General features: G+C 42.5%; 1 pseudogene; it reads right to left on the bottom strand.

The window, feature by feature from the left end:
• Positions 1-139,978: 139,978 nt before the first annotated feature.
• LOC126208732 (5S ribosomal RNA) lies at positions 139,979-140,096 on the bottom strand (annotated as a pseudogene).
• Positions 140,097-1,153,433: the final 1,013,337 nt, after the last annotated feature.

The following is a 1,153,433-nucleotide window of genomic DNA, read 5'->3' as shown; positions in this document are numbered from 1 at the left end:
TCATTACCTCCCATTCCTGTACCAGTCGCGGGAAGAACGACTGTCTGAAAGCCTCCGTGCGCGCTCTAATCTCTCTAATTTTACATTCGTGATCTCCTCGGGAGGTATAAGTAGGGGGAAGCAATATATTCGATACCTCATCCAGAAACGCACCCTCTCAAAACCTGACGAGCAAGCTACACCGCGATGCAGAGCGCCTCTCTTGCAGAGTCTGCCACTTGAGTTTATTAAACATCTCCGTAACGCTATCACGGTTACCAAATAACCCTGTGACGAAACGCGCCGCTGTTATTTGGATCTTCTCTACCTCCTCCGTCAACCCGATCTGGTACGGATCCCACACTGATGAGCAATACTCAAGTATAGGTCGAACGAGTGTTTTGTAAGCCACCTCCTTTGTTGAAGGACTACATTTTCTAAGCACTCTCCCAATGAATCTCAACCTGGTACCAGCCTTACCAAAATTAATTTTATATGATCATTCCACTTCAAATCGTTCCGCACGCATACTCCCAGATGTTTTACAGAACTAACTGCTACCAGTGTTTGTTCCGCTATCATATAATCATACAATAAAGGATCCTTCTTTCTGTGTATTCCCAATACATTACATTTGTCTATGTTAAGGGACAGTTGCCACTCCCTGCACCAATTGCCTATCCGCTGCAGATCTTCCTGCATTTCGCTACAATTTTCTAATGCTGCAACTTCTCTGTATACTACAGCATCATCCGCGAAAAGCCACATGGAACTTCCGACACTATCTGCTAGGTCATTTATATATATTGTGAAAAGCAATGGTCCCATAACACTTCCCTGTGGCACGCCAGAGAATACTTTAACGTCTGTAGACGTCTCTCCATTGATAACAACATGCTGTGTTCTGTTTGCTAAAAACTCTTCAATCCAGCCACACAGCTGGTCTGATATTCCGTAGGCTCTTACTTTATCAGGCGACAGTGCGGAACTGTATCGAACGCCTTCCGGAATTCAAGAAAAATAGCATCTACCTGGGAGCCTGTATCTAATATTTTCTGGGTCTCATGAACAAATAACGCGAGTTGGGTCTCACACGATCGCTGTTTCCGGAATCCATGTTGATTCCTACATAGTAGATTCTGGGTTTCCAAAAACGACATGATACTCGAGCAAAAAACATGTTCTAAAATTCTACAACAGATGGACGTCAGAGATATAGGTCTATAGTTTTGCGCATCTGCTCGACGACCCTTCTTGAAGACTGGGACTACCTGTGCTCTTTTCCAATCATTTGGAACCCTCCGTTCCTCTAGAGACTTGCGGTACACGGCTGTTAGAAGGGGGGCAAGTTCTTTCGCGTACTCTGTGTAGAAACGAATTGGTATCCCGTCAGGTCCAGTGGACTTTCCTCTGTTGAGTGATTCCAGTTGCTTTTCTATTCCTTGGACACTTATTTCGATGTCAGCCATTTTTTCGTTTGTGCGAGGATTTAGAGAAGGAACTGCAGTGCGGTCTTCCTCTGTGAAACAGCTTTGGAAAAAGGTGTTTAGTATTTCAGCTTCACGCGTGTCATCCTCTGTTTCAATGCCATCATCATCCCGGAGTGTCTGGATATGCTGTTTCGAGCCACTTACTGATTTAACGTAAGACCAGAACTTCCTAGGATTTTCTGTCAAGTCGGTACATAGAATTTTACTTTCGAATTCACCGAACGCTTCACGCATAGCCCTCCTTACGCTAACTTTGACATCGTTTAGCTTCTGTTTGTCTGAGAGGTTTTGGCTGCGTTTAAACTTGGAGTGATGCTCTCTTTGCTTTCGCAGTAGTTTCCTAACTTCGTTGTTGTACCACGGTGGGTTTTTCCCGTCCCTCACAGTTTTACTCGGCACGTACCTGTCTAAAACGCATTTTACGATTGCCTTGAACTTTTTCCATAAACACTCAACATTGTCAGTGTCGGAACAGAAATTTTCGTTTTAATCTGTTAGGTAGTCTGAAATCTGCCTTCTATTACTCTTGCTAAACAGATAAACCTTCCTTCCTTTTTTTATATTTCTATTAACTTCCATATTCAGGGATGCTGCAACGGCCTTATGATCACTGATTCCCTGTTCTGCACATACAGAGTCGAAAAGTTCGGGTCTGTTTGTTATCAGTAAGTCCAAGATGTTATCTCCACGAGTCGGTTCTCTGTTTAATTGCTCGAGGTAATTTTCGGATAGTGCACTCAGTATAATGTCACTCGATGCTCTGTCCCTACCACCCGTCCTAAACATCTGAGTGTCCCAGTCTATATCTGGTAAATTGAAATCTCCACCTAAGACTATAACATGCTGAGAAAATTTATGTGAAATGTATTCCAAATTTTCTCTCAGTTGTTCTGCCACTAATGCTGCTGAGTCGGGAGGTCGGTAAAAGGAGCCAATTATTAACCTAGCTCGGTTGTTGAGTGTAACCTCCACCCATAATAATTCGATTTTTTACAGCCAGCGTACGTTACATATGTCTGTCCCTGTCCCTCAGTAAATATGGTTTAACTGCTATAACTGTAGTTGTTTCTCCACGTTTCCACATCATTTACAACATAGTGTATTTCATACACTGCACAATGTAACTAATTTAGTATATTCTCACTCAGAAAAAGTAGCCTTGACGACATAAAAGTACTTCTTACACAACACAGCTTCAACAGATCGTTCATTTTGTGCATTTTATTATCGACTTGGAGCCTTGTGAAGATACGCACATGTTATAAAAACTGTTTATAGATTGAATATCGGACGTGGTGTGTGATACCGCCTTTGGCGTTCTGATCGTGAGCTGTGGAGATGCTGAGAGCATTCTCCAAACATGGAAGACTTGAGCCGTGGCATATTCGAGTGTTTTAAAATATCTTGTTCAATATCTGCTTATTTGGTCAGTTGCGCCTGAAATTAATTGTCATATGTTCAAGGCCGCTACGTGTGTTAGTGGGCACTGAGGTCGAAATTGAATCTTATTTCTGTTGGAAGTTGTTGCTGACTGATGTAGCGACTGTACTATTGTCTACCGCTGTGGTGAGGACCATAGTAGCCCAGTGATATGGGCTAATTTGGGTAACTAAGTCCTATAGCTCGATTTGTTGCCCCTTTGAAGAAAATTAATACTCATACTTGAAAATATAATTACTATTGTATTCGTTTGAGTACTAGCTCTAAAGATTTGTCTGTTACATTTTAAGCCACTTAAGTTAATATGTCTGAGTACTGTATGGTTTTCTGGTTATTACATTAACTTGTTATGTTTTAGTGTAAGATTGACTGGTAAATCCTTTTAGGAATTCTATTGTAAAATTCTTGTTGTTATACGTAAGGTTTGTTTGGAGCATGGGACCACGCTCACATGGTCTTGGTCTGAGCATTTTCATATGTCTCATGATTATTATGCTTCAATTATATGTTTGCTTGTTTACTCTCGGCCTTCCGAGCTGTTCGTAGCATTTGGAGGCGCTGACCCGGGGTGTTATATGATACTTGCCAGTACATCGGGTGTTGCCTGTCCGCGTCGGTTGTGTATATGCAGGCGACAGCGTGCCGCTTCCCCTCTCACGGCACTTCGGTATGACAAGTACTCTTCAGTGATATGTGCGGTTTTGCGCTTGTATTTATGAGTCCGCACTGATGCCATGCAGTGATTGAAATCGGTTTGCAACAGATATAAAGATTTCTACTACAACGACATATGCTGACCCTCCTTTTGTTACTAATATTCTGTATTAAGTTTCCCTCTCATATTCTGATTATGGGCCTTAGCCATAAGGAAGTAAAAAAGTTTTGGCAATATTTGGAGCCTTGTTAATAAAAACCTATAGTATTGATAGGGATGCACTCAGTTCTTCATTTAACATCTACATCTACATCCATACTCCGCAAGCCACCTGACGGTGTGTGGCGGAGGGTACCCTGAGTACCTCTATCGATTCTCCCTTCTATTCCAGTCTCGTATTGTTCGTGGAAAGAAGGATTGTCGGTATGCTTCTGTGTGGGCTCTAATCTCTCTGATTTTATCCTCATGGTCTCTTCGCGAGATATACGTAGGAGGGAGCAATATACTGCTTGACTCTTTGGTGAAGGTATGTTCTCGAAACTTTAACAAAAGCCCGCACCGAGCTACTGAGCGTCTATCCTGCAGAGTCTTCCACTGGAGTTTATCTATCATATCCGTAACGCTTTTGCGATTACTAAATGATCCTGTAACGAAGCGCGCTGCTCTCCGTTGGATCCTCTGTATCTCTTCTATCAACCCTATCTGGTACGGATCCCAGACTGCTGAGCAGTATTCAAGCAGTGGGCGAACAAGCGTACTATAACCTACGTCCTTTGTTTCCGGATTGCATTTCCTTAGGATTCTTCCAATGAATCTGTCTGGCATCTGCTTTACCGACGATCAACTTTATATGATCATTCCATTTTAAATCACTCCTAATGCGTACTCCCAGATAATTTGTGGAATTAACTGCTTCCAGTTGCTGACCTGCTATTTTGTAGCTAAATGATAAGGGATCTATCTTTCTATGTATTCGCAGCACATTACACTTGTCTACATTGAGATTCAATTTCCATTCCCTGCACCTTGCGTCAATTCGCTGCAGATCCTCCTGCTTTTCAGTACAATTTTCCATTGTTACAACCTCTCGATACAGACAGCATCATCTGCAAAAAGCCTCAGTGAACTTCCCATGTCATCCACAAGATCATTTATGTATATTGTGAATAGCAACGGTCCTATGACACTCCACTGCGGCACACCTGAAATCACTCTTACTTCGGAAGACTTCTCTCCATTAGGAACGACATGCTGCGTTCTGTTATCTAGGAACTCTTCAATCCAATCTCACAATTGGTCTGATAGTCCATATGCTCTTACTTTGTTCATTAAACGACTGTGGGGAACTGTATCGAACGCCTTGCGGAAGTCAAGAAACACGGCATCTACCTGTGAACCCGTGTCTATGGCCCTCTGCGTCTCGTGGACGAATAGCACGAGCTGGGTTTCACACGACCGTCTTTTTAGAAACCCATGCTGATTCCTACAGAGTAGATTTCTAGTCAGACTAGAAATCTACTATGTAGGAATAAGCATGGGTTTCGAAAAAGACGGTGCATGTCATGCAAATCTTCAAGGGGAAGATGGAAAAAGCATTGCGGGAAGTTACCTGCCATTGGAGAGAAATTGTGGTGGTCCTATGTATCGTCGCATGCGAAGGTATTTGTCATTACGTGTAACAATCGAGGGTAAATTTATAGATGTGCTTCGTCGGAGTGTCTATGTTGCAATTACTTCTGGTTTTGCTAAGGTAGAATTCCAAAGCAACCGTTGCCCACGGACAGTAGTTTGAAGCAAGTCTGATTGTTGTTGCTGGAGCGATCAGTGGCGTGGCAGTATAGCGGAGTACAGACTGAGGGTCCGAGCCTAGCGGCTGGGTAGAGACATTACGTGGGCTCGAGCTATTCTGATGGAATTGCTAATTATTTTGGCACGTGATTACCCGCACGGTGTTTGTTCACTATAGAGTTTCAGAGCGAAAAGATTGATGTTATATGGCGATATGGCGAATATTGCTGAACTCTGCATATTTGATCAAATGTGTGTGAAATCTTATTGGACTTAACTGCTAAGGTCATCAGTCCCTAAGCTTACACACTACTTAACCTAAATCATCCTAAGGACAAACGCACACACCCATGCCCGAGGGAGGACTCGAACCTCCGCCGGGACCAGCCGCACAGTCCATGACTGCAACGCCCAGACCGCTCGGCTAATCCCGCGCGGCACTGCATATTTAAGAGTGTTTGTTACGAGTAGTGTTGTCACCAATAAACTACGAAGTTCGTGATCTGCTACCGGACATCGAAACTGTCGTTACGCACTTCCTCAGATTATGTCACTGGAATACGTGTCACTTAATTAATGGCTTGGGAAATGAAAGAACATTCGTAAAATAGCACGCCCAGCGGTCGTATTGCATATTGAGACCGGGGAAAGGACGTCGTGCATGTTGCAACTATTGTTGGTTCCTAGCCCTATTGCCCAGCGTCAACGTATGGTGAGTGAATTTGGAATTTTCAGTACTACCTCTACTTTCAAGCAACGCTGGACACGAAAAGGGATATAGACAGTGAAAAGTTACTATGATCATAAATTTCGTATCCAGTACACATATTTTAAATGGTTCAAATGGCTCTGAGCACTATGGGACTTAACATCTATGGTCATCAGTCCCCTAGAACTTAGAACTACTTAAACCTAACTAACCTAAGGACATCACACAACACCCAGTCATCATGAGGCAGAGAAAATCCCTGACCCCGCCGGGAATAGAACCCGGGAACCCGGGCGTGGAAAGCGAGAACGCTACCGCACGACCACATTTTAACAACAATGGCTATTCAGACTGGGGATAGTGACGTAATTATTGTATATGACAATGCCAATAAGAGTCAATCACAGTATGGATCTTATTAACGAATCGGAACTAACTAGTAGAATTCAGAATGTGGATGCAGCGAATATTTAAAATTCCAATTTGAACACGAACTTCGAATCGAAGTAGGTAGCTACAGATGGCAATCGTGGCAACGCTTTACGAAGGGGGGATGTGCAAATGCAGTTTCTACACAAAAAAAATGAATACAGAGTCATTAAAAAAGCTCGATGATACCAAACAAGAACTCAGAAGGGATTTGGTCAAACACTGAAGAGACTGGTAGCTAACCATTATCAAAAACTAAATACTATAGTAGATTATCATTGCCGCGCGGGATTATCAGAGCGATCTAAGGCGCTGCAGTCATGGACTGTGCGGCTGGTCCCGGCGGAGGTTCGAGTCCTCACTCGGGCATGGGTGTCTGTGTTTGTCCTTAGGATAATTTCGGTTAAGTAGTGTGTAAGCTTAGAGACTGATGACCTTAGCAGTTAAGTCCCATAAGATTTAACACAGATTTGAACATTTTTTAGATTATCATTATCAAGAGCTGCGAGCAGATTTGGAAAACCTGATGACACCCAGGCCAATAAGCAACACGACCAAGAAATGGGATCCTAGATTGTTGAATCTCAGTGTCGATCAATCTCACCGCAACAAGTAATTTATCTGTTGGCAAACCTTCTGGGGAGCGGCGCCATCGTCCAGCGGGCAACATGATGGCTGTTTATTTACCAACACATCCACATGAGTCGTAGCGACGACGCGACTCTACAAGGTTGTGAGGCGTGTTTCTAGTGTCGGTTAGGTAACTTAAAAAAAGAGCAGAATACCCATGAGCGCAGTGACAGAGTATCATAAAAAGGTGCACCATAGAAGGTGCATATTCGGTTGCGTCAAATTTTAAGATATTTCTGTATTCAGATGATAGATTGATCTGTACAATGCGTGCCACAAACCTAACATCGCCCCTTTCTCCTTTCTTTTTCCATTTCTGATTTGATTGGTTTTTAACTTTAGCGTATTTAACTTTTAAGACGTTTATCTATTTCGTGCACCCAGTTTATTGAGTATGTTATTACTTTATTTGATTTCCATGCAAGAACATAGTATTTATTTTCCATGATAATATTCTCATGGTGGACAAAAAGTGTGATCTGCTCATTTACATTCCTCTGTAGGACAACGTTAATTATTATTAGTTAAAATACATGTCACATTGATTTATTAACCACATTTATTCCTAATTAAATTAGGACATGGAGAAACAGATATTATGCACTCAATTTATCTTTTAATTACACCTGTTGTTTCTCACGATGCTTAAAGTTAAGAGTTTTAATCTTTCTCTTCCAACACGTTGATGGTTGTAATATAAGGAATTTGTTAGTAATGTCACCGACAGTTTAACTTTAAGGATATTTTTAATACTGTTACAGCTCTCTAGCGTCAATAGTTTAAAGTAATGTCAGTAATAGTATGTATTCTCGTTCTTTTCGTTTTTAGTGTCTACTGGGAATTGGATGAGGAAATAGGACCTGACGGAAGGTATCATTGGCATTGCGTTAGCAGAAAAAGGGAAGTTTGCAGAAGGAGGTATGTGAGTGACTCAGGAAGTGAAAAGTTTCACACTGAAACATTATGTCGCCATAAAGTTCCAAGAGGAACATATTTTTTTGAGATAAGGGATATATGAGGATCCTATATCGTCAGTCAAGATATCTATCTTTATGTGCAACATTCGAGAGTAAATTTATCGATCTGCTTCATGCAGTGTCTATGTTGCAGTTACCTCAAAGTAATCACTGTCCGCTAACAGTATTTTGAGTACTGTCTTATTGTTGTCGCTGGGCGCGAGCACTCAGCAGGGTCCGAGGCTAGCACCAGGATTGGGACGAACGTGGGACGGTACTGTTATGATGAAATTGCTAATCCGTTTGGAATACAAAGAACTGCGCCTGTTTGTTCACTTTAGAGATATACTGTAAACAGATCGATGTCGTATTGGGGGCATGCAGAATGTTGTTGAATTGTACATATTAGAAGTGTTTGATATGAGTAGTGTTGCCAGCAATATACCTTAAAGTCCTTAATCTGCTAACAATAGCTGTTCTCAATAGACCCCGTCGTCACCGGCGTCCTTAAACTATCAATCATTGGAATTTGCCTAATTTAATGAACTGAGTGGAGAGAGGCGGCAGCGTCATCGTAAAATAGCATGCACCCAGCGGTCGTGTTACAAAATATTTCATACAAGACTGATTAACAGAAAGAGTCGACAGAGATCCTACACAGATTTCAGCCCTGGAGAATGTCTTGATTGTCTGTCCAATTTGTTTAATGCGATGGGTATTTCGTCCACAGGACACAACTTTCGTCACAAGTAGATATTTGTCACCGTCTTCAAATTCCCTAAAGTGACAACAGTATTGAGGAGAAAGGCCTTGGTTGTAGTGCAGACCATCCTCTTCGAAGTGTGGCGCGTTCTATCTCCGTCAAAGAAGCGAGTGTCACACGTAACAATGAGGATCACACTATCATCGCACCATCTTCTATTTTACTCACGAAAGCTGTTAACACTTCCCCTCTTTGGAGCTTCTGGTCATGTATTGAGATGGAGAAGACAGATGTGCCAACCGCCCTGGTATTGATGCACTGAAAGAAAGCGGAAAACGGTCGCCCACTATCTTGCTTTCGAAGGAGTGCGAGACGCTGACGGCCTCATACTGTAGGTCGACCACATCGGGAGGTCCACATTTGTGCTAGGCACTTCCTTCTCAGAGAGTTCTTAGACTCAGCGCTTGGGCAGTTCACATAGAGAAGCTAGTGAAATATCTTCCATCAATCAACAAACGTTGCCATTTACTGTCCACACACTTGCTGCCCGTGTCAACGACATCACGGCTATGATTGAAAACTGTTTGGCTTCGCTTCCCTTTATGACGTTTTTTATTTATTTTTTTATTTTTCAGCGTACCTAACTGCCAGACCAAAAGCAATTACGCTTGCTGAGTCTTTTTATTGGACCTGTCTTTTCATTTTCAGCCTAGCTGTGCCGTGCGGGTACATCGCGACGTGATTCAAAATCGATAGGTTCCTCTGGTTGGCGTCACCACTGACGGTGATAGAGTTCAGCGATTTTCCGCCGCCAGACGGAAGCGCAGTGCCCAGTGGGTCGATTTTAGCGCGGCAGCGGGGACGACTGCTCTCTATCACTGATCGTGTGTGTAGCGGTTTGTGTGCCGACGTCGTGGCCGATGGGCTCGCTGCTGCGTTTGGAATGTTAGTCACAGTGGGTTACGTGAAGCCCTTTGTCGGATTAATCAGCCGGTTCCAAAGGATTCAATACAAGATCGTCTGGTGGATATGCTCAACTGATAGCAGCCACTTCTTGGGAATTGTGGTGAGCATTCAAATATATGAAGATAGTAACTGTTCTCGGAAGAACAGATACCACTTACGTTCCTAATAGATATTTGCCCATCCACTCATTACCCGCGCCCACTAAGGTGATGGTTCCCGCAAGAGTTCGGGGGGCTCAGGTGGATAGAGCGTCTGCCATGTAAGCAGCAGATCCCGGGTTCGAGCCCCGGTCGGGGCACACATTTTCAGCTGTTCCCATCGAGGTATATCAACAACACCTGTCAGCAGCTGAGGGTTTCAGTTAATTATGATTTAGTACGTAAAGTGATTCTGGCGCACTATTCGTTTTTCCTAAATGTCTCCAATGTCTTTTGGTGTTTTAATTTTCTCTAAAGTAGTTAACTAGTAATTTACATGTTACAGGACAGCTTGACTACACACGCGATTTATATTATGAGTACTGCTTAAATGGTCTTGAGTAAAAGATGATTAATCCTAAAGTGGTTGCTCTCTTTGTCGATCGTACTAAAACGAGAGCCTAAAAACTCAGCTGGCCGACCAGGTTGAGGGTTGTTCGTAAAGAAAAGGAAGAACTTGTTTTGGCCCTACACGGACCTCTTTTCTGCACGATCAACTAATTGCATTTTATGCTTGTTTTTGTCAATTACATGCAATCTGTTTTACTTGTCAGTGGATGTTGGAAGTTAATTGCCTGTTAATCATTTCTGTAGGTTTGTAAAACTCGAATCTGAGCTGCATTGTTAAACGCCACGTTGTTGATCTTATTAAAGATATATGTTAAGATTTAATGTCAAAATTTCAGAAAGTTTTTCTTGAGATTCTTTATTAAATTTTTTTAACTCTTATTTTAGAGGTTCTGTAAATTTTACCACCAGATGCCTTGCTGCCAAAAGAAATAGTCACTAGTAAATTAAAATCTAAGGGTAGTTGCTGAGATTTTTCGGGTGTTTTTCATGTGGCAGTGTAGTGGTTTATGTTTTATTACATGCGTTAATAAAATTGTGGCCAGGCATCCTACCACTCAACACCAGCTCCCTACCACATTTCACTAGCCTTCACTCCTCAACGATATAATGCGTCACCAGGAACGACATATGGCTCGAATTCGAAGCTAAACTGTGGGTCCCCTTCCCCCATTTGGTTAACTGGTGTAGATTCTAGACACCCAAGTCTCCGAAGTGGCACACAGTTGAAATGTGTCCACGCCGCCATTGAATCACACGCAGCTGTTATTCTTTAAACACCATGAAAAAATTCTTGACGTCTTCATTTTATCTGTTGTCCTAGGAAACAGCAACATATTTTAGATTTTTTATAAAATTGAAAAAAAAAGAATTATGATTAAAAAACTATGAAAGGCTACGTGAAAATATAAGCTCAGTCATCTACGTGGGTGGAGTAGAACGTCAATCCGTGAATGCCACACAACTTTACTGTCCTTGTGGCAAATGATGTGACTTCGAAGGTAGTGGATGTTGACGCGGTAGAAAGTCTACTTCAGTCCAAACTCTGCAACCTACTTTAGGTTCCTTCACTTTTTGCACCTCCCTTTCCCAGTCTGGCTGAATGAAGAAATTCGTTTATAACTAAACCAATATCCAGTGTCTGTTAATTTCACACAATCACTCCAGGATAAGTTACGGCATGTATATAATTTTAAGCAAGTTAAAAAGCTTTTCACCGGCTGTTCTCATTCAGTGGATCACCGACGACGAAACACACTACTGGCCATTAAAATTGCTACATCATAGAGATGACGTGCTACAGACGCGAAATTTAACCGAAGGAGAGACGATGCTGTGATATGCAAATGATTAGCTTTTCAGAGCCTTTACACAAGGTTGGCGCCGGTGAAGAAAGTTTCCAAACGATTTCTCATACAAACAGCAGTTGACCGGCGTTGCCTGGTGAAACGTTGCTGTGATGCCTCGTGTAAGGAGGAGAAATGCGTACTATCACGTTTCCGACTTTGATAAAGGTCGGATTGTAGCCTATCGCGATTGCGGTTTATCGTATCGCGACATTGCTGCTCGCATTGGTCGAGATCCAATGACTGTTAGCAGAATAAGGAATCGGTGGGTTCAGGAGGGTAATACGGAACGTCGTGCTGGATCCCAACGGCCTCGTATCACTAGCAGTCGAAATGACAGGCATCTTATCCGCATGGCTGTAACGGATCGTGCAGCCACGTCTCGATCCCTGAGTCAACAGATGGGGCGTTTGCAAGACAACAACCATCTGCACGAACAGTTCGATGACGTTTGCTGCAGCATAGACTATGAGCTCGGAGACCATAGCTGCGGTTACCCTTGACGCTGCATCACAGACAGGAGCGCCTGCAATGGTGTACTCAACGACGAACCTGCGTGCACGAATGGCAAAAGTCATTTTTCGGATGAATCTGTTTACACCATCATGATGGTCGCATCCGTGTTTGGCGACATCACGGTGAACGGACATTGGAAGCGTGTACTTGTCATCGCCATACTGGCGTATCACCCGGCGTGATGGTATAGGGTGCCATTGGTTACACGTCTCGGTCACCTCTTGTTCGCATTGACGGCACTTTGAACAGTGGACGTTACATTTCAGATGTGTTACGACCCGTGGTTCTACCCTTCATTAGATCCCTGAGAACCCCTAAATTTCAGCAGGATAATGCACGACGCATGTTGCTGGCCCTGTACGGGGCTTTATGGATACAGAAAATGTGCGACTGCTACCCTGGCTGGCACATTCTCCAGATCTCTCACCAATTGAAAAGTCTGGTCAATGGTGGCCGAGCAACTGGCTCGTCACAATACGCCAGTCACTACTCTCGATGAACTGTGGTATCGTGTTGAAGTTGCTATGGCAGCTGTACCTGTAGATGCCATCCAAGCTCTATTTGCATCAATGCCCAGGCGTATCAAGGCCGTTATTACGGCCAGAGGTGATTGTTCTGGGTACTGATTTCTCAGGATCTATGCACCCAAATTGCGTGAAAATGTCATTACATGTCAGTGCTAGTATAATATATTTGTCCAATGAATACCCTTTTATCATCTGCATTTGTTCTTGGTGTAGAAATTTTAATGGCCAGTAGTGTAATGGCCAGTTTGGTGTGCCGGCCGCGGTGGTCTCGCGCTTCTAGGCGCGCAATCCGGAACCGTGCAACTGTTACGGTCGCAGGTTCGAATCCTGCCTCGGGCATGGATGTGTGTGATGTCCTTAGGTTAGTTAGGTTTAAGTCGTTCTCAGTTCTAGGGGACTGATGACCACAGCAGTTGAGTCCCATAGTGCTCAGAGCCAGAGAGTCCAGTTTGGTGCAGTATACGGGTACTATGTACGGTGCTAATTTACAGGGAATGCTCTATTAGTGTGCCTCAACCTAACCTGTTTACGTTATTTTTCAAGGTAACGCTCATTATAAATTACTGAATGCAATCAATTGGTGAAACGTGAGTAATCTTACTCATGCAGAGTGATTTTTGTAAAATGAATTACATTTCGTAGTGTTATTTCGTTCGTTATTGCACAGCTCTGCTGGATCAGCCGAGGAAAAATGTGAGAGGGAAGAGTTTCGCTAGGCACAGGCGGTCTGGAAGCATTAAGGATGCTGTTTATGTTTACTAGATAACGGCCAGGGAGCGGGAGGTTGGCGGCAAATTAAATAAAAACAGCAGCAGAGGCGGCGGCCCAGCGGAGGCTCCCGCGAGGGCTGCAGTGGGACCTGTTGCTGCCTGGCGGGTTGCCCGCCGCCGTCTCCTGGGCTCAGTCCAGACACACAGGCTCCCCAGGGCCGGCTGTCGCTGCTGCCTCTGCTGGCGGCAGCCATAGTCACTTCTTTTAGTGGATTGATAACGACTATTCCACACACGTATAGTGCAATTCATTAGGAATCCTAAGCAATGTGCTAGTAGTGTGTGAGGTATCAAGGGACTATAACGTAAATCCTGGACGCGAGAACTACAAGGAGGTAAGGATTAGTGCGGCATTCGTGTCTTTCCAACGTGTACGGTAAATGCGGAAACGTGAACTACGGTGATGTTACTACCATTCTTTCCTTGAATGCTAAAGCACACCAGGGAATCAGGTATGTGAATGGGACAGCAACTCCGTTAAAACCACCGTTCTGGAACGATGCGCCAAGTTCTGTGCTGATAACGCACATCTCCATATCGCAAAATCGTAACGCAGTAGTTACGCTGGCTCAGGTGAGAGACTGTCAAGCACTCGCTCTGTAGTCCTATTTCTCCCCATGCCGTTATCATGCCTTGGTCTGTTAAAAAGGCCATGAAGGCTCGACTACTCCTGTCGGATGAGAATGTGCAGCAGGCAGTTACGGACTTCTTCACGCAGCAGGGCACAGTGCTTTACCAAATGGGTATCTTCAATCTGGTAGGTCTGTGGAATGATTGCCTCAATGCTCACTGCGATTTTTCCAGATTCACATACCGATTCTGGACTGTACTACTGAAACGGCCCCTTAGGAAAATTTATGAATGACTGTGCTGATAAACCTCTTACGTTATTTGATTTTCAAACAGCTGAGAAAAGCTGAACGTGCTCAGACATTTCCCTCTTTACCTGTTCTGATCAACAATAAACTGACACCAGTATTTCTAGCGCAACGCAATCTGACTTTCAACAAACCCTACAAAATAATGGCCCTGACTAACAATAACCTATACCTTTCATGAATCACTTACCTCACAAAAATCTTCGTTACTCGAACTACTGCAATACAGCGAGCGCCAATACTGCCAGCTAAATAAAATATTCTAACTACGGAAGGCATTAATTACTGATAGGCATAGTCGGCAAATGATAGATTTTGAAAGAGAACAAACAATGTATTTACCTTAATAGTGTTCAAAAGTCATGACATCCAGTCTTACAAATTTCGTTTTTCTGACGGACACATATCCAGATCGTCCGTTCTCAAAATTCTGCCATCTCTCTCCCCACATCCACCACTGCTGGCGGCTCATCTCCAACTGCGCAACGCTACGCGCTGTTCACATCCAACTGCCCAACACTAAAATAGCAAATATTCCATCAATGCCAACCAGCCACAGTCAGTGATTTTCATACAGAGCGCTACGTGGTGTTACCAACATCAAAAACCTAAACAGCCTATTATACTACCACTTCGATCGTCCATTATATTCGCTACGTTCCTATATGTGCAGTACTTGGGATATTAGCTGCTCAGTTCACAACTGTGGTTCGATATTGTTAGAGTCGAGCTGTACACGTCTGCGCCGGCCGGAGTGGCCGAGCGGTTCTAGGCGCTACAGTCTGGAACCGCGCGACCGCTACGGTCGCAGATTCGAATCCTTTTTCGGGCATGGATGTGTGTGATGTCCTTAGGTTAGTCAGGTTTAAGTAGTTCTAAGTCCTAGGGCGAGTTGTTGGATTTGGCCTGTAACTAAAGTTGTTACGCTCACCCTAAGGGTACGGACGTTTGGGTCAAGTGTGTGTGCGTGTTTGTATTTGCACACTCTCTTACTCCGTACTGAGGAGCCCTTCGAGTTATAGGTGTACACTTTAACCGGCCATCTGCCATTTGGTGCGTATCTAAATTAGTATCCATTAGTCTTTAAGAGGCGCCTGTAGAGGTATACCTTGATTTATTTAATCCTGTTTCAATCATTACGAAATTATTTTTTAAAATGCCTTTGAACACTGTTTCTTGCTATTGCTAGGAACGTTAACCTGTTAAGTTTATGAGCGAGGCGCTCCTATACTAAAGTTTTAATACCTGTTTTTTTTTTTAAATAAACTTTAATAGCCGTTTAAGTATTGCTGCATTTATTTATTTCTACCAAGACTATTTGCTGGTTGTTGTTTGGTATATGCTTTGTATTGGCAGCGGTTGACGCGTTGCTGTTCTGCTGGTCCATTGCTGGGACGTGATTTCCGACTGCTTCGGCAGCTTTACCGCAATCGCACGAGGCCTAGGTGTTGGCAGGTTACACGCGCTTGTGAGGATATTCCGTTCCAGCCAGAAGTTGAGTAATCAGTCATTCTTTTGGTATCGTGCCGTAGCGGGGGTGTCACCGGATTAGGAAGTAATTTACTCAGTTTGGATGTTATTGTAAGGTCCTTGTGTGCGTATGATGAAAGCCTTTGGACGAACTGAGCACTGAGTTTCTGGATTTCTTTAAAAAAAGGGTTTAATTGTCATTATCATTTTAATTGTATTTCAGGGGCCCTGTGGTTTAAGTACTTAACTTGATTTATGTGTAATAGTATTGAGGGCAGTCAGTGAAGTACTATTGTTTGCTTCGTTCTTACACATGGGTAGCGTCTGGCCGACTTGGCCGTATCTTGTCTATACGAGAGCAGAATAAGCAGTGGAGACGTATGTATTTTAATGTTCTTTATTTAACGTTTGTTGAACTGATATCGAATTCTGTTGCGGAATTAGCCCAAAGTTTCGACACTAGTCGTGCGGCAGAGTACTGGTTCTTTTAACCAATTTACTGTTTGTATTTGGACCACCATTGTATTGCACAGTTGACACATTCTTAGAGTGCCATTTGTAATTTTGTGTATTATGCAAATGTTCTTATGCACTGCAATTTTAATGAGAAAACCTTAACTATCTGTATGTATTTGACAAGATTCTTGGTTACTGTTGCTTGATTAACGATAGAATTGTTATCGAATAAAAATATATGTTTGGGAATCAAGTTGGGCCACGCTTCCACGTGTTTGCCTTAAATTAATCCTTATCTGGATCTCAACTAGGATTGCTGGTCCTACAATAAATCAATACAATATGAAATAAAATGTCTAGAGAAGCGGGTTATCCGGGTTCGAGTTCTGGTCCAGCACACATTGACTAATTGAAATGCCGCCGTAGGAAATTTTCCCTGAATATTGAATGATAACGTATTCCTGCGGCCACTTTTCACCCAGAAACCAACACTTCACCGTACTATCAGTCGACGAAGTGTTACCCGTAGACTCACTGCACTAAAGTTGACTTCCGAATCCTCTGTTGGCTGGACTCAGTGTCTCCCACCTCAACTTCCCCACGAATCCTGCCTTGCTTGCAACAGCCGCTCCACGGATCAGAATGCCCATGTGCCACTCTGCTCAAGCTAAGGGGCGGGCAACATTCGCTCTCCCACCAAATTACTTAATTGCACAACCACACACACAAAGACACATTCATACACACTCTCATATGCTTTTTCTCGCTGAATTGTCGATTGACATATTTTGACACAAGTTTCCTTTCCTATATGTATATTTTTAATATATATAATACATAAAGTAGTACATAACATAGAAGAGGAAACGTTAGAACCGAAAATCTCGAAAAGTTCTTGACCGATTTGCTTCACGTATTGTCGGATACTAACATGAACATTCGACCAGATACTCATATGAGCATTTGGCTGGATGCTCATATGAACATTTGACAGGATACTCATATGAAAATTCAACTGGATACTCATCTGATCATCCGGCTGGATACTTATATGAACATTCAAGCAGATACTCATATGAACATTCAGACAGACATAGGCTATATATAATACCGGGTGTCTCATCTAACTCTGCCACATCAAATATCTCTGGGACAACAATAGATATTCAAAAACGGTTTTCACCAGCATGGACGTACGACAGGGGCTTACGAAACAAATACTATGCGAAATTTTAAAACGAAAACAAATAGTATTTTCAACACAAAATTGTGCATTTTTAAATGGACACCCCCTTTATTTCGTATGCAATCCATAGCACGAAAATCACAAAAACAACGGCGTTGATGGTATCGCAATACGTCAATTACATCCCGAGAAATTGCGAAGCGAAGCTGTCGCTTGAAATAAATGAAGCCCACAGCTAGCGGCACGTCCTGAGACTCAAGCGTGCACCTCACGCTGCCGATAACCGTTACGTGATTGACGTATTACGTCAGTGGAGTGTTAATGTATGGTATGCTATTGTATGACAACACATCATTGGCCCATGTGTGATTGATGGAACTCCTAAAGAGGGATAGTATAGCCCCTCCTTAAGCTGTACCTTACTTGAGCCGGTCCACCTCGTATTCTGTGTCAAATAGCGCGGTATCAGAATAATGGATGTCCTGCACATAATGTTTATTGTTGCGAAACGACAACTAGAGGTACAATTAGTGGTAACACACTTGGTTTCACGTTTCTAAACCTCATAAGTTCTAAAATTTGTGGCTTGTAGAGGATAGCAATGGCTTCACAGTTTCTGACGTAATGCATCGCACGTAGTACTGCGCTCAGAGCGTGGGTTGCCTGCACTGGCGCCTGTCTCCTGCCGTAAACATACCAATAACACCACGGCACGCTCTACCTTCAGTGTAGAAGTGGCTCCTAATCTGGTGTGCTGAACTGCTCTCATGCTGTAACGCAATTCACATAGGTTGCCACATTAAGACCTGTTTTCTTGTGGATTGTTATATTTGCCGTCATCTAGTCGATATGCCGGCCTTAAGTAATGAACTAAGACAGCAAGACGCATACTCCTTCGCTAGGTGTGTGGTATCGTGCTGATCTGTGAAAAAGAGTCTGGTTTGGTTTACGCTTCCCGTCTCGCTGACTGTAACGTTTTTATCCCTTCTGTGAAAGTGCTGAAGGCAGTCAAATCAAACATCGATAAGGAAATCGCAAGAAAACACTTTCGGCTCATAGTGCACAACAGGTAACGCCTCTTTCCGCTGCTGACAATCAAATTTTGAGTTTCCAGGGATATATAACTTTATTTATGAATTGCCACATTTGCATACCTCTTGAGTATGACATAGCGTACCAATTAAACGCTGACCCAATCGAAATCTAAGTGAGTATGTTACTAATTCGTGTCGATAAAGGCACGCTTGTGTACAGGTACTCAGTTTTATTAAAACAGAGTTTTGTCGTAAAGTTATCGTGGGTAGTTTTATTTCATTTCTTATACTACAGTGCACAATTGTCGTAAGGTTTGTTAGTAGGCTGTTTAGGTTTTTGTACTTGTAACGCCACGTAGCGCTCTGTATGAAAATCACTGGCTGTGCTGTGTGCAGTCTGTGACTGGTTTGCATTGTTGTTGTCTGTTGTAGTGTTGGGCAGGTGGATGTTAGCAGTGCGTAGCGTTGCGCAGTTGGAGGTGAGCCGCCAGCAGTGGTGGACGTGGGGAAGTGAGATGTCGGATTTTTGAGAGCGGATGATCTGGACGCGTGACCATCAGAAACAGTATATTTGTAAGAATGGATGTCATGAACTGCTATATATATTATGACTTTTGAACGCTATTAAGGTAAATACATTGTTTGTTCTCTATCAAAATCTTTCATTTGCTAACTATGCCTGTCAGTAGTTAGTGCCTTCAGTAGTTTGAATCTTTTATTTAGCTGGCAGTAGTGGCGCTCGCTGTATTACAGTAGTTCGAGTAACGAAGATTTTTATGGGGTAGGTGATTTGTGAAAGGTATAGGTTAATGTTAGTCAGGGCCATTCTTTTGTAGGGATTATTAAAAGTCAGATTGCGTTGCGCTAAAAAAAATATTGTGTATCAGTTTAGTGTTGATCAGAATAAGTGAAGTCTGAGTACGTTCAGTACTGCTCAGCTGTTTGAAAAGCAAATAATGTAAGAGGTTTATCAGCAAAGTAATTCAATAATTTTTCTAAGGGGACGTTTCATATGGCGACCCTTAGCCGAGGATACCTCACTGGAATCTTCTGATATTTTTCCTTGTAGTTTGTGTAATTAGTGTAGCTATTGTTGATTGCTAGCACGTAATCATAGAGAGAATTTCCTTTGCACTTGTAGTTTTTCATTGTTGTACAGTAAAACAGTTGTGGCATGTATGTAGATTTGCACCAAGTATTTCGCAGCTGCGCTTGCAATTAACGAGATATTATTTTCAATCTTATGTTAATGTGTTTTCTTATTTTGCTCTTCAAATTGTGCTTTTTTGTGTTGTCGTCTGAAGTATTGTGACAATAATGGCGTGTGAAAAACGTATTACTAGGCTCCAAAGTAAACTGAGAAATGACAGTGAAGACGAAAGCAGTGTGTTAGCGCCGCCGAGTAATGAATGATCAAAGTAGTAATTTGGTAATTGTGCATAGGGAAATGGAGCGGGCTGCAAATAATGGTGTAGGCAGTGAAAAAATTAGTGAACAGGGAAGCATTATCGACAGTTTAGCGCTGCAGCACACGTATTTGAGTGATTAATTTTGTACTTAAAACATTTATTTTGAAAGATTTTTGAATTACAAAGAGAGTTTTCCGTGATACATTTCATTCCATTGCTGTAATCTGTAACACCTGAGGGTATAATTACATTAATCCTCAGGGGGTACACGCCTACGTTGTGTACCATGTGTTTGGCAAGCACAAGGAGCCCTAGCTAATATGGTATTTGCTTATACAACTTTACACATCGGTACCATATTTCTCCAACACAGAATTACACAGCTACTTGATTATTTAACAGAGAAACAAACATTTTTTTTACAACGTTAGTGACAGATGTTTACGCAATTACACAGTTGGATAACTTCACACTTATGAAACTGTATTTTGTATGTACTTTGTGAACTCTTCATATTTTTTCAGAACCATTGTGATACTATGAGAGCTTTGAATGATGTATTTGGTATGAGATCATGATTTTTAAAGTACGTTTGAGGTAGATGACACTATTGAAATGAGCAGAGCATTTTCTTTAGGTTTTGAAATTATTGCAGAAAGCTACGACGTTTTTGAGATTTGTCTGAGTTTTTATGATGTTATTATTACGATGAAAATGTGTATTATGCTGTTGAGGTATGTTTATAATCAATAAGCTGATGATATGAGGAATTTGATTATGCTACGTATTTATTATGATGAAATATTGAAGAAGTGTCGACGAATATGTATATGTGTAATAAGGTAAGGAATAATGAGTAGTGGTTAGGGACTCTGACTTGTGAAAAAGGATGTTGGAAACCAAGAATCGTACTTTAAGAGTTATGAAATGTATGTAAATGCGTGAATGTATTACAACGCCAACAAAAATTTTTTGGACACTGTTATATTAATAGGATTTTGTTTCTACACATTTGTAACGAAAATTCTTGACATGTGAAATTTCTTATATGAGACTGTCACTGTAGTGCAAACTGCTGTCGTAAATATTTCGGTAAGGAAGCCAAGTGACCTTGACGTGATGCGCTGTGGGCACAAAGCTATGCGACAGTGGCAAAAAAAAAAAAGCCGTGCCTTTCAGAGGCACAACAAAAAAAGGAGAGGCCATTAACCTCGCTATTGACATTCCTTTCTAGAAAGCATCGCAAATACGACATGCTCATTACTTGGAAAAATACTTACAATTGCACACCTGATTATGACAAGGGTCTTTCTACGAGAGTTGAGAGAATTTCTACTAACTTACGAAATGCCACATGACTATTGAATGATACGTTTATGCTTTACTTTGTACATAGTTGCTTATTTCATTTGATATCTGGTTTCCAACTGTCTTGCAGCATTGGTTTTATAAAATAAAATTAAATGCATTTGCTAATGTGAACACTTTCAGTCAACAGATCTATTAAATAATAATTTTATGATCCACATTCTTTGAAAAAGGAGCACTTGGAAAGGAAAGAACAATAAGAAGGGACTAGTAACAGTAACTGCATACATAATTTTCTTTTCAAGTACTTGGTAATTTTTTGTAGAATAAGTTTTTGTGGTGCACCACTTTAATTACATAGACATTAAGATGTGAACATACATTTTCCTTATCTGCATTGTTGTCTTTAGTGTACAATTTCTTCTGCTTGAGCTATGTCATATTTAGGTATAAGTTATTGCATTTGCTGCTGCTGTTTGCCACTAGTGCTACTAAATTTCACTTTGTATTACTCTGTTAAGCCAGTTTTACTACGGATTTATTTTTCTTGTTTGCTGCACATTGTAATATTGCAATTGCTCTACTAATTTATATATACTGCTGCCAATTTACATTTTTTTGTCATTGCTGTTTATGTTAATTTGTTATGTGCTGCTGCATTGCCTCGTCCCTTGGTATATATATCTGAGCTCAGTAGATTTAAGTTAGCTTAAGAAGGGGTAGACTATATAAGAAACTAACTATGATCAATTGGAAGAAATGCATTGAGAAGCTATAACAAAATGGTTTGGCGAAAAAAAGTAGTGTACAGTGGAGAAAAACTATTTTTGAAAGAGGATGTGGACAGAATACAGAAAGCATGCTTGGATAGGATTTTTTTTGGTGGAAACAAATGTTGAAATAAGACGAAAGATCTATGAAATGAAGTTTTGGGTTGGACTGCAGTACCAAATGTTACACTGAAAACAAACCCTGTCCTTTACTCCTGTGTTATCCTCCTATGTGTTTTTGTACTCTTGTGTTTTTGTGTTTTTCCTGTCTTTATGTGTTTAGCTGATGAGAGTTATGTTGTAGAATTTTTCTAATACTATGGTATTTACTTTGTAAAGATGTTTAGACATTATTTATCTGTTCTGTTTTGTTACTCATGTGTGAAGTTGATGTTTCAAAAGTTATTCTGATCTTTTATGTATTTACTTATGTCATAATTCCTGTAACACTGATGTATATGTCTATTTCTATTCTTTTGTAAAGCCTGTATTACTGCAAAGGTTATCTGTATTGTTATGTTCTTTAATGATGTATTTTGTACCTTTGTAATTGTATTCTTATGTTGTAAATTTATAATTGTATAGACACCAGTTCATCAAATTAAGTAACTTGTAAGCATTCATTTCACTGCACTTATTTCTGTTGGTCGTAGTATATGCACAATATGTGAAAAAAAGAGGACTGTTAGTGTTTGGACGTGTTAATAATTCAGCAAGGGACTGGTTAACAGCATTGCTGCTTCTAAGGACAATTCCAGAAACTTTGTGAGTGCACAAGTGGTGGTTTATGGCCTTGCGATATTGTCTGCAAGAATCTTCGATGGTGATTGTGCACCTGCACAGTCGCAAGAGATGGCTGCTGGCCGTCTCTACAAGGACTGCAGTGGGTCTGCACCTTTGATGGCCCACCAATACCATTATTTCTACAAGTACTACAGTGGGTCTGCATCTTTGATGGCCCACCAATACCATTATTTCTAGAAGGACTGCAGTGGGTCTGCACCTCTGGTGGCCCACCAATACCGTAATCTCTAACAAGACTACAGTGGTCTGCTCTGTGATGACCCACCTACCAATATTATTCAAAACTTCGACTGACTCTGCTGTGGGTTTGCTCTGTTGTGGCCCATTACCTGTCTGCATGCCAAGAGTCAGCACTGTCTTTCCGTTGGAAGGACAACACTACTTCTCCAAGACTGCATGGAAATCCACTACTTCCGTGTGCGTTTTCTTTTACTGCTCAGACTTTGAGAAAAACACTGCAATTTTACTATGATGAACGATCAGGACTGTCTTTATGGACAGTGAGAAAGTTTTAGCTTTTGACCAACATTGTATCATTAAGTGTGTGCATTTGATATCTTTCTTACTGTAATTATGAAAAAAATTTTCTAATCTGTATTGGCCAGTGCCCAAAGCAATTTGTAAAATTTTTTTTGGGGAGCATGGGGGCTATATAAGTAGGCTGTTTAGGTTTTTATACTGGTAACGCCACGTAGCGCTCTGTATGAAAATCACTGGCTGTGCTGTGTGCAGTCTGTGGCTGGTTTGCATTGTTGTTGGCTATTGTAGTGTTGGGCAGGTGGATGTTAACAGCACGTAGCGTTGCGCAGTTGGAGGTGAGCCGCCAGCAGTGGTGGATGTAGGGAAGTGAGATGTCGGATTTTTGAGAGCGGATGATCTGGACGTGTTTCCATCAGAAACAGAATATTTGTAAGAATGGATGTCATGAACTGCTATATATATTATGACTTTTGAACGCTATTAAGGTAAATACATTGTTTGTTCTCTATCAAAATCTTTCATTTGCTAACTATGCCTGTCAGTAGTTAGTGCCTTCAGTAGCTTGAATCTTTTATTTAGCTGGCAGTAGTGGCGCTCGCTGTATTACAGTAGTTCGAGTAACGAAGATTTTTATGGGGTAGGTGATTTGTGAAAGGTGTAGGTTAATGTTAGTCAGGGCCATTCTTTTGTAGGGATTATTAAAAGTCAGATTGCGTTGCGCTAAAAAAAATATTGTGTGTCAGTTTAGTGTTGATCAGAATAAGTAAAGAGAGAAATGTCTGAGTACGTTCAGTTCTGCTCAGCTGTTTGAAAAGCAAATAATGTAAGAGGTTTATCAGCACAATAATTCAATAATTTTTCTAAGGGGACGTTTCATGTTTCTTTTAGTGTTGTTGAAACAATAGCAGACATGAGAGAGGAATTAATCATAAACGATACATGGGAATTCTCTGATGTTATAGATAACAGTCTGACTTCACATGCAGTTTATTGATTACATGGCTGTAGAAAACTTGTTCTGAGTTGAAGCTGTCCAACAGGGTTTGATGAACAATAAAATTCCACTACCACACGACAGATAATGTAGAAAATACTTTTCTGACGTATTTTGGCATGACGCGCTCTCCCCATACATAATACAAATGTTTCGAGATACATCTGCTGCCTGGCCGTCTATTAAACCTTAAAAGAACAAATCATCACAGAAGTTAACTTTTTTTCCACATGCGACTATTTTGGGTTGAGAAGTGAAGGGAATTATGTTAAAAGTTCCATTAGACTGATAACTTCAGCAGACAGCGGAATTGCGTTTTAAAAAAAAGGAGCAGTGAATATCCTCGAACTCGCAACGTCTTATCTACAGTGCGGCGCGACGGTTACCGTTACTCTACTAGCTGACACGTAGCTACAGCAGCTCCAGACGTCGACAAAAATTCCTCGAGAACTTTAACATTCTACAATGCTGTGAGATAATGCATATGGCAGGATCCAGACTTCTGAGAGACAGACAGTTAAAACTTTTCTTTTGCACTGCACGACGTTTTCAACGAACAGATAGCAGAATAGAGTAGCTCAAGTGGAAAGGAACACTTCCTATTTAAATTTCTGCATCCTACACCGTTTGCAGTTCTGTGTAGGTGGCAGTTACGTGATTTTATTTCGGTGATAACAGGTTCGAATCCTGCCTCGGGCATGGATGTGTGTGATATCCTTAGGTTAGGTTTAAATAGTTCAAAGTTCTATGGGACTGATGACCTCATAAGTTAAGTCCCATAGTGCTCAGAGCCATTTGAACCATTTGAACACTGTATCTGTTCCTGGGTTTAGCAGTATACACAATGTGTTAACACAGAGATAGATCACAAATATGTCTTGATTAATAAATTGATTTCAGTACAGCAGATATATTAGGTGATTACTTAACAAAATAAATATAATTACTGAAATAATTAAAGTTGCTGCATAATGCTAACAGCAAAGGTAGTGTTGAGTAAATTTTTTCCTCACTGATAAATGCCAGTAGTTAAATTAGCCCAGCCAACGAAGATCTGGAGAAGGGGATCCATCCACTATATTGGAATTCGGCTCTTTTATTCTAAGACATATCGCCTTTTAGCGGTATTTTGTTCTGACGGACAACAAATGTTGGGTAAAAAGTTTCAGAGCTCTCCCGCTCTAATGTTTTAGTCACATTTTCACCTGAAGATGTGGCTTTTAGTGCTATGAAACCAGTAGTAATCGACTAATAAAGGACTAAATACAGCTGAAGCGGTTATTACACTACGGGCCATTATAATTGCTACACCAAGAAGAATGCAGATGATAAACGGGTATTCATTGGACAAATATATTATACTAGAACTGACATGTGATTACATTTTCACGCAATTTGGATGCATAGATCCTGAGAAATCAGCACCCAAAACAATCACCTCTGGCTGTAATAACGGCCTTGATACGCCAGGGCATTGAGTCAAACAGAGTTTGGATGGCGTGAACAGGTACAGCTGCCCATGCAGCTTCAACAGATACCACAGTTCATCAAGAGTAGTGACTGGCATATTGTGACGAGCCAGTTGCTCGGCCACCATTGACCAGACGTTTCCAATTGGTGAGAGATCTGTAGAATGTGCCAGCCAGGGCAGCAGTCGAACATTTTCTGTATCCAGAAAAGCCCGTACAGGACCTGCAACATGCGGTCGTGCATCATCCTGCTGAAATGTAGGGTTTCGCAGGGATCGAATGAAGTATAGAGCCACAGGTCGTAACACATCTGAAATGTAACGTCCACTGTTCAAAGTGCCGTCAATGCGAACAAGAGGTGACCGAGACGTGTAACCAATGGCACCCAATACTATCACGCCAGGTGATACGCCAGTATGGCGATGACGAATACACGCCTCCAATGTGCGTTCACCGTGATATCGACAAATACGGATGCGACCAACATGATGCTGTAAACAGAACGTGGATTCATCCAAAAAATGACTTTTTGCCATTCGTGCACCCAAGTTCGTCGTTGAGTACACCATCGCAAGCGCTCATGTCTGTGATGCAGCGTCAAGGGTAACCGCAGCCATGGTCTCCGAGCTGATAGTCCATGCTGCTGCAAACGTCGTCGAACTGTTCGTGCAGATGGTTGTTGTCTTGCAAACGTCCCCATCTGTTGACTCAGGGATCGAGACGCGGCTGCACGATGCGTTACAGCCATACGAATAAGATGCCTGTCATCTCGACTGCTAGTGATACGAGGCTGTTGGGATCCAGCACGGCGTTCCGTATTACCCTCCTGAACCCACCAATTCCATATTTTGCTAACAGTCATTGGATCTCGACCAACGCGAGCAGCAATGTCGCGATACGATAAACCGCAATCGCGATAGGCTACAATCCGACCTTTATCAAAGTCGGAAACATGATGGTACGTATTTCTCCTCCTTACACGAGGCATCACAACAACGTTTCACCAGGCAACGCCATTCAACTGTATTTGTATGAGAAATCGGTTGGAAACGTTCCTCATGTCAGCACGTTGTAGGTATCACCACCGGTGCCAACCTTGTGTGAATGTTCTGAAAACCTAATCATTTGCGTATCTCTTCTTCCTGTCGGTTAAATTTCGCGTCTGTAGCACGTCATCTCTATGGTGTAGCAATTTTAATGGCCAGTAGTGTAATACGCCAGATGAAATATTAAATGCTTGTACCACGTCAAAGGATAAATTGTGTTCCGTGGGTGTAACTGGTTGAAGAGTGGCTTGTATGGGGAAGCAGAACATGTCAGTAGGTATGCAAACTAAAAATAGAGCAGACGATTCCCCACTCTGTCTATCGCACTAAGTCACGAGGAGCAACTATAGGGTGTTTCACGAAGTTTCACTGACTCTCCAGAGCGCACCTTATGAGTCACTGGCGATGCACTGCGCAGACATGCTCGGGGGATGTTTATTTCCCAGAAAATGTGTAAACACTACATGGAATGCAGATATGAGCTACTATTAACACTAAAGCAAGAAGCGCTTATGGACAGAATCTATGCAAATCTGCACACAATTCTATATTGCCAGAGGAGCAATTACTTTCAAAATGTTAGGAGCAGTAATCAATCGTCTTTTCCATTCTTCTAGCTTTCTATCTTCATGAAGATAGAAGGAAAACGACGACTGATTGGTACTCTCTGTCATTCTGAAAGTCATATCAGTCATTGAACGCCTTCCACTTTCCTAATGAAAAGTAATTTGATGACAGAAGAAATTGATTCTTAACCATCCCTTAGAGCAGCTGTAACGTTATTCAGAAAATATAACTTCCCACACCATGAATGCTGCTCGCTTTTCAGTTTACAGACACACTATAACTCCAAAGCATTTCCTTTCAAATTCTATTAAGTGAGTAGACACATAACTTTACTAAACTCAAGTTTATGTAATGGTGTCATTTCTAATTTATTTCAGAAGTATTTACATGCAGTTGTTAAGAGGCTTATTGTGTAAGGAATCTCAACAACTGGGCCTTTAAACTGTCTACCACACTGAAGAATCTGTCCGAGATGCAACACATTGTCGATATGTATTCGACAACGTCTATTTCATTGTTTCCACTATCACTATCTGGGATACTTTCCACAGCAGAAGGGCATCAAATGCATCACCCTGAACCTCTGCCCTCCCATCATCTGAAGAAACGCAGAAGCTGTAACTGCATGCTACAGCAAAACAGCTGGATCACCTAAGTGGTAGAGAACTTCAGGTATTTCAACGCAAGTGAAACAATGCATTACATGAGATTAGTGCTCCAGACATGAACATGTTCAGTCCCATTCCATCAGTCATATTCACACCCAGCTTGGAAGATATGCTGGATGTGTGGTAAGTGGCTCCAGTCAATTCAGCCCACTTTACAAGTGCACCAGTTCCCGAATGGGAAAGATTTATGCATCCTGTCAGTAATATAACTAATAGCGAGAGAGGTTCAGTAGCTTTATAGTCATTCGTTAATTCACCAAGTCACTACAACACAATTACACTACAGTACACTGTCGACGATAGACAGTAGTACGGTGTCGCATTTACCAACCCAGTCCCTGTCCCAACAACACTACATAGGTCACTGACAGCGTCTCACAAATTAAAATCTTCTCACCTGTTTTTCACAGGGACCTGTTTGATATAATACACACATCAAAAAAAGGTTTCATCATGTCGGTTACGACAGTTCCGCAACCTGTGCAAAAAATTGGAATAGAGATACACACAAAAATCTTTCACGCCCTTTTTATTGCTCATGAAAACCACACATTGTATGTTGTACCACCATACTGCGGGACCCTCAAAGGTGGTGGTCCAGATTTCTGTACACACCGGTACCTCTAATACCCAGTAGCACGTCCTCTTCCATTGATGCATGCGTCAAGGTAATGTTGTTCCAGATTGTCCCATTCTACAACGGCAATTCAGGTTAGATCCCTCAGAGTGGTTGGTGGGTCACGTCATCCATAAACAGCCCTTTTCAATCTATCCCAGGCATGTGCGATAAGGATCATGTCTGAGAGCATGCTGACCAGTCTAGTTGAGCGATCTCGTTATCCTGAAGGAAGTCATTCACAAGACGTGCATGATGGGGACGCGAATTGCCGTCCATGAGGACGAATGCCTCGCCAATATGCTGCCGATATGGTTGCACTATCGGTCGGAGGATGGCATTCACAATCTTATAGCCGTTACGGCGCCTTCCGTGCCCACCAGCGGCTTACATCAACCCCACATAATGCCATTCCCAAAACATCAAGGAATCTCTACCTTGCTGCATCTGCTGGCCAGTGTGTCTAAGGCATTCAGCCTGCCTGGGTTGCCTCCAAACGTGTCTCCGACGGTTGTCGGTTGAAGGCATACGCGACACTCATCGGTGAAGAGAACGTGATGCCAGCCCTGAGAGGTCTATTCAGCATGTTGTTGGGCCCATGTGTATCGCGTTGCATGGTGTCGTGGTTGCAAAGATGGACATCGCCATGGACGTCGGGAGTGAAGTTGCGCATCATGCAGCCAACTGCTCACAGTTTGAGTCTTAGCACGATGTCCTGTGGCTGCACGAAAAGCATTATTCAACATGGTGGCGTTGCTGTCAGGGATCCTCCGAGCCATAATTCGTACGTAGCGGTCATCCACTGCAGTAGTAGCCCTTGGACGGCCTGAGCGAGGTAGTTCTGTCCGTCTGTGTCTCCTCCATATCCGAACATCGCTTTGGTTCACTCCGAGACGATTGAACACTTCCCTTGTTGAGACCCCTTCCCGCCACAAAGTTACAATGCAGACGCCATCGAACCGCGGTATTGACCGTCTAGGCATGGTTGAACTGCAGACGGCTCGAGCCGTGTACCTCCTTCCTGGTGGAATGACTGGAACTGATCAGCTGTCGGACCCGCTCCGTCTGGCTCTGGCTCTGAGCACAATGGGACTTAACTTCTAAGGTCATCAGTCCCCTAGAACTTAGAACTACTTAAACCTAACCAACCTAGAGACATCACACACATCCATGCCCGAGGCAGGATTCGAACCTGCGACCGTAGTGGTCGCGCGGTTCCAGACTGTAGCGCCTTGACCACCCCGGCCGGCCCCGCTCCGTCTAATAGGTGCTGCTCATGCATAGTTGTTTACATCTTTGGGCGGTTTTAGTGAAGTCTCTGAAGAGTCAAAGGGACTGCGTCTGTGATACAATATCCATAGTCAACGTCTATCTTCAGGAGTTTTGTGAACCGGAGTGATGCAAAACTTTTTTTTTGATGTGTGTAGCTCACTTAAGAACTGCATATAAGCACTCACATAATAAACGGAAAATAACACGCATCAGTGGGTTATTTCGTGTACTTACGTACAAGAACTGGACAGGACATTCCGGGGAGCCATGGCCTGTCCGTGAAAATGTAGCAGCGCTCCGAGTGAGTGAAGTTGCCTTTCCCGGAGAAACACTACAGCTACCATGCAGGGCGGCTAAGAATCTATTTCCCCTCTAGCAACGAAGAGCAGTATGCAAATATTTAGGCAGATTTTGACCGTATGAATTACTTGCCTTAGCATTATTAGTATACTTGTGCATTTCATGTAATGTTAACACATTTTGTGGGACATAAACAACACCGCCCCAAGTGATGTCTCCCAACTGTGATGGCAGCGCTTCATAAGACGTGCTGTGGCGGGTCACTATAACTTTGTTAAATATCCTGCGGTTGTATCTTGTGAAGTAGACAGAATGGGGAGTCACCAGGTCGGTATCTAGTTTGTGGATAGTGAAGGAGACAAGCACGTGAACACAATGTGGCGACCTATCTTCCCTCGCGCTTCTGCTCCACAAATCTCTTTCCTTTTTCATCCTGATCACTATTTTAACCATTAATATGATTCTGCTACACTTAGACGCTGTACACACATTTGTCTTGAGCTCACTTCATTTAAAGATAACATATAATTTTATACCCTTAAAACAATATTTTTAAATAATCTACGAGTTCTAGATTCCCTGCAGCGAAGAAACTATTGTTCCTAGAGAAAAAAATATTTGGGACATTTTTTGTAGGAAATTAACACAGTTTAATTTTGTACTGAGAAACATTTTCGCTGGAAGCCACGGTTTTGCATTTACTCGAGAAAGACATAAGAAAGTGACCTTGAAACACCCCTTACACTCCAACGCTCATGCCACAGTGGTCAGGATTTTTAGATGATGTTCCATGCACTTCCTCCTAGCACCGTGGACAAATTTGCAACTACATCATTTTTTCCCCTGAGTTTCCTTTGATAACGAGACTAAATAATTATAGAAGAGGGGTCGTTATAAGCGTGCTTTAACAATTTCCTGCCGCTATTTACTACGTGACGCTGCCGCGCAGCCTCCGTGCGTGCGCCGAAGTCGTTGGTTCTTCGTCTGGCAGGTGACATCACTGTCCTTCCAGCTATTGGTTGATATCGTCGCTATTGGCCATCGAATTTGGCGCCTCCACGCATGCGCACTTCCTGCCTAAGACTGGCATAAATAGCGGGCCCTAGTCATGCCTTAGCAGTGTGTCCGTCGCACCTGAAGATGTCGGCCAGTTGCGCTGATGAAATATTGTGGAGTTTTCACTATGACATCCGACGTCTCGCCCGAGAACCATATATATTCTCTTGTTTTCTGCTGGTGGTGGTATCTGTCTTTATTCTCGAATGGAAATGCTACATATGTAACAACTAGAACGAAACAATTATTTGACAGGCGTTGATACGGTACTGAATATTTCGCGAGAAACTTTATTACACTGTCCATAAATACTTCCACAAGTTTTCCCATCCGAATCCTGTTTATAATTAAGCTCCAACAACTGCCATGTGAATATGTACAAAATCAACTGGCATCCGTTCATACTGGTCTTTTCTACTATTCTTTTTTTCCGTTATTCTTTTTGTCCTTGCTCTTCTGCGTCTGAAGTCTGCTGTATTTTTATGTGCCTATTTTTGTAGCAGTTTTCAGTGCTCTAAACTCTGGCAACTAGTAAAACTCAGTTTTTATTAAACTAAATAAAAGTCTAAGCTCTCTTTCATCCTTGGTATGTAGACAGGTGCTAAGCGTCCTCCTATCAGTTTGCCATGTTACAGACAGCCGTTTTGAATAATTGTTTCGCGGCACGGTAGCATACGAGGCTCCAAGTGTCTACGTGACGACGTAGTTAAATTTTTGTGGCAGAGTACGCTTAATGCGCGAACAAATTTTGCTTCGTTATGACGGATTTAATGGTGGTAATAACGCATTGCTGCAATAAAACTTTACTGCAAAGTCCAGGACTATAACTCAACAACCAGACTGAGTTAAATGAAATGCATATCAGCGTATTTCAGCAAAGTTATATGTCGTTCCCGAGTTTTACGATGTCATACACGGAGATGGTTCTCTGTGCTCAGGCACAAATGATGGTAGTAGTGTCGAGTTTTTAACACCTCAAGAACAACTTGTTGGCTGCATTCCAGAAATAATGAGAGTTGCGTAGCTCTGACATTTGTAACTCCTCAGTGACCTAAAAAACTCCGCCACTCAATCCAGATAATCGTCCAAAATAAATATTAGTAGGAGGAAGTAACGACTGAACCCACATGTAAAAGTTAATACAAACCATCATCATCTGTATTTCAGGTACGTTTATTACGCCACAGCCTGTCTCGTTCTAAACGAATATCTACAGGTGACCTGCACATCGGCGTCCGCAGACATTTTTGCAAGGGTACTCGACGCTCTAAATGGCTATTTTTCCTATTTCTAAATCGATGAGCATGAAAACGTGTTGTATCTCAAGCACTAATCTTGAAATGATGTATCCAGAGCAAATCTATCTCAAACGATGGATGATTATAAGCTTCATACTTTCAGCGCAGATAACTTTGACACCTAAAAAGGTATACATTTTTCAATAATGTGCGCAATATTTCGATATTATTTGTATAAATATAGATGCTATCTTTTACTTCTCTAATCTGAAATTGTATCATAATGTCATTACATCCATAGTACCAAATGAGCTATAATATGTAACAAAAAAATAATAGCAAAAAATATTGTAGCTTGACACTGAAATTAAAAACCTGAAATAAAAAAATTGAGATGAGTGAGAAAATTCTTTTGGGTATCAACAAAAATAACTAACAAAAAACGACACTACGATATTCCACGAAATGGAGAAACAGGCAGTAAACTGCAACACTTATTCAACTATGACGATATCTATAACACTGTTTGTTAATAAAACTTCATATCTGATCATGCGAATGAATTTATTGCATTATTTCCATGCTTTCTATTTTTTTTATGTTGACTGGCATAACAAAAACTGAATAAAATTTTGAAACCTGTTTTTTTTGGGCTGACTGGAAAACGTATAACCTTGGGTTAGCATACGACTGGACGAGTGTGGGAAATCTCCAAAAACCACCCCAAAACTGGCCGGTAGAACCGATTTTTCGCAACCTAGCACTAAATAAAGGCACTCCTCTCGTCTCTTGAGGCTCTCACATTATTGTGTAGGGCCAAGCCAAGAGGACTGCAGAATTCGTAGCTCTTCGACTGCTTTTGGCGCAGTGGTGAACCCCACAAAGTTTGAGAAGGTCTCACTCCCTCGAGAGGAAATTTCGTATCATCGACTTCGAAATTTCACTCTTTCTTCTTCTCTTCTACAGCTGAATACAGTATTATCTTTATTAGACGTATTTAGCTCCTAAGATTAAGTATAAATGTATTCATCTACAGCATAACACGGAGGCGTTCATCAGAGAATAGTACCGTAGCTCTGCCGTGTAAAATTGCATAGATATTCAGCGGACCATCAAGGGGCTTCTTCGTCCTCGGACAACTGTAAAGCGTCACTGTGATTCCGCTGTAGACCAAAGGGAAATGGTGTCCTTCGGGGAATTGCGGAACGGTTGACGGGCGCGTACTGTGCTGGCATCTTAATGTTTCTCAGGTAACGGATACCGGAATCCGCGCGCTAGAGAATTTGCAGTTCGTTAAGGACTGTTTGACGAAGTGAGAGAGAAAAGAATGATGAAGAAACCCTTGAGCTCGAGGTTGCCAAAGGTAAGTGATATTTACGGCGTTTGACGCCCTAGGTATTGTCTACCATGAAACCACAATATTGGCTTCTAATAGCAACAGGGAGCGGTACTGGAGGTATCCAATGGTGAGCACAGCATGAGGCTACGGAGTGTAGTGGAACTGCTTAGTCAACGAGTAACTCACAACAGTGCTACAGTTCTAGTGGTCTTGATGCAAAACAGGGCAATGGCAACGATAAACGAAGTAAACACTGCATTCTATCTACAGCTGGCGAAGTTGACATTTCGTCAGAAAGGTACGCAAGGAATTTCACAGAGTGAGAAAGAAGTGGCAGATGAAATATTAGCGTTTCTGCGGGTGAGTTAGTGGAATGTGGGGGTCGTATATGCTCCACTGTGTAGACAATGTACATGAGGAGTACAATGATGACCATACGTGCTTAACAAGTGAAAGCGAAGCTGGTGTCGGACCATGTGGTTCATCATATTCACCGAACAGGGAGCCACAAATCATGTCTGCAATGAGATATGCTGAAGAACAATCGTTATCCAAGGAGCGGGTGCTAAACATAATTATGTTGTGGAAGACCATCCGCAGCATAATAAAACAGTTATGAAGAGATTTCTAGTAAGTCCGCAGCATTATGACCGTGCAGTGCACAAGGAAAAGGCGCAAGAGGGGGACTTGGCACACTTGTTAGAAAAACTAACGTTTGAATGCTTCAGGGATGTTCGATACAATTTATAGAATGTGCATGGTAGTGAACTACTACGTTAAACACATCAAACTGCGAGCGACAAAGATTACAGTGGTTGGAAGTGTGGCACTGGATGGTTGCACAACTGGATTTCAAGGCATCCAGTGGATGGTGGATGATTGCGTAACTTCAAACAGTGCTACAGAATTGAAAGATGTAAGATAACGAAATTTCAAACAAGGCGTCAACTTGAAGAAACACAGCGAACGGCGGAATCAGTACGAAAATTTGTATGTGAGATAAAAAAGCTTATACCATCGTTCAGTAAGGAGTCTGTGTTCAGCTCCTACCAATTGGCATCCGAAGAGGAAATGCATATGAAACAAAGCCTGGAACTTAGAGGTACCAATAGAGTTGTATCAAGCTGAACTAACATCAACGTTGCACGCATACGTATACAATTATGCCGACTGTTTATTGGATAGTAAATTGGCTGGAAAGTTATTTATTATGATGCGAATAGTTGGAGGTTCTCTGCCCCCTACGATTCTTTCTCGTGTGTTTGATCTTGCAACTTAAGTAGGGAATATTTACCTTTCAACAAGCAAGAATGGAAAGATGGGCATAAGAGGTATGAACAATGCTTTGGGCCAATGGCTGGTCAAAATAACTTGCTTTTGCTTGATTCCTGGTTTAGAGCGACTATCCATTCTGAAACGTATGTGATATTGCAATTCATACAACATGGAACCACTGGACACATTCAGCCTCTAGCTGTACGTTTTTTCTGTGCCTACAAAACTTATCGCACTATCTGCAGCTACGCTTTAAAGGACAGCCAGTTTCACGATAAGCTCCACGACAGACTGTTTCGTTTTCGGTAGCATGTCATTACACTCTATCATCCCGTTAGGTCAATGTGATTATATATGCGTTCTTTAAGAGTCGATACCTAGCTGAACGTCCTGCATGTTTTGTAACTCCCAAGGAGTTCACCTCCAATCTTGATGGTGCGAACGGTTGTGATCACAGTGGGCGTTATTTTTCATTCGATGTTTACGGTGCAATTTAGTGGTTTGTTTTAAACATATTTGGATACTGACAATGTCCGTTTTCTGAAGAGTAATACATACATCCCACGGAAAATAGATCTCTGCACTTCCCATTCATTTTCTGTCACCTTCCTGATGCACTTGGTGAGTCATTGGCAGCTAATATTTTTCCTGTCGTAATTGTCAACATAAAACTTTCAAATGAGCCAAACTAAAGATTGAACTTGCGGCTTTGAATTCAAGGGGTTCCTTGTGACATTATTTCGGCACGATTCTACTTCCACTGCAGACCATCAGTGAAATCGCCGCATATATGCGGCGAATCTGCATAATATGCTTTGAACAACGTGACAATCAAAAATATTTAAGATTGTGTAGGCATTGCTAAAGGTACAGTACTCAGTAGTGTTAAAACTGCTGTTTGGTAACGTTGCTGATAATCGTTAATTGAAATATGCAAGAATTCAGCCAGCCTCCAACTCCCCCTCCCCCCCCTCCCCTCCACCTTTGCCGAGGCCTGTACACCTGCCCTTCAACAAGAGAGGTGAAAAGCCACTGAAACGTGCGATTGTATAACATGCGCGTAATATATGGCATGTAACTTACATCGGTTATACACTAACAGTCTTCGTAAGTGATTCTCACAAAATGGCAGAAATGTAGCGTTGTCGTGACTCAAAACTGTCCAGCAGTCATAAAGAATGCTAAAAGGCACCTTCTAAAACGCGATAAGTACAGTGTAACTCTTCGCTGACCGCCTAACGCAAGAACAGCCGACAGCAGCGGCAGGGACCATAAGTGCTGTGCTCTACTAGACTGTTCAGGCAGGGTTGCTCGACGAAATAAGTGTAAATGTAAAATCGTGCTCAACATCTATCTACTGAGATTGTAGGCTATCATAATCGTGCCTTCAGCTTCATGATAGTTCAAAACAAATTGTTCATTCAGAACTGACTGACAGATTTCTGTTAATTCAAAATATTACAAATTCGTTAACAGAGCACAGTAATGATTCTGAAACTTGCAATACCTAGAAAAGTAAGCATTGTACCACAGAAAAAGACAATGATGTTATTTTATTATTTTCTGAACAAACCAGTCTATATAAAACTTTTATGTAACTGCTGTAAGTAGTTTCGACCGAATGTAGCCATCTTCAGACTTAAAAGTAAAATACAGGAGAAGTGTTCGTTCGAAACCAATGATAACAAAATAAAAACGTGCTATAGACTGTTTTCCTTCATAAAAATGAAATGACTTTTATACCACATATTAGTATGTGAATGACTAGAATTACAGAACTGCACTCTGTCTGTGACTTTGAGAATCCAGGACTGCGTTAAGTCTACATGCGATGCAGTCGGAATATTTAGGTGCCGTAAAATCAAATCAAACAGAGCCTGGATATTTTCCTGTTAAATCTACCTCAACGCGATTTATAGGGGCGTTCACAAAGCACCTACAGTTATCCTCCAAACCAATATGCTAGAGACCTCGTATAAGCAGCATTTCACGTAAATATCCAAACTGGTGAAACCGTGGTACCCGTAGTTTTTCTATGAATGCTCGCACTTCCCACACTACGTTTGGCCAGGCACTGTCCCGCTAAATATGGCATCTTACTGCTTTTGTGCGATCAATATTTTTTTCCTAAGCGATGAGTAAGCACAAAAAATCATTCCATAAAACGTTACTAAGTAGAAATATGCAAATTATTTCAGGAGGTCATTCAAATGTTTCTAAGTTTAGCAGTTATACAAAGAGGAAAACTGGATGAAATTAATTGTTTGAGAAACTCAGTAATATGTTTCTTCCAGTTCAAGTTCTAGTCAATACGTACACCCAAAAAATTTGAATCATTCTACCCTACTTACTGACTGTTGCTCATGTGCCACATCAGTTGTTAGTATAACTCTATATTTTTTTCACAAATAAATAAAGTTGTTTTTTCAAACTTTGAGGATTGTCTATTTTCCGAGAACCACTTTCGAAAATAACATTTACCACCTCATCTCTTTCCTCTCTCTGATGGGATTTATTATGACACTAGTGTCATCTGCAGAAAGTAACAATGCTACGTGTTGAATTTTAAGTGGAAGCTCGTTGATTTATATAAAGAATAGGTGTACACTTAAAATTGAACCTTGTGCGACTTTCTATGCGCTTTCTTCTCAGTCACTAAAATGTTGTACGCTTCCAATATTATTTGAATTATTCAGCACAACCTTTCGCGTTCTGTTTCTTGAGTATGGTTCAAACCAGCTCTGCATAAAGCCATCAGTTCCATGAAACTTAAAGATAGAATTCCCATAAGCAACCCTTCTGGAGTTCAAACTGTGATACAGTAAGTAAACTGTTTCCACTTAAGTGTTAGACTATTCTTAAGTGCATTACTTTTTCGAAGTTTTTTTTTTAAATATGTCAGTAAGGAAACTAGACGATAATTGTTTAAGTATGTCTTGTCACTTTCTTACGAAGATGTTTAACAATTGCGTATTTTAACCTTCCTGGAAAATTCCCTGTGCCAGATATGCATTGCATATACCACTAAGTACATTGCCAATTAAGTTGTAAAAAATTTTCAGAATTCTTTTTGAAAGACCATCAACGCCAAATGAGCTTTCCTTTTTTAGAATTTTTATTATTCGATAAATTTCAGTAGTGGATGTTGGTGTTACTTATAATTGCCTCACGTTTTGTGGAATGACATTTGTAATATATTTTCTAGCATCTTGAACTGAACCATTTAATCCTATTTTTACTGTTTCATTTAGACAATGATAGTTAAAAATATTGGTAACTTGTGAGTTACCAGTCACATGTTGTCATTTAGTTAAATTGCTGTGGTATCTTGTTCACTGACTGGCTGTCCTGTCTCCCATTTGACAATATTCAATATAGTTTTTATGTTAGTATCTGTATTATTTATTTCTGTCCGATTCGCATACTTCTGGACAATTTAATGACTTTCCTTAAAATACTACAGCATTTTTAGAGTAAGCAAGTAATGCTGGATCTTGGCTTGCTTCGGCTTCTATATGTAAATTTCTACCTTCCTCTTATATGAGATTCACAGATTTCCTGTTTTTTTTTTTTTTAAATGGATATTACGGACAACTTTTTAGGGAAGGAACTTTCAACTATTGAGATAAAATCACTGTCGAAAAATCGAATTTGAGATTAGCATCTTTTTCTGTATATAACTCGTCCCATACCACCCCGTTTAACTTTTAATACCCTGTATCTTGTTCTTATTAATAAAACTCACTGCTTTGCGTGAAACTGCGTCAGGGCTGTAAGGTGCCGTAATGTTTATTTCCATTAATTCTCATCATGATCATAGTTCATTAACAAATAGGTGCAGATTAATTGCTTCAGCCTAAGCACTGTCTATAAATACCTAATTTGGCGACTGAAATTACATTGAAACACCCGAATAATAATTCTACTTCATTTTACCTGTCTGTATCTTTTAAGAAGTAACAATTCACAAGTACATGCTTCTAGATTCTGGTACCGGAAAACAATTTTTTTCAATATATTTGACTTTGTCTCCAACTTTTGCATATTTTGTAGCTCCTCCTTTTCCCAAGTTAACTCTACACGAAAGAGATGGTAGTCTGTAGTCCCTGATATTTAACTTCTCCCTCTGTGTGATTACGTGATGTTCAGAGAGGCACAGGACACCTACTGCTTCAGAATTTTCCACACCTTCTAGCTTATTTCTCTTGATTTTCAGCCCTCTAATGTTCTGATGAAACAAACATGGAGGTAGAGGTCACATGTTGACGCTTCAAACAATGACAAATGAATTTTATTTTGTGTGCCGCTTAACAATGTATTCTACCAGATTCCAGCTGCCATAGCAGCATCACAGAAGTGCACGGTCGACGCTGTTAGAGAGGCTGAAACGAGCCTCTTCAGAAATATGAAGATATAGTGTGCATCTCGGTACACCAGCGCCGTAGTTAACCAGTTAAGTGTAGTATACACTGTTGCGGTGGTGAGGTGTCATACAAACGATGAGGGCGAAGCTGTACATCTCCTTAGAACTATGTCAGGCAAGAAAGAAGAAAGAATTGTGCTTACTATCCCGTCGATGCCCATGTGAATGCGATGCTCTTGATCATCCTGTGTTTTTTGCCAACTGTTGCCGGTTGGTTCAAAAATGGCTCTAAGCACTATGGGACTTAACATCTGAAGTCATCAGTCCCATAGACTTAGAACTACTTAAACCTAACTCGCCTAAGGACATCACACACAGCCATTCCCGAGGCAGGATTCCAACCTGCAACCGTAGCAGCAGCACGGTTACGGAATGAAACGCCTTGAACCGCTCGGCCCATGTTAGTACTACCGATGAATCTCTGTCGTAGTAGTAATACTTTGTAACACTACCGCAGAGCTGGCAGATAGTATAATATCGTGGAAGGAATTAAAATTTGATAAGTTGGAAAGATTTGTCTCAACTACTGGGGGACAGAATAACAATCTAACAATAATTTGATTCTATAATAAGCTTTAGCGTATTTAGTTAAAATATGTTCTGCTCGTATGTTGATGTGCAACTTAATGAAGAACTCGCGCAACAGACACTAGATGTCCATCCTAAGCTGCAGACGCTGGTGGTGAGTGTGGTGGCTGCAGCATGCAACAGTCGTTACAAGTGCATTGTTTACGCTTTTAGGTAGCAACGTATATTTCAGTAACTGTAGCTTTAACAACGTTACTCAAATCCAAATGGAAGACTGCTAAAACAAAATCGTGTGACGAGACCGGCCTCCGAAGAGACTGTAAAAGATTAAATATCTTATGCATACAGAACAGTACATTAGTCACTCCCAGGAGACACAAAGCTAATACCGTGTAACACTATCTCTGGCCTTGGTAAGTGGCTCAATTCGGCGGGGAACGGTCGACATGTTTCTTCGGGTATGTCAGATACAGATGAAGCCAATCACTGATTATTGTATCACGCAGACTAACAGACTGACAGCTACATTTCGCCCGTTGTTCCAAATAGGACCAGGCATATTTTCTGGGAATACGATGCAGCAGGACACGCCAAATTTGACACGGTACCCGAGTGTTCGTCATATCAGGAACACACCTGTGCAACCCAATAAACGCTGCTGCTGTCATCTTGGGAAGCTGGAGTGTTCACAGCATACTCAGCACGACTATGTAAAAGGAAGGGCAATACCTGGTCATCGGTAATGTTGAAGTAAGCGACCTGATGCACATTGACGTATCTTCAACAGGTGGGTGCCACTCTAAAAACACCTCTAAAAATCATAGAACTCCCTCCACACAATGCGGGTTATTAAACAGTGGACTGGGCTGTTACTACACTCGATGTTTTGCATCATTTGAAACTGGACAAAGTCGGGACTCGTCGAAGCAGACTACTGTATTGTCCAATTTCTGTATGCTTTGGCCAATTGAAGACGTGTAGTTTTATGTACGATATTGCATTGCCTGTATTATTTAGAAATACACTGGATCGTAATTCGGAATAACAAAGGCACAGCAATATCGCATTATCCGCCGACACAGGGTGAGCGATTCCAAGTAAGATGTCCCCTCCCCCCCCCCCCCTGTAGAAAAGGTAAATCGAACGCAATACTTAGTCACACAGTAGCATCATATAACGGATGTTCGAATACAGAATGTAAAACATGATAGACGACACATGGCAGTCTGGTTCTGGCCGTGAGTCATGCTCGCATGGCTAAATGGATAAGGCGACGCTCGTGGTAAGCCAGTCCCGGTCCGGCACAAATTTTCATTGCCGTCATTCCGATATATAGCCGATGGTTGTCCATATTGGCGACTGGGAATATATTTAATACGTTAGTGTAGAATTTTGTGTCGCTTTGACCAATGATCTTTTGTGGGGTACCCTGTTCCAAATATTCATTCCTTCAGTTCCCTTCTCAATGTTGGTGAGGTGATCCTGCACACACTGACGGATGCAAATCCTGTCGGGATTCAAACAGCCACTGACAAGGCGTGACGTTCGTCTACAGTAGCTGTCGATCAGGACATTTGACGATCATTATCTGTACGCCGTATTACATAGCTGCAAGTGTGTTACACCATTCCTTGTAGACAAGTTCGACAGACCGCTCTGATAAACGAGGCAATCTCGCAACGTAATTCACTGTTTAGGATTGGGCAGTTCCAAACTCGATAGCTCCTTCTTGTCATTTTATAGTGTGTGAACGTCGACCACTCTTATTGCGTTAATTCTATACAGCCAACTGGTGCAGTTACACCACTTCACTGCCATAAGATAGTGGAGGCACCAGTTCTACACCATCTACAGTGCTCCAAAGCGAACAGCGTGGTCTTTTGACGGAGTTGGGGGTTGGAGGACGAGGGAGAGGTGATTATATTTTGTCTGGTGAGTTTAATATAATCAAACAGTTTCCCCAGTCCCGACCATTCTACTCGCTTCAGTGCTCTCATATTACGATACGGCGTGTCTTCAAGTCGTTGAGGCACGCTGGTACTTGATTTTACGTTTCCACTTGCTTATGGTGCTACTGAGTGACTAAGTATAGCGTTCGATTTACCTTTGCTACACTAGAGCGATTTCGATGGGCCATTTTTATGTAACGCGCTGTTATGGACGTACTTAATGTCAAAAGTCATCCAGGTCGTTCTTTCTGGACGTTAAAATTTTCTTAAGCATTTTTGTACATTTATATTATGACTCAGTTCTGACTGGCGCACACACTTCCTGCGAACAAGCTTCTATCTTTACCACTTGTGACGTTTCCACGTGTAAAAGAGAGCGCCTGGTATCTATGAACGCCTTCAGAGTGATACTAGAGCTGGCTAACGGACGCAGTTAGTAGGCGAGTAGATCGGACTTAGCGAATAGTGTGCTCCCTCCAATGGGCTCCGGTTCTGCCGCAGGAGGGCGAGCTGGGGATCAGAGTTGAGCCAGAGCAAAGGGAGCAAGCGGTTATCTGACCAGCCAGCCAGCGGATCGGACATCGTCTACTAGAGTGCTCCATATAGATATACCCAGTGTTTTCATAGCAAGCCATGGGGAAACAAGACATGCTTTCATCAGGCGAAAGACTCTCACAGTGCAGTATGTTCCAGTACACTTTACGTGTCAGATAGATCTCCGTTTTCTCTGGATATACTGCAACGTGTGCAATAGAAAGATAAGTAAACTAATGTGAAAATGAAGACTGTATGTGGCAGTTCTTTTTATTGTCTGAACGGAAATGACATTTATTTACCACTTAATAAGATTTTTGTGGCAGTAATTTTAAGATGATGCTTCTGAGTCATGTACTTTTTTGTTAAGGGCAAAAACTTATATTTGGTTACCGTTAACTTATACACGCTGCCTATAATATACCTGTTAGACAGTCTGTTGTAAATGATCACCGCGAGCTGTTAAGAGGTTCTCTGCTTTTAACCTTGAGGTCTTCATATGGCGAACTTTGAAATTTTCCACAGTGAATACCACACGTCTGCAATTCCTGCCAGATGACGACTTTTAGGTCGAAAGAAGTTGCAGAGTAATAAAAATGAAAACTCATAGCATCATGTGGTAGTTGTTCATGAAATGACATCTTTTATGTAAACTGTGAAGTACTATTTTAAAGCCGGCCGCGGTGGTCTCGCGGTTCTAGGCGCGCAGTCCGGAACCGTGCGACTGCTACGGTCGCAGGTTCGAATCCTGCCTCGGGCATGGATGTGTGTGATGTCCTTAGGTTAGTTAGGTTTAAGTAGTTCTAAGTTCTAGGGGACTAATGACCACAGCAGTTGAGTCCCATAGTGCTCAGAGCCATTTGAACCATTTTGAACTATTTTAAGAAAACATCCTCGTTAGTTTAAAGTCACCAACAGTGGGCCTTTCCACACCCTTTTGTCAGTTACACCCTCTTAGACAACACTAAGCCAGCTTTTGTGCCTGTTTCAGTATTATGAACTTGGGCAGAGAGAAGCAGACTTTACTTTGTGTTCTGCGAACTTGTAATCCTTCTGAAGCGCTTAAAACCACAAAACATGCGAAGAGATTTAGCATAAGGTTTCAATGTATCACAGTCTACTAACAGAAACAGGAGACAAGCAACTGTATTCACCTGCTTTAAATGCCTGTGTTTGCTGTTTAACGGACGGCAGAGACACAGACACCTACTTAGCGTGAAACTTCATCCTCCGTAAATACCATACGCTAAGTGATAGCTTGTGCTAGTTATGGATCGCTGATTCTGACGTTCTGTTACACAAGTCACTGGCAAGAAATGGATGTTTGTTCCCTGTGCAGACAAAACGTACTTGGAGTGTGTTCTCACAGCTAGGCACCAGTAAACCGTGCCGGTAAAACAAACCCTAGAGTTCGCGCTGTTGTATTTCACCATGAAAGACCTGAGTCGAAACAACGCCCCAGGAGTAGACGATATCCCATTAGAACTACTGACAGCCTTGGGAGAGCCAGTCCTGACAAAACTCTACCATCTGGTAAGCAAAATGTATGAGACAGGCGAAATACCCTCAGACTTCAAGAAGAATATAATAATTCCAATCCCAAAGAAAGAAGGTGTTGACAGATGTGAAAATTACCGAACTATCAGTTTAATAAGTCACAGCTGCAAAATACTTAGAAGCTGACCTCGGGGAAGATCAGTTTGGATTCCGTAGAAATGTTGGAACACGTGAGGCAATACTAACCTTACGACTTATCTTAGAAGAAAGATTAAGAAAAGGCAAACCTACGTTTCTAGCATTTGTAGACTTAGAGAAAGCTTTTGACAATGTTAACTGGAATACTCTCTTTCAAATTCTGAAGGTGGCAGGGGTAAAATACAGGGAGCGAAAGACTATTTACAATTTGTACAGAAACCAGATGGCAGTTATAAGAGTCGAGGGGCATGAAAGGGAAGCAGTGGTTGGTAAGGGAGTGAGCCAGGGTTGTAGCCTCTCCCCGATGTTATAAAATCTGTATATTGAGCAAGCAGTAAAGGAAACAAAAGAAAAATTCGGAGTAGGTATTAAAATCCATGGAGAAGAAATAAAAACTTTAAGGTTCGCCGATGACATTGTAATTCTGTCAGAGACAGCAAAGGACTTGGAAGAGCAGTTGAACGGAATGGACAATGTCTTGAAAGGAGGACGTAAGATGAACATCAACAAAAGCAAAACGAGGATAATGGAATGTAGTCAAATTAATTCGGGTGATGCTGAGGGAATTAGATTAGGAAATGAGACACTTAAAGTAGTAAAGGAGTTTGGCTATTTTGGGAGCAAAATAACTGATGATGGTCGAAGTAAAGAGGATATAAAATGTAGACTGCCAATGGCAAGGAAAGCATTTCTGAAGAAGAGAAATTTGTTAACATCGAGTATAGTTTTAAGTGTCAGGAAGACGTTTCTGAAAGTATTTGTATGGAGTGTAGCCATGTATGGAAGAGAAACATGGACGATAAATTGTTTGGACAAGAAGAGAATAGAAGCTTTCGAAATGTGGTGCTACAGAAGAATGCTGAAGATTAGATGAGTAGATCACATAGCTAATGAGGAGATATTGAATAGAATTGAGGACGAGTTTGTGGTACAACTTGACTAGAAGAAGGGATCGGTTGGTAGGATATGTTCTGAGGCATCAAGGGATCACCAATTTAGTATTGGAGGGCAGCGTGGAGGGTAAAAATCGTAGAAAGAGACCAAGAGATGAATACACCAGCAGATTCAGAAGGATGTAGGCTGCAGTAGGTACTGGAAGATGAAGAAGCTTGCACAGGATAGAGTAGCATGGAGAGCTGCATCAAAACAGTCTCAGGACTGAAGACCAGAACAACAACAACAACATGGACCTGTACACTGTTCTTAACATGTTGCAAGTGGCAGTCTGAGAAGAGACTGCGTTTCGTCGGAGCTAAGTGAATTCGAACGTGGGTAAAATGTTGGTGCTTGTACGGTCGGAGATTCTGTAATCAAGGTAGCTGAATTATTGGTGTTTCAAGTGGCACCACACAGCCAAGATTTACGCCGCACACAAAGAAAGCAGGAAAACGTCATCCACTAAGTCACAACGACAGCTGGAAAATTCACTACAGAGCTGAATGTCACAATGACGAACCATGTCACCACCAAAACAACACGAAAGGGTCTTCAGAATTAGGGAATTACAAGGCGAGTTAGGATTCAAAAAGCATTCGTCAGTGATGCAAATGTCCGCAACAGGAAAACGTGGTGCCGAAGTCATGAAACCTGGGCTACAGGAAAATGGGAGAATGTCATCGAGTCGGGCGAGTCTTGTTTCACACTATTTCCAATTTATGGCCGATTTTACGTCCCAAGAATGAAACATGGCGGGCGTTTGGTGGTGATTTGGGCAGCCATATCATGGTACTCCACGGACCACGTGATAACTCGGCAAGGCCGCATTACTGCCAGGGATTATGTGACCTTTTTGACTGGTCAGATCCATCCCTTGGTACACTGTTCGTTCCCCAATGGCGATAGGGCCAATGTTCACACAGGTAGCGTTCTCCAGGACTAGTTATGCGAGCACGAGTATGAAGTGTCGAATCTCCTCTGGCCACCGTTGTCACCAGATCAAAATGTTATGAAGCCTACTTTCTCAACTTGAACCTACTTTGAAGAGAAGAGTGCGTGATCGTTATCAACCTCCATCATAGTTACCTGAACTCGCCACTATTTTGCGGGAAGAATGGTATAAGATTCCCTTGAAACTTATCTATTACAAGCCTATTGGAAGCTGTTTTGAATACCAGCGGTTTCTCTACACCGCATTAGGCATGGAAATGAGTTATGTTTTTGCTGTTTCCATATTTGTATCCACCCCTGTAAGTTACTTCCGTGGAAGACGTCGGGGGAGTTACTTTTCAATTGTTATGTGTTGCTATTAGAAGTAATAATATTCAATACCTTATGTCTAATATACGATAAAAAAAGCGTCTTTTAATGTTGTGTACAGTTCATTCCAGACATATATATCTTTCTTGGTCTAACAAGTTACGTAATCACTAGAGTAGTAACGTATAAAATTTGTAATATTTTTAGTTGAATAAAGATTTATCAACAAATTGTGTCTGAAACGGTTGCTTTGAATTTTCACGAAACTGAAGAACATGTCGTTTCTTCTATCTTACGGATTCTACAGAGGAGTTTTGTGAGCCACTGAAAAATAATAATGTCCTATTTAGATAAAGCTTTCATTCGTACAAACAAAAATTAAGTTTTCACTCTCAACTTAGAGTTTAAGACTTCTGCTGTATTATTTATTTCTATATTCGTCAGGTCTGACTGTAGGTGCGGACAAATAAGCTGACTCATAACATTAAGGCATTTCTACTGGAATGGGAACACTGCAGTATCCTCTTTACTACACCAACTTTTTAAAGACTCTCGTTCAGTAACAGAAGACTGTAAGACTGTTTAAAGACGCTATCCGGTGTAGTAAATGTTGAGCGGTATATTTTATTTTTACGTCTCAAGACTTGTCGTTCGTTAGGTAACTTACACTTTTTCCAGCTCCTTTTGACAGCAATCACAGGGGCAGCAATACTAATATTTTTCTTTGTCACCTTGCTTCACTTGCAGATTTTACCTTCAGCCCACTAGTATTAGTAGAACTTTTAACTGGAAAGTTACTGAAAAAGAATTTACAGTTTTAAACATGGCTGTTTCTCAGTAACCGCATACAATTTTCAAACATAGCAAGTACACAGACAACCGGTTTCAGATAACTGTTTGGTACAACTGACCCAGGTTTCGACACCTACTAAGGGTGTCTTCGTCAGAATGAAAATTTGATTAACCGTAAAATTACACTGCGAGAAAATAATGTTCAGAATTTAGAGCAGCTTCGCTTAAGACAAAAGTAAAACACCCTTGTCACGTATGCCTAGCTAGGAACGACGTCTGACGGTTAATTAAAATTTCATTCCGGTGAAGACACCTTTAGTAGGTGCCGAAACCTAGATCAATTATACCGAACAGTTATCTGCAACTAGTTCGCTGCCTAATTCCTATGTTTGAAAAAAAAGTTATATTTTTCTATGAGAGCACAGAGTATATGTCATTTGGGAGGGCCCGGAATTTATTAGCCTGCTTACATGCAGACGCTACTCACCTACTAGAACCGGTCCCCAGTAAGCCAAGGGTGAGAAATGGTAAGTAGCGAGTTCTTGAATTTCGTAATGTGCTTAGATGAAGGAGACAAGACGGGCAACCACCACTGGAGGGCTTCGAGCGTCATTGTGTGACTGAAGTGGACGGATACACTCTCACCGTGCGTGTTTGGCAACCTAAAGGGATGCAGATACTTGTAGAAAAATAATATGGCCAAACTGAGCTGTTCAATTTGAAACGACAGTAGAACGAAGTGAACATGTAATAGAAACTAAATGCGACAAAAGATAAGGCCGTATTGTTTTTATGGGGCAACTTTATTGGCGAATGTGCGATAAAAGAGGACGTTACGGAACAGCAACGTCCATTGTTACGAAATAATTCAGGTGACGAGAAGAACCTTAGCCGGCTCATTGGATGTGTGGACGCGCCCGTCAACAACTTTGCAGAACGTTGCGGCAGAGATGTCAGTCTTCATGATATCTTGGTGAACGAAGACAAAAAATAGGCAAGAAAGGGAAATAATTCGTGTAGCCGCAAATGTTTGTACATAGGTAGGACTGAGAGCTATGAAAAACATTACCGATGAGGGTAAGCATAGGAGTCGGGAAAATATATGAAAAGGTCACTTTTTCAAGTTTTTTGGGAATATCTCTTAAACTGCGACCTCTGACGAAAAACATGTCCCAGTACAAAATTATACTAGACTGAATTTCCTACAGAAAGTTCGTCTTCATTTTTCTCTGGAACTAATAGTTTGCTCGATTCAGGGGACTGAAATAACGCAGATTATTAAAAATTTCTTTTTAATGGTATAAAATTATGTATGTTCTAAGCAAAGTTGGTTGAAACTAAATTTGAAATGTATGTGCTACGAAGTACTTGTGAGAGCAGAAGAGCTGCTTTGAAAGATAAAATTTTGCTCTGGTTATGTGACGGTGGAGGAAAGGGAAGAGTAGGTTGATGAATGTGCGAAGGAAGGCAGGTCGCCGGAATTTGGTCAAGCACTTCCCTCATTCCCACACCTGCAACATGAAGAGCTAGGAAAGGCCACTCCCCCCACCACAAGCGTTTCTCACTCAGTTATTTGCATTGTAGCATTTCCCATCTAGTTCTGTTATGTGAGTAGACAAAACACGACTGCGTTCGCGTTTATATACTGGCGTTATTTTTATTTTATTGAGTACTTATTTACAGTTATGATAAGAGTTTTCATGTAAAAGAAAGTTTCTATCAACAATGTTTGAGAAGTGCCTACTTTGTGATTGTGATGACCTCGGTGACCTGTAAAGCGTTGGTGTCAAACGGACACGTGAATTGGCAGATGCAAATTATTTGAGAAAAGATATGAAAACTGAAGATTCCAATAGCAAAAACACGGTGTTGACCATACATTTTTCCGAAAAGTGTACACCAGAACTAACTCAATTAAAAAACTTCTAAGAGAAGCACTTTCAGAAGAACAGCCTGCAGGTCCTACGTTTTGCTTTCATCTGTAGCGATATTTTGCTTTAATCCTGTCTGTTTTGTGCGGATGCTGTTGACGATGAATTTCTTGTCAATCAAAAGAAAACCATAGCAGCTGCGGCGAAAGGTTATGTTCGATTCTTCAGTTACAACGAAGCAATTATAGTTCTTGCATGTGTGAGAATAATTAGAGAGACACCATCCGGAGACACACCTGCTCCGTTGGAAATCTGCATGCTCCATATGCAAAGAATATCGATGTTTGCTGTACAAAGTTCTTTGTAGGCTCAGCACCTACACAGAGAAAAGGCGAACGCTTTGTGGATGAAGGAATTTCTGCTTCAACGAAGGATAGGTTGAGTTACATAGAGGATAACGACGACTGATAGCCTATTTCACCATAGAGAAATTGTTAGAGCAGGTTCCCGGAAAAGTACCTCATATTAAGTCAGTGAAGGATAGAACTAGGGAGAAATTTGGAAACCACATCGTTTTAGCACAGTTTGCATCTTAAAAACTTTCGTTTTCTTTCGTAGCTGAGGTGCAAATTTTTGGAATTATTTGTGATGTTTTTCCAAGTACAAAGACGAACAAGCAAAACGGGAGAGAATAGTAAATGCAACACGTGAGAAATTCACGTGTGACAAAACCTGTAAGAGATCTGAAAAAAAAATGGTACCTCGTATACACTGTTTCTTGCTGTATTGCATTCCAGCGAAAAAAAAAAAGCACAACAGTAAACTGAAAATAAGTTGACATTTATATGTTACGCCATCATTCCTGCCATTCTCCCTCGATCTTCATGCCGTCGCCCTCTTTATTCACAGGAAGTTCGGACCAAAAATTTAATGGTCTAGTCGCTGGTGTGGGATTAAAAGCAACTTATCACCTAGCTTACCATCTGGAGCTATAAGCTGTCTGCTGCACTGAAGACGCTGCTCCAAGTGAAACACAGTGTCAATACGTATTCGAGAATGTCGACGTCAGTGTCTCAGCTATCGATGGCTGGAATACCTTTTACAGCGTGAGAGCCTCAAATACATTTTCCCAACCAAAGCTCTTACACCACATAAAGAGATCCAGAGGCTTAAATCAGTTTCTCTATCACAGAAGTATGTGAACTAAGTGGTGTGGAACTTCAAATATCTGAAGAACAGACAAGCAATGCATTATTCTCGACTTGAAAATGATTAGTCCCATTCCACGCCACAAATTGTCACCCACATTGCAAGTTATACTGTGGATGTACTCGTGCGGTAAGTGGCTTTGCTTGGTGAAGCCCACACTACGAGTGCCCGTGGTGTATGGCACACTCCTTGGTGTACGAATGGTGCTTCGACATTCGATCTACAATATGATGATGATGGCGATGTGGATTTAATTGTTGATTTTCAAATTCACACAACAAAGATAACATGCTCATTTATAATAATTATTGTAGATTTTCTGTTAGTTCTAATCTCAGCTGTCATTAAACATCAATTTTACATCATTAAAATAATATTTTTGATAAACTGAGATTTGTTGATTCCCTGCATCGTGCAAATTATCAATCCTAGAGAAAAAGTGAACGGGACCGTTTTTGTAGAGAATTTAATGCTGTGTAATATTATACGGACATAAGGTTTCGTCAGAGAGAACTGTTTTCGAGTCATTCCCTGAGAATGAGAAAAAGTGACCTGTAAACGCGGCCTCACCAGTCAGCGTTATGTTAGTATGTTTATGAGTCACTGACTGATCAAAAATGAAATGCTTTTAAGCTTTTATTTATAGAAACTTTATTTGCGTAACAACGACGCACGACGAAGGAATTATCCAAATGGGAAGGAAATCGGTAGATGTGATGTACATGTACAGACAAACGAACGACTACAATTTCAGAAGAACTGGATGATTTATTCAAGAGGAATAGCTTCACAAGTGGAGCAAGCCAGTAAACCTTTGGTCTATCTCTGGGACTTATTCAAATGGTTTTCTTTTTGGCTAGACCCATGTCTAGCCTTATATAGTATCCAGGAGACCATCATAAATCGCGATGACTTCAGTATAATTACCGTCTTTGAATAAAAACGTCATTTCTGTCCATCTCACTGCGTATTTCAATACCTTATTGTTATACTGTAGCAGTTCGTTGTAAGTATGGTCCTAGTTTCATTCAGCTACGTTCTTGGCAATGATAGACACATAATGCGAAAGTTAATTTTGTCCGTAAGTTTTGTCCAGCGCTTATAAAGGGCATATTATTGTTTTTCCACTTTCACTGTGGTGAGGGAAAGGTGGTAAGTGTTTTATAACAATTTTGAAAATGATGGCAGATATCAACTGGCTGTACTCAAAGCAGTACATTTTATGCAAATAAAACGACTGTGATATATATATTTTTTAAAAATCTTTCCATTCTTGTAAATTTTCTGAACTCCTGTACGTATTAAAAGAATTTCAGCTGCCGCAATCAAGTATTATTTTATCTTATGACAACTGAAATCATCATAATTAACTTCCAACATGGACCGAAACTAAATCTATCACTACAGTTCGGGAGCATTCCATTAAAATGGAAGTGCTTATACCTAAACGTGTTATCTTTTACATGTAACTTTCTATAGTTGTGATGCTTGAATTTGTTAATATTGTAAGAATAGTGAATAATCATCGTCCTACATATAGAGCTTTAGAGCGACTTGGGAATATTGTGATCGTATACGAGGGTTGTCCTGAAAGTAAGTTCCGATCGGTCGCGAAATGGACACCACAGTGAAAACCCGATTAAGCTTTGCACAGACGTGATGGGTAGTGTCTCTAGTATGACCGTCGATCGCATCAAGACGCTCTTTTCAGTTGTGAGCGCACTGTGAGCGAATAAAGGTGCCTGGAACAACGATGTCTCCCGGAAAGTAGGAGGGTTCTCTGAGAGGCTTCGCCTTAATGAATGCAGCCTACCTAAAACAGCTGCCACACAGTTTCTCCTTCATGGCAATTCTCAGCCGCATTTTGTAGGGGCAGTGAAGACGCTTCTGCAGCCTTTTCGATGGGAAGTGTTCGATCAACCACAACACAGCTCTAATTGGCTCGTCCTGAGTATCATCTCTGTTCACATGAAACACTGGATACGCAGTCGACACTTTGGCGCAGGCTACGCGCTATATACCAGCATAGAGAATTATCGGAAGGCACAGACAGCTGCCTTCTATGACGATGGTGATGGAAATTAGCTATAACGCTCCGATAAATGTCTAAGTCGGAGAAACGACTATGTAGAGAAGTATCTGGAAAGTGTAGCTAACTCTTGCAAATAAAGTGTTTCTGATTTTCACTGTGGTTTACATTTAGTGGCCGATCGGAACTTACTTTTATTGGACAACCCTCGTATTTAGCGTGATGAATCATGGAAAATCAGGCTGGTCCCCAGAGAAGACTCTATACGAGAGCATGACAGTGACGCCGCCATCGCGACCTTACGACCCGGGGGGCCCCTTTTTTTTTATCAGTTGCTGACCCTCATGAATCGAAAACATGACTGCGTCGTTTCATGATTCGAGGGTCAGCAACTGATAAAAAAAAAGGGGCCCCCCGGGTCCCAAGGTCGCGATGGCGGCGTCACTGTCCCGCCGAGATAATTTGTCCTTTTAGGACAATTATCTGAGCAAGCACCCACGCCAGCAAAAGGTTGCCCGACACGTGCTGTTCGATAACGTAATGTAAAACGGACTCGGAACAGAAAGAAAGGATGTGTCATGCTGATATGATCAACTGTATAATCTAGGGATAAGATTCCAAATTAGAATGTAAAATTTGAAAAATTTTATATGGCAAGGTATCAGAATATTAATTTTTCAGCAGCTTTTTTGTGATTATATATACAGCCTGTCCCATTTATCTTGACCACCCAAAATAACTGTTGGTCCGGATGCAAATTACAAAATGTTTCAAGCAAATGTTCTTTAGCCGTCAGGGGGACATCAATCATCAATCAGCGTGATTGCTTTCGTTGTAGCTTTTTTTCAAAGATATGAACAGCGGTATGACTTTTTTAAATGGCACCCAGCATTTTTTATTCGGTAATTCATTTCCTGTCCTAAATACCTATACAAAAATGTATCACAGTGTACCATTCACTGAAACACAACGTTATTAATTACATAACACAACATTGACTTTGAGCCCAGGATCACAAAGTCGTCCACTTGCTGGAGTTGTCAGAAAGTAAATGAAAGCCAAGTTAAAACATAACACAAAATTGAATTTTACTCTCCTGTACCATTGCCCAGGAGTAGAATATTCAAAGGTGCTCAAAGTGGTGACCCTAGACACCGATACACTGGTGCACTCGTTGAATGAAAGAATTATATACCGCTTCCAGTGTTGCCTGCTGAAAAGAATTACAAGCAAGCACGATACGTTTCTGCATGTCCTCTGGAGTTGTTGGAATATCGCGATAGACAACGTCTTTAATGCATCCCCAAAGAAAAAAGTCCAGAGATTTAAATCAGGATATCTAGCAAGCCAAGTTACTGTTCGTCCTCGACCAGTCCATCTGACAGGATACCTTCGGTTCAGAACACGACGTGCACGCAAGGCATTATGTGCTGGACATCCATCTTGTTGATAGCACGTAAGCATTCTGGTTCTTAGCGGCGCTTTATCCAGAAGAGGAGGAATTCGTTTGAGGAAGTTGGCATATGCTGTGCCGTTTGTACTACCATTGATGAAATAAGGGCCAGTAATTGTAGTACCAAGCATCCCACATCAGACCTTAACTCTCCATTGACACTGATGTTCCACCTGTCTAAGGCAACGCGGGTTGTCGCTGGACCAATAATGCATATTCCTTCTATTTACCGATCCTTTATTTGAGAAGGAACATTCATCGGTAAATAGAACATCGGAGAAGAAGTTTGGATTGGCGAGGATTTACTGCTGTGCCCACTGACAGAACTTTACACGATTCTGGAAATCATTCCCATGCAATTCTTGATGTAGGTGTGCATGGTAAGGATAGAACCGGTGATGTTTAAGAATACGATGTACACTTGTTTTAGGAATGCCAATCTCGTATTCAATCTGTCGTGTGCTCACATGTGCATTCACAGCAACGGAAGCGAGAACAATAACTTCGGCAGCTTTGTCTGTGCGAGTGTTATGACGATTGCGTTGTCGTGGGCTTAAACTTTCCTTTTCCTGAAGCGTCGCAACTAGACGAGAAAACACCCGTCGGGAAGGTGGTTTCTTGTCAGGATATCGCTCTCTGTACTGTTCCGCTGCCCTCTTAGCATTTCGCCTACCTTCAACAACAATAAAAGTAACATTATGTCGATGCAGTTTGTAAGAAGGACAGCCTTTATTGTATGTCTACTCTACACAACAGTATTTAAAAGGACTAAACTACTGTACTAAATGTACCATACGTAAGAAAACAGTATTGCAATTATTGTTCTGCCAACTTACATTCCCCATAGATGAGTAGCATTTTTACCTTCTCTTCATTGGTGTACATTCTGCTCATACAACTCTTCAATTGGCGATGGCTGACGGAATGACGGGTGTGCATTCTACTTATGTTTATGTTTGTCCTCTGCCAACGTCAGCACGTGGATGTGTTCCATTGCCCCGAGTACCTGCACTAACCGCTGGGAGCGTCAACGTCAGTGTTGTGTTACGTAATTAAAACGTTGTGTTCCAATGAATGGTACACTGTGATACATTTTTGAATAGGTCTTTAGGGGAGGAAATGAATTACCGAATAAAAAATACAGGGTTTCATTTAAAAAAGTCATACCGCTATTCTTATCTTTATAAAAAACAAAGCTACAACTAAAGCAATCATGCTGATTGATGTCCCCCCTGACGGCTAAAGAACATTTGCTTGAAACATTTTGTAATTTGCATCCGGACCAACAGTTATTTAGGGTGGTCAAGATAAATGGGACAGGCTGTATATATAATCACAAAAAAGCTGCTGAAAAATTAATATTCTGATACCTTGCCATATAAAATTTTTCAAATTTTACATTCTAATTTGGAATCTTATCCCTAGATTATACAGTTGATCATATCAGCATGACACATCCTTTCTTTCTGTTCCGAGTCCGTTTTACATTACGTTATCGAACAGCACGTGTCGGGCAACCTTTTGCTGGCGTGGGTGCTTGCTCAGATAATTGTCCTAAAAGGACAAATTATCTCGGCGGGACAGTGACGCCGCCATCGCGACCTTGGGACCCGGGGGGCCCCTTTTTTTTATCAGTTGCTGACCCTCGAATCATGAAACGACGCAGCATGATTCGAGTAGCAGCACCACCAGTGCCAACACACTCAAACCAAGTCGTGTAAATTTGTAAGTAAATCAGAAATGTATTAAGAAATGTAAGAATTTAACGAATAAAAATATAAGTTTGGATGCGTATGCCATATCTTACTTGGAGCTTTATTCACTGAAACCTCCGTCATGTAGGTTATCTAACAATCCACGGAATTTTTTTTTCGTTAGGTACGTAGTAATGCATTTACAACACTAAATATCATTATAAAGGCTCGTTTAAGTTTCAGATGAGAGTGTACTGTTAATCAACTGGGTATTGATATGCTGGTGAGCCACATCGCCGAGTTAAATCAGTATCGCTCTTCCATGTTAATGTGTGTTAAATATCGATACAGTGCAGCAAGAACACTGTTTTGACACATTGCTGTCTCCCCTGCTATTTCTTTACAGGGTCTCAGCAGATGTTGTTGCTTCCTCTTTGAGAAAACCAATTGACGTGTTGTTCCCGAAACTGCTTTCACTAGGACACAGTGTCTTAGTGTAGGATGTTTGACGATGCCTTTCTCCTGCCCGTTAGTAGTGGAGTCACGTGTATATCTCTGTTGTGTGACTGACTAGAATGAAGAAACTCGTAATATATTCAGCATTTGTGTTGTAATTGGTGTACATCTAATTACTGAAAGGCAGATGATGAAACCTGGTGCCAGCTCATACCTTAGTCCTCTAAACAGCATCAAGCGGGTGTGAAGTTTTGCGTTCCCCTACAAAGGATGGATTAACATCAAACATGTCAAGCATCCTCACCTCGTGAGAAAAAATGATGAAGTTTGGAATCTAACCTGTAGCATGCAATATTATATGATTTGAAATTGTCCGCCACTACATTTTCATTCATTTCCGGGAGAATAGTGATAAAAATTACTTTCAGAATAAGTATTAAAACTGGTTTTGTCAAAGTTGAAACCCAACGCACTAGCATGCACTACCGCAACTAGGGAGACGAACACAGGTAGATAATCAACTGAAAAAATGACATTGTAATTTTCTCTCTATCTCCACGGTAAATGATGACAGCTAAAACAGTTGCAGGATAAAGATTTATTAAAATTCTTGACCACGGTTTCGGTATATCTAAATGTACCTTCATCAGAAGTAAAATACACTAAAATTACATCCTGCAATGGAGATTCATAAAATAGTTGTGCCAAAGGCGTCGTCAGTAGTTAAAACATCATCTCCATTTATACAACATGATTATGGACAGAGGGTCGATGTGAACACAGCTTAGCATCAGTACTTCGCCTATGAATTCTCTATCTCCAAAATAACACAGTTTAATTCGACCTATTTTAAGTAAGGTAAATACAAGCTAGGAACTCTCAAATAAGGTGGAGAAGGAACATTAATTTTGCGATAGGTTCGTCTGCTAAAGTCTCCAAGTTGTTCGGCCCAATACTTGTATAAACGCTTAGAGATAGTTTTATCAGAACCAGAAGTGCCAATGACTTATACGCAGGTGAAAGAGTTATTTCTGATGAAGTTTCTCCCAATAACAAAGTTTCAACAAATTTTTTTTAGTACTTACCAGGTTCCTGTGAAGACCAAAGATAAAATAATATTAATAACTTCAAGCACACGGGAAAATAAGCAAACTTTCTTCACACGCTCTATCCGTTAATGGTAAAGAACATATGCTGAATATATTATGCAGGCACACACCTTTCTTTATACTAATATTAACATAGTAGAGATCCTTTTTTACATTAGGCCATTAGACTTCATACGATGTTGAAAATTGCAGTTTCCTCAAGACGTGATCCTTGTACTGAAAGGTGAGTCGCGTAAAACCTAACACCTTGTTAATATCGTAAATGCTTCAAGATATCAAAACGAGGTTTCCGGCAAATAATAATAATAATAATAATAATAATAATAATAATAATAATAATAATAATAATTTTTTACCATGATAAGTACGTTCAGCCCTGGTTTCAAACGAGATACTAAAGACATATTGCTCTCTGAAATTACTGATGTTCTTTTTTGAACTGCAATGGGAAACATTCGTTGAAATACCACACTATACTTCAGAAGAACTCACTATATTTACTGAAGGTAGACAGATGCTCATCAGGAGCTTAATTGACTGGAAGTAGTAGTACGCAGTAGCCATAAATTCTCAATACATTGGACTGACTGAAACACGAGCATTTTATGTATATTCCGTGTAAATAGCGTAAAGCAGTGATACAAAAGTATTGCTGTGTCCTGCTATAAACATATGAAGATGAAAGTGATATCGCCGTGGATGGAAAATAACGTTGTTCTGCACTGGTTTCGTATTAGCCACGCATAATCTTATCGCTCTGCATTCTGGTGTCCACGCTTTGTCAGAAAAGGTTGAAATTATTCTTTTTGTATCGTGATAGGACTGAAGAAGTGGCAGAGCGCTACGACTATGAATATAGTTTCGAAAATAAGGTGTAGAACTTATTCAACGTGCCCTCCGCGGTTAAAAGGTTCATGGCAATCTTACCAGAAGAAGCCGTTTCACCAGTGAAGCACTGTGACCAACTTACGTTCCACTTTGAGCCACCGTCCAAGATCTCATTTCGCTGGTGCGCTACCGTATTTAAACAGCCTGCAGCACACAGTCTTTGGACTTTCTGATAAAACCGAGTGTTGTAACTAGTTATTGTGTACGTAGGAGAGTACGAAATTAGCTCAACGTAGCGGGAAGAACAGCCAACATTTCATAATTTTATCAGAAATGAGATCCGGTTTATCTACCTCGAACGCAATATCCGCTGAATTAAACAGATGCCTTCATGTGGGACGCAGCACAATAGGCCTTCAACTGCATTGAATACCTCCAGTGAAATATACCCTCATTCATTGCTACTCTTCCAGGAAGCACAGCACTTGCGTTGTACTTGGGTTTCTTTTTGTAGCTCAGCACGTTTGTTGTGATAGCTAAGGAATGAGCGATGACAGAGAGTGATTGATTACATCTGTAACTTACGCCAGAATAGTACCACTTTACATTAGAATCGTGCTGTCTCACGCTGTTTCTAATGCCTTTTCGTTCTTGTTGCCCATTGTATGTAAAACAATATGCTCGAACATCAACTCAGCAGAATAACTGGCTGCTGCTGCTGTTAAACGAAAAGTAAGTGAAATATCATCAGCAGGAAGATTGGTCTGAACACCGCAGTGTTTCACTAGTCAGCCCGCATCTCGTGGTCGTGCGGTAGCGTTCTCGCTTCCCACGCCCGGGTTCCCGGGTTCGATTCCCGGCGGGGTCAGGGATTTTCTCTGCCTCGTGATGGCTGGGTGTTGTGTGCTGTCCTTCGGTTAGTTAGGTTTAAGTAGTTCTAAGTTCTAGGGGACTTATGACCACAGCAGTTGAGTCCCATAGTGCTCAGAGCCATTTGAACCATTTTTTCACTAGTCATGTCCGCAATGGAGATGTAGTCCGAATACCACTAGAGTTTTTCCAGTATATAAACAGGATAGGGGCAGAAATCCATTCCAGTACGATTATGCCATAGGTGGTAAATCATTGGAAGCGGTAACGACCGTAAAATACTTAGGAGTTACTATCCGGAGCGATCTGAAGTGGAATGATCACATAAAACAAATAGTGGGAAAAGCAGGCGCCAGGTTGAGATTCATAGGAAGAATTCTAAGAAAATGTGACTCATCGACGAAAGAAGTAGCTTACAAAACGCTTGTTCGTCCGATTCTTGAGTATTGCTCATCAGTATGGGACCCTTACCAGGTTGGATTAATAGAAGAGATAGACATGATCCAGCGAAAAGCAGCGCGATTCGTCATGGGGACATTTAGTCAGCGCGAGAGCGTTACGGAGATGCTGAACAAGCTCCAGTGGCGGACACTTCAAGAAAGGCGTTACGCAATACGGAGAGGTTTATTATCGAAATTACGAGAGAGCACATTCCGGGAAGAGATGGGCAACATATTACTACCGCCCACATATATCTCGCGTAATGATCACAACGAAAAGATCCGAGAAATTAGAGCAAATACGGAGACTTACAAGCAGTCGTTCTTCCCACGCACAATTCGTGAATGGAACAGGGAAGGGGGGATCAGATAGTGGTACAATAAGTACCCTCCGCCACACACCGTAAGGTGGCTCGCGGAGTATAGATGTAGATGTAGATGTAGATAGTAACACGTTCCAACTTGCAATTTAGGATTTTACATTGGCTGTTACGGATTGGGGGTGATTGGTGGACAGAGTTTGGGGGAAGGGAGGGGGGGGGGGGGCAGAAGCGCTGAGTAATGTCAGCGGTTGGCCACTTTGTAGGTGCATGCATGCAGTCTGGATAATATATTTCGTTGATATGTAAATGTTTAAATTTAATGATGTAGATTCTACCACTGTAATATTGATTCAACGGATCATGCATGGACAACGTTCTTGTTTTCTATTGGTGTGAAAGTACAATAAATAAGACGTAAAAGTTATAATTATAACCTATGATTCAGTAGTTTGACGATCCCCAATCTCTGTCGATGAAGGTACGAGCTTACATATTTTGTTCCCAGATGTGTGAGTGGCTTGACAACGTTTTAAGTGATAGAAACCAGTACATCGTCCAAGACGGCGAGTATTCATCAGGGGTGAGGGTATCGCCAGGGGAGCCACAGGGAAGTGTGATCGGTCCCATCTTACTCTCTAAGTACATAAATGGTCTGATGGACGGCGTGGACAGTACTTTACGGCTGTTTCCTGTGGTTCACGGGAAGATGTCACGGTTGGGCCACTCTAGGAGGTTACAAGATGACTCAGAATTTCGAGTCGGTGTGATGAATAGCAGCTTACTCTAAATGTGGAAATATGTGAGTTTGTGCGGATGAGTAGGAAAAACAATCCGGTAGCACAGTTTGATTTTCTAGGTGTAGCGCTGAAATGGATCGAGCACGTTAGCTTGATAGTAGGGAAGGTGAATGCTCGACTTCCATTTATTGGGAGAATTTTGGGAAAGTGTAGCTCATCTATAAGGGATATAGCATGTAGAAGGCTAGTGTAAACCATCCTTGAGTACTGCTGAGCCCCACCTTGTCGGATAAAAGGAAAACATCGAAGCAATTCAGAGGCGTGCTGCTAGAGTTAAAAACTTCATTCAGGTATTTCAGGAAGCGAAAATAATTGTTGTTTTCCTTTGGGACTATTAATTGATAGGTATCAGTATGTACCATCACGAGATACAGAAGGTATTATAGAACAGCAACACGTATTTCGCATATTTTACAACGTTTAGATAGTTATTGTAATTTCTATGTAGCTTTTCGTGTAAATACGTTGCATATCCTGTTAAAATATATTGTGAAATAACATTGTATATAAAAAATAATGTTAATTTTCTGTTACAGTGGCAAAAATAATGGGAATTATTAATAGAACATATTATTTGACAACTTAAATAACATTGTGTATTTATTTAACTAACTTCAAAACTAAGAAAAGCGAGTTGTGTATGAGACATGAAACAATAACCTAGAAAAAACTAAACAGAGGGGAAAATTGTTAAACAGTTCGCTCAGGAGAGAAGTTAACATAAACCTTCATGAACTGTACGTCAAGGTATGTACAAATGTCCAACAAGTCCTTCACTTTCTCTTCTGACGGAGGAAGAAGTTCTTTACACCACAAAGGGAATCTCACTACTGGCCTAGGGATGTTAATTGAAGTCGACTGTCTCTTTTGTTGTAAGCAGACAATGAAGCATCCAAGTTGAAAGACATTATGACTAAGAGGCACATACATTGCATTCGGATCATCTGCGTTGATTTCCAAGCATGCAACTAGTAATTTCCAGGTATGGATCTTACTCCATAATTTCTTCAAGAATATTGACAGCAAGGAATTTATTCTGGCTCTTTCCTTTATAATGAAAGGTGTACTTAAGATAGTTTCATTGTCTGCAAATTTTCATCCACACTTAATCACGAATCAATTGTGCTTCTTTTTTCTCGATTGACGCCAAACTTTTGTTCTGCTATTGTAAAATATCCTCTCAAAACAAGATAGCTCTACAAAACGTCATTGTCCAGTTGTTGTTTTGCCAAACCAACTGCCATACCAAACAAATTACTTCAGCGTACGACTTTACTATATTATGATATACGGCGTTCTTTTATATACCACTTCTGATGCAATTTTTTTCAGGCACATCTTTACCGACTGTAGAAACAGAAGATTTTCCACTGTTCCTCCTATTTTTCTTGATAGTATACTTCAAATCTGATGACTCTACTTTCCGTTATATGCTTTTATTTAGCGACACATTATCCTTCGGAGTAAAACTTACATTTACCATTTTCATTGACATACAACGCTCTTCCATGGTGGTCAGCTTCGCAATTACGAGTAGTTCAACTTTCAATCACAAGAAAGGACATTCGTTGCTATGGACGCATGTCTCATGTAATGTACCACTTTATTTCACTGAAATCTCAACATTACAAAAAATGTGATGAACAACTCTTTTGAGGAAGGTCTTCATTTGTTACCAGTGGTTCATGAGCTCCCAAGTATTACGGAGATGCTTCGTGAATTCAAATGGGAATGCCTGGAGAGAAGACGACGCTCACTCCCCGAAGCATTATTGCGGAAATTTAGAGAACCGGCATTTGAGGCCGACTGCAGTTCCTTTTTACAGGAGAGAGAAACTAAAGCTCGTACAGAGGCTTCGAGACTGTCGTTTTTCCCTCGCTATATTTGCGAGTGGAACAGAGAAGGACGTTACTACTAGTGGTACGCATACCATCTGCCATGTGGCTTGCGGAGCATATATGTAGATAAGGAAAAGGAAAATAATTTCGTTCCTCATCCATCGAGTGACTTTCGCTGATATCGATAAAACGATGGGAAGTTTGTATAACATGCTTCTAGTACTTCGAGATTCATTATTCATTCTAGTAGTTGAAGATTCATTATGAGAAAAAATATTGCGGAAATAATACTCGAACACTCGAACTTAGGACCTTTACTTTTCGCGGTCTACCAGCTGTAAATAATCCTACAGCCTGTGGTTAAGCCTTTCTTCCAGGAATACAAATCCAGCAAGGAGAGGTTTGTTGTAGTTTGGAATGTAGGAGATGAAGTCCTGCCGGAAGTAAAGCTGCGAGAATGGAGTGGGGCGGAGGGAGGGCAGGCTGAAAAGATTCTGGAAATAAGAGCCCCCTGTCACTTATAGTGCACTACAGGCACTGTCACTGACAAACAGCTACTAGAAGTGACACTTTGTCCATTGCACTGAAACTGACAGGGGGCTCTTGTTGTTCACTTATGAACGTTTGTAAATGTCCTAAGGGCGGAAAGCAGTCAAGTAGAAATTTATGTGCAACTGATTCAGTAAGAATCTTAGTTTAGTGTCTGTAACGTCAGCAACTGTAATAAACGGAACTACTACGGAAGACCGCATTGAAAAATCAGGAATGTAAGTGTGCAGCAAACACATGTTTTCTATGTCCGTAAAATGAAATTTGGAACTCATCTGTTTTCTTCTATCATTAAAAAAACAGAAATATAATGAAGAAAGACAAGAAAAAGCGTATGGCGTTAATGTTTTAAACATGGCTGCGTAGTGAGCGACCGTTTACAAATTCAAGTTAAAGATATTACAGCCTTCGGTCGCAAACATTTAATTGCTTTAACTTTAGCGTATGGCGTTGTTGTTGGGGAGATCTCGAGGAGTAGGCTGAGTCGCTTAATATTGAGTTGGTGCAAAAGTTCGTAGCGTTTTTCCATAAGTGTAATAACCACAACAGGTACACGTAACAGAGACTTTAGTCATCAATAATATATTCTCTTTCGCGGTTTACAACTGTCTGCCAACGCTGCGGCACTTTTTCTATTCCGAGACTATAGAAATCACTTGGTCCTGCGGCGAAGAAATCGTCGAGCTATGTTCAGAGCGCATGTTCAACCGGAAAGGAAGTTCCTTGAAGTCCGATTTAGAGCGAGAAAATGAAAATCTGATGGCGCAAGATCAGGAGAATAAGGTGCGTTTGGAATAACTTCCCATACCAACTCCTGTATAGTGTTTTTTGTCACTCTAGCACATTGCGGGCGAGAATTATCGAAGAGTAGCATCACTTCAGGCAGGCTTTCTGGTTGTTGTTCGTGGACTGCGTCTGCAAGACGTTTCAGGTATTGACAATAAATATCACGAACGATGGGTACACCTCGGGGACGCAATTAGTAGTACACCACACCGTTGCTGTTCCACCACGCGCATAACGTTATGTTTTGTGGATAAGCGCAGACTATTGCTCTGTGTTTGGGATCAACCATTTCTTTGTTGTCCACCCCGATAGCTGAGTGGTCAGCGCTACGGAATGCCGTGCAAAGGGCCTAGGTTCGATTCACGGCTGGGTCGGAGATTTTCTCCGCTCAGGGACAGTCGCCTTTCGGCACGCTAGCGGCACGGACGTCTTCTTTACGTCCTCGCTGCGCAGCTCGTTCGCGGAGTTGTTTACGTGATTCTGCCGTCTTAGCGCGCTATATTTCCTTCGACAGAGAAAGGCTTATGCCCCCATAAAATCGACACTGAGGATTAGCTTTGCACCTGAATATGCCCGACCAAAAGCACTGTAAATCTAATAGTTTATCATAGAAGAAGCCAAGATTGATTGGAACGATCTTGTTGGTATCCACTTGTCTAATGTGAGCAGTGTGGTATACGTGAAATTGGTTAAAATGTGACAAAATTCTAAGTGCAACTCGAAGTGGTCTTAAGTTTCCTCACCCTGATGGTCACATCGGTGACGTAACTGTGGAAAATGCGGGACTTGGACTGCGGACGATACGTGTATTTCAACTCCCTTTCAAGGTGCCTTCAGAGGTAGTGATATCTGCATTCCGCCCATATGGGAAGGTGATTAGTCATATAGCTGAAAAGGGGGTTCAATTCACTACATACCCGGTTCTCAATGGAGTACGACAGATCCACACAGAGCTAACCAAACATGTGCCGTCCTACTTATACAGGGTGTTACAAAAAGGTACGGCCAAACTTTCAGGAAACATTCCTCACACATAAATAAAGAAAAGATGTTACGTGGACATGTGTCCGGAAACGCTTAATTTCCATGTTGGAGCTGATTTTAGTTTCGTCAGTATGTACAGTACTTCCTCGATTCACCGCCAGTTGGCCCAATTGAAGGAATGTGTAAAAACAACAACGCTGTACTATTGTACAGATAATTTTTTTCTTCTGATTTTCGATAAATTAGTGTAATCGATATTCTGATTTCATTTCTTTTCTTTTCATGTCATTGTGTTAAGAAAACTGTAAAGAAATTTCGATGTGAATATTAATGTTTATGTCAAATGTCAAACAATATTGTAACAGAATTGAAATGTAAGAAACGTTGAATCTGTTGTAAGATGTTAAAGTTGTAATTGTGCGTCTGGTCCACACGTAGGCAATGTATTGGGATATGTAGAATGCAAAACCTCTGGTGAATACCCTGTCTGTAGGGGAGCGGTAAAAGGTGGATGGCAGACGAGCGCGGGAAAATGCACACGGGCGCTGCACGGCATAACGGGCTCAGCAGTAGTAGTCGGAGTCGGGCATTGGTCTGAGCAACACGTTCTGGATCGAGGAGGCTCTCCTGGAAGACGTGGTTTCATTGAGCCTCGGATGTGCCGTTCCGACGACTATGCAGCATGGCAAAATTCCATAGGCACTAAATGGAAAAGTATTGCGACGCTATGAAGAAGTAAAGTGCCGGTACATCAAGAGCCATTGCTGTGATCGTATGTGTGCTCTGCGCCTCGCCATCTCGCCGCCCGCCAACCGCCGCATCGATACGAACAGGTTGAAACTTTTAGTACTGTATTCGTGTGGACCAGTGTTACTTTGTTCCATACTGTTCAATAACAACTTAAATTTTACCAGAACTGTCCTATCATTTAATTATCCTCACAACTAACCTAGACAGGGTCCTTTCCACATGTTGTGCAATCCGAGTGTCCCGAGATGAAGATTTAAAGTTTATGTTAATAACAATTACTTGCAAACGTAGCTATGTTAGAATGATGTTTAAAGAACTGTTTTGTTAATGAATCTATAAGTAAATAACAAAGGTCTGACAAAGTTGGAAGATAATTTTGAAATTGAATTAGTAATGAAGTTTAATTATTTTGAGGCAGATATAATGGTATTTTAAATGAGCAGGAAATAAGATAAAAAGAGTAGTACTTCATATATTGGAAATCTTGAGTGCTTAATGCTTTCAATAGTTAATAGTTTCAATACGGTGATCATAACAGTTTCAGGCCCCCCCCCCTTTTTTTATTCATTTGAATTCTGAAGTGTTCTAAACTGATTAGACCAGTAAAGTTAAAGCCAATATAAAACCCAAAATTTATCAGTGTTTTACATTTATCAAAATTGACATTGTGTGTGTGTTTCGAAAGTGCTATTTCTAGGGTAACCTATGCCCGATTTTAATCAGATCAATAGACAGTACGAAGTTTCGTAGTAGACATTATAGTGTAATGCTGTGTATTTATGGTTTATCCATATTGGTACAGAAAGTGAAATTATCAGTTCAGTAGATTTTCTGGTTCTAAAATTTACCATATTATGCAGTGTTACTACGTGTTGTTATGCTCGAACGTACATCAACTTGTACAGGGAAGAAACTCAGTTAATGCCTAATTAGGCTGGCGACCGTATTATTAACAAATTGGTAACATCTTCTGTGTTGTTTCTTGTCCGTCCTGACGTGTAGTTGCATTTCGGACTTGCTTGACGTATCATTGTTATTACTGAGTGGGTGTAAGTCTGATTTGCCTCCATTCAGGTACACGCGGTCAATGTCTATACAAAAATCCTTTCTCTTAAGGTGAAGCCCGTCAACTTACTATAGTACAGGCTTTAAGGAGTATCGTGCGCCCGAGCGTAGTGTTACAAGTGGCTCCCGGTGACAGGACATCCAGTTGTTGTAGGTCACAAATTAATGTGAATACCGAACAGTGGATGTTCAGTGGCACGAATTGTAATAATATTCAGTAAATTAAATAGCAGTGAACGTCTAGTACGGTGGAGAGGTGTAATTTGCATTCAGTATGGACAGGAACGTAGACAGGGTAGATGTGCCGAGCGTAATGGAAAATGCGGCTGGGAATGACAGGAATGTACGAGGCCAGATAACAGATGGCGTTAGCGGAAGACAATTGGCGTACATACAATATCACGAACATGTTAACGAACAGATTGAAATGTCGAGATTGCCTCGAACACAGCAAGGGTTAAAACAGGAAGTAGAGGGTGACTGTGTAGATGATAGTGGGTATGTGAATGAAACCACTGACATGTTTGATTCACCACAGATAAAGAAAGAACCGAAAGAAACTTTTGAAGTAGGATCGGAACACACCGATTCCGTAGAACAAAACAGTGTGAAAATTTTAAGCATGAACGATTTATTTGAACGATTAACCAAACAAATTGCAGGTCAGAATGATCAGCTTGAAACACACGTTGATCAGCAGCTCAAAACACAGAGCCATCAGCTCAAAACACAGAATGATCAGCTTAAAACACACGTTGGTCAGCTTAAAGCACAGGTCGAAGAACAAGGAATTAAAATCAGTAAACAAATAGAACAGGTAGAACAAAAAGTGGGTAATTTAAGTTCTGTGGTAAATACTATGAAGTTTGAAATTGACACAATTAATAAAAATATGGATACTATGCAGGGGGAAATTGACAACATTAACAGTAGATTTGATGTTGAAATTCTCAACATCCAAGAGAACGTGGAGCCTCTGCTTGAAACAAAAGTAGACGAAAAAGTTTTCGGTCTTAAACTGAGATCGTAAACGAATGTCAAAAATGGTTCAAATGGCTCTGAGCACTATGGGACTCAACTGCTGTGGTTATCAGTCCCCTAGAACTTAGAACTACTTAAACCTAACTAACCTAAGGACATCACATACATCCATGCCCGAGGCAGGATTCGAACCTGCGACCGTAGCAGTCGCACGGTTCCGGACTGCGCGCCTAGAACCGCGAGACCACCGCGGCCGGCTAGATGAATGTCAACACGGAATCTCACAGTTGAAAAAGACAGTTTCAGACACTGAAAGAGAATTAGACGAAAAAGTAACAAAAGTGTACAAAAGTGTGAACAAAATACATCGAAAATTCAAGGCAAAATTTTCGATCTCGAGAATAAAATCAAAGATAAGCCTGGTGTTGTCTATAATGGCACACCACTTACGAAGCTATTGGAAGATGAGGAACGCTTCGATCCCGCCAAGAAACATAACGGATAGCATCCGTTAGATTTCATCAAAAATTGCGAGAGGATGTTTCCTGAACACTTGTCTGGTCAGGAAAAGATAAACGTAGTAATTAGCGCCTTAGCAGGTGACGCTAAGCGCTAGGGAATTAACTTGAATACCGAACAAATGACGTTCGAAGAATTTAAACAAAAGTTTACGGAAGAATATTGGTCTGAACAAAAACAGGATCATTTGTGGCCAAACTTCATGATAACAGGGGCAGGAATTCTTTGAAAGATTTCTGCGAATATTGGTACCGAAAATTGACACATTTAAGAGGGAGAAGATCCGATTCTGAAATCATATGGGAGCTATATAAAAATCTTCCAGAAGATTCAAAGAGAGACGTGGGAAGCAATCATCGCAGCTTCCAAGCATTTCTCGAAAGGGTCGAAGACGAAGACCATTGGCGCGAAAGTCGTGCCAATTATCAAAATTTTAGTAACAGGAATAATCGTAATAATGACGAGAGAAATGACGGCGATGGGTTTCGCGTCAACGTGATACAGAGAGGAAGAGGAAGAGGCAGAGGAAGAGGGAGTTATGTAGGTCGCGGTAGAGGGTACACCGCGCAAAATAATAACGAAGCGGGAAACTGATTTCCGCGAACGTTGCGGGCCAAACGGAAGCGGACAGTACATACCGGCCCCGATTTAAGAAAAGTTACCGGACTAACAGTAAAATTATGAGACAGGTTAGAGACAGGCGTGGAACAACGCAACGTGTCGTTGCGGAACAAGCGTCAGGTGCGCACACAGATGACTCATCTTCGCTGCGCAGAGTGCTACATGTTAACAGGCGAGTGGAGCATCAGAGGTCAACGGCCCAGGCTAGCAGAACAGCTGTTCAGAGAGAAGCCGCTAGCAATGCGGCAGCATTAGGTACGAACATTGCCGTGAGAGCTGGTGAATACATTACCAGTGGTAATTCCGTGGCGAAGGAAATAATAGATGAAACTGTGGATACACAGAGAGGTGCGGTTAGCAGTGTTAGCAATGAAGTAAATGGCGAGAATGAATTAGCGGAAGTAAGTAATTGGCGTGTGCAGATCGACGATCTGTACAAGGGCCTCAAGCAATGTGAGTGGGAGGATTTTAAGAAGGAGTATGAGGCAAGGAGGTTAATTAGTGGAAAAGGAAATAGTAGGGACGTCGATAAGGTGACGTGGCCCAAATTTGAAGAGGAGAGAGTAAATAGCGCCGCGCAAAGTACGCGTGCTGCCGATAGGACAATGATTAAAGATAGGAAGGAATTGGAGGATGAAATCCTAAGCACTGACGAGGAAGTAACTTCTGTTAACGATCCGCCAACAGTACATGCTGCTACCGAAAGGCACCGTGGGGAAGGGGCAGATAATTACTTAAAAGTAATTGAAGTCCACGAGGATTACACTAAATATGAAGTAACAGTGGATGTGAGTAAAGCCGATAATGAGACCGTTTTGCCAAAAGAAGATACTGAGTTAAAATCAAAGCCTGATGAAGATGCAGAGGAAGAACTTACTGCCTGTCTCAGAAAAGCTTTTATGTTAGAACCTGAAAGCGATCCAGAATGGTCGGATTCTGACGATAGTTCAGATGACGAATATTTCGGTACTAGTGAAAATAATGGGGATACAGCTAATTGCGATATTGTACCTAATGATGACGAAGTTTCAAAACAAAATCCAGATGTTGAGACTGAACAAAGAAAGAAAGAGCCACCTGACGACTCAGGGTCTATTTTACAAAGAGTTCAAGTAATTAATGACTTTGAACTCCCGGAACCAAAGAAACCGCCAGATATAGGTGAAGTGAATGTTAAAAGCATATCTTGGAACGATGTTATCAAATGGCTCTGAGCACTATGGGACCTAACTTCTGAGGTCATTAGCCCCCTAGAACTTAAAACTAGTTAAACCTAACCTAAGGACATCACACACATCCATGCCCGAGGCAGGATTCGAACCTGCGACCGTAGCGGTCTCGCTGTTCCAGACTGCAGCGCCTAGAACCGCACGGCCACTTCGGCCGGCGGACGATGTTATCGTCGACCCGGATTTGCTTAGGGAAGACCACAACAATGAAAAGCATTCGACGGTTAAACAAACTGTAATACCAGTTGAAATTTATAATGTGAAATTGCAGGTACTTCTTGATACTGGATCTCAGATAAGTGCAATCTCCCAGTCGTTTTTCGAACACATTTGTGATAAACCTGGACTAGTAATTATGTCAGTGACGGGTGCAAAAATTGTTGGTGCTACTGGCAAGACTAGAAAGCCGGTAAAGAACCAGATTTTGATTGAATTTAGTATAAAAGGACAAAAATTTGAACACGATTTTTTGGTTGTGCCAGACTTGAGTGCTGAAATGATTCTGCGAATAGATTGGTTAGATAAAGAAAAGGTTATTATTGATTGTAGCCAGGAAGTGATCAAAATTAAGAATGCATCTAGGAATTTGGAATTAAAATTTGAGGAAAATGGGAAGGTATTCGATTCAGAAATTGATTCTTTATTGTTGGAGATCGACCAAGGGAATGATGGTTTGACAAGCATGTATGAGGTGTACCATGTCCAGAGGTTAATAGATGAGAGTGACAAGCAGGGGCATAATTTTAAAGAAATTGTGGAAAATTTGAAGGAGATATCTCCTGATCAGAAAACAGAATTGCTTAAAATTTTAAAAAGTAATAGCACCGTATTTTCGGACAAACCTGGCCTAGTTAAGAACTTCGAATACCAGATTGAGACAATAGAGCATAAACCTTTCTTTGTAAGACCATTTTCGGTACCCATATCAAAGAGGGCAGATAAATAGTTAAAGGAGAATTGTAAGTGTGATGCAGGAGATGTGATAAAAGGGTGCGAAATGGACTGCCCAAATCTGAATAATAGGCAGCAAATATGTGTAGTAAATTTTCTGAATATTATTGTGGGTTCATTAGTAAGTAAGGAAATGGACTGCCATTCAATGCAAGCAGCAACAAATTCTCTTATAGTGTATATAGGTATTTGTATTTACTTTTGTAGCTAAGTGTTTGTGTTCCAGATTTTGATTTTTTTATTTCTCTGAGAAATTTAATAATGATAAGTAATTTGCTATTTAAATAATGTTGTGATAGGAGGTTGGACTGTGCCAAAGGCACTTAAGCAAACGATAGGTAAATGTTATTGATATGTTAAAAAGTATAGACCTAAATAATGTGAGTGAAAGGAAGTTCGTGGTATAAAATTTTTTGATGGGACATTCACACAAAGATTCAGAACCCCTGTATAAATATAAAATTTAGTGTTCCCATCAAATTTGCACTTAGTGAAATTTACTGGAAACAGGGGCATGTGTAACAACAACAACGCTGTACTATTGTACATATAATTTTTTTCTTCTGATTTTCGATAAATTAGTGTAATCGATATTCTGATTTCATTTCTTTTCTTTTCATGTCATTGTGTTAAGAAAACTGTAAAGAAATTTCGATGTGAATATTAATGTTTATGTCAAATGTCAAACAATATTGTAACAGAATTGAAATGTAAGAAACGTTGAATCTGTTGTAAGATGTTAAAGTTGTAATTGTGCGTCTGGTCCATACGTAGGCAATGTATTGGGATATGTAGAATGCAAAACCTCTGGTGAATACCCTGTCTGTAGGGGAGCGGTAAAAGGTGGATGGCAGGCGAGCGCGGGAAAATGCACACGGGCGCTGCACGGCATAACGGGCTCAGCAGTAGTAGTCGGAGTCGGGCATTGGTCTGAGCAACACGTTCTGGATCGAGGAGGCTCTCCTGGAAGACGTGGTTTCATTGAGCCTCGGATGTGCCGTTCCGACGACTATGCAGCATGGCAAAATTCCATAGGCACTAAATGGAAAAGTATTGCGACGCTATGAAGAAGTAAAGTGCCGGTACATCAAGAGCCATTGCTGTGATCGTATGTGTGCTCTGCGCCTCGCCATCTCGCCGCCCGCCAACCGCCGCATCGATACGAACAGGTTGAAACTTTTAGTACTGTATTCGTGTGGACCAGTGTTACTTTGTTCCATACTGTTCAATAACAACTTAAATTTTACCAGAACTGTCCTATCATTTAATTATCCTCACAACTAACCTAGACAGGGTCCTTTCCACATGTTGTGCAATCCGAGTGTCCCGAGATGAAGATTTAAAGTTTATGTTAATAACAATTACTTGCAAACGTAGCTATGTTAGAATGATGTTTAAAGAACTGTTTTGTTAATGAATCTATAAGTAAATAACAAAGGTCTGACAAAGTTGGAAGATAATTTTGAAATTGAATTAGTAATGAAGTTTAATTATTTTGAGGCAGATATAATGGTATTTTAAATGAGCAGGAAATAAGATAAAAAGAGTAGTACTTCATATATTGGAAATCTTGAGTGCTTAATGCTTTCAATAGTTAATAGTTTCAATACGGTGATCATAAAAGTTTCAGGCCCCCCCCCCTTTTTTTATTCATTTGAATTCTGAAGTGTTCTAAACTGATTAGACCAGTAAAGTTAAAGCCAATATAAAACCCAAAATTTATCAGTGTTTTACATTTATCAAAATTGACATTGTGTGTGTGTTTCGAAAGTGCTATTTCTAGGGTAACCTATGCCCGATTTTAATCAGATCAATAGACAGTACGAAGTTTCGTAGTAGACATTATAGTGTAATGCTGTGTATTTATGGTATATCCATATTGGTACAGAAAGTGAAATTATCAGTTCAGTAGATTTTCTGGTTCTAAAATTTACCATATTATGCAGTGTTACTACGTGTTGTTATGCTCGAACGTACATCAACTTGTACAGGGAAGAAACTCAGTTAATGCCTAATTAGGCTGGCGACCGTATTATTAACAAATTGGTAACATCTTCTGTGTTGTTTCTTGTCCGTCCTGACGTGTAGTTGCATTTCGGACTTGCTTGATGTATCATTGTTATTACTGAGTGGGTGTAAGTCTGATTTGCCTCCATTCAGGTACACGCGGTCAATGTCTATACAAAAATCCTTACTATAGTACAGGCTTTAAGGAGTATCGTGTGCACAAGCGCAGCGTTACAAGGGTAATGTTGACTTCGGTGCTTGTGTTGACATGCGACTCATTGCTCTACAGTACTAGCATCAAGCACATCAGTTCGTAGCATCAACAGGTTAGAGTTCATCACGAACGTGCTTTTGCAGTCAGTGCAATGTTTACAAATGCGGAGTTGGCAGATGCCCATTTGATGTATGGATTAGCACGGGGCAATAGCCGTGGCGCGGTACGTTTCCAGAACGAAGGTGTCCCGACAGGAAGACGATCGAAGCAATTGATCGGCGCCTTACGGATCATTCCAGCCTATGACTCGCGACTGGGGAAGACCTAGAACGACGAGGACACCTGCAATGGACGAGGCAATTCTTCGTGCAGTTGACGATAACCCTAATGTCAGCGTCGGAGAAGTTGCTGCTGTACAGGGTAACGTTGACCACGTCACTGTATGGATAGTGCTACGGGAGAACCAGTTGTTTCCGTACCATGCACAGCGTGTGCAGGCACTATCAACAGCTGATTGGCCTCCACGGGTACACTTCTGCGAATGGTTCATCCAACAATGTGTCAATCCTCATTTCAGTGCAAATGTTCTCTTTACGGATGAGGCTTCATTCCAACGTGATCAAACTGTAAATTTTCACAATCAGCATATCTGGGCTGACGAGAATCCGCACGAAATTGTGCAATCACGTAATCAACACAGATTGTCTGTGAACGTTTGGGCAGGCACTGTTGGTGATGTATTGATTGGGGCCCATGTTCTTCCACCTACGCTCAATGGAGCACGTTATCATGATTTCGTACGGGATACTCTACCTGTGCTGCTAGAACATGTGCCTTTACAAGTACGACACAACATGTGGTTCATGCACGATGGAGCTCCTGCACGTTACAGTCGAAGTGTTCGTACGCTTCTCAACAACAGATTCGGTGACCGATGGATTGGTAGAGGCGGACCAATTCCATGGCCTCCACGCTCTCCTGATCTCATCCCTCTTGACTTTCATTTATGGGGACATTTGAAAGCTCTTGTCTACGCAACCCCGATACCAAATGTAGAGACTCTTCGTGCTCGTATTGTGGACGGCTGTGATACAATACGCCATTCTCCAGGGCTGCATCAGAGCATCAGGCATTCCATGCGACGGAGGGTGGATGCATGTATCCTCGCTAACGGAGGACATTTCGAACATTTCCTGTAACAAAGTGTTTGAAGTCACGCTGGTACGTTCTGTTGCTGTGTGTTTCCATTCCATGATTAATGTGATTTGAAGAGAAGTAATAAAATGAGCTCTAACATGGAAAGTAAGCGTTTCCGGACACAGGTCCACATAACATATTTTCTTTCTTTGTGTGTGAGGAATGTTTCCTGAAAGTTTGGCCGTACCTTTCTGTAACACCCTGTATATTGGTGGCTGCCGTGGAATCATTATTTATGATGGCCAGCCGAAGACATGCTCGGGATGTGGCAAAAAAGGACACCCCCGTTCCAGCTGTCTGCAACGCAGAATCACACAGTTACCGCCTGGTGACCTGCCGACCACGATCGCTCCGACGACGCTACAGCTGACGTTTGTCGAAGTTCTCCATAACGACCCCCGACCGCGATCACCACTGTCTCATACTACTGCCACATCGTCGTCTCCGTTAATGCCTGAGGCTATTGCGGAAGGACCGGCGCCTTTGCCTCCTCCTCCCGCCATGTGCATTGGTGAGCAATCTCTAGGACAGTGGACGGCCCTTGACTCCATGGTTGTGCCTACCGATGCTTTTGTGCCCGAACATCCGGATCCCCAGACGTCTTCGGACACTGAATATCGCGTGCGCAAGCAACAGTCGCCGAAGAGACGTCGGAAACGGCGGATCACCCAGTCTGACACCTGCAGGACGCAGTCTCAAGACGACGAGGATCACACATATCAAGATGTTGCCCCTATGGACGATTCCATGATGGAAGCACCAGTCTGCACCCCATCGGAGGTACAACCATCATTGCACGCACCAGACGCTGTACCCATGGAGGTAGAACAGCAAGTGAGCCAGCACCACTCTTCCATTGCCGACGTGACGCCGCCTTCGGACTCCATAGGTACTCCACCGGACGCACACCATCCACGCACCTTTGCGTGGTCTGACGATGTAGACGACGAAACACCCACCGTTGAGACAGCAGCGAATGCTGCTGCTCCAACCCACGACTGCTAATCGACAAGCTTGCTGGATGGGGATGTGAAACCTACTAGGACAGCATTCCTGTTCGCTGCTGTTCTTCGTGCCTCCATGAGCGTCCCAGTAGTCCCAATTCCACGACAAGCTTACAGTATTGGCTCCATCAATGTCAACACCATTGGCACCCCTGCCAAAGTACAATTGTTCCGTGAAATGTTGAGGGCGTCTGTAACACCATAGCTCTAGTGCTCTACTGATTTATTTTGCCTTTTGTTTTATGTAACATTACATAGTTGAGCTTCTGTAAATGCGTTTGATTGAATCGATAACACAAAATTGTGTACTACTTTCTTTGTAAAAACTTTGATGTCTTTTAGAGTGTAGGAAGTGTAATCTCTGTAATATGTACAATATGAGTAAATTATATGTTTTGTCTTTGTCATGTAATCTCTTTGGTTATCTTTAAAATCAAATAATTTTATTTAAATAATTTTGTGTAGAACTACCAATATATGTGTATGTTCTGTTTTATTTAAAATGTTTGTTTGCTGTTATGTAAACTGCTGACCTTCACTTAGGGTTCTTAGTTATTTTGTATGTAAAAGATGGTGTGGTTCCCCTCGGATACGGAACTATGTAGCGCGCGCAAAATGTGCTTGACATGGATAGAAAGGTGGAACCAAGAGTCAGTCGCGGACGAGCTACCAAACTGTCAACTGCTCATATAAAAGTGTATATTGTGCTGGTGCCGAGAGAGCTTTCCGTGACGCTTTCCAATGCCTCGGATGGATGTATAAAGAGCTGGAACTATTCTGGAATTGATATCTATCTTGGCCACCAAGAAATGACAGAGCCCAGCAATTCTATCTGCAAATCCACCTACCAACATGCAATCGCCACCACAATGCGCAGTCACTGAAAAGGAACCAAGGAATAGTAGAAATGTATGGTGGAGGATCAGCTCGTTGGATGTTTTAGTGTGCGCAAATATAAGGTAACTTATATTCGAACTCTTATACCTACCTTGATTTTTTATCCCCAGTCACACAACCACTTAGGGTCCTTCCCATGTCAAAATTGCTTACCGAGTGTTCATATTGTGAAAATATGAAAGCCCAGTGTTTTAATAATTAATACCACACCGTAAAAAGAAAGTTAAAGCTTATGTAGCAGGACTGAGTAATATAGTAAATGATGCATGTTGAAAATAATTTTTCTGTTATAACTGCGTATTAATAGTTGTTGCCAACTTCTAAAGTGAATGTTCTCAAAACTGTGGCTTATAAAGTTTTGTTTAGTTATGATCATAGTGCTGCCTGTTGTAAATTGTACAAGGTGAGTCAGTTTCTTACAGATATGTCAAAATTGTGTCTCACTGCAGTAAAAGTCGTGAACTGCATTTGTGGGAAGTTATATACTCATGTTTGTTAAGTGCTTGTCTCTCTTGTCTATTGGAAGTGCATACTAATTGTGTAACAGGATCTACAGATTGTCTATTGTGCTTATGCTAGGTAAAGAGAAACAGAAAAACCACTATCTATGAAAACAGTAACTTCTTTATTAAAAAGACAGTGAGAAGTAATTTGTTAGTGAACTCCATTTAATTTCATTCTAAGTAGAAAGGTGTTTGGTAGTGAGAGAATTTATCTATGCGCAGTAACTAAATTTGCTGTGAACCATATCCATATTTCATGTCAGATAGGAATTTGTTTGAAAAGTAATACTAAACCTATGTCCAATTTACGATTCTACAGTGAATATTAATAGTAACGTTATTGAGACCATTCAGTTTGACTAAGTCCTCAAGGTAATAGTGTGTTTTGTTACCTGTTATATTTGTGCAAATAGTTTGTTCTGATTTGTTAGCTCCAACCTTAACGTGAACATACTGTATTCAGGTGCCAGAGTTCATTGCACTCGCATGTGGCAAAGTATAGGTTGTGTTTGTCAGTTAAAGTTACTCATACCTATTTTCTTGAACAAGAATGTCAATCATTCTCTTGCCTAATTAGGCTGGTTACCGTTTTGTTTATTCTTTTAACAGTGTAGATAGGTAAAATATTGTTTGTCACTGTTTAAATATTTACATAATTCTGACTTTCACTTCCGATAAGCCACCTCCGTTAGGTACAACACGGTCAACATAACAAAATTCCTCTCAGAGGGTAACACTGCTCTGTTGCTTTATACCATAATTGCTTTAACGAAATAATTTTTTTCACGACCTGCCTCCATCTTTAAGGTTATGTAAAGGTATAACAGACGTATACGTATAGAGGTATAACGTCGATGTTGCCCTTTTGCAGGAAGTTCGCCTGTCGACGTTTCCTAATATCTATTGCTAAGTATCCTACCTCACGCCGTGTGCGGACGTTGGCAGTGGGACACCTATGCTTTCAAAGGAAGGCATTGAGGTGATTTACCTACCATCGGATAGGGGTCTTGCTGTGACTTTCCGCGGTGTCCGAGTCATCAATGTTTACGCTCCCTCGAGCACGGCCAACCGACGGGAACGGTCGCGATTCTATTCAGAACAGGCCGCTCCTTTGTTTGTAGGCCGACATCCCAATCTCACCACATACCAGGAACTCAAGCTACTCGTGCATGAACTGAACCTCACCGATACTTGGGACAGTGTGCATGGTGATAGGCCTGGATATACGTACGTCACCAGCCTTTCAGCAAGTCGTCTTGACCGTGTCTACGTTTCCCAAGGACTCGCAACTGCCACGCTCGACGCTCAGTTATGGCCTTTTCAGACCATATCGCCTACATTTGCAATGTTTCGCTCCAGAGGCAGAAGGTGTGGCGCGGTCGAGGCCTGGAATCTGAATGTCGCCCATCTCAAGGATCCGGAATGCAGGCAGGTCGCAGCAACGACGTGGAACAACTGTGTGAGACGCCTTCCAGCGTATCCTTCAACACTCTGGCGGTGGCTCGACTGCACCAAGCCTGCTTTACGTCGTTCGATGATGAATTACGGTCGCGACAAAATGCTGTGGCAACGACATACCATGGAATACTATTTCATAATTCTCCGGGAACTCTCAAACCATGCCCCCTCTGTTGAATTACAGGTAGAAATTCAACGTATTAAGGCGAAGATAATTTCCCTTATGCGTCACTGCCTTGAAGATACAATAGTACGCGCAAGATGTCACGATTGTGTACTAGGAGAGCCCCCGTCCCTGCATCATATTACCTGAGAGAAACAGTGGTGTTGGAGAAAGCTGGCCAACGCCCTCGACATGCTAGATGGTCGTCGATTGACGTCGCAGAATGACATCGTAAAAGCCTTTGTGGATCACTATAACCAGTACTATGTAGCAGAGAATCAGAACATAGCGGTAACGACCGATGTCCTCCGTTCCTTGACGGGTACCCTGGATGAGGCTGCTGCGGAGATTCTCACAGCGACAATTACGTCTGATGACGTCGCCGATGGTCTTCATAAGGGTGCAGCGAATAAAGCCCCAGATCCAGATGGGTTCCCGCTGGAATTTTACCCCACATTCCACGACATCATGGGCTCACGCTGGACTGCGATGTATGAAGTACTGATGAATCCTGACCTTCCCCTCCCACCCCAATTCGTAGAAGGCTTGCTTATCCCGGTCTCCAAGCCATCAGGAGGTCTGGGAGTTGGGCATTATCGGCCGTTGACAGTGTTAAATTTTTTACCCGGATTCTTGCCGCTCTCCTACGGCGCGTCATTCCTCAAGTCATCTCTCTGGGTCAAACGTGCTTTGGTGGTGACAGTAACATTCAAACGGCACTCAGCGATTACCGTGACAACATAGCCCTGGCCACGACCTGCCGCCGTCGCAGTGTCTTAGTGACAGTGGACTTCGACCATGCCTTTGATAGAGTGAGTCATGACTTTCTAGGAAATGTACTCAGACGGATGGCCTTTCCCCACAGGTTTATACACGTCGTCTTGCGGCTCCTTCTAGGTTCTACGTCACGAGTGCTGGTCAATGGCCGTGTGGCGGGCCCTACTAATGTTACGCGGTCGGTCCATCAAGGCTGTCCTCTGTCGATGCTGCTTTTCGCCACCGCCCTTGAGTCACTGTTACACGGTTTGAGGAGCCGGATCACAGGGATAACAATGAGGGGAAATGCTTTCATATGCTGCGCCTATGCAGATGACGTGGTGTTCTTGGTGCTATCGGAGGATGAGGTGCAAGAGGCACTGGCATGGATCAACCAGTACAGGACTGCTGCGGGCAGCCGTGTGAACCTGACGAAATCTAGTGTTGTGTCTGTCGGTAGAGGTTTTGCGGCAGATAGTGTGGCTCCATTTCCATTATTGGACAAGCTCAAATCTTTGGGGATCACCTTCACGCGAGATATACAGCGCACGGTCTTATTTAACTATGAGTATAAACGCCTGCTTCAAGCTATCCACGCGACCGTTCGTGACAATCTCCTGAGAGCATTAGACATGTTACACAGGGTGGATTTTGTTAACACTCATCTCGTCTCGTGACTGCCCCATTTAGCACAGATTTTACAGATGCTAAAGGCAATGGCACACAGTCTTCAGGCGGCGTTCGGCTACTTTGTAAGCGCGGGTCTTATCCTCCTCGAGATGGCGGCTCGGCCTTGTTGACGTCCAAGCGAGAGCAGCTGCCCTTTATGTAAGTACGACGGTTAAGTCGTGGACCCGCCACCGAACCGGATTATCGGGAAGCCTGATTGACGAACTGGTCCCTCCCTCTGGAGTGGCATCTGTTGCAGTAGCCCATATTTCTTCCTCGCTCTCGCATGTCAGGAACTTTTCTATCGAATACAGTTATGTCCATGCCGACTTGCCTAGTACCAGAAACCCTACCGCTCGTGATGTTTACCGCCTAATAATGAGAAATCATACTAGGAACGTTGTGGAAAGCCGACATCCTACGATCGCATGGCCAGTGGTTTGGCGTTGTGTGCACCATATCCTCCTCGACAAGAGCGCTCGCGCGACCTGGTATCTGGTCGTTACTTCGTCTACATGCCATAAAAATGACAGATTCGCCGCTGTGTCCTCGTTGTCACACGCTTGATACGGACGAACATCAACTGATGTGTGGATCTTCTGCAGTGGTGTGACAGCTGATTCAGAAGATGCTTGCCTTTATTCTACGTACGGCTCCCCATGCCATTACACCGCAATTTCTTCTGTTCCCAGATGAGACATATTTCCCACGTACGAAGACCAACGCTGTGATTTGGATAAAAGGCCTCCCGATCTCTTATTTGTTCCATGAAGGTGATAAGAGTGTACTAGATTTTTGGACGTTCCTGCAAGATCGCTTTACTTTTCTCGTTCACCATCTGCGATACCGTCAGTTCTATGCCAACTTTTTGGGTAGTGCCTTCTTCGATTCCCCCTGCAGCTGAGGTGTCCCAAGTATTAGAAGGTGATTTTAGTGAGATTGTGTAATACCAGGACTCGATCCAATATATCGGCAAATGCAATATTCTTCGTGAAGACGTGCCTGGAACATGCCTGACTGCCTTGAGATTCAGTGTGCGTCTACCCACAAGTTGGTGGGACGCAGATGCCATTTTGTGTGTTCTGCCAGGAGGACGTTTTCTTTAAATTCTATAATTCCCTTTTTATTCTGTTTGTTATTGATGGTAATTACACATAATTGTTTTTCGCCTGGAGGGCGTTAAAAAAAGGGACTGGGTGTTCTGTAGTCCTCATCTCATTCCCGTCGACGTGCAAGTCGCCGAAGTAGCGTCAACTCAAAAGATTTGCACCAGGCGACCGGTCTACCCGACGGGAGGCCCTAGCACACGGCATTCTATTTCATTTCTTTGTTTATTATGTCAGCATAAAGATACCATTTCTCGTCACCAGTAGCGATACAGGATAGGAATGGCCGGTGTGTTCACGAGCCAATTAATTACGAGCATGCAGAAATGCTGATTTGTGTGACTTTGTCTTAGAGCACGCGGTATCCATACACCCTGTTTTTGAATTTTCCCTATTGCCTGATAGTGCCGCACTATGGAGGGGTGATAACAGTTCATCACATTTGCCACATGTAGAGCGCACTTACGTGGATCATTATGAATCAATGCGTTCAATCAAGACATTATCCATTCCGTTCAACTTCTCTTCCAAGTCCTTTGCTGCCTCCGACAGGATTAAAATCTCATCGGCAAACCTCAAACATTTTACTTGTTCTCCTTAAACCTTAATTCCAAACCCCAATTTTTCTTTCCTTTCCTTTATTGCTTACTCGGTGTACAGATTGAATACTGTTGGGGATAAGCTACAACATTGTCTCACTCCCTTCTCAATCAATGCTTGCCCTTCACGCACGTGGACTCTTATAACGGTCGTCGGGATCTTGCGCAAGTTGTAAACAGCCTTTAGTTCCCTGTATTTCACACCTACTACCTTCAGAATTTCATGGACAGTATTCCAGCGAACACTTTCCCTAAGTCTACAAATGCTATAAACGTCATTAACCTACCTTTTAAGATAAGTCGTAGGGTCGTATTGCCTCGCGCGTTTTCACATTACTCCGGAAGCCAAACTGATCTTCCCCGAGGTCGGCTTCTACCAGTCTTTCCACTATTCTGTAAATAATTCGTGTTTGTATTTTGCAACCATGACACATTAAACTGATAGTTCGGTAATTCTCAGACCTGTCAGCATCTGCTTTGTTTGTAATTGGACTCATTACATTCTCTTTAATGTCTGAGGGTATTTCAACTGTCTCCTATACCTTGCACATCAAATGAAAGAGTTTTGTCATGGCTGGCTCTCCCAAGGCTATCAGTAGTTCTGATGGAATGTCGTCTACTCCTGTGGCCTTGTTACGACTTAAATCTTTCAGTGCTCTGTCAAATTCTTCTCGAAGTATCATACCCCCCATCTCCTCTTCATCTACGTCCACATTCACTTCTATAATATTGAGTGCAAGTTTACCTTCCTTTATAGACTCCCTATATACTCCTACCCTTTTACTTTCCATTCTTTGCTTAGGACTGGTTTTCCATCTGAGCTTTTGATATTCACACAACTGCTTCTCTTTTCACCAAACACCTCTTTAATTTCCTTGTAGGCTGTATCTGTCTTTGCCTTAATGAAATGTACTTCCAAATCATTAATTTAGTCCTCTAGACACTCCTGCTTAGCCGTTTTCCACTTCCTGTCAGCCTCATTTTTAGACGTTTGTGTTCCCTATCGCCTGCTTCATTACTGCATTTTTAAAATTTTCTCGTTTTCTCAATTAAATTCTATAACTCCTGTTTTATCTAAGGATTTATGGCAGGCCTTGTCTCTCTACCTATTTGGTCATCTGCTGCCTTCACTAATTCATCTCTTAAAGCTATCGATTGAACTTCCGACTGTATTCCTTTGTCCTGTTCCAGTCAACCGTTCCCTAATGCTCTCTCTGAAACTCTCCACAACCTCTGGTTCTTTCAACTTTTCCAGATCTCATATCCTTAATTTTCCACCTTTCAGCAATTTATTCAATTTTAATTTATTGTTCATAACGAGTAAACTGTGCTCAGAGTTCACATTCGACCCCGGAATTGTCTTGAAATTTAGAATGGTTCCGAAATCTCTGTCTTACCAGTATATAATTAACCTGGAACCTTCCGGTGTCTATGACTCTTCCACGTATACAACTTTCTTTCACGATTCTTAAACCAAGTGTTAGGGAATAATTAAATTATTCCATAATTCAGTTTTTATCTGACGGACAGCATCGACGGCAGGATGTTTCGAACGTCTTCCACGTTTCAACAACGTGACTGACGACGTTGCCGTAAGGTTTAAAGGAGGCCGCCTCAACGTTCGACGGTAAGGAGCTCGAAAACCTGCAACGTTCGGAAACCAAAATCAGCGTGATCAACCACGACAGTCCCTATATGTCTGTCAGTGTATCGGAACTTGAGAGCATTTGCATGGCGAAGCACAACGTCGGCGCAGAGCTTGTCATTCCCCAGCTTTGTATACACACTAGTACTGAGGATCGAGAAACAGATTCCGAGAACATCTTGTGGCGGGCAACGCACTCCATCCCGTATAAAACGCTCTACTTCACACGCCTTCGGTCGGCTATGATCCAAAGGAAAAGTTAATTTAATTATGGCTTGGGGCTAAGAGAAAATCCCTGATGCCGGCCGGAGTGGCCGAGCGATTCTAGGCGCTGCAGTCCGGAACCGCGCGACCGCTACGGTCGCAGGTTCGAATCCGACCTTGGGCATGGATGTGTGTGATGCCCTTAGGTTAGTTAGGTTTGAAGTAGTTCTAAGCTGGGGGTAATCTGTGGTCTAGGGGTAGCGTCTTTGATTCATAATCAAAACGTCTTCGGTCCCGGGTTCGGTCCCCGCCACTGCCTAAATTTTGATAAATAATCAGCATTGGCGGCCGAAGACTTCCGGCATAAGAACTCATTCTGCCAACGGCCTTGTCAAAGAGGGCGGAGGAGCGGATAGAGGTTTAGGGCACTCTCTTGTCCTAGGGGTGGGAAATTGCCCCTAAAGGCGGAAGAATCAGCAATGATCAACGGCATGAGGATGCAGAAGGCAATGGAAACCACTGCATTAAAGACACGTAACGTGTATCCACAGGACATGTGGCCTGTAATTGAAGAAGTGTCATGATGATCTCTCCATTCGCAAAAGATTCCGGAATAGTCCCCCATTCGGATCTCCGGGAGGGGACTGCCAAGGGGGAGGTTACCATGAGAAAAAGATTGAATAATCAACGAAAGGATAGCGTTCTACGAGTCGGGGCGTGGGATGTCAGAAGCTTGAACGTGGTAAGGAAAAAAGAAAATCTGAAAAGGGAAATTCAAAGGCTCAATCTAGATATAGTAGGAGTCAGAGAAGTGAAGTGGAAGGAAGACAAGGATTTCTGGTCAGATGAGTATCGGGTAATATCAACAGCAGCAGAAAATGGTATAACAGGTGTAGTATTCGTTATGAATAGGAAGGTAGGGCAGAGGGTGTGTTACTGTGAACAGTTCAGTGACCGGGTTGTTCTAATCAGAATCGACAGCAGACCAACACCGACAACGATAGTTCAGGTATACATGCCGACGTCGCAAGCTGAATATGAACAGATAGAGAAAGTGTATGACGATATTGAAAGGGTAATGCAGTATGTAAAGGGGGACGAAAATCTAATAGTCATGGGCGACTGGAATGCAGTTGTAGGGGAAGGAGTAGAAGAAAAGGTTACAGGAGAAAATGGGCTTGGGACGAGGAATGAAAGAGGAGAAAGACTAACTGAGTTCTGTAACAAGTTTCAGCTAGTAATAGCGAATACCCTGTTCAAGAATCACAAGAGGAGGAGGTATACTTGGAAAAGGCCGGGAGATTCGGGAAGATTTCAATTAGATTACATCATGGTCAGACAGAGATTCCGAAATCAGATACTGGATTGTAAGGCGTACCCAGGAGCAGATATAAACTCAGATCACAATATAGTAGTGATGAAGAGTAGGCTGAAGTTCAAGACATTAGTGAGGAAGAATCAATACGCAAAGATGCTGATGCATCGAAGCTGCTTACAAGAATAATATACAGAAGAATGGAAAAGAAAATTGAGAATGCGCTAGGTGACGATCAGTTTGGCTTTAGGAAAAGTAAAGGGACGAGAGAGGCAATTCTGACGTTACGTCTAATAATGGAAGCAAGGCTAAAGAAAAATCAAGACACTTTTATAGGATTTGTCGACCTGGAAAAAGCTGTTCGAGATTCTGAAAAAAGTAGGGGTAAGCTATAGGGAGAGGCGGGTCATATACAATATGTACAACAACCAAGAGGGAATAATAAGAGTGGACGATCAAGAACGAAGTGTTCGTATTGAGAAGGGTGTAAGACAAGGCTGTAGCCTTTCGCCCCTACTCTTCAATCTGTATATCGAGGAAGCAATGATGGAAATAAAAGAAAGGTCCAGGAGTGGAATTAAAATACAAGGTGAAAGGATATCGATGATACGATTCGCTGATGACATTGCTATCCTGAGTGAAAGTGAAGAAGAATTAAATGATCTGCTGAACGGAATGAACACTCTAATGAGTACACAGTATGGTTTGAGAGTAAATCGGAGAAAGACGAAGGTAATGAGAAGTAGTAGAAATGAGAACAGCGAGAAACTTAACATGAGGATTGATGGTCACGAAGTCAATGAAGTTAAGGAATTCTGCTACCTAGGCAGTAAAATAACCAATGACGGACAGAGCAAGGAGGACATCAAAAGCAGACTCGCTGTGGCAAAAAAGGCATTTCTGGCCAAGAGAAGTCTACTAATATCAAATATCGGCCTTAATTTGAGGAAGAAATTTCTGAGGATGTACGTCTGGAGTACAGCATTGTATAGTAGTGAAACATGGACTGTGGGAAAACCGGAACAGAAGAGAATCGAAGCATTTGAGATGTGGTGCTATAGACGAATGTTGAAAATTAGATGGACTTACAAGGTAAGGAATGAGGAGGTGCTACGCAGAATCGGAGAGGAAAGGAATATGTGGAAAACACTGATAAGGAGAAGGGACAGGATGATAGGACATCTGCTAAGACATGAGGGAATGACTTCCATGGTACTAGAGGGAGCTGTAGAGGGCAACAACTGTAGAGGAAGACAGAGATTGGAATACGTCAAGCAAATAATTGAGGACGTAGGTTGCAAGTGCTACTCTGAGATGAAGAGGTTAGCACAGGAAAGGAACTCGTGGCGGGCCGCATCAAACCAGTCAGTAGACTGATGACGAAAAAAAAAAAAACTTCTAAGTTCTAGGGGACTGATGACCTCAGAAGTTAAGTCCCATAGTGCTTAGAGCCGGAGCCAAAATCCCTGATGGTCGATGAAGTCGGACTCTGAGACAAGCCGCTACGTGGAAATAAACAAACGCGCTATCGTTCAGAAGCAGCACAACAGGCGAGATGCAAACAAGACATGGATGCCTCACCACTGCCGGAGGCAGACGGACCCTAGATCACAGCGGCGACACTATTACTAGTACTTTTGGAAATAAATGCTGTGCATGTAAGACCCAGCAGTCTCCTACTAGGGTCGAGGTGATAACTTGAAGAGTGGTGTGGGACGGTGGGGGAGGGAGCGAGAGGAGATACAACGGCAGAAATCAGAAATGGAGAAGGACGAAATGAAGGGGAAGAGGAGACAAATAATGAGAGGGGGGGGGAGAAGATGGTGAGGGAAAGCAAATCGGTTGAGTTGGACAGAGACAGGGAGGAGGAGCAGATGGACAGAAGGGGGATGAGGAGGAGATAGTGGGCAGGGCTCTCTGTCCACCTCTACCACCTCTACTCTCTGTCCTTTTGCTCTTGCTCCTCTCTCTTTGCATCTATTTCTCCCCCTGCCTCTGCCCAATTGCTCCTTCATCTCCCTCTCTCCATCTGCTCCTTACCCTTTGTCCATCTCTTCCTCCCCAGGAAGACGATTTGGGCAACTATGCTGGCCCTGGGTCGAATCCACCCAACTGTTAACGAGACGGCATAGTGTACTGGTCAGTCCGGATGTGGTTTTTAGGCGGATTCTCACATTTGACTATGTGAATACTCTGTTGGTATCAAAGTCCCGCCTCAGTTAAACGATTAGCAAGGATTTAGGAAAACTTTCGTACATCTTCAAATAGACAACACTACACACAGACGGTTGAGATACACATGTCCCATTCCAGGTGGCTGGGGGGGGGGGGAGAACTAACAATGACAAATCCGAAATTAGATGCGCGACAAATGTGAAAGAAAGAAGAAGAAGTCCTGTCCAGCAAAGCAGGAGTCACAGTTTGGAAAAAGCGCTAATTTTATGTAATATTTTATTAATATTCATACAACTTGCTCATAGTTTGTACGTCATAACAACTTCTTTTCTCACGAGCAAGAGTAAGAGAAGAGTGGCGGGCAATCCGTTGTTGTTTCGCCGAATACCATTTGCCTCTGATATTACTGGCTACGTCCGCTGACTATTTTGCTTGGATGACGACTAAGCTATGATAGTGTCTGCATGACAATGCTGTTGCTGGAAGCGCCAGTGGAGTATTTGCAGACGTTGTTTTCATACCGAGAATGACGGAATGTGTCGCCGGAGTGCAGCGTTGGCCCGACGTGGCACAGCCAGCGCCGCAAGGCTCGGCTAGCTCTAACTAGGTGTTTACTGCGGCGGGGCGTCACTACGAGCGGAAGCTGCGCGCTTATCTGGCGGCGGGCATCGGCGCCGTGCCTCAGAAGCGCCGCTAGCAGTCGGTTGATGGGCGCGCCCGCATTCAGCGGCCCTGATAGCACGGCCCGTTAGGCGGCCAATGTCCGACACCCGAAATGAACGCGCCGCGCACTTGGCTCCGCGCGCTAATTCGCGGTCCCGCATCGAGAAGCCCGCGTCCCGCCAGCTGAATGTACAGCCGGGCGGGGCAGCCTGCACCGCGGCACAGCCGCTCTGAGCTGCAGCCGCGGCGCAATGGCGCGCGCTGTTTACGAGTCCCGCTCTGCTGGAGGGGGTGCGCGGCCAGTTGAGGTGTGTCTGATGGGCAGCGCGGAGCTGACGTCATGGAGCACCGCCCTGAAACAGTTTTTAACCTACTTCGTCAAAATCAATCGCAAAAGTAAAACAAATTCAGTAAACAACACTTGCGGCTCCTCCGTCGCATGCTGTTGTTGGTCACGGTTCAGATGATTGGTGTAAGAGGCATTGGGATTACCTTCACAACGCTCCACACGAGCTACAATGAACTTGTCTTTCTAGATTCTTACTCATGGTAAAAGTGTTTAGGCATCTGTGGCAAAAATACCTTCAACCAGATTTTTTTAAATACAATTCAGGTGAAAATACGATCAGTAATGTTTCAGATTTCGATGTACAAAACGGTTCAAATGGCTCTGAGCACTAGACGACTTAACTTCTGAGGTTATCAGTCGCCTAGAACTTAGAACTAATTAAACCTAACTAACCTAAGGACATGACACACATCCATGCCCGAGGCAGGATTCGAACCTGCGACCGTAGCGGTCGCTTGGTTCTAGACTGTAGCGCCTAGAACCGCACGGCCACACCGGGCGGCTTTCGATGTACAATGGGATAGGAATGATGATGGAAATAGGATCACATTTGAGGAAGTGGAGAAAATGGTCAATATATTGCAGTGCAATAAAGCGGCTGGGGTGGATGAAATTAAGTCGGAACTCATCGAATACAGTGGAATGTCAGGTCTTAAACGGCTACACAGGATAACTGAAATGGCGTGAGAGTCGTTACAGGTTCCATCAGACTGGACGAAAGCAGTAATCACACAAATATTTAAACATGGAAACAGAAAAGGTTGTAACAGGGGTATCTCTTCAGTCAGCGTTGTGGGTAAAATCTTCTCAGGTATTGTTGAAAGGAAAGTGCGAGTATTAGTTGAGGACAAATTGGATGAAAATCAGTGTGGGTTTAGGCCTCTTAGAGGTTGTCAGGACCAGATCTTTAGCTTACGGAAAATAATGGGGTAGTGTTACGAGTGGAACAGGGAGTTGTATCTATGCTTTATAGATCTAGAAAAGGCATATGACCGGGTTCCTAGGAGGAAGTTACTGTCTGTTCTACGAGATTATGGAATAGGAGGCAAACTTTTGCAAGCAATTAAAGGTCTTTACATAGATAGTCAGGCAGCAGTTAGAGTTGACGGTAAATTGAGTTCATGGTTCAGAGTAGTTTCAGGGGTAAGACAAGGCTGCAACCTGTTCTCCACTGTTGTTCATATTATTTATGGATCATATGTTGAAAACAATAGACTGGCTGGGTGAGATTAAGATATGTGAACACAAAATAAGCAGTCTCACATATGAGTTAGTTGTGATGGCAGATTCGATTAAAAGTTTGCAAAGTAATATTTCAGAGCTAGATCAGAAATGTAAGGACCATGGTATGAAGATTAGCATCTCCAAAACGAAAGTAATGTCAGTGGGAAAGAGATATAAACGGATTGAGCGCCAAATAGGAGGAACAAAGTTAGAACAGGTGGACGGTTTCAAGTACTTAGGATGCATATTCTCACAAGATGGCAACATAGTGAAAGAACTGGAAGCGAGGTGTAGCAAAGCTAATGCAGTGAACGTTCACCTACGATCTACTCTCTCCTGCAAGAAGGAAATCAGTACCAAGACTAAGTTATTTGTGCACCTTTCAATCTTTCGACCAACTTTGTTGTATGGGAGCGAAAGCGTGGTGGATTCAGGTTACCTTATCAATAAGGTTGAGGTTACGGATATGAAAGTAGCTAGGATGATTGCTGGTACTAGTAGATGGGAACAATGGCAGAAGGGTGTCCACAAGGAGAGAATCAAAGAAAAACTGGGAATGAACTCTATAGATGTAGCAGTCAGGGCGAACAGGCTTAGATGGTGGGGTCATGTTACACGCATGGGAGAAGCACGATTACCCAAGAGACTCATGGTTTCAGCAGTAGAGGGTAAGAGGAGTCGGGGTAGACCAAGGAGAAGGTACCTGGATTCGGTTAAGAATGATTTTGGAGTAATAGGCTTAATATCAGAAGAGGCACCAATGTTAGCACTGAATAGGGGATCATGGGCGAATTTTGTAAGTGGGATTATGCTCCAGACTGAACTCTGAAAGGCATAATCAGTCTTAAATGATGATGATGATGATAAATTTTAGTGGAAAGTAGATAGGACACGTATTTGATCCAGACTTAGTATTGCTCCTTGCACTTGGAGAATAGAGGTTGCGGGACGTTAAACACTAATCTCCCTTCCGTCGGGGAATAGCAACAAATCTACATGTTTGGGATACTGAGAGGCTAATTTTGAAAAGCAGAGTGTCTAATTTTGCTTTCAGCACAGTGTATTCTTCATCATCTTCTGGCAAGCTAGCATCATCTTCTGCCCCAGGCCACAAAAGTGAACTGAATAACATTGGTGCTTCCACTCGAATTTTTGTTTGTCCTGGAGTGCGAACGAAAATGCCATGCGTTTGAAGTTCTAATGCTCGCAGACATCAGATGTCTAGTATGTTCTCGGATAGTCTTGATATTAGGGTAATTTATATAGCGAGCCGGTAGTAACCATTCGAAGCTAAATTCATCTACCTCAGGAGTATTCAGGACATTAGCCCTCCCAAGCGAATTATGCACACCTTTTCAAAATATTGTAATCTAGTCATGTACATTATGCTTTAAAATTCTGAAAAAATATTTATCGTCTTTAATGATTTCTGCTGCCAGATTCCATAAATGTTTAAATTTTTCAGTAAAATGTAAACCAAAAACTCAAGTGGACGTGACTTTTCACAGCAAATGTCATATTCATATTTTCAGGTTCAGGACCCTTCTTACAAATCACCATATCTTTAAAAAGCATGTTGCTTACAAAAGTCAACGACAATAAACGAAGTATTGTAACAATCATGAAGTAGGTTCTAGGCCCTACTTACACATCAGGTTCTAGGCGCTACGGTCTGGAACCGAGCGACCGCTACGGTCGCAGGTTCGAATCCTGCCTCAGGCATGGATGTGTGTGATGTCCTTAGGTTGGTTAGGTTTAAGTAGTTCTAAGTTCTGGGGGACTGATGACTTCAGATGTTAAGTCCCATAGTGCTCAGAGCCATTTGAACCATCTGCTCAAAAAATGAGTGTATGATTTAATCTACTGGGACCTCATCACATCGTCATCATTATTTTCCATAATATCGCCTAATGTTTTATCCAATTCTGCCTGCAAGTCAATATTCATTATGCGCACTCACAGGAGAACGATACTTTATGCGAGCGGGCAGCTGACTAACACAATTGGGGGCTGCCATTTAATAGTGTGTCATGTACGGCACGATGATTTAAGTTGTCACTATCCGATCTGGGGTGGCTGGGCTACCCTGCCAATGTAGTGGATCTGCTCTGGGGAGGAAATCGGCTTATCTGTGGAACGGGCAGGCTTTTTAAGCGGAAGGTTGTTGGTTGTCGAGTGAGAGGACAGATGCATGGACATGGAAGGAAGAATGGCTGGTGTGGAAAGCACAGAATCGAGTGAGTGCACTGTATCAACTTGATGGAAGCTATGCTGGGAAGAGCGGTTAGTTTTGTGCACGGAGGAGGTAAGGGGCATGGTGACTAACGGCAGACTGTGGAATACAGGATGAGTCACCTAACGTTACCGCTGGATATATTTCGTAAACCACATCAAGTACTGACGAACCGATTCCACAGACCGAACGTGAGGAGAGGGGCTAGTGTAATTTTTTAATACAAACCATACAAAAATGCACGGAAGTATGTTTTTTTACACAAACCTACGTTTTTTAAAAATGGAACCACGTTAGTTTTGTTAGCACATCTGAACATATAAACAAATACGTAATCAGTGCCGTTTGTTGCATTGTAAAATGCTAATTACATCCGGAGATATTGTAACCGAAAGTTGACGCTTGAAACCTACGACGTTCAGTTGCGTGTTGTGACAAACACGGGCCACGGTCGGCGAGCAGCATCTGCAGGGACATGTTTACGATGACGACCGTGTTTACGAGTGTGGCTGTAGTGCACTGTTGTGGTTTGGTCTGGCCGTCGCAGTGTCCGCATGTAGCGCTTGCTGCTATTGTTATTCTGCATTCGTCTCCGCACGCAGACCAACTGTAGTACACCGTGTTACCAGACGTCTGTGATAGTGTAGTATTGTAGGAACTGTGACCATGGTGTATTCGAACTCTGAAAAGGCGGAGATGATACTCATCTATGGCGAATGTCGACGAAATGCAGCTGAAGCCTGCAGGGTGTATGCAGAACGGTACCCGCACAGAGAGCATCCAACGTGCCGCGCATTGCAAAACATCTACCGCCAACTGTATGCAACGGGTATGGTCGTAGCACGCAAACGGGTCCGTAACAGGCCCTTGACAGGATGTTCGACGGGCGTTTCATAGGACGTGGAGGACGCATAAATTGGCCAGCCCGTTCTCCTGATCTTACACCTCTGGACTTCTTTCTGTGTGGTACGTTAAAGGAGAATGTGTACCGTGATATGCCTACAACCCCAGAGGATATGAAACAACGTATTGTGGCAGCCTGCGGCGACATTACACCAGATGTACTGCGGCGTGTACGACATTCATTACGCCAGAGATTGCAATTGTGTGCAGCAAATGATGGCCACCACATTGAATATCTGTTGGCCTGACATGTCGGGACACACTCTATTCCACTCCGTAATTGAAAACGGAAACCACGTGTGTACGTCCACCTCACCCGTCATGGTAACGTACATGTGCGTCAGTGAAAAAGACCAATAAAAAGGTGTTAGCATGTGGACGTAATGTGCTGTTCCAGTCTCTTCTGTACCTAAGGTCCATCACCGTTCCCTTTGGATCCCTGCGTAATTCGCTGTTCTCCGATACACACGAACGAACGGCGGAGGAGTGGTACTCAAGCGTCAACTTTAGGTTACAATATCTCCGGATGTAATTAACATTTTACAATGCAACAAACGGCACTGATTACGTATTTGTTTATATGTTCAGATGTGCTAACAAAACTAACGGGGTTCCATTTAAAAAAACGTAGGTTTGTGTTAAAAAACATACTTCCGTGCATTTTTTAATGGTTTGTATTAACCAATTACACTAGCCCCTCTCCTCAGGTTCGGTCAGTGGAATCGATTCGTCAGTATTTGATGTGGTTCACGAAATATATCCAGCGGTAATGTTAGGTGACTCACCCTATATTTCACGTGTCCCACCAGACCTGATTTGTCGTGTTAATGCGGCTGCGAGGCTAATGGAAAGCTTGCGAAAGGTATAAGAGTTGACATTGTCTTGTATTTGTGTGGACTGAGGTAGATGGACATAGCATATGACTGGACGAGAGGTGTGCTGGAGCAGTGTCCGTGAGACATCCAAACGTTACTAAAAGGGAAGCAATGTTTGATTTTCTAATTGTATCAGAACTGATGTTGGTGTGAACATTGAAGTCGTTTGATTACCACTGAGTCTTCTATAAGTCGTAAACAATATTGGTATATTCACTTGTATATCTCCATAAGTTGAAAGATTTTCTAGTTGAGTTGGTTATACTTATTCTGCCTCGTGTGTAAGTGTGGAAGTGATGCAGCTGATTACTGGTTTATGCGAGATTAAGGTAATTAATATTTAGAAGGACGAACAATTACTTAAAGACTTGCATTTAGGATTGAATTTAAGATGTTAAATTGTAAATTTTATTATCAGTATTGGTATGGCTGCATAATGATTTCTTAAATATTGATTTCCTTAAGGAAATAATTTCATTTGTGGTGTTTACACTGTATTTGATAACTAAATTGAATGCTATTGTTGGATTATAGTGACCAAGTTTGGTATACTTTGTGATTTTAAAAATAGTGTTTAAAGTGTTAATGTTGTTGCGATCTCGTCATCGCTAGACAGCGGAAAGCAATGTATATTTGCTCTCTGGGCATTGCACAAGATGCCGCGGAAAAGGGACAGAATTACTCTCGCTGGCCATAGTGATATTATAGAACACACTACCACGAGAACTACAAGACTAAATTCAGTGTTCGTAATGCGGTTGTATCTTGACTAACATTTTTGTACTTATTGGAGAGTGATAATGGACAACGAAAGTGCGGTCCGAAGACACGATGGGCATTTGTCACACAGGTAATTGCAGGTTGGACCATGAGCTTAATTCATTCAACGTGCAGAGGCAACAAGCTGTAACTAACGTCGAATTTCTATTCGATCCAGAGTCTGATTTTCAAGCAGCCAGTGAACCTGTTGATATGATGGTGTAGCAATCACAATACTCATTTGAGCAAGTTCATCAAGGATTCGTACCATAAGCTAATAAAAGACAATTTCAAATACATCAGTTATAGAAATTCAGTAAACAGATGAAGTAGACTGTGCTACACAATATCACCTATAACTTGCTAATCCATTGAAGTTCTATGAACAGATGTTTCCAACGTAACTAAACTACTATTCTAGAAATTTTGTCTCTTCATATTATAACATGTTATGCTGCTAGTTCCGATAGATCCTACGGTTCTGAGCTGTGACCGCAACAGCCGAGCGTCAGTTTCTATTTAGACTTCTGCTACATTTACTCTGTGACGTGTTGGGCGGCCTAATCTCGCTATGATAATCGTGTTGGTTTTCTTGCTGACATCGATTGTTGCTCTTCCATTTCCTTCTTTGCTGCTGTGGTTCTCCAGTGCCCCGCTGGAACTTGTTTGGATTTTTTGTGTCCGGGTTCCATTTTACCGTTCGTTGTAATTATTGTTGTAATTGCCTCGTGTACCTCTATTCTCACACGGTGTCTGGTTACTCTCTCTGTTACTCGAATCATTGTTTTCGTGTGATCGATAATTTCCCCCACTGCGTCTGTTGCCGTTCCTTTGTAATGAGCCCTGCCAACTGCTGTCATTGTTTCTGTTCCTGTCTCTTGCGTTTTGTATTTCGTTGATATAGTCTAATTCACATAGTGCACCCTTGAATGATTCTGTGGAATTGTTGCACCTTCCGATGAGGAGTTGTCGGTGGTGCAGAGGTAATTTGCGTAACTGTGCCTCATAATTTCCTTAGGACTGTACGGGTGGTCCAAAAACCGATTCTTCTTAATTAGAACTTAGCCGGAATATTGAATCCTGACGCATCTAGATCTTGCAGCATAATCCCCTCCTTGATTCTTTCCTGTATGTCTTGCGACCAATATGAACAAATTAGAATTATATTAATACCTTCAGCTGCAAACGGGCGTTGATATATATCAACGGGGACAGGTGAAAACGTGTGCCCCGACCGGGATTCGAAACCGGGATCACCTGCTTACATGGCAGACGCTCTGTTCATCTGAGCCACCGAGGGCACAGAAGACAGGGCGACTGCAGGGAGTATCTCGCTCACTCCCTCCGCGAGATCCACATTCTCACCCTGTATATCCACACACTACATACGTAGTGTCCCACCCCAACACACTCATTACTCGTGGAAGACATTCTTAGTCTCATAAGAGTTCCGGGAATATGTGTGCATCCGCATAGAAGAAGAAGTTCATGGCCGGTGTTGCCAGAACTATACAGGGTGGTCCATTGATCGTGACCAGGCCAAATATGTCACGAATAAGCGTCAAACGAAAAAACTACAAAGAACGAAACTTGTCTAGCTTGAAGGGGGAAACCAGATGGTGCTATGGTTGGCCCTCTAGATGGCGCTGCCATAGGTCAAACGGATATTAACTGCGTTTTTTTAAATAGGAACTCCCATTTTTTATTACATATTCGTGTAATACGTAAAGAAATATGAATGTTTTAGTTGGACACCTTTTTTCGCTTTGTGATAGATGGCGCTATAATAGTCACAAACATATGGCTCACAATTTTAGACAAACAGTTGGTAACAGGTAGGTTTTTTAAATTAAAATACAGAACGTAGGACCGTTTGAACATTTTATTTCGGTTGTTCCAATGTGATATGTGTACCTCTGTGAACTTAACATTTCTGAGAACGCATGCTGTTACAACGTGATTGCCTGTAAATACCACATTAATGCTATAAATGCTCAAAATGATGACCGTCAACCTCATTGCATTTGACAGTACGTGTAACGACATTCCTCTCAACAGCGAGTAGTTCGCCTTCCGTAATGTTCGCACATGCATTGACAATGCGCTGACGCATGTTGTCAGGCGATGTCGGTGGATCACGATAGCAAATATCCTTCAACTTTCCCCACAGAAAGAAATCCGGGGACGTCAGAGCCGGTGAACGTGCGGGTGATGGTATGGTGCTTCGACGACCAATCCACCTGTCATGAAATATGCTATTCAATCCCGTTTCAACCGCACGCGTGTTGTGTGCCGGACATCCATCATGTTGGAAGTACATCGCCATTCTGTCATGCAGTGAAACATCTTGTAGTAACATCGGTAGAACATTACGTAGGAAATCAGCATACATTGCACTATTTAGATTGCCATCGCTAAAACGGGCGCCAATTATCCTTCTTCCCATAATGCCGCACCATACATTAACCCGCCAAGGTCGCTGATGTTGCACTTGTCGCAGCCATCGTGGATTTTCCGTTGCCCAATAGTGCATATTATGCCGGTTTCCATTACGGCTGTTGGTGCAGACGCGTCGTCGTTCAATAGAAAGCGTGCAAAAAATCTGTCATCGTCCCGTAATTTCTCTTGTGGCCAGTGGCAGAACTGTACCCGACGTTCAGAGTCGTCGCCATGCAATTCCTGGTGCATAGAAATATGGTACGGGTGCAACCGATGTTGATGTAGCATTCTCAATACCGACGTTTTTGAGATTCCCGATTCTCGCGCTGTTTTACTGCTACTGACGTACGGATAAGCCGCGACAGCAGCTAAAACACCTACTTGGGCATCATCATTTGCTGCAGGTCGTGGTTGACGTTTCACATGTGGCTTAACACTTCCTGTTTCCTTAAATAACCTATCTATCCGGCGAACAGTCCGGACACTTGGATGATGTCGTCCAGGATACCGAGCAGCATACATAGCACACGCCAGTTGGTCATTTTGTTCACAATAGCCGTACATCAACACGATATCGACCTTTCCCGCAGCTGGTAAACGGTCCATTTTAACGCGGGTAATGTATCACGAAGCAAATACCGTCCACACTGGCGGAATGTTACGTGATACCACGTACTTATACGTTTGTGACTATTACAGCGTCATCTGTCACAAAGCGAAAAAAGTGGTCCAACTAAAACGTTCATATTTCTTTACCTACTACAAGAATATGTAATAAAAATGGGGGTTCCTATTTAAAAAAACGCAGTTGATATCCCTTTGACCTATGGCAGCGCCATCTAGCGGGCCAACCATAGCGCCATCTGGTTTCCCCCTTCAAGCTAGACGAGTTTCGTCCTCTGTAGTTTTTTCGTTTGATGCTTATTTCGTGAGATATTTGGCCCGGTCACTATCAATGCACCACCCTGTATATTGTACCTCACCGACCTTAGTTTCTGTTCTTTCATACAAAAATTGTTGTGTTAGTAGTCTACAAAATCTAGGAGACGAAGGTCTAGGATCCTTCCATGTCACGACAGCTGCCTCTGATTGTGGATCCACAGAAATAAGTTGTAAGGGTACCACCGATGAAAAAAATACACTCGCATTTGATGCGCGTCCATCCTCAAATGTTTGTATTCACTTTGTCCAGAACTTCCGTCACAAGCCCATCTGCAAATGAATTGCATGTGGCTAACATTCGCTTGATCTACACTACGAATGATATCCTCTTGGCATAACAAAATACAGTCGGTTGTATTACCCAATAAAGTCATATTTTCTGTAGTGGTTTAGTAGTATTAGGTGGATAGAAACGTTTTTTTGTTCCCGCCAATTTCTTGTAGGAAAGATACAGCTTACTGTTATTCCGCTTATTTTTCGTTCTCAATCCATGTTAATGGCTCTCTGTGAACTTGTATTCAATGTATAGTGAAGATTCGACTTCGGCAGACAAAGTTTTCTCGCTTGTCGCTGTCGACTAAAAGGCCGGTCTTTGATTGGACGCTCTCGATAGACTTGGCATTGTTGTCTCATAAACAACCTTTGCAGCATCCAATTGAGGTGCAGAGCGCAAGCTGATTTGATTAGCATAACCTAACTGTTGTGGTGTCAAAGTTTCATGAACTGACTGTGTATTTCTGCGTTTCGACCTCTTACTCAACGACGCAAACTCCCGAGAAGGATGTCCACTGCTTTGACTAGTCGATGGCCGATCACAGTCAGTCTGATGATTGCCACTAACAACAGGTGCCGAAAACGAAACGGGTGCATTATGCCATTCATTGATTTGTTTGAAAAAGGGGCACTCTGTCCTGTTAGCGTTTTGCCACCTTGTTTTGAATTTATCAAGCAATGAGGACAGACTTTTATATACTCCTGTACCTGCAACGGTCGACCAATTTTCACGGGAAGTTGCTCCTCCACGTAAGGGATTATTGCAGGTAGGCTATCATTCAACCAGTGTTTAACGATATTGAATATTTCTTGCCGAATGAATTTCACGTAGTCTTCATCCGAACCTGAAGATTACATTAGCTGTAACAACAAATTAAGTGCAGACAAGTAGTCAAATATTGTAAGCGTGTTGCACAGGAAACATAGTACTGAAGCCTGCCGCGCCGCGCGCTACGTCGATAGCGGCTCGGCGACATGTTGTGATTCGATACGTGTGACGAACGGGCCCGAAGAAACATTCATTATACAAGAGAATAGGCAGATCTAGGCGGCTGATTCTTGTCAACTGCATCAGATAATTGGTCAGTTTATAGTCTGAGAGGTGTAATTCCGTAGTATATTGCGGTGTATGCCACTTCCGCTTCCGTTGAAATTGCAAGTTCGGCAAATCATGGACGTTTTATATAAGCATCGAAAAAGATATAATATAAATAGGATAACCACGAGATTTAGACTGTATTAGTGTATGAATATGTCCTACAAACTTGTAGTAATAGTTTCCATCTTGTAGAATTGAATTTCTTCACTTCCACTCACTAACCGAGCGTAAATTTGCCTAATTGTCACAGCGACGCGTGTGCTCTCGACGATGCTCTATGAACTGACGTAATTCGACAGGTATCCTTTTGGTGGCAGATGCAATCCTTCCCCTACCCAACCCATCCCTCCTAATTTCCAGAGTCGAAAATCCGTTTTTCGGAGTTTTGGGCACGTTTTGGGCACGTTTTGGAGATTCGACCCCACCGTACATTGCCGGCACAAAGACGAATGCCGCAGGAGAACACACCAGTCACCGTAGGGCGCACGACAGAGCGCCAAGTTCGGCAGAAAACGAAACTGAACACAGGTGTGTTCATTCCCCTCCTCTTGTTTGATTGCATCATGCTGTTTTACAATGTTTTATACCCACAGAAAACAGTTTTATGCTTGTAGAACCACAGAAGATCTTATATACGTTATTTCCAGTGTACCAATTTTAACCAATTCCCATCCAACCCTCTAGTAATCTCTGTATTTTTAATTTTTCGGTGGTCTTGCGTATAATCACAGCTTATGGATGTGATACAGTTTTACCTACATCTATAAGGGTTTTGTTTGTTTCATGGAGAGTAAAAAAACAAAATTGCGACATGAAGCATAAGTAAAAAGGGAACAAGTTATGCGAGGTATCACCATAAGCGCACCGTTAGCAGTAATAGTGTCCTGGTTTTCACATGATTGTTTTTTGGACGGTGCTTTGAACTGATGCTGAGGATTGAGGCATTTCAATTACGAAAGGCAATCTGGGATGGTTGTATATTTTTGATGGAAATTATATATGAGGTTCTTGTATGATTCCTTGTATAAACATGAATTTGCTCCCATTGGCGGAAATAGCAACGCATGGGCGCGACCTGTTCCTGATACGTGAACGCTACATGCCTCAGCTGGTATTTCTAGACCCTGTAAATTCTTATAAAAACGATATTTATAGACTTTTACTGATGCTAGTAATTTATATGCTGTAAGGTATCAAAGAAAATGTTTGTTAACGACCACTCAAGACCTTTTGTAAAACATTGTACAGTGAATTCCATGTTTACTGATGAAACTGTTTTATACGATGTAACAATGAAACTTATGGTTGCAGCGTGTACCACGTACCCAGCGCCCTCTAGCGGTTTAGTCAACTTGGTTTCCAAAGTTTTCCCTTGGCAACAGTTTCCACTTGTCTCGTGATTGAGAATGTCGACGCCATACAATGTTCCTAATGAACAATTTTAAATGGCTAATATAACACTGGTAAGCTGAAAGCCATATTGTAGTCGTTGTACTACGTCTCTTACCAAAGCTGAAACGTAACATATTTTCAAATCTTCTGATACCAGTTTTGTGTTGCGATTTGTAGCCTTTGAAAATGTCGGAAGGTCGAAGCGTGTAAGCGCCGCCTGCTGCCCGTCCGTCTGTCCGTCGCCGTTCGTCTGCAATGAGTACTCCCACCTCCACTGTCATCTACACCTCCCCTCCCCCTCTCCCACAGTCACTTCCTGGAGTGCTGCCCCTGGCCTCCCTCCTTACACCTCCCCTCCCCTTCCCCCACTTACCCATCCCCCTATCTCCTCCCCTGCTGTATACCCACACCTCTACACCCTTCCTCCAGCCTCCGCACCCTCAACAGCTCCCACTACTACCCCCGCCCTCACGTACGCCTCTGTTGCCGCCTCTGCTGCCGCCCCTCAGGTGGTCGGCTTCCCCTCTCTCACCCACCCCATCGCTTCGTCATCTGCATCTCCCGCACTCATCACGTCGCGCCGAGCCACCGTCGCCGCCACTGAACCGGCTGCTTCTCCCGGCGCCTCCACTACGCCACAGGGATCTGCCACCCGCCACCTCCCTCTCCCCCCTGTCCCTCTACCCTCCGCCCAGCCTCCAGTCTCCAAAAAACCCCAAAAGCGCGTCATTACCGACTCTGCTCCCACCACTTCCCACAAAAAGTCAACACCACCTCCCCCTCCCCCTGCCGTCTCCATGGACACCACCCCTCCTCCTGCCACCCATACATCGGCCCCCACCCTCCACACCTTTGTCGTGTCAACGCTTGATCCTAAGTTCCTCGACGCTTGTACCCTCACCATGGAGATACGAAAGTACGTACCTGGTGCTCCCATCTCCCAACTCATTCCCCGCAGGGACTCAGTCCTTATCAAGTCCCCGTCCCCATCCTTTCACACAGACCTCCTGCGAAAACTCCCACGAGTTATGTTTCGCCCCCACACTTCTCTGACACCCTTCCTTTCCGCTTCCACTCCTCGTCAGCCCCAGCCTCCCCGTCGCCCCCCCCCCCCCCCCCCACGTACACCGCTGTGATCACCAAGCTCAGCCCGGTGATCACAGAGGATGAAGTGTTGGCAGAACTGAACTCCCACCCGGACTTGGAAATCCGCTCTGCCTGCTGTATCCACAATGCCTCTGGTCCCACCTACCTCATGCGGGTATTCTCTGAGTCTGCCCCATCCATTGACCATCTCCTCACCCAGGGTGCCCTGATATACCACCGTCGCCACCCTGTTGAATCCTCCAAATCCCCTCCCGAATCCTACTGTTGCCAGCGGTGCCTGATGTACCATGACCACCTGACTCCCAACTGCAAAACCCCCCCACCTGTCCCCATTGCAAGGCCTCCCACTTTCTTAAGAACTGCCCCAACCTCGCTGCTCCTCCTTCCTGTAATACCTGCAATGGCCCCCATCCCACCTACTCTCACAAGTGTAAAGCTAAATCCCCTCCAGCTACCCCTGAGCTTACAGTCCCAGTTCGTCCCGTCGATCCCCCTGTCCATCCCAACAATTCCCTCCATCCACCCCCCACGGCCGAGGACATCATCCGGTTCCTTACCGTTGTACTCCTAAACGTTCACCCTTTTCAGCGCCCCCATACCTTCCAACAAATCTCTCTTGCCGCTCGCTCCATTTTACACCTGAACACCTTCGCCACTTACTCCCACAACCAAGCCCACTTCACCTTCACCCACCTCGACACCCTAGTTTAAGTCTCTTCCCCCCCTCCTTCCCGCCATGGCGCGGCACGAGTATCGCATCCTCTTCCAGAACATTCGCTCCTTCCGCTCCAACAAATACCTCCTCATGCACACCCTCTCCCACCACCAGGTCGACACCTTCCTCTTGAGTGAAACCTTTCTCCAGCCCCACAATTCCATCCGCACCTCTCCCTATCTCCTCCACTGCAGTGATGTTCCTGGTCCTCGTGCGCAGGGTGGAGTCGTGATTGGCCACCTTAAGCATATCCCCGTCCAGCCACAACCTCTCCTCAATGACCCCACTGAACACCTTATCCTTAGCGTCTTCTTCCCCTCCCTCACCATTACCTGTGCCACCATCTATGTCCGCTCCACTGCTCCTCTTCCTTATGACTTCATCTCGCACATTGACTGCACCTTCTCCACCTATGTGATTGCCGCTGACCTCAACATCCATAGCCGCACTCCTGCTGCCCTTCGGCGGTGGCATCAGTTCCTCTCCACAATCCAAGGTGACCTTGTTCCCCTTCCCCAGCACACCCGACCCGAAAGTGACACCACCCCCGATGTCATTGCCTCCGCCAACCTCCTTGGGCGTATCACTGTCGCCGTCCTTGACCCCACAGGTTGCAATCACCTCCCTGTTCCTCTCACCATAACATCTGCTCACCGCCCCCCTCCGGCTCCGCACCCTGCACCCCCTCCCAAGGTCGTCCATGACTATCACCGTGCCAACTGGGATGCCTACCGGGACTCCATCTCCACCCAGGTCGAAAGCCGCCCTCTTACCTATCGCCATCCTGACGACATCATCCATGCCTCGTCCTTCCTTCAGAAGGTAATTACTGACACCGTGGAGGCCCATGTTCCTACTAAAACCATCCACCCACACCGTCCCACTCTCCCTCCGTGGGCTGTCCTCCTCCTCCGTGAATCCCGCCGCCTCTATCGCTCCTTCCTGCGCACTCATGTCAGGGATACACTCCAACGCCACCGGAAAATACAGCGACACGTATGGAACCTTATTACAGCAACGAAACGCCGAGACTAGCGCCAGACCTGCACACGACTCAACGCCACTCTACTGGCTTCTACCCTGACCTGTGGAAGACCTCCTGTGTCCTCTTATTCCTCAAACCCAACAAACCCCCTTCTGCCGCCTCTTCCTATCATCTCATCTGCCTCACCTCCGTCTTCAGTAAGGTCTTTGAATCCATCCTCTCCCACTGTATCCATCAGCACCTTGCTCAACACCACCTCCTCCCCCTTACCCAGTGTGGCTTCCGACCCTCCTTCTCTGCTGAAGACCAACTCCTCAAACTTGTTCACCTTCTGTCCCTCCAGCTCTATCAACTCCTCCAAGAACTGGTCCGCCTTCCATCGCCTTACTGGTTCCCTTTCCGCTCCCCACTACCCCCTTCTCCATAACAATCGCCCCCTTCCTGACAACCTCAGTAAGGCCAACCACTTTGCTTCCCACCTTTCCAAGGTCTTCTCTATCCCCGATGATCCCCACTTTGATTATTCTCTTTTCTCCACCGTCATGGAACGTGCCGATACCGCGGTCGCTCCACTTGCTCCTAGTCTCCAGTACTTGGGGCAATTGCCCCCCTCCAACATAACCACTCCCATCACGGCACAAGACTTTAAACTTATCCTCCGGTCCAAACGCAACACGGCCCTTGATCACAACTGTGTTACCTCCCGTCACCTTCGAGAAAGCCCCTATTCCTTCCTGACTGTCCTTGCCCATCTCTATAATGTCATCCTCTCTACTGGCTTCTACCCTGACCTGTGGAAGACCTCCTGTGTCCTCTTATTCCTCAAACTGCCCGCATCTCGTGGTCGTGCGGTAGCGTTCTCGCTTCCCACGCCCGGGTTCCCGGGTTCGATTCCCGGCGGGGTCAGGGATTTTCTCTGCCTCGTGCTGGCTGGGTGTTGTGTGCTGTCCTTAGGTTAGTTAGGTTTAAGTAGTTCTAAGTTCTAGGGGACTGATGACCATAGATGTTAAGTCCCATAGTGCTCAGAGCCATTTGAACCATTTGAACCATTCCTCAAACCCAACAAACCCCCTCCTGCTGCCTCTTCCTATCGTCCCATCTTCCTCACCTCTGTCTTCAGTAAGGTCTTTGAATCCATCCTCTCCCACTGTATCCATCAGCACCTTGCTCAATACCACCTCCTCCCCCTTACCCAGTGTGGCTTCCGACCCTCCTTCTCTGCTGAAGACCAACTCCTCAAACTTGTTCACCTTCCGTCCCTCCAGCTCAACTCCCGTCGCTCCGCCATTTTTGTTTCCCTTGACCTCCAAAATGCCTATGACCATGTATGGCATCCCGGTCTCCTCTTTAAACTCCAAACCTACGCCCTGCCTATCAATTTTGTCCGTCTGGTCGCTTCCTTCCTCTCACACCGTCCTTCCTATGTCACCCTCCACAACACCAATTCCCGTATCTTTTATCCCACAGCTGGTGTTATCCAGGTTCTGTCCTCTCCCCTCTCCTTTATCTCTTGTATACAGCTGATGTGCCCAAGCCACCCGCACCAGTCCACCTTCTCCAGTATGCTGATGACACCGCCTTCCTGGCTCTCTATCCTACCCTTCAACGGTCTCAACGTACCCTCCAAACCCACCTTAACCAGTTCACCACTTGGTGTAACCAGTGGTTCCTCCGTCTCAACCCCAGGCAATCATCATAGGCCGCACCACTCGCTCCTTTCGCCTCCATGATTACTACCTCACCCTTTATGGTCGTCCCATCCAGCTCACCCCCACCCTGAAATATCTTGGCCTCACCCTCGACTGACACCTCACCTGGACCCCTCATCTCCAGACCGTCCAGCAGAAAGCCCATTCCCGCCTCCGCCTTCTGAAACTCCTGTCTGGCCAGACATGGGGATTGCATCCTTCTACCATCCTCCACACCTACAAATCCCTCATCCATCCTATCCTCTGTTATGCCAGCATTGCCTGGATCTCCGCCCCCACCTGCTTTTACAAGTCCCTCTAAATCCTTGAACGCCATGTGCTCCGCCTTGCCTTCGTATCCACCTTCCTTCCCCCCACACGGCTCCTGTATGAACTGATCCCCTTCCCCCACCTCCTCCTGTTCCTCCAACATCTCCGCATTCTTTACATTGTCCGCAGACTTGATGCCCCCCACCCTCTGGTTTCCTCCTTCCTCTCCACCCCCCCCCCCCCGCCCGTTGCCGCGCCTATATCGCTGTATCCCTTCCTCTCTCCACCTCCACACCCTCCATCTCCTTCATCAAGGCAATTTCCAACGCCTCCCCCTCCTGGATGACGAACTTCGCCGTGACATCTACCCTTCCTTCCAACTATAACCTGGCCTTGTTCCCCCCCACCCCCCCACCCCAGGGCCCCCTTTTTCCTCTTCCCTCCTTCTCCCAGAGCGGATTTTCCTCCTCCCCCCCTACCCCTGAGACCCTGCACCCCATACTTGCCTCTTTCCATCCCACATCCCTCCCTACCTGGCCCTCTTCAGCGCGCCCCCTGCTCATCTCCCCCATCTCTTCCCCTCCCTCCCTTCTTTCGGTCTCCATCTCCTTGCGCCTGGCAGATCCTCTGTTTTGTTCATCGTCAGTGTGCCACATCAGTGTTGTGTTTAGTGCTGTTTCTCCTGTGCGTCAAGAGGTGTGATTTTAATTCTGTATTGCTTTGAGGTTCGCCGTCAGTGTTTGTTATGTGCTACGCCATCCGTCGATACCTTTTATGCTCCAGTCATACTGTGCCTTGTGTTCTTTTAATTGTCACAGTGTGTGGCTTTTTGTGTGTGCTACTTTTAAACAGTTTTTATCTCCATTTTACAGTGACCCCGTTTTTTGTCCATTGCCTTCCATGATGTTCCCCCTTTTTTATATCTATGTTCACCATATTCTCTCCTTTGTTATTTTTAAATGTCTTCTATTGTATGTTCTACGTCTTTCGGCTGAAGAGCAGCGCATATGCTGCTGCCAGCCCGCCCCGATGGGGAATTGAAATACAATAAAGAAAAAAAAAACGCGTAAGCTGTTTCTGGAAATAATAAATGTGAGGCCAAGACATAAGAAAACTTGTTAAAGTGCATCCAAATGGCTGTTTCGTCTCACAGCAATTTCATGCAAATTGTACACAATTGTGTACTTCTTCGGCGGAGGGAAACATAACTCCGTGAATCTCACGACACATGAGGAGGCCTTATCTGTGCACAAGGATCGTTTGGACACCGATTTATGCTGCTGAAACGAGGGAAATCCGTTCGCAGGAAATGTCGATCTATTAGACTACAAACATAGCTTATCCATTCAAAATTTCCACGTGTACAAAGAGAACAACAATACATTACATCCAAAAAGTTTGATAACTCAGTACGATAAAGTGCTATCAGAATCGTGGCCACTGAAATAAATACTGGAACCTATCTGCGGACTTTTAGAGGGGTAGATTTTGGAACATTTGCGCAGTGTTGCTGAGAGCTGTCGCTCATATAAAGAATTCAGGGAAGCGTTCCTTTGTTCATATTATACTTATATGTATACGGTCTCTGTTCTTTCGAAATAACAGACACCATATACATATAAGTATACAGGGTGGTCCATTGATAGTGACCGGACCAAGTATCTCACGAAATAAGCATCATACGAAAAAACTACAAAGAACGAAACTCGTCTAGATTGAAGGGGAAAACCATATGGCGCTATGGTTAGCCCGCTAGATGGCGATGACATAGGTCAAACGGATATCAACTACGTTTTTTAAAAATAAGAACCCCCATTTTTTAATACATATTCGTGTACTACGTAAAGAAGTATGAATGTTTTAGTTGGACCACTTTCTTCGCTTTATGATAGATAGTGCTGTAATAAAAAATGGTTCAAATGGCTCTGAGCACTATGGAACTTAACATCTATGGTCATGAGTCCGCTAGAACTTAGAACTACTTAAACCTAACTAACCTATGGGCAGCACACAACACCCAGTCATCACGAGGCAGAGAAAATCCCTGAACCCGCCGGGAATCGAACCCGGGAACCCGAGCGCAGGAAGCGAGAACGCTACCGCACGACCACAAGCTGCGGACAGCGCTGTAATAGTCACAGACGTATAAGTACGTCGTATCACATAACATTCCGCCAGTGTGAACGGTATTTGCTTCGTGATACATTACCTGTGTTAAAATGAACCGTTTACCAATTGCGGGAAAGGTCGATATCCTGTTGATGTATGGCTATTGCGAACAAAATGCCCAAGTGGCGTGTGCTATGTATGCTGCTCGGTATCCTGGACGACATCATCCAAGTGTCCGGACCGTTCGTCGGATAGTTAGGTTATTTAAGGAAACAGGAAGTGTTAAGCCACATGTGAAACGTCAACCACGACCTGCAGCAAATGATGATGCCCAAGTAGGTGTTTTAGCTGCTGTCGCGGCTAATCCGCGCATCAGTAGCAGAGAAATTGCGCGAGAATCGGGAATCTCAGAAACGTCGGTATTGAGAATGCTACAACACCGATTGCACCCGTACCATATTTCTTTGGACCAGGAATTGAATGGCGATGACTTTGAACGTCGTGTACAGTTCTGCCACTGGCCACAAGAGAAATTACGGGACGATGACAGATTTTTTGCACGCGTTCTATTTAGCGACGAAGCGTCAATCATCAACAGCCGTTACGTAAACCTGCATAATATGCACTATTGGGCAACGGAAAATCCATGATGACTGCGACAAGTGGAACATCAGCGACCTTGGCGGTTTAATGTATGGTGCGACATTGTGGGAGGAAAGATAATTGGCCCCCATTTTATCGATGGCAATCTAAAAGGTGCAATGATGCTGATTTCCTACGTAATGTTCTACCGATGTTACTACAAGATGTTTCACTGCATGACAGAATGGCGATGTACTTCCAACTTGATGGATGTCCGGCACATAGCTCGCGTGCGGTTGAAACGGGATTGAATAGCATATTTCATGACAGGTGGATTGGTCGTCGAAGCACCATACCATGGCCGGCACGTTCACCGGATCTGACGTCCCAGGATTTCTTTCTGTTGGGAAAGTTGAAGGATATTTGCTAACGTGATCCACTGACAACGCCTGACAACATGCGTTATGCATGTGCGAACATTACGGAAGGAGAACTACTTGCTGTTGAGAGGAATGTCGTTACACGTATAGCCAAATGCATTGAGGTTGACAGTCATCATTTTGAGCATTTATTGCATTAATGTGGTATTTGCAGTTAATCTCGCTGTAACATCATTGGTGCTCAGAAATGATAAGTTCACAGAGGTACATGTATCACATTGGAACAACCGAAATAAAATGTTCAAACGTACCTACGTTCTGTATTTTAATTTAAAAAACCTACCTGTTACCAACTGTTCATCTGAAATTGAGAACCATATGTTTGTGACTATTACAGCGTCATCTATCACAAAGCGAAAAAAGGTGTCCAACTAAAACATTCATATTTCTTTACGTACTACACGAATATGTAATAATAAATGGGGGTTCCTATTTAAACAAACACATTTGATATGTGTTTGACCTATGGCAGCGCCATCGAGCGGGCCAGCCATAGCGCCATCTAGTTTCCCCCCTCAAGCTAGACAAGTTTCATTCTTTATTGTTTTTTCATTTGACGCTTATTTCGTGAGATATTTGGCCTGGTCACGATCAATGGACCAGCTTGTATACCCTCCGTGTCACTACGTCACCCCATTAATCTAAGAGTAAAATGTAGTGATCATGAAAATATTTTTATTCCTTGTTTTTTTATATTTACAATATGTTGCAATGTACTGATAACTTACGTTGATGGTAACATCGCTTTCTGCTGAAGCATTAGGAGATCACTTGAAAACCACAGACAGGTTAGTGGATAAATAATGCCATAGTCTTCAATCTGATATACGGTCTCTATGCGTGTCTGACCGAGCTCAGTCTTGCAAAGTAGCACTCTTTACATTTTCATGTTAAAAGTTTCTCACTCTCGTTTTATTTTCAGCTATTGATACTATTGCGAGTAAGCTGTGTTACTATATATAGCAAATGTCCATACACCAGACTCTCATTCTGATGCCACTTTTCAAGCAAGTTTCTTCTTTATGGTAACGGTGTCTCGAATTTTGACAACTCAAGTTAGAACAAAGTTCTTCATACAATGAACCCTTCTTCCAACGCCAACTTAAATCATGTTCCTTCTTCATGGTAACGGTGTCTCGGTCTCTACCAACTGGGGTTTAAATAAAGCTCTGCAATGTTAAGTATCAAGTGCTTCATGCTTGACTTTCTTACTATTCGTTTCTCACTGTCCATGCATCACTTAATTATGACGCTGTACTTCAGACGCACTATGCCAGTGACATACATCTAAATTCTATATCCCATGCTTGTTTCAAAGGAAGTTTTCCACGCTTGCGTCAGTCAACTTTTTATAACTGCGGAGAACTGCCCATCTGCATGATCATTACTTTCACTTACTGACATGCTCTTGCTGCTACTTTGCCAGATTACATGTTTGATTCGTCGTTCTACCAGTTCTAAATATTCCTTGTAAATTTTGCCCTGAGTTTTGATCTGTTGTTCAGTGCTTTGTCAAATGACCTATTTAATATTACTTGTAAATTTTCTTCAGTTGGTGGTTTCGGAGCTATACGAATTGGTCCCTGTGCAATTTACTCTTTTATCCGCTGTTGTAACGTATCTCTCACAGTTATTATCGCCGTCTCAGAACTTTATTTTTCTTCTATTGCTGCCTCTATTGCTGTAGGTAAGAATTTATTGACATATTAAACTCATTACATTTCTCACGTTTACCAGTTTTTGCATTCTCATAGCATGAGTTTTAGGCATGATTATTGCTCATGTTAGTGAACTATTTTCGCTGGCAGTGTCTAAATAAATTACTTAGTATCGCATTGTTAAATCGTTAACGTTAAATGGGTTCTATACATGCCACTTTTTTAGTTTAGCGCCAGCTACACAACTTATATTAATATTCCTTTTTATATGTACAAGCGAGCGCTGATAATATGGTTACTGTGAACATTCGAATAAATAGTCAAATCTCTACTGCTGTTGTACCAAGCGTTTGATAATTGCGGATGTCATTCTGGACTTTGACCTCAATAGCTCAAACAGATGTACACGTTCTGAAATTTCACAACTGAGCCCCGTCGCCAATTTTTGTGTGAGCACTTAATTTCCCAGTACAGTTATTTGTTAGCGCAGTAATTTATCTCCTGAACGATCTTCAAAGCAGGAATATATTGGAGCTCAAATAGTTTCTACAATCATTTTATGAACTACAAACATCGTTCCCATAAATAGCTGCAGGAACTTTTGTTAACGATGTAGTGACGACACTATGGTTCAGAAAACATTTACTAGTCTATCTCACGCAATTTCATCTTCTGTTCTGGTCTCAGTGAGGATTGAATTTATACGGAATTCATATTGCATTGCCGTCTGTTCACACCTTCCTCCTTAATACAGACGATACATGGTCGTTATAGCGGCGTTTGCCCATCTTTCTTTCTACGTGGGAGATGGCGAGAGCGATCCTAGCTGCAGCACTCTCGCACTAGTAATGCCCTCAGTGGAGCGCGAGTAGCTGTGAGCTCCATATCGCTGCCTGGTGGGGATATCAAAGCAGCCATAATCTCCAGAAACAGCATGAGGCAGATCAACCGAGCATCTCCGGAAACGATTGTCCCTACCGGCCATGCGATATGTGATGGTGGGGGGATAGGGTATCGATTCCCAGCGTTGCCTGTCCCTAATGTCCGATGCCTGTGCTTCTCTCAGGGAGTAGGAGGTGGAGAGTCTTCTAGTCGAAATTTCGATAACGCAGCATCTCATGCGGAATATGTGGAAAGTGCGATACAATGTCCGTTGGTAACTTCGTCATATATGCTTATTTCCACCACCTCTTTTATCACAAAGTCCGAATATCCATTAGCATTATTCGGAAACTTCTGTTGCAGAAATACGTACTTTAAACGGTTATTTTTTGAAAAATTTATATTTAGGTTACTAATTTCAACGCTTCAGCAGCGTATCCTTCAGGCCCTATTCTAATATCACGTCGGGCCTCCTTCTTCGCAGCATCGTGAAGCAACTCGACGTGGCATGGACGCCTTGGACACAACTCCTACAAGTCATTGGAAGTCCCCTGCAGAAATTCTGAGTAACGCTGCCTCTATAGCCAACCATAACTGCTAAAGTGTTACCGGTGCAGGGTTTTGTGCACAAACTTACCTCCTGATTATGTTCCATAAATTTTCGATGACATTCACGTCAGGCGATCTGCGTGGCCATATCATTCTTCGAACTGTCCAGAAAGGTCTGACATGGCATATTGTCATCGATGGAAATTCCACAGTTGACTGGGAACATGAAGTCTGTGAATGACTGCAAATGGTCTCCAGCATAACCATTCCCAGACAATGATCAGACGGACCATAGGACCCAGTCTGTTCCATGTAAACACAGGCCACACCATTAAGGAGCTACCAACAACTCGTACAATGCCTTGTTGACAACTTGGATTCATGACTTCATGGGGTCTCCGCCTTACACCAACCCCACCTCAGGTCTTACTACTGAAATAGGGACTCATCCGACCAGGCCACACCATTATGGAGCTACCAACAACTCGTAAAATGCCTTGTTGACAACTTGGATTCATGACTTCATGGGGTCTTCACATTACACCAACCCTACCTCAGGTCTTACTACTGAAATAGGGACTGATACGACCTGGCCGCTCAGTCCGGAACCGCGCGACTGCTACGGTTGCAGGTTCGAATCCTGCCTTGGGCATGGATGTGTGTGATGTCCTTAGGTTAGTTAGGTTTAAGTAGTTCTAAGTTCTAGGGGACTGATGACCACAGATGTTAAGTACCATAGTGCTCAGAGCCATTTGAACCATTTGACCTGGCCGCGGTTTTCCAGTCGTACAACGTCCAACCGTCCAGGAGAGGCGCTGGAGACGATATCATGCTGTTAAAAAAGGACTCGCGTCTGTCGTCTGCTGTCATGGTCTGTTAACGCCAAATTTTTTCGGCACACTGTCGTAACGGCTACGTTAGTCGCACGTCTCACAGTGATTTCTAGGGTTATTTCACACAGTGTTGCTTATCTGTTAGCACTGACAATTCTATGCAAACGTCACTGCTCTCGGTCGTTAAGTGAAGTCCGTCAGCCACTGCGCTTTCCGTGATAAGAGGTAATGCCTAAAATTTGGCATTTTCGGCACGCTCTTTACACTGAGGATAAAGGAATATTGAATCCTCTAACGATTTTCGAAATGGAATGTACCAGGTATCTAGCACCAACTACCATTCCGCATTCCAAGACTGTTAATTCCCACCAAGCGGCCATAACCACGTTGGAAACCTTTTTACATCAATCACCTGAGTACTAATAACAGCTCGGACAATACTGCCCTTTTATACCTTGTGTATGCGATAATAACACCATATTTATATTTTCACAGTGCAATCCTAAAGCAATGAAATAAGTTCAATAATACAATAAAACTCTTACATCAATATTATGTGAAGGAAAGTTGCCACTCTGCTGAGTCGGAGATAGGCACAACGAAAAGATGCTCACAATTATAGCTTTCAGCCATTAAGGTCTTCGTCAACAATAGACACACATACATGCACAGACAAACACACTCACGCAAATGCAACTCACACACATGACTGCAGTCTCAGGCAACTGAAACCACACTGCGAGCGGCAGCACCATCGTATGATGGGAGTGGCGACTGGGTGGGGGTAAGGAGGGGGCTTGGGTGGGGAGGGGGAGGGAGAGTAAGGTGTGGGTGGTGGACAGCGAAGTGCTGCAGGTTACACTGAGGGCAGGGGTGAGTTACGGAGGGGGGGGGGGGGAATGAGCGGAAAAGGATAGAAGTAAAAAGACTGAGTGTGGTGGTGGAATGATGGCTGTGTAGTGCTGGAAGGGGAATAGGGAAGGGGCTGGATGGGTGAGGATAGTGACTAACGAACGTTGAGGCCAGGAGGGTTACAGGAACATAGGATGTATTGCTGAGAAAGTTCCCACCTCCACAGTTCAGAAAAGCTGGTGCTGGTGGGAAGGATCCATATGGCACAGGCTGTGAAGCAGTAATTGAAATGAAGGATATCATGTTTGTCAGCGTGTTCAGCAACATGGTGGTTCACTTGTTTCTTGATCACAAATTGTCGGTGACCATTCGTACAGGCAGACAGCTTTTTGGTTGTCATACCTACATAGAATGCAGCACAGTAGTGGCAGCTTAGCTCTGCCGTGCCTCATCTTTCCAATGCCCCACTACTTCTCAAAATTCCATTGTCTGGATACAGAGGAGCATTCGCCTTGTAACTCAGGACCACCCAGGACTCGAGCAACCGAATTACATTCTCTGCCAGGGTTTTGATTACCTCTCATCATACTCTGAAATGAGAAATGTCCTGTCCACTATCCTTCCCACCCCTTCCACAGTGGTACTCCGCCATCCATCGAACCTACACAATAATCTCGTCCATCCTTATACAACCCCTGCTCGCAATCCCTTACCTCACGGCTCATACCCCTGTAATAGACCTAGATGCAAGACCATCCTCCCACACAGGCCTACACCAGTCTGGTCACTAACATCACCTATTCCATCAAAGGCAGGGTTACCTGTGAAACCAGTCATGTGGTGTACAAGCTAAGTTGCAACCACTGTGCTCCATTCTATGTAGGCATGACAACCAACAATCTGTCTGTCCATATGAATGGCCACTAACAAACTAGGGCCAAGAAACAAGCGGACCATCCTGTTGCTGAAGAAGCTTCCAAACATGATATCCTTCATTTCAATGACTGCTTCACAGCCTGTGGCATATGGATCCTTCCCACCAACACCAGCTTTTCTGAATTGTGCAGGTGGGAACTTTCCCTGCAATACATTCTACGTTCCTGTAACCCTCCTGGCATCAACCTTCGTTAGTCATTGTCCTCACCCATCCAGCCCCTTCCCTGTTCCCATTTCAGCACTACACAGCCGTCATTCCGTCACCACACCCAGTCTTTTTGTTTCTCTCCTCTTCCTCTCCTTCCCTCCCCCTCACCATCTCTCCCATGTCCTCAGTCTAACCTATAGCACTTCCGAATCCGCCACCCCATACTCTCCCTCCCGCTACCCACCCAAGCCTCCTCCTTAGTCTCAGCCAGTCGCGACTCCCATGATGCGCTGGTGCTGCTGCTCACAGTGTGGTTTCAGTTGCCTGAGACTCCAGTCATGTGTGTGAGCTGCGTGTGTGTGTGTGTGTGTGTGTGTGTGTGTGTGTGTGTGTGTGTGTGTGTGTGTGTGTGCGCCCTCAGTAGCAGAGTGGTCAGTGTGACAGAATGTTAATCCTAAGGGCCCAGGTTCGATTCCCAGCTGGGTCGGAGATTTTCTCCACTCAGGGACTGAGTGTTGTGTTGTCCTAATCATCATCATTTCATCCCCATCGACGCGCAAGTGGCAAAGTGGCGCCAAATCGAAAGGCTTTCACCCGGCGAATGGTCTACGCGATGGGAGGCCCAAGTCACACGACATTTACTTTTACATTTGACATAAGGTATGACATCAGGTCTATTAAGACAACTATGGAACACAATGGTGTCACTATAATGAGATGTAGCAAGTCTACATATTGAATATCCAAGATATGAACAACATTTGGTAAGAAATCAGGAATAAAAATTTCATAAAGAAGATTGATAGGGATGATGCAAAAATGTGTAGTCATATTGCGAGAAAAAATGTGTACAAAGTAGCAGTAAAATGACATTACTTATGTGCAATTTTAAATATTTTAAAGTGAAATTGTGTATAAAGTGGGTGTAACATAAAAATAAATTATTTCTTTGGTTGAAAAAAATTAGGGAAAGGTCATGTTATGTCCAAAACTATGTCAAGCTATGCCGTGAAAACCATACAAGATGGTGTACACAAGCAAAGTGAGGTGAAAACATGTGAACTTGCACCAAGAAACAGCGACCATTCAGTTGCAAGAACATCCTATTGGTAAGAAAGGTCGGGGTACTTGTCAGATTATATAAGGAAAGAAATACCGGATTAACGGTAGCGGGACAAGAATTCAAGAATTCATAAACCTGTTGAATATAGAATGTCGTACCTTATTATTGAAAATACTCACTATCCCCTTGAAGACAACACCTTAAGAAGAAATGATTATGAAAGTGAACTGGGACCTGGATTAAAATAAGGGTTCCACCATGAAATAGCAAGAACGAAGCAAAATGATGACATACGCAGCTGTAAGAAGATCCCATATCAACTCGATGACGAAAATGATGGTATGTTATGAGAGAGCTAATTTAGAATTAAGGATCTATGTACAGTTCAGGTGAAAACATGCCCTCTGTATATACAAAAGCTATTTAATATAATAGGAAAATTATAATCTTAAGTAAGAAGAAAGGTGGTCTGCCTTAAAATATTACAAGTTATAAAAACATTTCTTCCTCTCATGCGCCAATCTTTCCATCTCAGCCTGGCAATTGCAGCCTACCCTTTCAGTTATTTGCCGAATGAATTCCAATCTCTGTCTTCCTCTACAGTTCTTACCCTCTACAGCTCCCTCTAGCACCAAGGAAGCCATTCCCTGGTGTCTTATCAGATGTCCTATCATTCTGTCTCTTCTTCTTACAGTGCTTTCATATGTTCCTTTCTTCGCCGATTCTGGTGAGAACCACTACATTCCCTAGCTTATCAGTCCACCGCCACTCGAACGTGGCCTTCTGCGGGCAAGCGCCCTATGTGCTGAGATAACCAAGCACGACTCACGATCCTCATTCACGGCTTTACTTTCGGCAGTATGTCATCTCCTTCCTTCCAATCTCCACAGAAGTTCTGCTACATGTTTTGCGGGACAAGCACTCCTGTAAGAAAGGACACTGATGAGACTTGGCTTAACCACAGACTGGGACATTGTCACCAGAATTCATTTTCATTCCTCTGTGTGGGCGGCTCATGATAGTGCTTGGACAGCTCACTCTGTAGAGCAATTGTCTGTAAAAGGCGAAGGTCTCAGGTTCGAATCCCGGTCTGACACACAATTTTAATTTGCCTGGAAGTTTCTAGTATTTGTTTTGCCGCGCGGAGTGACTAGGCGGTCTCGGGCGCCATGTCACGCATTGCGCGGCCCCTCCCGCCGGAGGTTCGAGTCCTCCGTCGGGCATGGGTGCGTGTGTTGTTCTTAGCGTAAGTTAGTTTAAGTAGTGTGCAAGTCTAGGGACCGATGACCTCAGCAGTTTGGTCCCTTAGGAATTCACACACATTTGAACACTTCTGATATTTGTTTTCGTTCGATAATGTTTCTATGATAATTTACAGGACTTTAAAGAACATAACAGCTGGAAAGAGGATTATAAAATGATTTACGAATGATATTCTGCAATGATTGACTCATCTTCAAATGTTTGTAGCTTCAGAAATGGAAACTTGTGGTAAGGACTGCTGAGGTCATCGGTTCCTAGACATACACACTGCTTAAACTAACTTACGCTAAGAACAACACACACACCCATTTCCGAGGGAGGACTCGAACCTCCGAGGGGGGGAAACCGCACTAACCGTGACAAGTGGTCTAAGACCGCACGGCTACCCCGCGCGGCGTGGCTTCAGAATGAAGCCTTTTTATGCGCTGTTAGGAAGTCCGATTACTTACTTTTTCCTTGAGTGATTTACTTTACAGCCTAAGTTAGGCAGAGATTTATTTAACCAAGTGGAATATATTATAAATAGTACATCTTTGACACATTTAAAGTGACTTTTTCAGTTTCGGAATTTGTTCGATCCGTCTTCAATCATATAGGTGCTGTTATGTTACACAATTTTCCAAAATACACATCGTACACTACTATTTAGGTAGACACAATACAACGACATATAATTACTGATACAATATTCAGGACCGTCATCAACATTATAGTACACTACTGGCCATTAAAATTGCTACACCACGAAGATGATGTGCTACAGACGCGAAATTTAACCGACAGGAAGGAGATGCTGTGATATGATAATGATTTGCTTTTCAGAGCATTTACACGAGGTTGGTGCCGGTGGTGACACCTACGACGTGCTGACATGAGGAAAGTTTCCAACAGATTACTCATACACAAACAGCAGTTGACCGGCGTTGCCTGGTGAAACGTTATTGTAGATGCCTCGTTTAAGGAGGAGAAATGTGTACCATCTCGTTTCCGACTTTGATAAAGATCGGATTGTAGCATATCGAGATGGCGGTTTATCGTATCGTGACATTGCTACTCGCGTTGGTCGAGATCCAATGACTGTTAGCAGAATATGGAATCGGTGGGTTCCGGAGGGTAATTAGGAACGCCGTGCTGGATCCCAACGGCCTCGTATCACTAGCAGTCGAGATGACAGGCATCTTATCCGCATGGCTGTAATGGATCGTGCAGCCACGTCTCGATCCCTGAGTCAAGACTTGGGGACGTTTGCAAGACAACAACCATCTGCACGAACAGTTCGACGACGTTTGCAGCAGCATGGACTATCAGCTCGCAGACCATGGCTGCGGTTACCCTTGACGCTGCATCACAGACAGGAGCGGCTGCGATGGTGTACTCAACGACGAACCTGGGTGCACGAATGGGAAAACGTCATTTTTTCGGATGAATCCAGGTTCTGTTTACAGCATCATGATGGTCGCATCCGTGTTTGGCGACATCGTGGTGAATGCACATTGGAAGTGTGTATTCGTCATCGCCATACTGGCGTATCACCCGGCGTGATGGTATGGGGTGCCATTGGCTACACGTCTCGGTCAGCTCTTGTTCGCAATGACGGCACTTTGAACAGTGGAGATACATTTCAGATGTGTTAGGAGCCGTGGCTCTACCCTTCATTCGATCCCTGCGAAACCCTACATTTCAGCAGGATAATGCACGACCGCATGTTGCAGCTCTTGTATGGGCCTTTCTGGATACAGAAAATGCTCGACTGCTGCCCTGGCCAGCACATTCTCCAGATCTCTCACCAATTGAAAACGTCTGGTGAATGGTGGCCGAGCAACTGGCTCGTCACAATACGCCAGTCACTACTCTCGATCAACTGTGGTATCGTGTTGACGCTGCATGGGCAGCTGTACCTGTACACGCCATCCAAGCTCTTTTTGACTCAATGCCCAGGCGTATGAAGGCCGTTATTCCGGCCACAGGTGGTTGTTCTGGGTACTGATTTCTCAGGATCTATGCACCCAAACTGCGTGAAAATGTAATCACATGTCAGTTCTAGTATAATATATGAATACCCGTTTATCATCTGCATTTCTTTTTGGTGTAACAATTTTAACGGCCAGTAGTGTGATTTGCTTCAACTCATGCTGAGGAGGTAAGAGACGTAATCATTGTGTAAATCTACATTATTTTACATACAGGGTGTTTGAGATAACGTGTTTTTATCTCTAACTTATAAAGTAATATCTGAACGGATTATCTATTTAGATTGATAAATGTAGAAAAGTTAGTCTTTATGGGGATGCTTGTATATAGTTCATTTAATTAATTTCCACAGAGTTACAGGAACGAGTTATAATTTTTGTAAACAGTTTATTTTTTCTGTCTCCTAGCTAATGTATTTAAACTAATTGTGTACAAACAAATTTAAACCAAATGTCTATCAGTTTTACTTACAGAGCTAGAAAAGTTGAATTTTTAAGGGTGGATACAACGAGCTATGCATAATTGGCTGTATTCAGAAGGATATTCTAGTGGAAGAAGATTCATTTAATTGAAATCTTTAAACGGGAGGCCATTTCCTGAAAAAGGAAATCATTGCGCTTTCTAAACGAACTGCAGTGAGCTGCAATGTCACTGCTGTCACGGAACCATAAGTCATGGCTACTTCATTGCACGTGTCGGTATTCAGTGAGCATCATCAACACATCAACGTACACGTTGAATGTGTATTCCATGTTTATTGCACGTCAGTATCTGTGACAGACCGAGCCTCATATGTTTGTACAATCCGTCCTGCCTTTTAAATAGCAGTGTAAGGAAACATTCGGTAATCTAATCAAAAGTGACTTTAGAAAACGGATCGAAGAAATTTGTCACTCCGTGAGAACAGCAACTTAACATCTCATCCGCAGGTCGTTTAGACGAGGCACTGAGTTGTGTAGTATGTCAGGAAGGATCCGCCTGCGAAGACAGCAGCAACAGGAAAGGACAAATTTTGTGACATCTTACGAGTTGCTAACCACTAACGAATTATATAGTTTCATCTATGTGCATTGGTAGCTTAGTTTTTGAATCTCTGTGTGTTAATCTATTATATTAGACACAGTTCTAACGTTTTCGTCAGTGTCTTCAGTAGAGTCTCGTAGCGCGTGTCGATAGTCGTTTCGCCGGCCGAAGTGGCCGTGCGGTTAAAGGCGCTGCAGTCTGGAACCGTAAGACCGCTACGGTCGCAGGTTCGAATCCTGCCTCGGGCATGGATGTTTGTGATGTCATTAGGTTAGTTAGGTTTAACTAGTTCTAAGTTCTAGGGGACTAATAACCTCAGCAGTTGAGTCCCATAGTGCTCAGAGCCATTTTTTTGATAGTAGTTTCTTTGTATTTTCCATCGTTTTTAGTGTGGGTAGGGACTGTGATTGCCATGTGCAGATGCGAGCTAGTTGCTGACATTTTGCTCTCAACTCCAGGCTGTGTTGGCTTCGGTTACACGGTTTGAAGCTGCAGTAGATGGGCTTCACTATTATTGACCAACCGAGTGGATTCAACGGACGTCCAGCACGATTCACGATTCCACCGATCGGTCCACACCGATGGCCAGCCCAGTTACTGTTCACACTGAGGCTGGCCCCTCACCCATGGTCGAGTTGGAGGTCGTCTCGGGGCGTGGCAGGCTGCAAAAGAATTTTCAGGGAGGCCAAAGGTAAGGCCTCCCCTGTTAGTCTGACGAACAGGTTGCACATGCTATCTGTGGCTCATAATGTCCTTTAGCCAAATGCAGTCGCTTATCCTGTTTCAGAGGAGGAGGAGGAGGAGGAGATTAGTGTTTAACGTCCAGTCGACAACGTCATTAGAGACGGAGCGCAAACTCGGGGTGAGGGAAGGAAGGGGAAGGAAATCGGCCGTGCCCTGTCAAAGGAACCATCCCGGCATTTGCCTGAAGCGATTTAGGGAAATCACGGAAAACCTAAATCAGGATGGCCGGAGACAGGATTGAACCGTCGTCCTCCCGAATGTGAGTCCAGTGTGCTAACCACTGCGCCACCTCGCTCGGTCCTGTTTCAGAGGAAGCCTGCAAGATCCAGGCAGTCACAGAGAGTGTTAGGCGAGGTATGGGACCACTTAGAGACTTGGCAGCTAGGGAGGGGAGAAAAAGCCATTGAGCACACCATGTGCTTGCTGGGTGGAATCATTCTATATATGGAAGAGGTCCTTCCCGATGCCATGAAGAACACTGGGTGCAGCCAACTGCAGGGTAGCTCACGTCGGTGCCAGTGATTTTTGTCTCTTTGTTCGCAGCACATTCCCTCTGGTTTCGAGCAGCTGTCAGAAGTGGTAAAGGCTGCCAGCCTTGCTTGTGAGATGAAAGCTTTGGTACAGACGACACTACGACCGTGTAGGCTGCAGATTCCTTGACTGGCGCCATAGAGTGGTGAGGGTTCGGGTCCCACTAAATAGGCCAGGAGTCCATTACACGCAGGAGGTGGCTACACGAGTAGCGGAGCTTTGTGGCGTAGACTGGACTGCTTTTGGGTTAGAGCGCTTCAAAGGAACACGGAAAGGGCTTCAAAAGGCTCAGGTTGAACACAGGGCAACGTGGATACAGGAACCATCGGTATAACAGTTGTAAATTGTTGTAACTATATTGGGAAAGTCTCTGAGCTCCAAGCACTAATAGAAAGCACCGATGCTCAAATAGTTACAGACACGGAAAGCTGGCTAATGGCGGAGATAACTTCAGCCGAAATTTTTGCGAAGTACCTAATGCCGTTCAGCAAGGATTGGCCAAATACAGTTGGCGGTGACGTGTTTGTTGCCCTTAGAAGTAGCTTATCTTTTACCGGTTCCTGTGTGTTAGTGTGCGTAGAGGTCATTTTTGGCAACCGAAATAAAATAATGATTGGATCCTCTTACCAACCTCCAAATTCAGATGATACAGCCGCTGAAACATTGAAAGAAAACTTGAATCTAATTTGAAACACGTATCCGACTCATACAATTACAGTTGGTGGTGACTTCAGTTTACCGTCGATGTGTTGGCGAAAATCCGGAGCTGCGCGTAAAACTACATCCGAAATTGTGCTAAGCGCATTCTCTGAAAATTATTTCAAGCAATTAGTTCATGAGCCCATGCGAATAGTAAACGGTTATGAAAACACACCTGACCTCTTACAAGGGGAGGCCGCCAATTGTGAAATTCAGATTCGATTCATACTGCGGATAATAAAAGCTCATGGCCAGAGGTGTAATGTGGCAAAGCGCAATGATACACTTCTCAGCCGTTGTCGATAAAATCGACAGTTAAAAGAAACCGTTGCGGTGAAATACTCTCTACGATTAATAAGTTTCTACAGCGTCGTGGCGCAGCGGTAAGCGCTCGGGTTCGTAATACGAAGGTCGCCGGATCGAATCTCGCGCCATGCAATTTTTTTTAATATTAGTTTTTTGTAATTCAAATATATATATATATATATATATATATATATATATATATATATATATATATATATATATATATATAAACTATTAATGAATTGCTTATGCATGTTGGTGAAGGCGGATCGCTCTCCAATTGTACCGCCTCCATTTTTCCGTTTGTTTAAGAGGGTGTACCAAAGCTCTCCCGTCCGCACTGATTTTCGACGATGTTATAAGTTGCGCTAGGGACCGCATCTACCTTCTTTCGAAGTTAGCAGGCAACTACGCTGTTATAAGGCGGCTCGTTTCGGCCCAATCAACATCTGTCCTTCAAGTGTAACGAGCGATTAACGGAGTTTATATTTCATACCTGCCACAGCAAATTTGTGTTCGTGGGGTCTCTATTCTAATTCGAACGTTTGACTTACGCTATACGTATTCGTTTCGGAATATCGTTTCTACGTTTTCCGTTAACTATACGTGGTTAACATTATGAAGACAATTAATAACATTTGTGAAATACAACTTTGCGGAAAACATAATGATGTTCGAAGTCGCCAGTTTTTCCGCGACAAACGACTTTCAACAACTTATTAGATGCGTAATTGTTGCAACTGATTGCCGGGAATTATATATATATATATATATATATATATATATATATATATATATATCTTTGAATTACAAAAAATAAATAAAGAAAGGTTGCATTGCGCGAGATTCGATCCGATGACCTTCGGATTACGAACCCGAGTGCTTACCGCTGCGCCACGACGCTGTAGAAAGTCATTAATCGTAGAGAGTACTTCACCGCAACGGTTTCTTTTAACTGTCGATTTTATCGACAACGGCTGAGAAGTGCATCTTGGTGCCTTGCCACATTACACCTCTGGCCATGAGCTTTTATTATGCGCAGTATGAATCATATCTGAATTTCACAATTGGCGGCCTCCCCTTGTTAGCTATAAATAATCATGAGCTTATAATTTTAATTAATATTGTGTTTATACTGGTTGCTGGTGAGGAGGAAAGTTAGTTATTTGTATTTTATTAATGATCTCATTCATAAGCAGCCATATCACAGTCACCACAGTCGCTCAAGAAAGTTGTAATTAAGCTTTACTTGTTTAATCAGAATCGGACGATGACTCTCCTTGTCCGCAGTCTCGATGATTCGAAGCGATCTGTAATCCTGTGTAAACAAAATGTCTTGCTTTTCTTGCATTGCGTAGTCAGTCGGGAAACCTCAGATCAAGCGAAAAGTTTGCTTTGATAGAGTTTGATTATTCGATGAAATAATGGAGTTCTTGGATCTAATAATTGCAGGTTCGTTTCCATTCATCGGAAGTTCCCTTCTGATTACCAACGAAACGTCACCTCCGTGCAAATTTCCAATTAGAGAATACGTATATAATGAAATTCATTACACACCTTTGATGTAAATGCTCAGTATATATTCTCTTGATTATCATACAATATATTTTCAATCTCTCTCTTCCAGTAATCTCGATAGCAAAATTACAATTATTCAATGCGGCTATTCGGCACGGAGAAGATCCTAGAAGTCCTCTCAACACACCAGAGAGAATATTACAAAGAGTAATTATGCGCTCATGGAATAGCAATAAAACTGTACTACTTTGCGCATCGATTCTGCGAGTATACAGATGGTCAAGTAGGAAACGTAATTCACTCATAGAATTGTGCAGGGATAATTAGTAGAATATAAAGAGATATTACAAGCTAATATCGAGCATCAAAACGGATACAGGAATTAGTGAACAAAGGTTTGTCGAAGTGAGACTGAATATCGTAACTCCAAAATCCACCACAAATAAACGAATAATATATCCATTAGAAAAAAACAGATAAAAATTCGCTTGACGCCTTATTGAGAGATTTATGAAAAATAAATTAGCAAACGATGGAGCTGATCCCCATGGTACACAAAACAGGTCAGTATATTGTTGCAGAAACAACGAAAAAATATGCCAAAGTCAAACGAACGCGAAACCACTAAGATTGTGGATCTCTTACAGAAGCTCGAGATTTAGTTCGTACTTCGATGCTAGATGCTTATGATAATTTCCACAACGAAACTGTCTCGAAACCTGGCAAAAAATACAAAGAGATTCTGGTCGTTTGTAAAGTATGCGGGCGTAAGACACATTCAGTGCCTTCTCTGCGCTATAGCAATGGAAATACTGTCAATGACACTACTGCTAAACACAGCCTTCCAAAACTCCTTCGCCAAAGAAGACGAAGTAAATATTCTAGAATTCTGATCGAGAACAGCTGCCACCGTTAACTTGGAAATAGATATCCTCGGAGTAGTTAAGCAACTTAAAAAACTTAATAAAAGCAAGTCTTCCCTTCAAGATTGTATACCAATTGCGTTCCTTTCAGGGTATGCTGATGCAGTAGCTCCATACTTAACGATCACATACAAACGCTCGCTCGACGAAACATCTGTATCCAAAGACTGAAAAGTTGCACAGGTCATAAAAATCTTCAAGAAAGGCAATAGGAGTAACCACTAAATTAGAGGGCCATATCATTAACGTAGATATGCATCAGGATTTAGGAACATATATTGTGTTCAAACATTATGAATTACCTCGAAGAGAACGGTCTACTGACACACAGTCAGCAAAAATTTAGATAACATCGTTCTTGCGAAACACAACTAGCTCTTTACTCACAAGTAGCGTTGAGTGCTATTGACAAAAGATATCAAATTGATATCAAATAGATTTCGTGTTTCCGGGGGGCTTTTGACACTGTACCTCACAAGCGGCTTGTAATCAGATTGCGTGCTCATGGAATATCTCAGTTATGCGATTGTATTAGTTATTTCCTGTCAGAGGGGATGCAGCTAGTAGTAACTCACGGACAGTTATCGTGTAAAACAGATGTGATTTCTGCCGTTCCCAAGGTAGTGTTACAGTTCTCCTGTCGTTCCTTATCTATATGAACGATATAGGAGACAATCTGAGCAGTCGTCTTAGGTTGTTTGCAGATGATGCTTTCGTTTATCGTCTAGTAAAGTCATCAGAAGCTCAAAACAAATTGCAAAATGATTTAGAAAAGATACCCGTATAGTGCTAAAATTGGTAATTGACTCTAAACAGTGAAAAGTAAGAGGTTATCCACATGAGTGCTAAAAAGAATCCGTTAAATTTCGGTTACACGGTAAATCAATCTAATCTAAAGGCCGTAAATTTAACTAAATACCTAGAAGTTACAGTTACGAACAACTTAAGTTGGAAAGAACGCATAGAAAATGTTGCGTGGCAGGCGAACCAAAGACTGCGATTTATTGGCTGAACATTAGAAGATGCAACAGATCTACCAAAGAGACTACCTATACTAGGCTTTGTCTGTCCTCTTTTGGAGTACTGCTGCGCGATATGGAATCCTTATCAGACAGAATTAACGGAATTCATAAAGAAAGTTCAAAGAGGGGCAGCATGTTTTGTATTACCAAGATATAGAGAAGAGAGTGTGACGGGCATGACACAGGATTTGGGATGGACACCATTAAAACAAAGTCGTTTTTCGTTACGGCGGCATCTCATCGCGAAATTTCAATTACCAACGATATCCTCCGAATGCGAATTTTTTTGCTGACGCCGACCTACGTAGGAAGAAACAATCACCATAGTGAAATAAGGGAAATCAGACCTCCGCGCGCTGTTCGAGAGTGGAATTACTGAGAACTATGGCCGATCACTTAAGTGTGATTTGCAGGGTAGCCATGTGGATGTAGATGTAGTAAGCAAAATGGGCACTGTCAACAGCCAATGCGTAAGAAGAACTGTTCATCTTATGCACTGGCTGTTGACAATCAGTCTTGTGGCATCCTCGTATGCATGACGTGTGATTATAAAGATGCAATGTTGTAGCGATTTGTGTACATAGTAATTTTATCTTTCACTTTAGACGTTCCAGCACTTCATTCGTGTCATATGTTGTGCATCTCGAGATTTAATGGAAAGATTTTCTGTGCATGTTTTGTGTGATGTTTATAATAATCTTTACGAAGATCTGATGATGAAGTACAGTGTTTTATTGCGATCTTGGCTGAAAAGTTTTTCTTCTCCTAAGAAAGTTAATGCAGATCGCCCCTTCATACTCAGTATGAGTAAACTAAGTGAAAACTTTGCCGTCGGCAGCTGCTGCCATCTTGTTACCTGCTGCAGAGGGTTATCAATAATCAGATGCTGGCGATGATGATTAAGATACAAATGTCGGCGAAGAATGAGATGAAGGTGAAGAAAAAGAAGCACAAGAGAAAGAAGATTAAGAAGACTTATAAAACTTTCAACTTTCGTTACTAACATATAATTTCTGTAAAAAAAACAGTAACAGAGCTGCTTTGTAATAAAGTTTACTATTAAAATTATAAATGTTCACCGAAAACATTTTTTGTCCTCTTCATTAATTTTTGGCAGACTCTTTTCGTCATATTAGATCTACCATTTTGAATTGTTCAATTTTTAAATAAAGACCGTTATCAGAAGGGCCAGAAAACACCATTATACACACTTTGGCAGTATCAGAGCAGATTTTTAGAATTTAGAATTTTGGCTAGATTTTCAGGATTCCGGCCCACTGTACGGCGGGTTAACGACGAGTGTCGTTGTGTCAACCAACCTGGATGTTATTTGTAGGTGGTTTCCCACGTCTGACTACGTGAATATGGCGCTGGTACATATGCCCTTCGCAGTTACACGAAAAAAACGTTCTCACATTTCCACAAGGTATACAAGCCTTCCCAATGGGTAAGGTGTGGCGACTGGAGGGCGTCCGACCATTCTCTACCGCTAATATGGCTAAATCGAGGTTAACATGTTGACCGTGTGAAGATACGGGATAAAGGACACGAAAAAGAAGAAGACAGTAAATTCAAGTTACTATTCAGTTTTATCAGTTTGAGGGTATTGTAGCTAATATTTGCGTACATACGAATGAGTTTCACACATTTCTATGAGAGCTTATGTCCAGGCAACTGTTGCCAAATATCTTAATGTGGTCTGTTTGATGACAAATCGAATAGCTATGTCGCTTCGTTGCGCTAGAGCAGACACAGGGTTGGTTCCGACAGGTATATCCACGAGGAAGGAGAAAGCAAGCTCAGAGACAATAATTTTCTTAATCTTCTGTGCTGGGAAACTCTGGTTTGGAAGTTTCAAACACGATATGAAGGACACAGGCAAGAAATTAGTTCAATTTGTAAAAATTCGAAAGTAATGACTGCTGTTCGAGGAGATGAGAAATGGCATCCACAATAGGGCATCTACTGTAAACAGCCATGTTAAGTCTCAAAAGGAACCCCTTGGTTGCGATGTCGTAGTTCAACCTTTAGTAAGGCTCATTTGAAAATGTGTTAATAATTATGACAGAGATAATATTAGCTCACTTGGTGCTTCAGAGAGGCGACAGGAAACGAGTGTTCGGAAGGTGCAGAGATCAACCACATCACAAAATGGATATCATCGACATTCAAGAAGCGTTCAAAACAAACCATTAGCTTGCGCCATGAACAATGAAAGAAGAATGGCGCGCCACATTCATCACAAAGGTTACACCAAGGAGATCGCAAGCGATCTCCTTGTGACACGCAAATCGTGCAGGACGTTCAGCTAGGCATCCACTCCTAATGGACGCATATAGAATCATAATGGTATAACGGGGTGATGAGAACTGATGGAATGTGATGGCATGCAAGCGAATACGAAACAGTGTGTCGTGGAGGTTATCGTGAAACTGACTATCCTTTAAGGTTATCGTGGAACTGCCTATCCTTTAAGGCGTAGCTGCAGATAGTGCGATAATATGTTTTATGCCCACAAAAAAAAAAAAAAGAAAAAAACATCCAGAGGCTGAATTTGTCCACTGGTCCCATGTGGTATAAACTGCCATGTGAGACATTTTTCAGGAGGAATAGTTTATTATTATTTGCAAACCAGGAATTAGGCTAAAGTGAGTTATTTTGACCAGTAGTTAGCTAAAAACAGTCCTCATACCATACTTGTACGAGTAGTTCTTGTACGCCTATTTTTCAACTCTTGCTTGCTGTGACGTACTTTGTCCCTACTGCCCCTGCAAGATCACGCACACAAGAAAGGATAATAGGGCGCAGAACACCTCCAACTTCTCGTAGCACAATAAATAACTTTCCAGCCAATTTACCATCCAACAGTCGATATAACTGTGTAGGAATGCGGTAAAGCATTGATGATCTTGATATAACTCTCTCGGTACTTCTAATTCCCAGGGTTCATACACATTTTCCCTTCAAATCCCGATTGGTCGGAGTTGAAAACAAATTCCTTACTGAACGATGGAATAAGTTTGTTTATCTCATCTACAAATTTTCGAGCCGATTCCGCAGTTTGCTGTGCATCATCAAGTTGACGCTTTGTTTTGAATTTCATTACCTTACGTCTTCCAGTTCTGTAGCGCTGTTTGAAGTTATGCAAACTATTCACTCCTTCCCTTGAAATCACCGTAATTTGTGTCACGTGCAATTTGATGTGCATTACGTAGTACGTCACTATCTTGCACACTCTGTAAATTGTATCGAGCATCCTTGAAATGTGCAAACACTAGTTTTTGTAACAAGTGCGTCTTGTCCTCCCTTCTTCCTGAAATATCTGTAGATTCTCGTGGACACTACACGATCATATTGATGCGGACGTATTCGAAATCTGTTCATAATAATTTTTTTTACTGTGATACGAGTGATCTTCCATGTACGTACATTATATTTAGTACCCTCTCCTTGGACAACGATTGTCCTTTACTAAGTTCCACTGAAGACGGGATTTGTGGCTCCCTGTCCGACAAGGATGATTTCACTTGTTGAGCACATATCGTCATCACTGTATTTCTCAAGTACATTGCCCGCATAGTCAAGCGTACTCGTATATGACACCACACATTGCACTAACATCTTGCATAAACGCAAATATTTCATCTGCCACTTCTTACTCACTCTGTGAAATTCCTTGGGTTCCTTTCTGACGAAATGTCTATTTCAGCAACTTTTGTTGTAGATATAATACTATGTTTGCTTTGTTTATCGTTGCCATTCTCTGCTTTATTTCAACAGTACTAGCACTGTAGTACTTTTGTGAGTTATTCGTCGACTAAGCATTTGAGCATTTGAGCTCCGTAGCCCCGTTCTGTGCTCACCATTGGATATCTCCAGTCCCGACCCCTGTTGCCATTAGCAGCCAATATTGTGACTGCATGGCAGACGGTATGCGGGGCGTCCAATGCCGTAAACATCATTGGTCTCTTGCGACCTCGCACTCAAAGGGTTCCTTGTCAAGACCATACCAACTGAAAATCATGATCCCAGAGACAGCGGATGCATAACTGAAGAATTATGGAACTGAGCAACGGAAAACACTTATGTAGTTAACTGTAACGGTTTGTAACAGAAGCTTTCAAGACACGACAACGCTGAGAAATACCGTAGTGTCTGCCCTTGTTTGTTTCCTCTGTGCATTGAAGAAGCTCCAGTCAACCAACAGTTAATGTTTTGTATAACTATAGTGAGTTTTGCGATCGCAAATAGCATCCAACACTGCTTAATGATGCGTTCCAGTGAATGTATGAAGGTTGTATGCAAGGCATATCAGTCTGTTTACGTGCACTGCTTTTAATTCTCATAAGGTCGGCAGGCCGCTGTGGCCGAACGGTTCTAGGCGCTTCAGTCCGGAACCACACTGCGGTCGCTGGTTCGAATCTTGCCTCAGGCATGGATGTGTGTGATGCCCTTAGGTTAGTTAGGTTTAAATAGTTCTAAGTCTAGGGGACTCATGATCTCAGATGTTAAGTCCCATAGTGCTTAGAGCCATTTGAACCATTTTTCTCATCAGGTCGGATTCCAATGGAACACAGCGCCTGTGATGCAAATCAAACAGGAAGGAAGTCAGCAGGCAGTCGCGACTCAATACAGACCGAATCGTGACTGACTGCTGACTTCTATACTGTTTGAGTTCCTAATTCTGTGCGGTAGAACGGTTGAAGAATCCCTTCCCATACGTAGACAGCGGCGCTGGAGTTCTAGCGTAGATACTTGAAAGCAAGAAATATATGCAGTGAGTTGAAACATGCGTGAGACCTCTATGACTTGTTCAGTTATGAGAAGGCGGTCTCATTTTTTAACATGACATTGCTCAAGAAATATTAATCTGTATGTTGGATATGGATGTTGTAGCTGTTATAGTCAATTGAAATTTTATTTAGCTTATTCAATAAAATTATCAACGGAGTGTGTCCGTTTCATGATGTAGATGAAGTAACCAACGTTTCGGCTGCTGCTTTATTACTCCCGTTTACCGGGGCTACTGAAGAGACGGCAGTGTATACCTCCTCATGCCCTAAATTCGGTTTCCATTATGTGGACGATGCAGTCGTTAAGTCGCCACATGGACGACAAAATTATTGAACTTTCACCTAATATTTAAAACACTGGTACCTCAAAATCGATTTCATAGCGCATCTCGAAAAAATTATACGAAAAGCATTTCTGAAGAAGAGAAGTTTGTTAACATCGAATATAGATTTAAGTGTTAGGCCGAACCAACATAAGATGGCTAACTTCCGGTCAATGCTACAACGTATGCATAAAGTCCCCCTCACCCGCACTGAACAGCACAAAGAAATCAACATAGTCAAATCAATTGCCCAAAATAATGGGTACGATGCTTCAATCATAGACACACTCTCTCAAAAAACAAAAGTAAAAATTGCTAGCAATAAGTCTTTGCAACAAGCAACAGCCACAATAACTATGAAAGACAAAAAATCAGTAAAATATGTAGCCCTACTATATATAGGCCCACTTTCATATAAAATTTCCAACTTATTCAAGAAGAAGAATGTCAAAATCAGTTTCTCTACCAATAACAAACTCCAACAAAGAGTCATACACTCACTCCCACACAATAGCATACCCCATAAAAGATCTGGAATTTATAAACTCAAGTGTAACAACTGTCCTAAATTCTACATTGGCCAAACAGGTAGAGCTTTTGAAACAAGATTCAAGGAACACCTTGATGCCCTACGTCTGAAAAACCTAAACAAATCTGCATTTGCCACCCATCTTGCAGAAAACAATCATACAGTTGAGAATATAGAAAACAATCTGCAGATATTACACCTCAAAGACAAAGGTTTCACATTGAATCTCCTAGAGGAGATCGAGATTCATACACATAAAAACAGGTTCCCTGATCTCATTTTGAATGAACAGACAGAGTCAGTTAACACCCCCTTCCTAAATAACTTTGAAGAAGCTTTCACTTTTTTGAAAATAACTTAAGCCTAATATTCCATCAAAAACATTCAGTATACAGGCCCCAAAAACTGCTTATATGTCATTGAAAAATTGCATAATGAAAACATGTGCATTGCATATTATGTCATATATTGAATTTATCTCCTACTATTGTAACAACTAATTAGTAACACACAGTAATTCTGTACTACATATAATGTTGGTAATCTTATTTGTATGTAATTTTATTTATGCCATTTTAGATTAATTTCATACAACAGCAAAGAGATATTTTACTGTACCCATATCGACTATACAGCATCTGTAAGTTAACATTGTTATGACTGTAAGCTCTTTGCAAACATTGTTCTTGTTTGTAATGTGAAGCTGGGCCACGTTTTGTAAACGTTATTCGTGTGTGCTGCGTGTGTAATTAAAATGATGAGGTTAAAAGTGACGCCCATTGACTGGAATAGCACTCACATAGTGCATATTGAAAAGTGTATGAAGCTTGCGTTCGAAAACATAAACGCACGGATATTTCGTCAGGCAGAACTAAACAGCTCGTAAGTACACTAACCTGCAAGTTTACTAATGTTTATAAAAACCATCTCATGAGCAATTAGATCTTGTAAAAGAAGTAAATCTTTCGTAAAAATACCATTACCGATATGACAACAAAATATTTCTTTTCTTTCCCAGTGCAGCAAACGAATAACACAAACAAAACTAGGTCCAACTAAGAATGCTTGTAATCTGCCATCTGAAGATGGATTTGTAAAGGAAAATCCGAAACCGGTCATGGTCTGAAGATAATAAACCTTTTTAAACCGTACATGTGGCTGGTAGCTGTTTTTTTTATATAAATTATAAACCTTAAGAGAACAGAAGTTTTGAAGCGTAGTTCTACAGAAGTATGCTGAAGATTAGATGGTAGATCGCGTAAGTAATGTGGAGTTACTGAATAAAATTGGAGAGATAATAAATCAGTGGCACATCTTGATTAAAAGAAAGGGTCGATTGATAGGACACATTGTAAGACATCAAGGTATCACTAATTTAGTACTGGAGGAAAGTGTTGGAGGTAAGTCATAGGGGACGACTAAGACATGAATACAGTAACCAGATTCTGAAAGCTGTAAATTGCAGTAGTTGATCGAAGATGAAGAAACCGTCACAGGATAGAGTAGCATTGAGAGCTACATTGAACCAATCTTCGGACTGAAGACAACAACAGCAACAATAACAACAACAACAACATCGAAAATAAGGATATTTATCTACAGGACACGTAACAACACACTAAGTTACTGAGTAGTCAGAAAACCAACTGGCACGGACAGATGCACTGAATTCTTTCTCTCATCACTACCCAAACTTTAAGAATTCTATCACCCATACTGCCAGTCAGTGCTGCAGATAGTGTTGTGGTTTACATCAGAAGTCAGGTTTGATGCTGCTCTCCGCGCTATGCAAGACCTTTCAGCTCTGAGCACTTACTGCAGCCTACATTCGTTTGGAACTACTTACCATAGTCAAGCCTTGGTCTCGCTCTGTAGAGCGTAGCCACATGCTGTGCTCACCATTGGGTACCTCCAATCCCGCCGCCTGTAACCATTGGCAGCCAGTATTGTGACTGCACGGTGGACGATAAGCGGGGCGTCGAATGCTGTAAACACCGTCGGTTTCTTGTGACCTTGTCACGTCCATAGCAATTGAAAAATCTTAATCCCAGAGACAACGGATGTATTTGTAACTGCAGAATTATTGAACTGAGCAACGGATAACACCTATGCAGTTAACTGTAACGGCTTGTAACAGAAGCTTTCAAGTACTGAAAGACAACGACAACGCTGAAAGGGTCAATTTTTACCCCCCCCCCCCCACCACCACCTGCTGCTCCCCGCCCCTATTCCAACACGTCCCTCCATTACCATTATGATAAATACTTGATGCCTCAGGATGCTCCCTATCAATCGGTCCCTTCTTTGTGATATGTTTCTTTTTTCCCAGTTCGATTCAGTATCTACTCATTATTTATCTGATCTACCTGTCCAAGTTTCAGTATTCTCGTGTAGCCCCTCATTTCAGTAATATATATATCGACAATTTATTGTCGACGTTTCACTTCCGCGCAAGGCTACATAGAAGACAGATATCTTCAGTATGACCTTCCTAATACCTAAGTTTATATGCACTGTCAGAAAATTTCTCTTTTTCAGGCACACTTTTCTTTCTATTGCAAGTCCGAACCTCTTTTTTCTTTAGTTTTACTTTGTAATATAATCAGATTACTTATTTGTGCAGATAAATAAACAAAGTAGATAGTTGTGAAGGACAGACTGCACGGAATGGCTGAAAGCACTCAGGCGTTAACATTGGATGCATTCCTCCTCCATTAGGTTACCAAGGTGAAGGAAAGGAATAAAATGGTTAAATGCTTCTCGGAATTGTTGGCGGCATTATTTAGACAAATGGACAGGCGCTTCTCTGTTCCGTGGACTCAGAACTTCTTCTAGAAAAGATTTTTCATAAGACTGCGAGACAGACTTTCAAGAGGCTGTTGAACTTTCCGGCAACCATCACAGATTCTGCTTCGAGATCGACATCTGGTTAACTCGGTTACGGCTTCTGTGCAGCGTGTAACAGTGCCTTGCGTAGACTTTTGCCCGAAAAGTGTGTATATCCATATCGTAAACACTAGTCGTAACGTAAAACTCTTTAAAAATGTATTTCATGGTTGAAGGATAAAATTAATAACACGTAAAAAAATACAACTTATGTTTAGCCGTGACTTCATGTAGTGTATTAAAAGACTTTTTACTTACTTGAGTTCTTAACACTACAAGTACAGCTTTCGGAGAGAAATAGCTATGTCTTTTCGCTGTCACTTTTTTTGCTTAGACAAGTCGAAGTTTTAGAGCGTTTTGTCAGTTAAATACAACGCCAGCTGATTCCCACTAATTAGTAAATTAATTAACTAATTACGAGATGAATTCCACACAGCGTAAAAAATGCAATATGACGAAATAAAAAATGTGGAAATAATTAAAATTACTATGAGCAGAATGGTTTAGTCGTTTTTAGTTATGCATGCTGGAAGGTATAATTGTGGTGTGCGTACTGGAAGACCTTTGCTATACACACCATAAGATTATTTGACTTGTCGCTCTAACGAAGTAGGCGAGTGTCAGCAATATGTCTCGTGGTCTTATCGTGGCGTGTTTATCTTCTGCCGTTAGGTCAGACGATAGAAATGCCACTTGCACGCTTAAGAGTAGCAGATTGACGGTGACCAACTTTAAACAGAACTTGATTAATTTCCACACACATTTATTAAAATAATAAAAAATATAGACATTACGTAACTTGATTCTGGATGCTGTTTACAATTGACAATCTGAAGTTTACAATTGACAATCTGAAGTTCCTTTGGTCTTGGTACATTAATCTTATTCTCACATATCTCTGATACTTGACAAAGTGTCTATACATTTCTCTTCATGGCTATGTACAGGAATATGGTAATCTTATTAGGCGCAGACTGAAACTTGACTACAGACTAATGCATACTGATGCAGACTAATGCAGACTGGTGCAAACTGACTCATCGGAGGTCTGTACACTAGTTGTAATACCTCGAGCGTTCAGGTGTCACTGCGCGAGTGTGATCCGCGAGGAGAAAAGGTTCTACATTAGCATTACATATTAATACGCGGACCGGCGGAAGCAGAATTTGGTCCGTCTTTATGGCAGCGCCATCTCGTAGTGCGGAGACGGACGAGCGCTGCGCCTGCGCTGATGTGCTTAGCGGGGCGCGCTCTAGTGGGAAAGTTGTGTACGCGCTGACTACGCGGAACTATGTACATAACAATAATCAAAAGCGCTGTTATTACTATACTCATTGAACTGGATGCAGCTGCCATAGATACAAAAATAAACAATGAAGTATTCCATGAGCATTGCATGCTCGGACTATACAGCGTAACTGAGCTTTTTCTCAATAGCATTAAGAGAAAAAATATTAAGATTTTTGGGATAACCTTTTTTGATACTTAGTAGACTGTTCAAGGAACAAATGTCTGCCGGCCGGTGTGGCCGTGCGGTTCTAGGCGCTACAGTCTGGAAGCGCGTGACCGCTACATTCGCAGGTTCGAATCCTGTCTCGGGAATGGATGTGTGTGCTGTCCTTAGGTTAGTTAGGTTTAAGTAGTTCTGAGTGCTAGGGGACTGATGACCACAGATGTTAAGTCCCATAGTGCTCAGAGCCATTTGAACAAATGTCTGCTTGGTACGTTGTTTCGAAAGATTACTTGTTACGAGCCAAAACCAGCTGCAGAGCTTATAGGATTGATGCGTCACCGACTGGCAGAGTCACTGTGTAAGATTTCACTGGACAAACCTTACTTAGAAAGCAACCATGTTTTGCAGCAGCAGAGATGATGTGATTTTTAGTGACATTTGCAGAACATCCGTAAACTGTGATGTGTGACAAAGGTGGTAGTAGCTGAGATATTCTAGTTACTAACGATACTGTAACAGCAGTTGATGTTTCTATAGATTTTGATTACAGAAGGTCGTAGTCTGCACTGGGTTCCACAATCAGACAGTAAACTCTTGATAGCAATGAAGAAAACCGATACGTAATGCGTCACCAAGGATATAGTATGTAATTTGTTCTTAAAATACTTCTTCAGGTAAAAACAAGTAAGTGAACAGCCTATTTGAATCTACATTTATACTCCGCAAGCCACCGAACGGTGTGTGGCGGAGGGCACTTGACGTATCACTGTCATTTCCTCCCTTTCCTCTTCCAGTCGCGTATGGTTCGCGGGAAGAACGACTGCCGGAAAGCCTCCGTGCGCGCGCAGGTCAACCCGACCTGGTACGGATCCCACACTGATGAGTAATACTCAAGTATAGGTCGAACGAGTGTTTTGTAAGCCACCTCCTTTGTTGATGGACTACATTTTCTAAGGACTCTCCCAATGAATCTTAACCTGGCACCCGCCTTACCAACAATTAACTTTATATGATCATTCCACTTCAAATCGTTCCGCACGCATACTCTCATAGACCAAAGATAAAGAAAAAAAAAACATAATGGATAATGAATCCAGCGAGAAGGGAGTGCGCCTTAAATAGTGTAGGGAGTAGAGTACTGCATCTGCATGTGAATCCGCGTAACGTTTGCCTACGTCACTCACTATGCACGTGCACGCTGGAGCACGCGGCTGGCAGTTCACCCAGTCGACATCACGCGGCGCTCACTCACTGAGGGCGGGCCATGCGGCTAAGGAAACATAGACTCTACACAGCTTTGTCACAATAGTGATAATGGGCCTGGCAAGCTTTCGATGCGTTGAGAATTAGAATCACTTTTCAGCTATTTATTTTCCATGTTTTCTGTGAAGGAAGTGAAAGTGATAATCGAACGTTGAACGCTATTGAAAGTCATTGTTTTTGCTGCGGAACAGTAAAATGGTGCAAATGTCTCTAAGCACTATGGGACTTAACATCTGAGGTCATCAGTCCCCTAGATTTAGAACTACTTAAACCTAACTAACCTAAGGACATCACACACATTCATGCCCGAGGCAGGATTCGAATCTGCGACGGAAGGAGCAGTGCACTTCCCCGCGGAACAGTCAGCTACTAACACTGCACTGACTTCGAGAGATATTTTGGATGCAACTAAATAAAAAGATTTAAGATTTTTGTTGAGGAGTGTGACAACCGACTACAATTGTCAACTTTGTTTTCAGTTGATGAAGAACTTCAATCCAGTCACCACCATACGGTTTCGTGAGTAAATTGAGCAAATGAGTTAACTGGACTGATAATATCAACTGCAATGAACAGAAAGAGAAAGTAAGTATAAGGTGTAGTGGTAAGCAGAGACATGCGCTATTTCAATAAATTTATGTCTCGATAATTATCTGAACAAGTAGATCATTCTTACAAATTGATTCACCAATAAATTTTTGGAACTTAATTACTGAATAGCATACAATGCTACTCCACTTCCTTTGTTTACTTATTGAACAGAATTCTATAACTAGTATTTGTTCCCTTAGGTCAGTGCAGTTTCTGTTTGGTAAACGAGTTATGAACGACTTGTGCTGCAGAAGTATGGCTTTGTGGCTCAGTGGGTTAAGTTCCACACTATGAAAATAAAGTTTTTTCCTACAATTTTCTTTGTTACTTATAGTTTTTTCACCTATAACACTGCCAGTAATGCCAAATCGAAGTTGCACTGTATTTTTCAGTACATATTGAAATGTAGGTCCCTCACTAGCTAGCTGTATAGTACTGTTCACAGGTGGGATAAAGTCAAGGACACACCACTATGCACTGCAGTGTTCACATCAATCTTCGGGCTGAGCACATCTTTACTTAATTAACATTGCAACAAATGAAAAATAAAAATACTTATAGGCGAAAGGCCTTAGCCGTTACATCGCCAACATGGACCCATTCAACTGTCTCAGCACCTGCCAGTACTTGGGTTGAGTTGTTTGGGGGGAGGAGACCAGACAGCGAGGTCATCGGTCTCATCGGAGTAGGGAAGGAATTCGGACGTGCCCTTTCAAAGGTACCATCCCGGCATTTGCCTGGAGCGATTTAGGGAAATCACGGAAAACCTAAATCAGGATGGCCAGACGCGGGATTGAACCGTCGTCCTCCCGAACGCGAGTCCAGTGTGCTAACCACTGCGCCACCTCGCTCGGTCCAGTACTTCTCACTCTGGTAACATGCACAAGTACTCAAAGTAAGCAGCCAACGATTACAATGTAGCTGATAAAAACGCTTGATCTTCAACATCTTCGCCGGCCGCGGTGGCCGTGCGGTTCTGGCGCTGCAGTCCGGAACCGCGTGACTGCTACGGTCGCAGGTTCGAATCCTGCCTCGGGCATGGGTGTGTGTGATGTCCTTAGGTTAGTTAGGTTTAAGTAGTTCTAAGTTCTAGGGGACTTATGACCTAAGATGTTGAGTCCCATAGTGCTCAGAACCATTTGAACCATTTTTTTTCAACATCTTCCTCGGACTGACAACATTATTGGATACACATGTCTCCTTGATTTAATTATGCAATTAATTACAAAATGAGTAAACAAAGCAAGAGCTCAGTGGTTGCCAAAAATTAAGATCACCATACTTTTAATCGAAAGTTTCCTACAACTTTTATGGAATGTTGCTGCTCATACAAAGTCATCAAAAACTTTTGTAGGATTAACTCTGAGTTAGCTTGCCTCTAGATTATGGCACAGTTTTCCGATGCGACATGCACCTGTGCATTGAGCTTTGATGTTCAAAAATTACGGAAGAAAATGGTTCAAATGGCTCTGAGCACTATGGGACTCAACTTCTGAGGTCATTAGTTCCCTAGAACTTAGAAGTACTTAAACCTAACTAACCTAGGGACATCACACACATCCACGCCCGAGGCCGGATTCGAACCTGCGACCGTAGCGGTCTCGCGGCTCCAGACTGTAGCGCCTAGAACCGCACGGCCGCTCCGGCCGGCAATTACGGAAGAGTGCATAATATTACAGCGTACTGGCAACTTTTGTATCGTGAAAGTGTCAAGAGACGATTGGAAGACGTTTTTCTAGACCAACTGCAATTAATGCAGCAAAGTCTGACCACGATTTAAAAACAAATAGTTACCGGTATTGCAGCTCATGACTAAGGGAACCTTACAACAAACTACAGACTGTAGACCTTTCGCCTGATGCAAGTCTTTTGATTTGACGCCACTTCGGTGACTTGCATGTCGATGGGGATGAAATGATAGTGATAATGACAATACAACACCCAGTCCCTGAGCGGAGAAAATCTCCGACCCAGCCGGGAACCGAACGCGGGCCGTTAGGTATGACATTCCGTCGCGCTGACCACTCAGCTACCAGGGCCGCACACTCATGTAATAGATAAAGAATGATATTCTGAGGTAAAAAGATTTTATTTGGAATGTAATTTGGGAAATCAACCTAAGGTGGAATCACAACGAATTATTTGTCAAAAACTACAGCAGAATTGAGGAGTTTTCAAATTTTTGAAGAAGATTATGTGTTGAAAGTCATATACTATTATCTTGAAATAAAGACGAGTTCAGGAGGCATAACGCACTGGTATCTTCTTTGCATGTGTAAAACATACGCTCCGGTCGCAGGTTCGAATCCTGGATGCGTGATGTGTGTGATGTCTTTAGGTTAGTTAGGTTTAATTAGTTCTAAGTTCTAGGCGACTGATGACCTCAGAAGTTAAGTCGCATAGTGCTCAGAGCGATTTGAACCATTTTGTAAAACATATTTTCTGTATTGTCACAACAACAACAAATCTATATAGTTTCTGATGATATTTTTGAAAAATAAGAATTGTTCTGAAAACTAATTTAAAAGAAAGAAAACATACATTCATTTAATAAATGACCACGAATTGGAGCTTTAAATTGCATTGTATTTCTGTTATTCTTAAAATTTTTATTCACAGATGACGAGTGTGTGTGTGTGAAATATTATGGGACTTAACTGCTAAGGTCATCCGTCCCTAAGCTTACACACTACTTAACCTAAATTATCCTAAGGACAAACACACACACCCATGTCCGAGGGAGGACTCGAACCTCCGCCGGGACCAGCCGCACAGTCCATGACTGCAGCGCCATAGAACGCTCAGCTAATCCCGCGCGGCTATGACGAGTAAATTTTGTTATTTGTGCAAGTGAGTAACTTTCGAATAATATTTGTTATTCACAAATAATGTTTAATAACAGCTGCAAAATACGGATAAAGCTAAATGATATAGATCTGTATTCGTTATTTTTCATTTGCATAAGTTCCTCCCAAGTTTGTTGGTAAGTGAAACGCGTCGCCCATGCACACAGTGCAGATTAGCAGCCTATGTGCTAGTGAGTGCAGGCCCATGAATTCCGCATTGCTGGGAACAAGCGTGTATACGTTCGCTCACGCGACTGTCATTGGCATCGGTAATCTTCGGCAATTTCCGCCAACGTTCACGAAGCGTACGTGCACTCATACTCGCGCACCAAATGCGTGTGCGGCCACGCGGATAGGCCACACGCTTGCAGATCTGCGTTAGGGACTACTCTCGGCTTGTTAAATCAAAAATGTCCTCTCTCGCTCTCCCATCCGGTCTCGTTTACCTTGAAACGTGGGCCTCAACACACGAAAACAGAAATTTGGATTTAACATTCTGAGGACGACAGTGTCATTAGATACGGAGCAGAAACTAGGATTTAACATCAATGGGAAAGAAAAGTGGCTGTGGCTTGCTTGAAAGGATGGATCACAACATTTTCGTTTGCGACTTAGGGACAGTAAATAATTCCTAAACCTGAATTTATAAAAAAAAAAACTAAACGCCTCCGGAACAGGCCATGAAGGCCCAACGCTACCGACCGGCCGCCGTGTCATCTTCAGCCCAAAGAATGCGGATATGGAGGGGCATGTGGTCAGCATACCGCTCTACCGGCCGTATGCCAGTTTCCGAGACCGGAGCGCTACTTCTCAATCAAGAAGCTCCTCAGTTTGCCACACAAGGGCTGAGTGCAGCCCGCTTGCCAACAGCGCTCGGCAGACCGGATGGTCACCCATCCAAGTGCTAGCCCAGCCCGACGGCGCTTAACTTTGGTGATCTGACGGGGACCGGTGTTACCACTGCGGCAAGGCCGTTGGAAACCTGAATTCATGGAAGATCTGACGGTAGTGTTGAAGACATCCATAAACAGAAAATTCTCAGGGAAATAAAACCTCAATATAAGTAGAATTATTTAAAGATGCTTTAGAATAATTACTCTCATAAGTATCAAATTTTGTAAATACTTGTTTGAAATACAGCAGTGTACCAGAAGATTGGCAGACTGCAGTTGTTACATCATTATTTAAAAAAGTAGTCGCAGGATGTGCGACAGTTATTGATGCATCGATCTTTTTAACTCTTGATACAAGACATAAGCGAAACTAGTGTTGGGTCGTTCTATGTTTTTTACATCTTTGCCTACTGGCTCGATCCGTTTCTGCCTAGTCGCCGGGTGGCGCTTCGGTCGCCTGTTAGTCGAGTCTTTGGTTATAGTTCCATGGAGCAACTAGTTGACCACATCGGCGGGCAGTTGGTCGCAGTTAGGGCGAGAGAGAGAAAACAGGCACATGTGACGTACGGTGGGCTGTTCACGGTGCTTACGGGCGCACGATTATCTAGGTGGTCGGTCAACGGTGGAGTTGTGTTGGTCGGCAACACTTGTGCGTAATGTCTACGCAGCAGATTTACTCTGCATTAAGGAGGAATAGTTGCTGATACGGGTGTTGGAGTGTTGTTCATTTTCTCGTACAGTCTGTTCTGCCCTTTGGGCTTGAGATACTCGTTACTTCATTGACGCATGTTTTCTCGTGTTGGAGTTACTCCCGCTACGCTGGATATTCTGTGGTTTTACATCACTGTGTGTGAAGAGTTGAATTTACCCTTTGGTACCTCTGCTTGAAATTATTTGAGTGTCATATTTTTCTGTTTTAAAATTTATTTTATTACCACGTGTTCAATGTCTGCTCATTTGTCTGTTGCGCCTGAAATTAATTGTCATACGTTCTATGTCAGCATGTGTGTTAGTGACCACTGAGGTCGAAATTAAGTCTTATTTGCATTGGAAGTTTTTGCTTCCTTGACTGATCTAGAGACTATAAAATTTCCTTCGGCTGTGGTAAGCAAACGCCGGCAGGCACAGTGAATCTTGGCTCTTGAGGTCCATAACTCTGGTGAGATTTTGCACCTTTCATTAAAAGTAATATTTTTGTTTCAAATATAATTACTACTGTAGTTGTTTGAGTGTTACCCCTCAAGATTTGCTGTTACTTTTAAGCCATTTAAGTTAACGTGTTTGAGGACCGTGTGATTTTCTGCTTATTACATTAACTTATTGTATTTTACTTTAACATTAACCGGTTAATCTTTTCAGTAATTCTTAGTGTAAAATTCTTGTTGTTTCACGTAAGGTTTGGTTAGGTCTTGGGGCCACGCTCACATTCAGCTTCTTGTGTCTGAGCATTTTTATATGTTCTATCATTATTATGCATAAATTATATCTCTGCTTGTTTGCTCACGGCCTTCCGAACTGTTCGTAGCGTTTGGAGGTGCTGCTCCGGGGTGTTACTTGTATCCACCGGTCCATCGGGCGTAGCCTGTCCGGGTCGGCTGTGTACGTTCTCGCGGGCGGCGCACCGATTACCGTCTCACCATAGCCTCTGAGACGTCACGGCCTCACATCTACATCTACGTGATTGCTCTGCTATTCACAATAAAGTCCCTGACAGAGGGATTAATGAACCACTTTCAAGCTGTCCCTCTACCGTTCCACTCTCGAACGGCGCACGGGGAAAACGAACACTTAAATTTTTCTGTGCGAGCCCTGATTTTTCTTATTTTATCATGATGATCATTTCTCCCTACGTAGGTGGTTGCCAACAGAATGTTGTCGCAATCGGAGGAAAAACCTGGTTATTTAAATTTCATGGTAAGATTCCGTCGCAACGAAAAACGCGTATGTTTTGATGACTGCCACTCCTATTCACGTATCATATCTGTGGCACTATCTCCTTTCTTTGTACTTTTTCGATGTCATCTGTCAGCTCCACTTGATGCGGATCCCACGCCGCACAGCAATACTCCAGAACATGGCGGACAAGCGTGGTATAAGCAGTCCATTTAGTAGACCCGTTGCATCTTCTAAGTGTTCTACCATTGACTTACAGTCTTTGGTTTGCTCTACCCACAACATTATCAATGTGATCGTTCCAATTTAGGTTATTTGTAATTGTAATCCCTAAGTATTTAGTTGAATTTACAGCTTTCAGATTTGCGTGGCTTATCGAGTAATCGAAATTTAGTGGATTTCTTTTAGTACTCATGTGAATAACTTGGCACTTTTCTTTATTCAGAGTCAATTGCCACTTTTCACACTATACAGGTATTTTATCTAAATCATTTTGCAGTTCGTTTTGGTCATCTGATGACTTTACAAGACGGTAAATGACAGCATCATCTGCAAACAATCTAAAACGGCTACTCGGATTGTTTCTTATCCCGTTAATATAGATCAGGAACAATAAAGGGCCTATAACACTTCCTTAGGGAACGCCGGATATTACTTCTGTTTTATTTGATCACTTTCTGTCTATTACTACGAACTGTGACGGCTCTGACAGGAGATAACGAATACAGTCGCATGACTGAGGCGATATTTCATAGGCACGCAGTTTGGTAATAAGACGCTTGTGAGGAACGGTGTCGAAAGCCTTCTGGAAATCTAAAAATATTGAAACAATTTGATACCCCTGTCGATAGCACTCATTACTTAGTGAGGATAAAGAGCTTGTTGTATTTCACAAGAACGATGTGTTCAGAATCCGTGCTAACTGTGTCAATAAATCGTTTTCTTCGAGGTACTTCATAATATTCGAATACAGTACATGTTCCAAAATCCTACTGCAAATCGACGTTAGTGATATGGGCCTGTAATTCAGCGGATTACTCCTACTTCCCTTTTTGGGTATTGGTGTGACTTCAGCAAATTTCCAGTCTTTACGTACTGATCTTTCTGTGAGCTAGCGGTTATATATAATTGCTAAATGTGGAGCTATTGTATCCGCATACTCTGAGAGGAATCTGACTCGTATACAATCTGGATCTGAGGCCTTGGCTTTATTGAGCGATTTAAGCTCCTTTGTTACACCGAGGATATCTACTTTTATGTTTCTCATCTTGGTAGTTATTCTTCATTGAAGTTCAGGAATATGTACTTCGTCTTCCTTGATGAAGGAGTATCGGAAAACAGTGTTTAATAACTCTGCTTTAGTGGCACTGTCATCAGTGACTTCACCGTTGTTATCGCGAGGTGAAGGTATTGATTGCTTCTTGCCACTGGTGTGCTTTATGTATGACCAGAGTCTCTTTGGGTTTTCTGCCGGATTTCGAGACAGATTTTCGTTGTGGAAATTATTAAAAGCATCTCACATTGAAGTACGTTCTATATTTCTAACTTCTGCAAAACTTTGCTAGTCTTGGGGATTTTGCGTTCTTTTAAATTTGGCATGCTTTTTTCGCTGCTTCTGCAACAGCGGTCTGACCCGTTTTGTGTACCATGGGGGATCAGTGCCACCACTTATTAATTTATGTGGTATATCTCTCTCAATTGCTGTCGACAGTACCTCTTTGAAATCATTCCACAACGTTTGTGCCCTTACATGATCAGATCGTAAGGAGTGAAGACTGTCTCTTAAAAAGGCGTTAAGAGCATTTTTATCAGCTTTTTTAAAAATAGGTGTACTTTGCGTTTCTTTTTGATGATTGTAGGTGTTACAGTATTGAGCCTAGCAGCTACTGCCTTGTGGTGGTCGCTAATCACTGTCTTCTTCACGACAATCATTATTTGTCTAGGGTCAGGTGTTGCTAAGAGGTCAGGAATGCTTTCGCAACCATTTACGATTCGATTGGGCTCATGAATTAATTGTTCAAAATAATTTTCTGAGAAAGCATTCAGTACAATTTCGGATGACGTTTTATGCCTGCCGCCGGCTTTAAACGTATAATTTTTCCAGCATATCGAGGGTGGATTGAAGTCAGCACCGACTATAATTGTGTAGGTGGGATACCTATTTGAAATGAGACTGAAGTTTTCTTTGAACCGTTCAGCAACTATATCTTCTGAGTCGGTGGTCGGTAAAACGATCCAATTAATAGTTTAGTCCGATTGTCAGGTATAACCTCTACCCATGCTATTTCGCAGGAACTATCTACTTCAATTACACTACAAGGCAAACTACTTCTGACAGCAATAAATACACCACCACCACTGTTAGATCGTTAGAAAAAATTTCGTCTGAACATATTTTCGGCTTTAGCCAGCTTTCTTTACCTATAAATACTTGAGCTTCAGTGATTTCTATTAGGACTTGGAGCTCTGGTTCTTTCCCAACACAGCTATGACAATTTACAACTACAATACCGATCGTTTCTACAATTACCTTACTATGTTTTACCTGCACCCTTTTAGACGGACGCCCTTTCTGTGGTTCCCTGAAACCCTCTAACCTAAAAAACCACCCACTCCCTTCCACATAGCCACCGCTACCCGTGTAGCCACTTCCTGTGTGTAGTGCACTCCTGAGCTATTAGGCGGAACCCGGAAACCCAACAGCCGATGGCGGAAGTCAAGGAATCTGCAGCCTACACGCTCACAGGACCGCCTGAGCCTCTGATTCAGACCCTCCACTCGGCTCTGTACCAAAGGGTCTCAGTCGGTTCTATCGACGATGCTGCGGATGGTGAGCTCCACCTTAATATCGGAAGCAAGACAGTGTTTACCATTTCCAGTAGACACCCGAAACCAGAGAGAATCTGCTCCGATCCAATGCGATACACGTCATTGGTGCCGACATGAATCACCACCTGCAGTTGGCTGCACCCAGTACTCTTCATGGAATCTGGAAGCACCCTTTCCACATCCGATATGAGTCCCCCCAGTATGCACATGGAGTGCACACTGGCTTCCTTCCCCTCCTTGGCAGCCATGTTCCTAAGTGACCCTATCATGCATGGAACTTTGGATCTCCCAACTTCCAGCAAACCCATCCTCTGTAAATGCCCAGACCTTGCAGGTCGAGAAGCTTCCTCTGGAACAGGGTAGACGACTGTATCTGGCTTAGAGACATCGTCAGCCACAGACAAAGCCTGAAACCTGTTCGTCAAACGAACTGGGAAGGCCCTACGATCGGCCCATCGGCAAGTTTTTCGCTGCCTGTCAGACTCTGGAATAATATCCCACTCGACCACAGATGAGGGGTAAACCTCAGTCCACACAGTACCCAGAGTGGCCACAGCAGTGGACCATTCAGGGGACACGTAGGAAGAGCTCCCTTGCATCCCCGCGTCTGACCCTCCCCCCCTCCCCCCCACAGTGATGCCCCTTGGCAGCAGCCTCAAGCTGTATAACAGAAGCCAACGCAGCCTGGAGCTGTGAGCGAAGGGTCACCAACTCAGCTCGCATTTGTACACAGCAATCACAGTTCCTATCCATTACTGCAGTCGCTCCTGTTTGAAGCTTGTAAAAATATGTAACAAATGAACGGTGTACTCGGCTTATTAACAGCAGGAATTCTAAGTGCTCTCTCACTGATGGTGTAACCATCACTGAACTACACTAAGAAAAACAAACAAAAGACTATACAATACGAGGGTCGATAACAATGGCGGTACTGTAAGCTACGCTGTTATTAAAATAAAAATAAAAAGTTGTGCCTAGTAAGCACTTGAACATGCAAGAAATTACAAAAATAATCTAGTAACTACACAGGTAGCCAGCCAGTGTGGCCTAGCGGTTCTAGGCGCTACAGTCTGGAACCGCGTGACCGCTACGGTCGCAGGTTCGAATCCTGCCTCGGGCATGGATGTATGTGATGTCCTTAGGTTAGTTAGGTTTAAGTGGGTCTAAGTTCTAGGGGACTGATGACCTCAGAAGTTAAGTCCCATAGTGCTCAGAGCCAGCCAACTACACAAGTATCTATAAATAAGCTGCTCCTGTTCGAAGCTCGTAAAATATATATAACAAAGGAATGGTGTATTCGCCTTATTAGCAGCAGGAACACTAGGTGCTCTGTCTCCGATGGTCTCCCAACTGGGAATCGTACCCGGGACCCCCCACTGCAGTCAGCTGAGCTGAACACTTACCCATCAAACAATATTAGATTTCATTCCTCGTGTGGGTTTCAGTTGGACGAGCCCAGTCCCAGGATGACTAGCAAGGTTACAAGTTGGCAAGGTGACAAGTGGTGATGACTTAATAGATGTAGCTTCTTCATTTCGGACTTACGTCCTATAAGCTGGAGGTGAGTACAAGAGGTAACTTACGTTTTGGGTTGAGATCCTTGATAGCGGTCAGCATCAAAACGTGTCTCTTTCCACTCATCACGTGAATAGAAGGATGATTCCTTGTCAGCAGTTAAAGTTTCATGTTCTTACTTGGCACATAGGACAAAATGAATTATAATTAGACAGTAAAATATAATTTTTAAAGGAAAATTCGAGATACTAACAAAATTTGGCGTGCAATCATTTTAGTTCTCAAGGGATATGTTAAATAGGCTTGGAGATTTACTTCACAAGTTTCCACAGGGGAGTGTGAGCAGCAGAATACGTATTTTGAATGTGAAAAAATTTTTCCTCAGCTACTGGGCTACTTTTAGCTTCGCTGCCTACAGTGTAGTAAGAAATCCCGTTTTCATCTCAACCAAATGCGTGTAACAGCTTAAGATTGCGAGATATTTGAGTTTTGAAGCACCCATCGTGATACTGATATGACAACAGTGCTCCTCACACGAACTGCAAGGTGAATACAACGTAATTTCCACGTGAGTGCTCGGGGAGGAGAATCAAGACCGAGCATATGCCTTTCCGTGATTGGTGAAATACAATGACAAACATCAGCGATTGCATTTTGGTGGAGAGCCTAGTGACAAGTATGTGGATCCACGAACAGAAGCTCAACAACGAAAATATGGTACATATAATGGGAAACTTTAATGTAGGGGTCGGTATAGCCGTCAGACTTTTATTACGTGTGAGCAGAAATCCTTTCGCTGCTCTGATCTGCTCCGGTCGATCAACAACCCGAAGGGCAACTTGTGTTGAAGTTAGTGCGTCAGTGAAGCGACCAGCCTACAAGTCGAACAGAAAGCGTGCTGTAGAAGTAGCACTTAAAATTAGGACAGTGCAGTTCCACATGAAAACGACCACTTGCAGCTGCTCAAGTAGACGAGTAGGACATGGATGCATACAGAACTTTGCGGATAGAGGTTGGTTATAATTAAAGAGTAGCTACTCACAGAGGTCCAGTGTGGGCGTAATTATCAAGCGCCAGCGAAAATAATCTAATGCGTTAATGCAGAACCAATTAATACTGGAAAAAAATTGGTTCCAGTTTTGGCCACCACGTGTAAACCTGGCGGCGTGAATGCGAAAAGGACGTGTAGAAATGTTTTTGTGGTGTCTTACCCACACGTCGCTAATAGGGTGCCTACAGGATGCAGCGTTCTCGGAACGCTGTACAACAATTCAATCAAATAACATTAGTAGTTTTATTTCCAGGAGGCAAATTGACAATACTTGACGATAGCAAATGTCGCCAGCGGGAGGCTAATGAAAACATACAGTCTGATAGCGAAACACTAAACACGTTGCAGACTCGGGCCGATCTAAGCAGCCGAGGCTAGCAGGAGCTGCGTATACATTCACTTGCTGCAGGTGGCGCGCTCCTGGTGCGGCGCGGTCCTATTCCGCGCACCATTGGCCGCCCTTTCTTCACAGTCTTTTCCGCTCTTGCGAGCCGCCTCTTCGTTCCAGCGAACACTCCTCCCTCCTCCCCCCCCCCCTTAAAACGACGGACCGTCGTCGTGTATGGAGAGCGACAAAGGCGGGAGATGCAGGAGGGTGGACGCTCTGATGGGCAAGAAGCCGAAGCTGTAGGGGACGACAAGCTTCTGGCCGTACCCCGCCATCCGTCCTGCGCTCTGGAGGAAACGTCCCCTGGGAAACGACTAGAAAGGTACGCGTCCACCCCCTGCTGCCATGAACCAGATGAAAAAGGCAGCGACAGCTGTGGCGCGGGCGAGGCCATCTCCAATAGTAGGACAAGATGAGGAGGAAGAGGCGAAGGCTCCGTCTCCATCGGGTCGTCCTGCGGTGTTGTGCTGGCACCCTCCGGCGGCTGCTGCAGCCACGCTGTCCTCTGGACCCGTGAATCTGGGGGAAGAAAGACTGAAAGTTCTTCGTGAACGTGACAGAGCCGAAGTTGATTTTGATGGCGGCGCTTGCAAACCGTCTGGACCCGAAACAAGGTCATGCAAGCGCCTAGTCGACGGACGATTTTGACTCGCACCCTCCGTCTGGTGCCGCTAAAAACCCTGTAAAAGACAATAACATGCGGCGCGAACCGATAGTTGTGGCCTTCCTGAGGCGCCGGATGCTGAGGCGGGTGGAGCAGGTGGAGCAGGTGGAGCAGTGTGCGATGGCGGCAACCGTGAAGCAATTCCGCCGGCGATGGTCCACCTCGTGGGTACGAACGATACGAGGCGAGGAACAGTTGCAACGTGAATTGGGGTCCGTTGACTGACACTATTACTTCAGGTAAACCTTCCAGGCAAAAAACCGATGACAACACCTGAATTGTGCTACGGGATGTTGTCGAGCTCATGGGCACAGCAAAAGAAACTTGCTATGTGAGTGAACCGTAATTAACCAGCGAGTGTTCCAAAAGGGGCCCGCAAAGTCTATGTGCATACCTTGCCAAGGGGATTGCGACTTAGGCCAATAAGAGACCTCTTGTGGCGGAGCGGACTGATTTTCCGCACACGCGTGACACTGCAACGTCATATGTTCTATTTTGGCATCCATGCCCTGCTGAGTGCGGTGTCGACGCGCTAACTGTTTCGTACGAACAATTCCCTACTATCCTCGGTGAAGTAACTGCAACACTTCTTTTTGCAAAACTATAGGGATCAATACACGTGACTGTCCAATGTCAGTTTGAACAAAATCACACTTTTTTTGGACAGCGAGGCTATGCCGACGTGCAAAGTATCGACGCACAACAGAGTTCTAAATGTCATTCAATGAGTGAGGCCAAGATGTGCGAATATAATTGAGCAAAATGTTCAAATCGGTATCAGCTTCCTTGGACTTGTAATTTTCTCATAGATCAACGGGAAAGATTGAAGCAATTAAGAATCTTGAGCATCGATATGACAACAGGATTCAACAGAAGCGTCAAAGTCCGTGTCAGGGCCAATCGGAAGACGAGAAAGTGCCTCCGCATTACCATGTTGAGCTGTCGGACGATACACAATCTCGTACTGGTATTGAGACAACAACAAAGCCCATCATTGCAATTTTTGGGCAGTTCGTACAGGAACCGGTTTCGTCGGATGGAACAAGGACTGCAGAGGCTTGTGATCCATTACTAAGTAGAATTTTCTTCCATACAAATAGTGGTGGAATTTGGTGACACCATACAAAATAGCCAAAGTCCCTTTTTCGATTTGTGAATAGTTGCACTGAGCTTTGGATATCACTTTTGTTGCGAAAGCACTGCAACGATGCCGTAAGAGGAAGCGTCAACTTGCAGTCCAACCGGTTTTTCAGGATCTAAGTGAACTAAGCATCGATCGCTGAGCAATGCATCCTTTTTCAGTTTTCGAAAGTTTTTTGAAGTTTTTGGAAATTACTTTGCACTCATCTGTCCAAACAAAGGGTACAATTCTTGCGACGCAAACGATACAATGGAGCTGGGATTTGTGCAGCATTCGATATTGACCGAGTATAATAGTTCATTTTTTCTAAAACTGACTGCAATTCTGTGATATTACGAGAAACTGGGAAGTCTCGTATGGCTGGACCGAGCGAGGTGGCGCAGTGGTTAGACACTGGACTCGCATTCGGGAGGACGACGGTTCAATCCCGCGTCCGGCCATCCTGATTTAGGTTTTCCGTGATTTTCCTAAATCACTCCAGGCAAATGCCGGGATGGTTCCTCTGAAAGGGCACGGCCGACTTCCTTCCCCATCCTTCCCTAATCCGATGAGACCGATGACCACGCTGTCTGGTCTCCTTCCCCAAAACCAACCAACCAACCTCGTATGGCTAATAAATGCGACTGCAGAGGATGTTCACCTTGACTCTTTATGACATGACCAAGATACTGCAACTCAGGTTTAAAAAAATCACTTGTCCAGCCGATGCGTTAGTCCTGCATCAGATAACACACGAAACAAAGCATGTAAATTTGCAATATGTTCTTCAGGTATACGACCTGCTACTACAGTATCGTCCGAATAGTTTGAACAATTTAGCACTTGTGCAGTCAGCTGTTCCAAATACCGTTGGAAAATGGCGTGCGCGGAAGTGCTGCCAAAAGGCAAACGCAAAAACTGAAACAAGTCCAAGTGAGTATTCACTACATACACTCCTTGAGATTCTTCATCGAGCGGTATTTGAAGATATGCGTCGTGCAAATCAATTTTTGAAAAATAGCGTATAGCACCTAATTTATCCATGAGACCTTCTGGATGTGGAAATGAATAAGTATCAATGACTATTTGTGGGTTGACTGTAGACTTAAAGTCAAACAGAGGCGAATGCGACCTGAAAGTTTGGGGAGCAAAAGCATTGGGCGTGCCCATTGACTAGCTGAGATGGGCGCAATAATTCTGCTATATTGCAATTCTTGAAGTTCAGCAACGACTTTGTCTCTTAATGCTATGGGAACAGTTCTGGCCCGTCAAAATTTAGGATGAGCATTGTCTTTCAGCGTAATATGTGCAACAAAATTGTTAGCTTTGCCTAAACCTTCAGAAAAAGAGTTCCAGGAATTCTACAGTGTGTTTTGCATTGAATGCAGACACTGACAACACATTGTCCTGAATGTTAAAGCCAAACTAGTCAAAAGAATCAAGACCAAATATGTTCTCACACTCGCGTGATTGTAGCACTTAAAATGTTACTGTTCGCGCAGTAGGTATGGTAGGCAAAGTACATGTTCCGAGAACGGGAATGTCTTGCCCGTTATAAACCGTCAGTTGCATGCTAGATGCAGACAATCGTGGGGAGCCTAACAGTTCATATGTGTGACCATTGAGGAATGTGACGGAGGCACCGGTGTCCAATTGAAATTTCACACGTTTTCCACAAATAAGTAAATGAACCGAAAGTTTGCTTGACGTATCACTGACGAAACTGCACGTTGATAGTTTCAGACTTGGAATATACCGCATTAATGACATGGGCCTTGTGACAAGAGTTTCGTGAGTGGGCTGAATTCTTATGTTTGTTCCGTCGCAAACATACAGATGGCACGTGTCCTTTCCCACCACAAGCGTAACATTGAGCTTGTCGGGAGGGGCAGTCTTGGCGATTGTGCCGTGTATAACAGCGAGGGCAAGGCAATTTTGTTCGCCTGTGTAGCCGCGTGTTTTGCGAACTGCCGTCGTGGCGTGGACAGGTGTTGTTTACTTGGGGTGGCTAGCGTATGCCGCCGGTGCGGAATGGGGCAATCACAAATAAGGGACTCAACCCAAGAAATAGCTGGCTGCTCAAATGTATGAGCCGACAAGGCACCGAAATCCTATTGACCTAATATTTGCACTACCTGCTGAAATGATGGATCGGACTGTTTCAAAATTTGTTCTCTGATTTTGACATTAGGTACATTGTACATGATCGCATCACGCAACATAATGTCTGAACATAAAGCAACGCAAGAACATTTAAATTTGCATTTTCTTGTCATACCCCGCAAATCTCTTACCCACTCGCGATGTGTTTGTTCTGACCGTTTTTTTTTCAATTAAAGAATTGATATCTAGCTGCTACCACATTCACTTGTTGGTCATAACAGTTTGTTAGTATAGTAGTAGTAGTAATTAAGTTCACTCGGAGTGGCGTTCGGAATAAGTATGTTGATGAGGCGAACACTTCGCATCCTACCGTTGATAATAGATAATGAAGTTTCACAGTGCCTGGAACGTCGTGGACCAGTAAATGTGCCGGCAACCACTGGAGCCATTCTTCTTTTTGTTCACTAAACTTTCGGGAAGGTGGTATAGCAGCTATAGTCGGCGGTGCTGGTCCTGGGGGGCGCGCTGCGTTGACGAGTAGCTGCTGCACTGTGTTGAGAAGAGTCGACATCTGGTTTGTCTGAAACTGAAATAACTGCATTAGCTGTGTGGCATCTAACGCTTGCGGCATCGACGCCTGAGCAGGGCGTGGGACAGATTGGGGTGGGGGGATTTTCGCCGCTCAGGGGCTGGAGTTCATGTCATTTGCACTCAACGTACAAACTTTATTTATCAACACACAGTATTACAACAAGGATGCAAAACACTCAAAACTTTAATAGACTTCCTCTGATTAACTTTAGATCGGCTGAAGGCCACATTCAAAATCCAAGACGGCTTAAGCAAAATTGAAATACAAGGTTCTTCTGGAGGTTTCACCCAAGAATATTTTCTAAATCTTCAATCTAATAGGTTGAAGGCCTTAGCAATATAATTTTAATGGAACTAGGCTGGAGGTTGCATATTAAGCAATAAGAGGTGTTTCAATCAAAAGGCAGGAAGCCTTATCTTAAAACATTTCATGCGAATTGGGCTGAGGGCCCTATTCAAAGGCATAAAAATCTTATGCCTTAAGGGAAAGAGAAGAAGATTAATTTAAGAGATATTAAAACTCGGCTGAATGCCGCTCACCAACAAATAGTTTAACGGTTAAGCAATAGAAGAGATTCAGTTTAAAAGGGCAGAAGGCCCTATCTTAAAACATTTGATATAAAATAAAGAATAACAATCTCTTGCCTTAAAGGGCAAGACTAGGACATTAATTTAAGAGATATTAATACTCGGCTGAAGGCCACATATCAACCAAATATGTTTAACGGCTTAAGGCCTAGAAAGAGTTTCAATCTAAAGGCAGAAGGCCTTATCTTAAAACCTCTCCCGTGAAATTCGGATGAAGGTCCAATATAAAAATATAACAATCTCATGCCTTAAGGGCAAGATGGTTCAAATGGCTCTAAGCACTATGGGACTTAACATCTGAGGTCATCAGTCCCCTAGACTTAGAACTCCTTAAACCTAACTAACCTACGCACATCACACACATCCATTCCCGAGGCAGGATTCGAACCTGCGACCGTAGCAGCAGCGTGGTTCCAGACTGAAGCGCCTAGAACCACTCGGCCACAGCGGCCGGCTAAGGGCAAGACAAGAACATTAATTTAAGAGATACTGATGCTCAGCTGAACGCCACACATCAACCAAATCACTCCCGCTCCACGCAGCCAGCAAAACGACCACAAGATTTCAATACACGACACACAGAATATTGGCGCCCACAACTACCAACAACATCTCAGCTGTCGAACAACATGATGAGGAAAATACAATGCCTAAAATTACGACCACGGCAGGTAACCGGAAGGTCGACGGCCACAAGACAGAAGATACCGCTGGTGGACTTCCATAACAGGGAATAAATTAAATTAAAATTTACAGGAAGACGGCTGGAATGTTAGCTGACAAATACACACACGTTGTTGCTCGCGGGAATGTGCCAAAAGCGACAATCAGGATCAAACGAAGAAATGTAAACAGTTGAGGCTCGATGGTAACTTACGTGAGGACTCAACTTTCATGTCCAAGATCGGTGGGCGACGAACTTCATAGCGCTCGCAAGCAGCACCTCACACTCCAACCGCGCGTGCACGCCACCAGCGGCTCCAGCCCGACTCCCCACGAAGGGGCCTGCCTGCTGCTCCCCGCCAACCGAACGGCTGGACTGCTGGTCCGTCCGCGACTGCTGCTCCGTCGCGACTGCACTGCTGGTGTGTGACCCACTCACTGGCTACCCGACACACGACAACCCGGAAATACTATCGGTCGCTCCAGAGATGGTATGACAGTACGCTTATCGATACGCGCTGCTGCTGCCACTCATGGGGAAGTAAGGCAGGAAGTTAGTGACGCCAGTAAATGGAATTAGAAATCGAGGCGACTCTACCGTAATAGAAGATGACAAACAATTAATGGGATCAACAAGAGCCATGCTATATGACAAGTAAGGTAAAGAACGACAAAATCAAAGAAATTTTCTGCAACGCCCACCTGAAAACACTGATTAGCAAATACGACAAGAAACTGTTAGAGCAAAGCGAGTGCCTCTGCAAAGTAAAGACAGCACATTAAAAAAAAAAAAAACCATAAGTCTGTATCCGGCAGGCACGTAGTTCCGTGATAAAAATCATCACCATTTGTGGTGTGTTGCTAACACGTCGCTAGTAGGGTGCCTACGGGCTGGAGCGTTCTCGGAATGCTATACAACAATTCAATCAAATAACATTAGTAGTTTTATGGCAAACGTCGCTAGCGATAGGCGACATGAAAACAATACAGTCTGATAGTGAAACACTAAACACGTTGCAGACTTGGGTCGATCTAAGCGGCCGAGCCTAGCAGGAGCTGCGTATACATTCACTTGCTGGTGCGGTGTGGGCCGATTCCGCGCACCATTGGCCGCCCTGTCTACATCTTCATAGTCTTTTCTGCTCTTGTGTGCCTTCTCTTCGTTCCGGCGTTTGTGGTTACGCCGGAACAATTTCTATATGTAATGGATTGAGAACGGCACCTTGACAGAAAAGGTCAAAACAAATCAGAATCGTATAATGTCGTTTTTATTATTTACTGCAACTTACACAATTTGTTCAATATGAACACCAGAAATGCTGCATCCGAAAATCGACGTCATTAACAGTTACTTGCAGCAGTTCCAAAGAAATCGCATCAACGTGTTCCTGTTAAAGACGTCCTTTTAGGTGTCGGAGAGCCAAAAGTCACATGTATTCACATCAGGTGTTCTTGCAGGCCATGCATATAGAAAACTTCTGGGGATAACAGGATCGCGGTAAGTTGCATTAAGCCAATTTTTCACTGGGCGAGTGACATGAGGTATTTGCCCATCTTCCATGAAAACAGTGGTCTCCACACAGTTGCCCTCTTTCAAAGCATGAATCACATGCTGTATTTGAAAATGCCCGTAACGAGCCGATGTCACGGTTACCAGAAGGCCTCTAGGTCTATTCTCTTCAAAGAAGAACGGACAGAGAATAAAGATTCTTGTGAATTCGCACTACAGAGTCACATACGGTGAGTGCAATGGGACTTCGTGTACGACAGACGGTGGTTTAACAGTGCCCCAAATTGAGCAATTCTGTTTATTTATTGCACTCTATAGGGGAAATAAACATGTCATCAACTTCGATCCATGTCAGGAACCGAAGAGAAAATTTAGAGCCTTGCTGCGGATGATGAAGTTTCAGTTGCTGTCTGTCCGCCCCCGGTAGCTGAGTGGTCAGCGCGACAGAAGGTCAATCCTAAAGGCCCGGGTTCGATTCCCGGCTGGGTCGGAGATTTTCGCCGCTCAGGGGCTGGATGTTGTGTTGTCCTTATCATCATCATTTCATCCCCATCGACGCGCAAGTCGTCGAAGTGGCGTCAAATCGAACGACTTGCACCAGGTGAACGGTCTACCCGACGGGAGGCCCTCGTCACACGAGTTTTTTTTTTTAGTTGCTCTCTCTCGTCTGGATCTTTTACTGGAACAAGTGTAAAACAGACCGCAAAACTTTCCATACTGTAGTCAATGGGATAAACAATCCTCGTGACACTGCACAAGTGTCACGTGCTGCATCGTCAGTTACAGCAACAGCAAACTCGTCAATGACTTCTATTGGAATAGGACGCCTTCCTCTTCCAGGTGCCACACCAAGCTCACACATGTTTCTGTAATTCGTTATGATCTTCTTTGAACGATTTAACGTCGTCGGAGCCCTCTTCAGACCTTTCAGCCGGCGATACTCTCTCAACGCAGCAGTCATTGGCACCGTTCACATAAAACCGTTTCACAAACAAGGCACAGTCTCTTTTCTCGGTAGTGATACTGTTTACTCACGCTAATGCTTGTCAAATGATAGCGTGGATGTCATGTCGCCATAAAAACAGTGTACAGCGCCAGATTTTCACCTAGTGGCCACAACTGGAACTAGTTTGTTTTCCAGCGTAAGTCGGTTCCTCATTAACGCATTAGCATATCTACAATATTACGCTGCCGTACGATAATCAGGTTCCTCCAGGAGTAGGTTCACGAAATAATTGCATGGGTAAAGAGACTTTTTTTGGTCATATGTACAGGAATGCCCTTCTTCTACATTTATCCGCATTCTTCTCTTTATTCGTCACAGTAGAATATCTATTTTATTCGCTTAGCTCACCCCTGCCACACCCCCTGGCGTCTCCCTTCCTCTCCATCCCCAACCCGTTGCCGGGCCTTTACCATTCTGTCCCACCCTCTCTCCATCTCCACACCCTTCGCCTCTTTTCCCAACACAACTTTCACCATCTACCCGTCCCGGGTGATGAGCTTCACCCTGACATCTACCCTTCCTACCCACTCTAACCCCATCTTCCTTCCTCCTCCTCAGGGCTCCCTCTCCTCCCCCTCCATCTCTTGCGCTCCCTTTCAGTGTGTCTGCACTAGCTCCTGCCTTGTCTTCCCTCTTCATCTCCTGCTCCACCTGTCTCCTGCCTCTTATGTATCTACTCTCTTCATCCCGCCGCCTCCCCTGCTGCCCCTTGCTCTTCCCTCCTTTTCCATCCTCTCCGTTCTCTCCCTCGGCAGGTCCCTCCTGGCAGTTTTATTCTTCATCGTTTGTGCTCTAAGTGGGTTTTAAGTGTGTTGTTCTGGAATGTTTTTAATACTGTGGCCGACTTTTAACCTGTGCATGTGCATTCAGTGTTCTTTGTGTTTTAAGACTCGCCAACTGTGTTTTTTAACTTTCTGGTGACTTTTTTACTTGTCCCCCCATGAACGTCTCCATGTCAGTGTATTTTTACCTCCATTTTCTTCCCTTACTCTGTTTTATGTTCCCCTTTTTTTATCCCCTTATATATGTAACATTTTCTTCTTGTATTATCTGTCATGTCACTCGGCAGAAGAGCGGCGGGTTGTGCCGCTGACAGCCCTCCCCTGCCCATATGGGGCAGGGGAATGAAATCACAATAATGGAAAAAAAACCTGCCACACCCCTCTCCCCCCAACCCGCCTCAATCAACAGACCTTGGCCTTGTCCTAGGTTTTGCTGGTCCAGGTAATTGCAAAGTCTTTTGGGAAAGCTTCCCACATATTTTAGCAGTGAATTAACTGTCGGCTTAACTTCCAGTACCACGCAGTGCTTCGCTTTCAGAACGCCTCAGTTTCTTCCATAAAGCGCAGTGATGCAGGAGGCAACGCGCTGAAAACGCGTTATTGGGACACTCATCAGCATATGAAGCGGCCCACCGGCGCAGGGCAGACGCAGGCGCGTGAATCGGCCGCGCACGGTCTCGGCGCCAGCGCCCCGCATCGTGTTTACGCGGTCAGCTGGCGGCGCTAATCATAGTTCTTCATTAGCTGCCGGCTTTTGATCTCCGCTGGCGAGGCCGGCCCTCATACTGTACACACACAGGTGGCCGGCGAGCCTGCTGACCTTTCCGCGTCGTTATTGCCGCGGCACAAAGGGGTGCGCCTGGGCCCAACACATTGCACACAGTGCCCTGTGTTGTCCTGCTGCTCCCTTGTAGAGCGGCGGCAAACGGTGCCCCTGGAGCGTCACGCGCCTCATCAGCTCCCATACTGAGAGACTTTCACGAGCCCAGGTACATACACTTCCAGTTTTTACTCGCCACTGTTGTTTGTTCGTTCAGTGTAGCGCAACAATTATGTGCGTTCTACTCATGTCTGGTTTCATTAATTTAATGGGATTACATAGCTAAAGAAAAATAATGCTCCCACGTCCAGTAAAGCGCTATACTCTGCAAGATAGAAGGAGACTTATCACGAAGGAATTATCAGAGTAGGACAGTGATTTACATGTCCTGACAATAGGATAGAAATGGATACATGCGTTGCACATGAACTGCCAAACGAAGGACTACAATTTCAGGAAAGGAGATTTATTCTAGAGAGAGACCTTCACAAACTGAACAAGTCACTAACACGGTGGTCCATCTCGGCCTGGCATTTGATACAGATACGAATGCCCTCTTAAGAAATATCGTGCCAAATTCTATCCAACTGATGCATTAGATAGTCAAAATCCCGAGATGGGGATTCCATCGGGAAGCGTTCTCAGTTTGGAAGACATCGGGCGAGTTTGCTGGCCAAGGTAGGATTTGGCAAGCACAGAGACAAACACTAGTGTGGGCGGGCATTATTTTGCTTAACTGTAAACTCAGGAGGCTTACCATGCATGGCAACAAAACAGAGCGTAGAATGTGCTGTAAGGGTGCCGCTGATGACAACCAAAGGGGTCCTTGTACGAAATGGAATGGCATCCCAGGTTGTCGGGCCGTATGGCGGGTGACGATCAGGTTGGTATCCAAATGCTGTTCGGTACGTGTCTAAACACGTCTTTGCTATTAATCGTGAGTCAATTTGAGCGGGACTCATCATTAAAGACACTTCTACTCTAGTCAATAAGATTCCACCTCCCAGTAAGCACGACAAAAGAAAAATCAAGAACACGTTATAGGTTTTTTCGATTTGGAGAAAGCGCAAGATGTTCGAAATCCTGAGAAAAATAAGGGTAAACTATAGAGAAAGAAGAGTAATAAACAATATGTACAGGAACCAAGAGGGAACATTAAGAGTGGAAGACCAAGAACTAAATGCCCAGACCGAAAAGGGTGTGAGACAGGGATGGCTGTTTAGCCTATACAACGACGAAACAATGATGGAAATGAAAGAAAGGTTCAAGAGTGAGTTTAAAATTCAAAGTGAAAGAATGTCAACGTTAATATTCGCTGATTACATATCTCCTGTCCTCATGAAATTAAAGAAGACCTACAGGACATGTGGAATAGAATTAACAGTGTAATGAGTACAGAATATGAACTGAGAGTAAATGAAAGAAAGACGAAACTAATGAGAAGTAACAGAAAGGAGAATATCGGGGAACTTAACATTACAACTGGTGACCAACTGGTGATCTCGAAGTAGATGAAGTTAACGAATACTCCTACCAAGGCACCAGAACAACCCATGACGGCAGAGGAAGGACGTAAAAAGCAGCCTACAAATAGCGAAACGGGCATTACTGCCGTTTTTAAAGACTTGATTATGACATTCAGATGCGAATAAACTGTTATCCATGGAACTTACATAAATAAGTGATCGACAGTCGAAATAAATTTGGGCAAAACAGGACGCGACAGATATAGGTAACTGTACAGCTGCATAATATTTACCCAGATATGTGACAATTCGGGATACCACCACGACTCATTAAAATGTCAGATGCCACCGAATACATAAGACAGTGTAGGATGCTCCACTTTCGCGACTGAGTCAGGTTTCTAAGAAGAATACTGGCCAGAGCTTACTTGCACCAGACTGGCTTCCGCGAGTACAGCTGATAGTGTTACAACTCGCTGTAGTAGGTCATAGATAGATAGATATATATATATATAGATAGATAGATAGATAGATAGATAGATAGATAGATAGAGAGAGAGAGAGAGAGAGAGAGAGAGAGAGAGAGAGAGAGAGAGAGAGAGACTATCAAATGTATCCAGAATGAGATCTCATTCTGGAAACATCCCCCAGGCTGTGGCTAAGCGATGTCTCCGCAATATCCTTTCTTTCAGGAGTGCTAGTTCTGCAAGGTTCGCAGGAGAGCTTCTGTAAAGTTTGGAAGGTATGAGACGAGATACTGGTAGAAGTAAAGCTGTGAGGACCGGGCGTGAGTCGTGCTTCGGTAGCTCAGTTGGTAGAGCACTTGCCCGCGAAAGGCAAAGGTCCCGAGTTCGAGTCTCGGTCGGGCACACAGTTTTAATCTGCCAGGAAGTTTCATATCAAATGTATATTTGTGTGGATGACGAAAGGACTTTGTCAGATAAATAAGAAGTGAGACAGATTCCTCGCACGTGTTATGTTTACGTGAACAAGTACAGTATTTTACCAGACATGAGATAACGGTCTCACCGTTGTCCCCACCTTAGCGGCTATTGATAATAAAGTGTAGGTTACAATATCTCCATTCCTTTCTGCCTAAACGCTGTGAGGAATATTTTACACCATGAGAAGCAATCAGATGAGGTGCGCCCTGCTGCGCTATTTTAGCGTCTTCGACTAGGGAAGAATGTGGCCATCATATGTATTCGAACACATGAACAGTCATCTTAAATATTACTATTGTAATTTACGTCTGAAGAGTTTCCGAAGATCTATTTTTGTTTAGGATAACTTAGCTTTGCCTTCATCAGTTTTGACTATATATTTCAATTGACTTTCGCTTTAGCATTTAATATGCCGTCATCTTTCGTGACGATGGTGACTCACAGCTCGTAAATATATGAAAAATTTATATTTAAGAATTTTCAGGAGCTGCTGATGAAATAAATCTTGAGTGTGCAGAGCGTACGCTACACAGTAGTATGAGACCAGTATATTACAGTGTCTAAGGATTAATTAATTGTTGTTGTTGTGGTCTTCAGTTCAGAGACTGGTTTGATGCAGCTCTCCATGCTACACTGCCCTGTGCAAGCCTCCATCTCCGAATAACTTCTGCAACCTACATCCTTCTGAATTTTCTTAGTGTATCCATCTCTTGGTCTCCTTCTACGATTTCTACCCTCCACGCTTCCCTCCAGTACTAAATTCTTAATCACTTGATGCCTCAGAACGTGTCCTACCAACCGATCCCTTCTTCAAGTCAAGTTGTACCACAAATTTTTCTTCTCCCCAATTCTATTCAGAACTTCCTATTTAGTTACGCGATCTACCCATTTAATCTTCAGCATTCTTCTGTAGCACCACATTTCGAGAGCTTCTGTTCTTCTCTACATTGTTTATCGTCCATATTTTACTTCCGTACATGGCTACACTCCATACAAATACTTTTGGAAAAGACTTCCTGACACTTAAATCTATACTCGATGTTAACAAATTTCTCTTCTTCAGAAATACTTTCCATACCATAGCCAGTCAACATATTCTGTCCTCTCTACTTCAACCATCATTAGTTATTTTGCTCCTCAAATAGCAAAACTCATTTACTACTTTAAGTGTTCGTTTCTTAATCTAATTCCCTCAGCATCACCCTATTTAATTCGACTACCATCCATTACCCTCGTTTTGCTTTTGTTGATGCTCATCTTATATCCTCCTTGCAAGACACTGTCCATTCCGTTCACCTGCTCTTCCAGGTCCTTTGTTGTCTCTGACAGAATTGCATTGTTCTCCAATGATTTTAATTCCTACTCCTAATTTTTCTTTTGTTTCCTTTACTGCTTGCTCAACATCCAGATTGAATAACATTGAGGATAGGCTCGATCACTGCTTCCCTTTCAGGCGCCTCCACTCATAACTGCCGTCTGGTTTCTGCACAAATTGTAAATAGCCTTTCGCACCCCGTATTTTACATATGCACCTTCCGAATTTGAAAGAGTGTATTCCAGTCAACAATATCAGAAGCTTTTTGTAAGTCTACAAATGCTAGAAACGTAGTTCTACCTTTCCTTAGCCTATCTTCTAAGATAAGTCGTAGAGTCAGTATCGCCTCGCGTATTCCAGCATTTCGGCAGAATCCGAACCGATTTTCCCCGAGGTCTGCTTCTACCAGTTTTTCCATTATTAAACTGATGGTTAGGTAATTTTCACACCTGTCAGCTCCTGCGTTCTTTGGGATCGGGTGTCTGAAGTCTTGAAATCTGAAGGTATTTCGTCTGTCTCGTACATCTTGTTCACCAGATGGAAGAGTTTTGGCTGGCTCACCCAAGGATATCAGTAGTTCTAATGGAAGGTTGTCTACTCCCGGGTCCGTGTTTCGAATTTTTCGGTGCTATTTCAAGTTCCTCACGCAATATCATATCAACCATTTCGTCTTCATCTACGTCCTCTTCCATTTCCATAACATTGCCCTCAAGTACATTGCCCTTGTATAGACCCTCTATTTACTCCTTCCACTTTTCTGCTTTTCCTTCTTTGCTTAAGACTGGTTTTCCATCGGAGCTCTTGATATTCATACAGGTGGTTCTCTTTTATCGAAACGTCTCTTTAATTTTCCTATAGGCAGTCCATACCTTACCCCTAGTGATATATGCTTCTACATCCTTACATTTGTCCTGTATCCGTTCCTGCTTACCAATTTTGTATTTTCTGTCGATATCGTTTTTGAGACGTTTGTATTCGTTTTCGCTTGCTTCATTTACTTCATTTTTATATTTTCTTTTTTCCTAGTTAAAATTCAATATGTCTTCTGTTACCCAAGGATTTCTACCAACCCTCGTCTTCCTACCTACTTGATCCTCTGCTACCTTCATTATTTCATCTCTCAAAGCTACCCATTCTTCTTCTACTGTATGTCTTTCCACTGTTGTTGTCAAGCGTTCCTTAATGCTCTCTCTAAAACTTTCTACAACCTCTGGTTCTTTCAGTTTATCCATGTGAAATATCCCTGCCGTTTCTTCAGTTTTAATCCACATTTCATAATCAATAAATTGTGGTCAGAGTCCACATCTAGCCCTGTAAATGTCTTACAATTTAAAATCTGGTTCCCAAATCTCTGTATTACCATTATATATCTGAAACCTTCCAGTATCTTTAGGCCTCTTCCACGTATACGACCTTCTTCCATGATTCTTAAAACATGTGTAAGCTATGATTAAGTTATGCTCTGTGCAAAATTCTATCAGGCGGCTTCGTCTTTCATTCCTTACTCCCAGTCCATATTCGCCTACTACTTTTCCTTCTCTTCCTTTTCCTACAATTGAATTTCAGTCCCCCATGACTATTAAATTTTCGTCTCCTTTAACTACCTGAATTATTCCTGTTATCGTATCATAGATTTCTTCAATCTCTTCACTATCGGCGGAGCTAGTTGGCATGTAAACTTGTAATACTGTGGTCGGTGTGGGCTTCGTGTCTATCTTGGCTACAATAATGCGTTCACTATGCTGTTCATAGTAGCTTATCCGCGTTCCTATTTTTTTAAATTTTTTTATTAAACCTATTCCTGTATTACCCTTGTTTGGTTTTGTATTTATATCCCTGTATTCTCTTGACTAGAAGTCTTGTTCCTCCTGCCACCGAACTTCACTAATTCCCACTATATCTCACTTTAATCTACCCATGTCCCTTTTTAAATTTTCGAATCTACTTGCCCGACTAAGCGATCTGACATTTCAAGGTCCGATCCGTTGAATGCCAGTTTTCTTTTTCCTGATAACGACAACCTTCTGAATAGTACCCGCTTGGAGATCCGAATGGGGGACTATTTAAGTCCGGAATGTTTTACCCAAGAGGACGCCATCATCATTTAACCATACAGTAAAGCTGCATGCTATCGGGAAAAATTACGGTTGTAGTTTCCCCTTGCTTTCAGCCGTTCGCAGTAACAGCACAGCAAGGCCGTTTTGGTTGATGTTACAAAGCCAGGTCAGTCAATCATCCTGACAGTTGCTCCTGCAACTACCGGGAACGCTGCTGCCCCTCTTCAGGAACCACTAGTTTGTCTGACCTCTCAAGAAATACTCCTTCGTTGTGGTTACACATACGGTACGGCTATCTGTATAGTTGAGGCACTCAAGCCTCCCCACCAACGGCAAGGTCCATGATTCACGGGAGGGATTAATTAATGATGTCAATGGATTTTATATTTTGTATACTGCATTTTACAATTTAGGGGGTGATGTAGAACGGCTTTTATTTCATTTGACGCCACAGTAGGACTGGCTCTCGTAAATACTTGTATGATTGCAGAAGATGATAAGATGATCGAAATCGGTAGTTAATAAAGATGTATTTTAATTGTATTCTTGGTGAATCTTCTTTTTTTCCGTTACTCGCCATTGTTTTTCTCCAGAGATCAGAACATTTCGAGCGTTTTCCCAACAACTGTGGTTTTATTTAAATGCGTTCCCCGAGCCGAAGGCAGGTCAGAGTGAATTTCTGGGACTGGGCGAGTGGTAGCGGGTCTGTTGAAACCCGTCTCTGTTAATTGGCTCTGTCTGTGCCACTAATTGAATGCGTGAAGCGTTAACTCGTCAGCGCGATGACGCGATCAGTGGGCCGCGCGTTTGGCACAAAATCGGCTGGCCTGCGCTGGCCGGCGACGCGTGCATAAGCGCGTCAGAGGCCGGCCGCGTCTGACTGTCCGCCTGGGGACCGCCCGTCTGCCTCTGTGACGCGGGATGCCTACCTCTGCGGGACAGCTGACAGTGGCGGTCAGCACGACGCTCAGCGGTGCCGCACATCACTTGTTACCGAGGGACCCATGTCACATTGTTCACTGCCCGAGTGTACTTAAACATACTGTCATAGCATATGCGTTACCCTAAATGCGCTAATGGCAGTATATATCGACTAATGACAATATATATTGATCTTGTTTCCAAAAGGTACCAAACCCAGAAAATTCAGAAAGTGACTTAGAGATGGCAGCCTGTAACTAGTAGCTTGATGGATGTAACAAGTGAATATTTTCTTGCAAACAGTATCAAATCCATTATATAGATGTAATCAAATACAACATTTTACACCAAAACATACATATCCCTTTGAACTGATATGGCTGAATGTTATGTCACAAACTGTCATGCAACTTCAGTTTTTTGTTGTGTTATTTCATGTAATATTCTTGTGTTTTATATTGTGTTTGATTAGGGTGAACGTTTAAAATGGATTCTTATATGTCCGGTGAATATGCTGATGTGCCTGAATTTACACTGAAGGCAAGGAAACGTAAAAGATATTTAAATACGTGGAAGCGGAGTGGTTTGAAGCACGAAAAACATGACGCTCCTGCAAGTGCAAAGCCTACAATCTGGTGTCAACATAATGATAACTTTTGCAAAGCATTATGTATATCAGAAGACGATATGATACGTGAAAATAACAGATACTGGAAAAATACAGATGCTATGAGTCAGAGAAACGTTTTAGTGGGGCATCTTAATGTGAACTATCCTAAAAGAACAAGACCTGAACAAGGTAAAAACGAATGTTCAAGCAAAAAAAAAAAATAAATAAATAAATAAATAAATTATAAGCCACAGGATTCAAACCGTTCTTCTGGGATATGTCCAAATGTCCCTGTTTGTAGATCTAGTATTTTTAATGTTGGGAGAAGGAAGGTTTAGCACGCAGCTGATATGAAAATGATTACTGTGGCAGCAGTTTCTGGAATGAGAGGTGGTGGAAGGTTTGGTGATAACAAGAAGAAATTGCAAGCTGAAATTGTGGCACTCATAACATGTTTCAAATGCAGAGAACATTACTGCAGAAGAAAAAAAAGACACCATTAAGCAAATACTTGCTTCCAGTATTAACTAGACTTGAGATGTTGAATTTATTTTGTGAGGAAGGTATTACTCGTTCATGAAGAATCATTACATTATGACCGCGACGATGGATGGCTTTGTGGGCACGTGACACGATAACAAATGTATGTACGTGGAGCAGACATGAATGGGGGGTCTTGTTAGTGAAGACATTGTCTACAAATCAGGAAACCCATTGAGATAAGCGAATTTGACCAAGGGCAGAGTCTATGAACGAGTATCTCGAAAACGGAACATGGAGTTCGGAGGCTTCTCTATTCTGTAAAGTAGGATGGATAGTGTTTTGTAACATCTCTACCGTAAGAGCACAATGCTCGTACAAGCACAAGTGTTTCAGAGCATTCTGATAATCGTACATTGTTGAACATGGAGGTGTCCGCAGAGCCCACCCCTATGTGTCCACATGTTGACGGAACGACATCGCCAATTATGATTGCAGTGAGCACGGGGGCATCGATCAATGGAAACATGTTGACCCTTCGGTTGGATCACATTTTTGCTGTACTAGGTCGCTGGTCGTCTCCACAAACGCCGTTATCGAGATGAACGGTGGCTCGAAACGTACAGTGGCCACGGACGCACGCTAATGGGAGCGGTATTGAGCTTTGGGAGACAATAACTTGCGTTTGCATGGGACCTGTGGTAGTAATCGAACACGCGCCGACCGAGAGCTGGGAAACACCTGCATTTCTTGGTGCCTGATGTCATTCCCGACGACGATGTCAACTTTCAGCAGTAGAATTATCCGTATCTCGGAGCGAGAATCGTACTACTGTGGTTTGAGGAGCATTATAGTGAACTCAAGTTGATGTCTCGGCGACCAAATTAGCTTGTTGTAAATCCTATATAACCCATCTTGGTCGCTATCTGGCACCATCATCGCGTAAGCAAATCAGCGACCGTCATTTACATAGATTACAAGACCTCTGCTTAGACTTGTAATACCACATATCTCCATAAACCTATAAATCTACCAACATGCTGCCGGATCCCTGATATGTGGAATCAGAAAATTATTCGTTCCAAGGACGGACAGACAACAACAGGTGGTCATGATGTTTTGGATCATCAATATATATATATATATATATATATATATATATATATATATATATATATACACTCCTGGAAATGGAAAAAAGAACACATTGACACCGGTGTGTCAGACCCACCATACTTGCTCCGGACACTGCGAGAGGGCTGTACAAGCAATGATCACACGCACGGCACAGCGGACACACCAGGAACCGCGGTGTTGGCCGTCGAATGGCGCTAGCTGCGCAGCATTTGTGCACCGCCGCCGTCAGTGTCAGCCAGTTTGCCGTGGCATACGGAGCTCCATCGCAGTCTTTAACACTGGTAGCATGCCGCGACAGCGTGGACGTGAACCGTATGTGCAGTTGACGGACTTTGAGCGAGGGCGTATAGTGGGCATGCGGGAGGCCGGGTGGACGTACCGCCGAATTGCTCAACACGTGGGGCGTGAGGTCTCCACAGTACATCGATGTTGTCGCCAGTGGTCGGTGGAAGGTGCACGTGCCCGTCGACCTGGGACCGGACCGCAGCGACGCACGGATGCACGCCAAGACCGTAGGATCCTACGCAGTGCCGTAGGGAACCGCACCGCCACTTCCCAGCAAATTAGGGACACTGTTGCTCCTGGGGTATCGGCGAGGACCATTCGCAACCGTCTCTATGAAGCTAGGCTACGGTCCCGCACACCGTTAGGCCGTCTTCCGCTCACGCCCCAACATTGTGCAGCCCGCCTCCAGTGGTGTCGCGACAGGCGTGAATGGAGGGACGAATGGAGACGTGTCGTCTTCAGCGATGAGAGTCGCTTCTGCCTTGGTGCCAATGATGGTCGTATGCGTGTTTGGCGCCGTGCAGGTGAGCGCCACAATCAGGACTGCATACGACCGAGGCACACAGGGCCAACACCCGGCATCATGGTGTGGGGAGCGATCTCCTACACTGGCCGTACACCACTGGTGATCGTCGAGGGGACACTGAATAGTGCACGGTACATCCAAACCGTCATCGAACCCATCGTTCTACCATTCCTAGACCGGCAAGGGAACTTTCTGTTCCAACAGGACAATGCACGTCCGCATGTATCCCGTGCCACCCAACGTGCTCTAGAAGGTGTAAGTCAACTACCCTGGCCAGCAAGATCTCCGGATCTGTCCCCCATTGAGCATGTTTGGGACTGGATGAAGCGTCGTCTCACGCGGTCTGCACGTCCAGCACGAACGCTGGTCCAAGTGAGGCGCCAGGTGGAAATGGCATGGCAAGCCGTTCCACAGGACTACATCCAGCATCTCTACGATCGTCTCCATGGGAGAATAGCAGCCTGCATTGCTGCGAAAGGTGGATATACACTGTACTAGTGCCGACATTGTGCATGCTCTGTTGCCTGTGTCTATGTGCCTGTGGTTCTGTCAGTGTGATCATGTGATGTATCTGACCCCAGGAATGTGTCAATAAAGTTTCCCCTTCCTGGGACAATGAATTCACGGTGTTCTTATTTCAATTTCCAGGAGTGTATATATATATATATATATATATATATATATATATATATATATATATATGCACTAAACATAAGTACAATAAACAGAAATATGTAGACACGTGGTGTTATGTTTCCTTCATAAATAATTATTTATTGTGGCGGATCGCCTGGACCATCAGTACTTCATTTGCTGCAACATAAAGCTTTTGAAATGATGATTGTGATACCCAGTTATTTACTGTATGTACTTACGGACAGATGTAATTGATTTTGAGCAAGGCCAGATTGTTATTTAAGGTAATATTTAACTGGATTTAAGGGGAAAAGATAGCACCCATGCTCTAGGGGTGCCGGCACTGTAGCTCAGCGTCTTCGATCAGAGCACTGGCTGTCCTCTGTAGTAAAAGAACTGAGCACAGTATTCAAGCCTAATTTGAAGCGGTGTCATGTGACGTCCGCCCAGATCAAATGACGAAAAAAATGAGAGAAAGGGGGGTATCGAGCGTCTTTGACTAGTAATAAAAAGTCTTCAGTACCTTGTTTGAAACCCGCCAATCCTTACATTTTGAATAAAAAATCGTCAGCAACGGCCGCCGAAGGCATCGGACATAAGGTCATCCCCGTTCTGTAGACGACCTTATCAAGGAGATAGGAGGAGCGGTCAGAGGTTTAGGACATATTCTTGCCCTTGGGGTGGGAAACAGCCCCTAAAACTCGGCAGATCAGCAAAGATCAACGGCGCGAGGATGCGGAGGGGAGCGGAAACCACAGCATTAAAGACACATAATGGGTGTCCACGGAACATGTGGCCTGTAATTGAAAGAGTGTTATGATCACCTCTCCATTGGAAAAAGTTTTTTGACTGCTCCCCATTCGGATCTCCGGGACGGGATTGCCGAGAGGGAGGTGACCGTGAGAGAAAATTGAATAAAACGAAAGATTAACGTTCTAAGAGTCGGGGTATGGAACGCCTTAAGTCTGAACGTGATAGGGAAGCCATAAAATCTGGAGAGGGAAATGCAGAGGCTCAATCTAGTTATATTGGGGGTCGGTGAAGTGCAACGGAAACTTTTCTACTGTTCTAAAATTGTAAAATGTACTACTTCACAGATACCATGATCACATTGTAATAGTCAAATTTCGATTCCGCTGTATTCATTAGATGGACTCTGCTTTAATCAGTAGTTCTGAATTCAGGCTGAATGGGTTGCAAAGGTAAAAGGCAGTCATCAGGCAAGCAAAGGCTTGATTGCAAGACTGTGTCTGTAGTCGGCTTGTGTTTGTTCCTCATACAGACTGAAACGCCATATCTGGTTCGTTGGTTTTTGGGGGAAGAGACCAAACAGCGAGGTCATCGGTCTCATCGGATTAGGGAAGGAAGTCGGCCGTGCCCTTTCAGAGGAACCATCCCGGCATTTGCCTGGAGCGATTTAGGGAAATCACGGAAAACCTAAATCAGGATGGCCGGACGCGGGATTGAACCGTCGTCCTCCCGAATGCGAGTCCAGTGTGCTAACCACTGCGCCACCTCGCTCGGTGAAACGCCATATCTACGTGCAGCAATCGCTCCAGGGTTGGTGTAGTACAGTTAGTGTCTAGTGTTTACAATTTAGGTATTTCCGTTTCACGCACTTAGCGAAACCATACCGAAGGGCGCAGCTGTTCTTTGATATGTCTCCCCAGTTCATCAGTTATAATTACTAGTAACTCACAAGAAACATTCCAAATGAAATGGAACGAGGTTTTTGTATGCTACCTCATTCTTAAACCGATTAAATTTCTTGAAAAAATCGTAGGATGGCGTCTGACTTCTCTACAAGTATATGAGACGGTCAAATGGAAACGATAGGCGGAGAAAAGATAAGTAAATTGTTTATTATTTCAAAATTAATCGCCATAACGGTTAATGCATTTGGCTCTCTGTGAGATAAGGCGGTCAGTGCCTTCATAAAAAATGTTTGCGGTTGCATACGGAAACAGGTGGGTAGACCTACGTGATGCCAAGGCTGTTTCGACTACGCTGTAGAAGTTTCGCTGGAAGCCCTAGCATATCTTCCATATAATCCCTACCTCTCCCCATGCCATTTCCCAATTTTTGGAGCCACGAAGAAAGATATTCGTATCCGTCGATTTGCTGCGGCTAGAATCATGGTTCCATAAGCAATCACAAACATTTTTCCATGAAGGCATTGACCGTCTCGTGTCACAGTGAGATAAATGTATTGACAATTGGGGTGATTACTTTTGAATCAATAAAGAATTTACTTACTTCTTCCCATCTGTCTCGTTTTTATTTGACTGTAATTGTTCCACTTTCAAATGCTCCGGACAGATATTAATAGATACCGTATATCATGTATTGATTGTTTGCATTGATTCCTTACCAATAGTACAATTAAACAATAATAGCTATCTGTGCTTGTTTACACTCGATACGCTATACGTGTTCGTCTTGGGTCAACAACCAGCGTCGATCCCTTGCATGTCTTCCAGCATTGTGCTAGATATGTTCCGCATATATAAGAGCAATGTCCGCCAACGGATTTATGAATCTCTCTACGTCATGAACCAGTTGTTTTACAAATATTGTGAATAGTAACAGTTATTTAAAACTCTTGAAATATTAATGAACATCTGACGATTCCTAAACACTGACAAAATTCAAAGCTGATTTCCAAAAAGAAATGTTGTGCTAAAGTAAAGCCATTTTTGTGCATTTTAGTGGTTCTAATTTCCATATTTAATTTCAAATGTTCAAACACTTCCCCTTCGGAAACGCCGGAAGAGCATCTACATTACCGCTACAGAGCGCGGCCGAGAATTGTCACAAAGCAGGACTCGTATGACAGTAATGTTATGTGGTCTGCATGACATCAGGAGAAACCTCTCACCAGGCCCTCATACTTGGCGGGAGACACTATTTTCTTGGCATCTTTGCGTGCTCACCGTGCTCTCAGAACTGGAAAGAGCGACTCGTCGCGATCGACGGGCATACTAAGGATGCTACTCAAAACATGTGTGCAAAGTTTCATCTGATTTTCACAGTGGTTTCCATTTCGTGACCCGTTGGAACTTACTTTCCGAACAACCCTCGTATGCTAACTGATCTATAATAAAGGGCGAAGAAAACCGTCCTGATATTATCAAATAACCATACGTCAAAAATGTTTAGTTATGAAGCTGCGACTATAAAACGACAGCAAATCAGCGGCGTATGAGCAGATGTTTGCACAGTAAGTGAACATACACTCCTGGAAATGGAAAAAAGAACACATTGACACCGGTGTGTCAGACCCACCATACTTGCTCCGAACACTGCGAGAGGGCTGTACAAGCAATGATCACACGCACGGCACAGCGGACACACCAGGAACCGCGGTGTTGGCCGTCGAATGGCGCTAGCTGCGCAGCATTTGTGCACCGCCGCCGTCAGTGTCAGCCAGTTTGCCGTGGCATACGGAGCTCCATCGCAGTCTTTAACACTGGTAGCATGCCGCGACAGCGTGGACGTGAACCGTATGTGCAGTTGACGGACTTTGAGCGAGGGCGTATAGTGGGCATGCGGGAGGCCGGGTGGACGTACCGCCGAATTGCTCAACACGTGGGGCGTGAGGTCTCCACAGTACATCGATGTTGTCGCCAGTGGTCGGCGGAAGGTGCACGTGCCCGTCGACCTGGGACCGGACCGCAGCGACGCACGGATGCACGCCAAGACCGTAGGATCCTACGCAGTGCCGTAGGGGACCGCACCGCCACTTCCCAGCAAATTAGGGACACTGTTGCTCCTGGGGTATCGGCGAGGACCATTCGCAAACGTCTCCATGAAGCTGGGCTACGGTCCCGCACACCGTTAGGCCGTCTTCCGCTCACGCCCCAACATCGTGCAGCCCGCCTCCAGTGGTGTCGCGACAGGCGTGAATGGAGCGACGAATGGAGACGTGCCGTCTTCAGCGATGAGAGTCGCTTCTGCCTTGGTGCCAATGATGGTCGTATGCGTGTTTGGCGCCGTGCAGGTGAGCGCCACAATCAGGACTGCATACGACCGAGGCACACAGGGCCAACACTCGGCATCATGGTGTGGGGAGCGACCTCCTACACTGGCCGTACACCACTGGTGATCGTCGAGGGGACACTGAATAGTGCACGGTACATCCAAACCGTCATCGAACCCATCGTTCTACCATTCCTAGACCGGCAAGGGAACTTGCTGTTCCAACAGGACAATGCACGTCCGCATGTATCCCGTGCCACCCAACGTGCTCTAGAAGGTGTAAGTCAACTACCCTGGCCAGCAAGATCTCCGGATCTGTCCCCCATTGAGCATGTTTGGGACTGGATGAAGCGTCGTCTCACGCGGTCTGCACGTCCAGCACGAACGCTGGTCCAAGTGAGGCGCCAGGTGGAAATGGCATGGCAAGCCGTTCCACAGGACTACATCCAGCATCTCTACGATCGTCTCCATGGGAGAATAGCAGCCTGCATTGCTGCGAAAGGTGGATATACACTGTACTAGTGCCGACATTGTGCATGCTCTGTTGCCTGTGTCTATGTGCCTGTGGTTCTGTCAGTGTGATCATGTATCTGACCCCAGGAATGTGTCAATAAAGTTTCCCCTTCCTAGGACAATGAATTCACGATGTTCTTATTTCAATTTCCAGGAGTGTATTTGGGTGTATCTAGCCGTGAAGTTTTATGCCGCTAAAATAGTACTATGTTTTTCGAGAAGGTGCAACAGTCATTTCTTCGAAAGGATCAGCTGTGTAGCAACGATGGAGACGCAAATGATGAGCAATTGCTTTGAAAGGCGCCATATTCAATATGGCGTCTCTATACTACAGTATTTCAAAAAAAAAATTACTTAAACTTGAACTGCGTAAATTGATGCCATATTCAAAGAATCTGCCAACACTACAGAATTTCCCATCCGAAAAAAACCAAACCTCTTCACCTAAGTTGCATAAAATGGCACAAGGTTCAAAGATGTTTGCTTATATTGTAGTATTTCCAAAGAAATGACGCAGCCTTTACATGACCTGCGTAAAAATGGCACTATGTTCAATGATAACTGCCAATACTACAGTACTCACCTTTCAAAAAATATGCTACCTGCACTTGACTTGGTGCCACGTTGAAAAAAATTACTTAATATGGTCACTTGAACTGCATAAATTGGCGCAATTACGTACTTCATGTATGAAAGTGCTTGTATCAAATACTGTAATCTTTACACAGTCTCTCTGCCTTACAAACTAATCCAGGAATCATGTGTTCTTACAAAAGTTTTGTTTCCCTTTTCGTAACACTAGCCGGCCGGTGTGGCCGAGCGGTGCTAGGCGCTTCAGTCTGGAACCGCGTGACCGCTACGGTCGCAGGTTCGAATCCTGCCTAGGGCATGAATGTGTATGATGTCCTTAGCTTAGTTAGGTTTAAGTAGTTATAAGTTCTAGGGGGACTGATGACCTCAGAAGTTAAGTCCCATAGTGCTCAGATCAATTGGAACCATTTTGAACCATTTGGCCACCCAGACCGGCCGACATGAATCACATGGAACATTTATGGGACATAATCTAGAGATCTATTCACGCACAACATCCTACACCGGCAACACTTCTGCTATTATGGACTGCTCTACAGGAAGCGTGGTTCAATTTTTCTGTACGGGACTTCCAAAGAATTGTTGAGTCTACGCCACATCAAGCTGCTGCACTTCCCCGGGCAAAAGGAGATCAGAGACGATATTAGAAGGTATCTCATGACTTTTGTCACCTCTATGTACATTTTGTGCCGAAAACGAAGCCGGCCGGAGTGGCCGTGCGGTTGTATAAGTTGTATAAGTCCTGCCCGTCATACTACCTGTTACATATGCATCGTATTTCGCTTCCATATTTCAAAGAACAGGGAACATGAGATAAAAGATATGAGTGCCTCAAGATATATATGATCAGTCTGAAACGCACATGTGGTAACTTCAGCTGTGTGCTATCACTATGTTTCAATTCGACATTCCAAGGAGCAGGAAACAAAACATCGGAGGTATGCGGAATCAAGGAACTCGACTGCAGGTGTTGTCTCTCTTTACCACTATGCTGCATGGTCACAGTGCAATAAACACAATTTTCTAATAAAAATTAACTACAGCTTTGTACCTCAGAAGCACAGATGTGTGCTGAGCTGAGCCGTTGCTTCTCATACGTCACGACAGTTGCGAGCCGTCTGCCAGCCTCCCCAGGAGCCGAAAGTAGTTAAGTTTCGCACTCAGCAGAACGAACCTCACACATCCTCTCTGTTGGGCGTCAGCCTTCTCTCGAGGTGAAATCCCAATACTGGCGCACGTCGCCGTCTACTCCCTAGATCCAATGCTTGGTGATCAATATGTGAAATCTCACACAATAATCACGCCAACTGTTTACAAATCGGCGAAACACACTTTTTTCGGCTCTCTTTTAACTGATGGAATGTTCTCATACACAGCTTCCAATTCGTCAGTTTGTAACACTATGGTAAGATGGCAAATAATTTTCTTCTGATTAATTATATTTGATATGAAGTGTAATCTCTGTAATATATGATCTGTGATATTCTGTAATATGTTTTGTCTTTCTTACACAATCTCTTTGGTTGCATTTATAGATGAATAGTTTTGTTTAGATAATTTTATGTTGAACTGGCAATGTGAGCAAATGATATGTTTCTTTTAAAATGTTTGTTTGCTACACTGTAATTGCTGATCTTCAGTCAGGGTTCTTAATTCTTTATGTATAAAAAGGTGTTGTGGCTCCCCTCTGGAACGTAAATTTTTCGAAATTATGTAGCGCGCGCAAAAGGTGGTTGGTGCAGGTGAAAAGGTGGATAAGGGAGTCAGTCGGAGACTAGCTACCGAACCGCTTGCAGCTAATGATCAAATAGTGCATGGTGCAGGTGCCGAGAGAGGCCTTTTGTGCCAGTGTCCACTACGCGAAGGCCTCGAGAGGATGGATGGATTCATTATTATGCTCTGTTACTGTAAATTGTCTTAAAAATTGGAGGAACGTCACTACAAGAATGTGACAAAGCATACCACTTCCAACAGTAAATCCATCTATCCTAATGTACTCGCCACCACATTGTGCAATCACTATAATGAAGTGGAGGATTTATAGAAATGTAAAGTGAAGGATCAGCACTTTAATGTTTCTAAAATAGAAAGTAACTCAGAACAAAATTTATAAACTTACCTTGATTTGTTCCCAATCATAAAACCACTTAGGGTCCTCTCCGTGTGAACTACGATTTCCGAGAGCCCATGTTGTGGAAAATGAAAGTAAACAGAAATGGCTCTGAGCACTATGGGACTTAACATCTGAGGTCATCGGTCCCCTAGAACTCAGAACTACTTAAACCTAACTAACCTAAGGACATCACACACATCCGTGCCCGAGGCAGGATTCGAACCTGCGACCGTAGTGGTCTCGCGGTTCAAGACTGAAGCGCCTAGAACCGCATGGCCACACCGGCTGGCTAATGAAAGTCATCAAGTAGAACAGTTATTAAATTAATGTTATTTGAAATTTAGTGAAAAGGAGTATTTAAATTTTCTGTGAAATTTGGTAAAGTCGAGGGTGGTAGTAAGTGTAGCTTAATGATCGAGCCATTTTTTATTGTACCTCTTTGCTATATCTTTCCTTGGCTAATGTTCCTCTGTTTATCTTCTTTTTTATTTAACAATAGTGACTATATAAGGTAAATATAAGGATCAGTCAAATGAAAACGAGACACATGGGAAAAAGTAAGCAAACTGTATATTATTTTTAAAGCAATTGCCATAACTGTTAATAAATTTGTGGAGGATCTGTAAGGGCTTCCCAGTGAAACTTCTACTGAATAGTCGAAACAACCTCTAATAACGTCGAACAGATAACACCAGTTATCTGGACGCATATAACAGGTCTGACTGAAAGCAAGTCTACTGTCGAATAGTTTTACTGGCCACCCGATTTCGCTGTGTGTCATTCAAGGGTAGTGTACGGTTAGTATCGCGGAAATACCTCGATCACGCAACATTAGTAGAAGGTGACTTTAACCTACCGGATACAGAGTGGAACGTCTCTGATTCACTGCAGGTGGTATGGACAGACGGTCTTGCGAAGCACTTCTGAACACGTTTTCCGAAAATTACCTTGAAGAACTAGTTACAGAAGCCATACGCAATAGAAATATTTTTGACATTGCAGCTACAAACAAACTTGACCTAATCGACAGTGTCAAGGTACAAACAGGGATTAGTGATCATGATGTCATCATAGCGAGGATGTTTACTAATGTTAATAAAACCGTCAAGAAGGCTAGGAGAGTGTTTATGCTAGAAAAATCAGATAAACTGTTGGTAGCATCGTACTTACACAATGACTGGATATCATTTACCACCAGTATGACGGATGTCGAGGGATTATGAGAAAATTTAAACTAGCTCTAAATCGGGCTCTAAAGAAGATCAAGGATGGAAGGGACTCTTCGTGATTTAATAACAGAATCCGGAAAATGTCAAGTTACAAGGATTGTGGCACTCTCGGTTAAAAAAAATCAGCGCGCAGAAGTTGACATGCAAAAGTTAGTAGAAATTCGTGCGCCCGTAAGGACAGCAATGCGTGAAGAATGCAATAGCTTCCACCATCATACTTTACCGAAAGCTCTTGTCTAGAAACCGCAAAAATTCTGGTCATACATAAAATCACTGAGCTGGTTGCAGGTTTCTGTCTAGGGACTGACCGACCAGTCTGGGGTGGCAATGGAAGACGCTAAAGGAAAGCTGAAATTTTAAATTTCACGTTTAAGGAATCATTCACCCACGAGGATCGTACAAACATACCATCGTTTGACGGTCGTACAAACTTCCACATGGAGGACACGGAAGTTGGTACCTGTGGTGTAGAGAATCAACTGAAAGAGTTAAGTTATCGCGAATCTTTCTTCGAACGAAAACTCACAAGTGAATGGAAAGAAGCTCACTTGACTTCTGTGTATAAGAACTGACTCGCATAATAGCAGATCAATATCCTTAGCGTCAGTTTGCTGCAGAATTCCTGAACACGTTCTAAGGTCGAATATAATAAACTTCCTTAGAATGGCTTCTATCTATAAACATACACAGATTTAAAAAGCATCGCATATGTGACACTCAGCTTGCCCCTTTCGTACAAACCATGGAAGGAGAGCAGCAAACAAATTACATATTCCTGGATTTTCTGAAAGCGTTTGACACGATGCCCCACTGCAGATTGCTGACGAAGGTTCGAGCATACGGGTCCTCAGCGGCGAGTGTCGTCAGAGACATGGATCAGCATTCTGTATATCTGCCATGTGTCTGTACGTATCTAAGTAAAATGTGAGTTAACGAGCATTTCACTCTCATTTAAGTATATGGCCGAAAGAGTCAGGCTTCAGGAATTGTGAAACGAACCCTGTTGTCCAGGAACAGGGCTTCAGGAAAGGGAACTGCCCTAGTCAGTTGAGTGACGATGTTCGGCGCGCGGGGAAACCCGACCGGAGACGGGAAGAGAGGAACAGTTTGAAACGCGCGCGCGTGGGGCACACGATACTCCTTAAAGCCTGTACTATGGTAAGTTGACGGGCTTCACCTTATGAAAAAGGATTTTTGTATAGATATTGATCGCGTGTACCTGAATGGAGGCAAATCAGACTTACACACTCTTTGTAATAACAATGGTACGTCAAGCAAGTCCGAAATGCAACTACACGTCATGACGGACAAGAAACAACACAGAAGATGCTACCAATTTGTTAATAATACGGTCGCCAGCCTAATTAGGCATTAACTGAGTTTCTTCCCTGTACAAGTTGATGTACGTGCATGCAAAACAACACGTAATAACACTGCATAATATGGTAAATTTTAGAACCAGAAAATCTACTGAACTGATAATTTCACTTTCTGTACTAATATGGATAAACCACAAATACATAACATTACACTATAATGTTTACTACAAAACTTCGTACTGTCTATTGATCTGATTAAAATCGGGCATAGGTTACCCTAGAAATAGCACTTTCGAAACACACACACAATGTCAATTTTGATAAAGATAAAACACTGATAAATTTTGGCTTTTATATTGACTTTAACTTTGCTGGTCAAATCAGTTTAGAACACTTCAGAATTCAAATGAATAAAAAAGAGGGGGGGGGGGACCCTGAAACTGTTATGATCACTGTATTAAAACAATTAATTACTGAAATCATTATGCCCTCAAGATTTCCAATATAAGATTTACTACTCTTTTTGTCATATTTCCAACTCATTTAAATACCATTATATCTGTCTCGAAATAATTAAGCTTCATTACTAAATCAATATCAAAATTATCTTCCAACTTTGTCAGACCTTTGTTATTCGTCTATTAGTTCATTAACAAAAAAAGTTCTTTAAACATCATTCTAACATAGCTAGGTCTGCAGGTAATTATTACTAACATAAACTTTAATCCTTCATTTCGGGACACTCGGATTGCACAACAATTGGAAAGGACCCTGTCTAGGTTAGTTGTGAGGATAATTAAATGATAGGACAGTTCTGGTAAAATTTAAGTTGTTATTGAACAGTATGGAACAAAAGTAACACTGGTCCATACGAACACAGTACTAAAAAGTTCAACCTGTTCGTATCGATGCGGCAGTTGGCAGGCGGCGAGATGGCGAGGCACAGAGCACACATACAACCACAGCAATGGCTCTTGACGTATCGGCACTTTACTTCTTCTTAGCGTTGCAATACTTTTCCATTTAGTGCCTATGGAATATTGCCATGCTGTAAAGGCGTCGGAATGGCATATCCGAGGCTCAATGAAACTACGTCTTCCAGGAGAGCCTCCTCGATCCAGGACGTGTTGCTCAGACCAATGCCCAACTCCGACTACTACTGCTGAACCCGTTATGCCGTGCAGCGCCCGTGTGCATTTTCCCGCGCTCGCCTGCCATCCACCTTTTACCGCTCCCTTACAAGCCGGGTATTCACCCGAGGTTTTGCACTCTACATATCCTAACACATTGCCTACGTGTGGACCAGACGCACAGTTACAATTTTAAACATGTTACAATAATTTCAACGTTTCTTACATTTCAATTCTGTTATAATATTGCTTGAAATTTGACATAAACATTAATATTCACATCGAAATTTGTTTACAGTTTTCTTAACACAACGACATGAAAAAAAAAGAAATGAAATCAGAACATTGATTACACTAGTTTATAGAAAATCAGAAGAAAAAAATATTATATGTTCAACAGTACAGCGTTGTTGTTGTTACAAGTTCTAATGAAGACACCAAAGAGTACAGTTCGGATTGAGACGCGAAAGCGGGCAGTCGGTCTTTAGGCAGCTAGGAAGTGAAACGACTTAGAAAATGTTGTGTTAACTTTGTATTTCCCAAACTTGCCATCAGGCGGACAATTTAACCAAAGGGTCACAAGTGTCTAAAATAAGGGAATGTAATGCAACACGTGCAGTTCAACCCTTAGACGAATATGAGTCAAGACATGTTGACGAAGAGGAACCGCATCTGAGCCCGATCATCTCTAGGACGTTACCTCGCAGTTGGGGGCTCGTCCGGTATAAGAACTTGGAAAGTGTTAGTTGACGGATAAGAATCTTGCGAAGTGTTGGAACAGGATTGGATTTTGGAAAGTGTTAGTTGCGCAATATGAACTCTGGAAGGTTTGGAATTGGATTTGAATCCTGAAAAGTGTTTCCAAATGTATAATCTGAACTTCAATACGCAGAACCTTTCGCAAAATTTAAATGTGATATCGGTTCAGGAATGAATATTAGGTTTCTTTAATAGTTGTGAAATTACGCGTGTAATTCTCACAGTTAATGACATTCTGTGAACTAGGTCCCAAGTCTGTGGCAGTTTAGGCAGTGTGCGTGGGGGCTCTGAGCTACGAATTTTGCAACAGTTGTGTGCACTGAGTTTTAGAAGTGGTTTGAAGTGATAAAAAAGTAACGCGTAGAAGAGGCAACATCGAAGGCACGTGGTTCCAGCCTGCAGCGGCATCTTGAACGGCGATTCATCGCGCAGCGGCGGTTGCAGTACCACAGCAGAGGCTACGAGATCTTCAGCGTCGGCTTCAACTGCAACATCGGTAGCAATACCATGGCAGAAGGAGCCAGTACGACAAAGCTAAGTACCTGCGCTGATAGCGAGATAATGTATGGTTCTGTAATTCAATCGCCAATAATGGGCGTCGCTAATATTAAGCGGTCGGCCAGTTTGTGTGGGTCGGAAGATACTAGCGAGCCGCTTAGCCCGAAGTCGGAGCGGGAGAGCATGATCGGCCATGAATTTAGTAGAGCAAATAGTCCGAAATCAGGCAAGGGATATGAATTTTGGGGAGACATGATGTCGCAATTAATGCAAATGATAAGAGGATTCGGATCCAAAATTGATTCTGTTGAAACCGATATGGAATCCACAATTGATTCTGTTAGAACCGATGTGGGTGACGTAAATTTAAAAATTGGCCCCGTTAAAACCGATATGATTGACAAATTTATAAATTGATTCGGTTCAGTCCGACATAGCTTCGGTTGTGAAAGACGAAGTAGTTAAAATGGCTAGTGGAACCGAGGAATTGATAGACGGAAAATTAGAAACCATTCGGGATGAAATGGGCAAAATTTCTGATGAAGTTGGGATACTTGACTCTAAGGTAGATCAAACGGAGAAAAATTTCAGTGACAAGGTGGAGAAGTTGCAGGCAGATCTGGGAGGCAAAATAAGATATTGTCAGAGTAGGCGAGATGCTCTAATGGCTGAGACGACAGAGGCTATTAGCAACTTACCCGTTCGAATAGGGAAAGTGGAGAAAGAAGTAGATAAAATAAGGAACAAGTAGAATCTGGCATTAAAATCGAAAATAGTGAAGTTAAAAAGCACATCAATGAAATAAAAAGCGAACTGAATTCTTTAGCTGCACATGAAACCTCTGTAGTGTTCAGCATTCCGTGGATGAACTCGGGATCGGTCAAATGTTTTGAAGACGGCGGAAAATATCACCCAGTAAATTTTCTATCAGCATGCTGGGATGGTTTTATGAGGGTAATATCCGACGAGGCGAAGATAAAATTCGTGAAAAGACATTTGGAAGGTGAGCTGCAATCGTGGCCAAATATACACATTGATACGTTCACTACCTACGAAATATCTGAAAGCAGTTTCCTGAACAAGTTCTGGAGTGAAGCGAAGCAAACGCGACTTCGAAATGAGTTTCTGAACGGGCCAACATTTAAATACGGGAACGGGTTGATGCGAGAATTTTGTAAACGTGAACTTGCGAGATTAATGCATGTCAAACGTCCATTGGGAGGGTTCACTGAAATTACGACTTTGAAAAGGCGGTTCTGGAAAATTTGCAGAGGGATCTAGTGCATAGTCCTAGCAACTCAATAGATGAATTTTTGGACTTGGTAGAAAACTTAGAACGGGCGTTGAAATTTAAGCCGCAAAGTAAGCAGACAAATAGTTTTCAGAATGGAGATCATAAATACAGTCCGAGTGAGTACTATGAAAGACATAAACTAGAACGGGCGGTGAAATTTAAACCGCAAAGTAAGCGGACAATACGTTTTCAGAATGAAGAACATAACCACAGTCCGAGTGATTATTTTGAAAGACATCCAGGGAGTTATCAACGGAACGCAAACAGCAGTTCTGATAAAGGAAACGGTAACAGGAACACATGATAAATTTGAAAGGGGTAATTGGGAACGGATAACTTCGTGAGAAGGACCGACACCAAGAAAGTAGATTTGAGGGACCGGCACCTGGAGAAATGAACCAGCATAATGGGAGATCGGGAATCAAAGTTTCACCGCACCTCAGGTCCGGAGATGGAAAAATAAACCGGCGATGAATAGGACGCGAGTAAACGGAAATGTGACAGGTGTTAATAAATTGGCAGAAAGGCGTCAGAATATTAAAATGAAATTAGTAAGAGATGAGAATCAAATCGGTAATTTTTCAAATCATGTCGTACATAAAGGCCGTAAACCTAAGATAATGAAATATAACGATAAAGGCGATGACGTTGATTTAGGGCTAAATGATTTGTTTTATGAATGTGAGACTAAAATGTGTGTGAATGTTAATACAATGAAAGATTCTTTGTGCCAAAAGGAGGCTTAGGTGGAGCTGAATGTCGTGGAGTTAGATGGTATAGAAAATTCTAAAGAGGTACTAACCAGCGGTAACGCTTATAGTGATGAAGGTGTTAATGTTTCAGGTGATATTGTGCCGATGAAAGTTGGTAAGGAGGTTAATAAGGGTGGCGTGGCATTAGTCTCATCAGCTGTTGATGAATTTGTTTATGTATCGGCGGATACTGGTGAATTAATTTTGAAGGAAGGTAGTAATGATGTTTTACGTGTTGAAGTTACGAAAGTTGAAGTAGCTGGTATTGATACTTGAGAGGAAGGAATCTGTGCATATCTTTCTACTAATGGAGGTGAAACCGAAAGTGTGGATGGATCTGTGGATCTTGAATGCTTGTTTTAGAATGAATGTGGATCTGAATTTGATGTTCGATCTGAAATTAATGTGCGCAGGAGCGTGTAGGAGAAGAAAAGGTATTATGCTCAGGTTTAAATCAAAACGCAACAGAATTTAGTCGTACTGTTGATTCTGAAATTGCACGACACTGTAACTACAACCTACGTGATGTAACGGCAGAGGACGGTGAACCTATGAACGGTTCTTATATTGGTGATTTGTCGACGGAGGTAAATGAGGTTTTATGTAGCTATTTGTATGATGTATCATTGGCTGTTGAAAGTACTGTTTGTGAAGGTGTTTGTAATGATGTGGAAGTAAAAAGTAATGCTTTATTTCATGGTAATGATGTTGTAGCTACTAATCTCGGTAATTTTAAGGGAGAATACAGTGAGTTTGATTCGAATGTAGAAAGTGATATTTGGACTTAATGGTATCTTAAGAAGGACTGTGATTGGCGATGGTACGGTAGAACTTTACGATCGTTATTGCCTCATTTCTGGACTCTAGAGAAGTTTAAGATAGCCAGAGGTCTAGAAGGGAGAAAAAATGGAAGTGGGGCGAAAGAAGCATTTAATGAATTATTTTGGGACAAATACGAAACTGAGAGTTGGATCGAACAGGGTATGTGTACTCTAGAGATGGAAGAGAAGGGACGAGGCATGGAGAATGATTTATTGAGAGAAAAGTGTTTAGAAAGTAGACGCACTGCTCGATTCTGAAAGTAATGCGTCGGCACTGTCAGAAGGTTTTGTACATAGGATAAATAGTAAGAAATTAGTATTACTACCTGTAAATAGTGTAAAAATTAAAATGGCAGTCGGCGGTTTAAATAAGCCGATAAAAAAAGAAGTGCGAGGAGAATCATTTTAGTATAGGATGCTTTGTAGTGAATGGACTCGTAAAAGATTTGGTGCTGCGAACAGATATCTCATGAAAATAAAAAACTTTGCTTCAGTGTCTGGGAAGGTGCTTGGAGTTTGAAACTGAGGGTGAAAAAAGGAAATTAAAATTTAAGAATCTTTTGACGGGGAACAACCAGATTGTGCACACCAAAATAACACATAGTTGGATGAAGAGAAGAATGTGTGTGACAAGTTTGGAGGGGTAATTTACAAGGTTTTTTTTTCAGGATTTATTGTAGCTTGTTTATTGCCCGCTGCATAAGGTTTTTTTGGCACAAGGTCTGTGCAATTATAAAGAGCTAGTTTGGACGCACATTTGGGTGCGAGGAGGTTGAAGGACTCAGTTACTTGATGAATGGTAACAAGTCAAGAAGCAGTGGACAATTTGCACATAAATTAGGTCTTTGGGGGTATATAAGGGATTTATTTATGTGTATGTATGTGTTAAAGTTAAGTTTTTGGATGGTTTTATGTTAGTAGTAATTTTCAAATTATAAGTTATGTTTGCGCCTATTTGGATGCATGGAGTTCGGGTAAATTTGGAAAATGAAAATTAATAGTGCTTACTTTGGAAGAAAGATGTAGTTTATCTATTTATCTGGGAATATTTTGGGGGAATAATTTATTGTTGTATGGAGTATCGATTTGTGTACGCTGCTTCACTGCACGGAATTAAACGAGGGGTGAGATTTGTTCATATTTGTTGTTAGTTTTGAGTCTAATGGGTTATTGAAATTAAGAGAAAATACTAATTTGCCGATGAAGTCGATTGGGAATCTCTCACGAGATGCATGTCTCTAGTGGGAGATGAATAATGTGTCAGAATGATTGAAGAATTTACGAGCATCTTGCAAACGCTGTAAATCAGTTGTTTAGTGTGTCGTTTAGATCTGTTTGTATCGATTCCACTGGGGGAAGCGTTCATTGCAGATCCTGGGTGGTTTCAAAAAGTGTTTGTTTTCTGGTACCTACACCCGATTCGAATTTCAACAGATTTGTTCCCGCAAAACGATGGCGATGGAATGCACAGCCATACAGAATTTCGGCAAGGTACTCAGCTCCGAATCTGTGAAGCGCCGCTGGAGACTCCGTTGTGACAAATAGGTTCTGTGAAAGCGAGCACAGTGGTGCTGATATTACTGCGGCGTTTCAATACACAGTCGATTTTGATAAATGTATAGTTTTATTTGGCATTTAATTAATATGCCGCAATTCATAATTTATGTTAGATACAAGTTTCTTTAAATTTAAGGCATGATGCATTAATACCACTACAAATAATTACACTATTGATCTGCCACTTAGGATATTTATGTTATTGTATTATAAATTTGTGTCTTATAAATTTGGGTGCTACTTCACAACATATATGGCACGCCAACATATTATGAAGTGGAGGTGTGTGAGTTAACGAGTATTTCGCTCTCATTTAAGTATATGGCTGAAAGAGTCAGCCTTCAGGAATTATGAAACGAACCCTGTCGTCCAGGACCGGATGCCACAAAGGGCGCTGATTCTCCACGAGTTGGGTAAACTCAAAGGCGTATATTGTTTATTGAGGCCTAAGCGCTGTAGTGTGCGACTGAGACAGACAAGAACCTATGTCGTAGGCAAACCCAGCAGAAGGCTTTTGTGACCGAGGAGACATAGCAGTGTTAAATATGACGGACCTAAGACCGGCCATAAAGGGAAACATTTATGTAAAATATTCAATTCTGTAGTAATGCAAGGAATCAAGCCACAGTGATTTTAATCTGCCATCCTCCATAAATTTTCATGCTGATCCCAATAAAACTTGAATATTGATCATATCTATAATAGTGCAGGACTTACTGTTAAAGTGAAATTAACAAGTTTTGTACCAAAGACCTGAATGCTAAAATCTGAACGCTTTAGTCGATCTTAAGGATCGATATTTCATATAGAAGAGCACAATTAATATGACAAATGTTGTAAATATCAACTCTATAACTTTATTTGTTTTAAAGATATAGTAAATTTAAATTATCAGTATTTACAGTTAAGCATCAGATCATCAATTCCTCCAAACAAAACACACTGAACGATGACAGCGTGACATCTTACTGAATCATTTGGTAATATAATATTTGTTTTAAAGATTAGTGCTTAACAGTTACTTTGTTCTTAGTCTATTTATCAGAAAGCACATTGGTGCAAGGCTACTGGCCGTGGCATTCAAAGCTCAGAAGGAAATTGTATTGGTTTTGTTAAAAAAGAATTTAACTTTTATTATGTAATGGATATTATTGATACTTTATTTAGAACGTGAAAGTGGTCAAGATTTTATTATTGAAATATGTTAAAATGTAAAATAATGTAGAATAAGCTTTTGCCATTCAGATGGACGGCTTCAGGAAAGGGAACTGCCCTAGTTAGTTGCGTGACAGTGTTCAGCGCGCGGGAAAACGCGGCCTGAGACGGGCAGAGAGGGACAGTTCTGGTATAAACACCAAAGACTACAGTTTGGCTGGAGACACCAAAGGGTACAGTTCGGATTGAGACGCGAAAGCGGGCAATCGGTCTTTAGGCAGCTAGGAAGTGAAACGACTTGGAAAATTTCGCGTTGTGTGGTATTGCGGGACTTAGTCTCTTAGCGGTGAGCAGCTGCGCGCCTGGTGTGAACCTTTAACTTTTCGCGAAGGTAACGAGGTGGAATATTGGACCTGTATTTCGCGATTAAATTGTGAATGATAGAACTGTGTCAAATGGATATGCGCTCGGGCGCAACAGTAACTCTAAATACGACCTCTTTCGCTTTGCTTTCTGAATAAACATTATTCTAACTAAATCACAACTGTGTGGCCTACCTCATTTATGGGTTACTAATTTAGTTCCAGATATTATTATTACTGTTATTATATGTTATGTTAGCTTTGTATTTTGCAGACTTGCCATCAGCCAGTCAATTTAACCAAAGGGTACAAAGGGTCTAAACTAAGGGCGTGTAATGCGACACGTGCGGTTCAACCCCTTGAACCAAGACATTTCGATGAAGAGGAACAGCATGTGATTCCGAACATCTTTGCGATGTTACATCGCAAACACTTGGTGTAATTGTTATCCTTAATGAGTACAACACGGTATTAATTCAAGTGCTCAATAAGCTCTATGTATCTTGACAGCATGAGAGGTAGTTGCAATACAGCATCTGCTACACTATAATGTTTACCTGAAAAGAGAATGACCAAATAATTTTATTCTTGTAGAAACGAAGACGAGTGCACAAAGTGCGGATGAAACAATTTGCAAGACCATAAGAAATTCGACGCTTGATGATAACAGTACACCAACAGTCCTCAGTTGCCTGAGACTGCAGCCGTGCGTGTGAGTTGCGTTTGCGTGTGTATGTGTGTGTTTGTCGTTTAATTCTGACGAAGGCCTTCTGACCTAAAGCTATTACTTGTGACAGTGTTTTCTTGGCCGGCCGTTGTGGATGAGCGGTTCTAGGCGCTTCAGTCCGGAACCGCGCTACTGAAACGGTCTCAGGTTAGAATCCTGCCTCGGGCTATGATGTGTGTGATGTCCTTAGGTTAGTTAGGTTTAAGTAGTTCTAAGTCTAGGGGCTGATGGCCTCCGATGTTAAGTCCCATAATGCTTAGAGCCATTTGAAACATTTAATCCTTTTCTTGTGCCTACCTGCAACTCAGCATCTCCGCTATATAGTGAGTGTGGCAACTTAACTTTTCTTAATATTGGTCCTACGTTACTTCTTGTTTTATTTTTACTATATAGAGCAGTGATGATGGAAAGGTTAGGAAGTGCGAACTGACTATCCCGCACGTGCAACGGCGTTCCATATAATTTTCATTGTAGCCTTTAACAGAAACAGTGAAAAGGAAACCGTTACAGCCATGTTATACTTTACTCTCAATGGTATTCTTATTATGGTGGTGGGGGGGTTTCTTTCTGTTAAGTGTACTGTTGTGTTAGGGACAGGTCAGGTAGCTGTTCTACCTATATATTTTTGCTGAATGGAGTTGCCACTTGAATTCACGAAGCCAAGTGAGAGTCCAGAGGGTTCAAATTTGCCTTCAGGAAATCTTGTACTATTGTACCATTTAGTCCTAAAAAAGGCAAAAATATTGTACTTGTGTCCCGTCTCCACCACGATGTCTGTTGATGAAGAGACAGACAAAGCAGAAATGATAGTTTTGCTCAAGAAGATGAAAAGAGGTGTAGAAATGTGTGACAATTGTGTTCTGTCTACAGTTTCGCAAGACTCTCTTGCTGATTTCCTATGATCATATTTTATTCCCCACTGAATGTTGGAGGTATCACTTCTTCACTAATTCGTGCTGTTAACAATCCAGACAGGTGCGCTTGACGAATAGATTTTCTCCAGCTGTTGTTTCATTAACTCGTTTCAGAACATGTCGAAGCCTGAGCTGCAATTAAAATTGAAACCTAGTAAATTGTGTAATCACAATTACGTTGGTGATTTTTATTTACAAATCTTTATATATCACCATGTGGAGTGGAAGTCTGCAGCGACTACTAAAGGTATGAATCATGCCACGACTGCTGCAGGACTAATAGAACAATACTATTCAATAATTGTTATTGAATGAATCTTCGAAAAAATGAACATAAACTTATCAGTGCCTTAAGCTATGTTCTCATGCTGTGATAAGGGACATGATTTACTGCACTGATTTTGTCAGGGTCTGATGTTGGAAGTCCGAGAAGCTTACTTTTGTCCCTCACGAACTTCGATTCCTTTACATTTGCAGTTACACTTGCTTCAAGTTGTTAAGGCCCTCACACAGTATCTAGTGCAGTTAAGAAAACACCCACATTTAGACAAAATGGTAGTACAAAAAATTGGTAGCTGCTTCCCTGAAGATAAAGGCTATATATTTCCTAGATTTCTTAGTAAGACTCACCTGCCTGTAGGAATTTCTTAAATAGTTGTTAGTAAGATATTTATCTCAGCGAAATTTCTGCTGTTGTTCATCTACGTTATGTGGTCGGATTATTACAGGAAGAATGGGCTTGTTAATGGTCCTCACATCCAAAACTTGACGAACACTTCCGTCTGGTTTCGTCACAGCTAATAGTGGCCAGGAATAAGATGACATGGAAGGGTCATTATTCTCCATTCAATCATCTGTTTGCTTTCATTAGTGATCGCTGCCCTCTAGGTCCAAGGGATGGAAAATGTGTTACGACTATCCATCTCAGGGGGGTGGACTCCCATATTATAATGATACGTTTTTTAACACCAGGTTTACTTCCAAACACAATTATGCTAGCTGCAGTATATCAGTAGTAGTGGATGCAGCAATCTTTCACCAAATTCTCAACATCTTCAGCCTGACTACAGGGTGAGGGTGTGCTTCTGGTGCATTGTGTCTGTGTCTTAAGCAGTCTTACCGTTAGTGCCTGACAGTATTTACTATTTTGCAATTTTTTTATTAAATCTACAACAACCTACTGGTTATGTTCAAAACTCATTTCCTTGCAGAGAAGTCAATTATTGGATCCTTCTCTCATAGGCAATAAGTTCCTAAAATGCCAGTAATACTTTCATAACTAGGACTGGGAATTTTGTTATTCCATTTCCTATTCTCACATCCACTTAAACATGCATCTTGACATTACATGATTTCACACCAATGTCTCCTGTAATTCTACTGTACTGTACTGTATATGTGTGTCCCTTAGGTACTGATCTCACAGATTTCCTTGAACAAATTAGACGATAAAAATTTCACCATACCACCCATGTGTCTTACATGACTGTAAATTGTATGACTTCCACTACTGCATGTATTGTGACCTGCACAATATCCAAATTGTGAACATAGCATTTGGAATGGTCTGTGGTGCGTTTCTCTCAGATCTCTGTGTCACAGTTATATCATAGCAAGCTTACTTTATTGTCTTGATCACCCTGAACCCATCCCTCAGTTTGATCCTTCATGTAACATAATGTTCTGAGGTGTGGTTTCTGTGATGTACAGAAATTCCAAGTAACGTATGTGATTTACATTTTCGTCTGTGGTTGTGTCATAATCAGAACACAATCCCAAATCAAGACGACAGTAACGATCTGGGTTTCTGTCACGTTCTATCTTTTAAACACTAGGCGGACAATGTTTAGTATGCTGCATGTAACACACAGTTGGCATCACTGTTATTATCGTCTCATGATGTGCTGTGGCAACAAAACCTTAAGTCCAGCAGAGAGCAGTAATCCACGCCAAAATTATTGTTGTAGTTTTGGTTGCTATTGTTACCGTTTTTATCGCTTGTATTAGCTGCGAACACCTAGGAGTGTTTGTCGTCAGACAAGTATTCCTGTATTCCTGCTCCCATCCCATATAATACATGTTTGGGTGAGAACCTTATTTGTTTTCTTACTGCACACTTCACTATATGTAGTGTGCTAAATGTTTTCAATATTCGAAGCAGCAACAGATAACAATGTGCCTAGTGTAATTTGATTTGCATTAGACTGCTCTGCTGTTTCATTACTGATTTGTATCATTGTTATGGTTCTGGGATTCTCATATGGATTCACTTCGGGCGCAATAAATTTCTTTGAATGAACATTCTGAGGTAAAGGTTGAATAGTTGGAGACTGCACTACTTGTGTTGGTTCGGAATTTAATTGTTTATTACGATGAATTGACTTTTCATATGAAACTGTTCGCGGTTTAGATGATAGGATATCAGAGTCCATTAGTATCCGACAGGCATTTTTTAATGCAGCGGCTTTGGTTGTTAACATACTGCACTGTAAAGCCAAATTTACCACTCTCTTTTCATAGAACTCTGCTATAAAATTAAATTTGAGACAGTAGTGCCCAAATTAGTTATCTCAGGAAATCTTACTACGTAGCTCATCATGTTTAGCTGTTATTTCGCGAACAACTCGATTTGTAAAACTGATATTTAATTTTTCGTACACATTCCATTATGCAAACTTGAGATTTAACTTTTAGTAGACATTTATTGCGCATGGTAGACATTTGCATAGACATTTGCTTTAACACTTCAGCTAAAATACTTAGTTTTATGGTATTTAAACCTTTGGTAGTGGTGTTACTAACAATTTAGGATCAATTGTTTCAACTTCATGACGCGATTTAGTTTCACGAACTGAACTGCTCACAGCACGCAGAACTGCGTCAGTATTTTCACTCTCACTGTAAATTCTGTCTCCTGCAAATTTTTGGGGTCATTTTTAAGCAGCTTCCCAATCTTTAACGTAACACTCAAAAATTACTGAAGTAAATCAAATTAATATCAGCTCATAACCGAGCGAGTGTGCTGAATAAGAATGTTCTCGAGTATGACGTTAATAACACGCAATAATCGAGCGTCGCTGCGTCATTACAAGTATTCATGACATAATTTCAGCCATGTTTTACAACTAAGCTACTGATTATTATTAAAACTATCTACTATTATAAAAGTAAAGCAGAAGTCAACTTTTGTATGGGCACTCATGTAAAAGAAGAACCCTCTGTTCTCTAGCAAGGCACACCAAGACAAGGCCCTCCTTACCTGCTATTTTACAGCGTAGTGTGAACATAGAATGTTAGAGGAGGAGGAGATTAGTGGTTTAACGTCCCGTCGACAACGAGATCATTAGAGACGGAGCACAAATTCTACACTCCTGGAAATTGAAATAAGAACACCGTGAATTCATTGTCCCAGGAAGGGGAAACTTTATTGACACATTCCTGGGGTCAGATACATCACACGATCACACTGACAGAACCACAGGCACATAGACACAGGCAACAGAGCGTGCACAATGTCGGCACTAGTACAGTGTATTTCCACCTTTCGCAGCAATGCAGGCTGCTATTCTCCTATGGAGACGATCGTAGAGATGCTGGATGTAGTCCAGTGGAACGGCTTGCCATGCCATTTCCACCTGGCGCCTCAGTTGGACCAGCGTTCGTGCTGGACGTGCAGACCGCCTGAGACGACGCTTCATCCAGTCCCAAACATGCTCAATGGGGGACAGATCCGGAGATCTTGCTGGCCAGGGTAGTTGACTTACACCTTCTAGAGCACGTTGGGTGGCACAGGATACATGCGGACGTGCATTGTCCTGTTGGAACAGCAAGTTCCCTTGCCGGTCTAGGAATGGTAGAACGATGGGTTCGATGACGGTTTGGATGTACCGTGCACTATTCAGTGTCCCCTCGACGATCACCAGTGGTGTACGGCCAGTGTAGGAGATCGCTCCCCACACCATGATGCCGGGTGTTGGCCCTGTGTGCCTCGGTCGTATGCAGTCCTGATTGTGGCGCTCACCTGCACGGCGCCAAACACGCATACGACCATCATTGGCACCAAGGCAGAAGCGACTCTCATCGCTGAAGACGACACGTCTCCATTCGTCCCTCCATTCACGCCTGTCGCGACACCACTGGAGGCGGGCTGCACGATGTTGGGGCGTGAGCGGAAGACGGCCTAACGGTGTGCAGGACCGTAGCCCAGCTTCATGGAGACGGTTGCGAATGGTCCTCGCCGATACCCCAGGAGCAACAGTGTCCCTAATTTGCTGGGAAGTGGCGGTGCGGTCCCCTACGGCACTGCGTAGGATCCTACGGTCTTGGCGTGCATCCGTGCGTCGCTGCGGTCCGGTCCCAGGTCGACGGGCACGTGCACCTTCCGCCGACCACTGGCGACAACATCGATGTACTGTGGAGACCTCACGCCCCACGTGTTGAGCAATTCGGCGGTACGTCCACCCGGCCTCCCGCATGCCCACTATACGCCCTCGCTCAAAGTCCGTCAACTGCACATACGGTTCACGTCCACGCTGTCGCGGCATGCTACCAGTGTTAAAGACTGCGATGGAGCTCCGTATGCCACGGCAAACTGGCTGACACTGACGGCGGCGGTGCACAAATGCTGCGCAGCTAGCGCCATTCGACGGCCAACACCGCGGTTCCTGGTGTGTCCGCTGTGCCGTGCGTGTGATCATTGCTTGTACAGCCCTCTCGCAGTGTCCGGAGCAAGTATGGTGGGTCTGACACACCGGTTTCAATGTGTTCTTTTTTCCATTTCCAGGAGTGTATTAAGGAAGAATGAATAAGGAAAGTGGCCGTGCCCTTTCGAAGGAACCATCCCGGCATTTGACTTAAGTGATTTAGGGAAATCACGGAAAACCTAAATCAGTATTGCCGAACGCGAGTTTGAACCGTCAAGCTTCAGAATGCGAGTCCAGTATCCTCCCCCTTTTCTTACTGTGGTCATTTTTTATTTTCTTTGTATTTGGTTCCTTCTAGTATCTATAGTTGCGTTGTTCACATAAAAAATAACAAAAAATGATTATAATAACGTGACAAGACAAAGTTTTTGAAAGTAATATGCACAAAAATGGACCTGTCGCTGAAGAGCCAGTGCAATGTGTCTCGATCAGAAAAAAAGCTTTTGGAATTTAAACTGAAATGCTGATATTGCATTCTTCCGAAGCCTAATTGTTCGTAAGTCGGAACATGTCACAATGACTACCATAGGGATAGAATACGGGAAGCAAATTAAAAAGAAAGAACATAAATGTTGAATTATTTCTACAGTGGATGGTCAGTTTGATTCGGTCACCTGAGTTGATAATCGTTGTCAGTCTCAGAATTTTTGTTGGGGAGTATATAATTCCAGTGACGGCAGGCCGTGTTTGTATGAAAAGTAACACAATGAAATAATTTGCATCATACTTGAAAACATGAATCGGACTTCCTTAAAGATATTTAGACAGAAAGGTTCGACTTTTCCTATATTGTGCAAATCTGACATAACGGCGTGCTGATGGCGTCCGAATCAACACGTCACAAACCGATCTCCTACCGACATAATTAACACTGAAACAACATAAAAATCTGTGGGTCATTAGAGAAAGGCAGTAACATTGTTTTGATAAATAAATCGTAGAATAAATCTGAATATCCAGTTATTATTATTTTAAATATAATAAAAACATATACAAGAAATGTTTACACTCTGAACGGCAGTGAAGCACAGACAGCAGATAGGAGGCAATTCGTGCTCGCTTGTTTTGAAAACTGAAAATCGAAAATAGCAGCAACGATAGCTATACAATTATTGCACCTGTAACGTACAATTTCATCACTGCAGTGTATGCGCAAACTAATTAATTACACTTTATGTGCCCTCAGCTTCTTTTGTTAATACGATCGGCGGCAATATTACAAAACAGTGAAACCCGGCGAAGGTTGTCACGGATATGTTGTGTAGTGTCTATGGTACAATCGTCTGTCACGGCACGTGGCACTTTTCGCTTCTGAGCACAGAGTGGACACGTAAAGCTACCAAGTGTGAAGTCCTGCTGAAGGGTTTCGCCTGGTTTCATGCGTTTCCTTCTTCGTAACAGTTCTCAGTGGCTTACTGCAATGGCAACGAAGACGTCCCTGTAGCGTTTACGACGGGAAGTGTTTGATCACCCACCGTACTGCCCGTACTTGGCTCCTTCTGATATTTATCTCTTGGCTCACTTGAACCGCTAACTGTAAGGACAGCATTTTGGCACAGACAACAAGCTCCAGACTGGCGTAGAGAATAGGCGGGAATCACAGGAGACTGTCTTCAACGATGAGTGTACTGCAAAGCTTATATCGCGCTACGACAAATGTCTAAGTCGGAGCGACGTTTATGTAGAGAAGTAGCTGGAAGTTGTAGCTAAATATTACAATTTGATTTTCATTTTGCTTTCCATTTCGTGAGCGATATGAAGTTGAAATAAAAAATAAACCGCGTAACATTGCATCTTACAATTTCTATCGACTATTTTACTGCAATGTTGTGTTAAAAAAAAAGTTCTGAGCACTATGGGAACTAACATCTCAGGTCATCAGTTCCCTAGAACGTAGAACTACTCAAACCTAACTAACCTAATGACATCACACACATCCATGTCCGAGGCAGGATTTGAACCTGCGACCGTAGCAGTCGCGTGGTTCCGGACTGAAGCGCCTAGCACCACTCGGCCACTGCGGCCGTCTCAGTGCTGTGGCTGCAGTATAGCTTATTATCTTGACACATATATAAGCATGGTACTATTAGCGTAACTGATTTGAAAGTCTAGCTTTATCAAGAAGCCAGCACCGAATATTAGCTTCCCACGTAAGAGGTCATGCACAAGAATTTACAGCTTGCCTAACTTTGAGTTTGCCTGGATTTGACTCTTCAGATCACTATCTTTAGCTCTTTAGCATAACTGGTAATAGGAGGGGCAAGTTGGTTTAATTGCACACATTTTCCCGCCCTCGTCACTGACTGACTTGTTTTATTACTGTAGCCGCACAGCGGTGCATTTCCGACTTATCCGTATTCGGAAAGTTTTGCCTCATTCGGCATCTACATTTGTCTGAGGATATTAGCATGTTGTTTTTCTCCACCCTGCACAGCATGTAGGAGACCAGGGTATTAAAATGTAGGGGGCAATCCTAAATACGGGAATCACTGACACGCAGCTCATGATACAAGCGCGTGGGCCAAAATACTTAATGGCTATGTGCCTAGTTTACCTGTTTCCCTTCGGTGCTTATCTTCTCAGTGTTTTAACCACCAACTATAATTTAATCCTGTAATTCTTAATTCAACTGGCTGGAGGTTGTGGCAACATAAACATAATGAGGACCACAAAAAAGTTCAAATGTGTGTGAAATCTTATGGGACTTAACTGCTAAGGTCATCAGTCCCTAAGCTTACACACTACTTAACCTAAATTATCATAAGGACAGACACATACACCCAAGCCCGAGGGAGGACTCGAACCTTATCCGGGACCAGCCGCACAGTCCACGACTGCAGCGCTTTAGACCGCTCGGCTAATCCCGCTCGGCTGAGGACCACAAATACCTGCTAAAAGTCAACATATATTCTATCAGTAAAACATTTTAATGTGGCTGCCACAGTGCTGTACAAGCGATAACTTATATCCTATTGACGTGCTGTTCAGTCACAATGTTCGTTTACTAATACCTTGATTACTTGAAAGTCATTGCTGCTTTCGATAGTTTCCATGGTTTCTTGAAGTCAACATTAGTTTGTCCTAACGATGCTGTCGATCACTATTACCAGCATACGCACGATCGTTTCACGACAAGGCAGGATGTTGAAATCTCGACACGATGCACAAAGAATCTCCACTCGTGGATTGTAATTGCACAGTCTTTATAAGTGTCTCTCAATTCGATTGTTCACTGAATTATTATCTGATGCACGTTTGTTGATTTTATGACGTCGCGGCATCGCTGATTGTTACCCAACGACACTACACACAACTGTGGAAATCACACTTTTCATTATAATCAGCAAAACTTTAGCTGATGAACGCTAATGTGAAACACATAAGTTCTATGGCGAACGCAACAGTTGGCGTCATTGTAGGACACGCGTCCGGCAGTACGCGTAAGCCTAAAAGGAAAACTCACGCGCGCGCCGTGGCAATCACATCCCTGCTCTGGAGAGGCAACTATCGATTCTGAGAGGGACCGCGATACGACAGTACGCTTGCAAGACGGATATTAAATATTCTCTCATCTTTTACATGTTTCTTGTCCTGATACAAATGGTAGCTGAAGTTAGTTTTTATTCAATATACAAAAATGTAGATAGGAATATTGTGAATACTGCAACTATATGAGCGCTCTTTTCGTGTATGATATTGTCCAACTGCAAGGCGAACTCTGACATGTGGATATCAAGAGCCTGAAGTAGTCAGCTCGCTTTTTAGGCTTTCGTGCATGTATATGTAAAACCGGAGCCCTAATTTGATGTCATTGTTGTCCGTCTGTCTGTCCAGGGACGGATAGACATGTCAAGCTCAAATTTATGTCACATATTAAGGCCTATGGGCCGTTGGCGGTGTATGAAGTTTAAGCTTCTAAATCACTTCAATCAAAAAACATGGGCGTTTATGTCATAATTTTCATACTCGAAAACTCACTCGTCAAAACCTATACTGTGCTTCCCGTTGACCTAGAATCACGAAATTTGCCAAGAAGAAAGGTTTCACAGTACACGTAAAGGAGAAGGAAACGAAAAAATCCGAAAATTGTAAATCTGTAATTATGCAACATCAAAAAATATTTTTTTCTCGTTTTATCCGTTTGTCTGTCGGTCTGTTCTCTGGAACGGATTGGAGTTTCAAGTTAAAATTTATGTCAAATGTTAGTCTACGGGCCGCTGGCGGTATGAAAATTTTAAGCTTCTAAGTCTCTTCACTCAAAATATAGGGCTATTAATGTCACAATTTTGATATTCGAAAACTCACATGTCAAAACATATAAGATGCTCTCCATTGACCTACAATCACGAAATTAGACAGGAAGCAGGGTTTCATAGTACAAGTAAAGCAAAAAATCTGAAACTTGTTAAACTGTAATTATATCACATAAAATATATCTTTCGCCACTTGAACATACAGTACAGTCAACATCCGTCAAAAGCACAATAGACGAACATTATTACATGCAGACACAAAATGTAAGTTGTGATCATGTTTCAGTAAGTCTTCATATACACGGTGTATCATAATTCATGACGTAAACGCGTAGAGGTGAAAATACACGATACTAGAAGCAAAAAAGTCTCAGCAAACATAGGGTCGAAATTGCAAACATTAAGAGCTACGAGCAATTTTTCATCTTCTAATGCACGCTCTTTGTTTTCCTTATTTAGGGAAATGTTAATGTGGACCAAAACAAGAAAAAAATGTCCAGTACTATGTGCTCTAAAATGAATACCTTAAGAGCTATGAGCACGTGCTCATCTTCGCTACTTGGAAACACAACTCTTCTAATGAACAATTGCTCATAACTTTTAAAGTACGCATTTTAGAGCAAATGTTTACTGGACATTTTTTCTTGTTTTGGTCCACATTGCCATTTCCCAAAATATGGTAAGCAAAGAGTTTGCGATAGAAGAGATTTGCTTCACAGTATCGAAGATGAAAAATTGCTAATAGCTCTTAAGGTATGTATTTTACACCCTATGTTTACTGAGACTTTTTTGCTTCTAGTATCATGTACTTTCAACTGTATGCGCTTACGCCATTAATTATGATACACCCTGTATAAACTGAAACCCATTGCTTGCTTCTTTTTGCATGTCGTGGCTAGTATGAGAAACTGTTGTAGAGATTTTGATACAGTCTTGGAATTGCTGGGACCAATACCTTGCCAGAATCGATATCGGTGGAAGACAAAAATAGTTGAGGCTTGTGAACCGCAGGATGGTACATATAAAATTAAGTTTGTGCGGATTCCTCAGTGCAAAGATCCTACTCGGAAATGGCCAATTTTTTGACTTGAACTCAGTTGAGCCGCAGTACTCAGGATTGCAGACAATACACAGCTACAACTAGCCATTGCTAACATCAAAAGGTGTTGCCGCTGACTGGTCAACGCGCTGACCTGACATTGTGAAGAGCTGCTGTCAATAGTGTTTTGTTACGGATGGAATCGTATTCGTTTCGTAGCGACACGTGTTAAAATGAAACTTCATGGAGTGAGAAACTGGAAGCATCCCCCAGGCTGTGCCAAAGCCATGTCCCCGCAGTATCCTTTCTTCCAGGAGTGCTAGTTCTGCTAGGTTCGCAGAAGAGCTTCTGTGAAGTTTGGAAGATACGAGATGAGATATTGGCAGAATTGAAGCTGTGAGGACGGGTCGGTAGTCGTGCGTGGGTAGCTCGATTGGTAGAGCACTTGCCCGCGAGAGGCAAAGGTCCAGAGTTCGAGTATTGGTCAGGCACACAGTTTTAATCTGCCAGGAAGATTCATATCAGCGCACACTCCGCTGCAGAGTGAAAATCTCATTCTGGAAAAGTGTTAAAATGTTATCAGGGCGCCTTTTAGTGCCTACTGTATCACTGTACCTTATCGTCGTTTCACGGAGATTTCTCAACTTACCTGCACGAGTGGTTAAAGTAGGTCACTACAACAAGTATAGGAAGGAGAAAAAGAAATCTATTATTGAAATAGCCTAAGGAAAATTGAACAATCAATATAATTACAACGTTACTTGAAATACTTCCAGTTAACTGAAATAAAACCTTAATTTTCATGTTTTTTTATCAATGTTGTTAACACCAAATGTTAGAAGTAGTCGCTTCCAAAGTTCAAGCCATTTCTTTCAATTCTGCCCTTGTGTCATCTTTCACTATCAGAAATATAGTTTCTTAAATTTTCAACGTCATTCTTGGTCCGTATTCGAAACCAATATTATTCTTTCGCTCTCTTAATCTTGTAAGCATCTCATATATCACTGAGCTATACGCCCTCAATACAGTAGCTTATTAAGTAATGTAACTGTACTATTTTTTCTACCTTGTCTCTCATATTTCGGCTATTGTCTCGTTGTTTCACTATTATTCAATATTTTTTAACGCTGCGCTAAAGAGTCTTTTTGGCCAAATATTTTAGAGGAACGAAAACAAGCCTCCCTAGCTATTATACACAATTAAATAAAACTTAATTAATGAGTTGAGGGGAAACTGATCTATCTCATGAACATCTGCTGCTAGCTGTGCAAATTAAGTGTCGGAAAGTTCATCTCTTCAAGGCTTTGCTACTTTGCGCGTAAAAATTTACATTGGTGTGCTACGTAAGTGACATAAAAGACTTCCTTGCAATCACTTAATGAATTTAGTGCGTTTAGAGAATAGAAGACGCTGGGAAAGCAATTGTGACGCCAGTAAGATTATGATTTCTGAGCAAAACTTGAAAATAAAAAAAAAACTTAAATTAAAGATCGAACTTTTTTGTGAAATGATTTTTCCAAATTTTAAAAATGAAATAGGTTAACGAAGCATTTTACGTACATCATTTGCTGTGTGTAATCTCCAGCATTCATTCAAAGGTGTGCCAAATGTTTCTCTAATTTACTTTATTTCTTTCTTTTAGCGAAATCATTTCACAAAACATTTGGAAGACACTTTTTAAATTTTTAAAAAATAATTTACTGTCGTTTGCTCACTGACAAAAGCTCATTGACAATGTGCTTCCCTTAGCGATCTGAAGATGGATGGTGACGACGAAACTGGTAATTTCCTTTTGAATTGTTTTGTGGCTGAAGTGGGCAACAAACAATTTTAAAAAACCATGGATGTCTGCATCACTACCGAATGTCGTTCTTTCCTAAGCACATTGGCCATTTCATTTATATCATCCTTATACCGTTTGAGCTCAAAGGGAAGGGCATTGTCAACCACTCTTCCTGTTCTTACTCATCGTACGTGCACTAACCTTCTTTGAACTCCATCGCTGTCTCGTTTAACACATTACCTAAAGAAGAAACTGATAATTTTCTATGCCTCTGTCTCAGGATATTTTATTGTTCCTGTTTTTTATACAAGTTCAGAAAATTTTCACAAAATCTGCTTTGCTCTTGGTTAGTAATGATCAGTAATATCAGGAGGACACCAAAGTGTCTGACAATGAACCACTGTCTGTTGGCACTCTTATAGCCCAATTATTTCCAGACCTGCTCTCTCTAATTGCTGGTACTGACTGAACCTTTGCTACTGCTCTTCTCTCTCTCTCTAGTTCGAGCTCTTTCGCTACTCACTGAAAGAGCGGCATTACGTGTCCAACGTGCTTACCGTGAATCAAGATAACGTCGCGAAGGTTGCATTTCAGGGGACGTGAGCCAGATACGTTTCATAAAAAGCCCCGTAATTGCTACTAAGTATCCTATCTACACGCCTTTTGTGCAGGTGCGTGTCAACGAACACGAAGGGAGGGGATTTGTAAGCGAAGTGAAAGCACTTTTCTCTTCAGCCTTGCGTCCTCAACGACGCTGCGTTCAGTCTGTATGGCTGTATTCACGAATTGGGATGAGTGCACTCAAACATCCTACATTGAAATACTATTTTGCTGTCTGGTGCGTGTCATTATCTTTTATTCAAAAATTAAAAAATGCTTTTGATTCCGTGACCTGTATCTTAAATGACAGTTGGAACAATTAACATATAATAAAAATTTTTGTGGCGTCCAGTTAAGCTTAGATGTATTTACGTAAGCTCTATAACCATGTGTCAGAGCATAGAGAAAGTTGGCCAGGCAACTGCCCCGTGGCAGAAACTTGTGTAACTACATGAAACTAAATTTGGTAAGCAATAAATTTGCGGCAGTATATTGTTTTTGTGTATTGACGGTAAGGGTACCTATGCCATATGTTACGCACATGTCAAGAACCTGTGCGAGGGGAAAGGAATATCATGGTGCACATCGTAATTCTTAATATTAGACATTGTCCAGTCGACGAAGGAAAATCAAGGGAAAATTCGTGTAGTGACAAACTTACGTACAGTAAGTGGTAGGGGGACGTGTGATGAATAACATACTAAAAATCCAGGTCGGTAGGATGTGAGCGAGGGTTGAAGAGATTTTCTGATTTTTCTCGAACATCTCGAAAACCGCTGCTTCCAGCGAAAGAGTTTAACAGTACAAAATTAAAACATTACATTTTATACAAAACAGATACTATCAATTATTTCACTAGCACTGTGGCGTCGCAACTAATGCGCGATCGCCTATTTGTCTATTAAAAAAATGGTTCAGATGGCTCTGAGCATTATGGGACTTAACGTCTATGGTCATCAGTCCCCTAGAACTTAGAACTACTTAAACCTAACTAACCTAAGGACATCGCACAACACCCAGAGAAATCCCTGACCCCGCCGGGAATCGAACCCGGGAACCCGGGCGTGGGAAGCGAGAACGCTACCGCACGACCACGAGCTGCGGGCTGTCTATTAAAAGCTTTACTTCAGAATGCTTGTGGGCTGCAATGTAAGCCGGTATAGTATTATACGGTCAGTAACGGACGAGTTGTGTCCTGCAGACTGACGTCACGACCATCTGTTGCAGCTGTGCGTGTGAAAGCTATGGAGTAGCACTGGCAGGCCGCTTACATTATACGAAACTAAAAATATTAATAACTAATAAAAGAATAACCTGAGGAACGTCATATTTGATGTACATCCTTCTGTTGTGAAAACAAACAATATGTCAAAGTCTGACATAAAAAATAGTTGTATTTTGGAAGTTAGTAAAATTCCATGAAAAAAACAACGTAATTTTCCGACAGTCAAGAATGTAAATAAATACAGTGATGTAATAGTTCACCTTCAGTGACTACGTACGATGATCTGATAACACTTTCAGTGTTCATATATAAATTTGGAAAGTTTTTAGATTCAGGAAACCTCTGTGACTTTTCTATAATAATAATTTCAAGAATTCTAAATAAATATGTGTATTGTGTGTTAGGGTGCGTGTGAATGAGAATGCGTGCGTGAGAGTATGTGGGACGTTTGGCATTATTAAAAATCATCCAAGTAATTCTCTACAGGAACTGGCAAGTATTCCAACTCTGTAACGTGGGAACGAATCCACTAGTGGTTCCCCTACTAGTGAATGTCGGATGTCCAAGTATGTTTGCTTATGTATAAGACAGCCAGAACATTCGCGACTACATAATAAATTTCCAGATTTAGAGTAAAGCTTTTAGTTCATTTTGTTTTGTTTATTTAATTAGAGAGTTTTGTGTTACTTAATTTGATGACGTCAATGAGCCTAAGGAAGTGGTTGGTGCTTGCTAGATTTTGACGCGAGCCGTGCCCTAGAAGTGAGTTCTCATTGGTCGTAAGTGCTGACAGCCAATGAGAAGTGAGACGGTTGGCCGCCTAGCGAGGAGATATGGTTTTGAGTGTGGGAGAGTGGGAGGGGAGTCGTGAGCTAGCTTTGATTGGAGGCGGTTATGCTGGATGTGACTTTTCGCATTATGTGTAAGATGAAGTCTTGGGATGACTTCCGCGTTATGGTCCAGTGTTAATGGTATGTGGTTGGGACCAGAAACTGTTTATGAAAACTTTAGAGTGTTGTGATAATTCGTTCCGACGAAAATCGCGAGTGAACTTTGAATTATATAGCGTGGCGGAACTGAGTATATTCTTACTGAGTATTTTATGGCGAGCATAAACTTTAACTAAAGACAACCACTGAATATCGTGTGCAGAAGTAATTGGCCGATCATTGACTGTGTTACAAGTAATTGGTGTTGGAATTTTGGAAGGTAAAAGTTCTGGCTGTTTTAGGTATGGTGATAACTGTGAGCAGAAACTTTAGCAATTTTCGTAAATGTGGGCTGATGATCTTGCTCAACGGCAATAAAGATGTATTGAAGGTTTAAATTTGAACTTCATGTTTAAAGTACGAGTGACATCCCCTTTCCGAATCATTTCTTTAAAGTACATAGACAATTTTCAGCAAATTTTACTTATAGCGGCCTCCGGCGTGTAGCTATGAGGTTACAGTTTCCTCAACACTGGTTTTCTGTGATCTCGTAAGTGGCTGCAGTCAGGAGTTTACGTGCGAAGATCTACCGCTGTAAAGAGGTAGGTGAACAAAAACTATAAAAGAAATTGCTTTGCAGTAGCAGCAACGTATAATCTGTCGCAATTAGTGCATCGCACGCACGCACGTTGAGAATCCGTCTCAGCATAATAATGTCCGCATTACAGGGGACGGAAAAATCGCAGATTATTAACAATAGCTCTTTAATCATATAAAATGATGTATATTGTCAGATAATGTAGGTTAAAAAAGGATTTTTAATGTTTGTACCACACCTTTACTTAAGTGACAAGTGTCATGGATTAACGATGTGCACATGTGCAGGTGGAGGTAGTATCGCGTACACAAGGTGTAGAAGGACACTGCATTGGCGCAGCTGTCATTTGTACTCACAAGGGAACATCCCCATCGCACCCCCCTCAGATTTAGTTATAAGTTGGCACAGTGGATAGGCCTTGAAAAACTGAACACAGATCGATGGAGAAAACAGGAAGAAGTTGTGTGGAACTATGAAAAAACAAGCAAAGTATACAAACTGGGACCTTGCCGTTGGTGGGGAGGCTTGCGTGCCTCAGCGATACAGATAGCCGTACCGTAGGTACAACCACAACGGAGGGGTATCTGTTGAGAGGCCAGACAAACGTGTGGTTCCTGAAGAGGGGCAGCAGCCTTTTCAGTAGTTGCAAGGGCAACAGTCTGGATGATTGACTGGTCTGGCCTTGTAACAATAACCAAAACGGCCTTGCTGTGCTGGTACTGCGAACGGCTGAAAGCAAGGGGAAACTACGGCCGTAATTTTTCCCGAGGGCATGCAGCTTTACTGTATGATTAAATGATGATGGCGTCCTCTTGGGTAAAATATTCCGGAGGTAAAATAGTCCCCCATTCGGATCTCCGGGCGGGGACTACTCAAGAGGATGTCGTTATCAGGAGAAAGAAAACTGGCGTTCTACGGATCGGAGCGTGGAATGTCAGGTCCCTTAATCGGGCAGGTAGGTTAGAAAATTTGAAAAGGGAAATGGATAGGTTAAAGTTAGATATAGTGGGAATTAGTGAAGTTCGGTGGAAGGAGGAACAAGACTTCTGGTCAGGTGACTACAGGGTTATAAACACAAAGTCAAATAGGGGTAATGCAGGAGTAGGTTTAATAATGAATAGGAAAATAGGAACGCGGGTAAGCTACTACAAACAGCATAGTGAACGCATTATTGTGGCCAAGATAGATACGAAGCCCACACCTACTACAGTAGTACAAGTTTATATGCCAACTAGCTCTGCAGATGACGAAGAAATTGAAGAAATGTATGATGAAATAAAAGAAATTATTCAGATAGTGAAGGGAGACGAAAATTTAATAGTCATGGGTGACTGGAATTCGAGTGTAGGGAAAGGGAGAGAAGGAAACGTAGTAGGTGAATATGGATTGGGGCTAAGAAATGAAAGAGGAAGCCGCCTGGTAGAATTTTGCACAGAGCACAACTTAATCATAGCTAATACTTGGTTTAAGAATCATGATAGAAGGTTGTATACATGGAAGAACCCTGGAGATACTAAAAGGTATCAGATAGATTATATAATGGTAAGACAGAGATTTAGGAACCAGGTTTTAAATTGTAAGACATTTCCAGGGGCAGATGTGGACTCTGACCACAATCTATTGGTTATGACCTGTAGATTAAAACTGAAGAAACTGCAAAAAGGTGGGAATTTAAGGAGATGGGACCTGGATAAACTGAAAGAACCAGAGGTTGTACAGAGTTTCAGGGAGAGCATAAGGGAACAATTGACGGGAATGGGGGAAAGAAATACAGTAGAAGAAGAATGGGTAGCTTTGAGGGATGAAGTAGTGAAGGCAGCAGAGGATCAAGTAGGTAAAAAGACGAGGGCTAGTAGAAATCCTTGGGTAACAGAAGAAATATTGAATTTAATTGATGAAAGGAGAAAATATAAAAATGCAGTAAATGAAGCAGGCAAAAAGGAATACAGACGTCTCAAAAATGAGATCGACAGGAAGTGCAAAATGGCTAAGCAGGGATGGCTAGAGGACAAATGTAAGGATGTAGAGGCTTATCTCACTAGGGGTAAGATAGATACTGCCTACAGGAAAATTAAAGAGACCTTTGGAGATAAGAGAACCACTTGTATGAACATCAAGAGCTCAGATGGAAACCCAGTTCTAAGCAAAGAAGGGAAAGCAGAAAGGTGGAAGGAGTATATAGAGGGTCTATACAAGGGCGATGTACTTGAGGACAATATTATGGAAATGGAAGAGGATGTAGATGAAGAGGAAATGGGAGATACGATACTGCGTGAAGAGTTTGACAGAGCACTGAAAGACCTGAGTCGAAACAAGGCCCCCGGAGTAGACAACATTCCATTGGAACTACTGACGGCTTTGGGAGAGCCAGCCCTGACGAAACTCTACCATCTGGTAAGCAAGATGTATGAAACAGGCGAAATACCCTCAGACTTCAAGAAGAATATAATAATTCCAATTCCAAAGAAAGCAAGTGTTGACAGATGTGAGAATTACCGGACAATCAGTTTAATAAGCCACAGCTGCAAAATACTAACACGAATTCTTTACAGACGAATGGAAAAACTAGTAGAAGCCGACCTCGGGGAAGATCAGTTTGGATTCCGTAGAAATACTGGAACACGTGAGGCAATACTGACCTTAGAAGAAAGATTAAGGAAAGGCAAACCTACGTTTCTAGCATTTGTAGACTTAGAGAAAGCTTTTGACAATGTTGACTGGAATACTCTCTTTCAAATTATAAAGGTGGCAGGGGTAAAATACAGGGAGCGAAAGGCTATTTACAATTTGTACAGAAACCCGATGGCAGTTATAAGAGTCGAGGGGCATGAAAGGGAAGCAGTGGTTGGGAAGGGAGTAAGACAGGGTTGTAGCCTCTCCCCGATGTTATTCAATCTGTATATTGAGCAAGCAGTAAAGGAAACAAAAGAAAAATTCGGAGTAGGTATTAAAATCCATGGGGAAGAAATAAAAACTTTGAGGTTCGCCGATGACATTGTAATTCTGTCAGAGACAGCAAAGGACTTGGAAGAGCAGTTGAACGGAATGGACAGTGTCTTGAAAGGAGGGTATAAGATGAACATCAACAAAAGCAAAACGAGGATAATGGAATGTAGTCGAATTAAGTCGGGTGATGTTGAAGGTATTAGATTAGGAAATGAGACACTTAAAGTAGTAAAGGAGTTTTGCTATTTGGGGAGCAAAATAACTGATGATGGTCGAAGTAGAGAGGATATAAAATGTAGACTGGCAATGGCAAAGAAAGCGTTTCTGAAGAAGAGAAATTTGTTAACATCGAGTATAGATTTAAGTGTCAGGAAGTCTTTTCTGAAAGTATTTGTATGGAGTGTAGCCATGTATGGAAGTGAAACATGGACGATAAATAGTTTGGACAAGAAGAGAATAGAAGCTTTCGAAATGTGGTGCTACAGAAGAATGCTGAAGATTAGATGGGTAGATCACATAACTAATGAGGAGGTACTGAATAGGATTGGGGAGAAGAGGAGTTTGTGGCACAACTTGACCAGAAGAAGGGATCGGTTGGTAGGACATGTTCTGAGGCATCAAGGGATCACCAATTTAGTATTGGAGGGCAGCGTGGAGGGTAAAAATCGTAGGGGGAGACCAAGAGATGCATACACTAAGCAGATTCAGAAGGATGTAGGTTGCAGTAGGTACTGGGAGATGAAGCAGCTTGCACAGGATAGAGTAGCATGGAGAGCTGCATCAAACCAGTCTCAGGACTGAAGACCACAACAACAACAACAACAAACTGGGCCGTCCATGTGTAATATAGGCAATATTAAGGGCAGTCTGAGACGAGGAGCGCCGTGGTCCCGTGGTTAGTGTGAACAGCTGCAGAACGAGAGGTCTTCAGTTCAAATCTTCCCTCGACCGAAAATTTTAACTTTTATTTTCAGTTTATGTGAGAAACTCTTATGTTTTCATCACTTTTTTTGGAGTGATTATTACATCCACAAGAAAACCTAAATCGGGCAAGGTAGAAGAATCTTTTCACCAATTCGCCAAGTGTACTAGTTAGGTGGGTCGACAACATATTCCTGTCATGTGACGCACATGCTGTCACCAGTGTCGTATACAAAATATCAGACGTGTTTTCCTGTGGAGGAATCGGTTGACCTATGACCTTGCGATCAAATGTTTTCGGTTCCCGTTGCAGAGGCACGTCCTTTCGTCAACTAATCACACGGTTTTGCGGTGCAGTCGCAAAACACAGACACTGAACTTATTACAGTGAACAGAGACGTCAATGAACGAACGGACAGATCATAACTTTGCGAAAATAAAGAAAGCAAAATTTTCAGTCGAGGGCAGATTTGAACCAAAGACCTCTCGTTCCACAGCTGTTCACGCTAACCACGGGACCACGGCGCTCCTCGCCTCACATAGCCCTTAATGTTGCATATCTTATGCATGGACGACCCAGTTTGTATATTTTGCTTATTTTTTCATAGTTCCACACAACTTCTTCCTGTTTTCTCGATTGATCTGTGTTCAGTTTTTCAAGGCCTATCCACTGTGCCACCTTATAACTTAATCTGAGGGGGGTGCGATGGGGATGTTCCCTTGTCAGGTGATTCATACGTAGAGGTTTCCAACGTGACTGTGGCCGTACGACGGCAATTAACAGCCTTTGAACGCAGAATGGTAGCTGGAGCTCGACGCATGGGACAATCCATTTCGGAAGCCGTTAGGAAACTCAGAATTTGAGATCCATAGCGTCAAGAATGTGCCGAGAATACCAAATTTCAAGCAGTACCTCTCACCACGGACAACGCGGTGGCACACAGACTTCACTGAACGACCGGCGTTGGCGTAGTGTTATCAGTGCTTCCAGATAATCAACACTACTTGAATACTTGAAATAACCGCACAAGTCAATGTGACAAGCACGACGAACATTTTCGTTAGGATAGTGCAGTGAAATTTGGCGTTAATGGGCTATGGAATGGGCTGTGGCGTCAGACAATCGAAAGGGAGTGCTTTTGCTAACAATACATCCCCTGCAACATCTCACCTGTCCTCGCTATCACATCGGTTGGACGCTAGATGACTGGAAAACCGTGGAATGGTCCGATTAATTCCTGTTTCAGTTGGTAGCAACTGACGGCATGGTTTGAGTGTGACACAGATCCCACGAATCCCCGGTCACAGGTTGTCAACAAGGTGCTGAGCAAGCTGGGGTTGGCTCCATAAAGGTACGAGCCGTGTTTACGTGGAATGGAATGGGTCCTCTGGTCCAACCGAAACGATCATTGAGTGGAGACGGCTATTTTCAGCTGCTTGGACACCATTTGCAGCCCAAAAAAGACGGAATTTTTATGGATGACAATGCATCATGTAACCAGGCCACAGTTGGTCGCGACTGGTTTGAAGAACTTTCTAGACAGTTCGAGAGAATGATTTGGCCATCCAGATTGAACATTTAAGGAGGCATTATCTAGAGGCCAGTTTGGGCACAAAATCCTGGATGGGTAACACTTTTGCAGGTATGCACGGCTATAGAAGCAGGGCTCAATATTTCTGCAGGGGATTAAGACTTTTTAAAGCCAAGCCATTTCGAGTTGCTGTGCTACGCCGAGCAGGAGGAGGTCCGACACGCTATTAGGATGTATCCTCAGAGTGTGTGCAGAAGAACCGTATTAAGGGATAAAGTGGGGGGTGGAGTTTAGGTACACAAGGGAAGGTAGGTCACCGGATTGTAGTCATGTACGTCCGTCCTTCATATTTCTGCAAAATAAAGAGCGAGCGGTCAGTGCGCTATTCTATCTACTAGATACCTCATAAAAACGAATACAGGTTGTTTCACAAACTTATATCGACCCTCCTACAGCTCAGCTTATGAATCGCTAGGAATGCAGTGTGCAAACATACCCGCGGATATTTATTTTCCATGAAGTACGTAAACACTACGTGGAATACAGGTACGAATTACTAGCAACGTTAACATAAGAAACAAATCTACGTAAATATCTGCATGCTAGAGGGGAAATGGATTCTTGGCCATTCAGTGCGGCAGCTGCTGCTCCGGGGAACGCAATTTCCTCCACCACGAACGCAGCTCACTTTCCAGTACGGAGGCATACTACATCCCTCCAGCATTTCCTGTCCGGTTCTCTAATGTGAGTAGACAATATAACGTCACTGAACTTGTAGATATAGGTAAGTTATTTTCAGTTTATTAACTGAGTATTTATTTGACGTTGCTAAAAGAGCTATTGACGAAAGAAAATTCAACAGGTGGAGCTGTCAACGATCTACCACACTGAAGTGCCTGCCCCAAGTGTAAGATGCTGTCAGTATGTATTCGACAATGTTGATTTCCTTGTCAACGCTACCAATGGCTGGAATACTTTTTGCAGTCGGAGGGTGCCGAATATAACATTACAACCTCAGATTTCCTAGTGTCTGAAGAGGCCCAGACCCTCTCTCTGTAATGCAAGTGGGTCGCCTACATGTTTCGGACTTTCAGGTATTTTAACACAAGTCAAGCATTACAGCAGAATACTATTCTATATTTAAGCTTGATCAGTCCTATTCCATCGGACATATTGACACCAACTTTGCAAGGTATACAATGGATGTATGGTAAGTGCAGCCCACTTTACAAGCACCAACAATTTCTGAAATGAAAAGATACATGCAAGCTGCGAGTAGCACAATTAATGGTGAAAGAAGTGCGGTAACTTTCTGATCATTCATTAGTTCACCACCAAGTGACTAAAACAGAGTTCCAGGGCTGCACAATATACTGTCAACGACAGACAGCAGCAAGATGCCACAGTCACCAACCAATCCCTTACCAGCAATACTACTTACGTCTCTGACAACATCACACTCATTAAGCATTTCTTAGTCATTGTTTATAGGAACGCATGAACTGAAAAGCGAGCAGTGCTTGTTGTGGAGGAAATCACTTTTCCCGGAAGGACGCTACAACTGCTATAAAGGACAAGAATCAATGTCTCCTCTAGCAGTGTAGAACAGTGTGCAGAGATTTATATAGAATCCATCCACATGCTTTTCTTGTGTTTGTAATATTATCAACTGAATGGTATATTCAATAAAGAGTAAACACACTCTGTGGAAAATAAAAGTGTCTGCGCAATGCAGCGCCAGTAATTTCTTAAGTCAAATTGCGGAAGATTCGTTATAACTAGATGAAATACCCTGAGTTGCTTATTGTGGCGTAGTGCGGTAGAGAGAATAAGGCTCAAATGGTTCAAATGGCTCTGAGAACTATGGGGCGTAACATCTGAGGTCATCAGTCCCCTAGAACTTAGAACTACTTAAACCTAACTAACCTAAGGACATCTCACACATCCATGCCCGAGGCAGGATTCGAACCTGCGACCGTAGCAGTTGCGCGATTCCGGACTGAAGCGCCTAGAACCGCTCGGGCACATCGGCCGGCAAGAGAATAAGGAACTGCCTACTCGCTCTTCACCTTTGCAGATATATGAAGGAGTGAAGACCGTGGCCACAAATCAACGACTTACTTTTCCTCACATACATTTGCACCCAGTAACACCCCAGAAAACGATTTAGCCCTTTATAAATCTGCCATTTTTCGCTGTCTGCAACACTCAAGCTACACTCCTGGAAATGGAAAAAAGAACACATTGACACCGGTGTGTCAGACCCACCATACTTGCTCCGGACACTGCGAGAGGGCTGTACAAGCAATGATCACACGCACGGCACAGCGGACACACCAGGAACCGCGGTGTTGGCCGTCGAATGGCGCTAGCTGCGCAGCATTTGTGCACCGCCGCCGTCAGTGTCAGCCAGTTTGCCGTGGCATACGGAGCTCCATCGCAGTCTTTAACACTGGTAGCATGCCGCGACGGCGTGGACGTGAACCGTATGTGCAGTTGACGGACTTTGAGCGAGGGCGTATAGTGGGCATGCGGGAGGGCGGGTGGACGTACCGCCGAATTGCTCAACACGTGGGGCGTGAGGTCTCCACAGTACATCGATGTTGTCGCCAGTGGTCGGCGGAAGGTGCACGTGCCCGTCGACCTGGGACCGGACCGCAGCGACGCACGGATGCACGCCAAGACCGTAGGATCCTACGCAGTGCCGTAAGGGGACCGCACCGCCACTTCCCAGCAAATTAGGGACACTGTTGCTCCTGGGGTATCGGCGAGGACCATTCGCAACCGTCTCCATGAAGCTGGGCTACGGTCCTGCACACCGTTAGGCCGTCTTCCGCTCACGCCCCAACATCGTGCAGCCCGCCTCCAGTGGTGTCGCGACAGGCGTGAATGGAGGGACGAATGGAGACGTGTCGTCTTCAGCGATGAGAGTCGCTTCTGCCTTGGTGCCAATGATGGTCGTATGCGTGTTTGGCGCCGTGCAGGTGAGCGCCACAAGCAGGACTGCATACGACCGAGGCACACAGGGCCAACACCCGGCATCATGGTGTGGGGAGCGATCTCCTACACTGGCCGTACACCACTGGTGATCGTCGAGGGGACACTGAATAGTGCACGGTACATCTTAACCGTCATCGAACCCATCGTTCTACCATTCCTAGACCGGCAAGGGAACTTGCTGTTCCAACAGGACAATGTACGTCCGCATGTATCCCGTGCCACCCAACGTGCTCTAGAAGGTGTAAGTCAACTACCCTGGCCAGCAAGATCTCCGGATCTGTCCCTCATTGAGCATGTTTGGGACTGGATGAAGCGTCGTCTCACGCGGTCCGCACGTCCAGCACGAACGCTGGTCCAACTGAGGCGCCAGGTGGAAATGGCATGGCAAGCCGTTCCACAGGACTACATCCAGCATCTCTACGATCGTCTCCATGGGAGAATAGCAGCCTGCATTGCTGCGAAAGGTGGATATACACTGTACTAGTGCCGACATTGTGCATGCTCTGTTGCCTGTGTCTATGTGCCTGTGGTTCTGTCAGTGTGATCATGTGATGTATCTGACCCCAGGAATGTGTCAATAAAATTTTCCCCTTCCTGGGACAATGAATTCACGGTGTTCTTATTTCAATTTCCAGGAGTGTATTACTCCTATAAAAAAATGAATACGACTTTTTTTGTAGGAAATTTGACATAGTTTAGTTTTGTACAGGTAAACATTTTCGCTAGATACAGTGGTTTTCGAGATAACCAAGAAAAAACTAAATAAGTGACATTTATACTCCCACCCACCCTCGCCGATCACAATCCTTAGTACGTTGTTCATGACACTACTGCGACTACACGAATGTTTTCCACCAGGCGATATGTTTTGGTCTTCCTTGACCGAGCTAACACGTGCCGGCAGTTTACTGATGTAAAAGATGATGAAGCGACGTCGATGACAGAGGGTGCATGCGCACTGCTGCTAGACGCCATGCTGGTAATGTGGGAAGAGGACGTAGGTACAGATCGGGACTGGATGTCCGTTGTATGACCACTTGTGGTCACTGAGCTGCTGATGAGAGTCACGTCTCAGTCGAACCTAACCAATAAATCAAGCTGCAGTAGTTTATTTGCTCCGAAACTGAATTGTGCCACCGACCTCCGCAGCAGTGAGAAGTGATAATAATGTATTTCATTATGACCGCCACTAAAAGTTAACACCTTGAAATTGTTAATTGCTCTCAAATTTAGTTCTGTGAAAAATGAAACTAAGGATAGCAATTTTGTTTCTTGTGTTGTCATCTTGGTACTTATTCTGTTCCTGTACGGATTAATTACTCTGGATTATTGCATATAGTAACCATAGCCAAATCGTTTCTTTAATACTAAACAGCTACCATCACTGGCTAAGGTCTACGTTTAAATCATTTGACGTGTGATAATTGCCGCTTTCACCATTTGTTATTCATTTGTTATGGTCAAAACACTAAACTTTGCGAGAAATTTCGATTACTTTTAAAAATTCTTTCTCTGGTAATTACTGTAGTATTATTTAAATTTGTATGAGAATGTGTTCATACGAAACAGTGAATGATTATTTTGTTTATTGTTCTAATGTGTGTGAAATCTTATGGTACTTAACTGCTAAGGTCATCAGTCCCTAAGCTTACACACTACTTAATGTAAATTATCCTGAGGACAAACACACACACACCCATGCCCGAGGGAGGGCTCGAACCTCCGCCGGGACCAGCCGGACAGTCCATGACGGCAGCGCTTTACACCGCTCGGCTGATCCCGCGCGGCATTATTTTGTTTAATGTTCTACAGAGTTACATCTCAGTCTGAGTTGCCTTGAGTAGCATCGCTAAAGGAAGTGTTGCTTTCTGTCCGTAGTGATCATGTAATGTAATTTTAGCTTCGATGTCGTTTGAGACGTACAAAGGGAAGAAACAGCCGGATTTTTTTCGACTTTTGCAAACGAGTTCAGGTCGTCACGGTATCTTTCACTGGGTTCACCTTTTCTGTTCCAAGAAGTGCAAGAAATGGGGAAGTTCTACTGGTAACTCTTCTTAAAAAGTGATTGCCGACTTGAGAATTTGGGAGGAAACAATGAACCGCATGTCCGTAGTTCACAACGCAAAAGAAAAAAAACCTGATTATTTTATTCAACGTTTCATCAACGCGCGTTCCTATCCCACACTGCAACTAAATACTACTTGCCCTTTCAATGGTACTGACAGCAGTAACATGCTTTCATAAATACTGTTTTCAGAAATCTGAATTCGTCTACAATTTACATTTATTACTTTGCGCAGGCGTCCCTTCCGTAAGAGTATCTTTCTGAAGTTAAATATTAAAAGTACTCTCTAGGGGAGGACGACGGTTCAATCCCGCATCCGGCCATCCTGATTTAGGTTTTCCGTGATTTCCCTAAATCGCTCCAGGCAAATGCGGGGATGGTTGCTTTAAAAGGGCACGGCCGTCTTCCTTCCCGCCCTTCCCTAATCCGATGAGACCGATGAACACGCTGTCTGGTCTCCTCCCCCAAACAATCCAATCCAATCCTACTCTCTAGGACAATAAAGTACCCACAAAAGTATGGCTTCAAGAATGGACTCATACAAGCTCGAACTGTTTCTCTGAAACGAATAAGTTTATTACATTTGAATACATTACGGGAAAGGCAGTGATCAATGTCTTACAAATATTTACTATTAAAAACAGTCTTGATCACGATTTATTTATCAAGGTGAATTTTAGCTTGATAAATAAATCGTGATCGAGACTGTTTTTAATAGTAAATACGAATAAGTTTAGATGGTCTGACTGGTATGAGTAATTATTCATATAGTGTAACTTATTTAATGTAGGCTATGCGAGAGGGAGCAGCATTAAACTACATTTATTCACTAATAAGTTCCTATCTTAGTATCTATTAGTTCTGTATTGGTGCGACATTTCTACGGAAGTGTGGATTAGTTTCGAACTGTTGCTCGCTATTTATCCTTTACGTTATGGCTAAATACAGTTCCGAAACACAGTTGCACAACCTACCGCTTACTATATGTCTATAATACTTAGTATTTAATAAATAAAGATATATGTATAAGAACACCTATAAGTACACCTTTGTATCACAAAAAATCTCAGGTTAGAAACGGGAATTAAGCTTGAGACTTACGTTTTAATAATTGCCAAGAGTAACTACCGAACTACGGAGACGCAGGTGCATCGTAAATCCACGGCTGTTAATTACTACGAGAAGAGTAGTAGACGACAGAACATTGCACTTAATCTCTCACAGTCAGAGGACATGCATAGTGGCAGTGGCAGTGTCAGCAGCGACGGAGCTGCAGTTTGACAGGCCACCCACAGCTCGCCCCCTCCGTGCCTCCACCGTCCCCAACCCCCTAACCACACCCCAGCCCTCGCGCCCGGCAATTAGGCGACATTAGCGGACACGGCACCCACTTAGCGTCCCGCACTCTGCTAATCCCATCTTCGCCATCGGGAGTGCTCACTCAACTGCTTCTCACTCCCTGCTCTGCTCTTTGCTTTACTAGGGAAACAATTTGTTTTTCCATTGCTTCTTTATTTCCCCAGTCCTTCTCCATATCTACGTGTATATCTTTATTACTGATCAACTGCGAGGATAGTCATCGAAATGCATGGAATTTATTTACAAACAAACTGTATGTCACTTCCTGGCAGATTAAAACTGTGTGCCCGACCGAGACTCGAACTCGGGACCTTTGCCTTTCGCGGGCAAGTGCTCTACCATCTGAGCTACCGAAGCACGACTCACGCCCGGTACTCACAGCTTTACTTCTGCCAGTTCTGCAAGGTTCGCAGGAGAGCTTCTGTAAAGTTGGGAAGGTAGGAGACGAGATACTCGCTATATCCTTTCTTTCAGGAGTGCTAGTTCTGCAAGGTTCGCAGGAGAGCTTCTGTAAAGTTGGGAAGGTAGGAGACGAGATACTGGCAGAAGTAAAGCTGTGAGTACCGGGCGTGAGTCGTGCTTCGGTAGCTCAGATGGTAGAGCACTTGCCCGCGAAAGGCAAAGGTCCCGAGTTCGAGTCTCGGTCGGGCACACAGTTTTAATCTGCCAGGAAGTTTCATATCAGCGCACACTCCGCTGCAGAGTGAAAATCTCATTCTGGAAACTGTATGTCACTTGAAACTTCCTGCCAGATTAAAATTGTGTGCCGGACCGTGACTCGAATTCGGGACCTCTGTATTTCGCGGGCAACTGCTCTACTGACTGAGCTGCTAAAGGACGACTCACGACCCCTATTCCCAGCTTTACATCCTCCAGTACCTATCTTTTACAGTCCCAAGTTCGAGTGTCGTTCTGGCACACTGTTTTCGTCTGCCAGGAAGGTTCATATCAGCGCACACTCCGCTGCAGAGTGAAAATTTCATTCCCTATGTTACCTATCTTTCATACGTCGGATCTGGTGATAAAGCGAAAACGCTCGTGCATGGAAACCGAAAGCTCACGGAATCGAATCGCGGTCAGACTGTGGAATATTTCAGTCTGTCTTTTAACTAGCCTTGGCCTCTTAATGACGTCAAGATGCTCCAGGATTGGCGTGTGATTCGTATTTGACATTAAACTGTAGATCCTCTTCTCCTGGTGCTATTATCGGAATGCATATTATTATCTTTCAAATCAGGTCTTATCCACGTTTAAGTAATGAAATTCTTAGTGTACCCACAATTAAATTACTTACGACACAAAAATATCAGGGTTTTGCGTCTACAGGTACACGGTAACACTCCTTGACCCAACCTTACAAAAACACGGCAACATTCCTGGATCTGACCTCCAGTGCAGCCAGGAAACTTCTGATTATGGGATGTCTGGAATGGTATGCTCTCAGCTTATTGTCGTGTGAACAATTGAGGAGCTACTTGAAGAAGAAGATGTCGCTCCACTTTCGAAACCTGACACGAAACCACTCCTGTCCAACTCCCAAGATGTCAAGCAAAATCACCACGCGCAACAGCGGCCAGATTCCACTCATTTTTACCAGGTGACGAAGATATCCAATATGCACATTGGATTATTGCGAATTGTACCATGCTAACACAAGATACGTTCCTTCTGCCTCAGGGCACATGAGCAGCTGCGTTGTCTAAGTCTTTTACGACAGATAATCTGAGGCGCTATTTTTGATGATGTCGTTCAATTGTCGTTATATTTTCGAGAACACTTCCACTCTTAATTCTCTCCTGACGATGTTGGCTGCCTGTAACGATACTCTGCGGTAAACGGTATGCGGCGTGCGAAGGGAATTACGCAACATACTAGAGATCAGAAACGGAGTGAGTACGAGTCCCATGTTGCAGGTTGCATACTTCACAAATCAAGGCGCCGCTGTTGCATGAGCCCTAACGGGCTTCTTACGTTCCACCTGCAGTTCCACAGGTATGACGACTCTGAGAATTGTGGCGCTGCAGTCGCTTTAGACCAGTCGACTCTTTTCCTTTTACTGAAGCATGCAGAAGTGTATGGCTAGTCGGTGACATAATGTTAGTACGGAAGATGAGTACACGATCTTGCTGTTGTACGGCAGCGTTGACATGACAAAATGACCGATTTTTGGGACCGTATGGCCCTTAACGAAGCTGTGTTGTGTGAGATTGTGATGGGTGTAAGCCTAAAATCACACAACTGCAAATGTGTTCCATTAGAGGAGGAGGGATGTCTGGAATAAGTTAAATGCTACAGTCCACGCTTCTAACGAAAAACCTACAAATTTCGTCAAGTGCAAACAACCTGGTTCTCTTGTTGTTCATTGTACCTCCACCATAAGAAAACATGCGCTGCTTCAAACGAAAACTAGGCACAGAGCAACGTCACTTTCATATCCGTGTGGCAAAAAATGATATTTCTGTATTCATTTGGTCCCGAAAACTTGGTGTGTAGGGATAATAGCGAGATGTGTAGCTTATAATTCCTTTCTGTAATTTATTTTAGTAATTAATTACTACTTATAAATTGCACTTCACCCTCGTGTCATGTTTTCTGGTACTCCTGTTACAGACTCAGTTATGCCTTGGAAGTGTGTATACATCAACGTAATTCTTAGACATTCTCTGAATAGATATTAAATACTAGTATTACAAAAAATTTACAGCAGTCTTAGTAAAAGTTTTATCTATATGAATGTACCTGTAAACAGAGCTGTTAAGCGATCAGTCATTGTATTGGCGTATAATAATTTTCATGTGCTATGGTTGCTTCTGTCATTTCGGCAGGTCGGACATTTTCTGCACTTGAGAGTGGCAATAAAGTCGGACTCATGATTGCATGAAATAAATGAATAGTAACTTACAGTTTGACGGCGAAAATCTCTTTCAAGACTGCTGCCTACGCACCGCGAATGTCGCGAATCCAAAGTTATACTTCCTAACTCGTGTAATCGCTCTATCGCTCTCTTTTCTGTGTGGGTCGGGGGCACTTGAACCCGACAACTCACTACGGTGACGACTGAGCTGTGCCAGCGGCACACGATCAGAGACGGAGAATTCGCAGATGACCTCACAGGACTCACTGACGAATTTAAAGTATACCGAGCTTATGTCCAATCTCTACAATATGTTGCCTATAGATTTAGTTGGAAACGTCCATTGCCGGCCCCACTGCTAAAGTTACAAAATCAGTTTAAATAAGGGTCGCCACACTTTTTTCGACCCGCACTACCCCCATAATAATAATAATAATAATAATAATAATAATAATACCCGTGGAGGCCCGGGAAAGGAATAGGCCTCCGGTATGTTCTGCCAGTCGTAAAAGGCGACGAAAAGAACAAACCACTAATAGGGCTAACCCCCCTTTTAGTGTGATTAGTTGGTTCAGGACAGAACTAAAGAAGCCTCGGACAAGCGCCGTCATGGTCGGGGACGACGCTTGAACCCTATGCCCGCCCACAATGGTAACGACACTGCTAGCCAACTGGAAAATGATTTAAATCCAAATAGAGGTGTTTTGCAGGATATGCTTCCTGCAACCACCCTAGAAGGAAAACAAAGACAGAGGATGAGATGGTCAGATGAAGTTAATCGACACCTCATGTTCTGTTATTACCAAGCAACAAACCTAGGAACCAACACAACTGGATACAGATCACAAGTATACACAACATTTATTACCAGATACCCAGAATTAAAATTTTTAACAGAACAACGACTAGCTGATCAGATCCGTGTAATAATCAAAAATAACAGGATACCCCAGTCAGAATTAGAAAACATCAAACAAGAAGTACAACAAATACTGGAACAAAATAATGTGCAATCAGAAGAAGAAGAAAATACAGTAATGGACTCAAACATCCCAGAGCAAACAAACAAAGAACAACACGCACCAATTAAACAATCAGAGGAAAACGAAATCTTAAGACAGCCACCAGAACAAGCACAAATAGAACACGAAGTGACACAGATGCTAGATATAGAAGAAAAATTTCAGCTAACATATATAGAATACAAAGACACAAATACAGACATTAGACCATTCTTGCATAGACCACCAAATAACCCACAAGTCGAAACAACAATAAAAACTATCAACACAATCATACACAACAAAATAAATGAAAACACAACTATGGAAGAGTTACAACTACTGGTTTATATAGGAGCACTCACTACACTAAATATACACACTAGACAGAGATCAGAACCAACCAACACACAGAAGAAACCCACAAAACCAGCATGGCAACACAGGCTACAGATCAGAATAGAAAAACTGAGAAAAGACATCGGACAGCTAACACAATTTATAAGAAATGAAATCTCGGAAAAAAAAACGAAAAAGGTTAGGTAAAATCTCACAACAAGAAGCGACAGAGCAATTAGACGAAAAGAAGCAGAAATTACAAGCATTAGCCAAACGACTCAGAAGATACAAAAAAAGTGAAAGTAGAAGGAAACAAAACCAAACATTCAACACAAACCAAAAGAAATTTTACCAGACAATAGATAACACACACATTAAAATAAACAATCCACCAAACATAACAGACATGGAACACTTCTGGAGCAACATATGGTCAAACCCGGTACAACATAACAGGCATGCACGGTGGATACAAACAGAAACAGACACATACAAGATGATACCACAAATGCCTGAAGTGAAAATTTTGCAACATGAAGTCACCCAAGCAATTAATTCTACTCACAATTGGAAAGCCCCTGGAAATGATAAAATAGCAAATTTCTGGTTAAAGAAGTTCACCTCAACACATTCACATCTAACTAAATTATTTAACAGTTACATTGCAGACCCATACACATTCCCTGATACACTTACACATGGAATAACTTATCTGAAACCTAAAGATCAAGCAGACACAGCGAACCCAGCTAAATATCGCCCCATAACATGCCTACCAACAATATACAAAATATTAACTTCAATCATTAAACAGAAATTAATGACACATACAACACAGAACAAAATTATAAATGAAGAACAAAAAGGCTGTTGCAAAGGAGCACGAGGATGTAAAGAGCAACTGATAATAGATGCAGAGGTGACATATCAAGCTAAAACTAAACAAAGGTCGCTACACTACGCATACATTGATTACCAAAAAGCTTTTGATAGTGTACCCCACTCATGGTTACTACAAATATTGGAAATATACAAAATAGATCCTAAATTGATACAGTTCCTAAACATAGTAATGAAAAATTGGAAAACCACACTTAATATCCAAATAAATTCAAATAATATCACATCACAGCCAATACAGATTAAGCGTGGAATATACCAAGGAGACTCATTAAGTCCTTTCTGGTTCTGCCTTGCTCTGAACCCACTATCCAACAAGCTAAATAATACAAATTATGGATACAATATTACTGGAACATACCCACACAAAATCACACATTTGCTATACATGGATGATCTAAAACTACTGGCAGCAACAAATCAACAACTCAACCAATTACTAAAGATAACAGAAGTATTCAGCAATGATATAAGTATGGCTTTTGGAACAGACAAATGTAAGAAAAATAGCATAGTCAAGGGAAAACACACTAAACAAGAAGATTACATATTGGATAACAACAGCGACTGCATAGAAGCGATGGAAAAAACGGATGCCTATAAATATCTAGGATACAGACAAAAAATAGGAATAGATAATACAAATATTAAAGAAGAACTAAAAGAAAAATATAGACAAAGACTAACAAAAATACTGAAAACAGAATTGACAGCAAGAAACAAGACAAAAGCTATAGATACTTATGCCATACCAATATTGACCTACTCATTTGGAGTAGTGAAATGGAGTAACACAGACCTAGAAGCACTCAATACACTTACACGCTCACAATGCCACAAATATAGAATACATCACATACATTCAGCAACAGAAAGATTCACATTAAGCAGAAAGGAAGGAGGAAGGGGATTTATCGATATAAAAAACCTACATTATGGACAGGTAGACAATTTAAGAAAATTCTTTATAGAACGAGCAGAAACTAGCAAAATACACAAAGCAATCACTCATATAAATACATCGGCTACACCACTACAATTTCATAACCACCTCTACAACCCTTTAGACCACATAACATCAACAGATACGAAGAAAGTAAATTGGAAAAAGAAAACACTTCATGGCAAGCACCCGTATCATCTAACACAGCCACACATCGATCAAGACGCATCCAACACATGGCTAAGAAAAGGCAATATATACAGTGAGACAGAAGGATTCATGATTGCAATACAGGATCAAACAATAAACACCAGGTATTACAGCAAGCATATTATTAAAGATCCTAATACCACAACAGATAAATGCAGACTTTGTAAACAGCAAATAGAAACAGTAGATCACATCACAAGCGGATGTACAATACTAGCAAATACAGAATACCCCAGAAGACATGACAATGTCGCAAAAATAATACATCAACAGCTTGCCTTACAACATAAACTTTTAAAACAACAAGTTCCTACATACAAGTATGCACCACAAAATGTACTGGAGAATGATGAATACAAATTATACTGGAACAGAACCATTATAACAGATAAAACAACACCACATAACAAACCCGACATCATACTCACCAATAAAAAGAAGAAATTAACACAACTAATCGAAATATCCATACCCAATACAACAAATATACAAAAGAAAACAGGAGAAAAAATTGAAAAATACATCCAACTGGCTGAGGAAGTCAAAGACATGTGGCATCAGGATAAAGTTGACATCATACCAATTATACTATCAACTACAGGAGTCATACCACACAATATCCACCAATACATCAATGCAATACAGCTACATCCAAACATATATATACAATTACAGAAATCCGTAATTATTGATACATGTTCAATTACCCGAAAGTTCCTAAATGCAATATAACATGTACCGTACAGCAAAAAGGAAGTGACGCTTGATAAAGGTCCGCGTCACTCCATTCTTAACCAGACTTCTAAAAAGTCTGAGAAAGTAAAGAAATAACAATAACAATAATAATAATAATAACAATAATAGGCCGGCCGGTGTGTCCGAGCGGTTCTGGGCGCTTCAGTCTGGAACAGGTTCGAATCCTGCCTCGGGCATGGATGTGTGTGATGTCCTTAGGTTAGTTAGGTTTAAGTAGTTCTAAGTTCTAGGGGACTGATGACCTCAGATGTTAAGTCCCATAGTGCTCAGAGCCATCTGAACCAATAATAATAACAATACATACATACATACCCTGTAACATTCTAGTTACTAGACACATTCTGTGGTCTGCTCACTGGACTGGAATATCTACATCGCTAAACAGTTCACATATCGCCTGCGGCTGACTACTAGCAAAGTCTGCCGATAATCTCCATAAAGGCAAAACGGAAACGCAATTCACTGTCAGGTAGCCAGAAGATAGAAACACCAAGCTTCTAGTTTCCGACTTACCAAGTCCATGGATTTCGTCAAACATCGCTCCGACCTGGACAGTGGCTCCACGTTTTGATCTAAGGCTTCATCATTAAGTCGCAGCTCTCAGCCAGGAAGCGGAAATTAATCAGAATTCCATGGCCATATATGGAAATTAATTTTTCCGTGCTGAAAAAGCAACTTTGTGGGTCATGAAAAATCACTTACCATTGACTCCACAACAATCAACACTTTCAGGTACCATCTCCACCCCACAGGGCATACGAATTGCCTCCTGCACCTAAGGGGGAGTTGGCCAACTCCTTGATTTCGCGAGCTCCAAATTGCGGCACAAAATTTTTCTAATATTCTGCCTTTCCGTCAGGAAATTTTCGTTGGTTATTCGCTGCTCCTGCTAACTGGATTGCTCCGTAAAGTGCTGTTTCCTGCATCAAACTTTCACAACTTTATTTCCAACGCGTACTGGAAAACATCCGCTGTCATGGGAAAGTTAGTAGTAATTAAGCCAGCACAGAAGAACCCGAGCACAGTCCATCTGGAAGGCATGATAGCTGGAGAAATCTTCACAAGCCAAGGTCGCTAAAGTATTTTAGTGGATGTGCGGTTTCGACAGAGCTTTCGGAAATACATTTGTCTCGGTAGCATATTTAAGTGATTAACATTAGAAGATCACATGTTAATGTACGTTTGAGATAAGCCACTGAAAATATGAAATGCTGGTAAAATAGTAACCAGTGTAAGCCCCAGAATGTTGTATACAAGCATGCAAACGTGAATGCATTGTGTTGCACAGGTGCCGGATATCAGCTTGTATGATGGAGTCCCATGCCCGTGGCATTTGATCGGCCAATAAAGGGTTGGTGGACGACGCTGGAGTTATCGTCCGATGACATCCCATATGTGCTCGATTAGAGACGGATCTGGTGATCCAGCAGGCCAAGGAAACATGTCGACACTACGTAGAATATGTTGGGTTACAACATGGTAGTGTGCAACGTCGTCCTGTGGAATGCTGTTAGCGAATGACAACTCAACACGCCGAATCAGAAAACTTTCAAATTTGCAGTCACCGTGCGTTGGATAACCACGAGAGTGCTCTTGTGGACATACGAAATCTCACCCCAAACCATAACTCCAGGTGTAGGTCCAGTGTATCTAGCACACAGACAGGTTTGTTATAGGACCTTAAATAGCCTTTTTCTAACCAACACACGACCGTCAAATGTTCAAATTCCTGAGGGACCAAACTGCTGAGGTCATCGGTCCCTAGACTTACACACTACTTAAACTAACCTATGCTAAGAACAACACACACATCCATGCCCGAGAGAGGACTCGACCCCCCGGCGGGAGGGGCCCCGCAATCTGTGACATGGCGCCTCAAACAGCAAGGTCACTCAGTGCGGCACTGAGGCGGCCCCAGATTTCATCAGAAAACACAACAGACCTCCTCCATGCCTTCCAATGAGCTCTTGCTTGACACCACTGAAGTCGCAAATGGCGGTGGCTTGGCTTCAGTGGAATGCACGATACAGGGCATCCTGGGGCGGAGCAGTCCTCGAAGTAACCGATCTCTGACAGTTCGTTGTGTCACTGTGGTGCCAATCGCTGCTCAAATTGCTGCCGCAGTTGCAGTACGATGTGACAGAACCATACGCCAAACATGACGATCTTCCCTATCGGTAGCGCCAAGTGACCTTCCGGCGCCTTTTCTTCTTGCGACCGTATATTCACGTGACCACCATTGCCATCAGTCATGTACAGTGACTACATTCCTGCTACATCCTTCTGCAATGTCGCAGACGAACCTCGTCAAAACTCACTAAAGTACTGATAATGGTGTCTTTGTCGCCTTAGAGGCATTCTTGACAAACATGAACTCACGACGTCCAATCTCCAAACTAACTAACGCTCACGACCGTTACAGAGTGTATTTAAAGCAAACCTGATTTATATCTTCATAGTGGTGCTACTAGTGCCACTCTTACGCGACTGGCGCGAAACTGGACAAGACGCCATGTCTCAAATGTAGGAACACGTCTACCAACTTTAGTTTATGTCTCAAAACCCCTCGGTAGTGCGATTTTTTTATGTCAGTTAATATTGTGATGCTTACTGAGTTGCCCATTCTGTCTATCCATTTGATCGGCTATTATCGTTGGTGGCTTATCTGTTACCCTTGATGTTAAGCGATTTGCTAGCATTCTTCAATTATTTAAGTTATATGTGGTTTAATGTAAATGGTTCCTCTTAAACTCACACTGCCTACTGCTTTGCTTGGCCATTGTGCAGTGAAGTTCACGATGTAGCTATTAATGAATTTCTTGTAAATTAACGAATTTCAGGCTTAACGTTCACTAATTGTAGATCTTGTTTCATGGGTGCCAGTTGTTAATTCCATCAAACTTCCTTGTCTGCGAAATTTTAATACTTTAAAATTTGTTACAGTTTTGTGATTGTGTCTTAAGCCATTTGCAAAATTGCACTGTTGCACAAGTGCACAGTTGAATAGTCTGCACTTGTAACTCTTTGTCAACAATGTGTACTACAATTGCTTAATGCTTTAAATTATGTAGGCTTTTCCGTGGAACACGTTTGTCAGTGGGCCTTTCAGCTGTTTGTGGAGCTGCTAAGAATAATAGTTTGAACGATCTCACCTATATCTATTTGTTAGTCGCTTCCAGTACGGCTGTCTAATACTTTACATTATTTCGGGCATCTTCTTGGAAGAAATTTATCAATGGGCCTTAAGCTGTTTGTGCAACTGATAAATTTTTTAACTGATCTTCTTTTGATCATATTATTCTGAAGCAAGTGTTGGTTTTAACTGCGAATGTTAGCATTATAAAAGATTCAGTTAATTTCGTTAATAGTTGGATGTTCTGAGAAACTTTATTTGGTGGCCCCAGTACCCTTCCATTCTCCAAACAGCTTCCTACAGCTTGAAAGATGAGGAAAAGAGAATGATGTCAGGAATCGACATGAAAAATCTAGCTATTTGCAGAATCATACCACATACTTTACATAGTTAGTATCCATAAGGAACCAAAATCATAGTGAGATAAACTAATCGCTCAAGATCTTTTGTTCCGGATTCTTAGTACACATTTAATTTCATTCCTACCCAGTAAGCAACTGTACAAGTATATGTTGGACTATCTAAGACCTTTCGGTTAATGACTTGAGAGTACTCTAAAGAGGCAATCTAAAGACTGAAATTTAGTTATGAGTATGGGAGAAGGATATACAAGGTGACCCAGAAATATTGCGACAATCTTTGAGGGACTGTAGAGGGTGTATTGAGCAACGCTACAGAGTGTCGAAGTTACAGAACCAGCGCCTGCCACCAGGCCACCCTTCGGCAGCAAACGTGGCTTTGTTGACTTTGTAAGCTGACGGACCGTAGGCGGAAAGTCTCGCGATGTTGTTTGTTATTCAGGAATCGCTACTGATTGCCATGATCGCCGCTGGAGAAGATGGAGCCAGTTGCTTTATAGAAAGGCCTTGTTTCCTGTGAATGCTATGCTCTGTTGCTCCGGTGGATGACTGCTTCGGACACAGGTTTCCATCCGCAGGCGAAAGCAACTGTCAGTCGCGATCACTGAATAACAAACAACACTGCGAGAGGTTGCGCCTACGGTCCATAAGCGCACGAAATCTCGTTTGCTGCCGAAGAGGTGGCCTAGTGGCACCTGCCAATGCCTATAACTTTGAAGTCCTGTGGCGTTTCCGGACACGGATTCCTGTCCTCGATTTGTTCCTTGAGACACTTTCTACAGCCCTTCGAAGTTTATCCCAACATTTCTGGGACACACTGCATATAAACGAATCGCTCCTCGTAACATGTATATTTTCTGAACAGAATGTCAGAGAAGCTACAACTGGTGAAATCTGACCAGAGACTGTGGTGTTGACTGATAGGCTATAATTCGTCTTCCCAAAGCATTACAGAAATGAATAGGTTACCAGAACATCATTGACAGGTCACGTGGTGCATAGCATCAAGAGCGAGTCATACACCGTGAAGCTCGCTGCAAAGGCTAAGTCTGTTTGAAGTGCGTCTCACACACACACTTAAGCGCTTGTTAATAGACACGTTGTCTAAAGGAAACGGTGCGTGAAATATTTTCGAAGAGCGGTGCTCCATCGCTGTGAGATATTTTATGAAAGTCATGATGCAAAAACATTGACAGCTCCTAAGTGAATCACTTTATTGTACTTCTAGTTTCCACCTATGGGACCATCACCAGGTCAAAAAACATATAGACGTCAGCTTCGAGTGAAAGGCAGAAATGGTCAGTGTCCTTGAATGAAGCAGCACAATCTCAAATCGTTTTAGGTACCGGACGCTGGATGATGCTGAAGATAAGCTCAGCCAAATTTTTTACAAGGGACCTAACGGTGTTTAGAAATGATCTGTTAAATATCACTGATGTTGGAGTGATTCTTCGTGTTAGAAGCAGTTTATCTTGTAGTGAGATTGAAGTAGATAGTTCTTGCGTGTTAGTGTGTGTAGATAACACACTTGAAACACTTAACAACCTCACTAACTCCTTCCATTTACCGACCCCCCCCCCCCCCCCCGACTCGCATGATATAGTTTCTGAGGAATTCAAATAAAACTTGAGTCTCATTTCAAGTAAGTATCCCACTCATACAGTTACAGCTGGTGGTGACTTCAGTCTACCATCAATATGTTGGCAAAATTACATGTTTAAAGTCGTTTTTAGGCATAGTTCCCACAGTAAACAGTAAAACTCAGTCTCGAAATCTAGAAGAGAACCCGAAGAGATTCTGGTCGTATATAATTTACACCAGCGGCAAGACACAGTCAAATTGTTCAAATGGCTCTGAGCACTATGGGACTTAACATCTGAGGTCATCAGTCCTCTAGAACTTAGAACTACTTAAATCTAACCAACCTAAGGACATCACACACATCCATTCCCGAGGCAGGATTCGAACCTGCGACCCTAGCGTCTAAAGGTGCTCGGCCACAGCTGCTGGCTCAAGACTCAATTAATGCCTTCACTAATCAGTAGAAATGTTACCGATGACAGTGCCACTAAAGCGGGGTTAGTAAACAGAGTTTTCCAAAATTCCTTCACCAGAGAATACGAAATCACGGAATTCTAATCAACAAAGCTGCCAACATGAGGAACTTAGATGTAGATATCCTCGGTGTAACGAATCAGCTTAAATCTGTTAATAAAGTAAACAATCCCGTCGGAGGACCATCCGCGAATGAGTATTCTACCAGAGTAGAAAATACCGCTACAGTTGTGAGGTTCTTTGACTTAGGACACGACCGTTTTCAGGCTCTTATACGCCCATCTTCAGGTGTCGCAACTTGGTGCTGTGACTCCGAGTGCCACGACGGACGAGTACCAGACGCAGTGTGCTACTAGCGATCGTTTCCTTGCTTCCCTGTGAACGAAAGCACTGTCAGCAAAGAACACTGTTGCCTTGCTTACCTTATGTGATAAATCATTTGTGAACACTGAGAACTGCGCGCGCTTGGGGGACGCACTCCTGGACTGCCAGTTGGTCTCTCGGTCACACTCGATGTTACGTTCGTTTCGATGAACATTGTCGATCAAATATAAAGTTCTTGTTTCTATTTCTCAAAAATGTATCGAGTCAGTATCATATTTGTGAAGATATATGATTGTGGCTTGATGTATCTACTTACTGGAATCTAAATCTGCCTGTTGATATGGTCCACTGTTCGGAAGGTATCACATATGAATAAAGCAAACTATATTTTACTCAAAGGGTTCTCTGATGTCATATTGATCCTTCGAGGAAACTTCTGTCCTCCGTAGATACTGCCTTATAATGATATGGGCCCTTATTATTTTTTTTTTTTTAAATTTGAGTGACCTGTGCTGTTTTCCAGTCGTGTGGTCCTACACACTGCACTAGAGTAAGGCGATAAACATGAATTATTAAACGGCTAATGCTGTAGTGCATCTTGCAGAAATTCCATCAGCACATGATGCCTTGACCGCTTTGAGTAGATTTAACTGTTTTTCAGTGGTGCAGATGCTTATCTATCATAGATGAGAGTATACAACGGAAGGAATTATACTTCGGTGGTGTCCTCATGAATGAATACATTTTTTAAAGCGGGATTGATATTGTTGTCGTCTGGTGTTTTCAGTTTTACCACCGGATACATCCAGGAGAGATTGACTAGAAGGTTTGGATCGGTTAATTGATTATATATCTTACTAAATTTTCCATTATTTTGAGATCCACCTTTCCATCTTTCTTTGGTATCTGGCTGTGAAAATTACTGTAGGTTTCACGTAGAGCTTTCCTAATTGGTTCAAATGTCGTTAAATTTTCTGGATTTGTCTTGTTTCTCCATTGTAGCGAGAATGTAACATCTGTTTTAGCAACATTCTTCAAATGGCACCGTGTTTTGAGGGTGAGTCTTTGGAGTCTTTTACTACTTTATCTGGAACATATTTGCCTTTCTAGACCGCAGTTTTTGATGTCTCTAATCTTTAACTACTGTTGTTCTGCGTTTGTCACATTTGAACTAAATGTATTCAGTTCGTATTTTGTACCGTTTGTTAGAGCCTTCGTCAGTTCGACCAAACACATAATCCTGGTTTCTTGATGATGGTCACTATTTTGCCTCTGATTTGTGACACTTTTTGTGGCTAGATCATTTAAGGTATTTTCTGCACGTGTGGGCTGTCAGATAAGTTGTTCGAGACAGCTGCATGACAATCTGTGCAACATTACTTCGCAAAACTATTCCTCCTTACCGCCGATAACACGTCTCTAGTTTGTCTACTCCATAGTGGACAAGTTAAATACACACCCTATTAAATCTGTATGCTCAGATTATTTCCATGTAGTCTTTGAATAACTCTACGACTGACGTATTTGAATTTCACTAGAGTTAATGTTTCTGCTTCTACTTTCCTAGTCTCTGAGTCCACGTACGTTACACTAACGAGTCAGTGTTTTCATGCATTATGGCATGGGTAACACAATTCGCTGTCATCTTCACCTGCAATATAGATATTATAGTTAACAATATTATGAAGGTCCTCGGCGTTGCTTAGTATCGGCAGTGCTGAGTTGGTAAGACCCATTTAGCAGTTGTATCTCGTCTCCAGTTTTATACGTTAATTTTTTTGCCATATCGGGCAGATTAGAGGTACTATCTCAGGTCAGAAAAACATGCAATTCTATACTTTACATTCGATGGAAATAATTGAGAGAAATCATATTATCCTCACACGAAAAAACGTGTTGAAGTTTTCCGTCTCGGCTGTTTTTCACAGGTATTCAGTTTATTGAACCATGCACGATTCGCCAATTTCGGCCTTACAGGACATTTTCAAGTGCAGTAGGTGTCGATGCGTTGCACAGTTATCCTGTTAACAAACAGTGGTGAAGTCGGTCTGAATGCGTGCACATATGGTGCAAGCGCCAGACTTCGAAATGTCGTTTGACAAATATACAGCTGTGGTTCCGCACATGAAGAAAATTATCTTCATACTGTTTTCCTGCTAAGTGGCACTATTAGTCTAGTGCGATATTTCACTACGAGAACGAACACAAATGCTATTTGTCAGTTACTTATGAACAGTTGGCTCACTTAGACTTGGCTGTTCCCCATTTTTCTGCAGCGACATAAAACAACATGTTGCCTGACTGAAACAGTGGTAACATAGCACTCTGCAAGGTCCTAGACATCTGTGGGTATTGTAATGCAAAAACTCTTCAGATACGATTACCTGCGCTACTAACGCACGTCTCTGTTACATTGCAATATGTGTCTCCACTAGTTAACATTAAATATTTTCTTAATAGTAACTGAAGTGATGTTTTACATATTCCTGAAAATATCAATAGCTGTGCCAACACAGGATGGAACATACATAAAACTGTTGCAGCGCCATGCACTGAAAGAATCAACACTGTCAGTAACCTCCAATTCATGAAACATGACAGCCAGGTCCCACATTTAACTCAGGAAACCGATGCACGAATGAAGATAAGGTCTGGTAAGCCACCACCACACGAAGAGGTATATCCAACACTTAAGATGGAATCTAAAGCTCTTCGATGAAACTGTATCTGCGAAGGGGATGGTGAAATATCTAGGTGTAACCTTAGGTGAGAAACTAACGTGGACCCCTCACATAAAGAGTATCTGCTCCAAGGCAAAAAGTACTCTAGTGAGTACCAGAAGGTCTTGTGGTAAAAACTTGTGCCTAAGCCCCTGAACTATGCACTGGATATACACCACAGTGGTTACACCTAGGCTTTCCTATGGGGCCGTGTAGTGGAAGAAGGTAGAACAGCGGGTTGCTAAGGTGTAGAGTGTAGCCTGATTAGCCATAGCAGGCGGAATTAGTAGCACAGCAACCGCTGGGATGCAAGCCGTGCTGGACATGTCTACACTATACCTTTGGGTCAATATGGAGGCAGCAGCTGGGGCATACAGATTTAAAACTGGCAAAAACTGGATCTCATCGGGTTATCCAGAATCACACACTAACGTACTGACAATGAGTGAGGTAAACATAGGAATGGCTGGAGAAATGCCTGCCGACTATATAACAACTCCCTACTGCTTCAGCAAGCCTTATAATATAATAATTGGAAGCAGGGAGCAGTGGGATTAAACAGTTCGACACTGTATGAGGGACATTGTTTGGGTCACCGATGGGTCGAAATTAGGCCAAGGCCCTGGGGCAGGGGTGTACGGGATTTAGCCAAGACTGGAGGGTATCATCTCTCTAGAAAAACTGGCCGCTGTATCCCAAGCTGAAATTACTGCAATCAGGGCTTCTGAGGAGGAGAATATGCGTAAGTGCTGCAATTACCGTAGCATCTACATCTGTTCAGCCAGGCAGCCCTGAAAGCAGTGGCAGCTCCTGCAACAAGATCTAAGATTGTTGCAGAATGCCACACGGCACTGGTGGAGCTAGAGGGGACCAATAGGTTAAACCTACTGTGGGTCCCTGGCCATCAGGGGTCTGTGGCAATGAACAAGCCGACAGATGGGCCAGGATTGGGGCAACGACTCCATTTATTGGACCGCAACCTGTCCTGACAATCACCAAGGCTATGATAAAACTAGAGCTACGGATCTGGTTTAGGAAACAGCACACAGAATATAGGGCCAAGATCCATAAACAAAAACATCTTAAGGTAATGATTTTCAAGCCATGTTTCAAAAGAAGCTGTGTAATCCTGGGATTGAACAGGAAAGAGAACAGACTCATCACTGGACTGATGGCCGGACATGGGTATAACGGAAGAAGACCCTAAATGTAGGAACTGTGATGAGGGCGAAGAAACTGCATCACACATAATCTTCGAGTGCATGGCATTGGAGAGCAAAAGATACAGAATCTTCGGGACAACTAGACCTGAAGAAATTGTGTCTAACAAAAAACTGGTAAAGGGACTCCTAGCACTACTTAACGGCAATGGTTGGCTTTACTAGATATACAGGGAGCGATACCGCACAATGAACTCGGTTTCGGTGCGGGCAGTGGCGGGTCAGACCTAAGCTGTTTTAGCTTCCCTGTCAAAACGAAATCAGATCAAATCAAGCCACCACCACAAGTGCAGCCTGTGCTTACAAAATCGTAATTGAAACCATGGACCTAACAATAGATATTAATGATCTCAGCCTAGGAGTCGTGTAACTATCCTAGTTAACTGTTCACAATGCTGGGATATTCTACCGAAATGGTTAGACTGGAACGAGCACGTAAAACTTATCGTGGGGAAGGGAGATACCAGTTTGAGACTCTAATGAGGAAACATCACGAAGTGCAGTCCACGCGCAAAGGAGCTAGCTTAATAAACATCATTCGATCGATAACTGGGTGTTGTTGATAAGCGTGAAACTGTCATCAGACAGAACTGTTAAGTGAAACAAAGAAGCAACAATGAAGAAGAGCACGACTCATCACGCACCGTGGTGAGACATCACAGAGATGGTCATTGAGCTCCAGTGGCACACAACACAAGAAAGGCGTTGTGCATCACTTTGTGGCTAACAATTAAAATTTTGGGAGTCTATTTTCCAAGAAAATAAAACATATATATTGCTCCCACCTATGTGTTCCTTGTGAAAAGCCCATAAAGGCAAAATTAGAAGGATTCGAGCTCTTACTAAGACCTTCCGGGAGCAATTTGAGAATGAATTTTTCACTCTGCAGCGTAGTGTGCGCTTATATGAAATTATTGGTAGATGCAAACTGTGTGCCGGACAGGGACTCGAACACAGGAATTGAAGTGAGTTACTGGTGGAAATAAAGCTGTGAGGACGGGTCGTGAGTCGTGCCTGGGTAGCTCAGACTGCAGAACAATTGCCCAGAAAAGGCAAAGGTCAGGGTTTCGAGTTCCGATGAGGCACACGGGATTAATCTGCCAGGGAGTTTAACATCAGCGCACACTCTCCTGCGTAGTGAGCCTTTCATTCCGGAAACATCCCTAGGCTTTGGCTAACGCAAGTCTTAGCAGATCCTTTCTTCCGGGTGTGCTCAAAATTGTGGTTACGAAGGTCATGGGGTGCCTCCTATAGTCGTGTCGGACTTCCTATTGCCCAAAGTAGCGCAGCAACGCGAGGATTCAGCAAGTCGTTGGACGTCCCCTGCAGAAATATTGATGTATGCTGCCTCTATATCCGCACATAATTGCGAAAGTATTGAGGGTGCAGAATTTTGTGCACGAAGTGATGTTATTCATGTCGGGCCATCTGGTTGGCGAAATCATTCGCTCGAATTGTCCAGAATGTTTCTAAAACCAATCGTGAACAGTTTTGGTCTACTGACATGCCACATTGTCATCCACAAAAATTGCATCGTTTTTTGGAAACATGAAGCTCATGAATGGCTGCAAATGGTTTCAAAGCAGCCAAACACAACCACATCCAGTCGGTGATCGGTTGAGTTGCACCAGAGAATCCAGTCCATTCCATGTAACCACAGTCCAATCCATGACGGAGCCACCACCTGCTTGCACAGTGTCTTGTTAACTTGGGTCCATGGCTTCATGGGGCCTGCGCCACACTCGAACCCTAACAGTTCTTACTAACTGAAATCGGGACTCATGTGACCAGGCCACGGTTTTCCAGTCGTCTGGTCAAGGGCTCTGGAGGGGCGCTGCAGGCAATGTGATGCATTTACCAAAGGCACTGGCGTCGTCGGATGCCATAGCCGATTAACGCTAAATTTCGCCGCGTGTTGTAACGGATACGTCCGTCGTATGTCCCGCATTGAATTATACTGTTATTTCACGCATTGTTGCTGGTCCGTTAGTACTGATAACTCCGTGCAAACGCTGCTGCTGTCTGTCGTTAAGAGACGGCCGTTGGGAACTGCGATGTCCTTGGTCAGATGTAATGCTTTCGGCACACTCTTGGTGCTGTATTTCTGAATATTGAACTCCCTAACGATTCTCGAAATGGAATGGTCCATGTTTATAGCTCCAACTGCCATCCTGTTTGAATGGAATGTCGTGTTGCTAGGGCCTCCCGTCAGGTAGAACGGTCGCGTGGTGCAAGTCTTTTGAGTTGACACCACGGCGACTTGCTCGTCGATAAGGATTGAGATGATGATGACGAAGACAACACAACACCCAGTCCCTGAGTGGAGGAAATCTCCGACCCAGCCGGGAATCTAACCCAGGTCCCTTCGCATGTCATTTTGCCACGCTGATCACTCAGCTATCGAGGCGGACTCAACTCCTGTTAATTTCGGTGGTGAGGCCATAACCATGCCGAAAACCTCTTCACATGAGTCACCTGAGTACAAAAGACAACTCCCCCAATTTCCTGCCCTCGTGTACTTCGTATACGCTATCCCATGACTGTTGCCATCTCAGTGTAAGTTTCACATATGATCTGGTGTGAAGTTAGGGAGGTGGGAGATGAGGGACTGGCGGAAGTAAAGCTGTGAGGAGGGGTTGTGAGTTGTTCTTGGCTAGCTCAGTCGGTAGAAGAATTGCCCATGAAAGACAAAGGTTCCTGGTTCGAGTCCCGGTCTGACACAAGGCTTTATTCTACCAGGAAGTCTAAACAAAATTTGAATAGCGATTCTCCCCGCTCATCATTTGCGACTGGGATAGGAAAGGTGGGAATTTGCCAATGCTAAAGGAAGTAACCCGAGCCATACGCTAGATGGTGGCTTCCAGAGTGCACATGTAGATGTAAATGTAGAAACTATGGCAAAAGTGAGTCAGTTGGTGTGTTACACTATTCGACATAATGAGGTGACAAGGTGCCGATTAGTAACAGTGTCGTTCCTATTTTTAGTCGTAATCACGCTGCATGTAACTAACTGGTATGGGGACGTGACTTGTGAAGCTGACAGTCTGTAATAATTGTAACTCTAATATACTCGACTGCAACAGAGAAAGACGCGTTGGACGAGAACGTATTTTGCTGGAAGCAGCTAAAGCTTCTACGACGCAAACGGAATACCTTGCGCTGAAGAACTGCAGAGAGCTGTCGCAAGATATTAAGACTGCAACCGTCGACGTGTAGCATACGAAAGGCGAGGGATCAGCCGGAAAGTTTTCATTTCCAACCCCCCCCCCCCGCCCCCCCCCGCCCCCCCCCCCCCGCCCCCTCCGGCAAGGGAGACGTCGTGCCGAGCTAAGCGAAGCAGAAGGCACTTGGCGCGGGCGCGCGGCACGCCGGGAGATTTTCATTAGGAGCGCGCGCGTCGTCGCGGGCCGTGGCTGGCGGCGTGTCGCGGGTCTCAGCTGAGCTGGGGACGGCTCATTGTGGGCCGCGCTCACTGCCAGCCGCGCGGTAATTAAAAGCCGTGCTGCGCGCGCGCCCCGCTGTTGCCCGATCATAATAGCGGCTGCCGGCGCCGGCTCCGCCCCGTCATTGTGCCTGGCCGCTGGGTCGCGAACTTTTTCTGATTATCACACTGCTGCTAAAGGAGGCCACGGGGTGCAGCTGAGCGCGCCCTGTCGAACCACCGGGGAGCAAGGTTCGGAGAAGTACTCGACTCTGTGTACGGTGTTATTCCTGCGATCCGTCGTTCTAGTCCGCTTTCCGACTCCTAGCAGTCCTCGGATGCTTCAAAATGAAAACAAAGAGTCTTGAGAGCAAGAAACCTATATTCTCGTGCCTACTGGTTTCGATCAGTTACTGACCGTCTTTAGACGTCATACCATGTAGATAGGCGGTGGCGGTGAACGGGGTAGGCGTTACGATCTCAACGAACGTCAATTGCTCGTGGAGCTTGTAACACCTACTCCGTTCACCACGACCGCCTACCAACATGGTATGAGGTCTGAAGACGGTTAGTAACTGACCGAAACCGGTAACCACAAAAATAAAGGTTTCTTGCAGTCAAGATAGTTTATGTTCGTTTTAAAGTGCTAAGAAAAAAACGCTGTTTTCTACGCGAAATGTTCTAAAAGATTACTGAGTCCTTGGATACGTGTAAGACTAGTGGTGCGCTACTCAGTTGCTGCAAGAAATACAACACTAACTGTACTGCGTGTAGACTGTACTTACCAGGCACCGTCAGAAGATCGTAGCGATATTTGCGTCTAGTAATACCTCAAATTAGCTAGATTCGAAGTATGCGTAAATTATAGGTCCCCTCTCCCCTTCCTCGTGACTCCTTCTCCCTTAAATGCTTGAAGAAACTCGAGGGACCGTGTCTAGTAAATAGGTTTGTAAAAATACTGTATGGTATCATAAGTAAGCACAGAGTATAGTGCCGGCTGAGGTGTCAGAGCGGATCTACGCGCTTCAGTCTGGAACCGCGTGACCGCTACGGTCGCAAGTTCTAATCCTGCCTCGGGCATGGATGTGTGTGATGTCCTTAGGTTAGTTAGGTTTAAGTACAGTAGAGCGTCGATTATCCGAAGTAATTGGGGAACTTGGGTGTTCGGAAAACTGGTTTGTTCGGGTAATCGAACTGTACATGTTTACTTGCCAGCAGCACACAAGTGGTCGTAACAGAGAACAGAAGGTGACTGTTTGCACCTTGAGAAGCTCTTCTTGGGGGCGCACAATCCTTCAAACTGCGCGGAGCGGCACGCCTCAACTCTAAGCTGGCGCAGCTGTTGCTATGAACAGCTTTGATACTGCCACTACTTCTACTGCCAGTTCCAAGCCGACAGAAGTGTGCTGATTGTTGAAACACAGCGACTGGCAGCTTGGCCGGTTAGCAGCGCCTTGTGGAGGCCCCATTACAAGCAATGTTCCAACAGTGGTGGCCCAGTGCGGCGACTACTGTGCGAAACTTGGTTTGGGAGTGAGGGGGATGATGGACGGTAGGGTGAGAGAGTAACAGGTGCGAGCGAGCACACAGTTCGGTTAAGCGGTCGTTCGGTTGACCGACGTTCGGATAATCGACGCTCTTCTGTAGTTCTAAGTTCTAAGGGACTGATGTCCTCAGAAGTTAAGTCCCATAGTGCTCAGAGCCACAGAATATAGTAATTTTCCTCGTAGCCGCGGTCAGTTAAATCATAACCGAGTTATCTGTATGTGACCATATTGCGATCGCGTTCTTTCCATATGCGATCAGTGTCTTACTAGATTCCCCTAGAAACTGGAAGCGCAGAACTGTGAGTGAGAACGTACACTGAAGAGCCAAAGAAACTGGTACAGGCATGCATATTCAAATACAGAGATACGTACACAGACAGACTATGGCGCTGCGGTCGGCAACACTTATATAAGATAACAAGTGTCTGGCGCAGTAGTTATATCGGTGACTGCTGCTACAATGGGAGGTTGTCAAGATTTAAGTGAGTTTGAACGTGGTGTTATATTCGGTGCACGAGCGATGGGACGCAATATCTCCAAGTTAGCGATGAAGTGGGGATTTTCCTGTACGAGCATTTCACGAGTGTGCCGTGAATATCAGGAATCCGATAAACATCAAATCTCAGACATCGCTGCAGCTAGAAAAATATCCTGCAAGAACGGAAGCAACGACGACTGAAGAGAATCGTTCAATTTGATAGAAGTGCAATCATTCCGCAAATTGCTGCTGATTTCAGTGCTGGGCCATCAGCAAGCGTCGGCGTGCGAACCATTCAACGAAACGTCATCAATATGGACTTTCGGAGCCGAGGGCCCATTCGTGTACCCCTGATGACCGCAAGACACAAAGCTATACGCCTTACCTGGGCCCATCAACACCGACGTTGGACTGTTGATGACTGGCGCCGTGTTGCCTGATCGGACGTTTCAAATTGTATCGAGCGGATGGATGTGTACGGGTATGGAGACAACCACATGAATCCATGAACCCTGCTTGTCAGCAGGGGACTGTTGTAGCTGGTGGAGGCTCTGCAATGGTGTGTGTGTGTGAGGGGGGGGGGTGTAGTTGGATAGTTGGAGTGATATGTGACCCCTGTCACGTGTAGATACAACTCTGGCAAATGACACTTACGAAAGCAACCTGTCCATACATTCATGTCCATTGTGCATTCCGACGGACATAGGCAATTCCAGCAGGTCAATGCGACACCCCACAAGTCCAGAATTGCTACAGCATGGCTCCAGGAACATTCGTCCGAGTTTACACACTTCCGCTGGCCACCAAACTCCCCAGATATGAACATTATTGAGCATATCTGTGACGCCTTGCAACGTGCCGTTCCGTGTTGCTGCACTCCTGCGTGCTCGCGGGGGTCCAACACTACATTAGGGAGGTGTATCAGTTGGCTCTTCAGTGTACATAAGTCCGTTCAATGGTTGAAGGAACGCGAGGGACCATGCCTAATAAATAGAGTTGTAAAAATACCGTAGACTATCATAAGTAAGCATAAAGTACAGTAGGTTTCCTAGCAGCCGAGAAGACCTTAACCGTGTTACCTGTATGTTAGGTGTGTTGCATACCTGTCGGCCGTTACCTTATTGCGATCGTTTGTTTTCGTACGTGATCAGTGTCTTAATAGATTCCTCTAGAACCCAGAAACGCTGAATGCCTGGAAGGGGAGTTAGGACATACAAAGAGCCACGTAACATATGGAACAGTTTCGTTCTACATAGTCATCCTTCTGTCCATTTCTTAAAAATAAAAAGTATTTATAGTAGTATTAAAACTTTCTATGTTTAATTCAGGTTTTATTCGAAAATCGATGGTTTGTAACGTGAAACAGTTGGATTTTGTAGTAGAAATAAAAGGAAAATACAGTTTTATCATATAGCACTAGAAAACGCAATTTCGGCAAAAAATTTGTGTTATTCCTAAATAACTCTTGCATTTATCAATACCGAGCGAGGTGGCGCAGTGGTTAGCACACTGGACTCGCATTCGGGAGGACGACGGTTCAATCCCGTCTCCGGCCATCCTGATTTAGGTTTTCCGTGATTTCCCTAAATCATTTCAGGCAAATGCCGGGATGGTTCCTTTGAAAGGGCACGGCCGATTTCCTTCCCAATCCTTCCCTAACCCGAGCTTGCGCTCCGTCTCTAATGACCTCGTTGTCGACGGGACGTTAAACACTAACCACCACCACCACCATTTATCAATAATAAAAGAAAGAAACTCTTGCATTTGATCATGGTGAAGAACGTTCCACTGAATTCAAAATAACAAAAATAATTATATTGATTTCTTTGTGTAAACTGCACTTGCATCAATAGTAATTGTTTTGGTTTTATAAAATCACAGAAGCTATGCGATTTCCTAATTTTTATTACTTATAAAATGCAATCTATATTTTGTAAGGCTATAACCGTGTGCAAACAAACAAACAAGAATCAAAGAATTCATCGGCTCCCAGCTTCTCTCTCACACATCCATTAATAAAATAAGGAATATACTACAAGCAATATGTTATTGGTTTAAACAGTTTGTCCCTTCCTTTTTCGCTTCTTTCTAAAGTCTCCACATTCCTGAGCTTTTTTCTAAAATCTGAACTCAGATATTGTAACAAAGATTTTATTATACTTTGGTCAATAGTTGGAATGTAGTCTATATGTCTGTCAACCATCTCTTCGTGCACCATGTTTTCTATATTCTTTTTCCTGTAATGCTCATGGCTCATTTTTCAGACACGAAGCCTTTCGTGTTACAGTTTTATAAGCTTTTCGGTGTGGTCAGTGGTCCACTCCTTCTCCAAACTGGCTGAAACTATAACTTGCTGATACTGTAAACGACAGTAAAACTCATGGAATTCCCGAACGGAGTAATCTGGCGCAGTGGTTATATCGGTTAGTGCTGCTACAATGGGAGGTTGTCAAGAATTAAGTGAGTTTGAACGTGGTGTTATATTCGGCGCACGAGCGATGGGACACAGTATCTCCAAGTTAGCGATGAAGTGGGGATTTTCCTGTACGACCATTTCACGAGTGTGCCGTGAATATCAGGAATCCGATAAAACATCAAATCTCAGACATCGCTGCGGCTAGAAAAATATCCTGCAAGAACGGAAGCAACGACGACTGAAGAGAATCGTTCAACGTGACAGAAGTGCAATCCTTCCGCAAATTTCTGCTGATTTTTTAAGCTTTTCGGTGTGGTTAGTGGTCCACTCCTTCTCCTAAGTGGCTGCAGCTATAACTTGATGATACTGAAAAAGACAGTAAAACTCATGGAATTCCCGAACGGGGCAGTCTGTAAAAATTTGGAAGTGTGCGACAAATACCGTGTGGCTAGGGTCCCCAAGTTTTGCAGAATATGCAGAATCGTAAGAGCGCATGTAAAACTGATATGTGGACAGTCGCGCACACGAAAACGGATTATCTGACTAGGCATTCAATCTCGCAATCTGCAGTGGTCCTGTTTGCCGTTGAGTTGCCGCCCGATATAAAGTGCTCCAAATATACGGGAGAAAATTGAAACTAACATCAGCAACTTACGGATATTTACAGGCGCTCTGTCAAGGGTGAAGAGCGGGAACAAAATATGAAAAAGGCACTTGAGGACTATTGTCTCCTTCAGTGCAACAACAAATCCATTAGCAATGTGCTTCGCCACGTGCCTGAGAATAATTGGTAGCGAATATTGCTCTACTGTTTATGCATCTTTGGAAGCAACGAAAAATGCCTTAACTTATTTGAAAAGGAATGGCCATGCAAAAAACTCGCAGTGGCATTTTACCATGAGGCAGCACGATGAGAGTCGCGACAATACATCATGTGTCGAGCAAAATCCATGTCTGTGCAGTATGAACAAACTGCAGAAGTTTTACGTGAATTCGGGATAATAAGGTTGTTTGGGAATTGGGATTACCAGGTAGCAGACAAATTAATTCCGTTTCTCAAAGCATTTCAAGACGTATGGAAGCTGACAGCTGTCCGACGCTGCAGTTTCTTGTGACATGAATGTACCAGGTACAGTGACACGGTGCTGAGAATGTCGCGGAGAATGAGGTAAGCATACCACAATATAAGTAAAACTATGCATTTACACCGAGGAGCCAAAGAAACTGGTTCATCTGCCTAATATCGTGTAGGGCTTACGCGAGCACGCAGAAGTGCCGCAACACGACGTGGCGTGGACTCGACTAATGTCTGAAGTGGTGCTGGAGGGAATTGACACCATGAATAAAATTAAAGCAATAATAACCCTCGGTCACGAAAAAGAAGTCTTTTGACCTACGTGTTGGCACTACTATGAGTGCCTTCGTCAGAAGTAAAACACTCAAACTGGCATGTCATTTATAAAATAAATATCAAGCGATAAAGCTTTAGGCACAAGATTTTTGAATGGAATACATGGAAGGCAAGCCACTATGGGCTGCTCACAGATGGCGAGCTACAAGTAGTATTAGACTCATAGTAGTGTTGAAACCTAGGTCAACCGAGGGCTCTTATTGCTTTAATTTTACCATGAGAAAGAGACTGAATAATCAACGGAAGGATAACGTTCTACGAGTCGGGGCGTGGAATGTCAGAAACTTTAACGTGGTAGGGAAACCAGAAAATCTGAAAAGGGAATTGCAAAGCCTCAATCTAGACACAGTAGGGATCAGTGAAGTGAAGTGGAAAGAAGACAAGGATTTCTGGTCAGATGAGTATAGGATAATATCAACAGCAGCAGAAAATGATATAGCAGGAGTAGTATTCGTTATGAATAGGAAGGTAGGGCAGAGAATGTGTTACTGTGAATAATTCAATGACAGGGTTCTTATCAGAATCGACAGAAAACCAGCACCGACAACGATACTTCAGGTATACATGCCGACGTCGCAAGCTGAAGATGAAGAGACAGAGAAAGTGTATGAGGATATTGAAAGGGTAGTACAGTATGTAAAGGGGGATGAAAATCTAATAGTCATGGAGGAATGGAATGCACTTGTAGGGGGAGGAGGAGAAGAAAAGGTTACAGGAGAATATGAGCTTGGGACTAGGAATGAGAGAGGAGAAAGACTAATTGAGTTCTGTAACAAGTTTCAGCTAGGAATAGCGAATACCCTGCTCAAGAATCACAAGAGGAGGAGGTATAATTGGTAAAGGCCGGGAGATACGGGAAGATTTCAGTTAGACTACATCATGGTCAGACAGAGATTCCGAAATCAGATACTGGATTGTAAGGCGTACCCAGGAGCAGATATAGACTCAGATCACAATATGGTAGTGATGAGAGTATGCTGAAGTTTAAGACATTAGTCACGAAGAATCAATACGCAAAGAAGTGGGATACGGAAGTACTAAGGAATGACGAGATACGCTTTAAGTTCTCTAAGGCCATAGATACACCAATAAGGAATAGCGCAGTAGGCAGTACAATTGAAGAGGAATGGACATATCTAAAAATGGCCATCACAGATGTTGGGAAGGAAAACATAGGTACAAAGAAGGTAACTGCGAAGAAACCATGGGTAACAGAAGAATTACTTCAGTTGATTGATGAAAGGAGGAAGCACTAAAATGTTCCGGGAAACGCAGGAATACAAAAATACACGTCGCTGAGGAATGAAATAAACACGGAGTGCAAGGAAGATAATACGAAATGGCTGCAGGACAAATGTGAAGACATCGAAAAAGAAATGATTGTCGGAAGGGCAGTCCAGCATACAGGAAAGTCAAAACAACCTTCGATGAAATTAAAAGCAAGGGTGATCACATTAAGAGTGCAACGGGAATTCCACTGTTAAATGCAGAGGAGAGAGCGGATAGCTGTAAAGAATACATTGAAACCCTCTATTTGTCTGATGTGATAGAAGAAGAAACAGGAGTCGATTTAGAACAGATAGGATATCCAGTACCAGAATTTAAAAGAGGTTTATAGGAATTAAGGTCAAATAAGGCAGAAGGGATAGATAACATTCCATCAGAATTTCTAAAGTCACTGGGGGAAGTGGCAACAAAACGTCTATTCACGCTGGTGTGTAGAATATATGAGTCTGGCGACATACGATCTGACTTTCGGAAAAGCAACAACCACATAATCTCCAAGACGGTAAGAGCTGACAAGTGCGAGAATTATCGCACATTCAGCTTAACAGGTCGTGCATCCAAGTTGCTTACAAGAATAATATACAGAAGAATGGAAAAGAAAATTGAGGATGCGCTAGATGACGATCAGTTTGGCTTTAGGAAAAGTAATGGCGCGAGAGAGGCAATTCTGACGTTGCGGTTAATAATGGAAGCAAGACTAAAGAAAAATCAAGACACGTTCATAGGATTTGTTGACAATATAGAGTGGTACAAGATGTTCGAAATTCTGAAAAACGTAGGGGTAAGCTATAGAGAGAGGCGGATCATACACAATATGCACACAACCAAGAGGGAATGATAAGAGTGGACGACCAAGAGCGAAGTGCTCGTATGAGAAAGGGTGTAAGACAAGGATGTAACCTTTCGCCCCTACTGTTAAATCTGCACATCGAGGAAGCAACTATGGAAATAAAAGAAAGGTTCAAGAATGGAATTAACATAAAAGGTGAAAGGTTAGTAATGATACGATTCGCTAATGACATTGCTATCCTGAGCGAAAGTGAAGAAGAATTACATGATATGCTGAACGGAATGAACAGTCTAATCAGAATACAGTATGGATTGAGAGTAAATCGAAGAAAGACGAAGGTAATGAGAAGTAGTAGAAAGGAGAACAGTGAGAAACTTAACATCAGAATTTATGGTCACGAAGTCGATGAAGTTAAGGAGTTCTGCTACCCAAGCAGTGACATAACCAATGACGGAGCAAGGAGGACATCAAAAGCAGACTAGCTTTGGTAAAAAAGGCATTTCTGGCCAAGAGAAGTCTACTAATATCAAATATCGGCCTTAATTTGAGGAAGAAATTTCTGAGAATGTACGTCTGTAGTATAACACTGTATGCTAGTGAAACATGGACTGTGGGAAAGCCGGAACAGAAGATAATGGAAGCAGTTCAGACGTGGTGCTACAGACGGATGTTGAAAATTAGATGGGCTGATAAGGTAAGGAATGAGGAGGTTCTACGTAGAATCAGAGAGGAAAGGAATATGTGGAAAACACTGATAAGGAGTAGGGACAGGATGATAGGACATCTGTTAAGACACGATGGAATGACTTCCATGGTACTAGAGGGAGCTGTACAGGGCAAAAACTGTAGAGGGAGACAGAGATTAGAATACATCCATCAAATAACTGAGGACGTAGGTTGCAAGTGCTCTTCTGAGATTAAGAGTTTAGCACAGCAGAGGAATTCGTGGTAGGCCGCATCAAACCCGCCAGAAGACTGATAAAAAAAATTAAAAAAACTCAATCTGGCTGGAATTTAAACAGATTTCTTAAACTACAAGATTTTTGATGAGCGATTCGATACTATCTTACACGGTACAAGCGTTTGTGTTTGGTCCCTAAAGTAATAAATTTTAGCTATTGATTTTTAAGAAAATTTCTGCCAAATAAGCCACAGTCTTAAGTCTGCTTTTGGAAAGGTATAGCCGGTGAGCGAAGATAATCTTCATACAACATAAGAACAGTTCTCTCGCGAGATAACCGTACAGCATCCATGCATATCAAGAAAAGCTATCAAATACTTCACATTTTATCATACAGTATTACAAGAATTCGATAGTTAGTTAGATGTACTGTAATAAAATTAACTATTTCTATTGTGTCAAAACGTACAGAGCTTTTTGACATGCATGTAACAACACATTGGTTTAACAATTACTAAAAACGGAGGACGTTTGAGGAATCATCTTGTTCCCGATTCTACAGCCGTCATTTAATTTAACATCAGACCGAAGGTGAAATATTGTGTCAGTGTATACTGTACGAAGTAAAAAACTGCTTGCAGCAGGCGACGGGAATGTCTTCTCGCGCCCGTGCCGGCATGAGTGTAGTGACCGAGCACACAGGCGCCCGGCCGGACTCGGGCACCAGTGGGACACTGCGCTGCCCGGAGTCGTGTGAAGTTAGCACCCCTTTTTCGAGAAATATACATTTTTTCACAGTTCTTGTTAGATGTGCCATAGTTCTAGAGTTCTTTGCACAAAATTTCAATAGTTCTGCAAAATGTAACGAAGAAACCAACAATCCTCGAAAAAATTTTCGTATCGAAAACATTCTTTGGCATTTTCCGCAAAATGTAAATAAGTGCAACAGTTCTGAGCACAGTTCTGAACAGAGCTCCAAGAGTTCTTCCGAAAATCCAAGTAGCATTTTTTTGTGCAGCTAATAGTTTACGAGATAATTGCAAATTAAGGAGAAAATCTTTTCACTTACTGTGAAGTTGGCACCCTTTTTTCAGAAATGTATGTTATTTTCAGAGTTCTTGATAGATATGGCATAGTTCTAGAGTTCTTTGTACAAAATTTGAATAGTTCTGCAGAATTTAGCGACGAAAACAACAATATTCGAAAAAACTTTCGTATCGAAAACATTCTTTGGCAATTTTCGCAAACTGTAAATAAGTACAACAGTTCTGAGCACAGTTCTGAACGGAACTCCAAGAGTTCTATCGAAAATCCAAGTAACATTTTTTTGTGCAGCTAATAGCTTACGAGATAATTACAATTTAAGGAGAAAATCTTTTCACTTACTGTGAAGTTGGCACCCTTTTTTTCAGAAATATATACTTTTTTCAGAGTTCTTGATAGATATGCCATAGTTCTAGAGTTCTTTGTACAAAATTTCAATAGTTCTGCAGAGTTTGGGGAGGAAAACAATATTCGAAAGGATTTTCGTATCGAAAACATTTTTTGTCAATTTTCGCAAAAATTAAACTTGTACAACAGTTCTGAGGACAGTTCTGAACAGAACCCGAAGAGCTCTATCGAAAATCCTAATAACATTTTTCTATGGCGATAATAGTTTGTTATAAATTGATTTAATGTGGGACACACTTTCTCTACAGAAAATATAAATATATTCGTACAACAGTTCTGATGACAGTTCTGGACACCACATGAAGAGTTCTATCGAAATTCCTAGTAGAGTTTTTAGTGCAGGTAATAGTTTAAGAGGTAATTGCAACTTAATTAAGAACCCCATAAGAGCTCCTACTGTGAAGCTGGCGCCCTTTTTTTCAGAAATATATATTTTTTTCAGAGTTCTTGATAGATAAGTCATAGTTCTAGAGTTCTCTGTACAAAATTTCAATAATTCTGCAGAATTCAGCGAAGAAAACAACATTGTATAACATAGCTGATTCAGGAACCCTTTCCTTCTGATACAATTCTTACTGTTGCCACAATAAATCACTTGTGCATAGATTCCAACTGTACTGATCATTACAAAAATATAACCATTGACCAGCGGCGCACATTTCTTGCAGCGTTGTACAAAGCATTCGGCTTATCCGCTGTGAAAATACCACACTTAACGCTATTGTAAAATTTACGGTGGATGGCTTCCGTTTATCTACAATGTCAGCATCTATCGAATTATCTTCATGCAAACGTGATGCCTGGATCACTCACTTCCCCTTTTTAGGTACGGAGGAAACTAGAGTTCAATCTTGTGGAAGCCAAAAAAGGAAATGTGGGCAGCCCTTCTTTTACTGATAGCAAACTCTAGAGAAATCTCCATGCTTGTTTTTCTTCATCATGCCAACAAAAGAAAAATTCTCCCTTCATAGCTCTATTATCATTCCAGTACTAGTAAACCAGTTGTCCGCTTTCACATTTCGACCTGACTGATATATAGGTTTACACAGTCACAGAACAACATCAAAATGTTTATTGCTCAGTTGGTAAATCCTTCTGGTTGCAACACAGCGTATATTTCCAAATTGTACAGGTAAAATACTTAAGAATCCACACTTAAGAATCCATACTCGTTTGTTTTGATTGATACATATTGGCGAAAACTGTACCTTCCACAGAATCCTTCCAGCTTCTTGTCTACTCTAACATTTTCTCCAAGGGTGTAAGATTTGTGGTAGTTGCATACAAACACAGTAAATATTTCCCGAATAGCTGTTAGTTTGTCTAATTGTCTCCTTTCATCACGAATAGCGCGATTGTAAAATCTAAGGCTCTCCAGAACAAATTTGAAACGTTTTATGTTCATTTGCGAGGTGAAATTTTTCAATGCCATCACCATCAGTTCCACACAGATCTTCCAGGCTTTATCTGTTACTTTTGTTAACAGCGATTAAAAACAAGAGACTGATGAAGGCTTTCAATTCAATATCATCTATTGATTTTACCCCTCTCTCACGCTGAAATGAGGCTTTGATGCTCTCAGAATTCTGATTGAAATACAAAACTACAATAGACAAATATCGTTATCTATGAGGTAATTACAGCATCAGAAATGCTGCTTTGGCTGCACCTATTGGTACAGGTAAATTTCGAATAATATTATACTCTTCGAACAATATGCTTTGGATTTCTTCAACATTATCTAGTACTTCTCACTTAAAATAATAAAATTCCTATAAAATAACGCAACCAGGCGCAGTGTATTAATCTGATATTTGACGTTCGGACAGCGGACACTGACGATTAAACAGTTCAAACAGAATTTAAGTGCAGTTTACATTCTGGATTAGCTTTGTACTACTTACTACGTTGATAAACAAATAAATTAATCGCTGAAATGAAATACGAAAGGGCACAGTGGATAAAAACGAGCAATCGGCTCATATCTCATCAAGAGAGCATTAGCGTCGATACTGAATCATACAACAATGAAAGGCATACATGAAGTGTATATTTTTAGAATCAGGAAGAACCAGATGAATTTTGTTACGTAAAACAGTAATTGTTTTAAGCTCTCATGACATCCAGGACCCACTAACAGCTAAAAATATGCCCAGGAAAGTTACGTGGCAACATCACCAGACGCTAGGATACATAAAAACATGTGCTGTGTGTAACGAATAAATTTGAAATTGCTGTCGTTAATATTGTTGCAAACATTTGTTCTAGTTAGAAAGGAAGTGTGGAAGTTTGATGAGTTACACTACAGTGAGAGTTAAAAGTCTTTACAACGTATAGAAATGTGAAACGTTCCCTTTGTACAATTATACATAAGTCTGTGCTTAACCTGACACACAATATTTTTAGCGCAACGCAATCTGACTTTCAAAAATCCCTACAAAAGAATGGCCCTGACTAACATTAACCTCTACCTTTCACAAATCACTTACCTCACCAAAAATCTTCGTTACTCGAACTACTGCAAAACAGCGAGCGCCACTACTGCCAGCTAAATAAAAGATTCAAACTACGGAAGGCACTAACTACTGATAGGCATAGTTAGGAAATGAAAGATTTTAGTAGAGAAAAAACAATGTATTTACCTTAATAGTGTTGAAAAATCATTATATACATAACAGATCATGACATCCAGTCTTACAAATTTCCAAACTCCGCCATCTCTCTCCCCACATCCACCACTGCTGGCGGCTCACCTCCAACTGCACAACGCTACGCGCTGTTCACATCCAGCTGCCGCTGCCCAACACTACAATGGCAGACAACAATGCAAACTAGCCACAGACTGCACACAGCACAGCCAGTGATTTTCATACAGAGCGCTACGTAACGTTGCCAATAAGAAAACCTAAACAGCCAACTTACAAATGTAAGTATATTTACTGAATATATTGTACAAACGAACTAAGTAGTATGTTTAAATCCTAATTCAATACATGACTGATAGAGGTGTTATTATGTTGAGGGGATACAGTATTAAAGTTAATAAGAAGTTCGAAATTTGTAAATAAGAACCTCGTTTATTTGGTCCTCAGTAATCCGGATTTCCAGTTTATCCGGATTCATATTTTGTGTCCCTTGCTATTTTTCTCTTTTTTTCTTATAACACGAAGATGTGTAGTCGGTGAGGTACATAGGCTGCTTATCACGAGGCCGGTAATCTAGGCTAGTACTGAGTGATAAGGAACTCGGAGTGTGTGAATGACATTGTTTCTCAAATATTGTACATTAATATAACGGTGTATTGATGCCCATCAAGTAAGTTGCATAGTAACCACGCCAACAGCACTCCACCACAGCTCATTGTACCTCTGGTGCGATTCTCGACAGGTGTGACACCATCTGGTTAGTGGCGCGTGTGAATGTATCTGCTCTCTCAGCCATCTGTTTGTTTTGCACTGACGAGCCTTCTCCCCTTGAATCATCTAAGCGTGCACATCCCACGCTTCCACCTACAGTTACTACAGTCAGTCTTAAGAAGGTGTACTGGCATTTGTATAGTGCTGAACATTTAGACTTTTTGTATTTAGTAGAATATACATCCGGGTTTTCGATTTTCGGTTTTCCAAATTAAAAGTGAGAATTTACGATCGTCCTCATAGCTGTACTTCCAGCAGTACTTCATCTCCTGCGTTCCCGATTTCGTAGAAGTTACGAAAATTGCAGAAGAAGCACTCCTGGACGAAAGGATATTGTGACGATATTCCTTCGTCATAGCCTGGGGTTAGAGACCCGGTCCGGCACACAGTTTTTATCTGCCAGCAAGTTTCACATCGGCGCACACCCACTGCAGAGTGAACACACAATCTATTTCATAATCTACTGGCACCATAAAAATGTTATGAGGGTTTTTAAAAGAACTCTTTCGGTGCTATCCAGAACTGTCACCAAAAGGGTTGTGCCAATTTTTTATAATGTAGACCAAGTGGGTCTCTCTAAAATGCTATTATCTCATTAACTGTTATCCCCACAAAAAATGTTATTACAGTTGTCGGTAGAACTCTTAGGGTCGTATTAAGAAATGCCATCAGATCTTTTGTACGAATTCATTACTTTTACATGACAAAAGTGAGTCCCACATTAATTATCTCATATAATGTCATCGTCACAAATAATGTTATTATAGTTTTTGGTAGAACTCTGTGTGTGATATTCAGAACTGTCATCAGAACTATTCTACGAATTTTGCTATAGTAGAGAAATTGAGTATCAGATTAAAACCATTATTGTATAAACTATTATCGCCACAAAAATGTTCTTATCATTTTCAATGCAAATCTTCCGGTGCTATCCAGAACTGCCAACAGAACTGTTATACAAATTTATTTTTTCCAAACTGACAAATAATTTTTTACCATACGAAAATTTTGCCGAGTTATTGTTTTCTTCCCGAAATTCTGCAGAACTATTCGTGTTTTGAGCAGGGAAATCTAGAACTATTGCATATATATCAAGAACTATGAAAAAAAATGTATATTTATCGTAAAAGGGGTTCAAACTTCACGGGAAATGCTCATAAGCATTCCTTAATAAAGGCAGTTACTAAGTAAACAATTACCTGCACAGAATATGTTACTAGTATTTTCGATAGAACTCTTACAATGCTATCCAGAGCTGGCATCAGAACATACGAACAGACATTTTTTTTTTTTTTGAGTAAGTGTGCCCCACAATTAATCAATTACCATATAAACTATTATAACCACAAAAAATGTTATTATGATTATCGATAGGAGTCTTGAGGTGTTAACCAGAACTATTCATCAAAACTGTTGAACGAATTTACTTTTTCTGTGGAGAAAGTGGGTCTAACATCAAAGCAGTTACCGTATAAACTATCATCGCCACAAAAAGATATTATTAGGATTTTCGATAGAGCTCTTGTTGTTCAGTTCAGAACTGTTGTACGAATTTACTTTTTGCGAAAATTGACAAAGAATGTATTCGATACAAAAATTTTTTCGAGTATTGTTGTTTTTTTCGCTAAATTCTGCAGGACTATTCAAATTTTGTACAGATAACTCTAGAAATATGACATTTCTATCAAGAACTCTGAAAAAATATATATTTCTGAAGAAAAGGATTCCAACTTCATAGTAAGTGAAGAGGTTCCCTCCTTAAATTGCAATTATCTCGTAACGTGTTAGCTGCACAAAAAATTGTAATCAGGATATTCGATAGAACTATTGGGGTTCTGTTCAGAACTGCCGTCAGAACTGTTGTCCGAATTTAGTTTTTGCGAAAATTAATAACGAATGTTTTCTATACGAAATTTTTTTCGAGTATTGTTGTTTTCTTCGTTAAATTCTGCAGAACTATTCAAATTTTGTACAAAGAACTCTAGAACTATGCCATATCTATCAAGAACTCTGAAAAAATATATATTTCTGAAAAAAAGGGTGCCAACTTCACAGTAAGTGAAAAGGTTTTCTCGTTAAAATGCAATTATCTCGTAAAATATTAGCTGCAGTAAAAAAATGTTACTTGGATTTTCGAAAGAACTCTTGGAGCTCTGTTCAGAACTGTGCTCAGAACTCTTGCACTTATTTACATTTTGCGGAAATTGCCAAAGAATGTTTTCGATACGAAAATTTTTCGAGTATTGTTGTTTTCTTCGCTCAATTCTGCAGAACTATTGAAATTTTGTACAGAGAACTCTAGAACTATGAATTATCTATCAAGAAATCTGAAAAAAATATATATTTCTGAAAAAAAGGGTGCCAGCTTCACAGTAGGTGCTCTTGTGGAACTCTTAATTAAGTTGCAATTACCTCTTAATCTATTACCTGCACTAAAAAATTCCACTAGGATTTTCGATAGAATTCTTCACGTGGTGTCCAGAACTGTCATCAGAACTGTTGTACGAATATATTTATATTTTCCGTAGAGAAAGTGTGTCCCATATTAAATCAATTTATCTTAAACCATTATCGCCATAGAAAAATGTTGTTGGGATTTTCGATAGAGCTCTTCGGGTTCTGTTCAGAACTGTCCTCAGAACTGTTGTACAAGTTTAATTTTTGCGAAAATTGACAAAAAATGTTTTCGATACGAAAATTTTTTGGAATATTGTTGTTTTCTTCGCTAAATTCTGCAGAACTATTGAAATTTTGTACAAAGAACTCTAGAACTATGCCATATCTATCAAGAACTCTGAAAAAAGTATATATTTCTGAAAAAAAGGGTGGCATCTTCACAGTAAGTGAAACGATTTTCTCATTAAAATGTAATTATCTCGTAAACTATTAGCTGCACAAAAAAATGTTACTTGGATTTTCGAAAGAACTCTTGGAGCTCTGTTCAGAACTGTGCTCAGAACTCTTGTACTTATTTACATTTTGCGGAAATTGCCAAAGAATGTTCTCGATACGAAAATTTTTTCGAGTATTGTTGTTTTCGTCGCTAAATTCTGCAGAACTATTGAAATTTTGTACAAAGAACTCTAGAACTATGCTACATCTATCAAGAACTGTGAAAAAAATGTATATTTCTTGAAAAAGGGGTGCTAACTCCACACGACTGCTGCCCGGCGAGCCTCGGTGCGGCTACACCAGCTGACCGGGCGGTACGAGTCGATTCTCTCCCGACAGTCGTGGCTGCGGTACCAGACGGACCGCTCAAGCTCGGTGCAAGCGTCTGCCTACAACACGAACTCCTTTCGAACCTTGTGACTGGCAGGGGAGCACAATGCACACCACATACTGACGTCCGTGGCGAGACGTGCACCAAGGGAGTCGATGAGCATCTGGATGTGGAACAGAGATGGGGAGCCATGCCGACTTCAGAGAAGTGACCAGTGGTGCCAGTTTTCTCGGTTGGGACCTGTGGCGCGAACAGCCCGATCGAGGTGTTTCCAACAAATTCTCGGCTGGGTATAAATCAGGGGAGTTTGGTGGCTAGGGATGTACTGTAAATTCAGCCTCATGCTCTTCGAATCACGCACACACACTGTGAACTGCGTGACACGTAGCATTGTCCTGCTGGTGGATGCCATTGTGCCGAGGATAGACAAACTACACTTCGGAGTGGACTTTGTCCCCAAGGAAAGATGCATACTTGTGTTTGTTCAGTATTGCCTTCCAGAATCATGAGGTCACTCAGGGAATTTCCTCCTCCAGTCTACACCCTTTCGACAGTTGTTGCTTTGTTTACTTTCAGACGTACAATATCAACGGCCTTCTATCCCATGGAGCGTAAAACGTGATTCATCTGAGAAGGCTGCCTGGCGCCATTCAGTGGACGACCAGTTGCGACATTGGCCTGCAGATCCCAGCCTTCGTCGCCACTGAACAGTAGTCAGCATCGCATGCACCAGGCGCGTGCTGTCGAGGACCATACACAGCAACGTTCGCTGAACTCTCGTTGAGGAGACACTGTTGGTAGCCCCTTGGTTCTTCTGGGCGAACAGTTGCTCAACAGTTCCACGTCTCGCAGCCGTCGTCCACTCCAGTCATCTGTGAGCCCTGCTGCACAGCAGTTCCCTCTGCGTCGGTTTTGGATATCGGTGTTTCGCCGTGCATGGCATATTTTAACTAAGGCGGCACGCGAGAAATTTAGAAACTTTAGCCGTTTGAAAAATTCTTCCACCCTTAGCCCGAAAGCAAACGATAATGCCGTTTTGGATGTCAGATAAATCGCTCCATTTCCTCATAAGCACAGCGGCTACACTATTTTCCGCGTATACCTGACACACTACATGTATACTCTCCACTGCTAGTGCTCCCTCCCACGGTCTGTGAGTGTTTATAGCTAACATAAGCATAGACGTTGGTCAGATTAATGTGACTGGACTATTTAAATACTATACAGCCTGCATGACATAAGAATTTTATTCTGTCTCTGATGCTCGTGATCTTGGCCATCTTCTTAGTTGGCAACATCTTATCAATATGCTAACTTAAACTTTGTGTTCTGCCTTAGGGAAGGTCTTGGTATGGGGGAAGCCTCGTCAGAGAGGTCCACCGCATGGGCGTCTAGGGAAGTGATTCCAGTGGTGGTTTCCCGTAGCCTTCCACTGATGATGATGAAATGATAATGTGGACAACATTACATCCAGTCCCAGAGCAAAGAAAGTCTCCGACCCAGCCGGCAAACGAACTGGGGTCCCTTGGCGTGACAGACCGCCGCGCTAACCACTCAGCTATCGGTATCAATATGCAATATGTCCTAGAAAGGTTTGCCAGACAAAAACAATGTTGCTAAGTTTCCTGAGAATGTGTAGACTATTGCCAGCGCATGATATCAAGTACTTCAATTTTGTTTCAGCGAATGTATCTTTCACAGAAGAATTACGAATTTATTTAAACAGATACATCAGTTGTAAAAATAACACTATTGGCGAAAATCACTGGTTGCTTAGAGCGACCTGCTTGCGTTTTGCTATGCGGAATGGAAGCCGTTTTCTTTGAAACTGTCTTAACCTATTAAAGTTACTGTCGGAGAATTCATAGCATTACATAAAAGATGTGCATAATTGCGCTCTCCAACATGCTACTCGAATATAATTCGGCTGATTGCCCCTTGGGAATATCAATAGGCCTAGACTGCCATTCACTGGGAGTTAATTAAGGTAATATTTGTGGCAATATTTTATGAAATTAATGTACAAAACCTATCAACGCATCTACAGGAAGTTGAAAAAGAATGTGACCATTCAATTAACTGGTGATGTGGGGTGTTCACAGCACCCAAGGTGTAAAAGTTTACTGGTATTTAGTGAAGCATGTTGGTCACACTTTTGAGCGTTTTTTTACCTTTGTTCAAAAGGATGCACATTGTTGCGAAACCATTGTTCTTGTTTTTAGAAGTACGCAACACTGTACACAACAAGTTTTAAACGCTGGGTTGCTGATAACACCCCACCTAACTGGTAGTGCGACTTCTGTGTTGAGCAATGTACATCATGATGTCATATGAGGAGGAGCAAAAACGTCTTAGAAGGCTGTTGGAAGATGTTTTTAATGAAGATGAAGACTGTGAGATTCCAGAGTTCGAAGATTCAGATGACAATGAAGAATAACAGGAATGACGACACCTTAAATCATCGTGGTATTCACGGGAGAACTGTTTAACAGTGGTCAGTGTTGACTTAGTTTTTGAACGCTACAATAAAGATAAGAAATTAATCATTAACAACATATTCTCTAACATTGTCTAAAACACTTTGACAATGTTCAGGAAGTTTACTGGTTCGACGCCTGGAGAAACCTACTCGTTAGAAGTTAAAGATGTCGTCAGGTTAGGCATGAAGCGCATTTTCGTCTGGAAAGGGCAGGAGATGAGAATAATAAGTGAGTGAGGGATGGCGTCCGTCGAGCGCTTTGTTTGTGAAATCAGCAGAATATGTTGTCATGTAGCAACATTGCGACTGAAAGGTGTTTAGTTGTTCGGAACCGCGGCCAAGATGCTGCACGCCTCCATCATCTGGTCGGAAGACGGCGTTTTCCAATTCATGTTAACAAACATACCACGACTACTACAACTCAGAATAAGATTTGAATAACAGGGTGCAATTGAATACCTCGGAATGGTGTTTTATTGTAAAATGGTAGAATTATTAAGATTCCAATACATAAAAATAAGAGGATAGCACCTTCTAATTTATTTGGAATCGGTCATAAACCTGCGTAGGCATCTGGTTGGATATGAACTGTCTGATGGACGTCGTATAATGAGGGAACCATCTAAAATAATCTATTCTATCAGGTCGCAGCCACGAGCACTTTCATGGAAGATTTTGCTATCTCATCAAACATACCTTTAGCAGAGAGCTGAAGTAATGTTAAAAAAAATGAAGGAATGGATTGACTCGAACTCGCGGCTTTGCATCTACATTAAGCGACGCTTACTGCAAGATCACTAGCAAATGCACCAGTAGCAGAAGACAACACATCATCCGGACACTTTCGCAATCTTACACCGTTGCCAGACCGTACAGTTAACCGGCCTTAGAATTCTGAGTGTCAGCCAGTTTTTGTGGTCTGACATGCACATAACCGGTGTCCGGTACATTTTGGAAATTATATCCCTGGTTTCTGTGTGGCTACAAAAAATTATGCTACTATGACAAGGAGAACCTGAGGAAGAAAACGACATAGGTTGTCGAAAACTTCTTCTACAAAGATACAGGAAACAACTGAATCATGCATCATCGGTGCCGTTTAACCTTTAACTGGGGAGGTGATCATTAATAACGTAACTAGGAACGTGGAGTATTCACCGCACCTTACATAAATACGATACTGAGGTTTCGATTTTTTTCTTAAATTGTTTGTTATACAATAAACACTGCATTTAGTCTTTTATTCATTCATTTAAGTTCAGTTTTAATCACTAAGGTACTCGAATAATTATCCATTACTGATAAATCAGTAACATGTGTGAAATGGTTTCAAATGTTCGTATACATACTATGTTTCAAATGAATCAAATAAGAAAAGGTTTAACCATTTGGAAATTATAGAGAGATGTTAACATAAAAAGCAACAGGCATATTTATATAGCTTAAAACAATCATTCACGTCAAAAGTCTAGGAATGTTCAGTGAGCGAACTGATAAGGTTGAAACAAAAGTGCAGTGTTAGTGAATCCTTCCACTGTCATCGCTTTTGATTAGAGCATTCAATGCTCCTACACTCGATTTCTGAACCTTGCCTGTTGAATGCAAATGTCGAAGAAGGTTAATTGGTCGGAGTTCATCACAGTGTCAGTTACCGTGACTTCCTGCATGTGGAGATCATTGTGGCCAGAATTCCTTGTGTGGCATGATCTGACGAATAGCACTCGCCCTATACACGACACATATTTTTCAAGCCACCTTCGCTGCCATCAGCCACCTATGAAACTCAAAGCGAACAATATTTCGCAAGCGGCAGACCTTTTCCATTTTGACTCTATTTTATAACACTTAATATTCATAATGGAACATGTGTGGGGTCAGTTCGGACTTCAACCCCATACCATTGGCATTATGGAGTTATCAAGGACCAGTTACAACAGGTGTGGGCCAGCCTGCTTGAAGAGAGGATGCAATGGCCTTGACACCCTCCCCAATCGAATCAATGCGTGCATACAAGCTAGACGGCGCGGGGGGGGGGGGGGGGGGGGGCTGTTGGGGTGTTTGAAACGTCATATTGATACGAATGCTTAAACAGACAAGGTCTTTATTAATTCGACTCGATTTGTAATCACTGTAACGATGTCACAGACCCTCTTATCCCATGAAGCTCCTTTTGTCGGACAATATAAGTTGAACAATAAAATTCTTTGTACTTTCCCCTTTAAACAGGTTTTCTATGTATAACTCCATGTGCTGCTTCGATACAACCATATTTACGCCTGGAACTGAATTAGTATCCATTTGAAGCTTACAGGTATCATTCTCATCGCAGTGTATACCGAACCTCCCCTCTAGTTGCCTCATAAAATACCAGTTTTGCATCGTTGTAAGTTACATTTAACCCGGCTGCGTGCCTGAAGCCAACAACAGCACGGTAAGCCGTAGACATAATAGCGGCCAATAGCAGCGCTAATTGCTGCGTCTGCGTAGGGTCAACACGTGGGCACACAATAAACAGCCGGGTTTACTGACAGCAACAGATACAGTTGTCAATGGCGGAGAGCAGCGCTGCGCCCACCTCCCCATTTAACCGCGTTTAATTAACTTCACCCGTGCCACAGTCACGGTTTATGTTGAGTTACCCTGACCTGTCGCTTCCCCAGCGGTTTGAGATGTGTTGCGTTAGTGGGATGTAAGCAGTAACTCTCTTCTTTGAATGGACAAATTAAACGTGTTACCATTAAAATGCAAAAAAATATTTAGAGCCATTAAAATCATTCGTTAGACTACCTCAATGAGGGTAGAAAAATACAACGAAGGCTTGTTTACACACGTAGTGTGTTTGAGTCTGTGGGTTCCCTCATGAAACTAGTTGCTGTAGGTACATGTACATATATTCTGTTTCGATGTCACGATAAGAATAAAAATTATTTTTGTTGATTGTTTTATATTTACTAGTAAGATAGAAAACGCAAACGACTTTAGACAAATATGATCTACAATCCGAACGGTTACTTAATAAATCGGTTTGCCCCCAATTATTGTTATACTCAAGGCGTTTTCTCGACTGTGAGTACATTAAAATTAAACAGTAGCTCGAGCTGAAATTCGCTTTATACACAGATTCATTTACGACGATTCATTGTGAGATTGTCTAATAAGTTGTGCCAGCACTTAAAATAAAATAATCTCATAAAGCTCGTGCAAAATTACCAAAAAATTAAAGGGAATGCGTTTACAAGCAGACTTAATTACGTATAAAAGTCGGTTAAATTTTCTATAGCTCGAAATTGCCAAACCAGTGCAACACAGTTGTGAGGAAATGAAGTGTTTTATGGGACGAAAGATATATTGAAAATTGCCAACGTATTTCTCTTCAGTTGTTATGTGTATATGTATAAAGACGAATGTGCGTGTTAATTAGAAATGTCGAATTTTCAACAGACACTGGGAGTTCATGAAGCATGGAAGCGACTTTAATTTCCAAATAAATCAAAATATCCACGGGTGTGCTGCCGGTCTATAGTGTCCAACGGGCACAATATTTCGGCGAACATACACTCCTGGAAATGGAAAAAAGAACACATTGACACCGGTGTGTCAGACCAACCATACTTGCTCCGGACACTGCGAGAGGGCTGTACAAGCAATGATCACACGCACGGCACAGCGGACACACCAGGAACCGCGGTGTTGGCCGTCGAATGGCGCTAGCTGCGCAGCATTTGTGCACCGCCGCCGTCAGTGTCAGCCAGTTTGCCGTGGCATACGGAGCTCCATCGCAGTCTTTAACCCTCCAGCAGGCGCGTCAACTTTCATGACGTCACTAGTCGAGATGTATCTCGTAGATACATGCGATGATATTTGTGCTTTTTTGTTTGTTTACAGGTTCTTTTTCTTTTGTTTCTGTTTCAAATATCAGTTACCTTTATTGTTACAGATTTTACAAATACAGAAGTGAACATCTGGCTCATCCCACTTTCAAATTAACAGAAATATTTGACATTTTGTAATGGAGAAGTACATGAAATTCTTTTAAAAATTGATTTTATTATAGATACAAATAAATTATTGAACTAATCAAAGCATGTCTCTTTTTACTGATTGCCCTCTACAAAAAGACATTGTTCACAAATTATTTTTGCGTGCTTTTGCAAACAAAGATGTGTACCGCATTTTTCACATGTATACTTGCTGGGACAAGTCTTTTTTGTCTCCCTGTAGCATGACTGGCACCTTTTTCTTTTCTTGTTTTCTGATTCCAAGGATTGTTCAGCGTTTTCTTGCTCTTTTCCTTTAGGTTTGTACTTTACTAGCATTGACTTTATATCATCAGGTAGAGTCATAATAAGAGCTCTCCTTTTGAGATGATCTTGCAGTAGAGTCAGAGCCAAAGTTTTGAGGTACTCGCGCCGATTTGAGTATTCTTGTTGCCCAAGAAAATTACTCTTGAGTTGATGCCTGCAATGTTCAACAGGTGGAAAAAAATCACCATAGGCCATCTTGTTGACCTAGCTACATTGTAGGTTGCACAGAGTTTGTCAACTACATCAACTCCAGATTTGGTGTCATTATAGTGTAGAATAATTGATGGTTTTTTCTCTAAACCTTCCGAAACCTCACTTGACGATACATGCATACTCGAAAGGAGGACTACAGTTTTCCCGTTTTTCGGGACATACGACACAAGGGTTTCATTCTTGCTGTAGCCAAATACGCTATCATATTGCTGTCTACTTTTTGGTGCTACGAAATTCGATAACAGTTTCTTCTTGTTTTTTCTGATTGTGCCTACAAACGACAGTCTCCTTTTATGCAGTTCTCTTACTAACTCCAAACTAGTGAACCAGTTATCTGCTGTAATGTTTCTACCCGTCCCATATATTGGTTCGGCAAGTCTCAGAACTACTTATTTGGCGGAGTTGTTATTCTGAAAGGGTCCTTCTGGTTGTAATCCACAATATATTTCCATGTTGTAAGTATAATAAAACTTGGCATCACATAGGCAGAAAATTTAGATGCCATATTTAGATGGTTTGGATGGTATGAACTTGCGAAATCCACACCGGCCTCGAAATGCTGGTAGCTGCTCATCAACTGTGACGTTCTGACCGAAGAAGTAATGTGTCTTGCAGTTATTCAAACGCATGGTGAACATTTCCCTCACGGCTGCTAATTTGTCTGTGTTGCGCCGTTCTTGTCTTGTGGCTCCATCATCAAAACGAATACATCTTATTAGGAACAGGAAACGTTTTTCGGACATGGTCATTCTAAAAATATTCAGACCAAGGTCATCTGCTGTCCAGAAGTCGTGAATATTCTGTCGCCCACCACGGAACACACCAGCAAGGTATAACAAGCCAAGAAAGGCTTTTATTTCGATTGCGTCTGTGTCCTTGCAGTCACTCTCGCGAGCAAAGTTTCCTTTTAGATCAGCTATACGCCTGTTAGTGTTGACCACAATTAGATCTAGGATATCATTACTGATGTATAGGCTCCAGCAGTCAATTTCAGTTACCATTTTCTTTGCGTCTCCAAGTACCCCAGGCAGTTTGGTTAGTATATTATGAGGCCGTGTCTGTGTTGCTTTCCAAAGCACTTTCCTCCATTAAGTTCCATCCTCACCTAAAATAAAAAAATAAGTACATTACACCATTATTAGATATTGTTATTATTACATCTGAAAGCATATGTATTGTCTTCTCACCAAAAAAGTAATGTTCATCAGTTTCCTGCGCTTCATTATTTTCCTCTTCATCAAATTCATGATCTGTGTCTGAGTCTACAGATCGTGTTTCGAGTATATCTTCGGTTTCTGAATCAGTTTCTGCAAGATCATCTTGATGTTCAAAGGATACCTCGTCGTCGAGAAGAAGGCGATGTACTTCATCCAAATCCTTAGGATTTTCTAGATCATATCGTTTACTCATTTTGAAAGAGAGTACACGTAGCTACAACGAAACGTTGCTTCATTTAGAAGACAACAACGCAACTGCGGACTTGCGTACGCTGCAAACAATGAAACAGCTGCAGTCATTAGCGGCGACAAAGCGTTACCCGAGTAGGCGCGCTGTATCTGAGAGATACAGGCAGTACACGTTCCCACACCTGACTCATTTATGACCTTGTCAGTATCGGGATAAGACTGAAATTCCTGTGAAGCAATAAGAAAGGTATGACACAAGATGTCGTGGGCCAGCAAACCGTTACCATTGTTCATTGCGGTAATATTAGAGAGCAAGTAGGTCATGTATCTCACAGATACATGCGCGACTGTCGGAGGGTTAACACTAGTAGCATGCCGCGACAGCGTGGACGTGAACCGTATGTGCAGTTGACGGACTTTGAGCGAGGGCGTATAGTGGGCATGCGGGAGGCCGGGTGGACCTACCGCCGAATTGCTCAACACGTGGGGCGTGAGGTCTCCAGAGTACATCGATGTTGTCGCCAGTGGTCGGCGGAAGGTGCACGTGCCCGTCGACCTGGGACCGGACCGCAGCGACGCACGGATGCACGCCAAGACCGTAGGATCCTACGCAGTGCCGTAGGGGACCGCACCGCCACTTCCCAGCAAATTAGGGACCCTGTTGCTCCTGGGGTATCGGCGAGGACCATTCGCAACCGTCTCCATGAAGCTGGGCTACGGTCCCGCACACCGTTAGGCCGTCTTCCGCTCACGCCCCAACATCGTGCAGCCCGCCTCCAGTGGTGTCGCGACAGGCGTGAATGAAGGGACGAATGGAGTCGTGTCGTCTTCAGCGATGAGAGTCGCTTCTGCCTTGGTGCCAATGATGGTCGTATGCGTGTTTGGCGCCGTGCAGGTGAGCGCCACAATCAGGACTGCATACGACCGAGGCACACAGGGCCAACACCCGGCATTATGGTGTGGGGAGCGATCTCCTACACTGGCCGTACACCACTGGTGATCGTCGAGGGGACACTGAATAGTGCACGGTACATCCAAACCGTCATCGAACCCATCGTTCTACCATTCCTAGACCGGCAAGGGAACTTGCTGTTCCAACAGGACAATGCACGTCCGCATGTATCCCGTGCCACCCAACGTGCTCTAGAAGGTGTAAGTCAACTACCCTGGCCAGCAAGATCTCCGGATCTGTCCCCCATTGAGCAAGTTTGGGACTGGATGAAGCGTCGTCTCACGCGGTCTGCACGTCCAGCACGAACGCTGGTCCAACTGAGGCGCCAGGTGGAAATGGCATGGCAAGCCGTTCCACAGGACTACATCCAGCATCTCTACGATCGTCTCCATGGGAGAATAGCAGCCTGCATTGCTGCGAAAGGTGGATATACACTGTACTAGTGCCGACATTGTGCATGCTCTGTTGCCTGTGTCTATGTGCCTGTGGTTCTGTCAGTGTGATCATGTGATGTATCTGACCCCAGGAATGTGTCAATAAAGTTTCCCCTTCCTGGGACAATGAATTCACGGTGTTCTTATTTCAATTTCCAGGGGTGTACATGTCGCCATCATCAGGTGAACTGACGGACTGAGCTCCTGTGAACGTGCCGGCACGGAGATCCGTACGCTAAGGCTACTCAGAGGGAACTGGGTTCGGTCGCGGCGGCGGCCGATTTAAATACCCTCCGCCCGCGGCGCGCTCCCTCCGCCGTCCGCGCCACGGTCGCGCGGTGGAACAGATTGCGACGGCGTCTGAGATGACGTCGGTGTGATGGCTCTGTCCGCCGTGGTCGTCACAACTATACGTTTGCACGATGTACTCTTGATTAACCCGATCGCTGGTTCCCAAGCCTTGCTAAGATTATAGCCACAGTCGCGGTTTATGAGGTCGTCATTGGTGCGAATTTCGATGGCCTCTCTAACAACGCTGTCCCAGTATCTCGACATCTGTAGCAGAATCCTCGTGCGGTCATACTCCATGGCGTGATTTTCCGACAAACAATGTTCAGCGACCGCCGACTTGCTCGGATACATCAGTCGAGTGTGCCTCTGGTGTTCACGGCATCGATCCTCGACGGTACGCATCGTCTGACCAATATACGACTTGCCACATTGACACGGAATCTGTTACACGCCGGTCTTCCTCAAACCGAGGTCATCCTTGGCGCTCCCCACCAGTGCACGAGTTTTATTTGGAGGGCAAAACACAGTTCCGACCCGGTATTTCTTCAGAATGCGGGCGATTTTCCCCGAGAGTTCGCCTGTGTATGGAATAAATGCAGTGCCTACCTCCTCCCTCGTGACTTCATCCATCTCAACAGGTTGTGCTGCAGTGGTTGGGCGGAGAGCACGTTGAATCTGCCACTCTGAGTACCCATTTTTTCGAAAAACAGTTCTCAGATGTTCCAATTCCTGGGGTAGACTCTCTGCGTCAGAGATAGTGCGCGCCCTATGTACTAGAGTTTTAAGTACCCCATTCCTCTGTGAAGGGTGATGGCAGCTGTCTGCGTGCAAATACAGATCAGTGTGCGTAGTCTTCCGATACACCCCATGACCTAGAGTGCCGTCAGCCCTTCTCCTGACCAAGACGTCAAGGAAAGATAATTTACCCTCCGTTTCAGTCTCCATAGTGAATTTGATGTTGGGGTGTATGGAGTTTAGATGTGTAAGGAAGTCAAGGAGTTTATCCATACCATGTGGCCAGATGACGAACGTGTCGTCCACGTAACGGAAAAAGCAAGTAGGTTTCCATACGGATGACGACAGGGCTTCCTCCTCGAAGTTCTCCATGTACAAATTCGCTACCACCGGTGAGAGTGGGCTACCCATGGCGACTCCCTCCGTTTGTTCGTAGTATTCTCCATTAAAAAGAAAATACGTGGAAGTCAAGACATGCCTAAAAAGTTCAGTGGTCTTCTCGTCAAACTTCTGACTAATCAATTCTAGTGACTCTCGCAGGGGTACCCTCGTAAACAAGGAAACGACGTCAAAACTCACCATGATATCTGACTCATCTAACCTGAAGCTATCAAGGCGTTTAACAAAATCCACGGAATTACGGATGTGATGAGGGCATTTACCCATATAAGGACTTAATATTCCCGTCAGGTATTTGGCCCACAAGTATGTAGGTGCCCTGATGTTGCTGACAATGGGGCGTAATGGTACCCCCTCTTTGTGAACCTTCGGGAGTCCATATAGTCTATGCGGTACCGGACCTTGGGGTAACAATTTCTTAGCGTCACTCTCCGGTAAATCTGCGTCCTTGAGAAGCGCCCTCGTCTTGTTCTCCTTCTTCTTTGTAGGGTCAACGCTGATATTCCGGTAGGAATCGTCATTTAGCAGGCTCTGCATCTTATCAGTGTAGTCCTTATGGGAGACAACAACTGTAGCATTGCCTTTGTCAGCCGGTAAGACAACAATTTCAGAGCGCTCCCTCAGATCACGAATGGCCGCCCTCTCTTTACTGCTGATATTTGACTTCATCGGCTTGGATTTCGTCAACGCACGACAAGTTTCACGACGTATTTCCTCGGCTGATTCTGGCGGAAGTCGAGCTGCAACCCGTTCAACAGCACTAACAATTTCTGCGACCGGAGTGAACTTGGGGGTGGGAACGAAGTTGAGACCTTTCTGCAAAACCGAGACCGCATCATCACTCAACACCATGCCACTCAAATTGATGACAGTCTTGCAAAATGGCTCTGAGCACTATGGGACTCAACTGCTGTGGTCATAAGTCCCCTCTAGAACTTAGAACTAGTTAAACCTAACTAACCTAAGGACAGCACACAACACCCAGCCATCACGAGGCAGAGAAAATCCCTGACCCCGCCGGGAATCGAACCCGGGAACCCGGGTGTGGGAAGCGAGAACGCTACCGCACGACCACGAGATGCGGGCTAACAGTCTTGCACGGAACCTGCAGAGATGGTTGTCAAGGAGGCGTGAGAACTTAGCTGTTTGACGTCCCGTAGCCTTCTTATGGGCGGAATCAGCTGACACCCAGGTGACACCATCAATCCAATCCCAGGAACAAGAAGTGAACTTACTAGCCAGTTGCAAATGTAGTTTGAGTAATTCCTTTGAGATAAACTCAAGGCTCCGGCGGGTGAATTGCACTCTCTCACATACCAATGCGAGGCTGGCTCGTTTCTTGATTCTCTTAGCTGCTACAGAATCGATGTGATGCATAACCTTAGCAAAATTTGGAACAACATTCTCGGAACGACATCTCTTTAGAAAGGCAAGAGTACTTAGCAAACAACATCTACGGTGGCGCAACTTTTCAAATTTCTTCATGCTGCGATACATCTCCTCCCCGTAAAGGTGTATGATGTGATTCTTGGGTTTCTCCCGGCGTATTTGATAATCAAAATATCCACGGGTGTGCTGCCGGTCTATAGTGTCCAACGGGCACAATATTTCGGCGATCATACATGTCGCCATCATCAGGTGAACTGACGGACTGAGCTCCTGTGAACGTGCCGGCACGGAGATCCGTACGCTAAGGCTGCTCAGAGGGAACTGGGTTCGGTCGCTGCTGCTGCTCTCCTTTATGACTTCCTCACTCTGAGGATGTTCTATTGGAAGTTTGTGGCCTGTTGGCCTTTACTCCCCTGGGAATCTGTCGAATCTTCTGTCTGTACTGGTGGTTGGTTCTGTACTGGCAAGGAGTGCCGATGTCCTATTTCCTGTGCTTGTCGGTGTGACGATTTTTCTTCTTCTTCTTGGCTGTTGGTGAGGGCTCTCCCTCGGTTGGGGTGCTGGGTACAGTGTGCCCTGCTTCTTCGTATTCTCCGCTGGCCAGAGCGAAGATGATGTAGCGCATTTGCCACTCGGTAAAGATAGGGTAGGAATTAATCAGGTTGTAATCCTCCCTGGAAAGGCCGACAAGGCCTTCTGGATACCCAATCGGTTGGTGTGGGGGTGGAGGTTTAGGACGGTTGGGTGGAAGGAAAGGGTAAGGGTTGTCGTGGTGGGGGTACGTGCCATCACGAAGCGATGCATCGATCTTCTGAGTTACAGCGCTTGCGCTGTACATGTCTGGAAGCGGGAGGAATGGGACTTCCTCCCACTCCCCTTCTTGCGCTGCTGCTTCGTGGTCCGTCTTGGGCTGTGTTGCCTCCCCTTCGGCAGGCACGTCGGTCTGCGTGGCCACCGTCGCGACCTTCTTCTCTCGTGGAGGAGTCGTCTGGGTGGCGGTGTCGACAGTTGCGGCGGAAGCTGCTTTGGCTGAGCGAAGCTCCTGCGTCAGCTCAGCAATCTGACGCCGAGCCTGGCCCAGTTCCGCCCGCATGATCGCCCTCTCTTCCGCCATGGTGGATTTGAAGGCGGACATGGCGTCTTGTACGGCGTCGTTAAGGCGCCTGGAGACGACGTCTTCTGTGCAAGTGACCACCTCTTCGTGTGTGGTCGTCACTTGCTTCTGCGTCTTCTTCTCCGGTCCGCGCCAATTTCTTCTGTAGGCGCAGGAACGGGCGTTGGCCGCGTGTGCGCCGCCGCAGTTGGCGCAGGTGCAGGGGACGTCCTTCTGCTTCTTGCAGTCACGTGTGTCGTGTGCTTGCGCACACTTCAAGCACGCGACTGCTCCGCTGCAGTGCTTAGCCACGTGGCCAAGCTTTTGGCAGCGAAAGCACTGCAATACAGTCTTCCTCTTCTTCTTGCCGGGTGTTCCTGCTAACGTGAGCAGCAACTCCGCCAAGGCAGCAGCTTTGCGTCCACTTCCGCGTCCAGGCATCTCGAGTGGCAACAGCGACAATCAGCTTATGCGCAACTCTCCGCGGCGTGAGCGGGAATGGGTTCGGTCGCGGCGGCGGCCGATTTAAATACCCTCCCCCCCCCCCGGCGCGCTCCCTCCGCCACGGGCCGCGCACCGCGGGCGGAGGGTATTTAAATCGGCCGCCGCCACAACCGAACCCAGTTCCCTCTGAGCAGCCTTAGCGTACGGATCTCCGTGCCGGCACGTTCACAGGAGCTCAGTCCGTCAGTTCACCTGATGATGGCGACATGTATGATCGCCGAAATATTGTGCCCGTTGGACACTATAGACCGGCAGCACACCCGTGGATATTTTGATTATCAAATACGCCGGGAGAAACTCAAGAATCACTTCCAAATAAATGTTTCACCTCACACTTATGACGTTTTATACTTGTACCATAATCTGACCATCCAAACAATTGTTGCGAAATACGCCCTGTCTATTCCAAAAGAATTAACCTATTGTACCCAACGTATTTTCATAAGAGAGTCGAAAACTTTTGTATCTTCACTCCTGTTTTTGTCACTTAAGTGACAGAGTACACAGTGAGATTTTTTATTCTAACTTTGTAGTCTGACTTAGGTAATAGTGGACATAGCTGTTAACTAGAGTGCGTTTTAAAATATTATTTTCTGTTTTAGATGTACTAACTTAGTCTCAAAATTTCTTACTTCCAGCCAGTTATAAATTCGCTTGTTAGGACCATCAGCCCCTTCGTGTTCTGTCATAATTGTAGTATGAGATATTAATGTCAGTCGATAGCGACGTCAACTTATTAGTGTCAGTCGCTCTTCGGTTGTCACACTAGCTTGTTACCACCTAAGGCTGTGAGTGTTGTTTTCTTAACACTTCTTATCTGAGATACCATTGCTATCCCCGCACGTCTTTGTCTTTTCGGGTATTCCTTGCTCATGGTAATTACTTTGATGGCCGATAACGGGTAGCTCGCGAGGAGCTGGAATGTGCCAAGCCACAGAACACACAACCCTTCAACCAGAAAAGATAAGCTGATCTTATTTAAGAAGTTGTGTAAACAGTTATTGTGATTTTTTTGTTTACGTGTGAAATCTGACAAAGCGAAGCTATGTAAATGAACAAAATCAGTAATAAACATTTATAATTTCAAATCTGAGCAATAATAATTTGAAATTTCAAATTATGAGATTGCGTGGAGCTTGACCTCACTCAGACAGTTATGTTTCAAAATAAATTCAATAATACACAGTATGAATCGAGATGCTACTCGAACAGGCAGCAAAACATTTCAACCAACGAAAGTTGCAGAATAATACACCAAGGTTCAATAAACATTTATTTAATACATCTGTACCCCAGACCACAACAGGTAATGAGCTGATTTAAAAACAATGTAAAATATTACCTTTATGTAGATCACATGAAGATTATTGAAACTCCCATTTATAGGTAGTGATGGAGTCATTAAAGTGTTCAACATAAGGACCAATTTCCCAAACGTAGAATTAGATGGGCTGGAAATTTATCCTGGAGATAATGTACAGCAGTATGCATATTGACAAATTACCAACAGGTGCTCAAACCCGTCGGACAGGAATTAGATAACCTGTGTAATGTAACTGTGTCGTAAGTGGTTCTACGAATATAAGCTACGCAAGTTGGGACCGGCAAACTCTTTAAATGATATCGGATTAACTCAAACCTAAAACAATATACCACACACAAATTAAATTAATCTATGGCACAGTGGGTAGCTCCGAATAGTGCTCGTACAGTCTTCGTCATGAGGGGCCAACCTAACAAGTCCAACAGCTCACTTTGTACATGAATCCTGCAGCCACAAATAGCAAAGTTCCAAGGCCGTCTTCACCAGATCGGAGTGAAGTGTTTCACAGGCATATAATTTGGAAGAATAGAGATCACACAACTGCTCAGAGTCAAGCTGAACTTTAGCAACTGACAGTCCCCCTACGATGACCATCCTGCAGTTAACGATAGTGACGAATGAGGTTGAGCTATGACACAATTGCAGGAAATAGTAACTACTGTAAGAAATACCTAGACCGAATGTTAACTATTATGTACCAATCTGGAAGCTTTACTGGGTCAGATTAATAGGCGATTGAACATAGTGCTACAAATGGCTCTGACCGCTACGGGACTTAACTTCTGAGGTCATCAGTCCCCTAGAACAGACCTACTTAAACCTATCTAACCTAAGGACATCACACACATCCGTGGCCGAGGCAGGATTCGAACCTGCTACCGTAGCGGTCGCGTGGTTCCAGACTGTAGCGCCTAGAACCGTACGGTCACTTAGGCCGGCCGTAGTGTTACACCAATGAACTCATTTATTCAGTGCAAGAGAGGACCATCCAACATGGGGAGGCTCTATGGTAAAAATAAAATCCGAGGTAATATATTCCTGGTGTTGTTGTTGTTGTTGTTGTATTCAGTCCTAAGACTGGTTTGATGCAGCTCTCCATGCTACTCTATCCTGTGCAAGCTTCTTCATCTCCCAGTACCTACTGCAACCTACATCCTTCTGAATCTGCTTAGTGTATTGATCTCTTGGTCTCCCTCTACGATTTTTACCCTCCACGCTGCCCTCCAATGCTAAATTTGTGATCCCTTGATGCCTCAAAACATGTCCTACCAACCGATCCCTTCTTCTAGTCAAGTTGTGCCACAAACTTCTCTTCTCCCCAATCCTATTCAATACCTCCTCATTAGCTACGTGATCTACCCACCTTATCTTCAGCATTCTTCTGTAGCACCACATTTCGAAAGCTTCTATTCTCTTCTTGTCCAAACTGGTTATCGTCCATGTTTCACTTCCATACATGGCTACACTCCATACAAATACTTTCAGAAACGACTTCCTGACACTTAAATCTATACTCGATGTTAACAAATTTCTCTTCTTCAGAAACGATTTTCTTGCCATTGCCAGTCTACATTTTATATCCTCTCTACTTCGACCATCATCAGTTATTTTACTCCCTAAATAGCAAAACTCCTTTACTACTTTAAGTGTCTCACTTCCTAATCTAATCCCCTCAGCGTCACCCGATTTAATTAGACTACATTCCATTATCCTCGTTTTGCTTTTGTTGATGTTCATCTTATATCCTCCTTTCAAGACACTGTCCATTCCGTTCAACTGCTCTTCCAAGTCCTTTGCTGTCTCTGACAGAATTACAATGTCATCGGCGAACCTCAAAGTTTTTACTTCTTCTCCATGAATTTTAATACCTACTCCGAATTTTTCTTTTGTTTCCTTTACTGCTTGCTCAATATACAGATTGAATAACATCGGGGAGAGGCTACAACCCTGTCTCACTCCTTTCCCAACCACTGCTTCCCTTTCATGTCCCTCGACTCTTATAACTGCCATATTCCTGGTAATATATATATATTCCTGGCATATATATATATATATATATATATATATATATATATATATATATATATATATATATCAAGGAACATGCACATAATGTCAGAATTAGTGTGAATGGAATGTAGTGAAATGAGACACAGGACAACTAGCCACAGAACAAGACAACTTCACTATTGAAATGAAGGGAATGACTATAAATGATGAATCACATGTTGCAAATACATTTAATAATCATTTCTTAAATATAGTATAAAGCATATGGACAATCAGTTCAAGAGCAAAATCATAGCCTTTATATTGAAAAGTCGGCATGGAGGCGGGTGCACCCCTGACGGGATCTGATGGAGGGAGCTGCTTAGCTACACAGGCAAATATTGTACCACACTTTCGAGTTCATATCGATTAAGCGCATCGTTCAGTGTAACTGCGCCATGCAACCCAAAAAGACAATCAGATCACTTCCGAATCTGCTGGTAGGTGTGGCCAAGATATCGATACAGTAGCGACAGAGCTAAAAGTTCCACGTGGGAAATCGTAATAGCCGTTAGCTTGGTGAACAAGTAGAGATCTCCGGCCAAAGTGGCCGTGCGGTTCTAGGCGCTACAGTCTGGAACCGAGCGACCGCTACGGTCGGAGGTTCGAATCCTGTCTCGGGCATGGTGTGTGTGATGTCCTTAGGTTAGTTAGGTTTAATTACTTCTAAGTTCTAGGCGACTGATGACCTCAGCAGTTAAGTCGCATAGTACTCAGAGCCATTTGAACCATTTTTGAACAAGCAGAGGTCAGAATCGTGATCAAGAGAAATAGCACAGTTCGGAGTAATAAAGACTGCCATAACCATTCAAGATGTTAACACAATGAGACGTCAACATGAACGAGACAGTGTGTAGACGGTGCACTGTCTTATGAAATCTTCCTCGGCCACGGCCACGCTGGAGTCGCTGTAGCAGCACACACTCAATCTGGCGGACGGCCGCAGATGTGTTGTCGCCGTTCAGGAACGCTATACTGGAGGCCACAAGTATGTTTATTGGCATAAACAGACAGATTTTGCAAAGTGTCATTAAAGGTAACATATATGGGGCATGTTGAGCACCCTGTAACAACGCTAGTCGTTTCTTGCTGGTCCCTTTATAACCGCATGTCTGCCACAGATTACAACAAGTTTTTCAACATTATGCCACCCCATCTGTCCCCATTAGACTACTTCTCGGCAACCAGCGGTGTTACCGAAATCTGTGACACTGCTTCAGCATTACGACAGACTGAGGCTACAAGGCACTTGGGGCATCTGCACAAAAACATCCAGGGCGGGGGCGCGAATGGATAGCACCCGACCAGTTGGCAAATGGCTTCGAATATGCAATTACCGAGTAGAGGGGTAACGTCGTGTGCTCCAGAGAAGCATCGTCGCTCAACCACCATCCGTTGGAGCAGTCATCAACGTCAGTCATCATCGTTCATTGGTACCGATTGCTATACAATCCTGTGTCTATCACAGGCCCTAGTTTAGAACTGCAACACTGCTATGCACTGAAGAGTTTAGCGATGGCCGTCGCCGATTGTCACCTACGGGGATTGCTGGACAAGCTGTTGGCAACACTCACCCGCCGTGTGGCCTCCGAATGCGACTGCATCGCTAGCATTGACTCAGAATCAGCCGCTGACAAGCTGCCAACCTAGGAAGAACGCTCGACTCTGGGCCAAGCTGTGCCATTTACTGCTGTGACCTGGATCCTAATAGCGTACTGCCGCTGAGGACAATAATACTGGTGCCACGTCTGCGCTCTGGAACTGGGGCGTGTAATGATACAGCTGCAAACCTTTTCTTCATTCCTCTCTAAAATATTAAATTTGAATCTGTATAAACTGACCTATTCACCCATTCGATGATAAGTGATAACTTCTGAGGTCATTAGATTAGATTAGATTAATACTAGTTCCATGGATCATGAATACGATATTTCGTAATGATGTGGAACGAGTCAAGTTTTCCAATACATGACATAATTAAGTAAATTTAACAATATAATTAAGTTAATATATCAAATTTTTTATTTATTTTTTTTATTTTTTTCTTAATTTATATCTAAGAATTCCTCTGTGGAGTAGGAGTTGTCATTCAGAAATTCTTTTAATTTCTTCTTAAATACTTGTTGGTTATCTGTCAGACTTTTGATACTATTTGGCAAGTGACCAAAGACTTTAGTGGCAGTATAATTCACCCCTTTCTGTGCCAAAGTTAGATTTAATCTTGAATAGTGAAGATCATCCTTTCTCCTAGTATTGTAGTTATGCACACTGCTATTACTTTTGAATTGGGTTTGGTTGTTAATAACAAATTTCATAAGGGAGTATATATACCGAGTAGCTACTGTGAATATCCATAGATCCTTAAATAAATGTCTGCAGGATGACCTTGGGTGGACTCCAGCTGTTATTCTGATTACACGCTTTTGTGCTATAAATATGATGAATTACCCCAAAATATGATGCTATATGCAAGCAATGAGTGAAAATAGGCGTAGTAAGCTAATTTACTAAGATTTGCAATGACCCTTATTGCATAAGTAGCTGAACTCTAACGTTTCAGCAGATCATCAATGTGTTTCTTCCAATTTAATCTCTCATCAATGGACACACCTAAAATTTTTGAATATTCTACCTTAGCTAAACGCTTCTGATTTAGGACTATATTTATTAACGGCGTCATACCATTTACTGTACGGAACTGTATGTACTGTGTCTTAACAAAATTCAGTGAGAGTCCGTTTACAAGGAACCACTTAGTAATTTTCTGAAAGACATTATTGACAATTTCATCAGTTAATTCTTGTTTGTCAGGTGTGATTACTATACTTGTATCATCAGCAAAGAGAACTAACTTTGCCTCTTCATGACTATAGAATGGCAAGTCATTAATATAGATTAAGAACAACAAAGGACCCAAGACCGACCCTTGTGGAACCCCATTCTTGATAGTTCCCCAGTTTGAGGAATGTGCTGATCTTTGCATATTATGAGAACTGCTTATTTCAACTTTCTGCACTCTTCCAGTTAGGTACGAATTAAACCATTTGTGCACTGTCCCACTCATGCCACAATACTTGAGCTAACTGTTGTTTAAATGCAAAAATTGTTAAAATTATGCACTGTGTTACCCATTAAACATTATTTTATTTGATTCATCAGTCTTCTGACTGGTTTGGTGCAGCCTGCCACGAATTCCTCTTCTGTACCAACATTATCATCTCAGAGTAGCAATTTCAACCTATGTCCTTAATTATTTGCTGGATGTATGTCTCTTACTTCCTCTACGGTTTTTATCCTCTAAAGCTCTCGCTAGTATCAAACTCAAAAATGTTGGTATTACGCAAATTCAGTTAATTTGTAACATACTGCCCGAAACTGTAGATACCTATGGAAGAAGGTGGTCATAAATTGCAGAAATGTCATAGTGTGCTGCTGCAAATTGCGAAATGGAGGCTAATAAAGGTTGAGGAACATAACTGAGCATGAGTGAGGAGTATTTTCGGTGCTCTCATTATGGTGTGCAGAACCAAGTGAAGAAAGAAACATCATTCCTGGTTGTCAGGCTTGTGTCAGGTTGCTATAAAACCGCTGTCTGGGGCGTTTCCAGACACGTCTTCACTCGTCATCAGGCCTCAGTTCGAAGTGAGACTCGTCATTGAAGAGAATCCTACTCCACGCCAAAGACGTTTTGCAGATGCCCTTGACAGCGGTGGGATGCCAGCCTAACTGTTGCTCACAATCGATCCCGACAACCAGGAATGACAGAATGGCATGACATTTCTTTTCGTAGCTGGAGCTGTTGGGTTGCCATCCTTAGCACCCTTGTAGCGCAGAGGTACATTGACGATTTCTACGCCCCAGTTTGTTGCTCTTCAAGACGTGCAATCCCGGGCTTACAATGCAGCAAGATGGTGTCCACCTGCACATGACGTGGGTTTCTGCTGCTTGTCTTCGTGTTTGTCGAGCACGGAGCATTATGGAGAGAATTTGGCACGATATGCCTCAGGAGGATGTCCAACAACTCTACCAATTAATGGCGAGCCGAATAACTGCTTGCATGAGGACCAGATGTGGACCAATGCGTCATTGAGTTGTTCAATCTGTGACGCTCTTACTCTTGAATAAATTTCTGAAATTGTAGCTATTTGTTTATCTGTATATGTACATCACAACTTGTAAGTAGGCTGTTTAGGTTTTCATGTTGGTAACGCCACGTAGCGCTCTGTATGAAAATCACTGGCTGTGCTGTGTGCAGTCTGTGGCTGGTTTGCATTGCTGTTTGCTATTGTAGTGTTGGGAAGATGGATGTGAACAGCGCGTAGCGTTGCGCAGTTGGAGGTGAGCCGCCAGCAGTGGTGGATGTGGGGAGAGAGATTGCGGAGTTTTGAGAGCGGATGATCTGGACGTGTGTCCATCAGAGACAGTAAATTTGTAAGACTGAATGTCATGAACTGCTATATATATTATGGCTTTTGAACACTATTAAGGTAAATACATTGTTTGTTCTCTATCAAAATCTTTCATTTGCTAACTATGCCTATCAGTAGTTAGTGCCTTCAGTAGTTTGAATCTTTTATTTAGCTGGCAGTAGTGGCGCTCACTGTATTGCAGTAGTTCGAGTAACGAAGACTTTTGTGAGGTAAGTGATTTGTGAAAGGTATAGGTTAATGTTAGTCAGGGCCATTCTTTTGTAGGGATCATTGAAAGTCAGATTGCGTTGCACTAAAAATATTGTGTCGGTTTAGTGTTGATCAGAATAGGTAAAGAGCGAAGTGTCAGAGTACGTTCAGTTCTGCTCAGCTGTGTGAAAATTAAATAATGTAAGAGGTTTATCAGCACAGTAATTCATTAATTTTTCTAAGGGGAGGTTTCAACTTACCTGTTTCGTTCCCATTCGAATAGTTCCTTTTTGGTGCGTCGTTTTATTTATTTAGCCTATTTATTTTTGCTGACGAAATTATGGAGAATAATCTCATAAAGCAATATACACTCCTGGAAATGGAAAAAAGAACACATTGACACCGGTGTGTCAGACCAACCATACTTGCTCCGGACACTGCGAGAGGGCTGTACAAGCAATGATCACACGCACGGCACAGCGGACACACCAGGAACCGCGGTGTTGGCCGTCGAATGGCGCTAGCTGCGCAGCATTTGTGCACCGCCGCCGTCAGTGTCAGCCAGTTTGCCGTGGCATACGGAGCTCCATCGCGGTCTTTAACACTGGTAGCATGCCGCGACAGCGTGGACGTGAACCGTATGTGCAGTTGACGGACTTTGAGCGAGGGCGTATAGTGGGCATGCGGGAGGCCGGGTGGACGTACCGCCGAATTGCTCAACACGTGGGGCGTGAGGTCTCCACAGTACATCGATGTTGTCGCCAGTGGTCGGCGGAAGGTGCACGTGCCCGTCGACCTGGGACCGGACCGCAGCGACGCACGGATGCACGCCAAGACCGTAGGATCCTACGCAGTGCCGTAGGGGACCGCACCGCCACTTCCCAGCAAATTAGGGACACTGTTGCTCCTGGGGTATCGGCGAGGACCATTCGCAACCGTCTCCATGAAGCTGGGCTACGGTCCCGCACACCGTTAGGCCGTCTTCCGCTCACGCCCCAACATCGTGCAGCCCGCCTCCAGTGGTGTCGCGACAGGCGTGAATGGAGGGACGAATGGAGACGTGTCGTCTTCAGCGATGAGAGTCGCTTCTGCCTTGGTGCCAATGATGGTCGTATGCGTGTTTGGCGCCGTGCAGGTGAGCGCCACAATCAGGACTGCATACGACCGAGGCACACAGGGCCAACACCCGGCATCATGGTGTGGGGAGCGATCTCCTACACTGGCCGTACAACACTGGTCATCGTCGAGGGGACACTGAATAGTGCACGGTACATCCAAACCGTCATCGAACCCATCGTTCTACCATTCCTAGACCGGCAAGGGAACTTGCTGTTCCAACAGGACAATGCACGTCCGCATGTATCCCATGCCACCCAACGTGCTCTAGAAGGTGTACGTCAACTACCCTGGCCGCAAGATCTCCGGATCTGTCCCCCATTGAGCATGTTTGGGACTGGATGAAGCGTCGTCTCACGCGGTCTGCACGTCCAGCACGAACGCTGGTCCAACTGAGGCGCCAGGTGGAAATGGCATGGCAAGCCGTTCCACAGGACTACATCCAGCATCTCTACGATCGTCTCCATGGGAGAATAGCAGCCTGCATTGCTGCGAAAGGTGAATATACACTGTACTAGTGCCGACATTGTGCATGCTCTGTTGCCTGTGTCTATGTGCCTGTGGTTCTGTCAGTGTGATCATGTGATGTATCTGACCCCAGGAATGTGTCAATAAAGTTTCCCCTTCCTGGGACAATGAATTCACGGTGTTCTTATTTCAATTTCCAGGAGTGTATATTGCAAACAACCCATCTAATTGCGACTTATTTGATGTTCACATGTAAGATTAAATATCTGTAATCATATGTGTATATTATGACATTTATGACATTCAAGCTGTGTCTGCTTTGAACACGCACTAGTAATAGACACCCCAAACCCTATATAGAGATGACATTTAGCAGGGTATATTTTTTAATTAGTCTCGGCATCTTTTAGAATGTAAATATTGTGATATCGTTTCCCCCTCGCCACAGAATAAGTGATTTTAAACCAATTCTTTCATGGAGAAAATTCCTATCAGACAGCACCTGCTTTCCCTATGTCTTATCTTACGTAGCCACTATACTCTAGGTCGGTCCAGATGCCTGGTGCTAAGTGAGCTACAACCACCAGTGACTTGTAATAGAACAGTAGATAGCCTCTTCCCATATTTGTGTGTACTAGTTTCACCTGAAATGGCACCCGTGGCCCAGGTGTAGTAATCAAAACGTCCTCAGTAACGGGTTCGCAACCCACTACAGCTTAAATTTTGATTAATAATGAACATTGGCTACGGAAAACTTCCGGCATAAGAAGTCACCCTCATTCTGCCAACGGCCCTTTCAAAGAGGACGGAGGGGCAGACAGAGGTTGAGCACACACTCTTATCCTAGTGTGGGAAACTGCTCCTAAAGGTGGAAGAGTCAGCAATGATCATCGGCATGAGGGTGCAGAAGGCAATGGAGGCTACTTGTTTAAAGACACATAACTTATATCCACAGGACGCATGGCCTGTGATTGAAAAAGTTTCATGATGATCTCTCCATTGGCAAAAGATTCCGGAATAGTCCCCCACTTGGACCTCTAGCAGGGTACTGCCAACGGGGAGGTCCACCAGAACAGGTCGCATAACCAACGGATGGATAACGTTCTACGAGTCGGAGCGTCGGATGTCAGAAGCTTGAACCTGGTAGGGAAGCTAGGAAACCTGAAAAGGAAAATATAAAGCCTCAATCTAGACGTAGTAGGGATCAGTGAAGTGAAATGGGAAGAAGACAAGGATTTCTAGTCAGATGAGTATAGGGTAATATCAACAGCAGCAGAAAATGGTATTCGCTATGAGTAGGAAGGCAGGGCAGAGAGTGCCTGACTCTGAATAGTTCAGTGGTGTTCTTATCAGAATCGGAAGCAAACCAACACCAACAACGATAGTTCAGGTGCCCGCATCTCGTGGTCGTGCGGTAGCGTTCTCGCTTCCCACGCCCGGGTTCCCGGGTTCGATTCCCGGCGGTGTCAGGGATTTTCTCTGCCTCGTGATGGCTGGGTGTTGTGTGCTGTCCTTAGGTTAGTTAGGTTTAAGTAGTTCTAAGTTCTAGGGGACTTATGACCACAGCAGTTGAGTCCCATAGTGCTCCGAGCCATTTGAACCATTTTTGATAGTTCAGGTACACATGCCGACGTCGCAAGCTGAAGATGAAGCGATAGCGAAAGTGTATGAGGATACCGAAAGGATAATAGTACGTAAAGGGAGATGAAAATATAATAGTCATGGGAGACTGGAATTCAGTTGTAGGGGAAGGAGGAGAAGAAATGGTTACAGGAGAATATGGATTTGGAGCAAGGAATGAGGGAAGAGATAGACTAATCGAATTCTGTAATAAATTTCAGCAAGTAATAGCGAATACTCTGTTGAAGAATCACAAGAGGAGGAGGTATACTTCGAAAAGGCCGGGTGATACGGGAAGATTTCAATTGGATTACATCATGGTCAGACAGAGATTCCGAAATCAGATATTGAATTTGAGGCGTACCCAGTGGCAGATATAGATTCAAATCAATTTAGTAGTGATGAAGAGTAGGCTGATGTATAAGAAATTATGCAGGAAGAATTAATATGCAAAGAAATGGGATACGAAAGTAATAAGGAATGACGAGATACGTTTGAAGTTCTCTAAGGTTATAGATTAAGAAATAAGGAATATTTCAGTAGGCAGTACAGTTAAAGAGGAATGGGAATCTCTAAAAAGGGCAATCACAAAAGCTGCAAAGAAACCTTGGGTAAGAGAAGAAATACTTCATTTGGTCGAGGAAGTACAAAAATGTCCAGGAACGTTCAGGAATACAGAAATACAAGTTTCTGAGGAATAAAATAAATAGGAAGCGCAGGGAAGCTAAGACGGAATGACTGCATAAAAAATGTGAAGCAATCGAAAAAGAAGTGATTGTCTGAAGGACTGACTCAGCATACAGAAAAGTCAAAACAGCCTTTGGTGAAATTAAAAGCAAGAGCGGTAACATTAAAAGTCAAACGGGAAATTTACTGTTAAATGGAGAGGAGAGAGCGGATAGGTGGAAAGAGTACACTGAAGGCCTCTGCGAGGGATAAGATTTTTCGGTGTGATAGAAGAAGAAGCAGGAGTCGATTTAGAAGAGATAGGGGATTCATTATTAGAATTAGAATGTAATAGAGCTTTAGAGATCAAATATGGCAGAAAGGATATATAACACTAGATCAGAATTTCTAAAATCATTGGGGTAAGTGGCAATAAAACGACTATTTACGTTGGTGTGTAGAATGTATGAGTCTAGCGCTATACCATGTTACTTTCGGAAAAATATAATCCACACAATTCTGAAGACTGCAAAAGCTGACAAATGCAAGAATTATCGCTCTATCACCTTAACATCTCTTGCATCCAATTTAATGACAGGAGTGTTATACTGAAGAATGGAAAAGAAAATTGAGTATGTGGTAGACGACGATCAATTTGGCTTTAGGAAAGATAGTGGCATCAGGGAGGCACTTCTGACGTTGCGGTTGGTAACGGAAGCATGACTAACGAGAAATCAAGACACGTTCACTGAATTTTTCGGTCTGGAAAAAGCTTTTAACAATGTAAAATGGTGCAAGATGTTACAAATTCTGAGAAAAAAATTGTAAGGTATAGAGAGAGACGGGTCATATACAATATGTACAAGATCCACGAGGGAATAATTAGAGTAGACGACCAAGAACGAAGTGCTCGGGTTAAAAAGGGTGTAAAACAATGATGTATTCTGTGTTCAATCTGTACATCGAAGAAGCAATGACGGAAATAAAAGAAAGCTCCAGGAGTGGGATTAAAGTTCAAGGTGAAAGGATATCAAAGATACGATTCGCTGATAACATTGCCGTCCTGTGTGGAACTGAAGAATAATTGCAGGATCTGCTGAATGGAACGAACAGTGTAATGAATACAGAATGGGGACTGAGAGTAAACTGAAAAAAGACGAAAGTAATGAGAAGTGGCAGAAATGAGAGCAGCTGTCGCTACTCTCATTTCTGCTACTTCTCAGTACTTTCGTCTTAACATTAGGATTGATGGTAACGAAGTAGATGAAGTTAAGGAATTCTACTACCTAGGCAGCAAACCACCCAAAGACGGATAGAGCAGAACGACATCAATAGCAGACTAGCTCTGGCGAAAAGGGCGTCACTGGCCAAGAGAAGTTTACTAGTATCAAACATAGGCCTTAATTTGAAGAAGAAATTTCTAAGATAGTATATTTGGAGCGGAGCACTGTATAGTAGTGAAACATGGACTGTGGGAAAACCGGAACAAAAGAGAATCGAAGCATTTGAGATGTGGTGCTGCAGACGAATGTCGAAAGTTAGGGGGACTGGTAAGGAATGAGGTTCTGCGCAGAATCAGAGAGGGAAGGAATGTTTGGAAAACACTGACAAGGGGTAGGGACAGGATGACAGGACATCTTGTTGAGTGGTACTTAAGATAGGTGAATAAATTAGTGAAATCAATGTGAAGTGAAGTAGAAATTAGAAAATAAATGAAAAACTTAGTTTAGTTTAGAAGAATTACACACTGGCAAACAGCGGGCAAAGCAGCAGTGGCAACGGCCGGCGCTTGAAGTCAGCACGTTCAGGAGAGAAGCGGACGCTGTCGATTCAGCCGTCAGGGCATCGCCCGACCGGCTCACGTGTTTCTCAATTGTCACATGTGACACAGCTTCGCAAACGACACAGCTGCCACTCTCCCAGCAAGAACAATTGAGTAAGGAAATAGTTGTACAAAACTTTCAATAAAAGTTATCTTATGTAAAAAATGCTGTTTCATTCTACCTCATACCCGAGCCAAGGAAGAATCCACCCTGCCCACATGTTGTTAAGCGAGAAATATTAATTTATTTAGTATTTTCACCCTTACATAATGCTTTAGAATTAAATGCCCATTGCAGTAATGATCATGACAACTGACTAGCATCAAAAGAGAAAACCCAGTTACATTTAGTAGCAGAAGTGTTACAATCTGTTAAGGCACCAGGGAATGACTTCCATGGTACTAGAAGGAGCTGTAGAGGGCAAAAACTCTAGAGGAAGACAGAGGTTGGAATACATTCAACAGATAATTGAGTATGTATGTTTTAAGTGCTACTCTGAGATGAAGAGTTTGATACAGGTGAAGAATTCGTGATGAGCTTCATCAAACCGTTCATAAAGACTAAAAAAAAATTCATTTAGCTGCATCTCTACCTCCAAATGCTTACTATGGTGTTATGGTAATCTCGACGTTTTGTGGAACAGAGCACAAAATACTGCTCATTATATATATATATATATATATATATATATATATATATAAATCTCAAGAAGTACTTGACTGATTTACTTCAAATTTTTGCATGTTACTGTAATCAACTTTGGACACATGAAGTAATATGTAAATGTATATAAACTATATGTTAGTGAAACATTGTTAGCAATCAGGAAAATTGTATTTATAGCTTACTGGCCTATGTTTAGAATTCTACAGCAAAATCTGAATTTCTAATAACAATAATCAAGGCTCAAGGTCAGAGAGAAGGAGTAAAAGGAGATGGACAGTGGGGTGTGTAAAAATGAACACAGAAAGCGGAGAGGAGGAGATGGAGAGATGGGGAAGGAGAATATCACCATAGAAAGTGGGAAGGAGGTGATGCATAGAGAGAGGGGAAAGGGAGAAGGGGCAGGTGGAGATAGATGGAGAGGGGGGAGGAGAAGATAGACAGAGAAAACGGGAAAGGGTGATGGACAGAGAGAAGGGACAAGAAAAAATGGAGAGGTGGGAGGAGAAGGTGGTTAGAGAAAGGGGGAGGTGATGCACACAGAGTGTGAGAGGGGGGTGGGCAGGAGGAGAAAATGGACGGAGAATGAGGGAGGAGATGATGAACAGAGACAGAGAGGGGGGGGGGAGTAGCAGAGGAACAAAGAGAAGAGGAGGAGGATATGGAAAGAGACAGGGAGAGAAAGAGATAACGACATATATCCAGTTATCACATATTAGAACCATACTGAGTCAAGTAACATGTTTCTGGGAACAGCTAGTAGAGATATAAATCAAAAGAGAGACTGGAGAATACCTAACCAACACTATCTCAGCAACGCGATTTTATCAGTAGTAGTATTTTGAAAAGTACATCTTTCACGGATGAATGACATTTCTCTCAGCCCAGTACCACTTCTGGCATATGTATCATTTCCACTCTAGGTAAGCCAATTTTAGGACTGTTACAGTAACTACTGTTTCGGCAATAGCGTATTAGAACAGTATTGGATTCTTCTCTTGCGATAGGCTCTACATCCAGGAAATTAAAGAAATAGTTCTCCTCTTCGCCACTCAACTAAACCATTCCACTGTGGAGTGACGGGTTTTAACCTGATAACACTCCTCCCAACACTCTGGCAGATGACACAGCATCGAATGTTTTACCAGCAGCACTCTGCGAGTGATGAAGTGTCGTATTTTTAAACGTGTGCAAGGCTGTCCGCATCTACAAAAAATATTATTGTCTGTCAGTTCTACGTTTTAGCAGTAAAATCGTGATTCCTCAATGTTAACCAGCTCCTTTAAAGAAAGTGTTAACATCACTAAGGAATCCCATTAAGAACTGACTTAGCTAGACATTATCTGTGTCTATATAGAACGACAATGTGTCATGTCTCATTTCTTCAAAAACATCGAAATCCTAATTATACAACATTTTTTGCTAATTACACCATAGGATCTCCTATGCAATGTGACTAAACAGAATAACCAAAGCACATACTAGTTTTTTATGTCTGAAGTATCGTGTAAACTAATGTACATTTAGCAAACAATTTAAAAACCTTCATTTCTTTGGCAAATACATCAACGTATCGTGATACAGTTTTAGTGATACTTCCTGTACCCCAATTTCGTATCTGAATTTTTTCTGTATTTTTCCATATTTTCATATTTTACACATTTCTTTATATTTTGTGTGTAAATATAAAATGATATTTATGCTCTAATTGCTTACCCCAACAAGTTTCTTTGGCATCCAACAGTGGTTTCGATGCCACTAGCAAGCCACAGGGAGTCTGCATAGTTTCTGCAAGATCACACGGTCCTCTCCTGGTTCCAGTTGTTAACGCAGAAAAAAATTAATGACATTCAATGATAACTGACGAAGCCAGCCCTTATATACATAAAATACAAATGGGTTACAGTGGAGATGGAGTTCCAACGTTAGCTATCTTAAATGCAGCTTAATGTTAACAGATCGTTACAAAAAGAATGTACCCCCATGACCGCCTGACAATTATGACATCCATTTTTGTTTTTGTTAGTTGTCAACACACAGTACTGAACAACCGCTGTTGACAAAGCTTCGTATATACACTAAAGATATGTATGGCATTACTGACCGGGAGACCCCATCTGGTGTTGTCCGGTCGCCTGCTGGAAGTCTGTTTATTTGTCGGTATACTTCTTGAGACAAGAACCTACTTCTTGGGCACTTCGCCCAAACTCCTTTTCCCTTTTCCATTTGCAACGGAGTCACCTCTTGCTAAAATACTTGCTATATGCTAAACACAATGCTTCTCCGTGCGTGACAGAACAGCGCTATCTTGAATGGTGTGTTGTGTCTTCCTCATAGCTTTCTATAATTTTTAAGTGTTTGCGTATAATGAGAGCTATCCTCGTTCCGAGAAGCCACTCTACACTACGTGATCGAAAGTGTCTGGACACCCCCAGAAACATACGTTTTTCGTATTAGGTGCATTGCGCTGCCACCCACTGAGAGGTACTCCATATCAGCGACCTCAGTAGTCATTACACATCGTCGGAGAGCAGAATGGGGCGCTCCACGGAACTCAAGGACATCGAACGTGGCCAGGTGATTGGGTGCCATTTCTAAACATCCCTAGGTCCGCTGTTTCCGACGTGATAGTGAAGTGGAAACATGAAGGGACACGTACATCACAGAAGTGTACAGGCCGACCTCGTCTGTTGACTGACAGAGACCGCCAACAGCTGAAGAGGGTCGTAATGTGTAATAGGCAGACATGTATCCACATGTTGTTGTTGTTGTGGTCTTCAGTCCTGAGACTGGTTTGATGCAGCTCTCCATGCTACTCTATCCTGTGCAAGCTTCTTCATCTCCCAGTACCTACTGCAACCTACATCCTTCTGAATCTGCTTAGTGTATTCATCTCTTGGTCTCCCTCTACGATTTTTACCCTCCACGCTGCCCTCCAATGCTAAATTTGTGATCCCTTGATGCCTCAAAACATGTCCTACCAACCGATCCCTTCTTCTAGTCAAGTTGTGCCACAAACTTCTCTTCTCCCCAATCCTATTCAATACCTCCTCATTAGTTACGTGATCTACCCACCTTATCTTCAGCATTCTTCTGTAGCACCACATTTCGAAAGCTTCTATTCTCTTCTTGTCCAAACTAGTTATCGTCCATGTCTCACTTCCATACATGGCTACACTCCATACAAATACTTTCAGAAACGACTTCCTGACACCTAAATCTATACTCGATGTTAACAAATTTCTCTTCTTGAGAAACGCTTTCCTTGCCATTGCCAGTGTACATTTTATATCCTCTCTACTTCGACCATCATCGGTTATTTTACTCCCTAAATAGCAAAACTCCTTTACTACTTTAAGTGTCTCATTTCCTAATCTAATTCCCTCAGCATCACCCGACTTAATTCGACCACATTCCATTATCCTTGTTTTGCTTTTGTTGATGTTCATCTTATATCCTCCTTTCAAGACACTGTCCATTCCGTTCAACTGCTCTTCCAAGTCCTTTGCTGTCTCTGACAGAATTACAATGTCATCGGCGAACCTCAAAGTTTTTACTTCTTCTCCATGAATTTTAATACCTACTCCGAATTTTTCTTTTGTTTCCTTTACTGCTTGCTCAATATACAGATTGAATAACATCGGGGAGAGGCTACAACCCTGTCTCACTCCTTTCCCAACCACTGCTTCCCTTTCATGCCCCTCGACTCTTATAACTGCCATCTGGTTTCTGTACAAATTGTAAATAGCCTTTCGCTCCCTGTATTTTACCCCTGCCACCTTCAGAATTTGAAAGAGAGTATTCCAGTTAACATTGTCAAAAGCTTTCTCTAAGTCTACAAATGCTAGAAACGTAGGTTTGCCTTTTCTTAATCTTTCTTCTAAGATAAGTCGTAAGGTTAGTATTGCCTCACGTGTTCCAACTTTTCTACGGAATCCAAACTGATCTTCCCCTAGGTCGGCTTCTACTAGTTTTTCCATTCGTCTGTAAAGAATTCGCGTTAGTATTTTGCACCTGTGACTTATTAAACTGATATTTCGGTAATTTTCACATCTGTCAACACCTGCTTTCTTTGGGATTGGAATTATTATATTCTTCTTGAAGTCTGAGGGTATTTCGCCTGTCTCATACATCGTGCTCACCAGATGGTAGAGTTTTGTCATGACTGGCTCTCCCGAGGCTATCAGTAGTTCTAATGGAATGTTGTCTACTCCCGGGGCCTTGTTTCGACTCAGGTCTTTCAGTGCTCTGTCAAACTCTTCACGCAGTATCTTATCTCCCATTTCGTCTTCATCTACATCCTCTTCCATTTCCATAATATTGTCCTCAAGTACATCGCCCTTGTATAAACCCTCTATATACTCCTTCCACCTTTCTGCCTTCCCTTCTTTGCTTAGAACTGGGTTGCCATCTGAGCTGTTGATATTCATACAAGTGGTTCTCTTCTCTCCAAAGGTCTCTTTAATTTTCCTGTAGGCAGTATCTATCTTACCCCTAGTGAGACAAGCCTCTACATCCTTACATTTGTCCTCTAGCCATCCCTGCTTAGCCATTTTGCACTTCCTGTCGATTTCATTTTTGAGACGTTTGTATTCCTTTTTACCTGCTTCATTTACTGCATTTTTATATTTTCTCCTTTCATCAATTAAATTCAATATTTCTTCTTTTACCCAAGGATTTCTATTAGCCCTCGTCTTTTTACCTACTTGATCGTCTGCTGCCTTCACCACTTCATCCCTCAGAGCTACCCATTCTTCTTCTACTGTATTTCTTTACCCCATTCCTGTCAATTGTTCCCTTATGCTCTCCCTGAAACTCTCTACAACCTCTGGTTCTTTCAGTTTATCCAGGTCCCATCTCCTTAAATTCCCACCTTTTTGCAGTTTCTTCAGTTTCAATCTGCAGTTCATAACCAATAGATTGTGGTCAGAATCCACATCTGCCCCAGGAAATGTCTTACAATTTAAAACCTGGTTCCTAAATCTCTGTCTTACCATTATATAATCTATCTGATACCTACTAGTATCTCCAGGATTCTTCCAGGTATACAACCTTCTTTTATGATTCTTGAACCAAGTGTTAGCTATGATTAAGTTATGCTCTGTGCAAACTTCTACAAGGCGGCTTCCTCTTTCATTCCTTCCCCCCAATCCATATTCACCTACTATGTTTCCTTCTCTCCCTTTTCCTACTGATGAATTCCAGTCACCCATGACTATTAAATTTTCGTCTCCCTTCACTACCTGAATAATTTCTGTTATCTCGTCATACATTTCATCTATTTCTTCATCTTCTTCATCATCATCTGTATCCACATATCACACAGGAATTCCAAATTGAATCAGTATCCACTGCAAATACTGCGGCAGTTTGGCGGGAGGTGAGAAAACTTGGATTTCATGGTCGCGTGGCTGCTCGTAAATCACGCCGGTAAATGCCAAACGACGCCTCGCTTGGTGTAACGAGCGTAAACATTGGACGATTGAACAGTGGGAAGACGTTGTGTGGAGTGACGAATCACGTTACACAATGTGGCGATCCGATGGCAGGGTGTTGGTATGGCGAATGCCCGGTGAAAGACATCTGCCAGCGTTTTGTGCCAAAAGTTAAATTCGGAGGTAGTGGTGTTATGGTGTAGCTGTGTTTTTCATGGCGGGGGCCTGCACCCCTTGTTGTTTTGCGTGACACTATCACCGCACGGGCCTACATTGATGTCTTAAGGACCTACTTGCTTCCCACTGTTGAAGAGCAATTCTGGGATGTCGATTGCATCTTTCAACACGATCGAGCACCTGTTCATAATGCACGGCCTGTGGCGGAGTGGTTACACGACAATAACATCCCTGTAATGGACTGACGTGCACGGAGTTCTGACCTGAACTCTATGGAACACCTTTGGAATGTTTTGGAATGCCTACTTCGTGCCATGCCTCACCGACCGACATCCATACCTCTCCTCAGTGCAGCACTCCGTGAAGAATGGGTTGCCATTCCCCAAGAAACTTTCCAACACCTGATTGAACGTATGCCTGCGAGAGTGGAAGTTGTCATCAAGACTAAGGGTGAGCTAACACCATATTGAATTCCAGCATTAGCGATTGAGGGCGCCATGAACTTGTCATTGTCAGCCAGGTGTCCGGATACTTTTGATCACATAGTGTACCTTACCCTCGCATTATTTTCATTTCACCACTGAATTGCAGAATGATCTAACACAGAAGGTGCTTCGGAAGACTTGAGATCAATTAAGGCAGAAGACATAGACAACTTTTTTTCGGAATTCCTAAAATCATTTGGTAAAGTGTAAACCAATTCGTTATCTAAAAGAAAGTGTAAAAGCCCTGAGACTGGTGTTACACTTTGGGACTTCTCTGGTTGAATTTTTGTATGGAGCTAATCACAACGGTTACTTTTTCAATGCTTTATATTTTGAACTACTTGTGGAACATGGAATATTCACTTGGTTGTTAATTTCTAGTTTTTCTTGTTTCTACATAACCTCTATTGTTACATGCTTCCAAATTATTCGTTACCAGTTATATTTCGACAATAATGTGATTTGTATCTAGGAATTTTATTTATACCAATGTTTTTCTTATGTGTCTTAGAGATACATACATTAAAATCATAAGAAGCCAAAGGGGAGTACGTACACAATTACATCTATACGTCGCAAGTCATTTCACGGTGTGTTAGAATGTGCTCTGTGTAGCACTTAGATCTACTTCGTTTCATGTTCCTGTCGCGAACAGTCCAGTAACGATTAGGAACAGTGATCCAAGCCTCTAAATGGTAATAACGGGATTACCACTTCACTGGTTCCGGACAAGCCTATTCTGGTTTAATAAGAAGGTTGCAAGCAACACATCCAATGTGCTACCATCTGAAGGCACTTTTAACGAAGCGCTAACTCTCCATTCCATGTTTCCATATTAACAAAGGTCAACCAAGAGCATAGGTTCTTAATAGTGATATAAGTCATAGAAATGACATTAGTGACCGTAACAAAACACTGTTTTGTTGTTTCTAGTGTTATAAGATCTTAAATAGTATGAATCAAGGAACCAATAAGAAATGCAGTTGAAGAGGAATGGAGAAGTGACCCAGAATTTCCTAATCTACGTAACGAATGTTTTATTTAACTTTAAGACTTACATGTACAATACTGTTGACAATTTATGAAGTTGAGCTGTGAATGAGAGGTTGTTTAATTAGTCGATATGTCATACAGACATTACATAAAAATTATATTCCCACAATTATTGTGTTCGAAAAGTCCCTGATGTGTACATCCATCGCGTAAACCTAAGTTACCATTGATTCTTTTTTATTTAGTTAGTTAAGTTAATTTTTACATATTTTAACATTATCTATTCATACTCTGGTTAATGAAGTCAATGCAACCTTGTGCAGTCCAGCGTGTGTAAATATAGCCATTATTATTATGGTAACATGACACTGGTGTGTGGTCTAATCGTAGCGCCTTTGCTTAGTAATCAAAACGTCCTCGCTCACGGGTTCTAAACCAGCTACCACTTAAATTTTGTATAAAAGTCATTAGTTTCGGCGATCGAGACTTCATGTACAGAAATTTGGAAATTTGTGGTAAGATCTTCTGCTACCAAACTGCTGAAGTCATCGGTCCCTAAGTTTACACACTACTTAATCTAACTTAAACTAACTTATGCTAAGGACACCACACACGCCCATGCCCGAGGGAGGACTCGAACCTCCGATGGGGGGAACGGCGGGAACCGTGAGAAGAGGCCCTAGACCGCGTAGCTACACCGCGTGGCACTTCATGTACAGCTAAGTCTACGTGGATACTCCGACAATCATATTTAAGTGCCTGGCAATAGGCTCATAGATCCACTTCACATTAATTCTCTGTTATTCCAATCTCGAAGAGCGCGCGGAAAAGAACGAACACCTATATCTTTCCGTGCGACTTCTGATTTCCCTTATTTTGTTATGATGATCGTTTCTCCCTACGAAGGTCGGCGTCAACAAGGTATTTTCGCATTCGGAGGAGATAGATGATGATTCCCTCCCATGAACCATGGACCTTTCCGTTGGTGGGGAGGCTTGCGTGCCTCAACGACACAGATAGCCGTACCGTAGGTGCAACCACAACGGAGGGGTGTCTGTTGAGAGGCCAGACAAACGTGTGGTCCCAGAAGAGGGGCAGCAGCCTTTTCAGTAGTTGCAGGGGCAACAGTCTGGATGATTGACTGGTCTGGCCCTACAACACTAACCAAAACGGCCTTGTAGTTGTGGTACTGCGAACGGCTGAAATCAAGGGGAAACAACAGCCGTAATTTTTCCCGAGGGAATGCAGCTTTACTGTATGATTAAATGATGATGGCGTCCTCTTGGGTAAAATACTCCGGAGGTAAAATAGTCCCCCATTGGGATCTCCGGGCGGGGACTAATCAAGAGGACGTCGTTATCGGGAGAAAGAAAACTGGCGTTCTATGGACCGGAGCGTGGAATGTCAGATCCCTTAATCGGGCAAGTAGGTTAGAAAATTTAAAAAGGGAAATGCATAGGTTAATGTTAGATATAGTGGGAATTAGTGAAGTTCGGTGGCAGGAGTAACAAGACTTTTGGTCAGGCGAATACATGTGTTATAAATACAAAGTCAAATAGGGGTCATGCAAGAGTAGGTTTAATAATGAATAAAAAAATAGGAGTGCGGGTAAGCTACTACAAACAGCATCGTGAACGCATTATTGCGGCCAAGATAGACACGAAGCCCACGCCGTAGGTGAATGTGGATTCGGGGTAAGAAACGAAAGAGGAAGCCGCCTGGTAGAATTTTGCACAGAGCATAACTTAATCATAGCTAACACTTGGTTCAAGAATCATGAAACAAGGTTGTATACATGGAACATGGAAGGACCCTGGAGATACTAGAAGGTATCAGATAGATTATATAATGCTAAGACAGAGATTTAGGAACCAGGTTTTAAATTGTAAGACATTTCCAGGGGCAGATGTGGACTCTGACCACAATCTATTGGTTATGAACTGTAGATTAAAACTGAAGAAACTGCAAAAAGGTGGGAATTTAAGGAGATGGGACATGGATAAACTGAAAGAACCAGAGGTTGTACAGATTTTTAGGGAGAGCATAAGGGAACAATTGACAGGAATGGGGGAAAGAAATACAGTAGAAGAAGAATGGGAAGCTTTGAGGAATGAAATAGTGAAGGCAGCAGAGGATCAAGTAGGTAAAAAGACGAGGGCTAGTAGAAATCCTTGGGTAACAGAAGAGATATTGAATTTAATTGATGAAAGGAGAAAATACAAAAATGCAGTAAGTGAAGCAGGCAAAAAGGAATACAACCGTCTCAAAAATGAGGTCGACAGGAAGTGCAAAATGGCTAAGCAGGGATGGCTAGAGGATAAATGTAAGGATGTAGAGGCGTATATCACTAGGGGTAAGATAGATACTGCCTACATGAAAATTAAAGAGACCTTTGGAAAAAGGGGAACCACTTGCACGAATATCAAGAGCTCAGATGGAAACCCAGTTCTAAGCAAAGAAGGGAAAGCAGAAAGGTGGAAGGAGTATATAGAGGGTCTATACAGGGGCGATGTTCTTGAGGACAATATTATGGAAATGGAAGATTATGTTGATGAAGATGAAATGGGATATATGAGACTGCGTGAAGGGTTCGACAGAGCACTGAAAGACCTGAGTCGTAAGAAGGCCCCGGTAGTAGACAACATTCCATTAGAACTACTGACGGCCTTGGGAGAGCCAGTCCTGACAAAACTCTACCATCAGATGAGCAAGATGTATGAGACAGGTGAAATACCCTCGGACTTCAAGAAGAATATAATAATTCCAATCCCAAAGAAAACAGGTGTTGAGAGATGTGAAAATTACCGAACTACCAATTTAATAAGCCACGGCTGCAAAATACTAACACGAATTCTTTACAGATGAATGGAAAAAGTGATAGAAGCCGTCCTCGTGGAAGATCAGTTTGGATTCCGTAGAAATGTTGGGACACGTGATGCAATACTGACCCTACGACTCACCTTAGAAAATGGATTAAGGAAAGGCAAACCTACGTTTCTAGCACTTGTAGACTTAGAGATAGCTTTTAACAATGTTGACAGGAATACTCTCTTTCAAATACTGAAGGTGACAGGGGTAAAATTCAGGGAGCGAAAGGCTATTTACAATTTGTACAGAAAGCAGATGGCAGTTATAAGAGTCGAGGGACATGAAAGGGAAGTATGGTTGGGAAGGGAGTGAGACAAGGTTGTAGCCTCTCCCCGATGGTATTCAATCTGTATATTGAGCAAGCAGTAAAGGAAACAAACAAAAGTTCGGAGTAGGTATTAAAATCCATGGAGAAGAAATAAAAACTTTGAGGTTCGCCGATGACATTATAATTCTGTCAGAGACAGCAAAGGACTTGGAAGAGCAGTTGAACGGAATGGACAGTGTCTTGAAAGGAGGGTATAAGATGAGTATCAACAAAAGCAAAACCAGGATAATGGAATGTAGTCGAATTAAGTCGGGTGATGCTGAGGGAATTAGATTAGGAAATGAGACACTTAAGGTAGTAAAGGAGTTTTGCTGTTTGGGAAGCAAAATAACTAATGATGGTCGAAGTAGAGATGATATAAAATGTAAACTGGCAATGGCAAGGAAAGCGTTTCTGATGAAGAGAAATTTGTTAACATCGAATATAGATTTAAGCGTCAGGAAGTCGTTTCTGAAAGTATTTGTATGGAGTGTAGCCATGTATGGAAGTGAAACGTGGACGATAAATAGTTTGGACAAGAAGAGAATAGAAGCTTTTGAAATGTGGTGCTACAGAAGAATGCTGAAGATTAGATGGGTAGATCGCATAACTAATGAGGAGGTATTGAATAGGATTGGGAAGAAGAGAAGTTTGTGGCACAACTTGTCTAGATGAAGGTATCGGTTGGTTGGACATGTTCTGAGGCATCAAGGGATCACCAGTTTACTATTGGAGTGTAGCGTGGAGGGTAAAAATCGTAGAGGGGGACCAAGAGATGAATACACTAAACAGCTACAGAAAGATGTAGGTTGCAGTAGGTACTGGGAGATGAAGAAGCTTGCACAGGATAGAGTAGCATGGAGAGCTGCATCAAATCAGTCTCAAGACCGAAGACCACAACAACACAACAGCAGCAACAGATGATTGAAATTTCGTGAGAAGATACTGCCACAACGGGAAACGCCTTTGTTTTAATGATATCCACCCCAAATCCTGTATCATGTCAGTGAACCCTCTAAACTATTTCGCTCTGATACAAAACGTACTACTCTTCTTTGAACTTTTTTGATGCACTCCGTTAATCCTATCCCCCAGACAGCGCAGCAGTACTCCAAAAGAGGACGGACAAGCGTAATGAAGGCAGTCTCTTTAGTAGATCTGTTACATTTTCCAAGTGTTCTGCCAGTAAAACGCAGTCCTTGGTTTGCCTTCCCCACAACATTTTCTACGTGTTCTTTCTAATTTAAATTGTTCGTAATTGTAATTCCTCGGTATTTAGTTGAATTTTGCAGCCTTTATATTTGATTGATTTATCGGGTAACCAAAATTTATCGGATTCCTTTGAGCACTCATGTGGATTACCTCTCAACTCTGGCATAACAAGTCACCCTCATTCTGCCAACGGACTTGTCAAAGAGGACGGACGAGTGGACAGAGGGTCAGGACACTCTCTTGCCTTTGGGGTGGGAAAGTGCACCTAAAGGCGCAGGAATCAGCAATGATCAACGGCATGAGGATGCAGAAGGCAATGGAAACTCCTGCATTAAAGACATAACGTATATCCACAGGACATGTGGCCTATAATATTGAAAAACTGTTATCACGATCAATCGATGAGAAAAGATTCCGGAATAGTTCTCTTTCGGATCTCCAAGAGAGGACTAGAAAGGAGGCGGTAACTATGAGCAAAAAATTGATTAACTAAAGGAAGGATAAAGTTCTACGAATTGAGGAGGGGAATGCCAAAAGTTTTAATATGGTAAGAAAGCCAAAAACTCTGAAAATGAGAATGCAAAGGCTCAATCTAGCTAGATACAGTTGGAGGTCAGTGAAGTGAAATGGAAAGAAGACAAGGATTTCTGGTTGAGTATAGGGTAATACCAACAGCAGCAAAAATAGGTGTAACGGGAGTAGTATTCGTTATGAACAGGAAGTAGGGCAGAGTGTGTTTTACTGTGAACAGGTCAGTGATAGAGCTGTTCTTATCAGAATCGATAGCAAACCAACACCGACAGCGATAATTCAGGTATGCATGCCGACGTCGCAAGCTGAAGATGAAGAGATAGCGAAAGTATCTGAGGATACCGAACGGGTAATTCAGTACGTAAAGGGAGATGAAAATCTAACAATATGTCGGACTGGAATTCGGTTGTAAGGGAAGGAGTATAAGACAGGATTACGGGAGAATATGGGCTTGAAGTAGGGATGAGAGAGGAGGAAGACTAATTAAGTTCTGCAAGAAATTTCAGACAGAAATAGCCAATACTCTGTTCAAGGATCAGAATAGGAGAAGATATACTTGGAAAAGTCCGGGAGATATGGGGAGTATTCGGTTACATTATATGATGGTCAGACAGAGATTCCCGAAATCAGATACTGTGTGGCGAAACAAGCGCTGTATTATTGTTAGAGGTACAGAGGCGAGCGAGTGTGCCGGGCTTAACCCGGTTCAGTACTACTAGCTTCACGTTATCATAATGCGTCTGTGTGTAGCATACAAATTATTAAGCGATAATCTAAGCATGAAATTAAAAATTAAAGCAACTTCCAAACTTGTCAGTATATTTATGTTATCATTATGAGGTATCAGAATGACCTAATGAATATGTTTTGCTAAACACATTATTTTAAGAAAAAAATAAATGGCGGTAAATATTGAAGCTACAGAACTAAAAATAGTTCAGAATGTGCACAGATGTGTCACAACCAAAAGTTACTAGCATCAAATCGATCGGTGCAATGTTTTGCCCAAAATCGGAGTTTTTACGAAAACTTGAAGGCGCTAAATACGAGGGTGAGTCAAATGAAAACCTTAAATATTTTTTAAAATATTATTTATTGTGCAGAAGTGGTACAAAGCTGTATCACGTTTCAACATAATCTCCCCCACGCTCAATGCAAGTCCTCCAGAGCTTACAAAGCGTATAAATACCTTTAGAAAAAAATCTTTTGGTAGCCCGCGCAATCTCTCATGCACGTCATGGCGTACCTCTTCATGAGAACGGAACTTCTTTCCTCCCGTTGCATCTTTGAGTGGTACAAACATATGGAAATCACTTGGTGATGAGGAATGGCGCCATTCCTTGCTCGCTCTCTTCGTTTCCGGTTGGTGGAAGTGAACCCAGGTTTCGTCCCCAGTAACGATTCTTACAAGGTAGCCATCACCTTCTCGTTCAAAGCGCCGAAGAAGTTCTTCACAAGAATCAACACGTCGTTCTCTCATTTCAGGAGTCAGCTGCCGTGGCACCCATCTTGCAAACACTTTGTTAAACTGGAGCACATCATGCACAATGTGGTGTGCTGACCCTTGACTAATCTGTAAACATGGTACAATGTCATTCAGTGTCACTCGGCGGTTTTCCTTCACTGTGGCTTCAACTGCTGCACTGTTCTGTGGAGTCACAACTCGTTGTGCCTGACCTGGACGAGGAGCATCTTCCACTACAGTCACACCATTTGCGAACTTCCTACACCATTGGTAGACTTGCTGCTATGACAAACATGCATCACCGTACTGAACCTTCATTCGTCGATGAATTTCAATTGATTTCACACCTTCACTAGGCAAAAACCGAATAACAGAACGCTGTTCTTCCCTGGTGCAAGTCGCAAGTGGGGCGGCCATCTTTATACTGATACTGACACGGTATGTGTGCATCTGCACTATGCTGCCACCTACAGGCCATTCTGCACGCTGTTTGTAGCACGCTTACCAACTTACAGGATAAAGGAGCGAAATTTAGATTTGTTATTATAAATTTAAGGTTTTCATTTGACTCACCCTCGTATTAGACTTAAAAGGATGACAATTCGTAGGTAGTCCCAGTTTAATGTAAAAACTCCAGTAAGCTAGTTCTGTTAGTTTTACGTAATTTACTAAAAATTAATTTGGAATCAAATCGTCCCAATTAATAAAAGATTAAATATGATTTATATTTCTTACAGAATGTTCTAATTACAGCACTCGATTACACTGATGAAATAAAAATAATACTGCTGTACCAAGTTCCAAGACTTTAGAGTAAATAACAATCATTACAAGCAATCTTAAACAGGCAGTTAAGAGATCATGTTCTACTGTCACAATTCCATTCTAAAAATTCACCACTGAAGCGCCAAAGAAACTGGCATAGGCATGCGTACTCAAATACGAAGATATGTAGACAATCAGAATCCGGAGCTGCGATCAGCAACGACTGTATAAGACAACAAGTGTCTGGATCAGTTATTAGATGGTTTGCTGCTGCTACAATGGCAGGTTATCAAGATTTAACTGAGTTTGAACGTAGTGTTATAGTCGGCACACGACCGATGGGATATAGCGTCCCCGAGGTTGTGATGATGTGGGGATTTTCCCATACGACAGTTTCACGAGCGTACAGTGAATATCAGGGATCTGGTAAAACATCAAATCTCCGACATCACTGCGGCCGGAGAAAGATCCTGCAAGAACGGGACCAATGGCGAATGAAGAGAATCGTTCAACGTGACAGAAGTGCTACCCTTCTGCAAATTGCTGCAGATTTCAAAGATGGGCCATCAACAAGTGTCATTGTGCGAATCAATGAACGAAGCGTCATCGATATGGGCTTTCGGAGCCGAAGGCCCTCTCGTGTACCCTTGATGACTGCACGACATAAAACTTTACGCCTCGCCTGGGCCCGTGGATATCGAAATTGGACTGTTGAGGCCTGGAAACATGTTGCCTGGTCGGACGAGTCTAATATCAAAAATGCATCATGCGGATGGTCGTGTACGGCTATGGAGACAACCTCACGAATCCACAGACCCTACATGTCAGCAGAGGACTGTTCAAGCAGGTGGAGGCTTTGTAATGGTGTGAGGCGTATGCAGTTGGAGTGATGTGGGACCCCTGATACGTGTATATACGACCGTGACAGGTGGCACGTACGTAAGCAGCCTGTCTGATCACCAGCATCCATTCACGTCCATTATGCATTCCGACGGACTTGGGTGATTACAGCAGGACGATGCACACACCACACTTCAGGAATTGCTACAGAGTGGCTCCAGCAACAGTCTTCTGAGTTTAAACTCGCCCGCTGGCCACAAAACTCCCCAGACGTGAAAAACGTTGAGCATATCTGGGATGCCTTGCAGTGTGCTGTTCAGAAGAGATCTCCACCCTCTCGTCCTCTCACGCGTTTTTTGATAGCCCTGCAGAATTCATGGTATCAGTTCCCTCCAGCACTACTTCCGACATTAGTGGAGTCCATGCCACGTAGTGTTGCGGCAATTCTGCGTGCTCACGGGGTCCCCTACACGATATTAAGCAGATGTACCAGTTTCTTTGATTCTTCAGTGTAGCTGGCAACGTTTCAATGCACTCGAGCTAAAACTTTTTCATTAACTAAAGCCAACTTAACTCCATTCATATAAAAATTAAGAAGACTGCAAATTGTTAAACGACAGATATATTAATTAATACCTGGCCGAGAAACTGACCATTTAGATGCTGCTACTTGTGCCCAGAGTGGTTGGTAGCGGATGTTACGTTCGACGGACTGCTGCTCCCACATGTGTATACAGCCACAGAGGCAGTGAAGAGAGACTTTGCACCGTGGTATCAACGAATCTGCGTCAAACTCCGGTGCCATGGATGACGTCAGAGCTAGGCACCTATCAAACGCATGTTTTCGTTAAAAGTAGGAAGTGTATCTCGAAGACTGTAAACCATCCTGGGTCGCTTAGTTTTCATAGAAATAAATGTGTGAGTGCTGCCCGTAATTCTGACAAGAAGACATGGCATATGACGAGATTATTTTCTGCTTTTAAGCGAGCAATTAACTTTGACGATTAGAAGTCAGAGTGATAGACTAGTTAACTTGGAACTTCCCACAGAGGAAATCTCTAAACTGTTAATAGTTCTGTTTCCGATAGCCACATTATTGTTATAATTAGAAATGTTATTTACATCGTGTGTGTGTGAACTTTTACTGAATTTTTTAATCAGTTACAACACAAAACTTTTATTTATAGTCATAGTTTCTGCTCCCAGTGAGTAAATAGCAAATGTGTTTTCAGTGAGTACAAACAGTATTGTGGACTTGCAGAGCGGAAATTATGGTCAGTGTGTTCTCCATCGCTTTCTGGGTGACTACAGAAATAGTTTTCAGGCTATTGTAAACGGCGATACTAATTTACCTGCCGCACCACAACTTGATTACTGGATGCACCCAGAAGAATTTAGTAGGATGAAGAGCAGACTGAAGGTTAGGAGACTACTCAGGAAGAATAAGTGTACAAGGAAGTGGGATACGGAAATACTGAGGAATGAAGAGGTACGCTTGAACTTGTCTAAGGCTATAGATACTGTGATAAGAAATAGCTCAGTAGGCTGTTTAGTTGAAGAAGAATGTACATCTCTAAAAAGGGCAATCCCACAATCAGGAAAGAAAAATATAGGTAAAAGAAGGTATCTGCGGAGAAACTATGGGTAACAGAAGAAATACTTCATTAATCGATGAAAGAAGGAAGTACAAAAACCCATGAATACAGAAATACAAGTAGTTTTGGAATGAAATGAATAGGAAAGGCAGGGAAGCTAAGGCAAAATGGCTGAATGAAAAATGTGAAGAAATCGTAAAAGAAATGATTGGCGGAAGGATTGACTCAACATATAGAACAATCAAAACAGTCTACTGGTACTGTGAAATTAAAAGCAATGGCGGTAACATAAAGAGTGCAATGGGAATTCCACTATTAAATGGAGGAAAAAGAGTATATTAAGGGCCTCTATGAGGGGAAGATTGTCTGATTTGACAGAAGAAGAAACAGGAGACGATATAAAAGAGATAGGGGACCCAGTATTAGAATCAGAATTTAAAAGGGCTTTGGAAGCCTTAAGATCAAATAAAGCAAAAGGGATAAATAACATTCCGTCAGAATCTCAAAAATAATTAGAGGGAGGGGCAACTAAACGATTGTGCACAGTGGTGATGTACGAGTCTGGCGTTGTACCATCGGACTCTCGGAAAAAATATCATCCGCACTGTAAGTAGGCTGTTTAGGTTTTTATGTTGGTAACGCCACGTATCGCTCTGTATGAAAATCACTGACTGTGCTGTGTGCAGTCTGTGACTGGTTGGCATTGTTGGAATATTCGCCATTGTAGTGTTGGGCAGTTGGATGTGAAGAGCGCGTAGCTTTGCGCAGTTGCAGGTGAGCCGCCAGCAGTGGTGGATGTGGGGAGTGAGATGGCGGAGTTTTGAGAGCGGATGATCTAGACGTGTGAGAGAGTAAATTTGTAAGACTGGATGTCATGAACTGATATATATATATATATATATATATATATATATATATATATATATATATATATATATATATATATATATATATATATATATAATGACCTTTGAACACTATTAAGGTAAATACATTGTTTGTTCTCTATCAAAATCTTTGATTTGCTAACTATGCCTATCAGTAGTTAGTGCCTTAAGTAGTTTGAATCTTTATTTAACTGGCAGTATTGGCGCTCGCTGTTTGCAGTAGTTCGAGTAACGAAGATTTTTGTGAGGTAAGTGATTCATGAAAGGTATACGTTAATGTTAGTCAGGGCCATTCTTTTGTAGGGATTATTGAAAGTCAGATTGCGTTGTGCTAAAAATAGTGTGTGTCAGTTTAGTGATGATCAGAATAGGTAAAGAGCGAAACGTCTGAGTGCGTTCAATTCTGCTCAGCTGTGTGAAAATCAAATAATTTAAGGGTTTTTATCAGCACAATCATTCATAAATTTTTCCAAGGGGACGTTTCAACACATTTCAGAAGACTGCAAGAGCTGACACGTTATTTTGAAATACTTGTAGAATTCTTACCGGCCAATTTGTATTGTTCAAACATATTTCCTATTGTTACATGGTTTCAGATTACTCTTTTTCAATTACATTTTGACATAATGTGATTTGTATACAGAAAATAAAATTTTTGGTTTTCCACTTTCTGAACCCTCGCATCATCAATCTTATTATGATCCTCCTTCCATGCTCGTACCTCAGAAACATCATCACAGGTAGCCATAGAAGTAATAATCGAAGTCTTAGCATCGAGTTATAGTTCACTGTACTTCTTAAATATTATTTACGCTGTGTTTCTTCATTCATAGCATCTGGGCATTTCTTCGCATATTTGCCAAGAACTTAAATTCATTTTAGAGCTTCAAAACGCCCCTAGCATATTAACAATTTTCGGTTCTGTTCCTATTCAGTTTCCTTATTTTCGCACTATGTTCGAGATCCTTTTCGGCCCTTTCTTGGCCATTTCGTTTATGATATATGCATCTCTTCAGCTGGAGCCATATTTCCATCGTACAGGGAAAAAGTACATTTAATTCCAGATCTTTTTATTTTCAATTTTTTAAAATTTATTTGTTTGCCTATTTTTTAGTTGTAGGTCTTATTACTGGTTTGATGCGGTCCTCGAAGAATTCCTCTCCTGTGCCCACCTCTTCATCTCAGAGTAACACATGCATCCTACTTCCTCAGCTACTTGCTGGATGTATTCCAATCTCTGCTTACTCTACAATTTTTGCCCTCTACGTCTCCTTGTAAAACCATGGAAGTTATTACCTGATGTCTTAACAGATGTCCTGAAATTTTGTCTCCTCCTCTTCTTCTTCTTCTTCTCCTTATCAGTTTTTTTCCATTTATTCATTTCCTATCCGATTCTGCACAGAACTTGGTCGTTCCTTACCTTGTCAGTCCACCTAATTTTCAACACTTGTCTGTAGCACCGTATCTCAAATACTTCGATTCTCTTTTATTAGCTCTTCCTACAGTCACTCTTTCACCACCATACAGTGCTCAGCTCCAAAAATACATTCTCAGAGATTTCTTCCTCTACTTATGGCCTATGTTTTTTACTATTAGAAGCTTTTGGCCAGGAATACCCTTTTTGCCACTGCTAGTCGGTTTTTATGTCCTTCTTCTCCGTCCAGCATGGGTTATTCTGCTACCTAGGAAGCAGAATTCCATAACTTCGTCTATTTCGGGACAATCAGTCCTGATGTCAAGTTTCTCGCTGTTCCAATTTCTGCTACTTTACATTACTTTCGTCTTTCTTCGATTTACTCTCAGTTGATATTTTACACTCATTTGACTGTTCATTCCATTCCACACATACTATAACTCTTCCTCTCTTTTACCGAGGATAGCAATGCCATCAGCGACTCCTATCATCGATTTCCTTTCACCTTGAATTTTAATTCCACGCCTGAAATTTTCTTTAATTTCCATAATTGCTCCTTCGATATATAGTTGAACAGTACGGGCGAAAGACCACATCCCCGTCTGCCACACTTTTTAATCCAAGCACTTCATTCTTAGTTTTCCCCTCTTATTATACCCTATTGGGTCCTGTACATGTTGCATGTTAGCCCTATTTTCCTCGGGTTTCGAACATCTTACACCATTTGATACTGTCGAACGCTTTTTACAGGTCGACAAATCCTATGAACGTGTCTTCATTTTTCTTTAGTCTTGCTTCTGTTATCACCGACAACGTCAGAACTGCCTCTATAGTGCCTTTACCTTTCCTACAGCCAAATTAATCGGCATCTAACACATACCCAATTTTCTTTTCCATTCTTCTGTATGTTATTCTTGTCAGCATGTTGGATGCATTAGGTGTTAACCTTGCTTTGCCGTAATTCTTCTACCTGTCAGCTATTACAGTCCTCGGAACTATGCGGATGACTTTTTCGGAAAATTTGATTATATATAGCCAGACTTATACATTCTACACACCAAGTGAATAGTCGTTTTGTTGCCACTTCCCACATTGATTTAGAAATTCTGGTGGTATATTATCTATCCATTAAGCCTTATTTGATCTTCTAGTCTTCCAAAGTTCTTTTAAATTCTGATTCTAATACTGGATCCCCATATCTCTTCTAAATTTAGTCCTGCTACTTCTTCTATCACGTCTGACAGGTCTTCCCCTCATAGAGGCCTTCAATATACTCTATACACCTATTCGCTCTCTTCTCTGCATTTGACAATGAATTTACTATTTCACTTTTAATGTTACCTTCCTTGTTTTTAATTCACCGAAGATGGTTTCTGTATGCTGCATCAGTCCTTTTACCAATCATTTATTTTTCAGTTTCTTCACATTTTTCATGTAGCAATTTCGCTTTAGCTTCCCTCATTTCCTATTTATTTCATTTGTAATCGACTTGTATTTTTACATTCGCGAGTTTCCCGAAACAGTTTTGTACTTTCTTCTTTCATTGATCATCTGAAGTATCTCTTCTGTTACTCATGGTTTCATCGCAGTTATCTTCTTTGTACCTGTGTTTTTCTTTCCAGCTTCTGCGATTGCGCTTTCTAGAGATACACATTCCTCTTCAACTAAACATCCTACAGAGCTGTTCCTTATTGCAGCATCTATAGCCTTCGAGAAATTCAAGCGTATCTCTTGAATCCTTAGAAGTTCCGTATCCCACCTCTCTGCACATTGATTCTCCCTGACTCATCTCTTAAGTTTCAGCCTACTTTGCGTCACTACTAAACAGCTTTCTGAATCTATATCTGCAACTGGGTACTCCTTACAATCCAGTATCTGATTTTGGTATCTGTGCACGACGTCCATGATGGGCTAACTGATAGCTTCCCATATTTCTCGGCCTTTTCCTCTTGTGATTCTTGAACAGAATAATCGCCATTACTGGCTGAAATTTATTTGCTGAATTCAATTAGTCTTTCTACTTTCATTCCTTGTCCCATATTCGCCTGTAACTGTATCTTTTATCCCCTCCCCAAAACTGCATTCCAGTTCCCCCTGACTATTGAATTTTCATCTGCCTTTAAGTGCTGTATCACCATTTCAGTTTCCCCATATATTTTCTCTGTTTCTTCATCTTCAGCTAGCGACGTCGGCATCTATACCTGAACTATCGTTTTCGGTGATGGTTTGCTGTTGATTCTAATGACAATAATCCCATCACTGAACACTTTACTGTAACGCACACTCTGTCCTACCTTCATACCATTTTCTGCTGCTTTTGATATTACCTACTGCTCGTATTCACCTGACCCGAGTCCTTGTCTTCTTTCCATTTCTTTCCATTTCACTTCACTGACTCCACTATATTTAGACTGAAATTTTTCCTTTTCGGACTTTCTAGCTTCCATATCACTTCTGACATTCCAATCCCCGACTCGTAGAACGTTATACTTTCGTTGGTTATTCTATCTTTTTGTCCATAATTACCTGCCTGTTGGCAGTCTCTAATCTTTTGCCAATGGAGAGAATATCATGACACTTTTTCAATTACAGATCACATGTCCTGTGGATACACCTGATGTGCCTTTAAAGCAGTGGTTTACACTGCCTTCTGTATCCACACACCGTTGACCATTGCTGAGTAAGCCTTTAAGGTCAGTTTACCACCCCGAAGGCACGAGGGTATCTTGAACCTCTATCCGCTCCTCCGGCCTCTTCGACAAGGCCGTTGGCTGAAAGAGGGTGACTTTTTAAGCCGTACGTCTTCGGCTGTAAATGCTGATGATTTTTATTCCAAATTTTAATGGTAGCGGGGTTCTGACCCGGGACCGAATACGTTTTGGTTTCTAAGAAACGACGCTATCCCTTTAACACGGATTTCTTTACTCTGTAGGAACACAAACGTAACTACGAGTTGTAACTGAAGCACTGCCTCCACACCATAAATCCTGGATGGAACCTGAGCGTTGTGGTCCAGCACACCTCGGAATAGGCCGCTTACCAGTTATACGCTGTACATATGTACGTCCGTCACCTGGATACGGACAGAACCTACTGTCGTCACTGAAAACAACAGTGTGTCTTTCCAGTTTTCAGTCAACTCTCTCACGACATCAGAGTACTGTGCCTGGTGGTGTCATGGTGTCAGTGGTAACCTGGCCATAAGCACCTGCGATGTTAATGCTGTTGCAAGCAGACGCTTCCCAAATGTCCTTGGTGTCATGTCAGATGCAACGTGTGCCCCGATTTCTTCCCTGGAAGGTGACCGGTCAGCAACTGCTCCTCTCACACAACGTATACCTTGATGTGTGTCTGTACTGCATGGACTTCCAGAACCTGATCTAGAGAATTTTGCAGACACCACTGCCGAAAGTCACGACACACCATCGTCAGAGTGTGCCCAACATGTGCAGCAACGCGTCGGTATGTCCATCCAGATTCCGGCAGCCCATAACGCCAACCTCTTCAAATGGCTGAAATAGTTCAACGGGAATACGTACGCGTCGGCGGAACTTTGTTGTGCCATAGAATGAATACTGCATACACTGTTCATCTCTAAATTCAGCACAGTTTCTGCGTACAAAGTCAAAATAGGAGGCGCACAGACTGGCCTCCATCTGATCGCCGATGACCATGACAAGCGAATCACTAACACTACAAGTTCTCACTATGCACATATTATACCTTGATTCATCTACATTTACATCTACATCTACATACGTACTCCGCAATCCACCATACGGTGCGTGGCGGAGGGTACCTCGTACCACAACTAGCATCTTCTCTCCCTGTTCCAATCCTAAACAGAACGAGGGAAAAATGACTGCCTATATGCTTCTGTACGAGCCCTAATCTCTCTTATCTTAACTTTGTGGTCTTTCCGCGAAATGTAAGTTGGCGGCAGTAAAAGTGTACTGCAGTCAGCCTCAAATGCTGGTTCTCTCAATTTCCTCAGTAGAGATTCACGAAAAGAACGCCTCCTTTCCTCTAGAGACTCCCACCCGAGTTCCTGAAGCATTTCCGTAACACTCGCGTGATGATCAAACCTACCAGTAACAAATCTAGCAGCCCGCCTCTGAATTGCTTCTATGTTCTCCCTCAATCCGACCTGATAGGATCCCAAACGCTCGAGCAGTACTCAAGAATAGGTCGTATTAGTGTTTCATAAGCGGTCTCCTTTACAGATGAACCACATCTTCCCAAAATTCTACCAATGAACCGAAGACGACTATCCGCCTTCCCCATAGCTGCCATTACATGCTTATCCCACTTCATATCGCTCTGCAGTGTTACGCCCAAATATTTAATCGACGTGACTGTGTCAAGCGCTACGCTACTAATGGATTATTCAAACATTACGGGATTCTTTTTCCTATTCATCTGCATTAATTTACATTTATCTATATTTAGAGTTAGCTGCCATTCTTTATACCAATCACGAAGCCTGTCCAAGTCATCTTGTATCCTCCTACAGTCACTCAACGACGACACCTTCCCGTACACCACAGCATCATCAGCAAACAGCCGCACATTGCTATCCACCCTATCCAAAAGAGCATTTATGTAGATAGAAAACAACAGCGGACCTACCACACTTCCCTGGGGCACTCCAGATGATACCCTCACTCCGATGAGCACTCACCATCGAGGACAACACTGAAAACAGTCCTTGAGGCTACTGCAATTTTTTCCTGCAGTTTACTACCAAAATTTTTAACTGTTTTTGATCTCACCCTCGCTTTTTATGCTGGGTAAAAGAAGAGTTGTTATACAGGAAAAGAGGACGTAGGTAAACAGGATGTGGGTCACCTTTTGTCTATTTGTCCCACATACAGTCTCTTGTTTGGGTTGAAGTTTTGAACATGCCACATGTGGGTACGTATGTGCTATTGTTAATGTGCATCACTCACGGAACACTGAATAGCCAGTGTGGAAAAGCGGGTGGCGATGTGCCTCTCCGCTGGCAGCTGCGGCAGGACACCACTGGCATCCGCGGATGGGTGACTAGCGAGAGGTGTGCGTCCGCTCCGTGGGAGCATCCGGGCTGCTTTTTGCAGCACTCGCTGGGAAAGCCGCATTGTGCGGCCGGATTAAGCGCACCGGTCTGCCACTGGGGTATAGAGTTGGATGGGGGCTGGGTAGGAGGAGGGGGTGAAGCACCACCCCGTGTTGGTGAGTGCAGGTCTGTAGGGGCTTCTGGCCCGAATTAATTTTATACGCGGGAATCAGCAGCAGTGTCGGAGAGGCACTCCCTCCGCTGGAGTGCTGGAGGAGGATGTTAGGTGGATGGGGAAGGGAGGGGGGGGGGGGGGAGGGACAGACGGCATGCTGGGTGAATGCCCGTTGGCTCGCGGAATTACCGGACTCGCGTCCTCCCAAAAACAATGGACCCACCTCACAGTTGCCGTGCGTGCAGTGCGTGCGTCGGCAGAATTCCTTTGAAGCCGGCCTCCGCCCCTCCCCGCCCCCTCGAACGACATGTATTCGGACGGTGCGCGGTCGGGCTGCAACGAGTGCAGCCATTAGTGAGCGTAGCAGCCGCCGCTGTTCCTACCGTTTCGGACGCTGACCTAGCTACGCGGCAGCGGGAACGTACGTTCTTTCCTAGACGTCCCCTCTTACTTCTTTATTTCGTTTTTTTATCTTTTGAAATGTTTGAAAGAAGTTTATAGGGATTACAGGCGAACGAATGTGACATGAAAACACGCACATCTGCCTGTAATTCTAGTACTGTGAAATCTGACCTGCCTGTGTGTAAACTCTGAAACAAACCTAAATCTAAATTTCTGATATTGTGCTTCATACTTATTTTCGTCCTTTTCCCTTCAATTGAAACTTGGAAACTATCCTCCGTTAGCAGTCTGCGACAGTGTTTTACAAATCATGTCGACCTGCTTCCAGTTTACCATTTTAATGTCTACACTATGAAATATTATCTCCTTTATAACCTGATCCATCTCTGATTGTATTTAAACGATACTGACAGGGATCGACAATGCACAATTTTTATCTAATTTAAGCAATATATAAATAATGGTGGTGGTGGTTAGTGTTTAACGTCCCGTCGACAACGAGTTAGGGAAGGAGTCGGAAGGAAATCGGCCGTGCCCTTTCAAAGGAGCCATCTCGGCATTTGCCTGAAACGATTTAGGGAAATCACGGAAAACCTAAATCAGGATGGCTGGAGACGGGGTTGAACCGTCGTCCTCCCGAATGCGAGTCCAGTGTGCTAACCACTGCGCCACCTCGCTCGGTATATATAAATTATGGAAAAAGTAAATAATTACCAGTATCATAATTTATATCTATTAATTTGTTTGCTCGCATTCACTTTCAACCTGTTGTGTTATATCTGCCGTTTCAAACTTTTTACTGATTATACATGTATGGTACTCAAGAAGGATTGGATGCTGTCCATCTCTGTTACGATAACATTTTAGCACACTGCAACTACCTGCTGTTACTATGATAGTGAGTACACTGATGGCCACTTGTTTTATAACGAGTCGGTCCACCTTCGGAAACCAATACATCTTTGTACAGTATTATAACAGCAGAATCACAAAGGGTGACTCAGAAGTAGGTCTAAAATGAATAAGAAAATAGGAATGCACATAAGCTCTATGAACATCATACTGAATGCATTATCGTAGCCAAGATAGACACTAAGCGAACACCCACCACAGTACCGCAAGTATATACGCCAAATAGCTTCGCAGCTAATGAATAGCTGCAAAGAATGTACGGTCTGATGAAAGAAATTTTTCCCTTAGTTAAGCGAGACGACAATTTGTAATGGAGGATGGGAATTTGATAGTAGGAAAAAGAAGAAAAGAAAAACAGTAGGATAACATGGACTGGGTGAAACTGACTGAGGTAAGATGACCGATTTAAATTGACAAAAATTTACAGATTGATATTTTATGAGACCCAAACACAACACGATGCTCCTACATTTCCACTTGGGAATCTGTCGACAACATACTAAATAGATTAGTGGTAGTAAATAACAGGACAATATTCAATTTTGGAACGAAAATAAGTAATTGTTCTCACTAATATGAGCTTACAATGGCATATACATCTTAAAAAGCCAAGGCCAAGAAGAGGAAAAGATAGCGAAGGAAACAACAAAAGACGAGTGTCAGACATATGACAGAAATTGCTTCACAAAGATATCGTATTTTCGACTTAGTATTACAAATTTTAGAAGGCTATGGGTTCATGTTTCATTATAAGACACTTTTCCTTATCATAAATGGCACAGTTCACCACATTTAGAAAAGAAAGTAATTTTTCTAGCAAAGGAAAAACGAGAACAAATACTAATCTGTTGTTACAATGCACCCTTTGTTTGAGGCAAGGAAATGATATTTACCTAACGAAATCAAACTTAAAAGTCTTTTAGTAATTCTAAATGTCGAGGATTGATAAATTCTTAATATCTGAAATAGACCAAATGTTCATATAAGTGTTTACCCGTGGGCAGAAATAAAGTCTTTCACTATTAGTTTATTACACCCATACTCTGGTTCAAATGGTTCAAATGGCTCTGAGCACTATGGGACTTAACATCTATGGTCATCAGTCCCCTAGAACTTGGAACTACTTAAACCTAACTAACCTAAGGACATCACACAACACCCAGCCATCACGAGGCAGAGAAAATCCCTGACCCCGCCGGGAATCGAACCCGGGAACCCGGGCGTGTGAAGCGAGAACGCTACCGCACGACCACGAGCATACTCTGGTCAGATACAAGAAATAAAAGACAAAACTGTTTTCATTATGTTGAATCGTCAGTCCGTTCCACAGCTTAGATTTCACAAGGTCACAGCGTTTAGGTAATTTTCTCAAAAACACCTGCGCACAACTCTTAGTTCGTTTGATTATTTAATGGGTAGTATGAAATCACAAATGGTTTGATTTTAATAGTAGTCGTTTCTTTGAAAAGTCTGGATAAAATTTTTTTAGTCATATTATTCCCGCTCACGAAAACTGACAATGGCCGTGAGACCGGTGTGCTAACCACACGCCCCTCCGTATGAGCCACCAGTGACGCCTATAGTAAGGATGACTCGGTTGTCGGTCAGTACCTGTGGGTCTTCCGATAGCAGTTCGGTTGGAATTTAGTTTTGGTTTAGTCATATTATTTATTAAAATTGAACCAGGAGTTTCAACTGGATAGGACCAGTGATTTGGCCACTGCATACGACGGACCAGTTGCGTATGAGGTGATGACGTGATGTTTCAAGACCTGTCATCGAAAACAGGCCATTCAGGAAGATTATTCGGGATTAGTGGACAGATTATCTTGAGGCCGTTCAGGACAGGGTTCCATGGAAACTATGAAGACGTCCACATTCGGTGGATTACATGAAGAAACACAGGTAGACCCGTATAACGATAGGTGTGCACACCAAACACCTACGTGCATAAGAGAAACTTATATTATGGCAGAGTTAATTTACTTTCCTTTCGTCTGATAATAATCGATTTAGTGAACGTTCAGTTCGTGTGTGGAGACCGGCGAAATATAACGTTTGACACCATTCACTGGATGAAGTGGCGGCTCCTTTTGCGACTGGAAGTGCAGTCCGCCTCCACAACATCCCAGCGCTGGTAAGTGAAGCGAACTTTTGTTTTCACGTAGTATATTTAGTATGTAGCACAGCTATTTCGTATCACTACCTATTTCTATTTCATCTTTTATTAATCGCAAGTAGCTCTAGATATCATGTGCTGCTGAAAATTCCACACTTTCTTCAAAATAATTTTAGTCAGGAAGCATCTCCAAACCCACCCCCCGTCAACCATACCCTACCTCTTTCACACGTTAGATGACATACCAAGCATCATACTATTATTTAATAATCAGCACGAATTGATAAGTTTCGTATCACCTACTATATAGAGGGCTGAAGATTAGATCATCCAGCCAAGGTATTTCTATATTATTTCATCAGACCATTTTGTGCCCAAGATTTTTACTGCGATATGGCCATTTTAAGTTCATGGCATAGAATTCTGTAGCTTTATCCTTCTAGGAAGAGCACAACTCAACCCCAGTGATTTTAATGACTAAAGTCTCTTTATATTTTAATTACATTACTAATATAAATAGTTTATGGTGAAATTTCTTCACTTCTGGGTTTACAGATTCCGTTCATTAACAAGAGATATTTACTTATAGGCTAAAGAAATAAGTCCCCAGATAAATCACCAGTTTACGTTTTCTACGTTAAGTGGTTTCCACAGTATTTAGTTCATTACTCTTAGTATCACGAGGTGAAAAGCTCACTTTAATCTATAGAATACCAGTAGAATATTGTTACACAAAGATAGTGAATAAACCGTAGATGAGAGTTTATAAGCAAGGCTTCAGGCTAGAGTATACATTCTTGTTCTATTACTTAGCTCATTTAAATTTCTAGTTTTATAGACGTTGCCACTGCATTATTCATTCATTCAGATTTCTGAGAACACTGCTACTTATTCTTTTCCTTTTATTTTAAATGAGACAGCATCTGCTTCATTACATACATATTTCACAAAAATCTTACACATTTGTTTGCTTGCTCATCACGTACATTCGTCCCCTCCAGAAATTCCATACTCCCAACCAAACTGCACCTGATCACTTATTTGGGTCATTTCAGTTGATTCTGATACTATTTTATGAACGTATCCTAAAAATTACAGTGGCCATATAACTGTCCTTTACTCAGCACAACAGGTGTGTAACTACTGAATAACAGCAACTACCCACCAATAGAGCGTATCATCCTTTTTGCTAATGTCATTTGTTTATCTGGAAAAGTAAATTGTGATTTCTGCAACATGTACGTAACAGTCAATGAGCTTTCGCAGTTTCCTGCTTTGAAGACATACGACAGGAATTATATAACCACTTTAGGCCTACGGCATTGTATGACAGTCAGCACGCAGAGATTCTCGAAACGTCTGCTGTCGGACAACTCGTATTTGAAGTTGGAAATTCTTTCAACATTTCCTGAAACAAGTGGAGTACCACTTTGATATTTTCCTTTAGTTCCAAAAACGAACCTCAGATGTCGACCCTCACGAATATCGATACTTATATAATAATGATATAATCGATAATTAATGGACATTACACTTGTTGCAGTATCGATATTTTTGTCTCTTTACTCATAGCCGGCACAATTAAACACCACTAAGCGACGTGACAATGAGAAGAGATGAACTGAATTTATTTTCAACATGTATTAATACATTGTTAAACAACATTGTTGGATTTTTCCTAGAGGCACCTCCACTGCTCGTTCTTGTCGAATTTAAAGGAATGAATTGTTGTATCACAAAAGGAAGTTAAACACAAACATGTAAAAAATGGAGAAACCGTTAAAAATTTCATCATTCTTGGGACGTTCAATAAAGTACGATACCTGCCTATATGCTTCTGTACGAGCCCTAATCTCTCTTATCTTAACTTTGTGGTCTTTCCGCGAAATGTAAGTTGGCGGCAGTAAAAGTGTACTGCAGTCAGCCTCAAATGCTGGTTCTCTCAATTTCCTCAGTAGAGATTCACGAAAAGAACGCCTCCTTTCCTCTAGAGACTCCCACCCGAGTTCCTGAAGCATTTCCGTAACACTCGCGTGATGATCAAACCTACCAGTAACAAATCTAGCAGCCCGCCTCTGAATTGCTTCTATGTTCTCCCTCAATCCGACCTGATAGGATCCCAAACGCTCGAGCAGTACTCAAGAATAGGTCGTATTAGTGTTTCATAAGCGGTCTCCTTTACAGATGAACCACATCTTCCCAAAATTCTACCAATGAACCGAAGACGACTATCCGCCTTCCCCATAGCTGCCATTACATGCTTATCCCACTTCATATCGCTCTGCAGTGTTACGCCCAAATATTTAATCGACGTGACTGTGTCAAGCGCTACGCTACTAATGGATTATTCAAACATTACGGGATTCTTTTTCCTATTCATCTGCATTAATTTACATTTATCTATATTTAGAGTTAGCTGCCATTCTTTATACCAATCACAAAGCCTGTCCAAGTCATCTTGTATCCTCCTACAGTCACTCAACGACGACACCTTCCCGTACACCACAGCATCATCAGCAAACAGCCGCACATTGCTATCCACCCTATCCAAAAGAGCATTTATGTAGATAGAAAACAACAGCGGACCTACCACACTTCCCTGGGGCACTCCAGATGATACCCTCACTCCGATGAGCACTCACCATCGAGGACAACACTGAAAACAGTCCTTGAGGCTACTGCAATTTTTTCCTGCAGTTTACTACCAAAATTTTTAACTGTTTTTGATCTCACCCTCGCTTTTTATGCTGGGTAAAAGAAGAGTTGTTATACAGGAAAAGAGGACGTAGGTAAACAGGATGTGGGTCACCTTTTGTCTATTTGTCCCACATACAGTCTCTTGTTTGGGTTGAAGTTTTGAACATGCCACATGTGGGTACGTATGTGCTATTGTTAATGTGCATCACTCACGGAACACTGAATAGCCAGTGTGGAAAAGCGGGTGGCGATGTGCCTCTCCGCTGGCAGCTGCGGCAGGACACCACTGGCATCCGCGGATGGGTGACTAGCGAGAGGTGTGCGTCCGCTCCGTGGGAGCATCCGGGCTGCTTTTTGCAGCACTCGCTGGGAAAGCCGCATTGTGCGGCCGGATTAAGCGCACCGGTCTGCCACTGGGGTATAGAGTTGGATGGGGGCTGGGTAGGAGGAGGGGGTGAAGCACCACCCCGTGTTGGTGAGTGCAGGTCTGTAGGGGCTTCTGGCCCGAATTAATTTTATACGCGGGAATCAGCAGCAGTGTCGGAGAGGCACTCCCTCCGCTGGAGTGCTGGAGGAGGATGTTAGGTGGATGGGGAAGGGAGGGGGGGGGAGGGACAGACGGCATGCTGGGTGAATGCCCGTTGGCTCGCGGAATTACCGGACTCGCGTCCTCCCAAAAACAATGGACCCACCTCACAGTTGCCGTGCGTGCAGTGCGTGCGTCGGCAGAATTCCTTTGAAGCCGGCCTCCGCCCCTCCCCGCCCCCTCGAACGACATGTATTCGGACGGTGCGCGGTCGGGCTGCAACGAGTGCAGCCATTAGTGAGCGTAGCAGCCGCCGCTGTTCCTACCGTTTCGGACGCTGACCTAGCTACGCGGCAGCGGGAACGTACGTTCTTTCCTAGACGTCCCCTCTTACTTCTTTATTTCGTTTTTTTATCTTTTGAAATGTTTGAAAGAAGTTTATAGGGATTACAGGCGAACGAATGTGACATGAAAACACGCACATCTGCCTGTAATTCTAGTACTGTGAAATCTGACCTGCCTGTGTGTAAACTCTGAAACAAACCTAAATCTAAATTTCTGATATTGTGCTTCATACTTATTTTCGTCCTTTTCCCTTCAATTGAAACTTGGAAACTATCCTCCGTTAGCAGTCTGCGACAGTGTTTTACAAATCATGTCGACCTGCTTCCAGTTTACCATTTTAATGTCTACACTATGAAATATTATCTCCTTTATAACCTGATCCATCTCTGATTGTATTTAAACGATACTGACAGGGATCGACAATGCACAATTTTTATCTAATTTAAGCAATATATAAATAATGGTGGTGGTGGTTAGTGTTTAACGTCCCGTCGACAACGAGTTAGGGAAGGAGTCGGAAGGAAATCGGCCGTGCCCTTTCAAAGGAGCCATCTCGGCATTTGCCTGAAACGATTTAGGGAAATCACGGAAAACCTAAATCAGGATGGCTGGAGACGGGGTTGAACCGTCGTCCTCCCGAATGCGAGTCCAGTGTGCTAACCACTGCGCCACCTCGCTCGGTATATATAAATTATGGAAAAAGTAAATAATTACCAGTATCATAATTTATATCTATTAATTTGTTTGCTCGCATTCACTTTCAACCTGTTGTGTTATATCTGCCGTTTCAAACTTTTTACTGATTATACATGTATGGTACTCAAGAAGGATTGGATGCTGTCCATCTCTGTTACGATAACATTTTAGCACACTGCAACTACCTGCTGTTACTATGATAGTGAGTACACTGATGGCCACTTGTTTTATAACGAGTCGGTCCACCTTCGGAAACCAATACATCTTTGTACAGTATTATAACAGCAGAATCACAAAGGGTGACTCAGAAGTAGGTCTAAAATGAATAAGAAAATAGGAATGCACATAAGCTCTATGAACATCATACTGAATGCATTATCGTAGCCAAGATAGACACTAAGCGAACACCCACCACAGTACCGCAAGTATATACGCCAAATAGCTTCGCAGCTAATGAATAGCTGCAAAGAATGTACGGTCTGATGAAAGAAATTTTTCCCTTAGTTAAGCGAGACGACAATTTGTAATGGAGGATGGGAATTTGATAGTAGGAAAAAGAAGAAAAGAAAAACAGTAGGATAACATGGACTGGGTGAAACTGACTGAGGTAAGATGACCGATTTAAATTGACAAAAATTTACAGATTGATATTTTATGAGACCCAAACACAACACGATGCTCCTACATTTCCACTTGGGAATCTGTCGACAACATACTAAATAGATTAGTGGTAGTAAATAACAGGACAATATTCAATTTTGGAACGAAAATAAGTAATTGTTCTCACTAATATGAGCTTACAATGGCATATACATCTTAAAAAGCCAAGGCCAAGAAGAGGAAAAGATAGCGAAGGAAACAACAAAAGACGAGTGTCAGACATATGACAGAAATTGCTTCACAAAGATATCGTATTTTCGACTTAGTATTACAAATTTTAGAAGGCTATGGGTTCATGTTTCATTATAAGACACTTTTCCTTATCATAAATGGCACAGTTCACCACATTTAGAAAAGAAAGTAATTTTTCTAGCAAAGGAAAAACGAGAACAAATACTAATCTGTTGTTACAATGCACCCTTTGTTTGAGGCAAGGAAATGATATTTACCTAACGAAATCAAACTTAAAAGTCTTTTAGTAATTCTAAATGTCGAGGATTGATAAATTCTTAATATCTGAAATAGACCAAATGTTCATATAAGTGTTTACCCGTGGGCAGAAATAAAGTCTTTCACTATTAGTTTATTACACCCATACTCTGGTTCAAATGGTTCAAATGGCTCTGAGCACTATGGGACTTAACATCTATGGTCATCAGTCCCCTAGAACTTGGAACTACTTAAACCTAACTAACCTAAGGACATCACACAACACCCAGCCATCACGAGGCAGAGAAAATCCCTGACCCCGCCGGGAATCGAACCCGGGAACCCGGGCGTGTGAAGCGAGAACGCTACCGCACGACCACGAGCATACTCTGGTCAGATACAAGAAATAAAAGACAAAACTGTTTTCATTATGTTGAATCGTCAGTCCGTTCCACAGCTTAGATTTCACAAGGTCACAGCGTTTAGGTAATTTTCTCAAAAACACCTGCGCACAACTCTTAGTTCGTTTGATTATTTAATGGGTAGTATGAAATCACAAATGGTTTGATTTTAATAGTAGTCGTTTCTTTGAAAAGTCTGGATAAAATTTTTTTAGTCATATTATTCCCGCTCACGAAAACTGACAATGGCCGTGAGACCGGTGTGCTAACCACACGCCCCTCCGTATGAGCCACCAGTGACGCCTATAGTAAGGATGACTCGGTTGTCGGTCAGTACCTGTGGGTCTTCCGATAGCAGTTCGGTTGGAATTTAGTTTTGGTTTAGTCATATTATTTATTAAAATTGAACCAGGAGTTTCAACTGGATAGGACCAGTGATTTGGCCACTGCATACGACGGACCAGTTGCGTATGAGGTGATGACGTGATGTTTCAAGACCTGTCATCGAAAACAGGCCATTCAGGAAGATTATTCGGGATTAGTGGACAGATTATCTTGAGGCCGTTCAGGACAGGGTTCCATGGAAACTATGAAGACGTCCACATTCGGTGGATTACATGAAGAAACACAGGTAGACCCGTATAACGATAGGTGTGCACACCAAACACCTACGTGCATAAGAGAAACTTATATTATGGCAGAGTTAATTTACTTTCCTTTCGTCTGATAATAATCGATTTAGTGAACGTTCAGTTCGTGTGTGGAGACCGGCGAAATATAACGTTTGACACCATTCACTGGATGAAGTGGCGGCTCCTTTTGCGACTGGAAGTGCAGTCCGCCTCCACAACATCCCAGCGCTGGTAAGTGAAGCGAACTTTTGTTTTCACGTAGTATATTTAGTATGTAGCACAGCTATTTCGTATCACTACCTATTTCTATTTCATCTTTTATTAATCGCAAGTAGCTCTAGATATCATGTGCTGCTGAAAATTCCACACTTTCTTCAAAATAATTTTAGTCAGGAAGCATCTCCAAACCCACCCCCCGTCAACCATACCCTACCTCTTTCACACGTTAGATGACATACCAAGCATCATACTATTATTTAATAATCAGCACGAATTGATAAGTTTCGTATCACCTACTATATAGAGGGCTGAAGATTAGATCATCCAGCCAAGGTATTTCTATATTATTTCATCAGACCATTTTGTGCCCAAGATTTTTACTGCGATATGGCCATTTTAAGTTCATGGCATAGAATTCTGTAGCTTTATCCTTCTAGGAAGAGCACAACTCAACCCCAGTGATTTTAATGACTAAAGTCTCTTTATATTTTAATTACATTACTAATATAAATAGTTTATGGTGAAATTTCTTCACTTCTGGGTTTACAGATTCCGTTCATTAACAAGAGATATTTACTTATAGGCTAAAGAAATAAGTCCCCAGATAAATCACCAGTTTACGTTTTCTACGTTAAGTGGTTTCCACAGTATTTAGTTCATTACTCTTAGTATCACGAGGTGAAAAGCTCACTTTAATCTATAGAATACCAGTAGAATATTGTTACACAAAGATAGTGAATAAACCGTAGATGAGAGTTTATAAGCAAGGCTTCAGGCTAGAGTATACATTCTTGTTCTATTACTTAGCTCATTTAAATTTCTAGTTTTATAGACGTTGCCACTGCATTATTCATTCATTCAGATTTCTGAGAACACTGCTACTTATTCTTTTCCTTTTATTTTAAATGAGACAGCATCTGCTTCATTACATACATATTTCACAAAAATCTTACACATTTGTTTGCTTGCTCATCACGTACATTCGTCCCCTCCAGAAATTCCATACTCCCAACCAAACTGCACCTGATCACTTATTTGGGTCATTTCAGTTGATTCTGATACTATTTTATGAACGTATCCTAAAAATTACAGTCGCCATATACCTGTCCTTTACTCAGCACAACAGGTGTGTAACTACTGAATAACAGCAACTACCCACCAATAGAGCGTATCATCCTTTTTGCTAATGTCATTTGTTTATCTGGAAAAGTAAATTGTGATTTCTGCAACATGTACGTAACAGTCAATGAGCTTTCGCAGTTTCCTGCTTTGAAGACATACGACAGGAATTATATAACCACTTTAGGCCTACGGCATTGTATGACAGTCAGCACGCAGAGATTCTCGAAACGTCTGCTGTCGGACAACTCGTATTTGAAGTTGGAAATTCTTTCAACATTTCCTGAAACAAGTGGAGTACCACTTTGATATTTTCCTTTAGTTCCAAAAACGAACCTCAGATGTCGACCCTCACGAATATCGATACTTATATAATAATGATATAATCGATAATTAATGGACATTACACTTGTTGCAGTATCGATATTTTTGTCTCTTTACTCATAGCCGGCACAATTAAACACCACTAAGCGACGTGACAATGAGAAGAGATGAACTGAATTTATTTTCAACATGTATTAATACATTGTTAAACAACATTGTTGGATTTTTCCTAGAGGCACCTCCACTGCTCGTTCTTGTCGAATTTAAAGGAATGAATTGTTGTATCACAAAAGGAAGTTAAACACAAACATGTAAAAAATGGAGAAACCGTTAAAAATTTCATCATTCTTGGGACGTTCAATAAAGTACGATACCTGTACGATACAAAATGCAAAATTAAATTTCCATTTCAACAACCAGAATATTCGGGATTTTGGCACTTTTCAACAGTGCGGAGCTCATAAGGAAAGAGATATTGCATGTAAATAAACTCCGGAAATTACTAACGAGCTGTAATAAAATGCTGTCGATCGACTGAGGACGGAACTGGCAAACGTGTACTTGGTGCCATTAAGAAGGATATCCTTGCGATCTTGATAATGTTGCCATCCTAGGAAACGAAAAAGTCATCCCATCAGCTCCGACGTCACTAGGTGTGCGCACATATTCGTAAACCCCAAGTGGCTGCTGGTGTAACAAAACATTAGCTCGACAAAGCACACTCGAAAAAGCTAATATTGTCTTACGTTCCTTTTCAATTGTCGAAGAGGCGTTCATCTGTACTGTGTGGCCGCCGATCGGTATTCGGTGATTGTCGGTGAAAGTAGGAAGTCGTCGTCACCGGAACTACTGCCAACCTCTGCGATCTAAGGCTGGGTGGCACTCATTGAGTAACCATTGCACTACAGTCTTCTTTCATTAATTTCATAAGCCATTCTGCAAGTAAGCACCTCATTTGAATATGAATGTCTCTTAATGTGCTGTCACGAAACTCAGTTGACCAGTACGGCACGAGAATGTTGGCGGCAGTGAATGGAGTTATAACTCAATTTTCCAATAGACACCAATGAGCAGGACCGGTTAGAGAAAATTTTCCACAGAAGCGACTATCATTTGCCCTCTCCCCGTCCGTTTCTCCGCACAAACGACACATCCTTCTCCCTCCTTTGCCTTCCCCCCCTCAACGCTACCCTACCTTCTTCATACGTTGGATGCCATTCTTTTGGTTTTTAGAAATATCTTTAAAAATAAATGTAAATCTAATGAGCGTGGAAGTCGGTTGCTTTCACTGCTAATTGTGGACACCATGTGAACGGATTTTGTCCTTGCGCATCTCTGGCGTCCCTCTAAGCTTGGCTTACGAAGCGGCCGCTTGAGTCTCTTCGGCCTTAAACCGGCCCTGGCTGTAAATGGTCACTGGCGCATGAGTATGGTTTACTGAGAATTTTGTGCACTGTGAGGTGTAAATGACTAGTGAGTGGAATGAAAAATGACCGATATTAGAAAAGTGTTGTGTTTTTGCTACCTCGTAAAGGAATGAAACCAAAATGAAAGTGAGGGAATCGAAATACCAAAAGTGACTCAAACCCAAGCATCTCCATTTAAAAATTCCAGTAACTGTGCTCATGGTGAAAATATAGGCCTAGGGTCCTAGCCAGTGCTTATTGGCTTCAAGTGCTTTGATGCAAAGGATAGTAGTCTCCTGGTCAGTATTTACGATGTTGTAAATTACTTTGTAAAAGGGAGACTGTCCATTCTCTAAAGAATAAGATTTTATCGAATCCACGCCAGCCTGCCAAATATTAATATCAGGAATGACGTAGACGGTATGAATGGAACGTTTCGATTGGACTGGCTGTCATAACACCCATGGTTGGTTTATTCTAAAGTGGCCAAAGGCGCGCTTTTAAGTTCTGTGTGCTTCTTCAGCCACGTACAACGTATACCAATAAGCTATCCATTCACCAATTCCAAAAGTTTCACGAATCTGCAAAAGTTTATATGAATTCTGAGTGGAATGAAAATGTACTTGAAAAATAAAGTAATTTTGTTAATACTATGACAAACAAAGCGAAGTACATGGAAGAACATGATTCTTGTGAAACTGCTACAACCTAATCTTGCTGAACTGAAATTAATTGTTTCATGTGTATTGTTTTGTGCATTACGTGACGTGCCTTTCAGAGGGAAAACAATTTCAAACGCCATTTCTGATGTTCTATTTCAGTGTAGAGGGCAGACAGGAGACGAAACGTTGCGGAAACATTTTTAAAGAACACCTGCCACCGAACTTCACTAATTCCCACTATATCTAACTTTAACCTATGCATTTCCCTTTTTAAGTTTTCTAACCTACCTGCCCGATTAAGGGATCTGACATTCCACGCTCCGATCCGTAGAACGCCAGTTTTCTTTCTCCTGATAACGACGTCCTCTTGAGTAGGCCCCACCCTGAGATCCGAATGGGGGACTATTTTACCTCCGGAATGTTTTACCCAAGAGGACGCCATCATCATTAACCATACAGTAAAGCTGCATGCCCTCGGGAAAAATTACGGCTGTAGTTTCCCCTTGCTTTCAACCGTTCGCAGTGCCAGCACAGCAAGGCCGTTTTGGTTAGTCAATAATCCAGACTGTTGGCCCTGCAGCTACTGAAAAGGCTGCTGCCCCTCTTCAGGAATCACTCGTTTGTCTGGCCTCTCAACAGATACCCCTCCGTTGTGGTTGCACCTACGGTACGGCTATCTGTATCGCTGAGGCACGCAAGCCTCCTCACCAACGGCAAGGTCCATGGTTCATGGGGGGAAAGATAATCTATTACTATTCGAAAAAATCCATTAGGCATACAGACGATCCAAAGTCATATTTTATATCGCAAGCATGATAGGCCGATTAGTAAGAGGGAGGTTACAAACAGTTGAGTGAAATGTATAGTGTCTTGAAAAGAGCGTATAAGCTGAAAATCAGCAATGTATAAAAATGAAAGGGGTGCAGTTGAATTAAATCATTAATGTTTAAGGAATTAGGATGTAAGACCCTAAAAGTAGTAGAGTTTTGCTACTTGAGCCACAAAATAACTAATGACGGCCGAGGTTGAAGGGAATTTAATGGTTAAAACGTGTTTTCTGTAGATATTTGTCTGGAGTGTAATCTTATACGGAAGTAAAACGTGAGCGATAAGCAGTTCAAAGAAGCATAAAAAATTTATACAGAAGAATGCTGAAGATTAAATGGGTAGGTTGAGTAACTAATGAGGAGGTGGTGAATCTAACGGGGGAAAACTGCCGTTTCATTTGTTGAATGTATTACACTTGTAACAAGATCACTCCGTACCCATTAAATAATTCTGTGTTGTGTGGACGTTATCCAAACATGACAGTGGAATTTCACTTCGATTAGCAGTTTCAGTGCAAGTCTTGTTTGAAAATAAACGGCTAGGCTCTAAGATAATTACCGGTATATGTTACACGCAACTGTTACATATATTTAAATAAAGAATTATCAAATCTAAGTTTCTGGTCCTTATCCAACAAAATGTTGGAAATACAGGAACAATATCTGTCAGCTAGAAACAGCTCTGGTGTAGATGCTATAGCTCATTACATTGCATACTGTGGAACATAGAAGATTGTAATATAGACATCGAAGCAAGTGCAGTATGTTAAAAATGGTCACATTAGGTGACGAAATAAAAGAGTTAAGGAGGAGACAGGTAGAATCAAAGACGATCTGTAACGGATAGCCTTAAGAGTAAGTGATACACTACCAACGTACGTGTGCAGAGGCGCAAAACATTTTAAGAAACGTTTCATACCTGGTACTGCAAAATGAGAGGTTGAACAGAGGGTGCCATGGAATATCTTAGACTAGTCCTTACAAATAGCTTCAGTAATACTAATAGGACCTTTATTACCACAGGTAACGTAATGTCTACCATAATATCTATAGCATAGAAGATTCTAGTGGTTAGGATAAGAATCGGCAAGGTTAATTAAAGAATGTTCTTTGAATTTATCACTGAAACATTTTACTATGCTCTGAAATATGATGAAGTTAAAAATACAAGGGAAAAACGAGATAAAGAAATACCATAAAACTTTCATCAGATTTTAGTTTCGCCATAAGTAAACATAAAGGCTAATTCTTTACTATAGGTAATATCGTTTCCGAGGAATTCTCTCGGTTTTTAAAGGGTTCTGATATTGAACAGACTATTTATATGTACATGCGGAAGGTATCTGGTTCATTAGACAGTAGTTGCAAGATAGTGATGTACTGTATCCTCAGTGAACTCATTTGACTATGCTAGAGAATCACGACATCTTTCAAGGCAAATTATTATGTTTTGGTGTAACAATAAATGCCGTACAGTCGTTTAAATTATATCTCTCTGACTGGAAGCAAAGAGTGTTAATTAAGTTCTGTATGATGTGATTATTGAGTTTCTCCCGGCGTATTTGATAATCAAAATATCCACGGGTGTGCTGCCGGTCTATAGTGTCCAACGGGCACAATATTTCGGCGATCATACATGTCGCCATCATCAGGTGAACTGACGGACTGAGCTCCTGTGAACGTGCCGGCACGGAGATCCGTACGCTATGGCTGCTCAGAGGGAACTGGGTTCGGTCGCGGCGCCAGAATCAGCCGAGGAAATACGTCGTGAAACTTGTCGTGCGTTGACGAAATCCAAGCCGATGAAGTCAAATATCAGCAGTAAAGAGAGGGCGGCCATTCGTGATCTGAGAGAGCGCTCTGAAATTGTTGTCTTGCCGGCTGACAAAGGCAATTCTACAGTTGTTGTCTCCCATAAGGACTACACTGATAAGATGCAGAGCCTGCTAAATGACGATTCCTACCGGAATATCAGCGTTGACCCTACAAAAAAGGTGGAGAACAAGACGAGGGCGCTTCTCAAGGACGCAGATTTACCGGAGGGTGACGCTAAGAAATTGTTACCCCAAGATCCGGTACCGCCTAGACTATATGGACTCCCGAAGGTTCACAAAGAGGGGGTACCATTACGCCCCATTGTCAGCAACATCAGGGCACCTACATATTTGTTGGCCAAATACCTGACGGGAATATTAAGTCCTTATGTGGGTAAATGCCCTCATCACATCCGTAATTCCGTGGATTTTGTTAAACGCCTTGATAGCTTCAGGTTAGATGAGTCAGATATCATGGTGAGTTTTGAAGTCGTTTCCTTGTTTACGAGGACCCCTGCGAGAGCCACTAGAATTGATTAGTCAGAAGTTCGACGAGAAGACCACTGAAATTTTTAGGCATGTCTTGACTTCCACGTATTTTCTTTTTAATGGAGAATACCACGAACAAACGGAGGGAATCGCCATGGGTAGCCCACTCTCACCGGTGGTAGCGAATTTGTACATGGAGAACTTCGAGGAGGAAGCCCTGTCGTCATCCGAATGGAAACCCACTTGCTTTTTCCGTTACGTGGACGACACGTTCGTCATCTGGCCACATGGTATGGATAAACTCCTTGACTTCCTTACACATCTAAACTCCATACACCCCAACATCAAATTCACTATGGAGACTGAAACGGAGGGTAAATTACCTTTCCTTGACGTCTTGGCCAAGAGAAGGGCTGACGGCACCCTAGGTCATGGGGTGTATCGGAAGACAACCCACACTGATCTGTATTTGCACGCAGACAGCTGCCACCACCCTTCACAGAGGAATGGGGTACTTAAAACTCTAGTACATAGGGCGCGCACTATCTCTGACGCAGAGAGTCTACCTCAGGAATTGGAACATCTGAGAACTGTTTTTCGAAAAAATGGGTACTCAGAGTGGCAGATTCAACGTGCCCAACCACTGCAGCACAACCTGTTGAGATGGATGAAGTCACGAGGGAGGAGGTAGGCACTGCATTTATTCCATACACAGGCGCACTCTCGGGGAAAATCGCCCGCATTCTGAAGAAACACCGGGTCTGAACTGTGTTTTGTCCTCCGAATAAAACCCGTGCACTGGTGGGGAGCGCCAAAGATGACCTCGGTTTGAGGACGGCCGGCGTGTACCAGATTCCGTGTCAATGTGCCAAGTCGTATATTGGTCAGACGATGCGTACCGTCGAGGATCGATGCCGTGAACACCAGAGGCACACTCGACTGATGTATCCGAGCAAGTCGGCGGTCGCTGAACATTGTTTGTCGGAAAATCACGCCATGGAGTATGACCGCACGAGGATTCTGGTACAGACGTCGAGATACTGGGACAGCGTTGTTAGAGAGGCCATCGAAATTCGCACCAATGACGACCTCATAAACCGCGACTGTGGCTATAATCTTAGCAAGGCTTGGGAACCAGCGATCGGGTTAATCAAGAGTACATCGAGCAAACGTATAGTTGTGACGACCACGGCGGACAGAGCCATCACACCGACGTCATCTCAGACGCCGTCGCAATCTGTTCCACCGCGCGACCGCGGCGCGGACGGCGGAGGGAGCGCGCCGCGGGCGGAGGGTATTTAAATCGGCCGCCGCCGCGCCCGAACCCAGTTCCCTCTGAGCAGCCATAGCGTACGGATCTCCATGCCGGCACGTTCACAGGAGCTCAGTCCGTCAGTTCACCTGATGATGGCGACATGTATTATCGCCGAAATATTGTGCCCGTTGGACACTATAGACCGGCAGCACACCCGTGGATATTTTGATTAAGTTCTGTATGAATAATTTATCATCAAAACTGGAACTAATTACATGTGATTCCTACAGCTTAGGGCATAACGTTACATATTAGGGCCCCTACATTTTCTTTTGTATATTAATGACCTTTCATCGCTAACACTACTAGATGTCAAGTTGGTTTTGTTTGCAGAGGAAACAAACATTGACCTAAGCAGAAAATCAAGTATAGTACTAGAAAGATATCTTAGTGAAGTTTTCATGAACATTAATAAATAGTTACTTGTTACTAAACTTTGAAAAGAAACATTGCATGCTGTTCAGACTTTGTGAGAGTTTTTCTTCCGATACATGATGTCCAAATAAGACGAGAAGCAAGTATAAAAGTTGACGGTGTGAAATTCTTGAGATTACAACTTGATAATGAATTCAGTAGTGAGAAATATACCACTGAAATGCCTAATGGTTTGAACGAATCTTTATTTACAAAGCTGACTTTCTCAGAGATATGCGAAAGAAAAATAAAAAAACCTAGCATACTTACTTTCATTCTATAATGTTATACGGGATCATAGTGCATGGATGCACTGTTTTGACATATTTTAACGTATTTTAGCTTCAGTTATACGTCCTTTGTGGATTTAAATTTTAATACGCACGTGAAAATGGGACATAAGTCCTGAAATGAGGTAGTGCTTTCCTTTTGAGAAGTACATAATTTTTACAGCCCCATCGGATTTTATCATTGACAATGAATAACAGCTTTGGGTATCCCATCAAAGGATACTGCATTTTTATTAGTAATTGTTGATTAGTTACACACTAATTATCAGTGTATTGGGGGATTTTTTTGAGCAAGTTTTTAAGTGAAAAATAATGGTTTGTTGCGCGATCGCCAGTTGCACTAAATACAGCAGGCAAATATCTAATATAGGAATTAAGTTTCATATACTTCCTAAAAGCAACAGGACGAAGCGAAAATGAATGAATGTTAGTAAAAGGAAAATTGGTTTTCAGTTGAAAATGTTTATGTCTCTTCAATATTGATTCGGTTTATGGAACAGATTTGTAAAGTGAACAGCTAAATATTTCTTCGAAACGCAAGTTGATGATTTATTCTGTTCGAACCCTAAATCTACTCAGGTTCTGATTTAAGTTTTAATAACGAGTCTAATAACGAAAGAAATATTCAGGCACAAAAATCAAAGCTGACGTAAAGAAGCAGAAGATATTTTACAGGTAAATATATTACCAACTAATGGAGGAATTACTACTAGACAAAACAACCGTGAATACAAACTCCGGTGTGAATGTGAGAAATGAGTGTTTACACCAACAATTAGAAATTATGGCAACAGAAGTAAAAGACTTCAAGTAAAAGAAAGCAGATTTACAGTATCGTCTCTCTAAACGTAGCGCTTACTTACTGAAATTAAAACATGTTCAAAATGTGATTCACGGCTCCTTTTCTGATTGTCAACAATAAATGGTTATGAAAGAATGATGTACTAAGTGGTCATCACAGAATATCGCAAAGCCTGTCTTATAAAGCGTTGTCTGCTGTCATGCACGTATCGAAATATTCTCTTCCTAGTGAAATCACTATTAAAAGAAGACTCAAGAAATTTAGTGTTTCACCAGGTTTTATCTGTAGAATTCTGAAAAAGACGTTGTTCTTAGCTTTGTTGGAATGAAAGTAAACCGTGATTTATGTTTTGACCAGGCGGTCGAGATTATGAGAGGACCACACAACAATCCTCAAATTACGATCATCAAAAATCTGATAGGAAATCGGATGCATCCTATTTACTATACTTTTCACACAGCCGCTTCTGAGGAACTATTGACTGAAACGATTCAGTCAATACAAAATGTTGAATTGAAAGTGGAAACACTTGAGTACAATATGGGGCCATTAAGCAGAAAATTTATAGGAAATTTGAAGACTACATTTAATAACTGAGAATTCTAAAGTCCAACAAATCAAAGCAGGAGAGTATGGATTTCTTGCGACGTGCGGTATGCCTCAAAGTTGTTACGGAATCACCTGCTTGACGATGGTTATCGACTAAAATCCGGTAGTTTGCTCACAAAAGACCCGTTTACTAAGTTAGCTGATGTTAGAAATACTGGAGTAGGTCTACAATACGCCGATAAAGTAACCATGAAACATTTGTTTATTGTCGGTACGGAAAGGCAAAACGTGAGGAAAGCAGCTGCGCTGTTTGCTCTCACTGTAGAGCAATTCATTTGTCAGTTCAGTTATGTTGGTGAGGCTGAAAAAGTAATAACAATGTATTTGATTTACTGCACTCCAGAATCCCTGTTGATGAATACAAAGTAAAAAGTGCATACGGAAATTATTTACCGGAACAAGATAACGCGTTAGAAGCGCTGTATGATAGCGTTGGCGGCCGAAGACTTCCGGCGTAAGAAGTCACCCTCGTTCCGTCAACAGCCTTGTCAAAGAGGGCGGAGGAGCGGACATGGGTTCAGGGCACTCTCTTGTCCTTAGGGTGGAAACTGCCCCTAAAGGCGGAAGAATCAGCAATGATCAACGCCATGGGATGCAGAAGTCAATGGAAATCACTGCATTAAAGATACATAACGTGTATCCACGGGATATGAGGCCTATAACTGAAAAAGTGTCACGCTGATCTCTTCATTGGCAAAAGATTCCGGAACAGTCCCACATTATGATGCCAGAAAGGGGGCTGCCAAGGGGAGGTGACTATGAGAAAAAGATTGATTAACGAACAAAAGAATGTCAGAAGCTTGAACGTAGTAAGCAATATGAGAAGGGAAATGAAAGACTTAATCTAAATATAGTAAGGGGCAGTGAAGTGAAATGTGAAGGAGACAAGGATTTCTGATCAGATGAACATAGGGTAATATCAATAGCAGCAGAAAATGGTGTGGCAGTAGATCGTTATGAATAGGAAGGTAGGGCAGAGAATGTGTTACTGTCAACAGTTCAGTGATAGAGTTGTTATTATAAGAATCGCCAGCAAACTAACAGCGACAAAAATAGTTCAGGTATACATGCCGACGTCGCATGCTGAAGACTAAGAGATAAGGAAAGTATATTGAAAGCGTAATACAGTACGTAAAAGGAGTTGAAAATCTAATAGTCCTGGAAGACTGGAATGAAGTTGTAGGGGAGGGAGTAGACAAGGAATGAGAGAATAGAAAGACTATCTGAGTTCAGCAATAAATTTCAGCTGGTGGTAGCAATTACTCTGTTCAGGAATCATAAGAGGAGGATGTGTACCTAGAAAAGGCCGGGGGATTCGGGAATATTTCAGTAAGATTACATCAGGGTCAGACAGAGATTCCGAAATCAGATACTGGGTTGTAAGACGTACCCAGGAGCAGATATAGACAATGTAATAGTGATGAAAGTAGGCTGAAATTTAAGAGATGAATCAGGAAGAATCAATATGCAAAGAACTGGGATACGGAAGTATTAAGGAATGACGAGATACGCTTGACGTTCTCTAAGGTTATAGACACAGTAGTAAGCAATGGTTCAACAGGGAGTACACTTGAAGAGAAATGGATATCTGTAAAAACAGAAATCACAGAAGTTCGAAAGAAAAAAATACGTACAAAGAAGGTAACTGTGAAGAAATCATGGGTAACAGAAGAAATACTTCAGTTGATCGATGAAAGAAGAAAGTACAAAATGTTGAGGGAAATTCAAGAACAGAGACATACAAGTAGCTGACGAACGAAATAAAAATGCAGTGCAGGGAAGCTAAGAAGAATGATTGTCGGAAGGACTGACAGGCTATTGGAAAGTCTAAACAACCTTCGGTGAAATTAAAAGCAAGGATACTTGGAAGGAGAGAGAGCATTGGTCGTATTTTTTTTGTTTTATTAACCGCAAAATCGATTTTCGGTCACTTGGTGACCACCTTCAGTGCTGTAATATATAATTTAAATTGGTAGGCACCGGTGTCAACAAGCTTACAGCTGTAAGCTTGCTGACACCAGTGCCTACCAGTTTAAATTATATATTACAGCACTGAAGATGGTCACTAAGTGACCGAAAATCGATTTTGCGGTTAATAAAACAAATAAATAAATAAATACGACGAATGCTGTTTCTCCTTCCAAGTATACACATTATCTGGTCGTGGTGCACAGGACACTCCATGGAGTCGCCAATCAATAAAAGCAAGGATGGTAACATTAAGAGCGCAACAAAACTCTTAAATGCAGAGGAAAGAGTGGATAGGTGGAAAGAGTACATTAAAGTACTCTATGAGGGGAAAGATTTGTCTTATATGATAGAAGAAGAAACATGAGTCGATTTAGAAGAGATAGGGCATCTAGGATCAGAATTTAAAAGAGCTTCGGAGGACTGAAGGTCAAACAGGGCAGAAGAAGGAATAAAAGTAAGAAGGAATAAAAGGAAGAAGGAATAAAAGAAAGATTCAGGAGTGGGATTGAAATTCAAGGTGAAAGGATGTCATTGATACGATTCGCTGATGACATTGCAATTCTGAATGAAAGTGAAGAAGAATTACAGCATTTGCTGGTCACGAAGTAGATGAACAACAAAATAACCAATGACGGATGGAGCAAGGAGGACATCAAAAGCAGACAAGCAATGGCAATAGGAGCGTTCGTGGCCAAGAGAAGTCTTCTAGTATCAAACATAGGCTTTAATTTGACGAAGAAATTTCTGAAAATGTACGGTTGGAGTATAGCATTGTATGGTAGTGAAGCATGGACTCTGGGAAAACAGAAACAGAAGAGAATCGAAGCATTTGAGGTGCGGTGATACAGACGAAAGTGAAAATTATGTGGACTGCTAAGGCAAGGAACGGGGAGGATCTACGCGGAATCGGAGAGGAGACGAATATGTGGAAAACACTGACAACGAGAAGGAGTAAGATGATAGGGGAAGACTTCCATGGCACTAAAGGGAGCTGCACAGGGCAAAACCTATAGAGGAAGACAAAGATAGGAATACTTCCAGCAAATAAATGAGGACGTAGGTTGCAAGTGCTACCGTGAGATGATGAGTTTAGCACTGGGGAGGAATTCGTTGTGCGCCGCATCAAACCAGTCAGAAGACTGAAGACTCAAAGAAAAAATGATACGACTTTCACGATGAGAGCAATAAGAAGAAAAGAAGAGGGAGAGGAAAGAGATAACAAAGAAATTGACCAACGAATTTGTCTTACACCAAAAATATATGAGCAAACCTCCCCCCCTCCCCCCAACCCCTCCCACAGAAATAAATCTTCCTCATAATTGGCTCCCTTTCCAGAAGATGTTTTTGTTGTGTATAAACGGTCTACGTTCTTCGTTTAGGGAATTAAGATTGTAAGGCTACAAGTACATGTCTTCAAGATGCAGTCAAGACATTCTTGAGAGATACATTTCCAAGGTAAAAGGACTGGGGAGACTACGTCTCTCCTCAAGCTGCGACATTGTCGCGAATAAAACAATGACCCGTATATACAATAAGTTTCCTTTAATTAACGTCTAAGGTCACAAACTTTTTGTTAACAGATTACTGGTTTCGGTCGATAATGACCATGTTTTTATAAAACAGAACTGATGATGGTCGTTATCGACCGAAACTGGTAATCTGTTAACAAAGCGTTTGTGACCATAGACGTAAATTAAAGGAAACTACGTCTGTCCTTTACCCATCAACGTCTTCCAATGAATTAAGTTTTTGATGAAATCTTCTCCGGCCTCCATCCGCGACGTTCGTCGAAACGTCGCGGATTTTCGACGCAGCTACCCGGATGGAAGCCCGAGATGACTTCATCAGCAGAATACACCTGGAAAGCCTACGTTCACAAATTAAGTTTTTGATTCTGAGGCGTGATGCGAGAGAAATCCTATCAAATAGTACACGCAATACTCAGAAGAATTTGATACTGCAAGTGCTAATGTACTGGAGGAAACTAGAGAGACGACTGTAAAATCGTCTCTTCTGAGATGCAAGACATTTGTTGTCTACAGGAAAGAGAATGCGGCAACAAGGAGGCAGAAGTGATTGTTTGAGAGGTGGGAGAAATTTTTGAGAACTGGACAGAGTACGAAAGGGAAAATGTTACAGATTCGAAGGATAATGTTGAGCTGCTAGAGATGATTACTTATACATTGTAACTTATACTTGTCATGGGACAGCGATATGCACCTATACAGAAGGCGGTGGTATCGCTTACGCAAGGTGTAAAAGGCGGAGCCGTCATTTGTACTCAGGTGGTTCACGGGACGTCATTATGTCCACACGACGGGATTAACAGACACTGAATGCGAAATGGTAGTTGAAGCTACAAACAGGGGACATTTAATTTCGGAAATCATTAGGGAATTCAGTTTTCCGAGAGCCACAGTGACAATAATGCATCGAGAATAGCAGTTTTTCGGCATTACCCCTCAGAACGCAGTGGCCGACGGCCTTCTCTTAACGACCGAAAGCAGCGGGGTTTGCGTAGAGCTGTCAGTTCTCACAGACAAGACATAGTGGAATAACCGCAGAAATCAATTTTAGACGTAGGACGAAAGAATCCGTTGGAACAGTTCGGCCATGGACCCCATTTGTGAACAAGGTTCAGTGCAAGATGGTGGTGGCTTGATAATAGTGTGGGATATGTTGATGTGGAATTGTCTGGGTGCTCTGGTCCAACTGAACGGATCATTGACTGGAAATGGTTATGTTCTGCTACCTGGAGACCATTTGTGGTCATTCATGGACTTCATGTACCCAAACAACGATAAAATTTTTGTGGATGACAAAGCTTCATGTCACTGGGCCACAATTGTGTGCAATTGGTTTGAAGAACATTTTGAACTATTCGAGTGAATGATTTGTCCACACAGATAGCGCGATGTGAATCCTATCGATCATTTACAGGACATAATCGAGAGGTCAGTTCGTGCACAAAATCCTACGCCGGCAACACTTTCGCAATTACGAAGAGATAACGAGGTGCCGTGGGACAATATTTCTGCAGGAGACTTCCAAAGACATCTTGAGTCCATGCCACATCGAGTGGCTGCACTGCGTCGAGAAAAGTAGGTCCGACACGATATTAAGTACCAGCAGAGGAGCAGGTTACGTGTTTAGCATTTTATGTGTTTTTGTAATTTAATTCTTAAATCTATATAAGAGGTGTAATTTCTCGTTCAAGCAACTTTAAGGTATGCATTTACGTGATCTGTAGCGCAACTGTCATTTGTTTGTTTTGAACAGCCAACAATCGTTCGTTTCAGTATAGTTAGGTTCCGCCTTGTGACGGACCAGCAGAGAAAAAAAGTTATTTATTTAGCTCTTTCTAAGTGTTTCACCATTCACTATGTTACTTGGGATCTGTGAAAGGTATTACAATAACTCTTTTTTTGTAAATATGTATTATGTGTTCTTGTTATTTGCTATGTTTCACAGCTAGAGGATTTCTTCACTACAGTTCTATGGAACAAACAGTATTTCTAATCTGAGAGATTTCTGGTCATGTGTCACAATGATGTTAGCATGTATGACGTATGATAACAATACCTTCATCCCGACCGTGCTCACGGCGCTCTTCTTATCGATCGTCGTCACCTAGTAAAAAAAAAAAGTGGCTCATCATTAAAGAATACCTGTTACCGTTCTGCATGGCTTCGTAGCTATCGTCGGGAAGTGTTATAACACTCCTCTGGTGTCAAAGTCAGTTGCTGTAGCGGTCGTACAGTTAGCCATGACTTGTGCAGTCGTCTGGGAATAGTACTGCCATTCATAGCAGCTGGACTGAGGGCATACCAGTTCGCTGAACAGCAAGTGGCAACCGAGTCGGTGGCTTGTCGAACAATCCTGGCGGTCGTCTGGAGCGTCCGCTCTCGTATCCACTGCTACCTACTGCAGGCCATAGTAATTTCCGCATAACCAGTACGGCGCAGTGGCCGCTCTGTCGCCCCCAGCTAACGGTCCCTGTGTAGTCTAATGACATTGCTGTTTCACTCGCCTCTAATGCATGTTGCACTTTGCAGTGGTACTGCAGGAACAACAGCAGGTGATACAGTGGAAAGGACACACACTGTGTTGCACTTAATATTCCTGCAGGAGCAGCTCTCAGATACCATTTGCGCTGCCGACCGTGTAAATTGAATCATTGCCAGTGTGAAAACGCTGGTTTTTTTCTCCTCTGGATGTCTTATGACGATGAGCTTCATTTGGAAAAAAATCATACACTTCTGCCAGGGAAGCCACTACTAATTTCTCCTTTCTCTGCACGCATCTGATCTCTGGATAACGTTGTGATTGATGACACTTTGAATAACAGTGTAAACATTTATAAAAAGGTCTCTAACTTGAAAACGAACAGAGTGGCAAAATACTGAGTCGTGTAGCATAACGAGTGATAGTAAGTCATGTACCATAATATGAAATTCCATCGCCAGTTCTAAACATATTTCTGGGGATATGGCTTGAACAATTGAGCTATTTCTACGTAGAGTAAGGGAGTCTGGTGCTTAGATAAGAGTTGTGGAAGTGATCGGTGAAGAGAAGGAAAAAAGGAAGGAAGACTAATATTTAACGTCAAGTCGACAAAGAGGTCATTGGAAACAAAACACAAGCTCGAATTTATGAAATATGGAGAAAGAAATCGGCCGTACCCTTTCGAAGGAGCCATCCTGGCATTTACTTACAGTAATGGTTTCCAGCTGCCGCCTCAGATATTCCAGTGAAGCATTTTTCTTTGTTTTCGTAAGTGAATTCTCAAATTCTGGAGGAGTTCTTGTATTTAAGAGGTGTAAACTCGCCGCATTCTAACAACTGTGAAGTGTTGATGCGCGCTTGTTGTGGCAATTTGTCATTTCTTTTCAACAGCCAGCTACACAGTTGAGGAAGGCGTCATCCTTTGGCGGCTCTTCAGGAAGGTAGCAAGTCACATATTTAGCTTCCTTTTTGTGTTTTACAGTATATTTTAAGTTAGTAGTTCTAGTATGGGTAGACTGTGTGCTTGCTGTTTGCGGACTCAGGAGTAGTTTGCGAAAAGCTGAAGACACTTCTGGCCACGATAAGCCGTCTTCAGACTGCTGTTTCGGGATGTAGCAGTGGCGGGTTATTTGAAGCCTGTCGCTTGCTTCGCCCACGTGCATTGCTACCGATGCGCCTTGTTGTGTACCCGACGCTGTCAATCGGCCCTTGTCAGTCTTATTAAAATCACTCCAACGTAGCGCGCTCGCGATCTACTGCTATCGCCATCTATTGTTGTTAGTTTTTCTTGAAGGCAAGAACTAGAACAGATTATGTAAAAGCTCGGGTGCCAGACTCACAGCAGTTGGTAATACACTGAAGAGCCAAGGAAACTGGTACACCAGCCTAATATCGTGTAGCGCCACGGCGAGCACGCAGAAGCGCCGCAACACGGCGTGCCATGGACTAGACTAATTTCTGAAGTAGTGCTGGAGGGAGCTGACACTATGAATCATACAGGACTGTCCACAAATGCCTAAGAGTACGAGGCGGTGGATATCTCTTCTGAACAGCACGTTGCAGGGATTCCCAGATCTGCTCAACAATATTCACGTCGGGGAAGTTTGGTGGCTGGCAGAGGTATTTAAATTCAGAAGAGTGTTCCTGGAGCCACTCTGTAGCAACTCTAGACGTGTGGGGTGTCGCATTGTCCTGCTGGAATTGCCCAAGTCCGTCGGTATGCACAATGGACATGAATTGATGCAGGTGATCAGGCAGGATGGTTACGAACGTGTCACCTGTCAGAGTAGTTTCCAGACGTACCAGGAGTCCCATAACACTCCAACTGCATACGCCACATACCATTAGAGAGCCTCCACTATCTTGAACAGACCCCTGCTGACATGCAGGATCCATGGATTCATGAGGTTTTCTCCATACCCGCATATGTCCATCGACTCGATAAAATTTTAAACTAGACTCGTCGAACCGGGCAACATGTTTGCAGTCATCAACAGTCTAATGTCCATGTCCAGGGCCCATGCGAGGCATAAAGCTTTCTGTCGTGCAGTCATCAACGGTACACGATCGGGCATTCGGCTCTGAAAGCCCTTGTCGATTATGGTTCGCACGCTGACACATGTTGATGGTCCAGCATTGAAATCCGCAACAATTTGTGGAAGGGTTGCACTACTGTCGCGTTGAACGATTCTTTTCCGTCGTCGTTGTCCCTGTTCTTGCAGGATCTTTTTCCGGCCGCAGCGATGTCAGAGATTTTAGGTTTTACCGGAATCCTGACATTCACGGTGCACTCGTGAAATGGTCGTAGGGGAAAATCCCCATTTCATCACTACCTCGGAGATGCTGTGTCCCATCGCTCGCGCGCCGACTATAATGCCACGTTCAAACTCGCTTAAATTTTGATAACCTGCCACTGTAGCAGCAGTAACCGACCTAACAACTGTGCGAGACACTTGTTGCCTTATATAGGCGCTGCCGACCGTAGCGCTGTGTTCTTCCTGTTTATATATCTCCGTATTTGAATATGCATGGCTATACCAGTTTCTTTGTCGCTTCAGTGTATTTTGTAATAGTTTAACTGCTGTTAGCACTCACTACTTATGGCGTTCTTCACGGACTTTAATATTTTCGTGTACTTTAGAAACTGAACTGTGGTTAATTAATTGAGCTACAGAGTTATTTTGAAGTTGCCGCATTTTAGGACTTCATGTTCCTCTGTTGTTTTCGATAAGTGGGTGAAGGTGAGCAGCCGTGAGTACATGTTCTCCAAAACACGCCAGATTAACCCCACGTGTAATTCTCGTTGATTTACTTTTCATTTATTTGTGCCAACTTCTTATGAGATCATTATTCGATACTGAGTTGAATATGTCATACAACAAATCATTGATCTATTTAACCATGCATCATTATTAGTTGTTCGGAATTTCATCGTTCAGCTACTTTTTTTTTTTTTTTACTTGCCTAAGATAGATCTATTCCCAACATGATCTTTTGCTGTCTCAAAGAAAAACCTCAGGGCATTAGTAAGGTGGAGCAGATGAAACCTACGCTTTTCACAACTGAATACCTTCCGGTGTCTTATTTATAGAACGAGAGTTTTACATTAAATAACAATACTTGTATCGGAGTTTTGAAATCTACATACATACATAAATTACGTTCGGAACATAATGTCGTTAAGACGACGTCCTTGTCAGGCGCAAACTCTGAGCTTCTCCTCGAAGCTCTGCACGGCTCCCTACAACATTTCATTCGACACAGTTTCACTTTCTTGATGAATGAAAATTTTCAAGCCATCGATTGCACGGGGTTTGTTCACTACGCCGTTGGATCCGGGTAGTTCCACAAAAAGAAAAAGTCACAAATCGATGGCCCGGGGGAGCGTGTTGCAAAGGAACGTGGCTGAATCATAAAATGAAATGTCCGTCAGACAATTCTCGAATTATTTCAGTGGATAGTCTCGCCATATGAACTGTGGTAGCATCCGTCATCTATCCTTCAATTAGATGCCGGGCTGATGTCACAGTAACTGCAGTACCCCCTCACCAAGAAGGTAAGGCATAACAAATCCCATCTTGGAGACACCGCACTATACTGTTACTGGTGAGGTGTGGAGAGGTTTTGGCGTAGTTCACCTAGGTTCTGCGGCGCCCTATAGTTCCGTACAGTAACATAGCCATCCAGATGGAACTGAGCTTCGACACTCATTATTAAGACGTCTGGAAAGGTGTCCATTATGGCAAAAAAATTTTTGCGTTGCGCATACTTCCTTTCATTTAGTTGCTGGACGATCATTATTTTATATGAGTGTAATCTGACATTACGATATAAGATGCGATGAAGCGAACGACTTGACATAGCCAGCACTACAGCCGGTCGCCTAGCGGGTAGTTTTCGACAGGCAAGAACTTTTCCGTAGTTCGAAGTGGACGGGGAAGAGCGGGTGATTTCTTCTTCATCACAGATCGACACTAAACCACCGGAGAAGGGTGTTTCGATCTGGGATTGCACCTCGACGATCGACATTAAAACTCTGATGGCAAAGACGTTGAACAGTGACCACGGTGCTCGACATTAGACACGCGTGAGATGCGCTCCAACCAGCCAAACCGATGTGTAGATACATGTTAGCCACCCCAAGCGGACGTGGGCTTTTTCCAATCCACATTTCACGCCGTTTACGTGAGATATGTTGACGCTGCAGTGTTCATCTTTGACAGACTAGTGTAGTAAGGTACACAAAATCAGGTAACTGCAAAATTCGTGCTACGTTTATTAATTTATAATTACACATATCAGCTGACTTCCGGTATTTACTTTGTCTTCGAGTAAAATCACGTGCGTCAGGTAATATTGTTTCGAAAACTTAAGTCCAAAGCCTTGACGTAAAATGTAAACGAGTTTTTCGTGTTGCTTTTATTAAAACACACGCGTGTGTCACGATATATTGTATGTTACCATATCCTCAATTTTAAACTTAACCTCTACTTTTCAGAACCTTTTGGACATAGTATACTCGTTCAAAAGCAACAGTGCCGAAATTTCATTATCTATTTGCCTGAAAAAGCATATTTTAGAGAATTTCCGGATACTTGAAGATTTTCGAGAATTTGCATAAGATACGAGTTTTCCGCATAGCCTACGTAGTAATTGACATTTGTGACTTACCCAGAGTTACTGTAAATAAGCAATATATGGTGTTACATTAGGTTTCTATTTTAAAAGAAGTGTATATAGTCTGCATTTATCGTAAATCAACGCTATTGTCGAATTTGTTAGTCATCAAAGCCTGAAAAACATTTCAGAGGAATAGTAAACCTTATACCGAATTTCCCTGCTGTCGCAACATATGTCTCGTTGTATTGTTCTTTCCCTTTGTGGAGGTCCACATTCATGCAGAACTCTTTGAGAGAATAACCCACTGTTTGACTGTAAATAAGTATTCGTTTAAATCATTCAATCATGATTTCGTCTTTATAGCTATTCTCAAGTGTAATCTGAGACGCCACAAAATGTCCGACCAGCCTAAATGAATATGTCACCGCCGAAATGACATATATCCGGCCTTATAAACTCTTCGTAGTGCTACAGTATTGTAGACTGCAGGATGATCACAATTAAACTTTCGCTTCTTGAGAGGGTCCTGGCCCTCAAGTTTGTACGGATATCATTTCACAACTGTTCGCAGCATTTTTCGAACGGTTGACCATGAAGTGTTCAGATGCCGTGACACAGCTCGCGCACTACTTGAAGATAGCACATTGTTTCCAGCAATCTCCGACATGGCAACAGCTTCTTCAAGAGCATGTGACGCAACTGACTGCCGGCCTGTCCAGGAGCAATTCCCAAATCGCCAGTTAAGTCGAACTTCCTATGTTCCTCAATCCTGGTGCGGGAGGATGACCTCTCCGTATTCCCTTATATGTCGATAGTCGCGAAGAGCGGCAGTTCTATTGCTGTTCTTTTGACAGAACACCTTTACAAGTACAACCCTACTCACCGTGTCTAGACCCATGTTGACTGCCTCCAGCAGTAGTGTATACTGGTGCTTGTGTTTGAAACCTTCATCGCCGTATCAGTACCGACGCCTAATGGCAGGTCATGACACCAACAATGCTAACAATGCAAATCCTGCAGTGCGCAGTCTGAACATAAATCCTATAAAGTTGGGTAACCAAACGGTAAATAGATTTCTTCTGAATTCGCTGGGTTGACCAAAGTTTAATTAAAACCACTCTGTACGTCATTTCGACGGTATCATGTTATTTAGGTAGGTCGGACGTTTTGTGACATTTCAAGTTGCACTTGAAGATGACTATAAAGTGAAAATAATGGTTGTGTGAAACAAGTAAATTGTAATTTACAATAAAACGGTGGATATTTCTTATCGCGTTTTGCCGTTAACTGATTTAGTTCTAAAGGGTCACTGGTAATATTTGCAGCATATCAGACTCATTAATTAAAAGAGAATGAACAATCTTACTTTTAAGTACTGCTTACTGTTCTGTAAAACATTACACCAGGCACAATACAGTCCCACTGTGTCTGCTGTTCTGGGGAACTTCATGAGTTACTTTCTGTTCGTAAGCAGCTGGAAAGTGCTCTGACTACTGACAAGCGGTTGGATGCTGCTGCGAATGGGTGTGTACAAAGGCCATCGAGAGCCATGTACGAGAGATACCAAAGATACCTTGAGTACTACCTTCCGCTGTGGATACTGTCTCTGCTGCAGGAAGTACAGAATCTATCACTACCCGTCCACCTGACTCTGAGTGGCTTGTCAGTGATAGGTCTTGCCATAAGGTACAGGAGAGACAAGGACGAGGGAGAACTGAGGAAGTTATCCCGTTCTGCAACTTCAAGTTGGTGCCTTTCACTGAAAATTAACTTCGCCAGAGAGACTTACTTAACCTGTTGCGAAACCAGTTTTGTCCTGTATCATGAAGGGACGAACACAAAAGGGTAGGGGTCTATCAATCATTGGCAATTCAAATGTACAGCAAATAATAGTACCGTTAGGGATATGGGGACAAATGTGGACTGTGTATACCTTGGGGCCAATTTCAGCGTCTGTAAGAGGCTACTCCAGTAGCCATTGAGAGATTAGCGTTCAGCCAACTGCAGGAATAGCACACGCTGGAGCAAACGATGCTTGTAGTCTAGGCTGTGAGATCATACTTGGTTAATTCCAGCCACTATGAGAAAAGGATGAGACTACCAGCCTTGCTTATAGAGTTTCACGAGAGCTCATGATCTGCAGCAATATCCCTAGAACAAATTGTGGCCCCCTGGTTCCGCGCTGAGAGCAAAGCTTGAAGGAGAGATTGTGGAGCTTGTATGTTAAGCTAGGCATATTTGCACCATAGGGTTGAGAACTGGACGGTCCCTGTAGATGGGTCAGGTGTGCACAACACATCAGAGGCACCCAGGTGTGTCTATGATGCACAGAAGAGTTTTTTAGATTAAGCGACTCTCCATCAAGGCGAGATAATAATATCTGTGGGTAACTCATAAATATCAGTGTAAGATCCAAAGAAACACGACTCCCACAGGTAAGAGCATTAACTGTGGAAGCTGATGTGTGGAACTCTTTCGACACATCGAAATTAAACACACAACCAGTTTGTAGTTGCCTCACACTTCTTTATTACAAACATATTGCTCTTATCAAATTAATAGTAGCAACGATTATAGAAAGGGGCTTGCCTTATATAACCACATATTTTTCAAAATTGTAGCAACCAAATTTCATTAATCGAAACAACGTTCATAAAAGCATCAATAATCAAATATGACTGAGTGAACTAAACCACACAAACGTCATGACTTAGATGGAACTGTTTTTCACATGACTCATATCAAAACTCTGACTACTTCCAGCAGATAAGGAATGCATTAAGTCCAACAAACACAGATCTTTAAAAACCTGCTTAACCAACTTTCATCAAATAAAACAATATTCACAAAACCATTATTAACGAAATATAACTGCCATAACTAAACCTCACAAGCTTCATCACTTACACTGAAACTGTTTTTCATATAATTCACATCAAAACTCTGAAGTACTTCCACAACTAAGGTGGTGCATTAAGTCCAAAAAATACAAATCTTTCAAAATTTGCTTAGCCAACTTTCATTAATTAAAATAATATTCATAAAACCACAATTAATCAAATCCAAAACATGCTTCAACTAACATAGAAACTGGTTTTCATGTAACTCAGGACCCGGCTAAGAACATTAATCCGCTTACCTCCAATAAGTTCAGATCTTTCCACAACTGGTCTTAAAATATCTGATAAATTAACAGGATTGTAATACATTCAATATAATAAGAACATATGAAATTGTCTTAAGATGGGACCACCTCACTTTTCCGATAAACTGGTGATGGACGTGAGCAAACCGAAAGGTTCTAACAGATTCAGGAAATGCACGGACCAGAAGGTGAAATAAAAAATATGCTCGACTTAGATCTACAAGTAAGCTTGCGGGAAACCACAACGCTCCACCGGCAAGATGGAATTACCGCACGTTAACAACGTAACCACAGACACCGATCCAGGTCCTTAATTTTCACTCTTCCACCGTGATACCCCGATCGGAGCTTGTTCGCGTCGACCGCCGCCAATTATCTGAAACATAAACACATCAGCGGCAGACAACATTTTGACGCAACAGATAGACAAGGATATTAACCCAACCAGTTATCAATAAACCTTTAATTCTACGCGGCACCAGTTAACCTTAAGCAGACTTAACATACGTGACAGTGGGTGTTAAGATTTGATTAGACAATCTCTAAAACAACAAATAAAATAACAAAATGGAAAAGGAATTAGGGAAAATATTTTGGCCCGGTTCTGAACGCCAGACACAAACCTACGCAGTACTTGGTATGCATTAAATACGGCTTCATGTCTATTGGTTGTGCGTCACTAGCACTCCCTTAATGCCGTCAACATATTTTAGGATATAAGATCAAAGGTAACTGAAACAGCCAAAATAGTTTTCAGTGCACAGGGGTATTCAAGTATCATGAACAAAACGCTCCGATGAACACTTAGACGACTTCAGTTCGTTGACTTTGAATCGCATGCAAGAGACACGAAGGAAATCTGTCCTTCACATATCCAAGAAACCCCTATCACCGTCGGCAGCAGATATGCATTACAACGGCTAAATACGCCGCAGCAGCGGCCCACGTTCCTTCGTCGAACCGACTCTGCCATTCGCCACGCTGCATACAGGCACAACGACAGACGTTGACACAGTTTATACCCGAACTGAAGACCCAGAGAGCGCGCGCGCCGCAGTTTAATAACCGTCCACCAAAGATACGAAGCCAAGCAGGCATCGAAAATCGACGCAGGCGATCGTGATGAGAATCGATGGAGAAACATCCTGGCAGATTAAAACTGTGTGCTGGACCGAGACTCGAACTTTGCCTTTCGCGGGAAAGCTGTGAGGACGGGGCGTGAGTCGTGTTTGGGTAGCTCAGTTGGTAGAGCACTTGCCCGCGAAAGGCAAAGGTCCCGAGTTCGAGTCTCGGTCCAGCACACAGTTTTAATCTGCCAGGAAATTTCATATCAGCGCAGAGTGAAAATCTCATTCTGGAATCGATGAAGACTGGCGCCAGCGGCGCACCAGCTGAGAAGCATTCACAATAAAGTGCCAGAGTTTGAAGAGTACCTAGAGAAAGGGAACCTCGGACAAAGTTAATACCTGTAGTTGAGAGAAGTGAGATTTTTTGGGGAAATTTAAGCGGATACCAAAAGGATGGGCTAATGGGAAGTGGAGGTGATCTATTTGTCACAACAGACAAGAAATTCAAATCCACCAAGGTTAGCGAAGCTGCAATACAAGATCGTTTGGGCAAGACACAGTATCAAGAGTGGACATAAAATTATAATTAGATCCTTCTAATGACCACCAGGCAATCCTGATGATGTAATGGAAAACCTCATAACAAACCACATTATGCTTATACTTAAGTTCCCTACTTGTACTGTAATAATCAGAGCAGGCGTTAGTCATCTTTCTCTGCTGTCAAGTACCAATACCACCCAACAGGTGTTCCACACTTGGTAGCAGAATAGCAAGTTTCGTTCCACTGCCGATAACAGACGCACGGGAACTGGCGGACCCAATGGTGTGTGTCCGCTGAGCCAGACCTCAAACAGTTCTTTACTTCGAGCACCCTCTGCCGCTGCAATACAGGTCGACCGGCGGCAGCCTCTCCCTCGCACTTGCACTTGGAGCTACTTTGCCATGGACGCTACGCAGAAGCCGAGTTGTCGCTGCTCCGACTCAGTTTTTTTTTTGTTATTGTATGAACTGGAGTCAGTTTATTGCTGTATTATTTGTAATGAGTCTTCGTATGTTTGCTGTGTTACTTTTTCACTAATTATTTCTTCTCCTGTTCAGCTTTCCTACGGCGCATTATGAGGCTGGTCCCGGCGGAGGTTCGAGTCCTCCATCGGGCATGGGTGTGTGTGTTTGTCCTTAGGATAATTTAGGTTAAGTAGTGTGTAAGCTTAGGGACTGATGACCTTAGAAGTTAAGTCCCATAAGACTTCACATACATTTGAACATTTTTTCCTACGACGAGACGTGCTGACTCCTCTCAAGCCCAGTTCTCCTTAGTGTTGTGTGTGAAGTCGTACACAACATCTGGCGACGAGTTATCTTATCTATGTATGGCGGTCACAAAGTCTGTTACCCTCCCACCTTGTGTCGTCCCTTTGGTTACATTTTTCTCTGTTGCTTCTCTGCTCTGGGTACTCAGTGCGTGTTTGGTTGTGCTCTTATGTTATACGTTCCGCAAATGTTGCTTTTGCAGCCCTTTTTGCTTTCTCCGTGGAATTTTTGCTTTTCGCTGTTTGAATTTGTAGACTGGTTTTTAGACTATGGCTACCCTGCCGCAATCGTCTGCTGCGTCGCTTGCAGTTGATATAACTGTTTATTCAGTTTCAGAGACAATAAATGGTGCAACTGCTTGAAGCGATGAATCGCTTCCGAGAGACAGGCTGGACAGTGAAGGGGGAGGCGTGTTTATAGCGATAAAAAGTACAATAGTATCGAAGGAAATTGGCGGAGATCCGAAATGTGAAATAATTGGGGTGAAGGTCACGGTTAAAGCAGGCTCAAATATGTTAATTGGATGTCTCTATAGGCCCCCTGGCTCAGCAGCTGTTATGGCAGAGCACCTGAAGGAAAATTTGGGAAATATTTCGAGTAGATTTCCCGACCATGTTATAGTTCTGGGTGATGATGATGAATCATCATCATCATCATCATCATCACCCAGAACTATAACATGATCGGGAAATCTGGGTGGAGATTTTAATATGCCAGATATAGACTGGAAGACTCAAACGTTTATAACGGGTGGCAGTGACAAAGAATCCAGTGAAATTTTTTTAAGTGCATTATCTGAAAATTTCCTTGAGCAGTTAAACAGGGAACCGACTCGTGGCGATAACATGTTAGACCTTCTGGTGACAAGCAGACCAGAACTATTTGAAACAGTTAACGCAGAACAGGTAATCAGTGATCATAAAACGGTTACTGCATCGATGATTTAAGCCGTAAATAGAAATATTAAGAAAGATAGGAAGATTTTTCTGTTTAGCAAAAGTGACAAAAAGCAGATTACAGAGTACTTGACGTTTCAACACAAAAGTTTTGTCTCAAGTACAGATAGTCTTTAGGATCAGTGGACAAAGTTCAAAACCATCGTACAATATGCATTACATGTGTATGTGCCAAGCAAAATCGTAAGGGATGGAAAAAAGCCACCATGGTACAACAACCGGGTTAGAAAACTGCTGCGGAAGCAAAGGGAACTTCACAGCAAACAAAAACATAGCCAAAGCCTTGCAGACAAACAAAAATTACACAAAGCGAAATGTAGTATGAGGAGGGCAATGCGAGAGGCGTTCAGTGAATTCGAAAGTAAAGTTCTATGTACTGACTTGGCAGAAAATCCTAAGCAATTTTGGTCTTATGTCAAAGCGGTAGGTGGTTCAAAACAAAATGTCCAGACACTCTGTGACCAAAATGGTACTGAAACAGAGGATGACAGACTAAAATCCTAAATACTAAATGTCTTTTTCCAAAGCTGTTGCACTGAGGAAGACTGCACTGTAGTTTCTTCTCTAGATTGTCGCACAGATGACAAAATGGTAGATATCGAAATAGATGACAGAGGGATAGAAAAAACAAGTAAAATCGCTCAAAAGAGGAAAGGCAGCTTGACCTGATGGGATACCAGTTCGATTTTACACAGAGTACGCGAAGGAACTTGCCCTCCTTCTTGCAGCGGTGTTCCGTAGGTCTCTAGAAGAACGTAGCATTCCATAGGATTGGATAACGTCACAGGTTATTCCCGTTTTCAAGAAGGGGCGTCGAACAGATGTGCAGAACTATAGACCTATATCTCTAACGTCGATCAGTTGTAGAATTTTGGAACACATATTATGTTCGAGTATAATGACTTTTCTGCAGACTAGAAATCTACTCTGTAAGAATCAGCATGGGTTTCGAAAAAGACGATCGTGTGAAACCCAGTTCGCGCTATTCGTCCACGAGACTCAGAGGGCCATAGACACGGGTTCCCAGGTATGTGCCGTGTTTCTTGACTTCCGCAAGGCGTTTGATACAGTTCCCCACAGTCGTTTAATGAAGATAGTAAGAGCATATGGACTATCAGACCAATTGTGTGATTGGATTGAAACGTTCCTAGATAACAGATCGCAGCATGTCATTCTCAATGGAGAGAAGTCTTCCGAAGTAAGAGTGATTTCAGGTATGCCGCAGGAGAGTGTCGTAGGACCATTGCTATTCATAATATACATAAATAACATCGGAAGTTCACTGAGGCTTTTGTGGATGATGTTGTAGTATATCGAGAGGTTGTAACAATGGAAAATTGTACTGAAATGCAGGAGGATCTGCAACGAATTGACGCATGGTGCAGGGAGTGGCAGTTGAATCTCAATGTAGACAAGTGTAATGTGCTGCGAATACATAGAAAGAAAGATACTTTATCATTTAGCCACAATATAGCAGGTCAGCAACTGGAAGCAGTTAATTCCATAAATTGTCTGGGAGTAGGCATTAGGAGTGATTTAAAATGGAATGAGCATACAAAATTAATCGGCGGTAAAGCAGATGCCAGACTGAGATTCATTGGAAGAATCCTAAGGAAATGCAATCCGAAAACAAAGGAAGTAGGTTACAGTACACTTGTTCGCCCACTGCTTGCGTACTGCTCACCGGTGTGGGATCCGTACCAGATAGGGTTGATAGAAGAGATAGAGAAGTCCCAACGGAGAGCAGCGCGCTTCGTTACAGGATCATTTAATAATCGCGAAAGCGTTACGGAGATGACAGATAAACTCCAGTGGAAGACTCTGCAGGAGAGACGCTCAGTAGCTCGGTATGGGCTTTTGTTGAAGTTTCGGGAAAATACCTTTACCGAGGAGTCAAGCAGTATATTGCTCCCTCCTACGTATATCTCGCGAAGAGACCATGAGGATAAAATCAGAGAGAGTAGAGCCCACACAGAGGCATACCGACAATCTTTCTTTCCACGAACAATACGAGACTGGAATAGAAGGGAAAACCGATAGAGGTACTCAAAGTACCCTTCACCACACACCATCAGGTGGCTTTCGGAGTATGGACGTAGATGTAGAGATGTAGATGGTGCAGATGACTTCACACAAGACACCGGACCAAAAGGCAGCGCCACCGCCTGCACCGATTGCATATGTGTCACCATTTCGTGAGTTTGACAAGGCGAAGGAAATACTTCGCATAGTCCAACGCGCCTCACATTCCAGGTACTGGCAAACGTGCTTGTTTCTTGACCACGGTAGGAGTGAGTGTGTATATCTTGTGCACTAAACTTTTTCTCACGTCACGCTCTGAGTTAGTAGATTATGGGAACCTACTGCTGGCGCTTACAAATATTATGAGGACAGGTTGCAAGTGAAAGATGCCCGTTACAAATTCCTATGCGTGGGTGAGCAACAAGTAGAGGCATACCGTTAGTGGGTGACTGAATTGTAAGGCCTTTCCAGGCAGTGTCGATTCACCTGTGTCTGTGGCGCAGACAGCGTGAGGCAAATAAAAGTGGCCTGGACAAATAGATACGATTGGACGTGAATTTGTGGCACCATTAACGGAGGAAGGGACTTACAGTTACTTCTAGCAGGACGGAGCAACTGGCCTTACATCCGGCCGAACCTTTACACAGCCTTGACGCCTGACAGAGCTGTTAGCAGAGGTCAGTCTAGTCGTGGCTCTAGCTGGCCACCCGTGTCACCTGATAGTGTGCGATTGGGTAATTTGCATCGTTTCCGAGTTACCTTCGCACTGAAGGTAGCCAATTAGGTCGGCGAGAGCGCAAATTCAAGCAGCCTGCCAGAGGCGGTGTCGCCAAACGTGTTCTTCGGTTTGTTTCCTCAAACCGAACACACTGAACTTTTGTTCACCTAGTTTAAATTTATCACATCACACCTTTTAGCTGGTAATGAGCGGTGGGACAAGTGGTAACTCACGGATTCAGAGATGTATGTGCTGTGCCACACTTAAGCGCGAGCAAGTCCTTGAATTTGCGCGCGCGACGACCTGATTGGCTAACTTCAGTGCTAAATAACACGGAAACGGCGCAACTTATCGAATTCTTTTTTCTTAGCATTCATTTCCCAGCAAAACCTTCACCGCAACCCTCTTACAGTCCTAACAGACTCTTTATGAACCCGCATCTTGGTGTACGACCCATCCTTATGACGGAAGAAACGACCCTCTATCAATCAGGGTTGTACGTTAGCTGGACCAGGCTACACGAATAACTGATTATACTTATTTGTCGGATGTGTCAAGAAACTAAATCAGTACGTGCGCATGTTGCAAGATCGTGCTATACCGGTTTGATTTACTCCGAGACATCTTGAAGCTTCTAGTACAGGAAACATAAGCTGCTCGACGTTCACTGCGCACTACATTTTCTGGTGTCCTGTTATCTGCTCACACTAAAGACAGATGCAAGAGGAGGAGCAGTGCTGTAAACTGACCTTGTTTAATGTGCCCGTACTCTGTCAAGCAGGTTAAATGTCACGAACTCTGGGAACGGAAGAAAATCTCTGGTAATCTAAAGGAAATGCAATTTTAACGAGCGGTAACTGCGTTCACCATTGACTGAATAATGTACACATTTGGCCACTGACCCAACATTGGCGAGAAATGGACTCCCAGAATGTACAGGAGAGGGGAATTAAAGCAACTAAACGATGCCGCACACTCATGAAGTGTGTATCGCTAACCACTTGTCAGGGAATTTTTCTGCCATCTAGTTGCCTGACGTATCTGCAGTCATCTTCGCACTCTGATGGTCCTCAGTCGTGCCTTGAGACTCTCCGGCGGACTCCTTCAATTTATGTGTGCCAGCGGCCTGACTGCTTTACTTCATCGCTAATTAACTCAGAAACGACGAAACGCATCGACTTTTTTTCTAAACAAGTATTACTCAGCACAATCTATCCTGCAACACCTTTACAAGTTGTACAGACTGTTGAGAGGTGGCATGAGGCCCCTCTCATATTTCTAGCTTACTCTGAGTAATTCGATTTTCCTCTCTGATTGTTTGCGGTGAAAAGTTGCTATTCCTTCACACGTGGACTTCCCACGCAGCGTCTCTCGTCACCCGGGTGGTCAGGTGACAGGTGAGTTCTCCTGAGCTTGAAAGGGTTAAGCCGACGGGTGTGAGGGAGTCGAGTGGATTCTTTCCAGACGCCGACATTGTCATAAGAGCGGGAGCGACACGCCCAGATGGGCCGGAAGGGGCGGCAGGGCTAGAGATTCCGTGAAAACCGTTTCTGGCGGGCTACCAGCGAGGTGTAGGAATGACTTGTGTTCCCAGGCAGTCTTGGCGGGCAAATTCCCGCGTTTTCTGCAAAATCGTAACTGTAATGGACTTGCTCAGGGCATAGCTCCGTGACGTAGCAAAATCGGTGCAGAAATTACCGCCAAGAATCTCCATTGGTGGAATGGTAGTGCTTCAGCAATTTTCCGCCGGTTTTCGAGTTGCTGATTGGAACGTTTAACCACAGCCACTGTCGTGGGGGCGGGAATGTTCTGTGTTCGGTTTGTACAGGTGCTCTTGAGAGGGTCGGCTCTCGCCTTTCGGTCGGAGTAGGTTACAAGACTGAGCTCTCGCTGCTCTGGACAGCCTGCCTTCCGTTGGCTGTCTAATATACTTTCATTTAATTGTAACTGTTTGACGAAGTTGCTGAAGTTTCGACTTCAACGTAACTTTCCGAGTACAGTTGGCAATTAAGCGTTCTGCGTACAGGCGCGACCTATGTTGTCCGTCTGGAGCAGTTTTGGCTGAAGTTGACTGTATCGGAGTTACTGTGTGACTTAGCTTGTTAAAATCACTCACTGTACGGGCAGTGATTGTGTAGCGAGCCTTCTTCGTCTCCCTCAGAGTCGCATTTGTGTTGTTAGGAAGTGTTTAGGCTGGAACAACCAGACCAGGATAATTTGTTTCGGGCTATACTCGCGACATTATCATCACCACGACGGGACATCGAAGCAACCAGCCATCGCCTCCGGTATGCCAGATCGTGTCCTAGCAGTTAAGAAGACAGCTTGGTAATGTATGTCCCCAGCACCGGCAGATTAGGGCATTTTACTAGGTGATAATCAGAGCTCAGCAGAGCGCGCCTGTTCGTCTTTTCTAACTTTGTTCTGTCTTGGGTGTTCATTGAGTTCTCCTTACTGTAGCAGCAATTAAAATTGGGTTGGCTGGGTGTTTCTCTTAAGATTTGAGTTGCAAGGAATTGGCTCCACATACCACTTGGTCATAAATGTCACAATATAGTTTATGGACAACTTCACCTTCACAGCATTTATTTGATTTTATAATTTGACGTATTGTAAATGTTTCATGTGTTTTGTTTATTATTTTGAGTTTAGTCATAATAAATCAAATTATTATTTTGGACAGAACTTTCATTATGTTAATCGGTCATTTCTCACTACGTTAACGAAACTTTCCTTTACCTAAGTAATTTACATCCAATTAGATTATTGCAGGTGCCAAACTCTTTTCTATTCCACTTGCAGGGTCGATTACAGTCAGTTCGCCTTTCTTCTTAATCCAAGTGCAACAGCAAAAGTCGGAGTTAGAAAAGGGGGGGGGGCTTAGAGCATCATTTCCATATGAAGATTCGAGAAGAATTTAATGTTAAATACAATGCTAGCCCCGGCACCTCACACTGTTTCTGATCACCCTGTAGATATGACACCTTGCTTAAGCAACTGCAGAGATATGAAGATAACAAAATTCGATCGAAAGTAGTCATATTATAAAATTTTATGTGCCACTGATACGTCAACATAAACGAAAAATTTAAAATGATCAGTTTTGCGCCATATTCATGTCAGCTAATTTATATTGGCCCACATTCAGGAGGTCCATGGAATGAAAGAAATGCCTTACAACTGATTTTACAATGAAACTGAAAGAAAACAATAACCGAGATAAATGGAGAATCTTTGGAACGAGACATGTCTCCTCACCTATGAAATACAAGTCCGGATCAGGGTGTCATTCGCTACGTTGTTTCCGTAGTTTGTGCGCTGAACGTGCTTGTATCATCTATGATGTATTCCATCGATGTCGACGCGATATTAAACCCTGATTTTTCTACCTTCCTTTTCCATGGCATACTGTTCACAAAAGTGGCCCCTCCAGAAGTCACCAGTAAGGAGGATTCCATGATGACGCTACGCAAGTTTCAACTGGTTCAAAACACAATAGTGCCCATCAATCATGTTCATTTTAGCAGATATCGCAGGCCATTTCATTCGGCTGATTTCTGTTTCCTGGAAGAAAATGTTCACAAAGTGAGCCCATTTTGCCCGTTCACTATAGTCTTGAAATACGAATCCACCACCGAAATATTTACGATTTGACAACAGACTGGATGATCCTGGCCCTCAAAATACCCCGACGACAAAGTACACTGTTTCCGGCTCATGATAGCGTCCCAAAACATGAGAGGCCCAACCCCCTGGTGAGACCATGGGACTTCACGACTCTGTAATTGGCTGCTGATTGCCTCCTTGTTCTTCTACGACGATCATTAGGTTCAGACAAATCCGGCACTGGTCAGTGAAACGAATGCGAACCCACTGATTTGCATCAACCACCTTCTTCACAGTACATTCACTTTCAGATCTGTGCCGTTTTTGTTGCTTGTAAAGGATATCTAGAGACAAAACGATCATGTACAGATGGTTGCGGACTGGCTGGATCAACACAGCCCTACCAGGTCTCACCAAAAACGTAGAGCACATGTGTGCTGCATTCCCCTCAGGATGCCTGCCCTCATTTGTAGGTAGACGTCATCAGCTGTTGTTGATCGCGGGAGAACATTACGGAGCAGATCTTCAACGTTTTGTGCCTCGAGATAGTGGTTGCGATAGTGCACGCTAGTTCGATGGGCAACTTCCTGTGCTGATAAATCTTTTTGGTCATAAAGTGACAATACGCGCATGGATTAAACTAGAAATAACTCTTTAAGGCTTCTTTAAAGGCTAAACATTGTGTCCTACCCACATTATTCCGGCACGATTCTACCGTACTGTACTGTGAATGCCGATTTACTTGTATCTCCATCACACAGGAAGGTGTGTGTAGCGATGTCGACTAGCCGAAACGGTATTGAGCAAGGGGTTTTCGATTTAAAAAGATGAAATGTACTAGGTAACTGATGACGGCTGCTAATTTTTGCAGGTGTCACATACAAATAAACAGAAATGTGATCGCAGACAGTAAGTAACTAAAAACATAGACAAATATGGGCTAAGGATTGAGGAAAATAAAATTAAGTAAGCAGCTCTAATATCTCTCCAATACAACTGCACTCCTTCTCGGAAAAAATTGGAAATTTCTGGGGAGATCTTATGGGACCAAACTGCTGAGGTCATCAGTCCCTAAGCTTAACCACTACTTAATCTAACTTAAACTAACTGACACTAAGAACAACACACACACCCATGCCCGAAGGTGGACTCGAACCTCCGACGGGTGGGAGCCACGCGAAACATGACAAGACGCCCCAGACCTCGCGGATAGGACTCCTTCTCGGTATACCTGCCATATAGAGCAAATTTAAATTCAGTGTCATGGTTAAGTTTGGCCCTGGTTCAAATTCTTAACGCATACAGTCGTAACACGCACGACATGCGACACATGTTGATCCTTAATCTGCGCTTATAGCGAAGCAAAACATTAAGAGCCTGCATTAGACGCAAAATTCACAACGCATCTGCACTGACTTAACTGAAAACAGTTTAATTAATCAGTTACTAAATACGTTATTTGGGTAATGATAACACAGTCTATGGCGACAATTCGGAATCCGCCGATTGTACTTTAATAGCTTTTTCTTCAATTTAATTAAGTGAGTTTCAGTTTCTATTATTTATCCAGGATCTAATTGAAGGATCGGCATAAATGGCGACAATAGTTAATCTTGGAAAGTTGCTTGCTAATCACCGGCGCACTTTTTGCACTCTTCTGTCGGTGTCTATCTTACAATTAAAAAAAATAATTTATTAAAAAATCACTATTTCTCTCAAACTCAAATCACTTACACTCCGATCTCGCTGAAAGAAGTTTCAATTATGTATTGTTATTTCAAATTGCAACTTCACAAAATCAGAAAAGGAACCTGTCTATGTATCCATCTCAAAGGCAGAACACCAACTAATCATGAGTACAGACGACAAAGAACTTTTCTAATAGTATTTAAATAATCCGGAACTATCTTGGAGTTAGCCGAAGCCTATGAAACTGCGACTGCAGCCGCACACTACGCCTTCGTATAACGAACGACCTGCTCCGCTGACCGTCTGTGAATGGCAGCGCATGGACCGCGCTTGGCCGTAGTCTCGTGCAGTGAGACACGAAAATCAAAAAACAGGAAGTGAAAAGTCAGTCGGTGGAAATAAGAGTTCCGTAGTTCACTATTGTGATACTATAGTAAAGACAGAAAGTAACAGATGCCCTAGAGAAGTTAAGAATGATGCTAGTTGACCAAACGTTTATGAAAAATGGCTGTGAGCACTATTGGACTTAACTTCTGAGGTCATCAGTCCCCTAGAACTTAGAAGTACTTAAACCTAACTAACCTAAGGACATCACACACATCCATGCCCGAGGCAGGATTCGAACCTGCGACCGTAGCGGTGGCGCGGTTCCAGACTGTTGCGCCCAGGACCGCTCGGCCACTCAGGCCGGCTTTATGAAAAAAGAAAAGAAATATTCTTCAGAGTAAAGGCATCGATCTGTAAATGAGTAGATGCCTCGGAAAATAATGTGTATGGAGTACACTTCTGTGGAAGTTGGACACTGGGGGAACAAGAGGGATCCATACTGAGGGCGGTAGAGATATGGCTGTGACGTGAATGTATCTGCAGAAGCTGGACGGAAAGAACAATGATTTAAAAGTATAACAGGAACTGATGGACAAAATCTTATTATCATCCTTCTTTTTGAGTTACCCTTAGGAATTATTGTGAAAACTACCCGAGTTCACAGCTTTTATGCAGGGAAACAATTCTTTCTGGATAGTTACAAGCATTGCAAATATAAATTAAAGAAGTAAGGTTAGTGACAGTAACTTCCTTGTATGCTGGAGAATTTACGCCGCAGAAGCAGTGTCAAAAATTACTAATTAATTACCAGAAAAGACGTAGGTCTATAACAGGAGTGTGAATAGTTTCAAGACATTGGCGTAAAACCGTATAACAAACTAACCGATCATAGAGAGCTACCTACATTAACACTTGTTTAAAATATGCTTATACTCATAGCTCTCGCTAAATAAATGTTCCTAGAAGTAGACACATTCTATCATTGTATACATCCTATGTGTAAGTTAACTTGTAGCTTGTATGCAACTTCTGAAACCCTAATGTACGATATTCCTTCTGAAAGTGACGAAATCTGTTTCAATTATTGATGACTGATGACCAACTGAGAAAAAAATTCGGGATATTTACAGTTCCTCTGGTACCGTAGCTTCTGCGACAATGGTTGCTCCAGTGAGGTGATCGCTGGTCTGTATTACCAAGTGGATGCAGTAGGAAGTTCAGGCGCATTTCCTTGAATCTACTTCATTCGAACTATGTCGTCGTAACTAAAGGGATACAGATTACGAAACTGCTTCTAAGTGCTGGTTCCTGTCACACAGTAACTTAATAACAGCGAGCTTCGCTTGTTAGAACTTATCGCTCGAAGTTGGCGACAAGAACAGCGAGGCTGACGTCGACTGCTTCTCACAGAAGGCCCACGTGAAATAAACGCTCCCCGAGTTTCGGAGGACGAATGCCGCGAGGAACGCGGAGCAAAATATGGTGAATGGTGAACCGTCTGGCAGAGCAGCAACGACGCCAAAGCAGCGACTGACGGCGATGAGCCGGAGGCGGCCCTCTGAAACGGGAGTTTTTTCGGGGGGGGGGGGGGGGGGGGAAGGTAAGCGGCGGCTCCGTCCACCGCCTCGCCGAGTTCTGCATTCCCCGCGTGCCAGGGAACAGCGGCGCAGATCATTCCTCGTGCCGTCTGCCCGAACCGCAAATACAACGCTGTCACTCGCCTTAATCGGACACTGAACCTCAGATGCCGCGGCACACATTTTATGGCCTTTGTTGGCTGTGGTGTTCCCTTGGGGTTTTGCCGCTCAGATCTGAAGGACTTTGGTTATTCGCTCTCACTCAGTGGTCATCTTTTGTTTGTGAAGTACGAATGTTGTATCTCTAAGCGTGACTGCTCAATAGAGGTGACTGAGCTTAGTGCATGTGGCGTGTAGCGTCGTGTTCATGGCGGTAATGTTGGTGAAACACAAGAAAGAGCGTGGTACCTGGTGCTGGTGCATATCTAAGAGCACCGTAAGCGCCACCGAGTTTAACGTTATCACGCAACGGAAAGATGACCTTCAGTAGTGAGATTACTTTTACATTACATGACACCAGGCGTATTCTATGGAACCCGTTGAGAGTTGTCTCTGAGACGTGGGGAGGATGTACGATTTATTTAAGGTAACGTTACGAAAGATTTTTGTGTTACAGCGCCTATTGTTAAATATAAAATAACTTAAAACACCAATTTTTAAGAGTTTCTGTGAAGACTCACACCAACAGACTTCATGCTCGGCTGCCGTGGTGTGCGGACCTCCGCTGCGCATGTGCGCAGTGCAGCCCTAGTTTACTGCCGAGTGTCCTTTTTGCCACAGGCAAGAGTCCACTGAACTCTGAGTGCCATGTCTTCCTCGGGGAGAGACACCTTAAAATTTAGTTTGGGGAACACCGAAAGGTTTACCACTTTCGCTATTCAGAGATAGCTGATTAATGGAGTAAAGTTGCTTGATGTGGAAGTATTAAGTATGCAGGGTGACAATACTGTTAGTAGTGGATATGCAAAATATCTAAGCAGCGAATAATCAGGACCAAAAATCGTAGCGCAAAACTGAAGCATAATAATGGGTCTGTTAACAAGTACCAAGTGTCATACGCAGATCTTGGCTTGCGATCTGTGGGACTCTGCAATCTACCGTTCGAAGTGCCTGTCGAGAAGACGAGAGAAATGCTTAGGTTATGGTATATGGTATATGGTAAAGTTTACGGTATCAGAAGGGAAGTGTCGTCAGAAGCCTTTTGGCATGGCTAGTTCAGTGGCAATAGAATAGCTAAAGTAGAATTACAAAAACACAAAAACTCTTACATGACTGTAGGCGGTTACAGGGCGTATGTTGTGTATGAAAACCAGCACAGCACGTACTCCGTATGCAATTCCACTGAACACCTCAGGGTAAATTGTGACTGTAGACGCCCTGCACAGCTGCATATTGAGAAAAGTTCACCTGAAGCAATGACATATGCAACTATCCTGTTACGGCGGAATGACCCTAACTATGGACACATCGGAGCCTGGATGTGGGAGAAATGTAAATGAGCAAATCGCAAAGTCCATTTAGGATAAGGAGAACCGAACGGAGAGCAATAAGTGTGCCAATACAAGTAACTCAACCATCAAGGGTGGCAGCGGGGTCACTGATAATACACTTGACAGGTAAGTCAAGAATGCGCTTATGGAACTGGAAGAGGATACGGGGATTGCAGCTAGCGTTAGTGGAGCTAACGCCGCAGAGTAAGGGAACGGACTGTAGAGTGGCATAACAAACTATCGATGTAAAGTAATAGATGAAAATACTGTCATCGTCACTGTTAACACACGGCAACTGGAACACGACAAATCTGAATCCGATGAAGGCACAGTGCAGCAAAAATCCGTGTAAAATGCATGCGCTGTGAAGACCCGTTCCACACTGCGACCGTCTTCGCAATATTCCTGGCGAAAATACAATGCAGCAACAGTGTCTGGTTCGATACAGACAGCGGGCAGTGAAGAAGCAGGGAACAAAAATCCAAACTCCGGTCTCTACTGTTGAGGAACATAAAGCCGGCCGAAGTGGCCGAGCGGTTCTAGGCGCTACAGTCTGGAACCGCGCCACCGCTACGGTCGCAGGTTCGAATCCTGCCTCGGGCATGGATGTGTGTGATGTCCTTAGGTTAGTTAGGTTTAAGTAGTTCTAAGTTCTATGGGACTGATGACCTCAGAAGTTAAGTCCCATAGTGCTGAGGCATTTGAACCATTTGGGGAACATAAAACGAAAAAGAAGGACGATCTTATCGCTCCAGTCTCTGTCACATCCCAAGGAATTTTTTGAGCTGTAACAAAAGTCTGGCGAGTAAAATACTTTACCCTGGTCAGACGAACCAACGGACCCGCGCGATGAATTACGCTGTGCTTTAGGTATTCAAATTCACCATACTGTGAACAGTGTACATTCAAAATGTATACACAATGGCATTTGTGAAAGTATAGTCAAGACGACCAATGGTGGCGTAAAATTTAAGCACAGTGATTGGTCTGTTAGCACAGTTTCAATAACGGACGCAGGCCTTAGCTTGCACTGTGACACGGGTGATATTGAAATGGTGTGTCTTATTCACCGAGAGAAATCGACCTCAAGTGAATCTATAAAATACGGACACATCTTTTTTATTTCATGTGACTACTTCAGTGGAGGATGTAAGTGCGGATGATGTATTGTTTCGAAAATATAATACTGAATTTAAAGGCTCATGTTATGATTGAGTATAAGTAAATTTGTTCTGTAGTTTTTGACGACAAAACGCAATTTTTTAATTCTTCAGTATATTGCCCCAAGAGAAGTCTGAACAGTTCCAATGGCGTGCATTTTCCTGTTCATTCTCCATATTTTGTTTTAAGTATTGTACGACCTAAGGCTGTCCATTGTTTAAATGGCACGCACATTTAAAGACTAAGCTATGCCATTTATGACTTTCATTAACAATATTTATTTGCATAGTAGCCAAAGAGATATGTTGCAAACGGTCCATGTTTGATCATAGACCTATGGTACATTTTCGTGGTCCTGCTTCCACATGTACAACACATCTACAGAGTTCCATCCAATTTGGATAACTCCTACGTGGTGCCTCTTTTCTGTTTTTTTTTTTTGTTTTTTTTTTTAGATAACAGATTTATCAACAGGTATTTAATGTAATGTGTGGCGACCTATACGATTATAAAGGACCATCTGCAGCAGTTTTGGTATATAGCAGCGCTTTATGATACAGTGGTTGAAGACGTTCAGTTCACTCAACAATTCATAATGTTACAATCAGTCCACACTTTCACAGGAGAGGCACGTGAACAGTTGAGAAGCTCATGTTACTGGAACTCTCATAGATCGCTTTCTGCATGCGAAATCGAATGAGGGAATTGCGCACACTGAGACTCAAAGAGACGATAGATATCACCGAACATTTTCCCCAGACTTGTTGCTGTAGAATGAATTTTATTTCAACAAATTATAATCTCAAAAACATACTCCTCGCAATACTAAGTGCCATTTGGTTTGCCGCTTATTATACATTTATACACCATGTTGTTTCCATTTTAGGCTCGCAGCAGCTCCGTGTACCTTATTGCAGTCTTTTCGTGGACCATGTTGCTAACGGTTCGGATGTGGAAGTTATCTGGTCACCTGTCATTGTCGTAGAGCGAATTCCATAAACAGCAGAATAGTTTCTCGAGTAAAAATAAAATATGCAGCTTCCTGACAGATTAAAACTGTCTGCCGGATGGAGACTTGATCCTGGGACCTTTGCGTTCCTCCAGCAACTTCTCTATGGCCTTTTTTTCTTTACATGAGTGATTGACCACCTGTTTTTAAGTTACGGTACAGGAGAAGATAGAGAAGATAACAAGTTGTATTAGATAAATGGTGTCTCACACATAGACATAAACTGCTTCTGTATAAAACTACGTCCTTCTTCTTGGGCGCGTTCCTCGCCGATTCCGCGTACCTCGAAGCCGGGACGTCTCCACCTGTAATGGTGGATCCTCTCCACTGCCCTGGTGCATCGGAATCTTCATGTGTAGTAATTACATTTCCTACCCGGTACACCGCAACTGGGTGAGGAATAAAGCAAAGCGCTGCCTACAAAGTTAGCGAAATATGTTTAGTATCTCGGATTTTGCAAAATTAGTGCGTGACTTTTATGTAGGAAGGCTCAAAAGTCTAGCATATTCGTACCGCCCTCTCGGAAAAGGTAAATTACAGTCAGATCACGAATCCAAGTCACTGCGTCGGTCTGCGTTCGGAGAAAGCATGTCGTATCTGGAAGAAGTACTGTACATGTTCAGTTGCTTGTGACACCACCCAAAGGAGAAAGGCGATCGGTTTTTAAACCAAACACCACATTACCGCAGAAGACCCGCTTGTCAAGCAATGTTCGCCTGTGTCTACAACATTGCACAGTGACGTATCGAACATGTGAACTGTATGTAACCTGAAACATATTTTCTTTTATAGCTTGATACCACAGCTCGCGCGTCTCCCTCTCGAGGTGTATGTGGTGCACTGTACACCGTACCATTGGCCATGTCTTTTACGGTTGATGGCTCTCCACGGCATTACTTGGCCGTCCCCGAGTCATTACGGGATATACGTCACGTGCAATGGCTGTCCTGGCAATCACTCAGCTATCGAAGCCCGACTGTCGCAACATGCCTTCTTTCAGGAGTGCTAGGCCGTTGATACTCAGGATAAGTCTGGAAAGTGGGAGAAACGGTATTAGGCACACAGTTTTAACATTCGAAGAAGTTTCAGTAGCCAGTTGTCAATCCCAAAGAAGAAGCAGAGACAGTAGGAGCATACGACTATGCTCCAGTTGTTGGTCCCATGTGTGCGATACAGCTGTATTAGCCCACACTACTGAGAGCATTATAGAAGTGTATAGACTAGCGTAAGACACAGTCGCGTAAACACTACCTTTCTGCCCCACTGTAAACGTCGCTTTTGTCGAATAGCTGAAGTCCCACCTACAAGGCGGTCATAACGGTGTGACTCGAGAGTGTTGCCTCTGCAGCGAGTGAATATCTGTTGGCTCGCTGCACAGCAGCGAAACCGCGAAGTCCCTTGTCTGGACAGTGGTAGCGACAGAGGCAGAGGTATTCGCAACCAGACAGTACACAGTAGCGCGCAGGACAGCGGCCGGTTGAGACCACAGCGCCGTGCCGCCCACACACACACACACAGTGCCGTCTGCTGGCGTCGTTTGCATACTTGAGCCGGCCTAGCGCCACGCTATTGTGCTCACTGGCGGGACGCTGCAAAGCCCAGCCAGCTACAAAGGTACCGCTTCGTCCATATTGATGTCCACTCCCTTTCCATGAACTTCCCAACCGGGATAACCGATACGCAGTTGATAACAGTTTCAAGACAGCGGCATACACAGCGACTGGTAATTTCAGCAGACATATTTACAAATTATTTCAGACTTACTGTAATGCGTCAAACCGTCTTCAGCCCGAAAAAAGCGCATCACTTCTTTGTATCGCCTCAACTTACTATGGTTTTTACGCGCTAGAAGAATGAAGAGTTTGTTAAGTTATTTGTATAGATTTCTTATATTTTGGTGTTAAAATGTTGTAGATATGTGACACCTGATAGTGGTGAAAACTTGTGTTCTGTCAAGTCAACGAGATTGCTACGTCCAGCCGACCGCTGAATCGCGACATGCGGCAAAGATAACAACTAAATAACGCTAAATAACGAAAAGTGTGAGGTGATCCACATGAGTTCAAAAGAAATCCGTTGGAATTCGATTACTCGATAAATAGTACAATTCTCAAGGCTGTCAATTCAACTAAGTACCTGGGTGTTAAAATTACGAACAACTTCAGTTGGGAAGACCACATAGATGATATTGTGGGGAAGGCGAGCCAAAGGTTGCGTTTCATTGGCAGGACACTTAGAAGATGCAACAAGTCCACTAAAGGGACAGCTTACACTACACTCGTTCGTCCTCTGTTAGAATATTGCTGCGCGGTGTGGGATCTTTACCAGGTGGGATTGACGGAGGACATCGAAAGGGTGCAAAAAAAGGCAGCTCGTTTTGTATTATCACGTAATAGGGGAGAGAGTGTGGCAGATATGATACGCGAGTTGGGATGGAAGTCATTAAAGCAAAGACGTTTTTCGTCGCGGCGAGATATATTTACAAAATTTCAGTCACCAACTTTCTCTTCCGAATGCGAAAATATTTTGTTGAGCCCAATCTACATAGGTAGGAATGATCATCAAAATAAAATAAGAGAAATCAGAGCTCGAACAGAAAGGTTTAGGTGTTCGTTTTTCCCGCGCGCTGTTCGGGAGTGGAATGGTAGAGAGATAGTATTATTGTGGGTCGATGAACCCTCTGCCAAGCACTTAAATGTGAATTGCAGTGTAATCATGTAGATGTAGATGTAGATGTAGATGTAGATGTAGATGTAGATGTACGATGCAGCTGGCCATTACGAACGTTGCCTTTTAGAATTTCAGTAGTAGTATCCGAGTATTGTTCGAGTAGTGAGCCTCGAGAGAGATTATCTCAGGAGTATGATGAGATCGGCTCGCACGTACGACACGTAAATTAGTCTGCAACGGGGATGGAACTCAAGTGTAATTTAAATATGACAGTGTGCCATCTTAGGCACTGTAGGCCTATAACAATTAAATCACTTGATAATGGCACTTTGAAGCCTAAATCATGATCTTGTAAATGTAACACTGCAAATAAAAAACAGTCTAATGTCGGTACTGACTTTAAAGGAACTCACGTGTATTCAAAGCAGTTCTAAGTTGTTTAGAAAGATATATTGAGAAGGTTGTCGGCTTGTGTAGAAAATGATTATTTCGCCGCTTTTGGTACAGTGCAGGCTCGCCAGGTATAGGAAAAACTCCAATTTATTGAAGTGTGAGATTAGTTTCCCCTAATGGTATTTTTATGGTGCGTTGTGCTGATTAACAGCCACGCGTTTATAGGAGAACTGTATTTCAATATTTTTGGGAAATTTTCCGTTTAATGGTGTATGTGAAGAGACGTGTTGACGCGAAGTCGTTTAGTTATTTTGTGGCCGAGGATTAAAGCACGCACTAAGGGGTAGTAGCGTTGCACTGCATTATTGTGTTGTATAGGAGTACGCAAGCACTGAGGAATAGCGACTGAGCAATATTTTGTTAGGGTTCATTGTGTGACTTCGTCGTGAGCGTCGTAATATAGAAAATTCCGGAAATCTCGTTGGATGCACTGAATGTGTGGTCTACATTAAAGAGAACGGTCATCCTACATAATAGTTATTTATTGAGAAACAGTCAGAAGTTTATTGAGAATTTGATAGCTTTCACCATTGTCCCTAAACGACAAATCAAGAATAATTTATTAGAGAACAGGCTAATAAAAGAGATCATCGCGTGCTGGCTGTTGAGTTTTAAGTATTAGTGGGTCGCGGAAGTCAACGCCTGAAGCGGTTGAGCTTTGTTTGATTATTTAAAGTTCATATAGTTGGAGAGTGGTGGTGACATTTAGGTTTTTTTGTTTTATTCTATTTAGTACATTTCCACTTACAAGGGGAGGCCGCCAATTGTGAAATTCAGATTCAATTCATACTGCGCATAATAAAAGCTCATGGCCAGAGGTGTAATGTGGCAAAGCACCAAGATGCACTTCTCAGCCGTTGTCGAGAAAATCGAGTTAAAAGAAACGGTTGCGGTGAAATACTCTCTACGATTAATAATTTTCTACAGCGTCGTGGCGCAGCGGTAACCGCTCGGGTTAGTAATCCGAAGGTCGCGGGATGCAACCTTTTTTTTTTTAGTATTTGTTTTTTGGAATTCAAATGTGTGTATACACACACACACACACACACATTATATATATATATATATATATATATATATATATATATATATATATATATATATATATATATATATATTCCCGGCAATCAGTTGCAACAATTATGCATATAATAAGTTGTTGAAAGTCGTTTGTCGTGGAAAAACTGGCGTCTTCGAACATCATTATGTTTTCCGCAAACAAAGTTGTATTTCACAAATGTTATTAATTATCTTCATAATGTTAACCACGTATAGTTAACGGAAGACGTAGAAACGATATTCCGAAACGAATACGTATAACGTAAGTCAAACGTTCGAATTAGAATAGAAACCCCACGAACACAAATTTGCTGTGGCAGGTATGAAATATAAACTCCGTTACTCGCTCGGTACACTTGATGGACAGATGTTGAATGGGCCGAAACGAACCGCCGCATAACAGCTAGTTTGCCTGCTAACTTCGAAAGAAGGTAGATGCGGTCTCTAGCGCAACTTATAACATCGTCGAAAATCAGTGCAGAAGTGAGAGCTTTGGTACACCCTGTTAAACAAACGGAAAAATGGAGGCGGTACAATTGGAGAGCGATCCGCCTTCACCAACATGCATAAGCAATTCAGTAATATCATAAAAAAAATGTTGCATGGGGCGACATTCGATCCGGCGACCTTCGGATTACGAACCCGAGCGCTTACCGCTGCGCCACGACGCTGTAGAAAATTATTAATCGTAGAGAGTATTTCACCGCAACGGTTTCTTTTTACTGTCGATTTTCTCGACAACGGCTGAGAAGTGCATCTTGGTGCTTTGCCACAATACACCTCTGGCCATGAGCTTTTATTATGCGCAGTATGAATCGAATCTGAATTTCACAATTGGCGGCCTCCCCTTGTTAGTGGGGTTTGGAATAGAGCACCAGCAATCGTGAAGTAAAATGCTGACTTGTACTGGTAAACAAATTAATTGCAGAAAATAAGGAATTAACTGTTCCAAACTCAGAAAGTCAGTATCAGACTTGTCCTTTATCGCTAAAATATTATAAGAAAAATAATCAAAGGCTTATTTCAAGTAGACTAATATCGTAAATATATCTTTTCGTAAAAAAGTAAATCCAGAGGCCAATAAAGTAAAAGACTGGTAAAAGTAGAGTTCAAAGAAATTAAAGGGAGAGAATAGTATTTTTCAGTTAATAACTTGCAACGGAAAGAAAGATGATTAATCTTTATTCATACACGAATAGCAAGCTTACGTTTTATTAAAAAGTGATTAATTACAAATGAAAAGTTATTCCACTTAATGCTGAAAGGTTGAGAATGATGAAATAGTTTATTACGATAAAATTTTAATTGAGTCAAAGATGTTACTTAAAATCCGTCTTGATTGCAAATTTTTTTTGTATTTCATACGACCGGTTTCGGTTCATTCTGAATGAACCGAAACCGTTCATATGAATAAAAAATTTGCAATCAAGACGGATTTTAAGTAACATTATAAAATCACTGATTGCTGTTATCCCATAAGACATTATGTCTGTTTTTGTAAATTGAGTGAAAGATATTTTTGTAGCGAGGCGCTACTTATAGAGGTTATCGTTGGTTGACAACGAAAAATAAACAATATTAAATTATATCATTACGTTGTGATATATTCTCCCATTTACCTCAAACATTTATAACGTACACTGTGATTGTTCGTTGCCTTAGCCATTGTAGGAAATCCTCCGAATTCCGAATGTGGTGTGCACATGTGGGCAAATGTGGGCAAATGTGCACACCACATTCGATGGCTAAGGCAGCTACACATCGTGGACTCTGACATCATGGTCAGTTTTGATGTGGTGTCGCTCTTCACACGAGTGCCACTCACCGATTCACTCAATATCATTGGAGAGAAGTTCGATGGTACCCTGCTCAACCTGTTCAAGCATGTACTGACCTCAACATATTTTCTTTATGGGGGTCAATTTTATGAGCAAACGGAAGGAGTGGCAATGGGTAGCCCTGTATCACCAGTGGTAGCCAACCTTTTCATGGAAAGGTACAAAGAGGAGGCACTTGTATCAGCCACTTACCAACCCAAGTGCTTTCTTAGGTATGTTGATGACATTTTTGTCGTTTGGCCCCATGGTAGGGAGAAGCTAGATGACTTTTTGGAACATCTAAATTCACGCCACCCAAGTATAAAATTTACTATGGAGCTAGAGAGGGATGGACAACTCCCCTTTCTGGATGTCCTGGTCAAGAGGAAGACAGATGGCACTTTGGGGCACAGTGTGTATCGTAAGCCCACCCACACTGACTTATACCTTCAAGCCAGTAGCTGCCACCACCCAGCACAGAAGAATGGAGTCTTGAAAATATTAGTTCACATGGCTCGAACTCTGTCAGATACGGAAAGTTTGGCCACAGAGATAGAACATCTACAGCTGGTGTTCAGCAGAAATGGATACTCCTCCACAGACATCCAAAGGGCACTTCGTACTACCAGTCAACCACAGGGTACACAAGAGGAGCCAGAGGAGGCGAAGAAGCTGGCATACCTGCCATATGCTTTACCTATTTCTGCAAAGATCAGCAGAATTCTTTCAAAATATGATATAAAGAGTATCTTCTGTCCACCCTCCAAAATTGGGACGATGCTAGGGAGTGTGAAGGACGACCCAGGGCTACGTAAACCAGGCATTTACAACATCCTGTGCCAGTGTGGAAAGTCATACATTGGCCAGACAACCAGGACGGTAGGCGTCAGGTGCAAAGAACACCAGAGGCACACCAGACTCGGACAGGCAACAAAATCTGCCATAGCGGAGCACTGTCTGGAGCTCGGCCACTCAATGGACTATAACAACACCAAAATTGTGACACAGACCCCAAGATTTTGGGACAGTGTCATAAAGGAGGCCATCGAGATCAAGGTCACAGACAACCTAATAAACCGACAGCGGTTACCAGCTCAGCTCGGCGTGGAGTCAGGCTCTGGAGCTTATCAGGGCTCAATGAAAGGAACCAACAAACTCCTCAAGTAGTAACACTGCAGGAGTCGCGCCAGGCGGGAGCGGACGGCGAACGCAACTCCCGACGCAGGACGGGCCTCTGACAGCCGCCACGACCGCAGATGATGGACGAGCCGAGCACGGACGACCGTCGGTGCACCAGGGAAGTGCCAACACCGCAGGATCAGCGCCAGGTGGGCGCGGACCGCGAATGGAGCGCCCAACAAAGGACAGGCCTCAGAGAGCTGCCACAGATGGAGACCAAGTCGGGCGCGGACGTCCGAGGGAACACCGGGGAAGAAACAACACCTTACAAGCAGCACCAGGCGGGCGCGGACCGCGTACAGAGCCCCCGACGCGAGACATGCCTCAGACAGCTGCCACAACTGCAGATGGTGGACTAGGCGGGCGCGGACGCCCGTCGGAGCACCAGGGAAGTGCCAACACCTCGGGAGCGGCGCCAAGCGGGCGCGGACCACGAACGGAACGCCACATGCAGGTCCGGCCCCAGACAACTGCCAAGACCACAGATGGTGGACGAGCCGGGCGCGGACGTCCGTGGGAGCACCAGGGAGGGGTAAAAATGTCAGGAGCAGCACCTGGCGGGCGCGGACCGCGAACGGAATGTCCGACACAGGACAGGCCTCAGAGAGCTGCAACAGATGGCGCCCAAGTCGGGCGCGGACGTCTGAGGGAACACCGGGGAAGAGCCAACACATTACAAGCAGCGCCATGTGGGCGCGGACGGCAAAGAGAGCACCCAGCGCCCTCTGGGCATAAATACTGGACAGGATCCTCCAACACAGCATCACCACCAGGGGGCCCCTCCACCCCCCGCAAGACGCAGCCATGGCGCCGCAGTGCCGCACAACAAGTTCCGTGCGGCCACAGAAGAGGCAATAGCGGACCTCAAAGCCGCATTTGTGGCAGAGAGGACCGCCCTATGGGACGAGCTGGCTGCGGCCCACAGAGAAATCCAGCGGCTGCGGGCTGAAGTGGCTTCTGCCGCGAAAGCCTTGTGGCCCCCTGCACCTGCTCCCCCCCCCCCCTCGGGGCGGGAGCCCACTGAGGCAACGGATACGACAGTATCGGAGGCAGATCACGTCCAGCCGTCACCCAAGAAGAAATTGGCGGTGCAGATCACCAAGCAGTTAGAAGGGCTGCTCGAACTGGCCGCCTCCCACAAGGTTGTGGCAGCCACCAAGCCAAAGGCAGCCCAGGTCTCCGAAGAAGAAAAAGCTCGGACGAAGAAGGTTCAGGCGAAGGCTGCTCCACAGCAGCCAACAACCATCCGACATATACCTCAAGACGCTGGGAACGCATTTCGTGACCTTTTGATGGGGCCAGGGTCATGTACGTTTTCCGAGACTTAACGTCATCGGCGCGTTGGGGCACAGGAAACCAAGACGATGCCGACTTCAGACATCCCATTCCCTGATCAACCAACACCCTAAAAATCCTCAAACGAGTTAAATCCCCCCATCCATAACCCCAAATACCAGACACGAGGGAAGAAACATTTTGTCCCGGGCCTCGGAATATATAGGGGTCTAGTACCCATCAGACACTCCAGTCAGTCAACACAGCAGTCTCAGGTAGCACCGGAAGAAGGCAACGAGTTACGTGGCTGAAATATTGTGCCAGAGCGACACAAACATCTGGCAGTAGACCCGATTATTCCACATGTCATATTCGTGCTCATTAGACCATTCATTCTATCCAGCAGATCATGTAATTCTTCTTCACTTTCACTCAGGATAGCAATGTCATCAGTGAATTACATCATTGATACCCTTTCACCATGAATAAAATGCCATTCCTGAACTTTTATTTTATTTTCATCATTGCGTCTTCAATGTACAGATTGAACAGTATGGGTGAAAGACTTTAATCCCTGTCTCTCACCCTTTCAATCTGATCACTTTGTACTTACTTGTCCTCTCTTTTATTCCATCTTGGCTCATGTACATAATATATATTACACATCTCTCCCTATAGCTTACACCTAAAAGATAAAAAAGGGGGTTCTGGCTCACTGGCTCACTTTGCAAGGAACAATTTTTGATGTCAAGACACTCTGGCTCACCCTCCAGGTTTCGCCAAAAACTGAGCCAGTTATCCAAAACCTACCTTTTTTTAATATTCTCATACACATTTTCAGGTCTAACTCACTATAAAATAATTATTTCATGTAAAATGTGAATGTAAGAAAACAAATTTAGTATATTTTTGTAAAAGAGGAACAAAAGAAAATAAATTTAATGCAGTAATTACAAAAGATGAATGTAAGAAAATGAATAAACTGAATTGGTGAATGAAGGTGAATGAAATAAGTGACTCATTTCCCTAGGTGAATGTAAGAAAGTTAATTTAATATATTTTTTATAAAAGGTGAACATAAGAAAATAAATTTAATATAATTTTTTATAAAAGATGAACGTAAGAAAATAAATTTCATATCCTTCTTTATGGAAGGTGAATGTAAGAAAATAAATGAAGTTAATTGGTTAGTGAGAGTTATTCACTAGCAGCCATAATATTTTTAAGAAGAGCAGGTTGTAAATGTCTTTTTAAATAAGATCTGTTTACGGTTTTACCACATTCAGGTACACAGTATTGGCTACTTTTTATTTTTTAACCCTTTTTAAATTCTAGATACTTTTACACAGACTTAACAAAAATTTTCCTCTATAAATGGAAGCAGAAATTAAAATTATGCTACAAACAAAAATAAATATTCTATAACAGAACTTTTTGGATATAAAGTAAAACCTACAAACAAAAGATTTGGATGATAGTTACTTACAGAAAATTTGAATAATAGTAATCTTATTACAAATGTTTGAGATATTATATGTACAAATGGAGAACAAAAATAAGAAGAATTTAAACCAATTACAGAACCTTTTTTCGATACTATAATGGTTGTTAAAATAACGGATTTTATAGATTGCGAAGGAGAAATAAGAAATGGAAAGTTTCTTGTGAAAAACAGCATGTGGCAGTTTTAATAGTTTTTTAAATGTAATCTGGCTAGACATGGAGTGAAAGCAAAAATGTATTAGCTTCCTACACACAAACAATTAAAGGGTCTAAACAAATTGTTAGCAAAGATATAAAAAATATGGAAAAAAATATAAAAATCCTATCGTTATTCGTTATAAAATAGAATTAGCCGATGTTATAATCGAAACACTTCTATGACAATTATCAGGGATTTTAGAAGAACCAACAAAGGAACACTATTATTTATTGGATTTAGAAATTATGAAGGATTTTGCAGGAATTTTTAACAGAGAAGAAATGCGTATATATTTAACAAATAATTTTAATTTTCAAATGCAAGGGGACTATAAAGAAGATTGTGATATAATAGTTAAAAACAATAATTCTGTTGGAAAAGACAGTTCAACTTGGATTAATTATAATTCTAGAGTTAAAATATACAGTAAATTTATTTGCCAATTAACAAGTCCATGAGTTATTAAGCAACTTGGTAACTGTATTATTGATTTTTTAAATTGTCCAAACAGTAGATTAAAGGAAATATTTGTCTCTAAACTAGCTGAAGAAAATGGAATTACAAGAATGGAAAATCAATTTATAATTACATTAAATGAGATTTCCAAAACAAACAAAAATTTGATCCTTTAACAGACTGATTAGAACTAATAGCAAATAACAGCAAATATTTCGAAAATGTGGGAAAAATTAACAGATTCATTACCAAACAGTTGTTGTATTATTTTTAATGATATTTTACAACATGTATATTGGGGTAACAAAAATACTAACAAATTCGAAGGAATACAAATAAAAATTGAAACAAGAAATAAAGGAGAAAGACAAAAATTAGTTAAATTTGTTTTATTTGTATTTAGTTTTAGCTTGTTGGCTATTCCTTACATAGAAATTTTCCAAGAGACAGAGAATCTCATTTCTGTAATCCCAAAATGTTTTATGAAAGCTGAAGAAACTTATATTTGTAAATCCCATAACTTGTTTCCTACAATACGAAAACAAACAAATATCGAAGAATTGGGACTAATAAAAACAAATAATAATATTGCATTTGTGTCTCAAAAAAGAATAAATATTTCCAGCAAACTCTACCCATATCCTATTAATGAAATTAAACAGATTAATGTATTATATTTTCAATCCACTAAAAAGAGAGAACAGGAACTAGAAATTTAAGTGTACAAAAAAGAAAACTATAATATTGTGATAAAACACAATCCTTAAAGGAAGAATACAAAAATACTTTGGAGAAGGAACAAAAAATAAGAGAAACAGAAGAAGAGACATAAAATTTTTTAAAATGACAATTGATAGATTTTCTCACAAGTGGAGATTGTAAAATTTATTGTTTTGTGGCTAATGATAAAAACAGGTATGCATATGGTGGTGTACTGCATGATAATAATGGTAAAAAATCTGTATATACTGTTAAAGGTGCCAATAAAAATAAACTTATAGAATTTAACAAAACAGCAACAGTGTTAAAAAAGAAGGATTTAGTTGTATTCCATATAGTAGTATTCGACAAGACTTAGAAGCTTTTTACTATCCCAGAGAAGAGCCATGTGTGGAAGTGAAAGCAGATGGTTAATCTTTTTGTAATGGAAATTCTTTCCCCAGTACAGCTTATGTAAAAATACATCCAATTTTCGAAAACAACAATACTTTATTGTATAAAGAAGAAGATAAAGCACTAATGGAAAATGTAAACATGGGCTAAAAAAGTATTAATAAAATATTGTAAATGGCTAGAAAATATAAATAAAGGATGAGAACTAATTATTTGCAACATTAAAATCGAAAATTATTGAGGATAGGCCAGATATTTTTAAATTCGAAAATATACCAAATTGTTATTGTTCCTTTTATTGGTTGGAAGAAGAAATTAGAAATAAAAATATAGATCTGAACTACAAGATTAAAGTTAAACTCAATTAAATTATAACAACACCATATAAACACAAAGAAAGACTTGTGTTTGTTGTTTAATTTTTATATGCATATTATGGACATCACTGTGAACGATGTCCAATTTGCCATATATTTTTAAGTATCTATTTTTGTTGTTTCTAATTTCTCTGGAATACCTATATTATTCTGTGTAAAAAAATCTAACATTTATGGTGCATATTCTTAATTAAGTCCAACTAAACTAGCTATGTATTTGCGAATATAATAATTTCCAAAAATATAACAAGGATGAATCCAATTTCCATCTTCTACAGAATAAATATGGTAAATATTATATCCTAAATAATTAAATAATAACAGATACCATTTCCTTTTTTATAGTTTACTATGTTACGTAAACAAATACATCCATCTCCCTAGGTGCAATATATTTGAGGATAATTAGTTTCTCCACTTAATCTGACTAAACTTACTAAACTTACTAAAACTTACTAAACTTACTAAAAATCTGTAATAATAAATAGAGGAAGACAGAAACGCTAAAATTATAGATCTATTTTTTAAGAATAAAGTGCATTACCAAGATATGTGAGAAAAATTAAATTGTTTTGTTAGATGAAGAATACCAAATAGAATGTTTGGATTTAGCTTTACTTAAAAACGGTTGTACAAAAATTACAGTTTATGACAAGGAAAAGGATACTTTTGTAGAATTAAAAGATTTAAATAAACAAAGTAGAATCAAAATTATAAAAAAAGATTCTTAAGGCAATTAATAAGTGTTATTTGGAAGAAAACAATATCTATTCTAATGAAGAAAGCGCAACAGGTATCAATAAATATTATAAAGACGATTTTGCACACAAAGAAGTTGTAAAAGTGCACAATGGTGGTCGAATTTACAGAAGTAGTTTTGCGCATTTTTAGGTAGTGGTGTTTTAGTGCTACCAAATTTTTTTATACATTTATGTTTCAATTATTGGTTGGAGAAAGAGATTAAAGTAGATAATTCTATTTTGTTATTTTATTTAAAATTTGGAAGGATTAAATGTTTAACCTCTCCAATTCCTTAATGACTTCCCTTAAGAAAGGAAGACTTTGATTTTTATGCAATGCAGTGATCGAAAAAATCGACCAATAAACTTGAAACGAAGATAAATCAATTAAATTCGAAAGGCAGAGAAATTACTTAGACTTGGAGCGTAGATCAATTAAATTCGAAACGACAATAAAACTTCCAAAAGTTAAACAAATGTTAAACAAACGTTAAACGAATGTTGGTCGTTAAGCTAATATGAACACTAACATAAATTTTAACGTCCAACGTTCGTTTAACGTGGCACAGCGCCACTATGTGGATGCAAATCAGGTTTGTTTTAAATACAAGCCGTAACCGCCGTGAGCGCTAGTTACCATTAGGATTGCACGTAGTGAACTTATGTTAGTCACGAATGCCTTTAAGGTGACAAAAACGTCGTGTAATAGGGCTATGATAAGCTGGATGATCCTTGCGCATTATTGCGCAAAGGCTTGTCATTAGCCACTGTAGATGATTGCTGGCAACGGTGATCGCAAGAATGTACAATCGCATGAAGACCGGACTCTGGACGGCCACGTAACACTATCGAGAGGGAAGACCATTGTGTTCAACGTATGGCTCTGGCACATCGTACTGCATCTGCAGCAGCAATTTGAGCAGCAGTTGGCACCGCAGTGAGACGACGAACTGTTACAAATCGGTTAATTCAAGGATAGCTTCGAGCCAGACGCCCTGTATTGTGCATTCCACTGACCCCAAACCACAGCCATTTGCGTCTTCAGTGGTGTTAACACGAGATATCATTGGAAGGCAGGGTGGAGATCTGTTGTGTTTTTTGTTGAAAGCAGGTTCTGCCACAGTGCCAGCGATGGCCCTGTGTTGGTTAGAAGGAAGCCAGTTGAGGGCGTGTGCGTACGGGGCACATGGAGTTATGGTCTGGGGTGCGATTTCGTATACAGCAGGAGCACTCTTGTGGTTATCGCACGCCCCATATCTGTCTCCGTTCGAGCATATGTGGGTCATTATCGGACAACTCCAACGTCATCCGGTACCAGCATTAATATTCTCCGTACTGACGATCAAGTGCAACAGGGATGGAGTTCCCTGCATGGAGATCCGAGAAACTGACATCTGATACCTGTACAACACCATATCTGTACGTTTGCATGCTTTCGTTCAACATTTTGGCGGCTATGGCGGTTATATACACTAGTGGCCATTAAAATTGCTACACCATGAAGATGACGTGCTACAGACGCGAAATTTAACCGACAGGAAAAAGATGCTGTGATATGCAAATGATTAGCTTTTCAGAGCATTCACACAAGGTAGGTGCCGGTGGCGACACCTACAACGTGCTGACATGAGGAAAGTTTCCAACCGATTTCTCGTACACAAAACTCGGATCGTAGCCTATCGCGATTGCGGTTTATCGTATCGCGACATTGCTACTAGCGTTGGTCGAGATTCAATGGCTGTTAACAGAATATGGAATCGGTGGTTTCAGGAGGGTAATACGGAACGCCGTGTTGGATCCCAACGGCCTCGTATCACTAGCAGTCGAGATTACAGGCATCTTCTCCGCAGGGCTGTAACGGATCGTGCAGCCACGTCTCGATCCCTGAGTCAACAGATGGGGACGTTTGCAAGACGAAACCATGTGTACGAACAGTTCGACGGCGTTTGCAGGAGCATCACAAACAGGAGCGCCTGCGATGGTGTACTCAACGATGAATATGGGTCCACGAATGGCAAAACGTCATTTTTCTCGGATGAATCCAGGTTCTGTTTACAGCTTCATGATGGTCGCATCCGTGTTTGGCAACATCGCGGTGAACACACGTTGGAAGAGTGTATTCGTCGTCGCCATAATGGCGTATCATCCGGCGTTATGGTATGGAGTGCCACTGGATACACGTCTCGGTCTCCTCTTGTTCGCATTGACGGCACTTTGAAAAGTGGACGTTACATTTCAGATGTGTTACGACCCGTGGATCTACCCCTCATTCGATCCCTGCGAAACGCTACATTTCAGCCGGATAATGCACGACCGCATGTTGCAGGTCCTGTACGGGCCTTTCTGGATACAGAAAATGTTCGACTGCTTCCCTGGCCAGCACATTCTCCAGATCTCTCACCAACTGAAAACGTCTGGTCAATGGTGGCCGAGCAACTGGCTCGTCGCAATACGCCACTCACTACTCTAGATGAACTATGGTATCATGTTGAAGCTGCATGGGCAGCTGTACCTGTACACGCCATCCAAGCTCTGTTTGACTCAATGCCCATGCGTACCAAGGCCGTTATTACGGCCAGAGGTGGTTGTTCTGGGTACTGATTTCTCAGGATCCATGCACCGAAATTGCGTGAAAATGTAATCACATGTCAGTTCTAGTACAATATATTTGCCTAATGAATACCCATTTATCATCTGCATTTCTTCTTGGTGTAGAAATTTTAATGACCAGTAGTGTATGTAACAGAATTTCACATTTTCAGTCGCTAATCTCACAATATATTTGTCTAATGAATACCCATTTATCATCTGCATTTCTTCTTGGTGTAGAAATTTTAATGACCAGTAGTGTATGTAACAGAATTTCGCATTTTCAGTCGCTAATCTCACGCCTATGTTAATCTGTCATTATCCAATATTAGTAAATTTCATTTACATTTCATTACTCTCGCACTTATAAGCTTACGATAAATAACGAAGATCATACATTAAAGCATATGAAATAATAAACTTCGACTGCTCGATGTGTCTTTGTACGCACAATGTAATGATGGTATCAAATTTAACGAACGGTTTATAACTTCTAGGCTAGTACCATTTTTAACAGTGGCCGAATAAACTTGTAATTAAATAAATCAGAAACCAATAATCAAAACAAATGTAATATTGTCATGTATGGAGCGATATGAAAAAAGCCATTCTGCATTTATTTGTTGCATTACTGTGGAGAATATGATAATCTGACACATTTCCATAACCAAAAATGTGTAAACTACGTTGTAATGCAAGAAATAAATTTTTGGCGTTCTGTGATGATACCTATAGTGTTAGGTTATCATCCAACATCTTGTTTGATACGACTGTATGAACTATTCAATGGTTAATAATTTTTATTGATTATTGTAAGAGTTCTCGTTTACTGTGATCATCTACCATCTGTAGTTTCTCTGGTGATTTTAGTATTATAGTCTTAATAAACGCGCCTCAGTGCCATGGGTACATTGATATTTTTTGATTTGCACTACGTTTAGGTATAGAATTAATAAGCCACAAGACGTCAGTAACAAGCAGCTTCTCTGCACGTGCTATTAGGTTGCTGGTGCAGATGTGAGTTGTTGAGTGGTACTTAAGATAGGTGAATAAATTAGAGAAAGCAATGTGAAGTGAAGTAGAAATTAGAAGATAAATGAAAAACTTAGTTTAGTTTAGAAGAATTACACACTGGCAAACAGCGGGCAAAGCAGCAGTGGCGACGGCCGGCACTTGAAGTCAGCACGTTCAGGAGAGAAGCGGAAACTGTCGATTCAGCCGTCAGGGCGTCGCCCGACCGGCTCACGTCAAGAAGATTCTTCGAGAAGCTTTTCACGTGACAGAAGAAGCCATCGCCCTCCCCACATAAGCGGACGCTGTCGATTCAGCCGTCAGGACATCGCCCGACCGGCTCACGTGTTTCTCAATTGTCACATGTGATCACAGACCCTCGCCTACATTCCAAGAGCCAATGACCGACATTAAGAAGATTCTTCGAGAAGCATTTCAACGTGACAGAAGAGGCAATGACCGTGAAGACGTTCACCTCCAGTGAACTGAAGTGAATCAATAAGCGAGACGCAGTGGGCCCAACAAGAACAGTAGTTTTTCGGTTCAGTTTTGGAGCTGAAGACCGTCATGTAGGAAGAGACTACATCGTACACAGAAGCACCAAGTCCGCCGCTGTGATGGAATAGCAAGCCGCAGCCTCGCCGCAAGAAGACAGAAGTAAAAGGTTTTTTGAAGACTGATTTTTACGTACCCAGGTGACTCGTGAGGACGGGAAGGAGACGGCCTCACATCAGCAGTCACCTGTGAGCTGGGATGAAGATCTGACAGCCGAAGACTGGCAAGCTGGAGTCCGTAGTTCGAGCCTGGGACACTGGCCTTCCCCCGCCGCGCCACTCCGCTGGCCGACGCACAACACTGACACACGCGGCCGCTTAGAGAAGAGAAACACTGGGACGCCACATCCAAGGTATCACATCCGATTCACGACTTCGATCTCAATAATTAAACGGGCCACAGCACGATGCGCGTCTCCAGTCAACTGGGCGAGACGGCGACACGAGATACACACCGCCACGCGTGACCAGACGCCGCCGCTGCCGCAGCAGAAGGCTTCGCAAACGACACAGCTGCCGCTCTCCGAGCCAGAACATCCAATAAGGGAACAGTTGTACAAAACTTTCAATAATAGTTGTTGTTGTTGTGGACTTCAGTCCTGAGACTGGGTTGATGCAGCTCTCTATGCTACTCTATCCTGTGCAAGCTTCTTCATCTCCCAGTACGTACTGCAGCCTACATCCTTCTGAATCTGCTTAGTGTATTCATCTCTTGGTCTCCCTCTACGATTTTTACCCTCCACTCTGCCCTCCAATACTAAATTGGTGATCCCTTGATGACTCAGAACATGTCCTACCAACCGATCCCTTCTTCTAGTCAAGTTGTGCCACAAACTCCTCTTCTTCCCAATTCTATTCAGTACCTCCTCATTAGTTATGTGATCTATCCATTTAATATTCAGCATTCTTCTGTAGCCCACATTTCGAAATCTTCTATTCTCTTCTTGTCCAAACTATTTATCGTCCATGTTTCACTTCCATTCATGGCTACACTCCATACAAATACTTTCAGAAACGACTTCCTGACACTTAAATCTATACTTGAAGTTAACAAATTTCTCTTCTTCAGAAACGCTTTCCTTACCATTGCAAGTGTACATTTTATATCCTCTCTACTTCGTCCATCATCAGTTATTTTGCTCCCCAAATAGCAAAACTCCTTTACTACTTTAAGTGTCTCATTTCCTAATCTAATTCCCTCAACATCACCCAACTTAATTCGACTGCATTCCATTATCCTCGTTTTACTTTTGTTGATACTCATCTTATATCCTCCTTTCAAGACACTGTCCATTCCGTTCAACTGCTCTTCCAAGTCCTTTGTTGACAGAATTACAATGTCATCGGCGAACCTCAAAGTTTTTATTTCTTCTCCGTGGATTTTAATACCTACTCCGAATTTCTCTTTTGTTTCTTTTACTGCTTGCTCAATATACAGACTGAACAACATCGGGGAGAGGCTACAACCCTGTCTCACTCCCCAACCACTGCTTCCCTTTATTGTCCCTCGACTCTTATAACTGCCATCTGGTTTCTGTACAAATTGTAAATAGCCTTACACTCCCTATATTTTACACCTACCACTTTCAGAATTTGAAAGAGAGTATTCCATTCAACATTGTCAAAGGCTTTCTCTAAGTCTACAAATGCTAGAAACGTAGGTTTGCCTTTACTTAATCTATTGCCTCACGTGTTCCCATATTTCTACGGAATCCAAACTGATCATCCCCGATGTCGGCTTCTACCAGTTTTTCCATTCGTCTGTAAAGAATTCGCGTTAGTATTTTGCAGCCATGCCTTATTAAACTGATAGTTCGGTAATTTTCACATCTGTCAACGCCTGCTTTCTTTGGGATTGGAACTATTATATTCTTCTTGAAGTCTGAGGGTATTTCGCCTGTCTCATACATTTTGCTCACCAGATGGTAGAGTTTTGTCAGGGCTGGCTCTCCTAAGGCTGTCAGTATTTCTGGTGGAATGTTGTCTACTGCCGGGGCCTTGTTTCGACTCAGGTCTATCAAACTCTTCACGCTGTATGATATCTCCCATTTCAACTTCATCTACATCCTCTTCCATTTCTATAATATTGCCCTCAAGTACATCACCCTTGTATGGACCCCCCATATACTTCTTCCACCTTTCTGCTTTCCCTTCTTTACTTAGAACTGGGTTTCCATCTGAGCTCTTGATATTCATACAAGTGGTTCTCTTTTTTCCAAAGGTCTCTTTAATTTCCCTAGTGAGATAAGCCTCTACATCCTCACATTTGTCCTCTAGCCATGCCTGCTTAGCTATTTTGCACTTCCTGTCGGTCTCATTTTTGAGACGTTTGTATTCCTTTTTGCCTGCTTCACTTACTGCATTTTTATATTTTCTCTTTTCGTCAATTCAATTCAATATTTCTTCTGTTACCCAAGGATTTCTACTAGCCCTCGTCTTTTTACCTACTTGATCGTCTGCTGCCTTCACTACTTCATCCCTCAAAGCTACTCATTCTTCTTCTACTGTATTGCTTTCCTCCATTCTTGTCAATTGTTCCCTTATGCTCTCCCTGAAACTCTGTACAACCTCTGGTTTAGTCAGTTTATCCAGTTCCCATCTCCTTAGATTCCCACCTTTTTGCAGTTTCTTCAGTTTTAATCTGCAGTACATTACCAATAGAATGTGGTCAGAGTCCACATCTGCCCTGGAAATGTCTTACAATTTAAAACCTGGATCCTAAATCTCTGTCTTACCATTATATAATCTATCTGAAACCTGTCAGTATCTCCAGGCTTCTTCCATGTATACAACCAAAGTTATATTATGTTATCTTATGTAAAAATGCTGTTTCATCTCATACCCTGCCCACATGTTGTTAAGAGAGAAAAATTAATTTATTTTGTATTTTCACCCTGACATAATGCTTTAGATACAAATGCCCACTGGAAAAGTGAGTACGTATAGTTTCTGAAGCACTAGACAGAGACATTATAACGGTCTCTGTGATCAGTTGTCAGTCTGTCAGACAAGCACCCTTGACTTTGATACTCGAGCTCACAAGGGGAGGCCGCCAATTGTGAAATTCAGATTCGATTCATACTGCGCATAATAAAAGCTCATGGCCAGAGGTGTAATGTGGCAAAGCACCAAGATGCACTTCTCAGCCTTTGTCGAGAAAATCGCCAGTTAAAAGAAACCGTTGCGGTGAAATACTCTCTACGATTAATAATTGCCTACAGCGTCGTGGCGCAGCGGTAAGCGCTCGGGTTCGTAATCCGAAGGTCGCCGGATCGAATCTCGCGCCATGCATTTTTTTTTAGTATTTGTTTTTTATAATATATATATATATATATATATATATATATATATATATATATATATACCCCACGAACACAAATTTGCTGTGGCAGGTATGCAATATAAACTCCGTTACTCGCTCGTTACACTTGAATGAGAGATGTTGAATGGGCCGAAACGAGCCGCCGCATAACAGCGTAGTTGCCTGCTAACCTCGAAAGAAGGTAGATGCGGTCCCTAGCGCAACTTATAACATTGTCGAAAATCAGTGCGGACGGGAGAGCTTTGGTACACCCTGTTAAAAAAAACGGAAAATGGAGGCGGTACAATTGGAGAGCGATCCGCCTTCACCAACATGCATAAGCAATTCATTAATACTTTATATATATATATATATATATATATATATATATATATATATATATATATATATATATGAATTACAAGAAACTAATAATAAAAAAAAAATTGCATGGCGCGAGATTCGATCCGGCGACCATCGAATTACGAACCCGAGCGCTTACCGCTGCGCCACGACGCTGTAGAAAATTATTACTCGTCGAGAGTATTTCGCCGCAACTGTTTCTTTTAACTGTCGATTTTCTCGACAACGGCTGAGAAGTGCATCTTGGTGCTTTGCCACATTACACCTCTGGCCATGAGCTTTTATTATGCGCAGTATGAATAGAATCTGAATTTCACAATTGGCGGCCTCCCCTTGTCAGTGGTAATTTTTTGTATGCAGTAACGTTCCGGCTTGAATAATTTTAATTTTTATATTCTGACTGTAATTTTGGTTCTATGTACGGTCTAGAAAATGGTGGAAATTCCTTTAGTGGGCTGTTTAAATGATGCCGTCATCTTCCGTGACTGGTCTATAGATCCATCTTCAGTGACCTTTGCGCAGTACATTTGTGAAGCTGTCATTTGTGCTCAGGTGATTCAAGTGTAAAGGTTTTCGACGTGATTATGGCTGCACAACAGGAGTTAACAGACTTTGCACTCGGAATGGTAGTTGGAGCTAGTCATATGGGAGATCTTGTGATGGGAAATGTTTATTATTTTCCTTTTACATCTTTCTGTATTTGTGCCTGAGTTTCCCCGTATTTTCACGTACTTAGCTCAGCTCCTAAAAGCGTTCCGCCTTGCATTGATGCCCACAATTCAATCCTTGGAGGGTCTTCTTCGATGTTCCTTGTTTCTCTTGAAGTCTTCTGGTTTTTTCTTCGATTTTGCTTAAATAGAGATATCTAACATAGATGCAGTTGCCGTTTAGGATGATTTCTCCTTTCAACATGTCAGATGGCCTGGTAATCTGGAATGGTATTGAAGTTCATCACGTGACTTTCTGGAACCACCACGATTTCCCGTAAAAAAGTCGTGGAGTCTCTCCAGTTTCTCTAAAAGAGCTAGGAAAAGGGGGGGGGGGAGGGAAGCGGTAGAGGGAATGTGAGTCCGTTGTGTTCCGCATACACGACGGTGGCGTGCTTGAGGACCTAACGAAGGAACTTGTACAGGATGATACCTGGGTGGTCTGGTGTGATAAATCAAAGGTACTATTTCACTTTTAGTATACGATATAAGCAGTTAACCACAAAGGCAAAATATGGAGTTGCTAGAATACATTTGTTGTGACATGTTATTACACACACCTCGTATGGGCGACACAGCTGAAAGTACCGGCTTTTTGTCTGTTCGCTTGGTTTCACAACGTTCGAAAAATTATTTTGGTTTGATGAAACTCCCGGCAAGTTGGATGGTATAATGGACGGGTTAGTGGATTCGTATTCAAGAGAACCACAAATTAAATGCCAGACTTACTCTCATATGACTTGCGTGGATCCTATAAAATCACACGAGAGTCCCAGAGCAACGCTGTTGCTGCCCTTAAGAACTAAATCTGCACCCAATCGGAGAGCAAAAATGAGTCTGAGAACGCAAAGCAAGGCGAAGGTATGAGTGAGGTAAGTGCCTTGTAAGTAGCGCCAGATGACAGGAGCGGAAAGGGGGAGGGAGTTTTCCTCAAAGACTGAGTGCAGCTGATAAGTTGGTAAAAGACAGACAGTTGGAGGCGACAGAGTAGGCGTATTACCAAAACAGGTAAACCAAGATTAACTTAGATTTAGTGTAACATGGGAATAAAATGGCAGACATCAATTTTGGTCTTTGCCTGAGAGAAAGCAAAATCATTGTCCCAAAAATAATCTGAAAGTCCCAAAAATAATCTGAAAATTTAATTGCCGAATTCAAACCACGGTTATCAGGAAAATACTGGAGTTTGGAATGATCTCTCTTGGTTGCGACTCGAATGGTCCACTCGCACATCGCTGGGATGTGGCTGAAGGTAATAAAATCAACGACAGCGAAACACATTATTCAACTGGGATGGGAGAAAGATTGCAAAAAGTAATCGATTTCTGTATGGGTCGCAGTACTTTTCAAAGAAACCAGTTTTTATTGATAAACTGTAAACACATGCCGTATAAGTCGCGGATTCATCAGTTCCATGTAACACAAGAAACATTTTCATAATATGTATTGAAATGCATCATAAGTGAAAAATTTTAAAATTATTAAAACAGGATCAGGCATAAACTTAGCTTTGAAACATATATTCTCGCCATGAATATCGCTGTTACGAAGTACGAGAAAGCTGAAGGACCGGCCTTTTCCGTGAACATTGTTTCAAAACTTATGTTATTAGTTTCTTCACTATGGATTCGAAAACCCCAATACGAACTCAGTAATGTCACGGAAAGATTTTGAAAATTAAGTGTAGTGATAAGATGAAAAGAAGGAGATGGAAACAGGGTCTCAGAAGAATTGGAAAATTCGCATTAAAAGAAGAGACAGCATGTGAGGACATGTGGTAAGGCATTAGAGAATATCTTCCATTCTACCAGAGGGAGCTGCAGATGGCTGATGCTGTAGGGTGAGACAGAAATTGGAATGTACTCAGCAAACAGTCGAGGATGTTAGGTGCAAGTGCTGCTCTGAGATGGAGGGGTCGGCACGGGAGAGGAAGTCGTGACTGGTCTCACCAAACCAGACAGAACGCTGGTGACCTGTCCAACCTCGCAAAAAATTTGAATACCCTAGGCTATGTTTTTTCTAACGCATTTTATGTCATAGCTGGTCCCGAACTTGCGTTCGTTTTCAAGTGACAAACATGTGGAAAATGTCATCTTCTGTTATGTGGTGCAACACTAGTCTTGTTCATGAGTATGTTATCGAATATTGCTAAGTGTGACAGTTAACTCAGCTAACATATAGTTCTCAGTCTTTTCCAGATGTGCTGAATCACTAGATTATTTGTTAATTTGTTAACTGTTTGATTGCAGTGATCTGAAGTTCAGGCAACAAACGAAACATTATACACAATGTGTCTGAAACACTTGCTTCACAAGGAAAAGAAGCGAGACCATCATTTACATGACAGACGGCCTCTTCATATGCGAAATAAAATGAAAAGAGAAGATGTACCAGCTTTTACTTAGTTCAGCAGTACTGCGTGTGATGTGTAATAAAGGCATTAAACGTCTCTCTCCATCTCTCTCTCTCTCTCTCTCTCTCTCTCTCTCTCTCTCTCCCTCTATCTATCTATCTATCTTCTATCTCTCTCTCCTCCTCCTCCTCCGCCATCTGTACCTGTTTGTGTGAGTGTATGTACGAGCTTTTGTGTGTGTGGATGCGCGCGCGCGAGCGAGCGTGTGTGTGTGTGTGTGTGTGTATGTGTGTGAGTGAGTGAGTGAGTGAGTGAGTGAGATAGAGAGAGAGAGAGAGTGAGAGAGAGAGAGAAAGAGAGAAAGACAGTGTGTACATTTGTGGCTAAAATGCGTGCCGCTCAGGGAAGGATCCACAGATTGTGGATCAAAGTCAAAGTAAAGTAGAGGCAATAAATTGAGTACACAGAATATAAATTCGTTGCTGCTGTATCTGACTTGCTCTCTAGTAATAACTCGCGAAAATACATCTGTTTCACTGACTTGTACCATTACTCCATGATAAAAAAGATCAGGAAGCTCGTAATCGGCTGCGAAATGGGTACAGTAAGCGTTAAAACTGACACAAACTGTGTCCAGATCTTTATGAGCCGCGAGTAATCTTTTTAACAGACGAAGCCCGCGGGATGCAGAGGTATAACTGAGATCAGTCGCAGTGCCCCTTTTACTGGGGCCGGTGGAGGGATGCTAGCGCACTTGACGCTCTGATTTTGCATCACGAAACACGTCTTCAAGGAATAAAATTACACTCCATACCTTCGACGCTATTACATAAGATACACAAAATACAAGTTACTTACACAAAATACTTGTTACTAACTAGTAAATAAAGGAGTTTCAGTAGCTGCATCACTGAATGGTTTTCGAATTTAATGGATCGTTTCATGTGTCACGCAACCTCTAACACATTTGCTTCTTTTCCTTCACTTCTAAAACGTAGTGGTAATGATCATGTGCCCATTGTAGTCTCAAGCCTCTGTGGTTTCCAGGGATAGGCAAGCTACCCATTGGCGTATACGCCATCAATTAAGCGCATTGCACATGATGCCACACGTCGACGTACACAGGTCCACATCCATTTGGAGATGATTGCGACGTGTCGACTCACTAGAATCTTCTCCGCTAATATTGTCAGTCCACCGAGTGTCCTTGAAGCATAGGATAGCGTACTTCTTTATCTTATGAAAAAGATGGAAACAGAGACCTCAGTAATACAGGAAGACTATATTGCTGATTGATATACGGGGTAATTACAATTAAACTTTCATTACTTGAGATGGACCCCGTGAAAAACACATAACAGTGAAACTTTGTGGAAACATTTATAAGGACATGCAGAAGATAAATAACGAATAAATCACTGAAAGAAACGCAGTTTAACTTCCACGCGAGAGGGTAACATTTTTTAACTGAGTACCTTGTTTGCGTTCCAATGTGACGGCCATTTTCATCCACGACAGCCTGGGACTGCACTGGAGATACTATTTCACAGTTGTTCGCAGCGCGTTTCGTACGGTGGACCATGGAAATTTCAGCAATCGTGACACATCTCGTGTACTACTTGAATATCGCACATTGCGAGCAGCATTCTCAGCCATTGCGATAGTAACGTCTTAAATAATTTGTGGCGCAACTAGTCATCGGGCTGGAGCAGTTGTCAAATAGCTAAGTGAATTCTAACTTCCGCGTCATGTACTTCAACCCTGATGCGGAAAGAGGACCTCTCCGTATTCTTTACTGCGTCGATACTCGAGAAGGGCAGCGACCCTATTGCTGTTATTTTAATGAAACGCCTTTACGAGTGAAGCCCTGGTCACCTTGGCCAGACCCATGCTTACTGTCTGTAACTGTAGTGCGACTGATGCTTGTGTTTCAACCCTACTCCGCTGTACCAGTGCCGGCGCCTTACGGCGAGTCATAACACTTAACACTACTAACAAAACAAATCTTGCAGCGCACAGTCAGAACATACACTCCTGGAAATTGAAATAAGAACACCGTGAATTCATTGTCCCAGGAAGGGGAAACTTTATTGACACATTCCTGGGGTCAGATACATCACATGATCACACTGACAGAACCACAGGCACATAGACACAGGCAACAGAGCATGCACAATGTCGGCACTAGTACAGTGTATATCCACCTTTCGCAGCAATGCAGGCTGCTATTCTCCCATGGAGATGATCGTAGAGATGCTGGATGTAGTCCTGTGGAACGGCTTGCCATGCCATTTCCACCTGGCGCCTCAGTTGGACCAGCGTTCGTGCTGGACGTGCAGACCGCGTGAGACGACGCTTCATCCAGTCCCAAACATGCTCAATGGGGGACAGATCCGGAGATCTTGCTGGCCAGGGTAGTTGACTTACACCTTCTAGAGCACGTTGGGTGGCACGGGATACATGCGGACGTGCATTGTCCTGTTGGAACAGCAAGTTCCCTTGCCGGTCTAGGAATGGTAGAACGATGGGTTCGATGACGGTTTGGATGTACCGTGCACTATTCAGTGTCCCCTCGACGATCACCAGTGGTGTACGGCCAGTGTAGGAGATCGCTCCCCACACCATGATGCCGGGTGTTGGCCCTGTGTGCCTCGGTCGTATGCAGTCCTGATTGTGGCGCTCACCTGCACGGCGCCAAACACGCATACGACCATCATTGGCACCAAGGCAGAAGCGACTCTCATCGCTGAAGACGACACGTCTCCATTCGTCCCTCCATTCACGCCTGTCGCGACACCACTGGAGGCGGGCTGCACGATGTTGGGGCGTGAGCGGAAGATGGCCTAACGGTGTGCGGGACCGTAGCCCAGCTTCATGGAGACGGTTGCGAATGGTCCTCGCCGATACCCCAGGAGCAACAGTGTCCCTAATTTGCTGGGAAGTGGCGGTGCGGTCCCCTACGGCACTGCGTAGGATCCTACGGTCTTGGCGTGCATCCGTGCGTCGCTGCGGTCCGGTCCCAGGTCGACGGGCACGTGCACCTTCCGCCGACCACTGGCAACAACATCGATGTACTGTGGAGACCTCACGCCCCACGTGTTGAGCAATTCGGCAGTACGTCCACCCAGCCTCCCGCATGCCCACTATACGCCCTCGCTCAAAGTCCGTCAACTGCACATACGGTTCACGTCCACGCTGTCGCGGCATGCTACCAGTGTTAAAGACTGCGATGGAGCTCCGTATGCCACGGCAAACTGGCTGACACTGACGGCGGCGGTGCACAAATGCTGCGCAGCTAGCGCCATTCGACGGCCAACACCGCGGTTCCTGGTGTGTCCGCTGTGCCGTGCGTGTGATCATTGCTTGTACAGCCCTCTCGCAGTGTCCGGAGCAAGTATGGTGGGTCTGACACACCGGTGTCAATGTGTTCTTTTTTCCATTTCCAGGAGTGTATTTCTATAGATTTGAATACCCGTACACTAAATGGTTTCCTGTCTACACTGGCTCAAATGGCGGAAGTTTAATTATGACCACCCTGTATGATTTTTGTTACAGCCTACTACCGGCAATATGTATGACGCTGCACGAGCTATTACGATCACATTAAATGGATGGTGATCTTATGGTACTGTTCTCGTGTGCCTATTTGCTGTTGTGGGTCGCTTTTCAAGAACATGCTCCACGAACACACCACTGCTGTAAGCGATACGTGAATCGAAATATCACGTTTGAAGTACATCGTTTCTTCAGAAGAACGATTTACCCTATCCAAAATCCAACAGTTTTTTCAGACGAAGAATTTACCCTATTCTAAACCACATTCAAACCCGTTAGCGTCTAGAAGGCTTAAAACTCTTACTGTGGCATATCCTTTTCGTTCGGAATACTTAGTTCAATGTATCTCTAGTTATACAGCAAAGGGGAGCAACTGTATCTAGGAGAAGGAGCACCCCCTAACTTTGACATCTTACTCGTTTACTAGTGTTCTACTCATCTTACGAGTTTGGATTTTCCAGGCATTCTTTTTTAGTGTTGCATTTTTAACTAACATTAATGTTCTTTCAAACGCATTGTTTTGTATATGTTCTTTGTATAATATATGAAAGCAATTTTTGTATCAATGGAACAGCATAGAAGCTTAGATGTCTGAAGAAACCCTAACAGTGTCCACTAATACGGTATGTATTGCACCAGTCTAAAATAAATGCTGTGAAATTATTGATAAGATTTAGAAAACATCGTTCTTGTAAAACACAACTAGCTCTTTACTCGCACGAAGTGTTGAGTGCTATTGACAAGGGATTTCAAATTGATTCCGTATTTATAGATTTCTGCAAGGCTTTTGACACTGTTCCACACAAGCGGCTTGTAGTGAAGTTCCGTGCTTATGGAATATCGGTTCAGTTATGCTACTATATTAGTGATTTCCTGTCAGAGAGGTCAGAGTTCGTAGTAATTGACGGAAAGTCATCGAGTAAAACAGAAGTGATTTCTGGCTTTCCTCAAGGTAGTGTTATAGACCCTTTGCTGTTCCTTATTAATGTAAACGTTTTGGGAAACATTCTGAGTAGCTGTCTTACATTGTTTACAGATGACGCTGTCTTTTATCGACTAGCAAAGACATCAAAAGATCAAAAATAATTGGAAAGCGATTTAGAAAAGATATCCGTACGGTGCGAAAATAGGCAATTGAACCTAAATAACGGAAAGTGTGAGGTCATCTACATGAGGGCTAAAAGGAATCCGTTAAATATCCGTTACACGATAAACTAGTCAAATATAAAGGCCGTAACTTCAACTAAATACCTAGGAATTACAATTACGAACAACTTAAGTTGGAAGGAACACATGGAAAATGTTGTGGGAAAGGCTAAGCAAATACTGCGTCTTATTAGCAGGACACTTAGAAAATGTAACAGATCTACTAAGGGGACTGCCTACACTACGCTTGTCCCTCCTCTTTTAGAATACTGCTGCACGGTATGGGATCCTTACCAGATAGGTCTGACGGAGTACATCGAAAAACTTCAAAGAAGGGCAGCACGTTTTGTATTATTGCGAAATAGGGAGAGAGTCTCACTGAAATGATACAGGATTTGGGAAGGACATAGTTTAAACAAATGCGTTTTTCGTTGCGGAGGAATCTTCTCACGAAATCACCAACTTTCTCCCCCGAATGCGAAAATATTTTGTTGACGCCGACCTAAATATGGAGAAACGATCGCTATGATAAAATAAGGGAAATAAGAGCTCGTACGGAAAGATGTACGTGTTCATTCTTTCCACGAGCTACACGAGAATTGTGAAGGTGGTTCGATGAGCCCTGTGCCAGGCACTTAAATGTGACTCAATGCGGTTTTGCTCCTAATCAACAAGGGCAACCTGAAAATCTGGAAGTGAGATTATTGATAAGTTCGTGTATGTGATCTTGCCACTGATCAAGAAGGATAGTATGAAAATCAGGTTTTCCGGATCGCGATGCCTTGTGACTCATTGTTCACTATCTCGGTAAGCTCTGCAAAGCGACTATCTGATACATGGTGCCACAAAATGCAACTTAGTCTAGAAAAGATGCTAAAAACTGGCTGCGAGGGATGGATACTGTAGATTGTTAATATTCTTTAAATGTATTCTACAAAGCTGGTTTAGATTCACTTAGGAAACAAATTAAGCTCACTGGTAAATACCTATGCTTCAGTTTGAAATAGAAAAGTCATAAAATCTGCCAGTCATCAGGAAACGACAAGTACATTGTCCAACGTAAATTTCGTGGTTCTGAAGTTAAGCGTCTTCACTATTCCGTTGAAGTGTATGGGACACTAATACATAGTGTATCTATCAAACCAACGGTTCTTCCGATTAGACAAAGTCAGTTTGTTATCAGTCATGTACTCACAAAATATTCAACGATTAGTCACGCTAGCCAAAATTTTCCTTACGTATCAGCGAGACAGTGTTTTTAATATGGGCTACATAATATGCCACGACGTGTTACGACTTACCTAAGAACGGCAATTTTCGCTTCTCGCTGACAAAACTCTCGGAAAAATCAACCAAAATGGATATTAATGAGCATATTAGCTGTATTCCGCCTTCTGTCGCACTGTTCCTTTTACTACATTAAGATCACGTAAATACCATAGACATTACTATCACCAGTTTTAGCATATTATTGCCATCTTCAGGTGTGATACAAGTACACAACAATTTCGTAATGATATACAAATTTTAGTTCTATGCTTACTGAACATTATAAAAATCATTACAGCGTCACATGGTAAAAAATACCGGGTAATGTGAATTACTATACCAAACAGGCAATCTTGACATACTAAGTTATTACAGTATATGAACATGTATAAAGTCACATGCTTCCATTTAGCAGTATGTCAGTTCTTAAATGAAACATCCGACTCCTCTACCCTTTAGTCCGTACAGTCGATCAACCAGTTCCAGAATGCTGGACTGTGCTGTGACTGGCTATGAGAAACTACTGTCAATGACTGTTGCAGCTGCTCTCGTATACATAGGTAGCTACTTGGCCAATTATAAACGATATGAGGAAGTCATCATACACCCCGAAACATTTTAGGGGATATGGCAAAATGATTTGCATAACACCCTGCAGGGGATACGTGTTTGGTCCCCCAGCTCAACTGGCGTCAGTCCTGTTGATCCCATCTGGAACGCTACCGAGCCAAACCTGCGCGCCTTCCTCCCAGCTTCGAATAATTTCCGTGAGCTTCTGTCGTGCGGTGATGTGTCAGAACAGTTTTCTGAATCGCTCCTCTGAATGATGGATTGCGTGCCACAGCTTATGGAATCACGCACTCGTCAGGACAGATAGAAGCGTATAATTAATTTGAATTTGTTCACGAGCTTATTTCGCATGTTTGTATGTGTAACATGAAAACGATCTGTTCCCTAAGAATACATCTCCATCAATCGTTGTGTGTGATGGGGATTAAGACACTCCTAACATCATACGCTACATTTCAAAATGTATAAAACAATGAATAAACCACGAATGAATATTTTGTAAGTAAAGAGCACATTTTAGTAGCAGTTTCGTTCTCCCAGCAACCTCAGCGTTAGTGAAAACTGTCGTAGTACCGGTACCCCTCTGTCGGTCAACGTCGGAAATAAATTAATTAGTAACGGTACCAACTGTGCCTGCGTGGCTGACGGAAATAATTGCATAAAATACTGTCGCCAGACTAATGTAAATGTACGAGGCCTCTGAAAGAATAATTTCACACATTAATAGAAAAAGAAACTATCTCGATCGAAGAGATCGGTTCTAACTGCAGGTTCGAGCACGGGTATTGTCACCGTGAATTGATTACAGAGCGAAAAAACGAGCTGGGCTAGCAACGTACAGTCTATTCCTTTGGTTGGTCATGTAAAACAATATACAAACCCAAGAATCTTTGTAAAAACTCTTTATGCATTATGCGTCCACAAGTTATGGTGGTAAAAACTCGCAGAAGTACTACGATGAGAGTGGAAGAAGAGGTCCAATCGCTCCAGGGTTTTGCAGCGCACAAACAGCTCACCTTCATACTGCAACGTGGGCTGCTGCAGCGACAATGACCTCAGCTCCTCACGGAGCCGGTGTCTGAAGCAGAGGCTCATCCATCATGGAAGCCGTCGCACGACACATCTCCTGTCCCGCACTGTCCATCTACGGCCTTTCTTCGGCGGTTGGCTGCAGAGAATCTCTTGCACTGGCTTCTCCCATGTTGCCAAAGCAACTGGTGTCGAAGGCACTCTACTCCTATAGGAACAAAAGAAGGAATTGTTTTTTTAAGAGTCCTGGGGTGGTCGATATTACACAAAGGGTGAGACTGACGAAATCTTTGTGCTTTCGCTAAGTTTGAGCTTGACGGTATTGCTCTTGCTTTCTCTCCCAGTGAACGGACATATATATATGAAAATATTGATTGAGGAAACGGAAAGTGCTATTGACGTGACGTGCAGTTTACACAGAATGGATTAGTAGTCCGGGAAAGGTATGGTTAGCCAAAAAACGGAGTGTAATAATACTTAGAAACTCTACTTTTTTGCAAACATACACTTTTTAAAATGAGACAACGTCTATTGACATCAACATCAACACACTAAACTTAGGGTAGATTATGTCAGTTGTGTTTGTTGCAGGATTCTAGTGAGAGTCATTTATGAGAGACTATTTTGAAAAGTTTCCACACCGACACTTGTTTGAGCCACTGAACCTGCGTGGTTGTTAGGTATGACGTCGTAAGGCCCTTACAGTGTGCTCGTGTATTCCTTGAGTGAATGGCGACTTGCTAGTCAGTTAGAGTGCGAGAGTCTAAGCAATAGTTTGTGAGTGCAAGATGGGATTTACCAAAGCAGAAAAAGCCGACAGGCTCACGGTGTACGAAAAGCGTAGGAAGAACGCAGTTTTTTCTTGTACGTGTATGTGACAAGCTATACCATTAGACGTCAACGATCTCGGCAATTACTTGTCAACCTCTTCAACCAGTTACGTGTAAGTGATAGGATAGCACGTAGACTACGTAACAGAAGGAAACAAGTGACGATGAGGGGGAAATTAATGTTCCTGCTGCTGCTGCAGCTGATTCACACGTTAGCTCCCGCATGGGAACGGTTGTGAGAATCGTGTTCTGTGCGTGGGCTTTAAGACGGGATACTTCAGATGTTTAGTGTATCTTGTTTAGTGATAAAGCCACGCTTACCAATCATGGCCAGACAAACCGTCGAAACAAGCACTATTGGTTCAAATGGCTCTGAGCACTAAGGGACTCAACATCTGAAGTCATCAGTCCCCTAGAACTTAGAACTACTTAAACCTAACTAACCTAAGGACATCACACACATCCACGCCCGAGGCAGGATACAAACCTGCGACCAAAGGGGTCACGTGGTTCCAGACTAAAGCGCCTAGAACCTCTCGGCCACAGCGGCCGGTAACTATTGGTCTGTTGAGTGTCCTTGTTAGCTTCATCAGGTGAAAAGTCAGCGTCCATGGAGTTGAAAGTATGGTGTGGGATAGTGAACCAACAGCTCAAGGCCCGTTTTTCATAGACGCAACACTGAAAGCTCACGGGCACAGCAGCCCGCTAGCAGACGATCTCCCACATATGGAAGACGTTCCTCTGCAGACTAAGAGGAACACGTGTGTTACCCCAGGTATTGTACAAGCGTCGGTGTTGGAACTTTTCAAAAAATATATCTCGTAAACTCGCTGTACATTCCTGCAACAAACACCTCTGACATTCAAATTTACCTTACATATAGTTTGTTAATGTCAATAGGCCTTGTTCCGCTCAAAAAAAAGTGGACGTTTGCTCATAAAATACGCTTTCTAAGTATTCAGTTTTAGGTGATTCCCTTGGATAAGTACCTCAATGACACAACATAACGCTCTCATCTTTTTCGTGACGAACGAAAATTTTCGTAACACTATAAAACCACTAGCACAAAATGATTTCCTAGCGCAGATATATAACTGAATGGTAATGACGTTTACACGTGTTTGACATGCCAATTTCCTTGCGTAATGCTAATCATGTATAAATACTGGATGTCCTCATTTCCGTCATTTCTGGCTACGAGACCAGCTGATAAACAGGGCTTTCTTTACGATGTTCGCATTTCACTGAGCTCGCGAGAACAGGTGTGGGCGTTCCCGCGTGCTAACGAGACTCGTTAATACCTCGTTAGCGGCCACTCGTCAGAGGAATCTATTGGGGCGCGGCGGCGGTGCTTAAGCCCCGCGTTAACAGAGAAGAATGACTGCCTGCTTGGGTCGCAGCAGGTCAGCCGTTACGTAAGCGCGGAGGCCACTTCAGGCTACGCCGCAACCAGATTTACCGTTACCAGGTATCTGAAGCACAGCACTGGTCATAACTTGTCACTTATCATGAACCGAGTCGAAATAAATGTGTGATTTTCTCTAGTAACAGTCCGCGGTCGAAATATGATTCCTGGAATAAACTGATACAGATATTTATTGCTAACTGAATACTGCGTTACTTGTGCATTTAGTGCCATAAAATTCAAGTATCTGAGAAATGTTGGAGTTTTGTAGCTACAGCTCAATATTCTAGTTCATGATATTAAAAATTTCTATAGACACAGTGATGCACTATGTACGTGATTGTGAATAACAGCGATACTCAGGATAGGTTTATATTAAACCATGTTTTTTCCTGTGCGCATTCCGTTTAATTTACTTAAAAGGGAACTGCCAGGAAATTACATTTATTCCACAGTATTGTCGTCTTAAAGGTACAAAAACTTATGAAATGGGTTCATTTTTTTTTACTTATGGTGTTTCCGCTCTGCTTTACAGTGGCATGAGTTGCCTGTGTGCTCATTTCAATTGAGTTAAATCTTTCGTCAGCGACAGTTGCAACCAAAGGAACATATGTACTCGTATTTTAATTTTTCTATAATCTCGTAATTACTAAATAAACGTATTTAAAATGAATTTTTGCTGTTGTTACTCATAAATCTCTTTATTTCCTATGGTCATGTAGCTTCTCGTAATATCTGTGACGGAAAAAGTCCGTAATCAACTATGCGAATTGTATTATGTGCAATATAAGAGAATATTCCGGCTAAACCACACTAACGACGTTAATCGCCTTAAAATCTAATAGCATTAAACTTTTGCGTTTAGGAAGAACAAATTTCCGTCTTCAGGCATCGTGATGCTAATGATGCTCTTTGTTCGTAAACAGTCCAGCACAGTGTTCCAGCAATAACACAACCACGCAAATCAGCAATTGAAGTTTGTCGATGCGATAACGGTTATCGCGGACTGGAGGGATAACCTAAGACCAAAAAGGAACCCATCTCTGATCCTGCCACAGGTGTGGCCACACAAGCCGTGAAAAATCGCAAATAACAAATAAAATACAATCTTTAGGTAGTTTTACTGTTAATAAAATCAACAGACGGTTGAAAATTTAAATTAGTACAATGATAAGATAAAATCACTGTTCCCTAGTAAACGTGACTACTAGATATTGCGTAGAAGATTTCATTATTGCACCAGACCAGCTCTCAGTTTTTGATTTGTAGCTAACTGTGACTGGTATTTCCAAAACATATGGAGTGCATAATGGAAATCTAGCTTGATCCTGTTTTCTTTTTGAGTCATCAGTCTTCTGACAGGGGATAAAGCCCGCCACGAAGTCCTCTCTCGTACCAGTCTCTTCACCTCTCAGTAGCACTCACGCGTTACATCGTCAATAATTCGTTGGATCGATTTCAACCTCTCTTCTGCTACGTTTTGTGCAGTCTGCAGCTTCCTCCAATACCATGGAAGTTACTCCCTGAAGTCATAACACATTTCTTGTCAATGGGTCTCTTCTTTTTGCCGATGCTTTCCATGTGTTCCTTTCTTTGCCGAGTCTGCGATGAATTCAGTCCTTATTTTATCTGTCCACCTAATTTCCAACATCAATTTACAGCACCACATCTCAAACGCTTCGATTTTCTTTTTTTCCTGTTCTCCCACGAAACATGATTTTATATCATACGATACGGTGCGCAAAACCCACATTCTCAGAATTCTGTGAGCGGGCCTAAGGGAACTTGTCATGCTACGAAACCCTCCATTCTTTCAACATATCTGCTGGACTTTTACTTTTATTAAGCATGTGTAGGGCGGCGAGACCCCAGTCGGTTTCTATGTGCTTTTACACTGTTTTGTGAATGTGTAAGTACTTTCCTATGTTCATTGTATTACAATTTTGAAAGATCTTTCCTTTTGCCTTATCCATCTAGCATCACACATCGGGCCTTTTGTTTTATGCACTACATGATTTTCAAAGCTTATAAACTGATTCGTAGCTCTTATTTAATGAATTATTCTTATTAATAAACTATTCTGACTCCAAAGGTGGAAGGTTACTCTTACGAAACGCATGAGCTTCTGTGTGGTCAGAGTTTAAGGTTATCAACAGTACAAATTAAACTAACGATTAGGCTGATTTCAAAACTGGGTATCACATGGAGGACTAATTGAAGGAATTCTTCTACCTTGGAAGCGGAATAAAACGTGATGGATGAGATAAAGAGAATGTAAGAAGACTAGCACGGACAAAAATGGCATTCCTCGCTAAAATATCTGTGCTAGTATCAAACCTATGGCACAATGTGAGGAAGGAATTTCTGAGAACGTACCATTGGAACACAGCGTTATATAGAAGCGAACTACAGACTGAGGAAAAACCAAAAAAAGAAGAAAATCGATGTATTTGAGATGTCGAGCTGCAAAAGGATGTTCAAAATTGAGTGGACCGTTAAGAACTTAGGTGCTTCCCAGCAAATTTGGTTAGGAAAGAAATATAGAGAATACTAGCAAGGAGAAGGAAGAGGATGACATTACAGGTGTTAACGACTGTAGGTAACAGCTTCCATGGTACTAGAGAAGTGGTCGTCAAACGGTGGACCCGAGCGGTTCTAGGCGCTTCAGTCTGGAACCGCGCGACCGCTACGGTCGCATGTTCGAATCCTGCCTCGGGCATGGATGTGTGTGATGTCCTTAGGTTAGTTAGGTTTAAGTAGTTCTAAGTTTTAGGGGACTGATGACCTGAGGTGTTAGGTCCCATAGTGCTCAGAGCCATTTGAAGCATTTTTGAAGCGGTGGACCGTGGGCCGTATTCGGCCCGAATCCAGTATTCGTTCTGCCTTCGCATCTCAGCCGTATTTTGTAATAATATGCATCTAGCAACTAAGAGACGAATCCAAAGCCGTCAATTAATGTTAAGAGCTTCCGAAGAGTGTCGTTTTCCTACTTAATAACACACAAGAATAAGCAGAGGTAGTATTATTTTAAGATATCTCTAATTTCAGTTGCCTTTCGTGGATTCAGCCATGAAGTATGTGAAGCTTATCAATCATTTCAGAGGCAGAGGGCTTTGTGAGAGGGGTTATGTTTCATGTTTGTCTTCCAGTGCTCACGACTCACGGGCGTTCGCGGCTCGTACCGATCTGCATCTATGGTATAAATTTTGACAGCAAAGTAACATTGATTCTTGAAAGCACATTACAGAGACGGTCATCTTCAAACGCAGTCCTGTTTGCAGTAAATAATGTGGCATTAAATGAAGGCTGTTCTAATACAACTCACTGAGCAGAAGAAAAATGACATTCAAAACACGTAGTAAACATTTGTGATCGTGTCTCACATTGCACAATGCATTTAAACGTAAGTACAATTACCGTTATTTGTCAGTTAATCGTCTGCCCACAAGAACATAAAACACTTCGTCATGCAATCACAGTGTCACACCATCGGGGCGGCAGCAATATGACACAAAATGTACCGAATTATGCCGACTTGTAACGGTCAGTATTTATGGGCCAGCGACCAACTTATCGCGCCCTTAATATAACTAGACTGTTGGCGCCTCATGCCATATTAATTTACATAGGTTACAAATTAATAATAAGATGGCCATATGTGCGGCCTGAGGTACTGCCCCACAATGTCAGTAGTGGTTCTTTAGCAGAAAAGTTTGAAGACCACTGTACTAGAGGAATCCGAAGAGGGTAAACCAGTGGCATAAGATTGAGATTGAAATTTATAGAATAAAAAATAATAAGCACGCTGAGATGAAGTGGTTGGTACAGGAAGGGTAGTCGTGGCCGATCGCAACAAATCAGTCAGAGGATGACGGGAAAAAAAAATCAGTATAAATATGACGGAACGTAAATATTTCATTAAACTGTTAAAATAAAGCCTCTATGAATAAAATTAAAATGTCTTATGAGCAGTAGGATAGTACTGGTTCACATAATACGTACTGTAGTATAGAACTACTTGCTGAATGAACATGCAGAGATGTCGAATAATGTTTCAACAGTAAGAAACATAAATAAATGCCAAAATAGTGCACTGATTAGAGCCGCGTATATAGGTCGTTTTAGCTCTGTTGCGTCAATGTCGACAGCTCTGCGTTTACACGTACACAGGTGGAACTCTCTAAACACCAGGGCGAATCCAGGTATTGCCTGAAGTGGAGAGAGCTGTCTGTGTCTGAGGTGACTGAGCAGCGTAGGAACTGAATACCACCGCCCGCCTTCATCAGCCGCTGCTGGGTGCAGTTTAATTAGCTCGGCTGGGCAGCGGACACGGCCATTATGATGACGTCAGGAGCAGCGCCGGCCCGCATCAAGCCGATCTGCGCTCGCTAGTTCACTGGCTTCTGTGTGGTCTTCTGCCGAAGCGGTGAAGTGCGGGTGCGCCGGGATACACGTAGGACTGGCGGCAAAGGGGTGGGGGTGGGGATTGGGGAGGGGGAGGGAAATAGGGGTGGAAGAAGCGAGCAAGAAGAACTCGTTGTCCTGCCATGGGATAATCAGCTATACACTCAGAAAACAAAAGTCATGGAATACGTCCGCACTTCCTTTTGCCCGGCGTACTGTGGCACAAGGAAGTGGTATGGAGTCATCAAGCTGTTAGAATTCCCCTGCAGCAGTACTGAGCTATTTTAGCTCTACAGCCATCCACAACTGCGAAAGTGTTACCGGTACAGGATTCTGCGCACGAACTGACCTCTCGATTATGTCCCGTAAATGATAAATGGGATTCATGTCAGGCGATCTAGGTTGCCGGATCATTCACTCAAATATCCAGGATGTTCTTAAAACGACCCGGGAAAAATTCCAGTCTGGTTACATAGCACATTGTCATCCAAAAGATTCATCGTTGTAGGCTTCAAATAGGCTCCACGTAGTCGAAGATAACCATTTCCAGTTATTGATGGGTTCAGTTGAAACAGAGGAGCCAGCCCATTCCACATAGCCTCACACCGTTATGGAACCCCCAGCATCTTGCACAGTACTTTATTGACAACCTGGGTACATGACTTGGTGGGGTCTACACCATACTCGTTCGCCGTACGTCCCACATTGATTCATGCGGTTATTTCACTCAATTTTGCCGCGTGGGATTAGCCGAGCAGTCTAAGACGCTGCAGTCACGGACTGTACGGCTCGTCCCGGCGGAGGTTCGAGTCCTCCCTTGGGCATGGGTGTGTGTGTTTGTCCTTAGGATAATGTAGGTTAAGTAGTGTGTAAGCATTGGGAATGATGACCTTAGCAGTTAAGTCCCATGAGATTTCACACACACACATTTTCACTGAATTTTGATTGTCTGTTAACACTGACAGCTCTATGCAGACGTCACAGCTCTCGATCTTTAAGTGGAGGCTGCCGGCCATTGCATTGTTCGTGGTGAGAATAATGTCCGAATTTTGGTATAACAGGCATACTTCTGACACTCCGTAGTTCGGAATATTGGATTCCCTAACGATTCCCGAAATGGAGTGTCCCATGCATCTAGCTCCAACTGCTATTCCGCTTTCAAAGTCTGTTGACGCCTGTCGTGCAGCCATAATCACTTCGGAAACGTTTTCACGGCAATCAACCGAACAGAAATGACAGCTCCACCAATACACTGCCCTTTTATATCTTGTGGTCCCGATACTACCGTCCATTGCATACTGCATATCGCTATTTACCCAACTTCTATCTCAGTGTAACAGGTCAGTTGCGATGAACTTCCAACATACTGCTTTACGGAGTGGGTAAGGCACCAACCACAATAGTAGCAACTATGGAGGTACTACGGAGTGTGTTCTCAGGGCGTTGTTGACGATTCGGAGACACAAGAAATATTCCTCGTAAGCTATTAAAGATCAAGAGAGAATAAATAAATTCACAACAGTACTAAAATTAACAAGAAATCATCCACAGCTGAAATAGAAATTGCCACATCGTTAAAGGTTAATGTCCTCTTTTGGACTCTGAGAAGTGTTACATCATTAACATGATGGACATGGAAGTATAACAGCGGCAGAGCATTCATACAGGCAGACTGTAATGAAATGACCGCAGAACAAGTGAGGACGTATGGCAAGAAGTGTCGCATGGAGAAGATTTGTAGCGATTTTCCCACACTTAAACAAAACACTTTTTCTCAAAAGTTATCAAATAAGGCGCAGTACTATTGAAGGAATTGCCGCCGTCGAGTTTTACGCAGTCGGCACGGGTTCTTCGGCACGATGGGAAGAAGGAGTACGCGGGATCTGGCTCCATTTGACATTGCCATCGTAGGCAACGCATCCTCTGACGTTATGGATACTTCATACAGTATTATGGTCTAATTCAACTTGTAACTATTAGGGTTTATGGGTTAGTCGGGTACTGGTGTAGGAAGTAAGGAAGGAGGCCACTTGCTACACACTATAGACGGACCTCCATCACCCTGTAGCTTCAAAGGCATGCTGTAAGGACATTCTGTGAACTGACGCTAATTTTGTACCAGTGGTCCAGAATAGCACTTACAGAAGCTACCATGATTGAGGGGAATACATCATCCATAAAAGATATTTGAACCAGTGACTTTATCTCCCTAAGTCATTCTAAAGTACTGACTCTGCCCCATTGTAATCAAATGGTTCAAATGGCTCTGAGCACTATGGGACTTAACTTCTGAGGTCGTCAGTCCCCTAGAACTTAGAACTACTTAAAGCTAACTAACCTAAGGACATCACGCACATCCATGCCCAAGGCAGGATTCGAACCTGCGACCGTGGCCCCATTGTAATCATTCTCCAAGAAAATGCAGGGAACGATACTAAATTAGATAGGAAGCTCGCTGGAATCATTTCGCCAAAGTCATTTCTATGAAGACAAGTAAATGAACTTTCACACAACTTAGAACTGTGTCCAGTATAATTAATAACAATAGACTTAACAACCTCAATTTCTTATGCATGATTAACTCTGTCACTGTTGTGGCTTGTTTCTGGAATGTTAGTTACTAATATCTTTAATTAATATCTCACTAGTAAAATTAATAGACTTTTATTTCTCATCTCATCCACGTGGCCTCTTTTATAAAGTCAAGAATTACCTTTCAGCTTTGGTGACAAAAGCATTTTGGATTCAGATCTGTGGTTAATGTAGAGTAGTAATACGAATGTAGCAAGCCTTACTTTGCGTGGACTACATATAATTAATAATATTATATTACACATGTGATGTGCAAAACATATCATGTCTATGTGAGTAACACTTTCAACAAATAAATTTAATTAACCAGCAAAGTAATACTAACTACTTCAAAATATAAAGGAAGAAGTTGGTTTTACCTTGCTTTTACTCAGTTTTTTATTGCATGTGCTACTCGAGCAGACATGGTACACTTATCAGCGAAAACATAATTACCACTGTCCACCGCATTTTTGGATGCCGCCTGATAGCGTGGCAGGCACGTGACGGAATAACAAAAGTACGTAAGCGGAGCAGACATCGACTAGGCATTACCCTAGCCAAGATACGGGATGCAAAAGGGAAGGGACTTTGACAAAGGGCACATTATTATTACGCAGGGCCTGTGAACAAGTATCTCGAAAAAGACGAAGATGGTCGAATGTTCACGTGCTACTGTCGTGAGCATCTGCGGAAGGTAGAAGGACTGTGAAATTACCAATAGACGCTATACGGTTGGACGCGCACGACTCTTCACAGTACGTGGGGTTCTGAGGCTTGTGTGCTCTGATAAAGGTTTTCCTCAGTTTTAAAGAATATAGCACCAGATCTAATTTTATGCTTAGTTTTGTGTATGGCAGCAATTTCCTAATTTATTTTGACTATTCCTAGTTAATACTTTTGTTACAGGGTGAAATTCTTAATTGTTTCGTAAGTTAAATTCTATTGTTGATTTATAAACAAATATAAGTTCTGTAGTAATTATAAACATTTGGAAGAACAACTAATAGGATTCTTAAAGTATGTACTTGGCTCTATTCGGAAACATGCTAGAAAATCCAACCTTTAATTAATTCCATAGTAATTACCAGTTTTGTCCAAAGTATTGTTTGCATAACTATATCTGTTAATGTAATTATTTAAACAAATAATTCGGTCTTAGATTTGTAGTAGAAGAAGCTGTTAAAGAGATGGAATTTTTCGATTTATTCAGTTAATTTAATGAGTTAACTTTTAATTGTAATTTCTGTAAATTATACATCAAACAATGTGTAGCCTCGGTGCCTATTATTGTGATGATATATAAGGGCCCGATTTTTGGTCCTGAGACAGTCAGTCGATTGCCGAGTTTCAGACAAGAAACCTGTGTTGGTTACAACAACAACAATGCATCAACTTAACTGTGAAATAAGTGTATCAAAAATAAGCCATGTGTTAAAACAATGACAGTGTTTGTTAAATTTATTTGAAAGACTGTGAACTGTGTGGTTAGGTTTTACTGTTCATAGATGTTCAACGGTAAACTATTGTAGCAGTATGATGATGTATGCCTGCAAACTATTAATGAGGCTTATCAAAGTTTACCAATAGTTAACTGGCCATGTAATTGTGTAATACTGGGGGGTCGTGAACAGTGAAAATAAAGAAGTATGAAACGCAATTGTGCACCTGTCGGTTACATCATCGATGGTAGTCAGTGTTGAGCTTCCACCTCCCCATTTTTCAGCCAGTATAGCAACGCAGTACGTCGACACCGAGGACAACCAACGAAGCAATAAAGCAGGCGAACGTCACCACCAGTCCTACGTGTTCACATGCTGACGCAACGACATCGTCAGTTACGACTGCAGTGGGCAAGGGGTCATCGGGATTCGGCCGTCGATAGATGTAAAAATTTCTGCTCTTCGGCTGAATCACATTTTTACAACACTAGGTCTCTGGTCGTCTCCACAAATGTCGTCATCGAGGTGAACTGCGGTTCGAAATGTGCAGCGCGCCAAGGTCTGAGGCTGATGAGAGCAGTATTATGCTAAGGGATAAATTCTCTTATGCTTGCGTGGGAGTTGTGCTAATACTCGACGACACGCTGACAGCTGCGAGCAACCTGCATCCCTTCATGCTTGACGGTTTCCCCGACGGCGGTGTCATCTTTCAGCAGCGTAACTGTCCGTGTCTCGGAGCCAGAAACGTGCAACAGTGGTTCCAGGAGCATTATAATGAACTCACGTTAATGTATCGGCAATCAAATTCGCCTGATGTAAATCCTATGGAACCCATCTGGGTGGGTATCGGGCGCCATCATCGCGTACATAAATCAGTGTCCCGTTATTTGCACTGTATGCTGACATATATTTACTTTTAAAAGTTCGACTTTCACGTCCTAAATTTAAATTATGATGAGTTTCTGTTCTTTACTTGTTCTCGTATACGAATAAGGTTGCTTAGTCAACTGAAATTAATCATCACACTTTAATATGACAATTATTATTTTTTAAGTTTTAATTAACGATGCTAAATCTGGGTATGTATTACATACAACATGAGAGATAATGTGTTTGCCACATTCCAGTCTTTCGCCGATAAATTCTTCTCTACTTCTGCTCCTTCCACGGAGATATTAATTTTTCATGCATGCTCTAACAGACGATACACTGACTTTCCCTGTTAGGGATATTCTGATGAAATACTTCCTACCTATTCTTCCTAATATCTATACATTTTATTATGCTTATTTATTACGGATATTTTAGAACCGTGACTGCATATTGCATGTAAATAAGTTATGCAAAAAAAGTGACTAGGTGCAGTTTTGTATAACTTATTTACATACTGTACACTTTAGTTTCCCAGACCACTTTAATATTCACGTCTTTGTTAAACAACACCTTCGCCTATTATTCCACTCCAACAGCGTATCTATAGTGGCAAGCAATGGGTAAAGGGTAATGGGAACAGAAGTTTCAAAGTGGTAGAGAAACTAGATAATCTGAAAAGGGAAGTGCTAAGACACAGTCTAGCTGTAGTAGGGACCAGTGAAGTGAAATGGGAAGAAAACAAGGGTTTCTGGTCAGACGAGTATAGGATAATATCAACAGCAGCAGAAAATGTTGTAACGGGAGTAAGATTCGTTATTAATAGGAAGATAGGGCAGAGAGTGAGTTACTGTTAACAGTTCAGCGATAGCGTTGCTCTCACTAGATTCTACAGCAAACCAATGCCGGCGACAATAGTCCTGGCATACATCCCAGGTCCCAGCGGAGGTTCGAGTCCTCCCTCGGGCATGGGTGTGTGTGTTTGTCCTTAGGATAATTTAGGTTAAGCAGTGTGTAAGCTTAGGGACTGATGACCTTAGCAGTTAAGTCCCATAAGATTTCACACTCATTTGAACATACATTCCGACGTCTCAAGCAGAAGGTGAAGAGACAGAGGAATTGTGAAATTAAAAGCAAGGGCGATAAAATTTAAGTGAGCAGTGGGAATTTCACTGTTAAATGCAGAGGAGAGAGTGGATAGGTGGAAAGAGTACATGGGAGGTCTCTGTAAGGAGAAGAACTTATCTGATCACGTGATAGAAGAAGAATCAGGAGTCGACAGGAAAGAAGTATGGGATCCACTATTAGAGTCAGAATTTAAAATAACTTAGGACGACTTGAGATCATATAAGACAGAAGTAACGGATAACATTACATCAGAATTTCTAAAACCACTAGCGATGTACCGTCAGACTTTCGGACAAACATCTTACACACAGTTACAAAGGTAGCAAGAGGCCGATACTCAGCTTACCAGCTCATGAATCTAAGTTTCTACCAAGAATAATATACAGAAAAATGAAAAAGAAGATTGGGAATCAGTTAGAGGACGACCAATTTCGTTTCGGAAAGATAAAGGCACCAGAGAGGCAGTTCTGATTATGCAGTTGATAACGGAAGCAGACTGAAGAAAAATAAAGAAACACTCACAGGATTTGTCGACCTAGAAAAAGCGTTCGACAGTGACAAATGGTGCAAGGCGTTCGAAATTCTGAGAAAAATGGCTGTAAGCTATATGAAAAGACGGGTGATATACAATGTGTACAAGAACCAAGAGGGAACAGTAATACTTGACGTTCTAGAACGAAGCGCTGGGATTAAGACGGGTATAAGACAGAGAAGTAGTCTTTCACTTCTACTGTTCAATCTATATCCTGAAGAAACAATAACGGAAAGAACAGAACATTTCAGAAGTGGGATTAAAATTCAAGATGAAGGGATATCAGTGATAAAAATCGCTGATGACATTGCTGTCCTAGGTGAAAGTGGAGAAGATCTGTTGAACAGAATGAACTGTTTAATACTACAGAATACTGACTGAGAGTAAAACGAAGTAAGATGAAAGAAGCGAGAAGTAGCAGAAATGAGAACAGCGAATTGGGGAATAAATATCAGAAATGCGGATTACGAAGTAGACAAAGTCAAGGTATTCTGTTACCTTGGAAGCAAAATAACCGAAAAATGAGTGGAGCAAGGAAGGGACAAAAATAAGCTATTTCTCGCAAAAAAGGCATTCCTGGTCTGCTAATATCAAACACAAGACTTAATATGAGGAAGAAATTTCTCAGAATGTACGTCAGGAGCATAGCATCGCATGGGCTAGCGTAAACTGGAGCAGAAGAGAATCTAAGCATTTGAGTTGTGGTGTTACAGAATGTTGTAGAAAATTAGAAGAACTGGTAAGGTAAGGAAAGAGGATGTTCATCGAAGAATTGGTGAGGAAAGGAATACATGGAAAACACTGACAAGAAATAGGGACCCAATGATAAGACATGTGTTAAGACATCAGGGAATGACTTCCACGGTATTAGAGGGAGCTGTAGAGGGCAAAAACTCTAGAGGAAGCCAGAGATTGGAATACATCCAACAATAATGCAGATGCTACTCTGAGATTAAGAGACTGGCACTGAAGATGAATTCGTGGCGGTTCGCATCAAACTAGTCAGAAGACTGATGACTGAAAACAGGTAGTGTATAATTGTTCTTCATATCGGTTTTAGTATTTGGTAAAATGACAAATTTCTTTTGTTGGCTGTTCCCTTTTCCACCTTTGTCTTTTTACATAAAACGTCTCGTGTGGAACAGCTTCCTAAATAGCAGGAGTATTTCACTTCTTATTGTAACTTCTCTAGTCTGATGTCAAGGTAGTTACTGTACTTTTCCTCTGTTCACCATCACGATAGTATTCCTTTGCTAATCCCTAATCCGAGCTCTAAATGGGCTCTGTATTCCATTTTACAATTTTTCTGGGGTCTTATTTATAATCTAGAGGGATTATGATCTGGAAACCATATTACTGGTGACTGCTCCACTTGTAATGTTGTTCCGCACTTGACATTTTCTCTTATTTCTGATGATAAAAGAGCCTAGCATAAATTTTAAAATTTTGTGCATGTCTATTGCAGCAACCATAGGATACAATCTTCGTGAAGAAATAATAAACAACCAATCAGTTGCAAAATGGGAGGTTTGTTTAAAGCCCTTGACCATTGGTTCAAAGCTTATGAAAACTTCTTCACAAGGGAAATGATAAAGCGATCATCACTATTTTCTGTGTGAGAACGACGCTTTTACAGACGTTGAAACCACGGTCAAGGGGGTTAAATAAACCTTCCATTTTGTAACTGATTGGTTGTTTATTAATATAGCTTCACGTGCCCTTACAACACAAAATTCGTAATGTAGCAGTTTTATTAGGTCCGTTTCCTTATAATAAAATCCGTAAGTCACTCATTATTGTCTGGATTTTGAATATTTTATTACATTATTGAAGAGCTCCTGTAGACCTACAAACTGTCATAAAAGTTGTCTTCACATTGGCCATAGACTTTTTTGAAATATGTACAGAATTTCTTTTCTATTACGATACCTTCACTTACCCCGAAGTGATCTCCGTCCAACGGCTCCTCGTATTTCTCCATTTCTGTAACTGGCGTATTTTTCTGATCAGCAATTTACACAGTACGTTATTTCTGAATTGTTCTGTCAATATTCATAGAACCCTAACAATGGAATGACAGTTCGTACCATTTTGTAAACATATGACTTCACTTTACATGACAGATTGAAACATCCCCTTAGAAAAATCAGTGAATGATTGTGCAGGTAAACCGCTTACGTTATTTGATTTTCACACAGCTGAGCAAAACTGAACGTGCTCAGACATTTCTCTCTTTACTTATTCTGATCATCAATAAACTGATACACAATATTTTTAGCGCAACGCAATCTGACTTTCAAAAATCCCTACAAAAGAATGGCCCTGACTAACAATAACCTATAGCTTTCATGAATCACTTACCTCACAAAAATCTTCGTTTCTCGAACTACTGTAACACAGCGAGCGCCACTACTGCCGGCTTAATAAAAGATTCTAACTACTGAAGTCACTAACTACTGATAGGCATAGTTAGCAAATGAAAGATTTTGATAGAGAACAAACAATGTATTTACCTTAATAATATTCCAAAGTCAACATACATATATCAGTTCATGATATCCAGTCTTATAAATTTACTCTCTCTGATGGACACACGTCCAGATCATCCGCTCTCAAAACTCCGTCATCTCTCTCTCCATATCCATCACTGCTGGCGGATCACCTCCTAGTGCGCAACGCTACGTGCTGTTCACATCCAACTGCCCAACACTATTATAGCGACTATTCCAACAATGCCACCCAGCCACAGACTGCACACAGCACAGCCAGTGATTTTCATACAGAGTGCTAAGTGGCGTTGCCAATATAAAAATCTAAACAGCCTACTTACAAGCTTGACCACATTATATCCCAAAAGAGTAATGAAGTCTCCCCTATAGCATGGAGGTCTCCGCAATGTATTCCCTGCCATGAACTTTTTTATTTATTCTCCGAATGTATCTCTAGATTTTGCTTTAGGAGTGCTATTTAGATCTAAATGTTCTCAAGGCCCGATAAATGGCCATGTCTCGGATGGAAGGTGAACTGTATTTTCTACGGATCTAGAGTGCCAGTTATGGCAAAACTTTTACGAAGAGCCTATCTGTCTAGACTCCAATTTATTTATCTCGACATCAAAATGTAAGCTTTCCTGCGATAAAAGAATAGAGAACTGTTGATCCTCTGCCCGCATACAAAAACACACAAGTTTGTGGTACCTATCGACCGGTGCGTATTTGGAAATACTTACAATGGAATGTAATTTGTCCTGTTTTTCGTCGCAAAACTAAAACCACACAGACAGTGGCCTGAACTGGGAATTCGTCGGATGCGTGGAGCCAGATGTGGTCGCATACCGGGAGCGGCTAGCGTATCCTGCACGTCCACGAACGGCCGGCTGGAATTCCGAAAACGCCCACTGCATAACACGGGCAGCCTTATTTAAAAGTTTACATACCTTCCGCGGCGAAAACTGTCTCCCTCTATGAGCTGTATTACGGCGCATCTTCGTGCCAGCGGAACCCGGCACAAACGAACTGTATCAAGAACCGTTATCAAAGTTAACTTAATACCGGAACGGTTTATTTATTACCAGTAAGAAATTGTAAACGGTACAAGAGAATGATATGATAGATGTAGAAATAATTCCGTTACATCTGGAGGAAAATTCAAACAAGTGGCAAACAATGTGTGATTGTGATCCTGCAGTCAAATAGTCGGTGAAATTGCAAGTTAATTAAGTACACAAAAATGTAAAATAAGATTTAAATGAATAATTGAATAACATGGATTTTGTTCTCACGTCTGATGCAGATGACAGGGAATTGTGCTGAATAATGTTTATTCAAGAAAGGTCATCTCAAATAAATAGTAAGTGGTCCTACGATATTTAGTTAAAATGCAGACAGAAAATACGCTTATAACACGAAGTAAGGTTACGTTGAGAGCAATACGCAAATGGTAGCAAACTCTCCAAACTAAATAGTCATAAAAGACTCGAGAAAAGTAAGTGCATTTCGAGATCACGAAACAGCAAAGAGTCACCATTTCAGAATAGTTCAGAGTGCTACATGATGACTCACAAATTAACATATACGATAGGAAGCACAGTAACTCATTGTCTGCCTATTTTCAGTTCCGTAAATCAAGTGGCAAAAGTTAGAGTTCTACTCCGCTTCACATTCAGACCTTACGAAATACAAGGTCGCTTCAGAGATGAAGTATAGTACCGATTGTTCACCGCTCAGAATCAATCGCCTGTATGACTAAATCACATACGTTACCATAGGCACGTCTTTCTTTTTCCAGTAGTAGACACAAAGCGGTCAGAATCTCTGCCTTGAGCTCATCACATGGAAAATTCCAGTCTGCCCTCTGTAGTGTTCTGCTACAATCTGCTTTTCTATTGGCTGAAGACCATCCCCACAAACAATACATCGTCCTTAAACTTTACAGACATGATTTGATTCATCTTGACCAATTTACCACAATAAACTAGTATATTACTACAATATTTAAACAAAGAAATATTATAAACTTGCTGTCACACTTAGATATTTTACAATAATTATAAATAAAAGATTGTCAATAAATAAGTAAGCCAGTATTCTTGTGCAGCTGTGATCATGCTAAATGACAACAGATTGTCATTATACAGGTTGAGTCACTAACTATCGCCACCAAGAATAGCTCCGAAAGTGTGATAGGAGCTGTAAAGTTTGTGGGACGAAAGTTGCATAGCACAACGGGGGCCATAATATGACATTGGTTTTTTGTTGCTAAGTAGGGTCGCTTCAGAGATATGGAGGTCAACTTTTTTTTTTAATGGGATGCTATAGTTTGGTACTTATTTACTGATAGCAGCTATCGAGAAGATGCCAGTGATGTGTAACTGTAAGGTCTTTGAAGATCAACGAAGGTCACAAGGGTGGCATGAACGTCCATTTACAGAAAGTGTTCGAAGTGATGACCATTGGTATCAGTGCAGTGCTGCATTCTTTTTACCATGGATTGGGTGGTATTCCTTATCACTGCTCTTCAGGTGTAGTTGGAACGTCTATATAAACAACGTCTTTTACGAATCCCCACAAGAAAACATCCATAGACGTCAAGTCTGGCGAACGAGCCAGCCACGACACGTCTCCTCCGTGTCCAATCCAACGATCTGGCCGAAACGTTGGATTTTCTCCAGCAGCAGTAGTTTTATACATAATGACGGTACCATACCCAGAAACTTTTATGTCGATCTGGAAATTGTCTCTGCAACTCATTTCTAGCCATCAGCGAAAAATGTGCCGGACACCCATCGTGTTGATAACACACTCTGTTCCTTGTTCCTGAAGGTATTTCTTCCAATAACAAACCTAATGTTTCTTGCAGAAATGTGATGTACTTCATACCATTAAGATTTCATTTGTTGATATAGGAGCCTATAGTTCTGTCTTCCAGAATCCCACGCCATACATTCACCGACCACGGTTTTTGGTGTGCAATTTGCCGCAGCCAACATAGATTTTGACTTGCCCAATAATGCATGATATGCAAATAAAGATTTACGTGGTTCGTGAATGTAGCCGCGTCAGTAAACAAAATAAAATTAATAGATGTGTCATCTCTCTGAATGTGAAGTTGAGCCCATTGGCAGAATTCAGTGCGACGCATACAATCTGTACCAGTTAATTCTTTGTGGAGACTGATATGGTAAGGATATTTATGGCGATACAGAACACGAACAACACTAGTCTGGCTCATGCCAGATTGCCTTGCGGTTGGACGTAAACTAACACAAGGATCTTGACTCACAGCGGCAAGAGTGCGAGTTTCCGTTTCCTCGTTAGTAGATTTCCTCTGCCGGATATGTTTCCGATGCATTGAAGATCCAGCTGTTCTCAGTTTATCATACACATATTTAAATGTACGACGTGAAGGGCAAGTGCGATGAGGATATCTTTCAGCGTATAAGTCTCTAGCTCTCACTCGATTTCGTTGGCATTCTCCGTAAATGAGAAGCATATCGACTGGTTCTTCGAAGGAATACATCATTCACATTCGATTGATTCGACGATACTAGTCTCACCGTTCCTATTAGTGTTGTATTGCGAAACAGTCGAATGGTGTTTACATGTCAATGGTACGTTAGATGGATACGCCGTATTCGGCGAATATTTACTATCTGCTTGATATACAAGAGAGAATTGTCAGAGCATGTGCCTCGATAAGTGCCGAAGTGATAAGAAATACCATTCAATCCATGATAAGAAGATTGCAGCACAGCATTGATACCAATGGTCATCACTTCGAACACCTTCTGTAAATGGACGTTCATGCCACCTTTTTGACCTTCATTCACCTTCAAAGACCTTACTGTACACATCATTGGATTCGTCTTGATAGCCGCTATCAGAAAATAAGTACCAAACCACAGCATCCAATTTAAAGAACAAAATTGACCTTCATATCTCTGACGAAATCCCACCTTGCAACAAAAAAACCAACGTCATATTAAGGCTCCCGTTGTCCCATGCAGTATGTCTGACAAACTTCTCAGCTACTTTCATACTTTCGGAGTTATTCTAGGTGGAAATAGTTTGTGAATCACCCAGTATATTATTTAAACTATTACTTATGCCTTCTTGATAGAGGCATATTTTTGTAATGTTTTCAATTGTGGTCTCCGCTAACACAAGCGATTGACCACTTTTAAATTAGCACAGTTCTTTTAATAGCCCTTGCAATCAACATTTAAATAAAGTTGCTGGCAAAATCGCAAACCGTTTATTAAATAACTATACAACTATCACAATGCTATATTCCTTAGATACGTGAATGTAGACTTCATGGTGTTCTGACAAACATTTGCATAATGAAAAAGATATAAAAGACAATTGTAAATCAATAAATAAAATAAGTAATGCTACACAGCTTTCAGGACTGATAGCTATAGCGCAATACTGTTACCTGATATGCCAGCCGTTGTGGCCAAGCGGTTCTAGGCGCTTCAGTCCGGAACCGCACGACTGCTACGGTAGCAGGTTCGAATCCTGCCTCGAGCATGGATGTGTGTGATGTCCTTAAGTTAGTTTGGTTTAATTAGTTCTAAGTTCTAGGGGACTGATGACCTCAGATATTAAGTCCCATAGTACTCAAAGCCATTTGAACCATTTTTTGTTATCTGATATATAATTTGTTTAAATCGCATGAATTAATTGAAAGTTGTTAATTCCGGGGTTTATTGTAGAAATATTTATTCACTGTGGAATATTAAGTTTTAAGGATATTAAAATACTGTTGTGTCATAGGATGCACATCATTTCTCTGCGATTGACAGTGTACTGAGATTTAGATTAATATTTGATTGTAAATAGTTATAGACTCTTGAAGAGCTGTAAGAAGCCATCTTTCAGTTTGTCTCAAAGTTCCCCATTGCTCGATATTCCATGTTCTGCCACTGTCCAGCTCCGCATCCCGTCTTTATCCCGGGCTGGCCTGGAGCAGCCACTGTAGCCTCCTGTGAGCCCTGGGCACTGTAGCATTCAGCTGGACATCAAATACACCTTACCTCATAGCTATTCTTTGCAGATGATCAGCTCGCCTACCTACATGTAATGTTACACACCTCCACTTAATGTGGCACATTAGCTAGATAACTTGGCACATGAAGCAGCACCGTATTTGGCATACATAAGATAATAGATACATAGATGACATAATAAATGGGATATCCTACTTCCATGTCAGAACAATAGAGGAAGCATCTTCGTGGTGGTGTATGAAACCTCATAGTATGTGTCATGTTATCAGTTTCAAGTTTATAAATGTAACAAAAATTGTAATATTATGGCATGTTAATTCAAGGTGCGAATAAACACATAAATTTTGTCTTACTTTTGAGTCAGCTCTATCTTTTCAAAAGATTTTAGCACGTTTATGTTCGTTTGATATCACTTTTTTACTTTGATCACATTGTACCGTCACACCATCATCAACACGACAAACAATTGGCTTTCCAGCATCGAAGATTAGATGGTTCGCAGTCTAACCGTCTCGGCCAAAATTCATGATGCCCTTGGCCCAGTAATGCGTCGAAACATGCGTCAATCCGTGATCACAATCAGTGCTGAAGAACGTTAGCTGTCTAGAAATACAACTGTGCTTTAGTTAGCAATAATCATATGTCTTCCAAATTAGGCACCGAACGACCTTCACAAACAGGATAGCCCCAAAAGATTGATTTACAGTGTAGGCAAAACACATTTGACTCAGCTCGCCATTTCAAAACTTGTGTCCACGTTCCTACTAGGATACCCGTCTTTCGTGCTATGAAACTTGTTCGATACCATAAAGCAACCACCATTTATTCATTACTCTATAATTTTACCACACCTAATTAGAAACTTTGGAACTAGCAGTACCCTATGCCAAAATCGCCTATTTAACCTTCATTTTTAACTCGGTGTATAACTAGATCACAAATTCATCAAATGTTCAGTCTTATTTGCACTAAGATACAGTTTATCGCTATACTTTATTCCTATAATTTTACACATAGAAATCTATCAAAAACCCTTCCAAAATAACATACGTCATATAATTAACTCATGTAGTATATCCCCACAAACTTAGTTTATACTCCCACACACAATTAAAATTTTAATGATGTCTGACGACTTCCGTGCACCAAATTTTGTGGGAACAATAATTACAAGCAATATACAAATATTTCATGAGGAGCCCATCAAAAATACTACAAGTAACACATATAAATAATCCTTGAAATTTCCCCCAAATGTTATGTACAGCACAATTTAGTCTTCTCTTTCACAAATAGCAAAATAATTTACGTTCTTCCGATTTCCCAACACCAATAGTCGTGCAGGCAATGTCGACAATATCTTTGCACTAAGTTGTGCCTCGATACATCTTATATACACCTTACATTCACCAAGATTGTTCTTTACACCAAACAGGAATAGATTCCAAATTCTAATAAACTACGCATGAAAATTACATACATTTCAACACACATACTATGTTCTTCTTTCTATGTATAATCGCAGCTCTGTCACGTTTCTTAGCCCCAGGAAGTCTCCCTATACGGGGTGCTTGAGCCTATATGCACTGAGGTGTGGATATTCAGCGAGAACTAACGGTCCACAGTATAGTCAAAGAGCTTTGTTTATTTCTCCATCTGCCTCACTAGATTTTTCTTTGGTTTTCAGTAAGATGCGTTCCCGAATCTTGTTCTTAATCCTTCTGTCATGCCCATCATGTCACATTTTTCTTTCCTTCGCCATCTTCTCCATACGAGCTTTTACTGCCTCGTCTCTTGCTACTGCGGTTAGTGACTGACCTGGTGGGAAACACACGACCTCAGTAAGTGAGAACTTCGGCTTGCTTTCTGTCATTATATCTAATGGCGAGTGTCCTGTAGCATGACCCTTAACACTATTTAATCCGTCTTCAGATGATTTGATAAACTCAGTCCACTTAGAATGTTTGTTGCTTGCACACGCTCGACACAGGCGGCCAGTTTCTCGCATATAGTGTTCACAGGGGTTACTTGTCAGGTGGTATATCGATATCTTTATGTGTTTGATGCCTTGATTGTTCATGAACATTTTGGACGTAAATTGTGATCCATAGTCAGACAACAGCCTCTCAGGTTTTATTACTTTAGTAAAGAAATCCTCTTACAGTTTAGCGATCAGATTTTTGCTATTAGCTTTCCGTGTCGGATACAATTAGACAAACTTTGAAAACATATCAACAACCACAACTATATGCTTCATACCACCATGACCAGTTGGGAGTGATCTGCAACTGGCTATCGCCAATAACTCGCTAACTTTGCTGGGGATGACACTTTGCATTTCGGCCTGGAGTTAATCAGTGCAACGTTTCACCCACTGGCATTTGTCGGAAGCAGCCAACTGAGGGCACACCCGGCTGGCTAGATTGTGTACGTGCACATGCTCCTCAATGATGTCTACACACATTTGTGCCCCGTAATGCCCGTCACATAAGTGGACGTAGTCCAGCAGCTGCTCCACATTCACAGCTCCACCGCTCCGTTTTCTCATCTTTCCTACGGAACAAAACACCCTTATCACTTTTATAGTATCGGGATATCTTTTCGTAACCGTTGCTGCCAATGTTTGTTTTTATATTTTTCAGTTTGGGGTCGTCATTTCGCGATCGTCGCATATTCTTGCAAACAGCACAATATCTCTTTCCCATTCTACTCCTTTCGTGTATAAGAGACGGAACTCTTCATTTACTTCTTCCTCATCACTGCTCTCTTTCTCAATAGTAGCCGTGACAATGTGTCAGCTATACAATTTTCGGTTCCTTTTATATATTTTATGCTACAACAGAATTTTAGCAAAAACATTGTCCATCTCATAAGACGATCGTTTAGCAGCCTACTATCCTGAAGAGAACTAAGGGTTTCATGAACGGATAGCACCGTTACATCGCGACCCTCCAGATACAGCAGGAAAGTATTGAACATAACAGCGAGTAGCTCTTTTTCAGAAATACTATAACCGAGCTCATGTTAATTTTACAGTCGTCTGGCAAAAGATATACTCCTATGGTTCTACCTCTCCTCGTATCAACGTTTCCCGAGACACCTCACATCCTACGCCGCAATCTGAACTGTCTCTAGCTAGACAGTTTGGCAACGACATGCAGCGGTAGTATAACATGTTACTACTGCACGCTCGTCACTGCGTATCGATGTCGAATTTTTCTTGAACGGTTTGCATAGGCTTGGAGTATTCATCATACCTCCACCAGGAATTTTCGGTAAAAACTGCACCCCCCCCGCCTCCCCAAGGTATGATTTTCATTGTTTTCTGGTAGTTGGCCTCTAGCACTCTGAAATCGTTATAAGTTTTCACTGCCTGGCAAAATACCTTCGAATGAGATGAGTTGAAAACTGAATTTCCGCTCTAGAAAATTCCCATGAAGAGAGTTTTAAGGTCATTCCTCCATTTCTTAAGACCAACAGCGCTTTCTCCAACAACTCGGAATGTTCGGGCCGAGATTCCGTGACAATCAAAATATCGTTCACGTAGACAAGGAGTTTGCTCATTAATCTGTTTCCCAGTACGTAATTTAGCTCTCTTACGAAACCAGCAACAGATTAACCGAATAGCACCACTTTGAAGCAATAACTCGCCCTTCGAATGGAGAGTAATGTATCTCCCACTCCCTTCAGCCAACGGAATCCGCCAAAATCCAGAGGCCAAATCGAAATTCGACATCAGTTAGATATTGAGAAAATTCTGTAAGAGTTCTTCCATGTTGCTTGCCTGATTTGATTCTCTTACTACAACTTTACTGAGTTTGCGAGCGTCGAAAATTACTAAAATTTTAACAATTGTAATCGGATTGCAGTCATCACTCCTACATTATTCCACACTGTCTCATTCTAACATATAATTTAATCTAGCGTGCACTGCCTCCCGATCAGCAATAGCAATCACATATGATTTTGATCTATAGGCTCATGTGACCTCGTGTTAACTGTCAAAGTCCATCACCCTACGAGGCTTGTCTGAGAAAATCTCCTCATAGCGACTCAACAAATTACACAATTCCTCCTCTTCCTCGTTCGAAATACCTTAAATCGCTTCAGTAGTTTCCTTTATTTGCTCATACATAAAATAACAATTGCCCCAACCTTCACCAATTACTGCGTGAGCAACTCTTTGCTGTCCAGTTAACAAATTACTTCCTTCTCTTGTTCTCTACTTCATATTCGAGGTATTTCTCAACGCAATTCAAATACATTTTATATTTACACAGGAAATGTGTACCCAGCACGACATCTTTAACTAAACTAGTCACTATAAAAAATCTCATACTAAAACAGTAATCACTAGAAATAAACCCTCAATGCATTTCATGGTTTATGCTTAATGTGAGTACTTTTGACTGGGAAAATTGCAGATTTCCTACTCTTAGTTTTGTTTACAAATTGCTCTGATACGGCCTACACATTACTAACAGAATGTAAAAGTGCACTTACTTTTCACTACCCATCTCGATTCCTAATATAGGTTGCACATTGATGATTTCTTCCTTCCCTAAATGCTGTGCCCTCAAAAGATCATTTTCAATATCCCTTCCTTTCTCTTCCCCATCTATTGTACATATTACAATATCAGGTAAATCTTCAATTTAAATTAAACAATTCATTAAACACTTCCTTCGCCCCGATTTCGTCTTTCCTCCTTTCAAGACCTCTTCCTACTTTATATTTCTCCTGTGTCCACAACTGAAGTAGTAAAACAAAATATTTCCTAGACATTTCCAATCATTTATAGAGCAAGTTATTTTTCTTCCTTGCCGCAAAACTCTGCACTAATATCACATCCTGAACAAATACTTTCCCCCTTATCCACTTCTGTATTCTTCCGAGACACCTCTAAATTATCTGTAGGATTTAAATCGCCCTCAGAATCCTTACTTTCATCATCCTCGTAAGCATCAAATATTCTATCCACATCCTATGAAACAACGATATCAGTAGCTGTAACATTCTCACTATTAACGACACAACTTAAAAGTTCGTTCCCTTACACAAAGTCTCACTTATTTCCGCCCAATCACTATCAACTTTGCCAGAAGTAACTCCATTAACACACGCCGATAACTCATAAAATTCATTGCTTACACTTCTAGGAATTGTATTATACTGCTTTGTATCCATCTGGCACTTTCTTTACGATAAGACTGGGAGCTTAACACCAGCCAGTCTGATTAGAAGCTGCTCATGGAAACTTTGACTGTAGCTGTAACCATACAGCACGGCAATTTTGTACCAGTGGCGATCGAAAAGGTTCCGTTTGAGGGCCATTGCTTCAGCGTATATCCAACTCAGGGGGACTCCGCTGCCGGGGTATAAGTGCCGAAATGTAGGCAAAGTGTTAGTGTGGCCTTCGGACGGAAAGTTTTTCAACCTCTCTTACATGTCACTTTGAATGCACGAAAGAAGTGCTTGTCTATTCTTAATTTATACTCATGTTACAAGAACGAGTTCGAAGGTGTGCCTATAATGTAATGTTTTTCGCGTATTATTTACGCTATTATCATTTATGACCTCGAATGCTTTGCCTGCCGTTTGGGTATCACTTTGGGGAGTGACGGTGCAAGAGAGGTTTGTATGTGTGAACCGACAACCATAGTGCTGCCCGTCAACCGACTAACGGCAGCAGGGCAATCCCACGGCCAATTGGAGCGCGTGGCGCCAAGTTTCCGTAGTTTAAAAATGGTGCGTTGTCGACCTATACAACTTTAGTAATTTTGGTTCCTACTGGCATCAGCTGACATTCCCTTGCGTTGTTAACAGCCAATCGACAAAGTGTCATCTTGTGTCAGACACGGCGTTGTGTATTCTGGTACTCACTGTTTAATAATTTTGTTAAAATCTTCTGTAATTGTTAGGATTGGAAAATAACATCGAATTAGTTGCTGAATCAGAGGTTTATTGGCTCTTCACCGTGGTTTCGACAAATACAAATTTGAGTTTTTCAGAAGGAAAATGGACTCATAATATCATGTATTGACATAAACTGATATTGAAGCTATCTCTTATCTAGTGCAAAGTACATGTCACACACAAATACAAACAGTTGAAATGCATAACTCAAGGTAGTAGCCCAATATTGTATGGCTGTGTTGTAAAACTTAAAAAAAAGGCCCGTAGTATTGGCCTACTACCTTCACTTGAGCGTTTTAACTGCTGATACTTATGGGTGACACGCTCTCTGTACTAGACAAGAGTCTTATGGCTTCAACATCCGTTTATGTCAATATGTGATTTTTTGAGTCCAGTTTCCTTCTAAAGAAGATAAATTTATATTCGTCGAAATCATGGTAAACGGTCAGTAAACCTTCAATTTTGCAACTGGATGGCTGTTATTTTCCAATCATATAAAGTTTCTACGTGCTGAATCGTAGCTACGGTTAAGAAATATGCATACAGAAATTTGATTTTAACTAATGTTCGGCCAACTGGTGGTGACTAGGAAGCAGACTGGGGTTCAGATGTGGGTTGAAATGCCACCGGCGAAGGGGTCATAAGTGGAAGATTGTAGAATACCAAGACTAGCTATGAGGTAAGGCCTCAGACTTTTGTTATTTGAAAACTGTTAAAGCTTATTAAATAAACGTTCTACAACTTTATTCTTTTCGTCTACGTATTTGTTTCTCAATGTAGTCACACTGCTGACGAGCACATTTCTTCCAGCGAGAGGCCAGTTTGTTGATACCGTCAGTGTAAAATGATTGACTTTGTTGATGGAACCACAACTGCTTGCACCGCTTCATCACTATCAAAGTGAAGTTCCCGAAGGTGTTCTGTAAGTTCTGGAAACAGATAAAAATCGGATGGGGCCTAGTCAGGACGATCGATGACTGTGAATCCAAGGGGTCGGATTGTTGCAGACGCCACATCGCTCGTGTGTGATGTGGCATTGTCCTGCTGAAGGAGATGGTGTGGACGAACTCTTCGAATTCGAAACTCGATTACAGCATGCTGTTCCTCCCCCCAACGACATGCTTAGGCTGCACACTGCCATGCTACAAGCTACATTAGAAGTCCTCCAGCGGAAGAGGGCTGTAAATAATAGATGCGAAGAATAAAGATGCAGAATGTTAATAAGGTTTGTTTTTAATTCAAAAATCCTTAAGAGTCTTCACTTTAAAAAGAAATCTGAGGCATTACATTCCGGCAGGCCCTACTAAATCTAGACCATTTAGTCCAACGTAATCTACACTGATGCTCATAAATTAAGGATAATGCTGATACATGGTGAAACAACGCTCTGGTGGGTGGTTTGTGGGTTTATATCACCTCGGGGTATGACCATGTAGTGCACTTGACCTGCGGTCATCGCACGGTGGCGCTGGCAGCAGTCCACATACGCAGAGGTGTGTTGGTGTATGTCAGAGTACGGTGCAGCGAGTAAATGTGCAGACGTTTTCAGACGTGATAATGGTGAATTTGTGTTGAAAATGGCTCAAAGAACACATATTGATGTTATGAGGGGTAGAATACTAGGGCGACTGGAGGCTGGTCAAACACAGCAGGTCGTAGCACGGGCCCTCCGTGTGCCACAAAGTGTGATCTCAAGATTATGGCAACCAGGAACCAGATACCAACTCCTTAATGTCCTTGAAACGGACCTTTATGGAGGTAGTGGTTTGATGGTGTGGGGTGGGATTATGATCACGTACACCCCTGCATGACTTTGACAGAGGAACTGTAACAGGTCAGGTGTATCGGGACGCCATTTTGCACCAGTAGGTCCGCCTTTTCAGGGGTGCAGTGGGTCCCACCTAACTCCTGATGGATGATAACGCATGGCCCCACCGAACTGCCATCGTGGAGGAGTACCTTGAAACAGAAGATATCAGGCGAATAAAGTAGCCTGCCTGTTCTCGAGACTTAAACCCCATCAAGCACGTCTGGGATGCTCCCGGTCGACGTATCGCTGCACGTCTTCAAACCCCTACGACACTTCAGGAGCTCCGACAGGCACTGGTGCAATAATGGGAGGCTATACCCCAGCAGCTGCTCGACCACCTGATCCAGAGTATGCCAACCCGTTGTGCGGCCTGTGTACGCGTGCATGGTGATCATATCACATATTGACGTCGGGGTACATGCGCAGGAAACAGTGGCGTTTTGTAGCACATGTGTTTCGGGACGGTTTTCTCTACTTATCATCAATACCGTGACTTACAGATCTGTATCGTGTATGTTCCGTATGTGCCTATGCTACTAGCGCCAGTTTGGGTAGCGCCATGTCGTGTAGCACCACATTCTGCAGTTATCATTAATTTATGAGCATGAGTGTATATTACGACACCACTTACACGTGTTCGAGAAACGTGTAATAGTAAACTGGCGTGTCTGATGTTGGGTTTCTGTTTCTGTGAGCGCAAAGTACAAACACAGAGCGGCAAGTGGAAGTGATGGAGGCCAGAGGTCGCGCTGGTCCCTAGAGCGGCGGAGTCCGCAGCCGCCGACACAACGGTGCTCCCGCTATTAATTTGGTGCCCGTGATGTATTGCTCGCCGGTCGTCTTCGCACGGGATCAATACGGCGCTCGCGCACGCACCGACACCTGTAAATCAGGCAGCAATCTCGCGACTGATTCCGCGCCGTCGTCCAGAGCCACAGATTACATTGTTGCGCCAATATCTACAGCGTTCAACATTCACTCCTTAGGAGATAGCGATTTGCGGTTCCGTCTAGCGAAACTGCGAAAATTACTAACACGTTGGGGCTTTAGAGAGTAAATTGCCCACGGTAAGAGCAGTGCACAATAGCGGTGTCGTACTGCCAGAAGGGTGTACGTGTTCTCGTTTCCTGCAGGCACAGTCTTGCTGCAGCACAGATAAAAGATGCGTTGGTGTGCGAGGGAAATGGCACGACAACTGAAAACTTACTCCAGTTTTGAAGTACATGGGTCGGTACGATTATTTGGAACAACACGTGTAAATTGTGCACAGATTCAACGAGGAATTCTAGCGGTGAATGGACCACATGCAACATCGTGTCCAGCAGTAATGAAATGGTGCCAACAATTTATAAAAAGCGCACAACCGCAGGTGATGCTGATCGGAAAGGGAAACCATCGACGCCCAAACTACCATGTCCAGGCAATTGGCAAGCTGAAAGAACTTCTGTGAGGAGGAACAGAGATTTTTCCAGACTAGCACCTTTCGAAAATGGTTCTTGAATGGCTCCGCGACCAAGAAGCATATTTGTGTCGTGGAGGAACTGAACGATTGGTAGAACGTTCCATTGTTTACAAAGACTTGGTGACTATGATGAGAAACAGCGTCATGTATCTGCGTCATTTTGAAGTTTTGTACCGCCCTCATTAATAGTTACGTGGGCTCTCAAAATATTGAGAAACTTGCGTTTTTAGAGTTCCCTCATACAAATAACACACAAATTCCCATTCGTCGCAGTTAGACTCTGACACTGCACAGAGAATGAGGGACAATAGGCAACCCGGAGAACAAGAGCTTAAAATGTGATGTTACAAAAGTTGCTGAAAATTACTTGGACTGAGATGGTAAGAAATGAGGAAGCTGTCCGCTGAGTTGGTAACGAAAGAAAATGCGTGGAGAAACTTACTAGCAGAAGGGACGAATGTCAGCACACCTATTAAAACAAGAAATAACTTCCACAGCATTAGAGGGAGCCGTAGAGTCCGTAAATTGTAAAGATTAGAAAATATAGAACAAATAACTGAGGAAGTTGCAGTGTGATCAAAACCACTATGGAATGGAGCCGAGGTGTGAAAGGGGTGAGGGGGGTGAAAGACGTATGAATGACAAACTACTTTCGTCTCACTAACGTCTTTGTATTTCTTTTTGTTTTTTGCTGTTTCCGTAGATAGGTAGCTTCCTTGAGTTTTATCTATGTAGTCGATTCACGTCGTCCGTCTCTGATAAGCGTTACTGCTTGATTTGGGAAAAAAGGTACAAGACGCGCCATTTCTGAACTCGGAGTAATAGAATAATTTTGGTGATTTACTGGCTGAGGCAGTTGTTTCTGTTCAAATATCATTTGACTGCTGCCTGAATTTGAGGTAATTTACAGTGGCCACCGCTTTTTGGAGAGGTTTCAACTTACCGCCGCTACTGAGGAACGGCAACGGGGTTTTACATTGCTTCGCAATATCGGACGGGGATTTGGATGCGGTAGGTGTAGCTTCTGAGATAAGCAGATTGTCAGAACAGTTGAAATCGTGGCAGGGCACATCAAAAAAGTTCGCAGACTGAAATCGAGAGTAATAAATTGCAAACGCAGATTAACAGTACATAAACAGTTCATCCCCGAGTTCCCGTTTTTAAATGCGACTTTTTCAAATTAGGCACCGAAGTTATTAATCCACTCAAGTGCAATGACGTTCGACGCAGAGGCAGCTTGTTCGAATCCTTAAGAATGATGTTGTTTAGGGGGCAGTTAGTCAAGACATGTTCCGACCAATTATGAGTCCAGAATTCATGATAATAAGAATTGTTATTAATGTAACGAGTTAAATGCCATCTCATTCAACAATGCTTCATGGAGTGAGAGTGTCCGTACGAAGGGTCGGAATAAGGTCAATGAATGTTTCGGCGAAATCGGATGAAATCCTCTTCTCTCTCCTTATGTTCATAGGCCTGCACGATCGACATTCTTCGGAGATTGTTATCAACCTGATTTACACAATACGGGCACAGATTCCACACTTAATTCTGAGAAAAAAGAGGAATCTTACTTCAGTATTACAACTTGTATAGCAATCATAAATGAAAATGAATCACGATGTAACGATTTTAATTAGCTCGACAGAGAAATTTAGAGAAGAGGTCACATAGGGGGATAGAGACGGCAGATTTTGAGCCATGTGAATTGCTATAGGCGCAAACACACTAAGAGATGTCGACAAAACTACAAGGGGATTGTGCGAAAATGAACTCATTAGTCATTTCGAAAAGTTTGGTGAAAGTAACAATTGCAATAGTCCCAAATATTTGTTACAACACTAAGGCGTGTCCAGGAAGGGTGGATACATCTAGGTTTCCTGGAATACAGAAAAATAATAGCAGAAGCAATGACCTAGTAATAGTGCAGATGTGGGCTGGAGAGAAACCATGTGTTAGTGGTGGCAAATGTAATTCAGAGCGCTACGTTGCATTGAAATTGCGCATATGTATCGGGGCGTAGGCATGCTTTAGGTAGCGCACATGTAACATCCAGGGTGCTCGTTGCGCTACGTACAAATAGAGGAAGAAAATGTTTCAGGACGTTGCCAGAGTGCTGTCGAACTAATTTCCTGTCCTTTCCATTAGCAACTGCTACTCTCGGATTCGCTTCGCTTGAACTTTTGTTTACGCTTATGACTCCTTCAGAGACATTTATGTAGATTGACATCATCGCTATCAAATTTTAATGTAATATTTATTGTCTTTCTTTTATGTGACCCATCATCGGCCCTTTCACGTCTACCGTAGATTAAAATCTTGTCTGTAAAACCATGCTGTTTTTCATGTGATTTACCAGTCTTCTATTATATCGTGATCTCGGTCTTTTCATCTCTGGAAATCCAGCAAATAATTTCCTTGATCATCGACCATCCGGACTCCTGCCTGCTTATGTCGACCACCTCCATTTCATTTTCATTGCAGCCATAAAGCCATCCACTTCAGTTTGTTACATGATACAGTTGTTTATCTTCCTTGTGTGCTAGGAATTCCCAACACACATCTCTCCATTGTTTGTTGTATTCAACAGTTTAATTCCATGTCTCCCCAATATAAATGAAATACTTGTACAGGCACTGATTATGAGCATCCAATTTCAGACAAGGGGAAAGATTAGTTTTGAAAAACTTATTTAGTTTCCCAAACCAAACGCACTACATGCTACTTTTACTTTTCTGTTTAGTTGCTTTTACTCTTTTGATTTTCTGGGAAACCAGTCAAGTAGTATAGTAATGCACTACCTAGCCCACTGCTGTTACAATCCAAGATGGCGGCCATAATCGAAGATGGCAACCGTTTTTCATTTTAATGCGGTACAGAACCATGTGGGGATTCTCACATTACAAGCCATACTGCTTCTACTATGACATCATAAACCATTCATGACATCATGTTGACAGGCAATTAAAAAAAAAGGTACCACTTAAACAGTTGATCAGTGTGCATCTGCAATGTTCAATCTGAGTGAATAGCATTTTTTAAAAATACATAACCTTCACTTATTCTGCATCAAGTGGCTTCATATTAAAAGAAATTGGCAATATTACAGCATTTAAAAATACATAAGATTCACCCAAATTGCATATATCAGCGCTATTCGTTTCTATCTCTGCCTCCACCTCTCCCCCCTCTCTCAGGCCCTCCCTCCTCCTTTTCTCCTCATCTCTCCCTCCTTCCCCCTCTCTCTTTCTTTCTCTCTCTCTCTCTCTCCCTCCCTCTTCATCTCCCCCCCCCTTCTCTCTCTCTCTCACACACACACATAATTACAGTAACATTATCTGTGTTATATTTCCTTAAAAATAGGATTTGTTTCACAATTGTTAATTGAAGAACATAGACTTCTATTTAATTAAGAGTATTCAGCTGATCAATCCTTGTATTTTCTTGTAATCTGCTTATGTGTTTGTTAAATTATTTTGTTATTATGATTGCACATCGTCTAAAAATTTTATGAGTGTATTGTTCCCCTAATACAATAGGGTGCCTTCTGTGCAAAATTTCCAAATAGTGATGGTGTATAAACTGAATTGATTTCTCCTTCCCGATCACCTTCTGTAAAACATATTTTTCTGTATCTGTATTTACCTCAGCAAGTTTTTTTAAAATAGGTTATCTAATGATCTTTTGACTAGAACAGGCTTTTGAACTGTGTATTATACTGACTTCTGCATTTCCTGTTATCATTTTGGAAACTTCTCCAGTGATTCTAAAAAAAGGTTATCTATTGATCTTTGGATTAAAATTTTTTCGTAACTGTGGATTAAACAATTATCAGCATGATCTTGTGCAACATTTCTGCCAAATAAATTTATCACTCGTAGTCTACACTGCATTTCTACTTCTCTCCCCTTATCAAAGGTATCAAGCACTAACCACATGTGGCACTATTGTCATCAGTTAATTTGTCTATAATGTCATTAAAAATACAAATTGATCGCACTACTGATAATACTTACAGGTTCCGCTACATTTGTTGACGACAAAAATCTGATATTTGTACCACACTTTGCAAAGCATAATTAACCATCAATATAAATATTTCTACATCTAAATTGTCAGTATTACTTATAAAAACACAGGTGGCTCACTTATTAACGCTACTGATATATCATACAAGTTAGCTGATGAATTAGTTTGAAATTTGTATCAGGCATTAAATTTATCAAAATAACCGAAACTTTGTTCCTTAAAATTACAAAAACACAAATTCGGACTACTGCTAATTCGTCTTAGTTCAGCTAAAATCGATATCAGTGTCAGGGCAACATTGTAATGAGCCCGTACAGGGTATTAACGTCAAAAATGGTTCAAATGGCTCTAAGCACTACGGGACTTAACATCTGAGGTCATCAGTCCCCTAGATGTAGAACTACTTAAACCTAACTAACCTAAGGACATCACACACATCCATGCTCGAGGCAGGATTCGAACCTGCGACCGTCGCAGCAGCACGGTTCCGGGCTGAAGCGCCTAGAACCGCTCGGCCACAGCGGCCGGCTATTAATGTCATTTAGCACTATAAAACGTTTTTCATCTCTTTATAATGGTTACTTATTTTATCACATGCTAGTGACTACATGATAGTTCTCCCCATACTCATAACATTATGATGAAATTGTAACAAATTGCCCCATAAAACGTCATTTTAATGGAAAATTGCATCAAATTGGCTCACACATAACCATGTTTTAGCAAACATTGAAGGAAAAAGAGCTATTTCAAATTGTTTTTTACGTTCTGCTGATAATGCTAACTTATGCTATCACACAGTGGAAATTACAGTACTAAGCAACCCTGTAGTGTTAGCTGACACAAAGAAAAAGGTATTCAGAACTGATGTAACATTCTGACACCATAACCTGACAGTGGATGTAAATTACAAGATCCTAAAACTGTATTCTAACACAAATGCTGACAGTGTATATGTGCAGTGTGTGTGTCAGCTACTGAATGTTAAAAATGTATGGGGCAATGATGGTCAGGTTACTGGGTGTGGCAATTTTTCAATCAGTTTACAAGGTGGGGCAATGGTGGTCAGTTTTCAGTGTGGGGTAACAAGGGTAAGTTTCAGAGTTCGGCAATGATGTTTGGATTAGAAGTGGGTCATTATGTGTGCAGTGGGCGTCAACTATTGGATCTTAAACAAAATGTAACAATTGTAACAAATTGTTCCAGACATTACCATTGTTACAGTGAATTATAAGAAAATACCATACATCCTGACCACATGCTGCCAAGTTGTGCCTCCTTACAACAGGCAAAAGCAATTATTCAGCAAGGTGAGACTTATCAATATGAGGAAGTCATGACGTGGTACAAAGGGCAAAACGCGTAGTCAGATTCATGACATGATGTGTGTAGGTCAATATACTACTGTTTACATCACAAGCCATACTGTGTTTACGGTGACAGCATCATGACTTCACATGCAAGCCAATGACTGTGAACACATGACAAAATAAAAAATGGAGAAACCTATAATGTCACAATAGCATTATACCAGCAATGAAAATAAAATATCTGATCACAATGCAGTATTTTAGTGGCAATTAAAGTGATTACCACTGTGACATCCTGGATTCTGCCATCTAGGACTGCAGTCAAGATGAATAACGTATATTTGAAGCGATGATGATATAGTAAAGGGGTTGCATCATAAGAAGTCATGGATGTGACTGAGTGTTTTGCTTGTTGGAAGAAGTCACAAATTACTGGGACAAGTTTCAAATTAGTTAGTCAGTGACTAGTGGGCCTATTTGCTACATTTTTGTGTGATGTTTTGTGTATTATTTGATATCCACACACACTGTCAACACATTTTCTTAATTTTTGAATAAAGTCATGCATTCACAGCGATAGCAGTCACAGTGTCAATTAACCATTACTGCTGCAATTGAGTTTGGGGAAATGGTACTCACCATATGTCAAATGACCATTATTACCTAAATTGTGTTTGGGATACTGATACCTTTAATTAACTAACCATAATCTCCTCAGCAGCATCTTTGTTAATGACAGTCAGACTGTAAATTAACCATCATTGCCCCACAATATAACTCAGGGATAAAGGCAGTCACCATGTACACTGACAATTGATACCCCACCTTGTTCTGACCATCATTTCCCTACCCCGTAAAATGACCATCAGCACTGCATCCTGTAAATTAAACAGCATTTATCCACACACATTGTCAACTACTGGTGGTAGAATAGAGTTTAAACATCCAATAGCTGACACCCATTGCGCATACATTGCTCCATCTTTTAAACTGACCATCATTGTTACACCCTATAAACTACTCTGTAAACTGTCCCTCACCATTGCACCCTGTAAGTTAAACATCATTGGTCCTCACACACTGTCAACCCGTTGTGGTAAAATAGTGTTTTAGCATCCAGTATCTGACACTCACTGTGCATATATTGATCCATCTTCTAAAATGACCATCATTGTTCCACCCTATAAACTATGATCGCCAAATACTTTTAACTGACCACCTTTTAACTGTAATCATCCTGTTAACTGACTACCATTATTGCACCTACTGGAAGTTTATCTTGTTGCAATACTATTTCAGTTTAGAATGCTAGTTTGTCTGATTCAACTATCGCTGCCTTGCATGATGGCATTGTAGTTTCCACTGTGCCATACTATAAATTGGCAGTATCAGTAGAAGACGACAAAGATTTTGTACTAAAAACGAATTTAATCGCCTAGCATCGATGTCGCTATAATATTTGGTTGACTTTTATGTCAGTTTTTGTCAGACTCTGATGAGTATTGACAGATTTAGACATAGAAATAATAATTGTCCTCAAGAGTTTTTCGCAGTGGCATGTTTCAATAGTATCTTCTCTGTTTACAAGCCGCATTATTTCGAATGAAACACTCGAGCATTCGACAGATGTCTCCGTCATCGTCATCAGGAGTTGAAATCATTGACTACCGGAGCTGGCACGGATTTCGACTCATATAGATGTTATGGCAGCATCCGGAATCATCCAGAGGGCGAGAGTGGCGCATGCGCGGAAGGCAATTGGGCAGCTTCTAGCAGATGCGGCCCGCCGTGGGACCGGGGCCCACGAGAAAGACAGGCTGCGGCGCATACGTCACGAAGGTGGGCCTGAGGTCGCTCGCTCGCTCAACTCAGCGGGCAGAACGCGTTTCTAAACCTGCCATCTCGCAGCTGTGTGTGTATGTACTAACGAGAATTGCTTCTTCTACTGGAATCTGCTATTATGAAATCTTACTGATTACTTGACGCTCAACAAAATTTAAAATCAATTCTCAACACAAATGGTATAACGGCTTGTTTTTAGCATTTAGTCTCTTCTGCGTAACAGTCCTCATTTCATAGAGGATGTGATGCCTTATTCAACTGATAATCATTTTGGCATGATTTTAATTGTATTGTAACCCAGTACAGCTGTAACAAACTTCCTATCATTGTAGGACTAATAACAGATTCCATAATAGTGGATTCCATTAGAAGATGCAATTCCCGTTTGTACATAGACACCTAGTTACGGGTTAATAGGTGTAGAAACGCAGTTTGGCTGCTGAGTTGAGTGAGCTTGGCCTACCTTCGTGCCGTACGAGCCGCGACCTATCTTTCTCGCAGGCGTTGCGTAGGGGCCAGGTGGCGTCACATGGCGCGAGTGGCCGGCGCTACGTTTGCTTTGCCGTTCCCGTTTCCTTACATGCGTCAAGCATTAGTCTTTGCTTTTGCTTAATGTCCATAGCCCGCTTCATGCTACGACATGCTACTCAATACCACTTGAATATCCAACGCATGTGGGATCTCACCTTCACGCTCCGAGGATAGGACGGGCCAGTATTTCATAACTTCTATTTGGTAACCCCATTCGCAACGTTGTGTTCCTCCGACATAACAAACGGGGAACTACTCGACGTGCCACCGTGGCTGTGTAGCGAACTACGAAGTATCATAAAGGGCAGTACACTGCGATCAGAGCTCACGTATCGTGCAGACGTACAACGGATAGCGGCTCGAAACAATACATAACATGCACAGTGTTTACTGGTTGCACGTCTACCTATCGTTTGGAGAACAGACGCGCAAGTGGACGATGAATATTACACCCACAGAGGAAAAAACTGAAATGATCGTGATTTACGGAGAATTTGGGAGAAACGTTGAGGCTGTTATTGCCATGTATGCCGAGCGTTTTTCAGAGAAAGCTCGCTCTCGTTCATTCTTTTACAAAGTTATCTACGCTTTTTGATCTGATGGCATCATACAGAACGGCAAAAGGAAAAGAAGGAAATAAGTTACAGGCTCAAATGGTTCAAATGGCTCTGAGCACTATGCGACTTAACTTCTGAGGTATCAATCGCCTAGAACTTAGAACTAATTAAACCTAACTAACCTAAGGACATCACACACGTCCATGCCCGAGGCAGGATTCTAACCTGCGACCGTAGCGATCGCTCGGTTCCAGACTGTAGCGCCTAGAACCGCACGGTCACTCCGGCCGGCCAACAAGTTACAGGAGAAGCTGATGAAATGGCTGTGCTACCGGCAGTGCGCCGCAACCCACGGATAAGCGCCCGACAGTTACACCGTGTTTTCGCCATGTCCGTAGGTGGTATTGTCACAGCGCTGCATCGCTCTAAGTATCATGCATACCACGTGTCACTGCATCAAAGCTTCACGGCACCGATTTCCATGGCTGGGTAGCTATTGTGAATAGGCACGTCAACAAATTCAAACGAGCCCCTCGTTGTTTGCCGAGGTACTGTTTTCTGATGAGCTTACATTCAGACGTAGCGTTAACTGGCATAACATCTATAACTGGCGTGCAGACAATCCGCACAGGTTACGGCGAGCTGACCATCAACGTCCTTTGTCGGTGTGGCATCATGGAAAACAAACTCATTGGTCCGTGTTTTATGGACGGCAACTTGAATGGACGCAAATATCGAACGTTCCTGGAACATAAACTACTGGTACTACCGCTGGATGTTGCTCAGGACGCACAACGCATGTCATCCAGCATGACTATTGCCCAGCGCGTGACGCAATTGAAACACAGGAAGTATTAGACCGTATATACATACTCGGTGGATCAGCAGAGGTGACCTTATTAATTAGCCCTCTAGGTCACCGGATTTCAAGTCGCCGGGTTACTTTGTGTGGGGGATATTCAAAAGACAAGGCGTACCAGAAGTGCCAACAGGTCATGGGGGCATGGGTGAGGTTGACCGCATTAGAGACGCCTGTGCTGAGATTCCCGCTGGTATGCTTCTGTTTACGGTCATTTGAAAAGCGGATCACTATGGGTATTGAAGCTGGAGGTACTGCTTTTGAACAATTACTCTGACTGGTAAAGTATAGTAGGGTTAGCCTCGAACCACGGCCACAGTTGCGCCATTGAGTAGTATTCCGTAAATTACGATTGTGTGCCCACTGCTATTCCTCCGATTACAGCGCCATCTGTGGCGAAACAAAGAAAATGCTAAAAGAAGTTTTATTTTTTGTAATGTGTAGCTGCAGCCAATCCAAACTAGTACTGCTCATCAAGTCTTTCACGCGGCACCCAATGCCGACAGAAAGTGTCGGTTTGTTTCCCAACACGAGAAAAACGATTTTCATAACGGAATTTTTCACACTCATTCGACAGATCGGTCCCAGATGAGTCTAGTGCGATATTTGCTGTATCTATCTGTGTTAACAGCGACTGTAAGACGCGAAGAAAAGTCAATGCTAAAGCAGCGACAGCACCGCCCAGGCGTGCGATGACTGCTGCCACCAGGTAGAAACGCTGCTCACTAGCTGCTCCTGAAGTGCTGGTTTTTCTTCGTGTGTTACTGTCCCTGTGAATACATATCGATAAAACGAATATCGTAGTAGACTAATTTGGAACCACTCTGTAGAAAGAGCACGTTAAGTTTCGCTTTAAAAATCAATTTGCTCGTAACGGGAAATAAACCGACACGTTCTGCCGGCACTGGACGTGGAATGAAAGACGTGATGAGCAGTATTTGTTTGGATTGACTCCAGGAAACATTGCATAAAAGAAATTGCAAATTTCTGCTGAGTCACCGGAGAAAATTAGCCTGACGGCTTTTAGGTTCAAAAGGTTCAAATGGCTCTAAGCACTATGGGACTTAACATCTGAGGTCATCTCCCCTAGACTTAGAACTACGTAAACCTAACTAACCTAAGGACATCACACACATCCATGTCCGAGGCAGGATTCGAACCTGCAGCAGCACGGTTCCGGACTGAAGCGCCTAGAACCGCTCTGCCACAGCGGCCGGCCTCGACTTTTAGGAGTGAAACCCTGTGTAAGTGCGAAGTAATCATCATCTTGGATTATAGCCGCCATCTTTGATTGTGTCGTCAGTGGAATGGTATAGTACGATACCACGCTTCAGTACATATTGGGCGAGGTAGTAAATTGCTGTAGAACTCACTAATTGTTATGAACTACCCGAAAATAAAAGAAACTCATTCATAGATTCTGTTCATTGTTAATTCGTGCTAATTCCAAATCTTTGATATAATTGATGTGGGCCGGGACTTGGATGGGTGACCGTCCGGGCCGCCATGAGCTTTTGTCATTTTTCGGAGTGCACTCAGCCTCGTGATGCCAATTGAGGGGCTACTCGACCGAACAGTTGCGGCTCCGGTCAAAGAAAACCATCATAACGACCGGGAGAGCGGTGTGCTGACCACACGCCCCTCCTATCCGCATCCTTAGCTGAGGATGACACGGCGGCCGGATAGTCCCGATGGGCCACTTGTGGCCTGAAGACGGAGTGCTGATATTCAGTATGATCAGTTTATCCTTTTATAGAGGCAAACAGTATAATCTTGTCAACAAAATGAAGAAGCTTCAATAAGAAACACTGCTCCTTTTTATCTGCGGTATCTAAATCAGTTACTGAGTGGTTAATATGACGATTGTGACGTTCTTTCAGTTTTCTGTCGACCCCATACACCCCATTGGGTAACTTAACAATAGGATTACTTGATGTGTCTACCTTGAAACGCTTCTTTCCAAAAGTATTCGAGTGAGACCATACGTTGCTTTCTTTCTTGAGGTAAATGGTGCGTAACTTGTTCTTGTTTTGCGATTTTTCTGGTACGGCAATCTAGCAGTTACTCTTCACAAGGAAAAATAAGTTTTCTTCATAAGCCAATGTTTATAGATGTGTAATTCATTTTATTATTTACATAAATCTTGAACAACATGCTGTGTTGTATACTTTAACCCTGGAACTAAAAGGGGGGGAGGGGGTATGTTACATGGCTACTAAACCTCTTAAAGTTAACTACTCCACATTTTATTCAAAATAAGTTATAATTTATAGGTTGTGAATTAGTTAATCACCAGTATTAGATCTACAGTGGCAATTTACGTACCAAGTTATGTACAAAGCTTTTGTTTTGCACCCTACTAAAATCGTAAATTCTATGAGGGTTTAGTAATCTAGGGTTAATTTTTCTCGTACTGTATTTTGCGTATGTAATTGGCATATCGATAACTGTCCGATTTCTATTCGAAATTTTCTGATGCTCACTGTATAGTTTACCGGAACGAGATCGGTACATGAACATTAGATTTTGAGACTCAGCACACGTGCTTTTGTCGTTTCTGGACAGTGGAAACCGACACAATCACATCCGTGCCACATATCTAACTCACAGCCGCGGCAACAATCAACAGAGTGTTAAAGTGTACGTGTTTCAATGTTCCACTGTTATCCTAACACAGTGGACCGTGAGGACAAGACTGCGGTCATTGCGTGCTTTCAGAACAGTGTGGAGTGCAGTACTCGCTCATTGTTGCGACCCTCTTCTACTTACACGTTCGTAGTGAACCCATTGCCGGCCGCGGTGGTCTAGCGGTTCTGGCGCTGCAGTCCGGAACCGCGGGACTGCTACGGTCGCAGGTTCGAATCCTGCCTCGGGCATGGGTGTGTGTGATGTCCTTAGGTTAGTTAGGTTTAAGTAGGTCTAAGTTCTAGGGGACTTATGACCTAAGATGTTGAGTCCCATAGTGCTCAGGGCCATTTGAACCTTTAGTGAACCCATTGCTGAGGGGCCAATGATTAGAACCCCCTTGGACACTCATATTGCGTTCAAACTCCGGTGGTTCATATTGCGTTCAAACTAAAGATCTTTCTACTTCGGATTTCAGCCAGCTTTCGGTCCCAAGAATAATTTCAGCTCGAAAACCCCCTTGGACACTCATATTGCGTTCAAACTCCGGTGGTGGAAAAAATGTTCACTGCCAGTGTTTGGCCGGCAAGGAGATGGGAGATGGTGACGTAAACAGCCTGATCACCAGACTTCGTGTCAACGTCCTCGTTTAAATACCAAATCTCAAAGCAGTGTCTCATGGAGTGAAGGCATGTGACACTCTTGCTGGTGATCCATCCATCGGGTGGAGACGTTAAGCTGGCAGCGCCCTTGGTACTATTCGCGAGGAGTAGACTATACGCAGGCTTCGTGTTTCACTCTCTTCTAAATCATCATCAGACAAAAACGTTACATTAAACTTTACACACACACACACACACACACACACACACATACACACACACACACACACACACACACACACACACACACATACACACACTTACATAGATGTACTATTACAAATATTCTAATAGTGTGCGTTTAAATAAATAAACGAAACAGAAACCCCTCATACTGCATCCCTTGACGTCAAAGAGGCGAAGTGCTCTCATAATTCCGCTTCGTTTGACAGCTCTTCATTGCCTTTCCTAGGCAGACTGTCAGTCTGTACACTCTGCAATGAATCCATCGCCGTCCCAGTCTATACGCGATAGGTTAAAGTCGACACCGACTATTACTGTGTGATCCGGGTATTTAATGACTTTAAAACTGTCACAGTGGAATCGGGAGGCCGGCAAAACCATCCATCAAGTAAGTAGGTATCCCACAGACCTGTTACATGCGACCAGATAGCTTTACTGTCACACTCAAATTCGACGTCAATAGACACAATATTTTTATAACCTGCAATGAACACTTCCCCTTTAACGGGTTCTAGTCTGTCGTTCTGATATACAGACCATGACTCGCTAAAGATCTTTCTACTTCGGATTTCAGCCAGCTTTCGGTCCCAAGAATAATTTCAGCTCGAAAACTTACCTGGTGGGCAGAAATTTGGGAACTGATAAAAGTTTGACAGTCGAAGTGTCTTTACTGTCAATGTAGTGTCGGCAGACTTGCCAACACTACGCACACTAATTGAAAGAGGCGGCCAAGATGCACGCGCTAACTCACGAAGGATGGAGTGATGTCTGAAACAGGATACGTAATGAATACTATAAAGAAAAGTACGTAGCTTCTGGAAATACTTAACTTTAATCCATCCTTTGTATACATCGTTCTTGATGAGACATCTGGAGATTGTGGCGATACAAGTGAGACTCTTTAGATACAAGCTATCTAAGGCTAATGGCGCCTTGCTAGGTCGTAGCCATTAACTTAGCTGAAGGCTATTCTAACTGTCTCTCGGCAAAATGAGAGAAAGGCTTCGTCAGTGTAGTCGCTAGCAAAGTCGTCGTACAACTGGGGCGAGTGCTAGTACGTCTCTCGAGACGTGCCGTGTGGTGGCGCTCGGTCTGCGATCCTGACAGTGGCGACACGCGGGTCCGACATGTACTAATGGACCGCGGCCGATTTAAGCTACCACCTAGCAAGTGTGGTGTCTGGCAGTGACACCACATTCCTCCCCCGCAAATCGGCGGACGGTCGTGTGACAAGGCTTCCGCCCGCCGTGGGGAGGACCCCATGTTGACGTATGCGATGAGGTGGGGAGCCTAACAACAGGCGAGGCTGTGCCATCCGCACCCGGCCATTCGGTCCGAGGGGAGCTAGGAAACGCCTGGAAACCTAGTCGAGGGTGCACGTCAACATGCGGTATATGCGCCCGTAATGAGACAGGAGGGGCCGAAGGGTCGCCCTCCATTGCGTCGGGGGATCCGACGCGCAATGACGCCATGTGGTCCAGAGCGGGCAAGAGTTCCATGGCGGAGGACAGCTGGTCACGGGAAGCGATCGGCGGCGCGTGACCCAGGGGGGCGCTTGGCGGCTGCAGCGAAGCGACCACTGCGGGCGGCGCCGGCGGGAGAACAGGCGGCGGCGGCGGCGCGTCGCCATGGGGCAAAATGGAAGGCAGCGTCGGTAACACCTGGGGATGAGGCGAGCCAGTAGATGGGTCCCCAGGGCGCTGACCGGACGGCACCGTCGCTGAAAGCAGACGGGGAGCGGCAGAACCCAGGCGACGACAGAGGCGCAGCTGATTGAGATGCCGACGCACCTCACCAGAGGCCCCCAAAACCAAATACATCGCGCGGCCGAGGCAGCGAAGAATGAGCCCTGCGAGCCAACGCCGTGAACCGCGATAGTTGCGATAGAATACAACGGCGCCTGGAGCAAAAGCAGGTGGCAGCCGCTGCACAGGAACCTGATGCGGCAGATGCAGCAAAGACATCAAGGTTCAAGGAGGACGACCGTGGAGCAACTCAGCCGGCGAGCGACCATCTCGGGGCTGAGAGCGATACGAAGACAAAAAAAGCAATAACGCGTTCTCCCGAGAATGCGACTCTTTCAACTTCAACATCTGTGACTTGAAAGTCCGGACCAATCGTTCAGCAGCACGGTTTGACTGAGGCGAAAACGGCGCGGATGTCAGATGTTGAATACCATTGGCCTTGCAGAATGACTAAAATTCTGCGGACATGAATTGTGGGCCATTGTCGGAAACAATGTGGAAGACCTTCAATGCAAAAAATAGCGGATAACGCTTGGATGGTGGCAGATGACGTCGTGGAAGACATCCGGACAACAAAAGGAAAATTACTGAAAGAATCGACCACAACCAACCATCGAGCATTCCAGAATGGACCAGCAAAATCGATGTGCAAGCGTTGCCAAGGGGAAGTGGCTTTCGGCCAAGCAAAGAATTGCCGCGGTGGTGCGGATTGTTGTTTCGGCACACGCCATGCAAGAAGAGCACATATTCGTAATCGCAGCATCGATTCCGAACCAAGTACAGTGCCGACGAGCAAGTTGTTTCGTTCGCACCATACCCCAATGTCCTTGGTGAAGAAGCCGTAAGACAGAGGACTGTAACGAACGTGGGACCACGACTCTGGACTGATCAGTATCAGAACGCAACAACAAAACACCACGTCGTACAAAAAGTCTCTCCTTGTGAGCAAAAAATCGGCGAACCAACGGATCCTCGATCCGTGACTTTGACAAGGGCCATTGCGTAGCAACAAAACGCAAAACAGTAGCAAGGACAGGGTCAGCAGCTGTGGCTGTAGCTATACGACGAAAATCAATCGGAAACGAGTCGACCTCATCACGCAATGCGTGGGGAACATTGCGCGCTCTGAAAAATTTCGGTTGCGCGTTTACTTTCAGTTCCAAATGTGCTTCATAGGTCTTAGCGCAACCAAGGCCCAGTGCAAAAATGTCTGCAAATTCCTCACATAGACGAGAAACACTGGCGGAAGGCACAGTCTCGTTCACTGATAGGACCTGATTTACGATTGACAAGTTAAACAACTGAAATAAATCTAAACCAAACAAGTTCACTGCAGAAGAAGAACGAAGGACGTAAAACGACACAAGTTTTGTTTGTCCCTTGTACGTTGCAAGAAGAGTGCACTGTGCTAAAACAGGGATCTGCTGTCCTGAATAACTAGTGAGCTGAACATTTGCGGCACGCAACGGAGGTTTGCCCAGTTGTGTGTACGTGTCGTGATTGATCAATGAAACCGCAGCTCCGGTATCGAGCTGGAATGGTATCACTTTGCCTTCAAAGTCCAAGTCTACAAAAAGTTTATTGTCCTGCTGACAAGAGCGACTTTCACGTGCAATTTGAACTGAGACAGGTACAGAAGCACTTGCGACCGGACGAGATTTCCGGCGACGTCGACGCACACCATTTGTGGGACGAACACAGTCACTGTTTGAGATAGTGGCAGTGGACGGGGTGGAATTAACGACATGAATGTCCATGGGCGAAGGTCCACGAGCCTGATTGTCCTTGGTTCTATTCCGGCGCGAAGCAAAGGGCCTGGAATGGTTGTGATTGTCTGATCTGAAGTTTTTCTGGCAAACACTTTGAACATGTCCTTTCTTATGACAGTAAAAGCAAATAGCTTGGCGTGATGGGCAATTGTCACGCGAATGTCTAGTTGCACACCGCGGGCATGATTTCACTGCATTTGCTTGCTTACGGGGCACACGTGTTTGAGAGCTAGGCCGCAGCTGCGCGGATGTGCGCGAGGGCTGTTTAGCATTCCGTGCAGCGCGCCCGGCGGGCCGGTTAATGTGACACACGGCTGGCGAAATTTCAAACGATTCTTGTGCAAAGTCAAGTGTGTCTTGCCTATCTAATATGTCTATCACTTGTTGAAGGGAGGGATTAACTAGTTTCAAAATCTGTTCCCTTATACGAACATCTGAAACGTTCTGTGCAATTGCATCACGCACCATTGTATCTGAATAAGGAAGGCCACATTCACACTCAAAAGCACAATCCCGAGTAAGTCCTTGCAATGTTGCAACCCACTCCCTATTAGTCTGACAGGCCGTATGTTTTGTACGAAAGAACGTATACCTTTTTGCAACTACGTTAACTGTTTCTTTGAAATAGGCGTCTAATGCCGACAAAATTTCTTCGTAGGACAGAGTTGCTACGTCGCGTCGGGGAAACAATTTCACTATCACACGGTACGTTTGCAACCCTACACATGATAATAAGTGAGGCTGCCGCTCGTTACCTTGAATGCTGTAGGCGGCGAGATGAAATCCAAATTGTCGTGACCACTCCGTCCATGATTCCTCGTCCGCGTGAAACGGACGAAACTGGGGTGCAACAGCATGTTGTGGCTGCGGTAGCGATGAAGCGGCGGCGGCCGCATCGGTGTGCATTGCACGATGACCCTGGACGAGCTGTCCAAGGGCATCCAACAACGCCTGCGTCTGCTGATTCTGCAAGCGATAAAATTCGGACAGTACATCGGGAGAAGCCATGACACAAGTAAATTAGGGCAAAGCAAGTAGAAAGAACAAGATCCAGATTGATCCGCGTCGCCAAAAATGTAGTGTCGGCAGACTTGCCAACACTACGCACACTAATTGAAAGAGGCGGCCAAGATGCACGCGCTAACTCACGAAGGATGGAGTGATGTCTGAAACAGGATACGTAATGAATGCTATAAAGAAAAGTACGTAGCTTCTGGAAATACTTAACTTTAATCCATCCTTTGTATACATCGTTCTTGATGAGACATCTGGAGATTGTGGCGATACAAGTGAGTCTCTTTAGATACAAGCTGTCTAAGGCTAATGGCGCCTTGCTAGGTCGTAGCCATTAACTTAGCTGAAGGCTATTCTAACTGTCTCTCGGCAAAATGAGAGAAAGGCTTCGTCAGTGTAGTCGCTAGCAAAGTCGTCGTACAACTGGGGCGAGTGCTAGTACGTCTCTCGAGACCTGCCGTGTGGTGGCGCTCGGTCTGCGATCCTGACAGTGGCGACACGCGGGTCCGACATGTACTAATGGACCGCGGCCGATTTAAGCTACCACCTAGCAAGTGTGGTGTCTGGCGGTGACACCACAGTCAACGCGGTCTGATTTCACTATATGCTACTCGTCTGGGAAGTCTTCATCACAGTACCTCAACCTTGCCTAAAAATACGCTATGTGCACTTCAGAACTACCCTACTACCTGAGTAGCCGCTTCCATTGTGTAGTGCGGTCCTAACCTATCAAGGGAAGTCCTACAGTTCCCCATCCGATAATGCAGGTCCAGAAATTCGTAGCCTAGATCGTGGACAAAGCCTGTGGTTGAGACCCTCCACTCGCGTCAATCCCAAAAGATCCCGATCAACTCTATGAACGATGCTGCAAACTGCGAGCCCTGCATGCACCCAGCGCACGAGGCCAGCAGCCTGCACCACTTCCGCCAGTCGCCTGTATGAAAGGAAGACCGCCTCAGAACCCACGCGACAGGTGTCTTTAGTGCCGACAGAGCTATAACGTGCAGGCAACAACAACCTGTACTGTCGATAGCTGCCGACAAGGCCTCTTCGACACGTCGGATGAAACCCCTGGCAGACATTCCAAATACACATTGGATTTCTTTCCGGCTCTGAACGCTATCTCCCTAAGGGAGCTCCCGACAACTAGCAAACGCCTTCCCATGTTTTCCTGTTCGGACCCTGTTGAAAGCATACAACAGTTGCATGTCTGGAGAGCACACACTGTTCAAAAGACTATATATTTACCATCTCTCGGCCACCCCCGCATTGCACATAAAATTTGAAATTAAATAAATTTGCGCACTCATTAATTATCAAAGTTTAAGAACTAACTTTTATCCGTAAATAATTCTTTTCCTTTAATCTAAGTAATGATGGCGTTTTATTGCCATCCACTGAGGAAGTGACATCTCACAGTGTTCATCACAAGCTCCCTTTTTGTATACATTTCTTGTTGATGTAGTTTTAACAAACACTGTCACGCGGAGAGAGAAGATACCAAAAGACGAATGCTATACAAGTAGCTGAAAGTCTAATAACTAAAGCACAGTAAAGGTTATCTGTTGACCATGTTTCGAGTGGGCCTTGTACACGGTCGTAGCCGGGGCAGTATTGTTGCTCCACATTGATGACACACCGGCCTCTAGTCTTTTAGTCTGCTCTGGGACCATATGTGCAATGGGTTCACACAGCTTCAATTTCCAATCTCTTTGAGGCTAAAATTTACATCCGACGGAACCATGCATTCGATATCCCAAGTTTGAGGTGTGAGCAGAAATTAGCCCAGTGCCAAGTTTAACAGGTTACTGGAATAACTGTTAATCATTTTGAGAGTAATACGCCAAGTCAGCTGCATACGTGTGGCGTACGCTTGTCCTAAACTTCTTTCTTTCCTCTCTACTTGTAAAGTAGGGCCGGCCGTGGTGGCCAAGCGGTTAAAGGCGCTACAGTCTGGAATCCTGCCTCGGGCATGGATGTGTGTGATGTCCTTAGGTTAGTTAGGTTTAATTAGTTCTAAGTTCTAGGCGACTCATGACCGCAGAAGTTAAGTCGCATAGTGCTTAGAGCCATTTGAACCATTTTTTTGTAAAGTAGGTGTTCCAGTTTCGTAGAGGGAGCATTCACATTCAGTGACTCCACTGAATACTGAGATTCACGTGCCGTAAACCTTTTCTGGAGTTGTGTACCGAGAAACATTTCCTTCCACGAGTCTTTCTTCTGTCCTAACTGGCTGTATGAATTGTACGGCTCGAGTCTCTTTGTGAAGCCGGGAGGCAGCTGTCTAAAGAGTGCAACAAGCGTGCTGTTTCTGTGGTGCGTCAACGCCGATTCGGAACTTGAATGCAGAAACTGCTATGTTCCTACATAGACAACATTTTTCCTGGCTAAATCTTCCAGTTTGCTGTGGAGTGTTCGTCGTTTTGAAATTTGCTCGCAGATTAAAAAAAAAGGTGCTCTAGTTTCTGAGAAGTATGGAGGGCAGGAGACACCGGTGGAAATTAAGCTGAGTGTGTGGGCCGGTAGTCGCGTCTGGACAGCTCAGAAAGAACGCTGTGTTAACATTAATTATTTCTGTATTCCGTTCCTCATAAATCATTTGTCTTGACAGATAAGAACATTGCTTTAGGACAAACCGAAGAATTTGTGGTCAGTCAAGAAACAATTTTGGTGATATATTTCCGGAAACATTTTGGAAAAGACAGCAATCGATTTTTCACAATTACACTTGTGTCCAAAATTAAAGCAGCAAATGAAAATTTTGCAAGGTTGCGTTTATTTTTCCACTAAACAGTGCAAATAGATGATACTGAAGTAGAAACAATGCAAAGAATACAGAAATAACAACTGCAACGTGCATAAAGGTGGAGAAAATTTTTCTTCCTTTTCTCCAACATAACCTGTTTGCACACACATTCCGTCAGCTGATTAATATGCTCAGTATGGGGTGTAACCACCTCTGGCGGCAGCACTTTCGGCTCATTCGGGTCATATGTCCATAAAATATAATCCTTCTTTTCCGGATGGTATCGGTTATCTTCTCTATGTGGGAATATGGTCCATGATTATGATGTCTTCTATATTCCCCATTCTCTTTAATGGGACCTAAGATCTTTCTCAAATCTTCCTTTTCTTGGCCTCCAGTTTATCAATTAGGCCTTTTTTGTTCATTACTAGGCATTCAGAAGCGTACAAGACCTCCAATCGGATAACACTGCAGTAATGCCTTAACTTTGCATTGAACAATACTGATCTTCTGTTGCAGATATTTTTGGTTAAATGGGATGCCATTTCCATTTTGCTCATGCGTGATATGAAGACTTCTTTCTCTGATAAGGTGGCTGTTATCCATTCTCCGAGACATTTAAACTTTTCAGCTCGCTTAATTTTGCCTTGACCCACTACAAGCTCCCTTGGTGGTGAATTTATGTTCGTTATAAACTCGGTTTTCTAAAATGAAATTTGGAGGCCAGTCTTCTGTGCTTGTACGTGAAGCTCATTAATCCGTCTCTCAGCTGTTGCTATGGAATCAAATGGGTCTGAGCACTATGGGGCTTAACATCTGAGGTCATCAGGCCCCTAGAACGTAAAACTACTTAAACCTAACTAACCTAAGGACATTACACACATCCATACCCGTTGCAGGATTCGAACCTGCCACCGTAGCGGTCGCGTGGCTCCAGATTGAAGCGCCTAGAACCGCTCGGCCACACCGGCCGGCCTATGGAATCAGAAAAAATTGAAAGATCATCTGCAAAAGCAAGACAATCGGTTTCAAGATTTTGTTTCTTGTAACCCAGCCTGACACCATTTTTAATTTCTTGGTCTTCCAGTTCTTTGCGCCACTCACGAATCACCTTCTCGAGGGCAGAGTTGAAGAGCAGAGGTGAGGGCCTATCTCCTTGCTTCACTCCTGTCTTTATTTCAAAAGCTTCTGATGTTTCCCCTCTAAATTTCACTTTTGAGGTTGTGTTCGTTAGTGTTTGCTGGATTATCGCATGGTTCTTCTTGTCTAGGCCAAGTTCTTCTGGAATTCTGATAAGGTTTTATCGATCAATGAGTCGTATGCCGTTTTGAAATCCACAAAGGTCACAACAAAATGTTTATTCCTGAGCGTCAGGTACGAAAGGATCGATTTGAGGTTCATCTATTCGACTCATGATCGGCCCTTCCTGAAACCCCTTGATACTGTCCCAGCTATGGATCTAGCTGTTCTTCTGTCCTATTTGTAGAGCTATCGACAGAATCTTATAGGTTGTTGGTATGAGGTACCGCGATCGTTATTTACGTCTGTTCTGTCGCCAATCTTATGAATAGGATGAATTAGAGCAGAATTCCCGCCATGTGGGAGTCTTTCAGTTTCTCAAATACGGCTGATAATTTCTGTTAGTTTATCTACTGTCTTATCCCCTGCATACTTGCAAAGCTCAGCAATTATAAAATATTCCCCTAGTGCTTTATTGTTCTTAAGCGAGTGATGACTTTGGGTGTACTTCTACATAGTCGGTAAAGGGAAATGTGGAGTTTGGAGGTTCACAATTCAGAAGAGCTGTAAAGTAATTCCCTAATATCTAGCAGTTGTCTTTATCATTGTGAGCTAGCTTCCCGTTTGGAGCTATGAAGTGTAGGCTTGGAAGATTGTACTTGGTGAGATTGGGCTTAAAATTTCTATAGAAGTTTCATGTATTTGTCTTCTGGAAGTCTTGTTCAATTTGTGCCAAATGCATTTTTCAACTGTATGCTTCACTCCCCGTATGATCTTTGCAGCGTGTTTTCCAGCATCCAGGAGTTTGGTTTTGTTACCTTAATTTTTCTTGGCATTCCATCTCTGCCACGCATGCCGTCTTTGCTTCATTGCTGCCTCACAGTCACTGTTCCACCAAGCATGCTTCGTCGGTTTCAGAAGCCAGAAGCGGAACAGTTTCCTTTGCTGTTCCGACCAGGGCTATTTGCAATTCTTCCCAGCACTCTGGATCTAATCATTCAAGTTTACGAGTGAATTCTTGATTGTATATCAGCTTTTCGGTGCCAAATCTGTGGATATCAGCTTTTTCGTGCCAAATCTATCTTCTTTGCCTGTGTTTTTCTGGAATTTCTTGGAAATTTGAAAGATAGTGATTTGAATCTAGATTGGTATGCCTCAGAATTTTAAATTCTGGAGATCGCGTTGTGCTATTCGGGTGATGGCAACTTGATCAATCTGATTTTCTCCAAGATCAGGATTTGGGCTTGACCAAGTTTTCTGTTTTCTTGCCAAGTATTTGAAAACTGTTGATTTCATGACTAGGTTAAAAGCTTTACACAGTTCCACGAGTCTCTCTCCATTGCGCCTGGTTCTTTTACGTGCTGGGTAATTTCCAGCCATGTCTTGGAATTTTCTCTCCTTCCCAAGTTGCTCACTGAAATCTCCGACCAACATGATGATGTATTTGTCAGGGATCTTGGGTAGGAGGTCTTCTAGTTCTTCCCAAAATTCGCCTGTTCCTTTCGGATCTCTCTTGTTTGCCTGGTTGCTAGGTGCATGGCCATTCGCAATACTGTGAACTTTGTTTCTGCTTCGGAAAGAAATAGTAGATACTCGGCTGTTTGGGTGAGATAACGTCTATGATGGAATCTAGAATTTTTTTGCTGACTATATGTGAGTTCAGTATCATCTCCTGACTGGTTTGATGCGGCTCGCCACGAATTCCTCTTCTGTGCCAATCTCTTCATCTCAGAGTAGCACTTGCAACCTCTGGCCTGAATTATTTGATACATGGATTCCAATCTCTGTCAACCTCAACATGTTTTGCTCTCCACAGCACCCTCTAGTAACATGGAAGTCATTCCCTGATGTATTAACACATGTCCATCATCCTGTCCCTTCTCCATATCAGAGTTTTCCACATATTCCCTTCCTCTCCGATTCTGAGCAGAACCTCCTCATTCCTTACCACATCAGTCCACTTAATTTCAACATTCGTCTATAGCACCACATCTCAAATGCTTCGATTCTCTTCTGTTCCGGTTTTCCTTCAGTCCATGTTTCACTACCATACAGTGCTGTGCTCCAGCATTTCTTCCTCAAATGATGGCCTATGTTTGATACTATTAGACTTCCCTTGGCCAGGAGTCCCATTTTTGCCAGTGCTAGTCTGATTTTGATGTCCTCCTTGCTCCATCCGTCATTGGTTATTTTGCTGCCTAGGAAGCGGAATTGCTTAATTCATCTACTTCGTGACCATCAATCCTGATGTATTTTCGCTGTTCTCATTTCTGGTACTTCTCATTACTTTCCTCTTTCTTCGATTTACTCTCAATCCGTATTATGTACTCATCAGACTGTTCACTCCATTCAGCAAATTATGTATTTCTTCTTCACTTTCACTCAGGATAGCAATATCATTAGCGAATCGTACCACTGATATACTTTCACTTTGAATTTTAATTCCACTTCGGAACCTTTCCTTTATTTCCATCATCGCCTCTTCGATGTACAGATAAACAATGGAGGTGAAAGACCATATCCCGGTCTTACACCCTTTCTAATCCGAGCGCTCCGTTCTTGGTCGTCCACTGTTATTATTCCCTCTTGGATGTTGTAGATATTGTATATTACCCGTCTCTCCCTACAGCTTCCCCTATTTTTCTTAGAATTTCGAACATCTTACACCATTTTACTCTGTCTAACGCTTTTTACAGGTCGACAAATCCTATAAACATGTCTCGATTTTTCCGTAGTCCTGATTCCATTGTCAACCGCAACTTCAGAAATGCCTCGCTGGTGCCTCACCTTTCCTAAAGCCAAACTGATCGGCATCTAGCATATCTTCAATTTTCTTTTCCTGTCTTCTGTATATTATTCTTGTCATCAACTTGGATGCATGAGCTGTTAAGCAGATTGTGCAATAATTTTCGAACTTGTCAGGTCTTGCAGTCTTCGGAATTGTGTGGATGATATTTTTCCGAATGGATGGTATGTCCCCAGACCCATACATTCACACACCAACGTGAATAGTCGTTTTTTTCCACTTCTCTCCATGATTTTAGAAATTGTGATTGTTATCCATCCCTTCTGCCTTATTTGAGCTTACGTCTTCCAAAGCATTCTTAAATTCTAATGCTAATATTGGATCCAGTACCCCTCCTAAATCGATTCCTGTTTCTTCTTTCACATCTGACAAATCTTCCCCTTCATAGAGGCCCTCAATGTACTCTTTCCACATATCCACTCTCTTCTCTGCATTTAACAGTGGAATTCCCGTTGCACTCTTGATGTTACCACACCTGCCATTAATGTCACCGAAGGTTGTTTTGACTTTCCTGTATGCCGAGTCAGTCCTTCCGACAATCATTTATTTTTCTATTTGTTCATATTTTTAATGCAGACCTTTCCTCTTAGCTTCCCCGTACTTCCTATTTATTTCATTCCTCAGCGACGTGTATTTCTGTATTCCTGAATTTCCCTGAACGTTTTTGTACTTCCTCCTTTCATCGATCAACTGAAGTATTTCTTTTGTTACCCGTGGTTTCTTCGTAGCTATGTTTTCTTTCCAACTTCTGTGATTTTGGAGATGTCCATTTCTTTTCAACTGTACTGCGTGCTGAGCTATTCTTTATTGCTTTATCTACAGCCTTAGAGAACTTCAAGCGTGTCTCGTCATTTCTTACCACTTCTGCATCCCACTCCTTTGCGTATTGATTCTTCCTGACTAATCTCTTGAACTTCATCCTACTCTTCATCACTGCTACATTGTGACCTGAGTCTTTATCTGCTCCTGTGTACGCCTTACAATCCAGGACCTGATTTAGAAATCTCTGTTGGACCATGATGTAATCTAATTGAAATCTTTCCGTACCAACCCGTCTTTCCGTCTTTTGCGATTATACCTCCTCCTCTTGTGATTCTGATGCGGGGTGTTCGCTATTACTAACTGAAATTTATTATGGAGTTCAATTAGTCCGTCTCCTCTCTTATTTCTCGTCCCAAACCCATATTCTCCTGTAACCGTTTCTTCTACTCCTTTCTTTTCAACTGTATTCCAGTCCCTCTTGACTACTAGATTTTCATATCCCTTTATATACTGCATTATCCTTCCAATATCATCGTCTTGTATACCTGAACTATCGTTGTCGGTATTGGTTTGCTGTTGATTCTGACAAGAACAACCCTATCACTGAACTGTTCACTGTAACACATTCTCTGGCCTACCTTCCTATTCACAACGAATCCTACTCCCGTTATACCATTTTCTGCTACTGTTGACATTACCCTATATTCATCTGACCAGAAATCCTTGTTTTTTTTTGTTTTTTTTTCGTCATTTCCCTTCACTGACCCCTACTAAATCTAGATTGAGCCTTTGCATTTCCCTTTTCATGCTTTTTAGCTTCCCTACCGCGTTCAAGCCTCTGACATTCCACTCTCCGACTCGTAGACCGTTATCCTTTCGTTGATTACAGAGGCCAACGATGGAAAATTTTTTTGATGAAAATACCTTATTCTTATGTTTTTTAGGTTGGGAAAACCAATTATGATACTTAAAAAAAACTGTATCACCCACCATTTCTCCACAGTTAAATTCATTATATTAAGCGATTTTTAAAGAATTAATAGCTTTTATAAAGTTAAAATAATTTAAAAAGGAGATGTAATGAATGTAGATGACGTTGGGAGCTCTGCTGAAAAACATTTGCTGCCAAAAACAGGTCGATTCTATTTTTGTGTTAACGTCCGCAGCCCGTGGTCTTGCGGTAGCGTTCTCACTTCCCGCGCACGGGGTCCCGGGTTCGATTCCCGGCGGGGCCAGGGATTTTCTCTGCCTCGTGATGACTGGGTGTTGTGTGTCTTTCATCATCATTTCATCCCCATCGACACGCAAGTCGCCGAAGTGGCGTCAACTTGAAAGACTTGCACCAGGCAAACGGTCTACCCGACGGGAGGCCCTAGCCACACGGCATTTTTTTGTGTTAACTGATGGTGTTTTGTTTACTGTCAACCTAAGCTCACTTTCCCGTTTTCTGTACATGTGGTCAGTACAATGTCTAATCGTAGTTGTTATAACTTTTCTGGCAGTTTTTGCTATATTTGTGGTGAATTTGTGATTAGAAAACACCAAAGAAATATTACAGACTTTGTGTAAAAGGTTTATGTATCATACTTTGGATCTAAACTTGATGATCAAGATAAATCTTGGGCGCCGCATAAGGTATGTTATGTGCTTTTGAAGGTCTGAGAAAATGGTGCAAAAAGGAGAAAAAAGCCTTTAGATTTACTGTTCCTATGATATGGAGGGAGCCAAAAAATCATATCGATGATTGCTACTATTGCAGTGCTGATATTAGTTGTCATAATTCGAAAAACAAGAAGGTAATAAGCTACCCTAACCTTCCTTCTGCCATCCGACCAGTAGGGCATGGTGTAGATTTGCCAGTTCCTGAACCACCAGATGATTTAAATTCTATTCCAACAGAAGTATTTTATGACGTACAATCTGATTTAGATGAACCAGACGATGATGAATTCCATTGTAATACAGAAAGTCTAGAGCCTAAATTGTTTATCGAGCTTAACGATTTGGTTACGGATCTGGGGTTAACGAAAGAAAAAGCTCAAGTGCTTTTCTCTAAATTAAAAGAAAAGAACTTATTGGCAGTTGGAACCAGCATATACATGTATAGAAAGAGAGAGCAGAAATTTTCCAAGTTTTTCCAACAAAAAGGTGATTTAGTGTACTGCTCAGACATTCTCGGTCTGATGAATGAATTTGGTTTTGAATACAAAAAGGAAGACTGGAGGCTGGTTATTGATTTATCCAAAATTAGTTTAAGGGCTGTTTTATTACACAATGGTAACATGGTAACCTGTTGGACATTCTGTACATATGAACGAAAGCCATGAAAACCTGGAAATAGTGCTAAACAAAAAAGGCCATTCTGCTCATGGTTGGGTGATATGTGGCGACCTAAAAGTAAAATACATGCTCCTTGGTCAGCAAGGTGGCTTTACCAAATTTCTATGTTTCTTGTGTGAATGGGATAGTAGGGCTAGGGATCAACACTGGTGCAGAAAGAACTGGCCTGTGAGGGAGTCTTTAAAACCTGGTGAGAAAAACGTACTCGTACCACCTCTACATATAAAGTTAGGCCTAACGAACCAGTTTGAAAAGGCTTGACCTAAAGATGGACCATGTTTTAAGTATCTCTGCAAAAAGTTTCCACACCTTTCAGAAGCTAAACTAAAAGAAGGCGTCTTTGTCGAACCAGACATTAGAAAATTGATGTTAACTTTGAATCCACAATGACGTTAAATGAGAAAAAAACATCGGTATCATTCAAGCAAGTCGTTACAAAGTTCTTAGGACATGAAAAAGACCCAGAATATGTTTCTTCTATAGCTACAATGTTAAAGAAGTTTAACTTTAGGATGTTTAATGAGTCTGAAGGTTCAGTTTTTGAACAGCCACTTTGATTACTTCCCGGACAATATGGGAGCTGTTAGTGGGGAGCAAGGAGAGCGTTTTCACCAGGATATTAAAGTGATGGAAAAACGCTACCAAGGTCGCTGGAACACCAACATGATGGGGGACTACTGTTGGTTACTTCACCGAGAATTTCAGGACAATACAAACCAATTCCAGCTGACAAGTGAAACATCTATTAACAGGAATCATTATTTTAAGCTTACTGTAAATACAAACCATGCTTATGTTGCACAGATAGTTTCATTAATTTCCCCGTTTACCGTATATCATAGCATTTTTATACTATATAGTAAAAAGCATATTGCTCGAAAACTATGGGTGATACAAAGAAACTAAGGCTAGATTTGGATTCATCTCATAAAAATCTATGAAGATCACCTATCAAACTAAAAGGACAAGACGGTGCCCTGAGATTTAGTAGAATGTCCCTTTTTACTGTAGCATATTCTGACCTCGCAACACGGACAATTATACTGTTGGAAGATATCATCGCCGTAGGGGAGACTTCATACATGGTTCAAATGGCTCTGAGCACTATGCGACTTAACTTCTGAGGTCATCAGTCCCCTCGAACTTAGAACTACTTAAACCTAACTAACGAGCATATTGCTCGAAAACTATGGGTGATACAAAGAAACTAAGGCTAGATTTGGATTCATCTCATAACAATCTATGAAGATCACCTATCAAACTAAAAGGACAAGACGGTGCCCTGAGATTTAGTAGAATGTCCCTTTTTACTGTAGCATATTCTGACCTCGCAACACGGACAATTATACTGTTGGAAGATATCATCGCCGTAGGGGAGACTTCATACATGGTTCAAATGGCTCTGAGCACTATGCGACTTAACTTCTGAGGTCATCAGTCCCCTCGAACTTAGAACTACTTAAACCTAACTAACCTAAGGACATCACACACATCCATGACCGAGGCAGGATTCGAACCTGCGACAGTAGCGGTCGCGCGGTTCCAGACTGAAGCATCTAGAACCGCTCGGCCACAACGGCGGGCAGACTTCATACATGAAGCATGCAGGTGGTCTGCAATAATTTTCACGCGCTCGTATTTCACTGCTGTCACGATGCCTTACATTATCACCACAGATCCCGTGGAAGCCCATCTCAATGAACCCCATAGCATAACTCTGCCCTACGGGCCTGTGTATGTGGCGCGGTGCATGTTTAGTGCAGCCATTCGCTTGGACGACGGCGTGTAAGAACCCAGCTAGTGAAATGGTGTAAAACGAAATGCGATTCATTCGACAGGCGAAACGTTCCTATTGATCCAGTGATGCTGTGCCCCCTGCAATCATAACTGACGATGTGATTTGTAGCTCCATGACCAACACTGGCATTTGAATTACGTCCTCCAAAAGACTTGTGCCTGCACCGGCATTGTACGCTGTCGTCACATCTGCCACAGATCGCTGCCTGTCCTGGATATCACAGTGTGATATTCTCCGCCATCTACGTTTTGTGATGAGGCGTGGTCGTCCAACACCGTACGGCTCCCCATTATTTCACCATCCTTCAGCCACTTTCCGTAGGTGTTCAGTACAGTAATACACCAACCGGTGACCAGCCTCGCCGTTTCAGAGATTCTCGTTTCCACCAGCAGCGCCACAACAATGTGAACTTTGTCAAAACCGTTTATATCAGTGGATTTCCGCATTTGCGGCCCGTATGTTAGCTATAATGACTGTCTATTTGTCTATCTTCCGCATACAATCTTCCCTTAATGCGTCACGTCCCCACAACACTATCAGAAAGCTTTCAACCTCGCGGTGGGTAGTGGTCATAAAGCTTTGGTTCATCAGTGTGCACATTTATTGCCCATAGAGGGCAGTGTAAATCATCTGAGTTTTACTGTATTCTATTTTATGTTCTACTTCATTGCCTCACAATTATTATAGGGGCTAATCTTACAGCCAGTACTATAAATAGATAGCATTTTAAAGTTAGTAACTAATATTTTTCATCATCTACTCAATAAACATTCATAGTATTGGTTATGTATGACGTGGCAGAGCTTCTGCTACTTAATCACACTACATCCTTGCTTCTCCAGTTCATGCTCCGTGGATCCGTCTCCATACATCAACTTTGGGTTTATCTTTGGTTATTACATTGTTTATATATGATCTATATGTCATAAAAACCACCTAATGTACACGTTCCAGTCACATTACTGTAACCACCGCCTACGTTCGAAGTCAACATGCTGTAACGACTCATAGGCGACAGTTGGCAGCATTAGCAGTGGAGGGCATATTAAATATGTCGAGGGGGCCTCCTCGGGCATGCATGTGTGTGATGTCCCTAGGTTAGTTAGGTTTAAGTAGCTCCGAGATCTGGGGCCTAGGGAAAACTATGCTATCGAACGATTACATCGATAGGTCGTGTGGAGTACCAGTGTTTAGGATCTTTGGGAGTGTTAACGCTGCCGCGTGGAGCGCGGGCAGAACAGACTGGCTGGGGTAGGACGGTGGAGCAGGTGTGTTGTGTGACGCTCCCGCGAGTTGCCACGCTTTCGGGGTTTGGCAGCATGTAATTGCGCTCGACTTGCTATGATAGTTTCTGACACGGTGTCGCGGACGGGAAGCATTAGGTGGCGCACATCAAGAGCCCGTTTCGCCTGGTGACCGTGTCGAGAAGAAGGCGCGCCAACATCCAGCTTCTGCAACAGCGACGGCCGACAATGAGTGACTGTCGCCACCTCCTCGATCGACGGCTTCAGACCTTCAATCAACCAACAAGGAAGACTGGAAGCACGTAAAGTTTTAGAACTGTATGGCAGACCTCAGCATTTCAAACTGTTGCATCACAAAAATACAGCAACTTAGCATGAATCTTTGTTGCTCATTGCACCAATTGCATTACCAAGTAGGGTCCCTTCCTTCTCTGGAATGAACCCGAGTGTCGTTGAAATTCATACGCCAGCATTAAAGTAATATTATTCCATTTCACTGCTTTAATTTCAAAGTTCAGTTCAAGTATTCATAGCTGGCTACAATATTTAGATTACACAAGCACAAATTAAGAGTGCGAGTTTTGTTACCATATTTTAGCTTACCTGTGACTGCAGCTCAGCTTGGTACGTACTAAATTTTACTATTGTTAATTGTTCAGAGCCGGCCGAAGTGGCCGTGCGGTTAAAGGCGCTGCAGTCTGGAACCGCAAGACCGCTACGGTCGCAGGTTCGAATCCTGCCTCGGGCATGGATGTTTGTGATGTCCTTAGGTTAGTTAGGTTTAACTAGTTCTAAGTTCTAGGGGACTAATAACCTCAGCAGTTGAGTCCCATAGTGCTCAGAGCCATTTTTTTAATTGTTCAGAATCATTTAATTCAAGTTCAAAGTTAAATCTCTTATTTCTAAATTGCGTAGATTCAAGTAGCTTTTGAAATGATTGTTCAGGTAGCCGAAGACTAACCTTATTTTATTGAATTTCGTAGTGCTTCAGAAACAAAGTTCACTATTAATTTCAGTCCCTAAATTAACTTTCAATTTTCCGGTTTTATTAGTTCTTTTGCTAAATTAAGTCAGAGTGTAGCGAAATTTATTACTTCTGACAAACATTCAGTTTTCACACAGCACGTGTCAACCTTCAGTTGCCACGCTTTCAGTGCTAATTATATGTGCATTAATCTTTCATTTTCAGTTATTATAGTAGTTGTCCATAGGACTGGCGACCATAATTTTCCCCAAATCTCAAATATCTAATTAACGCCAATTAATTGTTAACGTAATGACCGCACATTTACTTTCTTTATTAATTTTACCCTTTTCTCAAAATTAATTTCCACCAATTTCTTTTGCATTTTTCCTTTCATTTAGATGTATCCCTTTCCTCCCACTTTACCGACAAATTAACTTCGGTGACGATTACTTTTCCCAAATTTCCATTAGGTGCACGCGGTTTAATTTTTTCACTGTCATTAAGGTCGGTAAGTGAGGGGGAGGTTACAAGAGGAGAGTGCGTAGTGGTCTGGGGAACGATGTCATGCATTTCTTGTTGACTTCGTGGTTGTGAAAGGCCCAGTGGATCAACACAAGTACACAACTCTACTTGCGATCACGTCCACCCCTGCATGAAGTTTGTTTTTCCTCGGCATAACAGCACTGCCAGCAGGAGAATGTAATATCGCACACAGCTCGCTGTGTACGTGCATGGCTCTAAGAGCACCATGTTGAGTTTACCGTACTCCCACGGCCAACAAACTTTCCGGATTAAAACCAACTCGAAAATCTGTGGGAGCACTTCGAGCTGGCTGGCTGTTCGCGCCATGGATACTCAATCGAGGAACCTAGCGCAGCTGGCCACAGTACTGGAGTCGGCATGGTTCAAAACCCTGTTGGTTCCTTCCAGAGCCTCATTGACTCTCTTCCTGCTCGTCTCGTAGCTGTCGGCGCTCTATTAGGTGGCTATTCAGGCTTTTGACAGGTATAACTGTTTCTTACACTTGTTATACAACAGGACTTTTGGCCTATTCTACTGCTCTCTTTAGCCTTTAAGACTGAGGTCATATCGTGGGCATGTCACAGCCGCAGAATTTTTACAATCCAGTCACAGTACTGTACCTTCACTACAACAGGTACTTCATCCGAAGGGTGAGGAAGAATTAGAAAACTAATGATAGTGTGGTTTATGTTTTCCGTTGTTAATGCGGATAACAGAGCTAACTCGCTGGTCACCAGAAACACTTTCACTGTGAATAGTTTTTACGTATAATTCCAATTGTTATGTGACATCTATTTTGTTAACAAAGAGAAGGGTAAATCAATTTCTACAAAAAAAGATTGAAAATAACGCTACCTGTGGAAAGCAAGCCTCCGAGTTCAAGTTATGGTACGGCATATAGTTTTAATCTAGCAGGAAGTTTCAACAATGCTTTTCTTTTATCATTTATTTTTTGTTTCATTTATGAACGTTAGTACGCCCCGATAGCTGAGTAGTCAGCGCGGCGGTCTGTCACGCCAAGGAGCCCGGGTTCGATTCTCGGCTGGGGCAGGAGATTTTCTCCGCTCAGTAACTGAGTGTTGTGTTGTCCTCATTCTCATTTCATCAACATCGGTGAAAGATAACAGGAAATCACCAGTGGAATCACTTCCCTAGACGCTCATGCGGTGGACCTCTCTGACGAGGCTTCCCCCATGACAAGACCTGCTGTAAGGCAGAACACAAAGTTAGTTATGTTATGAACGTTATTTATTCATATAATCGCTAGTTTTTGTAGCAAGTTAGTGGCTCTTTTTCCACACTCTCTCCAGTATTACAGAAGGAAGTGCTATAATTTGGAATATGTAGCTATCGAAGAGCTAGTTTCATATCTTTCGTACTGAAAGTATATTATTAATGCTAGTAGGATCTAGAAGCGATACTTAATTTAATAACAATAATTACATATGGAAATGTTTCCGGCATATACCTCCAAATTAATGAATTTATTGCCTGTGAAGTAAATTAATGTCATAAGAACACAGTAAACATGCTTCAAGTTTTACTGCTCGACAATACTCTTAAACTTCTGGAATAACCCTTCCCACGTACTCTCTCAGGCCCTCTAGCAACAGGAAACAGTCTTAGCCGTTAAGCCCTACTCCTCTCTACAGTTTAAAAGGTACGAATCGTTACGTCAAGCCTGAGTTAATTTGCGTGTAGGATCTGCAATTCATCGCTCTACTAAATAAATTGCAACGTCTTTCAACAAGAAACAAAATTTCCAAGCATAAGTTGTTACTTCAGTTGTGATCTCAGTAGTCAAAACTAGTCACTAAAGAAGCATTGTTAATTAAACAGACAGTTCATAAGAAACGAGGATGTATTTGTTGTGACTGACACAAAACGTACGAGCTTCTGGAGTGATATTATTCTTTTCATTAACAGAACATCAACATCCTTTTTAGAAAGATAAAATAGCCTACAACATTTTGAAGCTATTCTAATCTATGGAAGGAATATTCCACATAAAGACAACGAACAATGTGTGCAAATTCGACATTTTGATATAAATATTCCAGTTACGTACTAAAAGTAATGCTACACAATATTTCACTGAATAAAATGATGTTATTCGATGTGTCAATCTACAGAGACTACAATTCAATTTTATGATTAGAAAAGTGGAATTTATACATTAAAAACATTAAAGAGTGGAGTGGAAGAAGAGAAATCGCAACTTTGTTATTCCCGGAGTGCAGAAAACCCGCTGAGGTATTGCGCTGGTAATAATGCAGTTAAGGTGGGACTTACCGTAGAAATTAGCTTATCGTTACGGAATATCTATGTTTGAAGACCTTGTTGCATTGTATCAGAAAGGGGATATACAAATGGCTGTGACTCCAAGCCCAGGTACCAACACTTCAATGAAACTTATGCCAACTAGTTGTTGCTGAGGAAATTCCGCCTGTTTTCATACGGGTACTAAGGGCAGACTAACGGAAACACATCAGTGCCCGAAAAATATCAGACGTCAGACAGTTATCCCCACGGAGAACGAAGGTGCCATTGAGACTATGAAACATTAATGCCAGTCAAGGAATCTCACTTTTAACCCGTAAGACACAGACTCTTCAATAGTAAATGCTATCGACGATAATATCTCCTTTCATCGCCACCCAAACTGGGGGGAAAAAAGGAAAAATATCAGAGACATTTGGAGGTTGAAACTGTGTCCTGCGCGGAACATTTCTCTTCGTCACCACTGAAATGTGAAAGCCTGCTGGAAAATAACATTTTATGCGAACTTCAGTTTCCGTTCAGAGCGCTGCTTCTTTGTTTATGGCCGAAATTCGAGATTTAAGCATAATATTTACCCTGTTCGCTATCCATTAAAACACACAAATGATTTAGGAGCATGGTAAAATATCAGTTTAAATAAACCAGAATTTGTCTTAGGCATGTTTGATTATGCAGGCCGTATTTGGAAAGAGATGGTACGTCGGCCGATCCAGAAAATTAGAAATGAAACGCATGGAAATCATGAATGAGAACGTAAAAACGATTTTTTTTCTTTTTGGAAGTAAACTCTGTGCAGTAGTTGACCATACGTATCTATTAATCGCAATATCTTCCAGACAGAAGTGATATCTTAATCACAGTACCCAAAATTATTTAATGCGTAAAAAATATTTGTTGTAATCACACAAGTACCTAATTTGTCAAATTTCCTCTCGTGCGTTCCAGGGTCTTGGTCAGCAGCGAGTACTGACGATGGAGTGATGGTGTTTTCCCATGGAAGCTCACGAACACAGCGTTAACTCAGCAATCACTTGTTAAATTATATCTAAGTGGTCGCTCACCGAAGTTGGCAGAAGAAAGTTGATAACGCTATGCAAATCTCTGCAATTGGCTTGTGGTATACTGGAACACTGTGCAGAGAGGTCAGCTTTTAACAAAAAAAAAACAAAAAAATGCGAGCTTCCTGAAGGGACGAAAATGGATGCTCACTGGGCTTGGCGACAGTTATATTATCTATTTCCTTTCAGAAAAGTTGAGGAATGGGAAGTGGGCTGTCACTCAATCTACAAAATATAAACAAAAAAGGTTGTATGGGAAGTTACGAGTTGCAGCGCAAGTTATACTCAACATATTAACTTTGATTATTAATCAGATTCGATTACGGCTCTTGGGCAGATATCGTACAAAGCGTAATGTGGGAATGGTCAAATACATTACAGATTCTCTGCAATAATTGCAGGACGTGGTGCTTCATGATGATTAAAACTGGAGTAGCAACAGCAAAACCCTGAGTACAACATAACCCTTCATTCGATCCCGGCGAAACCCTACATTTCAGTAGGATAATGCACGACCGCATGTTGCAGGTCATGTACGGGCCTTTCTGCATACAGAAAATATTCGACTGCTGCCCTGGCCAGCATGTTCTCCAGATCTCTCACCAATTGAAAACGTCTGGTCAATGGTGGCCGAGCAACTGGCTCGTCACAGTACGCCAGTCACTACTCTTGATGAACTGTGGTATCGTGTTGAAGCTGCATGGGCAGCTGTACATGTACACGCCATCCAAGCTCTGTTTGAATCAATGCCCAGCCGTATCAAGGCCGTTATTACGGCCAGAGGTGGTTGTTCTGGGTGCTGCTTTCTCAGGACCCTGAGTACAACATAACGCAGCAACATTGCACCAAAAGAATTACCGATAAGTGGAAGTGAAAAATGAAAGTCTGATTTCTCAAAAACATATGAAATTCCCAGTAATAACGAAGCCCTAAATCAGAGTGTTAGCTCCGCAAATTAATGAGACCTGAAATTAAATTCAAGAATATATGGACAACTGACAGAGCAAATAAAGTAATGTACAAAGCTTTGAATGTGAAGAGACTGTCATACTTTCGACCACACGAAAGGTTCAAGACATAAACAAATCTAATAGAAGCAAGTATCGCAGAAATTACGAAAGGGTAGGGCGGAGACAGTTTGTGATGCAGATTAGCAGATTTTTGAGTATAGAGGAATGGGAAGAAAGTCAAAGTTCAGAACAGGAGAGAAAGTTGAAATCTATACCATACCAATGTTCAATTTCTCAGCTGAAAACTACTCCACGGTGGGGAGCCTAGGAACGGTAACGCAGAGAATACACTACTTACTATAGTTGGTGAAATTTTCGGGAAACAAGGTAAAACACAAATAACAAAATATTTTGACAACAGCAGACACAGAAAGATAAACGTACTAAGATAACAAAATGAAAGATACGTGACAATATGGAATGACATATTGTTATCGGCGGAGCATTCGACTGTAGTGGCTGAAATAAGGGTAGCAACATAAAGAAGATTAGCACAGCCGAAGAGAACGTCATTCAAAAAAGAAACCTAATCTCAGATTAGGGGAAATAAAGCCTATAACAGGTAATGTGGAGCACGGTACATCATATTTCCAAACTGTGACGAACAATCGATAAGTAATTTCAGTCTTTTATCTCTCGTATGGAAAGTAAGTGTTGAAAATTTAAACTCTATTCTACGAGTAATAGTGTTGTGGTTGACGTCTTTTCTAACTAATTTTACATTCTTAACTGCGCTAAAGAAACTGTTTACATTCAAATTTAACGCTTGCGTAGAAATTCCGATAGAATCATTCTGCGATCTGCCTTGCAGAAAGAGAGCGGACGAGCACTCAGAGGTCCAGTGCAACATCGTAACCTAATACAGGAGAATCGCAAATGATCGTGCTGCTAAATTAGGAGGAAACATAAATTATGAACGGTATAGAGATACAAAATGCTACCATCTTGTCGCGTAAAATTTCTCACGACTCTCAGAGATAGACACTGAGGTGACGAAAGGTATCGGATAGCGATTTCACCTACACAGATGGCGGTAGTATCGCGTACACGAGGTATACACTACTGGCCACTAAAATTGCTACACCACGAAGACGACGTGTTACAGACGCGAAATTTAACCGACAGGAAGAAGATACTTTGATATGCAAATGATTAGATTTTCACAGCATTCACACAAGGTTGGCGCCGGTAGCGACACCTACAACGTGCTGACATTTCTCATACACAAACAGCAGTTGACCGGCGTTGCCTGGTGAAACGTTGTTGTGATGCCTCGTGTAAGGAGGAGAAATGCGTAACATCACGTTTCCGACTTTGATAAAGGTCGGATTGTAGCCTATCGCGATTGCGGTTTATCGTATCGTGACATTGCTGCTCGCGTTGGGCGAGATTCAATGACTGTTAGTAGAATATGGAATCGGTGGTTTCAGGAGGTTAATACTGAATGCCGTGCTGGATCCCAATGGCCTCGTATCAATAGCAGTCGGGATGACAGACATCTTATCCGCATGGCTGTAACGGATCGTGCAGCCACGTCTCGATCCCTGTGTCAGCAGATGGGGACGTTTGCAAGACAACAACCATCTGCACGAACAGTTCGACGACGCTTGCAGCAGCATGGACTTTCAGCTCGGAGACCATGGCTGCGGTTACCCTAGACGCTGCGTCACAGACAGGAACGCCTGCGATTGTGTACTCAACAACGAATCTGGGTGCACGTATGGCAAAACGTATTTTTTCGGATGAATCCAGGTTCTGGTTACAGCATCATGATGGTCGCACCCGTGTTTAGCGACATCGCGGTGAACGCACATTGGAAGCGTGTATTCGTCATCGACATAATGGCGTATCGCCCGGCGTGATGGTATGGGGTGCCATTGGTTACATGTCTCGGTCACCTCTTGTTCGCATTGACGGCGCTTTGAACAGTGGACGTTACATTTCAGATGTGTTACGACCCGTGGCTCTACCCATCATTCGATCCCTACGAAACCCTACATTTCAGTAGGATAATGCACGACCGCATGTTGCAGGTCCTGTAGGGGCCTTTCTGGATACAGAAACCGTTCGACTGCTGCCCTGGGCAGCATATTCTCCAGATCTCTCACCAATTGGAAACCTCTAGTCAATGGTGTCCGAGCAACTCGCTCGTCACAATACGCCAGTCACTACTCTTGATGAACTGTGGTATCGTGTTGAAGCTGTATGGGCAGCTGTACCTGGACACACCATCCGAGCTCTGTTTGACTCAATGCCCAGGCGTATAAAGGCCGTGATTACGGCCAGAGGTGGTACTGATACTGATTTCTCAGGATCTATGCACCCAAATTGCGTGAAAATGTAATCACATGTCAGTTCTAGTATAATATATTTGTCCAATGAATACCCGTTTATCGTCAGCATTTCTTCTTGGTGTAGCAATTTTGATGGCCAGTAGTGTAAAAGACCAGTGCAATGGTGTAACTCTCATTTGTACTCAGGTGATTATGGCCCCGCGACGGGAATTAACAGACTTTGAAAGCGCAATGACAGTTGGAGCTAGACGCATGGGGCATTCAGTTTCGGAAATCTTCAGGGAATTCATCAATATACAGTGATCAACAGTGTCAAGAGTGTGTCGAGAATAGCAAATTTCTGTCTCACCACGGACGACCCAGTAGCCGATGGCTTTTACTTAGTGACCTACAGCAGCGGCGTTTGTATAGGATTGTTAGTGCTTACGACAAGCGACACTACGTGAAATAACCGCAGATGTCAGTGTGGGACGTACGATGAACGTATCCGTTAGGACCTTTCCTAGGCTCGTGGCCAGATCGATTGGACCCAAGACGACAGGAAAACCGTGGTCTGGTCAGATGAGTCCCCACTTCAGTTAGTCAGAGCTGACGGTAGGGTTCGAGTGTGACGGAGATACACGAAGCCAGAGACCCAAGCTGTCAATAAGGCACTGTGCAAGCTGGTGGTGGCTCCATGATGATGGGCTATGTTTACGTGGAATGGACTGGGTCCTCTGGTCCAAATGAATCGATGTTTGACAGAAAACGGTTATGTTCGGCTACTTGGGGACCATTTGCAGCCGTTCATGCAAGTGATGATCCCAAACAACGATGGAATTTTTGTGGATGGCAATGCGCCATGTTATCGGGCCACAATTTTCCCTATTGGTTTGAGGAACATTGTGGACAATTCGAACCAATGACTTGCTCACCGAGATCGCTCGACATGAATCCCATCGAACCTTGATGGGACATAATCGAGAGGTCAATTCGTGCACAAAGTACTGCACCGGAAACGCTGCCTCTATTATGAATGGTTATAGAAGCAGCACGGCCCAGTGTTTCTGCAGGGGACTTCCAATGACTTGTTGAGTCCATGCCACGTCCATCTAATGCACTACGCGCGGCAGTAGCAGTTCCACCATACTGGGAAGTATCCCATGTCTTTTGTCACCTTTGTCATCCAGTACGTACGGTACTGTTAATCCTTCCGGAGAAATACTAAAAATGGTTCAAATAGCTCTAAGCACTATGGGAGTTAACATCTGAGGTCATCAGTCCCCTAGACTTAGAACAACGTAAACCTGATCAACCTAAGGACATCACATACATCCATGCCCGAGGCAGGATTCGAACCCTCGACTGTAGCAGCAGCGTTGTTCCTGACTGAAGCGCCTAGAACCGCTCGGTCACAAAGGCCGGCGGGAGAAATGCTACTGGTAAAGTAGACTCATGATTCGGATCTAAGAACAGATACTATTCAGGGCGGGTTAAGAGGGATGGGAATGAAGCTACAAATCGAATGACTGAAAGTTAGAAATTCCAACCTCGTGGAGTCACTGAAAATTCGAAGTATAGCGGAACTACGCGGAAATACGGTCTTAATCTATCAGTTAATTTCAAAACAACATACACTCCACCGCATCGTGACTTATTATGGATATCATTCAATAGGTTTATATGTGCATATCACAGGTTGGGCTTGAATTAACTGAGAGAGGTTCAAGGGAAAACGAATTTATGAAATAAATAAAAGGCGATGCAAATTTCGTTGGCTCCTGGATTACCGCTACAGTAACATATACTTATAAAAGTAAGGTTGTATCAACATTCTCTTTAATATTAACAAGAGAAGAAGTTAATCTAAGCCCAGAATGTATTGGCCAATGCCACTGGTCTGCAGCAGAGATAAAAATTTTAGAGTAAACACCATGCTGCAGAACTGTTACGTTCAATCTCAATTCTCTAATAGTAGAAAATTGTGTCAGCTGCCATACTTTATCACTCATAATAATCGGTTCAGGGAAAGATACTCAGAAAATGCCTGTGCGCTTACGCCACCATTGAGCTAGAGTGTGAATTGTGGTTCAAGTTTGTGTACCAGATGCAATAGTCACTAAATCAAATTAAATCGCTCCAATTGAATATTGTGTCCTGTGAGATGTGGCATAAGTCTACGAACACTATAAAATGATTTACTTAGTTTATTAGTTATTGTTTTCATTTTCTATCAATTTTGACGCGATAGAGAAACGTAACATTGTTGGGCATTGAGAATGTTAACGCTCAGTTTTTCACTGTGAACAAAATGAAAACATTAAAGTTGGCCACCATAGAGACGGTGAAGACGTTTGTATGTTATAAATATATAGGGTCCGATGTTGGACCCCTCCAGTTGCGAAATATTTATTGTACTGCGACACCATTAATTAGCAATATTCACTTACGGAGCACAAAAAAAAACAGAGAAAATATGTTGTGACAATGATTTGATGTGAGCTTCCCTGTTCCATTACCGATTCAGAGTTGCACTATTCTTTTCTTTTCCAGAAGATGTAAATAACATTTAACTAAGGATTTTGAGTGTAGTTAAGTGCAAGCCGGCAGAAGTGCATGATACTTTTGTAGGAGACTAAACGTTTCAATATTGTCCACAGCAGACGTAGAACGTGATTTCCGTGTAGTAAAATTTTTATCTCATTAACATCCGAGGAAGCTGCTGATGCTGTTTTAGAGAGAGGTATAGAGAGAGGACGATATTGTTGCCGTGACGAAGTGAATAGATCGGATTGATCCATGACTCACATCCTGAGCCCTCACACTGGTTATCGCAAAGACAGCTGAACGAAGGAAGGACAAGGCGATCACTTCAGGACATTTGGGCGTGTGCGATTGACAAATGGCCTTAACTCCAAGACCCTGCTTGCACTGGGCATGTCACATCGTAGTGTCTCACCAGAGTCGCCCACCGTGGGCGGCGAAGTATTAATCATAGTTATCACCTTCGATGATCTGCATACAGCAAATAAATCGCCAATTCAGTAATGTAAACCATCAACTGAGTCACCAGCCATGCGTTCCAGTCGACTATCTGGCTATTGGGTCAAGTAGCCATCATCCCAGTGTGTATCTCTGTCTGTCGCTCATCACAGGGCACATAAAATAGGGAAGATATAGAAGAAAAGAAATCTTTGTATTTTACGAACCCACCCAGGAACGCCTAAAATGGGCCAAAGATGTTCTCGGACCACTGGAAAAAAAAGACATCTATTCAAGATAGCCTATAGTTTTGGAGACGTCTACGAGGGATACAAATACAACTTTTCAAAAAAGGACAAAAAGCTTAAAGATAACTGTAGAGCACGAGAGAGAGATCAGCTGTTGCGGAACACATTTTACAGCCAGGAGACCGTCACATTGGACTGGAAAAGACGAAGGTCCTCACTGCCACTGACGGATACTATTATTCGGAGAGGCTATAGAAATTACTACACAGCAATAATTTTAAACCAGAGAAAGGAGTGAAACTGAACCGTATTTGGATCACGGTGGTAGTATGGGTGTACACAAGTCTTCCACCATGAAGAGGTAGCAATAGCGGACTGCTGCAACCAGCAACGCCACATGCGTACAATTTTTAAGATGTGGGATTACGCACACAGAAACGAAGTTGTACCTACGACAGTAGTGAGCTAGGGAGTGTTTGGACCCTCAGCGCATCATTGAAGACATCTTCCATTTCTGGTGGATCTTTTCAAGAAATTCATTCTGGTATGACAGCTGCTCAAGCAGTTGGCGTTCGCGGGGTTCGTAACGTCTGTTGACCCCGGCACCACCTACCAATATGTATAAGGTCTGAAGATGGTCAGTAATTGATCGAAAGCGATAACCACAAAAATAAAGGTTTCTTGCGGTCGACACTGTTTATGTTCACTTGACGCCTTCCTGAAAGACAACCTCTACTCCTTCCAAACTAACAACAGAACTGTAGATCAGATGTGGCTTGAATTCAAAGTAATAGTATCGACTGGAATTGAGAGATTTATACCAAATAAATTAACAAAATACGGAGTTGATCCTCCTTGGTACACAAAACGGGTCAGAATACTGTTGCAGAAACAACGAAAAACATGCCAAATTGAAACAGATGCAATATCTCCAAGATTGGTGACCTCTTGCAGATGCTCTAAATCTAGTGCGAACTTCAATATGAGATGCTTATAATAGTTTTCACAACGAAACTTTGTCTCGAAAGCCGTCAGAAAATGCAAATAGAGACTCGTCGTATGTGAAATATGCTAGCGGAAAGACTGCAATGGAGATACAGTCGAAGACAAAGCAGAGTTATTAAACACAGCCTTCTGAAATGAATTTCAAAAGAAGACGAAGTAAATATTCCAGAATTCGATTCAAGGACAGCTGCCAACATGAGTAACGTGCAAGTAGATATCCTCGGAATAGTGAAACAACTTAAATCACTTAATGAAAGCTAATATTCTGTTCTAGGCCGTATAACATTTCGTTCCATTTATAGTTTGCTGAAGCAATAGCTCCATACTTAACAATCATACGTAACAGTTCGCTCGACGAAAGAGCCGTACACAAAGATTGGAAAGTTGCACAGGTAACACCAATATTCTAGAAAGGTAGTAGGAGTAGTCCACTAAGTTACGGAACCATATCATTGACGTCGATATGCAGCAGGATTTTGGAACACATATTGTGTTCGAACATTATGAATTACCTCGAAGAAAACTGTCTATTAGGCCGGTGTGGCCTAGCGGTTCTAGGTACCGCGCGACCGCTACGGTTGCAGGTTCGAATCCTGCCTCGGGCATGGATGTGTGTGATGTCCTTAGGCTAGTTAGGTTTAAGTAGTTCTAAGTTCTAGGGGACTGATGACCTCAGTTGTTAAATCCCATAGTGCTCAGAGCCATTTGATTTTTTGACACACAGTCGAAACGGGTTTAGAAAACATCGAACTTGTGAAAAGCAACTCTTTATTTGCAGCTGTTTACTCACACGAAGTGTTGACTGCTTTAACAAGGGATCTCAGATTGATTTCAGGAAGGCTTTGGACACGGTACCACACAAGCGGTTTGTAGTGAAATTGCGTGGTTATGAACTATAGTCTTAGATATGTGACTAAATTCGTGATTTCCTGTCAGAGAGGTCACAGTTCATAGTAATTGACGGAAATTCATCGAGTGAAACAGAAGTGATTTCTGGCGTTCCCCAAGGTAGCGTTACAGACACTTTGCTGTTACGTATCTCTATAAACGATTTGGGTGACAATTTGAGCAGCCGTCTTAGATTTTTTGCAGGTGGCGCTGTTGTTTATCGACTAGTAAACTCATCAGAAGATCAAACCAAATTGCAAAACAATTTAGAAAAGAGATATGTATGGTGCGAAAATTGGCAACTGACCCTAAAAAAGTGTGAGGTCATCCACATGATTTCTAAAAGGAATCCGTTAAACTTCGGTTACAGGATAAGTCCATCAAATCTGAAAGCCGTAAATTCAACTAAATACCTAGTAATTACAATTACGAACAACTTAAATTACAAGGAACACATAAAAAATGTTGTGAGGAAGCTTAAACAAAGACTGCGCTTTATTGACAGGAGACATAGAAAATGTAACAGATCTACACACATCAAAAAAGTTTTGCATCACCTCGGTTCCGAGAGTTCTGGAACCTATACAGAAAATTGGTATAGAGATAAACACAAACATCATTTCCGCCCTTTTTAAAGCTCATGAAAAACATATATTGCGTATTGTACCACCATACATCGAGACCTTCAGAGGTGGTGGTCCAGACTTATGTACACACCATTACTTCTAATACCCAGCAGCACGTCCTCTTGCAATGATGCATGCCTGTATTCGTCGTTACATACTATCCGCCAGTTCATCAAGGCACTGTTGGTCCAGATTGTCCCACTCCTCAACGGCGATTCGGCGTAGATCTCTCAGAGTGGCTGGTGGGTTACGTCGTCGATAAACAGCCCATTTCAATCTATCCCAGGAATCTTCGATAGGATTCATGTCTGTGGAACATGCTGGTCACTCTAGTCGAGAGATGTCGTTATCCTGAAGGAAGTCATTCACAAGATGTGCACGATGGGGCGCGAATTGTCGTCCATGAAGACGAATGCCTCGCCAATATGCTGCCGATATGGTTGCACTATCTGTCGGAGGATGGCATTCACGTATCGTACAGCTGTTACGGCGTCTTTCATGACCACCAACGGCGTACGTCGGCCCCCCATAATGTCACCCCAAAACAGCACGGAACCTCCACCTTACCGCACTCGCTGAACAGTGTGTCTAAGGCATTCAGCCTGACCGGGTTGCCTCCAAACACGATTGTCTGGTTGAAGGCATATGCGACATTCATCGGTAAAGAGAACGTGATGCCAATCCTGACCGGTCTATTCGGCATGCTGTTGGGCCCTTGTGTACCGCGCTGTATTGTGTCGTGGTTGCAAAGATGGACCTTGCCATGAACGTCAGGAGTGAAGTTGCGCATCATGCAGCCTATTGCACACAGATTGAGTCGTAACACGCCGTCCTGTGCCTTTCGCGGGCAAGGAGACGAGATACTGGCAGAAGTAAAGCTGTGAGGACCGGGCGTGAGTCGTGCTTCGGTAGCTCAGATGGTAGAGCACTTGCCCGCGAAAGGCAAAGGTCCCGAGTTCGAGTCTCGGTCGGGCACACAGTTTTAATCTGCCAGGAAGTTTCATATCAGCGCACACTCCGCTGCAGAGTGAAAATCTTATTCTGTAAAGTTATCAAGTTCGCGTAAGCTTATCAGCCTGACGCGAACACGCGAAGCATATTTGGTTAATTGTTTCAGATCAAGAGAGTTGTTGCGGTACGGAGTAGTGCAGTCGCTCTGGGTTCGCAGTAAAGAAGAGCGACAGACTTTGAACACCAGTGCTTCAGTTTTAAACAAGGGATGCTTACACATACCGACGTGCTGTTACATCGATACGCTGATGTCAGTCTAAGGGAGATCGTGTCTGAAACTAATGAACCAAGCGAGGCGTTTGTTTTTAAAAGTTACAGCTCGGAGTCATCGCGATCGACGGACACTGCTCTATGTCAACCAGACTGTGACAACCATCACCATCGAGCCGATACAAATAAAACGCCATACCGTGTACCTCTTTCCTGGTGGAATGACTGGAAATGATCGGCTGTCGGCCCCCCTCCGTGAAATAGGCGCTGCTCATGCATGGTAGTTTACAGCTTTGGGCGGGTTTAGTGACATCTCTGAACAGTCAAAGGGAGTGTGTCTGTGACTGTCCTCAGTCAACGTCTGCCTTCAGGAGTTCTGAGAACCGAGGTGATGCAAAACTTTTTTTTGATGTGTGTATTAAGGGCATTGCCTACACTACGCTTGTCCGTCCTGTCTTACAAGGGAACCTCCCCATCGCACCCCCCTCAGATTTAGTTATAAGTTGGCAGAGTGGATAGTCCTTGAAAAACTGAACACAGATCAATCGAGAAAACAGGAAGAAGTTGTGTGGAACTATGAAAAAAATAAGGAAAATACACAAACTGAGTAGTCCATTTGCAAGGTAGGCAACATCAAGGAAAATATGAGCTCAGGAGCTTCGTGGTCCCGTAGTTAGCGTGAGCAGCTGCGGAACGAGAGGTCCTTGGTTCAAGTCTTCCCTCGATTGAAAAGTTTAGTTTCTTTATTTTCGCAAAGTTATGATCTGTTCGTTCGTTCATTAACGTCTCTGTTCACTGTAATAAGTTTAGTGTCTGTGTTTTGCGACCGCACCGCAAAACCGTGCGATTAGTAGACGAAAACATTTGATCGCAACGTCATAGGTCAACCGATTCCTCCACAGGAAAACACGTCTCATATATTCTATACGACACTGGTGACGGCATGTGCGTCACATGACAGGAATGTTTTGTCGACCCACCTAACATGTGCACTTGGCGAATGGGTAAAAAGATTCTTCTACGTTGCCCGATTTAGGTTTTCTTGTGGATGTGATAATCGCTCCCAAAAAAGTGATGAAAACATAACCGTTTGTCACATAAACTGCAACAAATGAATGCAACAGTTTCACCGTCGCACACTTTTCCCTTTGCTCCGTTTTTAACGTTTTCAAATTTTTCCGTGTGTAGACCGTCAAATCCTGCGCATGTCCAAGAAAATCTGAACATGTCCTGGAATTTTGGAGAGCCAAGTTCATTATATAAAAAATTAAACTTTTCACTCGAGGGAAGGACTTCTCGTTTCGCAGCTGCTCACGCTAACCACGGGACCACGGCGCTCCTGAGCTCATACTCTCCTTGATGTTGCCTATCTTACGCATGGACTACTCACTTTGTATATTTTGCTTATTTTTTCATAGTTCCCCACAACTTCTTCCTGTTTTCTCGATTGATCTGTGTTCAGTTTTTCAAGGCCTATCCATTGTGCCAACTTATAACTAAATCTGAGGGGGGTGCGATGGCGAGGTTCCCTTGTTAGAAAAAGGCTGCACGGTATGCGGACCTTACCACACAGGTTTGACGGAGTACATCGAAAAATTTGATACAAGGGCAGCACGTTTTGTATTATAGCGAAATTGGGGAGAGATTGTCACTGAAATGATACAGGATTTGGGATGGACGTCATTAAAAGAAAGGCGTTTTTCGTTGCGAAATCCAATCACCTACTTCCTCCTCCGAACGCGAAAATATTTTGTTGTCGCCGATCTACATAGGGAGAAATGATCACCATCATAAAATAAGGGAAATCAGAGCTCATACGGAAAGATATAGGTGTCCGTTCTTTCCGTGCGCTATACGAGATTGGAATAATAGAGAATTGTGAAGGCCGGCCGCGGTGGCCGTGCGGTTCTGGCGCTGCAGTCCGGAACCGCGGGCCTGCTACGGTCGCAGGTTCGAATCCTGCCTCGGGCATGGGTGTGTGTGATGTCCTTAGGTTGGTTAGGTTTAAGTAGTTCTAAGTTCTAGGGGACTTATGACCTAAGATGTTGAGTCCCATAGTGCTCAGAGCCATTTGAACCATTTTTTTAGAATTGTGAAGGTGGTTCGATGAACCCTCTGCCAGGCACTTCAATGTGATTTGCAGCGTATCCATGTAGATGTAGATGTAGATATAAAGTAATAAGAAATACAGATGTTCTCCAAAAGAAATGTTTTCGGTAATTACTAGGAAAATTGTAGTCAATGTGATGTGTAACATGTACAAAACCTTTGCGATCAAAATTATACAAATGTAAGGGATCCTAAATAGAGTGTTCTGAGATTAGAACGAATGGCCGCTAAATGAATGTTTAGTTTCTTATTGACATTAATAGTGCTACAATAGGAAGATGCATGACATGAAGAACAGAAAATGTGCGAAGTTCGATAGACTGAAGATCTGCGCTCAAAAATTCCTGGGCAGAACTGAGGTAAAGTGGTAGGTAAAGTCTATGGCGGAAACCCGTACCCGGGTTTGTGGCCACAGCCGCCTTCCACTCCAGGACAAAACCGCGGGAGATTTGATAGCATTTTCTGTGGACTTAGCTCTGTTCCGGAGGGACTGGAATGCTGTAAAATACTCGCTCCTAGCCGGGATATATCTGGGACCTCTAAGGCAGAACCCTGTTTAAAAATGTAGGTTGTAAGCGTTACCCACCATGTTAGGCGCGGCCCCTCCCGCCGGAGGTTCGAGTCCTCCCTCGGGCGTGAGTCTGCGTGTTGTTCTTAGCATAAGTTAGTTTAAGTAGTGTGTAAGACTAGGGACCGATGACCTCAGCAGTTTGTTCCCTCAGGAATTCACACACATTTGAACATTTGAACACCATGTTACAGGCCAGTTGACACATCTGTTACACGCCCTTAAATCACATCTTAAAATTACAATGTACAAACAATTCTTTATCGGGAACATTGTGCAGATTCCTGTGGATTGAATATCGCAATTTCTCGTATCTTGTTATCTAAAATGATAAAATTTGTTCAATTAGAATGGGACCTATTGGGAAATGTTTGTCTGTAGATTGTAATTGACTTTCTGGAGGCTGCATTTTGCCGCACCGACCATTGATTACATGTCTGCTAGTTCCTGTAACAGGCAATGTATCTTTTTCGAATACCATTCAGAAAATACTTTATTTTGGTTTTCAAGATAGCCCTACGTAGGTGGCTGTGGAAGGCAGTTTTCTGTGACGAAGCACGCTCAGTTCAAGAACATATGTCTCACATGGATCACTCATTTCAGACCTCGTTGCGCCTGAAATGCTTGCTTCTGAGCACTTACCTTACCTGAAAACAACATAGGACACTCTAGTCCCCGTATAATTTTCAATCTAAAGGTTTGAAGAACATCATATACATAACTGTGTGTTTTCAAGGTGTTTGACGGAACACTAGCGCAATAATAGCGCACCACAGTAGTGGCTCTTCTAAAAAGAATTAGAACAGAAACGCTGTGCAAATTGTAGAAACTTTCGTATTCCCAGTTGATACGAGAGGCGTTAAATAAATAATGCCAGAATTTTTTATGGGCAAATTTCGGTTGAAAAAAGAAATGCGGAATTTGCTATGGGATATCCAGGAATATTCCCGCTTCATCCCCTATAGGTTCATGAAGTTCCAATACGTAGTGTTCTAAGAAGAGAGTTGTCATTGAATTTCTTCTGGGTCGCAAATATTCGCAGGCGTTTGCAGAATGTGTACGGAGATCTGGCAGTGAACAAAAGGACGGTAAGTCGTTGGGCGATGTGTCTGTCTTCAAAACTTTATTGGACTGTTCTTCCTAACTTCCCTATAGCCAAGATCTTGAGCCTTCAGACTTCCATCTGTTTGGCAGTATGAAGATACACTCCCCGAGAATGGATGCAGCAGAACGTTTGCTCTAACATTGACCATTAGAGTGGTACTATGCAGCATACGGGACCTCCCAGCAATGGTGGCGTAACACCTTGCACTGAACGGAGATTATGTTGAAAAATAGGCTTTTGTAGCGAAAATAGTGGGGAATAATATGATGTACTGGAATCGTTAATGAAATCTACCTACTTTCGGAAGAAAAGTGCTCCATAACTTGTTGAATGCCCCGTACATCTCTACATGTTAATAAATTAATGTACGCCTCCGCGTTTTTCCTGTCTGTAGGGTATATGTAGCGATGTCGATACGGTTTTTCATTGACTAATAGACTGTTTCACGAGGAGGATGTGGAATGCAACCTATTAACGTTGTGCCAGAAAATACCAAAAGTTACTTGTGTGAAGCTGGGGCTGCTCGCTAACAAACTATAAAAATTTAAACTAGTCTACGTTCAGACACACTGAAGAGCCAAAGAAACTGGTACACCTGCCTTATATCGTGTAGTGCCTCTGCGACCACGCAGATGTTCCGCACATTTGCGAACAGTGGGGGGAAAGATATGTGTCGATTATCCTTTACGTCAGTTGACATTTCATGAGAGGTGTGTGGGAGGAGACTAATGAGCGATTCTTAAGAATCAGTAAATTTTATATTGTGGACATCCACGACTGTAGAATTTCACCTTGATGAATGAGACCACTGCAGCTGCAAGATATGTCCTTATTTCTGATCCAACCAGTTTCGCGGCGTTAGAGCCACATCTTCAGGGATATATATTCCAAACTGTAAACTGTTGATGACCGAACATCCTTCGAGCAATTCTCATAGAAATGTTTAGCCGTCAGTTGGTCGGCAGTCCAATTTAAAATAGACCAGAATGCAGAGGAAATCATTCCGATACAGGAAAACTAAGACGTATCATCGTCGTAGCAGCATGAGGTCTGTGGCCGCCTACAAAGTCGTTTGTAGGCTTCCTGGACTTTGGGTCATTACTTCGCACTCAAGTAGCTCCCTAACAGGCACCGCGCTGCTGAGTGGACCCCTTTCCAGCTGCCCCACCAAGGGAAAATTAATGGCAGTAACGGGAATCGACCCTGGGTCGTCAACATAGGAGCCAGACACCCTGACCACTGAGCTAAGGAGGCGGACCATTTCCTTCGTGGATGAATCTCAGCGTCGAATCGGATTTTCCAACTTGAGGGCTGTGGTATTTGCAGTGATTTATCTCCGACTGCGCAATCAAATAGTGATGAATCTCTTCGTCCATTTACGCACAGTAAGTTGCATTTAATCTCGTTCAGGTATAACTGTCATTCCGCGCACCAGTCAGAGATCATGTGGCTGGTCTACCACTGTTTCTTTACTGACATGTGGCGCTGCTTAACGGCCCTTGATGCCTGAAAGCCAGCGGCGAACTGTGTCGGTGGTAGGATAGATCATCAAATTTTCTTTTAGTCCCTACATAAATTATTCATTTTTTGATTCGCAGCGGACTTTGTTGTTGCTGCGAGCCACTTACAAGGTGTGTGCCGGTGGCAGGTGGACTGCCTCGGAGGGGCGCTCCAGCCTCGTGGCTTTACGACCCGCGCCGAGGGAGACGAGGCGCTGCGCCCCCAAAAACTGCGGCTGGCCGCGGCGATCCACTGGGCAGCCGGCAGGCCGAATAATTAAACGCGGTGCGGGCGGGAGCCAGAGAGCGCGTTCATTTGGGGTGAATAATGGCGGCGGCCGCGCGTCGCGCCGGCCTCTAATCCCGCCGCATCTGCCGGAGGCGGCGCGCGCCGGTCCACCTGCTCGCGCGACTCGTTTATCAGCGCCAGGAAGCGCCGCTGGACGTGTTCACTCCTGTTCTCTAGTGCGTTTTACCTCTGTTAGGGGACGAGCCACTCGCATTATCCAGAAATAATATTTATCCGCTCAAAATCACTCTGAACAGCTCTAACAGTCCCTTTTCCACGTAATATTCGTAAGCAACGCCAGATTTTTTTTAACGTTTAGACTGACGACACTCTCATGATTTTTATCTCTGTTTTATGTTAATGTCATAACAGTTTACCTCGGAGACTCGTAACTTCTAACATATCACACTTACTAAATGGCTTATTCCTTGCTGCAGACAAGCTCTCTTTGTCCGCAGCTCGTGGTCGTGCGGTAGCGTTCTCACTCCCCGCGCCCAGGTTCCCGGGTTCGATTCCCGGCGGGGTCAGGGATTTTCTCTGCCTCGTGATGACTGGGTGTTGTGTGATGTCCTTAGGTTAGTTAGGTTTAAGTAGTTCTAAGTTCTAGGGGACTGATGACCATAGATGTTAAGTCCCATAGTGCTCAGAGCTATGCTCTCTTGATTCTGTGTTGACAGCGGTTTTGTTGTCGATGTGCTGTTCGCTTAATGTTGCTAACATATCAGGGACATGGCGTTCCAGCCGCTTCGAAATACGTACCATCCGATTTTAAGAAAGCTATTAAGTGAAAAAATTTGAGTTTTGCACAGACTGTAGTATGCGCATGTGAGGTAACGGGCGAATTGTGGCGCCCTGAAAATATTCTAAGTTGGCGTGGCCGCACGGGCCGCCCGGTCAGCTGGGGCCCAGCAACAAACACGTGGTGGCGAACGTATCCGGAAGAGAGGGGTAGCCCCAGCGCATGGTCCAGCCTCATGTCTGGGAATTCCATGGTGACGCTGTGTCAGTGAAAGAGACTTGTATGCCGAGAGTGCCAAAGATGGCGGGTTTTGTGAAACCATCATGGCAGACATTTCACAGTTCGTATAGCGATTAATAGTAACCAGATGAATCATGATACCTCAAAAAGAGACATGTATATTACTATTATTTACACGACGATTCTGATGGTGTTAACATATTTTCAATATCTTTATTAGTTGAAAGTTTAGTATCTGACGGTAAATTATACAAGTAACACCCAGCAACGAATTTCCAAAATCTAAACGGTTCATCCGACTTCGGCGATCTACGTGTCTATAGAAAGCTATTAGTGTAAACCTAAATAAGTATAAATTGCAGGCATGTAAGTTGAATAGTACGCGAGTTATTGGAGGTCAAATTGACCGATTACTATCGATCGCGTTAGGCCATAAGTACTCCACAGTTACACGAAAAAACGGTAGCAGCATGCTTATAAATATACTGATTCATCTATACCTTTGTTAATATCCGATATATGCTATTCATGAAGAAACTGGTCAATTATTTACTGTGTTTTAGAAAGCACAGAGACATTAGGCTCCTGGCCTACCTTTTGCTTCTTTTCTTTTGATATATGTTTATTTAATTGTTTATGTATCTAATAATGTGTGTTAGTGCATGTTTATGGTCCAGCCGTAGAAATATTTATTTAATTTCAAGTATTTAAATGTAAATCCAGTATTTCGTATGTGCTCCATTATGTTTGTGTAGATACGTTGGCTTGAAGACAGTGTGGGAGCGCTCTACCCAATCACAGCGATCGTTGCAAAAAGGAAACGTGGAGAGACTGTATGGGGGAGGAGGATCGTTTCGAGAGAGGACACAAGGGCAGTTCTGGACGGTACGGTACAGGACACGGCAGTGAGTGCTGGGTGCGGACAGTACAGCGCGACGGACGCACAGTCCCATCATTAAACACTGCTGCAGCTTCCAAAGCAGAAATCTTCACCACCAAATTGGAAACAAACACAGTCTTTGGACATCTTTTCCAAATAAGAGCATTGAAACTTTCATTTGGGTTCTGTGTTTTCCCATGCAGATATTTTTCTAGCAGTTCTGGTGAAGGCCGTGCTCTAAAAGTTGGTTTAATGGCCATTGAAACCTCATAAGGAAGGGTATTTTTATCGGTATAAGCTTCCCCATTTTCCTTATTTTTCAAAAATATGCGCCATTCATTAGAACAGAGGCCATGTTGAGGTGTCTGTCGACAAGTAATGAAACCAAATGGCCCATACTGCTTTCATCATACTGCCCAAGCTTGTGAGGTTACTTCCAATTGCAGCACCATAATAGACTTGTAGGATTTCAATTCTCTTCTTTGTTAGTCTGTTTTTACGTCCCAGTGGCTTCCTATCCTCTAGTAGCTTGCCTTTATTGTCTGCAAAAAGTCTTCGGAGTCGTCGACCCATCCTCTTCTGAATATGGCCTAAGCACTCCTCAATAGTGCAATCTTTTCCATAGGGTTGACTTTCAACTACATTCTTGAAAGCACTAGAGTCCCTATCTCCTAAATACTGTACGTATCTTACTCCATACTTTTGCAAAGATCTATGGAAAATGAATTTCATACCTGCAGCTTCCATCCCACCACTGGAGCCTGCATAATTTCTGCTACAAACAGCCTTGTGAGCTTCTTACCACTCTGCTTCTTTACCTGCGTCAATATATTTCTTGTGCAAGGAACATGCAGAACAATATTTAGACGTCACCTCTAAGTCTAATACTTTTCCAGCGTCGACACTAATGATTGTTGAAACTCCATGCAGTGAAGTATGCCTCCTATTCATCCAGGAACTGTCACAGGAAACTGCTATATCGTTGCTATTAGTTGCTTCACAATTTTCTTGAACTGCCCCCAGGACTGCCATTTTCATGCTCTCTTCACTCACTTCTGCAACTGCATTGAGGAGAGCAGTATTCATTGGAGAAAATTTTAGGGGAGGACCAGGCATGTTCATAATACCACATAAAAGGTTTCCACCATCTCTTCCAATCCCTATACATCTTAGTCCATAAGCAAATCTCATATTGGCTTCATAGATTCTACTACTGACCTTTGATGTCTTGAATGGTCTGTCAGCATCACAGTTTTGACACAAAATGTGCAATGTGCAAACCAAACGTTCTGTCTTTCCATCATCAACCAAATCCACATTTCCTCCACAAACAGAGCACTTGCAGGCTTTTCTAAGTGCTTCTGCCACCATTTCCAGATCCACAATTCTGAAACCTGTATTTCTGTCATGATTTGTTTCTTCTGACACAATCCCTGTCCCAAGTTTTATTTTAGATGCACTTGGAGACAAGCTAATGTTTGCTCAATGTCAGTTTTTCGCTTTATATTGAAAATATGGGACTTACTATATCTTTTAAATACTTTATCAGGCCTAGGCATTGTAAAAAGGGATCAAAAGATTCAACCTTGCACAAAGAATGGCACAATAAATCAAGCGTCACTCGAATTCCACTGAACAGCACAAAACTTGTTTACAACACTCTACAGCCTTCTACACCACACTGACTGAACCAGAAAATGGCTCCAGAGCCTTCTTTACAACACTGCTGTTATGTATACAAAAAATCACAGCCTTCTAAAGCTATATTTTCTAGGTTCACAGGCAAAATTCTGCAATAAAATTTTTCCTCCATTTGGTACATTGAAAAGCGGGCTTCGCGCATTACAGTGCTTAGCGTTTTAATTTTTTTATGCCATTTGTAGTTCGAATCTCAAGGAAAAAAATTGGGATAATAGTCTCAATTATATTTACTATCAAATAAGCAAATAAACATAATTTGTAAATTTTTCATTATTTCTGCCACCGTCTCCCCTTCGGTCACCAAATGTCTCGCCCATATGAAGTCTCTTAAGGTTCGGTAACACATATGATTATATTACGATGATTGTCTCCCCCCGTACAGCTGGACGATTGAAATATTGTTAAAAGATATCGCCGCAACTTAAAAAACACCACGTGAAGAATCATATCCGTGGTGCCCTAGCCGTCGCCTACACCCGCCAGGCGGCATGTCACTGATACCAAATTGATATTCTAATTAATTAAAGTGATCATGTGAGTCATTTTGCATGGCGAGTAATTTTTATTTTCCAGTAGTCGGATTTCATTCACCAGATAGTTCAAAAGGGAATCCCTGAAGGGAAGACGATGTTCTTTTCGAGGAACACTATTGGGAACTGACATCTGAAGCTGACCACAGAAGAATTCCAACGCTGGCAACACAGCTTACACGTAAGGACCGCGTTATTAAAAATGCGATCACAACGTGTATGTTACCGTCACCCTGCATAAAAAGCGGTCTTGGATCTACAAGCACACACAAGAGTCGCTGATAGTGTAAGGCTTTCTGGTAGAAATGCTGTCACGGATTTCGAATCAAGTCTCACCATTCAGACACATACTCTCGTTCGATCCTATGGAGACGTGTTGTAATGATTATAGCCTCTGGCGAATAATATACATCTCACTCTCATATCTCTAAACGAGTCACCTTTTTCGAAAATATCTGCTACAGCCAAACTCCAACGTGGTTTTAGACAGTTCCTCTGCATCTTGTAATTCTTTGGTCTCTGTCCTGGTCTCCCTGCAGCTTCGTCCATGTGATCGTCCCAATTTAAATCGGAACTGAACGTAAGTTCGACAGCCTTCTGCAGCTTCTGCTACCTGTGTAGAAACAGGTTGAGTTGAGTTTTCGCAATTCAGTAGATATGCGAACATGTTATCGTACCTCCACCAACAAAGCTGGCCACTGATGGATTCTATTGCCGGCAACAAACATTAAGCATAAGGACCACTCTGTTAAAAACAAGATCACAATGACTATGTTACCGTCACCGTACATAAAAAGCGCTCTTGGTTCTGCAGGCACACACAAGAGTCGCTGACAGTGTTATACATTCTGGTAGAAATGCAGTGTGCTATATGCAATCAAGTCTTTCCATTCAACCACATACCTGCGTTGGGTCCTATACAGATGCCTTTTAATTATTACACCCACTACTGAATCATTTTCGTGGTACTCTCATATCTCGAAACAGTTACCTTTCTCGACCCTATCTGCTACAGTAAAATTACACAGTGGGTTTAGATAGTCCCTAGCATCTTGCAACTACTCCTCAGTCTCTGCCCCGCCATCCCTGCACCTTTGCGCATGTGAACGTCCCAATTTAAGTAGGAACTGAGCAGAAGTCGAAGACCGCTATATCTACCACTATCTGCAACCTGTGTATACATGACGTTTTGACCACTTGGTGGAAATGGGAACATGTTGCCAATGGTGTACGATGTGTAATGTCAGCCCCAAACGAAGCCTGCTCTTGCAATACTAGATAGTATAAAAGACAGTACGAATGGTTACAGTGATGTTTCCTATAGGGAAAATTGGGAAGACTCCACATAATATGAAGGGCTTATTTCAATAGTGGTACAGGTCCATTTTTGTTCATTCTGAGATACAGAGTCCTAAAGTTAAACGAGTGCTGGAAAACCTGCAGTTGAGATACCAGAAATATTCAAGTATATATATATATATATATATATATATATATATATATATATATATATATATATATATATATATATATATATATAGGAACTGAAAGAAGGACGAGCATTTTGCTACTGCGTTGCTATGCATTTCCCAACCACATACAGTTACAGCAGTCCGAAGCAGATCTGCATCCCTCAGGGTCCATTCATGTCTATAATCCAAACATTCTAGCATCATTATTCTGTACTAACCAACAGAGAAAAATTACGAATTATAAAGGCTCCTCTAACTTCATGTGACAGAGAACTTGCAGTTGAATAACCGAAAATGAATGGAGTGATCGGTTGAGATGAAGTTTTAATGTGGTATGATTTAATGGTAGACTGATGATGCATTCTAGAGAGTGGAGGAGGTATTGCTGCAGGTCATTTGACCATTTGTTCCGTTGTTCTGTCAGAATACAGTAGTTGGGTGACATAACCTGGATTCCACTCATATTCAACTGCGTGTTCTTTGTGTCTTGGAGCACTGGCTACTTGAGATTTTTAATAGAAAACCTCTCAGTCATCAGAGGACTTCCATCTCAAGTGTGATGAAATATATCCATCCTGTTTCGACATATTCCTCTAGAAAAACGAAGATTTAAGCAATGCACCCCATTCCCCTGCCATATTTTGGGCCCAAAATCGAGTGTTCAGTTTCATAACTACGGTGTACTAAAGTCCTCGTGTATACACCTGCTTGACAGATGTCCTGTTTATGGAGTTAGTGGCGGCATGATGTGTAATTTCACACGTCAAACATCACTGCTATGTGTTTTTCTCTTTCTTTGTAAGAGGTATTCGCCAACACTAACGATCATTTTATAAACAACTGATGCGAGCATAGAATAATTTTTTAACCATGAACGGATGTAAACAGTGGGTGCCATAAATCTCTGGAAAGCTGTATTGAGCATGTATCACACAGAATCGATATTTTAAGGAAGTAGTTTTTTTTTATTTTACAGTTTTTCACCACAGTTTATCGTAGAGAAACCTGTGTAGAGAAACCTGCAAGGACAATGTATGTCATGTGCTGGAAATATATTTCATACAGTGGAATATTAACACCATTGGATTCCATACGACCAATAGGTCAGAAACTGCACCACTTGTTTTAAGTGCAGTACCGTGTAGCCTCAGGAATGCATGTGTTTATGTTCTCTCTTATCAATACCTTCTTGTTACTGATCCCAGAACAATACTTAAGAATTGATAGTGCAGTTGATTTACGTAAAATGCTTCAAACTCCATCTGCCTGGAGCTCTGTCATGCACAAAAACCACCTGTTTCTTCTTCTTCTTATCCATCTGTATTACATCACAATGCTTTCATATCTACTGCTATACACCAATAAGGGTGTCCTTAAGGTGTGTACATCTGGAGAAAGCACGCGCTCTTGGATGATTGCAGAACAGCAGTTATGTACTTGACTTCCTCTATTCCTTTACAAGACACAGAATGTAGCGGTCTACTTCTGGTCAGCATCAGATTAAATCGGTGACAGTGCTGCAGGGAGGGTTGATCAAAGACTATACAAGGAGATCTTTCTGTCTCTAACTTTATCCTAAGAATGTGAGACTGCCCTGTGACTCCCATCCACATAGAGAAAGACCATAAATTACGAAGTACGAGTATACTCGAAGTGCTAGAAATATGTAGATCACTGTCTGGTATACTTTGATGTATATATTCGAGAATAGGTGGGTAGATCACATAACTAATGAGGAGGTACTGAATAGAATTGGAGAGAAGAGAAATTTGTGGCACAACTTGACTAGAAGAAGGGATCGGTTGGTAGGACATGTTCTGAGGCATCAAGGGATCACCAATTTAGTACCGGAGGGCAGCGTGGAGGGTAAAAATCGTAGAGGGAGACCAAGAGACGAATACACTAAGCAGATTCAGAAGGATGTAGCTTGCACAGGATAGAGTAGCATGGAGAGCTGCATCAAACCAGTCTCTGGACTGAAGACCACAACAAAAATAACAACAACAACAATTCGAGAATTAACAATGAAAGGACGTACTAAAAAATGGCTCTGAGCACTATGGGACTCAACTGCTGTGGTTATCAGTCCCCTAGAACTTAGAACTACTTAAACCTAACTAACCTAAGGACATCACACACATCCATGCCCGAGGCAGGATTCGAACCTGCGACTGTAGCAGTCGCACGGTTCCGGACTGCGCGCCTAGAACCGCGAGACCACCGCGGCAAAGGACGTACTGCACAGTCATCTGTATACCCACACATTTGTAATGGTACTTGCAAAGTAGAGAAGGCGTGGTTTATCAATGACACAGGAATTGGGAAGCATGCTGCTGCGTCGTTTGTCGGTGTTCAAATTACGGTAAAACTGCTAAAATTGTTTGTAGTATCAATTTTGATGCTTATTACAGTACATTGTACAGTGTACAGTGTCTTTTCCATACCATCCGTTCACTGGTATGCTGTTGATTACCATATAACGACTGACTGTCATCGCTTGCTTGAGATGGAGAAAGAGTCTTGGTGGAGGAGCAACACCTTCTGGGGTGGTTAGCACAGAAACAGTGATCGCATACATGACTGCAATACAAGGAATCAATCGAAATGGAACACTGAGCCATCAGCTATTACGTGATATTGAAAGATGAGTTTAAATTTAGAGGCTGCCGATCAACTTCGGAGAGCAGTTTGGAAACGTTCCACAACGCCGCATAACTCTTCCAGTTTTGATACGTTGCGACTGTCTTTTATTTAAAATCATCTGGTTTGTGTGTTGTGATAGCAGTGGCAACATGACTTACACGATGTGACTTCCAGATTTTGTGAGAGGCAATGGGTCAAAATGTAGTAATGCCTGTTTAGAACCTGTCACAGATCTGGAAGTTGTGGCACAAAAAACAAAATGTTTGGGAGTGTACAAAGTGTGTTACAGAGGAAAAAAACAATTTATCAGACAAAAAAGAGGGTACCTCTCTTGTGACTGAAAGTCTGTGGGATATGGTAATCCTACTGTACAGGTGATGAAACTTTACACTGGTCTGTGCAAGCGACTTCGATCACTGGCCACCTGCTGCAATGGACCAGTACCTGTATATTTAATAGGATCACAACATATGTTCGACGCCGGCACACAGACGGCATTTGTTTTCGAGATATTAGAAGAGAGACATGTGGTAAAAATATTATCAAGTTCTCTGTCACATGAAGTTAGAGGAGCCTTTATAATTTGTAATTTTTCTCTGTTGGTTAGTACAGAATAATGATGCTAGAATGTTTGGATTATAGACATGAATGGACCCTGAGGGATGCAGATCTGCTTCGGACTGCTGTAACTGTATGTGGTTGGGAAATGCATAGCAATGCAGTAGCAAAATGCTCGTCCTTCTTTCAGTTCCTATATAGATATATATATAGATATACTTGAATATTTCTGGTATCTCAACTGCAGGTTTTCCAGCACTCGTTTAACTTTAGGACTCTGTATCTCAGAATGAACAAAAATGGACCCGTACCACTACTGAAATAAGCCCTTCATATGATGTGGAGTCTTCCCAATTTTCCCTATAGGAAACATCACTGTAACCATTCGTACTGTCTTTTATACTATCTAGTATTGCAAGAGCAGGCTTCGTTTGGGGCTGACATTACACATCGTACACCATTGGCGGACCTATGGCAACATGTTCCCATTTCCACCAAGTGGTCAAAACGCCCTGTATACACAGGTTGCAGATAGTGGTAGACATAGCGGTCTTCGACGTCTGCTCAGTTCCTACTTAAATTGGGACGTTCACATGCGCAAAGGTGCAGGGATGGCGGGGCAGAGACTGAGGAGTAGTTGCAAGATGCTAGGGACTATCTAAACCCACTGTGTAATTTTACTGTAGCAGATAGGGTCGAGAAAGGTAACTCGTTTCGAGATATGAGAGTACCACGAAAATGATTCAGTAGTGGATGTAATAATTAAAAGGCATCTGTATAGGACCCAACGCAGGTATGTGGTTGAATGGAAAGACTTGATTGCATATAGCACACTGCATTTCTTTTCCAGAATGTATAACACTGTCAGCGACTCTTGTGTGTGCCTGCAGAACCAAGAGCGCTTTTTATGTACAGTGACAGTAACATAGTCATTGTGATCTTGTTTTTTACAGAGTGGTCCTTATGCTTAATGTTTGTTGCCGGCAATAGAATCCATCAGTGGCCAGCTTTTTTGGCGGAGGTACGATAACATGTTCGCATATCTACTGAATTGCGAAAACTCAACTCAACCTGTTTCTACACAGGTAGCAGAAGCTGCAGAAGGCTGTCGAACTTACGTTCAGTTCCGATTTAAATTGGGACGATCACATGGACGAAGCTGCAGGGAGACCAGGACAGAGACCAAAGAATTACAAGATGCAGAGGAACTGTCTAAAACCACGTTGCAGTTTGGCTGTAGCAGATATTTTCGAAAAAGGTGACTCGTTTAGAGATATGAGAGTGAGATGTATATTATTCGCCAGAGGCTATAATCATTACAACACGTCTCCATAGGATCGAACGAGAGTATGTCTGAATGGTGAGACTTGATTCGAAATCCGTGACAGCATTTCTACCAGAAAGCCTTACACTATCAGCGACTCTTGTGTGTGCTTGTAGATCCAAGACCGCTTTTTATGCAGGGTGACGGTAACATACTCGTTGTGATCGCATTTTTAATAACGCGGTCCTTACGTGTAAGCTGTGTTGCCAGCGTTGGAATTCTTCTGTGGTCAGCTTCAGATGTCAGTTCCCAATAGTGTTCCTCGAAAAGAACATCGTCTTCCCTTCAGGGATTCTCTTTTGAACTATCTGGTGAATGAAATCCGACTACTGGAAAATAAAAATTACTCGCCATGCAAAATGACTCACATGATCACTTTAATTAATTAGAATATCAATTTGGTATCAGTGACATGCCGCCTGGCGGGTGTAGGCGACGGCTAGGGCACCACGGATATGATTCTTCACGTGGTGTTTTTTAAGTTGCGGCGATATCTTTTAACAATATTTCAATCGTCCAGCTGTACGGGGGGAGACAATCATCGTAATATAATCATATCTGTTACCGAACCTTAAGAGACTTCATATGGGCGAGACATTTGGTGACCGAAGGGGAGACGGTGGCAGAAATAATGAAAAATTTACAAATTATGTTTATTTGCTTATTTGATAGTAAATATAATTGAGACTATTATCCCAATTTTTTCCTTGAGATTCGAACTACAAATGGCATAAAAAAGTTAAAACGCTAAGCACTGTAATGCGCGAAGCCCGCTTTTCAATGTACCAAATGGAGGAAAAATTTTATTGCAGAATTTTGCCTGTGAACCTAGAAAATATAGCTTTAGAAGGCTGTGATTTTTTGTATACATAACAGCAGTGTTGTAAAGAAGGCTCTGGAGCCATTTTCTGGTTCAGTCAGTGTGGTATAGAAGGCTATAGAGTGTTGCAAACAAGTTTTGTGCTGTTCAGTGGAATTCGAGTGACGCTTGATTTATTGTGCCATTCTTTGTGCAAGGTTGAATCTTTTGATCCCTTTTTACAATGCCTAGGCCTGATAAAGTATTTAAAAGATATAGTAAGTCCCATATTTTCAATATAAAGCGAAAAACTGACATTGAGCAAACATTAGCTTGTCTCCAAGTGCATCTAAAATAAAACTTGGGACAGGGATTGTGTCAGAAGAAACAAATCATGACAGAAATACAGGTTTCAGAATTGTGGATCTGGAAATGGTGGCAGAAGCACTTAGAAAAGCCTGCAAGTGCTCTGTTTGTGGAGGAAATGTGGATTTGGTTGATGATGGAAAGACAGAACGTTTGGTTTGCACATTGCACATTTTGTGTCAAAACTGTGATGCTGACAGACCATTCAAGACATCAAAGGTCAGTAGTAGAATCTATGAAGCCAATATGAGATTTGCTTATGGACTAAGATGTATAGGGATTGGAAGAGATGGTGGAAACCTTTTATGTGGTATTATGAACATGCCTGGTCCTCCCCTAAAATTTTCTCCAATGAATACTGCTCTCCTCAATGCAGTTGCAGAAGTGAGTGAAGAGAGCATGAAAATGGCAGTCCTGGGGGCAGTTCAAGAAAATTGTGAAGCAACTAATAGCAACGATATAGCAGTTTCCTGTGACAGTTCCTGGATGAATAGGAGGCATACTTCACTGCATGGAGTTTCAACAATCATTAGTGTCGACGCTGGAAAAGTATTAGACTTAGAGGTGACGTCTAAATATTGTTCTGCATGTTCCTTGCACAAGAAATATATTGACGCAGGTAAAGAAGCAGAGTGGTAAGAAGCTCACAAGGCTGTTTGTAGCAGAAATTATGCAGGCTCCAGTGGTGGGATGGAAGCTGCAGGTATGAAATTCATTTTCCATAGATCTTTGCAAAAGTATGGAGTAAGATACGTACAGTATTTAGGAGATAGGGACTCTAGTGCTTTCAAGAATGTAGTTGAAAGTCAACCCTATGGAAAAGATTGCACTATTGAGGAGTGCTTAGGCCATATTCAGAAGAGGATGGGTCGACGACTCCGAAGACTTTTTGCAGACAATAAAGGCAAGCTACTAGAGGATAGGAAGCCACTGGGACGTAAAAACAGACTAACAAAGAAGAGAATTGACAGCCTACAAGTCTATTATGGTGCTGCAATTGGAAGTAACCTCACGAGCTTGGGCAGTATGATGAAAGCAGTATGGGCCATTTGGTTTCATTACTTGTCGACAGACACTACACCTCAACATGGCCTCTGTTCTAATGAATGGTGCAAATTTTTGAAAAATAAGGAAAATGGGGAAGCTTATACTGATAAAAATACCCTTCCTTATGAGGTTTCAATGGCCATTAAACCAACTTTTAGAGCACGGCCGTCACCAGAACTGCTAGAAAAATATCTGCATGGGAAAACACAGAACCCAAATGAAAGTTTCAATGCTCTTATTTGGAAAAGATGTCCAAAGACTGTGTTTGTTTCCAATTTGGTGGTGAAGATTTCTGCTTTGGAAGCTGCAGCAGTGTTTAATGATGGGAATGTGGGAAGGCTTCACATCCTCAGCAAGTTGGGCTTTACAGCTGGAGTCTTCACTGAGCAGATACTGCAAATCATCGATAAGCAAAGAATCGCGAAGGTGGAGACTTCAGTCCAGAACATATAAAAAATTGCTAGGCAAAGGAGCAGAGAAGGTAAAAGAGCTGTAGAGAATGATGAGAAAAAAATGGAATGTGGATATGGGCAGTTTTAGTTAAGGTATGATAGATATTTTGTTTTTTACATTTCATCCAAACTTTAAAATTATTTCAAAATGGTTCAAATGGCTCTGAGCACTATGGGACTGAACTGCTGAGGTCATTAGTCCCCTAGAACTTAGAACTACTTAAAACTAACTAACCTAAGGACATCACAAACATCCATGCCCGAGGCAGGATTCGAACCTGCGACCGTAGCGGTCTTGCGGTTCCAGACTGCAGCGCCTTTAACCGCACGGCCACTTCGGCCGGCCTTTAAAATTATTTTTCTGCAACTTAAGGTTTTCTGCTTTCATGAACACATACATCAGAAACTACTGGAAGGACTGCAATGAAATTTGGCATACCTATTCTTTTACTTTGAAGCAATATTGAAGTGGAACAAAATTTTAATTGAGATATTATACACAGTTTTGTGGTTGATAATATACTGAAAAGTTTGCTTGTAAGAAATGTTCGAATGCAAAATATCAGAGAAAATAATAGCATTAATTTACCAAAAAGTTACTGCACTCAATTTTACACCTATTAGTGTAGATTATTTTACCATTAAAACAATTTGCCAAATTTGGCTCGAAATTATGAAAAAGTGTACTTTAAAATAATAATGCAATAAATATTCAAAATTATCTCACTGCATTACATCGTTATTAAAATTCTGAATTTTTTTAAAAAATGGCTCTGAGCACTATGGGACTTAACATCTATGGCCATCAGTCCCCTAGAACTTAGAACTACTTAAACCTAACTAACCTAAGGACATTACACAACACCCAGTCATCACGAGGCAGAGAAAATCCCTGACCCCGCCGGGAATCGAACCCGGGAACCCGGGCGTGGGAAGCGAGAACGCTACCACACGTGAATTTTTTTTTGAATCCTATTAGATCTGTATACAACAGTGTGCAAAATTTCAATGCGATTGAACAAAAAATGGGAAAGATACGGATTTACAAAAATATCAGTGCAAAACTGCCACCGTATATAAGGGGGCGTCCTGTGACAGTGGTAGATCTTAGCACTCCGTCAGGAGCCAGAAAGGAGTTTAATATTCTAGTCCTATGATGTAGGATGGGGCAGATAAGGAAAGATACTTTTCTAATAGAGGAATACTTAGAGGTAATATACCCTATGCCAGAGATCTGTACATGATTTTCACTGCAAGTAACTATACTTTAGCTATGTGAAAACGCGTGTATCGTCCGGTTTCTTCTATCTTCGAAAATAACTCTTATAAACTGGAGGAATCTACATTTCACGTGAGAAATTCGAGGTGTATGGTCGACAACATCACTGCCTTTGATTGGGTAAAGTAGGTTTTTTAATCTGGGTGGTCTATGTCTGGGTGGATTTGTCTAGAACTGCTGTGTATGTCCAAGCTGCAGCTGCTTGTTCTGCAGTGTACCGCGGCTTCCTGCAAAGACTGTCACGAGCAGTCGGCAACTGGAAATAAAGATTAGCTCAGCATTTGACGGATACAAAGAGTGCGCCTACCTGTCTGGTCTTGCCTGCGGCAGCGACGGTTGGCACAGTGACCAGTGTGATGGGTGAGCGCGACGGAAGCGGAGGTGTGAGTGTTACGTGAGAGAAGATTCAAAATGATGGGCGTTTGTTCAAAATGGGTCAAATGGCTCTGAGCACTATAGGACTTAACTTCTGAGGTCATCAGTGCCCTAGAACTTAGAACTACATAAACCTAACTAACCTAAGGACATCGCACACATCCATGCCCAAGGCAGGATTCGAACCTGCGACCGTAGCGGTCGCACGGTTCCACTCCGGCCGCCGATGGACGTTTGTGCTGGACGTGCTGATTACATCCGAATTCCTAGCGGTAAAGTCTTCCCCGGATGCCCTCCATGGCCAACGGTGGTGCACACTGGGATACACGAGCGTCAACGACTGCGGCTGCTGCCGCGGCGGAAATTTTCACCAGTCGGTGCTGTCGGTGTACATGGGGACGGACGTGCTGTGGACTCTGTCTTGCAGTGATATTTGCTGTTGTCTGTATTCTTTCACACAGTAGGATCTTCCTCCCTCATTCCGAATGTAGCGGAGAGAACCAATTTAGCTATCCTATGGTACTTTCCAAAATTCCAATGCGTTTACGACAGTTGTATTGCGCGCACGCATGCGTTCGGGTGTGGGTCTCTCTTCTGGCCGGTGAGGACAGGGGCCACGCTGTAGACGGCACACGGTGCGCGCATCGCGATCGCTAGTTTGTGTGATTAGTAGGATTTTATTTTATTTTTTTTTTCACCAGATGTTTAGTGGAAGATTGTGGTGGAGGAGCGTCTTCGTGCTCTGAAACGTTGGTGCCTACAAAACCTCGGACGTATTTAGTGCTACGATCTATTTGTGGTGGAAATTTCATTATTTTATTTGCATAATGTTTGTGGTATTATAGTCAAACGTTCAAAATATGTTTTATTACGAAGAAGAATCATTGTAAGGTGGAGGTGAGTGTATTAAGCGATCTATTTGACTACTGTAAATTGTTAAACAATTAAATTGGAAAGGGTAGTGCAAATGGCTTATTTCAATTTATTTTTGATATCGAAATTGTATCAGCTCTCCCTTTTTCTCCAGAATTAGCCAACAGGAATACAGTATTCTGAGGACACCTCCATATTCGTGTTTGGAGACGTTGGTTCACACAGAAACACGTGGAGTGGCTTCTTGGAGGGCGACAGAGACAGGAAGCGAGTCTTGAATCTGCCTATCAGCAGAATACTGCCACTTGATGGTTTGTTTTGGGGAGGCTGATATCCTGTCCGTGGTCGGTGGTATTCAGTAACGTCATCTGTAATTAGGACATTGGGTGGTTTTGACCTACATTGCGGTGCCTCGACGAGAGACACGCGCGGGAGACCCCAAACGGCGCCTTCATTCCATTCATGATCTGTAGATCACTTTTGCAGGGTTTAACTGTCACTGCAATATGACTGCTGTATGTTTCTCGACCAGTACGAAATAGTTTTTGCTGAGATTCTAGTAATTTTCCTGTGTGCAGAAAGGATGGTACGTTTAGAAATATGTCATGAGCTTTTAGATATGTAATTGTTTAGATTTTCCCATCTGTGCTTAGACAGCAGTGTGTTTCGAAAAGTAAGGAAAATAAAAGCATTATCACCCCTGACTCCGGCAGCAGATATAAACTAAGCCTAATTAGCGTTTTCAAGCGCGATCAGAATAAAAAACTGCCAACACTGTTTAAATATTCCATGCTGCGATCGATTTCCTGAAAAATTCTTTAAATCAGTTATATTCCATACGCCATCCTGTATCCTGTAAAATGTTTAAATAAACAGTATTCCATAAAATGCACTCAATTTCCCAATAAATTCATTAACTATATAAATGTATATTCAAAACACTGCCTTGAATCGCGTAAATTATTTAAATAAACAATATTCCACTCATTGTCTAAATTGTTTAAACAATATTCCATACAGTGCAGTCGATTTCCTGACAAATTCCTTAACCAAATAAATAAACTGTATTCCATACATTGCCATAAATAAATATATTCCACACACTGTCTAAATTGTTTAAACAATATTCCATACACTGCAATACCATTTCTTCCAAATGACCGATCAACTGAGTCTTTTTGCCGCCAATTTTCAGGAGGGGTAGGGGAGGGGGAGCGCTGGGAAGTTTTCCAGCCAGAGGAGTTAAGTAATTGTTCGATTTAATTGATTAGTCAAACAAATTGATATTTAAAGTGTGTTTGTAACAGCGAAGGGAGTTCCCTGAGGGTTTGGGAAGGAGGAAGTGAAGGGGGTGGAGAAGGATGTTGGGGATGTGGGAGGACAATAGGTTAAGCGTCTGTCAACCAAAAGATTGGATTATCCCCAGGGGGTGATGACCTGTCAATCAAATGGGTGGACTATCCCCAGGGGGCCTTAATACTCTTAACAGAGCAATAGGTTAAGTATCTGTCAATGAAAGGAAAAAATTGGTTTTCCCCTAAGTGCATACCTGTCCCTGATGTAGTCAACCCACACTAACAAAACGCATGGATAGCCTCTTTATCCCCCTATTCCTCGCAAATGTGGCATGGCGCATCGCCACAGGAGTCTGAAGGCCGAGACGAAAGGAACGTTTCAGTCTTCCTCATACCCCTGTGTAAAAATCTGGAGAGCCACAAATTTAATTTAACTCAGTATTACATAACAGTATAATGCTACCATTACGTGCTTCTAACTCTGTCTAAAAGAGACAAGTTTCAAGTTTTATTGCATGTTCGAAAATACGCGTTATACTTGTACATCATTGTTTTTGTAGAAAAGACGACATTCTAAATCGACTGTACTATTCAGTGTAGAAAACTATAGCCACAGACACAGTGGAAACTGATATCACCAGGCGACTGGTTTAAGGATCATGTCATTAAGAGTAGTGTGTTTTCTAATGTCACAAAAAACAAGCGTCCAAAATCGTTGCGGAGTCAGTGTTTCACAATACAAATTGGAGAAAAATTCGGCAACTGAGAATGCTATGGAATTAAAAATTCGACACTCAGAGCAACGACAAGTTCGGGAACTAGGAACACACACACATACACACGCAAAAAAGGGGATGTTTTTGCCAGAAATACTCAGCTTTCATTTTAAAAGGATAAACCGTCATTTGGTTGTGTATTATTATATTTATCTTTTGTGTTATTCAAATTTTGGCTTTTATCCCATTATCAAGTACAATGCTGAAAGTTGTAGACCATTATCAAATCACTTTTGTCATATGATGACATGATGGAGACCGTGGCTGTTGTTTAAAGATAAATGTTTCAAAACATGTGGTGCGTGGTAGAAATCTTCTCAGTGACAAATCTAGTGTTCAGTGAGAACAATTTACGTGTGCAACAATAAGAATGCAGTGGGAAAAAAAAAATTGGTTCAAATGGCTCTGAGCACTATTGGACTTAACTTCTAAGGTCATCAGTCCCCTAGAACTTAGAACTTCTTAAACCTAACTAACCTAAGGACATCACACACATCCATGCCCGAGGCAGGATTCGAACCTGCGACCGTAGCGGCCGCGCGGTTCCAGACTGTAGCGCCGGCCGAAGTGGCCATGCGGTTAAAGGCGCTGAAGTCTGGAACCGCAAGACCGCTACGGTCGCAGGTTCGAATCCTGCCTCGGGCATGGTTGTTTGTGATGTCCTTAGGTTAGTTAGGTTTAACTAGTTCTAAGTTCTAGGGGACTAATGACCTGAGCAGTTGAGTCCCATAGTGCTCAGAGCCATTTGAACCATTTTTTTTTAACCAGACTGTAGCGCCTTTAACCGCTTGGCCACCCCGGCCGGCGCAGTGGGAAAGCATTTACATCTGTTGGACGAATGTTATGAAAACAAACACTCAAAACCGACGTAAAAAACACACCACATGTCATAAAGAAAGCGTATAAACCGTCTGAGGATGAATCACAACGATTCGAAACCGGTAGCGGTACCCTTTGAATAAAGGAACTGAAAGTAAATTTGGGTCTGGTTGCTGTCCTAACACCATCAACATTATCAAATCAAATTACTTAAGGTGGTCGAAAGCAGGTAAATAAGGCTAACACATGTTTATAATATCTTAAAGACATCTGTTAGCCTTATTTACCTGCTTAATATCTTAAAGACATGTGTTAGCCTTGTTTACCTGCTTTGAACTTCCCTAACTAGTATGGGCCTAACTTAATAATGATCTAACGACTTTTAGCATTGTATTTGATAATGTGGTAAAAGTCGAAATCTGGATAGTAAAAAAGAAATACAATAATACACGGGCAAATGGCGGTCTGCTCTTTTAAAATGTACTGTATGGCTGTGTGTCAATGTCGTCGGAAACTCAGCTTTCAGTCACAATATATTATTTTAAAGTTTACATCAACGTAATTTGGCGCCACAGCTTCACTTTTTCGGGATACATTGGTATTTGTGTCGTTAAATCTGCGTCACTGTATCAAATCGGAATAGTGTCTCCGAAAAGCGTTCCGCCTGGACCAAAAATTAAAAAAAGACGGTGTATCTGCAGTAAAAACATCTCTGACTTGTTCGCTATGGCTACGAGCAGCATCTTATGAAATTTTTGTTGTCAGAGAAGCAGAGGTATTTCATGTAACAGAGAAAAGTCTAGATCGGAAGCAGAGTTGAAATGTTCGATAGAACATGGCGAACAGCTACGTCTTTGTCGGTGGCTGACTGTTGTATGGCTATTGGTCACGTGGCTGACAACTTGCTGGGCTTGTGCTCGGCACACAGCCAGCTGTATAGCTGCGTAGCGAGGAGGCCGCGTCTTCTTGCGTCCTCTGAGTTCACAGGCTGTTGGAATCGCGTAGCTGCTGCAATTCTTTTGTCTAAAGCCGGTGAACGACGCCGTAGAAGATGTCTTCTACAATGAACTTGACGTCGGGCTATTAAATACATAAAATTTGTTTACAAAGACAAGGAGAACAGAATGGTAGTAGCAACAAAGAAAGTGACCAAACGTGCTTGCAAAATATTGAATATCTTGATGGGGTTCGAATTACCGAAAGGCGGACTTCTAGGGGAAGACCGATTAGGCTTTCTACCTAGAGAAGGAGACCCGGGGATTCGGATCCTTGTCTGGTCATCCTGCTTCGTATTTCACATGCGTTCTCTAAATTTTCGTTCTTTTCGCTTTGGGTACTTGGTCAAGTCGCGGCCGCTTCCTTCTTCCTTTCTTCGTTAACCGAGCTCATGATATTCGGTGATGATATTCAAAGAATAACATGGAATACATAAATCACGATGTCAGAAGATACACTGATACATAAATTAAGTTGGAGACCACTTGAGGATGTTCCAGTGGGTCCGCATCCAAACAATTTCTACGTAATCCCAGACGTGACTTTATTCGCTTTGATGTATGTTGTCAGGTGCAGACATTCAAGATTTTCATATCCGGCTTAGAGAGGTAGTTACCGTCCATAACAAGTATCGCTATTCTAAATAGAGTGAAGTTTCAGTTTTCTTCCACACTGGATGATAACCCAAGTATGATGTACTGATCATCTACCAGGATAAGTCAATTATTATCCGCAAAGTAGTTACAAAATTTTATTGTAATCAAATAGGAAACTTACAAGAACATGATTTTTCGACATAGTCTCCTTGCGTTTCAACACACTTGGTTCATCGTTGTACAAGCTTCTTGATGCCCCCATAAAAAAAGGTTCTCGGTTGAGCTGCGAGCCAGGAATGCACCGCTTCTTTCACTGCTTCGTCCGAGGCAAATCGACGGCCCCTTAATGCCTGTCTGAGTGGAACAAACAAGTATTAGTCAGAAGGGGCAAGATCGGGACTATATGGAGGATGATCGAATACTTCAAATTTGAGTTTGTGGAGCGTTTCAGCTGTGTGGACAGCAGTATGCGGACGGGAATTGTCATGCAACAACACAACGCCTTTTGACAGCAATCCTCGGCGTTTGCTTCGAATTGCAGTCTTTAGCCTGGCAGTAAGCATCCCACTGTAACATATACTGTTTATTGTTGTCCCCCTTTCCCCATAATGTTCCAGTACTGGACTTTGTGCGTCCCAAAAAACCGTAAGCATCAGTTTTCCTGCGGGCGGTTGGGTCTTGAACTTCTTCTTGCACGGCAACTTTGGATGTTTCCGTTCTATACTCTGCCGTTTACTCTCCGGTTCGTAATAATGGATCCATGTTTTGTTATCAGTAATGATCTTGAATAAGAAGTTGTGCCCTTCGTTACCATAGCGATCCAAATGTTTTTTGCAGATGTCCAAGCGCGTTTGTTTTGGACCCATCTAGCACAAACTTTATGAAACCCAAGTCTGTTGTGGATGATTTCGTAGGCAGAACCATGACTAATTTTCAGATGATGTGCTACTTCGTCAATAGTTAACCGTCTGTCTAAGAGAATCATTCCAAGTGAACACTCAATGGTTTCTTCATTTGTGGCGGTAAACGGTCATCCGGATCCTTCATCGTGCGTAACATTTGTGCTACCATTTCAGAATTTTTCAATCCATTCGTAGACACTCCGTTGTAGCAAAACACTGTTCCCGTACTGTACCGAAAGTTTTCGATGAATTTCGGCCTTTGATACGCATTCCGACCACAAAAAACGGATCACTGAACGTTGCTCTTCTTTAGCGCAAATAGACAGCGGAACAGCCATGATCAACAGTACGGAAGCGGTAACGAAACTAACGTAGCAGCTTGAAAATTGGTATGATATAACAACAAATAGACCTAAACAAAGCATGCGTCATCAAAGTAAAACGACAGTACAACCAAAATAAACAAAAATATAACTAAATTGCATGTAATAATTGACTTACCCTCGTATTAACCCATTGCTCTAACTGAATACAACAGGTATTTTCCAGAACGTAGCCACTCGTATAATTTTATATATCGAGAGCTGTAATGCAAGGGACTTTCGAGCTGCAAGATTTAAAGAATACAATTCCTTTCGTTGCTCTTCTAATCTTAAGCTATATTATCCGTTACAGAGTTCTGTTCAGATGGCTCTGCCCACTGTCTTCTCTCCGCCAACCAGAGAGAACAGTAGTCATTAAGTTACAATTATCATCTCGAAAAAGTAAGACTTAAGCCGCAGTAATGGCGACCATTGCAGCCTTTCCGATGGTGGATGGAGCTTTCAGGGGCAGTTTAAAAGTGATGTAGGAGAGACATCTAGCTGAAGTGAACGGCACTCTAATCAGGGACCATAACTCTGTCAGAAAAATCCCTGGATCTCCAGGTAGGGGGCTGCTGTCCCACCCACATAGAAGAGAAACTTCACTCATAAACCTCAGAAGAATAGTTAGACGTGTTTTACGACCATGACGACGGCATTGAGAAAAAAAAGCAAGTGACTTGGAATTAAAGACACTTTAAAATTAGGAACGTCGCATGTGAAAGGTGTAAAAGGAAAACAATTAATGTCGCTGTAATTAAAGAAAAAGAAAAGAAATTACAGAGATAAAAGAGGCTCACAAAAACACAATAATTTAGAGTGGATTTCTGTGGGTGATGATAGGTACAGCAGAGGTGGCGATATTAACTGGGGAGGAATGGAAAAAGAAAATAGACGGCTCTTCAAAATTAAAGCGAAAAATCGGTATTATCCCGTCCTTTGTCTGATTCACCATATAATCATACCAATTGTTAACAGATGTCCTTACGACCATGTTGTGCACGAAAGATGGCGTTCTGGTCAACGGTCAACTATGCTAAATCCACAATCGCCGTTTACACAGCCCCAGTCAGTGTAGTATGGCACACAGAAGTCGTCCACCAGACTCTGCCGCGAAGGGCGATGGGGAGAATGGAAGCACAACACTGACAAACTGATGTGGCCAGGTGGCTTAAGGTAAAGGCTCTGTTGTTTTTCCGATGTGCTGATAGTTTATAGGGACCGAATCTGTATCACGAAGACCAGGGTAAGACCGAGCAAGTGTGACATCAGAAATAGAGGACCATTGTTTGGCTATAAGGGCACAGCGGTACCGCACGGCAACTGGCATCTGACCTCGCAGCATCCACTGGACGTGTTGCATCGAGGCAAACGGTGTACCGAAAGCTTTGGCAGAGTGGCTTTTATTTTTGGAGACCTGCTGCATGTGAATCTCGGATGCATCTTCACAGAAGAGAACTTCTAGAGTGGAGTCGTCAACCTGCTATCTGGATGGTCGAGCAGTGGTCCAATGTTCTTTTCAGAGATAAGTTCCAATTTGGTCTGGAGAGTGATTGTAGATGGATTCACTTCTGGAGGGAATGTGGAGCACGATTTCGGGACCTAAACATTTTGGAAATTGATCAATATCGAGGAGAATCCCTAATGGTGAGGGCAGGGATTATGTTGGCCTGTCGAAGACATCTCCAAGAAATTGTACGGCTGAATCAGAAAGGTTCAACTGCTGTGAGGTATCGCGACAAGATGTTGGGACCTGATGCGCGGTTGTTGCGAGCTGCTGTGAGTCCAGTGCTCATATCGATGCACTACCTCGTGAAGCACAGGTAGCTGATGTTTTCTTGGAAACAGAAGATACTGCGTGTATGGCGTGGCCTGCTCGCTCTCCCGATTGGAGTTCCATAGGGCATGTCTGGGATGCAATAGGGAGACGGGTTGCATCACGTCAGCATCCACCAACCGCTCTCCAAGACTTCTGTGCAGTTCTGCCGGAAGAATGGGCGTTACTGCCTCAACATGGGATTGATGAGATCATTCACAACATATCCCCTCGTTGTCAAGCAAGTATTGCTGCCACAGGTGATCACACATCACATTGAGCGCGTTATACAGTTGTCGCAATGTGTGTGTAAATATGTTAATTTGGAAAAAGAAGTACATTTTCGTTTACCGTTATGCACGTTGTAGCTGTTTACATTCTGTATTCTTTACATTGCTTCTATTTTGTTATACCTGTTTATATTGTTTTGTGGCTTTAATTTTGGACACCAGTATAGAAAGCTTTACCGTCATAAATTAAAGAATTTTAACACAGACAAAAATTTGCTGTGGTAGTCGTACAGGCTAATGTATAGAACAACCGTGATGATTCAGAACGGTTTTGGAAGTTCTTCAAAGCGCGTTAAACAAGAGCTGCAAAAACGATCACAGTGATCTGAATGTTAGTGTAGGCAGAAAGCACTCAGAACAGTAACGGCAAATTGAGGTTATTCCATACTGCATTAAAACGGTAAATTATATATTGAGGGAATTTACAACCTGCAACCAACTGAAAATTACCAACACCTTTTTAAACAAAAAGCACATCCATAAGACTACAAAAGGATTGGATTTGTAACTATTAATAACAGCTTGGTATCAGATGTGGTAGAACCAGAGTAGACAGAGGAAGTGACTTATACAGAGATCATTATGTACCTGCCACAACAATTAGAATGCTTGAACTGGATGAAAAGGTGGAATAAGAGAATACAGGCGGATGAAGAAGAGTTTATATTTGGTATAAGATGAGGAATTAAAATACCTGTATAAGAGTCGGCTACAGCAATGTTTCGTTTGGATTCCAACACGTAACTGCATTATCAAAGAATGGAAAAATATAATTTTAGCAATAAAGAAAGCAGCATAAGTCGAGAAGAAAATAAATTCAGGGGAAAGGGTTGGGTATAAACACAAATCAATTGCGATTCGGCGTAGATCCCTCAGAGTGCTTTATGAGTCACGTCGTCCATAAACAGCCATTTTGAATCTATCCCAGGCATATTCGATAGGGTTCGGGGTGGAGAGCATGCTGGCCTCTCTAGTGGAACGGTGTCGTTATGCTGAAGGAAATCATTCACAAGATATGCACGATGGGGGCGCGAATTGTCGTCCATGAACGCGAATGCTTCGCCAATATGCTGCCTATGTGGTTGCACTATCGGTCGGAGGATAGCACTCACGTATCGTACAGCCGTTACTGCGCTTTCCATGACTACCCGCGACTTACGTCGGCCCCGCATAATGCCACCCCAAAACAGCAGGGAACCTCCACCTTGCTGCACTCGCTGGACAGTGTGTCTTAGGCGTTCGGCCTGACCTGGTTGCCTCCAAACACGTTTCCGACGATTGTCTGATTGAAGGCATATGCGACATTCATCGTTGAAGAGAACGTGATGCCAAACCTGAACTGTCCATTCGGCATGTTGTTGGTCCCATCTGCATCGCGCTGCATGGTGTCATGGTGGCAAAGATGGGCCTCGCCATGGACGGTGGGAGTGAAGTTGCGCATCATGCAGCCTATTGCGCACAGTTTGAGTCGTAACACGACGTCCTGTGGCTCTACGAAAAGCATTATTCAACATGGTGGCGTTGCTGTCTGAGTTCCTCCAAGCCATAATCCGTAGGTAGCCGTCATCTACTACCGTAGTAGCCCTTGGGCGGCCTGAGCGAGGCACGTCATCGACAGTTCCTGTCTCTCTGTATCTCCTCCGTGTCGGAACAACATCGATTTGGTTTACTCCAAGACGCCTGGACCTTCCCTTGTTGAGAGCCCTTCCTGGCACAAGGTAACAATGCGGACGCGATCGAACCACGGTATTGACCGTCTAGGCATGGTTGAACTACAGACAGCACGAACCGTGTACCTCCTTCCTGGTGGAATGACCGGAAATGATCGGCTATCGAAGCCCCTCCGTCTAATAGGCGCTGCTCATGCATGATTGTTTACATCTTTGGATGGGTTTAGTGACATCTCTGAACAGTGGAGGAGACTGTGCCTGTTATACAATATCCAAGTCAACGTGTATCTTCAGGAGTTCTGGAAACTGTGGTGATGCAAAACTTTTTTTGATGTGTGTATATAGAATGGAAATATTTAAGAGGTTGTGAAGCAAAAACGAGTGCAAGGTATTAGGAAGAGTATAAAAAGAGTTCTAATATGACAGTCACATATCGCTGAGAAATATTTGAATATTTTTCTGGTCTTTCTTGGTTATTTTTGGACTGAGTACAAAGCTTGCTAACTTAGGAAGAAGGTTAAGAAACGAATGGGCCAACCACATCGTCCTCCGGTGTAGCGTCACCACAGGAGGTCAGTCACGACGGTTCTAGAGAAGAGAAGGGGGTCCCTGGGGCACTGCAGTTAATGAAAGCGGTTGCAGTAAGCTCTTGTTCCACACTCTGGCGCCAAATACGGCTTTCTCCTTTGAAGGCAGTTGCCGCCAAGCCCCTGTAAGTCCCTAGAGTATAACTGTTCATGAAGAATTCACACCACTGAGCGCTTATCTAAGAACGCGCCGCCGCGATGCTCCTGAGCCTCCGTGAGAAAATTCGTTGCCTTCAGCTCCATATCTTGCTATTCAATGAAATTAGTCTATCCCGCAATTTTGATTACGTACGAATCTCTCGATCAATGAGTGCAACATTCCTTGCAGCCGACACCAACCTCTTGCATGCTAAGACGCGTTCTGTAAGCCAAAAATGCAAAATTTCGGAAGATTTTACATGTATTAAATAAAGCGATATTCTCGCTGTTTACTGAGACAGTGGCTGGATGTGCTCCCCTCCATATTCAGTTTTTCTAAAAGTGGGAAGTTTGGTTAAAGGAACTTTTTTTCGGGTACTTTGCCACCCTGTCGTGGAGGGCGAGAGACGTGCTGTTCTGCTGAGGAGGGAGAGAGACTTCTGGTCCCAGGGCCAGTTCTGGCGCAAATTTGTCGAGTTTTGAGTGTATCGCATTCTGCATTATCGCCTCCCACCCTCTGAGCAGCTAATAACTTGCGGGATTTGCTACGTACCTTGTGAACTTGTGTTGCCTGATTCCTTTTATTGTTTCGTGGATTTTGGACTCATTTAATTTATATTTTTGAGCAGTACAAACTAGGAAAGCTTGTAGCGTTTATCGCAGTCTTCCACGTAGATGATGTACCACTCTACAGTATTAGGGGGACATTCATGATTAAACTGAGCGTCAGTATTTTTAGGTGACTCTGTGCTCGAGGTGTTGGACCAATTTTTCTGTCAATATTATGAGACTTTAATTTCATTTCGTTGGAAACTTACTCTCTCATTTTAATGTGTTATGTGTCGAGTCTTCTAGTACGGAAGTGTCTTGTTAGACATGATCTGAATCTCAGGTCCAAACTATTATCCTACAACTGATTCTGGTTATAAAACCCTTTAAAAAAAACTTGCCCCTCCGATAGGGCCGTTGACAAAATATCGATATATCGACGTATCCATACTTTTCCAGAAAAGTATCGATATATATCGGCGATCTACTGTTTCCCCGCTATATCTCCATCAAAATGGCAATATCGAGTGAAGATATTTTTATTTTATGTTTTTTTAATAATTTTCGGTAAGTATTTCAAGTTGTTCTTTTGACATTGTAGGAGAACATCATTATACTTTCAGTGTGTGAAGGAGTCTTACTACTTTTTGAGATTTCATCACGTCCAATCTTTTTCTTTGACTGTGTCAAGCAAGCATATGTGTCACAAAAGAAGAAGTCCGATTGCTCTGGGGTGTGGCCGTGTAAACGGAATAACGTAACAAGTGTGTTATTTCTTCACATCACCATTCGTAAAAACTGTTGCTGAAAATAATGAATAAAAATGTAAATGAAAGGACTGGTCTTTATGGTCGGCGGAGATGTGTGAGGGGAAATTCTGTCGTAATCGACTATCGACGCTACCAACAGACAGTGCAACAGTATATTTTAAAACTGGGGCAACCACAGCTAAAACAGTTACACATTATGGCTTGACACTTCATACAGTAAACAGCTTTTTCTTGAAAAAAATACAAGTGTTAAAACTGTTAAAATGAAACTGAATGAACTGTCCAACGCACCACTGTAGCTGTATTTATTCATGTCATTTGTAAACCCACAAAACGGTTTCCCAACTATTTGAGTTGCATCTTCTGGCGCATATATAAACTCAATGTGTAACCTCCCCCTCACTTATCGACCTTAATGACAGTGAAAAATTAAACCGCGTGTACGTAATGGAAATTTGGGAAAAGCAATCGTCACCGAAGTTATTCTGTCGGTAAAGAGGGAGGAAAGGGTTACATCTAAATGAAAGGAAAAATGCAAATGAAACTGGTGGAAATTAATTTTGAAAAGGGGTAAAGTTAATAAAGAAAGTAAATGTGCGACCGTTACGTTAACAATTAACTAGCGGTAATTAGATATTTGAGATTTGGGGAAAATTACGGCCGCCAGTCCTATGGACAATTACTATAGTAACTGAAAATTAAAGGTTATTGCACATATAATTAGCACTAGAAGCGTGGCAACTGAAGGTTGTCACCTGTAGTGTGAACACTGAAAGTTTGTCAGAAGTAATAAATTTCGCTACGCTCCGACTTAATTTAGCAAAATAATTAATAAAACCGGAAAATTGAAAGTTAATTTAGTGACTGAAATTAATAGTGAGCTTTGTTTTTGAAGCACATCGAAATTCAGTAAAATACGGTTAGTCTTGGGCTACCTCAACAATCATTTCAAAAGCTACTTGAATCTACGCAATTAAGAAATAAGAGATTTAACTTTGAACTTGAATTAAATGATTCTGAACAATTAACAGTAGTAAAATTTAGTACGTACCAAGCTGAGCTGCAGTCACATGTAAGCTAAAATACGGTAACAAAACTCGCACTCTTAATTTGTGCTTGTGTAATCTAAATATTGTAGCCAGCTATGAATACCTTAACTGAGCTTTGAAATTAAAGCAGTGAAATCGATTGATATTACTTTAATGCTGGCGTCTGAATTTCAACGACACTCGGGTTAATTCCGGAAAAGGAAGGGACCCTGCTTGGTAATGAAATTGGGACAATGAGCAACAAAGGTTCATGCTAAGTTGCTGTAATTTTGAAACAGTTTGAAAAGCTGAGGTCTGCCATACAGTTATAAAACTTTACGTGCTTCCAGTCTTCCTTGTTGGTTGATTGAAGGTTTGAAACCGTCGATCGAGGAGGTGGCGACCGTCACTCATTGTCGGCCGTCGCTGTTGCAGAAGCTGGATGTTGGCGCGCCTTCTTCTCGACACGGTCACCAGGCGAAACGGGCTCTTGATGTGCGCCAGCTATTGCTTCCCGTCCGCGACACCGTGTCAGAAACTATCATTGCAAGTAGAGCGCAATTACATGCTGTCCGACACTGACAATGTTGAGTGTTTATGGAAAAAGTTTAAAGCAATTGTAAAATGCGTTTTCGACAGGTACGTGCCGAGTAAAACTGTGAGGGACGGGAAAAACCCACCGTGGTTCAACAACAAAGTTAGGAAGCTACTGCGAAAGCAAAGAGAGCTTCACTCCAAGTTTAAACGCAGCGAAAACCTCTCAGACAAATAGAACCTAAACGATGTCAAAGTTAGCGTAAGGAGGGCTATGCGTGAAGCGTTCAGTGAATTCTAAAGTAAAATTCTATGTACCGACTTAACAGAAAATGCTAGGAAGTTCTGATCTTACGTTAAATCAGTAAGTGGCTCGAAACAGCATATCCAGACACTCCGGGATGATGATGGCATTGAAACAGAGGATGACACGCGTAAAGCTGAAATACTAAACACCTTTTTCCAAAGCTGTTTCACAGGGGAAGACCGTACTGCAGTTCCTTCTCTAAATCCTCGCACAAACGAAAAAATGGCTCACATCGAAATAAGTGTCCAAGGAATAGAAAAGCAACTCGAATCACTCAACAGAGGGAAGTCCACTGGACCTGACGGGATACCAATTCGTTTCTACACAGAGTACGCGAAAGAACTTGCCCCCCTTCTGACAGCCGTGTACCGCAAGTCTCTAGAGGAACGGAAGGTTCCAAATGATTGGAAAAGAGCACAGGTAGTCCCAGTTTTCAAGAAGGGTCGTCGAGCAGATGCGCAAAACTATAGACCTGTATCTCTGACATCGATCTTTTGTAGAATTTTAGAAAATGTTTTTTGCTCGAGTATCATGTCGTTTTTGGAAACCCAGAATCTACTCTGTAGGAATCAACATGGATTCCGTAAACAGCGATCGTGTGAGACCCAACTCGCTTTATTTGTTCATGAGATCCAGAAAATATTAGATACAGGCTCCCGGGTAGATGCTAGTTTCCTTGACTTCCGGAAGGCGTTCGATACAGTTCCGTACTGTCGCCTGATAAACAAAGTAAGGGCCTACGGAATATCTGACCAGCTGTGTGGCTGGATAGAAGAGTTTTTAGCAAACAGAACACAGTATGTTGTTATCAATGGAGAGACGTCTACAGACGTTAAAGTTACCTCTGGCGTGCCACAGGGGAGTGTTATGGGACCATTGCTTTTCACAATATATATAAATGACCTAGTAGATAGTGTCGGAAGTTCCATGCGGCTTTTCGCGGATGATGCTGTAGTATACAGAGAAGTTGCAGCATTAGAATATTGTAGCGAAATACAGGAAGATCTGCAGCGGATAGGCACTTGGTGCAGAGAGTGACAACTGACCCTTAACATAGACAAATGTAATGTATTGCGAATACATAGAAAGAAGGATCCTTTATTGTATGATTATATGATAGCGGAACAAACACTGGTAGCAGTTACTTCTGTAAAATATCTGGGAGTATGCGTGCGGAACGATTTGAAGTGGAATGATCATATAAAGTTAATTGTTGGTAAGGCGGGTGCTAGGTTGAGATTCATTGGGAGAGTCCTTAGAAAATGTAGTCCATCAACAAAGGAGGTGGCTTACAAAACACTCGTTCGACTTATACTTGAGTATTGCTCAATAGTGTGGGATCCGTACCAGATCGGGCTGACGGAGGAGGTACAGAAGATCCAAAGAAGAGCGGCGCGTTTCGTCACAGGGTTATTTGGTAACAGTGATAGCGTTACGGAGATGTTAGCAAACTCAAGTGGCAGACTCTGCAAGAGAGGCGCTCTGCATCGCGGTGTAGCTTGCTCGCCAGGTTTCGAGAGGGTGCGTTTCTGGATGAGGTATCGAATATATTGCTTCTCCCTACTTATACCTCCAGAGGAGATCACGAATGTAAAATTAGAGAGATTCGAGCGCGCACGGAGGCTTTCAGACAGTCGTTCTTCCCGCGAACCATACGCGACTGGAACAGAAAAGGGAGGTAATGACAACAAAATGGTTCAAATGGCACTGAGCACTATGGGACTTAACTACTGTGGTCATCAGTCCCCTAGAACTTAGAACTACTTAAACCTAACTAACCTAAGGACAGCACACATATCCATGCCCGAGGCAGGATTCGAACCTGCGACCGTAGCAGTCGCGCGGTTCCGGACTGCGCGCCTAGAACCGCTAAACCACCGCGGCCGGCAGGAGGAGGTAATGACAGTGGCACGTAAAGTGCCCTCCGTCACACTCCGTTGGGTGGCTTGCGGAGTATAAATGTAGATGTAGATGTAGAAGCGCGGCAACTCGCGGGAGCGTCACACAACACACCTGCTCCACTGCACTACTCCAGCCCGACTTTCCCTGCTCGGCCCGCGTTCCACGCGGCCGAGTTCACACTACCAAAGATCCTAAACACTTTGGTTCTCCACACGACCTATCGATGTATTCGTTCGATAGCATAGTTTTCCCTAGGCCAGACCCAGCGTATAAATACAAATAATATTTACAAAACAAACCAATTATACATCGACATATATATATATATATGGCACTGATGACGTATTTGTTTATATGTTCAGATGTGCTAACAAAACTAACGGGGTTCCATTTAAAAAAAAACGAAGGTTTGTGTTAAAAAACGTACATCCGTGCATTTTTTTATGGTTTGTATTAAACAATTACACTAGCCCCTCTCCTCACGTTCGGTCTGTGGAATCGGTTCGTCAGTATTTGATGTGGCTTACGAAATATATCCAGCGGTAACGTTAGGTGACTCACCATATATATATATATATATATATATATATATATATATAAACAGTAAAACAATTACAATATATAAGGACACAGAAATGTCATATCTTCAGGTAACAAATAAAGGAAAAGAATTTATAGTACAATAGATGGAAATAGGAGGATATACATTTCCGGCGTTACTCGTGCCCCACATTGTCTGAGGATGTTCGTGTAACCTAAAGAGACTCAGAAAATGTCCCAAAAAAGAAAAAAAAAACAGCGGAAATACATATTCTCAAAACATCAAGACATTTTAGCATTAGGCTGATTAACCATAAACCAATTTTTAGACCATAATAATTGAGTGGATTCACTCCTAATCTTATTCCACTCTGTCACCTTACACAAAAGAAAACAGGTTGACAACATATTAAAATTCACAGAAAACATAGAAAATGGTTTAGCTATTCTAAAATCGTCAAAATTCCTAACAGTATCAAGAAATGGAATACTATTTACAAATGTATCCAGAGTACATGGTCATAAAAAACAGGTGTATCAAAATACGCAAATTAATAATGAATTACATAGAATACACATTTTATATAACCTATTCGTAATTAATATTCTCGTCATGAGAGTCCACTTAACGCTAAACAAGAAAATAATATATAGCAGATCGACAGAAACATAAATATTGACAGCTCCGCCTCGCCAGTATTGTTGCGCTCGCCTGTGCGGCACGCTTGATCTCACTCGCCCTTGTAACGGCATTTCCAGAACCTCTATTTCACTGAATTCTTCCGGAAAAACTCACTCCCGAGTAATCTCAAGGAGTCCATTAACAATATCACAGTGGATAACTCGACGCTGTCCATCATCACACGCATGTACTAGCGTGAAACTTAAAACAATGACTAGTAAATCACATATTTATGAAATCTTACAGCTAGTTACAAAATCATATTTACATTCCTTAATCTACTGTGACTCAGCTGAAAACTTAAACTAGCAGCTTGGATTTTTCAATTGATTAATAATCATTTACTCTTAAATCATTTAATCAAAATTAATTACTTATTAATTACAACTTCTTTAATGACCTCTTGGTCAGGCAAAAGCATGGCAACCTAGCAAATCCCTAAATCTTACACTCTATCACATCCTGTACAAGTTACCCATTCTGTGGTATTAATCAATTCTTGGTCCAATTTCAAGTCTACAATGTTCCGTATACCTAATAGGTTTCCAGAGCTTGGATACTCTAAGCAATAAGCATTTGTGTGAGGTATACCAATGACTTTATACGGTCCATTATAAACAAACTTAAATTTAGAGATTTCATTGTCTATCTCGCTCGATTTCTCATGAGCTTTTACAAGTACTAAGTCTCCGATTGCAAACTTAGCAAAACGCGCTTTAGCGTCATGACGACGTATGCGAGCATCGGCTTTTAGCTTCATTATTTCTCGCAAACGATTTTTTTTTCACACCAATACTAATATAAATCCGTGGAGGGAATTTGATTACCTCTTCCACAAGTCCCGGTTTGTCTGAAACACACTCTTATTCCTCATTATTACTTCATACAGGCCTCGTCTTTGCTCGTGTGTTACGTTTGACGCACCATCTACAATACTTTCCAATTCACTTTCTACACTATTGTCAATGCTGAGATTCCTCACGTTACAGTAGTTCAAATTCATACCTACGTCAATGGCATCTGGCCAGATAACAATGTGTATAGGCTGGTATTGCCTATGCACACCGTCACCTGCATCGTCAAAACTAACTACTATTGTTTTATCTTGTGACATAAATGTCAAAGTTTTGCTTTCGCAATTAATCACTGCACGGTACTTTAATAGCCAATCTAACCCGATAATTACTTCCGTAGTTAAGTCAGGCACGACGACAAACTCTTGTTCACATCGTGCCCCACATATCTCGAAGTGGACAAAAATCTGTTATGTGACCGGTTTACTGGCCTTACCAGTAGCACCGATAGTTTTCACTCCTGTTACTGGCATAACTACGATGCCAGGTCTGTCTTTCAGTAACTCAAATATTTTCCCAGATACAGCACTCAATTCTGCACCGGTGTCAATCAACACGTTTAGTTGTAGGTCGTGCATATTAACAGACACTACTATCCGTCTTCACTTGTCCTCGACTGTTTTTTTTATTTTCCCACAATAAATCCTCGTCTATATCCAGGTTATTCCAGAAAAAACCATGCGGCTTTGATCCTAAATCCGGCTTATCTGGCGGCTTTTTCAGCCTCTGTTCACATACAGTTTTAATTTCAACCCGTTTGTCCTGAGGCTTAGTCTGTAGCTTCGCCTCCAACACCGAAACCTTTTCCTGTAACTCGTCAACTACTGAGTGTTGCTTTGCTACCAATTCACTAATTGTCACCTTCGTAGATTCGGCTTTGGTCAGATTGATCTCATCTGCCAATATACCTGGAGGAATGTGTCTAGTAGTATCTGCAATTACTTCCTCTGGATCTGCGCAACCCACACCGCTATCGTCCGACCGTATAACGTCAGTTCTAACCTCATACACGCTGTAATCTACGTGCTTTTCTACCAATCGTGTCCGGCTATCACTAAAATTTTCGTAATCTTTCTCCTTAATACTCTCGCAATGTTTAAACTGGAGGTTTGCGTCGGATGGGTCGGCCCCTTCTACCACTATAACTTTCGGTAAGGTCTGGCGGTTAGGGCCAGAACTTTCCGTTACTACTTCAACATCCAACTCCTGCGGGACGAAATACGACGAATCTTGCTCGTGCTCCCCATTAACATCAACTATTTCTGGTAAAGTCTGCCGGTTAGGGCCAGAACTTTCTATCACTTCACAAACACTATCTTCCTGCGGGACGAGACGCGGCAAATCCTGCCCACGCTCCCTATAAACACTTCTCCCACACAGGCCACCATAATCTTTTAGTTCGTCGTATAAGCGACCGAACTGCCTTAACCAGACCTCATCCCTCTCTGCATCCCCTCGCTCGAGGACGGACCTGTTATCCGACATCTGATCTTCTCTCAACAATTGCGAATCATTCTTAAACTCAATCTCCAGTTCTGCTGTGGGTGTTACAGCTGCCACTTTATAATCGATTTCCTGAATACTACTTACATTGTTCTCACTGACAGTGAATGTATTTTCTGCTGCCGTGTCTACAGCTGATCTACTACATGTGGGCGCACTCCTTTCTCCTAACACTGGCACACTCTCCCGCCGTTGATTATTCCATACGGAATTTTCATTACGACGACACCTCGGTTTTCTACTGTTATTGGGCCATAGGTTACAGAATGCCGCAGTGTAATAATTGGCGTCGCTAGATAATGGTTTCAGCACTCCTCAGATGATAAAAACCTCCTCACGGAAAAAAGACCATCGTCAGTGATGAAAGTCACGTTGGAGTTATGTCGCGGACTGTACACATTTCGACTTAAGTACACTCTTGTCCGCCTAGTATTTCCCTGAATAACGCCTATGAGGGGCATTTTGATGCTTGTAAAAGGCTACAAGAGTGTATTTTAGTCGGATTGTGTACAGTCCGCGACTAACTCGGACATCACTTTCATCATAGAGGCTGGTCGTTTTCATCGTTTCACGATGGTTTTTTTATCAACTGAGGAATGCTGATATCATTAACTAGCCAAACCAACTGTTATACTGCGTCATTCTGTAGCCTATGACATAGCGTTTATATTTGCACTAGAGGATGCAGCTTAAACAGTTGAGAAACCGATGAAGTGGGTTTATAAGTGACCTGAACAAATAAGCTACAGCGGAGCATTGGACATTTCATTCAGTTTTATTTTAATAATTTTAACACTCGTTTTTTTTTAAAAAAAGGAACTGATCTCTATATAAAGTGTCCAGCAATCATGTAGAAGCTGCAACGTTTAGCTTCACCACGGAATTTGGACGCTACGCTGCTAGGTCGCTGGCGTTGGCAGAACTGAAAAAGCAGGGAAGTCGACAGGAAATGTCCCGGACAAATCCGCTATGTAACGAAACCGAACGACGAACACATCTGACACCTTTTTACTGTGCCACTTACGAGCAGTTACTATTGTTAGTAAATTGGTTGCAGCCAAGCGTGAACGTGCATTGTTCTCCTTTCAGTCCTTGCCGCGAGTGGGACAGGCAGGCTGCTAGCTCGTTGATGTACAGAATGTGCAATGATAAATAAATTAATCACCTCCAAAACCGGCTGTATATTTACAATGTGCAGCCAATATTTTTATAGGCAGATTCGTAGATATCTCTTCCATCAATATGTCGATATAACGATACTTTTTTTTCTGGCGTAACGAAGGCCGATAGCTACATATTCGTTTTTAAAATAACGACGTGTCGGATTCCTGATATTTTTAAATATATCAGCAGTCCTACCATGCATTCCTAATTTGTGAGTCTCAATGAGCGAAATTACAAAACGGGTGCCAACCATTTTTTTTTAATATCAAACATGAGAATATTGTGGTCTATGGTTGTGGATTATGATTTACGAGCATTGAAATGAATTCTTAACAGATATGCTAAAGGCACGCTGGAGTGAAACGTAAGTACAGAAGACAGGTTCAGTCGATAACACAGAAATAAAAGCAGTGATCTTAGGATGGATTAATAAATTCAATTAAAGACAATGGAGGCAAAGCAAAGAAGCAAATTCCACCGCTCTGACCACAGATGGGCTAATCGAGACCGAACGACTACCGTCTCATCCCCTGTCAGTGGCGTCATTTGGTTACAATATGGAAGAGAGAGGGGTCAGCACACCGCTTTCCCAGCCGTTGTCGGCGTTGCAGACCTTGTAGCCACTACATCTCATTCATCTGTCTCCTTAACTGGCGCCACGGAGCTGAATCAACGCCGTTGCACTGCTCACATGAAGAAAAAATCCCTGTCAGTACCGGGAAATGAACTTGTTTCCTCCGCATGTCGGCCAGCTACACTGATCATTCAGCGGCGGAGGTGGGGATGGTAGGCAAAGGATGGATTATAAACGAATGAAATATCTTAATAATAGAGAAAGATAAACTGCCAAATAAATGTAGGTGAATAAGAATCATGTACCGTCCATTACAAACAATTATTGCACACCGTTAAGTCTTAGAGTGAGTCAAGAATGGCACAGCGTAGATAATAGTGGTACAGGAATTAATCAAATGGATATAGAAAAACATGACACAGTTTTAAAATCCTTTAGAAGAGCCGCATCTTTAGAGAAAACAAATTTTTAACTGCTGAAACATGGTGGCACGATTACTAAATTCTGGTATTTACTTTTAATTAGTCTTTGTCGCGAAAGGAAAGTCATATCACAAAAATGAAGAAAACGTATAGCAATTATACTTTTCTACGAAGATGACATAAGCTCCTGTAATAACCATTGCGGAATAACTCTTTCAAATGTAGATCATAAAATAAATGCTAAAATATTAAAAATTACGCTTAAGTCTATAGCACACTCTCTTTTACTGGAAGAAGTATGGGGGTTCAGAAAGGCAGATCTTGCATAAATAACGTACTTACCTTAAAACTCATATCGGAGAAGAGAATTTAACTTAAAAACCTACATCACCTTCGCTGATTACGTTTAAGACTTTATCGTATTGTACATAGAATGCATAATGAAAATTGATGGATATCCAAAACAGTAGATTCTAGTTATCCAAAGTTATGGAAAGACAAAAATTGTTTTACATCTGTGACATGACAGATTCTAAATAATAAATCCAACGATCTTCGCTATACATAAAGTAACTAGGAACTTGAAGGAATATGTGCATTCTACAATAAAAAATGTACGAAAAATAAATGCCATGCTTTCTGCGGTTGATGAGCGCATCCTTCAGAACGATAAAGAAAAGCTTCAGAAATCATTATTTATGCTGACTAGCATTTGTAAGAGCTATAATTTTCGGATATGTAGACAAAAACAAAAGCTATGGTGTGGTAAGGAAAATACAGAAACAGTCTAGTTTTTAATAGACGATCACCCGGCAGAACAAATGTCAAGCTTATCTTAGTTATGAATTATGTTTTAACAATGAAAACAAGAATAATGAAATCGATCTATCGTTGTAAAAAGTGTGTAGAATTGAATGGTGGATTTGCAGAAGAGTACTGACTCCATAAACAAATTTCATGGTCGTAATTGATTTTTTCGAGGAGGTAATCCCTTGCACTTCGACCAACACATTGCTCTTCCTGTTCTGCGATGAGTTCCACTTCGCCTCATTCCTTAAGGCTGAACAACTCGTTAACCTCAGAGAAACATTGTGGCATTGAATAAATACAGCTTCCTCTATTTCTATTAACTACTCCGGGTCGGCATGTTAATCAACTGACGTGGTATTGATAATGTTAAAGGGTGGCCGGTTTAGGTACCAGCCTGGTTTTCACCAAGTCCGAGGTGGGAAACCACCAAAAAACACATCCAGGCTGGGTGGCCCACAGGTCCTCTTCATTAACCCGCCGCGCCGTTTCGGTCGGGAGTTGGTGGGACTGACGGAATACCGGAAGTGGCCTGCTAACACCGGTGGCTGTGTGGGCGGGATCATTGGACACATATGTAACGAAATAGCCTACTTGGGATGTAAACTGTATGCATCTATTGATCAAAGCTATCTACTCGACAAGCTAGGGAACGCGTTCAGGCAACAAAGCTGACAGTTTTGTGCGAGAAGCCCTGTCGTCTTACAAACCAAATATACACTCCATTCCATTTTGTAAATTCTGCGAAAAGCTGGCAGCCCCACAACGCAAGGGTAGTATAAATGCTTCATGATTATTTGTGGTAACATATTTAATAACTCCCCCCATGAACCATTGACCTTTCCGTTGGTGGGAAGGCTTGCGTGCCTCAGCGATAGCCGTACCGTAGGTGCAACCATGACGGAGGGGTATCTGTTGAGAGTCCAGACAAACGTGTGGTTCCTGAAGAGCGGAAGCAACCTTTTTCAATAGTTGAGGTGGCAACGGTCTAGATGATTGACTGATCTGGCCTTGTAACATTAACCAAACGGCCTTTCTGTGCTAGTACTGCGAAGGGAGAAAGAAAATTGGCGTTCTACGGGTCGAAGAGTGGAATGTCAGATGCCTTAATCTGGCGGGTGGGTTAGAAAAGTTAAAAAGATAAGTGAATAGGTTAAAGTTAGATATGGTGGGAATTAGTGAAGTTCGGTGGCAGGAGGGGCAAGAATACTGGGTTATCGATAAAAAATCAAATAGGGTAATGCAGGCGTAGGTCCAATAATGAATAAAAAATAGCACGAACACAATAGTGAACGCTTTGTTGTAGCCAAGATAGACACGAAGCCCACGCCTGCCACAGTAGTACAAGTTTATAGGCCAACTAGCTCCTCAGATGATGAAGAGATTGAGGAAATGTATGATGCGATGAAAGGAATTATTCAGATAGCGAAGGAAGACGAATGTTTAATAGTCATGGGGGACTAGAAATCTACAGTAGGGAAAGGAAGAGAAGAAAAGTAGTTAGTGAATATGGAATGGGGGTAAGGAATGAAAGAGGAAACCGCCTGGTAGGATTTTGCACAGAGATAAATTGATCATAGCTAACACTTGGTTTAAGAATCATGAAAGAAGGTTGTATACGTGGAAGAGGCGTGGAGACACTGGCAGGTTTCAGATAGATTATATGATGGTAAGACAGAGATTTAGGAACCAGGTTTTAAATTGTAAAACATTTCCAGGGGCAGATGTAGACTCTGACCACAATTTATAGTTTATGAACTGTAGATTAAAACTGAAGAAACTGCAAAAACTTGGAAGTTTAAGGAGATGGGACCTGGATAAACTGAAAGAAACAAAGAAAACTGAAGAAACTGCAAAAAGTTGGAAGTTTAAGGAGATGGGACCTGGATAAACTGAAAGAAACAAAGGTTTTCAAGAGTTTCAGAGAGAGCATTAGGGAACGATTGACAAGAATGGGAGAAAGAAATATAGTAGAAGAGGAATGGGTAGCTTTGAAAGATGAAATAGTGAAGGTAGCAGAGTACCAAGTAGGTAAAATGACGAGGACTAGTAGAAAACCTTGCCTAACACAAGAGATATTAAATTTAATTAATGAGGAGAAAATATAAAAATGCGGTAAATGAAGCAGGTGAAAGGCAAACAAACGTCTCAAAAATGAGATTGACAGGAAGTCCAAAATGGCTAAGCAGGGATGGCTAGAGGACAAATATAAGGATGTAGAGGCATGTACCTCTAGGGATAAGATAGATACTGCCTACAGGAAAATTGAAGAGACCTATGGAGATAAGAGAACCAGTTGTATGAATATCAAGAACTCAGATGGAAAACCAGTTATAAGAAAAGAAGGGAAAGCAGAAAGGTGGAAGGAGTATATAGAGGGTCTATACAAGGGCGATGTACTTGAGGGAAATATTATGGAAATGGTACAGGACGTAGATGAAGATGAAATGGGAGGTATGCTACTGTGTGAAGAATTTGACAGATTACTGAAAGACGTAATTCGAAAGAAGGCCTCGAGAGTAGACAACATTCCTTTAGAACTACTGATAGCCTTGGGAGAGCCAGCCTTCACAAAAATCTTACAACTGGTGAGCACGATGTATGAGACAGGCGAAATACCCTCAGACTTCAAGAAGAATGTAATAATTCCAATCCCAAAGAAAGCAGGTGTTGACAGGTGTGAAAAATCCCGAACTATCGGTTCAATAAGTCACGGCTGCAAAAAACTAACGCGAATTCTTTACAGACGAATGGAAAAACTGGTGGAAGTAAACCTCGGGATAGATCACTTTGTATTCTGTAGAAATGATGGAACACGTGAGGCTATACTGACACTATGACTTATCTAAGAAGATAGGTTAAGGAAAGGCAAACCGACGTTTCTAGGTTTAGTAGACTTCGAGAAATCTTTTGACAATGTTGACTGCAATACTCTCTTTCCAATTCTGAAGGTGGGAGGGGTAAAATACAGAGAGCGAAGGCTATTTACAATTTATACAGACCACATGGCACTTATAAAAGTGGAGGGGCATGAAGCGGAAGCACTGGTTGGGAAGGGAGTGAGACAGGGCTGTAGCCTATCCTCGATGTTATTCAATCTGTATACTGAACAAGCAGTAAAGAAAATAAAAGAAAAATCTGGAGTCGGAATTAAAATCCGTGGTGAAGAAATGAAAACTTTGAGGTTCGTCGACGACATTGTAATTCTGTCAGAGACAGCAAAGGAACTGGAAGAGCACCTGAATGGATTGGATAGTATTTTACCTGGAAGAGCAGCTGAACGGAATGGATAGTATCTTGAAAGGAGGGTATAAGATGAACCATAACAAAGCAAAGCGAAGATAATGGAATGTAGACGAATTATATCGGGTGATGCTGTGGGAATCAGATTAGGAAATGAGACACTTAAAGTTGTAAATAAGTTTTGCTGTTTGGGGAGCAAAATAACTGATGATAGTCGAAGTAGAGAGGATATAAAATGTAGACTGACAATGGCAAGGAAAGCGTTTCTGAAGAAGAGAAATTTGTCAACATCGAGTGTAGATTTAAGTGTCAGGACTTTTTTTCTGAAAGTATTTGTATGGAGTTTAGCCATGTATGGAAGTGAAACATGGACGATAAATAGTTTAGAAAAGAAGGGAATAGAAGCTTTCGAAATGTGGTGCTACAGAAAAATGCTGAAGATTAGATTGGTCTATCACGTAAGTAATGAGGAGGTGAGAAAAGAAATTTGTCGCTCAACTTGACTAGAAGAAGGGATCGATTGGTAGGACACGTTCTGACGCATCAAGAGATTACCAATTTAGTATTGTAAAGAAGCATGGTGGTTAAAAATGGTAGAGAGACCAAGGGCTGAGTACACTATTCAGATTCAGACGGATATACGGTGCAATAGCTACTCAGAGATGAAGAAGCTTGCACAGGGTAAAGTAGCATGGAGAGCTGCATCAAACCAGTCTCTGGGCTGAGAACCACAACAACAAACGTTCATTAACTGCTTCCAATATGCTGTGTATTTTATCATAATTTGTTTCAATATGCAGTTACAGCTGCCACCTGCTCTGTAGTGCCAACATTTGATTATGCAACGAATCTTCATAATAATTGTTTTGAATAAACAACGGGCACGAGTGCCAAACACGGTTCACACCACATCCCCGTAATGCCACGACTTTTGCATTTAATGTTGGATTGCTTTAGGAATTTTACGTTCGTTAACTGTGTTCACCATGGACTAGGGGTAGTGGACTTTCACTAGTGATCAGAACTTCCTGAATACAAATCATCAGCATTGTCGGCGGAAGATACCCGGCATCAGAAGTCAATCTCCTTCTGTCAACGGTCTTGCAAGAACGGCGGTGGTCGGCCAGTGGCATCTTCTTAGACCGCGATGGGAAACCGTTCCCAATCGGTGGAAAAGTCGCCAACTATCAACGACATTATGAGGATGCAGAAGGCTATGAAAACCTCTTTACTAAAGACACATAATGTGTGTCCAGAGCACATGTGGATTGTAACTGAAAAAGTATTATGATCTCTCCATAGGCAAAATATTCCGTATTATCCTCCCACTCGGATCGCCGGGTGAAGTCGGGGAAGGGAAAGGTTAGAAAAGTAAGGAATAACCACCTAAATGGTAAAGTTATACGAGTTTAAGCGTGGAGTGGTCGAAGTCTGCATGAACTAAGGAAGCTAGAAAATCTGAAAAGGGAAATGCTAGGGAACAGTCTAGATATAGCAGAGGTTAGTGAAGCGAAATGGGGTCAAAATATGGATATCCGGTAAAGCGAATACACTATAGTGTCAACAGTAGCAAAAAACCGATATAAATAGGAAGGTAGTGATCTGATAATTCTCATCAAAATCGTCAGGAAATTAATGCCAACAACAATAATTCATGTGTATCAATATACCTGCTGTAAAAAGTGGTAGGGAACAAGTTGGTTGTTTTGAAAAATTGCACAGTAAAGTATCAATAAAATGTCATAACTAAATATTTATTATAATTTTTTAAAAGTTAGATTAGTATGTGTTTTCAAATATTTCTGGAGTAATGACATATCTCTAAAAATGTAAATTCTGTAGAAAATTTTGTTCTTGAAAATGCTTTCCTCTGCACCTAACATTACTTACAATCCGAGTGGTCTTATGATGGGTTAGGATTGACTGCTTACTGTGAGAGTTAATGAAACATCACCGTGAACCCACTGAGAAATACAAATTTGAATGATCCGAAGTGTTTCAGTTTAGGATACCAAAATATATATTACCACTTTTTGCAAAAAAAAAGTGCAATAGCCTCAAAAATTTGTCTGTGATCCAGAACAATACAAAATTAATTTTATTTTCACCTTACTTATTTTCAACTTACTATAACACGTAAATGATGTTAGGGATGACCCTATCATGACACCGCCAGGTAAATTCGCGTAAACAATGTTAAGGGACACAATCTGACAATGCTTACTGACTTAAATAATTGTTTGTCTTTTTTCTTGTAGAATGGATTTAGTTAAAGTTTGCAACTGATCAGAGAATTTACAGTCGTCGAACTTTACGTTTTTTTCTTGACGAAATATCGATAGATCCTGTTACTTGTTGCCCGGTTGGAACATCATCAAACGTCATTCACAGAAACGCTTTTGGGAGGTAATCGGCATGTTCTTGATTTTAAGCAGTCTTAGGCAATTATGTACAGACTATTCATGTTCACTCTGAATTTTTCTAGCTGATTTTGATGTGTATCTGATCAGTTCTGCATTCGCTACTTTACCTTTAGAAAACATGTTCTGGATTTTAAGTAGTCTTTAGCAGTTATATACTATTATTCATGTTTGCTTTGAATTTTTCTACTTCATTTTCGTGTAAATATGATGTGCATTCTCTTCTTCATCTGTAGAAAGCCTAATATAAATGAGAGTTGTGTATATTTAGCCGGACACGACCGGACCGTAAAAGCTGGTCACCTGGGAACGTTATCTACGACGGGGAGAAACTGTGTGATGAATTGGTAGCGGAAGAATTGGCAGAGGATGTGGAAGACATACGGGATCCAGTATCAGAGACAAAATTTAAAAGAGCTGTGGATGATGATTTCAGATAAAGCTGAAGGAGTAGATAACATTCCTTCGGAATTTCTAAAATCTGTTGGGAAAATGGCAACCGGTCGGTTATTTCTGTCGTTCTGTTGAATCCATAACTCTGGAGACTTACCGTCGGACTTTCGGATAAACATCATCCACACCATCTTGAGGATAGCTAGCCCATATAAGTGGGAGAACTATCGCACAATCAGTTTAACAGCTCTTGCACTCAAGTTTGCTGTCGAGAATAATATACCGAAGTAAACTGAGTATTTGTTAGATGGCAATCAATTTGACTTTAGGGAAAAAAACACCAAAGAGGCAATTCTGATATTGTGCTTACTAATGAGAGCAAAGCTTGAAGATACGTTCATAGGATTTGTCGACTTGACCAGTTTCCTGCAGTTCCGGCTTGCAACGAAATATACACTCCTGGAAATTGAAATATTGAAATAAGAACACCGTGAATTCATTGTCCCAGGAAGGGGAAACTTTATTGACACATTCCTGGGGTCAGATACATGACATGATCACACTGACAGAACCACAGGCACATAGACACAGGCAACAGAGCATGCACAATGTCGGCACTAGTACAGTGTATATCCCCCTTTCGCAGCAATGCAGGCTGCTATTCTCCCATGGAGACGATCGTAGAGATGCTGGATGTAGTCCTGTGGAACGGCTTGCCATGCCATTTCCACCTGGCGCCTCAGTTGGACCAGCGTTCGTGCTGGACGTGCAGACCGCGTGAGACGACGCTTCATCCAGTCCCAAACATGCTCAATGGGGGACAGATCCGGAGATCTTGCTGGCCAGGGTAGTTGACTTACACCTTCTAGAGCACGTTGGGTGGCACGGGATACATGCGGACGTGCATTGTCCTGTTGGAACAGCAAGTTCCCTTGCCGGTCTAGGAATGGTAGAACGATGGGTTCGATGACGATTTGGATGTACCGTGCACTATTCAGTGTCCCCTTGACGATCACCAGTGGTGTACGGCCAGTGTAGGAGATCGCTCCCCACACCATGATGCCGGGTGTTGGCCCTGTGTGCCTCGGTCGTATGCAGTCCTGATTGTGGCGCTCACCTGCACGGCGCCAAACACGCATACGACCATCATTGGCACCAAGGCAGAAGCGACTCTCATCGCTGAAGACGACACGTCTCCATTCGTCCCTCCATTCACGCCTGTCGCGACACCACTGGAGGCGGGCTGCACGATGTTGGGGCATGAGCGGAAGACGGCCTAACGGTGTGCGGGACCGTAGCCCAGCTTCATGGAGACTGTTGCGAATGGTCCTCGCCGATACCCCAGGAGCAACAGTGTCCCTAATTTGCTGGGAAGTGGCGGTGCGGTCCCCTACGGCACTGCGTAGGATCCTACGGTCTTGGCGTGCATCCGTGCGTCGCTGCGGTCCGGTCCCAGGTCGACGGGCACGTGCACCTTCCGCCGACCACTGGCGACAACATCGATGTACTGTGGAGACCTCACGCCCCACGTGTTGAGCAATTCGGCGGTACGTCCACCCGGCCTCCCGCATGCCCACTATACGCCCTCGCTGAAAGTCCGTCAACTGCACATACGGTTCACGTCGACGCTGTCGCGGCATGCTACCAGTGTTAAAGACTGCGATGGAGCTCCGTATGCCACGGCAAACTGGCTGACACTGACGGCGGCGGTGCACAAATTCTGCGCAGCTAGCACCATTCGACGGCCAACACCGCGGTTCCTGGTGTGTCCGCTGTGCCGTGCGTGTGATCATTGCTTGTACAGCCCTCTCGCAGTGTCCGGAGCAAGTATGGTGGGTCTGACACACCGGTGTCAATGTGTTCTTTTTTCCATTTCCAGGAGTGTAGTTACGTAAAAGACATAAATTCAGCTGTAGGATGCAATTATATGTTCAAGATAGTACGAAATGCTTTTAAAAATTTTGTATAGTTTCAAATGGTGGTCTATAAGTTGAAAGTTCTGACTAAAGGATGAGTCATGTGACAGAAGTGAGGAAAGAGCGAAGAGAACATTCGGGTGAGAGCTTGTGTGGCCTGTGAGCCCCTTGTCTTGTGATAACGTGGTGTGCAGGTATTTTGAACTTACTCATTTAAGTGCAACAGTTCAATGGACTTTAGTGAACTGATTAGATATGGAGAACTTGCTTAGATGATCTATTCAGTGCACTAGACAATGCCGATGGCAAAAACTTAAAGTTACCTGTGTACACTCCACTTGCTTTAATTGCATTGCTATTCCAAATCATATTTAATTTCAATGCATGTAGTCAGTCTTTATAAGGCCACTATTTCAGAAAACTTTTTTCCCTGCCTTAAATAAACTTGTGACTAAACACAATTCTGATTGCAAAGATACGATTTCGTCCAATCGAACTACTACTGTTTCATCTTATTTAACATTTAATATTTATTTTTGCTTTTCAGTTTGTTCATTGACTGCTTTTAGGCTGTTTATCATTTAAAGAATTCTTATGGACACAATGGAGCAACGCACAACATAACCCCGAGATCAGCAGACGAGCCACTAAATTTGTCAAACGGTTGTGTGCTTGCATATCGACTGTTAGGTTGCAACAAATAGGATCATCTGATGTTAAACATACCTTATTTTATTGCTATAAACCTTATTTTGTTCCAATTAGTTTGCTTCCGTCAGTATACTTTACGTTGTGACGCAACAATCGTTGTCGTTACGGCATTGCACTGGGATACTAGAAATAAATCCCTATTGGGTTTAACAACGCCATAGACTCTTCAACATCTCAACATATAATCTGATACGAGTCTTGACCATTTATCTAAATAGCTGTCCGTCTGCCAACTACCATCTGCCGAAAAACTCGTTTAGACATCCTGACGATTTATAAGACATTGCGACGGTTATATACGTCGATATGTCGGTTTTCGTCTACTACGGGTACTTATTGAGGGCCTCCTCTAGATATTTCAGTTCGTAAAAGAAAGAAAAACGGTAACAAAATTTGCTACCTTAGCTTTTAGGATCAGCAACATTCACGGAGAATAGTGCAATGTACAGCAGTGATATGAACTGTTTCCCAGGATTCACGGATGTATTTCCATTTTCTTGTCTTCTTTGCACCACCACATAAAATTTTGCTTTTTATAAAATCAATCGATTTGTCGTCTTCCAAAGCGGACTCAATATGTTAAGTGTATTTGCTGCCAGTCGCGAATGCATGAAGTAAATAGCAAAACGTATGGGTCATTATCTCGTATTCGGAAGTGAATACGATGAAACCCAGAAGAGACGCAAGTGTCTCCCTGTATGCTGAACGACGACGAAGATTTCCAATGCTAAACTGTCCGCAATGCCTGAGAACCGCGTTTAGGAAAACTTTGTAGGTAAATGTGCGAGGGTGAGCGGAAGGTCACGAGTGCTTTCTTCACATTAGCAATTTTGTTAGCAATTTCTATACACCGAGCGTGTAATATACACCTGAAATCGGCAAATATTGCTTCTATTTTGATTTGTTAAGCTTCGCCCGTCGATTATGCAAATTAGCGAGAGATATCCGCAAAACCGCCAATGCGCAAAGCGAATGCAGCTGCCCACAGTTGCAATTCAAACCGCATACAATTTATTATTCCACCCAAAACGCAATTTATTATACAATATTCCAGAGCAGATTTAAAATATTTTCATTGAGCGTGCGAAATAAAATATGTAGGAGATTATCCCATAATGGTAGCTGCCAGAATGTTCCCATGTTTCCAGCATGAAATATTATATTTGTTGAATGGGTGCTGACAGAAAGGATTTGGCTCACTCGCCGATCCAGGGAACGGGCGAGCGCCGCTTTGCTCTGCTGTTTCCTGTCTAGAGCCCCTCTTTTGCAGAGAGATGACATGCGATACTAACACACAGAATACTGATAGAAGCAACAGAAAGTTTCTGGGAACTAGCAGATGTTTAAAGACGTTTCTCTGCCGTCAACTTTTTAAGAGCCTCTGGAAGTCTGTCGTGGAGTTCAGTCTGATAAAAGTTTTACTAATTTGTTTCGAGGTTATACATTGTTCGATGACATTGTGACCTTAAATGGTTTAAGAACAATTATTCTGTTTTCGTGATTAACTATCCTTCAGTTTGGACAAGACTGGCGGCAGAAACATGTAGAAGCAACACTATGGCTGAATATTGTGCCAAACCCATGACTGCTATTCCCGTACAAAAATTCATTGTGGGACTCGCTCACCTCCATGTATCGTAAGCTATCACTACGCGACACCCTTAACAGCTGACAGACGAGAAAGAAGAAACAAGAAGAAATGTAAACAATTCCGTGTGTAGTTATTCTAGGTAAAAAATAACTGACATTACACATTTTACAACGTCACATATTCTAACAGAAACTGTTTGTATTTGAGTACGCTAATTTCACATTTGCTAAGCACAGAAGCTACAACAACTGAAACTTGTCAGTAAGAGATAGACCGTTAATCATAATCTTTCCTGGATGAATAGACTGAGATATATCATACGTGTTTATCAGATAGTGTCCGAATTACGTGCGTTTATGGTGCAACAGTATAGTGATTATTCATACATCAAGATAAATTTTACATCTTAATAAGCGTAAGGCGAATCGCATATTGAATGTGGTATATGAGAGTGTTTCTCTGGAACGTAGCCCACATCCAAAATTCTTATCTCTCATTTTGGACCCGGCTCTTATTTTTAAAAACTACCTAGAAAATACAGCAAAAAAAGTCATCACCGGAATTTATATTATTAGAAAACTACCAGGGTCAGGACGAGGTGGAAAAGCAGATACTCTCCGTACTGCTACATTGGAACTGGTTTACTCTGTGGCAGAGTAATGTGCTCTACTATGGAAAAACAGTGCATATGCACGCAAAGTCGATGTTAAACTAAGGATATTCAGCGGCACTACTAAATCAAAAGCACTTTCATGGCTCTCTTTATGATGCAATGCCATCAAACAGACGAGAAGAAGCAGTAGTAAGAGAGATACCAAAGTGTGCTATTTATCAAAACTCACTTCTGCAAGAACAGCTACAGAATATACTTACCAGAAGTCTTAAAACTAGGAAACCGCCGTGCCTAATTCAAGGTGCGCCTCTGATATATGATATGTGGCTTGAAAACAGTTAAGGAGTTTGGGCAGAAGTTCTCTGCCGCAAATTATCGCCTTATTACTGATCACCCAAAGGTGTGAAAGGATGTGGCCATCCCAGAAAACTACGAGCAACGCCTTATCGACTCTGTACAGCGCATGGATGGTGTGGTGCCCGTTTCTATGAATGTGGGTACAAAATTTGCTCCGGCGCACGACTGTGGGATTGCTATGAAAGCCACGTAGCACCTAACTGAGGAGTGTTTCCCGCGAAAATTTGTTGGCTGACTCAGTGATCTGCATTTCACGTCAAAAAGCTCTGTAGACTGATTAAGAGACCTAGATATTCACTTATAAAGTTTTTGTGAGTTTGTTTGATTGTGTTATGTACTTTTTATGTATATTTAACCATCTGCTTACGAAGTCTTTAAATAAGAAAGTAAACTGACCATGTACGTCGTACGAATAATAAAGATGTAAAAAGAAATTTTAAAAGATCCGATTATCTCTTTTGTAGCTATTCATTTTACTTTTCTCATCAATCCCGCTTTTATGTCAGATGAAAATCTTCACTGTTTGACTGTTATTGTGAAAATTTAGACAAGATACAGACAGAAACAAGTTGTTCCTTGAGTCGTTATGACAGTTGACAAAATGGTCTTTTGAGTAATTTCGCATGTCCTCCTTTACATTATGATCTCGTAATCCTGTCTTCTAACAAACGCTGACTTAACGTATTTGCCATTTAAATGCTTTATATCCTCTTCCTCCGTTCATATAGTGCATATTCAGTTCCAGTGTGACGTATACTCCTTGATGTATATTGCTTGGTGTATGAATCAGTCACATATTGGAAAATTCATCGTCCATAATTCAGGAAGATACGAATTGCGTTCTCGTGTTTAATGCGCCCAACGCTTTGGAGAGCCACAGCGGCTATAGTCTGCGGGGAGCCACCGGGTGAGGAAAAATGGACCGCTACAAATAACTGTAGACATACAGTGCCAGGACATATGGGATTACTGTCCTTTTTTATGTGACCTAATTATGATACTTGTATAGAGTATGTGATTCTTGTGTTGTGTTACACCTGATCAGAATTGATTTAACAACATGCGACAAGTACTGTTGTGGGAAACTATTCATCATTATTTTGACTTTGTGAATACATGTTGTTGTGATGCTTTTTTTCTGATTACTGATTTCAGTTAAGGATGCTTGTAAAATTTATGTTATGTTATCCCTTAAGAGATGCTAGTTATGTTACACAGTACGCGTAACCGTTTACATTAATGGCCATTCCTAAAGTAAACTCACTAATCGTTAACATAATGTGTGCTTGAGTAACACGATTATTATCTGGATTGTTCTAAAAGTGACAGGATAACATCTAATTGATTTTTTTTACGTTTCCACTAAATATTTGTATACAACAAAGACTAGAAGGTATTATAATTTCCCTTTACAGATTTTATAGCCCCTCCACTATCATGGCTGATAGTAACTGAGGGAACACTAATGGCACAACGGTACGACATGAACGTCCTGCACCCTCACATGTTATCTCTGGTGCGATGTTATCGTGATGCCACTGGTCCACACATGGTACGCGTCTCTATGAACTGTCTGCGTGATGTTGAGGCCCTCCCAGGCCGATAAGATCCCTAGATCTGCCTCCCGTAGAACATTGGCGACGTCAGCTCGGGGGTGAATTCCATCCCAGTGCCAGTATCCAAGTACCGTTTGGTAACCTGAAAATATCTCCACTATATAAACACGCTTCCCCCATGAACCATGGACCTTGCCGTTGGTGGGGAGGCTTGCGTGCCTCAGCGATACAGATGGCCGTACCGTAGGTGCAACCACAACGGAGGGGTATCTGTTGAGAGGCCAGACAAACATGTGGTTCCTGAAGAGGGGCAGCAGCCTTTTCAGTAGTTGCAGGGGCAACAGTCTGGATGATTGACAGATCTGGCCTTGTAACATTAACCAAAACGGCCTTGCTGTGCTGGTACTGCGAACGGCTGAAAGCAAGGGGAAACTACAGCCGTAATTTTTCCCGAGGACATGCAGCTTTACTGTACGATTAAATGATGATGGCGTACTCTTGGGTAAAATATTCCGGAGGTAAAATAGTCCCCCATTCGGATCTCCGGGCGGGGACTACTCAAGAGGACGTCGTTATCAGGAGAAAGAAAACTGGCATTCTACGGATCGGAGCGTGGAATGTCAGATCCCTTAATCGGGCAGGTAGGTTAGAAAATTTAAAAAGGGAAATGGATAGGTTAAAGATAGATATAGTGGGAATTAGTGAAGTTCGGTGGCAGGAGGAACAAGACTTTTGGTCAGGTGATTACAGGGTTATAAATACAAAATCAAATAGGGGTAATGCAGGAGTAGGTTTAATAATGAATAAAAAAATAGGAGTGCGGGTTAGCTACTACAAACAGCATAGTGAACGCATTATTGTGGCCAAGATAGACACAAAGCCCATGCCTACTACAGTAGTACAAGTTTATATGCCAACTAGCTCTGCAGATGATGAAGAAATTGATGAAATGTATGACGAGATAAAAGAAATTATTCAGGTAGTGAAGGGAGACGAAAATTTAATAGTCATGGGTGACTGGAATTCATCAGTAGGAAAAGGGAGAGAAAGAAACATAGTAGGTGAATATGGATCGGGGGGAAGAAATGAAAGAGGAAGCCGCCTTGTAGAATTTTGCACAGAGCACAACTTAATCATAGCTAACACTTGGTTCAAGAATCATAAAAGAAGGTTGTATACCTGGAAGAATCCTGGAGATACTAATAGGTATCAGATTGATTATATAATGGTAAGACAGAGATTTAGGAGCCAGGTTTTAAATTGTAAGACATTTCCAGGGGCAGATGTGGATTCAGACCACAATCTATTGGTTATGAACTGCAGATTGAAACTGAAGAAACTGCAAAAAGGTGGGAATTTAAGGAGATGGGACCTGGATAAACTGAAAGAACCAGAGGTTGTAGAGAGTTTCAGGGAGAGCATAAGGGAACAATTGACAGGAATGGGGGAAAGAAATACAGTAGAAGAAGAATGGGTAGCTCTAAGGGATGAAGTAGTGAAGGCAGCAGAGGATCAAGTAGGTAAAAAGACGAGGGCTAATAGAAATCCTTGGGTAACAGAAGAAATATTGAATTTAATTGATGAAAGGAGATAATATAAAAATGCAGTAAATGAAGCAGACAAAAGGGAATACAAACGTCTCAAAAATGAGATCGACAGAAAGTGCAAAATGGCTAAGCAGGGATGGCTAGAGGACAAATGTAAGGATGTAGAGGCTTGTCTCACTAGGGGTAAGATAGATGCTGCCTACAGGAAAACTAAAGAGACCTTTGGAGAGAAGAGAACCACTTGTATGACTATCAAGAGCTCAGATGGCAACCCAGTTCTAAGCAAAGAAGGGAAGGCAGAAAGGTGGAAGGAGTATATAGAGGGTTTATACAAGGGCGATGTACTTGAGGAAAGTATTATGGAAATGGAAGAGGATGTAGATGAGGATGAAATGGGAGATAAGATACTGCGTGAAGAGTTTGACAGAGCACTGAAAGACCTGAGTCGAAACAAGGCCCCGGGAGTAGACAACATTCCATTAGAACTACTGATGGCCTTGGGAGAGCCAGTCATGACAAAACTCTACCATCTGGTGAGCAAGATGTATGAGACAGGCGAAATACCCACAGACTTCAAGAAGAATATAATAATTCCAATACCAAAGAAAGCAGGTGTTGACAGATGTGAAAATTACCGAACTATCAGTTTAATAAGTCACAGCTGCAAAATACTAACGCGAATTCTTTACAGACGAATGGAAAAACTGGTAGAAGCCGACCTCGGGGAAGATCAGTTTGGATTCCGTAGAAATGTTGGAACACGTGAGGCAATACTAACGTTACGACTTATCTTAGAAGAAAGATTAAGAAAAGGCAAACCTACGTTTCTAGCATTTGTAGACTTAGAGAAATCTTTTGACAACGTTAACTGGAATACTCTCTTTCAAATTCTGATGGTGGCAGGGGTAAAATACAGGGAGCGAAAGGCTATTTACAATTTGTACAGAAACCAGATGGCAGTTATAAGAGTCGAGGGGCATGAAAGGGAAGCAGTGGTTGGGAAAGGAGTGAGACAGGGTTGTAGCCTCTCCCCGATGTTATTCAATCTGTATATTGAGCAAGCAGTAAAGGAAACAAAAGAAAAATTCGGAGTAGGTTTAAAATTCATGGAGAAGAAGTAAAAACTTTGAGGTTCGCCGATGACATTGTAATTCTGTCAGAGACAGCAAAGGACTTGGAAGAGCAGTTGAACGGAATGGACAGTGTCTTGAAAGGAGGATATAAGATGAACATCAACAAAAGCAAAACGAGGATAATGGAATGTAGTCAAATTAAATCGGGTGATGCTGAGGGGATTAGATTAGGAAATGAGACACTTAAAGTAGTAAAGGAGTTTTGCTATTTAGGGAGTAAAATAACTGATGATGGTCGAAGTAGAGGGGATATAAAATGTAGACTGGCAATGGCAAGGAAATCGTTTCTGAAGAAGAGAAATTTGTTAACATCGAGTATAGATTTAAGTGTCAGGAAGTCGTTTCTGAAAGTATTTGTATGGAGTGTAGCCATGTATGGAAGTGAAACATGGACGATAACCAGTTTGGACAAGAAGAGAATAGAAGCTTTCGAAATGTGGTGCTACAGAAGAATGCTGAAGATAAGGTGGGTAGATCGCGTAACTAATGAGGAGGTATTGAATAGGATTGGGGAGAAGAGAAGTTTGTGGCACAACTTGACTAGAAGAAGGGATCGGTTGGTAGGACATGTTTTGAGGCATCAAGGGATCACAAATTTAGCATTGGAGGGCAGCGTGGAGGGTAAAAATCGTAGAGGGAGACCAAGAGATGAATACACTAAGCAGATTCAGAAGGATGTAGGTTGCAGTAGGTACTGGGAGATGAAGAAGCTTGCACAGGATAGAGTAGCATGGAGAGCTGCATCAAACCAGTCTCAGGACTGAAGACCACAACAACAACAACATATAAACACGAGCTCAGTGAAGTTACTTTGTCTGCTCACGTAAAAGAACTGGTCAGGAAATGCTGGGCAGGTGTAGACTGTCTGCAAAATGAAAAGCGAACCGTACTTGTGGTGGGGGAAGTTGCCTTATCCGGACGAATGCTACACCTGCCGTACCGGATGACTAAGAGTCAATTTCCCACTTGTAGTGTAGACCAATGTGCAGATATTTATGTAAATTCTGTCCATATGCGTTCCTTGCGTTACTATTATTAATAACTCGTATCTGTTCCACGTAGTGGGTAAGCCTACACTCTATGTCGCCAGTAATTCGTGTCGGCATAACTTTGTGAAACACCCTGTAGCTCCTTACAGTGACGTAGTGGGCAGATAGAGTGGGAGTCACCCGCTTGCTCTTGCGATTTCAGACCTGTGACGGGGGGAAGTGAATTATCACAAGGCGGAGACCTATCTTCTCTCTCGCTGTTACACCCTCCACCTCCCCTCCACCCTGTTGCACCAACAGAATACAATTTATCCCTCGATACACAATTGATATTTGCACTTAACTGACTTCATTTAACTGTAAACATTAGTTTCATACCATTAAAACACCATTTTTAATAAAATGCGACATTTCAATTCTCTGAAACGCGGAAACTATTAGTCCCAGAGAAAAAAGAATGAGTAGGAACATTTTTGTAGGAAGTATAATGTAGTCTAACATCTACATCTACACACATACTCCGCAAGCCACCTGACGGTGTGTGGCGGAGGGTACCCTGAGTACCTTTATCGGTTCTCCCTTCTATTCCAGTCTAGTATTATTCGTGGAAAGAAGGATTGTCGGTATGCTTCTGTGTGGGCTCTAATCTCTCTGATTTTATCCTCATGGTCTCTTCGCGAGATATACGTAGGAGGGAGCAATATACTGCTTGACTCTTCGGTGAAGGTATGTTCTCGAAACTTTAACAAAAGCCCGTACCGAGCTACTGAGCGTCTCTCCTGCAGAGTCTTCCACTGGAGTTTATCTATCATCTCCCGTAACGCTTTCGCGATTACTAAATGATCCTGTAACGAAGCGCGCTGCTCTCCGTTGGATCTTCTCTATCTCTTCTATCAACCCTATCTGGTACGGATCCAACACTGCTGAGCAGTATTCAAGCAGTGGGCGAACAAACGTACTGTAACCTACTTCCTTTGTTTTCGGATTGCATTTCCTTAGGATTCTTCCAATGAATCTCAGTCTGGCATCTGCTTTACCGACGATCAAATTTATATGATCATTCCATTTTAAATCACTCCTAATGCGTACTCCCAGATAATTTATGGAATTAACTGCTTCCAGTTGCTGACCTGCTATTTTGTAGCTAAATGATAAGGGATCTATCTTTCTATGTATTCGCAGCACATTACACTTGTCTACATTAAGATTCAATTGCCATTACCTGCACCATGCGTCAATTTGCTGCAGATCCTCCTGCATTTCAGTACAATTTTCCATTATTACAACCTCTCGATACATCACAGCATCATCTGCAAAAAGCCTCAGTGGACTTCCGACGTCATCCACAAGGTCATTTATGTATATTGTGAATAGCAAAGGTCCTATGACACTCCCCTGCGGCACACCTGAAGTCCCTCTTACTTCGGAATGACTGCATATTGGGAAAAATTTTCGATAGAAGCCGCGGTATTCAATCTATCCAAGAAAAACGTAAGAAAGTAAACTTCAATCCCCTTCCGCTCACATCATCGCTCACCACCCGTCGGTCACCGTTTTTGGTATGTTGTTCGTGAGACTCCCTCCGACCAGTGTACAAATTTTGCGACTACAACATTTTTTTCTGCTAATTTTCCTTAACTGACTGGACTACGGGCACTCCAGACCACACTGTACAGCGCAATTTGTTGAACATGGGACTCCGCAGCAGGCAACCCGTATACCGAGCGAACGACATCATCAGCGACTACTGCACTGGGCACTGGATCACCAAGAGTAGGTGGTGGATCACGTTTGTTGATACGCCATTACGTTTCTAGTTACAGGGCCATACAGGCTCGAAACGTGCACCACACCTCGGACACCAGCGCGTTGGGGCAGTATTCGCGTAGGTTTCTGTGGAACCTATGGCAATAATCGTAGGTGCCATGGCAGTTGAGGATTAGGCGAGCGTTACTGTGGCATCCGTTTTATTTACAGTGTAAAAAACAGTCGACTCAGATGTGAATGTGTCAAGTTGATGCGTAAGTTCGTAGTGATTTCCCTTACGTTTCACAAACACAGCAGATACACATAACACAAGCTTCAGTTATCAATGATATATCCTCCTTCACTATTTATAATTGTCTCGTAACGTTGGGGCAACTTTTCGAATCCGTGTCTGTAGAAATTACGAGGTTTTGAGGCGAAGAACGCATCGATCCATGTTCTAAGCACATTTTCATCCGACCAGAAAGTTCCTTAAAGGTTGCTCGACAGAGAGCGGAAAAGTGAAACTTTAAAGGTGGAAGATCAGGTGAATAAAGTCGGTGCGGAATGACTTCCCAAATAAACTCCTGCGGGGGGGTTACGATGGAGCAGCATAACTTCACACAGTCATGTTGCTCGTTGTTCTTGGATTGCGTCTGCAAGACGTCTCAGTTCTTGTCTCAGTGAAGGTTACACCTTGGGGAAGCAGTACGTAATCAATACAGCGTCGCTATTCCACCAGAGGAATTATCATTTGTGGATATCGGCAGGGGTGTTTTTCTGAGGGGGGAGGAGGGAGTTGCTTCTTTGTTTGGGCTGAACCATTCCTTTCTTCTCCTTATGTTAAATTAAAGACACCAATTCTCGTCACCAGTAACGATACAGGATAGGAATGGTCGGTGTTGTTCACGAACCAGCCGATGACGAGCAAGCAGAGATGCACATATTGCCATCCATGATTTTGGCTTCGAGCATGTGGTATCCATACACCCGATTTTTGGACCTTACCCACTGCATGCAAATGTCGGACGATAGTGGGATGACCACAGTTCATCACATCCATTGACATGGATCATTGTGGATTAATGCGTGTAAACGATATTCGACAAACCCTGAAGGTCTTCGTGAACGTGAAGAGTCACTAAAGTCAAAACGTTCCCCTTAAAACGAGAAAACCACTTTCTTGCCATGTTGCGTCCAACGGCATTATCCCCATACACGGCGCAAATATTTCTCGCCGCCTCTGCCGCTGTCATCCTTCTGTTGAACTCAAACAGAAGAATATATCTGCACTCGACGCGTTGTGTTAAAGCGTCCACAGCTCCACTCAGTATCTCTAAATAACAAAATGACAATATGTAAACTTACATAGTAATAGTGAACTACAAATAAAAGTTGACAATCGATAAAAAAATGCAAGTTACAAACTTATACACCAGTATAATACATTTTAAGAAGACATACAGTAGGGCTATTAAATCATGCTGATGAAGGTTTGACATTCGAAAGGCGTATATTGTAATGTTGTTACGCAACGAATAGGTGGTTGACCCCACATTTCAACAGTGATTATTGTTGACCACTTGCACCCTTTCAAGCTTCATATCTTCTCCGACGACGATGGCATATTCCAGCACGATAACTGTCTTTGTTACAAGGTCAAAATCGTGCTACAGTGGTCTGAGGAGCATGATAGTGCACTCACGTTTATGTCCTGGCTATAGCATTCATCCGATTTCAGCGCCGACAAGTCAGAGATAATTGGATGAGCAGTGCACAGGTAACCTACCAAGAACTTGAATGAAATGTTCACTCTGCAGCGGAGTGTGCGCTGATATGAAACTTCCTGGCAAATTGAAATTGTGTGGCGGACCGAGACTCGAGCTTGGGACTTTTGCCTTTCGCAGGCAAGCGCTCTACCAACTGAGCTACCCAAGCACGACTCACGCCCCTTCCTAACAGCTTCAATTCCGCCAGAACCTCGTCTCCTACCTTCCAAACTTAACAGAAGCTCGCAGGAGAGCTTCTGTGAAGTTTACACGATAGGAGACGATGTACTGGCGGAATTGAAGCTGTGAGGACAGCTCGTGAGTTGTGCGTGTGTAGCTCAGTTGGTAGAGCACTTGCCTGAGAAAGGCAAAGGTCTCGCGTTCGAGTCTCGGACCGACAAACAGTTTTAATCTGCCAAGAAGTTTCATTCTAAGAACTTGTCGAATTCACGACACTCAGAATCCCCGCTCTGTCGCGTTCCAAGGTGATCTGACGCCGCACTTAGCAGGCGGTCATGATTGTTTGATGTATCAGTGCTTACAGAATAACTTCTTGGAACCCTAACATGACACTGTGTACTTGTAGTAGAAGTGATTTATGTAGAAACTTTTGAGCCATGAGCCATGACGGCTCGTATCGATCCTATTTTCGCTAGGAGTCGCGCTCTTTGCCTTCCAGCTGTTCGAGGCGGTTAGATGTCGCACGGCAGCCGCAGCAGTGTTGCGAATACGAGCGGCTAGTGAGACGGTGGACGCGGAGTGAAGAGAGACACGGAGTGTTTCTAGTACGAACTGGCAGTTGGACTTGGCCTTTGATTGGCCCTAGTGTGATGTTCCCGGCCTCGTGATGCTCCTGCCTTAGCACCGTCTTGAGCTGTGTCATGATGAAGATGGTTTGGTGCCGTCTTCGTCTGGGTCAATGATTTTCTTCTTAGCTAACTGAAAAGTCAAGTGTTTCGTGTTGGGAAGCTGGCGGATTATACGTGGGTAGCTTTCACTCCATGCTTTGCGATTGCTTCGGCTTTTACTTCGGGCGCTGTTCATTGTGTGATTTAGAAAGCGCCTTTTAAGCTGCTGCATGAGGCTCAAGCCTCGATATATTGTATGTTACCTTCTTTTATTGTAAAAAAAAGAAAATGAAAAAAATCGCAACTGATTTCCTTGTAAGTGTAATTTAAGATGCCTGTTGAGATGTCGTAATCTTGCTAAGAAAGGTCTTTCTGTGATACTGAGAGTTAACTGTGTACTGCCATTTTCCTTTTTTTGTAATATTAAAACTTTAGCGTGTTATAGTTGTTTTCCTTCGAACGCCGCTAAGAGTCGTTGCGCTTTGTGGCGTGGTCCGACTGTGATGTCTGACGCTTATGGGCATGTTTGTACCCGCCAGTATATTGGGTGAAGGGAAGCAGGTTGAAAATTGTGAGCACTTTTGGTATCCAAAGTAGCATGTCCCTATGTACCTTTGACTGTTTAAATGCCGCTTATTTCCATTTTGATGTTTAAGCTCCTGTAAAGCTTAATGCTAGCGCTAATATTATTTGAGCGTTTGTTTCGAGTAACTACCTTTCGGTTAGCGGGCTCTCACAGGGGGCATAATTATCTATGAAATCACTATCATTATGTGGCAACAAATTTTTAAAGTGCGCCACTATGATGTACACTGAAGCATCAAAAAAACTGGAACAGGCATGCGCATTTATGGAGATATGTGAACAGGCAGAATACGACGCTCCGGTCGGCAACGCCTATATAAGACAGCAAGTGTCTGGCGCAGTCGTTACGAGGGCACCTTATCAGGATGTGAGTGAGTTTGAACATGGTGTTATAGTCGGCGCATGTGCGATGGTACACAGCATCTCCGAAGCAGCGATGAAGTGGGGCTTTTCCCGTACGACCATTTCACGAGCGTACCATGTATATCAGGAATCTGGTGAAACATCGGATCTTCGATGTCACCACGACCGGAAAAAGATCCTGCAAGAACGGGACCAACGACGACTGAAGAGAGCCGTTCAACGTGACGGAAGTCCAAACCTACCACAAATTGCTGCATATTTCAATACTGGGCCATCAACAGCGAAACAACGTCGATATGTGTTTTCGGTGCCGAAGGTCCACTGGTGTACCCTAGATGACCGCACGACACAAAACCTTACGCCTCGCCTGGGCCCGTCAACATCAACATTGGACTGTTGATGACTGGGAACATGTTGCCTAGTCGAACAACTTTCGTTTCAAATTATATCGAGCGGACTTAGGTGTACGTCTATGGAGACAGCCTCATGAATCCATGGACCCTGCACGTCAGCAGTGAATTATTCAAGCTAATGGAGGTCCCGTAATGGTGTGGGGCGTGTGCAGTTGGAGTGATATGGAACCCCTGATACTTCTAGTTACGACTCTGATAGGTGACACGTACGTTAGCATCCTGTCTGATCACCGTCATCCATTCATGTCAAATGTACATTCCGACGGACTTGAGCAATTACAGCTGGTCAATACTACATTCCACACGTCGCGAATCACTTCAGAGTGGCCCCAGGAACACTTTTCTGAGTTTAAACCCTTCCGCTGGCGACCAAACTCCCCAGACATGAACATTATTGCGCATATCTTGGATGCGTCGCAAAGTACTCTTACGGATTTATGGACAGCCCTGCGGTATTCATGGTGTCAATTCGCTTCAGGTCTACGTTTGTCAAGTCCATGCCACGTCGTGTTGCTGCACTTCTGCGTGTTCGCTGGGGCCCTACACGATATTGAGCAGGTCAACTATTTCCTTTGGCTCTTCAGTGTATGTTATCTACCATTAACAGCAAGGCCCAGCTTGAGCTTACGCAGAACCTAGTTGGTAGATTTTCTCTCAATTCGGTCATAAATGTTATTGATGAATTATTGCCGCAGTAATGGTTAAAGTTAGAGAGCAAATTTCAAAGTTGATTTATTTGTTGCTTGAATTTACTTCGTTAAAACCTGCCCTTTCTAATCTCTATTTCGTATCGCATCTGGTACTGAACAACTGTTATATGTTAATTAATAATACTTTGTCTGTTCTACAGGTGTGCCTGGGGACACATTTGTTCAAAATAGTTCAAATGGCTCTGAGCACTATTGGACTTAACATCTGAGGTCATCGGTCCCCTAGAACTTAGAACTCCTTAAACCTAAGGACATTATAATTTTAAAACGCCTGTAATTTTACAACTGTTTTTGTGGGTCTTACATTTATTGAATCTTAAATGCTGCTTGTCTCAATGGAAAAGTATTTTGATTATATAATACCGTTAATTCATTTCACTGGTACTCTATCTTGGGTGAAGTTATTGTTTATGTAGTTTCCAGTTGTTACAAATTTTAGGTCATCTATTGCTGACTAGGACAGTTGAAAATTTGCTCATGAAATATCAAGTTGCTAAATTTTGCGTCCTCTCGCTGTTTTCTTGGATAGCAAGGGAAAAAAATTAACTTTGTTAAAATTTGAATTAGTTATTGTCAGTCGTTTTAAACTCTGAGAGTGAAATAAAGGTGTTGTTCCTTTTAATGGTGAATGATGTTTTCCATTACCCGAGGTCCAATCCTTCCGCTAAACAGCATTTGCTGGTGCCGACGTAGGCGCATTCACCAAGCTCAGCCTTATGGTCAAATGGTATAAAAAAGGGCAAAAAAACTTTCAACAACAAAAGTAGGTTTTATGCTGTCGCAAATATTTCATAATTCTCAAGCAGTCTTTTGTTGAGATACTGTCAGTTTTCTTACTATTGAGCTGTATGGTGGAATAAATGAAGAGCGTGAGTAAAAATCTGTCTCAAAATTGTAAGTAAATAGAGCGTGTATAAAATGTACAAACATGTAGTGGGTTGTATAAAATGTAGTGGGTCACGTTGAGACGGTCTCAGATCCATTCCCGAGATTGTTCTGCTCCCCTCGCCCGATGTTTCGCTCGCCGCTAGGTTGCGAGCTTTTAGTGCCGATAGTGTGAAGGCACGAGACACAGGACGTCTGGAGGGAGTGCAGTTTTAGATGGGCAAGGGAATGTCACGATTGGGGCACCGAGCGGCTTGCTGTACTCCACTCGATTATTGGTTCATGACGGGCGCTAGATGGCGAGGCGCGGAAGTGTGCTCTGACTACCTCGGCAAACAGCAGACGAGGTCGACGAGGTGTATTGTTGCATATTCAACGAAAACTGTGTCGACAGTGTGGTGTCTGGAATGTGTATCGATGAAAGTGTACTTTTCTCAGTGTGAAGTGTTATTTAACCATCTCGCACGGGATTGTATTGGGATACGCCATTCTGTATGGAGGTAAGCTCCACGTTGTATCGAGTTGAGTCGCCCGCTGCAATTGCATTGTGTGGCTTACGAAATGTGCCATGCTGTGGGTGCTCAGGCGTCGGAAGGTGTTACGCCTCGTTCAGAGTTACTGTATGAGGCTGGTTGAATGCAAACAGCACTACGTAATTATAAGGGTGAGCATCTGCAAAAGTGTAATAAATTGTTCCTTGCCCGTGGTTTGATTGTTTGTGTGGGTTCTCTATATCCAACTGCAATGACCTTTGTTAGCTCAACTTTAATATCTCATTTGGTATGTTACGTTTATTACCCGATGTGCTGACCGCATAAAACTTTTACGTGTCGTTTTCAAAGTTTGGCAAAATTGTTTTTTAGTGATTTAGATTTTACCAGGTGGTTTTAAGTGGTGCCGCGGTTTATTAAAGCAGACAGTCAATTAACTAAAGAAAGTTGGAATCATGGGTTCATTAATTCACGGCAGTAATCGATCCTAATCTGTAGATATTGGACGGTTACCATTTCTGTTTGACTTCTTAAAAGCAAAGTAACAGCTGAGACATTGTGACACCATTTGGTAGATACCGTGCATTTAACTTTAAAGCTTTGTTTTAGTGCTCGTTATGCACAAGATTTTCTTTAATTAACCACTGCTACAATTTAGGTCCATTATTTATCTATTCCCGACTCCCGAGCTTGGGGTGGGCTTTAATCCTCGTTTGTACGGATTTTAAAATAATTATCTTCCAGTTGCTATACGCATGTTCGTGTGTTGTTTTATGAGTCACCAGTACTACTCTGTAATCAGACTGTTCATGTTACTGCAGGCGGCCGCTGTCGGCATAATATGGGACCTGGGGGCGTGTTGTGCCGGTCTCTTGCAACGGATGAGCAGTCTCGTAATTAATGATGTTCTCAGTTATGGCTATTCAGTTAATGTAAGGCCTTTGTAGTAAAGTGTTGCGAGTTTAAACCCTGGTTGCCTCTGGGTTATGTTTTTAGCACTCCGGAATTTGAATGCAACTTGTCCTTCTTCCTGGGAGGAGGGGCGGCAGCATATAGTGTGAAAAGCATTTGGTAAAAATACGTTTATTTACATAGGGGAAGTAATAGCTTCTGCCCTTCACACAAGAATATTAAAATTAATTAAAGTCTTGTCATTGATACAGCAGTGCAAGTAGCTAGTTGTCAGGGCAGCAACAGCGCTTAGTAGCCCTATTTATCTCAGCCAATCAGTAACGACCGCGCTTCATCGTTATGGTGGCGGCAGATTGACTACATTGACGGTTTATGAGGGAGTCAAAATCCAGTTTTCGCAGAGAGAGGATATGTCTCCAGTTGGTCTGAAAGTGTGGGTCAAGTATTGAATTACCTATTTAGGCGAGAATGGTCGTGTTTAACAGTATAAAGGGGACATAATAATTAATATATGATTTGGATGATGGTTCTATGAGTTTCTAGATTAAGAACTGCCTTTCTTTCTACGAGTCATAATACCACGCGGCATTTATACAGCCTTTAATTGAGAACACTAGAGCTCTGAGAAGTAAGGAACTGTGTAACAATTTGGCGAGCAAACGTAAGTAATGAATATCGTCTGAACATTTGACTGTTAGCAGGGTGATTTTAGTTACTGTTTTTAGTCAGAAGATCGTCACTGCTAAAGTTTGTAGTCAGAGTGAAGTCAGTAGTAAAATAAACCATAAAGGTAATTTGTGTTTAGAACTGAAAATATATAAACAGTTGATTCTCAAACAATTAACTTCACTTACTTAGTGGATACTGACCTGCAATGTAGAATAGACTAACAGCAGGTTGATAGTCAATAGTGATCACTTAAAGATATGCACAGTACTTCAGTATTGCCATTTTTTAATAAGCTGTGAAGCTTGCTAAGGTGAATGATCACTGAGAAAATTTCAAAAGCTCCACGACGAAATCCATGGTTAAATTTGGAAGAAATATAAAATGATCGTGTTGGCAGCGTTTCCAATTATTTGATTTCAGTCAGTTTTTCTTCTTAAGCACATAATTCTACTGAAATAATATAGTTCCTCCCCCAATAGAACATTTATAATGTAGCAGTTCTTTTTTATGCTAATGGACGTAAGATATAATCTAACAATGTACTAAGATTTCTGGCTGAATTTTATTATGAAGTTGACGTAGATGTTGCACGTAATGTGAAGAGTAAACATGAGACAAATCAATGTTTTAACCTCAAATGTAGTTATGTGGTGAGCGAGCATAATTTTCTGAGAGCCCAACGGAAATCAGATGTTGTTTTAGTCTTTCCCCGAGTCGTTTACGGGAACTGAAAACCAGCACATTGTGGCGGTCTACCGAACTTAGACTGCAAGATCATCCCTTAAGTACCGTATTATGCGATGCATCTTAGAAAATTCATGTTAGACACTGCCGTTTAACTTGAGACGGAACTATTTTCTCTTGGTGACACACACTCTCTCGTGACCATTTGAGGCAAGTAATCTGGTAATTCCGTGAAGAGTGAAGTAATTGTATCCTCAGCATCATTTCGTGGCTGCCATACATGCAGCAGCGCTGGAGAACGTCTCTTTTTTTTTTTTTTTTTTTTTTTTGTCGTCAGTCTATCAGTCTACTGACTGGTTTGATGCGGCCCGCCACGAATTCCTTTCCTGTGCTAACCTCTTCATCTCAGAGTAGCACTTGCAACCTACGTCCTCAATTATTTGCTTGACGTATTCCAATCTCTGTATTCCTCTACAGTTTTTGCCCTCTACAGCTCCCTCTAGTACCATGGAAGTCATTCCCTCATGTCTTAGCAGATGTCCTATCATCCTGTACATTCTCCTTATCAGTGTTTTCCACATATTCCTTTCCTCTCCGATTCTGCATAGAACCTCCTCATTCCTTACCTTATCAGTCCATCTAATTTTCAACATTCGTCTATAGCACCACATCTCAAATGCTTCGATTCTCTGCTGTTCCGGTTTTCCCACAGTCCATGTTTCACTACCATACAATGCTGTACTCCAGACGTACATCTTCAGAAAAGTCTTCCCCAAATTAAGGCCGGTATTTGATATTAGTAGACTTCTCTTGGCCAGAAATGCCTTTTTTGCCATAGCGAGTCTGCTTTTGATGTCCTCCTTGCTCCGTGCGACATTGGTTATTTTACTGCCTAGGTAGCAGAATTCCTTAACTTCATTGACTTCGTGACCATCAATCCTGATGTTAAGTTTCTCGCAGTTCTCATTCCTACTACTTCTCATTACCTTGGTCTTTCTCCGATTTACTTTCAAACCATACTGTGTACTCATTAGACTGTTCATTCCGTTCAGCAGATCATTTAATTCTTCTTCACTTTCACTCAGGATAGCAATGTCATCAGCGAATCGTATCATTGATATCCTTTCACCTTGTATTTTAATTCCACTCCTGAACCTTTCTTTTATTTCCATCATTGCTTTCTCGATGTACAGATTGAAGAGTAGGGGCGAAAGGCTACAGCCTTGTCTTACACCCTTCTTAATGCGAGCACTTCGTTCTTGATCGTCCACTCTTATTATTCCCTCTTGGTTGTTGTACATATTGTATATGACCCGTCTCTCCCTATAGCTTACCCCTACTTTTTTCAGAATCTCGAACAGCTTGCACCATTTTATATTGTCGAACGCTTTTTCCAGGTCGACAAATCCTATGAAAGTGTCTTGATTTTTCTTTAGCCTTGCTTGCATTATTAGTCGTAACGCCAGAATTTCCTCTCTCGTCCCTTTACTTTTCCTAAAGCCAAACTGATCGTCACCTAGCGCATTCTCAATTTTCTTTTCCATTCTTCTGTATATTATTCTTGCAAGCAGCTTCGATGCATGAGCTGTTAAGCTGATTATGCGATAATTCTCGCACTTGTTAGCTCTTGCCGTCTTCGGAATTGTGTGGATGATGCTTTTCCGAAAGTCAGATGGTATGTCGCCAGACTCATATATTCTACACACCAACGTGAATAGTCGTTTTGTTGCCACTTCCCCAATGATTTTAGAAATTCTGATGGAATGTTATCTATCCCTTCTGCCTTCTTTGACCGTAAGTCCTCCAAAGCTCTTTTAAATTCCGATTCTAATACTGGATCCCCTATCTCTTCTAAATCGACTCCTGTTTCTTCTTCTATCACATCAGACAAATCTTCACCCTCATAGAGGCTTTCAATGTATTCTTTCCACCTATCTGCTCTCTCCTCTGCATTTAACAGTGGAATTCCCGTTGCACTCTTAATGTTACCACCGTTGCTTTTAATGTCACCAAAGGTTGTTTTGACTTTCCTGTATGCTGAGTCTGTCCTTCCGACAATCATATCTTTTTCGATTTCACATTTTTCCTGCAGCCATTTCGTCTTAGCTTCCCTGGACTTGCTATTTATTTCATTCCTCAGCGACTTGTATTTCTGTATTCCTCATTTTCCCGGAACATGTTTGTACTTCCTCCTTTCATCAATCAACTGAAATATTTCATCTGTTACCCATGGTTTCTTCGCAGCTACCTTCTTTGTACCTATGTTTTCCTTCCCAACTTCTGTGATGGCCCTTTTTAGAGATGTCCATTCCTCTTCAACTGTACTGCCTACTGCGCTATTCCTTATTGCTGTATCTATAGCGTTAGAGAACTTCAAACGTATCTCGTTATTCCTTAGTACTTCCGTATCCCACTTCTTTGCGTATTGATTCTTCCTGACTAATGTCTTGAACTTCAGCCTACTCTTCATCACTACTATATTGTGATCAGAGTCTATATCTGCTCCTGGGTACGCCTTACAATCCAGTATCTGATTTCGGAATCTCTGTCTGACCATGATGTAATCTAATTGAAATCTTCCCGTATCTCCCGGCGTTTTCCAAGTATACCTCCTCCTCTTGTGATTCTTGAACAAGGTATTCGCTATTACTAGCTGAAACTTGTTACAGAACTACAGAACTCATTTAGTCTTTCTCCTCTTTCATTCCTCGTCCCAAGCCCATATTCTCGTGTAACCTTTTCTTCTACTCCTTCCCCATACAACTGCATTCCAGTCGCCCATGATTATTAGATTTTTATCCCCCTTTACATACTGCATTACCCTTTCAATATCCTCATACACTTTCTCTATCTGTTCATCTTCAGCTTGCGACGTCGGCATGTATACCTGAACTATCGTTGTCGGTGTTGGTCTGCTGTCGATTCTGATTAGAACAACCCGGTCACTGAACTGTTCACAGTAATACACCCTCTGCTCTACCTTCCTATTCATAAAGAATCCTACACCTGTTATACCATTTTCTGCTGCTGTTGATATTACCCGATACTCATCTGACCAAAAATCCTTGTCTTCTTTCCACTTCACTGACCCCTACTATATCTAGATTGAGCCTTTGCATTTCCCTTTTCAGATTTTCTAGTTTCCCTACCACGTTCAAGCTTCTGACATTCCACGCCCCGACTCGTAGAACGTTATCCTTTCGTTGATTATTCAATCTTTTTCTCATGGTAACCTCCCCCTTGGTAGTCCCCTCCCTGAGATCCGAATGGGGGACTATTCCGGAATTTTTTGCCAATGGAGAGATCATCATGACACTTCTTCAACTACAGGCCACATGTCCTGTGGATACACATTACGTGTCTTCAATGCAGTGGTTTCCATTGCCTTCTGCATCCTCATGTCGTTGATCATTGCTGATTCTTCCGCCTTTAGGGGCAATTTCCCACCCCTAGGACAAGAGAGTGCCCTGAACCTCTATCCGCTCCTCGCCCTCTTTGACAAGGCCGTTTGCAGAAGCAGGCTGACTTCTTATGCCGGAAGTCTTCGGCCGCCAAAATTTAGGCAGTGGCGGGGATCGAACCCGGTACCGAAGACGTTTTTGATTATGAATCAAAAAATGCTACCCCTAGACCACGGGTACCTTCTTGTATTTCTCTTAAGAAGTCTTAAATAATCGTTAAAAAATATTTGGCGATAATCTGTAGTCATTTAACGTGAGCGCACTTCGATCCGTGAGTGACCCACCTATAAGGATTTGGAGACCAATACGTCCATGCAACGTTATGCCACCCCGTACCGTAACATCTGAACAAACAAAACGGTCATGTTCGATAATGTTCCTGGTTGCAATGAGCATTCACACCTCCCGCCAAACGAAGGTACGCCCCGAATCATTAATACTGTGGCCGAATCTACTCCCATTCAGAAAGATGACGCGACCCCACTTCTCATTACTCCAGTCCGCAAGCTGTTGGCAGCATCGCAGACGGTGGCGCTGATATTCTCGTGCCAACGGAACACAATGTATTCGTCACTGGGCAAAGAGACCACCTCCGTTCAGTCGCCGTGCCACTGTAGAGCTTGTAATTGCGCATCTTGCACTTCTGTTAAACGTGGTTGCAAATGCACTCGCTGTTTTACGTGGGTATTTTCCTGCCTTTTGCACCACGTAGCGGCCATCTGCTGCTTTGGTTGACCGTGGTCGCGCACCTTTTTCGTTTCAGGCAGCCGTTAATTTGGTTCGGAATGGACCCCATTCACACGAATAATGGTGTGAGCAATACCAAGCCTCTGGCCTCCACTTGTCACAACTTGTCAGTGTTCCAGTTTCCCGATGATTCTTCCCATGGGAAGTCGTCCAAATGTGGTTTCCGGGCGATGTTGTAATGTAGACCAGCACCACAGTGCACCCTAGTCACTGACTGACACACATTGACTTTTCCCGTTGCATCAACCGCCTAGTGTTGCGGGGCCAGGCCCATTTGGTGCTGTACTCACTCTGACCTCAAGCCATGTTACGTCCAACTTTGTGTGCACGACTGGGATACCGCTGGCTACATGTTCCCGCACTTTCATTCTTTTCCACATAGCAGTTAATATGTCATGCTAGTTCATTTTTCTCGTCCTGACGATTGCAGGGTATTGTACACTCATGCTCATAAATTAAGGGTAATTGCAGAATGTGGTGCCACGCAACGTGGCACTGCACAAAACTGACGCTAATAGCATAGGCACATAGGGAACACACACGACACAGATCTGTAAATCAACGGTATTGGTGATAAGTTGAGAAAACCGTCCCGAAACAGATGTGTTACAAAACGCTACTGTTTCCTGCGCATATACCCCGACATCAATATGGGATATGACCACCATGCACACGTACACAGGCCGCGCAACGGGGTGGCATACTCTGGATCAGGTGGTCGAGCAGCTGCTAGGGTATAGCCTACCATTTTTGCACCAGCGCCTGTCGGAGCTCCTGAAGTGTCGTAGGGGTTTGAAGACATGCAGCGATACGTCGACCGAGAGCATCACAGATGTGCTCGATGGGGCTTAGGTCTGGAGAACAGGCAGGCCACTCCATTCGCCTGATATCTTCTGTTTCAAGATACTCCTCCACGATGGCAGCTCGGTGGGGCCGTGCGTTATCATCCATCAGGAGGAAGGTGGGACCCACTGCACCCCTGAAAAGGCCGACTTGCTGGTCCAAAATGACATCCCGATACACCTGACCTGTTACAGTTCCTCTGTCAAAGACAGACCAATTATAAACGCACTGCACACCATAAAACCATTACCTCCATACAGATCTCTTTCAAGGACAGTAAGGGGTTGGTATCTGGTTCCTGGTTCACGCCAGATGAAAACCCGGCGAGAATCACTGTTCAGACTATACCTGGACTCGTCCGTGAACGTAAGCTGGGACCAATGTTCCAATGACCATGTACTGTGTCCTTGGTGAGATATCGGTCTTCCTGTGGTGTTGTATACTTGGACGTCCCGTACTCTAGCGCCTGGACACGTTTTTTGTCTGCTAGAATCGTTGCCGTAATCTTGAGATCACACTTTGTGCCACACGGAGGGCCCGTGCTGCGACCTGCTGTGTTTGACAAGTCTCCAGTCGCCCTAGAATTCTACCCCTCATAACGACATCAATATGTGTTCTCTGAGCCATTGTAAACACACATTCACCATTAGCACGTCTGAAAACATCTGCACACCTACTCGCTGCACCGCACTCTGACATGCACCAACACACCTATGCGTATGTGGACTGCTGCCAGCGCCATCGTGCGACGACCTTAGGTCAAATGCACCGCGTAGTCATACCCCGGGGTGATTTAAGCCCGCAAACCGCCAACCAGAGCGTTGTTTCACCATGTCTCAGTATTATCCTTAATTTACGAGGATGTATCCGTGGTCTAGGGGTAGCGTCTTTGATTTATAATCAAAAACGTCTTCGGTCCCGGGTTCGATCCCCGCCACTGCGTAAATTTTGATAAATAATCGGCATTGGCGGCCGAAGACTTCCGGCATAAGGAGTCAGCCTCATTCTGCCAACGGCCTTGTCAAAGAGGGCGGAGGAGCGGATTGAGGTTCAGGGCACTCTCTTGTCCTAGGGGTGGGAAATTGCCCCTGAAGGCGGAAGAATCAGCAATGATCAACGACATGAGGATGCAGAAGGCAATGGAAACCACTGCATTAAAGACACGTAACGTGTATCCGAAGGACATGTGGCCTGTAATTGAAGAAGTGTCATGATGATCTCTCAATTAGCAAACCTGATGACCAAAAAAGAAAAACGAGCATGAGTGGACATCACTTGCCCATTTGTTGCTGTACCATGCTCCCATTGATTTGTGTTTCACAGTACTGCCGAGTAGATGGTATACGAAGTACGCTAGTACGATATAATTTTTTGTGGTGGCCAGCCGCAGTGCTCATGCTGTGTCGGGCGCTGCTCTGCTGCGTCTGGCTTGTGCGGGTTCCCTGACGGGCAGAGCTGATGTCGCTCAGCGATTGGGCACGTCGCAGGCGCGACGCGAGAGCAGAGCACGGCGGAGAGAAGCGAGCTGCTGAGCGGCCGACAAATGGCGAACACGGCGCCAGTTAGCCGAGACCGAGGGTCGAAGGGCTGGGGCTGCGGGCTGACGTATGGCCACCACCTGTCCGCCATCCCTCCTGCCAAATGGTGCGCGCGCCGGCACAGTGGACTGCCCCACTGAGTTCATCTGTCAGCGGGCGGCAAAAGGCCTGCGCTGCTAAATGCCCTGTAACTCCAGCTGACAGTCACTGAACATTCCACACTACCGTATCTCACTCACTTCATTACATATTCATTCATTCACTCGCCTTGTTTCGTAAATCACGTCATGAACGAAAGATGTGGAAGGGGCCATGTTATGCAGGGTGTCAATGAACTTCCACCAACACTTGAACCTGGAAACTGTCGGAAATCGAGAATCATGGTTTCTTGTAAAACATTTAGAAACTTCCGAACTTCTTTTCCCTTTCTTGTAGATTTGCTTTCGACTGACGACAGGCAATGACAAGTCGCAAAATGTCATCCTGTATGTGGAATCAAAATCTTTTATAACTGAATTGCGGAATTATCGACATCATTGTGGGGGACTACTACCAGCAAAAAAAGTATAATGAGATGGATCCAAAATTTTAAACAGACCGTGAAGTAGACGTCCTTCTTTATCTCAAGGAAGTGTGCAGCGCAGTCCCTACATGCCACATCGTCCAGCATCACGTGACCTACAGGAAGTAAGAACCTGTCCTTGAAGTGTTACACAAGCACTACAGCACTCCGTCTTCAGGCCACGAGTGGCCTACCGAGACCATTCGACCGCCGTGTCATCCTCGGTGGAAGATGCGGATAAGAGGGGCGTGGGGTCAGCACACCGCTCTCCCGGTTGTAAGATGGTATTCTTGACCGATCGAGTAGCTCCTCAATTGGCATCACCAGGCTGCGTGCACCCCGAAAAATGGCAACAGCGTTTGGTGGTCTGGATGGTCACCCATCCGAGTGCCGATCCCGCCCGACAGCGCTTAACGTCGGTGATCTCACGGGAACCGGTGTATCCACTGCGGCAAGGCCATGTGTTACACTAACGGTTAAGTCTTTTTGCGTACAAGGTGCAAATGTTCCAAGCACTGCAGCTATACGATCGTCCAGTATGGTATACTTTCGCGTGTGCATTAGATGCAGTCAATGACTACCTAAGAAAATCCCTGTTTCCAGATGAAGCAACGACCCACGTTTCCGGACACGTCAATCGCCACTGCACTCGCTTTTCGTACTCGGAAAACCCACACAACATACGTGAACGCATTCGAGATAGCCAGAAATTTAATGTTTGATGTGGCAGGCCCAGTGTTCTATAGAGGCAAAAGACTAACGGAAAAGTTTTACCTGGACATGCTCGATTAGTTCCTGCTACCGCAGATCGAAGAGCTGCAGCCATCCATCATCATCCATTATGATGCTGCACTTACACATTGCAATTTGATGTTCTGAATTACAAATTTCTCGAGAAGTGGACTGGAGGAGACGATCCCATCGCGCCGGCTGCTGTGGCCGCGCTGCTGCTACGGTCGCAGGTTCGAATCCTGCCCCGGCATGGATGTGTGTGATGTCCTTAGGTAAGTTAGGTTTAAGTAGTTCTAAGTCAAGGGGACTGATGACCTCAGATGGTAAGTCCCTAAGTGCTTAGAGACATTTGAACCATTTCGATCCTATCGCATTGCTCCGTCGCTCTCTCCTTACATCACGCCATTAGACTTCTTTTTGTGGGTTTATGACAGAGATTGCATGTGAACAACAGCAGTGAATCAGACGACCACACTTTGTGCACAAATAAATGAAGCAATCTCAACTGATGATGATGCAACTCTGAACCCCATGCGGGCAGAGCTTGAATATCGCCTTGATGTTCTAAGACACACACTGAAATTGTGCCTTAAGAAAGAAAAAGGGAGTCGTCCGTTATTTTGTCGCACCTGACATGGATAGCTGCATACTGGTTCAAAATGGCTCTGAGCACTATGCGACTTAACTTCTCAGGTCATCAGTCGCCTAGAACTAATTAAACCTAACTAACCTAAGGACATCACACACATCCATGCCCGAGGTAGGATTCGAACCTGCGACCGTAGCGGTTGCTCGGCTCCAGACTTTAGCGCCTAGAACCGCACGGCCACTGCGGCCGGCCAGCATCATACTACGAAGCGGCAAGATGTAATATGTATGTGTCTTATTCATGCCATGCCTACTCTACGTTCTACATAGTTTATGATACAATGTTGCTTTATATGCACTTTGTGTAGTCCTCATGTGACAGAGTGGTGTAGGTATTGTTTGATGTAACCACAACTGCTCGGTTTTGTGGATCTGAGGATGGAAATACATATTGCCGAAACTGCTAATCCGGTAATTATGTTAACACAGCAATGTCGGCAAATAAATTGGTGTTCAAAACAAGACTGCAGAAAAAGCTGAAAGCTGCTTAACGTTTTACAACAGGCGATGACCTATCTATAAGACTTTCGAAGTTATGATTTTTTTTAAAATTAATGCTGGACTTGAATGAGATTTTCACTCTGCAGCGGAGTGTACGCTGATATGAAACTTCCTGGCAGATTAAAACTGTGTGCCCGACCGAGACTCAAACTCGGGACCTTTGCCTTTCGCGGGCAAGTGCTCTACCATCTGAGCTACCGAGGCACGACTCACGCCCGGTCTCACAGCTTTACTTCTGCCAGTATCTCGTCTCCCACCTTCCAAACTTTACAGAAGCTCTCCTGCGAACCTTGCAGAACTAGCACTCCTAAATATTTGTGAATTTTTAATGTTCTGTCTTAGGTCCACAGGTAACCTGTTAAAAAATTTAGCAGAAGAATGTGAAATTCCTGTCTCATCTTGTAATTTCCCTTCCCCTGTAATATTTTACTCCTATTCCCTTTTATTTAATTTGTGCCAATTGAATATGGGTAAGGCATGGTTAGAGATGATGTCTAAATTGTCTAAATGGAATCCTATTTCCCTCGAAAATTAAAGTTCCTCAAATTTAGGTAGAGATATAACGCTTTGAACAGATAACAGTACATATAATTTTACTTCCTTTATTCATTTCGTAAGTAATACATTTCCAAACAATTCCTAGATCCAACCATGAGAAAATTAACAGTTAAATCTCAGTTCCACTTTCACACTGAAGTTTGCCATTGCTGTGCAGCTGATCCAAATTAATCTGTCAGGCTCAGACTCCTCACGGTAGCCTTTAGAACTATACAAATAATATGTTCAGCCAATGGAATCTGCTGATTAAGACAAACGATACTGTTTTCTGCACAGATTTCTTGTGTAATTTCAAGCACCCTCCGCGAATACACCAAGCAATTACTCATAGCTGCCTTACAAATCGAAGGAAGACTTCCAGAATCATATTTCATCACATCAGCAAACTATTCATAATTTTTGTGAGAGTCAGTTGCCTGCGACCGTTTTGTGCGAAACCAGATAGACCGTCTTCTCACATCCCGGCGCGTAAACTGTTGGGCTCTCAGCCCCGAAAGCTGCATAGAATCAACGATACTTAAGGGATACGAATTACTACGTGGTACCATTATTAATAGCAGTATCTCTGACTACCCCAGAAAGGGTTCGATAGTCTGTCCGGAAATAATGTGCAGGGTGAATCACTTAAAACTTGCTTAACAGACATTGCAGAAATAGAAAGTGCTATTGGAGTTCGGTTTTCACAGTGTGAGTTGGTAGTCAGGGGCACGTATCGTTAGCCAATAAACAGATTGTAATAACACTTAGAAAGTGTACTTTTTGCAAACATAGACTTTCTTATAGTAACAATACCTATTGACATCAGCAAAATAAACTTAGGATAAATTACGGTCTCAGTGGTGTTTGTTGCAGGATTCTAGTGCGAGTCGTTTATGAGAAACCGTATTTTGAAAAGTTTCCACACCGCACTTGTTTGTGCCAATCAACCTGTGTAGTTGTTAGGTATGATGTCGTTATGTTTTCTTACAGTGAGCTTGTGTGTTCCATTTTATCTCCCACGCAATCGCACTACGAAGCGGCTCGAGTCAGGCAAATGTCCTACGTAGTCTCCGTCGACACAGGTCCACCCGTATCCACTCTCTTTCCCTCAAGATCTGTAAGGAAACGATTACAAGAATCGTTTTGACTTCTGTACATGGGCGTTAAGACAGGACACTCCAGATGGGCAGTGTATCTTGTCTAGTGATTAAGCCACATTTACTAATCATGGCCACGTAAACCGCCGAAGCATGCACTATTGGCCTGTTGACTTCGTTAGGTGGAACGTCAGCGTCCATGGAGCGTAAACATGTGGTGTGGGATAGTGAACTATCAGCTCATAGGCCTCTTTTTTTATAGACGGAACACTGGATGCGCACAAGCGTATTGCGTCCTAACGGAGCATCCTCCACGTTCTTCTGGAGGCACCTGTGGTAGCAACACGATGGCTAACAAGCCCATAGTGTACTGAATACTACAGCCTGTCACAATGGATGGCTTGCAAATCGTCGGACTGGACGCAGTGGCCGGCCGTTCCCCGAACGAAGTAGACTTTTCTGTCTCGAAAACTGAAAGACGCTGTCTACAAGGACATACCAATTACACACGATGATACACAACGATGTATTACTGCAGCCTGCTCGGCTATATCCACTGAAATTCTAGCATGTGAAGAGCAGTCGTTCCATACCAGACTGGGAGCGTGTATTGCCTTTACCAGTGGCCATTATGAACACAACCTGTGATGGGCAGTTGTGTCGTTACTGCTCAGAATCCGCATAGCTAGTGTATCCACTTTTTTTGTTATTTAGTGAGTACTGCCACAGGTATTGTACAAGGGTCGGGTTTGGAACTTCAGAATAAGGTATCTCGTAAACGATTCGCTCTAGCCGCGCGGAGTGGCCGCGCGGTTTGAGGCGCATTGTCACGAACTGCGCGGCCCCTCCCGCCGGACGTTCGAGTCCTCCCTCAGGCATGGGTGTGTGTGTTGTTCTTAGCATAACTTAGTTTAAGTTGGTTTAAGTAGTGTGTAAGACGGGGGACCGATGACCTCAGCAGTTTGGTCCCTTAGCAATTCACACACGTTTGAACATTTGATTCGCTCTAAACTCCTGCAACAAACACCAGTGACATTATAATTTAACTTGATTTTAGTGGCTTAATGTCAAAAGGTATTGTTTCTTTTAAAAAGTGTGTGTTTGCACAAAAATGGACTTTTTGAGTACTAGTACAATTCATTAATTGGCTAAGAAATTTTGGAAATTTGTGGCATGGTCTTATGGTAGCAAAATGCTAAGATCATCGATTCCTAAGCGTACACTATATTAATCTAACTGAAACTAACTTACGCTAAGGACGACGCACACACACCAATGCCCTTGGGAGGGCTCGAACCACCGACGGTGGGAGCCGCGGGGACCGTGGCAAGACGCCACAAACCGCCCGGCAATTGGCTGACAGCTCGCGCCCTTGACTACCAATCCATTCTGTGAAAACGGCGCATCAGTAGTGCTTTTCATTTACGGACCGTTTCGGTGCATGCTTTAGGTGATTTAACTTGTATACTTCTAGCATTGTTGTTGGGAATTGCTGAGTTCATCTTAAATTCATTTGTGTTAGTTACCAAGAAATCCATTATTAATAATGTTATTGCCATGTAAGTGTAATGAATCCCTAGCTCACTGAATTGGATTTGGCAAGGCTTTCGGGAAGCCAATTTACACAATATTGCTAAAATACTTCGTTTGATTTTAGCTGCAATAACCCAAAAGGTTAATGACATAGGACAGAATTGACCAAAAGTATGCCAAGAATGCTAGCAATCTTTCTACATCTACATCTACATGGATACTCTGCAAATCACATTTAAGTGCCTGGCAGACGATTCATCGAACCACCTTCACAATTCTCTATTATTCCAATCTCGTATAGCGCGCGGAAAGAATGAACACCGTACGAGCTCTGATTTCCCTTATTTTATCGAGGTGATCGTTCCTCCCTAGTAGGTCGGTGTAAACAAAGTATTTTCACATTCGGAGGAGAAAGTTGGTGATTGGAATTTCGTGAGGAGATTCCGTCGCAACGAAAAACGCCTTTCTTCTAATGATTTCCAGCCCAAATCCCGTATCATTTCTGTGACACTCTCTCCCATATTTCGCGATAATACAAAACGTGCTGCCTTTCTTTGAACATTTTAGATGTACTCCGTCAGTCCTACCTGGTAAGGATCCCACACCGCGCAGCAGTATTCTAAAAGAGGACGGACAAGCGTAGTGTAGGCAGTCTCCTTAGATCTGATACATTGCGTAAGTGTACTGCCAATAAAACGCAGTCTTTGGTTAGTCTTCCCCACAACATTTTCTATGTGTTCTTTCTTACAGCCTTACCTCGGGCCAGACACAAGGAAGTCTTTCCGAATGCGATGGAGGTCCTTCGGCATCAGGGGTGGCCAAACCGCGGAACGCCGGCCCGAGGAGCTGTTTCATATGAAAGAAAAATTTACCTTTTGTTGTTGTTGGCCGGCCGCTGGTGGCCGAGCGGTTCTGGCTCTACAGTCTGGAACCGCGCGACCGCTACGGTCGCAGGTTCGAATCCTGCCTCGGGCATGGATGTGTGTGTTGTCCTTAGGTTAGTTAGGTTTAAGTAGTTCTAAGTTCTAGGGGACTTAAGACCTCAGCAGTTGAGTCCCATAGTGCTCAGAGCCATTTGAACCATTTGTTGTTGTTGTTGTTGTTGTGGTCTTCAGTCCTGAGACTGGTTTGATGCAGCTCTCCATGCTGCTCTTTCCTGTGCAAGCTTCTTCATCTCCCAGTACCTACTGCAACCTACATCCTTCTCAATCTGCTTAGTGTATTCATCTCATGGTCTCCCTCTACGATTTTTACCCTCCACACTGCCCTCCAATGCTAAATTGGTGATCCCTTGATGTCTCAGAACATGTCCTACCAACCGATCCCTTCTTCTAGTCAGGTTGAGCCACAAACTCCTCTTCTCCCAAATCCTATTCAATACCTCCTCATTAGTTATGTGATCTACCCAACTAATCTTCAGCATTCTTCTGTAGCACCACATTTCGACAGCTTCGATTCTCTTCTTGTCCAAACTATTTATTGTCCACGTTTCACTTCCATACATGGCTACACTCCATACAAATACTTTCAGAAACGATTTCCTGACACTTTAATCTATACTCGATGTTAACAAATTCCTCTTCTTCAGAAACGCTTTCCTTGCCATTGCCAGTCTACATTTTATATCCTCTCTACTTCTACCATCATCTGTTATTTTGCTCCCAGTATAGCGAATCTCCTTTACTACTTTAAGTGTCTCATTTCCTAATCTAAATCCCTCAGCATCACCGGACTTAATTCGACTATATTCCATTATCCTCGTTTTTCTTTTGTTCACCTTATATCCTCCTTTCAAGACACTGTCCATTCGGTTCAACTGCTCTTCCAAGTCCTTTGCTGTCTCTGACAGAATTACAATGTCATCGGCAAACCTCAAAGTTTTTATTTCTTCTCCAAGGATTTTAATTTCTACTCCGAATTTTTCTCTGTTTCCTATACTGCTTGCTCGATATACAGATTGAATAACATCGGGGAGAGGCTACAACCCTGTCTCACTCCCTTCCCAACCACTGCTTCCCTTTCATGCCCCTCGACTCTTATAACTGCCATCTGGTTTCTGTAAACATTATGAATAGCCTTTCGCTCTCTGTATTTTACCCCTGCCACCTTTTATTTCTTATAAGACCCCCTAAAGAGCATTCCATCGAGCCTCTTTCGTATCATATCCAATAATAATAGGGATATCTCAGCTTTTGGTCTATATTCATATACGAAAAAATTCACTATGTTTGATTTATTTTGAAGCGCCCGCGCACCATGTTGAAGAAAATATAGTTTACTTCGGCGAGACGCAACCAACAATCAGTAGTAGTATGGATTACGCAACCGGATGCGTTTGTTGCGGTGCGCGATTGAGACAAATGCCAGACATAGCCGACATATTCCAAATATAATTTACTGCAAACTCACAACACTATTGGCGGTAAAGTTACCACCCTTCACGTGTGTACGTAGTACACATTCGATCCCTGTCGGCTGTGGTGGCCGAGCGGTTCTAGGCGCTTCAGTCCGGAACCGCGTGACTGCTACGGTCGCAGGTTTGAATCTTTCCTCGGTCATGGATGTGCGTAATGTCCTTAGGTTGGTTAGGTTTAAGTAGTTCTAAGTTCTAGGGGACTGATGACCACAGATGTTAAGTCCCATAGTGCTCAGAGCCATTTGAACCATTCGATCGCCAAGGTAGGTATAGTTTTGTCACAGGGTTCTAGATGCATCTGCACATCGTTTTGATCGCGTGTCCGGGAAGTTAACGCAATAGTATCATGGCAGGTGCTGGTGACAAATTAAAGATTTTTAAAACGTTCTTCTAGGCTGATTTTTACAATGAAACTTGTATGTCTAGAAGCATCAACATGATAAATTAAGGAATAAATGAAGTTTTGAATTTTTCCACTATTTTAACCTACATCCGCCCTTAGGGGGGGTTGGAAGTCAAACGGGCCGACTTGGAGCAAGAGAGGCATCACAGGACATTGTAATTTCCAGTGTCTATACTTTTACAAATAAATTCATAAAACTTTATCAGCATCACCAGGAAGGATTCAGGATTCACGCTCATTGCAGTGGAAGTTCGAAAACATAACAAAATAAATTTTTTTGGCGTGTGAAAATTCATCATTTTTTCACTTACTAATGGCTGCATTTGTGGCTATAGGTACACTTTTCTTCATAAGTTAGAGAGATTCTTTGATGGATTTCGCACAGCACACATACCATACTTACAGGTGCATGAAACTCTAGACTTTATTTAATTTATGAAAAAACGAATGAGCTGTTGTATTTTAAACTTCATGTTTAGAAAAAACACAAAATTTGTAGTTAATTACCTCAATTTTTACCACAGTTTTCAATAGATTTGGAAAATTCTAGAGTTTCATACACCTTTAAGTGTGGTTTGTATGCTGTGCAAAATTCATCGAAGAATCTCTCTTATTTATGTACAAAAGTGTACCTATAGCAACAAATGTTGCCATTAGTAAGTGAAAAAATCATGAAATTTCACATCTAAAAAAATTATTTCGTTGTGTTTTACAACTTCTACTGCTTAAGAGTGTGAATTCTGAATCCTTCCTGGTCATGCTGACAAAGTTTTATACATTTATTTGTAAAAGTATAGACAGGTGAAATTGAAATGTCCTGTGGTGCCTCTCCTGCTCCAAGTCGGCCCGTTTGACGTCCTACCGCCCTTAACTGAAGGCCGTCGGCACTGCGCTGCCTGTAGTGAGGGATAATGCCAGAGATTTGGTATTCTCGATACACTGTTGACATATACTCGGAGTACTGAGTTACCTAAGATTTCTGAAAGGGATGTCCAATGCGTCTAGCTCCAACTGCCAATACGGGTTCAAGTCCCCATTCCCGTCGAGCTCCCATAATCACGTCGGAAAGCTTTTGGCAGGGATCACCGGTATACAAATTACGGCTCCGCCAATGCGCTGGCATTTCATAACTTGCGCACGCGGTACTTCTGCCGTCTGTATATGTGCACATCGCAATCCCGTGACTTTTGTCACTTCAGAGTAGTGGGCCGGATGGTTTCAAACGAAGCGAAACAGTTCTCGAGTCGCAGGCCTGTCGTGACCCGCATTCCGCACGTTGCTTCCTGCGGAGGCGTCAGCAGAAGCAGAATGAAGTCGGCTCATCAGAGGGGCGGCGGCTAATTCCCGCAGCAGACAGCTAATTACGCCCGCCGCGGCTGCATTATTCAGCCGGCCGCCGCGTAAACACCTGCTCTGTTGCGCGCCGCCCTTCTGCCTTTGGCGCGCCCGCGTGTTGGTGTGTGTGTGTAAGTGAGGGAGGGTGTGGGCTCGCGGCCCACGGACGTGCTCCGCCTACCGACGCCCCGAGACGCCACCACGTCTGCTGCCGGCGCGTCTCCGCCACCGTCTCGCCGTGTTCGCAATCTTCACATCCGAGATTGCTCAAGCTTTGACACCAGCACAATGTTTTCAACATCAGTTGAACCTACAACGACTTACAGTGCTCTAGTATCGGAACAAAGGCTTCCTCGGCTAGTATCAATTTTGCCACGTAATTTTGAAACAGTAAAACAACGGTGAAGGCGATGTTTCGACCGTCTTTACGGTAGTCGTCTTCAGGGCGACTAAATTGGTATATTTTAGTCGTCCCTAAGAATACCTTTGCAAAGAATGTCGAAATATCGGCTTTATGTATTAGCATTTTGTAATGACATGGTCAAACATCCAAAAGAATTTTATTTTAAGGTATTAGTTATGGACGTAAAGGACCTTAGCTTCCGAAAGGTCAAACTCCCCGATTGAATTTGCAGCTTGTGAGCTCCCTCATTGCTCGCTTCGTTGATAATTACTATTCTCATTGTTTATTAATTGTTGTTTCTTAATTATTCATTAAGGACAATGAAGACACGCCTGCAGCGTTTTCGATGGGAAGTATTTGATCACCCACGACACAGCCCTTAATTGACTCCCTCTGCTGTTCATCTGTGCTCACATGAACCGCTGGTTGGGAAGATAACATTTTGGCACAAACAACGAAAGGCGGACAAGGGCAGAGAATTGGCAGAAAGCATAGGCGGCTGCTTTCTGTGACGATGGTACTGGAAAGATAGTACAACGCCACGACAAATGTCTAAATCGGAGCGGCGATTATTTGGAGACGTAGCTGGAAGGTGTGGCTAACTGTTGCGAATAAAAAACTTTTGGTTTTCGTTGTGGTTCAAAAATGGGTCAAAAGGCTCTGACCACTATGGCACCTGCGACCGTAGCGGTCGTGCGGTTCCAGACTGAAGAGCCTAGAACCGCTCGGCCACTGCGGCCGGCTTTCGTTGTGGTTCTCATTTCGCTACCGATCGGAACTTACTTTCGTAACAGCCCCAGTATCATCCCCTAAGCCGCAACGCGGATCCAAATGGTCGCGATTGACTGTCGTTGAAGAGGACTGTCATAAAAGATACGAGGAGAACAGCTGCAAAATTCGCTGCAGAACTGAATGTATACTCACAAGCCCTCTCAGTACCAATGCAGCACGGAGGGAGCTCCATAAACTGGGAATTCCAAAACCAGTCATTAGTGACGGAAATATCCGTTACTGGAAAACCGCTGAATCCATCAAACCTGGGCTATGGAGCAATCGAAGAAGGTCAATTGGTCGGATGAGTCTTGTTTCGCACTGTTTCCAATTTCTGGCCGAATTTCCATCCGAAGAGTGAAACGTGGTAGGGTTTCGGTGGTGAATTCAGCAGCAATATCGTGATATTTCAAGGTCCCCACAGGTTCTCTTCGAGGATGAAATGACCATTTTGACTGATCAGGTCCATTTTATAATACAATGTGTGTTCCCGAATGGCGATGCTGTGTTTCAAGACGGCAGGGACCCTGTTTACACAGCTCAAATTGTCCGGGAATGGTTTTGTGAGTACGATGACGAACTGTCGCATCTTTCCTTACCACAACTGTCACCAGATCTCATTATTCATGAACGGTTTTGGTCTACGTTGGAGAGAAGAGTGGGTGATCGCTGTTCACCTCTGTCATCGTTACTTGAACTTGCCACAGTTTTTTGGGAAGAACGGAAGAAGATTCCCTTGACAACCATGTCGGACCTGTCTTTACCCTTTACGAGACGACTGGACACTGTTTTGAATGCCAGTGCTTTACCTATACCTTATTAGGCATCGTAAGGTGTTGTGTATTTGGTGTTCAAATGCTTCAAATGGCTCTGAGCACTATGGGACTTAACTTCTGAGGTCATCAGACACCTAGAACTTAGAACTACTTAAACCTAACTAAGGACATCACACACATCCCTGCCCGAGGCAGGATTCGAACCTGAGACCTTAGCGGTCGCGCGGTTCCAGACTGTAGCGCCTAGAACCGCTCGGCCACTCCGGCCGGCGTATTTGGTGTTCCTATATGCTTCTCCATCTCCTGTAAAGTACGGTAAACCCTCTCTTATCACACAATTACATAAAAATTTAGGAATGATGTAGCTATGAGTATGCTTGACGTTCCTTAAGCATAAAAAGCTATAATACTTTCTGCTGTTCGTTTCGAAAATCAGAGGGATCTCTTACTTAATTGTCGGTTTTGTATAAATATATGTTCATTACGCAACCTAACCATGGGACATTCCCTCAAAATTACGTGTGTGATATGAAACGCATCTGTCTAACAACTTCAGTTAATATTATAAAGCTACATGGTATGGATTAAACCAAGTGGTCCTGCTGGTTTTCCTACCCGAAAGTCTTTCGAATTTGCACTTTAGGCGAAACTGAAGTTAAAAATCTACCTGCGAACTGCTGACTAAATGAGACAGTGTCTGTTGACCATTTAGCTAGACTGAGAAATGTATGCATATACCCAAAACACTTATGGACTTAGGTAACTGCAATGATCTGACTAAATTCTGACCAAGAGTAGTCCTAAGGTGCTGGTGCTGCTAATAACGCTCATCGCAAATTATCATCATGAGACGTGCAGTGCATTGCCATACTGGCTGTCTCTTGAGGTAAAGGGCGAGAGTCATGCTTCTGCCAATACAAACACTCATCTCTGGACGAACTCTTCGATTTGCGTACCTTCGTCTCAGAACAAATGTTGATTACAAGTGCTATTAAAAAGTTGTGCCACTCTAAAATTGGTCAATCGCATGTGTTAACGGACATCACAATTGAAAAGAAAATTAAAAGTTATTTCCGTTTTTTTTTCTTTTTTTTTGCCATCAGTCTACTGACTGGTTTGATGCGGCCCGCCACGAATTTCTTTTCTGTGCTAACCTCTTCATCTCAGAGTAGCACTTGCAACCTACGTCCTCAATTATTTGCTTGACGTATTCCAATCTCTGTCTTCCTCTACAGTTTTTGCACTCTACAGCTCCCTCTAGTACCATGGAAGTCATTCCCTCATGTCTTAGCAGATGTCCTATCATCCTGTACCTTCTCTTTATCAGTGTTTTCAACATATTCCTGTCCTTTCCGATTCTGCGTAGAACCTCCTCATTCCTTACCTTATCAGTCCACCTAATTTTCAACATTCGTCTATAGCACCACATCTCAAATGCTTCGATTCTCTTCTGTTCCGGTTTTCCCACAGTCCATGTTTCACTACCATACAATGCTGTATTCCAGACGTACATCCTCAGAAATTTCTTCCTCAAATTAAGGCCGGTATTTGATATTAGTAGACTTCTCTTGGCCAGAAATGCCTTTTTTGCCATAGCGAGTCTGCTTTTGATGTCCTCCTTGCTCCGTCCGACATTGGTTATTTTACTGCCTAGGTAGCAGAATTCCTTAACTTCATTGACTTCGTGACCATCAATCCTGATGTTAAGTTTCTCGCTGTTTTATTCCTACTACTTCTCATTACCTTCGTCTTTCTCCGATTTACTCTCAAACCATTCTGTGTACTCATTAGACTGTTCATTCCGTTCAGCAGATCATTTAATTCTTCTTCACTTTCACTCAGGATAGCAATGTCATCAGCGAATCGTATCATTGATATCCTTTCGCCTTGTATTTTAATTCCACTCTTTCTTTTATTTCCATCATTGCTTCCTCGATGTACAGATTTTCCTAAAGCCAAACTGATCGTCACCTAGCGCATTCTCAATTTTCTTTTCCATTCTTCTGTATATTATTCTTGTAAGCAGCTTCGATGCATGAGCTGTTAAGCTGATTGTGCGATAAATCTCGCACTTGTCAGCTCTTGCCGTCTTCAGAATTGTGTGGATGATGCTTTTCCGAAAGTCAGATGGTATGTCGCCAGACTCATATATTCTACACACCAACGTGAATAGTCGTTTTGTTGCCACTTCCCCCAATGATTTTAGAAATTCTGATGGAATGTTATCTATCCCTTCTGCCTTATTTGACCGTAAGTCCTCCAAAGCTCTTTTAAATTCCGATTCTAATACTGGATCCCCTATCTCTTCTAAATCGACTCCTGTTTCTTCTTCTATCACATCAGACAAATCTTCACCCTCATAGAGGCTTTCAATGTATTCTTTCCACCTATCTGCTCTCTCCTCTGCATTTAACAGTGGAATTCTCGTTGCACTCTTAATGTTACCACCGTTGCTTTTAATGTCACCAAAAGTTGTTTTGACTTTCCTGTATGCTCAGTCTGTCCTTCCGACAATCATATCTTTTTCGATGTCTTCACATTTTTCCTGCAGCCATTTCGTCTTAGCTTCCCTGTACTTGCTATTTATTTCATTCCTCAGCGACTTGTATTTCTGTATTCCTGATTTTTCCGGAACGTGTTTGCACTTCCTCCTTTCATCAATCAACTAAAGTATTTCTTTTGTTACCCATGGTTTCTTCGCAGCTACCATCTTTGTACCTATGTTTTCCTTCCCAACTTCTGTGATGGCCCTTTGTAGAGATTTACATTCCTCTTCAACTGTACTGCCCACTGCGCTATTCCTTATTACTGTATCTATAGCGTTAGAGAACTTCAAACGTATCTCGTCATTCCTTAGTACTTCCGTATCCCACTTCTTTGCGTATTGATTCTTCCTGACTAATGTCTTGAACTTCAGCCTACTCTTCATCACTACTATATTGTGATCAGAGTCTTTCTCTGCTCCTGGGTACGCCTTACAGTCCAGTATCTGATTTCGGAATCTCTGTCTGACCATGATGTAATCTAATTGAAATCTTCCCGTATCTCCCGGCCTTTTCCAAGTATACCTCCTCCTCTTGTGATTCTTGAACAGGGTATTCGGTATTACTAGCTGAAACTTGTTACAGAACTCAATTAGTCTTTCTCCTCTTTCATTCCTTGTCCCAAGCCCATATTCTCGTGTAACCTTTTCTTCTACTCCTTCCCCTACAACTGCATTCTAGTCGCCCATGACTATTAGATTTGCGTCCCCCTTTACATACTGCATTACCCTTTCAATATCCTCATACACTTTCTCTATCTGTTCATTTTCAGCTTGCGACGTCGGCATGTATACCTGAACTATCGTTGTCGGTGTTGGTCACTGAACTTTTCACAGTAACACACCCTCTGCCCTACCTTCCTATTCATAACGAATCCTACACCTGTTATACCATTTTCTGCTGCTGTTAATATTACCCGATACTCATCTGACCAGAGATCCTTGTCTTCTTTCCACTTCACTTCACTGACCCCTACTATATCTAGATTGAGCTTTTGGATTTCCCTTTTCAGGTTTTCTAGTTTCCCTACCACGTTCAAGCTTCTGACATTCCACGCCCCGACTCTTAGAACGTTATACTTTCGTTGATTATTCAGTCTCTTTCTCATGGTAACCTCCCCCTTGGCAGTCCCCTCCCTGAGATCCGAATGGGGGACTATTCCGGAATCTTTTGCCAATGGAGAGATCATCATGACACTTCTTCAATTACAGGCCACATGTCCTGTGGATACACATGTCTTTAATGCAGTGGTTTCCATTGCCTTCTGCATCCTCATGTCGTTGATCATTGCTGATTCTTCCGCCTTCAGGGGCAATTTACCACCCCTAGGACAAGAGAGTGCCCTGAACCTCAGTCCGCTCCTCCGCCCTCTTTGACAAGGCCGTTGGCAGAATGAGGCTGACTTCTTATGCCGGAAGTCTCCGGCGCCAATGCCGATTATTTATCAAAATTTAGGCAGTGGCGGGGATCGAACCCGGGACCGAAGACGTTTTTGATTATGAATCAAAGATGGTACCCATAGACGACGGCTACCTTCTTGTACTTCTGTTGAGAAGTCTTAAATAATCGTTTAAATAATATTTGGCGATAATCTGTAGTCATTTAACGTGAGCGCACTTGTACAATAATACTGGCATATTGATTAATAGACAAACCCCTAATTATAATATTTTTAAATTATCCGAGTGTGTCAGCATTTTTGCAATATTTCTTTGTTTAAATATTGTTGTAACATATTAGTTTCGTCCTGGAAGTGGTCATGATAAATCAAATCATGTTTGTAGAGCCTGAGAACGATGTGTTTTTGTTGGGGATGGCCATCAGCCAATGAGAGTTGCACAGCTGGAGTGAAGTGGAGATGGGGACTTCTCCAGTGAAGAGCTCAGGGGAGCGATTCTAGAGGTTTTATGTCGAGAGCTTGGAGAAAGAAGACCTGCCTATGGTAACGTACGTAATTCATTAGTATAGGCGATTGATTGTGGGCGACGAACGGCCACTACAACACTTTTCAAGGGACTTATATTTCTAAAGGTTTGAATTTTCTCCAGAGTAGAACTAAGTTTTTCCGCTTGATTTACTGAACAGAGAACAGAGTATGAGCTACTATTCTTTGTATCGTGTGCGTTACTTTGTGACTCATCATGTTGAACTCTGAACTGTTTTCAGCTGATGAATATTGCGTGAATTGTGATTACGAAATGGACTCAGTTTTTGCGAGTCTTTCATGAATATTTAGTTTGGGGATTTTGCTATCATTCTCCTAACTTTACTGCGTTTGACAAACGTATTTTCTGTCTATATTTTAACTGAATATCGCAGGACCACTTTCCGTTTATTTAAAATTTGCTTTCTTGAATAAACATTTTCAACATAATTTTCTGTCGTCTTCATCAGTTACAGACGTTAGAATAGAACCATTTTCATTCAGTTACTAGTTTACCTTTTATTCTCTGTCTATTTTGTAACTCGCAGTTCTATCCACTGCATAGGCTATTTGAATGTATGATCACGGCGGCAGGTTATTATTTGCAGCGAACTAGGCGCGGGGCGTGGAAGCAGGCGTGCGCGGCTCCATCATGTGACTGCATCGAGCTGTTCTTTTTAAACAGAGCCACCCACAGCCCCAGTACCTAAAGCACAAGTAACCGCAAGTAAAGACGCACCTCGTTTGCTCGTATGGAGTGCTGTTTGGCAGAGCAACTTCTCAGTAGTGACCCTAAGGTACCGTCGCAAGATCTGGCATGCACCCTGATCTCAAGAAGTCCCACAAAGCAGTTAAAAATAATACCTGCACCATGTTAAATGTGGTTAAGATATGATGTCAGAGGTCAGTGGGTACAACCACTGCAATCCAGTTCGCGTTTGCAGGCAATTTTCTAATACTCTGACTCATAGCATAGCAAAGTTTAGTTCTCAAAGGAAATGAAAAGGGGCATGCAAAGTGGTTTGCTGCTTTTCATCTTAACTACTGGACCACCTCCCTCAGTTCCATCAATGTGTATAGGTCTATCTAAGAGATCACTGACTCCTGGACATTACAACCGATGTACTCAAACCATTCCCTTTATGGGCCAAATCATAGTGACAGCTATATTCAGAAACGTTAACTGCTACTTAACTTTCATAGATCACGTCAGCGTTTAACGACATGAGGCCTGACTCTAAAACCAGTCACTTTGCCTACTTCTCAAAGTATCCATCACTGCAACAGCCGCTGTCTTATCAAGTATTCTCTTCAAAACGACTTGGAGGCAAAATTAGACGCATTCAAGATCAAAAACCTACGTTGTTTTCTCGAAGCTCTTAACCACTAATTTGGAAGTTATGTAGGAACTAGGCGTCCCCTCATCTAAATTTCGACTTTCTAAGGTTATGATACGGAAGCTGACAAGAAGACCGAATGGGATGGTAAGGCATCTGCTTAGATCTCAGGGAATAACTTCCATGGTACTTGGGGGGAGCTGTCTAACATTCTGCGTGGTGTCTGTTTCTTCTAAGTCGTGTCTCCCTACCACTTTCGTGCAACGACGCTCTGAGCGTGTTTTTTAGGGAATTGACTAGTTTGAACCTGGGACCTGTTGCTGGTAAGGAGACACCAGACCACACCTGACATGTAGAGTTCAGAAGATTTCAGTGAGACTAGCGATGATATAACCAAATACTTAATGATTTCAGTGTCAGCTCCACTGCACTCCCTGTAAAAGAATCATAATACTAACTAAATTTAGTGGAAGGGGTTCAAGGCTTTCCTATTTTTAGTTAGCTGGTAAAATAACGTCGAAAAGGCAGTTAAGTTTACCATTGGAAATTTTATTCTACTCACAAAACATTGTTTATAAATTGAACTATTGATAAAAGGAAATATTTTATTACAGGATGATAAAAACCAACTGCGTTCAACAAAAATGTGAACAAATATTCCTTGAATGGGTTTCCAAGTTCTACAATGGATCAAAGGATGACCTATGCCATATCACATCTATAATCTAGGTTTAAATTAAGTTTCACAAAAGAGAAAACTATCAAAATGGTCTACAGTGACCCTCAATTATCTTTAATTACTTATCTAACTTGTCGTAAATTACAGTGGCTGATGTGGCTTCTCAATAATTATATAACAGACAAATCATCGCATTTCAGGTTTTTACTTCAAGTAGCAAATGTGAACACCATGAGATTTAATTGACGATCGACACTAGTATTACGTAGAAAGGGGGTGTAACAGATGAGACTTCTGCAGTTCTGAGTGAAGCTTTATGCGCCGTTATGCGGCATCACATGCGTTCATTACCTTGTTGTTGGTTAGGCAGCGTCAGGGGGCGGCAGGCGGGGCAGCTCCATACAGCTCGCCGTCTCGGAAGCAACTCTCTCCTAGCTTCTCCTTACTACAAATTACCGAAGTTGGTTTAAAAAAAGCTATCTGGCTGTGTTTTCAAGCGACCAATCAGGGTCTCAATGTTAACCTTAAGCTCCGCCTCTGTCTACCCAATGAGAAACGTTATACTTTTCGTGGTGGGGCAATGTTTTTAATGTTCGCAACGTAACAGAGATGCGAAAAAGTCTCACGCTAAAACTTGCAGCTGGTGTGGCCCTTTTAGTGTTATCGTAAGGTCTATACTGTTCTTCTGGAGGGCTCTATCTTTTAACATGGGCTGGGGGTGATTTTGGCAGTCAGCTGGCGACGTGGGAGTCCGTCCCTTATCGTAGGGCCTCCTAACCTACACGATTCTGCTCTCGGCTTCTGTTCTCGTTTCTCCCCTCCGAACTGCGTCTGTTTCACGGTGGGAAGGTATTACATGCATTTAGGTGTTCTTGTGTTAGTATGTGGTATTCCATTGATTGTATTACTTTGGTTAATTTAATGTCAGGATTTATTTGGAGCTATGTGACATATTGCGGGATTTGCTATCATGTCAGGGTTTTCATGGAAGATGTTGGATTTGCCTGACACCTTACATATCACCACCCTTCGAACTTAATTTTTGCACTGAAGTTAGGCAATGATTGAATCGTTGTCTAAGTCAGTCAAAAATTATTCCTTTATCTAAATTTTGTTACCTACTGTTCAGCCACATTAATCTGGTTCTAGGCTAGTTTGTATTACTAATTTATATTTTTATATTCTTCCACATTATTCTCAAAAATATGTTGATATTGACAAGAGAAGAATATTTTTATGCTATTATTATTAATAATTTTTAATTATTTTCTTTATTTATTTAAGTGTGAAGTTTGTTTTTTAAGAAGTTTGCTATCGAAAGTGAGGAGTCTTTCACATCGACTTTCTTAGAAATATTTTTTTTATATAGATGTAGTAATTAAGTAAAATATATTCCTAACACATTTTATAAATATCATGTACAAGTAAAATGTTTTTGTTTCTAGACACTCACTTCAACATGGTTACACTAACAAATAAGAATTATTTCCAAGAATTGCTTTGACAAAGAAATATACATACACAAGTATTGAGATATTATCCTATTAAATGGTACAAATGTTAAAAAAAGGGAAAACATCCAACAAGACATTTTTTATTCTTTGTTTTTATAAGGAGAAAATAAGTAAAATATAGTTATTATTATATTTTTAAGAGGAGAAAATAAGTGGCATATAGTTTTAATGTTTATTATACCTTACTTTTGTTCTTTATATACTGTCCATTTACCGAGCGAGGTGGCGCAGTGGTTAGCACACTGGACTCGCATTCGGGAGGACGACGGTTCAATCCCGTCTCCAGCCATCCTGATTTAGGTTTTCCGTGATTTTCCTAAATCGTTTCAGGCAAATGCCGGGATGGTTCCTTTGAAAGGGCACGGCCGATTTCCTTCCCAATCCTTCCCTAACCCGAGCTTGTGCTCCGTCTCTAATGACCTCGTTGTCGACGGGACGTTAAACACTAACCACCACCACCACCTACTGTCCATTTCAGAACTAATGACTTATTTTTATCGATAGTCTATTTTTTACTTAAGTCCATAGTCAATGACTGTTATTTTGTAGTTTATTAGCTGTCTGGTGTGTTTAACTTATTTAGTTTTTCACACGTTTCTTTTGCACAATTCCTACATCACATAATTTGATTTCACACATTCACACAATGCTATGAATGTTTAAGCATGTGGTTGGCGAATGTAGTTGCATGAAGGTGATGGACTTGAGCAGATGAATGTGGGCAAGTATTTGATGTACATCTTCGTTCAAATGGTTCAAATGGCTCTGAGCACTATGGGACTCAACTGCTGAGGTCACTAGTCCCCTAGAACTTAGAACTAGTTAAACCTAACTAACCTAAGGACATCACAAACATCCATGCCCGAGGCAGGATTCGAACCTGCGACCGTAGCGGTCCTGCAGTTCCAGACTGCAGCGCCTTTAACCGCACGGCCACTTCGGCCGGCCATCTTCGTTCGTCGTTCCTTGTTGGCTTTGCAACTGTGTCTTGCTGTTGTGGAGGTCCCATAATGGAATGGAGCTGTGAGTGCAGAATTTCGTGATTTACTGTCTTTGTATGCGTGAAAGTCATCGTTATGTGTCGCTGAAAGCGGTCGGTTTTCCTTGCAATACTTCGTAGACGACTAGGTTACAATAGGATAGGGATTTGGCAAGGTATGTCGTCTGTTCTTCACCCATCTTCTTTCTTGGCCTCAATCTTGCGAATCTTCAACTTCTGTTCTTCCTGCTTTTTCTCTGCTTCTTACTTGATTCTTGGTTCTTCTCTGGGCAGGATATGGGAAAATTTATTGATAACTAGTCACTTTGAAGTTCTCCTCTTAGTAACAGTTTGATAAATTGTTTGGAGATGTCATTTCTACTTTGTGGACGTTTTCTTCAGTTTCGTGCATCAGCGTGCTGTTTAATAGCAATAGTGTGACTTTTACACATATTTTTTGCCAGTAGTGGCATGGCCAAGCAGTCATCTCGTCGGGCCGTTTTTTGCTCGCTCCGCTGAGTCGGGGCATTCCGGGGCCCTCTTGGCCTTCCGTGTTCTGTCCAAGCAGGGTTCTGCCACTCTGTGGTTCTGCTTAGCAGCAGATTTACTACCCACTTTGGCTACAAGGGCCCTCTGTTGGTCTTGCTGTCCTTTCCCTTCTCTCGACACTTCTGCCTTGTAGGAATCGTGTCTTGCTAATTACGTCCATTTCTTTCTTGATACTTCTCGCATTGCAACTTGTGGGTCGTTGCATCTGGTCCTTGCTGGAGTTTTTACAATGGTTCTTACAAAAAGTTTTACTTATAATCATCTAACATATGTCTAGTACCTACATTGTTTTACGCCTTCTTAGAAAGCTTTACAAATTTCAGCACCCTATCCATTTTACAATTCTAAGATATTTTGCCCCCCCATGAACCATGGACCTTGCCGTTGGTGGGGAGGCTTGCATGCCTCAGCGATACAGATGGCCGTACCGTAGGTGCAACCACAATGGAGGGGTATCTGTTGAGAGGCCAGACAACATGTGGTTCCTGAAGAGGGGCAGCAGACTTTTCAGTAGTTGCAGGGGCAACAGTCTGGATGATTGACTCATCTGGCATTGTAACATTAACCAAAACGGCCTTGCTGTGCTGGTACTGCGAACGGCTGAAAGCAAGGGGAAACTACAGCCGTATTTTTTCCCGAGGACATGAAGCTTTACTGTATGATTAAATGATGATGGCATCCTATTGGGTAAAATATTCCGGAGATAAAATAGTCTCCCATTCGGATCTCCGGGCGGGGACTACTCAAGAGGATGTCGTTATCAGGAGAGAGAAAACTGGCGTTCTACGGATCGGAGCGTGGAATGTCAGATCCCTTAATCGGGCAGGTAGGTTAGAAAATTTAAAAAGGGAAATGGATAGGTTAAAGTTAGATATAGTGTGAATTAGTGAAGTTCGGTGGCAGGAGGAACAAGACTTTTGGTCTGGTGATTACAGGGTTATAAATACAAAATCAAATAGGGGTAATGCAGGAGTAGGTTTAATAATGAATAAAAAAATTGGAGTGTGGGTTAGCTACTACAAACAGCATAGTGAACGCATTATTGTGACCAAGATAGACACAAAGCCCATGCCTACTACAGTAGTACAAGTTTATATGCCAACTAGCTCTGCAGATGATGAAGAAATTGATGAAATGTATGACGAGATAAAAGAAATTATTCAGGTAGTGAAGGGAGACGAAAATTTAATAGTCATGGGTGACTGGAATTCGACAATAGGAAAATGGAGAGAAGGAAACATAGTAGGTGAATATGGATTGGGGGGAAGAAATGAAAGAGGAAGCCGCCTTGTAGAATGTTGCACAGAGCATAACTTAATCATAGCTAACACTTGGTTCAAGAATCATAAAAGAAGGTTGTATACCTGGAAGAATCCTGGAGATACTAAAAGGTGTCAGATAGATTATATAATGGTAAGACAGAGATTTAGGAACCAGGTTTTAAATTGTAAGACATTTCCAGGGGCAGATGTGGATTCTGACCACAATCTATTGGTTATGAACTGCAGATTGAAACTGAAGAAACTGCAAAAAGGTGGGAATTTAAGGAGATGGGACCTGGATAAACTGAAAGAACCAGAGGTTGTAGAGAGTTTCAGGGAGAGCATAAGGGAACAATTGACAGGAATGGGGGAAAGAAATACAGTAGAAGAAGAATGGGTAGCTCTAAGGGATGAAGTAGTGAAGGCAGCAGACGATCAAGTAGGTAAAAAGACGAGGGCTAATAGAAATCCTTGGGTAACAGAAGAAATATTGAATTTAATTGATGAAAGGAGAAAATATAAAAATGCAATAAATGAAGCAGGCAAAAAGGAATACAAACGTCTCAAAAATGAGATCGACAGGAAGTGCAAAATGGCTAAGCAGGGATGGCTAGAGGACAAATGTAAGGATGTAGAGGCTTGTCTCACTAGGGGTAAGATAGATACTGCCTACAGGAAAATTAAAGAGACCTTTGGAGAGAAGAGAACCACTTGTATGAATATCAAGAGCTCAGATGGCAACCCAGTTATAAGAAAAGAAGGGAAAGCAGAAAGGTGGAAGGAGTATATAGAGGGTTTATACAAGGGTGATGTACTTGAGGACAATATTATGGAAATGGAAGAGGATGTAGATGAAGACGAAATGGGAGATAAGATACTGCGTGAAAAGTTTGACAGAGCATTGAAAGACCTGAGTCGAAACAAGGCCCTGGGAGTAGACAACATTCCATTAGAACTACTGATGGCCTTGGGAGAGTCAGTCATGACAAAACTCTACCATCTGGTGAGCAAGATGTATGAGACAGGCGAAATACCCTCAGACTTCAAGAAGAATATAATAATTCCAGTCCCAAAGAAAGCAGGTGTTGACAGATGTGAAAATTACCGAACTATCACTTTAATAAGTCACAGCTGCAAAATACTAACGTGAATTCTTTACAGACGAATGGAAAAACTAGTAGAAGCCAACCTTGGGGAAGATCAGTTTGGATTCCGTAGAAATGTTGGAATACGTGAGGCAATACTGACCTTAAGACTTATCTTAGAAGAAAGAATAAGGAAAGGCAAACCTACGTTTCTAGCATTTGTAGACTTTCAAATTCTGAAGGTGGCAGGGGTAAAATACAGGGAGCGAAAGGCTATTTACAATTTGTACAGAAACCAGATGGCAGTTATAAGAGTCGAGGGGCATGAAAGGGAAGCAGTGGTTGGGAAAGGAGTGAGACAGGGTTATAGCCTCTTCCCAATGTTATTCAATCTGTATATTGAGCAAGCAGTAAAGGAAACAAAAGAAAAATTCGGAGTAGGTATTAAAATTCATGGAGAAGAAGTAAAAACTTTTAGGTTCGCCGATGACATTGTAATTCTGTCAGAGACAGCAAAGGACTTGGAAGAGCAGTTGAACGGAATGGACAGTGTCTTGAAAGGAGGGTATAAGATGAACATCAACGAAAGCAAAACGAGGATATAGTAATGTAGTCAAATTAAATCAGGTGATGCTAAGGGAATTAGATTAGGAAATGAGACACTTAAAGTAGTAAAGGAGTTTTGCTATTTAGGGAGTAAAATAACTGATGATGGTCGAAGTAGAGAGGATATAAAATGTAGACTGGCAATGGCAAGGAAATCGTTTCTGAAGAAGAGAAATTTGTTAACATCGAGTATAGATTTAAGTGTCAGGAAGTCGTTTCTGAATGTATTTGTATGGAGTGTAGCCATGTATGGAAGTGAAACATGGACGATAACTAGTTTGGACAAGAAGAGAATAGAAGCTATCGAAATGTGGTGCTACAGAAGAATGCTGAAGATAAGGTGGGTAGATCACGTAACTAATGAGGAGGTATTGAATAGGATTGGGGAGAAGAGGAGTTTGTGGCACAACTTGACTAGAAGAAGGGATCGGTTGGTAGGACATGTTTTGAGGCATCAAGGAATCACCAATTTAGCATTGGAGGGCAGCGTGGAGGGTAAAAATCGTAGAGGGAGACCAAGAGATGAATACACTAAGCAGATTCAGAAGGATGTAGGTTGCAGTAAGTACTGGGAGATGAAGAAGCTTGCACAGGATAGAGTAGCATGGAGAGCTGCATCAAACCAGTCTCAGGACTGAAGACCAAACAACAACAAGATATTTTGAGTCTTAACTTCTACAAGATTCCTCAAATTCGTGTTTTATTTTTGTGTAGTGTCGTGGTGTACAGCATTTTAGTATTTCATGCTGTTAGACTATCAACGCTTTATCCCTTCACCTTAATCTATGGTACTATTGGTGTTATTTTTGTTTTTGTTTTTATTAAATCTAATTTCTTTTCCCCAACTTCATCTTTCTTAATTCTTCTTTCTCCTGACGATCTTATCTGCAACATAAACTTGAAGTATTGTGCTGATTATTTACTTGAACTTCTTGAAATTTTTTGTCAATTTCTTGATGGACTTCTAACATTAGTTGAGGCATTCCCCCTTTTGTGCATACCATTCTAATTCTTCTTCCTCTTTATCTCGCATCATTCTTAATTGTTTGTTTATAACTGGTATTTCTTCTAATTTTAGCTTTTGCTCAAAGAGAAGTGACATTCCCGAATGTCACGCTACCTTTCCCCATATCTATTATCGCTCGTCTCTCATTTAAAAAATCTGCATCTATAATCAAATCTACAGCTAGTTTAGGTATAATCATGAAGTTGGCTTCGATCTTTTGACCTTGACACGAAAGAGTTAACCTTGTTTGTCTCATAACTTCCGCAGCATTGTTTCTAATAGGACCTCTTACTTTAATCTCACGTGTTTTCAGAACTGGCAATTCCTCATTGGCATTACACAGCATGAATAAATTTTCTGAGATCGCGGTCAGTTCACTTCCGCTATCAATTACAATATTGACTGGGATATGCTTTACCATGGCCTTCACAATTGGTTGAATTTGAAAGGGTTGGTTCTGTTCTTCTTCTTTTTGCATCAACGAATCCTCCACTGAATCATACATGAGTCTTTTCAGGAATTTCGCTTGTGAATCCGAACTTTCTGTAGGATAAGCTTCAACTGCTACTTCTCTCTCTTTTATTTCCTCTTATCTATTTCTTCCTTCATTTATGCTTTCTTCAACATCCTCTACTTTTTCCTCATCCTCGTCTATCTTCTCCTTCTTCGTCGCTACTTCCACATAATCGCATTTGAATGCTCTAATTATCGCTTTATAACTTCCTTCATTATATACGTTGGGTTGTGTGCCCACTAGTAACTTATTTTCAACTTCTGTCGACTGCGCATTATCCTCATTGAATTCGCTTTCCCTGGTTTCCATCTCAAATAGCTCTGCAATACTCATTACTTCGTCCTTTCCTTCTACATTCGTTGTGCATGCCTCTGGTAATTCATCTTCCTCATCAGTATTCTCCCAATTAATTTCGTCCCAACACGATATTGTTATTTTCGTGTCTTCGTTTTCATCTGGTACCTGTGGATTTGTTTCTTCCTTCTTCTCCTCTCGTCATAAGGTATTTACTTCTCTGTTCAAGGTGCTGCAATTGTCCTGGGTCGGTGTGTCATTCTCTTTGGCATGGGCGCTTAGCTGTCAATTCGAACGTTTATCGGGGTTTGGTGGTCTTACCTCCACCTCTTCTATCTGTATTCTCTTTTCTTGCTCCGCTTGTTCATATTGGTTTCTTTGTTGATCATTTGTCGGTGTATTGTTTCTCAAATACCCGTTCTGGTTGTCGTTACTCCCTCTGTAATAGTTGTTGCCGTTCCTGGGTGAATTATAGTTATTGCCATATTCTCTTCTAAACCCATAACCGGTTCTTTGTTGAAATCTATTGTCGTTTCTTGGTGCGAAGTTATCATGTGGTTCGTAATTATTGTTTCTTTGTACTGTGTCTTGTGGATTCCACCGCTTTTTGCTTTCGTTTTCACGTGCGCTTCATCTTTTTCTTGCGTCATCTTCCGAGAATATGAACTCTAGTTCCCTTAGAATACCTTTAAATGCTTCGACGTCATTGCCTCCGCGACCTACTAATGATTGCTGGTATTTCAATGGTAACTTCATCGCGCATAATTTAATCAACTCTCGGTCAGTGTATGGCACATCTAAGCATTGATCTTTCTTTGCCATTACTTCGAAAAATTTCACGGGACTCTTCTCTCCTGAATTTTCAAAATATGGGTTCTGTAATAATTCGTACTTCACTCTGTTCTGTGCTTCGCTGGACCAGTATCGTGAGAGAAACTTCTCTCTGAAATCTTCGTATGATCGGCATGTCGCTGCAACATTCTGCATGATTTCTGCGACTGTTCCTGACATGTATGCACATATAAAGTCTAATTTGTGTGCTAGCGCCCAGTGTTCTGGTAATCCTACTCGGAATTGATCAATAAAAGTTCGTGATGTAATGAGTTTCCTTCTCGAAAGTGTTGAAATTTTCTGAGGAAATGATCGTTGTCGTACTTCATCATAGTTCCATATGAAATTCGCGATTCTTCGCCACTTTTGTTTGTGATCATTTCTACCGTCGTTCTTTCCGGTTGTGGTAGATACATTGGATATTGTCCACTGTAACTTTCGCCTACCCTTGCGTAGTATCGTTGGAGTGGTACGCAATAATTTTCTTCCATCGGTTGTGAACGTGTAACTGAATGCATTGCACTGTACTCTTCTCGACCTGGCTTTCCATTGTTACGTATTTGTTCGGTATCTTGTCTGGCTAACCTTGCCGCTTCATTCACGATCCAGACTGTCTTGAAACATACATTTGTGGTTCTGCATGTGTTTGTGGTGCCGTTTGTTCATCAAGAATTTCGAAACGTGTTTGTTGCTGTGCAGGCTGTCTGATTTCACGTATGTTACTTTCCACCTGTGATTGGAATCGGAAATGCATGATATCTTCGTTAATTGCTTGTTTTTCCGGTGCTGTTACAGATACGGATGTGGTTGCAGACTCACTGCTTGTTCGATCTTGTTCACTGTTCAATGGTTTGCAACAACTCTGCTCGCAATTTCTGAAATTGTTGCTTCGTTTGCGCTTTTATTTTGACTATGCAGTTATCATATCTTTTCAACGCTGCTTTTCTGATACGTTTGTGTAACACACTGTTTTCAACAATTTCACGTGCTGTACCTGCTGCTTGTCTAGTAATTACGTTTATCTGTTTCTCTAGTTTTTTGACTTCTCCCTGGGTGTTGTTACGTAATGTTTTGATCTCGTCCTGAATGTCATTACGCAATGTTTGTACGTCCGCTTGTACTTTGTCAATGTCTGTTCTCAACTGATTGTGACCTGTTACTAAGTTTCCTATCACTTCTCGATATTCTTTTGCCTCGACTTCAATATGACTAAGGTGTAACTGATTTTTTTGTTTTGTTCTTTAATCTCACGCGTTTGTCTCGTGGTTTCTGCATTCTGAATTTGAATTTGGTTCGCTATTTCTTTATTTTGCCTTGTCATGGTTTCCGTAATTAGTTGTAATAATTCCGCCAGATTGGTGGGTCCTATTGCGTTTTCTTCCGACATCCTACGCTCTGTGTTTTCGTCCAATTGTTGGTTCGCAACCGATTGCATTGAACTGTGTGGTGACACGTTTCTGCTCGAATTCCTTGTACTCTGTGGTGAGGGAGCTCTGATTGCTTGTACTATGGGTTCTACGCATTCAAGACGCAAGTTAGAATCCTCATCGACTGTCTCTCTATTTTCCTGCTCCTCTGTCGTATGCTGACCTACGATTTCTATGCCTTGGCGTACATTATCCTCGTTATGGTGCGTTATCTGTCCTATTTCTCGCGATACTGCATCGGCTGTTGTACTGTCCTCTATTCTCTGTCAGTCTTCATGCTGGGTCTCTACCTCAATTCGGTCAAGGTCTCGATCTGCCATTGATAATCTTTTCGAATCCCTTATTTTCTGTTTTAAAAGCAATTCATGCGCCCTACTTCGCGTCAACATGCGCTCATACGATCTCACGCGTTTCATAAACTTTTTGTTCACACAACTTGAGACTTATTATACCCAAGACTGACAATCCGTTCAATAGGAAATTTTTTCTGAGCATGTGGTCGACCTTCAATCATGGTATTTTACCATTATGGCAGGGTCGCCATTCTCTAACATTCAGCGTGGTGTCGTGTCTCCCTACCACTTTCGTGCAACGACGCTCTGAGCGTGTTTTTTAGGGAATTGACTAGTTTGAACCTGGGACCTGTTGCTGGTAAGGAGACGCCAGACCACACCTGACATGTATAGTTCAGAAGAGTTCAGTGAGACTAGCGATGATATAACCAAATACTTAATGATTTCAGCGTCAGCTCCACTGCACTCCCTGTAAAAGAATCTTAATACTAACTAAATTTAGTGGAAGAGGTTCAAGGCTTTCCTATTTTTAGTTAGCTGGTAAAATAACGTCGAAAAGGCAGTTAAGTTTACCATTGGAAATTTTATTCTACTCACAAAACATTGTTTTATGCGCTGTTATGCGGCATCGCATGAGTTCATTACCTTGTAGTTGGTTAGGCAGCGTCAGGGGGCGGCGGGCGGGGCAGCTCCATACAGCTCGCCGTCTCGGAAGCAACTCTCTCCTAGCTTCTCCTTACTACAATTTACCGAAGTTGGTTTAAAAAAAGCTATCTGGCTGTGTTTTCAAGCGACCAATCAGGGTCTCAATGTTAACCTTAAGCTCCGCCTCTGTCTATCCAATGAGAAACGTTATACTTTTCGTGGTGGGGCAATGTTTTTAACGTTTGCAACGTAACAGAGACGCGAAAGTCTCACGCTAAAACTTGCAGCTGGTGTGGCCCTTTTAGTGTTATCGTAAGATCTATACTGTTCTTCTGGAGGGCTCTATCTTTTAACATGGGCTGGAGGACTCTATCTTTTAACATGGTCTGGGGGTGATTTTGGCGGTCGGCTGCCGACGTGGGTGTCCGTCCCCTATCGTAGGGCCTCCTAGCCTACACGATTCTGCTCTCGGCTTCTGTTCTCGTTTCTCCCCTCCGAACTGCGTCTGTTTCACGGTGGGAAGGTATTACATGCATTTAGGTGTTCTTGTGTTAGTCTGTGGTATTCCATTTGCTCACTCGTTGATCGTATTACTTTGGTTAATTTAATGTCAGGATTTATTTGGAGCTATGTGACATACTGCGGGATTTGCTATCATGTTAGTGTTTTCATGGGAGGTGTTGGATTTACCTGACTCCTTACAGCTGTAGAGGTAAAAATCTGTAGGGTAAGACGGATGTTAGGTTATATCCAATAAACAACCCAGGACGCATGTGCAAGAGCTACTGTGAGAGGAAAAAGTTGGCACAACGCCACATCATGTTTCACTCTCGGGACGTAAACTTGTCCACACGTTGAAAACAGTTGAAACATACTCGTCCGAACAAATAACTTTCTTCCATTTCTCCATAGCCCAGTTTTCACGACTTTGGTGGAATGTTTTTGCTGTTTGCGCATTTGCATCACTGATGTTTGGTTTTGGACTCTCATGAAATTGGACTCTCAGCTTGCCCTGTAATTCCCAGCTTATGGAGCTCCCTTTGTGTTATTTTGGTGTTGCCAGTAATTGCTAGTGGGACATTCAGTTCTTCGGTGACTTTTTCAGCCTTCGTCCTCCTATTTTTCGACACAATCCGTTTCAGTGACCATCTGTCACGCTCACGGAGTACTCATGCTCGTCCGCTTTATGACTTATCGGATGACGCTTTCTTCCTCTTCTCCTGTGTGCTGTGTTAAAGCCTTCGATACAGTGGTTCTTGAAACACCAGGCCCTTGAACTATTTTGGTTCCGGAAGCACCCACCATAAACCAGCTATCTGCCTACGCTCAAATTTACTTAGCTGTGAAATAATGCACTCACAATATTACTCAACACGTATTCAGGAGATGGCACACGTGCCATTAGTGGTGAAATACAACAGCGCAACCTGCAGGCTTGCCTCGCATTTGCATTTATGTTCAGCCATGCATTTCTACCGTTGTTTCCATTCTTTTGACCAACCCCTGTAACAGTACCTCAGTAACGGAAACAGATACATTGCACCAGTGTATGGGAGCCACGCTATGCCACGTAATCGCAGCTCTGAACAACCAATCAAAGGAGCATGAAAAACATTCACCTCAATTACATTATTTGGTGCTTGTAAAAGATACGTCGAAAGTCCTTAATTGTGTCAGAAAGATCAAGTCTCAGTCGAAAACAAGAGTTAATGCACTGAACACAACGCAAAGTGAGTATTTACCGATGCTTTCAGATATATGAAAGCTGTGTGTCGGTCCAGGGCTTGAAACCGCAACGTTACCTTTCTCCGGCGAAGCTCTTGCATACTGATCATTGCAGGTGCTCCTAGTCTCTGCCTCCCTCACAACTTTAATCCATCAGAAAGTTTCATCGGAAACTGCACGCTGAAGAGTAAAAATATTTTGGAAATAATTGCTTGAAGAAATACAACAAATTACATTTCATCTAGCTTTATGTATGTCTCGATGAGTTTCGGGCTTGCAGCCATCTTAGATTATAGTAATACACTTATAACTTCATCTATCATATGTGGTCTAGGGTTAGCGTCTTTGATTAGTAAACAAACCCCTCCCCCCTTCACTGTTTGAATTTTGAATAAAAATCATCCTCAATGCTGACCAAAGACTTCTGGCATAAGAAGCCACCCTCGTTCTGTCAACAGCCTTGTCAAAGAGGGGGACAGGAGCGGACAGAGGTTCTTGTTCTAGGGGTGGGAAACTGCCCCTAAAACACGGAAGAATCACCAGTGATAGACGGTATGAGGATGCTCTGCATTAAAGACATATGATGTGTACCTACACGACATGTGGATTGTAACTGATCTCTCGAGTGGCAAAGGATTCTGGGCTAGTTCCCCATTCGGATCTCCTGGAGGAACTTCCAAGGAGGAGGTAACCACGAGAAAAAGACTGAATAACCAACGAGAGGATAACGATCCAAGAGATGGAGCGTAGAATGTAAGGAGTTTGAACGTGGCACTTGAGCTAGAAAACCTGAAAAGGGAAATGGAAGGGCCAATCAAGATACAGTGGGGGCCGATGAACTGTAATGGATAGGAGGCAAAGATATCTGACGAGATGAGTACAGGGTAAGATCAACAGCAGCAGAAAATTAACGGGAGTAGGCTTCGTTATGAACAGGAAGGAAGGACAGAGTATGGACTCCTGCGAACAGATCAGTGATACGATTGTTCTCATCAAAATCGACAGCAAACCAATCTACTCTACACTACATGTGGTATAAAATAGTTTAGGTATACATGCCGACGTCGCAAGCCGAAGATAAAGAGACAAAGAAAGGATATGAGGATATTGAACGGGTACTTCAGTAAAGGGAGATGAAAATCTCATGGTCATAGGGAATTGGAATGCGGTTGTAGGGGAAGGAGTGAAACAGAGGATTATGGTAGAACATGGGTTTGGTACTACGAGTGAGATAGGAGAGAGACTGATTGAGTTCTGCAGTAAATTATAGGTATTAACAGCGAATACTCCGTTCAAGAATCACAAGAGGAGCAAGTATACTTGGAAAAGGCCGGGAGCTACGGAAAGGTTTCCGTTAGAGCACATCAGGGTCAGGTAGAGATTTCGAAATCAGATACTGGACAGTAAGACGTACCCAGGAGCAGATACAGACTCAGATCAAGATTTAGTATTGATGAATAGTAGGCTGAAGTTTAAGACTTCAGTCAGGAAGAATCATTGCTAAATGAAATGGGACACTGAAGCACTAAGGAATGAAGACATAGGATTGAAGTTCTCTGAGGCGTTAAATACTGCGATAACCGATTCTCAGTAGGCAGTTCAGTTGAAAAGGAATGGACATTTCTAAAAAGGGCAATCGCAGAAGTTGGAAAGAGAAACATGGATACAAAGAAGGTAACGTCGAAGATGCCACTGGTAACAGGAGAAATACTTCAGTTGATAGACGAAAGAAGGAAGTGCCAAAATGATCGAGAAAATTCAGGAATACAGAAATACAAGTGACTTAGGAATGAAATAAATACGAAGTGGAGGAAGGCTAGGGCTAAATGGCTGCAAGAAAAACGCGAAAAAATAGAAAAATAAATTATAGTCGCAAAGATTGACTCGGCGTACAGAAAAGTCAAAACGACCTTCGGTGAAATTAAAGTCAAGGGCGGTAACATTAAGAGTGCAATGGGAATTCCACTATTAAAACAGAAAAGAGAGCGAACAGGTGGGAAGACCACAGTGAAGACCTCTGTGACGGAGAGGACTTGTTTGATGACGTGATAGAAGAAAAAAAGAGTCGATAGAGAAGAGATGTCAAATCCAGAATTAGAATCGGAATTAAAAAGGGTTTTGGAATACTTAAGATAAATAAGGCAAAAGGGGTTGATAACATTCCATCGCAATTTCTAAAATCATTTGGGTAAATCCCAACAGAACTATTATTCATGTTAGTGTGCAGAATGTCTGACACTGGCGATATATCATGAAATTTCTTAAAAACGACATCTGCAGCGTACCGAAGATTCCATGAACCAACAAAATGTGTTCAAATGTGTGTGAAATCTTATGGGATTTAACTGCTAAGGTCATCAGTCCCTAAGCTTACACACTACTTAACCTAAATTATCTTAAGGACAAACACACACACCCATGCCCGAGGGAGGACTCGACCCTCCGCCGGGACCAGCCACACAGTCCATGACGGCAACGCCTTAGACCGCTCGGCTAAAGGAACCAACAAGTGCGGGAGTTATCGCACGGTCATCTCGACATCTCATGCATCCAAGTTACTGACAAGAATAATAGACAGAAGATTGGAAAAGAAAATTGAGGTTCAATTAGATGAAGATCAGTTCGGCTTAAGAAAAGGGAAAGGCAACTGGCAGGCAGGTCTGATGTTGTTCCGTTTGATAATAGAAACAGGACTGAAGAAAACTAAGGGCATGCTCATAGGCTTTGTCGACCATGAACATGGTTTCAACGATGTAAAGTGATGAAGTTGTTCAAAATTCTGATAAAAATAGGGGTAAGCTGTAGAGAAAGACGGGTGATATAAAGTATGCCCAAGAATCAAGAGGGAACAATAAGAATGGAAGCTCAAATACAAAAGGTTCGGATTAAAAAGAGTGTAATTCAGGGTTATCAGTGAGAAGATATCCTATGCTCAGTGAAAGCGAAGAAGAATTACAGTATCTGATGAACTTAATGAACATAAAAAGACGAAAGTAATGAGATTAGCTGAAATGAGAAGAACGACAAACCTAACATCAAAATTGGTGACCACGAAGTAGACGAAGTTAAGGAATTTTGCTACAGAGGCAACAAAATAACCCACGATGGCAGGAACAAGGAGGACATAAAAACAGATTAGCACAGGCCAAAACGGCATGCCTGATAGTATCAAATATGGTTTTAAATTTTAGGAAGAAATTTCTGAGAATGTACGTTTGGAGCACAGTTTGTATGATAGCGAAACATGGATTGTGGGAAACCGGAGCGGAAGAGAATCGAACAATTTAAAATGTAGTATTGGCAGAAGAATGTTGAAAATTAGGCAGACTGACAAGAAAGAATGAGAGGTTTCCCGCAGAATTGGCGAGGAATGGAATATAAGCAAAACACTGACAAGGAAAAGGGATAAGCTAATGGGGTATGTGTTCAGACATCGAGGGATAACTTCCATGGGTGTAGAGTAAGACAAGGATTGGAAAATATCCTGCTAATAATTTAGGACGTAGAATGAAATTTTCACTCTGCAGCGGAGTGTGCGCTGATATGAAACTCCCTGGCAGATTAAAACTGTGTGCCGGACCGAGACTTGAAATCTGGACCGACTCTACTTTTCGCGTGAAAGTGCTCTACCAAGCACAACTCCCTCTCACAACTTTGCTGTTCTGCCAGTTTCGCGCGAGAGCTGTGAAGTTTGGAAGGTAGGAGACGAGGTACTGGCGGAAGTAAAGCTGTGGGGTGGGAGGTTCGTGAGTCATGTTTGGGTAGCTCAGTCGGTAGAGTCTCGGTCCAGCACATAATTTTAATCTGATAGGAAGTTTCAAGTGGGAACGTGTTTTACAAGCCCTACTCAGAGATGAAAAGTTTGGCACTAGAGAGAAATTCGTGGCGAACCGCATAAAGCCAGTCAGAAGACAGACAACCCAAAAGAATTACGTTTGTTTCTGTAAAATGTGGGTGAAGTCGCAATAGTGCACCAGTGAATCAAAAAGTGTACATACATTCATATAAATATATTCATGAAGATGTAAATCGACTTCGCTAACTGAAGGTGTATGAAATCGTGAAAACGTCTTCTCTTAAATAAAGTTACATAAGAAGTGGATAATCGTACTTATTCAAGTTATTCAATCCACATCCACGGATGTCAACCACCATTATCGTAATTTTCCTTCCGTTAAGGCTCCTGGGGACGGTCATTCAAAGAGGCCTTCAGGAGATCCACTATTGCGTTTGGAAAGTAGGAAACAGGTATTAAGGGACTAAAGACTTGAGTTAGATTTTGAGAGATCATTGTAAGAGCAATCACATCCAAAGAGAATGCTTCGACATCGAGTCAGCTCAGACACACTTTTTAGCAAGTAGGGTGTGTTAGTACCACACATCTTGTTCACTATACAAAAGGTTGTTGTGTGGACTACTAACTTCTAAATGGTATACAAAAACAGTGGCAAAATTTTCCTGAAAATGTCACAATAAACTGAAAGCTCTCAAACAAAACGACCGTACTCTAAAGGTACCACAATCAGAGTTTGGAAGGGTAGAGATAAAGTTAGTCCCCAGAGTCTGGAATGGTAGAGATAAAGTTAGTCCCCAGAGCAAGAGTGACAATCGCTAAGAGATGGCATACGTTTAAGTCTGGTGTACCGCCGATGAAACACAAGTATGACGAAGTCCAGCTGCTGATCACAGTGTCGGAAGACACATCTATTCGGTGTAGAGGCGACTGTGGTGTACGTACATGGCTAAAGTTCAAAGTGGACGGTGGTGTCGTCATAGCGGTTGTTCCAGAATGAGATCGTGATTGTGGAAATGCTTTTACAATCGGTGCCTGGTTCAGGTAGCTCATTCGGAGTAAACTCCCTGAGTGTATAATGGGTGCTAGCCTAAACGTTGCCCAGATACCACAACACTATAGGTATTACTTTCGTTCGTGTGGCCCACGGAGGAGGAAAGGTCCACAGAACCACTGGCGGCGCTTGGATTGCTATCCTTGTCTATCGTTTGGCCGGAGGGGTAAGCTTTGATGACCGTGGCTGCATAATACGTCTGTGTTGTCAGTTGCTGGCCGAATAGGTGCAAGTTCTCGACACAGAAATATCGATATAAATTCTTACTCTCTGGCCCCCTCACCACCCAATTCTCTTTCTCTCTCTCTTTCTCTCTCTCTCTCTCTCTCTCTCTTTCTCTTTCTCTACCCCCCCCCTCCGCCCCCTCCGCCCCACAGACAGTCATGATAATTACGCTTCTAGAATCTTTGGCGGCTAGGCAACAGTCGAAGCTTCGGCACGCGGTGACGGTGTCTGCAGTTGCGTAGTAGGTGCATTGTTGTCATCGCGGCAGCATCCGCCACAAGGTGGGCGCCATTACATAGCCCAGCTGTCGAACGATGACTGGCTGACCCCATGGCGTATAAATACCGTTAACAGGAGCCCGATTACGCGGAAGAGCTGCCTGGCAGTGTCCCTTCTCGAAGGGAGGTGTTTCAGGCCTCATGGCAGTGGGTAATAGCAACCAAGTGGCTCGCTGCTGAGGGTGCTGTATCAACATGGATTGTTGACTGTCGAAGTCAGTTCCCAGAAAATGACGCTGTTGCTACAGGCGATATTTGACTCATTACAAATGTATTTATTACACTTCCTTAGATCTTTTTTTCCAGCAAAATGCGATGATGACCTCTTACTTAGTCTGCTTTTGATTCCCCCGACGCAAGAGTCCCTGGTGCCTATAAACTTTTAGACACCTCGCTTAGCAAGTAATGTTTTATAATTTATCTCTTTTCCGAATTATGCTATTAAATTGTCTTGGTAGTATGAAATAGGACCATGGCAGTTATTTTTAACTTTGTCCCCCATGTGTACTTTCAGATAATCTGATGAATCCTACCCAGGCAAAAGGTGTAATAAATAAATTACAAATCTCGAGGCTGCGACTGTGTTTACAATCAGTTTATAATGAGATTGCTGTATCAAACCGCCACCATGGAATGGGACAGAATTTACCGAAAATTTTTCAGCAGGATGGAGCACCACCGCCTTGTCACCTGAATACAACAGCATTTGTTAACAGTGTGCTACTTCGACGATGGATCGAACTTAAGGGGCGTACGGATCTCTCATTGCATCATTGGCTTCCAAGGTTGTCTGATATTACACTATGACATTTATGAATGGCTCTGAGCACTATGGGACTTAACATCTGTGCTCATCAGTCCCCTAGAACTTAGAACTACTTAAACCTAACTAACCTAAGGACATCACACACATCCATGCCCGAGGCAGGATTCGAACCTGTGACCGTAGCAGTCGCGCGGTTCCGGACTGCGCGCCTAGATTTATGAAACAGTCCTTCTATGTTGCTTTTGTTCCAAAACTTCGGGTGAGCAGTTATGCCGCATAGTATCAGTGATGAATGCAGTAACTCTCGATGTCATAGAACCGCGCGACCGCTACGGTCGCAGGTTCGAATCCTGCCTCGGGCATGGATGTGTGTGTTGTCCTTACGTTACTTAGGTTTAAGTAGTTCTAAGTGACTGATGACCTCAGATGTTAAGTCCCATAGTGCTCAGAGACATTTTTGAAGATATTCCGAGCTGGCTTGCTCAACGAAGAGTTAAGAGTGTTGGAATTGAGTTAAGTCTCGATTTGAATAACACCTATGGCGGAGAAGCGAGAGCCTGTGCACAATGCAGACAGACTACTTTTGTATAAACGTTAAATGTGTTGTAATTCGGCTATTGTCTTTATGTATGTAACGAAACATCTGATGATCCTTAATTAAGAACTATCGGCGTTTTTATGGTTCAAATGGCTCTGAGCACTATGGGACTCAACTGCTGTGGTCATTAGTCCCCTAGAACTAAGAACTACTTAAACCTAACTAACCTAAGGACATCACACACATCCATGCCCGAAGCAGGATTCGAACCTGCGACCGTAGCGGTCGCGCGGTTCCAGACTGTAGCGCCTAGAACCGCTCGGCCACTTCGGCCATCGGCGTTTTGATTTTAGTGTCCCACGATATACCACGAACGTTAAGTAACAATGTTTTACGATTTTCAACGGCGATTTCAGACAGAGCCGGTATTCGACCCAATAAAGAATACACTTAGGGCATTAATTGCAGTACTATAATGAGAGAGGATTATAATCAACACCTTACATTACTATAATCCTCTCTCTTACAAACAATCAACACTGAACTGCAACTTCACTTATTTATGCACAGAATGTAAATCGCATTTCTTCTCCGTACTTTAATAACGTTGAACTCAAACGCTAATCAATTATGTATTACCAATTTCACTTTTGTTGCAGGATACTAGGTGCCGCACGCGACTAGCCTCCTTAGAGGACGTACATACCGTTTGCTCGGCCATGCAGGTCCGTACAAACCACGTTATATACTTTGAATCAGAAGAGCGGTTTGGTTGCAGAAAAGACAGTCATCCACACGGACAATGTGTGGATGTCTGGAGCAAAACTGACTGTCAACACAGCGGCCATTGTCAACAACTTCCCTTGTCACTGCAGCAGAAAAAGGCGCGCTGAGAACGCACCGCCCAACGACAACACAGCACTCAAGGAGTGGCGCTATATTGTCTTTGCGGACGACTCTTGGTTCTGATTAAAACATCACAATGGACTTATTGCATGTGGAAGCTCTGTGGAGCACTAAAGTTGCCAGATTACACTTCATCGTCGTACAGGCGGAGCAACTAGTCCTGTGGTGTGAGGTGCCATTGTTACACAAAAAAGTCATCTCTCGTTCGTTCTGAACAGCAACCATTACATTTCTGATGTGTTAAGGCCGGTGGCTGCTTCCTATATTCGAGGTCTCCATAACATCTTTCAACAAGATAACACGCCTGGATTTCTGCACTGTCTTAACCTTCCACGGTACACAGAGTGTTCGACTGTTGCCAAGGAGAGCATATTATTGAGTTTTCTTATCCAGTGAAAACATCTAATCATTGCCTAAGCAGCATGGAATGCAGTATCCGTATCTGTCATCCAAGCTCAGTTAGACTGAATGGTCTGCTAAGTCAATCCTGTACACCCCAAAATCACCGACAAATTTAATAAACTATTCTTCCTGCTATGCGTAAAATACGTTCAATTTTGGCATTAGCTGTTGCAATTCATTAATTGTCAGCAGTGGAGGGTCGTGTCTTGACTTAATAATTTCCCTCCTGTAATGCAGATACTAAAACATAGTGGCAATCCAGATTTACTTACAGACAGGCGAACCTACCAACGCATTGTAAAATCTCGCTATGCGTGGAGATACCTGTAGACCAGTGTGCGATTTGCAGGGGGGGGGGGGGATGGGGGGGATTTCCCCCCCCTCTGCATCAGACCATCCCCTCCTCTGGTTTTAGTTTATGCATCCCAACCTGGGATGTTTATTTCCCACGCACTGGGGTAAAACTTTACATATAATTTAAATTTGTGGAACCGAACACTGAAAGTTTTTAATAATTCTTACTATTAATACTATTAATATGTTTCAGTTTTCTATCATCGGAATAAGTACAACTTTTCACAAATGTGCCTCTACTTTTTGAATTCTCCTCGTATATCTGTACCCATATGTAGATGATTTTGTAAATAAGCTTTACCTATAATGTACTTTTAAAGATATAACAAGGGATGGCTTTTCTGATAGTGCAAACGCGTCAATACTGAGTTTCGGCATTAACATCTATTTATAAATAGCTGTTTAACCATGCGTAACGCCACGGTCCAAGCTAGTAACATATATAATTCTACAAACCCCCTAAGACATCCCCCCCACTGGTAAAAGCACAAATCGCACCCTGCTGTAGACGACAGTGAAGAGTGCAAATAACAGATCTTTCTGATTGTATGCTGACCTGTGTTTGATCAACTATGCCTCCAGTGCGAACTACTGACTGTGGTAGAGCCCCTGCGTAAATCGTAATATCCCAGGAAAGATGAACTCTGTATTATAATAGTGTTGCAGTAGGTAAAGGCATCAATGATAGAAACCGGCAGAGTAGTTGCAAATACAGAGAGAAAATGAAACAGATCGTCCGTATTCGACGGCAGAGCAGAGATGAAGGGGTGCCTGGGACGCCCCGCAGCATTCGACACCCACGCCTCCTGCTTTGCTGAAGGATAAAAAGAAGAGCGGGCCGCCCTCCGCCCTTCGCCTTTCGCCGTGTAGAACCGCGCCACGCAGCGCCACCTGCCGAGCCGCACTGCATTCTGGGCACGCGCTGCGCGACAAAAGGTACACCCCGGGGGATGGCGGTGAAAATTCCCACCACTGCCAGAGCGCCGCATAACCCGCGCGCCAATCTCCCGCGCACCCAGTTCAGTTCTCCAGCAAACGTCTCTCGCTGCAGCTCCATGGCGCTGATAAGGAAACATCCCACCGACTCCACTCGCACGTGCTCTGGCGACAAATTCTCTCACGGAAAGCACAGACCCAATGTTTAGCCGATTATAGAGCAGCTTCCTTAAAAAAGAAAGACGTAGCATCGGCGAGGGTTATACCAAAGGTGATTAACCATTCATAGGGTATTACTACTGTTGCATACGGGTGTTACAGAAACAAGTATCAAGATTTAAATATTTTACACCACAGTAGCATTATTATATTTCAAGACACATAGAAATGACTGACATTAGCTGCTAGTGGGCATTGATCTAAATCAATGGGAAAAGTTGAAAACTTGTGCTAGAATGGGATTTTAACCCAAGTCGCCAGCTTTCTAGTCAGATGTTATGACTACTGTCCCATCAGGACACAGTAGTCATCACAGCCACGCGAGAGTCATGCTATGTAGTGCGTGCAGTTGCGATGACCACTGGGTCTGCATGGCGAAGCGGCCAGCACATCTACCTAGTGAGCAGAAGACTTGAGATCGAATCCCGGTCTCTCACAAACTTTCCACTTTGTCTATCTCCGGAAACACACTGGGAACATCATAGATTGGTGCTTGTATTATATTAAATGGCTCTGAGCACTTTGGAACTTAACTGCTGAGGTCATCAGTCCCCTATAACTTAGAACTACTTAAACCTAACTAGCCTAAGGACATCACACACATCCATGCCCGAGGCGGGATTCGAACCTGCGACCGTTGCGGTCGCGCTGTTCCAGACTGTAGCGCCTAGAACCGCTCGGCCACCCCGGCCGGCACTCGTGTTGTCAACCGCTAGGATTACTACTGTGTTGGTGACAAACACAAATAAGCGTGTCGACTTCCAGTAATTTTGACCTTCAGCATAATCTTTCTCCTTTCGTTCATTGGTGGCCCCAAAATACATTAAAATAATTTTACGCAGTGTTTTTTTATATAGTTTATTATTTTTCATCATTGACTTAATTCATTTTTTATTCTTCAATCACTCCTGGACCCACTATTTTCCTGGATAACGTTTATGAAGCGTATTGTCCAATGCTTGACACAGGCCCACATGAACATAATTTTACTGGTAATGTGATGAACAGTTCATATCCAGAGAACGTCGTTTATAGGAAATGTAGCAGTAATCTTTCTGCCAGGTATCAGTACGTTGATTACGGAACCAAGTCACTCGCTATGCTGTGGGATAAACTTCTGTAAACCAGAGTGATTCAGTTTTTGCAGCTAAAACTGGCATTTTGACAACCGGTTTCATCTCGTCGTCGCTAAGAGACTGCTGACAATTCGAGAACTCCTTCGGACTTAACAAAAGACGGAAGTCAGTGGAAGCGAGATCAGATCTACTGGAGTGATATTTAAACATCTCAAAATGCAACTCCTGCTGAAAATTTGCTGCAGTCTGAGCTATGTAGGCGATGTCGTGCATCGCCACAAATCCCGCACAGGACATTATGTGCCTTCTGTTCTGAATTTATTGTCACAACATGCAGTGTGTTTCATAGTGACCTTGGGACAGGAAGCGAGAAACTGTAGGTAGATAGTCCAGTTTGTCCATCCAACTGTCTTTGCTAAACACGTTCTTCGACCTCAACTCATCACCTTGTTTTCGCAGTAAAATGTGATTCGAGGCAGTCCGTGCTCAAAGGTAGCTGTAAGAAATAAATACTGTGGTCCTTAACCAAAAGATGATCATAATGTGCAGCAGAACCGAGTGCACAAACTCGTCACCAGTAAGTAAATTTTCTGGACCGTCTGTTAATTGGTGGTTGTCTCTATCTCATGACTCATGTAGAGTGACGATCTTCATTGACTCTATGTGTGGGAGTCTGACAATAGGGGGCATCTAGAATGTACCTGAGGATAAGATTGAAGTATCCAGAAATCGATTTCATTTGTGTTTAGGAATTCATGGAACAAAGCTGTGGGGACAAACGAATTGAATAAGCAACAGAATCAACGCCTTACAGGTTCTTTTTTTCTAATAGATTGAGAGATCAACAACAACTTAAATCTTATAAAGCGAAGTACGCAAAATAAAGTGGATTAATATTTTTGTAATCAACGACTGATCCAAATGGGTTTGTTTTCATACAAATGTCATTCAAATATATGCTATTAAAGATTAATTGAAAAATCAGAAATATTCTGTAATCGTTTTGATTCAGTTGAATGCAGCCATAAATCTTATGTGCTGCTATTTCGCAGAATCCGCAAAAGGAAATCTAGAAACAGTAGTTGGTACTGCGATTGTGAACACACACTCTCTGCGTTGTGATGAGTAATCCTTATTCCAGCTTTTCCAATTTAAAAATTGTTAAAAGAGCAATACTAATATAATATTAACGTGATTTAGCAGTCACTTCCACAAATCGTCGTAATTATTAAAATATTTAGCAACAAGCAAAAGATATAATTATATTCCTAACAACACTTTACCTAACAGTTACCAAAGGCTCTGTACATTAATTACACGAATTTATTATGGTACAAACACCAACTTAGCATGACATCTTGAGGTGTTGGGTACTCCGCCGTATATACGAGGGCTATTCACAAAGTACACTACGTTTTGGAATTAAAAATAAACAAAGTATTGGAATTTTTTTATTATATACAGATGAAAGCCACACTTAAATATTACTTTTCTACATAGTTGCCATTTAAATTAAGGCATTTATCGTAGCGATGGACGAGCTTGGAAATTCCTTCATCGTAAAATTCGGCCGCCTGCGCCTTCAACCACGTGGTTACCTCTTTTGGGACAGAAAAGGTATGATTTTTGTGGATTTCCTGGAAAGAGGCACTACAATAAACTCTCAAAGGTATTGCCAAACTCTGCACAACCTCAGAAGAGCAATACAAAACAAGCGCAGGGGAAAGTTGGGCTCAAAGATCTTGATGATTCACGACAACGCCCGGGCCCACACGGCGAATGCCACTCGTGAAGTTCTCGAATCTTTTAAGTGGGAGTTGTTTCCTCATCCGCCGTACAGTCCCGACCTGGCACCGAGCGACTTCCACTTATTCCCAGCAATGAAGAAGTGGTTGGCTATGCAGCGTTTTGATGACGACACACAGCTTCAAGAAAAGGAACAAGACTTCTGGTCAAAATCATATAGGGGTAATGCCGGAGATGGTTTAATAATGAATAAAAAAATAGGAGTGAGGGTAAGCTACTACAAACAGCGTAGTGAACGTATTATAGTGGCCAAGATAGACACGAAGCCCATGCCTACTACAGTAGTACGAGTTTATATGTCAACTAGCTCTGCAGGTGACGAAGAAATTGAAGAAATGTATGATGAGATAAAAGAAATTATTCAGGTAGTGAAGGGAGACGAAAATTTAATAGTCATGGGTGACTGGAATTCGACAGTAGGAAAATGGAAAGAAGCAAACATAGTAGGTGAATATGGATTGGGGCTAAGAAATGAAAGAGGAAGCCGTCTGGTAGAATTTTGCACAGAGCTTAACTTAATCATAGCTAACACTTGGTTCAACAATCATAAAAGAAGGTTGTATACATGGAAGAATCCTGGAGATACTAAAAGGTATCAGATAGATTATATTATGGTAAGACAGAGATTTAGGAACCAGGTTTTAAATTGTAGGACATTTCCAGGGGCAGATGTGGACTCTGACCACAATCAATTGGTTATGAACTGTAGATTAAAACTGAAGAAATTGCGAAAAGGTGGGAATTTAAGGAGATGGGACCTGGATAAACTGACTAAACCAGAGGTTGTACAGAGTTTCAGGGACAGCATAAGGGAACAATTGACAGGAATGGGGGAAAGAAATACAGTAGAAGATGAATGGGTAGCTTTGAGGAATGAAATAGTGAAGGCAGCAGAGGATAAGTAGGTAAAGAGGCGAGGGCTAGTAGAAATCCTTGGGTAACAGAAGAGATACTGAATTTAATTGATGAAAGGAGAAAATACAAAAATGCAGTAAATGAAGCCGGCAAAAAGGAATACAAACGTCTCAAAAATGCGATCGACAGGAAGGTGCAAAATGGCTAAGCACGGATGGCAAGAGGACAAATGTAAGGATGTAGAGGCGTATATCACTAGGGGTAAGATGATACAGCCTACAGGAAAATTAAAGACACCTTTGGAGAAAAGAGAGCCACTTGTATGAATATCAAGAGCTCAGGCAGAAACCCAGTTCTAAGCAAAGAGGGGAAAGCAGAAAGGTGGAAGGAGTATATAGAGGGTCTATACAAGGGCGATGTACTTGAGGACAATATTATGGAAATGGAAGACGGTGTAGGTGAAGATGAAATGGGAGATACGATACTGCGTGAAGAGTTTGACAGAGCACTGAAAGACCTGAGTCGAAACAAGGCCCCGTGAGTAGACAACATTCCATTAGAACTACTGATGGCCTTGGGAGAGCCAGTCCTGACAAAACTCTACCATCTGGTGAACAAGATGTACGAGACAGGCGAAATACCCTCAGACTTCAAGAAGAATATAATAATTCCAATCCCAAAGAATGCAGGTGTTGACAGATGTGAAAATTACCGAACTATCAGTTTAATAAGCCACAGCTACAAAATACTAACGCGAATTATTTACAGACGAATGGAAAACTGGTAGAAGCCGACCTCGGGGAAGATCAGTTTGGATTCCGTAGAAATGTTGGAACACGTGAGGCAATACTGACATTACGACTTATCTTAGAAGAAAGATTAAGGAATGGCAAACCTACGTTTCTAGCATTTGTAGACTTCGAGAATTCTTTTGACAATGTTGACTGTAATACTCTCTTTCAAATTCTCAAGGTGGCAGGGGTAAAATACAGGGAGCGAAAGGCTATTTACAAATTGTACAGAAACCAGATGGCAGTTATAAGAGTCGAGGGACATGAAAGGGAAGCAGTGGTTGGGAAGGGAGTGAGACAGGTTTGGAGCCTCTCCCCGATGTTATTCAATCTGTATATTGAACAAGCAGTAAAGGAAACAAAAGAAAAATTTGGAGTAGGTATTAAAATCCAGGGAGAAGAAATAAAAACTTTGAGGTTCGCCCGATGACATTGTAATTCTGTCAGAGACTGCAAAGGACTTGGAAGAGCAGTTGAACGAAATGGACAGTGTCTTGAAAGGAGGATATAAGATGAACACCAACAAAAGTAAAACGAGGATAATGGAATTTAGTCGAATTAAGTCGGGTGATGCTGAGGGAATTAGATTAGGAAATGAGACACTTAAAGTAGTAAAGGCGTTTTGCTATTTGGGGAGCAAAATAACTGATGATGGTCGAAGTAGAGAGGACATAAAATGTAGACTGGCAATGGCAAGGAAAGCGTTTCTGAAGAAGAGAAATTTGTAAACATCGAGTATAGATTTAAGTGTCAGGAAGTCGTTTCTGAAAGTATTTGTATGGAGTGTAGCCATGTATGGAAGTGAAACATGGACAATAAATAGTTTGGACAAGAAGAGAATAGAAGCTTTCGAAAGGTGGTGCTACAGAAGAATGTTGAAAATTTGGTGGGTAGATCACGTAACTAATGAGGAGGTATTGAATAGGATTGGGGAGAAGAGAATTTTGTGGCACAACTTGACTAGAAGAAGGGATCGGTTGGTAGGACATGTTTTGAGGCATCAAGGGATCACAAATTTAGCATTGGAGGGCAGCGTGGAGGGTAAAAATCGTAGAGGGAGACCAAGAGATGAATACACTAAGCAGATTCAGAAGGATGTAGGTTGCAGTAGGTACTGGGAGATGAAGGAGCTTGCACAGGATAGATTAGCATAGAGAGCTGAATCAAACCAGTCTCAGGACTGAAAACCACAACAACAGAACCACAACAACAACATGATAAATTCTAGCTATTTCAACTGTAATATCAAGTGGACGACCATAACGTTGTATTCCTTGGGTAACGAGACTCTCCGGGGAGAGCCAATTAAATCAACAATAGGAACTGTTAAGAAACAGGCAGTCAGGAACAGGTCTCACAATGTTAGTGTACCCCACCTTTACCATATTAAAAATTCGATATTCGCACTGCCACTTGCGTATTCGGTGCGGAATAAATAATGAGATAAATAAGTTTCACAGGTGTTGCGTAGGATCTTTTAAATGTGAATAATGTGTGAATCCTTTCTGTATGGAGGTATGTATGTGTGGTTTGCAGCATGCTGAGAATATGAAGACATGTTATCATAATGAAGGTGTACCTACATTGACATGATATCAGCTAAGATGATTTAATTACTCAACATACATGATGTATGAAATGTCAATGTCCATCCCCCAAGAGGCCAAGACTTGGATTTAATAGGATGTATAAATTAACAGGGATTAAATTCATTCATAGATGTTGTGTTCTCTTGTTGGTATAGTAACAGTGTATGAAAGAACCATCTACAGGTAACATCACTCAGCGGAACATCGTGTGGAAACGTCTGTTTGCACGAATAATACACGGTATTTCATAAATATTTACTCAGATTTTCAAGAATGTATATTCTAAAAGAACGAAGGAAATGGGAGTAAAATTTAACTTAGGCCTACACATAGGACTACTAAGATTTCATTTTCAAGAGAACCACCCGATTTTACAAAGTTACATCTTTTAAATGCTTGCTCATACAACCTGGGTGTCATTATACAATCGTGTTTAGGACCAAAGTTTTCATTTAGGTAGGTGATTAGTGTTTAACGTCCCGTCGACAACGAGGTCATTAGAGACGGAGCGCAAGCTCGGGTTAGGGAAGGAGTTGGAAGGAAATTGGCCGTGCCCTTTTAAAGGAACCATCCCGGGATTTGCCTGAAACGATTTAGGGAAATCACGGAAAACCTAAATCAGGCTGATTGGCGATGGGATTGAACCGTCGTCCTTCCGAATGCGAGTCCAGTGTGCTAACCACTGCGCCACCTCGCTCGGTCAAAATTTTCATTTAACCTTCGTAAATGTTCAATGTGCCCTTCACCGAATGTACGACAAATGTGCAGGCGAAGTTTATAAAAGTGCTCTTGCACGTTGCTGCCAGTGCGGTCGTGTTCCGCCTTTTTGAAAATGAAGTTTTTCTTGTGTACTCGCAATTATGCAAAAGTTCAGTCTCCAACAACTCCAGGTATGTGATTCCTTTAATCATATTTTTCGCGAAGAAAAACTGGCCTTAAATCTTTCATTAACGACTTATGGAATAATTTCCTGGGGTGATTCATAGGAAGAAAGTATGGGAGCACAAAAGTGAACAGTAAGAATATATAACAAACGTGTTCATTAATGTTAAGACTAACTATGAATACACATCCTGTAAACCGACGCATTCCACATAATTTCGATAGAAGAATCGTTTAGATGGTCTATGGAAAATGCATCTACCTAACTTTTCTCGAGAAACGGCGCGAGAATCACGAAGCCTTGCAGTGTCCCTTTCGTGCTCGACTACGGTAAGTGGCTGTGGTGTTCCTCATATTACTACTTCGTGACAGTTCATATATTCATGGAATGTAGACTCACCAGTGATCACTAAACGTGAAATGATATTGTTATCTTCGATCTTACGCCCAGAATATAAAAAATGAAGAAACAAACAAAATATTAAAAAATAAAAAATAAGAAATAAAAAGGAAACTCCACAAGTTTTTCTGTCACTATACCATCACGAAGGGCTTACAGTATTTGAACGCTGTGTCTGTGTCGCGGCAAATAGCGAACTTCTCTTAGTTATTTGATCCATCTCACACATCCTTATTTAATGACGTTTATTTATCGATATGTTCTTCGAAGCCATAAAGTCTTCATAATCAGGCACTTGTGGTGACCGTAGACATAATTCTCAGCGGTAAAGTATGTTATTTCATAATCATGGATCGTTATCAAGTTACGGTGGGCCATACGTGATAACGACGCATGATTATGAAATAATATATATTGCGGTTGCACTGTATGTCGATGGTCACCACGTGTGCCTGATGATGCTTTATTGAGTGCTTTGAAACTCATATCGATTAATAAAGAACATTAAGTACAGGTGTATGAGCTAGATAACAGGATTACAAGAATAAGTAGTTTGCTCAAATGTTTTTCATTCCAGTCTTTGATCACTATATCAGTTCTTTTGATGATGACTGGTTTCAGTCCGTAATGACCATCCTCAGATCTTTTCTACGGACTGAAACCGGTCATCGTCAAAAGAACTGATATAGTGATCAAAGACTGGAATGAAAAACATTTGACAGTATTGGATCACTGTTCGTATTCGCGACTATGTCGCAGCTGGTGAAAATAGTTTGTTATTCCCCGCAACAAGTGCACATAGGCTGACATTCGCAATTTCTGTATGTAAATGAAAGGTGTAAGAAATGTGCAGACCCACTTCATCGCATTCTCAACGTCCATCACCAATCAAAATTTACTCCCTTTTCGTATACCAAAAGTACCGAGAACAGTGGCGACGGAGAATATAAGCGGACACTTTGACCTGACTTCTTAAATTTCGTTGTTTGTTTCTATGAGCATATATTATCGAGATTCGCTGCAATGTACGGTAGAAGAGCAATCTCTTAACAATGTAATAGTAATGACTCCAGTAAGGTTTATCGCCAGATCTACAGAAAGCAGCACTTCTGTAAAGGGGATCTATTAATATTCTGAAGACGGATATTTTAAACAATAACTTTTCCTTAACAGTCAAAATGTACTATTTTGCTTATGGCCACGTGCCTCGATAACGTCGTAATTGTGAGCTCTTGAAGGATTGTAACTCATAATTAGCTTCTTATTGTAACTGTAATTTGACGAGTTCCATTTTTAACTTCTGTCCGAGAAACTTCCACGGGCGTTTGAAAACACACATAAAGTACACATGTACTCAAAGAGGAATACTCTCAAAAATCATTGAGAATGCTGAAGATTTTTATGTTAAGAGCCATATTTTGAGCACATAGTTAAAATTTGTTAAATCTGAGATTTGCGTAACTTTTTTGTGTAGTTAAGAAATCGCTATGAGGTTTAATGGGTATAGAAAAATGCACTGTACCTCCTTCCACAGCAGGAAAAAAATTCCTTTTGCTATTTGGAAGAAATGAAGGGACTGCGAGGGTGGACACTACAATGGTGGTGGTTCTAAATCAGGTCAAGGTCAGGAGGTTTATGGAGCACCACCCAAAACCGTAGGTAACGCTGACTCGGGGCGGTAGATGCCTGCCTGATGCTTGCAGGCGTTACCCAAACAATTTAAAACATAACATATTTATTTTCCACAAAATACAACATTCGAGGTACTTATTGTAAAGTAAATAATTACATTCACGTCTCAATGTATAATTTTTTTGCTAGGTTCTACAGGTTCTCTGTTTCAGTTGCTGTCACAGACAGCATGGCTGTACATAACAGACTACTTGAAGGTTTTAAAATAAGAATATTTGAGTGATACAGCGACGTGGTACACTGCTTGTTGCACTTATAATACTGTATGTAGCAAATCTCTGTTTGCAGCCACTGACTGTAACGAAAATAATTACAACGATGTTTCATTGTCACAAAATTTTTTTACAACACTGTACAGGCTCTATGTTTCAATTGCTGTCAAAGATGCGTGGCTGAATATAACAGATTTAACCTGGGGATTTAAAATAGGAATGTGATGGAAGATGCAACGATGTTGTACACCGCCAGTTGCATTTATAGTACTACATGTGATCTGAAGATGGTAGCTGAGCTTCAGAAACTGCTCATAATTGTAAAAGTTCTTAATGTTAAATTCGTCTGAGAGAAGACATGAAGAATTACTGAAAATTTTAAAAAGTTTTTAGATAATTTTTTAATTTTTTATAATATTGTATTTGCATACTCACGTTCATGCCCCTTCTGGAGGGGCAGGAGAAAGACAGCCGCATACACTGGTCAGCCTGGACTCTCTTCCGGCCAGCAGCGCCAACTCAGCTCCATGACGACACAATGTCAGCAACCTGCCGTACTAGCGTGAGGTTGCACCCACACTGAATGCGGCTGCACACAGTTTCCGGGAGAAGATGATCAGGGCACTCATGATCCTGTCGCAGACTGTACAAGAAAGGCAGCCGTCTTCAGCAGAGTCTGCCCTCAGGAGCAGGTCGTAGGCTCGCCCCTAACCATCACAGAAGAGCAGCTGTCCTGCCCCAGACGAGAGCGATAGATCTCCAGGGCGGAATGTAGGAACACATGTAATGGAGCCTTCCAGGTGGTCCATAGCTCGAAGGCGACTAAGTTATTTCCACTGGTCTCAGCAACGATGACGACACCATGAGTGGCAATGTCAAAGTTGCCAGCGTAGGATATCCTGTTCCGCACGAACTCGTGGATTGGTAGATGAGTAGACGGCAGGCCAGCATAGGTTCCTCCTCCAGGCTGGTTGGTTGTTGACGGAGTACGCTTCCAGGCTAGAGATGAGCAATATTTATCTGAGGGTCACCCGGAATGACATCGCTTGGCCTGCTTTCCTCGTCTGGTTAGCCCTCTTGGTCGCTTCGGAATTTCACAACTTTACCTGACTTTTGGTCGTGTTCTTATAATCAATAACTTCTCTTGCGTCCGCCTAGTACTTTCTTAATGCCATTTTGCATGGTCACAATTATGACGGCAACTCTCTGTCACCTTGACGTCATTTGCTGCGTTGCTGGCTTTGGCACTCAGCTTGTACAATGTGTAGCAATAGCTTCCGTATTCACTGCGATACCAGACGTCCTTCCCCAATGGAGTTCCGCCTGGCTACTGCTATGTTCTGCCGTACCTCTTGCATTTACAGGAAATGAATCTGATGGCTACGTAAGTGTTCTGCGGCGCTTCAGAAGGAAAGACGCAAACTGAAAGTTCTACGCGTATTTATGTACATTTTTGCGTCATACTGGAGAAATGATGTGTGCAAATGCAGTTTAGATATTCATGTGTTCTCAAAAAAAAAAAAAAAAATTGAAGTCCAGCACAGAAAGGGAGACTTCTCAAGATTTCATTCTGGAGCACATCACTTCGAAGTGATACACGACTGACTAGAACGAGGCACAACTTTCGTGACCACATTGCAGATTCGTGATCAGTTACACGACTATTAGCGGAACTTTCTCACAGGACTGAAATATATTGTTGTTTACATGTACTGCCTTAAAGTTAAATGTCATTTTTTTAATCAACAATTTTTCCAGTTCTGAGGGTGTCACGCCGAGCTATTGTAACAATAACATAAATTCATGTCGTAATCCTCGACTTAACATCCACGCCCCACACAACTTTAAAGAAATCGTGTAAGTAGGCTGTTTAGATTTTTATGTTGGTAACACCACGTAGCGCTCTGTATGAAAATCACTGACTGTGCTGTGTGCAGTCTGTGGCTGGTTGGCATTGTTGAAATATTCGCTATTGTAGTGGTGGGCAGTTGGATGTGAACAGCGCTTAGCGTTGCGCAGTTGTGGTGGATGTGGGGAGAGAGATGTCAGAATTTTCGCCAGCAGTGGTGGATGTGGGGAGAGAGATGGCAGAATTTTCGCCAGCAGTGATGGATGTGGGGAGAGAGATGGCATAATTTTGAGAGCGGACGATCTGGACGTGTCTCCGCCAGAAAGAGTAAATTTGTAGTACTGGATATCATGAACTGATATATATATATTATGACTTTTGAACACTATTAAGGTAAATACATTGTTTGTTCTCGATCAAAATCTTTCATTTGCTAACTGTGCCTATCAGTAGTCAGTACCTTCAGTGGTTAGAGTCTTTTATTTAATTAGCAGTATTGGCGCTCGCTGTATTGCAGTAGTTCGAGTAACGAAGATTTTAGTGAGGTAAGTGATTCATGAAAAGTATAGGTTATTGTTAGTCAGGGCCATTCTTTTGTAGGAATTATTGGAAGTCAGATTGCGCTAAAAATATTGTGTGTCAGTTTAGTGATAATCAGAACAAGTAAAGAGAGAAATGTCTGAGTACGTTCAGTTATGCTCAGCTTTTTGAAAATCAGCACAATAATTCATTAATTTTTTAAGGGGAGGTTTCAATCGTTTGATTCTTTCCTTTCCTTAACTATGAGAAGTCGTGAGTGTTGCAGTTGAATTAGCAAGTTCAGTTAACATTTCTTCCATAGGTGTGTCAGTCTGGGTGATTTGTTAATTGTAGGAATTGTTACCGACTCGTTAAACAACCTACTTTAAAAGAAGAAACATTAAATATGGAGTCATTGTGGAATGAATATACGGAAATTTTATATCATAAGCAATTAACAGAGAAAATAAACGAGAAACCCGTTAGTGCAGAGGATAATATAGAATAGGCTCGGAAGAAAATCAAAGAAAATATTGAAGCAGCAGCTCAATCAGTACTAGGTACACAAGTTATGAGGCAAGACAGGAAAACAAGCAGAACACCATGGTTTCACAAAGAGGTTAAAGAAATGTGTAAAAAAAGTGGGCCTATTTGAAATGTAAAACACTGAAAATACAAAAGTCTTGTGACAATTACAAAACAGTTCGTAAAGAGACAAAATCACTAGCTAATCGTTCTAAACAGGAACACTGGGAAATCTTTTCTAAAAATTTAGAACAGGTTTTCTACGGTTTGCAGAAACAAATCTGGAAAACGCTAGGACAGCAAAGGAAAATGAAAGACGTAAATGAGGGCTCATGAGTTAAATATTTAACAGTGCTGTATAAAAGTAAAAGCAATCACCAGAAACGAAGAGAGAACAGAGATCAGTGTACAAGTAACTCAAGAAGCAGTTGTTTCACATGCAAGGGTAGAAAAAGATGTAAGTCTCTTAAAAAATGGGAAGTCACCAGGGGAAGACATGATTCCAAATGAATTACTGAACTAAGGAGGATATCCACTAACCGAACAACTAACCAAGTTGGTTAACAATGTTGTAACTGGTAGTATAATTCCAAACGAATAAATTAAAACTCTGATGTACGAAAATGGAGATAAGAAAGACCCATCCAACTACATAGGGACGAATTTACTGGGTTCAGTTCTTGAACTGATAACTGAAATAATAGGAAATAAAATAGAAAACATTACAACCCTTGCAGAGGAGCAGTATGGTTTTAGATTCGGCTGGTCATGCACAGATGCAGTGTTCATTCATAGACAGGTTGTAGAGAAGTCCACTGAATACAACAGACCAGGTAACCTCTGTTTTATTTATTCACAAAAGATTTCGGTAGGACTCAGTTAATACATGCTTTAAACCTGCTCTGCAAGCGGAGGATTCCATCCAACTTAATAAAAACAATTGACATTTATTCCAAGAAATATATCAGGAGAAAATTGTTTCCAGGATAATCACTGGCATGACAGTTAATAGTGGTATTAAACCAAGGTGACACTTTGAAGCCGCTACTTTTTCATGTAGCCATGGACAAAATAATAAAGGTTTCGCCTGGTAGTGGTCATAGAATAGGAGATGAAGAAGTAATAATCATTTATTATGCTGATGACGCAGTTCTGCTGCAAACAACGAAGATCACCTGCAGAAGTTTTTACACATATTTAACGTGGCAGCCAGAAACCTAAGTATGGTCATACAGATTCAAAAAAGCAAGTGTATGACAACATCTATGGAACCAATTAGATGTAAACTGGAAGCAAATGAAAAAAAAATATTCAACAAGTAATGACGCTTAAATATTGTGGCATTGAACTGTCCAACAGTGTAAATGTCGAAAAGGAAGTAAGGGAACAAGTAGCAAAAGCAAACAAAGTGATAGGGTGTTTAAATGAGACTATTTTCGAAAACAAGCGTATAGGAAACTATGCTAAGGCAATAATATAAAAGACAAAAATGAGACCAGTTATGAAACACACAGCACAGACAAGACCGGAAACATAAAAGGAAAGAGACTTTTAAAAACCAAAGGAAATGAAAATTCAGCGAAGGATTACAGTGAAGACACTTAGAGATGGAGAGAGAAGCGAAAGCATTAGAGAAAGAAGTTAACTGGACTGAATTAATGAGTGGGTACATAAGAGAAAGCATGGATGGGACGCATACACAGCATTGATGAACGGAAGATTGTGAAAATCGTAAGAAATGAATTATCAGCTGGGAAAAGAAATATTGGCTGTCCAACAAAAAGACGGAGCTATAACTTCAGGGTAGACAGAGTGTACTGAAGAAAACAGGATTTTGGAATACCTACAATGAATGTTCCTTACTATCTGCTTGTACTATGGGCGTTCAATAAGTAAAGCATCACTTTTTTCTGAAATTAGGATGGTTTCATTCAGGATTCCAGTAAACCGTTTTATTCCACAGTCTTCTGGCTACAAAATCCTATTTTTCAACATAATCTCCGTTCAATGCGACGGTGTTATGACACCTTACTGGAAGGGCCTATGTGCCCGCATGGTACCACTTTTCTGGGCGATGGTGGAGGCAACGTCTTGCTGCACTAATAATCCCTCCATCATCCACATACTACTTTCCGCGGAATGCATCTTTCATTGGGCCAGACAGATGGAAGTCGGAAGGTGTGGGATCCGGGCTTAGTGGGGTCCAGCGAAGTTCTATGAGCTATTCTCGGGTGGACAGACTTGTGTGAGGCCTTGTACATTCTTGGAGAAGTTCATTTGCGTTATTGTAGTGACGAAAACGCCAAAGTCGTTTCTTCAATTTCCTGAGGGTAACACAATACACTTCAGAGTTGATCGTGGCATCATTAGGGAAAACATAAAAGAGAATAACCCGTTCAGAGTCCCAGAAGACCGTCGCTTGAGTGCACCAGCTGAGAGAGCGAATTTGAAGGCGGTTTTACGACCCTCCATGGCTTTCGTTTCCGGTTCGAAGTGATGAACCCATGTTTCATAACCTGTGGCCTCGAATGAGAGTGTCTACAAGTTACAGCATTGCAGGAGTCATAGCAGTATGCGGCCGGCAGGCACAGGGAAGGTCGGACAGGTCTGGGCGACCTTGTTACGATGAGGACAGACGCCTCGCTCAACGACTCATCATGCTTTTGTTCACAGCCAGATCTCAATAGCCATTCTGCAAGCACCTATGAATACTTTCAATGTTCTGGTTTTCCACCAAAGAAATCAGTACAGCTGTCTGATTGGATTGCACCTACATTACAGTCGCCATTTTGAAGGCTGCGTATAGTGCCACCTTTTGGAAGTTCATAAACTATAGGAACTGATGCGGGAATATTCCTTGATGACCTACAACAAGTACCGCATTTTAAAATCGAAATTAGGCGATAAAAGAAATGTGTTGCATTACGTATTGAACGCCCTCGTACTAATCGAGGGGAATTTGTTACACATCATTTTACTATCAGTTTATAACGAAATACTAAACAAACATATAGAAGTTTCAGTTTAAACTTCATTTTACAATTGCGTGAACACTTACCCGGAGAGACACTACTGAAAACTATTCATTTATGTTCTTCATAATTTAGCTTCTACGAAAATTACATATTTCCGTGACACGAAGAATTCTCCAGATCAGCCTGTTTTGTGTGTTGACACATTGTTATTTCTCTATACGTGTACAGCAGAAGTTTTCATCTAACCGTTCTGAAAAGAAATCGCAATCAGAATTAAGTTTTATGATACGGGGTATCAAGAGGAATTTGTGACTGGATTGACGATTTTTTGGTAGGGAGGGCATTTTATCTTGGACGAAGGGTCATCATCATATACAGAACTATCTTCAGGTGCCCTCCAGGGAGGTGTGTTGAAATCCTTGCTCATCATGTTGGAATGACATTGCAAACAAATTAATATCAACCTGAGAGTTTCGTAGATTATGTAGCTGTCTACACTAAAGCATCAAAGAAACTGGCATAGGCATGCCTATTCAAATACAGAGATAGGTAAACAGGCAGAATACGGCGCTGCGATCGGCAGACAAGTGTCTGGGGCAGATGTTAGATCGGTTACTGCTGCTACAATGCCTGGTCATCGAGATTTAAGTGAGTTTGAACGTGATGTTACAGTCGGCGCACGAGTGATGGGACACAGCATCTCCGAGGTAACGATGAAGTGGGGATTTTCCCGCACCACCATATCACGAGTGTACTGTGAATATCAGGAATCCGGTAAAGTATCAAATCTTTGACATCGCTGCGAGCGGAAAAAGATCCTGCAAGTACGGGACCAACGACGACTGAAGAGAATCTTTCAACGTGTTAGAAGTGCAACCCCTCCGCAAATTTCTGCAGATTTCGGTTTTGGGCCATCAGTTAGTATAAGCGTGTGAACCATTCAGCGAAACATCATCTATATGAGCTTTCTGAGCTGAAGGCCCACTCGTGTACGAGTGATGACTGCACGATACAAAATTTTACTCCTCGCCTGGCCCCGTCAACACCGTCTTTGGACTGTTGATGACTGGAAACATGTTGCCTGGTTGGACGAGTCTCGTTTCAAATTGTATCTAGCTGATGGACGTGTGCTGGTATGGAGACTACCTCATGAATCAATGGGCCCTGCATGTCAGCAGAGGACTGTCCAATCTGGTGTGTGGTGTTTGCAGTTAGAGTGATATGGGACCCTGATACTCTGACAGGTACGTAAGCATCCTGTCTGATCACGTTATCTATTCATGTCCATTGAGCACTCTGACGGACTTGGGGAATTCCAGCAGGACAATGCGACACTCCACACGTCCAGAATTGCTAGAGAGTGACTCCAGGAACAATCTTCTGAGTTCAAAGACTTCCGATGGCCACCAATCTCCCCAGAGATGTACATTATTGAGCTTATCTGAGATGCTTCAGAAGAGATCTCCACCTCCTCGAACTCTTACGGATTTATGGACAGCTCTGCAGGATTCATGGCGTCAATTCCTTCCAGCACTACATCAGATATTAGTCCATGCTATGTCGTTTTGCTGCACTTCAGCTTGCTCGCGGAAACCCTACACAATATTAGGCAGGTGTATCAGTTTCTTTGGCTCTTCAGTGTATAACGAAGTACTGGTTCAAAAAAGCTGCACAAATATGCAGTTAGATGTTGTATAAGATAAATGTGCTGCAAAAATTGGTAGGTTACTTGAAATGTCAAGAAATACAGTATTGTACAGTTTACAACACGAAAACACGTAGTATTCAAAGACTTCAATGTCGGTCAGTCACAACTAGTATCAGTCAACTCGTTCAAATACGTGGGTGTACCAATTTGTACTGACATGAAATGGAAGGATCACATAGGCTGAGTCGCATGTACAGCTGATCGTAGGCCTCAGCGGTTCATACTAGGGAAAAGCAATCAGTATGCAACGGAAATTGCTTACAAAAAACTCGTGCGGACCGTCCTAGCATATATCTCAAGTGTGTGGGATCCGTGTCAGATAAACCTAAAAGGGGTCACTGAGCGTATTCAAAGTAAGGCGGGCTTGTTTTCCCAATGAAGGGTGCCACTAAGATGCTGAAGAAACTGAAATTTCAAGTGGTTCAACTATACCGATGCATCTTGTAAAGTTGCAATAACAAGCTTAAAGCATTAATAAACTGACAGTGGACGCAAGATTCTCACATTAAATGCGTCGGACAACACCTGTGACCAGCAAATTGATACAATGGGATGTACACTACCCTACAATTTTAGCAACAACAGTACCGGTACGTGTATGCCACTGACGGAGATATCAGAGCGGGTTTCGCTTATAACTTTCGACTCGTTCGCTTCCGATCCAGGGATTCTTACCTAAAATTGATACATTAATCCGTCGCCATTATCCTTGAATGTTTGTAACATCACCACGGAGTCAGCGTATATATACCTGTAATCTCAAGCGCCGGCGCCTGTAACTATGACGCTCTATAGAATCGTTGGATGACATTTGCGGACATGGGTTCCTACGTAAAACTTGATCTACTAAGGCTCCTCTCTAACCTCTAGGCCGGCCGGTGTGGCCAAGCTGTTCTAGGCGCTTCGGTCTGGAACCGCGCGACCGCTACGGTCGCAGGTTCGAATCCTGCTACGGGCATGGATGTGTGTGATGTCCTTAAATTAGTTAGGTTCAAGTAGTTCTAAGTTCTAGGGGACTGATGACCTCAGCAGTTAAGTCCCATAGTACTCAGAGCCATTTGAACCATCTAACCTATAGAACTGAGTAACATGACTTTTGAAACACCCTGTATACTAACCCCAGTTGCTCCGCAACCGCAAATTTTAGACTTTTGTTTTATCTTAGTGCGTCTTTAATATGTTCTTTCATTACTCTCTCTAATGAAACTGCTACTCATAAGGAAAAAATTAATTAATTAACTTGCTTGCTCTTTGTCTCTGACAAAGCTTAGACATGTACTGCATTAAAAAACTCTGTGTTGAATTTATTGCCTAGATGCATACATTATAAAATTTTTAAGTGTCTAATACAAACCATATGTGAAAAAAATTTTCATGTATATGAATCTGTTTCTTCGTGGCTGCTGTAAGGAGAGAACGGGTTAGGTAGAGGATGAGTTGGCGGTCGGAGGTTTCTGTTTCTCCGGTTCTCAGAGAACGCCAGGCAAGTCGCAGAAAACCGCTACAACTTGCGATGAAGACGCCGTCTCCCTTAGCAGCTACAATATTCACAGTCACAGTAAGATTTTCTTTTCTGGAAACACTTTGAGAATGATAAGGTTGAACAACAGTGGCAGTATGATGTCGTCTAACAAACTGGTCGCTTAGGGAAAGTTTTGAACATAAAAGCTGACGGCGAAATATTGCGGGTCGTTGGAACCGTGATAATAGCAGATTCGTCCAGTATTGTTAACTCGCGAAGAAATTACTATGCACTGTATTGCTAAACACAATAACAGTTTTTATGAAGGTCCGAGGATCCAACTTTGAATAAAGGTTCGTAATGATATTTAACTTCCTTTTTTTTTTCAAAAAATGGCTCTGAGCACCATGGGACTTAACATCTGAGGTCATCAGTCCCCTAGACTTAGAACTACTTAAACCTAACTAACCTAAGGCCATCACACACATCCATGCCCGAGGCAGGATTCGAACCTGCGACTGTAGCAGTCGCGCAGTTCCGGACTGAAGCGCCTAGAAGCGCTCGGCCACAGCGGCCGGCTCCTACTGAGGAAGAAGATAAGTATGAAATAGACCAAACTGCTATTGCCACTGAACAAGAAGCAGGAGGTAGTAGCAACACATACACTATAGCCACAATGATAGTGTTGCTGGCATGTCTGTGATGGGGGTTGTGGAAGATTGTTGAGCAATGCTTGTATCTGGGATGGGTGGTGTTGCGAAGTTTCGTCTAAATACCTACTTGCGTATGTAGGCCTTCCACACACTCTGTATCCTATTATTTGTTCTTCTATAGCCCAACGCATCCAGGAACGGGAGACAACCTCTCTGTCTTCAAGGCTAACTGATTTTGTGATGAATCTCTTTCAGTAAGTTATGGAATCTATAAGGATCTCGCTGGTCGTGTCGTATGAGAAATGTGTATCCACATAGCGAAACCAAAGACGCTGTGCATTACTTTATGTCTGCTGTTTACAGTTTTTCATAAAAAATCAGCTACAAAGTAGACTGACGATCAATTCACTCGTGAGAATCATTGTTGAAGTGTGTGGGATCCATACCAAATAGGAACAACACGGATTATTAAACATGTACAAAGCAGGGCAGCACGTATGGTCACAGGATTGTTTGGCACTGGAGAGTGTGACATAAATGCTGAAAACTCCTGAACTGGCATACGCATGAAGATAAAAGCCACCTATTCCACGAATTCCTATCTACCAAGTTTCAGGGATCAGAATTGTAAAACCTACGACACATTACGGCCTCTGCATGTCACTCCTGTAAGAACTGTGTAAATAAGTATACACTAATTATAGCGCACCGAGTGATATTTAAGCAGACATTTTTCCACCACCCCAAACGTGATTGGAAGTGGAAAAAGCGCGAATAAATAGATTAACAATAACTGCAATGACGATGTGCAATGGCTATTAGGGCCTGATACATCAAAAGATGGACAATACGTGATGCCCTACAAAATACATTGAAGTTGGTAAAATATAACTGATTGCTGTTGATGTGTGTTATATTAGTGCCCGCATCGTTCCATCGCATTTGTGACTTGTCTTTCCCGAGGCTAAACTTGATTCGTGCATTGCATACCTTCTGCTCTATTCAATTTTTTTTCTTGCTTTATTGTCTGCCGGGTGGGGGGAGGATACGTTACATTGTCGCAACAGGCACAGGTACTGCCGCTGAGCCCACGCGGCAACACATGTTGTGAGCTGAGTGTACAGAGCATCCATTTGGCAGGCTGTGGCCTGCGCAGGTGCCGCTTATCGGAGAGAGGGCGGGTCGGGCAGTTGCAACACGGGGCGCCTCTGTCTGTCCTCACACGGGAGGGCAGCGTTATCGCGGACTCCACCGCCTCCACCGCCTCCACCGCCTCCTGCTATCTGTAGACGGGATCACTACGCTCCACGTGTGACTCGCCGTCTCGACTACCCTGACACCAGCGGCAAGTGAAATCAACTGCCGCAGAGTGGCTCCGAGGGAGGACTTCGTGAAACTACTCGTCCAGCTGCCAGAGCTGAAAATGTGCTTGTTGTCACATTTGGCTGCCGACCAGAGCGTGTTTACGTGGGGGTGTGAAGTGTTTGTGGCCTCTAATTTGTTGCATGCACCGCGTGATTGTTGATTGCTATTTTGCAGTACATAGCTTGTCATTGGTTAAATGCCGTTCAACATAAAGTACGTAACAATATTTCCTGCATAAAACTTATTCAATATTTTCGCTTAGAATCAGCGCAGCTATTGTCGTACGCTACGGCATACGTTTTGTTGCATGTATTCACAGAACATACTAACGGTTTTGTTACACATTTTTCAGATGACAAGACACACCAGCTGAGCCCATACTGTGCTGCTGGTTGTTTCTATCAACCATTTTGCTGAAGTTATGTTCATGTGATAGAATAGAACCACCAGAAGCACCATGCTACTTCGAGCACCCTCCAGCAACCGAAAACCGAGATCCTTGAGAACAAATCTAGTGCCTGTCGTGCACAATCCTTGACAATCAAAGATCACGTCGTGCATGATTCTGGGGAAGAAAAGGGAAAAAAATTGAGCAATTTAATACTAGAAAGGAAAGTAATCCAAGCTTACCTTCCGTAAGGCGTACGGCAGCCTTCTGATCTGTTGTGGCTTTAAATGGTTCTTACATACATCATTATGAAATCACTTCCGGTTGAAATTCCTTTCATATGTACATCATTAAATCTCTGATGTATGAGTACGCATTGTTACCCAACTGGCTGAAGGTATCAGTGCTGTATATGAATGTGGAATAACCAGAAAGTATGCTGTCGTACTTTTTTGGAACGTTGGTTTTGTTGGCATTTCAATTCTCGTATCAACAGCCGTTTTCAGTGTTTCTTCATCTTGACGCGAACAACCAATCGATGAAATATATCGATTTCTGGAACTCTGTAAGAATCATGTAATATGTAATATAGCGACTGAAAATTGCAATCCATTTCACAAACTTGCGTACTTTTTTGGTACAAATATCAACAGAGTGGACCTCTTCAGAATATCTAGATAAATTCAGAAATACATTCAACTGTGTTCTGTCTACTGCATCTAATAATCTGCAATCAACTATAATTAAATTATTGTTTGACTGTGAAGCTAAAATTACGTGTCTTGCTCTTTAGAAGGCTGTATTTAATTTAACTTGCCACATCCATGTACTAATCTCTGGTGCTAGAGATTCAATTAAATTCCAATAGTGGAATGCTAGCCAGCATACTACTGGAATTCCCCAAAAATTTTTTTAAGTACAGTTTTCGACTTAATCTCTGCATTAGCTGAGGTAATACAATTATTATATTGTCTGCTACGAATCAGTACAACTTCATGGGAAGCGTTTAAAATAATTTCCTATAATCTTCTGCGAATCCGAGTACTATACCGAGCTGCATACGCAAACCAAAGCGTCCATCTGCACCAATCAATTCTTTTGTTTCATTTCTCGTTCTCCAGTGACTTGCTGCTGGACAAGTAAGACGCTGTACAGATCTGTCCTAATTGGCAGCGTGACTGAAGTAATCTGAAGATAGTTCATGAAAAGATAAAACGGCGTTATAGTGCTGGGAGACGGAAGATCTCACTCAAACAAGGGGATCGTGTTTGCGTGAAAAAATTTTGGTTCGGTCACCCACGATGCTGGCAATTTTATGGGAAAGCTCCTATTCTGCTTTCTGCTCAGATTCTACGCTTTATGATCCAAGTCACCCCATTGGTAAGCAACTCCAAACCAAAAGAATTTTCGGAATACATGTGCCACAGGATAAAACGTGTTTTGAAAGGAAGGCACCCCAATAAATATTGTTATTCTATGCCTCCGGCGGTAATGTTTTGCGTCGACTTGTCAGAGGTAATACGGGTAGCCCGAATCTTTAGTTAAGTATTCTTTTAAAATTTTTGAAGTTGAATATTAAAGAATGTGGGTCTTTGTTGTTTTGACTATTGTGAACTATGAGGAGAGCCGTTGGCAGGGGGTACTAACGCGCAAGTGTGAGTTCTTACAGCTGCATCCCTCCCTCCCCCATCTTTCAGTTTTGGTGAAAGAGGGCGTGCTTTAATCGTGCTCTGGGTAGTCGGTGTTGAGCTGTACTGGGCAGTGCGACTGTGGCAACTCCTAAACAAAGCTGTCTGCTGCCAACTGCGGATTGACAACAGCAGTTATCTTCAGCCATCAGCTTTGAATCCGTACTACCATCGACAGAGTCCACCACGGTGGAGCACTGGACATGCTTGTTTTTCTTGCTCTGTATCGTCGACGGTCGCGAATACCATCGAGTGGTCCAACGCGTATTTCGTCACCTGTTAAGGGTTGTGAACCCTGGTGTATCTCGTTGTATGAGCAGACGTACTGGGTTGCCTTGATTATTATCCAGAAAGGCTGTAGTCGTAATTCAGAAAACTGTTGGTGTGGCTTAAGTTCATGGATGTGGCGGCTTCAGTCTTATTGGTTTACGGTATTTAACCGAAACTCAGTTATGGGACAAGTCATGATACTGTATAATCTTAACTGTGTTGATAAATGTCAATGATTGTCTTTTGGGTAAATAAAATATTGTTTTGTTTCATTGCGATATTTTCCATGCATGGATAAAGAGCGATTTACAAATTAGTGGTTACCTACATTGTTTTATTATATGTACCTTTTCATAAATTATTGTAGTTCAACTCTGTGACTACTGAGAACGCTGTGAAGATATAAGCTTTTATCTGCTCAAAGTTGTACGTTGTCTTAAATTGATTGGATGAGAGTTATAAATATTGTCGTTTTCTTTTTATGGCAGCTTCTTACGAAACAAAAGTGTAATGTAAATTTGAAGAAAAGTATCACAACCAACTCAACCTAAACCTTCCACTCACTCGTTACATAGCGTCCATCGTCTGTTATTTTTTAATACTGTGCAATGATTGACAGGTCCTTAGGCCACTTTTTCTTTTTTGGTCATCAGTCTTCTGACTGGTTTGATGCGGCCCGTCACGAATTCCTCTCCTGTGCTAATCTCTCCGATCTCAGAGTAGCACTTGCAACCTACGTCCTCGGTTATTTGCTGGATGTATTCCAATCTCTGTCTTGCTCTACAGATTTTGCCCTCTACAGCTCCCTCTAGTACCATGGAAGCCATTCCCTCATGTCTTAACTAATGTCCTATCATCCTGTTCCTTCTCCTTATCAGTGTTTTCCACATGTTCCTTTCCTCTCCGATTCTGCGCAGAACCTCATCATTACTTACGTTATCAGTCCACCTAATTTTCAACATTCGTCTGTAGCGCCATATCTCAAATGCTTCGATTCTCTTCTGATCCAGTTTTCCCACAGTCCATGTTTCACTACCATACAATGCTGTACATTCAAAGAATTTTCTTCGTCAAATTATGGCCAATATTTGATATTAGTAGACTTCTCTTGGCCAGGAATGCCCTTTTTGCCATCACTAGTCTGCTTCTGATGTCGTCCTTACTCCGTCTGTCACTGGTTATTTTACTGTTTGGTAGCAGAATTCCTTTACTTCACCTAAATACATCAAAAAAGTTTTGCATCATGGCGGTTCCCAGAACTCCTGAAGATAGACGTTGACTGTGGATATTGTATCACAGACACAGTCCCTTTGACTGTTAAGAGATATGACTAAACCCACCCAGAGATGTAAACTATCATACAAGAGTTGCGCCTATTAGACGGAGGGGGTCCGACAGCCGATCAGTTCCAGTCATTCCACCACGAAGGAGGCACACGGCTCCTGTTGTCCATGTCCATGTCCATGTCAACCATGTCTATACGGTCAATACCGTGGTTTGATCGTGTCCGCATTGTTACTTTGTGCCATGAAGGGTTCTCAACAAGGAAAGTGTCCAGGCGTCTCGGGGTGAACCAAAGCGATGTTGTTCGGACATGGACGAGATGCAGAGAGACAGGAACTATCGATGACTTGCCTCGCTCAGGCCGCCCAAGGGCTACTATTGCCACGGATGACTGCTACCTACGGATTGTAGTTCGAAAGAACCCTGACGGCAATGCCACCATGTTTAATAATCCTTTTCGTGCAGCCACAGGACGTCAATTTAGGACTCAAACTGTGAGCAATAGGCTGCATGATGCGCAGCTTCACACCCGACACCATGCAGCACATTACAGATGGGCTCAACAGCATTCCGAATGGACCGCTCACTATTGGCATCACGTTCTCTTCACTGATGAGTGTCGCATATGCCTTCAACCATACAATCGTCGGAGACGTGTTTGGAGGCAACTCGGTAAGGCTCAACGCCTTAGACACACGGTCCAGCGAGTGTAGTAAGGAGGAGGTTCCCTTTTGTTTTGGTTTGGCGTTATGTGATGCCGACGTACGCCGCTAGTGGTCATGGAAGGTGCCGTAACGGTTGTACGATACGTGAATGCCATCTGCCGACCGGTAGTGCAACGATATCGACAGCATATTGGCGACGCATTCTTTTCATCGACGAGAAATGGCGCCTCTATCGTGCGCATCTTGTTAATGACTTCCTTCAGGATAACGACATCGTTCGACTACAGTGGCCAGCATGTTCTCCAGACATGAACCCTCTCGAACACGCCTGGGATGGATTGAAAAGGGCTGTTTATGGACTACGTGACCCACCAATCACTCTGAGGGATCTGCGCCGAATCGCCATTGAGGAGTGGGACAATCTGGACTAACAGTGCCTTGCTGAACTTTTGGATAGTATGCCACGACGAATACAGGCATGTATCAAAGCAAGAGGACGTGCTTCTGGGTATTAGAAGTACCGATGTGTACAGCAATCTGGACCACCACCTCTGAAGGTCTCTCTGTATGGTGATAAAACATGCAGTGCGTGATTTTCATGGGCAATAAAAAGAACGGAAATGATGTTTATGTTGATCTCTATTTCAATTTTCTGTACCGGTTCCGCAACACTCGGAACCGATGTGGTGCAAAACCTTTTTTTTTGATTTGTGTCCTTCGTGACCATCAATCCTAATGTTAAGTTTCTCGCTGTTATCATTTCTTCTACTTCTCATTACCTTCGTAGTTCTTCGATTTACTCTCTATCCATACTCTATACTGATTAGACCATTCCGTACAGCAGATCAGCCGGCCGCGGTGGTCTAGCGGTTCTGGCGCTGCAGTCCGGAACCGCGGGACTGCTGCGGTTGCAGGTTCGAATCCTGCCTCGGGCATGGGTGTGTGTGATGTCCTTAGGTTAGTTAGGTTTAAGTAGTTCTAAGTTCTAGGGGACTTACGACCTAAGATGTTGAGTCCCATAGTGCTCAGAGCCATTTGAACCATTTTTTCGTACAGCAGATCATGTGATAATTCTTCACTTTCATTCAAGATAGCAATGTAATCAGCGAATCGTATCAGTGACATCCTTTCACCTTGAATTTTAATTCCACTCCTGAACCTTTCTTTTATTTCCATCACTGGTTCCTCGATGTACAGATTGAACAGTAGGGGGGATAGGCTACATCTTTGACCTACCCTTTTTAATTCGAGCACTTCGATCTTGGTCGTCCACTCTTATTATTACCTCTTGGTTGTTGTACAGATTGTATATGACCCGTCACTCCCTATAGCTTAGCCCTACTTTTTTGAGAATTTCGAACATATTGCACCACTTTACGTTTTCGAATGCTTTTTCCAGATCGACAAATCCTATAAGCGTGTCTTGACGTTTCTTTTGTCTTGCTTCCACGATCAACTGCACTGTGAGAATTGCCTCTCTCATGACTTTACCTTTCCTAAAGCCAAACTGCTCGTCATCTAGCGCATCCTCAGTTTTCTTTTCCATTCTTCTGTAATTTATTCTTGTAAGCAAATTGGATGCATGAGCTGTTAAGCTGATTGTGCGATAACTGTTGCACTTGTCAGCTCTTGCCGTCTTCGGAATTGTGTGTATAATGCTTTTCCGAAAGTCAGATGGTATGCCGCCGCACTCATACATTCTACACACCAACGTGAATAGTCGTTTTGTTGCCACTTCTTCCCAGTGATTTTTAGTAATTCTGATGGGATGTTATCTATCCCTTCTGCCTGATTCGATCTTAAGTCCTCCAAAGCTCTATTAAATTCTGATTCTAGTACTAGATCCCCTACCTCTTCTAAATCGTTTCCTGTTTCTTCTTCTATCACATCAGACAAATCTTCACCCTCATAGAGGCATGCAATGTATTCTTTTCATCTATCCACTCTCTCTTCTGCGTTTAACAGTGGATTTCCCGTTGCACTCTTAATGTTATCACCCTTGCTTTTAATGTGACCGAAGGTTGTTCTAACTTTCCTGCATGCTGGGTGTGTCCTTCCAACAATCATTTCTTTTTCGATATCTTCACATTTTCCTGCAGCCATTTCATCTTAGCCTCCCTTCAGTTCATATTTATTTCATTTGTCAGCGACTTATGTTACAGTATTACTGAGTTTCATCGATCAATTGAGAAATTTCTTCTGTTACCCATGGTTTCTTCGCAGTTACCTTCTTGTTACCTATGTTTTTCTTTCCAACTACTGTGATTGCCCTTTTTAGAGATGTCCACTCCTCTTCAACTACCTGTCTACTGGGCTATTCCTTATTGCTCAATCTACAGCCTTAGAGAACGTCAACCGTATCTCATCATTCCGTAGTACTTCCGTATCCCACTCCTTCGCGCATTGATTCTTCCTGACTTCAGCCTAATCTTCACCACTCCTGTATTGTGATTTTGGTATATACCTGCTCCTGGGTACACCTTAAAATCCAGTATCTGATTTCGAAATGTCCTTCTGACCATAGCGTAATCTAACTGAAATTAGCCGGCCGGTGTGGCCGTGCGGTTCTAGGCGCTTCAGTCTGGAACCGCGTGACCGCTACTGTCGCAGGTTCGAATCCTGCCTCGGGCATGGATGTGTGTGATGTCCTTAGGTTAGTTAGGTTTAAGTAGTTATAAGTTCTAGGGGACTGATGGCCATAGATGTTAAGTCCCATAGTGCTCAGAGCCATTTTTTTAACTGAAATCTTCCCGTATCACCAGGCCTTTTCCAAGTATACCTCCTCCTCTTGTGATTCTTGAACAGAGTATTCGCTATTACTAGCTGAAACTAGTTACAGAACTCAATTAGTCTTTCTCCTCTTTCATTCCTTGTCCCAAGCCCATATTCCCCTGTAAACTTTTCTTCTACGCCTTCCCCTACATCTGCATTCCAGTCCCCCATGACTATTAGATTTTCATCCCCCTTTATATACTGTATTACCCGTTCAGTATCGTCATACACTTTCTATATCTCTTCATCTTCAGCTTGCGACGTCGGCATGTAAACCTGAACTATCGTTGTCGGTGTTGGTTTGCTGTAGATTCTGATAGAAACAACCCTGTCACTGAATTGTTCACAGTAACACACTCTATTCCTTACCTTGCTATTCATATCGAATCCTACTCCCATTATACCATTTTCTGCTGCTGTTGATATTGTCCTATACTCATCTGACCAGAAATCCTTGTCTTCTTTCCACTTCACTTCACTGACCCCTACTATATCTATACTGAGCATTTGCATTTCCCTTTTCAGATTTTCTAGTTTCCCTACCACTTTCAAGCTTCTGACATTCCACGCTCCGATTCGTAGAACGTTGTCCTTTCGTTGAGTATTCAGTCTTTTTCTCATCGTAACCTCACCCTTGGCAGTCCCCTCCCTGAGATCCGAATGGGGGACTATTCCGGAATCTTTTGCCAATTGAAAGATCATCATGACACTTCTTCAACTACAGGCCACATGTCCTGTGGATACACATTACATGTCTTTAATGCAGTGGTTTCCATTACCTTCTGCATCCTCATGCCGTTGATCATTGCTGATTATTGCGCCTTTAGGAGCAGTTTCCCACACCTAGGACAAGATAGTGCCCTAAACCTTTGTCCGCTCTTCCGCCCTCTTTGACAAGGCCATTTGCAGAATGAGGGTGATTTCTTATGCTGGAAGTCTTCGGCCACCAATGCTGTTTATTAGTCAAAATTTATGTAGCGGTGGGATTCAAATCCGGGACCGAAGACGTTCTGATAGTGAATCAAAGGCGCTAACCAATTTTTTTTTAAATCTCATTTTGGTCGCTTTTGTTCGTTCCATCTGCTCGGGGCGGACGTCGTAATACATCCGTTTAAGTTCTTTGTTGATCGATTAACTCAGGTTTTTTATTACAGAGGGCAGCTAACCCTCTGACCGAACACGCTGAGCTACTGTGCCGGCTAACCCATAGACCACAGGTGCATTCCACAGATGTTGACAAAACAATAGGAGCTAAAGGTATGGGAGTGGTCGACTCCTACAGAATATTCACTGCTGATAGGGAAACAATATTGTAGTGAGATTTGAATTGACATTGCATGGATCTATGACATTTCGTTAAAATTGTTCGTATTTTCAGTCTTTCATGTTATTTACATTGTGGTTTCAACAGAGTCTTCATACTTTTCATTGGCAATGCATTTGAAAACAACATTTGATGTAGGGGAATATATAAGTGACAGTATTATGTCCCTTAATATAAGGCGTCCTGTTCTAAGCCCAACACCATTTTCTGCACACCATTCTGTTACTTAGAAAGCAAACTCCAAAAGTGTACAGAGGCCACGAAACGGCGTCGCTTCTGCCTTAAGACTGGAGAAACAGTAAAGGCCACTGCAGGATTTTCTCAATGGAAAGTCGCGACAGGTTTGAGGTAGCAATTCCCTACAGGGCTGCGGGCACCGAGCCGTGCCGCTCCGCCACGACAATAGTGGCGCATAAATCTCGCGTCTTGGGGCGCGCCATCCCGACGCCCAATGAGACGGCGCCATTTCTCACCAGAGGGCCTCGTGAGTCGCGCCAGGTATCCGACATGAATGAAACCCCTGCAGCGCCAAGAAAAACCTACAGCATTCATAATTATTATCAAGCCTCATGACTTTTGGTATAATATATACATACGAGCCAAAAAATTATGACCGCCGTCCACCGCGAGACTGAATGTCGCCTGCAGGTGTTGCGAACTCGTGAGGAGGTGACGAAACAGCACTTCTTTCCTTAGTCGAATGATGTAAATTGGCTCCGTTTTCATCGCACGAAGGCTTTTGGAGCAGCTTTCCTGCACATTTTAAGCATAACTGTTGAATTAAGTTAAAGTACCATCGATGTAGCAGCTAACAGGATGAAAGTAAAACTATGGGACAGTTTACGTAGGTGACTACTTGTTGTGAGGATTCACAATTACTGCGTTAAATTTGTCGATCAAAGTTTGGATCTCCATTTACAAGCCATTTTTAATATTTCTCATGAATGTATTCGTTATATGCCAATCTATGTGCTACTAATTTGTATATTTACGTTATATCTTTAAGGAGGGGAGGGCAGACGCAGTCCCTCTCACCCGTTTTGGAAACTAAATGCTACATTATGCTAAACTTTAACTGCGCTGCCAAAACCAGTACTCGCCGTGATTCGATCCTTTTACCATGGTAAGCCACCTCCTATAATTTTCCCTCACTTGCTGCATCTCCTTATAAACGTCATGTCTTCCTCTATATTTTATTGATGTGCTGCTGTGAAGGAAGCGTCGTAATGACTGATTTCGTGTGGCACTGTTCCGAATGTGACTTTCGGTGTTTTATTATCCCTGTTGACGCGTTCCTACCTATCGAGTGAATGTGACGACTGTACCAAAAATAATGTAAAGTAGTCACAACTCCCTTGTTAACAGATGTAAAACATAGTGCTGGACCGGAACTGGAATATGGCATCTTTAATTTTCACGGGCGAATGCTCTGCCCATTCTTCACTTGAATTTCCATCGAAAAGACCTACACAAGATTCACTGACAAAATTTTTGAGGTACTTTCTCAGTGCAACGGCGGATGATATCGCAAGTTGATCACTGACTTTCCTCATAAGGAAACTCGCTTAATAAACCAATTTTCACAGTGCAGATTGTAGAGTTACTTGATACGGTGTAGCGTTGTCTTGATATTCCACATAGATCTGCAACATATTCGTTCCTTCCATACCTACACGCTATAGTGTAGTAGTAGAAGCTCATGCTTCCAGAGATTTCACACACACACACACACACACACACACACACACACATACAAAGAGAGAGAGAGAGAGATAGGAAGGAAGGAAGAGGGAGAGAGGTGGTGGGGAGGGAGAAGAGACGAACTACATTTAAGAAATATTACACTGCCACAAACACGTTCTGTTTAGTTTCATTTGAATTAGATACACAGACTCACAATGAGTCCACCGGACAAAAAATTATTCATACCAGTGCGCACGCACAGTTGACTCGTTAAGCTTTTTCGGATGGTGCAGTATTCGAGTCACGTGCTCAACCGCATGCGCACTGCCTCTATGTAAGCATAAGGCAGTAGCGATCACTGAGAAATTTATATTTCAGGCGGACACCGTTCGTAAACATGGGTAAACATAAGGACGGGACAGAACGGCAACAAGGGGCAATCGTGATTGGCCGTTCCCATGACCATATGTTGTGTGAAGTTGCTGGATATGTTGGTGTTTCACAGAGGTCCGTTCAAAGTATATACAAACAATGGTGTAACACATCCGGCCACGACACAGGACGTCAGAATTGTGGTCGGGGAAAGACCCTGAGAGAGAGGGATCGAAGATGCGTTCCACAGCTCCTACACCAAAATAGCTTCCAAACCTAAGTTCTACAGTCAGTGAATGAAGGTTCATCTATTAGCGAGAGAACATTACGACGAAAACAGTGTGCACTGAAGGTGTGTGTGCGTGTGTGTGTGTGTGTGTGTGTGTGTGTAACTTGCTCGGTTTATGAATATCTTTCGCTAAGAGTAATCGGACTGAGATATTCAGGCGGATCTCACGATTAGTATCGACATCTTCACTTTCGCCAGTACCTCTCTTCTATCGTCCAAACCTCTCAGAAGTTTCCCGCAATATCCTTTCTTCCAGTAGTACTCTCAAGGTCAGCAGGAGTTTGAAATTATGAAACAAGTACTGGCGGAAATAGAGCTGTGAGGGCGGGCTGTAAGTTGGACCTGGATTGCTCAGTCGGAGAGTATTTACCCACGAAAGGCAAAGAACGCGTGTCTGAGTTCCCAACCCGCGAATAGTTTTAATCTGACACGAAATTTTGAAATGAACTGTTCTGCAACTTGCTACTGACATGCGAAAGCAGCATTTTCATTACCTAGAAAATGTGAGGCAATAAATATAAAGGGGCCCCTCTTAGAAGCTGGTCACGTCAAGGCAGATTTACACTGATGAGCCAAAAGATTGTGATCGCCTGCTTTTGGTCCACTTCTGGAACGAGCAAAACAACAGCGATTATGCTATTATGCTCAGCATGGACTGTAGAAGTTCTTGGAAGGTTTCCAGAGGTATGTAATCATGCAGATTACACGCAATTACTGTAAATTACAAGCCGGTGGTTTGTGTACGTGGAGCTGGAGAGCGTCGCAGATGTGTTTCGCAGGACTCAGATCAGTCGTATTTGGTGGTCAAGACATCAACATGAGTTCACAGTCAAGCTGCTCAAACTAATGTTGCACGATTGTGGACTAGTGACACTGACAGTTATCCGGCTGGAAAATAGCTTTTCTGTACGTAGTTGCAATAACACTCGCACAGTCCGCTACTGACACAGGTCCCGCTGATGCCACGGTGAATATCCCACGTACAGTAATACGAGAACGTAATTCCTTACCAGTCTCGATTCACTTAGACCAGGTCCACGGCAATCTTAGTTGGCGATGTCACTGGGTCAAGATAGTAACAGTAATGGCACGTCTGCTGCGGAACGCCATGTTCTGCAATTTGTACTAAATGCTGAGCTACGGAATACTTGCTCCTGAAGCAGGACTGTACTCTACCACTGGATATAACACGGGCCACTATGGGACTTAACTGCTGAGGTCATCAGTCCCCTAGAACTTAGAACTACTTAAACCTAACTAACCTAAGGACATCATACACATCCATGTCCGTGGCAGGATTCGAACCTGCGACCATAGCGGTCGCGCCGTTCCAGACTGTAGTGCCTAGAACCGCTCGGCCACTCCGGCCGGCAACACGGGCCACAGCCTGTCCTGCTACACAGAGCGGGCAAGCCACCGAAAGCCACGTTTAGTAATGAGGTGTGGACGTCCAAAACCTTGTTACCTCTCGCAGATTCACACTCCTTCAACCACTTCCCATAGACACTCATGACAATAGCACGCCATCAGCCGGTCATCTTCGTTATTCCCGTGACGCTCGTCAACAGGGCCATAATGTTCTGAACGCCTTCATACGCGTTTTTCGTAATCATATCCAGTTTTGGTTTAGACATTCTTGCCTAATCTAATTTAAAGTAGAACGCAGCTGATCTTATCTCTTCATAAGACCCTCAACATTCCTTTTCCCTCGAGGTGTATATTTGCATATTAGTTTACCTATTCGTTCTTCTGACATCCTTTGCATAAGCTCATACCATTTTTTCTCTACTCGTCTCATTCCTAAAGTATGCTTCTGACACCAAGTCCATTCCTTATTTCACTATTATTTTATTCGGTCTATGAGCTTGTAAGCAGCCAGAGGTGGTATGAGTCTCATCTCTGCTGCATCAATCTTCCTCTTATGACTGGCGATTAGAGTCCAAGTCTCTGACTCATAAATTATAAGTACTTCCATCACATCATAAAATTTTAGTACTGTCCCTTTCCTAACTTATCTGAGGAGAGTGCGATTTAAAGTACCAACCAACTGTTGGAAATTAGCAATTTATGTTCTTGGTCATTGCGTTTGATATATGAGAGCTCAAATTCCAAGTGTTTGATAGTATTTATTTGTTCTATCGGTTTATCATCAGTTATTGTTTTTACTCCTCAACGCTCCTTACCATGGATTGCCATTATTTAATTCCACCTTTAGATACTGTCATATTATAATCATTTTCTACCTTATGCAAGGACCTAATCGCTCTCTGTAACTTAGAGTCCGCTAAGATTATTCGATCATCTGCAAACAGGAATGTATTAATAACTTTATTGTTAGGCTTATATTGATGCGCTAAGTTATTCTGCCAGGTCTTTATGCCCTCTTCTACGTATGTATTAAATAATGTGGATGATATAGGACACGCTTGTCTCACTCCTTGAGAGAAGCTCTCGCAGACGAATTTCCCTTTTGTACTTTGATTTTGTAGTGTATTATATAATTTGAATTACGCTTATTAGATGCTTAGGTATACCATTCTTTTTTAAAATTTCCCTAGTGTCATTCTGTTAACTTCATAAAAAGCTTTCTCATGGCCAGTGAATGTACATAAGTGGGACGATTGTGTTCTCTGTGTTTTTCAGTAATTTGGTAGACTGGAAAAACACTATCTAAGCAAGATCTTTCAGCCTGAATTCCATTCTGTCCTTCAGTAAGGAACATTTCCGAAAGCATCTTCAGTATGACAGTAAATCAGATGATTAATGCCTCACCAATTCTCACATTTTCTGCGCTCTTCGTTTTTAAATAATGGAATAACAACGGCTGTCTGCCAATTCCCTGGTATGTTGCTCTATTCCCAACAAGTATTTATAAGTTTTATGAGTAATAAATCCGAACATATTTACACTGAGGTGACAAAAGTAATGCCATAGCGCTGTTCACATAAACAAAGGGCGGCAGCGTCGCGTGCACAAGGTACGAAAGGGCAGTGCATTGGAGGTGCTGTCACTTGTAGACAGGTGATTCATGCGAAAAGTTTCCGACGTGATTATTGTCCCACAACGGGAATTAAAAGGCTTTGAAAGCGGAATGGTACTTGGAGAGAGACGCATTGCATATCCCATTTTGGGAATCGTTAGGGAATTCAACATTCAGTGATACACAGTGTCAAGAGTGTGCCGAGAATACCACATCTCTGACATTACCTCTCACCACGGAGAAGGCAGTGGCCTACGGCTTTCATTTAACAACCGAGAGCAGCAACGTTTGCGTAGAGCTGTCAGTGCTGACAGACAAGAAACACCGAGTGAAATAACCGCAGAAATCAATGTGGGACTTACGACGGACGTATCCGTTAGGAAAATGCTGCAGAATTTGGCGTTATTCGGCTATGGCAACAGACGATAGACGCAAGAATCGTCTGTAGCGTTTTTCCTTGGTTCGTAGTCACATCGGTTGGAACCTAGACGACTGTAAAACCGTCCGCTTGTCAGATGAGTCCCGATTTCAATTGGTAAGATTGATGGTAGGGTTCTATGTGGCGCAGACCTTACTGACCCAACTTGTCAAAAATGGCTCTGAGCACTATGGGACTTAACATCTATGGTCATCAGTCCCCTAGAACTTAGAACTACTTAAACCTAACTAACCTAAGGACATCACACAACACCCAGTCATCACGAGGCAGAGAAAATCCCTGACCCCGCCGGGAATCGAACCCGGGAACCCGGGTGTGGGAAGCGAGAACGCTACCGCACGCCCAACTTGTCAAGAAGGCACTATGCACTATAGGGTGGCTCCATAATGGTGCGGGTTGTGTTTACATGGAATTAACTGGGCGTTCTGGTCCAACTGAACCAATCACTGACTGTAAATGGTTGTGTTGAGCTACTTAGAGACCATTTACAGCCATTCATGGACGTTATGATCCCAAACAACGAAGTACCATGTCGCCAGGCCACATCTGAACATGATTGAAGAACAGTTTGTACAATTCGAGTGATTGATTTGGCCACCACATTGCCTGATATGAATTTCATCGAACATTTATGGAAGGTAATGGAGAGATCAATTCGTGCACAAAATCCATCACTGGCAACACATTCGCAATTATGAACGGCTATAGGTGTAGCACGGATCAATATCACTGCAGGGAGCAGCAGGAGGTCCAACACGTAGTCAGGAGGTATCCTATGACATTTATTGCTTCAGTGTAAATGTTATATCCTAGCCAGTAATGCCAACCGAGCCCGCTGCCAAAAAGGTTGGCAGCATCAAAGTCCGGACGCCGTCCGCATAAGCAGCGCCAGCGATACAGGAAATCGCCGCAAGTCTGCGCGCGCCACCGCTGGCTTCTGGCTTCTTAAGCGCTGGAGTCGCGAGCGCTAGGACAGTTCTGGATTCGCCGCTCAGTTGTATACTCGCCACCGAATTGTGTACCTGCTAGTCAGTTGTGTGTTCATCGCAGCAGAGTTGTTGTTTGTCGTCAGCCGACGCTGACCTAGCCGCTCCGACTCGAACTAGACAGATTTCTGTAGACCATGTTCACCACTGTGTTCTGTATCGTCGTTAATAAAGATAAGTACCGATTTTCATTTAATCCGAGTGTTCGGGTTTTCATCTTTCTGTTCACTGTTCCAGCGGACCGGTCGGCCCGCTATTAAAAGTGTGGCGGTGACTTCGTAGGCCGTTTCTACAGTGAAGTGTTGTTGCTACAAAGGCCGTCACAAAAGTAAATAAATCTGCACTGAGGTTGTCTTCCACTGCTGATTTTCTGTTTTCAGATGTTATTAACACGACGTTTAGTTCTTACATTGAGATAAGATCAACATGCTCGTTAGTGACCAGTTTTCGTATTTTCCACATCACCTCTAAATAGATTTTGGAAATAATGCAGGCGATCACAATCTTTTGGCTCATCAGTGTAAATCTGCCTTGACGTGACCAGCTTCTAAGAGGGGCCCCTTTATATTTACTGCCTCACATTTTCTAGGTAATGAAAATGCTGCTTTCGCATGTCAGTAGCAAGTTGCAGAACAGTTCATTTCAAAATTTCGTGTCAGATTAAAACTATTCGCGGGTTGGGAACTCAGACACGCGTTCTTTGCCTTTCGTGGGTAAATACTCTCCGACTGAGCAATCCAGGTCCAACTTACAGCCCGCCCTCACAGCTCTATTTCCGCCAGTACTTGTTTCATAATTTCAAACTCCTGCTGACCTTGAGAGTACTACTGGAAGAAAGGATATTGCGGGAAACTTCTGAGAGGTTTGGACGATAGAAGAGAGGTACTGGCGAAAGTGAAGATGTCGATACTAATCGTGAGATCCGCCTGAATATCTCAGTCCGATTACTCTTAGCGAAAGATATTCATAAACCGAGCAAGTTACACACACACACACACACACACACACACGCACACACACCTTCAGTGCACACTGTTTTCGTCGTAATGTTCTCTCGCTAATAGATGAACCTTCATTCACTGACTGTAGAACTTAGGTTTGGAAGCTATTTTGGTGTAGGAGCTGTGGAACGCATCTTCGATCCCTCTCTCTCAGGGTCTTTCCCCGACCACAATTCTGACGTCCTGTGTCGTGGCCGGATGTGTTACACCATTGTTTGTATATACTTTGAACGGACCTCTGTGAAACACCAACATATCCAGCAACTTCACACAACATATGGTCATGGGCACGGCCAATCACGATTGCCCCTTGTTGCCGTTCTGTCCCGTCCTTATGTTTACCCATGTTTACGAACGGTGTCCGCCTGAAATATAAATTTCTCAGTGATCGCTACTGCCTTATGCTTACATAGAGGCAGTGCGCATGCGGTTGAGCACGTGACTCGAATACTGCACCATCCGAAAAAGCTTAACGAGTCAACTGTGCGTGCGCACTGGTATGAATAATTTTTTGTCCTTTGGACTCATTGTGAGTCTGTGTATCTAATTCAAATGAAACTAAACAGAACGTGTTTGTGGCAGTGTAATATTTCTTAAATGTAGTTCGTCTCTTCTCCCTCCCCACCACCTCTCTCCCTGTCCCTTCCTTCCTATCTCTCTCTCTCTCTCTTTGTATGTGTGTGTGTGTGTGTGTGTGTGTGTGTGTGTGTGTGTGTGTGTGTGTGTGTGAAATCTCTGGAAGCATGAGCTTCTACTACTACACTATAGCGTGTAGGTATGGAAGGAACGAATATGTTGCAGATCTATGTGGAATATCAAGACAACGCTACACCGTATCAAGTAACTCTACAATCTGCACTGTGAAAATTGGTTTATTAAGCGAGTTTCCTTATGAGGAAAGTCAGTGATCAACTTGCGATATCATCCGCCGTTGCACTGAGAAAGTACCTCAAAAATTTTGTCAGTGAATCTTGTGTAGGTCTTTTCGATGGAAATTCAAGTAAAGAATGGGCAGAGCATTCGCCCGTGAAAATTAAAGATGCCATATTCCAGTTCCGGTCCAGCACTATGTTTTACATCTGTTAACAAGGGAGTTGTGACTACTTTACATTATTTTTGGTACAGTCGTCACATTCACTCGATAGGTAGGAACGCGTCAACAGGGATAATAAAACACCGAAAGTCACATTCGGAACAGTGCCACACGAAATCAGTCATTACGACGCTTCCTTCACAGCAGCACATCAATAAAATATAGAGGAAGACATGACGTTTATAAGGAGATGCAGCAAGTGAGGGAAAATTATAGGAGGTGGCTTACCATGGTAAAAGGATCGAATCACGTCGAGTACTGGTTTTGGCAGCGCAGTTAAAGTTTAGCATAATGTAGCATTTAGTTTCCAAAACGGGTGAGAGGGACTGCGTCTGCCCTCCCCTCCTTAAAGATATAACGTAAATATACAAATTAGTAGCACATAGATTGGCATATAACGAATACATTCATGAGAAATATTAAAAATGGCTTGTAAATGGAGATCCAAACTTTGATCGACAAATTTAACGCAGTAATTGTGAATCCTCACAACAAGTAGTCACCTACGTAAACTGTCCCATAGTTTTACTTTCATCCTGTTAGCTGCTACATCGATGGTACTTTAACTTAATTCAACAGTTATGCTTAAAATGTGCAGGAAAGCTGCTCCAAAAGCCTTCGTGCGATGAAAACGGAGCCAATTTACATCATTCGACTAAGGAAAGAAGTGCTGTTTCGTCACCTCCTCACGAGTTCGCAACACCTGCAGGTGACATTCAGTCTCGCGGTGGACGGCGGTCATAATGTTTTGGCTCGTATGTATATATTATACCAAAAGTCATGAGGCTTGATAATAATTATGAATGCTGTAGGTTTTTCTTGGCGCTGCAGGGGTTTCATTCATGTCGGATACCTGGCGCGACTCACGAGGCCCTCTGGTGAGAAATGGCGCCGTCTCATTGGGCGTCGGGATGGCGCGCCCCAAGACGCGAGATTTATGCGCCACTATTGTCGTGGCGGAGCGGCACGGCTCGGTGCCCGCAGCCCTGTAGGGAATTGCTACCTCAAACCTGTCGCGACTTTCCATTGAGAAAATCCTGCAGTGGTCTTTACTGTTTCTCCAGTCTTAAGGCAGAAGCGACGCCGTTTCGTGGCCTCTGTACACTTTTGGAGTTTGCTTTCTAAGTAACAGAATGGTGTGCAGAAAATGGTGTTGGGCTTAGAACAGGACGCCTTATATTAAGGGACATAATACTGTCACTTATATATTCCCCTACATCAAATGTTGTTTTCAAATGCATTGCCAATGAAAAGTATAAAGACTCTGTTGAAACCACAATGTAAATAACATGAAAGACTGAAAATACGAACAATTTTAACGAAATGTCATAGATCCATGCAATGTCAATTCAAATCTCACTACAATATTGTTTCCCTATCAGCAGTGAATATTCTGTAGGAGTCGACCACTCCCATACCTTTAGCTCCTATTGTTTTGTCAACATCTGTGGAATGCACCCGTGGTCTATGGGTTAGCCGGCACAGTAGCTCAGCGTGTTCGGTCAGAGGGTTAGCTGCCCTCTGTAATAAAAAACCTGAGTTAATCGATCAACAAAGAACTTAAACGGATGTATTACGACGTCCGCCCCGAGCAGATGGAACGAACAAAAGCGACCAAAATGAGATTTAAAAAAAAATTGGTTAGCGCCTTTGATTCACTATCAGAACGTCTTCGGTCCCGGATTTGAATCCCACCGCTACATAAATTTTGACTAATAAACAGCATTGGTGGCCGAAGACTTCCAGCATAAGAAATCACCCTCATTCTGCAAATGGCCTTGTCAAAGAGGGCGGAAGAGCGGACAAAGGTTTAGGGCACTATCTTGTCCTAGGTGTGGGAAACTGCTCCTAAAGGCGCAATAATCAGCAATGATCAACGGCATGAGGATGCAGAAGGTAATGGAAACCACTGCATTAAAGACATGTAATGTGTATCCACAGGACATGTGGCCTGTAGTTGAAGAAGTGTCATGATGATCTTTCAATTGGCAAAAGATTCCGGAATAGTCCCCCATTCGGATCTCAGGGAGGGGACTGCCAAGGGTGAGGTTACGATGAGAAAAAGACTGAATACTCAACGAAAGGACAACGTTCTACGAATCGGAGCGTGGAATGTCAGAAGCTTGAAAGTGGTAGGGAAACTAGAAAATCTGAAAAGGGAAATGCAAATGCTCAGTATAGATATAGTAGGGGTCAGTGAAGTGAAGTGGAAAGAAGACAAGGATTTCTGGTCAGATGAGTATAGGACAATATCAACAGCAGCAGAAAATGGTATAATGGGAGTAGGATTCGATATGAATAGCAAGGTAAGGAATAGAGTGTGTTACTGTGAACAATTCAGTGACAGGGTTGTTTCTATCAGAATCTACAGCAAACCAACACCGACAACGATAGTTCAGGTTTACATGCCGACGTCGCAAGCTGAAGATGAAGAGATATAGAAAGTGTATGACGATACTGAACGGGTAATACAGTATATAAAGGGGGATGAAAATCTAATAGTCATGGGGGACTGGAATGCAGATGTAGGGGAAGGCGTAGAAGAAAAGTTTACAGGGGAATATGGGCTTGGGACAAGGAATGAAAGAGGAGAAAGACTAATTGAGTTCTGTAACTAGTTTCAGCTAGTAATAGCGAATACTCTGTTCAAGAATCACAAGAGGAGGAGGTATACTTGGAAAAGGCCTGGTGATACGGGAAGATTTCAGTTAAAAAAATGGCTCTGAGCACTATGGGACTTAACATCTATGGCCATCAGTCCCCTAGAACTTATAACTACTTAAACCTAACTAACCTAAGGACATCACACACATCCATGCCCGAGGCAGGATTCGAACCTGCGACAGTAGCGGTCACGCGGTTCCAGACTGAAGCGCCTAGAACCGCACGGCCACACCGGCCGGCTAATTTCAGTTAGATTACGCTATGGTCAGAAGGACATTTCGAAATCAGATACTGGATTTTAAGGTGTACCCAGGAGCAGGTATATACCAAAATCACAATACAGGAGTGGTGAAGATTAGGCTGAAGTCAGGAAGAATCAATGCGCGAAGGAGTGGGATACGGAAGTACTACGGAATGATGAGATACGGTTGACGTTCTCTAAGGCTGTAGATTGAGCAATAAGGAATAGCCCAGTAGACAGGTAGTTGAAGAGGAGTGGACATCTCTAAAAAGGGCAATCACAGTAGTTGGAAAGAAAAACATAGGTAACAAGAAGGTAACTGCGAAGAAACCATGGGTAACAGAAGAAATTTCTCAATTGATCGATGAAACTCAGTAGTACTGTAACATAAGTCGCTGACAAATGAAATAAATATGAACTGAAGGGAGGCTAAGATGAAATGGCTGCAGGAAAATGTGAAGATATCGAAAAAGAAATGATTGTTGGAAGGACACACCCAGCATGCAGGAAAGTTAGAACAACCTTCGGTCACATTAAAAGCAAGGGTGATAACATTAAGAGTGCAACGGGAAATCCACTGTTAAACGCAGAAGAGAGAGTGGATAGATGAAAAGAATACATTGCATGCCTCTATGAGGGTGAAGATTTGTCTGATGTGATAGAAGAAGAAACAGGAAACGATTTAGAAGAGGTAGGGGATCTAGTACTAGAATCAGAATTTAATAGAGCTTTGGAGGACTTAAGATCGAATCAGGCAGAAGGGATAGATAACATCCCATCAGAATTACTAAAAATCACTGGGAAGAAGTGGCAACAAAACGACTATTCACGTTGGTGTGTAGAATGTATGAGTGCGGCGGCATACCATCTGACTTTCGGAAAAGCATTATACACACAATTCCGAAGACGGCAAGAGCTGACAAGTGCAACAGTTATCGCACAATCAGCTTAACAGCTCATGCATCCAATTTGCTTACAAGAATAAATTACAGAAGAATGGAAAAGAAAACTGAGGATGCGCTAGATGACGAGCAGTTTGGCTTTAGGAAAGGTAAAGTCATGAGAGAGGCAATTCTCACAGTGCAGTTGATCGTGGAAGCAAGACAAAAGAAACGTCAAGACACGCTTATAGGATTTGTCGATCTGGAAAAAGCATTCGAAAACGTAAAGTGGTGCAATATGTTCGAAATTCTCAAAAAAGTAGGGCTAAGCTATAGGGAGTGACGGGTCATATACAATCTGTACAACAACCAAGAGGTAATAATAAGAGTGGACGACCAAGATCGAAGTGCTCGAATTAAAAAGGGTAGGTCAAAGATGTAGCCTATCCCCCCTACTGTTCAATCTGTACATCGAGGAACCAGTGATGGAAATAAAAGAAAGGTTCAGGAGTGGAATTAAAATTCAAGGTGAAAGGATGTCACTGATACGATTCGCTGATTACATTGCTATCTTGAATGAAAGTGAAGAATTATCACATGATCTGCTGTACGAAAAAATGGTTCAAATGGCTCTGAGCACTATGGGACTCAACATCTTAGGTCATAAGTCCCCTAGAACTTAGAACTACTTAAACCTAACTAACCTAAGGACATCACACACACCCATGCCCGAGGCAGGATTCGAACCTGCAACCGCAGCAGTCCCGCGGTTCCGGACTGCAGCGCCAGAACCGCTAGACCACCGCGGCCGGCTGATCTGCTGTACTGAATGGTCTAATCAGTATAGAGTATGGATAGAGAGTAAATCGAAGAACTACGAAGGTAATGAGAAGTAGAAGAAACGAGAACAGCGAGAAACTTAACATTAGGATTGATGGTCACGAAGGACACAAATCAAAAAAAAGTTTTGCACCACATCGGTTCCGAGTGTTGCGGAACCGGTACAGAAAATTGAAATAGAGATCAACATAAACATCATTTCCGTTCTTTTTATTGCCCATGAAAATCACGCACTGCATGTTTTATCACCATACAGAGAGACCTTCAGAGGTGGTGATCCAGATTGCTGTACACATCGGTACTTCTAATACCCAGAAGCACGTCCTCTTGCTTTGATGCATGCCTATATTCGTCGTGGCATACTATCCAAAAGTTCAGCAAGGCACTGTTAGTCCAGATTGTCCCACTCCTCAATGGCGATTCGGCGCAGATTCCTCAGAGTGATTGGTGGGTCACGTAGTCCATAAACAGCCCTTTTCAATCCATCCCAGGCGTGTTCGAGAGGGTTCATGTCTGGAGAACATGCTGGCCACTGTAGTCGAACGATGTCGTTATCCTGAAGGAAGTCATTAACAAGATGCGCACGATGGAGGCGCCATTTCTCGTCGATGAAAAGAATGCGTCGCCAATATGCTGTCGATATCGTTGCACTACCGGTCGGCAGATGGCATTCACGTATCGTACAACCGTTACGGCACCTTCCATGACCACTAGCGGCGTACGTCGGCATCACATAACGCCAAACCAAAACAGAAGGGAACCTCCTCCTTACTACACTCGCTGGACCGTGTGTCTAAGGCGTTGAGCCTTACCGAGTTGCCTCCGACGATTGTATGGTTGAAGGCATATGCGACACTCATCAGTGAAGAGAACGTGGTGCCAATAGTGAGCGGTCCATTCGGAATGCTGTTGAGCCCATCTGTAATGTGCTGCATGACGTTGCGTTTGATAATGGCAGCAACACTGAAGAAAAATATAGACGCATTCATAGGATTTGTCGACCTGGAAAAAGCGTTTTACAATGCTAAATGATGCACGGTGTATGAAATTCCGTGAAAAATGTGGGTAAGCTGTAGAGAAAAACTGGTGATATATATTATGTACAAAGATAAGAGGGAATAATTAGACTGGAAGATCAAGAACGAAGTGCTCGGATTAAAAAAGGTGTGAGACAGTAATGTGGACCCTATCGAAAAAACGGAAACAAAAGAAATGTTGAAGACTCGGATCAAAATTCAAGGCGAAAGGATATCTATTGTAAGATTCGATTATGACATTGCTAGCGTCAGCGAAAGTGAAGAAGAACTGCAGGATCTGTTGACTGGAATGAACAGTCTAATGAGTAAGGAACATGGATAGAGAATAGATCGATGAAAGACGAAAGTAATGAGAAGTTGCAGAAATGAGAGCAGCGAAACGTGGAGTCTGGTAAAACCGGAACAGAGGAGAAAATAAGCATTTGGTATGTGATATTGAAAATTAGGTGGACTGATAAGGTAAGGAGTGAAAAGCTGTCCGCAGAATCGGCGAGGAAATCAACATATGGGAAACACTGACAAGAAGAAGGGGCAGGATGATAGGACGTCTGTTAAGACATCAGGGAATAACCTTTATAGTACTGGTGGGAGCTGTAGACGGTGAAAATTGTAGAGGAAGACAGGGATTGGAATGCATCCAGCAAATAATTGAGGACGTAGGTTGCAAGTGCTACTATGAGAGGAAGAGGTTGGCGCAGGAGAGGAGGAAAGAAATTCGTGGCAGAGTGCGTAAAACCACCAGTAAGAAGACTGATGACTGGGAAAAAAGTGAGGGAAACAAGGATTCCCGACAACGTGTTTGTTTCAAGATGTTTCCGTTGGTTTCGGCACTACTTGGCAGCGTCTTGCATGTGTCGGAGGTTCTATGAATTGGTTTATGCAATCGCGGATCCATTAGGGTCAGCCTGCATGAGTTGGTATCTTGAGTCATTTGGTGGGAGAGCCGCACAACATCTAAATTTGAACGGCTGGAATTGTAAATCCCCTAGCATCTAGTTTTTGAAAGATTAGTTAGTCAGCCGCTCTCGACCCATCTCGATCAAATTAGCCACTGTACGTTTATGGAAAGCTGCACCAGCGTGTGAGCAGCGTCTTCGCCACCAGGTGTACGCTTTTGGTTATTACCTTCCACTGCTGTATATTTCATACTCTCAACTCTGGTAAAGCACTTAATAAATTATTGCTGTGGGTGACTAGCTGTGGAAGATCAATGCGTTATTTCTATGTTTACTGCAGAGCGTGTTTGTGCACCCGCGTGCGCTCTTTTGTGTGTGTATGTGTGTGGTGGAGGAGGGAGGGGAGGGGCAACCATTGCTCAAAGTTAGGTGCCATCTCTAATACAATGAACATGTTTATGGTAGACCAAATTCATCTACGATCTCACTGGTACAGTCATCAAGAAACTCTTTTTATTTGGTATTCTCTTATAAATATGGCTCTTTGCATTGAGTAACTGCAGAAGAAGATAACTACCCTTGTAAGCCACAATATATACTAAATCCTCTATCATAAAAGTAGGGGCTTCTGTACGTAGGCAAAGATGCACCAAATGCTCGTGCGAAGCACAAATGGTATTAATTATCGTTTCCGGCCGCTGTGGCCGTGCGGTTCTAGGCGCTTCAATCTGTGACCACGTGACCGCTACGGTCGCAGGTTCGCATCCTGCCTCGGGCATGGATGTGTGTCATGTCCTTAGGTTAGTTACGTTTAAGTAGTTCTAAGTTCTAGGGGACTGATGACCACAGATAAGTCCCATAATGCTCAGAGCCATTTGAACCATTAATTATTGTTGCGTGTGCAATGACTTTACAGTACAGCAACACAAACTAAAAGGCAATTCCTCCCCCCAGTTCCATCGTCTCCTAGTCTCCTCCCTCCCCCCTTTCCCATATAACCACAATATCTATTCTGTTGCTGTTTTGAGACCACCATACGCAGCGACGAAACTGACTTATTGTACTCTAAGCTGGAAAAGTCTGAAAACCGCCAATAACATTTGAAACCCATAGTCACCTAGTTTAGAGAGGAACTGCGACTGTAAGAAATAATCAATTATAACATCAATAACATGTGCGTACCGCAGGAAGCTACGATCTACATGTGTTAGGAACACGTACCAACAGTTGTTTCGTGTTTCCCACATTGTACTATCACTGTCCTGTCTTGCTATGACTCTTTCTCATAGTGCCTAAAGGGAAATAAATTAATGCAGACTACCTTGACATTCGTAGGTACCCACAAGGTTCTTTGTTTTGTGTCCTTACTATGAAAAGACAAAGAAAGTTTCTTAACGGTTAATATTACAGGGAAAAATTAGAGGCAAGGGACATATAGCAGCATGAAGCTCATAATCGAGAGAGTTAATTCAGTTTTTGGTATGCAGTTGGAACACTTGATAATAATGAAAAGATAATGTCATGGCGGGGAAAGAATAAGAAAAGTCAAACAAAACCCTCAATGACACTGAGAAGAGAGCAACACACCTGATGATGATAACAACGATTAAATTACATCTATCACTTGTCTGCTGAAAATACCTTGCATATGGCATAGCTACAATAGAGAAAATTGGTTAACACCTTAGTACCTGAAAAAATTTCTAAATGAAAAATAAAAGAATTCAAAAAACATGTCACTCTAGAAGTACATGAAATGCTCCAGAGAGGAAGCGGACGTTAGAAGCTTTGGTAGCTTCGTCAAGAATCTGCACGTACCGGCAATGAAGCTCAAAAACAGTTGTCTTTCCACTTACTAGCGTCTCATTGGTATGACGTGAATATTCGCGAGACTCGTCATTAAAAGTTTAATAAAATCCCTAACGATAAGAAGTCCTGAACAGCAAGAAGCAGGTCTGATTTGCTGCTGAATGTACTTAGTTCTTCAGAAGCAAAGCGAAATATGCATTATACTTTAACAATCTTTGTAGTGAATGCTTAACTCAGCGTCTTAAAAACATGCAAACACTGGGTACGAGCGGTCAAAACTTTCCAAATGAGATTTTAAGCGAAGGATGATATGAAATAACTTATTCTATCTCAATAGTACTAAAGCTACATAGCCCTTGAATTGATTAGAAATGGTAATGCAATGAAATACACTCCTGGAAATGGAAAAAGGAACACATTGACACCGGTGTGTCAGACCCACCATACTTGCTCCGGACACTGCGAGAGGGCTGTACAAGCAATGATCACACGCACGGCACAGCGGACACACCAGGAACCGCGGTGTTGGCCGTCGAATGGCGCTAGCTGCGCAGCATTTGTGCACCGCCGCCGTCAGTGTCAGCCAGTTTGCCGTGGCATACGGAGCTCCATCGCAGTCTTTAACACTGGTAGCATGCCGCGACAGCGTGGACGTGAACCGTATGTGCAGTTGACGGACTTTGAGCGAGGGCGTATAGTGGGCATGCGGGAGGCCGGGTGGACGTACCGCCGAATTGCTCAACACGTGGGGCGTGAGGTCTCCACAGTACATCGATGTTGTCGCCAGTGGTCGGCGGAAGGTGCAAGTGCCCGTCGACCTGGGACCGGACCGCAGCGACGCACGGATGCACGCCAAGACCGTAGGATCCTACGCAGTGCCGTAGGGGACCGCACCGCCACTTCCCAGCAAATTAGGGACACTGTTGCTCCTGGGGTATCGGCGAGGACCATTCGCAACCGTCTCCATGAAGCTGGGCTACGGTCCCGCACACCGTTAGGCCGTCTTCCGCTCACGCCCCAACATCGTGCAGCCCGCCTCCAGTGGTGTCGCGACAGGCGTGAATGGAGGGACGAATGGAGACGTGTCGTCTTCAGCGATGAGAGTCGCTTCTGCCTTGGTGCCAATGATGGTCGTATGCGTGTTTGGCGCCGTGCAGGTGAGCGCCACAATCAGGACTGCATACGACCGAGGCACACAGGGCCAACACCCGGCATCATGGTGTGGGGAGCGATCTCCTACACTGGCCGTACACCACTGGTGATCGTCGAGGGGACACTGAATAGTGCACGGTACATCCAAACCGTCATCGAACCCATCGTTCTACCATTCCTAGACCGGCAAGGGAACTTGCTGTTCCAACAGGACAATGCACGTCCGCATGTATCCCGTGCCACCCAACGTGCTCTAGAAGGTGTAAGTCAACTGCCCTGGCCAGCAAGATCTCCGGATCTGTCCCCCATTGAGCATGTTTGGGACTGGATGAAGCGTCGTCTCACGCGGTCTGCACGTCCAGCACGAACGCTGGTCCAACTGAGGCGCCAGGTGGAAATGGCATGGCAAGCCGTTCCACAGGACTACATCCAGCATCTCTACGATCGTCTCCATGGGAGAATAGCAGCCTGCATTGCTGCGAAAGGTGGATATACATTGTACTAGTGCCGACATTGTGCATGCTCTGTTGCCTGTGTCTATGTGCCTGTGGTTCTGTCAGTGTGATCATGTGATGTATCTGACCCCAGGAATGTGTCAATAAAGTTTCCCCTTCCTGGGACAATGAATTCACGGTGTTCTTATTTCAATTTCCAGGAGTGTATCTAAATAAATAGACTCCATGAACTGTCACTACAAGTTAATGAAGCAGAAAGTAGGTTGACTGGTCACAAAGTGTAGCAAAAAATAAAAGCTAATGCAGCATGATCGTTGAGTTCACGCATCAAGAGTGTGCACCATATCTCCATTGCTTTGGATTTTATCTGATGGCTGAAATCTTTTAGATTAGGTCCTTCGGATTTACTTGTGAGCTTTGATGTGGTGTCAGTATTTAAACGAATCCCTCTGGAAGAGTCTCTGTGTTTGATGAGTGTAAAACTGGACGAAGAGTTGGTGAAGCTTTCTCGTCATGTGGTGACATCGACATATTATTCATTTAATGATGATATGGCTGGGGGTAAGTACTTTATCGCCTATAGTCACGAGTTTATTTATGGACGACTTACAGGATATGGTGCTGAAGACTTCAGCTATGCAACCAACGTGCTTCTGGAGATACATAGATGACACTTTTTCTTTTGTCCTCATGAACGTGATGCACTCAGTAGATTTATGGACCAGTCAGCTGTCTTCATATCAATATTAAATTTATCGTGGAGGGTGAAAGTCATGAACCCTTCCATTTTTTGGACGTCATGGTTTACAAAGAACGAGACGGTTCTCTGAGACACATTATTTACCGAAAACAGACACATACCGATCGGTAACCTCATGGTAAGAGTTGCCGTCCACATCTACAACGCAATGGCGTCTTTAGGTCTGTAGTACGCAGAGCATATGCCATTTCCGATACTGAAGGTATAACACAAGAAATTGCACATTTGATGGCTGTTTTTTAAGGAAAAGGGATACTCTGAAGCAGGATCTTTAGGTTATGGAGATTGGACCATTCCTGGAGGTGCATGAAGAGCAGCATATATGTGATTTTTATTGCTTGTGCTGGAGCACAAAGTTTAAGATTGCAAGAATTTTAGTGAATTTTAACATTAAGAATGTTTTTCATCCACCTTCCAAGGTTAGGGCACCACTCGGCTCTCTGAAAGATGATCTGGGATGTACGAAGCCTGACATGTATAAAATTCTATATCCGTGTGGGAATTCGCTCCGTCCAGTATATGTGTGTGGAACATCGCCGTAATACGAGGCTACAACAGCCGTAAAAATTTGCGGCAGAGAACACTGCTGAAACGAGGGACACAGAATGAAATTTGATGAAACTGTGCTAGCTGCCAACAGTTCCGGTTTTTGGAACAGTGTTGATATAGATAGAGGCAACTGATATAAGGTTGGCAGACAATTTGATTAAGAGAGACAATATTTTTTTTCGTAGCAGGACGTGGTACCTTACACCTCATCAAGACAGAAATCTTTTTGAAAATAGTCTTCGAGTGAGATAAATAGTAGTTGGCGCTAGTGTTCTACTAAGAGCGGCGCCACCATCGGAGGGCAGCAACTGCGATGGACGGTGTATGCGCCGTGTACGATTGGAGGGTTGTATAGAAAGACTGTTTGTAGCCTCGGTATCAGTTTACACCAGGACTTAGCAGCAGAAGCAGCAGCAGCGTTCTCCTGAAGATCGAGGGTAGTTTTATCGTCGAAATACTGAACCACGTTGATTTAAGGATACGGCAGCAAATCCGAGGAGGCTTTCATGCAGATTGATACTTGAATTTGTCTAACTCTTCTTAAAGTTAAAGGATATCGGTACTTCCAATACATTGAAGGGTAAATTTTTTGTGATTGTGATAGGCCCATTTTTATCACATCGTTGGACACATGACTTTTTGAAACCACCTTACTTTTACATTTTTGTCTTTTGACATTGCTTCTCTACAGCATAAGTAAGTTACATATTCTTTCTGTACTTCTGCTCTACGTATCTATGCTTTGTGTTTCAACTCCTCTAGTGTAAAATATTTACTTATCCATCTTATTGTGTATTGACAATGACAGCTTCAGATCCAATTGAAAGTGGCCTCATATAAAGGCTGTGGACTTAATAAAGTACTCATTAGCATCCGGCGAGCCTTTTCATTAATCGAACATGCAGCACCATCCGAATATGGAGAAAATAATAAATATTATTTCGTCCATGATGATTTTACAACACAGTGGCTGTTCACTGAAGAAGAAACAGCAAGCAACTACTCTTATTGAATGAATGATTTATTTCTCAGTACCTAGATTCAGGCCTGAGCCCGTCATCAGACAACAGCGAGCATTTCTTATGCAAGTTTCGGGTTTTTGCCTTGAAAGGTAGAGCATGGAGGGCTGCATAACTCACATCAATGATGGTGACTCCTATTCTGTATAAAATGTGACAGGCGTATCAAGGTACTGAACGTTGTCCAAGTGTCGTTATTTCGAAATACATATTGTTTGTTCGTAACTTGTTGCCTTTTGAAGAGATCACGTAATTAGTGTAATAACTATATACTTTCAGGACTAATGAACAGCGAAATTGTTTAAATAGGCTTCTAGTTCTTACGAAAATTAATTATTAGACACACAGGCACAGACTGGAGCTTTAATAGTCCTAATTATTCTCATGAGGGCGTAGTAAATATATTCTGCAACTTGCTTGAAATATGCCATGTTTTGGCATACGCTCCAGTGGACTTATCCGTGATTTCTGTCTAGGGTTCCAGCCGTACTGACTACACTTCTCTACAACGAAAAAAAAAGGACGAACATGAAGAATGGGGTACTTTGGAATGTTTTACTGCTCGCGACTTAAAATTTCCAGCTCTCCCTTCGTCAGTGACACAGAAATTTCTGGAGGAAGCCAGTATTTGTTCTATTCACATAGATTTAGAATGTATTCTTTGGGTGGGAGGCACCACGACTAGTTTGAAATTAAGGGACAAATATTATTCACAATGGTCTTAATCGTTTTGGATGAAGTTACAGCAGTCCACCGGTTTAGACTCTTAGGAGTCATCATCAGAAACAGTAACACATCAAACAGTCTCCTAAAGGTCGTCTTGGTCAAGTGCAAGATGCTGGTTTTGATAACCACTGATAAGAGTCAAAATTGTAAACTTCTGTGAGTTTATCCGATGTGACCAACCAAATACTGACTGAAAAAATAAAATTTCTAATTATTCGTACCAAGAAACTAATGACTATATATCGTTCAATCAGAGCTTAGCAGTTCCTTTAACAATACAACTATTCTTGTAACATCTTTATAACAAAATCGAATCGCAACGATTAGTTCTTTATTATAAATACATCACAGAGCTTCAGTCCCATCAGTTTACAGTAAGCAATTTAGAGAAGTTACTACCATACCAGAAAATATTAGCTCTAAGAAATTACTTCTACACTGCTAAAAGTCAAAGCATATAACTGTTGCGGAACAAGGAAGAAACTTATCACTCTGATTCAAAAAAAGTACTTTCTCCTATATGGCAGCATGCGAAGTTACACAAACTTAGAGTAATAACTTTTGCACGCAACTTATTGAAGCTAATAAAGAAAAATGAAATGGGTGCTCGTATTTGGTAGACAAATGAACCGAACAGAAAAGATCAGCAGTATTCGTATGCCGTTAGTGCTTTTACTAGCATTATATTCACGTCATGTAGTGCAGAAACTGGAGTGACTGAAAAAGGTTCTAAATAATGCACATGCAATTTACGCTCGTCCTGTATGCAGATGTGAACGCTATTACGTGTTGAATATTACGTTCTCTTTCAGTTAACTGACAGTTTTATTGTAGTAATTGGTTATGACTAATACATTAATTAAAAGAAAAAATCTTTATTTCTGATTGAACCAGTTTAGTGAGCGGAAACGAACTTTAACGAAACTTATATCCCACGTGGAAAAGCATGTATTTCTACGCGTCAACGTCCAAAAACATGTCTAACTGGGCGCTTTTTTTAGATTAACTAAAATTCATGTGTTATAAACGATATGATCCAATTTTATGGTATTAATGATGTGAGGCGAGTATTCCATGAAAAGTTAACTGACTGTTAAAAATAACAATCATCTGCCCGTCTGTTAACCTTACCGTTCCAGATTCCGCAATAATGATACATACCGATATTTGAGATATAACCTGTACTCTCACAACATGTTAGAGGGTGATTACTATCAAATTTTATTCAGTTTTAAGACATTTAATTATATGCAGAAATAGTGGCGAGGGGTTGTTGAGTTGATGTAGTGGCTAAATATTAAATTGAATGGCTTATCGTGATATCGTGAAGTGCATCTTTCTTGTACTGATAATGTTCATCTTTGGTCTGTATGTTCTAAAGGTTCCACACAAGTTGTTTGACGAAGGTAATTACTGTTAATAAGATCTTTTAGGTATTTTAATAATGCATCATTCGCGATGACTGGTCTTTATTTAATAATACACTCACAGGTTACACATGGGGAGCCAATAGAGAATTATTAAAAGCTTTCCATCTGGACATGTGCATATTTACAATAAAGCAATTTAGTATCAATGTTTCCATCTAAAACTATACTACAAGGCGATGATCATGTAACGTTACTTCTCATGTCGCAAGAAGAGAACATCGCAGAATGAAGACTCACTTGCGATGTGTATTTAATTTTGTGCTGGAGTAAAGATTGGTGCCATCTTGAAAAAGCTATAATAAAAAATGAGAAACTAGTATTTCGTGTTTTTTTTAATAATAAACAACCCAGTTACATAATACAGGATTTGCAGGCACTGAACATAAAACTGAAAAAAGTAGCCTATGACACGACTTTAATGTAGTGGACACTAATCAGTAACAGCAATTTTACAACGTTAGTTGCGTTAATGTGCGTTCCGAACCTGTAAGGTCAGCGAGATACTGCTATATCACATGTCACAACTTTTGTTTTATTTTACGTGTTTACTTTCGTAGACCCAAATCGAGGAGCAAATCTCCATAATCACAAAGTGTTTCAGTACAAGAAATTACAACAGTAAGGTAATAATAGATAAAATAAAACGTTTATGAATTGTAAAAAGATGTCAAGCTGTCATTTTATGGAAACGCAACTAACAATATAACACAGGAGTCAGCTTAGTTTTCAAAGGAACTCCTAGACATAAAAGAAAGCGTGACCCATGAGGAAACTCATCAGTTTGGATTTGAAATGGCATGGATTACTGGTAAGATGTTTGAATGCTTGTGGTAGCTTATTGAAAATGGATGTAGCAGAATACTGCACTTCTTTCTGTACAAGTGTCAAGAAAATGCGATCCAAATACAGATTGGATTTCTGCTTAGTAAAACTGAGCGAAAGTTGCTAATTCTTGGGAATAAGCTGATACTGTTTACAAGAAAAGACATATATATTTATATATTTGAGTTCATAAAATACCGTAAGTTATAAGCGAATGAAAAGAAACAAAGTAGATTACTTTTCGTGTCGAACTAGAACTTATTCAGATACTGTTGTAATAGTATAAATGGCAACATTAAGTCTTTGAGCAAGATCCTGAACTTGGGCTTTCCAAAACAGTTTGCCATTTATTTGAACACCAAGCAATTTTACCTATTCAGTCCCACAAATCATAAGCCCATTATGTGTAATGAAAACAACAGGTTCTGTTGAACTGGGTGTTAGACACTGTAAAAACTTAGTCTTATTGCAGTTTATTGCTAGTTTATTTTTTGGAAACCATGATCTTCTGTCTTGAACTGCACTATTAGAAACAGTGCCAACGATACACGCAACTTAATGCAAGATAGTGTCATCAGCAAATGGAAATATTTTAAAATCACTTGTAGTACTAGAAGGCATATTATTTATATAAATAAAGAACAACAGTGGCCTGAGCTCTGATCCTTGGGGAACCCTTCCCCCTTTAACTGTGCCCCTCTCGGACCTCACATCATAATCATTTTCAAAGCCTTAGAGAATGACCTTTTTCTGTGTGTTTTAAAGTGAGAGATGAACAAATTGTGAGCTACTCCCCGAGTTCCATAATGGTCTAACTTCTAGCGCAATCAAACGCCCTAGTTAAAACAAAAAAATAACTAGTGTTCGAAACTTTTTGTTTAATCCGTCCAGTATCTTACAGAGAAAAGAGATTATAGGATTTTCAGTTGTTAAGCCACTTCCAAAACAAAACTGTACGCTTGATAGCAAGTTGTGTGAAATGAAATGATCGATTATCCCTATATAAAGCCCTTTCAATAACTTTAGCAAACACTGAAGGTATAAAAATAGGTCTAAAATTGTCTACAGTATCCCTTTCTCCTTTTTATAGTGCGGGTTTACTACTGAGTACTTTAATCGCTTAGGATACTGACCATTCCTAAAGGAAAGTACAGGGCTAACATGTGCAGCAGTCCACTGTATGCATGAGGGTCCTTAGTCTTCAGTGATTTAACTATCGACTCAATTTCCCTTTGTCAGCATCACAGGGGAGTATTTCAAATGTCATTCTCAGAAAGGCATTTTCCAACAGAGTTATATGATTCCCTGTAGCAATCAAGGTTATATTAAATTCTCCAACTATGTTGAGAAAGTGACTGTTAGATGCTGTACATATATCTGACTTATGAGTAACAGAAACATTTTTACTATGTACTGACTTTATATCCCGAACCTTGTGCTGCTGACCTGACACTTCTTTCATGACTAGCCATGTGGTTTTAATTTTATCCTGTGAATTAACTACTTGCGTACCGAATACTCTTTGCCTTCCAAATAATATTTTTAAGCACTTTATAGTACTGTTCTTAATGTGTTACTGTAGCTCGATTGTGACTACTTCTAAAATTTTGAAATAATTCTACTTTCTTCTACATGATATTCTTAAGCCACTAGCCTGCCACTCAGGCTGCCTTTTACTGATAGTACCCTTTTTAGATCGTTCTGATGGAAAGCAACTCTCAAAGAGCACGATAAATGTGTTAAGGAAAGCATTATATTTGTCATCTACGTTATCGGAACTATAAACTACCTGCCACTCTTCTTTAACGAGATTTCAAAAAGTGTCTATTGCCATTGGATTAGCTTTTCTACATTGTTTGCAATTATATACAGTGTTTAACTGGGTAGAAAAAACTTTTAGTGTTGAAATTTGTGCATCATGTTCTGAAAAACCATTCACCATGTTTCTAACAGATTACCCATCTAGCGATGAAGAATGAATAAAAATATTGTCTGTGGTTGTGCCACTGTTCCCTTGCACCTTGGTTGCAAAAAATATAGTCTGCATCGCATCATATGAGTTCAGGAGGTCTTCCAACATCCTTTTTTTGCACAATCACATACAATGTTAATTGTGAAGTCACAATATGTAACCAATTTTTAGTACTTCCTATAAAGTGAGCTAAGAACCCTCTCTCTCTAGCTTGAGGAGAAGTGCTGTGAAATTACAGTTATGGGACATACAGTCAATAACATTTAGAGGTTTAGTTTCACTAAATTCAATTGCCCCTGCACAGCATTCAAATCCCTGTTCACTGCAGTGCTTTGATACATTTATAGACTTAAACAGAATACTGTTACTACCCTACGTGGCCACTCCGTCATTCCGCAAAGAACTCCAGAACTCCCAGGAAAACAGCCAGCTAATCCTTATCCTGGTAAAGGAAGCCTTTGAAATGTCGCGTTATACAAGTGGTGCTGTAATATACCAATTATGTCAGAGACAACATCTATAAGCTCTTCACCTCTTATATTTTGATGAAATATGCTCATTCCTTCCCTGTTTGGATACTCGACTTTCTTTGAAGGTGGTTCTTTGTTAGAGAGGCCCTTTAAGCAGGTATACCTATCAGCTGACCTCGGTCTAAAGAAAGTGCAGCTCTAATACCATCACCTATATTAATTTTACCGTGCGTGATCCAACCACCACCCGCTACACTGTCAGTTATACGATTTGCCAATTTCGCCATGTCGTGCCTATTGATGCAAGTTTTCAAAAGTTATTTGTTTCACAATAACAAACAAATCACTGAAATACTGAAATAGTTTGTAACTATTATAAAATTGAAAATTGCATTTCCCATACTATTTGGCCCGTTATATAAACACGTCCCAAACTAAAATACTGATCGATTTTGGGAATTATTTACGTTTATGATTACTAACTGCTACGCCAGAACGCCATCAAAACATCCTAGCTAGAATTCAAAACGATTACAAGCAGAAATTAGAGTGTTCATATAGCCCGAGTAGGATACTGAATTGTGTTGCATATTCTGTTCTGCGGCACTGTTCCCAATGTTGCAGTGCACTTGAAAAAGTAAGCGCCAGCGAGCGACGCAGCACTGTTACGCGGGCGTGCCTACTTGCAGGCGTAACTGGCGCCTAGCGTGGCATGGCGCGGCCTGTGAGGCTGTGGAGAGTACACCGGCGCACAGTGGATTGTGTGGCGGTCACGCACGCTAGCCGGTGACAATGCTATCGCCGGGGAGCAGCCGCGGCTGGCCGCGCTCCTATGCTGTTGTGTTGCCCGCCTTTGTTTGCTCGCTAATTTCCTCGCCTGTGAATCGCAAAAGCGCTGCCTCCTCCTTGCTTCCTCCTGATGCATTCAGAACTGCTAAACCGCTATTCTCATCGGTGAGTACGGTGAACCTCTAAAAACGAGACTTTCGATGAGCAGCTTTTTTCGCGGAAGTGTTTCATTTTATCTGTAACTCAGAGTAACTGATATCAGTTAGTGATACAAATTCATCGTACTATCCCTCAAGACATATTACATTTTACGGAGCACAATAAGATCACGCACTTAGATATAGCATATCTTTTCTATGATTCTCCGCTCTGCCTCTGTGATGGTTACTGTTGCAACCCCTCTACACCACAAATACTAAATTATTGCTGCTAGAATTTGTGTTTGGTAAGCTTGTGAGAGCCCTGTCTATCAAGACGAAGTATAAAAAGTTTCCAATCCTTACCCGTGCGAAAGAAACCATTCATTGGCTGATGGGACGGCCACCTAAACCTTGAAAGTGATGCATTACATATAAAGACTGTGGGACAACACAATTTAGATGGAGAGAAAAAAATGTCATTCACCTTTGGGATGAGTCATAGTTCAGCCACATGCCACGTCACTTCCTTGCAGCACTACATTAGACATATGGAAAGCGAGGTAAATACCGTTTCACAAATTGAGAAGGCAGTTGCGAGTATTCTAAACGTGATTCATCCAAATTATTCAGTCACACTTTATATACACTACTGGACATTAAAATTGCTACACCACGAAGATGACGTGCTACAGATACGAAATTTCACCGACAGGAAGAAGATGCTGTGATATGCAAATTGTTAGAATTTCAGACCATTCACACAAGGTTGGCGCCGGTGGCGACTCCTACAACGTGCTGACATGAGGAAAGTTTCCAACCGATTTCAGATACACAAACAGCAGTTGACCGGCGTTGCCTGGTGAAACATTGTTGTGATGCCTCGTGTAAGGAGAACAAATGCGTGCCATCACGTTTCCGACTTTGATAAAGGTCGGATTGTAGCCTATCAAGATTGTGGTTTATCATATCACGACATTGCTGCTCGCGTTGGTCGAGATCCAATGACTGTTAGCAGAATATGGAATCGGTGGGTTCAGGAGGGTAATACGGAACGCCGTGCTGGATCCTAACGGCCTCGTTTCACTAGCAGTCGAGATGACAGGCACCTTATACGCATGGCTGTAACAGATCATGCAGCCATGTCTCCATCCCTGAGTCAACAGATGGGGACGTTTGCAAGACAACAACCATCTGCACGAACAGTTCGACGACGTTCGCAGCAGCATGGACTATCCGCTCGGAGACCTTGGCTGCAGTTACCCTTGAAGCTGCATCACAGACAGGAGCGCCTGAGATGGTGTACTCAACGACTAACCTGGGTGCACCAATGGCAAAACGTCATTTTTACGGATGAATCCGGATTCTGTTTACAGCATCATGATGGCCGCATCCGTGTATGGCGACATCGCGGTGAACGCGTATTGGAAGCGTGTATTCGTCATCGCCGTACTGGCGTATCTCCCGTCGTGATGGTATAGGGTGCCATTGGTTGCACGTCTCGGTCACCTCTTGTTCGCATTGACGGCACTTTGAACAGTGGACGTTACATTTCAGATGTGTTACGACCAGTGGCTCTACTCTTCATCCGATCCCTGCGAAACCCTACATTTCAGCAGTATAATGTACGAACGCATGTTGCAAGTCCTGTACGGGCCTTTCTGGGTTCAGAAAATGTTCGACTGCTGCCCTGGCCAGCACATTCTCCAGATCTCTCACCAATTGAAAACGTCTGGTCAATGGTGGCCGAGCAACTGGCTCGTCACAATACGCCTGTCACTACTCTTGATGAACTGTGATATCGTGTTGAAGCTGCATGGGCAGCTGTACCTGTACACGCCTTCCAAACTCTGTTTGACTCAATGCCCAGGCGTATCATGGCCGTTATTACGGCCAGAGGTGGTTATTCTGGGTACTGATTTCTCAGGATCTATGCACCCAAATTTCTTGAAAATGTAATCACATGTAACTTCTAGTATAATATATTTGTCCAATGAATACTCATTTATGATCTGCATTTCTGTCCGCAGCTCGTGGTCGTGCGGTAGCTTTCTAGCTTCCCACGCCCGGGTTCCCGGGTTCGATTCTCGGCGGGGTCAGGGATTTTCTCTGCCTCGTGATGACTGGGTGTTGTGTGATGTCCTTAGGTTAGTTAGGTTTAAGTAGTTCTACGTTCTAGGGGACTGATGACCATAGATGTTAAGTCCCATAGTGCTCAGAGCCATTTGAACCATTTTTTCTGCATTTCTTCTTGGTGTAGCAATTTTAATGGCCAGTAGTGTAATTCTAAATACATCGATGTACTAATGGCCAGGACAAACCATTGGCCGAAAATTATTGGAATTATAAGCAATGTATCTTCCACCGTTGTGATTTTTGTTAAAAAAATTATGCTGTTACTAAATCAGTCTCGACACTGATAAGTACATGTTCCATTTATCCTGACCATCTCAAACAACATTTTGTCCAGAGGGAAAATAAAAATGTATCAAGCTAATGTTATTTAGCTACCAGTTGGACAGCAACTATCATAAATGTCACTCTTGTATATTTCTTCATTACGTTGATATCAATAGCATTATATTATATATTTTTATTGGGAAATCCTCTCCTCAAGACCTGTTCTAAAACCTATAGCAATGTATCGTTCACGTAAACAAGTCATTATTAAAAAGGTAACGGAACATTAACTTTGACTCTCTTATTCTAGCACTGGGCGCAGGTACAGGCGACAGTAAAAATGGTAATGTAAACAAGATGCACACTGATCATTCAGTCACCCGTTTCCAGTTGAAGGTTGGTGTTGATGCAGCGAAGAGGCCGTAGAAATTCTATTCATCTATGGAGAATTAAGGAAGCGGGACAATTGCAAGAATGTTTCCTTATCTATAATACGGATACATGTACCACGGCGCAGTACTACTTTTAACGATATGTTGTGAACTTTAATGGCAGTTGTTATTTAAAAGCTGCATTATTATTACTTTTTCTTTTGTTCTGGGCGAGGGCTAGTATTTTTTATGAGTAATCTAGACGCAACCTGAGTCTTAGGTTCGAACCCTGCCACTCCTTAAAGTTTGAATAAAGATCAAGGGAATGGCGGTCAAAGACACCAGGTGTAAGGAGTCACCCTCGTTCTGCCAGTGGCCTTATCCGTGAAGACAGAGGAACAACACAGTTTCAGGCACTCTCTTGCCCTTGGGCTGGGAAACAAATTCAGCATACGGAAGAATTACCAATGATCAAAACCATGCATTTTCAGAGGACAATGGAAACGACTGTATTAAAGACACTCAATGTGTATCCACAGAAAATGTACTTGAGAACTGTCATGATAATCTCTCCTTTGGCAAAATATTCAAATTGAGTCATACATTCGCATCTCCGGGAAGCGACTGCCAAGGGAGAGGTTACCACGAGAAAGTTGTGGAACAACTAACGAAAGGGTAACATTCTACGAGTCAGAAGTTGAGCGTGGTAGGGCAAACAAAAGACCGGAAAAGGGAAAAGCAAAGCCTCAGTCTAGATCTACTGGGGTACATGATGTGAAATGGACAGAAGATAAGGATTTCTAGTCAGTCACATACGGAGAAAAATGAATAACGGAGTTTGGGTTCACTATAAATCGGAAGGTAGGGCTGGAGAGTGAGTTACTGTGAATAGTCATAAGTGACAACAAATCAATGCCAACGACAATAGGTCGGATTATATGCCTACATCATAAGGAATAGATGAAGAGAGGGAGAGTGTATATGAGGATATTGAACTCAGTACTGAACTCAGTATGAAAAGGCGGATGGAAATCTAACTCTCCTGGGTAACTGGAACTTTATAGTAGGGAGGGAGCAGAAGACAGTGCTGCGTAAGAGTATGGGCTCAGAAGCAGGAATGAGAGAAGAGAAAGACTAATTGAGGTTTGCAATAAATTTCAGTTTGTAGTAGCAAATTCGCTGTGCTAGTAAGTAAAGACACGGAGATATGGGAAGATTCCAGTTTGATTACATAAAGTTCAAACAGAGATCCCGAAATCAGAAGACTGTAAAGCATACCAAGAGCAGATATATAGAATGAAATAGCGTACTGAAGTACTGAGGAACGATCAGGAGCGCTCGAAGTCCTTTAGAGCTGTAGATATTGCATAGTGAATACCATAGCAGGTGATTCAGTTTAAGAGAATATTACACCTCTAAAAAGTAAAATGCGCATTTATAGAAGCTGGAAAAATATAGGTGTAAGGAAGTAACTGAGGACAAACCTTGGGTCTCAAAAGAAATCAGTTGATCGATGAAGAAGGAAGTAAAAATATGTTCAGGAAAAGAAAGAAATAAAACAATATCCACGATATAAATCAGTGAAAGAAGGAAGATTCAGAAGACACACTGAAGACAATACACTGTCATCAGTGCGTAGAATATGGATTGAGAGAAAACCGAAGAAAGACGAAAGTAATGAGTAACAGAAACAATCCCTAGATATTATGAAAGTGGATGTACATGTGTATGTATGTTCCACATCTTCTACTAAACCACTGGACCGGTTCAGTCAAACTTGGAACACATTATTACTTACTGTCTGGAAAGAATCGCTGCGCAGGAAAGAAGCACCCATCTACCAAAGGGGTAGGGACCCGACTCGCGAATACCCAGATTTGATTATTCCAGAATTCGGGAAATATTTTCGTGGACTATTCCCACAAAATGATGCCAGGGTAAAAGTTCATCGCTTACTAGATTTTCACTGTTCATGCAGGAAAACTGTCGCATCTTGCAAGACGTTTAATTTTATTATTTTGCTGCTACTAACTCCATTTGCAACACGTATCTCAGACAGTATGCAAGTAAGCCGCTTAATGTTCGTACAAAATTATATCATTGTGCAATGAAAAGATAATTAAATGGACACCCTAGATGCAAACGGGCGTTGACGTACTTCATTGGGGACATGTTGAAAATGTGTGCCACGACCGGGACTCGAACCCGGGATCTCCTGCTTACATGGCAGGGGTAGATTAATCTGCCACGAGTAATGAGTATGGTGGGCAAACATCTATTAGGCGCACTACGAATGTAGTGTTGTGGACATGTTGGGAATGTGGATCTCACGGGGAGCGTGCAAGGGATAAGTCCCTGCAGACGCACTATTCTCTGTACCCGCAGTGGCTCAGATGGATAGAGCGTCTGCCATGTAAGCAGGAGATCCCGGGTTCGAGTCCCGGTCGCGGCACACATTTTCAACATGTTCCCAATGAAGTACGTCAACGCCTGTTTGCAGCTAGGGTGTCCATTTAATTATCATTTCATTTCTAGCAAGAGCTGCGTGGTCATCCACGGTAACTGTTCTTTCGGGAACAGATACTACCGTCATATATAATCATTGTGCAACACGCAGTTCAGGAGAGATAATGTAATAAGCATATGATGCCTGACAATGTAACTGCATGGTCAAATTTGTTAGAGATACAGAGAAATACATGTACAAATATGTGTGAAATGTATTAAATATATGTGAAATAAATATTATATTTGTGTATTCGGGCATAGCCACGGGTAAAAACTTCCTCCTAAACCACAAATCGATTTCAGCGAAGTCTGTTACATAATTTTACTTTTTACTACCTACTATCTGGAAAGAAATACTGTGTGGGTAAGAACGACTGACTTCCTGTTGGCGCAGGGGTGATAAGGTGGAGAAGGGAGGAGGAAGAAGAAATAGGCGTAGAGAGGAGGGAAAGAGAACATGGGCACAGAGAGGGGCAAGGAGGGTATGGTGAGAGAGAGAGACAGAGAGAAGGAGAAGGAGACTGAAATGAACAGAGAAATGGAAATGGAGAGGATGAACAGAGAGAAGTAGCGGAGGAGATGAGCAGAGAGAGGGGGCAGTAGCAGATGGACAGAGGCGCGGGGGGAGTGGGAAGGAGGAGGTGATTGGAGAATGGAAGAAGGACATTGTCAGAAAGGAGGGAAGAGCAGATGTATGGGGAGAGGAGAATATGGTCTATTGGAATTGAAATAAATACATACCCAGGCAGTGAAGAGCACTGACCTATTTAACAGTAAACTTAAAAATTGGAGACCATGATGTAGACGAATTTAAGTAATTATGCTGCTTTGGAAGGAAACTAAACCATGACCGAAACATGTGAAACACATTGGCAAGAAGAAGGGACAGGATGATGTGGCATAATACATCAGCCAATAAATTCAGTGGTATTAGAGGGAGCCACAGAGAGGAAAAACTGTAAGACAAGGTAGATACTGGCGTGCATAAAACAAATAATTGATGATGTTAGGTGCAAGTGCTACTCTGAGGTGAAGTCGTTGACACACACTGCTACTCAGGCAGAGAACCGGGCACAGAGCGTCATGCTGACAAGAACCCCACTGCCCGGTGGATGTGATGCTGCAGAAAACTATAAATTTCAACCTAAAGTAACAAGTGTCATAAAACTCGCATAGACGAGGCTGCTAAAGCTACTGTTCTCACTTCTGTTGCAATGAATGCACACATGAGCACTCAGTGCCCAGTGGGTATGAGCATCCAGTGTAAGTTTGATCACACCCCACCAGTTCCATTTTTAACCTTACTTCGTACACCTACATCAAGAATTTCATGGGAAAGATTTTAAGAGTCGTGTACAGTTCTTTCAATGGTCACAGCAGAAAATCCTCGCCGACCACGTTTTATTCTCCGATGTTGTTAAAAAAGGACATGTAAATACTAACAATATTTAATTTCCGCACTATAGGTGATGTATTGCAATATAGGCCCCTGCATTACATTTTAATGAATAGCTATTTCCTGCTAGCTGCTTGTAGTTTATTATTTTTCCGTACTATAAGCTTGGTTGCAGTAGGTACTGGGAGATGAAAAAGCTTGCACAGGATAGAGTAGCATGGAGAGCTGCATCAAACCAGTCTCAGGACTGAAGACCACAACAACAATAAGCTTATTTCGTCGTTATTGCCATTTTGTAGTACAGCCTGCAATAGTACAGATGTAGTCAAATACATGACAGTTTACGTAGAATATGTACAAATGTATACTTCCGTGAAGTAGTTCATACACATATACACGCTGCATCTGTGTCTGGACGCTGTTTTCATTCTGTCTTATATTATCAACAATTATGAATTTATGATAAGATTTGTCAGTTGTTTCTAATTTGACAGCTTATTTGCTTGATTCAGTGTACATAGTTGTAATTTTCATGCTCTCTTATATTATGATTTATCACGTCGTTTTCGAAATATTTGGCAGTTGGTTCTATGTTGACAGCTTTATAGATGTATGTTTCAATTCCTTTGTCTCTATCATAGATTTTATGGTATGAGTTGCTTGTGTAACCTTTTGTGTATATCGTAGTTTGGTTTATTGCTTCAAAATGCTAATAACATTTTGGAAATATTGTCTATGTTTCAGGTCTGTTTCTTCGTTCAGAATATCTTGCTGGCTGTTTTTTCTCTGGTGGTAAATTTCTATTTCTTCCCTAATATTCATGCTGATCCCTTTTGGTTGTGCAGTATCTGGATTCCTGTTTCGATGTTTCCCGCTTTATGAGTGCGGTTTTTTTATGTAGAAGGAATGTGGATGATTTAATATCGGAATCTATTGCATGTTCTCTATAAGTGACGTGTAAGTTGCGCCTTATTTGCCCTATGAAACACTTTTCCCAGTTCTAGCAGTTAATTCAGGATATGAGCATTTTGGTACTTTTTGATGAATGCAGTTTTGTGATTAAGTTGTTAGATGTTCTGAAAACATATGCGTTTTTTATAACGCGGTATTTGAGATAATGCACATACAAGTGGCAGGTACTTACGTGTTTTGCTTTTTGAGTTCCATTTCTCGAATGATTTACTTTTTTACTTTATCGGTTGGTGTTTAAGTTTGATTTTTTCGTTGTATAATCGTTGTACTGTGCCTGAATCGACATCATTTTATATGAGAAATAGACTAAGAATTTTTATTTCATTGTGTATGGCTTCTGGTTCGAGTTGTATAATTCTGCTTACTATAGAATGGAAGAATGCATCTTTTTGGGATTTTGAGTGGAAGGAATTGTAATTTATTGTCTTGCCGGTTACGGTCGTTTTTTTTTTTTATAAATTTCAAAGATGTGCTTGTTAGCGGTGATGTTTAGTTGTGGCTCCAGGAAGGTAATGGATTTTATTTTATTATGTAAATTGTTTATCTGTTATTGGATCAGTAGTGTGTCCATTTCTGTTCCTTCTAATAACATTAGCGTATCATCTACATACCTGTAATATCATATTGCTTTGGTTTTGTACAGACTGTGTAATTTGAAAAAGTTTTCATCTAGTTTGTCTGATAAGATGCAGGCTACTGTTTCTGCTACTCTGCTGCCCTAGCCACCCCATCAGCTTGGGTTCACATTTTGTTAGTAAATGTAAAATAGCTTTATGCTAATGTCAATCTGAGAAGATCTGTTATGTCTTGTATTCTTGTAACTGGAAATTTGCTGTTTTGAACAGGTTCTGTTCGATAATGTCCATTTTTTCAGTGGAAATATCTGTATATAGATTTTAAATGTCGCATGATACATATTGCACATTGTTCGGGATTTAAATATTTTTTATTTTATTTGCTAATGTTCTCGAATTTTTAATTGTAAACTTACTTTAATATGTATGAAATTTTGTAAGTATTGTGATTAGTTTCTTGCTTATTTGGTACGCTGAGATATGGACTTCGTCTACTCAACGTGCAAGGGTGATTTGAAGAGTCTGGCAAAAAAGTTTGAAAAATGTTTGTCTCGTGATAAAGCCTTACGCATTATCAATGCGCGGGTACAAATTGTAGTTTGACTACTGCCTGCATACTAAAATGGATCAACGTTATCTTGAATGTGCGTTTCTGCATGTCCAAGTAACATCTTCAGAAGAAATTCGAGGTTAATTTTTTTAAATTCATGGGTTTTTGTAGATTTCTCTACTTTTTGCTGATGCATTTCTTTCTTAACCGTGCGTCTCGGCTTCTCTCGTTTCATACATACTTAATTTTCGCTTGCCAGCAGATCACATGACACACAAATATTTGACAAGTGTCGTGAAATGAAAGCGTCTTGAATTGTTACTAAATTACACTTGGTGAATTTTGCAATGGGAAGGAAGAAAGAAACTGTCGGATTCTTGGGGTGCCATGAGCTAGCTACAGAAAAGAAAACAAGACTAATACATCGTCTACCACACTTAAGCTCTCATTTACTGTTAACAAATTCGCAAGGGTAATATTAAGCCTTGGAGAACAGTTCAGGGAGATTGTCTCAGTATGCATTTGTGTGAAAATTATTTCCGGTTACCTACTTGAGACATGTTTCAGTCCCTCGCACTGCTGTTCACCGGCGTTTATACACCCGCGCACAGTACACCCCACCCCAGACAACACGCAAAAAACGTTTCACCACGGGGAATTCCAACGTGTCCACTCACTCATTCAACCCCACCCCTCACCCACCCCCCACGCCCACCTCTCCATAGACATGTGTGAATGTGCTCGAAAAATGTGGATTTAGGACTTGGTGGGAACATATGCGCAGTTTCTTTGCCAATTTGCCTGTTAATACTCACAAGTTAATTCGACCTCTGAAAAAAAAAAGCAGCAAAAAAATGTTCACAAGCCCACTGTAAAATGTCCATTTCAATTAGCGTCACGCTGTTCCGCATGTTACATACAATTACAGAGTCTCATCTCGCTTCGGGTGATTAGTAAGCTTTATGTAATTTTCACGATAATTTCTGAAACGCTTGACAGCGTCTGAATCCTGTTAACCAATCAATGCTGTTAAACTTTGTAGCAATGCATTCGAAAAAAGAATAATAAGTTCTAAAATTTAATCTACGTTACTTTGTTCTAGATTTTCGCAACATGAATAATTCTGTAATATCATCGTAATCTAATGTTTGGTTTCCCCTAATTCCGATAAATACGTCAATCATCTGTTGCTGGAACGATAAAAAAAGAACATCAATTACTTTAATACACGACATTCTGCTACCATATGACCACATAATTTTCAGTCCATATTTCTGCCAGTTAATAACTGCTAGATGTTTCTGCAGTCTGATGGAACATCAGAGTATGACACTTGCTTAGTTCCTAACAGTTTCTGTCCACAACGTTTTTTCTGCAACTGGACAAACATTGAGTGTTTTCTTATAATCATTTTTTCATACTGTATAGAATATATAATATTTAGATTGAGTAATTGTATCATCAGTTGTTTGGCATCTATGTCTGCCTCTGGATGCCCTTTGATCTCAGTTATGTTGTTGTTGTGGTCTACAGTGTCAGAAGACTGGTCTATGCAGCTCTCTACGCCACTTTGTAGTTGTAAGTTTTTTCATCTCCGAACTACTGTAATCAATTTCCAATTGAAACTGGTTACTGTATTTATCATGTGTAGCTACCTACAATATTCACCCTTCTGGCTTTCGTCTGTTACCAATTTCCATGATGGCTCAGAATGTCTCCTTTTCAACCAATCCCTTCTTTTCGTCAAGTTGTGCCTTAAATTCCTTTTTCACCCAATGCGATTTAGTACCTCTCTATTAGTTACTCGACCTACCCAACTAATCTTTAGCATTGTTCTATGGCACAAAATTTAAAAAACTTTTGCTCTCTTCTTGTCTGAACGGCTTGTCGTACAATTTTGCCTTTAGCGCTAGGTTACACTGCAGACAAAAACCTTCGTAAAAGACTTCTTAAAATTTATGTTGTAGTTAGATGTCAACAAAATGCTATTTTTCTGTAATGTTTTTCTTGCTACGGCCAGTTTACATCACTCGTTTTGCTGCCCAACCAACAAAATCCACCTACTTCTATTAGTGTCTCTTTTACTAATCGAACTCATTCAGCGTCACCTAATTCAATTTTGTTACCATCTATTACCTTGGTTTTGCTTTTGTTGCTGTTCATCTTATAGTCTCTTTTCAAGACACTATTCACTCCATTCAACTGCTCTTCCAAGTTCTTGGCTGTCTCTGACAGAATTACGATGTTATTGGCAAACCTCAAATTTTTATTTCTTCTCCCTGAACTTCAATTCCCTGTCCAAATTTTTTCCATGGTTTTCTTTTCTGTTTGCTAATTTTGAAGACTGAATAACAATGGAAATACTTTCTCACGACCTTCTCAGCCACTGTTTGCATTTCATGTTCTTCGGCACTTTTAACTGCAGTCCGGCTTCTGAACAAATTGTAAATAACTTTTTGTTCCGTGTATATTCCCTGCTGCTTTCAGAACTTCAAAGAGAGAAGACCAGTCAACAGTGTCAAAAGCTTTCTCTAAATTTACAAATACTTTAAACATAGCTTTACCTTCCTTTAAATTCTCCTTTAAGAAATTGTAGAGTCAGTATTGCCCTGCGAGTTACTACGTTCCTTTGGAATTGTAATTAATCTTACTCGAATTCGGCTTCTTGCAGTATTTTCATTCCTATGTTAGAAATTTCTGACAGTATTTTACCACGATTACTTATTAAACTGACTGTTCGGCAGTATTCACACCTCTCAGCATCTGCCTTTCTTCGAACAGGAATTATTGCATTCGTCCTGAAGCCTGAAGTTTTTTCGCCTGTCTCATATATCTTGTGTACCAGTTGTAATAGTTTCTTCACGGCTGGCTGTCCCAAGGGGCCTCTATGATTCCAAGGGAATGCCGTCTACTCCACGGGCCGTGTTTCGACTTACGTCTTTCATTATTCTGTCAAATTATTCTTACAGCATCATATCTCCCAACTCAACTTCATCTACTTTTTCTTACGCTTCTATAATATCGCCTTTAAGTTGATTTCCCTTATATAGTCTTTCTATTCCTTACACCTCACAGCTTTCCCTTTTTTTTAGTACTGCGTAGTCATCCGAGGTCTTGATATTACTATTGTAGCAACTTCTCTTTCCTCTAAAATTCTCTTTACTTTTGATATACGCAGTATGTGTGTTTTCCCTAGCTATGCGTCTAGCATGCCTCTAAATCCTTGCATTCCTCGTCCAGGCATTCCTGCTTTCCACTTTAGCACTTTCTGTCAATCTCATTTTTAAGAAGCCTGTGCTCCCTTGAACCTTTTTCATTTTCTGCAATTTAATATATTCTTTATTTTCATCATGACAGCGACAACAGCAACCGTTACGAAATTGTCTTGAATGAAAAACAGGCAACAGTTGCACAAAATTATGTTTATTTTAAACCTTGGCCATGGTTTCTGCTAGAATAATAAAGCCTTCTTCAGAAGTCATACACACTGATAAATGAAAAATATTTTAGCCCAGCGGCTGCGTCAAGACGAATAAAGTAACTTCCACAGACATAAGCCTGTTTCGAACATAAGTAAAATTACATATGCCACCGCATGTCCTCCGCCACTACCTCTGTTTCTTGAGACAAGAAAATATGATAAAGACCTCGGAAGAGAGAAGGATGATGAGGTTCTGGGAGGACAAGAAGAAAACACACTTCATGAAGCAGCTAATTCACCGGTCTTCCCATCGGCCTACACAAGCCTTAACATAAGAAGAGGAAACAAGAAAAGGAAGTAGAAGAAGAAGCAGCAGCAACAGCAAAGCTACACTACGTGATCAAAGGTATCTGGACACGTGGCTGAAAATGAAAAGTTCGTGGCGCCCTCCGTCGGTAATGCTGGAATTCAATATGGTGTTTGCCCACCCTTAGCCTTGATGACAGTTTCCACGCTCGCAGGCATACGATCATGTCTGGAAGGTTTCTTGGGGAATGGCAGCCCATTCTTCATGAAGTGCTGCAATAAGGAGAGGTATCGATGTCGGTCGGGGAGGCCTCGTACGAAGTCGGCGTTCCAAAACATCCCAAAGGTGTTCTATAGGATTCAGGCCAGGACTGTGCAGGCCAGTCCATTACAGGGATGTTATTGACGTGTAACCACTCCGCCACAGCCCGTGCTTTATGAAAAGGCGCTGAGTCGTGTGAAAGATGCAGTTTCCATCCCCGAATAGCTCTTCAACAGTGAGAAGCAAGAAGGTGCTTAAAACATCAATGTACGCCTGTGCTGTGATTGTGCCACGCAAAACAACAAGGGGCGCAAGCCTCCTCCATGAAAAACACGACCACACCATTACACCACTGCCTTCGAATTTTACCGTTAGAACCACACTTGCTGGCGGATGACGTTCACCGGGCATTCACCATACCCACACCATTCTATTGGATCGCCACATCGTGTACCGTGATTTGTCACTCCACACAAAGTTTTTCCACTGTTCAATCGTCCAATGTTTACACCAAGTGAGACATCGTTTTGAATTTACCGGCGTGATGTGTGGCCCATGAGTAACCGCTCGACCATGAAATCCAAGTTTTCTTACCTCCTGCCTAAGTATCATAATACTTGCAGTGGATCCTGACTCCACTTTGGAATTCCTGTGTGATGGTATGGGTAGATGTCTGCCTACTACGCATTACGACGCTCTTCAACTGTCGGCGGTCTCTGTCAGTCAACTGACGAGGTCAGCCTCTACGCTTTTGTGCTGTAAGTGTCCCTTCACGTTTCCACTTCACTATCACATCGGAAGCAGTGGACCTAGGGATATTTAGGAGTGTGGAAATCTCGCGTACAGACGTATGACACAAGTGACACCCGACCACACTCGAGGTGCGTGAGTTCCGCGGAGCGCCCCATTCAGCCCTCTCCCGATATCTAACGACTACAAAGGTCGCTGATATGGAGTACCTGGCAGTAGGTGGCAGAACAATGCACCTAATATGAAAACAAGTTTTTGGAGGTCCGGATACTTTTGATCACATACCTTACTTCTTTCGCTGACGTCAGGTTTTCGGAAAAGTTTTCTGTTTTACATTAACGCTTTAACGTCGGCAATAGGCGCACAGCGTAGCTTCACCTGGCATGAAATTGTCTACGTGAATGGACTCCTCTGAAAACGTCTGAATCTGCTGCTGCCTGGTAGGTTAAAACAGTGTGCCGAACATGTCACATGGGACGCTTCTTCTCTTGTATCCTTCTCTCTGCAAATTGCACAGCGTGTATTTTGTTTCCAATTCTCCTCTCCTCCCATCTTGATCTCCGATTGTGAGCAGTCATTCGTGAGTTCAACAACCAACTGCTTCGTGTTTTTCCTCTTTTCTTCCCTATTGTTTTACCATACTTTTTTCATCATCCTATACTTATCCGTTGTAAACTATCCAGTCTCTCCATTTTGGCTAAGTTGCTTAGGTTGTCGAGCCGTTGTATCTTCTTCTGTCTCATTATCGTTATACCATCCCAAAGGCTAGGCAGACATCTTGCGCCCTATTGTAGCTTTGATTCATTTATGTAGAAAAAGCTGCTTCATCAGTACGGCAGGTGACAGGCAGCTCGTCTTTTGCATCCTTGTAACTTTTGGCAACAGAGGCTCGCGCCATTCTCGCTCCTGAGGGATAGGCAGCCCGCAGCGCAGCGTCCAGCGGACGGCGCGCCGCGCCTCAGCGAGCAGTCCTGGGAGTGACGCGTGTCCGAGGCCAACGTGACGGGCCAATAACCCGGGAAGCCAGCCAGCCAGGCCGTGATAAGCCGCCAGCCAACGCTCCAGGCACGGCGCTTTTGATCCTCTGCACAGGCCTACCACATTTTACTGCAGCAGGCGGGCCTGTTCTCGATTGAGAACTGGATATACACTGTCTAGCAGCGTTAACGCAGAACTTGAAAGAACAGAACAAGACAGCAGAATTTTCGGTTCATTGCTAAATGAGTAATATTTTCAAGAGAGATATAGGGTCAAATGTATTGAGGCGGCAAGTCATGGGTTAGCGATATGCACACATAAAAATGGCGGTAGTATCGCGTACACAAGGTGTAAAATGACAGTGCATAGGAGTAGCAGTAATTTGTACTCAAGTTATTTGTGTGTAAAGGTACACATGTGACTAAGGCCGCACGACGGGAATTCAGACTCTGAACGCACAATGTTAGTTGGAGCTAGACTCATGGGACATCCCATTTCGGAAATCGGCAGGGAATTCAGTATTCTGAGATCCACAGTGCTAAGTGTGTGCGGAGAAAACGAAATATGAGGCATTACCTCTCACCCTGGACAACGCAGTGGCCGACGGCCTTCACTTAACGATCAAGGGCAGCGGCGTTTGCGTAGAGTTGTCGGTGCTAACAGACACGCAACACTGCGTGAGTAGCCTCAGGAATCAATGTGGGATGTACGACGAGCGTATCCGTTAGGAAGCGCTTCGAAATATGTCGTTAACGGGCTATGGCAGCGTACCTTTGCTAATAGACTGCAGCGCCTCTCCTGGTGTCGTGATCATATTGGTTGGACCCTAGACTATTGGAAAACAGTCGCCTGGTCATATGTCCTGATGTCAATTGGTAAGAGCAAATGTCAAGGTTCGAGTGTGGTGCAGATCCCATGAAGCCATGGATCCAAGCTGTCAAGAAGGCGCTGCGCAAGCTGGTGGCTGCTTCATAACGGCGAGGGCTGTCCTTTTGTCCAACTGAACCGATGATTGACTGGAAATGTATATGTTCGACTACCATTTACAGCTACTGATAGACTTCATGTTTCCAAACAACAAAGGAATATTTCTGGATGACAATGCGCCATGTCACCAGGTCACAATTGTTCGCGATTAGTTTGAAGAAGATTCCTGACAGTTCGAGCCAATGATTTAGCCACGCACATCTTCCGACATGAATCCCATCTAAAATGTATGGGACGTAATCTAGAAGTAAATTCGTGCACAAAATCCTGCATTGGTGACACTTCCTCAATTATGGAAGGCTGTAGAGGCAGTATGGCTCAATAGTTCTGTCCCGAAAGAACAGATACCATCTTAGTATACAGGGTGTTAGAAAAAGGTACGGCCAAACTTTCAGGAAACATTCTTCACACACAAATAAAGAAAAGATGTTATGTGGACATATGTCCGGAAACGCTTAATTTCCATGTTAGAGCTCATTTTAGTTTCGTCCACCTACGCTCAATGGAGCACGTTATCATGATTTCATACGGGATACTCCACCTGTGCTGCTAGAACACGTGCCTTTACAAGTACGACACAACATGTGGTTAATGCGCGATGGAGCTCCTGCACATTTCAGTCGAAGTGTTCGTACGCTTCTCAACAACAGATTCGGTGACCGATGGATTGGTAGAGGCGGACCAATTCCATGGCCTCCTGAATCAACCCTCTTGACTTTCATTTATGGGGGCATTTGAAAGCTCTTGTCTACGCAACCCCGGTACCAAATGTAGAGACTCTTCGTGCTCGTATTGTGGACGCCAATACGCCATTCTCCAAGGCTGCATCAGCGCATCAGGGATTCCATGCGACGGAGGGTGGATGCATGTATCCTCGCTAACGGAGGGTATTTTGAACATTTCCTGTAAGAAAGTGTTTGAAGTCACGCTGGTACGTTCTGTTGCTGCGTGTTTCCATTCCATGATTAATGTAATTTGAAGAGAAGTAATAAAATGAGCTCTAACATGGAAAGTAAGCTTTTCCGGACACATGTCAACATATTTTCTTTCTTTGTGTGTGAGGAATGTTTCCTGAAACTTTGGCCGTACCTTTTTGTAAATATATATATATATATATATATATATATATATATATATATATATATATATATATATATATATAAGGCTCACCGGCCACTTGGCCATCTCCTTCTTCTGTGCGATGCACAAACAGTACCCGAACTCTTACGGGAATCGGCAACGCGATGCGAGTAATGTATATACTGGTCGAGAGCACTACGAATGTAGTGCGGGGCAATACGCTGAGAATATGGGTTTCACGGGAGGCGTGCCAGAGATAAATCCCTGCAGTCGCGCTATCCTCTGTGCCGTCGGTGGATCAGATGGATAGAGCGTCTGCCATGTAATCAGGAGATCACAGGTTCGAGTCACGGTCGGGGCACACATATTCATCTGTCCCCGTTGACGTCTGTCCCCGTTGACATCTGTCAACGCCTGTAAGCAGCTAAGGGTGTTCATTTCATTGTAATTAAGGAACATTAAAGTACAGTAATGCTAAAATGTAACGGAACGACCTGAACTGCATTTCGCCTGACTCACATGCAACCCACATAACGCAGCTGGTTAGCAGGTCCTCTAATCGCTCCTCGGTACAGTCGTTTGACTATTGAAAGTGGTTCCAACAAGTCACCACTAGAAAAAACTGCTCTATTTAACGCAGTAACTCAAGATGTAAAGCTGTATCACGATACTACAAATATCAGGGAACACCTTATCACTGATAAGACTGTCATTAAGGCTTGAAAGCTCGCATTTATTACAATAAATGACATACCTGAAATGTTGCGACTCTCAGTGTTACGTCAGATAGTTAACGCACGAAGCAAGTTCGTCGTTTTCATGATTTCCTCAACAAAGTAACATACCGTACTTATTATTTAACGCAAAAAGACATTAAAAATGTATGTTATTCACAAGCAGCTAGTTCAGAATATGTATGAACTTCAAATGACACGACGAACCGTCTCGTTCTGCATATGGATTCAAACCCAGCTCATGCAGACTAGGCAAACATTTCGTGACTGACGGAAACTAACAATCATTCCTGACTATGCATACAGAGAGTGATATACCTCGATTTTAGACAGTTTCAGTTGGCAAATATTAACTTTAAATCACGTAACATAAACATTTTTAACGGACAGGAATTCCTGTCCAGCATCTATTGTCCCTGTTAACGAACTACGAGAGGTGGTAAATATTGCTTCTTCATAAGTAACTTACTTGAAATGCCGTGAGGTAAAGCTATGTGTTGGACAGGGATTCGAACCCAGGACCTAATCAAATTGTTATCGAAGCACAATCAACTGTGCATATCGAATTTTCTCGGCAGTAGCTAGATGTTTTAACTGAAATGACGAGACGAAACATTAATTTTCCCTTCCCAGGACTGCAACCCGACACCTATCGCTGTTATATTCTAGAGAAAACGGACGTTAAATATGGGTTTGTTACACCAGCAGCGACATGTGAGCATGTTTGAACTAGACGAAGTGTTCAGTGCTGACTGGGAATCGAACCCCACACATATCGTTGTTGACTACACACAAAGAAACGTCAGCTACCGAAATTTTCTCCACCAGCATCCTTGAACTTACAGTTATCTCGCAAATCTTTCTGTGGCACACAGGGAGTCAGAAACGTCAGATATCGTTAGTGCTGCCATGAATGAAAATACTTTAAAAATCAAAATTATTATCTACCAGCAGATGGGTGTTCTCATGCTAGAGCTTGATAATACATAATGAAAACTTTAGTGCTGGGCCAGGATTCGAACCCATTCAGGCGCAATATGTGGAGAAATTGAGGAATCTGCAGTTTTGAACCAACAACAAATTGTAATCGAGCTGTATTATCACGATGGATCAAATTCCGCTTTGAGGGTGGTCTGAGTTGCACGTGGAAATCGCAACTCATCTCGTCATTTAAGTAGCTGTTTACGAGTTGTAGCCGTTATTGGCCACGTAAGAGGAGAAAAACACTCAGACCTCTTCCATAGCTCTGTGGTTACGTGGTAACCTGTGAAAAAGCGATCGTTACGGGACGCGGTTCCAGTCTCGCTGACAATAACGTTTTTATCCCATCTGTGAAGGAGCTACAAGCAGTCAGATCAAACATCGATAAGGGAATCGCAAGAAAATACTTTCGGCTCATAGCGCAATGGTGAAAAACTTACAATTCTGCACTGCAGGAAATGCTTCTTTCCGCTGCAGACAAGCAAATTTTGGCTTTCTAGGAGTACATAACATTATTTTTTAAATGTCGCAGTTGCATACCACTTGAGAATGATACAGCATACCAATTAAGCACAGACTCAATCGAAATGTAAGTAAGTAGTGTTTTACTAATTCGTGCCAATAGAGGCACACTTGTGTACAGATACTCAGTTTTATTAAAACAGACTTTCCTCGTAAAGCTATCATGGGTAGTTTTATTTCATTTTTTATAGTACAATGCACAATTTCCGTAAGGTTTCTTTTAGTGTTGTTAAAACAATAGTAAACATGAGAGAGAAATTTATCATAATCGATATATGCTAATTCTCTGATATTATCTATAACAGCCTGACAATGCACATGCAGTTTATTGATCACATGCATTTAGAAAACTAGTTCTGAGTTAAAGCTTTCAAACTAGAATTGAAGAAGAATAAAATGCCACCATCACGTGACAGGTAATGTAGAAAATACTTTTCTGGCGTATTTTGGAGCGATGGGCTCTCCCCATACATAATACAAAAGTTTCGAGATGCATCTGCTGCCTGGCCGTCTATTAAACCTGAAAAGAACAAAATGTCACAGAAGTTAGCCCTTTTCAACATGTGACTATTTTGGGTTGAGAAGTGAAGGGAATTATGTTCAAAGTTCCATTAGATCGATAACTTCAGCAGATAGCAGATTTGCGTTTTAAAAAATGCAGCAGTGAATGTACTCATACTCACGACGTCTTATCTACAGGGCACGACGCTCACCATTACGCTACTAGCCGACATGCAGCTATGGCACCTCCAGAAGTCAATAACACTTCCTCCAGAACTTCTGCATTCCACAGTGTTGTGAGAAAATGCATTTGACCGGATATAGACTTCTGACAGACAGACAGTTACAGCTTTTCTTTTGCACTGCACGACGTTTTCAACAAACAGATAGCGCAATAGAGTAGCTCAAGTCGAAAGGAACACTTCCTATTTAAATTTCTGCACCCTACGCTGTTGCCAGTTCTGTGTAGGTGGCATTTACGTGATTTTATTTCGGTGATTACAACATAGAGTCGAATGTATGCACTGGGTAACTGACGCAGGTAGTTCATGGCGATTCGGTCAACCAAGTAAATGAATGTACTGAACATGCTGCAAACCACTACAAGGAGCCTCTATGTCAGAGTTCTGATCCAGTGTGGCGCAATGGCGTTATGAGCAGACGATTCGGTGGTCTTTTAGGCTGAAAATAGGTTGATATACGAAGGGGCTGGGTTCGATTCCGACTTTTGCCGATGATTTTTGATAGGGAGGGACAGATTCTACTGTCTTCTGGCTACGCCAAGTGAAGGAGGTGTAATGGCATTGTGGTTTGAAATACACATTAATCTTGATATTCCTTCTCTACCAAGTAGACGTTAGGTTGAACCACAAGAAAGACAGGAGTGGCGACGTGTAGAAACTCTATCACCAGTAACCTTTATTATACTAGTTATTTATTTCTAGCGACGAAACAAACGCTATGTAGGGTACAGGACGCTTATTCCATCTTTTATTTGAGCTTCTGCATGTCGATAATATTGGTTCTGAACTGCGAATGCAACTCAGACCGCCCTCAACGCGGAATTTGATCTCTTCGTGATAATAAAGCTCGATTACAATTTGTTGTTGGTTCAAAACTGCAGATTCCTCAACATTTCCACGTATTGCAATTGAATGGGTTCGAATCCTGACCCAGAACTAAAGTTTTCATTATGTATTATCAAGCTCTAGCATGAGAACACCTATCTGCTGGTAGATAATGAAGGTCTGGCTCTGAGCACTATGGGACTTAACATCTATGGTCATCAGTCCCCTAGAACTTAGAACTACTTAAACCTAACTAACCTAAGGACATCACACAACACCCAGTCATCACGAGGCAGAGAAAATCCCTGACCCCACCGGGAATCGAACCCGGGAAACCGGGCGTGGAAAGCGAGAACGCTACCGCACGACCACGAGCTGCGGACATGGTAGATAATAATTTTGTTTTTTAAAGTATTTTCATTCGTTGTCAGCACTAACGATATCTGACGTTTTTGACTCCCAGTGTGACACAGAAATATTTGCGAGATAACTGTAAGTTCAAGGATGCTGGTGGAGAAAATTTCGGTAGCTGACGTTTCTTTGTGTGTAGTCAACAACGATATGTGTGGGGTTCGATTCCCAGTCAGCACTGAACACTTCGTCTAGTTCAAATATGCTCACATGTCGCTGCTGGTGTAACAAACCCATATTTAACGTCCGTTTTCTCTAGAATATAACAGCGATAGGTGTCGGGTTGCAGTCCTGGGAAGGGAAAATTAATGTTTCGTCTCGTCATTTCAGTTAAAACATCTAGCTACTGCCGAGAAAATTCGATATGCACAGTTGATTGTGCTTCGATAACAATTTGATTAGGTTCTGGGTTCGAATCCCTGTCCAGCACAAAGCTTTACCTCACGGCATTTCAAGTAAGTTACTTATGAAGAAGCAATATTTACCACCTCTCGTAGTTCGTTAACAGGGACAATAGATGCTGGACAGGAATTCCTGTCCGTTAAAAATGTTTATGTTACGTGATTTAAAGTTAACATTTGCCAACTGAAACTGTCTAAAATCGAGGTATATCACTCTCTGTATGCATAGTCAGGAATGATTGTTAGTTTCCGTCAGTCACGAAATGTTTGCCTAGTCTGCATGAGCTGGGTTTGAATCCATATGCAGAACGAGACGGTTCGTCGTGTCATTTGAAGTTCATACATATTCTGAACTAGCTGCTCGTGAATAACTTTCATTTTTAATGTCTTTTTGTGTTAAATAATAAGTACGGTATGTTACTTTGTTGAGGAAATCATGAAAACGACGAACTTACTTCGTGCGTTAACTATCTGACGTAATACTGAGAGTCGTAACATTTCAGGTATGTCATTTATTGTAATAAATGCGAGCTTACAAGCCTTAATGACAGTCTTATCTGTGATAAGGTGTTCCCTGATATTTGTAGTATCGTGTTATAGCTTTACATCTTTAGTTATTGCGTTAAACAGAGCAGTTTTTTCTAGTGGTGACTTGTTGGAACCACTTTCAATAGTCAAACGACTGTACCGAGGAGCGATTAGAGGACCTGCTAACCAGCTGCGTTATGTGGGTTGCATGTGAGTCAGGCGAAATTCAATTCAGGTCTTTCGGATAACGACTGTACGTGGCATACGGGAAGAATCTCAGCCACGTGGTCGCTTGACCAGAATCTTGGGGAAACAGGGCCTTGCTATTTCATATTTGCTGAAATAATTCCTGAGAGATGCAGATACGATTACATGAATCACACCTAACACGTTTTTGCAATTGCGGTGTTAGTACTATTGATCACCTTATGTAATATGAGGGGTGAACTGTTGGAAAGGATTTACTGTGGTACAAAATTTAATCACAGTCAATATTACCACTCTAGTCCACGAGACTAGCTACTTTTATGAACAGCAGCAACTAAGGAGATGATCAAGAAAGAGCTTTTTTTGTGATTACCGAAATGGGTCTAACACAATCAAAACTTATAAAATGATGTCACGAACAGACAGTTGTTGCACGTGTTAATAAAACTTGAACCTTCTCTTTAGTTCCTAACAGTATTTCACAGATACGCACAAACAGTTAACTGCAAATGATTGTGTTTGTTGTTACATCATTTTTGTAACATTATTTTCATAATTTTATCACCCAGTGCATACTCAGTTACAAAATACCATTCACTGTTATTTTTCATTTCAAATATCTCCCACGGTGATCGTGATGGTCAAGTGGATAGAGCACTAGACTCCGATACTGCATGTCTCTGGTTCTGTTCCGAATGGGGTCGGGGATTTTTCCTCGTTCCAGTCCCTCCAGGACGGCCCCAGGTCCATTCAACCAGCTGTCACATGGAATACTGTGATTTTTACTGAGGAAGAGACCACGGCAAGAGGCTCGTCACCGAGCCACCTCCTATTGCCGCGGCGAACGAAAGACTGCATTCTAGCTGCATCAGGTCAGAAACCCGTTCATATGTTGAGCCCCACAGGCTTTAACTCTTTTTTAATAGACCTGATGCTGAATGAATTCTCGAACAAGAAACCTTTTACCATATAGTAGTTAGGATTTCCTTTCAAATAAGAAAATGTAATCCAGCCAACCGAGCGAGGTGGCGCAGTGGTTAGCACACCGGACCCGCATTCGGGAGGACGATGTTTCAAACCCGCGTCCAGCCATCCTGATTTAGGTTTTCCATGATTTCCCTAAATCGCTTCAGGAAACGCAAATCAATAAATCAATCAACCAACTTTGTCATCCAGTCTCAGATTCTGGAGGCAGTGCACGCTGTAAATATCGAATTGTTTATCATGCACTGTGATGTTCCCTACTATGAGAATGGTGGTTTTTGTTAGGTTTGAGTTTCAACTGAGCTAAAAATTATTGAATATTGCATAGCTTTCTGTAGTTGTCGACCGTGACTGTGTAAATTACTTGGGGTTTACTGTCAGTGTGGAATATTGCTGGAAGTAAGATGCTTCAACACAACTCCTTGAAATAAATACTACGACTTTCTTCACAGATGTTTCCGATACGTTCTTAGAGAACATTACAATTAATTCTTCTAAAGAGCACTTCCTTAATAAACGAATATCGCATATACAATTCGCTCCAGATCTGACTCACGAATTACATGAACAAAGTTCTACAATCCTCTGCTGTTTATTTAGCATCATTATTTTGTTTTAAATAACCGATTTCAGTTCAACATGAACCATCCTCAGATCTATAGACAATAGTAAAATGACCACCCGAATGTGTCTGTTACAAAAGTAACCTGTTCAACTATTAGCAACTTAACACGCTACTTCACATACTAAAATAATAATTTGGTAGAATCCACGTTATTAACATAGAATATAAATCTGCTGCCACCAGATGGCGTTTGTTACATTTGTCACATTTGAATAAAACATACATACACACAGCGAATTAATTATAATTTCTATTTCTTTGTTGAGAATACAGTTCAGGGAGGTAGTTACATAAACATTAAAATGTTTGGTTTTTCGGCTCTAAAGGACATTATAAAACCATATTAAAATATTTATAATTTAAAAGAAGGATATCGTCTATGTCTATGGCGTTGCTGTTGGCCTGTTTGCGCCGTGGCTTACTCCCTAATGTCATCGCTGTTTCTGTGTTATGTCATGGTTCGACCATTCGTCTCCCACTTGCTTCCACGAGCAGAGGACCGCGCAGGAGGGCCCCTTGACCGATGTGAGGCGCAGCACATACGTTCCAGCTGTCCCACAGTACACTTTCTCTCACCTGTCACCTTTGATATCTTTATGCAACAATCAGCACCTTAGTATTTCGTCGGAAACTTTAAAATAGGCATTACGACAGAATTCTCTCCTTTTATTCAGCATTACTTTAGGATCCTGATTTTGTGAGTGTAAATTTCATGTTCCTCAAAGACATTAAACTATAGGGTGTATAGTAATTATACATAATAATTATGAGTTACTTATGGTTGTTCAAAGCAGAAATATACGTAAAGACTTGTAGGTTAAATGAACGGTTTGAGAGACTTCGACACATTAAGCCACAATATTCGGAACCGGCAGCACTAGAACAAAGAAAGCCGGCATGTATGTCGACATTAGCCACGTTTCTGCCCAGTGTAAGAAGGCCGATGACCAACGGAGTTTGCGCACCAGCAGTCAGCACTTAGACAGGTCAACGACCGAGCAGACGGCCGATGATTCCAAGGAGAATAACAATCAGCGCTGTTCGCACATCAATTGCCCAGGAATTGTCAGCATACTAAACTCAAGTACGTGTCGTATCTTGCGATGCAGAGGAGGACGACAGGGCATTGCCCGACCACGCCCTCATAGAGGTAAAAGAGTGGTAAGGTGGCAGGTGTGTCGACATTGCTCACGTTTCTGCCCAACGTAAGAAGTCTCGTAGATCAACGAGCAAAGAGTCAGTCGCTGCCCTAGAAACTCCACGACATTGACAAAAACACCGAATAAATATCTCCGACTAACGGGCAGGAGCAGGTCCTTCGACTGGAGGAAGAAGACACGGATAAACGTCGCCTAGATGGACGGACCGATGGTTAGTCAGCGGACGTACTTCGCTACAGCGGCTTAGACGCTTCGCTGCTCGACAGAAGAAGATGTCGGTACCGCGCCAGTAGGTCAACGCAGAAGATGCCATTCCAGATATTACCAGAAAGAAGTTCTTGTGATTCTTACCCATATGGCTGGTGAGGACGAAGGGACTGCAGCCTCACCAAATGGGTCACCTGTGAACCTATACTTTGATGAACCCCGCCAGAAGACGTCGAATCTCAGGGTCGCTGGTTCGATTCAGCGACGGAGCACTCCGCGCCAATCCGTAGCCGCTTGTTACTAACGGAGCGAGAAGTGGGCCACGGTCACGGTGCTGAGGAAAGAATATGACGCCTGCCACACGAGCCGTAGCCACATCAGCGGTCACTGGAATCTCTACGCTACGACACCGCCGCTCCGCAGCGGCGAGGAATTGAGCGTCTTAAAACACATTGCATTACGCTGTTTGTTCAAAGGTTTGTATGTCTCAATAAATGACTGTTAGTGGCACCACCAACATTTCTCTCGCACCTCACCCTGTGATCCAAAGACAGAGCCCACTCCACCGCCCACAAAGTGTTGTTTTCCCTCCCGCTGTCACTGACAAAGTAACGACCTTTGCTTCTCTTTGTCACTGACGATCAATATCCAGTGTCACTAAACCCTGACACGCTACAGCACAAACATCCATCTTGAGAACTGTGTGGGATGTTCAAATTTGGCTCGATGTTGTGAGTGAGTGCCTTAATATTACCATACGTACCTCAAACGCCGTTTTGCTTTGAGAGTAACAATGCATCCTGTCCCGATCAGGGCTGTATCTACATGTTTAGCATGTGAAGAGTTTGGCCAGACGGATGCTGCTTACGAGCTACTCCTGTCATTAAGCTGTACCAAATTGTGGGTATAGCTCCGCCTCACATTCGAAGGCAAGCTGCAACAGAAGTGGAGAAGAAAAAACAAGAAATCGACCCCAGACATCCTTTGTTCGGACATGACGCCTCAACAAACAAGACTGAGGTCAAGAAAAAGTTTCCTACAGAAAACCATGGCAATTCGTTCATCTCCCAGAACTCGCAGAGAGGAGCTTTGGCGAGACTCCCTAGCTGAAGACAATCACATAACGGTCAAAGAGGAAATAGCCGAACGTTCACACCTGTCATATCTGGCCTGGAAGACTTTGAACAGACTCCGAATTGGGGTGTAAAGGTGCAAAGCCAACCTCAGGAAGTGGGGCTTCAGTAATGAGGAGGAAACTTGTCAGTGTGGTGACGTACAGGAGGAACGACATCTGCTAGTCTGCAGGAACCTACCGGCTGCATGCACTATCTGTGATCTTGCTGCAGCCAGCGAAATTGCTTCGATAACCGCCGAATACTGGGCCCGTCAAAAAATATAATCATCTTGCTGCTTGTTTATCTGCTTCTTGTTTGTATATATTATTGAATCTGTGTCATAAATACTACTGTACATATTTAATTGTGCAAATTTGTTATGTGAATCAATACATATTAGTTTTTATAGTTATTTTATGTCCTGGACTCGAAAAATAAATAAATAAATTTAAGAGTATATGTGTTCCCTGAATCAAATTTCGAAGTTCGTTCCCATTTGCCCTATGGCTTGTTTACTGCAGTCGTTACGTTTGATCCTGACCATACTTACATCCTGAAACTTGTTCCGACTGTTACAGATTTATGGCGGAGTTGAATTTTAGTACGTTGTTTGTACGAAAACGAATTACAATATCGGCCTTACGAAAACATTTCTCAATTTTATCTGAAATATTTCCAGCGTATGTTAAAGCCTTGTAACCTTTGTTGTTGTTATTCTTAGCTGTGACGTAACTTCAACTTTTTTTTCTTTTCTCCTTCTTTATCTTGTTGTAAATTTTCGCCCTCTCCTTGGCCCTGTGTTCGTTCCGCATGGCCATTACTTTAAAACACTCAGTTCTTTTTCTGCTTCCCGTTGGCTCTTAATAATCTGCAGACCACTGCATTAACATATGCCCACTTTTATAATGTGGGTTTTCATGAGTTTGCGTTTTGAATATGCTGAATTCATATTTTCGTCATATTTTATCAGTGTTAAAATCGAAGTAGTTTATGCTGTTACTCTCCTCAAATCCCAGAGTGAATTTAACTGTCGGATCGTGGGAACTTACTTTATGTGGTTTGTTTTGAATGTAATTTTCTCTCATTAGTAATATCGAATGAGACAAATGAACCACTGACCACTCGGCAGCAATAGCCTTATGGGCTGTATTAATAACGTGGATTCTGCCAAATCATTTTATTATGTGATGTAGCGTGTAAATTTGCTGATACTCAGACAGGTTACTTTTATAACCGATACATTCAGATATGTCCTGGTGCATTTGACGTTGTTCGACGTTGATGTTGGCATTTTGTATTTCGTAGAGTATTTGTTAATTCGTTATTTTACTGATGTCTACAGGTCTGAGGATCGTCCATGTTCAACAGAAACCGACCTTTAAAAAAATGAAAAATAATCCATCGGGGATTTGTTCGCTGAGGACATTACGTCAATGTTTGCAAATATTCATGAATTGTTTCCAGCTTTATTACGCTCGCGCATTTACTCCGGGGACGCGCAGGGTACCCGCGTGGTCTGAGGTGCCTTGTCACGGTCCGTGCGGCTCTCCCCGTCGGAGATTCGTGTCCTTCCTCGAGCCTGGGTGTGTGTGGTGGTTCGTAGCGTAAGTTAGTTTAAGTAGTGTGTAAGCTTATGGACCGATGACCTAAGCGGTTTGGTCCCGTAAGATAAAAAAAAAATACAAAAAGAAAAATTACTCCGGACTTGCCACTCTGAAACTACGACAGGTTAACGTGCACAAGTACTCACGCAGGTACTGTACTTTCTCTCGCCAAGTTTCTGCAGTCGCCGCACCTAATTGAAGACACGATGCGTTCCTTGATAAATTGGTCACTTGTAAAATATACGCTGTAACAAAATCGCAAAACATTTGCGCTTTCCTAAATATTACATCATTTTTCTCGTTTTATAGTTTCCGATCATCATTCGTCGGAAATGTAGACGTCGGGTTAGACATCACTCTTACGTAGTGGTACGTAGGTAGCACCACAGCATTATGAAGAGCTAATGCGTGGTAGACAAGGCACGTGGGATCCTTCGCAGTCTTTGCGATCCTCACGATAGTTGGCATTTGGCGATATTGTGTAGGAACGCTTGACGGCATTCAGTTTACGTGATGGTGAACTTTGCCAGAACCACCTGGGGTGTCAGGTGCACACCGCGGCCTAGCGTTCCCCTCCACTCTCTCCTCCACCCCCGCCCAGCCAGCTCCCGGCTGTCGCAGTCAGATTCTGACCTCTGACGCGCCCAGTGCCTGCTGTAATGCCTTCCGCGTGATTGAACGCGGCCGTGCGTCATCTGGGATTTGCGCTCTGCTACAGATTACCAATTGTAATTTGAATGTATTAGTGGTAGCTTGAAGGCGTACGAACAAATGGCGCCACATTTATTTGCATTAAGCGCACGAAATAACATATTCTCACGCTCCCGGGAATGTTGGAGCAAGAGAAAAGTAACGATCGGTGTTCCGAATGTATTTGGCCTTTATTCTGAATGGCTTAATTTTGCAGTTCTGCGCTTGTGCACGTTAAAAGGGAAATAGTAACTTTAAAGCTCTCTGAATATCGGTAAGCATTAAAGAAGAGTGCAATAATGTAATTCTGGATTACGATCTTAGACTATACGTACAGGATATCCATAACCAAAACTGCAGTTTCAAAACGATGTATAGAATGGGAAAAACTGCTCAGAATGACGTCAGGAATGGAAAAAAAATAACGAAAACTTGGCCAATAGATCTAGGTTGTTAGCGTCAGAACATACACACCAGCAGACGCGCGGCGCCTTGCTGTTCCTCAGTTTGCGTCCGAGATATGCAACATGACTGTCTCCATGAAGGAACGGGCACTGAGGGTAAAGCAGTTTTACAAGTACGGTGAATGTGCGCCTGCAGAAGTTCCGGACACTCGAGGGTATGAGAAAACGCTTTGGTTCGATGCCTGCTAACGATTTGGAGAAAATTATTACAAAATTAGAAAAGACAGGTTCTTTTGAAATGCAGTGTGACAGATGGAGGAAAACAGTTAATCCTACTTCTGTCGAAGATGTGGCCACAGTACCGTAGGAGGGTCGAGCAGTGGTGTGCTAACATGCAGTGTACGAGGAATTGGTCGAACGTCGGACAAGCTTGCATGCACGGTGCATAGAATCCTACGAAACATTGCTATGCATACAGAATCACTCATGTTCAGGAACTACTTACTGCCCACCAGCCAGTTAGTCAAAGTTCGTTCTGGGATTTCTTGCTCGCATGGAAATGGACAATGAATCGCCATGGAGAATTCTGCTGATAGACGAAGTCCATTTTCATCCCCAAAGACATGCCAATATGCTGAATTGCGGAATATGGTCAACAGAAAATCCACACGGATGTCAACCCGTACCACTACATTCTGCAAAGGTGACTATGTGGTGTGCGTTGACGGCATCGTTTATAGTATGGTCGTAGTTTTTCGGGAGATGACTCCTGCGGGTTCTGTTAATTGTACCGTCACTGGTAAACGCTATATAGTGACTCGTCCAAGAACCAAGTACCTATGGCCAAATGGCCCCACGGAAAATGATAAATAAATTAAGTGAAACTGGTTCTTTCAACAGTAATCTGTAGTCACATCTTCTCCTGTCCATCTTCGTTTCCACTTGTGTATACCATAGCCAACGTTTTAAATAATCTATGAAATATTATAATTTCTATCTGAACCTACGAGTTTTCAGCTGCAATGCTTCCACCAGACTCAGGAATGGAAAACTTTTACAGTCTGATTTTCCCAAAAAGTCATTTCGTACTTCAAACACGGATTAAATTTTTTAATGTTCTGCTGCAGTAGTCCTCTCCTGACTAGTAAAAGCGACCACAGTTTGTCGTAGATGGCCTTAACTGACACCCAGATGGAAAAGCTCTTTGAAGGAATTGATTTTTTGTTGTAATTTTAGTAACTACTGTGTAAACAAAAGAAATTTAGTGACTTAACTCTAGTATGTATACCCCGGGTTCAATGGACCCGAAGAGAGCTTTAATTTTTAATTGCTGTAGGAAAGACTTAAAACTGGTTCTTCACCGATAAGGTACGCTCTTTTTCAATATTCAATAACATATTGAAGGTACTTTTGGAAATCCGTGTCATTAGCCTTAAGTGCCACTTACATTTTCTTCTTTATACTATATGTTTACATAACCTAGGTGCGATGGGTCCTATGGTTCATGTTGTAGTGTCATTAGTTTAGACTTTGTTGTAATCAATTAAATTTTGCTGGAATTCATGTAATGCGTTATTGGCAGACATAAGCTTTGTTGTGATTGCATAAAATACGTTGCTATAGTTGCTACTCTGATTAGCTGTATGGTAGCATTTTTGCTGGGTTGTTTAAGAGATGAAATGTTACGGTGGATGGTTACGAGTGTGTGAAGCAGTACAGTAATGTTGTTCGGGTTTGCTATACAGCAATGTTGCGTTTGATATTCGATACTCTTTTCTTTGGGAGAAAGGCAAAAGTTATCTGTAACACTAAGCAATAACACGAACAGCAGTCCTTTAAAAGAAATTGGTACTGAGATCATCCTTCATATTATTCTTTTTCAGGTAAAGTAACGGAATCCATATTTAAAAAAAAAGAAAAGGAGCCGGAAAGACGACAGAACGGTTTTTTCAGTCACAGATTTTTAATCAGTTGTTACTCAGCGTGTAGCTGAAGATGGCGATTTTCTTTATAGTGTAAGTGCTTCTTCGGGTAAAATCCATGAAACTCTTCCTCAGGCAGCGTCATGCAACTCTTTGGATGAAGGCTAAAGTGGTGGTGGTGATGATGGTGATGGTGATGATGATGATGATGATGCTAATGATGTAACTAATTATGCCTCTGGACAAATAGACAGTGGAAGTGCTAATATGCTTATTGCTCCAAATTGTATGCTATGGATTGAAAGGTCCCTACAGCAAAATTAAACTCCTGCACAAAATTTGGTGAAATTTGTACCAGGACCAGCAAGGAGCATAATCACTTACACCCTCAAAGATGATTAGCATTTGTTTACTCCTCTACCTCTGTGGACGTAATTGTGAGATGCAAGAACTTAGGGGCACGATTTTGCGTACCAAGTAAAAAAAAACTGTAATGATGTACTAGAAAACAAATATTAGTCTTCCGGGGAGTTTTGCTTTACATTGGAGCAGATAAAGGCTGGGATGCACCAATCAGGAAGCTTTTCGTGGGAAAGTTTTCCAAACTTTTTACATAAACCTACAACGTCTGTGAGTCAGTTTGAGGCAATAAGAAAATTCATTAGATTTGATGCCAAAAGAACAAGAGAGGCTATGTTATAAGCCCATAAGCTTGTGCTATATCCTACTTATGGAAAATATTTATAGGACAGTAGAGGAAAGTAATGATACCCAAAATGAATATTATGGTGGGTGAACAACTAGTTCATTTTGGGGTCGTTGTGTATTTGTGCAATATGTGCCAAATAATATGGAATGAAAATATTCTGGATATGCGATGCTGAATGTGGTCACGATATTGATGGAGCTATGTATTCAGGAACAGAACCAGGTGAGCCCTCCTAGAAAAATTTTGGCCTTGCCACAGTGAAAACCCTTGCAGATAATATTGTTAGCACAGCCAGAAATGTTACTGTAGATAATTATTTTACAAGTGTACCATTGGCATAACATGTCTTGAGTAAAAACGTAACTTTTGTGGGAACAATGAGAATGAATAAAAGAGAAATTACTAAAGAGATGAAGTCAAATAGTAGTAGGTAAGTAAATTCAAGTCCATTTGTATTTACGAATAAAACGGTACTGGTTAGTTTTTCGCCGAAATAAAACAAGTGTGTAGTCCTCCAAGTACCATGAACTGTGATAACTGTGATAACGAACAACAACCAAAACGGAAGCCTGAGACGGCGAAATTTTACTGTCAAACGAAGTGAGGAGTGTGTGTCATGGATCAGTTAGTGCCCAATGATATACGCAAAAGACAAACTAAACGCTGGCTCATGGCTCTCTGGTGCATCATAATGGGTGTATGCACTCTAAATTCCTTTATTCTTTGTACAACACAACATTTCATATATCACAAAGGGATTTTGCGGAAGAGAATTTTCATCGAGGAACTTTCGGTGGAATTGATCCAATCGTATATGATCAGCAGATTTTCTAATTCCTTTCTACAGAAATTTTGTATACCTGGATATGGAGTAGTTCACATCCAGGTAAATAGATTCCTGTGGGAAGTTCATTACTATCCATCAAACATAAAACAGTAGTAGCAGCAGAAACAGTACGGTGGGTCGTCAGAAGAGAAGCTGTTCATTGTGTCATGCTTCGAAGGACAGAGAAACAAGGAGAGTGTGCTTTAAGTGCACAAAACGTATGTGCCAAGACCATAGCAGTATCTTGTGCAACAAGTATAAAAATTTATGTGATGCTATTTTGTTTAATGGTTTGTTCTTCGTTAACACCATAACTGTCAATTTGTGAACGGTTTTGTGAACAGTTAGTGATAAGTAATAGTGATGGCTGGTGTTTCAGTTTTCTAAGGAAAATTATTCAAAGAAATTTATTCTGAATTAAATCATGCTCAACTTAATAAAACTACTAAAACAGTTTTCACCCGTCTTAGGTTGTACTAATAAACCTTAAAACAAAGTGTTCGTGTAGGGTACAATCCACAAAATACTTCTTTTCATTTAAAATCTCGTACTGGACATGATAGTCCAATGGACCCAGGATATGTAAATGATCTAACGATATAGGTCATGCATAGAAGGGTTAAAAGATGATCTAAACGTGTATCAGTCAGAATGCTAAACTAAGTTAATTTTTACCAAAATGCCTCTAAAGGTTGGCTTATATACGCAGCGGACCGATCGAGGTGGCGCTGTGCTTAGCACACTGGACTCGCATTCGAAAAGAGGACGGTTCAAATCCCCGTCCGGCCACCCAGATTTAGGTTTTCCTTGATTTCACTAAATCGCTCCAGGAAAATGCCGGGCTGCCTCCTTCGAACAGGGAGTGCCTGTTTTCTTTCCCCATCGTTTCGAACTCTGAGCTTGTGCTTCATCTCTAAATCGATAGGATGTTACACTCTAATCTTCCCCCCCCCCCCCCCTTCCTTCCTTATGCACGCCGTAAGACAGCTTAAAACATATACGTGGTTTGTTTAAAAAGTTCGGTGTATGCTACCACACAATAAACAAAGCTAGAGATACGAACAAATGTTCTTTATTGACCTTCAAAATAGTCGCCACCCGCTACAACACACTTTTGATAGAGTTCGTACAGCTTCAAGAAAGTATCAGCAAAGGCCTCCTGTGGAACCGCTCGCAGAACGACTGTCACACGACCTGTGATGGCATTCACGCCCGCACAACGTTCACCTTTCATTGCTGCCTTCAAGCGGGGAAACGAAGAAGTCGGCAGGAGCCAGACCAGGGGCGTACGGAGGGTGTTCAAGAACCGTTACCGTCTTCTGCGCCAGGAACTGGCGTACTCTGATATCGCAGTGTGCAGGGGCATTGTCATGGAGCAGCACCCATTTTCCAGCCCTGTGCAACTCTGACCGAATCCGCCGGCTACGCGCTGGTAAAATGCAGCGTTAATGGTTTGACCTGCAGGAACAAATTGCTTATGGATGATGCCGTTGTTGTAGAAGAAGGTGATCAACTATCTTTTCCCCTTAGATTTTTGCAAAGGTCTTTTTTTTTTTTTTTTTTTTTTTTTTTTTTTTTTTTTTTTTGGTCGCGGGGAAGACGGTGAACACCATGACATCGATTGGCGTTTTGTTTCCGGATAGAACTGGTAGCACCAGGTGTCATCTCCCGTGACGATGATGTTCAGAAGCAATGGTTTGCCCTGCAGGAAGAAATAATCAGCAGTTTCCATTCGTTTTGCTTTCTGCTCGCCTGTGAGCTTGTGCGGCACAAATCGGGAGCCGATCTTCCGCTTACCCAAATCATCGCGGAAGATGGTGTGCACCGTGTCCTTGCTAATGCGCAGTTCCTCCACAGTCAATCTGAGAGTCCGTCGCCGACCTTGTGCCAGCATTTGTCGCACTTTCTCGATCTTTTCTGGGGTTCGGCTTGTCGATGGCCGACCTGAACGTGGCTCACCCTCAGTTGTTTCCTCCCCTTCACGGAAGCGTCTAAACCATTCGTAAACACATTTGATCCCCATGGCTTCCTTCCCGTACACCTGCACTAACATTGCACGTGTCTTCTTTGCAGTCTTCCTCAGTTTGTAGCAGAACTTGATGTTAACACGTTGCTCCAGTGTGCTGTGACACTTCCTCTCACACTGAATACGTTCAACTGGTCTCAGTCTGTTTACACAGCCAGTTACATGCAGTGCATGCCGTGTATCGATTCTCCTCAAGTCTCTGAAGATCCATGCGCATGTATGCACACATGCGCCAAGTTACCGTTCAGATATTACACCATTCACCGAACTTTTTAGACACACCATGTGTACTTTCCTAAAGATGTATGTTACTTCATTTGAATCATAAATATACAAGAAATGTAAACGGCTTCGATTAGACATAAATTAACACAGTGCTGCCACCAACCCTGCATCGTTGAGTACACCGGTTCCCGTGTTCCTGTGAGATCACTGAAGCAACGCCTGCCGTAGCCAGTGCTTGCCTGAGTAACTGCCCTTCTGCTATACAACGCAAAGATGACACGATACTAGAAACACACCCATTACAGCCATCTGTAAGTGTGAGCAAAGAATAGGGAAAACCTTTCCAATTACGCAGCTTAACCTACCCATCAGGATCGCCTAGCCAGTTATGCCGTACGGCTTTGCTTTTACTACAGTGCCGTGCATTAATATGAATCCTTGTAGCCCACAGTTGTACCAATATACCGCAGATCTCTGTACAGGATGATCAGTCAACCAACTTATATTTGAAGGATTCTGTAAAAACATTATTTCAAAAGTATCAGCTACTTCTTTGAAACACTCTGCCAGCGTAATTTCCCACAGGGACTACCAGCCTATGAATCCTTTACCTGCTGTTTGCTGTACAAACCAGCTACCCGCACTACCCAGGTGACGTGGGTGACGAGCGGGAGCCACCTGGACGACAGAGCGCAACGTGAACGCTCTATCGTATTTCAGCCTTCCGACACAGCCGACCCAATTCCCGTGCGCAAAGGAATTACAAAAAGAGGCATCAGCACTCGGTTTGAAGAAAAAAGGTCAGTTGCAATCCACACAACACGGATAAGGCGACAGCAGGAAATGGTGCTCTGGAACTAGAAATCACCAAATTCATTTATCTGATTCTATAGTTTTATTAAGCTCCAATCAATAATGTCCTAAGTAGGACAGTGAAGCCATAGATATTTCAAAAAATTGAAGTCTCATCTAAGTTGTGGTCCTTAGTACTATACAAATCAAACTGCGCCAATACGTCCGCATTAAAAGCTTCATAATGCATGCCTGTGTCATTCCCCGATACGATGACATCACGATCCATCTGTTGCTCGGTTAGATATAAACAGATAGGCTTGGAAATCTTGTTTAAGTTATAGATTACCGACTGCGTCTTTGTAGCCTTTGCTGATGTCTCCAGAAGTATCAGACGAAACGTTACACACAGAAACAAGCCTTCGAACACTGCCTGATACCGAATTTCTGTGACTGTTCAACAAACTGCCAAATAATATACGGATGCCCTTACTGAATATCAAATGTAGTTGCATATCGATCATTTTATTTTATTTCCGTATTTATGATACACAATATTATTAGAAAACACAATGTAACAGCTTAATTTCTAATAGAAATTGTTCTGAATTAGAAAAATTCTAACATTTCGTAAGAAACTTGCTTCACACAACCGGAGGACAGAGCACAACGTGAAAGCTCTATCGTATTTCAGCCTTACGACACAGCAGACCGCAACTGCCGTCTGTTTCCGAGTCTGTTTCTCAGGTCTAGCCACCAGCCACATGAACGTGAACCACCTCCTCTCATGCGTCCTATATGCTTTATTTTATTCGCACGACCCGTGGATTGGCAGCCACCTTCAATTCAGCCCCCAAAAAGCCATTTGTATTCCGTACAATACATATTGTGCATCCTAGCTGAACGATTATGCTAATACAGTTAGAATCGGAAGTATAGGCCCAATGAATTTCTGGAGTACCCCGAAGTACCCCGAGGACACCGCAGGAATTAGTACAAAGACACTACTGGCGAGTACAACAAAATGAGTAGCCGATAGCACGGTATGTACGGGATTTAGACGTTATGTTTACTGTATAGTGAAGTGCAAGCTTTTAGCAACATTTTTGAAGGCTTAAATACGGAGGATAGGTCTAGGTTGCTGTCAGCGGCAAAACCACAGTCATTCTCGGAATTTCAAGCTGCATAGTGGCAGGCGGACGCTTTCCATTATGTGGATATGAAGTGAAGGTTAAAGAGCAGGATACAGGGTTCGAACATGCCTAAGTAAGGTGGAAGGAACTCCCATACAGATAACAGAACGCAGTATACGTATTTTAGACGTAGGTAGTCGTGACCATTTTAAAAGAGATTGTCCAGGCAACCAGCAAAAGAACGTGGAGGATTCTGAAGCCAGAAATACAGGCAAGGTTAGGGTAAGCAGACACCTAGCTTCGCCTGTTGCCCGTGTTCCATTTACTTGTGTTATTGTGAATGAATGGGTTTGTGTCCTACTTGACATGAGCAGCTCGTTATCATTAATTAGCAGAGCAGTATCACAAGTGTTACTCACCTTGTTGGTTTCCTCCAGTGAGCTTGGAAGTTGGTAGCTGCGTGGTTGATGTTGTATGTGTTGGGCGAATACACCATTAACCTGCGGATCCTGGGTTTCGCCTGGAAGTTTAAGGCATTCCTGTGATTCTTGGTTCTGTCTCTATGCAACTCAGCCGGCCGCGGTGGTCTCGCGGTTCTAGGCGCTCAGTCCGGAACCGCGCGACCGCTACGGTCGCAGGTTCGAATCCTGCCTCGGGCATGGATGTGTTTGATGTCCTTAGGTTAGTTAGGTTTAAGTAGTTCTAAGTTCTAGGGGACTGATGACCACATATGTTAAGTCCTATAGTGCTCAGAGCCATTTTCAATGCAACTCACTGACCTGATTATTAATTGGAGGGAAAGCGAATTTTCATTCCTTTTCACTAGGCAGTGAACTTACAGATTATGTTACCATTTTAGTGTACTGGCTCATGTTCACGTGGTGAAGGAAAGGGGAACAAGTCATGATAATTTTAGTCATCTACCTCCCATGATAATTTTAGTCATCTACCTCCCGTGCAGGCCGCGTAATTACTGCGCGTATGTCAAGCAAATCCGGTGAGTGCGAGGTCGAACTTCCTGACAGTATTCCTGTTAGACATGCAACAAACAGGCTCTCGCCTCCCAGAATAAAACAACCCAAGTAGGTTATTGAGGAAGTGCTTTAGAACGGAATCATTAGACCACTCCACTTAGGTACTCTTAATCCATATTTTTGTTTACAGAAGGGGACAGAGGAGTTTATCTTGTCGTAGATGTTCGCTTTGAATACAAAGATAACATTGCATTCCATTCCATTAACTGACCTTGCATTCCCGTTTCTCATGGTTTTGTAAGGGTAAATTCTTCACTAAAAAAAAATGGCTCTGAGCACTATGGGACTTAACATCTATGGTCATCAGTCCCCTAGAACTTAGAACTACTTAAACCTAACTAACCTAAGGACAGCACACAACACCCAGCCATCACGAGACAGAGAAAATCCCTGACCCCGCCGGGAATCGAACCCGGGAACCCGGGCGTGGGAAGCGAGAACGCTACCGCACGACCACGAGATGCGGGCAATTCTTCACTACTTCGGCTCTCAACCAGACCTGTTATCAGATTCCGCTGTCTGAATACTGTCACCGACCACAGCCTTTGCAATCAGCTGAAATCCCTACGAGTTTAACCGTGTCCCATTTGGACTCTCAACTGGAACAGCGATATTGTCCTGCCTCCTGAATACTAATTTCAGATATTAAATTTAAGTTCATCTATCACTAACTGGATGACTTGGTTACCTTCAATGAGAACTTCTCTCAGCTTGTTAGAGAGGTTCAGGATGTTCTGTGCTGGTTAAGGGCGTGGGGCTTAAAGTTAAGCCTTCTCAGGTAAAATTTGCTCAACCACAGATGTCGTTTTTGGGACACATAGTTTCTTCCCAGGGTAATACTGTTGACCAGAGCTGCATTGAGGCCATCCACAATATCTGGCATGCAAGAGCCCCAAGGAGGTAGCACGGTTCATGGGCATGATTTTTTTTTTTTTGAACGTTCATACTCAACTGCGCCCAAATAGCAGCTCCGTTGAATGAATTCAGAAAGAAAGGAAGGAAAATTGAGTGGGGTCCTTCCCAACAAGCCAACCTCGAGGGTCTTAAGATGGCATTAGCAACAATCCCCGTGCTGGCGACCACTGACTTGCTAAAACATTTGTCGTTCAAACGGATGCCTCTGTGTCGGGTGTGGCGGTTGGTCTTTTGCAACAACATTAATCAGCGAGAAGACTGGTAGGTTTCATGGCGTTTCATGGTGTTTGAAGATTAGAGAATCTAAACAATCCGTTTCTGAACCGGAATCATTGTTTGCCCTGTTAGCCCTTGACAATTTCAATATGTATCTGGAGCACTGTCTATTTATCTAAGTATATGATAAACAAGCCCTTAATTTGAGGACACAGTGCATAGCCAGATGCGCAATTCGGATCTTCCCCCCTCCCAGTATAGAGTGCGTCGTGTGCGTGGAAGGTTTAATGTTGTTGCTGACAGCCTTCGTCGCTTGTTTGGGGAAGAGGATAGTGAGCCATCAGGGAAACAGTCAGGATGAAGCGGAGCTCACAGGCGCTGTACTCACTTATCTCCTTGGGTTTAAGTACATGGCGAAACATCAAGATTCCAATGCTAGGATAAAAGAAATCAAGGAGAAAATAAAAGGGGGAGAAGAGATGAAGCCTACCGCCTGAAGGGAAATGTTTGGTGCTGCCCAGCTAGAAGAAATAAATTGGACAAAATACTTTTACCTCCAGAATTAGTTCCTCTAATATATATTACCAAGACTCGCCTGTTGGTGGACATTTAGGAATTTTTACGACTTGAATGAAGATAGGCATAAATTTTATGTCGCTGACCCTGGACAAGGCACTTAAGGAGTGGGTATATAATGAGATTTTGGCTCTGCAGTGGAGCACACACTGATATGAAACTCCCTGGCAGATAGAAACTGTGTGCCGGATCAAGACTAGAAATCGGAACCTTTGCCACGAAAGGCAAAGGCCCCAATTCGGTTTTAAACTGTCATAAAGTTTGAAGGTATGAGTACAGTTGCAAGACTTGTGGCATGAGGAAGCAAATGACAAGTACATAACCTACGCAGAGGGAATACATAGACTATGTAGACCCTGTTGTTGTTGTGGTCTTCAGTCCTGAGACTGGTTTGATGCAGCTCACCATGTACTCTATCCTGTGCAAGCCTCTTCATCTCCCAGTACCTACTGCAGCCTACATCCTTCTGAATCTGTTTAGTGTTTTCATCTCTTGGTCTCCCTCTACGAAATTTACCCTCCACGCTGCCCTCCAGTACTAAATTGGTGATCCCTTGATGCCTCAGAACATGTCCTACCAACCGATCCCTTCTTCTAGTCAAGTTGTGCCATAAAATTCTCTTCTGTCCAATTCTATTCAATACCTCCTCATTAGTTATGTGATCTACCCATTTAATATTCAGTATTCTTCTGTTGCACCACATTTCGAAAACTTCTATTGTCTTCTTGTCCAAACTATTTATCGTCCATGTTTCACTTCCATACATGGCTACACTCCACACAAATACTTTCAGAAACGACTTCCTGACACTTAAATCAATACTGGATGTTAATAAATTTCTCTTCTTCAGAAACGCTTTGCTTTCCATTGCCAGTCTACATTTTATATCCTCTCTACTTCGACCATCATCAGTTATTTTGCTCACCAAATAGCAAAACTCCTTTACTACTTTAAGTGTCTCATTTCCTAATCTAATTCCCTCAGATCACCCGACTTAATTCGACTACATTCCATTATCCTCGTTTTGTTGTTGTTGATGTTCATCTTATACACTCCTTTCAGGACACTGTCCATTCCGTTCAACTGCTCTTCCAAGTCCTTTGTTGTCTCTGACAGAATTACAATGTCATCGGCGAACCTCAAAGTTTTTATTTCTTCTCCATGGATTTTAGTACCTACTCCGAATTTTTCTTTTGTTTCCTTTACTGCTTGCTCAATATACAGATTGAATAACATCAGGGAGAGGCTACAACCCTGTCTCACTCCCTTCCCAACCACTGCTTCCCTTTCATACCCCTAGACTCTTATAACTGCCATCTGGTTTCTGTACAAATTGTAAATAGCCTTTCGCTTTCTCTAAGTCTACAAATGCTAGAAACGTAGGTTTGCCTTTCCTTAATCTTTCTTCTAAGATAAGTCGTAGGGTCAGTATTGCCTCACGAGTTCCAACATTTCTACGGAATCCAAACTGATCTTCCCTGAGGTCAGCTTCTACCAGTTTTTCCATTCGTGTGTAAAGAATTCGCCTTAGTATTTTGCAGCTATGACTTATTAAACTGATAGTTCGGTAATTTTCACATCTGTCAACACAGGATTTCTTTGGGACTGGAATTATTATATATATATATATATTTTTTTTGAAGTCTGAGGGAATTTCGCCTGTCTCATACATCTTGCTCACCAGATGGTAGAGTTTTGTCAGGCCTGACTCTCCCAAGGCTGTCAGTAGTTCTAATGGAATGATGTTTACTCCCGGTGCCTTGTTTCGACTTATGTCTTTCAGTGCTCTGTCAAACTCTTCACGCAGTATCATATCTCCCTTTTCATCTTCATCTACCTCCTCTTTCATTTCCATAATATTGTCAAGAACATCGCCCCTGTATAGACCCTGTATATACTCCGTCCACCTCTCTGCTTTCCCTTCTTTGCTTAGAACTGGGTTTCCATCTGAGATCTTGATATTCATACAAGTGGTTCTCTTTTCTCCAAAGGTCTCTTTAATTTTCCTGTAGGCAGTATCTATCTTACCCCTAGTGAGATAAGCCTCTACATCCTTACATTTGTCCTGTAGCCATCTCTGCTTAGCTATTTTTGAGACGTTTCTATTCCTTTTTGCCTGCTTCACTTGCTGCATTTTTGTATTTTCTCCTTTCATCAAATTCAGTATCTCTTCTGTTACCCAAGGCTTTCTACTACCCGTCGTCTTTTTACCTACTTGTTCCTCTGCTGCCTTCACTATTTCATTCCTCAAAGCTACCCATTCTTCTTCTACTGTATTTCTTTCCTTCATTCCTGCCCTTATGCTCCAATTCGGTTTTAATATGTCATAAATTTTGAAGGTGTGAGTACAGTTGCAAGTCTTGTGGCATGAGTAAGCGAATGACAAGCAGAGGGTATACATAGACTATGTAGACCCTATGTTACCATTTAATTTTGTGCTGTATTCTAAACTAGTGAGGGCGTATACCAAAGCCTCCTTCTTAATGTATGCCATGAATTCAGCAGCTATGTCACTACTAATTTCCTTTAACCTCTCGGCGACACAAATTCTAAGTTTTGTTCGCTATGGAGAATGGATTGTCACCCCGATGGGCATCTGGGGCGCCGCAACTGCTATCTATCTCCACAGCCCGTCTGCGGCGCCGGCAGAGTGGCGATGACGCGGCTTTTAGGGCTCTCCTGCCGTCACCCGCGTAGGTCAGCCGTTGCCGCAAAGTGGTCCGCGGGGGCAGATTGCCGCCGGAGAGGCGCCCCCTCCATTACTGGCCCACCTCGTACGTCACACTGCAAGTCACTCGTGCTCCTCGACCTCTGTTACTTCAGCCAAAAAATATTTCTGCGTTGGCAGGCATACTACGTTTACGATTAGGTTTCAATTATATTAGGAGCGTCTACAAAGTACGTCAGTTCGGTAATAAAAAAGAAAGCAAATATAGAAACAGAAAAACTATTTATTGGAAAAAGTTACACGTCTTAAACCATATTTCTGCACAGCTCTCTCCATTTTGTGGGCATTTGCTACAGTGTGGTACAAGGTGTTGTATGGCTTCCTCGTAGAAGTTGCCGTCTGTGTTTCTCTTGCAGTAACTTGTACTTTGAGCTCGCCACCTTTGTTGAATTTATTACCACCACAGGGCGTTTTCCGGTGAAAAAGACATGGAAGTTGTTAGGGGTGCGGTCAGGGCTGTATGGAGTGATATGAAACGAGCTCCAACTAACGACCTGTTGGAGCTGCTGTATTGAGATCGCTGTGTGAGGTCGGGCATTGTCATAAATCAAACCAGTAACGTTTGTGACCTTTCCGCAGCGCTTATTCCGTATTGCACGACACAGTTCCATAAGTCTCACAGTAAACATTTCTACTGTTTGTAAAAAATTTACCGGTAGAATGCCGTGTCTTACTCAAAAGAAGTGTCGGGATTTGCTTGGGATTAACTTTATTGATGACGCGATGTATCTCCATTTCATTGACTGTTGTTTCGATTGAGAGGTTTCATAAGCGACACAAGTCTCATCCCTCGTTACTATCTTACTTTGGAAATCATCACCATCTGTGTTGTACCGAGTCAATTAAGCTGCCCAAAAGCTATAATTTTCTTTTCCACGAACCAATTCCACATTAAACAAATATGGAAAACACCAACGTTCTTCATTGTGGACCCACCTCCCTAAACCTGGCATATCTGTCGATTAATGTCGAATGCGCCTGCTTTAGAGTTCTCCGCATTCAGAAAGCGAAATATAGGTCTAATTTCACGAGCGGCGGGACTTCCAGCCAACCTCGCCATTCTTAGCAAGCAGTATAAAGCACAAAAAACACTCATATAACTCAGAACGGTGTGATAATCAGATGATTTAAAAACGTTACATTGTAAACCCCTGCGAACACTGTGTACAATCACTATGTGTATATATATGCAAACACATATAATTCACATCTGTGTGACCAGAGACTAAAATATATAATTTAAAATACACTCTAACTGATATCCTTTCTTTCGGTTAAGTCTTCAACGTCGTTCGATCTTTTAATGTGATTCCACCCTTCCACATGTTCCGGCCGTAGTCATGTCACAGCCACTTTTAGCAATCACTCTTCCTTTTCCAGAGAAAAGTTATATTTTTAAGTACACATTGCTTTAATTTAACCTCAAACAGTTTCAGTGGCACTGAGATGGTAGTGATATGATTGAAGACGTATAATGTTATAATATCTTTGTTTACATCGTCCTCTCCCATAGAAGCTGTTAAGCTAAATTGTTATTGGATTTTCCGTCTCTCAGTAGTTAAATTATGCACGAAATGCCGTTCTCCTGTATTTAGAAAACAGAAAACATAGTCTATGGACTTTCTGGAAATATGGATACGTGATCTGTACATTTCGATCTTTGCAGATTAAAAATAGTATTTGTTTATAAAGTTGGCAAACAATTTACTTTCAATTAGAGCTCATGTTTACGTATCCGGAAAATCACTGCTTTTTCATTAAGTCAGTAGGGATTGAGTTTAAAAAAAACTTGCTTCAACAGTCACTCTTGGTGGTAGATTTTCGCCTTTGTTAAAACCATTTCCACTTTATAAAATTTCACAACAGAAGTGATACCACTGTTTCTCGTATTCTGCTCTCTCTGTGTGTGTGTGTGTGTGTGTGTGTGTGTGTGTGTGCATAGGGCACAGAGAGAAGGAGTTTAGACTGAGAGGGTGGGCAGAGAGAATGTGTGTTTCAGTGAAAATTAATGAAGATGTTTTAGATGTTCAACAGAGATGTGCATGAAAGGGGTGGGGGCGATTGTAATGGTTAAAGTTTGGGGCGAGGGGGAAGAAGGGCCAGTGATTATAAGGAAAGCAATTGAGAGGAGATGGTTGTGGTTAACTACAGCTATGTGCCGTTCAAGGGAGAGGGGATGAGTGACAGTGAGCTAGTGACATATGGATGTATGTAGAGATGTAGTCAAATGACTGTATTTAATATAATACTAAATGGTATACTAATTTAAAAGTTGCGTGGTTTGCCATGTCGGATTGATCATTTAAGAACTGTTCCTTTCCGTTCCCTTTTTCTTAATGTGATAGTTTCCCTGTAGTGTAAGAAAATGTTTCTAATTATTGTTTACAGTCTATTATGTTATCTCCTATCCTCGACGTGACGATATTTCTCTGTTTGAATTTGTGAAGCATTTTCTAATGACAGTCAGCAAAAAAATGGTTCAAATGGCTCTGAGCACTATGGGACTTAACATCTGTGGTCGTCAGTCCCCGAGAACTTAGAAATACTTAAACCTAACTAACCTAAGGACACCACACACATCAATGCCCGAGGCAGGATTCGAACGTGGACCGTAGCGGTCACGCGGTTCCAGACTGAAGCGTCTAGAACCGCACGGACACACCGGCCGTCGACAGTCAGCGGAATATCTACATTATTATGGAGGCGAATTTGATCTACTTAACGTACCTCCACAACAGCATTTAAAATTCTTCGTAAGTCAGTAATGGTTTTTTTGTTTTACCTGATATCCACATTCTCACGTATTTTATACGTTGATCACTGGTCCTTCTGAAGAAGATGTTTTTAAGATAGTCGAAACCTAGTTCAAGGCGTTTTCGATATACCTTGCCCTGTTGCAAATGATTTGCCTATTTTTCACTTTTTTCTGTAGGAAGGGTACATTACAGTTGCTGCCTCCAGCCATGTTCAAGATTATAAATAGTATTTGATCTAGAAGACAAATCCACGACTCAAAGTGCGTCAAGAAAATGATATCTGCCCCAAAAGACAAATTATCGATAGTGCTAACTACGATTACGAATGGATGAAAATAATGTTCGTTTCATAAGGCAAACACTGATGTGAAAAGAAACCACTTAACAGGAACTGTTGCTGTAAATTTGTTAAAATATCTACCAATATTCCAGAATGAGATTTTCACTCTGCAGCGGAGTGTGCGCTGATATGAAACTTCCTGGCAGATTAAAACTGTGTGCCCGACCGAGACTCGAACTCGGGACCTTTGCCTTTCGCGGGCAAGAGCTCTACCAACTGAGCTACCGAAGCACGACTGACGCCCGGCACTCACAGCTTTACTTCTGCCAGTACCTCGTCTCCTACCTTCCAAACTTTACAGAAGCTCTCCTGCGACCCTTGCAGAACTAGCACTCCTGAAAGAAAGGATATTGCGGAGACATATCAGCGCACACTCCGCTGCAGAGTGAAAATCTCATTCTGGAAACATCCCCCAGGCTTTGGCTAAGCCATGTCTCCGCAATATCCTTTCTTTCAGGAGTGCTAGTTCTGCAAGGTTCGCAGGAGAGCTTCTGTAAAGTTTGGAAGGTAGGAGACGAGGTACTGGCAGAAGTAAAGCTGTGAGTGCCGGGCGTGAGTCGTGCTTCGGTAGCTCAGTTGGTAGAGCTCTTGCCCGCGAAAGGCAAAGGTCCCGAGTTCGAGTCTCGGTCGGGCACACAGTTTTAATCTGCCAGGAAGTTTCATCTACCAATATTGTACGATGCTACCATATGTGATGTCATCCTCGACATGTATTCATTGACACTGACATTTTCATGATAAGGGTCATCGGTCGATGAAATAAAAACTACACTGCTTTGCACAAATTTCAGTATGGCCTACATGCATTGGTACATCATACACAGCACAATCGCACACGACATTGTGTTTATTGAGGCCGCGGGTGAGAATAATTGTCTGGAAGGCACTTGGAGGACAACCAAAGGGGACCGCTACACTTAGGGGTTTCCATGACGGGACAACGTCCGACAAAGGCAGCGCCAGTCGTCTACGTCTCACCCCTGAAGCACACTCTATGTCGCCCAGGCCATATTCTCCGCATCAATACTCCGTCACGGGAATAGCACGACACATCTGTAGTCACCGCAGACGGCAACGGCGCCGGAACAAGTCATTCAGGTGAGTGGGACTCGACATGCAATTGGGCATGTAATTGTGATGGGTGTGCTCTCACTCAAGACGTCTCGGGACTGATAGCTATGATTGCAGGTAGTGAGCCGGGTGTTTACCATTCCAGCGGATTTGAATTTCCGCCGCATCTGGTAGCGCTGCGCTGTTTACAGTTGTGGCGAGTCCTAATGCCGGTTTTCCTGGAGCGCGAGACGGCCTCGGCCGAATTGGGCAGTTCCCCTTGTCCCACCGACTAGTGTCAGCCGATATCACTGTCACCTTGCGGAGTGCTGCACTTTGCGATTAAACGTTGATGTCCTACGTGGCATGTATATATATCGGGAAGATTTGTTTTGCTGGTGCCTTTAGAAGTAGGAGAGTCAATAACAGTAACATCTCATCTTGAACGCCACCTGAAGAGACAGCGGGACGATTTTAATTTTAGACCGCAAGAGTTTTCTTAGGTTAACACATTCCTGGATAATACTGATGACATCACTCGGACCATTCTTCATTTGTAAAAGTCGTTGTTCACGCACAATAACTTATTTAAGACTTATTGACGATACGACAGCGAGAAATTATTTCGTCCGTTAAGGAAGCCGAAAAATTAATTGTGATGAAATGGAGGAAAGGAATGAAAAGAGACGTCACCTGGTTGAATTTTGCACGGAGAATGTAAGCATGGAAGATATGTGGAAACACCGAAACGTATGAGATAGGTTTTTTAATGGTAAAATAGTCTTTTTATGCTGGGGGCCAATGTTCTGTAAATTTCTCGAACGTGTCCAGTTTAGTTTCCTGTCTGATAAAACAAACCCCTAATTTCATTATTTAGCGGTTAGTTAATTCTTCACATTGGGGAGTATCAAGCTACATCACAGGAAAGACGGTTATGTTTACATAATGATACATTCCACCCACATCAGTGCGTGGGAAGCAAAATGTGTTGTCCTTCATAACAAGAGTTTCTCACAATCATATTAGGAGCAGGCACAAATACCCGTGATGTAAAGTGCGTATGTAAAACAGAACGAGCTCAAATTGGTGTTTCATCATTATGCCAGCACACATGACGCATTAAAACAAATTGCTGTAACTACTGAAGTGAAGACGCACATGCCATGGTCAACGACTTAAAATAAAAACTTTGATGATTCCCAAGGGAGGAAATTAACTAATTGCTAAACGATGAAACAGTGTTAAGTTCATAACAAACGAACAGTATAGGCAGAAAAATTACTTCCTGCAAGGAAAAATAGCGATTTAGAAACCTGACACTAATCGGCAGGGCATTTCTAGGATCTGGTCTCTGGCCATAATTTTCAGGTAATGAACTGTAAGTTAAAGCAGAAGAAATTTCTGAAAGGTGTTAAAGAGATGGAATACGTCAAGCAAATAATTGAGGACGTAGGTTGCAAGTGCTACTCTGAGATGAAGAGGTTAGCACGGGAAAGGAATTCGTGGCGGGCCGCATCAAACCAGTTAGTAGACTGATGACAAAAAAAAAAAAAAAAAAAAAAAAAAAAAAAAAAAAAAAAAAAAGAAGTTAATGGCTCAAAAAAGTGTGACATGTGACATTGCTTAATGAACGAGTTCAACTGGAACTGAAGAATAAATGAGAATTATTTTAAATATCTGTATAGTTGCTGTTCTCTCGGGACGAATACCTTGCCTAGAGTACAACATGTGTAAGTAGGCTGTTTCTGTTTTGGTCACGATTTGTGCTGTGAGAATAGCCTTGTCGTGTCCAGTTATTATTTCTGTCATCGCGGAATTGTGACGGATGTGACCTGTAATTGTTGTACTCCTGTTTTCGAGTTCGGCGATTGTCAGTGTCAATTTCCAATTCTTGTAACAGTCCCTGAAAAGCTTCAATGTCATCTTTGCAACGTCCTGCCAAAATGATATGAATTCTGAAGGGCTGTATGGGTTTGACAGGTACTGATTCTTGTGCAACATGTCTTCAAAATATTTCACAAGACTGGAAAATTCAGATTGTTAGAAACGTTTCATCATTATGATGCTATGTTTTACTCGGTCTTGTGTAGCTTGAGACCAATACGCTGAGAGGAAGGCATGATAAAATTCTCCTTCACTGTGACAATAGTGAATGACCGATCGCATTCTTACAGCTGGTTCATTCTCCAAGTAGCCACACATAAATTCTAACCTGTGCTCCAATGACCAGTTGGGAGGAAAACAATGAGAGAATTGATGAAGCCATGCTTGTGGATGAATGTCGTTGTCAGAATTCTTAAATGTTTTGAATTTACGTGTAGTAAAGAACAGCTAATAGTCAAAATCATCGTGTCGGCGAGTCGCATATCGGTCATTGTTACGTCGTGTCAGCGGTTCCATCTCAAAATTCGGTGCACATTGCCAATTTCTTTCATAACTTCCGAAATGCCCTGTGTTATTTTTTTGCGGCTTTTCCGTATTTCTAAGTCCCTCTCCCCGTGTTGGAGCGCGAGTGTCCTCTGAAATTTGTAATTTTTGTATTACTTGTGCCAACTGATCTTGTACTTCCCGGATTTCTCTTTTCTGTTGCGTATTAATTTGATTCTGATTTTGTTTGAATTTCTTAATTTGTTCATACTCTTCTGTGTCCGTGAAGGCTACAGGTCTTGTGTCGTTCAGATCATCATCTACCTTTGTAGATAAGTTAGTGAACTGATCTGAAAGTTCGGCTACTTTATCCGATAGTGAAATTATTTCCTCTGTGTGTTTTTCTGAACCAAGTTTCAGAGTGTCCATTTGTGTTGAAATCGTATCTACTGTGTACTTTAAGTTTTCCTGAGTTTTTGCAAGTTGCATAACCGTATAGGTAGATGCAGCTGAGTCAATTTTAGCTTGCAAGGTGTCGTGATTTTCATGAACAATAGTTTGCAGTTCCTTTATGGCTGCTTCGTGATTCTGTAATGCATTTTCATGAGGCGAAAAAATGGGGTTGGAAATGCTCACAAATTTGTGTTTTTACGTCGTTACAGAATTTTTGACATTTCGATTCCATTTTATCTAACTCAGTAGTTAAATCTTCACGTGTTTGTTCAAGCGTGGTGTGAAGATTTTGTTCCATTGTGTCTAACTTTTGAAGATTTTGTCCCATTTGTTTCTGATTTTGTTCAAGCGTTGTGTCTAACTTTTGTAGCCTTTGTCCCATTTGTTGCATTCACTGTAATAACAGTGCACTGGTGTCTGAAACATGTTCCTCAGTGCTATTCGGCAGTGCATTTGAACCGGCAATATTCGCACTTTGAAAAGCAGAAAATGTGTCTTGATTTATTTGAGAAAACGGTGAGGACGCAAAACCTGAATCTACAGTATTTGCAAGATTGTGTCCTGTCACTTCGGAATCCTGAGGCGAGCTGTTGCCGACCGATCGATCGATAATGCTTCCCTGTTCACTAATTGTTTCACTGCCTACACCATTATTTGCAGCTCGCTCCATTTCCCTATGCACAATTACCAAATTACTACTTTGAACATTAGTTAGTTCATTACATGGTGGCGCTAACACACTGCTTTCGTCTTCACTGTCATTTCTCAGTTTACTTTGGAGCCTAGTATTACCTTTTTCACACGCCATTATTGTCACAATATTTCACACGATAACACAGAAAAGCACAATTTGTAGAGCAAAAATAAGAGAACACATTAACATAGCACTGAAAAAATATATAGTTAATTGCAAGCGCAGCTGCGAAATACTTGGTGCAAATTTACATGCATGCCACAAGTGTTTTACTGTACTGAAATCCTGCAACTACAAAGGAGATTCTCTCTACAATTACGCGCTAGCAGTAAACAAAATCTACACTAATTACACAAACTACAAGAAAAAATCAGAAGATTCCAGTGAGGTATCCTCGGCTAAGGGTCGACATATGAAACATCCCCTTAGAACAATTATAGATGACTGTGCTTAAACTGACACACAATATTTTTAGCGCAACGCAATCTGACTTTCAATAATCCCTACAAAAGAAGGGCCCTGACTAACATTAACCTATACCTTTCACAAATCACTTACCTCACAAAAATCTTCGTTACTCGAACTACAGCAATACAGCGAGCGCCACTACTGCCAGCTAAATAAAAGATTCAAACTACGGAAGGCACTAACTACTGATAGGCATAGTTAGCAAATGAAAGATTTTAATAGAGAACAAGCAATGTATTTACCTTAATAGTCAAAATATATATAGCAGTTCATGACATCCAGTCTTACAAATTTCAAAACTCCGCCATCTCCCTCCCCACATCCACCACTGCTGGCGGCTCACCTCCAATTGCGCAACGCTACGCGCTGTTAACATGCAGCTGCCCAACACTACAATAGCCAACAACAATGCAAACCTGCCACAGACTGCACATAGCACAGCCAGTGATTTTCATACAGAGCGCTACGTGGCGTTACAAATAAGAAAACAGAAACAGCCTACTTACACATGTTAAACTTAATTGATGAAAGGAGAAGATATGAAAATTCAGAAAATTACGCTGGGGAGAGGGTGTATAGACGCCCACCAAATGATACTGAAAGAAAGTGAAAAATAGCGAAGCAAGAATTGCTACAGGAGAAATACGCGACTATGAGAAAGATAGATGCCGCATGTAGGAAAATTAAAGAAACTTTTGGAGAAGAGATAATTATCTGTATGGTAATTAAGAGGTCAGACCGCAAGCAAGCACAGATGAGTAGGCTGAATTATGGAACGTATATGTAAACTATAAAACGTAAAGGAACTTGAGGACAGAATTATTTAACCAAAGGATGAAGAGCATGAAAATGAGATGGCAGATGCTGTGCTGCGAGGACAATTTAACAGACTACTGACGCGTAGAAGTCAAGGCAGGGAACAGAACATGGAGTGGGCAGTTATCCACTGAGAATCATTGAGATCCTTGTGAGAACGAGTCGCAACAAAACTATTCCACCTGGTGTACAAGACATATGAGACAGGCCAAATATCCCCTGATTAAAAGAAGAATGTAATAATCCCAATGACAAGAAGTTTATATGCAGTCGACTGAATTGAAAAAAAAACTGAGCTGATAAATCTGAAGTACTCTTTAAACCAAACGGACCACACTATTAAAGTATGATGGACGTCGCGAGATACAGGGCAAAAAGTTTTCACCTTGTGAAATAGAAAGACTGAATTCAAGTTGACAGTTACTGCCGGTCGAAATATGAGCAAGAGAGATGAAGTACCGCAAACGAGTTCGTAATGAGTGCAAAATTACAATCCGAGCGAAAACATCTCTAGAGATTAATTTCACACCTCATTAACTCTCAGTGAAAATAAACACAACTACATAACCAACACGCTTATGTCGTATGGTATTATTTTTTGGGGTAATTCTTCTGATTCAAAAAGGGTATTTTTGGCTCAAAAACGGGCTGTTCGAGCTATATGTGGTGTAAGTTCGAGAACCTCTTGTCGACCCCTATTCAAAAATCTGGGAATTCTGACATTGCCCTCACAGTATATATTTTCTTTAATGTCGTTTATTGTTAGCAATATTAGCCTATTCCCAAGAGTTAGCAGCTTTCACTCAGTTAATACTAGGCAGAAATCAAATCTGCATGTAGAATGCAGTTCCTTGACTCTTGTGCAGAAAGGAGTGCAGTATTCTGCTGCATTCATTTTCAATAAGCTACCACAAGAACTCAAAAATCTTAGCAGTAGCCCAAACTCTTTTAAGTCTAAACTGAAGAGTTTCCTCATGGCTCACTCCTTCTATTCTGTCGAGGAGCTCCTTGAAGAGCTAAAAAATTAAGCAAATTCCAGTGTTACATTGTTGATTGTCTTCATTTAAACTTATGACTTGTCACCTGAATATGTTTTTTTTTCTATATTTCATTTTATCTGTTTCTAATATCGTGTTATAATTTCATGTATTGACTCGTTCCATGACCATGGAGATTTCTCCTTAATTTGGTCCCACGGAACAATAAATAAATAAATAAAAAATAAATAAATAAATAATTAGACACGCTGAAGCTAAAATTGGAAGTTCACCACGATCCCAGGACAGCTGGAAACACAATAGCTGTATTTTCGATCACACAATGGCTATTATCCGTGAAATCAATTGCTGTGTAAACAAAAAAGTGCACGTAGAGTTAGATTTACGCGTCAAAGTTCACTTCTTAACTTGATTCTAACGACAATATTTACTAAAGGAAATAGGTTTTATATTATCTTTCGCCTTCAGTTCACTATGATAAAACACTGAGTTTCAGTTTTTACGACAGTTTTTTTATATAACTAAAATATACATTTCAGCATGTTGCATTTAACGTAGTTTATAGGGCATGACATCATGACCCAACTGGGATAATACGAAACAGTATTAGTAAAGTTCCATGAAACACTCTCTAACATACAAGAAAGGTAGCAGCACGAAGGAATTATCAGAACAAGACGGAACACAGTAGATGTGATCTACGTGTACAGACAAACAAATGATTACAATGTCAGGAAAAAAAACTAGATGACTTATTTAAGAGAAAGAGTTTCACAAACTGAGCAAGTCAATAATGCGTTGCTCCACCTCAGGCCCTTAAGCAAGCAGCTAATCGGATTGACACTGATTGACAGGCTTGTTGGATTTTCTCCTGAGAGAGACCATGCCAAATACTGTCCAATTGGCTCTTTAGATCATCAAAATCTCGATCTGGTTGGAGCGCTTGGTTTTCGGCCGTATGGCGGGCGACTGTCAGGTTGATATCTTACTTCCTTCTGGGAGATCTCCAGACACGATTTTGGCCTGGAATCTTATTGACTGGAATAATGTCTCCAGTGATAAGTCCCGCTTCGAATTGACCATGACCAGCATGTCTGCAGACGCCCTAAACTGTCACACGCCATACGGCCCTACAGTCGGGAGTGATGGTTTGGGGTGCCATTTCTTTTCATAGCAGGAACTCTTTAGGTGTCATCCACGGCACCCTTGCAGCACACGGTTCTTCGACGATATTCTATGTTCCGTCTTGTTGCCCTTGATGGTCAGCCATCCTGGGTTAACATTTCAGCAAGATAATGCCCGCCCGCAAACCGAGAGGTTATACTGCTTGTATTCATGCTTGCCAAACCCTACCTTGGCCAGAAAGGTTCATCCAATTGAGAACGTCTAGAGTCCTATGGGCAGGGCTCTCCAAAGGCTCGGGGTTTTGTCGAGCTAATGCGTCAGTTGGTCTGAGTTTGTCACGGTATCCTTCAAGAGATCTAGTTCAAATCAGTGCCAAGGGTCAGAGGTGGACCAAGGAGTCATTGGCTTGCTCAATTTGTGAAGCCCTTTCCCTTGAATAAATCATTTAATTTTTATAAAATTGTAATCATTTGTCTCTCGTCACTCTTTAAATGTACATCACATCTGCCGAATTCCGTCCCATTAGGAGGATAATTCGTTCATGTTGCGTAGGCTTTTGTTTTTTCCCCCGAGTGTATATGACACTGGAAATTCAAAAGGGATAGGATAATTAGCACCAGCGAATGTGTGTACAAGCTACACGACGTGAGGCAAACGAATTTAGACCAACAAACTCGCAACAGCTGAAATCGTGGTTACTCAATAAAAGTATGCATGTATGTTGATGAATGAAGGCACCAGCGGTTACATAAAAGATGACAGAACGAATCAAATCCTAAGTCTTTTGAAGTAACTTTTGAAGGGAAGGAGATTAACGTCAATCAACCTATAGATGGGTGATGTCATTAGACATGGAGCTCAGTTCGGCTTGGGGCGGATGGGGCCCATATTTGGCGTGACGTTTTCGAAGGAAACTAAATCACGTAAAATCTATATCTGGTTTGTGCAATTAATATGTCTTTGATACAATCACATATTAAGGGTGCAATAAGAAGGATAATTACTATCTGCACAACAAAATGTATTAATTTTTTCCTAAATCTGGACGATTCACAGGGAACCGCACGCCTTTCTTCCAGGACGCTAGTCCGCTACGTTTAAAACTCCGCCACTTCTCTCGCTTTGAACGAAAAGAAATACCCTGGGAAACCTTTGCATGGATGCGTTGGCAAAGGAACAAGTTTGATCACATTTATTGGTAGCACTTACCACTTATTTCCTGTGGTAGTGCAACAACACAATAAGCAGTTAAGTCCCATGGTGCTCAGAGCCATTTGAACCACAATAATATTTGTCTGTATAGCACCAGTGAACTGTTGAATGCGGGGAAAACGTTCGTTATTAGTGAAATTCGAGGTAACACACAGTCAGTGCACAGAGGTGAACGCCATGTAGATCGCTGGAATGCACACCAGCTAATTAAAATTCCGTCGCACAGTGCTGATCCTGGCCACTAATTTTGGCAACAGTACATGTCGCTGCGCGAAATGACGTTGCCATCTGTTGGGTAGGAAGCAGAACATTTCACCAGCGGCTATACAAATCATTTAACAATGCTTGTTTTTAGAAAATGCAGATCTAGAGTTACACACTCAGGGCGACACAATGGAGATAACTTATTTACTTACCTCCATAAGCTTATCATCAAACTACAAATTCGCTAATCAGAAAGAAAGGAAAAACAGAAAACTGCGGATTATTCGGACTTAGAAATAACGCATTATCATAAACAAATAAACAGGACAATAAAATTAAAGTAAAGGACTGCCCCTGTTAATAACTAGGTAGGAATTCAGAAACTAGATAGATGTAGAGAAGTAAAGCAAGTACTCCATCATAGTTTCTTGTATTGTTCTTGTTTATACACACTAACTTGTGTCTGGAGGCACTTTTACAGAATTTAGAGCCTCATGCTGGTACAGATTACAATATTCTTCTGAAGTTGCGACACTTTATCTTTCTCGTTTAATTTATTTTCTATAGACACGAAGTAGAAACATTAAAAATTATATTTTTAATTTCTTGTTATGTTTCTTAAGTCGATTAGTAAAGAATGTTTTAAATATAAAATAGACAATATACTAAAACATGTTTATGTTCTTCTGTTCATGGTTCTTTGCTTGTCATGAGGGCAAACCAACCCGAATTCGCCACTTTGCTTGCTAGTGGCGACAGTCGTAATTGATATTCGCCATCTGATACTTGTGCTTTATTTAGAAATACCATCATCTGTGATATATCAGATCAACAGCCACAAAGAAGAGCGAGTATTAATTTTAAGCTAATGAATCGGGAGGAACAACTAAAGGAGACAGTATTGATGTCATTATTGGCAGTCATGGAAGAATTAACTTCAAGAATATACAATGGTAGAAAGCAATTAAAACATCCATAAGAATGGGCCAGAACTGTTTCCAAAATAAGATGCCAGAATGGAGAATCCTAGATATCATCTAGGAAAGTGCGTATTCCAGGAGTATGCATGAAAGATCCATAATGAGACGACTGGAGATTGAGTTTTAAGAAGTTTAGCATTGCAGAAAGGTCTACATCTTTGAAAAATATTTTTAATCAGGGACGTTTGAGAGAAATGACAACTTATTCTCAGTAAAACAGACAAGATGTTTGAAGAGTCTAGCACGTGAGCGAAATCAAGATAAAACTTTACTATTATCCTCTACTTGCTACGAAGAACAGAACGAATCCAAATGTGGAAGACCATGTTTCTTAATACATTTGAAATCTGTAAACGTTTTGAGAATATACACTCCTGGAAATTGAAATAAGAACACCGTGAATTCATTGTCCCAGGAAGGGGAAACTTTATTGACACATTCCTGGGGTCAGATACATCACATGATCACACTGACAGAACCACAGGCACATAGACACAGGCAACAGAGCATGCACAATGTCGGCACTAGTACAGTGTATATCCACCTTTCGCAGCAATGCAGGCTGCTATTCTCCCATGGAGACGATCGTAGAGATGCTGGATGTAGTCCTGTGGAACGGCTTGCCATGCCATTTCCACCTGACGCCTCAGTTGGACCAGCGTTCGTGCTGGACGTGCAGACCGCGTGAGACGACGCTTCATCCAGTCCCAAACATGCTCAATGGGGGACAGATCCGGAGATCTTGCTGGCCAGGGTAGTTGACTTACACCTTCTAGAGCACGTTGGGTGGCACGGGATACATGCGGACGTGCATTGTCCTGTTGGAACAGCAAGTTCCCTTGCCGGTCTAGGAATGGTAGAACGATGGGTTCGATGACGGTTTGGATGTACCGTGCACTATTCAGTGTCCCCTCGACGATCACCAGTGGTGTACGGCCAGTGTAGGAGATCGCTCCCCACACCATGATGCCGGGTGTTGGCCCTGTGTGCCTCGGTCGTATGCAGTCCTGATTGTGGCGCTCACCTGCACGGCGCCAAACACGCATACGACCATCATTGGCACCAAGGCAGAAGCGACTGTCATCGCTGAAGACGACACGTCTCCATTCGTCCCTCCATTCACGCCTGTCGCGACACCACTGGAGGCGGGCTGCACGATGTTGGGGCGTGAGCGGAAGACGGCCTAACGGTGTGCGGGACCGTAGCCCAGCTTCATGGAGACGGTTGCGAATGGTCCTCGCCGATACCCCAGGAGCAACAGTGTCCCTAATTTGCTGGGAAGTGGCGGTGCGGTCCCCTACGGCACTGCGTAGGATCCTACGGTCTTGGCGTGCATCCGTGCGTCGCTGCTGTCCGGTCCCAGGTCGACGGGCACGTGCACCTTCCGCCGACCACTGGCGACAACATCGGTGTACTGTGGAGACCTCACGCCCCACGTGTTGAGCAATTCGGCGGTACGTCCACCCGGCCTCCCGCATGCCCACTATACGCCCTCGCTCAAAGTCCGTCAACTGCACACACGGTTCACGTCCACGCTGTCGCGGCATGCTACCAGTGTTAAAGACTGCGATGGAGCTCCGTATGCCACGGCAAACCGGCTGACACTGACGGCGGCGGTGCACAAATGCTGCGCAGCTAGCGCCATTCGACGGCCAACACCGCGGTTCCTGGTGTGTCCGCTGTGCCGTGCGTGTGATCATTGCTTGTACAGCCCTCTCGCAGTGTCCGGAGCAAGTATGGTGGGTCTGACACACCGGTGTCAATGTGTTCTTTTTTCCATTTCCAGGAGTGTAGCAATGAAGGAGAGATCTTTCAAAACCACAAGTGAAGAAGAAAAATGTGGTCATCATGAAAAGAAAGGCAGATGAATCCCACTATTGTCTCTGGAACGAAAGAAAACTCCTAAGTCCACCACTTAACATCATAATCAAGTACTCCCTGTACAAATTTGTGAGAATAGAAAATGGCTTGAAGCTGCTAAAGCAGGTATCTACGGGAAGCTGCTTCGAGAGGAATACAATCTCGGTTTTCACCAAACCATGCATAGCCTACAGCACCGCTATGGTCAATGAAGATGAACTTACACCTTTCAGCAGAAGAAAGAGCAGAAGAAGATAGAAGACAGGGAGCGAACACTACAGTCATATGGGACTTTCGGAAGCTGCAAATTTGATCTGCAGCAAGCTTTATTAGCACCAACTGATATCACTAATTAGGAATACTTTGTTTTGTAAGCAACGATTGGAATATTTTAATCTTATAGTGTGTGGCGTAAAATTAAAACATGGAGGTTGTTTCATGTGTTAGTAAATAGAAAACGAGGAAGTTCTGAAACAGTTAGCTGTTTATACGAATACTTCAATTCTCTCCCTGCAATGACAAACCACATTTCCTGTTTAGTGATCACTTTGTGCAACAGATTCTAAATAGCTGCTACAATGTGTTTGCACGCTTTTCAGGAAACACACAACCGAAAAAACCATTGACTGAAAATTCATATTTGTCATAGTGAAATGGAAACCAACTCAATGCATTGGACAGTCACTACAGAGCAAAAGAAGTTGGGAAACTATTCTGGCCCACTGACTGGTAAACTATTGCCAGAAGTGGAACAAGAAAGGCTGACAAACATCATGGTCTGCATGACATATCCCATGAGAAGACTGGCTGATGGGTGACAAAATAACTGTGAAGATTACATCTATCGAGTATTATGAAATCTTGTAAATATCATAACAGTCTTGATTCAAAATATTTGTTTATTCAGTTGCAGGTTTCAGCCCTTGTGATAATCTTCAGATTGATCTAAAAATAGAAAATGTACAAATTTACGTAAAATTTGATGTAGCAATAAGCTGTCAACTATTACAACCAGCATCGTTGTATACATAGTCTGGAAGGTAGCAAACACGCTGGTTGTCATGAAGTCAACAGAGTAATAACGTATATACCATAAAGGCATCGTCACATGGAGTAAAATCACGCTAATATGGTAAACACTCCTGACTCGTAATGGCGGGTCGTCGATGGCATACTGTGCTTAAAACTACGGTGCAAGCAAGTGAGGGGGCGTGGCCGATAGATGTCGCTGACCAACGACAGTTTTCAGTGGCGTGATACGAAGTCTAAAACATGATCTTAGTCTGGAGGTATAATAAAGCCAATTGTCAGGGCGGCATAAACCTGAAGCCTAAGTACGCCATGTTATTAGCTTCTGGTGGAAGTGTTTTGGTACGAAATGTCAGCTTACATCATTTACAGAAATACTAGCCGTTCTGGGTTACAGTATAAAGTGTAAAGGAATCAGATTTCATTCCTAGGTTGATTCGTTCGAGCGATATTTTCTTTAATATACGAGTACATGAATTTTAGTTGAGCTGGTTACTGCTACTGTCTTTGACTTAAGATTTCCCATGCAACTCGAAGAGTGCTCTGCTTGAATGCTGTGAGAAGTAAACACTGCGAACCTTCCAGACATACCAACTTTTGTCCTCACCATTTTCGGGAAGAGGACGTAAACGAAACATCAGTTTTGTTGGTTGGTTGTTTTGGGGGAAGAGACCAAAATACGAGGTCATCGGTCTCATCGGATTAGGGAAGGACGGGGAAGAAATTCGGCCGTGCCCTTTCAAAGGAACCATCCCGGCATTTGCCTGGAGCAATTTAGGGAAATCACGGAAAACCTAAATCAGGATGGCCGGACGCGGGACTTAACCGTCGTCCTCCCGAATGCGAGTCCAGTGTGCTAACCACTGCGCCACCTCGCTCGGTTCAGTTTTGTCATTTTGTACTCGGGAAAATCCTGGATTACGAAAGTAATCTTTACACATCACATACTTCGCTTCTTTGTTATTCGAAACGTCTAAAAAAAACAAAACTGTTCACACGTTTTTCACTGATGTTTTGGGCCAATTTTGCGTTAATTTTGAGCATTACATATTTATTAACGTGAAAAAAGCGAAAAACAGCGCGATTAGTTTTTGTCTACTTTCTTCTGACTTTCGGTTTTCAATTTATCTAAAAAATGTTCTTTCAGTCTGTGGAATGTTATACGTCTAGCATGTTTTATTTAAGTTTATACGTATTTATTTAAGACGAGTATGTAAGTGGCTTGAAGGCCCGCTGAGGGAGCTGAAGATCTACACTGTTGAGCGAAAGCATTATAACCGCCTGCTCAGTACCGAGTTGGTCCGTCTTTGGAACGCAATACTCGTACAACAGTGATTCTGTGTGACATGGATTCCAGAAGCCCTTTATAGGTACGTGGCAGCAGATGTCTACGCAGAGATCAAGCCATTGTAGTAAATTTCGAGCCACTGATTCACGAGAGCGCCGCTGGCGACCGATGTGGTGCTAAATGTGCTCCGTCGGATCAGATGACGTAAATTTGATGACCAAGGTATCATCTGAGTTTACTATCACGCTCGCCAAACCACTGTAGCTCGATTCAGGCCTTCGGCCAAGGACAGTTACCACGCTGAAAGATACCATTCCCTTCAGAGTAAACATCAAGTACGAAGGTATGCATGTAACATGTAATAATATTGGCGCAGCCCACGGCTATCATGGTACCTTAAATTAGTACCACAAGTCCCACGGAATCCCGAGTGCAGGCCCCTCGTTGTATTATACTGCGACCATCAGCCTGTGAAAGTGGCACGGTACATATTTTGCTCGGGTGGAGAGGAAGACCAACTTGTGTAAAAAGAAATGTGGTTTTTGTGACAAAGCGACACGTTTCCATTGAGCCACGGTCCAGTTTCAATTATGCTGGTGGCACTGCACTCGATTGTTTTTCTTTGCGTGTTCCCATCAGTACGAGTACATAGGGATCGTCTGAAGCGGAGACTCATGCTGAACAATGTACATTGAGCGGTGTGCTCAGAAACACATGTGTTGCGTCAGCATTGTACTCTGTCGTCAAATAAGCATCAGATTGGTGCCTATCCTGTTTCATAGAATGGGCAAGCTTTCGACGTTCACGTCCAACCTTTCGACGCGTATTCGCAGTTTCCCTGTCCTTCAGCCACTTTATATGGACACTCGGGATAGTAGCATGCGGACAGCCAACTAACCTCGACGTTTCCAAGATTCTCGTCCATAACAATCCGACTTCTGTCATAGTCACCTATGACAGTGTATTTCCACTTTTCATGCCCGTATCGTCCCTAGGCTGATCCCCCTATCGTCTCTGTGGCGCACATGTGGTTTCGTTACCGCATCACGTTATCGCAACGCAACCAAACGGCGTTAAACTTCACTGTGGACAGTGGTAGTAACATTTTGGCTCATCACTGTAAATAAGAGTAGAGGAGAGGAGGAATGATGAACAAACATAGCGAACAGTGAGTGCCGTATAGGAGAAGAGAGAGTGAGCTGCTATTGAGATGGAGAGGGCGTGAGGCGGAGAGGATACAATTACTTTGTATAGTTTTTAGTTTCTGATATTTATCTGGTAATTAATCATCTGTTTATTGTGTGTTAGTGCTTTATGTAAGTGGCAGATTTGTTGAAAAGTGAGGAGATGTCTGTTGCCATTGATGATGTTCATACCTTTTTCTGTTGTGCTTGACCTATAACATTATTGTTTAAAGTGGTTTTGCAAATGTTGATTGATATTTGCTGTATTTTCATACGGTGATGTGTGCCTTACACCTTATGTAAAATGTGCTTTTATGACTGGTATTTTCTCAGGATATCTTTTCTGCATCAGAAGTGTGCACTTCATAATATTTTTTCCTTCAATGTCTGTAGCATCTAATCTAGTTGGTTAAGTACGTTCGACAGTATGTCGTGATATAGCTGTAGCTGGAACAGCTGACATCTCGCCCCGCTCGGCAGTTTGCGCCAGGACGTGTAATGTGTTTCTCCCGCTGCAGCGAGAATGCGAACATGAAAACAGCCGAGTGCAGCCTCTCCGTGAAGCAATGAGCTGCCGTGAGTGGCTGCCGAAGGCTATCCGGAGTGTGGCAGCGAAGTGGCCACAACTTGGAGCCTAGGCCAGAGGCGGTGGGCAGCAGCTTGCCGGGCAACAATTTGAGAGCAGCGGCAGTTCATGGAGGACACGCCATCCAGTGTGGTTTTGTTCCCGGAGTCATTGTTCTTGCAGTTGCGAGAAAATAAAACGCGTACACCCGTCCTTATGATTTTATTTATTTTGTTGCAACCAGTTTCTGTGTTTCAGTGCCCCATCTTCAGGCCGTAGTTGATGCAGAAGGGGTTGACATGATCTCTATACATATCGCATTAGTGGCATGCATAACTGGATACGCAGATTATCTGAAAACATAGGAGTCAGTACTCTAACCATCAAATGCCAGTTGATGAATCATAAGGACCGCTGTAGGCTTTTTATTTTGTTACAATAGTAAACGGCCGTATTCCCAACGGACATCCTGTCGAAAGGATGGACATACAAAAATTCGTTGCTAAATGACTGTATAAATGTTTGCATGTGTGTGTGCGTGTGTGTGTGTGTGTGTGTGTGTGTGTGTGTGTGTGTGTGTGTGTTTGTGCTATTGTTAAATGGTGCACTAGAACTGTGCTTGAGAGCACCGTAATTAGTAATGCAGATTGCTGGAAATTCTCTTTTTCTGCTCGTCGGCGCTGCTGTTGTATATCAAGAATTCTGTGAACTAAATTGTGTTCATAAATCGTCTCTATAGTTCCGCCGAAGTCTGCCTATGTATAATGGCAAATCGCTCAACGGAAACTGGTTGATAGGTCCTGAAAAAGTACATGGGAGAGGGTAATAACCTTCCGCTGAAGTCTGCCTATGTCTAATGGCAAATCGCTCAACGGAAACTGGTTGATAGGTCCTGAAAAAGTACATGGGAGAGAGTAATAACCTTCCTTCGACGAAATCGGACTGTGGCTGCAGGTTAGTGCTACCGAACCACGTTCATCGATTTCGACAATCTATAGGGCATCCTAGTGCGTATAAACAGGAAACCATATATTATCGAACAATTTTAAACAAAAGTCCACCATATATTCTGCTCTCCCTACAAATTCAATTGATTCCGATGCTACTGCTGCCGTAGCAATAAGTTAGACTTTCTATCTAACAGAATTTTCATAATGTGTGACTTCAACAATACCTAACATTTACAAAAGACTAGCTTCTACAACATGGCTGTCCTTGACGAATACTCGAACCAAAATAAAGTTACATTTATTATGAACAGTTGACATTGCTCGTTCATGGAATAGCGCTGAGCGTCTAAGAATGCAGAGCTTACTCGCAGTGTATTGTCAACTACTGTCGGTTATATGAAAAACATTTACGTCCTTGCGCAGAAAAGTACATTAAAAGGTCATTGACCCAGCTTGACACATTCAGGAGGTCAGGGACCTAATTACGAGATGTTTTCACGAGATGTTACACAGGCAGGAGCACCTTGCATCCAGCGGGCTGACAACACAATCGAGAGGCCGCCTTATATGAGTACAAGGAGTGTGGGCCAACCGGTGCAGTCTGCTGTTCCGTCAGTTGGTCCGACAGCAGTGGTTCTGCGGATTCTGGAAGCGTGCGCCTGGGTAGACGAGTAACGGTTTGCTGTGGGCAACTTCAGATAGCGAACCCACATGTATGGAGGACAGGGCAGCCGCTGCTATCTTGACAACATGAAGAGGTAGTCATTCTGTGGAAGGCAAACGAAGAAGGTCTCGACCAGGGAGTAACAAACACGTCGGTGTGGGCAGTACGCACTCAGTTGCAACTTCGCCTGGTCGGCAGTGGCATAGCCTGGTGTGGCGTACAGCACCTAAGATGGCGGCTAACGGGAATCTGTTCCTGATCCGACTGCAGGCACTGTGCCCCAGTAAAGACCGTGTTGGCTGAACACAGGTGAATGCGACACATGGTTATGCTCTTGAACAGTGGTATACAAGAAGAGCTTAGGGCTGCTGATGCCCATGAGAACAATGATTATGCAGTCGGCTACGGTCTGACTTTGATTCACATTTAGGCAGTGCTGATTGTTGCAGGTTTTAGTATTTTACTGTGTACTGTTGTTTTAACGGTGGTGACACTACTATGTCAAGTTCAGCTTTCCGGAAATACGTTACACTTGTGGAAAGTTCTATGTTAAATTAGACCCTCGAGGCGTGCTTTTATATTATTCGGAAGCTACGTTTGTCTAACATTTCTCATACTTAGTCTATTGAACTATGTCTATCCTTCCCGATACGCCAGCATTTATGTGTGCTTTCTCAACACCTTTAGTTTTGACTTGTAGCATTAGCGTTAGCTTTTGGATATCTTCTCTCAACTCCCATTTACGTATTATTACTTCCTAGCCTTGTGCCCAACAACTTTGTTTTATTATTGTTATTTATCTAGCAGGTCTAAGTAATTAAGTGCACGATTTTTTATTTACTTTCTGCTTTTCTTATACTGTTAAAGCAACGTTTCTTTAACATATCAAGATATTTTCACGTTGACGTTAATGTAACGTATACTGTGGATTTCTGTTTCTTGGAGTTGAGCGCAAGTAATATTTATTTTAGATTTATTTAAGCTGATGCACTCTGGTTATCTGAACTCTATCATAAATAAATATATTGAGGTTGACACGCATTTACGTCGCTTCGAACCCCTGCCACTTACCACCCACAATGTACGATTCCGTTGCACAATATTTAGTAAAACACGAAAGATAGCAAAATTTAGTTCTAGGTTGAATTTCCCACTGAGTTAATAGGTAACTGCGAAATATTACTTTACAAAATCTTTGTACATTGCTCACTATGATGACTGTTTGTTGTAGCCCTGACACTTCATATGACTGAATTATTGAAGTCTGACTATCAGACTTCTGTCTGTCTTTGGATATCGTTAATTACGTAAATTTTGTATACATTATGAATGAATAGTGAGAATTAACAGGTCACCCAATAGATGACAGAAAGCAAGTGGTGATGTTGACTACATTAGGTAGGAACTAAGAGCTACTAACTATGGAACCAACACACGAATATGTATGTCGCAAAAGATGCAGTGTTAACACTCTTTGAAATAATTTGTAGAAGTCATAGTTTAAGAATGGGATTGTTTAAATGATAATTATTTCTTTTTCTAAAATTATTTTTCCATCCAAAGTTGTTAAGGAATAAGTCAAAAGAATAGATAACATTCAGATAGCAGTTATTCTTGGACAAAGAAGAATGATTACATTAGATGTACTTTTCATTCCAATTCATCCACAGTGAGGAGATCCTCTGGGATGTGAAACATGTCGGGAAAAAAGGATATACAACAAATATTTACAAAATAAGAATAGATGTGCTAATGTACCTTCCACAGATCGCAAATGAAATCAGGTGCATATGATAATTCTTGGGCTACTGTAGTCACTCATCACCAAATAAAAGCCGTGCGGGATTAGCCGAGCGGTCACGGGCGCTCCAGTCCTGGACTGTGCGGCTGCTCCCGGCGGAGGTTTGAGTCCCCCCTCGGGCATGGGTGTGTGTTTGTCATTAGGATAATTTAGGTTAGGGACTGATGACCTTAGCAGTTAAATTCCATAAGATTTCACACACATTTGAACATTTTTGAACCAAATAAAAAATAAATGAAATGAAAAATATCTTGCGGCACTGATTTACAATGATCATATTACTGCACAAAATTTGTACAGAAGTCAGATTGTATGCAATATTTACGTCATGTGATATTATTGACATACAGGCATCGACGGGCTCAGCTAAGTAACTCATCAAGGAGTAGAAGGAATTGGGCACAAAAATCCTTTAGACTTTTCTCAAACCGAAATTTGATATTAGTTAAACTTTTTATGGATGCTGGCATGTTACTGAAAATGTGTTTTGGCGGATAGTGTATACCTATCCGAATCAGTGACTTCCATTCGTTTTGAACTGCGTCCTTACAAGTATTATGAGAGGAAAAGCGGATCAAGTGAAAATACTTAGTGTAAATATGGAATCAATCACATTTTCATTGTAACATCTGTACCCTTAATTTGTCTATGTTCGTAATAGCTTCGTAATAGCTCCTTGTTGATACAATGAACGGAATCAGATTTTCAGTGTTGCTTTGTCAATGTGCAGCCTGATTCCTTGCATAAACCTGAAGGTTGTTCTTTAAGATGTGACCTGTGAATGAAAGGGAAAACTTCGGAAGGGAAAACGGAGAGGAAGAAATCTGGGAGAGGGATATGCGGTGTTCAGAGTTGGTAACACAGATTAATGTGTTTGATGATGCAGCTGTTCAGAGAGAAAAATTGTCACATGAGACAATGTTGAAGTCTGGTGACTATATAAGAAATACAAAAGTCTCGAATAGTTTATTTATATATAATGAGTAACTGTCGATGGATGCGACTTTGTAATAGATCTACATATTTCTTTCCTTTTTTTTTTATTTGCAGTAGTAGCCTTTCTAGTTAGAACGGTCGTAAGTAAATGATCCAGTAGTGGGTCATTATAGACACCAAATTACGCCACGTGTCACGTACACAGTGCAACGGGTGGTGTAGGGGAAGCAGACAATCGGCACGAGATGATCACTGGCCGGAGGCGGCGCCCTGCGCCCTAGGAAGGAGAGGACGCCGGCGGGCCAACCATTTGGCTGATTAGTCGCGCCACACAGTGGCCGATCAATGGCGCCGCGCTGTCGTGTGCTGTGGTGTGGTGTGGTGTGGCTCCAGGCGGGCATCGGCACTGCCCTCCCACAGCCTGCAATCACTTTCTTCTTTATTATTTACTGTGTCGCGCTCATCGTTACTCAGCGCACAGAGAGCATAAACTGCACCCACGGATTTCCACAGTGAACAACTTGCTTACCATGTTGCTGCAGAGCTTTCTGTCTTCCATCTCGACTGACCACTGTATTTATGCAAAATATGCAATGAAGACTCAAAACAGTATGACCATTGCCCAACGCGACATCGAATGGCGCCTGCTGCCATTTCGAGCTCGTGAGGCGATAAGAAAAGTATATGAGTGGAGCACCGGCGAATGGGGAGTCATTCTAACAACGATACCGACGGAAAATCGTAAAACGTGCTGATATAATCTATCTTCAAAAAGGGCAGACTGTTACGGCCAATCGCCTGGGACCGAGCATCTCGGAAACGGTGAACCTGGTCAGCTGTTTCCGTGTCTATGGAGTATCGCTTGAGTACTGTGGCTGTATCCGTTACTTCCCCTCACAGGAACGTAGTAATCGACGAAAAATCGTAGAATATAGAAGTCATGTTACGCGTTCCCCATAATTGAGAGCTACATCAAATAAATACTGGCCCATGACCACAATAACAACAAATGCTAAGCATGCAGAATTAATAGTCCGCAGCTCGTGGTCGTGCGGTAGCGTTCTCGCTTCTCGCGCCCTGGTTCCCGGGTTCGATTCCCGGCGGAGTCGGGGATTTTCTCTGCCTCGTGATGACTGAGTGTTGTGTGATGTCCTTAGGTTAGTTAGGTTTAAGTAGTTCTAAGTTCTAGGGGACTGATGACCATAGATATTAAGTCCCGTAGTGCTCCGAGCCATCTGAACCAGAATTAATATTTGTTTACTGAATGAAGCACAAAGCTGACAGGCGCTGAGTAAGTACTTAAAATTGAAAGTGTATAACCGAATAGAGCTCCATACGTGGCAGGGTTGTTCCCATGGGAGGTCTTATCATCGAAAACACCTCATAGTACCGCCATAGACTGGCTGTGTGTGCGGTTTCGTTTTTCTTCATGTAATAATTGTTGCCGTTTTGCTAGTTGTTTCTCCTCCGAAAAAAAAAGCTACGCTCTCAGAAATCAAGATTTGGTGGAAAAAGGTGCGTCCAATAATTCATGTTGCATTAACTGCACAGCACACTCAGGTTTCCGCGTCATGCAGAGCCTCTTAATGTAAACGCTGATTATTTTTAGTAAGTAGTACTGTCAGTTGCGTATCGCGATAAACACAGCCATGATTTAAAACCTAAACTGTATACTGAAACTCCTGCTAATTGTAATAACTGGCTTTTATAAGATACACGTTGAGAATTGGCATTAAAGTGTGTTACACTGGATAATTATATAGACATCGTATAATTAATCATCAATGGATTGCAAAAGTCAACGTATATTAAAAACAGTGACCAAACGAGCGCTAAAATATAGCACCAGTGGTAGAGAGATACAAATATAGCTAATAACATTAGAGCCTCTATAGGTACCTAGTTGAATTCATTAGAATTACGAAGACAAGTTATAACTTCTCTCTTCCTGTTAACGTAAGTCAGTTTCTTTTCAAGTTTCTTTACTTTTATTCTGCATTATTCTGCATTGTAAAATTATATGACTATTAGAAATTTCAATGTGGTCATTTTAACTTTTAGTTTGATTTGATCATTGATAGTAAGATTCTTTACTTGTCGAATAAAGTGTTAGAAACAATTGGGTTTCCTTTTTATCGGCAAGTTGAAGTAACATTTGACTTTAACATTTGTCGCAGTATGACCTAAGTACCCCTCTAAAGAACAGTCATTTAGTTTTCCCATATTTTGCTTAAGTTCTACATTAAAATCTTTTACTGAAACGTGCTGTCATTTATGAACTTCTGGTGAATAGACTTCCCACATTGTGAGAAAAGTTCGTTTCCAGCATGACACATCCATTTTAGTAAGCGAACTCTGTTGAGTTTATACTTTTTATGTTACAATTGTTCTCTCAACAGGCAGACTAGATAAGTCCACAATTAACTGCCAGCAGACAGAGAGATATGGTAAGGATTAGCGAATTCTGACTGAGAGTGCATGTTAGGGAAAAGGAGCAACTACGACAGTCTTGTTGGGCGTTTCCTGTACTTATAGTAGACTACGTTTCTAGTCTGCTGAATTACGTCGTCAGCCGCTCCATCACGCTAGTTCATGAATAAACAAGAGCCCGACGGGACACAGCTATTTGTCAGCGTCTTGTTAATTCAGCGATCCCGTGTGCAGTATCGCACAGAAGGACTGACAGTATCATCCTGATGAGTGGTAACTGTGAGCGAAGGTGCTGGAACCCTGAATGATATTATCTTATTTAGTCCTGCAGATATAAATGTAACGCCGTCCTATTCTTTCTTTGCTGCTCTAGAAAAATGTGTCAATATAAATGGTACGTTTCACGGGCAAATATTTAATCTCAGTTATATTCTGCTGACAGAGATTGGATAATTACGAAAACTTAACATGGATCGAAATAGAAATATGATCACTCACAACGGTCATTTTATTGCAAGTATAGAAACTGAACATGGGGTTTGATACTGGCATCTGTATGGAACCGATGTAAGACAGTCGGATAGTCGGATACGATGAACTTATGCAAATAAATCTGAATGGCATGCATTACAATAATGGGGACAACTTAACACTAAAGATATATTTTCTGTCGGATCGATGTGAAGTTATGACGTCCAGCAACAGTAATTTAAAGAACATGTATCAAATATTTAACTTTGAAATCATACAAATGGTGCTGATAAGACGCATAATCAGTAGAATCGCTCCTCAGTATCCACTGAAAGACTGAATGTTTCTAACTTGTTTCCTTAGCACAGTACACATGCGCTTGCCATCTCTTCTGTTGTCCTTAATTTTTAGCGCCTGGTCTTTTCCCTACCCCAGGTATCTTTTCTTAGTTTCTTTGTGTACTGTTTAAACTCTTGGTCTCTATTGTTAAACATTTTATCAAAGTGTATTTTCTGTCCAAGAATTCGTCATCATTATCGTTACGCGAACATATTAAGGAAGTTAATAGGAATATATTATAAGTAAGACAGGGAATTTAATGTCAAAGTGTTCGCTGTTTTATTTTATCAATGGTGAATCATGTTTAAATGCATAAAAATTGCTGATGGGGAAAGGATCCAGTCTCGCATAATTTTAAAAGGTTTTTTGTTCATCTGTTGCTCGTTTAGGGCTGTTATGCCGATCTGCTGAGGGTTACATTGATCTGATTACTGCAATATATTCATCCGCTTCTGTATTTTCTTCTTGTGGCCATTATTTCCTCCTGTTTTACTCCTTCGGAATTTTCATGACGATAGACAAGGAGGTGACTAGAGACGGAGGGCAAGCTCTGACTAGGGGAGGATGGGGCAACAAATCGGCCGTGCCCATTCAAAGGAGCCATCCCGGCATTTGCCTGAAGTGATTTAGGGAAACCACAGAGAATCTAAGTCTGGATGGCCGAATGCGGCTTTGAACCTCCCGAATGCGAGTCAGGTGGCTAACCACTGCGCCACCTCACTCGGTATGCACAAATTGTTTAAGTATAAATAACGTACGTGAACTGCGAAAACCGCTGTGCCACATAAACACTCCACACTTTTCCTCATATCAATTGAAACCTCTCGTATATGCTTTGCATTTAATGTTTTTGTTTATAATGTAGATATTTTTTATCAGATTTGTAACTGTAACCATCCCATTCTTTCAATCATTGGTTCAAGCGAAGTTTGTTCTGTTGCTTTATTATTACATCTCTTTTAAATTACGAAAGTAAATGTTTCTAAAACATAATAAACATTACTATACTACGCATCTCCTGGTGTTTCACTTCTTCATAGGATCATTCGTATTACAGAGGCAATGAGTTACTAAATATTCGTGTCTCAAAATATTCCTCCTTCTTGTGAAATGTGAAGAATCTTTCTAACTTTTTTCACCTTACGAAGACGTCAAATGTATTCCTTTCATACCTGTATTCATAGTTATGGCTACTACGTTTTTTACGTGACTTATTTAGATGATATTGATCCAGATATTAGGACTGTTCTATTCTGCTTCTTCTGTTTCTCTCCATCTGACACTGAATTTTCCACAGTATTCTTCCAGCATTCGTAACAGCAAGCACGAAGTCTGTAATTAGACTCTTTGATAATAGCAGTACATAAGAGGGAAAAAAAGAGCAGTAGATTGAGAAACGGCTTGACATTTCAATTCCTGGACGTTTAAATGGCGGACAGCACGAGTTCTATCAGACCTTTCCCTTGCAAGTTAATTACAATGCTCGATCGCCTGTGTATCGTTCTGGCACGTAACTCTTCTCTCTGCTGCGTACCAGCTTCGCTTCAATTTACCTCTTCTCTCCCAATTACAGAAGGTACGGAATACATCAAGCTGTCAGTAGAACGGTTTCCTATGTTCCTGACACTTTCAGCTATGGCAACGGTAGCTATAATATAGAATTTGACAAATGCTGACTATATCCAGAATTTCCATATATTATTAAACTTTGTCGATCATGTAATTTACCTCAGAATGTAACGATGAACTGCTACAAGTAATAATTCTCAGTTGCCTGTCAGCGACGTGTGTCACCAGCAGACTTGAAAAGTCTGCTGCATTTCCACATACGCTCTGCTCTGTAAGTAATTTATATCCCTCCTACCGGTGGAACACTTCAACAACCCACTAAGCTCTTTTCGGGTTTCCAGTAAATGTGATCCGCCTCTATTGATATTGATACCCCCTTTAGTGCTTTGGTTAACTTTGCCCCACGATTGTGAGATGTGGTTCACGTAACAAAGATACATGTGGAAGGAAGAACAGGGTTTAACGAGAGCACTGAAGACGGGGCTTAAGCTTGGAATGGAGTAGGATAGGGAAGGATGGGGAAGTGTCATTCCCAAAGCAATCTCCCCGGAGATGTAAACATAAATCTGTATGGCTGAACGGAGATTTGAACCATAGTTCTTCACAATACAAGCCCACTATCTTACCCCTGTGGCAGCGCAGAACATTTACTGTAGTTATTTCAGTGTTTAATAAAGTTTACTTTTTCCCAGTTTAATGATTAACTGACAATGGAAATATCTTGAATGGATCACATCTGTTAATCAAAAGATTCTGGTTAGCTATTTCAACCGTTTTGACCTCATCGCAGCACACATATTTAATTCGTTTCTTGGTAATCGAAATGCTATGGACAGTGATTAAACCTATCACTCATGTTCTTTCAGTTAGCTACCCAATGGGTTCCCCAAAAAGTAAGAAATTAATAGAGTTAATGTATTTCGATACGTAGTGATCTAGAACTTCGCTTCTAATTGCTGCACGAAACCAACTGCGGTGCACATAAGTAAAGAGGGTGGTGGAAGAAAGTGCTAACCCACAAGAGCGAATTTTGCATTACTTCGTGCTATATGTTTCGTTAAGCTCAAAGACAACGACAGAAATAAAATAAGGGAAAATAATTCATTCAGTAGACAGCACTGCCCATCGGCACATGTGGCTCTTCTTGTTTCTAGCATGTCGTGTATTCGAAAAAAACAACAGACAGTTCGATCAGACTGATTCTCACTAAATTGACGCATAACTCTATATTCCTACATCCCCTTCAATTATCACAGGCTATTTTTACTATCAGCAAGATTAATTTTCAACAAATGTCTTGGTTGGATATCGTGTGCTTCAAAGAGCTCCGGAGTGAGTGCTTAAATTGTCTGTGTGTTAGGTACATAGCGTCTACATTCCATTACTTCATTGAATCACAAAGTATATCGAAATAAAAACCAGATTCCAGATAAACTGAGATAGGATTGTTGCTAGCGGTGTCAAAAACCGCAGGAGATCACAGGCAGTGTTTGAGAAGATTTCCTCAAAAACTGTTGCATACTTGTATACTTTTCTGCTAGCAGACTGACAGTTTAGATAGTAGTGTATTACTGAGTGGCATTAAATTTTGAAAACTACCATTAGCCTACATACCCCAGCATACGCTAATATAATATAATTATTGAAGAGCGAAAGATTTCTATAAATGCAAATATTTTTTGTTGGCCTTCAAACGGATATTATTGACATGGAATGAAATAACAAGCAAGTGGGTTGTCAGTCATTGTTAATTAATTCCCATGACTATTTCAGAGATTTAAACCTCTGTCACCAGACAGGCCAATGTATGTGGATTAATATGGCATTAATGTGATGTATTACGACTTTGGAATGACCTGAGGCTCTGTCTAGTAGATGAAAAGCAAAGCACTATAAAAATACATGACTCACAGTTCTGTGGAGGTTTTTGAGTGAAAGAATGAACGAAAATATAAATGTCAAAAAAAGAGGAAAAATACTGATACTGCACGATGGTCTCGGGTTCCTCTTACAGCCTTCATCAGATTTTTTTTTTTTTTTTTTTGTGTAAACGCTGAGTGAACAGAAGAAAGAAAGAAAAGAAATGCTGCCACTGGTGTCAGATCTCGAGTTCCTTTTACAGCCTTTTTTCATCACATTTTTTTGTAGAGACTGATGGAAGAAAAGACCTTCAGTTGCACTGATGAACAGCAATGTAAGTCTAACTACCCTAGTAGTCACACATTCTCTTCTGTCAGATTTACGCAGTCTAACACTATGTACACATTTATGTACAATCAGGATGACATGTTAGAAACATTAAGTATCAGCAGCAAAATTTATGTATACTCTAAACAACAATTTACTTACTATTATTATGTTACATAGGTAATATTTGTGTGTGTGTGTGTGTGTGTGAGAGAGAGAGAGAGAGAGAGAGAGAGAGAGAGAGAATGTGTGTGAAAATTTAGTCATGTAGGTTGCTGTTAAAACAGAGGTGAGAGTATCTACATCTACATCTACATGGATACTCTGCAAATCACATTTAAGTGCCTGGCAGAGGGTTCATTGAACCACCTTCACAATTCTCTATTACTCCAATCTCGTATAGCGCGCGGAAAGAATGAACGCCTATATCTTTCCGCACGAGCTCTGATTTCCCTTATTTTATCGTGTTGATCGTTCCGCCCTATGTAAGTCGGTGTCAACAAAATATTTTCACATTCTGAGGAGAAAGTTGGTAATTGGAATTTCGTGAGAAGATTCCGTCGCAACGAAAAACGCCTTTCTTTTAATGATTTCCAGCCCAAATCCTGTATTATTTCTGTGACACTCTCTCTCATATTTTGCGATAATACAAAACGTGCTGCCTTTTCTGAACTTTTTAGACGTACTCCGTCAGTCCTATCTGGTAAGGATCCCACACTGCGTTGCAGTATTCTAAAAGAGGACGTACAAGCGTAGTGCAGGCAGTCTCCTTAGTACATCTGTTACATTTTCTAAGTGTCCTGCCAATTGCCGGGAGGGTTCCTTTGAAAGGGTACGGCCGACTTCCTTTCCCATCCTTCCCTAATCCGATGAAAGCGATGACCTCGCTGTTTGGTCTCTTCCCCCCAAAACAACCCCAACCCCTGCCAATAAAACGCAGTCTTTGGTTAGCCTTCCCCACAACATTTTCTATGGGTTTCTTCCAATTTAAGTTGTTCGTAATTGTAATTCTAGGAATTTAGTTGAATTTATGGCCATTATATTTGACTGATTTATCGTGCAACCGAAGTTTAACGGATTTCTTTTAGCATTCATGTGGATGACCTACACTTTTCGTTATTTAGGGTCAACTGCCAATTTTCGCACGATTCAGATATCTTATCTAAATCGTTTTGCAATTTGTTTTGATCTTCTGATGCCTTTATTAGTCGGTAAACGACAGCATCATCCGCAAACAATCTAAGACGGCTGCTCAGATTGTCTCCCAAATCGTTTATTACTAGAACTGTGACCTCTCCGACAGGAAATCGCAAATCCAGTCACATAACTGAGACGATATTCCATAAGCACGCAATCTTACTACGAGCCGCTTGTGTGGTAGTGTCAAAAGCCTTCCGGAAATCCAGGAATATGGAATCGATCTGAAATCCCAAGTCAATAGCACTCAGCGCTTCATGTGAATAAAGAGCTAGTTGTGCTTCACAGGAACGATGTTTTCTAAACCCATATTGACTGTGTATCAATAGACCGTTTCGTGCAAGGTAATTCATAATGTTCGAACACAATATATGTTCAAAAAACCTGCTGCATATGGACGTTAACGATATGGGCCTGTAGTTTAGTGGATTACTCCTGCTACCTTTCTTGAATATTGGTGTATCCAGTCTTTGGATACGGATCTTTCATCGAGCGAACGGTTGTATATGATTTTCAAGTATGGAACTAATGCATCAGTATACGGGAACCTAACTGGTATATAGTCTGGACCAGAAGACTCGCTTTTATTAAGTGATTTAAGTTGCTTCACTATTCCGAGGATATTTAATTCTACGTTACTCATATTGGCAGCTGTTCTCGATTCGAATTCTGGAATATTTACTTCGTCTTCTTTTGTGAAGGCATTTCGGAAGGTTATGTTTAGTAAATCTGCATTGGCAGCACTGTCTTCGATAGTATCTCCGTTGTTATCGCTCAGAGAAGGCATTGATAGTTTCTTGCCGCTAACATACTTCACATACGACCAGAATCGCTTAGGATTTTCTGCCAGGTTCCGAGACAAAGTTTCGTTGTGGAAACTGTTATAGGCGTCTCGCATTGAACTCCACGCTAAGTTTCGAGCTTCTGTAAAGGATCGCCAATCTTGGGGATTTTGTGTCTGTTTAAATTTGGCATGTTTGTATCGTTGTTTCTGCAACGGTATTCTAACCCGTTTTGTGTACCAAGGAGGATCAGCTGCGTCGTTTTTGTTTGGTATAAACCTCTCAAGTTCTGCCGATACTATTTCTTTGAATTTAAGCCACATCTGGTCTACACTTATATTATTAATTTGGAATGAGTGGAGATTGTCTCTCAAGAAGGCGTCAAGTAAATTTTTATCTGCTTTTTTGAATAGGTATATTTTCGCTTATTTTTGGAGGATTTGGGGATTACAATATTCAATCTCACTACGACAACCCTGTCTTCACTAATCCCTATATCGATTTTGATGCTGGTTATTAACTCAGGATTATTTGTTGCTAAGAGGTCAAGTGTGTTTTCACAGCCGTTTACTATTCGTGTAGGCTCATGAACTAACTGCTAGAAATAATTTTCAGAGACTGCGTTCAGCACAATTTCGGATGATATTTTATGCGTACCTCCGGAATTAAACATGTATTTTCGCCAACATATCGAGGGTAAATTAAAGTCACCACCAACTATTATCGTATGAGTCGGGTACGTGTTTGAAATCAAACTCAAATTTTCTTTGAACCTTTCAGCAACTGTATCATCTGAACTGGGAGGTCGGTAAAAGAATCCAATTATTATTTTATTCCGGTCGCCAACAATGACCTCTACCGATACTAACTCACAGGAAGAATCTACTCTAATTTCGCGAGAAGTTAAACTACTTCTAACAGCAACAAAACGCCACTGCCAACCGTGTTTAGCCTATCTTTTCGGAACACCGTTAGGTTCTTCGCAAAAATTACGGCTGAGCTTATATCCGGCTTTAGCCAGCTTTCAGCCTCTACAACGATTTGAGCATCAGTGCTTTCTATTAGCGCTTGGAGCTCTGGTACTTTCCCAACACAGCTACGACAATTTACAACTGTTGTACCAATGGTTCCTGTATCTATGTTCTTCATGTGTTCAGCCTGCAACCTTTGTGACTGAAGCCCATCTTGTGTTTTCCCGAGACCCTCTAACCCAAAATACCGAACAGTCCACGCCACACAGCCCCTGCTACCCGTGTAGCCGCCTCCTGCGTATAGTGGACACCTGACCTATTCAGCGGAACCCGAAACCCAACCACCCTTTGGCGCAAGTATAGGAATCTGCAGCCTACACGGTAGCAGAACCGTCTGAGTCTGTGATTCAGACCCTCCAGTCGCCTCTGTACCAGAGGTCCGCAATCGGTCCTGTCGACTATGCTGCAAATGGTCAGCTCTGCTTTCATCTTGCAAGCAAGACTGGTAGCCTTTACCACTTCTGTTAACCGCTCGAAACCGAGAGAATCTCTTCTGATCCACAGCGACACACATCATTGGTACCGACGTGAGCAACCACCTGCATTTAGCTGCACTCTGTGCTCTTCATGGCATCCGGGAGGACCCTTTCCACATCTAGAATGACTCCACCCGGTATGCACACGGAGTGCTCATTGGTTTTCTTACCCTCGTTGTCAGCAACGCGCCTAATGTTGGAGCTCCCAACTACCAATATTCCCACCCTCTGTGATTGCCTGGATCCTGCAGACTGAGAGGTTTCCTCTGAAACAGGACAGGCGACAGCCTCCGGCTCAGCGACAGTGTCAGCCACAGACAGCACCTGGAACCTGTTCGTCAGACGAACCGGGGAGGCCATATGTGAGGCTGCCTAGGAAGTCTTTCACCGCCTGCTTTACCCCGGGGCGACATCGCACTCGACCACAGATGAGGGGTCGGCCTCAGCGCCAGCAGTAACTGGGTTGGCCACCGGTGAGGACCCATCGGATGACTCTGACGCGCTGGACGTCCGTTGGATCCCCACGGCCTGCCCACAACAGCGATGCCCATCCACTGCAGCCTCAAGCTGTGTAACGGAAGCCATCACAGCCTGAAGCTGAGAGCGAAGTGTCACCAACTCGGCTCGCATCCGCACACAACAATCGCAGTTCCTGTCCATACCAAAGACTGTGTATAACTAAACTATGCAGATAAACGGACTATCGTCACGTGCTGCGCAACTCTAATGTAGACCCTGACGAAAACGTAAGAACTGTGTCTAGTAATACGCAGATATTCAGGAACCAAACTACCGAAGCACTCAGGTGAAACTAAATAATTTGCCCCTGATAAGGAACTTTTAATATGTCACAAAATTGGTTTACTTTCTGACGCAAACGAAAACGCGAGAACTGTGACTATTAGATGTTAAATTTACACGCAGAAACTCAAGAAACTAAACTATTAAAGCACACGGATGATATAATAAAATGCGCTCCTGGTTAGGAACTCGTAAATGTCACAAAAGCGGTTTACTTATCTGTTGCTGCGTCTGTCACGATCGGCTACTACTGCTTGACTGAGTATTGTAAACGTTGACATTTCTTTCGTTTAGGATGGCCTCAGGTTGTTTTCTTTGGTGTTTGTACATTCAGAGAGATTCGAGGCGCTTACTCTTTTGCCTTTTGGTTGCATTGTAGAATGCTAATTATAGTGTTATTAATAAGGTGTTATGTCGCATGTTCGTGGTTGGCTACTGCTGATGTATGGTACTTTCTCTTCCTTAGTGCTACCACGTGTTACATCAACCTGGTCGCCAATGATCTGCCTTCCTGGCCAACGTAGAAATAGTCACTGCACAAACATTAAATTTTGTATACATCTATATGGTGTAGAGGGTTTCTTGTGATGATGCTATGAGGTAATTTCTACTCAGTGTTGTCACTGGTGAAATACGTGTTTTGCCTTTTTGTTTAAAGACAATGGTAGTCTGATATGGGATATTATCTAGCAATGGGATTGAAAGGAAGATCACTTTCTCTGTGTGGTATATGAGCAATCACAGTTTCACCATTTCACTGTACTGCAGCGTGTCTACTGTGAAGTTGCTATAGCCATTTGCGTTCGCTGTTTGTGTTATCATTTCGACTTCTAGCTTGTTGTTAACTTCAGAGAGTGGTAGTACGATTGATTTATTGACCACATACGAGAATACTGACATGTTGTGGGCTGTGGAGTGTGATTTGTTGTTGTATGTTTCGCCGGCCGAAGTGGCCGTGCGGTTAAAGGCGCTGCAGTCTGGAACCGCAAGACCGCTACGGTCGCAGGTTCGAATCCTGCCTCGGGCATGGATGTTTGTGATGTCCTTAGGTTAGTTAGGTTTAACTAGTTCTAAGTTCTAGGGGGCTAATGACCTCAGAAGTTGAGTCCCATAGTGCTCAGAGCCATTTTTGTTGTATGTTTCTCATAAATTTCAAACTGCTGTCTGTTATTCATTATTCTAATGGTCAGATCTATAAAATTTATGCTGTCACATACTTGCTGCTCAACCTGAACTTCACATTTTCAAGGAAGCTGTTGAACAATTGATTCAAGTCACTGATATCATCTTCTATGTCATTTTTTAAACAGTGATACTTTCTACACATCTGAAGTAGTAAATAGCGTTTTTGAGGGTGACGTGGTTGGAATTTAGATTCTTGAATTTTAAGTTCTTTATAAATATTTCATTTAGGAAAGCCCATTGCCACGTCATCTTTGCCTGTTTAGTTTCTTGTAGAATTTGAAACAGCCGTGTGAGAGTGTGAGTCCTGTTAGCTCCTTTTATTCAGTAATGTGCTTTTTGTAGATTCATATTAATAATCTGTAGTGTGGGCTCGCCTGGTACAAAGGGTTATAGGTTTTGTATGTCAAATGTGACAAGTGGATTTCCACCTGAAATTTTTGTTTTACACCTGTTGAGTAAACTCGGTTGTGATATATGTATCCTATTACTTTTAGTTTCTTTAAGAGTTTTGAGGGTTTGTTTGTTAAGTTTTAATGCTGTGCTGTTCCTATAGTTCACAATAGGCACGATAGGGGTTCACTTTCTGTGCATTTTTTTTATTGTGATCTGAGGAAGGGTGCTTGGGGATTCATTGTTATAATGATACTTGCTTGTTGAGTTGTCAGTAACGTCTTTATGTGTTCTGAGTTCAAAGAGAGAGAATAGGGTTCGCACGAGTGTGTTTGAAGTCTAGAAGACATAACTGTTACACGTAGGCAGCTGCATTAAGAATGGAACATTTTAAGAGCTTCATCGCTCACTGAACTTGTGCAGTGCATAGTGAAATACCTTTCTGGGATCTGAAGATGATCAGATTTACGATCCAAATTTAATCGCCTTTTGTATTCTGGCCGTTGGTTCCTACGGTACTTCTACTTCATTGGTGGCTTAAAGAAGTCTAAAGTTTTTTCTATGTATGTTTCTGATCATGGTTCCAGTTGTATTGCCTTGTCAGCTTTAACTGTTATTGCATTATTTTGATATAATGCAGTCTTCATCTTATGTGTTTTACTATTTCCTTGTCTACAATTTCGTTGTTCTTCCTGACAGGTTGCCATTCTGTCATTTTGATTGTCAGAGGCAATGTTTGAAATCTGCTAGTGATGGGCACCTCTCAGTTCTTTCGGTCCTGTTTAATGTTATGTAAGGTTGACTGAAAATAACCTGTGACCTCTGGAGTTTTTTCACTTACATTTCTGTTCACCTATGCAACCAAAGACCTATGCAACAGTGCATTAAGACTTATCACAAGAAAGATCTGTCGCTTCTCAGTAATGAACCATAGAAAGGTCAGCGTTTTACAGAAAGGTCAGCGTTTTACCCTTCTTCTTTACTTTTGTTTAACCTTAGCAAGCGGTGAAATGGTCAAAACAAAAGCAACTTTATCGGCAGGAGTGAAGTCCAGACACTATTAGATTATCTAAATTACCGGTTTGCATGCTTTTACTAAATTGTTTCAGGTGGGCGATGGAATATTTCCGTTCAATGCACCATATCCAATTCGTTTTTACTGTCTCCATGAAATGCCCTCAGAGCACAGTTGCTCCTAATCTAGACACATACAGTACTATCAGTTTCAGTCAACTCACATTCTTAATTTTGTTAACATGTTGCAAAGGGGAACGTCTTATTCCATCATCTGCTGAACAGAATTTTAAGTGAGTCATCGTCAACTTTTGCCTTTATCTCACTGTTTTTATTTCATTTGTGACAGTACTCTCGATGACAGCTCTTCCTGCCGATCCATAAAGTACTCTTGTCGCCTATAATTTTCCATTTGTTAGTTCAGTATATCTTCGTCTTTACTACAGTCTACATATTGCGCTTCCGTAGTGTAACGTATTGTCTCGAAGTTAGTGAATCATAAGCAAATTAGTGGTTATGCATAGGAATTTAACGAGACTGTATGTCATAGAATACAGTATATTGTGCAGCCCTTCTCAGTATGTAAAGTAGGCTGCAAGGAAAGACACATTAGCACCGTAAGTGACTGACCACTTTTGATGTTGTCACTTCGATGTGCAGTTAGGTCTTTAGAAGGAAGAACGAAAGATTAGGGTTTCCTGCAGAGGGTACTCAAGCTCGAACAGATGAGACTGGGGTTGGAGGACGTTTAGCGAAATTACAGAAAACCCAAGTTCAAATATCCCGAAGGGAAACTGAAATCCGTGCCTTTGAAAATGAGTTGTCATAATCACCGTACAGCGTCGCATGGTAGAGCGATAGACAGACGAATCTACGAAGACACCATACTGTATTAATCAGTTATTAGAAAAGCATAGGAAACAGTTTGATTTTTACATCCATTATTTAGAAAAATTAATGAGATGTGGGCACATGTTCACGTAAGATCTCTGAAAACAGTATTGCAACCTGACACTGAAGAAATCACTTCCATTTCACAAAATTAATTAGACTTAGAATTTTTGTCCAGCTCGTATTGCTACGGTAGCCTATTGTGTCGCTGAGCACGTACCAGAACTTGATATGTGTGTTTCGGATGGACTTCGCACGAGTTTTCCGCTAGGTGTGAATCGCAGCAACTACAGATGATGCTGAAGGCATCATTATGTGCTCCATAATTAATAACGAATTACAATTCAAGGTAATGGGTTCATGGTTTTAAATTATGCGTTACACCCTATCGAATAGAACTTGATTGATTGCTCGTTTCCACGTCCGGTGAGAAATGACAATTCTGTGATAAAGTTTAGCCGGCCGCGGTGGTCTCGCGGTTCTAGGCGCGCAGTCCGGACCGTGCGACTGCTACGGTCGCAGGTTCGAATCCTGCCTCGGGCATGGATGTGTGTGATGTCCTTAGGTTAGTTAGGTTTAAGTAGTTCTAAGTTCTAGGGGACTTATGACCACAGCAGTTGAGTCCCATAGTGCTCAGAGCCATTTGAACCATTTTTGTGATAAAGTTTTCCTCACACTGTCAATCTTCAATATTTCAGAAGTGTCAACAGCAATGCTGATGAAGCTGTGAAAGAGAGTCTAAAACTAATTAACTGTAATAGTGTACAATTCGTTGACCTCTGTAGAATATAGTTTTTTTAGAATATTAATTTCTTTTATGAGATATTAGATCCATAGAAGAAACTTCTCAGTTTCATTCTGTCATTTATTTTAATTAATTAGGTTAGTGATCGATGACTTTGGTTGCTGTCTTTGCCCCCTGATTCTAAAGTTCGTACACAGTTCATGACGTGATGATTGTGTGTGAGCTCTACATTTCACCAATGACAACGTTTTTTCATAATGAAGAGTTTCCCGAAATACCATTCCTTAGTACATTCTTTTATTAAAATAAGCAGCATAGAAAAACTTGTGGAATTACTTTTTCTGGTGCGGAAATAGTGTTATTAGTAATGTCCAATACACATTGGTGTTTTCTTATCAACATCTGCACCTGGGAATATTGAAACTTATGTCTTACATATTTTATTCATTCCTACCTTAGATATTATCTTTAGTCGGTGTAACATTTGTATGTTTGGTGTTGTATCATTTGTCATTTCCTATAGAGAAATGAACGGCACTGTTCGTCTGTTACTAAGTAAAATACTGTTTTAAGAAAGAAGTTAAGTTATTTTTAAGTTATTCTCTATAGAATCTCTGTTCCTACATATCAATTAGAATTTATTTCAGTACCAAGTTAATCTTCACCAACACATCTTTTATAATTACAGTAATCATTTACATCATCAGCTAAATGAACTAACTATGTTTCTTTGTATTACGTGGAAGGCCATTTGCATGCTTTCGCAACAACAGTGGAGGTAAATATGCAATACTAATATTCGATAAAATTTTCCCATTTCATTTTATTATGGTGTTAAATTTTCTTCCTTCGTTTTATGAGACCCACATATGATGAAACATATTTATCACCTGCAGTTTTACTTTTATAAGCCGTTTATAAAACATTTTATCGTTTAGACAGGAACAGTCATTGTACAGACCACCCAAAATTTAAATGCTATTATCTTTACTGCTTTTTTGTGATATCTGCTGCGGTGTCGCAGAAATGAAATTCTATGGTCAGCTCAGGACACATCTGAGCACAGATATTCAATTAATTCACAGCATTGCCTATTTTCAGACAATAACGCAAAGAGGATTACTTTGCCAAATAAATGTCACAGCTTTGTGTGAGAATATTTCCTTTATTGTAAAAATGTGGTTTCTAATGTGACATATTATTTTATTATGTTTATTATTATATATATTCCAGTTCTGAAAATGCGTGAAATCAATTACAGCGGTTGTTGTCTCCCCGCCTCCACATACTACGCACACTATAATGTTATCAGCAGTATATAAATGATCAGTGTCTTGTTCCTGCCGTGGGCATCACTCAGCTCTTTTTTCTGCTGCACATCTTGTAGGTTGAACATCCGTAATGTTCTTCTCCAGTGGGAAGCGAACGCAGATTACTCAATCACAAAGTACACCTTGCACCAAATAACAGGTTCGTTGCAACATTTAAGGAATATTTGAGAACTGTAAGCTCAACATATATTTACTTATCTTTTACGTCATGGTATCAACGAAAGTTTATTTCAGGCAGAAGATTTGTAATTTCCCTTATAGTCTCCAATTTATCTAGAGTTTTGTATGGTGGAAGTTGGGTTTGAGTCACACATGTAAAATTTACCCACGACTCAGATTGACTACGGGAGTGCAGAACTGAAGTGTATCTTACTTAAGATACAACAAGTGCAAAAAATGGCGTCATAATTAGTGATAACTACACAGTTTTAAGATTTTACATCTGGTATACAAAAAAATTAATCTTTTTAAATAATTGAGTTACGATTTAAGATTTTGTGTGTTGGCAATATGTCTCCAATGTACATAAATAAAACTGTAGACGAATGGAAAAAACTGGTAGAAGCTGACCTCGGGGAAGATCAGTTTGGATTCCGTAGAAATGTTGGAACACGTGAGGCAATACCGACCCTACGACTTATCTTAGAAGAAAGATTCAGGAAAGACAAACCTACGTTTCTAGCATTTGTAGGCTTAGAGAAAGCTTTTGACAATGTTGACGGGAATACTCTCTTTCAAATTCTGAAGGTGTCAGGGGTAAAACACAGGAAGCGAAAGGCTATTTACAATTTGTACGGAAAGCAGACGACAGTGATAAGAGTCGAGGGGCATGAAAGGGAATCAGTGGTTGGGAAGGGAGTGAGACAGGGTTGTAACCTCTCCCCGATGCTATTCAATCTGTATATTGAGCGAGCAGTAAAGGAAACAAAAGAAAAGTACGGAGTAGGCATTAAAATCGATGGAGAAGAAATAAAAGCTTTGAGGTTCACCGATGACATTGTAATTCTGTCAGAGACAACAAAGGACTTGGAAGAGCAGTGGAACGGAATGAACAGTGTCTTGAAAGGAGAGTATAAGATGAACATCAACAAAAACAAAACGAGGATAATGGAATGTAGTCGAATTAAGTCGGGTGATGCTGAGGGAATTAGATTAGGAAATGAGACACTTAAAGTAGTAAAGGAGTTTTGCTATTTGGGGAGCAAAATAACTGATGATTGTTGAAGTAGAGAGGATATAAAATGTATACTGGCAATGGCAAGGAAAGCGTTTCTGAAGATGAGAAATTTGTTAACACCGAGTATTGATTTAAGCATCAGGAAGTCGTTTCTGAAAGTATTTGTATTCAATGTGGCCATGTATGGAAGTGAAACATGGACGATAAATAGTTTGGACAGGAAGAGAGTAGAAGCTTTCGAAATGTGATGCTACAGAAGAATGCTGAAGATTAGATGGGTAGATCATATAACTAATGAGGAGGTATTGAATAGAATTGGGAAGAAGAGGAGTTTGTGAAACAACTTGACTAGATGAAGGGATCGGTTGGTAGGACATGTTCTGAGGCATCAAGGGATCACCAATTTACTACTGGAGGGCAGCGTGGAGGGTAAAAATCGTAGAGGCAGACCAAGAGATGAATACACTAAGGAGATTCAGAAGGATGTAGGCTGTAGTAGGTACTGGGAGATGAAGAAGTTTGTACAGGATAGAGTACCATGGAGAGTTGCATCAAACCAGTCTCAGGACTGAAGACTGCAACAACAATGATTTTCAAGAAATTATAACTTTATATTGTGATTAGAAAACTGAAGGAAGGATATCCTATACTTCTAACAACATTAGAGTAGCTCCTTTTAGTTTGTACCTGCAAGGAGATGATTATCTCTAATGTTACTTACTGACCGTCCTGATATTAAAAGGTAAATGTAGAAGATACTGCTTCTATTTTAATGTAAATTTCTTTCAGGAACTGAACTTATCTAGGTTCACTTCTTCGCAGTGAGCTTGGCTGAATTTCCGCCTTCGCCGCTAGGACTTCAGACATGGCCTTGCGGTTGGTGGTTCAGAATGGTCAGCCAAGCAGAACTATAATGGGACAGTGCCGTCAAGTAGGAGGAACAGGATCCGTGATGGGGAGCAGAGTGGAATTCGCAGCTCGCCTGCCTAATCAGCTTAGCGCTGGCCGGCGGCACGTTAGCGAGCCTGGACGTCATCCCGGGGACTTCCCCGGACGACGACAGCGCCGCTACCGGGGTGGGTTTAAATTACGGTGCTCTCGGCGGCAGCGGGGCGGCACGGCTTACTTCCGGCCGATACAGGCGGCGGGGATTACTGGCGGACCGGGAGGCTCGCTGTAGGCCGACTGAGCGCCCAGTCACCGGGCTGCACAGTAGCGCGAGGTGACGGCCGCTCCACGGGCGCGCGATGGCGCTGTGATCGCTTAGCCGGGCCCAGCCTGCGTTCTCGTCTAGCCACTGCGTTTGCAGCGCTGCAGTTCTGACAGCGAAGCTCCTGCGATTCAGGATGAGGTTGTCTTGTCTCCGCAGTTTGCAAAATCTCTGTGAAGAGTTTCTGTGTCAGTAATTGTCCAGACGTAGTAAGGATTCTGGAAAGGGCCATATAAGGCCACCTTGTAATTGTAATTTATTATAATTTAATATCGCACTTACCACCAAAGCAGCACATAGCCGAACCTTTACCAAACGCTACTCTTTCATGGCTGAAGGCCTCGAAACAAGAAATATTAAAAATCAACAAAATAAAAATACAATTAAAATACCAAATTAAATAATAAAAAAAAACATATATCACAGCTAGGTGGAAAGCCTCAAGGTAAGGTAGATAGAACAAATGGCTGAAGGCCACAATTAAATTTCAAAATTTTAAAACATATTACCATAATCTTTTAAAGGCAGAAGGCCGCAATGTTTAAGCTTGAAAGATAATTTTAAGAACAAAGTTGCAAGGCTGAAAGCCCACAGTTAATTTTCAAAAAATTTAAAAACACATAACCATAAGCCTTAAATTTTAAACAGCTGAAAACAGTTAAACACCGGTGGGAAAGACAAAAAGACAACGGCACTCAGAAGCCTCCAGGTCGGTCTGCCCTCGTTCACTTAGGTGAGACAGGTAGTGAGCCCAATTACATTTCATCCATCGGAACCCAACCAGGGGACAGCCACGAACTGACCGAAACAACGACTTGCTTGCCATCAATCAGTACATGAGAACTCAAACACAAAAGATCACGAACGTGATAATCCACAATGAAGCGTGTATTAGCTGACAAAATTACACACCATGTTGGACAGCGACAACCGGTGAGGAAAGGGCGCTGCCTGAAATTACGTTAGTGACCAGGGCAGGTAACTGGAACACTAACGGCCACAAGGCAGAAAATTCCGTTGGTACACTTGAATTGGAAATACGGTAATATAGTAAACTTCACCCCAAAAGAACACTGCCTGAATTTGCGTCAGTGGCCAGGGCAGGTAACCAGAACACTAACGGCCACAAGACAGAAAATTCCGCTGGTGCACTCGAATTGTAGTCAACCAATATAGTTAATTGCACTGCATGGCGGCTAAATTTCAGCAATAGAAACACTCGGCGTTGCTCGCAGGAAAACCTCCCCAACAGCAAACCACCACAACATGAATGGACGTGGCTTGGGTAGTTGAAACCACTACTCAACTTTGACGTCCTGAGTCGGTGAACCACGAAGATCATGGTGATCGGACAACTCCACACGTGCTCCGACACTGCACAGGAACCGCCAGTGGACCTAGCCGACTGCACCGCGCGGAGATAACTTCCCTGGTCCGCAGCAACCGACCGACCGTCCTCAGAATGCCGACAACATCTCAAATAGTCATCAGTGGAAATAACGCCAACCACACACACAACCTGACAACACTTGCACGAAGACCTGAACGATACCCAACAGTAATTAAACACACATGAAGACAAATTGGGAGTCGATGCACACACACACAGCCGACTCATCAACGATCGGCGAGCCAAAACGCATCGTCCGGCAGGACGACCGACCGACGATCCAGCAAGACCGTGGCCCAGCTCAAGTGATGCGTGGCGGCAATGGTCGGGCGAGCCACATCGATGCAGACCTCGACTGCACTAGTGCCTCGTTGCAACTCCCTGACTGGCAGGTCCGGACTGCACTCCAGACACATTCCAACTGACTGGTAGCCCGAACTCGCGATCCCAACTCCCTTACAACAGACAACCACCGGGAAGTAATACAGTCAAGTAAACATACTACGAGAGGGGATATATCGATACGTGCTGCTAGCGCCGGTCACGCTCAGGCGAAGCAGCAACTCAGTGACAGTAGTAATTTAAATTAACGTAGTGAGGTGGAAGCACGTTAAAAACGGGGTGTAAAATACATGATGGTGGGGACACGAGCCATGCATGACTCACAGTCCGTTTTTCTTTTGAATGTGTTAGATTTTACCTACTAAGCGTATGCACAGATATTAGTCTGAGTCGCTCCATTTGGTTTGAGTTCTGTCTAAGTTTCCTTGTCTTGTTGGTTTGTATTTGTGTAGTAGTTTTAGCAGTCTGTCATCTTCCATTGTACTGATGTACTCTTTACATTTTCTTCTGTATTCTCTATTTCCATTTAGACGCATTAATCGTGATTCTGCTCTTATTTCCGTCTTCCATTTTAGATATTGTCGTGTGTATCCTACCGCATTTCTGATGATTATCATTTCTGCACTCATGATTTATTTTGTACTCTTTTCTGATGTTATCAGTGTTTCGCCTCCATACACTACCAATGGAAGGAGTAATGTATTGTAGAGTTTCAGAAGTGTCTCGTTCCTTACTTTCACTTGTAAGGTTCGCCTGATAGAACCATTCACTAGATCAAACTTCTCTACACTGAAAATCGGTTTCGTTTCATGTGATATATTGAAGCCTGATTATTTAATATTTATTACTTGTTTTGCTCATTAATTTCTAGTTGGTATGATGGATGGCATCTAGCTCTAAATGTGGGAAAAGGCAAGTTAATGAGGCTGAACAGGGAAACCAACCGGTAATATTCAGATACAGTATTAGTAGTATTCTGACTGACATAGTCAAATCGTTTAAATATCTGGGCGCAACGTTGCAAGATAATAAGAAATGGAGTGAGCATGTGAAAACTGTGGAAGGCAAGGTGAATTGTCGACCTCCATTAATTAGGAGAATTTTAGGAAAGTGTGGTTCATCTGTAAAAGAGACCGCATATAGGACGCTGATACTGTTACCTATTCTTGAATACTACTCGAGTGTTTGGGATTCTTCCCAGATCGGACTGAAGGGGAACATCGAAACAATTCATGGACAGGTTGCTAGATTTGTTACGGGTAGGTTCGATCAACACGTAAGTGATATGTAGATGCTTCGGGAACACAAATGGGAATTCCTGGAGAAAAGGCGAAGTTCTTTTCGAGGAAAATTACTGAAAATAATTAGGGAACCGGCATTTGAAGCTGAGTGCCAAACGAATCTACTGCCATCAAGATAAGTTGCAGATTGGACCGCGAAGATAAAGTACGAGGAATTAGGGCTCATGTGGAGCCCTACAGACATTCATTTTTCCCTTGCTCTATTTGTGAGTGGAACAGCAAAGGAAATTCCTAGTAACAGTACACGGTACCCTCCGTCAAGCACTGTATGGTAGCTTGCGGCGTATCTATGTAGATGTTCACGTAGAATTCAATTTAGGACCTACACATACTTCTTCCGACAATGCTATCTTCTTTATTTTGTTATCAGATATCTACAAGTTGTATGAAGCATGGTGAGCCCTGTTGGTCTCATGTTATGCGTTGGTTTAAAACTTGGTTCCTATTCTGTATTTGGTTTCCCACGGTTAGTGCGACTATGCTGTTGTTCTCTCTCTCCGTGAGAGGCAGCAGCTGTGTGTGTCGATATTCGGACCTTGTACTATCTTTGGTCTGGTGCTTGTAGCTTCTGGCTGTGCTGTCTGCGAGCAGTCGATCGGTTGGCGTGGAGCAGCCAGGAGATCTCCACGGGGCGTAGACTGGCCATGCCCGCTGGCAGTCTCTACACAGTGTCGGAGTGTGTGGGGCTGTTCACATTGTTATGAGGTACGTGGTTCACCGACCGTGGAGACGAGGTAGTTGACATTGCGCCATTTGGTTCTCGTTGTCGGCTGTTGGGACATTCCCGCAACAAGCAACGTGTGTGTTCGAGTTGGCGAAGGTGTAGCCACCATCCGGTGGAGTGTAACTATATTTGGTTATTTGCAATTGAAGCGCACCAGCGGAATCTTCTGCCTTGTGGCCGTTAACGTTCCAGTTACCTGCCCTGTCCACTGACGTAAATTCAGGCAATGTCCTTTCCTCACTGTGTTGTTGCTGTCCAGCACGGTGTGTAGTTTGACAGTTTAATGTATGCTTGGTTGTGGACGTCCATGCCTTTTAGGTTTTGCATTGAACTCCCAGTTGCGTGCTGGTCGAGCGCAATTTACCTTGTTGGTGGGTCCGTTGACTGTCTGTTGGCTAGGTTGTTGTCGGATCAAGAATGGTTGGGCCGACTGCGTGTCTCACCTAAGCTAACATTAGTATTTCAAGTGCTGGCCGAGCCGCGAAACTTCTGAGCGCCGTTAGCTACACTGTCTTTTCTTATTTTCCGTTGTGTGTACTTGTATGGCTCATAGCTGATGGTTTTGAATTAAAATTGAAATGTTTTTAGTGGTGTTTTAAGTCATGGGCCTTCAGCCGCCTTAGAATTAAAATTCCTTGCTTGTCAGGTGTTACGTTGTTTGGGACTCCAGATTGATTAACATACTGTTTTAAGATAAAGCCTTGGCCTTCTGCCTACTAAAAGTTATTTTAGTATCTTTGTCTTTCCAGCATTAGACTGTTTGGGGCCTTCAGCCTAATTGAAGATAAGGCCTTCTGCCTTATGTTTTTTTTTTTATTTAATTTTACCTTGAGTCTTAAATCATGTGCCTTCAGCCGTCTTCCAATTAAGGTTGTTACTTTTCAAATGTTAGATTTTTTCACCTACAGCCAGATTATAGAACATACTTAACGTGAGACCTTCTGCCTTCTAAATAGTCTCTTTGATTTCTGAATTTTGAGTTAATGGCTTTCAGCCGGTGTTTTTTTTTTTTTTTAATTAAAGTTGTTGTGCCTTAAGGCATAAGATAGTGTGGCGTATCCAGCCGATAACTAAGTTCAATAACTTGTACTGTAAAGTTTGGTACAATAAATAAAGTTATATGTGTTCGAGTGTAAGTGACAGAGCTGATTTCGGCCCTTTCCACAATTCCAACTACCTGCCCTGTCCTGCGGGTTTAGCAGGACGTCTCACACGGATTACTTTTAGCTGATATATTGCTGTTTGTAGACTTTTCTCACTGTTGGCAATAATAACTCTCTATCTGCAAATGGTATCGTAGGTATACAGTCTTGATGTCGTAAGACGGTTATTTTTTGATGATGTTATTGGATGTGCTAGTATTTATAAGGAAAATGATATATTTGAAGAATTGTGGTAAGAGGAACAGTTTTTAGGCAACAGTATCTGTGTCTGCGATGGCAGCACTGTGGAGTCATAGAAACTTTGACAGTCAGCAGAGGATAGCTGCGGTGTGCAGCAGGCGGGGATTCGTTTTGTGTGCAGTGTAATGCATGGACACACTGTAGGAACTATGTGAATTGCAGATTTATTACGAGGAGTGGTGGCTCAGAACAATGGCTGGATAGCATACGGACATAAAAAAAGGTTTTGAAATGAATAACAAGATATTATTTGACGAGGCCAAAATTTATTTGGTACGTTCCTCCCTATCTGAAATTTCTATAGTAATAGGTTGGGTCATGTGTTTCATTGGCATTATATGTCAAGATTATGAACCTAATTTCTCCGGATCAACGGTAATTAGCTTTTAGCAGCATTTTTTTAGTTGTTGCGGAGTCTTGCTGTGTTGCTGTTTCTGTCGGTACGTCATTTTACAGGTGAGATTCACACTTTTTGATTGTTTCGTTTCCTCTGCGCACTGTAGGTTCTGTCAGTTTCTTTATTTGGCCAGGGCCGTATGTCAGTGCAGAAATTTTCGTCTGTTTCAGATTACATTCTTGTATAGATCAACATTACAATTTGGTTCTTTTTTGTATAGTTTTTTTTTTTTTCTATTTCAAACCGTTCGCACTGACCAAGTCTACTGAGCGTGAAATTATTCGTTTGCTTAGTTATTTTTCTATTAATGAGATCCGTTAGCACACACAGAGAATTCTTTTCAATTTCCTGTAAGTGATGTGGGTTTGGGCTCAGTAGCACATTTAGGCTGTCAGTTCGCATTCCCAGGTTTGTATTTACGATGACACACACACAAGTAAAGACTACTCACATTTGGCGACAATCTCCGTAGCATACGTTCATCTGGTTTTCTTTGAAGCGGTTAGATCTTTTTTTACTTTTTTATTTTATTTTAAAGCAAACACCAACAGCTAGTAGTTAGCAGAGTGTTTAACTACTTGCGTAATTCCTATTCAGCTTGTGACTCACTTTATGTGTATTCTGTTTGTATGATATGTGTGTCTATCGTTATTGGTCAAGCTGGGAATTTTGAGCTTCCTTAGATAGGTTCTTTGAGTTTGCGTAACTACGGTTTCTGGTGCAGTTTACTTTCGGTGTTTGTTTCGTAACTATAAGCCAACTAATTACTGGGTTGCAGTTTCCTTTTCCGATGCGTGTATTAACAGACTTTTTTTTTATACATTTTTTGAGCAACAGTACTGTCTGGCAGTCTTCAAACTTCAACAGAGAACACTAGAAACGCAATGCGCAGCAAAACTTTTCCGCATTTGCTTACCGAACAAAGTGACGCTGTGACCACAGAACCGTCATCATTCAGCAATCTCCCATTGCTGATATGGCTTGTGAATCAGATAACAACAGTGGAATGGATTTACGTGAAAGTACAACCACATGCAATATAAATTAGTTTGCTGACGTAACAAACAGTGATCGAATGGGTCAAGAATTAAGTAATATCCAACTGCCGGTTTCTAGCGCAAATACCGTTAGCAACATGGATTCGGTATGTGTAACGGAAACCATTACGAGCACAAATCCTGATACAAATTTACTAAATGCGGATAGTAGTCTACATATTATGTAGATATTTCAGAGGATGTTCCCATATTTCGAGCGAAAATTTGACATATTTGACGAAATTAGGGAAGAAGACGGTTTGGCGCATTAGATGAACGATTGAAACAATCTCAAGAGAAGATAGAAACATTGTCGAAAGAAATAAAAAAAGAGCTCAAGACCTGAAATCGATACCGTGCAAATCTCAGACAGGGAAGTCGAGCAAATGAAAAGCAGGCAATAGAGCGGATACGATGAGATTCTTGGCAAAATTACAAGTGCTGTATCTAATGAAATGGTAAAGCAAGTACAACAACGCATCAGACAACTACAGGTACAGGTCGACACGGTAATTACCCAAGTAGAAAGTTAGCAAATCCTATACATAAGCACTCTGAACGTTCTTTTGAAATAACAGAGCAAATAGAAGAGGTTAGCAATAAAATGGCAGATCTGTGCACCATCTCTGACAATGATTCAGTTCATACGACAACATTGCACTTTTCGGGAACGGCAGAATATCAGTCACTGAAACACTTCAAAGAAAAATAAGATAAGATTAACGATCAGCAGAAGGAAGACAACAGGTGACTTCCGGCTCAAAAAATGGTTCAAATCGCTCTGAGCACTATGGGACTTAACTGCTGTGGTCATCAGTCCCATAGGACTTAGAACTACTTAAACCTAACTAGCCTAAGGACATCACACACATCCATGCACGAAGCAGGATTCGAACCTGCGACCATAGCGGTCGCGCGGTTCCAGACTGTAGCGCCTAGAACCGCTCAGCCACTCTGGCCGGTCTTCAGGCTCAGCTCAAACGTATCGAAAACAGATTGAACGGAAATGATCGCGAGCAGGAACCTTCTTCTTTTTCTGTCCACCAACACAGAATTGAGAAGAGTATCACCATCTCCGGCATCTTGGGGTAGAGCAGTTTATGCTAAACAATACGCCGCAGGAGCACAGTGAGCGTATCGCTTCACGAAGTCAAAATTTCGGCGCGCCAAGACGAGAGGAAACTTTTGACCATAAACACTTATTATCAGTATGAAAAATTAAAATATTCCACAATTAAAATGACGGAATACTTGCCCAAGCGTGGCTGAACCAGTTTTACTATGCTATTCCACCTGCTTGACTTTTAGAACAAAAGTTAGAAATCATATACAGTTTTCTTGAAACTGAACCTGCTGTAAGAATGAGAGCACTCATTAGCGAATGTAGTTGTGAGCAAGATTTTTACAACGCTTTTCTCTCAGGGTACTGGTCACCAGAAAAACTGGATCGTATTAAAAACTGCATAATCATGTTGCAAAACTTCGAACAACCAGGTTTTTTGAGCCCAACACAGTACGCTGAAGATATGATTAGATGCAACAGAAATATTTTCAACCCACTCAGGACCCATGAATTGATCAGAATTAGTTTGACAAAATTAACGCCACACATGCTCCAAATTATCACTGCGACCAGATGTAAAAGCAACATTGAGGTATTTGTGAATAAATTACAAGAACTAGAGCTTGACAGTAATTTGACTGGCGAAGAAGCATCAGAAAAGTTTGACAATTATAACAAGTGTATTCTCATAATCAAAACAGAAACTACGGATCATACAGTAGGTTTCACAACAAAATAAAAGTCAGACACAGCCAACAATACCACCTGCATAATCAAGAATATTTGACATCATAGCTGCTACCAAAGTCGTCAACATTTTCAGAGTCATGACCACCATCATTTTAATCAAAATAGTATGGTAATGCTAATAAGTATAATGACAAACAATGCAACGGTAACAGACATGTATACAATCAGCAATATAATCATTCAAATAAAGGTAACTCCTGGCGCAACCAAAACCATTCAACCTTTAATCAGATGTCAGGTAAATGCAACCAACACAATCAGCAGCACCCACCGACGAAATAAGAGAATTAGTACCGTTTCCCCATGTGAGAAAATTAAGACGCAAGGACGTTACTAAAATAGCTATTACATTAAAGACGCAGCATAAAAACCAGCGAAAACTCCACAATGGTGAAGCTAAAATAAGGAAGTTTGAAGAAGGATAGAAGGTACTAATTAGAGCACATCACATCTCCAGTAAAGGTGTCATTGACCAAAAGATTCTTCCTGTTGTACAAAGGACCATATGATCAAACTAACCCTACATATAAATGCAACAGAGGTAGAAACTTTAAGCACTAAAAAAATCAATAGGTCTGCAACACTGTTCACATGTTACGCATTTTCTTGAATTGTTTTTGTTTATTTATGTCATGACACATATTACACTTGTCTGATTAAAGTGCACTAGGAAATGAAACACGAGACATACATCTTTCTATATCTGGGTTAACTATAGCGACATTTTCACACATTCCTGCAATTCAATCTGTACAGTGAAACATTTTATATCTATATTGAAAACGTATTAAGGTAAGTGTGGAATATACTGTGAAACCATAAAATCCAGTGGAATGGCTAGTTTTGTAGAGTATGGCTAAATGATACACAGTGAATGAAAAGCTATGATATCCTCAGTGATGTAGTCTTCATATTGTCGGCTTGTGTGTGAACAGAACAGAGAAATTACGACGTATTGAGTGAGATGAGGTGAAGTGTTGATATTTTTGGATTTTATGTATATGAGGTTATATTTGCTCTTATATTGTTAATGAGGTAAGGAGAGGTGACACTGTGCTTCTGGCTTACATACAATTCTGACAACATTACATTAGCCTGCCTATGGTTAATAAGAGAATAGGAAACGAGTATGTGAATGTTTGATTAATTCTGTGGTTTTCTGGAGAGATGACATGTTTTGCTGTGCACACATTTCAACTTATGGTTCTTACATGTACAGATGTAAATGACATTTGATCTTTATAAAACAGTATTTATTTCACGTATCTCATCTGAGAAATTTGCTGACAGTTTTCTTTTATGAGCAATTTACTTTGGTATGAAACATATGTTTTTCTGGATTTTGTTGCAGACAGTGAATTAATACTGAAAATATTGTTTACAATCCAACAGTGACTCTGTAGTGTAATGTGGCTCCTGCTTTTCATCACTATTTCTCAACCTACAAATCTTAAGAGATAGTTTTTATGATAACATCATTTTATGGAATAAGAACAGCAGAGAAAAGAAAATGCAAAATAGTGATGATTAGTGCTTTACAGCACACAATACAGAAATAAAAGGTAGTGTTATACGAAAATATTTAGTTTTGAAATGACAACATAATGACCAAATTTTCTTACATTTTTTCAACTTTTTCAGATTTTGTTGCCTGGCAATGTGTGTTCTTTTTCATTACTATGTGTATGGTAAATAGTGTTAATATGTTTATTTGTGCTCAAGTTCTCTGGATATTTTATATATACTGGCAATGCATATGTCTATGATTTTGACATATTGTACTTCGCATTTTCTCTGCTTTATTTACTGTAGATCTTGTCTTCAAGTGGAATTTTTTTTGTTTTCTTGGTATGAATAAGTGAGGGATTGTGGCTACCCCAAGAACTAGATTAAACATCAATTTTAAGGTTTATCAACGAATGACAACATAAATCTTAGCCTTAAGTAAGTGAGAAAGAGAACATCAGAGATAAAGCTATACTTTGGAAGACGTGAACATAAAGTAAGAAATTATAAAGGTATACTGGTAGATACTACAGTATACTTTTTGGTATAGGAAAGGAAATGGGTATTTTATATTCTTGTGAACTGGTTGAAGATGAGTTCTTCAAGGCAGCTGAAATGGATGCCCATTAGTAGGATGACACAGTCTTATGAACATTCGCTGGTGAAACAGAGGTTTACATATAATATATGATAAAAAGTTGTCTATGAGTCTATAAAAAGATATTTGAAGGTATTATGAAATTTTGAGTAAAATATGGTCCATGGGTAATGCATTTTGAGTAATGTTTATTTGAGAACTCATACACAGAAATATGAAGCTTCAAAGACTTAGATACTTGACATCAATATTTACCTTTGCTGATGGATGACTGACATGCAGTATTTTCTTTCCCATTCCCATGTGTCCTATCACTAACAATTTACCTATTATGTTACACTATTATTTTTCGCTAGTGTTTAAGTCTGTGTACTTACATACACATTTCGTAATTCAGTTCTGTGGTACTTAAAAAACACTCTACTACTGTATTTGTACACACCTCGTGTTTTGCTGTGGAAAATGTACACTTAGCTTTCAAGATACTAAGAAGTTAATAATTTTGAACATTTTCATTTAAATGTGTGCTTATATTTTGCCAGCAGATAGATACAGTTATTTAGGTTAACAATTTCATGTTTCCATTTTTTATGATGAGCAATTTCTTTGTAACCATGTATCAGATTCCATTGACTTTTTTCTGCATTTATATGCAAATATTGATATACACATGTACTTGATTGCATTGGTTTGATTCTTCATGTATGTGAGGATATTAATGCAAAATGTATACACACATGCAATTTTTATTCTGATTACACTCAGCAGTTTGTAAATGTCAGGGTGATGCACACCACCAACAATTTACCAGGATATTCTGATTATTGGAGTATACCAAACTTCTTTGTTACAAACATTCACTACTATGTATGTGCTATTAACTACAGTAAATTTGGAGATCGGTTGATCAGACTCTTACAATATGCTCTTTGTAGTAAGTCTAGGAATACGAACTATACTTTGCAATTTAGTAGGTGTCAGGTAGAACTTGGGCCATAAACGGCGTACTGTGGAAGTGACTATGATCTAGGATGCTGTGCTATTCTGAGTGTCTTGATCTGAATGCCTACTTATCCCTTCGGTTAGTGAGGAGACTTACCCGGCCACATCATGCAGCACTCCCTCTTCTGCACCCGTGATATGCCTGCATCTGCCTTGGCTATCAGTGGATGTCTAAGAACTGGTATATCTTTGGTACAAGTACAGTGGAATGTCTACCTGTACATATGGGTCTATGAGATGCAAATGCCTGTGCTAAATACTGCTGTATTCGCCGTACTCTAGATTATTCTACAGCTAGCATACGTCTGCTTCAAGTATGTTCCTGTATGATGGACTGGAGTACAGCCTGCAGTGAAAGTTTTTGCAGTGACTTACTTTTTGCATTATATCTGCTATGTGTCGACTTCTTTGGTGAAGGCACCTGCAATAGCGAGTTATTCCTCAGACAATTTACTGCATTTAGATGATGTATTAAATTATGGACATGTTATGTTGTGAACATTGAACAAACATTGAACATTACCCAAGTTTGGCCCTGTGTTAATAGAAGTTGTGATATAAACTTTAGAAGGATTTGTATTGAGAAACGATTTGTCATTTTCTTGGACTGCTTACTAATTAAGCTGTGAATTTCCGAAAATTTCCCTCTCTTCGTTGTGCATCCACACATAGATATGTAATACCTGAGCACAAAGTTAAATGTAATTTTGTTTTTAGAAATTGAAGTAGTGCTTTCAAAAAACATTTCTATTTTTCTACTTCGATAGCAAGTTATAACAATAAAAAAAATTTTCTTCATTGGACGAGGGGTGAGGTAAGATGAATATTGTTTGATGATGTTACTGGGTGTGTTAATATATGTAAGGGAAGATGATATATTTGAAGAATTGTCGTCAGAGAAGCAGTTGTTAGGCAATAGTATCTGTGACTGCGATGGCAGCACTGTGAAGTCACAGAAACTTTGACAGTCAGCTGTGGATAGCTGCAGTGTGCAGCAGGCAGGGATCTGTTGAGTGTGTAGTGTAATGCATGGACGCATTTCTGGAACTATGTGAGTTGCAGATTTATTACGAGGAGGAATGATGCCACAGAACAATGGTTGGATAGCATACTGACATAAGAAAGGTTTTGAAATGAAGAACAAGGTATCATTTGATAAGGTAAAAAGTTTACTTTTATTTTGTAAACTTGTATTGTCGATCTACTTCACCCTCGTCACAGTCGACAGTTTGATAATTATTCTATTGATCGATCTTCTGAGTTAATTTATTGTACCATGGAAGTTATTATATCAAATGAATTTACATTTTAGAGTCTATAATTGTTTTCTTTGATAAGTTACTTCCTAACTGAAATTTCACTATATAAAAGTTGAGTCATATTTCATTTGGATTCTGTGTCAGGATTATGATCCCGATTTCTGCGGACCAACTGCAGTTAGGTTTTAGAAGTATTTTTTTAGCTGTTGAGGAAACTTGCTGTGTTGCTGTTCCTGCCAGTACTTCATTTTGCTGGTAATAATCACAATAAGTGATTGTTTCGTTTCGTTTGCGAAAAGAATTTTGCATATGTAGATGTTAAAAAGTGCTGGTGATAAAGCGTACCCATGTCTTGATGCCCTCTTTATTTTATTTATTGTTTCCTTATTTAAATACGCATGGCTGTGCATACATAGTTTTACGGCATTCGTTAAATCCTTAGAGAAACGAATCCCGTGAAGCATTTGGAAGACCATACATCTTTTAACATGACCAAAAGCATAATGGACAGCAGTGTAGGTTGTGTGTTTTGCTTTATTGCACCTCCTATTAATTTCAATAATTTTTTTAAAACAGTTGTTATCAATACATATGGTCCTCCTGTGCAGTAACTGGATCTGAAGACAACCGTTTAGACTGGTTGAGATTGATCATGTGTAAAGATACTTGCGATTATGTCAGAAAATAAAAAAGGAATAACAAATTCTAAATACATTTACTTCCTCTCCTGACTCCAGATTGCTCTTCCTTTGAGATGGCTTCACAAAATTCGCTTATTCTTTTTGCAATAATTTTTGGTATGATGCTTCTCATGATTAGCTACAGTAATATACCGAGTAAAACAAAAAATATTGAAGAAGTACTTACCACTGATGCCTTAAGCTTCAGAGAGCAAATGGTATAAAAACGCTAGAACATGTGTTTCTTTCTTCTTTTAAACAAAGACAAAGGCCTTGTCTCGTATTTCATATAGAGGTGTACAATGGGAGCATGCTGGTGCAAGTAGGTGACATTTTGCAGCTGCGGAAAAACGCAAAAGCAATGATAAAAATATGATTATGATGATCACCTCAACAGTATGAGAAGCTATCATAAGACACTAACAATTCTAAGAACCTGATGAAACTCAAATGCCTGTGTACGAGTATGTGCATTTTGTGGATTCCTTTTCTGAACCATGAATTTACTTTCAAAACCTTTTCTTAAGAATTTACTCTATTTACCAGCGATTCATCAAGAACATTAACACATTTAATCATACTATGTGAGCATGGAAGTAGTGGCCAGTGGGTAACTGATGAAAAGAAATTTAATTTCTTTCAACAAATGGAAATTTTATTCCTAAACGCCCTTTTTTTAAGCATATTTAAAATTAGTATCAGAAAGCACCCTCTAAATATCAAGTTACAATTTATTCAGAGGCAGAAAGAACAAATTTTGACAGTATGATCTTTCAAGCTCAGAACCTTGCCGCTTCCTTTTGACACGGCCGTAGTTACGACCACTCACAAGAACCTCTGAAAGACTACACTGGTGGAAATCTGCAACACACCAGATTACTTTAAACTAAAAATTTTAACAACTCACACAAGCACATAAACTATGCACCCCGTAGGAGGGATGGAAATGGTACAAAACACTATCATTAGAAAAATTAACTTGCCACTGAAGATACAACTTGATTTTTAAAAAAAATCTCTTACAGTAGAAGGATGGCAACATTATATACTAAAATGACCATTTAAATAAAAACCCATGAAATGCAGTCTTACATAAAATATACAAACATCCTCTACATTACACATATAACGCCTCTCAAGATGATAGGCAAGATAAAAACATATTTCAGGAATTAGGCCGTTACACTTCAAGGAATAAATTCGTTAACACCAAATCCGACAAACATGACAGAGGCAGCTATTAACGTTAGGCAGATTGACAGGGAGATTACTGAACAACCCAAACCGCAGGTTGCTCTAAACCGCTCCTACTCCACAAGGGAAAAACGGACCACCCAATTCATAAATAACCACCTTCCCGCAGGTGGGAAAACGGAGAAGAATGGTGGGACGTCCCCAAAACAAAGCGGCTGGTGACCTCACCCAGAATACAAGTAGAATTTAACAAGTAAATGAAACAACATATCAAGGGCTCGGAGAGGTATAGTCAGAAGCCACAACTTTCATGGAATTGAGTTTTTCATGTTGCGGCATCCTTAACAATGTCTTCACAATGTGTTGAAAAAGTTCCACGTTACTGCAACAGATGGCAGGCTATGATGGAGTGCAGTTCTGTGCTGTGCCACCTGGTGGTAGTTTCAGAAGATAGATAGTCACAAGCCATAGCAAAATGGCAAGTGGGTCAGGAACGTCTGAAGCGTCTTTGGGTCTTCAACGCATATTTGACACAGACAGTAGTGGAAGTGAAGAGCTTTACCCTTTTGATCCTGACAGTGGTGAATCTTGGCGTCCATCGACCAGCAATTCCAGCTCAGATGATGTTTCGGTAAGTATATAAAACGGTTTATTTCTGGTGATTAATTTCCTGTGGATTGTGACTTTGTTTCTCCGAACATTGCCAACGCATTTGACAGCCATCCTGTGTGTTAATTATGAAACTTGATAGGTACATTTATATTACTGCTTAATGGTGCAATAATGTTGTTTCAAAGGCAAAAGATGTGTAAAAAATATTTTCTCATTAATGTGATTTTAGCGAAATTTAATGTTTTGTGTGGCTTATGGCTATATCTCACGCAAATTCTTAGGCTATTTTGCTCTTCATATTATAGCTTGAAATAAGTAGAATAAATGAAGAATCATCCGAAAAACCAAAGCTTTCACGGAAAAGAAAGTGAAATATTGATCAGTGGAAGAAAAATAAAGCAAAACGTCGACGAAATGGTGGACAGCAGTATCAGTCTTTTAAGTCTTTAAAAACCTACAAGACTGTTCAGGCTACTACTATAGGAAGACCCCGTTCTTGTTTAAATAAGTGCTTCACAAAACTGCTTGGAGAGGAAGAAAATTTTTTTCATTCATTTTGGGACATAGGAAACTTTAATACCCAGAATACTTACCTGATGACCTGTATGAAAATTGAACCGAAATACAAATGATTTAATATTTTGAATATTTATTTCATTCACTAAATACAAATGATTTAATATTTTGAATATTTATTTAATTTTGTTATATTTGTCATAATTTCTTTCAAAGCTATCCAAAAAAGACTCCCAAGAAAATATCATCCAGGGATGTTACATTTTCTTATAATGTGAGGGTATGCAGAATAGAAGTCATGATCTGCAAGGAAGCTTTAATAAGGGTTCATGACTTACAGATACATGCACGAAGAGTGAGGAATTTGCAACATCAAATGAAGCAGGGAATTGCAGTGCCAAAAGAAGATGGAAGAGGTTTGTGTGTTACTCTGTGCTATAAGTTAGGAATGTACTCAAACTGAGTACTATACAAATATTTCTATTAGGAAGAGTATATAAGTCATCTTTTTTTTTTCTTTCAGGAAAACATGGAAACTACCCACATAAATTTCAAGACGAAGCTGTAAAAAGTGTTAGAGAATATCTCAACCCTAATATAACAATCATTACAGTAGGCAACAGAACCCCAATAAAGTGTATTTGGATTGTGATCTCACGATTGCTTCCTTATTTCGAGATAAATACTCAGAATAGTGCAAGGAAAAGCAGGTTCCTGCAGTATCTGAAAGTAAATTCAGAGAAATTTTCGTATCTGAATTTAACATGGGCTTCAAACTACCAAAAAGTTATACCTGTTCAAAAGGTGATGGATTTCTAATTGCAATAAATAACCCAGAATTATGTGCAGAAGAAGTCACTGAAAAGAAACAACAATATGAACTGCATCTCAAAAAGGATGACAGAGGACAAAATATGATTGCGTCTTTAACTCCTCTCGCTAAAGAAAATTCGAAAGAGCATCAAGTGATAGCAATGGCCATGCAGCAATCGTTCCCCACACTAAACTAACAGTTGGTCTAGCATTTTACAAGAGGAAAATATGGACATACAACTATGGTATCGGATTGAGGACAGGGTTCAGATGAGGTTGGGAGCTGCTTATTGAAGTACTTGGAGATAACTAACCCTCAGACAAAACATCTCCACATAATCACAGACTACTGCAAGGGTCAGGCAAATAATTGGAATATTATTGCTTTGGAAAGGTCCCTTGGTGCTACCAAAATATTTGATTCTGTTTAATATTACTTCCCTGTGTTAGGTCACACCATGCTACCTTGCGATCGTGATTTTGGTCGCACTGAACGGTATGCAAGAAACAGATGTCGAATAGTGTACACTCCAGATGAATGGGCAGAAGTTATAAAATCTGCTAGTCCAAAACATTTCACTGTAACTAAAATGGAAAGAGAAGACTTAAGAAGTATGGAAAGCCTGAAGACATTGATCTCAAAACGTACAGAATGCACGTCTGGAGATCCCCACGATTTCAGTGAAGCTACTCAATTTAAATTTGAGTCTGTAGATCCCTTCAAGCTAAGTGTAAAGCACTCTTATTCAGACCTATGAGCTTTCATGTCAGTGGATATTCTTGTCAAAAAGGAAGGAAGGCTAGTTGAACCAAATCCGTATCAGCTGCCAATAAAGTACAGAAAGACACTACCAATTAACCAGAAAAAAATTGATGATGTACTGTCTCTTATGCCATACATACCTGCAGCAAATCAAGATTTCTTTTGATCATGTACTGGAAATAACATGTACAATGATGAGGTAGAGGAACTTCCTTGATGTAACTGATCAATGAGAAAGTAATTTATACATCTCAGATACCTGATATGTATATATTAATGTGTAAAAATTATATATTCTGCTTGCTGTGTAAGAGTAATTAAAATAAACCCTTACAAATTCATAGTTTATGCTTCAAACAATTTTTTGGGAGATATGGTCATAAGCCACCGTTGACTACATCTTAATTAGAATCATTCTAGAATTAATATTTTATAGCATGCAGAGGGTTGACTATTTAACATGCTTCACAAGTATTCAGCAAGTGTTTGCAGTAGAAATAAGGTTCCTATTTTGTATTAAACATTTTCAGACCTCCGTGGAACTTTAAACTCGCTGTATCTCAAAACTAGTTCGATGTGGCTTATGACTATATCCCTCCGACTCCTTCATATCTTCAATCACCTAACTTCTAATAAACTGCGATTTCTGGTGAAGACCTGGCGCAGCATCCCCAACGCTCCCCCGAACCGTCCGATGCCAGCCACTTCAACGGACGCAGGAAGGCGCGCCGATCTCCCGTCTCACGGCATCGATTGCAGCTCGCACCAGCCAGCCCGATGTCGTGGGTTGACTCCTGTTGCTCTTGTGTCGACCGCGAAGCCGCTACCCCTCGCTATACGGCACGGCCCACTGGACTCACGTGGCGACCTCACATGCGCCGACGCTTAAAACGGACAAGTCATCTTGTGTCTCAGTGTGCGACTGACCAACCGATCGATTCAACCGCCAATGACCATTGCCAAAGCAACTCGAGCAGACTGGCGGCCTAACACGTACTAGCATTCCGGACGACATACAGACACAGACTGCGCCACACTGACCCGGCTGACCAACTGCCACTGGCGAGTTTTTTTTCCTTTATTGTATTTCAATTCCCCATCGGGGCAGGCTGGCAGAGAATATGCGCTGCTCTTCAGCCGAAAGACATATAACAAACAATAGAAGACAGTGAAAAATATACAAAGGAGAGAATACGGTGAACATAGATATAAAAAAAGGGGGAACAACATGGAAGGCAATAGACGAAAAAAGGGGCGACTGTAAAATGGAGATGAAAAACAATAAAATAGTAGTGCACACAAAAAGCCACACACTGCGGCAGTTAAAAGAACACAAGGCACAGTATGACCGGAGCATAAAAAGTATCGACGGATGGCGTAGCACATAAACACTGACAGCGAACCTCAAGGCAGTACACAATTAAAATCACACTTCTTGACGCACAGGAGAAACAGCACTAAACACAACACTGATGTGGCACATTGACAATGATCAAAATGGAGGATCTGCGAGGTGCAAGGAGATGATGAAGACCGGAAGAAGGGAGGGAGGGAGGGAGGGGGGCCCAGAGAGGGGGAGATGGGCGGGGAGCGCGCTGAAGAGGGCCAGGTAGGGAGGGATGTGGGAAGGAAACAGGCAAGTATGGGGTGCAGTGTCTCAGGGGGGGGGGGAAGGAGGAAAATTCGCTCTGGGAGAAGGAGAGGAGAGGAGAAATGGGGCCCTGGGGAGGGGGGGGGAACAAGGCCAGGTTATAGTTGGAAGGAAGGGTAGATGTCACGGCGAAGTTCGTCATCCGGGAGGGGAGGCGCTGGAAATTGCCCTGATGAAGGAGATGGAGGCTGTGGAGGTGGAGAGAGCGAGGATACAGCGATAGAGGCGCGGCAATGGGCAGGGGGTGGAGAGGAAGGAGGAAACCAGAGGGTGGGGGGGGGATCAAGCCTGCAGACAATGTAAAGGATGCAGAGATGTTGGAGGAACAGGAGGAGGTGGGGGAAGGGGATCAGTTCATACAGGAGCCGTGTAGGGGAAGGAAGGCAGATACGGAAGGAAAGGCGGAGCGCATGGCGTTCAAGGATTTGGAGGGCCTTGTAAAAATGTGTGGGGGTGAAGATCCAGGCAACGCTGGCATAACAGAGGATAGGACGGATGAGGGATTTGTAGGTGTGGAGGATGGTAGAAGGATGCAATCCCCATGTCCGGCCAGACAGGAGTTTCAGAATGCGAGGCGGGAATGGGCTTTCTGCTGGATGGTCTGGAGATGAGGGGCCCAGGTGAGATGTCGGTCGAGGGTCAGGCCAAGGTATCTCAGGGTGGGGGTGAGCTGGATGGGATGACCATAAAGGGTGAGGTAGAAATCGTGGAGACAAAAAGAACGAGTGGTGTGGCCTATTATGATTGCCTGGGTTTGGGAGGGGTTGAGGTGGAGGAACCACTGGTTACACCAAGTGGTGAACTGGTTAAGGTGGGTTTGGAGGGTACTTTGGGACTGTTGAAGGGTAGGATAGAGAGCCAATAAGGCGGTGTCATCAGCATACTGGAGAAGGTTGAGTGGTGGGGATGGCTTGGGCATATCAGCTGTATACAAATAAATGAGAGGGGAGAGGACAGAGCCCTTGGGGACACCAGCCATGGGATAAAAGATACGGGAGTTGGTGTTGTGGAGGGTGACATAGGAAGGACGGTGCGAGAGGAAGGAAGCGATCAGGTGGACAAAATTGATAGGCAGGGCGTAGGTATGGAGTTGAAAGAGGAGACCAGGATGCCATACACGGTCATAGGCATTGTGGAGGTCAAGGGAAACAAAAATGGCGGAGCGACAGGAGTTGAGCTGGAGGGACAGAAGGTGAACGAGGTTGAGGAGTTGGTCTTCAGCAGAGAATGAGGGTCGGAAGCCACACTGGGTAAGTGGGGGGGGGGAGGTGGTGTTGAGTAAGGTGCTGATGGATATGGTGGGAGAGGATCGATTCAAAGACCTTACTGAAGACAGAGGTGAGGCAGATGGGACGATAGGAAGAGGTGGCAGAAGGGGGTTTGTTGGGTTTCAGGAATAAGAGGATGCGGGAGGTCTTCCATAAGTCAGGGTAGAAGCCAGTAGAGAGGATGACGTTATAGAGATGGGCGAGGACAGTCAGGAAGGAATAGGGGCTTTCTCGAAGGTGGCGGTAGGTGACACAGTCATGACCAGGGGCCGTGTTGCGTTTCGACCGGAGGATAAGTTTAATGTCTTGTGCTGTGATGGGAGTGTTTATGTCGGAGGGGGCAACTGCCCCAAGTACTGGAAACTAGGAGCAGTTGAGCGACCAAGGTATCGGCACATTCCATGATGGTGGGGAAAAGAGAATAATCAAAGCGGGGATCATCTGGGATGGAGAAGACCTTGGAAAGGTGGGAAGCGAAGTGGTTGGTCTTACTGAGGTTGTCAGGATGGGGGCGATCGTTATGGAGAAGGGGGTAGCGGGGAGCAGAAAGGGAACTAGTAAGGCGATGGAAGGCGGACCAGTATTTGGAGGAGTTGATAGGGAGGGTGTCGTTGAGTCGACTGCAGGTCTGGCGCCAGTCTTGGCGTTTCGTTGCTGTAATAAGGTTCCGGACGTGTCGCTGTATTTGCCGGTGGCGTTGGAGTGTATCCCTGTCAAAAGTGCACAGGAAGGAGCGGTAGAGGCGGCGGGATTCACGGAGGATGAGGAGAGCCCACAGAGGGAGAGTGGGATGGTGTGGGTGGATGGTTTTAGTAGGAACATGGGCCTCCACGGCGTCAGTAATTACCTTCTGAAGGAAGGATGAGGCGTGGATGATGTCGTCAGGATTGCGATAGGTAAGAGGGTGGCTTTTGACCTGGGTGGAGATGGAGTCCCAGTAGGCATACCAGTTGGCACGGCGGTACTCATGGACGACCTTGGGAGGGGGTGCAGGGTGCAGAGCCGGAGTGGGCGTTGAGCAGACGTTATGGTGAGAAGGACAGGGAGGTGATAGCTACCTGTGGGGTCAAGGACGGCGATGGCGATACGCCCAAGGAGGTTGGCGGAGGCAATGAGAACATCGGGGGTGGTGTCACTATCGGGTCGGGTGTGCTGGGGAAGGGGAACAAGGTCACCTTGGATCATGGAGAGGAACTGCACCACCGCCGCAGGGCGGTAGGAGTGCGGCTATGGATGTTGAGGTCGGCGGCAATCACATAGGTGGAGAAGTTGTGGTCAATGTGCGAGATGAAGTCATAAGGAAGAGGAGCAGTGGAGCAGATATAGATGGTGGCAAAGTTAATGGTGAGGGAGGGGAAGAAGATGCTGAGGATAAGGTATTCAGTGGGGTCATTGAGGAGAGGTTGTGGCCAGATAGGGATATGCTTAAGATGGCCAATCACGACTCCACCCTGTGCATGAGAACCAGGCGCATCAGTGTGGTGGAGTATAAACAGAGAGGGGCAGTTAGAATGGTGGGGCTGGAGAAAGGTTTTGTTCAAGAGGAAGGTGTCGACCTGGTGGTGGGAGAAGGTGCGCATGAGGAGGTATTTGTTGGAACAGAAGGAGTGAATGTTCTGGAAGAGGATGCGATACTCGTGCCGCGCCATGGCGGGAAGGAGGGGGGAAGAGAGGGAAGGGAAGAGGCTTAAACTAGGGTGTCGAGGCGGGTGAAGGTGAAGTGGGCTTGGTTGTGGGAGTAAGTGGCGAAGGTGTTCAGGTGGAAAACGGAGTGAGCGGCAAGGGAGATTTGTTGGAAGGCGTGGGGGCACTGAAAAGAGTGAATGTTTTGGAGAACAATGGTAAGGGACTGGATGATGTCCTCAGCTGTGGGGGGTGGATGGAGGGAATTGTTGGGATGGACAGGGGGATCAACGGGACGAACAGGGACTGTAAGCTCAGGGGTGGCTGGAGGGGGTTTAGCTTTACAATTGTGGGAGTAGGTGGGATGGGGGCCATTGCAAGAAGGAGGAGCAGCGAGGTTGGGGCAGTTCTTAAGAAAGTGGGAGGCCTTGCAATGGGGACAGGTGGGGGGCATTTTTGCAGTTGGCAGTCAGGTGGTCATTGTACATCAGGCACCGCTGGCAATGGTAGGATTGGGGAGGGGATTTGGAGGATTCAACAGGCTGGAGACAGTGGTATATCACGGCACCCTGGGTGAGGAGATGGTCAATGAAGGAAGCGGACTCAGAGAAGACCCACATGAGGTAGGTGGGACCAGAGGCATTGTGGATAGGGCGGGCAGAGCAGATGTCCAGGTCTGCGTGGGAGTTCAGTTCTGCCAACACTTCATCCTCCTTGATCACCAGGCTAAGCTTGGTGATCACAGCGGTGTTCTTGGGGGGGGGGGGCGACAGGGAGGCTGGGGGTGATGAGGAGTGGAAGCAGAAAGGAAGGGTATCACGGAGGTGTGGGGGCCAAATATAACTCGTGGGAGTTTACAGAGGAGGTCCGTGTGAAAGGATGGGGACAGGGACTTAATAAGGACTGAGTCCCCACGGGGAATGAGTTGGGAGATGGGAGTACCAGATAAGTACTTTCTTTTCTCCATGGTGAGGGTACGAGCATTGAAGAACTTACGATTGGGAGTTGACAGGACAAAGGTGTGGAGGGTGGGGGCCGGGGTATGGGTGGCTGGAGGAGGGGTGGTGTCTGTGGAGACAACAGAAGGAGGGGGATGTGGTGTTGACATTTTGTGGGAAGTGGTGGGAGCAGAGTCGGTAATGACGCGCTTTTGGGGTATTTTGGAGACTGGAGGCTGGGAGGAGGGGAGAGGGATGGGGAGGAGAGGGAGGTGGCGGGTGTCAGATCCCTGTGGCGTAGTGGAGGCGCCGGGAGAAGCAGCCGGTTCAGTGGTGGCGACGGTGGGTCGTCGTGACGCGATGCGTGCAGGAGATGCAGATGACGAAGCGACGGGGTGGGTGAGAGAGGGGAAGCCGACCACCTGAGGGGTGGCAGCAGAGGCGGCAACAGAGGCGTATGTGAGGGCGGGGGTAGTAGTGGGAGCTGTTGAGGGTGTGGAGGCTGGAGGAAGGGTGTAGAAGTGGGGGTACACAGCAGGGGAAGAGATAGGGGGATGGGTAAGTGGGGGGGAGGTGAGGTGTAAGGAGGATGGCCAGGGGAGGCACTCCAGGAAGTGACTGTGGAAGAGGGGGAGGTGTAGATGACAGTGGAGGTGGGAGTACTCATGGTGGACGAACGGCAACGGACGGACGAACGGACAGCAGCGGCGGCGGCTATGGACGACGACGAACGGAGGGACAGCAGGCGGTGGCGGCCGCGGTGGCGGCGGCAGCGATGGACGGCGACGAACAGACGGACGGACAGCCGGCAGCGGCGGCGGCGGCGGCGGCGACGACGAACAGCTACAGCAGCGAGCGGCGGGCGGGCAGACAGACCGACAGACCGACAGACAGACACAATCTTCGAAGACGAAGATTCCACCCTGAGAGTAGCCCAGGCTTTGCAATCTGGCGCTTTCGGTGGAGGGGATCCAACCCTCTAGATGCACTGGCAAGCTCATCGTGCCCCTTAAATGCACGTGAACAGGCAACCTTTCCCCTTTCCCACCAGAGGGAGACACCAAATCTGCGATTGCCACAGCGGCACCACAGCCAGAAACGGAGGGCGACTGCTTCACACAACGCGCTGAATGCCTTTGAACGTCATGTAGAACTGTGACTGGCATATGATTTCTTTTTCATACTATTTACGGTGTATCCAGATCTATTGTGCATTTGAGAATGAAAACAGTCACGAAACCAAGAAGAAGCACTTGTTGAAATGCTCATTTAAAAACTTTCAATTTATTGATGATATGGTGCCCAGAAAAAGTTAATACATTTACAGTCATCCAGACTCAGGAGATTCAACTAACGCACCACTCTCACACAGCACATGGAACGAGTTCTTATTAGGCGGTTAAACATTCTCTTAGAGCCTATCACCTAACAACGCCAAACAACTCTTCCGTACTCAACAACTGGATAGTTCTACCATTGAAGTTAGTCACATGTTTCCAATATATTATCTTAGTAATCTATGAGTTAACTGAAAACTGTTATCTCTTTCAAATAGTTACCAAATGAAATTATACAATAACAGCTGTCATACATAATAAAAATTTAGAATCTACTTAAGGTTTTAACCTATATGTGTACGAACATAAATAAAAAAATAGATTTCATCTTCTCTGAAATATTCTACTCCTGAAAGGAGGAAGGAAGACAACCAAACCGCCATGGAATGAACCTATAAAGTTTTCCGTTTAAAACGTTGGATAATCACAATGCTTTTAAACGCTCACATTAAGGTAGAACAGGGTACTCACTGATTTAAAAATTACTTGGAATATGTGATTAATTACAATGGTAAAACCAATCCCAGTTCCAGTAAGAAACACTAAATGACTCCACCAATTTTACATAATGTCATTTCCTGAGTGTTAGTTGTATAATGATTTTAAGAATTGGGTGGATGGATAACATAAGGAATGAAGGGGCTCTACAAGGAATCGGTGAATGAGAAGGAGCAGGAAGATAAGACGTTAATTAACACGTCAAGGTAAGTTGCATGTTACTACAGGGAGCTACAGAGGGTAAAAAATGCGAGGAAAGAGGTTAGAATATATCGAAAAAATAATTGTGGATGGAAACGTTACTCTGAGATGAAGACATTTCCACAACAGAAGTTAATCGTGGCCGATTGCATCAGACTAGTCATAAGACGGACAACCGAAAAAAAAGCGAACCATGAACCCGGCGAGGGAAGTAATACGTGAAATGGTTAGTTGAATCCGTTTAATAAATGCTAAGAGCGTCGGTCGTCGTAACATGCGGGCACTGTTTTTTAGTCCATTTGACATTTCTCTCTGCGGCACGCGCACGTGCATCTGGAAATTGTAGAGGTAACATCTGTTTCTTTTATTCACCCACGCACAATTCACATTACTCCAGTTTTACCCCATATAAGAATGTGTGTGGGTGAACACGGGCATGAGAGTATTTTAAATGTGCCTCCAGTATGACCAGAGTAAGTAGAGTTTGTTTGCATTGCCAGCCCAACTTGGTTGGATGTAAACATAAACTTCTGACAGTTTGTCGACAGGTGAAAGAGCGAGAGTCAGGTCAGTACAGCTCAGGCAGGTGGTTGGTCTTCTGGACTAACGGTGACTTTCCATGCCACTGGTAACTGGATGAACCACAAATCATAACTCGCAGTCGAAGCAAGGGAAACGATATCCTCACGGACAGCTGCAGCGACTTGCTGTTACCGTCTATAAATCAACTGACGGTGAGATAGACGAAGGTGTGGCAGTCCAGACGGAAATGAAAACAGAACGTCCAAGCAAAATGTTGATGCTGAGTAAGTCGATGCAGTATGACTTACGGTATGAAGGATGCTACAACGGTTCTGGGCACTACACATTGAAGTTTGAATAGTTTATCTAGAGCCTCCACGTGCTGTGGAATGAAAAAATATACATTTGTTACATTCAGCTTCATTGAGCGGCCCAGAGATGTGGCTGGTCTCAATGTTTGGCTACGTTTAACGTCATAGGGTGACAGCTCACACCTGCTGTAAACTCAATTTTTAAGCTCCAATAAAATATTGAAATACAATACATCCAGGTACTGCGGTAAAATTTCAAAAAATTGAGTCACTCACGTTGATTTATAATTTGAACAAGTGGTTTATTTTTCTTCAGTATACTCACCAAACACTTGAAATGCAGTCTAAGGGGCTTTTACGTAAGGGCGGCCTTTAACAACTGATGCTACAACACTTCACTACAAGAGTCATATGTCGCGATCACGCCACTCGACAGTCTGTTCATAATTCACAAAATACACTTTTGTCTGTTGTCCTAAACCACTATCTTGCGCTCCACTTGATCGCTTTCGAACGGGGCTAGCAACCCACTACAACTCCACTATGGGCGGCACGTCCGTCCCTTAGCGTCGCTCAAACCAAACTGTCCTCAAAGATGGCCGCCCTATCCACCCTCGAAACGGTTGCATAACTCAAAATAATGTTGACAAAAATTAAGAATATTCTCAAACTAAACACAAAACATATATGATACATTGACAAATATGGAAATTTTTCGGGCAATAACAATTTAAAGTTCAATTTTTATTTTTCATTTTTATTTTTTCACAGCAAATGTTTTTGTGACGTGATTTTGTTTTACCCAGATTTTTGATATTAAACATAAATAAACAAATAAAAATACATACCTCATTACACATCTACCTCTTTAAACTTTAGTATGCTGTCGCTAGATTCGTGTCTTTAAATTTATTGCCAAAAACACAGTTTCTCTCTGTCGAATCTCATATTCCGACCTCTCATTCAAAAATGGTACATACTGTGCTAAATCGGCTGTGATTGCTCGATGCAGCTCTACTAGCCGCATCCGTATACACTTTGTTCATATTAATCGGCCAAAACACTGCCAAGATATTAGCTTTTGAACTTCCATAAATTTACAATTTTTGAGACAACAATTACTTTTAAACTATTATTTATTTCTGTGGCGCGTCTAGATAATTTAGCTTTACATATTTTTCTGTCCATGAGTGCCAACTCGCACCGCCGTGTTACTCTTAGTTTTGTTTTTATCAACTTTTCTCTGGCAGACACAGCCGTATGCGCCCCTGCCAAGTGCTCGGGTTTTTCCAAGGCCGCGTACACGCTAGCCGCTCGCCACGGCCCCGTGGCAACCGCCAGCCACGTGCTCTGCGGTGGGAAACTGCGGCTCTAATCTCTTGCCACAGCATTTGCCTGAAATGGTTTAGGGAAATCACAGAAAACTAAATCCGAATGGCCGGACGTGGGTTTGAACCTTCGTCCTCCAGAATGCGAGACCAGTATGCTCACCACTACGCGTCCTCCCTCGTTTGGCGTCCTTGCTGTTCTGTGCTCTGACTTTTGCTTCAAGTTCCCCGTTACACAGCAGTCGACTCTTTTCACCTTCTATTCAAATTTCTCTTCCTCTCAGCTGACAGTTGCTAAATTAAACGTTCATAACACCAGCTTCGGTTTGATTCATTTAACATTACAACGAATACGAAGCGCAAAATGAAATAGAAGATCTTTAATTTATTAGCTTTTGCGTTGAAAATCATAATTTAAACTCCCATGTAGTCACTATCTAATTGATATGCATCGTTGTGCGATGAAGTCAAGTGAACTAGGTCCGTTACGGCACGTAATGCGGTTAAGAAGTATATGATTTCATTCTGGCGACCATATACAGTGTGCAGTTATTGAACTATATAAAATAAAATCTTCATAACCTCTGAACAGTTTGCGCTAAGACGTTCGAACTGAACGGTTGGCCGTGGGGCATGATGGGAATAAGTATGTGCAGTATGATTTGGTTTAGCGACGAAGCCCATTTTCATTTGGATGTGTTCGTCAATAAGCAAAATCGGCGCATTTGGGGGGACTGAGAATCCGCATTTCGCGATCGAGAAGTCTCTTCAACGGGTGACTGTGTGGTGTGCAATGCCCAGTCACGGAGTAATCGGTGCGATATTCGTTGTTGGCACAGTGGCTACCGGACGGTACGTGAAGATTTTGGAAGATGATTTCATCCCTATTATCAAAGTGACAATGATTTCGATAAGATGTGGTTCGTAAAAGACGGAGGTATACCCCATCGTAGCAGGAGAGTGTTTCATGTCCTGAAGCAGCACATTGGGGACCGTATTGAGACTGTCGGCTACCCAGAGGCCAGTGGCATGAGTCTCAATACCCGCCATATTCTCCCGATCTGAACACATGTGGCTCCTTTTTGTGGGCAACAGTAAAGACAAGGTGTATAGTAATAACCTCAAAGCCATTACTGAGCAGAAAACAGCCACTCAGGAGGTCATCGTGAGATGACCTCAACCCACAGGAAAAATAATTATCAAAATCTGAACTGTGAAATGATCCAGAATTCTAGTTGGAAAACCACATTCTTTCTTATACTTCTCAATTGGTCACGATCCCACTTTGTTTATGAACTGAAAACTCTAATATTTACGAGAAACTGCTCTGAAATTAACCTGAACCGACAAAATTGTGTATACATTCTCTGAAACTTCAAAGACATCTAAGACAATATCTGAAAGGAATTAGAAAAAGTGACAAAATATCGTGAATCACACGCAATACTGTTAATAAGCAGTTTCTCGTGAATAATAGAGTTTTCAGTTCATAAACAAAGGAGGATCGTGACCAGTTGAAAAGTATAACAAAGAGTGTGGTTTTCGAACTTGAATTTTGGACGACTTCACAGTTTAGATTTTGATAATTATTTTTCCTGTGGGTTGAGGTCATCACATATGGCTCCGTGTTGTGACAGGACAGTGTTTTAGTAATACTGTATTTTCGAACCTGTCAATCTTAGGATCGATGTTTGAATTTTGGAAGAGTGAAAATTGTATTGTTTTGCTTTGTGAGGGTTACCTTTTTTAGTCAAAATGACAATAAAAGAAGATGAGGGTGTAGCTAGTTTCAAGGTGTGGGAAAGTGGGCAAGAAAAAAAAAAGAACAAGTGTTTGTTAAGGAAAACGTAGATAAAGGATTAGACATTAAAGTGGAACCAGGTGTCAGAAGAGATGCAGATGAGAAGGGAGGAGTGGAAAATATGTTAGCATTGCTGTTGACGAAAACGGAAGCAATGAAAACATAAGTGAGTGGAAAGCTGGAAGCTGTCAGCAAATCACAGAAAAAAATGGGTGAAGAAACAGAAAAAAAGGTAGATGAGAAGCTTGAAAAACGTCTGAGGGGATTGAAACAGGAAATGGAAGATGGGTTGCAAAAGAAAATCTTGGGCTTTAAGTCCGAGGTTAATAAAGATTTTGGGAAGTTTAAACATGATGTTAAAGAGACTTTTGAAGAGACAGAGTTTGAGTTAAACAAGAAGCAAGAGACGTTTGGAAACATCATAAAGGAAAGTTTAGAATGCTTGGATAAAAACATTAAAACCCAAGCTACTGAATGTATGAAGGGGAAGAATGAAATTAAAGATTATTGCAAAGAAATGTTCCGTGAATATAGACAAAAGACTAAGGCAGAAGTGGAAGACATTAGAGAGACCACTGCTAAGATTGATAATAGGGTAGGGAGTTTAGAGAAGACAGTACAGGGTAAGCAGTTTACTGCATCACCAGTAATAGTGCAGATAAGGGATGGTAGTAGTTTCAATAATGTTGTTTTTGATCCTAGTGGAGATGTACATCGTGCGTCTTTTGTGAATAGTTTGAGACGTCAGGTTACTAAAGATTGGACAGAAAAGGACAAACTAAGGAGGGCAAGTGCTTGTTTAAAAGGGGAAGGTTTACACTGGGGAGCTGATGCAGCAGAAAAGTATGAAACATTTGAGGATTTTGTGTCAGCGTTTTTGAAAGAATACTGGTCGAAAGAAAAACAAAGTGATGTCATAGAAGCTTCTAAGAAGGCCCCATGGTATGACAGGAGGAGTAGGGAGAATATGAGAGAATATTGTGAGAAATGGATAAGTAAACTAAAACATTTGGGCACCCCTTGGAGTGACAAGGATACTATAGCGGTATTGATAGGGAAGTTGCCTCCTAATAGAAGATGTGGGTTAATAGGAAATGTTAGTACTATCAAAGACTTTGTGAACAGAGTGAGGGATGTGGATATGAGGCAAGTGGGCTGTTCATTCAATGAAAATAGACATGTGGATGGTTATTATGATAATCAGGATAGTGTAGGGAGAATGAACCAAGTAAATGTTAGAGGTAGGGGAAGAGGCCGAGGCCAAGGAGGTTTTAGAGGAAATAGCCAAGGTTATCAGACAGTAGGGGAATCATGAGAGGGAAACGGAATCCTGCTACAGTGAAGGCCTGAGCTGGGGCAGGTCAAAGGTTACGGCCCATTGAATTTTCAAATCACCATGGTAATGTAAGGGATACAGTGATGGGTAATAGTATTAGTAATGATTATGATGATAGGGTGTGTAGTCATCATGGTCTGGTGATGGAAGAAATTGGACCGCAGGTTAATGGTGAAGGTGTTAAGGAATTACGTGACTCATGTATGGAGAGATTTTTCCAGACGTATGAGGGAGTCAAAGAATATGAAAGGCAGCTAAAGGGAGTGACAAATGAAAAGAAAATATTTCAGAATGCAAGTGGTAATAGTGAAATGGAGAGTATGAGTAATGGTTGCAGTGCGGAAGGAGTGAAAGAAAGTAATGAAAGGGGTGCTTTCCATGCATGTGATGATTTAAGGAAAGATGCTAAGCTAAGAGAAAGGTCAATTTCTGAGGTCAATGGAGAGGTGATGAATACACATGCCTTGAACCATAAAGAGAAAGTAAGTAATGAAGAAGATGTCAATGTTTTTATTATTCACAGAGATGTAGGAATAGCAGCTGATGATGAGGAGGAAGTAGGTGTTTGTGCTCTTCAGAAATGTTTAGAAGGGAAGGAAAGTTCAAAGTTGATTTGTGATGACGGGGATCATAATGAAATTGAGCAGGATTTGTTATGCGAAGAAAGTGTAATGATGGTGATACGATTAAGCAACCTTTTGTGAGAATTGGAATGGATGATAGGGAAGAAAAAGGTCTTTTGGATACACATAGTGAAATAAGTGCTATTGCTGAAAGTTTATTTAATAACATAAAGGAGCATAATGAAGTGATGAATGTACCAGTAGTAGGTTTGAAGATAGTGGGTGATACATGGAAATTAAGCAAGGTAATTAAACACCAAATAATTTTGGAATTTTAGATTGGGGGTATAGGTTTAGTGCAAAATTTTTTGTAGTACCTGGGTTAACAGTGAATATTATATTGGGCATGGACTGGTTGACAGATTGCAAGGCGGAGATAAATTGTGGGGAGAGTTTTATTAATTTTGAGGGTGATGAGTCAAGGATCAGTGTGAAGTTTGATGGACTGGTGATAGATAAGGACCGATTGTTAGGGTATTTAAAGTGAAAATGATGCCTGTAGTTACTAATTTGGGTGATGTTAAGCTGAACTTGGAGTATAGGAGAGAGAAGGATACAAGTGGACTTATGGACGAATTGAAGAACCAAATGTCTAAAGTTGAAGGGTGAAATGAATGCCAGAAAGAAGAACTGAGAGACGTTTTGTGGGTGAATAGGGAAGTTTTTTCTGACAGGCTAGGAAGAGTAAAGAATTATGAATGTAATCTGGATATCAAACCGCATGAACCTTTTTCTAAAAAATCCTTACTCCTTATCATTTGCACAGAGGGAGGTGGTGGAAGTATACAGCATTTTTGGTAAATGGGAAATGTTATTAATACACTGTTGTCCCATTCGGGCTGAATATTAGTGTGTCTGTTCTTATACGAGCCCTTGATCAAGTATTAGGACCAGAGTTGAGTTAAAAACTGACAATATATTTGGATGACCTATTAGTTGCCACTGAGTTATGGGAAGAACATTGTTGTTTATTAAATGAGTTGTTTCAAGCCTTAAGGAAAGGGGGCATGACCCTGAGACTCAAAAAGTGTGAATTTGTTCACAAAGAGATAAAGTTTTTGGGTAGGATTTTGTCAACTAGTGGTATTGAGATGGATCCCGAAAAAATGAAAGCAATCAAAGAGTGTCCATCCCGAAGAAATAGAAAAAAGTTGAAATCATTTGTGGGTATGTGTAATTTTTACCAGAATTTTGTGCCAGGTCAAGCTTTTAATATCCCATGTCTGAACAAGTTATTGAGTCCTTAAGTGAACTATGTTTGGACAGAAGAGTGTCAGAAAGCCTTTAATGAACTTAAAGAAGCTTCGAAAGATGAAAAGATTTTATACCATCCTGATCTTAGTAAACCGTTCTGTTTGGGGACTGATTTGAGTGGGCACAGTATTGGAGTGGAATTGTTTCAAAATTTTGGGGATGAGGAAAATGAAGATCATAGGACCATAGTTTTTGCAAATAGGTCATTGACCAGGTATGAGAGAAATTACACTGTGACTGAGTGTGAAGCATTGGCAATAGTTTGGGGATTTCAAAATTTCAGATTTTACCTATGGGGGCGTAAAACTATCATATATACTGATTACAGAGCCTTATATTTTCCAAAAAGTTTTGGCTGGTACATAGACGGTTAACAAGATGGACTTTGTTTTCACAACAGTTTCCTTTTGAGATAAAGTATATTAAAGGTACACAGAACAAAGTAACAGATGCTTTATGCAGGTTACCGTTGAGTGAAGGTAATCATACAGGGTATTATGTTGATGAAGAGCATGTAAAGTTGTTTTATATAAAAGGTGTCCAAGGAGAGAAGGAAATTGAAGGTATTGGCAAAAACATGAGAAGGTATCAGAATCAGGACGAAGTGCGGAAAATGGTGAAGTGTGAACTGGAAAGGAAAGATTGTAACAATAAGTTGCCAAAGTATTACAATATTCATGATGGAGTGTTGTTTAGATGAACAGATGAAAATTCAGAAGATTGGAAAGTATGTTGACCCCATGGATACATAGATGAGATAGTAGACTATATTCATTTGAGTTTTGGACATGTAGATGCTAGGAAGTGTGTACAGAAATTGAGGGAATGTGTATCTTTTGACAACATGGTAAAGAGAGTGAATAACCGTATTAAGACGTGTGACAAATGTCAAAGAGCCAAAGTTACTAACCAAACATGTGGGCTCCCTATGCAAAATATTAAACCAAATGATGTAATGGAACTGTTACCTGTGGATCTTTATGGTAATTTACCAAAAACCAAGGGAGTTTTTGCATACATTTTTTTAGTGTTGGAGGTGTTGTCTAAATTTATATATCCTTTGTCCGCTACATAGAGCTACTGGGAAAGCCATTTTGAGTAAATTGGAAGGTGATTATTTTGCGAAGTTTGGGAAACCTAAGGCCAAATTATCCAACAATGGGTTACAGGTTGCATGTAAGAAGTGGAAAGAAGGCCTTACCAATCAATGAATTACAGTAATTTCCACATCAATGTACCATCCGCAAGGGAATCCAGTAGAACGTTATATGAGGGAGATTGGCAGATAATAACCAAAGTTCATGGGGAGACATAGTAGGAGGCATTGAGGATGTAATGAATACTGTTGTTCACGAGGTAACGGGGTTTATTCCTCAGAAGATTACGAAAGGTGAGAGACAAAAAAGTCTGGTGGAGGAAAAGTTATCTTTCCCTGCCAAGGGGTGAAAAGAAGAAAAGGGTAAGAGAACTGGTAGAGAAGAAACTGTTGGAAAGAGAAAAAAAGATATGATGATAAGGTGAAGGGGATTGATATAAGGGTAGGAGATTTAGTTTTTGTCAAGACATATGAGAAGTCAAAAGGGATAAATAGTGAAATTTCTAAATTTATTTATGTATACAAAGGACCATTTGAGGTGGTTGTTATACCCCACCCGAATGCATTCTATCTGATTTATCCCAAGTCCAAGAAGAAATTTGCCCTTAATAATGTGGTTGATTTAAAACCATATAAGGCAAGAACAACACACTAATATATTTCCCCACTTGCTGTTTTCAGAGGAAATAAACTTCAGTGTAAAAACTGTAAAGATTTGATAATGAACTGTAAATAAGAAGTGTTTTAAGAATAATTTCTTGTTTACCATTATATAAAGTTCCTTTTGAAACCAGTTTTTATACATGTTTGATGATGTAAAGAGTCAAGTAGTTATCAGATTCAAGCAATCAGATGTTAGTTGTTATAGTAGACTGTGGCTTTACTTAAAAATTCTTCCAAAGACGCTCCAGAGTGTGTGATGATAAACAGTATATACAATTGTCAAGAATCTAGCAAGATTAGTCTGCAGCAGCATTGTATAGGTTTACTGTAATTATTTGTTCATCCTAGAATTCTGTTTGTGCTGTAACTAACACCTGTCTTAGTTTTAGTCTTTACTATATGAAATATTCATTTGTTAATTTGATTTGCTTGCATTATGTCAGCATTCTCAAAGAATTGTGCAAAATACTGTTTCATTGTTTTTAAGTTTATTTGTACTGTTATATGATGTATCCCATTATTCACGCCAAATATTCTGAATAGAAGTTTGAATAGGTCAATATATATACCCATGACATGACCTGGCTTTATGATGTTGGTTGTCTCACATGAGTCAATGACATTTTATCTTGAGAGATTCCTGGTAACATCTCATGATAAAATGGGGGCCATATGTGAGGGCATTGCTAATTATGCATTTAAATTTTTTTTCGTGATTTTCTTTAGATTTCTATTCTTTTCTTTTGTTCATATTGGCAATTCTAATTGTGATTATCTAACATTCTACCCTGGTTTTTAATGTAAAGATGCAATTGTGATTATTTCGTTTGCCAATGGATAAATATGTTTCTAGCTTTGTACCTGTTGTAAAGTTTGTACAGTTCTCTTTTGGAATATTATTAATTGTGAAAAATGCAGTCAATAACATTTATAAAGATTTATGTAATTTACGGTAACGGTATAACATCTATAGACAGGGGACAGCGATAGTGATGTCGATAGTCGAAAAGTTGTTGTGTAGTAGAGGGTATGGTGGATGGTATGTCTGTGAAGCGTGTGAGGAAAAATAGTACTGTGTTTTATGAAAAGCATACGTAATTGTATGGACAGTGATACCGAACTATCAGACTGTTAATTCTCTTTACCGCTGCGGTATGTAATGCCATCGCCAGCGAACTTTAAGAGCAAATAAACTGGACTGTGAAAGTGCCGCTAACAATACTTCATTGTGGCCGACAGGAACAGTGCTTTTATGCGAATGAACTTTGTTGGTATTGGTTTGGGGTGGTGGAACTGTTGTCTATCACATTCTATCAAGCCATGAAAGTGAAGACTTTAATTAACTGTGCAATATAAATGACTTTCAGTGACGTTGTCGAAGTTTGAAATGCGATAACAGAGTGGACATTGTTTACGGTGTGCTTCACACACAAGAACAATTCTATGAACTGTGTATTTGTGGCTAAGACTATATGAATGTGACGAACTGTGTAATTATGGACGATAGCGTCAAGGACAGTGTAAAAACGAGCGATGTCTACGTAATGTACTTTGAAACAGAGGACATGTCAACAACGTTCGTATACTGGCGTCTTGTGGATTGTTAATCACCACGGGGTTAATGATATAGCTGTTCCGGAACTTTATTTGCGTTTCGCCGGTGAAAAAATGGTTCAAATGGCTCTGAGCACTATGGGACTTAACTTCTGAGGTCATTAGTCCCCTAGAACTTAGAACTACTTAAACCTAACTAACCTAAGGACATCACACACATCCATGCCCGAGGCAGGATTCGAACCTGCGACCGTAGCAGTCGCGCGGTTCCGGACTGCGCGCCTAGAATCGCTAGACCACCGCGGCCGGCGTCGCCGGTGAAGATCAACCAGCGGATCTGCCTGTATCCTGCTCTCAACGTCGTAACCCGCCGACATCGGGCTGCCCAACGCAACGCTTCGTATGCAGCAAAAAGTTAAGAGATTTCCCCGAACGGTATCCCCTGACCTAAAAATTTCCTTTCTCTATTAAAATTATAAGAATTACAGACTCTATTCAAATAAAGTCTTTGATTAGTTTATGTTTGCTTTCTGCTAACGAAAATAAAATTAAAATCAGTGGATTAAAAGTTGCCTGATAGTCACTGTTGAAAAAGCAGTAAATATAAACTTCCTCCTCTCATTAGAACTAATTCTCCTTTCATGTCAAAATTATTGCAGTTATTTTTATGTAGTTTTGTGTATTGTTATGAGACTAGATATATGACAGTGACTAATAAGGGTATGTTGTCGCGAAATATGGCGTCGCGCGAAAATTAAGGCGACTGCCATAATTGCTTGTGTTCTGACCAATAACGTAAAAGCTGCTATTCCTGTATTGGTGCATTTCCTGACGTGAGCGTGAATTATAAATGTCAGCTGTCAAATCACGTAGGGACTGTTTACCCAGTAATAAAAGTTTTTGATATTGTATTGCCACGAGTGGAAGTATTAAGAGACACTGGTTATGCTCAACAGTGGGTAGATGTATGGTGTCCCCCCCCCCCCCCCCCCCACACAGTGTTCATGCAATTATTAACAGTATTGCGTGTGATTCACGATATTTTGTCACTTTTTCTAATTCCTTTCAGATATTTTCTTAGATGTCTTTGAAGTTTCAGAGAATATATACACAATTTTGTCGGTTCAGGTTAATTTCAGAGCAGTTTCTCCAGAATATTAGAGTTTTCAGTTCATAAACAAAGTGGGATCGTGACCAATTGAGAAGTATAACAAAGAATGTGGTTTTCCAACTAGAATTTTGGATAACTTCACAGTTCAGATTTTGATAATTGTTTTTCGTGTGGGTTGAGGTCATCACAATCGACAGCATCGGTGTTTCGACACTTCATCGGGTCATGCAAAATGTGGCTATTTGTCTGCGCCACATCATCGCCAATGATGGCAGGCAAATCGAATAAGTTATAACCCAAACCCGAAGGTCTGTAGAGACGTTTACATGTTGAATAAAGTATGTGCACGCCATAGTTTGTAACAAATTCACGTTTATTTTCATGTAGTTCAATGATTGTCACCCTGTAGATATAACAAACGACTGGTTATTATGGCCCAGCGCCTGAGAACTTGAATCTCGGAGACGTTAACGCATTTAACTATTCCGAGAATCTAGCCATAGTTGAAAGATAGTGAAACTATGAGAAGGCGGAAGACGTTGCAAGGGCGTGCAGAAAAAAAAAAAACTAGGAGTTCGCAGGTTTGCCTACTCAGTACAGCAGGATGAGTGAAAATTAATGTAGACTACATAAATCACTTGACGCTTGATATCGTCCTGCAAAATAATTGGTATCTCCCAGTAAGACAGTTGTCTGTGTCACAAGGCGAGAATCGTACTACAGTGGTTTGAGGAGAATCGTGGTGAACTGACAATCATATCTTGGACACTAAATTTGGCTGATATGAACCCGATACAACACATATGAGGCTCTATGGGGCGCAAGCTCAGCCCTCACAAACCTCTGGCCCTTAATTTACAAGACTTGCGTGACCTGTGCCTAGATAGCCATGCCACACAGATCCTTTGCAATATATCCATTAAATAGATAGTCATAATACTTTCTCGCAATTGTGAAATAAGAAATAGTACCATGATAAAATACGTATGACCACTGTTGCTGTAACATTGCATTGTTCTTTTCAGCGTCATGGTCAAGTGTACAACGAATGTATTTTGTCTGTTCTTAGCAAGAATTATTTTGAAATTGTTAATAGCAAGTAAGTTTATGCTCCGTAAAATTGAGATAATTGTTCTTGTACACCATATTGTTGCTCAGCTTTGTTGCATTGGGCCTTCATTAGGGTAGGGAGACTTATATTCCTATATATGCACTCTACACGTTGTGCAAGTATGGGATGTGGGACGCTGCAGTAATTTATTATGAGATTTGTGAAGCCAAAGTTGGCGTACTGATTCCTGTATTTTTGACAAAGTGATTGCAAATGGATTAATTAGTAAGACAGATCCGTTCAAATGCTCAATATGAAAAGCACATTACTATTAATTTTATAACCTCTCCACTATTAACAACCTGCTCCAGCGAAGGAATTTCCTTTTTAGGGTACCGCTCCCCAATCTGTAAAAACGGACCCTTTATAGGCTCACTTTGATGTTCATTTGTCCGTTTGTCTGCCCGAGTGTTAAGAAGCGCTTTTCTCAAGGGACGGGTGAACGTATCAAGTTCAAATTAGCGCCACACATTAAGGTTGATGGTCCCTTGGTAGTGTAAAAATGTTAAGCTACTAAGTCAATCTTAGCAAGAGATACGGCCATTTATGTGACATATTTTGATATTCGCAAAGTCACTCATCAAAACCTATAGGTACTTCACTTTGACGCAGAATCATGAAATTTGGGAGGAAGTAAGGTTTCGCAGTACAAGTAAAGGAAGAAAATCCAAAAATTGATAATTTGTAATTGTATAACACGAACAAATATTTTTTTTTTTTTTACATTTTTTATCCGTCTGTCTGTTTGTCTGCCACTCTGTTAAGAACTCTTTTTTTCTTGTGAACAGGTTGGCGTATAAAATTTAAATTTATGTCACTAAGGTCTGTTGTTCCTCAGTGGTGTAAAAAATTTAAACTTCTAAGTCGATAAAGTCAAAAGATTCGGCAATTTATGTCACATATTTTGATACTCGCGAACTCACCCATCAAAATCTATATGGTACTTTACGTTGACGTATAATCATGAAATATGGCAAGAAGCAAGGTTGCACAGTAAAGTAAAAAACGAAATCGGAGATTGTTAAATTGTAATAACATCGCATAAAAATATCTATTGCAGTTTGAACATACATTGCATTCATCATCCGTCAAAAGCGTACTAGGCGGTCATTACTGTATGTAAACATAAAACGTAGATTTATAGTCATGTTTTGGTAAGTAAATCAAAACTGTTTTATTAAATTTTCTCTCTATACATATATAAATTGAAGTCTCCTACCCGCTTCTTTTCGTACGTCCGTACTAGAGTAAGAAATTACTGTAGATATTTTGATACAGACTTGGAATTCCCGCGACCAGTATATTGCCATGATCGATATCGATAACAGGCAAAAATCACTGAGATTCCCGAGTTCCAGGCTCTATGAACTGTATGTATACATAATGAAGTTTGTGAGGAACCCTTTGTGCGTGACTCCTGCTCGCACTTGCCAACTTTTTATTTTAATTGCTGTTGCAATAGACTCCTAGTCTCACAGGTATTGTGATGTGCATTTGTTTGCGTGTATAGACGTGGCATGCGAATATGAGCTCTGCTGACGGACAGAGCGTAGCGGGAGGCCGGTGTGTGGCCGGCCGGAAGGCGTGGCGGCAGGGCGGAGCTATGTGTGGGTGTGCTGTAAACCAGCCTCCGCCGGCGCGGCCACTTTGCATGGAAATGCCCGCCGCTAATGCATGCGCGCGCGCGGCCCGTCCGTCACCTCGCGGTCTGCACATACGTTCAGCCAGACGCTGGCTAATCTTCGGGCGAAAATACGTGGAACGAAAGCTATTAATACTTAGCCATAAGAAAAGTTAACTGTGTAATTTACATCTGCAGATGTGAGCTAGCCCCAGATTGTGTACTAATATCGTCCTGTTGCACGGCAAAGACGACTACCCATAATGTTCCGTATGAGATCGAATTTCTCTGAATGTCCCATTATGGTCACTTTGCGAAGGTGTAGATAATGATCAGCCAAAACATTATGACTATTGTATTGGGAAAGTCCTTAGAAAACGTAGTCCATCAAGAAAGGAGGTGGCTTACAAAACACTTGTTCGACCTATACTTGAGTATTGCTCATCAGTGTGGGATCCGTACCAGGTCGGGTTGACAGAGGTGATAGAGAAGATCCAAAGAAGAGCGGAGCGTTTCGTCACAGGGTTGTTTGGTAAGCGTGATAGCGTTACGGAGATGTTTAGGAAACTCAAGTGGCAGACTCTGCAAGATAGGCGCACTGCATCGCGGAGTAGCTTGCAGTCCAGGTTTCGAGAGGGTGCGTTTCTGGATGAGGTATCGAATATATTGCTTCCCCCTACTTATACCTCCCGAGGAGATCACGAATGTAAAATTAGAGAGATTCGAGAGCCCATGGAGCCTTTCCGGCAGTCGTTCTTCCCACGAACTATACGCGACTGGAACATGAAAGGGAGGTAATGCAGTGACACGTAAAGTGCCCTCCGCCACACACCGTTGGGTGGCTTGCGGAGTATAAATGTAGATGTAGATGTAGACCACCTACTTAATATCTTCTTTGTACGTCTTTGGAATGGAGTACATCACTGATTATGCGAACCAGGGATCCGACAGTTTGCCAGCCGGAGTGGCCGTGCGGTTCTAGGCGCTACAGTCTGGAACCGCGAAACCGCTACGGTCGCAGGTTCGAATCCTGCCTCGGGCATGGACGTGTGTGATGTCCTTAGGTTAGTTAGGTTTAAGTAGTTCTAAGTTCTAGGGGACTGATGACCTCAGAAGTTGAGTCCCATAGTGCTCAGAGCCATTTGAACCATTTGAACCATTTGATCCGACAGTTTGTTAGTAGGTTTGTGGAGGTATGCGGCTTTAGATGTCTATGCACAAGTAAAATAATTCGCGTAAATAACGGGACGCTGATTTCAGAACGTGGTGCTTGCGCCCGATAGTGAGCCACACGGGTTCTATAGGATTTACATCAACGTGAGTTCACTATAATGCGCCCGGAACCACTGTAACACGTTTCTGGGTCCGAGACACAGACAATTATACCGCTGAATCATGCCATCGCCGTCGGGGAAGACATACCGCATGAACGGTTGCATGTGGTTCGCAGCAGTCAACGTGTCGTCGATTACTATCACAGGTCCCATGCAAGCGCCGCTGAATGTCTCCCATAACATAACACCTCTCCCATCAACCTGTGTCCTCCCAGCACTGCACGTTTCTAGTCGCCGTTTATCTCGATGACGGGGTTTGTGGAGACGACCAGTGACCTAGTGCAGCGAAAATGTGACTCACCCGGAGAGCCGACACGTTTCCATTGATCGAGGGTCGAATCCGGATGGTGCCGTGCCCACTGAAATAGTAACTGACGATGCCGTTGGGTCAACATGTGAACATGTCTGCTGCGGAGCTCCGTGTTCAACAGTGTACGATGAGCGGTGTACTCCAAAACACTTGAGCATGCATCAGCATTGTGCTCTTTCGGCAAAGAGGCCAGTGTTTCTTTATGGGGCACACAAACCTCCGAATACCACGTTCTGTGAAGAGTAGTCGACGTTCGACCATTTAGCGCGTAGAGGCAGATTCACTGTCCTTCTACCTCTTGCTGTAGATATGCACGACAGTAGCACGTGAACATTCGACCGGATTCGCCGTTTTCGAGGTGCTTGTTCACAGGCTCTGGGTGCTAATAATCTGCCCTTTGATTATGTCGCTTATGGATTTCCCCATTTGCAGCTAAGGTTATCCACCGTCCATACCTGCTTCGCCTACATACTTCTAATTACTTGTTAGTTTTTTCCTTTGGTTATTTGGGATTCCACGTGAGCAATGTTTCGTGCCGCGATTATCAGGGCACAGATGAAGTCCCGCGCTTTCAACAGTTGGCGCCTAATCTGCTGGAATACTTCTCGCTGTGAGCGAGACGGTGCTCGAATTCTCAAAAGACGGCACTGCTGCATCTACCTGTGTCTACGAAATGGCGACAGAAAGTGACTCCGTGGGGCCTGGGCAGAAGCAGCGGAAAGAACGAATCACTTAGGCAGCCGCAAGAAGATTTTGCTTGAGGACGAGCGAGCAACGGGACAGCGTAGCGACGTCCAGCCGGGAGCACAATACGTGGACAGCGGCACCGACTGCAGACAGCAGTGCTGAGGGAAGCAGGTCGGTGTGGTCCCTGGTACCTGCAGAGTCTTGTTGTTGGAGTGCCTGTGACTCGTTACGGTATGCCCTGCACTTGGATCCGCAAGCGAAACACTGCTCTGCTTCAACTGAACCGTATGAATGTGCCATCCGGTGGTGACGTGTGGAATGTTAGACACGGTCATCTACTTACTGCAGTGCATTTGTATTTTAGTGTCCATTTCCTGTTGATGTTACTGAACGCATTGATTACGTTTGTTTCTTCTTTTCAAACAAGATTTCTTTACATGAAATTTGGCTGCGTGCAGACCTTATTTTTATTATGTAATTGCTGTTTCCTTGTGGCGTTTTATGTTTGCAGGTCTCTGAGAATATTTTATTTTATTTCATTATTGTTTCTGTACAGTAGTCGTATTTCCTGCGTGTAAGCATTAGAGAATATTTCATTCTACTTTATTAGTTTTATCGGGGACACAATGCGCTACATAATAAGTTCCGAAACGCGTCCCGTGAAATCAGGATTCTTCAATGGTTCATATCTTAGGTTCTATTGGTGATAAAAACATAGGGTTAAGTGTTTTGGACAGCCTTTGAGCCAGGGATCATTTAATATCTAACAAAAGGACCGTCTTTGTGCCTCTATCCTACAATACGGGGTCAACGTATCAATAGTGCACACTTCCTCCTGCTTAGTCAAATGGAACAAATCGGCTGGTTCATTTTGCATTTGATGCCTTCTATGATGGACCTTCAGGGGCTTATGGAGGTACCATACCATTAATTCATGTGCGGTTCCTCAGAAAATCCCCAAAGACGGATTTCTACCATTTTTTTTCTTGCCCAAACTGAGTCGCGGATAACAAGACATCCGTACACAACAAAAGATCCAAATTTTTGTAATATATTCGTAAAATCCAGCTCTCTAAGACTCTTCAAAATTTTCTTGGTTTCTTTATCCGTTTCCGAGGTACAGATGTTCAAATTTACCCTACATGTAGACGCTAATTACGAAAGTAAAATCCTATTGGAGATGAAAATTAGTTTTTAAAGGGACGTAGCAGGCGGAATATGCCGTAAAGTGTCTTTGTTATCATCAGAAGGTTTCTGCGAACCTCATGATATTGTTCTGAAGCACTTGCAAAATTTTTGTGCATGTAAATCTGGTCTGAGTTTTAAAATTAATTTTTCGTCATTTCAGCTTCAACTGAGTAGACCATCAAATTATTATTATTATTATTATTATTATTAGTAGTAGTAGTAGTATTGAGTCATCAGTCTTCTGGCTGGTTTGATGCTGACCGCCACGAATTCCTCTCCTGTGCCAATTCAGAGTAACACCTTCAACTCAAATCCTCAATTATTTGCTGGATGTATTCCTATCTCCGGCTTACTCTACAGGTTTTGCCCCATACAGCTCCTTCTAGTGCCATGGAAGTCATTCCCTGATACCGGCCGGTGTGGCCGAGCGGTTCTAGGCGCATCAGTCTGGAACCGCGCGACCGCTACGGTCGCAGGTTCCAATCCTGCCTCGGGCATGGATGTGTGTGATGTCCTTAGGTTAGTTAGGTTTAAGTAGTTCTAAGTTCTAGGGGACTGATGACCTCAGATGTTAAGTCCCATAGTGCTCAGAGCCATTTTGAGCCATTCCCTGATGTCTTAACATATTTCTTATCATTCTGTCCCTTGTCCTGGTCAGTGTTGTCCACATATTCCTTTCCTCTCCGATTCTGCGCAGAACCTCTTCATTCCTTACCTTATCAGCCCGCCTCACTTTCAACATTCGTCTGTAGCATCACATCTCATATGCTTCCATTCCCTTCCGGTTTTTTTGCACAGTCCATGTTTCACTACTGTAAAATGCTGTGCTCCAAATGTACATTCTCAGAACTTTCTTCGTCAGTTTAAGACCTATGTTCGATACTAGTGGACTTATCTTTGCCAGGAATTCCCTTTTTTCCAGTGCTAGTCTGCTTTTGATGTTCTCCTTGCTCCATCTGTCATTGGTTATTTTGCTGCCTAGGTAGCAGAATTCCTTAACTTCATCTGCTTAGTGGCCATCAGTCTCGGTGTTAAGTTTCTCGATGTTCTTATTTCTTCTGCTTCTCATTAATTTCTCCCTTCTTCAGTTTACTCTCAATCCATATTCTGTACTCATTAGACTGTTCATTCCATTCAGCAGATCACGTAATTCTTCTTCACTTTCACTCAGGATAGCAATCTCATCAGTGAATCGTATAACTGATATCGTTTCACACTGAATTTTAATTCCAATCCCGAACCTTTCTTTTATTTCTATCATTGCGAAAGACTAGACCCCTGACTTAAATCCTTTTTAATCTGAGCAATTCGTTGCTGGTCGTCCACTATTATTATTCACTCTTGACTCTTGTACATGTCTCTCGCCATAGCTTACCCTATTTTCCTCAAAATTTCGAACATCTTGCAGCAATTTACATTGTCGAACGCTTTTTCCAGGTCGACAAATCCTATGAACGTGTCTTGATTTTTCTTTAGTCTTGTTCCCGTTATCGACTGCAACGTCAGAACTGCCTCTCTGGCACCTTTACCTTTCCTAAAGCCGATCGTCATCTAACACATCCTCAATTTTCTTTCCCTTTCTTCTACATATTATTCTTGTCAGCAACTTGGTTGCATGAGCTGTTAAGCTGACTGTGCAATAATTCTCGCACTTATCAGCTCTTGCAGTCTTCGGAACTGTGTGGATGATATTTTTCCGCAAGTCAGATGGTACGTCGCCAGACTCATACATTCTACATACGAACGTGAACGGTCCTTTTGTTGCCACTTCCCCCAATGATTTTAGAAATTCTGATGAAATAATGTCCATCACTTCAGCCTTATTTCATCCTATGCCCTTTAAAGCTCTTTTGAATTCTAATACTGGATTCTCTATCTCTTCTGAATCGACTTCTGTTTCTTCTTTTAACACATCAGACAAATCTTCCCCCTTGTAGAGGCCTTAAACGAACTCTTTTCACCTATCGGCTCTCTCCTCTACATGTAACAGTGGAATTCCCGTTGCACTCTTAATGTTACTACCCATGCTTTTAACTTCACTGAAGTTTGTTTTGACTTGCCTATATGCTGAGTCAGTCCCTCCGACGGTCATTTCTTCTTGAATTTCTTCACATTTTTCATGCAGCAATTTCGTCTTAACTTCCCTGCACTTTCTATTTATATCATTCCTTAGTGATTTGCATTTGTGTATTCCTGAATATCCGTGAACATTTTTGTAGTTCCTTCTTTCATCGATAAACTGAAGTACTTCTTCTGTTGTCCATGGTTTCTTCACAGTTACCTTCCTTGTCCCTATGCTTTTCTTCCCAACTTGTGGTTGCCCTTTTTAGAGATGTCTAGTCCCCTTCAACTGTACTGCCTACTGAGCTATTCCTTATTGCTGTATCTATAGCCTTAGAGAATTTCAAGTGTATCTCGTCATTCCTTAGTACTTCCGTATCCCACTTCTTTGCGTATTGATTCTTCCCCATCTGATCTCTTAAACTTCACCATAATCTTTATCACTACTACACTGTGATCTAAGTCTACATCCGCTCCTGGGTATGCTTTGCAATCCAGTATCTGATAGCCGGCCGAAGTGGCCGTGCGGTTAAAGGCGCTGCAGTCTGGAACCGCGAGACCGCTACGGTCGCAGGTTCGAATCCTGCCTCGGGCATGGATGTTTGTGATGTCCTTAGGTTAGTTAGGTTTAACTAGTTCTAAGTTCTAGGGGACTAATGACCTCAGCAGTTGAGTCCCATAGTGCTCAGAGCCAGTATCTGATATCAGAATTTCTGTCTGACCATGAAGTAATCTAACTGAAATCTTCCCGAACCATCCGCCCTTTCCCAAGTATACTTCCTCCTCTTGTGATTCTTAAACACAGTATTCCCTATTAGTACATGGAAATTGTTACAGAACTCAATTATTCTCCTCTCTCATTCCTTGACCAGAGCCAATATTCTTATGTGACAAAATCTTCTACTCCTTCTCCTGCAACTGCATTCCAATTCCCCATGACTATTAGATTTTCATCTTTCCTCATGTACTGTATTACCCTTTCAGTATTCTCATACACACTCTCTATCTCTTCATCTTCAACTTATGACGTCGGCGTATATAACTGAACTATTGTTGTCGGTATCACTGAACTGTTTACAGTAACACACTCTCACACTACTCGTAACGAATCCTACTCCCATTATACCATTTTCTGCTGCTATTTTACTCATCTGACCAGAAATACTATCTCCTTTCCATTTCACTTCACTAATTCCTACTATATCTATATTGAGCCTTTTCATTTCCCTTTTCAGATTATCTAGCTCCCCTACGATGCTCTAGCTTCTGACATCCATGCCCCGACTCGTAGAACGTTATCCTTTCGTTGCTTATTGATTCTTTTTCCCGTGATCATATCCCCCCTGGCTGTCAGCTCCCGGAGATCCGTATGGGGGGTATATTCCGGAATCTCTTGCCAAACTGTCTTTCGCCCTGACTACTGATATTTAATTAAATTAAGTGTTCGTCACAAAAGCGGAAAATAATTGTCACCATTTGTCACGGGGATTTGTAAATATCACGGAAGGCACACTAACAGTTGCCTTAGTGAAAATCTAAACAATCCAGGACGGTGTACAGTCCTCGCGAGTTCACTATCAATTATTACAGAAAATCAGCGTTTTGCAACAGCCCGTCTCTGACGTCATCTGAGGCAGCGCGTTATCCGCCGTTTGACGGACGCGGATCTTACAGTGCCTAGGTGCGAAGTGCAGCCTTCGTCTTGCCTCTCGGGCTGTATTTATACATGTGGCGCAGCGGACGGCCGAGGGAACATCTGCTGTCATCCGCCCTATGCACACGGCAGCAGTCTCTGAACGGCCGCTTTTTCGGACACATAATCTGTAATAACACAGTTAAGAATTAATTTAGAATCTTCTTGATTTTTACATGCATGTAGGTAAGTTGGTTGAAATAACAGAAAAAGTTAGAGCTCGCTTGCATATAAACTTTGCCTTCTAGAATTTTTAGTGTGGAACTGACAGTTCCTCTCTGAACTATAATTTTAAGGAACCTAGTATTGGTTGTTATTAACAGTACGGTCCTAAAATTTGTTATAGCTCCATTATCTAACAGGTTTTACCATGTGATGTAACCAAAATTTTCCAGCATTAAAACTACAGATACTTTATCTACTACAAACTGTCACTCCGTCTTCAGGCCGCGAGTAGCCTACCGGGACCATCCGACCGCCGTGTCATCCTCGGTGGAGGATGCGGATAGGAGGGGCGTGGTGTCAGCACACTGCTCTCCCGGTCGTAAGATGGTATTCTTAACCGAAGCCGCTACTATTCTGTCTAGTAGCTCCTCAATTGGCATCACGTGGCTGAGTGCACCCCGGAAAATTGCAACAGCGCATGGCGGCCTGGATGGTCACCCATCCAAGTGCCGACCACACCCTACAGCGCTTAACTTCGGTGATCTCATGGGAACCGGTGTATCCATTGCGGCAAGGCCGTTGCCACTACAAACTGGGATTATTTACAAATTTAGTTTTCATTAAATTACTCGAAAATACTAAAGGTAGCTTAATATGGTCATCGAATTATTACTTTTAGGTTGAACTGAAGCATAATACAAATTTTTACATTTCGAAGTATAATATTTAGTGCCTTCAATTTTTCTCATAAACGTGGATTCTGACCACAATTTTTATTTAATCAAATTTAAACTTGCACCAGTAAATTTTGACATACATTGGCACATTATGACAAATTTCTGGCTTTCTAGTTTTATTTTTTAGCGCCAATTATTTTGTTCTAAAAACGATATATTTGTTAAAATCACTGATATTTTTACTGAAATGCTTGACATTTAAAACATTATTACATTAAAGTATATGTTGACAAAGTTTGAGAAAGCTATTTTAATTTTTAATTTTATTCTTTATTATGGTGCAATATTTGTGCTCTAGGCGCAGACGCATTATGGTGACGTGGCGCTACTGGCAGTGAACTGGGGTAAGTACCCGCACACTCGCTCGTCTCTGAATCTCACAAACGATACAGCGTCTGTTTCGCTACAAGTTGGATCCCTCTCTTTCACCCTCTTTCTGCTTTTCCTTTTTTTCGTGATTCCACGTGATGAGGTTGAAAACGTTGTTTGTTGCTCCTGTGCGGGAAGGCGACTCCCGTATAGGGGTCGGGGTTCCTGCGGATACTCAGTATCAGATACAGCTGGGCGGTGCAGTTCCTGGCATTCAGCGGAATCGGAAACCCACGGTACTTTCCTTACTGCCACGACATGTGCCTCTGGCACACATGGGCAGATCGGGGTTAGATCAGCGGTGGCTTGTGGCACGCTTTGGCCCTCCGGGGGCGCAGAAGAAGTGTCAGCATACGATCCAGACTCAGAAATGTGTGGCAAGACCGTAGTTATAGTACGGATCTCCGGAATAGGTCTATCCTCATGTGATTCCGAAGAGACGGTCTCTGTCCTTTCGAATCTTGAATAGCAACCTACATGTTTCCTCCGGTCTAAACTCAAGAGAGGCCTCCTCCACCGGAATCTTTTCAGTAGAGCAGAGAAACGAAGAGGAATTGTCTAACTCCTCACCATTTGCGCCCGTCTACGCTTGTTTTGAAATGAGGAGGCTGGCGGCGCGGAAGCTACAATGGCAAAGTCCCGACGTGAGGGTAACGGAGGAAATGCGCTGGGACCATCACGCAATGTCTCGCCCTGCCCTTCAGAAACGTGGTGATGCACAATGACCGTCACTTAGCGAACCACATCCGCTAGTTTGCGTTTTATGTTGTTCATAATCGGATTTAAGATCGTGACCAGACGTCTACCATTACATATAAAACAGGAGCCTTTTTGTCCTGTGCAGATTATATGTATCCAGTATCTACACACCTGCAAATGAGAAGGAATATTCCATTTGACTACGACGGCCACTGATCGAACTCCGCTGTAAAGTAGTGAACGATGTTGAACGGACCAGCGTTCCCGCCGCCCGTTGTGACCGTGCGGTTCTAGGCGCTTCCGTCCGGAACCGCGCTGCTGCTGCTACGGTCACAGGTTCGAATCCTGCCCCGGACATGGCTGTGTGTGATGTCCTTAGGTTAGTTAGGTTTACGTAGCACTGATGACCTCAGATGTTACGTCCCATAGTGCTTAGAGCCATTTGAACCATTTGAACCAGCGTTCCCGCCTAATATTGCACATATCCCCAAACGGAAGCAGGACTGTCATGAACTTCGGGAGGAAGGCTAAACACCCTAACAGTCGATCGCTAGGATAACCATGCTATTACAACCATCGCGATGAGTGCAAGGGACTTCTTGTCCGTGCCGAAAACCTAAAACGGGTCTATGAACTTGACGTAAAACACATACGATTCAGAATCGAAGTAAGCTGTTCTGAAATGATCTTGATCAAATCTACAAGCCAATCATGAATTTCTAGCGAACCCGACTGCACACGACGCGTCGACTTGTCAAAACTAAAACTGACGGTACCGGTGAGTGGAATGTCCTTGGGAGCCATGTACTACATCACGGCGCAAGACGACGCCGCGTCAAAACTGAATCACAACAAACACTAAACGCCGAGATACAAACGACAATATAACGCTCACATCGACTCACCGACTTTGAGGACAGACAAGGAAGCTCTCGCAGCGCACCGATAGAGGCGGAAACAGGGGGAGCTTTCTCGCCCGGCGTGCGAAGCGGGAATATTGCCCTAGACCACGGGTACTGAGCGATAAAGCTCTTTTCATATGCCTGATAGTACCGTTTCAGTTGCAAAGTTCTTTTATAATCACACGACCGGGCCACAGCACCAAGTTACGAGACCTGAAGATGGGCTTATAAGAGCCCAAAAACCGGTCGTGTGATAATAAGAGAACTTTACAACTGAAGCGGTATTTTCAACCTCTGCTATAATCCTCAGCTGCGGACGTTCCTCCAACAGGATTCTTTTCATATGACTGACATGCCCTGCTATGGCAAGGAAAAGAAGAGAACCAGCAGAAAAATTCTGCTATCGTAGCATAGAGAGGCAAATATCCTCATTTTTAAAAGATCAGCTGCCTCGTTCTACCTTCGTCAGGGCCTTTAAAAATTTCCCCAAAAATTTTGGCTTGAGAAAACATTAGCGCTTTTTCGAGCTAAAACAGGAGGGGTCGGGAATGTTGGGAGAGAGACAGGAAAGTAATGAATTTTTTTTTTGGTCATCAGTCTACTGACTGGTTTGATGCGGCCCGCCACGAATTCCTTTCCTGTGCTAACCTCTTCATCTCAGAGTAGCACTTGCAACCTACGTCCTCAATTACGAGGGCAGTTCAATAAGTAATGCAACACATTTTTTTCTCGGCCAATTTTGGTTGAAAAAACCGGAAATTTCTTGTGGAATATTTTCAAACATTCCCGCTTCGTCTCGTATAGTTTCATTGACTTCCTACAGGTGGCTGCGCTGTACGGAGCTGTTAAAATGGCGTCTGTAACGGATGTGCGTTGCAAACAACGGGCAGTGATCGAGTTTCTTTTGGCGGAAAACCAGGGCATTTCAGATATTCATAGGCGCTTGCAGAATGTCTACGGTGATCTGGCAGTGGACAAAAGCACGGTGAGTCGTTGGGCAAAGCGTGTGTCATCATCGCCGCAAGGTCAAGCAAGACTGTCTGATCTCCCGCGTGCGGGCCGGCCGTGCACAGCTGTGACTCCTGCAATGGCGGAGCGTGCGAACACACTCGTTCGAGATGATCGACGGATCACCATCAAACAACTCAGTGCTCAACTTGACATGTCTGTTGGTAGTGCTGTCACAATTGTTCACCAGTTGGGATATTCAAAGGTTTCTTCCCGCTGGGTCCCTCATTGTCTAACCGAACACCATAAAGAGCAAAGGAGAACCGTCTGTGCCAATTGCTTGCTCGTCATGTGGCTGAGGGTGACAATTTCTTGTCAAAGATTGTTACAGGCGATGAAACATGGGTTCATCACTTCGAACCTGAAACAAAACGGCAATCAATGGAGTGGCGCCACACCCACTCCCCTACCAAGAAAAAGTTTAAAGCCATACCCTCAGCCGGTAAAGTCATGGTTACAGTCTTCTGGGACGCTGAAGGGGTTATTCTGTTCGAAGTCCTTCCCCATGGTCAAACGATCAACTCTGAAGTGTATTGTGCTACTCTTCAGAAATTGAAGAAACGACTTCAGCGTGTTCGTAGGCACAAAAATCTGAACGTACTTCTCCTTCTTCATGACAACGCAAGACCTCACACAAGTCTTCGCACCCGAGAGGAGCTCACAAAACTTCAGTGGACTGTTCTTCCTCATGCACCCTACAGCCCCGATCTCGCACCGTCGGATTTCCATATGTTTGGCCCAATGAAGGACGCAATCCGTGGGAGGCACTACGCGGATGATGAAGAAGTTATTGATGCAGTACGACGTTGGCTCCGACATCGACCAGTGGAATGGTACCGTGCAGGCATACAGGCCCTCATTTCAAGGTGGCGTAAGGCCGTAGCATTGAATGGAGATAACGTTGAAAAATAGTGTTGTGTAGCTAAAAGATTGGGGAATAACCTGGTGTATTTCAATGCTGAATAAAACAACCCCTGTTTCAGAAAAAAATGTGTTGCATTACTTATTGAACTGCCCTCGTATTTGCTTGACGTATTCCAATCTCTGTCTTCGTCTACAGTTTTTGCCCTCTACAGCTCCCTCTAGTACCATGGAAGTCATTCCCTCATGTCTTAGCAGATGTCCTATCATCCTGTCCCTTCTCCTTATCAGTGTTTTCCACATATCCTTTCCACTCCGATTCTGCGTAGAACCTCCTCATTCCTTACCTTATCAGTCCACCTAATTTTCAACATTCGTCTATAGCACCACATCTCAAATGTTTCGATTCTCTTTTGTTCCGGTTTTCCCACAGTCCATGTTTCACTACCATACAATGCTGTACTCCAGACGTACATCCTCAGAAATTTCTTCCTCAAATTAAGGCCGGTATTTGATATTAGTAGACTTCTCTTGGCCAGAAATGCCTTTTTTGCCATAGCGAGTTTGCTTTTGATGTCCTCCTTGCTCCGTCCGTCATTGGTTATTTTACTGCCTAGGTAGCAGAATTCCTTAACTTCATTGACTTCGTGACCATCAGTCCTGATGTTAAGTTTCTCGCTGTTCTCATTTCTACTACTTCTCATTACCTTCGTCTTTCTCCGATTTACTCTCAAACCATACTGTGTACTCATTACACTGTTCATTCCATTCAGCAGATCATTTAATTCTGCTTCACTTTCACTGAGTATAGCAATGTCATCAGCGAACCGTATCATTGATATCCTTTCACCTTGTATTTTAATTCCACTCCTGAACCTTTCTTTTATTTCCATCATTGCTTATTCGATGTACAGATTGAAGAGTAGGGGCGAAAGGCTACAGCCTTGTCTTACACCCTTCTTAATACGAGCACTTCGTTCTTGATCGTCCACTCTTATTATTCCCTCTTGATTGTTGTACATATTGTATATGACCCGTCTCTCCCTACAGCTTACCCCTATTTTTTTGAGAATCTCGAACAGCTTGCACCATTTTATATTGTCGAACGCTTTTTCCAGGTCGACAAATCCTATGAAAGTGTCTTGATTTTTCTTTAGCCTTGCTTGCATTATTAGCCGTAACGTCAGAATTGCCTCTCTCGTCCCTTTACTTTTCCTAAAGCCAAACTGATCGTCACCTAGCGCATTCTCAATTTTCTTTTCCATTCTTCTGTATATTATTCTTGTAAGCAGCTTCGATGCATGAGCTGTTAAGCTGATTGTGCGATAATTCTCGCACTTGTCAGCTCTTGCCGTCTTCGGAATTGTGTGGATGATGCTTTTCGGAAAGTCAGATGGAATGTCGCCAGACTCATATATTCTACACACCAACGTGAATAGTCGTTTTGTTGCCACTTCCCCCAATGATTTTAGAAATTCTGATGGAATGTTAACTATCCCTTCTGCCTGATTTGACCGTAAGTCGTCCAAAGCTCTCTTAAATTCCGATTCTAATACTGGATCCCCTATCTCTTCTAAATCGACTCCTGTTTCTTCTTCTATCACATCAGACAAATCTTCACCCTCATAGAGGCTTTCAATGTATTCTTTCCACCTATCTGCTCTCTCCTCTGCATTTAACAGTGGAATTCCCGTTGCACTCTTAATGTTACCACCGTTGCTTTTAATGTCAGCAAAGGTTGTTTTGACTTTCCTGTATGCTGAGTCCGTCCTTCGGACAATCATATCTTTTTCGATGTCTTAACATTTTTCCTGCAGCCATTTCGTCTTAGCTTCCCTGCACTTCGTATTTATTTCATTCCTCAGCGACTTGTATTTCTGTATTCCTGATTTTCCCGGAACATGTTTGTACTTCCTCCTTTCATCAATCAACTGAAGTATTTCTTCTGTTACCCATGGTTTCTTCGCAGCTACCTTCTTTGTACCTATGTTTTCCTTCCCAACTTCTGTGATGGCCCTTTTTAGAGATGTCCATTCCTCTTCAACTGTAGTGCCTACTGCGCTATTCCTTATTGCTGTATCTATAGCGTTAGAGAACTTCAAACGTATCTCGTCATTCCTTAGTACTTCCGTATCCCACTTCTTTGCGTATTGATTCTTCCTGACTAATGTCTTGAACTTCAGCCTACTCTTCATCACTACTATATTGTGATCTGAGTCTATATCTGCTTCTGGGTACGCCTTACAATCCAGTATCTGATTTCGGAATCTCTGTCTGACCATGATGAATACTGGAAGACATTAAACAGTGGATGTGGTGGTACAGAAAGAGCAAAGCAGACAATGGCAGTGTGAGGGAAAGAGAGGGGACACAGTGACAGTGGAACATAGTTCATAGTGACGGAACAGTGCCAAGAAAAGAGTGAATTAGGCAATGCCAGTGGGAGAGGAATGAAGAGACGGAGAAAGTAGTAGCGGGTGACAGCCAGTGATGAGAGACAGAGTCAGTGACAGCGACAATGAGGATGAGTGAGTTAGTGACAGTGAGAAGAGACAGCAGCAGTGGGAATGAATGAAGGAGATACTAGCGTTAAGAGAGCTAGTGGGAGACAGTGAAAGTGAGGGGATACGGTAGTAGTAGGACACTATGAAGAGCCAGGAGCCAGTGGCCGTGAGACAGGAGATAGTGACAATTGGAGAGACACAAAGAGGTAATGACAATGAGTTGGACTGAATGAGTGAGTGAGAGAATGAGCAAGTGGGAGTGGACAGGTACGAGCGACCTATAGCGATGGACTAGTGGGTGTGAGCGAGTTACATTTAGAAAAGCTTGCGGGAGTAGAAGGCGAGCTACATGTTAAAAATAGTGCCAGTGTGTTCGCATGCCAAAATTTTTAGGAAAATTTTTAAAGGTGCTGAGGAAAGTAGAATGAGGCATATGATACCGCTGATTTCAATCAGTCTTTTAAACAGGAGCAAATTTGTCTTTTTCGTCCTCCGATAGGAGCGTTTTTCTGCTGGTTTTATTATTGTTTCTGAGATGGTATCTTGCATGTTCACATACCAGTTTATTATCTTACTCCACTAAGTAACAAAATCGCTACCTGTATATCTATATGCATGGTGTAAATGACAAATGCTTACAATGCACTGCAGTGGTGTAGGGGACACTGGCGGTTTATTAAGTCTATTACATTGGCCTACGAAAGCCATCTAAGCTACGACGCATGCACACCATGGGCCATTTTCAGTATCCCCTGGTATAGTGTGGTATTTCATTAATATTAGAAATTTAAACTTTCGAGTGAGGGGAATGAATGAAAAAAGACTTCTGTGATCCTTATGCAAAATCAAATTACGTTTACAATTCGATCTTAATATCAGCAGCTTCATAGTAAGAAGGCCATTCAAACAAAAATATGTAATCGTTCTTTTTATGCTGTTAAAGCTCACAATATTTTCAAGTAAACAAATGGCAGTTTTAAGTTTTGTGACAATAAAAACAAGTGATTTTCAACATTCAAGGACGATCTCGCGGGGAGTGCAAATGCTGTAGCATAGGTGGTTTTTGCGGGACAGTTTGGATTGTTTACCGGATTGATGAACCAAAGGTGTCTTATGCCAATTCGTTCATCTCTACTTTACTCACACTATTCTGGTACGCTGTAAACAGATACAAACAGTATCTGCATCCTGTGTATTAGCGCCCCCAAGACCCACGGCTCCTTCCACTCCACAGCCTATGATGCTATTAATCATTCCACCGTATCAGTTTCTAATTCTAAATCACGAGTAACAAAATCTGGCATTTATTCACAGTTAAGTTAGTGTCAAAACGGAGTACTACGCATGATGTACTCCTTACCAGTAATCACTCACACAAAATGTCACTGTTGATCATTACTCCATTCCGCACTGATGTGGGAGTCAACTGCCCACTGCAAATTTCTCTGAGAGATTTCACTATACTGACCCGATCCGACCGAATCTACTATCGCCCCACAAGGGGCATGTAGCACTGTCAACTCACAATTCATCATGGTTGTTCGAAGATAGCATTTATTGATACCTTCAGTCACAGGAAGTAATGTGCGCTCAGAATCGATTATATCGATCATCACTCATCATTAAGCATGTAAACAATATTAAAGCTCCCGTAGAAACTCGAAGTGTGAGGATACTGAAACCTGAGAAAGTAATATTATCATTGACTTTCCTTGGAACGAGAATGTTTGGACATTGAACACTACATCTCTTAGGAAACACACCTCCTCAGGAAATATTCACCGCGGGCCTTCTATAAGTATCTCCTAGACATTATCGCGCTTATTAAATGATAAAACGAGTTGTGATGGTTTGGATCTTCTTTATTCATTTTTCCTGGTTAGGATCCCAAAACCTGAAGAGCACTACTCAAGAATCAGCTGAATGAGGCCTCTATAATCTGACTTCACCAAGAATCACATTTCTGTATTATCTTATTGTTATTGTATCTGTTCTGCACCTTCTTTTTGTACATCTAGTTTTACGGATCTTTTTTTGTAATAAATCGCCAAGGACGCCGTGATCCTACAATCAAAGATCACTGGACATATCTATCTACTGATGTGCGATACCTTTCCTATGTTTATGATGACTGTCAACTGTTAATTGCACCAAATGTTGACCCTCCGTACCAAGCTGTGGCTTGAACACATATCCGCATTCCAGCTATCTTATGCTTATCGTATGCCATTGACTGTCAGGTGGGGGTGAAATGACCAAGTGAGCCTCATCGGAAGTCACAAATTAATCCCAGACTAAGCCAGAACCATAGCCTCCATCTCAAGTTCCCCAACTCTACCGCAGCACGGGACAGCAGTATGAAGTCGGTCAACAATGATCAGTGCAGCTTGTACATTATTTCGGACTGAAGTCATTTCTTTCTGTACATGTACACAATAAGCGCAGTCCCTGACGTCCACTACGAAACTGGAGGTTATAGTGAGATATTTATAACAAGAGGACAAATTACAAGACTGTAACGTTCTAAGCGGTGCAACGCTTACTAGTTACGAAGAATCATAAACAGAAGTAAAAAATGTGAGTGAGGTTTGATGGTTTTCAGAAGCTGATAACACTAATTATATTCTTCAATAAAAGAAAAAAATTCTGCGTATTGGGTTACCCACTAGATAATTGTTCTGACTGTTGATACACAAGCTGGTAATCCTCATAAAAATGAAACTTGGTGATTGGTATACGGTATATGAATGTGATACAGACGTAATTGTTGCCGTCGCAAGCATTGTACTAACCTCGGCCGATACTGCTAGTGCACCAGAAAACTGGGGAACAGACGCTAAGGGCGCAGTTTCACATACTTTTAGGAGTAGGAACTTTGATTACTAGTATCTAGCTGTAAGAAGAGAAGAAGTGAAGATAACAGTTTATAGTGCTGTAGAAGTAATAATTATACATAGGTAGGGTACAGAACAGGAAACTCGAAATGAAAATTAATTTAACGATAAATACATAGTTCATACTTCTTAATTTTGTTTCAGTTCATTGAATAGTTCCTGCGAGATTCTGTTAATTTTACATTATTTGCATTATGTGACTCGAGTGAACTAGTAAATCTATGTCTTGACATTCTCTGTTACTGTTTGCTGTTATGAAGAGCAGTTACGTTAAAGATAGTAAAAATGATTACCTATGTAAATGACTTCCTCGCTGCAGTTATGTATAGGCCACTGAACCGCATAGTCTGAATTCAAGACAATGCGCAATACTTAAACATCCTATAAATGGTGTACAAACACGAAAAAGTCTTGCATCATCAGGCATCCGGTAACGTTTCGTTACCTAATTAAGAAACAGTCATTTGTGAAGAGTTTCGCAAGCTCCTTAAGAGATATAACACAGAAAACTTACAACTATCAGTTAAATGTCCAAGCAACAGAGTGAGCTACACACTTCAACACAAATTTTCAATCAAATTTTGGGCCGACATTTCTGGTGATCACTTGAAGAGATGTAACGCATTATCAAGTGGATTTGAGGTGTATATCTACACATGATTCTTGTGTAACTCAACCGCTGGTTCAATGAATGGTACAGCAGTAGTCTTTCGTAGACCGATGATCATGGCGCTCGTACACACCGTCTCAAAAACGCAGGCCGATTACTGTGCAAATAATCATTAAACTGCCGCGTGGATTCGATCGGTGTTTGGTCCCTGTACCGCAAGCTAATGCACTGCTGGTGAAACTATATGATAAACTCATTTCCAGACATAGAGAAACATTTGTTATATGACGAATCAGGCCCCTAAGCACACTAAGCGTGTTTATCGTTTATATCTACGTAGCACACATTCATAACGTTAACACACAATAGCTCTAGCCATGTTCGCTTCAAGATTATTAAACGAAATTTGCGACATCCATACCAATATTTTAGATGCGAACTCTGTCTGTAATGTATTCATGATTGACCAGCTGAACCAACTCGATGAAACTTGGTATAGAGACAGCTTGAACCGTGAATAAGAATATAGGGTACTTCAGAAAATGCGTCGCACGAGACACTTACTGATTTGAATTACGCTAGTTAGGAAAAGGCTCTATACAAGGGAGATGTACTTGAGGGCAATATAATGGAAATGGAAGAGGACGTAGATGAAGATGAAACGGAAGATATGACACTGCGCGAAGAAATTAATAGAGCACTGAAAGACCTAAGTCGAAACAAGGCCCCGGGAGTATACAATATTCCATTAGAATTAATGATAGCCTTGGGAGAGCCAGGCCTGACAAAATTTTACCATCTGGTGGGCAAGATGTATACGAAATGCCCTCAGTCTTCAACAAAAATGTAATACAATACTGGCCATTAAAATAGCAACACCACGAAGATGACGTGCTACAGACGCGAAATTTAACCGACAGGAAGAAGATGCTGTGATATGCAAATGATTAGCTTTTCAGAGCATTCACACAAGGTTCGCGCCGGTGGCGACACCTACAACGTGCTGACATGAGAAAAGTTTCCAACCGATTTCTCATACACAAACAGCAGTTGATCGGCGTTGCCTCGTGTAAGGAGGAGAAATGCGTACCATCACGTTTCCGACTTTGTTACAGGTCGGATTGTAGCCTATCGCAATTGCGGTTCATCGTATCGCGACATTGCTGCTCGCGTTGGTCGAACTCCAATGACTGTTAGCAGAATATGGAATCGGTGGGTTCAGGAGGGTAATACGGAACGCCGTGCTGGATCCCAACGGCCTCGTATCACTAGCAGTCGAGATGACAGGCATCTTATCCGCATGGTTGAAACTGATCGTGCAGCCACGTCTCGATCCCTAAGTCAACAGATGGGGACGTCTGCAACACAACAATCATCTGCGCGAACAGTTCGACGACGTTTGCAGCAGAATAGACTATCAGCTCGGAGACCATGGCTGCGGTTACCCTTGACGCTGCATCACAGACAGGAGCGCCTGCGATGGTATACTCAACGAAGAAACTGAGTGCACGAATGGCAAAACGTCATTTTTTCAGATGAATCCAGGTTCTGTTTACAGCATCATGATGGTCGCATCCGTGTGTGGCCACATCGCGGTGAACGCACATTGGAAGTGTGTATTCGTCCTCGCCATACTGGTGTATCACCCAGTGATGGTATGAGGTACCGTTGGTTACAAGTCTCGGTCACCTCTTGTTCGCATTGACGGCACTTTGAACAGTGGGCGTTACATTTCAGATGTGTTACGATCCGTGGCTCCACCCTTCATTCGATCACTGCGAAACTCTACATTTCAGCAGGATAATGCACGGCCGCATGTTGCAGGTCCTGTACGGGCCTTTCTGGATACAGAAAATGTTCGACTGCTGCCCTGGCCAGCACATTCTCCAGATCTCTCACCAACTGAAACCGTCTGGTCAATGGTGGACGAGCAACTGGCTCGTCACAATGCGGCAGTCACAACTATTGATGAACTGTGGTATCGTGTTGAAGCTGCGTGGGCAGCTGTACCTGTACACGCCATCCAAGCTCTGTTTGACTCAATGCCCAGGCGTATCAAGGCCGTTATTACTGCCAGAGGTGGTTGTTCTGGGTACTGATTTCTCAGGATGCACCCAAATTGCGTGAAAATGAAATCACACGTCAGTTCTAGTATAATATATTTGTCCAATGAATACCCGTTTATCATCTGCATTTCTTCTAGGTGTAGCAATTTTAATGGCCAGTAGTGTAATTCCGATCCCAAGGCAAGTAGGAGTAGACAGATGTGAAAATTACCGAACTATCAGTTTAAGTCACGGCTGCAAAAGACTAACACGAATTATTTACAGACGAATGGAAAAACTCGTAGAAGCCAACCTCGGGGATGATCAGTTTGGTTGAAATGGCTCTGAGCACTATGGGACTTAACTTCTGAGGTCATCAGTCCCCTAGAACTTAGAACTACTTAAACCTAACCAACCTAAGGACACCACACACATCCATGCCCGAGGCAGGATTCGAATCTGTGACCGTAGCGGTCGCGCGGTTCCAGGCGGCAGCGCCTAGAACCACTCGGCCACTCCGTCCGGCGATCAGTTTGGATTCCGTAAAAATTTTGGAACATGTGAGGCAATACTGGCCCTACGCTCAGCTTAGAAGGTAGATTAAGGAAATGCAAACCTACGTTCCTAGCATTTGCAGACTTAGAGAAAGCTTTTGAGAATGTTGACTGGAATACTCTCTTTCAAATTCTGAAGGTGGCAGGGGTCAAATATATGGAACAAAGGCTATTTAAAATTTGTACCGTACTAAACTGCAGTTATAAGAGTCGAGGGGCATGAAAGGGAAGCAGTGGTTGGGAAGGGAGTGAGACAGGGCTGTAGCCTATCCCCGATGTTATTCAGTCTGTATATTGAGCAAGCAGTAGAAGAAACAAAAAAATTTCGAGTAGGAATTAAAATCCATGGAGAAGAAATAAAAACTGCCGATGATTTTGTAATTCTGTCAGAGACAGCAAAGGACCAGCAAGAGCAGTTGTACGGAATGGACATTGTCTTGAAAGGAGGATATAAGATGAACATCAACAGAAGCAAAACGAGGATAATGGAATGTAGTCGAATTAAATCAGCTGATGCTGAGGGAATTAGATTAGGAAATGAGGCACGTAAAGTAGTAAATGAGGTTTGCTATTTGGGGACCAAAATAACTGATGGTGGTCGAAGTAGAGAGGATATAAAATGTAGATTGGCAACGGCGAGGAAAGCGTTTCTGAAGAAGAGAGATTTATTAACATCGTGTGTGGTCGACAAATAGTGTAGACCTGAAGAGAATAGAAGCCTTCAAAATGTGGTGCTACAGAAGAGTGCTAACGATTAGATGGATAGATCAGGTAACTAATGAGGAGGTACTGAATAGAACTGGGGAGAAGAGGTAATTGTGGCACAGCTTGACTCGAAGAAGGGATCAATTGGTACGACATGTTCTGAGGCATCAAGGGATTACCAATTTAGTATTGGAGAGCAGTGTGGACAGTAAAAATCGTAGAGAAGACCAAGAGATGAACACACTAAGCAGATTCAGAAAGATGTAGGTTGAGTAAGCTACACGGAAATGAAGAAGCTTGCACAGGATAGAGTAATATGGAGAGCTGCATCAAACCAGTGTCTCGAGTGAGCACCACAACAACAGGAAAAATTATTTAATCTTTGAAAAAGCTGTTACACTTTAACTTTTGATCTTTATCATACTCGTGAAAATGCTTTCTATTGATTGATGTGTGCTACGTGATACGATTCAACGTAACGAATAAAATGCTTATGTAATCTTCAGTGTGTTTAATACATACTTCCACACTATTCGTTGCATAATGCAGACATTGCTAAAGTATAGCTACATCAATGGCTCGGTGTGTAGATGGGCACTCCTGCCTGTGTCCCTGTGAATGCACTGATCGGCAGCGACATGCACATGCCGACGTGGGAGTGTGCCTGGAAGGGGCGGAGGGGTTGAAGAGCAGGGCACACATTACGGCGTACGCCTACTCGAACGGGCAGGCATATAAGGGCAGCTGTTGTTATTTCACCTACAGTAGCTCAGTTACTCAACATCACTCACCATAAGCTAGCGCAGCTGCCAGTGACAGATGTCTGCCAGTGTAACAATAAAGGACAGACCAAGGAAGGTGGGACGGAGAGCACGAAACTGGGAGTCTTGGCATTGCACCGAAGCCATTAATAGGGATGCACAGCACTGCGTCGTTTAATTAGTCACTTATGTGTTTTTCCCGTTTCATTTCCTATCTAACAGGTAACAGGTCGACTGGAGAATTTAACTGAAGAGTTCCGTAAACCCTCGTCAAAATGTTTCTCAATTACCTACAAGAATTAAATGGTTAGACTGGTGCGCTGAGGAAAGTAATTATACCCTTATCGGTTTAATTGCTTGTGTCGCCCTCTAGCCCCAAGATATGCTTAGCAAGTTTTCCACTTATGTTTGACAAAATAAAAGGAAATACTATATGTACTGTGCCTAAGAGGAATTTATATCGGTAGTTGTTGCACCTTTCATCTTTTTTTTAAGGACCAGACATGTCATATGTTCTTGCCAGTAAGCCTATCCACGATCTTCTAGGTTTTCTTCTGCGCTATACACCTTACCAAACACTTATATCAAGATGCAGTACCTTGACGCACTCTTACGGCAGTTTTTCCTTAGTTCCATCCTCTCCATGTAACTTGTTCATCAAATTATTGGTGCATTCTTTTAATTATTCTGTAGTGATCTCACGTCTCGTTTTAGCATTTTGAAATATTCTACTCGTAAAAGATCTTAATTATCTGGAAACTGTGCAGATTTTTACTGTCCTTCTGCTCAAAATATATTTTTTAATATATTTTAGCTATTGTTATGTAATTTCTAACAAGCTGTATTTGAATTTCTTTCGGCGTCACTGCTTGAGCTTTTGATTGGTTGGGCTGGTTGCAATATTCTGTCACACGTTTTTTTCACACTGCTCCAAAATTAATCTAAGTGGATTTATTTGATTTTCAGGCCCACAGCATTTAATAACTAAATAAGGGGAACTTCATAATTAATTCATCATACATGTTGTTGGTCGAAACAATTCATTTTTGGAACACAACATACGACCCGCTTAGAGACAGAAGCGATGACATTTCTGCAGAACCTGACCATCATTTTGCAGGACAATACTCAAGCACGTACAGTGCAAGCTGTTACGATTTGTTTGACCAATGGAGCTGATAAGTGCTATACCAACTACTGCACTCCCCTGCCGTAAGCCCTCGTGAGTTCAATTCGATTTCTAAACTGAAGGAAACACTTCACGGCATTCGCTTCAGAACTGCTACAAATTCATCGGGCATTAGACCGCGCCGCTCGAACTGTCAACACAAATGGCACTGCTAAGAGTATCCTACGTCTCCAGCATCGCTGGCAACGGGTTATACATAATGCTGGCGACTACATTGAAGGTCAGTCAAACTTTGAAACACGTATCTATTTTGTACGACCTGTAAATAAGTAGTTGCCTCTATGAACGTTCCAACCCTCGTATTTATCTCACCACCACGTATTCGATTTCTAAGCGCAGACACGACAGAAATCCATTGAAGATCACCCGTTTTAATGCTTCTTGCTGCCGCTTCACGCGTTATTGCTAATACAATAATAACAATGATTCTCCACTGCTCTATCGCACCTCTGCTTGCAGAGTCTCTGTTTCTAGACCACGTACTGTTTGTAATTCTGTAACACTGAAGGGAACACCTGTCTGAGTTCCATTCGTAGATATGACAAGAAATGAACGATAAGCTACATAAAAAGAAGAATTTAAAGGTAAAACACCTCAGCCTTACAATTTTTTGTAGACTACTTTTTGTGACAAATTTTGGTGTTTTCTTTCGCTAAACCGCTGCTCTCTGCAGCTGCTTTCAGAATGTGGAACACTGAATGAAAAAAATTCCATAAGTAGTAAGTAAGTTATAGATGTAACATTGTTAACAACAAAGGATATATTTGTCAGACTTCAACTCTTGGTGCCACGCGAGCTCTTGAAAGAAAAAAGATGTTGACAGCTACAATGATATGAAAGCAAAGCCTTCCCCAAATGGAAGCTCTGTTTTTATAATTCAACATCCCAGCCGACTAGTTCCGAATATTCCCGAGTAGTTCCGAACCTCCCTTCTGACTCAGCAGGTAAAGAGTTTTCCCATGCACATTTTCCATAATGCTTGACCTCGTTTGAAATGCTAGCTTCCCACCATCAGTTACCAATGGTTCTAATGTCTCTGAGCACTATGGGACTTAACTTCTGAGGTCATCAGTCCCCTAGAACTTAGAACTACTTAAACCTAACTAACCTAAGGACATCACACACGTCCATGCCCGAGGCAGGATTCGAACCTGCGACCGTAGCGGTCGCGCGGTTCCAGACTGTAGCGCCTCGAACCGCTCGGCCACTCCGGCCGGCATCAGTTACCAGGCATGTTCCGACAGTTAGTTACTCCTCTTTCGTCATCATTCCAGTCTACATTTCAAGCGATAGGAAACAGATAAGCATGTTCAAGGAACACTGTATCTCTTTGCCAGAATTTTGCGGTAAGGCATGTGAATGAGTCTCTGATAAAACCACTTTACCAAGTGAAGCTGCTGCTTGCAAGGACATTGCTAACCAAAGCCTCGAGCCTCAGGCAGAGTAGGCATTGTGCGTTAAGTTTTATGTTATGCAAAACTCAGCGTTGTGAACTAAATCAAACCTGAAACTTCCTGGCAGATTAAAACTGTGTGCCGGACCGAGACTCGTACTCGGGACCTTTGTCTTTCGCGGGCAAGTGCTCCACCGCGAAAGGCAAAGGTCTCGAGTTCGAGTCTCGGTCCGACACACAGTTATAATCTCCCAGGAAGTTTCATATCAGTGCACACTCCGCTGCAGAGTAAAAACTCATTCTAAATCAAACCTATTTCGAAATATCAACATTTATTTTCTAGAGGAAACGTATTATACGCGAACCCCACGAAGTCCACATGAATGCGACACCCACACATTACACAAACAATTCCAGATGGTGAGACTTGTTCAGTCTAGAGTCTGAAGATTCTAAAGCCTTGTTAACAAAAGCGAATGAACATGAATGAAAGGTAATTAGCTCTGCGTAAATGGTAGGCGAGCTTATTGTTCAGGATCAAATATTACATTTCACACGCTACAGATATCTTGTCTAAATCATTTTGTAATTCTTAATGCTCTTTTGGTGGGTTTAGTAGATGGTAAACGACAACCGTTTACCATTTCCGTTTCGTTATTTACCAATTAACTGTTTACCATTTAATCGTTTAACTGTTTAACCATTGACCCATTCAACCGTTTAAACATTTTACCATTTAAGTGTTTCCCGTTTAACCTTTAAACCTTGAATCTTCTGTCGATAGCACACATTCATTTTAGAGAATAAAGGATCACCTGTCTTTCACCAGAACGATATTTTCTGAATACATGCTATTTGTTAATAGATATTTAGCTCCGAGGTATTTAGAGATTACAGCATTGTTAAATGCGTATAGCAGACGAGTTATTTGGAGACAATGGCCCGCATCTCGTGGTCGTGCGGTAGCGTTCTCGCTTCCCACGCCCGGGTTCCCGGGTTCGATTCCCGGCGGGGTCAGGGATTTTCTCTGCCTCGTGATGGCTGGGTGTTGTGTGCTGTCCTTAGGTTAGTTAGGTTTAAGTAGTTCTAAGTTCTAGGGGACTTATGACCACAGCAGTTGAGTCCCATAGTGCTCAGAGCCATTTGAGACAATGATTGTATCAACATGACAATATAGGTTCTCATAAAAGACCATGTGTGAGGCAATTGTTCATGGACGATAAAATACCTGAAATGGAATGACCTGCCCCTAGTCCTGATCTGAACCCAATGGAACACTTTAGGGATGAATCAGAACATCGACTTCGCTCCAGATCTCATAGCTACCTTCTATAGTGTCAGCCACTGAGGAAGAATGGGCTGCCTTTCCTCCAAAGGTCTTCTGATGGCTCACTGGAAGTCTTACCAGCAGAGTTCAAGCTGTCATAAAGGCGAAAGATCGACACATCCCGTATTAATTTTAGAATGTTGCAACTTTTTTACTAGTGAAATTATTTAGGTTTAGATGTAACATGGGAATTTATAACGACGCATGTCACAATGCGTTTGGAAGAATTGTTTGTTGCTTGAAGACTATTTTGGGCAAATTGGGTGTAAGAAAATTCCATCAGTTCGATTCCGTCAGACTCCCGCAAAAATGTCCATTTCGCAGATTCGAAAACAGTTCAGATTACGAATGCGTGTCATTGCGCAGGAAACACTGGATTTTGGGAACAGATTCCGATAAAGAATATAAAATGCCGACGAATTGCAGACCCAGTATTATGTCTACGTAACAGATTATAGCGAGCATACTAGCACATCCTCCTGGGCGCTATTTTATTGCAGAGGCAGCAGGCAATTATTGATCAGTCTTGTGTGGCGTTCGCTGTGTTATTCAGTGGTTTGGTATTTAATTTCTAAATGAAAATGATAATCTTATTTCATTACATTGAGTAATTATGAAATAATTTTTTCTCCCGGATAAAGATTTGGTCAAGTTGCTAAAGAAATCCAAATTAACGTTGTGTTAAAGTGTTGTCTGTAAGTTGTGTAAGTGTCACTAAATCACAGTTCATACAACAGATACTATACAAGTATTGATTATGATGGAAACAGTTACCTTCAGCAAAATGATCATTAAAACCACCGAATATCAGCCGTGCACAACACTGACGTATGTTACCTGAAACAATATTCTTCGCAACTCGTGCGTAATTAATTTCGGCTCCATACATCAGCAAGAAAAGTTTGTTATATGGATCGTGCTATAAGCACTGTTTTTAAAGAACCAATCTGATTCGAATTATTTTCATTAAAATGAATTCTGGACCACCGGTGGACATTTATTTTTACACATTTTTATAGCCTTCGGCATTTATGTCTGCAGAGTTGCGTAATTTGAATTTGCCGCTGAGATAATTGTTAATATGGCGGCAGACAATTGATAGAGACTTTCTGTTGTTAGAGCAAATTTAACAGGATAAGTATTTGAAATGCTTATTAAACTTCACTTTCATATTGTGCACTATTTAGACTAATTTTCATCAACCAAACCTTTGACACACAGATAAAGACGCGATACAAATCGCTATCATCAATGGCTGCGCTCCTTGCAGCGGAAAGAAATAATTAACACAAATAATGGTTATTGAGAGAGGAATTAAAGTTACAAATAATTATTCACATATTTATAATAATAATAATGAACCCTATTCTCAAGTAATAATTAACAAATAATTACAATTTCTTAACAGACCTCAATTTTACATGCGTCTTGCGTCCGCAACGTACAAAAGCCAATCAACAAAAGGTAAAAACAAAGGAAGACAAACGAAGATCATAAAAGGAATTTACAATTATCATTGTCTTTGTATGATACATGTCGATATGTCCCATTACATCATAAAATATTATATAAATAATTAACACATATTTATCGTCGTTTTCACTGTTTGTTCATATGTCGGATGGATAATGTTTATAACTGTTAGAGGCATAATTTCCTCTTGTCGCACTGTAGCTAAAATGTACCTCGTGAATGTTACACTTGCTGCTTGTAAGAGGTGCCTGGATTATTACGTACGACCTAAAAAGTGAAAAAGTGTGTTATGGCAAAACTGTGGTGGTGGTGGTTAGTGTTTATCGTCCCGTCGACAACGAGGTTATTACAGACGGAGCTCGAGCTCGGGTTAGGGAAGGAGTGGGAAGGAAATCGGCCCTGCCCTTTCAAAGGAACCATCCCGGCATTTGCCTGAAACGATTTAGGGAAATCACGGAAAACGTAAATCAGGATGACCGGAGACGGGATTGAACCGTCGTCCTCCCGAATGCGAGTCCAGTGTGCTAACCACTGCGCCACCTCGCTCGGTGGCAAAACTGTGGCACAGATCTGAGAACGCTTATTTGTTCCCCATTGCAGAGACTGAGCGGCTTGACTCTGTATCTCGGTGGGATTCCCTGATGGTCATATTGCTCGCGAATGTGGGAAACTTGACATCTGGTGCTTACATCAACTATAACGTATTAATCACATTTTTACTTACTGACTCAGCATGGCTGAGTGCTACAAAAGCTCGAACATGAAGTAGCTCGTTATTGACGTAACTATTCATCTTTTCGATCTGCCACTCTTGTTAGAGACATCATTATCCTCATCGTCGTCGCTATCATCACTCTCTTTGTAAAATGTGATTATGACTTGCATTCCTACTAATAGAATCCATACATTTTGGTTATCATTTATTTGTTGCAGCACAAGAAAATTAAGTCGATATGTGTCAACAACAAATTTCGAGCAGCGGTGCTGGACCATCTCAAAGACTGCAAGCCATTTCTGCCACCAAGATTCTCGACCATCACCCCTGCTGCACTTAACTTCCTGAACAGAGGCACCATATGCATGAAATGTCACAGAAAAGTGAGTAATATGGACACAGAAGATTTCTAAATTACTGATAAGTGATTTCTGTGCCTATTAGAAAGGAAACAGTGCATACAGAAATAGCGGCTGTCTGTTTAAAAAGTATCATGAATGGGTTTACAGGGAGTCCCAGGAAGAATGGTCAGTATTCAGGGATATGACAGGAATGCTCATTTGAAGCAAAAAAACATGGACATGCGTATTATTCCGAATGGTTTCCAAGATAAAATACATATACTGTACATTCATTTTTCGGCTAGTGGCGCGGATAGGTGTCTCTTACACACATACCTCCTTGGTGTTTTATACTAGCCGACCTTATCTCGTTGCTTTCAACATCTATGCTCGGGATGTCTTCATGCTATTAACTAGCCGCTGAATGCGAAATTGTCGATGGTGTCTTGTTAGTGACATAGTGCAAGAGATGGAGAGTGTGTGATAGAGATTAACTGTGTTTGTACATTAGTTAACTAAAATGTCACACATCTGCACTAGTGAAGATATGCACCTATGGAGTACATTTGGCTTCTGCGATGGTGGTGCTGCTGCTGCTGTCGAAGAATATTGTCGGCGCTATCCGAATTTCTGATTGTAGACTGCTTACCAGAGTTTTCAGCAGAGTTATCAGCAGTTTCGTGGAACAGGTATTCTTCAAAGTTCCGATCTGTCTTCTGAACTTGCAGTTGAACAACCCGTACAGGAACAGCAATACATTGTAGAAACGGTGCAACGTAGTCCTACTGCAGTAAACGGCGAGCACAGGCACTTCTCAATGTCCCACGAACATAGGAATGGCAAATATTATATTTAGGGAACTTTTGTCACTGGTTAGGTCACAATCGTCATTTGCTTCCATTAATATTATTCACTGATGAAGCCACGTTTACATAGAAAGGAATCAACAACACACCTAATAATTATCGAAGGTCGCAGGAAAATCCGCACGCTACTGTGGATATCAATTTCCAAGTCCGTTTTTCGATCAATGTTTGATGGGGCATGATCGATATCGTGTTGACAGGCTCAGTCGTTTTGGAAGAGCGCATGACGGTACAGAATTACTTGAATGTTTTTGGGAAATTCACTTACTGAACACTTTGAGATCGTTGCTTTGGCCACACCGACTGTAATGTGCTTCCAGTATGACGAAGCACTTCAGCAGACGTGTGAGGGCACATCTAAGCCACACTTTTGCTGAGTCGGTCGTGGTAGTACAATTAACTGGGCAGTAAGATCGTCAGACCTTATGTTATTAGATTTTTATTTATGGGGTTTGAGGTGGGCAAAACAAAGGTGAGTATGCAAGATGAACTGCTTGATCGCAGCATAGACGCTGGTGCCCTCATTAGGGAACGTGCAGAGGCACTCAGACAAGCAACACAACATGTTCTCCCAAGAGTGCACAGCAGCACTGCAATTGACGGTTTGATATTCGAGAACTTTATTGTGAACTGTAAATCAGCTGTAATTAATGTGATGCGTCCGATAATTCTTGAAGCTGAATGTGTTCAAAATACGAATTTTTCATTTGATACTTTGTAAAACGCATTTGTGTGTGTGTGTGTGTGTGTGTGTGTGTGTGTGTGTGTGTGTGTGTGTGTGTGTGTGTGTATGTGTGGGTGGGTGGGTGGGTGGGTGGTTGTGTGGGTGTATGGATGGATAGCTGGGTGGGTGTGTGGCGTTCAGCGACGAAGTTACCATCGCCCTTATGAAATTATGGTTAAAACGGAGAAAATGCAGGGAAATAGATAAACATCAATCTGACACACAATCACATTCACACTCATTTAATCTCAGCCATGATCACCTGTGCATTCACACTCGCTCACACGGAAGATATTGTTATTAGTGTTCAGGTGTTCTAAAACTGTCCAATAACACTAAGGAACACAAGAGGAAAACTAAATAGAGTCACAGAAATACATTGCTGACGGATCACTTGCCATAAAGGATGAGCCAGCCACCCTGATAACATATTATAAACGTTGCTCTTAAATCTTACTGAACAAGTCCGTCAATTCATAAAATTTCAGAATCGTTTGATTGTCAGCTAAATTAGACTGCACATCTGTCGGGAAATGAGCTACCGCCCTTTGGACGGAAACATAGCACAGTGTAGCAAAATATGAGACACTGTGATCTGTAAACCAGAAGCACCACACACTGGACAGTCCTCTCGACAGAGAAAGAAGCCATGCGTCGCAGAGCTGTGGCCTATGAGGAGCCGACTGAGGAGCATCTCATCCCGCCGGCGTGGTCGGAAGGAAATAAACCACGGCCGCGTTGTGGCCTTTAATAGACGCAGCTTGATACCTGTCACAGCGACTCTTCTGTCTATCGACGCATGAATCTGTACCTTAAAAGAGAGGCAATAGCATGTAGGGGAATGGCACACGCCTCCTTGGCTGCTACATCCCCTTTACCCATGTGCCCTGGCTCCCAACAGAAAGACGCCTCCTACCCCAGACTATGTAGTCGGAGGAGGGCGTCCTGGATATTCTAGAGTACTTCATCTGCGGGTTACAGGCGTAGTAGAGTGTGAACGGCACTCGGGCAATCGGAAGAGAGAAAGAATTTAGCATTCGACGTAGGTCTCATTTGCTCCAGTGCCCGCAAGATACAGTATAGTTCCGTGTTGAAGATAGTAAAGCCTTGAAGCATTTGGATCTTGAGGAAAAATGTTCAAATGTGTGTAAAATCCTATGGGACATAACTGCTAAGGTCATCACCCCTAAGCTTACACACTACTTAACCTAAATCATCCTAAGAACAAACACACACACCCATGCCCGAGGGAGGACTCGAACCTCCGTCGGGACCAGCCGCACAGTCCATGACTGCAGCACCTGACACCGCTCGGCTAATCTCGTGCTGCGGATCTTGAGGACACGCATGGGGAAAACGAAAGAGCAATCAACGGAGTGCTGCTGTTTAGACCCATCCAAAAATACGTGAACGGTGCTATAATGCTCAGCTGAAAACTCAGAAAATAATGTATTGAAATGTATGTAGTAGCGCAACCTCTCCTGAACACTAAATCTAATATAACCCTGGGACTCTGCAATAACAAAGATGGCAGGCGGATAAAACTCTGGAGTTAGGACTGTGTTAGTTCCACACCAAGTGATCCCCGCACACACTGCATTCGTTTTCCAAACGGCCTCGTTGTGTGGATGACTGGAGAAAAGGCTTTTCAGAGACAGACGAGCCACAGTGCGTATGCAGGTGATATCGAAGCAGCAAGGAAGTTACATGCCTCACACACCATCAGGAGCCGTCGCCAGATGGTGAGTGACGGTTCCCCAGCCTCAGCACAGATAATGAGTACGGGGCCACGGAAGCCCAGTTGGTAGAGCTCCCTAAAATACTGTGTCTCCAAGTAGTGTTGTACGCCTTTTTGATGTCAAAGAATACACCGATACTGTGATGATTACGTTACGTAGTGAAGCCTGCTGAACAGACGCCTCTAGCAGCGTCAGATTGTCGACAGTCTCCTGAATCTACACTGAGAGAGGCTAAGGAGTTGCCTGGTTTCTAACATCCTGATTAAATGACGGTTAACCATTCGTTATGGGTCTGTTCTACACTGCTCTTTAAGACGACTCTCCGGTAAATACTGGGACAGGAGAGGTATCGAAATGGCATGTCTCCACGAGTTGGGAAAGTGGACTATCTGCCGTATCAAATTAAAACACTCCAGGAGGATTTTCTTTGGTGCTCCTAGCAAATGTCGAAACATGCTGCACTGGATTTGGTCGTGACCGGGTGCAGTATCAGCAGCCTCAAATAGTGCCACATAGACAGAAGGCAGTTGTAACACTCAGAACTATTTTATCTTAAATCCAGCTGGCCCCTCTCTATGGTCGTACGGCAGAGGTGGAACGCCGGATCCCGGCTGGAATTTTCAGTAGTCGTTGCAAAATGCTCTACCATCGTCTGTGCGATGTCTCCTGCCGTTGGTTGGAGACAACCCTGTTTCAGCACTGCTGCTATTGGCAAACGACTGTGTTTACCGGCAATCCGTCTGATGTCTTCACATACTTTTGTAGAACGAGTAGAACGGGCGATAGTACAGAAGCGCTTGTCATGAGCTTTCCTTGCTCTCCTTAATCGCGCGTCGTGGCTTGAGTCTCGCGACTTTACAGTCTGCGAGATTGTCTGCTGTTTGGCGGCGTTTAAACCGCCGCACAGTGGAATATTTGTATCGAAATAATGGCTAAAATTGCAAAAATTAAAGTTTTCCCAGCGATGGTAGTAAGCATATTTTACAGTAAATGATGAGCTAGTAGGTTCAAACCTCAATTTTTAGGGGCCTGAGACGTTTTTATTAGCCCCTAGCAATAGCAAACGTGAGCTTTTTCTGCCGGAGGATGTCTTGCTTGATTAGCTGGATTCTAATTATTTAAAGATGTTAACGAAGTGTAACAGCTTGTGTTTCAAATATGGACTATTCTAATTACTTAAATTTGTAACACGGTAACTAAACAATGATTTAGTTCATCTGTCATACTCTTTAGTAGTTTTGAATGAGGTCAGGGCTTGTCGAACCTACTCTATAATCGTGTTTGGAACAGTACTGAGAGCCGGGTACAAAGATAAAAAATTCTCGAATTTTCCCCAACGGAAATACGAGTATAAGATTTTTCAAATAATATACTGCTCTTATTTATCGTATCGATAATTCATGTGCTTATATTATAAACGACATTAGAACTGAATATCTAACCTGTATGACTCATATGAATCTGTAAAACCTTATTTTTCACATTTAGTGACCTTTTCCTTCAATAATCACTATTTTTGATAAAAAATGAAATGGAAGTATTTAGCATAACCAGAAAAGAAACATCAAATATGGCATAGTAGTACAAAGAAGACGCAAGATAATAATGGAATTGTTGTGCAAAGATGAAATTTGTCGATAATTACACATGGAGACATAACGCTGTACGTTGTTTTGAAGCCAGAGTGGGCGGGGCCTGCCGCCATCTTCAACAGCCCAAAACATTAGCAGACTACTGTTTTACGACTGCTTATTGCTCATTACTTCTGTCGTGCCACAAAAATTTTGTAAAAACTAAAACCTACAGTGTTTACAAAAGTAAAATAATATCAGGAAAGCAATTTCGAATGTTTTTCTGTTCTTGATTGCGTACTTGCTGTAGTAATACGACACATTCGGCTTCGTTAATGTAACTTGCTTTTTGTTGATATATTTTCAGTAACCAAGAAACAGAGGAAATGATTAAAGAAGCGTGCCTTCGAAATCAGTTTAATTCCACTTTTATTTTATTTGTATCAATCGCAAATGAAGCTGGAACTCGGAAAACAGTGCTTGTTTGCTTACTGGTACTGCTCCTTGTTCAGCTTTCAGCCAATATGCTCAACGTTTCTAATGTTCACACGTTCCAAGAAAGTTACCTACGTGTCTTTGCTAGCCCATAAACGTATACAGTGTGAGAAGAAACAAGGCGTGCTATCTTATGCTTGTCAGCAAACTGAACGAATATTGAAATGTGAAAGAAACAGAACTGCTTAGATGTATATCTCCATACAGAATAGAATTCTTGTTTCATTAGATTGCCAGTGCATTAATTTCACTGTAGGTTTCATGTATTTTCAATCTGAAATCTTTCCTATCATGTGTCATTCAGTGTGTGGCCAAAAACAGCAATTTATAGGGTAAAAAACCGATAATTTTTTTAAATATGTATGTACCATCATTACGGAATACCATAAATGTGATTGAGGGAATGGTCTCAAACGCTTAGACCCCGTAATATGGGTATTTTGCTTTACTATGTATGCAAGTCACTTTTAAGTAATTATCGTCTAACCAGTGTAACACATAGACCTACCCTTCTATCTGTAGCCTAATTGTTTTTTTTCCTGAAGTACTTCTAGCCAGTACCTCTGACAGTTTTTCAAGAATAACCAAACATATCAGAACTGGAATGTACGTCTACTTTGATCATATGCTTCATTTTACTCTTGAATTTGATTTTGATGTTTTGAAATGTCGTGTGGTGAGCGCCTGCTGTCGAGTAGACCGGTCGCCTGGTGCAAGTCTTTTTAGTTGATGCCACTTCGGCGACTTGCGTGTCGATGAGGATGATATGATGATGAGGATAACACGACACCCAATCCCAGAGCGGAGAAAATCCCTGACACAGCCGGGAATCGAACCCGGGCTCCGCGCATGGAATTCTGCCGCGCTGACTACTCAGCTATGGAGGCGGACGTTCTTATGTTTTCAAAGTATGTTAAGTCCATACCTCGATTTCAGATACATCAATAAGTTAGTTCATGTTCTATGTATCATTTGAGTATAAATCGTAATGATGTAGAACGAGTCATTTTCTGTCAACATCAATATTCTTGTAAATATGCCTCCATGCTGACCATTTATTGTTCTTTTTATATTAAATACAAACAGATGTTAATCAGCAATTCCTATCCATCATCATTTACACATTACAATAAGAGACAGTCTTCTGCGGAACAGAAGTTGTGAGAGAGTAATGTTTCCAATTTAGTTTCAAAATTTATTTTGCTGTCTGTCAGGGCTCGTGGTCGAGCGGTAGCGTTCTCGCTTCCCGCGCCCGGGTTACCCGGTTCGATTCCCGGCGGGGTCAGGGATTTTCTCTGCCTCGTGATGACTGGGTGTTGTGTGATGTCCTTAGGTTAGTTAGGTTTCAGTAGTTCTAAGTTCTAGGGGACTGATGACCATAGATGTTAAATCCCATAGTGCTCAGAGACATTTGAACCAAATTGTCTGTCAGGTATTTTATAAACGATCAACACTTTTGGGTGCAGCATTATGAACCTCCATTTGTGCTACAGACAACCTTTATGTGGCGTAAAGTTGTCTTTTTTTCTGGTATTGTAATTGCGTACCTCATTGTTCCTGTTCAAGTACAATGGATTACCTACAACAAACTTCATAAGTGAGTAACTATGCTGTGAAACGGATAGATTGCATCTCACACGACAAACAGCAGGCAAGCAAGACGAAAAGAGTGTTCACGTAACTTTTCAGTCGAAGCTTTCTTCAGAAATGAAGCAAAGCACACATACACATTCATACAATCCTACACACAAAACTCACACGCACGTGACCGCTGTCTTTGGATATTCTAGCCACAATTTTTTTTAAGGGTGAAGAAATTTGAACAATGAATAATTATCTGCAGGAGGAATTTAGGGAATGAGATACTGCCACGACAATCAGCCAGGTTACACAACCGTGTGTTGTGCTGGAACGAGACTGTCGGAGTATTCGTGATTTGAAAGGCAACGAAAGGCACAGGGAAGAATAGTAAGAACGGAAGCTGAGTAAAGTACGGCAAGTCTAAAGTCAAGTGACACAAATAAAACCACTACAATAAATGTAAACGGTGCAACAATAATTCATGTATACAAAAGAAAATACTGCTTCAACGGCTCCATTTACGAATGAAATGTAATTGCTTTAAACTTTAGATTAAGATCTGATATATTATTGCACGTGTAAACAACGGAAGCTGGCATTTTTGATGAAACGATTACGTCCCACACAATCAGAGCACCGAGAGCGGTCGAAGCTGGGCACGAGCACGTCAGAGTGACGTCACGGGGAAGTATCAACGCTGTGTATCATAATGGTATGAATGCTTTGAACCTAACGTTTTGGGATACTTAATATGGCGGACGTCGGCTTCAAGTTTGTGACGTAATGACAAAGCCATTTTTTTTAAAATCTCCATGTACGAGGGGCGTTCAGAAAGTAAGCTCCGATCGGTCGCGAAATGGAAACGACTATGAAAATCCGATAAAGCTTTGCACAGATGTGTTGGGTAGTGTCTCTAGTATAACCCCAGTTAGCATCACGTCGCTCTTCTCATTTCTGAGCTCGCAGTGAGTGCGTAAAGATGTCTAGAAAATAGTGTCTGCCACCAAGTACGAGGGCCTGGTGAGAAATTTCGCCTGAAGCTATGCAGCTAACATTACATAACTGTCGTGCTGTTTCTTCTTCAAGACAATTCTCAGCCGCATTCTGCAGGGGCAATGAAGATGCTCCTGCATCGTTTTCAAATGGAAATGTGAGATTACCCACAATACAGTCCGCAATTGTCTCCCTCTGAGTTTCATCTCTGGTCACATGAACCGCTGTCTTTGAAGACAACATTTTGACACAGACAACGAGGTGTAGGCCAGCGTGGAGAATTGGCGGAAAGCACTGGCGGCTGCCTTCTATGATGAGGCTATTGAAAAGTTGGTACAACGCTATGACAAAAGTCTAAGTCAGAACGGCGACTACGTAGAGAAGTAGCTGAAAGGTGTAGCTAATTGTTACAAGTAAAACATTTCTGATGTTCACTGTGGTTTCAATTTGGCAATCAATCGGAGCTTACTTTCTGAACAGGTCTCGTATTTACAGTAGTAAGTGCTGTGACCTGATGGACACAGGGCGAAACGCTTCCCCCTGAGCCGCCATTACATTAATGTTATCTCCACTGTCGTTGCTGCTACAGACACACTGATTTGTTACGAAAATTTTTGCGTTTCTTAGAGAGTGTGATCTTTATTAAGTTGGCAGTACCTTAATACTCTTACGTTTAAGTTATATCTCTTTGTTTGTCATGTTTGTGTGTTATAAAATGATGATTTTCAATTATATTTTCGCCAACAATGAAACCAGGATGTATCTCACAAATCGTTTGTCTTAAATTTAGACTACTAAAGAATACACATATACTTGTATACTCTTTTCTAGAAACCACAACATACAAACTAGTACTTACAATTCTGATATTGGCCTTGGTATTGTTCAAAAGTTTTGTTTTTGAGCCATTGTATTCGATAGGTAAACTTTATAATTTTACTGCCGTACCACAGGTCACTATTATTTCGGTTTTCAGGCACTGAAAATGTGAAAAAAAGAAAAGAAATCCAGAGTAGCTTTATATCAACAGGTGAAGGAATGTACAGTCAATGACAAGTTGAAGAGCGTTGATAATAGTCGCTGAAGTTCATTAAATTGATCAGGGACCGATGACCTCAGCAATTTGGTACTTTAGGAATTCACACATATTTGAACATTTTTTTAAATTGATCGCTCAGATATTTCAAATTTGAAGCTAAGAAAAAGTGAATTTCAGCAAAGCCTGAAGAGAAGGGATTCCTGGAGGAGATTGTAACTGTTGAATTACTGAATTAGATTGAGAGAATATTTAAAAACAATTACTGCCAGAAATTGTGGCAACCCAATTTCTTATGGAGCGATCATGTACGTGACAAGGCGTTCGACTATCAAAATAGAAGCATTCCTGTCATCATATCGCCACCAAAATCTACACAGCAAATTAAGGGTATCACATGAGTATACGTTGAAATTTTCAAGCCGAAAGTCCCTAAATTGTGGAAAGCAGCGTGGTACAACTCATTAACATAGAAAAGTTAACGAATGCATGTAGACATCGCAGGCGCCACTCTAAGAACGGCAGTGAATTAGTTTACGGGTATTTACACTTTCAATTAATTTGAAAGTGATTGGGAGTGCTTTACATATTTGGATCAATTTTGGCCACGATTTAGCTACAAATAATCTACTATGCGTCGTAGAGCCGCATGGCTGCCCAGATTGTTGAGTGGCACGCAGCGAGGAGATTACTGATCTCAATCATTTGCTTAAAATAGCAGTGAAATAAAACTACTTTTAATTTAATGGGAAAATGTACCAAAAATCTGACGACCTTGCAATGGGCAGCCCATTGGCAGGCATTCTAAGAGAAATCTTTATTAACTCACTGTAGAAAAAAATTTCAAATTATTCAGCTGCTAAACTAGGTATTCAGTCGTATTCTAGATGACAATCTGGTCGTTTACAGATAATCTAATAACGGCATTGAAGGTTTATTTAAGACTGTAATGAAAGTCATCGAGAAGTTAACATCACTTGTGAACTAGGCAACGAGAACCGTCAACTTAATTATCTAGATCTTTGAATATAATTAACTATAAGATCTCCTTCGGGACGTTTTAAAAAGAAACTAGTACAGACTAGGATTTGCCCTCCGGCTCAACACATCCTCTATCTCACGAAAAATCCTTTTTCCGTTCAGTCGTTCATCTGGCTGTTTTAATACCCTTATCTCCCGAAAAAATTAAATTTGAAATGAATTTAATAAAAACTGTAGCAATTAATATTGGTTATGATGGTTCCTTAGTCGATGATATTTCCAAAGCAGAATCTAACATCAGAGTTACTGCTTTAGGTAATATTGCTAATAGAATCTAACAGCAGAGTCACTTATCTAGGTAATATTGGTGATAGTGATAGTCATAAAACAAAAAACATTTTCTCAATACCGTACGTAGGGACCATTTCCTACAGAAATCGTCGTCTGCTAGGAAAAAGATATGGATGGAACGTCGCTTTTTCCACTAATAACAGTTTGTGGGAAAATCTAATTCACAATTTGAAATCTCCGATTACTCCTTAGCGTAATTCAGTGGTCTACAAAATAAATTGTGGCGCTTGTTCAGTTTATTACATAGGACAGACCGGAAGCGCCATCGGTATCAGGTAAAAAGAGCATTTATTAGGGAGAGAAGCTACTAACGAGCGTAGTTTACCCTTTGCGAATCACTTGCTTATTACAGGCCACAAACCGAAGGGAGTCAATTAAGTTCCTATCCTATAAAAACAAATAAAAGTTGTAGGCATGATATTATCGAAAAACTGTAAATTAAACATGTCCGTTAATGTTGATCTCGTTCTTAAACGAACAGCTACAACTGAGAAATAAATATTTCTTTACAGGCTTTAAAAAATGGTTCAATTGGCTCTGAGCATTTTGGGACTTAACATCTGTGTCATCAGTCCCCTAGAACTTAGAACTACTTAAACCTAACTAACCTAAGGACATCACCACATCCATGCCCGAGGCAGGATTCGAACCCGCGACCGTACAGGCTTTAAATCGGTATACGCATCTTTTTACATCATGTCATTTTTTGGCTGAGACTCTTTACAAGCAGCTCTCAAACATAGTTTTCCTCCTGTTTTCAGTTATTTTTATTGTATTCCGTAGCCATTATTCCTGCTATATTGATTCTGTACATGAACCATGGACCTTGCCGTTGGTGGGGAGACTTGCGTGCCTCAGCGATACAGATAGCCGTACCGTAGGTGCAACCACAACGGAGGGGTATCTGTTGAGAGGCCAGACAAACGTGTGGTTCCTAAGGAGGGGCAGCAGCCTTTTCAGTAGTTGCAGGTGCAACAGTCTGGATGATTGACTGATCTGGCCTTCTAACACTAATCAAAACGGCCTTGCTGTGCTGGTACTGCGAATGGCTAACAGCAAGGGGAAACTACAGGCATTTTTTCTCCCGAGGGCTTGCAGCTTTACTGTATGGTTAAATGATGATGGCGTCCTCTTGCGTATAATATTGAGGAGGTAAAATAGTCCCCCATTCGGACCTCCGAGCCGGGAGTACTCAGGTGGACGTCGTTATCAGGAAAAAGAAAACTGGCGTTCTACGGATCGGAGCGTGGAATGTCAGATCCCTTAATCGAGCAGGTAGGTTAGAAAATTTAAAAAGGGAGATGGATAGGTTAAAGTTAGATATAGTTGGAATTAGTGAAGTTCGCTGGCAGGAGGAACAAGACTTTTGGTCAGGCGAATACAGGGTTATAAATACAAATAGGGGTAATGCAGGAGTCGGTTTAATAATGAATAACAAAATACGAGTGCGGGTAAGCTACTACAAACAGCATAGTGAACGCATTATTGTGGCCAGGATAGACACGAAGCCCACGCCTACTACAGTAGTACAAGTTTATATGCCAACTAGCTCTGCAGATGAAGAAATCGAAGAAATGTATGATGAAATAAAAGCAATTATTCAGATAGTGAAGGGAGACGAAAATTTAATAGTCATAGGTGACTGGAATTCGGTAGTAGGAAAAGGGAGAGAAGGAAATGTAGTAGGTGAATATGGATTGGGGCTAAGAAATGAAAGAGGAAGCCACCTGGCAGAATTTTGCACAGAGCATAACTTAATCATAGCTAACACTTGGTTGAAGGATCGTAAAAGAAGGTTGTATGCATGGAAGAAGCCTGGAGATACTGAAAGGGTTTCAGATAGATTATATAATGGTAAGACAGAGATTTAGGAACCACGTTTTAAACTGTAAGACATTTCCAGCGGCAGATGTGGACTCTGACCACAATCTAATGGTTACGAACTGTAGATTAAAACTGAAGAAGCTGCAAAAAGGTGGGAATTTACGGAGATGGGACCTGGATAAGCTGACTAAACCAGATGTTGCACAGAGTTTCAGCGAGAACTTAAGGGAACAATTGACAGGTATGGGGGAAAGAAATACAGTAGAAGAAGAATGGGTAGCTTTGAGGAATAATGTAGTGAAGGCAGCAGAGGATCAAGTAGGTAAAAAGACGAGCGTTAGTAGGAATCCTTGAATAACAGAAGAAATATAGAATTTAACTGATGAAAGGGGAAATTATAAAAATGTAGTAAATGAAGCAGGCAAAAAGGAATACAAACGTCTCAAAAATGAGATCGACAGGAAGTGCAAAATGACTAAGCAGGAATGGCTAGAGGACAAATGTAGAGGCTTATCTCATTAGGGGTAAGGTAGATACTGCCTACAGGAAAATTAAAGAGACCTTTGGAAAAAGAGAACCACTTGTATCAATATCAAGAGCTCAGATGGAAACCCAGTTCTAAGCAAAGAATGGAAAGCAGAAAGGTGGAAGGAGTGTATAGAGGTTCTATACAAGGGTGACGTACTTGAGCACAATATTATGGAAATGGAAGAGGATGTAGATGAAGATGAAATGGGAGATACGATACTGCGTGAAGAGTTTGACAGATCACTGAAAGATCTGAGTTGAAACAAGGCCCCGTGAGTAGACAACATTCCATTAGAACTACTGACGGCCTTGGGAGAGCCTGTCCTGGACAAAACTCTACCATCTGATGAGGACGATGTATGAGGCAGGTGAAATATCCTCAGACTTCAAGAAGAATATAACAATTACAATCCCAAAGAAAGCAGGTGCTGACAGATGTGAATATTACCGAACAATCAGTTTAATAAGTCACGAATGCAGAATACTAACACGAATTCTTTACAGACGAATGGAAAAACTGGTAGAAGCCGACCTCGTGGAAGATCAGTTTGGATTCCGTAGAAATACTGGAACACGTGACGCAATACTGACCCTACGGCTTATCTTAGAAGCTAGATCAAGGAAAGGCAAACCTACGTTTCTATCATTTGTAGACTCAGAGAAAGCTTTTGACAATGTTGACTGGAATACTGTCTTTCAAACTGTGAAGGTGGCAGGGGTAAAATACAGGAAGGTAAAGGCTATTTACAATTTGTACAGAAACCAGATGGCAGTTATAAGAGACAAGGGACATGAAAGGGAAGCAGTGGTTGGGAAGGGAGTGAGACAGGGTTGTAGCTTCACCCCGATGTTATTCAATCTGTATATTGAGCAAGCAGTGAAGGAAACAAAAGAAAAATTCGGAGTAGGTATTAAAATCCATGGAGAAGAAATAAACACTTTGAGGTTCGCCAATGACATTGTAATTCTGTCAGAGACAGCAAAGGACTTAGAAGAGCAGTTGAACGGAAAGGATAATGTCTTGAAAGGAGGATACAAGATGAACATGAACAAAAGCAAAACGAGGATAATGGAATGTAGTCGAATTATGTCGGGTGATGCTGAGGGAATTAGATTAGGAAATGAGACACTTAAAGTAGTAAAGGAGTTTTGCTATTTGGGGAGCAAAATAACTGGTGATGGTCGAAGTAGAGAGGATATAAAATGTAGACTGGCAATGGCAAGGAAAGCGTTTCTGAAGAAGAGAAATTTGTTAACATCGAGTATAGATGTAAGTGTCAGGAAGTCGTTTCTGAAAGTATTTGCATGGAGTGTAGCCATGTATGGAAGTGAAACATGGACGATAACTAGTTTGGACAAGAAGAGAACAGAACTTTGGAAATGTGGTGCTACAGAAGAATGCTGAAGATTAAATGTGTAGATGATATAAATAACTAATGAGGAGGTATTGAATAGGATTGGGAAGAAGAGAGGGTTGTGGCACAACTTGACTAGAAGAAGGGATCGGTTGGGAGGACATGTTCTGAGGCATCAAGGGATCACCAATTTAGTATTGGAGGGAAGCGTAGAGGGTAAAAATCGTAGAGGGAGACCAAGAGATGAATACAGTAAGCAGATTCAGAAGGATGTACTTTGCAGTAGGTACTGGGAGATGAAGAAGCTTGCACAGGATAGAGTAGCATGGTGAGCTGCATCAAACCAGTCTCAGGACTGAAGACCACAACAATAACAACAATGTTATATGCACTGGACATTTGCCGTATATCAACTGCTGCTTCCCTGTGCAGCATATCCTATACATTTCATTTATTACTAATTTTTTTATATAAGTAATACTTCTTCTGGTTTTAATTGCCTGAGGCACCTTGTCACAGTTTGCGCGGCTGCCCCCGTCGGAGGTTCGAGACCTCACTAGGGCATGCGTGCGTGTGTGTGTGTGTGTGTGTGTTGCCCTTAGCGTAAGTTAGTTCAAGTTAGATTAAGTAGCGTGTGAGCCTAGGGACCGATGACCTCAGTAGTTTGATCTCATAGTCCTTACCACAAATTTTCAAATTTTTGATTCTCTTGCTCTACATAAAGCTTTTGAAAAAATTTGAAATTTCTCTGGTGTTGACTAAAATTTTTTATAGCTTAATATAACTTATTGTGATGAAGTTACTCTTAGTCGTCATCGAAAAGGTCAGTGCAATTAAATTGGTGCAACCGAATGGTTGTTTTCATCCTTTTTTTAAAAACTGTCATTACTTTCTTTGCAGTTGGTAGTGAATACCTCGTATGTTTTAGAGAGGAAGCTGACAGATCTGTAGATTTTTCAATCAGTTCTATCTCCAGTCTCATGAAATAGAACAACTACAGCAACAGACGAGTTCGGGAATTTGTTCTTTTCAGGAAATGTTTTTTACATAATTTTTCATGAGCTCCAGTAATTTATATCGAAGGACCATCCTCTTCAGACGCCTTTCCATTCTTCACGACTTGTTACTTTTGTACAATTCATGACCTAAAACGATTGTCTTAGCTGTGTCTCTCAACTGCTACCAGTGTTGACTGACCCTGACTGGAATACTGACATTTCTGGAAGTTGTAGTTTCTATCTCACTCGTTGTACAGTAGCCTCTTAGGCCACGACTACTGGCAAGACACTTGCAGTGTGGAGCACCTCAGCAGCGTCAGTCTAGGTCGGAATTATTTTAAATCTCAGTCCTAGCGATAGATCTGACCATTTTAGGGAATAATCAGGTGTCAGCAAATGTCTCAGGTCAATACTGTCTTTTCGGGACGTACAGCATTTGAGTTCCTTGTAATGTATTCAAGTATAGACAACTGCCGACACTGACTCACCATGCTATCTGTTGTGCAGACTGGGTATCAGCCGAATATTTGATCCTCAGAAAGCTGTGAATCACCATGGTTACGTTCCTGATACCATCAGCTGCACGACGTGTGAACATTTGGGTTGGGCATTGGGATCTACCCGCGTCATTCCCATTGAAACTCATTAAGATGTAGTTAAGGGCTGTTGTTCAGTTCTTAGTAGGTCCTTTCTGCTGTCAGCACTTCGTTTATGTTGAACTAGTAATGTTTCAGTATTGATATATGCTGTTGTTTGTTATCTTAGAGTCCGTCAAAAGACGTGCTAGCCATTCCATCAGTAAAAATCCAGTGTTGACTTCTCACTGGAGATACCAGTCACAGGATATAATTGGTCTGCAGTAATTGCCCGTTCTCCCGGGCACGTTGCTTCTCATAGATTACAAAGTGTAGAATGAGAGACGACATTCACCGATAGTTCTGCTATGTTCACATGTATCCATACCAAGTCCCAAACCGGAGTCGATATATCTTCGCAGTGTCTTTATGCTAGTCCCATCCATTCCAACGTGGTTTGTTGGATTTAAACGTTAGGGTTTTTTTTTCAGTTTTGAGCAGTTCATCTCACGCCCAACCTCCAACCTGGAGAACTAAACCTACATCTCTAAAAATTACACACCATGAATGGTTTTGCCGGTTTAAAGAGTTCAGGGATTTGTCACTCATCCCCTACAATAGTCAGCATTACATGTGTAAAACGCAGCTTTCTGCCTTCAAGTAACTGGATTTGGCTAACATATCTGTTCTAACACTGGCCGTTTTTGTCCTGTTTTACCGCTTTGGTTTCTTCCATAGAAATCAAAACCTTCGAGAAAGTATCTGTTTTCGATGAAAATGAAAATTAAATTGGAGTATATTGGTATATTACGTCGTTAACGTCAAGAAGATTTTTCCCTTTTTCGTAACTGTTTCTTTTTCAACTACAAAAACTGAAAAGATGTTAAAATTCCAAAGAGAGTTTACAGTGAAAAATTCAGTAAGAGTTACGAGAATTACAGTTTATAAATGTTCTTGTGGTAGCGATCCTTCAGAAACCGAACTGCTGAAATCATCAGACTACTGGGAATGTGTTACCCAACTTCAGTACAGGAAAAAGTGCGAAAATTTAATGCAGTACGTTTAATGCCTATTGTAAAACAGAAACGTACTTTGTCGCCACTTAATATCATAGGATTAAAATAAAAATGTTCGTACACAACCAATGAACAATACTTAAACTGCGAACAGTGAGACAAAAAATAAAATTTTACTCACTTCGTCGTAGGTCTGTTTAAAGTTTGTACATAATTTAAAAGCTACCGCAGCGATATGTAGAGTTTTTTGAAAGTTCTCGAAACACGATCATTCGCTGCAGGTTATTCTTTTCCTTCCATTACGCAAATTAACACACTTTTAATTTCATGTTAAATTACTCGCGTAAAAGCGTTCCGTTGATTTGAGTAATGCTGTACGATGAATCATTATTCGAGTCAAAGCACGATGTTCTATGCCGTACATTTATTTTTTACCGTTTTGTCATTTTTCGTTAAACGATAACGACCTTTCAATTAATTAACCGATGAGTTTGAGCTTTATTGAGTATTGACAGTAGTATAAATTTCTACCTAAAGTGATTTTATTCGTAATTCTGTTACTGAAGTTTTATTAATATTTTTGTGTGAGAATTTATCTCTCAGATTGCTTACTAGACTATAATACGAGTTTATATGATTATTTGTCAAAAGTACCCACGCTGCCCAAGATAAACTGTGGAAGTTTGAGATTCGTACTACATTAGAAACGGAAAACCAAACTAGTGCACCTACTCAGAATTTCGAGGAACATTGCTACGTTTTATTGGGATACGTTTAAAGCCTTTTGATTGTTGTGCAGCGTCCACCATCATTAGATGTGTAATGCTTTACGTTAAACATGCGATGTAGCTAGATCATGTACCAACAACAAAGTGTCTCCACATACATATAAAGCTTAGTGGATGAGTTATTTCTGAGAATACTATGTACTATCACTCCTTTTGCTTGGATAGTGATGGAACAGATAGGGACATCCATTGCTAACGTTGTTTAGTACGGTAAATTAATACTATTTACTTTCCTGTTTATTACATGTTGTATCCGATTTACTATATTTTTCCCTTATTTCAACCGTTCTGAAAGCCGCATGGCTTCATAACAGGCACATAAGCGAGAAAAGACATACTCCGCATCTGAAAGTATGTCATGAGTCCATCGATGTATACGATTTCACTTCAAAGTATAACTTCTATTGCCGTTAGTCTATCTTCCCGCTTCTTGTGTTGCAGTGGCAACGCAGTGGACTCGTAATATGGAGTGGCTGCTGCCCAAATTTAGGTTATTCAGTAGTTTTCCTAACCCTCTGAGGTCACATCTTTAATAACGTCATCGTCGACCAGACTTTAAATCGTATCTTCCTTCCTCCTTATATTGATGTGGTCGTATTGTACATTATAAGACAAAGAAACGACGCACCATGAACGAATTGTCAAATTATCAGAATGGGCCAGAAATCGTTACACTTGATGCACATGTACAGACAAATTATTGTTATTTCACAAAAAAAGGCTGGATGATTTATTCAAGAGAAAGAGCTTCACCAATTGAGCAACTCAAGGACGCGTTGGTCCACCTCTGGCGCTTATGCAAGCAATTATCCGGCTTGACATTAATTGACAGAGTTTTTGCATAGTCTCCTGAGGGATATCGTGCCCAATTCTGTCCAGCTGGTGCTTCGGATCGTCAAAATCCGGAGCTGGTTGGAGGGTCCTGCCTATAAAGCTCCAATAGTTCTCAGTTGAGGAGAGTTCCGGCGACATTGCCGGCCAAGGCAGAGTTTCGCAAGCACGAAGACAAATAGTAGAAATTCTCGCAGTGTGCGGGCGGGCATTATCGTACTAAAATGTAAGCCCAGGATAGCTTTCCATGAGGGACAACAAAATAGAGCCTAGAATATCGTCGACGTACTGCTGTTCCGTAATGGTGCCCCAGATGACTGCCAAAAGGGTCTTGCTACGAAATGGAATGGTACCCCAGACCATCACTTCTGGCTGTCGGGCCATAGGGCAGGCGACAGTCAGGTTGGTACCCCACCACTGCCTGGGCCCTCGGCGGACACGATTTCCTCCTGAAATCTCATTCACTGTAGTAGAATTGTCTTCATTGATCAAGTCTGCTACAAACTGAGCTACGATGACCAGCGAAGACGTGCCTGGAGACATCCTGGACAGCGGTGAGATACCAACCTGAATGTCGCCCGACATATGGCGTGACAACCAGAAGCGATAGTTGAAGAACCTGTTTGGTTGTAATCTGCGGTACCTGTTTGGTTGTCATCTGCGGAATCTTACAACACTGCGGTATGTCGACTACATTCTATGCCTCGTTTTGTTGCCCTTCATTCTAGGCTTACAATTGTGCAAGACAATGCCCGCCTACATACAGCGACAGTTCTTACTGCTTGTCTTTGGGCTTGTAAAACCCTACCTTGGCCGTGAGGTTCGCCGGATCTCTACTCAACTGAGACCATTTATGGCATTATGAGCAGGGCCCTCCAACCTACTCCAGATTTTATCTGAAGCGCCAGTTGGCAGAATTTGGCACGATGTCACTCAGGTGGACAGCCAACAACTCTATCAATCAGTGACAAGCCAAACAACTGCTTGCATAAACTGCCAGAGGCGGTCCAACGCGTTAGTGGTGCACTCAGTTTGTAAAGGTCTTTCCCTTGAATAAAGCATCCAGATTTTTTAAACTGTAATTATTTGTTTGTCAGTGCATGTACATCAATGTACCGATTTCGGCCCCCCCCCTTTTTTTGTCATACAGTGTATAAGTTGTACACCATGAGTAGCAACGGTAATTTAATCATTTTCACTTCTTGAATAAGACTTTCGTAGCTTACCTCGCGGTTTATAGTCCTTGAGGCTGTAATATCGTTTTCCTCGCACGAATTTCATGATAATGTTTCTGTGTGTGTGTGTGTGTGTGTGTGTGTGTGTGTGGATACATGTCTATGTGTGCAGGAGACGAGATACTTTTGTGTGTTGGTACTGCGCGCGAGCGTGTTTGTATTTGTGTGTGTGTGTGTGTGTGTGTGTGTGTGTGTGAGAGAGAGAGAGAGAGAGAGAGAGAGAGAGAGAAAGAGAGAGAGAGATCGACATAAGGGTAGAGTGAATCTGTGGTGAAATTTTCATAAGACTGTATTGATGAGTGTATGTATATTATTTTGCATATGTCTGGTAGTTTATGCATGTTTGGGTGTGTCCTTGCATGTGTACATGATATACTTCTTTTTATGTCTGTATGCTTTCTTGTGTATTTCCGTGTCTGAATATTTGTTTTTGTTGTGTTTTTTTGTGGTTGTATGCTTACTTGTTTTCTTGTTTGTTTGCTTGTGTTGTCCAAAACAGTATATTTTCTTCCAGGTTGCCGCATATTTACATATGTGTATGGGTGTATGTGTATATAAGTGTTTGTGTGTATGTTATTATGTGCTTCTACGTGTGTATGTGTCTCCAAGTATACATGGAGGTCTCTTTTAGTGTGAGTTAGTGTGAGTTTGTGAATACGTTTGGACTCGCATTCGTATTGCCGCCTGACCATACAGATTTAGTATTTCCATGGTTTCCTCGAAAGTGCTTGAGGCAAATGCTGTGATGGTTCCTTTAAAATACCCACTGCTGATTTCCTTACCCATCACTTCCCTGACCGAGCTTGCTCCCCGTCTCTAATGACCTCGCTGTTGACGAGAAGTGCTTTCCTTCCTCTCTGACAGCTTCGTTCCTCGAAGGTCATATGCAACCCCAATGTCCCTACCATCAGAAAGGAAAGGCTTGTGTTCCACACTGATTCTTTCCAGTACTTTAAAAAATGGTAATCCAGTTGTACGATTCAGTTGTGTTTTCAAGACCAATTTCTGCTTCCCGTTCGTTATACATTAAGAAAGTCAATAAACGTCATGTTAAGTGTATGGGTAGTGTCGTACCTCGCAGTCCAATACGTTTGATTTAATATCTTCCACGTTACCTTGGAAAAAGATTTTAAATCGTACCACATTTACACACTACGGCAAAAATTTGTAGATGTTCTTAATTCTTTTGAAATACAAGTCTCTTTCTCGAGTTTTAGATTGTGCCATAATTGTTTCTTTGCACGTCATCACATACGCCACTCATGACGCATGCCTTTGCTGAGTCATTTGTTCACATCGAATATCTTTTTGATTCAAGTAACTGGTCTTCGCAAACTAATGCTTATTCGTCCTTGAGTTGGGTAACGAACGTAAACGATTCGCATGACTTTCCCCCAGAAGGACTTGCAAAAGATTATTTGATTGTTTCCTAAACAGCAAAAGGTTTGTCTTGATGTATCAATTTAACTAATTTTTCCACTTTCCCTCCCACATTAATTTAATTGTTACTAATTTTTCCTCTCTTTCCATCGGGCGCTAGGTTACCTTACCCCGGGGACATTGCTCCGGTCGCTCTAGCCTAGCTTGTTGTTGTTGCTGGATAGTTTCTTTAACTGTGTGGTTATTATTTTCCGCATATGCTCTTAAAAACATATCGCAACGCGAAGCAGATCTCAGTACCCGGGTCTCTGCGTGGCCCTTGGCTTTGATAAGCAGCAGTGTGGACCTGTCGCTTGGCGAGCTACGTGAATATCTCCATCATCATCCAGTAAAATCTTACAAACCCCGTGAAACTAAACGAGAGCACGGTAGCACAGTAGCAACTGCATGGTAAGACTGCTCGTATCTATAGCGTTCAACAAACCGAGTATGCTTCAATGGAAGTTTGATAGACGTTTTGCCGCGCGGGTTTAGCCGAGCGGTCTGGGGCGCTGCTGTCATGGACTGTACGGCTGGTCCCGGCGGAGGTTCGAGTCCTCCCTCGGGCATGGGTGTGTGTGTTTGTCGTTAGGATAATTTAGGTTAAGTGGTGTGTAAGCTTAGGGACTGATGACCGTAGGACCTTAAGTCCCATAAGATTTCACACACATTTGAACCTTTTTTTTTAAATACGTGTTTTTCTTCATAAGATATAACACATTTTATGAGAATTTCAAAGCACTATAAACAGATTTCATGAATTAAGCAGCATTTTTATCAGACAACCTAACTGACTTTTTAAGTCATAGGCATCTTATTAATGGAATGAAATAGTTGTTTCCGCTTATGTATGATTAAATAAGGTGAGTCAGTTTTTCCGTCCTTATGCCAATGCAGTTCGTCTTTTCAGTTTTAGTACGTTGTGTCCTCTCTTATTTGGCTTTCGTTATCTAGCAGTGAATCAGTAGACGCTGCTGGAATTCTAGATGATGATACACTGAGGTGACGAAAGTCATAGGATAGCTCCCGGTGTAGTATAGCAACTCGAAGTAGCATGAACTCAACAAGTCACTGTAAGTCCCATGAAGGAATATTGAGCCATACTACCTCTATAGCCGTCCATAATTGTGAAATTGTTGCCAATGCAGGGTTTTTTTGCACGAAATGACTGCTCAGTTATGTCCCATAGATGTTCGATGGGATTCATGTCGGGCGATCTGGGTGGCCAAATCATTCGCTCGAATTGTCCAGCAGTTTCTTCAAACTAATCGCGAACAGTTCTGGCCCGGTGACATGGCGCATTGTCATCCATAAGAATTCCATCGTTGTTTAGGAACATGACGTCCATGAAAGGCTGCAAGTAGCCGAACATTCATGTAAGCACAGCCCATACCACTATGGAAGCACCACGAAAAACCTAAATCGGGATGGTCGGACGCGGGTTTGAAACGTCTTCCTCCCGAATGCGATTCCAGACTGACATGTAGTGACGAAGATGACTGCGTTAGGGTGGAGGAAAGGTGTGGCAGGGAGAGGTGGGAGTCGTTTCCCTTATAGAAAACAAATGCTGTTTGTCACGTATCCGAGAACATTTCATTTTTGAGTTACTTTCACCATTTTTCTTAGGTTAATGTTGTAAGTCAACAGCTGAGGAATTCATACAGGAAGTACCCGAGGAAATAAGCAGAAAGGTGCGTCTGAAGCATAAAGGGGCCCCACAGCGTTGTTGTATTGTTCGAGGCGTGCCAGACGATCACTGTGATGACAACTGCATGAGTAAGACTGGACCAGTTTCAAGTCCTGTACAAATCCCTTGGATTTTTCCTGCGGGTATTTCCAATAGAATCGTTTCATGTAACAAATATTTCGTATACGTCATACGTTACATGAAAGTGTTGTCGGAAGATGGTGAAGCTTCCGGAATGCTTCGGAGTGTTATACATTAAATTCGTGCAACAGTCCACGATTCGGAAAGTTGTGAGCGTTCAGAAGCAGTAGGAGGTTATTTTGGACACTTGACGATATTGCTAACCACTCCTATAATGCTGTCTGGTAATGTGAGGTTGAGCATCGTCTTTTCAATCCAGTACTGAAGGATTTCCAAAGGATTGTTTATGTGAGAATTTTTTTATAGTTTTGGTGTGATGAGCCTTTTCCTCCATTGATTTTCGACGTATTTTTTATGTAGAAACAAGCGTGAGTGAAGTTAAAAAGGTCTAAGTGAAGCTCGTAGCTTATTATCACTTTTGTTTGACTTTTATGTCGACATAGGTATGAAGGAAGCTATAGGTCCTTTTTTTATTTTTTTTATACATACTCCGCAATCCACTATACGGTGCGTGGTGGAGGGTACCTCGTACCACATCTAGCATCTTCTCTCCCTGTTCCACTCCCAAACAGAACGAGGGAAAAATGACTGCCTGTATGCCTCTGTACGAGCCCTAATCTCTCTTATCTTATCTTTGTTGTCTTTCCGCGAAATGTAAGTTGATGGCAGTAAAATTGTACTGCAGCCAGCCTCAAATGCTGGTTCTCTAAATTTCCTCAGTAGCAATTCCTTTCCTCTAGAGACTCCCACCCGAGTTCCTGAAGCATTTCCGTAACACTCGCGTGATGATCAAACCTACCAGTAACAAATCTAGCAGCCCGCCTTTGAATTGCTTCTATGTCCTTCCTCAATCCGACCTGATAGGGATCCCAAACGCTCGAGCAGTACTCAAGAATAGGTCGTATTAGTGTTTTTAAGCGGTATTCTTTACAGATGAACCACATCTTCCAAAAATTCTACCAATGAAACGAAGACGACTATCCGCCTTCCCCACAACTACCATTACATGCTTGTCCCACTTCATATCGCTCTGCAATGTGAAGCCCAAATATTGAATATTAAAGAACAGGAAGAAAAGCACAAGAGAAACATACATTAGACCGATAGTGTTGTCCACGTAAGACTTTGCGCTCTTAGATCAATATCTCAAGAGGATGTGTAAATAACGTAAAAGGACAAGTTGAAATCGAAGATGTGTGGCAACAGTGTGAGTATTGATTTGCCTGAGACCAGAATCAAGAAAGAATAGCAGAATATGTACACTGCTTGCGCCGCCTATCAAGTGACAGACACGTTACCGCAGTACAATGGAGTGTGGATTCTCGTGACAATCCGTAACGGAAAAATGTAAAATTGGTGTTTAACGTCCCGTCTACAAGGAAGTAGTACCTGGATTAGCGTGGCCAAAGTATCGAGGTGGCGTTACCGCAGTAATATGTGTCATCCTGTCTGAATATTGATGTGTATGGCACACATAAAGGAGAAAAATGTTTAAGATATTGGTAATCGTGTGCACAAACGTGTTCATATCTCCATCCGCAGAATTGCACTGCAGCCGTGACGAGGCGAGCAGCCCTAGTACTGAGAGGGGAGGGATGGGGAGGGGGCACTTGGTTAGCGCCCTCTAATTGCTCGCCAAATGCTTCCGCGAATTGCGCCATTTTTATTAGTCTCCTAGCAGCTCGCAGTTTGTCCCATTAGGTCCAGGCAGGCACTCCCATTAGAGAACTACAGGCGCGGCCTGGCCCATTTTCCGCGCACAGCGCTCACAGAAAGCGGCATTTACCGTCGAAACATCTCAAAAGAGAACACTTTGAGGACTGCAATACTATTCGTGACAACTGCTTTACTTGTACCTGGATTCAAATAAGAGAACGCACTTACCTCGCGGCAGCTATGTTGGGACATCAGCGCTGAAAGTAAGCAGGTACAATTACAGACTATAGCACTGACGCCTAGGAGTACGAGCTAAAGACTGCTTGTGGTGTTTGACGTTAATGAAAGCTACGAAATAAGTACCACATATTTTCGTTTATGTTCAAACCTGCCGATGAAACTGATTTTTAGTTTTTCATTTTAATCAACAATTTATTATCTATATATTTTTTGAATGGTTTCGTACCGTTCTCTGTATTCTGCCTCCTTTCCTTTATTACATATCTACTGCACCCACCGATAATGTGCTCTTCATTATCTAAGCTCTTTCTGCGTTTACTCTTTCTCCCCTCCTTGGTTAATTTCAGTACCAAGTTTGAAAGCAGATATCATGTAACTGCTAAATTCTTATTAGTCTTTGTCATGAGGTTCTGATAGGAATCGTCACAGTATGTAATCACTATGACAAGCATCATAGGCGAGCATCATACACTCTAAGGGGAAAAAGGGGCACCACTAACGAGATACGCGCATTACTCCGAAACTGACATATATACATGTGTCGATGGAAAATCCAAAACTGTATTCTTTGCGGTTAATCCATGAATATGTAACTCAGTATTTCAGTTTCACCACGTAAGTTGCAAAGATAGTAAACAGGGGACATGTCGATATCAGAGCACAAAGTCTTTGCAAATTTCATTCAATATACGCAGTTGCACAGTTAACTACGCCTCGTAGACAGACGTGTGAACGATATATGACGGGCTTATTTCAATAGTGGTACAAGTCCACTACCTCCTCTTTTCTGTCTACAATGCTTCTGACATTAATGATCCAAACAAACAGAAAAAAAGGTTCATCTCTACCAAGAAGCCATATGCTTGAATATTTCTGATATTTCAACTGCAGATTTTTCAGCGATCATTTAACTTTAGGACTCTGTATCTCAGAATGGACTTGCACAACTATTGAAATAAGCCCTTCATATGCAGGTCAGCGTTAGAGAGAGGCGTGCAGTTGTGCTCAAAGAAACTAGATGGTGAAATTACCGAATCACTTGACATGTAAGGGGGACAAATGCCATTATCCGATGATGTTGGCAGGAACAGGTGAACCGTGGTTGAACATAATATCAAGAAGGAAGCGGTCGACCGAGAGAGACGGCAGAACTTGAGATCGAGCAATCGTCAGAGAGGTTCTCACCAGTGTGTACCAAGAAGCCCCTTTGCATTGATGTCGGGCGCATTCGGCCTAGAAGGTCATTTACTGGAGTAGAATAGTCTTGAGTGACGGGTCTCGCTTCTAACTGAGACCCGATGACCAGCACAGACGGGTCTGCAGACGCCTTACATAGCGGTGGGGTACCAACCCGACTGTCGCCCACCTTACGGCCCGAAAACCAGGAGTGGTGGTCTGCGATGCCATTTCATTTCGTAGCAGCATTCTTCGGTTGTCATCCACGACACCCTTACACCATAGCGGTACGTCGACGACATTCTGCTCCACTTTTTGATGTCCTCCATGGTAAGCCATCCTGGGCTTACAGTGCAGCAAGATAATGCCCGCCCCAACACGACGAGAGTTCCTACTGCTTGCCTTCTTAGTTGGCCAGTAGAATCGCCGGATCTCTCGCCAATTGAGAACGTTTGGAGCGTAATGGACCTTGCCCTCCACTCAGCTCGGGGTTTTGACGATCTAGTGCACCAGTTGAACATAATTAGGCACGATGTCCTTCAGGACAATATCCATGAACTCTATCAGGCAGTGCCAAGTCGAATAACTGCTTACATAAGGGCCAGCGGCAGACCTACGGATTACTGATTTGCTCAATGTGTGAAGCTCCTTGGCTTGAATAAATCATCCAGTTTTCCTGAAATGTTATTCATTTGTCTCCACATCTGCATCACATCTCATCTACCGATTTCCTTCCGATTTCGATAATTCCTTAGCTATGCGATTTTTTTCTTTTTCTCTTCTGTGTGTGTGTGCGCGAGTGTGTGTGTGTGTGTGTGTGTGTGTGTGAGTGTGTGTGTGTGTGTCTTGGAGTGTACCAGGCACAACAGTATGTTGATGGTATCGAAAAAAATCTCACAATTTTAGCAGAAAGATAATTGTCATAAGTTCTGCGAGCAAAAACCTTCTTCTCTGCTAGGGGCGATTACTAAGTTAATTGCCTGAATAAGCAAAGTTTAGAGCCTCATGTGTTAGCAGGTGGGAACGCCCATTATTGGATGAACACTCAATGAATCCTCTTGAAAAAAAAAAAAAAATCAAATGGCTCTGAGCACTACGGGACTTAACATCTTAGGTCATCAGTCCCCTAGAACTTAGAACTCCTTAAACTTAACTAACTTAAGGACATCACACACATCCATACTGGGGGTAGGATTCGAACCTGCGACCGTAGCGGTCGCGCGGTTCCAGACTGAAGGGCCTAGAACCGCTTGGCCATACAGGCCGGCAATCCTCTTGCAAGGAAGTAGCGCGACTCTGGAAGTGACGCAAATGAGCTGAAAGCAATTGACAGCTGCTGAGATCACTATGATTCGATTATAAATGCGGTATTATTCACTTGTTAATAACACAGCGTTTGAGCCAGATATGCGCAGATTACCGGTATGGAGAGCCACGAGGGTTGACAGCATGCTACGTCTTGCATCCGGATCCTCCTATATTCAGCCACTAAGTGCTGCGAGTATGCTACATTAAATTCTCTTTATTTGGTGTATAACAGTCATGCGACGTTACACCCCACGATCTAAGCGTAAGCCAGCATGGCGTAAGGTACGGGCTGTGTAGCAAAGACATCAGTGCGTACTGCGAAAGTCGACCTTAGCAGACACAGATATAACAAAGTTTCTATGAGCAGCAGACCAGAAAATAATCGTCTGTTGTAAGACAAACGAGATGAATGTAAGGTAGCTCATTATGCAACGGCCTTTCAGGATGAAAGTTATTGCATCTCGCAGTAGCTGGAGCGCGAATCTCTCCCTTCTCCTGCTAATAGTTTTCAGCATTTGTCTGCCTACACTTTCTAGAACTTATTTATTTTTTACTATATCTCCGCAGTTTGAAACGCCTACTACAATAACATACGTCTAACACTTCCAATTTCTTCTCCGTATTATACGAGGTGCATTCAAGTTCTAAGGCCTCCGATTTTTTTTCTAATTAACTGCTCACACGAAATCGATGAAACTGGCGTTACATCTCGACGTAGTCGCCCTGCAGACGTACACATTTTTCACAACGCTGACGTCTTGATTCCATGGCAGCGGCGAAGGCTTCTTTAGGAATCTGTTTTGACCACTGGAAAATCTCTGAGGCAATAGCAGCACGGCTGGTGAATGTGCGGCCACGGAGAGTGTCTTTCATTGTTGGAAAAAGCCAAAAGTCACTAGAAGCCAGGTCAGGTGAGTAGGGAGCATGAGGAATCACTTCAAAGTTGTTATCACGAAGAAACTATTGCGTAACGTTAGCTCGATGTGAGGGTGCGTTGTCTTGGTGAAACAGCATAGGCGCAGCCCTTCCCGGACGTTTTTGTTGCAGTGCAAGATGGAATTTGTTCTTCAAACATTTTCGTAGGATGCACCTGTTACCGTAGTGCCCTTTGGAACGCAATGGGTAAGGATTACACCCTCGCTGGCCCAGAACATGGACACCATCATTTTTTCAGCACTGGCGGTTACCCGAAATTTTTTTGGTGGCGGTGAATCTGTGTGCTTCCATTGAGCTGACTGGCGCTTTGTTTCTGGATTGAAAAATGGCGTCCACGTCTCATCCATTGTCACAACCGACGAAAAGAAAGTCCCATTCATGCTGTCGTTGCGCGTCAACATTGCTTGGCAACATGCCACACGGGCAGCCATGTGGTCGTCCGTCAGCATTCGTGGCACCCACCTGGATGACACTTTTCGCATTTTCAGGTCGTCATGCAGGATTGTGTGCACAGAACCCACAGAAATGCCAACTCTGGAGGCGATCTGTTCAACAGTCATTCGGCGATCCCCCAAAACAATTCTCTCCACTTTCTCGATCATGTCGTCAGACCGGCTTGTGCGAGCCCGAGGTTGTTTCAGTTTGTTGTCACACTATGTTATGCCTTCATTAAACTGTCGCACCCACGAACGCACTTTCGACACATCCATAACTCCATCACCACATGTCTCCTTCAACTGTCGATGAATTTCAATTGGTTTCACACCACGCAAATTCAGAAAACGAATGATTGCACGCTGTTCAAGTAAGGAAAACGTCGCCATTTTAAGTATTTAAAACAGTTCTCATTCTCGCCGCTGGCGGTAAAATTCCATCTGCCGTATGGTGCTGCCATCTCTGGGACGTATTGACAATGAACGCGGCCTCATTTTAAAACAATGCGCATGTTCCTATCTCTTTCCAGTCCGGAGAAAAAAAATCGGAGGCCTTAGAACTTGAATGCACCTCGTGCAACATCGATCGTTCGCCAGACACTTTTTTCCTAAATCCGTCTCAGTATTTGATACTGATCATAGTATTCTGCATGGAAAGCTTCTGCTTACGTAGATACGGCATGACAGTAGAAGTTATTCGCCTTAAAACTGAGTGGCTCTACAGGCTGGAACCGCGAGACGCCTACGGTCTCAGATTCGAATCCTGTCTCCGGCATGGATGTGTGTAATGTCCTTAGGTTAGTTAGGTTTAAGTAGTTCTAAGTTCTAGGGGACTGATGACCTCAGAAGTTAAGTCCTATAGTGCTCTGAGCCGTTGGAACCATTTGAACCTAAAAATGAGTATTTCGGTAGTCTGGTGTTTATCGAGGCACTATTTTCCTCTACTCACACCTAATTGCTTTCTTCTTATCTCCGTTTGTCTTTAGCCCATAATATATCTGTATGTACTGAAAATTGATTCAGCGGTTTTAAGTATTCCTCACTAGAGACTATAAGGGCTATGTTGTCTACAGACCTGAGGATAGACATACTCTATGTCATCAAAAGTAACCGAACATTCCAAAAAACAAACGTTTTTCCTATTAGGTGCATCGTGCTGCCACCTACTGTCAGGTACTCCATATCAGAGGCCTCAGTAGTCATTAGACATCGTGTGAGGGCAGAATTGGGAGCTCCGCGGAACTCACGGACTTCGAACTTGGTCAGATGATTGGGTGTCACTTGTGTCATAATTCTGTACGCGAGGTTTTTACTCCTAAACATCCCTAGATCCACTGTTTCGTATGTGATAGTGAAGTATAGTGAAGTGGAAATGTGAAGAGACACGTACAGCACAAAAGCGTACAGGCGGATCTCGACTGTTGACTGACAGAGACCGCCGATGGTTGAAGAGGCTCGTAGCGTGTATTACGCATACATCCATCTATCCAGGCCATTACACAGAAATTCCAAACTGCCTCAGAATCCACTACAAGTACTATGGCAGTTAGACGGGAGGTGAGAAAACTTGGATTTGATGGTTGAGCGGCTGCTCATAAGCCACCCATCGAGCCAGTAAATGCAAAACGACGTCTCGCATGGTGTAAACATTGGACGATTGAACAGTGGAAAAACGTTGTGTGGAGTGACGAATCACGGTACACGATGTGGCGATCCGATGGCAAGGTGTATGTCGAATGCCTTGTGAACGTCGTCTGCCAGCGTGTGTAGTGCCAACAGTAAAATTCGGAGGCTGTAGTGTTATAGTGCGGCTGTGTTTTTCATGCAGGGGTTTGCTCCCTTGCTGTTTTGCGTGGCACTATCACCACAGAGGCATACATTGATGTTTTAAGCACCTTGTTGCTTCCCACTGTTGAAGGGCAATTCGGGGATGGCGATTGCATCTTTCAACACGATCGAGCACCTGTTCATAATGCAAGGCCTGTAGCGGAGTGGCAACACGACAATAATATCCCTGTGAAGGACTGGTCTGCATAGAGTTCTGACCTGAATCCTATAGAACACCTTTGGGATGTTTTGTAACGCTGACTTTGTACCAGGCCTCACTGAACGACGTCGATACCTCTCCTCAGAGCAGTACTCCGTGAAGAATGGGCTGCCAGTCCCCAAGAAACCTTCCAGCACCTGATTGAACGTATGCCTGCGAGAGTGGAAACTGTCATCAAGGCTAAGAGTGGGCCAACACCATACTGAATTTCAGCGATGGAGGGCGCCACGAACTTGTTAGTCACTTTCAGCCAGGTGTCCGGATATTTTTGATTACGTAGTGTAGTTTCCACATGCACTTTTTTGCATATCGACTGGGATTCTAATTTCTTGGGGATATAGACATCCGTTGAGTACTGATCGTGCGCTTTCAGTCAAGCAGTTGCTGCGACGTATTAGCAGCCGCTAGTGAATAGCAGCCAAGAGTCTCGTATGGAAGAGTTGTGCGAGGGGAGTTATGAAACAAGTTGTACTGAAAAATCTGAATATTACATGAGTGAGATAAATGTCGACGGCAAGTAAAAGGTTAAAGTGCCATATTAATTATGGTATCCAGGGAAGGAATATAATAAGAAGTTATGAAGAAAATTGCATCGGATTAAGAGGTTCTGGGTTTTAAAATTACTGACTGTGCGTGCATGATGGTAAATGGTAATCGTTATGAAATATGTTTCATTTAAGATATAGTAATTTTTGAAAGGGAAAATTGCAAGCAAACACTAACTATGAGAGTAATATTTATTTCTAGGCAATGGCAAGTTTGAGCGTGAATTGAAATATTGTTAAGTTGAAATTGTTTTCTAATAAGCAGTGATTTTAACCGCAAATGCTTGTGATTAATTGTTAAATGTAGTCCCTAACAAGATACTTGTAATATCTATTAAATTAAGAGCAAAATGCTAATAGCGGTAGTAGAAGATCGCAACAGGATTTGCGGCTGGTAAAAGGCAGAAGGTCACAGCTCATAATCGTTCCTTATTCGCACGTACGTAACGTCCTCGGCCCATACTTAATGATTTAAGGTTAAAATGATTTAAATAGCTCTAAGCACTATGGACTTAATATCTGCGGTCATCAGTACCCTAGACTTAGAACTACTTATATATAATTAACCAAGGACATCACACACATCCATACCCGAGGCAGGATTCCAACCTGCGACCGTAATACCAGCGCGGTGACGGACTGAAGCGCCTAGAACCCCTCGGCCGCAGCGGCCGGCTTTGCTGTAGGATCTTGGAGCATATACTGTACTCGAACATTATGAATCAAAAATTGGTTCAAATGGCTCTGAGCACTATTGGACTTAACATCTGAGGTCATCAGTCCCATAGAACTTAGAACTACTTAAACTTAAGTAACCTAAGGACATCAAACACATCCATGCCCGAGGCAGGATTCGAACCTGCGACCGTAGCGGTTGCGCGGTACCAGACTGAAGCGCCTAGAACCGCTCGGCCACACTGGCGGGCCTTTATGAATCACCTTGAAGAAAATGACTTATTGATACATAACCCACACGGATTCAGAAAATATCGTTATTGTGCTACTTATATAGCTCTTTACTCCCATGAAGTAATGAGTGCTGTCGACAAGGAATCAGATCGATTCCATATTCCTAGATTTGCAGAAGGCTTTTGGTACCGTTTCTCACAAGCGACTATTAATCAAATTGCGTGCATATGGAGTATCGTCTGGATTCGTGATTTCCTCTCAGATAGGCCACAGTTCGTAGTGATAGACGGTAAATCATCGAGCAGAACACAAGTGATATCTGGCGTTCCGCAAGGTAGTGTAACAGGCCCTCTGCTGTTCCTAATTTACATAAATGGTCTAGGTGATAATCTGAGCAGCCCCCTTAGATTGTTTGTAGATGACGCTGTAATTTTAATGGCTAGTAAAATCATCAGACGATGAATTCCAATTACAAAACGATCTAGAGAGAATTTCTGTATGGTGCGAAAAGTGCCAATTGGCACTAAACAAAGAAAAGTGCGAGGTCATCCACATGGTTACTAAAAGAAATCAGATAAATTTTGGGTATACAATAAATCAAGGGCTGTCAATTCGACTAAATATCTAGAAATTACAATTACGAGCAACTTAAATAAGTAAGACCACATATATAATATTGTGGGGAAGGCGAAACAAAGACTGCACTTTGTTGGCAGAACATTTAGTAGATGCGATAAATCCGCTAAAGAGACAGCCTACATTACACTCGTCCGTCCTCTGTTGGAATATTTCTGCACGGTGTGGCATCCTTACCAGGTGGGATTGACGGAGGACATCGAAAAAGTGCAAAGAAGGGCAGCTCGTTTCGTGTTATCGCACAATAGGGGTGAGAGTGTCACTGATATGATACGCGAGTTGGGGTTGAAGTCATTGAAACAAAGGCGGTTTTATTTGCGGCGAGATGTATTTACGAAATTTCAATCACCAAGTTTCTCTTCCAAATGCGAAAATATATTGTTGACACCGACCTACGTAGGGAGAAAAGATAATCATAATAAAATAAGAGAAATCAGAGCTCGAACGGAAAGATTTAGGTATTCCTTTATTCCACGCGCCATTCGGGAGTGGAATGGTGTTGAAGTAGTATGAAAATGTTTCGATGAACCCTCTGCCAGGCACTTACATGTGAATTGCAGAGTAACATGTAGATGTAGATGTCACGTGTTTTATTGTTTTATTGACTTGCGCACATGTTACTTAGCTTCATTTCGAGATTTTCCAGGTCTGATGTTGCGATATTATTCGTATCAATTGCTTCACGCCATCCATGAAAGAACATTCGCATACTTTACATTAAAAAAGAAAGATAATTCTCTAGTTCTGTTTGAGTACTGATATTCCCGCATACTTTGTGCCATTTCGTGACAAGCGTTGAATACTCATGACAGCATAAAGACACACGCACGTAACAGACCTACACTGTTTGCTGGCGCTGAACTGTTAACAGCCACATAGTTCAGTCAGCTTTCTTGTTAGGAAGCCACAACAACAACTCATACTTTAATGCACTCTCGATCGTCGACGGTTGATGGTTCAAATGGCTCTGAGCACTATGGGACTCAACTGCTGTGGTCATCAGTCCCCTAGAACTTAGAACTACTTAAACCTAACTAACCTAAGGACATCACACACATCCATGCCCGAGGCAGGATTCGCACGGTTCCTGACTGCGCGCCTAGAACCGCGAGACCACCGCGGCCGGCTACGACGGTTGAGTAATGTGAGGCAGATAAGGTGTGTTTTCAGTCGAATTTCACTCCAACCTGCTCTAGAGTGACTGCACGCGTGTCAGACGCTACTGCTGTATAATTCAGAGTGGCAACCTGAATTATTAAGCAGCTTGTTGGTGAGCGCATACTACCTTGTAAGAGGACTGTTCCGAGTACCTTGGTTCATAAACAAGGAGGCCCTGTTCCATAGAGAGGGCGGACCTTGGCTCATAAAGAGAAAACAGTCGCAGGAATGGAACAACCCACAAAAGGTCTTGCATGAGAATTGAAAGCAGCTTCAGGAGGTAACTGCAATTATATAGCCGAGGAGCAGAGTTTTGTGTTTTTACCATCCTGTGTTTGAGTGGTAAGGAAGATTAGACGACTCCTGCTCACGAAGCCTATGAAAGAATATCGTCTGAGTGCGGATAGTATTATTTAGGGCGCGAAGAATGACGCCGGATTGAACATGAGATGTGTGATTCCAGTATCCAGAGAAATAGGCGGTAGCCTTTCGTCATCGTCACCATTAAGACTAATCGTTTTGATGTAACACCACAGTAAAGGAAGCTATAGAAAAATAAAAATCTGACAGCACTCTAGAAAAAACGGCAGCATTCGAGTCAGTACAGAGTGGGACACGGCTATTTCGAGATTAAATCGGGCGAGACAGGCACGGGATTATCTTTTTTTTAATTTTTAATTAACCACGAGGGGGGATGGGGGGAGGGCTGACAACCGATAAAAACGCTTTCAGTCAAACGTTTAAAATTTTTAACAAAATGTTAATTATATGAAACTGAGGATATAAATACTGTTTCGAAATATACATTGGTTATGTAACGTGACGAGTCAAGTAATATGTGATGTAACGAACACTCGCGTTTTCGGGTTCTCTGAGATGTGGTCAGCGAAATATACTCGCTGAAACAATTTCATGCGTCTTCGTCTAGCGGTGATCATTACAAATCCTGTAGTTTATTCGTTCTTCTTGTGGTGTCTGTCTTTAGCAGCTCTGAATTATTTCTGATTGTAGCTTATAAAATGAATATGGGAAAAGCGAATATGTGCAGGAGGCGTAAGGAAGCCTATGTACATCACTGATAATGCATTATGCTGAACTCAAGATTCAATTAAAAAGTCGTCTTGGGTATTAATAACCGCTTCAGCTGTATTTATTCCATTATTATTGGATCACTACCTTTTTCGTGGAACTATAAGCCACGTCTTTAGGTGAACAAGCTCGGAACCTTCTTACCCAAGATTCATTGTCTGTCAGAACGAAACACCGATAGAAGGTGGTATGTCACAGAGTAATTCAGCCGGTTTCCAATGTAGCGGATGGGTCCGATTCTCCGATCCAATAATAAGGACTGAATACAGCTGAAGTGACTATTGATACTCAAGATGACTACTCATAGCTGTGGATGCCCTACCTGCAAGGTTGTCTGCTCAATTAAAAAGGTAAATATTATTTTCTAACTATTCTTTTGTAGCTAGCATGACATGTGTCGCTACTAATCGGCGTGTAATTCTGTTTCTTAGTGCTTCACAAGCAAGTTTGTGGCGTTACCTCCCGCGTGGTGTGATTAAGCAGTTGACAGAGATAAATACACTCCTGGAAATTGAAATAAGAACACCGTGAATTCATTGTCCCAGGAAGGGGAAACTTTATTGACACATTCCTGGGGTCAGATACATCACATGATCACACTGACAGAACCACAGGCACATAGACACAGGCAACAGAGCATGCACAATGTCGGCACTGGTACAGTGTATATCCACCTTTCGCAGCAATGCAGGCTGCTATTCTCCCATGGAGACGATCGTAGAGATGCTGGATGTAGTCCTGTGGAACGGCTTGCCATGCCATTTCCACCTGGCGCCTCAGTTGGACCAGCGTTCGTGCTGGACGTGCAGACCGCGTGAGACGACGCTTCATCCAGTCCCAAACATGCTCAATGGGGGACAGATCCGGAGATCTTGCTGGCCAGGGTGGTTGACTTACACCTTCTAGAGCACGTTGGGTGGCACGGGATACATGCGGACGTGCATTGTCCTGTTGGAACAGCAAGTTCCCTTGCCGGTCTAGGAATGGTAGAACGATGGGTTCGATGACGGTTTGGATGTACCGTGCACTATTCAGTGTCCCCTCGACGATCACCAGTGGTGTACGGCCAGTGTAGGAGATCGCTCCCCACACCATGATGCCGGGTGTTGGCCCTGTGTGCCTCGGTCGTATGCAGTCCTGATTGTGGCGCTCACCTGCACGGCGCCAAACACGCATACGACCATCATTGGCACCAAGGCAGAAGCGACTCTCATCGCTGAAGACGACACGTCTCCATTCGTCCCTCCATTCACGCCTGTCGCGACACCACTGGAGGCGGGCTGCACGATGTTGGGGCGTGAGCGGAAGACGGCCTAACGGTGTGCGGGACCGTAGCCCAGCTTCGTGGAGACGGTTGCGAATGGTCCTCGCCGATACCTCAGGAGCAACAGTGTCCCTAATTTGCTGGGAAGTGGCGGTGCGGTCCGCTACGGCACTGCGTAGGATCCTACGGTCTTGGCATGCATCCGTGCGTCGCTGCGGTCCGGCCCCAGGTCGACGGGCACGTGCACCTTCCGCCGACCACTGGCGACAACATCGATGTACTGTGGAGACCTCACGCCCCACGTGTTGAGCAATTCGGCGGTACGTCCACCCGGCCTCCCGCATGCCCACTATACGCCATCGCTCAAAGTCCGTCAACTGCACACACGGTTCACGTCCACGCTGTCGCGGCATGCTACCAGTGTTAAAGACTGCGATGGAGCTCCGTATGCCACGGCAAACTGGCTGACACTGACGGCGGCGGTGCACAAATGCTGCGCAGCTAGCGCCATTCGACGGCCAACACCGCGGTTCCTGGTGTGTCCGCTGTGCCGTGCGTGTGATCATTGCTTGTACAGCCCTCTCGCAGTGTCCGGAGCAAGTATGGTGGGTCTGACACACCGGTGTCAATGTGTTCTTTTTTCCATTTCCAGGAGTGTATATGGAACAGTAGCAAACTATGTCATTACTTTCCCGAAGACTGCATTGTTGCAAGTAGAAATCCAAATCTGCAGCTATTAAAAGTCGCTGTCACACAATTACATAATCAGTATTATTGACAGTTTCTTGTTAATATTCAAGATTTCTCAACTATTTCTGTGAATATCGTATATAATAAATGTACTTCGACGTTGTAATACATTACCTTTAAAGGAAAGTTGAAGAGACAAAAAAGTTTTTAACAGAGACACCATAGTGAAGAAATTCTTGTGATTATGTAAAATTTTTGGACGATTTTGTAGATATTTTCATGGGTGATAATAATGATGATGATGATGATGATTCTGTTGACGCCGCTCTGATATACCGAAGATGGTGATGTATGGAAACGATCATGTTCACGACTGATGCAGAATGATTAGTGCAAAAATGGGACTCTGGTGAACTACAAGAAGGGTGGAGGATGGAGGAGGGAGAAAGTGGAAGGATGGGGTGTGATGGAACGCAGTTGACTGGGGCTGTAAGGAGTGGTATACACAAATCTGGTTCCCAGAACTCCTGAAGATAGACGTTGACTGTGGATACTGTATCACAGACAAAGTCCCTTAGACTGTTCAGAGATGTCACTAAACCTGCCCAAAAATGTGAACAACCGTACATGAGCAGCGTCTGTTAGACGGAGGGGGTCCGACAGCCGATCAGTTCGTCATTCCACCGGGAAGGAGGTACAGGGCTCGTAGTTCAACCATGCCTAGACGGTCAATACCTCGACTCGATCGCGTCCGCATTGTTACCTTGTGCCAGGAAGGACACTCGACAAGAGAAATGTCCAGGCGTCGCGGAGTGAACCAGGGCGATGTGTTCGGTCATGGAGGAGATGCTGAGAGACAGGAACTGTCGATGACATGCCTGCCTCAGGCCTCCCAAGGGCTACTACTCCAGTGAACAGCCGCTACCTACGAATTATGGCTCGGAGGAACCCTGACAGCAAACGCTACCATGTTTAATAACGCTTTTCGAGCAGCCAAAGGTCGTCATATTACGACTCAAACTGTGCGCAATAGGCTGCATGATGCGCAACTTCACTCCTGACGTCCATGGCGAGGTCCATCTTTGCAACCACGACACCATGCAGCGCGTTACAGATGGGCCCAACAACATGCCGAATGGACCGCTGAGGATTGGCATCACGTTTTCTTCACCAATGAGCGTCACATATGCCTTCAACCAGACAGTTGTCGGAGACATGTTTGGAGGCAGCCCGGTCAGGCTGAACGCCTTAGATACACTTTCCCTGCTGTTTTGGGGTGGCATTATGTGGGGCCGATGTATGCCGCTTGTAGTCATGGAAGGCGCCGTAACTGCTGTACGATACGTGAATGCCATCCTCCAAAATGGTTCAAATGGCTCTGAGCACTATGGGACTTAACATCTGAGGTCATCAGTCCCCTAGAACTTAGAACTACTTAAACCTAACTAACCTAAAGACATCTCACACATCCATGCCCGAGGCAGGATTCGAACCTGCGACCGTAGCGGTCGCGCGGTCCCAGACTGAAGCGCCTAGAACCGCTCGGCCACAGCTGCCGGTTGCCATCCTCCGACTGACAGCGCAGCCATATCGGCAGCATATTGGCGAGGCATTCATCTTCATGGACGACTAGTCGCGCCCCCATCGTGCACATCTTGTGAATGACTTCCTTCAGGATAACGACATCGCTCGACTAGTGGCCAGCATGTTCTCCATACGTGAACCCCATCTAACATGCCTGAGATAGATTGAAAAGGGCTGTTTACGGACGACGTGACCCATCAACCACTCTGAAGGATCTACGCCGAATCGCCTTTGAGGAGTGGGAGAATCTGGACCAACGGTGCCTTGATGAACTTGTTGATAGTATGCCACGACGAATAGAGGCATGAATCAATGCAAGAGGACCTGCTGTTGGGTATTAGAGATACCGGTGTGAACAGCAATCTGGACCACCACCTCAGAAGGCCTCGCTGTATGGTGGTACAACATGCAGTGTGTGGTTTCCATGAGCAATAAAAAGGGCGGAAATGATGTTTATGTTGATCTCTATTCCAATTTTCTGTACAGGTTCCGGGACTCTCGGAACCGAGTTGATGCATAACTTTTTTTGATGTGTGTATATCGGAATAATTTCGTTCTTGCGTAGTGTCAGTTGTTTGATGTTCCTGAAGGAGGGGATCGATAGGGCATAGAGGTGTATGAAAATTGGAATACAGATACAGCAGCGCTGCAGTGTACCGAGATAGGTGATTATTGGGTAGGATATTGGGTGTTGGAACGAGGTTTTACAATTAAAGTATGAAGTGGTGTATAATCCGACTTGGGGAAAGTACATCTACCTCTACATCGGTACTCCGCAAGCCACTACATGGCGCATGGCGGAGGAATGCTCATACCACTACCAGTCACGCATAAACGACTGTCCACAACCCTCCGTATGAGCCCTAGTTTCTGTTACCTTATCTTCATGGTCCTTACGTGAAATTTGTATTAGAGGCAGTAGGATTGTTGCTCAGTCAGTCTCAAATGCCAGTTCGTTAAATTTTCTCAATAGTGTTCCTCGAAAGGAATATCGCTTAGCCTCCAAGTATTCCCATTTGTACATCCGAAGGGTCTCTTTAACACTTCCCTGTTGTTAGAACCTACCAGTAACAAACGTAGCAGCCAGCCTCTGAATTGCTTCGATATCTTCCTTTAATCCGACCTGATACGGATCCCAAACACTCGAGCAGTAATCAAATATAGGTCGCACTAGCGTCCTACACATGGTCTTCTTTACAGATGAATTACACTTTTCTAGAATTTTCGCGATGAATCAATGTTGACCATTCCCTTGCCTACCACACTCGTCACATGTCTGTTCCATTTCATATTGCTTTGCAACGTTACGCCCAGATATTTAAACGATTGAAATGTGTCAAGGAGGCAGTACTAATGTTGTATCCCCGCATTACTGGTTTGTTTTCCCTACTCATCAGTAATTTACATATTTCTAAATTTCATTACACCAACTAGAAGTTTTCTCTAAGTCGTCTTGTAGCCTCCTAATCCACTCAACTTCGATACCTTACCGTACACCACCGCATCAACAGCAAACAATCGCGGACTGCTAGCCACCCATTTCGCCAAATTATTTACGTGTATAGGAAATAACGGTCCTATCACACTTGCCTGGGGCACTCCTGATGATACCTTTGTCTTTGATGAGCATTTTATAACTTAAGACATCTTCGAACCACGTATAAATCTGTGAACCTATTCCAAATACTCGTACTTTCGTTAGCAGCCTGTCATGGGGCACCGAGTGAAATGCTTTCCAGAAGTCTAGAAATATGGAATCTGTTGCCTTGCATCCACAGTTCGCTAAATATCATGTGAGAAAAGAAGGGTAAACTGAGTTTCGTATGAGCGATGCTTTCTAAAACTATGTTGATTCGTTGACATAAGCTTCTCGGTCTCAAGAAAATTTATTATGTTCGAAATATGGATATGTTCAAGGATTCTGCAGCAAACTGATGTTAGGGATATTGGCCTGTAATTTTTCAGATCCGTTCGTTTGCTGTTCTTAGTACCCTAGAACTTAGAACTACTTAAACATAACTAACCTAAGGACGACACACACATCCATGCCCGAGGCAGGATTCGAACCTGCGACCGTAGCGGTCACGCGGTTCCAGACTGAAGCGCCTAGAACCGCTCGGCCACTGCGGCCGGCGCTGGGCGAGAGATTTGTAGTAAATGCAAGCTAGGTAAGGGTGTACGCTTTGAAAAAGCGAATTGGGTTTCCATCCGGACCTGGTGACTGACTTGGTTTCAACTCTTTCTGTTGTTTCTCTACACCAGGAATGCTTATTACTATGTCATCAATAAGGAAGTTCGTTCGATGGCCAAGTGACGGAATGTTTGCATGAATTTCTCGCGTGAACGATTTCTTGAACGTGAAATTTAAACCTTCAGTTTTCATTTCTCTATCTTCAAATGCCAAACCAGACCGGTCAACAAGTGACTGGAAGGAAGCCTGAGAACGACTTAGTGATTTTATATAGGACCAGAATTTTCTCGGGTTTTCTGCCAGATCTTCCGCTAATGTATGACGGTGGCAGTAGTGGTCTGCTTCGCGGTTAGATCTTTCCAGAGACTCAAGGACGTCTGTTAACCTTTCGTTGTCAGTTGCGCGTTTTTTTTTTTTTTTTTTTTTTGAACCGACAGTGTAACAGCCTCTCATTCATAAGCATTTTCCAAATCTCATTATTAATCCATGGTCGGTCTTTTCCGCCATTAATCCACATACTAGACACCATGACTTACAGTCTGCTTAAATTTTGTTCATAATGCCTCTAACTGGAACTAATTGATATCAGTTCACGTTTAAGCGAGATTTAATAACTACTTATCTGCTATTTCTAGCAGAAACACTTTGCCAGCCTTCTTAACTGATTGCTATTATGACATCATACTGACGTCCTCGATAAGGTCTGCCCTATTTGTAGCTAAGAGGTCTAAAATATTTCCAATGTGTGTGTGCTGCCGAACTATCTGCTCAAGACAGTTTTCAGAAAACGTATTCGAAAGTACTTAGCACTACTATGTGTCGGTAGCCCCTGTAATGAATCCATAGACGTACAAGGTGGATGCGAAAGGTGAGGTGGAGTGCATGTTTTTCTAGGATTTTAAGTAAAGATGAGACGAAACCAGTGTCTTATATGACTATGAACTGAACGCTTTTGACGTCACAGTTATATCACAGTTGTGTAAAACAAGACCAGCAACTCATGCCAATCAGTTACCACTTTATTAAGGCCGGAGAGCACCTGGCCGGAATCTTGTGGAGCTATAAACAATTAATCAGACTGGAAGCTCTAAAAAATCTTATTTATGCCTAGCGTCACATTACGACGCCATGGGGTGCAACATTGCATCTCTACGCACAGGTACGTTTCATTACACAAAGTACATCCTTCAGACAACTCCGCGTCTAATATTTGAGCAGATAAAGTCTGACCTTGTGTGCTATAAATGTTCCCGCTTTCTTTGAAAAACTATTCATACCATCTTCATCCAGTTCTTCACGTTCGTCGGACTTGTCTTGGATCTGATTGATAAGTAATTTACTTCTGACTGATTTAAAACAATCTCTGTAACTTTGTGGACTCATGCACAAATGGAATGAGAAGAGGTTCCAAATAAATATATCCACGCCCTCTAATTCAGTACTATAGTATTTAGAGATGCTTCATACAGTACACCATTCTCTAAGCCTAATCATTTGTATATTGGCCGCCAGAGGTTCTGACTCATAACGTTCATTTCAGTCATCTTTGTACCTTCTTGATGTAATTTTCATTGGCGTAAGTGTAGTTTAAGAAGCAAGCAGGTGGCACTTTCGTAATGATTCGTTACAAAAAATGCTTGGTCTCCATCTACAAATAGTGCATAAAATGATATATGTTAAGTATGATTTCTCAGTGTTGCATGTTCTGCAAGCAGTAGCACGTAATTTAAGGGAACGAAGTCTCCAGTAATATCCAAATAGGGACCCGTTTTCTGCAACTTAAAGTTTTGAGCTTTTTTCGCTAAGCTGCTGTATTTGAAAAGTTTTTTATCCATTTCGCTACGCTACATTAAACTTTTATTATTTCATTCTGTTGTTCGTGCAGAGAGCAGCGGAATTAAGGAAGACGAAGGCAGTAAAGTTCGATATTTTAGAGCCACTCCAACCCAGTTTCGACGAAAATCAGCCGGTTAATAAATCTGGAGGAGCCGTTGAGCGCGACCCCTTGTCTTACGGGAGGCCGTCACGAACGCCGCTACTGGCCGATAGCACGAACGGTCCGGCGCGCCCGCTCGCCTGCTGGCGCAAACACAGATACCGGCGATGGCTTCTTTGCACTCTGCTGCTCGACAGACTGGCGCCTAACAAGTCGAGCCATCGAATGACCACAGTGTCTGCCCTGCTTTCAGCAAGCCACTTACGGCCTCACTTCACTTGCTTATCTGCTGCACTCGCTAAGAGAAACAATCATTGACGAAAGCAGCTAAATTCACCTACTACTAAAACTTCTTGTGCATTGCACCTTCATCAATTACATTTTATCACTCCTCGTTTCGAAGAGTAGTTTAATCCTTGTCATCTAAACCAAAACTTGTTCTCCTAATTATAATAGTTATACCGTGTATCTGCTCGGAACACTGAGATTTAGGTAACAATTGACACCTCCAGACTCTCGTAGAAGAGTGGTTCCACAATTTATTGACAAAGAGTGAAGTCGTCATCGCTCCTGTTAATTTACCGGTGTAGCATTACATACATTGTCTTTTCCAAGATGTTAATAAGGATTGGTTCAAATGGCTCTGAGCACTATGGGACTTAACATCTGAGGTCATTAGTCCCCTAGAACTTAGAACTACTTAAACCTAACTAACCTAAGGACATCACACACATCCATGCTCGAGGCAGGATTCGAACCTGCGACCGTAACGGCCGCGCGGTTCCGGACTGAAGCGCCTAGAACCGCTCAGCCACCAGCGGCAGCAATAAGGATTGAGTCCACCTTTGGCCTTCACGATGGCTTACACGCAACTAGGGACATTTTCGGTCAGGTATTTGAATGTCCGTGGAGGAATCACAGCACATTTGTCCTCAAGGGCAGATACTAGTGTCTGGAGGAAGTCAGACTTGTAACTCACCCAGTGGTGTTCCATCGTGTTCAGATCGGGACTCTGGGCCGGCCATATCAGGAATGTTACTGTCCACAAACCATTGCCTCACAGATGCTGCTTTATAACAGCGTGCAATGTCATGGTGATATAAACAGTCACCGTCTCCGAACTATTCTTTTATTGTACGTAGTATGTTCATATCATTCTCTGTGTAGCGTTTTCTTAAGTATAAAACGGGGTGCTCACTCTAACAACGAAAAACAATCCCATATCATAATACCACCTCCTCCGTACTTCACTACTGGACTGCACATGATCGCAGGTAACGTACTCTAGGCATTTGGCAAATCCAAACCCTTTCTTCGGATTTCCATAGAACACAAAGTGATTCATCACTAGGAGTCACTCGTTTCCAACTACCCACGGACCAATGGCGTTGCCCTTTACACCATCTAAAGTGTCGCTTAGTACTAACTACAGAAATGCGTGGCTTAGGAGGAGCTGCCATACCACTGTACATCGTTCTTATTGACTTTCTGCCCATTGGCTAACTGGGCTGCTGTTATCACTCTGGAAGCCACGGGCGATTCGTTCTGCTTATATCATGTGACTTTTAAGAAGCACCCTCAGCAATGCCGTACGGTCCGTGTCCGTAGCACGTGAGGTCTCCCTGGGAGGCGAGAGCACAGCAGGTGGACGGATAGAGTTGGGTGGAGGATATATATATATGTCTTAAAGACACACACACATATATGACTATTTAAAGGAACACACCGCTATTTGATTGTTTTATTGTGTATTTAAGTTTATATAACCCAGGTTTCGGAGTTTTATGTTATTTTCAAGTATTTTCTAAAATCATAATCAATCAGAAGACCACGTAAAATATCAAATGATGTAAAATGCCTTAAACAATAATGTAAATTGGTGTGAAATTACGAAATATGTACTTCCATTTTATGTCTTTAAGATATATTGCAGATTACTTAACAACTTCGAGGTTGACAATATCTTAAGTGTCCTGCAGTGTATGTTAATGACATAAAATGTAAGTGCATATTTCGTAATTACACACCAATTTACATTCATTGTTTAAGATATTTTACATCTTTTGAAATTTTACGTGAACTTACTGTAGGCAATTTTTGCTTTTAACGAGTACTTGAAAATGCCATAAAAGCAGAAACCTGGGTTGTAGTTAAATAAACAATAAAACATTCAAATGGGGGCGTGTTCCTTTAAAAAAAGGGTAGGAAGAGTAGGACAGATTGAGGATGTAGGAGGAGATGGACAGATGGATAGGGTTAGGGGTAATGGACATATCCAGAAACAGTTTCATCCAGGGGGTAGGAGGAGATGGATAGATTCAGGGGGTAATAGCAGATGGACAGATCCAGAGGGTATGAAGAGATGGACAAAGAGAGGGGGGAGAAGGAAGAAATCGACAGAGGTTAAGTGGGGGGGGAGGGGGTGTAGGAGGTAGTGAAGCTGAAGCAGAACTGTACTGAGAAACTGTCAGAGGTTATCAGGGATACCTTGTGAGTATTTTGGTACAAGGGATCCGCGGTGTCCGTCATAATGTAATTATGATCTATTCAGTTTATTTCCCCAGTTACGTTTGTTTCTGTGGAATGATCGTCATCGTAGTGAAAAAGCCATTTATATAAAACCACGAAAGCGTATAACACAAAACACAGAATAATGCGACTTCACACAAACGATGCAAATGTCAAGTGAAGTAGTTCAGTGCGGGTGCAGGTCAGTGTACAGTCGCTGTGGCGCTCTTCCATTCCTGAGGTTCGCATCAGTCAACTCTTCAACAGTAAAACAATGCATAGTTCTGCTGTCTATTACTAACCAAGCTGCTAAACAAAAACCTGGACATACGCGAGGAGCATTGTATACAAACTGCAGGGCAACAAGGAAAGAATAACGTGACTGCTGCCAAAATCAGGTACTGTGAGTGAATGGGAACAAGACACACACCGAATACCGTCCACATTTGCAATGTTGTTCATGAACAGAAAATTTGTTTCATTCAAGCCAATTTGTTGTCCACGAGCGTCGATACTCATACTAGTATAAACTCGCGTAAAATCAAGAACGGCACCAAGCCCTTTCAGCCAAATCAGTGATGGGATAGCTTGCAGTAACAGCTGAAATCTGCGTACACCGTCAGATAGAAGAGACTTCTTCGCATGCCGTTTTTTTTCTTTTTGGACTGGTTTGAAGCGGGTTACCCCGACTTTCTCTCGTGTGCCGGTCTCTTCATTTGGGAACAGCCCTTGCACCCAGGATTCTGAGTTATTTGTTACATGTATTTCTGTCTCAGTCTTCCAGTACTGTTTTTAACCTTTACAGTTTCCTGTGCTAGCACAGAAGTTATTTCCTGATGTCTTAACACATATACTATCATCCTGTCCCCTTTTGTGTCAGTATACGCCTCTAATTCAGTGGAGAACTCCTCATTTCCTATCTCATCAGGCTACTTTATTTTGCACCATATCTCAAACGCATCGATTCTTCCCTGATCCGGCTTTACCGTAGTCCATGATTCCGTTCTATCTTTTACTTTGTTCCAAACGTTTATTATCAGAAATTTTCTTGATACTAGTAGTCTTCCATCGGCCAGGGACGCCTTTTTTACCTGACCTGTGCTACTCTGTTTTCACATCGTTGCTGTGTCCTTTATGTATTATTTTGCTTCCAAAGTGATCCAGTTCCATAACTTTGCCCCCTTACTGGTCTCTTCTATCTATGCGTCAGTCACATTTCTGCTACTCCTCATTACTTTAGTCATTTTTCAGAATCCGTATTCTGTACTCAATAGACTGTTTATTCCATTTAGCATGATCTGAAATGCTTCACGGTCCCTGAGGACAGCAATATCATCAGTGAATCTTATCACTGACATCCTTTGAATCTGAATTTCAATCCCTTTCCTGAACCTTTCTTTTATTTCTGTCAGTGGCTCTTCAATGTATAGATTGAACAGTGGAGGCGAAAAGCAGCATCACTGTCTTACACTCATTTTAATCTTGGCACTTCCTTCTTGGTCTTCCATTCTCATTATTCCGTCTTGGTTTTTCTACATATGATATACTAGCTGTTACTTGCAGCTGTGCTCGCTTATCAGTAGGTTTGTTATGACGAGTGAGTCTATGCAGTATACTACTGACGTAGTGTGGAAGTATGGATTAAACACATTGAAGGTTGTACTCATTATTTTGAATTGTATCGCGTGGCACGTAACAACCAATAAAGTATTTTCACGACTATGATGTACTTCAAAAGTCAACGAGTAAATATTTTCCCCAACTCTCGTAATATTTTTCAAATCGGTAAGTATCCTGTACTACACACTTTCTGATGTAACGTGTGTTCTTTCTCAAGGTTCAAGCAATGTTTTATTTAAACTACATAAATGTTAGAAATGTTAACGGAGTTTAAACGCTAGTATAAAAAGTTAGCAGCTTTCATACTGGCTTTACAAATGGTTCAAATGGCTCTGAGCACTATGTGACTTAACTTCTGAGGTCATCAGTCGCCTAGAACTTAGAACTAATTAAACCTAACTAACCTAAGGACATCACACACATCCATGCCCGAGGCAGGATTCGAACCTGCGACCGTAGCGGTCGCTCGGCTCTAGACTGTAGCGCCTAGAACCGCACGGCCACTCCGGCCGGCACTGGCTTTACATTTCCTTAATTTCATCGAAATGAGTTCAGCGGGTTAGTCATAATTAATTTAAACGTCATGAATGATGCAACAGTTTTTCACGGATCTCAGTGTTTATGGCATCATATATCCTGAACTATGTGTCGACAGCGATATAATTTTGCAGGTACATTCAGTGGTAATGTGAACACTGTCAGCGAAATGTGTCACGAATGCAGTTTGTAGTAATGAAGTAATAAATTTAAGAGTCTGGCAGTTGTACACCATATACTGCGAAAATGTAACAAGCGATAAAACTTTTTTCCTCTTATCATATTGTGGGGAACTGTCGGCGAGAAACAGTTTCATAAAGGTTTGAAATTATGTGTTAAGTTTGCTACAAGTCACTAATTGCTATCGGTTTCAAACACTGGAAGATTATGATCAGAGTATCCTCGCGTCGTTGTCTACACTTCTTTTTCATCCCCACTCCTTTCATAGGTAGATGGTTCTTACCCCCGCAGCGATTTTTTCCAGACCGTAAGTGATATGTGTACCAAGTTTGGTTGAAGGCAGTCCATTGGTTTGGCAGGAGATGTGGAATATATATCACGCATTCCTTTTTTTAAGATGTGTGGATACCTTTCTACCTAGGTGTGATTTTCATGAAATGAAGCCTCAATGTTGCCCAAAGCTATACTCAGGTTACCTGCGAAAACCCCATGAAGGTTCGCGTAATAGTTTTTGAGGTTAGTGTATTCGAAGGGAAACAGACACGACTGTTTTACAGATTTATTATTCTTGTAGATAAACCGTCTTCCCATATAGCTTAGAACTATTTCACTGAGAATTTCAAAATACTTCCGCCATTTTGCATTGTCGAACGCTTTTCTAGTTCGACAGATTCCATAAACGTGTCTTGAATTTTGTTATATCTTGCTTCCGTTAGCAAGCACAACGTCCGAAATTATTTTTTGGTACCGGTGTCTTACATAAAGGCATTGTGATCGTCATCTGATAGAGTCTCCGTTTTCTTTTCCATCCTTATTATGCTTGTCAGTAAATTTGATGCGTTAACTATTAAGAACAAATTTCCTTAACGCAGAAAATAATTATTTAAATAAAAAGCTTAATATAACACATTTTAGAACGAACGAAGAAGCATGAATTAATTTCTCGTAGCCCCGTACAGATAGCACTGAAAATTCGTGCTTGTGGGTTTTTCATAGCTATGATAATACTTTTAAAATTTAATTTGCAAACATTGGGTGTATACAATTAATAGTAGCAAGGAGGGTAGGGGTAGTTGTTGTTCATAAAAATCGCAGAACAGCTCGTGCTATTTGCAGTGCAATAACACCGTTAGTTCGAATTTTGACTTAAGCGTTACGAAATCTTTTCTGAAGTTATATGGTATTTGTGTGGAGTCAGCCATGTATGGAAGTGAAATACGGACTATAAATCGTTTAGACAAGAGTAAAATAGAAGCCTTGGAAATGTGGTGCTACTGAAGAATGCTGAAGATGTATGGATAGATTACGTCACTAATGAGGATGTCCTAAATAGAATTTCGGAGATAGGAAGCTAGTTGAACAAATCGTAGGGAGAGACCGAAAGATAATTACAGTAAGCAGATTCAGAAGCACGAAGGTTGCAGCAGTTATTTGGAGATGAAGAGGCTTGCACACGATAGGGCAGCATGGAGAGCTGCATCAAACCAATATTCGAACTAAAGACTACAACAACAAAACTGTTGGAGACTTATGTGAACTATTTACGCATCAGTTACTTATTGCTAGTGCTTCAGGTTTTTAGTTTTAAATTTTGCGAGGACTAAAAATTCTAGGTGCTAAATATTCAGAAACACTAATTTTCAGGACTATCTGTATGGAGTTAGGAATCTCTGCAAGCTTAGGAGAAATTGTTTTATGCTGTTTAGTCAATTCGAGAAACGTATTACGTTGAAAAGTTTTTATGTAACTTATTACTTAGAAGCATAGCCGCAGGAGAAATTAAGTTGACATTTCATGGGCCGGCTGGTGTGGCCGAGAGGTTCTAGGCGCTTCAGTCTGGAAATGCGCGACCGCTACGGTCGCAGGTTCGAATCCTGCCTCGGGCATGGATGTGTGTGATGTCCTTAGGTTAGCTAGGTTTAAGTAGTTCTAAGTTCTAGGGGACTGATGACCTCAGAAGTTAAGTCCCATAGTGCTCAGAGCCATTTTTTTGACATTTCATATATTTATTTGGTTGTGCAGGTAGCGGAATGTAGAAAGATAAAATAATGTAGAACCAGTAACACTCTAGCTAACAGCAGAATTTATTACAATTTTATTCAGCATAAACTATCATATTTTATGTAGTTTGCCGGTGTCAAGTGTTGTATGTATGCCTAAAGGTTATATGTGCGTTGTGACTGAATTTTGAAACCAAACTAAAGATATGTAGTGAAGAACATTTGAAAGGAAGTAAAATAGAGCAGGAAAGAAACTGTTATAGTATTTGACAGCCCTCAAACCACTAATCACCGCCTTCGCTAGAGTGTCATTCTTAAGAGGGACCATCTACTTTGTACTAATGAGCAGCAGTTGGCATCACAGTGACACAACGAACTGTTACAAATCGGTTACTTCAAGGATAGCTCCAAACCATACGCCCTACAGCGTGCATTTCGCTGACTCCAAACCGCCGCCACTGTTGTCGAGCGAGAGCACGTTCGAAGGCAGACTGAAGGTCTGTTATGTAATGTGATGAAAGCTTATTCTGCCTCAGTGCTATTAATTGCTGTGTGTTGGTTAGAAGGATTCCAGTTGAGGCCTTGCAACAACTTGTCTGCGTGCTAGACGCACTGGACCTAAACCTGGAGTTGTGGACTGGAGCTATGAACTGGATTTCGTACGGCAACAGGAGCAGTCTCCTGGTTATCCCACCCACTTTGACTTCAAATTTGTACGCCAGAGTGGAGATTCGACCTGTCGTGCTACCACTCATGAACAGCATTCCATGGGGATGTTTCCCAACAGGATAACGCGCGCTACATACACCTTTTGTAACCCAAGATGCTCTACAGAGTGTCGACATGTTGCAGTGCCCTGCTCGCTCTCCATGAAGCACGTATGCGACATCATCGGGTGACAAATCTAGCGTCATCCACAACCATCATTAACCATCCCTGTATTGGCCGACCAAGAGCCACTGGCATGGACCTCCACCACACAAACTGACATCTAGCACCTGTACGACATAATGTATGCGCGTTTGCATGCTTGCATTCAACATTCTGGCGGTTATACCGGTTATTAATATACCAGCATATCACATCTGCAATTGCTTACCTCGCGCTAACGTTAAACTGTGATCTTGCAGTGTTGATCACTGAAACCTGTTATCTAGACAAATATATTCCAAAAATTTCATTACTCTACATTTATTATGTTTTGGTGTTACGATATTTGTTTCCGTCAGTGTATTGAGGGTAGTGATAATTTCGGTCTGAGATGCCAGGTGTGGAGCGAGAACCGTATTGGCACTGTGGAAGAATCCATCTTCTAAAACAACTTTTTCCGACGTCACACAGAAGACCACTGTTGATCACTTGGTTTTACTATCCATTTTCTGTACGATTCGGCCATCTCTTCAGAAGCATATTGTTCATATTGACACCAGCTGCGTTAATCTATAGAATTAATTGTGATGTTTCATTAATTACAATTACATTAAGAAACAGAATCGTAACGATCCACATCCATCACGTGCGATGAATGGCTTGCCATTGTTAGTCAGTATGGCTCAGCTGCAACGATCAGACGATGATATTGCTGTGGAAGACTACGTTTTCTTATTATTAAAATACGACACATTAGAGGTCACACAGAAAGTATTTAGTTGTTCGTTCTTCATTCCTTTGAGAGTAGAATGGTAGAAGAATAGTCTGAAAGTAGTTGAATGAAACGTCTGGTAAACACTTAAGAGTGAACTGGAAAGTAATGATGTAGATATAAATGCAGATGTACGCGTAGCTGAACAAGCTAGGAGCTGACTAAAATGGAGTCGCATTACAGCTTCCCGCTAGTCATGTCTTCGTCTTTCAAATACATACAAGCTATTCAGCACAACGTGTAAAAAATCTGTCGATTTGTATTATTGAGGTGATCTACTTTTATCTGTCAATTCTACATCTTCATCTGTATCTACATATACATGGATACTCTGGAAATCACATTTAAGTGCCTGGCAGAGGGTCCATCGAACCATCTTCACAATTCTCTATTATTCCAATCTCGTACAGAGCGCGGAAAAAACGAACAGGTATAGCTTTTTGTACCAGCTCTGATTTCCCTTATTTTATCATGTTGATCATTTTCCACCACAAATCCTGTACCATTTCCGTGACACTCCCTTCCCTACTACGCGATAATACAAAACATGCTGCCCTTAAAAAATGACTCTGAGCACTATGGTACCTATCACCTGAGGTCATCAGTCCCCTATAACTTAGAACTACTTAAACCTAACAAACCTAAGGACATCACACACATCCATGCCCGAGGCAGGATTCGAACCTGCGACCGTAGCAGTCACGCGGTTCCGAACTGAAGCGACACCGTGCTGCCCTTCTTTGAACTTTTCGGTGTATTCGGTCAGTCCTGTCTGGTAAGGATCCCACACTGCGCAGCAATATTCTAAAAGAGGACGGACAAGCTTAGTGTAGGGAATCTCCTTCGTAGATCAGTTACATTTTCTGTGTCCTGCCAATAAAACGCAGTCTTTGATTACCCTTCCCCATAACATTTTCAATGTGTTCCTTCCAATTTAAGTTGCTCGTAATTGTAGCTTTAGGTATTTAGTTGAATTTACGGCCTTTAGGTTTGACTGATTTATCGTGTAACTGAAGTTTAACGGATTCCTTGTAGCACTCATATGGATGACCTCACACTTTTCGTTATTTAGGGTCAACTGCTTGTTTTCAAACCATACAGATATCTTTTCTAAATCGTTTTGCAATTTGTTTTGATCTTCTGATGACTTTATTAGTCCATAAACAACAGCGTCATCTGCAAACAACCAACGACGGCTGCTCAGATTGTCTCCCAAATCGTTTATATACATAAGGAACAGCAAATGGCCTATAACACTACCTTGGGGAACGCCTGAAATCACTTCTATTTTCTCAATGAGGTTCCGTCAGATATTACGAAATGTGACCTCTCTGACAGGAAATCACGACCAGTTCCACAACCATAAGCACGCAATTCGACTACAAGCGGCTTGTGTGGTACAGTGTCAAATGCGTTCCGGATATCCAGAAATACGGAATAAATCTTAAATCGCTTGTATATAGCACTCAACACCTCATGGGAGTAAAGAGCTAGTTGTGCTTCACATGAACGCTGTCTGTTTAGAAAGCTGCCCCAGCTGACCAGACGAAGGTATTTGGTTCTCGTTCCGTATGAGTCTATCGTTCAAAGATTTAGACGGCATGCAGAAAACAAAGTGAAGTCTTTAAATTCAGTACTTGTTTTGTAGAAAAAAAGGCAAAAATGAGACATTCACTGCAGAAACTGATAAATTACACGAACGATGGTCTTTTATTTATATATTGACTCCAGTTCCGAGAAGATTTTGTCCCGTAAAGAGTTTTAAATGTGGTTTATTAATTACGCCAACGTTTATGCGTGACGCTGTTTAAGTTATACGTCTAAACTGTTCATTGTAAAACATTGAGGACTAACAAAAAAAAAAAATGGTTCAAACGGCTCTGAGCACTATGGCACTTAACTTCTGTGGTCATCAGTCCCCTAGAACTTAGAGCTACTTAAACCTAACTAACCTATGGACATCACACACATCCATGCCCGAGGCTGGATTCGAATCTGCGACCGCAGTGGTCGCGCGGTTCCAGACTGTAGCGCCTAGAACCGCTCGGCCACACCGGCCGGCGGACTAACAGCTTAAAAAAAATACGCTGGGAATAAAAACCATGTGGCGAGCTATGACGATAGGAAGCACGTTTCCCCCTTCCGGATCGAGCTAAAATATGTTTTCTTGTTGCGATCCAATGAGAGAAAATAAAGTTATAAAGATTTGATTCGGTCTGGTATATGACACGTCATTCAGCAACCTCAGCTTCCAAATATAATATTTACCCGTACAGACAAATGATTTGCTTCTAATCTATCCCTTTATTACGTTACAAGTCTCATACGATGTGAGTGTTGGAGCTAATTCAATCAGTTTTGTACCGTTAATTAATCTACTTCCTTGTAATTTCGTAATGAAAGCTACGCTGCACAGGCACCAAGTGACGTTTGAATGCGTGTAGAAAATTCCAAGCCTGCTAGTGCCGTACAGTGGTATTTGCCTTTCAATTTGCCAGGCGCCTTTCCTCGAGATAGCCAAATTACAGCGATTATCTCTGTTGTGTGTGTTTTCTGAATTACAAAGGCTTTCCGCAAACTGTGCACGTCTATGGAGGGAAACACCCAAACGCGTGTCGACTACAAATTGCCTGGCTGGAGTCTGACTTCCCTCTCAGAGGTAAGCTGCAAAAATTGCTCGTAAGAGACTAACTGCGAGCTGCCCTGTAATTTTCTCCCCTCCTTCATCCCGCTTCCATCCTCTTTCTCGTGTTACGTCCGTCACGTATCATATACTGGAACATTCTACGCCATCTGCTTGTCCTTAGGTTCTCCATTGCTCGAATGGGAAGCGTTTGATGTCCTACATTCGAGTGACTACGCCTTGCTCTGAATACACTTGGCAGACAGGCCAGTGTCGAAAATAATGTCACATAAATTTATACTCCGAAAATTAAACTGGACTCTGCACAACCACTGGCTGTATCTGAAATTTTCACGACGTCTCCACCCAGCTCGACATCTCCACCAAACATCTTCAGCCCATCCCACGACCCCTCAGAGTTGATTGTCTCGAAATATTCGCTTATCACATTACCAATGTTTCACTCATAGTAACGATATTTACACCTTTCCTCTTTGTAGTTGGTTCTCCTGGATAGATGAGTGGTGAGCGCGGCTGACAAGGATGCTGAGGCCCTGGATTCGATTCCCGGCACTGCCAGGGATTCTTCCTTGATAGGAACTCTGGTATGTGCTTCACCCAGCCTTGTGAAGCCAATTGAAGAGGTATTTGGCCAAGCAGCAGTGGCTCAAGGTCACGAAAACTGACAACGGCCGGGACAGCCGTGTTCCGACCTCAATATCCCGATAATGCAGCCACTGATGGTATCACCAGGACATGTGGGCGGAGTTTACATTACCGTATTTATAGCTGCGAGATACCTCGCCGTTCCCGTTCCATAATTAAGCGACTGAGAGAGCCTCATGACTTGAAGCAGATTACCAAGCCCCACGTATTAGCAGAACACATTTCATCAGCGGCAAGACATCAATGTCCATTCGCATCACGGTACCGTGTCTGTCAGACAAAGCACACACGCGTATGATAACATAGCGCCCCATTCACGTAATTATGGTCTAACCTTAATCCCATTATTGTCCACTACACTTTTTGTATGCTCCAGTCATAAGCGGTTGCTGCAATCTGAGCAGTCAGTGAGCTAAACTGCTGTTCATATATCTATTTGCTCAACTCATCTGCAACGGGCCAATCTACAGGAAAACGAAATTTGTTGTATAGTCACAAAGTTTCCAAAGGGCAATATCAGAGCGAACCTACTCCAAGAAATCAGAAATGAGCAGGCGTTGCTAATTTACGCTCTTTAACAGCACAAATAAAGATGAATTGTATTTGGCAAACACTCAATAGGGGAAGCTTTACCAGCACAGGTTACTGTGGAATGAGGACAGCAGTAAATTCATATGGCATGATTGGCTGGAATTGTCTCAAGGAGGATGTTCAGTCACCTGTTTGCAAGTTCTTTAAACTGCCCTCCGGCGATGTGCCCAGTTACCCTACCAGGGAAATGGGACCTGCAGTTTAACGTGGAGTCCGAACCATTTGACGTTCCTGGAAAATCTTCACATCACTGAGAAGTAGAGTTGTAAAAGTACCGTAGGCTACCGTAGACTGTTACAGGTGAGGGTAGCTGTCCTCATAGGCTTAGTCAGTTAAGGTCGTATAGCATTAGGTGTCTTGCATACCGATCGGGCGTTATCTCGTAACGATGACATTCTTTACTTATGCGATCAGTGTCTTACTAGATTCTCCTAGGAACCGGAAGCAGTGAACTGTCTGGAAACCGAGCGAGGCCATATAAAGGGCCAGGTAACCTACAGAACAATTTCTTTCCACATAGTTTAGCACCTGTTTGATACTTAAACAATAGCAGTATTTATTGCAATATTGATAATTTCAATATTTAATTGAAGTTTCAATTAAATATGGTTGATTTATAACGTGAAGCAGAGGATTCTTATTTTAAAAATAAAGGAAACAACACAGATTTATGATATAGCGTTACAAAACGCAGATACTTCAATAAAAAGTTAAATAAAAAAAAGCAAAACAACATTATATCAAACACAGCTTCAACACTTCTTCGAAATTATATAAAACATATCTCTGTTATTCATAAACAACATTCACATTTATCAGTAGTAATTGGTAACTTTTGCCTTTGATCATAACGAAGAGCATTCTAGGGAGTACAGAATAATAACAATGATATATACTCTATTGTTTTTTCCTGTAAACTGTACTAGTAATTGCTGTGGTTACATGAAAACACAGAAGTTACTCTACTCAAGTGGTTTTCATTATTTATGAAATGCAAAAATGTAATTTGTATTCCTTAAGGACATAAAATACACGACGGATAAACACTGAATGATACTCGGTTCTAATTTCGTGCAAAACAAACAAACAAACATAAACAGAAGTCGACGGTTCTCAGTTTTTCTCTTACACATTCTGGTATGTTTGTTTCCTACTGATGCTACCAATGCTACCGGTAACCCCACCTTTTAGTACGTCATTTATGTAGCGTACCGGAATTACCGAATCATATTTTTGGTAGATATGAACTCTACTGAGAGGTGAAGGCTAATAGCGTGAAGGAAGACAGAAAAATTCCAGATTTCGACCGAGAATCGATACCGCGAACTCACGGCCTCCTGGATTGCGCTTCAACACTATACAAACTAACCCGACTGCGGACAGCGTTTAGCACTTACTGATACATTATGCTCCTGGCACTCGGTGCGATCTCATTAAGCACCGAGCAAACAATCCGAATGCATCCTCCTCGCGGTAGGAGACAGTGACTTGCCAGCCAGATTATAAATAGCATCTTATGATACCAGAAAAACTGATTCGTAGGCCAGTTCTTTTATCATCGATAACTTTTATTCCTATATGAAACACTCATTTACTGTACCTGACTCGTTTACAGTTTTCCAGAGTAATGACTGACGTGGTGAAGTAATTCACGTGACAACAACCAAAGAGCACGAAGAACTGCCACACCAGGAGCAGTCGATGTTCAGACGTACGACGACGTTGGAAAAGTTTCTACGTAGAACGAAAGTACTGCCTACGTGAGGTACTAATAGTTATATCCTTCAATGCCCTTTTTCCGTGACAGCCATGATTGTCACACCACGTTCGTCAAGCATTTAAGCGCCATAAGTAATATAAGTGCCTTCTCTATTTCTCAAGGGAATATCCACAACAGATTTCATACACAGCGATTTTGTGTTTGTGTTCTGTTTGCATAGTAGCTGAAGTGGCATGGCTTGGCTGCCTTTGAATCATATCAACAGTAGCTAATACTACGTGTCGCAACCAACTCCCGCTTTGATGGACGACCTTTTACCAAAATATTTCCACTTTTTTGCTTACAACGTATTCAGACACCAATGAAATGACCAACTGATATCTCCTGTATTCCTGAAACACAGTGGTAAAAGACGGCCAGCGCGGAACTGCAATAGGAACTCGCTTCTAGCAGCACCATTCAAGAGGGGTTAGACTAGCAATGGCTACACTCCGAGGGCAGAACACAGTTAATATCTAATATGCGAGGGCAGTTTATCCATACAGCCCATCCTGTGGGTCGCGTGCTCTCAAGAGCCCCAGTGCCTTTTATCCTTTTAGAGGTAGATTAAGCGACAGCACTGTTTAATTGAAAAAAGTATGATTGTGGAGCATTTCTCAAACTCTGAAGTCAATAGGTCATCGTCTTAAAACTGTGTCCATTTCCAAACGTTTGAAGAATGGGCGGCCACAGAAATTTAACCAAGGGGGAGAGGAGGGCAAAACTGCAAAATTGCCCTTTTTTTTTATAACTAAGTCAGTTTGAAGACGCGCCAAGCCTAAACAATTAAATTTTAGATGAGAAATACAAAATTTATTATCTGTCAAATAAGTAACAGTTATCCACTTGTAACATCTACATCAACATGATTACTGTGCAATTCAAGATGAAGTGCCTTGAAGAGATTCATCGAACCACCTTCCAGCTATTTCTCTACCATTCCACTCTCGAACAGCACGAGGGGAAGCGTACACTTAAATCTTTCGGTGTGAGCTCTGATTTCTCTTATTTTATAATGATGATAGTTTCTCCATAATCATGTGGGCGAGAACAAAAGACCCGTATTTTTACGCTACGAGGACAAAGTTGGTGATTAAAATTCATGAGAAGATGCTGCCGCATCGTAAACCGCCTTTGTTCAATGATGCCATCCACATTCGTGTATCATTTTCTTGGCACTCTTTCCACTATTTCTCGATAATACAAAACTATCTGCCCTTCTTTGAACTTTTTCGAAGTCCTCTGTCAATCCTATATGATTTTGATCCACACCGCACAGCAATACTCCAGAAGAGGAAGCAACCTCTTTAATAGGCTGGTTGCTCCATTAACTCTCAGTCTTTCATTTGCTTCCCCACATAAATCGTTCCAAATTAAGTTATTTTTGATTGTAATCCCTAAGTATTTAGTTGAATTTACAGTCTTTGGATGTGTGTTTCATCCTGTAACAGAAATTTAGCGGATTACGTTCAGTACTCATGCGGATGACTTAACACATTTCATTATTTACAATCAATCGCTACATTTCGCACCATATAGATATCTTACTTAAAACGTTTTGCAGTTTGTTTTAATCATTGTATGACTCTATAAGACGGAAATGACAGAATCATCTGCTAACAGTCTAAGAAGTCTGCTCAGACTGTCTCTCAAATCTTTTATGTACACCAGGAACAGCAGAGGGCCTACAATACTTCCTTGGCGAACGCCAGATATTACTTCATTAAATTAATCTGCAGCTGCGAATAAGGACAACCATCAGCTGTAGAATGGAGTGACGATAGTGAAAATTTGTGATGGACCGGGACTCGAACCCGGATTTCCCGCTTATCACAAGCAGGAAATCTGGATTCGAGTATCGGTCCATCACAAATTTTCACTATCGTCACTCCATTCTACAACCGATGGTTGTCCTTATTCACAGCTGCAGATTCATTTAATTTATTTCATAACGTCTGTAGTCGCCACAGTGCCTGTGCCTTTTGACATGCATGCATGTCCAAAGGAACTTTGCATCGTAATCAGAATAACACAAGCACTGCAATACTGTATGCAGATATTACTTCATCAGCTAGTACGAACTGTGACCTTCCTGACAGGAAATCACGAATCCAGTCGAACAACTGAGACGATACTTTATAAGCGGGCAACTTGCTTACAGGTCGATTGTGAGCAACGGGAAATCTAAAAATATGGGATTAATTTTACATACCTTGCAGGTAGCATTCATTACTTCGTGAGAATAAAGAGGTACTTGTGTTCCAAAAAACCACATTTCCTGAATCCGTGTTGACTATTTGTCAATAAATCGCTTTTTTTTTGTGGAAATTCATAATTTTCGAACACAATATTTGTTCCACACGAGACTATTTATTAGTAAACAGTAATTTTCCCTTGCTCTCTTAATGGAGTTGATAAGGGTGAAATATATCAGTTATGTTTCTCTGATCAGGAAGAAGGATGCACAGTATCTGTTAGTACTTAAATTAGTGAACGAAATTTTTTACCAAGCATTAAAGTCGCTTGTTTTTCGGAGATATTACGGACAAATTTTTTAGAACTTTGCTTTTCGTGTTGCGAGTTTCTCACGGAGTTTTCCGTTCACCTGTTTGCGCATGCCATACCATTTCATGGTGTGAAACATCATGTCGTCCCAACTCATCTTGAGCTGTGTTATTTTCTCGACGCTACTATTGCGTTTCTACGCACCCGTCGTCTTCAACTCGAAGTCTAGTAGTTAACGCTCTGCCTTTATATCGCTAGGCCCCGGGTTCGATTCCCCATCCGGTGGGAGAGATTCTTCGTTCGAGGCCCGGTTATCCGTGTGGTTCTAATAATTTCCTATTACCCTCATTGACACACAAGTCGCTGAAGTTGTGTCAAATAGAAAAAAGTACAACAGGTGGCCGAACAGTCCCCTACAGTGTCTTCCAGTCAGTACTGGCACAAGACCATTTCGTTTCATTTAAGCATCCGTCCTCTTAGTTGAGGTCATCTGTGAATAATGTAAGGGATATCAGTCACACACGTCCGTAACATTGTCCTCGTGGACAGCTCCAGCAGTTTGCAGTTTCTTTAAATTTCTAAAACGAATTCCGTTGTTTTCATACTTTCTACTCGTCTCTAGTTGTATTGTGGCCTTATAAAAGTCCCAAATGGGAAGCACAAAAAGGAAGGTGCGTCCCGAGCTCTTCCATATCTGTCGGATGAAACACTGAGTGTTGTTTGGGTGATTAACGATGCTTTGTATCACACTGCAGCGGCTAGAGTACTTCGCGGTGTTTACCCACACACATCTTGAGGGTTTATTTTTACGGAGATGCACAATACATTATTTGCCATTAAACCCCCAGTTCTTTAAAGAAAATACATCATTTACTAGTAAACCCACAGTTCTTTAAATAATCGAACTCCCACGTACAAAACAGCTTCAAGAGGTCTGATTACCTTACAAATGAGTTAATGTGTTAAATATTTTCCATAAAGCACGTAAACGTCAAAAAGCTTAGATAAGATTTTTAATTGTGTTTAAAGCTTTTTTGGAAACCGTTAAGTGTTACCATCATGAAATACTGGATGAAAATCAACCTGGTAATTTGCCCTCCATTTTAAGTAAAACCTATTTCTTTCCACTCATCTCAGTGTTCATGCTGTCATATCTTCTGAATTTTGAATTGTACAATGATACAATTTTGTAGGTACATTACCTGATATAAAGAGATACTGTCTGCAAACTGTGTAGCGAATAGAGTTACTAGTAAAGAAGAAATAAGTACGACGTCATGCCTGATGCCGAAATATGACTGAATGTACAGCGAAAATCAATAAACGATAAAAAAACGTCCATTCATCATTTCGTGGTATTCTTAGCGAGAAAAAGTTTCTAAAAGGTTGAAATTATGTGTAAAATCGCTAAGTGCTGTCATTCTCGAATACAAGGTGAATAAAATCAGGTAATTTGTGTGCCGTCAGTTACGTTGCCAGTTTCTAACTGTATTATGTTAAACATTCAACGTAATATCACGCCTCTTAATGAGTAGCTAATGATAGCATTTTTAATTTTTAATTTCAGTCAATAACTACGCGGAATATTGAAAACAAGATTTTTGTTGCCTCTGGAAGTCGTTTCATAGGCAACCCGATAATGCGCTTGGGTACCATGCTGCAGGTAGCGGGATAGTCGTTTAGTAATATACACTGCACAACAGACTTAAAGGAGGCCTTTTCGAAACTCACATACGGGAAGTTACTCGAACTCGGCTGCGAGACGAACTGGTCTGACTCGTTTATCGTGTAGAATGTAATATTATCACATGAAAGCTATGTTTACTCTTCCTGGAAATGATTGTATGCATGAGCACTAAATCTCAGATTTAGCAACGCCAAGTGCAACAGGAAATACTGTGGCCTTAGAAAACACTATGAAGCGGTTGTAGGGGCTTCAGTCCGGAACCGCGCTGCTGCTACAGTTGCAGGTTCGAATCTTGCCTCGGGCATGGATGTGTGTGATGTCCTTAGGTTAGTTAGGTTTAAGTAGTTCTAAGTGTAGGGGACCAATGACTTCAGATGTTAAGTCCCATAGTGCTTAGAGCCGTATGATCCAAAACACTATGAAATTTCGGTTTGCTTGCTTGTCAGTATATATACGAAAAATCATAGGGTTTCCTTGGCGCAGCGACGATTTCGGCACTGTTTTGCAGTGATGACAAATGTGGATCTTGGTGAAATATAGTCCCCAATCTTTTCAACATAGTGCAACGTACTGGTATATTTTAGCGATTGTGCAGTACATTTGACATGACTGTACATCTAGGTATCAAACTGAGAAGACGAGGACTGTATTGGTTCCGTTCAAGGTTGACTCGGTTTCACCATTCAAATTCATCTCCTCGAATACTGCCACTGGGCTACATTTTGCCCAAACATCAAATTAAAAAAAAAACTTTCAAAACAAATTTTATTTACCTTTTATTCCGCCAATCAACGTTAAAAAATATAACTCATGAAAATTTAAATAAATCATTATCGTGATCAGATGTGAAGTTATGTGAGAAAAACTATGGTATCAATCTTAAAAAAGCGTTTTTTATAACTTTGTTTCCTGCTTCTCTACCTAGAGGAGTGCGAAGGTATATCATTTTCTGCAGGCTATTTTTGCTAATATCCAATAACGTTTCTTTCGGATCAACATTTTATTCACGAATGAATAAAAATATATTTTCAAATATTTCAGGGCTCTATTTGATAGCTTGTTTCACTTAATAATATTTTTAAAAAATGTTCTTCGCAGATATTAGTAAATATGCTTGTTTCTTGTATATTAAAATACATAGTGAGTACATAGCTGCCAAACGATTGAGAAAGAATATATTTTGTATATTTACTTCATATGATGTTATTAGGACACAACAGGTTCATAAATTCCTCAAAGAATGGTTCAAATGGCTCTGAGCACTATGGAACTTAACTTCTGAGGTCATCAGTCCCCTAGAACTTAGAACCACTTAAACCTAACTAACGTAAGGACATCACACACATCCACGCCCGAGGCATGATTCTAATCTGCAACCGTATCGGTCGCGCGGTTCCAGGCTGTAGCGCGTAGAACGATCGGCCACTCCGGCCGGCATAAGTTCCTCGAAACAGTTATATAAAAATGGCAATTTCCGAATCTTGCCCGCTTTTGGAGAAGTCTTTAGAAAAATAAAAACACAGAAAAGATGATAAGGAAATAAAAATGGATAAAACTTCAATCTCTGCTATCCGCCAGACTGATTTATTATATTTTTCTCTCTTACTACAAAGTCAAACCGAAAAGTTTCTGTAGCAATTTGCAAGTGGTCCTTAGGGTATGACATAACATTTATGAGGTCATAATCTTAAGCAATTCATCAAAACAAATTTCATTTACAAGCTGTTTCGCGTTGGACTGGTGGAAATGTATTGTGAGTTCTACTTAAAAATAATTTAATATTCGACGTATTCGCTGGTGCATAATTATTAACTACATTGTTTTCATCGAAACAACTACTAACAGACAGCGCTTTCTAGTGGTACACACGGAACTACACGTCGTAATATGTAGAGAATTTGGAAAAACAACAGATCGTATAATGTATCAAACTGTTACTAAAAATTTTAACATTTTCTCTGAGGCCTTTAATTTTCCGCTTTGCTTACAACCACTGATTGCTTATGTGATCATATCTCCCAACTGAAAGTAGGAACCTAAGCCCATGTCACAGTATAACAACGCATTTAGCTTAATAGGTGATTAACAGCATAAAGACGTTAATACGTACAGCACACGCTAGGAGATAACGCAAATTGAATCTAACCCTCATCATAACAACACTTTTCCCTCTTTGGGGGAAAGTAATTGGAAATTACTTGCAAACTCTGGCCGAGAAGAAAAAAATGGGAAACAGAGTTAAGTAAGGCAATTACAGGTGGCAGAGAGGGGGCGGGGGCGGAAGCGGGCGGCTTTCAATCAGCTGTGATGGTGAAGTGTTGTTGGGGGGGGGGGGGGAGGAGGGATGAGGTTGACGGGGGCCGTGGAGGTGAGGCATGGGTAATGGCGCGGCAGCAGCCTGTGGCCGCCAAAGATTGTAAACCCGCCAGTCACGACGGCGGTGCCTCTGCATTCGTCGTCATCAGCGGACATTCTCAGCCGACCTAGTGCGCTTTTATGTGACACCTGCAAATGATGCAGTCTGCGCGTGAAAGAAGAAGGAATTACGGAGTTTATGCGATATTTCTCATACGCATCATTCTACAGATAACATAACTGGCAATTTAATGTGGGCCCATGACTGGATTTTTTAAACTTTTCTTTCAGTTTCGATCTGAGAAGCGCCGTGCAGAATTATCTGCAGCTGCACGGTTCAAGTACGTTGTCGGCCACAGCGGTAACCAGGTATCAGCTCCTTTCGAAACGCCGTCTCGGAGAGCAGGTAATCTTGTCGGTAACATAACATTTGGAAAACGGTTGTATGTTACTAGTGACTCGCTACATTTAAAGGTGGGGCGCATTACTAGCTGTTCTGTTGAATGGTGCTTATTGCTCCTGTGACACTGTTATCATGACCCGTTAGCAGTTACAGTCATCACTAGGGCCGGATTTGTTGTATAATTACATATTTCTTTCCTTCGCCTCTACACAAGTGAGAACTGTTAATGTTCACGAATTATGTTGTAAGGGTTGGTATACTTCATTTTATCGTTACATATTTCTCATAATTACAAGTTTTTACATATTTTAACTGTATTCTACATAAAATTACATACTGATTTTTTTTATCCGTACCCTCAGTGAGTCGCTCCCTAAAAAAGTACACTGTTTGTTTTACTGCACATGTGCATCGCATCTACCGATTTACATCCCATTCGGATAATTCCTTCGTGGCGCACCGTTTATTTTATAGTATTTTTTTCTTAGCGTGTATTAGCATCAGACTTCCTATAAACGTTGAAGACAGGAATTGAAATATAGTTAAAAATCACGCTTCAGGGCAATAAAATGTGATTAACTGGACTTTGAGTGGATTGTGTAGGAATACCTTATGTTCGGTTTCAAAGATTAAAAATTTCAGTTCTCAGGAACAAAGCAGGTACGATAAAAATACCGTATGCAGCTCTATCGTAGCCATTATTGTGTGCAGCAAAGTGCTTTGTGTGTTGTAGAGAGTGGCAGTGGGGCAAGCAGAAGAAGCTTTCCGGCTATTAGCAACTTTTACGGATTAAGAACCAGGGAGTACGTGCGTCAAGAAATGTTTATCAAATAGTACTTCCTCAGGGTTCAAGACTGTTAGTCTTCATAATGCCTCCGGTTGCATCAATATTATCACGTAAGGCACTGGTTTACGATGGACGACGCTTTCACTATTGGGACTGCTCAATGTCGAGCATGCAATTGTCAGATCGAGTGCTCTATGAAGTCCCAAATTCAGCAACATATAAGTAGTGCCGCGCACACAAAGAGCAAAGCTGAGCAATTTTCTAAGCTGCAAATGTTATGAATGCATATACAAAAGACTCCAGACTTCCCAAATGAAATATTCCGTGATATGATTCCTGCGGTCAAGAGATTTCTGATGAATTGGCGTTAAAGAAAAACTACTTAGATTTTTGACACCAGAAAGCTCTAGAATATGTGTTGAGCTATATAAGTAACCACTGCATATGGTTTGTCGTCAATGAAACAACAGGCGGATGTGGACGTTTCACTGGCACTCTATTTGTTGGCAAACTCGATGGAGTCGATGTGGTAGAGCCCTCAAAGCGATTGTTGAGTTCCTGTAAAAAGCTGGGACATACGAATTATTCAGCAGTAGCTGTCTCTCTGAATGACAGGCTTAAAGTGTTGAGGCCTGAGGGAATCCAAGAAGAAAATGTTAATATTTTGATGTTTCAGCCTAAAAACTGAAGGCGGAAACCGGCGTTGCGTTTTCTATCCGCATTTAATCCAGTTCACCTGTCTGGCACATGCTCTGCAACTCATCACTGAAGATTGCGCAGCAGCTACCCAAACACCAGAAAAGTGTTTCTCAAAGCCTCGTCTCGTGTAGTCACTCTACATAAAACTACTGCCGAACCTAACGTTGCTGCCGTAGCCTGTTATAACAAGATGGGGTAAATAGACTGAAGCTGTCGGTTTTTATAATGTATATCTTCGTACCGTGAAATCTGTGATTCATTATTTCAGAGAGAATATTCAGTTTCAGTACGAGAACCACAAAATGCTTCCAGTGAACCTAAAAACCGAAAATGCTCTGGGGTAAATGCTTAGAAATTTTGGCTTCATTACCAGCGGTATTAAAGAACTAGGATCTATAGAGCTGCTTTTGTAGAAATCATTATAAACTGTTAAGAATGTCACTTTCAAGACTATCGTTAGAGGTGATATTGTGCAGAAGGCAGTGAATACGTTTGAAGCCGTTTTGGCAAGAAATCGAAGATACTTGAATTTTGCTAGTATATGAAATATCCACGATGGGGCAGGAGAAGACGCTGCAGCCCATATCTCTTGAGGAAATTTCGTCTCTTAAAATTTGCACCCTCAGCGTCCTATGATGTTGAGAAAACATTATCTTCTTAAAAAAATATTTTTTTCTTATCGGTGATATTACATGACTGCAAAAAATTTGAAGAAGTACCTGAATGTTTATTGCGCTCCGGAATTAAAAGTAATGTTGGGCACCTCAAGACGAACTTTGTTGAAGGTTCAAATGGCTCTGAGCACTATGGGACTTAACATCTGAGGTCATCAGTCCCCTAGAACTTAGAACTACTTAAATCTAACTAACCTAAGGACAGCACACTCATCCATGCCCGAGGCCCTCACACCGTTAATATGGCAGTTTTAAACGAAACAATTCACAGTTCGATGCACAGAACACTATCTAGTAAGTCCATAGAACAGAAAAGTCATACTCTCTCTGCTGCGCAAATAAAACGGAATCAGTTCCAATTCTTGAACTAAGAGGTCACGGTTGGTGAGATTACTTCGGGCTACTGACTGCTTGAGGTACTCGAAGTTTGGTTTCTTCTCATCGTCTTCTGTGATGATGTAAAATCTTCATATGTGTGACTTTTTCTCTCGGACTTCTTCAATGCTTGTGATTTCTTTTCTGTAATAGTTTCCGAAATATAAAACCTTTTCCCTCAAGTACAGTAATTTGTGGCAGAAAGGTGTGACAATCGTCTTATTAGAATGCTCCGAGTTTGACTCTAATCTCCGGATCAAATAACAGTGTTTTCCGTCCCACGACACTTTTCCTGATTTCTTCCAAACTTCACCTTCTTTCACCGCTACTAAAACTGATCCTCTTTCCACAAATTAACAAAAATTTCACGCAAAATTACTCCGCATTAGAATCCTTATTGTCTAAATACTGCAACAATCCAGTCTTGAACTTATGTTGCTGCAAATTGCACGTACTCGACTTCCAAACACCACCTTCTGATGAATAACATTCAGAAACACTTGTCCTAACAAAATGTAACCGCTAGTTCTACTAGTAATAGCATATACCAAGACCCTCCATCTTGAAAGTGTTGAGTCCCGACTTGAAGTAATTCGCTCATCGACTGTCACTTTCTCCCCCTTAGATTTATGTTATGCAGATAAAAATGTCCCCTATGGGGCCGCAGCTTCAAGCAATATGTAGACTACATACTAAGATGCACTGAAAATGATATCACATCTCAAATAACATTTCTAACTTATCAATTTCTTATTACATGTTAACACACACTAAAACAGCAAAAAAAAAGGAAAAAAATACTAAATTCACAAGAAACAAAAAAAAAAAAGAAAACAAAATATACAGCTATAGAATGTTTGCATTGCTTCCATGTAAGGTGTTAAGATTCTGGGAAGACCGTTGCTTATTCGTCAGAGTGCTTAAAATATGTTCGTTATAATACAAAACAGGTTTAGTAATTAATATGCCATTCGATATTCATATTATAACAGATTTCCGTTTGAGATCAAAATTCCTCCTGCAGTATAATTGCACAACTCATACAAGGTATCTTGAATTGTGTTAATTAGATAGATAACGTGCCAATTATTGGGGCAATGCGGGCGCAGCATATGCAAAATCTACAGATGTATCTGAGTGGTTTCTAGAAAATGTTCTGAGTTGTCGCCTCGACAAGGGCAGTTTCTCTGAGCCAATTGTCAAGTGCCTAGAACATTTTTAAATACATAATGGCTCACGGCCATACAGGATCATGTGTACGCGGTCAGTTACGTACCACCTCCTAAAAACATCAATCAACTACAGTTGCCCCAGAGCAAATCTAATTATCAACCGAAATTCATTCGCTACACGGATGAAATGTCCAACCCACTGTACCAATCACGTAATAATGTTGTAAATTCATGTGGTCAGAGGCGTGCCAGAAAGCTTACTTGCAACTTAAATCGTGCCTTATTTAATAACATTCATCGCAGGCAAACGCTTGATGGTTGCTACAGATGTTTCACATAATGGCATCAAGGAATGTTATCCCAGAAATACGCCAATAGCAAAGAACGGTCTCTTGAACCTACCCCAAAAATATTACAGGCTGCACAGCGAAGTTAATTGCAAATAGAGTAAGATGCGTTGGCTACCATATATGGCATCAAGATCTTTCAGGTCTGTCAGAAACTTAACTTGATGGTGGGTCATAAGCCCCTCGTTTCGTTGTTCAGTCACCACTCGAAACTTCCCTTCAAGACGGTGAAATGGCTGCAGTGATGGGTATTGTATCTTAGTAACTATTGGTACGGGATCTGTTATCGGACCCATTTTCCCATTTGCTGCGTGGTCCAGATGCAGAGTTTGACAGGCACGAAGGGCTTGTCTTCTGCCTTAGACGTCAATCTGCGACCCACTCTCAACGAAATCTGAATTATGGCTCGTGAAATAGCAACAGAAACAGCCCGAGATCTGTTACTCTACAGGATGTTCTGCTGCACAGAGTGATTGGTCGGAGCACCTTTCTAAGGTAGCAGACCTGGCATCGTATATATATTTTTCTCTGTGACACCAGCTTAACGTAATTTATGGTGTCTTTTTGTTAGCCGTAACTGATTGTGAGTGCTAGAGAGTTGTAACTCTGCCACGCTCAGAACGCGCATACCAAAACTCTTTCACGCTGTATATTGAGGAATGTGCAGAAAGAAGGGAATAGCATGTCGTCATGTGTTCTGGACAATTGATGATAAGGCTTGTACCCTTAACCAATCAGCGGTGGTGCAGAGTTTCGTACTCTTGGCCATTCCATGAGTACATAATTATTTATTCCCCTGGACCATTCTGAGGGCAATGTAATTGCCAGTTGTCGATTCCTCCTCTAACTTCCGTATGGTTGGCTACCACCACCACAGCAGCTAGCATATGTGCCTTATCCATAGTATTTGCACTATAGGGGCTTCGTTCACCTTGATTTCCAACAACGACACTCCATTCACGGCTTTGCGCTGCAGGACTTATGAAAATGCAAATTTAGTGAGCAACTAACCGCTGAATCTTTCCATCCATCATCCAAATTGTAGGCCGGGCGATGATCAGGAGTTTGAAAAAGCAAATGCACGAGGTAATGACAACAGCTAACTCCAGGGATACACTCACCAGGTTTCTCGCAACTTGTCGGTCAACCTCTGTTGATGGATGCAGTTCAAAAATAGCTCTAAGCACTATGGGACTTAACATCTGAGGTCATCAGTCCTCTAGACTTGGAATACTAAACCTAACCAACCTAATAACATCACACACATCCATGCCAGAGGCAGGATTCGATCCTGTAACCGTAACAGCCGCGCGGCTCAGGACTGAAGCGCCTAGAACCGCTCGGCCACAGCGGCCGGCGATGCAGTCTGGCTGAAATTTTGTGGACGTACAGATCCTGCACCGTTTTCTAACTGATGCGCTCGATTCAGGGGACCCCCACCGGACACCTACACAGTCCTATTATAATTTAGATATCACATACGAGGGTGCACTTACGGCTAGAATCCCGAGTGGATCCATGGCGTCATTGTCAGCAGTAAAATATCCATTCACAGGCCCTGATGGGTACACCAGTACCCACCCACCGCCATGTCATCCTCATTCAATGACGTCACTGGATGCAGTGTGGAGGGGTTTGTGGTCAGCACAATGCTCTGCTGGTCACTGTCAGTTTTCGTGCCCTAATGCAATAGCTACCCTGTCAAATAGCTAATCAGTTGGTATGAAAAGGCTTAGTGTACCCTGTTCCAGTCCTCTCACCAAGGAAGAATACCTGCCAGTCAGCCATGCTGGTCCCTCGGTTATGGAAGGGCCTCTTCATCAGCAATCAATTGGGATACTATGAGACACAGCCCCTCCCTACCCCCCTCTTCCCCACAGTAACCGACTTGGCACAACCTGCACAACCACGTCCAGGACCATCCCATTCAACAGCCTGACTGTCACCACTACAAACTCTGCCGTCACTTTAGGTGCCACTTAATGTCCGCTGTAACCAGTGGTGGGAATTAATGGTGGTGGAACAACATCAACCCCTAAGCCACTTGCGGCTTCAACTAACGTCACGAACTCCCCCACCAAGCAGTTGGCGGAGGTTGAGCATTCTCGAACCAAGGAGCACATGAATGCCGAACCTTAGTCTCCATCTGAACAATTGTCCACATCCACTATCCTGTAAGTAAGATCATGTGGCACCTCAGAAATTGTCGAATGTGTGACAAGTCTGTAGACAATGCCAATGTGGATCCAGACACACACTATACGGATATACTGGGGTAGGGCGAAGGGGGGGGGGGGGAGGCGAGGGATTTCCTCAATGAAGTCAAACGGACCAGCCCTTCACAAGCCCTACATGTAGATTAAAGCGAGGAGGGGTTTAGTATCCGATTGTGATTTAAAAATTCGCCGTCCAGCCTAGTATCAACATGGATGAAAGGTCAGAGATACCTAGGTATGCATACCACAACCTCAGCTTTCTACCATTGCTGTCGCTGGCCTCGCTGGCGACATACCACGTGGGCTCGTCCAGGTCCCGTAAATAACGTGGCCTAAGACTTACCTGGCAATACTCACTATTCTATGACGCCTTCAATAGCTACCATAGAAGAGTGATTTGTCTCATCTGTGTTTGTGTTTCTCAATTTGGATACCTTCCTGGGCTATTTGCGCAAGCTTACCATGAATCCTGGTACTCTTTGGTCTTTGCTTCTGTGTAGTAGTTCACTTCGTGAACCCCTCTGTAATCGACCACAATAACGGCCTATTTATTACACAGCAGTTAACGAAGTTCGATGGCAGGAGGAACAGGGCTGGTCTGGTGAACATAGCGTTATAAATACAAAATCAAGTGAGGGGAATGCAGGAAGAGGTTTAATAATGAATAAGAAAATATGAATGCGGGTAAGCTCCTATGAACAGTATAGCGAACGTATTATCGTAGCCAAGATAGACACGGAGCCCACAACAACCAAGTTTATATGCCTACTACCCTACTGGCCATTAAAATTGCTAGACCAAGAAGAACTGCAGATGATAAACGGGTATTCATTGGACAAATATATTATACTAGAACTGACATGTGATTACATTTTCACGCAATTAGGATACATAGATCCTGAGAAATCAGTACCCAGAACAACCACCTCTGGTCGTAATAACGGCTTTGATACGCCTGGTTATTGAGTCAGACAGAGCTTGGATGGTGTGTCCAGGCACAGCTGCCCATGCAGCTTCAATGCGATACCACAGTTCATCAAGTGTAGTGACTGGCGTATTGTGACGAGCCAGTAGCTCGGCCACCATTGACCAGACGTTTTCAGTTCGTGAGAGATCTGGAGAATGTGTTGGCCAGGGCAGCTGTCGAACATTTCCTGTATCCAGAAAGGCCCACACAGGGTTTCGAAGGTATCGAATGAAGGGTAGAGCCACGGGTCGTAATACATCTGAAATGTAACGTCCACTGTTCAAAGTGCCGTCAATGCGAACAAGAGGTGACCGAGACGTGTAACCAATGGCACCCCATACCTATCACGCCGGTTGATACGATAGTATGGCGATGACGAATACACGCTTCCAATGTGCGTTCACCACGATGTGTCCAAACACGGATGCGACCATCATGGTAATGTAAGCAGAACCTGCATTCATCCGAAAAAATGACGTTTTGCCATTCGTGCACCCAGATTCGTCGTTGAGTACACCATCGCAGGCGCTCCTGTCTGTGATGCAGCGTCAATGGTAACGGCAGCCATGGTCTCCGAGCTGATAGTCCTTGCTGCTGCAAACGTCGTCGAACTGTTCGTGCAGATGGTGTTGTCTTGCAAACGTCCCCATCTGTTGACTCAGGGATCGAGACGTGGCTGCACGATCCGATACAGCCATGCCGGTAAGATACCTGTCATCTCGACTGCTAGTGATACGAGGCCGTTGGGATCCAGCACGGCGTTCCATATTACCCTCATGAACCCACCGCTTCCAGATTCTGCTAACAGTCATTGGATCTCGACCAACGCGAACAGCAATGTCGCGATACGCTAAAACGCAATCGCGATAGGCTACAATCCGACCTTTATCAAAGTCGGAAACGTGATGGTACGCATTTCTCCTCCTTACACGAGGCATCACAACATCGTTTCACCAGGCAACGCCTGTCAACTGCTGTTTGTGTACGAGAAATCGGTTGGAAACTTTCCTCATGTCTGCACGATGTAGGTGTCGCCACCGGCGCCAACCTTGTGTGAATGCTCTGAAAAGCTAATCATTTGCTTATCACAACATCTTCTTCCTTTCGTTTAAATTTCGCGTCTGTAGCAGGTCATCTTCGTGGTGTAGCAATTTTAATGTCCAGTAGTGTAGTTCCGGAGATGATGAAAAGACTGAAGAAGTATAGGATGAAATAAAAGAAATTATTCAGGGAAATGTTAATTTAATTGTGATGGCAGACTGGATTTCGACAATAGAAAAAGTGAGAGAAGGAAATATAGCAAGTGAATATGGATTGGAGGAAATGAATAAAAACGGAAGCTGCCTGATAGAATTCGATACAGAGCATATTTGATCGTCGCTAATGCTTGGTTTAAGAATCATGAAAGAAGGTTATGTATCTGGATAAGACCTGGAGTCACTGGAAGGTTTCACATTTATTATATAATGGTTAGACAGATGTTTCGGGATCAGATTATGAACTTTAAGATATTTCCAGGGACAGGTGTGGGCTCTGGTCACAATTTGTTGGTTTTGAGCGATAGATTAAAACTGAAGAAACTGCAAAAAGGTAGCAAATTAAGCAGATAGGGCCTTAAAAAGTTGAAGGAACCAGACGTTGTTAAAAGTTTCAGAGGGAGCATTAGGCAACGATTGACTAGAACGGAGGAAAGCAGAACTAAAGAGTCCTTTGGAGTTGTTTTTGTTGTGGTCTCCAGTCCTGAGACTGGTTTGATGCAGCTCTCCATGCTACTCTGTCCTGTTCAAACTTCTTCATTTCCCAGTACCTACTGCAGCCTACATCCTTCTGAATCTGCTTAGTGCATTCATCTCTTGGTCTCCCTCTACGACTTTTACCCTCCACGCTGCACTCCGATACTAAATTGGTGATCCCTCGATGTCTCAGAATATGGAGTACAGGGGAACAAACATATATCAAGAGCTTAGATGGAAAATCAGTCCTAAGCAGAAAAGACAAATGAGAAAGGACGAAGGATTATATGAAGGGTCTATACAGGGCTGATGAAGGCAATATTATAGAACTGGAAGAGGATGTACACTATGTGATCAAAAGTATCCGGACACCTTGCTGAAAGTGACTAACAAGTGCGTGGCGCCCTCACTCGATAATGTTGGAATTCAATATGGTGTTGGTCCACCCTTAGCCTTGATGACTGCTTTCGCAGGCACACGTTCAATCAGGTGCTGGAAGGTTTATTGGGGAATGGCAGCCCATTCTTCACGGAGTGCTGCACTGAGGGGAGGTATCGATATCGGTCGGTGAGGCCTGGCACGAAGTAGGCGTTCGAAAACATCCCAAACGTTTTCTATAGGATTCAGATCAGGACTCAGTGCAAGCCAGTCCATTACAGGTACGTTACTGTCGTGTAACCACTCCGCCACAGGTCGTGCATTATGAACAGGTGCTCGATCGTGTTGAAAGATGCAATCGCTATCCCTGAATTGCTCTGCAACAGTGGGGAGCAAGAAGGTGCTTAAAACATCAATGTAGGCCTGTGCTATGATAGTGCCACGCTAAACAACAAGCGATGCAAGTCATCTCTATGAAAACCACGACCACACCATAACACAACAGCCTCCGAATTTTAGTGTCGGCACTACACACGCTGACAGATGTCGTTCACCGGGCACTCGCCATACCCACACCCTGCCATCGAATCGCCACTTTGTGTACCGTGATTCATGACTCCACACAACGTTTTTCCACTGTTCAATCATCCAATATTTACGTTTCTTACACCAAGGCGTTGTTTGGCATTTATCGGCGTGATGTGTGGTTTACGAGCAGCCGCTCGACCACGAAATCCAAGTTTTCTCACCTCCCGCCTAACTGTCATAGTACTTTCAGTGAATCCTTATGCAGTCTGGAATTCCTGTGTGATGGTCTGGATAGATGTCTGCCTATTACACATTACGACCCTCTTCAATTGTCGGCGGTCTCTGTCAGTCAACAGACGAGATCGGCCTCTGCGCTTTTGTGCTGTACGTGTTCCTTCACGTTTCCACTTCAAAATCACGTCGGAAACAGTGGACCTACGGATGTTTAAGGAGTTTTGAAATCTCGCGTACAGACGTATGACACAAGTGACACCCAATTACCTGACCACGTTCGGAGTCCGTGAGTTCCACGGAGCGTCCCATTCTGCCCTCTCACGGTGTCTAATGACTACTGGGTTCGGTCATATGGAGTACCTGGCAGTAAATGGCAGCAAAATGCAAGTAATGTGAAAAAAGGAATGTTTTTGGAGGTGTCCGGACAATTTTGACCACATAGTGTACATGAAAATGTGATGAGGGGGATGCTACTGTGAGAAGAATTTGGTAGAGCTTTGATAGACCTAAGATGAAACAAGTCTCCGGGAGTAAACGAAATTATGTCATCAGTATTGATAGCCTTGGTAGCGCCAACAACGATAAATTTCTTCGATCTGGTGGGCAAGATGTATGACACAGGTGAAATACCCTTCAACTTCAAGAAGAATATAATAGTTCCAATTCCAAAGAATGCAGGTGCTGACAGGTTTGAGTATTACCGAACTGTTAATTTAATCCATCATGTTTGCGAAATACCAACACGAATTCTTTACAGAAGAATGGGAAAAAAACTGAAAGAAGCTGCCTGCAGGGAATATCAATTTGGATTCCGGAAAAATATAGGAACACGAGAGGCAATATTGACCCTATGAATTATTTTAGGAGATAGGTTAAGCATATGTAACCCTACGTTTAAAGCATTCGTAGACTTGAAGAAAGCTTTTGACAATGTTGACTGCAATACTCTGTTTGAAATTCTGAAGATAGCGGGTGTAAAATACATGGAGCGAAACGCGACTGACAGCAGATCAAACGGCAGTTATAGGAGTCGAGGGGCATGAAAGGCAAGCAGTGGTTGAGAAGGGAGTAGGACAGGATTGTAGCTTATACCCGACGTTAGTCAATGTGTACATGGGGCAAGGGATAAAGGAAACCCAAGAAAAATTTAGAGCAGGAATTAAAGTTAAGGGAGAAGAAATAAAACATTTGAGGTTTATGGATGACGCTGTCATTCTGTCAGAGACAGCAAAGGACTTGGAAGAGCAGCTGGGAATGAGCATTGTGTTGAGAGCCCAATGTAAGAAGAACAAGGATAATGGAATGAAGTTGAATTAAATCAGGTAATGCCGAGGAAATTGGGTTTGGAAACGAGGTACTTAAAGTAGTAAACGAGTTTTGCTATTTAGGCAGCAGATTAACTGATGATGGCTGAAATAGAGAGAATATGAAATGTAGAATGTCAATGGCAAGCAAAACGTTTCTGAAGGAGTGACATTTATTATCAATGACTACAGATTTAAGTTCTGGGAAGTATTTGCTAGAAGTATTTATAAGGGGTGCAGCTATGCATAGAAACTTGGACGATAAATAGTTAGGCAAGAAGAGTATAGAAGCTTATGAAATGTGGTGCTATAGAAGACTTCTGAAGATTAGATGGGTAGATCACGTAACTAACCAGAAGATACTGAATGCAATTGCAGAGATAAGAAGATTGTGGCGCAACCCGACTAGAAGGAGGGGCTGGTTGGTAGGACGCATTCTGAGACATCAGGGGATCACCAATCCAGTATTGGAGAGAAGTTGAGGGCGGGGGGGGGGGGGGGCGTAAAAATCGTAGAGCGAGACCAAGAGATGAATACAAAAAGCGAGGATGTAGGTGGCAGTAGTCATTCGGAGGTGAATAAGTTTGCATAGTGTGGAGTAGCATGGGGAGCTGCATCAGCGAACTTTCTTTCTTCTCTGTCTAAAGTTGTCGAAATTTTCCACTGAGTTCTGTTTGAAGCTGCTCCGTAAAATGCCTTGACGTAGAGCAATGGTCATCCTTCCTTCTCAGCGTCTTTAGAATTGCCAAGCACTTACCGGCTCTTTTAGCAGGTTACGATTAAGGCCGCGTTCACCCACCTGGTAAAAATGAGGCAGATCCTGGGAGCCGACAGTCTTCAGTCAGAAAGTTTTCTAAACACTCTTCCTGAGGATGCCGCTCTGCGTACCTCGTGCTCCTGGGAACACGTTTATAGTAAGTTTCAGACTGGTCAGAAATACTTAAATTTTCCTTTTGTAATGAGGTAATTATCGCGTTTACTTGAATTAACAGATAAAAGATTTGTTGCGGAAAGATAGTATTTACATTCAAAGAAGTTTCCCAGTTTAATGTGGACTTAAGAATTCATGCTTCGTGCTACATGTTGACTGAACCCGTGCCCTCAGCACAACCTTTAGTTGAATTCAGAAACTGTTTTTATAGTTACTAGTTGAGTGATGCATACTTGCATCGTGCGAAGTGAATGTGTACTCAAAAATTTGAATACATTTCTCTTGTTTTCGCAAATTATGAGCATGACTGTTGACCTCAGTTACCGTTGTATAAAGTTCTCAAGTCATTCAGTTAACTGACCTTCTGCAGCGAACACCTGCAACTTCTATTATTCTATTTTCATTATTCTAATCGTGGTTGTGTTTCATATGTGACTGCTGGGTTTGAAATTGTAGATCCGTTTAGTAGCAACAACTATGAGTTTTTGATTAGACTTTTTCACGCTAGGAGATTTGCAAATCGAATAATTCTACAGTCATTGAGTAGAATAAACACAAATATGCGTAACCAAATTTGTGGATACCAGAATTAATTAATTTTGTTGCATTTTTTTACAGTTTGGTCCTGAAACCATTTCCATCCACAGTAGGCTCACCTGAATGTTTAACGCCCAAACCACTGAGCAGAATGAACAGTTATAAGGCTGGGAATGTTCCGATAGATTGGGATTTATTAGACTTATCGACTTTTATCAAATGTGCTGGACCTGAATTTCTCTCCTTAAGGCACCTTCATAACTGAGGACTATGTAAACATTATTTCGTTCCAGCCGCATTCCTTCATGCTCGCTGTCTTTCGCTATGATGATGGCATGTTCCATCAGGATAACTAGCCATGTCACATGGCCAAACACTTGCCACAGTGATTTGACAGGTATGATAGTGAAACGTTGACGTCTTCATCACGAATTTCGCCCAGTCTTAAACCAATGGAAAATGTCTGGGACGCTACCTGTCACCAGCTCTGCCCACACAAACCACCGACCCGCAATTTACGAGAATTGCGACACCTGTGCTGAGACGTCCGGTGCTACGTAGCTCTGGAGACCTACGAAGTACTATTCGATTGCGTTCCTCGCAGAATCACTGCTTCATTGTGTTCCATAGGTGAGCCAACTCTCTATTAAGCTGGTGGGCATAGTGCTGTGGATCATCAGTGTAAATAATTTTGAAGCACAGGCTGAATAGTACCTCTCCATAATTTCTCCGGTAGATTAATAGTTCTGTGTCAAATCAAATCAAATATAACGCCATTTAATTTCTTTAGTCACACTTGCATAGCGAACAATCAATGCGTTTCATTGGATTCTCACGGCTAGTAATCTCCAAGGATGGCTAACGTTTCATTTCATTGCTGCTGCTTCTAGACGTCTCGTCTTTCTCTCATGCTACTCTAAGGAAATTTAATATAGTAACCGTAGAGGTCTTTAACGTTTCTTCACATTGGAGTCCACTTGGCTCCGTATTATTTACTTTCTTGGTATAGCACCAAAACGACATAACAAGTACTCTGTCGTTGATGTACAAAGTGTACATTTTCTGAATGAATTTTTCACTCTGCACGTAGTGTGCGTCGATATGAGACGTCCTGGCAACCTGCGTTTGATTCCCTGTACGGCACAAATTTTCACTGCAATCAGTCCATTTTACAGCTGATAGTTGTTCGTATTCGCAACTGCGAATACACAGGAAGTGTTATTTCACTTAGTACTTTGAATGGATTAAATGCAATTTCAGCAATACTACGTACATGATACAACACAAATGTTGCATATAAATCCACATTTTTACTGTTTACAGGTCTGTTATTTACGTCCACAAAATACCAACCCTGTACGGTAACCTACCTGTTCCACTGAGTCGCAGCTGTCTTGAGTAACCTGCTTTATCGATTATATCACATACTCTGTTCAGATACAATTAGAATCATCAGATCTTCTCCATGTCTACACAGTACCAAGGCTGTTCAAACAAATTTTGGGCTTGCAGCCGGTCGTCATTTCATTCAGCTCACGATATTACGAATCTGCCAGCCATCTTCGGGTGAGCCATCAAAGACTGACGAAGAGCTGTTCGGTTCCGAAATATACAGCGCGCCGAGAGTATTCCGCGCATACGTCAAAATCAAGTTGACAGACGCGCCATACTTCGTAGCGGCAGCGCCTCCGCTTGTGGAACCGTGAAACTCAGCTGCCCTCTGCATTACCGCTTGACGCGGCCGGTCTTTGGTGCTCCCTGTCCTCTTCGATTAGAACAAATCGTAGAGATGCTGAGGTTTAATGCACTGTCCATCTGATAACTACAATAGCGGTTCATCAAGTTTTCCAGCAGGCGAATTACCAGGAATTCTTTAAGAATGGAGTCCCAAAAAGATGTTTCTCGCTCAGAATCTTAGTTATATCATACTCCATTGAATATCCAGTGCAAATACAGTGTTCGACAATAGCGAACTATCTAGGTTGCAAAAGGCGTGGTAGATGTTGATGTTCAGTGGAACGTTCTTTCACAGTGCGTGTGGTCTGTCCTATTTAAGCGATATCACATTGACGAGGTATTTTGTAAATTCGGGCCTTTAGCAATAACAAGTCGTCCTTCACTAATCACAAAGTGTCTGCTTTAACTTGACGCTTGCAAATACAAATCAGTACCAGTAGGCTTACGGTTAACTGAATGCCCCAGAGAGTCATCATTCTTTCGTCTAATCAAGGCATCTAAGGAAGGCAGATAACCATATTTCTAAGTTTCCATATTGAACTGAATGTTGTTATTCATAGAGTTGAGGTGATGAAGAAACTCAATGACTTTATGTTCTCCACGAGGCCACAATATGAAAGTATCGTCCACATACCTCCAAAATGCAATTGTTTTAAGGGCAGCTGATTCAAGCGCTCTCTCATGGAAATCCTTCATAAAATGGTTGGCCACCAATGGCGATCGAGGGCTGTCCACGGTAACACCGTCGAACTGTACAAAATATTCTTGGTTGAACATAAAATAGGTTGAGGATAAAGCATGCCGAAACAAAGCAGTGATGTCCACACGCACTGTGAAAGAACGCTGCGCTGACATCAACGTTTCACTCGCCTTTGCAACCTAGAAAGCTCGCTATTCCCGAAAATTGTATTTCCACTGGACATTCGACGGAGTATGATAGAACTAGGATTCTGACCACAGCAACATCTTTTTGGGACTACATTATTGAGGAATTCGTGGAAATTCACCAGGCAGAAAACCTGATGAAACGTGATAGCGGATACCAGTCGGACAGTGCGCGAAAACCCATATATCCACGATTTGTTTTAATAGAAGACAATATAGTGCACCAGCGCCAGCGGAAATTGGTACAGCAGAGGACAGCTGAGCTCCCCGAATCTACCCGCGAGGGAGCTGCCGTCATGAAGCTGGTGCTGGTCCGTTGTCAACTTGATTGTTGATGTCTTATGGAATACTCGCAGCGCGTTGTACATATTAAGGAACAGAGCATCTCATCGTCAGTTTTCGATGGCTCAACTGAAGATGTCTGGCAGACGTACAGTCGAAATATCATGCGATGAATTAATCGAAGACTGGCTGCAAGCCCGAAATTTGTTTGAACATTCATTTCCCTGGAAAATTGTAAAACTTTACAACACCATGGCCCACAATACAGTACTGCTGAAGTCGGTAACTCTACGTTAATCTTTGTAGGTTTTTATAAGGGTACACAGCCCTCATGTAACGTCTACGAAGTGGTCAGAAATAATGTGAAAAACTTGTAAAGGTGTCGCAGAATAGATTGTGATGAAAAATAATTTTAAGAAGAAAACTCGATTCTTTGCGCTGTTCCAGAGATAATTAGCAGTGAGATTAGTTAATCGGGCTGTTGCAAGCGGAAGTTATAATGGCTTATCGGAGACTGTGTCGCCAAAAGCGTCCTTCGTTTAGTTTCCTAAAGCCGGACAAGAGCGTGATACAAAAATTGGACACTGGATGGCAGTAATGATCGAACCCGAGCCAAAGGCTGATCAGTCTCGTTTGCTATCATCTACACTATGGGAGGAACTGACACTAACTGCATCCCGTAAACCGCTTGAATCTGCACGCGCAACAACCTGATTGGCAAACCTCAAGCTAATTAACTCGGAAACAGCACAATGTATCGATTTCTTCAGCACTTAGTTTCTCAGCACAACCTACCTTGCAACACCCGTACAAGCATTTCAGACTGTTTCTGACCATCATATCAATACATTTTTATCTACAAAATCCAATATATTTATTGTGTGTTGAAAGTTAACAGAAGTCTCTCTCTACAGCAACGTTTGGAAATTTCCAGAAATAGTAAATTCATTTCCACATTGGTGATGAGCATTCCTTTTTTATTCCTTCGACACCAGGATATTACTTAACATGCTCTTGCATACTTATTGCTGATAACCAGTAATACTCTAAAGAAAGAATAAAAAGGGTCAAAAGCTTTGTGACATATAAATATTATGTATAAGAAGCGGAAGAGTAAAAAGACATATGAAGGTTAAACCATTTTTAAATGTTATGCATAAGAGGTGAAAGAACAAAAAAAAAGTAATATTAAGTGTGAGGGCGTGCGGCCATTACATAACGTCTATGCAGATCTTTTTATCTGCAAAGTACATGACATTTATAAGCAGAATAAGTTATCAGATGTCTCTCCCTCTAAGAATATTTGGTTATTGGCAAATTCTTCACCGTGTATAAAAGGCACTCACGTAGGTAGCACTGAGGAAGTGTCTTGAGATACTTTTATTTCTCCACAGTGAATGCAGATTTTGTCAGCCTTTGGAGATTGTGTTATGTATACTGCATCATGACATGTAAAAAAAGATATTTTTTTATCCTAATTTGAATCCCAGCCGCACTTCTGAGTCCAGTTTCCATCTTACACTTATCATCTTATTCAATATACTGTTGCTCGATGTACTACTTGAGAAGGTGAGGAGAAATATTGCAGCCCTGCTTTATGCTGCCTTTAATACAAGCACTTCTCTCGTTGCGTATCTGACATTTTATTTTACTTATCATTCTCGAGAGCGTGTACCCATTATTTGGATAATTTCAGACATCTTGCGGCACTTCAAATTGATGAACTCTTTTTCTGGATTGACATGTCCTACAACTGTTTCTGTGTTTTGCTCCCGTTATAAAGTGCAGCGTCAGAACTACCATTCCAGTGTCTTTATAATTCATGAAGCCGAACTGCCCTCATCCAAAGAATCCTCAGCTTCCTTTCCCTTACTTGTGTACGTTATTGTTTGTGGGAAGTCGGATGTTGGAGATGTCAAGCTGATGTGTGATTTCTCATAAACTTATATGGCCTTATAATATTCGGATCATCTGCATAATATCCTTCCAATAATTCTCATAGATTCACACATTAACTGGAACAATCATTTTATTACTAGTTCCATGAATTCTTGTTTTTACAAATTCTGCAGGAGTGTTATCCTGCCATCCTATTTTGCTTGTTTTAGAATTCTTCAAAGATCCGCTACACTCAGACTCTAATACTGGAACCCTTGTGCCCTTCAAACAGGCTTCCATTTCATTTTCGAATATGTTATCGGTCTTATTATATTGCTGTCGCATTAGGTGGCTGCTTATAAACTGTGGGCTAGCAGTCTCTCCTACTGAATACATGTTATAAGAGATAACTTTTAATCAATTACATGTAGGTCTCCACTAGACTGAACAACTGTTACAAAATGAAGTCCGTAATATTAGCTGAGATGGCAGGTAACAAGGCTACATGTTGGTGAAGAACAAGAATCCACTAGTTATAACAAAAACCAGCCCAACATCGGAAACAAACGTATTTTGCAGTATCATCTTATGTGTTAACTTTACGGACACCAGTTACCATTTGATACAATACATTGTATTAAGTTTGTTTATGATATTGTTTTATTTGAAATATCTCATTAAAGATATTTTATTAATCAGTGCTAAGGGGGTGGCCAGTTAATCGTATAATGGTTGCAGCGCTCGTCTGTGACCTCCTATTACAAATTAAATCTATAGAATTTGATGTGAGCTACAGAAACCAAAAAGATGGTGGAATATGAATCATACTTCTATCAAATGTGTGTCAAGTTGAGGCTTCGTAAAAACTAGAAACACCTACAATATTGAAAGAATTGTAGATGGAAGGTAGAAAATCTTGGTAAGTTTATATCGGAATTCAAGTCCACCTGTTAGGGAAACAAGTATATTTTATCTAAACCCAAACATATTCCAGCATTTTTGTGCAACCATCAGTAGGCACTTTTATTCAGTTCTGTAAAATGTGAACATGTTTCACACAGTAATTATTCTAACAAAATTAGGCCTAAAGTGTTACTGTGTGTTGTTGTTCTTACCTTAATTTTTTCTACATTATTCATTAGTGCTTGTCATTTACAAACGGTACAAATAGCTCTAAGCACTATGGGACTTAACATCTGAGGTCATCAGTCCCGTAGACTTAGAACTACTTAAACCTAAACAACCTAAGAACATCACACACATCCATGCCCGAGGCAGGATTCGAACCTCTGACTGTCGCAGCAGCGCAGTTCCGGATTGTCATTTACAGTTAAGTGATATTACTGTGAGTTTGATTGACGAGTTAACAAATCAATTCGTCTTAAACATTTGTTGCTGCGTAAATAAATTAAGCCATTTTATTTTGTGGTTACTTACAGTTAGTTCCAATATACCCATTTCACTTGATTTTCACGTGTTGCTAATATACACACACAAATAAAATACGTGTTTTTGCGGACCTTCAGTGGCAGGTTACAATTTTTCACTCCAGTCGCTGTTGATGATCACTTGTTCTCATATCAGTTCGGCGCCAATTCTCATATCAGTTCGGCGCCAATTCTCTCTCTCTCTCTCTCTCTCTCTCTCTCTCTCTCTCTCTCTCTGTGTGTGTGTGTGTGTGTGTGTGTGTGTGTGTGTGTGTGTGTGTGTGTGTGCGTATGTGTGTTTATTTGTTTGTATCTTATTTTGTCCACAGCTCCTTTGGTGTCCTAAATAGAGTGCCATTGCCTGGACGTTAGTAATCTTCTTTTCTTCTGCTAATACCTTGTCTTCGTGGAAGGTTTCTTCAACTGCAGGTCTATAGCATAGATTTTTGCTTCTTTTCAGTAATTTTAAATCTCTTTCTATTTTAACTGGGTGGTGATTGTGGCTTATAAAGTGGTAAGCAAATGTTTTATGGCAGCTGTAACGTTTTTGAGATCTCAGGTGTTCTACATATCTCGTTTCGAAGTTCCTGAATGTTTGCCTTATGTATACTAATTGACAATAGTTGCATGTTTGATTATGAAAACCTGAAGCTCTGTAATTTAAGCTCACCATTCATGTATTTGTAGCACTCCTGGGGTTAAAAATACTCGTTTTATACTTTTAGTAAAAGCAAAGATACGCGGGATAGAAATTTCAGAGTGCACTAGAAGAATTGCAGTGGTTTAAATGTTGTAAAAGAAACTGGTTACTGATGTGGTATGAGAGAGTAAGTAACAATAGTGGGTGGTGTAGAAAAAGCACTGGCGTGGCTGGTATATAAGGGTTGCGTCGAGTCAGCATCGGCAGTTCATCTTCGTGAGAGTTAGGGTTCTGGATGTCTTTCAATACCAAGATGATGACGTTGCAAATGTTAACTGACATTGTCGTGAATTCTTTTAGTGTACTGTAAGCATTTAGTCATTTTCGTTGATTGTAATTACAGCTAAGCTAAGTAAAGACTTGGGACTAACAAAATGTGGCACTAGTACACCAGACTGAGTTTGATGAAGTGTGGTTTATTATGTACCGACATAAAATTATTTTTGAATGGTCACTCTTAGATAGTAACATATTTATGTGGTGCTAAGGGCTGAGAATGAGAATAAAGTGAAGCTAGCTACAAATCTTTCAACGACTTTCGTCTTGTGGAACATAGAATGAACTTATTCACAACAGGAAAAAATATACAATTTGTATTTGCTTATGAACTTTATACTAATAAACAAAAATTGCAGGGGGATAGATGAATCTGTGGACCATGGCCACAATGGATATGAAGGAAAAGATGACACAGGAAGAGAAATAGCGACGTTGTAGACATTAACCTAGACAGGAGGAAAAATGTCCACTTGGAAACACAGACAAGAAAGTTGCGCAAACAGGATACGCAGCATTTGCTTAATTGTTTGACAGACATTATAGTTACTGAGAGAATAATTACGAGTTTGACAAATGTAGTTCTTCAGATGTTTTTTAAACTCTACAGGGCGTTGAAATTTTCGTAGAATTTAGAGCAGCCCGGTCCAGAAGTCAACAGCAGCAATGGTAGTGTAATTTGAAGTTGGTTTTGTTTTACATCTGGACATACGTGGGGTATTATGAAGCTATTGTGATAAGTCGCCGGCGGGTGTGGCCGAGCGGTTCTAGGCGCTTCAGTCTGGAACCGCGCGACCGCTACGGTCGCAGGTTCGAATCTTGCCTGGGGCATGGATGTGTGTGATGTCCTTAGGTTAGTTAGGTTTAATTAGTTCTAAGTAGTTCTAAGTACTAGGGGACTGATGACCTCAGATGTTAAGCGCCATAGTGCTCAGAGCCATTTGAACAATTTTTTTTGTGATAAGTCGATAGGTACTTGATTTGTGAAGTAAGATGTATGCTTACTGAGAAGCCGCTAAAACATATAGTAGACAGAAAGGTGTCTGTGACAAACATCCTAGATACGTGATCAGCCACTGAGTTCTTCAAATAGGCATACGTTTCGGATATATCAAACACAAGTATCGATTTTTCATTCTTCGTACCATGTGGAGCTATGCACACACACACACACACACACACACACACACACACACACACACAAAGAAAATGACGCACTACGACGAAATTATGTGAATGGAACGAAAATTAGTAGTTGAGATGTACACCTATAGAGAAATCAGTGGTCGCAATTTCAGAAAAGTTTGTTGGTTTATTCAAGGAAAAAGAGCTTCACAAATTAAGCCTGTTAATAACGCGTTGGTTCACCTTTGGCTCTTATACAAGTAGTTATTTGGCTTGGCTTTGATTGTCAGATGTGTTGGGTGTCCTGTGGGATATCGTGCCAAATTCTGTCCTATTGAATTTTTAGATCGATCAGATAGCGAGCTAGTTCGAGGTCCCTGTCCACAATGCTCCAAAGGCACTACATTGGGAAGACATCGTCCACCTTGCTAGCCAAAGTAGGGTTTAGTGCACACGAGTACAAGCAGTAGAAACTCTTGATGTGAGCGCGCAAGCATCATTATTATGCTGAAAGGTATGCCCACAATGGTTGGCCATGAAGAGCAACGAAATGGGGCGTAGAACATCGTCGATATACCGCTATGCTGTAAGGTTGCTGCAGATGACAACCAGAGAGGTTCCGCTATGAAAATAAATGGTACCCACACCATTAGTCGTGGTTGTTGAGCCGTAAAGAGGGCGACAGTAAAGTTGGTATCACATTGCTCTCCGACGCGTGTCCAGATACGTCTTCGGCCTATAATCCCAGTGACTGAAGCAGGATTGTCTTTAGTGATGAGTCCCACTTGGAACTGAGCCCCAATGGCCATTGAGCAGCTCTACCAGTCAGTGACAAGCCGAATAATTGTTTGCACAGGGGCTAGAAGCCGGCCGAAGTGGTCGTGCGGTTAAAGGCGCTGCAGTCTGGAACCGCAAGACCACTACGGTCGCAGGTTCGAATCCTGCCTCGGGCATGGATGTTTGTGATGTCCTTAGGTTAGTTAGGTTTAACTAGTTCTAAGTTCTAGGGGACTAATGACCTCAGCAGTTGAGTCCCATAGTGCTCAGAGCCATTTGAACCATTTTTGAACAGGGGCTAGAGGTGGATCAACACATTGCCGACTTGCTCAATTTGTGATGCTATTTCTGTTGAGCAAAACATCATTTTTTTCTAAAATTGTTTGCCTGTACATGTACATCACATCTACCGATTTCCGTCCAATTCGGATAATTTCTTCATGTAGTTTTTTTTTAATTTCTTGGCGTGTATATTTCGAAATTACTGGGGGAGGGTGTGTGTGAATAGAAGCGGACATATTTCTCAAGTGGCGATAGTGTTTTCTATGAAACTGTGGTGTGCATCAAAAGTGACTCCAAGATTGTACTCGGTTTTCTGATATGGTACTGCGACAATGTCAAGAAGTTAAGAGTAACTGTTCATGCAATGAAGGACTAATTAAATTCTATTGAAATGCTATTGCATGGAAGTTCATCGCATTTAGTTTAGGTTCCAGCTCCACTGTCTGAACAGAGATGATAGGTCATGGCATCGGTGGTGTTGTCTTCTTCAGGTGTGCCAGCAGGTAAAACCAGTAAAGCAGCAGGTCATTGGCGTAGAAATCATGTTCGCTGGTTGACATAACTGACATAAATGAAGAAAACTAGCGGATGCACCAATGACACATGCTTAATTCATGACGTAATCTGTGTCTGGGACGACTTTTCACTCTCACAGACCAAACGCCTCTGTCTTTCTCTCAATTAATCTTGTAACTACTTCAGTGTCTGACTGTCTCATTTTTGTGTGTGGGGTGTCAAAGTTGGCATCAAATACTTTTCTGAAATCTAGTAATGCCAATATTGCAGTCTCACTACAAATAATCGGAAAATTATTTACTCCTTCATTGCGTAAATTATAATATTGGAGGTTCTGTGTCAGAGCTAACGAATGATACTACTGCGCCAGGTGCGCAAGGACCCAGTTCCTCAGCCTCTAATGGCAGGTAGGACAATTGTGCTATAGAGAACGGTACTCAGTTCCTAATTAAGGCCAGCTGTCCCGAACAGAGGAAGTCAGTGTGTGTGTGTGTGTGTGTGTGTGTGTGTGTGAGTCGCGAGCGCTTTCAATTAAGAGACAAATGAGGGTCGTTAATTCGGGCGAGCGACCACGGCTAGGCCATAGCCGGGCGATATTTAACGCGGCCGTCGCCGCCAGCGGCGCTGCGTGAGTGACGCGCCCCTGGCACCTGACAGCCTGCCCGTAGCCGTAGCCCCTACGGTTCGGCAGACCCGGGACACATACTGTCTCCCCTGTGGGTAGGCAGCCCAGAGACACAAACTGCTCTAGATGGACGTAGCTCGGCAGTCTGTAGCTTTACGGATGTTGGCTCTTGTACTTTGTTAATATAAGCTAGAATATTTTACTCTCAAATATCGACTGCCATCTTCCTGATTGGTAGTTGTTATAAACACATCTTCCCTTGTGTGTTTCAGGCATTCAGTTATTTTATTTGTTTACTCGCAGCTGCGAAGAAGCAGACGCCGTAATTATACACTGGGAAGTCGACTGTATTACACAAATAGGTCTGATACAAGTGATATGGCACTGACAATAAATTATTTATTTTACTAAAAATGTAAGATACGAGAGATACTCAGTTGTTGTACTAAAATACTTTTTACACTCAGAATGAGTTCGATCCTATAGTCACCTCGATCTAGCCTTGTTTTAGATTAGCTCTAACAAAACATAATCTCTCCCCACATGTCGTCTAGCAGATGCTCGTCAGCCTGTCGTATTTTTGCTATACAACATCTATGAACAAACTGCAGTGCGCTACAGATGGAGGTCTTAGATAACTGAAGATGACCGCAGAGTTGACACCAAACACAGATTAATAAAATATAATTATTATGACAATGAATTTGCAGTGAATTCATTCTCCAGATTGTTCGATATCTTTCTTTACACACAGCTTCTTCAAAAATGTTCATTTCATAAGGTGGTAGAATCTATATACTACCAATTAATTCTGAGTCTTATTTCCACCATTTTAAAAACATAACTATTATGCGATAAAGTGAGTAAACATCCTGTATCACCTGTGGTCCCTGAGATCGTTGCAAATAATCATAGCATTGGAAAAGATTTGTTGATACATTACCCTTTTTATTGGTACCGAAATATCAATGGATACCTCACTTTTGCAACTAACAATCTCACTTTATAACTATGAGGCACTTAAAATATTTCATTTTATAGGGAAATTTATTCAGCTCCATAATAAATAATTGAAATAAGATATTTAAGTAGTAATTAAGTAAGTGAATGTCAAGTATTTGGCATCAATATGACCACAAGTATAAATAACTGTTACAATGTTTCAGCCTTTCGTGACAAAACAGTGACAATTGTGTGTAAACATTTGTTTTGCTTATATCAATGAATCTGTTGCGACCTGCAGAGATAATGATGTCAGCGAAATACTCAGCAAGAAGGGTATAGTACTTGTAACTTTCAATCAAATTAATTATTATATTACACTGCTTATGAAATCTTTTTATGTTAGCAGTACATCAAAACTTTCATTCATAGCAAAACACTCCACCCAAGGTACTTAGTTTGAAGTACAGAAACGCTGGCTAATTACTCATATACTGGAATCGAAAATACTGCTTATTTGTAGCGTTACTCTCTGGACATACAGTGAGTATCTCTCCTTACTTCTTATTTAGGAGGAAGATCGATTAAAAATTGTATATCCGCAAAATTCAAAATTCATTACAGAAGTAGAACAGCCTTTGTCGACACAGGCAGTGACAATAAGTACACTCAGCATTTATCGGCCAGTATACAACAACCAGCCTACAGTAAGGACATTACAGAGTACCAGCTTCTTCACTATATGAAAGGGGAGTACCCTCAAAAACCCCATTTAGTTACTGAAGCAATAATATGAAAGCTAATTTGTAATGCCTTGAAATTTTAACCCAAATTATCGCGAATATGAGTCACATACCTCGAAAACTGCACCACCTCAGCAAATAAGGTTCATAAATCGCCCTGTAACTTTAAATGTCATACACTAAAGTGAGAGTAAGGATGCATGAAGCTGAATGATCATATAGGCTCATGAGCTGTGTTTTCTTACCCGGGGTAAAATTTTTACGATGCTGTAGTTAAGGTATAAGAGTATATAAGGAAGTTGCCTAAGCATACTGGAATAAAATCTAGCAGATAGTGAGAGAAGCTATGTCGTAAATGATGAGCGTTGCTTCAAGTGTACTCCCAAATTACTTCACTGCTGTTAAAAAATAGGAATATGATACTAGCTGATATACAGAACAGGAATTACAGCGGCTTTCACAACCACAAGAGAAAGAATAATCAGTTTGTGTACGAAAGATATTGCAAGTAAAAGATAAGTATTACTTCTACTGGAGTGTCACAGATATAAACGGATTTTAAATAAGGTTAAGCAGACAGATAAAGTCGGGTGTATAGTGACGAGGACAATCAAATGTCGACTTGCTTACTTGTTCTATAGAAAAGGATAACTAAAAATTTTGAAAAAAACATTGTCGGGTAGAGACTCTAAGGAAAATGATAATACCTTTTAAAATTACACCGAGAAATTCCAAGAATGTGTTTCCACAGCGAACTCTGAGAATATTCCGAAGACCTAGCCTGAAAAATGCAAACAGATAAAACTGCTTCTCAGCCAACATCTACATATGGAACTTGTTGAAATCTTAATGTAGAATACATTAAAAATATCGTCTACGTATCAGCTGATAGTGGTTTCACAGTATAGACGTACATGTAGACAGTGAACTACCCAGAATATATAACCATCTAAGTGCTAAACGGCAGTTTATAGAAAAATAAAAGTTAAACAGGTTTGCCACGAGAAATAAGCTTGAATACAGAACTGTTATCCAGCTAGTATAAATAAATAAATTAATAAAACAAAAATGAAAATAAAAATGAAAAATAAAAAATAAAAAATAAATACATTTTGAATTGTAAGCTATCTCCTTTGCATTAAGTAATTATTAGAACAGTGATGAAGATAAGAAGTAATGTGCATAAACTACACAAATCTGAGGAAAAATAATATTGCTGAAACGAAACAGCGCAATAACAGTGAGGTTTAAAGAAATACGAATGGCAATTCAGTATTTTAAACGGGCGAATTGTTCAGGTATTGCCAGTAGCGTAAAGCTTTAAAAAACATTCGGCTACGTGAAGTAAGGTACTCCACCAAGGTGACGGCCATTGTCGAAAGCGCGGAAAGGTTAGCGTTTGTCAGAAATATAAACAGACTCCTCTTCGCCGCGTGCTGCTATGTTTTACTTGCAGCGCGACCGCGCCTTTATCTCGCGTTTCTTTTCAGCAGCGACTCTGGCTGAATGTAAACGTATCGCCTGCAGTAACTATTACGAATTCGTGGAATAAAGTTGAGTAGGGGCGGCAGTGGCGGGTTTCCATTTGCCGTCAGCTGTGTTATCTCGCAGAGTGGAGCAAGGAGCGGCGCCGGTCCATTTTCGCGGAGCACAGAACGGCGAGCGGCGGAAAAGTTCCCTAGGGCGGGCGACACCTGACAGACGGCGGGGCTGGAGGCCGTGGGGTGGGGGAGGGAGGAGGGGGAGCGCCCGTCTCCAGCAGGTGTCGCGGGGGAGGCAGCAGCAACAAGGGCAGGGTTTGCCAGCAAACCGCTGCAGGAGGCGCGGAGTCAGTGATGGCAGTGTGAGGCGTTGTCATCACGTTTCCGCATGCCATGCAGTTGTAAATATTGGTGCTGCTTTTCTCCGAATGCCATTATCTTATAGAGTACTGGATTCAAAGTAATATACATTGATGGAAAAAAAGCATATAGCTAAGAAATAGTCGTATGACATAAATGGTAGGCGTGTTTCTACTATTGAAAGATATTGTCTACCAAAATTTCGCAACAGTGGCATAAGAGTGGCGCTAGTCAGACATGCTTTAAATACATGTTGTAAAGGTCGTGAGCGTTAATTATCTTTGAGATAGGACGTGGTGAGTTGGTGTTAGCGAACAGTGCCTTTAAGGCGACAGAGACGCAACTATCAACTCCTCAGTAAGTTTCAGCGAGGTCGTGTAATAGGGGTATGAGAGCTGGATGTTCTTTATGTGTTCTGCGATATTGCAGAAACACTTGGCGGGAATTTAGCTACTGTACATGATTGCTAGCAGCGATGGTCACGAGAATATACGGTCGCAAGAAAACTGATAGCCACTTGGCACTACCGAGAGGGAAGACATTGCATTTGGGGTATGGCCCTGTCAAATCGAACTGTATCTGCAGTAGCAATCTGTCCAGCATTTGGCACCACATTGACAAAATGAATTGCTATAAATATATATCTCCGAGCCAACGTGCGGTAGCATGCATTCCACTGACCGCAGACCTCAGTCATTTGCGATTTCATTGGTGTCAAGCAAGAGCTCGTTGGAGGGTAGAGTGGAGGTCTGTTGTGTTCTCTGATGGAAGCTAGTTCTTTCTATGCCAGTGATGCTGGAAGGTTTAGGCATTCCACTTAACCTGTCTGCACATTAGACACACCGAAAATCCACACCTGCCATTATGGTCTATAATGTGATTTTGTATGACAGCAGGCGCACTTTCGTGGTTGTCTCACACACCCTGAGTGGAAATCTGTACATCAGCCTGGTGATTCGACCTGTTGTGCTGCCACTCATTAACAGCATTCTAGGGAATGTCTCACCCATATACCGCTATTGTAACCCAACATACTCTACAGAGGGTCTACATGTTTCCTTGGTCTGCTCGATCACGAGATATGTCTCCAATCGAGCACATATGAAGCATCATCGGATGACAACTCCAGCGTCATCCACAGTCAGCATCAACCATTCCTGTATTGACTGACCAAGTACAACAGGCATGGACCACTGTCCCACAAACTGACATCCGCCACCTTGTACAGGTGGCATGCATGCAATACATGCATGTTTGCTTTCAACATTTTGGCGGTTAAACCACTTATTAATGTTCCAGCATTTCTCATTTGAAATGGCTTATCCCAAGCTTACATTAACCTGTGATCTTACAATGTTATTCCCTTAGCCGGCTGGGGTGGCCGAGCGGTTCTAGGCGCTACAGTCTGGAACCGCGCGACCGCTACGACCGCAGGTTCGAATCCTGCCTCGGGCATGGATGTGTGTGATGCCCTTAGGTTGGTTACGTTTAAGTAGTTCTAAGTTCTAGAGGACTGATGACGTCAGCAGTTGAGTCCCATAATGCTCAGTGCCATTGCACCATTTTATTATTCCCTTAAATATGTTTCCTAGACAAATGTATAAACAAAATTTCATTGCTCTGCATTAATTATTTTTCGGTGTTGCTATTGTTTTACGTAAGTGTAGATGCATCATTAAATTTATACACATAGCTCACAGTAGTTCATTATTTCCCACTTTCTTCAGTTCTGCTTCCCTGAGCTGGGAACTGGGTGAGTCAGATGCCGTCCATTCGGAAGAAAATACAAGCGTTCCCAGAATAAATCATTCGCTCTGCTCCGGAGTGTGCGTTGCTTCCCAACTTCCTCGCACAGTGAAGCTGTGTGCGGGACTGAGTCTGGAACCCAGAATCCTGCGTTTCACAGGCAGTGGTCTCACCAACGTTTTTTATTTTCTAATAACGGATGAGTGGGGGCCTCGGGGAGCGGAGTGGGCAGGGGTCGAACCCGAGGCTTGGACACAATGTCCCCCTTACCGTCACCAGGCTTGTGGTTCATAGGAAATTGGGAAACATGAGAATCAACAGAAGTGGAAGGCTTGTTTTACTTATTTATTGTTATTTTTGTATTTCTTACTAGTATTATAAAATAATGTGGAACAGACGCCAGAAGGGTAGGGCAGGAGTTGAGGCAGAAAACTAACTAGAACCCAGGATGACATCATTGATGATATCATCAGAAATCTGGCAACAGTGGAGACTGCTCCATCCACCATGCTCATGGAACTTGAGGGCGAATTCTTAATCAGTTCGACGAAGAGTTATCTCCAAGTAATTTAATGTTACTTGAAATCATTGTATTTCAAGAGGCATATTGCTGGCCAACTGCCTTTTGATATTTCAGTAGTGGTGGTAGAATGTTTGTACTTCTTGTTTCTCACTGGTCACACTGACACCTGTCCTAAATACGAGGAAGAAATCATTGTTGCTGAGACAGTTATTCAGTACTGCCATTAGTTCGTATATACCATTACTGGTGTAGATAAAGGCACCATATATATTGCATATCCACGGACAGTAATGTTTTGCTGAACTGTTGTGGTGGACATTAGGCAGGTTTTCCGCAGGTCTATTTAGATATTGGAATTTTTCCACTGTAGCAAACTTCGAATGGCACCTGTAGTTCTAAATTCTCGTTGAAGACTCCTTAGGATGGACCAGAAGTTTAGTCATGTTGGATTCGCCATTTTAGAACACTGACAGCTCAGAAACAACACTGTTTCAGGAATACTAGATTCTTTTCCTCCTCTACTTTGATATCAGTAATGAGTCTCAAAATTGGACATTTGTGGTATGTTTCTATGGGACCAAACTGCTAATGTCATCGGTCCCTCTGCTTACACACTACTTAATCTAACGTAAACTAACTTACGCTAATTACAACACACACACAAACCCATGCCCGAGGGAGGACTCGAACCTCCGGCGTGGGGACCTTTTCAGTATCGTGAAAAACTGTACATAATGCTGCGCCGATGGCGCGCTAATTGGCACGTCACCAAACTGATCTCCTTCCAATGAATCAACAATGAAACCTAACAAAAGTATATACGTCTTTAGTCAAAGGTAGTAGTACCATTTCTGATAAATAAGACTTAGACTTAATCAGAATTTTCAGTTATTATTTCAAATATACTACGAGCAAATAACAGGAGATGCTTACTCTCTGAACAGCAAAAGGAGACAGACAGCAGATAGTAGGCGATTCGTGCCTTTCTTGTTTTGCAATATGAACATCGAAAATAACAGCAACGGTGGCTGCAGAAATATGGTAGTGGTATTACACAATTTTATCTTTTCAGTGCGAAATAATTAATTACAACAGACAAGGACAGCAAAAACACACTCTGAATTACAGTAACCATAGAGAACAGATGACAAAGAACTTTTTAAAAATTTAAAGAGAGCGTACAACCAACAGAAAAATGTTTTAGAAGAATAATTATTGCGGAGAAACAACAACGAACCCGCAAAATATAGGTGGCTATCAATGCACAAACTAAATTAACATAAAAAGGACAAAATTAACAGAAGCCGAAACACCCAAAACCGGAACACAAACTAGGCAGAAGACACAGAACTGTTATTGTAGTTTACTAGCTGACAAACTCGGCCTTGCCGGGGGGTATTCATTTTGCTACTTTTCTATTAGAAATAGGAACAAAAAGTAAACGGTGTTCCAAGTGAAGTATCGACAAAGTTTTATTTCTATGTATTCGTGGAAACGCTCTTGAAATGATGAAACAGTTGTACAAAGAAATACACGTAATGCACAAAGAAATAAACATAATGTACAAATAAATAAGTTCAGTATCCAAATCAAGAAACAGGCTCCCTGACAGTTTCTGTACGCTGGACGCAGCTGCTTCACGTGTCTACAACGCGATTTTGTAAACGTGCCTATGGCAACACCCGTTGCTCTACAGACGGCTATCGCTTTCGTCTACTGTCGATTCCGCATCGCTGTGAAAAGCGCTGCCAGGTGTCAGGGATTTCATTATGTTGACTCTACTGTGGGAGTGACTTAGTAGTAAAGAATGAACATATTAAAACTTTGTACGTGTCGTGAAATGACACATATGTTTAGTACATTGAGCAGCATATGTAGATACTCTCAGGAAAATATGTTGCGAACAGAGTCAGCACCAAAAAAGTAATAAATTTAAACGTCATGGACGATGCGGCAGTTTTCCACGCATCTCAGTGTTCATTACGTCTTGAACTATGTGTGTTACCGTAATATACTTTTGTAAGTGCCATTAGTGGCATATGTGGATGCTGTCTACGAAATTTATTGTGAATACGATTACAAGCACAGAAGGAATGCGTTTGAACGTCAAGCATGGTACTGCAGTTTTTCACCGATCTCTTTGTTTATGACGCCATACCTCCTGACCATCATCGGTATGTGATTTTTACCTCTAGACCGACCGATACCTAATGTTGAGGGGTATGTATACCAAGTTGGTTGAAATTTGACCAGTAATTTAGGAGAAGATGTGGAACAAACACACATACGCACGTACACACATACATACTCCTATTTTTATAGTATGTATGTAGTGGCTATCTTCAGTGTCTAAGAACATCTTCGGTTAAAAAAGACAAAAATATTAACTTTTCCAAGGCTACGCTTATGTGGAAAACGTAGTGCTAACCTACGGCGTGGAGATACGAGCCTACGTTAAATGAAAGATCAAATAGATGGTTGAAGTATACCGGTGGCCTGAGTATAAGTGAAGGTTGCAAAGATTGAGAAATGACACGGAGGATGTCGTTGATGTGAAATCAACAGATGATGCAGTAATTCAACCAGAGTTTCAAGAAACAGCGATTAACTTCTGCTCAAACAAGTTAGTATCAGTCAATGATACACCTTCTACAGTATTTTTTTTACCTTCTACAGCTCCAGCTAGTACCCAGAAAGTTATTCCCCGGTATTTAAACACGTGCCCAGCCATCTTGTCCCTTCTTCTTGTCACTTTTTTCCATATATTCGTTTCCGCGCCGATCCTTCGGAGAACCTCCTCATTCCTTACATTACCAGTCCACCTAATTTTCAACATTCTTCTGTAGTACCACGTCCATCACAACTGCTCCCATTCTCTTCTGTTTCAATTTTAGTCCATTTCTCACTGCCATACAATGCCGTTCTCCTAATTTACACCCTTAGACTTTGTTACTCAAATGAAGACCTATGTATTATACTAGTAGCCTTCTCTTGGCCAGGAAATCCCTTGTTGCCAGTGCTAATCTGCTTTTTATGTCCTCCTTGCTCTGTCCATCATGGGTTATTTTGCTGCCTATGTGGTAGAAATCCTTAATTTCATCTACTTCATTAACTCCAATTATGGTGTTAGTTTGTCGATATTTTCTCATTTATGCTACTTCTCATTACTTTCATCTTTCTTCTATTTACTCTAGGTCCCTATTCTGTACTCGTTAGACTCTTCATTCCATTCAACAGGTCCTGTAATTCTTCCTCACTTTCACTGACGATAGACATGTCATCAGTGAATCTCAACATTAATATCCTTTCACATTGAATTTTAATCGCGTTCTTGAACCTTTCTTTTATTTCCGTCATTCCTTCTTCGACGTATAGATAGAACAGCAGGACCGAAGGCTACAACCCCTGTCTTATAACCGTTTTAATGCTTGCACTTCGTTCTTGATCATCCATTCTTATTGTTCCCCCTTGGGTCTTGTACATATTGTGTATTCCACGTCTTTCCCCGTAGCTTACGCCTATTTTTCTCAAGATTTCGAATATTTTGCACCATTTTACTGTGTCGAACGCTTACTCCAGACGACAAATCCTATGAACGTGTCTTGTCCTTCAGTCCTGATTCCACTATCAACCGCAACGTCAGAACTGCCTCTCTGGCGTCTTTACCTTTCCGAAAGCCAAACTCATCGTCATCTGACTGATTCTTACTTTTCTTTGCTGTTCTTCTTTACACTGTTGTTGCCAGCAACTTAGATGTAGGAGCTGTTAATCTGGTTGTGCAACAATTCTCGCACTTGTTGGCTCTTGCAGTCTTCGGAATTGTATGGATGATATTTTATCGAAGGTCTGATGTTATATCGCCAGTCTCATATATTCTGCACATCAACGTGAATAATCGTTTTGTTGCACTTCCGCCAACGATTTTAGAAATTCCAATGGAATGTTATCCTTCCCTTCTGTCTTACTTGATTTTAGGTCTTCCAGATCTCTTTAAAATTGTGATTCTAATACTAGACCCGTGGTCTAGGGGTAGCGTCTTTGATTCATAATCAAAACGTCTTCGGTGCCGGGTTCGATCACCGCCTAAAATTTTGATAAATAATCAGCATTGGCGGCCGAAGACTTCCAGCATAAGAAGTCAGCCTCATTCTGCCAACGGCCTTATCAAAGAGGGCGGAGGAGCGGATAGAGGTTCAGGGCACTCTCTTGTCCTAGGGGTGGGAAATTGCCCCTAAAGGCGGAAGAATCAGCAATGATCAACGACATGAGGATGCAGAAGGCAATGGAAACCACTGCATTAAAGACACGTAACGTGTATCCACAGGGCATGTGGCCTGTAATTGAAGAAGTGTCATGATGATCTCTCCATTGGCAACAGATTCCAGAATAGTCGCCCATTCGGATCTCCGGGAGGGGACTGGCAAGGGGGAGGTTACCATGAGAAAAAGATTGAATAATCAACGAAAGGATAACGTTCTACGAGTCGGGGCGTGGAATGTCAGAAGCTTGAACGTGGTAGGAAAACTAGAAAATCTGAAAAGGGAAATGCAAAGTCTCAATCTAGATATAGTAGGGGTCAGTGAAGTGAAGTGGAAGGAAGAGAAGGATTTCTGGTCAGATGAGTATCGGGTAATATCAACAGCAGCAGAAAATGGTATAACAGGTGTAGGATTCGTTATGAATAGGAAGGTATGGCAGAGGGTGTGTTACTGTGAACAGTTCAGTGACCAGGTTGTTCTAATCAGAATCGACAGCAGACCAACACCGCCAACGATAATTCAGGTGTACATGCCGACGTCGCAAGGTGAAGATGAACAGATAGAGAAAGTGTATGAGGATATTGAAAGGGTATTGCAGTATGTAAAGGGGGACGAAATTATAATAGTCATGGGCGACTGGAATGCAGTTGAAGGGAAAGGAGTAGAAGAAAGGTTACAGGAGAATATGGGCTTGGGACAAGGAATGAAAGAGGAGAAAGACTAATTGAGTTCTGTAACAAGTATCAGCTAGTAGTAGCGAATACCCTGTTCAAGAATCACAAGAGGAGGAGGTATACTTGGAAAAGGCCGGGAGATACGGGAAGATTTCAATTACATTACATCATGGTCAGACAGAGATTCCGAAATCAGATACTGGATTGTAAGGCATACCCAGGAGCAGATATAGACTCAGATCACAATATAGTAGTGATGAAGAGTAGGCTGAAGTTCAAGACAGTAGTCAGGAAGAATCAATACGCAAAGAAGTGGGATACGGAAGTACTAAGGAATGACGAGATACGTTTGAAGTTCTCTAACGCTATAGATACAGCAATAAGGAATAGCGCAGTAGGCAGTACAGTTGAAGAGGAATTGACATCTCTAAAAAGGGCCATCACAGAAGTTGGGAAGGAAAACATAGGTACAAAGAAGGTAGCTGCGAAGAAACCATGGGTAAGAGAAGAAATACTTCAGTTGATTGATGAAAGGAGGAAGTACAAACATGTTCTGGGAAAATCAGGAATACAGAAATACAAGTCGCTGAGGAATGAAATAAATAGGAAGTGCAGGGAAGCTATGACGAAATGGCTGCAGGAAAAATGTGAAGACATCGAAAAAGATATGATTGTCGGAAGGACAGACTCAGCATAAAGGAAGTGAAAGCAACCTTTGGTGACATTAAAAGCAACGGTGGTAACATTAAGAGTGCAACGGGAATTCCACTGTTAAATGCAGAGGAGAGAGCAGATAGGTGGAAAGAATACATTGAAAGCCTCTATGAGGGTGAAGATTTGTCTGATGTGATAGAAGAAGAAACAGGAGTCGATTTAGAAGAGATAGGGGATCCAGTATTAGAATCGGAATTTAAAAGAGCTTTGGAGGACTTACGGTCAAATCAGGCAGAAGGGATAGATAACATTCCATCAGAATTTCTAAAACCATTGGAGGAAGTGGCAACAAAACGACTATTCACGTTAATGTGTAGAATATATGAGTCTATCGACATTCCATCTGACTTTCCGAAAAGCATCATCCACACAATTCCGAAGACGGCAAGAGCTGATAAGTGCGAGAATTATCGCACAATCAGCTTAACAGCTCATGCATCGAAGCTGCTTACAAGAAAAATATACAGAAGAATGGAAAAGAAAATTGAGAATGCGCTAGGTGACGATCAGTTTGGCTTTAGGAAAAGTAAAGGGACGAGAGAGGCAATTCTGACGTTACGGCTAATAATGGAAGCAAGGCTAAAGAAAAATCAAGACACTTTCATAGCATTTGTCGACCTGGAAAAAGCGTTCGACAATATAAAATGGTGCAAGCTGTTCGAGATTCTGAAAAAAGTAGGGGAAAGCTATAGGGAGAGACAGGTCATATGCAATATGTACAACAACCAAGAGGGAATAATAACAGTGGACGATCAAGAACGAAGTGCTCGTATGAAGAAGGGTGTAAGTCAAGGCTGCCGCATTACCCGTTGTCTAGGGGTCACTCTGCTCTCGGCCGCGGTGGGGCGAGGACGTCCGCTGCGCCCCGCCGTGCACGGACGTGAGCGCTTGCTTGTGTTTACCTTCTCGCAGCGCGAGTTGTATTTGTTCCAAGTTTAGTGCGACTATGGCACACACATGGCGCCACGATACGATCAAAATTACTTTCCAACCAGATCACGCGTGTCCTCGAGCCTATGAAATGGAACAGTTCATAGGCGACGATCTACGTTTAGATCCGGTGACTGTCGTCGGAATACATTTTTCTATAACGGCGAGCGTGGTTTATGTTAAAATGACCAGTGCAGAGGTCTGTGCGACGGTGGTGTCTAAATACTGGAACTCTGTCAAACATTCTGACTGGCATATCGGTGCAGCGACGGTGGATCATGCAGGCATGGGCCTAAGAAATGTAAGGGTTTTTGAGCTCCCCTTCGAGGTCCCAGAGGAAGTTGTCAAGGACGCCTTCCGACCATATGGCAATGTTATCAGCCACGTAAGAGAAAAGTGGCAAACTTTCTCGACGTATATGGTCTACAATGGTGTGCGCCAAATTAAACTTGAGCTCAAGAAACATGTGCCGCCCTATTTGAACATCGGTGGCTGTCGTGCAATCATCATGTACGACCGTCAACCGCGTACCTTGTAACGCCGGAAATGCATATCCTCCTATTTCTATCTATTGTACTATAATATTTTTCCATATTTTATTACCTGAATATAAGGCGTTTCTGTGTCTTTGTATATTGTAATTGTTTTACTGTTTGTGTATATATATATATATATATATATATATATATATATATATATATATGCATTTATGTTGGTTTGTTTTGTGAATATTATTTGTATTTATACGCTGGGTCTGGCCTAGGGAAAACTATGCTATCGAACGAATACATCGATAGGTCGTGTGGAGAAGAAAAGTGTTTATGATCTTTGGTAGTGTGAACTCGGCCGCGTGGAGCGCGGGCAGAGCAGGGAGAGAGTCTGGTTGGAGTAGTTCGATTGAGCAGGTGTGTTGTGTGACGCTCCCGCAAGTTGCCGGGCTTTCGGGGTTTGGCAGCATGTAATTGCGATCGACTGGCTATGGTGGTTTCTAGCACGGTGTCGCGGACGGGAAGCATTAGCTGGCACACATCAAGAGCCCGTTTCGCCTGGTGACCGTGTCGAGAAGAAGGCGCGCCAGCATCCAGCTTTTGCAACAGCGACGGCCGACAATGAGTGACTGTCGCCACCTCCTCGATCGGCGACTTCAAACCTTCAATCAACCAACAAGGAAGACTGGAAGCACGTAAAGTTTTAGAACTGTATGGCAGACCTCAGCTTTTCAAAATTGTTGCATCACAAAATTACAGCAACTTAGCATGAACCTTTGTTGCTCATTGTCCCAATTGCATTACCAAGCAGGGTTCCTTCCTTTTCCGGAATTAACCCGAGTGTAGTTGAAATTCAAACGCCAGCATCATTCGATTTCACTGCTTTAATTCCAAAGTTCAGTTAAGGTATTCATAGCTGGCTACAATATTTAGATTACACAAGCACAAATTAAGAGTGCGAGTTTTGTTACCGTATTTTTGCTTACCTGTGACTGCAGCTCAGCTTGGTACGTACTAAATTTTACTATTGTTAATTGTTTAGAATCATTTAATTCAAGTTCAAAGTTAAATCTCTTATTTCTAAATTGCGCAGATTCAAGTAGCTTTTGAAATGATTGTTGAGGTAGTCCAAGACTAACCGTATTTTACTGAATTTCGTAGTGCTTCAGAAAGAAAGCTCACTATTAACTTCAGTCACTAAATTAACTTTCGATTTTTCGGTTTTATTAATTCTTTCGCTAAATTAAGTCAGAGTGTAGCGAAATTTATTACTTCTGACAAACTTTCAGTTTTCACACTACACGTGTCAACCTTCAGTTGCCACGCTTCTAGTGCTAATTATTTGTGTAATAACCTTTCTTTTTCAGTTACTATAGTAATTGTCCTTAGGACTGGCGACCGTAATTTTCCCCAAATCTCAAATATCTAATTACCGCTAGTTAATTGTTAACGTAACGGCCGCACATTTACTTTCTTTATTAACTTTACCCCTTTTCAAAATTAATTTCCACCAGTTTCATTTGCATTTTTCCTTTCATAAAGATGTAACCCTTTCCTCCCTCTTTACCGACAGATTAACTTCGGTGACGATTGCTTTTTCCAAATTTCCATTAGGTACACGCGGTTTAATTTTTCACTGTCATTAAGGTCGATAAGTGAGGGGGAGGTTACAACCTGTTCAGGATGTGGGAAGGAAGGCCATGTTCGATCGAGCTGCTTACAACGCTGAATTACGCAGATACCAGTGGGAGACTCCGTTTCCCCGACTGGGACGACAATCCTGCCCCTCACGTACGCTCAGACGACGATGCGCACCATACTTGAGGACGAAACGGGTGATCAGACACACCCATCGACGTCGGAAGTACCAAGGGAGGAAGAGGAAGGACGCCCGATGCCAACTCATATGTCGCCCCCTCCACAGCAACAACAGCAGTAACAGTCCCACGGACTCCAGACGCAACGTAACATTCAGAACGCGATGGACGTGAACGCGAACATTGTCCCGACCGCGGCTTTCCTAGCGGAAGGTGATATGACGCTGGATTGCCTCCCACATTCGGATACGGATGTCCACGTTCGAAAGCAACGTTCGCCTCGACGACGGAATCGACGTCGGCGGACCCCTTCTAACGATTGCCTCCTACACACGGCCGGTCAAGAAGGTGACATCTCATCAGACGGCATGGATGCTGCGCCTGCTGAGGATCTAAGTGGTGTAGACGGTTCACTTGCCCATACTACGAGTGCCCAGTTACTTCTTGCACCACAGATGCAGCAGGTCACGTCGATGGATGGCGCTCCGTCTAGCTCTACCAAAGACGACGTACGTGAGAGAGATTTAGGTTCCGATCAGCTACACAGCATCGTGTTGCAGCCACTGTGGTCGGACGATGTTGAGGAACTTCCTGAAGGAAGCACGGGTGACAGGGGAGGGGGTGGCATTGGGGATGCCACTCCTAGCGTGAGAGACTCATAATTTGTAACGGGTTTGGTGGGTCCGGCATCTCTTGCGGTTAGCTTTGATTGCCATGGCGTCTACCCTGGGTGAAGAGGCTAGGCAGCACACCTTTCGCCTGCCATAATCAATATCAACGCGATAAGGGCACCACACAAACTGACAATGCTACAACGCTTGCTTGATGCGGCGGACGTCGACGTGGCCCTCTTACAGGAAGTATGTGTCGCTATTTTCCCTTACTTCTACGGATATACCGCCCACATCACCCACGCCACTTCTACCGATTGTGGTGTGGCTGTTCTGCTACGGGACGGTTTGGCGGCTACGGACGTACTGTACTTACCGAGTGCAAGAGCCATGGCAGTAACTGTCAACGGTGTACGACTCATCAATGTATATGCCACTTCAGGATCAGGGAGACGAAGAGATCGGGCCCGCTTTTTTTCGGAAGATATTACGCGTCTATTTATGGGCCGCATAGACGATATGGTGATCGGAGGAGATTTTAACTGTACATTATCTCCGTCTGATCAGCAGCCACATAACGTCCCGTGTGCGGAATTGGAAATGCTAGTGCGTGACCTCCACCTGATTGACACGTGGCGCCACATCCATGGCCCAGCTCCTGGTTACACCCATTATACAAGTCATTCATCAAGTCGGTTAGACAGGATCTACGTCACAAGCACCCTTCCGACGGCGACGAGAGGAGCAGAGCTCTGGCCCTCTGCATTCACCGACCACACAGACTGTATTTGCACCATTGCCCTCCAACCTGCACGTGTGTGGCGCAGTAGGCCCCCCTGGAAATTGAACGTCGCCCATCTGGACGAGCCGGCATGTAAAGGTGCTATCGAAGAGTCGTGGAACGCTTCCTTACAGCGTCGTGGTCGTTACCGATCGACCCTCAGTTGGTGGATTGAATGTGCGAAGCCTGCTCTTAGGCGCACCTTCATGGCTTACGGCAAGGAAGCGGCGGCATGGAGGAGGAGCACGGAAAACTTTCATTACATCGTCCTACGGGAATGTCTTGCTATGGAGCCCTCACCTGACCGGCAGATCATAGTCAATCGCGCGAAAGTGCAGCTCGTCTCCTTAGCACGCCATCATTTACAAGGGGCTGTTATACGGTCGTGTGCTCCTGACATGATACAATTAGAAAGGCCATCTATGCACCACGTGCTCCTAGAACGCAGGAGGCGCCGTAGGGCACTGGTAACCGACATGATAACGGACGACGGACGATACGTGGCAGAACAAGCAGATATAGCAGAAGCCTTCTATGGGCATTACGCTCAACTTTATTCAGCAGTGCTCCCTGATATGGCGACGGTAGACACCGTTTCAGCACATGTCCACGGTACAGTTCCACCAGAGATGGTACCTACCGACTTTACAGGGAGAAGTGACAGAAGAGGAAGTGCTCGACGCCATTGGTAAAGGTGCTCCCCATAAATCACCAGGAATCGATGTATTACCATTAGAGTTCTATCGAGCATTTAAACAACTGTTGGTACCGTGTTGGGTTGAAATTTGTCAGGACTTGATGTCCCCGGGTATACCGTTGCCTGCACCGTTCTTTGGAAGGTCTGATTGTCCCCATCCATAAGTCGAAGGGACGGAATCATGTCCGCGATTATCGCCCCTTAACGTTAATGAACAGCGACTTCAAGATCTTTTCGAGGCTGCTATCAGAACGTCTTCGCGGCACACTATTGCACGTCCTGTCCAGCGACCAGATGTTATTGGGGGACCCAACAACATCAGAACTGCGTTATGTCGTTACAGAGATCTCATCTCCCTTGCACGGGTGAGACGTTTGTCGGCTGCCCTGGCGTCTATCGGCTTTAGCCAGGCTTCTGACCGTGTGGGCCACACTTTCCTCACGACCGTTCTACGGCGCATGGAATATCCCGACCCCTTTATCACAGTGTTGACAGGCCTTCTGCATGGGGCTACTTCTCGAGTTCTTGTTAATGGAAGACTGACGGCACCCATGCCGATCCGCCGATCAGTACGACAGGGATGCCCATTATCAACATTGTTATTTGCATTGGCCTTAGAACCTTTGTTGTGTGGTCTCCGAGACAGGCTCACTGGGATACAGTTCGGTGGCTCCATCTATCGCTGCACCGCATATGCGGACGATTTGATAATCGTCATACGAGGAGCTGACGATATGGCCGCGGCGTTGGACTGGATTGCAACCTACGGTACAGCTTCTGGTAGCCAAATCAACGTTGACAAGTCTGTCGCCTTGAGCATCGGGATTGGGCTACCGCAGGAACACTTTGCCCCCTTACGCTTCAGTGATACTGACCGCGGCTTAGATTTCATGAACGACATGCGACGCGCGACGACGCTCAATTATCGACGCCTTCTTCACCAAATTAGGGCCTGAATTGCAAATCAGCGCTTGCGATCCCTCAACATCGTTCAGCGGGCGTATTATGCCAATGTATACCTTGCGTCCCGCATACCGCATGTCGCCCAAACGCTACCCATTCCGAAACCCTTGGCTCGTAGCATTATGGCAGCGCTGGGATACTTCGCCACCTCTGGTATGTTACTGAAGATCAGATACGTATCTCTTACCCTCCCCAAGGAAAAAGGTGGTCTCGGCCAACGTCCATGATAGGGCCATTGCCCTCTATGTTAGCTCACATTTATGTCTGCTGCGCCGTTGTCCTACGAGCCTCACGAGTCTGCTTCTGACGGCGCTACGACCTGCTTCACTACGAGCGCCGGTGCCACTACAGGACATCCCAGCGCCCCTCTTTTATATAGGGAGTTTCTATTTAGAAGAAAGTTATTGCAGTGTAGCGCTCACGACACCACAAATGGCCACGACTCGACGCCTATATCACGACATGCTGCAACGCCGCCCCCTAAATGTGGTCGAACTAAAATATCCTGACGTACGGTGGCGCGTGGTGTGGAAGACTGTACACGATGCCATGCTTGATTCCGATGTTGTTTCCCAATGGTACGTAGTCGTTAATGGGGAGCTGGTGACGCAAGAGCGTCTCTACAATATCCACATGGCAGAATCTCCCAATTGTGTGGGTTGTAATACAGTAGATTCTGACGAGCACCGCCTCAGCTGTGGAGCGGCGGAACCGGTTTGGCACCTAGTGCGGCAGATGCTGGCTTATCTCTTGCGAGTTAGGCCGGAGCATGTATCTGCACGCACGTTATTGTTTCCGGATGAGACATTTTACCCCAAGACTCGAACCAACTCCGTCACCTGGATACGTGGACATGCGGTCCATTACCTCTGTCGTGACGGACACAAGAATTTCCTTGACTTCTGGCTCTATTTGCAAGAAAGACATCATGCTATTGCCGGGCATACCAGATATCGACAATGCTTCGCAAACTACCTATGGAGTGCCTTTCACAGCCCGCCGTGCAGCTGGAATGTTCCAGGCAGTGGCAGATGAGGTTCGAACGAACTGCAAACGAGCATATATTGAACAATCTTTATCAGTGGGCGCAGTCGCTGGGAAGCCTAACTAAGACTGGTAGCTTTCTTTTCATGTTATTTATGTTTAATATCTTCGATGGTGTCTTCATTCTGTTTTAGTTTTCCAGGCTTGACTAACTATGACTGTTCGTACATTGATATCTATAAAAGTAAAAAAAGATAAAAAAAGTGGGCAGGAGACCTGCTTTCGAATCCAAATAAATACACAAGAACAAACTGAGAACAAAATGAACAACAAATAAAATATAATAAAGTATTATAACCTTTACTTTCTCCTTTTATTATTTTTTTTATAAAAAGTTCAGAGGCATCTTTCATTTTTGTTTCGTTGGCGGAACCTGAAGTGGTGGCGAACGGCCGTCCTAGTTAGCTTTAGGATGAACGTGGCGGTGGCACTAGCTTTGTTTTTGTTTTTAGGCTAGATAGGTTTTTGCTGGTAGTATGCGTGATAGGGGCCAACGCCAGAAGTGTAAGAGGTAATTTTCTTTCTTTATTTATATATAAATAGAAAACCAAGAAAAAAACTCAAAGTCGCATGTTCGCGTCCAACTGTTTTTTTTTTTTGTCTAAAGTTATGAAAGAAAAAAAAAGAACAGAAAAGGGGGTAGCGTCTTTGATTCATAATCAAAACATCTTCGGTCCCGGGTTCGATCCACGCCACTGCCTAAAATTTTGATAAATAATCAGCATTGGCGGCCGAAGACTTCCGGCATAAGAAGTCAGCCTCATTCTGCCAACGGCCTTATCAAAGAGGGCGGAGGAGCGGATAGAGGTTCAGGGCACTCTCTTGTCCTAGGGGTGGGAAATCGCCCCTAAAGGCGCAAGAATCAGCAATGATCAACGACATGAGGATGCAGAAGGCAATGGAAACCACTGCATTAAAGACACGTAACGTGTATCCACAGGGCATGTGGCCTGTAATTGAAGAAGTGTCATGATGATCTCTCCATTGGCAAAAGATTCCGGAATAGTCGCCCATTCGGATCTCCGGGAGGGGACTGCCAAAGGGGAGGTTACCATGAGAAAAAGATTGAATAATCAACGAAAGGATAACGTTCTACGAGTCGGGGCGTGGAATGTCAGAAGCTTGAACGTGGTAGGAAAACTAGAAAATCTGAAAAGGGAAATGCAAAGTCTCAATCTAGATATAGTAGGGGTCAGTGAAGTGAAGTGGAAGGAAGAGAAGGATTTCTGGTCAGATGAGTATCGGGTAATATCAACAGCAGCAGAAAATGGTATAACAGGTGTAGGATTCGTTATGAATAGGAAGGTATGGCAGAGGGTGTGTTACTGTGAACAGTTCAGTGACCAGGTTGTTCTAATCAGAATCGACAGCAGACCAACACCGACAACGACTATTCGCGTTGGTATGTAGACTATATGAGTCTGGCGACATACCATCTGACTTTCGGAAAAGCATCATCCACACAATTCCGAAGACGGCAAGAGCTGACAAGTGCGAGAATTATCGCACAATCAGCTTAACAGCTCATGCATCGAAGCTGCTTACAAGAATAATATACACAAGAATGGAAAAGAAAATTGAGAATGCGCTAGGTGACGATCAGTTTGGCTTTAGAAAAAGTAAAGGGACGAGAGAGGCAATTCTGACGTTACGGCTAATAATGGAAGCAAGGCTAAAGAAAAATCAAAACACTTTCATAGCATTTGCCGACCTGGAAAAAGCGTTCGACAATATAAAATGGTGCAAGCTGTTCGAGATTCTGAAAAAAAAAGTAGGGGTAAGCTATGGGGAGAGACGGGTCATATACAATATGTACAACAACCAAGAGGGAATAATAAGAGTGGACGATGAAGAAGGAAGTGCTCGTTTTATAGAAGGGTGTAAGACAAGGTTGTAGCATTTCGTGCCTTCTCTTCAATCTGTACATCGAGGAAGCAATGATGGAAGTAAAAGAAAGGTTCAGGAGTGGAATTAAAATGCAGGGTGAAAGGATATCAATGATACGATTCGCTGATGATATTGCTATCCTGAGTGGAAGTGAAATGGTTCAAATGGCTCTGAGCACTATGGGACTCAACTGCTGAGGTCATTAGTCCCCTAGAACTTAGAACTAGTTAAACCTAACTAACCTAAGGACATCACAAACATCCATGCCCGAGGCAGGATTCGAACCTGCGACCGTAGCGGTCCTGCGGTTCCAGACTGCAGCGCCTTTAACCGCACGACCACTTCGGCCGGCTGTGGAAGTGAAGAAGAATTAAATGATCTGCTGAACGGAATGAACAGTCTAATGAGTACACAGTATGGTTTGAGAGTAAATCGGAGAAAGACGACGATAATGAGAAATAGTAGAAATTAGAATAGTGAGAAACTTAACATCAGGTTTGATGGTCACGAAGTCAATGAAGTTAAGGAATTCTGCTACCTAGGCAGTAAAATAACCAATGACGGACGAAGCAAGGAGGACATCAAAAGCAGACTCGCTATGGCAAAAAATGCATTTCTGGCCAAGAGAAGTCTACTAATATCAAATACCGGCCTTAATTTGAGGGAGAAATTTCTGAGGATGTACGTCTGGAGTACAGCATTGTATGGTAGTGAAACATGGATTGTGCGAAAACCGGAAGAGAAGGAATCGAAGCATTTGAGGTGTGGTGCTACAGACGAATGTTGAAAATTAGGTGGACTGATAAGGTAAGGAATGAGGAGGTTCTACGCAGAATCGGAGAGGATAGAAATATGTGGAAAACACTGATAAGGAGAAGGGAGAGGATGATAGGACATCTGCTAAGACATGAGGGAATGACTTCCATGGTACTAGAGGGAGCTGTAGAGGGCAAAAACTGTAAAGGAAGACAGAAATTTGAATACGTCAAGCAAATAATTGAGGACGTAGGTTGCAAGTGCTACTCTGAGAGGAAGAGGTTAGCACAGGAAAGGAATTCGTGGCGGGCAGCATCAAACCAGTCAGAAGTCTGATGACTAAAAAAAAAAAAAGAAAAGAACTGGATCCCCTACGTCCTCCCTGTCGACACCTGTTTCTTCTCCTGTATGTCACCAGACAACGCTCCGCCTCGTAGAGGCTTCAGAATACTCTTTCCTCCTATCCGCTCTCTCCTCCACATTTAACAGTGGAATACCCATTGCACTCTTAATGTTACCACCCTTGCTTTTAATTTCACCGAAGGTAGTTCTGAATTTTCTATATGCTGAATCAGTCCTTCAGTCAATAATTTCTTTTTTGATTTTTTCACATTTTTTAAGTAGCCATTTAGCCTTATCGGCTCTCCACTTCCTATTTATTTCACTCGTAAGTGACTTTGTATTTTTGTATTTCTGTGTTCCCTTAACATTTCTGTACTTCCTTCTTTCGTCGATCATCTGAAATATTTTTTCTGTTACTCATGGCTGCTTCACAGTTACCTTTCCTTGTACCCGCGTTTTTCTTTCTGTGATTGCCCTTTTTAGAGATGTCCAATGCTCTTCAACTGAACTACCTACTCAGCTAATCCTTATTGCAGTATCTGCAGCCTTTGAGAACTTCAAGCGTAACTCTTCATCTCTCAGTACTTCCTTATCCCACTTCTTTGCGTATTGGCCCCCGTCGGAGGTTAGACTCCTCCCTCGGGCCTGGATGTGTGTGTTGTCCTTAGTTTAAGTTAGTTTAAGTTAGATTGTGCGTAAGATTAGGACCTATGACCTCAGCAGTTTGGTCCCATAAGGCCTTACCACAAATTTCCAAAATTTTGCGTATTTGTTCTTCCTGACTTAATCTACACTCATGGAAATTGAAATAAGAACACCGTGAATTCATTGTCCCAGGAAGGGGAAACTTTATTGACACATTCCTGGGGTCAGATACATCACATGATCACACAGAACCACAGGCACATAGACACAGGCAACAGAGCATGCACAATGTCGGCACTAGTACAGTGTATATCCACCTTTCGCAGCAATGCAGGCTGCTATTCTCCCATGGAGACGATCGTAGAGATGCTGGATGTAGTCCTGTGGAACGGCTTGCCATGCCATTTCCACCTGGCGCCTCAGTTGGACCAGCGTTCGTGCTGGACGTGCAGACCGCGTGAGACGACGCTTCATCCAGTCCCAAACATGCTCAATGGGGGACAGATCCGGAGATCTTGCTGGCCAGGGTAGTTGACTTACACCTTCTAGAGCACGTTGGGTGGCACGGGATACATGCGGACGTGCATTGTCCTGTTGGAACAGCAAGTTCCCTTGCCGGTCTAGGAATGGTAGAACGATGGGTTCGATGACGGTTTGGATGTACCGTGCACTATTCAGTGTCCCCTCGACGATCACCAGTGGTGTACGGCCAGTGTAGGAGATCGCTCCCCACACCATGATGCCGGGTGTTGGCCCTGTGTGCCTCGGTCGTATGCAGTCCTGATTGTGGCGCTCACCTGCACGGCGCCAAACACGCATACGACCATCATTGGCACCAAGGTAGAAGCGACTCTCATCGCTGACGACGACACGTCTCCATTCGTCCCTCCATTCACGCCTGTCGCGACACCACTGGAGGCGGGCTGCACGATGTTGGGGCGTGAGCGGAAGACGGCCTAACGGTGTGCGGGACCGTAGCCCAGCTTCATGGAGACGGTTGCGAATGGTCCTCGCCGATACCCCAGGAGCAACAGTGTCCCTAATTTGCTGGGAAGTGGCGGTGCGGTCCCCTACGGCACTGCGTAGGATCCTACGGTCTTGGCGTGCATCCGTGAGTCGCTGCGGTCCGGTCCCAGGTCGACGGGCACGTGCACCTTCCGCCGACCACTGGCGACAACATCGATGTACTGTGGAGACCTCACGCCCCACGTGTTGAGCAATTCGGCGGTACGTCCACCCGGCCTCCCACATGCCCACTATACGCCCTCGCTCAAAGTCCGTCAACTGCAGATACGGTTCACGTCCACGCTGTCGCGGCATGCTACCAGTGTTAAAGACTGCGATGGAGCTCCGTATGCCACGGCAAACTGGCTGACACTGACGGCGGCGGTGCACAAATGCTGCGCAGCTAGCGCCATTCGACGGCCAACACCGCGGTTCCTGGTGTGTCCGCTGTGCCGTGCGTGTGATCATTGCTTGTACAGCCCTCTCGCAGTGTCCGGAGCAAGTATGGTGGGTCTGACACACCGGTGTCAATGTGTTCTTTTTTCCATTTCCAGGAGTGTATTTAAACTTTAGCCTTACCTTCATCCCTCCTGAACGGTGATCTGATTTTCTATCTGGGTACACCTTAAAATCCAGTATCTGATTTCGGAATCTCTGCCTGACCATGATGTCCAGAATAATATAAAGAAGTACAGAAAGAAGAAATTGAGGGGTATCTGCACGAAGATCAATTAGTTTCAGATACGGTAGCGGCACCTTGGAAGCAATATGACAATCGGTTTGAGATACGGAAAAAGCACCTTAGAAGCAATCTTATTTCAGCCGTTGAGATCCTTGCACAATGTAAAATATAATTATTTGTTCACGATCCTTAGAAGTTCAGGGAGAGACACAGACGAGTAGCCTTTAACATCTTCAAAATCCGTGTAGGAGTACTAGACGCAAGTAAAGACAAATTCATCTTAAACAGATTGTAATTGAGGATGCAGCTTGTCACAAGTGCTTCTCGACTTGTCCATCGAAGCAGAAAAAAAACTTTGAAGAAACGTGAAAGAGGAGCAGATACGAATGCTAAGGTTCGCAAACTATAGAGACCCGCAGACCGGATGTAACAGAGGTTTAGATCTGGTGAAAGGTGTGGACAGGATACTTGGCTTAAGAAGAAACAAAGTAGACATGAAGAAGATGGTCTGTAGAAAGAAGGATAGAGAACTGCTAATGTCAAAATCGTAGATTATATAATAGAAAAATCAGAGGTAAAAACAAAATTGTCTCATCAACGGAAGAAGATTATATTAAATGGCAGAAATAAAGGGGTTTTACATCGTGACTACGATGTACGTCTGCTGCCAACAATTGTATAGAAGTAAAACACCGAGCACCAGAAATCATGAGAAGAAGAAGGTACACTGAGGGGGGAAAAATTGCAGGAGGAACAGGGAGCTGTGCGGCATAAAAGAAAGTTGGTAGGCGTCTTTGTACATCTGAAAGATGAGATAGATTCCAATTACGTGGCAGTCGAACAAGAGTGTCGCTAGCAGTTCCACTATGAGGATGCAAATAAGGTTGTAACTGCCTTTGACGCTGGTCGTGTCGAGTTTATGTTAGTCAAGAATTAGTTTAAGGCGTCAAAGATGCGGTTATCAACACTTCACTAAGCTTGAACGAAGTCGTGTAACGGGGTTTTGAGAGGCTGCACGTTCCTTCTGTGATACTGCAGAAAGACTTGGCAGGAAATAACCACTGTTCACGATCGCTGGCAGCGGTGGCCACGAAAATGTACTGTCGCATGAAGACCGGTCTCCAGACGGCCAAGTGGCACAACTAACAGGGAAGTCCATCGTGTTCGCTGTATGGCTCTGGTGCACCACGCTGCACCTACAGCAGCAATTTGAGCAGTAATTGGCACCACACTGACACAATGAACCGTCGCAAGTTGGTTACTTCAAGGGGTCAGATGGCCTGTTACGTATACTCCAGTGACCCCAATCCACTGCCATTTACGACTTTAACGATGTCAATCGAGCGCTCATTGGAGGGCCGTGTGGAGGTCTGATGAAAGGGGTTCTGCCTCTGTGCCAGCATGGCCGTGTCTTGCTTAGGAGGATGCCATTTGAGGCCCTGTCTTCGTACCTGTGTTCATACTGGACACACTGATCCTACACCTGGAGCTATGGTCTGGGATATGATTTCTTACGACAGCAGAAGTACTCTCGTGGTTATTGTACACATCTACACTGCATATTTGTACGGCAGTCTGGTGATTCGACCTGTTGTGCTGCCATTCATGAATAGCATTTAGGGGATGTTTCCCACTAGAATAACACATGCCCGCATACCGTTGTTGTAACCCAACATGCTCTACAGAATGTCTATATGTTGCCTTGGCTTGCTCGATCAGCAAATCTATCTATAATCGAACACATATCGAACATCATTGGACGATAACTCCAGCGACATCCACTATCAGCATTATCCATCCATCCCTGTACTGACTGACCATTTGTAACAGGCATGGACCTCCATCCCACAAGCTGGCATCCGCTACCTGTAGATCATAATACACGCACATTTGTGGGCTTGGATTCAGTATTCTGGCGGTTACACCAATTTTCAATGTACGAGCATTTCTCATTGACGATAGTTTATCCCGCACTTGCTCTTAACTTTGTAACGCTGTTTCGTAAATATTTCGCGTTTACTCTACTGGGACAAAGACGTATGAACGCAGTGCATGAGTAGTGAATAAGATCCTCCACTCTGTGTTTAGTTACTACTTAGTCAGTTGTGCAGCGCTGGGGTATTCTTAGTTGAGGCATAGAGCGAGCAGCTGTGTCTTTCAGAGAAAGAGATCAGTCATTTGTGAATCTGGGAGAAACTATCTGGAATACTTTATTCTGGAGATGAAAACTCATTTATGATACTTTCTTGTTCATTACACTCATGGAGAACATTCTCGAGGAATTTTAAATGTATGTTTGTAGTTTCTTTGTGATGAAATAATTTTGTTATTGGTAGAGTCTTCTTATGCCAAGCAATCTTTTTGTCAATAATCAGAATCTGATTTCTCACAAAACGATTTTCTTTAAAGTACATACCACCTCCAAGACCTTTAAATATGATGTCATGTGCACGCTGCACTTTAGGCCATAAGCAGCAACAGAACAGTATTGGTAATTTTAAACAGTTATTTTTTTCGATTACTACAGTAGTTTATTTTTGTGAATATTCCATCGCACGTCACATCACGCAACGTTCATAATGTACTTCAGTACTGAGTTTTAGTTAAATAATTTGCATTGAACACACAGTTATTTTCCTTTGACATTTAATTAGATCCATTTCCTTTACTAAAAATTTTGCATTTCATGAAGTATAAAGCTTTATTTCACGACACTGTTCACACGCGCAACAAAAAGCCGACCAAAGCTAGTATTGCTCAGCATTTGAAAACGATATCTGAAGCACACGTTGCACGAGGAGAAAGTTTTTGAAATAAGTATATTGAGTTTTCTCACATACAGACAGATGTTTTTTAGAAAGCTTAAAATCTGTGATCTCGCAGTATGAATCACTTAAATATGTCACCTAGACAAATGTATTCCCGAAATTTCAGCACTCTACATTATTTATTTTTGGTGTTGCGATTTTTTTCCGTCAGTGTATAAGGGCCGATCAAAAAGTTTCCGTTTGAAGGCCGTATGGTCCACGGTCGTTATGCCGATCAGGTAAAACCATCATAAGCTTTGAGGTAATCATCCCACCGACGCACCAGGTTGAAGAAACCTGTTTAGTAAAACTCTCTGTGTGAAAAAGTTCGTAACTTCCTGCTACAGATCCTCTTCCGAAAGGAATCGTCGACTTCAATGCCTTTTTAAGTGACCGAGGATGTGATAACTGTGTGAGGATAGATCAGGAGTACGTTGACAGTGTTCTGGTTTAACTAGTGTAAATGAGGCGGAATAAGGGAAATGAGCCCACATTCGTCAAGGCAGGTGGGATATAGCCTTAAAATCCATCCACAGGCTGGCTGGCACACCGGACCTCAGTACAAATGCGCCAGGAGGATTCGTGCAGGGGACCTTCCTGCTCGGGAAGCAGCCCGTTAAACCACACGGCTAGCTGGATGAGCGTACATTGCATGGTGTACGGTACATCACACCAGTATTGTGTATGACCCTTCTATCCCAATTTCACATCCTGATCAAGCAAAAAAAAAAAAATCGTATCCTTACCCACCCCCAGAGAAATGCATCATCTTTCCCAGAGATTTTTTTCCCTATGACATATTCACATGAATTATGGCAATCTGTATGATCCGTTTTTTTTGTCATCAGTCTACTGACTGGTTTGATGCGGGTCCCCCACGAATTCCTTTCCTGTGCTAACCTCTTCGTCTCAGAGTAGCACTTGCAACCTACGTCCTCAATTATTTGCTTGACGTATTCCAATCTCTGTCTTCCTCTACAGTTTTTGCCCTCTACAGCTCCCTCTAGTACCATGGAAGTCATTCCCTCATGTCTTAGCAGATGTCCTATCATCCTGTTCCTTCTCCTTATCAGCGTTTTCCACATATTCATTCCCTCTCCGATTCTGCGTAGAACCTCCTCATTCCTTACCTTATCAGTCCACCTAATTTTCAACATTCGTCTGTAGCACCACACCTCAAATGCTTCGATTCCTTCTCTTCCGGTTTTCCCACAGTCCATGTTTCACTACCATACAATGCTGTACTCCACACGTACATCCTCAGAAATTTCACCCTTAAATTAAGGCCGGTATTTGATATTAGTAGACTTCTCTTGGCCAGAAATGCATTTTTTGCCATAGCGAGTCTGCTTTTGATGTCCTCCTTGCTTCGTCCGTCATTGGTTATTTTACTGCCTAGGTAGCAGAATTCCTTAACTTCATTGACTTCGTGACCATCAAACCTGATGTTAAGTTTGTCGCTGTTCTCATTTCTACTACTTCTCATTATCTTCGTCTTTCTCCGATTTACTCTCAAACCATACTGTGTACTCATTAGACTGTTCATTCCGTTCAGCAGATCATTTAATTCTTCTTCACTTCCACTCAGGATAGCAATATCATCAGCGAATCGTATCATTGATATCCTTTCACCTTGTATTTTAATTCCACTCCTGAACCTTTCTTTTACTTCCATCATTGCTTCCTCGATGTACAGATTGAAGAGTAGGCGCGAAATGCTACAGCCTTGTCTTACACCCTTCTATAAAACGAGCACTTCGTTCTTGATCGTCCACTCTTATTATTCCCTCTTGGTTGTTGTACATATTGTATATTACCCGTCTCTCCCCATAGCTTACCCTTACTTTTTTTTCAGAATCTCGAACAGCTTGCACCATTTTATATTGTCGAACGCTTTTTCCAGGTCGACAAATGCTATGAGAGTGTCTTGATTTTTCTTTAGCCTTGCTTCCATTATTAGCCGTAACGTCAGAATTGCCTCTCTCGTCCCTTTACTTTTCCTAAAGCCAAACTGATCGTCACCTAGCGCATTCTCAATTTTCTTTTCCATTCTTGTGTATATTATTCTTGTAAGCAGCTTCGATGCATGAGCTGTTAAGCTGATTGTGCGATAATTCTCGCACTTGTCAGCTGTTGCCGTCTTCGGAATTGTGTGGATGATGCTTTTCCGAAACTCAGATGGTATGTCGCCAGACTCATATAGTCTACATACCAACGTGAATAGTCGTTTTGTTGCCACTTCCCCCAATGATTTTAGAAATTCTGATGGAATGTTATCTATCCCTTCCGCCTGATTTGTCCGTAAGTCCTCCAAAGCTCTTTTCAATTCCGATTCTAATACTGGATCCCCTATCTCTTCTAAATCGACTCCTGTTTCTTCTTCTATCACAACAGAAGAATCTTCACCCTCATAGAGGCTTTCAATGTATTCTTTCCACCTATCTGCTCTCTCCTCTGCATTTAACAGTGGAATTTCCGTTGCACTCTTAATGTTACCACCGTTGCTTTTAATGTCACCAAAGGTTGTTTTGACTTTCCTGTATGCTGAGTCTGTCCTTCCGACAATCATATCTTTTTCGATGTCTTCACATTTTTCCTGCAGCCATTTCGTCCTAGCTTCCCTGCACTTCCTATTTATTTCATTCCTCAGCGACTTGTATTTCTGTATTCCTGATTTTCCCAGAACATGTTTGTACTTCCTCCTTTCATCAATCAACTGAAGTATTTCTTCTGTTACCCATGGTTTCTTCGCAGCTACCTTCCTTGTACCTATGTTTTCCTTCCCAACTTCTGTGATGGCCCTTTTTAGAGATGTCCATTCCTCTTCAACTGTACTGCCTACTGCGCTATTCCTTATTGCTGTGTCTATAGAGTTAGAGAACTTCAAACGTATCTCGTCATTCGTCATCCTAGCAGCATCTATATGATGCTTTTGGTTCAAATATCGATCATGTAACACGAATAGATGTGGGGTAATATGATTGGTAGACAGTGACTATGCAGTGTCGAGCTCTGATGTTGATGTTGCTGTTCACCAGTAAGTATCATTTAACCACAACCGAACTATGTGTGTTAATGATGGGACAGCAGCTGATTGGTTCAAATGGCTCTGAGCACTATGGGACTGAACATCTATGGTCATAAGTCCCCTGGAACTTAGAACTACTTAAACCTAACTAACCTAAGGACGTCAGACAACAGCCAGTCATCACGAGGGGACAGCAGCTGACAATGACCTCGAAGTTATAGTGCAAATTGAGAATCCATAGTGAGGTATGAAGGTGGGGCTCATTCAAATAGTGGGGGAAGCAGTGTGGCAAACTAACATGTGTATCAAGGGGCAGTTTATGGCTAAGTACAACACATTCTGTCTCACGATTCCCAACTTTGACAGCAGCAATGTTAGTTCAGCAATTATTCACTGTGCTTGGTGTTGGTATGTTAAAATTAACAGTTCAGGACACATAATTTTGTGATGTTGTGCCTACTCCAACAGGTGGTGCATGCAATGAATGTGGAATTCAAAGCATAAAAAAACAGTTGTTAGCTAAATGTTGTTTATAGCTTCCAAATGTCAGTCGCTTCTATTTAAGTACAGTCATGCTTTGCAAGGTACTCCCTCTAACCATTAACAAATGTTTATTGTAAATAGAGTCTTCCATGCCATCTACATGTACATGGACTCCATCCTGGTTTCGAAATGTGATCCCCTTACTATGAAAATACAACCCATCCAGCGAAGAAATAGAATCAAATGTCTGTAATATAGCTACCAAACATTTGTCAGGGCTATTTAAATAAAGTGATACTGTTTGTGGTACTTCCTCACACCGTTAACAAATCTGCCATTAAAACTACAGTCTTCCATGCCATATACATGGCTCACTCAATAAGTAACTCCCCACATTTTTACTCTCAGAAGATATTTAATGTTAAGAGTCAGAATTGGATGACAATATACACAACATGTTTTGTCCATGTCCTATTTTTCGACATAGTCTCCATCATATTCAATGGCTGTACGCCAATGTTGTGGAAGAGCATGTATTTCCTGCTGGTAAAAGCTCTTGTCCTGTACATGTAGCCATGTTTTCACTGCATGAGTGACACTCTCATCTCCAAAGTCTGTTCCCTGTAGAGAAACTGTAAGCAGCACAAAGAGACGGAAGTCCCAGCGTGCCAGGTCTGTACTGCAGGGTGGATGAGGAAATTATGTCCAACCCAATTTGGTGATGTGCTCCCGGGTTCTCAGGCTTGCGTGTGGACGTGCATTATTGTGTTGGAGCAAGACTTCTGCTGGATTCTTGTCCGATCGAGCACGTCGGTTCTTCAGTTTATTCAGAGTCTTCACGTATGCCTCTGATTTGATGGTTGACCCCCTCTGCATCACATCCACGAGAATGGCGCCATCACAATTCCAAATGATTGTCACCATGACTTTTCTGGCAGGGGGGGGGGTTGTCTTGAATTTCTTCTTTTGTAGTGGATGAGGATGATGCCACTTCACGGAATGACTTTCTTTCCAGCGCTTTCACCCGCTTAACGATCTGTGACAGGAAGTCCTCTCAGTCAGTCTCAAAACAATGCCAGAGTTATCAGTTTTCGTTCATCAGCTCTTTGAATTGACGTTTTTCTGTCGGGCTGCGCCAAATGTAATTAGCCGCATCTGAGTAACACTGCGGAAAAAGATTTCAAAGGAAAACTGACTTAGTAATGCGTATGAGTGCGTGCTAATTCTTGTGCTCACACCATGGCAAAGGCAACCGAAATTTGTCCTTCGTCGTTTCTCTGTGTGAAGTAATCAATGCGGAATTTTGTGTTCCCCGTTTTATCTGCTATGTAGCAACGGAAGCAAAGAATAATTAACAAACTGCCTATCGGCTTCTGTCTCGGGTTCTTCGGCCGACGTTCATCTAATGATTTTTCCGACGTTTCGCCAGCACGAGTGGCTGGCATTGTCAAAGCTTCACCCTCCATTGCCGGTGGTGAACTGGAGCCGAGCTCGCGGGCGCAGGCTATATGTACCTGGCGCGCCAACGTCCGAGGGCTTCTCCGCGGTCATTTCCGGTGCGGTTCTCCTCTTGCTACCTGCGACGGTCGTTCGCTGCAGTACGGGAAGCCTTGATCCGTTGACCTTAAGGCTTTCCTCTTTCTTGTTCAAACTGTTCACGTGTTTTTGTATTTCTACAGCTTCTCTGAACAAGCGCGTGTGATAGTGCTTCTCTACAGCCAGAACTTCCGTGTCGGCGAATTTTATTACATGGTCGGTCTCATTCAGTGCGTGCTCTGCCACGGCCGATTTCTCCACCTGGTGGAGACTTCAACGGTTCATGCAGAATTTCGCTATTCGTTTGTGCGCCACTTGATCCCCAATTATGGCAGGCACATCGAACATGTCACAACCTAAATCTGAACATTTGCAGTAACTTTCACATGTTGAATAAAGTGTGTGCACACCGTAGTTTGTAACTAATTTACGTTTTTTCATACAATTCAATAATTGTTACCTTTTAAAATCAGCATCATCCATTGTCACTTGTTTCACCTTTCCTGCCCACGTCCCGTACCTAATCTGATACATATGGAAGAATTTCTACGCATCTTTCTTGCATTCACAGCGCCAGATTTGCACTTGGTCGCCATAGTTGTACCTGAATTTTTTCGGATCCACTTTAAGGCATTAGAATATCTCCCGCGCTGGATTTCTGTGGGTGCTTTAATTGTAGCGACGAGGTACTTATTTTTATTTATTTTATTTTATTTTTTTATTTCTTTGAATTGCTATTCAGGTTGGTCCATAGCTGTGGAACGACCATCGTATGACAAAACCAGGTGGACAAACCGAAATTTAATGTGGGATGAGACGTGAGAGGGAAGAAACGTGTGAGGCTGTTACCAACAAAGGGGCCATTTTGGAAGCTGCCACCCTGGATGTGTGTATTATTCAAGTGGAAGATGAGTCATGTAACACATAAAGTAGATAGACAATTATTGAAAAATGAAACAATGGTTTGTTTAATTTGAGTAGCTTGATTTATTCCCTAGTTTTGCTGCAGTTTGTGGAGCGTTAGGCAAATGTTTTTGACAGTTTTAGACAGCAAATAAAAGCTGCAGGATATGCTAAACGCGTTGTTCGGCACGTTGTGAGGTAACAACAAGGTTGTTACCCCATCACAAATTCCTCATGGATTTTAAGCAACACGTGCAATGGAATGCGAGCACAAGCATCAACAATTCGGTCCTTGAAGTCTGTGGCGTTTCTGATCTTCATGGCATACACGACTGCCTTCACATGTAGGGAAAGACAGAAATCTAATGCACACAGATCTGGATAACGTGGTGGCCATTACAGCGGACGTCTACGACCTATTAGTCTCCGCGGAAACTGGATATCCAGGTATACCCGGCCAGCTAGCCAGAAATATGATGGACAATCGTCGTGTTGAAAGCTGGAAATGCCGCATCTTCGGACAGCAGAGACGGCAGCACACCTTCTTTTGACAACTGCATACAATGGCCTGCTGTTAATGTTCCTTAAAGGAAGAAGTATCCTACCTTACGAGAATGCCAACTACCTCCGATGGAGGCATCCAACGAAGGTTAACGTATAACATGTAAGATCTGTGTTTCTGTTAATTTACCTGTCTTTTGACATAGAAGTTAGCTTCGTCTGTAAACAGTACATCTTTGTGGAAGCGACGGTTTTAGTTCAGTTTGCGTGGCAACCATTCGCCAAACGGAACCCGATGACCTACAGTTGCATTTTGCATTTTATTAGTGTGTCATTTATGTATGGCCAACATTACCATTACTGATGTTGAGCTGTCCCGTATTTCGGCACGTACTGCGCTATGGACTCATACTGAACGATGCCGCACCATCGGTTGACGTTTCTTCAACCGTGGCCGTTTGCGATCGTTCAGCCTTCATTTCGACGGTGACAGGGCCTGTTTTACGGAATTTCGCGGAAATTTCACTTCCGCTCTGTGAATAGTAGGGAGTCTGTCTGGGTGGCCTTAGCTGCGATCCTCTGTGATAACACGGGTGCTGCTCTCTCCAAGACTATCACAATGCGATCGATTTGTGTTAACGCCATCAGCTAACACGTTACCCGTAAAGAAGAAACTTTAGCCTAAACTCGAAACTGTGCGACGATATACTCAAATGAAAGAGGCCATTCTTTTATACGTGTAATGCTGTATCTGTTTCAAGTGTCACATGACCCCTTTCCCTTTGAAAATTACGAGACGCATCCAAGATTGACGAGATGGTAACATACCCCTGCAGGTTTTCTCTTTCTTCCATCTCATAATTTGCAACTTTAAATTTCTCTTTATTCACTTCTTTTCATTTTAAAAGCTTGCTGCTACTCCTATGGATCACTCAGTATGGCGATTTCTCTGATAAATGTCAATGTCCCACAGCACTGGATTCTGAAGGCGTGGAGAAACCAGATTCTGTAGAAGAGACCGCTCGTACAGAAAATAGGTGGGCTCTATAGCTCAAAAGTCTCTAAGGCACTAACTGGATGATTCTCAAAGAAGACAGGAACGTCGTGGTAAAGCAAAACGAGTTGATGTTAACCATTTGAATGCTAAGTCTGCCATAACAGAGTGCATATCTGTGTGCGGTCGGGACGGCACACATGGTAGCACCCGCCGTGCTGAACATGATATGGTCCTGAGCGGAGGTGAGTCATTAACATCACTGGCTTTTCTATATTTATTCTTACCAATAGGATCTTAAAATTGATTGTACTTTGTGTATTGTTTATTCTTGAAGTTCCTGAAACGAGATTACATTGCAAAGAAGCATGTTTCATTAAGTTATTTTGGGTGATATATTTTGAAACAAGGCACAACACCAAGACCCACGTCACACTGTTTACAGCAGTAATGCGATTACGGTCGTTATTTTATTCTTGCTGCATGTCAAGCGCCTCCTTAAAAATCCGTGTTGTTTTACTGACGACGAAACGGTACTTGCAAGCTGCCCTTCTTTCCGCTCTTGGCAGTATGTCTCTGAAATCTCGTGAACGATGCTGAGATGAAAATCGGTGAATGAATTAGTGAATTATTCTTGCCGATGTCAGCTTTTTAAATAGCCTGTAAATTTAGCAATAAGGCGCGGAAAAAAGTTTTTCGTACTATTTCGGTGTTTTTAAGAAACACATTTCGTTGAGCTAAGAACCATGTAGTATTTTTCCATTGCACCCATGGACTCGTTTTAATCGAAAATACTTTCAGCATTAGTTAGGCGCTCCATTTACATAGCTGATTTCGCTATAGCTGAGTGGCATATCGTCAATATATACACGTTCCTTCTGTCACGTCACTTCAAATCCATCGTAGTGTCTGTTGACCGAAATCTCGTCTTACCTAATGCATTTTCGCTTCAATTTGTGCGTACCTTTCTGTTCCTATGAACTGCACCTACTGCATTTGTTCTTCCTTCATGCAAGTAATAGTAGAGAGATGGGCTTGTGTCAATTTTCAACATGTAGCTTGTGTTTTGCAGCGTACTCTAACTAACAAATCTTCGAATCGTATATATCCGACATTAACACTAATGGCACGCTGTCGCATATTTATACGTCATTAGCGTTGGATGAGCGACAACGGTGCGCGGATATATATGTCGCCAGCAGCTAGAGCGTAAAACGCATTTTATGTGTAGGTACCTCGAACAGAAGAGGAGGTTTTAATACAAAGAAATCAGAGCTTACAGAAAAATTTAAAAAAAGCAATATAAATACCCTATTGCCGTAATAACAGACACTAAGAAGAAACTGAGAGAAACACAAGATTTAAGTGATTGCATATTAATTTGTAGTGGAATCGAACAAATGCAACGAACAGTGAGTGCAGTAAATATTCCTATAGAAGAGAAATAGAAAAGAAAGTTAGATTTCTATGGTAGTTATTCCTAAATTTAGAACTGTAATCCTCCCTTCATGAACCATGGACCTTGCTGATGGCAGGGAGGCATCCGTGCCTCAGCACATAGATAGCCGTACCGTAGGTGCTACCACACGGAAGGGTACCTGTTGAGAAGCCAGACAAACGTGTAGGGATAGCAGTCATTTTAGTAGTTGCAGGGGTAACAGTCTGGATGATTGACTGATCTCTCTGGCCTTGTAACACTAACCAAAACGGCCTTGCTGTGCTGGTGCTGCGATCGACTGAAAGCAAGGGGAAACTACAGCCGTAATTTTTCCCGAGGGCATGCAGCCTTACTGTATGATTAAATGATGATGGCGTCCTCTTGGGTAAAATATTCCGGAGGTTAAATAGTCCCCCATTCGGATCTCCAGGCGGGGACTACTCAGGAGGACATAGTTATCAGGAGAAAGAAAACTGGCGTTCTACGGATCGGAGCGTGGAATGTCAGATCCCTTAATCGGGCAGGTAGGTTAGATGATTTAAAAAGGGAAATGGATACGTTAAAGTTAGATATAGTGGGAATGAGTAAAGTTCGGTGGCAGGAGGAACAAGACTATTGGACAGGTGAATACAGGGCTATAAATACAAAATCAAATAGCGGTAATGCAGAAGTAGGTTTAATAATGAATAAAGAAACAGCAGTGCGATTAAGCTACTACGAACAGCATAGTGTACTCATTATTGTGGCCAAGACAGACACGAATCCCACGCCTACCACAGTAGTACAAGTTTATATGCCAACTAGCTCCGCAGATGACGAAGATATTGATGAAATGTGTGATGAAATAAAAGAAATAATTCAGATAGTGAAGGGAGACGAAAATTTAATAGTCATGAGTGACTGGAATTCGATAGTAGGAAAAGGAAGAGAAGGAAACGTAGTAGGTGAATATGGAATGGGGTAAGGAATGAAAGAGGAAGCCGCCTGGTAAAATTTTGCACACAGTATAACTTAATCATAGCTAACACTTGGTTCAAGAATCATGAAAGAGGGTTGTATACATGGAAGAGGCCTGGAGATACTGGAAGGTTGCAGATAGATTATATAATGGTAAGACAGAGATTTAGGAACCAGGTTTTAAATTGTAAGACATTTCCAGCGGCAGATGTGGACTCTGACCACGATCTATTGGTTATGAATTGTAGATTAATACTGAAGAAACTGCAGACGGGGCGTGGAATAAACTGACAGAACCAGAGGTTGTAGAGAGTTTCACGCAGAGCATTGGAGAACGATTGACAAGAATGGGGGAAAGAAATACAGTAGAAGAAGAATGGATAGCTTTGAGAGATGAAATAGTGAAGGCAGCAGAGGATCAAGTAGGCCAAAAGACGAGGGCTAGTAGGAATCCTTGGGCAACAGAAGATGTATTGAATTTAATTGATGAAAGGAGAAAATTTAAAAATGCAGTAAATGAAGTAGGCAAAAAGGAATACACATGTCTCAAAAATGAGATCGACAGGAAGTGCAAAATGGCTAACCAGTGATGGCTAGAGGACAAATGTAAGGATGTAGAGGCTTATATCACTAGGGTAAGATAGATACTGCCTACAAGAAAATTAAAGAAACCTTTGGAGGAAAGTGGACCACTTGTATGAATATTAAGAGCTCAGATGGAAACCCTGTTCTAAGAAAAGAAGGGAGAGCAGAAAGGTGGAAGGAGTATATAGAGAATCTGTACAAGGGCGATGTACTTGAGGGCAGTATTATGGAAATGGACGAGAATGTAGATGAAGATGAAATGGGAGATATGATACTGCGTGAAGAGTTTGACAGAGCACTGAAAGACCTAAGTCGAAACAGGGCCCCGGAAGGAGACAACACTCCATCAGAACCACTGATAGCCTTGGGAGAGCCAGCCTTGACAAAACTCTACCATCTGGTGAGCAAGATGTATGAGACAAGCGAAATACCATCTGACTTCAAGAAAAGCATAATAATTCCAATCCCAAAGAAAGCAGGTGTTGACAGATGTGAAAATTACCGAACTATCAGTTTAATAAGTCACGGCTGCTAAATACTGACACGAATTCCTTACAGACAAATGGAAAAACTGGTAGAAGCCGACCTCGGGGAAGATCAGTTTGGATTCCGTAGAAATGTTGGAACACGTTAGGCTATACTGAGACTACGACTTACCTTAGAAGATAGATTAAGGAAAGGCAAACCTACATTTCTAGCATTTGCAGATTTGGAGAGAGCTTATGAAAATGTTGCCTGGAGTACTCTCTTTCACATTCTGAAGGTGGCAGGGGTAAAATTCAGGGAGGGAAAGGCTATTTACAATTTGTACCGAAACCAGATGGCAGTTATAAGAGTCGAGAGGCATGAAAGGGAAGCAGTGGTTGGGAAGGGAGTGAGACAGGTTTGTAGCCTATGCCCGATGTTGTTCAATCTGTATATTGAGCAAGCAGTGAAGGAAACAAAAGAAAAATTCGGAGTAGGTATTAAAATCCATGGAGAAGAAATAAAAACTTTGAGGTTCGTCGATGACATTGTAATTCAATCAGAGACAGCAAAGGACCTGGAAGAGCAGTTGAACGGAATGGACAATGTCTTGAAAGGAGGATATAAGATGAACATCAACAAAAGCAAAACGATGATAATGGAATGTAGCCGAATGAAATCGGGTGATGCTGAGGGAATTAGATTAGGAAATGAGACACTTAAAGTAGTAAATGTATTTTGGTATTTGGCGAGCAATATAACTGATGATGGACGAAGTAGAGAGGATATAAAATGTAGACTTGCAATGGCAAGGAAAGCGTTTCTGAAGAAGAGAAATTTGTTAACATCGAGTTTAGATTTAAGTGTCAGGAAGTCGTTTCTGAAACTATTTGTATGGAGTGTACCGATGTATGGAAGTGAAACGTGGACGATAAATAGTTTAGACAAGAAGGGAATAGAAGACTTAGAAAAGTGGTGCTACAAAGAATGCTGAAGATTAGATGGGTAGATCACATAACTAATGAGGAGGTATTGAACAGAATTGGGGAGAAGAGAAATTTGTGGCACAACTTGACTAGAACCAGGTATCGGTTGGTAGGAGATGTTGTGAGTCATCAAGGGATCACCAATTCGTAGTGGAGAGCAGCGTGGACGGTAAAAATCGTAGAGATAAATACACTAAGCAGATTCAGAAGGATAGAGTAGCATGGAGAGCTGCATCAAACGAATCTCTAGACTGAAGACCACAATAACCACAACAGTCGATAATAAGATAACCTCTAAAATTGGAGATATTCGTGAATGAAGAGAAATGATGTAGTCTCTGGTCACTTCCTAGTTACTTCAAAGACCTACTTCTAAGACTGAAATATGTACAAGATATCGGAAACTGACTAATGTGAAGAAAACACAGATCCAAAACCTGAAACTTGAACTTCTGCATGAAGACAGCATTTTTCTTTTATTTTACTTTTTTTTTTTTAAATCCTCAGTCTTCCTACTGGTTTGAAGCTGCCCGCCATGAATTCCTCTCCTATGCCACTCTCTTCAGAGCAGCACCTGCAACCTACGTCGTCAATTATTTGCTGGATGTATTCCAATCTCTGTCTTCCTCTACAGTTTTTACCCTGTGCATATCTCTGTAGTACAATGGAATTTATTCCCTGATGTCTTAACACGTGTTCTACCATTCTGTCCAATCTCCTTGGCACTATTTTCCACATGTTCCTTTACTCGCCGATTCTGCAGAGAACCTATTCATTCCCTACCTCATAAGAAAGCATATGGAATTTGTATCAACAAAAACTCACATATGAACCACAAACGGTTCAAACTAAGGTTAATATTGGAGAATATTCATAAAGATTAAAATCTGCAATGTTGAAAATAGCTAACGAGCTACTAGAGAAAAGTAAAGTATCATGCCGAAAAAGGGGTCTGAAAAAATAGTGTGCAGAAAAATCAAAAATATTAAAGGAAAACAAAATGCCTTTTAGCAAACATGGACGACAGAAACAGAAATAAGTAATAGAGTACAGGCTTTCACGGCAGGTGTTTTCGTTCTTGCCGGTATTTGTTTTTTCAGGCATTAGGCAGTAGTGAAAGGCAAACTATCCTCCTAAATTTTAGTCTTTCACTGTTGGAGATGTTATCAAAGGTTTTAATGACTCAAAAAGCAGTTACAGTCTCAAACAAGCTTAGGAAGCCGAACTGTTTACACGTATCCAAGCAACGATCGGTTCGTGACGTCATCAAGCCGCTGCCTCAGATCTCAGTATCGGTCCCACGTGTGTTACGGGGTCTGTAGTGACGTTTTTTGTTTTATTGAGCGTTGGGACTATGGTGTCACCAGATTACTTTCTCTGACACTGTGGCTTCAGCAAGATCTATTCATTGCTACGTTACGATGTACAGAGAGGCCATAGCAACCCAAAAACACAAAAACCACTTTAACAAGAAAGAAGAAGCTTTGAGGAGACGAGGAGATAAGTATTTAACGTCGCGGCGACAACGAGGTCACTAGAGACGGAGCAGAAGCTCGGCTTAGGGAAGCATGGGGAAGGAAATCGCCGGGAACTTTCAAAGGAACCATCCCTCTATTTGCCGGAAGTAGTCAAGAGAAATCACAGGAAACCTAAATCAGGATGGCCGGACGCGGCTTTGAACCGTCGTCCTCCCGACTGAGAAATAAGCACTGAAAGTAGATAAGTTGTCGGCCTTATTGCTAAATAGCGCAGACGCCACCAACTCTTCACCACTTTTTTTTATCCATAACGCACGTCAGTGGGATTCCATTGGAGGAGGTCTAATTACGTCAAAAACCTTCTGTAACGTGCACATTTTTGAACAGTTTGGCTTGCTGAGCTTGTTTGCAACTGTTGTTGGGTTGTTAAAGACTCTCATGATGTCTCCGGCGCTGAAAGACGAAAAGTTAGGCAGACAATTACACCTTTGACCACAGTCTAATGTCCAAAAAACAAATATCAGCAAAAACAGAAAAAAATTTAAGAAAAAAAAATGAAAAGATATTATAGTGTGTCCTGAGAAAGATTAATTGATAATGTTGATCAAGACATTTACGAAATACAGAAATAAACCTGTATGTGATAAAATTAGCAAGGATCTACGAGAATGAAAACTTTTTCTAAGTTCCAAACCGCCGGCATTCCTCAACCACGCAGAAGTGTCGCCAGACGTCAGCCGAGAAGCGTAAACATTTCAACATCGTAACTGTGTCAGGCAGAACAGCGGCCTCCCCACTCTTAGATAGACTGCGAGCAATTCAGCAGAAAACTGTATGAACAGTATTGACAGAACCGGCATCGCTACTTCCGTGGCCCTACGCAAGACACTAACTAGGACGCAACAAAGGCTAGCAAGTGTAAAGACTTTGTAACAAGTTCGTTAAGCAAATGTAGCGGAACTAAAGACCGCTGAAGACTTGGTAAGAGTGAAATCAAGTCGGTTATTACGAATGACGTCGTAGACCAGAGCCTATCCTCGGTGGGATAAATACTCTATTCCCACTAGTTTTTGGCACTCGATCAGCGGGATTTGTGGCATTCATGTTGTTCGCACTCGATTCTCTGGTTATGGTACAGTAACATATAGTAACATGTTGTGTGTGAGATTGTTCCATTGTTGATGTTGCACTTCCTGAACTGCGAGATGATCACCTAACCCAAACCACGACTGATGGAGTCCAGCATCCAGTACTGACGTCAGCGCAGTAGCTTGCGCTGATGGGTAGACGGAGGGTTTACTAACATCACTCCAGTCCAGGGTGGAAGTTGCCTTAAACTCCAACGGGTCTCATGGACTACCGTAGTGGCGAGTCAGTTTCTGTATTCAGCCCGACCACGCGTGATCCGACATCGCAGTCCACCTGAGGGGAGAACACGGGCAGTGGGGTAGGAGGGATGGAGAAATCCCCGAAACGGCGTGTGAGTCAGAACACACACGTGTTCTCACCACCGTCTCCTACAGCAGAACTACCGACAGGGCGCACCTCCCTCGCCAGCGGACGTCAAAACCGCCGCATCAGGGAGTCGTCGGCTTGCTACTACAAGCTGGAACAGCGAGTCCGCTATTGGATTCAGCGGATTCTTCTCCAGATTGTGTAGCCGCCAGTCGGCGTAGAAGAAGCACCAACAACGTGTATTTTCAGCAATAAATATAATAATTTTGAATATTGTTTTATTGCGTTTAACGACGCCGCACAGGCGCTCGAACAGCACAATGACGAACTGGTAGGGTTTTCCAGCGCAGCAGAGGGTGGTCGCCACGCAACGTTTAAACTTGGGAAACATACGAATAAAACGGCGAATGACGCTGCAAACATTACTGTAACAACAGAAAATCAATGCCCACAGCATTGCAGTAATTTACGGTATGATGCAGATACTTAAGAAAGTTGTTACATGGAAACTAAAACCAACTTTTAAAACGAGTAGACATAAAAGAATTAGAAGCAACTGTAAATGTAACAAAAAGAAGAAAAGCTACTGTTCTTGACTGAATTAATTTTGAATTAATCGAATACTGAGGAATCTGTTTAGAATTTTGTTTCCTCCATTTTTTTAAATATGTATTAAATGTCCTGTCCCGTATCAGAAGCATGGAACAGAGATGAAGTTATCTCTGTATTTAAAAACGGCAATAGGAAAAGTTTAAGAAAGTATAGAGGAAAAAGTTAACTAAATGCAGGATACGTAGATTTATGGGAAAGTTCATAAAGAATGCAAAACATCGCTGCCGCAATAATTTCAGAAGAACAATCCGGTTCCAGGAAGGGACGTTCGTTTAGGGATAGTACTTTTGTAATAAGGCAATTTACTAAAAAAACGTCAGGAATTTGGCTTAGAAATGCATTTGGCATTTGTCGATAACGAGAAAGTCTGTGATAAGTTAAGAAGATACTTTTCGTAAGAGAGTATTAGGAATAAAAACCTGCCCTTAATACCGTAAAGAGCCTATATGTAAAACTTAGCTCAGGTTCGAAATATAATAAACCAAGTTATTCGACAACAGTGTAGTACGTAACCCCCTTTATTTAATTCATATACTGACGATCTAGTTATGACGTAAAATGATGAAACATAGTTAGGAATTAAAACGAGATGTAGCATACCAGTAAATATTCTACTATACGTAGTAGTATGTTAACGAAATGCAGGATACATAAATTTATGAGAAAGTTCTTAAAGAATGCCAAACATCGCTGACGCAATAATTTAGGTATGGAAACATGAAAAAATTACATACACTGGCAACAGAGATGAAGTTCATTATACAGGTAACAAAAGATACGAGTGAAATGCCTGGGCTAGCAGGACAGAGCGGATTATGTTGTGGAAAGAGGCCAAAATGAGTTCCTGTCAGTTGCACTCAACATGCAAACTTTATTTATCAACACACAATATGACAACAAGGATGAAAAACACTCAAAACTTTAACCGACCTCCTTTAATTAACTTTAGGTCAGCTGAAGGCCACATTCTAAATCCAAGACACAAGGCTTAAGCAAAATTGAAATACAAGGTTCTTCTTGAGGTTTCACCCAAGAATATTTTCTAAATCTTCAGTCTAATCAGCTGAAGGCCTTAGCAATTTAATTTTAATAGAACTAGGCTGGAGGTCTCATATTAAGCAATAAGAGGAGTTACAATCAAAAGGTAGAAGGCCTTATCTTGAAACATTGGATGCAAATTGGGCTGAAGGCACCATTCAAAAGCATAACAATCTTATACCTTTAGGACAAGAGAAAAAGATTAATTTAAGAGATATTAAAACTCGGCTGAAGGCCGCTCGGCAACAAATAATTTAACGGCTTAAGCCCAAGAAGAAGAGTTTCAATATTAAAGGGCAGAAGGCCGTATCTTAAAACATTTCATATAAAATGAAAAATAACAATCTCATGCCTTAAGGGCAAGACAAGGGCATTAATTTAAAATATATTAATACTCGGCTGAAGGCGACATATCAAAAAAATATGTTTAATAGCTCAAGGCCTAGAAAGAGTTTCAATCTAAACGGCAGAAGGCCTTATCTTAAAACCTCTCCAGTAAACTTCGGTTGAAGGCGCCATATAAAAATACAACAATCTCATGCCTTAAAGGCAAGACAAGAACATTAATTTAACAGATACTGATACTCGGCTGAAGGCCACACATCAACCAAATAACTAAAACCCAAACAGGGAAATTAGTATGTAACAGACAAGGAACGGCGCTCAGAAGTTTTCAAGGGTCGGCCTGGGATTGTAACACTAACGCCCGTTTAGGGGAGACCGGCAGCCTGTGCAACGACTTCTTAATCTGAAGGCAACCCAACCGACAAACAGCCGACAGACCAATAAACGAAATCAGTTCCGCTGCACGCAACTAGCAAAACGACAAGATTTCAATACAACGACACACAGAATATTGGCGCCCACAACGAACAACAACACCTCAGCTGTGGATCTACACTCCGTGTTGGACAGCAACAACATGATTAGGAAAATACACTGCCTAAAATTACGTCAACGACCAGGGCAGGTAACCGGTACGTCAACGGCCACAAGGCAGAAGATACCGCTGGTGAACTTCCATAACAGGGAATAAATTAAGTTAAATTTCACAAGAAGACGGCTGGGATCTTAGCCGACTTAAATACACACACGTGGTTGCTCGCTGGAATGTCCCAATAGCGACAACCAGGATCAAACAAAGAAATTTAGATAATTGAGGCTCGATAGTAAGTAAAGTGAGGACTCAAATTTCATGTCCAAGATCGGTGGGTGACGAACTTCGTAGCAGTTGCAAGCAGCACCTCCCACTCCAGCCGCGCGTGCACGCCGCCAGCTGCTCCAGCCCGACTCTGCGCGACGGGGGCTTGTTTGCTGCTCCACGCCAACCGGCCGACTGGGTTGGTGGTCCGTCCGCGACTGCTGCTCCGTCGCGACTGCAGTCCTGTTGCATCTCCCACTCACTGACTGCCCGACACATGACGACCTGAAAATACTATCGGTCGCTCCAGAGATACGCGCTGCTGCTGCCACTCATGGGCAAGTAAGGCAGGAAGTTAGTGACGCCAGTAAATGGAATAAGAAAACGAGGCGGCGCTACCGTAATAGAAGATGACAAACAATTAATGGGATGAACACGAACCGTGCACGGCTCAACAAGTAATTTACAAAAAACAGTATATAAATGGCGCTAAAGTACAATATACTACCATCTAACTATATTTGTTAATAAGACAAAGATAATGGCACAGAAAGTAAAGAACCCAGTCAGAACTAAAATCATACTACATGAAAATTCAGCTCGGTGTGGAAAAACTGGAAGAAAGTTGGGAAGGAAAACGAGGAAAGTGATGCAAATGAAATTCTATTAAGTTATGGCTGTACCTATTCTTGTATATGGTTCCCAATCACGGACAACAATAAATCAAAGTGGCCAGAGGCGAGTAGGATTCGCGACCTCAAAGTCCCGCACAAATTTAATTATGTATATGCACGATTCATCCGTCCCGAAATTTCGCCCATTTTGGCCTGTTATCGACATTGAAACTGACAAGATATCGGCCCCATGCATTCTAAGACTTTCGATAATGTTGTAATTTTAAGTTTGAAGTCGAATAACACACGACAAAAGGAATATGTCATATTAAGAAATTTCTGCTTTTTTGCCCTTTATGTGTACTTTTAAACCTTTCTTCCTGATAAATTTCAAGATTTCGTGATTCTAGACCAAAGGGAATTGTGCTATAGGTTTTGACGAGTGATGTGTGAGTATCAAAATATGTGATGTAAATGGCTGTACTTTTTACAATGCCGAGGGACCATACCCTAGTGTGTGACATAAATTTCAACTTTATGCGTCTACCCGTTCCTGAGGAAAAGGTTGTTAACAGCTGGACAGAGAAACAGATAGATGGACAACAAAGTGATCGTATAAAGGTTTCGTTTTTACCGATTTAGGTATGGAACCGTGCAAAAAATTACATACACAGTCAGCAGAGATGAAGTTCATTAGATGTCTAAGGGGCTGTAATAAAATAAATAAAACAAGCAGTAGATTAATAAGATCAGATTCTTATAATTTTTTCTGTTAATGACAAGACAGAAGAGAACAGAATGAAGTGGAAGGGTCATTTTGATGGGATTATAGAAAATAGATTGCCAAAAATAATGAATTATCGACCGACTGGAAAGAGAGAACTAGGGTGACCTCGTGAGAGGTGGACGGATAATAGAGACGGGAACAGGTCACTACAACTCCCAATTCTTGGAAGGAGATGACTAAGGTTTTTTTGTGGTTTTAGGGCGCACAACTACAGTGGTCATTAGGGCCCAGACTAAGTTTTGAATGCACTGCGAGGCACAAGGTTAAAACAGCAACTAAAAAGGACAACACTATAAAAGGCACATTAACAGGCAAGTGGTTAAAAGAAAACAACATAATCAAATGTCCTTAGACAGGTTTGTCAAGTGGATAAAACGAAGAACGCGAGCAGCTGCTCCTGGGTCATCCGCTAAAATGTCATCCAGAGTACATGGCAGGCCAAGATCAATGCGCAGTGTATTAAAATTCGGACAGGACGTTAAAATGTGGCGTCCCGTCAGCAATTGCCCACATGGGCAGAACGGCGCCGGTGCAGCCGTCAGCAGATGGCGATAGCTGAACCGGCAGTGTCCAATCCGTAATCGGGCCAAATCGACCTCCTCCCGCCGAGAAGGGCGTGAAGAGGTCGTCCAAGCCGTATTGAGAAGTTTCAAGGCCCGAAGCTTGTAGACGAATCGGCGTGCCACAGCGATAAAATGCGCTGACAAATGGCCTGCTAAAATCAGATGAAGGAACACAACAAGAAGCTGTCCGAGGATGGAGGGCCGCAGCCTTGGCCGCGGCATCTGCAGCTTCGTTCCCAGGGATACCGACATGGCCAGGAACCCACATAAAGGTAACCGAAGAACCGTCGTTCGCCATCTGCTGAAGAGAGCGTTGGATCCGGTGCACGAATGGGTGAACCGGATACGGATCACTGAGGCTCTGGATGGCGCTCAGGGAATCGGAGCAGATGACATAAGCAGAATGTCGGTGGCGGCAGATGTAAAGAACAGCCTGGTAGAGGGCAAATAGCTCAGCTGTGAAGACCGAACAATGGCCATGGAGACGGTAAGTGAAACTGTGTGCCCCGACAATAAAAGAACACCCGACACCGTCATTGGTCTTAGAGCCATCTGTATAAATGAAGATCGTATTAATGAACTTCGAACGAAGTTCGACAAACCGCGAGTGGTATACCGAAGCTGGGGTAAAATCCTTTGGGAGCGAGCTGAGGTCAAGGTGAACGCGAACCTGAGCCTGGAGCCAAGATGGCGTTTGGCTCTCGCCCACTCTAAAGGTCGCAGGGAGCGAAAAATCAAGGTGCTGAAGGAGGCGACGAAAGCGAACTCCAAAGGGTAGCAGGGCAGATACATACAACCCGTATTGACAGTCGAGAGAGTCATCAAAAAAGGAACGATAAGACTGGTGGTCGGGCATTGATAATAGCCGACAGGCATACCGACAAAGCAGTAAATCGCACAGGTAGGTTAGTGGTAATTCACCAGCTTCAGCATGAAGACTCTCGACGGGACTAGTATAGAACGCTCCGATCGCAAGACGTAACCCCCGATGTTGTATAGAGTTGAGGCGGTGTAAGATGGACGGCCTTGCAGAGGAGTATACAAAGCTCCCATAATCCAGCTTTGAGCGTTCGATCGACCGATATAGGCGAAGTAGGACGGTTCGATCCGCTCCCCACGACGTACCGCTGAGAACACGGAGGACATTTAGGGAACGGGTACAAATATGACACATGTGGAGATCAGCTAAGTTTCCTGTCAAATGTAAGACCTAAAAATTTTGATGTCTCCACGAATGGGAGAGCAACGGGACCGAGATGTAAGGACGGTGGGAGAAACTCTTTGTAGCGCCAAAAGTTAATACAGACCGTCTTCTCAGCAAAAAAACGGAAGCCATTGGCGACACTCCAGGAGTAAAGACGGTCAAGACAACGCTGAAATCAGCGCTCCAGGAAACATGTACGCTGCGCACTGCAGTAGTTGGCAACATCGTCCACGAAAAGGGAGCCTGATACATCATCCGGGAGGCAATCCATTATTGGATTGATCGCTATGGCGAAGAGAGCGACGCTCAAAACTGAGCCCTGTGGCACCCCATTCTCCAGTCGAAAGGCGTCGGACACGACAGAGCCCTCACGTTCCCTGAACGATCCATTAAAAATGCACGAATAAAAAGAGGGAGGCGACCGCGAAGGCCCCATGTATGCATGGTGCGGAGAATGCCCGCTCTTCAACAGGTGTCGTAAGCCTTCTCCAAATCAAAGAACACAGCCACTGTCTGGCGCTTCCGCAAGATGTTATTCATAATGAAGGTCGACAAGGTAACCAGATGGTCAACAGCAGAGCGGCGCCTACGAAATCCACATTGTACATTTGTAACTAGGCGTCGAGATTCGAGCAGCCAAACGAGAGTTAACCATTCGTTCCATCACCTTACAGACATAGCTGGTAAGGGAAATGGGTCGATAACTGGAAGGCAAGTGCTTGTCCTTCAACAAGGATTCGCGCCAGCATGTGGGAACATGACCCTCAATCCAGATGCGATTATAAGTACGAAGAAGAATACCTTTACCCGCAGGAGAAAGGTTCTTCAGCATCTGAATATGAATAGAATCAGGCTCCGGAGCGGAGGACCGTGACCGGGCAAGTGCATTTTCGAGTTCCCGCATGGTGAATGGGGCATTATAACTTTCGTGATTCGAGGAGCGGAAGTTAGGTGGTCTTGCCCCCTCTGCCTGTTTTCTGGGGAGGAAGGCAGGGTGGAAATGAGCGGAGCTCGAAACCTCTGCAAAAAATCGGCCGAAGGCATTGGAGACATCCTGAGGGGCCACAAGGACGTCATTCGCGACCGTCAAGCCAGAAACTGGTGAGTGGACCTCAGTGCCAGATAGCCGGCGCAGGCTACCCCAGACAACAGAAGAGGGAATTAAACTGTTGAAGGATATTGTGAATGCAGCCCAGCTGGCTTTCTTGCTTTCTTTAATAACACGACGACACTGCACACGTAATCGTTTATAATTAATACAATTCGCCATCGTAGGGTGGCGTTTAAAGGTGCGTAAAGCACGTCGACGAGCACGTAAAGCGTCTCTACATGCTGCGGTCCACCAGTGGACCGGTACGCGTCGTGGAGAAGAAGTATTATGAGGGATGGAATATTCAGCAGCAGTGAGAATGACTTCCTTGAGGTGTGCGACCTGACTATCGCTCTGCTTTGGAGATGTTCCAACTAGTTGAGCTTGGGGATGGGGTATGATGCAGGAGATGGATAAGGTGGTCGCTCGAATACGTATCAGAGAGAGCGTACCACTCAAACCGGCGTGTAAGTTGGGTAGTTCATATAGAGAGGTCTAAATTGGAATAGGTGTGAGTTGTGTTCGAAAGAAAAGTAGGGGCGCCAGTATTGAGGCAGACAAGACTGAGGTGGTTGAAAAGGTCTGCTAACAGGGAGCCTCTCGGGCAGGATGCTGGAGCACCCCAAAGGGGATGGTGGGCATTGAAGTCTCCGGTCAACAAAAATGGTGCAGGTAGCTGAGCAGTGATTTGCATCATGTCTGCCCTAGTAACGGCAAACGAAGATGGAGTGTAAACGGTACAAATGGAAAATGTAAAAGTGGGGAGAGTAATTCGGACGTCAACTGCCTGCAGATCGGTGTGCAATGTGATGGGATCGTAGTAGATATCATCCCGGACCAGCAACATAACCCCTCCATGAGCCGGAATACCTGCCACAGGGGGTAGGTCAAAACGCACAGAGGCATAGTGTGTCAAGTCAATTCGATCGCATGGGCGTAGCTTCGTTTCCTGGAGAGCTACGACGAGCGGACAGTGCAAGCGTAGCAGGAACTTTAAGTCCTCTCGGTTGGAGCGAATGCCGCCAATATTCCAGTGAAGAAGTGCCATCGTGAGAAAAAAAAGAAAAAGGAGAAGCGAGAAGGAGTCTCCTCTAAGGCCGCTGAGGGCGTGGCTTCGAGCGAGTACTGCTACCGCGGAGTGTCATCGTCCATTTTTTTCAATAGGTTCGTCGGCCACCATGTTAAGATGGCCGGGAGGGGGAGCTACCTCCGCTGGTGAACGGCCAGATGTTCGTCTACCAGCGGTGCGGCCAGGCGAAACGGATGACGGCCTGGGGCGGCAACCGCTGGGTGACGCAGGAGAAGAAACGCGCCGAGGCGGAGAAGGAGAACTTTGCTTCCTATGAGCCTTCTTGGAAGGTCGTTTAGTCGAAGTACTGGTCGATGGCTGGGAGTTCGGGGTACGTAGGAAGTCTTCACGGGACGGTTCATTCTTGAAGGCCCTTGCATCTGACTTCTGGGTCTTAGTCTTGGCAGAAGCTGATGAAGGTGCTTGTGTCTTAGGGGTGACGGGAGGAAGAGGAGACGTCGACCAGGCGATCTTAGCACTGGCCGAACGGACGACCGTAGCGCTAAAGGTCAGATCGCATGTCCGCGTCGACATCTCCCTGGTAGGCCGAGGAGAGGCGAGGACAGTACTGTATTTCCCCGTTGGGAGCAGCGTGGGCTTCCTATTAGCAAATACACTCCTGGAAATTGAAATAAGAACACCGTGAATTCATTGTCCCAGGAAGGGGAAACTTCATTGACACATTCCTGGGGTCAGATACATCACATGATCACACTGACAGAACCACAGGCACATAGACACAGGCAACAGAGCATGCACAATGTCGGCACTAGTACAGTGTATATCCACCTTTCGCAGCAATGCAGGCTGCTATTCTCCCATGGAGACGATCGTAGAGATGCTGGATGTAGTCCTGTGGAACGGCTTGCCATGACATTTCCACCTGGCGCCTCAGTTGGACCAGCGTTCGTGCTGGACGTGCAGACCGCGTGAGACGACGCTTCATCCAGTCCCAAACATGCTCAATGGGGGACAGATCCGGAGATCTTGCTGGCCAGGGTAGTTGACTTACACCTTCTAGAGCACGTTGGGTGGCACGGGATACATGCGGACGTGCATTGTCCTGTTGGAACAGCAAGTTCCCTTGCCGGTCTAGGAATGGTAGAACGATGGGTTCGATGACGGTTTGGATGTACCGTGCACTATTCAGTGTCCCCTCGACGATCACCAGTGGTGTACGGCCAGTGTAGGAGATCGCTCCCCACACCATGATGCCGGGTGTTGGCCCTGTGTGCCTCGGTCGTATGCAGTCCTGATTGTGGTGCTCACCTGCACGGCGCCAAACACGCATACGACCATCATTGGCACCAAGGCAGAAGCGACTCTCATCGCTGACGACGACACGTCTCCATTCGTCCCTCCATTCACGCCTGTCGCGACACCACTGGAGGCGGGCTGCACGATGTTGGGGCGTGAGCGGAAGACGGCCTAACGGTGTGCGGGACCGTAGCCCAGCTTCATGGAGACGGTTGCGAATGGTCCTCGCCGATACCCCAGGAGCAACAGTGTCCCTAATTTGCTGGGAAGTGGCGGTGCGGTCCCCTACGGCACTGCGTAGGATCCTACGGTCTTGGCGTGCATCTGTGCGTCGCTGCGGTCCGGTCCCAGGTCGACGGGCACGTGCACCTTCCGCCGACCACTGGCGACAACATCGATGTACTGTGGAGACCTCACGCCCCACGTGTTGAGCAATTCGGCGGTATGTCCACCCGGCCGCCCGCATGCCCACTATACGCCCTCGCTCAAAGTCCGTCAACTGCACATACGGTTCACGTCCACGCTGTCGCGGCATGCTACCAGTGTTAAAGACTGCGATGGAGCTCCGTATGCCACGGCAAACTGGCTGACACTGACACTGACGGCGGCGGTGCACAAATGCTACGCAGCTAGCGCCATTCGACGGCCAACACCGCGGTTCCTGGTGTAACCGCTGTGCCGTGCGTGTGATCATTGCTTGTACAGCCCTCTCGCAGTGTCCGGAGCAAGTATGGTGGGTCTGACACACCGGTGTCAATGTGTTCTTTTTTCCATTTCCAGGAGTGTAGCTTGCGAGCAGAGACACTTTCTCTTTGACCCGAATTTCCTGTATACTGCGTTCATCCTTGTAGATGGGACAGTCGCGGGAGGACGCTGCATGGTCACCCTGACAGTTCACGCAACGAGGAGACGTAGGTGGACAGTTACCCTCATGGGCGACCCTGCCACAAGTGACGCATGTAGCCGCATTAGAACAAGACTGGCAGGTGTGATTAAAATGCTGACACTGGTAGCAGCGCGTAGGTGTCTGGACATAGGGTCGAACAGAAATAACCTCATAGCCCGCTTTGATGCGCAACGGCAAGGTCAAGAAAGGTCAAGAAAAGTGTCCGGGTCGGTACAAGGTCATTGTCGACCTTTTTCATGACCCTATGGACAGCCGTCACGCCCCGCTCAGCGAGGAAAGACTGAATCTCCTCGTCAGTCAATCCGTCGACTGATCTAGTATATACCACACCACGCGACGAATTCAGAGTGCAGTGGGCCTCCACCCGGACAGGGAACGTGTACAAGAGTGTGGCCCGAAAGAGTTTTTGTGCCTGAAAGGCGCTCTCAGTTTCTAACAACAAGGTACCTTTATGCATTCTGGTACAAGACTTAACAGGTCCGGCTATGGCATCTACGCCCTTCTGAATAATGAAAGGGTTGACAGATGAAAAATCCTTTCCGTCCTCAAATCTAGAAACTACGAGGAACTGTGGGGCAGGCGGTAGTACTTTTGTCACTGGTGCTGGTGAAGTTTCCGTTTTTGGGCAGAAGTCGACAGATAAGAAGAGAAATCCATTGCGGAGGAATCCCCCATGATTGCCAGCGTCTCGGATGGCGCGCTCCTTCCTTGTGGGGACACTCTCAGAAGGCACACTCGCCTTAGGTGAATGTTTACACCTCAGGTCACACCTCCCGAGAAACGGACGGAGGGACCAATCGGCATGGTCGGAAGGTGTCAGCTCAGGCAATCACCCCTCCCTGGGCCTGGCCTTTACCAGGGGGTACGTGCATGCCTTACTTGTCTACCCAGGGCGGGGAATTACGCGTTACCCCGTCACCGGCTACGCGTGCGAACGCGTGGGTCGGCCTTCAGGCACGCACAGGGAGGAAAGAAGAAGAGGAAAAAGAGGGAGAGAGGGAGAGAAAGGACAGACTGTCTCAAACGCCGAGGCGGAGACCATAGGGTGGACAAGAAGGCGAGGAGAAGAAGGCAAGGAGAAGAAGGCAAGGAAAAGAAGGCAAGGAGAAGAAAGGAAGGACAAGAAGGCAAGGAGAAGAAGGCAAGCAGAAGAACGCAAGGTAAAAAGTAAGAAAGACAGTGAGAGAGGGAGAAGGACAAAGAAAGGAAACAAAGGAAGGAAGAAACCAGACTAAGCGAAAAACCAAAATGACCACAAATGTAAGTCGTGGAACCGTCCGTCTACGGAAGCAGGCGCAAACTACCCCCTTGAGGGGGAGGGACTCCTTTTAGTCGCCTCTTACGACAGGCAGGAATACCTCGGGCCTATTCTAACCCCCGGACCCGCAGGGGGGATGACTAAGGTGACGATGATAAAAGCCAATGTTTAAAAACTATCTCAGTTTTGATCAATGTGTTTTCTATTATCAGCTGTTAACAGAAACAGAGCGCAATCTTGGCTATTGCTTGTGGGAATAAGCTTCTGAAAATTTCATTCTTCATTGTGGAGAATTTTGTTGTCCACTTTGCAAGATGCTATTTACAGTCTTGAAACTGAGAAGACCTGTCAAGTCGTAATTACGAGGGGCGTTCAATATATAATACGAGGGCTATTCCGAAAGTAAGGTCCGATCGGTCACGAAATGGAAACGACTATGAAAATCCGATAAAGCTTTGCACAGATGTGTTGGGTAGTGTCTCTAGTATAACCCCAGTTAGCATCACGTCGCTCTTCTCATTTCTGAGCTCGCAGTGAGTGCGTAAAGATGTCTAGAAAATAGTGTCTGCCGCCAAGTACGGGGGCCTGGTGAGAAATTTCCCCTGAAGCTATGCAGCTAACATTACATAACTGTCGTGCTGTTTCGTCTTCAAGACAATTCTCAGCCGCATTTTGCAGGGGCAATGAAGATGCTCCGGCATCGTTTTCAAATGGAAATGTGAGATTACCCACAATACAGCCCGTAATTGTCTCCCTCTGAGTTTCAGCTCAGGTCACATGAACCGCTGGTTATGAAGACAACATTTCGGCACAAGACAACGAGCCGTAGGCCAGCGTAGAGAATTGGCGGAGAGCACTGGCGGCTGCCTTCTATAGCGAGGGTATGGGAAAGTTGGTACAACGCTACGATACACGTCTAAGTCGGGTCGGCGACTATGGAGATAAGTAGCTGCAAGGTGTATCTAACTGTTGCAAATAAAACATTTTTGATATTTACCGTGGTTTCCATTTCGCGACCTATCGGACCTTACTTTCGGAATAGCCCTCGTACGTCAGGTTTTTTTTTTTGGAAGCAGGTTGGTTTTATTCAAGATTCCAATACACCATATTATTCTCCACTCTTTTAGCTTCAAAACCCTGTTTTTCGACATAATCTTCTTTCAATGCGACGGCCTTACGCCCAATTACTGGGAGGGCCTGTTTACCAGATGGTACAAGTGTTACTAGGGGTTGTCGGAGCCAACGTCTTGCTGCATGCATTACCTCTGCATCATCCAAGTATTTCTTCTCGTGGAGTGTATCTTTCACTGGGCCAAACACATGGATATCGGAAGGTGTGAGTTTCACGCTGAACGCTGGATGATGCAGAACAGTCCAGTTAAATTTTATGACATCCCCTCGGGGCCCAATCTTGTGTGAGGCCTAGTGTTATCATGGAGAAGGATATGTTCGATTTCATATTTGTTCGTGGCGACGAACACGCTGAAGTAGTTCCTAAGGGTAACACAGTATACTTCAGAATTGATCATAGCACCATATGATAGAGCAGTCGGCAGGACACTTAGAAAATGTAACACATCTACTCAGGAGACTGCCTACACTATGCTTGTCCATCCTCTTTCAGAATACTGCTGCGCGGGGTGGGATCTTCACCAAATGGGACTGACGGAGTATGTAACGCCGGAAATGCATATCCTCCTATTTCCATCTATTGTACTATAATTTTTTTGTTACCTCAAGATATGACATTTCTGTGTCTTTATATATTGTAATTGTTTTACTACCTCAACGGTAGTGAAGACGGAGATGAAGATCATCGGTACGGCGGAACTGGCGGAAGAGGCAAGCATTATCAACAAGATAAAGCATATTGAAAAGCCCAGACACGTCTGTGTGGCAACCACCGGTACTCTGGCCAGCGTCTGTTCACCATGTGAGGTGCGGCTGAACACCAAGCTCCAGGAACTAACAATCCCTGGTTCTAACTACCCAGCATTAGCTGGAACTTAATTACAAGCAGTATGATTCGTACAAGTAAAATTAATATTACCCCAGGTGGCCAATCCACTCGCCCTGTGGCGACAACCAAGCTATCGGATTCTGGGGAGCTTGGGCTCGTACGACAGAGAAAGTCGGAGTTCTCTAGTAAACGTCCACGAAAGTCCCATACATTTATTGGCACTTTTAACATTCAGACACTAATTCAGACAGGCAAACTTCATAATCTTACAACAGAACTCAACAAACAGAAAATTCAAATCCTTGCTCTCCAAGAGACCAGATTCACTGATTCAGAAACAATAGACTACAACAATTACCGTATCTTTAAAAGTAAAACAGACAAGAAAATTGGCAAAGGAGCTGCAATATTTGGCATGGCTTTTATTGTAAATAAGGACACCCTTGACTCTGTTATAGACATAAATCAAATCAGTAACAGACTAATGACCATGCGAATCAAGCACACCAACAAAATATATACATTTATTAATGTTCATGCACCTACCAACATTGCCAACAAAAAAGAACCGGAGAAGACAGAAAAATTTTGGGAAAAACTCGAAACTGAAATGTCCAAAATTCCAGAGGAGGATGTAAAAATTCTTCTAGGGGATTTCAACGCGCAAATTGGCAAAGAGAGGAAATATAAAAAAACAGTCGGTAATTACCCTGCACACAAATTCACAAACAAGAACGGCATGAGACTCATCGAGTTATGTCAGCAAAACAACCTAAAAATCGTGACAACATCACTTCGAAAAGACCCCAAGAAACAAAAAACATGGAGATCACCAAACCTTCAGCTTGGTGAATTTCAAATAGACCATGTTGCGATCTCCTATGACTTCCAGAAAGAAATACACGACGTTCAAGTCCGCAGAGGGGCAAATATAGATTCTGACCACTACCTTACCAGAGTTAAAATTAAATTCACTCCAAAAAGGAAACGCCAAAGGAAATCACCACTAATTCCCAAATTTGACTTGAAAAATATCAAGGAATCAGAAATTACAGAAGCATGGGATAAACAACCAACAAACAACTGGAAAGATTTCCGAACGAAAATTATACAGAAAGCAAGAGATTTGATTCCGTTAAAGAAAATATCCAAGCATCCATGGTGGAATTCGAATTGTGATAACGCATTAGAAGAGAGACAACAAGCCTTTTTAAATTACAATTGTGACAAATCAGAAACCACACAACAAACATTTTTCAAAGTGAGAAAACAAACAGCTAAAATACTTAGACAAACTAAAAGAAAATACCTTAATGAACAGCTAAACACAATTGAAGAAAACTTTAAGAACCACAACACTCAAGATTTTTATAAAATATTCGCAAATCAAATCAAAGGATACACTCCACAAAATCTCTGCTTCCGGAAACAGAATGGAAAATTGGCACTAACTAACAAAGAAAATTGCCAAGAACTAGCTAAATATTTCTCACAACTCCTAAATTGCCCACAACCAAGTACAAGATTCCCCAGATTACAACCAGAACACACGAATGAGACTTCACTACCACCATCTCAAGAAGAAATTTATAGTCACATTAGAAAACTCAAAAATAATAAATCATCGGGAGAAGATGGAATTGTAGCTGAACTACTGAAAAACCTTGGTCCAAATTCGTTAAAAGAGATCACTAGCATCATCCAAGAAATTTGGTAGACAGAAAATATCCCAGAGGAGTGGAAGTGTGCACTAATTCACCCATTGCACAAAAAGGGAGAGAGATCAGACGTAAACAACTACAGAGGCATTTCACTTTTACCAGTTACCTACAAAATTCTATCTGCATGTCTCCTAAAGAGGGCACAAGAACAACTAGAACATACAATTTCAGATTACCAAGCAGGCTTTCGTCCTAATAGATCATGCCCGGAACAGATATTCAACCTTAAAACTATTTTAAAGATTAAAGCAATCAGGTCAAAACCAATAATCTGCACATTCGTTGATTTCAAAAAGGCATACGATTCCATAGACAGACAGTCTCTATGTCACATTCTCGAAGAACGAGGCCTAGACACTAAAACCCGAAAACTAATTGAACAAACACTAACAGAAACCAAATCAAAAATTAAATTCAGAGGGGAAATTTCGGAACCATTCTCAATTAAAACAGGAGTAAGACAAGGAGATGGGATCTCACCACTATTATTCAATATAGTTTTGGACAAAGTTATGAAAGAGTGGGAAGTAACACTAAGGAAACAAAGCTTGTGGAAGCCAATTGAACTAGGAAGAGGTAAAGGAAAATTGAACATCCCTTATTTAGCGTTTGCAGATGACTTGGCAATTATAACTGACAGTGAAGAAACAGCAGTAAAACAAATTGAGACACTTAAAGAATGTGCTGAGAAGGTTGGCCTGCAAATCTCCTTTGAGAAGACAGAATTCATCTGCTCAAAATTAGATATTTCGAAACTAAAAACAAAGTATGGTGAAATAACTAGAGTCAAGCACTTTAAGTATCTCGGTGAAGTTATTGAACCAACAGGACTTGAGAAAATAGCACAAAAAAACCGATTACAGAAAATCAAGAAAGCATTCGGACTTATTCAAAATATATATAACAAGAAATGTCTATCAAAAGGCACTAAAATCAGACACTACAACACAGTCATCAAACCAACAGTCACATATGCAAGTGAAACACTCTCCCTGAATAGAAAATTAGATTTACACGAAATTAAGAAAGTAGAGAGAAAAATTATTAGAAAAATCCTAGGACCACGATACACACAAGATGGATACAGGCTGCAGACTACCGAGACAACCGAAAAAATATCAAACATCGAGGCAGATATCAGGAAGAGGCGGATGAAGTTTTATGGACATATAGACAGATTACCTGGAAACAGGTTAACTAAACGTCTATTGGACTATATGACATCACTTAAGGCAACAATACCCTGGGTAACTGAAGTTAAGAAGGATTTGAAAAAGGCAAAAATTGACATAACAAACACATCAGACCGGGATACATTCAGAAGAAAAATCGACAAGTGGAAGTTTACTCCAGAGACGGAATCTAAACCTTTCCGACCAAAGTGGACCGAAGAAAGGAAGAAGGCCTTTGGGGAGGCAATGAAGAAATACTGGGAAAATAAGAAGAACATTAAGAAATGTTAATCACCTGCTTATCGTTCTCCCATGGGGACATTCGCTAATAATATATATATATATATATATATATATATATATATATATATATATATATATATATATCGATGTATAATCGGTTTGTTTTGTAAATATTATTTGTATTTTTACGCTGGGCCTTGCCTAGGGAAAACTATGCTATCGAACGAATACATCGATAGGTCGTTTGAGAAACAAAGTGTTTAGGATCTTTGGTAGTGTGAACTCGGCCGCGTGGAGCGCGGGCAGAGCAGAGTCTGGCTGGAGTAGTGCGGTTGAGCAGGTGTGTTGTGTGACGCTCCCGCGAGTTGCCGCGCTTTCGGGGTTTGGCAGCATGTAATTGCGCTCGACTTGCTATGATAGTTCCTGACACGGTGTCGCGGACGGGAAGCATTAGCTGGCGCACATCAAGAGCCCGTTTCGCCCGGTGACAGTGTCGAGAAGAAGGCGCGCCAACATCCAGCTTCTGCAACAGCGACGGCCGACAATGAGTGACTGTCGCCACCTCCTCGATCGACGGTTTCAAACCTTCAATCAACCAACAAGGAAGACTGGAAGCACGTAAAGTTTTAGAACTGTATGGCAGAGCTCAGCTTTTCAAAATGTTCCATTTTCGTAACTATAAATACAGCAACTTTGCATGAACATTTGTTGCTCATTGTCCCAATTGCATTACCAAGCAGGGTCCCTTTCTTTTCCGGAATGAACCCGAGTGTCGTTGAAATTCAAACTCCAGCATTAAAGTAATATTATTCCATTTCACTGCTTTAATTTCAAAGTTCAGTTAAAGTATTCATAGCTGGCTACAATATTTAGATTACACAAGCACAAATTAAGAGTGCGAGTTTTGTTACCATATTTTAGCTTACCTGTGACTGCAGCTCAGCTTGGTACGTACCAAATTTTACTATTGTTAATTGTTCAGAATCATTTAATTCAAGTTCAAAGTTAAATCTCTTATTTCTAAATTGCGCAGATTCAAGTAGCTTTTGAAATGATTGTTGAGGTAGCCCAAGACTAACCTTATTTTACTGAATTTCGTAGTGCTTCAGAAACAAAGTTCACTATTAATTTCAGTCACTAAATTAACTTTCAATTTTCTGGGTTTATTAATTCTTTTGTTAAACTAAGTCAGAGTGTAGCGAAATTTATTACTTCTGACAACACATGTCAACCTTCAATTGCCACGCTTTTAGTGCTAATTATATGTGCAATAACTTTTCTTTTTCAGTTACTATAGTAATTGTCCATAGGACTGGCGACCGTAATTTTCCCCAAATCTCAAATATGTAATTACCGTTAGTTAATTGTTAACGTAACGACCGCACATTTGCTTTCTTTATTAACTTTACCTTCTTTTATAATTAATTTTCACCAATTTCATTTGCATTTTTCCTTTCATTTAGATGTAACCCTTTCCTCCCTCTTTACCGACAGATTAGCCTTCGGTGACGATTGCTTTTTTCCCAAATTTCCATTTGGTACACGCGGTTTAATTTTTCACTGTCATTAAGGTCGATAAGTGAGAGGGAGGTTACACGTGGCGACCTGGTGACAGGACAATCTTCAAATTTTAGGTTGTTCTGGACACGAATTTTGCATTGTGCAAATCTCGTAACAAAGTACTGGTTACGAACAGGCCGTTACGTCAGCAAGAATAAGTAGTGGGAGTAATCCTAACTATATTTGAGATTTTGCATTTATATTGAAAATTATTGAAACGGGTGAAGGCAACAAAATACCAAAAATTGGTAGACTTGGATACGGAACAATCGGTCGAACAGTTGGAACGCGCACCGCGGTACCCATTGTTCAGAGGCAGGCGGCTAGCATGAAAGACGCGACCGCCGAAACGCAACAAAGAGCAGAAATGGAATTCCAAACTTTAGAAAATGTTTCGGAATCGGAAGTGATAATCAAATCTGACCCCTTGATGACGAATACGGAGGGACAATTAAAGATTCACCCGCTACGGAAGTAAAAACGCTGGTTTCCAGGAATTTAGCTGATTTATTGAATGTTTTGATTAACGAAATCAATGCTCAGTCTAGCAAGATAGAAACTCAATCGGCAGAAATTAAAGCTCAGGCTGCCAAGCAAGAAGCTCAGTCTGAAAAAATTGAACGGAAGCTAGACAATCAGAACAAAGCTATTAATGTTTTTAACAACAATGTTGGAGTTCTTAACACAAAACTTGATAAAATCAAAGAAGATATTGTGGTGATTAATACCGAAATCGGTAATCTTAAACAGGAAATGATAGGCGTTCAGGCGGAAATTGCGAGCATAAATACTCGTTTTTATTCCGTAATTAGCAGAATCGAGAAAAGTGTAGGAGACGCAGTTGCTCCGATCATCGAGAATAAGGTGACGGAACAAATTCAATTAGTGAAAAAAGGGGATCAAAAGAAGGTGGAAACTTTAAAGGCTTTAGTGTCCGAAGTAGATACCAAAGTGAGGAAACAGGCTAATACCTGCGAAGAGAAAAAGAGGGAAGTGGAAACGCTTACGACAACCACTTGCCAAGTAATTACGAGAATTTCGGAATTAGAAAAGAAACTTGACGAAAAACAGAGCTATGTTCCAATCTGTGCACATAGTTCGGAATTGTTGACGAAAGAGGAGCGGTTCGACCCCTTGAAAAAAGGCGGTATACACGCGACGGATTTCATTAAAAATTGTGAAAGAGTTTTACCCAGATCATGGACTAATGAGAGTTATTGACGTGTTGGCTGGTGATGCCAAGCGTTTGGGCTTAAACCTCAACATCACGAACCTGACTTTTGACGAGTTTAAAAATTTGTTTCTGGCTGAATACTGGTCAGAGGAAAAACAACAAAGTGTCTGGTGCGAATTTGTCGTATCGAGGTCTTTCGATGCGAATTCGCGTGGCTCGATGAAGGAGTTTTGTGAGGGCTGGGTCCGCAAGTTGGAATATTTGCGTGATCGCCGCACGGAATCCGAAATAGTTTGTGAACTCTATAACAAGCTTCCAGATGATACAAAACGCTACGTAGGTAGCAATTACAGGACAATCAAAGATTTCCTGGAAAGACTTGACGACGAGGACAATTGGCGCAATAATCGCGACAGTGGTAGAGGCCGTGGTAACAACAACGGGTACCACAGCAACCACAACAACTATAACTATGGGAATAATGCATACCGCTATCTTGGTAGCAATAACAACAGTGGTTCGAGCCGTAATGACAATCGGTACAATGCAAATAATAACAGGAATGACAGAAACCAGTATCACACTAGCATGATACGGGTTTCGCAGAATAGTAATAACGCCAGAGGGTGTGATCAGCCGCCTCAGCAGCATCCGGGGAGCGTATCTGCTGGGACGAGACAGGGAAACCATTAGCCGCGCCGGGGAGGGGCCGACCGGGTGTGGAGAAATTTTGGCGGCCCAATAACAGTAGAAAACCGAGGTGTCGTCGTTATGAAAATTCCGTATGGAATAATCAACGGCGGGAGAGTGTGCCAGTATTAGGAGAAAGGAGTGCGCCCACAAGTAGTAGATCAGCTGTAGACACGACAGCAGAAAATACATTCACTGTCAGTGAGAACTATTTAAGTAGTGTTCCGGAAATCGATTATAAAGTGGCAGCTGTAACACCCGCAATGGAACTGGAGATTGAGTCTAAGAATGATTCGCAATTATTGAGAGAAGATCAGATGTCGGATAACACGTCCGTCATCGAGCGAGGAGATGCAGAGAGGGATGAGGTCTGGTTAAGGCGGTTCGGTCGCTTACACGACGAACTAAGAGATTATAGGGGCCTGTACGGGAAAAGTGTTTATGGGGAGCGCGGGCAGGATTTTCCGCGTCTCGTCCCGCAGGAAGATAGTGTTTGGGAAGTGATAATTCTGTCCCTAACCGGCAGACTTTACCAGATATAGTTGATGTTAATGGGGAGCACGAGCAAGATTCGTCGTGTTTCGTCCCGCAGGAGTTGGATGTTGAAGTAGTAACGGAAAGTTCTGGCCCTAACCGGCAGACCTTACCGAAAGTTATAGTGGTAGAAGTGGCCGACCCATCCGACGCAAACCTCCAGTTTAAACATTGCGAGAGTACTACGGAGAAAGATTACGAAAATTTTAGTGATAGCCGGACACGATTGGTAGAAAAGCACGTAGATTACAGCGAGTATGAGGTCAGAGCTGACGTTATACGGTCAGACGGTAGCAGTGGGGGCTGCGCAGATCCAGAGGAAGTAATTGCAGATACTACTGGGCACATTCCTCCAGGTAGATTGGCGGATAAGATCAATCTGGCCAACAACGAAGGTGACAATTACTGAAATGATAGCAAAGCAACACTCACTAGTTGACGAGTTAGAGGAAAAGGTTTCGGTATTGGAGGCGAAGCTACAGACTAAGCCTCCGGACAAACGTGTTGAAATTAAAACTGTATGTGAACAGAGACTGAAAAAGCCGCCAGATAAACCGGATTTAGGATCAAAGCCGGATGGTTTTTTCTGGAATGACCTGGATATAGACGAGGATTTACTGTGGGAAAATAAAGAAACAGTCGAGGACAAGTGTAGACAGATAGTAGTGTCTGTTAATATGCACGACCTACAACTAAACGTGTTGATTGACACCGGTGCAGAATTGAGTGTTGTATCTGGAAAAATATTTGAGTTACTGAAAGACAGACCTGGCATCGTAGTTATGGCAGTAACAGGAGTGAAAATTATCGGTGCTACTGGGAAGGCCAGTAAACCGGTCACAAAACAGATTTTTGTCAACTTCGAGATATGTGGGGCACGATTTGAACAAGAGTTTGTCGTCGTGCCAGACTTAACTACGGAAGTAATTATCGGGTTAGATTGGCTGTTAAAGTACCGTGCAATGATTAATTGCGAAAGCAAAACTTTGACATGTACGTCACAAGATAAAGCAATAGTAGTTAGTTTTGACGAGGCAGGAGACGGTGTGCATAGGCAATACCAGCCTATACACATTGTTAACTGGCCGGATGCCATTGACGTAGGTATGAATTTGAACTACTGTAACGTGAGGAATCTCGGCATTGACAATAGTGTAGAAAGTGAATTGGAAACTATTGTAGACGGTGTGTCAAACGTAACACACGAACAAAGACGAGGCCTGTATGAAGTAATAATGAGGAATAAGAGTGTGTTTTCAGACAAAACGGGACTTGTGGGAGGATATAAATGCAAGTTGCACGTAATTCCGCACGAACCATTCTTCGTGAGACCGTATGCTATTCCGCTGTCCAAAAAGGAAGCATGCAACGGGAGATAGATAAGATGATGGAATGGGGAGTGACTGAAAGAAGTACGAGTCCATACAATAACGGTTTGGTCATTGTAGAAAAAAGGGTTGGTAGTGTGCGTATTGTGATTGACGCACGCACGTTGAATAGGGTCGTTCAACGCGAAACAGACAGACCAGAGAGTATGGAGGAGACTTTGCAACGTTTTTGTGACGTTAAGTTCATGACTAGCCTCGATCTGACGGCTAGTTACTGGCAAATAGAACTCGAAGAAGAATCTAGGCCATACACCGCCTTTGCGGGCAGGTGTTATCAGTATAGAGTACTGCCGTTTGGATTTAATATATCTGTGTCCGTATTCATCAGGGCCCTAGATAAAGTGCTCGGCCCGGTTTTGAGTTCAAGATTAACTGTATATGTTGACGACCTATTGTTGGCCAATGCCACTTGGCATGATACTGCGACCTGTTAGATGAAGTTTTTACAGCATTGCGCCGTGGCGGAATGACTCTAAAGCTAAAGAAATGCGAATTTGTGAAGAAGGAACTGAAATTTTTAGGGCATGTAATTACTACTGCTGGTATTACGAAAGACCCAGAGAAACTAGAGGCAATAAGGAATTGTACTCCACCCAAGTCTAGGAAACAGTTAAAAAGTTTTCTAGGGCTCACAGGATTTTAACGTAAATTTGTAGAAGGACAAGTATTTAATGATGAAAATATGAATAACCGCCGGCCGCGGTGGTCTAGCGGTTCTAGGCGCTCAGTCCGGAGCCGCGAGACTGCTACGGTCGCAGGTTCGAATCCTGCCTCGGGCATGGATGTGTATGATGTCCTTAAGTTAGTTAGGTTTAAGTAGTTCTAAGTTCTAGGGGACTGATGACCATAGGTGTTAAGTCCCACAGTGCTCAGAGCCATTTGAACCATTTGAATAACCTCTTACGCAAAAATGTTCCGTTTGTGTTGACTGACGGGTGTCAGGCCGCTTTCGAGAGATTAAAAGACGAGTTGTTAAGAGCTAACATAATATTTCATCCTGATTTATCGCTACCCTTCCAACTAGGGACGGATTCGTCGAATTACGGGGTGGAGGTAGAACTGTTCCAAGAAGTTGGTAAAGGAGAGGATAAGGAACACCGGACGATAGCGTTCGCGAGTCGAACTTCATCAAAAAGTGAGCGAAACTATACGATTTCTGAGAAAGAGTGTCTCGCTATCGTGTGGGGATTCAAGAAGTTCAAGGGTTACCTATGGGACCGTAAGGTGATTATTCATAAGGACCATAAGGCGCTCACTTATCTGAAGGATTGTAAACTCCTTCACGAAAGACTGACTAGGTGCTCGCTGTATTTACAGCAATTTAACTATGACATCTGTTACGTAAAAGGGACCGACAATTGCGTAGCGGATGCGACTTCGCGGTTGCCCGAGTCTAAACAAGATGTATTGAAAGATGAGGCAGATGGAATGGTCAAATTATACTATTTTAAAGAAGTTGAGGGACGTAAATTAATAGTGAACATCTGTAAGAATCTACGTCGTCATGAGAACGAGGAAGGTTGTTTAAATATGGTGAAAACCCGATATGACGAAAGGAGTCCAGAAGGAGAGAAATTAAGGAAGTATTACAAGATATACGATCATATCTTGTACATACATAATATTTGGCGGGTATGCTGGCCCACAAAATACGTCACGGAAGTAATAGACTACTATCATTTGGCGTATGGTCAGTGTGGACCAAAGAAATGTACGGAAAAGCTGAGTGAAGCAGTACATTTTAACAACATGTTAAAACGCGTTACTGACAGAGTGAAAACTTGCGATTTATGTCAGAAGGTCAAGGTTACTAACTGTACGAGTCGTGGTCCCACGCAAAGTATAAGGCCTAACGACACCTTTGAATTATTGTGCGTGGACTTGTACGGATCTTTGCCCAAGTCATCAGGAAACTTTGCTTACATTTTAGTAGTGCTAGAGGCGTTTTCCAAGTTCATCAAACTATACCCGATTAGGAAAGCTACAGCCAAAGCGGTCTATAGCAAGCTTGTGAACGACTATTTTGTTCATATTGGTAAGCCCAAGGCGATTCTATCAGACAATGGGGCACAATTAACTTCTAGGTTGTGGAATGAAGGCATGGCAAGTAATGGGGTCGAAGTGATCCATATTTCAGCTTACTCTCCGGCTGGAAATCCCGCTGCAAGTATATGCGCGAGCTAGGCCGACTTTGCCCTACCTATTGCCACCACAACCATAGGGCATGGGGCAAATATGTAGCAGAATTTGAGAGAATTATGAACACCTTGAGACATGAGTCTACGGGATTTTCTCCAGAGGAAATCCTGTTGGATGACAGAAGTAAAAGTTTAATGGAAGATATAATCAAATTCCCTCCACGGATTGACATTAGTATTGGTGTGGAAAAAGATCGTTTGCTAGAAATAATGAAGCTAAAAGCCGATGCTCGCATACGTCGTCATGACGCTAAAGCGCGTTTTGCTAAGTTTGCAATCGGAGACTTAGTACTTGTAAAAGCTCATGAGAAATCGAGCGAAATAGACCATGAAATCTCTAAATTTAAGTTTGTTTATAATGGACCATATAAAGTCATTGGTATACCTCACACAAATGCTTATTGCTTAGAGTATCCAAGCTCTGGAAAACTATTAGGTATACTGAACATTGTAGACTTGAAATTGTACCAACTTAGGATTGATTAATACCACAGAATGCGTAATTTGTACAGTATGTAAATATAGAGTGTAAGATTTAAGGATTTGCTAGATTGCCATGCTTTGCCTGACCAAGAGGTCATTAAAGAAGTTGCAATTAATGAGTAATTAATTTTGATTAAATGTTTTAAGAGTAACTGATTATTAATCAATCGAAAAATCCAAGCTGCTAGTTTAAGTTTTCAGCTGAGTCACAGTAGATTAAGGAATGTAAATATGATTTTGTAGATAGCTGTAAGATTTCATAAATATGTGATTTACTAGTCATTGCCGATGTACTTAGACGCTGTTTCAAGTTTCAGGCTAGTACATGCGAGTGATGATGGACGGTGTTGAGTTATCCACTGTGATAGTGTTAATGGACTCCTTGAGATTACTCGGGAGTGAGTTTTTCCGAAAGAATTCAGTGAAACGGACGTTCTAGAAATGCCGTTACACAGGCGAGTGAGATCAAGCGTGCCGCACAGGCGGGCGCAACAGTGCTGGCGAGACGGAGCCGCTGTCGGCTCTTGTGCTGCTGTCGGAATTCTTTGTACTTGCGGGTACGGAAGGCGGAGTTGTTTTTCTTCCCGGACAGCTGATGTGAAAGAATTCTGCTGTCAATATTTATGTTTTTGTCGATCTGCTGTATATTATTTTCTTGTTTAGCGTTAAGTGGACTCTCATGGCGAGAATATTAATTATGAAAAGGTTACATGAAAATGTGTATTTTATGTAATTAATTATTAATTTGCGTATTTTGATCTACCTGTTTTTATGACCATGTACTCTGATTAATTTTGTAAATAGTATTCCATTTCTTGATACTGTTAGGAATTTTAATGATTTTGGAATAGCTAAACCATTTTCTATGTTTTCTATGAATGTTGTCAACCTGTTTTCTTTCGTGTAAGATGACAGAGCGAAATAAGTTTAGGAGTGTCTCCACTCAATTACTATGGTCTAAAAATTGGTTTATGGTTAATTAGCCTAATACTAAATTTTCTTGACTTTTGAGCATACGCATTTCCGTTGCTTTTTTACCTTTTTGGGACATCTGAGTCTGTTTAGGTTACAGGAACATCCTGAGACAATATCGGGCACGTGTAACGCCGGAAATGCATATCCTCCTATTTCCATCTATTGTACTATAATTTTTTTGTTACCTCAAGATATGAAATTCCTGTGTCTTTATATATTGTAATTGTTTTAATATATATATATATATATATATATATATATATATATATATATATATATATATATATCGATGTATAATCTGTTTGTTTTGTAAATGTTATTTGTATTTTTACGCTGGGCCTTGCCTAGGGAAAACTATGCTATCGAACGAATACATCGATAGGTCGTTTGAGAACCAAAGTGTTTAGGATCTTCGGTAGTGTGAACTCGGCCGCGTGGAGCGCGGGCAGAGCAGAGTCTGGCTGGAGTAGTGCGGTTGAGCAGGTGTGTTGTGTGACGCTTCCGCGAGTTGCCGCGCTTTCGGGGTTTGGCAGCATGTAATTGCGCTCGACTTGCTATGATAGTTTTTGACACGGTGTCACGGACGGGAAGCATTAGCTGGCGCACATCAAGAGCCCGTTTCGCCTGGTGATAGTGTCGAGAAGAAGCCGCGCCAACATCCAGCTTCTGCAACAGCGACGGCCGACAATGAGTGACTGTCGCCACCTCCTCGATCGACGGTTTCAAACCTTCAATCAACCAACAAGGAAGACTGGAAGCACGTAAAGTTTTAGAACTGTATGGCAGAGCTCAGCTTTTCAAAATGTTCCATTTTCGTAACTATAAATACAGCAACTTTGCATGAACATTTGTTGCTCATTGTCCTAATTGCATTACCAAGCAGGGTCCCTTTCTTTTCCGGAATGAACCCGAGTGTCGTTGAAATTCAAACTCCAGCATTAAAGTAATATTATTCCATTTCACTGCTTTAATTTCAAAGTTCAGTTAAAGTATTCATAGCTGGCTACAATATTTAGATTACACAAGCACAAATTAAGAGTGCAGGTTTTGTTACCATATTTTAGCTTACCTGTGACTGCAGCTCAGCTTGGTACGTACTAAATTTTACTATTGTTAATTGTTCAGAATCATTTAATTCAAGTTCAAAGTTAAATCTCTTATTTCTAAATTGCGCAGATTCAAGTAGCTTTTGAAATGATTGTTGAGGTAGCCCAAGACTAACCTTATTTTACTGAATTTCGTAGTGCTTCAGAAACAAAGTTCACTATTAATTTCAGTCACTAAATTAACTTTCAATTTTCCAGGTTTATTAATTCTTTTGTTAAACTAGGTCAGAGTGTAGCGAAATTTATTACTTCTGACAAACATTCAGTTTTCACACAACACATGTCAACCTTCAAATGCCACGCTTTTAGTACTAATTATATGTGTAATAACCTTTCTTTTTCAGTTACTATAGTAATTGTCCATAGGACTGGCGACCGTAATTTTCCCCAAATCTCAAATATGCAATTACCGTTAGTTAATTGTTAACGTAACGACCGCACATTTACTTTCTTTATTAACTTTACCTTCTTTTATAATTAATTTTCACCAATTTCATTAGCATTTTTCCTTTCATTTAGATGTAACCCTTTCCTCCCTCTTTATCGACAGATTAGCCTGCGGTGACGATTGCTTTTTTCCCAAATTTCCATTAGGTACACGCGGTTTAATTTTTCACTGTCATTAAGGTCGATAAATGAGAGGGAGGTTACAAGTACACCGAAAAAGGTTGAAGAAAGGCAGCACGTTTTGTATTATCGTGAAATATGGGACAGAGTGTCACTGAAATGGTACAGGATTTGGGGTGGACATCATTAAAAGAAAGGTGTTTTTAGTTGCAACGGAATCTTCTCATGAAATTCCAATCACCAACATTCTCTTCCGAATGCGAAATTATTTTGTTGACACCGACCTACTTAGGGGGAATCGATCACCACGATAAATTAAGGGAAATCAGAGTTCGTATGGAAAGATATAGGTGTTCGTTCTTTCCACGCGCTATACGTGATTGCAATAATAGAGAACTGTGTAGGTCCCATAGTGCTGAGAGACATTTTAACAATCTACTACCTAAATTGTACTGCTCTTACCGTTGCTGAGTTGTGACACACCTGCCTGCCTGATCCTAGAAGCGCATCGGGTCTCGGTTGTAACGGCTACCGGCCATTTCGCGTCCGCCGGTACTGGGTAGGTGTATTTGCTGCTACTACGTACAGAGGTGTGATTGTAACAAAATATGTCAGACTACATAATCAGCAACATAGTGCACTTCGCATACTGCGGTCTCACTTGTCCATTGGTATTCATTTCCATTCCAGGAGACCGAACACTGCGTTCCTCTTCCCGCCGCAACATCCGATTGTAATCTAGTAATGACAGCGGAATTCGGCAGAAGCTGCCTCTCTGAACGAATACGCGTTTCATTCATTCTAACGACTTGTTTTGTAAATGACGGGCGTCGGTGGTGGCTACATGGTTGCGGCGTTGTGTCCATTGAGGTTTCGTATTCGGCGTTTCTCTGAATGGCTCTGTACTACCGGCGGCGAAACCGCAGAGCACAAAGAGTTTGTATGTGTGCGAATGCAGAGCCACGTAGCTTCGTGTGTGTGTGTGTGTGTGTGTGTGTGCGTGTGTGTGTGTGTGTGTGTGTGCGTGTGTGAGCGAGTGAGAGAGGCCAGGGGAGGAGATTGACGCGGGCGCGGCCGACGTATCGGCACGGCAGCGACACCGTGCGCCCCCGCGCGGGCGGAAGATGAATTAATCAGGCCGCAGGCGGCGCGGCGCGACCAGAATACCGCAGCGTCGCCGGCAGTACTGTACGCGCGCTCAATTACATTAATTGCTGGGCGCTACGCGGCGCATCACGGCGTGGCGTGGCCCTGCGGCCACTCCCGCACCCGTCGAAGGTAATTTGTGGCTGGTGTGGCATCACCACCTCTCCCCCCCCCCCCTCCAAAAAAGCGACAATACCGCTCTGCTGAGATACGCTTTCAGCGGAAACACGAGACTAGCACACTGCCGCCCATTAAAATTGCAGCATCAAAAAGCAGTATGCGACGAACGTCAAATTGGCTTGAAGAAAGGGGCATGCGTGGCTTATGCAAATGATCAGGGTTCCAGTGATATCGCACGAAGTAGGTAGCAGTCCTCCTCCGTAACTACGTGGTCATCGCAACTGACTGCCACACGGAGGACCCACGTTTGATTCCCAGTATTAGCAAAGACTTCTCCCTTGGTGGAAGCACCGGAACAGGGTACAGTCGTAAAGGAGAACACGGCAAGCGTCATAACCCACTTTCCTAGAAACTTCGCTCACTGGCAGAGGGGTCGATATATGTGAATACCTGTCTCGGCTTATCCGTAGATACTCGACCATTTTTTTTTAAAAAAAACGGCTGTCAATGTTTTCAACGTGTTTATGTGCCGGAAGATCTCCTCAGTCGAAATGGTGGCATAGTGGCTAGTCTCGTGGTTGCTTATTTTTGCGCCCCGTGTTTAAAACCCGATTGTTACTCTTATTTTTGTTTTTTATTTACATACCCATGTGTTTAGAAGATCACTACACAAATGTTTTCCGGTGTATATTGATATAACGTTGTTCTTATTCGCCTACTAGTCGTATCTTAGATGAATAATTTAAAAAAATGAGAAAATTATTTGAAATTGTTTTCGGTGAAATTTATCTAGTGTATCTTGATTCACAACCAATTGCAAACGCCAGTTTTCGGAAAAGTGATGCGTTATGCATGAATTCTCGCGAAATTATTGCGAACGCGCTAAATCTTCATCAATGTTAACGACGTTCCTTTCCCTAGTGAGATTCATATAAAGAATAGTCACTGTGGCAAACTAGCCTTTCCGCCATGCTCGTGATTTTCGGAACATCTATGTTTCGTTTGTTCCTGTTATAGATATTCTCCAAGGGTATGCATCGAATCTCCCTAAACAATAAACATACGAATAAAATATAAAAATTAACATAAGAATATGAGAATGACATATCAGAATATGAGAATTTAAAAAGATTGTAATCCGGCAACATATCATACACAGGCGTAGTATTATCTAATAAATGTATGACTCTTATTGTGAAATCCAATCCTAATCTTACTATTTATGTAATGCCCTTGTGTTCCCTAATTTAATGAGAAACATTCGTGTAATACACTCCTGTGGACACAAGTAGTTACATGAAAACAATAAAAGTAAATCAAAATGGAATAAATAATAACAATAATCGGGTTTTGAACACGGCACGCAAAATTAATGGGCCGCGATACCAACCACTCATTTCATTATTGCCCACTGACCCACCATGTCATCTTACAATACCATGCGGTAAAAGGCACACAAAGACCACGCAAACACTTCGAAAATTTTGACCGTAATTTTTTCAGAAATGTCGATTACAGATAAGCCGAGACACGAATTCGCTTGACTCCTCTTCCACTGAGTGAAGTTCCTGGGAAAACGGGTGATTTCACTTGCCGTGTTCTCTTCGTCAGCATAGCGATGTCGTTGAGGCGCTACGTGACCGAGCGGGAGCGCCTACAGGTGACGAAAAGTGACAACGGCCGGTAGAGAGCTGTGCTGATCCGACGCTGCTCCACATAGCACCCAATTACGCCATTGGCAGAGGATGACAGTGCTGCCGGACGGTAGCGATGGGTTCACCAGAACCTTTGGCCGGACTTTACGTACGTAGCACTAACGCCATCTAATTTCTGTATTTATGGTAAGTCTATATAGTGGGTTTATTATTCTGAAATCGCGCGTGGTTGTTTTTTGTTTGAGAGCAGTTCATGTCAATCCTAGTGTGTTATGGAGAAACGTCTGCCTTAAATGTCGGAGTTCCAGAGCACCAACATCTCGGCTGGGACTACAGTTTCGGATTCAGGAGAGCCAAATATAGCTCCATGCAGGATATCGACGGCTCAACGTGACTCTCGAGCGAAGTGGCCTAGTCGTTAGCACACCGGACTCATATTCGGGAGGATGACGGTTCACAGCACCGACCGGCCATCCGGAGCTACGCACTCTATGGTTTCCTTAAGTTACTTGATGCAAATACCAGGACGGTTCGTTTGAGGGGGCATGACCAATTTCCTTCCCCATCATTTCCTAATCCGAGCTTGTGTTCTGTCTCTGATGATCTCGTTGTCGACGGGACGTTACACTCTAATCTTCCGTCCTTACTTTCCTTCCTTTCCTTCCCCATGTGACTAACGCCTGAAGACTGACAGATATACTGTTCTCTCGGCTAGGCATGATCGTGCATCCACCTTGAATCATGAGATGAGATTGCTCACTGTAAGACATGTGTGCCCACGGGCAGTGTACGAAGCTACCGTTGGAGAACAAGGGACTGTCAATGCTGGAAACACTACTTTGGCTTCAATGGACGGGGCATCAGAGAGAGGCGGGTCTACAGCGGTGCACACAAGGTTAACACTAGATACAAAAGTGGCACCACGTCATCTTTTCAGACATGTCCTGGCTCCAGTTAAAGCACTGTGCTGGGCTTATGCATATGTGGAGGCTCCAAGGACTACAAACGTTGATAGGTTGCATTCATCATCATCCTAAGTGCACTGTAACTGGTTTGGACTGCGATAAAATATCGATATATCGCTATTTCTTGCATCTATATATGTCGGTGAGAATTGTTTCCACGATATATCGGAATAGACGTGGTAGTAGAGAGTGCCGATACTTTTATTTTATATTATATTTTTTGCAATTTTCGCTAAATATTTGGAATAGTTCTTTTGAAATTGTAGTGGAACATAATTTTAATTTCACTGTGTGAAGGAATCTTACTACTTTTTGAGCTTTCATCACGTTAGTCTTTCTGTTAAACTTTGTGAAGCAAGTGCAAATGACACAAAGATGACGTCCGATTGCACTGGGGGGGAGGGTGTATGTGAATGTAATAACAAGATTTCCGATGCGAAGAAACAGCATCCAGCTGCTCTAAAAAACCGATTTTTAACGCAGTTAGTGTGCTATTTCTTCACATCGGCATTCTTCAAAAACAGCTATTGAAAATTATGAACAAAAGTTTGAATGACAATATTGGTCTTTTCGGTGGGCGCAGACGTGTCAGGGGAATGCTGAAGCAATCGCGTTCGGCGCTACCAACAGAAATTGCAAGTTCACCACACAATTTTGACATGACAACTACTAAGTCGCTGGCGTTTGCAGAAATGAAAAAAAAAAAACAAAAAACAGGGAAATCGACATGAAGTGTTTCGGGCAAATCCGATTTGTGACGAAACCGAACCACGGATCCATCGGACGTATTTTATTCTGTCACTTACATGCAGTTACCATTGTTAGCAGAGTTACTATCGTGAAATGTGAACGTGCATCGTTTTCCCATCAATTCTTGCTCTAAGGGGATCAGCAAGCTGCTAGCATATTGATACAGAGAATGTCAAATAATGAATGAATACTTAAATATACAGATCTAAAACCGGCAGTAAATTTACAATGTGGAGCCGATAGTTTGTAAGCTGGTACGTCGATATTTCTCCCGACGATATATCCGTATATCGAGACATATCATCGGTATATAGAGAGCCGATAATAATATTATTCTAAATATCGATATATCGGATTTAACAGTCCTAGAATCCAGCGTAATAGTATGGAGTGCAAGTGGGCACACAAGGGGATCACCTCCGGTTCGCAAATCCGATAATTTGGAGGCCAGTGGTTACATTTATAGACTGTTCAGACCGATAACCGTGCAATATTTTCGAATTTCCGTGCCGTTATGTTTCAACAAGATAACGTAAAATCGAGTTTGTCAATACTGTCCTGACATTCCTCGATACAGAGGATGTTCTACTTTTGTCCTGGCCACAACGCTCTCTAGGTTTATCACTTGGTGAATACATCTGATCATACATTGGCGACAGACTGGTACGCAGTTTTTCCCCAGACATTAGGATTGATTACCTCTCACATAGAGATAAGCTAGCATGGAATGGCCCATATCTGACATCCAAGCTCAGTTCGATTACGTACCCCGGCAGAGGTGGCAGGTCTGTTTCCTACATTTCACACCCTGTATACCAGAATCACATAAAAAATTAATCATGCATTATTCTTAATGTATTGGATGCATAAATAATTAAAATTTCGTCATTTTCTATCATTCCTCGTGAAGCACTTTTAATGGCCGGTAAAGGACATCTCTCTAGTGTCACTGGTCACATTTGACATTTCCACATGATTCTAAACGCACCACTGTGTCAGTATGAAGTTAGAAAGTATTAACATTTTGGTTAACCACATATAATTAGCTTCACACAAGTGACATGTCGAACCTAGGGTTTCAGAAACAAATTATGCTTCTCCGTTTAAGAAAACAAGTATCTTCAGGACACTGAAAATTAACAGCTGTCATCCACTAAAACGTCCGAGTAAATAGACGACACTTTGCATTAAAATGAGTCCTCGTCATGTCTGTCGGCTCTGTTGAAACCGCCCATCTATCTCAATTTCTAAACCGTGGCTTTTGTCAGTCAGAACAGTACTCCTTTATCGTAGGGCTTGCAGTGTGAATACTAGTAATCTTTGGACTAGTCTCTCGATGTATCCGTGGTGTGAATCGTCAGTTGAGGTATAAAGAGCTCACATCTGCCTTCAGACCGAACAATTTTAATAGATGCGAGAATCCGTATCCGCCACACTGGGAGTCCACGCGCCAGATTAGAGAAAGATACTGAAGTGTTTCACAGACAGAATAACGGAGAGAATAGGGACATCCTTCAAGAGCTAGTTTAACGGGAGGAATATGGACTTGTTTGAAGCTCTAGAAAATCTTTTCTTCCTAAATAAGGCAAGAATATTTTAAAGTGCAATGTTAACGTTGGATGAGGTATTTTCTGTAAAATTTTTTGTAAAAATGCTCCAATAATCTGTAATATAAGCTGTAAACGGCTTTAAATTCCAGGATCAATTCTCATGTCAAAAGCTGATAATCACAAAATCGAATGCATGAAGGCATTGATGAATTACTACTGGTTTCAGAAGACATTTGGAAATGCATAATCACCTTTTATGATAGGGAAGTCGCTGCGTAGTGAAAAAAATGTTAATGAATTTCAATACACATTTCTTGGATAGGGGAGTGATTAATTATGGATTCTATTCGCAATGTTAACATCGAGTATAGATTTAAGTGTCAGGAAGTCGTTTCTGAAAGTATTTGTATGGAGTGTAGCCATGTATGGAAATGAAACGTGGACGATAAATAGTTTGGACAAGAAGAGAATAAAGGCTTTCGAAATGTGGTGCTACAGAAGAATGCTGAAGATGAAATGAGTAGATCACATAACTAATGAGGAGGTATTGAATTCAATCGGCGAGAAGAGAAATTTGTGGCACAACTTGACAAGAAGAAGGGACCGGTTGTAGGACATGTTCTGAGTCATCAGGGGATCACAAATTTAGCATTGGAGGGCAGCGTGGAGGGTAAAAATCGTAAAGGGAGACTAAGAGACGAATAAACTAAGCAGATTCAGAACAACGTAGGTTGCAGTAAGTACTGGGAGATGAAGAAGCTTGCACGGGATAGAGTAGCATGGAGAGCTGCATCAAACCAGTCTCAGGACTGCAGACCACCACAACAACATTCGCACTGTGAACGTCACGTATGAAATAAATGAATGCGTTGTAGCTCTTCAGCGACAAAGGACCAGCATAATGAGGTTGTACGGTAATGGTCTGTACACAGATTAACGAAACTCATTTGAATCTACTTCCCCCTGTATAACTGCACTGAAGATTCAGGCAAATACATGCCTGACTTTGTTATATGTGCTGCTGTGGCAACATAGCTGCAGTATCAACTTAGGTATTGTTCATTGCCGTACTAGATTAGCAGGCAGTGGGAGAGCGGCTCAGGGAATGGTTAGCCATTGGCTCTTGGAGTTTTGGACGCCGAAAATCATGCTATTCAATCAAGGAACTAATTATATGCCTGACCTATTTAAGGGGCTCCGGAACGCCCTATACTTGCAATGTTAAAATAACGCTTATAAATTACATCTTTCCTCACAAAGTATTTGAGGTAGGAAGTTGAACTTTTTACAGATTATTTATTGGAATATGGGCTCCAACTTAACACAGGGATTTTACAAAATTTTAGTTCAGTTATTAAAGATGATTTTTTTCATTTGTTATGAAAATTCACAACATTTTTTTGCAATTTTTTATTTATATATTCAAAAATATACAGTTTTTTGGAAAAAGGCTGTGTTAAATTATGCAGAAGGTACTGTGTAACATTTATTGAAAGTTTGAAACAAATATGTTTGGAAGATCCTTAGAAAACATGTAATTAGTATGAGAAAATAAAAGTTTTGGGAATCGAGCGACAAAGATTGGATTAACTTTTTAGTGCATTGCAGGTCCATAGGATGGATTATCTTCATCCTCTGCAAACTCTTCCTCCAGCTTCCTCTTGTTCCTCCTCCTGTTTACTCTTGCTTGTATTTCTAGACTCTTTACAGCCCTGTCTGCAGCCCGAAGGCGTTCCTTGTCTAAAGCAAGCATCGCTCGTACCATGTTAGAACCTATCTTCATTCCCATATTTCTAAATACCTTGCACCTTACAATGTTGCCATCATTGAAAGTCGCAACAGCATCATACACACCAAAGTGAAGTGTTTCAATTCCAACAAATACAGTCTTGGGGATTCTCGACCATATAACACTATTTACACTTTCATTGGGGTTTTGAGTTTTTCTGTGAATACACTTTTTCAAGAGTTCAGGTGCTGCTAAGTCTCTGAAAATAGGTTTTATCACCTCCATTATTGCATGAGGCAGACTATGCTTATGAGTGTACACTTCACCAGTTAGCAAGTATTTTCTTTCCCACTTTGACTGCTATGGGCAGGTGTACTTGAGAGGTTAGGTTCACTCACTTGGTTATCGTCTTTATTGTTTACAGTAATAACACATACCTTTGGCTTTCCAACATTTCTCCTTTTCTTAAAAGCCTTCAGAGGATTTCTAATAACTTTACTTTTACTCATTATTATACTTCAACAAGACAGAGACTCAAGAAACAGAATTAATTACGAATATTTTCGAGATAACGACAGAGTAAATAAACATGAAACAATCGACAATCACACCAGCGATATATATTGAACCATCACAGGTTAGCCACAACACATACTTTATCTCACATCACTAAAATGTACCTGATGAACACGGACGTTAATAATAACACCATTTGACAGCAGTTTAACAGCGCCACAGTGGGTCACGCCCATGTAGAACACATTTCAAATACATTTAAAAATAGTTGTAGTCTTCGGAATTGAATAAATTATATATCTATTAAAAGGTAATAGTCTGCAGATACAGAAAACGCAAAAAAGTAAAAATTGAACTTTTCATGATTTTGAGCCTTTCCGGAGCCCCTTAAACAGTTATGTAGGGACCTGCAAATACGGAAGTTACGCACAAGTGCACTGCATCCACAAGCTGATGGAAGAATGGAGTGAGTGCACAAAATAGTAAGTAAAATGTTGAGTTACTATGTGAACGGTGGCAATAGCGACTGAAACTCTTTGATGACATACATAATGGCTTACCCATACTTATACCTCCCGAGGAGATCACGAATGCAAAATTAGAGAGATTAGATCGCGCACGGAGGCTTTCCGGCACTCGTTCTTCCCGCGTACCATACGCGACTGGAACAGGAAACGGAGGTAATGACAGTGGCACGTGAAGTACCCTCCGCCACACACCGTTGGGTGGCTTGCGGAGTATAAATGTAGATGTAGATGTATATATGCTCCACCATGCAGGCGAGGGATTAGTGAGGCATTCGTGTCTTTCCAACGATCGTGTGGTAAATGCAGAATCTTGAACAATAGCGACGTTTTCACCAAATGCGTCCAAACAGGACCAACCTGCTGTTATTATTTTTTGTTTATTCTTTTCTTGGCTGCCAAAGGACAAACACCGGTAGACATCCATCAGAGAATGAAGAATAGGTGTGGCTCAACATGTCTGTCGAAAACCAACGTAATGGAATGGTGCGCCAAGTAGAATGCTAGTCGCAGTTTGTCACACGAAGCCGATCGATCTGGGAGGACAATCTGACAGTCTCATCCAAGTGGAAGACACTCGAACACCCGCCCTATGATCCTGATCTCTCCTCATTCGATTATCACGCTTTCGGACCCTTAAAAAAGACCTTGAAGGACTGGCGATTCTAGTCCGACGAGGATTTGCAGAGGCAGTTACGGACTTTTTCACGCAGCAGGACACGATGTTTCACCAAACGGGTTTCTTCAACCTAGCACGTCTGTGGGATGATTGCCTCAATGTTCACGGCGATGTTGCCAGATTGGCCTAACGCTTCTCGTTTGTATGGTCTTCAAACGAGAACTTCTTGATCTCCCCTTATGCAATAACTAATTCACCAGCAGTCAGTAGTCTAGCAGACATGCCTGCCTGTACAGACTAGAAACATGAAGCTGTATTCAGTGAAAATAAGAAGCTAAAGCTCTTTAAAAAGTGAAAATGTTTCCAATATGGTGTGTAAAGGTAACAGCCATCGACCAGACAGCTACTGAATCTACAGCAGCTTGGAGTTTTGGAATCGAATTCTTCAAAGACGGGAGGATGGAGCGACACTGGGTAGTGGAAGCGATCATTGCCACAATCAAGCAACTGGCAGCAATCAGCTGGTACAGTATTTCGCTAACGAGCCAGCCTTCGGTACCTTGGTATGACTACTTGGCCAGCAATCAGTGGTGTTACCGAAATCCAGGACATTTCTGTAACATTGCGGCAGTGGAGCTATGTTATACCTGAGAAATCTTCATGTCAACATGTCTTACCCTGTAGCATATAAATAGTGGCCAATCAAATGGCAAAAAATATCCAAGCAGAGACTGCTGTGGAGGAGGCTACTGTCGTGTGGGCCTGAGAAGCATCGTCACTCGACTGCCGTCCACTGCTCCAGCCATCATCGCCCTAAGAGACCACTCACCACACGGGCCAGCGTCAGTTCCAATGGGTCGAGGACCGAAGTAGAAACGTTCTAACCACGGACCAAATTAGCATCCACTGTCACCGCCAGCCACGAGTCACGGTCGGATTTCACTCTCCAGATGCCGTCACTTCCCTTCACCAGCCACTTCTGGGGCAAGCCACCGAAATGCTGTATTTGCGGTATAGCCATGCGGCTGAGCTACGCCATTACCTGATGAAGGTCCGCTGCCGATAGGCATTTTTACCTTCGAGGTGGCTCTGCTTCTGGGCCACGCAAGGCCACTGCAGTCGAGAACGACTATAGGACCACAATGACCACATATCGCAGTCGACTACCAAGTCCCACCCACTGTAAGTGGGCCATGAATCTTTGTTGCAGGCTGAACCTCAGAAATAAATCAGCTGCTCACAACCTGTATCAACTGGATTTGCCCGTTGTTTACCCAGAAGAGATCTACGCGCCAATAGACCTACAAGAAGATTGCACGCGTAAAATGAAGTCAGGTCGCTCATTGAAATGGTGCTACAGGGTGTTTCAAAAATGACCGGTATATTTGAAACGGCAATACAAACTAAACGAGCAGCGATAGAAATACACCGTTTGTTGCAATATGCTTGGGACAACAGTACATTTTCAGGCAGACAAACTTTCGAAATTACAGTAGTTACAATTGTCAACAACAGACGGCGCTGCGGTCTGGGAAACTCTATAGTACGATATTTTCCACATATCCACCATGCGTAGCAATAATATGGCGTAGTCTCTGAATGAAATTACCCGAAACCTTTGACAACGTGTCTGGCGGAATGGCTTCACATGCAGATGAGATGTACTGCTTCAGCTGTTCAATTGTTTCTGGATTCTGGCGGTACACCTGGTCTTTCAAGTGTCCCCACAGAAAGAAGTCACAGGGGTTCATGTCTGGCGAATAGGGAGGCCAATCCACGCCGCCTCCTGTATGTTTCGGATAGCCCAAAGCAATACGATCATCGAAATATTCATTCAGGAAATTAAAGACGTCGGCCGTGCGATGTGGCCGGGCACCATCTTGCATAAACCACGAGGTGTTCGCAGTGTCGTCTAAGGCAGTTTGTACCGCCACAAATTAACGAAGAATGTCCAGATAGCGTGATGCAGTAATCGTTTCGGATCTGAAAAATGGGCCAATGATTCCTTTGGAAGAAATGGCGGCCCAGACCAGTACTTTTTGAGGATGCAGGGACGATGGGACTGCAACATGGGGCTTTTCGGTTCCCCATATGCGCCAGTTCTGTTTATTGACGAAGCCGTCCAGGTAAAAATAAGCTTCGTCAGTAAACCAAATGCTGCCCACACGCATATCGCCGTCATCAATCCTGTGCACTATATCGTTAGCGAATGTCTCTCGTGCAGCAATGGTAGCGGAGCTGAAGGGTTGCCGCGTTTGAATTTTGTATGGACAGAGGTGTAAACTCTGGCGCATGAGACGATACGTGGACGTTGGTGTCATTTGGACCGCAGCTGCAACACGGCGAACGGAAACCCGAGGCCGCTGTTGGATCACCTGCTGCACTAGCTGCGCGTTGCCCTCTGTGGTTGCCGTACGCGGTCGCCCTACTTTTCCAGCACGTTCATCCGTCACGTTCCCAGTCCGTTGAAATTTGGCAAACAGATTTATTGTATCGCTTTTCGGTCATTTGGTTACATTAAACCTCCGTTGAAAACTTCGTCTTGTTGCAACAACACTGTGTTCTAGGCGGTGGAATTCCAACACCAGAAAAATCCTCTGTTCTAAGGAATAAACCATGTTGTCCACAGCACACTTGCACGTTGTGAACAGCACACGCTTACAGCAGAAAGACGACGTACAGAATGGCGCACCCACAGACTGCGTTGTCTTCTATATCTTTCACATCACTTGCAGCGCCATCTGTTGTTGAAAATTGTAACTACTGTAATTTCGAAAGTTTGTCCGCCTGAAAATGTACTGTTGTCCCAAGCATATTGCAACAAACGGTGTATTTCTATCGTTGCTCGTTTAGTTTTTATTGCCGTTTCAAATATACCGGTCATTTTTGAAACACCCTGTATATAGGTTACGGTCACTATTGATGCCAATAGTATGTAGCGAACGATTACAGCAAAGAAAGAATTTGCGTGCTTTCATCTACATCTACGTGACTACTCCCCAATTCACAAAGAAGTGCTTGGCAGAGTGTTCATCGAACCGTCTTCAGGCTATTTCTCCATCCTTCCACTCTCGAATAATTCGTGATAAAAAGGAATATTTAAATATTTCCTTGCGAACTCTTATTTCTTTTATTTTATCGGAATTATCATTTCTCCCTATGAAGGTGGGCGTCAAGAAAATATTTTCACTTTCCGAGGAGAAAGCTGGGATTAAAATTTCGTGAAACGATTTCGTCGCAAAGAAAAACGCCATCGTTTTAATGATTGCCACCCCAACTGGTATATCATATCCTTAGAACGCTGTCCCCTATTTCGATAATACAAAACAAGCTGCACTTAGTTGAAAAGTTTCGATGTCCTCTGTTAATCCTAAGAGGCATAATGTAAGAAAAGGATGGTAAAGTCTAGCGTAGGCAATCTCTTTAGTCGACCTGATGAAACTTCTACCTGTTCTGCCAATTAAACACAGTCGGTTCATCTTCTCCACAATATTATCTATATGATCGTTCGGTGTTTAATTGTATTGAGAGCCTCCAAATTCGTGTGATTTATCGGGTAACCGAAATTTGGCAGATTCCTTACAGTACTCACGTGGATGTCCCGATGCTTTTTATTCTTTAGAGTCAATTTTCACTTTTTGCGCCATACACATAACTTGTCTAAATAATTTTACAATTCATTTTGATATTCTGATCAGTTTACTAGGCAGTTTTATCTGCAAATGACAGCAGTATCTGCAAAAATATAAGAGGCCTACTCAGATTGTCTCCTAAGTCGTTTATGTAGATCAGTAACAGCAGAGGGCCTATAATATTTCCTTGGGGAACGCCAGATATAACTTTTTTCTTACTCGCTGCCTTTCTGTCAGTTACTACGGATTGTGACCTTTCTATTAGGAAACCACGAATCCAGTGGCACAGCTGAGACTGTACTCCACAGGTACGCTATTTGATCATAAGCTACTTGTGAGCAACAGTTCAGCCCGCATCTCGTGGTTGTGCGGTAGCGTTCTCGCTTCCCACGCCCGGGTTCCCGGGTTCGATTCCCGGCGGGGTCAGGGATTTTCTCTGCCTCGTGATGGCTGGGTGTTGTGTGCTGTCCTTAGGTTAGTTAGGTTTAAGTAGTTCTAAGTTCTAGGGGACTGATGACCATAGATGTTAAGTCCCATAGTGCTCAGAGCCATTTGCAGCAACAGTTCAAATGGTTCAAATGGCTCTGAGCACTATGGGACTTAATATCTATGGTCATTAGTCCCCTAGAACTTAGAACTACTTAAAACTAACTAACCTAAGGACAGCACACAACACCCAGTCATCACGAGGCAGAGAAAATCCCTGACCCCGCCGGGAATCAAACCCGGGAACCCGGGCTTGGGAAGCGAGAACGCTACCGCACGACTGAGGAACAGTGGCAAAAGCCATCTGCAAATCAAGAAACATGTAATCCATGTCAGTCCACTTGCCAACAGTACTCATTACATCACGTGACTGAAGAGACAGTTGTGTTTCACAAAAGAGATATATTCTGAATTTGTGCTGACTGTGTCAATAGATTGCTTTCTATGAGTTTATTCGTAAAGTTCGAACACAATAAATGTTTCAAAATCCTACTGCAGATAGACTTGGATAATAGGAGTTTGCAATTTAGTGTACTGCTTTTATTTCCGTTCTTAGTATTGGTGTGACTCGTGCAACTTTCCAATCCTTAGGTACGGATCTTTCGTCGAGTGGACGATTCTATATGATTCCAAGTATAAAGCAATTAGATCGGCATACTCTGAAAGTTTCCTAATTGCTATACGGAAGACATTCCTTTAGTAAGTGACAGACAACACTAAGGGTGTCTGTTTGTAAGCTGCTCACCTTGGCAGTTATTAATTCGAATATTGCGATTTTTAGTTCATCTTTGCTGAAGGTATTTCGGAAAACTGTGTTTAGTCACTCCGCTTTAGTGGCTCTGTCATCCCCAATATTAGCGTTGCTGCCTCGCAGTGAAGTTATTGATTGTGTCTTGCCACTGGTATGCTTTACGTACGATCAGAACCTGTCTAGATTTTCTGCCGCGTTTCTAGAGAGAGTTTCGTTCTCAGAACTATTATAAACATCCCGCACTGTCTAGATTTTCTGCCGCGTTTCTAGAGAGAGTTTCGTTCTCAGAACTATTATAAACATCCCGCACTGAAGTCCGCGCTAAACTTCGAACTTTTGTAAAATATTTTGAAGATTTTTCCTTGTGTCAAATAAGGTATGCTTTTTTCCCTTCTTCGGCAACCGTTTTCTAATTTGTTTCGTGTACCATGGGGGATCTGATCCTCTCTTATTAATTTAATCGGTGTAAATCTAATACAGTTTCTTGGAATTTACGCCACATCTGATCTACGTTTACATAGTTTTGAAAGAGTGGAGACCGTCTATTAGGAAGACATCAAGCGATTTCTCTGCTATTTTAAACATATATCTTTTTCGATAATTTTTGGCCAATTTAATATTATGGTATTCAGTCTTGTTACAGTTTGCTCAGGACTACATGTTACTACGAAGTGAAGTATTTTGTGTCAAGCGTTTATATTACGAGTGGATTCATGAACTAGTTGGTCAAAATAAATAATGTATTTCCGCCAACATATCGAGAGCAGATTTGAGTTATCCCCCCCCCCCCCCCCAATTGTAATTGACTCAGTCGGGTACCTATTCGAGATGAGACTTAGATTTTGATAACAGTCGTTCTCATGACTAACAATAGATAGCTAAACTATTGGTAAGTAAGCCACTTTTTAAAGATTTTTATGTTTAAATTATGATTTCAACTCTAGTAAACATTTTCATAATATAAAACTGTGTATTTACTTACTTATGGTTTCTAGTTTTCTAAACAGATAGCAGAAATGCAGCATATGTTACTGGAGAAATGCGGCACGGAGTTGCCTGAAGGGTTTCTAATGACAGCCACAGATTTACCAACCCACAGAGCTAAATCAGGAAACAAATTCAGTTCATGTTATGAAACAAAAAAGTCCGATTTAAGGGATGCTGGAATTGGTTTGCAACGTTTCGGTCTGCGATAATCCAGCGCTTCACAGGCAAATTAGCACCCGCTTCCGACCTGAATGGAGGCAATTGCAAGAATTTACATGTATTTAAATGTTTGTGAGTAATTATCCGTCCGAATTACGGTAATACTGCGTGATGGTGGAGCTGTGCTTACACCAAGTCAGCTTCAATACATCCATTGTCTGTCATCCCCACATCGGTTGAATCTTTAAGCAATAGTATGTTAATAGGTTCCAAAGGAGCTGCAAATTAGGAAACGGTCGTTCACTGCTCTTAAGTCATATAACACTGATGGCAGCGTGGTGGGAATAGGCTCACATTCGTGATCAAATCAAGCTCCGTTTTCACTTTTGACAGAAAACATAATACGTTTCATAGTCGTAGCCTAAACTGTGACAGATTTCTGGCTAATGATTTCCAGCTTGAGCTTCGAACGTAAATATGTCCTGATTTCGTCGAGCAGTTCTTGGAATGCTTTCAGCTATGAACATCGAAACACGAGTAGCCTCTTACTGATATTAAGAGGCATTTAAATCATATTGACACACATATCCTGAAGTGGATTTAGTTTATCCCGGATGAAATTTGTGCTCAACGGTCACTGTCTAGAAAAGATTCACTTTAAGATTCACTTTACTTTGATTTCGTTGTTGTAGTCATAACCCCAAAGACTTGTTTTATTCATTTCTCTACGCTACCCCATCGTGTGCAAGCTTCTTCAATTCTGAAACATACTCCTGTATATCCATTTGAATCTGCACATTGTATTCAGGTTTTGCTCTTCCTCTAATTTTTACCTTCCACTCTCCTTTCAGTCACCAAAAACGATTCCTTTATGCCTCAAGATGTCTCCTATCAACCGATTCCTCCTGTTAGTAATGTTTTCCACAGATTTCTCTTTTCCGCAATTCGATTTAGTACCTTTTCATTAATTTTTCGACCTATCCGTCTAATTTTCAACACTCTTTTGTAGCGTCACATTTCAAAATTTCTGTTCTCGTCTTGTTTCCACTGGCGGTCACCCACGTTTCAGATAAGACTTCCTAACACTTACCTTAAATATATATTACATGTTCCGAATGATTATTTTTTCAGAAACATTGTTTTTGATATTTTCAGGCTGCATTTTATAACTCCTATTTCGGCCATCGTCAGTTATTTTCCTGCCCAAATAGCAATACTAATCGATCGCTTTTAGTGTCTTATTTTCTGAACTATATACCCTAGCATTGCCTGTTTTAATTCCCGTTTCATCAACCATGTTTACTGTTGTTGATAATCGTATGCAACATATAACCTCTTTTTAAGACAATACTCATTCCGTTCATCTGTTCTTGCATGTCCATCGTTGTCTGTTTCATAATTTCAGTGTCATGGACACACGGTAAAATTTTTATTCGTTCTTCTTGAACTTTAAAGCCCATTCCAGATATCTCCTTGGTTTTTATTTACTGGCTTAAATCGAATAACGTCGGGGAGAGGTTAAAAACCTGTTTCACTACCTTCTCGATTACTGCTTCCTTTTCGTGCCTTTCTACTCTTATAATTTTAGTCTGGTTTCTAGACAAGTCGTCGATAATTTTTCGCTCACTGAGTTTTACAACTATTGTCAGAATTTGAGAGGGTGATTTCCAGCCAGCACTGTCAAAAGATTTCTATAACCTTTTCAATTCTATGAACGTAAGTTTGACTTTCTTGATCTAAGACAAATCATAAGGCCTATAAGAGCATGTGTTCTCCTACATTTCTCCTGAACCGAAATTAATCCTTTCCAGGTGAGCTTCCACCAGTTTTTGTGTTCTTCTGTAAATAATTCGTATCAGTATTCTGCAATAATGATTGGTAAACTGGTGGTTCGAAATATTCACACTTGTCAGGTTGTGCCTTCTTCGCGAATATTTGCATTCTTCTTGAAGTGCCCTGTCTCATCAGACTTGCAAACAAGGTAGAATAGTTATGTTATGGCTGGTTCTCGCTAGTATCTCAATAATTTGTGAATGTCGTCGACTCCAGGGGCTCTGCTTCTATTTAAGTATCTCGTGCTGTGTCCAGTTATTCTCGCAAAGTCACATCTCCCATCTCATCTTCACTTACTTCCTCTTGTCTTCACGCTTGCTTCCAATATATGGTGCCCCTATGTATTCCTTCCACCGTTCATCGTACCTATCTTTACTTAGAACGGGCTTACCATCTCAGCTCCTAACATTGATAAAGGCGCTTAGGCACTTCTCTTTTCTTCAAAGGAGTCTCTAAGTTTCCTACATGAATTATTGCAAGAGCCCACATCTGCTCCTAGGACTGATTTTCAGATTCGAATCTCATTTATAAATTTTTTTCTTACCATTGCGCAGTCAATTTGAGTCATTTAGGCGTCTCCAGGATTCCTCCGCTTATGCAAGCTTCTTTCATGATTATTAAACCAAGTATTAACACTGATTAAATTTAATTAGGTGCTAAATTCTACGACACACTCACTTTTTCATTCCTTCCTCCTGTCCATGTTCTACTACTATTTTCCCTTTTCATCCTTTTCCAACTATCAGATTCAAATCTGCCATCACATACTTTCGTCTCCTTAAACTACGTGAACAATTTTATTACTTCATTGAACATTATATCAATCTCTTATTCACTTGTGGAGTTAGTAATGAATAAAATTAATGGAAAGCTGAAGAAAATTCCCTGAGCTGAATTCATAAATTCAGGAAATTTGGTCACTAGAAGTGCGAAATACGTTCAATAAATAATGAAACCGTTGTTTTCTGAAAGCAGGTTGATTTTACTAAAGACAGTAGTACACAGTATTATTCCATACCACTTCGACTACAAATCTCTGTTTTTCAACATACTCTCTGCTCAATGCAACGGCCTCACGCTGCCTTGCTGGGAGGGCATGTATGTCCACGTAGTACCATTCTATTGACCAACGTCTTGCTGCATCATCGAGCTCCCAATCATCCATGCACTGCTTTACATGAAATGCATCATTTATTGACACGAAAAGATGAAAGTTGGAAGATGCGAGGTACAGGCTGGAGGAATTAGGATGAACAGTCCGGTGAAATTTTGTGAGCTCTTCTCGGGTGCGCAGACTTGCATGAGGCCTTGAGTAGTCTGGATCCGTCAATCACCTCATATGAGAGTGTCCGCAAGTTCCAACATTGCAAGAGTCACAGCTGCTTGCGGCCGGCCGTCACGCAGGCGATCGGACAAGTTCTGCGCGACCTAATTGCGATGATGACAGACGCCTTGCCCAACGACTCAACGTGATTTTGTCCACAGCCAGGTCTCAGCAGACATTTTGCAGGCACCTGTGAATGTTTGAGATGCTCCGTTTCTTCCCCAGAAGAAACTCAGTGATAGGGCTCTACTTGGGACGCACTTCCATTACAAACGCCATTTTGGAGGCTACATATAGCGCCGCCACCTATCGGAAATTCATGATCTACAGGGGCTGAAGCGGGAATATTCCACAATGTCTCACAACAAATTCTGAATTGATCAACCGAAGTTGACTGAGAAAAAATGCGTAGCATTACATAATGAGCGTCCCTCGTATACTGCAACAGGCCTGGTACAACTGTTAGTCATTGGAATGTGGGGGGGGGGGGGGGGGAGAGCGAGGCTTCGGTCTGTCAGGTTCGTGTAGCTGACTGCCACCTGGGCGTTGTAGGTGAGGTGGTGAGGTGAGGTTGACTCTCGCAAGGAAGACGAACTGCAATTAATTCTTTATTAGAGAACCAAGATGGAGCACAAACAGGTGGGTTTCATTGTCCGGTGAGGGAAGGCTGTCGTCGACCCACAGACGCTTCTTACGTTGTTCAGTGGAGGCGGCCATGCCTGGAGCCCTCGTGTGGTGCTGCGGCAGCACTCTGGTGATGTGTGATGGTGGCGGCTAGCTGGTGCGTACGTAGCGACACTCAAGCAGGAGCGGCGCGTTTAATACAGCTCGTGGGCGCGTCAAATGGATTTTATGGACAAACCGGTGGTGTCGAACCTCGGGCCCCAAGGAGTGTGGGCTTCTGCTGCCTGGTGGAGGCTGTCCGTACCAATACACAGGTCCACTGAGCTTTTAGCGGGTCTTCGCTGTCGGTACGTCATCGAAACATTCTATTTACAATGTCCACACACCGAGTTGTTTTGCGGACGATTGATGCAATACTGTGTCGATACCTAGACTTGCCACAGATTAATGTAACGCCGAGGCAGTTAGCAGGTCGAGAGTGTCGTCACCTATGTTGCTTCAGGGTCTGTAACTGGATCGCGCTATTCAGTCGGCACTACCTCAGTACTGAGTTCTGTACGGAATGGTGGTATCATCCATCGTCATCTATTGCTTCGGCACTAGCAAGTACATTAAAATCAAGGATATTATTTTTGTAGACTTCAGATACCTTAATTCCGCGGTGGTCTCGCGGTTCTAGGCGCGCAGTCCGGAACTGTGGGACTGCTACGGTCGCAGGTTCGAATCCTGCCTCGGGCATGGATGTGTGTGATGTCCTTAGGTTAGTTAGGTTTAAGTAGTTCTAAGTTCTAGGGGACTGATAACCACAGTAGTTGAGTCCCATAGTAAAAAAAAAAAAAAAAAAAAAAAAAAAAAAGATACCTTAATTCGACATGTAATGATGAGGAGGTCTATACAACCGTATCAACATGTGCAATTCCATACACTGAGAATTACTTGCCCCAAGTTAATACTTTCACGCATGTCTACCGAAGCATATCACGATCAAGTTTCTCTCCGTACGAAGGGATCCAGTTTCTCACCAGACGAAGATGGAGCTGTTCCCGCTTTGTCGTTCGTGAGAGCAGGCACTTCGACTTTTTAACTGCAAAAATCGTTTATCAGCCTTTGCCACAGCTTTTGATCTTTCCTACCTGAATATTATGGATGTGATATACAGTATGTAATTTAAAATTGTTCACAAAATATATGTACAACATACGTTGTCATCTTTGAAATTGATTTGTCTCCAATATGTGAACGTTATGGGTATTCGACAGCCGTCTACGTTCTCTCTGTCCCAACAGCTACCTTCCTTCTCTCAAACATGTGGCTGCCTGCAACGCACAAAATGTATGACGTTATAAATCATTGCACCACTGAACTTCGTGTGAACTACCAAGTTAACAACATTGTCCAGTTCCATTTGAAATGTGTTATGTGGTAATGAGGTGATTTAATAAAACTGCAGTGATAACCAAGGACAGCCAGAATTCAGACACTTGTTTTACACCGTCACAGGAGGGTTATTTGAGGTTACCTATATCTGCTTTTTAAAAAACGGGGCTACAAACATTTTATATTTGCTGCTGATGTGCTAAAACTGATACGTTTTTCAATATTTTGTTTTTTAAAAATACACTGACATTTAGGAAATATTCAATAACAAAATGCATGCGACTGTATTGATTTTTAAAGCAGGAGTAATTCACATAACTGTACTAAACAATTATGGCTGTAACTGTACTTCATCTTAGTAACTTATTATTTCTACTGTTAACGTCCCTCGCACTCTAAGTGTCACAGAAGGAAGCAAAGGATTTTTTCTGAAATCTCCGGCTAGTTACTTTGTTCAAGGGTCCGCGAAATATCAAAAATTTTAGTTGGAGCGCATTGTCCCTAATAGAATTGGGGGAGCTCTATCAAGTAGACGTGAGCGATGGCAGATGTACTTGTAGCTCCACGCACTTCTTACAAGTTGTGACTCGGGATTGCATTGCTGAAGTGTAGCACGTAACAGAAGGTGGGGCAATATCTAATCTCTCTAATGCAGCAGGTTTCTTCTGTTATGGTTCCAGGATGGTCCGAGTGTTTCGACACCGCAAAATGGTCGGAAATCGCCTCTGGATGGTTGGCTCGGCGGTAGGTGCGAAGAAACCATTCCTGGATGTCACGGACTCATGAACTGAGCATTTTTATTCAGCAGAATTCATACAACCGACGTAGACGGCGTCCCAGTGACATGCGACGTTCCCCGGGCGGCAGACCTCGCCCCCTGCAAAACACGGATCAGCGTGTGGCGGCAACTAGCGCAAGGACACCAGCCCGGCAAGGTGGCCACAGTAAAGGCGCAGCGACAGCACGTCGCCGAGAAGGCAACGTAAGGCACTGAGCGACAGCCAGTCGTATATAGGCATGCCACGCCATAAGGGGCGACGAAGGTATGGAAAACATCCAGATGTTGACTGTGAACCATAGATTCCTCGGAGATGTCCAGGATTCGGATGACGTCAGCCTGCAGGAGACCCTAGACGTGTTGGCTAGGTCAATCCGCTGCACCTTGAGTTCTAGGCACAGCTAGCGGAGGCAGCGGCCATTTGTAGATTTGTGGATGACCCACATTACATCGGCAGCTGTTGTGGAGACGTTCGCGGTGTAGTCAGCAACTGACAGCAGACACTGTATGGCCGGAATACCTATTATACGGACCGTTCCTAATTTGAGAGGGCGTCGCTTTCAGTGATGAAGAGAGGGTCAAGACAACGCGGCACGAGCTAACCCAGCACTTCATCGCGCCATGCTGGTGTTTTGCATTACGTCTCCTCGCCAGTATTGTCGCCCTGCCAGCGGGAATTTGAAGACAACATGCTGCCTCAAGTAGCTATAGGTTGTGAGAATTGCTGCGGAAAAGTATTGGCGCAAAGCGTCACTAGTAAAGAGAGACCACTTATCACATTCATTGGCGACCCACCCTTTGCATTTATTCGCTTCTGAACGGTGACAGCTATCAGGACGCAATCCTGAAATAACACCGAACACGCATCCAGGTCTTTCGGTAGTGGGACTACCTGAAACACTTGCTAACCAGTTTACCATTCTTCTGATGCACTCTGTGATTTTGTCGCCGTGTGTTGCCTCCAGGTCCTGGGCAGAATCATAGGGCTGCTATGCCTGAGATGTGGTTCCAGTAATCGTATTCAAAATGGTTCAAATGGCTCTGAGCACTATTGGACTTAACATCTATGGTCAACAGTCCCCTAGAACTTAGAAGTACTTAAACCTAACTAACCTAAGGACATCACACACATCCATGCCCGAGGCAGGATTCGAACCTGCGACCGTAGCAGTCGCGCGGTTCCGGACTGCGCGCCTAGAACCGCGAGACCACCGCGGCCGGCAGTAATCGTATTATTGGTTCTTATACTCAGCAGTAAATCTGACAGCGTCAAAATATTTGAAATTGTGTAAGCTATTGGCGACTTCATGTGCGGAGAACTGTCGACTTTTGTAGAGATCGTGGCTGCTAAGACGCTCCTTTACTGTCTGAACACCCGTTTGTGGGAGATTGTGAAAGAGGCTAGTGATGCCTCAACGTAGACACCTCCTTAGTTTGTTCCAGTCTTACGGCTGTTGTGACACACGCAAAGAACCCAGAACCTGTTGAATCCATAGTTCTCCTGTGACAGTCCGCCTTCATGCATCGGCTGCAGACATCGTCTTCCATGAGCCTGCCGCCTCCTTCATCACACTACACCGCAGAGAATTAAGTGACGTAACCTTGTTACTGGATTCTACCACAGTAATTGTAATTTTTTTTAAAAAGGTGTAACACTTTTATTATTTCGATTTCCTTTTTTAAAGGAATATTTTCATATTTTGTCTTTTACTTAATCTGTTACTCTGTTGGGCTAATATTTTGCAGGGCCGTGGACGGCCGTTGCCCAGGTTGTTAAATTTCCTAAAGTTTTATCTGCTGGCATTGGCCTGGTTTAAATTTTTGAAGAGCCGTGATTGGCAGTTTCTTAATTTGCTAATATTTTAAGGTTCATTATCTGGCACGGGCCAAGTTTTCTTGACTAAAGTGGATTTTATATGTGAAAGCAGTATGTTAATGGGATGAATTTATAAGTAACCAGCTGTTACCCACAGCTGCGTCAGTAAAATGAAATGAGATGTGTGTATGCCTGTTTTGCTCAGCAGACCCATTCGGGATGTTCGGCCGCTTGGTGCAAGTCTTTTTATTTGACGCCAATTCGAAGACTTACTTGTGCTTGATGGTAAAATGATGATATAAAACACACAAACACACACTTACACGCACAGTCATGAGCAGAGAAAATGCGACACGGGTGCGAATCGAGCTCAGGACCTCGTCATCAAAGGACATTGAAGCTAACCAAAAAACAACGAACTGTTAACGCTTTTCAGCAGTTTTGTTATGATGAGTGGTGGTGACCGTACTAAATTGTAATGTGGACTTCCTAAAATTATAAAATAGCGGTAAACTGACGAAGTTATAAAATAAATAATTTGCCGTTCGGTGCAGCGGAAATTTTATATTATTTGTACGTTCAATAGCGTCAGACTTACTGCCTTTTACCCGCTTCTGAGCCTACATATTATAATGCAAGGGCAGCCTCACTAGAAGCCTCCCTCGTTCTACATGTAGAAGTACGACGTCTGTCCGTGTGTCGTACAGCATTTAAAGGACGGAGTCGCTGTGAGTCTCCCAGCGTCTCAGAAACTGTTCAGAAGCGTAACGCTCCGCGGCTAAAAAGCGGCGGGCTTGTGACTGCAATTAGAAAAGAAGTGTGGATGAAACACGTTGAGGACTGTATAAATATTGTATTCATGACGTTGAGTCGTCTTATGTAGAACCTATCAAACAATAAAAGGATGTTCGTAAATTTGACGAAGTTCAAAAGTCTAAGAGTAAGTAGTATTTTCAAACAGTAATTATTGTTCCATATTTCACCTGATATTCTTCAAATCATTAAATATCTTGTACTAAACGCTTTATAAAGTAGCCTGTGTTCTTCCCCAGTGCCCAGTCTATCTTCAGAACCGGTTCAGCGGCTCAGCGGTTTAGTCGTGAAAGCGTAACAGACAATGGATTGTCCTTATTACCCATCATGTTATTAGTTTCATATTGGTCGGGATACCATTTGTAGATCTACATTCTCGTATAAGATTCTAGAAGGTCACCTCGTCCTCTATACCAGAATAATTACGCCGTATGTTGGCACTGATAGTTTTTTTCCTCTTTTTCCTAAATGCGTAAACCCAAAATTAGAGTACATTCTGTCACTTTCTCGTTCAAGTTTTATTTATGTGCCTGTGGAATTGTCCCTAAATTGTTAATTTTTTTTAGTTTAGTCTATTTTAGATTTATTAAGCGACAACTTCCGAGATTTACATTCAGAAAGTTGGCCTATTGTAAAATTGGATGTGTGCACTTTATAATCTATTATAATGTTTTGCAAATGGTGGATGATGTGTACCCGAACTCCAGTCCAGCGCTTCCACGTAATTTATCATGAGCGCCATTTGAGTAACGTCGTACTCAATAAACGAATATGCAGGCCAAGCAGTGATAAACATTAACAAAACACTGGGAAATGTCGATGTCAATGGCCAGGGGGCGGGGGGCACAAAGTCGAAGAGTGCCATGTAGACCAGTTACACGAGTTCCACGATCAGTGGACCTGCTATGCAACTTCATCAAGTAGGTCTTGCGAATATGGTGTAATACAGAAAGCTGTTGACGTAGCCGCTGTTGAGTTGCAGCTCACCGCAGCGGGCGCGGGTCCCGCTAAGCTGGGCCAGCGGCCGGCCGCTGCACGCTTGGGTGCAGCCGCTGCGGCGGGGCGCCTGGAAACCCCATCAGGGCGGCGGCGGGCGACCAGTCGCGGCCTCATTACCGAGGAATCACTGGGCCGGTGGCAGCGGCCGCCCACTGGCCGACAAGCCGCAGCCATGGCGGCGGGGGGTGGCGGGGGCCGGCGCGAGCAATCGCTGGCTCAGCGACCGGCGGCACGGGGGGAGCGGGCGGCGACAGCCAGGTGACAGGCGGATCACTGTCGGAAAAACTCCACCGGCAGTCTCTGCACTGTAATAATACAGTACCACGAAAAGAACGAAAGACGGAAAGATCTGGAGGAGACTGCCGCTTGGTGCAGGCACTGGTAGATGGCCAGCGGAATAAGAAAATGTAGCCTATAAAGGCACAAGACGACATCCTGCTTTAGTATTTTGTGAATAAAACAGTCCAGACCAAGTTTTGTCTAACTATAAGGGGTGACACTCGAGATCGCTATGCCAATCGGGAAAAATCGCCGTAGCCCACCCACGCACCAGGTTGAAGGTACTGTATCGCCTCAAGAAAAGTCTTCTAAAAACCATAGTAAAATGGTACGACAACCAGAAGTGAACTGAGTCAATAATGAACAAAACCATGCGTGTTTGTGTATGTAAATGTGTTATCAGTGTTGGAATATTGTTTTTGAACGAGAAGTCTTCACTTTCACTTGTCTGAACATGAAATATTCGTAATAAGTATATTTCTTCGTAAGAAATATTTAGAATAACATAGCCTATGAGTACGTCGTGTTCTGGAATTTCTACATAATTGTGTGATAAAGACTTGGATGAAAAAAATGATCACACTGGTGTCAGTTCTCGAACCTATTAGACGCTTTCGTACGAGTCTGCTTCTAAATGCACGGTTTTGTTGATTTTACGTAAGTTTTTTCAGGTGTTTTGTATAAAAAGTATTTGGCCTTGTAATCTCATTTCATACATCTGCCTCTGTTACTAAGTTGAAATGATCAATTATCTCTGGAATTCAAGTTTTATCATTGATCATCTGACACTGTTTTCTCGTAATGGTACACTAAAGAAATGGCTCTGAGCACTGACTCAACTTCTGAGGTCATTAGTCCCCTAGAACGTAGAACTAGTTAAACCTAACTAACCTAAGGACATCACATACATCCATGCCCGAGGCAGGATTCGAACCTGCGACCGTAGCAGTCGCGCGGTTCCGGATTGAGCGCCTAGAACCGCGAGACCACCGCGGCCGGCAATGGTGCACTGACAGCCACTAAGTGGAATATGATTTTCGGGCTTCACCAACAAGATAACAGAAAAAAAACTTAAATACTTTGCTAATCAGAAAAAAAAAACATTTGTAGAAAAGTTTTCATTAAATGTACACGACGAATGAAAAGATAATAAATAGTACTACGAGGCTCAGGCTTGCTTGCGCGTAAATCGCTGACTAGTAAAAATCTTGTTTCTACTGCCGCAAATATTATTCAGATCATAATTGACAGTATAAAAAGTCAATTTTTATTAAATAATTTACGCAACATTGAGAATAATAGGGCAGCTACTTACGTGACCATATCGTGTCTCTTTATCGGGCATTAACTATTACAGTTTTAAATAAAGCACGCGTATTTTTAAGCTAGCGGTATGTGTTGACAACATAAGCAAAATGTTACAACCTAACCTAGTACCTTTACTCCGAATTATTTGCCTACGTAGCAACATTGGTGATTGTTAGCATATATTTTAGCAGCTACGACGAGTGTCCGAAATATACGCGAAGTCACGACTTACAAATATTTTCATCCACGATTCCAAACGTAACAAATCGATACCTCTTGCACATAAAGAGAGAGAAAGAGAGAGAGAGAGAGACCGAGGCAGAGACGATATAATGCCAATTTGTTAAAAAACCGTACGCTGCTGCGAGAAGTCCATAACTGTCTGCTACACATCCTCGTCCAACAGAAATCGCCGACTCTTCAAGGCCTTTTCAGTGGACGCACGGTGTGACAATAGATGGAGAGACGGTAGGACTATAGGGAGAGTGCTCACGGGTCCCCAGCTTGAGCTGGCGAAACTTCTAGGTTACGACATTTGCGATGTGGGGACATACGTTATCATAAAGCAGTAGCACTCCAAGTCGCAGTTCTCCCGGATGTTTCGGTTTAATTGCCCCATGTATATTCTTCATTCTCCGACGGATTTCTAGCGATGTTCGTCCTTCGCCAGCCAAGAAAAGAATAACTGCATGTTCGTCCTGTTTAGAAGCAGTTGGTTATAACGACGTCATAGTTCACATTTCTGAGTTCACAACACGTATGTCAGGAATACTCGAATCTACATCTACATCTACATTGTTACTCTGCAATTCACACTTAACTGCCTGACAGACGGTTCATCGAACCAATTTTCATACTAATTCTGTACCATTCCACTCTCGAATGGCGCGTGGGAAAAAGAAACACATAGATCTTTCCGTTCGAGCTCTGATTTATTTTATTATGATGATCATTTCTTCCTACGAAAGTGGGTGTCACAAAATATTTTCGCATTCAGAAGAGAAATTGGGTGATTGAAATTTCGTCAAAAGATCACGCCGCAAAGAAAACCGCCTTCGTTTCAGTGACTGCCACCCCAACTTGCGTATCATATCAGTGACACTCTCACCCCTATTGCGCGATAACACGAAACGAGCTGCCCTTCTTTGCACTTTTCTGACGCCCTCCGTCAATCCTACCTGGTAAGGATCCCATGCCGCGCAGCAATTTCCAGCAGAGGACGGACAAGTGTAACGTAGGCTGTCTCTTTAGTGGGTTTGTTGCATCTTCTAAGTGTTCTGTCAGGAAAGCGCAGTCTTTGTTTCACCTTCCCCACAATATTATCTATGTGGTCTTTCCAATTTAAGTTGCTCGTAGTTGTAATTCCTAGGTATTTAGTCGAATTGACAGCCCTTAGCTTTGTGCGATTTATCGTATACCCAAAATTTATCGGAATTCTTTTAGTACCCATGAGGATGACTTCACACTTTTCTTTGTTTAGCGCTAATTGCCACTTTTCGCACCATACTGAAATTCTGGTTCAGATGGTCATCAGTCCCCTAGAACATAGAACTACTTAAAACTAGCTAACCTAAGGACATCACACACATCACACACATCCATGCCCGAGGCAGGATTCGAACCTGCGGACGTAACGGTCGGGCGGTTCCAGACTGTAGCGCCTAGAACCGCTCGGCCACCCCGGACGGCCCAGAAATTCTCTCTAGATCATTTTGTAATTGGAATGCTACACTAATCCCTTGCCCACATTTTAGTGCTTACACAACAGCATCGGAGTCTCGCTTTGTTGCATACACGCTGCACAAACACCCTCAGGCGCAAAGATTTTTATCGACCATTATACAATGGCGTACAAAACTTAAGTACAAAAGTAACTTTCGCATAATGTGTCACTGCGAAGTAACACAGCTCCATGTGACTTGAACCGTACGTAGAAAGAACTGCTGTGGTATAGTACAGATGGTAATGGAAATACAATGAGACGAACTGGAATAACACTTTTATTCAACATAACAATCACGCAGAAATCACAGCGATTTTAGGTGGTCCCTTGGACATCACTAAAGGCAGGACAGCGTTCCGAATAGGAAGCGAGATTACATTTACAGCAATGCGTGCTCTGCAACCGTATCCCGTGCTGGTCACGAGGCAGTAGGGAGTTTTTGTGTTAGAATGTGCCATTTGTCCGCCAAAGCGATTCACGACTGATGGATGTGATGTGTTGGCAGAAGAGCCAACACCGTGTTGCTAGAGGCCGAAATGCACGCGTTTAACCTCACGCAGACTGGCGTGAGGTCTGGAACAAGGTAACGTAATTATAGTAGCCAAAAATAGTACATAGCTTCTGGAATACTTAACTTTAATCCATAATTGGAGAACATCGCTCTTGATGATTCATAATTACAATCTCAATATAAACCGGTAATGGCGCCTTGCTAGGTCGTAGCAAATGACGTAGCTGAAGGCTATGCTAACTATCGTCTCGGCAAATGAGAGCGTATTTGTCAGTATATCATCGCTAGCAAAGTCTGCTGTACAACTGGGGCGAGTGCTAGGAAGTCTCTCTAGACCTGCCATGTGGCGGCGCTCGGTCTGCAATCACTGACAGTGGCGACACGCGGGTCCGACGTATACTACCGGACCGTGGCCGATTTAAAGGCTACCACCTAGCAAGTGTGGTGTCTGGCGGTGACACCACATTCCTCCCCCGCAAATCGACGAACGGTTGTGTTATAAGGCTTCCGCCCGCCGTGGGGAGAACCCCATGTTGACGTATGCGACGAGGTGGGGAGCCTAACAACAGGCGAGGCTGTGCCACCCGCACCCAGCCTTTCGGTCCGAGGGGACCTAGGAAACGCCTGAAAACCTAGTCCAGGGTGCACGCCAACATGCGGTGTATGCGCCCGTAGAGAGACAGGAGGGGCCGAAGGGTCGACCTCCATCGCGTCGGGGCACCCGACGGGCGAAGACATCTGGTCCAGAGCGGGCAAGAGTTCCATGTCGGAGGACAGCTGGTCACGGGAAGCGATCGGCGGCGCGTGACCCAGGGAGGCACCCGGCGGTTGCAGCGACGCGTTCACTTCGGCGCCATGGGGCAAAATGGAAGGCAGCGTCGGTAACACCTGGGGCTGAGGCTAGCCAGTAAATGGGTCCCCAGGGCGCTGACCGGACGGCACCGTCGCTGAAAGCAGACGGGGAGCGGCAGAACCCAGGCGACGACAGAGGCGCAGCTGATTGAGATGCCGACGCACCTCACCAGAGGCCCCCAAATCCAAATACATAGCGCGGCCGCGGCAGCGAAGAATGCGCCCTGCGAGCCAACGCCGTGAACCTCGATAGTTGCGATAGTATACAACGTCCCCTGGAGCAAAAGCAGGCGTCTGCCGCTGCACAGGAACCTGCTGCGGCGGATATAGCAAAGACATCAAGGTTCGATGAGGACGACCGTGGAGCAACTCAGCCGGCGCGCGACCATCTCGGGGCTGAGAGCGATACGAGGACAAGAAGAGCAATAACGCGTCCTCCTGAGAATGCGACTCTTTGAAGTTCAACATCTGTGACTTGAAAGTCCGGACCAATCGTTCAGCGGCACCGTTTGACTGAGGCGAAAACGGCGCGGATGTCAGATGTTGAATACCATTGGCCTTGCAGAATGACTGAAATTCTGCGGACATGAATTGTGGGCCATTGTCGGAAACAATAGTCTGTGGAAGACCTTCAATGCAAAAGATAGCGGATTACGCTTGGATGGTGGCAGATGACGTCGTGGAAGACATCCGGACAACAAAAGGAAAATTACTGAAAGAATCGACCACAACCAACCATCGAGCATTCCAGAATGGACCAGCAAAATCGATGTGTAAGCGTTGCCAAGGGGAAGTGGCTTTCGACCATGCAAAGAATTTCCGCGGTGGGGCGGATTGTTGGTCGGCACACGCCATGCAAGAAGAGCACATATTCGTAATCGCTGCATCGATTCCGAACCAAGTACAGTGCTGACGAGCAAGTTGTTTCGTTCGCACTATACCCCAATGTCCTTGGTGGAGAAGCCGTAAGACAGAGGACTGTAACGAACGTGGGACCACGACCCGGGACTGATCATTATCAGAACGCAACAGCAAATCACCACGTCGAACAAAAAGTCTCTCCTTGTGAGCAAAAAATCGGCGAACCAACGGATCCTCGATCCGTGACTTTGACAAGGGCCATTGAGTAGCAACAAAACGCAAAACGGTAGCAAGGACCGGGTCAGCAGCTGTGGCTGTAGCTACACGACGAAAATCAATCGGATACAATTCGACCACGTCATCGGTTTCTGCATCAATGAACATGCAAGCAAGTTCGGAAGAATCGAATTCTCTATCCTCAGCAACAGGCAAACGGGACAATGCATCGGCGTTTCCGTGCTTAGCAGTGGACCGATACAAGATATCGTAGCGGTACTGCGAGAGGAAAATAGACCAGCGAATGAATTTCTGCGCTGTACGTGGAGGTACAGGCTTGTTCGGATGAAAAAGGGATGTCAAAGGTTTGTGGTCTGTGATGATGGTAAAGTGACGACCATACAAGAAATCATGAAACTTAGTAACACCAAATACGAGAGCCAAAGCTTCTTTCTCTATCGGTGAATAATTTCTTTGCGCAGATGAGAGCAATTTGGACGCAAAGGCAATAGGGCGATCGTGTGATCCATCTTTGTGCGCAAGCACAGCACCGATCCCGAAATCCGATGCATCTACCATCAACAAAAGGGGTTTCTGGGGATCGAATGGCGTAAGGCAAGTAGTGGAAAGCAACGCCGATTTCAACTGGCGAAAGGCGCGTTCGCATTCAGTCGTCCAGACGAACGGAACACCTTTACGGCGTAAGCGATGAAGCGGAGCTGAAATGGAAGAGGCGTGGCGCACATATTTATGATAGTAATTGATTTTCCCCAGCACATTCTATAGCTGCTTCAAATTCTGCGGCGAAGGCAAGTCTTGTATGGCACGGAGGTGCTCTGGACTGGGATGTATGCCTTGGGCATTGATTACATGTCCCAGATAGGGTAAGTCACGAGCAAAAAACACATATTTGTCCTTCCGCAAGCGAAGACCATTTTGTCGCAAGACCTGAAATAATGTTCTGAGATTGGCTAAATGTTCTTCTTCCGTCTTTCCGGAGATCACAATATCGTCCAGATAGTTTGCTGCAGTAGGGACCGAGGCACAAACAGTTTGCAGATATTGCTGAAACAATGCAGGGGTGGATGCACACCCGAATGGCAGTCTTTTGAATCGATACAAACCAAGATGCGTGTTAAACACCAAAACGCGCTGGGAGTCTTCGTCCACCGGTATTTGCAAGTACGCATCTGTGAGGTCCAACTTCGAAAAATATTTATCCGGGCACAGTTTGTCAAAAAGATCTTCCAGGTGGGGTAAAGGAAAAGTTGCAATCACTAGTTGTGGATTCACTGTAGCTTTGAAGTCCACACAAAGTCTCAAGTTTCCGGAAGGTTTTGGCAAAATTACTAAGGGTGATGCCCATAGAGAAGTCTGCACACGTTCAATTACACCTTGTGATTCCAAATCGTGTAATGTTCTTGCGACCTCATCACGCAATGCGTGGGGAACATTGCGCGCTCGGAAAAATTTCGGTTGCGCGTTTACTTTCAGTTCCAAATGTGCTTTATAGTTCTTAGCGCAACCAAGACCCGGTGCAAAAATGTCTGCAAATTCTTCACATAGACAAGAAACACTGTCTGAAGGCACAGTCTGGTTCACTGAGAGGACCTGATTTACTATAGACAAGTTAAACAACTGAAATAAATCGAAACCAAACAAGTTCACTGCAGAAGAAGAACGAAGGACGTAAAAAGACACAAGTTTTGTTTTTCCCTTGTATGTTGCAAGAAGGCTGCACTGTCCTAACACCGGGATAGCTTGTCCTGAATAACTATTTAACTTAACATTTGCGGCACGCAATGGAGGTGTGCCCAGTTGTTTGTACGTGTCGTTATTGATCAATGAAACTGCAGCTCCGGTATCGAGCTGAATGGGATCACGTTGCCATTAATGACCAAATCTACAAAAAGTTTATTGTCCTGCTGACGACAAGAGCGATTGTCTCGTGCAACTTGAACAGACACTGGTACAGAAGCACTTGCGACTTGACGCAATTTCCGGCGATGTCGACGCACACTATTTGTGGGACGAACACAGTCACTGTTAAAAAGAGTGGCACTGGGCGGAGTGGAATGAACTACATGAATGTCCATGGGGGAAGGTTCACGAGCCTGAGTATGCTTGGTTCGATTCCAGCGCGAAGCAAAGGGCCTGGAATGGTTGTGAGTGTCTGATCGGAGCTTTTTCTGGCAAACACTCTGAACATGTCCTTTTTTATTATAGAAAAAGCAAATAGCCTGGCGTGACGGGCAATTCTCACGCGAATGTCTAGTTGCACACCGTGGGCATGACTTTAGCACTGCATTTGGTTGCTTGCGCGGCACACGTAGCGGAGAGATTTGCGGCAGCTGCGCGGACGGGCGCGAGGGCTGTTTACTGTTCCGTGCAGCGCGCCCGGCGGGCCGGTTAACGTGACACATGGCTGGCGAAGTTGCAAATGATTCCTGAGCAAAGTCAAGTGTGTCCTGCCGATCCAATATGTCCATCACTTGTTGAAGGGACAGATTGACGAGTTTCAAAATCTGTTCCCGTATACGAACATCAGAAACGTTCTGTGCAATTGCATCACGTACCATAGTATCTGAATAAGAGTGTCCACATTCACACTCAAAAGCACAATCCCTAGTAAGGCCTTGCAAAGTTGCAACCCACTCCCGATTAGTTTGACCGGCCGCACGTTTTGTACGAAAGAACGTATACCTTTTTGCAACTACATTGACGGATTCTTTGAAATATGCATCTAATGCAGACAAAATTTCTTCGTAGGACAGAGTTGCTATGTCGCGTCGGGGAAACAATTTCACTATCACACGGTAGGTGGACACTCCTACACAAGAAAGCAAAAAAGGCTGCCTCTCAGTACCTTGAATTCTGTAGGCGGCGAGATGGAATCCAAATTGGCGTGACCACTCCGTCCAGCTTTCCAGTGCCGCATCAAAAGGACGAAAAGGTGGTGCAACTGTGTGTTGTGGCTGCGGTAGCGGTGGAGCGGCGGCTGCCGCATCGTTTTGCATTTCACGTTGACCCTGGACGAGCTGTCCAAGGGCATCCAATAAGGCCTGCGTCTGCTAATTCTGCAAGCGATAAAATTCGGACAGTACATCTGGAGATTGTGACGAAGCCATGACAAGTAAATTACCGTAATATAGTTAGGAATGCAGAATCCTCGGCGCCATATGATGTGTTGGCAGAAGAGCCAACACCATGTTGCTAGAGGAGGCCGAAATGCACGCGTTTAAGCTCACGCAGACTGGCGTGAGGTCTGGAACAAGGTAACGTAATTATAGTAGCCAAAAATAGTACATAGCTTCTGGAATACTTTAATCCATAATTGAAGAACATCGCTCTTGATGATACATAATTACAATCTCAATATAAACTGGTAATGGCGCCTTGCTAGGTCGTAGCAAATGACGTAGCTGAAGGCTATGCTATCGTCTCGGCAAATGAGAGCGTATTTGTCAGTATATCATCGCTAGCAATGTCTGCTGTACAACTGGGGCGAGTGCTAGGAAGTCTCTCTAGACCTGCCGTGTGGCGGCGCTCGGTCTGCAATCACTGACAGTGGCGACACGCGGGTCCGACGTATACTAACGGACCGCGGCCGATTTAAAGGCTACCACCTAGCAAGTGTGGTGCCTGGCGGTGACACCACAGGATGGTCGTTCGTGCATGTCGAAGTGCTACAACATATGTCCCCAACACATCTAACATGTGTTCGATGGGGCTCAAGTCGAGGGCATCTGAAGACCAGTCGATTTGCCGAATATCCTCTTGTCTGAAGAGCTCCTCGCCCCACGCCCCAGTGCAGTCGACCATTCTCATCCATAAAAAATTGACCTGATGGGAGTGGGACTCATGCGCTGGGGGTTCCGTACAAACATAATGGTGTACACAGACATTTCATTCACTCCGGAAATCGAGAATCTCGAACATTTTTGCCTGTTACCGACATTGATACTGGCAAGATATCGATCCCAGGGATTCCAGCATGTTAGAGAATCCAGCATTTTAGAGGATGTTTTAATTTCAGTAATGCTACATACAGTCATGCAGTAGGCAGTCGACCATTATGAGAATAATCAGTAGTTCTGTGTGCGGTCTGACTGGATCGCAACATTAAGAATCTGAGAACAGGCAAGGAACGCCTTATTGCTCATATGACGCGTTTGGGAATTTATCAGCCTTCAGATATCCAGGAGCGATTACCGCATATAGATATGGAGTATCAAGTTGTGCGCGAAAGAAACATTCGCAGACTAGCCATATAAGCAACAAAGTCATCAATCTTTGTCTGGTATTTCATTTTGAACGTTGCGGCCCAACCTGCCTGAATCCAGAACTACGAGAAAAGAATCTTTCTCTTGTGATGTAATTACAAATCAGCAACTTTCAATAGTTTCCTTGACTTGTGCTGTGAAACATTACTTCTTACCCAATTTAATTATTGTAGATCAAGGGGAAGTACCACATAGGTTTTAATGAATGAGTTTGCGAGTATAAAAATATGTAACATAAATGGCCGGAGCTTTTGATTTCATTGACTTAGAAGGTTCAGTTTTTACATAGCCAAGGGATCGAAGACAGTATGTGACAGATTTCAGCCTGATATTCCTATCCGTTCATAAGGAAAAGGCTTTTTAACAGTCGGACAAACAGACAGTCAGACGGACAAGATTTGTACGTCAACAGGCCTATACAACAAAGTGCCTTCTCACACCTCAACATCTGGACCAGCAAGATGATCCTGTCCAACCATGGTCATGGGTGCTTCCGAATCACTACTCACACAAAATCTGCACTCATTCGAGAAGAGCACAGTACCCACTCCTCGTTGATCTATCTCTACACTACTAGTACCATCGTAGGCGGTGCCGCCAACGTGCGGGTGTCAGCGGAACTCAATCCATTGATCATGGGACAAACAGACCACCCCGTGCAGTCACCGTGCCACTGTACAGCATGAGACTACATATCATGTAGTCCTGTTAAATTTGGTTGCAAAGGCACCAGCTGTTTGAGCTGGGTCCTTTATTACCTGTTGCACAGAGCACGACTGTGGTTGACCACCTCCTCCACTTCGCTCAGTGGTGCTTGAGTTACTAAATGCTACCGGTACACGTGAAACTATGTTGCGAGCAATACCAGACGTCTCGGGTACACTTGTCACACTTCCAGCTTCCCGATGATTTTTCTCCTGGTGAATCTATCTAAATGTTGTCTCCGGGCCATGCTGTAATGAGGAACACCATGCCAGCGCACCATAATTGCTTGGTGATCGTTCCCTCAACTGACTCATGCTACGAGGCCAGCCACATTTCGCGCTATAGTCAACTTGAAATGAAACCGTGTAACATACAACTTTCAGTGCAAGTCTGGGAAACTTCTGGCAACGTGCTCCCGAATATTCATTAACTTCCACAGAGTATTTAACGTATGATGTAATTTTACCTACCCTGTCCTTAACTTTCTCAGAGCAGTGAGTTGTTATCGGTTTCGGTCTATTTAGGCAACTTAAGTTTTAAAACGAAAGAACAGGAAGACTGTTCCAACCAGGCGCATCAGCTATCGCAGTTGGTTACAAAAGTCTTCCTGTAATTTAGTTTTAAATCTGTATATAGTCGAATTATCTGTAAATTTGTAATAATAGTTGAACAAAATGTGGTATAGAACTGTTTTCTCCATAATCAGTAGTTTATTGCTCATAAATAACAGAAAAGACCGTTTATTGTATAATTACACTAGTGCTGAACAATCACTGTGCAGTGCCTCTCCTTGCTAGTGCTAGCAGCATTCACACTCAGTCGTTTGAAAAGAGCTTGTCCCAGTCTACAGGGAGGTTATGATTAACACGTATTTGGAATTTAGAATTAACTTCCAGTTTAATTCTTACCACGCAAAGCACCGGATTCAAACCTACACTCCTGGAAATGGAAAAAAGAACACATTGACGCCGGTGTGTCAGACCCACCATACTTGCTCCGGACACTGCGAGAGGGCTGTACAAGCAATGATCACACGCACGGCACAGCGGACACACCAGGAACCGCGGTGTTGGCCGTCAAATGGCGCTAGCTGCGCAGCATTTGTGCACCGCCGCCGTCAGTGTCAGCCAGTTTGCCGTGGCATACGGAGCTCCATCGCAGTCTTTAACACTGGTAGCATGCCGCGACAGCGTGGACGTGAACCGTATGTGCAGTTGACGGACTTTGAGCGAGGGCGTATAGTGGGCATGCGGGAGGCCGGGTGGACGTACCGCCGAATTGCTCAACACGTGGGGCGTGAGGTCTCCACAGTACATCGATGTTGTCGCCAGTGGTCGGCGGAAGGTGCACGTGCCCGTCGACCTGGGACCGGACCGCAGCGACGCACGGATGCACGCCAAGACCGTAGGATCCTACGCAGTGCCGTAGGGGACCGCACCGCCACTTCCCAGCAAATTAGGGACACTGTTGCTCCTGGGGTATCGGCGAGGACCATTCGCAACCGTCTCCATGAAGCTGGGCTACGGTCCCGCACACCGTTAGGCCGTCTTCCGCTCACGCCCCAACATCGTGCAGCCCGCCTCCAGTGGTGTCGCGACAGGCGTGAATGGAGGGACGAATGGAGACGTGTCGTCTTCAGCGATGAGAGTCGCTTCTGCCTTGGTGCCAATGATGGTCGTATGCGTGTTTGGCGCCGTGCACGTGAGCGCCACAATCAGGACTGCATACGACCGAGGCACACAGGGCCAACACCCGGCATCATGGTGTGGGGAGCGATCTCCTACACTGGCCGTACACCACTGGTGATCGTCGAGGGGACACTGAATAGTGCACGGTACATCCAAATCGTCATCGAACCCATCGTTCTACCATTCCTAGACCGGCAAGGGAACTTGCTGTTCCAACAGGACAATGCACGTCCGCATGTATCCCGTGCCACCCAACGTGCTCTAGAAGGTGTAAGTCAACTACCCTGGCCAGCAAGATCTCCGGATCTGTCCCCCATTGAGCATGTTTGGGACTGGATGAAGCGTCGTCTCACGCGGTCTGCACGTCCAGCACGAACGCTGGTCCAACTGAGGCGCCAGGTGGAAATGGCATGGCAAGCCGTTCCACAGGACTACATCCAGCACCTCTACGATCGTCTCCATGGGAGAATAGCAGCCTGCATTGCTGCGAAAGGTGGATATACACTGTACTAGTGCCGACATTGTGCATGCTCTGTTGCCTGTGTCTATGTGCCTGTGGTTCTGTCAGTGTGATCATGTGATGTATCTGACCCCAGGAATGTGTCAATAAAGTTTCCCCTTCCTGGGACAATGAATTCACGGTGTTCTTATTTCAATTTCCAGGAGTGTATTTACAGGGTCTCAGCGATTAATAAGGAGGCCGGGAAGATTGGACAGAAGATTAAAACTGAATTAAAAAGAACAGGTTAAAGACTGGCAGAGAGAGATGTTTTATTGAGATTATCAAACAAATACGAACCGAGAACTTGCTTCCTCACATTGTCCATAATACGAAATACAGGATATACTTACGCACACATCACCAAAAGTTAATAAAATGATATAACTAGAAACAAGGGTACTTAAAGAGATGCAACACTGGTACTGTGCCGGGGAGAAGGTGCGTGGAGGATATGCTAGAGAGAGAGAGAGAGAGAGAGAGAGAGAGAGGAACAGGGATGGGGTATGAAACCCATGAGATATTGAACGACATGACAAAGAGATTGGTTGTGGTCATTGATTTCTTGCCAGATGGATGGCGCTCCAGCCACCCAGCCAGAGAGCTTCAGTGTCAAATGCACTCTGTAAAAATGGGGACATATGCATAAAAACGGAATATCGATGTTCATAGTGATGAACAGGCAAGGTGTTACTAGCTGCTAGGCTGCCAATGCCTAGAATAACGTGCGTTCGTGGCGGCAGTCGTGGTTCCAGGTCGAAATATGAGTGGATTGGGGTGGATGTGCCACTTCCGAGACCAAATAATAGGGTTGTTGCTAACTACAGGGAGAAGTGTGCCAAGGACTAACTGCTCTGACATAGGCAATTGACCAAGTCTTTTGCTAACAGAGGTTACGCACACTCTGCCTCGGTTCGAGCTGCGAAAAAGCGGTTCATAATATTTTCCTACACCTCCACAAGGCAGAAGAAGAAACCGTTTTGAACCTTGGAGAATTTTTAACGATCTTTGCCGTTTTGAGCATCTATTTCGTATTTCTGTTCCTAAGAAATGCGGGAATCATTTTAAAAGGTCTTTATTTTGGGATTTTTGCTAAGAGGTTGCATTCCAACTGAAATTTAATAGAAAATAAAATTAAATGCTCAAAAGTGAAGTCAGTTGTGTTTTGATCATAAGAAAAGGATCCAGAATGCGTAACTAGATAGACTCTCTCTTAGTATGAAGCCTTTCATAGGGAAAGAAACACACGAAATGGTTCAAATGGTTCTGAGCACTATGGGACTTCTGAGGTCATCAGTCCCCTAGAACTTATAACTACTTAAACCTAACTAACCTAAGGACATCACACACATCCATGCCCGAGGCAGGATTCGAACCTGCGACCGTAGCGGTCGCTCGGTTCCAGACTGTAGCGCCTAGAACCGCTCGACCACTCCGGCAAATAAGCATACGTGTGCCGAAGTGTAGCAAGCTTGTTGAAGGTCGTTGTATAACGACTGCAAGCAGCTGCATTCATTAAATACCTGTGGGTGTACGTACGAAACAATAAAAGTGGAACGACCCGTAAAATTAATCTTTCCGTGGTTATAACGGCCCTCCCCAACAGTCGAACTCGCCCACGATTTTGACAAGGCAATGTGGTTCCTTTGTTTTTTAAATGAAGTGTTCCATCTTTGGTTGAGCGATTCATGCACAGTAATACTGTTTCCAGAAGATTCGTAAACGACATCTGCAGTCTGTCGAAACCTATCATTGAGGAAATAAAAATATTTCAACACGCTTTCCTGGCTGCAAAAATTCTTTTTTGTCGTAAGACTAATCCTTGAAAGGAGCTAACTGATTCTAATTGGAAGCATCCTCATGCGGTGTCGTCCACCCACGAAGGAAGTATGTTAGAAAGTAACAGTTCTCCGACACTGGAGTAATGTTTGTCGCTCAGGGCCATTAGCCTCCGACGTACGAGTATGGTATCGGAAAGGCCATGAATGTAAAAGAGGGGAGATTCTGGTTTATACGGAAACTTTCGACAGCCCTTATTCCTTTCCTGCGCACCAATCTCGACTGGAGCGGGAAAAGAAGATATTATAGTGGTGGAAAAAGTACGCTCTCCCACTCGCCATAGTCTGGTTAGCGGAGTGTTGATGTAGATCCGGAACAGCACGTTAACTGGGATTGGACACGAATGAAATATTCGCGATCTTCCTGCTGCGCCAGATTGAACTGCCGTTAACGTAGACAATATTTTATCAAATAAAGTCGTCGGAAGAAATTTCGTTTCTTTTAGTATAATGTTTTGGAGCACTAACAAACAGTGGTGCAATATGATTTCTTTTCGTAGCTTCCTGGAACTGGAAAAAAAGCTGTAGCAAAGACTCACAATGCGTCAACAACGAAACAAGTCGCAGGAATGTTTCTGATTTCATAGAGGTGCACACTTCAGTGGTTCCTACAATTTTCCGGCGAAAGAGTAATGAAGCGAAGCAACACTAATATTTAAGCTTTGCCGCTGGATGAGTGCTCACACTATTCCTATTATTACTGATCAGCAAAAATACGAACAGGAGTGGAAACGGTGGGCAAGAGCATAAGGGAAATGTTCGCCAGTAATCACTATGTTGTACTGAAATAGATAGTGTCTGTTGCTGGAATACGGGTGAACGTGCAATTACATATTACAAAACAACTGCCTCTCATGGCGATCATTCATTTGCAACTGGTACGTGCTACTTACTGGAATTAAGGACAACGTAGAAGCGGGGACCCGCCAATATAACTTTCTTTCCACACAACCTGTTTATTTAACGATATATAACCATAAAATTTTCTTTAACGAATGAACAAATTTTCAAATTCTATTGACCTTGACCCTTAGTTGAATATGCTTTTGCAAAAGAAATCTGAAGTGCTGTATTGCAAAACAGCAAACAATATGACAATGATTACAAAGCGGTCGGACCTGCAGCCCGACCTTTATCGGGTGAAACAGCGGTGTTTACTGCCGCGATGGACACAGTCTGTCTTATTAAAATGCCCTTCTGCAACACATGAAAGCTATATAAGTACCATTGATGACAAGAGTGACTTAATTATTCAAAACAGATGACATAACTTTTAATTTGAAAGATATATGTGGAAAGGTTCGGGGTTAAGATGTGCACCTGTGCTTAACGGTTAAATAATATAACAACCATAAGGCTTACTTCAAAGCAACCAACCTCTTAATTTCAATCGGCAACCAAGGTGCGACTGGATCCCAGCCGCCCCTTCTGACAATTTTGACTAAAGCAATGGTGACAGCTGGCTGTCAATATTTTCAAAGTTAAACTGATTCTCAGTTATTAAGACCACTCTGGAGGATCGTCTTAAAACATTACTTGTGAACACTTATTACAAGAGAAATCACTCGGCGGAACCCCAAGTCCAGCTAAAATACATCAATAATGACCTGGTATTTAGCCGGCCGGGGTGGCCGAGCGGTTCTAGGCGCTATAGTCTGGAACCGTGCAACCGCTACGGTCGCAGGTTCGAATCCTGCCTCGGGGATGGATGTGTATGATGTTCTTAGGTTAGTTAGGTTTAAGTAGTTCTAAGTTCTAAGGTACTGATGACCTCAGAAGTTAAGTCCCATAGTGTTCAGAGCCATTTGAACCATTTTGACCTGGTCATTCAAACGCAGCAACGAACAGCTTAGTACAACAGCTTGTTCAGATTATAACTAATGACTGCGAAATGCAATTACAGTCAAAGCATTGAACCAGTTAACAGTTAAATCTAACGGCAAGGTCCCTCTTTTGCTTAATCGAAACCTGTGCCTTAGTGCAATTGTTCCGGCTGTATTTACGACCAAGAGCTAATTCGTTAATGATCGGGCACAAGCCAGAAAGGTAAGACAATATAATGGCAGGACAAATTTTCAAACAACTAGTGTCTTAGTGCAATACTACGGCCTATATTTACGACCAAAGAGCCGACCGAGGTTCGGGTGCAAACCAGCAAATAATGAGGAGGGCAGGTAGAGAATGTCACAAATCACCACTAGGATTACAGAATGTTACTCCTCTTTATCAGCAAGCGGTTCCATGGATCCACGGTGCGTCGCAGCGTTACTGAGTGGTGCCGATGAAAGGCAAATAGGAGAGGGCAGCCAGGACACGAGCGGTAGTCCTACACAAATGTTGCCAACCAAAAGACGAGATGTCGGCCTGCTGTTTGTAGTCGTCGCTGACCCCGGTGAAGTTCTCCGTTATCTTCGCTCTGCGCTGGCCCTCCCGGCGCAGCTCGTGCATTCGGCCGCTTGGACCTCGTGACCACCTCTTGTCGTGACGCTACCTCCAGTCCTCAAACTCTGTGCCTCCTCGTCGGGCCAGCGAACCCCGTATATACAGGTTGGTCCATTAATCTCACGAAATAAGCCTCAAACGATAAAACTACAAAGAACGAAACTCGTCTAGCTTGAAGGGGGAAACCAGATGGCGCTATGTTTGGCCCGCTAGATGATGCTGCCACAGGTCAAACGGATTTTTTAAAAATAGGAACCCCCATTTTTATTACATATTCGTGTAGTACGTAAAAAAATATGAATGTTTTAGTTGGACCACTTTTTTCGCTTTGTGATAGATGGCGCTGTAATAGTCACAAATGTATAAGTATGTGGTACCACGTAACATTCCGCCAGAGCGGATGGTATTTGCTTCGTGATACATTGCACGTGTTAAAATTGGCCGTTTTACAATTGCGGAAAAGGTCGATATCGTATTGATGTATGGATATTGCGATCAAAATGCCCATCGGCCGTGTGCTATGTATGCTGCTCGGTATCCTGGACGACATCATTCAAGTGTCCGGACCGTTCGGCAGGTATTTATGGAAACAGCAAGTGTTCAGCCACATATGAAGCGTCAACCACGACCTGCAACAAATGATGATGTCCAAGTAGGTGTTTTAGCTGCTGTCGCGGCTAATCCGCACATCAGTACCAGACAAATTGCCCGAGAATCGGGAATCTCAGAAACGTCGCTGTTGAGAATGCTACATCAACATCGATTGCACCCGTATCATATTTCTATGCACCAGGATTTGAATGGCGACGACTATGAACGTCTGTTTTGCCAGTAGGCACAATAGAAATTACGGGACGATGACAGATTTTTTGCACGCGTACTCTTTAGCGACGAAGCGTCATTCACCAACAGCGATAACGTAAACCGGCATAATATGTACTATTGGGCAACGGAAAATCCACGATGGCTGCGACAACTGGAACATCAGCGACCTTGGCGTGTTAATGTATGGTGCGGTATTATGGGAGGAAGGATAATTGGCCCCCATTTTATTTATGGCAATCTAAATGGTGTAATTTATGCTGATTTCTTATGTAATGTTCTACCGATGCTGCTTCAAGATGTTTCACTGCATGACAGAATGGCGATGTACTTCCAACATGATGGCTGTCCGGCACATAGCTCGCGTGCGGTTGAAGTGATATTGAATAGCATGTTTCATGAAAAATGGATTGGTCGTCGAAGCACCACACCATGGCCCGCACGTTCACCGGATCTGACGTCCCCGGATTTATTTCTGTGGGGAAAGTTGCAGGATATTTGCTATCGTGATCCACCGACAACGCCTGACAACATGCGTCAGTGCATTGTCAATGCATGTGCGAATATTACGGAAGGCGAACTACTCGCTATTGAGAAGAACGTCGTTACTCGTATTGCCAAATGATTGAGGTTGACGGACAGCATTTTGAGCATTATTACATTAATGTGGTATTTACTGGTAATCACGCTGTAACAGCATTCGTTCTCAGAAATGTTAAGTTCACAAAGGTACATGTATCACATTTGAACAGCCGAAATAAAATGTTCAAACGTACCAACGTTCTGTATTTTAATTTAAAAAACCTACCTGTAACCAACTGTTCGTCTAAAATTGTGAGCCATATGTTTGTGACTATTGCAGCGCCATCTGTCACAAAGCGAAAAAAGTGGCCCAACTAAAATATTCATATTTCTTTAGGCTCTACACGAATATGTATTAAAAAATGGGGATTACTATTTAAAAAAACGCAGTTGATGTGCGTTTGACCTATGGCAGCGCCATCTAGCGGGTCAACCATAGTGCCATCTGGTTTCCCCCTTCAAGCTAGACAAGTTTCGTTCTTTGTAGTTTTTTTGTTTGGCGCTTATTTCGTGAGATATTTGGACCGGTCACGATCAATGGACCACCCTGTATATCGGCAAGCAAAGACCTCCAAAGCACACAACCCACAGATACCAACCCTTCCTCATAGGTATTGGCAATGGGGCCGCAAGAGGGATAGTCGACATTGCACCTGAGCCAGTGGCGTCAGACAGAACAGTCTGTTAACTCAATGGCGCCACGGCTCAGCAACTACATTAGGAAAGAAAGAACAGTGTTAGGTCACATTGTGATTAACGTTGCACGATTTCTTAAATTACTTTACACTCTTGTACTGGATGCAAAATTGACGCTAAAATACGTAATAGAAACCACAGTCATATAACGCAAGAAAATACAAAAATACAAACAATAAATACGGAGATAACAAATACACATGCAGAAGACCCCACGCAAAAGAAGACTTTGTACGTAGTAACATATTAAGCGCACTGTTCCAAAATCCGCTTTATCCATCTTTTATGAAAACTGAGTCATTGCCTTATCTCTATAGCTCACGTTATTTGGCATCTTTTCCATCAAGAAAACTGTTCCTAAACCCGCTTTTTCCCCGTGTAAATATCGCACAAATTCAAGTGACGTTTTAAAAATTTTTCCTAAGATTTTGTTTCCAAAATCAACCTTTATCCAAATACGTGGTACCGCAACTTGAATGTATCTCAAATACTACTGTATGGAGTAAACATTAGTACGATGTTAATGAAGTGCCAACTTCACTGTGTATTCTTTGAAACAGTTGGTAATACTATTCCCGATTATTTCGCGCCAGTTTCTCACACGCAAGTGTTTGTAAGACATACTAGTGATGTTTCGAGTTTCCGTAAATCAGTGTACCTTATTTTCTGTAGTAATGAAAAACGGAAGTGCGTTGTCATATACATAGCAGGAAGAACACAAGAGATCCTTCAAGATGGAAAAAGAACACAGCTAAACGGAACAGGTCAACAAGATTACCTATATTTTGCTTCAACATAACCTTTTGTCTATTTCAGTCTTTCCTTATAAATATTGATGTCGGTTAGATTTATTTTGTAAACCATAGCACCACCTTACTCTTAATCCTTCGTTTCAGGTATGTTTCAAAGCAATGCCCAATTGCAAACACGAGAAAACTGTCTTCCAGTGCAATGAACTAAAATGCAAGATGTAAGGTGTTTTCATCAAGCCTATTAAGAGTTTAGTGACAAGGCGAGACAAGATGAATTTATTCTGAGATACAAAGCTCAAGAAGCGCCTAAAAGAGAGAGAGCTGTGAAGCCGAACAGTTCCGGGAAATGCATGTCTGTCAAGTATTTCTTCAGAATCAAGGCAAGCAGTGGGCCCACATTGGTGCAGATTTGTCAGAAGACCTTCTTATCAATACTGGGCATAGGAAAGGATAAAGTGAAAGGAGTGTATAAGAAATCATTCACCACAGTTCTGTCACCAAAGGAGAATGGAGGAGGTGACACGAGATCTCCCAAGTATCTCAAAATACTAGAAGAGGGCAAAGTCTTCATCGAAAAACTAGAGCTAGTTGATTCTCACTACTGTAGACGCAAATCTACGGGACTGTACTTGCCTACGGAACTAAGTATTCACAAATTATGGCGAAGTTATAATTCAGTAGCCCTCCCAGAAATGAAAGTAAAGTACGATTATTTCAGAACAATTTTTGTGACTGACGCCAGCTACTGATATATGTTCTGAATGTCAGTTATTCGCCCAGCAAATCAAATCAGCCCACCTGTCACAGAAACAAAAGTTATCTGCAATGACAAAATTTCGTCAAAGCGGCTGCTGTTAAAGCCCTGTTACAGAAACAAGAGTCAGGGGTGATCAAATTTTCTTTCGACTGTGAGAAGAATATGGTCATGTCCAAGCTACCAGATCAAGCGGCATATTACTCCAGGCAGTTAGATTCATACAATCTTACAATCTGCAGAGGTGGGTCAAAATCTTCTCAGAACAAATAAACGGTTACGATCTATAACTGGCTTGAAGATGAACGCCCCAAAGGTTGCAATGAAATTGTTTCCGCTTTACTCTGCCACGCGAACCATTTTAATCTACAAGAGGTTACAACTGTTGAACTGTATGCAGACGGATTCCCAGGCCAAAATAAGAGCTGCAGTGGTTGGAATGCTGTGTTACTGGCTGAAGCTTGAATCTCCCAGTAACATTCAGGAAGTACATCTACCGTTTCCTGTTGTTGGACGGTCTTTCCTGCCTCCAGACCGTGTATTTGGAAGAATAGAGCAGAAGGCGCGGAGAAGAAATGTCATTGTGGATCCTGTAGAATATATTGAACTGTTTTAGCAAGAAGGTACTGTTCTAAGGCTCGGAAGTGATTTCCCCGTACAAAAAAAAATGACTCTGAGAACTATGGAACTTAACATCTATGGTCATCAGTCCCCTAGAACTTAGAACTACTTAAACCTAACTAACCTAAGGACATCACACAACACCCAGTCATCATTCCCCGTACAAAACTGGAAACATGGTGTATCTCAAATAAATAAACCTCCAAGTGGATGGCATTTCCGACTTAACCAATGCAAAAGAATTATCGTCAAGAAAGGCAAGTCTGCAGTTTTGGTTACAGGTGAGCCCTATTATAGATGTGACATTGGTGTTTTCCGTCTTGAGGAAACATCAGAAATTTGACAATATTACCTTAAGTACTCTATCGAAAGTTGTTCCACTAAAACCGGAAAAATTAAAGGATATCGATAAACTGCTCTCGAAACGGTTTGACAAAACGTGGCAGAGAAATGAGGACCTCATCCTGTATTCCATCCTGATGAAAAATGAACATGCAGAGAATGCAGATTGCGCTGAACAGTTAGACGAAGGGGAAAATGAATGTGATGATAAAGAAGACACTGACCTCAGAATATGAATGATTTTCTATTAAATCAGCACTTAGATTATTTTCTGGATACACATTATTACACTTTTAAAAACACGTAGGAAAGTAATGTGTATCGTGCAACATTTACTTGTCAGTTTTGGCAAATTTTGTTACATGATGACTGATGTCGAGTTTAATAATTGCATTTCATTTTTTACATACTATGACTGAAATAATTTGTGATTTCAAATAACATAAATAATAAAAGAACACCGATAATAATTCCAATTAATGACGAATATCAAGTTTTAGCTACGTTTGCAAAACCCGCCCATATCCATGATGACAGTTCTCAAAACCTCCTTATCCAATGTTGAGTTCCAAAACACGCCTTGTCTAATCTTAATTTGTAAATGTCTTCCTTACATGTCACGAATGATATGTAGCTCTCAGATATATCAATATATGTAAGTACCTCGATATAATAAACAGGAATAACTACATTTATTTTACTGAAGGAGAGCAAGAAACCTTTTTTTTTCGTTTCCCGAAAAATTTGCAAAAATGGATAAGTCGGATTTTGGAACCGTGCGCCTCATATACATTCGTAAAATCACACGCTGATTAGCAAACAATCTGAAGAAATAAGGTCTAGTATATGAAACAAATAAGTTATCCTTGAGACATATTTAAACATCTCAATAGAAAAAAAGAGACAAATTCGAGGAAATAGGCGTACAGGTATACCAACTAAAATGTCAGACCTCTAATGCAGCGTATTTTGGAATGAGTAGCAGGAATTTTAGCACAAGATGTAAAGAAGATATCAGACGTTGGATGTATGACACTACTCACACCATGTTCGGAGAACATTTAAAAAAACATAGCCGGCACCCCACAGATATAGAGCAAGGCATGGAAATTATCAGAGGAAACAACCACAAAAATTATCTGATTCCACTACAAGAAAATTATTACTCTCAAAATGCCGTAGCTGAAGGAAAACCACTGATAAATGACCAAACACGTATAGACAACAACACACATATAAATATGGCCAAAGAGCTAGCATAGTCGCAAACGCATGGACACACAATAAAATCACAAAATACATCCTTGAGTTGGGAATACTTCATCGCATTCAAGAGTTATTAGCTTAGAGAAGAGCGTGTGCTATAGTGTCATGTGCTGAGTAGTGTTAAGGGCAGGATAGCAGCTTCACCAGCAGTCAGCAAGAACACACGTAGGATATCAACATGCAAAATAAGCTATAAAAATTACGTTGAACGAAAGGTGCCTCTGTTAAAACTACTTGTAACTTACATGCACAATAGCAGAGTATTTGAGTTGAAAGTGCCGCATACAAATGAAAATGTATATATATTTCAGTCCACTGTTCATGAGCTAATTGACTGAGGAAAATAAATATTGCCTCTATTCTGTTGCAAACACATGGTCTTCATCTAAAAACCATTAATATAATATTAATAGCAATTGAGGACTGACAGATCATCAGTATTAAAGATGTTACGACTACCAATATTTAATATGTACCTGTTTACTGTTTCAGGCTGTAATGTGGATCCTCATCGACAAAAAACTAATAAACTCCGACCCTTTTCGCTTAAGAGAATTAAGTCAGTGTGATGAATTTTACATAATCGATGTTTAGAGAATGCATAATCGTTCTTACAGATAAGTTATTCGGTCTTCCATATAGTCTTCATCCTAGAGTACAACGCCCGTACCATAATTTTAGAATCACAGACGTACGTGATTTATGTCTATACTGCTTCCCTCTAAAAAAGTGATGTAACTTGCGCCATTATCTATTCAATGCTAGGACCATCTACTGAAATAAAACTATCCTAACTGCATTTTTTTGAAATATAAGTAAACATTAGATTTCGTGGCACCACCTGAGTAGCATTGGTATAATGTACACTTACATCTGCACAACGCTGTTGGAAAGAAGAGCTTAAATAAATTCTTCGTTTCCCATGTTCCGTGGCCTAAAGTTATTATACGTTCACTGTGAATAACACGTAAAGATTTTATGTACGTGTAAAGGCACAAAATGGAACGTAATCAAGTGTAATTTCCGCGATGTTTAGAGATCGGTGTATTAGAATAATAAATGGATGTGTATGTTTCGTCGAGAAGTAAATTCTACTACGTGTCGTTTACCTGGTGGCGCCTGGGACTGCGGCCATGTGGAAAGTGTCTTTCAGTCTGCTCATCGAGCCACTAAACCGGGCTTTTGTTGCACTCACTGGAAAGCTGCAGCCATGCTGTTGTAGCTGTAATATCGCCGGAAATCATCAGCTTGCTTTTGTTTGTGGGTTTAGGCCCGCTATGAGTGGAATTTAATTAATTTTCATCCCAAACAATCCGCTCGGTGGTTGAAAAGTTATTCATAACATAACTAAAGAGCATGAAACGGCGTTTGTGGAGGTAAACGAAGAGATTATTTCAGTAGTCTCGATTTTCGAAGAATATTCGCTGTCGCAGAAAATACATTCCTCGTCGCACATCAGATTAATTCAAAATCACAATTTCGTAGTTTTTTGCAACAGATTTGCTGATTATTGGGGGACGTCCATTAATTACGTGAGAGGTTTTCTTAAAATTTCGACCCTGTCCTCCATCCGCTCTTGGAGAGCTTTGGTGGCAACTCTCCACCACACATTCCTCCCATCACCTGACATTAATCCTGTAGTCGGGTAAAATTAAACGGAAATTAATTTTTTCTGTTTATTTTAAACATTGATTAAAACAATTTAATAAAACCATATTTTATGTACAAAGTGCATTAAACTGTGTTTTCAACACGTATTTAAATACACTTTATTGTAAACATGCCGACTCTGAAAAGTATTCGGACGAACCGACACAAAGAGACAGACAGACAAAAGGGCTCCAAGCACCGTTAAATAATTGAGATTTCATTGGTATGTTACATACATTAAATGTATTGGAACCTTTACTTTGCACATGAAAGATAACATTGTTTGTACCTTTCTTTGAACCATATGATTACGTAGAATCTTTATTGTTGAATTCAGCTTGGCTCCCTTCCACAAACGATTAACTTCTAGATTCGATTGGTCGGAATCTTGTATAACATACACACTGTAAAAGTTTTGGAACACACTCGTGTTGAACACAATAACATCGGCTGTATATGCGTTGCAGAAACTTCACGGCTGACTCATTGAACGACACGGAATGATTTCGATCGGAGTAGCAGAGAACATCACATCCTAAATGAAATCTAACACTGGTTTTAAATCAGGGAATCCTGGACATGCACGCATGTAAAACATTCAGTGCAATTCAGAGAGGCCATAAAGATTGATGGGCACTTTAATATTGCCAATGGTCGTGATTAATTATACAAAACAGAATACTATCCATTATAACAATGTATATTCTCTGAATTAAGAAGTCAACGTGAGATTTACATTGTCCTCCGGCCCCTTTAAATGAGACTTCGTAAGATTTTGCCGGACCAATCACCCCAAATTTTGAGCTCATGTAATTAATCATTGTAAGCGATCCACGAAGGAAATATCAGAGAGGGAATAAAAGATTTACAGCAAACGTCTCCTGTAAGAAGTTTCCATTAATATTCTCTAAAATTTAGGAGTTTTTTTCTTTTCGTAGGTCTCTAATTTATCACAAATTCTTCTCATTACTAAAAGAACTGTGCTTTACTCCTTACCACTTCTTAGTAAGGACTCTGCGACATTACTTGAACGTTATGAAACAATCATGAAGGTGACATCCAGCTTTCTATCGCTATCCCATAACGACAATTTCCTTACATTTATAGGAACTGCAGCTTCTAGATTTATTTTCACATCACTTCTTCAAATAATGAGTCAGTTTGAGACACGATCTAATCTCCCAGTTCTTCCAAGAAGCCAAGTTTGCAGTCTCTTTATTACAACGATACAGTGTGTACTCAGATGTGTGTAAGCGTGTGTTTTGATGATGTGGGATTTGACGCTTCTGTTAACTTCTTACGTGATACTTCGAATGAAATAACTAAGTTCGTACATATTTTCGACTATCTCATTAAAAGTCTCAGTTGCCTTCATATTCTTACTGATGTCTAGCTAATTTAGCTATTTACATTGCTTCATAAATGATACTAGGCTTTTCACTGTTTCAGAGATTGTAAAATGTTATTAATCAGGAAGAAATTTAGCTAACAAATTTCTCACGTTTGCTGTCATACGCATGATTCCACAGGAACGGTACCCTAAACTTCTCGTAAGGTCTAACTGTAGTTCATGCGAACTTAGTGGCTCGAGGACATATTGCAATATAATAGTTTGTGGTTATGGGGCCCTAGTATTTAAGTGTTGTGTGCAACGGAAATGATACCACAATCTCTCACGGGGAAATGCCGCAACAGAAAGGCGCAAAACAAAAGTCGGGGAGGGGAGGGGAGTTTCACAGGCGCCTAGACGGCTCTACAGAGAAGCCGTGGCTTACGCGGTAAGCCGATTTTCGTGGAAATGCACTCTTTAGTGTTTGTATTGCAGCAGCTTAGTTCTGCCATTCCCCGCTGCAAGAGGTCCTCCAGGAGGCGCAAGACGTTAAGTCCTCTCGTCGAGCGGCGCCATTATTCTCTTCTGGCAGGACGTCCCACTGGGCCTTCCTGCGGAAGCGGTTCATTTGTCACGGTTCAGCGAGCGTGACAACAGCAGCACATTGCACAAAGCAGTGTTTCTCATCTTCCTGTACGCGGTCTCAGCTTCGACATTCGAAGTTTCCTTCTGATTTTAAAATCGCTGTAGTTACGTAATTAAAAATATGAGGTACTTCAGGCGGTGTGGAAGTCACAATTTTCTCGCCTTTTACGTGTCCAGATTTTCATCAGAATCATCCAAGCAGGAATTCAGTGTGTAGAACATTTAAGGTATAGCCAGAATTAGTAGCTACTGAACGACTGCGAAATAAATATGTGTACCTTTTATAAAGCATTTATACTGAAATTATCACCACTAAGTAATAGGTTTCAAGATGTCCTTCGAAGGTAATAATATAAATAAAACTAAGGGGTGTACGGAAAACTCACTGTCGGACATAAACCGTGAAAATCATTCAAAACAGCTATGCAAACCCCATTATTTTGTTGCATGCAAATTTAAAGAGGAAATGTAATAACCAGAGGATTTCAACAAGACTCTTGATTGCGGATCCCACCTTTCGGCGTACGAATGACCGATATATCATAAGACTCATCTCACGACAAACTACAGGTATCTAATATAACTAAGGGACAAGATTTTTCGTATAGTTAGTTTCCTGATAATTTACAAGGCGATTTCTAGTATGCAATGGCACAAGAATCATTTATCAGTGCAGTGACAGTTCACTGCTAATACATGGTACAAGAGATGCTTTTTGTAAACCTCTAACTGGTCTTCCTTACAGAATCCACGAAATAGGATGAATAAAAGAATCAATGAAATATTTTATTACTAGGCACAAATTATCCATTGAGATAAAAAATTAAGTCTTTTGACGTTCAGAAACTCAACTTTACGGGTTTCGAGTGCACTTCTGCAGAACATCTGCAGAAAGGTTACAAAAATCATGGATAACACGACTATTGAAAATAATTAACAGTTTATAAATTAAGATAAGTTTAAAAGAACATAAATTAAAATGAAGGATATAAGACGCTACATACGCAGAGTATGAGGCCATCTACAAGTAATCAATTTCCGAGTGCAACTGAGTAAGCAAATTTGACGTTACGTACAAGATAACGAAAATGGCCTTGAGCTGGTGGTAGTACAACGTAGCACTAAAGGCGTTCGACAGATCAAATACAGATATAAAATGTTTCAAGAGAAAGCATACGAAAACTGAAGTACTGCAACAAAAACTATAAACTACATCATTACACATTGGCCAAAACGAGAGAAATACAATAAATATAAAACTGTAACCAAAGTTGAAGGATGGGGGTGGGGGGAAGGTGGAGGAAGGTGTACCTGCCGGTACACTAGTCATATGTCGTATTACATAAAAGTGAAAGTTAATATGCATTCTACTTTACAGAAGAAAGAATATTACAAAGTTAGTATAGTAAAACAGAGTACATATACCTAAAACTATGAGTGGTAAATAGGTTGGACAAAGGTACGCAGTGACAAACTTTTATTTATTCCTTGTACTCACAGACAGTCAATAGAGTAATATAGTACACAACTAAAACAAAAACCAATTTGTTACAATATGTAAAAAAGAATAAGAAGCATAAAGAAGTAAGTATATGCAACGACAATGCGAAACTTAAAGAGACGAAGACCATTTACATTAGTGTTTGTGCAAAAATTTGAATGTAGGTAAACTTTTGACGAAGCGCTGATGGGCGTATAATATTAAAAAATACATACACATTAGCAAATGATAATAGAAAATGTAGTCCCAATTATATTTTTATTAGTTTATTATTTGTTAACTATATTAAATAGCCAAGTTACTGGTGACGTATGTAACCTTTCTGCAGATATACTGAAGCTGAGTTACCCGAAACGCATAATTAAAATTGCGTTACTAAATATCAAATGACCAAATATTTCCTTTAACGACCATAAAAACAGTGTATAAACAAAAAAAAAGGTTTATAAAATGGTCTCATGCCTCTTAACGTGACTTTGTCACGACTCAAATTATCTCTATAAAGGAATTTTTTCAAATATTGAATCCAATGAAAACGGAAACTTCTAGAGAAATCTGCAGAGTATTGTTTCACTTTATTTCTTTAAAACATTTCATATACCACCATAAAATGGTGTTTTCTGAGCTCTGGCAGAGATTTTTCTGCCTTCTATAAGCACGGGGAATCTAAGTGACAAGAAGTAGACAATATTTCCGATCAGAATGTTATACACTGAGGTGACCAAAAGTCTTAGGATAGCGATAAGCTCATATGCAGATGTCGGTAGTATCGCGTACAGAAGGCATAAAATGGTAGTACATCGGCGGAGCAGACATTTGTAGTCAGGAGATTCATGTGAAAGGGTTTCCAATGTGATTATGGCCACACGATGTGAATAAAGAGACTTTGAAGGCGGAATGGTAGTTCGAGCTAGACGCACGCGACATTCCATTTCGGAATTTAAAGTTACGAGATCACAGCGTCAAGAGTGTGCCGAGAATACAAAATTCTGAGGCATTACCTGCCACCAGGTACAACGCAGTGGCCGGCGGCCTTCAGTTAACAACCGAGCTGTGACGTCTATGTAGAGTTATCAGTGCTGACAGACAAGCAACACTGCGTGAAATAGCCGCGGAAATTATCGTGGACCGTACGGTCAACGTATCCGTTACCCGAGTGCAGCGAAATTTGGCGTGGATGGTCTACGGCAGCAGACGATCGAGACGAGTGCCTTCACTGACTAGGACGACATTGCCTGCAGAGCCTCTCCTGGGCACGTGACCATATCTGTTGCATCCTAAACGACTGGAAATATGTGGTCTGCTCAGATGAATCCCTAGTTTATTTGATAAGAGCTAATGGTAGGGTTCGAGCGTGGTGCAGACCCCACAAAACCATGGACACAGGTTGTCAACAAGGCATTGTGTAAGCTGATGGTGGCTCCATAATACAGGGTTATTACAATGGACTGAAGCGATTTCACAGCTCTACAATAACCTTATTGTTTGAGATATTTTCACACTGCTTTGCACACACATACAAAAACTCAAAACGTTTTTTTATGCATTCACAAATGTTCGACATGTGCCCCTTTAGTGATTCGGCAGACATCAAGCCGATAATCAAGTTCCTCCCACACTCGGCACAGCATGTCTCCATCAATGAGTTCGAAAGCATCGTTGATACGAGCTCGCAGTTCTGGCACGTTTCTTGGTAGAGGAGGTTTAAACACTGAATCTTTCACATAACCCCACAGAAAGAAATCGCATGGGGTTAAGTCGGGAGAGCGTGTAGGCCATGACATGAATTGCTGATCATGATCTCCACCACGACAGATCCATCGGTTTTCCAATCTCCTGTTTAAGAAATGCCGAACATCATGATGGAAGTGCGGTGGAGCACCATCCTGTTGAAAGATGAAGTCGGCGCTGGCGGTCTCCAGTTGTGGCATGAGCCAATTTTCCAGCATGTCCAGATACACGTGTCCTGTAACGTTTTTTTCGCAGAAGAAAAAGGGGCCGTAAACTTTAAACCGTGAGATTGCACAAAACACGTTAACTTTTGGTGAATTGCGAATTTTCTGCACGAATGCGTGAGGATTCTCTACCGCCCAGATTCGGACATTGTGTCTGTTCACTTCACTATTAAGAAAAATTGTTGCTTCATCACTGAAAACAAGTTTCGCACTGAACGCATCCTCTTCCATGAGCTGTTGCAACCGCGCCGAAAATTCAAAGCGTTTGACTTTGTCGTCGGGTGTCAGGGCTTGTAGCAATTGTAAACGGTAAGGCTTCTGCTTTAGCCTTTTCCGTAAGATTTTCCAAACCGTCGGCTGTGGTACGTTTAGCTCCCTGCTTGCTTTATTCGTCGACTTCCGCGGGCTACGCGTGAAACTTGCCCGCACGCGTTCAACCGTTTCTTCGCTCACTGCAGGCAGACCCGTTGATTTCCCCTTACAGAGGCATACAGAAGCTTTAAACTGCGCATACCATCGCCGAATGGAGTTAGCAGTTGGTGGATCTTTTTTGAACTTCGTCCTGATGTGAGTGCATTTCAAGCACGACATACGCTTTCTCGGCTCCTGTCACCATTTTGTCTCACTGCGCTCTCGAGTGCTCTGGCGGCAGAAACCTGAAGTACGGCTTCAGCCGAACGAAACTTTATGAGTTTTTCTACGTATCTGTAGTGTGTCGTGACCATATGTCAACGAATGGAGCTACAGTGAATCTATGAAATCGCTTCAAACATTTGTAATAGCCCTGTAGTTTAGGCTCTATTTACATGGAATGGACTGGGTCCTCTGGGAAGCGATCGTTCACTGTAAATGGTTATATTCTGCTACTTGGAGACCGTTTGCAGCCATTCATGGACTTCACGTTATGGATGACAATGCACCGTGTCACCTGGCTACAATTGTTCGTGGTTAGTTTGAAGAACATTTTGGACAGTTCGATCGTATGATTTGGCCACCAAAATCGCCCGTCACGAATCCAGTCGATAATTTATGGGCATAATCGGGAGTTCAATTCGTTCGCAAAATCCTGCACCGGCAACACTTGAGCAATTAAGGTCGGATATAGAGGCAGCATGGCTCAGTAGTTCTTCCAACGACGTGTTGAGTCCATGCCACGTCGAGTTGCTATAATTACTTCGGGAAAAAGGAGGTACGATAAGATATTAGGATGTATTCCATGACTTCTGTCCCCTCAGTGTAATCCCATTTGTGATACATAGAGGGATGCAAAAGCGTTTATGAAAATTAATTTAGGAGATACAGATTTTCAGGAAAAATTATATTGGACATGACTACCTGAGACTCTAATTTAGCATCTCTACTGCTAGCGGACGTAAATGTGTGCTACAGGTAAGGAGAGAAAGAGTGAAGGGAGATATCATAAATTTAGTGTAGATGGTGCAGTAAAAATTTAAAGTATTACTAGACCAAATGAAGATTTTCAATATCAGTTTCCTGTGATACAGTCAATGTAGCGATTCCACACACGAAAGGAAACACTATTCTTGCCACTATACCTCTGACAATGCTGATACACGTCTAGGTAATCAGAGTATTTGTTAGGATTCATTACTGTTCAATTTCTTGGTACACGTGATACGTATTTGGGGATGCTTACTTCTTTTGATCTCACGCAAAATTCTGAAATCCGTTTGTTATAGGGGTTGAGTACGTCGTCGGTGGGGGGAGGGGCTAAGGAGGGAGGTAGCAATGTTGGCTCTTGAGGAAATAATATAATTTATTGACATACATTATGAATCAACGAAATCTATACATTCGTATCCAATATATTTACACCATACACCAATTTGCACTGAACCAACTCGAGGTTCGCCAGCGGACTTAATAACGATTCACTTCTCTACTTTTTGATGGTTATGATGAAGTTTGTAATTTTACTATAAAACAGAAAGGGGCATTGCAGGAAGGTAACATCAGAAGGAGGAAGTCAGAGTCAAATTGTAATCACTGTGTGGCATGGGTACAACAAGATTCGAGTCGGAAGTTAGACAAATGGTTCAAATGGCTCTGAGCACTATGGGACTTAACTGCTGTGGTCATCAGTCCCCTAGAACTTAGAACTACTTAAACCTAACTAACCTAAGGACATCACACACACCCATGTCCGAGGCAGAATTCGAACCTGCGACCGTAGCAGTCGCACGGTTCCGGACTGCGCGCCTAGAACCGCGAGACCACCGCGGCCGGCGAAGTTAGACAGGACACACATTGTACCCACATGGACGAAACTACTTCATCGGCTGGATTCTTGCCAAAACGAATGTCCGTAGACGATGCATCCTGCAGTGTACACTTTCTACGTGTACGTAGATAAATTGTTAATGACCTCTCCAGTTCTCAGTATAGTGACTTAGTGAAAATCCTTGGTATGTGATAAACGACGTTTTAAAGAAGTAATTAAGTTATGTTTCTAAGTACATTTGTGTGTTTCATACTCATATTGTGCTTTGTTTTTCTAATGTATATCACCTTCCGCCAAATGGTACTCGTTATGTACAACGTTGCAAAAAATGGCTCTGAGCACTATGGGACTTAACTGCTGTGGTCATCAGTCCCCTAGAACTTAGAACTACTTAAACCTAACTAACCTAAGGACATCACACACACCCATGCCCGAGGCAGGATTCTAACCTGCGACCGTAGCGGTGGCGCGGTTCCAGACTGTAGCGCCTAGAACCGCTCGGCCACTCCGGCCGGCCTACAACGTTGCATAAAGAAAATCAGGCCACTAGTTTCTTTTTCGGGAAGAGATACTTAGTGTTGTAGCATTCAGAACTTGAAAAGAGCACAACCTATTCCTTTTCACTTATCCAATCTGAGTTTGCTCTCAATCTCTAATGACCGTATTCTTTCTTCCTTCATAAACTACCTTTGTCACAAATGCATAACGATATCACTTGACGTGTTTCATCTTACGTACTCGTGCCGTAAGGTAAGGAATCCATGAGATGCACAAAACAACACGGGGAGCTTAAAGGTGTGCGGTAGCGTTCTCGCTTCCCACGCCCGTGTTCCCGGCTTCGATTCCCGGCGGGGTCAGGGATTTTCTCTGCCTCGTGATGCCTGGGTGTTGTGTGATGTCCTTACGTTAGTTAGGTTTAAGTAGTTCTAAGTTCTAGGGGACTGATGACCATAGATGTTAAGTCCCATAGTGCTCAGAGCCATTTGAACCATTTAGCTTAAAGGTGCCTGAAACTGCTTGACATTTCACACTGTGGCATTTACCTTTTGACGTATCCTTCGTCCAGTGTGAAACGACAGTAATGAACATTTAGTCAAACATGGCGAAATGGGATAGAGAATTGTTCCGCATATAGTATATCAGGTAGAGGAGCGTGTTTGTCGGTGACACGTGCTACGTGGGTGGTCACCAGTGGTTCGACGAAGAGGTGTTAAGGTTTCAATCCTTTAGTCTTGAGCGTTCAACTCATTTTTATTCCGCTTTATATTATGAGATTTAATTGTCAACTCTAGAAGCAGGTTGCACTCATTTTCATCCACCAGGCGCTCCCCCAATAAAACGAAATAAGACGGATCCTATGTCAGTGTACAGACTACCCGCAAGGTGTACAAATTTTCACCACTACATAGCCCAGTCACTACCTTATCCTGTGCGAAAACACAGAATGGTGTATGTGCTCTTGACGTAAATCTGACGTAATGGCACCTTCCACAATTGTGGCACGGTCAAGTCAGATTAACACACTGCGAACATCGCTTTCCAGGATAAACTGCAACTGACAGTGATCACAGTAACCAAACGTCAGACGCATTTTTGTGAGGGGGGCTGCAACCGGCGGGTCAGCAAGCATACAGAGTTTCAAATACGAGGACAATCTTGCGGGAGGTGAGACCTACGGTCTACTTCGAGGTCTCTCTCTGTGGAAGTCTTTACACACTTCTGTGATTGAATGTTTCATTTCCTCTAGATGTTTCCCTGCATTCGTGATGCGGAGCTGTGGATAACAACATACAACCCTTGGGCTCACCTCGCACTGATCATGTCCACCCCTTAACTAACCAATAAAACGACCACGGCCGATGTTGAGATTTCTTAATGTGGAGTTATAATTCCCTACTCGAATATCACTTGCCAAATGGACTTAATGTGCAGTCAGTGCCACATTATCAAAGTCGCTTGCAACACTGGTGATCCAAAACATTATGACCAACGCCCACCACGAGATTTAGTGCCACATTGTGGCACTGCGAGCCTGTGACGCGTTTTAAGGAATGTATACAAGCGGAGAAAAGATAAATGGCAAATCAATCCAGCAACGATACAGGCCACAAGTGTGGAAGTCCACTGAATGTAAACTTCTCTGTTTTCATGCCGCTTTAATTCTAATAAAATTCTCGAGCTTTTGGTGGCTATCTCCACCATCGTCGTCAGGAGTAAAACCACAGGCTGCCGAGGCTGGCAAGGTTTTCCGCTTATACATCCACGACTACAGGATCTGGCACCAATCAGAGATGGCTGAAACGACGCGTGGGCCAGCTCATAGCAGCTCCTGCCCGCCCGTCAAGCGGTTCCCGCTTCCCTATAAGCTTCAAGGACCGACGTTACTTGATTTCGACACCCAAAGACCGCCCATATGCCCTACTAAGTGCTTACCGCTAGCCTCTGTTAAAATTGCTGCTGTTCATTCTAATCTCATTCACATCTTTTATAAAGCACCCCAAGATGTTACGCATGAGCCAAGAGTTTCAAGTTTTCAGACTATATTTTGTGTCCATTTTCTAGGCTATGGTCAGCTATGGCTGACTTGTCAAGCTCCCTTTATTTTTACGTCAGTTGCGCTCGGTACAACGTTCTGCTGCTGTTAAAATTGTCTGGCCTATATACACTCACGCTGATATATTAAGGAAAATGGCAGAATGTGGTGCCACACAACGTGGCATTACACAAAACTGGCGCTAATAGCTTAGGCACATAGGGAACACACACGGCACAAATCTGTAAGTCCACGGTATCGGTGATAAGTTGAGAAAACTGTCCAGAAGCACATGTGCTACACTCTTTCCTGCGCATGTACCCCGACATCAATATGGGACGTGATCACCACGCACACGTACACAGGCCGCACAACGGACTGGCATACTCTGGATCAGGTGGTCGAGCAGCTGCTGGGGTATAGCCTTCCATTCTTGCACTAGTGCCTGTCGGAGCTCCTCAAGTGTCGTAGGGGTTTGAAGACGTGCAGCGATACGTCGACCGAGAGCATCCCAGGCGTGCTCGATGGGGTTTAGGTCTGGAGAACAGGCAGGCCACTTCATTCGTCTGATATATTCTGTTTCAAAGTACTCCTCAACGATGGCAGCTCGGTGGGGCCGTGCGTTATCATCCATCAGAAGGAAGGTGGGACCCACTGCACCCCTGAAAAGGCGGACATACTGGTGCAAAATGACGTCCCAATACACCTGACCTTTTACAGTTCCTCTGTCAAAGACATGCAGGGGTGTACGTGCACCAATTATAATCCCACCCCACACCATCAAACCACGACCTCCATACAGGTCCCTTTTAAGGACATTAAGAAGTTGGTATCTGGTTCCTGGTTCACGCCAGATGAAAACCCGCCGAGAATCACAGTTGAGACTATACCTGGACTCGTCCGTGAACATAACCTGGGACCACTGTTCCAATGACCATGTACTGTGTTCTTGACACCAGACTTAACGGGCTCTCCTGTGACCAGGGGTACGTGGAATGCACCTTGCAGGTCTCCGGGCGAATAAACCATGTCTGTTCAGTCGTCTGTAGACCGTGTGTCTGGAGACAACTGCTCCAGTGGCTGCGGTGAGGTCCCGAGCAAGGCTACCTGCAGTACTCCGCGGCCGTCTGCAGGCACTGATGGTGAGATATCGGTCTTCTTGTGGTGGTGAACACTGTGGACGTCCCGTACTGTAGCGCCTGGACAAGTTTTCTGTCTGCTGGAATCGTTGCCACAATCTTGAGATCACACTTTGTGGCACACCGAGGGCCCGTGCTACGACCTGCTCTGTTTGACCAGCCTCCTGTCGCCCTAGAGTTCTACCCCTCATAACGTCATAATATATGTTCTTTGAGCCATTTTGAAGACACAGTCACCATTAGCACGTCTGAAAACATCTGCACACTTACTCGCTGCACCGTAATCTGACATGCACCAACACACCTCTGCGGATCTGAACTGCTGCCAGCGCCACCGTGCGACGACCGCAGGTCAAATGCACCACAGGGTCATACCCCGAGGTGATTTAAACCCGCAAACCGCCCACCAGAGCGATGTTTCACCATGTATCAGCATCATCCTCAATTTATGAGCATCAGTGTCGATGCTGCAGCAAGGGCCACCATACACATGGGGCACACAGACGGCTATGTCGTCTTTAACAGGGCACAGCATACCCCTTATCTTGGGGGCGGGCCGGAACATTGGTCTCAGTACATGTGTCTGCAGCATATGTCCTAACTTGCTGCTCGTTGCAGTCGCGGGAGAGGTGGAAAGTTGAGGCCTTTACTGAGTGCTGTCACCGACGTCCAGCTTCTGCCGATTCGCAAGGTATTCTTCTTTGGTGGCACCGTAAAGCTTTTGCAGTATCTCTGTTGAACCATTTTCTCTGAACACGTTCCTCAAGTCCTGTAATTCAAACTGTAGGTGGTCACCGCTAGAATTAACTTTTGCTCTCTGTATTAACATTTTCAGGACCGCCTTCTTGTGAACAAGGTGGTGATAACTATCGGCGTTCAAGTATCGATCAGTTTGCGCCAGTTTTCTGTACACCGAATGGCTAAGCAGGCCTCCTGCCTTCCGTTAAACTAGAACATCCAAGAATGGTACCTTGCCATTATTCTCTATCTCGATGGTGAATTTAGTTTTGGGATTGAAACCGTTAATGTGATCGACGAACAGTTTCAGTGCATTTTCACCGTGAAGCCATATCAGGAAGCAAGACGGATGTTACACCGCAAAGCTCACAGCCTGCTCTCAAAGTACTCCATGAGGAAATTCACGACAGCCGTAGACAATAGTGATCTCATCGCTGTGCCATTCGTCATTTCATAATATTCGTAGCGGTATAAGAAGTACATTGTAGTTAAAACATGACAGGACAAGCTGACCATGTGTGAAATACAGACCCGAAAGATTCAGCATTTGTTGTTTCAACATCTACATCTACGTTTCCATCTACACAGATACTTCGCAAGCCGCCTACGGCGCATGGTGGAAGGTACCCTGTACAACTACTTGTCATTTCCCCTCCTGTTCCACTCGCAAATAGAGCGAGGGACAAACGACTATCTATACGTCGCCGTACGAGCCCTAATTTCTCGTATCTTACCCTCGTGGTCCTTCCGGACGATGTATGTTAGCGGCAATAGATTCGTTCGCAGTAGGCTTCAGTGCCGGTTCTCTATATTGTATCAATAGTGTTTCTCGAAAAGAACGTCAATTTCCCTCCAAGGATTCCCATTTCAGTTCCCGGAGCATCTCCGTAACACGTGTTGTTCGAACCTACCGGTAACAAATATAGTCTCATTTTCTTGAGTTTTTCAACAAACATCTGGTGTTCACAATATCCGAGTTTTGGCACAAATAATCCTGCAAGACATTTTGCAAATCTGTAGGGTGGGCGAATTTATTGCAGTAACAGTGAGCCTAAGAGGAACATTTTCCTTATGTACCTGCATCAGTCCTCAGAGCCTGGGGTTTCTTCACCATTTTGTCTGGTAAACCAGTATCCTTTAGTAACTTCCCTGTCTCTCTGCGATGGCCTGTGTCGGTACGCGACTGAGCTGCCGGTACACGTAATCTCCTAATAAATGTAGCACCTTAAGGTGACAGTCTTCAGTGTTCAGACCTACAGTGGCTTTTCCTTTGTCTGCTGGCAGGGCAAGGAAGTCCTCGTTCTCACACAATAGGAGTAAGACATGTCGTTGCTCCTGGCTGGTATTAGATTTCGGTGGCATAGCTTTCGACGGTATACAGCTGGTGGTTAGTCTAACGTCCTCAGCTGCGTCGTCCGAGAGATGCCGAATGCACTGCTCTGTTTCACTAATAATATCCAAAACTGGCGGATGTCGCGGGACTGGTGCAAAATGAAGGACTGTGTTTAGCGCTGCCACTGAGCCGTCGTCCGGCCCTTGATTGGAGAGATTAGCGGCTGTTCTATGAGCCTTATCTTCCTCCACGCCAGTTCCTCCGCGTGTTAAGCGGTAAAATTGTCACATTGTTTAGACGATGATTTGCACAAACTAGCACGCTCACGTCTGCTACTTTTACAAAGGGCCTGAAAGCGAAAACGTCGAAAACGGTAAAGCTGGCCGGCTCTTCGCGTGCTACTCTCGCTCATGAGCAATTGACAGCATGGGTTCGTGAGGTCTGCGCCACACTCGAACTCTACCGTTAGCTCTTAACGACTGACATCGTGACTCATCCGACCAGGCCACAGTTTTTCAGTCGTCTCGGGTCCAACCGAGGTGGTTACGGGCATAGTAGCGGCGCCGCTGGCGATATCGTGCTGTTAGCAAGGGCACACGCGTCGGTCGCCTACTGCCATAGCCCATTAACTCCAAATGTCGCAGCACGGTCCTAACAGGTATGTTCGTTGTACGTCCCACATCGCCCACATTGCCCCCATTAATTTCTGCTACATTTCACGTAGTGTTACTCGTCTGTTGGTGCTGATAACTCTACGCAAACGCTGCTGCTCTCAGTCATCAAGTGAAGACCGTCGGCCACTGCGTTGTCCGTGGTCAGAAGTAACGCACACTTTTGACGCTTTTGATCTCGGAATACTGAATTCCCTAAAAATTTCCGAAATAGAATGTCCCGTGCGTCTATCTCCAGCTACCATCCCACGTTCAAAGTCTCTTAATTCCAATCGTGTGGCCATAATCACGTCGGAAAGTATTTCACATGCGTCACGTGACTACAAACGATAGCTCCGCCTCCTGTCACCTCACTATATTTGTATACTAAGATTTTAGTAATATGTTCTCACTTGTCTTGTCTATTTCCACCCTTATGTATATGCGTGGAAACTAATCAACAGCCAGCAAAAGACCATCATAGGCCCCTAGTGAGTTACAAGGAAGATATTAGTTGCGACAATGTCCCCCAACTGTGATAAACTTCTTGAAATACGAGGGCTGTCCAGAAAATAAGTTCTGATCGGACGTGAAATGGAAACCAGTGGGAAAATCCGGTAAAGCTTTGCACAGATGTGTTTGGCAGTGTCTCTAGTATGCCCGTCGATCGTGTCGCGTCGCTCTTTTCAGGTTTGAGTAAACAGTGGGCACGTAAAGATGCGTAGGGAATAGCGTCTCCCGCCAAGTATGAGGGCCTGGTTAGAGATTTCGCCTGTGTCATGCAGCCCACTTAACATAACTGTCGAGCAGTTCCTTCTTCATGTCGATTCTCGGACGCACACTGCAGGGGCAATGAAGACGCTCCTGCAACGTTGAGAAGTGTTTGATCACCCACAATACAGTACCTAATTGGCTACCCCTGAGTCTCATCTCTGCTCACAAGAACCGCTGGTTATGAAGGCACAATTTTTCCACAGACAACGAGCTGCAGACCAGTGCAGATAACTGGCCGAAAGCACAGGCGGCTGCTTTCTATGACGAGGATATTGGAAAGTTGATACAACACTAAAACAAACTTCGAAGTTGGAGCGGCGAATATGAAGAGAATTAGGTGGAAGGTATGCCTAACTGTTGCAAATAAAACGTTTCTGGTTTTCACTGTGGTTTTAATTTCGCGACCGATCGTAACTTACTTTCTGGACAGCCCTCGTAAATGCGTAGGCAACGCATTAAACGTGTTAACTGAGAATGGCTGCACAGCCGAAACTTCATAGTATACAAAATAAAAATAAATGGAAATGAAAAAAGCAGATACAGGAAACTTATTTATTCCAATACCATGAATATGTTGCACGGTTATGTCAGTGGACATATATTAAATGTCACGTATTACACTCCATTCAGATGCATTGCTGAGGAGTCTCCTCATCATACTTGCTTTACAGGAACAGCGTAAAATGAAGCGAGAGTTTTTGACCGTTGCGCGGATGCCCCTCGCTGCGCTATTGCGCACCTTCGCGCGGACCGGCACTTAATTAATCACTCAGCGAGCCCCGGATTTAGCAAGAGGTCTCCAGGAGAATTCCACGTTGAGCCAGTACCACACCCCAGGACTCAGACAGTCTACTGAGGACTAGGCAAGGTGGTGGTCCATCAGACCGACACCAGCAGTTTCGACCAATACTAAACTTGTGTTATGTGTTATTGTAAAAAAGGAGGGAAATTTTCGAGTTACTCAGACAGCAGCATTCAGCCTCCACTACACATTGGTGTTATGTAACCTGCAACACGTTCGAAAACCATGTGCGAGATTTTCATACGCTCGCTACACTTGAAGTATCAGTCCTACACATAAATGAAGGGGGCCTTCGTGTTGGAAATGTAATGCAGTTAAATTCTGTGTTAGGATAAGTTTTCACTGAATGCCACAGTTTTCGAGTTTTTCAAGAAAACCGCTTTTGAAGGTCACTTGTGTACGTTTATCTTTATTAGTTCAAAAACAATGGCCCCTAGTGAAAACGTATAGTAGTACAAAATTTAACTACATTACATTTCCTAAATTACGATCCTGATCGTTGTTTCTGTAGAACAAATAATTTATGCACTGCAAGCGAGAGAAGTTGAAAACCTTGTGTGGTATTTGAATGCGTTACAGGTGGTATGAAACCTATTGACAGGGACAGCCGACTCACCCTGTATAATGATATAATCGTGTACTAATCAATCGAGTGTATAGGTTGACAATACATATTTGTTACAACTACCGGAAAATCCAAAGTCTGCTTCTCAAAAATGAACACTGAAATTATTTGTTACGGAAGTCTTCAAAACTGATATATATATGACGTTATACGAATTTTCAGTTCCATTATTCCTGGGCCTGCTACATTGACAGAGTGTACGCAGGGCAGAGACGATGGAATATTCCGTCGTTTGTGCTGTAACGATATCCATATTTCCATCCAACTATAACATACACAGTCTTATACGCTGAAGTTATTGTTAATGCCGTAAACTTTTCCTACAGTGTAATTGCTTACCTCTCACACAAAATTCCAGAAGAAAACTTGTACAATCATCACTCACGCCTGAACACAATTGACTGCTAGAATATTCCTGCAGCACAAGAAAACGGATAGAACTTCCATAGCCTGCAAGTTGCCTTAAAATTTCGTATTATATCTAGCTTCTAGAACAAATTTTGTTAAAGAGGGCTAACATTGCCACAAATGAACGAAATCTACATCAAATCTCTTCACGTCACTTTATGGTATGCGGTTGAGAATACTTCTCGTTTTTCATTTTTTTCTCTTCTCTGTTGCATTTGCGACTAGCTTGTGGAAAGAAGGTCAGTAAGCAACCGTATGGTTTTTCTCACCAGTCCATTTGGCGAAACGTAATACTTTACGTGACTCTTTTTGGAACGAAAGTTGTCGGATTCCTAACTTCTCGATGGTGTTCAGCTTCTTTATTGTGGCATACTGCAGTGGAGTTTGAAAAGCATCGCCGTAACGCTCTCACGCTAAGTAAACGAATCCATGGCGAAACATGTCGCTCTAATCCGTAACTTTTTTATCTCTTCTATTAACACTGTTTTATGAGGGCCCCACACTAACGAGCATTACTAAAGAAACAGGCGAGCGACTGTTTCGTAAATCACTTCTTTCTAGACGGAACTATAAATTCTTCTACTGAATCTTAACCTAGCGTCTGCATTTTCTCTAACTAGTTTTACGTGGCATTCCGCAGTACGTCGCTGCGAAAGTTTACACCTAGCTATCGTAGTGCTTCTTCTGTTTTCACTGGTTTGTCGCCAATAGTGTAATGAAACACCAGTGTATCTCTCTTCCTGTTTGTGAGTAAAACATTACGTTTGTACACTTTACGCACTTCACGCACTCTACAAACGGTCTATCATCTTCGGCTATTCCTGCAATCCTCTAGAGTGTTCTGGCGTTGCGGTATTCCTGTATACAATAGGATCTTCCACGAACATGTTCGCACAGTTTCCGACGTTATCCATTACAACATTTATATACGATGAAAATAGTAATGACGCCATAAGTCTCCCGTGGATTACTTCAGAAGTTATTCTTACGTTTGACGATTTCGTGTTAAGAAGGACCGGTTGTTTTCTGGCTAGTAGAATTTCCTAAATATAGTCACAGATCTGGTCGAATACTTGATAAGATTGTATTTTGTTCGGTAAACGACAGTACGGATCTGTATCATACGCCCTTCTGTTAAGATTCACGGCATCAACCTTCGACGCCGTTAATACTTGACTAATATCGGAGAAGATAATGAAAGGTGAAACACTAGCAAACCGATTTTTGTGAGGAAACAGTCAAACATTAGACTAAGATGGGAGAAGATAATGAAAGGTGAAACACTGCCAAACCGAATTTTGTGAAGAAACATTCAAATTTTCCTTTAAGAAGATAGTCTTTAATTTTCATAATCCCCTACAAATAAGTACTGAGAGATACAAGACAGTGGCTACTTTGCTTGAAGAAAGTCCTGAGTTCCTATTCCAGTTACTCCAATTTTTGTCAATATATCATGTTCTGACTTTTGTAAATTGTTTCATTTGACCCTTATTTCAATTTACGGTCTTCATATATAAGAAAACATAGTTCATTAAACAAGATTAGAAAGTGGAAAAATCTGGATACAGTGAACGAACGAGCCGAGTTTCACCAGGTTGTCTGCGGGAGCCATGTTGTTTTCTATAGAGGAGTTTCTCGTTTTCTAGTACAGCTCTTAATTCTACTTTTATCACTCTTTTGACTTGTTTGATGCAGCCCGCTATGAATTCCTCACAGAATAGCACTTGCACCCTTCTTCTTCAATTGTATTCCAATCTATGTCTTCCTACATAGTTTTTACCGTCTAGCACCTTGGAAATTATTTTCTGATGTCTTAATAGATGTCCGTATCATCCTGTCCCTTTTTCCTGCCAGAGGTTTCCTTACGTTCTTTTCTTCACTGATTCTGCAGAGAACCACCTTAATCTTTACCTTGTCAATGGACCAAGCTTTCAACGCTCTTCTGTGGCAGCACATATCAAACGCTTCAGTTACCTTCTGCTATTATTTTCCACCAGTCCCGATTCATTGCCATACAATATTGTGCTCCAAAGTTGAATTCGCAGAAATGTCTTCCTGAAATTAAAGTCTACGTTTGATACTCTTAGATTTCTTTTGGCAATGTACGCCCTCTTTGCCTGTGCTAGTTTGCATTTTATATACTCCTTGCTTCGCCCATCATCAATTTTCTTGCATCGAAGGTAGCAGAATACTGTAACTTCATTTACTTCGTGTTCACCAATTCTAATGTCAAGTTTGCTATTCTCATGTGTGCTACTTCTGAATACTTTCGTCTTTCTTCGGTTTACTCTCAGACTATTTTCTGGGCTCATTAGACTGTTCATCCCGTTCAACAGATTCTATAATTATACCTCACCTTCACCGAGAATAGCAATGTTATCAGCAAATCTTATCACTGATATCACTGCACCTTGAATTCCCTCTCCTGAACCTTTCCTTTATTTCCGTTATTACTTCTTCTATGCACAAATTGGACTGATTCCCTATCTTACCACATTTTTAACTAGAGCACGTCGTTCCCAGTCTTCCCATCTTATCGCCCAACCTTGGCTGTTGTACATATAGCATACGTTTGTCTTCCTCAACACTTTAGATATTTTGTACCATTTTACGTTGTAAAACGATTTTTCCAACTTGAAGAGTCCTACGAACGTTTCTTTATTTTTCTTCATTCTTTCGTCCATTATTAAGAGCAACATCAGGACTGCAGGAGTAACTTTATCTTTCCTAAACCAAACTGATAGTACACTACTGGCCATTAAAATTGCTACACCACGAAGATGTGCCACATTCGCGAAATTTAACCGACATGCTGTGATATCCAAATGATTAGCTTTTCAGAGCATTCACACAAGGTTGGCGACGGTGGTGACACGTACAACGTGCTGACATGAGGACAGTTTCCAACCGATTTCTCATACACAAACAGCAGTTGACCGGCGTTGTCTGGTGAAACGTTGTTGTGATGCCTCGTGTAAGGAGGAGAAATGCGTACCATCACGTTTTCGACTTTGATGAAGGTCGGTTTGTAGCCTATCGCGATTGCGGTTTATCGTATCACGACATTGCTGCTCGCGTTGGTCGAGATCCAATGACTGTTAGCAGAATATCGAATCGGTGGGTTCAGGAGGGTAATGCGGAACGCCGTGCTGGATCCCAACGGCCTCGCATCACTAACAGTCGAGATAACAGGCATCTTATCAGCATGGCTGTAACGTTCGTGCAGCCACGACTCGATCCCTGAGTCAACAGATGGGGGCGTTTGCAAGACAACAACCACCTGCACGAACAGTTCGACGACGTCTACAGCAGCATAGACTATCAGCTCGGAGACCACGGCTGAGGTTACTGCATCACAGACAGGAGCGCCTGCGATTGTATACTCAACGACGAACCTGGGTGCACGAATGGCAAAACGTCATTTTTTCGGATGAATCCAGGTTCTTTTTACAGCATCATGATGGTTGCATCCGTGTTTGGCGACATCGCGGTGAACGCACATTAGAAGCGTGTATTCGTCATCGCCATACTGGCGTATCATCCGGCGTGATGGTATGGGGTGCCATTGGTTACAAGTCTCGGTCACCTCTTGTTCGCACTGACGGCACTTTGAACAGTGGACGTTACATTTCAGATGTGTTATGACCCGTGGCTCTACCCTTCATTCGATCACTGCGAAACCCTACATTTCAGCACGATAATGCACTACCGCACGATGCAGGTCCTGTACGGGCCTTCCTGGATACAGAAAATGTTCGACTGTTCCCCTGGCCAGCACATTCTCCAGATCTCTCACCAATCGAAAACGTCTGGTCAATGGTGGCCGAGCAACTGGGTCGTCACAATACGCCAGTCACTACTCTTGATGAACTGTGGTATCGTGTTGAAGCTGCATGGGCAGCTGTACCTGTACGCGCCATCCAAGCTTTGTTTGACTCAATGCCCAGGCAAATCAAGGCCGTTATTACGGCCAGAGTTGGTTGTTCTGGCTACTTATTTCTCAGGATCTATGCACCCAAATTGCGTGAAAATGTAATCACATATCAGTTCTAGTATAATATATTTGTCCAATGAATACCCGTTTATCATCTGCATTTCTTCTTGGTGTAGCAATTTTAATGGCCAGTAGTGTATCTATTTGACGCTAAAATAGTGAAGCCATAGTCATACTACATAAAATTTTGATTTAAAAACTTTTTAAAGAAAAATTTTTGGTTACTATGTTTATGGCTTCACTATTTTAGTGTCAAGTAAACATTTAACTTATATTATAGTCACACTCGTTGACGACATATATGTCGGAATATACAAACTGATCGTCATGTAACAAATCCTCAGTTTCCTTTTCCATTCTTTTGGCAGCAACTTTGGTGTATGTCGTACGTATGAACTGTTATGCTGACTGTAGGACAGTTCTCGCACTTATCTGCTCTGGCTATGTTCGGAATTGAGTGTGTGCCTTGCGTGCCAGTATTTCTGGCGCACCGCACGCTATCGACTCTCCTCTCGCCATGGTTACATCTCTGTCAGAGTCTAGGTGACAGCAGAGGGCAGGCTAGACCGTGAAAAGCGGCTTTAAAGAGGTGCGAGCAATCCGTTGGAGTGAGGCGTTTCCTCCGCTGGTGCGAGTGAATGAAGGTACGTTGTGTGGGGGCCTGGTGCGTAGGTGCTTTGAGAAGTCGAACGGAGAGGTGGCGGCTGCTTGAAGAAGAAGCTGTTAGGCGCCGTACCTACAACGTTGGAGGGCTGTGTGCAATCTTTGTTATAGTGGAAAGATTGGGCCATCTGGTGGAAGGCCATCAACTTCTTTCTTCGGTGAGAACGTCCCTTATTCATAGCCACAAACTTGCTTGTGCTAAAACTGTTCCATTTGAGTTAGGTTCTGTGCTTTTCCGACGTGGTAATAATTACTGATAATTAGCCACTCCATTTCCGATTTACCTTATAATTTACATGTTTTGCTGCATCAGGGATAAACGTGACACTTTTGTCCACTAGCGCCATTGATCAGCTGGTAAAGCAGGCCACGTCTGTTTGTAATCATTTTACTCTCTAGAACGTTTAGATCAATATTGTGTAATTTTTTCTTATTTCATTAGCTTGTGGGGTAATGTTCTGTTCTGTATATGTTTTGGTATTAACCTGTGTACATAACTGAGGAGAAAGTTGATGTTCTGTACTTGATGGTTTGCTGAGTCGTCGTGGCATTTGGGCACCACAGTATTTTGAAAATCGAACGCTTGTGCACGGGCAAGAAAGTATTTGCGTCTGCTTATTTGGAAACTGAGAATCTTCTGTGGGTGGTCTAGCCCACGTCTACTTGTCGGTTTTTGTTACGTAACAATTAGAAATTTTGTGTTCTAATTTTTTTAATAATGAACTGGTAGACCAATTTCTCGTTATGTATGTACATGATCGAGGAGAATATGAATGTCCTTTCTGGCACTGACGCTTACTGGCAAGGGCGGCGGCACATTGGGTGTCATTGGCGTACTGCAGACATTGAAACTTGGATCTGGGCGAATATGCCCACGGCGAAGTAAGGTGTTTAAGTTAACTGGATTAAGAATTATCAACCAGCTGACACGGGCGCCGTAAGTGTTACATTTGATCTTTTGATTCTCTTGAAAATTTGATTGAACTAGGCAGAAAACGTTTACTTCTATTTAATCTATTTGTTAACTTATCATGCGTTGTTGTGTGAAGCACGCACGGACGTGTCCTGTTGACCATTTTTCTCGAAAGGTCACATTAGACGGTAACTGTTACCTTGGAGGGTCTATGTTGGCCCAGCTAAATTTACGAAATTGGTTACTACCAAAGAAGTGGTACTGGCTCACCTGTAAATATGCTTTATTTATGTATGTATACACACACATACAGTATTTATACATTAAGTGTAAGTTTTCTGTTAAGCGCCTCTTTACTTCAGAAATCTAATTTCCGTGCGCATAAGTAACTGACTACTGATTTTGGTTAGCTCCCTTTTGACTTGAGGTAGCCGTTGCTATCAGCCTCTTGGTCCAATAAATTAAAATTTCTGCAGAGTTAAAAAACCGCTTAATTGGGGAAGCTGTGAGTGATTGTCTCAAGCTGGGTTGGTGCCCACGAGCGTTTAAAGTTTTGTCACTCCAACGCTTAACTGCGCAAGTGCATAGGCACAAACCGAGGTGTGGTTTTGCTTAAAGAGTACTAACTGCCCGGAGTTTAGCGTAAATCTGGGTGCGCTTCGTCAGCAGTGCCTAAATATCAACTCACTCTCTATTGTGTGTTAGTGGTGCCACAAGTATCACATTCCACATGATAATTCTGCTACTTTGGCATAACTGAACGGTAATTGCGCTATAGGTTTTACGTACTTGTAAGTTTCTTCCATGGTCCTGAAACTACATGTAAACTAAGAGTTATTATCTCGCATGGCTGCAGTCATTAAGGGCCGCGAGTTCATAATAGTGATTGCAGGTTGCTACCTCTGTAAAGTTATGTGACTTTGACTCTCTGTTGTTTTTTAAAGCAGTGTAAACTTTACAGTAATGTGTCCATATTACTAACTCTATTATTGTAAATTTCAGTAAAGAAATTATTTGGCAGCATTATTACAGTATCAAAAAGATTTGATCGTGTGTTCTTTGCAGAGCTGTGTAAAAGTTTGTTGTCACAAATTTTTTTGTATAAATAAACTGATCGTTAATCGCGGACTTTCTTTAAGTGGGAACCAATACCTCATCTCTCCAAACCTAGCTCCCTACCGTGTCAGTGAAGATTATATTTTTCCGAAAGCCTGATGGGATGTCGCTAGTCTCAAAAATTCTATACACCAATTTAAATAGTCGTTTCGTTGCCACAACCCAGTGATTTTAGATATTCCAACGGAATTTTATCTAACTTTTCTGCCTTGTTTGATCTCTGATCTTCTATAGCTCGTTTAAATTCTGACTAATAATGGTTCCCTTGCCTCTTCTCTAACAATTTTAACTACTTTTTCCATCACGTCCTTAGAAAATTCTTCCCCTTGTAGGCCTTCAATGTACTCATTCTGCTCTCTCCTCTGCGTTTAATAGTGGGATTCCACTGCACTCACAATGTTGCAAAACCTGCTTTTCATTTCACCGAAGAGTGTTTTCACTTTTTTGAATGCTGAATCAGTCCTCCCGACGATCATTTAATTTGAGATTTCTTCACATCCTTCCTGCAGCCATTTTGTCTTGACTGCCCTGCTCTTCCTATTCATTGCATAACTAACTGATTTATATTTCCGTGTTACTGTCTTACACTGGACATTTTTGTACTTCCTACTCTCGTCAATCAATTGAGGGATTTCTCTCGTTACACAAGGTTTCCTATCAGACACCTTCCTTGTACATATTTTTGTCCATCCAACATATACGTTTGCACTCCTAGAGATGTTTGCTCTTCTTCAACTACACTGCCTACTGTGGTATTCCTTATCGCAGTATCAACAAGTCTAGCGAACTACAGAAGCGTCACATCGTAACATCCCCAAATCCCCCTTCCTTATCGGCCTTCTGGACTGCGATATAATTGACCGTGATCGCAAATGCCTAATGAAATTTTACACTGAGTAAGGCTATCACTACGGAAATAAAATAATACCGATTGGTAGGAGGAAAGTGTACATCTATTGTAAACCTAATCTAAATACCAATATAATTTTGAAGTGGATGGAATATAATGCAATCGCTCACGAACTACACGCTTGGAGGGGGGGGGGGGGGGGGGTAATGGAAAGGATAATTAAATGGTCGCCAGCCCACTATGACAACGAATTTCCAGAATTTTATGAAAGATAAAGGCAAAGAAATTTAAGCAAATAATCACTGGTGTGGCAACAGAAGGTTGTCACGCTTTTCCTCAACGGAACAGGTCACGAGGAAATAAGTGAATGAGAAAGCAATGAGTTTGTAATTACGTATTCTGAAATACTAAATTTTGAAAGTAAGATTAAAAGAAGTTACTGGTTAAATAAACTAAATCTTTGTTATGTAAAAAATGACTTTCAGTAACCTCCATGTGACGTAAAATAAAATTTAGAAAAAAAGGCAAGCAATTCACTTTTGATTATTGAAAGATTGAATTGGATTTACTTTACGCAAATGAGCAACTGGCTTTACTTTTAAAATAATAACAATAAAATACATACCAAGCCAGCAGAAGCCAATCGCTAATCTAAAATAAATGAAATTGCACACTTTTATTTAGTGCTGTATGTTTAGTTACTTTAAGTGAATGAAGTTAAGTTTGAAAATTGCAAATTAGCTACGCCTGTGTTATGAAATACTAGAATGAACAGTTACTGAGGCAGAAAACATAGACTGGAACTGGTTATTACCAAACAAAAACAAAAATAAGAAATGAAAAAACTGGCAGTAAGTAGTTAATTATCGTATTCTTACGACACTGGGTGATTGCATGGAAAGGAAAGGGACCCTGCTTGGTAATGATGTCTGAGGACAACGACAGCACAGGTTGCCTGCAGGTTTTAACTACTGTAAGTTATCATTTAGGTTAGTCAAACTTTGTGAAAGAAATGTCACTGAGTAGTGCCTGTACGAGTTTACCTATGTTTTGAAACTTTACGGTCTTACGGTGTTGTAGCTGTGCGGACGACGAACAATGTAGCCGACGACAACGCTGAACTGCCGCTGTTGCTGGTTGAGAAACCCGAGTCGTCTTTAGATCCACGGATAATTACGGTACGGGCAACAGTTAGAATTGCATCTTCCTCCTCCTCTCCGCTGCTACCGTGCTCTCAGTCCTTGGGGGTTAACGAAATTGGTGCGCATACACTTGTGCGATCATATCTGCACACTGCGTCTGCGGGAACGCCCAACAAACACTTCCGCATTCTTTCATCGCTCAATCAGCTCTGCCTCCTCTCTGCTCGCAGCGTGACAGTGACTCTCCATACGCCAAGATGAACAACGGCACAGCACTGCCATTTCGTCGTTGATATTGGTACATGAAAAATAAAGTTCCCTTGGCTATTAGCTAGCAATTTACGATATCTATATTATAATTACAATCAATTATATACCGTCAGAAATAAATACACTATTACATCCATTATGTATTAAATACAGTTTTTGTAATAAAGCTTACGCATTCAGAATTAGAAGTACTGCGCATGTTATCGACGGATATTAAACAGCGAAAAATTTTCGGAAGTTGCAGAAGGTATTTTATCTGCATTTTTGGTATTACAAAATTCTCAGTCCTTCAGTGTCCCTCTTTCTTCCACATCGCTTTTTCCGGATGGTTCTCATAAGATTCCGTTTACTCTTCCACATTACTAAATAGTGATCTGAGTTTACATCTGCTCCTGGGTACGCCTTACAATCCAAATGTGATTTGCCGCCCGTTGTGGCCTAGCAGTTCTAGGCGCTTAATTCCGGAACCGCGCTGCTTCTACGATCGCAGGTTCGAATCCTGCATCGGGCATGGATGTGTGTGATGTTCTTAGGTTAGTTAAAGTAGTTCTAAGTCTAGGGGACTGATGACCTCAGATGTTAAGTCCCATAGTGCTTAGAGATATTTGAACCATTTTGTACCAAATGTGATTTCAGAATCCTTGTGTGACCATTACATAATCCATCTCGAATCTTCCAGTGCGTCCGAGCCTTTCCCAAGTGAATCTTGAACAAAGCATTCGTTATTACTCACTGAAGGTCATCAGTGAGTCTTTCTCCCCTGTCATTCCTACTACCAATTTCATATTTCCCAGAAAGTCTTCCTTGTACTCCTATGCCTACAATAGTATTGTTATCCCCACGACTATTAGATTATAATCTCCCTTTACTTACTGAATTACCCGTTGAGTACCCTCATATACTTTCTCTCTCTCTCTCTTCATCTTCTATTTGCAACGTCAGAACGTATACCCGAACTATTGTTTTCGCCGTTGGTTTTCTCTGGAACCCGACGAGAGATCTGAACTGTTCACGATAACTTACTCTCTATGTTCCTCTTCATACTAAACCCTACTTTGGTTACACCATTTTCCTCTGCTGACGATGTTACCGTACATTATTCTGTTCAGAAATGCTTGCCTTCATTCTATTTCACTTCACTGACCTCCCACTATACAGGTTAGCTATAATTAAGCTGTCGCTGCTTGAAGCCATTGTAGAAGGAAATCTATTTACCGAACAGGTATCCTATTTTGTAGGATTGATGTTAAGAATGCTTGCACTGCAGGATTTGTGTTGTTAGTACTGTGAGTGTCATGACTTGCCCTTAGCACCGGTATTGATACGGTGACGTAGGGGTTGAAATTCAACCCTTAATCACAGTCGTGAGTACACTCATGCAACCACGGTTGTGCGGTCCCGTGGACAGCGTTCAGGAGGCGGGAAAAATACGTAAAAACCACCACCTAGCGCTACTTTTTGCATTTAGTACAACATATTTATTCTTAAATTGTACATAAATGGTAACATGTGTACAAAATATTGTTTCGGTGCTGTGGAAACGAACTACTCACCTTGTTGTTGTTTTTGTTGTTGTTGTAGTCTTCAGTCCAGAGACTGGTTTGATGCAGCTCTCCATGGTACTCTTTCCTGTGCAAGCAACCTCATCTCCGAGTAACTACTGCAGCCTACATCCTTCTGAATCTGCTTAGTGTATTCATCTCTTGGTCTCCCTCTACGATTTTTATCCTCCACGGTTCCCTCAATACTAAACTGGCGATCCCTTGATGCCTCATAACATGCCATACCAACCGATCCCTTCTTCTAGTCAAGTTGTGCCACACACTCCTCTTCTCCCCAATTCTATTCAATACCTCCTCATTAGTTACGTGATCTACCCATCTAATCTTTAGCATTCTTCTGTGACAGCACAATTCGAAAGCTTCTATTCTCATCTTGTCTAAACTATTTATCGTCCCACGTTTCACTTCCATACATGCCTGCACTCCATACAAATACTTCCTGGAACGACATCCTGACACTTAAATCTACACTTTATGTTAAAAAAATTCTCTTCTTCAGAAACGCTTTCCTTGCCATTGCCAGTCTACATTTTATATCCTCTCTTCTTCGACCATTATCAGTTAGTTTGCTCCCCAAGTAGCAAACCTCTACTACTTTAAGTATCCCATTTCCTAATATAATTCCCTCAGTATCACGAGATTCAATTGGACTACATTCCATTATCCTCGTTTTTTTTGTTAATGTTCATATTATATCCTCCTCTGAATACGCTGCCCATTCCGTTCAGCTGCTCTTCCAGTTCCTTTTTTGTCTCTGACAGAATTACAATGTCATCGACAAACCTCAAAGTTTCTATTTCTTCTCCATGGATTTTATTTCCTACTCCAAATTTTTCTTTTGTTTCCTTTACTGCTTGCTCAATATATATATTGAAGATGGGGGATAGGCTTCAACGTTCTCATTCCCTTTTCAATAACTTCTTCCCTTTCATGCCCTTCGACTCATATTGCACTCGAAATTCTCATCGAAATTTACAGTGATGGACACACATCGAAATATTTAAGTACAGTTCCTTACTTGAAACTTGGTTGTTGCAGGTTAATGTTTAATGGGTACCATCAGTCCTAAAATTGAGTATTCTTGACAGTGAATTACACGGAGAAAATCTGCACTACTGAAAGCGGTCACATTTCACGTCACCCTACACGCACTGCGGACACACCTTATTTGGGCCTTGCAAACAAACTGGGACCTGGCATTTGCGACAAAAATAGCTTGTTTTCCTCTTCTTTCTTGGTGGACAAATTCCACATGTCTTCCTTCCATCCCTAGGTAGTTTGTCCTTTTCTGGGTGTTCAAGGAGATTTACTTCAGCTCTTAGAACTTCACCGATAGAAAATTTCAATTCTCGTGGAAGATGTTTGCTTATTATTCTTTTGGGCTATGAAAGGTCGATTAGTTTTTTCGCCAGAGCTCTCATGAAATTCATCCTATTAAGTACATCTTTCATTGACTGAGTGATGAACAATAAATGCAACGTTAACACTCATATCCAGAATACGGATAAACGCATCCATCGGCCAGCGGTGTGTACGGTGGCTTGAACGAAATTTAGCTTATCTACAGTATGAGCACCACCCATTTTGTTACTTTGTGTTAATGTAGTGGGTTATAGTTACAAGTTTTTCACTCTGCACGCCATCTTATATGTAGTGATGCGTTGTTGATATAAGAATTACTAGTCTTCCTTTCTTAGGCACGTGGGAAATCGGCGTGATGGGTTTGGTAAATGCATACAGCGTGGTTCCAACTTCACGTCCACGAGAAGGCAAGGAAGATGCCGGAATTTCCTCTCGGTTCTTGTTCGCACTATGGAGAAACCATTACTCTGCAGCACGTCTGGTAGATATCAGTTGTTAGCGGTAATGTTTCGATTCCTATGTGCTGCTGGCTTACGAAATCTGAGGACAGCCTGGGTAGGAACGGCGTATGTCTTCTCGTCTTGGTTAAGTCCTGTTACATCGGTACCTTTTCCACTGTAGAGAGAGGCGCTGAAGAAATAATTACTCCTGGAATCGGCGAGGCATTGAAGCTTGAGGTCGTACTTCGCCGGTTTAGATGGAATATACATTTTGAACTAACAATGTCCCCTAAAGTGGATTAATTTTTCAACAACTGTAGCATTAGCCCCAAGAATGTAACCAGTGCAAAATTTCGCTGAATTTGTGTAGAATGTTTGTTATAGCAGCTGCTGGACGCGAAATCTTACGTAACTCCCTGTCATCAGCGTTCTCAAATCTCAAGCAGTTGAGAATTACATCAAATCCTGCTGATGACATAGTGATACGAAGAAAATCAGGGCCAGTCCCATCAATACAAAAGAAAGAATGTATGTCTTCGTTATTCGATCTGAATACAGAAGTTCAGATTAGAAAGCCGATAAAACTTCACACATTTTTCAACGTCTGACTTCTGTTCTCTTCGTATTCATATATTTTCCCCGAATAATTTCAAGTTTTTCCTTTGTCCATGTGAGTATTTCGTTCAGTATATCAAGACTGAAAACATAACTCCAAGTGGTGAGTGGGTCGACCTGTGATTGTCTGCTGAGATTGTGTCCAAGAGCTGGTATCTTCACTATATGAGCTGTTTAGTTCTACTGCCGATCACCTGAACCTATTTCTGCCATAGAAGTATTTTCTAGACGGTCGTCATCTTCTTCGCTTTCTGATTCTCCTTCAGCCCTTCACTGATTTGCACCAACACAGTCGTGCTGTCCCCTGGACGTCGTTTCCACGAAACGATAGCAGCAGACTGAGAATATGGAAGCTACTGGCCAGCCCATCTCTCCAAGGTCAATAGCGTTCCTAGAAACAGGGGTGTGGAAAGAAGCGCAGTCCAGGGACCGCACGACTGTACTTAAGGGTCAAGCTTCAATGGGCATTACAGTTGTAGACAGTCACCATGGGTCTGGACAAGGTGGCGGGTGTTTACTCGCAAAGCTGTCTTATCAAAACAACAACAATTGTGCCGCTGCTTTTCGCTAGTATCGACGCATTAAAAGAATACGGACAGGTCATCTTTCCTCACCGGGACTGAAGAACATGATTCGGAAGTTCGGATTAACTGGCAAATTGGGGATTGCTCCTGGGGCAGACCGACGGGAAATTGCGTCACAAATTGTTATAGAAGCATGGCTGAGAATGCTGGACGCAATATGAGATCTTCAAGCACTGCACGAGCTGTGTGATGGTGGCTTAACATTCCAAGGCCCACTGCCCGGAAAGTGCTGTGAACATCTGTGAAATGGTATCTCTAGCGTGGTTGCAGATTGTCGTGGATGCAAATGGACGTCATATTGAGCAAAATTTGTAACCTAAACGTAAATATGCTACGTGTCCTAACAAATGACTCCACAAAGTTTCATTGTCCTGCGATCACTCGTATTTCACAGGGGCTCTCACACGTAGCGAAAGTATATCTAGATTCAGCCATTGTATTTCCATTTTCGGCTATTCTATCTTCCCTATCACGTGAAAACTTCTGACATTCCGCTAGCCGATACGTAGAGTGTTACCTATCGTTGATTATTCCATCTTTTCTCATGGCCATTTCCACTTAGCAGCCTCTCCCAGAGGGGATGTTACCCGGAATTTCTTGCCTATCATGATTTTTTTTAAATTATAGTAACATGTACTGTGGCTAGGCTAATCGTCGCTGATTCTTCCGCCTTTTAGAGGAATGACCTATTACAGATGATTTTTATCCAAAATTTAAGCAGTGGCTAAGTTTGAATCCAGCACCATTGATGGTTTGTTGGTCAGAGAACCTGTCCCGAGGCCACGTGTTCAGCTCTTAATAAGTCGGCCAAAAATGTGTCACGTGGAATAGTATAGCTCATGATTGCTCAGTACAGATATGAATACCATCATTATAGAACCCCAAGCTTTGCCTGCAATATGTTGCCTTATTACTGGACGTTCATGACCAGAGACAGCAGGACACAATTTTGGTTGCAGATTCCAACTAAGTTGCAAACGCAATAGATCGCTTGCTCTCTCTGTGTCTCTCCCCAACTATATTCTCAAACAACAAACACACCACAAAATACAGCGAAACAGGAGTTTGTTCCACATTCAAACACCGACCATGTTGCTCCGCCCTGGTTGCGTTGATTTACTATTGGTCGAGTCGTACCACTCACTAAAGATAGTCGTAAAGTTGGAAGGACTGACTATACCCTAAATTTTGACTAGTAGCCACAGATTACCACAGTAACGTAGCTCATGAGTTGGCAGACGCCCAAATCATAAAAGAGATGTAAGTTGACAAATATTACAGGCAATTTTCACAGAAAACTGCTTTCACACAACTGCTTATAACATCATTTTGGACATGTTGCATAATAATATTCAGGTGTTTGATATTTATTGCTACGCCATCAGTCAGAAAACATCAGCCAACTCAGCCCAAAATAAATATGTGTAAGAATTACATTCTTTCAAAGACTGATAGGTTTACGTACTCTGACAGAAAATAAATCTCACATCAGAAAATAATTCATGTATACTAATGAAATTTCGGGAGTACATTAGGCTAGGTAACATACTTAAGTGATTAACATTCCAAGATCACAGGTTAATGTAAGCGCGAAATACGCAGTTAGAAATTCGAAATGCTGGCACGTTAATAATCGGTGTGACCACCAGAACTCTGAATGCAAGCTTGCAAACGTGCATGCGCTGTGTCGTATGGGTACCGGATGTCAGTTTGTGGGCTGGAAAGATCGATGCCTGTTGCACTTGATCGATCAGTCGCCCGATGATGTCCCACATGGACCCGATTGGAGACAGACCTGGTGATCCAGCAGGCCAAGCCAAAATGTCGACACTCAGTAGAGTCTATTCGGTTATAACAGCGGTATGAGGGCGAACATTATCTAGCTGGAAAACACCCATGGAACGCTGTTCATGAATGACAACACAATTGGTCGAATCACCAGGCTGTGTACAACTTTGCAGTCAGGGTGTGTGGGATAACCACGAGAGTGTTCCTGCTGTCGTACGAAATCGTACGTCGGACCGTAAACCCAGGTGTAGGTTCAGCAAGTCTAGCACACAGACAGGATGGTCGCAGGCTGTCAACTAGCCTCTAACCATCAGTGGCATTGAATCAGAACTAGGTTTGATCAGGAAAATCAAATCACCACTATCTGCCGTCCATTGAGCTCTCACTTGACACCACTGAAGTTGTAGATGGCGGTGGTTTGGGATCAGTGGAACGCGCTCCACAGGGCGTCTGGCTTTGAGCTGTCCATGAAGTAATTGACTTTTAACAGTACACTGTGTCACTGTGGTGCCAGATGCTGCTCAAAATGCTGCTGCAGATGCAGTAAGATGCCCCAATGGCATACGCCGAACACGATGGTCTTCCCTCTTGGTAGTGCCACGTAACCGTCCAGAGTCCAGTCTTTTTCCGACTGTTGTAGTGTAACGACGTAAGTTTCTTATAAATAATTTTCTTTCGACATATGACCATGTGTAGACTTCGTCACCTACGTCAGTTACAACCCACTTCAAAGTTATTTATATTTTTTTTAAATTGTCTCAGAATGGTTATTGAACGAAACTGTAACACATCATTTGAGTCGTTTGCACAGAATTACGTCACTCGGGCCAATTGGTTTGCGTAAACTTTTTCAATTTAGATTTCGTTTGTTTCTCCTCAGAAATTATATTGATACACGTTATCTTGATTTAATCGATATGAGAACCACATTGAATAAACTTTTTGAAATTCAAAATCGCGATGAATGCTGTCAAAATTCAATAATCTTGTCAAATATATTATTAATTCATTCACATAATTCTTCGTAAATAAATCCTCGGAACACGTATTTCAACTTTAATAGCATCCACTAGTTTATTATCTTCCTGCTTACAGACGTGAACCTGAGCCTTGACGAGACAAAACTAACATTTTCAATAAGATTAAACTTCCTATGATATCATTGTTGTACAAAACATTACAAATCCTCGTTCATCTGATTCTTAGAAGCACGACGCAACAACTCGGTTTCAGGATCTTCTGTTGCTCTTTGGCTGTCGACCCGCGACGTATAGTGGCCAGCAATTTTCTCTCTGGTCCCGGCAGCGAAGATGCTGTCTCCGTTCGTTGCGCCGCCCTCTCCGTACATGAAACATAAAAAATAAATACAAAACCTTAGACAATCCACAACCATTACAAATATTACAAAAATACATAAACAAAACTAAATTAAACTTATATTCACCTGCAAACTGGGCTGACACTGGTGGATGGGTGACGCTTCAATTTCGTCCCACTACACTTTATATTCTCGTAACCTCGTTGAGAGCGATCATGTACAGTGACTACACTCCCGCCAAGTCCTTAAGCAATATCGGAGAAGGAACATGCAGTTTCTCGTAGCCATATTTCACGACCCCGTTAAAATTCATTGAGGTGTTGCTAATGGTGTCTTTGCCACCTTAAAGACGTTCATGATTAACATCGGTTCACCAAGTCCAGTCTAAAAAGACAAGTAATGCTCACGACCGTTACAGCGTGAATTTAAATGGAACCTGATTTGCATCCTCATAGGCAGCCGGTGTGGCCGAGCGGTTCTAGACGCTTCAGTGTGGAACTGCGCGACCGCTACGGTCGCAGGTTCGAATCTTGCCTCGGGCATGTATGTGTGTGATGTCCTTAGGTTAGTTAGGTTTAAGTAGTTCTAAGTTCTAGGCGACTGATGACCTTCGATGTTGACTCCCATAGTGCTCAGAGGCATTTGAACCATTTAATTTTGTATCCTCATAGTGGCGCTACTAGCGCCACTCTTACGTGACTGGCGTGACATTTGAATAGACATCACCTTCCAGATGTAGAAACACACCGGCCAACCTTCGTTTGTATCGCAGAACTCCTTCTTGGCGTTGCAATTTTTTACAGTGTATCAGGGTGTTACAAAAAGGTACGGCCAAAGTTTCAGGAACCATTCCTCACACACAAATAAAGAAAAGATGTTATGTGGACATGTGTCGGGAAACGTTTAATTTCCATGTTAGAGCTCATTTCAGTTTCGTCAGTATGTACTGTACTTCCTCGATTCACCGCCAGTTGGCCCAATTGAAGGAAGGTAATGTTGACTTCGGTGTTCGTGTTGACATGCGACTCATTGCTCTACAGTACTAGCATCAAGCACATCGGTACGTAGCATCAACAGGTTAGTGTTTATCACGAACGTGGTTTTGCAATCAGTGCAATGTTTACAAATGCGGAGTTGGCAGATGCCCATTTGATGTATGAATTGGCACGTGGCAACAGCCGTGGCGCGGTACGTTTGTATCGACACAGATTTCCAGAACGAAGGTGTCCCGACAGGAAGACGTTCGAACCAATTGATCGGCGTCTTAGGGAGCACGGAACATTCCAGCCTATTACTCGCGACTGGGGAAGACCTAGAACGACGAGGACACCTGCAATGGACGAGGCAATTCTTCGTGCGTTTGACGATAACCCTAATGTCAGCGTCAGAGAAGTTGCTGCTGTACAAGGTAACGTTGACCACGTCACTGTATGGAGAGTGCTACGTGAGAACCAGTTGTCTCCGTACCATGTACAGCGTGTGCAGGCACTATCAGCAGCTGATTGGCCTCCACGGGTACACTTCTGCGAATGGTTCATCCAACAATGTGTCAATCCTCATTTCAGTGCAAATGTTCTCTTTACGGATGAGGCTTCATTCAAACGTGATCAAATTGTAAATTTTCACAATCAACATGTGTGGGCTGACGAGAATCCGCACGCAATTGTACAATATCGTCATCAACACAGATTTTCTGTGAAACTTTGGGCAGGCATTGTTGGTGATGTCTTGATTGAGCCCCATGTTCTTCCACCTATGCCCAATGGAGCACGTTATCATGATTTCATACGGGATACTCTACCTGTGCTGCAAGAACATGTGCCTTTACAAGTGCGACACAACATGTGGTTCATGCACGATGGAGCTCCTGCACATTTCAGTCGAAGTGTTTGTACACTTCTCAACAACAGATTCGGTGACCGATGGGTTGGTAGAGGCGGACCAATTCCAAGGCCTCCACGGTCTTATGACCTCAACCCTCTTGACTTTCATTTATAGGGGCATTTGAAAGCTCTTGTCTCCGCAACCATGGTACCAAATGTAAAGACTCTTCGTGCTCTTATTGTGGACGGCTGCGATACAAGACGCCATTCTCCAGGGCTGCATCAGCACATCATGGATGCATGTATCCTCGCTAACGGAGGACATTTTGAACATTTCCTGTAACAAAGTGCTTGAAGTGACGCTGGTACGTTCTGTTGCCGTGTGTTTCCAATCCATGATTAATGTGATTTAAAGAGAAGTAATAAAATGAGCGCTAACATGGAAAGTAAGCGATTCCGGACACATGTCCACATAACATATTTTCTTTCTTTGTGTGTGAGGAATGTTTCCTGAAAGTTTGGCCGTACCTTTTTGTAACACCCTGTATAGTACTTTCTGTTCCTAGATAATCAAACTATTCTGTGCTAAACCAGTTACAAGATTATACCATATACTGGGAGCACAGAGGCATTTAAGGAATCGTTACTCACGCGTTCCATACGAGAAGGGAAGTGAAAGAAGCCCCAGTGACTGGAACAATGGAAAGTATCGCCTGGCATGCACTTCACACGGGTTTGGAAATCGTAATCGTAGATGTAGAATACTTGGGTGCATCATTACGCTGCGCTCCATATGCCAGCACTGCAGAACAGTGATACATAAAACAATTAGCGCTACGTCGAGAAGTGGGACATCGCCGCGCTGTCCCACTACGAAAATGGCGGCTGCAGAACGTAATCCCATCAGATGTGGCGCACTTGATTTCGTGAGTGTACACAGGCAGATAAAGTGACCGCCGCGATCGAGCAAACAACTGCCGAACGGAATTACAGCAGACAACTGCAATACTCGGCTGTCCCAGACAGCAAGTAATCGTCCGCCAACCGCGTTAAAACGGACTGACGTAACGGCCGGAGCCCGGCGCGATCGAGAAATCTGCTGGCGGCGCGGTCCGTGGTGAGTTAGGAGGCCGGTCGACCTCGGTCTAGGAGACCCGGCGCTGGCAGTTCCTCTAATTGGATGCAGGCCATTACGGCCGCGTCAATGCTCATTGCACGCGCGTGTCCACGTCATAACGGCGCAGCGCTGCACCGCCGGCGCCAATTGCGTGCGCCCGCAGGGCGCGTCGGGACCCATTCAGCATGGCGCACGCCGCCCACTGCCGTATTCCGTTTGCCGCTTTTTCATCCCTCTGTCCAATTGGTGACACACGCAGCCCAGCCGCCGGGTATTAGCCACGCATTGGTCCGTTAGGGAAGGCAATTAGCCCCACTGTCAGAAATTTTCAGCTTATCCGCTAATCGCTGGTGGCAGGTGACATGAAATACTTCTTTACACCTATTTTCAAGGCACATTTATCGGCACATGTGGCGTCATTCAACGGATATTGCTCGATGCTCTCGCGTGTATACCTTATTCGCTTCAAACTAAACACCACGTGCGTCTCAACGAAATTAGATCCAAATGAAATCTTTTGTCCTTTCAGCCATAAGCTGAAAGTCTGAAAACTTTCTCAATAGTGTAAGAGGTCCATGATTAAAGAATTTTTTGCTAGCGCACTCAAGCAGGTGTAATTTCGATGGATTGCTCACGCGCTGCCTCCGATATGTAAGCTGTAAGAGAATCTCAGACCAGAGAGCAGTGTTTTATGCAGTAGGAACTCTGTAGTAGTAGCGAGCAGTAGCGTGTATCGAGTTGGCTGGGCCGGTCGTGGGGAGCGATGTCGGAGCCTGGGCGTTGTACGAGTAGTATAAGGTAAAATCAGCCTCGTGCATATGTAGTATTGTTATATCAAGTCCCACGTAAATGTTTTTTTAAAAATCTCTTAATAATAATCTTTCTCATAAAAAGTAACTTTTGACAATCATTCATTTCAATTTAAAGAATTTACCCGTGGTCTAGGGGTAGCGTCTTTGATTCATAATCAAAACGTCTTCGGTCCAGGGTTCGATCCCCGCCACTGCCAAAATTTTGATAAATAATCAGCATTGGCGGCCGAAGACGTCCGGCATAAGAAGTCAGCCTCATTCTGCCAACGGCCTTGTCAAAGAGGGCGGAGGAGCGGATGGAGGTTCAGGGCACTCTCTTGTCCTAGGGGTGGGAAATTGCCCCTAAAGGCGGAATAATCAGGAATGATCAACGACATGAGGATGCAGAAGGCAATGGAAACCACTGCATTAAAGACACGTAACGTGGATCCACAGGACATGTGGCCTGTAATTGAAGAAGTGTCATGATGATCTCTGCATTGGCAAAAGATTCCGGAATAGTCCCCCATTCGGATCTCCGGGAGGGGACTGCCAAGGGGGAGGTTACCATGAGAAAAAGATTGAATAATCAACGAAAGGATAACGTTCTACGAGTCGGGGCGTGGAACGTCAGTAGCTTGAGCGTGGTAGGGAAACTAGAAAATCTGAAAAGGGAAATGCAAAGGCTCAATCTAGATATAGTAGGGGTCAGTGAAGTGAAGTGGAAGGAAGACTAGGATTTCTGGTCAGATGAGTATCGGGTAATATCAACAGCAGCAGAAAATGGTATAACAGGTGTAGGATTCGTTATGAATAGGAAGGTAGGGCAGAGGGTGTGTTACTGTGAACAGTTCAGTGACCGGGTTGGTTCAAATGGTTCAAATGGCTCTGAGCACTATGGGACTCAACTGCTGTGGTCATCAGTCCCCTAGAACTTAGAACTACTTAAACCTAACTAACCTAAGGACATCACACACATCCATGCCCGAGGCAGGATTCGAACCTGCGACCGTAGCAGTCGCGCGGTTCCGGACTGCGCGCCTAGAACCGCTAGACCACCGCCCGGGTTGTTCTAATCAGAATCGACAGCAGACCAACACTGACAACGATAGTTCAGGTATACATGCCGACGTCGCAAGCTGAAGATGAACAGATAGAGAAAGTGTATGAGGATATTGAAAGGGTAATGCAGTATGTAAAGGGGGACGAAAATCTAATAGTCATGGGCGACTGGAATGCAGTTGTAGGGGAAGGAGTAGAAGAAAAGGTTACAGGAGAATATGGGCTTGGGACAAGGAATGAAAGAGGAGAAAGACTAATTGAGTTCTGTAACAAGTTTCATCTAGTAATACCGAATACCCTGTTCAAGAATCACAAGAGGAGGAGGTATACTTGGAAAAGGCCGGGAGATACGGGAAGATTTCAATTAGATTACATCATGGTCAGACAGAGATTCCGAAATCAGATACTGGACTGTAAGGCGTACCCAGGAGCAGATATAGACTCAGATCACAATATAGTAATGATGAAGAGTAGGCTGAAGTTCAAGACATTAGTCACGAAGAATCAATACGCAAAGAAGTGGGATACGGAAGTACTAAGGAATGGCGAGATACGTTTGAAGTTCTCTAACGCTATAGATACAACAATAAGGAATAGCGCAGTAGGCAGTACAGTTGAAGAGGAATGGACATATCTAAAAAGCGCCATCACAGAAGTTGGGAAGGAAAACATAGGTACAAAGAAGGTAGCTGCGAAAAAACCATGGGTAACACAAGAAATACTTCAGTTGTTTGATGAAAGGAGGAAGTACAAACATGTTCCGGGAAAATCGGGAATACAGAAATACAAGTCGCTGAGGAATGAAATAAATAGGAAGTACAGGGAAGCTAAGACGAAATGGCTGCAGGAAAAATGTGAAGACATCGAATAAGATATGATTGTCGGAAGGACAGACTCAGCATACAGGAAAGTCAAAGCAACCTTTGGTGACATTAAAAGCAACGGTGGTAACATTAAGAGTGCAACGGGAATTCCACTGTTAAATGCAGAGGAGAGAGCAGATAGGTGGAAAGAATACATTGAAAGCCTCTATGAGGGTGAAGATTTGTCTGATGTGATAGAAGAAGAAACAGGAGTCGATTTAGAAGAGATAGGGGATCCAGTATTAGAATCGGAATTTAAACGAGCTTTGGAGGAGTTACGGTCAAATAAGGCAGAAGGGATAGATAACATTCCATCAGAATTTCTAAAATCATTGGAGGAAGTGCGCAACAAAACGACTATTCACGTTGGTGTGTAGAATATATGAGTCTGGCGACATACCATCTGACTTTCGGAAAAGCATCATCCACACAATTCCGAAGACGGCAAGAGCTGACAAGTGCGACAATTATCGCACAATCAGCTTCACAGCTCATGCCTCGAAGCTGCTTACAAGAATAATATACAGAAGAATGGAAAAGAAAATTGAGAATGCGCTAGGTGACGGTCAGTTGGGCTTTAGGAAAAGTAAAGGGACGAGAGAGGCAATTTTGACGTTACGGCTAATAATGGAAACAAGGTTAAAGAAAAATCAAGACACTTTCATAGGATTTGTCGACCTGGAAAAATCGTTCGGCAATATAAAATGGTGCAAGCTGTTTGAGATTCTGAAAGAAGTAGGGTAATCTATAGGGAGAGACGGGTCATATACAATATGTACAACAACCAAGAGGGAATAATAAGAGTGGACGATCAAGAGCGAATTGCTCGTATTAAGAAGGGTGTAAGACAAGGCTGTAGCCTTTCGCCCCTACTCTTCAATCTATACATCGAGGAAGCAATGATGGAAATAGAAGAAAGGTTCAGGAGTGGAATTAAAATACAAGGCGGAAGACATCAATGATACGATTCGCTGATGACATTGCTATCCTGAGTGAAAGTGAAGAAGAATTAAATGATCTGATGAACGGAATGAACAGTCTAATGAGTGCACAGTATGGTTTCATAGTAAATCGGAGAAAGACGTAAGTAATGAGAAGTAGTAGAAATGAGAACAGCGAGAAAATTAACATCAGGATTGATGGTCACGAAGTCAATGAAGTTAAGAAATTCTGCTGCCTAGGCAGTATAATAACCAATGACGGACGGAGCAAGGAGGACATCAAAAGCAGACTCGCTATGGCAAAAAAGGCATTTCTGGCCAAGAGAAATGAACTAATATCAAATATCGGCCTTAATTTGAGGAAGACATTTCTGAGGATGTACGTCTGGAGTACAGCATTGTATGGTAGTGAAACATGGACTGTGGGAAAACCGGAACAGAAGAGAATCGAAGCATTTGAGATGTGGTGCTATAGACGAATGTTGAAAATTAGGTGGACTGATAAGGTAAGGAATGAGGAGGTTCTATGCAGAATCGGAGAGGAAAGGAATACGTGGAAAACACTGATAAGGAGAAGGGCCAGGATGATAGACATCTGCTAAGACATGAGGGAATGACTCCCATGGTACGGAAAGGAATTCGTGGCGGGCCGCATCAAACCAGTCAGTAGACTGATGACAAAAAAAAAAAAAAAAAAAAAAAAAAAACTAATTTCTCCAGTCCTTGGTCATATGGAAAAGAAAAATCAGTTGTTTCTTTTTGTACATGACAAATCTATCGGCCAGCATTGCACTCGTCTGTGCCAGAAAAATTTCTTATAGGAGCAGATATACATGCGTTATCCGGCGACCTTATTGAGGCAAGAATTTTCAATTTATTCAGAATCATCTTTCAGGGCCATGACGCAGCACTGCTGACGTCCAAAATTTACCACTTTAAATTCACATCAATTATTGAAAGTTTATCTATGAGCCACATTTTTTATTAGGAGAATAGTCACATTTTATTGTTCCAAGGTTACGGAATTTATCTGTGGGAGGTTACGCTGAATGTGAATGCTATACACAATTACATTTTTTACTGTTGGGAGGTATTTTATTTAACTGAGGGGAGGTTACAATAGCAAATGTTATTCAGATGTGCATCGTGCATACACTTTTTCAGTTGGATAGTGGCAGTCAGCTGGGTATCGGATTTAACCCTCATCATTCCCGTGAGTTGCACATGTAACACATCATCCCCAGTCGCAAATAGAAACGAATCTTTACCCAAGTTTCAGCCAAAATAATTTGACCTTCTTCAGAAGCCAGTGACACTAAACTATTGCAAGCCAAAGTTTTGCCATGGCAAGTATAAAACTGTAGCACCGTAATAACCAGGCATTAATCTACATTACTTGGGTTGAAGAGAAACAGCAGGCCCCATAGCGCGGACGATGTCGGTAGGTCGCGAGAGCTGTAGATTTACGACTGGTTACTACGCTGCTACAGTTTTATACTTGACATGGCCAAACTTTGGCTTGCAATAGTTTAGTGTCACTGGCTTCTGAAGAAGGCCAAATTATATTGTCTGAAAATCTGGGTAAAGATTGGTTTCTGTTTGCAACTGAGGCTGACGTGTTACATGTTCAGTTATCACAGTTACTGACAGGGCTGCACAATGTTAAAAATCCTCGTGAGTTGCACTCAGCGAAGAGGCCGCCAGGGCCACGGCGGTTGACACCCCTCTGGAAGGGCGCTGCTTGCTACCTGTGACCTCGGTCTTGCAATTACGACCGTGGCCCATGAGCAAAACACATACAGCGAGGCAATGACCTGTGAAGGCTGGGTAGCCGATGTCTCTTCAAAAGGTTCATGTAAGGATGCCTGTCAGATGGCCTGAAGCAATATCATGTGTGGTAGTAAACCACGATGAGCTATCTCCCGAAACATCATCGACTATTCATTAAGCCGGAAAAATTTCAAGATACGTATCAGACACCTTCACGTATCAGAATAATTGAAAAGATAGGCAGTGAGAGAGCAAAATTTCTAAATCCATAAAGTTTATTAAATGCAGGAAACATAACGTCATACCAATATTTGCTACAGGACACTACAAGAAGACCGTCGTTTTAAGGAAGAAGGCCAGCCTTCCTTTACACACTCGAAGACAAAGAAAGGCCCTCCACGAAGCAATTATCCGAATTGGACAGTAATCGCTAAAGTCATGTACATATACAGACAAACAAATCACTAAAAATTCAGAAAAAATGGGATGATTTGTTCAAGAAAAAGAGTTTCAGAACTTTTAACAAGTCAGCAACGCGTTAGTCCACTTCAGACCCTTATGCAAGCGATTAGTCGGCTTGGCACTGATTGACAGAGTTATTGCGTGTTCTGCAGAGAGATATCGTGCCATATTCTGACCAATTCGCGCGTTAGATCATCAAAATCCCGAGAAGGTTGGAGGTCCCTGCCGATAATGCTCCAAACTTTCCCAATGCGGAGAGATCCGGTGACTGCTCGCGAACGTAAGGTTTGCATAAACTAAGACAAGTAGTTGGATGTCTGGCTGTATTTCTTGCTGAAATATAAGCTCAGGATGGCTTTCCATGAAAGGCAACCAAACTGGGCATAGAATATCGTCGATGTACCGGTGTACTTTAAGGATGCCACGGATGACAACCAAGGAGGTCCCGCTATAGAAAGAAACGACATCTCAGGCCATCGCTCCTCTTGTAGGAACCTACGGCATGCGACAGCCAGGCTGATAGCACACCACTCTCAGGGCCGTTTCCAGATAAGTCTTTGCAGGTAATCGGGACTCAGTTCGAGGCGGATCTCTTCACTGAAGACCTACTCCAGTCAGATTTCGGGCCGAAGACGTCTCTGGAGACGCTCAGGACGGCGTTGGGATACGAACCTGACTGACGCCTCGGGATGACATACAACAAGTCTATCAACCCATTCCAAGCCAAATACCTGCCAGAGATGGAGTAACACGTTATTGGCTTGCTCAATTTTTTAACTTCTTTCTCTTGAATAATTCATCGATCTTTCCTGAAACTGTAATCATTTGTTTGTCTGTACACGTAAATCACATCTACCGACTTCCGTTGTAAGTTCTGATCGCTCATGGACTGGAAACGTAGGTGAAAATACAACGAAGCTTCACACAGATGTGTTGTGCAGTGTCTCTAGTACACCTGTCGATCGCGTCACATTGAACTTTGTAGTTCTGAGCGAACAGCGAGAGCATAGAGATGGCTTGAAAATAGTGTCTGCCGGCAAGTATGGGCGCCTGACGACCAATTTCGCCTGACTTCATGCAACACCACATAACGTAGCTGTCGCATATTTCCTTCATGACAAAGCCTCCACTGCAGTGACCATGAAGTCGGTCCTGCTGCCGTTTCGATGGGAAGTGTTTGATCACCTACTATACAGTCCGGACGCGCCTGCCTCTGATGTTGTAAATAGCCTGTTCATATGTTGGCAGCGCTACAGACTGTAATTAATATCGCTGACAGCGCTCTGCGGCCTCAGTAAGAGACTGTGGTTGGACGGACTAGCAATTAGCGAGCAGACGGCATGGATATGTGTCCTTCGTGGACAATCAGTGTTGGTAGGACGTGCATTTTAGAATGATGATGGATGTAGTTGGTAATGCTTCGGTAGTGGAATTATTGACGACTATATAATTTTTGGTACTAGATGTCACATGAATAAGGTAAAATCTGCTAAATACTTTGTTTGCTCTTCAACAAAATCTTTCTCTTGGTAACCATATGCCTCCTAGTAGTTAGCACCCATTGTAGTTAGAAGTCTTTTATTTAGCTGGCTGTAGTTGCTGCTTGCTGTAACAGCTGTAGTTCGTGTTATCAAGATTTTCTGTGAGGTAAGTGACTTACGAGAAAGTATGGGTTATTGTTAGGATTTCTTCCAATTCAGGGCCAGAACCAGCTATAGACCAGCGCAGAGAAGTGGCGGAAAGCACAGGCGGCTGCCTTCTATGACGAATGTATTGGAGAACTGGTACAAATGCTACGACAAATGTGTAAGTCAGAGCAGTGATTATGCAGAGAAGTAGCTGGAAGGTGTAGTAAACTGTTGCCAATAAAACATTTTTGATCTTCACTGTGGTTTCCATTTCGAGACTGATCGGAACTTACTTTCTGGATAACTTTCGTATATTCACTATAAAAGACGAAATTTTGGATCTCTTTCTGAAGAAATGAACTATGTACTTCTAGAGAAAGAGTGCCCAGTTTTCAAGAAGGCTCGGAGAACAGATGTACATAGTATCACAGGCCTATATTACTGGGAAATCTCTTGTAGAACTACGGATTATTTTTAAGCTCACGCATTGTGGTCTTTCTGGAGAGCGAAAAACTCCTAAATAAAAATCTACATGGATTCCGGAGAGATCTTGCGAAACTCAGCTCACTTCGTTCTCCCATGAGATCCAGAGCGCAACAGACATCAGAGCCCGACGAAGGCTCTCCTCCTTAACTTCAGGAAGACATTCGATGCAGTTTCCTTGTGTTGTTTAGTGAATAAAATACAAGCATACCGAGTGTTGAACCAGATCTGTGAATGGATTCAGGGTTTTCTTGCAGTCACGTCACACTTGCAGGTGGTGTTCTCGTATGGGATTCTGTTTGGAAAAGCAACTACACGAAGAGTAACCGTAGATACAGTCGCAGTTGTGATTTTCTCGTCCGCGATATGAATCAAATCCCTTTAGAAATTCAACTGCAATTCTAACTCTTTACAATATCCTGAAATACAGGTTCTAGATCTGTTGCACGACAGGCAGTTAGCTTGGAGGCTCCGTGTATGCGATTTTGCAGCAGTTCCAGGCGTGAGGATCGGTAGCAGAATTTAGATGCGAGGAAGAAGACTACGCAGTGATGTGCTGAGTTTGAGTCTGCAACGGCCAGCAGTAGAGCAACTGACGGCGGCGATGACAGTGCAGACTACCAGAGGCGACTTCAGTCTACTAGTGTCACGATCGGCATCGGTAGCATTTAGACAGTCACCAGCAGCACATCAGTAACAGCCAACGTGATCGATAAGTTAAGTATCTCCGCTGATAGCAATAACATGTGTGAACACTCAGGGCCACGGTCAGTGATGGAGTGTACAACGAATGAGCAACCACTCAGTCTGAGTCGTTCACACAATAATAATGGACCAGTTAGTCTTATGTCTGAATGGGGTAATACCGAAAGCGAACTTACTGATGAGGCAGATAGTCCTAAATGAGCGAGGGAAAGCAAGCTTACAGACAATCCATCGTCACAATTAATACGAATTTATACGGTAAATGATAACATACAAACAGCTGCAGAATAAAGATTTACTGAAATTGTTGACCACGGTTTCGATATATCTAAATATACCTTCATCAGAAGCAAAAATACACTAAAATCACATCCTGCATTGGAGATGCATAAAAAAATCGTGCCAAACTGTAACTGCAACTGTTTGGCTGTTATCATTTACCGTGAATATTTTCAACAGGTGCTGCTTCAGCCATGTTTAAAATGCAGCCATGTTTAAAATGCAGTCTAGTATGGGAGCAGTGCAGTCTCGTATGAGGAGGTTGGGAACTAAGTTATGTTCTGTAAAAACAGAGATAAATTCTATGAAAACAGAACTAGGTTCAAAACTTGAAAGTGTAAAGTGTAGCAGAAAACGTAAAAGCTGAGATGGAAAGAATTAGATCTTATTTGTAAGGGATCATTGATTCAAAATTAGAAGGTATGTGGGCAGGTGAGGGCAAGATTTCTGAGGACGTTAAGAAAAGATTTCGGAGAGAATTTGGAAAAGATACTGGACGAGTTGCTTAGCGATGTTGAGAACTGCACGTGAAGCAAAATTCCCTTGAGAAAGTGACCACCAAATCGGTAACAGAGAAGCCATGTTAATTAAAGAAGCTGCGCAAAATGAGCAGACATGAGCGCAGAATTAAATTCTTTAGGAGAAAATCTGGCTACTATTGTGATACGTGGACAGTGTAATAATTCAGGAACTCAAAAATGGCTCTGAGCACTATGGGACTTAACATCTTAGGTCATCAGTCCCCTATAACTTAGAACTACTTAAACCTAACTAACCTAAGGACATCACACTCATCCATGCCCGAGGCAGGATTAGAACCTGCGACCGTAGCAGTCCCGCGATTCCGGACTGAAGTGCCTAGAACCGCAAGGCTACCACGGCCGGCAATTCAGGAACTAAAAAGTGTTTTGAAGACTATTGGAAATACCAGCCAGTTGCTTCTGTTGCTGCTTGTAAAGATGGTTTAGTGAGAAGAATGTCAGAAAAGACAAAAATTTAATTCGCGAAAAGACGTCTCGAGGGCAGTGTACACTCATTGACAAATTAAATGAGTGCTTTATCTACTACCTATCACGTGTCTAAGAGTTGTTTCCCGAACAGATTCTGGAGTGAAAGGATCAAGTTTCAGACACGGAAGTGGGTCGATATGGGATTTTAGTGCACGGAACTGGCTAATTTGCCGCACTTGTCGGCTGGGAGTGTTGACAAAGATTACGATGTTCAACAGAAGCTTACAGAAATTTTTACAATGTGTTCTTGCCCACATTCCTACGAATTCCATCGAAGAGATTTTTGTTTTATTGAGAAACTTGTAATTCAAGCCTCATGATTGAAACAGTAGATAGTGAAATAGCTACCAAAATGGAAACAATAGGAATATCCACAATAATCATAATAATCACCAAAATAATTATCACCATTGTAGCATCAGTTTTCAAAGGTGAAATGCAAATGGGAACTATCAAAACGAAAATACATACCGGAAACGAATATTTGAGTGGAAGGAGCCTCACTAAATGCAGTGCCAGACTGAAAGGTCGGTAAATTAGAGATCGCCGAATCGCAGGTCCGTACGTGGAGAAATAAACCGGCGATGAAAAGGACAAGCCGGCTGCGGTGGCCGAGCGGCGCTAGGCGCTTCAGTCCGGAACCGCGCGACTGCTACGGTCACTGGTTCGAATCCTGCCTCGGGCATGGATGTGTGTGAGCCTTTAGGTTAGTTAGGTTTAAGTAGTTCGAAGTTCTAGGGGACAGATGACCTCCGATGTTAAGTCCCATAGTGCTCAGAGCGATTTGCAAAGGACAAGTTATTTCAAAAATTCTGTGGGGGTCAAAAGTTCGGCAAAGAAGCCACAAATGTTAGAGATGGGGGTTATAGCAAGTAAGAGGGAAATGCGGGGTGAACCGGACAATCGGGAGTTACGGGAAACGGGTAGGACCTGGCCCACAAATCAACTGGTTATTATTACACGAAAATAACAATTTATTGATAAGTTACAATTTAACTTAAAATCAAATAAATAAATACTGCAATTCAAATCTCAAGGCCACATTTTAAAGGAAATATAACATGCTTTTAATACTAATAATAAAAGGGACAGCTACGCAAAAGTTCATGTGAAATTTGCAATTTTAATCTTAAGGCCACAACTTGGAGAAAATGACTACAAGATTACTCTTTTCAGACTACTGTAGTAAGACCAAGCCACATTTAATACACATTTTGTGTGAGGTGTCAGCGCTGCATGCAATTGTAATTTTTAAACAAACCGTCGGATGGCGGATCCGGCAGATGGGTCCAGGGTGAAACAGACGAACCAGGCTGCGAATAACATGAAGCGGCAGTCCATACAATCCCATGAATTGCGGTGTCACTAAACAACGATCGGACGACCATAAAGTTGCCCTTTCCATATTCGGAGCCCCGCACTAGCTTGCGGACGCAAGGAAGGCAGACCCCACCAACCGACCAACACGCCCCGTACATCACTCGTCCAACAGCCAGTTTCCTGTGTCGGACAGATGAGGCTTTCGAGGACCAACTTGGCTCAAACAGCCCCAGTCAACTCTCACGTAGGAACCCGACGTCACAAACAACTCGGCTCTGACCGTACAACTCGGCTGTCTCAGACCAACTGTCTTCCCACCCAGAGACACACCACACAGCCAGCAATCCTCATAGACCGACTTCGACCAAAGATATTACTGAACGGGTTAATTTGAAGCAACGCAACACAGGCTGCAAGAGATGTAAAATGCGTGGAGAAAATTTATAACGAGGATATGGGGTTCAAAAATTTATTTTCGGCAACAGAAGTGAATGACGGAATGGGTGTAAGTTTGTTGAAAGATTCTGCGACCAGCAGAGAGAGTGAGGTAGATATGAATTTGGTGGAGGTGGCATGTATGACGAATTCTGATGAGGCACTATTAGGTAACTATAGCTATAGTAATGTAGGTGAAAGTAATGTAGATCACTCTATAATGGAGGAAGAAGGCGAAGCTATCTGTGAAGGCAGTGAAGCTGTAGTCTTCTCAGCTGATGAATTGTGTGGTGTATCGACGGAAATACGTGAAAGTATTTGTGAAGGCGACGTAGCAATAGTATCGCCAGTTGGTGATGAATCTTATGATGTGTCGACGGATGCGGGTGATTTATTGTTATTGTCCTCGATATCTCGCAGGAAAGAATGTGTGCATTTATTTCTATATTGCCGGCCCATGTGACCGAGCGGTTCTAGGAGCTTCAGTCTGGGACCGCGCGACCGCTACGGTCGCAGGTTCGAATTCTACCTCGAACATGGATGTGTGTGATGTCCTTAGGTTAGTTAGGTTTAAGTAGTTCCAAGTTCTAGGGGACTGATGACCTCAGATGTTAGGTCCCATAGTGCTCAGAGCAATTTGAACAATTTTTTTTTCTATCGATGGAAGTGAACCGAAGGCTCTTGATGAAAGCATATACACTCCTGGAAATTGAAATAAGAACACCGTGAATTCATTGTCCCAGGAAGGGGAAACTTTATTGACACATTCCTGGGGTCAGATACATCACATGATCACACTGACAGAACCACAGGCACATAGACACAGGCAACAGAGCATGCACAATGTCGGCACTAGTACAGTGTATATCCACCTTTCACAGCAATGCAGGCTGCTATTCTCCCATGGAGACGATCGTAGAGGTGCTGGATGTAGTCCTGTGGAACGGCTTGCCATGACATTTCCACCTGGCGCCTCAGTTGGACCAGCGTTCGTGCTGGACGTGCAGACCGCGTGAGACGACGCTTCATCCAGTCCCAAACATGCTCAATGGGGGACAGATCCGGAGATCTTGCTGGCCAGGGTAGTTGACTTACACCTTCTAGAGCACGTTGGGTGGCACGGGATACATGCGGACGTGCATTGTCCTGTTGGAACAGCAAGTTCCCTTGCCGGTCTAGGAATGGTAGAACGATGGGTTCGATGACGGTTTGGATGTACCGTGCACTATTCAGTGTCCCCTCGACGATCACCAGTGGTGTACGGCCAGTGTAGGAGATCGCTCCCCACACCATGATGCCGGGTGTTGGCCCTGTGTTCCTCGGTCGTATGCAGTCCTGATTGTGGCGCTCACCTGCACGGCGCCAAACACGCATACGACCATCATTGGCACCAAGGCAGAAGCGACTCTCATCGCTGAAGACGACACGTCTCCATTCGTCCCTCCATTCACGCCTGTCGCGACACCACTGGAAGCGGGCTGCACGATGTTGGGGCGTGAGCGGAAGACGGCCTAACGGTGTGCGGGACCGTAGCCCAGCTTCATGGAGACGGTTGCGAATGGTCCTCGCCGATACCCCAGGAGCAACAGTGTTCCTAATTTGCTGGGAAGTGGCGGTGCGGTCCCCTACGGCACTGCGTAGGATCCTACGGTCTTGGCGTGCATCCGTGCGTCGCTGCGGTCCGGTCCCAGGTCGACGGGCACGTGCACCTTCCGCCGACCACTGGCGACAACATCGATGTACTGTGGAGACCTCACGCCCCACGTGTTGAGCAATTCGGCGGTACGTCCACCCGACCTCCCGCATGCTCAAAGTCCGTCAACTGCACATACGGTTCACGTCCACGCTGTCGCGGCATGCTACCAGTGTTAAAGACTGCGATGGAGCTCCGTATGCCACGGCAAACTGGCTGACACTGACGGCGGCGGTGCACAAATGCTGCGCAGCTAGCGCCATTCGACGGCCAACACCGCGGTTCCTGGTGTGTCCGCTGTGCCGTGCGTGTGATCATTGCTTGTACAGCCCTCTCGCAGTGTCCGGAGCAAGGATGGTGGGTCTGACACAACGGTGTCAATGTGTTCTTTTTTCCATCTCCAGGAGTGTATTATGAGTGAATGTGGAAGAATGAAAGTGAAAGTAATGTGTTAGGTTGTATATCAGAATGCAGTGTGTCGAAGAAATAAGAAACTAGAGAAAATATAGAGTTCGTTGCATTTAGAGTGTTCTTTATAATGTGGAACGATGCAATAGCGGCAGTTTATATGGTGTATCGGTGGAGTTTGACCTAGTTATTGAGGTGAATTCTATAATGTATCAACGGATGTAAGAAATGCTTTAATTTAAAAAGCTTATAAGTTGTCGGTGGATGTCAATGGAATTACTTATGATATAGTTTCTAGTGTTTCGGGGGAAATGAGTGACGATTTGTTTAAGAGAGACGAAGTTTTAAGTTGTGTGGTTACTTGTGAGAATGATGCAGATGCTGATATCGTTACTTCCGAGGAAGCGAACAGTACATTTGATTACTACGAAGATGATGAAATGAAGCAGTTTAAGATAGGTTTAAAGCTTCAGATGATTTAGAGGTGGATCAGAAGAATACAGAATTAGATGAGGGTGAGATATTTGCTTATGAGATGATGTTGGTACTGAGTAGTGCGACAAGGAAGAAAGTGATTGCTCTGTAAACGATTGAAAATTGTATGGGAAATTTTGAAGTCGATACTATCTCACTGACGAGCACGGAAGAAACATAAAGTAGCTAGAGTTCACGAAAGGAGGAAAGACCAAACTAGGGCTAAGGCAGTGGTTAATGAATTATTTGAAGGTGACAATGACGCTGCATTGCGTACAATAATACGGTGGCTAGTCGTTTTTCTGATTCTTCCATTTATATTTATATATTGTTCAATTATTTACTTACTTAGAATGCTGTAGCACACTCCCAAGGATGGCAATTACTGTATTTTACCTCACACTCCTCCATTTTCCTGTATTTATTCTTTTCTGTTTATCTTATTGATATTCCTTAAGTTCCTTAAACATTCTGTAGTCACAATGATAATTGTTTCTTCTTTTATTGGTATCAGTCTCCATGTTTTATAGCTCATGAAGTAGCATTATCAAGTAACAACAAAATTATTTTATTTTATTTGTTTTGTTTATTAATATAAACTCTTATGTAGGCTTGCTGTTCCAGTTTTGTTTTAAAGTTTTATCCCGTTTACTCCGTCTATATTTATTTACTGTTCAACTTTTTACTTTTTACACTGCATTATGCCGGCCGCGGTGGTGTAGCGGTTCTGGCGCTGCAGTCCGGAACCGCGGGACTGCTACGGTCGCAGGTTCGAATCCTGCCTCGGGCATGGGTATGTGTGATGTCCTTAGGTTAGTTAGGTTTAAGTAGTTCTAAGTTCTAGGGGACTTATGACCTAAGATGTTGAGTCCCATAGTGCTCAGAGCCATTTTTTTTTTTTTTTAACACTGCATTATCACTACACGGTCAAAGACGTTATTTACTGTACGTTTCTGTTTCAATCTAAATGTGTCACTTGTTTTCCAATATTGTTTACAAACATCGTAACTTCTTTGGCGACAATAGTCAGTAAATGTCTGAAGGTGGCCTTATAAGCCGTAAACCGGTTAACACAAACAAAAAACAGAGGTGCAAGCCACTAAGGGCTGCCATGTGTCTTCTGCTACAGTCTTCGTTGACTGTAGCGGAGGACACATGGCAGCCCTTAGTGGCTTGCACCTCTGTTGCATTTTATTTTAATTCTGACTATCTGACGCTGTCAGGTATGACCGCAGGTTTCGTATTTTTGGTACGTTATGCTGTAACATTTGGTTTTAATTTTGTCCGAAGGTGTCCCTTGTGACACTGAAACTTAGGTCACAAATTAATTGTGTTAGCGACTGAGGGCTGTGTTTTTCAAAATTTTGTCGGTATAATCGGTGTAATGAGCTGTGACGAAAATTTGGCCCTGTGCAGGATACTACCCATTTTTACAAGAGGAAGCTATGCGGTGAGGGCAATGTTGTCTAGAATTTTGTTTGCAGTGTCCGGCAGCCTTTCAGGGAGAGTGGGATGCCAGTAAAAGATAAAGTTCTTTTGTCTTTTTCGTGGGAATAGAAACAGCTGAGTTCGTTTTAGAGTTTCTTTTCTCCCTCTGCGGAGGCGTCAGCCGGACTCCTTCTGCACACTGGGTGAATGGCTTCTCGCGTAGACACAGGAGAGCTGCAGACTGAAGTAAAAATAGTTTTGAAGAGCGAAAGTTTACACTTATCTTTTAGGAACTGTGTTCCCGTGAACAGCAGACATGGGCTAGTTGATAACATCTTTCGTAGCAGGGAATTTGGCAATTCTGTTACGACAATTTTCGTTGACCAAAATTTAACAGAGCCTTGCCATTGGCGAAGGATAGTTTATGTGAACGCCGAGGAGTGCAGAGAGGAGACACCTCTAAGAGGGTACCTTGGTTCATCAGCTCTGGGAGAGCACTCGGGACAGCTCTGCAAGAACAATGGATGCCACCCCCAGTGAGAGCACAGTGTTCTCCAGCTCCTTTTGTGACTTTGTTTGGTGACAGAGCTGCTTATAAGGGAGAAGACGATACCCAGTGGCCAATCCGCAGCACCCGTCCAGGCTACTCCATTCTTGCGGCTCGAGCCGTGGTGAGAATGTGCAGCCCAAGCGGTTGGATATGAGAGTAATCCATCGGCCTGTAAGTGTGTATCTTTGACTCAATCATATTTCGGGATCTTGACGTCTTTGATAAGGCGTTCCAGGGCTCCTTTGTGACACAGTTAGTTACGTTAGTTGCATACCTTCTGTAAAAGTCTGAGCAATCACAGTGTCGGCACCGCGATCGCTTTATTATTACCAGTTATTTTTAAGATGACGACTATTACATTCTTCCTAATTTTCCGACCGAGCGAGGTGTCGCAGTGGCTAGTACACTGGACTCGCATTCGGGAGGACGATGGTTCAGTCCCACGTCCGGCCATCCTGATTTAGGTTTTCCGAGATTTCCCTAGCTCGCTCCAGGCAAATGCCGGGATGGTTCCTGTAAAAGGGCACGCCCGACTTCCTTCCCCGTCCTTACTGAATCCGATGAGACCGATGACCTCGCTGTCTGGTCTCCCTTTCCCAAACAACCAACCTACCTTATTTTCCGCTGTCTTTATCAAGTAAATCAATCATTAATTTAAATTGCTCATTATTGTAAAGGTTAGCTGTATCGTTTCCTATACGCACTATCACTCTCGATATAATTTTGTATGAAAGTTCATGTTATGTATTTGGCATAGATATTTTATATAAAAATTTAGTCTGTTATGGTCGATAATTTAATTTAAATAAATTGATTAACCCCCTATATTGAGATTATTAATGCTTTTAGAAAAAAGACAACATCTAGGATTCATTTGTTAGGGCCACACTTTTCAGGTCGTTATTCCGCTGCGTCACAGTTTTTACTACCAGATCGGAGTCCATGAGGAGTGATTCGTCTCTTGGAACGGTCAACCGATGGAGATCATTCTGACTGCAAGAAGGCAAGTCCGGCTAGATTGGCGTCTTTCACCAAATCCTTTCTGTATAACATGTAATTAAAAACCTATGCAAGCCTAAAGCTATACGTTACTTATCGGAGATTAATAACTTTGTCTTAATTTCCGAATGCCTAAAACTACACTAACAAACAAGATTTAATGTGATAAACTACACTGCACAACACAATTAAAGGGTCGCTCTTGCGAAATCCGTCTTTACGTCCCGTTGCACAGCAGAAGTTTGAAATTTTTGCTTAACTGTGTCTACAACCCTCCTCTCCAAAGCTTTACGCCTTGTGACGTCACCCTCGGCTTTGGCAACGCTTCAAATAGCAAGGTGTCGATTCACGCGAAGAAAAGGCTAGTGCTCAGCTCGTGTGTAGTGTAAGGTAGGTTAATGATGTCACATTGGCACCGCATTTTTAACAAATGTGCCAAATGCCACCGTGAACATGTTACACGAAGGTTGTTACATTCTTGACGCCTATGCGATGGAGGTCAGAGCCGAGGCACTCACGATTGTAATCACATGGTTTTCTCATAAGTGACATTGAGACACACCGACGCTCAGCACTGACACGAAAAGACCTCAGAAGGTGTCAGTAAATTTATCCCATCCGTTGATTCCCACACTTCTAACACTCGAAAGCGACAGTTCGCATCCGGCCGCGGTGGTCTCGCGGTTCTAGGCGCGCAGTCCGGAACCGCGCGACTGCTACGGTCGCAGGTTCGAATCCTGCCTCGGGCATGGATGTGTGTGATGTCCTTAGGTTAGGTTTAACTAGTTCTAAGTTCTAGGGGACTGATGACCTAAGATGTTAAGTCGCATAGTGCTCAGAACCATTTGAATTTTTGACAGTTCGCAGTTCGATGAGAAACAGGACGACGTACTTGACAGCCCTTGACGCTGCTGACATCATTAGCCCACACTGTACTTCACATGAAGTTCCAAGTACTGATCTTTTTTCTCGCCTATGACGACACCTTGCTGTTTGTAGCGTCGCCGAGCCAGAGGGCGAAGTATCAGGGCGCCACGTTTTTGCACCATTACAGAAGGAGGTTGTAGGCACATCTAAGCCAAATTTCAAAATTTTGCGTTGTAATTGGAGACAATTACGTGGTATCGAAAAAATGACCCATTAATTGTGTTGCGCAGTGTAGATGAAGCTTCATCGATTAGTACAGAGCTAAGCAGTCTGTGCCTGAAATTAAATTTTAAAGAGAGCCTTAACACACATGGGAAGACTAATTAACTAATTATGAGCGCATTACACACATAATGCACGCTACGGTATTTGACAAAACGCGTTTATGAACATAAAACAACATGAGTTGCGTCCAGTAGACCAGTCTGATTTAAGGTACTTTTCACTGACTGATTAACTATTTATTATCAGCCAAAGTCAATGACGTGAGCGAAAATCAAAAGCACCACCAACGAACTAGTAAAACGACGGTTACATCTCGTAGCTGTAAGCTACATGCCAGTAATTTCCTTTTTTTGTGATTGAGGACAAATATTTAATTAATATTTAATATTTAAATTAATTAATATTTAATTAAGGATTATCATACAGGTGGCTATGAGAAATCATATACAGATCTCACACATTATTCTGTGTATAGTGGAGCTAACAGAATACACTACAAGTTTAATTAGCAGCTTTTGATGATTGGTGAAGCGTAAGAAGGGCTTGGCGCTTAGAGCACATTACGTGACAAAATATTTTATCCAGCATAACAGTGAAATATACGGTTATATGTAGTCCTTGAGAACACGTATAATTAAAGGGATTTAATTTATTATGTTTTTCCATCTGCAACGTAAGTTAAGGGACGTTAAATATTCACACCAGTGGATTAGGAGCTTAAAGTCATAGATATTAGTCATACTAGTTAGATTTATTCTCATTTATTTTACCAGTTTTATATGAACAGCAACAGAAAAAGTAATACAACATATAAAACATTAACGTATCTTTTTTCAAAGATTATGTTACTTCCTTGAATAGTAATTTGCGAAACACTATTTTACAGAACACGAACTTCACAGTTAAGGCACACATTTTTCTTCGTTCTTCTTTTCCTACAGTGCTGCAGTAGCCTCATTTTCTCTTTGTATCTAAGGTTATGTATATGTTGACCAATAGTAGACGTAGAAACTACGACATTTGATTTGTTTCATACCCTTCCGCTTTTCCATTTCTACATGAAGTACTCTGTACCCTCTGCTACATAAGAGAATGATTAGCTGGTATGCAAGTTGAACTCTAATATTCGTATTGTAACAGATTTCAATTTTCTATCTTTAACTGACTGTTAATGGAAAACTGAGGTGTTTATAGTTGATGTATGAACAAAATAAAATAGAACTTACCGGCGTTGGAATTTCAAAGATACTGTATACCATACCTCTAATTTAAACGAAAAGAAACAAGACATTACAAGTAAGTAATGTGCTTCTTACAAACAGATATCTGCATACGCTTTTCTTATGCTGCATATTTTCAAAACTCAGCCTAGATGTGCTCTGTTGACTAAAATAATTTTAGTGTATCAGAAATTTGCGAATGTTTCACCGACTGTTTCAGCCACACAGGTTTAGAGGTAATGTGGATATTTTTGGAGCACCACGCTCGAAATGCCGTAAGTTTCAAATATGCGAAGCATTGTTCAGACCCAGATATGTTTCTTGTTGAAGTGTTCGCGTCAGACTTAAACTCTGATTGTCTCAATGATCTCACATGTACTTTTATTCCTCAATCTGGAAGAAACTTTTATTTACTGTTACAGCCATATTCATTTATCCAACCTAGCATCTCTTTTCTATGCTACAAGAATCTGTGTACAAATAATTGGGGAATACATTGAACATTTATGAATTTACATCATCATTTTTAGTGAAAAGTATTTACAGATCCTGTTACTTCCAACGTAACTTTTATGTAAGGTTGCACATTTTACAAATTGTAAATTTGTACAGATGTATGTTTATTCCCTGCGACAAACGATCATAACTGCCCTACTACACACCTTCGGATGTCACACACAGTTCACAGCGCAAAATCCCCCTGAGGGATAATAATGTAAGTTACACAGTATCGCGGAAGAGTCCTAGCAGTACTTCACCCAGGCACTAATAAAGAAGAAGTGTGCGTTAGTGGTTTGCTCAGCTGCGTTATAACAAATGTACTATCTCTGAAAAAGCACTAAAACAAACATATTATCCTGAAAACGGAAGTAAAAACAGGCATCTATTTCTGAACACAAATTTCAATGGTCGAAACTTGTTAGAAAGAGTTAAAAACACTGTATCGCACGCTCTAAATTCAAGGTTGTGAAAAGGGTCTAGACTCTCCGGAGATATCTGCCAATGGATGACGATATAAAATGTAGCTGGAACTAAGACAGACATACAAGGGAACCCTACTAAATTGGGACAAAAATTGAAATACACTGTGATTTTAAAACAAACGAAGATGAAGCAGGGAACAGGATACAGTCGCACTAGACTACCAGATAAGGGAGCAGAAGAGTCAAAGAGATGAAGTGATTAAAGGAAAAGAGGTGGACGCCAGTAGTTGAGATGGAATTAATAATATTTGAATGTGAACAGTTTGATGGACACGAAAGTAGTCTGAAAGAAAGAAAAACTCGGTACAGGAAATGAAATAACATTACTTGTGAAATGTCGAGAGAATGCGCTGTAGGAAATACAACTGTGGAAGCAGTAAGGTCTAGTAAGAAACAAGAGCCTCAATAAGGAGGGGGAGGAGGAGGAGAAGAAGAGGAACAACAAGAAGTCGATATTTCTGTATTATTGTCACAAGCGAGAGACCGTGATCAGATGAAAGATGGCATACCAAAACAGACAAACGAGATATAACAGAATGTTAGAACGTGATGCGGGAGAAACCACAACCCTCAGTTGTATCACTGTAAAACAATTTTTTTATAATTCTGTCTACTATTCCATGGTGATTTTCCATGTATAACGTATACATACTTGTGTAATGCACTTCGTCATTTGATATTAAGCAAACCCCAAAATCGGTAGCAACAGAAAGAAATGTCATTGCAACTGAGGTTGGGCTAAGTTTGCGTGCTTTTGCTCCCACAACAGAAGGTATGGTAGCAGTATCCAAAATAAACTCTCACATAATAATTTGTCACTGCATTGTAAATAAGTTTCTAAACTGATTATTTGGTAAAAGACGACGTGTGAAGGTCAGGGTATACGGGCTGTCTCATATTTACTGAGAAAGGGTATTAATTTGTGAAAATGTATTAGTGGATAAAATAACTGAAAACTAGACATGGAAAGTGGAATACATGAACTGTAGAAATACCGAACAACTTATTGTAACTAGACGTAGAATAACATTTTTGTGCGTATTACTTTGTTAGTTTATAACAATAGGGTAATGTTTAGCTATCGGCAAAAGCATCAGCGTGTATGAGAAAAATATTTCCCTGGTGAAATGATTAGTGAAAAATCTTATGAACGTCAACCAACAGACGGATAGCTTCGGCTGTTCTTAGTAGCAATTTACTTTTCCAATCGCTCACGAAAACTATTACACTCTTTCTGTGTTTTCAGTTAATGTACTGCAAAATTGTCTAAATAAATATTAACGAAGTTCATAACGTGAGCTCAAAACGAATGAGAGTAGAATTCCCATTTTTGTGATGAAGCTGAAGTACAGATAATGTAGAAGACTACTGTACGTAATTACTATTAAAAACAGTCTTGATCACGATTTATTTAACAAGGTGACCGGTTTCAACCACTACTGTGGTCATCTTCAGACCATTGAGTAGGAACCTCTTTCTGTTGAAGAATCACTGTACGTGCTTGGTAACCACATGAATGTACTATAAAGGTGTTCGGGAATTTCTGTTACAAACTTCTGCGGCTTGTAGAGTGGAGTGAGTACATAATACACTACTGGCCATTAAAATTGCTACACCAAGAAGAAATGCAGATGATAAACGGGTATTCATTGGAGAAATATGTTATACTAGAACTGTCATGTCATTACATTTTCACGCAGTTTGGGTGCATACATCCTGAGAAATCAGTACCCAGAACTACCACCTCTGGCTGTAATAACGACCTTGATACGCCTGGGCATTGAGTCAAACAGAGCTTGGATGACGTGTACAGGTACAGCTGCCCATGCAGCGTCAACACGATACCACAGTTCATCAAGAGTAGTGACTGGCGTATTGTGACGAGCCAGTTGCACGGCCACCATTGACCAGACGTTTTCAGTTGGTGAGAGATCTGGAGAATGTGCTGGCCAGGGCAGCAGTCGAACATTTTCTGTATCCAGAAAGGCCCCTACAGGTCCTACAACAAGCGGTCGTGCATTATCCCGCTGAAATCTGAAATGTAGGCTTTCGCAGGGATCGAATGAAGGGTAGAGCTACGGGTCGTTAAACATCTGAAATGTAATGTCCACTGTTCAAAGTGCCGTCAATGCGAACAAGAGGTGACCGAGACGTGTAACCAATGACACCCCATACCATCACGCCGGGTAATATGCCAGTATGGCGATGACGAATACACGCTTCCAATGTGCGTTCACCGCGATGTCGCCAAACACGGATGCGACCATCATGATGCTGTAAACAGAACCTGGATTCATCCGAAAAAATGACGTTTTGCCATTCGTGCCCCAGGTTCATCGTTGAGTACACCATCGCAGGCGCTCCTGTCTGTGATGCAGCGTCAAGGGTAACCGCAGCCATGGTCTTCGAGCTGATAGTCCATGCTGCTGCAAACGTCGTCGAACTGTTCGTGCAGATGGTTGTTGTCTTGCAAACGTCCCCGTCTGTTGACTCAGGGATTGAGACGAGGCTGCACGATCCGTTACAGCCATGCGGATACGATGCCTGTCATCTCGACTGCTAGTGATACGAGGCCGTTGGGATCTAGCACGGCGTTCCGAATTACCCTTCTGAACCCACCGATTCCATATTCTGCTAACAGTCATTGGATCTCGACCAACGCGAGCAGCAATGTCGCGATACGATAAACCACAATCGCAATAGGCTACAATCCGACCTTTATCAAAGTCAGAAACGTGATGGTACGCATTTCTCCTCCTTACCCGAGGAATCACAACAACGTTTCACCAGGCAACGCCGGTCAACTGCTGTTTGTGTATGAGAAATCGGTTGGAAACTGTCCTCGTGTCAGCACGTTGTAGGTGTCGCCACCGGCGCCAACCTTGTGTAAATGCTCTGTAAAGCTAATCATTTGCATATCACAGCATCTTCTTCCTGTCGGTTAAATTTCACGTCTGTAGCACGTCATCTTCGTGGTGTAGACATTTTAATGGCCAGTAGTGTATTTTAAATAGGAACCAGTGTCCGGAAACCTCATCCAATGACGCCACACAGCGCCAAAGCTATATATGCTGGCACCTGTAAATGCATGTACTCATAAATACATGGTGATTCCGTACTGATGTAATAGACTTTCAAGGGTGATGCAGAAGGATAAATGTATCATTTTAAGATAAGCATCCCTGTATCGGAAACGATCGAGTCGAAAGTTATAAGAAAAAACCGTTCTGATTCGTCTGAGAGTGAAATGGATGCATCGGTATTCTTGTTTCTGAGATTGTAGGCTTGGCAACATTCAGAGGAGGTAGTATGGACCAAAATAAGAAAAATTTGTATTAGGCACGTGCTCTAAAATGCATACCTGAATAGATATGAGCACTTGTTCAACAGAGGAAATGTGTTTCACACTAGCGAAGATGAACAAGTGCTCATAGCTCTTCTGGTTTTAGAGCCCAGATTTACTTGACATTTCTTATTATTTTGTACCATGCTACCCCCTCTGAAAATTGCATACACTACATTCTTAGCAACAGGAGTACCAGTACATGTATTTCACAGGTCACAGTTATTACAATGATCTCCGTTTGTAAATTTCGACTCGTTCGTTTCCGAACCAGGGAGCCTTACCTCAGATTGATAAAGTTATATGTCTCCATTATCCTTGGATCTTCCTATCATCATCACGGAATCATCCTTGAGACGGCGGCTATAACTTTGACGCTCTGTAGCGTCTTTGGATGACGTTTCTGGACATGGGTTCTCGTTGAAAAGTGTGTAAAAAAGATGTAAGATTAGGTGAAAAACGAGAGGTGTCTAGCTTTCATTTTGTCGAACCGTTTCTGAATCACTGACATGAAGTTTGACAGTCATCAAACCAGGCCCAAAATATCAAGTTCGACCGGTGTTGATTGATAAAATAATGACGTCCCTCTCGGCTGATTTGAAGCTCGCTGTTGATTAAGCCATTACAGAAAAAGATGAGAAGCTTCAACTTAGTGTCAAAGCTAGCATTACTGTACACAGTGCAATGAATAAATCTGTCCTCTATTTTGACCACAAAGTCCTTAGATCGATCGCTACAAAGCTTTATCAGGCTCAAATTTCTCAAATGGCTCTGAGCACTATGAGACTTAACATCCGAGGATATCAGTCCCCTAGAACGTAGAACTACTTAAATCTAACTAACCTAAGGACATCACACACATCCATGCCCGAGGCAGGATTCGAACCTGCGACCGTAGCAGTCACGCGGTTCCGGACTGAAGCGCCTAGAACCGCTCGGTCACCGCGACCGGCCTTTATCAGGAAGAAGCTATTGTGGTAACAGCAGACAAAGGGAACACTGGAGTGTTACACTCTAGGAAGGATTATGTTGAAAGACTTTTAAAGATTTTTGCGGCAAATGGTGTCCATACAATAGGATTCGATCCCTTATTGGCGTACGATAAAGCCATTAAGGCACAGCTTGACAATTGTCAATAAGTATTTCCTCCGAATGACCTACATAAATTGAAAGTGATGAACCCGAGAACTCCTGTTCTTCGTGCACAAGTTAAAACTCACAAACGTGCCCTTCCTGTCCGCTTCATAGTAAACGGAATTGGAAACCAGGATGTCATGCCTCAAAGTTTTTACTCGATGTGTTGACAGATAATGTTACGTTACTGACTCGTTTCCGTTATGCAATAGGGAAAACCTAGTAGAGTTGCTCCAGAACTGTACTTTTACGGACGATTGTGTTCTTTTTTCACTTTATATAAAAAAATCTTTATACTAATGTTCCTCTTATAGAAACGATCGTTATCGTGCAGGATTCTCTGCTCAATAATGCGTCTGTCATCAGTGAGGAAGTGGATAAGATAATCTACCATCTGGAGTTACTAAAAAAATAAATGGAAATGTCGTGTGACTAGGGCCTCCCGTCGGATAGACCGTTCGCCGGGTGCAAGTCTTTCGATTTGACGCCACTTCGGCGACTTGCGCGTCGATGGGGATGAAATGATGATTATTAGGACAACACAACACACAGTCCCTGAGCGGATAAAATCTCCGACCCAACCAGGAATCGAACCCGGGCCCTTAAGATTGACATTCTGTCGCGCTGGCCACTTTCTTTTTATTTTTTATTTTTTATTTTGTTCCGTATTGTTCGTTGCGTTTGGTTTGAGCGGACGTCACAAGACATCCGTCCAAAGTGATCGTTGATTTCTTTTCTCAGTTTTTTTTTGTTACAGAGGGCGAGCAACCCTCTGACCAAACACGCTGAGCTACCGTGCCGGCCGTCATTGGCCGCGAGGCGCCACTCAGCTACCGGGGGCGGACTCCGGAGTTACTTATTTCACATAAATATTTCTCATTTGACAATAATATTTATAAGCAAGCCGATGGCCTAGTTACAGGGAGTTGTCTCTCAGGATATATTGCCGATATACTAGTAAGCAGTCTCGAAAAATGGGTATTTTCCCAATGTAACTGCTTCACACTCCCAGATCCTTCTTTACAGAAGGTACGTCGTTGACAGAGCGATCGTTTTTAAAGGCCAAGAAATGGATATTGATAAAATTTTACTCGAATTTAACAGTCCACATCCTAAATTCCTTTTTACTCATGAGGCCATGGATTACCAAGGAGTGTTAAATTACTCGGATTTATGTCTCCAGTTGATCAAAATTAAAGTATGTTTCGATATTTATAGGAAACCTGCCATTAGCTCTTGTAATTCACGCTACATCAGACAGCCCAGGGAAGAGTACGTTAAGCTTTTGGAATCTACTGAAAAAGAAATTAGCATCCTTTCGTATATAGCGCACGAAAATGGTTTTAGTGCGTCTTTGGTCAGTGGTTTATACGGAAAATACTAGGAACGAGTGCGGCTCAAGGCGACGAGTTCACAACCATAAGCGGTTGGCGCTGATGTGAATTTAGCTATCCCCTTTTTGGGCCCTTTTGTTATAAACTGACCAAACTGTTTACAAATTCTAAGATACAAACCGTTTTCTCTAGCTCTAGAAATGTGGGAACACGATTTTCTTCCTCACAATGAGAAACCTAAGTCTTTCCCCTTTTCGAGATCGGGAAAATTTTAAACTGTCTTGATTGTGACGCATACAATATCGGCCAAAGGTGTACGTCCCTTATAGCCCGTTTCAATGAGCATCTTTTAACAAGAAAAGGGCAAGTTAAAAAATGTTCTCCTTTCGCGCAACATTTGAAAACTTCTCGCCGTCACCCACAATCCTTAAATGACCTGGATATTTTGCGTTTAATACAAAGAGGCAAGAAGATGAACATCCTCGAAATTTCGAAAAGAAACAATATTAAGAGCACAGGCCTGCTCAACGAGCAATTGACCTTTCATGACCAGGGTTACTTCAAGGCTGTGATATTACTTTTTAAATAAGTCTATGCACACGTGGCATTGGTTTATACATTGATACGGCTTAGTTAATCATAGCAAGTAACGTTCTCCAGGCAATCGCCATAGCTAAACTCTTCCAACGGATTGTGAAGGGTATAGCCTTATTTATCGCTTCCTTATTTGTATCTTACAATGGATCTAAGATCATCATAACTCTGTAAACACATTCTCTGTTTTCCAGTCTGGCAGCGCCACCTTCTACGGTATCGGTCACCTTCGTTGATAGCTCTGTAGTAGGAACCGTAAACTTATACCACAAGGATGCTTTATACAATAGCGTATGTTGTAAACATGCCCTACGTTGTGCTAAGAGCGTATATATTTAAACATAGGTAACTTGGGACAATTGCACGATTTTATTCCGTATATTACTCACATACTCTGTCAGTCAAGGTCTCTTAGCCCTTATATTTATTCATTTGCCTCCCACCTTGTTTACGGGGTTTCTTACGTTTTTCCCGTTTTCCGCTCTTCACCTTAAAACATATTCTTATTATATTTCCGTAGGTGGATGCAGCCTGTATATTTTATTGGACGGCGTGCCATTTTTGGTGATTGCAGGAGGTTGTGTACTCTTGCCAGTGGTCCTCGAGTGTTTTTACCCCGTGAGTTTGTCTTTGGTTACGCTCTTTTCACAACTCAGATCGTGGTTTCCCAATTGGTTTATTTAACTGACAATGTAGCTTATATAGCTGATTCCTGGCTCATAAATTTTTAGTGAGGAAACTATTTTTCACCTAAATGTCTGATGCTCCTGCTGTGTGAGTGAAACGTGCCACAACTCAAATAAATGAAACACCATTTTGCAACCGATGTAAGTGGGCGGCTTCTGTGTTGGCAGCGCTGTGTAGCGCTTTGCATTGGATCTCTGACTGCGCTTTCTTTCTAAGAGACTCTGTGGCTGGTCGGACTCGTTGTTGGAAGTTAGTCGCCAGCATTGATGGAAGTACTGTTGGACAGTTGGAAGTTAGTCGCCAGCAGTGATGAAAGCACTGTTTGGCAGTTGTAGGTGAACAGCCAGCAGTGATGGATGTTAAATGTGAGAAGTTAGTATTGATGGAGTGTAGAGGTATGAAATGTTAGCGAAGGCTAACGATCTGGAAGTATCCGACTTGGAGATTGAAAATTATTCATGATTATATATCTTTGTACTGGATGTCTATGACGATTTACATATGTGTCTGAACTGTATGTCACATTATCAACGAAAAAAATACATTATTTTGTTTGCAACAAAATCTTTGCTTTGCTAACCACATGCCTATTAGTAGTTAGTGGCTTTAGCAGTTAGATTTTTTATTTAACTGGCAGTACTGACGCTCGCTGTATTTCAGTAGTTCCCGTAATGAAGATTTTTGTGAGATAAGTGCTTAATGAAATGTATAGGTTATTGCTAGGATTTCTTTTTATTCAGTGCCATTCTTTTGAATTAATAATTTGAAGTCAGGTTATCTTTTTTTGAGTAGTCAGATTGCGTTGCGCTAGGATATTGTGGGTCTCAGTCATTCAGTAATTTAACTGTTGCCACACTCATTTAAATAATGAAGTTATACCGAGACTGCCTATTCTTTCTTCAAAATATCATGTATTGATTCTCCTCTAGAAGTCCTGTGTACACTATCTGATCGAAAGTATACGGACGTGGATTACCAAACATTAATATGCCATGTGTCCACAGTTCTACACTATGACAGCATAAACTCTGCTAAAGAAACTTCCGATGAGATGTCTGCATGTCTGTGGCGGAATGGCAGCCTATCCTTCTTCAAGAGCCGAAGCAAGAAAAGGTAGTAATCTTCGTCGGTGGGGCGTAGAACTGAATCGACGCTGTAGATCATCCCAAAGGTGTTTCTTTGGGTTCCGATCGGGACTACGGGCAGCCAACTCATTACATAAAGTTATTGTTCACGCAGCGTTGTCTCACTGAACTGTTCCTCAACTTTCCGCAATACACAATGCTTTAAAATGAGTTCGCATCCTTCCGCATTTGTTATTTCCTTAAGCGCAGTTAAAGAACGCCAACCTAAAAACGAAAAGCACCCCCACACCGCATACTTCGCTGTTAGACCTATACATCATTGCAGGTGACGTCCTCCAGGTATTCGTCATATCTAAACGCTTCCAACGGCTTGTAGAGGGTATAGCCTTATTAATCGCTCCAAATCACTCGTTTCCGTTCGTCCACTATGCAGTGGTATCGCTCCTTACACTACCTCAAGCGTTCCTTAGCACTGACTGCAGAAATGTGTGGCTCACGAGGAGCTGCTCGAAGTTGTTCGTCATTCCTTTTAACTCCCTACGCACAGATGGACTGGTGCTAAAATTTCGGAGCTCATTAGTGATTCCTTCTTGTAATTTTTTGCCACTCCCATGAAGTAATGAGTGCTGTCGACAAGGGATCTCAGATCGATTCCACATTCCTAGATTTCCAGAAGGCTTTTGATACCGTTCCTCACAAGCGACTATTAATAAAATTGCGTGCATATGGAGTATCGTCTCAGTTGTGAGACTGGTTTCGTGATTTCCTCTCAGAGAGGTCACAGTTCGTAGTGATACACGGTAAATCATCGAGTAGAACAGAAGTGATATCTGGCGTTCCGCAGGGTAGTGTTATGGACCCTCTGCTGTTCCTGATTTACGTAAATGATCTAGGTGATAATCTGAGCAAAAAAAAAAGGCTCTGAGCACTATGGGAGTTAACTTCTCAGGTCATCAGTCCCTAGAACTGAGAACTACTGAAACCTAACTAACCTAAGGACATCACACACATCCATGCCCGAGACAGGATTCGAACCTGCGACCGTAGCGGTCGCGCGGTTCCAGACTGTAGCGCCTAGAACCGCTCAGCCACCATGGCCGGCTAATCTGAGCAGCTCCCTTAGATTGTTTGCAGGTGACGCTGTAATTTACCGTCTCGTAACATCATCAGACGATCAATTCCAATTACAAACTGATCTAGAGAGAATTTCTGTATGGTGCGAGAAGTGGCAATTGGCACTAAATAAAGAAAAGTGTGAGGTCATCCACATGGGTACTAAAAGAAATCCGTTAATTTTTGTATATACGATAAATCGCACAAAGCTAAGGGCTGTCAATTCGACTAAATACCTAGGAATTACAATTACGAACAACTTAAATTGGAAAGAACACATAGATAACATTGTGGGGAAGGCGAAACAAAGACTGCGCTTTGTTGGCAGAACAGTCTACATTACACTTGTCCGTCCTCTGCTGGAATATTGCTGCGCGGTGTGGGATCCTTACCAGATAGGATTGAGGGAGGACATCGAAAAAGTGCAAAGAAGGGCAGCTCGTTTCGTGTTATCGCACAATAGGGGTGAGAGTGTCACTGATATGATACGCGAGTTGGGGTGGCAGTCACTGAAACAAAGGCGGTTTTCTTTGCTACGAGATCTATTTACGACATTTCAATCACCAACTTTCTCTTCCGAACGCGAAAATATTTCATTGCCACCCACCTACGTAGGGAAAAATGATCATCATAACAAAATAAGAGAAATCAGAGCTCGAACGGAAAGATTTAGATGTTCCTTTTTCCCACGCGCCATTAGAGAGTGAAATGACAGAAAAGTAGTATGAAAATGGTTCGATGAACCCTCTGCCAGGCACTTAAGTGTAACTTGCAGAGTAACCATGTAGGTGTAGATGCTATACGGCCGTTATCCGTCAGTGCGTGAGATGTAGCTGGTCTTGTTGTAGCGGTAGTTGTTCCTGCGAGTTTCTACTTCGCACTGGTATCACCAAGAGTCACCCAGCGCAGATTTGGAGGATATGAAATTTCCCGGATGGATCTGTTGTTCAGGAACATCCGATGACCCACGTTCGAAGTCACTGAGCTCTGCTGACCGACCGCTTCTGCTGTAGTTCCTTCTCTAGTGACAACACAACACTACCCGCCTCCTTTTGTACATAAGGGTCAATTCCACATTACGTAGAGGGTGAGGATACTTCGGGCCAGACAGTCGTACTTTCCGCCCCCTGTCACGCGAGTTTCCTTGTGGCTGATGACACCGCCGCGCGCTGACCATCACCGGTATTACGACTGCCTTGCATCAAGCAGACATCACTTTGTTCTGCGAGGTCCAGGTGTTGCCGATAGACAGCCCTTGCACGACGTGGGTGTCTATTCATCCCAGGTGAGCCTTGGCCGGCTCGTGTTATGCGTTGCATTAAACCCTGATTGCTATCCTGTGTTTAGTCTCCCGCGGTTATCGCGAATATGCTGTTATCCTCTCTCTCCGTGAGTGTCAGCAGCAGCGTATATCGATATTCGCAACTTTTACTACCTTTGGCCTGGCGCTTATAGTTTCCGGCTGTGCTGCGTGTGGAGTTGATCGGTTGGCGTGGAGCAGCGAGGAAATCTCCCTGTCGCGTAGTTTAGCTGAGGTCGCTGGCGACGTCGACGTGCGGTCGGAGTGTGTGGTACTGTTCCCGTTGATACGAGGTCCGTGGCTCACCGATCCTGAACCCGATAGTTGAGTTTTGACTTAATCTACCAACAAGTCACGACTGTTCACATTGTGTCATTTGGATTTCGTTGTCGGCTGTTGGGACATTCCAGCAAGGAGCAATGTGTGATTTCAAGTTGGCAAATTTCAGCCACCCTCCGGTGGAGTTTAACTGTACTTGGTTATTTTGAATTGAAGTGCACCAGCGGACTCTTCCGCCTTGTGGCCGTTAACGTTCCGGTTTCCTGCCCTGGCCGTTGACGTAAATTGAGGCAGTGTATTTTCCTCATCGTGTTGTCGCTGTCCAGCACGGTGTTTAGTTTGACAGTTCAATGTATAGTTGGTTGTGGGCGCCAATACCTTCTACGTTATTCCATTGAACTCCCTGTTGTGTGGAGCGGAAGTTATCTTGTCGGTGGGTCCGTTGACTGTCTGGCGGTTGGGTTGTCGTCGGATCGAGAATGGTTGGGCTGACTGCCTGTCTCACCTAAGCGAGCGTTAGTGTTTGAATTCTAGGCCGACCTTCGGAAACTTCTGAGCGCCGTTGGTAGTACTGCCTTTCCTTATTTGTTCTTGTTGTTTGTATTTGTATGGCTTCCACGATTTTTTAAAATTAAGGTTGTTTCGACCTTAAGGCGTAAGATTCTTTGGGCCTTCAGCCTAATTTAAGGAACTGTTTTGAGGTAAGGCCTTTGGCCTTTTAAAAATTTATTTTGGTTTGAGTCTTAAGCGATGGGCCTTCAACCGACTTTTTTTCAAAATTAAACTTGTTTTGCTCTTAAGGTGTGAGATTGTATGGGCCTTCAGCCTAATTGAAAGAACTGGTTTAAGATAAGGCCTTCTGCCTTTTAAATTTCTGTTTTTGGTTTGAGTCTTAAGTTATTGGCTTTCAGCCGATTTTAAATTAAAGTGGTCTTGCCCTTAAGCCATGAGATTGTATGGTGCATTCAGCCGGTAATTAAGTTCCGAAAATTAATGCTGTGGCTTTTTTTTAAAAAAATTCTTGGCTATTGTAACGTTTGGTCAAATAAATAAAGTTGTATGTTCGAGTGCAACTGACAGCCGCTCATTTTGGCCCCTTTCCACAATTTAAACTACCTGTCCTGTCCTGCTGGCTTAGCAGGGCGTCTCATCCGGAAATGTTCTGATTGACCCGTTATTAATAAAGGTGTTCGATGCAGTGGACTCCGATCTACACGACCACTGTCGAGTCCAGACTATCCGGATGGCGAGCAGCCGTGCTACACTGACCAACGGAGGAAAGGGCTTCCCAGGCATCGAGTAATGGTCGTACATACACTAATGTATTTGTAAAATTAATATATCACGCGGTAAGACATGGTGTTTACTACTGCGGTGTGGTTATAACAGAGTGTACGCCTGAAGGACACTGGGAAAATGTTTTCCATTTCTCACTATGAAGAATTATGAGTTACTTTGGAAGGTAATCGCTAAATTCATGGGTTTACAATCAAAATAAAAAAAAAAAACCTATGTTTCACCTAAGTAATTAGCTGACTGTAACGTTCTTTAAGTTGATAAATTTCTATGTGTTGTGAAAGAATTGGGAAAACGTGTTATTGTATTGCTATGGTGTTGTAAATATTATTTGGGGCTAAGTTGTAATTCTCTCTGTATAGTAGAGTGACAGATTATTATGAATGGATGTAAAATGTATTAGTCAGTTTCAGTTAAATTACAAAATAAATTAGAAGTGGAGGAATTATTTAATGCAGCAGTCATCATTTACTCTAACTGAATTTCATTGAAACTGAAGAACAATTGGAGTTACTCTCCAAATGTTCTGTATTATAGCATCGCATACTTTTGATCCACCAATAACGTAACGATTTAATATGATTTTATAACGAGTAGAGAGAACATTGGATTCTAATCAAACGAAGGAGAAATCCCGTGTTAGAAGTCAATACAGCACATTGGTCCGTTTGTGAAATCTAAACGATGAAACGAAACGGAGCAATGAGTATCACTTACCCTCGGATTCATTGATCTTCGGGAAGCTTGTGGCACATATTCAATAAAATCTGTACCTGCAGCTCTTAAAGAAGAAGGCAATCAATTAGAATAAGTCTATACAATGAAAAACACCTACGTAAGTGCTACAGCTTCCATTATACTTCATCAGAATGATTTAAACTTTCACCATGGTATATTTTGTCTCGTGCATATACAACTAACGTGGTGACCTTTCATTTTCAATGTACGTATCTCACCGAAAGATGCTGTAAGTGAAAACTGACCTCAGAGCTCTCGTTTGATTTTAAGAAACAATTTTATGAATTTTCTTATATGAAGAGAAATATGGTATGGAAAAAACCAACACAAAAGACTGGTGGACGTTTTAATGAACATATCGATAGGCTATTGTATAATGCTAAGATAAGTAAAAATTTTGAAAATGTACGTAGATGTTATGGAAAGTCTACTATTTTACTGAAAGAAACAGTGATAGGATGGGCCAACCATTTAGAGGTTAGCTCAGTTCAGGTACCTCATCAGGAAGTGATTTACCGTTCGATAACGGTTCTACAATAACACATTTTCAGCAAGCGTATTCGATAAACATTGTTACAATTTGGAACTTTTAGAAAGTTTAGAATACAGACACTGATTGTAGGCAGGCCGAATACGTTTTCGGCAGAAATAAAATGAGCATATCACAAACTTGGCACTTCACATGACTTAGAGGATGTGCGGATCACATGAAATGCAATTAATTTTCGTTTCAGATTGTTCAGAAATGTTACTACGCAGTCACTGTCCAAAACAGAAAGATTAGCCTGCAGCTCCTTCACGTAGCAGAAGTAACCACGTGCCATTAGTCCTACTGAAAGATTAATAATTTATCTGCCTGTTTTCTAAAACAGCTTTCACGATAATGAAAACCTTGACTTAACCCTCAACTTCAAATTCCATGCGTATTTCATACTTTTACACTGTTAGTGTTACTACAGAAAATCTTTTAAATACCCGGTCCTTCGGTTCTGTGACGAATTACTCGGAACTCTTAAGCAGTGTGACCATCAAACTGTGATCATTTGCTTAGAATTGTGTACGTTCTGATTTCACCTTTCTAATTTACTGGTCGTCGATCACTTGTGTACTTTCTCATGTATCTGCAAACCATTGTGAAATCCCAGGATATTTGTCGTACGTGACGATGTTTCGTTGTTTATACAAGCCGTTACCTAATGGTGCCTGTGGAGGCGTCAGGCGTGTCCCTTTGTGGTGCCCCCAGGAGGCTCCAGATGGAAACAGCCTCCGACCCCTCCCATCCCCCTCTCCAACTCGTCCCCTCCCCCACCCCTCCCCCCCCCTCCAACACCCACAGCCTACTGCGGTCCTGTGGCCGACGCGTTACCTAACCTTGTTAGGCAGCTGATGGCCCGTCCTGCCGCACTATTAGCATGGCAGATGCTGTCCATCTCGCACGGCTAGTAAGCCAAACACCAAACACCGAATACAGCCGTCCATCGATCAATAAGATTCGTGCATAAAGCACATCGCAACTAAAGCCTCTACAGGTAGTTAGATCATTTGGCATAAAAGCTTTTGCATCTCGATTAATCGTTTCAATGGTGGGACGTAGAGTCTACGTAGGAAGACGTCAAGGCCCTACTATGATGACGTGGCCTTTCATCTTATGACAACAGTTTACTAGTGACTCAGCTAACACACTGATGTGCAAAACATAACGACGAATGTCACTTTCGAGTGATGTCACTGTGAGGTGACATTTATTTTTTCTTTTTCTTTGATTCATCAGTCTTCTTATAGTTTGATGCAGCACGGCACGAATTCCTCTCCTGTGCCAACTATTCGTCTCAGAGGAGCACTTGGAACCTACGTCCGCAATTATCTGCTGGATATATTCCAATCTCTGTCTTTCTCTACAGTTTTTTTCCTTTTCTTTTTTTGCCCTCCAAAGCTTCCTCTTGTACCACGAAAGTCATTCCCTGATGTCTTAACAGATGTCCTATCATCCATCCTTTCCCTTCTCCTTGTCAGTGTTTTCCACATATTCCTTTCCTCTCCGGTTCTGCAGAGAACATTCTCATTGCTTACATAATCAGTCCACCTAATTTTCAACATTCTTCTGTAGCACCACATCTGAAATGCTTCGATTCTCTTGTGATCTGCTTTTCCCACAGTCCATGTTTCACTACCATACAATGCTGTACTGCAAACGTATGTTCTCAGAAATTTCTTCCTCAAATTAACGTCTATGCTTGATATTAGTAAATTTCTCTTGACCGGGAATGCCCTTTTCGCCAGTGCAAGTCTGCTTTTGATGTCTTCCTTGCTCCGTCCTTCACTGGTTATTTTGCTGCCTAGGTAGCAGAATTCTTTAACTTCATCTACTTCGTGACCAACAATCCTCAAGTTCCTCGCTGTTCTCATTTCTGCTACTTCTCATTACTTTAGTCTTTCTTCGGTTTACTCTCAGTCTATATTCTGTACTCATTACAATCTCCATTCCGTTCAGCAGATAATGTAATTGTTCTTCACTTTCACTCAGGATAGCAATTTCATCAGCGAATCGTATCATTTATATCCTTTCACCCAGAACCTTTCTTTTATTTCCATCATTGCTTCTTCGACGTACAGGGGTGAAAGACTACATCTCTGTCTTACAACCTTTTTAAACCGAGCACTTCCATCTTGGTCGCCCACTCTTATTGTTACCTCTAGGCTCTTGTATGTATTGTAAATCACCTGTCTCTCCCTATAGCTTAGGCCTATTTTTCTCAGAATATAGAACATTTTCCATCATCTTAAATTGTCGAACGCTTCTTCCAGGTCGATAAATCACATGAACGTGTCTCGGTTCTCTTTAGTCTTGCTTCCATTATCAACCGCAACGTCAGGAAGGCCTCGTGGTGCTTTTACCTTTCCTAAAGCCAAAAAATTTGCCCCTACCCTATGGTAAATCCACCAGCACTCAATGGAACTTTGAGGATGGAGGAATGGAGCCTCCTATCACAAGAGAACCTTGCCAAACATGTGGTAAGCATGCGGGCACGTTGCAGAGCATGCGTTGCTGTCTTATAATGACCATATCTCAACATTCGTAATGGACATTACAAAAGTATTTTTACTTTTACGCCACCCCTCGTTGGTCCAGCCCCACGCTCCTGACACCATCACAAACGCTGCCGCCCATGTGCGGGTGTCAACCGAACCAAATGTACTGAAGATCGGGCAAACAGACCACACCCAAGCAGTGTCCGTGCCACTGTGGAGCGGGAGATTGAGTGCCTTACAGCCGTGTCAGATGTGGTTGCAATTGCATGTGCTGTTTGACGTATGTCCCTTCGTGCGTGTTTCTTAATGTAGCTGGTGTAATTGACTGTGGTCGACCACTTCCATACCTTCTGGCAGCAATGCCTGTGGTTCAGTATGCTCCCAATGCACGAGAAACAATGCTGTGTGCAGTACCAAACTCCTGGACTACAACCGTCACACTTTGTCGTACTTCCAGATTTCCGACGATTCTTCTCCTTGTGAAGTCATCCAGATATTGTCTTCAGGCTAAAGTGTAGTGAAAATAATCACCACAGTGCACCGTAGCTGCTCGCTGACACACACACATACACACATAAAAGCTCTCGCGCGCTCTCACACACACACACTCCCACACTCATTTTGTATTTTGCCGTTCATTTAAGTGTCTCGTCTTGCAGAGACACCCACTTTTGGGCTAAAATTACGCTAACCTCTCGCGCTGTGACGTATAACTTACCATGCACGACTGGGAGATCTCTCACATTTTATTTCCACCCAATACTCAACATGTTGGGTTACTTTGTCAAGCTGGTTCTCAAGTTTTGCACACTAGTATATTTAGATAAATAAAGACTTGATAATGGTTTTGTTAAACGTTATCTGTTGTCTTCCTGTGATGTAGAAGTGATTATGAAGCAAATAGTTAGCTCAGATTGGATCAATAAAGTAAAAAAAAGGTGGGGTTAGTGTGAACTTTATATGCAACAGAGTTACTATGGCATTTTTGTTGTACAGGACGCCGTGTGGTGTGCGGGCGGTATGGAAGAGGTGATTGTCAGGCTTTGATATACGTAAGTACTCTCAAAATCGTCAGCGTTTACCACAGTTTAAGGTTACAGACGGACCCCCCCCCCCCCCCATGACGGATGTATTTATTCTATTTGCCAGTTACATAAGCAACAATGGTGGGTAGTCATAAATTGAAATATTTTAGAAAGGAACACTAATACTCCAAGTGTGAAATGTGAGTGATACAGAGGCGGGAAGACGTAAATTGCAAGAGAGACAGCAACAGATGCAAATCTGGAATACATGAGAGCTGCTAAATACAAGGTAGAGTAGTTCAGAAGGTTCTCTCCGCAGGCAGACGGGGGAGGCCGTCGCTAGGTCCTCTACCCCTCGACGGGTTATTCAGGAACTTCTGGGCTATGCTGCGTCTTAACACGGGCCCTGAACAGCCCTTCGGCTTTGGTCCATCGATTCACCACACACATACAGGAACGTGTAGCTGGTTACTATATTGAATCTGAAATCACGATAAGATAAAAGCGAATAAAAGTTATTAGTTTCTTAGGTTTCATCATGAGACTGACAGTTGTGGTTGTACAGTAACTTATTCAGAAAGGAGGTAGTGCGAAACGGACATCGCGAAGTGCGTAACTATGTAAAACTAATCTTCTAAATGCTGAGTTAGGGTGGTCGACTTTCTATAAGTTTCACATAAAAAGTAGTAATTACAGCATAATTTCAGCAAACTAAACAAATAAACAGTGTTATAACACAAAATATATAAGTATTAACTATCAGCGATACACCCCTATGATCTCACAACAAAGCTGAAAGAGCTGTACTGACTAGAGTCAATACAGCAAAATCAGAGCAGTGACAGAAAAACGTGCACCATTTTTCTGCTTCGCACGCGAAAACAGTGAATCATGTCACGTGATTTTGTATACTTCTCCGCGGCAACGCCTCGAACTTTCCCTCCGCTCTATTGACGGCTATTGCTTTCAGCCGAGTAGCATCGGTGTCGCCAGCAGCCATTTACACTCCACCCTTGAAAAATCTCAACTGCGCTGCCAGGTGTCATGGCTTCGTTTTGCCTTACGAAATACTGAGTAGCGAAAATTTAATTGTATCCATGTGACTGTAAAAGCAGAAAGTGATTCTATTTCTTCAGGTAGATGAGAAAAAGGTCAATGTAAGATGCTTCAGTATAACATATTTCTTGCTTTCGTTCCACTGTATGGAGGTGTACAGAGTTCATCAGTAGAGATATTAACTGCTTCATTACAACCACATTATGGGACACTAGTTCATTTGCTTTTGAGTACCATAGACACACAAGGCGGTCAGTAGTTAACAGAAAGTGCGTCGGGATAAATCAATACGGCATGTAGTAACTCAAAAACTCACAATTGTTTCGAATCGGATACGTTTACCATCCTGTAAGTTAGTGACACAGTTTACTAGCTTTTTTTCCGTCTCTGTTCATAACTTCATTCAATTTATTAAGGAATTGGCTGCAGCTTTCGATTCTGTTATCGAAAAATAGGATGAGAATAATGTTTTCAAAGTTGTCGTACAAATCGGAATGTTCCACTAACAGGATCACTTCAGTTATTAATTATTTAGCTCCTTACTGCAGTTTCCATTTACTATTGTTTTGATGCTCTAAATTCATCTCACGGTGACATTTACGTTTTACATGTATTCGAATAGAAGCCAATAAGTTATTCACGCGCACTGCTGGCTATTAAAGCTGCAACACCATGAAATACAGACGATAACAAATTTTACGATTAAAATTGCAGGTGAAAATAAAATTTTTCACTCTGAAGCGGAGTGTGTGCTGATATGAAACTTCGTGGCAGATTAAAACTGTGTGCCGGACCGAGACTCGAACTCGGGTGTACACAACTATACTCATGCACTGCTTCGATGTGTTACAGCAGAAAACAATGATCAAACTGCATCTGGAAAAACTACACAAGAACCCTCGTCTTACGACGTATGTTCTGTGCAATACGGGGACGAAACTTCGCACTTGTCTGTAAAAGCGAGTACGATCGTAGGCCACCTGCTCCAATGGTCCAATACCTGTATGTCACACGATCGCCACATATGCTCGATGTCATCACGCAGACAGTATTTGTTTTCAATCTATCGGAGGAGAGGGACGTACTCTTCTCTACTGGCTGACATTAGCGAAATTTTCATAATTCTTTATTTTCCTCTGGTGGATGGTACAAAATAATGAGGAGGGAGATTGTTTGAGTGCAAACATGAATGATCCTCAGAAACGCAAATCTCCTTCAGACTGCAATAACTGTATGTAGTTTTTAAACGCGCCACAATGTAGTAACAAAATCCATGTCCTAATCCATGTCCTACCTCCAGTTCCCGTATGAAGTGAAGCCTTCCTAGCTTTCCCAGTAGGAAACACTGCATTAACTGCTCGTACTGTCTATTCTACTACCTCGTGTTCAAGAAGAAACCTTAGTCTAGTGCTGGCCTGACACATTGCACACGGTTGTTGGAGCACCAACAACATGTTCCCATTTTCAAAACACGGTCCTGCAGCATTAACACCAGCTCAGTCTGTTTCGCCACAGGATTCAGAAAATGGTAGACATAGCGGTCTCTGACTGCCACTCAGTTTGAACTTAAATTGGAATGATCACATGGGTAAAGCTGCAGGGAGGTCGGGAATGAGAATGAGGAACAGTTCCAGAGAGGCTGTCTGAAAACCACGCTGGAGTTCTGCTATTGGGGTCCTCAGCAGATAGGTTCGAGAAATGTGACTCGTTTCCAGATATGAGAGTGCCACAGATATGATTCACCAGTGGCTGTAATGGTTAAAAGACATCTCCATAGGATGCAACGCAAGTATGTGGTTGAATGGAGAGAATTAATACTGAATCGCAGACTGCATTCCTACCACAAAGTGTAACACAATAGATCTGAAAAGCTGGTGGATTGCTCTTTGGATTTTTTACATTTCTTATCACTTCAGTCTAGTGTTGCATTCATTAAGTGATGTTTACATAGCATACCATCTACTGTATGTGATCATTCTCAGTCAAACATCATCCTCCCTTGTCTAGAACCCAATGGGCAAATCACTGAACTACCGTTACACTGTCTGTATGGTAGCCAGACAGGATATGTTACAAATACTGTTTGTCAGCGTGGGAAATACACTGTGATCAAAAGTATCCGCACACCTGGCTGAAAATGACTTACAAGTTCGTGACGTCCTCCATTGGCTATGCTGGAATTCAGTATGGTGTTGGCGCACCCTTAGCATTGATATTAGTTTTCACTCTCGCAAGCAAACGTTCAATCAGGTGCTGGAAGGTTTCTTGGGGAATAGCAGCCCATTCTTCACGGAGTGCTGCACTGAAGAGAGGTATCGATGTCGGTCGGTGAGGCCTGGTACGAAGTCGGAGTTCCAAAACATCCCAAAGGTGTTCTATAGGAATCAGATCAGGACGCTGCGAAGGCCAGTACAATAAAGGAATGTTATTGTCGTGTAACCACTCCGCCACATGCCATGCATTATGAACAGGTGCTCTCGATCGTGTTGAAAGATGTAATCGCCATCCCCGAATTTCTCTTCAACGGTGGGAAGCAAGAAGGTGCTTAAAACAACAGTGTAGGCCTGTGCTGTGTTAGTGCCACCCAAGGCAACAAGGGGTGCAAGCCCCCTCCATGAAAAACACGACCACGCCATAACACCACTGCCTCCGAATTTTATTGTTGGCACTACACACGCTGACAGATAACATTCACCGGGCATTCGCCATACCCACAACCTGCCCTCGGATCGACACATTGTGTACCGTGATTCGTCACTCCATACAACGTTTTTCCACAGTTACATTATGCAATGTTTACGCTCCTTACACCAAGCGTGGCGTCGTTTGGCATTTGCCGACGTGATGTGTGGCTTATGAGCAGCCGCTCGGCCACGAAATCCATGTTGTCTCACCTCCCGCATAACTGTCATAGTACTTACAGTGGATCGTGATGCAGTTTGGAATTCCTGTGTGATGGTCTGGATAGATGTCTGCCTATTACAAATTACGACCCTCTTCAATTGTCGGCAGCCGGCCGAAGTGGCCGTGCGGTTAAAGGCGCTGCAGTCTGGAACAGCAAGACCGCTACGGTCGCAGGTTCGAATCCTGCCTCGGGCATGGATGTTTGTGATGTCCTTAGGTTAGTTAGGTTTAACTAGTTCTAAGTTGTAGGGGACTAATGACCTCAGCAGTTGAGTCCCATAGTGCTCAGAGCCATTTGAACCATTTTTTCAATTGTCGGCAGTCCCTCTCAGTCATCAGACGAGGTCGGCCTGTAGGCTTTTGTGCTGTACGTGTCCCTTCACTTTTCCACTTCACTATCACATCGGAAACAGTGGGCGTAGTGGAAATCTCGCGTACAGACGTATGATACAAGTGACACACAGTCACCCGATCACGTTCGATATTCGTGAGTTTCGTGGAGCGCCCCATTCTGCTCTCTCACGATGTCCAATGGTCCAATGACCACTGAGCTCGCTGATGTGGAGTACCTGGCAGTAGGTGGCAGCACAATGCACCTAATATGAAAAACATATGTTTCTCGGGGTGTCCGGATACTTTTGATCACATAGTGTACCTACTCTCAGTAAGAAAGGGCTACAAATACTGGCTTACTACCATGTCCCTTACCCGAATCACTTTCTAAATTCGGTGAGAAGGGTAATTTTATTATGAGCTTACGCAGCTGGCGACGAGCGCCTGCTCTTTCGGCCTGTTAATACACGCCCTGCGATCACCGTCTATATTCGTTGTAGTGGTATTCTTGTGGAAGGCTGCTTCATTCCGATGCCATACCGTAATTTGATTTATGAAGCCGGTTTAGTTCTTAACATCGATGCCGTTTGTGACACTCTTGTGGGCCTCTAGTATCGAGAGCTCTTTTCCATGCAGGGTGACACTAATATGGTCGTTCCATTGTGTTTTTAGTAGCTGGTCGCTTATAATACGATTACGTCTCTATTCTTGAGACTCATTGGTACCACTCACAAGAAAAACAAATGGAGCATGTCCATCGATTGCAGATTTATGTGTTGGCGTGTAAAGTTACTGTGGTCATGGTTCCTACACGTGCAAAGAAAATTCCTATTTGTGGTCGTACAGGACGTACAGATTTGACATGGGATGTTATGAATTTCAGCGCATCTATAGACTTAAATGTATGAAACATTTTACGTGGAAAATTATGACTAGTCATAAGGAGGATTCTTCAACATGAGATTCTTCTCAGAGCTACAGGTGTCAGGAGGAGGTATTTGTGATAGTCGCTCAATGTCGGATGTACTAGATAGGGGATGCAATGGTAATATTTAATTTTAATTTGTCTGATAAATGTGTGGCTGGTTTCCTAGGGTGACTATCGCAGCCTACGGGTGCATAATGGCGGTAGCTGGCGACCAGAACGACTTGACTTTTCTTAATTAAGGCATGAGCCAGTGCTGAGTCTGCCAAACTGGACAGGCACGTTACAATCATGCAGCAGACCAAACAGTGTCGCCCTAGCCGGGTGAATAGCGAACTAATACTCAATATGTGTTGGGCTGTCTCCGCGATCGCGTGTGCTGCATGTATTCTCCGTGTAAAATTGAGTGGTTCAGTATTGATCACTGACAAGTGTTGGCACTGGACGTAATGATAATATCAGAATTCCTACCGCTCTGATCATCCACGGTTACCCTCCATGGCTGAGGTGGTGCATTCTGGCATACAAGTACGTCCACGACTGTGACTGCAGTCACAGCGGCAGTTTCCTCAGGTCTCTGAGCGTTGATGCTGGTAGTGTGCGAGGAACGGGCGTGCTGTGTGTGGACATCTGAAAGGTGAGTGGGCCATATGTATGGGTGTTTCTCTACCATGGCTTCGAAGTCTATGACACATGCTGAACAGACATTAAGCCGTTTAGACATATTGGCTCTCACAGAAAGCTGGACATTGCATGTGTAAACTATGCTACTCTCATAACACGGAGGGTGCTCGAAATAAAAGACAGAAGCGGTGTTTCTTATTGATAAATATTTGAAAGACATTGCAACGTATGGAAAATAAGAGTTTGTGGCATTATGGAGCGTTTCCAAATACTTGTCTGAAGGTGATAACTTCTACATTTAATCTCTTCTTCCACATTGATGGGATAGCAGATGTGCAATTCAGAGAGAGAATGAGCGTATTCCAAACATGCCACTATCATTGTTTCTGTGCTGGTCATCTCCAGAAGGTGATGCAGCCACCAAGACTCTCTACACCTCAAACAAGTGATATAAATCAATGATTATTTGGTAATCAACAGCACACCAGTGGATGGATGGGATGGAAAAAAGACCGTCGGAATGGGATAATGCACTATAATAAACAGAACAGTTGACAGTACGATCAATTTTAACAGTCTTACCAGTTTTTCCGTATTTTAAGCGCCGACCAATGACATCGCAACATACTTTCCAATATCGAAAAAAAAAATCAATATCGCAAAAAAATTCCTCTATTTTGGTGTACCCCTACTTTTGCGAGTACCTCCAGTCATGGTTAATTCTCGAACATGTACACTAAAGTATATCAGACAACGTCCTATACCGACGCAATTAGGTTATCTACATATTTCTAGCACTTCGATCATAGTGCATAATTTACGATTACAATCGCCCATCTTTCCCTATATGGATGAGAGTCACAGAGTATTTTCGCATTCATTGTATAAAGTTGGAGATTGAAATATCTTCCCGCATTGTCTTTGACCAACCCACCCTGCAATGCTGTCACTGATTAAATTTGCAGCTGACCAGAAGTAGGAGGGTACTATACCTGCAACACTGCACGTCTTGTGAAGGGACAGAGCGCACTGAGTCCGTTACTGCTCTTCAGCGAACACTGATCTGCACCATTCTTACTCACGACAACCATCCAAGTGCACAAGATCTTTCCATATGCGCGCGTGTCACGGATGTTGGCACCCGTTACTGGTCTGTAGTGGATGTGAGACTGTTTTGGTGATATGACAGATGGATCGGGAGAAACGTTGGGTATATAGATGATATAGTTCCAGACGAATGGAGTTTGAGGCATTTTATATAAATCAGCCGTGCTATCAATTCTAAAGTACTGTTCTAGTTTCTGTGGTCAGTATCAACAAGGTACCAACAAGAGAGAAATGACTGTAGAATATAAATACATGCACTCCTAAAGCTACACGGCTCTGCACTCAAAGACGATATAGTGTTAAGGCCATGTGGTTTCCAAAATATTAGTCATACCGTGTGCAATTCTTTTAATACTCTAATGCAGGACATATATGTCCAGAGTCTGACCTACATTTATCAATGCTTTTAACACTCTAATGCAGGACATATATGTCTAATATCTGACATACATTCACGCTCCAAGTTTTCTATTCCACTCACTAAGATGACAAACTTTAAGATGATAGAACTACTTCCTTCTACACCAAATAAAACATTAGATTCTTTGTGATATATGCATGATATATCTTTCTGTAGGTGTATAGCTCCCACTGTTCACATACGATTATGGTTCAGAAACTTTACTGTGCTTGCATCAGTCCTATAAAATGATGATCAGCACTGGAAAATGCCTGTTACAAGGAAACAGACAAACGCATTCAAGTGGTGTTTGACGTGAGAGATTACACACCATGCCTCACTAACTCCGCAAACAGGACAACTGTCAAGAAAACGTATATATGAAGTTTGCAGTACCCCAAAAACACCTGTCACTAACTTACAATCACTGCAGTTATGAAACTGAAAACTCGATCTGTGTCCAAGATGTGGCAGAGAAGTGATGTACTTCGCATACATCTTCATTTGTCTATAGGAGAGTACTGAAATAGGTTTCCCATCGATGGACATGATTCTTCACACATACATTGAAAGTCCTTTGCTGGCTGTGGTATGGAGGCATTCGCTGTTAACGCCTGCAAGTAGATAGCGCTCTAAGTCACACACAGAACATGGAGTTGCATACGAGTCGGTGGCAAGGTATACCACACAACTGATGCTCCCCAAGAGAACAACAGAAAAAATGGTTAAATGAGTTATAAATAATATGCAGCAACATCTCCCTCTCTCTCTAGAATGCATCATCAGTCTTCCATTAAATCATACTGTGTTACAACCCCTCTCAGCCATTCACTCCATCTACTTTCTATCATTCTTTAATCCATGTCAGTTTAGAAGCAGATGGTTCTCTTTCGCAGGAAAGCATCAAAGACAGCAGTCAACTTGCATAAGTCATTCTTACCTTAATAGACATAAAGAGTGAAGAAAAATGCTCGCACTCGGACTTCGCAGTGCGATTTCTCACACACAAGCAATAGAATAATGTCTCACGCAAAATTTCGTCCTGCACATATTTTCGGCAGTAAATGGACATTAAAAATTGACAGTCTGGCAACACAATAATTAAATGTACAGTGACTACCTCTGGCAGTGGATAGTGATAGTGCTGTGCACCTTGTACAGTGGATATCGTTTAGGGTTAGCATGCAGGATGTTGGGGGTTCGATTCTGGGTCAAGGCGTATTTGCGTGGCGTATTTTGCCACATAATGCCGTAGTATAAACCGATCCTTAAGCCACACATATCTGATATTTATGCAATGCAGTGTTTTGTAACTGTGAACATAACAATAACGTGGTCAGACAAGTCATAAATAGACAGCTGAAACAAAATGATCTGTCATAGGACTCAATTACTACAAAAACAGTATAAATTTCGAGATGCCAAAGATGACTGCACAGTTAAATAACTCATCTGGTAGTCAGTTATACTACATGTAGTTCATCCACTCACATGTATCACGTTATCAACCAGGGACAATAATAATTTCCATATTAATGACCACAATACAGAAGAATTCGTTGTCCTCAAAACACATGTTCACAACGAGCCCCAGTGCAGGTCCAAACACAGCACGACCTACTGGGTCGTACAACTCTCGACTCTTCGCAACATGGTTGCATCCGCAGATATACACGAGCAACATGAACATGCACTCTCAGTTCTACATGTGTTGATGAAGTAGAATACATGTGTATCTTCACGAGAAGAAATAATGGGAATTTAGGTCAGGTGAAGGTGGAGGCCATACATCTCTCCATCTGAGCCATTTCTATGGAGATGTTCTGTATAAATATCGTCACACATTAAATCCAAAGGGTGGAGAGGTCTCAATCATGATTGAACCATAACTTCTGCCCAAAATGAAGTGGAACATCTTCCAGTGCATCAGGCAAATAGTTTGAGAGGAATGCATGATACCTGCGTGCAGTGAAATGGTCAGGCAACAAGTGGGGACCCAAATTTCAGTCTCCCAGTATTCCAGCAAAGACGCTGGTGGCAAAGCGAACTTGATATACATAGTCGTGGGTGACATGCAGGTTAATATCGCTCCAATGTTGGGTTTTGTGCGTATTTAAAATACCCTCACGAGTCAACGCTGCTTCATCTGGCCATATAACGGTGTTTATGACGTCATCGTTAGCTTCCCGTTGTTGTTGGAACCATTCACAGAATTGCATCCGCAGGAGGCGGTCTGCTGAATGCAGGTGTTTCCTTGAAGAATAATGGCAGGGATGCAACTAATGCTCGTGCATCACGTCAACGACCTTGTGTTGCGGGAAATGCAGCTTCCTTTCTGAGCCACGTATACTGTGCTGAGGTTCTTGGTGTATGATCTCCAGAATAGCTTTCTCAGTAGCTGGAGTACAGAGAGTCCACGAACGACCTCTGTCAGGTGATGAAAACCGAGAACCCATCTGCCGAGGGCGAAGCTCCAACTGATGAAACACCTTTTTATCTGGATGACGTCGACGAGGATAACTAGCAGCGTATTTACGAGTGGCAACTTCAATCCAGTTATCATATTTGCCAAGAACCGGAAGCATATCCACATATTCATCTTTTGTGTATGCCATAAGTCTGGCACACTGTTTTAGAATAACACAAGAAGAGAATACGATATGTATGGGAATGTACGTGGAGTCTGACACGGGCGCATTACTCCCCTTACAACTTAGTCCCCGTCGCAGCGGGCTGTTCCACCTAAAGCGCGTCACCTTTCTTACAGCTTTTGTTCTGCATGATTCATGTCCACACTGCTAATTGGGAAATGTTTGTTTTCGAATTACACTGTTTCTACACTGCTTCCCCCACAGTAATGGACGTGATGTTTGCACATCGATGATAACAATACTAAGAATACATGCAGATACTTAGTAAACAGTATGCACTTATCACACGCAATCTCGAATTTCATAATTAGTGGTTCCTTTGTGATAGTACCTACAAATGGTGACCGAGTTTGGAAATTATTTGCAAAGCACTTTGCTACGCCTACTGGTGACGTAATGTCCTAATTAAATTGTAAGAATAATACTTGGTACTAATCGATGGGTCCACCGGGCAAAGGTACACAGAAAATACATACAGTAGTGTAAAAGAATTCGCATCCACAGCGTAGAAAAGGCTTCTTTAAAAGCTGACGAATGGAATATATTGTACTCCCATTTCCTTACTCATAGTAAGAGAAAATGTTTCGTGGAAGACTCACTGTAATCGCTGTACGACGAATAAGACGCCAAATACTGTACCGTGCAGACTACGTTTAGCAAATAAAAGCAAATGCGCCTTGACACAGATTCGAACCCTCAACCTCCTGCATGCAAACCCAAAATGCTATCCACTGCGGCAACTGCAAAGCGGTGCTTATATCTGCTGACAGAGGTAGTCACCGAGCATGTGATTATAGTGTTGCCACACTGTCAGTCTTTAACGTCTATTTAATGTCGAAAATATGCTCAGAACGAATTTCGGTGGCAGACATTTTTGTATTGTTAATAAGTGAGGAATTGTGCTTCGATTTCTGAGTGTGTGAATATTTCTTCACCCTGTATAGTATAATGTTGTTAAAAAACCATACACCAACTGCTCTCTAAAGTATTTGCTAGCTGACATTGGTGATTGTGATTGGTGCAGAGTACAGAGAAGCACATTGTAAATACCCTTTGCTAGGTTTTAAGACACCTACACTATCTTACACATGGTCTAACACGCGATTCATTCTGCAGTTGTATACTGCAGTCCTCCCAACTGATAAAATAACGCTCCTTAGCTAAGAACACTTTATAAAGATCTATAAGATAGTTGCCTGTGGCTTTGGGGTCACATCTTGGCTTCTTATGCTATAAAAAAATTTATTACTCTTCATTTGATGGTCATCCACGTTAAACATTCAGTTTCAGCAGTCGCATCGCTATTGACGAAAAATGACTATTTCCTTGGTTCCCAGTGCTTCCATTTCAACTTTTTTTCGTATTCCTCTTGCTGTCACGTACTCGTTCACACGTGCAAAGATTTTCCAGCACTAAGCAGAAGATATGCAAGTTCTCCCTCATTCCCCCTCAATGTCCCTGTATTTTTGCGTATTTTCCTGTAATTTCTACGCATTTTCCGCCAAATTTCTTAATTTTATCGATTTTGTGTCACTTCTGCCCATGCGGTCATGAAATCACTTCTCGCGACGTATTCTAAAATTGCTTGTAAATGCAGTACAGTTAGGCTGGTCCCGGCGGAGGTTCGAGTCCTCCCTCGGGCATGGAAGTGTGTGTTTGTCCTTAGGACAATTTAGGTTAAGTAGTGTGTAAGCTTAGGGACTGATGACCTTAGCAGTTAAGTCCCATAAGATTTCACACACATTTGAACATTTTTTTGTAGTACGGTTGTCAACACCTAGCGCAAATCCACCATTTTTCTGGTTGGACGGTATAGTATAGCACTCAACCCGAATGCATCCGGTCACTTCCAACTACATGTTCTACGGTTGCAGTACATTTCCTTGGTTTTCTGTGTGTCTGTGTCTACACGTGTGTTGCAGACGACTCCCGTGACCCATAGTAGACCTGAGTTAGTGATCCGCCACTCGTTGTGTCTCGAGCGAAGTGCACATGTAGATCCACAATACCCCATGTCCAGGATGGGGTTTGAAGGTCAATCCGCCACACGTTATATCCGGAGCGATGTTCGGAGGCGGTTCCACAATATGCTTCTTCAGGAATAGGGTTCGAATATGTAAACTTTGTCAACTATTGTATTACTTATTGATTTAGCGATATGTTCTATGGTTATACCTCATCTTCAGGCTAAATGGCATTACAAAAACCTTACAATAAGGTCATACTGATGTTACATAGTCTTCTACACCTACATCCATACTCCGCAAGCCACCTGACGGTGTGTGTCGGAGGGTACCTTGAGTACCTCTATCGGTTTTCCCTTCTATTCCAGTCTCGTATTGATCGTGGAAAGAAGGATTGTCGGTACGCTTCTGTGTGGGCTCTAATCTCTCTGATTTTATCCTCATGGTCTCTTCGCGAGATATACGTAGGAGGGAGCAATATACTGCTTGACTCTTCGGTGAAAGTATGTTCTCGAAACTTCAACAAAAGCCCGTGCCGAGCTACTGAGCGTCTCTCCTGCAGAGTCTTCCACTGGAGATTATCTATCATCTCCGTAACGTTTTCGCGATTACTAAATGATTCTGTAACGAAGCGCGCTGCTCTCCATTGGATCTTCTCTATCTCTTCTATCAACCCTATCTGGTATGGATCCCACACTGGTGAGCAGTATTCAAGCAGTGGGCGAACAAGCGTACTGTAACCTACTTCTTTTGTTTTCGGATTGCATTTCCTTAGGATTCTTCCAACGAATCTCAGTCTGGTATCTGCTTTACCGCCGATCAACTTGATATGATTATTCCATTTTAAATCGCTCCTAATGCTTACTCCCAGATAATTTATGGAATTAACTGCTTCCAGTAGCTGACCTGCTATTTTGTAGCTAAATGATAAGGGGTCTATCTTTCTATGTATTCGCAGCACATTACACTTGTCTACTTTGAGATTCAATTGCCTTTCCCTGCACCATGCATCAATTCGCTGCAGATCCTCCTGCATTTCAGAACAATTTTCCATTGTTACAACCTCTCGATACACCACAGCATCATCTGCAGAAAGCCTCACTGAACTTCCGATGTCATCCACAAGGTCATTTAAGTATATTGTGAATAGCAATTGTCCTACGACACTACCCTGCGGCACACCTGAAATCACTCCTACTTCGGAAGACTTCTCTCCATTGAGAATGACATGCTGCGTTCTGTTATCTAGGAACTCTTCAATCCAGTCACACAATTGGTCTGATAATCCATATGCTCTTACTTTGTTCATTAAACGACTGTGGGGAACTGTATCGAACGCCTTGCGGAAGTCAAGAAACACGGCATCCACCTGTGAACCCGTGTCTATGGCCCTCTGAGTCTCTTGGACGAATAGCGCGAGCTGGGTTTCACACGACCGTCTTTTTCGAAACCCATGCTGATTCCTATAGAGTAGATTTCTACTCTCAAGAAAAGTTATTATACTCTAACATAATACGTGTTCCAAAATTCGACAACTGATCGACGTTAGAGATATAGGTCTATAGTTCTGCACATCTGTTCGACGCCCCTTCTTGAAAACGGGGATGACCTGTGCCATTTTCCAATCCTTTGGACCGCTACACTCTTCTAGAGACCCACGGTACACCGCTGCAAGAAGGGGGGCAAGTTCCTTCGCGTACTCTGTGTAAAATCGAACTGGTATCCCATCAGGTCCAGCCGCCTTTCCTCTTTTGAGCGATTTTAATTGTTTCTCTAACCCTCTGTCGTCTATTTCGATATCTACCATTTTGTCATCTGTGCGACAATTTAGAGAAGGAACTACAGTGCAGTCTTCCTCTGTGAAACAGCTTTGGAAAAAGACATTTAGTATTTCCGCCTTTAGTCTGTCATTCTCTGTTTCAGTACCATTTTGGTCACAGAGTGTCTGGACATTTTGTTTTGATCCCCCTACCGCTTTGACGTAAGACCAAAATTTCTTAGGATTTTCTGCCAAGTCAGTACACAGAACTTTACTTTCGAATTCATTGAACGCCCCTCGCATAGCCCTCCTCACACTTCATTTCGCTTCGCGTAATTTTTGTTTGTCTGCAAGGCTTTGGCTATGTTGATGTTTGCTGTGAAGTTTCCTTCTTTCCGCAGCAGTTTTCTAACTCGTTTGTTGTACCACGGTGGCTCTTTTCTATCTCTTACGATCTTGCTTGGCACATACTCATCTAACGCATATTGTATGATGGTTTTGAACTTTGTCCATTGATCCTCAACACTATCTGTACTTGAGACAAAACATTTATGTTGAGCCGTCAGGTACTCTGTAATCTTCTTTTTGTCACTTTTGCCAAACAGAAAAATCTTCCTACCTTTTTTAATATTTCTATTTACGGCTGAAATCATCGATGCAGTAACCGCTTTGTGATCGCTGATTCCCTGTTCTGCGTTAACTGGTTCAAATAGTTCGGGTCTGTTTGTCACCAAAAGGTCTAATATGTTGTCGCGACGAATCGGTTCTCTGTTTAACTGCTCAAGTAGTTTTCAGATAAAGCACTTAAAACAATTTCACTGGATTCTTTGTCCCTGCCACCAGTTATGAACGTTTGAGTCTCCCAGTCTATATCCGGCAAATTAAAATCTCCTCCCACAACTATAACATGATGGGGAAATCTACTCGAAATATTTTCCAAATATCCTTCAAGTGCTCAGCCACAACAGCTGCTGAGCCAGGTGGCCTATAGAGACATCCAATTACCATGTCGGAACCTGCTTTAACCGCGACCTTCACCCAAATTATTTCACATTTCGGATCTCCGTCAATTTCCTTCGATACTGTTGCACTTCTTATCGCTATAAACACGCCTCCCACTTCACTGTCCAGCCTGTCTCTGCGGTATACATTCCAATCTAAGTTTAGGATTTCATTACTGTTTACGTCTGGTTTCAGCCAAATTTCTGTCTCTAGTACTATATGGGCGTTGGGACCGTTTATTAATGAGAGCAGTTCTGGGACCTTTCTATAGACGCTCCTGCAGTTTACTATTAGCAGATTAATATTGTTATTCCCTGTTGCGTGTTGCCTACTCCTACCTTGCCGCGTCTCAGGAGGCGTCTTGTCGGGCCTAGGCAGGGTATTCTCTAACCTAAAAAAACCCACATGTGCGCTCCACACGTACTCCGCTACCCTTGTAGCCGCTTACGACGTGTAGTGCACGCCTGACCTATTCAGGGGGACCCTACATTTCTCCACCCGATAGCGGAGGTCGAGAAATTTGCACCCCAGATCTCCGCAGAATCGTCTCAACCTCTGGTTTAAGCCTTATACTCGGCCCCAAACCAGAGGACCGCGATCGGTTCTGGGAATGATACTACAAATAGTTAGCTCTGATTCCACCCCGCGAGCGAGGCTTTCCGCCTTCACCAATTCCGGCAACCGCCTGTACGAACTGAGGATGACCTCTGAACCCAGACTGCAGGAGTCATTGGTGCCGACATGAGCAACAATTTGCAGTCGGGTGCACCCAGTGCTCTCTATCGCCGCCGGCAGGGCCTCCTCCACATCTCGGATGAGACCCCCCGCAAGCAGACAGAGTGAACACTGGCCTTCTTCCCCGACCTTCGCGCTATTTCCCTAAGGGGCTCCATCACCCACCTAACGTTGGGGCTCCCAATAACTAATAAAACCCTCCCCCCGTCTTCTCGTAAATGCCATGGTCATACTGTGGAAGAAGAGAAAGTAAGAGGCGATGTCACTTTGGAAGTTGGACTGATGTTTGCACGAAAATGTTTTGCAACGATCACTCACTTTGTTCTTCTGGCGTTGCAGTCTCGTTGTGATGCGTTGTTGTGTTTCCATTTTCGTGGCTCTCTTAGTCACTGTTCACAAATTGTTATTAACATAGCAGTAACTTGGAAACACGTTCACAAACATTTCTGTAGTGCAGTGGACAAGATGGCGGTAGAAATTCAGGTGGTTTCGATTTGACTATCGATTTGTCGATCTACACTCCTGGAAATTGAAATAAGAACACTGTGAATTCATTGTCCCAGGAAGGGGAAACTTTATTGACACATTCCTGGGGTCAGATACATCACATGATCACACTGACAGAACCACAGGCACATAGACACAGGCAACAGAGCATGCACAATGTCGGCACTAGTACAGTGTATATCCACCTTTCGCACCAATGCAGGCTGCTATTCTCCCATGGAGACGATCGTAGAGATGCTGGATGTAGTCCTGTGGAACGGCTTGCCATGCCATTTCCACCTGGCGCCTCAGTTGGACCAGCGTTCGTGCTGGACGTGCAGACCGCGTGAGACGACGCTTCATCCAGTCCCAAACATGCTCAATGGGGGACAGATCCGGAGATCGTGCTGGCCAGGGTAGTTGACTTACACCTTCTAGAGCACGTTGGGTGGCACGGGATACATGCGGACGTGCATTGTCCTGTTGGAACAGCAAGTTCCCTTGCCGGTCTAGGAATGGTAGAACGATGGGTTCGATGACGGTTTGGATGTACCGTGCACTATTCAGTGTCCCCTCGACGATCACCAGTGGTGTACGGCCAGTGTAGGAGATCGCTCCCCACACCATGATGCCGGGTGTTGGCCCTGTGTGCCTCGGTCGTATGCAGTCCTGATTGTGGCGCTCACCTGCACGGCGCCAAACACGCATACGACCATCATTGGCACCAAGGCAGAAGCGACTCTCATCGCTGAAGACGACACGTCTCCATTCATCCCTCCATTCACGCCTGTCGCGACACCACTGGAGGCGGGCTGCACGATGTTGGGGCGTGAGCGGAAGACGGCCTAACGGTGTGCGGGACCGTAGCCCAGCTTCATGGAGACGGTTGCGAATGGTCCTCGCCGATACCCCAGGAGCAACAGTGTCCCAAATTTGCTGGGAAGTGGCGGTGCGGTCCCCTACGGCACTGCGTAGGATCCTACGGTCTTGGCGTGCATCCGTGCGTCGCTGCGGTCCGGTCCCAGGTCGACGGGCACGTGCACCTTCCGCCGACCACTGGCGACAACATCGATGTACTGTGGAGACCTCACGCCACGCGTGTTGAGCAATTCGGCGGTACGTCCACCCGGCCTCCCACATGCCCACTATACGCCCTCGCTCAAAGTCCGTCAACTGCACATACGGTTCACGTCCACGCTGTCGCGGCATGCTACCAGTGTTAACGACTGCGATGGAGCTCCGTATGCCACGGCAAACTGGCTGACACTGACGGCGGCGGTGCACAAATGCTGCGCAGCTAGCGCCATTCGACGGCCAACACCGCGGTTCCTGGTGTGTCCGCTGTGCCGTGCGTGTGATCATTGCTTGTACAGCCCTCTCGCAGTGTCCGGAGCAAGTATGGTGGGTCTGACACACCGGTGTCAATGTGTTCTTTTTTCCATTTCCAGGAGTGTATGTGGTGTCAGATGTTTAGATGTCTTCTGCACGTCTTGTTATCGTATTACAGATGTAGGTTGATGGAATACATTACAGCTTGTAAAATTGTGGAAATCTTTTAATAGGTAGTCTCTTGCTGGTGCATGCAAACAGCTCCACACTTTTAATTTCTCATATTACACGCTCTTTTATGCTTCCCCTTTTAATGATACAAATATTATGGTTTTTTTCTCATTTCTATTAGTAATATCCTGTAAGACATGGCATAACCTATTCTCTTTCTTATATTCCTGACAGACATCCATAATCTGTTCAACATAATGATTCATACAAAGTTCCAGAGATCCTACGTTGAATTGAATACAGTGTTTTTGAAAATTTCCTGTCGGTTTTCTTAACTCTTTGCGCCATGTTGCTGATCGTATGAGAGTCTCGTCATCAAGCCTGATTTGCTAAGCATTCTTGCGAATCTGGGTTAAAATCCAGCATTCTATATGTCCGTCATCAAGAATAACGTATGTCTAATGTCTGAGGTTTGCAGTTCCACGCTCGAGAAAGTCAAAGAAACGATCAGTGGTCGATATTGCAATTCCATCAAGACATACAAGAGCACGTTCCTGTGAATGTTTTGGAGCACTACCGAAAATGTGTACGCTTTTTTAATGTACTTCCACCAACATTTATTCCAATAGTTTGAATCTGTTGGGCAAGTTCCCTCGTTGGTGATAGAATCAGAGCATTGGAACTATTTCCACGTACTAGTTGTTATTGATTACTTACGTGTATAAAAGCTAGAAGGATGTACCCGTATCCCAACATTGAATAGCTATGGATTCAGAGAAATTCTGCATCTGAATACCTTCCGTTACATAATCAGGAAAATACGACTACTCGAAGTATTAAATGGCTTTTGGGACATCAGTATCCTTAACTGTTATTTCCTTTGATTGCCTACAATAAACCACGTCAAACTTTTGCCTGTTTACTACATTTGGATGTGAGACATAAAATTCTACTAGTGAAAGCATCCTCATATTCCAGGTTTGCTTCCTAAGTGTAGCACTATGTTCATCATCTCTTCCCCAGAAGTTTTTGCTCCCTTCCCTCCCTCCCCACCCCTGCGATCTTTAAATCTGTTCATCCCCTCCATAGCCGCCGGCCAGGGTGGCCGTGCGGTTCTAGCCGCTACAGTCTGGAACCGAACGACCGCTACGGTCGCAGTTTCGAATCCTGCCTCGGGCATGGATGTGTGTGATGTCCTTAGGTTAGTTAGGTTTAATTAGTTCTAAGTTCTAGGCGACTGATGACCTCAGAAGTTAAGTCGCATAGTGCTCAGAGCCATTTTTTTGATCCTCCATAGCCACTCCGTTCCTTTCGGAAAACTATTCACGACAGTTAAAGGACTACCACTCGACTACATACAAGTAAATGCAGGTCAGAGTTCTCATTATGTGCTTTCACATACGAACCGGGAACCAAATCGTCAACCACTACTCTTCTCTCTTAGTAGATGCTTAGTACGGACCACACTGCATATTCTAGCAGCTTAAAATTCTTACTAGTCCAGGCATTGCTCTTCGCAAAGAGTGTCGTTCAGGCAAAGTAGCTGCTACACCAGAAATATCGACAAGTTGTTATCACGGACGCGTGAAACATTGAAACTTCTTTAATTAAATGAGTGTGTCTGTACTTAAATTGCAGAATGACTGAGAAGAAGAAATTTCTACGTTATTTGATTCTGAAACAGCTGAGTAAAACTGAACGTACTGAGCCTACTTTCTCTTTACTTTTTCTTATCATGTCAACAATTCTAGCACATAGCAATCTGACTGCTCAAAAAAATTTCAACTTGACTTCAAATAATTAATCCAAAAGTATGCCTCTGACTAAAAAGAAATCCTAACAATAACCTATACATTTCATTAAGCACTTACCTCACAAAAATCTTCATTACGCAAACTACTGCAATACAGCCAGCGTCAATACTGCCAGCTAAATAAAAGATTCTAACTACTAAAGCCACTAACTACTAATAGGCATGTGGTTAGCAAAGGAAAGATTTTGTTGCAAACCAAATAATGTATTTTTTTTACCTTAATAATGTGACATCCAGTTCAGACACGAATATAAATCGTCATTGACATCTAGTACAAAGGTAAATAATCATGAATAATATTCAGTCTCCAAGACTAACATGTAAAGATCATTAGCCTGCGCTAACACTTCAGACCTCTACCCTCCATCAATGCTAACTTCTCACATCTAACATCCATCACTGCAGGCTGTTCACCTCCAACTGCCCAACTGTACTTCCATCACTGCTGGCGACTAACTTCCAACTACCCAGCACTACTGGCGATTACCTTCCAACAACGAGTCCAACCAGCCACAGAGTCTCTTACAGATAACGCGCAGTCAGAGAACAAATGCCAAGCGCTACATAGCGCTGCCAACGCAAGAGCAGTCCACTTACAAAATGAGAAACTGAAAGTTGACAAATTTAGAAGGCGATGTGTAGATGTTGACGTAAACACAGTGGCGGATTTAATGGCAAGTGGATAATTTGTCGTAGTACGGCAGGTGGCTAAGTGTTTCGGCAGGTGCCCCCCCCCCCCCCCCCCCTATGAACCATGGAACTTGCCGTTGGTGGGAAGGCTTGCGTGCCTCAGCGATACAGATAGCCGTACCGTAGTTACAACCACAACGGAGGGGTATGTGTTGAGAGGACAGACAAACGTGTGGTTCCTGAAGAGGGGCAGCAGCCTTTTCAGTAGTTGCAAGGGCAACAGTCTGGATGATTGACTGATCTGGCCTTGTAACAATAACCAAAACGGCCTTGCTGTGCTGGTACTGCGAACGGCTGAAAGCAAGGGGAAACTACGGCCGTAATTTTTCCCGAGGGCATGCAGCTTTACTGTATGATTAAATGATGATGGCGTCCTCTTGGGTAAAATATTCCGGAGGTAAAATAGTCCCCCATTCGGATCTCCGGGCGGAGACTACTCAAGAGGATGTCGTTATCAAGAAAACTGGCATTCTACGGATCAGAGCGTGGAATGTCAGATCCCTTAATCGGGCAGGTAGGTTAGAAAATTTAAAAAGGGAAATGGATAGGTTAAAGTTATATATAGTGGGAATTAGTGAAGTTCGGTGGCAGGAGGAACAAGACTTCTGGTCAGGTGACTACAGGGTTATCAACACAAAGTCAAATGGGGTAATGCAGGAGTAGGTTTAATAATGAATAGGAAAATAGGAATGCGGGTAAGCTACTACAAACAGCATAGTGAACGCATTATTGTGGCCAAGATAGATACGAAGCCCACACCTACTACAGTAGTACAAGTTTATATGCCAACTAGCTCTGCAGATGACGAAGAAATTGAAGAAATGTATGATGAAATAAAACAAATTATTCAGATAGTGAAGGGAGACGAAAATTTAATAGTCATGGGTGACTGGAATTCGAGTGTAGGAAAAGGGAGAGAAGGAAACGTAGTAGGTGAATATGGATTGGGGCTAAGAAATGAAAGAGGAAGCCGTCTGGTAGAATTTTGCACAGAGCACAACTTAATCATAGCTAACACTTGGTTTAAGAATCATTATAGAAGGTTGTATACATGGAAGAACCCTGGAGATACTAAAAGGTATCAGATAGATTATATGATGGTAAGACAGAGATTTAGGAACCACGTTTTAAATTGTAAGACATTTCCAGGGGCAGATGTGGACTCTAACCACAATCCATTGGTTATGACCTGTAGATTAAAACTGAAGAAACTGCAAAAAGTTGGGAATTTAAGGAGATGGGACCTGGATAAACTGAAAGAACCAGAGGTTGTAGAGAGTTTCAGGGAGAGCATAAGGGAACAATTGACAGGAATGGGGGAAAGAAATACAGTAGAAGAGGAATGGGTAGCTTTGAGGGATGAAGTAGTGAAGGCAGCAGAGGATCAAATAGGTAAAAAGACGAGGGCTAGTAGAAATCCTTGGGTAACAGAAGAAATATTGAATTTAATTGATGAAAGGAGAAAATATAAAAATGCAGTAAACGAAGCAGGCAAAAAGGAATGCAAACGTCTCAAAAATGAAATCGACAGGAAGTGCAAAATGGCTAAGCAGGGATGGCTAGAGGACAAATGTGAGGATGTAGAGGCTTTTCTCACTAGGGGTAAGATAGATACTGCCTACAGGAAAATTAAAGAGACCTTTGGAGATAAGAGAACCACTTGTATGAACATCAAGAGCTCAGATGGAAACCCAGTTCTAAGCAAAGAAGGGAAAGCAGAAAGGTGGAAGGAGTATATAGAGGGTCTATACAAGGGCGATGTACTTGAGGACAATATTATGGAAATGGAAGAGGATGTAGATGAAGATGAAATGGGAGATACGATACTGCGTGAAGAGTTTGACAGAGCACTGAAAGACCTGAGTCGAAACAAGGCCCCCGGAGTAGACAACATTCCATTGGAACTACTGACGGCCTTGGGAGAGCCAGTCCTGACAAAACTCTACCATCTGGTGAGCAAGATGTATGAAACAGGTGAAATACCCTCAGACTTCAAGAAGAATATAATAATTCCAATCCCAAAGAAAGCAGGTGTTGACAGATTTGAAAATTACCGGACAATCAGTTTAATAAACCACAGCTGCAAAATACTAACACGAATTCTTTACAGACGAATGGAAAAACTAGTAGAAGCCGGCCTCGGGGAAGGTCAGTTTGGATTCGTAGAAATACTGGAACACGTGAGGCAATACTGACCTTACGACTTACCTTAGAAGAAAGATTGAGGAAAGGCAAACCTACGTTTCTAGCATTTGTAGACTTAGAGAAAGCTTTTGACAATGTTGACTGGAATACTCTCTTTCAAATTCTGAAGGTGGCAGGGGTAAAATACAGGGAGCGAAAGGCTATTTACAATTTGTACAGAAACCAGATGGCAGTTATAAGAGTCGAGGGACATGAAAGGGAAGCAGCGTTTGGGAAGGGAGTAAGACAGGGTTGTAGCCTCTCCCCGATGTTATTCAATCTGTATATTGAGCAAGCAGTAAAGGAAACAAAAGAAAAGTAGGTATTAAAATCCATGGAGAAGAAATAAAAACTTTGAGGTTCGCCGATGACATTGTAATTCTGTCAGAGACAGCAAAGGACTTGGAAGAGCAGTTGAACGGAATGGACAGTGTCTTGAAAGGAGGATATAAGATGAACATCAACAAAAGCAAAACGAGGATAATGGAATGTAGTCGAATTAAGTCTGGTGATGTTGAGGGTATTAGATTAGGAAATGAGACACTTAAAGTAGTAAAAGAGTTTTGCTATTTGGGGAGCAAAATAACCGATGATGGTCGAAGTAGAGAGGATATAAAATGTAGACTGGCAATGGGAAGGAAATCGTTTCTGAAGAAGAGAAATTTGTTAACATCGAGTATAGATTTAAGTGTCAGGAAGTCATTTCTGAAAGTATTTGTATGGAGTGTAGCCATGTATGGAAGTGAAACATGGACGGTAAATAGTTTGTACAAGAAACAGAAGAAACAGAATAGAAGCTTTCGAAATGTGGTGCTACAGAAGAATGCTAAAGATTAGATGGGTAGATCACATAACTAATGAGGAGGTACTGAATAGGATTGGGGAGAAGAGGAGTTTGTGGCACAACTTGACCAGAAGAAGGGATCGGTTGGTAGGACATGTTCTGAGGCATCAAGGGATCACCAATTTAGTATTGGAGGGCATCGTGGAGGGTAAAAATCGTAGGGGGAGACCAAGAGATGAATACACTAAGCAGATTCAGAAGGATGTAGGTTGCAGTAGGTACTGGGAGATGAAGAAGCTTGCACAGGATAGAGTAGCATGGAGAGCTGCATCAAACCAGTCTCAGGACTGAAGACCACAACAACAACAACAACAACAACAACACGGCAGGCAGCTGGGAAGCACGGGACATCTGCAGCATGCAGCTGCCGGTGATGTTTCAGAAGCCGGCCGGAGGCCTGGTGGCTCTTCTGCGTGCGACGTGACGGAGACAGCGGCGGCGGCGGCGGCTGCGGCGAGCGCTGCACTCGCTGTGGACGGCGGGCTGCGCGGTCTGCCGCACCGCAGCTCCACCGCACCCGCAGCCTCCGCCGCCCTCGCCAAAGCCAGCGGCAGCTGTCTGACGCACGGTGACCACAGCACAGCACCCATTGCACGCGCTCTGCTACTGCTGCTGCTGCGGCTACGGGTGTTCGCGACCAAAACGGCGGTGGCTCACCTAGGCGGTAGTATGGCTGCAACTCATAATCCAAAACATCCTGTTCTTAATCTAAAATATTCTGCGAGCAAATTTCGAAAGCACGAACTGAAAAATGAGAGGCTAAGTATACGTCTGCCTGTAGGTAATCTGGAGGTAATGTCGACGAAAATGCTGTAGAAATAACGGAGAGTCAAACAGAAGCAATTACTGTTGCTGTTTCTAGTGGCAGGAGAGCCATGCCACCAGAAAAGTACACATTAATTCGCGGCACTCATTTATCTCAGGAGATGGATCGTTAGAGCGCGAAGAGCGTATCAGAGAAGTATTTACCGTGGAAGCAGGCACTGTTGATTGCTAATCACGAAGAGGGGAAACACACTTTCAAAATGAAATTATATGAATAAAAAATGAATAAGCGAGACAAATTTGCTTTTGAGAGCAACTGCAGATTCATCCAACAGAAACAGTATGTAAACTTATACCCCATAAGATCAGGTAGGCTTAGCTCACTCAGCGATAGTAGATAATGGTCGTCTGACCGCTCGTCGGCGAGAGTCAGCCGAAATACAACTGCTAGATGTCAGCCAAGAAGGAGACAGCGTTCCAAAGCTGTTTCACAGAGGATGAGTGCACTGTAGTTCCTTCTCTAGATTGTCGCACAGATGACAAAATGGTAGATATCAAAATAGACGACAGAGGGATAGAGAAACAATTCGCTCAAAAGAAAAAAAAAGGCTGGACCTGATGGGATACCAGTTCGATTTTACACAGAGTACGCAGCGGTGTACCGTAGGTCTCTAGAAGAGCGTAGCGTTCGAAAGGATTGGAAAAGGGCACAGGTCATCCCCGTTTTCAAGAAGGGACGTCGAACAGATGTGCAGAACTATAGACCTATATCTCTAACGTCGATCAGTTATAGAATTTTGGAACACGTATTATGTTAGAGTATAATGACTTTTCTGGAGACTAGAAATCTACTCTGTAGGAATCAGCATGCGTTTCCAAAAAGACGGTCGTGCGAAACCCAGCTCGCGCTATTCGTCCACGAGACTCAGAGGGCCATTGACACGGGTTCACAGGTAGATGCTGTGTTTCTTGACTTCCGCAAGGCGTTCGATACAGTTCCCCACAGTCGTTTAATGAACAACGTAAGAGCATATGGACTATCAGACCAATTGTGTGATTGGATTGAAGAGTTCCTAGATAACAGAACGCAGCAAGTCATTCTCAATGGAGAGAAGTCTTCCGAAGAAAGAGTGATCTCAGGTGTGCCGCAGGGTAGTGTCATAGGACCGTTGCTATTCACAATATACATAAATGACCTTGTGGATGACATCGGAAGTTCAGTGAGGCTTTTTGCAGATGATGCTGTGGTGTATCGAGAGGTTGTAACAATGGAAAATTGTACTGAAATGCAGGAGGATCTGCAGCGAATTGACGCATGGTGCAGGGAATGACAATTGAATCTCAATGTAGAAAGTGTAATGTGCTGCGAATACATAGAAAGATAGATACCTTATCATTTAGCAACAAAATAGCAGGTCAGCAACTGGAAGCAGTTAATTCCATAAATTATCTGGGAGTACGCATTAGGAGTGATTTAAAATCGAATGATCATATAAAGTTTATCGTCGGTAAAGCAGATGCCAGACTGAGATTCATTGGAAGTATCCTAAGAAAATGCAACCCGAAAACAAAAGAAGTAGGTTACAGTACGCTTGTTTGCCCACTGCTTGAATACTGCTCACCAGTGTGGGATCCATACCAGATAGGGTTGATAGAAGAGATGGAGAAGATCCAACGGAGAGCAGCGCGCTTCGTTGCAGGATCATTTAGTAATCGCGAAAGCGTTACGGAGATTATAGATAAACTCCAGTGGAAGACTCTGCGGGAGAGACGCTCAGTAGCTCGGTACGGGCTTTTGTTAAAGTTTCGAGAATATACCTTCACCGAAGAGTCAAGCAGTATATTGCTCCTTACTACGTATATCTCGCGAAGAGACCATGGGGATAAAATCAGAGAGATTAGAGCCCACACAGAAGCATACCGACAATCCTTCTTTCCACGAACGATACGAGACTGGAATAGAAGGGAGAACCGATAGAGGTACTCAGGGTACCCTCCGCCACACACCGTCAGGTGGCTTGCGGAGTATGGATGTAGATGTAGATGTAGATGTAGATCACGACATGCTGAGGGAGCAGCTGACTGTTCGGTACGAGAACTATTGGGTTGTTAATCCAGTTCATGATGAGAAGGATCTGGAAGTCCTCAGTACTTTGAAAAATAATAAGCCACCTGGTCCAGATCGGAGTCCTGCCAAGATGTTATTTACGCACAGCCACTGCTACCATTGCTTGCCCAATAAAAATTCCCGAATATATTGAAATCAACAGAAGTCATTCCGCTAATAATAATAAAGGCGGAGAATATAGATCCTACCAAGGAAAACACTATAGGCCCATTTGCCTATAAAATATTCTTCGTAAAAATTTGAAAAACTGGTTCAAATGGCTCTGAGTACTATGGGACTCAACTGCTGTTGTCATCAGTCCCCTAGAACTTAGAACTACTTAAACCTAACTAACCTAAGGACATCACACGCACCCATGCCCGAGGCAGGATTCGAACCTGCGACCGTAGCAGCAGCACGGCTCCGGACTGGAGCGCCTAAAACCGCACGGCTACCGCGGCCGGCGGCTTTACGTCCACAAGAGCGTAATAGGAATGAATGACTCTCAATATTCACTCAGAAAGAGAAAATCTACTGAGTTACTAACACCACGTTGCAGGGCTGGTGCAAGACTAACAGGCCCACTACATTGTCGGTGCTATATGTGGTGCTTTAGACGACTATTGGTGACCCTCTTTATTTTCGAGTTTGAAGTAACTTTCCTTTCCAGATAATTTATACAAATGTCTTCTAAACTACTGTGCGCACACAGCGGTTACTCTGCAGGTTTCCGACGAGAATTTGGCAAATATTATCACGAAAAGTTGCCCTCAGGGCTCAGCCTTTTGGCCTGTATTTTGAGACATTAAAATGGTTCAAATGGCTCTGAGCACTATGGGACTTAACTTCTGAGGTCATCAGTCCCCTAGAACTTAGAACTACTTAAACCTTAGAAACCTAAGGACATGACACACATCCATGCCCGAGGCAGGATTCGAACCTGCGACCGTAACGGTCGTGCGGTTCCAGACTGTAGCGCCTAAAACCGATCGACCACCCTGGCTGGCTGAGACATTAATCTCGAACTGCTTTTGAATGGCCCAGAAGAAAAAACAGAAACTTTGGGTGTAGTTGCGTGTACTGGTAAACTCATGTCAGTAATACAAGCTAATATCAGATTACAACTAGAAATGATCGTAGAAGTTCTGCTGGACATGATTCAGGAATAGTGCATAGTAAATAAACTTCATATCGCACTTCAGACGTCAATCTACATAATGTTAAAAACTGCAATCAAAGTCTTGTAAACAGATTTAATGATGCCACGCACACGGAAGTCCAACCTCTAAGTAGCTCGAAGTACACGTGATGAGAAATAAAAGTCTCATACCCATATAAATGCAAAATGACCGAAAGTTTTGGCAATAAGGAACAAACTTGTTAACATTACACAATGAAAATTCGATCTACCACTAAAATTGTTTTCATTTTGTCATGAGGCGATACCAGCGGCGATAGTGGTGTGGGCGTATGACTGAGGATAGTCACTGAGAAACTGTTTATGCCATGGGTGTAGCGTGCAGTTCTACTGCGTTGCTTGGGTACATTTGGCACAAATCACCTGACGCCTTGCAGGCTCCAGCCATCTACTGTATGAAAGAAAACGTGCCGCATAAAGTAAATTAACTACTTGGGACTAGTGAAGATAGTCGTGTTTTCGTCAGAGAGGTTATTATAGGTTTGTGACAGGAGAGATGGGGAGGGGTACATCTCGGAATAGATAAACAAAGGTCTTGTATGAATTTGAAGAGAATTTTATTTCTATTCTTCCCGTATAATAGTGGAAAGTACAGGTAAAAATTAAGGTGGGTAGTGATCACGCACTCTTCTCCCCAAACTACTCTACAAACGCTCAATAACACTGAGATCTGAAGACTGTGGTGGCCAGGGGAGATGTGACGATTCATTCTCGTACTCACAGAACCAGTCCTGGGCGATGCAGGCAGTCCGAACAGTGGCCACGTCGTCTTTGAACACAAAATCCCTACTGTACAACAAACACTGTACCAAGGGATGGATCTGATCAGCCAAAATGGTCAACTAATTCTTGGCAGTAATGCGACCGTGCACCACTATATGGCTGCCCATGTCAAGACCGAACCCCCGTCCCGTTTCACTCTTGGGACGTAAATCCAGCGCGAAGCTGAAAACAATATGAAACAATATATATCCGTTCACCCATTCCCCGTAATCCATGTTTAATGTCTTCCATACCACGCTTTCCTATTATAAGTCCTATTATAAGAATCTGCACCGCTAATGAATGGTTTTGGAATTCGAGCTCGCACTGCTTACAGTTCTCCCTTCATATTATCTGGTTCTGACAGGATTCGCAAGTGACACACTCAATTCTGCACTGACTCTTACAACTGTCGTCCTCTTATTTTTCGCCACAATCATCTTCGTTGACCGTCTGTCACAATGAGTCAGTGCACACCTTTGTTCACGCTGTGACGCAGCGGTTGTCGTTTTCCCGCTTTTCCCGTATGCGGTATGAATCTCAGATACGGTGCCTCTTGAAACACCAAACCCTTCGGCTATCTTGATTCAGGAAGCATCTGCCATACGAGCACCGGCAATTTGCACTCTCAGCTACATAGAACACTGCTCTGGTTGCGATGGACACTTGCAACGTTTTTAGGACTTACACAGTCGGCTTATCGTGGTCAAATACAGCAGTGCGGCGTGCAGACATCTGTGTTTTTGTTGAAGCACGCATTTATCGTGTTTTTTCCGTATTTTTGTGCAACCCTGTACACAGAATCTAGAAAAAAGAGCGACGCACCTGGGGCTGGGGAGGCATATGAGCCTGACTACGTCACACTGGAATGTCTAGTTTGTGAATTCTTATAGCAGAGGAGACAGCAGCTTTAGGGCACTCACATGTACGAAGCATGCGTAGTGAGTTAAAATGTGCGTGCCATCGAGGAGGAGAATGGCTCGATACAACAAAAGGAATGGAGAGAAAATGTTTAGTAGAATGTCGCTTGTTATCATCACCAAAGCCAAGCTGTCTTCGGATCTGAAGCCGAGTGTCAAGGAGAGACTAGCTCTTTAGTACCTCACCTGTGGTGAGATGGTAGCATAGCTACTGATTTACTTGAGATTACTCAAAAAGTCTGTAGTAGTAATTGTCGTATCCTCCACATACTATCGTAAAAATGGCAAAATCCTTTCTTTCTCCTTTGTGTTCTTTTTATTTCTTCTCCTCCTCTCATTTAGTTAGTGATTATTTGTCTTTCATTATCGTCATTAATTTTTTCGGCAGTATTATGTGTCGGGTAGTTCTAATGGTAGTTAGAAAACTTCATAAGCCAAATCATTTTACTGGACGAACATTTTCTACCAGCTGCGCGGGGTAGCCGAGCGGTCTGAAGCGCCTTGTCCCGGTCCGCGCGGCTCGTCCCGTCAGAGATTCGAGTCCTCTCTCAGCCATGGGTGTGTGTTGTCCTTAGCGTAAGTTAGTTTAAGGTCGATTAAGTAGTGTGTAAGCTTAGGGACCGATGACCTCAGCAGTTGGGTCCCATAAGACAAAACCACAAATTTCCAATTTATCCATTTTCTACAGAATTGTGCTGTCATCATCTGATCTGCAAGAGAATTACAGAAATTGATAGGAAAAATATTTTACAGTTATGATATCATAGCTCGATAAACTGTCTCGTAACAAAGCCTGTGGAACTATAAGATACGTTATGCTTTAAAATGTTACAACACATTGTCCATAAGTTTTGCAAGCGTTTCATGTAGCATATGCACTTCCCGATGTCATAAATACCACTACAAATTGGGGTGTCAAATACAAAATTACAACGTAAAAACTTAAACATAGCTGTATTACGCCTATTACAAGTGTTCATGTTCAGCACCGGCTGGCGAGTGACAGAGAAGTGGCGTAAACACGATCACCACGAACGTACACCAGGTGGCACTGTGGCGGCTGACAGGACGGTCATCTTGTGTTCAACATAAAACATACATACATAATTCCATATAATTGTTAATACATTATTAAGGACCAATTTATTCACATTTAAATATAGTTCAAATCAGAGAAATACAGAAATTTTGTGAGTAATTATAGCATATATCTTCGATAAATTTTGTAGGATAAATATTTTTATAACATATATTAGGGAACGAAGAAATGATCAATGTATGTTTACTGTACACAAGAAAAAGGAAGTTATCTTCAAGGAAGAGTAACAGTATAACAGTGCAGTCTGTGTCATGTTTGTAAGCTACATCTGAATGCTCAAAGTTATGTTCTGATTTCTCGTCATAATGGTTACAAAATGTATTTTCTTAAGACTTAGAGTACGTCGAAATACAGAACGAATTTTAAGAACAAAGCATGCTGTAAAAAAATGATTACATCGTCCTTTATTACAGACTTTTCGTGACTCTTAAATACATTTAATATATACAAATTAATAATCCAAAACTACTATACTATATTTTTGCAATAAATCATAGGATCAATACAAGCGTTACATGTCCAACGACATAAATCAAGACAAACATAAGACTCCTATCTTCATTTACTTCTTCTATACAAGACAAATCATCATGTACAAAGAAGGGTACTAATGATGTATGGAGAAAATTTGCGTTTATCAGGTTAAAATGAATTTCTCGTTATATATGAATACGTCCTCAACGTCTAGGTGAACTTATCGGATTACAATTATTAAAAGCACATCCATATATCACACGTATAACGTCAAGAGAACGTATCAGCGACTGCCTGGCTTATTTCATAGGCGTCAGGTCTCTGCCATAAAACATACCATCCAGATAGATTCCTTCTGACCCCATACATCAAAGCAAATCTTATGCAAGCAGATATCGACGACGAGGGCCACTCAGTAACAAATTCACCACATGAATGCTAGATGAACTAATACATACAACACCTCTGCACTAAATGTAGACGATCAGCAGACTAGAACATACGATGTGCAACACTGCAAGTCACCACGAAGAAACCGACACGTCACCCAACGTCTCGGTGAAAAAGACCGCCACTCAGCAACAAATCTCCTACGTTAACAAAAATACACAGCATCTCTGCAGTGCAAATAAGAAAACAGCGGACGTTACACACAATAACTTTTTACTTTCTTATAATTTTGGTTAAACGTATTTTCCCAAAATACGCTTAAGCAACATCATAATAAAATGGAAAAAAAAAATATTATGTAACTTTTGCAGACAGTGTGAAGGTGGAAATCTAGCAGAAATGGATCCATCAAAATAAAGACATATTATACAACCATAGCAGTGATCTGTATTTCATTACGTAAAGCCTCTAAGAAATGTCTTCAACACTACGGGTCCATTGGATCGTAGACTTAAAACGACACTGTCGTGGAACAAATTATGGATTTCTTATACGATATTTAAGATCATCGAGATTTAAAAGTGTTAAACACATAAATTTAGATTTAAGCAATTTAGGCCTACTCTTTCAAAACATTTATCACCAAAGAAAAAAGCAGCACTCCGTCTTCAGGCCACAAGCGGCCCATCGGGACCATCTGACAGCTATTTCATCCTCAGTAGAGGATGCGGATAGGAGGGGTACGTGGTCGCACACCGCTCTCCCGGTCGTTACGATGGTTTTCTTTGACCGGAGCCGCTACTAGTCGGTCGAGTAGCTCTTCAATTGGCGTCACGAGGCTGAGTTCAACCCGAAAAATGGCAACAGCGCATGGCCTGGATGGTCACCCATCCAGGTGCTGGCCACGCCCAACAGCGCTCAACTTCGGTGATCTCACGGGAACCGGTGTATCCACTGCGGCATGGCCGTTGCATCAAAGAAAAGGCGAAACCAAAAGATTCAGGCAACCAAGTTTATATATATTTTATCTGCAAGACCCTTGGTATTCAAACGTTAACGTAAATTAAACGCACTGGAACGACTCTGATATAGCTCTGATGTTTAGTGCATATTTCAGCAGACGTCCAAATTAATCTAATGGATTTATGCTATAAGCTTCCTCTTGTAGGATCTACCGAACTTCACTAATTTGTACAACTTAGGTTATTGTAGGTTGTATGCTTGCATACCTCCTCAAAATCTACTGCACAATTCAAAGGAGCTACAAATGTGAAAGTAGCTTACCATGTAAGCCATCGATGATGGAAAAACACAGAAGATGGTTTGGCGAAATAAGATCGTCCTTAATTAATGACTTTTTTTTATTGGTGTATGAAATATAACGCGTTATCTTGTTGGTACAAGATGGTGAATGTACCGATATGAACTGACTAATAATGTGTGGTTATTTATTGAGCTTTCCCATCCGATGAAGGGACATCCAGTAGGTTCTTGTTTCGCGCTACCGTCTGTGCCGTGGTCTTTTCAGTTTTTACCCCAGTCACGTCGGCGTTGGTTGCAAGACCTGTGAGAAGCAGCGCCAGTGCAGCGCAGGACTGCGCGGACAGGCCGGAAACAAGCTGCGACGCGCCCTTATGAAGAGAGACTCTGTTGCCGGGACGGAAGACTTACGGTCTCGGAGCACCGACTGTCCGTGGGCTACTCTGGGGTAAGACTCATGAGGTACGGGCGCCGGCGCCTGCAAGAAGCCTGGAATTCCATTATTACCGTCGTTCCTATTTCCCGAAACCTTTACAGGGGACATTTATCTGGATTTGGCCAATGGAGCGTAACGGTCTCGCTGCGCCGGCTCTATCGACTGGAAGAGGGCGACCTGCGAAGAAGTCGGCGGGCGGGGTAGTTCCAGCAGGGGCAAGAGCATGGTTGGGGGGGTGGGGGGGGGGCAGGCGGGGAGCTGGGTCGCCATGTGATGGGGATACGGGGAGCGGCGAAGCCACCTGGCTGCTGGCTGGTGGGAGGGACGAGGGAGCTCGCAGCCGCTACCGACTGCTAAACGTTTTCTCTATGACGTTGTAATTTAACATAGGGCACGTGGCACAGTGGTAACCTGGCAGAAACTTTGTGAAGGCGGATTCCGTATTCTTACGTTCCCGGTAAGTATTTGACACGTCGAAGGATAAGTAATAGTCGGATATGTGAGTGGCCCCGAACACTTTTTAAGTATTAGAACTCAGTTTCTTCTCCTGAACGGATAGCGGTAATCGGAGGAAAAGGTATCATCCGTAGTGTCCTAGGGAAAGGTGATAAAACCGTTCTTGTTATCTACATACATAAACAATCTGACGGATGGTGTGGTGTCTGCTGATGACGTGATATACGTGGAAGTATCGTAGTTGAATGACTGTAGGAGGAAACAGGGTGACTTGGACAGAATTTTTGTTTTGTGTAATGAAAGGTGGCTTGCTCTAAATTTGGAAAAAAAGTTAATGCAGCTGCAGATGAACAGGACAAGCAAGCATGCTATTGAACCGGTCCGCTATCGATATTTAAAGACACCGAGATCACGTCTCTTTGTAGTGCTTTCCCAGCGTCCCGCTAGGAGGTAGCAGGTTGAGCGATGAGGCTTTAAAAGCGCTACAAGCGGATCGACTCATGGTCTTCTCACATCCAACGAATGCGATATCAGTTGAGCATTGTGAGACAGTGGGGAACCTGAAACTTCCTGGCAGATTAAAACTGTGTGCCGGACCGAGACCCGGCCATCCTGATTTAGGTGTTCCGTGATTTCCCTAAATCGCTCCAGGCAAATGCCGGGATGGTTCCTTTGAAAGAGCACGGCCGACTTCCTTCCCTAATCCGATGAGACCGATGACCTCGCTGTCTCGTCTCCTTCCCCAAACAAACCAACCAACCAACCGGACCGAGACTCGAACTCGGGAACTTTGCCTTTCGAATGCAAGTTCTCTACCATCCGAACTACACAAGCACGACTCACGCCCCGTCCTCACAGCTTTACTTCTGCCAGTACCTCGTCTCCTACCTTCCAAACTTTACAGAAGACCCTAGGTTGTAGCTAAGCCGTGTCTCCGCAATATCCTTTCTTTCAGGAGTGCTAGTTCTGCAAGGTTCGCAGGAGAGCTTCTGTAAAGTTTGGAAGGTAGGACACGAGGTACTGGCAGAAGTAAAGCTGTGAGGACGGGGCGTGAGTCATGCTTGGGTAGTTCAGATGGTAGAGCGCTTTCCCGCGAAAGGCAAAGGTCTCGAGTTAGTGTGTTGGTCCGGCACACGGTTTTAATCTGCCAGGAAGTTTCATATCGGTGCACACTCCACTGCAGAGTGAAAATCTCATTCCAGCGGGGAATCTGTGCGCATGTTCAGGTAATGCCGCTGGTTTCGCACACGTTGCTTTGACCGGAATGTCGGTGCCAACGTTTATGGCAGGTTTTCGCGGGGTCACCTGCAAGTGGAGTATAGTTCTAGTTATGTTTGGAGTTTAAACTGAGAATTGACATGAAAGTGTTATGCATGCTGGCCCAGCTACCTCTACGTTGCGATTACGAGTTGTGTATTCGCCGTTGCATGCGCTGTTTTATGTAAGGGTCAAAAAGCGCAGTAAGTGCGACTTGTGTCATTTGATGATTTGGCTCGATTTCGCCGTGTTGCTTGTTGACTTTCATCACAGCAGAAGAAGGAGAACACAAACGAATAACAGTAAGCTTTATAGTTTAGCACTGAAATATTTTCGTCAATTTTGGCATTAATGTACGCCACCTATGAATCTTGTATCTGAGAACACTGTGTTCGAGACTGTATTTGAAAGGTACACTGTGTGGTCAGACGGTTCTCCAATCTTTCAGTATTTTTGGCTAAGTGTCATTAAGTTTCGTGTCCTCAGGTTGATGCCTATTGGAGCATTGTTTTTAAAATCTATGTGTGAGTAGACACATTTATTCTTCCTAAGCAATTAATTATTTGAAAGAAAACACGGTTTTACAGCTCTGCTCTTTGTTTGGATTAGTGATCATGGAGGGAGAGATTTTAGTTAATTTTGATTCATGTCATGCAAAGTGTTTTTGAAATCCCGTTGTGTGAATATTGTTCTAATCTTTTAATAACCTGTTACTTTGTCCAGCTATTGGTAAAACCTTCTCGCATAAGCCACAGTTTAGAGCAGAATTTCTTTCAATGAGGCTGTTAAGATCTGCTTTAGCTCCGTTACTTGGTTTTCAGATCACATTAGTTCCTCCTCGTTTTAGAGTGTAGAGAATATAGTCGGTTATTTCATTTCAAAATAAGTCATCTAATTTTTTCTTACGTTTGTTTTAGATCACTGAAGAGTATGAGGCCCACGGTATCACAATTAATCTGTTTTTGAAGGCAGGACCTGAGGGTTATCTTTTAAGCTATTGTGAGGTGTAGTACTCCGCAAAGCGACTGTATTTAATTTACCGTTTAAACTTTACGTCTTCAGTAAAAATTCTTGTTTCCGTTCGTGGCTTTAGTTTTGTTTTTCAAAATTTTAACCTAACTGTTTTTTATCAGTATCTGATACAATAAAATTACGTAAAAATTCATTTGTCGGTATGTGAATTTTGGTTCATTCCGCTACTGAACGACGTATTCTATCTTGTAATATTGAGATGGTACATTTACGTTCAAATACATTGTTTGTAGAGTGCTGCTTGTCACAGTGAGAGTGATTAAATATCCAGCCGTAAATCTGTTACGCGACGTGGATCGAGCATGTAGGACTCGTTATAGGGAAGGTAAATGATGCACTTTATTGCAAGTATTCTAGAACAGTGCATTAATCTACAAAGGAGTCCACTCTCGTGTCACGCAGAGCTTTGATCGAGTGTTGGAACCCCCAGCAGGTCATATTAAAATCAGACATCTAAGCAATCCAAAGGAGTTATAACACTCCCGTCTGCTACTGCTATACCATAACCTCGAAGCTGGAGGCGGTTTGCAAAACACAATTATTTTGTTAGAGTGATTATCGTATAACGCATCAGAGCAGTGTTACCATCTGAGAGGAATTTTATTACGTTGACCGTGTTGTACCTAAAGGAGGTGGCTTATCGGAAGTGAAAGTCAGAATTACGTAAATGTTTGAACAGTAACAAACAAAATTTTGCCTATCTGCACTGTTTAACTGATAATGGAAAACGGTCGCCAGCCTAATTAGGCAAGAGAAAGATTAACGTTCTCGTTTAAGAAAGTAGGTATGCGTAACTTTAACAGACAAACACAACCTAGACTTGGCCACACGCGAGTGCAATGAACTCTGACACCTGCATATGTTAACGTTAAGGTTGGAAGGAACAGCTAGAGCAGCACAAACTATTTGTAAAATTATAATAGATGACGAAACACACTATTACTGTCAGGGCTTGTTCAAACTGAATGGTCTTTATAACATTACTATTAACATTCACTGCAGAATCATTAAGTGGATATAGGTTAAGTCTCTCTCAGTTAAATAATTTACTATTTAAAATGAAAGTTAATTGGAATCCACTGAACGGTTGCTTCTCACTATCATTTGAAGAAAGAAATTATGATTTTCATAATTAATGGCCTTTCCGTTACTTGCTACTCAGAATTAACACAATAGACAAACTGTGGATCCAATTATACGATTAATATGCAGTTCCAATACACAAGAGAGACAAACATTTAGCAATCATGAACATATAATTTCCTACAATTGCAGTTTTCCACTTTTACTACAGCGAAACACAATGTTGACAAAATTGCAAGAAACTTACTCACCTTTCTGAATTTACTGCAGATATCAAGGTGATCATTTGCTAAGCAAAACTTTATAAGCCTCAGTCTTAAGAACTTTTAATTTTGCAGTTGGCAACAGCACTTTAATAAGCAGTTTTAATAGGAAAATTATTTTCAGCAAACAACATTTACTTCAACTCACTCTCTTGCCACATTAATTTTAACTTCCTTTTTACTAAGTTCAAGAGGCATTAATTAGCATAACATTGGTCATAAATGTTCTTCCAGTAGGGACACTCGGTAATTACTTTAGTTCAAACGGAGAGGAACCTGAGAGGTGTAATGATAAGGGGGAAAATCAAAGTAGGTACATAAATTCAGATATAAATTACCTTATATTTGAGCACATTAGCACATCCATTAAGCTGATCCTTCACTGTACATCATTATAGTATTACGTTACAGTGATTGTGCAACGTGGTGGCAACTGCATGTTGGTAGGTGGAATCGCAGACAGAATTGCTAGACTCTGTCATTTCTTGGTGGCGACGACAGATACAAATTCCATCCCCCCCCCCCCCCCCATGAACCATGGACCTTGCCGTTGGTGGGGAGGCTTGCGTGCCTCAGCGATACAGATGGCCGTACCGTAGGTGCAACCACAACGGAGGGGTATCTGTTGAGAGGCCAGACAAACATGTGGTTCCTGAAGAGGGGCAGCAGCCTTTTCAGTAGTTGCAGGGGCAACAGTCTGGATGATTGACTGATCTGGCATTGTAACATTAACCAAAACGGCCTTGCTGTGCTGGTACTGCGAACGGCTGAAAGCAAGGGGAAACTACAGCCGTAATTTTTCCCGACGACATGCAGCTTTACTGTACGATTAAATGATGATGGCGTCCTCTTGGGTAAAATATTCCGGAGGTAAAATAGTCCCCCATTCGGATCTCCAGGCGGGGACTACTCAAGAGGACGTCGTTATCAGGAGAAAGAAAACTGGCGTTTTACTGATCGGAGCGTGGAATGTCAGATCCCTTAATCGGGCAGGTAGGTTAGAAAATTTAAAAAGGGAAATGGATAGGTCAAAGTTAGATATAGTGGGAATTAGTGAAGTTCGGTGGCAGGAGGAACAAGACTTTTGGTCAGGTGATTACAGGGTTATAAATACAAAATCAAATAGGGGTAATGTAGGAGTAGGTTTAATAATGATTAAAAAAATAGGAGTGCGGGTTAGCTACTACAAACAGCACAGTGAACGCGTTATTGTCGCCAAGATAGACACAAAGCCCATGCCTACTACAATAGTACAAGTTTATACGCCAACTAGCTCTGCAGATAATGAAGAAATTGATGAAATGTATGACGAGATAAAAGAAATTATTCAGGTAGTGAAGGGAGACGAAAATTTAATAGTCATGGGCGACTGGAATTCGTCAGTAGGAAAAGGTAGAGAAGGAAACATAGTAGGTGAATATGGATTGGGGGGAAGAAATGAAAGAGGAAGCCGCCTTGTAGAATTTTACACAGAGCATAACTTAATCATAGCTAACACTTGGTTCAAGAATCATAAAAGAAGGTTGTATACCTGGAAGAATCCTGGAGATACCAAAAGGTATCAGATAGATTATATAATGGTAAGACAGAGATTTAGGAACCAGGTTTTAAATTGTAAGACATTTCCAGGGGCAGATGTGGATTCTGACCACAAACTATTGGTTATGAACTGCAGATTGAAACTGAAGAAACTGCAAAAAGGTGGGAATTTAAGGAGATGGGACCTGGATTAACTGAAAGAACCAGAGGTTGTACAGAGTTTCAGGGAGAGCATAATGGAACAATTGACAGGAATGTGGGAAAGAAATACAGTAGAAGAAAAATGGGTAGCTCTGAGGGATGAAGTAGTGAAGGCAGCAAAGGATCAAGTAGGTAAAAAGACGAGGGCTAATAGAAATCCTTGGGTAGCAGAAGAAATATTGAATTTAATTGATGAAAGGAGAAAATATAAAAAGGCAGTAAATGAAGCAGGCAAAAAGGGATACAAACGTCTCAAAAATGAGATCGACAGGAAGTGCAAAATGGCTAATCAGGGATGGCTAGGAGACAAATGTAAGGATGTAGAGGCTTGTCTCACTAGGGGTAAGATAGATACTGCCTACAGGAAAATTAAAGAGACGTTTGGAGAGAAGAGAACCACTTGTATGAATATCAAGAGCTCAGATGGCAACCCAGTTCTAAGCAAAGAAGGGAAGGCAGAAAGGTGGAAGGAGTATATAGAGGGTTTATACAAGGGCGATGTACTTGAGGACAATATTATGGAAATGGAAGAGGATGTAGATGAAGATGAAATGGGAGATAAGATACTGCGTGAAGAGTTTGACAGAGCACTGAAAGACCTGAGTCGAAACAAGGTCCCGGGAGTAGACAACATTCTATTAGAACTACTGATGGCCTTGGGAGAGCCAGTCATGACAAAACTCTACCATCTGGTGAGCAAGATGTATGAGACAGGAGAAATACCCACAGACTTCAAGAAGAATATATTAATTCCAATACCAAAGTAAGCAGGTGTTGACAGATGTGAAAATTACCGAACTATCAGTTTAATAAGTCACAGCTGCAAAATACTAACGCGAATTCTTTACAGACGAATGGAAAACTGGTAGAAGCGGACCTCGGGGAAGGTCGGTTTGGATTCCGTAGAAATGTTGGAACACGTGAGGCAATACCAACCTTACGACTTATCTTAGAAGAAAGATTAAGAAAAGGCAAAGCTACGTTTCTAGCATTTGTAGACTTAGAGAAAGCTTTTGACATCGTTAACTGGAATACTCTCTTTCAAATTCTAAAGGTGGCAGGGGTAAAACACAGGGAGCGAAAGGCTATTTACAATTTGTACAGAAACCAGGTGGCAGTCATAAGAGTCGAGGAGCATGAAAGGGAAGCAGTGGTTGGGAAAGGAGTGAGACAGGGTTGTAACCTCTCCCCGATGTTATTCAATCTGTATATTGAGCAAGCAGTAAAGGAAACAAAAGAAAAATTCGGAGTAGGTATTAAAATTCATGGAGAAGAAGTAAAAACTTTGAGGTTCGCCGATGACATTGTAATTCTGTCAGAGACAGCAAAGGACTTGGAAGAGCAGTTGAACGGAATGGACAGTGTCTTGAAAGGAGGATATAAGATGAACATCAACAAAAGCAAAACGAGGATAATGGAATGTAGTCAAATTAAATCGGATGATGCTGAGGGGATTAGATTAGGGAATGAGACACTTAAAGTAGTAAAGGAGTTTTGCTATTTAGGGAGTAAAATAACTGACGATGGTCGAAGTAGAGAGGATATAAAATGTAGACTGGCAATGGCAAGGAAATCGTTTCTGAAGAAGAGAAATTTGTTAACATCGAGTATAGAGTTAAGCGTCAGGAAGTCGTTTCTGAAAGTATTTGTATGGAGTGTAGCCATGTATGGAAGTGAAACATGGACGATAACCAGTTTGGACAAGAAGAGAATAGAAGCTTTTGAAATGTGGTGCTACAGAAGAATGTTGAAGATTAGGTGAGTAGATCCCGTAACTAATGAGGAGGTATTGAATAGGATTGGGGAGAAGAGAAGTTTGTGGCACAACTTGACTAGAAGAAGGGATCGGTTGGTAGGACATGTTTTGAGGCATCAAGGGGTCACAAATTTAGCATTGGAGGGCTGCGTGGAGGGTAAAAATCGTAGAGGGAGACCAAGAGATGAAAACACTAAGCAGATTCAGAAGGATGTAGGTTGCAGTAGGTACTGGGAGATGAAGAAGATTGCACAGGATAGAGTAGCATGGAGAGCTGCATCAAACCAGTCTCAGGACTGAAGACCACAACAACAACAACATCAATTTATCCATCAATCCGAGGCATTGGAAAATAGCAGAAAAAGCCTCTCTCAGAACCAGCACTACGCAACTTTTGCATGGCAGTTCACAGTTTGGTAGCTCGTCCCCAACTCGTAGCTCGTCCCCGACTGACTATCAGTTCCACCTTCTCAACATAGGCCAGCCACACTTTGCGTGCGCTACACAGTTCCGTTCCTGAGGGGAACCACAACAACTTTTACATACAAACTAACTAAGAACCCTAAGTGAGGATCAGCAGTTTACATAACAGTAACCAAATACATTAAATAAAACAGAACATTTGCACATATTGACTTCTCTACCAAAAATTATTCACACAAAATTACAATTATATACAGTAAGTTTTGTTCCCTCCAAATGGGACCAAGAATTTAAATGACAGATACACTACTTTGCATAGAACCAAACCATGACATCAAAGTTTCTAGAAAGAAAGGAGTATACAATTTTGTGTTATCTATTCAATCAAACATATTTACAGATACTCAATGTTATAACATTAAATAAAACAAAAGCAAAATAAATCCATACAGCAGAAGAGTTATGGTGTTACACATGGCCCATGTTTCGTTGAAGTTTCCCGTCAGGGATACTTCAAGGAAACATCTATAACACCTAATTGGTGTTGGCTAAAAAAAATTATTACGTCCAACTTTAGTTGGGAGAAAAAAGAAAACATATTACAGACATACAGTATATACTATGAAATTTCATACATTTGTTCCAAAACATTTTCGAAATTAAGACATTTACAGTAATTTTCATTTTCAGACTGGTTTAAGGAAACTAATTTTCATCATTACACAAAATATTTTTATGCATGTTCATTTCATACACATACAGTTCAAGTTACAGACAAACAGTACACAAATAATCTACACGTTAGTAGAATAGGTATAGCCTTCAAATAAAATAAAGGAATAAACACATATACAATAGCACAGAACATTTTAACTTAACAAAGCAGAAATTTGTTTTTCAATATTTTTAAAGAAAGTAAATACTCACAGACACACAAGCATACTCATGATCACAGTACATTTTACAAGATTCAGCAATTAATGAAATATTGAAAAATTCAGTTTTTATCCACATATGTACTAATATTTACACAAAACAGCTGTGAGAACTTTTTCCAACTGACTCTTTAAATACAAAAGTAACTTTTCAAGGTTTTCTTAAAACAATTAACTTTAAAGCTGCTCTTCATTAATAGCAGTCCAAAATGTTTGTTGCACATAAACACATTAACCTATTCAGACCCTATCTTTAATCATCACTGCTGTATTTTTAAAACAAGGCAGTCCAAAACAAACATCTACATCCATTTGAATAGTAATGCATATATATTTTATAATAACTATTCACTGACTTCAATAAGAATAGTCAGTTCGTAACACACTGATCAAAAAACCTAACTCACTTCACTGCTTGCCTCAGTGCTAGCAGTCCATGTTACTTACACATTCTGCCCACTATTGGTTTGGCAGTCTTTATCTATAAATATTTAGGCACAAAAACACAATTTAGATTAAAAACACTAAAGAAAATACACATTTTTAAATTGACACACTGCCCCATGTTCTAGGTTTGGCAGTTAGTGACGACTTATCAGTCCCTTGCCCCCACAATGGCAAGTCCTTTGGCTACTGTTCACATAGCATATATGGTAGTCCTCAACTTCAGGACCACAGCATTTTTATTGTTTTGTCTTGTTTTGCTGCCCAACAATATATTTATGAGCAGTTTATTGTCATCATCTCCAAGTTTTTTCCATCATTATGTCATATTTTTTGTACAATTGCATTAATGGTATAAAAGATAAAACCTGCAACTTTGAAACAGCAATTAGGCACTGGTAATATTAAATTTTTCTTTACATCATGACAGATCAGGCAATATACACATCAATAGCCGAGTAAATTTTAAATAACATTTTTGGTATAGTGACAATCTTCAGGAGTTATTTGAGAGTCACAGATTTGTGATTTTTTCCCCCCTCTTTGTTACTCAGTAATATTTCTTTATCACATATGTCAAGATCAGGACAACAATTTTATATACTAGTGCAAGTGATTTCTGCTAACTTTTTGTGGCACAGGACATATACATCCCATGTCTATCTTACACACATTAGTCAGGTTCATCTGCTCAGTTTTAAATACACATACAGTTTTTCAACACCATATTTGCCCCCTTTTTTCCCCAAAACATTTACATTTAGTCATATTATAGTGTTCATTTACCTTGTTTTCAGTATTTTTACCTTTTCGCATCCATATTTCTCTTTCCAATTACTTTTCCTTTACATTTTTCCTTTACAGTACCCACTACACATTCATTATTCTTGGTCATTTTCTAATGTACCCAATTTAATTAATCATTTACTTATTCACAAACAATACACAGTATCTTACATTATTTCTACACTTTTCAGTTTATTCTGATAGAGAAGAAGGAAAGAAGATAGTAAAAGTTCTGAATGATGAAGAGGAAGGTTGGCAGCACGAAAAGAAACGGAAGGAGTACTGGCAACGACTCGGGTCCCTGGTGCTCGTCAGGCACCTGACAATGCCAATAGTGCATGTCCCCTGAGGGTATCTTTAAGTAAACCACATAATGCAAACATAAGCCTTTTCGGGTCTTTTAAGTATATTAGAAATTAATTTTTATCTTGAGGAGTTCTTTGCACTTTCATTAAGTTACCATAAGCATATTCATACATAAAGTTTTCATGTTTCTCATACTAGATGGCTCTATCTTCATAATTAGACTGGCAACAATGAGTGTCCAATTAAAATTGAAACATCTCATAAGCAGAGTCATACAGTACACTACAATAAATAAGCAACCTCCCCCAGGTCTCAGGATCAACAAAACAATAATTCACCTTCAGGTAACACTCAGATACAATAATAATAAAGACATGCATTACTTTAACAATATACACTCCTGGAAACTGAAATAAGAACACCGTGAATTCATTGTCCCAGGAAGGGGAAACTTTATTGACACATTCCTGGGGTCAGATACATCACATGATCACACTGACAGAACCACAGGCACATAGACACAGGCAACAGAGCATGCACAATGTCGGCACTAGTACAGTGTATATCCACCTTTCGCAGCAATGCAGGCTGCTATTCTCCCATGGAGACGATCGTAGAGATGCTGGATGTAGTCCTGTGGAACGGCTTGCCATGCCATTTCCACCTGGCGCCTCAGTTGGACCAGCGTTCGTGCTGGACGTGCAGACCGCGTGAGACGACGCTTCATCCAGTCCCAAACATGCTCAATGGGGGATAGATCCGGAGATCTTGCTGGCCAGGGTAGTTGACTTACACCTTCTAGAGCACGTTGGGTGGCACGGGATACATGCGGACGTGCATTGTCCTGTTGGAACAGCAAGTTCCCTTGCCGGTCTAGGAATGGTAGAACGATGGGTTCGATGACGGTTTGGATGTACCGTGCACTATTCAGTGTCCCCTCGACGATCACCAGTGGTGTGCGGCCAGTGTAGGAGATCGCTCCCCACACCATGATGCCGGGTGTTGGCCCTGTGTGCCTCGGTCGTATGCAGTCCTGATTGTGGCGCTCACCTGCACGGCGCCAAACACGCATACGACCATCATTGGCACCAAGGCAGAAGCGACTCTCATCGCTGAAGACGACACGTCTCCATTCGTCCCTCCATTCACGCCTGTCGCGACACCACTGGAGGCGGGCTGCACGATGTTGGGGCGTGAGCGGAAGACGGCCTAACGGTGTGCGGGACCGTAGCCCAGCTTCATGGAGACGGTTGCGAATGGTCCTCGCCGATACCCCAGGAGCAACAGTGTCCCTAATTTGCTGGGAAGTGGCGGTGCGGTCCCCTACGGCACTGCGTAGGATCCTACGGTCTTGGCGTGCATCCGTGCGTCGCTGCGGTCCGGTCCCAGGTCGATGGGCACGTGCACCTTCCGCCGACCACTGGCGACAACATCGATGTACTGTGGAGACCTCACGCCCCACGTGTTGAGCAATTCGGCGGTACGTCCACCCGGCCTCCCGCATGCCCACTATACGCCCTCGCTCAAAGTCCGTCAACTGCACATACGGTTCACGTCCACGCTGTCGCGGCATGCTACCAGTGTTAAAGACTGCGATGGAGCTCCGTATGCCACGGCAAACTGGCTGACACTGACGGCGGCGGTGCACAAATGCTGCGCAGCTAGCGCCATTCGACGGCCAACACCGCGGTTCCTGGTGTGTCCTCTGTGCCGTGCGTGTGATCATTGCTTGTACAGCCCTCTCGCAGTGTCCGGAGCAAGTATGGTGGGTCTGACACACCGGTGTCAATGTGTTATTTTTTCCATTTCCAGGAGTGTATATACATACATCCTGCCCCCAGTCTCTTTATTAACATGGCAGTCTTTTATGATTCACTTAAGTCTGGTGGTTTTTTAGGCCTCCTATTTTCTACATCTTTCACTAACCTATCCAGATCTTGCGAACGTTTTGTTTCATCAGGTGGCTCTTTAGGTTTTGAAATTTCAAAGTCTTTAGCAAGGTACAACATATCCTGTCCTGCTATTATTTTATCAGATGGTCCTTTTTGTTCCTGTAATTCACACTCAGTTAAAACATTTATTAAGGCTTGCCCCAGTATAGTATCATCTGGAGGTTCCTGCAAATTATGCTCCTGTGTTACATTACTGAGTAATTCCTTCGGTTTTGGCCCAGTTCCACTTTCTGTATCTTGCTTTGGAAAAATGTCACTAATTTTTTCGTACCCTCTTTCAGTAAAAGTATATTCTCTTTCGTTTATACCTAAAAATTCATCTTCACTAGGGTCATCACTACTCTCTTCCTCACCACCAGATTCACTTAAGTACGCGACTTTCGAACAATAGGGAAAGTTAGTATATTCATTCTTATCTGTATCCATATACCCTACATCATCTGAACTATCACTGATTTCTTTTTCGTCATCAGTTTCGGGCAGGAAAGCAACTTTTAAACAGTGGAGCAGATTATCACTAGATTTTTCAGCCACTTCGTTTTTCGACTCATTTTCTACACAATGCAAACCGTTTGGACACTCAGGTACTTCTGTTGTATCACTTTGAACGATTTCAGCCTTAACTTCATACTTAGTATAATCGTCATATACTTCGATAACCTTCGTTTCACTTATTCCTTTACTATCAGCTTCAGATAATCATGCGAAATCCCTACCAGACCCTTCTGCATTCGAGCCACAAAACACCTTTCCATCAACAATAATTTCACCTGCACTGTTTATAATGTCATGTTTACTAACGTCATCCTTTACATCACTTTCACCTATTATTAGCTGTGCACACGTCCTTTGCGTGGCATATTTCATCATAACCTCCCCCACATCTACGTCTTTTACCTCATACACATCATTAACAGTACAAATATTCCCCTTTTCACTCGCCTTTTCTGGCTCCCTTTCATTCTTTAATAATGCCTTTTCGCACGATTCCGATATTGAGTTATCCTTATCACATGACATACTAACTTTATTTCCATTTTTACATTCATCTATTACTGAAACCAGCCAACGGAAGTGTCCGATCCCGCCTCTCTGTTTCTCTCTACGGCAGCCATCTTGTTCTGACGTCTGCCATTTATGTGTGCTGCCAAGTGCAATGTACGGTGCTCCAGGAAGCGCTGCCCCGAGCACAAACAGCCACGTGACTTCGCACTGGGAACGCCACTATGTATCACTCCGCGCACGTCTTCCATAGCCGCGTCCTTAAACTCCCTGCCCTGTAGTTTACATCTTTCCTTCTCGAATTTATTATTTGACACCTTTTCTTTGGGCCCAAAACCGGTTTCCGCGTGAATCCGGCCCGTAACACACGCGGTTCTCAGTTTTCCATTTCGTCTCTAGTTTGGAAATTCCGCGCCATGTATCCTCTGCCGCGCGTCGTATAATTTCCTCTGCCTCTCGCGCGACCTCTCTGAATCGTGTTTACACCAAATCTACCACTTTCATGTCGTTCAGCTTGGTCATTACTTTCTCGCGAATAATTGTTGTTATTATGGAGACGAGGCTCGCGATTTCTTCGCCAGTGATCTTCATCCTCGACCCTTTCCAAAAACGCAGAAAAACTTGTATGGGTACTCCCAACATACCGTTTAGAATCCTCAGGCAGTTTCTGCCAAAGAACCCAAACGATCTCGGCTTCAGTCCTCCTAGCCTTCAGACTTATCAGCTTTCTGTACCATGACTCACAAAACTCTTTCATGGTTTGCCTACCTCTGATATCATACAACCTGGCCATTAGAAACTCCCGCCACAACTGGTCTTGTTTTTGTTCCGACCAGTATTCGTCAATAAATTTTTGTTTAAAGTTTTCAAAAGACATCTTGTTTGCATCCACATTCAACCCCCACCTTTTTGTTTCTCCCGTTAATGCACTGATTACAACATTAATTTTTTCCTGGTCAGATAAATATTCAGGAAAGTTCCTTTCGCAGTTCTTTACAAAATCAAGGGGGTGCCAACCATTATGTCTCCTTGCAGGGTCGAATTTTTCCTCGCCCTCTAATATTTTACTGAAAGCGATCCTTTCTGTAAATTGTGTAGGTCCTGTTTGTATTTTTCTTTCCAAGTCATACATTTTGCCTTGGATTTGTGAAGTGTTATGGTCACACTTCTTTTCGCAATTAACAATCTGTTTGGTTAGTTCCCTACTTTTTTCTGTTACAAATTGTTTAATCTGTGCAAATTCCGCGTTACATTCTGTTTGTATTTCGGATTTAATACCGAATACCTTTTCGTCCACTTTAGTACAGACTAAGGGTTCTATTTGATCTTGAATTTTAATTACTTCAGAGTCAAATCTTTCGTTAATGTCATCAATTTGTCCTTGTACATTGGCAATTTTGCCATTGATGATAGTAATTTCGCTTTTAATACTTTTGATTTCATTACTCACTATTCCTACCCTTGAGGTGACTTCTTCAATTTGTTTACTAAGTCTGATGCCCTGCATTTCGATTTGTTTACTTTGTGCACTAATCTGTTGGTTTTGCTCAACAAGTTGATTATTAATGTTTCGACCCTGTGCTGCTATTTGTGCATTAATATTGTCACTGTGTGCTGTAATTTGTGCCTTAATATTGTCATTTTCTGCTGCATTTTGTTGACTCTGTGCTGCGATTTGTATATTAATATTGTCATTAAGTGCTGCAATTTGTGTTGCAAATTGCGTAGACAACATCCTGAACAAATCAGTCACATCTGGTGTCTTTTCACTTTTGGTTTCTACTGCATTTTCGTGTTGAAATCCTACAGCCCTTCCTGTTTTTGGTGATTCAAACATATCCCGCATTTCATTAACATAGCCACTGTCTTCCACAACATCACTCATACCGTCTTGCTTAGTACGCGCGACACACATAGCTTCAATCTGTTTATTGACGTCTGCGTGATAACGTACGTAATTTAACTCGCGCGTAATTTCATCTGTTGGTGAGCTGCCTGAACTGCTTGTAACACCATAGCTCTAATGCTATATTCATCTAATTTTGCTTTTTTATTTAATATTACACCGTTAAGAACCTGGAAATGTTTTTGATTGAATAGATAACACAAAATTGTATACTCTTTTCTATGTTAAAACTTTGATGTTGTAGTTTGATTCTATGCAAAGTAGTGTATCTGTACTGTAAATACTTTGTCCCATTTGGAGGGAACAAAACTTACTGTATATAATTGCAATTCTGTGTGAATAATTTTTTGTAGAAGTGTCAATATGTGCAAATGTTCTGTTTTATTTAATGTGTTTGTTTGCTGTTATGTAAACTGCTGACCTTCACTTAGGGCTCTTAGTTATTCTGTATGTAAAAGGTGTAGGGGTTCCCCTCGGGAACGGAACAGCGTAGCGCGCGCAAAATGTGGTTGGCCTAGGTGGAAAAGGTGGAACTGATAGTCAGTCGTGAACAAGCAACCAGTCGAGGACGAGCCAGCAGTCAGAGATGAGCTACGAGTCCGTGCACTGCTGTGTAAAAGTTGCATAGTGCTGGTTTCGAGAGAGGCTTTTCTGTTATTTTCCAAGGCCTCGGATGGATGGATAAATAGCTGGGCTATTCTGGAATTTGTATCTAACTTCGCCCCAAAAAAATGACAGAGCCCAGCAATTCTGCATGCAATTCCACCTACCAACAATGCAGTTGCCACCACATTGCGCAATCATTGCAACGTAATATTATAAGGATGTACAGTGAAGGATCAGCTTAATGGATGTGTTATTGTGCTGAAATATAAGGTAATGTGTATCTGAATTTATGTACCTACCTTGATTTTTCTCCTCATCATAACACCTCTCAGGGGCCTCTCCGTTTGAAGTAAAGTGATTACCGAGTATCCTTACTGAAAGTACGTTAAAACTCAGTTTGCTAATTAATACCTATTGGACAGAGTAAAGTTAAAGTTAATGTGGCAAGAGAGTGAGTTAGAGTTAATGATGCTTGCTGAAATAATTTTCCTAGTAAAACTGATTATTAATGTGTTGTTGCCAAATTCAATATTAAAAGTTCTTAAGACTGAGACTTATAAGGCAAATGATCACATTATTGTCCTTAATAAATCCTAAAAGGTGAGTCAGTTTCTCGCAATTTGGTCAGTATTGTGTTTCGCAGTAGTAAAAGTGAGAAAGCTGCAGTTGTGAAACTATATATTCATGATTACTAAGTGTTTGTCTTTCTTGTGTGCATATTAACAGTATAAAGACTACTCACTTTGTGTAAACCCTGAAAGTAATAGTGTGTTTCGGTAGCTGTTATAATTTTGCAAATAGTTTGTGCTGTTCCAACTGTTGGTTTCAATCTTAAAACATAGGTGTGTCAGAGTTCATTGCACTCACGTGTGGCCAAGTCTAGGTTGTGTTTGTCCGTTATAATTACTAATAACTATTTTCTTGAACGAGAATGTTAATCATTCTCATGCCTAGTTAGGCTGGCGACCGGTTTCGTTATTCATTAAACAGTGCAGATAATCAAAATTTCGTTTGTTACTGTTCAAATATTTACGTAATTCTGACTGTCATTTCCGATAAGCCATTTCCGTTAGGAACAACACGGTCAACATAACAAAATTCCTCTCAGAGGGTAACACTGCTCTGTCGCTTTGTGCCATAGTTGCTTTTACGAAATAGTTTTATGTCACAACCTGTTCTAGCGTTGAGGTTATGGTACAGTAGTAGCAGACAGGAGTGTTATACGTGGCTTTTCCGTGACAGGACTAGTTTGTTCTGTTGGGGCATAATACGTAATAAACCTAATTTGGTATTTGATTACGTAAGCTACGTAAATACGCTGCTGTAGTGTTATACGTGGCGACCGTGACAGGACTATTTGTTCTGTTGGGGACATACTACGTAATAAACCAAACTTGGTACTTCATAGTATAAGCTACGTAAATACGCTGCTGTAGTGTTATACGTGGCGCCGCGTGACAGGACGTTGTTCAACTTGCACCTACAGACGGAAAGAAAAAATTATAAGTAGTTAGCATTTTACAAACATTAAGTGAACATAAAACGTCCAGCGGCACGAACCTGTAATTTAGTTGACAGAACGGATAGTGAAAGTTCAGTTTAAATTGAATATAAAAGGTATCAGTGCTTAATAATAGTTAAAATGGATAGGAGACTAGAAATAAATGTAAACATGCGAGAAATGAATGCGATCGAGAGCAGTTCAGGGAGCACACCAACAGATGGCACGACGCGCGACGTGCGAGTACAGGCGTACGTAAACAAACCTATCCAAGCTACGAACATTGCACACACTAAACAGAATGAAACAGACGATGTTGCTAAAGACAACGATTATGCTAACGAATCGAGGGATATGTTCGAATCACCGGAAACAGCAAGGGAAGTAGTACGTGAACACGAAAATGCAATAAAAACCAAAAGTGAAAAGACACCAGATATGACTGATTTGATTAGGATGCTGTCTGCGCAATTTGCAGCGCAAAATGACTATATATCTACATTATTGGCAGCGCGCTATGACGATATTTCTACACAATTGGCAGCACAATGTAAACAAATCGAAATGCAATGCAAGAGAATTATCGAAAAAATTGATGTATCATTCAATGATGATCTTTCAAGGTCAAAATCGTGTGAAAAGGTATTATTAAAAAATGAAAGTGAGCCAGAAAATGCGAGTGAAAAGGGGGATATTTGTACTGTTAATGATGTGTATGAGGTCGAAGACGTCGATGTGGGGGAGGTTATGATGAAATATGCCACGCAGAAGACGTGTGCACAGCTAATAATAGGTGAAAGGGATGTAAAGGAGGACGTTAGTAAACATGACATTATAAACAGTGCAGGTGAAATTATTGTTGATGGAAAGGTGTTTTGTGGCTCTGATGCAGAAGGGTCTGGTAGGGATTTCGCACGATTATCTGAAACTGATAGTAAAGGAATCATTGAAACGAAGGTTATCAATGTATGTGACGAGTATACTATGTACGAAACTAAGTCTGAAACTGTCCCAAGTGCTACTACTGAAGTGCCTGCGTGTCCAAACGATGTGCATTGTTTAGAAAATGAGTCGAAAAACGAAGTGGCTGTAACATCTAGTGATAATCTGCTCCACTGTTTAAAAGTTGCTTTCCTGCTCGAATCTGATGACGAAAATGAAATCAGTGACAGTTCAGGTGATGAAGGGTATAGGAATACAGATAAGAATGAATATACTAACTTTCCCTATTGTGCAAAGGTCGAGGTCTTAAGCGAATCTGATGGTGAGGAAGAGAGTAGTGATGACTCTAGTGACGATGAATTTGCAGGTGTAAACGAAAGTGAATATACTTTTACTGAAAGAGGGTATGAGAAAATTGGTGACAATTTTCCAAAGCAAGATACAGAAAGTGGAAATGGGCCAAAACCGAAGGCATTATTAAGTAATGTAACTCAGGGGCATAATTTGCAGGAACCTCCAGATGATACTATACTGGGGCAAGCCTTAACAAATGTTTTGAATGAGTGTAAATTACAGGAACTAAAAGAACCACCTGATAAAATGATAACAGAACAGGAGATGTTGTACCTTGCTAAAGATTTTGAATCTGCAAGACCTAAAAAGCCACCTGATGAAACAAAACGTTGGCAAGATCTGAATAGCTTAGTGAAAGATATAGAAAATAGGAGGCCCAAAAAGCCACCAGATTTAAGTGACTGTTTTTTGAACCATAAAAGACTGCCTTGTTAATAAAGAGACTGGGGGCAGGATGTATGTATATATTTTGTTAATATAATGCATGACCTTAGTATTAACATTGTATCTGAGTGTTACCTGAAAGTTAATTATTGTTTTGTTGACCTTGAGGCCTGTGGCAGTTTGTTGCTTATTTACTGTAGTGCACTGTTTGTCTTTACTTAGGAACTGTTTATTTTCAATTGAATACTTATTGTTGCCAGCCCAATTATGAAGAGAGAGCTATCTAGTATGAGAAACCTGAAAACTTTATGAATAATGATGAATATGGTTACTTTATGAAAGTGCAAAGAACTCCACAAGAAAATAATTTATTTCTAATATACTTAAAGATCAGAAAGGGCTTATTTTTGCACCATGTTGTATGTTTAAAGGTACATGTCCTCTGATGAGGGTTGTTGACCCTCAGGGGACAATGCACTCTTTGCATTGTCAGGTGCCTGACGAGCACCAGGGACCCAAGTCGTTGCCAGTACTATTTCCGTTTCTTTTCGTGCTGCCAACCTTCCTCTTCTTCATTCAGAACTTTTACTATCTTCTTTCCTTCTTCTCTATTACAGTAAACTGAAAAGTGTGGAAATAATGTAAGATACTGTGTATTGTTTTTGAAAATAGAAATGAATAATTAAATTGGGTACACTAGAAAATGACCAATATGAATGTAAGTATTGTGGATATTGTAAAGAGAAAATGTAATGGGAAAATAATTGGAAAGAGGAATATGGAGATGAAAAGGTAAGAATACTGACAATAAGTTAAATGAATACTGTAATATGGTTAATGTAAATGTTTTTGAAAATAGGGGATTATCATGATGTTGAAAAAATATGTGTTTAAAAACTGAGGAGATGTACCTGGCTAATATATGTGAAATAGATTTGTGAGGTATGTGTCTAGTGCCACCAAAAGGGTTGGCAGAAATCACTTGCAATAGGATATGAAATTATTGTCCTGATCTTGATGTATGTAATGACCTAACCGTGTGTGGAGAAGCAATGGTAAAGGAGTAGTAAGAAATTCTTAATCCTGACTTGATCCCAAGTATGACATTTAATTGTTTCTTGACTAATGTATATGTTTTCTGATGTTGTCATTTGAAAAGAAATGGTTTTGTTGCCAGTGTCTAATTACTGTTTCAAAGTTGCAGATTTTATGCTTTATACCATTAATGCAATTGGTAACAAAGATGTGATATAATGATGGAAAACTTGGAGATGATGACAATAAACTGCTCAAAAATATGCTCTTGGGTAGAAAAACAAGACAAAACAACCAAAAATGCTGTGGTCCTGAAGTTGAGGGATACCAAATATGCTGTGTTGAGCAGTAGCCAAAGGACTTGCCATTGTGGGGCAAGGAGCTGATAAGTGGGGCATGAACTGCCAAACCTAGAGGGTGGGGCAGTGTGTCAATTTAAAAATGTGTTTCCTTTAGTGTTTTTAATCTAAATTGTGTTTTTGTGCCTAAATGTTTATAGTTAAAGACTGCCAAAACAATAATGGGCAGAATGTAAAACATGGACTGCTAGTGCTGAGGCAAGCAGTGAACTTAGATAGGTTTATGGGTCAATGTATTATGAACTGTCTATTCTTTCTGAAGTCAGTGAAAATTTATTAAAAAATATATATGGATTCTTATTCAGATGGATGTAGATATTTTGATGCTAGGTTTTTTGAAATAACTTAAAGTTTTGGACTGTCTGTTTTAGAACACAGCAGTGATGATTAAAGATAGGTTTTGAGTATGTTAATGTGTTTATGTGCAACAAACATTATAGACTGCTATTAATGAACAGCAGCTTTAAATTTGACTTTTGAAAAAAAAAAAAACTTTGAAAAATCACTTTGGTCTTTGGTATTTCAAAAATCTGTTGAAAAAGGTTCTCATAGTTCTTTTGTGTAAATATTGGTACATATGTGGATGCATACTGAAATTTTCAATATTTCATGAATTGCTGAACCTTGTAAAATGTACTGTGATCATAAGTTTACTTGTGTGTCTCTGAAAGTTTCATTCTTTAACAACATTGAAAGTCAAATTTGTGTTTTGTTGAGTTAGGATGTTCTGTGCTGTTGTATATGTGTAATTTTTGGTTTGAAGGCCATACCTATTCTACTAATATGAAGCTTATTTTGTGTACTGTTTTGTCTTTTATTTGAACTGTGTGTGTATGAAATGAACATGCTTGAAGATTTCCTGTGTATTGATGAAAATTAATTTCCGTAAACTAGTCTGAAAATGAAAATTGCTATAAATGCTTTACTTTGAGGATGTTTTTGAAAGAAATATATGTATTTCTTAGTGTATAAACTGTATATTTGTAATATGTGTATTTTTTCTCTCCCAACTGAAGTTGGATGGTACAATTTTGTTTTTCTTTTTTAGCCAACACCACTTAGGTGTTATGGATGTTTCCTTGAACTATCCCTTACAGGAAACTTCAACGAAACATGGGGCATGTGTAACACCATAGCTCTAATGCTATATTCATCTAATTTTGCTTTTTTATTTAATATTACACCGTTAAGAACCTGGAAATGTTTTTGATTGAATAGATAACACAAAATTGTATACTCTTTTCTATGTTAAAACTTTGATGTTGTAGTTTGATTCTATGCAAAGTAGTGTATCTGTACTGTAAATACTTTGTCCCATTTGGAGGGAACAAAACTTACTTTATATAATTGCAATTCTATGTGAATAATTTTTTTGTAGAAGTGTCAATATGTGCAAATGTTCTGTTTTATTTAATGTGTTTGTTTGCTGTTATGTAAACTGCTGACCTTCACTTAGGGCTCTTAGTTATTCTGTATGTAAAAGGTGTAGGGGTTCCCCTCGGGAACGGAACAGCGTAGCGCGCGCAAAATGTGGTTGGCCTAGGTGGAAAAGGTGGAACTGATAGTCAGTCGTGAACAAGCAACCAGTCGAGGACGAGCCAGCAGTCAGAGATGAGCTACGAGTCCGTGCACTGCTGTGTAAAAGTTGCATAGTGCTGGTTTCGAGAGAGGCTTTTCTGTTATTTTCCAAGGCCTCGGATGGATGGATAAATAGCTGGGCTATTCTGGAATTTGTATCTAACTTCGCCACCAAAAAATGACAGAGCCCAGCAATTCTGCATGCAATTCCACCTACCAACATGCAGTTGCCACCACATTGCGCAATCATTGCAACGTAATATTATAAGGATGTACAGTGAAGGATCAGCTTAATGGATGTGTTATTGTGCTGAAATATAAGGTAATGTGTATCTGAATTTATGTACCTACCTTGATTTTTCTCCTCATCATAACACCTCTCAGGGGCCTCTCCGTTTGAAGTAAAGTGATTACCGAGTATCCTTACTGAAAGTACGTTAAAACTCAGTTTGCTAATTAATACCTATTGGACAGAGTAAAGTTAAAGTTAATGTGGCAAGAGAGTGAGTTAGAGTTAATGATGCTTGCTGAAATAATTTTCCTAGTAAAACTGATTATTAATGTGTTGTTGCCAAATTCAATATTAAAAGTTCTTAAGACTGAGACTTATAAGGCAAATGATCACATTATTGTCCTTAATAAATCCTAAAAGGTGAGTCAGTTTCTCGCAATTTGGTCAGTATTGTGTTTCGCAGTAGTAAAAGTGAGAAAGCTGCAGTTGTGAAACTATATATTCATGATTACTAAGTGTTTGTCTTTCTTGTGTGCATATTAACAGTATAAAGACTACTCACTTTGTGTAAACCCTGAAAGTAATAGTGTGTTTCGGTAGCTGTTATAATTTTGCAAATAGTTTGTGCTGTTCCAACTGTTGGTTTCAATCTTAAAACATAGGTGTGTCAGAGTTCATTGCACTCACGTGTGGCCAAGTCTAGGTTGTGTTTGTCCGTTATAATTACTAATAACTATTTTCTTGAACGAGAATGTTAATCATTCTCATGCCTAGTTAGGCTGGCGACCGGTTTCGTTATCAAAATTTCGTTTGTTACTGTTCAAATATTTACGTAATTCTGACTGTCATTTCCGATAAGCCATTTCCGTTAGGAACAACACGGTCAACATAACAAAATTCCTCTCAGAGGGTAACACTGCTCTGTCGCTTTGTGCCATAGTTGCTTTTACGAAATAGTTTTATGTCACAACCTGTTCTAGCGTTGAGGTTATGGTACAGTAGTAGCAGACAGGAGTGTTATACGTGGCTTTTCCGTGACAGGACTAGTTTGTTATGTTGGGGCATAATACGTAATAAACCTAATTTGGTATTTGATTACGTAAGCTACGTAAATACGCTGGTGTAGTGTTATATGCTCTCGGGTGCATTCTGTTCTCGCGTGTCTAGATTTATTTCTAGTTTCCTGTCCATTTTAGCTATTATTAAGTACTGATACCTTTTATTTTCAATCCAAAACTGAACTTTCACTATCCGGTCTGTCAAATGATGCACAGGTTCGTGCCGCTGGACGTTTTATGTTCACTCTATGTTTGTAAAATGATAACTACTAATAATTTTTTCTTGAACTGAACAACGTCCTGTCACGCGGCGCCACGTATAACACTCCCGTCTGCTACTGCTATACCATAACCTCGAAGCTGGAGGCAGTTTAACAAAACAGAATTATTTTGTTAGAATAATTATGGTATAACGCATCAGAGCAGTGTTAACCCCTGAGAGGAATTTTATTATGTTGACTGTATTGTACCTAACGGAGGTGGCTTATCGGAAGTTCAAAATGGTTCAAATGGCGCTGAGCACTATGCGACTTAACTGCTGAGGTCATCAGTCACCTAGAACTTAGAACTAATTAAACCTAACTAACCTATGGACATCACACACATCCATGACCGAGGCAGGATTCGAACCTGCGACCATAGCGGTCGCTCGGCTCCAGACCGTAGGGCCTAGAACCGCACGGCCACTCCGGCCGGCCGCTTATCGGAAGTGAAAGTCAGAATTACGTAAATGTTTGAACAGTAACAAACAAAATTTTGCCTATCTGCACTGTTTAACTGATAATGGAAAACGGTCGCCAGCCTAATTAGGCAAGAGAAAGATTAACGTTCTCGTTTAAGAAAGTAGGTATGCGTAACTTTAACGGACAAACACAACCTAGACTTGGCCACACGCGAGTGCAATGAACTCTGACACCTGCATATGTTAACGTTAAGGTTGGAAGAAACAGCTAGAGCAGCACAAACTATTTGTAAAATTATAATAGATGACGAAACACACTATTACTGTCAGGGCTTGTTCAAACTGAATGGTCTTTATAACATTACTATTAACATTCACTGCAGAATCATTAAGTGGATATAGGTTAAGTCTCTCTCAGTTAAATAATTTACTATTTAAAATGAAAGTTAATTGGAATCCACTGAACGGTTGCTTCTCACTATCATCTGAAGAAAGAAATTATGATTTTCATAATTAATGGTCTTTCCGTTACTTGTTACTCAGAATTAACACAATAGACAAACTGTGGATCCAATTATACGATTAATATGCAGTTCCAATACACAAGAGAGACAAACATTTAGCAATCATGATCATATAATTTCCTACTATTGCAGTTTTCCACTTTTACTACAGCGAAACACAATGTTGACAAAATTGCAAGAAACTGACTCACCTTTCTGAATTTACTGCAGATATCAAGGTGATCATTTGCTAAGCAAAACTTTATAAGCCTCAGTCATAAGAACTTTTAATTTTGCGGTTGGCAACAGCACTTTAATAAGCAGTTTTAATAGGAAAATTATTTTCAGCAAACAACATTTACTTTAACTCACTCTCTTGCCACATTAATTTTAACTTCCTTTCTACTAAGTTCAAGAGGCATTAATTAGCATAACATTGGTCATAAATGTTCTTCCAGTAGGGACACTCGGTAATTACTTTAGTTCAAACGGAGAGGAACCTGAGAGGTGTAATGATAAGGAGGAAAATCAAAGTAGGTACATAAATTCAGATATAAATTACCTTATATTTGAGCACATTAGCACATCCATTAAGCTGATCCTTCACTGTACATCATTATAGTATTACGTTACAGTGATTGTGCAACGTGGTGGCAACTGCATGTTGGTAGGTGGATTCGCAAACAGAATTGCTGGACTCTGTCATTTCTTGGTGGCGACGACAGATACAATTTCCAGAATAGTTTCAGCTATTTATCCATCCATCCGAGGCATTGGAAAATAGCAGAAAAAGCCTCTCTCAGAACCAGCACTATGCAACTTTTGCATGGCAGTTCACAGTTTGGTAGCTCGTCCCCGACTCGTAGCTCGTCCCCGACTGACTATCAGTTCCACCTTCTCAACATAGGCCAGCCACACTTTGCGCGCGCTGACAGTTCCGTTCCTGAGGGGAACCACAACAACTTTTACATACAAACTAACTAAGAACCCTAAGTGAGGATCAGCAGTTTACATAACAGTAACCAAATACATTAAATAAAACAGAATTTTGCACATATTGACTTCTCTACCAAATATTATTCACACAAAATTACAATTATATACAGTAAGTTTTGTTCCCTCCAAATGGGACAAAGAATTTAAATGACAGATACACTACTTTGCATAGAACCTAACCATGATATCAAAGTCTGTAGAAAGAAAGGAGTATACAAATTTGTTTTATCTATTCAATCAAACACATTTACAGATACTCAATATTATAACATTAAATAAAACAAAAGCAAAATAAATCCATAGCAGAAGAGTTATGGTGTTACAGAGTGTTCCTGTATTAGCTACAGATAGTTATGATCAGCACGCGGGTACTGCGAAAATGCTATGTCTATCTATTCAAACTAAAATAGCTGGAGGGAAAGAAACCTTTTCGCGAAACTCGATTGAGAAAGTTTAGAGAACCGACATTTCCGAGGTAGTATAGGACGATTCCGATGCCATTAACTTGCATATTGCGTAAGACAAGATGAGACAAATCACTGCTCGTGCGTCATTCCATTTCCTGCTGGAACATTCCATACCCTGTATAGTGGCTGGCGGAGTATATAAGTACACAACTGGCCATTAAAATTGCTACACTACAAAGATGACGTGTTACAGACGCGAAATTTAACCGACAGGGAGAAGATGCTGTGATATGAAAATGATTAGCTTTACAGACCATGCACACAAGGTTGGCGCCGGTGGCGACACATACAACGTGCTGACATGAGGAAAGTTTCCAACCGATTTCTCACACACAAATAGCAGTTGACCGGCGTTGCCTGGTGAAACGTTGTTGTAATGCCTCGTGTAAGGAGGAGAAATGCGTACCATCACGTTTACGACTTTGATAAAGGTCGTATTGTAGCCTATCGCGATTGCGGTTTATTGTATCGCGACATTGCTGCTCGCGTTGGTCGAGATCCAATGACTGTTAGCAGAATATGGAATCGGTGGGTTCAGGAGGGTAATACGGACCGCCGTGCTGGATCCCAACGACCTCGTATCACTAGCAGTCGAGATGATAGGCATCTTATCCGCATGGTTGTAACGGATCGGGCAGTCACGTCTCGATCCCTGAGTCAACAGATGGGGACGTTTGCAAGACAACAACCATCTGCACGAACAGTTCGACTACGTTTTGCAGCAACATGGACTATCAGCTCGGACACCATGTCTGGTGTTACCCTTGAGGCTGCATCACAGACAAGAGCGCCTGCGGTGGTGTACTCAACGACGAACGTGGGTGCACGAATGGCAAAATGCCATTTTTTCGGATGAATCCGGGTTCTGTTTACGGCATCATAATGGTCGCTTCCGTGTTTGGCGACATCGCGGTGAACGCACATTGCAAGCGTGTATTCGTCATTGCCATTGGTTACACGTCTCGGTCACCTCTTGTTTGCATTGTCGGCACTTTCAGCAGTGGATGTTACATTTCAGATGTGTTACGACTGGTGGCTCTACCCTTCATTCGATCCCTGTGGAACCCTACATTACAGCAGGGTAATGCACTACCGCATGTTGCAGGTCCCGTACGGGCCTTTCTGGATACAGAAAATGTTCCACTGTTGCCCTGGCCAGCACATCCTAAAGATCTCTCACCAACTGAAAACGTCTGGTCAACGGTGGCCGAAAAACTGGCTCATCACAATACACCAGTCACTATTCATGATGAACTGTGGTATCGTGTTGAAGGTGCATGGGCAGCTGTACCTGTACACGCCATCCAAACTCTGTTAATTCCCAGGCGTACCAAGGCCATTATTACGGCCTGAGGTGGTTGTTCTGGGTGCTGATTTCTCAGGATCTGCCGACCGAAGTGGCCGCGCGGTTCTGGCGCTGCAGTCTGGAACCGCGAGACCGCTACGGTCGCAGGTTCGAATCCTGCCTCGGGCATGGATGTGTGTGATGTCCTTAGGTTAGTTAGGTTTAACTAGTTCTAAGTTCTAGAGGACTAATGACCTCAGCAGTTGAGTCCCATAGTGCTCAGAGCCATTTGAACCATTTTTCTCAGGATCTGTGCAACCAAATTGCGTGAAAATTTAATCATATGTCAGTTCTAGTATAATATATTTGTCCAATGAATACCCTTTTATCATCTGCGTTTCTTCTTGGTGTAGCAATTTTAATGGCCAGCAGTGTAAATACAGATGTATATGTGTGTACGGTGGCAGTATATGTTTAGACGTTTCAACATATCCATGAAAGCTGATGTGTAAAGGTAATCTTGCTTAGAACCTAGAGACTGTAGAGGCCATAGTTACGTTCAGAGAGACAAATTTAAAGTTACGGATTCGCATGTATATGCGAAAGATGCCTTATAGTATTATAACATAATATGAGCTGAACACTGTTATAATATCATAAGACATCTTTGAGGTTTATATTTGTAGCGTAGAGGCAACGTACTCGTGAAGTCGTTTCCAAATGGTGGAACGTTAGTTTGCAGCTGTGTTATCTATGAAGGCCTTTTTTTAACTCCAACAAGTCCGAAATTAAATCACAGTCTATAGCGTCTCGCCGCTTTTCAGTTATAGGTGAGGGCATACATAGCCGGGGGTAAGGGGAAGGGGGCAGCACCAGCCCAAACCCCCTAGCTCTCAGGGAAAGGGAAAAATATAGTGTAATGAACTGTTTTTCTTTCAAGAAAGTGATTTAGAAGTCGGTATTACGCAGTTTTTTTAACAGGGTCGGAACTGGAACTTTTTATTGCTTATTACAAGCCGTCGTTCTTCTGCCAAATCCTTAAAAATGTTTCATAGCCCTCCCCCCCCCTCCCACCACCATCACCAGTAAGTATCTTGTGGCCACCCTTAGTTATAAGCGCACAGTGAGCAATTAAAGACGCCTAGAAAATAGTGTCTCCAGCCAAGTGTGAGGGTTTCGACTGATTTCACACAGCCCACATCAGGTATATGTCATGCGTTTTCTTCTTAATTACAGTTCTCTGTCGCGTACTGCCAGCGCAACGAAGATGGTCCTTAAGCATTTTAGATGGGAAGTGTTTTTTTAGCCACCATATAGCTCGGACTTGCCTGCCTCTCGCTGTTTCTTTTCTTCGTTCACAAGAGCCGCCAGCTGGAAGACAGCGTTTTGGCACAGGCAACGAGCTGCAGACCACGTTGGGGAATTGGTGGAAAGCACAGGCGGCTGTCTTATATGACGAGGCTACTGGAAAGTTGGTACAACGCTACGACGAACTTCCAATCCGAGCGATGACTATGTAGAGAAATAGCAGGAAGGTGCAGATATATGTTGCAAATAAGCATTTTTGATTTTCACTGTGGTTTTCATTGTGCAACAGATTGCAGGTTGAAGAAAATGCCTCTCGTATGTGATGAAGTTTCATACACGTTATATCATTGAATTCCTCTATTAAAGTTCTTTGTGATGCCATAGAAATAAATATATATATTTCCACCGACAAAGATAAGTCAGCGTTTTTATTCGGCAGCTATAAATTACTTACGTACATCACAAAATTTTCCACATTTCCCGCAGTAATTTAAAGTGTTTACTCGTCCTGTATATATTCTGGCTGCACTGCCTTTACTGCCTCGCATGTAACCGTAAGAACGAACACGTTTTTCTCCCGCAGGTGAAAATATTGTGTAACATCCAAAGTGCGCCTACATTGTAGAAAAATAGTGACTTCCGTGTGTACAAGGACGTAAGGACGTCCTGCTTTCGGTTTAAATTTTTTTCTTCTTCAAAATTCTTAAACCGTATACGTTTAAAAATCAAAAGAATGCTTAAGGCCTTTGTTTTACGAATTAACGAAAATTAAGAATAACGGTTAACTGAAACTGTATCCTGAAGTGGTTAAAAGTCCTACGAACTGAACTCTGAGTTCAAACGGTTATAATTCTAACTTAGAATTTTTGAACGAATTTTGACACTATGGTTAGTCCTTTCGCTCGTAGTATTCACAGAGGTACATGCAGGTATAAGTGACTGATCGAAAAGTAACCGCATTTCTCTACACAATTAAGGACACGGAACGGGAAAAATGTTGGCTTTTGTATGAATAATGCGAAATAATCGCCCTAGTCGTCATCTAGTATCAAACTGATGTAGATCTATAGAGCGAAGGAGTGTGGCTGGTATTAACATAGCTTCGGGAATACATACACAGAAAACTAGACGAATATCATTTACAACACTTTGTTGTTCAACTATGCAACATTTTATGACTTTTCCTGAGACCAAATAAAACCTGTGTGAGAATGAACGTATACTGCAAAATCCAGTGATTCAAAACTTACCTCGTTCTTTCACGTGACACTCGGAAGGCCATAGGCAATAGGGACAAAACTGATACCGTGCTTTTTTAGGAAATAGTTCGACGCAGATGCTTAGAAAACAATGTATATGGTATCACTGTTTGAATTAAAAACAGTCTTGGTTGCGACTTATTCTTTTATTAACAATGCGTTTCGCCTACGTGAGGCATCTTCACTTCATATTAAAAATTTCCTTTTACGACCTACTAAAACTAATTAAATGGGTCTGTGCCAGACTGATGCACGTTTCTAATCAAATGTCTTGGTTTTGACTTATTCTTTTATTTACAACGCATTTCGCCTAGGTGGGGCATCTTCACATCATCTTAAAAATTTCCTTTTACGACCTACTAAAACTAATTAAACGGGTCTGTGCCATACTGATGCACGTTTCTAATCATATGTCTTCCACAGAGCCCATTTATTATTTTAGTATGTAGTAAAAGGGAAATTCTTAGAAACTCTGAAGATGTCCCACGAAGGCGAAACACGATATTAATAAAAGAGTAAGTTATAACCAAGGCTGTTACAAATTCAATTATTCTACAAACGGTTACTGTACCAGACAGCGTAATGGTGTGGAAGAAGTATTAATCTCGTAGATTTGCTTTTTTTTTTTTTTTTTTTTGATACACACTGTTTCCTTGAACTAGTATCAACTCATCATTTCCACATGCTATCATCTTTATTATATATGAGATTTATTATCATTCATTCCTTCTTGAGGGCTCCAGATTGCTGTTACAAAATATACTGCCATAATTTGCCCTGTATGCCATTAGAAAGTTTTCGTTTATTCATCCCTTATTAACGCTCTGTTATTGATACGATAATTTTAAGATTGTTCTGAACCTCCCCACCATATGTAAACAACAACAGCTATATCACAAGTGTTTAACTACAACTATTGCATTCCTGAGCAGCTTTTTCTGGAAAGGAAAACGAGCAATCGTATTATTTCGAAAATGAATACTAGCACAGAGCCGGGCTATGTGCTTTAAATATTTTAAAGTTAAAGCCGATTACGCAAACACGATAAAAGGCTGACTCTCAAAAATAATTCGCTTAACGGGATGTGTTTGCTGTTTTGTGGCGAGTGCACCATAGCCAGGGTTTGGGGTGCGGGATGGGAAGGTTGGTGGGGGAAGGTGTTTGGGAGGTCACTGCTGCGATTGACACTGGTCCATTATTATTTATCGGGCCGACATAATTTGTCATACCGGGGTCGGATAATGCCGGAGCAAGCCCTATTCAGGTTTTAAGCGATTACGGCCGACCGCCGGTGACCGCCCGCCGCCAATAGCCGATAGGCCCGCAGGGGACAATGCAGGGCCCGCCACCACAAAGGGCGCCCGCGAACACGGCCTGGCGCCGCGGCCGGGGCGCGTTCTTAGTTATGCGCGTCTGGCAAACGGCGCGCGTGGTTCTGTTCGTAGTACTTAGTCCACAGAGCTTACACTATCACTAAGAACCACTACTCCATCAATAAGTCTTGTTTATTGCGATTTACAAATTTTGTTTAAATCCACACACAGGTAACCAGTCTTCCCAACAGAGGACAGGTTTAGCGCTACACCTGGTAGCACGAACCGTCAAAAATTTACGCTTTAGTATACTAATATAATATATAAGATAGTATACATGTGCCTTACATAATTTAGTATAATACGTAGGGTGTAAAGGGCAAGGGTGCCTCCATGAGGGGAGTCCCTGTGCATAAATTGTAATGCACAGCATCCTCCATGCTCACAATCATGCCCAGTGTATGTGAAAGAACGATGGATTCCAGAGGACAAGACCTCTGATCGACTTACGTACACCGAGGCTAGTCGAAAGAATGAGTGGCTCCATCCAATGCCTATAACTTCTACTTTTGCTTCAGTTGCATCCATTCCCCCTCCTACCCCCTCCCCCACCCTTTCGGTTCCCGCTCACCCTCCCCTGCTGCCCTGCTGGAGAAGCGCTCCTCTTCTTCGGCAGCCACTGGTACTGGGACCCCTCTTCCTGGCACCACCCTAAAAGACAATCCGCGGCCGTTGGGCGGTGGAATTCTGTGCCCGACTTTGCTGCAGGTTTCCCTTCTCTTCCTTCACAAGAGAAGAAGCAGAAACACAAGAACGAGGGCAAGGCCCCCCCGGTAACCCCTGAGGTGCCGCCTTCTCCTCCTCCAGCCAATGAACCAACAGAGCTCTGACCCACCTATATGGCTATTACCCCATCCTTATCAGTGGCGCATCGCGACTCGGTGGAGTGCCGGCTCCAGTCCACTCGCTTCCCATTTGAACTCCAACTTGAGAATCCTCCAGTGGAATCGTAATCGATATTTTCATCACCTCCCGGAGTTGCAACCCCCTTCTTTCCTCCTACTCTGCTGCTTGCATTGCTCTCCAGGAGACCCATTTTGTCAATTCTTACTCACCCAGCCTTCATGAGTTCCACGCTTTGTCAGAACCGAATTGGCCCCTTTTGGACTTCTGGTGGTGTTTGCACCTTCGTCCGCAAGGACATTGTTATTAAATGGGTTCCCCTCCATACCGCTCTGGAAGCAATTGCTGTCAGGGTCCATCGGGCCTCTCCGATCACAATCTGTAATATCTACCTCCCGCCTGACAGGCCGCCCACATCAGTTGCCCATGGTGACTGAGGACGGTGAATTGAACAACATTATATCGGAAACGAGGATAATGGAATGTAGTCGAGTTAACTCGAGGGAATTAGACTAGGAAATGAGACACTTAAAGTAGTAAATCAGTTTCGCTATTTGAGGAGCAAAATAACTAATGATGGTCGAAGTAGAGAGGATATAAAATGTAGACTGGCAATGCCAAGGAAAGCGTTTCTGAAGAAGAGAAATTTGTTAACATCGAGTATTATTTAAGTGTCAGGAAGTCATTTCTGAAAGTATTTGTATGGAGGGTAGCCATGTATGGACGTGAATCATGGACGATAAATAGTTTGTACAAGAAGAGAATAAACGCTTTCGAAATGTGGTGCTACAGAAGAATGCTGAAGATTAGATGGGTAGATCACATAACTAATGAGGAGGTACTGAATGGAATTGGGGAGAAGAGAAATTTGTGGCACAATTTGACGAAGAAGGGATCGGTTGGTAGGACATGTTCTGAGGCATGAAGGGATCACCAATTTGGTATTGGAGGGCAGCGTGGAGGGTAAAAATTGTAGAGGGAGACCGAGAGATGAATACACTAAGCAGATTCAGAAGGATGTAGGTTGCAGTAGGTACTGGGAGATGAAGAAGCTTGCACAGGATAGAGTAGCATGGAGAGCTGCATCAAACCAATCTCTGGAATGAAGAGCACAACAACAACAATGGGAATAAGTTCGGACATTTCTTATGGTGACTGAGGACGGTGAATTGAACAACATTACATCGTTATCTGAGTCATTTGCAGACAAGTAATCTTAATCATTACAAGTCATATGTTGTTAGGTTGGTTTGTACCTCCAAGTACCTGTGGTAGGAAGAAGCCATTAATGCTTATTTTCCCCAGGGAAATTGGTCAAGTGTTAAAGTGTGGACACGTGGAAGCGAAACAGTCTATACTCACAGGAGTAGTTCACTTAGTGGTGCAGTACAATCGGGCAGAACACGTGAGGTCGTAAAGTTTGTGACGTGTTTGTGGAAAGACTGTTTGATGCATTGAAAAAGGAACCATCACACTGATATGTGTGCATATTAAGGTACCACTTCAAGAATATCGGCACCTATACCCGTTACACCCTGTATAATACAGCACATTACGCTTTGATAAACGGATTTTGCTGTAAAAGCTGCAGCTCCCTGTGCTATTGAAATGTAAATGAACCACTAAGATGATTTCACAGATACACACAAAAGTGCTAACGCGCACCGACGACTCAGAATAAATGATTTTCTTGGCACTGCCTTCAGCAAACTGAGATTATGATGACTCAAAAAAGAAAAAGAAAAGGATTATAAAGTACAGCTCACCAACCGAAGAATTACCGCCCAATAGTCTCCTGTACCATCTGTATAAACAGTATGAACGAATGATTTTAAATCGCATTTCAAATATCGCAGAAGAAAAGCTCATTCCTCAACAAGCTGGTTCAGACCCTAAAAATCGTGCTCTGGTCAAATCCTGTCTGATCCGTGGCGGCTGGCGCTAGGGTGCTCCACTCGCTGATATCGATATTCGGCTGTCCTGCTATCGTTGACTGCTCCCCCGGTGGTTATCCGGGTGAACGCGTGAGTCTCCGGTCGGCGTACAACGAGCCAACTTGTGTTGAAACAAGCCCGCGTCCCTAACTGTGGTGCATGGGCCTCGCCGTGCTCATCGCCCTTGCCATGTGGCGCGCGCCGGACGTGCGGTGCCGATCATTGGGCGCCTTGACGTGCAAAATTGTGGTGGGCTCGTCACCTCACGCTCAACAGCTTCCAAGCTCGTAGTTTGTAAGCTCCAAATTACGTATGACTTTTATTCTGTGTTCCACTAAGAAGACTGTTGAAACTTATGGGGGCATGGGTAGCTGTCGGAGTTCGTTCTGAACTTGGTTCCACAGTGGCTGTCTCTAAGGACACTCGTGTTCCACATTCCGTTTCTGTTTATCCGTGGAGTGTGTGTTTTAAGCATATTGCTAGCTTTGGGATTGGCTGCAGCTGTGTACGTGCCCGACAGCCGTAGAGTTGATGGTTTGATCATTTGTCACGGCGGCATTTGGTATGTTTATTTAATGATGAAAGTGCCTTAAGGCAACTGGAAGTGATGCCTAAGGTTTCCCGCTAATTTACTTTGAGACGGGTAATGTTAGAGTATTGCTCCGTGAGAATTTGGGGGTCTGCTTATTATTTATTCTAGTGTGACGGTGATCTGACATTGTTTTCATAGCAAACTATTTGTGTTGCAGGCCATTTGTTAAGACTGCTTCTTCCCTGACGTCGGCGCGGTCATGGTTTGTCAGGACCGTTCATTGTGGTGCTGGTCGGATTATATAAATATACAATACCGCCTGCTGTGTGACGCTGTGCACAAGTCGTGGGGAGTGAACGCTCGTATTGTATGCCGGCCGTAGAGTTATTGCTTCTAAACACTGCTAAGGGCCTTGACACTGTTCTCTAACGCTAAGTGCAATTTGGGAATCATTCTGAGTCATTATGTCCTTTAGTTAAGTGAGGCCACCCTGTTGTAATATTAGCGTTTCTGTAAGTTATTTTATTGGTTGAGTTATTAATCGCCATTCTTATTTAACATCTATTTTAATCATTTGTGTATCTTGTTGTTATTTCTGTGTGCAAGTTTTGGGACCGTGGTTGGCCCACCCTGTATTTTTAGTATAAGCATGTTTCACTGTGGACCTTTATGTGGGCAGTTCAGTTTTATTGAGTTTTAAGATCTCTTGTTGTTTATGAAGTTGTGGTGTTGGGTGGCTGTGTAACTTGGAAGTGTATGATGTTATTAGTCTTTTGAGATATGGTTAAACAGGAACGATTGTTTGTGACTGATTATTCACCGTACCTACTATCAATGATTTTGGTTGCGGACGCAAAATAATATGATTCTCACTCGTATTTATGTAATTCAATTAAAATGAAGATTTGTATATTGCATCAGTAAGATGACAAATGTCCGAATTGAAGTTTATAATAAAATTTGTTTTGAGTCAAATTAAAATTGTACAATAATCACAAGCTTGCCCATCTCCAGTGATCCCGGGCTTCCTATCTCTTTTAAATAAATATGCTGAGACTGTAATTCTGATTTTCTAAAGAAATGAGTACTATCAGGGTTCACTGTCCTTACAGAATACATGAAAGGAGCGTTTAAACAAAAAACAGTTCTCGTACACCTAAGTTCTGGATGTGACGCCGTCAACCGTAGAAAGCTCAGGCAAAAACTCTACAAGAAAGAATCATCAATTCAAAAAAGTTATTGAATCGCTATTACAAAACGGATAGTTTTATGTAACGCTGAAGGGTAGGAAAAATTGATGGTGATGACAAAAGAATTATGTCACCCATTGCAGTGTTCTGGCTCCACTTTTATTGAATCTATCCATAAAACATCAGCCAACCCCAGAACATACTATCCATTTCTTGTGCTCCGATGATGTGGCTATTACCGCACAAGGAAAGAGCTTTGAGGAAGTAGAAGGGAGTCTAGAAAATCAATTAAATATCATATCTGGATATTACAAAGGGAACTCTTGCAAGCCAAACCCTTGAAAAAAAAAAAAAAAAGTTAGCGCTTTCTCCCTTCACAGGAAAGCAGAAGGCTGAACGTAATCTGGAATGGCAGCAACATGGAAGACACAAATAAACCAACATATCTGGGTGTCGTGCTGGACAGATCACAGGCATTCCAATATCACTGCGAGAAGACCCGCCAAAAGGTTGCCGCTAGGAGCAACGTCTTAAGGAAACTGGTAAATACTAAATGGGGAGCCAGACCAATTGCATTAAGAACAACTGCTGTAGAACTCTGCTTTTCCACGGCGGAATAAGCGTGCCTTGTGTGGTCCAGATCCGCATAAGCCTAAATGACACAAAATATAACAAAAAGCGACCAGATTAACAGATCGCGAATCCTGAAGACCTGCACATGAGGAAACATAAAAATTTAAACAGACTTCGGTTGAACACCGCCTCACGCAGTGCTTCATGCGGACGTGACAGATTTAAATCCCGTATGAGATTCCTTAGTAACGAGCTAAATCAGTCGTTCGAAGAACTACGCTGGCTGGTGACAATAAATCTATCTGGAAGATTTGGAGAACACCGAATCGCATCAGAATTAATGTAGCACCAGTCAAAACAAAGCTAACTAATTGGGGCCTTGAAGACGAATCAGGTAACAAATACAAATGTGCTCAAGTTCAGGGCGTGGAACATCTTCTAGAAAGTCACAACTGCCCCGCGAGAAGTACCCTTGATGACGTATGGCTTGACAAGAAAGAAGCACTGAACATCGCCCTATAATGGGCTGAAAAACTTAAAAAGAACTTTTCTAGGCACGAAACAGCAAAAACAGTACAGCAAAGAATCATCATATTTAACTGATTACATTCTTATCTAATGTGACAGTCACTATAAGTGCTTTGCCGAATTGCTTATTCTCAGCTTATGAGAAAAGTATTCGAACAGTAATAGCCACAAAAGTTCATAGTAACAAATCAACCGTCCAGTTAAAATGAGTCTCAACCGATTCCAAACTTTGATAAAAATTATTAATACACAATTTTGTTTATTCAAATGTCAAGAAAACAAACAAGGAAGTGCTTTAGAGGCACAAAATGAAAGGAAGAAACATATTAACAATTGGTCTGTATCACTAATCAAACATCATAACTGAAATTTCTAGAAACATTTTAAAATTAATATTGAATATTAAGAGCACTAAAAGAACTTTTATATGAAAGAATGATTAAATGTTGCGTTTCAACAATGTTGTAGTAGTGAAATATTGGTACTTGCTTATTATTCAAGTATACACAGTCTGCTAGTATGAGATATGCCATTGTGAGGAAATACTCTAGCAAACATATGTAAATCTAGGAAATCAAATCCAGATGTCTCGTGCATTCGAATAAAGTCGTTCTAGTAGTGCGCTGCAACTGTTTTAAGTATTTCTCCTGCATTTCGGACATCTCCATATGTTACGTTACATTAAAGACCTTTTTCCCGTCTGATGGTTGGGATTTGCTATTTGAAACAACTTTTTATTGTTTTTATAAATTTTGGAATTTCTTCAGAGGTCTGTGCTGCATTGGTCATTGTTTTCCAGGTGTCCAAATTACAGTTTAGAACAAAGAATCTGCAAACGGTACGCTGTGAGTATGCTATACAACTTTCCTAAGTACTATTTTCATCCCATTAATAGTTGTGTCGATGGATATTCTTGTAAATCGCAGAAGTATTGTAATGTATTAACATTTCATTATCCCATTAAAAATCAGTAAATGATAAATGTACAATACAGTGTGTTTCGGTATGTGACAATGCAGTGCAGTACATTTAGTTGGTGTACAAGTGTATTTTTCATTACAAATACATTTCATAAATTTTTCTGGCGATATATGTTTTGATTAGGAGAAGATGCTATTCATCGAAACTCTTAAAGTGACAACCAGTCACTCATGAAATGGAAGGTATATACCATCGATGCAACATAAACAGAATCGTCGGATATGGTATGCATGTACTCTACATTTATTAGCAGTTAACACTTTTATTCCTCGTTCGAAATTTCACTGTATGACTTCCGTTACCTCTTTCACTATACAATGAAACAGGTTTAGTAATAAGCTGAACCTGTCTCACATATCGTTTATTATTTTATTTTCCACTTCTGCTACTGCCGATTGCCCTTTTAGACTCCTCATCTGTATCCAAATCAAGTAATCGTGTTCAAAATGTTCAAATGTGTGTGAAATCTAATGGGACTTAACTGCTAAGGTCATCAGTCCCTAAGCTTACACACTACTTAACCTAAATTATCGTAAGGACAAACACACACACCCATGCCCGAGGGAGGCCTCGAACCTCCGCCGGGACCAGCCGTACAGTCTGCGACTGCAGCGCCTTAGACCGCACGGCTAATCCCGCGCGGCAAGTAATCGTGTCAAGGAGCTGTTATACCGGAGCCCAGATAGTTCCTGAGGGCCGGCAACCCATATTAAACCACAGAGGTCGAGGTTGTCTATGCCCAAGGCGTACCAAAAGCACCATGGTAAACACTGCTTATTTACATACAAGATAATGGAAACAGACATTACGACCACTACTTCCTGCAGAGGGAGCTCGAGCCACGGCCTGCAGGCAGTATCACTACGCCAAAACCTGACTGTCTGGAGACAGATATTTAGGGGCTAGAACCAGCCCCGAAGTTCAGTTCACTCTGGATGCCGACCTCGTGTACTGCGACCGTTGAAGATTACGCCTTCGTCTCTGAATTGGACTGTTACTAGTGCGTGTGTGTTACCACAAACCTTTGTGGAAAATTAGATGTGAACTTTTGTTTGCCTCAATTAGGAGACTTTTACTGGCATCGTTATTGTTACCTTTCGTTTGTCGTTCAGTCATCAACCTTGTGAACTTACATCAATAAAAGTTGTGTTTGTGAAAAACTGCGAATTGTCAGTCACAACACAAGTAGCGACGAGTTGGTGCATTCGTGTGTCTTCCTCATGGCGGAAGTTGTCCTTCAGCAGGTGGTCCAAAGTGTGTGCGACTTACTACAAAGTTTTCAACAGTTTTGCAAGACCTCTCAGGATACACAGGAACGTTGATTTACGGAACTCTTGCAACACCGCCCGGTTCCACCGCCCCCGCCGCTTCCCGTTTCAATGAGGATGCTGAAGACTGGGAAACATACGAGAAGCGGCTCCAGCAGCATTTTCAAATCCACCAGGTTGTCCAGGAGGCCGCTTGTCGTTCCTATTTTTTCGCATGGAAACAGTCCAAAGTGCATGTTCTCTTGACGAAACTACAACCTCGACCTCCAGATTCTTTGACTTTCTCCCAGATTTGTGAGGTTCTCACGGCTTGCTACCGACAACAGTTCCACGTCCTGGCTGCCTGTGTCGAATTTTACCAGCGTCGCAAGAAGGCTGGCCAGTCCTATCACCAGTGGACAGCGAAACAGCAAGATCTCAGCTGGGAATGTCACTTCAACACACGAGTCTCCAAAGAACCCTAAGCAGACGAGCTGGTCCGCGACCATCTCATCCGACGCGACGCCATCAGACTCGACTATCCTACTCTGGGCCAGATCATTGATCTGGCATTCAAGTACGAAGTCTCTACTGCTGCTGACAAGCGTTTGGAATCCTGGAAGGAAGTGGCAGCCCTCTGCGACCACAATGCCTCGGAGCCCATTGCATCGCTGGAGGAGGTCGAGGACGTTGCTGCCGTCCGTTCCGATGACCAGCGATGGCCATCCTGTTCTGCACAGGGTCCACAGGGTAGCCGCCCTGTCCAGGAATTTGCACCCTCGGACGGCTCGGCGGGTAAAGCGCAGACCGTCAGTGCATGGAGGCCCCCGCACCCTCACCAGCGCCGTCAGCCACTCCGGTTGCCGTCCTGCCCGGGATGCTTTAAGAACCATGCACAGGAGGACTGCCCTGACAGGTGGGCGTATTGTGCAGTGTGTACCCATAACGGACATGTCAGTACAGTCTTCCGATCTTGGCAGCCCCTCCTCATCCGGCCAATGACCAGCCTATACCCATGGATGTCAACCAGGTGCAGTCTCCAGGATCTTCCAAGCTGATAATCGACGTTGAGGGCAACGGTCTTCTGCTGCAGATGCAGGTGGATACTGGATCAGCGGTCTCACTGATCAACTATTTCTTTTATGCAAAGACTGGGGCACCCACCCTGACGTGCACACCTCGGCGCCTCCTTACTTATAATAAGCAAGAGATCGCCCTCTTGGGTCAGTTCACAGTATCCGTCACGTATAAACTAGTTCGCCAGGAAGATACCTTCCTTGTGGTCAACAATGCGGCCATGGTGGATGTCATTAGGTTGGATGCCTTCCAGGCCTTTGGCTTCACCATCAACAACAGTGTTCATCTGATGTCTTCCCAGTTTCCGTTTCCAGCAGTCGATACCTTGTGCATGGAATTCCAGTCAGGTGTCGGTTGTGCTCAAGGTTTTCATGCATCACTCCAGCTGAAACCATCTGCCTGTCCAAAGCACTTTCGAGCCTGGCAGGTTTCCCATACCCTCCAGCAGCCTCTTCAACAAGAAATGGCCGTCTCACCATGGAGGGAGTCATCACTCCAGTCCGTTACAGTTCATGGGTGACACCCTTGGTCCTCAAGAGACCATATGGGCATCTTCGAGATTTTGGCGACTTCAGGGCTATGCTTAACCCTCAGCTAAAGGTTGAAGACTATCCATCCAGTGTTCTGAGGACCTGTTCTCCAAATTCGCGGGGGGACAATTTTTTTGAAGATCGATCTTGCTGAGGCCAAACTCCAAATACTTTTAGATGAGCCTTCTACTCACTTGGCCATCGTCTACACACCGTTTGGGCTGTTCTGGTTGAACTGCCTCATGTATGGCATCACTAGTGCACCGGCCATCTTTCAGCATTACTTGGAAAAGCTCTTGCAGGATGTGCCAGGTTGTATAAACTACCTTGACAACATCATCGTCACCGGCCGTATTGCAGATGAACATCTCAGTCATCTACGACAATTGTTTCTGCACCTGCAGACTGCAGGCCTAAAATGCAACCGTGCTAAATGCTCCTTTTCTCAACCTGCTATCCCCTACCTGAGACACATAATTTCCCGTGATGGCATATCGCCTACCTCTTCCCACATCGCCGCTATAACGGCCCTTCCTCATTCACGCGATTTCCACCAGTTGTGGTCTTTTCTGGGTAAAACTGCTTACTATCGAGAGTTCATTCCCTCTTTTTTCCACATTGCGGCGCCTCTCCATCAACTATGCCAAAAGAAGATCCCTTTTCATTGGTACCCGGCTCGTGAATTGCCTTTCCAAAAAAAGTGGAGGTTGCACTCTGTGGCATGTCTCATGCCATATAACCTCTCTCTTCATCTCTTCTTGGCTATGGACGTCCCAGACTATGGTGTTGGGGCTGTCCTTTCGCACTGTCTACCGAATGGATCAGAACACCAGGTGGCGTACATACCTAAATCCCTTACAGTGGCCATATGTAAATATTCTCAAATTGATTCCTCCCGTACCTTTACAGTAGGTCTTTTCGCTTAATCACTGACCATAAGCTCATCGTGGCCTTATTTTCACCGTCAGCTCAGTTACCCACGAAGACTTCCCACTGCCTGCAGCGATGGGCCCTATTCCTTGCAGGTTTTAGTTACACCATCCATTTACAGCCCACCTCCCAGCGTGCCAACGCCAATGCCTTGTCTCAGCTCCCCTCAAGCCATAATTTGGCATTCGATTTGTCAGACCTCCTAATTTCTCAGGTCGATGACGACATACAGGATGCGTTAGCTGCATTCCCAGTCACAGCTGAGAGGGTGGTCACAGCCATACCCGCAGATCTGCTCCTCCACCTGGTGCGCTGCTATGCTCTCCACAGCTGGCCGATGCTTCCTCCACATCCTCTGCCTCGCGACCAGGCTGACCTTTGATTCTTCTCCTCCATCTGCCGGCAACTGGTGGTTGTCAATGGGGTGCTACTCTGTGTGGAAAATGACGCCACTCCATGAGTCTTCGTACAAACTTCCCTACAGTCCCGGATTCTCCACGACTTACAACAAGGTCACTGGAGTATTGCCTGGACGAAAACCCTCCCACATCGCCATTTCTTCTGGGTAGGCATGACAGTGGACATGGAGCACATGCTTCAGGGTTGTCAGCAGGCCCTTCCAATCCCGCTCAGCAGTTTCTCTCCCATAGGAATGCGTCCATGTGGATTTTGCGGGACCATTCCTTTGCACTTACTGTTTACTCGTCACAGATGCCTACTCCCACTTCCCTTTCATTATCTGATGCTCGTCTATCACTACAGAGAATACCATTATGGTCCCATCAAAAATATTTTCCATTGTAGGCCTTCCAGTCGCCTTGGTATGAGACAATGGCCCGCAATTTTGCAGTCAAGAGTTCGCCAAATTCTGTCACAATCCAATGGAGAGGTGGAGTGCCTCGTTCACACTTTTAACACTCAGGTGAAGAAGTACACGAAGAACCATTCTCTGAAAGAAGTTCTTACATCATTTCTCAGTACCTACAGGGTCACGCTGGTGGATGACAGGAGTCCAGCCAAACTGCTCCATGGTCGTCAGCCTTGGACCCTACTCCATCTCCTCCTGCCGTTGGTTGGACCTCGCGCCCTGCCAGGTGCTTCCTGATATTCATCTGTCTTCTAGGTGTGGGCACGCAGTTTTGGGCCACAGCCCAGCTGGCTTCTGGGGGTTGTTATCCGGCCCTGTGGTCGACAACGGTTTGACATACGCCTGGATGACAGGGTAGTTTCATGTTACTGCAACCAACTGCATCCTCATTTCCTCGAGCAGCAGCAGCCTCAAATGCCAGCTCCCCTCTCACTGCCATCGCCGGTCCCTACTTTTGGGCCTATGTTGATGCCCTCTCCTCAGTTAGTGGATGATCTCCCTGGAGATAGCCAGCAGACACCAGCAGCTAGTCCTGTGCTGCCACATACTCTGGACCCGGGGCAGCTCCAGGACCTTCCCCTGAACCCACTTCTCAGTCCGTCTTTGGCGCCGCCCCGGTTGGATGATGCAGACGTCCCCATGCCACTTGCCCAGCCCGACATCGCCTCGAAACCGCCACCGTTGCGGCATTCCAGCCGCCTCGTATGGAAAGCAGTGCCCCACTCTCTGGCGGCCGGGTTCCACCGCCTCCTTCAGGATAACTTAGCGGCAGATCTGCCTTCGGCACCGCTATATTGGTACTCTCTCCCCGGCAGTCGCCTGTGCTGCAACAGATTTTCCAAGAGGGAAGGGGTGTTATACCGGAGCCAAGGTAGCCCCTGAGGGCCGGCAACTCATATTATACCACAGAGGACGAGGTTGTCTACGCCCAAGGCATGGTTCCACCGCCTCCTTCAGGATAACTTAGCGGCAGATCTGCCTTCGGCACTGGGCTATATTGGTACTCTCTCCCCGGCAGTCGCCTGTGCTGCAACAGATTTTCCAAGAGGGAAGGGGTGTTATACCGGAGCCAAGGTAGCCCCTGAGGGCCGGCAACTCATATTATACCACAGAGGACGAGGTTGTCTACGCCCAAGGCATACCAAAAGCACCATGGTAAACACCGGCTATTTACATACAAGACAAGCACTACTTCCAGGAGGGAGCTCGAGCCACGGCCTGCAGGAAGTATCACTGCGCCGAAATCTGAATGGCTGGAGACAGCTATTTAGGGGCTAGAACCAGCCCTGAAGTTCAGTTCACTCTGGATGCCGAATCGTGTCCTGCGGCCGTTGAAGATTACGTCTTCATCTCTGAATTGGACTGTTACTAGTGTGTGTGTGTGTGTGTGTGTGTGTGTGTGTGTGTGTGTGTGTATGTTACCACAAACCTCTGTGGAAAATTAGAAGTAAATTTCTGTTTGCCTCAGTTAGGAGACTTTTACTGGCTTCGTTATTGTTACCTTTCATTTGTCGTTCAGTCATCAACCTTGTGAACTTACATCAATAAAAGTTGTGTTTGTGAAAATTTGCGAACTGTCAGTCACAACAGGAGCATCAATATCCTGAACACCTTAATCTATTTTACATTGTTATTAAATTTTATTATACTCCGTAATGCACAGATAATGTGCCAGATTTTCTGATTCTAGCTTCCATTAGTATTCAGAAAAATGTATTTGCTTCTTGGTTGGCTTTAACTTCCATTACTTCAAATTTTCATCAATTACCTGTTCTGATATTGGTTCAGTTATGCCTCATATTAATATACCTACTCAGCTTTTTGTATGTGATGTTAGGCTAATTGTGCTTTGGATATTAGTTCTTCCGAACTCCTGTTTTATTTGAATATAATCTTAACTTTCTTCACTCTGGTCAAAGATATAAATTCAAAGTCCTAACTGTGTATGTCATGCAGGATAATACCTTATTCGTAAATATTCGTCGGTAGTGATTTATTTCATTTGATTTCCGATTGTTAAAGAGATCTTTTCAGCATCGTATACTTTCTCCTGTTTTTGAGCCGAGGTTGATTGTAACAAGAGGTCGTAGCTTGTCACTGAACTTGCGTTCATTTGCGAAGTCAATAGTATCCACATTTTCTTCCTGGTTTTAGTGTCCCAGGTCCTTAGATTCTCATGTCCTGTAGCAGATGTGATCAATTTCTCTGATTCCTCGTAAATATTATTAGTCGTCGCCCTGTAACTCGGACATGTACGTATCTAAAAGTGACCTACTGTCATACTTCTCCGTTTTGAGAAGAATAATTTTCTCACTACACTTCCCTTAAGGTTTCCCCGTTCTATCCTCTATTCCATACAGAAGAGCGCGACCATCTACAGCTTGATTCAATGTTCCTGTAGTTGCTAAAGACAGATGCTTATGTATTTCCTCGCATCAAACAAATAAGTAAAGTCTGTCAGTACCTTAACTGCGATCAGAGTTGGGATGGCACACAGGGAATGCACCTCATAATCGTTTCAAAATGTATTAGAGTTTATTTCCGAATGAAATTAAAAACTAATGACAGACTTTTTATTCCAGAATGAGATTTTCACTCTGCAGCGGAGTGTGCGCTGATATCAAACTTCCTGGCAGATTAAAACTGTGTGCCGGACCGAGACTTTATTAACCACTAGACATACTAATACTATCACCGTATAATAGGTACCTACAAAAAACAGCATACTGAACTCAGAGAATATAGCTTTTATGAGATTTGTATATATTACTTTGCTGTCAGTTTGTTGTTGTTCCGATTGATTCCAGTATCTTCTATCTTCGTGTTTTTAGCAGTTTTTGATATTGGTTGTTAACACAAGAAAACATTGGGAATATTCTAGTCGCACACATGAATCTCCTTTTTTTAGTTGCGAAGACAACAGCGGTGAACGGTGAATTCGTTTTGAGATTTCTCAATACACTTGCTGCCGGTCAATACAATTTAAATTTTGTGGATTTGTTCAAAGTGACACTGAACTGATACATTTGTGTGTGTGTGTGTGTGTGTGTGTGTGTGTGTGTGAGTGAGTGTGTGTGTGTGTGTGTGTGTGGCAGACAGAATGCAAGAGCATGTTGAGAATATCTATTTTTCTTCTGCGGGGTGGGGAATGAGGGAATCTCTCTCCTTCTCCTCATTACGTAATCCCCTGCAACGTTCGGATTTTCATGTTTAGACTTTCAGATTTTCTTACAAAATTTGTAGAAATGTAGCATTATTAGTTTTTTAACTGCATATCTTTAGTTGAAAACCGCCACACTGATATTCAAATGAAAGAGTAACTTGCTTTGGAATTTTCTGTCTGTAGAAATTATCGTGATTTTATATTTTAAGGATGCTTTATTATTCGCTATTTTGCTTTAAGCTAAATCGTTCGTATATCCTGCAGAATTAATTTCTTCGTCTTACAACAATTTTTGGAGAATGACTGCAACTGAATTCTCCACTTATCGTTATATTTACATTCCCTCATCTGCCACATTCAACTGATGTGGACATCGAGAACTTGATAGTCTTAGAGCAGCACATGTAGCCAGTCATTGCTTTATGTGTCCTCTGATGAAATGGGGAATGGCCCAAACGTATTACATTAAATACAAGTTCCAGGCATTCACAGTGTGTGGGACTTTTGCTCCACCAATAATATGCATGTCATGGGGTCCCTTATGGATATGACTGCCAAGAAGCGAAAGAAATGCAGTGTCCACTATTTTTGCATTCTCGGAAGTGTCATCCCAGATATGGAACGGATTCCACCAGATATCACTCAGACACCGTCAAGACCACAGTGTGCAGCCATCTGCAGTTGGGGGCTCACGCCGTTTCAAATGAGGTGTGCGACATCAGATCAAAAGAGATTCTTTCTGATTTCCGCTGGCTATCTGAAGTGTTGAAGACAGACATTCCAGCTTCCAAGATGAAAGTGGTGGTCACCATCGCTGACAAGACCGCTTGTGGTCGTTTGTCAGAGACGAATTGAGTAGAGGTAATAAATCAGGGACTCAGAGGATTCTGTGGTATTGTAAGCTGCAGACTCCGTGACTTGCGTCGTAGAGGGGTCTGTAACACACAGAAGGTGGCTACGCGGGTGACACGGGCTGTCGGAAGTGGACTGGGCACTTTATTTAGATTAGACGGTATCATAAGAGTTCAGACAGTCGTTCATTCGCAAAGGAAGCAGGCCAAACAAAATATGAGGGTGGACGTAGAAAAAATGTGTGTAGGCATTATTGTTGCTAATTGTCGTAGTTTTGTTGGGAAAGGACTAGGGCTTCTACAGCTTAGGGAAAGCACTCAAGCAGTACTGACAGCTGACTGAAGCTGGAGATAAGTTCATCCGAACTTTTTACCATGGACCTAATGATGTACAGAAAGGACAGGCTGAATGCAATTTGTGGTAGTGAGTATATCGCTTTTAGTAGTCTATGAATTAGAGTCATTGAAGTAATTTCTGAGATTTGGTGCGGCTACAGGTTATACTCGATAACCGGAGTAAATTACTGATTGGTTCCTTTTAACGACACCTTGATTGGTATAGCAGCTGAAATGTTCAAGGAAAATTTCAGTCTCATTTGTGTTAGGAAACTGACTCATAAAATTATTGTTGGTGGACAGTTCAATTTACTCTCGATACATTAGCCAAAATAAGTTTTTAAAGTCAGTACCAGACAAAAAACAATTCCTGGGACAGCACTAAATGCTTTCTTCGAAAATTGCATTGAGAGGCTAGTCCAGATGCCCACTCTAGACCTCTTAGCAGCCAACAATACTGAGCAAATAGCATTATGATGGGTACAGGAATTAGTGACCTCTAGGTAACTATGATGAGATTGGATAACGTTATATGTCATTCACCAAAAGCAAATGTAAAGTATATCTATTTAAAAATGCAGATAAAATCTCCATTCCTTCCAAACCAACTATGTAAGCGTCGACCAAAGTGATAAAAATTCAGTGAAATAGTGTTGCCGGCAACTCTTTTATACGAAGTAAATTACTAAGAGTTGGAACAGATCCCTCATGGTACACGAAACAAGTCAGGACACTGTCGCAGAAGCGATGAGAAAAGCATACTATAGTTAAAAGGACGCAAAGTCTCCAAGATTACGGTGATTTACAGACGCTCGACACTTAGTATTCAATGCAAGATGCTGCTAATGGTTTCTACAACGAAAGTGTCTCTGATAGAAAATCCAAAGAGGTTGTGGTCATGTGCAAAGTACATCAGACGCTACGAACGATAATGAGAGTTACTAGACATGGTTGTCTGCATAAGGCAGGAGGCGGGGAAGGGGGGAGGGGAGGCTTCATCACATGAACAGATATTTGCGCGACGGAATAACTGAATGATGATTAGGTCTCACAATTTAATTAAAAATTGAGCTGTGATGGGGCAAGCGTGATAAATATAGACGTGGGTTGATAGTAGTGCTACTGATTTGGATTGAGAGGCAGGCAGCTGGTAAGACACTGCTAACTTTTATTAATTTTAGGGACGGGCCTGTGATCGCAGTTGGAGCGGAGGATGTTAACCGCGGGATGACGTAGTGAGCTGCAGAAGCTCGGGGAGCTGCCATAGGCAGGAATGCCTGGGCTGTGCCACACATAGGCAACATCATCTGATGTTGTCAGCAGGACGGCAATAGCTGATAGAGACCGGACACCACGGTCGTTTTATGGCAGCCACGTCCTGACAGCCTGTCAATCTCGGCCAGTGTAATACAGTACAGTGAAAGACGGTACTCGAAACGTAGCCTCCAGCATGATCGACGTCGTCTGTGCCGTGTACTGGTTAGTGGTCAGTGGCAGCTACCAGTCCAGACTCAGACACCCACCAGAGAAAAAAATGGCTCTGAGCACTATGGGACAACTTCTGAGGTCATCGGTCCCCTAGAACTTAGAACTACTTAAACCTAACTAACCTAAGGACATCACACAGATCCATGCCCGAAGCAGGATTCGAACCTGCGACCGTAGCGGTCGCGCGGCTCCAGACTGTAGCGCCTAGAACCGCTCCCCCCCCAGAGAGGTCGATGCCTCAGGATACCGGCAGATGGCTCGGAGGTATGAAGACGCCGAGTAGGCCACATACAATCGTCTGCTCAGGCGAATGCCTGTAGAAAGTTATTAGATTCGTGGGAATAATCCTTCATCAGTCAAGGTCGAAAATGATTTATAATCATTGCCATTGATTTCTACCGACCACTTCAGATCTAACAAGGGAACTATGCTGTGTCTAATTACCAGACAGGTTGGGGTCACATTTACATCTATGTGCACTTGACAATGTGGCTCCTACCGGCCTCGTCATTAGACACACCAATGTTTGTCTTATTTGGTCTGCTTTAACGAAAACTACTTGTCAATTATTATAGAAATGTTTTACGATCTTGACGAATAAAAGATTAGTGATTAGATTCCAATAACTTTAAACATTCATAGACTGTTTATGTCCAACCCGACGTCGTCAGGAAAAACAACAGAATGTCTGTAGCTTTTGGAGTCTAAGGCCACAGCAGGTCACTGGGTACATCACCGTGTACTGTGAACGGTATTCCTCTCAGAGTTGGAGCACCCCGCTTGCAATGTATCTCGACATTACGTTATGGCGGTACAAGAAAAGTGAGTGATAATACGGTAAGCATTTCGGTTCACCACAGTTAAACTAATGGCTATAAGCACTATGGGACTTAACATCTGAGGTCATCAGTCCCTTGGACTACTTAAACCTAACTAACCTTACTACATCACACACATCCATGCCCGAGGCAGGATTCTAACGTGCGACCGTAGCAGCAGCTCGGTACCGGACTGAAGCGCCAAGAACCGCTCGGCCACAACGGTCGGCAATTAAACTAATAACCGAGTATGACTGATGCAATCAGTGTCCAATGCAACACACTCCCTGATCATTAATTCTTTCTTTTCCTCCTCTGTGCAACCACAGATGATATGTAACGGTTCCCATTTGTACTGGAAATGCACGACATGTGAGGGACGTATGTATGTTCTGCAGCACCAAGGTAGAACTTTGATATTCTGTAGTGAATCACCAACGTGATATGTTTAATGATGTCCTTGTCCCATTGCAGATATAGCACTCAGATTGCGTATCTTTTGTTTCTTTAGGTGAGGCTGTAAGAAGCCAGAGCGATGGCTGAGTTACTCAGCTCTACGAAGTAATCTGTCAGGTACCAATTTCAGGATGCTACAGCTTATTAAAAATTTTTTCCGTAACACACAAGATATATATAGCTGTAAATTGCTAATAAGACGTTTTTTACGTACATGAGCCTGCAAAGTGACAATATCACAGTTCATGTGAGAAACACTAATAACCCTTACACATTCTTGGAGATTTACACTCCTGGAAATGGAAAAAAGAACACACTGACACCGGTGTGTCAGACCCACCATACTTGCTCCGGACACTGCGAGAGGGCTGTACAAGCAATGATCACACGCACGGCACAGCGGACACACCAGGAACCGCGGTGTTGGCCGTCGAATGGCGCTAGCTGCGCAGCATTTGTGCACCGCCGCCGTCAGTGTCAGCCAGTTTGCCGTGGCATACGGAGCTCCATCGCAGTCTTTAACACTGGTAGCATGCCGCGACAGCGTGGACGTGAACCGTATGTGCAGTTGACGGACTTTGAGCGAGGGCGTATAGTGGGAATGCGGGAGGCCGGGTGGACGTACCGCCGAATTGCTCAACACGTGGGGCGTGAGGTCTCCACAGTACATCGATGTTGTCGCCAGTGGTTGGCGGAAGGTGCACGTGCCCGTCGACCTGGGACCGGACCGCAGCGACGCACGGATGCACGCCAAGACCGTAGGATCCTACGCAGTGCCGTAGGGGACCGCACCGCCACTTCCCAGCAAATTAGGGACACTGTTGCTCCTGGGGTATCGGCGAGGACCATTCGCAACCGTCTCCATGAAGCTGGGCTACGGTCCCGCACACCGTTAGGCCGTCTTCCGCTCACGCCCCAACATCGTGCAGCCCGCCTCCAGTGGTGTCGCGACAGGCGTGAATGGAGGGACGAATGGAGACGTGTCGTCTTCAGCGATGAGAGTCGCTTCTGCCTTGGTGCCAATGATGGTCGTATGCGTGTTTGGCGCCGTGCAGGTGAGCGCCACAATCAGGACTGCATACGACCGAGGCACACAGGGCCAACACCCGGCATCATGGTGTGGGGAGCGATCTCCTACACTGGCCGTACACCACTGGTGATCGTCGAGGGGACACTGAATAGTGCACGGTACATCCAAACCGTCATCGAACCCATCGTTCTACCATTCCTAGACCGGCAAGGGAACTTGCTGTTCCAACAGGACAATGCACGTCCGCATGTATCCCGTGCCACCCAACGTGCTCTAGAAGGTGTAAGTCAACTACCCTGGCCAGCAAGATCTCCGGATCTGTCCCCCATTGAGCATGTTTGGGACTGGATGAAGCGTCGTCTCACGCGGTCTGCGCGTCCAGCAGGAACGCTGGTCCAACTGAGGCGCCAGGTGGAAATGGCATGGCAAGCCGTTCCACAGGACTACATCCAGCATCTCTACGATCGTCTCCATGGGAGAATAGCAGCCTGCATTGCTGCGAAAGGTGGATATACACTGTACTAGTGCCGACATTGTGCATGCTGTGTTGCCTGTGTCTATGTGCCTGTGGTTCTGTCAGTGTGATCATGTGATGTATCTGACCCCAGGAATGTGTCAATAAAGTTTCCCCTTCCTGGGACAATGAATTCACGGTGTTCTTATTTCAATTTCCAGGAGTGTATATTCATAATTATATTCATAAAAACCAGTTACATCCCTACACTGCTCTTTATTGTATTGCTTGCAAAGTCGTGTTAATTTTATTTTATTTTATACGGGGCACAACTCAAATCATAATCAGGCGAACCTTAACACGAACTGCACCTTACAGCCCCTCCTAACAGACTGGAGTAGTCACCCCGAATCACTTCACTGAGTGAGCCATTTTTGCTGGAGCTGAAGATCCAATAAGTGCTTGGTTTTCGATTTGTCTTGTGCTGATGGAACCACAATGAATACACTGCTCAGGTAAACAATCTACAATAGTTTTTTCAGTATTAAAATTCACGTCTCCTTCGTGGAAAGTTAATTTAGATAGAAATAAAATTTCGTTTCGTACTTTAAGTCACAACAAGAAAAACAGATAGTGATTAAACACCGAAGGCCATAATTAACAGATTCAAGTCTAGAGTTACTGATTATACCAGCTGAGTAAATTCAGTGCGTAGAATCCCTCCGAGTATTCAGAAGTTACTCCAAGATCCGTTCGTAGTTAGCGTAAGGCAAAAGTCTGAGGAATAAAGTCACTGCTCAAAGCTCGGTGGGGATTAGAAGAGAAGCACTGCTCGTCTCAGTAGAGATTCAAAGATAAATATTGCACAACGATGCCCGATGTTGATTACTTAATGAGACACTGACTGATTGACTGCAGGGGCAGCAGGTGTTTCTTCGACGGAATAAACGATTCGGTAGCTGAAGCTGCACTGCCGATTCGCGTTGAGCGCCATCCTAAATATTGGCGTGACGCACGGATACGGCGTCGGCTTTGGCACGAACTTGACTTGTCGTCGGAACCGCTGACACAATATTAATGCACTGATTCTGATTATTTGAGTCAAAAATTTCAGCCATCTCACTTGGTGTGTCAACAGTGTGACTGACCTTATAATCGAACTGATCAATGTCAGTTATAACTACAGTAGTTGCATTTATGCTATCTTTACGTTTACTTAGACTTTTAAACCATTCTTTCCTTTCCGCACGTATTACTTTGATAATTTTATCAGTTTTAAAATTTCATAACTTTTGATGTACCGCCTTAAAGTTATTATTGAGACCACTTTAACCAGTATCTATGTTTGTTACTTTTTGATAATATTTACTTTGCCCTGCGTTAAAAAGAACGACAAAGTGACGGTCGAAAGAACTCGAAATTTTTTATAACGGAGTTTGAATGTATATACATTGAAGAATTGTTCCCCAAAATATTATGCTCTAACTCCAAAAAACAACGATTCTGTGAGCGCTTTTAGCCGAGCGTGCGCGGCACGCCTCCGCGTTATAGAACCGGTTTCGCTCTCACGCCCCTTTCTTTGCGTCGTGATATGTTCAGGGCTAATTGTAACGGCACAAATGTTTACCAACGTCTCTAATACATAATAGACTTTCACTTTTGTCATGAGTGAGGCTCAGTCAGGTGCTTCATGGGTGAGTTAGCGTCAGTCGGCGACATTCAGAGGCGAGTGTTTTTGCTGTTCGACATAAAGTAAAAATCAGTTTTAATAGGTATTTTTATAATTACATCGTCAAAAATTGATCGGAAAGGATATTGAAGTACATAGAAATCTAGAAGAAGTGACGGCTTTAAACGATGTGAGGTACTGAATCGTTATCGATGTCATCACCTCTATTTATACCGATTTGAGTAAACCTGCTTTGCAGGAGCGTTGTTTGGACGGTTTTACTCAAGATTTGAACAAAAGTTTCTATAGTCTCATTTGGAGATACGCTTCAAATATAACGTCCAGCCGAAGTGAAATTGTCAACATTGCTTCAGATTTTGCCTTATGGCTATTCAACGTAGGCCATATTGCATTAGTGCGCGTGGAAAATGCCCTTCAAATGAAAATCGGCTTTGAAATACGCCTATTGTGTGAAAACAGAGACGACACCGGTTATGCGCTTAGCGACAAAATGGGCTTCGAGGACGAAAATGAGGGCTTATCATGTCAAAGTAGCAGAAAGCGGCCATCCTCTAGCCGGGGCGATAGTTATTAGGGACCAGGCAAAGATAGTAACCTTTAAGTTTCAAGCTTTATCCATTTTTTATATGATAAATTGTTGTCAAAGTTTAAACGCGTTTTTTCTCAAAACTATGTTTTTCGGTATGATTGTCGTCGCCCACGCTACAATTTTCATCCGATTTTAATGATTTTTGGTCTCCCTTGAAGTAAATTGAATTCTCTTCAGATTATCGTAACTGGTTTTTTTAATGTTGATATTTAGTATTTTTTCGGTCAAAAAACAGGTGTCCAATAAAGGTCATTTTTTCAAATTATAATTTCACCAATTTTTTTTTTAAAATTCATACGATGAATTAAAATTACATCTGTAAGGATCGGGTTGTTATGCTAATTTCATGTTTCAGATAACCACAACCGGAGTTACAGCGACAACCGTAGATCTATCTCCTTTCAGAGCTGCCTCGGGAAAATCCCAATTACACAGTAAAAGATGTTAATATTTGTCAATAAATAAATAACAATAATAACTACAATATACGACTTATTCATTGCAGCAAGCCCCACTTCTGTACTAAATTGCAGTGTGGGGAAAAAGATCTTGAATTTGGGCAATATTTTTGTCCTTTTTTATTTCAGCTTTAGTTTATGTACTGCTTATAAGATTATCATTTCACTAAGTTTCAGTTGATGGAGAGCTACTACTTAATCTATACATGTCTTCTGTCGGCAGATTTGAAATGTTAGCATTAGATTTCCTGTCACTGGCATCTTCTTTCGAAGCTTCCACAGTAATGTGGACAGAGAGGACAAAATCTTCATCCTCAGTGCAATCATTTAGAAAGAAATCTACATTTTCATCCACATTATCTGTGACTTGTATTTAATCTGAATTATCATCATCATTATTATCAATTTGCAATTGTTGTAGCTGACTGGAAGATCGCCGTGTGGCACCTTTTGAACTTCTAGGAGAATACCTTCCCTCCTCCTCACAAGCAATCTTACAATTATAAAAATATAAATATAAAGAATTTCAGAAAAATTGGACGATTTTTTTCAAGAGAAGGAGTGCCATAAATTGAGTAAGTGACTACCGCGCAGGTCGACCTTTGGCCGCTGTGCAAGCAGTCATACAGTCAGCGTTGATTTATAGAGTTTTCGGATGTTCTCTTGAAGAATATCGTGCAAAAGTCTGCCCAACTGATGCGTTAGATCGTCAAAATCATGAACTGCTTGGAGGACTCCGCCCAATTGGGAAGAGATCCGGCGACCTTGTTGGCCAAGCTAGGCTTGGCAAGCATAAAGCAAGCAGTAGAAATCCTCACTGTGTGCCGGCGGGCTTCATCTTGCTAAAGTGTAAGCCCAGCATTACTTGCCGTGAAGGAGAACCAAACGGGGCGTAGAATATCTTCAATGTGCCGCTGTTCTGTAAGGTGCTGTAGATAACAACCAAAGGGGTCCTGCTATG

The sequence above is a fragment of the Schistocerca nitens genome, chromosome 1, assembly GCF_023898315.1.
Source record: "Schistocerca nitens isolate TAMUIC-IGC-003100 chromosome 1, iqSchNite1.1, whole genome shotgun sequence".
In the NCBI taxonomy this organism is placed as follows: Eukaryota; Metazoa; Arthropoda; class Insecta; order Orthoptera; family Acrididae; genus Schistocerca; species Schistocerca nitens.
This window is presented reverse-complemented; position numbering and strand designations above follow the sequence as displayed.